The sequence below is a fragment of the Eleutherodactylus coqui genome, chromosome 5 (assembly GCF_035609145.1).
Source record: "Eleutherodactylus coqui strain aEleCoq1 chromosome 5, aEleCoq1.hap1, whole genome shotgun sequence".
NCBI lineage: Eukaryota > Metazoa > Chordata > Amphibia > Anura > Eleutherodactylidae > Eleutherodactylus > Eleutherodactylus coqui.
Window position 1 is genome coordinate 145,746,680 of NC_089841.1, and position 1,153,433 is coordinate 146,900,112.

The window sequence follows — 1,153,433 nt, forward strand, 5'->3', positions numbered from 1 at the left end:
CAGTAAGCCATCAATCACGGATAGGACCGCCCACTGCACCTCTAAGGTCAGAATAAGCAAATATGTAAATTAACACAATAGAAGTTATACTTAATGTTTTTACAAAACTGTCAATTTGCTCAGCTCCTCCTCTTCTGTTACATGCTGCCTTCAAACTGGACTACATTTTCAAGCTAACCTGTTCCTTTTAAGAGATGAAGAATTTCTGGACACAGTGTATATTAACCAGACTAGCACTAAGGGCTGTTTCAGACGACTGTATATCGGCCGGGTATTCACACCGGCCGATATACGGCGTCTCTGTCTGCAGGGGGAGGAGGCTGGAAGAGCCGGGAGCAGTGCTCTGAGCTCCCGCCCCCCTCTCTGCTTCCTCTCCACCCCCTCTCCGCCCCTCTGCACTATTTTCAATGAGGGGAGGCTGGAGGGGCAGAGCTAATTCCCAGGAACTTAGCCCCGCCCCTGTCCTACCTCCTCTCATTGCAAATAGTGCAGAGGGGCGGAGAGAGGGTGGAGAGGGGGCGGGAGCTCAGCGCACTGCTCCTGGCTCTTCCAGCCTCCTTCCCCTGCAGACAGGCGCAGTATATCGGCCGGCGTGAATACCCGGACGATATACGGTCGTTTGAAACAGCCCTTAAAAGTGGTTGCACTCTTTAAGCTAAGTAGAGTAATCGGCTACATGCGATCTGGCTGATGCTGTCATTGGAATAGATACAGGTAGCTCATACATGTAGATATTGGTGCACAATGAGTTTTTGTTATCTGTTCTCCCTTCCCTCTTTCCCCTAGCCCAGGGAAAACCTCAGATTCATTTTCAAATGAATCCTCCATGGGTTCTATTGACTTACCTGGTGTCTATTGGGTTTTCTTCCTTCTTTTTTTTTTGCCCCTTTATTATGGCAGGAATAGTGCTTCTGTCTTCGCCACCAAAAAACAATGGAAACCCGATGGAACAAAACCAGGTACAGAGTTTGTCTCTTTGGATGGGAACAATTGTCGGAAAAGAGATTGGACCTCTGTAATGCAATTCTGCACTGAGCCAAACACATTTGATTGTTTTCTTGAGTGGATAATTTTTAGTTTTTCTTCCTGGTTAAGAAGAAAGTAGATACAAACATAGGAATTGGAAGAAAGTGTTTTATGTGCATCCTTAAAAGCAGCTCACTGCCTAAAGTCTTGCATATACTAAGATTATCAATCTGTATAAAATCTACTTGATTTAAATTGTTTTTTTTTTCTTGTTTGTTTTTTTTTAGATCAAGAATATTTTTTAAATAGGAAGTAATTACTGTTGTGTCTTTTATACTTTTTCTTTTCCTGCTTGTGCTGAGTGCACAGTTCTGTGGATTATTTAGGTAGGCTATAAATATATATACAGTTCTATGTGCTGTAACAGCTGTGGTTTATGTTGTAATACACTTTATAGAATAGCAGGTTTTATTAGACGAGTTTATACTGTATTGTTTTTATTGTGTTGTTGGGGGATGATTGAAATTTAGTTTGCAAATTTTACTTGGTTGGAAAGTTAGCAGCTGAATTTCCCAGCACCTGTTGCTGCTTAGAGCTTTCTCAGGGTTTACAAGCAGCAATAAACTAGTTGTCTTCAATGTGTTGTGCGCATAATGTGATCACGAGCCTTCCCCCTCCCTTTTTTTTAATTTGTGAAGACCAATCATATTTCAGGTTCCAACTACAAGTAATATTCCTGTTAAGTTCTGAATTATTATTTTCTCCATCTAGGGAACATTGTTATTGGAGTGTATGCTGGTAAACGAGGACCTGAAATGAGGGCATTAAAATGGAATTAGTTTTGTTCAAGCATTGGTATGTTATTGGTATAACCCATATTTGTGTTACTTTTATAGCGATCCATTCTACATTAGGTGTTTTGTCTGGGTGCGGTCTCATTGGTTTTTGGCCACTTTCAGATAAGCATATTTTAACTCTGTATCTGGTTCATGTTTTGCAGATCACAATACAGAACATATGCACTTCTATGTAAGGTTGGGACATCGACACAAAAATGTTGATAGTCGATAGTATCGGCTATCAGTGAACAAACTATCGATTATTGTAAAATATCAGTGGAAAACTATTGATATTTCGACTTTTAAAAATGCTGTATTAAAATAAAACCAGTCTAGGGTTAATAAAGCAACACAGTCAACAAAAAAAAATATAGTTTTCTTTTAAAACTTTAAACTGTTGAATTTATTAACTTATAACTATTATTTACATCATGAAAATATATTAAAGTTACAAATGACGGGATGTGAGCGTGATCTCTGTGTGTTTGTGGGGCTGCGTGCCCTGCATTTTTTCAAGTTGCCGCTGAGAGACCAACGGTCTCCTTGGCAACTTGTAAACAATGCAGGGCCTGGTAATGCGAACGCAGTGCCCCGAACACAATTGTAATTGCGTTAGATGGGTCCTTATGTTTTCTATGGGCACTGTGTTCGCGTTATACGCTGAACGCACAACATGTCGCGTCTCCTTTTCTGGACGCGACCTTCATGCGTTCAGCGCAGCCCTCCATTTGCATGCGGAAATGCTTTCATTTAGAAAGCATTGCCCACATCCATCGTGTTAGACGCAAGCGTTCAGAGCCTCATCTAACGCGATGAACAAACGCATGTGGAAAAGGGGCCTAAGACCCCGCTTTTTCTAAGAGTCGTTTTGCCTGAAGCTAACTTATTAGTGACAAAGAGTCACCTCACACTTTCCAAAAGTTTCTAGAACTTGTTTATAAGTTCATTAGTGCCTCGAGCAAAACTACATCCTGTACCAACACAAAGGAAGGGGCAGAATGTAAAGAAAGAAAACCTGGTCATTAGACCACAAGGTATGTTTCTTCTTTACAAAAATCCATATTATATCGCCCTAAACTATCGATGTTACCGATATATTGGACATAATATCGATGAAAAGTATTGCCAAAGCATTAGCGATATATCTGTTTTCGATGTCCCAACCTTATTTCTATGTATCTATTCACATGGCTGTAATTCCCATAGACATGACCTATTTTAGTTTCTTTAATATTGCTATTTTCTATTGGGCAAATACAGATCAGTATTTGTCCAGTAGAAAATCACACCATTATGGAGTCATCTGCAGCACCTCTGTATTAAGTATGTGTTACTATACGCTCGTCTGACACTGGCCTTAGACATTGATAGTGATGAGTATTTTTCCAGACCATTATCCTAGGCCAAAGTTGACCTATATAAATAAGATGTGATTGTTTTCAGTAAGAGAAACCAAGTAATCTTGCAGATATACCTGTTTAACGGCTAACAGAGAGGTGATGTTACAGCAAGATTTTGAACTTACTGAAGGTTCTTCCTCAGGCATAATAGGATAGATCTGAAGAATCGTCTATAATGTACACATACATATAGAAGGGCACAGACTTAAGGCCCATTTACACGAAACTATTATCGCTCAAACTTTGTTCGGAAAAAGGGCCTTAAATGCTTAAATAGCGCACTGATGCGGATGTGAGAGGTTTATGGTCTCTACATTGGTGTTGGGGGTAACTCGGTCTGTGTGTTATCTCTGCTCCCGATCTCTCATACTCCACTCTACCACGAACCCTTTTGAAATATTTAGGCCTGTGTTGAGTGTCAAAGATGGTTATAAACTTGTACTCCCAAATTCTTAACATCATAGGAGAAATTGGGAATACAAATTTATAACAATTTAGCCATTAAAAAGTATCATATCTACAAGGTTACTTTGTTTCTCTTGCTGGGAACAACCACATTTTGCTCTACTGGCTAACGCTGTACCGAACGTTTTCATTGGACTATATAAATAAGAAACCTTAATCGTAGGCATTTAATTGCGTTCCGTTTTCCAGTTGTATTGTCTAAAGTTGATGGCTTAAAGAGGTTTCTCCACCAAAACCAGTGACTGTTTATGGCTAGTAGATTAGACTTTGCATGAAAGATGTCAGTGTATGATTGAGAGATGCCAAAGGACCCCATTTAGAAATGTTGGTGATCATTCTTGGTTCATGCATATGACTTCATCAAGCTGGTTGTCTAATCCTTCTCAAATGTTATAAGTTATTCAAAGTACATTTTTCTTTATACCAGTTTTTGTTAGTTGCCTCTAGAGGTAGTGATTTGCTAGAATACCCTAAGAAAAGAAGAAATCTTCCCATTTGGGTTGCGTGGTGTGCTTCTAATTCTATATATTAATACACATGTAACATGAGTGCCTGAATGGTATTGTATTGGCCCAAGAGAGCTATGATTTTCCATGTGACTGATTCACTTTTTCAAAGGGGTTGTCACACCAGAGACAACGCCTCTCAAATTGGCTACCAAGGTGATCAGTTAATCACTTATGGTCCTGCTTCAGGCAAACGGCTGATCCTACTGGCGAAAGCTGTCGCCAGTCAGATGAATAGGCGTCTATGTAATACAAGCCTGACAAAACAGGAGCTGCTCTTTTATGGGGGCTTCTGAGCAGGGGACCCAGTCCATGACCTCATATGGACAAGAGTTGTCTTGAGAATAGCCCTTTTATGCTGGAAGTCTAATGCAAAATAACTTGGAAAAAAATGCTTACACTAAAAGCGTTTAAGGGTTTAGTAGGTTTTTCCCAGTACATATTATTTAGGCACAGACTACTGAATTGACAATCTAGAATTTAAATTTTTTTTGGGGTCAACCATTGTCTATGCACTGGCTTACCAATCCTTTAATAATGCTGTAGTGTTAAGGGTGTTGCTTAAGGAAAAATACCGTTTATGGTTAAATTCAGCCCATAATCATAAAGATGTTTTTTGTTTTGTTTATGTTTTGGATTTATACTTATAAAGAAAAAAAAAAGTGTTTATCACCAGATATTCCAGAAATGTGAGAATAGTGCCATCTGCTGTTTCTATTGAAGAGCCTTTGTGTCCAGTCCACCTCTGTAAGTGCTTATCTGCTGTAACCCTGTCTCATTCTTATCACTTGCTTCGCATCTTTTCTGACCTTATGAGAAGATGCAGCCGCTAAGGATCGTTCTACACTCCTTCCACGAGAAGCAAGACTGAGCATGTGTGACCACCTTGAAGCAACTACTGAGGTGGTCAAAGAATAGAACCAGCAGGTGACGCTGTTCTAACATTAGTTCTCTAAGAGGTGTAAATGCGAAAAAATATTTATTATTGGGCTGGATTTACCTCTAAACAATATTTCCATAGGATAGCAGCTTTAACAAATACTGTATTGCAAAGCATTGTCTGTATTTCTGCAATATATTCATTTGTATTCGACTTCTTATAAATGCAAATAAAGAGCGTTCTATTTTGCAAGTACCACCGATTTGGAGGGGTGGGTAGTAAAACTTGATGGACAGCTTAAAGATATTCCTGTTTCCGCCTGGGCTACACAGACTTCTTGTAATGCTCCTCATTGATTTTAATTGAATGACAACTGGAGGCCACAGGATTGCATATAACCCAATGTAATGCTTTGATTTTTAACTTTGCACTGCAGCTGTAGCTTGAATCAGTAGCGTAACAAAGTCCCTGTGGAGCCCTGGCCGTAAATGCACTGTTCTTGACATCCCTTTTTATATTCAAGTAGGAAATGCACTGTATGTTTAAGGTGTATCCTTCTTCTAAACATAGAGGAGGTAGCCATTTTGAAGACAGTCACTCCAGCTGATTTGCTTTCTGTAAGTCCTGAGAATGATTTGCTTCCTCATAAAAATTGATTCTTAAAAGGAATCCGTCAGCCACTTTTAGCCCTATAAGCTAAACATCTGCACTCAAAGTAGCTGACCCGCTGAGTCTGGGGATGTAAGTGTTTGTCTGCCTACCTCATCATTCCTTCACTCCCTTCCCCTGCTGTCGGTGCTCAAAGCCACCACTGAATGCATTGAGAGGTGTGATAAGTAGTCCGCTCATTCTAATTACTACTTATCACGCCACTGAATGCATTGAGCACTGACACCAAAGGAACGACGGGGAAGGCAAGTCTAAGACCCCATTTACACTGACAGATGATCGTTCAAAAGTCGCTCAAACGATAGTTTGACAGTTTTAAGCGAACATCTTTGCATACTCTGTAGTAGCTACTTAAGAGCTATGCAGGCGGAGCGGGACACCGCCACTATCACTCGGTTAACAATACAGCTGTTCTGCAGAAGCAAACAGCTGTATTGTTCTCTGCGATTACAGCTCACGTCCTGCTGTGAAATACCACTGGGACACAAGCTGAAATCTTATCAGCGCTGCCGACTGCGATATCAGCCTGCACCGCTGATAAGAGTTCATCGCTCAATTCAAGAAAACTAGAATTGAGCGAGGAACGAATCGTGCACGAAAACTGCATGATGTCCGTGTATTTAGATGCTACGGTTATCGCTCAAAAGACGGCTTTGAGTGAGAATTGTATCTAAATGGGCCTTAAAAGTTAAATCCCACGGGGCAGCTACTTTCAGCCCATAAGCTTAGTTTATAGGGCTAAAGATAGCTGACACATTCCCTTTAAACGTGCCATAACATGTCCGCCACCACTATCTGTTGGTGACGGGTACACATTCTGTAACTCAGGGAAATTAGATTAGCGCTTTTTCTTTTTTCATAATATCAACATACCTTATATAAGAAAACATAGATGTGAGGTGTGTGATATATAATATTTTAGTGTCTGGTTATTATAACTAATTGGGAACCACATAATGGATGACATACATACTCATCCTGATAAATTTTATTGGGGATAGACCATTGAGCTGGTAGTGTTCCCTGTCCACGCAAACTGTCTAAAACAGAAACTTTGTTTGCATGAAAATCTCGAAAAAAGTTACATGAACCACCACCATAAAATGCTGCTGTCTCACTCCAAAAAGTCTGTAAGTAGCCTAGTCTTAAAGGAACATTCTAGATCTCTTATAGTGCCCTCTAGTGCTGTCTAGTGTAGTGACAGGCACTTATTTTAGTCTTCTGTCATTTAGGAGTTAATATGAAGTGATTCTAGCAAATTTACATGTAAAACTGTGCGGCATGCTCCCTCCAGCAAGCAGGCCAGTGATATGTGGGCTGCCTCTGATTGACAGATTTCTCCTTATGCGCAGTCATGCAGAGAAGCTTGGATTCCTCGCTGACAGCACTGCACGGTTTTGCATGCAAGTTCTCTAAAATTACTTCATGTTAACTGCTAAGTAACAGAATGCTGAAATCTGTGTCTGACCCTACAGAACTCTGCACTCAGAGGGTGACATAAAGGATCTGACAGGTACCTTTTACGGTATGTTCACACAGCACATTTTGGTGCAAAATCAAATTATGCGCCAAAGACTACTTAAAATGTTTCTCATTGCAAAGAACGAGCAGAGATGAGGACAGGTGAGCCTGCAATGGGGGAGGGAAAAGGGGCGACGGCATGGTAGTCTCTGCGTATATGCGCTGGGACCCATGCCGTCTGAATGGGCGCACAAACGCTTGAATTGTGCGCCCATTCACCTGTTTTAGCTCTCCCAACGTAGCCTATATCGGCCGGCCGTGAAAATGGCGGGCGATATACCCTCGTGGGAAAGACTCCTGAGGCTGTATTTACACGGGCAACTGCAATATCATTCTGAGAAACCCAGACCAATATCGCACCCTTAAATCTGCGATTTCACAAGCAATTGTGATGCGTTTTGTGAGAAAATCACATCGCTGCACACATGATTTTTCTTTTTTTTTTTCATGCACATGAAAAGCCCATATTATTGCAAAGGTAAAAATAGTAACTTGCATTTACATGTGAGTGCATTGTAATTTTTTTTTATTTTTTTTTTTTTTTACATCCATAGAGTTTAATAGACAATTCTGTTCCAAAATCGCCCATGCTATAATTTTTCGTTTTCACTTTCTTGGTTTGAGCGAGAAATTGCTCACGTAAATTAACACATTGAAAACAATCGGTGCTTTTCAGGTGTGATTTTTGTGCGGCCTGCAATGCACAGAAATTGCACATGAAACTTGTCCGTGTCAATACAACCGTAGGGCTTATTCACATGAGCATATATCGGATGGCGTTTTCATGGCCAGGCCAATATACCCTACTATGTGATGCACGAGCTTGGCGTATATGCAGTTGGGCAGAGGGAGGCAGCATAGATCTGCTACACTGTCTCTCCCTTCCCTACCCCTCGCTGTCTCACCTCTCCCCCCTCTGGCTGCTCGCAATGGGAGGGGACGGAGCTAAGCTCCCAACCCTTGTCTGCAGCCAGTAATGGGAGGGGATGGGGCGGAGCTTGGCTCAACCCCATTCCACCCCCTCCCATTGCAAACAGACGAAGGGGGAGGGAGTTTAGTAGTCGCGCTGCTAAACTCCCTCCCTTCTCCGGCCGCTGTCATTGGTTCCCATAGGAGTCTACAGCAGCGCCCGAAGTCCGGCCAGGAAGATAGTTCCAGTACTATCTTTCCTGCCTGGCGTAAAAGCACCCGGCTGGGCGCTTTTACACTGCGGGATATGCCTGTGTCATCTGAGGCATTGGAATCCAATGCCTCAGATCATAGTGTATGCCGGCCGTAAAAACAGCGGCCGAGATACGCTCATGTGAATAAGCCCTTAAGCTGACTTTACACACTTAGATAGAAAATGGAAGCACTTGGTCAACATTTGGCCGAACAGTCACTGCTTAAAACGTGCCAGACTGAATTGTTCACATCGGTCATACAAGTATACAGACTATATGTTTTGACAGTGTCCGTGAAAATAAACCCCACGCGTAGTAACAATCACATGCTAAGCTGACAATGCGATACATGTACCTTTTGTATTAGAGGAGCATCAGGAAAACGCCTACCTTTTCAGTGGGTGTACACTGTGTTAGGTTTTATATCTGTGCAGCCATCAGCTGGCCCAATCATACTGCCATTTCATGTGTATGGAGATCTTTTTTGTATACAGTCTTACTCTTGGCGCAGTGTTCGTAAATTCTAGGTCAGAACCATTAGTTTTAAGGAAAATGAATGGTTTAGGTTCACATGGTTACAGTCCCTTCCAGTACAAATACTAGATGTAGCCCATATAGACGTGCTAGTATAGACTATACTCTCAAGCTATGGCGTTGTATTTTATAGCCTTAGACGGTTAACGTTTTACTGAATATTCATTAAAGGAAATGTATTGCCTATATTTATTTACTAATGGAATCCCGATCCTAAAATGTACACCATTTTTTTCCCCTGCTATTCTTGTATTCTAAATGTAGCATTTCTCTTGTTGGATTTTCTGTAATTGATTAGAGGGGCAGCCGTCTAGCAGTCACATGGACCATAGATACCTGTAATTGGCAAATTATTCATTAACGTCTATATGAGTGTTCTAGGCATGTATTATTACTTCTACCAGGTGAACTGTCACCTATTGTAATCCTGCCTGTGATGATCATGAGATGACCACCGGTGAGGAAGAAGCCCGCATATTCCTAAGCGATTGGTTCCCCTCACCGTCCAGCTGCTAATTATCAGCATTCTCCCTATTACAGGGAAAAGCTATCATTCAGCAGTGGATGGACGGGGATGGCACACAGATTGAATACAGAATTCCCAATGCTTGTACATGTCGTCATTTAGAGGACTACTTCCTCAAGAGCGCTGCAGTTAATAAAGTGTACGTTTCTCCAAAACTATACCGCAGACGCCTGCAACAGACTGAATACTGAAATAGCCGTCTGCCGCTACTTTCTGCCACTCAGACATGGTGGCAGATTCCAGTAAATAGGTCATTTTGTGATGATACATTCCCTTTAAGGAGTATTTTGTGACTTTAAGAATCCACACCTTTTCATTAATGCTTTTGCTTCACTGTAGTAGAAATGTACCCATACATACCCAAGCTCCAGCTCTCCTACCTGCCTACAATGTATTCACTTGCTATATGTGATGGTGTATAAAGTTAGGTCCATTGAAACAGTTGTTTAAAATCTCTATCTTCTTTTCTCCTAGTGCTTTGGTCATTTTTGACATTTTGCTGCTGACATGTGAGGCATCATGTGAACTGTGCATAACGTTTGCTAAGTATGAGTTGTATAGTGTAGCTTCAGTAGGAAATCCAGGCTCTGCTTTATAGCACATTGTTTGTCCCCATTGCTGTAGCACATATTAGGGCAAGGATTAGGATTGTTTGTTTTAAAAACTTATTGTGCTTTTGTTTAGAGCTTTGCACTAAACCACATTGTGTCTTTGTGCATAGTTGTGAGACTGAACGTATCTCTGGTCAGTATTTGTATACAGCTGGCAGCTTTCACCTGTAATGTTTTATTCTGCATAGTTACCCTGTTCCTGAGAGTCTGTACGAATAAGGAACCACTGCCTTATTTCCATGTTAAAGGGTGTCTCAAAATCTGCAGGTGGACCCCTTTTTAATTTTGTCTGGAGCAGCCATACAATGTAAGTATTCAGAATATTAGGCAGGCTTTGGGATGAGGCCTGTATATGACTTGTTAAAGGGAGTCTGTCAGCAGTTTTGACCCCTCCAAACTTCTGACCGCCCTAGATAGGTGATGTATGAACCAGTAAAACATGCAGTAATAGCCTTTCTACTCCTGAGCGACAGCTCTTGTGGTCTTCTGGAGGAACGCTAGAGCCATCACTTGCCTGTCTAGTGCGGTCAGCCCTTTGGAGTGGTCACAACTGTTGGCAGACTCCTTCTTTAAGATACTTTATTTGCTAGCCTTGATCACTAGAAACATGCCAAGCATCTGATCTCATTGCTAGCAGGATGTTCAGAGTGGTTAGTGCTTTCTTCAGTCAGCCTTGGGAATGGCGTGATTCCATTGTGGATTTATTCTTTCTTGGCGTTAAACAGCAGTTGTTTTACTTTATTGCCTTGGTCATGGGGTAGAAGCATACATGTCCATCTTGCCAAAAGTGTATTTGCAAATTACTAGTAGTAAAGAAAAGCTTAGTGTTACTGTGTAAAGACCTTATGCTGACGGTATTGGAGGGGTATATTTTAGTAGGTTACTTGTCATGAAACTCAGACTAACCCACTGGTGGCAGCTCATACCCTCTCCAATGAAGACCATATTTGAAACCAAATATATAAACTGATCTTGACTGAAGCACCTGTAAAAGATGGAAGTCTGTTTACCAGCAACATTTTAATTGTATGTCTAGTTTAAGTTGTTCCAAAGTACTACTGAAGAATAGATTTCAGACTCCATTTGCCATAGTGGTGTAATGGGTTGGATGGATTTCTGAGCATATCTATACGGGTCCAATCAATGCATGGATACAATGCAATTCTACCAGCAAATCGAGCAGTGGCATAACATTTTCTGATGCTGTACAAATGTCCATAAGCTTATGATGCTGTTAGTAGTTTATGCTTAAAGGGGTTGTCGAAGATACAGCTGCTTGATTAAAAACTAGATCATGTGCAGAAACATAATAAAGAGCTGATACTCGCTGCTCCCCGCTTGTCCCCCACCAGTGGCTCCAGGTCTACCTGCCGACCTAATGTTTACAGGCTGCAGACGGCCTGTGTCGTCCCGTAAACCTGCTGCTGCAGCCAATAACAGGGCTTGGCGATGAGCCTGAGCTCTTGATTGTGTTTTGCACACGGACCTGTTTTCTATCTTGGACACCCTCTTTAATCTACATGAGCAATTTTCACAAGCGAAATTGTGCACAAACAGATAACACCATATCACGGACCCTCAGTTGAGCATGTGATTGCAGAAGATTGCATAATGTGCAGAATAGAAATGCGATCATGGGTCCTACTAATTAAAAGGGTTGTTTAAAACTTGCAGTTTTTTCCTTCCTAAGGAAACTTCCCCACTTTGGTCCAGTGGCATTCACTTGAATGGAATTGGATTGCAGTACCAACCACAGCCCTTGGACAAGAGTGGCACTGTTCTAGGGAAGCAAAAAGCAGACCCTTTTACTTTTTATTCCTTCAGCGCTGAACTCTGTCATTTTTATTTAACCAATAAAAAAAAGGCTTGTCTTTATGTTCAGCTGTACAGTAAAACTGCTTCTTACAGACTACCTATGGTGGTTTAGTACTTGTATTACTAGTTTATGGTTAATCTGACTGTATTGTACTAAATGGATACTGTAAGTTACAGCCGTGACTGCAAAATATATTTGTGTGTGTAGTTCCACTTATGGCTTCTAAGAGTATTTGACAAAGTATTGGCAGTTACCCGCATGCACATTATCTAAAACCGTGTTCTTTTTCTACATTTACATATATGTATAATGTATGATGACCATATGTGTTTCCTTGTAGTGCTTGGGTGAAATACTAGATCTATTGCTGTACTATGGAAATCTATTTTTAAATGGAATACTCCCCGTTCGTTATCTTCTGTCGCTGAACCAACCTCCTGTAGTGGGATACTTTACAATAAAAAGATGGTATTAATAAATAACTTATGTGACATGTAAGACTTGTTATTTGGTGATGGTGACATACACTTAAAAGATTTGTCTAAGGCTGGCATCTCACGGGCATAAAGGCAATTGCTCGTCAGCGCTATGAATGTGGGTTTTTTGTGCACATGCATTTGCTCATCCCATCCTCCATTGACTTCTATGGGGGACCTTTTTTGGTGCACAAATACACAGAATGATAAAACATGTCCCCTACCCCCCCCCCCCCCCCTTTTTTTTTTTCTCCTTTGTGTGTCTGAAATGCACATGGAAGTGAATGGGTTCTATTCACTGTGTATTGCATCCATTTGAAGCCGACCTAGGGGTGCTTTCACACAGGTGGAAATTTTCTGCCAGGGTGCAGCGGCATCTACTGTCCTGCAGAAAATTCTGCACTGCTAGCGTGGAATTGAAAATGGTCTTAAATTTGCCTGCAATTCTACATCAAAATTAGCTGTGCCCGGGCTGAATTATGCTGTAAATCACTCCTCACCGTGTCAATTCCCCGAGGATGCAAGGCGTTCTCATGCCAAAATGGCCTTGCCTCATTTCGGGGATGTTGTGATCCTCCACCATTGCTGTCAGCCCTCCACAGAGACTACAGTGCAGATTTGAAGTAGAATTGATTGACTGCTGTTATCGAACCACATCGGTACCGATCTGATGACCTCGTTGCCAGGTGCCAAATTGGTAGATATGGAAGCAATGAAAAGATTTGCTAGCACTTATCTATCAATAGCATGAAATCACTCCATGTTATGTCAAGACACTTCTCCATGAGAACTCAATGAATTCTACTTTATTATCAACATTACCAACTCTTATACAGAAAGGAGAAGGCGGATTTAAGAGTTACTTGGTACAAAGATTAGTGTTACATAGGTGACAAAGCTGATTGATCATAAGGCTTATTGACATCTACCAAATAGTCTCAAAGCTCTTAAAGGGGTTGTCCCGCGGCAGCAAGTGGGGTTATACACTTCTGTATGGCCATATTAATGCACTTTGTAATGTACATTGTGCATTAATTATGAGCCATACAGAAGTTATAAAAAGTTTTTCACTTACCTGTTCCGTTGCTGGCGTCCTCGTCTCCATGGTTGCCGTCTAATTTTCGCCGTCTAATGGCCAAATTAGACGCGCTTGCGCAGTCCGGGTCTTCTTATCTTCTCAGTGGGGCTCCGTGTAGCTCCGCCCCGTCACGTGCCGATTCCAGCCAATCAGGAAGCTGGAATCGGCAATGGACCGCACAGAAGCCCTGCGGTCCACGGAGGGAGAAGATGCCGGCGGCCATCTTCACCGGGTAAGTAAGAAGTCACCGGAGCGCGGGGATTAAGGTAAGCGCTGACCGGTGATCTTTTTTAACCCCTGCATCGGGGTTGTCTCGCGCCGAACGGGGGGGGTTTGAAAAAAAAAAAAAACCCCGTTTCGGCGCGGGACAACCCCTTTAAGGCCCGTCTCAGACATGGAAATCACTGCAATCAGGATATTCTTCTTGCTTTAGGCCGCCTGCACACGGGCGGAAATCCCGCGGCGGGATTTCCCGCGGGATTTCTGCCACTGAAAGTTTGCATAGGAGTGCATTACAATACGCACTCCTATGCAGACGGCCGCGGTTTGGCCGCGTGAAATCTCGCGCGGCAAACAAGCAGTGGCATGTCCTATTTTTGTGCGGGGCACGCACTCACCCGGCCGCCGGCTCCGGTCTGCGCATGCGCCGGCTGCGCCGCAGCCGGCACATGAAAGAGCCGGGTCCGCCAGGCGCGGGTGAGTACGCGCTCGTCCCTGCAGGCGCTCGGGTCGGGTCCCGTGGCGAGAATTCTCGCTGCCGAATCCGACCCGCTCGTCTGCAGGCGGCCTTAGACAATATTTCTGCAGTAGTTGTGTGTCTTCTCTGTTAACATAGCTTAGCCTTATTTAATTTGTCTGTTGACTTCTTATCTTAAAATCCCAGTTACTGACACTACAAAGCCTAGGTTTTAGCCTTCTATTTAAGGGCCAATAGTCCAATACAAGGTAAGAAACATATACTTATTGCATTCTGAAACTTAACACTTTATACTCCATGACACTACTTTTTCGCTTCTCTGAAATTCCGATCCTCTGGCGCTTGTTTCATGTATGTTAGAGGATCAGCAAGTGTTTCCCATTGATTTCAAAGGGGAAAAACCTCACATTGCACTTGCATGTACGTCACACGGCATGCAATGTGTGTGACTAACCCATTGAAAACAATGGGCAATGCATTCCGTGGGACGGGAAAGAATAGAACATGCAGTGATTTTATTTATTTTAAGCTTTGCAGCATCGCTGTGAGGGAAAACATCGCTCATGTGTATAATTCCATTCAAAAGAATGGAGTTCATATTCACCTGAGTCTTGTGCATTTCGCAATGCACAAACCCTGCGCCAGATTCATGCTTGTGTGAACATAAACTTAGACTGCATTCACATGTTGCTGGTTTGCTGCAGGTTCTGTCGTGGATTTGAGTGCAGATCTGCAGCAGATTTCACACATTCAATTAAGGCCTCATGTCCACGGGGAAAATCAGGCCCACCGCGGATTCTTCATGCAGAATCCCGCAGTGGGTCCCTCCTTTCCCGCAGACATGAGGCCTAAAAAGATGATTTACTTACCTGTCCAGACGCTGCGGATTTTCCCTCCGTCGCTGCCGGATCTTCTTTCTTCGGCCTGGTGGATGGGCTCGGCAATCTGGCAGCGTGCCGCGCGCATGTGTCGGGCATTCCTCTTTTTTTTTTAACTCCTGCTCTCCCGCGCCAGAGAGCAGAAGTTCAGGTGCGGGTGTGCCGCGGATCCGGACGGCTTCCATAGGCGTCAATAGAAGCCTGCGGGAGACCCGCACTAAAATGGGGCATGCTCCGGGTGGTTTCCCGCACACGAATCCGCGCCTCAAGGGAAAATGACATCCGCAGGTATTTATATACCTGCGGGTGGGTGCCCAATGCATCCCTATGGGGCGCGGATCACGCTGCGGATTTTATTTTAGCAGCGGACATGAGGCCTAAAAGGGTCAAACCAAAATCTGCAATGTGTAAACATACACTTATGGCCCATTTACACGCAACGATTATTGCTCAAACGACCATAAATGTGCGATAAATGTTGTTGTTAAACGTGGCCATCGTGCACTTTTTGTCCGAATAATAATTTTAAGGTGAGCTGCGGATAACGTATCTCAATAAGACTGCATGCTGTCTTCTCCATGGGAGCAGGGAGATTATATTGTATTCTGCGTGCAGCCCTGCAGAGAACAATGCAGCTGTGTGCAGAGCCCAGCCCACATGCTGTGCTCTGCGAATAGCACCTGGAGGCCCTTTTACATGCAAATGAAGATAAAATGTTAATGGACATTAGTGTTCATTAACACTTTATGCAAAATGATTGCTAAACCTTTCAATATTTCAATAGTTTAAAAGAATATCTTTGCATGTAAAGGGGCTTTTAGGTACCAAAGAAGGAAAAAGACCAGTGTTTCATATGCCATTATAATCCACTTTGAAATTTGAGAAAGTTTGTGCATCACAAACTCAGGTCTTACAGCAGTGATTCAGATAAGGGACAGAAAATTGCTTTGGCTGCAGTTTAGGAGGAAGTGGCTGCAGTTTAGGAGGAAGTGGCTGCAGTTCTGGAGGAAGCCGCGCCCCTTATGGAATGTGCCCTCAAGACTTTGGAAGACCTGCACTCTTCATGGCTGATACAACACAAAGCACATCATGGTGTTCGCTGAGGCATTGCAAAATGGAAGTCTAAAAGAGGTTTAAATTGTCTAATCTGCACCCAGAAGACATAATAAAAGAGGTTGGCTGAGGCTTTTTCTATTACTGACATGACCTGTCATTAATAGACAATAGTTGATCAGTGGGAGTCTGCTGCTTGGGATTCCCGCCAATCAGTAGGTTCTCAAAGCCCACTTTTAGTGCAGACAGCGCTGTTTGTATTGCAGCAGCCCCTTTTGGTACTACAGGTACTGATCAAATTAAATTCAAAGGGAGTTGTGCCTGCAGTACCAAACTGTGCTGCTGCAATACAAATAGCGCTGTCTGCATAGACAGGGGGGCTAAGAATCAGCTGATCCGCGGTCATCCTGACCAGCAGCAAAAGCCCCCTGCCGATCAACTGTAAATGAATAGAGTCTCAAAAGTCCTGGACAACTAATTTAAGTGCTCATCTCCATGGGTGTTTATTTACCACTTATTACGTGTGCGATGCATGGAGTCAATAAAAGTCAATGGATTTTCACTGATCCATGCACATGAGCAAGTAGACACTGCTTGTAGATACACATGAGGAATAGATGGCAGCATGCTCTAGTTCTCTGCATACCATGCAGCATGAGCCCTATACATCTGTATAGACAGAGTATGCAACATTGTCCATACACAATATATTGCATATGGGTGGGGTTGTCCTACGCAACCCTGCTGTGAAACCAAGGGTAACAGTTAAAAAAAAAAAGGTCACACTACCCATGCCCACGTGTGTGTGATATGTGTGCATGTGCGGTCTCTACCAGCAGACCCAGTATTTATAAACACTGGTAAAACGCTGCAGGGAGACCCCCAGCGATTTACCAATACGACCGTGGACATGAGACCTAAGGCCTCATGCCCACGACCGGGTCGGATTCTGACTGCAAGATTCATGTAGCGGTATGTGACCTGTGCCCCTGCATTGATCTCCTGCTTACCTGTCTGGTGTCTTCTCTCTCTCTGCTCTGCGATGTGCGCAGCGATGACGGTTCTGTGCGAGCCGCTGTGAGGCTCACATGGAAATGGGACATGCTGCGATTTTTATACGTCAAGAGTTTTCACACAGTCAAATGGCGGCTGTCAGCATAGGATTGCATAAACTAATGCATTCCTATGGCAGTATGGAATTTCCGTCCGTGGGTCTTCCTCCGGCACCTTAATACTGTGTGAACATCAAGGAGTTCTTGATAGCCACGGTACATGAACATGGACCATGTCAAGTTCATCAGGCCTAGCTACCACTGCTAAAAAGTAGGCAGGAAAGTTTAAGGCTTTATTCACACAAATATTTTAGCCCAGCTATTTTGCTGCAATAAAACGTTAGCAGAAAATCCCGACCATCTGAAGTATTGGATTCCAATGTATTCGTTCAGATGGGCGATTTTCCAGCGTGTGAAATTGGACGGTCAAAAAAGATAGCAGACACGCTGCAAATTCTTGCCCTATCTTTTGGCTGCGATCAGCCGGCAGCTCCCATAGAAGCCCAATGTGTGAGCCCGGCCTACTGCCTGACATCGTTAGAGGAAAATTTGATTAAGAGCCAAGTTGTAAAATATCTAGTTGCAAAAAGATTGTTTGCATCTACTCTCCTTTAATGATCCCAAATAAACTTTGTGAGATTTGGAATCAAAAAGTTCAAAGCAGAAATGAGCGACCTGATAGCGTTAAATGCTAAGCTTCCCATGAATTTCTTAGGAATTCCAGGGCAGCCTCTAAATCAGACCGGCCATTCAAGAGAGAATCAAGAGCACCAGTTATGAAATACTCCATAATGTCTTTGTACCTTCTGGCTCTAAAGGTCTATTTAGACGGGACGAATGTTGAGCAAACGTTGCCCGACACTCATGCCCTCATACACTGGCTCCTGTGCTGTTGCACAAGAGCTAGTTTTGCTGGCTCATAGCTGGGCAGCTGCAGGAGATTTCACTCCTCATTCTCCCCCGCCCCTCTCCATTGACTTACCATTCCAGACGTTTATGCTGCATAAACTTTGGACAATGAGTTGATCGCTCAGTGTAAATAGCAGCTGTTCAGTATTGAATGGCCGCTATGTTAAGTCAATGGCGAGGGGCGGGGGAGCTCGGGGAAAGAAACTCCTCCAGCTGCCCCGCTATGAGCCAGCGATACTAGCTCCCGGGAGTGAGTATGTACGGGGAAAAGTGTTGGACATCATTTGCCCTACATTCGTCGAGTCTAAATGGGCCTTTAGTCTGAGCGAGCACTTAATCAGGTCTTGGAATCCCTGGCGTCGTTCTGACACAACATTGCATGAATACATACAGTTCCATCATCTAAATAAAGACACAATACTCCCAATTTGATTGTTTAAAAGCCAAGGTATTTATTTAAGTTACACATGCTACTATCTAGTAAAACAACTAAAATTTGCAACCAACATAATCAAAGGGGCTCAGTGCTAAAGACACAAAGTCCGATTATATAGCTACTTGGTATTAAGGGGAGCTCTAGAAAGCACGGTATGCAGCAGCATTGAATGATATATTTAATAAAGGTGACCCCAGGTTTGCTAGGTAGGTGTTTGTATTGTGAGGGAAGATCAATCGTTCCGTCAATATGCTGAGAGGCTCCAAATTAGAGGTGGTTATGGCGGCCGCTGTGAGAAAGCAATGGACACAGGAGAGTGGTCTATTGTCAATATGTGTACATTTTAGTCAGTCATATGGTTTTACGTAGATAGCAGTTAATCATTAAGGCCTCATGTCCATGGGGAAAATTAGGCCCGCTGCGGATTCTTCATGCAGAATCCCGCAGCGGGTCCCTCCTTTCCCGCGGACATGAGGCCAAAAAGAATTACTTACCTGTCCGGACGCTGCGGATCTGCCCTCCGTCGCGGACGGTTCTTCTTTCTTCAGCCCGGCGGATGTGCTCGGCACGCCAGCAGTGTGCCACGCGCATGCGCCGTGCACTCTATTTTTTTTTTAACTCCTGCTCTCGCAGAGCAGAAATTCAGCGGCGGGTGTGGCTTACATAGGCTTCAATAGAAGCCTGCGGGAGACCCGCACTAAAATGGAGCATGCCGCGGGTGTTTTCCCGCACACAAAATCCGCGCCTCAAGGGAAAATGACATCCGCAGGTATTTAATTACCTGCGGGTGTCCAATGCATCCCTATAGGGCGCGGATCACGTGTGCGGGTGATCTGCTCCGGATTTTAATTGTGTTTTCGCCGTGGACATGAGGCCTGAAGCATTGTCTTTACTGGACACTGTTGAATGTACAAGCATATCAAAGATGCTCATAGCAGACAGGATGAAATTCAAATGTCTCTTAGGCCTCTTTCACAGGGGCGCTGCTATTTTCGGCTGCCCATATCGCGGCTGAAAATTGCATGAACAAGAGAAAGACGCAGCTAAATCTTGTGTCTTCTCGTCCATTCACATGGTTCCAGGTGCGGCATATAGACAAAATTCTGTTGGTCGATGCTAAACCTTTTCCCCCCCTCCCTTTGGCGGCTGATCGTGGCAATACCAGCTCCCATAGAAGCCTATGGAAGCCGCCGCAAAGGGAGGGAATTTAGGGGAGAGAGAGAGAGAGAGAGAGAGAGAAAGAGGCTTCCATTGCGATCAATGGCTGCCGTCATATACGCAGCACAGCCACAGCTATTATTGAGACTATGCTGCAGATCCGCGTGAAAGCAGGGGATTTTTTTTTAAAAAAGCACCGCGCATGTACCTGCAGCGTCTGGACTGGTAAGAATGTATTTTTGGCCTAATGGCTGCGGGAAAGCTTGGAAACCACGCGTGCCTGTGGACATGAGGCCAAAGAGAAAACCCAGGAGGGCATGAACATCATCATACCGCTGTTCAGATGTTTTGAACGAAAAAACAACATTTAAAAAAGACCAAATCAATTAGTGGATGATTTCAGAAAAACATATCGCTGTCTCAGGAAAAACGCACTTAAGACCTCCTGTCCACGGGCGATATGTCACTGCGTTATCTGCGGCGATAATCCTGGTGCGGGTAACGCAGTGAACGCTTCCCATAGACTTAACTATAGAAAGCGCAGCCCAACGTCCATGAGCGGAGAATCGTAGTGATTCTCCAGTCGCAGAATTCAAATCGCGGCATGCTGTGATTGCCAGATTCTCCGCGGTGAGCCTATCTATCAGATAGGCTCATCGCAAAGACATGTCATATCTCCCCCCTGTTCTACTGCGGCAGAATATTGCTAGCGATATTTCGCCTCGTCCGTGGACAGGAAGCCTAAGGATGGATTCACACGGGCGTCGGTGACTTAAAGACGTGTGAAAGGGGCACACAAATCTAACATTGTTTACCTGTTCAGACAGCCCTGGTCCAGCGCATATACGCTGAGGCTCCAATGCCGTTGGGCCGGGGGAGACAGTTTAGCTCTGCTAAGCTGTCTCCTCCTTCCCTCCCCCTTGCCGTCTCTCGGCAAGGGGAGGAAGTGGGATGGGGCTGGAGCTAGTGTGCTATCTTGGCTGGCTGGGCGCTTTCGCGCCACGGAAATACGCCCATGTGCACTGATGCATTGTAAATCAATGCATCAGAGTGGCAGCATATATCGGCCGGGCGTGAAAACCCGGCTGATATATGCCCGTGTGAATCTAGCCTAATGCCAGCGATGTTGCTCTTCATTTCCCACAATGAACAAATTTCCTCTGAGACCCTCCCCCATTTGAAACCTCGTAACGCCATTCTAGAAAAACTTGAATTTCTTGACATCCAAGGCCAGATTCAGCAAATAGCGTTGGTCTGCTGCTCTCTTCTGTGCCTAAAAGATTGGCTGACTATCCACAGACAAAGCTCTTCAGGAACTGAGAAGATACAATTAAACATTATTCAAATTAGGCCGCACATAAAGTTTACAGCCTGGTGTAGACACAATGATAACCGCTCAAATAATCTTTTAAGTGACTTTTGAGGGATAATCGTTGTGCGTTTTTACAGCGCAAGGTGCTCGCTCAAACGTTGAGCGTTTACCTTAAGCTCCGAGCGGGGGATGCAGAAAACAAGGGGGGCCGCTTGTGTTCTGCATCCAGCTGTTGTCTGCTCGGAGCACCCAGCTGTTATACAGCTGAGCGCTCCGTGCGGGGTATGGAGAACAGGGCTGGACCGCTCTGTTCTTCATACCCAGCTGTCATCAGGGTGTGGGATACAGCTGCAACATTTTTGCCAATATTTTTATTCGTCTCTTCATTGAGACCCAAACTAAAGACCTCCCTGGCAGTCCTTTTTCTAAATAAATGGTTGGAGAAATGAATGTGACGTAAACCCAGCAAAGACTGCAAAACACTGTTTTACGTGTTCACACGGGCGTATGTGTACAACGGCGGGGTCTCTGGCAGCACTGTAGACATTACTGCCCATACACTGTGCCGGCAGACACCGCATAGGCAAACCCTCATGCAGCTATGGTGACAGAAAAATTAAAACGTTATGGCTCCTGGGAGGCTACCATGGCAAAAAGTCAAAAATTGGTTGGTTGTTAGGGCATAAAATGGGCACATCACTAAGGGGTTAAGGTGGCACATGGACCAGGGGCACTGCTGCAGATAGTATAGGGGGCGCACCTGTGGCTGGGACACTTTTGGGGCAGAATATTTGCCGCGTTTGTTACCCCACGGGGGGGGGGGGATTATTATGGGATGTACACGTCAGTTATCTTGGGGTGTAAGCTGTAGCACCCCATACATAACAGTACAGCTGCACTGTCTCTCCTCACAAGTGCAGCTTTATGACTTCTTCACTTATTTCCACTTTTCCAACTAGTTTAAGCATAGTGTCATGCAGCCCGGGCACTACAGGGTTACCACAGGCGGGGCAGCATTACACGCTACACGGTGCTCACACGCTTCCGGTTACAACACAAATACGACGCTTCACTCTGACAGGTCGCACCCCACTAAGCGGGGACTGTGATTGGCTGAGACGCAGGCTCAGCTCGTACGCCATTGGCTCTTTTGACTGACAGCTTCACGTGCACGCAGCAAGCACTCGGCTGATGTGGAGCCAGTGTCGGGTCAGCCAATCAGTGCGTGTGCGGTGCTGTGTGAGGTTACATATCCCTCCGCCACACTGAGAACGTCACAGTCTGGGGGCCGCCTCCTGGCTGTGCTGTGCGGACGGCTTTCAGTGCAGGGTGATACTGAGCACGTTATCAGTGTTGTCACAGAGATGGCATAACCTGGGAGGTGCCAGCACAAGCCCGGCGGGCGGCAGCCCGTGGGGGAGTTAACCCCTTAGTGCCTGAAGGACCCAGTGATTTTCAGTGTTGCATTGCATGAGACATAACTGGTTGACATAAACCCAATGCCCATGGATGGATTATCGCTGTGGAATCCGCGGTCACCCATGATCTTCAAGGAAGGGCTTGAAATAGAAGCCCTTTCCTGAAAATTATATCCAGGTGTATAAAAAAAAATAATACTCACCTGGAAGAGGCGTCCGGCCCTTCTGTCCAGCCTCGGCAGTCTTCTGCTCAGGAGGACGTGGATTGAAAAATCCTCGGCCCCAGAAAGCGCTGGTCTCATCAAATGGGATTTTTTAATTCCCAGACTCCAGAAGACGGAAAACGACTGCTGGGGCCGGACAGAGGAGCCGGATGGCTCTTCCAGGTGAGTATAATATTTTTTTTTACTGTTTTTCTGCTCACGTCTAAAAATCGTGATTTTCCGTGATGAATCTATCATAATGATAGGTTCATCATGGTGACTTTAAATGATCTCCCACGGCGGAAATCCACCCGTCAGAATCCTCCCCGCCCGTGGACAGACGGCCTTAGTGAGCTTTCTTTGACGTTATAGTTTTATAATGAACCTGAATATGTGATCGGTCACTGGCTAGGATAATACACCCATTAGGCGGCTGTCATGTCTGCTCTGGAACCTCCATTTGGACGTTCCGTCGCAAATATGGCACAAAATACCGGAAGAAATGGCGTGGAGCTCTTTTTCTTCTGGTAAAATGCCGGGCAGCTGGGTGGAAACTGAACGGACCCCATTATAGTCAGTGGGGTCTGTTTGGCACTATTAGTTCCTTTCGGGCAGGGGATTCCCCTTTCCTGCTCCTCAAACAGAACAGGAAAATGGAATCCCCACCACAGATGTGAAGGCAGCCTTACTTATGTAGTGCATCCTACTGAGCCTATTAGAGTCTCCTGGAGGCGGGGCCTAATAGGCAACCTACATGGCAAACACGGAGGCCTTTATCAGGCTTCCAGTTGCCATTGGTACCTTCAATTGCACTGTGGAGTGCCAACGGGTGACAGGAGGAGCCCCCACTGTCATCTGCTTACCCGCTTTTGATTGTGGCATGTAGGGGTTAACCCTTTCCAATCCAATTTGTATCCTGGTTTTCCTAGGGGGCTTACTCTTTTTCTGCCATTATACAACGGCGCTATGCAGTGCTGGCTTTAGCCAGCATATGAGGTGACACATTGGATAGGCTCCGACAGCAGAGAGGCTGGCAATATACAGTAAGAGAACCCCGATGGACGTCTTCCAACATCAGAGCTGTACAGCCTTAAATCATAATGTCTTCAGAGGTCAGACAGTGGATTGGAAAGGGTTTAACTGCCCTGATCTGAGGTTTCTCCACTACTGGTTGTTGGAGCAGGAACTTGGCTGTCCGTACTCGGCCAAGCGATCACTTTAGGCCGAATACCACCATATGCTGTCTAACTGCTGGGGGATGGCTCAGGGGGAGAGGGCTGTTACTCACAGCAGCCGGCAGCCAATTACCGGTAACCTGCGTTCGAAAACACCGATCAAAATCGTGGTAAACCGCCGCATTCAATCGGCACTGTGTGTAAGTGGCCTAAGCACTGGCGTAACTATAGGGGGTGCAGAGGATGCGGTTGCACCCGGGCCCAGGAGCCTTGGGGGGCCCATAAGGCATCTCTTCTCCATATAGGGAACCCAGTACTATGAGTAAAGCATTATAGTTGGCAGCCCTAAAAATGCAGCGTTTTTAGCGCTCTACAGCGGTTTTAACACACCCCATCACTGCAATGGGTGATGCGGTGCGTCATTAAGCATTGCAACGCACTAAAAGAGAACGGACGATGCGATGAGCGCAGCGTTAGGAACACCGCGCTAAAACACTCGTCTGAGAAGCCACATTGAAATCAATGGAGTCTCAATACAGCGTTTTTAGCTGCAAAACCCCCCGCCTGTGTGAGAGGGCCTAGGGGTACTACAAAACGTACATGTTTTCAGTGTTTTTCTTCCACTTGTGCGTTCTTTGTGTCAGCAGCTGTTTTTGGATTTACAGCAGGTTGTTTGACCTCATGCCCACAGCCGTGTCAGACTCTGCAGAATATCGCAGCGGAGTCCGACACGGCGCCACCCAAAGACCTTATACTCACCTCCCTGGATCCACCGCACGAGTCCCATCCAGCGAGCATGCACAGTGCAACGCATGGCGCCCCGGTGGTAGGCAGCGACGTGTAATCACCCGATACTTCCGCATTGCTCACAGCGGAAGTATCGCCTGACAGACGCCTTCTATTGACTACAATGGAAGGCGGACGCACGTTTTTCTGTGGCAATTAGAATATGCCGCGCTTTCTGATGTAATATTATAATCCGTGTCAGATGTGTGTTAGTGTCCGTGTTAGTGTGTAGAGGACTAGCAGCAGGTAATCCCCGCCAGTCTCGGTTTGCACAGTACAACTAGCACGCAGACACATACCTTAAATATATTTTTCCCTTTCAGATTGGACCCTCTGTGGCCCCCCGAAACTTGGCTCCCAGTCTTCTCAGCAAACAGCTGCTTTGCTGGATTAAGCCATTGCAAGGGAAGTGAGAATCAGGGGCGTAACTATAGGGGATGCGGTTGCACCCGGGCCCAGGAGCCTTAGGGTGCCCACAAGGCCTCTCTTCTCCATATAGGGAGCCCAGTACTATGAATAAAGCATTATAGTTGGGGGCCCCGTTATAGGTTTTGCATTGGGGCCCGGGAGCTTCATGAATGGTTAGTCTGTATATATACGGCAAATGCATTTTAAGTTTTTTTTATCCTATTCACATCCTATATGAGAGAATTTTCCTCTCTTGAAGATAACAGATACAGAATGTCATGCAGCGAAATAAAGTGACATGAATGTAATAAATCTTATTGGACAATGACTCTAATCTGTGAGCCCATTCACACGGCATATGTATTGTATGTGTGTCTATTTCACAGACTGCACATGGAGCCATTACAGCAAGTTAGGCTGGCTGTCCACGGGCGAGGCGTCATAGCGAGATCTGCGGCAAAACAAATCGCACACAGAGCTCGCGTTACATGCTTTCCATAGGATAACTATGGAAAGCGCAGCCTACTGCACACGAGCGGAAAATCATAGCTCGCGTAATTAAAATCCCAGCATGCCGCAATTTGCCACAATTCTCTGCTGTCATTAATATAGGCTCATCGTGGAGACCTTTCAGTCCTCCCCCCTCTTCCCCTGCGGCGGAACATCACTAGCGATATTCCGTTGCGGCCGTAGACAGGCGGCCTTAGGCTATACACATGGTAAAAAAAGAATTGCACCATGACCTATGCTGGTCCATATCACGGACCACAAACGGACATGTTTGTGAATCAGTGTAACCAATCAGATGATAGGATCCATGATGTCAGGAGAATAACACGTAAGGCCGGCTGCACACGGGTTGGATTCTGCATATGGAATCCCCCAGCTGGCGTACCTGCCCTTTCTGTATTCTCTCTGCACTGTGGATGGTCCGCACGGCTCGCCGTTGGCCATGCGCGGTACAGATTTTTGTTTAAACCCCTGCTTTTCCCGCGTCATCGCCTAGCGATTACACGAAATGCGCGACCTTACAGCACGTGTATGAAATATACAGCCTTGCGGATAAGTTAACAGCTGTACCCGGACTTCTTTCATAGTATTGTGCTAATACAATGATGTATTTTTGGACTTTTTCTTTTAAATTGTACTTGATGTTTTTTTTGCGTGATGCAGTTGACTTTCCCAATGAATTAACTGCGCAATTATTTTTATATCACCCTTGTCCATTTCTAGGGTGATCTCATCCTATTTTGTGCAATTCTGTTACTTAAGGTCACTTTTTACATAATACAAACTATTACCCAAGTGAAAACCTTCATCAGTTAAAAATCATTAACTTTTCGAAATGTAGCTGAATTAAACCACCGACACAGAAGAGAGAACACCCAGAAACGGGCAGGTTTAGGGACAAGGGACTATTTAATAATCAGTGCGCGGAAGGATACTTTCACTTTGCAACTAGTAAATAAGAGCGTGTGAGAGTAGCAGCAGGCAGGAGACACACAGACACTTCCAGCATGTCTAAGAAGGAGGAGCCCTCGGAGGAGATCATGGAGTCCAGAGTGATGTGGTACCCGGACTCCAAGAAGAGCAGCCAGATGGAGCAGCTCCGAGCCCGGGTGAACAGGCATCATGGGCTCAGCCTGGGTGAGTGGCGGCTGGGCAGCACGTGACAGAGTAAGGCAGCTCTGGGCATAAACCTGTAGAGTGGTCCTATGGCACAGCAGCATCTTTGGTGCATTATGTACCCAGGAGCAGTTGTTAAGTGTGAGTGCCAGGCACATCTCATGGGCATCCTGTCTACACTAGGAGATCTCTAATAACCTTAATGTCTGACCCTGCGCCCATTCCTGGACCACCTTGTTTATCTGCTGCATGCACTGATGTGGTGGCCATCAGTGCCAGGTGAGTTGGGGTCCCATTCTGGGCATGCCCACCCATCAGCCGCGGTGCTTGTAACCTTCTTGTAAATCAGGCTCTGTTCACATCAGTACCAAATGCTGCGTTCCCAGCCCCCGGCGCAAATGTGAACATCGCCTGAGGTTTGAGGGCTAATGCCCACGGCCGGATTTCTGCCGTGTGAAACGCGTCGGAAATCCGCGTCGTTGTCCTGCAGCTTTTAGGCTCTATTGAACCTAATCACTCATTGTTCATGCTGCGGAATTCTACAGCATGAAGGAAACCGCGACATGCTCCAATTGCCCTGGAAAAACGCGCGTCCGGCTTCCATTGTAGTCGATGGAAGCCGGCTGTCACGCGATACTTGCACTGTGAGCACAGCGGAAGTATCGCGTGATTACGCGTCACCGCCAGCTGCGTCATCACCCACTGCCTGTGCGTCATGCACTGTACTGTACTGCACATGCGCACTGGCTCGCCGGGCGGGATTCGAGCGGCGGATCCAGAGAGGCGAGTATGGGGTCTTTGGGGGATGCCATGTCAGACTCCGCAGTGATATTCCGCTGGCAGAGTCCATCATACCCGTGGGCATAAGGCCTTCTTCAGATGGGCAGGTTGTGCCTGAGAATCTTTTTATTGTATATAATACGCACGTAAAAAAGAATGCAGCGTGTTTTATTTCAGCGCATATTACACGCGATAATCCTAGTCTCTATGGGCGCGTAATAAATGCTGTTCATATGCAATTACATTGCGTATGTGCAGCGTTAATATGCAGCGTTGCTAAGCAACAGAGTGGCAGATTTAAAAATAAATAAAAAATTTAGTCTGTGCATGACCGTGTGCGTGAGATACCCTACAGCGATAAAACCCTGCGTTATACGCATACATCCGTGTGAGCTGGCTCTAACCCATTAATCATAAACCTTTTTTTCCCCAGAGCTCTGATTCCTTTACCCGTTCCCGCCACAGGGCGTAACTGTACACCCTGGCTGCGGGGTACTTAACAGAACAGGATATACACTTACGTCATGTGGATAGCGCGAGACCAGGAGAGATCCCATACTATCCGGCAGCGGGAACAGGCCTCCCACTGAAAAAGCGGGGGTGCATCGGGACAGTGACCCCCGCTGTTAACCCCTTTCCTGACGCAATCTATGTAGATCATGGCATGTAAAGGGTTCATCACCGGACTCTCTCAATATAATCGTGGAGAGCCCGACGGGTTGCCATGGCAACAAGACGCCAGATACAGGTGTCCTACATTGCCAATGCCTATGATCGCTAATACAAGCGATAAGGCATTGCTGGACAGAAGTCCTGCAATGCTTTATCAAAAAAATTAAAATCCCACATATTTGGTATCGTCGTATCCATAACGACGCGTACCATACGTTGAGCACTCTTTTTATCCTGCATGGCAAAAAAAGAAAAAACCCTAAAAAACTGTGGCAAAATGTTTTTATTTTTTTTTTCATTTTGCCTCCCAAAAAACACAATAAAAGTGATCAAAAAAGCTCTATGTACCCCACAACGGTATCAATAAAAACTACAACTCGTCTCGCAAAAAATAAGCCCTCACAGAGCTCTGTCTATGGAAAAATAAAAAAGTTCTAGGACTTTAAATGCAATGATTTAGAAAAAATAATAATTTGGTATTGTTGTAACCGTACTGACCCGCAGAAAAAATGTAGTGTCATTTATGCTGCATGATTGACGCTGTAAAAAAAAACACAAAAACCCTAAAATCTATGGCCGAATTGGTGAGTTTTCTCTCCCTGCTAGAATTTAAAAAAATTAATAAAAGTTTTACAATATAGTCTATGTACCTAAAAATGGCACTGATAAAAACTACAGTTCGCCACGCAAAACACAAGCCCTTATACGGCCGAGCCGACGGAAAATAAAATCATGGCTTTTGAAAAATGGAGATGAAAATCCACCAAAAATCATTGCTTCCTTAAGCCCAAAATAAGCCATGTCCTTAAAGGGGTTGTCCCGCGCTGAAACGGGTTTTTTTTTTTTCAATAGCCCCCCCCCGTTCGGTGCGAGACAAACCCGATGCAGGGGTTAAAAAAAACAAAAACGGATAGTACTTACCCGAATCCCCGCGCTCCGGTGACTTCTTACTTACCTTGCGAAGATGGCCGCCGGGATCTTCACCCACGGTGGACCGCAGGTCTTCTCCCATGGTGCACCGTGGGCTCTGTGCGTTCCATTGCTGATTCCAGCCTCCTGATTGGCTGGAATCGGCACACGTGACGGGGCGGAGCTACGAGGAGCAGCTCTCCGGCACGAGCGGCCCCATTCAGAAAGGAGAAGACCGGACTGCGCAAGCGCGTCTAATCGGGAGATTAGACGCTGAAAATTAGACGGCACCATGGAGACGAGGACGCTAGCAACGGAACAGGTAAGTGAATAACTTCTGTATGGCTCATAATTAATGCACGATGTACATTACAAAGTGCATTAATATGGCCATACAGAAGTGTATACCCCCACTTGCTGCCGCGGGACAACCCCTTTAAGTGGTTAAGTAAAAGAAATCTATTTAAAGGGGTTGTCTCGCGGCAAACATCAAAATTTTACATTAGCCCATTCCCCCTGTCACCCTCCCCCCCCCCCCCCCGGCATAAAATAGCAATTTAAAGCGGTTTTTAAACCGCTTGCTACTCACCGATGTGATAAAAGATGAACTTATAAAAATCTTCTCCCTAAAATGGCCGCCGGTCCTTTCCCAGGGATGCACCGCGGGTCTTCTCCCATGGTGCACCGCGGGTCTTCTCCCATGGTGCACCGCGGGTCTTCTCCCATGGTGCACCGCGGGTCTTCTCCCATGGTGCACCATGGGCTCTGTGCGGTCCATTGCCGATTCCAGCCTACTGATTGGCTGGAATCGGCACACGTGACGGGGCGGAGCTACGCGATGACGCGTAGAAGGGGGCGGAGCCAGAACGCCGCTCGTGCCCGGACCGTCCAGAAGGTAGAAGACCCTTCTGCGCAAGCGCGTTTAAAGAAGCAAGAAGACACCGAAATTAGACGGAGCCATGGAGAACGGGGACGCCAGCGCAGGGAAGGTAAGTGAATAACTTCTGTATGGCTCATATTTAATGCACGATGTATATTACAAAGTGCATTAATATGGCCATACAGAAGTGCTTAACCCCACTTGATTTTGTGAGACAACCCCTTTAAGCCCCCCCCCCCCCCCCCCATGTGAAGAACTTTTCTGTGCCAGCTTTGTTGTGTAGATTAAGGGCACCCTTATTCGGGACGACTGTTGGCCACATAAGCACCCGACAGCCGTTACGCGGACCACTGCCCGACTATTACTACTGCTTAACATATATACACATACACTCTCCAAGTGAATGGAGGTGGAGCGCGCCTTCACTGTAGATAGTAGTCGCTCTTGGCCCAACAGTCGCTGGACTTTTAGTTCTACTAAAAACCAAGCAACTCCAACAGGTGAGTGATCCTTTTTTTTTTTTTTCTGCACGCGAGCAGAAACTAATTGCAACTTTCCGCTCACGGAGGAGAAATCGCAGCATACTCAAGCTTTTACCAAATTCCACACGGACGGCTTCCATTGACTCCGACCAGGTCGTGGGCACCATTAAGCCTGGAAACCTTTCCTAGAAACCCTGCACGCAAAAATCACACAGAAGCAGCATAATCAAATCGTTGTGATAAACTTGTGCGTTTGTTTCTTTTTCTCCTCCGTGTTTCCAAGAAGCCTTTGCTGAGGCTCTTGCTCATTTTGCGACCTCCTCCTTAATCAAAGCTAGCTTATCCACCTGTAATCAGATAATGTTGCCACTAATAGCATTGTAGGCCATGCTCTTTCATTAAAAATCGCTTCAGGCTCAGCTTGTGTCCACATGTCTGCTTTCTCTGCTTTTGAGGCATAATTGGGATGTAACTAGTTATTGTAGTTGTACATTATGCTTTTAAAGCAGGTGACCCGCTGAGTCCGGGATGTAAGCGCTATACAGTACTTAAAGGGGTTGTCCCGCGGCAGCAAGTGGGTCTATACACTTCTGTATGGCCATATTAATGCACTTTGTAATGTACATTGTGCATTAATTATGAGCCATACAGAAGTTATAAAAAGTTTTTTACTTACCTGCTCCGTTGCTGGCGTCCTCGTCTCCATGGTGCCGACTAATTTTCGCCCTCCGATGGCCAAATTAGCCGCGCTTGCGCAGTCCGGGTCTTCTGCTTTCTTCTATGGAGCCTTTCGTGCAGGATGCCGGCTCCGTGTAGCTCCGCCCCGTCACGTGCCGATTCCAGCCAATCAGGAGGCTGGAATCGGCAATGGACCGCACAGAAGAGCTGCGGTCCATGGAAGAAGAGGATTCCGGCGGCCATCTTCACAGGTAAGTATAGAAGTCACCGGAGCGCGGGGATTACGGTAAGCGCTCCGGTAAGCTTTCTGTACGGCCCTGCATCGGGGTTGTCTCGCGCCGAACGGGGGGGGGGGTTGAAAAAAAAAAAAAACCCGTTTCGGCGCGGGACAACCCCTTTAAGGCCCACTTAGACACAACGAGAATCGCTCAAAGCTGTCTTGAGTGCTTCTCGCTCTGTCTAAATGCACTGCAGTTTTCGTGCATGAGTGGCTGATCGCTGAAATCCAACTTGCTAGAATTCAGTGATCAGCTGTTATCAGCCGAGCAGGCTGTTATCAGCTGGCTGTGCTGATGGGATTCTCTGTGCCTGTGTCCTGCTGTGAATTCACAGCAGGGACACTAGCAGTCAGAGCAGAGAACAATACAGCTGTTTGAGTGAATTTTGAGCAATTACCTTTAAGTGTAAATGGGGTCTTGCCTCCTCACCCACCCCTTTTGAAAAATCGTAACTCCTTGATCTATTGACGTCACTGTATGAGGGCTTGTTTTTTGCGGGACAAGTTGTATTTTTCAATGGTGCTATTTAATGTACATTAAAGAGAAATGGGAAAACAATGAATCTCACATCTACGGGTGCGTCTTGGTTCTACGGCGCACAAAGTGCAACAAAATGACATAACTTTATTCTATGGATCAGTACGATTACTACAATACCAACCTTTTTTTTTTTTTTTTTTGCTGTACCACTTGTTTATTTGTTTCAAAGTTACTTAAATTGTAAAAATATATTTTCTGCCGCCATCTTCTGCGTGTGATAGCTTTTTTTTATTTTTCCATCAATAGGGCTCATTTCGTCCAGTAGTTTCCGATGGCACCATTTTGGAATACGTACGACTTTTTGATTGCTTTTTATTGCGTTTTTTTTTTTCTTCTTGTAAACAGCGTGACCCAAAAGAGTGCATTTCTGGCTGCCTTTATTTTTTTTTTTCGGCAACGTGCAGGGTAATTAATGGGTTACTTTGCTGGACCAGACTTGTATGGATGCAGCAATACCAAACATGTATTTTTGTCTGATTATTTTATTATAAATATGGCAGAAGGGTTTTTTAAAAAACTTTTATTATTATTTGTTTTTAATAGTAAAACTTTAGTGTGCTTCTTTTTACTTTTTCTTAGCATCCCGCATCGTATTGCGGTGCCATGCAGGAAAACATCGCTCATGTGCATACCCTACTCAGAAGAATGAGGTTCAGATTTGTACATCTCGTAACGCACAAATATCGCGCAATATTCTCGCCTGTGTGAAGCCAGCCTTAGAGGTGACTGGCTGTAGCTTATTCCCCTCCCCCAATTTAAGTAAATGTGTGTGAGCCTTAACCCCTTAACACTCCATGACGTACAGTAACCTCATGGAGAGTCCGGGGTTCTGTGGGGGAAGATCAGGAGCCAATCCTGCTCCATACAATGTGGGTTCTGGCTGTTTCTTATAGCTAACACCCACAGGTAACAGCTGTGGTTCGCACTGCCACTCTTAATACACTTTCATTTTATTACATAACCATAATTACTGTGTTTCCCCTAAAATAAGACCCTGTCTTATATTAATTTTTGCTTTAAAAGAGGCACAGGGTCTTATTTTGGGGGGGATTTCTTATTATACTTACCTAGCAGGCTCGGTCCAGGTCCCTCCCGCTGCTCTCCACATCTCCGCTGCGCTTCCCGCAGTCCTTAGACACTCATACAACATCACTTCCTGGTTACGGGATTCCTAAATCCTGCTTCTAGGAAGTAACTGCTATGATTGGCTGAGCAGCGGTCGAAGAACCAATCAATGCAGCGCTGAATGAACTAATGCGATGGCTGTGACTGGTTTATTACAGCAGGCAATCACAGCCATTGCATTGGCTCATCGAGTGCTGCATTGATTGGTTCTTCGACCGCTGCTCAGCCAATCACAGCCATCGCTTCCTGGAGGTGGGATTTATGAATCTCATAACCAGGAAGTGATGTTGTATGAGCGTCTGAGGACTGTGTGAACTGCACCGAGCCTCTAGAGAGCAGCGGGAGGGACCTGGACCAAACCTGCTAGGTAATGTGTTCCTTTTTTTTATGTAGTGTAACTAGGGTCTATATTTCAAGCCTCTCTGAAAATTAGGCTAGGGCTTATTTTCAAGGTAGGTCATATTTTTAGGGAAACTGTACCTTTAGCGCTCTGTCTAGGACAGAAGATAACTTTTTAGCTCCTGCGTGGCTGAGAGAAGCGAAGTGGAGTCTAAATTATCATACAATCAGTACGTTCCTAAGAACAACCACTCAAAGACCTGTTATTGGGAGACTAAAATGTCTATAAGCAACTTTAGAGCAATATAACAAATTGCGACATCTGTGACAACATAACTTTAGAGAACTCCTCTAGTATGAGAAATGTTGGACCACAAACGGTAGCGATGAATTAATAAGTTTTTGAACAATCGTTCCATCTAAAAGCGCTCCAACTAGGAGGTCGTTATGAGTAAAGGCATCCCCGTGTGCCCTGCTGCTCTGACAGCGCTGCCAGTATATACAAATAGACTGGATTGAGAATTAGATTTCCACTATAATTATTTAGAAATACACTAACATGCCAAAAGTCATGGGATAGTACAATGTAAACTGATTATGAAGTGGTGTTACCTCAGGTGACGGTTAGGGAATGCTCACCACTGTATAGGGGTCCGTTTAGGTAAGCCAATTTGTAGTTTGAATGAGCGAACAATGTAAAGAGTTAGCTTGTTTGCTTCGGCAGCCTGCTTATACCAGCAGATACATCGTTGGCTCGTTCAATCGTTCTCATTCATTGTATAAGTGGGTAAGAATGACTAAACCAGCGCCATTTACACTGAATGATAAGTGAACGAGCTAATGATGATCTTTATGTCGGCATAAAATGAACGATAAACCAAAAAATGAAAGATTCGCGTGCGTTTAGACTGAACGATATCGTTCACTTTCGCTTGTTGCCTTTTTTTTTTTTAAACCTAATCGTTCCCTGTAAAAGGACCTAAAGTTGTGAGGTTGAACACTGGCCAGCATGCTCATGGCAAGGTAACGTGAATTATTGGAGATTGACTGAAGCACTATAGTGGGTGACAGATGGGTGGGACATTCAATTTCCGAAGTTGTGTGGGCATCTAACATTCCTAGATCCAGAGTGTCCCTTGTGTACCGGTAATACACCATTGAAGGCATTACCATAGTGGACGGCACAGTGGATACCCAAGGGTGCTTAATGATCCTAACTGGCTACATATGGCTAGAATTGACAATGTTCTATACTTGTGGGCTGTGTTCTCATGGCATTGGGTTTGCCTAAACGCATCATTGATTGCTGCTTGGTAATCATTTGCAGCCCTTCATAGACTTCATGTACCGCCCACAATGATGGTATAATCCAGCAGGATAATTCACCGTGCCATAGAATCCTAGAATGGTAGAGTTGGAAGGGACCTCCAGGGTCATCAGGTCCAACCCCCTGCTCAGTGCAGCATCACTAAATCATCCCAGACAGATGTCTGTCCAGCCTTTGTTTGAACACTTCCATTGAAGGAGAACTCACCACCTACTGTGGTCACCTGTTTCACTCATTGATCACCCTCACTGTCAACATTTTTTTTTCCAATATCTAATCTGTATCTCCTCCCTTTCAGTTTCATCCCATTGCTTCTTGTCTTTCCTTGTGCAAATGAGAATAGGGCTGATCCCTCTGCACTGACAGCCCTTCAGATATTTGTAGACAGCTATTAAGTCTCCTCTCAGCCTTCTTTTTTGCAATGTAAACATTCCCAGATCCTTTAACCGTTCCTCATAGGACATGATTTGCATATCGCTCACCATTTTGGTAACTCTTCTCTGAACTTGCTTCAGTTTGTCTGTTATTTTTAAAGTGGGGTACTCAGAACTGGCACAGTATTCCAGATGGGGTCTGACTAAGGAGGAGTAAAGGGGGACAATTACCTCACGTGATCTAGACTCTATGCTTCTCTTAATACATCCCAGAATTGTGTTTTGCCTTTTTGACTGCTGCATCACATTGTTGACTCATGTTCAGTCTATGATCTATTAGTATAACCCAAGTCTTTTTCACATGTGCTGCTGCTTAGCCCAATTCCTCCCATTCTGTATGTGGTTTATTTTTTTTGTTTTTTTGTTTTTTTTCATTTTTCTTGCCCAGATTTAGGATTTTCCATTTCTCCTTGTTAAATACCATTCTGTTAGTTGCCGCCCACTGTTCAAGCTTTTCTAGATCTTTTTGAATCCTCTCTCTCTTCCCTAGTGTTAGCTACCCCTCCTAGCTTTGTGTCGTCGGCAAATTTGAACAGTTTCCCATCAATTTCCTCCTCCAGATCATTTAAAAAAATGTTGAACACTCGGCCTAGGCCAGAGCCTTGTGGTACCCCACTTGATACATAATTCCACTTGGATGTGCAGCCATTTATGACCACTCTTTGAGTACGATCACTTAGCCAGTTGTGAATCCACCTAACAGTTGCCTTATCAATCCCATATTTGGTCATTTTTTCAATTAGCATGTAATGAGATACTCTGTCAAATGCTTTACTAAAGTCAAGATATACTATATCCACCGCATTTCCCTGATCAATCCAGTCGGTGATTCTGTGATAGAACGAAATTAGATTTGTCTGACATGATTTCTTAGTTACAAACCCATGCTGGCTCTGGTTAATTACTCCATGTTTATCCAAGTACTTGCATACATGCTGTTTAATAATTTGTTCAAAGATCTTTCCTGGTGTAGAAGTCAGGCTCACAGGCCTGTAGCTTCCTGGATCCACCTTCTTCTCTTTTTTGAAATTGTCCAAAATTGGTTTAAGAAGCATTCTGGGAAGTTCCTATAGAGTGTGGCCTGCAAATTCACCCCACATTAGCCCAAAAGAGCATGTGTGGGATATAGTAAAGAGGTCCGTTCGTATCTGAGATCCTGCACCTACAAATACCACAGCTCTGTGGGTGGCTGTCTAGACGGCAGGGCTCAACATCCCTCCAGATGTCTTGCGTCCACTTGTGGAATCAATGCCGCGTTGAGTTGCTGCACTTTGCTTGGCTGTAGGGGGTCCTAGATGATATTAGTTCCTGTTGCATGACTTTTGGCACTTTGTGAATAGGTCTACACTGTGTGTGCATTTGATGTACTTGGAGTAGAAAGTTACAGATGAATACTACAACTGACTGATTGGTTTAGAAATTTTAGTTTAATTCACATGCAGAATATTCACGTACAATATATGTATGTAATAATAAATTAACTTTTACTTGCTCCCCTTATTCTAGCTAACTACAATGAACTGTACCAGTGGTCGGTGGAATTCTATCCCGAATTTTGGGGAGAATTTTGGGACTTCAGTGGCATTGTGTATTCCCGTATGTATGATGAGGTATGTTTTCTCTTTGAGATGTTCGCATTTAAAACATTGTGATATTTCACTATATAAGGAGTATGAAGGAGATTGTAGAAGTGTATTAGAGTAATTTGTTACCTTCTATTCACTTCTGGAATTTGAATTGGCACTTAAAAAGCAACACTAAGAGCAGTACCAAAAACCTATGGGCTTGAATTTATACAACATTGATTACATGGGAAGTGGAATCAGGTGACAAAAAAAGTGTGTGCACTAAACAAGTTAGGCAAAGAATGGATACAGGAGGGATTTGCTAAATGCTAACAAATTGTTTCTACAATGAGCTTGCAAGTAAGAAGGTTACCAGACCAAAAGACTGTAGAAAGCCTAGAATCTGAGGGATGGCTGGGATCTGTAGTCTAGATGTACTTTAAGAGCAGCACCAAAGACCTGACCGAATGCCTTTATCTGAAATCTATGTTTTTGTGCTGAAAAATTCCTCTAAAGTGACCACTAGAGGTCTTTCTGTCTTCTAATTTGCTGTCCACTGCCTGTTAAGTAAAGTCTATCTCTAGTAACAGAGATAACAAGAGGTATTACAGGATGTGGAGGTAGAGTATTTGTGAGGTAGGGGAAGGAGGGAGAGAAACAGACTCTCAAAGATGTGCTGTTGCTAGTGGTGAGTGATTTACGGTATTACAGTTGGTGAAATCACATCTACACTGCTCAGTACTGCTATACTCTGTCCTCCATGGTGTTGTTATTTCTGTGTGTATGCAACAGAGTTGGGGTGGGCCCTTTCAGATGATACGATTGTGGTCCCAATGATTATTTCTGTGCTTTCGCACAGGAGCAATAATAATCATTTAGTGAATGATTGCTTCTGGCTTCCCGCCTCAAAATAGAGTAAACGGGTTCATAAATGAACAATTGCCTTTTTCCACAGGATGATTATAATTTGATTTTTATGCCTGCCTAAGCTGAATGACTAATGTTAAGAGAACAAATTATTGTTTGAGTTGCTGGCAGCATTTACACATCAATTATCATTTAGTTTCTCACATTTCAATAAGAAATGGAACAATAACTGTTCCGTGTAAAAGGGCACTTGGGTAGCAGAATTTGCTGTTTTCCCCATGCACAATGTGTTGGAAACATTGCAGCAGCTAGTCTCCACCCACAAGTACAGAGAAGGCTTGAGAATTAGATATGTAGCCTGCAGAGGGGAAAACTGTTGATGAATGCAGAATAGAAGTCACATGGTAGCCAAAAAAATAGTGTTGTTCCTCAAGTATGCACACATGGCAGCTTATTCTCAAATGTTAGGTACGCTTTAACTGTTAAATACATCATGAAAGATGTTTCAGGTCACCTATGGTTCCCATACACCATGTGTTTCACTTGTACAAACTGCACTGCTAAAAACCACATTTTGCATGCAATTTAGCTGTGCTGCTCTTCCTCGCGCGGCACACTACTGACCCACAACCCCATTGTTGTAGACATGTTAAAGGGGATTTCTGAGGTATTTGGGATTCTTACTGTTGATTAACCCCTTACTGACGACCCAATAGTGTCTTTACGTTCTGCGGTTGCTGGACGTGTATGGAGGAAGATAGCGCCACTATCTCCCTACATATAGTGCGGGCGTCAGCTGTTTATTACAGCTGACACCCGCGATCGTCCATTTGGCCAATCGCGGCTATTAACCCTTTAAATACTGCTGTCAGTTCTGACAGCGGCATTTAAATCCCCCAAACGATGTTCGGGGGTCCCGTACGGTTCCCCCGTGGTGAGATCAGGGAAGCCGTGCAGGTGTCATGGCAGCTGGGGGCCTTCTAAAAAGCCCCAGGGCTGCCTTAGCAGACTGCCTATCAAGCCATCCCCGTGGGGTGGCTTGATAGACTGCCTGTCAAAAAGCAGTATGACTTAATGCTATAGCATTACATCATACTGCAGGAGCGATCAAAGCATTGCTGGTTGTGGTCCTCTAGGAGGACTAAAAGAAAGAGTAAAACTTTTTGGCTCTTATTTTTACAAAGTATTAAAGTAATAAATGTTTAAGAACCCCCCCCCCCCTTGCTATATTTGCAATAAAGAAATCAAAATATTTAAGCAAAAATACGTGTTTGGTATCGCTGCGTCCGTAAAAGACTGATCTATCAAATTAATGCATTATTTTACCTGCACGAGGAACGTGGTCCAAAACAAAAAAAAATAAAGAACGCCAGAAATGCACTTTTTTGGTCCTGCTATCTCCGAGAAAAAATGTAATAAAAAGCGATCAAAAAGTTAATTGTACACAACAATGGCACCAACGGAAACAACAGTACATACCGCACAAAATAAGCCTCATTCAACTATGTCAACAGAAAAATAAAAGTTATTGTGCGTAGAAAATGTACACAAAAAATAATTTAAAAAAATATAAGTACTACAGCAAAAAAAAACTATACAAATTTGGTATCCTAGTAATCATACTGTCCCATAGAATAAAGTTATCAGGTCATGATTGTAGCAGTTTGTGCGCCGTAGACACAGGTCGGAACAAAAGATGGTGGAATGTCATTTTTTTTGTCCCCCCCCCCCCCCATTTCTCTCCACTTAGAAAGTTTAAGTACATTATATAGTATAATAAGTAGTACCATTGAAAACTACAACTCGTCCCGAAAAAACAAGCCCTCATACAGCGACATTGGTGGATAAATAAAGGAGTTACGATTTTTTAAAAGGGAGGAGGAAAAGCGAAAATGGAAAAAGGCAAAAAAGCTCTGTCCCTAAGGGGTCAATGATTAATCGATGGGGGCTGCCCCTCAGGATCCTTGCTGATCACCGGGTCCGCTATCAATATGGACAGCACTGGAAGCAGATAGCACGGTCAGTTTGGCTTTACAGGAACAGCTCCCATTGAATTCATTTAAGGCTGTTCCTACAGTACCAAACCATGCTTCAATACAAACAGCACGATTTGCTTTTTGCACTGTTCACATTGACAGCTGGTCTGGGAATCAGCTGATCTACGGCTAACCCTAGCGATTGACCCCGACCGATCAACTGTCAATGCCGTATCCTGAAGATAGAGCATCAGATATTAGCATCTGGAAATCCCCTTTGCCAGTAGGGGGAGCTCACTGCGAATGGATTTATAATGCCTTTATTGAAGTCTGTGGAAGCTGTAAAAAGGGGGTTCCGGGACCAAAGGTGCTTTTGGGACCCTTTGCCGATCAACTGTCAAATCGCCATTCGTAGCTCAGTAGCACTGCTGCTCTCTCCCATTGAAGTCAATGGTATTTTCAGTGGGAGAGAGCTGCAATACTACTGAGCTATGGATGGGGCTTTGACCGTTCCGGCTGTCCATAGCAGCATTTTATCTGCTGATTGACTGGCGTCCCAAGCGGCGGACCTCTGCTCATCTGTTGTTGGTGTCACCAATAGTTTTGGTAAGGGAAACCCCTTTTAAATACATATGCGAATAGCACCCTCTAGTGGTGATTTTCAGCTGACACATGGTAGAAGGCCCTACCCTTCGAATTCGCCTGGCATGCAAACCAACCTTTAGTAGTGTGGTCTTTGCATATTCTAAATATTGGAGTCTGCTGCAATATTTCTGTTAACTTGACATTTATTTGCAGGTAGTTGACCGATCCAAAGGGATTTCTGACATTCCAGAGTGGTTTCATGGGAGTCGCCTGAATTTTGCTGAAAACCTTCTAAAACATAAGGACAATGAAAAGATTGCCCTGTATGCCATACGTAAGTGCAGCTGATACTTCTTGATTCAGAGTTCTGATTTGCTATAATCTAATAGTTGTTGCTGATATTGGGCAAATATATCATCTCTCATAGTATGGAGAAATAGGAACACATTCAAGAAGGAGGAATGATAAATTCTTCCATTGGGAATATTTGATTAGATTTTGCCTTTTTACATTTGTTTTTATTTATCATTATGTTCGGATTTGGACATATCACCTACTGTTTCCTTGAAAATAAGACCCTGTCTAATATTAATCTCTGCCACCAAAGAGGCACTAGGCCTTTTTTGGGGGGGGGAGATCTTATATTTACCTACCAGGCTTGGTCCATATCCCCCTGCTGCTCTCCACAGCTGTCACACTTCCCTCAGGCCTTTGCCGCTCATACAGCATCATTTCCTGTTTTTCTTATTTTCAGGGTAGGTCTTAGTTTTGGGGAAACAGTGTATTAGAAAAAAAACCCTTAAAAGGCCACTGCAGGAGAAAACATTGAATTACATGTCAGCCATTCATATGCATGGCCATCCATGTAATACAAGGACAGCTGGGTCCCATGAGACCAACTACTTGTTCTGGCTCTGTGCAGGGGCTTTTATATTTTACAGTATTCTCTTTATTGTTCCACTATGGTGGCCCCAGTTAGCAGGGAACATGTTATCCATGTGTTCCCTACTGTTCCTACATACAGATCACTGATAAACAGTGATCTAATGGTAACAGTCCATTAAGGAACCTTTACATGGGACAACTATCTTCCAAATAATTGCTCTAAAAACAAATGTAAACGATAGTCATTCCGTATAACCCCTCCCCCCATCCCCTTAACAAATCACATGTTGGCAAACAAGTAATGAGCAATAACTCTTGTGTAAACGCCAAGGTACCTTGAGATCACTGTTCTCAGTGCTCTGCATTCACAGTAATGCAGAGAGGACGCACATTGCATCCTCTCTGCATGCCGCCAGGCACCCATCTGCAGAGGAAATCCCTGCAAAGTCCTTACTGCCGTCACAGGATTCCTTAGCCAGCACCTGAACTTTGAAGTAGTGCATTTGTGAACACCGTACAAATCATCAGCGCTGTGTCCGTGGCTCTGTGTTTCAGTTCCTATCACACTGCAGGATGACAGCCCAATTCTGCCGATGGCGGTGTGTAGGTGTGCCCAATGCCATCAAATACAAAATGTAAATGAACAGACTGCTGGCCAACTTGTTTACGTGGCATGATTGGGAAGAGGTAATCTAATCTCTACTGCTGTATGGATAAGAATATAATTTTCAGTACCCCTAATTCGGAGCCCCTTTTAAAGGGGCATCAGTTGACCTAAACCTAGTTTTGAAATGACAAAGGTAAATGGGGTGTATGGGAGTACATAAAGAGATTAAACATAAGCGGCTATATTATGCCAAGACCCTAGTAATCCTGGAAGTTTGCTGTTTAACATCCTTCCTTTTTGTTAGCCATTAAAAGGTATCATACCTACAAGTTTCTCTTGCTAAGATCAATAGGATTTTCTTCAACAGGCTAATACGGTACCAAACTTTTTTTCTTTTTACTGTATTCTTTTGGCCTTTTTTTTTTCTTCTCTCCAAGAATGCATCCTGGTGCCCTTTTCTTCCCCAGATAAGCAATGCAGCCGACTGCCCAAATGGTGTAAACCAAAACCGGATTCATCAGACAAGCCACTTTCTTCCAATGCTACGTGGGCTATTTCTGAGCTTATCTGCCTACTGTAGGCACTTTCTGTGGTGGGCTGGGTTTAACCCTTTCCAATCCACTGTCTGACGTCTGAAGACATTATGATTTAGGGCTGTACAGCTCCGATGTTGGAAGACATCCGTCAGGGTTCTCTTACTGTATATTGCCAGCCTCTCTGCTGTCAGAGCCTATCCAACGTGTCACATCATGCAGTACTGACTTTAGCCAGCATATAGCGCCGTTGTATAACGGCAGAAAAAGAGTAAGCCCCCTAGGAAAACCAGGATACAAATTGGATTGGAAAGGGTTAACATGGGCACTCTCCCTGATGCGCAGCAAGCTGTGATGACTTGAGTGTTCTGACACCTTTTCTATCATGGCTAGCAGTAACCTTTCAGTAACTTGTGCTACAGAAGCTCTTCTGTGGGATAGTTCCACATGGGATAGTCTTGGGCATCAAGCCTTGGGAGTCCGTGATGTGACTGCAGCCCGTTCACCAGTTTTCCTTCCTTGGACCATTTCTGCATACCAGGAACACACCAGAATACCTGTAGTTTTGGAAATACTCAAATCCAGTCATCTAGCCATCACAGTTTGGCCCTTGTCAAAGCCACTCAGATTTTTACGCTTGTCCATTGCCTTCTTCTTGTTGGTTTTTTTTTTTTCCGCTCCCATTATGTTAGTGTCAAGAACTGACTGTACATCTGCTGTCTAATATATCCATCTCTTGGCAGATGACACTGTCACAAGATGACGATGATTATAATAATTACTATGCACTATACCTGTCGGTAGCTTTGAAATTAAATAAATAACTAACCTATGGCAATGTTAACCCCTTAAGGACCAGACACTTTTTTTTCTTTTTCTTTTTTTTCCTGTGACATATACTACTTTTTTTTCAAAATCTTTTTCACAGAATATATAATTTTATTATATATTAGATTGTTTTATTAGGAGAAATATCCTCCTGTAGTGACAATAGTTACTGGCAGAGCTGATCATGGTCTGGTAGAACCTTGCAGCTCTGCTGTAACAAGGAAATCCAGCGGTTATGTGATCACCGGGTCGCTAAGTGGAAGAAATACTTTCACTTTTTACTACATAGTGCTCATTTAGAACTATGTATCCAGGAAAGAGGGGAGATAAAGGTTTACAAACAGCTTCTGCCTTCTCCTCGGGTCCTCGGCTGTGACTAACATCTGACAACCTGACCTGCTGCTGCTTAATCGCAGGAGCAGAGGCTTTAATCCCGCACCGTATTTCTGCTATCGGGCAGGATTAAAGCCCAGGACCAAGCACCATATATTTTTATACATTAAAATGGTAAACTACAAAGCAGTTGTGAGATTGTGCTGAGTTTTTGCATATCTTGCCCTCTATCTCCTGCTGCTAGAAGTAGAATATGTTTGTGTTGGCGACTGCATTCCCGTGGTGATTATACTGAGCTGTACATCGTTCTCTTCCTCAGGGGAAGGCAGGGAGCATGTGGAAAAAGTGACTTTTGGAGAGTTGAGAAGAGATGTTGCTTTGTATGCAGCTGCCATGAGGAAGATGGGAGTCGAAACTGGAGATCGTGTTGTTGGTAATTCTCAATATTTTATTTTATCGTGGCAGCCAACATTCTTTACTCCAAAATATAAAAGAAAGAGGGGAAACTATTAATCCTTAGCAGTTTGTACTGTGTTCACTAAAATCTCTTTTCTGCTAATGTTTTTTTTTTTTTGGCCAAGAATTTTTGTGCTTTCATCACCCATACAATAATCAGAAACATCATGTGAGAAGTGTATCGCCCAAAAGAGGCTTAATTTTTCTCATTTCTACTGTACATGTCTGCTATACACATTAATAGAATGGGTCTACAGTATAACGCAGTGATGCCAAACCTCTAGCACGGGGCCCTCATGCGCCTGCTGCATGGCTGCCAGAGGAGGGCAGACTTACCTTCCCTAGGATAATGTACTTGGGTTATGATGTGTGTTATGGCCGGTTCCACAACAAGAAGAAATGGCTTCGCACATGCTAAATATCAATGGATATACTTGCAAGATATTAAGATAAATGATCAAAAGAGACATGTAGGATTAAAAGATACACCATGTATATATCCTGTTTGTATCAGCAAGCTATGGAAAAGAACAAAAAAAATTATACATATAGCATCATCCATTGTACGTGACAAATCAATCTGGTGGGGGAGGGCATCAATCTAAATCAGCCTAGAGGTGGAGTAGACTTCACTAATGGCATTCCATGGTGACTACCTTACCTTTGTCTGTATTGAACTTCTAAACCATGGATGATGCTACATGATGATTCTACTAAATTATCCAATGAGACATTTTAAAGCCATTTTGTCAAGCATTGTAAGGCAAACTTTCCCTCTTAAGGCCCGGTGGGGGCACACTAGTATATTTGGGTCTATGTGCTGTCCATGTTAATTCATGGATGACACCAGACCCATTATAGCCTATAGGCTGTTGCTTTTTTTACGCAGCCTAGCACAGGCTCACGGTAACTGCAGCTGACCTTCTGTAAGAGAGAATATCATGATTAACCCCTTAATGACACGGCCTATTTTGGCGTTGAGGACCAAGCGATTTTTTTTTTTTTTTTGTTTTTGTTTTTGTTTTTTTTTTGGGGGGGGGGGGGGTATTTTTCCATCTCCATTTTTCAAAAGCCATAACTTTTTTATTTTTCCGTGGACGCGGCCGTATAAGGGCTTGTTTTTTGCGTGGCGATCTGTAGTTTTTATCGGTGCCACTTTTGGGTATATAGACAATATCGTAAATTTTTTTTTTTTTTTTTTTTTTTTTTTTTTTTTAACGGGGAGAGAAAACGCATCAATTCTGCCATAGATTTTATTTTTTTTTTTTTTACAGCGTTAATCATGCAGCATAAATGACACACTAAATTTTTTCTGCGGGTCGGTATGGTAACAACGATACCAAAATTGTTATATTTTTTTTTAGGTTTTTACACTTTTTTGCAATAAAACCCCCTTTTTTTTGGAAATCTTTTTTTTTTTTCTCTATAGCTGCATTCAAAGTCATGTAACTTTTTTATTTTTCTATGTACGGAGCTCTTTAAGGGCTTATTTTTTGCGAGACGAGCTGTAGTTTTTATTGGTACCATTTTGGGAAATGTACGGCTTTTTTGATCCCTTTTATTGCATTTTTTGTGAGGCAAAATGCAAAAAATTAGCATTTTGCCTCTGTTTTTTAGCGTTTTTTTTACGCTTTTTGTCGTACAAAATAAAAAGCATGTTCAAATTTTTGTACACGTCGTTACGGACGCGTCAATATCCAATATGTGGGGTTTTAGGTTTTTTTCCCTTTTTTTATGCTAATATTAGAAAAAGCATAAAAAGGATTTTCTAACTTTTTTTTTTTTTTTTACATTTTTTTTTTTTTTTTTTTATACTATTTGAGTCCCTCTGAGGGACTTACATCACTGTGCCTATGATCGCTGTCATAAGGCATGGCAGAGCTACTGCTCTGCCATGCCTTATCGCTTGTACAGCGATTATAGGCACAGGCAATACAGGACGCCAGTGTCTGGCGTCCTCGCGAGAGCCGGCCGGAGACACACAGGGATCGCGATCCCTCTGTGAACTCTTTCCCTGCCGCGATCTGCTTAGATCGCGGCAGGGAAGGGGTTAACAGCGGCGGGCGCATCTCCGATGTCCCGCCGCTGTTGAAGCGGGACGCCGGCTGTGACTGACAGCCGGCTCCCGCTGCGGGATAGCGCGGGATCTTATGTGATCCCGTGCTATCTCCAGGACGTACTGGTACGTCCTTTTGCGGGAAGTACCAGGCTCCCGGGACGTAACGGTACGTCCTGGAGCGGGAAGGGGTTAAGGAATGGTTTTAATGTCCGCCTGTGTTATGTGTAAGATAGGGTCTTTCTACTCTCGAGTATATGCTATATACCTCTTAATATCTGTTCAGGGATTAAAGGTATAGATTCAGACATACTCCTTCCATACACCTTATGCGCACTATAAAGCTTCTTTCACATGAGCGAATATCGGCCAGCCATTTCACGGCCGGACGATGTGTGCTGTGATCTGATGCATTGGATTCCAATGCATCAGATCACATGGGCGTATTTGCGACGCGTAAAAAAACGGCCGGCCAATATAGCGCCAGGCATTTTTACGTCGAGCCCAAAACATAGTTCTGGAACTAAGCACCGATCCGCTCCGCCTCCTCCCGTTGATGGCTATGGACAAGGGGTGGGGTGTGGGCGGAGCTGCCCACCCTCTCCCCACCCCTTCTCCATAGCCATCAATAGGCGGAGGCGGGGCAGACCACTGCTTAGCTCCACCCCTGCCCCACCCCTCCCATTGCAGACTGTGCTAAGAGGAAGACAGGTAAGCCTGCGATGGGGAGGGAGGGGAAATGGGAGATGGCCTGGTGAGGTTGGCACATTTGCGCTGGCCTCACCGGGCCATATGAACGGGCGCACAAACGTTTGATTTGTGCACCCGTTCACCAGGTTTTTCACCCCCAACGTAGCGTATATCGTCCGGCCGTAAAAACGGCTGGCTGATATGCTCTTGTGTGAAAGAAGCCTGAAGGGCAGAAGAGATATGTAGCATCTCCTGTGCTGTAAGGAGTTGCTATTCCCCCCCCCCCCCCCTTTTTTTTTTTATTTTTTAAATGGGCTTTTCTTTCTTTTACCCTAAAAACTGCATGTATAAAGGCCAATGTTCTTCTTTTTTTTTTTTTTTTTTTTTTTTTTTTTTTAACTGGTATGATTTTTTTTATTGCATCCACATATTTTTAACGTGGTAAATTTCAGACGTTTTTCAGACGTTTTTCATGTCTACATAAAAGCCTATGCAAAAATACAGAAAAAAGGCAAACCTACAGCTTGTTGTAGAAAAATATGCACCATTATAGGAGAGATCAAGTACAGATTGTAAGTGCATTTGTTTTCTCCCGGGACTTCATTAGAGCTTTAATACTAGCATCAAAGACTATTCCTCTTGAAAAATTGGTTTAGTGAATTAGGCAGATGAGTATAATAAATGAAGCCGTTGGTAGATGACTGTGCAGCCTGTCTATACTTATATGGATGCATCTAAGGGCGGCTTTACACCAGTGTATTACGAGCGTCTCTGCGCCCATAGTAGGGGTGAGTGTCCCAGCATGACCGTGATCTACTGGCCCAAACTGAAAGCATCTATTATGCTCTGAGGTCAGGTCAGTAGACCCGCGATCAGGACACTCATCCGTATTGCAGGCGTATAAATGCACTTGTAATACACTAGAGTGAAACTGACGTAAGTGAGGGCATGTGGTCCTCCTTGTCTCCACTCAAATATGCAAATTACACTACAAAGTTTCCTCCCCTCTAGCTTAAATACAAGGTGCAGTCTTGATGTTTAAAATTCTGTATTTTACCCCTTACTATTTCGAAAGTTGAAGTTATCTGCTCCAAATTTCAGTGACGCAGAATTTATAATTAGTTTTTTGTTTTTTTTTCCCTGTATAATCACCAAACTTAAAATACGTACTTTTTTTTTTCTTTAATTTCGGTAAGTGATTTTTTTAGGATTGAAATCTTGTGTAAATTGAGTTAAAGCAAAACCCATGTTTTTTTCTTTAGGTTACCTTCCAAACTGCATACAGACAGTGGAAGCTATGTTGGCTGCCGCAAGCATTGGGGCGGTTTGGAGTGCCACATCCCCAGATTTTGGAGTGAATGTAAGTTATGAGGTGTTCACACTTTCTATAGGCTTTGATGCTAATGAACCGTTCACATGGGTAGATAATCAGGGGAATGAGCACTTTTATAAATGTGTCCCTGATTGTTGGCCTGTTTAAACAGGGAAGCGATGAGCTGACAAACCACCAACAAGTTTGCCTGCTGCTCACAGCTCTTATGTGGCTGAACAAATAACCAGCAGCACCACTCCTGGTGTAGACCGGATGGGCGGCTAACGGGAATGAAAGGGTATGGGGCTCAATACAATTTATATCACCACCTCATAGGGCGTTGCCAACAAACGCAGATCAGTTTGTTATCGATTGCTGCTCCTCATGGGCATCCAGTGTACGGTTATAGAATGGTTTGTAATAAATCAGAGGCTCTGCCAGTTCTCCGGGCAGCAGTTATGGAGCATTTTCATTAGAACTCTTGGGTTAAGCCATTCTTCTGTATGAATACACTGATATTTGGTTGGTGCCCTTTTCCTTGTTAATGGAGCTTGTTTCTATACAGACACTGTCCAGGTACTGCTGACTGTCATACTATGCAGAAAAGCACCTTGTTAGAAAGAGAAATGGTGATGCCCAGTTGGAAATCTATATTGGGCTGTTACTACACAAGTGCCGTGAATGCTTGTGTATTAGCACTAAATTCAGGGCTGTACCTGCACTTGCATTTTCCGGATAGTTGCTGCACTAAATCTGAAAGTACCTGCAGCCCTTACACGTTTTCAGGAGGAACAATGTAACACAAAGTTGTAAGAACAGATGCTTCAGAATGGTTATTTCATAGGCAATACAGGTATTACTAAAGCAGACCTGGCCGGAGAGCTGACAGATCCTCTTTAAAACTTCTAGAAGGTTGTGTAATTCTTACTGATTCTCTGACTTACCTTTTTTTTTAACCCCTTAGGGCTTATTCAGACGACCATATATCAGCCGCATATTCACGCCGGCCGATATACGGCGTCCCTCTCTGCAGGGGGAGGAGGCTGGAAGAGCCGGGAGCAGTGCACTGAGCTCCTGCCCCCTCTCTGTCTCCTCTCCACCCACTCCCCGCCCCTCTGCACTATTTGCAATGGGGGAGGCGGAGCTAATTTACAAAACTTAGCCCCGCCCCCACCTCCTCTCATTGCAAATAGTGGAGAGGGGGTGGAGAGGAGGCAGAAAGCGGGCGAGAGCTCAGAGCACTGCTCCTGGCTCTTCCAGCCTCCTCCCCCTGCAGAGAGACACGCAGTGTATCGGCCCGTGTGAATACCCGGCCGATATACAGTCGTCTGAATTGGCCCTTAAGGACACGGCCTATTTTTGCGTGGAGGACCAAATGATTTTTGGTATTTTTTCATCTCCATTTTTTAAAAGCCATAATTTTTTTTTTTTTCTGTCGACGTGGCCGTATAAGGCCTTTTTTTTTTTTTTTTTTTTGCATGGCGAACTGTAGTTTTTATTGGTACCATTTTTGGTTACATACCGTAGACTACATTGTAAAACTTAAATTTTTTTTTTTAATGATTGTAGGGAGAGAAAACGCATCAATTCTGCCATAGATTTTTGTTTAAATTTATTTATTTTTTTAGAGAGTTAATTATGCTACATAGATGACACAACTTTTTTTTTTTTCTGTGGGTCGGTACAGTTACAACTATACCAAAATTCTTATGTGTTTTTTAAAAAAAAATTTTTATTTTAAAGGTTTTTCCACAATAAAAACCCTTTTTTTGGAAATTATAATTTTTTTTTTTTCTAAATCACTGCATTCAAAGTCCTATAACTTTTTTTTTATTTTTCCATAGATGGAGCTCCATGAGGGTTTATTTTTTGCGAGACGAGCTGTAGTTTTTATTGGTACCATTTTGGCGTACATAGGTTTTTTGAAATCACTTTTATTGCGTGTTTTTTGGAGGCAAAATGCTAAAAACTAGCATTTTGCCTTGTGTTTTTTAGCGTTTTTGTTAACTTTTTGCCGTGCAGGATAAAAAGCATGTTCAATTTATTGTACGTGTCGTTACGGATGCGTCAAAACCAAATATATGGTTTGTTTTTTTTATGCTAATATGAGAAAAAGCATAAAAAGGGTTTAAATCTTTTTTTTTTTTTTTTCCCTTTATTTTGCTCTTCTTTTTACACCATCTGTGTCCCTCTGAGGGGCTTACACTGCAGGACTGAAGATCGCTACGATAAGGCATGGCAGGACTTCTCTCCTGCCATGTCTTATCGCTTATTGTAGCGATCTTAGGCAATGGCAATACAGGATGCCGGTATCTGGCTCTCACGATGTTACTGTTAGCGCTCCCTCTGTGAACCCTTTCCCTGCCACGATCTTAGATCGCGGCAGGGAAGGGGTTAACAACGGGTAGACGCATCTCCGATGCCCCCCGCTGTCGCAGCGGGAGGCCAGCCACTAGTAACAGCTGGCTCCCGCTGCTGGATAGCGCAAGATCTGCTATGATCTCGCGCTATCCCTATGACGTAAGGGTACATCTTTTTGAGGGAAGTAGCCCGCTGCCATGACGTACCCTTACCATGGGGGGGAGGGGTTAATGTATTGCGGATTATATTTATACGTTAGTCAAAAGGAAAATCTGGAACAGTAGACCATATAAGGAGCAGAGCATGGTTATGTATTAGGCCTCATGTCCACGGGGAAAATAAGATCTGCTGCAGATTCTCCATGGAGAATCTGCAGCGGGTCCCTCCTGCCCAGCGGACATGAGCGCTGAAAATAGGAATAAATGAGAATAAACTCGCCTTCCATCCGCTCCGTTTCTTCTCTGCGTCGCGGCCGGATCTTCTTTCTTCGGCCGGCGGATGAATTCGTCACGTCGCCGGCACATCGTCGACGTGCCGCGCGCATGCGCCGGGCACATCCGCCGAGCCGAAGCAAGGGAGATGCGGCCGTAAGGAAGAGAAGACCTTCCCGGCCCGCTGCGGGTGAGTAAATGCTTTTAAATTCCTATTTTAGTTCTCCCGCGGATCCGGACGGCTTCCATAGGCTTCAATAGAAGCCCGCGGGAGCCGTCCCCGCGGGAGCCCCGCATGAAAATGGAGCATGGTCCAGATTTTTTCATGCTCCATTTTTTTTAAAATCACTTTTATTGACGATCCGCGGGTATTTATCTACCCGCGGGTGGTCAATGCATCCCTATGGGGTGCTGATCCGCGGGCAGGAGAAGAGTTAAAATCCGCTGCGGATTTTAATTCTTATTTTGCCCGTGGACATGAGGCCTTAGTGTTTCATAGGTGATCGTTGTTGACTGTTGCACAATAGGGGGTTATTCACACGATGTGGTCAGATTACGGTTATGCTGCTATTTTGCAAAAAATCATAGCAAAAATGTGGCTTGGCTGCACCGTGTGAATAGGCCCCAAGTATATAAAAGTGTTTTATAGGAAACCTGTCTTCACCTTTGTATACATAAAACCAGCTATATCGGTAAAACAACAAAGTATTGCACTTTAAATGTATTTAGGTACCGTATATACCGGCGTATAAGACGACTTTTGAACCCCGAAAAATCTGCTCTGCAGTCGGGGGTCGTCTTATGCGCCGGTAATACAAAAAAAAAAAAGTGTAAAAAAAAATAATTTTATTACTCACCTCCCACGGCGTTCTGTCGCGCTCCGGCAGGATGTCGCTCGCTCCGGCAGGCTGTCGCTCGCTCCTCGTCCCCGCCGCAGCATAGCTTTCTGAATGCGGGGCTTGAAATCCCCGCTTCCAGAAAGCTAATACACACGCCGGCAGCCATGACAGCATTGAATGGCTGTGATTGGCTAAAGCACACGTGGCTTCAGCCAATCACACTATTCAATGACATCATTGAATGGCTGTGATTGGCTGAAGGCGCACGTGTTAGCAATCACACCCATTCAATGATGTCATTGAATAGTGTGATTGGCTGAAGCCACGTGTGCTTTAGCCAATCACAGCCATTCAATGATGTCATGGCTGCCGGCGTGTGTATTAGCTTTCTGGAAGCGGGGATTTCAAGCCCCACATTCAGAAAGCTATGCTGCGCCGGGGACGAGGAGCGAGCGACAGCCTGCCGGAGCGAGCGACATCCTGCCGGAGCGCGACAGAACGCCGTGGGAGGTGAGTAATAAAATTTTTTTTTTTTTTTCTCCACTGAATACCGGCGTATAAGGTGACAGTTGGGGGGTCGTCTTATACGCCCCGTCGCCTTATACGCCGGTATATACGGTAAGTGTTTTGATCAACTCATAACTTGAAAAAGATGGTATACACTTCTTCTCCCGTGCCACATGAAAACTCAATGGGTTGGCTGGACTTTTTCTCCTGGCCAGATTAGGTCCCCTAACACTGCCCTCTTCAGGCACTGTGCCATGTATGACGTAGGAGACTGCGCATGCATCAAGATATCCCAGCGCATGCGCGGTTAATCTAATCCAATTAGCGGATAGATTTACTAGATTGAACTGTGCAAGCACTGCTAATCTGCCGCTTCCTGATCTATGACTGGCAGCACTGACCTTTCCTACATCACCTCCTCACAATGCCAGAGACAGGCATTCTTGCTAGACCACTTGGCATGAATTTACATGTGGTGCGGCGAAAGTTCTTTTTCAAGCTATGAGTTGATCAAATGTTTCCCAAATTCTGCAATGTAAAGTACAATACTGCTTTAGCCAGTCTTATGCACAAAAGTGATGACAGACTCTTTAACATTCAGACGAGACCTTTTTTTACATGTAGCAATGTTTGTGGACCCAGTGTGCATACATGGAGGGAAATTTACTAAGCCTGGCATTTGCGATGCCACGCTTCGTATGATTTCCCACAGTGTGCTTAATACACAAAGAGGGCAAGCCTCCATCTATTCAGCGTCTTCTGGCAGCGATGTCTGCCACCTTAGAAATGTGCAAAGAGATAGAAAAGGGGTGGAGCAAACCCCGGGGTACATGAGAGTCTGAGGCCCCGTGGAATGCCCGGGTCCCAAGGCCTCAAGGAGCTGCAGAGAAAAAGCAGATGCAAATGTATGTGAAACGAAGATACAAAAATTGGTAGATTGGTGCTGCTCTTCAAAAAATTCCAACAGGCGGTGGGATAAGTTTAATCAACTTCTCCTTTTTTTAATTAATTAATGAAAACTAGCAGATACACGTTCCAGAATAAGCCCCTTCAACAGGCATTCTGGGTAAGGCATAACTCTTGGGGCTGTGGGAATACCCAAAAGCTCTGGTGGTACCCGATGACGTGAGTCTATCTAGTGGACACCAGGAGAAGTTGTCTTGAGGACAACTCTTGCTCAAGACAACTTCTGGTGTTCCTTGGATAGTCTCACAATGCCATCAGGTACCACCAGCGCTTTTGGGTATTCCCGCAGCCCCAAGAGTTAGGTCTTACCCAGATGTGTTTCAGGGTAAGCCCCTTCATCAGTCAGTATCTGCTGGTTTTAATTTAATTCATAAAGAGAAGTTGGATAAACCTATCCCACTATCGGGATTCATTGGAGAAAAGCGCTGATCTACCAATTTTCGTATCTTCGTTTGTTCTTAAAGTACGCCAGGTCTGACTTGGCATATATTTTTAGTATAATTTAGGCCACTTTCAGGCGTTAATTAGACATAAATCTTTGTCCGGGATGCATATTGGCCTTTTATTCCCCACTTCTACATGAGCCAACCCAAATAACCAATCGCCGTGAATCAGCCAACCCAATCCAAACAACCAATCAGGTTGTGAATGGTGTGCATTTGGGGAGTAATATAGATATGTGCGTCTGGGATGGCTACGCCCCCACAAGCCCCACCCACTTAAAAAAAAAAATTGCGGGTGCGAGCATCTAAATGTCACCAATGCTTATGCAAATACCCGTTTGCATGAAACTGCAACTTTTTTTTTTTTTTTACACCAGAAGCTGGCGAAAAAGCTTTCATAAATCTGCTCCATAGTCCTCAGCCTAGAGATGTGGCAAAAGGTCAACTTGACATTTAACACTTGATAACTCAGCTGTAATACACTGTAGTAGTGTAAATCAAATTATCACGATGTGCCAGCCATGTTAACGTGTGTGTGTGTGTGTGTGTGTGTAGAACGTCAGTCACTGAGATCTCCTGTCGGATGTCTCCTAGGAACATAATGCAATATAAAGTTCTTTTATTACTAAACTCTGTTCTGTAACCTACAGGACCCCATATGGCCACACATGGCAATCACTGCAGTAACAAGCCCACTCACATGTAGAAGAATAGATTTTTTTTTTTTTTTTTTTTTTTTTTTTTAAGATTTGCAAGAAATCTGCCACGTGTGAGCCTCTCCTTGTGTACCCGGATCTGTTTTTGAATGCTCAGGCTTGCATTTGTAGGAGGTACTTTTGACGCACCTTAATTTTCTTGGTGAACATCTGTATAGTTTCAGCAATGTTTGCTCTATAAACAGGTGTGACTAATGGTCAGGATGTAGGAATGCAGCCAAAGTCAATGTTACAGGTTAGTGTGTATTCTAGGTCTTAAATATCTGAGCTCCAGCTCATTCAGAGAGAAGAATACATATAAAGTATGGTAAATATGGTTACATATATTATTAAACTAGTAATTATTAGGAAATTCTAGTACCAGTGTTTCTGGTGGCGTAATGTGCCACACAGGTCTGCTACATGCACGTCACACATAGCACTGCTACATGTACATCACATACAGCTCTGCTACGTACATTCTTCATACAACAGGAATGAAAAGCAGCACAACAGAGTCCTGCACACACTGATCACCCCCTGGTCATGTGACCCCAGACTCCTCCCACACAGGTGACTGATCACATGACGGTGATTCGATCATGTAACTCACTCGCTTGGGATGAGTGACCTTTGACGTCACTGTCATGTGATCGGGGCGGAGCACATAACTTGCTTACTCTTGCTCTGCCCCTGATCATCTAGAGTGAGTTACATGCTCCACCCCTAATCACATGACGGTGACGTCATCACAGCTCCTTCATCCGAAGGTCATCACGAGTGAGTGAGTTATGCATTCCCTATAAACCCCCGTGGCCTCAGCTGCTATGAAATAGGACCTGTGATTACGTCAGTCATGTGATTAGGGGCGGAGCATGTAACTCACTCACGCATGGACGGACAAGTGGTTGTTAGTAGTTTGATATGAGGGTATTGTAAAAAAATATATATTTTGATAGATGACTCTTTTTTTTGAATAAAGATGACACAATTTAGATTTAGACTTCTATTTTGGAGAACTGCACATGTAGCAATTACTTGATATTCTTATGTTATAAGGCTTGTCCCCCTAATATACAGGGGTAAACTGATAAGAGCATAAAATCCAAGAGGTGATTCCAAAAAGGCTGACGGGAGGAAGTATTTTGTTTATTTTATTACTGTCTTTTGAAGTTCTGATATATTCCTATGGTAATGCTTTCACTTTGATATGTAGTAGTTTGACCATTCACACCCCTACTGACGGGTGTGCCTAACCTTTCTGCTGCCAGAAGTGAACAGCGAAATGGTGTTTCCCCACCACCCAAAAATCTCTTCTATAATTGTATGTACCCATACAGAGACTTTCTGAGGAGTTGCCTCTTGTGCTTCTGCTGCTGGAGCAATATCCTTTACCTCCCGCCAGCTCCTTGCTTGAAGGTTTTGTGCACAATGAAGTAAGGGCTGAGGGTGGCGGTGTACTTCCAGAACAGAGCGCGGGGAGCGCTCTGTAGCCTCAGTCTAACTATACAGTGTGGCTCGGCCTCTGGGGCACAGACTTTGAAGCTCTGTTGCTGCCTGGTGAAGTTGTCCATTTGTTAAAAAAAAAAAAAATCCCCTGCTTTTTAGTGATACCAATAAGGACGGCAGGAAAACGCTGAGGACAGTGATCAACCGGAGTGGTCATGTGCTGTTACTATTGGGCAGCCACAACAACATCTATAAAGTGAGACTGAGGAGGTGAGTACTGTTTTATTTAGTTGCGTGTGGTTTTTTTTTTTTTTTTTAAACTACTGGACTACCTCTGTAAAGGTATGTTCACACAGCGGACATCAACGTGGAATTATCTGCATGAATTCCACCTCTAAAAAAAAAATAGCATCAAAATCTGCAACTTTCTGCTGTGGTTTTTGGTGCAGATCCGTATGTAGAATTTCCCGTTAATGGAAACTCATGGTTCAGGAGGGGTGTTATGTCTCCTTAAGGAGAGAACCCAAAAGGGGTGTGGGGACACCTAGAAAATGAGTAAGGAGACTTATAAGGCATTGCAAGCTCCTCTGGGTAATTTATGTAAATAAGGAAGATGGAACAATACCTCTGCAGCGCCACCTATTGGATGACAGCATTCCTTCAAATCAATGTGACTTTTTAACAAGTCTTAACAATGATTAGGAATAGGAAACCAAGCAAGCTCATGGAAATACATTTTGACATGTCACGTCTCCACAATGGGCAAAATCTGTGTGTGGAATTTCAATGTGGAAAACTGCATTTCGGTGAGTTTCCGCATCAACAAATGACATCTCTCTTCTTGACAAAAAACGCAAATTTCTGTATCAGTATTTCGCAGGCAGATTTTGCCCATTGACAGATGAAATTCCACATGCAGAGCCGCAGCAAAAACATGACAGCCACAGACGAGGGTTGTTGAGGCAGAAATTCACGTGTAAACATCTGTGGTGATTGTGTGAACCCTAAGGCCTCAATCACTGGTAGCAGATTTTGATTTTGATCTTTATCAAAATCCACACCAAAATCCGTGCTTGTCATTTACAAAGGTGAAATCTACAGCAAAAATTGATTTGATGTGGATTTAAAATCTGCAATGCAGGTCAATTTGCGCTGCAGATTTTTTTCAGCCACAAGTGAATGGGATTTCTCAGACTTCCATGCAGTTTGTTGCCCTAATGCACTGGATTTTCTGCAGGATATTTGCCATACGTAACCATACCCTAAGGGAGATGTACCATGGGGCTCAGAAATGATGAAAGGGTTAGTGGCTACATCCCTGGTGGCTTTGATCAATGATGGGCACATTCCTGTTTGCCTAAGGAGGGGAAGGGGTTAATAGGTAGAACTCTGGTGGTTTAGAGCACAAAAGGGATTAATGGGCACACCTATGGTGGTGATGCAGAACAGTGTGCGGTTAATGGGTACATATTTGGAGGTCTAGAGCAGGGAAAAATCTTACCTCAAGAACATGGTTAGAATGCGCCCTTTTCTCACCGCAGACACGCTAAAACCACTCACGGTTACCCTCATCCACTCCAGGCTTGATTATTGCATCTCGCTGCTGATCGTTCTCCCTCGTCCAATCCATCCTGAATGTGGCAGCCAGGCTCATCTTCCTGTCCAGCCGCTACTCGACGCCTCTCCTGTGCCGGTCTCTGCACTGGCTGCCCGTCAAATACAGAATTCAATTCAAACTCGCTACCTTCATCCATAAAGCTCTCCATAGCACCGCACCGCCCTACATTGCCTCCCTCATCTCAATCCACCACCGAGCTTGTGCCCTCCACTCCGTTAACAAAATCAGATTTAGGCCGCCTGCAGACGGGCGGAAATTCCGCGGCGGGATTCCCCGCAGAATTTCCGCCCGTACACGCCTGCATAGGATTGCATTACAACACGCAATCCTATGCAGGCGGCCGCGGTTTGTCTGCGCAAAATTCTGCGCAGCAAGCAAACCGCAGCATGCTCTAATTCTGTGTGGGGCTCGCAGGCGCTCGGGTCGGGTCCCGCTTCGAGAATTCTCGCAGCCGGATCCGACCCGGCCGCCTGCAGGCGGCCTAAGTTCCCTTTTAATAAGAACCTCTCCTTCTCGCCTCCAAGACTTCTCCAGAGCAGCACCTGTCCTCTGGAACACTCTACCCAAAACTCTCTTGGCAATCTGACACACAGCACTTCAGGCGTGCTCTATAAACACACCTCTATAAACTAAACCCCTCTGTACTCCGCCTGATAAGATGCTCCCTGTCCTACTGATTGCAGCTAACAGGGATTGCAATTAACCGCCCCCTGCAGTCATACCTATTCAGCCACTATACGGCCCAATTTGACCATTGTCTGTGTGTAGCATCCCTCACTCTCCAGCCCCTTTACCTTCTGCATCACCCCATTATCTGTAGTATGTAAGCTCGTTGGAGCAGGAACCTCTCCCCTACTGTTTCCATCAACTGATTACTTCATGTACCGTGGTCTTGTTTCTACTCCCCCTGTCTTGTAAACACTGCAGAATATGTTGGCGCTATATAAATAGATTATTATTATGCCTTGGCCCGGCTCATATGTCCCAGTTTCACACCCAGATCGTATAGGTTATTGGAGGAAACTTCAGGGAATAATTATGAGGGGGGACTAAAAGTACAAGCACCTCCATATAGCTAGATGATTTTAGAAGATATTACAGGGAGAGCGTATGAGAACCACAACCTCCAGCACATCCAGGCTGCTGTCATAAGATGGCAGAAGGTATAACGGGTGAGAACTACAACTCCCAGATAGAGATGAGCAAGTATACTTGCTAAGGCACATTACTCGATCGAGTAGTGCCTTAGCCGAGTATCTCCCCGCTCGTCTCTAAAGACTCGGGGGCCGGTGACAGGTGAGTTGCAGGTGGGAGAGAGAGATCTCCCTGCCGGCCCCCGAATCTTTAGAGACGAGCGGGGAGATACTCGGCCTAGGCACTACTCGCTCGAGTAATGTGCCTTAGCGAGTATACTCGCTCATCTCTACTCCCAGTGCTTTCCTGGCTATAAGATCTCACCCAAAAGTTCATCACAGGTCCTACGATAGTTACTGCTAAGCTCCGTCACTTGTCACATCATTACAGGTCCTTCTGCCCCAGCGTGCACCCCAGTCTTCACTGCAGAGCTCTGCCCCTCATGACATCATGGCAGGTTCTTCCTCGTCACGTTGTCACAGGTCCTTATAAATCTCTATCTGCTGCGCCACCCCCTTCTTTCCACTAGATGGCACCTCCTGAAGCAAGAGACTCAACTTGTCTCATAGATGGAATGCCCCTGCTCACCAATTCTAAGATTGAAGGAGCCGCAACAGTGAATGATGGCAGCTGCAGTTCCAGTGTCCGAGGTGCCGCTGTGCAGGGAAATCTTAAAACGGTGCTGTAATGCTTTAATTCTCAGGATAGGTGATGGTCCCAGACATAAGATGGGAACAACTCATTAAATAAAATAGGTTGACAGAGTATAAGAATCCACCCATTATTTAGGTATAATATGAGCAGTTGGCATTGCTGTTGGCAGCGGCTAGCGAAGAGTAATGTTCACACTACAAAGGGCAATATCTTAAGGATCTCCTCCGCAGATCCCGCTGCCAATCCATGCTGCTTTGTTGCAAGATCCATATGTGCTACATATATTGTGTTGCACTTTCACGGAGGGTTTTTGCGCCTGCTACATGTTGGGATTTTGATGTTGTGAAGTCTGAACTGTAAATTTGCCACAACTGAATGTAACTAAGTGTTTTATCTCTGAAAGTTAGAGTGAATATTCTAAACAGCCTCTTAGAAATGACCTCTGATGCTACGTGTTTTCTCATAAATCATGCATGACTAAATAAGGTGCTTTGCAGTTCATCCTGGAGCAGTTCTTTCATTCTCATGACTGCTTTTCAGTATACTGTAGAATCTTTCAAGGATATCCGAGTATACTTTATACGCTGCACCTGGAAATAGATAAATACTATAGAAATACTAAATACTTATACAATTTTACTTGGATCCCATTCTGTAACAGCCATGGCTAGAGCCTGCTCTTTATAGGTGTAATGTGGCAAAAATTAAAGGGACCCTAGGACAGATCTACACTGTGTGTCCTCATGTAAGGGCTATTCTGAAATGCTCCGGCGTTTGAGAACAAACACACTTTGAAGTTTGCCTGTTAATCTCGGGATCAGAGCTTTTAAGTCAGAGGCTGGCTGACCCGCTCTCTGCAGCATGTAGTCTTCATATACTCTAGCAGGGAGAGGAGCTGTCAGTCAGCATACTGCGGGTGGGAAGAGCCCGATGCAGCCCACTTCTTTGGCTGGAGAGCTCCTTTCTCCAGCCAGGCAAACTTCAAAGTGTGTTTGTTGTAAAGCCATTACACGACACTATGTAGGTCTATTCCTGGTGACAGGTTCCCTTTAAATGTCTTGCATTTTTGGAGCTAAGATAAGCTGTGCTTGTTGATGGTTTCCCATAGCAATTCTTAGAATTAATACATCACTGGACTAGTTCAACTCAGGAGCAGTCAAAGATAAATAACAAACCACTGTTATGAAGTTACTACACTACAATGGTGTTAAAATGTCACTATACAGTATAAGAACATGCCTATCAGGATAGTGTTCCCAGACTGATTAGCTTACAGTGAATTTAGGTTAAAGGGGTTTTCTCACTATCTAAAATTGCTTCACAGAGGCATTGTATCTCCTGGTTGTGGCTGACCAGCACATGTGACTGCCACAGCCAATCCCTGACCACAGCAGTGGCCACCTATAAGCATTGAATGGTTACAACAGTCACATCTGCTGGTTAGCCATAACCAGGAAGTACAGGATGGCTGTGAAGCATTTAGGTAGTGGGGAAAACCCCTTTAAAGGGGTTGTCCCGCGAAACAAAGTGGGGGTATACACTTCTGTATGGCCATATTAATGCACTTTGTAATGAACATTGTGCATTAATTATGAGCCATACAGAAGTTATTCACTTACCTGTTCCGTTGCTGGCGTCCCCATCTCCATGGTGCCGTCTAATTTTCAGCATCTAATCTCCCGATTAGACGCGCTTGCGCAGTCCGGTCTTCTCCCTTCTGAATGGGGCCGCTCGTGCCAGAGAGCTGCTCCTCGTAGCTCCGCCCCGTCACGTGTGCCGATTCCAGCCAATCAGGAGGCTGGAATCGGCAATGGACCGCACAGAAGACCTGCGGTCCACCGAGGGTGAAGATCCCGGCGGCCATCTTCGCAAGGTAAGTAAGAAGTCACCGGAGCGCGGGGATTCGCGTAAGTACTATCCGTTTTTTTTTTTCAACACATGCATCGGGTTTGTCTCGTGCCGAACAGGGGGGCTATTGAAAAAAAAAAAAACGTTTTGGCGCGGGACAACCCCTTTAAGTTTTAACTTGTGGATTTGTTTTTCATGATCCAGAATTGTGTAGCCCTCAAGATGTACGACTGTTCTAGTAACTAATGCCCCATAAGTGTACTGTACTGAAATAACTTCTGTAGATTGATTAAATACCCCTCTGCAAAGGTAAACTAACAATTATCATACCATATTTTATTTTCCGGTATCCATTTTCTTGGATGGTTTTGAACGAATGTAAGCCTATATGAATAGAAAGCTGGCTTCCCTGGACTCTTCATTAGTTTTGCTTACTGTGTCATCCTGCTCCATTGTAGAGTTGGGAAAAGAAAAATACATTTCTTGATATTCTGGATTTCTTAGTATAAACCAATGTACTCAATGCCAACACGGGTACAGTATTTAGTTTATATCTTACTGCGATCACCAATAAGAAGAATGTTCTTTGCACACGCCTGTGCAATGTTGTTTTTTCCCCCTGCATTCTTCCATTTGACCACCAGAGAGCAGTAGCACCTTACTGTGTTTTGCTCTGTTCTTGTCACTGACATGAAGAGTTCTATCTTCACAAAATCTCAGAGAATTCTTTTACTTGCAGAGCTGTATATGAAAGTGTTAACCTTTTTTCCAGATTTTCATATGTTGAAAATGTTCGCTTGTTCTGCATTTCTCACTTCATTAAAAGTCAATCTCTTCCCATAATTCTTCATTGCCGGCCGGTCACTTGTTCTCGACTTGGGGTTATTGCAGTAAATCATCTGTTAGACCACAATTACACAGTAATGCACCATCACAGTAACGGTTCTGACTCATTTTTGACTGTATAATTTTGTGTTCTCTTGGCGTCATCGCACTTAATTCGACTATTGTCATTTTCAGAGTATTATGCTTCAGCTACTTGATTGACGTGAAAAGGGTTCTTGAAGAACATCGCAATTTTGGCCAAGAATTAGATTGCATAGATGTTACCAGCAAATTAGTGGTGTAGAAGTCCGCTTTTCATAGAGGTTACATAAAGATTTGCTTTGCTGAGCATTTTCTGTATCTGAAAACACTTCAAAGTTAAACTCCACCAGCTTGCTGTCTTTTATCAAGTCGGAACTTCTTGCCTCTGCATTCTTTAAGATATTGATTTAGTTACAGTCTATGTAATCATCGTGAATGGATGTTACCCTAACAATCAGACCTTGTTTGTCATTAGGAAATCATGCGTGCTTTCTTCCAGAGACGGCCGCCCTCGTCAGTGTCGGGTATTGCTGATCAGCTCCATTCAATTGAATCGCTACATTGTGATGATCCTGAGAAGACAATGTATGGCTGCTAGACAAACTCTAGGAGCCAGATAGCTATTGTACTCAGGAATCCTTCTACTGAAGAGGAAAAATAAACTGCGCACTCCGGTTTCTGAGGGTTTTAATATAAAAGTCTGTAGAGCCGTTTATTTGCCTCTAACTCTACATGTGTTGCCAGGCTCTCGCCTGTGGTCAGGTGTCAGATTCTATTTCACTCTTGGATGAGCAACGTCAGAAACGTGTGACTTCGGCTCATCTACTCTGAATTAGACAGTATTCACACAAGCAACATTTTTTCCCCCCTTCCCCACGTGAGTTCTGTCCAATATTTATTTATTTTTTGCACCTTGCAAACCAATAGTTAGAGAAATTGCTACATGTCCTATTTTTGAACTATTCTTGTTCATCGCCTATTTTCTATGCTTGTTATTGAGTTTGCATGCTGCTTTCATTTGACTTATTTTCAAGATTTAAAAATTGGTCAGGGGGGCAGATAAGTGGCTAGAATAAAGGGGACAAATACCATAAGTTCCTGGAGCAGTCACATGGCATTCATCTTCTTAGAGACCACTGCTGCCAGTTGATGTCCTCAGTGGTCCTATCTGTGTGACTGGTACATGACCAGTGAGGGGAGTGGTTGGCTGCAGCAGTCACATAAACAATGAATGGCACTGGACTGCCGCAGGAGCCTCCGACACCGGGCGGTGCTGCAGGATCTGGAGACTGACCATTTTTTTAAATTCTGCAAAACTTAAGGTGCGTTTTAGACAGAGCGATTACCGTTCCAAAAATTGTTCAAGTGAACAATAATCGTTCAGTTTAAGCACAAGCCAACGCGGATCATTCGCTTTTCGTTCGTTGTTTACTTTCAGCTAGCATAAAACTCAGCTTTGGCTCGGTCACGTCTCGTGTTTAAACACTTCCCGTTCAGTGTTTCACATAGGAATGAGAAGGGAACGATTCTCAGTGATCATCTGCCTTTCTAAACAGGCTGCACGAGCGCGAACGAGCTAGCGGCGAGGATGTCAGCAGCTCATTTGCTCAGGCAAACAAGAATCATGCACTTCTCGTTGTGTCTAAAAAGACCGTTAGACTTCTTGATTGCAGTCTGTCAAGTTGTCCCAGAAGTGGAGTTTCTGTTGTAGGCAGGAACTCTATCTTTTCTCCTTAGTGGGAGCACCTAGAAGGTGAGGGAGTGAGACTTATAAGGCCATTCATGCTCCTCTGGGTATGATGCAAATAAAGGAAATGGAACAATACCTCTGCAGCGCCACCTATTGGAAGGCAGCATTCCTGCAAGTCAATGTTAGACTCTTTATACAAGCCTTGTAACAATGACTGGGAATTGAAAGCCAAGCCAGAATCCATACAGACAGCTGCTTCAGGGTGTTTGGCCTTCATCATTGTGCAGTAGGTTTTTGGGTTTGCTAGTGAGAGGCCTGTGATGTGGTTCAGGAACGCTATCTTTTCTCCTTGGAGAGAGCACCTAGAAGATGAGTGACTGTGGAGACTTATAAGGCCATTCATGCTCCTCTGGGTAATATGCAAATAAGGGAGATGGAACAATACCTCTGCAGTGCCAGCTATTGGAAGCCTGGACGGTCCATGACACCAGCCAGGAGACACCCCCTCACCCTTCTTGTGTAGGTGACCTGATGAGGGGGCTGGCTGGGTTCATTAGCTAAGCCATCCCCCTTCTCCATTGCAGCCTTCATTTATTTCCAGACTTCTGGTGTTGTCGGACAACCCCTTTAACATGCAGCACAACCATTTATTTGGAATATGGAGACAAAACATCAGCCACCATTCATTCTATGTATCTCGCTGAGTTTTGTAACTTGTGCATGCACATCTCTTCTAGTCAAGTATGACATAAGCAGCCACTGTGTTTTATAAGGGAAGTATTCTTGTAGGTGATGCCTAGCGGTGACTGATGTGTGAATGATGGCTCATCTCCAGTGCGTGCTGCTGCAGCGGGATGATAAGATGCTATTTGTGGCTGCAGACTAGTGGTGACATAGGTATGAATGATACAGGCACAGAATGTATTACAGTTACTGTCTCCGGTGATGCTTTATTGATGGGGCTAATGCATCTCTGTGTATTGGAGCTATGCCATCATATCTTAGTCTGTCCGTCCATGTCAGATGTCTACTTTTGAGTTTCAAAGCTTTTTTTTTTTCCCCACCATTCTAGGTGAACTAAGAATAGTGCTTTACTGATATCTGTGCTGTCCCTGTGCCCATTGACTTAGAGGGCACTGTAACCAACACAGGCAGGGTCCTAAGGTAGGGCTTAATAGGTGAAATCCATGGTAGACCTTGGAGACTTCACTAAGCCCTAGGCTCCCAAAACAACCAAATGGCACCCCACAGTCTTGGAAGGCATTCCCTTTGCCCTCCCCCCTCTGTCAAGCCACTTACTGTAAATGCTGTGATCAGTATGTCCGATCTGGCTGCTGCGGTTGGGAGCCGCTGTATTGTACAGCTTACGGTCTATGGAGCAGGCTCCGCTTCCAAGCCAACCCCACACACCTCTGCTATACATGCCGATGCACTGAAGATGTTAATCGTGGTCAGGACAGGTTTTCCGCCTCTAAATGTAAACCATGAACGTTCCATTCATAAACTGCAAGTACAGATCTTGGCAAAAGGCAAGCAATTGGTACACAAGGCAGAGGAAAAAGTTGCCGGCTTCTTTTGTACGGTGTTAACTGAGACTGTAATACAATTGAATCTGTTCAGTAATACGGAGTTGGCTGCACATACATTGTGTTGTATTACCTTGTGGGAGTGGATATGATTAAAGCCTCCCCGGAGCCGGCAGCACATTCTGGTACATTGTGAGCACATTGTCTTAAACTGCTCTTAACTCCCAGCTTTGTGTTTCTCTTTAGGGAGTCCTGGACAGATTTTCTCAGATTCAGCCTAAGTTAATCTTCTCGGTGGAGGCCGTAGTTTATAACGGCAAGGAACACTCTCATTTGGAGAAGCTGCAGAGTGTAGTAAAAGGTACAGGACTGGCGCACTTCGCTTTTACAGAGATCGCAGAATAATTATCAAATTGCAACATAATGGCAAAGAACTTATCTATAGTGACGTCGTCCATCTTTATTTAACATCAGTGTAGATAAACTATCATCTCCATTCCAACACGATGTACAGCAATTACAGGTATACATTGTCCTAGTTAGATATTAACATGGGCCGTTATAAACTGTATAGTGGTGGCATTGTCCATTTATTAGTAACTAAAGGAAATAATATTGTAATTATATGGCTCTATTAGCCATTGCTCCTCTTGGCTAAAGATTAGGGTTGGACTGGCCAACAATGGTATCAATGGATCCTCCAGTGGATTCATCCTCTAAGACAACAATGGCGGGCGGCTAATCAATAAGATCAGGTGCTCATGGGACCCCTGGCCTGCCAATGTGTTTTTTTTTTTTTAAATTTTTTGAAGGGGGTGCGGGTTAAGAGAGATACATCATTGCTCCAGTTGAAATCTGCAGTGCTTCATACTAGTGCTTATGAGTGATGAGTTGGTTACTTAATTAGGCAGCAGCTGAACTTCTCCAAAGGGACAGGAGAGTTCCTTTTGGTGGGCTGGGGGCCGGAGCAATCACAGAAGCCCGCAGACTTCATAACACTGGTCAGTATAGTAGGTTTACCTTGGCATGAGAGTTTTTTTTTTTGGAAGAACACTAAGAGCGGTACCCATCCCCCAACCCGCCCGTGGACATTGGGCCTAATACAATCTGAAGAAAAAGTTGTTAACTTACAACCACGGTTGTAAGTTAACAAGTGCCATGGTTATTTTCTATCCCACTTTATTGGTCATGGTATCTTACTTTATGCTTGTATGTATTGCAAGTGGTAATGCGGCCTGTGGTCCTATGGATCCAGCAGAAGACCAATCGAACTAAAGCTGACCCTGTTGAGGGTAATGTGAAGTTTAGCATTAACCCTTTAGTGACCAAGCCTGTTCGCGCCTTAATGATCAAGTCAAATTTTGGAAATCTGATGTGTTACTTTAACATAGAATAACTCTGTAAAGGTTTTGCATATCCAAGTGATTGTGACATTGTTTATTCGCCACATGTTCATTTAGGTTGTAAAAATAGTGTGTTTATTAAAAGCGCCAAAATTGGGAAAATGTAAAAAAAATAATGTTTTTTTAATTTTCAATTGCAGTATATCTAATATGTGCAAACATACTGTACAATTTTTTGATAAGATCTGTATTTCCATCTGTTTATTTTATTTTGGAAGCACATTTGAAAAGCTTAATTTTTTTTTTTTTAACCATTTATCAACATTTTGAACACTTTTTTTTCCCCCTACAAATGACCCATTTTGAAAACTAGACCCCTTAACGAATTTATCTAGGGTTGTACTGTGTATTTTTGACCCCCACAGTTTTTGAATGAATCTAAGCAAAGCAGCAGGAAAAAATTACTATTTTCATTTTTTTTTGGTAATTGTTTTATTTTTTAAATAGGTTTTTATGTACAGCGTACATATGAAGACTTGCACCCCAAAATGGATACCCCTGTTTGTCCCATATTCAGAAATATACCCATTGTGGCCCTCATCTTATGTCTCTATGCATAACAGGGCCCAAAATGAAAGGAGTAGCCAGTGGATTTCGGAACAGAAATTTTGCTTGAAGGTGTTTTAGGCCCCATTGCCCACTTGTAGAGCCCGTAAGCTGCCAACACTATGGAGAACACCCACAAATGACCCCATTTTGGAAACTAGACCCCTTAACTAGAGTTGAGCGAACATACTCTGCCGAGCTTGATGCTCGTTCGAGTATTAGCGTCCTCTATGGTGCTCGTTACGTGACCAGGAACCGCCGGCCCCCGTGACATCTCCTGGCTCAAAAGCAGGGAGATTTTAAATTTCCCAGGCAATCCTTGACTCTTGTCATTATGCTGACGGGAGCATGCGCCGCAGCTGGAGTTAGGTCCGTGGATAAAGATCCCATCGGGGAAAAAGTCCAGGGACCTTAGTTATGTAATTTCATCTCCCCTCACGGATACGATCCGTAGGGGTAGATAAAGCTTTAACTTTTTAAACTTTTTTTTTTTTTACTTTCTAACTTTACATGATCACTGTAACAGTCATCATGTGACTGGGAACCACATACAGCGGTCCCTGGTCATATCTCCCTGCACTTGGATATCTTTGACAGCCGGATGCAGGGGAATTTAAAATTCCCTGAGCTCTCCGGGCTTCTGCGCATGCACAGAACCCCGCAGCACATCCCAGTCATCGGGGGACATCACAGAAGGCGGGAGTGAGTATTTTTACCTGCCCTCATGAATCCAATCCATGAGGGGAGGAGAAACTTTAACTTTTTTCACTTTTCCATGATCGCCGTTATCCATTGGATAATCTGCCTTCAGGAGCTGGTAGCCAGGAGATTTTAAATTTGCCAGGGCTCCCGGCCATCTGCGCATACGTCTGACGAAATGACCCCTGGTGCGCATGCGTAGAAGGCTAGCGTCCGGTCCTGGAGGACCAGATAGATCGCTGTGGGACAGCACGGAGGACGGGGGTGAGTACCCTCAGCTGCCCCTATGGGTCCGATCTATCAACTTTTTAAAAACATTTTTGCACTATAATGCGAACGGCATTAAAATCTGATGGTCAAAATCACACAGTGCACTTTTTGAGTTTTTTTTTTTAAAGCCTAAAGCAGGATTGGATCATGAAGATTTATGAAAATTATAAATAGCTTGTTAGCTTTTTTTTTTTTTTTTTTAATCCACTCCCAATTTTGTCAAAATGTGTCAGAAGCTGCATCAAATTATGACCAAGTTATATTGTGTAGCACTGTCCTTATAGAGTAGTCGGAGTATGTTCACTGCTGAGTGATTTACATGGAACAAATGTGTATTTAGAATATAATCATCTTTGTTCATTAATTTGGGATACAATATACCTGCTTTGTGGTTTTTCTCTGCATGCTTGTCACTCTCTTAAAACTGAAGTCCGTTTTGTTTCTGCTTTCCTCAGGATTGCCAGATTTGAAGAAAGTTGTTGTGATCCCTTATGTTCTCCCAAAAGATAAAATAGACGTCTCCAAGATTCCCAACAGGTATGTGTGGGTGAGGGCTGCAATAGATGAGATTGTTTCTTTCATAGATGTGGTAGTCCTATACCGACTCAATGTTATCATTTATCAGTACCATTTTATAATGCATGCTGCACACTAAAACTACTGGAGTGGATTTGCACACAGTGTTTTCCATAAAGGGATTCTCTCATCTGGTACAAGCTGCCCGATGCCTGTTGCTCCCGTGGGTGTATTATTCCAAAACCCTGTGGTGAGGAGGGTCCAGCACGACTGGCCCGTGACTCAGAGCTCAACTCCAAGTCAACTACAAAGTGTCGTCACAGCATCCACGGGGAAAACAGTCATCCCAGTCCCAGGTTCAAGCTGCCCCTGGTTTGGGCAGCATGAACCTGGTAACTAAATCCCTTTACATGTTTCAGACTATTGTTTAAAAGCACCGGTCAGATAATACTATCAAGTCTACTGAACAGATTGCAAAGTTTACATCAACAGCATTTTAGATTTCCAAACTTTTGGAGTTTGTGGTGTATTTTGTTTTACCCCCCCCCCCCCCCCTTCAAAACATAGTATGCTCTTTATATGGAATGTTGGGTGTGTGTTTGTTTTTTTTGTTTTGTTACAAAACAAAAAAAAAACTCCATCAAAAACCCTTGTTGAAATGACATAAAAAAACTTGCAAGCTTTGGTCGCAGATCACCAGTGACTTTTCCAGCATACGATTCAGTTTAATTTATCTGCAGTGTGTGGCCCCAGTCTTAGAACAATTGTGACACTTCAGTACAACAACAAGGTGCAGACAAATTGTACACGCAACTTGATATCGTGTAAGCGGGCCAAATGATCAGTGAATTAGCTGGCTGTGTATGAAAGTCTCACTAGACTCGAATGTCTATGGGCTGCTTTAACCCCTTCAGTGGCAGGTTTATTATTACCAAGTCATGCCTCACAGGGTTTTTTTTTAAATGAGTCAACAATGCAATAAAACCCCAGAAGATTTCAGATGACAGCTTAGCGCTCTGTACTTTTCAGCACTAGAGCTGCCCATGGAAATTTTCCCAGGGTTTAGGTGCATGGTGAGTGCAGAAGCCCCGGAGATTTTCCGGGCATGCCACTAAAGGGGTGAAAGTGCATTTAGACCGATCAATTATTGTTCCAAAAATCGTTCAAACGACCAAAAGTGACCAATAATCATTGAACGAGAATCATTCGCTTTCTGTTTGTCGTTCAGTTTCAGCTGGCAGAAAAATGTGTTCACTGCTCGTTGCGTTGAAACCCTGAACGAGAACTGAACGATTCTCAACGATCTGCCTGTCTAAACAGGCTGCACTCGCACAAACAAGCAGGTGATGATTTTCAACAGCTTGTTAGCTTGGGCAAACGAGAATCATGCACTTCTCTGAGTACGAAGGCCAGAACTCCCAGCTTCTAGGGAACAAGGGAGCATCAATTGCAGATACTGTGACAACTGTTGCAGAACTCTATAAACCAGATAACCCCTTCCTTTGCCATTGTAGTGAAAGTCCCCTGGGTTTGACTGAGGTTATAAATGTTAGTTCCTAGTTTATGTCCCCATCTTTATTGTAACCTACTATTGGAATGACAGGTATTAAAATATGGTCCTGATAGAAGGCTGTGGATGTTCATTTTCTTCTCTGCTCCCTGGGCCAGTATGACTGAGCTAGGAGGGAAATAGAGCAGAAGAATAGTATCCGATGCTTGCAGACGCATTAATATAAAACGACATTCTGGTTCTATGGTCTAGGAGGAGACCGGACACTTCTTGGCAACATGTTAAGTATTCATTAACACATCTGCAGCATATTCCATGTGCTGGCTCTGTCCTCTAAATACATTCTTGTGCTACTGTTTGGCGGGCGGCTGCCGCATGTTGTGTACATCAGTGCAGACATGACTGTCAGCTGGTCTCATGTTCTAGGAAAACAAACAGTAACAGATGGAAGAGACTGTAAGCAGGAACCAGATTAATTAGAAAAACATTGCAAAGTTGTGTCTGCCACCTATTTGCTCCATTCTCATGCCCTAATCACTTCCAATTACTAATCTGAAGCCATAGCTAACATTTATGGAGCTTCCTCTGTTAACTCCTTTTATGCCTAACGAGAACCTCACGATTCTCGTTCGCCCGAGTGAATGAGCTGGTGACGTCATCATCGGCTCATACCCGTTCAGGCAACCTGCTTAGACGGGCAAATCATTGTTGGTAGTTGTGAACTTCTCGCTTGCTTATCGTTCAGTGTTCCACAATCCTATGTGAAACAATGAATGATCAGTGTTCCGATGTAACGAGAAGCCAACGAGCCAACAATGATTTTTATGCTGGCTAAAACTAAAGGACGAACGAAGTGAAAATCTGACCTACATCGCATTCAGTTACCAGCGATTTTTCTACTATTTTCAGGCATGTACAATGCTTTTTAGCATTAAACACACGCAATTCGCATCAGTGTATACTCCTTGTCAAAAAAAAAATCAAGCAACTAGAAGTAGCTGTCATTTTGCTACAAATGTTGCATCTCAGACAGATTTGCAAATGATTAGAGTTGTGGTGTAATCAGATGGACAGTCTTGTCACCTGAGGCCCTAAAAGTGGTTCCACCCTTGGCCTATAAAAACGCTCTCAGAGGCTACTTGTGTGTAGTGACCTCTTCTTCCGCTTGTGGAGCTTGTTGACCCCTAGACACCTCTATGATGCAATCAAAGAGCTTTTGCCCACTTAACAGAGCTTGAGAGGGGCGCATTATTGAAATGAGAGAAGCTGGATGGTCGTATCAAATCAACAAATTGGCTGCCACCTGGGCCATTTTGACCAGAATGTTAGAAGGTGTTGGGACCAGTGGACGCGTGAGGGCACGCAAGGCGACCACGCTCAGGACGTCCTTGAGGATCATCTGATTGTCCGACAAGCACGAACAGCTGCAACTGTTACGTTGTCCGCCATCCAGAGACAGGTGACCCCATCATTACAGGTGTCTGTCTAAACTACTTCCAGGTTTGGCTGAAGGACAATTGGTCTCATGGGGGCCATTACATGTGTTGCCTTTGACATCCACCCACCATCTCCTCCGTTTGCAGTAGTGTCGTGAAGGACTAAACTGGACTGCTTCAGAGTGGAAGTGGGTTGTTTTCAGTGAAAAACCCAAGTTTAGTTTGGGCGCTGACGATGCGTTGTATCTGGAGACCTAGGGGTGTTATCTTTGCTATGGAGTGGCACACTGCCCCCCCCCCCTCCCACTTGTGTGATGGTCTTGTGGCCATCGCATACGACAGCCGGTCACCCCTCGTAGTGGTATGAGGAATAATGACAGGGGTCCCTGGAGAATCTGTGTAAAGAGCTAGAAGCTGACTGCTTCCTACACATGGCAGATGCTCAGTTTTGTAACAGGTGGTCACCAGGGGTCCAGAGTGGCAAGCCCCTCTGATCAACTATCAATGACCTATCCTGAGGATCGGTCATCAATAGTTCAGAGCTGGACAATCCCGTTAATATTGATGAAGTGTTTACCAGCTTAGTAGTTCTTGCTCTGAGCTTCATCACATATCTTAGATATGTCTTGTCTTCCTGCAGCGCTGTGAATCCTCTTGTTCTTCATTTATCTTCATATTAAGAACAAGAAAATGAAAGTGGTTGTGTCATCATGATGGCCTCTCTTTATACTAGATGTTGACATCAGAAATACCTAGTGAACAGCTGTTGGTGGAAGGTCATATTTTCCCTACAGCTGCCATCCATGTAATATGTATGGATAGGCCAAGTCTGCTACCATGAATGCCGTTGGTTGCAGTGGCTTTCTACTGTAGCTTTTATAGGGAGAGTCCTGACCGGGGTACCCAAGCTGTCACCCATGTTCTCTAATAGGGCTTACAATCAAGGGTTATCGTGTAACATCACCTATACATTCTGACAGCTATTAGACTGAATGTTGTTTGCTGATCTATATTCTGACAGGTCTTCATGAATGATATTTCCCTGATAGTCGGAGTGCTAATGTGGACATTAATAATGTTACTTTAGACTTTTCCTATAATCACAGTAAATCTGTGATTGTTCCCACCAAGAGAAACCAAGTAATCTTGTAGATATGATACCTTTTAATGGCTAGCAAAAATACATGATGTTACAGATAGCTTTCCAACCTCTCAGGGTTCTTCCTCGGGCATAATGAAATAGATCTGAAGAGGCATGCATATATGTGCGCACATACTTATGACAAGGCACAGACATGGATGTGATTAATTTGCACTAAAAGAATAGCACAGCAGGATGAGTAGAGAAATAAAGACTTATTAAGATGTGAAGATTTTATGGTCCCTGAACATAGCGGTCAACCTATAACCACCTGTCCATATGGAAGCCAATTCATTCCAGGAAGTTGTAGTCCAGAAGATATATTGTGCACTTCAGCCCTGGTCACCAAGCAGTTAACAGATTTTTCTGATGCCGCTAAATTATGGTAATGCATTGACATTTTTCATGTAAATTTCTGGGACAAGCATTCACTTGAACGTCTGGAAAAGATTTATCTTCTCATAATGAGTGAAAATTGAAATTCACTTTCCAGCGCACACCTCCCTCCTTTTTTTTTTCTTCTGTAATATTTTGTTGTTCATTTGGTTATTTTTCCATTAAAAGTCATTCTTTGTGCGCTGCGGCACTTAACACATTTACAATTCTAACTCTTTAGGGCTAGATAGAAAATGGTTGCACTCCTCAGTGCCGTCATGGTGGGCACTTCCAGTATCACCCAGTGGGCACGCTGGATATTGTCTGTAGTAGTATAGCCTCTTCTGATGGGCATCTCCCACCTGATTAAGACTTCATGCACTTTCTAGTCTGCCCTCTTCTTATCTAGCATTAAACCTCAAAACCTGTTTGATGCGGTCTTTCTTTGTATTCACAATCTGTCTACATTTTCCTTGCTATTGTGCTCTGCCATCTGCCAAATGAAATGGAATTCATAAATCTGCCAACCTATTCCATAGTCTGAACTTGTGCCTGACCTTTCTTTCTTGCACTTTTATCTCTGAAATTGTCTTTCCTAATGCACTTTGTTGAAATAATTAAATGTTTAATTTATATATGAATCACATTTGTGGTTGAAACAATGCCTATCAAAGCACTCCGCCGTACAATATCATGAATTTATTAACTGTAGTGTTGGCGCTACATAAAATCTCCTGCATCTCCCGCTTTACATGCTTTGTGTTGGCAGCTGCCAAGTGGAAAAGTTTCTCACAAAAAAGAATGTCTGTGCTGAGTGTCAGGCATTTGTATTGACAGTAATAATGAAGCCGCGGAGTTATCATATTGCCACAGAGGGAGAACACATTCATGCATCATTTTCATAATTCATGTTGCTTGTAGGTGATGAATTTGTGATGCTTTGCTTTGTACATTGCACTTGAGCCATGTTTTTTGTTGAGCGATGCGGAGTGTCTATTCTCTTGTAATAGAACTTGTAGTGACAACTCATTTTCCTGGCAGACCTAAAATGTTTGCTTTGTGCTTAAAGAGGTATTCCAGCCTAAAGCATTTGTCAACTATTTACCGGGTAGATCTATGGGGGGTCCCAACTAATCGCCAGAATGTGGGACTTCGGGATTCCTCCCAGCTACAAGACCATAGCTTGGAGAAGTTTGAATGGAGTGGTGGTCAAGCATGTGCCCTGACACTCCACTGAAAGTCTATGACGCTGGCATGATGTGAACCCGGACCGGTGTAAGACTTACAGCTATGTATTTATGATCTAAGGCTCTTTTTACACTGCACTCGTTGGTTCTTTCTTCTATTCAAGATAACTGTATGGGACGGAAACCAGGACTAGAGAGGACTCCTCTCACCTATTGACAGAATCGGCACTGGATAAAAGGGCGCAGTGTGAAAAGAGCCTTATGCCCCTCTTACATGGGATGATTCGCATTTAAATGAGCGCATGAGTAATGACGTCATCGCTAGTTGTTCGCACTCGTTCATTATGTTTAGACAAGCAGATCATTGCTGAGAATCACTAATTTCTCGCTCAGCGCTTCACTTTCCTATGTGAAACACTAAGCAGAGTGTTAAGACGAAACGAGAAGTGAGCGAACCAGCAAAGATTTGTGTGTTGGCTGAAACTAAGTGACAAACAAAGTGCGCAATGGCTCGCATTTAGGCGCAATGTTTAGCGCACACTTTTGTTCGTTTGGACAAATTGTTAGTGACAATCGTTACGTGTGAATAGGCCATTGGGTCCTTTTTACATGGGACAGTTGTCGGGTGCTTTGGCAGCTGTCCCAACCATTATGGCTACTGTGCTTTCACATAGAGAAATATACCATTGTAACACAGTATAATCGGTCCTATGTTAAAATCAGTAGTGTTACCTATATTTAGGGCGTTGAATCCAAAATTGTCAGGCAAGATAATGAAGTTATAGACCTCATTCAATATTGTACCATTTTGTTACAGTATATTGACCATTAACCCTTTCCAATCCACTGTCTGAAGACATTCTGATTAAAGGCTGTAAGAGCTCCGATGTCAGAAGACATCCGGCAGGGTATTCTTACTGTATATTACTGGTTGCTATGTTGTCGGGGTACCTCTCCAGCATGTCACATACCGCAGTACTGGCTCTAGCCAGCAGACGGCGCCATTGTATATTGGCGGAAAGAGAAAGCCCCCTAGGAAACCCTGAATCCAAAATTGGATTGCAAAGGGTTAAAACCATGGGCCTCAGTAAAACTGTCTCCTGCCCATAGCAACCAATCACAGCTCTGCGATATGTGATGAGTTAACATTTGAGACACCTAAGAATATAATACGGAACATAAAATGCCACAAAATAGAACATGCTGTGTTCTCTTTGCGCTCACGGATTACACATTTTCTATACGCAAATGTGAGTGGAACTGCGTAAGGCAATATATTTGATTGCCTGTGAATTACTGTATATCACACATGCGTACAGCCCACACATGATACTTGGTAATCTTAGGCCGCCTGCAGACGGCCGGGTCCCGCTACGAGAATTCGGAGCCGGCCCATTACCACTGCCATTTCTGTGCAGGCCTCTGCGAGACCTGAGTATACCGCAATTTGTTTTCCGCATGTATTTTCACGCGGACAAATCTTAGCTGTTTGCATAGGATTACAAAACGCAATCCTATGCAGGCGGGCACGGGCGAAAATTCTGCAGAAAAATCCCACCATGGAATTTCCACCCGTGCAGGGGGCCTTATTCTGGTGTGAGCCCAGCCTAAGATTGGCTGTAAACCTTTCCCTTACAGTTAGTCTGAGCACAAATTTGGAATCGGCACTCAAACCTCTAAGAAACATACAAATGTTGTCTAGAAAATGTATGGTTAACCTCCTGAGCAGGCTTTAAAATGTTAGGAAGAAGTAAGAAAATTATGCCCAAAATTAAGAACTACATTTTGATTCCTTAAAGTGGTTAAGTCGAAGCTGAGGCCTGTCCTAAAGTGGGTGAAGGAGGGAGACAGGGAAGCAAGTCATAAGACTAGTCAGGCCCCCAGGAGATTGGTAGCATCTTGATCTAAGTGTCCCATATTTTCCTTTTTGGTTATTTTTCATGTAAATGGTTTAAAGAGACAGCATCTTTCATCTGTACCACTGTGGGCATATATTTGGATTTACATTTCCTGACAAATACTATTTGGGAAGTATGGAAAATATGACCTCTAATTACTCTGTGACTACGCGGGATATTTTCTATACCTACGAGAAGAAGGGCTAGCTCTGGTTCTATTTTTATGATTAGATTGGAGAGTGGCTATGAACTGTGTGATCTGATCCCAGTAATGAGACTGTAGAACCCATGTCCAAGATATGTGCAGCAGAACAGAGCTTAGCCCTCCACATTCTCTCCAACACGCTGGAGAGCTATCACATTTATGACCGTCTCAGGGGTGCGTAATGCCATGTAGTCAGGTTTCTGATCCTGCTCCCTGTGGTAGGCACAGGAGGTACATTTATGGGCCCATTTTAGAGGTTCACACCAGAAGGCCGGCTTACGTTTTTAGTAAGATCCTTTTCCCAGATCAGGAAGTTAATTGTGATTTTGAAGGAATGAGTGTTAGGTGATTGTAAACAGATCTTGTAAGTTTCTTCTGTGCTGTCATATTTGCATTTAGTATGTCGCTTAGTCTCTTCCTCGTCCCTACCAAACCGTCTGTGTGAGTGTAACCATTTTGGCTGACGGGGTAAAACAGATGATTGAGGCTTCCTAAATTTGATTGCATGCAGATCTTTATCTTTTGTTTTTGTTTTTTCTCCACACATACAAGATTTTAACCAGAAGAAAATGAGAAACTTGGTCTCTGAACTGATAGGCTTCTGTTTCTTTTTGTTCAAAAGATTGATGTAATTCTATGAATATTGTTATGTCTTATCAGTGTATTTCTGGAGGACTTCCTGGCAACTGGAAAAACTGGGGACCAATCTCCTCAGCTGGAATTTGAGCAGCTTCCATTCAACCACCCTCTTTATATCATGTATTCATCTGGCACAACAGGTGCCCCCAAATGTATGGTGCATTCGGCAGGGGTAAGTATACTTCCTATATTAAAGATATAATGGAAGTCAGTCTTAGCATCCATAATAACCAAACCCGTTACTAGATTGTAGACGTTTACTCTATTAAAGTTAATTACACTTGCTAAGTATTGTTACTACATGATGATCTGTATAGTAAGGGACAAAGCAGCTCTAGATGCCACCAAAGGTTTTTACCTTAACACGTAACTGCACTTTTTTTTTTTTTTTACCGTTTTTGACACGAGAGAAACATGTCAAAATTTTTGAACAGAGGATGTCCTACTGTTGAGACCCCCACTGATTCCTGAACCTAGAGGGCTGTCCCTTCAGCTGTGTTCCTCGCTTGCTGGCTCGTCTTGACAGCTGAGGACGGATGCATAGACCTCTTCAAATATGTGTCCATCTTCAACTCCCAAGAGGAACTGACAGGCAGCGAAGACAGCCAAAGGGGCACTCGGGTGAGTGCTGCACCCCTCTTGTTTCAGTAATCAGGGTCTCGGCAGTGGGGTCACCTCTGATTGAAACTTTTGACATGTTCTGACATGTCAAAAGTCTGTAAAAAGTACAATTGCCCTTCAAAGCTTCCATAGTGATGATCGGACATCCTGTGCTGCACCATCTCTCCTGAGCGCTGTTGTGATAATTTGCCCCTGAGGTCTTTATAAAGTAAGTATGCCCTCTGCTGGTTAACGTTACACCCAGGTTTTTAGATCAGACCTACACAACTTGGCAGTAGGTATTAAACTCGGATAAATTTCTTCAGGCCGCGGATAGGTTTTTAGAGGCTCACTTTGTAGGAAAATGTTATCCTTAAACTATATAGCAAACTGCTTTCTAAGCGGTACTATTTTTTTTAACACCTTTTGCAGGTTTTTCTTACTGATTTACATGTAGTTTTAACTTGATCTTTTGTTTTTGTTTTCAACCATTTTACAAAAGCCTCCCCAAAAATTTTTATTCTCCAAAAAAATCTTCACAGCAACGGCTCACTAATAAGAAGTACGGAACTGAGTGGCTCATCTTGGAGAGAGCGCCAGACACTCATATAACTTGGAGGGTGGCTGCGCAGCAAGGAAGGGGACAGTAGGCATCAGCTGCGTGCGCAGCCACAGGTTGCATGTTCAGGCCTGACCTAGAGCAACACCACATGTTCAGTTGACTGTAGTTTACCGTTTGGCCTGTTCTTTGCTCTTTTCCCTTGATTTACTGTTAAAGAAAAAAATATCTAAAAATCTACACTGATGTCTTTAACAGATTTTGCAGGTGGTGTTTGAAATAAAGGTGTAACCACTTTGAATAGCTTTGCTGCTCTTTCCACTGAAAACACTTTTATGGTGGCAAAAACTACGAAGCAACCTATTCTGTTTTCATTAGCTTTGGAGACCTGAATGTGTCATAGATCTGACCCCTGAAGAACACCTGAAACCACCTAATCACAACTCTTGCTAAGACTGTAGGACAAGAACAAAGTGCAAGGGTTTATTTTACCCTGCTGGAGAATGACAGCTACTACCGGTATATGTATTCTGTTATGTTGTGTGATTTGTATCTGTTACCCATTGAAGCTTATTGTCATTGCACTGCAGATCTCCGAATGCAGAAACAAACAGTTCACACCACCATTTACTCGTCTTACTAGAACGTCAGCAGAGCAGGCGATGTGTGAAGAGCGCACGAGTCTGTCTGCTGACTGCAATGTGCGGTCTCACCTACAGACCTGCTGTCTCTTCAGCATTTGTTGTGTGTGTGTGTGTGTGGGAGACTGCCGGGGTGACTTTAACCATGTCATTACTTGGATTTCAAAGGCCATTTTCTGACAAAATTATTAATTAAATTGGGGAGGGACTAATCACAAAAAAAGTTTCAAGATTAAGGACTTGTTCACACTACTGTTATTGATTTCCATTCCAGAAGCTGCAATCAGTTTCCTTCTTTCCCCCATTAATTTCAATAGTTTTTCAAAAACAATTAAAGTGTTTTACGTTTGATTCCTCTTGTGTTTCATTTCCAATTTCAAATAGTACAGCAATCTAACAACCCCTAACCCTTTTGGGTAAAGCCCTTAGATATAGTATTTAGCTATTGTAGTTGTTAGCAGTTTAGTCATTTGCGGCCCTAAAGGCTCCCTCCCTCCATGGTTTTTCGGTTTTGAACTGCTTCTTTCAGTTGTGTGATATCCATGCCAGTATCAGCTCTGACAGTATCTACCATCGTGTCCTTTGGCGGTCAGGTTTTCTTTTGCCACTGATCTGTCCAAGCATTATAGATTTTTTTTCTAGCGACTCTGCTCACATTACATGGCCAAAATCCGTGAGTCTGATTCTGCTCATCTTGCCCTCCAGTGATATATTGCGTCTTATACGATTCAGGACTTCTCTGTTTGTTACTCTTGCCGTCCAGGGTATACGCAGCAGCTTTCACCGGCACCACAGCTCAAACGCATTAACCCTTCTCCTTCTATCGGCTTTCTTCGTAGTCCAGCTTTCACATCCATACATGGCTATGGGGAAAACGATAGTTTGTATTATCCTGCGTTTAGTTGCTATGCTGATATCCCTACTTTTTCAGATTTTGTTCATGTTTAGCATTGCTCTTCACCCCAATGCTATCCTACATTTTATCCCTCCCATAGATTCTGCAGCCTGGTCAATTTTTGAGCCAAGGAAGATAAAGTCCTGCACGTATTCTATGACCTCATTGTCTATTTTTGATTTGCATTTCGTCATTTTTTTGCAGTTGTCATAGTTTTAGTTTTCTTTAAGTTCAGGTAAAGGGCCATTTTTACACTTTCAATTTTAATCTTCCTTATCACTGCTTCAGACTGGCTTCTGTTTCTGCAAGCAGAGCTGTGTCCTCCTCATAACGTAGATTGTTGATGTTTCTTCCACCTATTCTCACCCCATTTTCAATTCGTCTAGGTCCACTTTCCACATGATCAATTTTGCATATAGGTTAAACAAAGAGGGTAAAAGGATGCAGCCCTGTTGGACGCCTTTGCCGATCCCAAAGCAATCTGTGTCCCCATACTGTGTTCTCACAGTGGCTTCTTGATGTGTATAAAGTGCTTTTATCAGCTTGACTAGATGTGCTGATTTACCTTTAACCGTTACATCTATTCATGCTAGCGATAGAAATTGCCACAGTTTTGTCACAATCCTTGGCCCTCCTACTGCTCCGCATGCTGGTTGAGGAAACAAGGGGTAGATTTACAGGACAGTGAATGTAGTATTCTACTTTTACATGGTTACATTCTTTGTATTAAGTCTTTGTTCAATCTTTTTTTCCTCTTCTGCTCACAGGGAACATTGATAAAACATTTATCAGAACATATGTTGCATGGCAATACTACCAGCAGTGATGTCCTCATGTATTATACAACGGTATGGCATTATCAGATTACAGCAATGAGTCCATACACATGTCTCCAATTATATTCAGCAGTGCTTTTTAGGCCGTATTTGCACCATCAAGGTTCACATGCAAGTACTGTCCAATGGCCAACTCGCACAAGAAGATGCTATATTAATTTCGATGTCTTTAATTACATGAGGAATTTTTCTGTCGGACCAATAGGCCAAGATAGAAAAGTCGCAGTGTGCCCTGTTTCTGTGCGATTCTGATCAGGAATCTCCCATTACTTTCCTATAGGAGGGGGGGGGGAAATTATCACATGCCTGTAAATGCAAGTGTAATGCGATTATTTCCCCCCCACACTTCTAATATTGAAACAACGATGAATTTTTCACATAGCAATCGCAGGTAAAATGGTTTAAAAGGTGCGATATCATTCTGAGTTCCTAGGACTGTTATTGCAGCCGCCCGTGTAAATACAGCATCAAGACTATTTCCATTTACATGGTTTAATTTTTCTGGCCTTAATATGTCTGTTTTACATAATAGTATGATCGCAAAATTCCTGGATCCACAGCCAGTCTCCAGTAATCTGGTACATACAACTTGTACACTTAACCCTTTCCAATCCAATTTGTATCCTAGTTTTCCTAGGGGGCTTACTCTTTTTCAGCCAGTATACAACCACGCTATCTGCTGGCTAAAGCCAGTACTGCATGAGGTGACACGTTGGACAGGCTTCCACAGCAGAGAGGCTGGCAATATACAGTAAGAGAACCCAACGGACGTCTTCCAACATTGGAGCTGTACAGCCTTAAATCATAATGTCTTTAGACGTCAGTCAGTGGATTGGAAAGGGTTAAGAAAGAGTTCCATAGTGTCACTGATCTTGGGGTTTGTTCGCATGGTGGAATCAGATGAGGATTTCTCAGCACAGATTCCACCTGTAACAATCACAGCATAAATCCACAGCTCAACCAACTATCTAACACATATTTTGCTGCAAATTCACACGTGGATTGAGGGCTCAGTCACACGGGCGCATCGGCGCCCGTACACCGGCGCCGATGTGCCAGTGTGACTGACAGAAGACGGCCGTACCTGAAGACTGACGTCTCTCTCCAGCGCTGATGAAACAACACTTGACCAGCAATGAAGCCGGTCACCTGTTCTTCCTCCCGGCGCTGCAGAGACATCCGTCTTCAGGTACGGCCGTCTGCTGGCTGCAGTAACACGGGCGCCGATGTGCCCGTGTGACTGAGCCCTTAGCCTGTAAATGGGCACAATCTGCGTGTCAAAATTCAGGCGTGATTTCAAGAGGATCTATATCAAGAAATCATGTTACTACTTAACACATCTGCTTTGAATTACGGACATGTCATTTAACACAGAACTGAGGAGATTCGGGTGGAAATTCCGCATTTCACTTTTGCTCATTGACGGGGATAAATGCATGTGTGAATCCGCAGCATAATATGCAGCAGAAATTCTCAGCTTAGCTGCGGATATCAGCTGCCATTTTTAGGTTAGATCCATGTAGAAAAATCAGTGTGTGAACGTAACCTTACAGTAAAGAAGACCACTTTATGTTGAGGTTTAAACTTTCTTTTCTACTGTTGTAGTGCATGCCCCCTGTTCTAGTTGTGTTTTTGGGTAGTAGATCGTTAGACATGTAATAGACTTGTATTCATGTCAGTAATTTAGCTGAATGAGCAATAAACATATATAAACTTTGTGACTTTTCCATAAGGTTATGCATACAACTTGTTTCTTTCCATGCAGGCAGGCTGGATGATGTGGAACTGGATGGTTACAGCAATCGCCACTGGAGCCTCTGTGGTGCTGTATGATGGCTCCCCTCTTGTACCCAGTGCAAATGTGCTGTGGGATCTTGTCGACCGATTGGGGTAAAGTAGATAAGACTGCTAGTTCTACAGAAGAGTCCATAGAAATGGCTCTCCGGAAGCATAAACAGAACATTTCACTGTACAGTTGCTCTTAAAGTTTTTCCTTCTAACTCTTCTTGCCCTTCCTCTATTTCAAGCACTTACTCTCATAATTTCTTCTAAAGCCTTCTGGCTGTGGTGTTGGCGCCCCGCTCCCCTGTTCTCTCGGGCCCGTACTTAATTATCTGTAGCTGTGACAGGAGTGTTAGAAGACTGGAGTTTATGGACATTGAGACAGGAAGTGATGTCATTTAACAGAATTAAACGGGACAACATAATTTGGCGCAGTGCGGCATCACCCAGGAAAATGACTGCAATTCAGTTATATCTGTTTGCATATACATGGATTGATAAAAATCTTTACAGGCTGTATCAGAGACTCAGCAGAGTTTGCTATAGTCGTTACGTTTTGTCACATGGTCGACAAATGAAGCAAACGATCCACTGCAGATATCTTCATTTAGACAGTGTATAGTGGTTTCTTAATTAGGGTGTATTGATACGGGCGACAGCAAGCCCAGTCCGAGGCTCATCGCGCAGCACACTAGACACCATATCCTCCTACTGTACGATTTGCGGGAGACCACACATCAGCACATTCTATTCTTGTATTAAACCTGCACGAAAATAGAGCATACTGAGGTTTTTCCATCTCGCAGTATCGCTCCAAGGGAAAAATCGCCCATGTAATTACACCCATTGCAAATAATGGGCTGCATTGTCATGTGAGTTTTGTCGTCTTGCCCGTGTGAATGAAAATGAGTGGAACACCAGCGATCCATTCAATCTCCCAATCACTGCGGCAGCGAAGAGGACGGGCAATTGGATCCCCAATCTTGGAATTGTTCTCCCAGCCAAGACCCTCGCTGATCAGCAAGTTATCGGGATAGGGGCTAACTTCTAGAAGCTACGAGCAGTGTGCTGTGCAGGAAGTTGCTGTCATGTAATCAGCCAGTACATTGTGATCTTCTAGTAAATGAGTCATTGTGCTTATTTAATTTTGCCTTGATGTATCTGCAGTATTTTCCCGGTGACATTTAGCTGAGAGCTTGGATGAAAGGTTATGTCCCACAGAGATGACTCTTTCTAGTGAAAGGTTAATTAAATCTTAGGAATACTGTTGGGTTAACCATAGTTATCTAAATTATACTTTCTTGAATCGTATGCTTTGTATGAAAGTGTAAAATACACAAGTTAGTGGAGGTTTTAGAATGACCTAGGTGTAAAGCACACGAAGTAAAAGGCCCAATTAAAACCAATGTATTCACTAATACAACTCACATACAGGCTATCGCCCAGCTTTCCAGACCACCGGAATGGCAAATCAGCTTGGTTGTGCGGTGAAATGGGGGTCTGATGGTATAACTAGATAGATTGGACATTGACAGATCTGGGTAACAACGCCTATGTGTGATAGAATAGCTTCTACTCGCTAGTGAGGGATAATGACATAAATAACAAAGCAGGATCTCTAAGCACATAATAAAAGTGGAAGAGCCAAGGCCGGCTAACTGCTATTTATAAAGCACGGCCCTTGGTCTGTTACTGCCGGAGTGCAAGGAGAGGTCTCAAGAACGCACCGGGATACTAGTCACCTTCTGATGGTTGGCAGAGAATTTGTGATGTGCAAGCTTCATGTTTAGAGCTCTATAAACTTCTCGTAAAACCTCAACCTGTTACATTTAACCCCTCAAGGACCAGACTGTTTTGGTCCTAAAGGATCAGGCAATTTTTAGGGATTTTACCCATGTGGTTTTACTGCTTTTTTTTTTTCCCCCGACATATAGGGCTATTTTTTTAAACTTTTTTTTTCACTGACCATTTTTTTTCTTTGCAGTTAATGTTACAAAAAAAAAGTTAACCTTTTTACAGCTTTTTCTTTTTCTTTTCTTTTTATATTTCTGCTAAAATAAAGTATGGGAATGGGTTCCTCATTTTGTTCACATTTTTATATATAATTTGTATAGTTTTGGACTACAGGGCACATATGGCAGCAGTTTTGGTTGGCGTCCGGTCGGTCATTTTTCTCTTTTACATATAGATTTTTATTTTATTCTGTAAATTTTTATTTTTTTTTTACTCATTTCTGTAAGTATTTTTTTCTTTCTATGAGCCCCATGACGTAATATAAGACCTCTGGGGGACACTCGCGTGTTTTTTTTTCTCTTTAATTTATTTCATACTTTTGCTCTGTAGCTGGGGCATCCATAGGAGCCCCAGTTACAGGGAAAAACATCCCTCTATGTATAGTCACTACAGGCCCATTTAGATGGGACGAATGTCGGTCAAATGATGCCCGACACTCGTCTCTGCACATACTCACTCCCCGTGCTGTTGCACCGGAGCTAGTAGTGCTGGCTCACTCAGAGTGGCCAGCAAGGTGGCGAGGAGGCTGCAGGAGATTTCGCTCCTCGCACTCCCCCGCCCCTCTCCGTTGACTTAACACAGTGGCCGTTAGTACTGAACGGCTGCTATTTACACTGAACGATCAGTGATCTGCTCATCATCCATCGTTTATGCTGCATAAACGATAGACAATGAGCTGAACAATCATTGTTCAGTGTAAATAGCAGCTGTTCAGTACTGAGCACTGCTATGTTAAGTCAATGGAGAGGGACGGGGGAGCGCGAGTAGTAAAATCTGCTCCAGCCACCCCACTGTGAGACAGCAATACTAGCTCCCATGCAGCAGCACGAAAGCGAGTATGTGTGGGAATGAGTGTCGGGCATCGTTTGCCTGACATTCGTCCAGTCTAAATGGGCCTTTACAGAGTTGATCAAGATGTGCTAGGACCCTGCAGCTCTGCTGTGCCAGGGGGCTCCCAGCAGTCATGTGATCGTGGGATCGCATAGTTGAAGGAATACTTCCAATTTCACTTTTTAGTACATAGCACTCATTGAGTACTATGTAGTGGGGAAAGGAGAAGGCAGAAGTAGTTCGTAACTTCAGAGGACCCAAAGCAAAAAGCAGTTTTTAACAGTTGAGAACCTCACCTGCAGGAGCAGAGTCTTTAATCCTGGGCGTACATCAGCTATCGACGGGAAATAAAGCCCAGGACAAAGTGCTGTATATTTACCACGCTTGGTCCTTAAGGGGTTAAGCACAAATAAAAAATGGCCCACGGTAATAATAATCTGATAACTACTATTCTAATGTTTTCCTCTAATTTGATGCAATTGTTTAATTGAATCTGTATAGTAACTGCTGAGGCTTTTGGTTGTCAGGATGCTGGGATCGTTTCATCTTACAATTACACATCAAGGAAACGAGTCCTTGGAGACCTGAAGGCCTCCTGTCTGCGGGCAATATTTCACTGCGTTACCCGGGGCAATAATCCGCACGTGGGTAACGCAAAGAACGCTTTCCGTAGGATAACTAAGGAAAGCGCAGCCCGATGTGCGCAAAATCGTGGCAATTTTCTGTGGAAAATCACGGTGAGACAATGCTCCCCTGCAGCCGCTCCCGCGGCGGTACATTGCAACGCCCGTGGACAGCCGGCCTTAGACTTATTATGCTGGTACCATTGAGGATAAATTGATAGCTTGATCTAATTGATTGCTACAGGAAGGGCTCAAGTAGCATTTATTGATCACAAGTAAATCATCCAGGTGTAAACCAATAATTTTACATTCTAAGTTCATGCTTACTCAGGTTTGTTCCGCCAGTCGCTTCTCTGTTGCTCCTTTGAAACATTAGAAACTGCCAGCACTTTTCATGGTTTGTATTGCAGTGTTGCAGTGTATCGGGTATTGCAGTGTAGAAGACTGAAATACAATAGCAGACACAGTCCAGGGACAAGAGGAAAAAAAGGAATCTTAGAACCAGGCTAAATTAAAAATTCCTCCTACTATAGTGGACTGACTTTTTTTTATAGTGGCATGCGCCATGTAACATGGTTAGAGTGAAATAATCTGCCTCAGATAATACCTGTGTGATGCCTTCTTGAGGTGTCTTTCACACTGGCGACAGCAATATTGCTGCTTTGTTCTTGCGATTTTGTAGCAACAGTGATGCGTATACTTGTGAAAAATCGCACAACGCTGCTGTCTGCAATTTTATTGCGAGGTGGTTAAACCCTACACCAACAATAAGCCCTAGCTACATTCACTTAAAAAAAAAGGGGGGGGGGGGGGGGCTAGCTACCAACCAGGCGTGGTCAATGTCCTCCTGCTGCTGTCTGGAGCTCCGCCGTGGGTCCTGCAGTCCTCGTTCGCCCACAGAAGATCACTTTCTCCTGTGACCCACGGCGGAGGCCCATACAGCAGCAGGAGGACCGAGCCTGCTAGGTAAGTATTTCTGTTTTTTTTTTGTTTTTTTTTTTTCAGGGGATACAGCTAGGGCTTATTTTCAGGGTAGGGAATATCAAAAATGTATCTCATAAAAATCGCTAGTTCCTGCAATGCAATAAACAAGGAGGCTCCATAGGGAAACATGGACTGCATTTTCCTCGCAGTATCACATCAGTGAAAACATCGCGAATGTAAAGGAACCCATTGGAAAGCGTCTGGGTTTCACAAGCATGCGATCTTCTTGCGCTGTTGCATCGTGGGAAACTAACATAATTTTGTCACTTGTGTAAAAGCGACCTGAGGATGAGGATCCTCTGAAATTGGCGCTTTACTTATAACGTCTATTATGGTTTAGTATATACCAGGCACTAGGATAGTTCTATTCTGATGACCCTCTATAGTTCTCTCAGGTTAACCAACGTTTCTCTAGATCTTACCAGCCTGGGTTTTGTTTTTTGCAGTATAACCATCCTGGGGACCGGTGCCAAGTGGTTGTCCGTTCTGGAGGAGAAAGATCTTAAACCTCGTAAGTTTCTTTCCTTCATATATTCAATGTGACTCCAACCATGTGATGCAGTGAAAGTACTACAGTAGATCTGCCGTTCTTCTCAGCTATCTGGTCTAACTGATAAACGCTAGTCCTGAGGACATTGAGACCCACACCCTTTCCGACATCGGTATGACCTAATGTTTTGAGGACAGCCTTAAAGAAGTTATTGTGGTTTTTTTTGTTTTTTCTTTCTGGCATTTTTTTTTTCTTACAGACGTCAAAAGATGCTTCAATATACCTTTTAAGTCTGGACATGGCTATAAAAAAATCTATAACTGGGGATCAAAAAACATTACATAAAAGCGCTTCAAACTTTAGAAGAATGTGTATTAGTAAACTGAAAACTTGTCTGAATTGGCCTTTTTTTTTATTCCAATGAAGCCCACTTCGACTGCATTTCCGTTTCATCAAACAGTTTTATTATAATCTCTGCCCTTTAACCTCTCACTGTCAATAGCTCATTTTTGATGAGAGATGTGGGAACTGAGAAGTGTGACTTTTCTAAGAAAAAACGAAATCTGGAATTATGGAAGATGTTGTACAAAACCATCTGCCAGTTGCTATACTGTACAGCAAATACACAGAGCACTTGTAGTGTCATCGAGTATGAAGTTCTAGAACGTTACATTGCTTTCTTGTTTAGCATTAGGCTTTATTGAAGGATTTTATATTTTACAGTAAAGTATGCTACATTATAAGATACACAAGAGAAAAAGGACCAGCTGACTGTAAATGACCATTTACAATGTATAGCTTGATAACCTATTATATAATGGGAGGGAAGTAGGTAGTGTTAGGGACAAGGGGGAAAGGGAAGGGACGAGCAAGATGGGAACAATGGAAATGGAGAACAATAGTAACCATCGACTGAAGGACATCTCTGGCATCGCTGAGCGCTTCACCTTCTATGTGATGCACTGAGTGGGGAGCGTTTACTTGCAGCCGTAAGGCAGCAATAGTTTTTTCACTGAAAACAACTACAAATGAATAGGAAGTGATTTTACTTTTGTTCACATTTACACAGAACTATTATCGCTCAGATTCGTTTCTTTAAACAAATTTTGAGTAATAACACTGCAAAAAAAAAAATTTCATAGCAGCGTAATTAGTATGTTTCTGTAAAATTAAAACCTGCTGATTCCACTGGTAGAACTGAATAATAGCAGCACGTCTCATTTTCAAGTTATTTAACCCCTTGGTGACCAATCCCTTTTTTTTAATTGCAACTCCTTTTATTGTTCCGTAGCCGTATGAGGGCTTGTTTTTTGCGGGACGAGTTGTATTTTTCAATGGTGCTTTTTAGTGTACTGAAAAACGTTTAAAAAGTTTTAAGTGGAGTAAAATAAAGTAAATGAAATTCTGCCATCTTTCGGTGCATTTCTACGGCCCACAAACCAACAAAAAGGACATGATAACTTTATTCTAGGGATCAGAACGATTCCTTCCATACCAAACTGATTTTTTTTTTTTTTTTGCTGTACTACATTTATTTATTTACCGTATATACCGGCGTATAAGGCGACGGGGCGTATAAGACGACCCCCCAACTGTCACCTTATACGCCGGTATACAGTGGAGAAAAAAAAATAAATTCATTACTCACCTCCCACGGCGTTCTGTCGCGCTCCGGCAGGATGTCGCTCGCTCCGGCAGGCTGTCGCTCGCTCCTCGTCCCCAGCGCAGCATAGCTTTCTGAATGCGGGGCTTGAAATCCCCGCTTCCAGAAAGCTAATACACACGCCGGCAGCCATGACATCATTGAATGGCTGTGATTGGCTAAAGCACACGTGGCTTCAGCCAATCACACTATTCAATGACATCATTGAATGGGTGTGATTGCTAACACGTGCGCCTTCAGCCAATCACAGCCATTCAATGATGTCATTGAATAGTGTGATTGGCTGAAGCCATGTGTGCTTTAGCCAATCACAGCCATTCAATGCTGTCATGGCTGCTGGCGTGTGTATTAGCTTTCTGGAAGCGGGGATTTCAAGCCCCGCATTCAGAAAGCTATGCTGCGCCGGAGACGAGGAGCGAGCGACAGCCTGCCGGAGCGAGCGACATCCTGCCGGAGCGCGACAGAACGCCGTGGGAGGTGAGTAATAAATTTTTTTTTTTTACACTTTTTTTTTTTGTATTACCGGCGCATAAGACGACCCCCGACTGCAGAGCAGATTTTTCGGGGTTCAAAAGTCGTCTTATACGCCGGTATATACGGTATTTATTTTTCCAAAGACCTCTAATTTAAAAAAAAAAAATTCTGCCGCCATCTTCTGCGCGGAATAACATTTTTATTTTTCCCTCCATATAGTTGTGCGTGGGCTCATTTCTTGCGGAACGTCCTGTAATTTACGTTGGTACCATTTTAGAATACATAGGACTTTTGATCACATTTTATTGCATTTTTTCTTGGACACAGAATGACAAAAAAAAAAGCGCATTTCTGGTTAAACCCTATCCATGAATGGGACTGCGGAAATAGCCGTGCGGCAACTGCTTGTCTTTTTCTGTTAGCCCTATTGGAATGAATGGAGCACCAACTGCGCATGTTCAGCCAGCGCTACAGTCACAGGGATGTCACTGTTGGAGAAGAAGCAACCCAGCATTGACAGGCAGGGCGGGACATGTGAGTCCCATTCTCAAGTTCAACAAACCTGTGGTTATCGAGTAACTTCTAATTCTAGTACTACCCATTTACAGTACATTAATAAATCTGCTGTCCAACCAGATCTTCCAATTATATCTGACCCTTGATTTGTTATTGCAGGCTCTCACACTCATGAATTCAAACTGTAACAATTGTTAACCCCTTTAGTTATATGGGTTACAAAGGGCATTGTGTTTCTCTCTAATGTTGCACAATATTCTAGCAGCTACAAAAATATGGAGCAAATCAAGTGTTAGAGAATTGGTCCATCGCAGTGCCCAAAACTGCAAAACCGTTTGAGGAGCAATTTGGAATCCATGTAAATTGGACATAAATTGGAAGATCTGTTTCTGAAAAAACCTGAAATGTGAAAGTGTTCCCACTATAAATTATAAAGGATAGAATTTGGAAAATTATACCTTCAACCTATGTTGGAAAAGCACAGATACATTTTATTAAGTCTGTCTGGAGAGCAGTACCATCTATGGAGTACTTTATGAGAAGATGATTAGTACATTTACATTCTGAAGAAGTGATAAATAAGGCCTCATGTCCAAGGGCGGGTTGGATTCCGCATGTGCGAGTCCACAGCGGAATCTGACTCTGCCCGCATCTAGCGACTAGAGATGAGCGAACGTACTCATCCGAGCTTGATACTCGTTCGAGTATTAGCGTGTTCGAGATGCTCGTTACTAGAGGCGAGCACCACGCGATGTTCGGGTTACTTTCACTTTCAACTCTGAGACGTTAGCGCGCTTTTCTGGCCAATAGAAAGACAGGGAAGGCATTACAACTTCCCCCTGCGACGTTCAAGCCCTATACCACCCCCCTGCAGTGAGTGGCTGGCGAGATCAGGTGTCACCCGAGTATATAAATCGGCCCCTCCCGCGGCTCGCCACAGATGCATTCTGGCAGAGATCAGGGAAAGTGCTGCTGATGCCGGAGCTGCTATAGGGAGAGTGTTAGGAGTGATTTTAGGCTTCAAGAACCCCAACGGTCCTTCTTAGGGCCACATCTGACCGTGTGCACTACTGTTGAGGCTGCTTTTTGCAGTGTTGCACTTTTTTTTTTTTTTTTTGTATATCGGCCGTGCAGAGCATTGCGTCCTCAGTCTGCAGTCATTGTACAGAGTATAGGGCCAGTACTGGTGAGGCAGGGAAAGAGATATTCAGGCTATATAGGCAGTGGGCTTTTTCCAAAAAATTGGGGAAAAATACTATATTTGGGCTGCCTGTGACCGTCTTCAGTTTACTGCGTGTCTGCTGGGGGTAGTAGTCCTAATTAATACGCAGCTAAGCGTTACAGCAGGCTGGCGCAAAATTGTTTCCTGGATCTGCTGTCTGTTACATCAGCGCCGTCATCCCGCCAGAGGGAAACAGTATACATAATGTTATACGCTGCCTACAGTATCTATCTGCTGGGGGTAGTAGTCCTAATTAATACGCAGCTAAGCGTTACAGCAGGCTGGCGCAAAATTGTTTCCTGGATCTGCTGTGCGTTCCGTAAGGGAAGTCAGCCTCCAACCACAGGCCAAAAAGCGGCACATTTAATTACAGCGTTCTGTTTCTGCACTACTGGTAATACAGCATGCTGAGGGGTAGGGGTAGGCCTGGAGGACGTGGACGCGGGCGAGGACGCGGAGGCCCAAGTCAGGGTGTGGGTACAGGCCGAGCTCCTGATCCAGGTGTATCGCAGCCGACTGCTGCGGGATTAGGAGAGAGGCACGTTTCAGGCGTCCCCACATTCATCTCACAATTAATGGGCCCACGTTGTAGACCTTTATTAGAAAATGAGCAGTGTGAGCAGGTCCTGTCATGGATGGCAGAAAGTGCATCCAGCAATCTATCGACCACCCAGAATTCTGCGCCGTCCACTGCTGCAACTCTGAATCCTCTGGCTGCTGCTCCTCCTTCCTCCCAGCCTCCTCAATCCATTACAATGACACATTCTGAGGAGCAGGCAGACTCCCAGGAACTGTTCTCGGGCCCCTGCCCAGAATGGGCAGCAATGATTCCGAATCCTCTCCCACTGGAGGAGTTTGTCGCGACCGATGCCCAACCTTTGGAAAGTTCCCGGGGTCCGGGGGATGCGGCTGGGGACTTCCGGCAACTGTCTCAAGAGCTTTCAGTGGGTGAGGAGGACGATGACGATGAGACAGTTGTCTATCACTCAGGTAGTAGTAATTGGAGTAAGTCCGAGGGAGGAGCGCACAGAGGATTCGGAAGAAGAGCAGCAGGACGATGAGGTGACTGACCCCACCTGGTTTGCTACGCCTACTGAGGACAGGTCTTCAGAGGGGGAGGCAAGTGCAGCAGCAGGGCAGGTTGGAAGAGGCAGTGCGGTGGCCAGGGGTAGAGACAGGGCCAGACTGAATAATCCACCAACTGTTTCCCAAAGCGCCCCCTCGCGCCATGCCACCCTGCAGAGGCCGAGGTGCTCAAAGGTCTGGCAGTTTTTCACTGAGAGTGCAGACGACCGACGAACAGTGGTGTGCAACCTTTGTCGCTCCAAGATCAGCCGGGGAGCCACCACCACCAGCCTCACCACCACCAGCATGCGCAGACATATGATGGCCAAGCACCCCACAAGGTGGGACGAAGGCCGTTCACCGCCTCCGGTTTGCACCGCTGCCTCTCCCCCTGTGCCCCAACCTGCCACTGAGATCCAACCCCCCTCTCAGGACACAGGCACTACCGTCTCCTGGCCTGCACCCACACCCTCACCTCTGCTGTGCTCGGCCCCATCCACCAATGTCTCTCAGCGCACTGTCCAGCCGTCGCTAGCGCAAGTGTTGGAGCACAAGTATGCCGCTACGCACCCGCACGCTCAAGCTTTAAACATGCACATAGCCAAATTTATCAGCCTGGAGATGCTGCCGTATAGGGTTGATAGGGTTGTGGAAACGGAGGCTTTCAAAGGTATGATGGCGGCGGCGGCCCCGCGCTACTCAGTTCCCAGTCGCCACTACTTTTCCCGATGTGCCGTCCCAGCCCTGCACGACCACGTCTCCCGCAACATTGTACGCGCCCTCACCAACGCGGTTACTGGCAAGGTCCACTTAACAACGGACACGTGGACAAGCACAGGCGGGCAGGGCCACTATATCTCCCTGACGGCACATTGGGTGAATTTAGTGGAGGCTGGGACAGAGTCACAGCCTGGGACCGCTCACGTCCTACCCACCCCAGAATTGCGGGCCCCAGCTCGGTGGTGGTATCTGCGGCGGTGTATGCTTCCTCCACTAAACCACCCTCCTCCTCCTCCTCCTCCTCCTCCTACGCAACCTCTGTCTCGCAATCAAGATGTGTCAGCAGCAGCACGTCGCCAGCAGTCGGTGTCGCGCGTCGTGGCAGCACAGCGGTGGGCAAGCGTCAGCAGGCCGTGCTGAAACTACTCAGCTTAGGAGAGAAGAGGCACACTGCCCACGAACTGCTACAGGGTCTGACAGAGCAGACCGACCGCTGGCTTGCGCCGCTGAGCCTCCAACCGGGCATGGTCGTGTGTGACAACGGCCGTAACCTGGTGGCGGCTCTGCAGCTCGGCAGCCTCACGCACGTGCCATGCCTGGCCCACGTCTTTAATTTGGTGGTTCAGCGCTTTCTGAAAAGCTACCCATGCTTGTCAGACCTGCTCGGAAAGGTGCGCCGGCTCTGCGCACATTTCCGTAAGTCCCACACGGACGCTGCCACCCTGCGCACCCTGCAACATCGGTTTCATCTGCCAGTGCACCAACTGCTGTGCGATGTGCCCACACGGTGGAACTCTACGCTCCATATGTTGGCCAGGCTCTATGAGCAGCGTAGAGCTACAGTGGAATACCAACTCCAACATGGGCGGCGCAGTGGGAGTCAGCCTCCTCAATTCTTTACAGAAGAGTGGGCCTGGTTGGCAGACATCTGCCAGGTCCTTGGAAACTTTGAGGAGTCTACCCAGATGGTGAGCTGCGATGCTGCAATCATTAGCGTCACCATTCCTCTGCTATGCCTCTTGAGAAGTTCCCTGCAAAGCATAAAGGCAGACGCTTTGCGCTCGGAAACAGAGGCGGGGGAAGACAGTATGTCGCTGGATAGTCAGAGCACCCTCCTGTCTATATCTCAGCGCGAGGAGGAGGAGGAGGATGAGGAGGAGGAGGAGGAGGGGGAAGAGACAGCTTGGCCCACTGCTGAGGGTACCCATGCTGCTTGCCTGTCATCCTTTCAGCGTGTATGGCCTGAGGAGGAGGAGGAGGATCCTGAAAGTGATCTTCCTAGTGCGGACAGCCATGTGTTGCGTACAGGTACCCTGGCACACATGGCTGACTTCATGTTAGGATGCCTTTCTCGTGACCCTCGCGTTACACGCATTCTGGCCACTACGGATTACTGGGTGTACACACTGCTCGACCCACGGTATAAGGAGAACCTTTCCACTCTCATACCCGAAGAGGAAAGGGGTTCGAGAGTGATGCTATACCACAGGACCCTGGCGGACAAACTGATGGTAAAATTCCCATCCGACAGCGCTAGTGGCCGAAGGCGCAGTTCCGAGGGCCAGGTAGCAGGGGAGGCGCAGAGATCAGGCAGCATGTACAGCACAGGCAGGGGAACACTCTCTAAGGCCTTTGACAGCTTTCTGGCTCCCCAGCAAGACTGTGTCACCGCTCCCCAGTCAAGGCTGAGTCGGCGGGAGCACTGTAAAAGGATGGTGAGGGAGTACGTAGCGGATCGCACGACCGTCCTCCGTGACGCCTTTGCCCCCTACAACTACTGGGTGTCGAAGCTGGACATGTGGCCTGAACTTGCGCTGTATGCCCTGGAGGTGCTTGCTTGTCCTGCGGCTAGCGTCTTGTCAGAGAGGGTGTTTAGTGCGGCTGGGGGAATCATCACAGATAAGCGTACCCGCCTGTCAACCGACAGTGCCGACAGGCTTACACTCATCAAGATGAACAAAGCCTGGATTTCCCCAGACTTCTCTTCTCCACCAGCGGACAGCAGCGATACCTAAACAATACGTAGGCTGCACCCGCGGATGGAAGCATCATTCTCTATCACCATCAAAAACGGGGACCTTTTAGCTTCATCTATCTGTGTATAATATTCCTCCTCCTCCTCCTGCTCCTCCTCCTGAAACCTGACGTAATCACGCCGAACGGGCAATTTTTCTTAGGCCCACAAGGCTCAGTCATATAATTTTTGTAAACAATTTTTATACGTTAAAATGCTCATTAAAGCGTTCAAACTTGCACCTGAACCAATTTTTATTTTAACTGGGCTGCCTCCAGGCCTAGTTACAAATTAAGCCACATTAACCAAAGCGATTAATGGGTTTCACCTGCCCTCTTGGTTGGGCATGGGCAATTTTTCTGAGGTACATTAGTACTGTTGGTACACCAATTTTTTGGGGCCCTCGCCTACAGTGTAATCCAATTAATTTTTTGCCCACATGCATTAAAGCTGATGTTACATCAGCTGTGATGGGCACTGCAATGGGATACATTTATGTACAGCCGGTGGGTTCCAGGGAGCCACCCATGCTGTGGGTGCACACGGAATTCCCATTGCGGAGTTGTACCTGCCTGACTATTTATAAAAAACCGCGGTCTGACTGGGGCATGCAGACACCTTGACAGAATGAATAGTGTGTGGCACATAGGTTCCCCATTGCTATGCCCACGTGTGCAGCTCTTGATGGCGGTGGCACAGGATTATATTTCTCATTGGTTCTGTACAGCATTGTGGGCTATCGCCCCGCCCCTTTTAAAGAGGGTCACTGCCTAGCCGTGCCAACCCTCTGCAGTGTGTGCCTGCGGTTCCTCCTCATGGCAGACGCACTTATAAATAGACATGAGGGTGGTGTGGCTAGGAGGCCAGCGTGTGGCATGAGTGCAGCTGAAGGCTGCGCAGGGACAGTTTGGTGTGCACTGTGGACACTAGGTTGTGCCGGTGGGGGGGGGTTGGGCAGCATGTAACCCAGGAGAAGTGGCAGCGGAGTGTTATGCAGGCAGTGATTGTGCTTTGTTGGAGGTAGTATGGTGCTTAGCTAAGGTATGCATTGCTAATGAGGGCTTTTCAGAAGTAAAATTTGTTGGGAGGGGGGGGGGCCACTCTTGCCGCTATTGTGGCTTAATATTGGGACCTGGGAACTTGAGATGCAGCCCAACATTTAGCCCCTCGGCCCCACAGCTATCCGTTGCTGTGTCGTTCCCATCACTTTCTTGAATTTCCCAGATTTTCACAAATGGAAACCTTAGCGAGCATCGGCAATATACAAAAATGCTCGGGTCGCCGATTGACTTCAATGGGGTTCGTTACTCGAAACGAACCCTCGAGCATCGTGAAAATTTCGTCCCGAGTAACGAGCACCCGAGCATTTTGGTGCTCGCTTATCTCTACTAGCGACCGTACGTTCCTGTCCGGGTCTTCGGCGTGCCTGTCCAGTTCTTCCATTTTCTTTACTACGGATGTGTACAGATCCGCCGGCCGGTGCACTGCCGCACATGCGCAGTGGAGTTTTTTTTTTTTTTTAAACTCCTGCTTTCCTGCAGAATCCATGGCCCGTTCGCAATTCAGTTGCGGACAGGCTGCAAGTCAGGTGGCTTCCATTGGTTTCAGTGGAAGTTGTCCGTGCGGGAACTGCACTGAAATGGAGCATGCTGTGATTTGTTTTCCGGACCAAAAGGTCTGCAAAACAAATCCGCATGTTTTAATTTATGTGTGGACACCCATGCTTTCCTTTTGAGCGGCTTGATTTGTTGATCTTCCGCTCGGATTCCGTAAATCAGATTTCCCTGCTGGCATTGGGCCTAAGCTTTATTTAGTCCATTGTTCATGTGAAATAGATGAATTTGGAATTCTTTTTCTCCCAACGCTTTTTTAAGACTTCGTGGGTCTGCAGAAGGGGTATTTAGTATTTGATTTGTTGTATTCTTGACAAGAAAACAACCAGGCTACTAGTTTGGAGGGATTAGTAGTTCTGGAAAGGAAGGGGTATATTGTAACATGTTTAAAAAAAAAAAATCCATCTAGGGATTTTGTGTCGGGCGGTTAAGTCTTTGAAAATGATGCAAGTATGTGATTGGACCATAACTAGTTACATGGCTTTCTAACAGGTGAAACGCACAGTCTGCAAACTCTTCATACGATATTGTCAACAGGATCTCCTCTAAAGCCACAGAGTTATGATTATGTCTATCAGCATATAAAGAGTAACGTCCTCCTCGGCTCCATCTCTGGTGAGTATGAGAGAAGCTGATAAAGCGCTGCAGAATACGTTGGCGTTATACAAATAAAGATGATGATTATTGCTAAAGAAATATGTATGTTTCACATTTATGTATATAGCAATGTGTATATACTGGAGTGCTGCACAGAGATGATCATCGGTGCCTGATCTCATTCACATACAGGAGTTTGATTTACTGGCTTCCTACAGAATTATCATGTGCGTGGGCAGTAACCCGTATACGCCATGTCAGAGCGCCCAAACTATGCAGATGTTGCATTTGATTGGATTTCAAACCAGAACTCTGGATCTGCTAACCACGTAGGCTCTGTGCTGCTCACATTAGTTGTATTGCCATAAATCTAATACTGAGGGGACACATAATGTTTAATTAGCTGTACATTGTCACAGTTTGATATTTCTACTAATCTTAATTGAAAGTTTTTGTTGCTCGAGTTTTCATGTATTCAACCTTTATGCAAAAACCAATAAAATCTCCTGATTAAATATGATATATGTAATAGTTTCCAACTGGGAAATGAGTTCTTCACTTGCATGTTTTTTTGTAGTTGGAAAAAGTACATTAATTAAAAGCTGTTTCAAATTTTAGCAACTCATTATAGAAGGATAAAAAAAAGATTTTAATAAAAACAATTTCTAAGCTTACATTTTTATTTTATCCATGTAAATGGTGCAAGATCTAAAGTAGCTCATAAAAGTACAGTTCCTAACAAGAGCTGCTAATGTCACTTTACATACAGCATGTGTATGTAGACCCAGGGAGGCCAATTATCTCAGGTGTGGGAACCCTCACTGAAAAAAATCTCAGGATGGGTGGAAAACATCCTCAAACCACAGGTGAGGAATACAACCAGCTACTTGCAGGACACCACGGACTTGCTGAACAAACTGTCAACCATAGGTACCCTCCCTGATGGTGCAATCCTGGCCACAATGGATGGGGAGTCCTTATACTCCAACATCCCACACGAAGACGGACTGACCGCCTGCCAGGCGCACCTTCAGGCCAACGGGGTTGCCTCTGAATCAGTGTTAAAAGTCCTAAGATTCATCCTTGCACACAATTATTTCTCCTTTGACAAAGATATTCCCCCAACTTACTGGGACCGCCATGGGCAGTAAAATGGCACCACAATATGCCAACCTTTTCATGGCCAAACTGGAGTGTGACTTTTTGGCCTCCTGTCCCAACAAACTGCTGGCCTGCTTCTGCTACATTGATGACATCATAATCATCTGGACAACACAGAACAAGAACTAATAAAATTCCATGAGAGATTCAGTGCATTTCACCCCACCAATAACCTGACATTAAGCTACTCGTATACAGAAATCAACTTTTTGGACACCACCGTAAAAATTTTGAACACCTCAATACAGACATCCCTATACCGAAAACCGATTGATTGGCCTACATACCTCAGATGGGACAATTCCCATCCTAAACACATCAAAGTCCATTGACTACAGCAAGGGCATCAGATAGAACCAGATCTGTTCCAACCCAGCAGACAGAGAGGAACATTTACACAATCTCAAAAAAACATTTTTAAATCAGGGCTACCATCCCACCTCAATTGACGACCAAGTCACCAGAGCCACCAGGATACCCAGAAATCAACTACTCCAATACAAGGAGAAAAAAAATGGACGTGTACCTCTAGTACTGACCTACAATTCACAGCTAGAGGTACTATGGAAGACTGCAAAGAAACTCCATCACACCCTACACAAGGACGACCGTCTGAAAACCATACACCCCCGCCCCCCCCACCCCCCCTCTTATGGTACATGCAACCTCCTAATTTGAGGAACTGTATAATCAGGAGTGCATTTCCCTCTGACATACAAAAAAGAACTTATCTCTGTAAGGTAAGGAGCTACAAGACCTGCTTGCATATACTGACTGCGAACAGGATACGGAGCCCCAACACAGCAGGACTATAAGATCCCTGGGACATCCACATGTTCCACGTCCAATGTTGTGTACCTGATCTGGTGCAGTAAATGTCCTGTTGGGGGGGGGGGGGGGGGGCTTTATATTGGAGAAACAGGAAAAAAACAGAGCCAGGATGAGATCTTATCGCCCCTCAATTACAGAGGGAAAGGCTAAACTACCTGTGGCAAATCATTTTTGTGGTCAGGGACACAGCATAGAGCAGATGAGTTATCATACTGGATGGCAATTCAAGTCGCAGCATCACAGAAGAATTTGGGAGTACAAATTTATGGCCATTTTTGATACCCTCAATAATGGAATGAACTTCAGCCTGGGATTCTTGCATAAGTGGAAAATATGAAGGGTCTGAAGGTCAAGAGGGATGTCCTCTTCCCAATCATTTTCCTGGCCTATAGCTATAAGGAATGATTCGGCCAGTTACATAATTTTTATTTACATATAAATATACCAGATAAATGACTTTTTTTAATCTTTTCTAGGTGGCACAGATATTATATCTTGTTTCATGGGACAAAATGTTAGCATTCCAGTCTACAGAGGGGAAATCCAAGCCCGGAATCTTGCAATGGGGGTAGAAGCGTGGAATGAAGAAGGTGATTCTTTTTTTTCATTGCGGTTTTCATTATGATCCATGTTGGTGACACGGGTGTATGTTGCAAGTGCCTGTGGCGACTTTACTCAGTACTTTGCCACTTTTTTGTTGGTGGCATGTTAATGGAGATGGTCCACTGGAATAGATCTTTAAAGTTGTGAGCTGCCCTTTGAGCAGACTGATCTCATCAGACGATATTATGGGGCAGATGTCCGGTCGTAAATTTATATTCGCTATAGAGTTGAGTATACTCGTTGTGGGTATGACTTCAAACATTTATTTTCTGAAACCCCCTAGACTGAGGGCAGGCACAGATTTTTTGTTTTTCTATCTTAGTGCAATCTCCTAATTCTGTTCTCCTTCTGCAATCTACTGCTACCATAAGAACATTGTGACCGGCCTTTACCATTGATTTATTGTCATAAGGACTGATTGTGAACTTTTAGTCTGGACATTTTTCTCTTGAGCAATAAGAAGAATAACCTTGAGCTTTAAAGAGTTGACTTCATTCATTAAGTGTCTGGGACCTATCATAAGGTGCTCATATTATGTTATGTGCTTTGTTGGCAATCTATGAGACATAAATCCCGTGAAACAGCTCCTCCTCTCTTTACTTGTGAAAATGCCTTTATAAGGACTTCTATAAAACATGTGTCCCTTCTATTAGGACACACCTTTTACACCATTAGACAAGCCAATACCCCTAGTGCATTCTACTGTTTCCCAACTGTCAATTGAAACATGAATTGATACTATTGGGTACAGAGAGAGGTTTCTGTATGGGGCTACAGAGGGTACTATTACTATTTATGGCTGTAGAGATGGTTTTGTTACTAAGTGGGGGCACCAAGGGGGTCTTAGTAATAAATGGGGGCCACATGCAGGGTCCTATTACTAAGTGGGACCACAGCAGGGACATTATTACTATAGGAGGCACTGAAAAGTTGATATGGGGTTGTAGCTGCAGAATGCGGAGAGTGTGCAGATTTGAGTCATGGCGGTTTGGGCCCAAAGAAGAAAAATGAATACAGACTCCAAAAAAAGACAACATCAGCTGTGATCTAATATCCAGAATCGCACTGTAATCACTATCATTGTGTAGAGCAAGTAGCTGAGAACATTATACGTTAACTGTATTATTTTGGAGTATGTTAGAGTTGATCCACTGTATCTAAGCCCACTACGTTATAAAGGTTGTCTTATTTTGTTTTTGAGGGTTCTGCTGTATTTGTTATGAAGTTGGTACTGGCGCTGCATCTATGTACTGGGCTTGCTTCTGCCATTGTATTTATGGTATGAGCTTGCTTCTGGTGCTGTATTTATGTACTGAGGTTAGTTCTCATGCCATCTTTATAAAGAGGTTAAGATTGGAAGGACATGGTAGGGCTGGCTGCTCACGGCCAAACGCCGCTCACCCATGGTAGCAAATGGCCACTCGGATTTGTCCGTAATTTTGTGTGACCATGCTAGCTGCACTGTGTGTTTCCACCTTAAGGCTGTGTTCACATGTAGAAGATCTACTGAAGATTTTCCAAACTGGATAGCAGCAAATCCACTTAAAAATCCACATTTTTTTGGTGCAGATTTTTAACATGGATTTTTGGTGGACATCTTCAGTGGATCTCAATCCTTGAGTTGAAGATCTTCCACAGTAGATAGTGGCAAATTCACATCAAAATCCATATCCTCCCCCACCCCCGGTTAATATTTGCCAGCCCCTGTATGTACCTTATAATACCAGTAAAAACTATGACTCTCCCTGCAAGAAATAATTCAGTCCACCCCACAAATGTGTTTTAGTAGTTCCTACATACATTATATACCGTATATACCGGCGTATAAGACGACTTTTGAACCCCGAAAAATCGGGTCTGAAGTCGGGGGTCGTCTTATACGCCGGTAATACAAAAAAAAAAAGTGTAAAAAAAAATAAATTTCATTACTCACCTCCCCCGGCGTTCTGTCGCGCTCCGGCAGGATGTCGCTCGCTCCTCGTCCCCGGCGCAGCATTGCTTTCTGAATGCGGGGCTTGAAATCCCCGCTTCCAGAAAGCTAGTACACACGCCGGCAGCCATGACAGCATTGAATGGCTGTGATTGGCTGAAGGCGCACGTGTTAGCAATCACACCCATTCAATGATGTCATTGAATAGTGTGATTGGCTGAAGCCACGTGTGTTTTAGCCAATCACAGCCATTCAATGATGTCATTGAATAGTGTGATTGGCTGAAGCCACGTGTGTTTTAGCCAATCACAGCCATTCAATGATGTCATGGCTGCCGGCGTGTGTATTAGCTTTCTGGAAGCGGGGATTTCAAGCCCCGCATTCAGAAAGCAATGCTGCGCCGGGGACGAGGAGCGAGCGACATCCTGCCGGAGCGCGACAGTACGCCGGGGGAGGTGAGTAATGAATTTTTTTTTTTCTCCACTGTATACCGGCGTATAAGGTGACAGTTGGGGGGTCGTCTTATACGCCCCGTCGCCTTATACGCCGGTATATACGGTAGTGCATTAAATGGTGTCATGTAAAAAGTACAGGTCATTTCTTAAAAAACAAGTCCTCGTATAGCAATGGGAAAAGAATGAGCATGCAAAAACTGTGTGCAGCGCCAAGGGGTTCACATAGTTTGTTTTATTTCCGTTAGCTGAATTATGATACTTTTAAGACAATTCCCATAGGGCAATAAAACTTCGGTTTTTAACTGGCTATCATGATACCAAACTTCTTTCTTTTATCCTGGTACTATGACATTACTGTTAGGGATGAGCGAGTATACTCGCTAAAGCACTACTCGCTCGAGTAATGTGCTTTAGCCGAGTATCTCCCTGCTCGTCCCTGAAGATTTGGGAGCCGCTGCAGCTGACAGGTGAGTTGCAGCGGGGAGCAGAGGAGAGCCGGCGGGAGAGAGGGAGATCTCCCCTCCGTTCCTCCCCGCCCCGCGCCGGCCCCCGAACCTTTAGGGACGAGCAGGGAGATACTCGGCTAAAGCACATTACTCGAGCGAGTAGTGTCTTAGCGAGTATACTCGCTCATCCCTAATTACTGTAGTTGGTATAGCAGTAACCTATTATGTTTATTGTCCCTGTTCTGTATGTGTGTATGTATAGATAATATATATAATATCACACACACTCATATCTGGTATACTTCACTTGGAAACACAAAATAAGAAGATCATTAAGAGAAGGTAAACTAACTTTGATCAGCACACAGTTAATAATGTGACGGAGCAGCACTGAGTGTAATAGTTTTGCGTTTGTGTCAATCCATTCCACTCCCCTGTGAAGGTGTTAATGCCAGGTTTGCAATGAATATGCTTAATTAAGTGGGTCACACTAAACATTCTTCTTCAGAACCTTCAATCTGTGAATCAGATCTGCATATGCCACTAAATTTCCATAGCACACAGACACATCTGAATAAATAAAGCCAGTCTGTGTAGCTCTAATTTAGTAGTTACTAGGGGAAAAAAGTTAAGACCTTCAGTCCAGAACTCAGCAGTGTGCCTTTCGTCCTCAGTGGCAAGTCTCAATGTACCATGTAAGTGGATAATCTATATTGTTCTTATTCTGTTCAGCGTAATGCTAATATTATCATCTAATTATGCGGATAAATGTTCATATCTTCCCTTATAGTTCTCTCCATTTTCTTCAGGAAAGGCGGTGTGGGGAGAAAGTGGGGAGCTGGTTTGTATCATTCCATTACCGTCTCAGCCCACGCACTTCTGGAATGACGAAGATGGCAGCAAATACCAGAAAGCTTATTTCTCCAAATTCCCAGGTATCACATTAAGATAGGAAGGTAATGGATAAATACATGCTAGAAACAGAAGCTATCATCTGTAATTACACTCCCAATAGCTTCAGTGAGTGGTCGTATATGACTAGTCGGTGGAAAACAGTCTTAATGAGGTGTGAAAGGGATATACTTATTGTAGTAGCAGAAATGGATAACTGATGTTAAAACAAGAGGGCAGGGATTAGAATAACTTTATAATAAAGTATTTACTTTTCACATAAATCAGAACTTGGTCATTCTCATTTGTGTCCCTCGTAATAAGGGTTCTCATGTTCCTTATGTTCTCGTATACTACATAAGGGGACACTATTATCTATATCCTTTATTTAATATGTTATGCTTTTAAAATCCTCTCTCTAAAATATTTTGGTTTCAGGTCAATTCTATTCGGGATGTGAAATGTGTCAGATTTCTTCTTTCTTCAGGACTCCTGCTGTGGTGGAGCTAGTGACTCTGTAGTTCAGTGTAAAATCTGACCAGGTCGTCCTGTGTTCTCCACCGCATATTCCTCTTCCAGTTATTCTAGCTGGTTCTGTATTAGAAATGGTCCTATTACGGTTAACTATGTGATGCTGCTATTTCTACAGTCACAAAGATCAGCAGAGTCTAGTATATGTAGAGTATACAAGGCACAAATAGGCCCTTGGGGTATTAAGAACTATAGTAATTAGTTTTACTTGGATTTCCAAACCAGGTAGAACCAAGTGGGAGACAAATGTCACTAAAGGGAACCTTTAAGCATGAAAATGCTGTCCAAACTGCAGGTATCATGTAATGGAGGCGCTGAGCAGATTGATATGTAGGTTTGTGGGAAAAGATTAATTTAAAGGGATTTTCCAACTTCTGCTTTTTATACAGGGTGGAGTCAAAAAGGCTGATCTAGAGCTATAGCTCAATGCTGGTGAACTGTATTGAAATAGCAATAGCACACTTGAGTAGGAAGGAATGGATGCGTTACACCATGGTGTGACGCACTGGCCCCTGGGGACCCCAGAACATGGATTTCAATTTTCAGTTGTGGCCCCAGTAAGAGAAAGAGTAGAACACAATTACAAAGTTGAAGAGTAGCATGTAAGAGGCATTATTGTCTTGGTCTCGTACTCCAAGTGGCACTTAGTTGCCACAGTATCTGACAAGTGATGTCACCTGGCTTGAATGCCTGATGATGTCACGTAAACCTGTCATACGCTGCAGCTTTGGTAAACTGATGACCGGGACCCCTTAAAAAAGAAAAAAGGCCATAGATGGGTCATGCTGTTCTAAAGATGGTCTCTGTATGGCATTGTGTGAATGAGTAATTTTTCTCAAAAACCTGCATATATACTGGTTCGCCAGTCAAGTTATTACTTCTATAATACTTTAGTTTTTTTTATACAAGAGTATTTCGTATTACAAGGATTTCTCTGGCTAACACAGTACCACACTTATTTTTTTCTATACACCTTAAAGCTTGATTGAGCAGTTTTCTTACAACTTTGTCTTGTTTTTTAGGTATTTGGGCCCATGGAGACTACTGCAAAATAAATCCAAAAACGGGAGGGATTGTTATGCTGGGACGCAGGTGTATATTTTTGTTGTAATCTCAAAATCATTGTTTGACATGTACTTTGTATTTGAAGTATACCTGAAAATAAAATTTACATTCAGTACTTAGGTATATCTACATGTATATTAACCCTTTCCAATCCATTTATTTTTTCTCACCCATTCTCCCCAGCTCCAAATAAATTGGAGCTGGGGAGAATGGGTGAGAAAAAATACATTTTCCCTGCACCCTCCTGAACTGACAGAGTTCAGGAGGGTGCAGGGAGGGACCTGCTTACCTGTCCGGCGTCTTCTGCCTCCCGGCTCGGCGATCATGTGACCGCTGGGGCCAGGTGTCACCTGGCGGTCACATGATCGCCGGGCCGGGAGACAGAAGGAGAATGCGCAAGACACCGATCAGGTAAGCAGGTCCTTCCACAGTGCAGGCTCCCGGCTCGGCGTTCATGTGACCGCCGGGGGTCAGGTAACACCAGCGGTCACATGATCGCCGGCCGGAATCTATGCATTGCATGGCGCTAATTAAGCGCTATGTAATGTGTAAAGAAGATGGCAGAAAGTGTTAAAAACCCTTTCTGCCTTCTCCTCGGTGGTCCTCGATGAGAACCAGTGCAGGAGTGTATCTGCACCCGATGTGTCTGACGATCGGGTGCAGATCCACTCCTGCACTGCAGTGTCGGGCCTGCCCCGACATCGGAGCTGTGGAGGGAAATTATGATGTCGGGGCAGGCCCGACATTGGATTGGAAAGGGTTAAAGAGGTTATCCAGACTTTAAAAACTGCTTTCCTAGTCTCTGGATAGGCAATCTATATCTGATTGCCGGGGGCTACCCCTCGGAAGCCCCGCTGGTCAACTGATTGAAGCGGCTAGTGCCGCACAAACCTGTTCAGACTGAGAAGCTAGTTCTCTAGCGGCCGTTCTGAGTATGAACAGGTTTGTGCTTAAATTTAAGCATTGGAGAGGCTGCAGTTCGGTGGCCCCTTTAATCAGATTATCGTCGTGAGTTTGAAGCGGTGGACCCTGACCAATCAGAAATCGATGGCCTATCCTGAGGATAGCCCATCAATTTCTAAAGGTTAGGTAAGCTCTTTAACTACAGCTAGAAACTGTGTATACTGTATTCAGAAGTCATGTAGCTACCCCAAAAACAAAGACCCTTGTATATGGGCCAGTAATTGTCTGAACAAGCGTTCATATGAATGTTAGTTCCCTGTGTAAACAGGGTAACAATTGGGCAACAAACAAGCGTTATAGTGTTTCTCAGCTGATTACATCTTTAATGCCACAAAAATCATTCTTGCCAGCTACACATCTTCCTGTGTACACAGACGATGTGCTGCCAGCAATAATGAAAGTGTATGTATATTCTTTCATCCCCCATTGCATTTTAGCCTATGCGAAGTCCCTTTAAATGAGCGTCAATCAACTTATTGTATCATTGACTGATGCTCGTCATGGGCCTGAAATAGGCCCGTGTAAAAGAGTCCTTACTAAAACTTTCTTCCCTTTGTGCTGGTTGAGTAAACGGCTCTTTCTTGGGTGATGTTTGTTTTGGGTTCAGCACTCTAAGGCAATTACTACTTCTCCCCATTACTTGCTTTGCCTACCAGAGGTCCCCAACCTTTCTTGAGCCCCTTTATAACGAATACAACTGGTTTCCAGAGGGGGCAACTGGTGTCTTACAGCACTTTTTAGTTAAACAGCCCAAACAGTCTTCAATTTTTAGATGTGTTCAAAAGTAGAACCGAAAATATCTTAGTAAGTATCTTCTTAAAGTATTAAGGTATTAATGCCTCATTCTTCTTACCCTTCAGTGATGGAACATTGAATCCAAATGGGGTACGATTTGGAAGCTCAGAAATCTACAACATAGGTAAACTTATCCAGTGTCTCCAATATGAATATTTCCAGAGGCTCTCCAGCCAGTGAATAGGTTAATTTTCTAGATAACGGTAAAGAAGAGGTTGTAAAAATAAGAAACTGTCAGAATTTTAAGTGGGTAGAAATGACTAATGTGTAGCCAAGATTTGTAATGCAGAAGTTCACTACTGGGACTTGCTAATTAAACACATTTTCAACATTCGGCTGCTGACTGGCTATACTAACAAAGCCATTATTACGTCTCCTGAATGGATACAGATTAGACTCCCACTGCTCCCTTCCAATTCCCTTTTACGCATCTCTGTTAGACATTAACTGCTGCTTATTACTGGGGCTTAAAGGATAGATCGGGTCATACAGTCATTATTGAGAAAACCTCATTGAGCTGCAACCGCATTCTAAGTAGTGGGAAAGCCAAGCGTAGAAAAGTTCAAGGATCCTTGGAAGAACGGTATCGGAGAATACACTAATGCGATAAGAAAAGGATTTGCAGTAATGTAAAATTTGAGTAGTATGCACCTATGGTGAAATAGACAAAGTATCTTCATACTGTCCAGTGTAGTGGTGAGCAGGAATCCTCTGGATCTGTAATAAAAGTTGACTTCATTATGTTTCAGTTGAATCATTTGTGGACGTCGCGGACAGCCTATGTGTCCCCCAGTACAATAAAGATGGGGAAGAAAGGGTCATTCTCTTCCTTAAAATGAACAATAACTACACCTTTAACAGCGATCTGGTGAAAAAGATAAAGGATTGTATCCGTGTAGCGTTATCTGCCAGACACGTGCCGTCCCTGATCCTTGAAACCAAAGACATCCCGGTAAGTAGATCACTGCTAACTGTATTGTAATACACTCCATGATGGATTTAGAGGTTTATGCTAAAATCTGCAAACTACAATTATTTGAATATGTAAACTAAACCTTTTTGCCAGCTTTGTTTTAATGCCTAGAGCAAAGCTGCCAAAATGTCCTCCTGCTTTCTATAGTATTCTACTGAGCCAATGGCCACACTAGGTAAATGAGCATAGTCTTTGGGGATGCTATATAAATCACTAGGTACCATTTTCGGTTCAGGGTCAATATAGGGGAAGTAAATGGAGCAATCAGTCCTAGCATGCAGCAAGGCCTCCTGTTCGTTCTTGGTTGGACAGTCATTAGGACGACCTCATGGCAAGTATAGTGTAGCTGCTGATGAACTAGGCCAGTGTGCCCCCCCCAGTCATTAGTGTGGTGCGGCTGTGGACACAGCACTGATAGCAGTTATTATATTCTTATGCTGCTCAGGACATTCTCTTGCTACAACCATATCTGATGTAACAACATGATTGAGTACTTTTATGCTCGTTTTAATGTTCTACTCAGTTTAGAAGAAACATTTTATCTAAATTGAGTGACATTTGTAATTTTGATCTTTTTCGTGGTCTGAGACCACAGCTGAGGCATCACCATATTTGTGCTGATGAGGTGCCAGTAGAATAATATTGAGATGCCCTAATCTAAGCATTGCATAGCGCATTAATTATGTGGCATAGTATGGACCGTCTAGACACTGTACAGTGCTGTTATGTATGCACTGTATTTTTCATGACCTTGTTATCTGTATACTATGAAGCTTTTAAAGGGACCCTCTGGTTTTGGGACGAAATTCTGTCCCGGGGCCGGAGGGTGGATGGGTATCATTCCTGTACTTGAACACCCCTCATGGCCCCTTCATTCCGCTGGTTACGTGCTTCTTTTTCAAGTGTCTAGGATCACCGCTATCCTCTTTTAACTATTTAATATATCTAATTATCATATGAGCAGTGCTGGCCAATCACAGGCTAGCTCCAGTGCATTGGCTGTCCTAGCGCTACAGATGCACTATGGATCCTCTGCTGGTTTAAAGATGGCGGTGGACATTTTGATTTGCCTGAAAACTAAACTGGAACTGGCAGAATGAAGGGCTAGGAAGAGAAGATAAAGTACAGGTAAAATACCCCTCCAGTCCGGGACAGAATTTTGTCCCAAAACCGGAGGTTTGCTTTAACTTTATCAATAGACCACTCTGTTGTTTGTCCGTAGTATGACCCCTTTTATTGGGACTCTGTATGGCACTTGAACTAGGCGGAATGAAGGGGCCATGAAGAGATGCTCAAGTACAGCTTGATACTGTCAAAGCTGATACTGGCATGGATATCAACCACTATGGGAGCACCGACTGCAGCGGAAGAGCAAGTGGCCGGGCCGCTTCAAAGCCGCCGCAGGTTTTGCAGCAGCGGTTCTCCCGACGGAAACCTCGCGGTTTTTCACTGCGGCCAAACTGCGAGATTTCTGCTGAGAATCCGCCCTGTGAGAACCCAGCCTTAGGGTCGCCGAGGGTCGTGAATGACTAAACGGCTAACAACAACATGGCACTTGTATACATGTGAACACTGAATGTCAAATATTTATTGTGTACAACTTTTTTTTTCTATGTTTATGTGGTGCACTGAGTATATACTTGGACAATGAGACCTTCAGTGCTCCATTACAACTCGTTTTGTCTGTTCTAAGCAACCAGTTGTATTTGCCAATTCAGATTACTAGAAAATACACCTAGAAGGGGTATCGACATTGCACACAACTCAAAATCTAAGGTTTCTTGAGTAACCTAGTTAATAAGGTTGAAAATAAGACACAGTAACATCAAACCCAACCTATAAATTAGCGTTTTTAAATATGTTCTAGTACCTAATTAATAAAATCTAATATTCTTAGTCCTAAATGGTTTCTTGTTGCTCACGGGCTTCCAGCTCTAGTAGTGTTAATATGTCCAAGCGAGAATAAGAAAAAAAAAAAACTACCCAAGCAATATGTTCTGAAAGTTTTGGAAAAGACTTGTGACCTTGAATGATTATAGAACTGCCAAGTTTCATCATGATCTGAGTCTTTTTCCCATAAGTCATAAGCATCTGAAAAACAGGATTTAACATAATGCTGCCTCACTAGATTTAATGTAAGGAACTATGAGTTTGGCAGAGAACAGTGGAGTCTGCTATGCATTCTTAAGCTTCCTCTAATGTATCTGTGGGATGGAGAATGTCTTTATTTCTGCCTGTTTCATAACTTTCTATTTTACGTTATTCACTTTGGGAGGTCCCAGGTGAATACCCTGCTTTTCACATGTTGATTTCCTTTCAGTCTTTTACCATTTTTTTTCTCTTGAAAACTAATTGTGTGTCTTAAATTTGTTACTTTACTTCTAGATGGTATTTTAAGAGGGTTTTTTCAGTGTAATTTTCAATATTGTTTTAAACGGTGAGGAGAACAGTAGATTTTATACGTTTGCTGGAAAGGATAATTGGTAGAAAATGATGCTTAATTTCATAGGAAAGCTCCCTGTTAGGAGTATGGGGACTGGCAATAAATGTGCTGCCTGATTTTTGTTGATTTGTTCATCTCTCTTATGTAGATCAACCTCTTTGTATAAGGCAGATATTCCAGGGCTAGAATCGAGTACAGTGAGGGGGTGATGTCATTGTGCTGCCCTTGTCTATACACACTGCCATACCGCACTTCTGTGCTATGAAATCCATTTATTTGGAGTGGGGCACAATGCACACTGTGTGATTGATAAGATACTTGGTGATGGCATATGGCTTCATTCACGCGGGTGGTGTGCACATCTGTTCTCCTGACATCATTCTTAACTAAAAACTAGAAGGAATCCCAGCAGAGGTTTTGGGAACGGGCTCATTGTCCACATTGCTGGTATCTATTTATAATAACAAATGACTAAAAGGAAGTCACATTTGCCGAAGACTGGTATCGATGAAATAGCCTTGTCCATTGCTGATCTGTAAGGCTAACTCAAAAAATAAGTCAGTCACAGGGGCGGAGGAAGTCCCCCCCACAAAAAATAAGTCCCTTTTAAAAACAGACCACTTGATATTAGTTTGTTTCTGTCCCTCAACTGGTATATCTACTATACCACTACCTTCCACTATAGGTGATTCCATCGCAGTATCTTTGTCAGTTGTCTATTGTGGAGAGTGCCCCTTAACCCCTTGAGTGGCAGGTTTCCTACCACCCTGTCGTGCCCACCAGGGCAGGTTTTTTAAAATGGTCTAATCATTGAATTTCAACTAGTTTTGCAGTTGCGTCTCAAGAGCCATAACTTTTTCATTTTTCCATTGACATGGCCATATAAGGGCTTGTTTTTTGCAGGACAAGTTGTGATTTTTTAAACAGGGGGGAGGAAAAAAACAAATGGGGAAAAAAGAAAAAAAGGGGCCATGTCATTAAGGGGTTAAATAATGTATTAACTTCCTTCTCTGGGTCATTACGACACACACGGATACCACATGTGTGATTGTATTTTTGATTTTTTACAAAGTAAAGGGAGACAAGTGTTTTTTTATTTTTTTAATAATTTTTTTACTTTTTTTTTTTTTATTTTTTTATTTTTTTTGTCCCTTTAGGGGACTTTCACAGGGACCCATCAGGACCCCTGATCACATTCCAGGGGTCCGATGGTGACAGCCCTTTACATGCTGCAGTGACAGCCCTTTACATGCTGCAGTCACATAGACTGCAGCATGTAAAGGGTTAACACAGCAGAGATCGGAGGTTTTCTCTGATCTCTGCTGTAAGAGCTAGTACCTAGCTGTCCTCTGACAGCTAACAACCAGCTCTCCCTGCCACAGAGACCATCGGCTTGCTTCTGACAAGCCGATGGTCTCTATGGCAACCTGTAAACAAAGCAGGAGGTTGCCGACATGTCGGCAATATCTTCTGCTGGTTTTTCAAAGCCCTTGCTTTGTTCTCTGTGGGTCTGTGCAGGCAGAGCACACTGTCACAGTTTGTGGCATTGTGCTCTGCAGCTCCCATAGTGATACATAGCCCGGAAATCTTCCGGGCTATGTTGCTATGAGCAGTGGAGCTCGTCACGGAACTTTTCCGGGCGTGCCACTCAAGGGGTTAAACCTAAAGAGTTAAATAGACTGTCATGGAAGTATATGAACCTGATGATAGAAACTTACTGGAGTTTTCTGGGGATTGGGGAAAAAAAAACTTTTAACCCAGAATGCTAAAATGATAAACTTTTTAGGCTACTTACACTTGGCACCCCTCACTTGCTGCTGTTCAGTTCCCCCACCCTGAAGGGGTTTCCCCACGACTTAATGTTGCTTCACAATCACTCTTTCCTTCCTGGTTGCTGCTGCAGCCAATCACTGACCACAGCTGTCACCTTATATAACCAGAGATTGGCTGCAGTAGTCACATAGTATGCAAGGCTGAAAAAAGACAAATGTCCATCCAGTTCAGCCTGTTTCCAACACTCCACCCCCATGTTGATCCAGAGGAAGGCAAAAAAACCCCAAAACAATGAGGCAGAAGCAGCAACCAGGAAGAATAGAGGGGGCCGTGGAGCAATTTTAAGTTGTGGAAAAACCCCTTTAAGCAGTTTTGAGTAAGACCCAGTAGCATAACTACAACAGTGCTTAAAGGGGATGCAAAGGTATAAATAACTCTTTTAGTATTTACCGTTGTATTTCTATAACTCTGCATTACACGTCACAGTATACAAAGTAACCTCTGGTTTGTTTATCTTCCAGTATACGATTAGTGGGAAGAAGGTAGAAGTCGCTGTTAAACAAATCATCGCAGGCAAAGAAGTATCTCATCGCGGGGCGTTCTCTAACCCACAATCCCTGGATTTGTATCGCAGTATTCCAGAGCTACAGAATTTTTGAGCAGTGTACATAAGAGACTATATGTGGTGTGTACATATTCATGCCCACAATGTGCATATTCGGTGTAGAGGGATCAGGCTTGGTTTTCAACATGGGAAAACTAGTAAAATGGAAAAAATCTATTCTGTTTGTCACATAGGTCATATTAATAGCATTTCAGAAGCGAGTGTCATTTCCCTGTTGCTATTGGGAACATTAGATCAGCTTTCTTTATTGCATACAGATTGGATGTGGTTGAAGAACACTTGAAGAACCATATTTTGCTGCATTTGACACCTAGTTCTTTATGGCAGTGATAAAAAAGGAATTGGCTCTTTCTTAGACGTAAAGGCTAAACTGTCTTTTGCATCATTTGTCCTGGAAGCCTTTACTGTATGGTACTCCATGTCAGCTGCATTAACCGATTACCTAATGTGGTTTTACCTTTCCTGCGGCGTCTTGCTAAACGCTGCTTATTAGTGGTAGAAAAGTCTCTACGGAGATCAGTTAGGGTGCTATTACACGAGCGCTGGCGTTTGGCAGTTAAATGCCCGGCTGTATCTGGACTCCCAGGTTCAGCCCAGCAATTACCGGTACAATACAAGCGCTAGCAGGGGCCACTAGCTCTTGTATAACAACGCCCTTAAGGTGCATGCATATGGACGTTTTTTCGGTCTGATTTTCAGAAAATCTGAACAGAAATCCCACCCATTCAATTGAATAGGCATATTCACATGAACTTTTTTTAACTCAAACAAATGGTAAAAAAAAAAAAAATTGCAGCATGTCCTACTCTTGTCCGATTCTTGGATGAAAAGAGTACATGTCAGTGTGGCGTCCCACACATCGGAAAGCTCACAGACGGGATGCCCGTGTGCGGTCCAATCCAAGTTGTGCCTGAGAATGTTGGGCACAACTCTTTAGACGTCCGTGTACCCTAAAGTAGATCTTCTTTTCATATTTCCCCCTGTATAATTGTACATATTAGATATTCTGATATGTGAAATCTAAAGCTTGCCTATTTGAATACCATTTTTTGCTGTCTTCAAGCAACGGGTACAGCTGTACAGTGCACAACATTGAGCAGTGCAGTTCTCTTACCATGGTGCTTTTCAGCTGTTACAGAGCCGCATGTAGAATAATTATAAGGGATTATTTTCTAACTAATTTCTTTAAAACATTTATTGATATGACAGAAGAAATGACTCTTCTAGTCACCGATCTCTCCAATAAACAAATGCCCAATATCCTGAAGATTGCATCACTAGTTTAGATCAAGGCATAAGATAGTGTTCTCACTTTTCATTGTACATTGATGTAGATTTCCGTTGCAGATTACACTTGACCATAAACAACCAACCTATCTTTTACTGCGCAGCACCATCACATGTGCTATATAGTTCAAGTACTCTATTATATCACAAGAACCTCTAAGAGTACGTTCCCTTTTGTAGAATATGTGAGCCGCCGGATTGCCAGCAGATCATGGCAACGACTGCCCCTTCGTAAATGGATATGAGGGACTTGCACTCCTTTGAAGTGCTGCACTATATTGGTATCTTCTGTAGAGTTTATAGCTTTAGTTCTCTGAGGAAGTGCAATAATTGGTTTATTTTTTCATTTGTATTTCTTTTTTACGGTTTCCTCTGGTTACTGATGTTTGCTTTATTGTGAGATTTGTTTGTTTACAGGTTTTACATTCTTGTACCTCTAGAATGTAGACAGATGTGGGTAATGCAGGATGATTCTTATTATGCCAAAGTCAGGTGCACTACCCATGCATCCTGGTCAGTCCTGGTGTTGTTTTTGTGTACCCTTGCCTATTGGCTAGCTGCTTCCTCACTGTTACAACGAGCGGTTCCAGGTATTTGTTACTGGTGCGGTTGTGGCTGCACTCCTTACTGCCTATGTAACTTGGCAAGTTTCTGAATAGCTTCTAATGCAACAAATCGAAAGGCTGGAAAACCAATTTTTATATGTATGCATTCTAGGATCATCCAAAAATCATAAAATGAAGCCAAACAATGCAATGTTATATTGTTCGCAAGTGATCAGGTCAAATCTATGAAACGCTCAAGATAAGAAAAAAAACAAGCACCTTGAAGAAGTTGTTAGAAAGTTTTATTTTATCCCATGTGTGATTGTAAAGTTAATATAAGTAAGTGATTACAATATCAGAGCAAAAGGATAATTTATTGTGGAAAACTGACCCCTTGAAGGGAGGCTCTAGCATCCTGTTGGTCCGCCTCTAGCTTGGAAGGCGGGCATTGAGGCCTACAGGTTCCGTATGGTATCCTGCGGCATAGCCGTCTATAATTGCTGTAACTGAGCCTCTAGATTGAGAGCCTACAAGTTTGCACAAAGTTGGCGTCCTAGATGGCCCCATGCGTGTTCTAATGGTGAAAAACCTGGCAACTGGACAGGTCACAGAAGTGTGACAATGTCATGGAGGCGTTCCTGTGACACTCTTGTGTGTGCAGCTGAGCATTATCCTGCTGGGAAATGCATCTTGGAAGCTGCTATGAGAGGAACACATGTGGCTGCAGGATGTCCTGAACATATCACTGAGCTGCTATTGTCACTCGTACCACTACTAGGGGGTAACCAACAGTCTGGGTGGCCATTGCAAACAACAATCAGGCAAGCAATGGGGGTAGTGTATCTCTCTACAGCAAAGGCAGAATTGAGGCATCCATCCCTAGGTCCCTAGACACGAACCTGGCCCTCGCCAGTGCCCAAACTAAACCTGGATTTGTTACTGAAGACCACTCTGTTCCACTTCATAGCAGTCCATCGTAGACTATGGTGGATGGATGTCAAAGGCAGTACACATAATGGGCCCTGTGAAACCAAATGTCCTTGAGCCAAGCACTTGCAAATGGTTCCGACAGACACAGGGGTCTGTAATGATGGTGCCACCTGTCTCTAGATGGCAGACATCAAAACAGATGGGGCTGCCCCTGCTTGATCTTCCCTACTGATGGTCTATCAAGCACATCCTAGGCCCGGTCATCTTGTGTCTATACCCTCATGCATTCCCAACACCTCCTAACAGTCTGGTTAGAACAGCCCAGGTAATGAGCAATTCATCGATATGACTACCCAGCTTCTCACATCCCAATAATGCGCTTGTCTCCAACTCTGTGTAAACTGGGCGAAATCTTGGATTGCGTCAAGAGGCGTCTAGTAGTCAGCAAGGTCTACTGAGAGCCTTTTATTGGCCAAGGGTTGAACCACTTTTAGGGCTTCAGGGGACCAGACCGTACATCTAATCACACCACAGCTCTAATCATCTGCACATCTGCCTGAGATGTAACTGCATGCTGCGTTTTGCAGCAAAACGACAACTCCTTCTAGGGGCTTGATTATTTTTTTTTTTTGTGACAGTATATTTATTGATTTTTATGTTAGGGCTACACCTTGACTTCTTGTAGTAGTTTTTTTCTATAGATTAATATAAGCTTATAAATACCCTGGCGAGTGCGATATTTGTCTGAGAAACTGACCAATGTCACACTCCCTTAAACCTGCGATTTTCACTATTGTGTTTCATGCATGTGAAAATTGCATGTTTCAATAGGAAAAAATATAAAAATCGCACTTACCTTTTACGTACCAGTGTGATGTGATTTATTTTAATTTTTTTTAAACAGTTTTCTGAAAAACCACAGAAAATCAGGTTAGCAAGAGAAAAATCGTGCATGTGACTAGACCCATTTAATATAACTGGTTCTATTTTAGTGCAAGTTTTGTGTGTCACACAATGGACAACTCACACGAGAAAATTGACTGCGCAAATATGGCCTTACTGAGCAATTTTAATTGTACTCGGTGGAGGGGAAAAAGCAACAAATACTGTTTAAAATCGTTCAGAGATTCCAGCACGTGGCAATTTATAGAAAGATGAAAAAAATCGCTAGCAACTTGCTTGACTGCAACAACTTTGCAGAGATTTTCGGGCTACTCAATGCATTCCTGAGGACAGCGACTCACAGTGATTTTGCAGTGTGAGATTAGGCCTAGGTGTAGTCCTGGCCTTGAATTCGTGTTGCACAGCACAATTTTCTTGTTAAAAAGAGCACAGCAATTATTGTTTTTAAGTGTTACAAAAATTGGATTTTACCTGCCAGATATTAACATTGATTTTACACCTTTTGATTACAGTTTGAAAATTCATTGTATAGATATTAAACTGTTCTGCATTAAAGCTCCTACTTTTCTGTAGATGGGGATCATTTTTAATTGCTTTCAAAATGTTTGGTTCCTGTAATCAATAAATTCAGTATAATTTAATAACGTGATACAAAAGGCAGCTCTGTGTGTGATGTTTTAATGAAAAGGACATATTGTGCAACATTGTGATGTGATGTAAATGCCTCAGCATGCAATGATTTGAAGCTGCCTGTCCCCAATTTGTAGCATGTAGGTTTGTAGTGTATGCATGGAGATCCCATTCTATACATAAAGCAGTATATATCACATAAAGGCATACGTCTACAGAGATACTGTTTACAGAATAAATCCAAATATACTTTTTTAGAATGTTAAATATTTCTATTTGACCACTCTTTTTGAATTCATTTAGTTCTAACTTTTTATATAAAACTTTACAAGTTCCTTTTAAGGCCATATTCAGAGGCCCATATGCGTGTAACAAAAGAAAATCTGACATCATATGGATGGTGTGTGTGTGTGTGTGTGTGTGTGTGTGTGTCTGTCTGATTTTTCAAGGAACCCACTCTGTGCTTGCCCTACTCTCATCTGCAGAAACAGGCAAAAATAAGACATGCAAGTTTGTTTTTTTTCTCACCTAGGCCATTTGGACCACATGGACCCATCCATGTAAATAGCCTGTTATGGGTCCATCTGCTTTTTGTGTAATACATAGAGATGAGCGAACACCAAAATGTTCGGGTGTTCGTTATTCGGAACGAACTTCCCGCGATGCTCGAGGGTTCGTTTCGAACAACGAACCCCATTGAAGTCAATGGGCGACCAGAGCATTTTTGTATTTCGCCGATGCTCGCTAAGGTTTTCATGTGTGAAAATCTGGGCAATTCAAGAAAGTGATGGGAATGACACAGTGACGGATAGGGCAGGCGAGGGGCTACATGGTGGGCTGCATCTCAAGTTCACAGGTCCCACTATTAAGCCACAATAGCGGCAAGAGTGCCCCCCCCCCCCCCACTGTCAGCATAAAGATCGTTCTCCTCTGCCACAGCTGTAACAGCTGTAGCAGAGAAGAACGATGTTTGCCCATTGAATTCAATGGAGCGGCAATACAGCATGTTCCACTGAATGCAATGGGCTGCCGGCGATCGCAGGATGAATGGTCGGAAAGGGGTTAAATATATAACCCCTTTCCTGCAATTCATCCAGAAATGTGTTACACTAAAAATATATACCGGCGTATAAGGCGACCGGGCGTATAAGACGACCCCCCAACTGTCACCTTATACGCCGGCAATACAGTGGAGCAAAGAATAAAAAGCATTACTTACGTTTTTAGATGATCTGCGGCGCTCCTGCAGGCTGTCACTCCCTCCTAATCCACGGCAGACAAGCTTTCTCTATGAAAGGCTTTAAATCCCTGCCTCCAGAAAGACACGTGCCTTCAGCCAATCACAGCCAATGACAATGATGTCATTGAATGGCTGTGATTGGCTGTGTTTCTGGAGGCGGGGATTTCAAGCCTTGAAATCCCCGCCTCCAGAAACACAGCCAATCACAGCCATTCAATGACATCATTGTCATTGGCTGTGATTGGCTGAAGGCACGTGTGCTTCTGGAGGCAGGGATTTAAAGTCTTTCGTGGAGAAAGCAATACTCTGCCGTGGACCAGGAGGGAGTGACAGCCTGCAGGAGCGCCGCAGATCATCTAAAAACGTAAGTAATGATTTTTATTCTTTGCTCCACTGTATTACCGGCGTATAAGGTAACAGTTGGGGGGTCGTCTTATACGCCCCGTCGCCTTATACGCCGGTATATATTTTTAGTGTAACACATTTCTGGATGAATTGCAGGAAAGGGGTTATATATTTAACCCCTTTCCGACCATTCATCCTGCGATCGCCGGCAGCCCATTGCATTCAGTGGAACATGCTGTATTGCCGCTCCATTGAATTCAATGGGCAAACATCGTTCTTCTCTGCTACAGCTGTTACAGCTGTGCCAGAGAAGAAGAATTTGTCTTCTATATGTTCTCAATGGGGTCAGCGCTGCTGCCGCTGGCCCCATTGAGCGCATATAGAATGCATCCATAGCGAACCGCGGGAGGGGCAGACTTTCATATCAGGCGGACACCTTATCTCCCCAGCCACTCACAGCAGGGGGGTGGTATAGGGCTTAAACGTTGCAGGGGGAAGTTGTAATGCCTTCCCTGTCTTTATATTGGCCAAAAAAAAGCGCTAACGTCTCAGGGAAGAAAGTTAAAGTAACCCGGACACCGCATGGTGTTCGTTACGGATAACGAACATACCGAACACCCTAATATTCGCACGAATATCAAGCTCGGAAGAACACGTTCGCTCATCTCTAGTAATACACTGACCGCACATAGGTGATGAGTTTTGACTATCTGCTCCCCTTCCCTCCAAAATGACCTCTGAACAGGTATAGAGTATGTCTAGAACAGTCTCCCATACAAGTCAATAGGTCAGCTCCTGTCCATTGTGTGAATGGCCCATGAAGCTGCTGTAAAGCATATCTTTAAATGCTGTTTAATGCAGCTCAGGCAAGATGGCAGCCCCCATAAACATTTATAGGCAACAGAATAAAAAATTCTACAATCAGAAAATGAAAACAGATTAGAAAAATGGAATATGTTTCTCTATCTGGTTTTAATTTTAAAAAGTGATCTAGTTCCTTCTAAGGTTGATGGTTAAATGAGCAATTGTCTAGTGAACAGGCGCAGCTACACACATTATAGGCCAAATTGGCCACCACAGTGATTCAAATTGCCTATATATATTCCGTGTCACCAGGTGATGGATGAAAGATCTTTCTGGGAACATTCTTTCAAATATATATTTCATTGAAATATCTTTAAAAGTTCTTTGGTCCGACTATTATATGAAAAATTCAAATGTGAATGACTTCTTTCTTGACAATGACTGACCGTCATCGGTTGGCTGAAACGATCATTCATTGTTAAATTCTAAATCACTGATGGGAACCACTAATAATAAAACTTAACTTTTAATAATAAAATATTTAAAATGCGTAGCCGGATACGTGTTTTATTTTCTATGCGCTCACAGGGCTGGGGTTATGTCACTTGCGAATGTACGATCGGTCGCAGAATTATATTCTGCGACCGATCGTACATTCGCAAGTGACATAACCCCAGCCCTTTGAGCGCATAGAAAATAAAACCCGTATCCGGCTACGCATTTTAAATATTTTATTAAAAGTTAAAGGGGTTGTCCCGCGGCAGCAAGTGGGTCTATACACTTCTGTATGGCCATATTAATGCACTTTGTAATGTACATTGTGCATTAATTATGAGCCATACAGAAGTTATCAAAAGTTTTATACTTACCTGCTCCGTTGCTGGCGTCCTCGTCTCCATGGTGCCGACTAATTTTCGGCCTCCGACGGCCAAATTAGCCGCGCTTGCGCAGTCCGGGTCTTCTGCTGTCTTCAATGGGGCCGCTCGTGCAGAATGCCGGCTCCGTGTAGCTCCGCCCCGTCACGTGCCGATTCCAGCCAATCAGGAGGCTGGAATTGGCAATGGACCGCACAGAAGAGCTGCGGTCCACGGAGGGAGCAGACCCCGGCGACCATCTTCAGCAGGTGAGTATGAAGACGCCGGACCGCCGGGATTCAGGTAAGCACTCTCCGGTTTGTTTTTTTAACCCCTGCATTGGGGTTGTCTCGCGCCGAACGGGGGGGGAGTTAAAAAAAAAAAAAACAAACCCGTTTCGGCGCGGGACAACCCCTTTAAGTTTTATTATTAGTGGTTCCCATCAGTGATTTAGAATTTTGTTCCAGTGGGAACTTTTCTGCCTCGGTGATAAATTCATTGTTAAATTCCACCCAATGAATGACCATTTTAATTGATACTGTCAATTTTCCTAAACTTTTAGTATAATGTGTATTGACACCTAGAGGTCATATGAACCGGTAACAGTATGATGTCTACACAGACCATATATGATGTGCATATGAATGTGCCCCCCCCCCCCCCCCAGGAAAATAAACCTATATATTCTCTAAGATAGATAGATATATATATATATATATATATATATATATATATATAATTAGTGTGTGTGTGTGTGTGTGTGTGTGTGTGTGTGTGTGTGTGTGTGTGTGTGAGAGCCCTCACTCACTGACTGACTTTCCACTAATTCTCTAACTTCCCGATGTCGTACAAACATGAAATTTGGCAGGAGCATTCTTTAGGCCCTAAATAGAAAAAGTAAAGGGGTCACAAGTTATTCAATGCTAAGTGCAAAAGTATTGGCACCCCCTATGTAATGTAACTTCCCGGTGTTGTACAAGCATGCCATTTGACACGACCATTGTTTAGGTCCTAAATAGGAAAAGTAAAGGGGTCACAACTTGATTATTCAATGGTAAGTGCAAAAGTATTGGCACCCTTATGTAATGTAACTTCTCAGTGTCATACAAGCGTGAAATGTCACCTTAAATTTTTGTTTTAATTGACTTTGGCTCCTGATCACCACCAACTAACGTTGAATGTGTTTTCACAAAATACAAAAGGTTGGACCTCTTTCCAATAGAAACATCAGAAAACTATCATAACCTAAACCTTGCATCACTGCAGTCTGCAAACAAGTGAGATGTAACCCAAGTGATATCATCAGAAGTGGGACAAGTGGGATATCATCAGAAGTAGGATGACAGACATTTTTGGGCACATATGCTAATACACCCCATGGTATGCTAGAGTGAAGTAGCATGTACTGTATTCTTATAACAGTGCATGACTGTTGAGGAATGGGGTGCACGCCTCTGAACAACTTAGAAAAATCACATCCCTGTTTCTAAGGCCTCTTTCACACGAGCGTATATTGGCCGCTGGATTCATGGCCGATATATGCTACAATCTGGATTCCAATGTATCAGATCAAATGGCCGTATACCTGCAGCATTAAAGCGCCTTACCTGGGCCAATATTGGGGCGAGCGCTTTTATGCTGGCCCACAAAGATAGTCCTGGAACTATTTTTCAGACCGTAATACGTCAGTCACTGCATGGGCTCCTCTGGGAGCCAATGACAGCGGCCAGAGAAGGGAGGTGGGAGGGAGTTTAGCAGCGTGACTGCTAAACTCCCTCTCTCTTCTCTCCTCCCCTCCGGCTATTTGCAATGGGAGAGGGCAGAGCTAAGCCCCATTCTGCCCCCTCCCGTTGCTGGCTGCGGACAAGGGGAGCGGGCGGGAGCTTAGCTCAGCCCCCTCCCATTGCAAACAGCCGGACGGGAGGAGAGAGGAGGCCCAATGGCATTGCGGGCTTGGCATGTATATGTCGGGCCCGTGCCATCTGAATGGGCACACAAATGTTAGACTTGTGTACCCAATTCACGCTTTTTTACAGGGGCGGTGGGCACATGTATAAATGCCTATGGCCATGGGATAGAGCCCTATCACTGACAAAGGTTTTATAGGTACTTGAAAAAGAGGATAAGGGGTGCTTCTTAAATATGATGATCATGCCGTTTTTTAACATTATGCCAGAAAATCTAGTTGATCAGTCTTAACAGTGATCAATCTCATAGAGCCGCAGTAAAGGCTGTGGGTGGCCCCTGGGCTGAAAATGGTGCATGTGTCCTTAATAAACTACTTGGATCCATGACTAAATGGAATCAATAACAGATCAATAATTGTGCTTCAAAGAAAGAAGTTATTAAAAGGAAAGAAAATTACAACGCAATATTTTCCCTCACAAATTGCAAATTGCGCCCATGCTTGTATCCGCAAAACCCAAAACATTATTCTTCGCCAGTGCCTCTAATGGCTTTTTTTAGTTAGTGAAACTGTTATTTTGTCATTATGTTAGCCCTTTTAAGATGCCAAATGTTACATTTTTCACTTAGCTGCCTCAATTACCTAAATCATGCTCTAATTTCTATATTACTGTAATGTCAAAACAGAAGCTGCGTACATATTATCAGTGCATCATGAATAGACTTTAGAAAGAGATGGTGCCAGAGTCCATATAGAACTACAAATGGGTAGATCTAATTTACATAGCTGTATTCAGGGTTTTTTCTTTTAATAAAAGACTATTTTACTCCAAACAGAAATCTAATTTATTCAAACCATTATATGCAGATATATTTGTATTACTCAAGGGATATCAGCCGATACAGCAATTATAGGGTCTATATTAAGAGAATTCAAAATGTGCAAGATTGGACATAAAGCTTAGAAATGACCGCAGAAAATTGGGTCTTTCTGCTCCCCTGCAATTAGAGCAATTGAAAGTTTCACCAATTTCTCCTGATTTGTCATTTCACTGGACTTTAAGTATACATTAGGAAAATCTATTCCCCAATGCATCCTAAAAGTGCAGCACAAAAAGGCCACAGCAAATACAAGCCAAAATCTGGTTGAAATCCACACCAAATAATTAGTAAGGGGTCTTCGTTTGGTAGTAAGACAAGTAGGTCATTTTGCAGTGGACACCAGTCAGGAATTGGTTTACAATATTGTCTCACATTTACCTGGCAAGTCTGTCTTATGATAAGTCAAGCATCTGCATATACATCACAGAGCAAATTTTAATCCCCTGGAAGTAGGCAATGATGTTTTCCATCCAATGAGTATAATTAGAGATGAGCGAGCGTACTCGGAAAAGCACTACTCGCTCAAGTAATTTGCTTTATCCGAGTATCGCTGTGCTTGTCCCTGAAGATTCGGGTGCCGGCACGGAGCGGGGAGCTGCAGGGGAGAGCGGGAAGGAACGGAGGTAAGATCTTTCTCTCCCTCTCTCCCGTCCGCTCTCCCCTGCTCCCCGCTGCGACTCACCTGTCAGCCGCAGCGGCACCCGAATCTTCAGACCCGAGCACAGCGATACTCGGATAAAGCAAATTACTCAAGCGAGTAGTGCTTTTCCGAGTACGCTCGCTCATCTCTAAGTATAATCCCATAAAGTCATAAGGCATTGATACACAAAGTATGCGAGCACTCAGCATATACAGTAATATCTGATCCTATCACTTGTATGTGAAGGTCTTGTTAAAGCCGGAGCTGTTAGACTGTAATAGTGAGATGTATTGCCTCTAAATTACTTTTTTAACTTTTCAATATGGGATGTAGAAAGCAGAGTTCTCTTCTTTGTCTGTAATCTCTAACAATGCTTTAAAAGAAATGAAGTTGAATGATTAAGACGTTTCAGCTCCACATCAGGTGAGACCTTCAGACGCGGATAAGAAGATCTCCTGTGTGATCTCTGGTTTGAGAAATGCAGAGACAATATTCTCCCAAGTGTCACTTTTCTCAGGTAAACCAGGAGTGACGAGGAAGCAGAGGGACAAGTGAAAATGAAATGGTTTGCACAGCAGCTCATTATTGTATAGTGTGTGTCTTGTAGACATCTCTTGGGTCTCTTACTGATTTGCTTTGAGCTGCTTATTAAATGAGATCTGTGAAGCGAAAAGTTTTATGTGATGTCCTCAATGGCCTCTTTCTGGTTCAGGCTCCATCTATTGTATTCTTCAGGAATAAATAACTAAATTGATACAACTTTGCTTAGGAAAATGAATTAGTGTTCCCAATTGAATACTGTATACAACAGTACAGGGAGTTACATTAATTGAAAGAAGTGATACTTTAATGCAGAGGTGAATTGATGTGTAGCTGTTATGTGCATTATCTATAGACGTGCATCAACGTCTGTAATACAGCAATGATAATATTACCAAATAAAGTGATATTGTAGAAAGAAAATATGTATAATGCATCATTTATTAGGGTGAGATGAATATTTTGTGCCTCAGATTAGGCTTAAAACTTGAAAATGTAGTCTTGCACTTAGAACCATTATTCCATTCCTGCCTCCTTTCCCATTACATTTTAATAAACTGCTACTGTGACTGCTGGCTCGGGCATCTTCCAATAGTTGTCACAGTCATTACAAAAGTGGAGTCACATTTACCACTTGCTCTTCTGATTTAAATTGTCTGTGTAGCCATTTTCCCTTTTGGCTGGCCTATTTTTCCCAGTATGTTTTTACTCAAAGCCGTACCTGAAATATCTTCTGTTGCTACTTGGATACATACTGTATTTTTCGCTGTATGTGACGCACACAGGTTTTAGAGGAGGGAAGTAGGAAAAAAGGGACTTTAGGGGACAGTGCAGGGGATAGTACAGGCCAACGGAGAGACACTTTTACGCCTTTTTCTGTTCCGCAGAAGGAGCAGCGGCCCTCATGTGAAGAAGCTGATTGGTGGTGAGCACTGGCAGGAACTGTTGCTGCTCCCCAGCTTCTACCAATCAGATGTACGTACCAGCAGCAGTGCAGAGGAGAGAGCACTACTAAATGATTGTGTGTTTGTTTGTGCGACCGCAACAGCAGGCTTGAATTTTGGCATGTTTGCTTTATGAGACACACTACCCCCCCCCCCCCCCCCCCACACACACACACTTTGGGAGGGAAAAAAGTGTGTCTTATAAAGCGAAGAATACAGCACATGCATTTTCTCATTGTTCTGATGCAATCTGTGGGGATATTCTTAAAAGACATATCCCAGTTCCAACCACAGCTTCCACAGATTATTCATTGTATAAGTGCTATGGTTTTCTAACATACTCTTTGTATTGATTTGTCATGGTTTGCAAGATCTTTGCTTGTAGTTATTGAATTAGTTTTATGATGATCTCATTGCACCTTAGCGGCCGTGTCCTCACTGAGCTGGCACCCATTACCACTTAAAAAGCATACCAATAAATCAGTAGTTAACCCCATAAAGTTTCGGAGGAGCTGAGCTGCAGGAAAAGGACATTACAGTTTTGGATGAACTAAGCTTGTTCTACTTCAAATGGCTGTAGCTCTGGTCCTATCACAGCTGCCAACATGCTTTTGGTGTCATTTCATAGCCAGGATTCTTACAGAATCGGAGCTACAGCTTTTGAAGTGGGGTTGGGAAAATAGAACTTACATTTTTCAGTGGGTGTGCAGAGCAGAGGTAAGGAGGAGGGGAGACCAATGGAAGCAGAGGAGATCTGTGATTCTGCTGTATGTCTCTCAGTCCCAGGGAAGGGGGTAGCATGAATTTTTGTTCATGTTGTCACCCCTCCCTAATCAATCAAAGAGTATACTTGCTCTCTGATTTTTACATATGAACTTTTTCACAGGAAAATAAGGACCTTCTTATCTAATCACTCCTCTACACCATTTAACCTTGTAGATAACATGTGTCAAACACAAGGCCCGCGGGCCGAATTCGTGTTATGTGGCCCGCGGCGTGCCGACGGCCGCTCACCACTGTAGTGATTACCAGCTGGGGTGCCGCAGCTCCCCGCTGGTAATCACACTGACAGCGCTGATCCCTTCTCCCCTGAGTCCCCTGCTCTTCAGTTCCGCAGGAGAGGACTCAGGGAGGAAGCGTGCCGTGCTGCTCACTGATGTCAGTGCACACCCGGACGCATATGAACTTTTTCCACAAGACTTCTGCACTTGTCAGCAATTCCAGCAATCTGATTGGGGAATCAGCCAACCCAGAGAACCAAACAACCAATCAGGTTGCTGGAATTGCTCAATAGTGCAGAAGTCTTGTGGGAAAAGTTCATATGCCACCCGGGCTCAGCACGATCCGAGGAGGAACGGTGCTGACAGCAAGGAGGAGGTAAGCATATTGCTGGGGAAGGGGGAAGTTAATATTGCTGCTGGGGGGTGAGGGTTAATATTGTTGTTGCTGGGAGAAGGTTAATAATGCTGATTGCTGCCGGGGCTGAGGGAGTTAATATTGCTGGTGTGTTGGGGGGTGGGGGTTAAATTGTTGCTGGCAGGGGGTTAATATTGCTGCGGGGGTCGGGTGGGGTGGTAATATTGCTGGTGGGGGTTAATATTGCTGCTGGGAGGGGGTTAATATTGTTGCTGGCAGGGGGTTAATATTGCTGCCGGGTTGGGAAGGGGGGGAGGAGGGGGGGGGGTGTTAATATTGCTGCTGGGTGGGTGGGGGTTAATACTGTTGCTGGGAGGGGGTTAATATTGGTGCAGGGGGGAGGGGTTAATATTGCTGGTGGGGGTTAATGTTGCTGTGTGGGGGGGTTAATATTGTTGCTGGGAGTGGGTAATATTGCTGCTGGGAGGGAGTAATATTACTGTAGGGGTCGCTATTACTACTGGGGCCACTGTGGGGATCGCTATTACTAACTGGTCTACTGTGGCGGTCAATATTTTTACTGGGGCCACTATCAGAGTCACTATTACTACTGCGACCACTATGGGGGTCACTATTAGGGCTCGTTCACACGGGCGTAATTGCATTTCGGTCGCACAAATACGCTACGTATTTGCGCAATCGAAAATCGCTTATGCCTGCGTATTTGGGCACGCAGAAAAGAACGCAGATGGCCCCTGAGATGGTGCGCAAATATGCATTGAATACATAGGCTTCCTGCGCATTCACCACGTATTTGCGCGGCCCATTCACTTCAATGGCCTATCGGGGTGCGTAGTTTGAAACAATATAGGTCATGCTGTGTGAGAATATACATCATGTGAATGAAATCATTGACATCAATGGCTTCTGTTCTTTGCATATTATGTACGCAAATACGCTGGTGTGAATGAGCCCTTACTGTACTGTCTTACAATCGGCCCTTTGAAGTTCACCAAAAACCTGTTGTGGCCCCCGGTGAAAATGAGTTTGACACCCCTGCTGTAGATGCTGCAGTGTTTGCTTACTATGGCATCTAAATATTTTTATAGAAAAAAATGCTAATTTTTCCCCCTTTATACAAAGCTTTAAATATTGAAAAAATCAAAACAAAAAACCCTACTCATAATTGGTATCGCCACATCCATTACAACCCGTACCATAAAATAATACATTATCTAGCACTGTAAATTCCATTTAAAAATGCCAAAATAGCAGTTTTCTTTTTATCTCACTTCAGAAAAATAGGAATAAAAATTAATCAAAAAGTAGTATATACCTCAAAATAGTACCAATGAAAGCTAATTTGCCTCAGCAAAAAAACAAGCCCACATGCAGCTCTGTGGATGGAAAATTAAAAGTACTCTGGCTCTGGAATGTGGCGCCACACAAAAAATATTTTCATAAAAGTGTTTATATTGTGCAAAAGTAGTAAAATAAAATAAAACCCCTATAAATTAGGTGTTGTCATAATATTGATGAACCATAGAATAAAGGTAACATAATATTTAAACCAAATTGTGAATGCTGTAAAAATAAATTCCCAAAAATGATGAAATTGCTTTTAATTGCATTAGTATGCATCGGTGCTGTCCACATGGACTATGTTGGCAAGTCAGAGCAACACATAATTTCTTAGACTACCAATGCACAGTAGGTAGTCAGAGAAGCGGTTCGGACATCTTTGTTTCTCCAGCTCCAGAGGGATGCTTTAAGAGTAGTCATCACAAAATATTGGGGACTGACAGAAAGGAGAGATCCCATTATTAAAGATATGCTAGTTCACAGTCAATTGTGTCTAAAGATTCATCACCGGACTGACTAAAATCTAATACTAAGGGATCCTACCCACGTGGTAACTGCACCGTTTGTTATTTTATACTCACAAATAAAGTCTTTACCAATCCAACCAATGGAAAAACTTTTCTGATTAGAGAACTCATTAACTCACATTTAGGCCCTCTGCACAATGACGAGAGCGATGTTGGGCTGTGATTAACGGCCCGATATCGCTGTCGCAATTCTTCTGAAAAGTCCTGGATGTGAGGTGTTTTCACAGGAAAACAGCCTCGCATCACAGCAGGGCTGTAGGAATCTCCTGCTGTGGCTGTCCCAGTGTTCAGTGAGGAGGGGACTCCCTGCAGGGATGAAGGAATCCCCTGCCACAGCTGTCATAGCAGTGGCAGGAGATCGCAGTGTTTTCCAATTGCTTTCAATGGGGCCCGCGCTGCTGCCGTCTCATTGAAAGCAATGGGATGAAGGGAACAGCTGCAATGATGCAAGGCTGTTTTCACATGAAAACGCCTCGCATCCAGGGGTTTCCCATGGATTGCGAGAGCGATATCAAGCCGTGAATCACGGCCTGATAACGCTTTCGTCCATGTGCAGGAGGCCTAAGGGAGTTTTCTACTTGGCATGCAAACAGATGGTCAAACATGCAAACAGATGGGCATGCAAACAGATGGCATGGAAACACTGGTCATTATCAAGACCAGTGTTTCCAAAACTCCAGTCCTCATGACCACCCAACAGATCATGTTTTCAGGACCTCTTCAGTATTGCACAGGTGATATTATTATCTCTACCTCAGATATTGCCACAAATGTTTTTCCTATAGGATATCCTCAAATAATGATGTGTTGAGGGAACGTGAGGACTGGAGTTTGGGAAACACTGTGTCAGGGAAAGTTTCTAAGTACAGCACCAATCAGGCCCACCCCAATGCCCCGCTGCCGGCGGTAAAGAAGAGACACCACACGGAGGTCTGGTATAGTTCCTCACACGGGGACATGACTGCGCTGCCCCCTTTATTACAGATTACATGAGATCTTATACCCTTTGGTCTCATCACTAGAAATGGGTGATGGGCTCATTGGCTCAAATTCACCGCATAACCATATATGGAAAGTCCGGATTTCCGGCCTGAGACAGTGAAAGTTCAGATGCATAGTTGAACGGTCTTCATCTTGATAAGGCATACTTGGTCTCTGGCTTATGTACAGAAAATCACGTATTTAATTAACTCCAGTGCAAAGAATCACCCACTCAATTCTAAGAAAGCGGCTAAGCATGCATTCTCCATATCTCTTTTCTCCTCCACTTTAACCTTCATCCTTCATCTAGTTTCTTTGGACATTCTTTCTCTGTTTGCCTTGCAAAGCATCTTGGCATATCTGATATAAGGCGAAGTATTAAGTTTTTCATAGAGTTAGTACATATGAGAATAAAGTTAGTATACATATAAAAAGAAAGGCACATAACTATATCTATATAAATGCATATATTCCAGTGTTTTCTTTTCTACCTACAAGGATATATATATTTCCTTCTCAAACCCCCCTAAAAACTTAATACGGAGATCAAGCACCAGGCCTCGCACTCTCCCTCGGTCGCCTCTCCCTTGCGTCAGGGTTTTCCCACTGCCCGTAAGTCCCTACTCCTAGGACGGGGGATCCCTACCTCACCTCAGAAGGAGGCCATTGATTCCCTGGGCTTATTTCCGGGCATCCATACCCTCTATCTGTACAAGTTAACACCCCACAGGGTGTGCCCTCGCTCGAACCTAAGGTCTTCTGCACTATCCCTAGGCAAATGGGAAGTCCACTGACAGTTCATCTTATGAGACCGGGGTAGGCATAGTACTAGTACATTTCTCCATTCTTCTGGTAACGTATCTGGTTGGCATTATCGGAACTGGCTCTTCATCTTTTTCAAACAAGGGAAACGTTGGTGTCACACTATCCAGTCCCTTACGCATACTCTTTTTGATCAAAGCGATAATACACATACAGGAAGTTACATACCCCACCTCTTTCTGCTAAAATCATATCCAGGGCCACTCTATTTTAGAACGCCATGGATGCAGTGGGCCCTAACTGGTCAGCTAACCCTTGCAAAGCATCCCTGGTGTAGTTTACAAACCTCTGCTGATTGGAATAGATATAATTCATCCAATCTACATTATTATTAACAGTGACAAAAGCAAATAAGGACTCAAAATCTGCTTTAACCTGATCTCTAGAATTAAATTCATCTGGCACCCCCCTTGGCACTCCTCTTGCATCTATGTGTACATGTAGATCAAAGTTACCACCTGGAGCGTCAAATTCTCTCTTAGCACGATGCGGTGTTAGATTCTCACCCTCAGTGTAGTCTTCATATTGCACATTTGATTGTATTAATTTGTTCTGATCCCTGATACAGGTGGCTAGTGTACAGTAGTCAAAGGTGTGTGTTAGAGGAATTGTACCACAATGTCACTGTGACATCCACTTCCGCCCAGGTCCCCAACCCTGCCCATAGCCTGTAAAGGATATGCAGGATCATGAGTTTTTTCAGTGTGAAGTGTGGATCCAAGTGGGCTTTCCTTCGAGTTTGACTGTAGTTGGGGCGGTGAGCAACATCTGGTAGGGACATTCAAACAGGGTTTCTCTCTCAAACTTTTTCACATAGACCCTGTCACCTGGTTTCAGATTGTGACACTCATCTGTAGGACCTGGGAGAAAAGCAGAGACTGCAGAATGGATTACTAACAATTCCTTGGAGAGGCCTATGACAAAATTAACAAGAAAATCATTCCCCAAACTCTGATACTGTGGCATGTACCCTCCGGAGAAAAAGAAAAACTAATGGAAGACACTCAATTCAAAATTTGCTTGTTTTCTTCATTGCCTTTTGTATCTACTTTCCCACAACTCCGTGGATGGTAGGGTGTGTAAAAAGCCTGGAATATACCCAAAGCAGACATGATGTGTTGTATTATTTTACCTGTGAAGTGTGTACCTTTGTTTGACTCAATCACTTCCAGTACCCCATATCTGCGGATTACCTCATTCATGAGCTTCTGTGCGATTACCTGCTTATTTACTTTGGTAACAGAGTAGGTCTCCAACCTGAAAAACATCAACAACAACAAGCACATATTCATACTTCCCAACAAGTGGGAGCTGAGTGTAGCCAATTTGCAATCCCTGAAATGGGTAGAGTGGTCTAGGCAAGTGTTATGTGGCAAATTTTACTTCTGCCCTGTTGCTTACGGCAAAGATCATGCAAAATTGGACAAATGATGCAGCAGCTACAGAAAACCCAGGAGCCACCCGTCCTCGTTCAAGCATCGACATCATTGCTGCTTTGAGAGGTGCGTCTTTCCGTGCGTCAGCTGGGCCATCATGGGGCACAGGGACCGGTGTAGGCAAGTGCTGTTGACTGTTCACCATATGCCGTCCCTTTTTAGTCCATTTTTCCTTTTCTTCCTTGCTGGCTTGTAACTGTAAAGTCCTTAGTATATCAAAGTTCAAAGTTTTTATCAAAGTCCAAAGTTTTGTCAAAGTCCAAATTTTTATCAAAGTCCAAAGTTTTTTATCAAATTCTTTTTTTCTTCTTTCTTCCACGGCTTCAGGGCCGCTGCCTTTGCTGTGTGGTCTGTGATGGCGTTGCCTCTTGTTTCTCTGGTGTAGGAATCGGTGTGAGCTCTCTACTTTGTCAGGTAGAAGTAGGGTCTCCATGAGACTGCACCGCTGCACCATTCTTAATTGGCTGTCCTTGCTGAGGTAAAAAACTGTCTGGCCTTCCATGTTGGGCCGTAATCATGAGCTATGCCAAATGCATACCGGGAGTCAGTGTAAATGTTTGCCGTCTTACCTGTGGCCACTCTACACGCCTCCGTGAGTGCTTTCAGTTCCGCTTCTTGTACTGAGACATGCGGAGGCATTCTGCTTTTAGGACATCTTGTTGTGTGACCACTGCATATCCAGTGTGGAGTCGTCCATCACCACTGGTACCATCTATAAAAAACAACTCAAAATATGCATTGTTAACAAGGGCTTTCAGTAACTTTTTACAACTTAAATTTTCTTGTTGCATCACTGCTAGACAATCATGCTGATATTCTATTTGAAAAAGATCAGAATCTTGTTGCAAAAAAATTAAAAATGGCTGATTTGCAATACCTAGATCACCTATGCCTTCTCCTCCCCCCCTTTGAACCAGGGTACTCAATTGGAAGAATAGTAGCCGGGTTTAAGTAGTACAATATTGTAAAAAGATTTGATGGATGCAGATAAGGCCTGTAAAATGTTAGCACCAATAACAGAGACATGAGTTACATCGGGGCAGAATAATCTACAAACATCTATTAATATTGGAAATGTGATATCCTTTAAGCAAATTCATTATTAATCTGCTCCTGCCTGCAATGTCTTATCAAATTTGAGAGAGGAAAAAAAAACCAAAAAACTTTTACTAGCTGCTCAAGATCCTCACCCCCTCCCTTGTGGACAAGAGGGATGAAACATTATGTCCTTTACATCATCTAGCTCCACCCCCTCGATACTGGTCGCTTGCGTCTTTTTTCAAACCTTCATTTAAGCTTAACAGTCTAAGCATCCACATCTCAACCAAGTAAAGTCTTATGCATGGAGGGGCTTTTATCCCCAGTCAATATCCACATCACACATGTTACGTACATCACAGCCTGAACACTGGGCACTAACTCTCATCCATCCATTCGCTCAAGTCTGCCCCGTCACCCCCCTTTGAAGGTGTACCAGTACATACAGATACACAGACAAAAAGTGTGACAAACAAACATATATCAGTTGAAAAACATTGAGGTGAGTGCTATAATGTTATAAAGTACATGATTCTATTGAGATGAGATTGTGAATGAGCGCTATTTATGACAAATTATGTGAAAAAAATTTGCTGAGTGACTGAGACATTCTATCTTTCTTATCTACTAAAGCTATTATATGCTGTATTAAACGCTGAAGTATTTTAGAATGCGTGGGTATCTTTCTGCCCCCCTTGTCTTTCTTTCTCTGTATTTGACCCTGAACAAAAAGTGAAGTCTGAAAGTCCCCACCTTTGCAAAATATCTGTTATCTCTCTACGAATATGCATTCACCGACTGAATAAGTTGTTTTAGTTTAACTATTCCCTGCATTTGAACTCATAATTAACACATATGCTGGGACCTTCTAACATGTTCTGCATTTTCAACCCCTGTATTCTTAAAAGCCCCCACAGGATGTGAGTGGGATATAACTTTCTTACACCTGTATGAAAGAGACCAAGACGTCTCCATTTGTGACCTCAGAACCCAGTAAGAATATACCTTAGAAATTGCTATATTTCCTGCCTACTAAGACAGTATAATTAATTAAATTCATTTCAATTCATTTTAAGCAAGCAAAGATATTTTCCAGGGTCAGTATTGCATTCTCTCTGCTTTGTTATCGCTTGACCTTGAAAACTAGACAGACTGCAGCTACATGTAAACAAAGCTTCTCTTCTAAAAGCAAGCTCAGTTAACTATTTGCACATACAGTATATACATATATACACACATATATATCCACCTAGTATGGATTATACATATTATACACCTTTTCCTCTCTCTCTCTGCCAACAAACCACATGCATTGTAACTTTCCTCTCGATTTTGCTTGTTACTTGAGCACTTTCTCCCTACCTAACTGCCAATGTAACCTTCAATAGACACTCTCCCGACACCCTCTTGATCACTTACTGTACTTTCCAACATTTCACTTACAGATACTTTCTTAAACAAATAATGTGTACATACTTAACTTACTCTGACTGTCTCTCTCCTCCTCACTCCAGCACTTTCTAGCAAACCTTGGTCTTTCAAGGCGCCTCTTGGTCCTATAGACCTCCTCCCAGACACCATACTGTAATCTACCGTGCGGGTCCTTGTTACACATTTTCATAAGTATTCTTACATTTTACAGATTGGAACTCTTGTCTCTCCTACTGTCTCTCCTCCATCAATTGATCCGCACGGCGGCGGCCCATAAAGGGCTCCGTCTTCTTTAATAAGGTCTTACGCATATTAGAACAACAACAATAATAATAATAATAACACGCTCCATAGAGTGCATCCTTTTGACCCGAATTGTCAGCCCCTTATATATGGCAAAACAACTGAAGGCATCTCCTTCCATGGAACCAGTCCCAAAGAGTGCATCCCTCTCCTCAGCTAAACCATCAACAACTTAACTAAACTAAAACCGAGGGTCTCTTCTTCTGTGGAACCTATCTTACAGAGTGTATCCCTCTCTGCTAAACCATCAATAACTAAACTAAAACCGAGGGTCTCTTCTTCTGTGGGACCTATCTCACAGAGTGTATCCCTCTCTGCTAAACCATTAACAACTAAAACAACGGAGGGTTCCTTCTTCTATGGGACCTGTCTCACAGAGTGCATCCCTCTTCTCAGCTAAACCATTAACAACTAAAACAACCGAGGGTTCCTTCTTCTGTGAGATCAAATGAAAAGAGAAAAAAAATTCTGCAAATACAACAAACAACCTTCACTATTGCTAAAACGCTATGGACTTCAACAACAAATAGACTACAGACTAGTTTCTGGGTGAGCGATTGGTGCGCATATCACGGTCAGTGGTCCGTGACGGCAAACCCGAAGCCCACGAGTTACCGTGTAGAACTCTTAACCCAACCCGTCCGGTCACAAACCACAGATAGTCCCTCCCGCTGCAAGACTCGCAGTGTAAAATACAACATAAATATATGCTGGTCTTACCTGGAGTTCTGTGAGTTGATCAGGCTCGGTTTGCAGCAGGACGGCTTCCCCGTGGCGTGGATCCGGATGGACAGGGCTGCATGGCTCCGGTTTTGTCGCCCCACGTTGGGCGCCAATTGTCAGGGAAAATTTCTAAGTACAGCACCAATCAGGCCCACCCCAATGCCCCGCTGCCGGCGGTAAAGAAGAGACACCACACGGAGGTCTGGTATAGTTCCTCACACGGGGACATGACTGCGCTGCCCCCTTTATTACAGATTACATGAGATCTTATACCCTTTGGTCTCATCACTAGAAATGGGTGATGGGCTCATTGGCTCAAATTCACCGCATAACCATATATGGAAAGTCCGGATTTCCGGCCTGAGACAGTGAAAGTTCAGATGCATAGTTGAACGGTCTTCATCTTGATAAGGCATACTTGGTCTCTGGCTTATGTACAGAAAATCACGTATTTAATTAACTCCAGTGCAAAGAATCACCCACTCAATTCTAAGAAAGCGGCTAAGCATGCATTCTCCATATCTCTTTTCTCCTCCACTTTAACCTTCATCCTTCATCTAGTTTCTTTGGACATTCTTTCTCTGTTTGCCTTGCAAAGCATCTTGGCATATCTGATATAAGGCAAAGTATTAAGTTTTTCATAGAGTTAGTACATATGAGAATAAAGTTAGTATACATATAAAAAGAAAGGCACATAACTATATCTATATAAATGTATATATTCCAGTGTTTTCTTTTCTACCTACAAGGATATATATATTTCCTTCTCAACTGGTCTAGACACAAATGATATGAAAATATAGATTGTGACTCTCTGAAATTCTATGGTATCTTGGGTCCAAGACAGGGCAACCTGGATTGTAAACTTCTCAAAGAAGAGGCCAAATGGCTATAGTGATCTTAAGCCCATAGGGTAGTAATGAAGGATTTTCCTTTTCTGCCTTTATTTAGAGCTACGTCTACCATTAATTACTTGAGCTGCTAGGATTAACCCCTTCATGACCAAGGACATACCGGTATGAACCTCTCTTCATACAGTGCGGGTGTCTACTGTTTATAACAGCTGACACCCGTGGGCAATAGCCGCGAGCGGCCGATCGCGGCTATTAACCATTTAAATGCCGCTGTCAATTCTGACAGCGGCATTTAAATCCCCCGAACGATGTTCAGGGGTCCCGCACTGCCCCCCCGCAGTGAGATCGGGGGAGCTGTGCAGGTGTCATGGCAGACGGGGGCCTAATGAAAGGCCCCAGGGCTGCCTTAACAGACTGCCTATCAAGCCATCCACACAGGGTGGCTTGATAGACTGCCTGTCAAAAAGCAGTATGACGTAATGCTATAGCATTACGTCATACTGCAGGAGCGATCAAAGCATCACATCTTAAAGTCCCCCAGGGGGACTTCAAAGTAATGTAAAAAAAAAATCAATAAAGTTTTTTTTAATTGAAAAAAAAAAAAGTTATTAAATTTTTAATCACCCCCCTTTTGCCATATCTATTATTAAAAAATCGAAATAATCAAAGTAGTGCATTATTTTTCCCACACGGTGAACGTCGTCCGAAAAAAAAAATAACGCCAGAAATGCAGTTTTTTAGTTACCCTGTCTCCCAGAAAAACGCAATAAAAAGTGATCAAAAAGTCGTATGTATTCCAATATGGTACTATCAGAAACTACAGGACATCCCGCAAAAAATGAGACCTTGCTCAACTACGTCGACGGAAAAATAAAAAAGTTATCGCGCGCACAAAATGACGGCAGAAAATAATTGAAAAAAATTTAATGTCTTTGAAAAAAAAGAGGAGTATAGTAAAAAAAAAAAAATACAAGTTTGGTATCGTAGTAATCGTACCGACCCATAGAATAAAGTTATCATGTCGTTTTTGTTGACGTTTGTGCGCCGTAGAAGCAAGACGCACTAAAAGATGGCGAAATGTCGTTTTTTTTTTTCATTTTACTCCATTTAGAATTTTTTAAAAGTTTTTCAGTACATTATATGGTACTTTAAATAGCACCATTGAAAAATACAACTCGTCCCGCAAAAAACAAGCCCCCATACAGCGACGTCGATGGATAAATAAAGGAGTTACGATTTTTTTAAAGGGGGGAGGAAAAAACGAAAATGGAAAAAGAAAAATGGCCGCGTCACTAAGGGGTTAACTATATCCAATGCTTAGATTTCCTTTTTACATTTACAGACTCCTATTCAAAAGAAGTGAATCGATGTGTGGTTGTATGGCCAGAGTGGTATCTAAATGCCCAGTTATAATTTTCAGGAACTTTAAATTTCTATCTACTTTCAAAAATAATGGCTATGGTTGATCCATCCCAGTGGTTCCAAAACTTTTTCTGCCATGGAGCTATTTTTGAAGGAAAAGTTTGTCGTGGAGCCCCACGGAGGGTGTAGTCAGGGGAGGGGTTAGGGGCATGGCTTATCACAACATATGATTTTTACCTCCATTGTTATAAAAGGGACAGGGTCATTAAAAAAAAAACAGGGAGTAACGCTGGAGTGCTGGATGGGCTATGGATATACATTTTATTTAAAATGAACATGCTGTGGGATTAAATCCCGCACCTCATATCAATATCCGCACAAGTTTTGTGCAGATTTTTTCCACAGTGTGTGGATAAGATTTTCAAAATCTCATCCACTTTGCTGCTACGGCTACTGTAAATTCTGCAGCAAATGTGCCCTGTGTATGAATAGTGACCCCTATATTGGTGGCCCGAGTAGTAATAACATCCCTTATATAAGCCCCAGTAGTAATAGCATCCCCTATTTTGGCTCTAGTAGTAATAGTGTCACCTATATTAGTGGCCCCGGTAGTGATAGTGAACCCCTATATTGGTGGCCCCAGTAGTCATAGTGTCCCCTATATTGGCCCCAGTAGTAATCGTGTCCCCTATATTGGTCCCAGTAGTAATAGCATTCCCTATTGCGGTCCCAGTAGTAATCGGCTCCCCCATTGTGGCCTGAGTAGTAATAGTGTCCTCTATATTGGCTTTAGTAGTAACAGCATCCCCTATATTGGTTTCAGTAGTGATAGTAACCTCTATATTGGCCCCAGACGTAATAGTGACCCCCTATCTTGGCTGCAGTAGTATTAGGGTCCCCTATTGCGGCCCCGGTAGTAATAGGCTCCCCCATTGCGGCCCCAGTAGTGATAGTGCCTCCCATTGCACCCCCAATATTAATAGGGTCCCTCATTGCCGCTTTGCTCTTCAGATGCAGGGAGAAGTTGAGTAATGCAGATTACAATAGGGCAATTGGGATGGCCGTTGGCTCCCCTGGAGTCTTAAACCTGTGGCGGTCACTCCAATCACCCCTATTATAATCCACCATTCATCCCCTCTCTACTCACCCCTGTCGTGGTGTGTGGAAAGCCTGTACTGAGGAAATAAGCGTGCAGGACCTGTGGTCGGCATAGTAACGCAGATCACATGACCGAAGCCGGCTCATGTGATCCACGTTGCTATGCCAATCACAGGTGGTGCATGCTTATTTCTTCATTAGAGGCTGTCCGGACACCGCTACAGAGGTGAGTAGAGCGGGGACCTAGACCCTTTGTCGGAGCCCCTGTCAATCACTCGCGGGGCCCACTTTGGAAAACCCTAAACAATACTAATACTAAGCTACATATATTGAACATAATGGATATACTAAATCACTTGAGAGACTCTTTTCTCTTCCTGTCCTTTTAGGTACCAATAAATATGCCACTATAGGTAGCTGATTGTTATGAATATGTACAGTAAGTGTATTATATAATGCCATGAAATATGTCCAAATTCTGCCCTGTTTAAGGCCCATTTATACACAACGATTATCGCTCAAAAACGATCTTTTGAGCAATAATAATTGCGTGTAAATGTGCCCATCTTTCAGTTTTCTGCCAATTGATGAATTGCAGTTTGGCATGAAATCCATCATTTAGCAGAACAGTTGATAAGACGGACCGCACACTGTACTCTGCCCGGGGAGCGCTTATAACAGCTGATTATATTGTCTCAGCTGCAATCAGCTTGACAGAACAAAGGGGATGGTCTGTCAGCGGGTAGTCTATTTCCTGATTACAACTCCCGGCGGCTCACTCGCTACTAATTGGTACTAATAGGCATTAGTACAAAGTAGTAGTTTTATGGAAAATGATCACTCAAAAGCCATCTTTTAAGCGATCATTTTTGTGTCTAAATGGGCCTTTAGATTGCAAGATGTGAAAATCCTCTGTGAGATGTTGGACCTAAGATAATGTGACCTTTTTCAAAACCAGTTTTGCTGTTATGTGTAAGCTGTAGGGCAGCTCAGTATGTAATTGCCTACTGTAAAGCTGAAAAGAATCAGTCATTAAGATGCACCTGGGCAGCACCTAATGCAGTCACAAGGTCTCCAGTCACAGCAGGCCTGCACAGAGGTATGTGTAGTGCAACAGAAATATCACAATTTAAGATTTCCCCAGCATAATTAGTTTTCTAGGTAAAGCCACTAATATGGTTGTGCTTGGGGAATCCAGATGTATCTAATGCCAGAATTGGGGGACACTAAGAACTCTCAAAACTCAATGTCAGCTTGACTGAGTAAGATATGACCCCCATGTTCAGTGTCAAAGAATGTAATCCTGCGTGTACTTAGCCTTCCCCTATTACATTGTCAGGAGGAGTGTTATGGAGGTAGGGTGGCAACATGTGTGGCACCAACCTAGGAACCCTGTCAGACTCCAGAGGATTATGTACACTTATGGCCCATCTAGACGGGACGAGTGTCAGGCAAACAATGCCTGACACTCGTCCCCGCATGCACTTTCTCTTGTTCTGCTGCATGGGAGTTAGTATTGCTGGCTCACAGTGGGGCGGCTGCAGGAGATTTCTCTCCTCGCGCTCCCCCGCCCCTCTCCATTGACTTAACATAGCGGTCGTTCAGTACTGAACGGCTGCTATCTACACTGAGCGATCAGCGATCTGCTCATGGTCCATTATTTATATAAACGATGGACGATGAGCTAAATGCTGATCATTCAGTGTAAATAGCACTTGTTCAGTACTGAACGGCCACTATGTTGTGTCAATGGAGAGGGGCAGGGGAGCGCGAGGAGAGAAATCTCCTGCAGCCTCCTCGCCCCTTACTGGCTGTTCTATGAGCGAGCCAGCGATACTAGCTCCCGTCCAAGAGCACAGGAGCGAGGACACACAGGGACGACTGTCGGGCATCGCTTGCCTGGCATTCTTCCCGTGTAAATGGTCCTTTACAGGACTGCCCAAGAGGTCTTCAGCATGTCTCCTAATCAGTGACAGTCTGGAATTCTCCTTTTATTTCCTGTTTTTTTTGCTTGTATGTATGTCCTTCTTATATTGCCTTTTTGTAACTTTTTATAAGCATTGCACCTCTTTATATTAAAGCTTTAAGGGCCATTTACACAGGATGATTATCGCATGAAATTCATTGAAACGAATGAAAGTGCGTGGCAATTGTTACGTCTAAATCCAAAACACCCTTTACTATTCGTTTACTTTTTGTTATCGCTCACTTTCAACCAGCATAAAAATCATCGCTGGATCGCTGACTTCTCGCTGCATCTAAATGCTCAGCGCTTTTAATGGAATGGAAAGAGCTGAGCGATCAGCCAGCAAGCAGTGAGCGATAGTCAGCAGTGATCTGTTATCTAAATGCTCTGCACGAGCGCTAAGAACCTTAGCGGTGATGTCAGCACGCATGCAGTCGTGTAGCCGACAGTCGTCCCGTGTTAACCCAGTATTAGGCCAGCTGCACACGACCAGATTTGGATTGTGGAATCCAGGATCATCACCCGCGCGGTATTTCGCATCCTTTAACAAAAATAGAACAATCGCATGTCCGCTCACACAAACTGACAGCGGTTTTCACTAGTGGAAAAAAAACCCAGCATGTTCTATTTTTCAATCTATAGCAATTCTATAACTGTCTAGTGGCTGCACCATACAGAGGTCAGTGATGTCAGTAGGAAGCTATACATACACTATCGGTCTCTCCACAAGCGGATAGCCCCGGATACCCCTGAGGACGCTTGTACCAGGCAAAACATGTGGAGTAGGGGGGTTGTAATTCAATTTTATATTTGCAGTTTACTTATTCTGTCCCTTTATTTATTCAGTGATGTAACTGCAGACACACTGAGTAGAGAAGTAATCAACTACTATTGAACAATAGCTATATGAAATTACGCCTTCACCATCAATGGCTACTAATACGTTCAGAAACATTTCCATAGTATAGTGTCTGTATATTTGAATACATTTTTTATTTTGTTTTAGTGGATATTAATCTTGAACATGTTATATTAGAAATTTATATTTTAGCATAGGCTGAATACATGGGACTATTGCTGCTAAGAGGCAGATGCCTGTAACATGAAAATATTCTATCTGCCTATGAAGTGGCCTTCCTGTAATATATGAGCTGTAGGCTATACGATGTATTCACAGATGTGTAACTCCAGGAGCATAGCTATACAAGATACAGAGTTAGTAGTTGCCCAAAGGGCATTCTGCCACATAAGAGGATACCCTATTACTGATTTTGCATTGGGCCTCAGGAACTTCAACATATGCCTCTGCAGAACTCATTATAGTACAGGTAATAGATCTTTTCTTCATACATTAGACAAGCTTTATTTACTAAAACTAAGAAAACACTTTAAAAAGGAATTTTCCTTGGACTGCTTCAATGAAAAACCAAATTAAAGAGGACCTGTCTATTTTGGTGCATACATTGCCATGAAATATCAGTCCTGGATCATCTTTTCTTAGAACTATGTCCTGCTATTTCTTTATTATTTCTCCTAGAAATGTATGAATAAATTGACAACTGGGCTTTACCAGTTGTGTGTGTGGTGGTGGTGGGGGTCACTGTACAATCGTCCAATTACAGCAAACAATGCCAAGCTGTGTAGGACACACCTCTTTGACAACTTAAATGGTAACACTCAGTTCTCAATTTATTCATAATTCTTCAGCAAGAATAACAAAGGGAAAAACACAATTTGAATTATGAGAAAAGATGTTACAGAATTGTTATTTTATGAGTAATGCAAGTGTTTACTAAAACAGACATGTTATTAGAGGTGACAGGTTCTCTTTAAGTGATGTTTTTATATCATTTTTTTAAGCTACAAAGTCAAGTATGCAAAAACACCACAACATTGTTAGCAGATAGATGTAGCTCATGGAACTGAGCATGCTCACTGGATATTGATTAGTTGGTTAATGCACTCATATAAAAGAGAGAATTCTTGCTGTGCAGCTGAGCAGATTGGCTCAGGACAGAAGACTGCAAAGCTGACTGTGGTGTATGGGACCCGGAGATAGGAGGATCACAGTGGTCCAGAACGGGAGAGGGTCGATCAGCACCAGTAAGGAGACTGATAGGGATGGAGAGCAGCACTCCTGCGGACAACGCTGCAAAAGGAAACAGGTTGGTAGAAGCATCAAACCGCAAGTGAGGCCGCCCTCAATAAGAACGCTAAGTGTGCCCACTGATAGGGGAAGCTACTAGATACCCAGCAGGCCTGCTTCTGCATATGTGTATTTCACTGCCAGTAGCCATATTTGCCTATTTGCAAAGCTATACAAGGGCAGGTACAAACAACACTCCCCAGCTGAATGCAGACAGGCTGATTGCTATATGAGGGAGTATTACACAAGTACAAGATACAGGTGAACAACCACTTACACACCTATCATATATTGGGAAATGGCTGCTTAGTATTATACTTGCACATAGATAAAGTATACAAAGTATATAGATATATATGACTGCTGGCAGTGATATTTGAGTTGATTTTTCCTTTTGCAGTGACATGGTTGCAAATGCATATGCAGACATTACTAAAGAGACTGGACTGTGAGAGACGTTTGGCCTTGTGCGAATTTCTTATTCACAGACTGAGATATTTTGGAAGGGGGAAATAAAAACTGATCTTAGAGATGAAGGGGTGTTAACCCCTAACGGAAAACTGTGTATTATATTAAGTAATTTGTATTTATCTGTCTGGGATAATTTAGTGAATCCTGCACTGAGCAGGGGGTTGGACCCGATGACCCTGGAGGTCCCTTCCAACTCTACCATTCTAGGATTCTATGATTCTATTTCTTTGAGACTGTACCGATATTAAGAGTATTATTGACATTGAAATGATGACATTCTAGTTAACCGTAGATCATGTCCAGACAATCAAATGTAATAATTCAGCTGCTTACTCATTACTATCTGAATTGTACGCTTTATTTCTGTGTTCTCAAATAAATATTGTAAACATAGGATGCAAACGATGGAGTAACCAATCTTGAATCTTGCATCGCCATTCCTCGACCTGCCTTAAAACGTGTCAGACAACGGCTGGGATCTGTCCAATATACTGTCTCCCAAGAGTCACTCCCAGAGCTGTAGTTATTTTGTATTTTGGGTGGATTTGAGACCCCATTGCTTATACAAAATTCAGAAATTAGCTTTTTTAAACTAAACTTGAAGAGCAAGAATGAGATAAAGGGTGAATGCACACTGGCAAAAATTCGGCGGCGAGATTTCCGCTTGTGCACGCTGCCATAGGATTGCATTGGTTTATGCAATCCTATGCAGACAGCCGTGATTTGACCACGTGAAAACTCGTGCAGTAAACTAATCGCGGCATGTCCTATTTCTGTGCGAGCCTCACAGAAGCCTGCACAGAGACGTCACTACTGACTCGCCCACTCTGCTCTGCATATGTGCGCCAGCCATCACATCGCCGAGCAGAGAGAAGATGCCAGGGGAGATGAGTCGCAGGTCACTGCAGGGGCACGGGTTGCATTCCGCTGCGAGTATTCTTGCAGCGGGATCCGACCCGTCCGTCTGCATTCACCCAAAGTGTGACTCAGATCAGTTGCTTGAACCTGAAGCTTCAGCATTGTGTATGTCATTTGCAGTGTTACATTGCAACATTAAACTATTACAATTATTTAGTATCTTAAGTGCCCTAAACACTAGTTGTAAGTAACTATGTGCTCACCAGTAGTTCTTGTAAAATATATATTCTTAATAATACAGTATAAAAGTAGAATAGAAATTCATATTTGAACTTTTAGCTCACTTTGGGGTTGAGCAGGCTATTACAAAGCAGAAAATTGTTGGTAGATAGCAGTGGGAGAGATCAATGTGTCAGGTTGCTATCCTCAGTCTCCAACAAATGTGTTAGTTGAGGGCATAATTCAACTGTGCTGGTGTGAATTGGATTACAAGTGTTGGTGAGGCAGAATAAAATAGAGTTTGATAGCAACATGTGTATCTCTCTGGAGCCGGTATGAAGGGGGCTGCTTTAATTTCACACAGGAACAGACATAAGATAGCTGGCCCCGTCACTGTGTAATGAGAACACGCTGCACTCTTAGGATAGAATGGGACAAGAAGAATGTGAAGCTGGCAGCGATGCAGTCCACTTTATGAGCCATATGCCCACTTTAACTCAGAGGACAGACTGGTTTAAAATCTCTTTTTGCGAATAACTCATATTTAAAAATGCACAGTCTTTGTTGTATTCATGCAGACTAACGAACATAGTCAGGAATATCATTTACAAGCTTGTGTAGGGGCTTCTACAACCTTTAGGTCGTCTTCACACATGGTGGAAATTCTGCAGCATTTACAGTACAAGGCAAGGGGAGAAGGTTTCTACAATCTCCTTTACATGCTGCAGAAAATTTCCGCAATAAATCTGCAGCGTTTTTGAAAAACACTGCGGATTCTAAATCTGTAGCATGCCTCATATTTATGCTGTCACTTCCTGCTGGGGATTTCAATCCTTAAAATAGAAATTTAAATATACCATTTAGGTGCAAATTTAGCCACTGCGGATTTACAGCATAATTGCCATTTCACATTGTTTAAAAGTGGCCTTACAAAACACAATAATCTATAGTACTATAGGCCAGAGGTAGCCTGAGATTACCCTATGCTATTACCAGAGATGTCGCTATGCCCAGATTGCTGGCATGGGAGATGCTGTATCATTCAGCTGGGCATCAAAAGTTTTATTGATATAGAACAAAATACCTCTGTAAGGGTGGTTTCACATTGGTACTCGAGGTTTTGCTTTTCTGCTCTGTTCAGGGAACAGAAAAGGGGAATCCCCGAGGCCAAACAGCTCTGTCTATGGATGGAACTGAACAGCGCTGGATGGATCCCATTGACTATAATGGGGTCTGTTCGGTTTCCGCCCAGCTGCCTTGCTTTTGGACAAAAAAAATGTTGATCCAGATCTATGATATAGAGGCTGTTAGGCTGTCATCTATTTTGTTCTGTGTGTCAGGCCTTAGACCTATATTCAGTATTCAATTTTTTTATCCACTGTATAATCCCAGGCAGTCTTTAAGGGCTCATGTCCACGGGGAAAATATGATTTAGGATCCACAGCGGATTACATGCACGCGGATCCGCACCCCATAGGGATGCATTGACCACCCGCGGGTACATAAATACCCGCGGATCGTCAATAAAAGTGATTTAAAAAAAAATGGAGCATGAAAAAATCTGGACCATGCTCCATTTTCATGCGGGTCTCCCGCGGGGACGGCTCCCGCGGGCTTCCATTGAAGCCTATGGAAGCCGTCCGGATCCGCGGGAGACCTAAAATAGGAATTTAAAGCATTTACTCACCCGCAGCGGGCCGCGAAGCTCTTCTCTTCCTCACGGCCGCATCTCCCTTGCTTCGGCTCGGCGGATGTGCCCGGCGCATGCGCGCGGCACGTCGACGACGTGCCGGCGACGTGCCGCCGGCGTCAGGAATTCATCCGCCGGCCGAAAATGAAGATCCGGCCGTGAGGAAGAGCAGAGCGTCCCCGCCTGCTACGGATAGGTAAATGCTTTTAAATTGCTATTTTCGGCGCTCATGTCCGCGGGGCAGGAGGGACCCGCTGCAGATTCTCCATTGAGAATCTGCAGCGGATCTGATTTTCCCCGTGGACATGAGGCCTAAATAGTTGGAATGCAGTTATAGAAGCTTCTTAGTTTCCCCCGCCTGTTGATATTCATGTCTCACCTTCTTTGGACAACAGCTGTGTTGTGATGTAAAAATTCCCCTTGCTTTCTTCTCCCACCTGTATTTGTTTGGTTAGTATTAGCATGAAGATACTGAGTTGCATGACTATGCACTTGTTAATGATGTTTAAGGAAAATCATTCACCCAGGAGTGGAATTCACACAGAGTTTGTGGAGCCAGGATGCAAATTAAGGAAAAATCTTTTAATAAATTATTAGTTGTGTGAGTGTCCCACCCCAACAGAAATATATTATCAAAATGGGGTGGCCCAGCTGAATAAAATGCACCCACACACGTTTCAGTACAGGTCCCGGAAAACTCTCAAACTGCGTATCCCTATACCTGGTTATAATTTACGTGTCATGCTTGATATTAATGAATAGAATCATAACCAGAAATATGGCAGGCATATCTTCCCAACTGACGGACTTCATGCGGAGATATTACCGAAATGGGGAATTATGATTTTTTTAGAGCTCAAACAAATCCAATCCTCCCTTTTCGGTATGACCTCAGAGGGAGTGGGGGGAGGTGTGTTCTGGGGAAGCTTTTAAAGCTGGGGGCTTACAGAGGCTGGGTTTCAGATCTTCGGAGATACGCCCAGTGTAAGGACTTTCCCATGGTTTCCAGGCACTCCGCCAATCAGAACCTTTGGCTGGAAATCCCAAAACTGGTATCTTTCTTTTCTTTTCTTCCTATTTATTTTAAAATACTGTCTTGTTGTGTGTACCTGTATACCCTTATACTCCCGTATAACAACCTTTTTGTATATTCTCTGTAAATATATATGTATATATTTGCACTGCTAGTCTTTTTCTAGAATAAATCTGCCATTTATTAGTTAAGCCTTGTCCATTTTAAAATGAACCATAACTCTGAAGATTGTGTTCATAATTTATAGTCCGGGTTCCAGCTTACCAGGGACTTACAAGTTGGTGGTGGCAGTGTGTATGTGCGTGGCATTGTAGAGCACTGGAGTGCATTAGACCAGATCAGATGGTGATTTGAGCTTTCAATTCGCATGTGTGCAGAAGCTTGGGAAAGCTGGGTACAAATTAGCCTGAATTCTAACGCTCCAAGCTTGCAATCCCGCTAGAGTTATCGACCGAGGCTTGGCCATGACACATGGTGATAGCGGCAAGGAACTCGAAGTAGTCGATCTGTGATAAATCGGTGATAGAGGCGGGATCTGTCGGGTCCCCTCTCTCCCATCCATGACCGGATCTGCGGTGGAACCTCTGACTGTAGGTTACAACGGCCTTAAAGCTTCACAAACTAGCCAACAAAATACTGTACCAAAAACCATATTTCCAAATATACATCAGGTTGCTATATATGTACTGATTAAACTGCTGTAACTTTAGCAATGTTAGAGTGGTCTGAACTGTTGTTTTATACCCTAGGTTATATGAAAGCCATTCTCAATGTCTTTTTTTCCTATCCACAGTATTTGTCCAGGAAAGTAAGATGTTTGTGGTTTTCCATAAACCGTGTTTCTTTAAAATGCTTTTCCCTAAAACAAATGTTTTTGGAAATGTGAATAATTACCATTCTGCACCATTTTATGACTAGCACTGAGAAGTGCTGTATTCCTTATCAGGCTCTTGTACAGTTATTACCCCTAGCAGCAACCAACAACACCTGTTATATATATAAAACACCATTCACTGTATTATCCATAGTCATCATAACTATGATTTATATACCCAAGATTGATTTGCTTTTATTTCAGGCTGCTTCAATCACTACTGCTTTGTAGAATGAATGTGACGTGAAGGCACTATGAAACTGGTGCATCTCGTAAACCACATACTACAGGACGGTTCTATAAATGCACATCCCCTCGCTTTCTTGTTGAAACATGGCACCTTCTTTATTAATGCTCCCCCACTTAGATTCTTCTTCTGATTGGATATAGCAGCAACGGAGAGCAGTGATGGCTCTGGACCTCCATGGCAGTGTCTCTAATAGTGTAATTTACATCCTTGCACCCTATAAATGACAGAAATAGGGCCACCATCAGAAATTTTTGACCCTGTATAGTCAAAATGCCCCCTTCCTACACTCCTCACATGTGTGAACATATGTTACCAAACCCAGCGAGGATGCATAATGTACGCTACAATGTAAAAATAGTGAATGTGCTATTAAGGAAGCAGATAATATTTAAGATAGATAATTAAATAGAACAGCCTGTATTAGAGAAGATTATAAATGTACAGTTTCATGTCGCATACAGTGAACAGGAATCATTTTTATGCAATTACAAATATTAACAAACAAGTTAAGAAAAACTTCACCCAACAGTGGAGTGAGTGGATGTCTAGGGCAGCACTGAGGAACAGGTACAATTTATGGATTAAAAGTCTATCATTGAATGGCTGTGATTGGTTAACACAGCGCCGGCTTTCATTGGCTGACGCCGCGCTAAATTAGCCAATCAGAGCATTAGCTTTCTGGAGGCAGGGCATTCGGCGTGGAGGAGGGAGCGACAGCCTGCAGCAGCGTCGTAGGTGATCGCAGAATGCCGCGATTTTTTTTTCTATATTTTAACTGGAAAAGTTGGGGGTCGTCTTATACGCCAGAAAATATGATACCAAAGTTATGTTTTAATTTATTTTGTTCTTCCTTCTCCCTTTAATTTCTTTTTTTTTTCATTCTTACCCTTCTCTCTGTTATGATAGGCAAGCTTTTTTTAAAGCAAGATATAAGCAGGATCATTGCTATGCAGTTTGCTGTCCCATTATGTATCTTCTGTTTAAAAAACACACACACACACACACATATATATATGGGATACTCTTATCAGATGTATTGAAAGTTATTGTACAATTTTATCTGATATGTTGGATTATTGTTGTAATGCATGAAGAATAATGTATTATGTATTTTCCTCATTTGCTATCCCAAATAAAAATCTAATGTTTAAAAAAAAATAAAAAATGCGGTTTGTGAGTCAAAATCAAAAAATGCTGAAGAACTGTGGAATGTAGAACAATCTTCCTGGACTGAAATACCTGTTGGAGGTGCCAGAAGTTGATAGACTACATGCAGCACAGATGTCAAGTAGCTCTAAGAAACAAGGGTTATGCCACTAAATATTAGTTCAGTAATTCAAACTAAAGTGAAATCTTAAACATTTTTCAGCTTATACATTACATCTTTGAGTTTTTATAGAAAAATGCTCCACTGCTATTCTTGGAACAGCCAAAAAATTCCTTTTTCCTTACTTTCTGTAAAGAATTCACACAAACTGGATGAATGTAGTTATTGTTATGATTTGGAATAGAATGTGCAGTATTTCCACTGTATTTGCATATATGGAAATAAAAGCTATTATAATGATTTTGAGCTTTATTTGCTTTTCCAAACTCTCTGCTATTTTTTGAACACTACTGTAGAGTCATTTGATAGGCTAGAGGAAGAAAAAGGATGGTGGTTGAGTGCATCCAGAATCCCCTGTCTTGGGCACCAAAATATCTTGTCCCGCCCCTGCCTTACACATTACAGAATTGACCTGTTTTGCGGATACAATTAACCAATGTTGTCATGGAGCGGATGAATTCTGTGTACCTTTTGGAGCTTACAATATCCTTCATATATACACATTAAACATTTCACTATGTCTTGATTGAAATAAAAAACATACTTCACTAATACTGTGGTATTATTATATCATACTAATAATGGCTATGTACCGATAGAGGATGCCACCACCAATAAAGGACTACCAAACCTATAATAGCCAAGCTCCATCCGCAATACTCTCCGTAAACAACTGTCGTTATCCAGTAAAGATATGCATCATATGAATAAAATACAAAAATGTAACTTACAGGTACAATCACTCTTATGAATATGTTCTCAGTCTTTCATTCAATAATCTACAATGAAGCAAAGGTGAGCCTCGAAATAGCTATAGAATTAGCCTAACAGAAGGCCTTGCTGAATTAAATCAGCAAGTTACAACACCCCTCCCTACTGCTGCTGTCTTGCAATCAAGAAAGCTCTGGACCCTTGCATAGTGTTGATTTGTTTTCTACACAAGGGCAAGTGTCTTCTGAAACAATCAGGTTTAGTTAAATGATTGAATACTGGCCGGGTGTACACATCGGAAAAAAGCAGATCGGTTTCTCACGGTTAAATTATGCAGTAGAGAGAAAATAACTGCACCTATCACAATGGGAATTCTGTCACTATCAGCCGCAATGAATTATATTGTAGGAGATGAGTTTGTGAAGTTAGTGACCCACTAGTAATTCTAAATATACATGGCGCATTTTACAGTTTATTATATAACTATTGGGAACTCTTAAAAGTTCTATTCCAGTTCAGATGCTGTAATGAAACTTTTGGATCTGTAGCCCAGCCATCAGCTGGTCTACAGCGAGTCTCTTTGGCTGGGTTTACACCGGAGTTCTTTTTTTTTTCCTCTGCAACTCATCCCTACTAATTGAGAAATTGATAAAAAATGGATATTAGTTTTCATTATTCTTTTCAATCTACCAACCTTCACCTCAGTGAAAAAAAAATGATTATGATGGATTCTGGAGAAAACTAATCAGGATGGACCAGATTTATTCTGCTCTACTATGATCAATATTGTTACAGGATTGAGAGAACAGAGCATATGTATTTGTCCACAATGATGATTTGATATAAGTTTTTGAGTTGACTTCATTTTCAGTTTAATGGGGTTTTCCCGGCCTTAAAATAATTTCCCAAGCTCAGCATTGTGTGAAAAATAGAAGCCAGACATACTCACCTGCTCCAGCGGCTCCTGTCTAGCGCTGGAGACCCGGTTTCCCCTGCTTGGAACCCAAAAGAAGTGGGCTAGTGGTCATGTGGTTTTTTTTGTGCATGTGACCATCCAGCCAATCACAGGCTGAGTCCTGGAAACCACTTTAAGATCTTATGCACATGAGTGTATTACAGACCTATATAACCAGATAAGGGTATTACAAGCAAGCTAAATGGATGCAATTTCAAGAAATCTCACATATATACTATGGCAAAAGTCAGCAGCATAATTCGACCTTTGGTGCTGATTATAAACCTGCAGCATGTCGATGTATGCTGCGAATTGGTTGTGGATTTGTGGTGGGTTTTTGCCATTGAGTTCACCGAGGAAGTCAAAATCTGCAACAAAAACAAATTATTGCTGATTTTGCTTCAGATTACCCACAGATCCACATCAAAATCCACAGGTAGGAAAACATTACAGTAAATCACCAGTTAAGTAACTTAAAAAAGCCATTTTACTCAGCTTCTGTTCAAAAGCTCACTTGTTCCGTCACTGGTCTCTGTACCTTGGCTCCCATGAATAGCATGTCGTATAGAGACATCACTGCTGCAGCAGTCACATTGGTGAAGATGTCATCTTTGGTGGCCAGGAGAAACTGGCAGATGAGCAAATAACTCCCTTCATGGGAGCGGGAAGAAGGTGAGTATCCTTTTTTCTTTTTTAGCACACCGATCTAGAACAGCAAATATCCACTAAACTGGTGTGCATTTACCAATGCAGAATTCTTTAAGAATTTCTTTTGCAGAAAGACCGCCTCATGTGAACATACCCTTAATGGACTTGACTAGTTGGATGCTACCTGAAAATCCTGACTGTCACAGCTTGCCGTCATGTCAGATCAGGACCAGTGTGACACCATGGGTATCTGGTCTAGTTGGTAGCTCCTGTCCTGTTCAGTCGTCAGATACGTCTGTTTTGTTCTAAGGATATTTGGGGCTGTTATTACATCTATCTCCTAATTTATTTCCATGGCTGCATTGGTACTACATCTGTTTAATTCTGTGCTAGTTAAATCATCATCATTTAGCGAGAGTCAGGGTCGCCTTAGGTTCCTGGTTGAGGTCGCCCTAATCAGGACAAGTGCTCTGCTTTAGGTAGGGTCTCATTGCATTATTAAGTAAGAGACAGACTTTTCTGTTCCCCACTTCTAAGTGTGTTATAAATATTTGAGTTATTTCCCGCATTATTATATTGTGTGTATAGCCATCCTATATGGACATTATATCACAACCAAATCCCGACTAGGTATTTCAGCTCGAACATAACAATCAGGCTCTTAAACTAATTGCAGAAATGTTTAAAAAAGTAGCTAAATTTAGCTAAAAAGTACTCTTTAAAATGTGGCTTTGTGTGGGAGAGATCACTTTTGTCAAGTAATTAAGTTAATAAATAAAAATAGTAATGTGAGAGAAAAGAGGAAAGGCAAAAAATGTCAGGTAGAAAGGTAACATAACAAAAGTGTGATCAAACTAGTTGAGAACTAAGTGGGAAGACGCCTAGGGGAAGTAAACTGTGGATTTGTTTAATGTATATAAGCATCAGTATGCGGAAGAAAGAGTGGGAAATAGAGTAGATTCATCATAGCGAGTAGTAAACTGTAGTAGCAGAGTAGGTTTATTGTTGACATGCTGAAGATAGATGAGGCCTAAAGATAAGAATGATAAGAACAAACCAAGGCTCACAGACTGGGGAAGCTCCTGCAGGGGCATTCAGGCATCCATTCAGAAACACCTAAATGTTTGTGAATTGCTTACTTTGATTTTCCTCATCACTCAGAACAATCTGCCTCGCATGTCAGGTATATAGTTTTGCTTTGTTTTCAACCTTTGCACATTCAGTACCCTTAAAGGCTGCAGTTCTCCCAAAGATTTAGATAACATAATTACTTTCTTGTACAATTTGGAGAAGCACTTGAGCAAGTCTTGATGTGACAATGCTATTAGGTTTCAGTGGGTGGTAGATTGACCCTGTAAATTGAAACTCTGAGAGGTCACCGCATCTGTCTTATCAATGTATTTAATAATTCCACTCAAGCTTTAGAGACCTTAGATTCATTTAAATCCACACCTGCCATCCGCTCAAGATGTGATCTCTGTGTCTTGGAGACAAAGATGTTACCCTCCTGTTTGCTTCTAGTGTTTTTGAATAACACTAGAATTTTATTAGCTGAAAACTAAAGAAAAAATTGTAACCAAACCAAAGTTAACACTAGGCATATTACGCAGTAACCCTGCATCAAAGGGAATATAGCATGCTCCTACTGCAGTAGCCAGACGTAATTGTGACACTGTATATGGTATCATAACAGATATTAGGTACTTTCATAGCATATTTTGCAAACAGTGTGTCTTGGTTACAAATTGGAGTCAAGATACAAAATCCAAAGCCAGAAGACAGACGATCATTGGTACCAGAGGAAACTCTGCAATTAGACTCAGGACCGGGAATGAAATGAATGTCGCAAAAGTCAATAGAAAAACAGTATAGCAGTCAAGGCTATAGTTAGTCTGTAACAATGAAGCTAAGATAATGAATGTTGGATTGGGCTAGATTTTTTTTGCTCACCACCCAGTGACATCATTGGGTTACCTTTGTAGTAATGGCAAAACAACTTGTAGACACAAAGTTTGTAAAGTATGCAATTTTGTTTGCTAAAACATACTGTTTTGGCAATGGCAGCATGTACAAAATTAAATCTGGTCAAATGCTTAGAGTGTGGTATATAGTACCTAAAGGCCACTACTAGTCCTTTAAAAGGCTGCATGTTAAAACATCTTTCTGATATCTCAAGTATAAATGCTTTACATGTGTCTTCTGTTTCAGCTTGCCGGCTGTCGACATAGAAAAAATTAGGAGGGTTGTGCAACCTAATCTTTTAATATAGTTTTGGATCCTCCACAGTATCTAACAGGTGATGTCACCGGGTCTTCTGGCATGGTGACGTCCATAAACATATCACGTGGATTCCTAATGTAGAAGCCCTGGCAGGTTTACAGGACTTCCCTGATGATGTCATCTGTCCAGGGCCTGCAGCAGTCATGTGGGTAAACAACCATGTGACTTCTGTAGTCAATATAGATAGAAGACCAGAGGACCGAAGCGGCAGTGGGGGGAGCAGTGTTGCAGCAGAGAGCTACACGTTATTGCTATTTTTTTATTTATCTATATAACTCATTCATCCACTGCCACAAATGTATATTTTAATTGGAAAACCCCTTTAATCCATTTGTAAGAGGTGGTGGTAGAAAGAGGCAGCTATTAAGCCACGAAGCTTATTATATATTTACTTTGGAGACTAGGCACCCGGCAGTTTAAATCATATTTATGATCTGACACATCTTTATTAATAGGTTTCCCTTTGTTATATATAATGATTTCATTCATTTTGTTAATGCAAGCACTGGGTTTACCCATGTGTTACATTCATAATGCAAATTAGTAGCATTTAACCTAGAGCGAAATCAAAAGCAAAGATCCAACTTTTGAATGAACTATGGTTAAGACTAAAAGTTGAAAAGGGTAAGCAATTTTCATGTGAAGATGGTTTTATCATGTCGTGATAAATAAAGAAATTGATTTTATTTGCTATCCTGTGGAGAGCTGGAGTTTTCCCTATTCTGCTGCTGGCAAATAGGTATTTTAGATACTTTTTTTTATACCACCTCTTGGTTGGCATGCATTAATTTTTGTGCCAAACTTATGGTGGGCGTCATTAATTAGACAAAAAGAAAAAAAAGTCTGCCTGCATGTGGAGGAATATGTGGTGTTTCTACCTGCCCTCTTGTATCAGTACATTGGTAAGTATATGGACACTTTCTGTGATTTTTTTTTTGTCTGTTTATATTTTCTTTTTCTGTGATTTTAATTGATGTTAGTGTAGGGACTCACAAAGAAACAGGGACCCTTGATGTGGGCTTATCAGCTTGTGTATTTTGGCCAAAATATTAACCAATACCTCGTATTTATCAGTACAATGCAGTACGTCTTTGAATGCTAGGGGAGCCCAGGGGGCTGGTGCCGGTGCCAGTGTGGTTTACCTATGAGGTGCAGGACAGCCCGCTGCATTGAAGTATGGCATCATTAATAGGTTGTAAGCCTACATGGTGCACTACATGTACCACGTGGTCTGACACCCTGTATATGCTCTCTTGTTGTGCAAGACTAATTTTAAGCAGCCGCCCCCTCAGTTCATCAGTGCCTTGCATATGTGCAATTGCTCATCCATTTGACCGTTTGGCTGTCTGCATGTTGAGGGATATGTAGTGTCTTTACCTGCCCTCTTGTATCAGTATATCAGTAAGTATATGCCCGCTTTCTGTGATTCCATTAATAAAACTGGTGCATGTTAAGACGTCTCTGTTTTAGTAAGAGCTTTATTCTTCATGGGATAACAATTCTGGAGCATCTATGCTTAAAACTCTGCGATCTGCCTTTCCTCTGTTGTTTCTCCTAGAAATTTAAGAATTAATTAATAGCTGGGTGTTACCAGGTGGAGGAGTGTGTTACCACACAGTCTGACACTGTCTAATCACTGCTGTCAGTGACACGTCCTTGCCCTCATTTCCCTACATGCATTGCACCTCTTATTTTCAAAATGAATGCCAGCCCCATTAAGTAACCGCTCCTCTTTGTTATTGCTGCAAGCCTTTTCACAGAATGTAAACCTGATGAAGCTGGTGTCCCACACTAATAAGGTTATGCTCAGTGCGTCTTACTGTCAGCCACTGAAAAGAGCACTGCTGTCTCACAGGACATGATAACATTGCATTTTTACTACAATTTAAAAAAAATGGCAAAGCTGCACCATTTTTGCCACAATTTTGGAAAATTGCAACCAAAACGCTCTAGTATTGACACAATTTTCAAAACCATGGCAAGAATGATGCAGTTTTGCTGAAATTTTAAATAGCACAACATCTGTATATACAAAGGCGAAAGCCCTCAGTGACTGACTGACTGCCTCACCTCTAATTCTCTAACTTCTTGGTGTCGTACAAATGTGAAATTTGGCAAGACCATTCTTTAGCTCCTACATAGCAAAACTAAAGGGGCCACAACTTGATTAATCAATTCTAAGTGCAAAAGTAAATGACCCCCTATGTTATGTAACTTCCTGGTGTTGTACAAGCATGAAATTTGGCACGAGAATGCTTTAAGTCCTAAATAGCAAAAGTAAAGGGGGGTCACAACTTGATTATTCAATTCTAAGTGGAAAAGCAAGTGACCCCCTATGTAATGTAACTTCCCGGTGTCGTACCAACTTAAAATTTGGCACGACCATTCTTTAGGTCGTAAATATGAAAAGTAAAGCAGTCACTTACTTTCGCACTTTAAATTGAATAGTCAGGTTGTGACCCCAACTTGATTATTCAATTTATAGTGTGAAAGTAACTGACCCCCTATGTAATGTAACTGATAACACACATTTGAACCGCACAAACGTGAAATTTGCCACGGCCGTTCTTTACGTCCTAATTAGGAAAAGTAAAGGGGTCCCAACCTCAATATTTAATTCTATTCTCTTTTCAGAAACCATAAAGTCTAGGGAAATTATTTGTATACTAATGAGAATCTACCTCACCTCTGTGTGTATATACTGAGGAGAATATAACATTCCTCTATGTGTATATACTGAGGACAATCTACCTTACCTCTATATGTATATAGTGAGGATAATATTACTGACCTCTGTGTGTATATACTGAGGAGAATCTAACTGACCTTTATGTGTATATACTGAGGAGAAACTAGCTGACCTCTGTGTGCATATACTGAAAGGCCATAAAGTACGTAAGGATGTGGCCATGGGCTGCAAGGATGGAGCATGCCTTTAAGGCTAAGAAGGGGCTGCAACTTCCAGTCTGGTGTTAAATTTGAGCAAAAAGGGACAATACCCTTAAGGTTAAAAAGTGAGGAGAGTTGGAGGGGTGACTCATTCTGCAGAGGGACATTAGTACATGCAGTCTGAGGAGAATCTACCTCACCTCTATATGTATAGACTGAGGAGACTCTACCTCACCTCTATGTGTATATACTGAGGAGAATATAACTGACCTCTATGTGTATATACTGAGGAGAATCTAACACTCCTCTATGTGTATATACTGAGAACAATTTAACTGACCTCTATGTGTATATACTGAAAGGCTGTAAAGTACATAAGGAAGTTGCCATGGACTGCAGAAATGGAGCATGCCTTTAAGGCTAAGATGGGTCTGCAACCTCCAGTCTGGGGTTAAATTTAAGTAAAATGGGGCATTAACTTTAAGGGTAAAGAGTAAGGAGACTGGAAGGGGTTGCACATTCTACAGAGGGACATTGGTACATGCAGTCTGAGGAAAATCTAACTCTCCTCTATGTGTATACATATCTAATTCCTCGGTACCTCTGAGGTAACCACGACTTCATAAAATTTTCAGTGCGAACAACAGGTAAACACCTGCACCAAATTAACTCGGGCGAAGCAGAGTATATCAGCTAGCAACTAATAAAACAAGTGGTTTCCCCAGAAACTCCCTACTTCTTTTAATCTATCTGTTACTTGAGACAGTCATCATTCAACAATAGGCAAGAGTGACCAGGACTTTGGAGTGTTTTTCAGTACAAAAACATTTTTTTATGTAAAAAAAAAAAAGATTTGTACTTTGACAATACTCTAATATAAACCCAAGTTAATTGAAACAACTGCGACAATTTAAAGGGAGCATGACATCTGCCAAAAGCACCACAAACTAAGCTATGGTGCTATTACAGCACGTGACAGGGAACCGAGTGATGTATTTTTTATATTTACCCACTCCGTGGATCCCATGGTGCCTGCTTCTGAAGTCTACGGCGCACATGAAAGTCTGACTCTTTTCAGGTTGCCATGTGCTTGCTCTACCATGCAAGTTTATGGGACTCGGAAAGAATCTGATTTTCATGCGCTGCGTGGACTTCAGCAGTGGGCATCGTGGAATCCAGTCTGCAGAAGATCTGCAAGAAAATCTGCAACAACCTCAACACCACTTAGGTGCAAATTTCTATGACCCATGTGAAAGCGGCCTTGCAGATACTTAGACTGTGTTTGTCTTCAGTAAGTCTAGGACTACAAGGTAACTTTGACCAGGTTTTTTGCAACCACGACTTCATGGTCACAGCAACCTGCGACTTGCGCTGTGACTCCATTAAAGGGGTTGTCCCGCACCGAAACGGGTTTTTTTTTTTCCAACCCCCCCCCCCCCCCCGTTCGGCGCGAGACAACCCCGATGCAGGGGTTAAAAAAGAACACCGGAGAGTGCTTACCTGAATCCCCGCGCTCCGGTGACTTCTTACTTACCTGATGAAGATGGCCGCGGGGATCTTCTCACTCGGTGGACCGCAGGGCTTCTGTGCGGTCCATTGCCGATTCCAGCCTCCTGATTGGCTGGAATCGGCACGTGACGGGGCGGAGCTACACGGAGCTACACGGAGCCCCATTCAGAAAAGAAGAAGACCCGGACTGCGCAAGCGCGGATAATTTGGCCATTAGACGGCGAAAATTAGTCGGCTCCATGGAAACGAGGACGCTAGCAACGGAGCAGGTAAGTGAAAAACTTCTTATAACTTCTGTATGGCTCATAATTAATGCACAATGTACATTACAAAGTGCATTAATATGGCCATACACAAGTGTATAGACCCACTTGCTGCCGCGGGACAACCCCTTTAAGCTCAATGACAGTGGAAGGTCGCAGGGCTACACAGCAGTCTTTGGTCACGTGACCCCTGTCACATCAAAGTTGCTATGTGGCACTCAGCCTTGTAGACTTTTGAATAAAAATACTCCTAACTTTAGGCCTAGATTTCCACTGGTCTAACAATGTTGTATTTTTAACAATTAAAAAGTAGAAATAATTCAAAACATGCAGGAAAAGAAACTAGAAGCAGGACATTTTTATAATTACGGACTCTTTGTTTTGGCATCAAAGCTGATTTAATACTTTTTAGGTTCAATATTCCCTATCTGTGTTCTAGCAGCTAATTATAAACTTCATTTTTCGTTGTTCATTAGTTTTGTTTGCCTCAATTAGTTGAAAAGACCAGTTATTAGCTTCATATAATTGCTTTACTCACTAAATGTGGATACAGAAATCTGACATGAATTATAGTTGGCCAGGACTATGAAATGTGAGCGTGACCCTGCTGACATCTCCAACTATTCCTTTCCAGTGCTTCATATAGGGAAGCTTCTCTGCTCTAAATTGCCATTATTCTCTATAATATATCAATGAAAGTCATAAAGCGCTTGGGAGTAAGTCTTTACTGAGGAAAGAGTCAGACTCCTTCTAATCCTTCCTTTCCTCTAGTTATGGCTTGTAGCAATGTTTCATGGAGAGATATATTTTTGTTTTATGAGTACATAAATTTTCATGATGCCAGAATAGTTATTTTAACACTTTAACCAAAACTGATACATTATTAGCAATTTACTATGCAAATACATCAAAGTTCTGGTAGAAATTGCACCAAAAATTGGTGTACTTGCCGTGTTCCAGATTTTTGTTATTTTTTTCACATGGCATGAATTGTGCTCAACTGGCAAAAAAAGGCAAGATGCTGAATGAATTGTGATCTCCAACTCCACACTCAAGAGAAGAAGCCAGACTCCATGTCAGATCTTCAAATAGACCACATGTGCTTTTTCTTTTATTCACTAGATATTCAAATAAACAAAATATAATTCAATAATGGTTAAAGCAAACAAAAGTTCAGTTATTATTCACACAAAGGTATAAAAAGAAACAGCATATAAAACATAACAGAAGCTCAGAAGTGCATTTGTTCCGGCTCATTTCGAGTTTCACAAGCTTTGCTTCTTCTGATGCCCCATCAAGATGTGCCAAATCTGTGGATTTTGGTGGATTTTCTGGCTATGCTGTTTCTTTAGACAATATTAATATATCTGTCCAATTGTATTTTATCTATTCCAAGACCTTAGGGGTGGTGCATGGCACATGAACTTTCTCTTTACTGTTCTTTGAATCTTTTTGTCAAGCATTACCCCCTCAGTCACTGTACTAGGCACAATACAGTGTATAAGTCTGACTTGAAGTATTGCTTTACTGAACATTTTGTAAACTGACTTGCCAAGGTGCCAGTGCTAAAAGTCCCAAGGCAAAAGTGCTGGTCTGGCATGACATCAGGATGTCAGCACCAGACAACATAATGTGCCTACCAGTGTTTTCATTTGGCACTGGATGGCGAAGGAAAAACATCTCCCTTCTGCGTTAACTCTGATAGGCCGGCTGAGGTAAATGACAGCCCAGCCAGCCTAACAGTGTCTTGCTGTGGTTCTTATTCTATTTCCTGCTGTCAGACGATGCCAGCTATACATTTGAATCCCTGGTCCCTTTCAGTGCCGTATGGTGTTTTCCTTTCAACTCTGGGTATTGTTTTGATGGTGGACTGTTTTGTCTATGGTTAATATTGGTTTGCCCCATCTCCTAGTAGTGTCTTGTATTTTGCCTGTTGTCTGGGTATTTTACAATCTGGTTGGTCTGTCCTGTTCTGTCCATTCCTGATGTAGTCCCTTTCTCCCTTATTCCGTCTAGGGATGTGCAAGTAAGCCCACCAGGTTCTTCTTATAGGGTTGCCCTTGTCAGGGCTGGTGCTCTGCCTATAGGCAGGTTTCAGCTCAGCAATATCAGGGACAGATATTGTGTTTCCCCACACCTTTTGTCTCATACATCCAGCCTCTCTATAACCTTTAGTATATTTCATGTCTCCCAGCCTTTCCCCACCCTATGTCTATGTTTCAGTTTATTACCAAGAAAAGTGCCAGAGGCAAGAGAACAGCCTAATGGTTATACTCTCCCAAACACAAAATAATAAATTGTATACTTTATTAACATATATGCGCTCAAAAAAGGACAAATACACTTAAAAATAAAGGAGTAGGTGGCTGAACTAAATCTGGAGTATGTCCATAGAGGCACTAAGTGTATGTTAGCTAGGTGAGCTGAAAGGGTATGATGCACAAGTGTGAGTTCATAGAGGTTCTATGTAAGCAGCCTGATTATAAGTTTCCTAGGTAAGCTGAAAAGGCAATCATTTATAGCCATTATCATATTCACATAGCATGCTGTTTTCAGGAAGCGACATAACTGCAACCACCTACTCCTTTATTTTAAAGTGTCTTTGTCCTTTTTTGAGCACATACAGGGTGGAGCGCGGTATTTTGCTAATTTGGGAGTGAAATAAAAAAATAATGAACTTGTAAAAACTTTATTTTATATTTTATTTACATTGAACAGTAGTGGAATTTACAAATTATTTGGTTTTAAATATTGTATCTGGCAAATGTTGACCTTCGCTATCCACACACTGCTGCATACGTTTTCTGAAGTTTTCATGCACTCTTTCAAGCATGTCGACTGGTATTCTGGCAATCTCAGCGTCAATATTGTTCCTTAGGTCTTCCAGGGTGTTGGGACGGTTGCAATACACCTTAGACTTCAGGTAACCCCAAAGAAAAAAATCGCATGGGGCTAAGTCTGGTGAGCGTGCCGGCCAGTTAAGATCACCCCTCAGAGAGATAAGCCGTTCAGGAAACGTTTGCCTCAAAAAATTCATGGTAACTCTCGCTGTGTGTGCAGTGGCACCATCTTGTTGAAACCATGTATCCTCTAATTGCATTGCCTCGAGTGCTGGCTGGAAAAAATCCTACAGCATAGTTAAGTAACGTTCGGAATTCACAGTTGTCGGAAAAAAGTAAGGGCCAATGATGCCTACTCGTGATAAGGCGCACCACACAGTGACGCGGTCCGAATGCAGAGGTCTCTGGTGAACTTCTCTGGGGTCGCTCCAGTACCGCATGTTTTGTTTGTTTACACACCCACTGAGGTGAAAATGTGCCTCAGCAGAAAAGAACACAATTGCGTCACGAGGTATGGTTGCAAGCATGTCTTCACAAGATGTTCGTCGTGTAACATAATCCCGTGCTGACAATTGTTGGACCACGCACATTGTATACGGGTGAAAATTCAGTTCACTATGAAGAATCCGGTGGAGAGAACGTCTTGAAATGCCAAGAGCAAGTGCTTGCTTCCGAGCAGAGCGTTTCGGAGATTGCAATACTGCTGCTCTAACTCGTTCGATGTTTTGTGGTGTTGTAACACTTCTCGCAGGTCCTCTTCGTACAGATGACACATTCCCTGCTGTTCTGAATGCATTTACCCAATTTACAACTGATTTCCGTCCAGGAACACGTCCGCGTGGGGGAACAGCGAATCGCAAACGAAAAGCACGTTGCATTGCAATGATCGAGTGGTTATTTGAAAAATACGCTTCAACACAAAATGAACGCTCCTCACGTGTCCACTGCATGATGGCAACTGAAAAGCAGCTGCAGACAAACTTCCCGTCAGCCACTATAAGCAACACCCACTCTCCCCTCTCTTCGACCAACAGCGCTGCCACAACCTGAAACTCAAAAAAGCAACACCCTGGAAGACCTAAGGAACAATATTGACGCTGAGATTGCCAGAATACCAGTCGACATGCTTGAAAGAGTGCATGAGAACTTCAGAAAACGTATGCAGCAGTGTGTGGATAGCGAAGGTCAACATTTGCCAGATACAATATTTAAAACCAAATAATTTGTAAATTCCACTACTGTTCAATGTAAATAAAATATAAAATAAAGTTTTTACAAGTTCCTTATTTTTTTATTTCACTCCCAAATTAGCAAATTACCGCGCTCCACCCTGTATATGATAAAGTATGCAATTTATTATTTTGTGCTTTGGAAGGGTATAACCATTAGGCTATTCTCTTGCCTCTGGCAATTTTCTTGGTAATTGTTTGTTTAGCTAGGTATAGCCTTAGGCTGTCTCTTTTCCTTACAAAATGTTTCAGTTTAGGCCTGGTCAGATGTGACATGATTGACGCTATAAGCAAAACAGAATATACTGTTAGTTTAGTGGACTTCCATTTATAAAAAAAACTATGTACACCTTCTTTGAATTATTTGGTTTTACGTATCAGAACATAATTCAGCAAATCTGGTCCTTAGAAGGCCTTAAAATTGGGTATTTACAACTTCAGATGAACAACAACACATGGCAAACTACTATATTATTCTTTTAACAAAAACTAAGCCATAATGCAGATCCAGTGTGTGAAAAAATAAGTTCACCCTTACTGCTTTCATAGGAATCAAGAGGAAAAGTAGCAACCATGTGCTGCTAATTAAATACCCTTGATTAACTGATCATCAGCAAGGATGACCATCGCTATAAAATCAGACATTTTGGCAATTTGCTGTTCTGGAACATTCAAGTGTGTCTTCACACAATGCCAAGGAGAAAAGACTTCATCAGTAATCTTAGAGAAGCAATAATTGCCGCCCATCAATCTGGGAAGAGTTATTAAGTCATTTCCAAATAATTTGGAGTCCATGATTTTATAGTGAGAAAGATTATTCACAAGTGGAAAACATTCAAGACAGTTGACAATCTTTGCTGTGTTTGGTGAAAACCAAACACAGCAAATCAGCACAAACACTTCATATGAGCTGTCAAGATTTTGTTTGCTTTGCAGCCACAGAAGCTGGGCACCTTGCAGTCATTGAGTTGACAATGAACTCATCTGTATACCAAAGTATTCTAGAGTGAAATGTGAGGCCATCTCTCCAAAAGCTAAAGTTTGGCCAAAACTGGGTCATGCAACAGGACAATGTTCCCAAGTACACCAGTAAATCTACAGAATGGCGGAAAAAGAAAAGAATCAAGGTGTTGCAGTGGCCCAATTAAAGTCCAGAACTCCCATTGAAATGCTTTGGCAGGATCGTAAGAGCACTGTGCATAAACAATTGCCCACAAACCTCAATGAACTGAAGCAAGGTTTTAAAAGTGATGTCAGAATTTCTCCAAAACAATGCGAGAGTCTAATAAAGTTTTACATGAATCAATTACTTTAAGTTATTGCTGGTAAAGATGGATCTACAAGCGATTGATTCATAGGGTATTCTTAATTTTTCACACACTGTTTTTGCATTTTGGCCTATTTTCTATTAAATAAATAATGATGTGATGTAATTTGCTACGTGCTGGTACTCATCTGAGTTTGTACCTATCTAATTTGAAGACCCTTTAAAGACCAACTTTTTAGATTATGTCCTGATGGGTAAAAGCATAGAATTCAAAGAAGGTGCACTCAGCTTTTCTCATGACTGTAGTCATATGGAGTCAAGAGGAAATTTTTTTTTATTTTCTAACATCAACTGAGCTTTTTCAGAAGTGTCAAACAATACCAATGTTACTTCCAGATGTTACAATCATTCACATTTACCATAATCATGGGTTATTTGGTTTATTAATACACAGAAATAAGATTGAAAACTAAATCTTTAAGTTGCCATAATATGGAAACTTCTGAATTCTGTAGAGCCAAACTATACCACCGTGTTTTTTTCTGTCAGATTCATGCTTCTAGGAGATAATTTATTACTTCTAGTTGAGAATGTCTCCAAAGTGCGCTGCTGTAGAAACTCTATATGCCACAGTGCAGCCTCCGTGTACACAGATCCGCATCTTTTCATACACGCATCGTTAGTTTTTAGACTCCCAGCATCTGTTTCATTCTCATTGCTGTTCAGCGTTTGCTATGTAGATAAATAGTCAGAACTAGTCCTGTTTAATACTGATGCACAGTTATGAAGACAGCCCTTATGGGTAACACCTTGACAGTACTCTGACTTTCATGTCTTCTATGTATGCTACCTGTGATGTAGGCACTGGTGTCACAGACCTGTCTGCTAACTACAAACAGGACTGTATGAATATTAATAGTATTTCCTCCTGTTTTTATTTTTTATTTACCAGAGCAAAGAATAATATAAAAATTCAGTTTTTCAGACACCTCAAATATTTGTACTATGCAACTCGATTAATAATGTTGAGAATTGGGTTTTTGCAACCCATAGTGAGACCTGCAATTTCCATCTGCTTGATTCAATTACAGCATACAACTAATAACTCAGCATTTCCTGAAATATCCATTATTATATGTCACTTTGTATTACTGCACATGTGTTAACAATAGCCGTGTATAACCTGTGGATCTGAAGTGACAAGCAGTGTGTGTAAATGCCTTATCTCTTACAGGAAGGGATGACCTGATACCTTCCTATGTTGTCTTTGCCTCTCACTGCATTTACTTTTCTCTTTATTAAGATCGGTAAAGTCATGTACAATATATACGGTAACTTCTTTATTAATTATATCTTCATAAATAGGTTGTGTAGTTGAGAAACCCATTTTCAAATTCCCTACTACAAGGGAGTCCTGCTGAGGACCATTATTTATTAGTCAGAACAGAAATTGGCTACAATGAGCATTTTTCACTCTGTTGGATCTGGCATGTCCAGGCACTACATGGACAACCCAATAATTTCAATGAGAACTGCATAACATTTAATTTATTGTTCAGTGGTACTGTAGGCGATCCCTGGGAGACGCTTCTTACATAAAAAAGAATGGCCAGCTCTTTCAAGCCATCATTGTTACGATGCAGAGGCATTTTACAGGAACAATCAACTTAGAAATGAACAATAACAGTGAGAACTGTACATGAAGCATTGTTTTTGCCTTTAACCAGAGAAAGGAATGATCTGAGGTCTGAAAAAATAAGTTAACAAAACAAAAGTTTACTGGAACAAATATAGAAGAATTCTTTATGCACTGTTCCGAAAATTAAGGGAACAGGTAAGTATCACAGTATAACCCCAAGACATGTAAAGAGACCCTGTTACCATCTTTTTGCACTTCTCTCTGACAGCAGCATAATGTAGTGACAGTCACACTGATTACAGTGATATGCTTGTTGTGTGGATCTGTGCAGTAGTGTTGGAGAAACTTGCCTTTTATCAGTAGCGGCAAATGTGTAGAGTATTACTTAAAGGGGTTGTCCCGCGCCGAAAGGTTTTTTTTTTTTTTTTCAACCCCCCCCCCGTTCGGCGCGAGACAACCCCGATGCAGGGGTTAAAAAAGAACACCGGACAGCGCTTACCTGAATCCCCGCGCTCCGGTGACTTCTTACTTACCCGGTGAAGATGGCCGCCGGCATCTTCTCCCTCCGTGGACCGCAGGGCTTCTGTGCGGTCCATTGCCGATTCCAGCCTCCTGATTGGCTGGAATCGGCACGTGACGGGGCGGAGCTACACGGAGCTACACGGAGCCCCATTGAGAAGATAAGAAGACCCGGACTGCGCAAGCGCGTCTAATTTGGCCATTAGACGGCGAAAATTAGACGGCAACCATGGAGACGAGGACGCCAGCAACGGAACAGGTAAGTGAAAAACTTTTGATAACTTCTGTATGGCTCATAATTAATGCACAATTTACATTACAAAGTGCATTAATATGGCCATACAGAAGTGTATAGACCCACTTGCTGCCGTGGGACAACCCCTTTAATGTAGTCCTGGATATTCATGAGCTTAGAAATCATAAGCAATTGTGAATTAGTTTCAACTGTTTGGGTACAAATAAAACTGACTATAGATGCACTGGAAAGGCAACAGCTAGGCAACCCCCCAAAAGGAATGGGTTGGTAGGTGGTGGCCACTGACAATTACTTTATGCTTATCCTTCTGAACTGATTCTTCTCTAGTTTTGCATTTTGCTAGTATGCTTGTCACTGCTGGTAGCATAACAACCCAATCAGGTAGCATGACAACCCAACCCAACCTGCAACTCAATCAGGTTTCATAGGATACTGCTCCTCCAAGATGGCACATCTATACGTGTTGTCTGAAGAAGGTTTGCTCTCAGTACAGTCTCAAGAGCATGGAGCAGATACCAGGACATGGGCTGTTGCATGCAAATGTTAGCGCAATTTTCGCTTTTCGATATACTGTGGATGCCATATTTGATAAGAATAATGTACAGGCCTGGAGAGCCTTTCAAAGACCACACGTCTACATCATGTGTCCCAAAAGAGTCCGTCTTTATTTAGGCGGGTAAAAGTTTAAATAAGGTTTCAACACAGGAAGTTAAGTAATTTAGGATACAGTTACATTATTTTGTGTGTTGATAGGTCATTCTCAGAGGGAGGTATTTGTGAGGTAGCTGTGAGATCATTCACCTGGGAGGAGCTTCCCTTGAGCATGCTCTATTCATTCTTGACTTGTGGTACGAAGGGAATACCTCCTGTCTCTCTCTTAGGCCTCCTTCCCACGAACAGATTTCCGCCGCGTAATTCGCGGTGAAAATCCGCTACGTTGCCCGCAGCTATTAGGTTCTATTGAACCTAATAGTTCAGGGCACACGGTGCGGAATTCCACCGCGGAATTCCGCACCGTGAAATCTCCCGTTTTCACCCGCGGCATGCTCTATTTGCCACGGGTGTACACGCTAACGGCTTCCATTGCAGTCAATGGAAGCCGTCCGTTCACGCTATCTCCCACTGTAACACAGCGGAAGATAGCGTGAAAATGCTTTCCGGCCTACCGCCGCCGCGTCAAAGGACGCGGCCAGCGCATCACGTGACACAGCCGGCCGCATCATGTGATGCGGTGGGCGTGTCATGTGACGCGGCGGAGGTGGGCGGGGAAGCGTCAGGCGGGAGCGAAGAGACCGGATCCGCTGGTAAGTATGGGGTCTCTGGGGGTGGCCGTGACGGGCTTCGCCGCGGAATCCGCGGCGGAGCCCGTCATGCTCGTGTGCAGCCGGCCTTACAGTCAGCCATTTTCTGTCCCTTTACACAAAGACATTCCTAGATAACTTTATGGACACAAAGCACTGCTCCTTCAATTCTTGTGGAGGTGGTGGTGGGGGGGGGGGGGGGGGCGATGTTCCCTTCCCCCAGAGGATTAGATTAGAGACACAATACAGCATCTTCACAGTTGATAAAAGTACAGAACATACAGACAAAATGGCAAACCTTTTAGCCATGTCCCACACAGAGAACTGGACAGCACCATAAAAGACATCAACCTGGCATCAGGACCAGTATGTGCTCCTTTGTGCAAGAAGGAGTACTGCCAGAGCCGCACAAAATGACCTCCAGCAGGCTACTTCTCTGACCGAACTGTCAGCAAAAGACTTCATGAGGGCCTGACTTGCTGTAATGGAACTTGTGCTCACAAACCCAGTAGCTCGATTAGCATTTGTGAGGGAACACCAGAATTTTTTTTTGCATCACTACTGCCCCATTCTCTTCACAGATAAAAGCGGGTTCACGCTGAGCACGTGATAGATGAAAGAGTCTGTAGTCACCATTCACATATAGAAATACGATATATAATTTAAGTATTCCCCTAATTATTTTAAACATGGTATACTTCAAGGTACTGATTGTAATATAAGATATGATAGAATCAAAAGAGAGGAGGATATTTAGGGAGAAGTTGCTAAGTTTAAAAAAAATGTTTTGTGTGCCCCCTGTATGTCATCTGCTCTTAGCTTGTTGGCATTGTTGAGAATACTCCTGCGAAGGTGAATGTCAATGCCATTGGCCATCGACTGAGATCAGCTGAGTATCAGACACCAGATCCTAAATGTCCTTTTCAGCTGGGTAGTATACAGGCCTGCATACTTTAACATCCTACTTCTAAGAACTGTACAGTTGGAGCAGTTAGCAACTACTAGTTTAAATAAAGACATCTGTCTACAAAATGCCCATAAAGGGTTACAGAGCCAGTATTTCACAACTGTGCAGCTTTGCAATTGGTTTGCTACCTGATCTAAGCAATAATGGAGTAATAATCAATAACAGGAAATAATGATTCTTTTTCACAATAACAGTAACATCTGGTTAGAAACAGGATTGGAAGTAACAATAGTAATAGTCATATTCACTTTAGTTTTAGCAAGCAAGTAGAACATATCTAGGGTCGTTTAACTATAATTTTTTCATACTTTTAAAACAATTAAAAATCTGTTTTTGTGTTGCAGCACTTCAAGACCGACAACCTTTTCCTTTTTCCCCTGATCAAGCTTTAGAAGGGCTTCTGTTTTACGGGATAAGCTGAAATTTTCATTGATCATATTTTTGGGTGCTTTTTACATTGTGATCACATTTTATTACATACATATTTTGAGGGTGAGATGAACAAAAACTGCGATTGCCGTACTGTTTTTTAGCTTCTCATTTATTTTTACTGTGTTCATGAGGTATAAGTGATATGCTAGTTTAATTCTGTGGGTCAATACAATCACAGCGATAACAAAGTTATAGATTTTTTCATGTTTTACTACTTTTGCATTCAAAGACCACCAACATTTTTTTATTCCACTGATGGAGCTGTGTGAGCTTGTGGAAAGAGCTGTAGATTTTATTGCAACATTTAGTAGTTCATGTGACTTTTTGATCACTTTTTTAGAGATAAGGAAAAAGAGCAATTTTTGCCCTTTTTTTTTCATGCCATTTTATGTGCAAGTTAAACAACATAATAACCTTTTGTTTCGGTCATTATGAACATGGTGATAATCTTGTGGGGGTTTTTGTTTAAATTATAAAGGGAGAAAGGAGATTTTTACATTTTTCATTTATTTTTTTTAGAATTTTTATTTTAAAACTTGTTTCCTTTACATTGTAGTTCCACTAGGGGACTTTACCTTCATTTGCACTGATCATATACATATGTCTCAACAGTCCCGTCCCGGGAGGACAGTCCCAGTTTTCAACTGCTGTCCCGCTATCCTTGGCCGACCTGTGAATGTCCCAGCGCTGGCTCCTGATCCCCTGGTCTTTGGTCACACCCTCAGCTCGCTGGCTGCATCTAGCATCATAATCTAACCACAATTCGTGCTTATCTTCCGGCAGGGTGTAGTTGTTCCTCCTCTCATGCAGCGTCACAGACTAGTATATCCTGCCATATTCCTCCTGCATGGTCCACCCTTCAGCCTGCAGTCTCTTCTCTGCGGGTGCAGCGTGAGCCACCACATGCCATCACCATCTCTCCTGGTATCTGAACTTTCACTGCCTGCCTATATATCTTATCTACATCGCTGCAGGTGTGTTAAAATTAAAACTTAATGATGGCAATGGGAGAAAGAGTAAAAATAAAACTAGTTTATTGGAGCCAATTTTTTGTGTTTATGTGACTGATTTATCAGAAATAACATTTATTGCTATGCAACTAGTGAGAGACTGGTGACAATCCTGGCAGTAAAGGTAGCAGAGGTATTTGCACTTGTACTGATTTATGTCTTCATTTGCCTTTTCTAAACAGTCAGGCTGAAGCCATTACCACAATTTCCAATATGCCATTGGTCAGGGCATGTTGGGACTTGTAGTTCTTTTAAATTGTTTGTCTTCCATCTGTTGAAATTTTAATAGAACTGCAACTTCCAATATGCCCTGACAATTGCAGACCTTCAGGGCATGCTGGGAGCTGTAGGTTTACTAAAATCTGGCAAGACCATTTGGCTAAGGCCACATGTCTGGACAGTTAATTTTAATAATAAAATTTGAATAAAGGCATTTATGAAGCAAAATTTGAAGTTTAATGACTTGAATTAAACTTCATGTATGAATGTTTAGATGTTGGATGGTGCAGGTGAACAACAAATGCATCCTTTACTGATGCTTTATTGGAACCATCCAATGGTGCAACAAGCACAACAATGTGGAAATATTGTGAATACACTACAAGTAGAGAGTCGAGTCCATATATCAGTTTCTTTCCATCTCTTCTAATTAACTTATTGGCAGGGCTTGTCAAGTTCATGCTATCTTAATGCAGTACCTGATCCTCCTATGATACATTGTTATCAGTTGGGACTGTCTCTTCAACCCGCAGCTGTCTGCACTTCAATACGCCTATACTGTACTGTTCTGTAGCCAGATGCTCTTGTTCTGGCACATGCAGCAGGTATCGGCTCTACAATTTCTGTCTCTGCACACAAGTGTTTTGGAAGCGACTTCTACCTCTGCTTGCACACTCTATTGATTCTCCACACTGGAAGGACTTCCTCTTCCTATCCCAGCAAGCACCTCTCTTTCCAGAAAAGCAACTTTCTCTTTCAACTGCTTAGAGACAGCCCATTGTGGTTACATGTATATGAAAAATTCTAGTATTAGCATTTTGTAAGAATTGCATATGATGTCTATTTCTATTAACACAACTTAAGGCTCATTTACACTGAAAGATGATCGCTCAAAAATCGCTCAACCGATAGTTTAAGTGACAATTTTGAGCGATTATCTTTGCATAACTCTTAAGTAAAGTAGCTACTTAAAGAGCTAAATGCAGGCGGAGCGGGACACCACTGACAACTCTGAGAACAGCAGCTGTTTTGCATCTGCAAACAGCTGCTTTGTTCTCAGAGCTCTCAGCTAGTATCCTGCTGGGAAGTCCCAGCGGGATACCAGCTGAAAGAATACTATCAGTGCTGCCCGTTGAGAACTCAGCAGTAGAGATGAGCGAACACCAAAATGTTCGGGTGTTCGTTATTCGGAACGAACTTCCCGTGATGCTCGAGGGTTCGTTTCGAACAACGAACCCCATTGAAGTCAATGGGCGACCAGAACATTTTTGTATTTCGCCGATGCTCGCTAAGGTTTTCATGTGTGAAAATCTGGGCAATTCAACAAAGTGATGGGAATCACACAGAAACGGATAGGGCAGGCGAGGGGCTACATGTTGGGCTGCATCTCAAGTTCACAGGTCCCACTATTAAGCCACAATACCGGCAAGAGTGGGCCCCCCCCCCCTCCCAACAACTTTTACTTCTGAAAAGCCCTCATTAGCATGGCATACCTTTGCTAAGCACCACACTACCTCCAACAAAGCACAATCACTGCCTGCATGACACTCCACTGACACTTCTCCTGGGTTACATGCTGCCCAACCGCCCCCCCCTCCCCCCCCACAGCGCACACCAAAGTGTCCCTGGGCAGCCTTCAGCTGCCCTCATGCCACACCACGCTCATGTCTATTTAGAATTGCGTCTGCCATGACGAGGGACCGCAGGCACACACTGCAGAGGTTGGCACGGCTAGGCAGCGACCCTCTTTAAAAGTGGCGGAGCGATAGCCCACAATGCTGTACAGAAGCAATGAGAAATAGAATCCTGTGCCACCGCCATCAGGAGCTGCACACGTGGGCATAGCAATGGGGAACCTATGTGCCACACACTATTCATTCTGTCAAGGTGTCTGCATGCCCCAGTCAGACCGGGCTTTTTAATTCATAGACACAGGCAGGTACAACTCCCTATTGTGAAGTCCCTGTCGACCCACAGCATGGGTGGCTCCCTGGAAGCCACCGGCGGTACACAGAAATATCCCATTGCATTGCCCAACACAGCTGAGGTAGTAATGTTGTGCTTAACCCTTTCCAATCCAATTTGTATATGGTTTTCCTAGGGGGCTTACTCTTTTTCTGCCGTTATACAACGGCGTTATATGCTGGGTAAAGCCAGTACTGCATGAGCTGACACGTAGGATAGGCTCCGACAGCAGAGAGGCTGGCAATATACAGTAAGAGAACCCCGACGGACGTCTACCAACAACGGAGCTGTACAGCCTTAAACCCTAATGTCTTCACAGGTCACACAGTGGACTGGAAAGGGTTAATGCAGGTGAGTTTCGGCCCACACTGCATGCCCCAGTCAGACTGGGGTTCTTTACAAGTGGACACATGTAGGTTAAACTCCCTGTGGACCCACTGCCTAGGTGGGTGCCAGGAAGCCACCGGCGGTACATAGAAATATCCCATTGCATTGCCCAACACAGCTGAGGTAGTAATGTCGTGCGTAATACAGGTGGGCTTCGGCCCACACTGCATGGCCCAGTCAGACGGGTTCTTTAGAAGTGTACAGATGTATTAAAAACTCAGTGTGCACCTACAGCATGGGTGGCTCCCTGGAACCCACCGGCGGTACATAAAAATATCCCATTGCATTGCCCAACACAGCTGAGGTAACGTCAGCTGTAATGCAGGTGGGCTAAAAATTAATTTGATTACACTGTAGGCGAGGGCCCACAAAAATTGCTGTATCAACAGTACTAATGTACATCCCAAAAATTGGCCATGGCCAGCCAAGAGGGCAGGTGAAACCCATTAATCGCTTTGGTTAATGTGGCTTAAGTGGTAACTAGGCCTGGAGGCAGCCCAGTGTAACGAAAAATTGGTTCAAGTTAAAGTTCCAATGCTTTTAAGCGCATTGAAACTTATAAAAATTGTTCTGAAAAATTATTTGAGTGAGCCTTGTGGCCCTAAGAAAAATTGCCCGTTCAGCGTGATTACGTGATGTTTCAGGAGGAGGAGCAGGAGGAGGAGGAGGAGGAATATTAGACACAGATTGATGAAGCAGAAATGTCCCCGTTTTAGATGGTGAGAGAGAACGTAGCTTCCATCCGTGGGTGCAGCCTACGTATTGCTTACGTATCGCTGCTGTCCGCTGGTGGAGAACAGAAGTCTGGGGAAATCCAGCCTTTGTTCATCTTGATGAGTGTTAGCCTGTCGGCACTGTCGGTTGACAAGCGGCTACGCTTATCTGTGATGATTCCCCCAGCCGCACTAAACACCCTTTCCGACAAGACGCTAGCCGCAGGACAAGCAAGCACCTCAAGGGCATACAGGGCTAGTTCAGGCCACGTGTCCAGCTTCGACACCCAGTAGTTGTAGGGGGCAGAGGCGTCACCAAGGATGGTCGTGCGATCCGCTACGTACTCCCTCACCATCCTTTTACAGTGCTCCCGCCGACTCAGCCGTGACTGGGGAGCGGTGACACAGTCTTGGTGGGGAGCCATAAAGCTGGCCAGGCCCTTAAAGACTGTTGCACTGCCTGGGATGTACATGCTGCTCGATCTACGCACATCCCCTGCTACCTTGCCCTCGGTACTGCGCCTTCTGCCACTAGCGCTGTCGGCTGGGAATTTTACCATCAGCTTGTCCGCAAGGGTCCTGTGGTATAGCAACACTCTCGAACCCCTTTCCTCTTCGGGAATCAGAGTGGCCAGGTTCTCCTTATACCGTGGATCGAGCAGTGTGTACACCCAGTAATCCGTCGTGGCCAGAATGCGTGCAACGCGAGGGTCACGAGAAAGGCATCCTAACATGAAGTCAGCCATGTGTGCCAGGGTACCAGTACGCAACACATGGCTGTCCTCACTAGGAAGATCACTTTCAGGATCCTCCTCCTCCTCCTCCTCCTCCTCAGGCCATACACGCTGAAAGGATGACAGGCAATCAGCCGGTGTACCGTCAGCAGCGGCCCAAGCTGTCTCTTCCCCCTCCTCCTCATCCTCCTCATGCTCCTCCTCCTCCTCCTGTACGCGCTGAGAAATAGACAGGAGGGTGCCCTGACTATCCAGCGGCATACTGTCTTCCCCCGCCCCCGTTTCCGAGCGCAAAGCAGCTGCCTTTATGGTTTGCAGGGAATTTCTCAAGATGCATAGCAGAGGAATGGTGACGCTAATGATTGTAGCATCGCCGCTCACCACCTGGGTAGACTCCTCAAAATTACCAAGGACATGGCAGATGTCTGCCAACCAGGCCCACTCTTCTGAAAGGAATTGAGGAGGCTGACTCCCACTGCGCCGCCCATGTTGGAGTTGGTATTCGACTATAGCTCTCCGTTGTTCATAGAGCCTGGCCAACATGTGGAGCGTAGAGTTCCACCGTGTGGGCACGTCGCACAGCAGTCGGTGCACTGGCAGCTTAAAGTGATGTTGCAGGGTGCGCAGGGTGGCAGCGTCCGTGTGGGACTTGCGGAAATGTGCACAGAGCCGGCGCGCCTTTACGAGCAGGTCTGACAAGCGTGGGTAGCTTTTCAGAAAGCGCTGAACCACCAAATTAAAGACGTGGGCCAGGCATGGCACGTGCGTGAGGCTGCCGAGCTGCAGAGCCGCCACCAGGTTACGGCCGTTGTCACACACGACCATGCCCGGTTGGAGGCTCAGCGGCGCAAGCCAGCGGTCGGTCTGCTGTGTCAGACCCTGCAGCAGTTCGTGGGCCGTGTGCCTCTTATCGCCTAAGCTGAGTAGTTTCAGCACGGCCTGCTGACGCTTGCCCACCGCTGTGCTGCCACACCGCGCGACACCGACTGCTGGCGACATGCTGCTGCTAACACATCTTGATTGTGAGACAGAGGAGGAGGAGGAGGAGGAGGGTGCTTTAGTGGAGGAAGCATACACCTCCGCAGATAGCAGCACCGAGCTGGGGCCCGCAATTCTGGGGGTGGGTAGGACGTGAGCGGTCCCAGGCTCTGACTCTGTCCCAGCCTCCACTAAATTCACCCAATGTGCCGTCAGGGAGATGTAGTGGCCCTGCCCGCCTGTGCTTGTCCACGTGTCCGTAGTTAAGTGGACCGTGGCAGTAACCGCGTTGGTGAGGGCGCGCACAATGTTGCGGGAGACGTGGTCGTGCAGGGCTGGGACGGCACATCGGGAAAAGTAGTGGCGACTGGGAACTGAGTAGCGCGGGGCCGCCGCCTCCATGATACTTTTGAAGGACTCAGTTTCCACAACCCTATACGGCAGCATCTCAAGGCTGATGAATTTTGCTATGCGGACGGTTAACGTTTGAGCGTGCGGGTGCGTGGCGGCGTACTTGCGCTTGCGCTCGAACACTTGCGCAAGCGACGGCTGAACGGTGCGCTGAACTACACTGCTGGATGGGGCCGAGGACAGCGGAGATGAGGGTGTGGGTGCAGGCCATGAGGCGGTAGTGCCTGTGTCCTGAGAGGGGGGTTGCATCTCAGTGGCAGGTTGGGGCACAGGGGGAGAGGCAGGGGTGCAAACCGGAGGCGGTGAACGGCCTTTGTCCCACCTTGCGGGGTGCTTGGCCATCATATGTCTGCGCATGGTGGTGGTGGTGAGGCTGTTGGTGTTGGCTCCCCGGCTGAGCTTTGCGCGACAAAGGTTGCACACCACTGTTCGTCGGTCGTCAGGCGTCTCTGTGAAAAACTGCCAGACCTTAGAGCACCTCGGCCTCCGCAGGGTGGCATGGCGCGAGGGGGCGCTTTGGGAAACACTTGGTGGATTATTCGGTCTGGCCCTGCCTCTACCCCTGGCCACTGCACTGCCTCTTGCAACCTGCCCTGCTGATGCCCTTGACTCCCCCTCTGAAGACCTGTCCTCCTGAGTAAGCGTTGCACACCAGGTGGGGTCAGTCACCTCATCGTCCTGCTGCTTTTCCTCCGAATCCTCTGTGCGCTGCTCCCTGGGACTTACTGCCCTTACTACTACCTCACTGCAAGACAACTGTGTCTGATCGTCATCGTCCTCCTCACCCACAGAAAGTTGTTGAGACAGTTGGCGGAAGTCCCCAGCCTCTTCCCCCGGACCCCGGGAACTTTCGAATGGTTGGGCATCAGTGACGATAAACTCCTCTGGTGGGAGAGGAACCGCTGCTGCCCAATCTAAGCAGGGGCCCGAGAACAGTTCCTGGGAGTGCTCCCGCTCCTGAGCAGGTGTTATTGTAGTGGACTGAGGAGGCTGGGAGGAAGGAGGAGCAGCAGACAGAGGATTCGGATTGGCAGCAGTGGACGGCGCAGAACTGCGGGTAGACGATAGGTTGCTCGAAGCACTTTCTGCCATCCAGGACAGGACCTGCTCACACTGCTCATTTTCTAATAACCGTCTCCCGCGTGGACCCATTAATTGGGCGATGAATGTGGGGACGCCAGAAACGTGCCTCTCTCCTAATCGCGCAGCAGTCGGCTGCGACACACCTGGATCAGGAGCTTGGCCTGTGCCCACACCCTGACTTGGCCCTCCGCGTCCTCGGCCGCGTCCACGTCCTCTAGGCCTACCCCTACCCCTCAGCATGCTGTATTACCAGTGATTTGATTTCACAGGCAGGAAATAAATTGGCGCAAGACTGCAGGCCAAATATAATTTTTGCCCTTTTTGGAAAACGAAAGGCCCCACTGCCTCTAGTGAATGAATTATCTAAGTTTAATAACTGTGCTGTGTCCCTGCTTATGTGTCACAGAACGTGAGGGTAGCAGAGTTATTATAACTCTGGCAGAGCAGGTATTTTTTTTCCCAATTAAGGAAAGCAAATGGCGAAGCCAGCAGTAAAGCGTAGCTGGGTGCGTATGATTTAGCACTGTTCTTCACGCAGCTCACACCTCTCCACCGCCCGTAAGGACGGACAGAGGCTGGACAAATAGATTTGTTTTCACTTGTTTTTCCACCAAAAGGCAGCACTGTGTATATTCTATGAACATGAGAAGTTTAATAACTGTGCTGTGTCCCTGCTTATGTGTCACAGAACGTGAGGGTAGCAGAGTTATTATAACTCTGGCAGAGCAGGTATTTTTTTTCCCAATTAAGGAAAGCAAATGGCGAAGCCAGCAGTAAAGCGTAGCTGGGTGCGTATGATTTAGCACTGTTCTTCACGCAGCTCACACGTCTCCACCGCCCGTAAGGACGGACAGAGGCTGGACAAATAGATTTGTTTTCACTTGTTTTTCCACCAAAAGGCAGCACTGCGTATATTCTATGAACATGAGAAGTTTAATAACTGTGCTGTGTCCCTGCTTATGTGTCACAGAACGTGAGGGTAGCAGAGTTATTATAACTCTGGCAGAGCAGGTATTTTTTTTCCCAATTAAGGAAAGCAAATGGCGAAGCCAGCAGTAAAGCGTAGCTGGGTGCGTATGATTTAGCACTGTTCTTCACGCAGCTCACACGTCTCCACCGCCCGTAAGGACGGACAGAGGCTGGACAAATAGATTTGTTTTCACTTGTTTTTCCACCAAAAGGCAGCACTGCGTATATTCTATGAATAATAACTGTGTTGTGGCCCTGCCTATACAATTCTTTCCCTGCAGTATCAATGGAGGGTGGAATGCTCTGCAGAGGCGATTTTGAGAAGCCCAAAAAAAATGCAGCACAGCTAACAGCAGCCTGGACAGTACTGCACACGGATAAATATGGCCCTAGAAAGGACCGTTGAGGTTCTTGAAGGCTACACTCACTCCTAACACTCTTCCTGCCTATGCAGCACTTCTGTCCCTAATGCCAGGTGCAACGGTCTGCAGAGGCGATTTTGAGAAAAAAAAAAATGCCACTGCTAACAGCAGCCAACACACAGCTATCAGTGGCCCTAATAAGGACCTTTGGGGGGTCTTGAAGCCTACACTAACTACCAATTCTTTCCCTACAGCAGCTCTGGTATAAACAGCACTGTCCCTCATCTAACTCACACCGCATCTGAGGCGAGCCGCGGGAGGGGCCGACTTTTATATTAGGCGAACACCTGATCTCGCCAGCCACTCACAGCAGGGGGGTGGTATAGGGCTTAAACGTTGCAGGGGGAAGTTGTAATGCCTTCCCTGTCTTTCAATTGGCCAGAAAAGCGCGCTAACGTTTCAGGGAAGGAAGTGAAAGTAACCAGAACACCGCATGGTGTTCGTTACGAATAACGAACATCCCGAACACCCTAATATTCGCACGAATATCAAGCTCGGACGAACGCGTTCGCTCATCTCTACTCAGCAGTCATCGGTGATTTCTAGCTTGCTAGAAATCAGCGATGAATGAATAGTGCACGATGGCCCCATGTTTAGACCCAACGATTACCACTCAAAAAATGGCTTTTAAGCAAATTTTAACCAATAATCGTTGTGTCGAAATGGGCCTTTACACTTATACAGGGTGTTGCCAAAAATGTAAATACACTTCAATAGTAGTTATCTATGCTCTTTTTTAAAATCCAAATTGAATTATGGTGGCAATAAGTAGTATTATGTTGAATCTAAAGATGTCAGCAGTCGTAGATGTCGTTTGATACCTATATAAATCTAGTAGTAAAGCGTAAATGCAGATATTTTTATACATTTTTAGGGCACCCTGTATAAGAAAAAAACATGACTTATTCATCTGTGGAGATCCATACTAGAATGTGATAGTGGAAATGACCAGATTACTAGAATCATAAGCAATCTTGTACTTTCATGCTACATACCTTTTCTAGGAAATGATAAGAAGCCTCACAGAGAAGCAATTTTAGATTTAATACCCATGATTTCTGAGGAACATCACCAATAAGGGTTCTTTAATACTTAGGAAAGCAACCCTTTTAAATATTTATCTGCCTCTTGACTGAGAGCAGTGTGAGGGAGCCAGAACTATGAGATAATTCTGATGTCTGCCCGTGGGGCTCAGTTACTCCTGAAAAGATCTTAAAGTCACCTGAGATTAAAATGTCCCTGGAAAAATCATCCTAGCAGTTCAAGCCGTGCCTTATTTTTATTAATGCCAGCAGCTTACTGATCTAAATCTTTCAAGAATGAGGATATAAAATTACTATTTGCCATTCTAAAAAGTATTAAATTCCTTACATATTTTGCTTGCTAGGAATCATATTTAACAACTATAGGACAACACCCCAAATTTGTTACAACTATTTGAAAAACTAGTTCAACAATCAAAGACTTAAAATGTAGTAGCTTTCATTCTCCATTTATTCTCTTATTCCAGTGATGCCCAACTGGTGGTCCTCCTTTTTGTGACGTGAAAGGCAAATTCATCCCTCCAGCTGCCTTTTGAAGGAAGTCTGTCACCTCATTATGGCAGCGTAAACTAATTATATTGTAAGTTGTGGGACTTGGTGGTGATGATAATGGTACCTTCAGGCCTTAAACAGACGGGTGCATGCACTAATATGCTCTACGAAGCCGATTAGCTCATGAACCAGTGTTTTTTTTTTGACTATTCAAACTTTGTGCTAATGAAACCATTAAATCAATAGTTTCATTTCGCCCTGTTTTGTAGCCGTGATTTTCATGGCCACAAAATGTGACAAAATCACTGTCATCTGAAGAAGCCCTTATTATCTCCAAATAGGTGCTCCAATCCAGAAATATTAACACCAGTGTGGTATGCGAGTGAGAGGTGAATGAACCGATGGGCAGTTCACCTCCTGCTCTGGTCTTGCCTCTCTCTCTCCTTCCTCTTAGCATGTCCAGTAGAGCCTTGATTGCTTTCTCCAGCTAAGGCTGCTGGAGACGTCTTCCGTTTTCAAGTATTCTGCATTGTATATAATGTATAGGATCCATTTTGCATTTTGATTAATTTCTGACCCGGCTTTTGCATGTGGATAGCTCATTCGCTCACCTGGTTTTCAATTGTCTAAGCTACAACTAAGAATACACTGTTTGAAATGAGTAGGGGTTTTTCACTCTGGATTTCTTGGAGTTTGCCCATTTAATGACTATTTAAATAAAGAAGTGCTTCAACTTTATTTTCAAGAAGGTTCTGGATTTACTTCTGTTCCCGCTTTCATCTGTATGACTGCCTGCTAGCTGACATAACTTTTTTTCTGCCTGCAAGAGGACTGATCTATATGCAACCAACAACTGCCTGTGTACAGGTGAACAAATGTATCTACTATTTTTCTGTGATAATACAATTTTACCCAGATTCCATATGAATCAGTACAAAAATCTCTGTATGCCCCTGTATAAAATCAGAGTCATATGGAGGTACAGTATGAACCCATAGACTTCTATGGATGCCATATTAGAGATTCAAACAAATCGAAGCTTGGACGGTGAGTATTATGGATTTGTGCAAGTGGCCTTAGGATTTGCTTAGACTTCTTTGCTTTCAACAGAACCTTTGGCTGCTATATATATATATATGGGTTGTAACAAGTTGCGATTTTATACTGCAGCAATGTGCGTTCCTTTGTTTAAGAAGTCATGCTTACAGTTCATTAACTCCTCCTCATTACTTAGCGAAGATCCTCTTGAGTACCTGCTTACCATTTAAGAACCTAAAATGAATGTAAATCAGTCCACCAAAGTTGAAACAAGATGCTTCAAAGGAACATCAGCTCCCTCCAAGAGAAGTAAACATCCACAGTACTTAAAGTAATTGACAAGCCTTTCTTTTCTTCATAGCTTGTATAATGCTGAATCATTTCCGTGCACCATCCTTAATTAGTCTCAGTTTGTAGAGCAGAGCTGGACAGGTGTCAGCATCTTGTTCCCTTTATGTATTAAGATGAAAGGCTGCTATGAACATTCATTTTCACACTCTTTTTCTTGACGTTGAAATCAACAACTACATTCTCTAATGCAGAACAGCAAAGAGGAAGGATCCATTTAATTCATTGTTTTATGTTGAGTTCTCTTTTACAGATCTAGTCACAAAATAAACAATCTGCTTAGAAATAAAAGTGCAGAGTTTGTTTGGGAACAAAGGAAAAATCAAAGAAGAGTTGCAGTTATTGTTATCCCCTGCATGTGGCATAATATGTTACCACAGGGAGGCAACAGTGACTGTCAGGTGCACGTGTTTTGCAGTTTGGTTTTGAACATTTCGAACTTACCATGTTAGCCTAGAATTTAGTTTGAATAGAGTTCAAATACTTTAGATAAGTTATACTGCTAGGAAAAAAGTATTTGCCCCTTTTAAGTGTCTACTATAGTTGCATATTAGACATTCTTTAATCAAAATATAATATAATATTGGAGCCACATACCACTCATAACTGCACTCAGGAAAGAATGCCTACATTAGGCAGTGACCTAAGTACTAACTTGATAAGGTAATTCTCTTCCAAGTGGAGCCACATGGGTTGCTTTTCTCAGGACAACAGTTAGTTCTATGCAAGAACTATATGTGTGCAGCTTGATCACCAACTGCTTTCATTAGATAGTTCTTCATGTTCTTCTAGCAAATCCCTTACATACTCGTATAAGTGAATTGTCCTGTTGGTTTGTAATCCACCAATAATTATGAGTTATGAAATTCATTATCTTAACTCCCTAAGTGCAACCTGATAGATAGTAGAAACTATTTTCCCCCTTTTAAAGTGGCAGTGGATTCCTTTAGCTACAGGGCCCCTTTGGAACCAAATTACTGTAAAAGCGGGAAAAGCTTAGGGTAAAAATAGGGACAGCTTTAGTATTGATAGAGTTATCTTCCATGATGGTTCTGTTCTTTCCAGGGGTATTGCACGGCTTTGTTAGTTAATATTCCAGGGTTTAGTTGTGAGCAATTCTAATGGGATTAAGGGTGTTTTCCAGAGAATACTATTGATGACTAGAGATGAGCGAGCATACTCGCTAAGGCAAACTACTCGAGCGAGTAGTGCCTTATTCGAGTATCTGCCCGCTTGTCTCTAAAGATTCGGCTGCCGGAGAGCAGCGGAGAGCAGGGAGATCTCTCTCTCACTCTCTCCCCTCCGCTCCCCCCTGCTCACCGCCGCAACTCACCTCTCACCCGCACCAGCAGCTGAATCTTTAGAGACGAGCGGGCAGGTACTCGAAAAAGGCACTACTCGCTCGAGTAGTTTGCCTTAGCGAGTATGCTCACTCCTCTCTATTGATGACCTATCTTCAGGACAGGTTATCCATAATTGAACCCTGGGCAATCAGCTGTTATCAAACTTAGTTTATTGAGTATATCTCAAAATGGCAATACAGATTACAAAACGTCAGGTTGAAAGACCTGGAAGAGGCAACGTAAAATGGGACACTTAGGTCCCTATCAGAAGTTATAAATTTAATTATTTGTTAACACAAAATTGCAAATATATTTGTATTATTTTACAAGAGGTCCATACTTCTCTGCAATATTAATATTTTTGATAAAGGATAAACAGAAATCAAAACATAAACAAATAAAGTAATAACTAGAGATGAGCGAACACCAAAATGTTCGGGTGTTCGTTATTCGGAACGAACTTCCCGCGATGCTCGACGGTTCGTTTCGAACAACGAACCCCATTGAAGTCAATGGGCGACCAGAGCATTTTTGTATTTCGCCGATGCTCGCTAAGGTTTTCATGTGTGAAAATCTGGGCAATTCAAGAAAGTGATGGGAATGACACAGTGACGGATAGGGCAGGCGAGGGGCTACATGGTGGGCTGCATCTCAAGTTCACAGGTCCCACTATTAAGCCACAATAGCGGCAAGAGTGCCCCCCCCCCCACTGTCAGCATAAAGATCGTCCTCCTCTGGCACAGCTGTAACAGCTGTAGCAGAGAAGAACGATGTTTGCCCATTGAATTCAATGGAGCGGCAATACAGCATGTTCCACTGAATGCAATGGGCTGCCCGCGATCGCAGGATGAATGGTCGGAAAGGGGTTAAATATATAACCCCTTTCCTGCAATTCATCCAGAAATGTGTTACACTAAAAATATATACCGGCGTATAAGGCGACCGGGCGTATAAGACGACCCCCCAACTGTCACCTTATACGCCGGCAATACAGTGGAGCAAAGAATAAAAAGCATTACTTACGTTTTTAGATGATCTGCGGCGCTCCTGCAGGCTGTCACTCCCTCCTAATCCACGGCAGACAAGCTTTCTCTATGAAAGGCTTTAAATCCCTGCCTCCAGAAAGACACGTGCCTTCAGCCAATCACAGCCAATGACAATGATGTCATTGAATGGCTGTGATTGGCTGTGTTTCTGGAGGCGGGGATTTCAAGCCTTGAAATCCCCGCCTCCAGAAACACAGCCAATCACAGCCATTCAATGACATCATTGTCATTGGCTGTGATTGGCTGAAGGCACGTGTGCTTCTGGAGGCAGGGATTTAAAGTCTTTCGTGGGGAAAGCAATACTCTGCCGTGGACCAGGAGGGAGTGACAGCCTGCAGGAGCGCCGCAGATCATCTAAAAACGTAAGTAATGATTTTTATTCTTTGCTCCACTGTATTACCGGCGTATAAGGTAACAGTTGGGGGGTCGTCTTATACGCCCCGTCGCCTTATACGCCGGTATATATTTTTAGTGTAACACATTTCTGGATGAATTGCAGGAAAGGGGTTATATATTTAACCCCTTTCCGACCATTCATCCTGCGATCGCCGGCAGCCCATTGCATTCAGTGGAACATGCTGTATTGCCGCTCCATTGAATTCAATGGGCAAACATCGTTCTTCTCTGCTACAGCTGTTACAGCTGTGCCAGAGAAGAAGGATTTGTCTTCTATATGTTCTCAATGGGGTCAGCGCTGCTGCCGCTGGCCCCATTGAGCGCATATAGAATGCATCCATAGCGAACCGCGGGAGGGGCAGACTTTCATATCAGGCGGACACCTTATCTCCCCAGCCACTCACAGCAGGGGGGTGGTATAGGGCTTAAACGTTGCAGGGGGAAGTTGTAATGCCTTCCCTGTCTTTATATTGGCCAAAAAAAAGCGCTAACGTCTCAGGGAAGAAAGTTTAAGTAACCCGGACATCGCATGGTGTTCGTTACGGATAACGAACATACCGAACACCCTAATATTCGCACGAATATCAAGCTCGGAAGAACACGTTCGCTCATCTCTAGTAATAACGTAACCGATTAAGGCTGTCCCATCTAAATGAATCTGCCGATGTTATGTGGTCAATGAGATAATGATCTGAATTTGCTAAACACGTTGAGTGATCTCCTGAGGAGGACGAGAGGATGTGGGAATATATGACTTAGTAAATCGTATGAGGCGAGGTTTATAATCAAAAGCTGATAATGTTTGAAGTGATGTATTTTTACCAGGGTTTTCAAATAATAATAAAAAAATTTGTATCAGCTTATTGGGTGCCTGCTGTCAGTGCTGCTACACACAAGGGTATGGAGTGGAAGCTGGTACACCAACTCCTGTATAGTGGCTGGCGCTTGTAACTGTAGGTACTGCTGCCTGGTTTTAATGGGAGCTGTGCCTGCAATTACAAGTGCTGGCCACTACACAGGGGTTGGAGCATGAGCTTTCGCTCCATATCCCTTCGTGTAGTGGCTCTGACTGTGCGCACCTGATCAGCTGATTGGCTGGGGTCCAGAGCAGCAGACCCCAGCCGATCAACTATTGGATAGGTCATCAATAGTATTTTTCCTGGGTAACCCCTTCAAGAACACAAGAGATCTGAGGAGCTTGCTTTCTCCTTAACTCGAAGAATGAGTAGCTTTTTTTTTACAGAACTGCTCTGACATCCAATGGGTGTTCCAGGCACTGAAGGAGAAGCCCAAAATCTTCAGTGACATAAACGGTGACATGACTGGCGTGTCACCCAAGCAGAACAGTGGCAATAGGGGATACTACCAGTCCCCCCTGATGATGCAACTAGTGTGTCACCAGTGACTTTATCAAGCAAAAGGGGCTCAATAAATAGCACCACTGGGCACCATCTTAGAAAAGTGAAGTGATGTTTATGCTGTATGTGTGGCCACAGCCCCTAGTTGGGGATGCGGTTAAGGACCTTTATGGTAGAGCCAGCGAAGACTAGTATGGAGATACCCAGAGAGCAAGTAAGGGCCTTGAGTGCAAAGGCCTGTTGCAGTGGATAAAGATAAAAACAGCCTAGTAAGACTATCAGTGCTAGAAGTAACCAAGAGAGTAAGAAAGGCCCAGTGACTTAAAGGGGCCAAGTGTAAAGGTCTGTGCAGGGCTGCTACACAGGTGAAGATGAAAAGTGGGCCCAGCCACCATAGCTGTGGTGAGTGACCAATGCAGCCAGGCCCAGCATGAGAGCATCAGCGTGTGGGAAGAGAGGGAGTCTCCCTCCTCACTAGGGTGATGACCATACAGATGATAGTGTTCAGGGATGGTGAGTAGCAATATGGCGCCTTAGACCAGTGTGGTATGAGAAGGGTGAAAACTGCAGAGAGTTTGGAGGGCATTGTGTTGTTGACCCTGAGGTATAGATATACCTAAGGGATAAAGTAGCCACTTGCACCCAAGTGAATTTTTTGGATGAGATCACTGCACAGCTCTATTGGAATACCACTTCGGTAGTAGGGGGTGCAACATGGGACTAGCTCTTGTGGCTGTAAGGCCTGTGTAAGTACTGCTAGAGACCTGTAACCACTTTATGCTGCAGGACCTAGTTGAGGAATTGTTTACCAAAGCAGGAAGTAGGCCTGTTAATTGTGTTATGGACTGTAAGAGATTGCAGCGTTTAAAGTATTTATTCCCTCTTGTAGATTGACAACGTGTGTATAATAATGTAGAGTTCAGGTTTTGTTGTGGTGCACAAATTGTTCTGCTTCTGCCTGTTTTACTGCCACATCATATAACAGCACACCTGCAATATACAAGGTGACTCATTCCTTCTATGTTTCTATGTACCTCTACCATTTTATTATAGTTTTTGCAAAAAATAGAGAATGGCTAATAGGATAAAAAATTTCTACTTCATGGACCATCAATTTGGATGTCTTTCTAAGGTTCAAGTGGGACACTGCAGAATCTATTGCTGGAATAGGCAGACAGTAAGATCCAGTAAGCTCAATAATAGGTTCTGATAATCCTGTTGTGTTGAATACTTATCCTATTGGCATGCATTTATGTTATAGAATACCAATATACTACCCATCTCCAGCTCTCATTATAGATCTACTGTAACTTTTTTTAATAAAGACACAATGAAGGTTAAGATTTATAATCTTAAATGTAGTGCATTTGGTTTTATAGCTGTATGTGTATCAGTCTGGGAAGGGTTAAATGCATTTTAAGGCTCTTTAACTCCATCCACAGTGAGAGGTATTATTTGTAATAACTTGGAAGACTTGGAACAATTAAGATTTTTCCCAGGAGTGGCTGACCTGCCAAAATGAATGCAAGGGCATGGCAAAAACACAAGTAAGGAGAACTATAGAAGCTTCAGCTCCAGCAAGAAAGAGAGGGTAGTAAAATGAGAAATACTGCTATCCAAGAGTAACTCAATGCTGAGCTTTAAAAAACAAAAACATTTTCTGTGGACAGATGAATCAAAGTCAAGGTCTGAAAGCAATTTTACATCTGGGTGGCAGAGGAGAAATACAAATTTTAGAATGCTTAGACAAACGTCTGCATTAGACCAAGTAGAGATTCTATAGCTGTACCTGAAATTAGCAAATTAAGAAATGTTGGTTTTTTTAAATAAAAATTTGCTTTCAAATATGTAAAGGTCTTATAATTGATTTTAAGCTCTTCAAGCACTTGTGATAATTATGATATGGTGGACAAGTGGAGGTTTGGTCTCTCAAAGATAAGCAGATCTATTGATTCTGCTGAGGCAAAAATAATGCCCTTACTTTTCCCTTAGTTTTTATTTTTTCAGTATTAAGGTGTCTACGCCTAAAAGAGGTGCACTGTACCCCACTGGACTACCAGAGGCACTTGTTGGTACAAACAGGAACAATTTATTTATTTAGGCACAATATCTTTGGAGATTACTGTCATTTTAAGTGATCCATAAGCATAATGGTTACAGTCTCTAGAGGAAGTACAAAGCTTAGTGGTTACTGTCACACTGGTTGGGCACGATCTCTTGTTCATTAGAATTGTAGAATAGTTGAAGAACACGTAAACAGTCCCTTATGAGGCCTAATGATCAGGTTTCACCAAGATGGCTTGTGGCTATTGCCCATGCTGTCTGTGCCATGTGTGCCTAATGGAGGCTACTCCCTATCACAGAATGACTCACCTGCTGTTACTTCCAGGATTGCTTCAGCTACTTGTATACAATGCCCAGTGCTTCCACAGATGTCTGTGACCACCATGTTACTACCCATTTCCAGACTCACACTGACAGCGTCTACTGGGCACCTGTAGTCTGCAGGTCAGCAACACTTCCCTAGAACAAAGTCATTTTTTAAACACCGTTGAAACTCACAGTCTTTAATTGAGGCAGCATCTCTTTAAATTAAATAATGGCACAGTTCAACTTGACAGTTACCAAATATTGACACTCTCTTTCTCTTGTATCACTTGCTTTGTTTCTTACTTGCACCAGGATGATAACTCATATCCTGTATCAGTGATCTGCCGGTATGGTCACTTGTAGATACGATCCCTTCTTCCTCCACTCATAACATGTGTGCTCCCAGACTGGGTCTCTTTTGTATTTGACAAGCGAGTAAGTTTTTCGTGGATCAGTTTCAGTTTGAGTCCACATTAGAATAGGAAAAATCGAGCGATCTCCGCAGCTTTGAACAAGCCATGGTAATTGGTGCTAGACTAGCTGGGATTTGCATTTCAAAAACTGCCAACCATGTGGGGTTTTCTCATGTAATGGTGTCAGGAGGATACCAAGAATGGTGTGAGTGAGGAAAGACATCTAGCAAAAGGGATCCTGTGGACATAAGCAACTCATCAACAAAATGGGTTAGAGCAGCAAGTCAAGCATTGTTCTGACCATCAAGTTGTGCTTATTAAAGCAAATTGCAGCCAAATACTATGCTGGTGCTCCAACTAACGTGTTAGAATGTGCAATTCACCTTTCCTTAGCACATATTGGCTATAACAACAGACTACAATTTCAGTGTCATTGCTGCCTAAGAGTAATAGAGAGGCAAGACTCCAATGGGCAAAAGAACCCCAAAATTGGGTTATTGGAAAAAGCATTGCCTGTCAGATGAATCTATATTTCTGTTGCACTATGCTGATGCGAGGGTCAGAATTTGGTGCAAAGACCATGAATCAATGAACTCTTCCTGTAAAGTGGCAACAGTTAGGATAATGTGTTCTAGACACTCCTTGGGTGGATGTTAGAACACTTTCTGATGGAACAGTAGGGTTTACCTAAACATTGAGGCTGACCAAATTGTGAGTTTTCCTTTCTAAACTGAGGGATTATTCCTGCTTTCCTCTTTTTTCTGGTGGCAGGGGCAGCACGGTGGTTCAGTGGTTACCAATATTGCCTTGCAGAGCTGGGGTCTTAGATTCAAATCTGACTCAGGACAACATCTGCATAGAGTTTGCATGCTCTCCCTGAGTTTGCGTGGGTTTCAACCAGGAAATCTTGTTTCCTCCTAGACTCCAAAAACATACAAATAGGTTAATATACATTGTGAGCCCCAATAGGGACAGAACCAAATATCAGTTGATGTAAAGTGCTGCATAATATGCATACACTAGTTAAATAAAAGGGGATTAACTAACGCTTTCGTATCTGCTCACATGATGTCCTTTTCATTCTATAGCATCACCAGACACTCCTCTCTAGGCTGACACACTCCCAAAGGCAATCTCTGAGGTAATTATATTTGAGGTAGTCCTGCGTGGCACTCTATCTGAAGTGATCTTGTCTGTTTTAGGTCTGTCTGAGCTAGCTGTAAGCTTTGTTGTTTTTTCCTCCCCTTACCTATCTTGTATGCCTAGCTTTAAATAGTTAACTGTGAGGAATGGCTAATTACCATGGGAGGCCACATGGGGGATGCCTAATTACCATGGCAGCCACATAGATGACACCTAATTACTTTGAGGGTTTCATGGGGAATGCCTGATTACTGTGGGGCCATAATTTTTTGGGGCACAACATGTAGTATAATTTAATACAGGTGCACAGGTGTGTAATGTAGTTAATTTCTGGGGGTACAGTATGTAGTTGATGTAATTTCTGGAGGCACGCCACATAGCATAATTTATTCCTAGGGGCATGGAGGGTATTATAATTAATTTCTGGGGGTATGGCGCAGAATCTAGTATAATTTATTACAGGGCACACAGTGTGTGCTATGATTTATCATGGGGGACACAGTGTGTGGTATAATTTATTATGGGGTACACAGTGTATGGAATAATTTATTATGGGGGGCACAGTGTGTGGTATAATTTATTACAGGGGACATAATGTCTAGTATAATTTATCATGGGGCCACACAGTATATTGGTATCTATTTCTGGGGTCACTATATGTGTTACAATTTATGTCTTGGGAACAGTGAGTGGCACTATTTTCAGGTGACGCAGTGTGTGGTGCTATTATTTTCAGAGGAGCCAAAGATCTCTTGTTCTCTCCCTCACCCTCTCTCATTCTCTCCCCTTTGCCTCTCTCTTTGGTTCTCTCCCTTCTGTCCCCTCATCCCCCCCTCTCTCCCTCCTCTCTCTATTGCTCTCTCATTCCCTTTCCTACTCTACTTTAAGCTCACCCTTAGTCACACCCACTGTGATAGCCATGCTTTCAAAAGGCCCTCACCCTATAAAAGACCCTCCCAAGTTGATATCTCTGCATTACTGCAAACATTAAAACACATTATAACAGATTACATTAAAAGGGAAAACACTTTTAGGGTGCCAAACAGCTATTTCTGGGTACCACAGATGGATGAAACAGTCAACTGGGTGTATTATATGGTCTATCGCCCTTTGGATGAATCTTGACCTTCCTTGCTTTAAATGGGGACTCTGTTTCTGAAATCCCTTTACAAAAACTGAACTGGAATATAAGCTAAAGAAGAAAATGACATACATTTTTTACATATGAGTATAAGCTACCAATCATAGATCTAAGGGTTTGGTAATTTTTGGGGCTGTATAAGTGAAAGCTCCTTGCTGAGAACCCCTGCCCTTTTTTCTTCTTAGAGTAATGATACATTAATACATACAATTAGGTATTGGCAATTTCCTTACTTAAAAGCAATATAGTTGTCCCTTCAAACAGAACAATGTGAAATAGGATATATTGTATTATAGTCATGTTTAGTATATATTTGAGTTATGTATCTGATCGTTTGTAAGTTCCCTAACTACATTGGTTAAAATGCATCATGAAACTTATTTTGCCTACTTTATGCGAGGAGTCTCTGTAAACAGTTGTACGCTTACTACTAATTTAATCATTGCCTTGCTTATTTCAAGTAAATTCAAAACTTAATTTGACTGTCCCGTTCCTTTTATGTATTAAGCATTTTGCAAGGCAAGGGTGATCCAATTTAACACATTTTCCTCAGATAGAACTTCAATGTCCTGCTGTCATTGTCAAATCTCTTTAATGTCACTTTGTCACAAGTTTTAAAATAAAAGGACCTTTTTCCTACCCTTTTCAAAAAAAAATTTTTTTTAGAACCAAACAGTGTGTGTGTGCTATAGGAATTTATTCTCCTTCATTATTCCGAACTCCATCTTTAATGGGAAGGGCAGCTTCTCAAAGATTCTGGTAGACTCTATTATCTTGTGCTCACCTCTCTGACTTCACTGTTAAAGCTGGTGTGACTGTGATGTTTTTAACCAAGGCGTCCTTTCACCACCCGCTGGTTTTTCCTCTTTTTGCAAACCTGTTAACACAATTTTTCTTTTATGCCTTTTTCTAACATTCCTACTAAGACCTGATTGCCTTCCTTGCAGGATACATCATGTGTTTGTAGACCAACCCTTTGTCAGCTAGGAGGGAACCGTACCTTACGTTTTTTTGTATGTTCTATTATATCCTTATGGTTTGCTCATTATAACATAATGTATGGATATTATATATATTTCTATTTGCTTGTTTTATTAGTTATTTGTAAGGGCCTGTTTACACTGTTGTTAGGCTCAGTTATCTACTTCTGTGTCTCTTTTCCATTTGAGAATCAGGGAAACGAAAATAAAAATTGAATTAAATGTTTGTTTTTTTAAACGGAAATATTTCCAGTTGTTGCTGTTCCGTTTCATTTTTGCTTTTCAAATGGAACAAATAGCACAATTAAAAAAAACAACAACAACCTTTGAAATAGATAAAGTACCGTATATATTTGAGTATTAGCCGACCCGAGTATTAGTCGAGTCAATAAGTTTTACCACAAAAAACTGGTAAAACTTATTGACTCGAGTATAAGCCAAGCTATACTCAAGTATATACTGGGTAAAGAAAAAATGCAATACTTACCTCCCAGCCAGCGTCTGTGTCCCCGGCACGATGGTCTTCCTGGTGGTGCGGCAAGCTACTTGAGAATTCTCCCCGCTGTCATCTCCCTGCTCGGCTTTGAATTCTCCCGCCGTCAACGCTGTGTAAGTAAGCGCTGTGATTGGATCGAGCGCCAGCCAATCACAGCCGGCATTTGATAAACCAATCACAGCCATTCAGTGATGTCATCCACTGAATGACTGTGAATGATCGAGCGCCGGCTGGGATTGGCTGGTGCTCGATCCAATCACAGCGCTTACCTACATAGCGCTGACTGCGGCACAATAAAAGGTTACTGTGAGTCATTAAGAAGTTGCACATAGTGGATTTAGCTAGTTAGATAAGAATGTCGGATGGAATGGGTCATGTGATTGATAATACCATAAATGGACAACTTCCTGAGTATTATGATGTAGGCTGGTGTCTATAATGATCAGGGACAATGCGCTGTCCACTCAGTGATGATTTTAAGTCATCCTATTGTAAAAAAGCTCTTAATAAACTGACTGCCCCAAAGTACGTCATAGCAGTTCAATGACACTGATAGAGTGTGTCCTGCTCTCCGCCACACTGTGCTTAATTGTTTAATTCAGATCACAGAGTAAGGCGTGCGCATAATATACTCGCGCAAGTATTTTTCATTTGAATTTTGGTCACGCAAAAAAAAAAAGGCAGCATGCTTTATTTACTTGTGCATTCGCTCACCAAAGGTCTCCATAAAAGTCAATGTGGGCAGGGGTGCTCACGCAACATGCTAGGAGATGCAAGATACTCTGCATAATTCTGCTAATTAACCATTTCAATTAATGCCGGGCACATAAAGTACAGTAAAATACATTGATAGCCACGCAAAAAAACATTGTTAGTTTTGCAAAAACGCTATGCTCATGCATCTGCAAATATGCATACATTTCTGTAAAGGGGGCCTAAATGTTGTATGAGAGCAACCCTTATGTGATCTCCCCAAATTACTTCAACAAAGTCAATAGGGAATAAACTGGAAACGTTTATTTCCCTTCTCATTTCCGGTACTATTGTAACTTGTCACCACCCGGAAGCTAGGGGGTTGACAGGGCTTGAATGGAAGAACGCCTCTGTCACACCCCTGGCTCCCGATTGGATGAATTCCTGAAGGTCCTTGAAGGTCCTAGCAGCGTCTGTAGTGATTTTTGGCTGGCCTGGAGAGTTTGGGTTAGTTTTCCTGTGAGGCTTACATTATGAGCTCTAAATGCTTCCATGTTACAGGTGTAACATGAAAGCATTTAGAGTTAATAATCTAAGCCTAACAGGTAAACTAACCCTAACCCTCCAGGCCAGCCAAAAATCCAAACAGACGCTGCTGCTATCACTGTCCCCAGAGCAGGCGTCCCCTTCCATCTCCCCTGGGCAACCGCTACCCGGCACCCGTACATAGTGGCAGGGCAGCTGACCACCAGGGGTGCAGAGTATGCTCAGCGGAGGAGCAGTGCATTTTGCCAAGCGAGGAGCGGAGAAGTTCGGCGATCGTCCGCGAGACGGACAGCCGCAGCACATGGCACTTTGGCAAGCGAGGAGGGGACCACAGGACTACAGCTGATTACAAACCGAGCAGAAGCAGCGCAGCACTTCGCCCATCGGCTGTGAGATTGATGCCACTTGCAGCTCCTGGGGCCATGTAGTCAGCACAGTTGAGCGGCCTGGTGTCTTCACTCTCTTCAGCAGAGGACCGTAAGGACTTTCAAACCCCTAGCTTCCGGTGGTGACAAGATACAATAATACCCTAATTTCTATTTCTCTCCTCCTCCAAAAGGAACAGAGAAACGGATCTAGTAAACTGTGCCTAACAGCAGTGTAAGCAAGCCCTGAGTTAGGTTCTCTAGCCTATATTAGAGTCGCCTAGGAGTCATAAGTACAATCTGCAGCACTATGGAGATATAATGGAACGGAAGCACGCTGACAAAAATCTATTTTTTTAAAATCCTATTGAAAGCAATGGGGAAAAACTGAAACATTTAGTTCTGTTTTTCTACTCTAGATGGGACAGAGAGACGGAATTATGATGAAATGCCTAAACACAGGTGCGAATGCTCAACTATACATCATTAAATATGTGATTATTTCCTAAATTAAGAAACAAGATATGCTATTGTGGTAGATATAAATCTTGTGTTTCCTGTGAAGTTTTACAGCACTTATCCCGCCCTGCAGAGTTATTATAGAGGGTCTACTTTTGCAAACAGCAGGGAACTCACACATGACAGTCATCTCACAGAGATAAAAAGAAAGAAATCTGTTTCTAAAAGAAGCTAGGAGAGTGGGATTACTCATTTATTTGAGTCTCATGTTTGTAGTGTATCAGCATCTTTTAATATCATGTTTAGGGTCCAATATTATCTGATTAATTTTATAATACCCACAGTCCCCTGCAGCCACCACTAGTGGGAGCTAAGAGACTCACTGCATACTCTGTTATCATTAAGTTCAATACATTAACAATATGGAAGAAGTGTCTGAGCTCACTTGAGTGGAGGCTGCGTACAGCCAGATTTTTTTATTTATTTAAAGGGATTCTGACATCAAAAAAAACAACTTGTACTCACCTTGCCTGGCCTGGCCCGATCGCCAGGCATGTCCCCTCCAGCCGGCATCTTCTTCTGTGCCTTTAAAGCAGAGCAGGAGCGGTCAAAAAGACCGCTTCCTGCTCTGGTCCGTCCGTCAGGCACTTCTGAGGTGAACGGACGGACCGCCCACAGCAAGTACGTCACAAGCAGTGCTTGCTGTGGGCGGCCCGTCCGTCCTGCTGAACTCCGGAGTGCTGCGCATGCGCAGTGGAGACGCAGCCCGTCCTGACTCCTGTCAGAGGGCACCTCTCCACTGCGCATGCGCGCGATCCCAGAGCGGCGCGGCTCGTGCAGACAGAAGAGGAGGAACAGTGCCTGCCGGGAGATGACCCCCCGATGTCAACAACAACAGAAGAACAGGTAAGTATTATGTTTTTATGCTTTAGCAGCCATTAATCGTGGGTTCCCTGTGTCCATTAGGCACACCAGGGAACAATGGCTGCTAAAGCATAAAAACATTATTTGTGTCAGAACCCCTTTAATAGGAATGTAACTTCAGAAAATGAAATGGTATTTATATCAAGTTTTATTACATACAGGGTTTTTAATGGTAATTTTTCGGTAAAGGGAGTATCTACATTGAAAAATTCTGAAATATTTCAGTTTTTCCACTGGCCACTAGAGCAGATAAACTGATATTTTCTGTAACTCCCTTTGTATTTCTTTGCAGGTGTCAAGAAGAAAAGAGTCACCTCATTATCATTAGAGGGCAGGGTATGTAATTATAGCTCCACCTTACTACTGGAGGCCAAGATAAGGAACATAGCAACAGAACAGGCTGACTCCTCTGTCACTCCTTGATCTCTAGGGGGAGGGCTGCACTCCATCACTTCCTGGAGACTGTAGTTATCTATGACATTTCTCTGTCAATTGTATCTCATACCTTAAAAAAACACATACACTGCTGTACTGTCTATACAAGAAATACAAGAAGGAACTGTGTGCATCCAATATGGCTGCCCAAAGGACACTTCTAGAAATAAAGGGTAAGTAGGCTAGGTATAACATTTAAGAAAATAATGAACACGTTTAACTTCTACATACTTAAAATTAAATTAATAAAATGTAAATTAAATACCCAAGACATTTCCTATAAGGCTGGTTTCACACGAGTGTATTACAGCTGCATTTATGCAACCGTGATACAGACAAGTATCCCTGCCTCAGCAAGGACTTCAAACTCAGCATTTCCATGAATCACAAAACAGAAAGGCTTAAGCTATATATTTGTATAAAAGTGAAAATTTGTATATTTGTTTGTTCTTCTTCGGTTCCTACCTTGATGGATCTCAACTAGAGATGAGCGAGCACGCTCGGATACAGCAGTTACTCGAGCGAGCATCGCTCTTCTCGAGTAACTGCTTACTGGTCCGAGTGTGCTCGGTGGGCTGCAGGGGGAGAGTGAGAGAGATCTCTTTCTCCCTCCCCCCCCGCTACCCCCCGCCGCCTGTCGCTCACCCCCACCGCCCCCCGAGCACGCTCATCTCTAATCTCAACCAAACCTGGTACAAATACTCTTCATGATTTACCTGAAAATACTGGTGGGGAGAGGGGGGGGGGTGTCATTCAAATATTTGATACTCATAGCAACCAATCACAGCATGCTTTAATTTTACTAGAGCAGCTTAAAGAATAGTGATTGGTTGCAATGTGCAATAAACAGTTTTTTTTACACAACTCACATGCAGCTTATATGCGAAAGCAACAAGTCAACATGTCTCCTCAGCGAGCAGCTGAAGTACTTAATTCACATGCAGCACATGTAAATATTTTTACCCACTCCAATTCCTTTCACTATATTATATTAGTAAGTGGTGCCACCAGAAACACTGGTACTAATCTTCAATATGACATAAAGGGATAAGTCAGGAATTTGAGGTAGACACTTACCCAGCAAATGTCATTCCTTTCTTAGTTTATCCACAATATGTCCATTATAAATGTTTATTATGTACATGCTATATAAATAAAGGTGATCATTTTGAAACTTTGAAGAACATACAAACTTTATGCAGATGTTGTCGTTAGATTTGAACCTAGGACCCCTCCACTGCACGACAACAGTGCTACCAGCTGAGCCGCATCACCATTATTCAACTGAAATGAACTGCCCGAGGTTTGGGTTTGCTCTAAATCGAACTTTTAGCAAAGTTCGACCTGAAGCAGAGTTTGACTGCTTTGGCTCGCTCAACACTAATCTTCACAACTGTTTTTTGTGAACAGTCCATAGAGGTTGATTTGATTGAATTGTTGGGACAATGTGGGTGAGATAACCTCACAACAAGCAGCTCCTCTCACCCACGGACTCCATAGCAGACAAATGGACTGCCTGCATTAGAGGTATGCCACTACTTCTCATATGGTAGATGTGCTGACACAATTGTGTAACTTCTAAAACGTGTAGAAACATTATTAGTCAGGAAAAATCATTTATTGGTAACCAGGACTGTGGCCTATTGTCAGGATTCTGTTGCAGTTTCAGGAATTAGTTACTACTGTTTGCTGTTTCATACTTTAAAGTAGTGTGTTGCATTTTTTCCTCTTACCACTGTAGGCTGCTATTCTCTCTTAAACTTAACCTTAACAAGATGACCAATATTGCCTTCTGCAGAAATCATCTTGCTTCCTGTTTGGGCCTACCTAAAGGGGCTGTCCCACTTCTAGCTGTTGTTCTGCAGACAGCCCCATACCTAGCGCAGTGGCCCAGGTTACTACTGCTGGCTGGGTCTCATTAACTTCAATAAGACTCAGCCTGCAATATCAGCCCTGGACATCATGCAATGTACGGAGTTATTTGCTTTCTGCAGCAAAACAGCTTTAACTGGGGCAACTCCTTTAACCCCTTAATGGCGCGGTCCCTTTTTGTTTTCCATTTTCGCCCCCCCCCCACACTTTAGAAAAATCGTAACTCCTTTATTTATCCATTGACGTCGCTGTATGAGGGCTTATTTTTTGCGGGACGAGTTGTAGTTTGTAATGGTGCTATTTAAAGTACCATATAATGTACTGAAAAACTTATTAAAAATTCTAAGTGGAGTAAAATGCAAAAAAAAAAGACATTCCGCCATCTTTCAGTGTGCTTTGTTTCTACGGCGCACAAACGGCAACAAAAATGACATTATAACTTTATTCTATGGGTCAGTGCGATTGCTACGAAACCAAACATGTATAGTTTTTTTTTTTACTATACTACTCTTTTTTTTCTTTAAAGACTTTTAATTTTCTAAAATTAATTTCTGCCGTCATCTTGTGCGTGCAATAGCTTTTTTATTTTTCCGCCAACGTCAATGTGCAATGGGTCATTTTTTTGCGGGATGTCCTGTAGTTTCTGTTAGTACCAATTCGGAATACATATAACTTTTTTTGGTGCTTTTTATTGCGTTTTTTCTGGAAGACAAGGTGATTGAAAAAGTGCATTTCTGGCGTTCTTTATATATATATTTTTTTCAGACGATGTTCACCTTGTGGGGTAAATAATGGGCTACTTTGATAGATTGGACTTTTATGGATGCGGCAATACCAAATATGTATTTTTATTTTATGATTTAGATTTTAAAATATGACAAAGGAGGGGTGATTTAAACTTTTAGTACTTTTCTTTTTTTACAATTAAAAAAATGTTATTGATATATTTTTTACTTTACTTTTAAGTCCCCCTGGGGAACTACAATAATGCTTTGATCACTCCTGCAGTATGACGTAATGCTACAGCAATTTGACAGGCAGCCTATCAAGCCACCCCACGGGGATCGCTTAATAGGCAGTCTCCCAAGGCAGCCCTGGGGCCTTTTAGAAGGCCCCATCCTGCCATGACACCTGCACGGCTCCCCTGCTCTCACCGTGGGGGGGGAGGGGGGGGGGCGGCGCACGGGACTCCCGAACATCATTCGGGGGATTTAAATGCCACTGTCAGAATTGACAGCGGCATTTAAAGGGTTTATAGCTGTGATCGGCCGCACGATAAACAGCTGACGCCTGCACTGTATGAAGATAGGTCACCTCGGGATCTCTCTTCATACATACCCCGACGCTCCAGGACATAAATGTACGTCCTGGAGCGGGAAGGGGTTAAGCTCACATGGAAAGTCACCCCGGGATCTCTCTTCATACATACCCCGACGCTCCAGGACATAAATGTACGTCCTGGAGCGGGAAGGGGTTAAGCTCCCATGGGAAGTCTACACCTTTGCTTCAGTATTGTGGTGGGGAAGTTGACACTTAACGCTGAATTTCTATGACGACTGCTACTTTAATGAGAATAAAAAAGTTAAGTGAAGCTTTGCACTGTTACAAAGATATGTATAAATCTAAATCTTCAGCAATGACAGACAAATTCTGCCCATGCTATAAGATCCTTCCAAGAATGTACATCCTACTTTTAGGCTCATGTAAATAAGACTTTGGGAAAAGCCTTCCTGATCTCACAGGACAGGATCTGATCGTGTCCTTGGCTCTGAATAAATGGCTTATGAGCAGAGCTGTAATAAGCTAGTGTGCTGTCCATAAACCCCCTACACATTTACATTTCATAGCATTGTTAAGCTACTAATGACATGAACACAGTGTCTCATCCTAACCAGGTATTAGCACTATGAACTAAGTTGTAGCAACCAATGGGAGTGCACATACACAGCGTGCAGCCAGCTGAATGCGCTGACTTTCGGGGGTGACAGCGCTGGATTGGGGAGCCTGGTAAGTGTAAAAAATACCTCCCTGGACTCCAGGGAACCTGCCTTATACCGTAAGCACCATAAATTAGTCTATGATGGTCATACCTGGTGACAGGTTCCCTTTAAACAGGCTGCTTAAGTGCCGAGCAGGTGGTATATCTTCATATATGCATCCCTTTTTCAATTTGTTTTTGTTTATAGGAAACACATAGACATAACCATTCTTGCTTCATTTTCTTCTCTCTATATGCAGGATTACAACTTGCTTTTACAGCCTACATTTACTTACTATGTATTATCTGTGCCAATTATTGCAATTCACCAGCAACAAATTTGTAATTAGGGCGAGTTCCAGTGTGGCACTAATGGTTGTTTGCACGGCAGCACAGGTGTGTTTTTGTATTCTGAAAGCTCCCAGCAGCATGGGGACTGTTCTCTGTTATTTACTCCTCTTGCTCTGCAGACTGCAGTTTATGCTAGCTGAGCCCTACCCAGTAGAAAGATCCTTTCTTACATGTTTTACACTCTAATATTAAATTCCAATTCATCAACATTGGTACTTATCTATAATGGCTTCATTTGAGTTAATAGACTTCGTAGTTAGTATTCTATTACTAACCCACAAATCTTCACATAACACTCTTTCAAAGCTTACTAAACAATTTAGATTTTATGTTAGATTTTTATGTTTTTATCGTTTATTGTGCATGTTAAAATTAGAGACATACATAGAGAAGAGGTAGCCTGATTGTCAAATATTAGTCAGCCCCCATATAGTGCGCTGGTTCAGCCTACCACAATACTCAATTGAACATATGTACTACATGGAAAGGCGGATGTCCTGAGAAGTCTCACAGCGGGGACTAGTGTCATGTCATATAAATAAGCCTACATGCTTTTTCTTGCTCCACACTTTGACCCCTTTGCTGTAACTTTGGTGCATGATGTTGGTGTCATTAGATGACACACATGCTCACCGGTGCCGTAAAATCGTCAAATGTGAGTGTAATACATTCAGGGACTGTCAGGCGGGTTGAAAGTTACAGTGTTAAGTCTATGGGCGGCGCTGCTGTGCTTCAGGCATGTGCTGGAAAGAGTGAAGCGTTGCTAAGCAACACAAGATACACTACTGAGCTGCACCATAAACTGCCCAACCAAGAGCGACAGAGAGACAGAGAGTGAGAGAGCAATAAAGACAGAGTGAGCGATAGAGAGACAGCAATAGAAAGACAGAGAGAGAGAGCAACAGAGAGACAGAGTGAGAGAGCAATAAAGAGACAGAATGAGAGAGCGATTGAGAGAAAATGAGAGAAAGAGCGATAGAGAGACAGCAATAGAGTGAGACAACCATAGAGAAACACAGAGAGAGCTAAAGACAGAAAGAGAGAGAGAGAAAGACAGAAAGAGAGAGAGCGATAGACATAAAGAGAAAGATAGTGAGACAGAGAGAGAGCAGTAGAGAGACAGAAAGAGCGAAAGAGAGAGAGAGCGATAGACAAAAAGAGAGATAGTGAGACAGAGAGAGAGACAGGCAGAAAAAGAGCAATCAAGAGACAGAAAGACAGAAAGATAGAGACAGAGATAGTGATACAGAGACAGAGTAACAGACACAGAGAGAGCGATAGAAGAAATAGAGAGAGAGCAATAGACAAACAGAGAGAGAGAGTGATAGAGAGACAAATAGAGAGAGCAATAGAGAGACATAGAAACAGACAGAGAGCGATAGACAGAATGAGAGTGATAGACAGAAGGAGAGTGATAGACAAAGAGAGCAATAGACAGACAGAGAGAACAATAGAAAGACAGAGACAGAGCAATAGAGAGAGCGATAGAGAGAGAGCATTAGAGACAGAAAAAGAGAGCAATAGAGAGAGTGAGAGACAGAGATGGAAAGAGAACGAAAGAGACAGAGCAATACTGAGACAGACAGAGCGATAGACAGACAGAAACAGACAGAGAGAGACAGACAAACAGAGAGAGACAAACAGAAAGACAGAGACAGAGAAAGATAGACAGAGAGAAAGAGAGACAAAGAGAGAGACCTGTAGGCTTTTTTATATTAGACATCTGCTCCAAATACAAAGTGACACTCTAAATAATCACCTAACCAAGCAGATTTAGAAGTTCACAACCACCACTTTTGAAACACTTTATGTTCATGTAGCGAACATCTGGTCTATCTAGTATTGATAAATCAATTGTGATATTTTTGAAGTTGTACTGTCCAAAGCAAGGCTTTGTAGTGTTAGCCGTGACAAAATTGTATTTTACCAAAATGGAGCATATGCACTGCAGACCAGATGTGTAGAGCTTGTACCTATTTAACAACAATCCTCAGTAAAAGGCCACTTTCAGACAGCTGCAATACAGGTGGTCTTAAGGGAGGTAAGCCTTATGGTCTCCAACCAAAGTAACTGTTAGCCTTTGTGGTTTGTAATTGTCTGTATGTTATTCAATGTATGAGAATTAAGACTGCAAATAAGGAAGATAGAACAATATCTCTGCATGCCACCTATTGAATTGCAGCATTCCTGCAAATCAGTGCTAGACCCTTTATACAAGGTCTGTAGAGCAATGATTGGGAATTGAAACACAAGCCAAAATCCATACACAGACAGCTGTTTCTGGGGTTTTGCTCCTCATCAGTATAAAGTAGGATCCTGGCATGGACTTGAAAAAGACACAAATTGTGTCGAAACGCATTGTTTTAACAAGAATAAAAAAGATTGGTTTTCTGCCAAGGCGCGGGATAGTTTTTATTTTTATTTCTATACTCCGTTATCCAGCCAGACCGTGCTTACAAACACGGTGAAAGGATATCCCCGGACGCCGCTCCAAAAGGAAACATGGAGAAACAAGAAACCTGCTGAAGGCAAACGTGGACAACAGGTGCAGAGGGGTTGATTCCTTTACCATCGGATTAACCCTTCTGTCACCGGGTAAGTCCACCTCTTATTTAGCTACAAAAGCATTTTTAAACTGCTAGTGAGGCGCATTTTAAAGTACATTTTCTAGGATCCTGGCATGGCTAGTGAGAGGCCTATGATGTGAGTCAAGAGGGGTATTATGTCTTCTTAGGGAGAGCACCAAGAAGGTGAGTGAGGAGACTATTAAAGTCATGGATGCTCCTCTGGGTAATATGCATATAAGGAAGATGGAACAATACCAATGCAGCACCAACTATTGGTGGCAGCATTTCTGCAAATCAATGCTTGATCCTTTATACAGGTCTGTAGAGCAGAATGGGAGTTGAAAACCAAGCCAGAATCCATACACAGACAGCTGTTTCAGGGTTTTTGCCCCTCATCATTGTGCAGTAGGATCCTGTAATACTCATTGTTGTCACTGGATGTCTCTGTTGTAGCAGATACCAGAAGATCATTGTATAGAGTAAGGGAGTTGCTATCAGGAACTGAGTTAGTGTGTGGCTGAATCCAAATGAGAGGTAGTGGTCCTGTGTTACTAAGAGCAAAAAAGAACTAGGCCAGAGGCATGGAGCAATTTCGAAAGGAGTTTCGAAAGAAAAGGGCAATCATCAGCATAATTTACATAAATTATGCATTGAATGCAAATTTCACAATCAACTGGATAGCAATCCACAGTCCATACAAATCCGTAGAGTATCAAAAAATATATTTTATTAAAATGGTAACAATGTTTCAACCCTATCGGGTTCTTTGCCAAGCTGTGAGCAAATACGGGGTATATGTATGTATATCACATGATAATTACCCAATTGCCACAAAAACATGCTCACTGGCCTGTACAGGTTAAATTACAGTTATAATAATGTAACCACATACCTATACATAGGGGATTCCATCGTATGTCAATAATATATTTGAAAAAGATACCTGCAACTAAAAGAGGAGATTTAACAATCACAAACCCCTCAATAAGACCAACCCCGGAAGAGGAATAGGACTCGAATGTGCCAGTGTTACCTGGTGCATTCAGTACATGCGTTTAAAACAACTAATTATCAAACACAACATGCCTATTGCAAGGCAGCCACTAGCACCTCACTGCAGTTTTAGCGACCCATCAGACATTTTAAGATGATCAAAGGATGAAGAGAAAGTTTACTGTCACTACAGCAGAAAGGAAAGAAGAAAAACCACCAGCAGCAAACACCCACCGGTGTAAATACATAAAAAGTCATAAACATATATAATATTATTGTAGAACATCACAATGAATAGTTGCTGTCAATTATTATGACAGATCAGCTCCATGGGGTCAGTCCCACCGCTAACCATTGTATCCATGACAGTTCGGGAATCCCAATTCCTGATGCGTCAATGAGCGTTGATTACCAAATGGAGACCATTCCTCATGCAGATAGTTAAACTGACATAATTATCACTGCTAATGTTAAAGGGGTTGTCCCGCGGCAGCAAGTGGGTCTATACACTTCTGTATGGCCATATTAATGCACTTTGTAATGTACATTGTGCATTAATTATGAGCCATACAGAAGTTATCAAAAGTTTTATACTTACCTGCTCCGTTGCTGGCGTCCTCGTCTCCATGGTGCCGACTAATTTTCGGCCTCCGATGGCCAAATTAGCCGCGCTTGCGCAGTCCAGGTCTTCTGCCGTCTTCAATGGGGCCGCTCGTGCAGAATGCCGGCTCCGTGTAGCTCCGCCCCGTCACGTGCCGATTCCAGCCAATCAGGAGGCTGGAATCGGCAATGGACCGCACAGAAGAGCTGCGGTCTACGGAGGGAGCAGACCCCGGCGGCCATCTTCAGCAGGTGAGTATGAAGACGCCGGACCGCCGGGATTCAGGTAAGCACTCTGCGGTTTGTTTTTTTAACTCCTGCATCGGGGTTGTCTCGCGCCGAACGGGGGGGGGGGGGGGGGGGTTAAAAAAAAAAAAAAAACTGTTTCGGCGCGGGACAACCCCTTTAACTATTCTCCAAAACAATAAACTATATAGCACTCATATTATTATGGCATCCAGTGATGAAAAGTAAAGTATGAATTTTATTATGATAATAGCCGTTCTATATTCAATATGTGTAAAAGATAGATCAATATAATAGACTGACACCAATTCTAATTCAAACAGAATAAAAACCAATAACATTCTCCAGGTCCTTGAACATCTATATATTTGTTGTACTCCTTCAGCTTTATTGCATCCACATCTCTTCATGGACCACACATACATGGACAAGAAATTTTTCAACAGAGGATTATTGGAGATAGCCGGGTTCAAGTGGTTGGCTATCTCTCACAGTCCCATTGAAATGAATGGAGTGGTGGTACGCATGACGGACCATTACTTCATTCTTTCTCCAAAATTGGTAGTTGTCCCAGAGGTTGAATCCCCAATTCTTAGCTAGTTATCGCCTATCCTATGAACCTAATTTCCCCTTTTAGTACTAGAACAGTTAGGTGTTCCATACCACCCAGTGTCATCAGTAATCATCATGATTACACTGTGCAAGAAAGAACAACTTTTTGTTTAAGTGAATTTTTTGTTTTCATCAAGTTAATCTGGTCTCAACTAAGATTTATTGAGGATTCACTCCTGCGTTTTTCTCGCTGCGAGGTTCGATTTACATATTTTTTGGTATATGAAAACAGTGCAGCAGCTTTTGTATACATAGATAAGTTCCTTTTTTCTTTGTTTTAGGGAAAGTTTGTAAAGTTAAAATTTGTAGCAGTCAATTAAAAGTTCATTAATTCAGTGATGGCAACTTTTCGAACCTGCAAACATGATCCAGACTCCTTTTGCTGCATCTGTGGTGCCTTTCGGGGTGCCAAAGCAGTCAAGCATAGAATCAAAGGTGCCAACAACTTCTGTACAGCCTACAAGGCCTATTTTGGCATGCCAGTGGGGGATCAAGACAAAAAATGAGCTAGTTTGTGGTTGTTGCAAGTCTAATCTTGATGCATGGTATAGAGGAGAGAGTCGACAGATGAAGTTCGGGGTGCCTCATATCTGGCGCGAACCAACAGATCATCTCAAAAACTGCTATTACTGTGTTATTGATGTGTCTCATCACTGTAAGGGGAGGAAAACAGGTGTGTTCGACTATCCAGACATTCCATCATCCTTAAGGCCTGTTGCACACAGCAATGAGATTCCTGTTCCTTCTACCCCAAGAGAGAATGACAGTGATAGTGACTCATCAGATTGTGAAAATGTGCAAGATGAGGAATTCTCTGAAGATGCAGATTCCAAACCTTATTTCCCAAATCAACAAGACTTAAACGATTTAATCCGAGAACTTGGACTAACAAAATCAAATGCAGAGATATCAACATTAAGGTTAAATGAATGGAATCTGTTGGATAAAAGCTGCAAGGTATCTAAGCAGCGAAAACGTCATCAAACATTCTCTCAGTGGTTTATTCTTAAAGATCAACTGTGCTACTGCCATAATGGGAGGAGCTTATTTGGAGAAACTGTATTTCCTTATGATCCGAAGTACTTCCGACTCTTTATCGACAGTTCTAGCAAAAGTTTAAAAGCAGTTCTCCTTCATAATGGCAATAAATATCCCTCTGTCCCAGTTCCTCACTCAGCGCCTCTCAAAGACGACTATAGAAATGTCCAATCCATCCTTCAGGTGTTACAGTAAGAGGAACATCAATAGGATGTTATAGGTGACTTCAAAATTATCACATTCTTGGTGGATATGCAAAGTATCCATGTTTCTTGTGTTTATGGGATAGTAGGGATACTGCCAGGCACTATGAAACTGTTGAGTGGCCAACGAGGAATGATTTTGTGGTTGGTGAGAACAACATAAAGTGAGAACCACTTGTGAAGCAAGAGAAGATAATAATGCCTCCTCTTCACATAAAACTGAGGCTGATTAAACAATTTGTCAAAGCATTAGACCCTAATTCTGAAGCTTTCCAATACCTAAAGACTGTTTTTCCACAACTTTCAGAAGCGAAGATCAGAGGTGGAATTTTTGTGGGCCCGCAGGTGAGGAAATTAATGCATGATGATGAATTCATGAAGAGGCTGCTACCAATTGGAAGGAAACCATGGAAGAGCTTCATTAATGTTGTAGATGGTTTTTTGGGCAATCATAAGGTGAAGAATTACAAAAATGTGTTTCATAATCTTCTTAACTACCACAAGATGGGATGCAGAATGTCACTCAAGTTGCATGTTCTCCACTTACATCTAGAAGTGTTCAAGTCAAACATGGGCGCATATTGAGAGGAACAGGGAAAAAGAGTCCACCAAGACATTAAAGAGTTTGAAAGGAGGTACCAAAGACAGTATAATGAGCGAATGCTTGGTGACTATATCTGGGGAATAATTAGAGAAAGTGACCAAACCCACAACAGGAAGAGTAGGAAAACTGTGCCGTTTTTAGCGGTTATTATGATGTGTTTAATGACATTTAAGTATCCCCAAGTGATTTTTCATGCACTGCTGCATATTTTACGTGTTCAGGAAAGTTTCAGCAATTTTACTGTCAGTAAATATTTTTATACAACACTACAATCCAAGTTGAACTGAGAAAATAAAGGAATTTTTGCAAATATTGAAAAGCCGATCTCCTGACTCTAAAAATAATCTCACAGATAAAATTGTGGATGTTTTCATGGTTTGGTGACCTAATGAATCAGAAACAAACAAAAAAATCCACTTAAACTAAATCTTGTTACACAGTGTTACTTGTGCCTCCTACAGTGTAGTACAACCAGTAATCATATTGTGCCATCAAATGTAAAATGTATCCACCAAGTATATGTGAACTGTAACCATCAAGCATACAGTATTGTAACACTGTCTTGTGAATACAGTAATTTTTTCTACCATAATGGTCTGCAGTAATTTTTGAAAGAGGGAACCATTTCTCACCCTTAACCACATCTTACATTCTTTTGTGCTACTATTACAGACATAATAGCCGGACCTCATGTGGTTCATAAGAGCTAGAGCATCATAAAAGTCTATGATCTACTAACTAAATTGCAGGGGGTTGGGTGTGGGGCATGGAATATGGAAGCAAAAAAAAAGCACCTTTACTATGGTCATCTGGAAGTGGCCTAGAGACATTTTTCATGAGTGGTTTAGCATTAAGAAAAATACTTCTCAGGCAGCATTCATTTCAATGTTTCCATATATCCCTATGACAATATTGATAAGTGTGCCCCAAAATGTTCAAACATTTTTACCTGTGCAGATATGAACATACAAGGTTTTCTAATGCTGAACTTTAGCATGAGAGTTGCTTGTTCAGTAAATAAGCAGATGAATGGAATACTTACCATGAAGACCGATATGCTAATTATCAAACTACAAACAGCTTCTCAAAAATGAATCTCTTGTGTACAGGCTTATCTCCTCTTTAATTTGTGATCAATCAGTAATTATATCATATTACCACATGGGGGCACTGTTGCTTCAGGCAGTAGATGTATTGATCAAGAAATCAGTGGGTTCTAAATGCATCCAAGAAGCAGCAATGTGTTTAACCACTGTGTGAGTTTGCTCACAAATTTCTGCACGCTTACTTGGCCAATAGGGAGGTCTTGACAGGTTAAATGAGATTATAAGAACAAAGCAAAGTCATATTGCCCATGGTTTTGTAATTATAGTCACTTGCACAACAAAGTAAAATAAAATGCACAGCGCTGAATATTGGATAGAGGCTGACTTATTTATTAAAGAAGTAATTTGTAATCGTGGAGAAGTAATTGATGATTCCTGAAAATAAGCAGACAGAACGGTTTAATGATGTTGCTGAGTATTTCTATTCATCTCTGCTCTCCTGCAGTGTTTTCTCTGATGAAATAAAATTTAGAGTAATCCCTCTCCAGGTCTCTGATGAAGCTATGGTGTTTCCTTGCCCTTTGGAGAAACATGCCTCTAGCATTTCTGATACATATTTAGCTTTTTATGCAATCATCAAGAATTTCCTGCCTACTATTGTAGTATATATCTGTGTGTGTATATATATATATATATATATATACACACATAACACAAACACAGACATGCACTACAATATATATATATATATATATATATATATATATATATATATATATATACACACACATAAATATCAGTCATAACATTAAGCCCTTAGTGACCTATGATGGATATATGTGTCAGGCAGTGGCATAACTATAGAGGATGCTGGCCCCACAAGCCTTAGAGGGCCCATAAGGCGTCTCTTCTCCATCTAGGGAGCCCAGTACTATGAATAAAGCATTATAGTTGGGGGCCCTGTTACAGGTTTTGCATTGGGGCCCAGGAGCTTCTTAAAGCTGACCCAGTGTCTATAACCTGTGTATTACATCTGACAGCCGCTGGCAACCACAATTGTTGGAATTAGCTTCAGTTGTGGCTGTTTAACTACTTAAATGTTGACCATGATGTCTAAGCAGCTGGCTGGATGGGGAAGCTCCCTTTGGCATCCCATTGGCTCCCCCACGATGAAATTTCATGGTGCCAGTGGGTTACCATGGCAGCCTGGAATCCTGTGAAGGCTCCGAGGCCTGCCATGAATTTCAGTCTATTAAGCTCTGCCCATTGTAGAGCTTAATAAATTTCTGGTAAAAGCACTATATACTGCAATACAGAAGTATTGAAGTACGTTGTACAAGTGAATAGATGATAACAAGCCCAAGTTCTCTATGAGAACCAGAAGAAAAGTAAAAAGAAAATATTAATAGCTTAAAAAAGCCCCTTTGCCAGTTTTCAAGTAAAAATAAATCAATAAAAAAGCAATAAAAAAAAATTGGTATTACGATGTCCATAAAAGTATGGAACTATAAAATATCCCATTGTTTACCATGCATGGTGTATGCTGTAAAAAAAAACACAACAGAAATGTGTTTTGTCACCCTGCCACTCAATAAAATTGAATAAAAAAATGAGCAAAAAGTCATATGTACCCCATATTGGTAACTATAAAAACTACAGCTTGCACTACAAACAACAAACAAGCCCTCATGTGGCTCCACTGACAAAAAAAACAATAATGGGGGTCAGAATGCTATGACAAATAGCAAATAAGTTTAAGATTTTTTAAAAGTAGTAAAGCACAATAAAAACATAATAAATTTTGTATCACTGCTATCAAACCTACCGACAAAATAAAGTTAACATGTCATCTTAACTGCACAATGAACACCATAAGATCAAGATGCCCAAATTGTGGCGCAATACCAAATACAACTTGTACTGTAAAAAATGGAAAAATGAGAAAACAAAAATAAAGAAAAATGGTTGGTCGCTAGAGAACTAAAACCACATGTCTAAGATTGTGTAGGTTCCTCTCTTGCCATCTGTAAAGTAGGTGTCCTGTGGTATCTGAGAGGGTTAACAATGTCAGCCCATGTTCAGTTAGATCTGGTAATAGGTTCTTTGAACGTGAAAGGCCTGCATAGTTCCACTAAACAGTCTAGAATGACAAACCTCTTGTGTAAAACAAATCTTCATGTAGCATTTATCTAAAATACTAATTTGACCCTGAAAAAAACAATACATTATGCGTGTATATCATAGCTACACCCCCGATCCAAAGTCCTGAGGGACTATCATTTTGGTTTCGTACTCTCTTCCTTGAGAGTTTCTGGGGTCTTGCAATGATGGAGATGGACAGATGTTGCTTTTGAAGGGCAGCATTGCCTCTCAGTTGTACATCTATACTTCACTTTACCTACCTAACAGATGCCAAGGGGCCTTGTGTAGATTTCCGGATTTAGTTGCAGAGTTTGCCAAAGGTCCTTTGCTAGTGATAGGAACTTGGGAGAGACCTCAACATTATGCTGATCCATCTTTAGACACTTCATATGTGACGTTTTATGTTCAGCTCTCTACTATCCACTCAACCCACCACAATCTTCATGAGCATCAGCTTGTAAAAGTTTGGCATTTATTGTATCCATCAACAAAGGACTCTGTTGCTCATGATATGTACTCGACTTGATTTAAAAGAGTATTTAAGAGAGATCTCTCTCACTCTTCCTCCCACTCTGCTCCCCCCCAACCCCTGCAGCCCACCTGAGCCTGCTCGGATCACTAAGCAGTTACTCGAGATGAGCGATGCTCGCTCGAGTAACTGCCTTACCGAGTAGGCTCGCTCATCTCTAGTAGTAACGCATTGAGCTGCTCTGCAATGGTTGGCATTAATAAGATCTGGAAGAGTAAAGATATCACTGTAGCCACCAAAAGCAGACTAGTTGGAGCCATCATCTTTCCTATTATGATGTATGTGTCTGAGAGTTGGACACTCAGAAAAGGCGACAGAAGGAGAATCAATGCATTCAAGATGTGCTGCTGGAGGAAATTATTAAATGTACCGTTGACAGCCAGGGTAGCAAACAGAGAAGTTTTGGATCACATAAAACCAGAGACATCGCTAGAAGCTAAAGTCACTAGACTGCAACTGACTTACTTCGGACACATTATGCGTGTCCACTCGCTAGAGAAGTCAATAATGTTGGGAATGACCAGTGGAACCAGAAGAAAAGGCCAACAAAGAACACACCAGCTCGACACCATCAGAATGGATACCAATATGTGCATCAAGTAGTTAAAAGAAGCCGTGCTTGACAGGGAAGCATGGAGAATGTTCGCCTATAAAGTCATCAAGAGTCGGTCATGACTAAATGCGTCAGGGTTGCCCTCTTTCCCCATTGATGTTTGTCGTAACTATGTAACCATTTCTTAGATTTGTTACAACAAACCCAGATATATCTAGTATGCAGGTCCAATCCGACCTGCACAAGATAGCAGATAAGCTGATGATCTGTTACTTTTTGCTTCCACCTCAGTTATTTCTCCCCTAAATTTAGTGAAGGAGTTTGTGGGGTTCTCTCCTTTTATCTAATTCTAAAATGAACATGCCTGAACTCAAGGTCCTGAGTGCTACCCTTCCACCTACAACCATACATTTATTGGAATCCTCATTTAATTTTCTCTGGATTGCTCAGTCTCTAAAATATTTGGAAATTAAACTTCCAGCTAATACTCATTGCCTGTATCAGCTCAGTATTGCACAGTTTCTGCAGAAGCTTTAGGAGGATTGATGGGGTACATTTACCTAGTTTGGGTGATGTAAGATCTTTAAAATGAATATTCTTCTATGTAGTTTTCAGGTTTTGCCTATTAAAATCTCTACATTTTTCAAAACTCTCACACAAAATCACATTTATATGGGGCGGCAAACCTGCACATATACAACGATCTCTGTAGATCTAAGTCCAAGAGTGGGGTGGGCCTTCCGGACTTTAAGGCACATTACATTGCGTCTCACTTAGTTCAAGTTCTTGATTGATGTCCACATGGGACAATAAAACAGTGGGTGCAAACGAACAAAGCTTTATGAATATTCCCCTTAAGGTCTTGCCTTGGATGGATTGGCACAAAATAGGCTCAGTGAAATCTCACCCATCTACTGACCCCACAGTGCTAAGTTGTGCATCCCCCTTGGTGCTCTTTCTGATGAGTTTTTCAGAGACATTCTCTCTCCTCGTACTCACTTAAAACACTTTATATTCGGGAGACCTTGGATTTCGAAAAGCTCTGTCTAAAATCAGATATGGACTGTCAAACTTTATCTATCTCTTACCATTCACTCCAGGAATCAAACAAGGAGATGCTAGGCATCTTACTCATTAGAAAGCTGATCTTGGTCTTTCCTTACTGCTAATCAAAGATCTAAAATTTTTACCCTGATGCACAAGGCTTCCATCTGCTCAAGATATCAGGAGGCTAGTCTTAAATTATTGTCGAGTTGGTACAGAGTCTCTTTTCATTTGCGTGCTCTCATTCCTGTCGTGAACCCAGTGTTCTGGCCATGTGGAGAGAAGGAAGGTACACTGCACACTTTTTGGTCTTGTAAAGCATTGGAACCCTTCTGGAGAGAAGTGCAACAGGTGACATGGTCTGTCATGGGGATGAATGTGAAGCTGAACTTGGGGCTAGGCCCTAAGGGCTCTATTACATAATTGCTTTTAATGCTTAATAGCACTATTAGCGCTTAATAGCGCTAGCAATTGTTTGGTAATTACAAGCACTAGCAGCAGTCGGTAGCGCTCGTGTATGAGCAGCCTTAGGATGCGTTCCCACGTAACAGGTACAGCTTACGGCTGAGACTCTGCCCAGCCATGGATGCCTTTAGCTACATTATCTTGCCAACCTTATCAGCAAGATCACAGTTCCATTGGAAGCCATGGCTGGGTGGAGTCCCAGACGCAAACTGTACCTGCTAAGTGGGAGCATGTCCTACTAGTCCTCTGGTAGTCTTGTCAGTGGACTGATGGGCTGATTGCTGGGCTGCTAGCAACTAATCATTAACTCCAACCGACATCGAGTATTCTGTTGCTCATGAGGCAGAATATTTACTAAAAGCGACTTCTGCAAAAATGATTGTATTACCGGATGGGTATAGTGGTCAGGCGGACCAATCATTCATCAGACTACACGGCCCACCAGTAATCTCCCCGGTCTAACAAATTGCCAGTCTGGGCCTTCTGTTTGGTGTATAAAGCCATTAAAACCCAGAGTTGTTGTTGGACTTTTCTTTACCCAGGACAATGATTCAGTATATTTCCATAGACCTATATCTAAATACTCTGGCTGAGGAAGAGTGGCTTGTACTGGAGGACAGCCCCTGTGCCGCTATGTCCCTGGGTAACCACATTTAACTGTATTCAGCATTCTACCTTGTCACCTGTCTTCTTTTTTATCATCCCATACCTGATAGATGTTCTTCAGACAGCTGTTTCATATTATTGGGCTTTACCAACACGTCACTAGATCACAATGGAAGAATCCCTTTTATTAAAGAAATGTTCATAACATGGAACATGATTATTGGAAACCAGAAAAGTTTTCCAACTCATTAAAATAGAGGACAGATACTTAATTACATAATACTTAATTACAAATACATAATTGTTGAACGTATTGGTGATGTAACTATGGCCAATCACCTGTCTATGGGCAAAAAGTCTTTGTGCCATGGGGAAAGTGAGATTTGTCTTCCAGTCTCTGAGAAGAGAATATTGCTACATGGCATTTAAGAAGCAGCAACGTGCTGACGATCCCACCACCCGACATTGACGGCAAAATATGATGCAACAGTCCAGCGTCTCATCGTGATACATGTAAGTTACTCTACATATATGTATGTTAGACAAACTTGCTTTTAAGTTTGAGAAAAGTACAAGTAAGTGCTGAAATGTGTTCCTAATGATCTGAATTTTATGGAATAAATATACTCTGCTATTCAGCACTTTGGGGCACTTCTTCTCCCTCACCAAACGAGCGCGGAGAACCTTTTTCGTTTTTTTCTTGGGTAATTGTCTCTTTATATTCTCACTAAGAAATAGTGGGCATGCATTCCCCAGCAGCTCTCCTGGAACCTGGACAAGGACGGGACTCGAGGACCCCTACCAACAATACAAGGCAAACCTGGACTCAGAGGTGCTAGTGGAAAGTTCCTGGAACAGGAACCCCACTAGACAACGGGTACGTCCAACTCCTTATCCTACACTACTTTATTTTGTCAAGAACAAAATTGTTCATTACGAGGCTGTCCAAAAAACTTCTTTTATTTCTTTTGCCACTGATCTGTCCAAGCATTAGATGGCCAAAATCCGTGAGTCTGAGCCGGGCCATCTGGCCCTCTATTGATCTATCGGGTCTTATACGATTCAGAACTTCTCTGTTTGTTACTCTCGCCATCCAGGACATACGCAGCAGCTTTCACCAGCACCACAGCTCAAACGCATCAATCCTCTTTCTATCAGCTTTATTCGCAGTCCAGTTTTCACATCTATACATGGCTATGGGAAAAATGATGCTTTGCACTATCCTTTGTTTATTTGCTATGCTGATATCCCTACTTTTCCAGATTTTGTCCATGTTTAGCATCTCGCTTCACCCCAATGCTATCCTACGTTTTATCTCTGGCATAGATTCTCCATCCTGATCATATTTCGAACTAAGTAAGATGAAGTCTCGCACGCATTCTATGGCCTCGTTGATTTTGATCTGAATTTGGCCATTTTTTGCAGTTGTCATAATTTTTGTCTTCTTTAAATTCAGGTAGAGGCCCATTTTTTCAAATATATACATACTGTACAAACTGCTATTTCTATATACTATTACCTATGAGAGTATTTTACACATTCTTAATACAAAGGGGCCTGTTTATAACGTGAGCCAGACTTTGCAAATAAACAAGACTCAAACAATTTTTATAATGATCTGGAAATGTTTATGAAACTGAACAAATAGTGATTTTATTCTTTGCAGTGTAAGTGTGACATAGCATTTCTCTTTGAGGAATCAACAATTGAAATGAAAGAAGGATTCGGTAAGAAAACTACATTAATGCAGAAAAATTTTTAAGATCTGAGCCTGAAAGCTTATGTTGAAGGTTCACACTAGAGAATTGGGTCATAGCAGAAAGCAATGGGTCAGCGGTGAGGAGCAGATGTAATGTGTTTGCAGGCAATGACGATAATCTCCAATGACTTGGATACATATTAATTTACATAAAACATCCAGGATTTAACGATAATCTGTGCCTTTTGTCCCTACATTGCTAGATTATTATTATTATTAATATAATTATCTGCTATACGGTGAATGTTTTCTCTACACATTTAACTAACCCTTTGCTACATGCTGAAGAGAACATGAAAAGAAATCAAGGGAATAGTATTATCCATTTGTATAACACCTCTTCTAGTTCTCCAATGTTAGCATTTCTAGATTTCTCTTGACCAGTCCTCACCGACTCCCTGTGTGATCAGGGCATATGATAATGTTACTGCAGCCGGCAAGGACTTTATACATAATCAACGCACGTTTCATAACCTCATTTGTGCTTGAACAAGAAAACATGATAACCTTTAAGAAGGTAAATAAAGCACATAATGCATAGTCAAGCATCTTCTTCCTCATTTGAATCCTAAACAAAGCGGTACGCGCTGGAGGGTCTGCTGTAGGATGCACAAGTGTTTCAGGTACAGAATAGTGATTTAGTCCTTTACTAAACCAAAACCAGATCTAAAAACAAAACAAATAACAGCTGCACCTCCCTTAGGGGTTGGCGGTGCATTCTGGGTTTATTTTTTTTCATAAGTTTTATGTTACTGTCATATTCCTGAGCCTGAAATAAAAAGAAACCATGCTAATCTCCAGAGCTAATGCACATTCACTATGTGTCATTGTAGCTGAGGGTTTTTGTATTAATGTAGTTTATTTTTTTCTATTATCATGGAATTAAAAATGATTGTATTAAGGCCATGGCCCATGTAACATGATTTGGGATACACAATTTTTCTTACTCCCTATAAGGCTAGGGCTGCACAGCAATTTTCATCGCATGACATATAGATTACTGTACTGAACTGAGATGTTGCATCTAATGATTGTCAATGGGGATGTGTTGCAACATCTGACCTCCCATTAATGTGATACGACTCTCCTGTTAGATTTTCGGTCACAAGTTGGACGTGATGCTTCTATCATCAATAACAATGTGAATAGTGTGTGACTGCTACTCACTTGCAACATGGCTGTGATTTTGTGGATTTTTTTCCACAGGAAGGTGCAGACAAAGCACATACATTTTTTGGTAGTGCGATTTGAGTAAGACATCATGTTGCATGACACATGTTGCCATGTAGCCCTAGTGTCATGTTGTACTCCTGAGACCAGAAGTTCTATGGTTTTCTAGGAGCACACTTCAACAGGTGTGGGATAATTGAGCTTACTGTGTATATATTGTTCCAGTCAGCCAATTACCATAGGTCTGCTGCACATAAATACCAGCCCCTCTTGCTAGAGGGTGCTGGTCATTTATTTTTCTCCTCATTCCTCTCAGGATCCTGATGTTTGGAGTCATGCATGTTTTGCTTGGTGTTGTTGCATGCATAAGGTTCTGGATGGAATTCCCTTATATGTTGGTGTGAACTGTGTCTTGTTTTGTGTGTATGCCATTTACCATCCATGGCGAGCCTGGCCCCTAGGTTCCAGCATGGGGCCGTCCCTATTGGGATGATCACTCTGCTTGTAGGCACGACTCCCTGGGGTTTGAGTTGTTTTGTTAGAGTAGGGACTTATGAGTCAAATTGGACCCTTGTTGTGGGCTTGTGAGCTTAAGTATCTTGGTCAAAATTTGAACCAATATGTCATACATACTTTAGCTATTTCATCTGCTTATGCATGTTGGTATTTTTGGTAAGTGTTTTGGCGTTTGTCACTCGTTGTAGGATGTTTGCTCGCAAGGACCATTTACTGTTCAGTCTGTTTTGGTGTCGGTTTGTGTGCATTTCCCTTCTGTTTGTGTTTATCCTGGGCGTGGTGTGAATTCTGCTCAGGTCAGATGTCACACCTAGCTTTAAAGTCCAGGACAATGTTTGCATTGAAGCTATTTCCCTTTTCATTGCCTTCTCTACAGTCTGTATGACTATTAGTTAGGTTCTCACATGCCGGATTCCCAGCGGAAATCTCGTGGTTTGGCCGCAGCGAAAAACCGCGAGATTTCCGCCAGGAGAAGCGCTGCTTCAAAACCCACGGCACTTAGTAAAAAAATGGCACAGCAGATTCGCCGCCCCATGTGGACGAGATTTCTGAGAAATCTCGTCCACATGGCTGGCTAATCCCGGGATTAGCGTCTGCAGGCGGATCTGCCGCAGCAAAATTTCGGACGGAATTTCCGTGGCAAATCCGCCCCGTGTGAACCCAGCCCTATGCAACAAAGTTGCATCTTCTACAAATTTAATGTCTGGCTGCTACTGAGTTGCTGCATATGGAATAGAAACACAACATGGTACAAATGTAGCAAAGTTTAATTTTACTCTTAGGGCTTTTTTACATGGGCATGCTGTAGGCCCGTTATGTGGCCGTGATAAACACAGATGCACAACGGGATGAAACAAAACCATTTATTTCAATGGTTTCATTTTCATTAGCGGTATTCTCACCTGTTAATTGTACAGGCGAGAAAAGATAGGACTTGCTCTAATATTTACTATATGTCAGGAAGCTATGGCGTTGAGTTTGAATAGCCCAATAAGAAAAAAAATCCGTTATGCGCAGTACATATAAGTTTATTGTTTTGTTAGTATTTCCTGCGCCCATAGAGAACAATGGGCTCTATCTCACATATAAACGCAACAAAATAGAACATGCTGCATTCTTTATTATTATTATTACGCAATTCCAACATGCTAATGTGATTGGAACTGCGTAAAGGCTGATTAAGACACAACGATAATCGCTCAAAAGATGTCACTCAAGAAACTTTTGAGGGACTATTGTCCCCGCTTGTCTTCTGCATCCAGATGTTTTCTGCACGGAGCGCCCGGCTGTTATACAGCCGATTGCTCCGTGCTGGGTATGGAGAACAGAGCTGGACCAGAGTCTTCACCAGAGTCTTCATACCAAGCCTGTTATCAGGGACGGGGTACAGCTGAAACAATAGTATCAACTGTATCCCGCTGTGAATCCCTGATAAGGCTGATTGTCTTCTTTTAGCACGCTTAACGATATCTGCATGATGTAAGTGCAGTTACACAGAACCTCCAACTCTAGCTTCCAACACAGATGTAAAACCGGCCTAAGGGGCAGAATTTATCCTTTTAGTACCCAGCTATCTGGTTTTCCAGATATTTGTACTTGCTATTATTGAGCCATATAAGATTGAATACTTCTGCATATTTTCACCGACGTTAACAGCCAGAAACCACATAACAATCTATGTGCTTTAAAGCAGCATAAAATGCTGTCTGGTAAACCACAGGGGCGTCCCTGTACAGGAACAAGATCTATTAGACAAAGTACAATGCAGCGGTCAATCCACTGATTTCAATAGCAACTGTGAAATACTTCACCGTGGTGCCCGCTGTGGTGGCACTGCAGGGAAATGTAACACTTGGTGCCAGGTTCCCCTACAAATTACAGCAGACTGCTGGGTTTCCAAGAAGGATAACTTGTCTTACATTGTGTGCCTAATGGGGACAGAACTCAATATTAAGTGATGTACAATGCTGATGTACAAAGGAGTTAAAAAACAGGATTGTACAAAGTGACAAGTCTTTTAAGTATGATTAGCAGTTTACTTTACAGGTAAGTTTTGTAGACCGATTTCATGGAACCGCTTTTTATCAATAAGATAATATTTAGAGCTTTCGCACGATTTGCAGGTGCGTTTGCGATCTGCATCTATATAGACCCAATGCTTTACAATAGGAGTGGTCACATGTCCATTTTTTAATTGGATGCAGCGAAAATTATAGGACACAATGATTCGCAGAACGCATGTAACTGTGTTCTGCGCAAATCGGTGTTCCTCTGTATGTGCGCTCAATGGGGCCGGCGGCAGCAGTGCCGACCCTATTGAGAACATTTACTAAAGATCATTCTCCTCTGCCACAGCTGCCAATCACCGCCTGCTGATTACTACTGAAAGCAGTTAAGGAGAAGAGCCAGCTGGACGCGGCTGAGCCCCGGCAGCTGCAGAGGGGTGAGTATTGATTTTTTTTTTTTTTTTTTTTACAATTTTTTAGGATGGTTTTCGGGGAAGGGCTTATATTTGAAGCCCTTGCCCGAAAATTACTACATCGCTTTCTGGCAGCCCATTGCTTTCACTGGAGCCAGCTGTATTGCCGGTTCTATTGAATTCAATGGGAGAACATCGTTCTCCTCTGCCACAGCTGTGACACAGCTGTGGCAGAGGATAGCAGGCAGCGCTCTTTTTGAGTGTACAAACGCCCATGTGACCGAGCCCTTTGGGCGGATAAACGCTGTTAGCAGCGTTTTTTTTCCGCCGTGACGCTGGCTTCGGTCACGCGATTTTTTGAGCGCATCAGCTATGCGCACAAAAAATCGTGCGAAAAAACGCCCATGTAATAAAACTAAGCCCTCAAAAAGTAAACTTGCCTATCAATTAGAGGCCTTGGTCACACGGGCGTTTTTTCACGAGATTTGCGGATCGCATGACGGATGCGCATCCGCAAATCGCGTGACCGGGCCGACGATTCGCCGAAAAATCTGCAGCTAGCAGCGTTTTCAGCGAAACGGCCCAGCGCTGCCCGCTATCCTCTGCCACAGCTGTGCCTATCTGCGTTCTGCGATTCGTTGTGTTCTATATATTACAGCTGTGGCAGAGGAGAAGGATTTAGTATATGTTCTCAATGGGGTCGGCGCTGCTGCCACCGGCCCCATTGAGCGCATATATAGAACACAACGAATCGCAGAATGTAGATAGGCACGTTCTGCGAATCGTTGTGTCCTATAATTTATTGCGCATCTGCATAAAAAGCGGACATGTGACCGATCCCATTGCAAAGCATTGGGTGTATATATGCGCGGATCGCATGCGCAAATTGCGCGAAAAAACGCCTGTCTAGCCGAGGCCAGAGACACATGAATGTGTATTTCCTCTATTTGCATGTATTCTAAGCACTATAATAAATTTTTGTCTCTCCTAGAAACTGCATAAAACTGCTCATCAGATACGATTTAAATGAAGACCAGTGAGCTGTGTGGTACCCCATGGTAATGAAAATGAACTAATCTGCTTAAAGTTAACTGAAGGGTGAAAAACATTTTAAATATACATCAACTATGGGGCTGGCACACTTGATGGTGAAGCAGGTCACCAGAGTCTGACAATAGGGCAGGAAGTAACATCTTTTATTGCTCTGTGTCAATATTACATTTTGTTTTTGCTGGTTTCTTCCTATATACAGTAGCTCACAACCCTCGCAGAGAAGAAGAAACCCCTGGCTTCTATATTTATGACTTACTCCCTGAAAGGGATTCATTAAGATGCTGCTTTACAATAAAGTTAGTTTTTATTCATTCTACAGGGATTTCCATGACATATTTTATACAGTACTTGTTTCCCAGACAGAAACCAGAATTGATATATGAACATTTTAGATCAGTCAGAGCATAGCACCACTGACAACTGCAAATGGGCAGGATTTGTTCTCGCCGCTATATGTGCAAGATTGGATGACATAAAGCACTGTCGTTTCTAAAGACCTCAGAATTCAGTCACGTACAAACAATTTTTGAGGTTCCCTGTGACCCGATTAAATAATCTATTATTATGACTTTTATTATATGCTATATTATATGTGAGATTTACTCTTTTTTTCTGAATATGTTGTAAAATATCTGTTATAATTTCTCTGGAAGCTTTTATTCTTGAAGGGCACCATACAACTTTCAATACTGTGACAAGTTGTAACATTTAGAAAACACTAAATATAGTTGTTGGCTTGTGTATCTTCGCCTTAGGCTATGTCTATATCATGGTCCATTTGTGAATTTTTCATTTTGGCCAGAATACAATTGTCTGCCACAGGGGAATAGCTATAGGGGCTGTGGAGGTAGCTGTCACACCCAGGCCTTAATGCCTGAGGGATCCTAAATAATCTGTGCTAGATAAGAAAACACCTAGTGTTATAAATGGAGCAAGATAGTTGTTGGGGCTATGAGCCTGTAAGAAAAAAAAAGAAATAAACTGCATAGCTCGGCCGCAAAGTTAGAGGTATAGCCAGTAGTAAGAGGGAGCTTGTGATCCCATGTATAAAGCTCTGATGGGAACTCATCTAGAATGCTGTGTTCAGTTATAGAGATCTCATCTACAGAAAGACTGACAAAGAGCAAAAATAATCAGGAAAGAGTTACTCTGGCTGAGACCTACCCAATATACTTGGGAAACAAGATCTTTTCTAAGGCCTCATGTCCACGGGCCCGCACGGTTTCCCAGTGCAGAATCCTGCAGCAAATTCCACCTGGCCTGCAGACATGAGGCCAGAAAATACATCACACTCACCTGCCCGGACGATGCGGAGCTCTCCTCTGTGCAGGCTGGATCTTCTTTCCTCTGCACGGCGGAAGCGCTCGGGACGATGGTGGCATGTTGCACGCATGCACTGTGCTGTCTTTTTTTTTATAAACTCCTACTTTCCCGCAGTCCACGGCATGGACGCAGTGACAGCTGGGTCCATGCCATGGATCCGGACGGCTTCCATTGGCTTCAATGGAAGCCGCGAGAGCCGTCCGTGCGGGAGAACCGCACAAAAATGATGCATACTGCGGTTGTTTTCCCGCACGTGCGATCCACATGCCGGGGGGAAATGACATCTGCAGGTATTTAATTACCTGCGGGTGCACAATGATTCCCTTTGGGCGTGGATCGCATTCACGGGAGAACCACGCGGATTTAATAAATCTATTTTCCCCATGGACATTGGGCCTTAGCGTGCTTTCTTCTGTATTCATCTACATAAAGAACTTCATTTGTAAAGCTTGGAGGAGAGAAGGGACAGGGGGAACATGATGGAGACCTTTATATATATGTTGAAGGTATGTTAGGAAGCTAAACCCTAGAACAAGGGACACAATCTGAGATTAGTTGGAGAAAATCAGAAGCATCGTCAAGAAATGTTATTTTACTGAAAGAGTAGTAGATGCTTGGAACAAACTTCCAGCAGATATGGTTGGAAAATCAACAATAAGTGATTTCAAGCTGCCTGGGATAATATGGGATAAAGAAAAATAATATGAGGCCAGAGTAGATAGCCCGTGTGTTTTTTTTCTGCCATCCATTTTCTCCCGAACATCATATCTATCACTATTATAATAACAGTGGTTCCAGAATGCTGACATATGAGTGTAAGAGAAAACAGGACAGTGGAACAGGTGAAATGAATCAGATTTTGTGTTATGTAAAAATATTAACAGACTTGCATGGCTTTTTGGACAGCAATCCCCAAAAGAAAGTATTTAACTGGCACATGTTGTGACGAACTACTTCACACTTTGTTAGTAACTTTATAACTTAGCTCATAGAGAGTTCTGAGCGAGGGGTCTCCTCGACGATGCCTATATGCCCTAATAGACGTTTGGAAAAATGCTGTCCTTTAAAAGTAAAAATATATATACATTTTATTACATATTAAAATATAAACACAGATGAAGGAGATGTTCAGAGGAAGTCTCTAAATTACTACATAGTTAAAGTAAACTCAACTATACAATGTGACTATGCCAATAGCTATACCCAATGAAGCACCATTTCCAAGCGAACAGGTGCCATACTACCAATATGAATAAACCGATAGTAGTGGCAGTGTCACTCTAAGGGCTTCTTCAGACAAGTACATGTGCAAATATGGTCGCAATTACGGAGCGTATTTGCGCATGAACCAATCAAAAGTCTTTTTTTAACCGTCCAAACGTCATACTATTGCACGTGGAAAGAAAAAAAGATGAAAGATAGGGCAGAGTATGAAGACTATATACCGAAAAGATAAGGCAAAGCCTATCTTTTCTTGCACATAGGGATATTGTGTGAGAAACACGCTCGTGAAAACGAAACCATTGAAAACAATGGCTTGCTTCATCACATTTTTTTATTTTCATGCAAGCAAAATGTTCCAAAAACACAGTTGTCTGTCGAAGCCTACAGCCCCCTGCTATGTAAGCATAGCCTCAGAGTTACAGTCTCACTGCACCTTAGTTCCATATTTCGTAAATAGCCTCCTCAGGAGAAACGTCAGTGCTACTATTTGTCAAGTTGTGCTCCTGGGATCTGTAGTTCTGTTGGGTTTCCAGGAATGGTTGATTCGGCTGGCTGATGGTTAGATTTCTCAAACCAGTCAATCGCCACCGGTCTACACATAAATACCAGCCCCTCGCATTTCCTTTCAAAACCCACATGTTCGGAGCCGTGCATGTTCTGCTTTAGTGAGAGAAGCATGCATGAGGTTCTGAGTGGGATTTCCCGTTTCTTGGTGTGAACAGCGACTTCTTCAGTGTCTGTGTAGGTGACCAGACATGAGGTTTGAACAGTCCCGGTCAGTGTGTATGTTTTTTCCTTGTCTGGAGTTGGTGTGAACAGTTACCTGTTCAGGGTGTATGTCCCTTGTCTGTTTGTGTGTGTGTGAATGATGTCCTGTTCAGCGTATATGGACTACTCTATTTATGCAGAGCCAGCCCCCTAGGTTTCAGCGAGGGGCTGTCTCTATTGGGACAATCGCCCTGCTGGTAGGCAGGACTCTTAGGGTTAAGTTGTCTTGTTAGAGTAGGGACTCACAAGAAAACGAGGTCCCTTGTTGTGGTCTCCTGAGCTTATGCACTTTGGCCAAAGTACTAAAGCCCAATGTCCATGGGCAGGTTTGATTTGTAGAATCCACGCAGGGCACCCGCGCAGAAGATCCACAAATCAAGCCGCCCATAAGGAAACATGGTCATCGCAAATGAAATAAAGCATGCAGATTTGGTTTGTGGACCTTCTGGTCTGGAGAAAAGATTGCAGAATGCTCCATTTCAGTGCAGGTTATGCACGGATGGCCCGCAGATTCTGCGGGAAAGCAACATTTTAAAAAGAAGAAACTCCCCTGTGCGTGTGTGGCGGTGCGCCGTCCGGTGCTTCTACACGCATCCGCAGTAAAGAAAACGATGACCCGTACGGGTAAGTAGAAGACACGCGGTGTCCTCGACTGCAGGCAGGGTTGGATTTTGCTGCGGGTTCCCGCATGTGGAATCCGATCCGTCCGTGGACATGAGGTCGAACTGATACCTCATATTTATTAGGTGTTTCATCGGCTTATGTGTGTTGGTATTATTGGGAAGTGTTTTGACGTTTGTCTGTTGTTCGCACACACTTCCGGTTTATTTGCCGTAGCTTCACAGTACAGACTGTAGTTGTTATCAGGTATTTATGTTATTGGGTATGCATGGTTCCTCTCTCTGTGTGAACACATCTTTACAGTTGTCCTGAGCATGGTGCGTCTTACGCTCAGGTGAACATGTCAAAATGTCTTAGCCAAAACTGGGTTGTGGCCGTGTAGGTCGTTTTCCCCATGGCCTGCATGGACATAACACTATACAGTTTAAATAGCTGAAGGACATAATCATATGAACAAAGATTACCAATAGAGCACTGGTCCTTGGTGCATGTGCCAAATCAAGCAGGAAGAACGAAATGCCCCACTTGAGATACTCCAACACATCTGCACATGCTCAGACATCTGATGCGTTATAGACAGGGGCGTAACTATAGAGGATGCAGGGGATGCGGTTGCACCCGGGCCCAGGAGCTATAGGGGTCCCTTAAGGCCTGCCTTCTCCATATAGGGAACCCAGTACTATGAATAAAGCAGTATAGTTAGGGGCCCGGTTACAAGTTTTGCATCAGGGCCCGGGAGCTTCAAGTTACGCCTCTGGTTATAGACCATTCCAGACATTAATAGACAGTGTATTCAAGACATAGTACTAAGCTGTATATGAATCGATCTTTTTAATTTATAAAGGAAAACATGACAAAGAATGACCTTGGACTTTTCTCGACAGATATCAGGAAAGAGAAGATGAGAAACATTAATGTTTTTTAAACTCTCTTCAGGATCTAGAGTTCCAACTTGTGCAAATTTCTATTAAATGATCTACGGTACTATGAATTTTTTGTTTCCCCCAGTGAAAAAAGAAGCGTTAAATAGACTAAGAGATAATTACCAACACGTGATAATTTCCCATCATCACATAAATCTCTGAGTTGCACTTTAAGACAGATGAGATATTTTACATTCAGAACACTCCCAGAATATTTACGGCAATTGTCAATGTAACAGCAGCTCGATAAAGGTAGAAAGACATAAGTTATTCTTTATCTTGACAATTGGCTTCTAAAGGCAATATTAGCATCACTTCTACGGGAACATCTGACAAGGACGATAAAAGTACAATAGAATTTAGAATAGATAATAAATCTGGGAGAATCACGTTTCAAACCGTTGCAAAAACCACCGCACTGGTCGAGTTGGAAGAGTAAGATGTAGTGCATAAATTCAGCATGGTCATGGGAATGGTATGTCCTCAGTGTTTCCATGTTTTTGGTACTTTGATGTCCTCACACACTCTAAAAAGATATTAATAGCTTAATTAGCTTCCTATGAAATTCTCCCTCAAATGTACAGTACTGTGTAAAAGTTTTAGGCAGGTGTGGAAAAAGTGCTGCAAAGGAAGACTGCTTTCAAAAATGCAATGTTATTATTTTTTGGGCTAATTAACAAAATGCTAAGTAAATGAACAAAAGAGAAATCTAAATCAATATTTGGTGTTACCGCCTTTTACCTTCAAATTGGCATCAGTTCTTCTATGTACACTTGCACACAATTTCCGAAGGAACTCAGCAGGCAGGCTGTCCCAATCATCTTGGAGAACTTACCACAGTGGATGTCGGCTTGCTCAGATCCTTCTGTCCCTTCATGTAACCCCTTACACAAACTAAATGATGATGAGATCAGGGCTCTGTGAGGCCATATCATCACTTCCAGGACTCCTTGTTCTTCTTTACGCTGAAGATGGTTCTTCATGACATTGGCTCTATGTTTTGGGTCGTTGTCCTGCTGCAGAATAAATTTGGAGTCAATCAGACACATATTTTTGAAAAAAAATCTTACTTTATAGCTTTTTTCCACATTTGCCTAAAACTTTTACACAGTATTACATGAGTGTCTATTCATGGACCGAGGTCAAAATAAGGAACAGGCAGTGTATAATACGAGGGAGAGAATGCACAGCTCACAAGACAATAAGTATTCTCCATGTAAGGAAAATAATGAAAAAGTAAGCAGCTAATCAGATAGCAAAAGGTAAAATTTGATTCTCTTTTTATACTTGGCGCAAAAAAGTGTCACATTTTTGAACATGGCTATTTTGTGACTTTTTAATTTTTTATTTGCTGAAGAGAAATAACCAGTTAAAAGGTTCTTTATTGCTTTCCTTTAAAACATACATGCTTGGGACATGAGGAAAGATGTTCACAGCAAGGTAACAGCCGTTGCGCATCTACACATGCTTCATCCTGGCCAGTTATTTCATGCAGAGCACCACCATATGGGTTCCAGGTGTTCTAGGAGATTTTTTTCTATCCAGGATTGTGAGTCAACAGCGTTGATCTCCTTTCTTCTACTACAATAGGACTTTTTGCTTTTTTATGTCAGCCTCAGCTATTTTTTAAAAGTGGGTGGGGCTTAGTGATAGTGGGTGTGACCACTCACTGCCTGTCACATTTGTTATTTATATCGGTAGACTGGCATATATTATAGCTGACATCTATGCCAGCTCGTAGCTGGCATATATTTCTTTTTTTGGTGCAGGAACAATCCCAAGAAGCACTTAATGTATTAAGAGGTATGCGCTGGATGAAGGGGTTAAACTTAATTTGCCATTTCTTTGCACAGTCCTCCAGCTTCCTAAAATCCCTCTGTAATATTGTATTATCCTTATTATCATCTTCTGTACTGATTACTTTACAGAGCTTATTATCAACTAGAAGCATTTAAATAGAAGACGGTCTCTTTAATGCTAAAAGTTTAGCAACTTTCCAATATACTTCATATACTTCTAATACTACTGTACTTCTCCCAGTGAAGAGGTTACTATTATTGTGTTCCGTCTACACAATTCACTGTGTGCTGAACATCCTGAACTCATACCTTGTTGTGAAGCTTATTGTTGCTGCTGACAGCTACTTGCCACGTTCTTTGTACCCCTTTTTGGAGCGCACAAGGTGCCTGACAGACACAGGTGTCATAAAAAGATACAAAACCAACTGTCAGGTTGTAGCTCAGTGTATCTTGTTGGATTACATCTTTCATGCTGCTAATTTTACAGTCCCATTATTTTTCCTCTTACGGATATTTCCTCTTTATTTCCATAAAAGCACAACCAAATTCGATTTCCACATTTTTCATTTATTTCCATGCAACCGAGATGCATGCCAGCAATGTAAAAATAAATACAAAGTACCCAAAATACAGCAGATAGACATTCTCACATTTGGTCTAGTTTTCTAGACATGTTACAATGCTCCAGCAGCCCCTGAACACCTCTTACCTGCCTCTTCCAGATGATTACTGGCAGCATGTGGAGCCGACACACAGTGACAGGACTCCCTCGTGTTTCAGACCACTAATTTGGACAGCCTTCTCCTCATACATTTTTCATGTACTCCTCACCATGTTATTTTCTCCCTCACTGAAGCATAGTGTGGCGCATTTGTTTGCTGAACGGTTTCTGCAGAAATTGCTGCTGAGTATGATTTTATATGACTCTGCCCGATATCTGTCTGAGGGTGGATGTGACTTTCAAGGTATGTAGAAAGTTGCTGCTGCAGCAATATACGTGTTGTCAACATCCACGATTGCTTGTATGGCTCCTGGAAAAGAAAATGCATTTTCAAGGCCATGGAAATGTCATTAGAGCAAATCAAGTTCTACAATACACATCCCGCCATATGCTCTGCTGGCACAAGCACGCAGCTCAATATTCCTGTTAACCTGTTTTTGCCAGTTCTGTTCTCTTCATCTCCTTATGTAACCAAGCAGAATTAGTTCAGTTTAAGGTCAATGATATTTCATGGTTTTCACATTCTATAATTCAGGATTAAAGCTGCTGAGACCAGAGAAGAAAAGTCTATGGCTTGATACATACCGACACGCGCTCTTGCATTTCCCTTCTAACTGAGCTGCATTCTATTCAAAGCAAAGAGCAAAGAAACAGCTTGTCTTGTTCCTTTCATGCGATGCAGCATTCTTTGACTTGCAGTTTTCCTTTGCGGCTTGAATTTGAAATATTTAAAGTTGGGTTGTTGCGTTATTTATAGGGATCAATTATTCAAGATATTTTCTGATCAATTAACAATACAAAAGTGAAGTACATGACAAACTTGTGTGTGGGGGGGGGTGTACTAGTGTTTAAAGAAACTCTGTCCCCTACTTGTAGGCAGGACTCCTGGGGTTGAGTTGTCTTGTTAGAGTAGGGACTCCTGAGACAATGAGGACCCTTGTCATGGACTTGTGAGTTTATGGCCAAATTAATAACTAACGACTCATATTTATCAGCTGTTCTATCTGCTTATGCGGGTTGGTATTATTTGTATTTTGGCATATGTCTGCTGTTGGCTGTTTGCACATGCATACGATTTATCTGTAGTAGCATTACAGTTTGTTGTTATCTGGTGTTTGTGTTGTTGTGTATGCATGTTCTCTCTCCCTGTATGAATACAAATTTGCATTCATCCTGGGCATGGTGCATCTTGCACTCAGGTGAACGTGGCAGAATGTCTCATCTCTGGTGGAGATAGGTCATGTTCTTTGGAGCTCTTCTGCTAAGCTAAGTAGTATTCTTGTTCATTTCTATGTTAATGCAAATTGGTGCTTTTGTTGTCCGTTTGTGTTTTCTTTCTGTTAGGTGTAAGAGTCAGTGGCCGAGGCACAGGACGTGGAGATGCCTTTTTCGAGGTGATAACCTCACTTTTAGGCAGGGTTGTTCCTTTCTAGAAGTTAAGGTGAGCTTATCCCTTCCTTCTTTTGTTTTGATTCCATTGTTTTTTTTTGTTTTTTTCACCTCGGGCTATGGTCTGCTCCCTGTGTGAACACAGCCTTGCTTTCATCCTGGATGTGGTGCATTTTGCATTCAGGGTGAACATGACAGTGACGTTTCCTGAACTGAACACAGTGTTCCAGATGTTGTTTCACTAAAGGTCTACAAAGCAGGATCACAATCTCTCTCTTTCTACTAGTTATACCTCTACCTATGTAACCAAGCATCCTACTTGTTGTCCCTGTTGCCTGATGACACTGGACTTATTTTGAAGCTGTCAGAAACCAGAACCCCCTAAATCCTTCTCTTCTGAAGCCCTGGATAACACAGGACATCCAATATAATACTCACTCCAAGGATTCCTCCCACCCAAGTGCATTATTTTACATTTGGAAATATTGAACTGCAGTTTCCTTTGTTTGGACCATTTATTCAATTAAGCTGAATCATTTCCCATGTTTAAGACATCAGCAGACCAAATATCAACCCTATTGTATACTTTTGTGTTATCAACAAACAGACAACCCTATTAAATTAAATCTTGTCCTATGACATCTACAGACTTATTAAAAAGAATAGGACCCAGAACACACCCTTGTGGTCACCACTTGTAGCTCATCCATCTTCACAATACACTCAGTTAACAACATTCTGATATATTTCAAGCAAGTCTTAAATAGTCCTCCAGCCATCTCATCCAGATGAAGAAAGAATGGAGAGGTAGCCACTATACAAGCAACTACAAGCAAATTCGGATAGCCCCATTACACTTCAGTAGGATCTGTAGAGGTTCCATTGGTTTCCACTATTTTTTGATGGCAAGAATAGTGCTGCAGACAATGTAAGGGGAGTGGGGGACAGTGTGCTCTGTTGTTCCTGACAGTTTTGCTTGCATAATGTTTTTTTGGGGGGCTCTGAGGGCGACCTGCCTCTTGTGAGAGGAGGGTAGTCCGGTAGATATATACAGAGACAACTTTGGTGGGTTAGGAAGAAGGAGTTGTTAGGGAATGCTGATGGAAGAATGTTATGAGCAAAATGCTAACAAGCTACGCAGAGACTTATTGAGCAAGCTATGCCTAAAACTGATCAGCAGTGGTATATGGTCTAGACAGTGGGACATTGCAGTTACGCACGCCGTCACCTGGTTATCCTGAGTAAAAAGGTACTGCTCAATCTAAAGAGAGTCACCTCTCCAGCTATCTTATAAGTTACCAGGTAGGATTGCCACTTTTTGTTGGAAATAAAGTTTGTTTGTGAAAACATCAAAGAGGCAGTATGTGGTCCCACCTGATTCGCCCAATCAGGACACCTATCCACATAGGTTACAGATCCCTGGCAAGGAACATCAAACCCGAAAGCTGTGGGACTATACCCTTGTCTTGCTAGTTCAGTGTTTCCCAACTCTGGTCCTCAAGGCACCCCAACAGGTCATGTTGTCAGGATATCTTATAGTTAGAACACCTGTGGCAATGTCTGAGGCACTGACCATAATTACATCACCTGTGCAACACTGAGGAAATCCTGAAAACATGGCCTGTTGGGGTGCCTTGAGGACCGGAGTTGGGAAACACTGTGCTAGTTGCTGCCCCCATTATAATCCTTATCCACCTGGCCCACTCCCCTCTACAACTCTACTATTCTTGCTCAAGAAAAACCTGACCGAGGCTCTGAACACAAGTGTGAAAAGAGTCTTAACTGGATAATCTAAGACTTTTAGTGAAGTGTTAAAAATAAATTTTTCCTCTAATCCAAGTGCTCTAAAAACGTAAGGAGAGCTGTATTAGCTTTCATCATTCAATACTGTATTTACATGAATTGCCATATTCTATAACTTAATGTTTGGAAAAAAGATGACCGCCGTCTTCTTAAATAAGATGCAGACAGAATCCTCTTGTCCGCACCTTTTGGTATGATGTAGCTTGCCCGCTCTCCTATCTGATGCTATTAGGATTATCATTTATGTTACCATTGGGACAATGAAATGATTAACAATAATAGATTTCATTTTAAAGTTCTGTCAACCATTCTTTACATTTCTCTGACTGATTTCTGTTGCTCAAAAAAACCAACTATTTGCATAAACACATTACCACACTTGCATAGAAAACAACCAGACAGTTATTTCACTAACGCAAAACTAAATGCTAAATGAGGCATCGTACGTTTGTAGTAGTCCTGGGCAGGAAAGCATCAGGAAATCATTTTGATGGCACTCATTATAACTGTGACGGAATAAGTTGACACAGACAGGAATAATGGTCCATGCAAATTCAACTGTCCGCTCCCCTTGGTGTAACCATTTTCTTGCAATATCAGGAAAGCCATGCCATACAAAGCCTGAGCTAATAGAATTCAGCAAAATGACAGAGCAGATGCAGTGATGAAAAGCACAAAAATATTGTGAAACTTAATAGTAACACACCGAAGATTAGTATCATTCTAGATATAAACGAATACATATAAAGTCCTACATATTCTCATACGATATAGAGGAATAATGGATTTTTTTTTCTACTGACTTATCAGCATGAAGTCAGTATCTCACCCTCAATGGGAATCACAATGTAGTTTTACTATTTTACTATTTATTTGCTTAGCTCTTACGTACACATTAAGGGCTCAGTCATACGAGCGCTTTTTTTGCGCACCTATGTGTGCAAAAAACTGCGCTCCATGCATTAGCAAAATGCGCGTGACCATGGCTCTGTGACCATTGGTTCCAATGGGGCTGGTGCTAGAGCCGCTGGCCCCAATGGAAGCAATGGGATGCAGGCAACCCCCGCAGTGATTTTCAGGGAAGGGCTTAAAATATAAGCCCTTCCCTGAAAATCATCCCTAGCTGTAAAAAATAAAAAATATATATACATCAACTGTCTGCCACTGTCAGACTCCGGCGCTACTTGTCTCTGCAATCCCGGCACTGTTCTGAAGCTCTTTCAGTAAAATCCCTGCTTCCTGAAAGGGCTGTGTCTGATTGGATGAGCACTCAGCCAACCACAGGCAGTGCTCAGCCATTCATTGAATGACAGCTGAGCACTGCCTGTGATTGGTCACAGCGCTCAGCAAATCACAGGCAGCGCTCAGCCATTCATTGAATTCAATGGGAGAAAATCGCGATCCTCTGCCACAGATACAGTATGTCCTGTACAAGTTGAGGTAGGATGGAAGTACCCAGACATACTTGTAGATTCCCTTTAGCCAATTTCAGCATCTATGTTTGCTGTCAGTTAATAGGAACATCCTCGTCTATATCCAGGGGCTGGAACTCTATACATACTTGATAATGCTCAAAACTGAGTGTGCTGCAGTTGTATTCACTTCACGCAATCCTCTGTAAGATACAGACTGGAATCCATGCTGATACATTTTAAGCAAACTATTAGGGCAGGAGAAATATTTCTGTTGCTAATGTGTTGCAAACCATCAGGTATAAACTGAATAAGGCTAGTAAGGATTTTAGACCTTTGGATATAAAGAGAAGAGTTCCCATAGCAGAATTTAAAAACAAGAGCAGGCACGTTTGTTATAGTGCCCGCGCTACTTTATTGTCATATTTTGCGTGATTTATAAAGTATTTTTACAGCCACGTTCATCAATTTTTTTGCACCACTTCTTTACATTAGTTCTGCTTTGCTCAGCATTTCTCCATTGTGTTGGATTCTGTAGTGTCGCTATACTGGTGAGTAGCAGAGCACAATGGATGATGATGGATGTGTTGGGCATGAAAACATTCAGTGTTCCAGTTCATTCCAAAGGTGATATCTGGACTTTGGGCTGGCCAATGAAGTTTGCAGACGTTATGCTTCTCAAAACAAGCCTCAATACTATGTGCTGCATGACATGGTGCTCGGTACCAAAGAGACAAGGAGCTGTACCAAAGTATTGCCACAGAGTAACTAATGCCACATCATCCAGACTGTCTCTGTACTCATTGGCGTTAAGGGTAGACTTCACTATGTTGGTGTAAGTGCACTCCTTCCAGTCCATGCTGATATTTGACCTGTTACCAGTTCTTAGCTGTTTTTAGGAAGTGCCTGTAAATTTAAGGTATTAATGCATCCTAGTATAGTGGACACTCTTTTCAGATAGGGAATACCACTGAAGTTGCTCAGTTCGATTTGGGTGATGAGGTGGTTAAATGCATTGACTGGTGGGAGTTGGCTAGCTTTAGATTGTATGTTTAAATTGACTCTCCAGGAGAAACAAAAATGGCTGCACCAACTTCTGCCTGATATACACTGCAATAGTATTCATCATTAGTCTAAAACACTGCACCTGTTTTGATTGAGCAGTGCTGTGCACACGAGCAATGCTGGCCGGTAAGATCAATATCTAGTGTCTTAGACTACCAATGCTTACTAATACACAATGTACATAGGTAGTCAGCCATCTTTGTTTCTGAAGGCTTGGTGAGGTTACTTTAACTTGGATGCCTGTAGTGTTCTTTTGTGGGGTTTTATGGTATGGCATGTTCAAGAAGAAGCTGTGGGGTTTTCAATGCAGGGATTGGGGCCTTATTGTTTTATTTGCTCTTGTTATATGCTTTCCAGGTTGCCTGCCATGGCTTGTCTGGATCGTGGGACATGTATTTGTCTTTTAGAGATTTTTGAGGGCAGCAGTCAGGCCTGATGGGCATTACCTAGGTTTGCAGAGGAGTAGTGCAAAATTGGAAACTATTGTGTTGCCCCGAAAATTAGACACTGTCTTATATTAATTTATACCCCCAAAAAGTCACTAGGTCTTTTTTTCGGGGACGTCTTATTTTACTTACCTAGTAGGTGCAGTCCAGATCCCTTCCGCTGCTCTCCAAAGCTCTGGCATGGTTCCCATAATCCTCGGCCACCCATACAAGATCACTTTGTGGTTACAGGATTAATGAATTCTGCCTCCATGAAGTGATAGCTGTGATTGGTTCTTCATTCGCTGCTTAGCCAATCAATGCAGTGCTCGGTGAACCAATCACAGCCACCGTGTTGCGAAGGCAGGATTTATGAATTGACTGCGCCGCAGCTCAGCAAATTCATAAATCCTGCCTCCACAACACGATGGCTGTGATTGGTTCATTAAGTGCTACTCAGCCAATCAATGCAGTGCTCGATGAACCAATCACAGTCATTGCATTGATTAATCGAGCGCTGCATTGATTGGCTGAGCAGCGCCCGAAGAACCAATCCAAACCATTGCTTCATAGAAGGGGGATTTATGAATCCCGTAACTAGAAAGTAGAATCATAAAATGGTAGAGTTGGAAGGGATCTCCAGGATCATCTGGTCCAAACCCCCTGCTCAATGTAAGAGACTGCAGGAACCACGCCGGAGCTCTGGAGAGCAGCGGGTGGGACCAAGCCTGCTATTTAATGTATTTTTTTTTCTTAATCCAATGCAGCTAGGGCTTATTTTTGGGTAGGGCTCATATTTTAAGCCTCTCCGAAAACCCTGAAAAATCTGGTGAGGGCTTATTTTTTTGTAGGTCTTATTTTCAGGGAAATACGGTATAAACCTTTCTCCCCAACAATTGACAATGCATCCTCTGCTGTGAGAATGTGGGAAGAGCAGCATGCAAAACACTGCAAGTCCAGGCAAAAAGTTCATAATGAATTTTGTTTAATCCCCATTTAAGAAAATCTTACATACACCTCTGCTGAGGGTTTTACTATATTTATAGGCTGCAACACATTGATATATATGCCAAAATTTAACTTAAAAGGTTTCTGAATCTCATTTTATACAACCTTTTTTCAAAGTGTAGAAATTAAGAAAATAATAAATAAACAGTTACTGGTACAGGCTGAACATTATTCATTTGTTTAAGCTGCAATGACTTTACAGTCTATCCATTTATGCCTTTTGGCTGGGAAAAATAGTCTGATATTCAGATTTCTCACAGGACCCTGTCACAACATGCTAAAGAAAGGTTGCTGACAATCTTGCTTAATCTCCTCTGTTGTTGGTCCATTAGATTGTTCACAAGTACGTTTTTCTGTCCTTTCCTGCTGCTGTCTAAGGATGCGTTCCCACATACAGGTACCAGCTTGCAGCTGAGACTCTACTCAACTGTGGCTGCCAATAGCCGAACAATCTTACCGACCTTATTGGCAACATCGTGCTTCCATTGGTGGCCGCAGCTGGCCAGAGTCTCTTCTGCAAGCTGGTACCTGTATGTGGGAAAACAGTCCAAGTCTTCAGTTTCCGTGGCTCATTAGAGTAGCTCTATAGCAAATATACAGACAACATAGTATACTTTTCACATATTTTGGCAAAATGGAATATAAACTATACAGATGCAGTTTTTGATACAATTTTTGGTGCATTATTCATACAAAACGTGGAGTAGATCCAAAATGAATTTAAAGTATAAATGAAGGACTGATGTGTCTTAATTAATATACAGGAATTTGTAAGGTTGAAAAAATACATACTTACATTCATCTGAGTTTATTGTCTTGCAGTGTAGATCTAGACAAAGGCAAAAATACCCATCGGGTAGAAGCTAATTTACCTCATATTAAGGGAAAAATTACTTTGCGACTCAAAATATGGCAACTGGAATAAATCCCCGCATCAAAAATACATCTTCATAAATTTAGTGACCATAAGTTGTAATATTGTAAGGTAGAGGAAGAGCTTTTAATGATGCAATTCACATCATCATTAAGCCTTGCCCCCTTTGGTAACAGATGTCATTGGTGACATCATTGAGTGGAGATGGCCATTTGCTAAAAAGGCATCTGAAGGTCATCGTGGAAAGTGTGTTAAGCAGTTTGAGTATAATGATCTAGTTCTGGGAAGGATCCTCTTGTTGTGACCAGTATGATAGTGTAGTCAGGGTAGCCAGTGGTCGGTATATGGGTAGTATCAGTGCCCTTCACAGATATAGACTAAAACATAATAATTCTTTATTAAGATCCTATTTAAAAAAATATATGGGCTATTTTAAACGCACATAACATAAAGACAAAAGGATATCACAATATCCCTTCCGTACAACAAATCTCTGATTTTTGTAACTAGATTCTTAGGAATCTGATAACCATATAACCCGTGGGGAACACTACCATCTATTACATGATCCTCAGAGCGGGGTAACTTTCTGACTCATTTATTAGATACCACACACTGTCAAAATAATAGACAGTGTATTGATCTACTGATAGTTGTAACAACTAAAAAAGTTGCCCCGGAAACAACCAACCTGGTCTGATGAAAGAAGAGATTTTTATTCTTTCACGCTCTATCTCAAATGAAAAAACAAAATGAAGCGCATAATGGTGAACATATTACGCCTCATATGAGAGATCTATTTATTCTCAGTGGTTGATAAAACTTACCTGATCATCACCAAGTGATCTCTGTCTATCACGCAGTATAAAATTGTGTATACTAACACAAGTAGTCAGTTTAGTATATGTTTTTCTCCTGATGAACCACGTATTTGTGGGGAAACGCGTCGAGCCTGAGCCTATGAGCTTATCTGTATTTCTCTGATCATACCAACTGATCTATTTGTGACTATATGCACTACTTGCAAACATAATACGAACTTGAGCCTATGAGCTTACCTGTATCTCTTTGATCATACCAACTGATCTATTCGTGACTATATACACTACTTATAAAACATCATACGGTGATCCAGTCATACATCACTATCTGGATTCAGGGGCGTACCTAAGGGCTCAGGGGCCCGGGTGCAAAAGTTCAGCTCGGGGCCCCCCCACCCCGGGCCTCCACCCCACACTTCCCCGTACCCATACCTAGATTGTGCTGCATACATGATCTGTCCCTTGGCGTAATCTTTCCAAACATGATGCATTTCCTGCACTACATAAAGATTTGTTTGTAGCTCCGCAGGCCACTCTCACACACACCTCTTTTTACCGCTATGAGCACAGCGCCCCGAGTGCCGTACTAACCGCGGTACAACACTCCCATAGATTTTAATGAGGTTACTCAAATCTGCGCTCGAACATGGTGTTTCTAACACTGTGATTTTCGAGAGCTGTCTGTTCTGTTCCTGCATTTTTGTGGTTTTTAACGCACCTCCTCACCCATCACAATGATGGGGTGCATTGAAGAGTGCTGTCAGACGCTGTAACCTGTGTTCAAAAACGCTACTCGAAATTCCGGTAAAAATGCCACGATTTTGAGCTGCATTTTCTGAACACGTGTGAGAACGGCCTCAGGGGGGTCATGTTTTTGTTGTACTTTAGAACCACAATTAAGACACATAAAAAACCTCCATGCAGTATTTAAAGACCGCGTACAGTATTAGGGTGACTGCCCACTACAGTTTTTTTTCACGGCGAAATTCGCAGCGTTTTTTCTTTCTGCAGGGGTCTATGGGACTTGTAATGTTAAAATCACGATCGCGCAAAACCACGATTTTGCGGTAAATTGCGATTTTGCGCGATCGCTATTTTAACATTACAAGTTTCATAGACCCCTGCAGAGAAAAAAAACGCTGCGAATTTCGCCGTGAAAAAAGAATGTAGTGGGCAGTCACCCTAAAGGAGCTGCATACACTATTAATAACAGCATGCGGTTTTGATGCGTTTTTTAATTGCGTGTAAAGGGTGCAAATAAATACAGTAAATCCAGGGAGGTGTGTAACTTATACCAAAGAGAGCTAGAGAGAGAGAGAGAGAGAGAGAGAGAGAGAGAGAGATATGAGATAGATAGATAGATAGATAGATAGATAGATAGATAGATAGATAGATAGATAGATAGATAGATAGATATGAGAGGTAGATAGATAGATAGATAGATATGAGATTGATAGATAGATAGATAGATAGATATGAAATAGATAGATAGATATGAGAGAGATACATAGATAGATAGATATGAGATAGATAGATAGATAGCTATGAGATAGATAGATATGAGATAGATAGATAGATAAATAGATCGATCGATAGATAGCTATGAGATAGATGGATATGAGATAGATAGATAGATAGATAGCTATGAGATAGATAAATATGAGATAGATAGATAGGTAGGTAGATAGATAGATAGATATGAGATAGATAGATAGATAGATAGATAGATAGATAGATAGATATGAGATAGATAGATAGATATTAGATAGATAGATATGAGATAGATAGATAGATAGATCGATAGATATGAGAGAGATAGATAGATATGAGATAGATAGATATGCGATAGATAGATAGATAGATAGATAGATATAAGATAGATAGATAGATATGAGATAGATAGATAGATATAAGATAGATATGAGATAGATAGATAGATATGAGATAGATAGGAGATAGATAGATATGAGATAGATAGATAGAAGATAGATAGGAGATAGATAGATAGATATGAGATAGATAGAGGAGGGAGACAGACAGATACACACACATATATACACTTACCCCAGGGCTCGGTCCACTTCTCCTCCATGTGACAGCAGCAGCAGGGGAGGTAAACTCAGAAGCTTCCCCGTTCAGCAGGAAGCAGGGGGGGCAGCACATGATCACTGTGCCCTGCCGTCCTATGTGACCTCCTCCCCTGCCGTCCCATGTGACCTCCTCCCTCCTCCCCTGCCGGCCCATGTGAGTACGTCCCTGCTTTTCCTCTCAGGCTGGCTGTTCTGACTGTCGCATCATGCGGGGGAAAGAACGGTCAGCCATTAATGCACTGAATGTGCATGGGGGTATGGGGAGGGCAGCCCCGGGGCCCCCTGAGCTCACGGGCCGGGTCGCCATGGCGACCCCAGCATCCCCTGACGCTACGCCTATGTCTGGATTCCTAAGAATCTCGTGACAAAAATCAGAGATTTGTTGTACGGAAGGGATATTGTGATATCCTTTTGTCTTTATGTTATGTGTGTTTAAAATAGCCCATATATTTTTTTAAAAAGGATATTAATAAAGAATTATTATGTTTTAGTCTATATCTGTGAAGGGCATAATTGATGATATTATAGACTTTCCTGCTTCTGTGAACTATGGGTAGTATCAGTGCTGTACAATAAAAGCAGACAGGTAGCATAGTCAGGAAGAAGCCAGTGGTCGGTATATGGGTAGTATTGGTGTGCAATACAATAGGAGCAGGCAGGTAGCGGCGTCGGGAGAAGCCAAAGGTCGATACACAGAGCAGCTGTTTGAAGACGGAGGAACAGGAATAAGAGGAGCTTGATAACAGGCTGAGAGCTTAATAGTTACGCAAGGGAGGTAGATACAGAGTCAGGCTTAAATAAGACGTCAAATTAGAAACAGGATGGAGCTAATCAGGAGCTGGGTTGCGGGAACAAGGAACTGGGACACGATTCAGCAGGGGAGCTGTCCAACAGGCTGCATAGCTCAACATGTAGTGCTGCCACCTGGAGCTCCTGGATTTGAGTCCCAACATTGAGAGAGGACCAAAAGGACTGAGAGTGGCGTCAGCCACCAGAGTGGGTACATTTTCCTGCTGGGTTTGCGGATAGAGCCCCCTGTTATATACTAAGCCATAGGCCATTGTAGAGGCCCACTGTAACCACCAGAGTCAGGATGCTGGAGAGGCTTAGTGACCAGATTGGCAACCCTTGTCCTGAAAGGGGTCACATGTAAGGGCCTGTGCAGGTGAAGATGAGGTGCATCCATTATAATAATCTTACGCTCAAGAATGGCATCCAGTCCCTTACTGAACTCTTTTTTGTAAATTCATTATGCCAACAGGGCATAACAAAACATGGTCACCGTGGTTGCGACCAGGCCCAGAAGGGTTGAGAAATGGCACCACTTTATGTGTTACTTTCAATCAAGCCAGCTGCAGCACCCTCCCTCTCATGTATGAGATTGGCTGTTCAGTTCATAGTGATGGTGGCTCACAAGTGGCTGTAATAAAGTATGGTGGTCTGACTGTGTGCTGTGGGCCCTAAAGGATTAGCTGCAGGTAAACCTGACTGCAGGGTGGTATATTAAAGCAGCATATATTACTTGCTGAATAGACATTAATATAGCTGAGCAGGGGCTGGCTGAAAAATCCTAGCCTAGGGGGCAAGCACATAGCACTGTCCCATGAGTCGTGTTCTATCCTTAACCTGTTAACCTCCTCCTGCTGCATAATGGTGGCAGAGGAAGCTAGGCTTTAAATCCATTCACTGAAAAAAGACCACGCAGTACACACAATATATACAGGTGAGCAGTCTAGCAGGTTATTTAAAAATCAAGATCAAAGGTGTTCTCACTCACTTGCATGGCTTAATCAAAAGTCATCCATGGCAGGCTTGGGGGGCTTCACAAGGCCCCAGACTGGCATAATAACCAAACGGCATTCAGTCCACAATCCTGTTGCAGGCGGGCTATTTAGGGAGACAGAGGGAGCTTTCTATGTCTGTCAAGCCATTGGAAGAAGTGACAGCAGCATAGAAAGCGTTAACTGCTGGGATTGGAGTTATCCCGGCAGTTGCTGCTGGTGTCAGCTGTCAAAGTCAAACCATCCATAGTAAGCCTGGGGGTCTTCACAAGGCTCCAGGCTGCTATGGTAACTGAACAACAGCCCATGATCTTGTTGTGGGTAGGCGGTTCAGGTGACAAAGGGAGCCCCCTCCCTCTGTGGGGCCATTTAAATGCCGCTGTCAGAAGCAACAGCAACGTCTAAAGGGTTTATTGCCGAGATTGGAGTTATCTCTGATCCCAGGAGTTGAGGTCAGGTGTTAGATGTCAAAAACAGCTGCTACCCACGGCATATAAAGGGGCCTTGGCTCCTAAGCCTGCTTTATATATTGATACCCCGCTGTACTGTGAATGCCGGGAAAGAGCCAAATAAAATGTAACTCGCAGTTTTTCATTTTGTGAACACATAACATGCAGAGAGCTCATCAAGTTATTGATTTCCATATTTACCTGTGAGACCTAAACCATAGACAGCAATGAAACAATGTAGAATCTGCACAGAATTTGGATTTCCTAAGGTTTTCATATTGCTTTTTCAGATCGCTGCCTTTTCCCGTTGCAAGGAATCAGTAACTTACAAGATGTTTAAGAATAGTACTGCATTTATCCAGGAGCGGAGATTCCTTTGTCTAGAGTTGTTCCTTTTAAGACAAGCAATTTACAGACTAAACTGTGCAGTTTAAAGGGAAACTCAGCATATTTGAGCCCCATAAAGTATGTTATAGGGTTCAAAGATGAGGGAACAGGGAGTCAGTCCAGGGAGGTGTGTTTCATACTCACCGGGTGCGCTGTTCCTGCGCTGTGTCCCCTGCAGTTGGCGCACATACACAGCGTGACTTTTTCCAGATGGCTCTGCATGCACCAACTTAACCCTTTCCAATCCACTGTCTGACGTCTAAAGACATTATGATTTAAGGCTGTACAGCTGCGATGTTGGAAGACGTCCATTGGAAGACTGTATATTGCCAGCCTCTCTGCTGTCAGAGCCTATCCAACGTGTCACATCATGCAGTACTGGCTTTAGCCAGAATATAGCACCATTGTATAACAGCAGAAAAAGAGCAAGCCCCCTAGGAAAACCAGGATACAAATTGGATTGGAAAGGGTTAATGGGACCACTGCGCAGGAACAAGGGCACTGGGTGAGTATGAAGCACAGCTCCCTGGACTCCCCGTTCCCTCACCTTTGATCCTCATTACATAATTTATGGGGCTCAGGTTGATGACAGGCTCCATTTAAAGGTGCAAACTGTAGGCTAATCAGCTAAGAGAAATAATTTCTCCTATTAGAACCTCAAAGAGATCCTTCTTTTTTGGTCAAATTTCTTTTTTTTAGAATTTTGTAACACGCATAAAACAAAAGTGACATGAGCAGTAGATACCACACAGGCTATCACTTATACAAAAGGTGTATACACCACTACAAACAGAGAATGACAAATAAAATAGAGGTTATATAAGCGACATCGGTTTGTTAAAAGTATAAGCAAGGGATGCTAAGAAAAGGGCATTGTAAAAGTGCATATAGACAGGGCTGCAGGGTGAGATGCCAATCATAGTGCCAAGGTGTTAGTCTGTTGAGAGCAAGTTGGACAGAGAGTTGGTGATTGAGTCAACTCCAACCATTGGTGGAATATGGGGTAATTGAACCAATGATCCACTAGAAGCGGTTGTAGTCAATTTAGTATTTCCATGTGTTTGCCAGGTATCAGACTTATGGATATAAAGTTCTTCAAAGTGAAATAATTGATGTTCTTTCTCCCGCAATGGATAGATTGAGGGAAGTTCAATGTCCTTCCATTCATGTGGGATGAGTTGAGCAATCAGCTGTGAGGGGCTCAAGGGCTATTCAGTGGGTTGCAGTAGCACCTTTGAGTGCCATTTAAGTACTACATACAGTGGATAAAGTACTGTAGTTTAAAGAGAACTGTCCAGTGACAAATATTCTTTATTTTACTGCCAAGAATGTCGTAATAAATTGTTCTCTGTTGAATTTCTCTTTTAACCATTTACTGTACATCTGAAATATGGAACTTCAAATAAAGCACTAAAATATAAACATATATTGTGTTTAAAAGGCTTTTCCAGTTGTAAACTACTGATGGCTTATGTGCAGGATAGGTCTTCAAAAGCTATTTTAACTGGTCCTGTTACTGCGCTACTCTCCCTTCAATGGCAATGTCCATTGCTTATATGCAGCCTCACCTACTACCCCTGTCACTAGTGATGCTTTACAAGGGGCAGTACTATTTTCCGATGCAGCTAGGTCATCTGAGCGAGTCAACACCCGCATAACACAGGGAGTGGAACCCATCCAGCCTTCAGCACAGCCGTGCTGATGATAGGCAAGATGAAGCTACAGTTCACTGCTCGTTGGAGCAGGCATGTAGTTAACGTTGCTGGTGGTGGTGCGACGCAGGTTCAGGATAACCCAGCAGTTGACAGATGGAGACAGAGGCCATATTTTTTATAAGATCAAACTTTACTGAACTACGTGGTATTTGGTCATTCCACATTTTCTGATAACTGTAGCAACATCCCTTTCAACACATGGGAGTAGATACACTGGGTTAGAACTTTGGCTGCAGCCGGCCAACTATTCGCCAATCACGGCCGTTGGCCACTATCAAATTCTGCTTCACATAAAACAGACCTCATCCTGCCCCATGGGAGCTGCGTCTTTGAACTGAAATGCCAGATGTTGTAAACGTCACAATTTCAGAATTTTCCTAAGGATCTGTTGAGTCAAAACTACCTTTTCTCGTACTATTTATCTAGCGCCAGTTGGCCTGCTGCACCACTACACCAATGTTGGCATATCCGAACATAGTGGGCCTGCATGGACTCTTGCACTATACGCTCCTGCGTTGCTTTATCCACTCCTGCGAGTTGGACCCTTAACTAATAGCACAGTTCTCTTGCTCTCCGCTCAATTCCAGGCTCAATTCCTAATTAAGAACATAGGGCCAACTCTCCGCTCATACCTGAGCCCAAAGTCTCACTCATGCATGTATACTGGTATCTTCCGGAGTCTGCCCGTTTTTACATGTGTTGGTGTCCCCGTATCCTGCTCCCGGATGCATCCCAGACTGGGAGGTGACAATGCATAACATTGCAGTCATCAGCCACACCAGATGGCGGCTTTCCGAGCTGCTAGTAAGGAGGCGCGAGGCACCACTATCTACTTATAGATACATGTTCAGTCCCTATCCCCAAAGTTAAAGGGGTTGTCTCGCAAAAGCAAGTGGGGTTATACACTTCTGTATGGCCATATTAATGCACTTTGTAATGTACATCGTGCATTAAATATGAGCCATACAGAAGTTATTCACTTACCTGCTCCGTTGCTGGCGTCCCCGTCTAATTTCGCTGGCTTCTTGCCTTTTTAGACGCGCTTGCGCTGTGCGGTCTTCTGCCTGGTGAATGGGGCTGCTCGTGCCGGAGAGCTGGTCACCGCGTCGTCATCGTAGCTCCGCCCCGTCACGTGTGCCGATTCCAGCCAATCAGGAGGCTGGAATCGGCAATGGATCGCACAGAGCCCATGGTGCACCATGGGAGAAGACCCGCGGTGCACCATGGGAGAAAACCGCAGTGCATCCCTGGGAAAGGACCGGCGGCCATCTTAGGGAGAAGATTTTTTAAAGTCCTTATTTCGTCGGATCGGTGAGTAGCAAGCGGTTTAAAAACCGCTTTAATTTGCTATTTTATGCCAGGGGGGTGACAGGGGAAATGGGGTAATTTAAAATTTTGATGCTTGCCGCGAGACAACCCCTTTAAGTCTCTGCATAGTGGTTCTCTGTTCCTTGCAGAGCAGCCAGCAGCTTGTCAGAAAAGCAGAAAAGTCTCTGCAATAACTTGGCAGTATAGCTGAGGAGAATCCTTTGCAGGATAAGTAAGAAGAAATTATATTGTCAGCTGCCAGAGGTGGAAGGAGACTGATTCTTTCCAGAACCTGCCCCCAGCAACCCAGTATAGCAGTAGCAATAAGAGGGACACATGGAAGAAAAAGATGATTGAAACCGCATTGTTATACTAGAAAAATGGCAAATCACTATAAAACAGCTAGTTGGTGCATTTCAGGAATGATGGTGGAATTCGTCGGATTACCCTTTTAATGCTATTTAAATGACAGATAATGACTCTTTGCACACTTAGCTGCTGTTTTTTCTGTCCAGATCCTCTGAGGCACTGTATTTTGTCTGTGGACCTTTTGTCTTTGTAGTTCATATGTTAAATCAGTAGTTCAGTTAACCCTTCTAAATATCAGTAGTCTTACCCATCTTCATGCCTCTTTGATGCGTAGTCAAAATGCATTGTGAAAATTAGTTTTCATGTGAACCTGAATGAATGCAGAATTCAGCTTCAGCACCATTCACTTCAAAAGTTGAAATTACATGAAGTATCATTATTGGAGACCTTGGTCCAACGAATGCCAGTTCTTTTATCACCCTGGCCATGTCCCTGTGGGCACCATTGATAACGCAGCCCCTCGGTGTAACAGAACGTTTCATGTTGTCCAGAGAAACTGCCAGAAACACTTCCATTTGTCACGGAAAGAGTAACAAGCTGAATGTATTATAAGAGTAGCTGTTCTGCATCCACAACGCCTTTCATTGTTAACCTGTTCCTGGCCATGCTCCACAGAAACTGGTTCACAGAAGCCCAAACTGTATACATGTAGTCGTGTGGAAAGCCAGCTGTCCCTCATGTGAGCAGCATCACCCACCCCACTGCCACTCCATGCCCACTCCCCCCAGCCCCCACTGTTCTTGCTAGTGGTACACACAAGCTGCCAATCCCCAGCTCCCGCCTCCTTTCACATTGAAGGAGTTGCAGGGGAGTTCTCCTGGCCAGAGCTCTGTCACTGGTGGGGCTGGGAAGATGCTGCTGTCACACTACAGCCCAGGTTGGGATGCTACACAGGGCTAGCTTGGGAAAGCTCTACATAAGCCTTAAACTAGTCTGAGCAATGGATATTCTTACTATTCTGCTGTGCTAAGAGCAAGTAAAGTTCTTGTCAGTACCCACTCTTTTCTCTCCCTGACATGTGGGCAGCCAGCATCTCTACAAGTGGCACTGCCAAGGGTGACTTCTAGAGCAATCACCATCAGGATATGTCCTTGGTTTATAATAACTGCTAAGCTCTGCTTGGGACCCCAAAGATGACAGCCGGGGTAGTAGCCGTGCTCTCTGCCCTGCACCTGCTCTCGCTTGTGCTGCTTGGGAAAGGTCAGTGAAAGTTTCCTTTCTCTTCTTCTTCTCCTCCTCCTCTCCTCTCCAGGCTGCTCCTTAGCCATGTCAGATATGGGGAAGTGACAGGCGTGCAGCAGCCCCAGGGTTTAATGGAAAAGTGCTGAAGAGAAGCGTAGAAGTGAAAACAGGAAAAGCTGAGGATAGCGAACCCTCCTTGTGTTCAATGTTTCTAGATGTAGCAGAGCTGAGCCTGTTACTTAACTCTATAGTGCCTCCCGACAGTGCAATGAGGTTTACCTGTGGTTACATCATTATATAGATTGAAAAAAGACACAGCTCCATCAAATTAGTTATAACTTTATATGATAGATACAATGCCATTAGTTATCAGATAAGCATCTAATCCTTTTTTTTCAAATGCTGTCATTGTTCCTGCTCTTGTTGTAGGGCACTCTACTAGTTTGACTACTCTAAACGGTAAAGCAACCCTCATAAATGTTTAAATCGCCTTTCCTCCACCTGTAATGAATGTTGTCTGGTCCTTTGTTAGTAACGCTGTCAGCGATGTTGCAAAGACTTCAGCCAAATAACAAACTCAGCTCTGCTCTGTAAAGGCACACTTCTTACACAGAACATGTGCTCTGAGGAAATAGGCTGCACACTGGGCTGATAGGAAGAGGCAGCAAGCAGACATTGTATTTGTGCAAAATAATTTCCTTAATCACCTCGCAGAGCAGAGTCACTGAAGTTCAGCTCTAGAAGACAGAAAACATTAAGTCATTCTTAATAAAGCTGGGCTCCCTCCTGGGCACAAACATATGATAAATCTGTAAGTGCAAGAAGATTTACCGACGAAATGATTTTCACACTATACAGCCCAAAATGACATTTGTTAATGATAATTGGTACATATCAGATACTACAACCTCCTGAGATCATGATCAAACCCATACAAACTGGTTACATGGCTACAACCATTCTCTCCCCATACAGGATGCCTGGTGTGTATAGACTTTAGCATCAAAGTAACTAATTTCCAATTACTTATCTGCAAACACCACAGAGGAGAGGGAAGTTCTGTGACTTGGCAGCACATGTGCCTTTCCCCTTATCAGCTATTACCTTTTACTATGATCACAGGGGAGCAGTCCTGTGCCATCCAAATCACTTTAACCAGGGAGAATATTCCCATTGAGATTTAGTGAATGAACATACTGTATTCGGTATAATTGGAGCACAATAGCTGCAAAGTAACCTGATTCAGAAACCCTCATCTGTCACCTTAGTAATAGGTCACATAATATCTCAGTAATGTTGCATTTATTCTCTCTGCTGCTGTATCTAAAGTATCCAAGCAACAGATATGAATGCCCCAGTATAAATTAATGAAGGTCTTTTGATTTGATGCCATGTATGAATTGAGGTGATATAATCCCGTATTTTTCTACCTGCATCCCCTCCGCTTTTGCATCACTTTCCAGGATCATCAATCTCTAGTGACATATATTCTCAAAACACCTGAAAGGTAGTGGTTTGTGTTGGCATCATATCATTTGTTACACAGTCTGTTGGACCTAAGACTGATGATAACACAGTGGGCATTATATAGACTCTATTATATGCTTTGAAGACTACTGATCATGGGGATAATGATTGTGGCTACTGAAGTAGTTACTGACTCAGAAGCCCTTTTGTTTTATGTGTCAATGGCTCATGTGGTCTTTTGAACACAATGTTAAATGTTACAACACATTGGTATAATCTTCAGAGTTTAGGTGCGTAACCGAAACTTAAAAACATGTTGCACTTTAAAATCCCATACAGTAAATAGCCATATATGTTATAATCCTCTGGCATCTTGTATTGTCCAACATTGTCTTGCACCTCGTTTGATCTATTTCCAAGCTTTGCTATTGGGCATGCAGCTAAGAGTTCAGAAATACATTCCCTTCATTTACTTACCATTACTTTGAAGTTCCCCACCTGGGACTCAATGAAATTGTTGCTGTTCTTGGCTGTTTGTCAATGAAATATGGCAACCTCTGCACACACCAAACTATAATTGCATTTGATGCAAAGGACATTATCAGCTCAGTGTATGATTGAGCGCATGGTATGTGTACAAATCATTGGCTTGTATGTAATTTGTATGTGTTATGCCCTTCTGTGTGCCTGGCAGCTGGGCACAGTTGGTAACAGTTACTGTTGTGCAGTGAATGGGCCCTTATTGCTCTGCCAACAGATTCACCATCTTGAGGCTACATTATGACAGCACAATACGGGCATTTGGCTTTGGAAATGACAAGCTCAATATAAACATGCTGTGATTCATTAGTTTGTTGGGGACTGTGATATTATAGTGGAGAAACAGATTGAGAGCATTTCAATGGCCCTGGATATCTAATAACTCTTTCCCAGATCCGTATTGCCTGGCATTTCTATATTTGTCCCCTATATACAGTATATAAAGTGAATGCCATGTATTAAGTAGGCTGAATTCCAAAGTGACTGTCGGACGTGCCCTGTTTAAATGGAGAGGCTATGGACACACACTGGCTGAACAGATCCCCACAGAAATGCTGTGTGAAGGAGCATTATTCTTAACCTTTTAGACCCATTTCCCATGGCTGGTCAATCATATTCAGCATTTCAAATAAAATATACATTGCGTTTATATCCTTATCCACCAACCTATTCAGCAGGGTTTTGTATAGAATGCACTCACACCTTTTCCTGTCCCCTACGGGGGTCTCAATCTAGTTTTTCTGTCTTCAGCTAGTTTATTGAATGAACCGAATGAACCGAAACACCCAGAACAAACCTATACAGATATATGAAGAACACATGATATTTTGTTGCCCTTCTTGAGTTCAAACTCAACACCCCAGGCTCTAGGTGGTCTGTAAAAAATATAGAAATTTGGGGGAGTTTTGGATTCACAGTATAGCTTTGACTCTTAATAGATTATTCCCGGATACTGAAGACCTCATAACTCTACTGGATACATTTATTATAAAATTTATGTGTTGCTTAGTTTAAAGGTGATGATTTAAGTAATTTCTGCAGAAGACCAGCAGATCTCATAAATCTTCAGACATTTGTCTTGTAGTAACAAGTATTAGTCTTGCTTTTCACCTTGACTTGCTGAGAAATTAGATCTGTGGGTGTTAGAAGTGACATCTAGATGTACAGTACCTAACACTTCTCACTCTCCTTGCCTCCTCTCAACTCTGCTTTCTAATCCTCTCTGTTCTTCTCCACATTTGCCATCTCTCATGAGTTCCTCCCCTTTTCTCTTGTGAATCTCTGTCCTCCTGTGATAGTCTTGGTTCTCTTTTTTATTGTTTCACATGTGAGGGATGTCGTGCGTCTTACTTTATTGAGGTGTCTATTCATAGGTAATGCCAGTTATAACTCTCCAGGGATCCAACAGGAAGCTTTATTTCCTCTTGTATTTCTATTCTAGAAATGAGCCCGGTTATCAGCCAGGGCTATTGTTATCAGTCTATAAAGAGGCAGCTATATCTGTCTCCAGTGTTTTATATGAAGCTCAACCCCAGCTAGATCAATCGCTTTATTTTACGCCTCCCTGTCTTATGAGAAATTGACATGTTCTATTTTTAATAGCATAAGTTGATACATTAACCAGTTAATGAACCTTAGAAAGCAATCCCACTATTTCTGTAATATCAGAATGTCTTGCACTATTTGCATTGGTTAGTATTTATTGTTCTCTGTATATTATAATAAATGAAATATATAGAATGCATTACATACACACTGTGGTTCACCTAATTTTCCATACCATAAGCAATGCTAGGATTTGTAGGTGCACAAAAGCTGGTGAGACATGGCTGTCAGTTTGGACTGTCTGACTGTCCATTTGTTTCGTCTGTTTTGTCCTAGTCCAGCCAGCTAATCACCTTTCCATCTAATAACAGTGGTTTTCGAGGATGAAGTGTTGCAGCATGTCATCACTGCAGAGGTTCCTTGTGCCGGTTGTTGGGAATACCTTAGGGTTCCCCTCTTCTCTTACTTCTGGCGGCATCCCCTGTAGTGCATGGTTTAATTGATTGTCTGGGAGGTGGTTCCCCTGGTCATCCAATCAGCAATAACTTGATGGTATATAATCCGACCACGCCCCGTCATAGCCACTTGTCATTTTGCCTATGTCTACTGTGGTGTGCATCCTGCCTGTTCTGTTTGTCTGTTCTGAGCTTTGGTTGTCTGGATCCAGTTTGTCATGTTGATGTGTGAAAGCTATGCTGTGCTTGGTCAGTTTGACTGTCTGTCCATCAGTCTGTCTTTTGTCTGTTTGCTGGCATGTCAGTCCGTGTTTTCGTATGTCTGATCCATCCATCCAATTGGTAGTTGGTCATTTGGTTCATATTTGTTGTCCTACTCATCTGTTTGTGGGTGAACGTGAGCCTCATCCTGTTTATTCCCATTCGTCCATTGCTAGGTGGATGCTAGGGTCTTATCTGTTCATTCCATCCATAGGTATGTGAATGCCTGAATCCCCTCCGTCTATAGCTTTATGGATGCTTGAATTCCCTCTGTCTGTGAGTGTCTCATTTTGTATGCTTGATGTGGCAGTGTTCCCTATCTGACTTGTCCTTGTGTCCACTTATCCCTTTTTTTATCCATGGATAGACTAGGTACGAGACATGGGGCTGTCCTTATCAGGACGAATGCCCTGTTTTCAGGCAGGGGCCCACCAATGTCCTGGTTCCTTTAGGGAAAGTATTCACAGGTTTGTACTTGTCCTGACTGTGTCTCTTCGGTTTAGTCTGTCTTTCTCCTTTTTAGTTTAATTTCATTCCTGTCTAATGTAGGGCTTCATGATTTTCCCCTACACGGATGTGGCAGTTGCTTGATGCCTTATGTATTATTCTCCTAGTAACATTTACTTTTATGTAAAATATTGTGAGTACATGTATGGAGAACAATGTGATGCCTGTAGTCTTCAAGTAAGTTTAATTAGAGAGGAGCTCACTATTGCTGACCATCTACAAGATATCTATACATACAGTTATATATTTACCTGATAAATTAATAGATATATGACCCATGTCATGTTTTCTAATCTGCAAAGCAACCCAAAAAGAAAGAAGCATGCCCTTATATCCATCACTCATGATTACATTAGAGATCTTTGCCTGTCCGATGATAGATGATGGTTTTGTAATGGGTAACTGGACCTCAATTATAAAGAGATTTCCTATTAAAATTACAATACTCCTTATTTAAATTCTAGAAAGTATTGGCTTTGCATGATTGTTTTTGGTTAAAAGAAAAAAGATGTCCTGCCTGACATGGTGATTGTTATTTGAGAACATTTTTCTTTGTGTCTGTCATTTGATTCTATAATACAGAGACTGATATTGAATTCAAATAAAATGAAATAAATGACATTGATGGAGCACATCCCAATTCTGGGTCTTTTTAGTCAAAAGGACAAGATCAATTTATATAAGGAGCTGGTTTCTGTGTGCTCAGCAGCATGTTGAACATAGGGTGTGCTGTAGACCTCCGTTGTGTCTGAATAGAGATGGAACACAGAAGATTTTAGAAGCTGGATATTAAACCAAATATTGATTTGGTTTCTAAACTGAAGTAACAGTGAATAAATGATATTTGCAGTGGGTTTTCTCTGGGTTCTTTGGTTTCTTCCCATACTCCAAAAACATATTAATAGATTAATTTGCTTCTTATGAAACTAGTTCTATGGGGTGCGTGATAGAGAAATTAGGCTTGTCATATATGTTAGAATAACATTGGAGGCATCCTAATATGTATGGGGGCAACACAACTGTCTACTGGTGTCTGATATTGAGGAAACAGAGATTAAGCAGTTTATAATTCAGCAAGTTAACTCTTTGTGGGCTGGGAGATAAACAATGTCAATTATATGACAGCAGATTATCCCCTTGTCCGTATAACAGAAAGCATGCACTGATATATTCCAGGCATATGCATTTTTGGAGGGGGAGTCAGCGTAGATAGATGACACTTGGCATACACTATATTCATGGGGGCAGAGACTGAGTGACATTCTCTATCAGTACTATGGAATAGGTTGGTGCTATACAAGCAACTGTTATTGGATAAATAAGTAAAAAAATAAATACAATGGGGCAAATTTGCTAATATTGTCTAATAGCTAGACAGTGCAAACTTAGGCCCCCCCGTCCACGGCCGAGGCGGAACATCACTAGCCATATTCTGCTGAGGGGGAGGAGGGAGTGCTGACAGGTCTCCGAGATGAGGCTATCTAATAGATAAGCTCACCGCGGAGAATTGCAGCAATTGCAGCATGCTGCGATTTAAATCCCACTAGCGGTGAGTCGCTATGACGCAGGTGCTGCACTTGCCATAGCAACTCTATGGAAAGCTTTGCAGAGCATGATCCGCGGGTGATTTATTGCCAGCAGATCATCACCCGTGGACAGGCAGCCTTACACTAGACATTCTTAAAATGTGTCAGATGTATCACAGTAGCTCATTTTGGATGATATATCTGGCATATCTTTAGACTGTCTAGTCTAACGTTATGCCCATTATTAGGTTTAGTTTGTGCCTGAAATTGCACAATTTTTGTGCATTTAGGCCACACTCATTTTAATGAAGCCACGTCCCTTTGTCAGATGAGTCTTATAGCGTGTCCAAAAGTGTTTAAAAACACATACTTAATGTGGTGCAAACCATATAAATCAGTAGTAAATCCTTCCTCAATATTTCTAGCATGTCCTTGAGTCTTACTTTAAACAGCAAGAAAAGTAGATAAGTATAATCACACTGAATCTTTAAGATTTGACTGGGACTCTGATGACTGTGCTGGGGTTCTGGCTGACTCTTGTTCTTTCCCTCATAGATGCCCAGGACTGCTTAATTCAAGTTACACTTGTATACAAAATCTACTCTACCCCCCTCTAGTCTTTACACAGTTGGTGCCTTTGCTTCAGCAGACTACCCATGATGTTTAAGACTGAGACGTTTCTGCACATTCTAGGGATGTGGAGTCCTTTAAGATTACTGGCAAGATGAACCAGAATTTAAGGAATCCCACTTAAGTGCCCTGAGAATTATGCATCCCAATTACTGTTTCTTTGGTCTAGTAGATGATGTTTATGCAAACGTTGCAATCCACACTATGTATGAACTCCTATTATTCTATGCTAAAAAGTTATCCTGCTCAGTTGGAAGTGCCCAAAGCTAACATATATGGTCCAGGGATGTACTGATCACTTAATGTCTGAAGCCTTTGGGTTAATTGCCTAGCTACAGCAGTCAGGGCTGCAGACCCTTGAGTGGGTATCTGATAAGGCAATACTTACCTAATCATCATTTAACAACCACGCTTTGTTTCTTTAAGTTATAGTTCTCCCTGTATGACTCCTGGGTTGGAAATTGTCCTTCCCCCAAATGATCCCCCTTAAAAACAATCTACGCAGCATTCAAGATATTTCCTTTGTCACCATCTCTTCTATATTCGATGCTCACATGTTTCTTCTACGTATCTATTGTAGTGATTTGACGACTTTGTGATGCTGTTGTCTTCCTTGATCATTTCTTCTCTCTTCCTTGCCTACATGATGTCATTATTTCTGATATGTTATATTTCCTTCAGTCTGTTGATAAACGTTTCTTTAAAAATGTAACAAAATTAAAACAAATATCTAACTATAACTTGGGTTCCGCACATTCCTTCATGTATTACATTTGATTCTAACTCGTTACAAAGACATGTAAAGGAGACCCGAGGTGAAGGGGCAAGTGCTATTGTCTGTCTTATAGGCACAAACACTGAATTGCCTTCATTTCCATCCCCTTGTGCCGATTCCTCTCCCTGAGAACACTGCAATCATTTGTTTTTATCCCCTAGTCTTTTCGCTGTTTAATCCTTTCAATGCCAGAAGTGATGAGAGTTCATGGAATAGCGTCATTAACAGTCTCAGGCTGGAAGATATAGCGGGAACATGTCACATTGTCGGTGGACTGAGGAACAAGCAGATATTGTATACACTCCACTGCTTCTGGGACATATTACATTCATTTCCAAAGGAGTTGAACATGGCAGCTACTGGATATGCTGGGTAAGCAATCTAGGAATGCTAACTCCAGCAAAGTGAATCACCTTGGATAGGATGTCAATATAATAGTGACGTAAGCTCTATGGTAGAATTTTGGGGGTATTTGCTTTGTATCTGGCATTTTGCCCAGCTCTGGTGTGTGTATGAGTTTGGCAGTGACACCAGGCCATTGCTTTGTTGGCATCTTCACATGTTCCTTGGCTTCCGTCCTCGCTGGCAGCTGTGCAGCTGTCTCTGTTATGTGAAGGCAAGGAAGGGTCAACGTGCTCCTGTCCCTGATGAGCCATGTTTTCTTCTCTCTTACTGTCTTTTCTGTCTGTCACTTAAAAGGAAGGATTTGAAGTATCATAGAATCCTTCACATGGGTCATATTTTTACACGTTCCTTTGAATGTGGTGTCTTTTTTTCTTTTCTTGAGTTTTTTTTTTAAATGTGTCTTTTCATGCTGACAGGAGGAAAGTGTTTTTGTCAGTTAATGGTATAAGATTTCAGCAGACACTACATTAACCCTTTGAAGTCACAATCCTGTCTTTAATCTCAATTCTGAGACATCTATGAAAAAAGGGATAGATATCTTAACGCCCAGGTATGTCTGACCTAGCAAATTACCATTGACAAGCTGTTATTCAGTAGAGGACATAGTGAATGGATTTTCTTTTGAGTTATTACACCTTGCTACCGTTAACTATCTGTAATTGTTGTAGATGAAAGATAATGTACACGTTTAAGGGTGGCTTCACACAGGCATATGCATTACTCAGCGCAACATATTTGCATTGTGAACGAGTCTTTTTTGCGCTCATATCGGCATATTTACTGGGCTTTTTGCATTTGTAGGGCATGTTCTTTTACATTTACATACGGAAAAACGAACACGGCCCAATTTTAATGGCTATTTAGCCTGATGAGTTTCAGATACATTCTTTTTCCCATGGAATTGCGTAGCGTATTGTGCATCTCCTTGCGTATTATGTGCAGATTTGCGCACAACCCATTGACTTCTATAGGGACCTTTGGTGTACAAATGTGCACAAAAGTAGAGCATACTGTATTTTATTTTGTATGTGTGAAATGCACACACAAAAATAAGTAATGTAAATAAAGCCATTGAAATCAAAGGCTTCTATTCTCTGCATATTGTGCCCTCTAATAGCTCTAATTGCTGGGCTGCACCTGCACTTTGAGGTTTAGCCTGTCAATTATTAGGAAAATGCCAGCTATAGTGGCTGCCGTCAGAAAACGCGTCTTTGTTCCCTGCAATTTTTGAGCATCAGTGATGCTTTTTTTTAAGAATAATCCCGTATCGCATCGCAGCCACCCGTGATAAAATTGCATCACATCACGTGTTTGTTGCGTTGTGATGTGATAGATAGCAGGCTCCATAGGAAAACATGGGAGATAAAAAATTTGCACATTGCAGAAAAATAGAGCATGCTGCGATTTTTTTTTTGTTCTCTCAACAGCGCAAGAGTGAAAACACCATTAATGCGAAGGAAAACGTTGTAAATCCTTAGTTTCATAATCTACCTTATTACTGACTCTTGCATCAGGCGAAAATCTTGTGAAAATTGCACTATTTTCTAGCCTGTGTGAAACCCCCCTAAGTGCTCTATTACACAAGCGTGTGCGGATTTTAGTTGCGTAAATACGCAGCATATTTAAACAACCAAAATCCGTATATTCCCTGCATGCTGTGTTTTTTGTGTGCGTATTTATGTGCAGCCCCCCCCCCCAAAAAAAAGAACTCCACCATTTATTTAAATGGGCAATTGACTTTTATATAAGCTTTTTTGGTTCATAATATACACCCCAAATAGGACAGGCTGTGTTTTTTTTTCATGCGTCAGAAATACATGTGAAAAATACGCACATGTGTATTATACACGGTGCATTTACACCTGTGTGAATGAGCCCTTTGTGATATTTTAATTTAAAGTGAAGTGAGAACACATTGTAACTTGTCTGCTTTCGGAACTGATATGTGTTGTTCACCATTGTTTTTTAGACAGCGTGTTTCCACCTGTGTTTCATTAAAAATGAAGGCCAGTGCAAGTCATAATAAGAAATGGAGGAAGAAAACTAGAGAGAATTCTTTCTTCTCTCCTGCCATCCTCATTGTCTCCTGCCATCCTCTTGGCATGCTAAGTCATTAACATGGGTGTGAAGCCTCCATTCTAAGATTCCAGCACAGTGAAAGGCTGTCTCTGAAAAGTGTCCAATCTCTCACTGGATAGTGTATCCCTTAATTCTATTTCATCATCTGCCAATGTATTCTCTTATGGCAAACTTAAGCTTCTGGGTTTCAGAATGTAAATTCAAAGTAATTTTGTGGGGAAGGACACGATTATTTTACCAGGATTTTCAATCCAAGGGCATAGAGCTTAGTGATTACATCACCTTCTATAGCACAGTGATACATTTTCCCCTAAATCTCCTCATGTGATTGTAACAGGTACAGAGTATAACACCGTATATGAAAAAGCTTTACTGACATGATAAAGAATAATATGGCAGTAACACATAGCAGTATTATTTGGATATAATGCAAACGGTTTATAAAGTTCGATTAACGCTATGACTCGACTTGTAGCCTTTGGTGTTCTTTATATTGTGCATGCAATATGTAAATTGTTTACCTGAGCCAGGTGGAAATAGCTTCAAAGATGCTGTCTGAAAATAGCAATCTCCTCAGAAGTAACTATGTCTTCCAGGAACTTTAGTTAACCAAATCTGCTATCTGAAATATGTAGTCCCTGTCCTATGAAGAAATTATTAGCACCGTACCTTTGGGGAGGCTGTAAAATAATGAAATCAAGACAATCAGTTTTAACGGTAAATGATTACAAGCCAGCAAAACTTGAATACTTGCTGTCGGTCTACCCACCCATGCTGGTGGTCTGTCTCCCAATGACAGCTCAGTACCTGCGGTTGGTAAATGCAGATGATGTTTCTTTGAATAATGGACAGACCTTCCTCTGGTTCTCACCTTGCAACAGCTGGCTAGCATCACTCCTGGAATTCGAATTGCGCTCTCTTTCTAGTACAGGAAAACCCAGCTCTTCAGTAACACTGGGGCAACTCACTCCTCACAAGGCTCTCTGCTTTCTGCAAAAAACACAGAGCTCAAGAACATTGCCTGCCTTTATACCAAGCCCTTCAGCCAATCAATGGAAAACTCAGGTCCTATTAAGGGACTTCTGTCAGCTCTAATTTTCTGTCCATACTACGGGCATCTTGTCATAGAGCAGGAGGAGCTGAGCAGATTGATATATAGTTTTATGGGGAAAGATTCAGTATAACCTGTATTTTATTCATTTAAACCTCTGCATATATTGTGCTGTGTATAACTGTGCATTCATGGACAGCTGTCAATCACTGATAGGACCGCCCATTGAACTATTCAGCTCAGAATATGGTAAGGTTTAAATGAATCAAATAAGTTATACCAAATCTTTCCCCATGAAACTATATATCAATCTGCTCAGCTCCTCCTGCACTATCACATGATGCCTGCACTTTGGACAGTATGTTCAAGCCGACAGATTCCCTTTAATCCATAGTAGCAAAGTTAGAGTAAAAAAACAGTCATGTGACCTCTCTGAAAGGAACTTATATTAAGTTCAGAAATAACATACATAGATTTATATACATGGGTATTTAACACCTTATATGATGTCCATCCTACCATAGATTACACATGTGAAACACAAGGCCTGCAGGCTGAATCAGTGCGACCGCCTCATTTTATGTGGCCCACCGACCTTGCATTAGGCCTTCAAGGTGTAGTCCAGGCAGCACCTGCGGGTGATAGGTCAGTGGTTACAGACTCTGCACTGTACTACCGGGTTGGAGCTGCAGGCAGGGTGATTATAAAACCTGCAGAGATGTTGCCTGGCCAAAGGCTAGTAGGGGGTTGCTATTAGCGTCTGGTTGGACAGCATCCCTGAGTCTACTATTACTACTGTAGGCACTATGGGGGTCATTATGATTACTGGGACCACTATGAGGGTGTTTATTACTACTGGGACCACTATGGGGGTCACTATCACTACTGGGGCTACTATGGGGGGTCACAATCTTGTTCACATGGGACATAACTGCATTGCATTCACAAAAAAGCTGTGTATTTGCGTGACCAAAGATTGTTTATGCCCATGTTTTTCAGCCGCTTTGGTATGTTTTTATGTGCGCAAATACACTGCGTATTAGCGCACAGAAAAAAGAACCCAGACAGGCTTATTGAAGTGGTGCCCAAATGCGCCAATCTCCTGTGTATTCACTGCGTATTTGCGCTCGATTCACATCAATGGCCTATTGCATTGCATAATACACACCAAAATAGGTCATGCCACTTATTTTTGATGCGATTTCACATCACATGAAAAAGCATGCTCATTTGAATGAACCCATTGAATTCAATGGGTAATATACACTGTATTATGCGCTCAAAAAGTGTTGCGCAAATACGCTCATGTGAATGACCCCTTACTATAGAATTAAAATTGTCCCTTAATAGGCAACCATAAGGCTGATGTTGCCGTTGGCAAAAATAAGTTTAACACCCCTGCCATAGATCCACCGGAGACTGTCACATAGTATATATGTAGCATTTGAAAAAAACACCAGTGGTACATTGCAATTTTCCATAAACCAGATAATGAATGAACATTTAGTGAAGGGTCACAGTCTTCTTTAGGCTTATGCTTCTCCTGCTGATGTGAACATTGTCCTCCTTATACTGGCTGCAGGACACTATTACTGAAAAGCAGGGTACACATGAGTGAGCAGAACGGGAATTAAAAAAGCTTATACCATAGTCAAATGCACTTTATAAGAAGTGCTACTATTCATTTCTTGATCACATTTCCAGCGTCATCATCCACTACCCACACAATATTTCCCTCCTGAAGAACCTGATCTCTTCTAAATTTGCCTTCATTCTTGGTAAGCCTATGTTCCTAGCTTATAAACAGCAGTGCGGTAACATACTTCAGACTTGCATCTTTCACTTCAGAGCATTCTGATAATATACCAGAGATGCAAGCACGCAATCAGATTTTGTGCCCCTGCCCTACAAACGTATCATTAGACTGCTTTAGACTGCATGTGGACCAACAGACAAAGGCTGTAGTAAAACAGATTGTGTCTGCTGATTGACTAACATGGATTCTGCAGGGAACGTATACTCCCATCCGTTTCCCAGTTGTATTAGCAGGACATTCCTGCTTGTAAAGGTAGTAGAGATGAGCGAAACCCTGAAATTGGATTGGATCCATATTTCAGCCTTCATTGTCTTATAAGCTGCAGATTCAGTTCTGTAATAGAAATTCGTTCCTGTAATGTAATGAAATTCATACTTTTGGTGGAAAACTGTCAAAACCACTTTTCTAAATTCTTATAGCATGCTCTAAAAAGTACTCACTCTGGCCATTATATTGTATATTGTGGAGTTTCAGTTTCTGTAATTTCTTTGTATATAAGTTTATGTTATGGGGTGCATGTTATTATTATAAACTTTCCCTTTTTTTAGTCCCCATAGGGCAGTTGAACTTGCGATCGTAAGATCATTTATACCATATACCGCAATACTTTAGTATTGCAGTGTATGATATTTCTGCTGGCATTGTATTAAGACAGGCCACAAGCCTATCTTCAGAAGGCCCTGGGCGGTCATAACAAGTCAACAGCGCTTTGTTCTCTCATTGTGCAGGGGAGAGGGCAATGTTTGAAACCCCTGAACTCTGATTGGGGCATGTAAAGGGTTATTGGCCGCCATAGGTGTGAAATCACGGCTGTTGCGGGCGGGTGTCAGCTGGCAAAGACAGCCCAAACCTGCTGTGTATGGAGCGGACTCAGCTTCTAATCTCACTCCATATAAACCCCACATACAAACCCCGCTGCAGGTTGTACATGTACGCCCTTTAGCATCATGGAATTAAACTTTACAATGAATCCAGACAGACTGGAACACTGATGATAGAAATGTATGAGCTTTTAAATGACCATGCACAGATAGAGATTTGCTGCCTATTCTTTGTTGTTGCCGTCCATGCATAGCTAGGAAGTAGAGAACGCTTAATGTAATGAGAATGGACACTAGTGTCTAGGTATAATACTATTAAATAATACTATTAATGGGCTGATGGCTGTGAGCCGCTCCTGTCAAAAACCGCTATGACAAGACGTCTCTAAGTAATCAAAAAGAAACATCCCCACTCCTAGAATACTGACAGACACTAAGGTACATGTAGAAACTGTAATTACAATGAGTCAGTAGTGTATATGTACAATGGGCCAATAGTCAATGATTCACCTGTATGCATATAGGAGTTAGTGAAGTGGGAAAAAGTACCTTGACTGGGTTAGCATAATAGCTCCCTGTAGTCCATCCCAGCTTGACAATAACCCCATTTGAATTGGTATGTGGTACAAAGTGTCCCAAGATGTCATGTCAGATGAGTAAATCCTCTAAGTCCCAACGTTCAGAATGTTTGGAGCTAGCAGACCACTAACCGGATGAGTGTGACGTCACATAGTCACTGATTTCAAAGCAATGACTGGGGTGTCCTGGTGCTTCCAAGCTAGCTGCTGCCTACACATGTTTTGAAACTTTGTGGATATACTCATTTGATGTGACAACTTGGGAAAGCTGGAATGGACTGTTGGCAGCTATTATGCTAATCCAGTCAAGGTACTTTTTCCCACCTCTCTAACTCCTACAGGCATGAAACATGTCGCGGGTTAGGCGCCTGAGTTGTAGATACGTGATGACGTAGCAGCTGATAGATGGAGAGGGAGGCAGTATTTTTTTTGCAAACAAATAAACTTTACTAATGTGGCTTTGCTTCACTCCATAGGAGGGTATGAATTACTTATAGATTTAACAGGAGTTTCATACTTACAATATATATCCGTGTCAGAACAGCAAGACACCTTGTGTATTGGACTTCAGTTGTAGTTATCCCATGTCCTTTTCCATAACTTGGCTTACTGCAATTTCGGAGATCCACTGCATAATACAGGCAATGTGAAGCTCATGTATATCTCAGTGACTGTACAGAGCACAGGCCCTCACTCTAGTCTCACATACATACTTATTGGCACATGATGCCTTGTACCATGTTACAAAGTATTTTACATACTAATACTTAACTCCCTTATACCCAGTTAACTATGAACAATGCATCAACATCCCATTCCCCTACAATCCCTTTTGGGGAGACACTTCCCCAGTCCACATTCATCTCTACAGTAATCCGTCATTGTCCCTACAGTGTACACACTAAATGGTTGGAGACTTATCTCATGTGTTCTGAAGTACTTTGCTTGTCATTATTCATGGCACCAGCATCTACTTCTGGGACAGAGTCCCATGTGGGAGGGGAGCCTCCCTCTCCTTCCACGGAGTGCAGTGCCTACAATGTTCGGACTCAGGGGGCAAGGCTTAACCCCTTTCACTATCCCCTACTGTGGGCTCAGTCTTCAATGTGGTATCACGCTAGTCATGTCACTGCTCATGTCATCAAGGGTCAGAGCCTCCTCTTTAGCTCTTTATAGAGCCTCTCTCTCCCCTGCGAAGCTGCTCTTTTGGGAAGGCGTGGGACTTAACACCAGTGGTAACTCAGAGGGTTCTCCCTATTGCAGTATCCCTGGTAAGGGGTATAGCTTAACGCATCTAACTGGCCCGTTGTCAGAGCGGCTTAGCCGCTATCAGTAGTAAGAGGGGAGCAGAGCACTGCTCACCCCTCTTACAGCATACAGGTAGATTTTTGCCTATTGGACCATGGTACATGTATACTACCTGACATCAGTGTTCTCATTGTGGTTTCTAAATGTGTCTTATTGTCTCTCAGTAATCCAGGAGTAAAGAATATTATCCTCCTGAAAGTCAAAGACCACTATGCAGAGAGTATTTTCAAGTGGTTGCCTTATGCCACCTCAAGGATGTAGTGCAATAACTGATATTACCGGGCTGCTCAGAAAGTGGGCACTTAAGTTGTTCTGGATTAGATGCTACCGCTACTACTATACACTATTTGAAATATTCACTTATTCTTTTTTTTAATTCTAATTGACTTTATACGCCCCAAATTAAACTGGTGAAAGTAGTTAGAAATGTTTTCATTTTTGCTTTTAAATGGTGTTCACTTCTTCCAAGATGTGGGTTGTTTCTGAATGCTTAGTAGGTTTAATATGCATATAATGTATGTACATACGTGATTTTTGTTATCTTGGACCTGTCACATATCATTATACGGACAGTGAAGGCTCCGTGCAGTTAGATTATATCAGAGAGTGATTGCTGCAAGGCTTATACATAGACTAATTCCCACACTAAAGAGTTCATTCATGATCCATTCATGTCAGTCAGATCTACATACAAATAAGGTTGCTGCAAGAATCTGGCAGCCAGAGTCTAACATAAAACAATACCATGGAGAGCTCATACTGGAGAAGGATTGCCTGAAATAACCCCATGTAGTTAAACATATATGAACAATTTGTAAAATGCATGGCCTTAAGTGTGAAAAAAGACACAAAGCCCAAGACAGATCATGGAAGTTCCCACATGGATAGCCTCACAGTAAACTGCGGCTTTCAACAAAATGATGACATCATACACTGAATGGGGACTTTATTAAACCTGCCGTTCTATGATTAGAGCTTCCCTGTATGGAAATTAGATAGCTGACCCCAGAGTGCATTATAAAAACAAATGAGTACATTTTCTGTGGATCAGTTTAGTGTGAATCCAGGTTAAAATGGGAAAATCGAGCGATCTGATTGACTTTAAACGAGGCATAATCATTGTTACTAGACTAGCTAGGGCCTATATTTGAAAAACTGACAACCTTGTGTGGGGTTTTCTCATGCAACGGTGCTCAGAGAATACTGAGAATAGTGGGATCACAGAAATACATCCTGCAAAAGGGGATCCTGTAGAAATTAACAACTCATCAAAGAAACCGGTTAGAGGAGGATGTCAAGAATCATTCAGCAATGCATGGTCAAGCAAATGCAGCCACGTACAACACTTGTCCAAACTAATCTGTCCAAACATACAACGTGTCATTCCTTAAAGGGATTGTCCAGGATTAATAAAAAACATGGCTATTTCCTTGTAAACACAGCACCATGCTTGTTCGTATGTTGTGTCCTATTCACTTAAATGAAGCTGAGCTGTAATACCACACACAGCCCTATGGACAAGGGTGACACTGTGTTTGGAAGACAGCAGCCATGTTTTTCTAACCCTGGACAACCCCTTTAATAAGGATACCAGTTGACAAGTTTGAGTACCACTTCTGTCTAAAAAAGAACAGAAAGACAAGGCTTCTGTGGGCAAAAGAGGACAAAAAGTGGATCACCTGAGCAGTATAAAAACATTTCCTGGTCAGCTAAATCCAATTTCTGTTTCACCATGGTGATGGAAAGGTAAGAATGTGGCACAGGCAGCATGAATCAATGAACCCTACCTGGCTGGTGGAGGTGCAGTAATGGTCTATGGAATATTTCCTTGGCACACCTGTGGTCCTCTGATACCTGTAGGTGGACATGATGAATTACTGCATTTGTGAAGGCTGAAGAAGGTCCAATGCACCACTAGATGGGTGTCTCCAATAAAGTGGCCATTCACTGTATATTTCATAGACTAAACTGGGAAATCAGGAGTCCATAACTTACAGGTATTTAACAAAAAGTTAATTACTTACCACCCAATAGATAGGTACCTTTAACCACTTTCCATCTGCATCACATAAATATACATTACACAGTCATGAAGGGTGTATGGAGTGGGTTTGGAAGCTGAGTCCGCTTCATATCCGGTGGGTATCAGCTGTTTTTGACAACTGACAGTCACTGGCAACTGCTGCAGTCAGAGTTAACTATTTACATAGAATCCTAGAATGTTTGAGTTGGAAGGGACCTCCAGAATCATCGGGTCCAACCCCCTGCTCAGTGCAGGATTCACTAAATCATCCCAGGCAGATGGTATTGCATAAATGTTTAAGATACTCTTTTTTTCAGCTTCCAAAATACTGCTGTTTACATTTTCTTGGTAATTTCTATGGCAGATGTTTGGTGACCAGTCCTGATTGAATTTAATTAACAACAGAGATTCAACCTTCTGCCAGAAGTGACCCTAATCTCTGGATGGAAAATAAAGCCGTTCATTTATGATAAAATGAAAAGCTATTAGAATACTTTGCATGTACCTTTCACATTTACCTTGCCCATCATATGCCCATATGGATTTACTCATCTGTGTAAAATATTTGCTTGTCTGTTTAAAAAAGTTAAAAATGTTATTTATTTTAATAATTAAATATTCTAAATGGGTTGGGATCCTCTAATAGATGTTATACTAGGGGCTCATCCATCCAGCCAGGGTCCCCTAACACCATCTAGACTTATTATCTAACTAGAGCCAATGGTAAAACCTACCATTTATAAAGACCTTATTGCAGGCAATAGAAAAGAATTGGGCAGTTCTACAGAGGATTTTGGTAGCCAGCTGGAGTCGGTTTTAATAAGGTATCTTGTTGATACAAGTAGGAGCATCTGGTGGTACACTCCATTTACACGGATAATGATGGAAACACTGATGAGTTAATAACACTGGGAAGTTCTGCATTTGATGCAGAGCAGTATACTGGGGGGTTAGCTGCCCAAAAGATAGGAGCTAAAACGAAGAGATAGCAGTCTGTGTATATGACTTGGCAAGATACAGTATTTGCACATCAAACTCAAAGTTAAAGGGAACTGTTACGACACTCGCTGGGTGCTAAACAGCAGAACTCAGCTTCACCTCAAGCAGTTGCCTTTCCTGGGTACTAACAGTGTCTCCCAGTACTCTTACAGCTTCAGGGCTTACAGTAGAGCCAATAGTGTAACAACTGGATTTTGCAAGAAATATAGATATGAAGCATGTATAACACAGTGACAGCATGAGTGCAACTAGGGACTCACCATGGGAAGAGACTTCAGGCCATAGACTGTGGATGATACAAACAAGGTATACACTTTTATTTGTAGGAAGACAGAGAGTACTTGGTCGTTCAGTAGTTACATCACTGGCATTATATTCACTTGAGGTAGATCATAGACTTTTATTACACTTGCAGGCACAAAATGTTGCTGACACTTTTTTCAGGGGACTATAGTTAGCTTCCAGTTTTTCCTCCCTGGCTTTGACTAGTTTTTGACATCTGGATTACAGACTTGATTTCTCTTCTCTCTCTGTCTCTCTCTTCTCTCTCCCTCTCTTTCCTATGCTAACTCTCCATCAGAACTTGGTATTGTACTCACACTTTAGATGTTACTTCCCACCGCACAGGATAGATAAGTAGATGGTCGCCTTTTTCCTCCCTGGTCTCTATCTCAGGCTCCTTTGGACTAGACTACTGCTCTATCTTTTATACCTCTACTGTCTACCAATCCTGAGCTTAAGGGAGTCTAACTAGCCAATCCCAATACTAGCTAGGGGTGACTGACAGGTATTAGAGCAAGTTAGGGTATATTCTGCATAGTTATACAATGCTAGGGAGTGAGAACACCAAACATTAACACATTGTTGACCATTTAAAGTCATAAACCTATAATTATACACATTTATACATATATACACATACATTTAAATTACATAATACTAGTAATGCTGTGGGACTCCAATTCTGGGGAACTACAAATGTGTGGTTCCCATTTGAAATATCGTCGGAGATATCTCAGCCAATCCCCTCCTCTATTGGGTTTCGCCACTCTTTATTATGGCTATTAATAAAATATTTGGCAGCACTTGATATGCCTCTATTTGATGCAGCTTGAATGTCTCCTATGTGCTCTGCGATTCTACATTTCAATTTACGTATGGTGGAAACCACATATTTTAAACTGCAGGAGGTGCACTCAATTACGGGTACAGCATCATCAACCTCGCAATTAATATTACAATCTTGCATATTCGTGAGTTGCTGCTTCCACTGAATGTTAACATTTTTTTGGGAATATCTACACACTCCACATGGATTTAACCCTTTGCAATCCAATTTTGGATTCAGGGTTTCCTAGGGGGCTTTCTCTTTCTGCCATTATACAATGGCACCATCTGCTGGCTAGAGCTAGTACTGCGGTATGGGACATGCTGGAGAGGCCCCTGACAACAGAGTGGCCAGCAATATACAGTAAGAATACCCTGCCGGACGTATTCCGACATCGGAGCTGTACAGCCTTTAATCAGAATGTCTTCAGATGTCAGACGGTGGATTGGAAAGGGTTAATCCACATTGGAAATTTCCTGCATAGTTTAATCTTGTTGTTGGAATCATATCCCTTTTAAACATACTCAGAGCCAAAACATCAGCTATAGATTTACCTTTCCGAAGTATAAAATTTTGTGTTTGGTGTGCCAAGTCTACCATGGATAAATCACATCCAACATGTACATTCTGTGACAAAAGAAGTGCCAATCAGAGTCTATTTATCTTCCAGTTAAATTGTACAATAGATATTGCTAAGCATCAGTTTTGCAGTAATAGCAGATTATAGAAATACTACAAATACAACCATGAATAAAGCGTTAATAATGGGTTAATAACATTTCTAAAGCCAACATAATTGTTGGTGGGTTGGGCGGTTTTAACCTTCAATCAAGATTTGGATATGTTAAATATAATTTATTAGCAAAGTGGACGATTGCCCTGCAGAACAGCACAAAGGGGGTTATTCATCAGAAATGATGGAGTAAAACTGATGTGGAAAATGGCACAACGTTACATGCCTAATTCCTATGCAGTGTCACGCATAGACGTCACTTCTTTCCTCTTACTCTTTGCCAACAGGTTCTTTTTATAATGGTTCAGACATCTATTTCATGTATATGGATATGCAATATTTTCTAGACAAAAAAAATTGCAAAAAAGTTCAGATTGTTACGGTGCCTTCACACTGGCGAGAAAATCATGGAAGATTTGCGCGTTGCGAGATGCACAAATCTGTAACCTATTCTTGATTCACTCACATTAACAATATTTTCCTGTATGGAAACATGGTGCAACATGTCCTATCTTCCTGTGATATTGCCCATTTTTTTCAATGGGACCAGTGGTAGCAGCGCCGGCCCCATTGAAAGCAATGGGAGAACTCAGCGATCCTCTGCCGCAGCTGTAACAAATGCGGCCGGGATTCTCTTCAGCCTCGCAGTGATGCGAGACTGTTTTCACATGAAAATGCCTCACATCCACGGGGTTTTCACATGGTGGCAAGTGCGATATTGCGCTGTGAATCACAGGCCGATTTGGCCCTCGCCGGTCTGAAAGAGCCCTTAGGCTAGTTTCACACAGGCCAAGGCTATTTCGGGCCATGAATCACGGCCCAATATCACACTTGCCATCCATGTAAAAGCCCCAGTGATGCGCAGAATTTTCATGTCAACGCATCACCATGAGGCTGAAGGGAATCCCAGTTGCAGCTGTCACAGCTGCGGCAAAGGATTGCACAGTTCTCCCAGTTTTTCCATGGGGCCGGCGCTGCTGCTGGACCCATTGAAGACAATGGGCAATATCGCAGAAAGATAGAACACGCTGCGATGTGTTTCCTTATAGCATCGCGTGAAGGAAAATATTACTCATTTGTATGACCCCATTCATAAGAAGGAGGTTCATATTTGTGCGAGATTTGTGCGTCACGCAACGCACAAACCTCGCAAGATTTTCTTGGCCATGTGAAACCGGCCTTTTACTTATTTATTTGATACATTTGCATGTTACCGCTGTCCATTATTGTTACAATCTAGGTCTTGTATTACAGGTATGGATCTTTTGATGGTGTATTGTACGGATCTTTGCGGGGACGCTTCATACATTTTTATTAGTAGAAAAACATATAAAAATGATCCATCATAAATTCGGGCACAGAAAGTACAGCACTCTTATGCATTTGAATTACAATTGATGTCCTTAATCGTAGCATATGTGCTAATCAATCATGTTTTATTTTAAATGCAAGATTAGCCATTCGTGTGGCAAGCTGTCCGTTCAAGTGTAACAGTGACAAGGAATATGTGGAAGAAGGAACAAACTGCCTAACAATCAAATAAATGCGCAAGACACGAATAGGAGGTATTACAACATAAAAAATAAAACAAAACCCAGCATGCAGTTACATCTCAAGCAGATATGCAAATGATGAGGGTTGTGGTGATTAGATGAACTGTCTTGTCACCTGAGGCCCTAAAAGTGGTTCCCCCCTTCACTGTGGAGTGGCTTGTGTGGAGTTTGTTGACCACTAGACATGCCTCTATGATGCAGTCAAAGATATTTCACCCAGTGGGGATGAATTATTGAAATGCAAGAAGCTGAAGCTGAATGATTGTATCGACGAATTGCCCACCACCTGGGCCGTTCTGACCAGACTGTTAGGAGGAGTTGGGACCAGTGGATGCATGAGGGCACACAAGGCGACCAGGCTCAGGACACCCTTGACAGACCACCAGTAGAGAGGATCGTCTGATCCACTGACAAGCACAAGCAGCTCCAACTGTTTCAATGACTGCCATCCTGAGACAGGTGGCACCATCGTTATAGGACCCTTTGTCTGTCAGACCCATGTCCAGGTGCTTGGTTCGAGGACATTTGGTCTCATGGGGGCCATTAGATGTGTTGCCTTTGACACCCACCTACCTTTGCCTCCAATTGCATGAATGACGAAACTGGACTGCTATAGAATGGAACCAGGATGCCTTCAGCAATGAATCCAGTTTGGGCACTGATGATGACTGTGTTTGTATCTGAAAGACTAGGGGTGAGCACCTCTATCTTGCCTTCATTGTGGAGCAGCACACTGCCCCCACTGCTGGTGTGATGGTCTGAGGGGCCCATCCCATATGGCAGTTGGTCACTACTACCGTTAGTAGTGGTACGAGGGACAATGACCGCTCAGTGATATGCCCAGGACATCCCGCAGCCACACGTGTTCCTCTCATGGTAGGACTTCCAAAAGGCATTTCCCAGCAGAATAATGGGCAGTACACAACAAGGGTGTCAGAGGAATGTCCCCACAACATTGTCACACTTCCATGGCCTGCCCAGTCACTAGATTTATCATCAATAGAACATGTATGGGAACATCTGGGACGCCAACTTCAACAGTCTACGAGTTTGCACAATCTAGAGGCTCAGTTACAGCAAATGTGGAGTTATATGCTGCAGAATACCATACAGAACCTGTAGGCCTCCATGCCTGATCATATCACATCTTGTATCCAAGCTAGAGGCAGTACAACATGGTACTAGAGTCTCCCTTCAAGGGTTCACTTTTCGGCAATAAATTATCCTTTTGCTCTGATATTGTAATCAGTTATATCAACATTACAATCTCACATATAAAGTTTCATTTGATTCCGACAACTCCTTCTAGGTGCTTGAAATAAGTGTACATACTCTAATCGTCGAACATAATCTCCTTCCTGAGGTTTAAAAAAAGGTATTTTCCAAGGAAATACTATGATGACTTATGCTCCGGATAGGTCATCAATAGCTGATCAGCTGGGGTCCGCTACTTGGATCAGCTCATTGGGTGCCTGCTGTAACTCCTGCTACATACTGGGGTACAGAGCAGAAACTGCTGCTCCCACCCCTGTGTAGTGGATGGCAGTTGTAACTGCAGGTGCAACTCTCATTTAACTCAACCACGGACAAATATAGCATAAGCAGCGTGTTTTTTTAAACACAGCTATGTATAAAAACTTCAACAGTAGAGATGAGGGAGCACGCTCGTTTAAGGCTGCTGCTCGAGCGAGTAGCAGTCTTTTCGAGTAACTGTGTACTCACCGGAGCAGCATGCGGGGGGGGGGGGGGGGCAGCGGGGGGAAGCTGGAGGGAGCAGGGGGAGAGAGAGATCTCTCTCTCTTTCCCCCCACTGCCCCACCCTTCCCCTGCTGGCCCCCGCCCCCCTCCCCCCCTGCATGCTGCTCTGGCGAGTACACAGTTACTCGTAAAGACTGCTACTCGCTCGAGCAGCAGCCTTGAACGAGCACGCTCGCTCATATCTATTCAATAGCCTTATAGATTTATCATTAGTTCTGTATTACGATTCAAAAAACATGGATTAAATGCAGATTTAAAATACAGTCATCTGAAAGTATCCTTAAGATGGCCATGTGAAAATTGTACTCGAGATTCTCAATTGCAACTTGCATTGGACAACACATGCATACCCGTCCGGGTGCTGTCCGAGGTACAGAACAGTGCACATCTGCATATCTTACTCTCTTCCCTGAAACTGACCTTTATAGGACATATTATAATGAGTCCGTGTACTGTTTGAAATACATCTACAGCACAAGGATGAGAAAAACGGCTGTCTGAATGGGCCCTTAAGCAAAGTCAATGAAAAACTGTGCACAAATTATCCTCTTAATTGGTGAAGAGCGTAACTCATTGAGTTACCCCTTTAGCAAGTGATGCATTTTAAAAACTTTGATTTTCGAAGGCAGAAAAGAATGCTTCTAGACACTGGAGCAGTTTACAGTTATGACTCCAACAGTAGTTGACTTGGGAAGGGGCATATACTTGAAGCTCTTCATTTATACTGATGAGAATGTTAAGTGAACTTCACTTCTGAACTTTTCCCCTTGTGCTGTATTTACATTTATCTTTGCCGAATCGCCTCATTTTAAAGTACTGACAATGTTCCTAATGAACCAGTTCACTGCCAGAAACTGAAATCTTTCTTTATAAATCTAAACACACCCCAGAGAGTTGAATGTGCCGGTTCCATCTCAGTGCTGCGATTTCACATATAAAATGAACTATCAGCATTTAGAAGATTCAGAATAGTAATTCTATCTGAATTAGCCCCACAGCACTTATGCTATAGCGGTAACAGATGCTTTGAGCATTCACAACAATTAGTAATTAAAACAAAACTGGCAATGTTGATTTGATTAAAAAGTTATGTTTATTAACAGTATTGCTCCATCTGTTTTGTGTAAGCAGCATTTTTTTGCTGTTTTTTGTGTAGCAGGGTGGTGAAAAAACAATGGGGGACATTTAAGAAGATTGCTAAATTTGGCACAAGGGCTGCTTGGGAAGGGCGTGGTCACCCCGGACCATCAGATTTATGTATAACTAGCTGATATACCCAGCTTCGCTCGAGTTGATTTGGTACTGGTGTTTATCTGATGTTCACACGGAAAATCTTATGAAGTCATGGTTACTTTAGAGATACCGAGGAAAAAAATATGTTCACCATTTTGCATGGTTCTTTGCCTTACCCAGGAAACACAACGTGGAGGTAACCATGCGACCTTTCCTTTATATAAAATGACATCAGGAAGTGAGAGAATTAGATTACGTACGTAAAATTTGGATGCTAATTCTTTTGCGCTTAGAATTGAATAATTGAGTTGGGACCCATTAGCTTTTTCTATTTATGACATAATCAATGCCCGTGCCAAATTTCAAATTTCTATGACATTGGGAAGTGAGAGAATTAGATTACGTACATAAAATTTGGACACTAATTCTTTTGCGATTAGAATTAAATAATCGAGTTGGGACCCATTAGCTTTTCCTATTTATGACATAATCAATGTTCATGCCAAATTTCAAGTTTCTATGACATCGGGAAGTGAGAGAATTAGATTACGTACGTAAAATTTGGACGCTAGTTCTTTTGCGCTAGAATTCAATAATCGAGTTGGGACCCCATTACTTTCCCTATTTTGGACATAATCTATGCTTGTGCCAAATTTCATGTTTCTAAGACATCGGGAAGTTGGAGAATTAGTGGGGAGTCAGTGAGTGAGGGAGTCAGTCAGTTAGTCAGTGAGTCACTGAAGGCTTTCGTCTTTATATATATAGATTTACACTAGAAACTGTCATATATTATACCAAAAATGTACACCTGGTCGGGACCAAGCGTACGTTTTTGTCTAGGCGCACGGATCTGACCGAGATGTGCCGGATTATGTCCCTGTTCATGTATTTAGCACATCGTTTGCCTGACTTAATAAATTTCCCCTGATGTTGCTTGTCTGAAGTCTGGCCTTTCACCAGTGGCACTGTCTCTATGATGGGAGTTATAACTTTGCAACAGCTGGAAACCACAAATTTGAGACATCCGACTTAGAGCCTAATACTGTACTGTTCTGCATTGCAAAACTTCTCCTGTAATAAGCATTTCCCAGTTCAATATGAATTATTCCACTTAAATAACTTATTAAAATTTTGTCTGATTCTGCATCTAAAGATAAAGGTCAGTGTGCTTAATTAGTTTTAAAAAAGTGTAATCCAAACTCTGACTTTTTTAACCACACTGTATATTGTTTTTTTTCATTTCCTGCATCTACAACTGTCCTTTCTTCAGGTCCTAACTTCTAATGCTTCCTCCCAGTTGAGACGCCCCGGGGATCAGTACTGGGTGCCTTTCTGTTCAGTCTTTAGAATTCTCTCTTTGAAACTTCATCAGGTTTGGTTTCCAGTGTCACATTTTACTAATGATATACGTTTTTACACTTCCTCTTATGAATTACTTCTCCCTCTTACAACCGACATGCAGCGTGTCTCTCTGAAGTCTACTTTTTGATGTTTCTTCAGTAGAAATAGCAAACTCCTTCTATTAATGCCGCTTCCTGAAATGCTAAATTTTATATAAAACAATATTGTCTCATAGGTGGGATATTACCCATTCTGAAGACATGATGCAGTCTTACAACATTGGGGTCTTGGGCTCACATCTGACCAAAGGCAGCATCTTCATTGGGCTTGTATGCTTTCCCAGTGCCTAAATGGGTGTCCTGTGGGTACTACAGTTTTCTCCCACCTTCCAAAAACATGCAGTATAATGCAGATAGATTATTTGCCACTAGTGTGTATATATGTAAGAGACGAGGTATTAGTTGGGGTGGGACTGATATACATGATGAAAATCTCTGTAGCCTTTCAGAATGTGGTGATGTTTTATACTGTAAGTAATGGTACATAAATATTAATACAAGAATTCGCTTCTTTCTATTTATATACGGTAATTTCATTGTGGCAGCACGTTTTCCTTGTGAACAGTTGGATTGTAGGGCATTATTATACTAGTATGTCATTGTTGCATTCAATCATGAGTTTGTATTTACTGCAGATGCATCATTAATCATAAGGTCCCAGATCATGAAAATGGACCTATCCACTAATCATAAATCATTATCAATTAGTTTCAAATCAGGTTGACATCTCTTACTATATGCCAATCTGTTAGGCTTCCGGAATCCCAACACTATGTTTCTGTTGCATAACTTCCTTTCCTGCATTAGGATTTTGTTAATATGAAAATTGCAACTTGCAAAACATTTGCTCCTTTGTGAGATCTTATTGAATCAACAGTGGTCTTGTATTTAGAGCCCACCCTCTAAGAAAGCATATGGCAAGCACCAGCTTCACAGTATGTCATTTTCCCTGCCTATAGCGCATTACTGTGTACAAAGCAGGCTAGGCTCCTGTCCGATGCGCATTGGAAACCATATTAAATGGGTGTTGTTACCTTTCCCTCTTTCCTGTATGATTGACGTTGCATGATAGTGTGTGCAAATATTTTCTGCAGACATTTCCTTTTGTATAATATCTTGAAAAACTTCTATTTTTTATTCATTATTTCACAATGAATTTGATAGATAAGCCATTTAAAACTCTTACAGGCAAAGAGAAGAAGCACAATTTCAGATTTATTGTTTTCATTTGTTATTCTCTAGTGTATTCCATTTCACACTATTGTAACTGCCAAATACTCCGGGGATTTATGTAGCATACTTATTTTAATTCTCCCGTGTCTGAAACTGATAAACATTCAGGTCCTGAAAGGAAAAAAACATATGTCACTGTCGTAAATGGACTTGATTTAATAGCTAGGTAGATTTTGTGGCAAATTGAGACCAATCTGTAGTTATTTATTGTCTCTGATGACCAAAGGTCTCTTTTAGGGCTTGTTCACATGCAGTACATGCTTGGAGATCTTTTGTCTCTTTCTGCTTTTTTTTAAGTTGGAAGGAAATGGATGACACTACTAATCCAATTGTTTTCAATAGGAATCCATTGTGCCCCTTTTTACACCAAAAAGTATCTGGCATTAACACCAGGCAAGTAAAAACGTATTCGGTCTGCATTATAGGACCATTGACAAGGAAAAAATTAGGCTATTGGTTTAAATATCTTGCTAGATAGGAATGATGATATCATATTTAGATTAGTTTTACCTCTCTACCAGGCTTTTTTTTAAGTAGAGGGAAATGAGACTGCACCCGATATATGTGGATGTAGTACATTGATTCATTTATTGTGTAAACTCTTAAAGAAGTTTTTAGCTTTTTTTCAACTGATGACTTATTCTCTGGATAGGCAATCAGTAGATGATGACAGGAGTCCGCCACTTGGGATTCCCATGCATTTGCTGATTGTCTAGTACAGCAGACACTCCTATTGAAATCAGTGTGAGCACCATGCTGCCATTCCCCTTCCTGTTACTGACATCTTGTCCTGGGCAAGAAGTGGAATAGCAGCTGGGCCAGACAATAAGCTGATGGACAGGGATCCTGAGTGACGGACCCCATCCATCAACTACTGACGGCCTATCCAGAGGATAGGTCATCAGCTGGAAAAGGGCAGAAAACCTGTCTAAGGAACTTATATACTCTCTGCAATTGATCACTGGGAGTGCGATGAAAAAAAGAGTACTTTAGAGTACTTTTTCGGCACCAAAGTGTCATTTTAGGTAAATAAGGTGCATTGCAGTTTTGCTAGTTATCACCCTGGCTATCATATAAGTATACGTTGTTTGAAAAGTTAGTGTCCGTTTTTGCCATTATTCAGTATGCAGTCTCCATTGCTGAGATAATTGTGAACCTTTCTGCTCATTGCCCCCAAACCATCATCTTCCACTCTTTCTGCTTGCAAGACACAGTAATTAGTGTGTACAGTGTACGCCTTAGACCCATTTATGTAGCCTAGAAAGGTCAGCTCGAGTGCCAACATTTTTAAAGTTCAGTGTAGCTGTAATTACCAACTTCATCCCAAATGTATATTCCTACCAGCGAGTTTGATGGAGAAAAAAAATAAGCAAAATGGAATGCTATCTATTATCCAATTAGATAAATGTGTTCTAAAAGCAATGCAAATTTGGCATTGGCTATACTAATGATTACAGAAAAAAAAGTTTCATTAGCAATAATGACCTCATTAAAAAGACATCATTAATGCATCTTTTACTGATTTATAACACTTAAACTATAAGCAGCATTATGGTTTGATTGTAATCTGTATGTTTCTTACTTAATACTAATTGACTTTGCCTGCGCATCCCATCAACAGAAAATTAATTTACTCCACATTTACACTCCTCTGTGCAGCTTAGCTGCCGAAAACTAAGGCAAAATGTACTTGGTGATTTAGTTATTTCTTGAACTAGTGCAAATGTAATCATCAACATGCATTGAGAATGAAATTGTTCTGGGCACATAGCCAGCCTTGACAGGAATGGGACAGAAGTACAATGTCTCACACATTTTGTAACAAGACAGACATCGATTTATAGACAGGCTTGGCTGTATATCTATTTGAAAGGGCTATGATGTTTTATACCCGAGGGGTCAGAGCGATCACAGGGTGGTTGGAAACTGAAGAACTATGTAAATATGTAACTTGTAAAATATTATTCCTTTTATTAGCTTAGCACTAGGCACTTAGGGATTGATTTTTTATTTTACTCTAAGACACTGAAAGATTGATTTTTAAACTCGAGTTAGCTTTTTCCTTTCATACTGAGGAGCACATCATAGGCATCTCACCTGGGATCCCGAAGAATTTAATCTACTAGAGAATCAAATTATTGTGGAAAATTTGTAGATTTACAGTATAGATCACTTTACATCACATCAAATGGTCTACAATTCAAAAGGTTTTTTAGCTTTTGTTTAAAACTTTTCTACATTTTGAACTTGGATGATCTTTTTTCACATAAATTTGTATGTAAGAAATATAAATATTAATAAAAACATACCATATATACTCTAGTATAAGCCTAGTTTTTCAGCACATTTTTTAATGCTGAAAAAGCCCCCCTCGGCTTATACTCGAGTAAGGTACAAAAACCCCTGCAATACTCACCTCCCAGCCGGCGTCTGTGTCACCGGCGCGATGGTCTCCCAGGCAGTGCAGCAAGCTGCTTGATAATTCCCCCCGCTGTCATCTCCCTTCCCGGCTTTGAATTCCCCCGCCGTCAGCGCTGTGTAGGTAAGCGCTGTGATTGGATTGAGGGCCAGCCAATCACAACCGGCACTCGATCAGTCACAGCCATTCAGTGGATGACATCACTGAATGGCTGTGATAGGTTTATCGAGCGCCAGCTGTGATTGGCTGGCACATGATCCAATCACAGCGCTTACTTGCACAGCGCTAACGGCAGGGGAATGCAAAGCCGAGCAGGGAGATGACAGCGGGGAGAATTCTCAAGCAGCTTGCCGCACCGCTGGGGAGACCATTGCGCCGGGGAGACAGACACTGGCTGGGAGGTGAGCATTGCATTTTTTCTTTACCTAGTATATACTCGAGTATAGCTAGGCTTATACTCGAGTCAATACGTTTTACCAGTTTTTTGTGGTAAAACTTATTGACTCGGCTAATACTCGGGTTGACTAATACTCGAGTATATACGGTAAATGTTACAAACTTTTTGATTTTAAAAGAGGATGCCTGGTTCCTTCAAATGATGTCATATTGTGGGTATTCCTGCCAGTAGTTAATTGTCTCACTATTGGGAAGTCCCTGATTAGTGAAGAAACCTGAACATTAATGTTACTGATGTCAACAGAGGGTGCTTTTAGACAGTGGGACCCACAGTACTCTATGAACGATATATGCCCTAACAGTGCAATGACAAAGGTTTGCCTGTTAAAAGTTCCCATTTAGTCTGAAACTTCTCTCATCATTACTCAGTTCTGAAGGAGTAAATTGCTCTTTGCAGTGATATGGCATGACCTTCAAATTCTTTCCATTTTCCTATTAATTTTACAAAACTCCCTACAACCCTACCATCAGCAATGTAGTCATACAAATTGTCATGTCATTGCTCCGCACAAAGTTGTAAGAACTTATAACCTGCTACTGGCAATATACTATTAATCAGATTGACTACCAGTTGTCCTGATTGTTCTATCTTATCTTTCACCAATCTAAAGCTAAATTAAATGAGCCTTACTGAACACTCGTTGGAAAAGTGGAGCTTGATAGATGGGTATCTTTTTTACTCCAAATTACTGCGTAACTACATATATTTTTTTCAATCTCACAAAGAAAAGTAAAATTTTGTATAAAACCTCCTTTTTTGCTTCTTGAGATATTTTGTATAAGTTTTTGTGGACACACAATAGAATAGCAAGATTGACTCCTTCAATTTGGGTTGGGCAGACATGGAACACTGCATCTTACACAGAAAGGCTGCATGGACATGACCATATGTAAGGGGTGTACAAGTTGTTATTGTTCCATGTTAAACAGTGTTTAATGACAGTATGTTGTTGTTTTCTTTGTAATGGTACTGTCTCTTTAAGAGGGCATGGCAACAGAAGAACAGAGTTTAGCATGCTGAAGAGACAGGAAGTAGTTGAGAGAAGAGCTTGGTGCAGGCCTGAGGTTGAAGCAGGAGTCTCTCCTGCTGTACTGCAGTGTCGCAGATACAGTTCTAGGGACGATTCTCAGAGAGAGAGAGAGATCCAGCCCTAGAAGTGTACAAAGAGTGTAGAGCGCAGGTAAGCTGTAGACAGAGGAAAAAAAGATTCTCGCCTGGTTTGTCCTACAGGGCTGTGATGACTTTCCTACGGACAATTTTCATCTTCTGAACAGGAAAAAGAGTGCTGAGTAGTGAAGTCAGTGCCAAGTGGTTCCTCTATCCCCTCCTCTTAAACAACTCTGAATCCGTGCCGGTGGCCCTTGGTCTTCCTGGAATACAGATATTACAGTTATTCTGCACTATCGAACCTAAAAACTGTTTAATTAGACAATTATTGTTTATTGCTGATCCCAGCCAACTAGGCTAGGATCTGCAACCCTTCATACGGACTCTTGAACTATGTCAACAGACCTAGATACTCTGGATTGCCTGGTCACAAGTTACAATTTTATGTATTACACTTAATAAAGCGCTATTTGCTCCTCAGTGGACACTCCTGCACTCTATATATGTCAGGCTGACATTGACCCCAAAAAGCCCCCGCCCCTCTGCCTGTGGTCAATTATACATATTATACAGTAGATCTGTATAACCTTCAAGTTGCACTAAGCTATAATACCAAAGTCTGTTTGGGGATCCACTGTTCTAAAGCATACCTGTCATATGTGATTGTAGAATATTATTCTTCCCTAGAAACACTTCCAATGGAGATTAGCTTTGTAGTATGGTGAGGATGGCACTATACTGTGACACATGATGTCTGCTGCAGAGATTTGGTGTGCCTCTGTACAGCCTATGTACATGAGGCCATATGCGAGATTACATTCCAAGCCTAGAAAGTGCCCATCTTTTGAAATGTCATCAAAAACTTTCAGAGCTGTTTTTATAAAGTAAAAATTGCCTCTTTTTATACCCCTTGGATGGCAGCAAGAGCTCTTGGCACTCTTTCTTTCTTTTCGCAGTTTATTGGAAACACTTGCACCACTGCACTGCAAACCATATAGAAATGTAACGCCATAAAACTTTAAAACTTGGTGTCCATGCCGGTCTATAAATTATATTAAGGACATAAAGGACTATCAGAGGTGTATTCTAGGGACATAACGTTGTAAAATGGGAAAGCTGTTATTACAGTCGGGTGGCACATGTATGGATTTAGACATAAAAATCATCTTGTACCATCTTATCTTTTTATGTTCATAAATGATCCACAGTTGGTGTCTAATAGAGAATTGGAATGAGGTTCATGGGACGGCTTTGTGCTGTGTAGAGTTAATTGTGCTTGTTTGTTACTAGAGTATACATTGTATAGCAATGGAAAGTAGGTTAGTATATGAATGGGGTGGGCATTAGAACATTTAATTAGTATATCAGTCTTACTGGCTTCTATGACAGTGAGCAGCTACAGGGGACAGTTCATTAGAAAGGACGAATCCTTTAAGGTATTTGCTTTTCCTATGCATAATTTCTCTGAAGATCCAGCCAAAAAAAGAAGAAGCAGAACTAGAAGATGAACTCATTCAGGCCATTCATCCTCTTTACACTTGGCATATTGTGCAGCCTTTGTAAGAGGATGAGATAGGCGTCGATATGCAGTGTGACACAGCTGAGTTTGCATGCATGTCAACAGGAGTTATATAACGAAAAGGAGTGCGGTGCTCTCATTCACATCAGGGTATAGCTTGAATTTAGGTTTTATTGCAGAGAAGAATTAGCTTCTGAACAGATTTGTCACTTCATTTCTCCGATTCCGCTTTAAAATACAATTATTTTTTTACAACCTATATAGCAGAGCTGCCTGGGAAGAGATCGCTCTTCATTTCATATATATATAGTCTTATGACAGTGTTTTCACTTCTGTAGCACCTCTCGTCCTCGTTTTAGTACATTAATTCGAAGCATACGATGAAGGGCTGGCATTATACTTAACTTGGGTGGTTTATCTTAATTTTACTTTCCTATATCATGCAATGTTACGGTAGCTTTTTTTTTCTTCCAAACTTGTTACTTTGTATAAAAATATATGCAAAAGAAATATTCTCAAAGTGTATTTTGGCAATCTCAAAAATCCCTAAACATCCAGTTTTCTTTGGAAAGTCATCCTCCTAAATCTGTAAGGCACTTTTACATGGGTCACAGGGGCATAACTATAGGGATGCAGAGGATGCGTTTGCACCGGGCCCAGGGCCCTTAGGGGGCCCATAAGGCCTCTCTTCTCCATATAGGAAGTCCAGTACTATGAAAAAAAACATTATATTTAGGGCTTCTGTTACAGATTTTTCATAGGAGCCCAGAAGCTTCAAGTTATGCCTCTGCATGGGTGATTAGTTCTATAACTTCGGCAAATTCTGCACCAAAACACACAAGCCTGCTGAGCAAATTTTGATGTGGTATTCAAAATCGCAGAATTCTGCTCACAATTCCACATCAAAATCTGCATTTAGCCTGCAGATTTTGGCACAGAATCTTCCACATGGTAAATTTTGCTGGATGCTGCGGAAGCAATCTACCCATGTGAAAAATCTCCAAGGGGCTTTTCATATGGGGTGGAATATTTTGTAGATTTTCATACAGAATTGCCCGCAGGATTCTGCTATTATCAATTCCGCACCAAACTCAGCACGTTAGCAGTACAGATTTTGGGGCTGAGTATTACGCAGGGAGGCATATTCTGCAACACTGTTGCGGAATATTCCGTCCTGTGTGAAAGGTCTCTTATAACATAGTATGTTAGGCTGACAGAAAACAATGTCCATCCAGTTCAGCTGGTTTCCACCCCCCCCCCCCCCCCTTGTTGATGCAGAGGAAGGCAAAAAAAAAAACCCTATGAGGCAGAAGTCAATTTAGCCCTTTTTAGGAGAAAAAAATTCCGGGATCAACTTTTGAAAGCTCCTACGTGACTCTAAAACCCGGATCAACAACCCTGCTGGTCACCTAATGTCTATATCCTGTAATATCATAGCGCTCTAATAAGGCATCTAGTCCCTTCTTAAACTCCTCTAATGATTTTCTAATTGCCACGTCCTCAGGCAGAGTTCCACAGTCTCACTGCTCTTGCACTAAAGAACCCCCTTCTGTGTTGGTGATGAAACCTTCTTTCCTCTAACCGCAGAAGATGCCCTCTTTTTACTGTTGCAGTCCTGGGTATAAACAGATCATGGGAGAGATCCTTGTATTGACCCCTGATGTATTTATACATAGTTATTTGATCACTTAGCCGTCTTTTTTCCAGGGTAAATAATCCCAATTTTGATAGCCTCTCTGGGTATTCTAGTCCTCTCATTCCGGTTATTAACTTAGTTGCCCTACTTTGAACCCCCCACAAGCACTGCAACATCTTTCCTGAGCATCGGTGACCAGAACTGTGCGCAGTATTCCATGTGGGGCCTGACAAGTGCCTTATATAGTGGAAGAATAATGTTCTCGTCCCTCACCCCTATGCCTCTTTTAATGCACCCCAAGACTTTATTTGCCTTTGCAGCAGCTGACTGGCATTGATTGCTCCAGTTAGGTCTACAGTCAACTAGTATCCCCAGGTCTTTTCCTATATCACTTTTCCCTAGCAGTACCCCATTTAGTGTATATTGGTGACATCCGTTTCTCCTGCCCATGTGCATAACCTTACATATATCGATGTGGAACTTCATTTGCCATTTTTCAAACCAAGCCCCAGTTTATCTAGGTCCTTTTGTAGTCGTACATTGTCCTCCTTTGTATAAATGTTCCTTATCTGTGGTCTGCCTTACAAGATCTCAGCAGACCATTCTGTGAGTGGACTGTTGGTTGTCAGAGATGTGTACACCTCCTTCAGTTCTGTACTAAGTATGTTAAAGAGAATCTCTAACTAAGGGCAGAGACACACAAGCGTATTGCAAAATATGCTCATTCCTGCGCAAGTTTTTGCCAGAGAATGAATGTACTTTGCGCACATGCCTGCGCGAATGCGCACAGTATTCCTCTGCTAGTTCACATGGGGAATAACTCCGCCATGATTTAATTGGTTATTAAATCAAACGAGATGTCGCAGTTCGTGAGTATGTGTAGCATTTTGTGCATGCCTGTGCCTACATATGTGCGCATTTCTGCACCTCCCATAGACCTCTATGGGCCTTTTTGGTGCACAAATGTGCACAAAATAGTGCAGGTCCTAAGAAATGAGAATCATAGAATGGTAGAGTTGGAAGGGACCTCCAGGGTCATCAGGGTCCAACCCGCTGCTCAATGGGCTCTATTCTCCGCATTTTGTGCACGGGGTTCTTCATTCACTCACCTATCATTAGTTGTTCAATTTATGCATGCATAAAAACTGAACGATGATTGGCCAGTGTAAACAGGCAGTCATTCATCTGTGAACAACTGCCTGTTTACTCTGAACGTAGGTGGTTGGCACAGGAGTGATTATTACTAAGACAACTTTCATGTGCTTTAGTGCCCTACTATAGTACCACATAAAAGGGCCCTAACTTACTATAGTGGAATACGTCAGTGAGACTTTTTTATTGGTAGAGAAGTGTAAGCTGCTACAGAATTAGCACATTGGCTCCTAGGAGCATGATAAGAAGCAGGTTAATAGTGGCTTGTGTCAACCAGATTTTCACATTATGATTCACTTCTGTGTAGGAGTTTGGTCCTCGTTATGATGAGAAGATGCTATGGATAACCCTCAGCTTATAAGACACTTATTGCCTCTTATGACACATGTTCCAGCGTCAAATCAATACATAGTCATTTCTGTAACATTTTGCCACTTGCTGAAAAACAACTCAAAAAAACTTAGAAATGAACCTGCAATACAATTTACAGATTTTTAATAGCTTTTTTTGGATTTGATTCAGAGTCAGACCCAAGGAATCGAACAACATGACAGGAATGTTAAACATGGGCAGATGTGTTTTATAGACAGCGCGCAATACAGAAAATGTGCAAACAATACAAAGTGATGTAAGGACTGTAAGATTGGGGCTAGGTGAAGACACTTTTGCAAATTCTGCTTGAGGAAGTGCTTTATAATTGTTCGGTTCATATTTAAGCATTGAGTTATTTGGGGTTAACCCCTTAACGACCAGCCCATAGTGTTTTTACGTCCTCCCAAAGTGGGCTTTATTCTCTGAGGACGTAAAAACATGTCTCCTGCAGAGAATAAAGCCCCTCGGGCTGTGGACGTGACAGCTCCATGCTGTCGGTGTCCGCAGGTAGCTGACAGCATGGAGCTGTCATCCCGGGCTGTTCGGACCCCCCCCCCCAGGCATTGCGATCGGTGCTATCCAATGCATAGCGCCGATCGCAAAAAAGTAAATAAAACTGCAAAAAAAGTTAAAGATTCAGCTGCCCTGATGGATCGGATCCACCGGAGCAGGTGAAATTACTCACCGAGGTCCGCCGCACGACTCCCCGCTGTCCCGATGCTCCGGGCGCCGTAGCCGTTCCTTCTGCGCATGCGCAGAAGGCCCGGGGGCGCGGAAGACTTAAAATCTCCTGGCTCCCGGCTCCTGTAGGTAGCCGGGAGGCAGGAGATGCCAGCGGGGACCGCGGTGAGCGGTCCCCGGTGCCGCGATCGTCGTTATCCAATAGATAACAACGATCGCGGAAAAGTGAAAAAAAGTGTAAAAAAAGGAAAGTTTCACCTCCCCTCATGGATCGGATCCATGAGGGGAGGTGAAAATACTCACCTCCGGTCCGCCGATGTCCTCCGGCCGGTGTCGGGACCCCCCGCTGGCTTCTGCGCATGTGCCAATGTGGCGTGCATGCGCAGAAGCCCGGCGAGCCTGGCAAATTCAAAATCTCCCTGCACCCGGCTGTCACAGATAGCCGAGTGCAGGGAGATATGACTGGGGACCGCTGTATGCGGTTTCCAGTCATATGATCACCGTTATCCATCGGATAACGGTGATCATATAAAGTTAAAAAGTAAAAAAAAAAAAAAAAGTTAAAAGTTAAAAAAAAGTTTAAAAAGTTAAAGTTTCATCTCCTCTTACGGATCGTATCTGTAAGGGGGGATGAAATTACGTACCCAAGGTCCCGGATTTGTTCCCTGATGGGATGTTGATCCACGGACCTTACCCCAGCTTCGGCGCATGCGCCCGTCAGCATGATGGCGGACGCATCGCAAAAGTGAAATATTGCCCAAGAAATGTAAAATCTCCCTGCTGCTGGCTACCAAAGGTAGCCAAGAGCCTGGAGATGTCACGGGGAGCCGCGGTATGCGGTTACTGGTCACGTGATCGCCGTTATACAATGCATAATGGCGATCACGTACAAGTTCTTTAAAAAGTGGCAGTTTCATCTCCCCTCACCGATGCGATCGGTGGGGGGAGATGAAACATCTTCTCGGAGGCTTTCGCATTTGAATTCAGATGCGATTATCCTCCATGGACCCTTCTGGCTGCTGCACATGCGCCCGCTGGCAAAATGCCGGACACATTCGCAGGAGCCGGGGAGCCCAGGAAATTTTAAATCACCTTGCTCCCAGCGACCAACGGTCGCTGAGTGCTTGGAGCAGTGACCGGCGGCCTCGTTGAGCTGTACCCGGTCACGTGATAAAGTAGCGATCTAACATTAGGCCGGTCACACATGACCGGAGAGGAATTACGGGTTCTGCATGCGCTTGATCAGCGGTAATCCACGGATCAATTGCATGCATTGGATTACAAAATTCCCCCCAATTAGCGGGTCAGAATGACGGAATCCACTCGCGGAAACAGAACACCGCGAATATATCTGCGACCTAGAGCCCATTGTGCTCTAGAGCCTGGCGTTATTCAGACCGCTACCTGTAATCCGTAATTTACAAGAAGCCCCGGGAACGCTTGCTTTCATGCAGTTCCAGGAGCAGCTTGTTCAGCGTCTTCTATGTGAGACCGCTGCACCGCAGCAAAATTACAAAGCCTCACAGCGCCACTTTTTACACCCCATCCCCGCTGCTGAGGTCACGAAATACCTCCCAAAAAGCATGAGAGGAGGGGGGATACACGGTTTTCTTGCCCCATGTGCCCATCCCAACCAGCCTCCGTAATTACCCCTGTCTTCGGACATAAAACGCAGTTTATATTATTACCTTTATCTAATATTTAGGGAATGCCAAAAAATGGGGATGGCGGGGGGGGGGGATTATTTTTAGGAAGTCAAATTTTTTTCCGTATAAGTGGGCAATGGGGCCTGGAATTTATTCAGTTCTGCCCTGAAATCCAGCGGGCATTCCCTCTATTATGGGCCAAGCCATGTGTCCTGTAAGTAGATCAGCGCCACAATGGGTTTGTTTCTGAACACGGGACAAACGGGGGGATCCAGTTTTTAAATTGCCAAAATTGCCAAAAAAATGAAAATCGTAATTTTTTCCTTTTGCTTTGCTTAGATTCATTCAAATACTGTGGGGTCAAAATACGCAGTACACCCCTAGATGAATTTTTTAAGGGGTCTAGTTTTCAAAATGGGGTCATTTGTAGGGGTTCTCTATCGTTTTGGCCGCTAAATGGCTCTACAAGTGGGCAATGGGGCCTGGAATTTATTCCGTTGTACCCTGAAATCCAACGGGTGCTCCTGCCATTATAGGCCTAGCTATGTTTCCTTTAAGTAGATTAGGGCCACAGTGGGTATGTTTCTGAACACGGGACAAACAGGGGTATCCATTTTGGGGTGAACGTCTTCATTCCTATGTACACTGTACAAAAAAAACCAGTTTTTAAATTGACACAATTGCCCAAAAAATTAAAATCATAATTTTTTTCCTTCTGCTTAGCTTAGATTCATTCAAAAACTGTGAAGTCAAAAAAGTCATCGTACCCCTAGATAAATTCGTTAAGGGGTCTACTTTTCAAAATGGGGTCACTTGTGGGGGTTCTCCATCGTTTTGGTCACTCAATGGCTCTACAAGTGGGCAATGGGGACTAAATCTCCTTCAAGCAAAATTTCTGTTCCGAAAGCCACCGGTTGCTCCTTTCATTTTGGGCCACATTGTTCATACAGACGTAATACTAGGGCCACAATGGGTATGTTTCTGAGCACGGGACAAACAGGGGTATCCATTTTGGGGTGCAAGTCTTCAATCATATATGTGCGGTACAAAAAAAACTGCTTTTGAAATGACAGAATTACCAAAAAAATGAAAATCGTAATTTTTTCCTTCGGCTTGGCTTAGATTCATTCAAAAACTGTGAAGTCAAAAAAGTCATTGTACCCCTAGATAAATTCGTTAAGGGGTCTACTTTTCAAAATGGGGTCACTTGTGGGCGTTCTCCATCGTTTTGGTCACTCAATGGCTCTACAAGTGTGCAATAGGGCCTAAATCTCCTTCAAGCTAAATTTCTGTTCCGAAAGCCACCGGTTGCTCCTTTCATTTTGGGCCCCATTGTGCATCCAGACGTAAGATTAGGGCCACAATGGGTATGTTTCTGAGCACGGGACAAACAGGAGTATCCATTCTGGGGTGCAAATTCTCATTTTCATGTGTACTATAGAAAAAAGTCCTGTCTTTAAAATGACATATTTGCAAAAATATGAAATTTTAGTTTTTCTCTTCTAAATTGCATTGACTCCTAAAAAAACTGTGGGGTTAAAATACTCATAACACCCCTCAGTGAATACCTTAAGGGGTGTAGTTTTTAAAATGGGGTCACTTGTGGGGGTATCTATCATTTTGACTCCTATGAGCCTTTCCAATCTTGGTTTGGTGTAGGAAAACAAAGTGTTCCTCAAAATGCTGAAAAGTAATGTTAAATTTGTACGTCTCCTAAATGGTTAAAAAAAACGAAAGTTTTTCCAATGTGCACCAAAAATAAAGTAAACGGATGGAAATATATATCTTAGCAAAAATTTCTATATTATGTTTGCACATATTTGAGATATTGCAGTTGGAAATGTGAACAAATGACGATTTTTTTCAAAATTTTCCAAATTTTGGCGCTTTTAATAAATAAACACAAATTCTATCGGTCTTTTTTTTCCGCCTAGATGAAGTACAACATGTGGCGAAAAAACAATGTCAGAATCGCTTGGATATGCAAAACCTTTCTGGTGTTTTTCCATGCTAAAGTGACACGTGTCAGATTTGCAAAATTTGGCCTGGTCATTAAGGCGCAAACAGGCTTGGTCACTAAGGGGTTAAGGACACAGCAATTTTTTTTTCATTTTTGTTGCATTCCAGAAGCCATAATGTTTTTACTTTACTGGCTATGCAGCCTTGTGATGGCTTGTATTTCTGTGGATAAGTTATATCTTCAAAACCACCATTATGGGGTGCCTAGAATATATGCACCCCAACTTTTATGAATTCTTTTTGGGGAATAGAAAAACACAACTGCCATTCCACCACAATTTTTTTTTACATTTCAAATGTTTAACATGCAGCATAGGTCATGTGACACCTTTATTCTGCAGGCCGGTATGTCTACAGCGATACCAAATTTATGTATTTTTTATTATGTTTTACTAGTTTTGCACATTAAAAACAATTTAAAAATTCTTTAGTTTTTATGCTGCCAAACTATAAGTACCATTACTTTTTAATTTTTTTCTTGACTGAGCTGTAGCTTTTATTGGTACCCTTTTGGGGTACATGCAATATACATTTTTGGTAGTTTTTAGAGATGAGCGAGCATACTCGGTGAGACGATATACTCGAGAGAGCATCGCCTTTTTCTAGTACCTGCTGGCTCATCCCTGAAGATCCGGGGTGTGGGCGCGGGGGTGAACAGGGGGTTGCAGAGGGGATCGGGAGGGAGAGAGAGAGGGATCTCTCTCACTCTCCTCCCCACTTCCCCTTTGCTGCCCTGTGCCGCCCCCCAAATCTTCAGGGACGAACCAGCAGGTACTCGAAAAAGGCTATGCTCTCTCGAGTATATCGCCTTACAAGTATGCTCGCTCATCTCTACTAGTTTTCCTTCCATTTTTTGGAGACGAGGTACTAAAAACTGTAATTATGCCATTTTTTAAAATGGTGTTCACTCTGCAGGATAAATAATGCAATTGTTTGACAGCATGGGTTGTTACATATTTAATTTTCCTTTTCTTTTACATTTTTTTAGTCTTATGAATGAACTTGACCATGTGATGTTCTGATTGCTGATATAATACACTGTAATACATCTGTATCTGTCAGGGTCAATGGATATACAAAGATGGCAGACCTGGGGATCTTAATTAGGTCCCTGGCTGCCATAATAACTCATCAGCTCTCAATGATTATGTTGCGGGTGACAAATAGGGGTGACATCCTTCTGCCAGACCACTTAAAGTGGTCATATGAAGATAGACTTTTATCCCCTATACATAATCTGATCAGTGAGGGTCTGAGACCCTTATTGATCCCAAGAATGGGGGTCCTGTGTCCCACCTCCTCATGCAAAGAGGAGGAGATTAATTAGAGCAATGGCCACACATGCACAGTGCTGCTCTGTTCTCTGTACAGATAGTCCCCGACTTGCGAACATTCGAGTTACGAATTTCGCAAGATACGAACTATCTGTCCTGCACAGTATGATGTAATGCTATGGCATTACATCATACTGTGCAGAGACCGGGCAGGCTTCTATCAAGCCTGATAGAAGCCTGTCCGGTCAGATCGCGGGACACTGCGGTTGCTAGGCAGCCGGGGGCCTTCTGAAAGGCCCTAGGGCTGTCTATGCAGAGCGCCTATTAAGCCGTGCGCTTGATGGGCACTCTGCATAGGCAGCCCTGGGGCCTTTTTAGGAGGTCCCCGGCTGCCTAGACACCACACAGCGTCCCGTGATCTCATCGTGGGACACTGTACGGGCCTCCTGAACGTCGGGTGCAGGCTGTTTCTTACAGCGGGCACCCGGCGGCAGCAGTTCCGACGAGCCGCGCCGCTCGTCAGAACTGTTAACACTTTAAATACCGCTGTCAGAGCAGTATTTAAAGTGTTAACAGTTCAGACGAGCGGCGCGGCTCGTCGGAACTGCTGCCGCCGGGTGCCCGCTGTAAGAACAGCGGGCACCCGACGTTGTATGGAGCGGGATCCACCTGGAACGGAACCTGTTCGCAAGTCGGGGACCATCTGTACAAATCCTTGGCTCTTTCTGTCTGCCCCATTGAAATGAACAGAGTGGTGGATGTGTATGGGTGGTCATCACTGCATTCAATCTGGCATCACTGTGGGTGGGAGAAGCATCTCTGCAATGACAGAAGGGGGGAACATGGGACCCTCGTTCTGAGGATGGGTAGGGTCTCAGCAGAGAGACCCTCACTGATTAGACTTTTATCACCTATCTTGGTGGATAGGTGATGAAAGTTTATCTTGGTACAACCTGTTTAAATTCCATAGTTGCTATTCACTATGGCATATAAGGAACTACATCTCCAGGATTGTAGTTCTCTCCCAATCCCAACCATTGCAGCAGGTTGTCGGCTTTATGTTACAGCTGCCACCAGTTGCTGATCGTGTTGGCTTAGGTCCTGAGCCTGTGCCATCACTAATCTTCCAAATGTGACCAGAGCCTACTCAATTTATTGCAAGCACCAATGAGATCTTGCAAACTGGGGCATATCTGGCTTGTTCAACTACTCAATTGCAGGCATTTAATGATATCTTCCTTTTTCACTTCCTTAAGGGCTCAGTCAGACAAGCATTTTTTTGCGCTCGTCTATGCGCAAAAAAATACTCGTCTATTAGAACCATTGGTTTCCCATGTAGTGTTAACATGTCCACTTTTTACCAGCGTAAAATCTTTGCACCTGCAAAGATAGGACATGTGTGTGGCAGGAAGGTCCATGCTGCGCATAAAGATTCCCCTCACCATGTTCAGTGATGATGGGCTCCCTGCGAGGATGAAAGAATCCCCTGCTACAGCTGTGACAGCTGTGGCAGAGGATCGCAATATTCTCCCATTGCTTTCAATGGAGCCGGCACTACAGCCGCCCCATTGAAAGCAATGAGCTGCCGGCAACCCTGCAGTGATTTTCAGGTAAGGCCTTGAAATATAAGCCCTTCCCTGAAAATCATCCCTAGCTGCTGTCAAAAAAAATATATACATCACCTCTCTGCTGCTTTCGGGGCTCCGGCGCGTCTTCTCACTCGCTTCCCGGTTCTGCTCTGAAGCACTTGCTGGCGCCTCCTGAAAGTGCTGGGTCAGATTGGCAGCGCTCAGCCATTCATTGAATGACAGCTGAGCGCTGCCTGTGATTGGTCACAGTGCTCAGCCAATCAGAGGCAGCGCTTATCCATTCATTGAATTGGTCATCATGGGCAACAAACACACTTTTTCTTTTAGCAAAAGACTATAGTCTTCATAAATCTGGCTCATTGAGTGGATCCATTTATCTGTAAATCCGCTTTTATACCTGAGATCCAATGTGTAGAATTAAGGCTGGCTGCACATAGCTAGAGTTGCATTGCTTGAATCCAGGTTATGGACTATGATAATCAAAGAGGCAATGAACTTGAATACAGGAACCGGGTATTCTCATATACTGAGCAGGGAATTAACCACAGAAAGTGAAATGTTAAGCTTTTCTTGGATGAACTATGCATTATGTTGTAGATTTATAGTTTTGTTCTGCAGGACTGATCGAGTTATAGCATTAATGGTCTTGCTGGCGCTGTTATTATTTTATGCTAAATAAAACGTTTTATTGTTTCTCAGTGTACATAAAGTATTAATTCTAGGATTAAGTTAGCCATAGCTATTGACAAGTGAATTTATAGTAAAAGTTAGGGTGGTTTCACATCTGATCTAGAACCTCTGCATGCAGGGCTTTTCCTTACAGTAAAATACTGGGCAACTGAGCGGAAACTGAACGGACCCCTTAATAGTCAATGGCATCCGTTCTGTGCTGTTCGTTCAGTTATAACATGGACCTGTTCAGCTAGGGGATTCCCCTTTCCTGCTCCCCGAATGGGGCAGGAAAACGGAACCCCCAAGTGCAGATGTGAAAGCAGCCTTAATTTGCTTTCTTGCTATTATAACATTGCTGGTTTTCATTTTCTTGTTAGTAAATAAATATTGCTTTGTTTTGTAACTCCTTCTGCTACAGAATATCCTTAATCTGTATTACAACACCACGTACCCAAGACACATACATGAAATAACTTGTGGAGCTTGTCTTCTACTTTTTAAGACTGTGGGTCTACTAAATGTGCCTGTAATGTGATGATGTGAAACTGGCGTTGTTCATAATCTCAAGCGATAAAACCATCTTACTGTTGGCTTTAGTTATGAAAAAGATAAACACACAATTCACAAAACTAAATGCTGATTCCGGTCAAATCACAGACAGCTACCAATACGTGATCTTCATCGTGCTTGTTTGTAAGTCTGCACAACACGCCCATCTATCAAGTGCTTAGAGGCAGCTCACTGGAACGTTGCTAACTCCAGATGTGTTTCATTTCTTTTTATCCAATATGTTTCATTCTCTATCACACACATAAGTATCTGCTAGTAAAGAAGATTCACCACAGCCGAGAAAAAACAAGAATTAAGTTCTTTTTGGAAAGTAGCTGGGTCTCTGTTGCAGATTCTACCTTACTAGACAGGAAAAATAGTGCTGCATGTGGGGCTGTTTTTCCCAATAAAGCTATGGACCCTGTAATGCAATGGGGTCGTTGAGAACCAATGGTGTCCATTGTGTAATGATTCCTGCTCTGCATCATGTATGATAATAGTGGATCCAGTCACTGGGAATCCCAGTGATTATGACATTATCGTGGGATAATTGTTTTACCGTTAGCGGTCCAACTACTGGGACCCCCAAAACCCCCCAAACCAGCACATCTGAATGCCTCATGTGAATGAGTTCAGGGTTCACATGGACAGGCGGCAATCGATGCACTCAGCGATCTCCCTTCATTCCATATAAGTGAATGAGCAGCAGTCAAGCCTGCACACCACCACTTCATTCACATGGGTCATTCAGGTACGCCAGTTCCTGGATTTCTGTGGTCATCAGATGTCCTTTGGATAGCGAGACAACAGAAGGGGGTTTGCGCTAATTATGGCTGGTATCATAGGATCACATAAACCTTTTTATAACATGATCAAAATAGTTCATAGCCCGTTGTACAAAGACCTCAAAAGTTGGAGAGTGTTTCAGGCAGTAAAAAGTACATAGCTAGATTTCCCTCCAATCGCAATAGAGCAAGAGTAATGATAGCTTTACCTGCATTATAGTTGTCAAAGGAAATAAAAGCAAAGCTCTGCAAACTATTTTCTTTTCAGGTGGAGTATATCACTTACATTGGACAATTTTATCATTACTGTTTCTTTCCTAACCCAGAGAGCACATACACATATACAAATGTATGGCTGCATATAATAGTTGTGATCGCGTAATCTAAAATCTCAACTTAACAGCCTTAGTCACTTTTTCTGTGTTCCCGTGTTGTGGCATTTGTAATGATGTTACTGCAATCATATTTCTAGGGGAAAGTGAATGTAAAAAGTCCATTAGGTTAATTGGTGCATGACTAGCTTTGAGCTAAGGGACATTATCTGAAGATGACAAAACGTAGGTGTTCAGCCAAGAACATTGGCTGGATGCCTCTCTGATTGGTCCCATTGTACTCTGATTTATCGTGGCAAAGAGCAGTGTTTTGAGGAGAATAAATGAGCATCACTTAGAATATTGATCATTGGCTATGAGGAGGGTTCAGAACTGATCTTTGATGAGCCTAAACAGACAGGTAGTGTCCTTGGGAAGCTATCAAGCCATGTGCATGTGACTGTAATTTAGAGCCTAGGTGATCAGCGGCCGCACAACTAGGACAAACTCTGTTTGCCAAAAAACACATCATGTCTTTGGTCACTGCCGTAGATCTGTTATCTCTAAGGTACTTTAGGGTAATGAATTGCATATTGGCAAGCAAAGAAATAGAAGCAAATGGAATTTATTCTGGCCTTGTTTTCTTCGTATCCTACAATGATATTTATACATACAGCTATTTGCAAAGGAAATTCTTAACCTTTGTACAATGTGCCCTTTATAGCGTTTATGCAACTATTACTTATTATACTTTGGTAACACATTATAGCACAAAGCCCATTATATTTTCTGCGTTTATGCCTCTGTAATGCTATTCTTTTCTAAGGGGAAAATAGAGATCAGTACTTGCTTAGTAGAAAATAAAATCTACAAAACAGGCAAAAACAGATCAAATAGTGATGAAATACTGATGACATATTACGGACGTGTTGCAATACGTTCATTCAAAACCAGCCAAATAAGAATGACTTATTGTACAATGAAAGCTACTTTTTATGATGTTTTGTATCAACTTCTCTAACCGGCTTCACATGACCGGGTCGGATTCCACATGCAGGAGCCCGCAGCAGAATCCGACCCTGTACCTGGCCCCGCATACCTGTCATTCTTCTTTTTTCATACTGTGGATGGTCTGCACAGCGAGCCGTCGGACATGCGCAGTACAGATTTCCCCACGCCATTGCTAGGCGATGATGCAGAATCCGCGACCTTTCCACAATGCTGCGGACGGGCCACGGGTCGGACGGCTTCTATTGACTTCAATGGAAGCCGTCTGTGCAGAATCCGCACTGAAATAGAGCATGCTGCGATTTTTTCTCTGTGAGCGGAAAATTGCAATTTATTTCCGCTCGCATACAGGAAAAAACGATTTTCCATAGCATGTTATGGCCAGTATTTGCTGTGGAATCCGGAGGCGGATACTCCCCATGTCTGCTCCCCATAAATATTGGGCTTGTTACAATTTGTCAGTCTAGTGTTAATCTCCTGTAAGGTTATGTTCACATCAGCATTGTGGTTTCCATTTTCCTGCTCCATTAGGAGAGCAGGAAACAGACTTGTGTTACGACAGAAATGAGCAGAGAGTAATGTGTATGTTCTTTATTTTGCATTTTCCCATGGAAAAGCTGCAAATTAGCCCAATTAAATAACAATGGTTCTAAGCCTTGTGTGGATCCACAGCATATCTGTGGCATAAATCCGACTGACCATCTCAGATATCTACCAAGGATCCTTTACTGAAAATATATGTCGAATTTACTTTTAGGCAAATTCTCAGTGTGTGTACCTGGCCTTAGAATTTAAAGTCTCCAGAAGTAGTTCAGAAATGCGAGGACACAATGAATAATGGTGGTGCAGCAACTTTCATGCTATGCAACAGTATCCAAATACTTAGCCTGAAGGGAAACAGTAAATTGGCGTTTTCTCCTGAGTGAATTTAGCAATGAAAGGAATAAAAGCACACTATTCAAAGGGGGAGCCTCCTGCTGGACTGCTGAGCAGTCACTAGATGGCGTATTGTAGACTTTGCCTTGATGTTTAATCCAAACAAGGAATTCCTTACTATGCAAAACTGCTCTTTTCTATTATTTTTAATGTTCCTCCTTGATGTTACGCTAAGCGACCTGGTAAGTGCTTCATTGCGGTTTATGTAAGAAAAAGAAGGTTGTCTCCTTTCCAGCCTCATGCAATTCAGCATTCCTGTCTACATTTAAGCCTGTAGCTTAGCTCTTACATGGTGTAGGCCTTTGCCCTCTTTTAAATGAAATCTTATTCCGGTCTTTGATAAATGCCTAGCGTATCTGCTGGTTAGATGGGATGCAGCCTGGAGCTTTCTTTCGCAAATGGTTTCAGTAATTAATCCCACGAGCCCTGTCAGTATTCTTGGCTTCTCCATTACTTACAGGCAGCAATGTAGATAAATGGGCCTGGCTATTATCCCATTTGTATAAATCATGCTTGTTTTTGGAGTTAACGCAGTGGGATGTTACAGCGTCCTGATAGTTCTGTGTTTTCTTAAACTGTTGATTGACATAGACTTTCTATTTTTTATGATTCAGGTTTTCATTTGCTGTTTATAAAGAAAGCACTGATAATAAAGCATTGTTTATCTCAGGTTTGACCTTTTTGTAAATATTTGTTTAAATCATTCTTATGTTTAATATTATGTATATTTTTAGTAATGATGAGTATTTTTTTTTAAAGGCACTTTATGGGACTATGATATTGATGGCCTATCCTTAGGTCAGTGATGCTTCGATCAGTGATTTCCAGTACCACTTCGATCATAGAGTTGGACGGGACCTCCAGGGTCACCTGGTCCAACCCCCTGCTCAATGCAGGATTTATCAAGTCATCCCAGACTGATATTTGTCCAGTCTTTGTTTGAAAACATGTTGGAGTTCTTTGTTGGAGAACTCACCACCTCCTGTGGCAACCTGATCAGCTGCTTGAAGGCTCCCCTTTAAAGGTAGAGTGTAGTAAGTTTTGTAATGGTTGTGCCTTCTATTGAAGCTCCATCCCAAGCACTTGTATAAGAATGACCTGAGGATCGCAGGTCATTGGGTATCAGGAGTCAAACCTTTATCTAGCTGATGTTGATGGTCTATCCTATCCTATGGATAGGCCATCAATAGTAAAATCTCAGGAAAGCATTATTTGACATAATACATAACTAACAAATTAAAGAGGTCTCATGAAGTGAACCGTTGTCTATATGTCCTATTAGGAGAGAAGTCATAGTGCTTAACTTGAACAAAAGTCATTGGAGCAGTCACAATGCTCACATAGCTTGTGCTGTCAATGCCAGGAAAACCATGGCCTTGAATAAACACCTTACTGCTCTTTTCCTTTGTGGCAAATTAAATTCTGGTGTATGTATATATATATATGCTACCGTATGAAATCTAGAATCTATAAAAATGAATATGGAGTGATACATTGTGATATTATGACATTTATTGTAAGGTGAATTGAAATATTTGTACTTTACATGAATTTTTCCATGCAGTAAAGGTTTTACATGACAGAATATTCGAAAAGGAACACTGCATAAAATCCATGTTACTTTGTGTAAAAGAGGGCAAAGAAATCCTTAAAGCTTTAGCATGAACTAGAATGGCAGGTGAGGATCCCTGCACCTTTGATTGAATGACACAGTGACAAGTATTTGCCCATCAAGAGGGAAAATCATTTCTCATAGGTGTCCTCAAGATTATGTTAGAATTCCATTTTGTTGCTGATTTTGAAATGAAAGTTGTTGAGGTTAACCCCTTAGTCACAAGCCTATTTTGTGCATCAAGGACCAAGTGATTTTCATTGTTGCATTACAAGAGCCATCATTCATTAACATAGCAGTATGAGGGCTTGTTTTTTTTGGGGAAAAAGTCGTATTTTTTAATGGCACAACTCTGGGGTACATATAATGTGTTGTAAAGCTTCTGCTACATTTTTTGGGGAGATGGAAATCTCCTTCATAAATTCTGCATTGTTTTGGGGTTTTGTTTTTACAGCGTTCATTATTTTTTTTATTTGTGGCTACTTTTGCACAAAAAACATATTTTTAAAGAAAAGCATTTGAATCCGTATGAGTGCATTTTAAGATTCAGCATGGAGCTATTTGAGGTCATGTTTTTTGAAGGAAGTGTTGTAGGTTTTATTGGTACCATATTGAGGTATATGTGACTCTTGGATTGCTTTTTATTGTGTTTTTTGAGAAGCAAGCACCAGAAAAATAGCAGTTTTTGCATTACTTTTTTAAAATTACTTTTACAGCGCTCACCATGCAAGATAAAAAACTAAACATTTTCTTTGTCTGGGTCATTATGAATGCAGTCATACCTTTTATGTGTTACTTTTTTGAACATTTTGGGACTATTTTATCCATTTAAAAAAAAGCTTTTGTGGGGAAAATGTATATTTTTTCTTAAACTTCATTTTTTTTCTTTCAATCAAGCTTTATTGAACTCTTTTTAGCCCCTGAAGAGGACTTGAAGGTATGATCAATTGATCGCTAGGATAGTACACTGCATTACTTATGTAGTGCATTCTACTAAGCCTATGACAGCAGCCTATTAGACTCTGCTGGAGACAGGGCCTAATATGCTGAGGTACAGGGCAGACATGCAGACCTTTGTTAGGCTTTTGGCTGCCATGGGAAGCCATTGGTACCTTGCAATCACACTGTGAGACGCCAATGGGCGACTGAAGGAGCCTCTGTCATCTGCCTACATGCTGCAGTTGCTATTGATTGTGGCATATACTGGGTTAAACTGTTAAGATTTGAGATTTCTCCACTACTGTCTGTTAGAGCAGGAGCCTGGCTGTCAGTAATCAGACAATCCATCACCTTAAAAAGATGAATGTGTAGATTTAAAGTCCATTAGTTAGGTCAGTAAAAAAGACATATTGCCATCACTAAAGGGTTAAATCAGAAAATACTATGTGTCTACATGCAATTGTTTTAGACATCACCTTGTAAGTTGTCGCGTGACTGAAAAAGATGTCAATTATTCAAATAGGAGATCCCAGTAATAGACTGCAGGATAAATGTATCATTTTTCTCCTGCTCATCTCTTTGCTCTCTCTCTCAGCCTTTAAACCAGCAAGATACGTTTGTATAAACATACATAACGTTAAAGGGGTTGCCCAGTTGTAAACTATTCTATGTCCTATTCTCAGGATAGGTCATCAACAGTAGATTTATGTAGGTCTGTCATCTAGACCTGCTGCTAATCAGCTGTTCTCTGGGATGCACTCATGCACTGAGCTGATTTCTGCAGACAGCTTCGTTCTCACTGCAGTGGCAAGTTTTGGTATTACACACAGAGTTCCTAATTTAGGCCGGCTGCAAATGGGTGGATTTGCATTGCAGAGTCCGTAGCGGACGTCAGCCTCAAGATTCTGCAGCAAATACCGCCCATAACATACTATTGAAAAACAATTCTTCCTCCGCACGCGTGGAAATTAATTGCATTTTTGGTTCGTGGAGGAAAAATCGCAGCATGTTCTATTTTTGTGCGGATTCCACGCAGACGGCTTTCATTGAAGTCAATGAAAGCTGTCCTATCTGCAGCCCTTCCACAATAAGGGCTCAGTCACACGGGCGCATCAGCGCCGTGTTACTGCAGGTAGCAGACGGCTGTACCTGAAGACGGACGTCTCTCTGCAACACCGGAGGAAAGAACATGTGACCGGCTTCATTGTCGGTCATGTGTTCTTTCATCAGCGCTGCAGAGAGACGTCCGTCTTCAGGTAGGCCGTCTTCTAACTGTCAGTCACACGGGCGCATCGGCGCTGGTGTATGGGTGCCGATACGCCCGTGTGACTGAGCCCTGACATTGCAGAAAGGTCACAGATTCCACGTCATCGGTAGGCAATGATGCGGGAAAAGCAGAGGTTTAAAGAAATAAATCTGTACTGCGCATCAGGGTCGGATTCCACTATGGGGTCCTGCATTCGGAATACAACCCAGTCATGTGCAGCCTGCCTAAGTGAATGGGAACTTTGTGTGTAATACCCAAGCTCGCCACTGCAGTCAGAACAAAGCTATTTGATCCCTGCAAAAATCAGCTCCGGGTACGAATACATTAGTTCAGAGAACAACTGATCGGCACATTTCCCAGACGATGGACCCTTGCTGATCGTCTGATGATGACCTATCCCGATGATATATTATCACGTTTACAGCAAGATAAACCCTTTAACATATAATTTTGGGGAGTTTCTAGTTTTTGTTTTTGAAATCCGTTATAAATATTTCTGTCTCAAAAACTTACAATTCCTAATACCTCTATGAAGAACATCCAAGAAGAAGTGGGGGATGGGGACTCAATGGCTACTTGAGCATGGTATGAAAGAAACAGTAAAGTGTGTGACAAAATGTGACATCATCCTAGAAAACTGATAGATTTGATGCAGCTTAAGTACTAAGACAGCACATTCAATCACAAAAACTGCAACACATCAAGCATGAATAGTACACTTGTACATGTAATAGGCGAGGAGCATTGTAAGGTTATTTGCACTTATACTTTAAGTTTTCATTAAAAAGAAATGTTACCATTCAGGTAACATGTGTTCTATCTGAGCGCTTCTCCTTCCACAGCTAGGACTTATTGTTGATCAAAATCAAGCATTGACCGCTAGAGAATGAAAGAGGGAGAAAACCAAAAACAACTAATCCATATTCCTTGTAGCAACATGACTGATTGACAACATATGTGAGATGCTGCAAAACAAGAGGGTGATTGAGCAGGGTCAAGTGCAAGTGACTTATATGACAAATATGCATTCTCCTGATACTGTGTTTCATGGAGAAAATATTGAATTCGTTACCATAGGTTATAACGCGAACTGTAAGATGCATTGCGGCAAGAACACTCAGTCCCCCCTTTTTAATACCTAAGCGGAACATTTGCATTCAGATGTAAAAGTACAGAGCATGCTTTATGCACTTTTGCCTTATATCCTTCCACCCAGGCATTCGATCATTCAAATACATGGTAATTGTGCAAGCATTGAAAATTCAAGGCTAAATGTTATCATTATTCAGTTACAATTGGCCATCACTGGAGGCATTTCTGGCAGTGTTCAGTGAGAATAAACATTGCTATATCTGTGCTGAAATATATCACAAAAGTGTTTTATTTTATGTATTTCTCCCCTAACGTTCCTGCCACTCCTTATTACAGATAGCATTTATTTGGAAGTATCAACACAGGTAACAGCGACTTGTTCAGCAATGCACCTTATTTAATCTCCCATCTGCTCCCTTAATAACCTGAACACCTCTGCCAATTTACCAACTGTGAGAATATTGGACTTGTGATAAGTAAAATAAAATGCTTAACAAAGGAAGAACTAAGTAAAATGCAGCTAAAATGGAAAACACATAGTTTATCCGAGGTCATTTGGGCTGTGTAATTGCTGCTTTGATGGCCATTATTTTACATTTTGTTGACATAATGAGTTTTTGCTTTACATTTGCTGGTTTGCTTTCAACCACAGTGGGACTGTTTAAACAATGTTACGTTTCCTTGCTCCAGATAAAAGCTCAGCGTCTGCTTATTTGGGTATCATCAAGTTGGAAAAGGATTCCCAGCGAATGTGTTTATCCATACTTTTATTACCATAGATTGTTCACAATTGTGTTTAGTTTTTTACTTACTTTGCTTTCTGTCTTTAACTTTACGGAGCCTTATCAAGCTTATCTAAACATTTTTTGGTCAATTCTAAAGAATTGGACAAGCTAAACGATAGTAAGCATATGCGGATTTTGGGGGTGAATATTCTGAAGCAGTTGTGAAATATACTGGCCTGTGTGAAAGGTACCTCTGGCTGTTTCCTTGCAACGCAAGTGGACAGGAGTACTGCTGTGCAAGATGATCTGAGGATGGGTGTAGGTACCAGCAGTGGAACCCCCAGTGATCAGGAAGTGGTTCCATATCTTAAGGACAAACCAGTTCTTCTAATGGTTGGTAAACCACTTTAATTTGAAGAGCAAGCAGAAAAAAACATTTTTAGGTTGAAGGAAAACACCCAGGAAAGAAGGGGAAAAAAATCTAGTGTAGTATTCCAAAAGACATGGATTGTCAGGACTCAAATTGGGAACCTCCGGCACTCCAAGCAGTTGGCTGGACAGTTCCCTTGCATGATTCTCAGCCTTGTTCCCTGATCCCAGAAATCTAGTCTCTGCCTTCTGGTCCTGACGCTGCCTCTTTTTCCTGATTAGGCTCATTATAAAAGCCTGACCCTGCTACTGCACCAGCGTGTGATTATTGTGAAGTCTATCACTTCATAGTAGGATGCTATACTTAAATATTGTGTAACTCGGTCTGAAACATTCAAAGCTAATGAACACATGGGCCTGGTGCCCACTCTGGCACAGTCTTGTATACCTGGGTTGTTTTTCCTAAAAGGATATATCTTTTGTCACACAGCCGGACTAACGCAGCTCCTGGGTCACACACTGTGGTCATCAGAAATACACTTAGGCCTCATGTCCACGGGGAAAAGAAGAATTAAAATCCGCAGCGGATTTTAACTCTTCTCCCGCACGCGGATCCGCACCCCATAGGGATGCATTGGCCACCCGCGGGTAGATAAATACCCGCAGATGGTCAATAAAAGTGAATAATAAAAAAAAAAGAGCATGAAAAAATCCAGACATGCTCCATTTTTGCGCGGGTCTTCCGCGGGGACGGCTCCCACAGGCTTCTATTGAAGCCTATGGAAGCCGTACAGATCCGCAAGAGACCTAAAATAAGAATAAACTTACCCGCAGCGGACCGTGCAGATCTTTCCTTTTTCGCGGCCGGATCTTCTTTCTTCGCCCCGGCGGATGTGCCCAGCGCATCCGCCGGCCGAAGAAAGAAGATCCGGCCGCGGAGAAGAGAAGATCTGCACGGACCCCTGCGGGTAAGTTTATTCTTATTTTCAGCGCTCATGTCCGCGGCGCAGGAGGGACCCGCTACGGATTCTCCATGGAGAATCCGTAGCGGGCCTGATTTTCCCCATGGACATGAGGCCTTGCAGTTTCCCGCATGGTAAAAGCTTTGCTCCGAGTAGTTCAGGATTAGCCAACTCTCTGCTCAGTCGCCTCCCTCTATCTCTGACTCAGTTCAGCTGATTTTCCCTTAGCACTCATCTGTTTACAGCCACAACCATTGACTTGCTTTCTGCTTCCAGTCCTAGGCACGGGACTACTAGTTGCTTTTTTCTGGCTCTCCGCATCTGTCTTCAGCTTTTACTTCATTTACAGGACCTTGTTCCTCGTATACTCCAGTCTTTTCAACAGATGACCTCTCTCTTTTAAGGCTTAAACAGAGCGGCATGATTTTGTCCCGTTATGCGGCCGTAAAAAGCATGACCACATAACGGGCCGAAACAAAGTCATTTATTTCAATTGTTTTGTTTTCACTAGCAGTATTGTTGCGCGTTAATAGTAAGTGTAAGAAAAAATAGGACTTGCCCTGTCTTTCCTATATGTAGATTTAACTATGTACCTATCTTCCTGCTTTTTTTTCAAACACGCGTAATTTAAATGGTCTGAAAATGGTTTATGTACAACTATGCTCCGTGACAGCAAACATAGTTGTGCATACACCCATTTGAAGAAGCACGTACTTGTGGGAGCAACTCTCTTCTGCCTTGGCCATCTTCCTCCTTCTGCAGCTGGCTACTCACAGAGCCTATGCAATGACCTTACACATGCGCGAATGTACGTATCTCTCCTTGCATGTCTTTGATCGCGGGAGCACTTTTCCTCTCTGCACTGTTCTCTCAGCATTTCTCTTGCATGTAGTTCTTTTTAGTTCTCTGCTCTGTAACAGACTTCTTGATATCTCAGTAATGCATGGAAGCATCCTCTCTCAATTGTTTCCGTGCCTCACAACTACAACTGCAGCGCTCCATTCTTCATCTGCTCGGAGATTTACAAGGCCCTTCAGTTCTGTGAGCCTTTGGTTACTCGGCCCCTGATACTGACTGGGCCCCTGGCACTCTTCAGAAGGGGTATGCGGCCGCACATATGGCTGACACTGCTCTCACTAATGGCATTGCTTTGTCGCCTGCGCCATGTTCTTTATTTTGTGACGGTCTCCACCATTTTAGCAGATTTCTGTGCTGTGTCACACACTGTTCTAAAAATGGTGTCACAAACCGAGGGATGATGGCCCGAGTACCAGGATACAATGCAGCAGATCAAGTAAACAGAACGTGGACTGTTTATGAAAAACACTAAAATAAAAGTAAACAATTGAATCATAGGCCGAATGCCCACAGATGGATTATCGCTGCCGAATTCGTGGTCAGACACTTACCACGAATTCCGCGGCAATGTCTGTCCATAGACATGCCGTGTTAAACAATTCTCCTGTGCCCACGAGTGGAAATCAACTGCGATTTTCTGCTCGAAGGGGAGAATCGCAGCATGTTCTATAATGTGCGGAAAATCGTGCGGACGGCTTCCATTGCATTCAATGGAAGCCGTCCGTCCCATGATATTCCGTTCAGTGGGCACTGCGTTAGTATCGCGGGAATTCTCGTCACAGCCCAGCGCCGGTGAATCATCCGCTGCACTGCACATGCGCGTGGGCTCGCTGGCCCAGACACTCGCGGTGGATCTGGAGAGGTGAGTATAGGGTCTCTGGGGGGCGCAGGGTCTGATTCCGCTGCGATATTTCGCTAGTGTGAGGCTGGCCTTAGGGTTGTCTTTATATTTTCTTTCTGCAACATGTCTCAGGCCTGAAATTATCAGCTTCCCATATTCATCAGTACACACACTGAGAAATGTCTCTTGCAGTTCAATCTCCCTAGTGAACGGTGCATAATACAGCAACGCCTGCTTGCAGTTTACTATCTCTCCCTGTTGGTGTGCACACCTATATTCCTCTCAGAGACCGGCCTTACTTACAGTTTCTTGCGCTGGATGTCTCAGCTTCTCCTAACCAAAGTGAGTCCCCCCCTTGATCTGGGGTCGGTCCTCGCTCACTCCCTCTGTTTCCTCCGCCCCCACAAGTTCAAAGGCTGTTGTGTTCCTGCTCCTTTCCAGTCTCGGGCAGCGATAACAACAGCTTCTTGTTCCTTGGCCCTGCTTCAGCTCAGTTCACTACGCAGCAGAAAATTGTTCTCTTTTTATTAGAGCATCAACTAATCGGCAAGTGTCCAGTGAGCATGCTAAGTTCTGTTGTGCCAAATTTTTGCACACAGTACAATTATGGCACAATTTCCCATTATAGCTTAATGGCAATAGTACATATTAGTGTGGATCCTTACAATGGCACCGCCTGGTGCTCATATCATGAACCTGTCTACATTAACATCACCTCACCAGGGGGAAGCACAGGTCTCTCTACTGTCCCCTTATTTTCTGGGCCAGTGATGCACTAGACACATCACCGCCTGTGTCACTGAGGTGGCCTGAACACTTCCCAGTCTTTCTTTGGACACCCCATGGAGAAGCAGTGCTTGCAGCGAGCTTGTCAAAGCAACAAAGCCATTCAGGCTGCAGTGGAGAAGAGGATGTGAAGAATGTTTGTTCACAAAATCAATTATCCCCCATACACTTTCATCACTGTGGGCAGCATATTCCTTGTTTGCACAGGGAGATGTGCAGCCATCAATGATGATTTTTGGTACCACATAAAAGATCAGCAGCATCTTCACATGGGTAGATGATCAGGTGAATGAAGTTTCACCCGACAAGCTGCTGCAAGAAACTCCTAGATTGACTAAGAGTATGCCCTAGAAAGAAAACAGGATTGGGTATTTGGGAGTCCAACATCCCTGATCCTTGTTTTCTCCAGACATCTCCCATAGGAGGACAGTCAGGATGGCTAAATGCAGATTAGATTATCAGCAGATCAGTTAGTATTGAGATTAATGAGATTAACATGTGAGGAGAGGACAGAGATTGTGCTGATCTTCGAGGAGTGCAGTACCAGAGTCATTGTAGTAGATTTCAACAGTCAGCACCCCAAGGCCTCCTTCACACGAGCGTTGTTTTGATGCTCCGATAGTCATGCTAAAAATTGGGACTATTGGAGCATAAAGATCACATGAACAGAATAGGCTATTCTTCGCAATTTTTAATGACTGGCTGCTGGCTTGCAGTGAACTGATGCCGCAGCCCCGAAATCCCTCAGTCGGCAGAACTACTTAAATCACTTTAAATACCTCACAAGAGGTACTTGTCATTGTTTAACAGTGCTAGCCGCTGTTAAACTCCCTTCCCCTCCCTTTTTAGCTGACTCCCATAGGAGTCCATGGAGCCTCCTGCATTGTGCCGTCAAAAGATATGACAAGACCTATCTTTTGGTGCGAAAGAATGTCGGGTGTTGAAATAATGCGCCTATATTCTATCTTTTGTGGTGCGATTTTTCTTTTTTTTTGTTTTCTTTTTTAGGCATGTCAAAAAATTGTTCTAGTAGACACGATTTTTTTATGTTCCTACTTTGCATCAAAATGACACTTGTGTGAAAGAGGCCAAACAAACTACTCATGCATCATGGCACAGTTGGCAAATTGCTTGCCAAATTTTGCCAAACAGGTTTTGTGTTGGACCTGCCAAAAAGTGAACATAACAAAACTGCCACAGACAAAGCAACAACAATGGCAATCCTGGCATCCTTCTGCAAGAGTCCATATTGTAATGCAAGTGCGCTAAAGTGAGGGAGACCACGAGGGTTGCAGAGGGATTGTCAGAGGTGGCTCTATGGCTCCTCCAGACAGTGGCGCCAAAGGTGCTGTTCTCGGGGGTTGTACAAGGAAGGACCCAAGGAACATGCCGTGAAATGCTTACAGGAAGGCCTGTTTTGTCACGCATGACACCAGTACTCTAACTGGACCCTCGGGATGGAATGCTGAAGAAATAACTGAGACGAGTCCAGTAGCTTGTAGTAGTAATCTGGGAGTATGCAGATTTACTAAGCTGAATTTTTGTAACAGCAGAAAATACAATCTCCACTATGGTAGTTTGGAATGATGCAAGCAGATGTAGCAGTAAGCAATGATTTGAACACAATGAAGCATACAGTAATATTGACTGAATTAAGAACTGAGTTCAATGTTCTCTCCTTTCGTTTTCTCTGAACTGATTTGAAAGACCGGGTAGTTCTGACTCACTGTTAGTAGAAGACCGACCTCAGAAAGGCTCTCCTTCTCTCTGCTGTAGGATACCAAGGGAGTGGAATCATACCTCACTCAACCACGGGAAGAACGTACTGCTACTGCTGACTTTCTCCTGCATGAGTACCTCCTCCTCTCTCACAGGACTGGACTACGACCATGCCTTTCTCACTCCTGGCTGCATCTGCCTAACTGCTCACTGACTCCTCCTTTTATCTCCTCTGTTTCTTTCCTGCACTTTCTGGACTCCTCCGACTCTTCCATAGGGACTTGTGTTGTGGCTTTCCCACCCTTGGACTCTGCACCAATGAGATTGAAGCTGACTATCAGCCAATGGGACACCTGCTGGCATCAGAACTAAGCTCTAGGCTTAGTGGAGAGAAGGGGAGAAACAGGGACTCTCCTACAGATGGCACCTTCTATGTCCAGGGACAGCACATAAACAGGTGAGACAGGACAAGTGTTGGTGTGAGTGTTCTGTAGGACCCGCTGGGGCACTACTGTAGCACCTGGCGTCTGCCACAGGAGAGTGAGGTGAGTCCAAACACCATTTGCCGAAAACTGGCTACGCACAAATAGCACCCATACAAGATCCAGTTGTTGCATCAACTCAATAAGAACGATTCTGATCATCATATTGCATTTGCAGAATTGGTGTCATTGCAATGGGACACATTTCACAGAGACGGTACTGTTCAGTGATGAAGCAAATTCTACATGAAGTGAACAAGCTAAACCTTCACTACTGGTCCGACACAAACCCACACTGGACAGATCCCTCCAAGGTGGTTGGCGTACAGAAAGTTGTTTTGTGGTGTCGTAGGTTGAATATGAAGATACTGGGCCCATTCTTTATCGACGGTAGCCTTACTGTTCCCAACTATCTCCAATTGTAACAGGATGAGGTGTTCCATCACTGTGCAATGAATATAGCACATTCACAGTGGTTCTTCCAGCAGATTGGTGCACCTACTCCGCATTACTGACGTGATGTTTGCGAGTATTCGGATGAGCAGTTTCCGGGAAAGTGCATTGGGCCTTGTGGTCCATTGAAGTGGCCCCACACTTGCCGGATCTCACCCCCTTGAACCAATGGGATGATGACATATGTATAAGGGTTTATACAGTGAAAATTCAAAGCATGGTGCACATGCAACAACAGATCCTGGATGCCTGTGCAAGCATTTTTGCTAAGGTGCAGTTCTTAGTGCCTTGTGAATAAAGATACAGATTTGGATTCCTCATTGAATTGTCTATCAGATATGTATGTCACATGCACCTCTTCCCATTTGAAAATATCAACCTGGTTCCAAGATGGCAGCTTTCAAAATGGCTGCCATGTTGGACACTGCCCCTTTAAAATTTGCAGCCTTCCTTTAGCAACATGCCACACACAAGATGACATTCCTAACCACTGTTTTCTATTTATCTACTTACTTTTGAAGCACCCTGTATTTGTCATGTGAAAGAGTTAAAGAACATATTGTACCCTTGTATAGACTTATACAAGTTTCTGTAATAAAAGAATACAGCAAAATGCCAGTCAAGTGGCTTTCATATGTGCCTTCTACTAATGAAAATGCCTGGCAAAGATAAGTAGAGGTTTACTTCCCTATACTGAAGCTTGTGCTGTGCTCAGAATGGTATTGTGACAGTTTTGCCATTATACCATCAATTCACTGTTTGAGAAAAAGAATTTCTGAATTCTTATGCACACGAGGCAGTACGGGGTTTTCACTGGTTTCAGCGCATACGGTTATACATTTTTTATTTCAATTGGAAAAGACTTTAGCTGTGATGGTCTTGAGGTACTTTGTCCGTGTTGACTTTAAAAGGGTTGTCCCATGAAATGAAGTTATACCCTATGTACAGCAGAGATACGACCTCTAGGATCATGAAAATGGGAATCCCAAAGGTTGCCAAACAAATGAGAAAGGGGTCGTGCATGTACACTGTCTATCACTCTATTCATTTTAATGGGATTGCCAGAGGCAGCCGACAGCTTGCACAGTACTTGTTTATCTCCAACAGTCTCATTGCACTGCATGTGTAGTGGCCCCTTTAAACAGGACGAGCTGTCAGGCAAGCAATGCCCATCAGAGTGATGCTCGCTTCTATGCTGTTACACTGGAGTGAGTATCGCTGGCATTGCTCACAGCGCTGCTGGAATAGAGGTGGAGCGAGCTGGGAAGCGTTCTCCCTCAATCCCACCCTGCTCGCCTCTATTCACTGTAATCATACCGTCGTTCAAATGTGAACGATTGCTGTTTACACTGAACAGTTCAATATTCACATTTCTGCATGCAGAAACTGAATGAACAACTCTCATTCAATCGCTGCATGCATTTACACGGGATGATTATCATTCAGACTCCTGCAGCAGCGTGGGAATCTAAACGATTCTGAACATTAATAGTCCTGTGTAAAAGGGCCATAAGAGATGCAGGGGATGTTGTATCTGTAATTCTGCAGGTCAGTGCGATTACACCGACACTAGAGATGAGCGAGCACCAAAATGCTCGGGTGCGCGTTACTCGAGACGAACTTTTCGCGATGCTCGAGGGTTCGTTTCGAATAACGAACCCCATTGAAGTCAATGGGCGACCCAAGCATTTTTGTATATCGCCGATGCTCGCTAAGGTTTTCATTTGTGAAAATCTGGGCAATTTAAGAAAGTGATGGGAACGACACAGCAATGGATAGGGCAGGCGAGGGGCTACATGTTGGGCTGCATCTCAAGTTCACAGGTCCCACTATTAAGCCACAATAGCGGCAAGAGTGGGCCCCCCCCAACAACTTTTACATCTGAAGAGCCCTCATTAGCAATGCATACCTTAGCTAAGCACCACACTACCTCCTACAAAGCACAATCACTGCCTGCATGACACTCCGCTGCCACTTCTCCTGTGTTACATGCTGCCCAAACCCCCCCCACGACCCAGTGTCCACAGCGCACACCAAACTGTCCCTGTGCAGCCTTCAGCTGCCCTCATGCCACGCCACCCTCATGTCTATTTATAAGTGCGTCTGCCAGAGGAAAAGCAGGCACACACTGCAGAGGGTTGGCACGGCTAGGCAGCGACCCTCTTTAAAAGGGGCGGGGCGATAGTCCACAATGCTGTACAGAAGCAATGAGAAATGCAATCCTGTGCCACCTCCATCTGGAGCTGCACACGTGGGCATAGCAATGGGGAACCTATGTGCCACACACTATTCATTCTGTCAAGGTGTCTGCATGCACCAGTCAGACTGTGGTTTTTTATAAATAGTCACAGGCAGGTACAACTCCGCAATGGGAATTCCGTGTGTACCCACAGCATGGGTGGCTCCCTGGAACCCACCGGCTGTAGATTAATATATCCCATTGCATTGCCCATCACAGCTGAGGTAAGAATGTCATGTTTAATGCAGGTGGGCTTCGGCCCACACTGCATGCCCCAGTCAGACCGGGGTTCTTTAGAAGTGGACAGATGGATTTACAACTCCCTGTGGACCCACAGCATGGGTGGCTCCCTGGAACCCACTGGCTGTAGATTAATATATCCCATTGCATTGCCCATCACAGCTGAGGTAAGAATGTCATGTTTAATGCAGGTGGTCTTCGGCCCACACTGCATGCCCCAGTCAGACCGGGGTTCTTTAGAAGTGGACAGATGCATTTACAACTGCCTGTGGACCCACAGCATGGGTGGGTGCCAGGAAGCCACCGGCGGTACATAAATATATCCCATTGCAGTGACCAACACAGCTGATGTAACATCAGCTTTAATGCAGCTGGGCAAAAAATTAATTGGATTACACTGTAGGCGATGGCCCACAAAAATTGGTGTACCAACAGTACTAATGTACCTGAGAAAAATTGCCCATGCCCAACCGAGAGGGCAGGTGAAACCCATTTATCACTTTGGTTAATGTGGCTTAATTGGTAACTAGGCCTGGAGGCAGCCCAGTAAAAATAAAAATTGGTTGAGGTGAAAGTTTCAACGCTTTAATGAGCATTGAAACATATACAAATTGTTTATAAAAATTATATGACTGAGCCTTGTGGGCCTAAGAAAAATTGCCCGTTCGGCGTGATTATGTGAGGTTTCAGGAGGAGGAGCAGGCGGAGGAGGAGGAATATTATACACAGATAGATGAAGCAAAAAGGTCCCCGTTTTGGATGGGGATAGAGAACGATGCTTCCATCCACGGGTGCAGCCTACGTTTTGCTAAGGTTTCGCTGCTGTCCGCTGGTGGAGAAGAGAAGTCTGGGGAAATCCAGGCTTTGTTCATCTTGATGAGTGTTAGCCTGTCGGCACTGTCGGTTGACAGCCGGGTACGCTTATCTGTAATGATTCCCCCAGCCGCACTAAACACCCTCTCTGACAAGACGCTAGCCGCAGGACAAGCAAGCACCTCCAGGGCATACAGCGCGAGTTCAGGCCACGTGTCCAGCTTCGACACCCAGTAGTTGTAGGGGGCAGAGGCGTCACGGAGGACGGTCGTGCGATCGGCTACGTATTCCCTGACCATCCTTTTACAGTGCTCCCGCCGACTCAGCCGTGACTGGGGAGCGGTGACACAGTCTTGCTGGGGAGCCATAAAGCTGTCAAGGGCCTTAAAGAGTGTTGCCCTGCCTGTGCTGTACATGCTGCCTGATCTCCGCGCCTCCCCTGCTACCTGGCCCTCGGAACTGTGCCTTCAGCCACTAGCGCTGTCGTATGGGAATTTCACCATCAGTTTGTCCGCCAGGGTCCTGTGGTATAGCAACACTCTCGAACCCCTTTCCTCTTCGGGTATGAGAGTGGAAAGGTTCTCCTTATACCGTGGGTCAAGCAGTGTGTACACCCAGTAATCCATAATGGCCAGAATGAGTGTAACTCGAGGGTCACGAGAAAGGCATCCTAACATGAAGTCAGCCATGTGTGCCAGGGTACCTGTACGCAACACATGGCTGTCCTCACTAGGAAGATCACTTTTTTAGGATCCTCCTCCTCCTCCTCAGGCCATACACGCTGAAAGGATGACAGGCCAGCAGCATGTGTACCCTCACCAGTGGGCCAAGCTGTCTCTTCCCCCTCCTCCTCATCTTCCTCCTCCTCCTCCTCCTCCTCACCGCGCTGAGATATAGACAGGAGGGTGCTCTGACTATCCAGCGACATACTGTCTTCCCCCGGCTCTGTTTCCGAGCGCAAAGCATCTGCCTTTATGCTTTGCAGGGAACTTCTCAAGAGGCATAGCAGAGGAATGGTGACACTAATGATTGCAGCATCGCCGCTCACCACCTGGGTAGACTCCTCAAAGTTTCGAAGGACCTGGCAGATGTCTGCCAACCAGGCCCACTCTTCTGTAAAGAATTGAGGAGGCTGACTCCCACTGCGCCGCCCATGTTGGAGTTGGTATTCCACTATAGCTCTACGCTGCTCATAGAGCCTGGCCAACATGTGGAGCGTAGAGTTCCACCGTGTGGGCACGTCGCACAGCAGTCGGTGCACTGGCAGATTAAACCGATGTTGCAGGGTGCGCAGGGTGGCAGCGTCCGTGTGGGACTTGCGGAAATGTGCGCAGAGCCAGCGCACCTTTCCGAGCAGGTCTGACAAGCGTGGGTAGCTTTTCAGAAAGCGCTGAACCACCAAATTAAAGACGTGGGCCAGGCATGGCACGTGCGTGAGGCTGCCGAGCTGCAGAGCCGCCACCAGGTTACGGCCGTTGTCACACACGACCATGCCCGGTTGGAGGCTCAGCGGCGCAAGCCAGCGGTCGGTCTGCTCTGTCAGACCCTGCAGCAGTTCGTGGGCCGTGTGCCTCTTATCTCCTAAGCTGAGTAGTTTCAGCACGGCTTGCTGATGCTTGCCCACTGCTGTGCTGCCACGCCACGCGACACCGACTGCTGCCGACGTGCTGCTGCTGCTGACACATCTTGATTGCGAGACAGAGGTTGCGTTGGAGGAGGAGGAGGAGGAGGAGGGTGGTTTAGTGGAGGAAGCATACACCGCCGCAGATACCAGCACCGAGCTGGGGCCCGCAATTCTGGGGGTGGGTAGGACGTGAGCGGTCCCAGGCTCTGACTCTGTCCCAGCCTCCACTAAATTCACCCAATGTGCCGTCAGGGAGATATAGTGGCCCTGCCCGCCTGTGCTTGTCCACGTGTCCGTTGTTAAGTGGACCTTGGCAGTAACCGCGTTGGTGAGGGCGCGTACAATGTTGCGGGAGACGTGGTCGTGCAGGGCTGGGACGGCACATCGGGAAAAGTAGTGGCGACTGGGAACTGAGTAGCGCGGGGCCGCCGCCGCCATCATACTTTTGAAGGACTCAGTTTCCACAACCCTATACGGCAGCATCTCCAGGCTGATAAATTTGGCTACGTGCACGTTTAACGCTTGAGCGTGCGGGTGCGTGGTGGCGTACTTGCGCTTGCGCTCCAACACTTGCGCTAGCGACGGCTGGACGCTGCGCTGACAGACATTGCTGGATGGGGCCGAGGACAGCGGAGGTGAGGGTGTGGGTGCAGGCCAGGAGACAGTAGTGCCTGTGTCCTCAGAGCGGGGTTGGATCTCAGTGGCAGGTTGGGGCACAGGGGGAGAGGCAGCGGTGCAAACCGGAGGCGGTAACTGGCCTTCGTCCCACCTTGTGGGGTGCTTGGCCATCATATGCCTGCGCATGCTGGTGGTGGTGAGGCTGGTGGTGGTGGCTCCCCGGCTGATCTTGGCGCGACAAAGGTTGCACACCACTGTTCATCGTCTCAGTGAAAAACTGCCAGACCTTTGAGCACCTCGGTCTCTGCAGGGTGGCATGGCGCGAGGGGGCGCTTTGGGAAACAGTTGGTGGATTATTCGGTCTGGCCCTGCCTCTACCCCTGGACACCGCACTGCCTCTTGCAACCTGCCCTGCTGCTGCCCTTGCCTCCCCCTCTGAAGACCTGTCCTCAGTAGGCGTAGCAAACCAGGTGGGGTCAGTCACCTCATTGTCCTGCTGCTCTTCCTCCGAATCCTCTGTGCGCTCCTCCCTCGGACTTACTGCCCTTACTACTACCTCACTGATAGACAACTGTGTCTCATCGTCATCGTCCTCCTCACCCACTGAAAAGTCTTGAGACAGTTGCCGGAAGTCCCCAGCCTCATCCCCCGGACCCCGGGAACTTTCCAATGGTTGGGCATCAGTCACGATAAACTCCTCTGGTGGGAGTGGAACCACTGCTGCCCAATCTGAGCAGGGGCCCGAGAACAGTTCCTGGGAGTCTGCCCGCTCCTCAGAATGTCTCATTTTCATGGAGTGAGGAGGCTGGGAGGAAGGAGGAGCAGCAGCCAGAGGATTCTGAGTTGCAGCAGTGGACGGCGCAGAACTGTGGGTGGACGATAGATTACTGGAAGCACTTTCTGCCATCCCCGACAGGACCTGCTCACACTGCTCATTTTCTAATAAAGGTCTACCGCGTGGACCCATTAATTGTGCGATGAATGTGGGGACGCCAGAAACGTGCCTCTCTCCTAATGCCGCAGCAGTCGGTTGCGATACACCTGGATCAGGAGCTCGGCCTGTGCCCACACCCTGACTTGGGCCTCCGTGTCCTCGGCCGCGTCCACGTCCTCTAGGCCTACCCCTACCCCTCAGCATGCTGTATTACCAGTAATGCAGAAACAGTGCGCTGTAATTAAATGTGCCGCTTATTGGCCTGTGGTTGGAGGCTGACTTCGCTTACGGAACGCCAGGAAATTATTTGGCGCAAGCCTGCTGTAACACTTAGCTGGCTGCGTATGATTTTGTTGTAGAACTACTACACCCAGCAGAGACCCAGAACACTGAGCACAGTGACAGGCAGGCCAAATAGATTTTTTGCCCAATATTTTTTAGAAAAGGCCCACTGCCTATATTCAATCAATAATTAATATGTCTTCTGTCCCTGCCTAACCACCACTTCTGTCCCTGGAGTATTACTGCAGGGCGCAATGCTCTGCACGGCCGATATACCAAAAAAAAAAAATGTGCAACACTGCAAAAAGCAGCCTCCACAGTACTGCACACGGTTAGATGTGGCCCTAAGAAGGACCGTTGGGGTTCTTGAAGCCTAAAATACTCCTAACGCTCTCCCTGCCTAAGCACTTCTGTCCCTGTAGTATTACTGCAGGGCGCAATGCTCTGCACGGCCGATATACCAAAAATAAAAAAAAGGTGCAACACTGCAAAAAGCAGCCTCCACACTACTGCACACGGTTAGATGTGGCCCTAAGAAGGACCGTTGGGGTTCTTGAAGCCTATAATAACTCCTAACACTCTCCCTATAGCAGCAGCACCAGCAGCAGCACTTTCCCTCAGCTAAGTGAGAACGCATCTGTGGCGAGCCGCGGGAGGGGCCGATTTTTATACTCGGGTGACAACTGATCTCGCCAGCCACTCACTGCAGGGGGGTGGTATAGGGCTTGAACGTCGCAGGGGGAAGTTGTAATGCCTTCCCTGTCTTTCAATTGGCCAGAAAAGCGCGCTAACGTCTCAGAGATGAAAGTGAAAGTAACCCGAACATCGCGTGGTACTCGTTACGAGTAACGAGCATCTCGAACACGCTAATACTCGAACGAGTATCAAGCTCGGACGAGTACGTTCGCTCATCTCTAACCGACACCAAATTTATATAGTATTTTTATGTGGTACTTTATAAAAAATTACCTTTGTTTCTTAAAAAACAAAACAAAAACAAAATTGCTTTCTGTCACCATCTTTTAACTCTTTATAACGGTTTCATTTTTCTGTTTATATGGCTTTGTCAAGGATGGTTGTTTGCAGGGTGACCTGTAGTTTTACTGGTTCCATTTGGGGTATTTTTTGAATGCTTTTTGTTTGACTTTTTTTTCTTGCTGATAGAAAAAGCATAATTCTGCCATTGCATATTTTTTTTCTGATAACATCCACCATTTGGGATTAATAATGCAATATTTTAACAAATTGGACTTTTATGGACACAGCAATATCAATTTTTACATTTTTTTTCAATTTTTTGATGCCACAACTGGGTAATTTCTTTTCTTTTCTTTTTTGTAATATTTCATTGGAGGAGGGCATGGGGAGCAGTGAATAAATGGATATGAATGAGCTACAAAAGACATCACTCTACAGAGTACTGTGAACTTATATTTAGCATTATAATAATGTTTTCCAAATGGCTGAACAGATTGGTATAAGTGAGAGACCCCCGAAATCAGCATATTTTTGTGACTTAGATACAACATACCACATTTTATTAGTTATCAATGCAGAAATCCATGTAATTCCAAAGAGTTCACTTTTTTTTCTTGCAACTGTAGTGATTTTATCAGTTTTTAATTTTGCCCCAAATAAACCTTCAAAGTTGACAGTGCTGGGTAAAAGATCTAAAACACAATGCCAATGGATCTTGATTAGAGATGAGCAAGCGTACTCGCTAAGGCAAATTACTGGAGCGAGTATTGCCTTTTGCGAGTACATGCCTGCTCGTCTCAAAAGATTCGGGTGCGGGGAGCGGCAGGGGAGAGCAGGGGGGAGATCTCTCTCTCACTCCCCCCCCCCCCGCTCACCCCTGCTCACTCCCGCAATACTCGCTCGAGTAATTTGCCTTAGCAAGTACGCTTGCTCATCTCTAATATTGGTATGTGTCCAAAGTAAATTATGTTTTAAATGTCTCCGCTAGATTAGATTGTAATGTGTGTATATCGCTAAATGGCTTAATTGCCAAGATAAAATAAAGTATGATTAGAAAGTGGAGGGTGTTCATCAGAGACTATTTACAGACCAGTGCTATGTGTGCTTCCTTTGACACAAGTGCAATTTAAGATTGGTTACATGTTATGTGTGACTCTTCTAGTCATGGCAAATTACATAGTGAGATCTTGGAATATAGATCTTTTTTCCTTAGCCGAATTCTTGGCCTGATGTAACAAGCCCCGATTGACATGCGTATCAATTGGCGCTTCTTTAATTTTCTTTCACGCAGGCTTAGTACCAGCTTATAGGAACAAACCATTGTAATCATGATCGTTGTCCCTATAGGCTGTCTGTACATCTTTTAGCTTAAATGGGGTGATCTACAAATGATCAATGAGCATTTTTATGCTTGCTGAAAGTTAGTGATCAATGAGAGTTTACTCAGTCATCAGCTGATCGTTGGCAGTTTTACATGCCCAAATTGTCAGGAAAACGAACGTTCGAAGAAACTTTTGTGCTCAATAACCCAATATTTTAATTTTCTTTTGTCTGGCTGCTGTAATGAATGCACTTGCTTTAACAAAATGTTCGGTAAAAGTCTCTATAAGCGATTGTGCCTCTGCATCATTCATTCTCCTCTTTGTTTGAGTGCTATTTCTATTCGTCCTCATCTTACACTTGTGTACATCTGTAGATAGAGCTGCGGGCCAGGCCTCCTGTTCCTCACATTCCCCAATGAGGGGTGCTGCGCTAATTATATTTACAGTTAATTCACAGCTCAGCGATCGGCCTTCAGCCATGTACACAAGTGGTTTCTTTATTATTACTAACCCATTAATAAGTTTTGAGTAGTGGTACAATGCTGTTTGGTAGACAGAAATAAGAATGTTTTCCAGTTGTATTTAGAGTTCTGCTTCACAATTCATGAGAATGTATGCTAAATCAAGAAATGCGATGCTTCTTATGCTTACTATTAGCCACCAAATTCTAATTTTCACATGTGTTATATAATAGTCTAATTTTGAAGAGAATTGAAAAAGGTCAGTTTTTGGCCATTTCCCGTCATGTTCCAGACGTGTCCTTAAGTGTTAATAATATTGATAATAATAGTAAAAGTAGAAAAGAAAATGGTTGTTGGAAGAATTATTATAATTATTATCATTATTTCATTTTTTATTGGCTGTCCGGTTTATAATGAAGGGTTTCAACTTTTCTGTGACCATTATCCAGTCTTTGTGGGATTAATCAGTGCTGTTGCTTTAAATCTGATGACCCATGATGATAGTGTAAAAACTCTGTGTTATAGCCGCCATTCAATTAGGAAAATCTCCATATCCATTATAATCACATGAAGAGTTCAGGAAATAAAGTAACTATTATTGGAAGATATGCATAGCCAGCTTTATGGAAATGAGAAAAAGTGTTATCTTGCATGCTGCCCTAGAATATGCCTTAGCTTAAATTAAAGGGATATTCCAAATCGTTTTTTAACATTCTAAGGGTGCGGGCAGACGAGCGCATAAACGCTGAATGTGAGGGAACCCATTGAAATCAAAGGATTCTATTCTGTACAGTTTGCGCTAGTAATTTTGCACATGCATTTATGCTTGCAAAATCGCCCATCTGGAAAATGTTGTATATACACCAAAATTAAACCAAGAAAAAAACTACAGCTTTAGGGTGCAGGCAGACGAGTGCATAAACGGCGTGTTTTTGCGACCAAACGTATATACGTGACCATCTGAGGTAATGGTTTCGAATGTATTCGTTCACATGGGCGATTTTACGGCGCGTAAAAACGGCAACCCGAAAAAAAACGGAACATATGCGACCGAAATACGCGCCAACGCATATTCGATGGCCGAAAAGACCGTTTGAAAAGTAGGAACAAACGAAAATACGCTTTCTAGCGCTGGTCGTGATCGGTGAAAAACGTTCTCTCGGGCGATTACACGTTGCGCTCGTGCGAACGTAAATACGCCTACGCTCGTCTGCCCGCACCCTTAGGCTGTTTTTACATGGTTGAGAAAATTGGGCAAGATCTGTCCGTGTGAGATACACAAATCTTGAATGAATATGAACCCCATTTATACACATGAGCGATTTTTATTTATTTATTTTTTTGCCTACGTTGCATCACACCACGATGCAATGCGGGAAACATATCGCGGCACATCTTCTCTTTGGGCGTGCTTTCTCATTGCGTCATCCATTATTTTCAATGGGGCTGGCGGCTGACGGTTTTGATAAATTTGGTTCTGCATCTTGCATGCTGTTTGAGAATATCACAACCACTGTCATGAGAGAGTGGCAGTGTAAGTATGTACACTTATACAGTTGAGCTATGCTGAAATTTGCTTCTAAAGTCTTTATGGAAAAAGGAAAGTCCTTTCAGCCAGCACTGTCCACCAATTAGTGTTGCCATGAAAGCATTCTGCCATCTGTTCAAATTCTCTATGCAGGGTCATAATTCTAGGGGGTGCAAAGTTAGGAATCGCACCCTGTCCCTGGTGACTGAACACGCTACATAACAAGGTACCAATTTTAGAAATGGTAGATTGTAGGTGGTGGTGGTGGGGGGCTGTTCTACCTTTTTGCATTGGGGCCCAGGAGCTTCAATTTTTACCTCTGCCTATTTAGCAATATCATAGATGTCCTTAAAGGGGTTGGCTGAGTAGTAAGAAAAAAATGTGTGGCATGTAGAGATGAGCGAGCACCAAAATGCTCGGGTGCTCGTTACTCGGGATGAAAATTTTGCGATGCTCGAGGGTTCGTTTCGAGTAACGAACCCCATTGAAGTCAATGGGCGACTCGAGCATTTTTGTATTTCGCCGATGCTCGCTAAGGTTTCCATTTGTGAAAATCTGGGCAATTCAAGAAAGTGATGGGAACGACACAGCAACGGATAGGGCAGGCGAGGGGCTACATGTTGGGCTGCATCTCAAGTTCCCAGGTCCCACTATTAAGCCACAATAGCGGCTTCTAAAAAGCCCTCATTAGCAATGCATACCTTAGCTAAGCACCACACTACCTCCAACAAAGCACAATCACTGCCTGCATGACACTCCACTGCCACTTCTCCTGGGTTACATGCTGCCCAACCCCCCCCCCTGCACGACCCAGTGTCCACAGCGCACACCAAATTGTCCCTGCGCAGCCTTCAGCTGCCCTCATGCCACACCACCCTCATGTCTATTTATAAGTGCGTCTGCCATGAGGAGGAACCGCAGGCACACACTGCAGAGGGTTGGCACGGCTAGGCAGCGACCCTCTTTAAAAGGAGCGGGGTGATAGCCCACAATGCTGTACAGAAGCAATGAGAAATTCAATCCTGTGCCACCGCCATCAGGAGCTGCACATGTGGGCATAGCAATGGGGAACCTATGTGCCACACACTATTCATTCTGTCAAGGTGTCTGCATGCCCCAGTCAGATCGCGGTTTTTTATAAACAGTCACAGGCAGGTACAACTCCGCAATGGGAATTCCGTGTGCACCCACAGCATGGGTGGCTCCCTGGAACCCACCGGCTGTACATAAATGTATCCCATTGCAGTGCCCTGGACAGCAGAGCTAACGTCAGATTAAATGCAGGTGGGCTTCAGCCCACACTGCATGCCCCAACCTGACCGGGGTTTTTAATTCATAGACACAGGCAGGTACAACTCCCTATTGTGAAGTCCCTGTGGACCGACAGCATGGGTGGGTGCCAGGAAGCCATCGGCGGTACATAAATATATCCCATTGCAGTGCCCAGCACAGTTGTGGTAATGTCATGTTTAATGCAGGTGGGCTTCGGCACACACTGCATGCCCCAGTCAGACTGGGGTTCTTTAGAAGTGGACACATGCAGTTACAACTCCGTGTGGACCGACAGCATAGGTGGCTCCCTGGAACCCACCGGCGGTACATAAATATATCCCATTGCAGTGCCCAGCACAGCTGAGGTAATGTCATGTTTAATGCAGGTGGGCTTCGGCCCATACTGCATGCCCCAGTCAGACTGGGGTTCTTTAGAAGTGGACACATGCAGTTACAACTCCGTGTGGACCGACAGCATGGGTGGGTGCCAGGAAGCCACGTACTCCCTCACCATCCTTTTACAGTGCTCCCGCCGACTCAGCCTTGACTGGGGAGCGGTGACACAGTCTTGCTGGGGAGCCAGAAAGCTGTCAAAGGCCTTAGCGAGTGTTCCCCTGCCTGTGCTGTACATGCTGCTTTATCTCCGCGCCTCCCCTGCTACCTGGCCCTCGGAACTGCGCCTTCTGCCACTAGCGCTGTCGGATGGGAATTTTACCATCAGCTTGTCCGCCAGGGTCCTGTGGTATAGCATCACTCTCGAACCCCTTTCCTCTTCGGGTATGAGAGTGGAAAGGTTCTCCTTATACCGTGGGTCGAGCAGTGTGTACACCCAGTAATCCGTAGTGGCCAGAATGCGTGTAACGCGAGGGTCATGAGAAAGGCATCCTAACATGAAGTCAGCCATGTGTGCCAGGGTACCAGTACGCAACACATGGCTTTCCTCACTAGGAAGATCACTTTCAGGATCCTCCTCCTCAGGCCATACACGTTGAAAGGATGACAGGCAAGCAGCATGGGTACCCTCAGCAGTGGGCCAAGCTGTCTCTTCCCCCTCCTCCTCATGCTCCTCCACCTCCTCCTCCTCCTCCTCAACGCGCTGAGATATAGACAGGAGGGTGCTCTGACTATCCAGCGACATACTGTCTTCCCCCGCCTCCGTTTCTGAGCGCAAAGCGTCTGCCTTTATGCTTTGCAGGGAACTTCTCAAGAGGCATAGCAGAGGAATGGTGACGCTAATGATTGCAGCATCGCCGCTCACCATCTGGGTAGACTCCTCAAAGTTTCCAAGGACCTGGCAGATGTCTGCCAACCAGGCCCACTCTTCTGTAAAGAATTGAGGAGGCTGACTCCCACTGCGCCGCCCATGTTGGAGTTGGTATTCCACTATAGCTCTACGCTGCTCATAGAGCCTGGCCAACATGTGGAGCGTAGAGTTCCACCGTGTGGGCACGTCGCACAGTAGTCGGTGCACTGGCAGATTAAACCGATGTTGCAGGGTGCGCAGGGTGGCAGCGTCCGTGTGGGACTTGCGGAAATGTGCGCAGAGCCGGCGCACCTTTCTGAGCAGGTCTGACAAGCGTGGGTAGCTTTTCAGAAAGTGCTGAACCACCAAATTAAAGACGTGGGCCAGGCATGGCACGTGCGTGAGGCTGCCGAGCTGCAGAGCCGCCACCAGGTTACGGCCGTTGTCACACACGACCATGCCCGGTTGGAGGCTCAGCGGCGCAAGCCAGCGGTCGGTCTGCTCTGTCAGACCCTGCAGCAGTTCGTGGGCCGTGTGCCTCTTCTCTCCTAAGCTGAGCAGTTTCAGCACGGCCTGCTGACGCTTGGCCACCGCTGTGCTGCCACGCCGCGCGACACCGACTGCTGGCGACGTGGTGCTGCTGACACATCTTGATTGCGAGACAGAGGTTGCGTAGGAGGAGGAGGAGGAGGGTGGTTTAGTGGAGGAAGCATACACCGCCGCAGATACCAGCACCGAGCTGGGGCCCGCAATTCTGGGGGTGGGTAGGATGTGAGCGGTCCCAGGCTCTGACTCTGTCCCAGCCTCCACTAAATTCACCCAATGTGCCGTCAGGGAGATATAGTGGCCCTGCCTGCCTGTGCTTGTCCACGTGTCCGTTGTTAAGTGGACCTTGGCAGTAACCGCGTTGGTGAGGGCGCGTACAATGTTGCGGGAGACGTGGTCGTGCAGGGCTGGGACGGCACATCGGGAAAAGTAGTGGCGACTGGGAACCGAGTAGCGCGGGGCCGCCGCCGCCATCATGCTTTTGAAAGCCTCCGTTTCCACAAGCCTATACGGCAGCATCTCCAGGCTGATCAATTTGGTTATGTGCACGTTTAACGCTTGAGCGTGCGGGTGCGTGGCGGCGTACTTGCGCTTGCGCTCCAACACTTGCGCTAGCGACGGCTGGACGGTGCGCTGAGAGACATTGGTGGATGGGGCCGAGGACAGCGGAGGTGAGGGTGTGGGTGCAGGCCAGGAGACGGTAGTGCCTGTGTCCGTGGTGCAAACCGGAGGCGGTGAACGGCCTTCGTCCCACCTTGTGGGGTGCTTGGCCATCATATGTCTGCGCATGCTGGTGGTGGTGAGGCTGGTGGTGGTGGCTCCCCGGCTGATCTTGGCGCGACAAAGGTTGCACACCACTGTTCGTCGGTCGTCTGCACTCTCAGTGAAAAACTGCCAGACCTTTGAGCACCTCGGCCTCTGCAGGGTGGCATGGCGCGAGGGGACGCTTTGGGAAACAGTTGGTGGATTATTCGGTCTGGCCCTGCCTCTACCCCTGGCCACCGCACTGGCTCTTCCAACCTGCCCTGCTGCTGCACTTGCCTCCCCCTCTGAAGACCTGTCCTCAGTAGGCTTAGCAAACCAGGTGGGGTCAGTCACCTCATCGTCCTGCTGCTCTTCCTCCGAATCCTCTGTGCGCTCCTCCCTCGGACTTACTCCAATTACTACTACCTGAGTGATAGACAACTGTGTCTCATCGTCATCGTCCTCCTCACCCACTGAAAGCTCTTGAGACAGTTGCCGGAAGTCCCCAGCCTCATCCCCCGGACCCCGGGAACTTTCCAAAGGTTGGGCATCTGTCACGACAAACTCCTCCGGTGGGAGAGGAACCATTGCTGCCCATTCTGGGCAGGGCCCCGAGAACAGTTCCTGGGAGTCTGCCTGCTCCTCAGAATGTGCCATTGTAATGGAGTGAGGAGGCTGAGAGGAAGGAGGAGCAGCAGCCAGAGGATTCTGAGTTGCAGCAGTGGACGGCGTAGAAGTCTGGGTGGTCGATAGATTGCTGGATGCACTTTCTGCCATCCACGACAGGACCTGCTCACACTGCTCATTTTCTAATAAAGGTCTACCGCGTGGACCCATTAATTATGAGATGAATGTGGTTGACGCCAGAAACGTGCCTCTCTCCTAATCCCGCAGCAGTCGGCTGCGATACACCTGGATCAGGAGCTGGGCCTGTGCCCACACCCTGACTTGGGCCTCCGCGTCCTCGCCCGCGTCCACGTCCTCTAGGCCTACCCCTACCCCTCAGCATGGTGTATTACCAGTAGTGCAGAAACAGAACGCTGTAATTAAATGTGCCGCTTATTGGCCTGTGGTTGGAGGCTGACTTCACTTACGGAACGCACAGTAGAGCCAGGAAAGAATTTTGCGCAAGCCTGCTGTAACACTTAGCTGGCTGTGTAATAATTAGGACTACTACCCCAGCAGAGACGCAGTACACTGAGGACGGTCACAGGCAGCCCAAATAGATTTTTTTTTCCCAAATTTTTTGGAAAAAGCCCACTGCCTATATATACAGTATATCTCTTTCACCTTTTTCACTGTCCCTGCCTCACCACTACTGGCCCTTTAGTATGTAAAATTACTGCAGACTGTTTCCCTCTGGACAGGATGACAGCGGTGATGTAACGGGCAACGCAGAGCCAGGAAAGAATTTTGCGCAAGCCTGCTGTAACACTTAGCTGGCTGCGTATTAATTAGGACTACTAACCCCAGCAGAGACGCAGTACACTGAGGACGGTCACAGGCAGCCCAAATAGATTTTTTTTCCCCAAATTTTTTGGAAAAAGCCCACTGCCTATATAGACAGTATATCTCTTTCACCTTTTTCACTGTCCCTGCCTCACCACTACTGGCCCTATACTATGTAAAATTACTGCAGACTGAGGACGCAATGCTCTGCATGGCCAATATACAAAAAAAAAAAAAAAAAAGTGCAACACTGCTAAAAGCAGCCTCAACAGTACTGCACACGGTCAGATGTGGCCCTAAGAAGGACCGTTGGGGTTCTTGAAGCCTAAAATCACTCCTAACACTCTCCCTATAGCAGCTCCAGCATCAGCAGCACTTTCCCTGACCTATGTCAGAATGCATCTGTGGCGAGCCGCGGGAGGGGCCGATTTATATACTCGGGTGACACCTGCTCTCGCCAGCCACTCACTGCAGGGGGGTGGTATAGGGCTTGAACGTCGCAGGGGGAAGTTGTAATGCCTTCCCTGTCTTTCTATTTGCCAGAAAAGCGCGCTAACGTCTCAGAGATGAAAGTGAAAGTAACTTGAACATCGCGTGTTGCTCGTCTCTAGTAACGAGCATCTCGAACGCGCTAATACTCGAACGAGTATCAAGCTCGGACGAGTACGTTCGCTCATCTCTAGTGGCATGCTCTAAAATGAGCTAGTTACACATTACTTACCTCCTAATCTCCTGCTGATCCAGTGCTGCTGCTCTTTTTATTTTCTCCAGTCTTTGCTAACATTGGCTGAAGCTGTGACATGCGGTTTACCCATATGACCAATGCAGCCAATAGAGAACAAGATTTATGTTTCAAGTCTTCTTTCGTATTCATGGACATTTTCAGGAGTTGGATTCGGCCTCCTGTATTCTCTGGCTATTGCATCTATTAGCCCGTCCCAGAATGGGGTTCATATTGGTGCTGCTGATGCAATTTTTCCCGCTTTACTCAAAATGGAACTTTAACATTGACTTTCCGTAAACAAAGAATTGGCCATCAGCTCCTGGTCCATGAGATTTGTATACAGGATGTCACTGGGCCAGGAGGAAGCAGTTGTTTCACATTTCATGTAATGCGCCGCTTGTTAGAAGAATGGGCGCATAATGAGGCACATAACTAAAGTAAAGATTTGCTGTATACAAAATGGGAAGGGGTTAGAGTAATTTCACACAGACTAGTGTGATATTGGACCGTGAATCATGACCCAATATTACGTCCGCCTTATGTGATTTCCCTGCAGAAGCAAGGCATTTTTATATCAAAACCGCTTCGTATCACTTCGAGGATCACTGAGTTTCTTGCATTGCACCACTGACCAGCGGCGGCTCCATTGTCTTCTTAGCTAGTTCTGACTTAATCTAAAGGTATACTTTGGGTTATTGTCTTGTTGTAATATGAACCTCTGACCAACTAGGTGTACACTAGAGAGTATTGCATTGTTTATCAAAATGCTGAGGAAGCCAGTTACCCTGTGCATGTTGCCAACTCTGGATGCGGCAAAAAAGCCTCAGACCATCACGCTTCTTTCTCCATGTTTGACAGTTGTAGTCACATATTCAGGAACCTTCCTTTCAACTATTTGATAGTGTATAGAGATGAGCGAACGTGTCCGTAACGGACACATCCGCACCCGGACACCGGCTTTAGCGAACACTGGAGTGTTCGCGCGTAAGTGTCCGGGTGCCGCCGGGGGGCGGGGAGATGCGCGGCGGCGCGGGCGGCAGTAGCGGGGAACAGGGGGGAGCCCTCTCTCTCTCCCTCTCCCCCCCGCTCCCCGCCGCACCCCCCCGCGCTGCCACGGCGGCCCCCCGAACTTTTTCGCCCGAACACCGAGGTGTTCGCAAAGTTCGGTGTTCGGGCGAAAAAGGGGCGGGGCCGAACGTGTTCGCTCATCTCTAATAGTGTACAAAAACCCTGCATGATGTAACAAAGATGTCAAATTTTGACTCATTAATCCATAAGACTTTCTTTCACTCTTCAGTAGTCCACTGTAGATGCAACTTGGCCCAGGGAAGTATTTTTTTATTTTGAAATCGTAGCATTGGCTTTCTTACTGATACGAATCTGTCAAACCTGAATATGGAAGTCTTCCCTTCCAAAGTTGAAATGGAAACTTGCTTATTTTTGCTGCGTTAACCTGTGCTTACAGATTTTGTGCTGGCGATCATGCAAGCTGTTGACTCTGAAAAACTTGGTATCTGATTTTGTAGTTGGCTTTGGTCTGCCAGACCTCTTCCTGTAAGTTTCCTCCAGTTACCAAGTGCCTTTTGATGCTTTAGGAAACTGTACTGACGGCCACCCTGGAATATCTCTGTAGGACAGAGCTACACTTTTAGGGGTTATAATTGTCTATCTGTTTTCTTTGGTTAATTGCCTTTTTCTTGCCGTTATGATAGCAATGTGCTCTGTCTTGAAGAGCAAAACTGTCCAAACCCTGCCTTGGAGGGTGTTGTAAAGCAGTCTGATCCAACACTGGTTATATAGAATCAGAAGGTTTGAAAGTAATCTGCAAATGTTGAGACACCTGTAGAACAGTTTGCATCCAATTTTAAACTATAATTTGCTTTGTCTGTTGTAGGGCAGCTGTCCTTGTTGTGTTCCCTGAATAAAGCACTTTGATTAGAATCAGCCTATTGTTGTGTTTCAGGTTAAAATTTCATAATATTTTTATGTTTTTAACTTACTTTTGAGCCATTTCACATTATTTTCTGGTCTTGAATTGTGTTAATCTCAAAAATAACTGGACAAATTGAGGTGTTCTAAAACCTTAGACTGGTAGTATGTGTTTATTTATATATTATTGCAACATTAGAACAAGTGCACGAGCCGGCACTGATTTTCATGCTATTTGAAACTGAACGATCAATCAAAAGCGCACAATTCTTGTTCTTCATTCATTCATTGCCTTGCATTCAGTTTCGCTCATTGGAATGATTTTCTGAACGATAATTGTTCCATGTAAATATCCTTTTCGTTTTGTTCTCCAGTCTAGACCGACATGACAACTTCTCCTAGACAACATTTGTCTTTTCAGAGGTTTCCACTAGAGATGAGCGAACGTACTCGTCCGAGCTTGATACTCGTTCGAGTATTAGCGTGTTCGAGATGCTCGTTACTCGTAACGAGTACCATGCGATGTTCGGGTTACTTTCACTTTCATCTCTGAGACAGCGCGCTTTTCTGGCCAATAGAAAGACAGGGAAGGCATTACAACTTCCCCCTGCGATGTTCAAGCCCTATACCACCCCCCTGCAGTGAGTGGCTGGCGAGATCAGGTGTCACCCGAGTATAAAATCGGCTCCTCCCGCGGCTCGCCACAGATGCGTTCTGACATAGAGGAGGGAAAGTGGTATCTTGGTGGAGCTGCTATAGGGAGAGTGTTAGGAGTATTTTAGGCTTCAAGAACCCCAACGGTCCTTCTTAGGGCCACATCTAACCGTGTGCAGTAGTGTGGAGGCTGCTTTTTGCAGTGTTGCACATTTTTTTTTTTGGTATATCGGCCGTGCAGAGCATTGCGCCCTGCAGTAATACTCCAGGGCCAGAAGCGCTTAGGCAGGGACAGAAGACATATTGATTGAATATAGGCAGTGGGCCTTTGCAAAAACATTTGGGGAAAAAAATCTATTTGGGCTGCCTGTGAGTGTCCTCAGTGTTCTGGGTCTGTGCTGGGTGTAGTAGTTCTCCAAATTCATACGCAGCCAGCTAAGTGTTACAGCAGGCTTGCGCAAAATTATTTCCTGGCTCTGTCTGGGCTGTGAAATCACCGCTGTATTGCAGTTCACAGTGCAACACTCTGCAGTTCTTTGACATACTCCAGGGCCAGAAGCGCTTAGGCAGGGACAGAAGACATATTGATTGAATATAGGCAGTGGGCCTTTGCAAAAAAATTTGGGGAAATAAATCTATTTGGGCTGCCTGTGACTGTCCTCAGTGTTCTGGGTCTGTGCTGGGTGTAGTAGTTCTCCAAAATAATACGCAGCCAGCTAAGTGTTACAGCAGGCTTGCGCAAAATTATTTCCTGGCTCTGTCTGGGCTGTGAAATCACCGCTGTATTGCAGTTCACAGTGCAACACTCTGCAGTTCTTTGACATACTCCAGGGCCAGAAGCGCTTAGGCAGGGACAGAAGACATATTGATTGAATATAGGCAGTGGGCCTTTGCAAAAAAATTTGGGGAAAAAAATCTATTTGGGCTGCCTGTGACTGTCCTCAGTGTTCTGGGTCTGTGCTGGGTGTAGTAGTTCTCCAAATTCATACGCAGCCAGCTAAGTGTTACAGCAGGCTTGCGCAAAATTATTTCCTGGCGTTCCGTAAGCGAAGTCAGCCTCCAACCACAGGCCAATAAGCGGCACATTTAATTACAGCGTTCTGTTTCTGCATTACTGGTAATACAGCATGCTGAGGGGTAGGGGTAGGCCTAGAGGACGTGGACGCGGCCGAGGACGCGGAGGCCCAAGTCAGGGTGTGGGCACAGGCCGAGCTCCTGATCCAGGTGTATCGCAGCCGACTGCTGCGGGATTAGGAGAGAGGCACGTTACTGGCGTCCCCACATTCATCGCACAATTAATGGGTCCACGCGGTAGACCTTTATTAGAAAATGAGCAGTGTGAGCAGGTGCTGTCGTGGATGGCAGAAAGTGCATCCAGCAATCTATCGTCCACCCACAGTTCTGCGCCGTCCACTGCTGCAACTCAGAATCCTCTGGCTGCTGCTCCTCCTTCCTCCCAGCCTCCTCACTCCATTACAATGAGACATTCTGAGGAGCGGGCAGACTCCCAGGAACTGTTCTCGGGCCCCTGCTCAGATTGGGCAGCAGTGGTTCCTCTCCCACCAGAGGAGTTTATCGTGACTGATGCCCAACCATTGGAAAGTTCCCGGGGTCCGGGGGATGAGGCTGGGTACTTCCGGCAACTGTCTCAAGACCTTTCAGCGGGTGAGGAGGACGATGACGTTGAGACACAGTTGTCTATCAGTGAGGTAGTAGTAAGGGCAGTAAGTCCGAGGGAGGAGCGCACAGAGGATACGGAGGAAGAGCAGCAGGACAATGAGGTGACTGACCCCACCTGGTTTGCTACGCCTACTGAGGACAGGTCTTCAGAGGGGGAGGCAAGGGCAGCAGCAGGGCAGGTTGCAAGAGGCAGTGCGGTGGCCAGGGGTAGAGGCAGGGCCAGACCGAATAATCCACCAACTGTTTCCCAAAGCGCCCCCTCGCGCCATGCCACCCTGCAGAGGCCGAGGTGCTCAAAGGTCTGGCAGTTTTTCACTGAGAGTGCAGACGACCGACGAACAGTGGTGTGCAACCTTTGTCGCACCAAGATCAGCCGGGGAGCCACCACCACCAGCCTCACCCCCACCAGCATGCGCAGACATATGATGGCCAAGCACCCCACAAGGTGGGACGAAGGCCGTTCACCGCCTCCGGTTTGCACCGCTGCCTCTCCCCCTGTGCCCCAACCTGCCACTGAGATCCAACCCCCCTCTCAGGGCACAGGCACTACCGTCTCCTGGCCTGCACCCACACCCTCACCTCCGCTGTCCTCAGCCCCATCCAGCAATGTCTGTCAGCGCACCGTCCAGCCGTCGCTAGCGCAAGTGTTTGAGCGCAATCGCAAGTACGCCGCCACGCACCCGCATGCTCAAGCGTTAAACGTGCACATAGCCAAATTTATCAGCCTGGAGATGCTGCTGTATAAGGTTGTGGAAACAGAGGCTTTCAAAAGTATGATGGCGGCAGCGGCCCCGCGCTACTCAGTTCCCAGTCGCCACTACTTTTCCCGATGTGCTGTCCCAGCCCTGCACGACCACGTCTCCCGCAACATTGTACGCGCCCTCACCAACGCGGTTACTGGCAAGGTCCATTTAACAACGGACACGTGGACAAGCACAGGCGGGCAGGGCCACTATATCTCCCTGACGGCACATTGGGTGAATTTAGTGGAGGCTGGGACCGAGTCAGAGCCTGGGACCGCTCACGTCCTACCCACCCCCAGAATTGCGGGCCCCAGCTCGGTGGTGATATCTGCGGCGGTGTATGCTTCCTCCACTAAAGCACCCTCCTCCTCCTCCAACGCAACCTCTGTCTCGCAATCAAGATGTGTCAGCAGCAGCAGCACGTCGCCAGCAGTCGGTGTCGCGCGGCGTGGCAGCACAGCGGTGGGCCGTGCTGAAACTACTCAGCTTAGGAGAGAAGAGGCAGACGGCCCACGAACTGCTGCAGGGTCTGACAGAGCAGACCGACCGCTGGCTTGCGCCGCTGAGCCTCCAACCGGGCATGGTCGTGTGTGACAACGGCCGTAACCTGGTGGCGGCTCTGCAGCTCGGCAGCCTCACGCACGTGCCATGCCTGGCCCACGTCTTTAATTTGGTGGTTCAGCGCTTTCTGAAAAGCTACCCACGCTTGTCAGACCTGCTCGGAAAGGTGCGCCGGCTCTGTGCACATTTCCGCAAGTCCCACACGGACGCTGCCACCCTGCGCACCCTGCAACATCGGTTAAATTTGCCAGTGCACCGACTGCTGTGCGACGTGCCCACACAGTGGAACTCTACGCTCCACATGTTGGCCAGGCTCTATGAGCAGCGTAGAGCTATAGTGGAATACCAACTCCAACATGGGCGGCGCAGTGGGAGTCAGCCTCCTCAATTCTTTACAGAAGAGTGGGCCTGGTTGGCAGACATCTGCCAGGTCCTTGGAAAGTTTGAGGAGTCTACCCAGGTGGTGAGCGGCGATGCTGCAATCATTAGCGTCAGCATTCCTCTGCTATGCCTCTTGAGAAGTTCCCTGCAAAGCATAAAGGCAGACGCTTTGCGCTCGGAAACAGAGCTGGGGGAAGACAGTATGTCGCTGGATAGTCAGAGCACCCTCCTGTCTATATCTCAGCGCGGTGAGGAGGAGGAGGAGGATAAGGAGGAGGGGGAAGAGACAGCTTGGCCCACTGCTGAGTTTACACATGCTGCTTGCCTGTCATCCTTTCAGCGTGTATGGCCTGAGGAGGAGGAGGAGGAGGAGGAAGATCCTGAAAGTGATCTTCCTAGTGAGGACAGCCATGTGTTGCGTACAGGTACCCTGGCACACATGGCTGACTTCATGTTAGGATGCCTTTCTCGTGACCCTCGCGTTACACGCATTCTGGCCACTACGGATTACTGGGTGTACACACTGCTTGACCCACGGTATAAGGAGAACCTTTCCACTCGAAGGGGAAAGGGGTTCGAGAGTGATGCTATACCACAGGACCCTGGCGGACAAACCGATGGTAAAATTCCCATCTGACAGCGCTAGTGGCCGAAGGCGCAGTTCCGAGGGCCAGGTAGCACGGGAGGCGCGGAGATCAGGCAGCATGTACAGCACAGGCAGGGGAACACTCTCTAAGGCCCTTGATAGCTTTCTGGCTCCCCAGCAAGACTGTGTCAGCGCTCCCCAGTCAAGGCTTAGTCGGCGGGAGCACTGTAAAAGGATGGTGAGGGAGTATGTAGCCGATCGCACGACCGTCCTCCGTGACGCCTCTGCCCCCTACAACTACTGGGTGCCGAAGCTGGACACGTGGCCTGAACTCGCGCTGTATGCCCTGGAGGTGCTTGCTTGTCCTGCGGCTAGGGTCTTGTCAGAGAGGGTGTTTAGTGCAGCTGTGGGAATCATCACGGATAAGCGTACCCGCCTGTCAACGGACAGTGCCGACAGGCTTACACTCATCAAGATGAACAAAGCCTGGATTTCCCCAGACTTCTCTTCTCCACCAGCGGACAGCAGCGATACCTAAGAAATACGTAGGCTGCACCCGCGGATGAAAGCATCGTTCTCTCTCACCATCCAAAACGGGGACATTTCTGCTTCATCAATCTGTGTATAATATTCCTCCTCCTCCTCCTGCTCCTCCTCCTGAAACCTCACGTAATCACGCCGAACGGGCAATTTTTCTTAGGCCCACAAGGCTCAGTCATATAATTTTTGTAAACAATTTTTATACGTTTCAATGCTCATTAAAGCGTTGAAACTTTCACCTCAACCAATTTTTATTTTAACTGAGCTGCCTCCAGGCCTAGTTACCAATTAAGCCACAATAACCAAAGCGATTAATGGGTTTCACCTGCCCTCTTGGTTGGGCATGGGCAATTTTTCTGAGGTACATTAGTACTGTTGGTACACCAATTTTTGGGGGCCCTCGCCTACAGTGTAATCAAATTAATTTTTAGCCCACCTGCATTACAGCTGACGTTACATCAGCTGTGTTGGGCACTGCAATGGGATATATTTATGTACCGCCGGTGGGTTCCAGGGAGCCACCCATGCTGTGGGTCCACACGGAGTTGTAACTGCATGTGTCCACTTCTAAAGAACCCCAGTCTGACTGGGGCATGCAGTGTGGGCCTAAGCCCACCTGCATTAAACATGACATTACCTCAGCTGTGATGGGCAATGCAATGGGATATATTTATGTACCGCCGGTGGGTTCCAGGGAGCCACCCATGCTGTGGGTCCACAGGGAGTTGTAACTGCATGTGTCCACTTCTAAAGAACCCCAGTCTGACTGGGGCATGCAGTGTGGGCCGAAGCCCACCTGCATTAAACATGACATTACCTCAGCTGTGCTGGGCACTGCAATGGGATATATTTATGTACCGCCGATGGCCTCCTGGCACCCACCCATGCTGTCGGTCCACAGGGACTTCACAATAGGGAGTTGTACCAGCCTGTGTCTATGAATTAAAAACCCCGGTCAGGTTGGGGCATGCAGTGTGGGCTGAAGCCCACCTGCATTTAATCTGATGTTAGCTCTGCTGTCCAGGGCACTGCAATGGGATACATTTATGTACAGCCGGTGGGTTCCAGGGAGCCACCCATGCTGTGGGTGCACACGGAATTCCCATTGCGGAGTTGTACCTGCCTGTGACTATTTATAAAAAAACGCAGTCTGACTGGGGCATGCAGACACCTTGACAGAATGAATAGTGTGTGGCACATAGGTTCCCCATTGCCATGCCCACGTGTGCAGCTCCAGATCGAGGTGGCACAGGATTGGATTTCTCATTGCTTCTGTACAGCATTGTGGACTATCGCCCCGCCCCTTTTAAAGAGGGTCGCTGCCTAGCCGTGCCAACCCTCTGCAGTGTGTGCCTGCTTTTCCTCTGGCAGACGCACTTATAAATAGACATGAGGGTGGCGTGGCATGAGGGCAGCTGAAGGCTGGGCAGGGACAGTTTGGTGTGCGCTGTGGACACTGGGTCGTGGGGGGGGGGGGTTGGGCAGCATGTAACCCAGGAGAAGTGGCAGCGGAGTGTCATGCAGGCAGTGATTGTGCTTTGTTGGAGGTAGTGTGGTGCTTAGCTAAGGTATGCATTGCTAATGAGGGCTTTTCAGAAGTAAAAGTTGTTGGGGGGGGGGGGGGCACTCTTGCCGCTATTGTGGCTTAATAGTGGGACCTGGGAACTTGAGATGCAGCCCAACATGTAGCCCCTCGCCTGCCCTATCTGTTGCTGTGTCGTTCCCATCACTTTCTTGAATTGCCCAGATTTTCACAAACGAAAACCTTAGCGAGCATTGGCGATATACAAAAATGCTCGGGTCACCCATTGACTTCAATGGGGTTCGTTACTCGAAACGAACCCTCGAGCATCGCGAAAAGTTCGTCTCGAGTAACGAGCACCCGAGCATTTTGGTGCTCGCTCATCTCTAGTTTCCACACAAATGTCTTTGGCTCATTGCTTTTTAAAATCTGTAATCAAAATACTAAGATAAACTTTTACTAGTTTGACACATGATGTCCCCTAAATACTGTATAACACTGCACCTCACAGTGCCCCTGAGTAATACATAACAAGCTGCACTGTACCCCTGTGAGGAACCATGATCTGCACTGTTTCCCTGTAGCAATAAACAGCCAAACCTTTCCTCTGTAGTAATAAATAGCTGTAATGTCCCCTGCATTAATAGCCATACAGTCCCTTGAAGCAATAAATAGCCATACAGTCCCCCTGTAACAATAAATAGCCATACTGCCCCCCCTGTTGTAATTTATAGCTATAATGTTTCGCTGCAGTAATAAATAGTCTTAATGACCCCCTGCAATAGTAATAGCCATAATGTCCCTGTAGTAGCCATAATGTTTCCTTTAGTATTAGCCATACTGTCCCCTGTAAAAAATATACTGTCACCTTTAGTAGTAGCCAAACTGTCCCCTATTGTAGCCATACTGTCCCCCATGCTAAAATAATAAAGTCACTCACCACCTCCACGGTCCCATGGCACCTTCCTTCCACTGCAAGGCCTCCACTTGCAGAACAACGCCATCTGCATCACATAGAAGGTGCTAGGTGTTAGTATACGGAGCCCAGAGTGGCTTCTGGCACGGCCACTGTTAATTGTGCCAATTTCTTGCCTTAAAGACACGGATATAATTAGCTTTAAATTTGGGCATAGCGCATCAGCAGGCAGTGTGGATGGCCGGCTAAGCACTGGCAGGCAGCGACTTTGAAAACTGCCACCCCCTTGCAGTAGGAAAGGGGTGCTACCAAAGGTAGAGTATTGAACTCACCTCATAGATGGGGTTCCCCTAGGTTGTAAAACACCCCATGTATTTGTCACTGCTTTGCTGCCATTGTGGTTGTTTTTTTTCATAGACTGGAATGACACGTGCAGTTTACAAAGCAGTATTTTTTTAACCTAAGATAGGGGTGGATCCAAGAGAAAGGATAAGTATAAAGAAACATCTATACTTCTAAGGCCTCATGTTAACGGGAAAAATATGGCCCGTGCAGATTTCTGCTGAGGATGCACTATTAATCATCTTTTCTTTGCATGCAGGAGATCAATTGAGATAGAGGACAATTGAGCTCATCTGCGCATGACCCGTGTTAAAATGGAGCATGCTGTGTTTTTTTCCTGCACGTGAAATCCGCAAATCGAAATAAATCACATCCGCGACTGTTAACTCTTTCCAATCCACTGTCTGATATCTTCCTACATTCTGATTGAAGATTGTGCAGCTCCAATGTCAGAAGACATCCGACAGGGTGTTCTTACCATCTATTGCCAGCCACTCTGCTGTCGGAGCCTCTCTGGCACACACACACTGGCTTTAGCCAGCAGATGGCATCGTTGCATAACAGCAGAAAGAGAAAGCCTTTTAGTTAACCCCAAATCCAAAATTGGATTGGAAAGGGTTTAATTAACTGTGGATGGTCAAGGATTTCCTATGGAAAAATTGATCTGCGGATTTCATGCACGGGAGACACGCGCGGTTTTGCTAAATGAATTTTGCTCATGCCTTAGGCCTCATGTGCACGGGCGGATTGGATTCTGCATGCGGATTTCCGCAACGGGAGACCTGCGGAAACCATTTGCAGGAGATTGCGGATGTAATGGTTTTTCTGCACAGATGTATGCGGATGCACTGTGGATTATCCACGCGGAAGAAAATCCGCAACCCCACCTCCCAGCCTTTTCCCTACCTTCTTAATTGATTTTAACCATCAAATCCGCAGTGCATCTTCAATTGTATTTGCGGATGCCCTGTGGATCGTCCACACACATTGACTTCTATTGAGCCCTTCTGCACTGAATCCACACTGAATTTACATCTATTTACATTTTACACAGCGTCCCAACTTTTTTGGAATTACGATATACATTCTAATTGTTGATGTACCAGGCAGCTAGATGTGTACATATACCTAAAACAGAGTATTCTAGAATAATGCTGCAGAACTGTTGCACTGAAAACCATATTACATTTGGTTTTCATGACAATCAATAGGGCATGCTGCAGTTAAAAAAAAAGAAAAAAGCTCAGCAAGCCTTAAAAGCCACACTGTATGAATGAGATTTACTAAAGTCCATTCCCCACATTGGCCCACATTGATTAATAATGGTGCAAAATTGGGGAGAGTTATTGCTGCTAAGGTTGGTTTCTGAGGGCCAGAATGTAACTGCATTTTAACATCAGTAATATAGAAGAAAAGCTCCGATCCCCTGCAATTCTACTAAACTGGATTTAGATAGTAGAAACCTCTGATTTGATTCACTAGATCAGAGTGGGTCCTGAGTCTTGTGGCCATAATATGAACTGTAAAACAGAGCTGTATCATGGCTGTCTGAAAATGGCCTAAGCTACAGTCACTGATCATAGTTGTGCCTCAATGAAGCAAAGGAAAATGTTGCTATTGTATGTAGCCCAAACTGCAGAGAAAAGCTTTCCCCAGCCCTCTACTGGGAATTGCCTTAAAATGTACCTAGAGAACTGTGAACGTTTTCTTTTGTAATATAGAATATGTGGTATTTCTGTACTTCCTAACTTCTGTTCTTTGTTACTGCTGACATATAACTGAAAAACTACTTGAAAGGTTCTAAGAGCCTAGCGCAGTGCTAGGTAGCATACGTACTGCAGTGATAGAAGTGGGCATACGTCTGTGTTTACTCTTCATATTGGGGCATATCACTCTGATTACTGTCTTGATATTTTTTAAATGATAAATGCTCATCGGCACTATAATTTCCTTCCTAAAAATAGCAAAAGAAAGCTAGCAGAGAAGATGACTGAGTGGTTGGGGAGTGAGGCGTTTAGAATCAATCAGTTTTTATTGTTGGATACACAGAAGCAAATAGCTGGCACTCTCCCTTATCTCTCAGCTTGCCTCTCTGATTTGCAGAGATGTCATAGGCTGTCTTCCAATGCTTCCTCACTGACTCAACATGATTATCAAGGGAATAATGAGGATTTGGGATGAAACTGATTACAATTTATTGCATGTAATCCTATTTGAGAAAATGGGAAATTTACACTTCCAAAGTTACACTTGCATATTTACACAGATGGGTTTAACATTTCGCCTAAGATAGTGAAATAAGAACTCTAAACGTCTGTTCCAAGTGCTGCGAAGCCTGAAGTACTGAGCTCAGTGCAAATGTGTCAGCGGATGTTTAATTCTATATTTACACATTTAATGTCTTTTCAAAATACTGTCATTTGAATTCATTATGAAAGTCCAGTAGGGAGGAAACATTGAAACGTGTTCAGTCATTTTTTTTGTCCAGTACCTGCCCACTCGTCTCAAAAGATTTGGGTGCCGGCGGGGGTGAGCTGTGAGTTGCGGGAGGAGATATCTCCCCCCCGTTCCTCCCCGCTCTCCCCTGCCATTCCCCGCCCCCTGCTGGCACCCGAATCTTTTGAGACGAGCGGGCAGGTACTCGCAAAAGGCACTACTCGCTTGAGTATTTGCCCTTAGCGAGTACGCTCGCTCATCTCTTATTGTGATCCTTTTAAATAAACATATAGTGACTTCTATTTCAGGAAAATTGTTAAATGCATGCATAGTTGCTATTTTACAATACACCTGCAATAAGTGATACGAGATGACCAGCTTAAAAAAATAAATTAAAATATTGCTTTATTCTGTCGGAGTGGTAATGCAAGATTTTAATTTTTCAAAGCTCCTCATCTCGCGCCACTTATATAAGAATATATCAAAACAGGTGAAAAGATTAAAGTCAATAATTATCTCAGGGTCTGTTCAGAAAACAGAAGGATCAGAACAGCTACACAAGGTTAAGATGGTATATAAAACAGTACTTATAAAAACTGCTATAAGATTGTGCCACAGAAAATCATAAAGTTATCGACTCTTGTAGTTGCTCTAGAGTTAATAACACTATACTTGATTCTTTGTGGTCCTACCTTATAAGCCTGATGCAAACTGCTTTATATGCCATCTTTATCATTCTACATATTGGAGCTTTCACTGAGTGTGTAGCTGCACAGATCCTTCTGCTTTCTAATATGTAATCAGAGGACGAGCTTCTTCTTTATAGAGCTTTGTGGTGCTACACCCATGTTTCATCTGTGGCACCTATACTTTTGGTTTTCATGTCAGGGTCTTTTTACCTCTTGTTCTTTTCTTTCAGGATTTTGTTGCTCTTTGACGACCAGTATAGAATAGTATGCTGCAGTATCAAGTAAATAAGTGGAATCCTGAAAGATCTATTATCAATGGAATATGTCTGGATTCTTTACAAACTTGATTCTAACAGATTTGTGATTTCCAACCTAATTACTGTAAAAGTGGAAGTAGCATTTGCCACTTACCAGGAGGAGAGAGGAGAAGGGACGATACCTTTCAATCCTGCCTCTGTCTCCGATTACTCACGAGTCGACTATTCCGAGCGCACTCACCATTACCAACTGTCATGGCCAAGCCTCGATCAATCACTCTAGTAGTATTGCAAGCTTGGAGTTGGTAGAATACAGGCTGATTTGTACACACTTTTCCTGGACTTCTGCCTGCATGCAAAGTAAAAGCTCAACTCATCACCTATCCCTTCTAGTGCACTCCAGAGCTCTACAATGACCACACAAATACACGCTACCACCACCAGTTTGTTACCACCATCAGTTTGAACACAATTTTCGGAGTTTGAGTCGTTATAAAACAGACAAGGCTTAACTGATAAATTGTAGATTTATTCTAGAAAAGGTCTAGCAGTGCAAATATAGATGTACAAAGGATATACAAAAAAAAAGGTTCTTATACGAGAGTATAAAGGAATACAGCTATACACACAAGGCAGTATTTTAAAATAAACAGGAGAAATTAAACAAAAGTTGCCAGACTTGGATATCGATCCAATGTTCTGATTGGCAGAGTTCCAGAAACAAAGGGACAGTTCATATGCCTCAGCATATCTCTGGGGATTGACAAACGGGGCTTGTGTAGCCCCGAATTATAAAGGGTCCTCCTACAACACACCTTCTCCCTGCCCCCTCTGAGGTCATACAGAGAAGGGAGAGTCGGATTCATAGGGGCCCTGAAAAATCATAATTCCCCATTTTAGCCATATCTCAGCAGGAGACCCTCCGATCATGAATATATTTTTAGTCATGATTTTATCTATTCATTGATATCAAGCATGACATGTAGATTATGCCCTGGTACTCAGATATGCCATTTCTGGTTGTTAACGAGTTTGCAGCACAACATGTGTAGATGCGTTTTATTAAGCTGGCCCGCTCAATTCTGCAAATATAATTCATATTGGGCTAGGGCCCAATCTTGGCACTGCATTGGCTGTGTGAACTGACCAAGATGTCAATCCACACCAGCAGGGGGTCATTTAGCACTTCTGTATTAATGGCTAGTTCTTTTGCCAGTGTACAAGGATTTCTTGGCCAATGTACATCAAAGATCTGGCAAATGCAAGGGAGGGGGGAGTAAGATTAAAACATTGAACTCATCTTTCCCAGTATTGTGAGTGGCAAATTGCTATGGATATTTGGGGGACTTTATCAATATCTCTATATCACACCTCCCCTTTTTAGATGGGCGATGGTGGTTGATCTTTATAGACTACTTCCAAAGCCCATCCCTGTGGAATTCAAGGGGGAAGCATGTCAGCTCAACTTTCCTAGTGTCCTGAATGGCAGCTGATTGATACTGGACAGCTAGGGGAACACTTTATCAATCTTTTTATATCACAGCATTGATCTCCAAATATGTTTTGTATATTTTTACTTACAGAAAAAAACTCAAATCTACAATGTATTATTTTTATGTCAGTTCATATTTGCAGTATAAAGTAGCAAATATGACAACAGCATCAACAACACCAAAAAACTGCAATATTAGATCTGGAATTAGTTTTTTTTGCAAATGGGGTGATAAGAGAACCAGAGATTATATCATCCGATAAATACTGGTACAGCCTAGCAGGGTCCAGAGATTAGGCTTCATTCACATTGTGTAGTTTTGACACTGTTTGAGAGTGGATTCCACGCCAAAATCCACTGCAAAATCAGCACTATTTAAGTATTCTATTGACTTCTATGAAAACCCATCCCTTAGTTCCAATGGCACAGAGTTTTGCGTATGTGGATTTTGAAATCCGTGTTGTAGAAAAAAATAGAATTCTTAGTGCAGTTTCTCCTGGTAAAATCAAATATGGATCTGACAATTTGGTGACCCAGCGATGACTAGCTGGAACTTGGCATTGTGGCCTTTAGTGAAAATGGTCTTGCTGCCTCACAGTCTCTCTGATGGCAAGACAGACATAGTGTAGCTCTGAATCACGTGCACAGTAGATAGAATAACACAGTTTCTCTCTGTAGTAAGGCCTTTACTCTCTTCAGGAAGCAAGGATCAATGATCGATGCTTACTCATCTCTTCGGTCCCATGACTTTCATGGTGTTGACCCACTCTCTGTTTCTGGTTCAACTGAGCCAAACTTCTTCTCAGCTGCTTTTTCTATCAGTGCCTGTCAGCTCTCCTCTGCTTCCAGACATGGACTTTTACTTGCTTTCAGTCTTGTGCACAGGAGCACTTATCATTCTGGTACTGGCTTTCCACATCTGTTTTTGGCTTCCTCTTTGATTCACAGCAGCTTGTCTCTCATTACTTAGCACCCACACAAGCCTCTATCTTTCTTGATTTCGGCTCACTGGTTCTCTTGTTATGTCTGTCTCTCTCTCTCCACTTGCCAATTCTCTCTTTCTCTAGCTGTGAATGTGATTTTGCACAGTCTTTCCCAAGTGTCCACATTGGCATACACACACCAATCACCAGTTGTAAAAAACTCTCTTGTCCCCGAGTATTTGCCAACTTGCGCATTCTGGCTCCTGGAATAGCTCTTAAATTGCAAAAAATTGTTTATTCTTCCCCACTCTGCACTGGCCTTTCACACTGTAATCCACGGGAACGTCCAACTTCACTGTGCTCCTATGACTCATATGCATAATCTCTCAGCTCAGCACTTGCAGTTGGAAACTGAAGCTGACATTTCCTTGGACGATTGGCATGCCTCAACTCTGGCACTCGTGTTACAACAGCTGGGTAGCGCCATTCCAGAAATCTGAGTTGCATTCTTTCTAGTACAGTAAAACCCAGCTCTCCACTATCCCTGGGGCAGCTTACTCCTCACAAGGCTCTCTGCATAAACTGCTGAGTCACACAGCCCAGCCCTTGAACAGGACTTATCTTACATACCCAGCTCATCAGCAAATCAATGGGCAGCTCACTCCCTATTAATCCACTGCAGCAAAGGTACAAAAAACACAGTTGTATGACCTCTCTGTAGAAAAAAAGAGGGATCCATCATAAATAAATAGATACAATTTGATGGTTCATTACATATTAAAACGTGAAATCATGAAGTAAACATATGGATAAAAAATAGCAGACTGGCAGAAAAAGGAGCCTTAGGGGGCCCATAAGGCCTCTCTTCTCCATATAGGGAACCAAGTTCTATGGGTAAAGCATTATAGTTGAGGGCCCTGTTACAAGTTTTGTATCGGGGCCCAGGAGCTTCATGTTACGCCTCTGATGGGTATTTATTTAACCTCTTCTATAGGTCCAACCATAGTGAGCATGAATGACTACATATAAAATAATCTTGACACTGACTACATGCATACAGTATTTCTCTATTACATCTAGTAATAGAAGTGTATTTTTCTAAACCTCATTGTTTATCTCAGGCAACAGCAAACATAAATGTATTATAGTTGAGAGCAAGGATCATATTGCGGGTGGGGAAGGGGGGACCATGACAACAGTATCATACTGTGATTTCTGATAACGGTGAGAATATAGTAACACTTGTTATGGAGGAAATTGTTTCAAACTGTGCCTGTGGAAATGATTTACTAGAAGGGACAGTAAATTAATTGCATGATATAATCAAACCTTCAATGCTAATTGCAATCAATTTCTGGATAATATGGGTATTGTATTGCTCAAATAGGGTATGAAATAACGTGTGTCCTGATACAAAGAAAACATCACCTTATAATAGATCCCCTGTGTTCTTCTTCCTTCACACATCTGCCTCAGCCCCAGCACCTGTCTTCTGCTTTCACACTAATGATATGTTCGAAAACCCTTTTTTTTGTTACTCCTTGACTAGAACTCACTCACATCTCACTGGCTGTAAGGATCACTTTGCTGTTTTTCTTAAATCTAAACTTATGTATTGATACCAGAAAATGTAATTCGTAAAGGATTTATACAATGTTTTGCTAGAACAAAGGTTTCCATATCAGCAGTTGTGGCATATATGACAAGTACCTGTCACATCCCAGTTATGTCAAGCATGAACAGTATTATGTAGTCCTGAAATGTATACTTTGTACAATCCACCACAAATGGAATATACAAAAAAACCCTATGAGCTCACATCTATTTAGAGGGATTCCTATTACCCATAGTTTCTATATTACTGCTAAGGTGATTGTGGTTATGAGATATATAAAGTGGCGGTACTGGTGTATCTTGTCTTCACCACAAGTATGGATAAAGACCCAGTGATGGGCTGAATCCGCCCAGTGTACGCCCACAAACTACTGATTGCCTGGCTGTAGCAAGGTCCTAGCAGCGTGGGGAGTGAAATTTGCCTGGGATGGAGGGTTAGGGTTTGTTTCAGTGTTAGGCTTACATTATTACCTGTACATGCTCCAATGTTACTGTGGCCCTGCTCTCACATGAAAGCATTTACAGCTAATAATGTAAGGCTAACACTGAAACAAACCCTAACCCTAACCCTCCATCCAAGGCAAAGCTCAGTTCTTGCTGCAGCCAGTGAAGCTGGGTCACTGTGCGGTAGAGCAGGAAGAAATCTCACAGCGCTGACATGGGATTCACGGGCAGAATGGTACTTATGATGGGATCGCCCAGGCAATAGTCACTGCGGTCACCGGTAGTATTGTTTGCCGGCAGCCAAGAACAGAACATCACCCCTCTATGCCAGCCTCGCTGCAAGCTCCCCGCTGTACACTCCCACCGTGCCTTGCTACCTGATCAGCAAGGTGGGCAGCTGCAGCAGTTCCCTGTGTGTTCCTGGACATAGGGGCCGAGCGGCACTCTGAACACCGCTGGCGCCGTTAGCCTGATGAGTAGGCACTTAAAAAAAGATGGTGAAGGCAGCAGTTGTCAAGTACTTGACAAAGACTCCTTGAGTCGAAACGTCGTGTTTGTATGGTTTGGGAGGAATAAAGATCATCTATTTTTTGCACCGCAACTGTTGCCTTCACCATCTTTTTTCAAGTGTCTAGAATTGGTGGTTTTTCCTGGATCCTAACCACGGTGGGCGTTGCAGGAGACCTGTTCAGATTGGTTGGATGTACGTTGTGCTGCTGTCACATCTACTATTTCCGTTAGCCTGATGAGTGGCAGACGCTCACTATCTCTGTCCGCCTCGCAGCGCAGTCACTGTGTCGGGATACACAGTGTGCTTGCTGCTCGCTCCCCTTGTCGTTCCTGCTGCCTGGGCGTTACTGCTGTATCTTGTCTCCCAATCAGAGGCTAGGGGCATGACATGGTCGTTCACTCTTGGTGACAGTTGTCACACCCCTAGCTTCCGGTGTTGACATGATACACCAGTAACCAAAGTGGCTTGTGAATGGGAATTAAAACTAAACGGCCTTGGAATTGAAAACTACGCCCGTTGTCATTCATGTGTCTGTATAACGTAGAAATAGGCTTTGTCATCCTGTGCTATTTTGTCCTGGTACATCTTTATTTAATTTTGAAGCTTTTTTTAATATCTATGTCCATAATGACATAAATGACATCCATAATGTCATTTAGGAGCCCCAGTTACAGGGGAAAACATGACCCAATAGGGACAGTAGTCACAGGTAGAGTTCGGTCCAATGGAGGAAATAATAGCACTAGCACTTCATCTATTCTTCACTTAGACTTAATGCTCATTGAGTGCTATGTAGGCTGCAAAAGAAAAGACAGAAGTAGTTGTAAACTGCTTCTTCTCCTCTGGGTCTTCGGCTGTCAGAGTACCTACCCGGCTCCTGCTGGATTACGGGAGTAAGAGCTTTAAACCTGAACTGCATATTTTCAATGGTGCAAGATTAAAAAGCCCCAGACCAACGCCGTATATTTACAGTGCTTGGTCCTTATTGGGTTAAGTCACTCTATGTACAAAAATAGTATATTAAAAATGCATTAAACACTCAAAAACTCTTGGAGGTGCTCAAAAAATGCATACAATTCTTTAGTTATAAATAATTTATTAGTGCAAGCCCCACATGACCATTTTACTGACACACCAACCATGTAAAAATAGCGAAATGACTACAATAAAGAGGATCTAGCTGGTAAATGTCATATTTAGGCACTGGCAATAGGAATGTTAAGAAAAATGCTCCCTTGGTAAACATCATATGCAATATCTGATGTGCGATTCCCTTCACAATGCTTTTTTTTACAGGCAAATCTAGGCAGGGGCTAATTTGAAGTTGAGAAAAAAAAGCTAAGCGCATCAGCCATCTGGCAAATGATAGAATTGCTAGGAACAATGAGTACATAAATGCTTTGTGGTAAGCAGCACCACATTCGAGCTTCTTGATGCCAAGGTGGGTGTTCTGCCAGTAGTGGTAATGCTCTGCTTCTCTCCCTACCACGTTGGGTAATGTAAGAACTCTTCTGTACTCACAATAGTGGCTGGCACTGGTTTATGTGGCTTCTATAGGGTTGTGCATGATTTCTTAATATGAAGTGAGGATAAAACATATTATTTTACACATAAAACATTATTTTACAACATGAACTCTTGCAGTCAAAACACAGATGGCAACTAATACTTACCATAGTAGTCATGCTGAACAAGAGTTTGCTACACTACAATAACATATAGTTAGCGGCTTCTGCATAGTTAGTTATGTGACATTGTAGACAGTTCTCTAGAACTTTTAGTATCCCTGGATATGTGTATTAAATAGTCAGCTATACCATTAATATTTACTGGAACCCACAGCTTTCTTTTTAATATTTTAGACCATAACTACATGTAAATCACATGCCTTGCTATTAGAAAGAAACCTGCTAGAGGAGGAGTGAAAATGTTAAACTTATAATGCACGCTTGGCTAGTTCCTTAAAGGTCAGCTGGTTTTCATGTAGATCAGAATTGGACATCACAAATTAATGAGTCTGACTAATTGGTTTGTTACAGCAGATTTTATTCTCTTAATGTATTCGATTTGGGAGAAGAAAGGGGCATAAGGACGTTTCACAGCTTTTTGCCTTTTATTGATAGAATGCATGTTGTGATTGCTGAGTGGACCACAATGAGGTATTTGGAGTTTATTTTCATACAGTGTAGACTTGATTATACACGTTTTCTACAATATTATGCTTCATTTTTTCTTTGAATGGCAAATTTATATTACTAAGTATCTGAAAACTTATGCTGGGTAATTTCCTCCAAATATTTCCTGCATCGCTGCTATTGCAGAACTTTGTAATTGTAATTATCTTAACAGTTTGCCAGTACATTCTTACATGCAAACATGCATTCGTGAGCAGGCATAATGAATTCATTTTGTAACATAGCAATATATATTTACTTTGCGTGTTCTCATAATTAATGTGACATAACTTTACTTGAATTAAAAAGATCACCTGTTATGCATACTGTATTCTCCAGGGACAGTCTTGGGTTGTCTCTTATGATTTCTCTTTTTTTCCCCAAGGATTGACCAACTTCTTAAAAATATGTCTTCCAGCTCGGGTTCCAAGCTGCAGTATTGCAATTTCTGTAATATAGGTTAGTAAGGGGTTACCCTTTCAGGGCCAAAATGCTGCCATGATGCTGGGATGCCCCAAAAATGGAATCAAAATACCACGTACACCAGAAATTGTGTCAAAATCTGGCAGTATAGAATTGAGCATGCCTCCAATAGGCTGAGACCCTGGTGTAAAAAATAAATTCTTGCTGTGTCGCAAGCAGGAGAGTGCAAGGACTATTGTAAAAAGAGGAGCTGCTGCTGAAGAGCTGAAGTGCTGCTGAGAGGGCACATTGTAGAGAATAGGCGTTAGAAGTGCTAACCGAGTGCAAGACGCTGCAGAAGGGCTGCTGTTCTGCTGACTAGGGAGATACTTGGACCCAGAGGAGCAGTGTGGAGACCAGAGGGAGGGATTGTGCTGCGAGTTTTTGTATTAAAAACAAACTGTAAGTGAGATCGACCTTAGTAAAACAACTAGGTTTGCACACCGCTAGGGACTAAATAGTTAGCCAATAGACCTGCTGCAACCAGTGACAGGGAACTTTATTGAGCGATAGAAGGCTTGTTATTTAAATAGCTGTTACAAATTCTGGGCTTGAGTACTTCGGAGTGGACTAAGGTAGAGATATTAATCAGAGTCAAGCCTGATATCTCAGAGACATTATTATTACAGCTTGTTGCATTTCAGAATTACCGAACTGCAAGAAGTGAAGTGTTATTCCTTTATATACGAACTGTGCATTACGTTCCATAGGTTGTATTTCTGTTCTACAGGATTGCTCCTTGAGCTGCATTATTGATATAGTTTGCTGCTATTGCTTCTTGTTGCGCACAAAATATTAATCCTAAGATTGACGCCTCCCTTCCTGCCACATTTTACTTTTATTCAGCACTCTTCATCAATGATGAGGAGTGCTAAACGCTCAAAAATAGAACATCGAAAATTGAATGGCTGTCTGAGAGGCTCCATTGAAAGCAATGGGAGCCTTTGACAGCATTTATGAAAGCGCAGCACTAAATGCTGAAAAAGTCTGTGTGGCGGAGGCCCAAGTTAATGGTAGTTAGCGGTAGATACATTTACAGAACAAGTTGAACTGCCACTTGTTGTTATAACATTATTCACTCTTATTCCTTTATTTATAAATAGATATTCTATAGTTTTGTAACTCCTTCTGCTGCATTATATCCTGAATCTTCTTCGTGACACCATTATCTGCGACATCTTCATGACGTAACATAAGATTGTCAAAGTCTAAAGGGGTCACTTTAAATCAACCTGCAGCCCGCTGTACCATTCTGTGCAAGCTCTTACAGAAATGCTTGTCTGTCTGTGAGTCACATCTAATTTCCATGCTAGAAGAGTGGCACACAACTCAAAAGCAGGTCAGCTAATACTATTAGTGCACTGTGTGGCCATCTCTACATCAACCATATATCAGAATGAATCCCTTGTGTTTGGCACTCTAAAAAGCGGTATATGAGTTAAAGAAGTAGCCATTTTTGCATGTGCTTCTCTCCATTGTAGTTCATAGGAGTTGTAAAATGCTAGGCTGCTAGCATCTACAATGGAGAGAGCTGTATTGCACCGAGTGCTGACTGGAGGAGAGGGAAATTCTCACACCACTTGGGAGTCCTGTAAGAGGACCCTGCACCTATCATACACTAATAGCGTATTATTTTAGTATGCCATTAAAGGCCTTAGATGGAAATACCTTTTTAAGTTTTATTGCGGCTCTTTGGAGTGAATCTAAATGTGGCTCTCAGATCCAAACAGGTTGTGTAACCCTGCTTTATATTTTCTCCCTTTCTCTGTAAAGATCTGTCTCTTATATACTATTATATATTTATTAAATATTATATTTTACAATCCACAACTTTGTCTCAAACTTTGCTGTACAAATAGGAGTATAGTATAAACATCACAAAATGCTGCCGTCCAATAGGTGGCGCTGCAGAGGTATTATTCCATCTTTCTTATTTGCATATATTACCCAGAGGAGCATGCATGGCCTTATAAGTCTCCTCACCCACCTTCTTAGTGCTCTCCTCAAGGAGAGACAATACCCCTCCCGACCCACATCACAGGCCTCTCACTAGCCAAGCCAGAAACCCTGAAACAACTGTCTGTATATGGTTTTCTGGCTTGGTTTTGAATTTTCAATCATTGTTTCAAAGACTTGTTTAAAGGGTTTGACATTGATTTACAGAAATACTGCTATCCAGTAGATGGCGTTGCAGAGGTATTGTTCCATCCTCCTTATTTGCATATATTTCCCAGAGGAGCATACATGCCCTTTTAAGTCTCCTCACTCACCCCATAGGTGGCTCCACACACCTTCCAGGTGTTCTGCTTGAGGCAAGATGATACCGCTTACGACCCAAGTCATAGGCTTCTCGCTAGCCAAGCCAGAAACCTACTGCACACTGATGAGGGGCAAAAACAGCTGTCTGTGTATGGTTTTCTGGCTTAGTATTAAATTCCAAATCTTTGTTTTAAAAACCTGTATAAAGGGTCTGACATTAATTTGCAGGAATGCTGCCATCCATTAGGTGGCGCTGTAGAGGTATTGTTCTATCTTCCTTATTTGCAGCAAATTCTCCAAAATGTACCTTATCTATGATAGCTGGCACTTATGCTTTTCCAATATGTCTAAGTTCCATGCATGTACTTAAGGGGTATTGAGATCTTTTCCTCTGTGCTTACTTGGTGGCTGCATGCTTGACATAGCAAATTGTCTACACACAAATTCTATATGGCAATGTCAGACAGTAAACTGCTTTTACAAAGTTGTCCCCTTGCAATGGTGATATGCAGAGTTACTCATTCCCACACCACCAACATTTCTTCTGGCATGAGTGACTGTTTGTTCTCTTATCAAGTGACCCATATAAACATAAATTGCTTGAATAGACCAACATTAAAAATAAAACTATCTGTGTTCTGCATCCTTCCATTTACTTTTGAAATTACCATAGCAGCAAACAAATAAAGGTAGATGGAGGGGATGCAAGCTAACACCAAACCCTCTATCAGGGTCTGCTATTGTGGTAGAAAGCACATAATCATACCATCAGCCGCAAACAACCCTGCCAGATTATCAGTGATTTGCCAAGAGAAAACTCAATTTACCTGCGTATTTTAAAACATATTTGCTTTTCTGCTGGAAATTCAAGGCTGAAATAAGTCACTGACACACAGAATGAATGAAATCTATTTCGTCCCATTTAATAACATACAGAGGATTTAGGAAAGGTAGCACCAATTTAACTATCAAAGTAATTCTTCTAAGATTCTATTTTAGCTTGCCGGAAGGTGTATGTTTAAACATATATTCTAGCTAGAGATGAGCGAACGTACTCGTCCGAGCTTGATATTCGTGCGAATATCAGGGTGTTCGGGATGCTCGTTACTCGTAACGAGTACCACGCGGTGTTCCGGTTACTTTCAGTTTCCTCTCTGAGACGTTAGCGCGCTTTTCTGGCCAATTGAAAGACAGGGAAGGCATTACAACTTCCCCCTGTGACGTTCCAGCCCTATACCACCCCCCTGCTGTGAGTGGCTGGGGCGATCAGATGTCACCCGAGTATAAAAATCGGCCCCTCCCGCGGCTCGGCTCAGATGCCTTGTGAGTTAGCTGAGGGACAGTGGTATCGTGCTGGAGCTGCTGTAGGGAGAGCGTTAGGAGTTACTGTAGGCTTCAAGAACCCCAACGGTCCTTCTCAGGGCCACATCTAATAGTGTGCAGTACTGTGTTAGCACTGTAATTTTTTTTTTTTTTTCAAAATTGGATCTGCAGAGCATTGCGCCCTGCAATAGGGACAGAAGTGATGGTTAGGCAGGGAGAGTGTTAGCAGTGAGTGTAGGCTTCAAGAACCCCAACGGTCCTTTCTAGGGCCACATCTATCCGTGTGCAGTACTGTCCAGGCTGCTGTTAGCAGTGTTGCATTTTTTTTTTTTTTCTCAAAACCGGCTGTGCAGACCATTGCACCCGGCATTAATACTACAGGGATAGAATTGTGTAGGCAGGGCCAGAAGACATACATTATTCATTGAATAGACGCAGTGTGGCTTGTCCTTTGAAAAACAAAAAAATTCTATTTCGCCTGCCTCTGACAGTCCTCAGGGCTCTGGGTACATGTGTGCTGCGTGCAGAACGTTAAAAATAATCAGACGCAGCCAGCTACGTTTTACTACAGGCTTGTGCCAATTTTTTTCCTGCATGGGAAATCCCTGATCTACTGTAGCGAATAACTTTGCATCACTGCAGTTCTCTGACACATTTGCAGGGCCACAACACAGTTATTAAACTTAGTAGTATTCATTGAATACACGCAGTGTGGCTTGTCCTTTTGAAAAACAAGGGAAAAAATTCTATTTCGCCTGCCTCTGACAGTCCTCAGGGCTCTGGGTACGTGTGTGCTGCGTGCAGAACGTTAAAAAAAATCAGACGCAGCCAGCTACGTTTTACTGCAGGCTTGCGCCACTTTCTTTCCTGCCTGGGAAATCAAATCACTGGTAATACACCATGCTGAGGGGTAGGGGTAGGCCTATAGGACGTGGACGCGGGCGAGGACGCAGAGGCCCAAGTCAGGCTGTGGGCACAGGCCGAGCCAGTGCGGTGTCCAGGGGTAGAGGCAGGGCCAGACCGAATAATCCACCAACTGTTTCCCAAAGCGCCCCCTCGCGCCATGCCACCCTGCACAGGTCAAAGTGCTCTACGGTGTGGCAGTTTTTCACAGAGACGCCTGACGACCGACGAACAGTGGTGTGCAACCTTTGTCGCGCCAAGATCAGCTGGGGAGACACCACCAACAGCATGCGCAGGCATATGATGGCCAAGCACCCCACAAGGTGGGACGATGCCCGTTCACCGCCTCCGGTTTGCACCATTGCCTCTCCCCCTGTGCCCCAACCTGCCACTGAGATCCAACCCCCCTCTCAGGACACAGGCACTACCGTCTCCTGGCCTGCACCCACACCCTCACCTCCGCTGTCCTCGGCCCCATCCAGCAATGTCTCTCAGCGTAGCGTCCAGACGTCGCTAGAGCCACAGTTTGAGCGCAAGCGCAAGTACGACGCCACGCACCCGCACGCTCAAGCGTTAAACGTGCACATTGCAAAGTTGATCAGCCTAGAGATGCTGCCGTATAGGCTTGTGGAAATGGAGGCTTTCAAAAGCATGATGGCGGCGGCTGCCCCGCGCTACTCGGTTCCCAGTCGCCACTACTTTTCCCGATGTGCCGTCCCAGGCCTGCACGACCACGTCTCCCGCAACATTGTACGCGCCCTCACCAACGCGGTTACTGGCAAGGTCCACTTAACAACAGACACGTGGACAAGCACAGGCGGGCAGGGCCACTATATCTCCCTGACGGCACATTGAGTGAATTTAGTGGAGGCTGGGACAGAGTCAGAGCCTGGGACCGCTCACGTCCTACCCACCCCCAGAATTGCAGGCCACAGCTCGGTGGTGGTATCTGCGGCGGTGTATGCTTCCTCCACTAAAGCACCTTCCTCCTCCTCCTCCTCCAACGCAACCTCTGTCTCGCAATCAAGATGTGTCAGCAGCACGTCGCCAGCAGTCGGTGTCACGCGGCGTGGCAGCACAGCGGTGGGCAAGCGTCAGCAGGCCGTGCTGAAACTACTCAGCTTAGGAGAGAAGAGGCACACGGCCCACGAACTGCTGCAGGGTCTGACAGAGCAGACCGACCACTGGCTTGCGCCGCTGAGCCTCCAACCGGGCATGGTCGTGTGTGACAACGGCCGTAACCTGGTGGCGGCTCTGCAGCTCGGCAGCCTCACGCACGTGCCATGCCTGGCCCATGTCTTTAATTTGGTGGTTCAGCGCTTTCTGAAAAGCTACCCCCACTTGTCATACCTGCTCGGAAAGGTGCGCCAGCTCTGCGCACATTTCCGCAAATCCCACACGCACGCTGCCACCCTGCGGACACTGCAACATAGGTTTAATCTGCCAGTGCACCGACTGCTGTGCGACGTGCCCACACAGTGGAACTCTACGCTCCACATGTTGGCCAGACTCTATGAGCAGCGTAGAGCTATAGTGGAATACCAACTCCAACTTGCGCGGCGCAGTGGGAGTCAGCCTCCTCAATTATTTACAGAAGAGTGGCCCTGGTTGGCAGCCATCTTCCAGGTCCTTGGAAAATTTGAGGAGTCTACCCAGGTGGTGAGCGGCGATGCTGCAATCATTAGCGTCACCATTCCTCTGCTATGCATCTTGAGAAGTTCCCTGCAAAGCATAAAGGCAGACGCTTTGCGCTCGGAAACAGAGCCGGGGGAAGACAGTATGTCGCTGGATAGTCAGAGCACCCTCCTGTCTATATCTCAGCGCGGTGAGGAGGAGGAGGAGGAGGAGGAAGAAGATGAGGAGGAGGGGGAAGAGACATCTTGGCCCACTGCTGACGGTACCCATGCTGCTTGCCTGTCATCCTTTCAGCGTGTATGGCCTGAGGAGGAGGAAGAGGAGGAGGAGGAGGATCCTGAAAGTGATCTTCCTAGTGAAGACAGCCATGTGTTGCGTACAGGTACCCTGGCACACATGGCTGACTTCATGTTAGGATGCCTTTCTCGTGACCCTCGCGTTACATGCATTCTGGCCACTACGGATTACTGGGTGTACACACTGCTTGACCCACGGTATAAGGAGAGCCTTTGCACTCTCATTCCCGAAGAGGAAAGGGGTTCGAGAATGATGCTATACCACAGGGCGCTGGTGGACAAACTGATGGTAAACTTCCCATCCGACAGCGCTAGTGGCAGAAGGCGCAGTTCCGAGGGCCAGGTAGCAGGGGAGGCGCAGAGATCAGGCAGCATGTACAGCGCAGGCAGGGGAACATTCCCCAAGGCCTTTGCCAGCTTTATGGCTCCCCAGCAAGACTGTGTCACCGCTCCCCAGTCAAGGCTGAGTCGGCGGGAGCACTGTAAAAGGATGGTGAGGGAGTACGTAGCCGATCGCATGACCGTCCTCCGTGACGCCTCTGCCACCTACAACTACTGGGTGTCGAAGCTGGACACGTGGCCTGAACTCGTGCTGTATGCCCTGGAGGTGCTTGCTTGTCCTGCGGCTAGCGTCTTGTCAGAGAGTGTGTTTAGTGTGGCTGGGGGAATCATCACGGATAAGCGTACCCACCTGCCAACCGACAGTGCCGACAGGCTTACACTCATCAAGATGAACAAAGCCTGGATTTCCCCAGACTTCTCTTCTCCATCAGCGGACAGCAGCGATACCTAAGCAATACGTAGGCTGCACCCGCGGATGGAAGCATCGTTCTCTCTCACCATCCAAAACGGGGACATTTCTGCTTCATCAATCTGTGTATAATATTCCTCCTCCTCCTCCTCCTGCTCCTCCTCCTGAAACCTCACGTAATCACGCCGAACGGGCAATTTTTCTTAGGGCCACAAGGCTCACTCATATAATTTTTCTAAACAATTTTTATACGTTTCAATGCTCTTAAAAGCGTTGAAACTTTAACTTGAACCAATTTTTCGTTCAACTGGGCTGCCTCCAGGCCTAGTTACCACTTAAGCCACATTAACCAAAGCGATTAATGGGTTTCACCTGCCCTCTTGGTTGGCCATGGCCAATTTTTCTGATGTACATTAGTGCTGTTGATACAGCAATTTTTGTGGGCCCTCGCCTACAGTGTAATCAAATGAATTTTTAGCCCACCTGCATTACAGCTGACGTTACATCCGCTGTGTTGGGCAATGCAATGGGATATATTTATGTACCCCCGGTGGCTTCCTGGCACCCACCCATGCTGTGGGTCCACAGGGAATTATAAATGCATCTGTTTCCACTTCTAAAGAACCCCAGTCTGACTGGGGCATGCAGTGTGGGCCGAAGCCCACCTGCATTAAGCACGACATTACTACCTCAGCTGTGTTGGGCAATGCAATGGGATATTTCTATGTACCGCCGGTGGCTTCCTGGCACCCACCCATGCTGTCGGTCCACAGGGAATTATAAATGCATCTGTTTCCACTTGTAAAGAACCACAGTCAGACTGGGGCATGCAGTGTGGGCCGAAGCCCACCTGCATTAAGCACGACATTACTACCTCAGCTGTGTTGGGCAATGCAATGGGATATTTTTGTGTATCGCCGGTGGGTTCCAGGGAGCCACCCATGCTGTCGGTCGACAGGGACTTCACAATAGGGAGTTGTACCTGCCTGTGTCTATGAATTAAAAAGCCCGGTCTGACTGGGGCATGCAGAGACACCTTGACAGAATGAATAGTGTGTGGCACATAGGTTCCCCATTGCTATGCCCACATGTGCAGCTCCTGATGGCGGTGGCACAGGATTCTATTTCTCATTGCTTCTGTACAGCATTGTGGGCTATCGCCCCGCCCCTTTTAAAGAGGGTCGCTGCCTAGCCGTGCCAACCCTCTGCAGTGTGTGCCTGCGGTTCCTCGTCATGGCAGACGCACTTCTAAATAGACATGAGGGTGGTGTGGCATGAGGGCAGCTGAAGGCTGCGCAGGGACACTTTGGTGTGCGCTGTGGGGGGGAGGGGGGGGGCGGTTGGGCAGCATGTAACCCAGGAGAAGTGGCAGTGGAGTGTCATGCAGGCAGTGATTGTGCTTTGTTGGAGGTAGTGTGGTGCTTAGCAAAGGTATGCCATGCTAATGAGGCCTTTTCAGAAGTAAAAGTTTTTGGGAGGGGGGGGGCCCACTCTTGCCGCTATTGTGGCTTAATAGTGGGACCTGTGAACTTGAGATGCAGCCCAACATGTAGCCCCTCGCCTGCCCTATCCGTTGCTGTGTCGTTCCCATCACTTTCTTGAATTGCCCAGATTTTCACACAAGGAAACCTTAGCGAGCATCGGCGAAATACAAAAATGCTCGGGTCGCCCATTGACTTCAATGGGGTTCGTTACTCGAAACGAACCCTCGAGCATCGCGAAAATTTTGTCCCGAGTAACGAGCACCCGAGCATTTTGGTGCTCGCTCATCTCTAATTCTAGCTAACTAATAGCTGAGCGAACAACTTTATTTTATGTATTTTCCTACAAAGTTGGACTGTGAATATTGCCATCAGTATTTTGTAACATGTGTCATTTTGGACACTTGAGGTTCACATTATATTTGTTTGATAAATGTCAGCGGAAGGCAAACATCCAGGAAGGGTTCCATTGTTGTTTCTGTAAATATTCATCAATCTTTTTGGATCTGGAGTGTAGGGTCAGTACATGATACGCTTTACTGTCAATGTCTGCTTCTAGTTTCGCTGCAGCCCGCGTGATTGACAGTTTTGTCTGCTTGAGCCGATTTAACCATTGTGTGATATGTCCTCAGATACTGTGTATGTGACTGAATGTAGAGAGAATGATAGCAATGCCTACCCCAGGCAACTGAAAGATAGAAAATCCCAGGAGAATTTGTTCAGTTCCATTGGGTCTTCCAGAGAAGCAAGTTTCTTCGCACGTTTGAAAAGTGCATTCATTTGTTACAAACACGACTTTTCAAACAAATGGTATTTTTTCCCATATAGTACTTGGAATATCAGTCCTATTTATACAGAGTCACAAAACCGTGAGTAAGAAGAAACTCCTGGTGTTCTTTTAACTGTCTAAGTTTTCAGTCAATGTAAATGGAAACTTCACATAAGGAGACATAAGTTGGCAAATGACTAGATAGAAGTAGAGATGAGTGAACGTACTCGTCCGAGCTTGATGCTCGGGCGAATATTAGCGTGTTCGGGATGCTCGTTACTCGTAACGAGTACCACGCGATGTTCGGGTTACTTTCAGTTTCCTGTCTGAGACGTTAGCGCGCTTTTCTGGCCAATTGAAAGACAGGGAAGGCATTACAACTTCCCCCTGTGATGTTCCAGCCCTATACCACCCCCCTGCTGTGAGTGGCTGGGGAGATCAGATGTCACCCGAGTATAAAAGTCGGCCCCTCCCGCGGCTCGCCTCAGATGCCTTGTGAGATAGCTGAGGGACAGTGTTGCTGGTGCCGGAGCTGCTGTAGGGAGAGCGTTAGGAGTTAGTGTAGGCTTCAAGAACCCCAACGGTCCTTCTTAGGGCCACATCTAACAGTGTGCAGTACTGTGGAGGCTGCCTTTTGCAGTGGTGCACATTTTTTTTTTCCCCAAATCGGCCGTGCAGAGCATTGCGCCCTGCAGTAATACTACAGGGACAGAAGTGGTGGTTAGGCAGGGAGAGTGTTAGGAGTTAGTGTAGGCTTCAAGAACCCCAACGGTCCTTCTTAGGGCCAAATCTAACAGTGTGCAGTAGTGTGGAGGCTGCAGTTAGCAGTGTTGCACATTTTTTTTTTCCAAATCGGCCGTGCAGAGCATTGCGCCCTGCAGTAATACTACAGGGACAGAATTGTGTAGGCAGGGCCAGAAGACATATTTTATTGATTGAATATACGCAGTGGGCCTTTCCTTGAAAAAAAAGGGAAAACATTCTATTTGGCCTGCCTCTGACAGTCCTCAGCGTTCTGGGTACGTGTGTGGTGGGTGGAGAACGTAAACAAAAATCATACGCAGCCAGCTAAGTTTAACAGCAGGCTTGCGCCAATTTATTTCCTGCCTGGGAAATCACCGCTCTGCTGTAGTTAATAACTCTGCAACACTGCAGTTCTGTGACACATTTTCAGGGCCAGAAGACATATTTATTATTGATTGAATATACGCAGTGGGCCTTTCCTTGAAAAAAAAGGGAAAACATTCTATTTGGCCTGCAGGCTTGCGCCAATTTATTTCCTGCCTGGGAAATCACCGCTCTGCTGTAGTTAATAACTCTGCAACACTGCAGTTCTGTGACACATTTGCAGGGCCAGAAGACATATTTATTATTGATTGAATATACGCAGTGGGCCTTTCCTTGAAAAAAAAGGGAAAACATTCTATTGGCCTGCAGGCTTGCGCCAATTTATTTCCTGCCTGGGAAATCACCGCTCTGCTGTAGTTAATAACTCTGCAACACTGCAGTTCTGTGACACATTTGCAGGGCCAGAAGACATATTTATTATTCATTGAATATACGCAGTGGGCCTTTCCTTGAAAAAAAAGGGAAAACATTCTATTTGGCCTGCTTCTGACAGTCCTCAGCGTTCTGGGTACGTGTGTGGTGGGTGGAGAACGTAAACATAAATCATATGCAGCCAGCTAAGTTTAACAGCAGGCTTGCGCCAATTTATTTCCTGCCTGGGAAATCACCGCTCTGCTGTAGTTAATAACTCTGCAACACTGCAGTTCTGTGACACATTTGCAGGGCCAGAAGACATATTTATTATTGATTGAATATACGCAGTGGGCCTTTCCTTGAAAAAAAAGGGAAAACATTCTATTTGGCCTGCAGGCTTGCGCCAATTTATTTCCTGCCTGGGAAATCACCGCTCTGCTGTAGTTAATAACTCTGCAACACTGCAGTTCTGTGACACATTTGCAGGGCCAGAAGACATATTTATTATTGATTGAATATACGCAGTGGGCCTTTCCTTGAAAAAAAAAAGGGCAACAACTACTATTCTATTTGGCCTGCCTCTGACAGTCCTCAGCGTTCTGGGTACGTGTGTGCTGGGTGGAGAACGTAAAAAAAATCATACGCAGCCAGCTAAGTTTAACAGCAGGCTTGCGCCAATTTATTTCCTGCCTGGGAAATCAAATCACTGGTAATACAGCATGCTGAGGGGTAGGGGTAGGCCTAGAGGACGTGGACGCGGCCGAGGACGCGGAGGGCCAAGTGAGGGTGTGGGCACAGGCCGAACTCCTGATCCAGGTGTATCGCAGCCGACTGCTGCGCGATTACGAGAGAGGCACGTTTCTGGCGTCCCCACATTCATCGCACAATTAATGGGTCCACGCGGGAGACCTTTATTAGAAAATGAGCAGTGTGAGCAGGTCCTGTCGTGGATGGCAGAAAGTGCTTCGAGCAACCTATCGTCCACCCACAGTTCTGCGCCGTCCACTGCTGCAAATCCGAATCATCTGTCTGCTGCTCCTCCTTCCTCCCAGCCTCCTCACTCCACTACAATGACACATGCTCAGGAGCGGGAAGACTCCCAGGAACTGTTCTCGGGCCCCTGCTCAGATTGGGCAGCAGTGGTTCCTCTCCCACCAGAGGAGTTTATCGTCACTGATGCCCAACCATTGGAAAGTTCCCGGGGTCCGGGGGATGAGGCTGGGGACTTCCGGCAACTGTCTCAAGACCTTTCAGTGGGTGAGGAGGACGATGACGATGAGACACAGTTGTCTATCACTGAGGTAGTAGTAAGGGCAGTAAGTCCGAGGGAGGAGCGCACAGAGGATTCTGAGGAAGAGCAGCAGGACGATGAGGTGACTGACCCCACCTGGTTTGCAATGCCTACTCAGGACAGGTCTTCAGAGGGGGAGGCAAGGGCAGCAGCAGGGCAGGTTGCAAGAGGCAGTGCGGTGGCCAGGGGTAGAGGCAGGGCCAGACCGAATAATCCACCAAGTGTTTCCCAAAGCACACCCTCGCGCCATGCCACCCTGCAGAGGCCAAGGTGCTCTAAGGTCTGGCAGTTTTTCACAGAGACGCCTGACGACCGACGAACAGTGGTGTGCAACCTTTGTCGCGCCAAGATCAGCCGGGGAGCCACCACCAACAGCCTCACCACCACCAGCATGCGCAGACATATGATGGCCAAGCACCCCACAAGGTGGGACGAAGGCCGTTCACCGCCTCCGGTTTGCACCGCTGCCTCTCCCCCTGTGCCCCAACCTGCCACTGAGATCCAACCCCGCTCTGAGGACACAGGCACTACCGTCTCCTGGCCTGCACCCACACCCTCACCTCCGCTGTCCTCGGCCCAATCCACCAATGTCTCGCACCGCACCGTCCAGCCGTCGCTAGCGCAAGTGTTTGAGCGCAAGCGCAAGTACGCCGCCACACACCCGCACGCTCAAGCGTTAACCGTCCAGATAGCCAAATTTATCAGCCTTGAGATGCTGCCATATAGGGTTGTGGAAACGGAGTCCTTCAAAAGTATGATGGCGGCGCCGGCCCCGCGCTACTCAGTTCCCAGTCGCCACTACTTTTCCCGATGTGCCGTCCCAGCCCTGCACGACCACGTCTCCCGCAACATTGTACGCGCCCTCACCAACGCGGTTACTGCCAAGGTCCACTTAACAACGGACACGTGGACAAGCACAGGCGGACAGGGCCACTACATCTCCCTGACGGCACATTGGGTGAATTTAGTGGAGGCTGGGACAGAGTCAGAGCCTGGGACCGCTCACGTCCTACCCACCCCCAGAATTGCGGGCCCCAGCTCGGTGGTGGTATCTGCGGCGGTGTATGCTTCCTCCACTAAAGCACCCTCCTCCTCCTCCTCCTCCAACGCAACCTCTGTCTCGCAATCAAGATGTGTCAGCAGCAGCAGCACGCCGCCAGCAGTCGGTGTCTCGCGGCGTGGCAGCACAGCGGTGGGCAAGCGTCAGCAGGCCGTGCTGAAACTACTCAGCTTAGGAGATAAGAGGCACACGGCCCACGAACTGCTGCAGGGTCTGACAGAGCAGACCGACCGCTGGCTTGCGCCGCTGAGCCTCCAACCGGGCATGGTCGTGTGTGACAACGGCCGTAACCTGGTGGCGGCTCTGCAGCTCGGCAGCCTCACGCACGTGCCATGCCTGGCCCACGTCTTTAATTTGGTGGTTCAGCAGTTTCTGAAAAGCTACCCACGCTTGTCAGACCTGCTCGTAAAGGTGCGCCGGCTCTGCGCACATTTCCGCAATTCCCACACGGACGCTGCCACCCTGCTGACCCTGCAACATCGGTTTAATCTGCCAGTGCACCGACTGCTGTGCGACGTGCCCACACGGTGGAACTCTACGCTCCACATGTTGGCCAGGCTCTATGAGCAGCGTAGAGCTATAGTGGAATACCAACTCCAACATGGGCGGCGCAGTGGGAGTCAGCCTCCTCAATTCTTTACAGAAGAGTGGGCCTGGTTGGCAGACATCTGCCAGGTCCTTCGAAACTTTGAGCAGTCTACCCAGGTGGTGAGCGGCGATGCTGCAATCATCACCATTCCTCTGCTATGCATCTTGAGAAGTTCCCTGCAAAGCATAAAGGCAGACGCTTTGCGCTCGGAAACAGAGCCGGGGGAAGACAGTATGTCGCTGGATAGTCAGAGCACCCTCCTGTCTATATCTCAGCGCGTTCTGGAGGAGGAGGAGGAGCATGAGGAGGATGAGGAGGAGGGGGAAGAGACAGCTTGGCCCACTGCTGACGGTACCCATGCTGCTTGCCTGTCATCCTTTCAGAGTGTATGGCCTGAGGAGGAGGAGGAGGAGGATCCTGAAAGTGATCTTCCTAGTGAAGACAGCCATGTGTTGCGTACAGGTACCCTGGCACACATGGCTGACTTCATGTTAGGATGCCTTTCTCGTGACCCTCGCGTTACACGCATTCTGGCCACTACGGATTACTGGGTGTACACACTGCTCGACCCACGGTATAAGGAGAACCTTTCCACTCTCATTCCCGAAGAGGAAAGGGGTTCGAGAGTGTTGCTATACCACAGGACCCTGGCGGACAAGCTGATGGTAAAATTCCCATCCGACAGCGCTAGTGGCAGAAGGCGCACTTCCGAGGGCCAGGTAGCAGGGGAGGTGCGGAGATCGAGCAGCATGTACAGCACAGGCAGTGCAACAGTCTTTAAGGCCCTGGACAGCTTTATGGCTCCCCAGCAAGACTGTGTCACCGCTCCCCAGTCAAGGCTGAGTCGGCAGGAGCACTGTAAAAGGATGGTGAGGGAGTACGTAGCCGATCGCACGACCGTCCTCCGTGACGCCTCTGCCACCTACAGCTACTGGGTGTCGAAGCTGGACACGTGGCCTGAACTCGCGCTGTATGCCCTGGAGGTGCTTGCTTGTCCTGCGGCTAGCGTCTTGTCAGAGAGGGTGTTTAGTGCGGCTGGGGGAATCATCACAGATAAGCGTACCCGCCTGTCAACCGACAGTGCCGACAGGCTTACACTCATCAAGATGAACAAAGCCTGGATTTCCCCAGACTTCTCTTCTCCACCAGCGGACAGCAGTGATACCTAAGCAATACGTAGGCTGCACCCGCGGATGGAAGCATCGTTCTCTCTCACCATCCAAAACGGGGACATTTCTGCTTCATCAATCTGTGTATAATATTCCTCCTCCTCCTCCTGCTCCTCCTCCTGAAACCTCACGTAATGACGCCGAACGGGCAATTTTTCTTAGGGCCACAAGGCTCACTCATATAATTTTTCTAAACAATTTTTATACGTTTCAATGCTCTTAAAAGCGTTGAAACTTTAACTTGAACCAATTCTTCGTTCAACTGGGCTGCCTCCAGGCCTAGTTACCACTTAAGCCACATTAACCAAAGCGATTAATGGGTTTCACCTGCCATCTTGGTTGGGCATGGCCAATATTTTCTGAGGTACATTACTACTGTTGGTACACCAATTTTTTTGGGCCCTCACCTACAGTGTAATCATAGTAATTTCTATGTTCTTCGCCTGCACTCATGGTACAGAAAGGTGTGTGGGGTTGGCCTACACTTTAGCTACATAAATGTAACTGGGGCCTTGTCTATACTGCAGCTACTGAAATGTGAAAGAGACTGTTATCTCCCTAAACTGCTGCAATGGGAATGTTACTGGGGCCTGTCTTGAGTGCTACTATTACTGAAATGGAACTAAGACTGCGCTCCCCCTATACTGCTGCTAGTGATATGTTAGTGGGGCCTGTCCCTAATGCTACCGCTGAAATGTTAATAATTCTCGGCTCTGCCTATACCGCTGCTAATGGTATGTCACTGGGGTGTGGAAACAGAGGCTTCACAAAGACATGATGGCGGCGAGGCCATTTCCCACCAACGCTGTTACTGTTAAGGTGCATATAACCACGAACACGTGTAGAGGACACATAGTGCCTCCAAAACATCCCCCTCCTCCTCCAACAATGAAAACATTCTTGGCAAATACCTTTGCATTGGTCCGTCTGGTGGCAGTCCAAGAATTTCACCTTTAACGACACAACAAGACAGCACCACCACCATCCCCCCGCCATGGCCCACTTAATCCTGGCCACATTCCGAAAACCAACTACATAAAACTGCGCTACCAGGTCCGCAGTCACCACCACATTACCACCAACGAGGTTACTGTTAAGGTACATATTACCAGTCAGACTGGGGCATGCAGTGTAGGCCGAAGCCCACCTGTATTAAGCACGACATTACTACCTCAGCTGTGTTGGGCAATGCAATGGGATATTTTTATGTACCGCCGGTGGCTTCCTGGCACCCACCCATGCTGTGGGTCCACAGGGAATTATAAATGCATCTGTTTCCACTTCTAAAGAACCCCAGTCAGACTGGGGCATGCAGTGTGGGCTGAAGCCCACCTGCATTAAACATGACATTACTACCTCAACTGTGATGGGCAATGCAATGGGATATTTTTATGTACCGCCGGTGGGTTCCAGGGAGCCACCCATGCTGTGGGTCCACAGGGAGTTGTAAATGCATCTGTTTCCACTTCTAAAGAACCCCAGTCTGACTGGGGCATGCAGTGTGGGCCGAAGCCCACCTGTATTAAGCACGACATTACTACCTCAGCTGTGTTGGGCAATGCAATGGGATATTTTTATGTACCGCTGGTGGGTTCAAGGGAGCCACCCATGCTGTCGGTCCACAGGGACTTCACAATAGGGAGTTGTACCTGCCTGTGTCTATGAATTAAAAACCGCGGTCTGACTGGGGCATGCAGACACCTTGACAGAATGAATAGTGTGTGGCACATAGGTTCCCCATTGCTATGCCCACGTGTGCAGCTCCTGATGGCGGTGGCACAGGATTATATTTCTCATTGCTTCTGTACAGCATTGTGGGCTATCGCCCCGCCCCTTTTAAAGAGGGTCGCTGCCTAGCCGTGTCAACCCTCTGCAGTGTGTGCCTGCGGTTCCTCCTCATGGCAGACGCACTTATAAATAGACATGAGGGTGGTGTGGCATGAGGGCAGCTGAAGGCTGCGCAGGGACACTTTGGTGTGCGCTGTGGGGGGGGGGGGGGGGGGGGTTGGGCAGCATGTAACCCAGGAGAAGTGGCAGCGGAGTGTCATGCAGGCAGTGACTGTGCTTTATTGGAGGTAGTGTGGTGCTTAGCTAAGGTATGCATTGCTAATGAGGGCTTTTCAGAAGTAAAAGTTGTTGGGATGTTGGGAGGGGGGGGGGCACTCTTGCCGCTATTGTGGCTTAATAGTGGGACCTGTGAACTTGAGATGCAGCCCAACATGTAGCCCCTCGCCTGCCCTATCCGTTGCTGTGTCGTTCCCATCACTTTCTTGAATTGCCCAGATTTTCACACATGAAAACCTTAGCGAGCATCGGCGAAATACAAAAATGCTCGGGTCGCCCATTGACTTCAATGGGGTTCGTTACTCGAAACGAACCCCCGAGCATCGCGATAATTTCGTCCCGAGTAACGAGCACCCGAGCATTTTGGTGCTCGCTCATCTCTAGATAGAAGTAAAGAACAAATCTTAGTAACATATAATCCTAATGTAATGGACTAGCAGTCTAGATAAAGAAACACAGGTTTGGGTGACTTTACGCAGGACAGATATTGTGCAAATATTTGGGGTTGTGGCGTAGAGTGTGATGTAATCAGTGGAGACAAACCAAGATAGCTCCCACATGTTATGCTAGCTTCCTAGCTAGGTCTTATATTTGAGGTGATGTTTTTAACTCTATAAGGGCTAATGCCCACGGACGGAGTATCGCTGCGGAATTCGCGGTCAGACCCCCACCACGAATTCTGCAGCAATGTCCATCCATAGACATGCTGTGGTTAACGACTCTCCCATGCCCATGTGCGGAAATCAACTGCGATTTTCTGCTCCCGGAGAACAATTGCAGCATTTTCTATTCTATGCGGAAAATAGCACGCACGGCTTCCATTGAAGTCAATGGAAGCCGTCCGTCCCGCAATACTTCCACTGTGAGCACAGAATTCACATCACCGCCCAGCACTGGCGCGTCATGCACCACACTGCACATGCATGCCGGCTCGCCAAGCGAGACACTCGCAGCAGATCTGGAGAGGTGAGTATAGGGTCTCTGGGGGGCACAGGGTCTGATTCCGCTGTGATATTTTGCAGGCAGAATCCGACTCGGCCGTGGGCATGAGCACTAAAGCAGACTTTTATAACTTTTATAAGTTGCTGAAACGCTGGAATGGTAAGTACGAACCAGCTAGAAATGTCATTTACAGGGGTAATTAGTAATGTATGTTTAATGGGGGGGACTGGGCAAAAAAAAAAATTAACTGCTTCCTCGAGACATCTCCTTTAATAGGTTGCTGGTCTGCATGGTATCAGAGTAGTCTGGCATCTTGTATCTACTCTGTGTGGGAGTATACACCAAGCAGCCACCCCCTCTATATTAGGAGGCTGTGTGAGTGGCTGTTTCATCAGGTGTCCCTCAGAGGTGTAATTAGCTCCCTCATTTGGCCGTTTGCTACCTGCATGCCGAGGTTGGTGCACGTGTTTGCCCTCCTTAGTCAGTAAGTATATGGCCATTTTCAGTGATTGTTCCTCTGTAAAGCAACCATTAGGTTTCAGGTGTAGAGAAGACATCACAGTGGTGATTCTTGATGTAATGAAAGGCTATGGTATCAGCTAATACCATATAATACAGAATTAACTTTGGGGCCCAAATTTAAAAAAATGATTGTATATTAGAAAAAGGAATTTTTTTCCCCCAAAACAGCACCTTGCTTGTCCATGGATTAATTTGTGTTACTGCAGCTGATGTAAAAGTAAAGCCAAAGAACACTTCTAATTCACAATGGAGTAGTATACTCTGAGTTTCAACTATATACAGACGTATTGCTCTGAGTACTGTTTTAAATAGTGATAAAAGAAATATCTTGACAGCATGTAAACCATGGAGGGGAAATAAAACATACAATTTGTTGAGGAGTTCAAATGCACTATAAACACAAGTAATATGGGTTCTTCAAACACTTTTCACAGCGATTGTTTTTCATCAGATCTGTAAGGCACTATTCATATTGATATACAAGGAGCTATTCATATTGATGTATAGCGCTCTATTCATATTGATGTATAGCGCTCTATTCATATTGATGTATAACGCTCTATTCATATTGATGTATAACGCTCTATTCATATTGATGTATAGGCTTAACAGTAAAGACATCATTAAAACAAATAGTAAGAGCTCTGTCAATGGAAAACACAGCATGGGAATCAGATTGAAAGTGGTTCATTAGAGAGTTACCAGAAGGCATAACAGAATTTTGAAGCAGAGAGAAGGATAGAGAAATGGTACTTACTAGCCCAACAAAGATCAAGGATCAAAAAGGACCTTTGAGAATACCAATAGTTACTACATTCTTGAGAGAGCTGATGACAATTCTGCATTAAAGATATATCGAGAATGTCGAAGCTGTACCACAGAAAGAGTTATTACGTGTTAAAGAGGTCAATTGCATTTGGAGTTTCTTAACACAAAGACATAAGGGAACTCAGGTGAAGTCTGATCTATCATACAAAAATACATAATTTGAAAACTGGTAATTTGGTTTGAGAATAATTTTTAATGAAATTTGAAGGGGAAAAGGTTTTCCTCCATTTTGGAGTTCTCAAGTTGAGTATAATTTTTCAGTATATTATTTTTAAATATATTCTTCAGTAGTTTTCAATCTTGTATCCCAGCAAAACAAAGTCTTTATGGTTAAGCCATATGTACTCTGTGTCCTACTGTATAGAGCCTTTGGCACTGTATTATTCCTCTGAAGCACGGTTTCTAGGAGCATGTTGCTCCGCAATATGCTTTATGGGGAAACATGGGTGGTATGACTAAAAGGCATATGGCAGAATAACACTGGCCCATTTCTACAGACCTGTAGTACAACCATGTGCATGAGCCCTTAAGATGAAAGAGACAAAAGAAGGGTGCAGATGTAATAGAATTTGTGGAAGGGACCAGTGGAGATAAGGAATTCAGGACAAAAGATAGTACCCTTTAATATGAAAAAGATTATAAAGCTAAAAGCAGAGATGGAAGATAAGTGGATGTCAGTTAAATTGTTACATCTGTAAGAAAGGGTTATGGAGACAAACCGTAAGGTAAATAGTAGCAGTGATCAGGTAGTTACCAATCATGTTGAGCTCTATAGATGGCATCAGTGCTAAGGTAGATTACAGCAATGATACGGTAGATACCTGCAGTGCTAAGAGACAGTAGATGGTAGCAGTGGTGAGGTAGATGGTAGCAATGATGGTGTTGGTACAAGCAGTGCTGAAGGACAGTAGATGATAGCAATGGTGAGGTAGATGATAGCAATGATGAGGTAGATGATAGCAATGATGAGGTAAGTACCAACAGTGCTAAGGGACAGTAGATGGTAGCAGTGGTGAGGTAGATGGTAGCAATGATGAGGTAGATGATAGCCATGATGAAGTAGGTACCAACAGTGCTAAGGGATAGTAGATGGTAGCAGTGGTGAGGTAGATGATAGCAATGATGAGGTAGATAATAGCAATGATGAGGTAGGTACCAGCAGTGCTGAAGGACAGTAGATGATAGCAATGATGAGGTAGATGATAGCAATGATGAGGTTGGTACAAGCAGTGCTGAAGGACAGTAGATGGTAGCAATGGTAAGGTAGATGATAGCAATGATGAGGTAGATGATAGCAATGATGAGGTAAGTACCAACAGTGCTAAGGGACAGTAGATGGTAGCAGTGGTGAGGTAGATGATAGCAATGATGAGGTAGATAATAGCAATGATGAGGTAGGTACCAGCAGTGCTGAAGGACAGTAGATGATAGCAATGGTGAGGTAGATGATAGCAATGATCAAGTAGGTACCAGAAGTGCTGAGGGACAGTAGATGGTAGCAGTGGTGAGGTAGATGGTAGCAGTGGTAGGGTAGATTGTAGCAATGATGAGGCAGATGATAGCAATGATTAGGTAGGTACCAGCAGTGTTAAGTGATAGTAGATGGTAGCAGTGGTGAGGTAGATGATAGCAATGATGAGGTAGATAATAGCAATGATGAGGTAGGTACCAGCAGTGCTGAAGGACAGTAGATAGTAGCAGTGATGAGGTAGATACCAGCAGTGCTGTGGTACAGTAGATCGTAGCAATTGTGAGATATAGTAAGGTATATTATAACAGTGAAGATGTCGATAATAGCAGTGGGTTATTTGTATGGGGTACTGATGTGGGGGTAATCTGCACTTCACAGAAGCATACAAGCCAAGCATAAGCAAAAATAAACTCACAGGAATGAAGGAAGGGTAAAATTTTCCTCCGTGAACACGAAGAATAGAAATGTAGGAAGAGAGACAGTGGCTATAACCGTATGATCAGTGCTACGCCAGATTTCATAAGATATTTAGCTACAGATATTTAGAAAGCTACAGAGTAACAAAACTTAATTGGGTCAGAGAGGAAACAATGAAAGTAAACCTATGTTTATTCTCCACATATGGCAACAGCAGGGTTACTTTTCCTCATTTCCAGAAACAGATGTGTGGCAGCAGATAAACATCAACTGGTCCATCAAGCCTGCTCAATTGCTTATCTGTTTTTAGAGCTCCACTCCAGTCCCACACCTGACATATCAGCTAGAGATCCCATTACTGTCTCCTCAGCAGCGAACCGGATCCCTAGGTTTCATCACTAACAGTGTACTCCACAATTATGGGAAGTATAGTCGAGGACTCGTGTTATTCCATAAGACCAAGACAACCTGCGAGGAATAATGAGCTTATTTGGTATTTCAATTTCAGCACGATGTTCTGCATTATGTATGCAAATTGACCTACAGTGGTGTATTACTGTTCTCAGAAGAATTACGGAAGTCCTTTGTTACCCATTACTCTGCATTCCTATACCTATTTAGAAAAATAACCTAAGCAAAAGGTGTGATCAAGCTGAATGCACCATTGTGGGCAACAGACATTTCTATTCCTCTTTTCAGATTAGCCAAATGAAGATCAATGTTTCTATAAATCTCAATGACATGTTAATGCAAACCTTAAAAAAGATAAAATGCCTTTTATCGCAGTCTTAGGAAAACCTAATAAAGATTTAACAGTCCATGAAGTCATGGAATATTCAAGGCTGTACTGTATGTTTGAGCTTCCTCCTCCATTAATTTGTTATACAGACTGGTTTCCTCATCGCAGGACACACAGATTGTGCCATCAGCAAGTCAGTAGGATCATTAAGTTTAGCAGATATTTTCACATATAAAGGCATCACAATGTTTAGCATTTTATAATAAAATTGTTCCTGTACTGTAAATGACCAGTGGTGTATGTGCAAGAGAAACTTCTACAAGAAGTATTAGTAAAGTATAAGAGTGTATATACCTATTGGCAGGGGCATAACTATAGAGGATGCAGGGAATTCAGTTGCACCCCCTTAGGGTGCCCATAAGGCCCATCACCTCCATAAAGGGAGCCTAGTAGTATGAATAAAGCTTTATAGTTGGGGGGCCCTGTTACAGATTTTGCACTGGGGCCCCGAATCTTCAAGTTACGCCTCTGCCTATTGGTGTTATACTAAAGGAGAATTTCAACTTCAGTTACCTTTCATCATAGTTGCATGTTAGCAGACATGATTTAGAATGAGGACAGATAGCTCCGTTCCTACTGCAGTGACTAGACAAGGTATTACAGGCAGTATTCCCTTTGAAGTAAATGAGAACTTAGTCTGTAATACCAAGCCTGGCCATTGCAGTGGGAATAGAGTTGTCTGCTTCCTGCGGAATTCAGCTCAGTGTGTGAGCGCACTGCCCAATTTCATAGAATCGTAGAATGGTAGAGTTAGAAGGGACCTCCAAAGTCATCAAGTCCAACTCCCAGCTCAGTCCAGGATTCACTAAATCATCCCAGACAGATGTTTGTCCAGCCTTTGCTTGAATACTTCCATTGAAGGAGAACTCACCACCTCCCGTGGTAACCAGTTTCAGCTGATTGGCAGTGGTCCCAGGCAGCGGACCCCCGACAATCTGCTATTGATGGCATATGCTGGGAATAGGCCATTAATAGTTTACAAATGGACTGTATTTGAGTACACATTTATAAAAATAAACCATGACCAAACCCTCTATTGATCTGAGTCACAGTCTGAGATAGTCTACGAAAAAGGTGTGTGGATGATCTAGTTCTACCAAATGATAATATGAGCTTTGCTACATCCACTAGATTCATATATTTATTGCCGCTGGGAGCAACTTGCTTACATAGAATATAGGTATTCCAGTGCTCTCTTCTTTATCAGTGTTAATTATGGTACCACTTTTCGACGAATACTGTCTGACTTTAACCTAGTGCCTCCATTGTATTGAAGTTCAGGCTTAAGTTACAGGAAGCTCTGTCTAGTATATAGCAAACACTAATATTATATTCATATAATTGTCAAACCCATTAGGTTTTTTTAAAGTTCTTTGGTCTAATGTTTGGCATTCAACAGACTCAATGGTAAGGAAATATTGGAATCATATTTTGTATATAAGTTACAGGTCTAACTATTGGCGTTGAGTTATATTTATTAACAGAAAAAAAATTGCTTTTGGCCTAAAGGGTCAGTGCCTAAGTAACAATGACATGTCTGCTGCATAACAAGACAACTAAAAATCACAAAAAAATTATGTTGTCTGCTAAGCCTTATTTAGTGTACATGAGCAGGTTGTTTTATATATGTTGACTTTGTGGACTTTTGCTATAGCTAAGTAACAGGGTGCATTGACCATCTTCGGAAGTGCTTCATATCCTCGTCTATGAGAAACACTTCATTTCATTTGCACGCCTGCAGCAAAGTCAAGCCACATTGCAAAGCATTAAATACATTCCCATGCATATTCATATTGCACATCAGGTGGATGCAGCAGGCTTTCTTCAAGCAGACGGAAAAGTACAGATAGGGTTTATTCTAATAATGAGTTTTTGCTGTACAGAAGATAATTGAATGTACTGCATTTCTAGAGGGTTCTTTTTCTGAACTAATATATTCTCTATATCCTCGGCTCCTTCAAGAGAATAAGCAGAAGAGCAGGGAGGACATTGATCATGATGGTTTTCAGTAACAGACACTAGAGTGAAAACATTTGAAATATAAGCCCTACCCCGAAGATATGCCGTAGCTGCAGAAAAAAAAAGTATACATCACCTAGAAGCGCTGTCTGCCTCAGCTTCTTCTCGGTCCCTGGCGGTCTTCTTCTTCATCTCTTCTGGCCAGGGATTTAAAAAATCCCTGCCTCCTGGAAGTGGTGGCTGTGATTGGCTGACACTTAGTCAATCACAGCCAGCACTTGATGATGAATGGCTGTGATTGGTTCATCGAGCGCTGGTTGTGATTGGCGAAGCGTCAGCCAATCACAGCCAGCGCTTCCAGGAGGTGGGGATTTTTCAATCCCCGGCCAGAAGAGATGAAGAAAAACCATGACGGGGACCGAGAGGAAGCTGCAGTAGCACTGAACATCGCTTCTAAGGTGATGTATGTGTTTTTTTTTTCCTGCAGCTAGGGCTTAGTTTAGGCTTTGACGGTAGGATTTCCTACTGTCAAAGTTGCATCGCACCACACGAAAATCGCGTTTTCATGCGATGCATCAGAGAGGAAGGCACCATAGGGAAACATGGGCAACAAAACCTCACAACTCGCAGGCATATTGCCAAACCCGCAGGTTTTTGTGTTGGGTTGTTGGATGCTACAAAACATCACATGTGTGAAGGAACCCATAGGAAAACATGGGCTTCACATACATGGGATTTCTAGCATTGTCGCAATGCGACAGAATCACGCGACCTTGTCACCAACCAATAATAGACACAGGCATGCGGGGTATCTAATTAAAGAATCAACATATTGCTGTGATCACAAACGGACTCATGCCCCCAGAGTATGCGACCACCATACACTTCTGGGAGCATGTCATGTGACCATCACATGACAGCCATCGGGTCATAAGATAGATAGATGTATGTACACTTATGACCCAATGCCTGTCATGTGATGGTCATGTGACATGCTCCAACCTTTTTGGAATAGGGGTTGTGTATGTATAAACATACATACATAGGCCCAATACCCAAAAAGTTGGGATGCTGTGTAAAATACATCTAAAGAAAAAAGAATGTAATGATTTAGAAATCTCATATAACCATATTTTATTCACAATAGAGCCCATATTAGAAGGCCATAGCCAGGTCTACTATTGTGTAGTATCCGTGCTTCTTTTTACAACAGTCTGTAAATGTCTGGAAAGTGAGGAAACTAATTCTAGGAGCTTTGGGAGAGGAATGTTGTCCCATTTTTGTCTGATTTAGCTGTTCCATAGTCTTGGTTCTTCTTAGATAGATTTTTCATTTCATAATGCACCAAATGTTTTCTATTGCTGAGAGGTCTGGACTTCAGTTGGCCTGTTCCGCACCCAGACTCTTCTTCTGTGAAGCCATGCTGTTGTGATGGATGCAGTATGTGGTTTACCATTGTCTTGCTGAAACATGCAAGGCCTTCCCTGAAAGAGACATTGTCTATATGGGGGCATATGTTGTTGTAAACCTCTATATACTGCTCAGTATTGAAGCTGCCCACGCCATAGGCACTAATGCAAACCTATACTATCAGAGATGCAGGGTTTTGTACTGTGCGCTGATAACAAGCTGAATATGTATACAAACATAGGCACACAGGGTAGTCCAAAAATGTATATGAAAGATTATAAAGTCAGTGTCTATTAACATACAGTTCATTCATTCATATAGAAATTCTAATTCACTTTCAGAAAGCTAAGAAACCGCTGTGTAGAATTTGTATCAATGGACAGAGCCAAACTCCGAGACTTAGGCCTCATGTCCACGGGGAAAATAAGAATTAAAATCCGTAGCGTTTTTCCTGCACGCGGCTCCGCGCCCTATAGGAATGCATTCACCACCCGTGGGTAGATAAATACCCGCAGATGGTATTTAAAAGTGAATTAAAAAATTTCTGGAGCATGAAAAAAAATGGACATGCTCCATTTTAGTGCGGATCACGCGTGCGGGAGCTCATAGAGCACATAGCTCAATTGATCTCCCGCATGAAAAATAAAAGACAATTACAGTGCATCCGCAGCTCAAATCCGCGTTACAAATCCGCAGCGGATCTGATTTTCCCCATGGACATGAGGCCTTCCGAGTAGTTTTACAAGCTGTAGTAGTGAATACTAAATGTGCTGTTCTTAGAAGAAATCTACACATCGATACATTCATTATACGTGAATGTCGCTCACGTACGTAAATGCTGTTTTTAAAAATATGCTAAAGCCAGAAAGTTGTAGCCTGCGTGTAATGAGATGTCATAAATCAGCAAAGTGTATATGAATTAACAGGTGTATTCCATCACCATCGAAATAACGGGACATCATTTCACTGGGTAGATAAATCTACCTGTCAGTGTTGGCATGAATGTCATGCATATGTAACATTTCCCAGTCAGTGCTATTTCTTATTGGCTGCACGTATAGAGGCAGAATTCATTATGAATTACTTTATGTACGTATCGTCTGCGAGATTCACAGGGGCTCACACCTTTGTTGTATTAGATAGTGCAGCACTGTGTCGCTTCCCAGGATAATTCGCAGGACTTGTGGGTATTAGATTACTTTTACGCATAGCTTGTCAGGCTTTCAAATTAATTACTGTAACAATGGCAGGACTTACACATGATGTTAATCCAGTCATATCTTCACATTGAGTCTCGGCAAAAGGTATTACTAGTCAAATTACTGTTGAATGTTAAATGTAGATTTATTCAGCCAGAGTTAATTATAATCTCTATTTAGTCTTCAGTGATACATTCTTGCTATACTTATTCTAGCAGAGGACATTAATTTTTATTCTTGTATAAAGGTGAATGCAATAATCTTGGATTAGATGATGGATTATTGTAATGCGATTTTCCGTCAGAATTGCAATTTGCTGGGATCTGTTACTTTCAATAAGTGGATTTTGGGACATATGATTACTGAATAATAAGGCAAAATACTAGGAGTCATTTAAAGAACTGCAAAACTGGAACCCATCTGATATTTTGTTAAATAAAACTGTTTTCAATAGATGACAGCCATTTGTGGTCATATACTGAACCTTCGCTTTATAACCGCCATTGTAAAATTAAAAGACAGTCCATGAAGATAACCCCACATATCACAGGCTTTTTGGAAAACTGTAATGGGTTTTAAGAAGAGGCCCAAAAGTGTTGGACCAACATAATAAGAAAATAAAGATAAACATGTCAATAATACCAGTAGGGCTCTGTTTAACATAGCAACATAGTATGTTAGGCCGAAAAAAGACATATGTCAATGTAGTTCAGCCTATTTTCCTTATAGGTTTTTAGTGCTTCTTTGCTACCTTCTTGTTTTAGTAGTTTAAATGCGTTCTTTTTCCTCTTTAGGCCGCCTGTCCATGGCTGCGATGGAATACAGCGAGCGGTTTTCTGCCGCAGCGGAGTACTAAAAGTCACCGCGATGAGCGTATCTTAATGATAGGTTAATCTCAGAGAATTGCGACAAATCACGGCATGCCACAATTTTTAGACGCGAGTGGAAAATCACTATGGATTTCCCGCTTGCCTGGCTGCGCTTTCCATAGTTATCCTATGGAAAGCCTTTCAAGAGTGACCCGCGTGCGATTTATCGCCGCAGATCATGCTATGAAATATCGCCTGTGACAGCCAAGCCTATTGCCCCCTTTACATCTTTATTGAGCCGCATTGGTATTCTCCTATTCTCAGTATATATCAGTCCGCTCGATTCCTCTTGCTCTATAACATACTGCCAGCAGTTTTGGCAGTATGACAGGTTCCGTTTAAAGGGGTTATTCAACTTCTAGCTGTTTTGCTGCAGGAAGCAGACAGCTCCATAAATTGTGTTGTGGCCCAGGCTGGTATTGCAGGATGAGACGTATTTTTTTCAATAGGGTCCAGCTTGCAGTACCAACCCGGGGCACTGCACAATGTTCAAAGCTGTCTACTTTCTAAGGCCTTAGTCAGACGGGCGTTTTTTTGCGCGATTTGCGCATGCGCATGCATCCGGCGATTTTTTAAAACCATTGCTTTGCAATGGTATCGGACACATGAGCGCTTTTTATGCGCTCGTCCGATAAATTATGGAACAGAAATCGCAGATCGCACCTATCTGCGATCTGCGATTCCTGTTCTCTTCTCTATATGCGCTCAATGGGGCCGGCGGCAGCAGCGCCGACCCCATTGAGAACATATAGAAGACAAATCATTCTTCTCTGCCACAGCTGTAACAGCTGTGACAGAGAAGAACGATGTTTGCCCATTGAATTTAACGGAGCCGGCAATACAGCGCTGAGCCAATCAGGGGGCAGGTCTGACTCACACCCCTTCACACCCACTGCAGGCCGGCTGCGCGGAACTCAGGCTGCCGGGAGCAGGTCAGTATGTATATATTTTTTATTTTAACACTTTTCTGGATGAATTGCAGGGAAGGGCTTATACATTTAAGCCCTTCTCGACAATTCATCCCACACTCGCCCGCAGCGCATTGCTTTCAATGGAGTCGGCTGTATTGCCGGCTCCATTGAATGCAATGCGCTGGACAGCTCCAGCTCGTTTCTAATGAAACGCAGCTAGGAGCAGATTTTCGGGCGATTTTCGGGCACCGGTCACGCGATTTGCGGATGCGCATCCGTCATGCGATCCGCAAATCGCGCGAAAAAACGCCCGTCTGACTAAGGCCTAAAGCTAAACAGCTAAAAGTGGGACAACTATTCCCATCTTTAGCTGTTTTAAGCATCTGAATAACCAAAAATAGCTTTTTCCTTTGGGGTACTTAGCATGGGCTGCTTTGCTTTTACACACACCTGGTCAGTTTTTATATTCCATGGAGTATCTTTGAGAGAAAGCAGAAGGGCTTTTATGAATTTCATAGACAAATATAATAAAAATATGAACTTGACTTTTGTGGTTTTCAATGGGTTATATTTAGGTAACTGTGTACAATAAACTAAAGGCCCATTTAGACACAACAATTATTGCTCAAAAGTTGCTCAAAAGTCATCTTTTGAGCGATAATTGTTGTGTGCATTTACAGGGCAAGATGATCGCTCAAAATTTGCTCAAATAGCAGTTTGAGTGACAGTTTTGAGCGTTCACTTTGCATAAGTGTATAAATGAAGGTTCAGGCTGTATGCAGAAGACAAGCGGTACCGCTATCTTCTGCATACGGATGTTGTCTTCTCGGAGCGCTCAGCTGATACCCAGCTGAGTGCTCCGAGCGGGGTTTGCAGAATACAGCTGGAGCACTGTCTTCTACATACTCCTGCTGTGTTCTCTGAGCAGGATACCAGCTGAAAAAATAGTATCAGCAGTATCCCGCTGAGAAGTCAACGTGTGGCACTGATAAGGCTCATCGTTCTCTTTCAGCTAGCTGAAAAACAACGATGAACGACTCGTTAACAAAAACTGCACGATGTCCGTGCAGTTAGACTCAACGATTCTCGCCCAAAAGACGGCTTTGAGCGATTTTCGAGTGAGAATCATTGGGTCTAAATGAGTCTTAACACAGAGTAGCAGACTTTGTAACAAAGCCCCAGTCATAATTGCTATGCACTTTCTTGAACCACAAATAGTCAAAATAAATGTTTAGGACAGTGTTTCCCATGCACAGTTTTGCCAATTTCCTGTTCCGAGAAGTCTGCTAATAACATGTAGTGGCTACTTAAAGGGGTTGTCCCGCGAAACAAAGTGGGGGTATACACTTCTGTATGGCCATATTAATGCACTTTGTAATGTACATTGTGCATTAATTATGAGCCATACAGAAGTTATTCACTTACCTGTTCCGTTGCTAGCGTCCCCGTCTCCATGGTGCCGTCTAATCTTCAGCGTCTAATCGCCCGATTAGACGCGCTTGCGCAGTCCGGTCTTCTTCTTTTCTGAATGGGGCCGCTCGTGCCGGAGAGCGGCTCCTCGTAGCTCCGCCCCGTCACGTGTGCCGATTCCAGCCAATCAGGAGGCTGGAATCAGCAATGGACCGCACAGAAGACCTGCGGTCCACCGAGGGTGAAGATCCCAGCGGCCATCTTCACAAGGTAAGTCAGAAGTCGCCGGAGCGCGGGGATTCGGGTAAGTACTGGACGGTTTGTTTTTTTTAAGTCCCTGCATCGGGTTTGTCTCGCGCCGAACGGGGGGGCTATTGAAAAAAAAAACAACCCGTTTCGGCGCGGGACAACCCCTTTAATGTTATAGGCACGTGATTGTCATTGAGAGGGAAGCTCTCACTGCTCCTTTCACCATTTTTCTAGCTATTAGTGAGACTTTTATTACAATTACAACAAAAGGTAAGTGAACCCTTAGGAACCACCTGGATTTCTGCATTGATTACTAATAATATGTGGTCTTAGTATTGTTATCTAAGTCATAATTATAGACAAACATCAGCTGAGTAAACTAATAAGAGATGAACAGTTGCACTGTTTATGTTTTTTATTGAGCTCATTGAGTAAACATTCACAGTGCTGGGAGAAAAGGCAGCATGTTTACCAAATGTTTCCTGTAGCTGCAAATAAGGTTTACACAATGCTGACGAGGAATTTGAAACATTCAAAATTCTTGCAGATATGTTTGAGCTCATCAATATTTCTAGGATGCCTTTCATGCACAGTCCTCTTCAGGTCATGCCACACAGCTCACTAGGGTTAAAGGGCTTATCCAGGCAGCGCCCACTGGGATACATTGGGGTCAGAGCAGAAGCATTGCTCTGACCCCTATGTAGTGGATGGCACTCGTAATTGCAGGCGCATCTCTCATTGAAATCACTTAGACTCCAGCTTCTAGTAGCAAGTGCAGCTCCCACTGCCTGGATAACTCTTTAAGGCCAGGACTCTTGCTTGTGCAATCAATGAAGACAAAAAATGTTTCTTGGCACAACCCAGCAGGAAGGAATGTCCACCAGTTTAACTGGACATAAAACTTTATTGTGTTTGATACACATTACAACCTTGAAATGAGACCTCAGCTGTTCCACTGCCATAACCAGTTGAGGAGTTTGAAAAAACTGCCCTGAGTACCAACCATTTACCAGTTTGAGGTCATAGACTACTGCCCATATGTTCTCTAAATGTTTTAATACACCTTAGAATTCATCGTAATCTCAATGATTGCAAGGTGTCAGGCGACGAGGCAGCAAAGAAGCCCCAAACCATGAAGTTGGGATGAGGTTTTGGGGATGATGTTCAGTGTACTTTTTCACCCATACACAACATTGTACAGTTCTATTAAAAAGTTCTACCTTGTCTCATCTTTCCATAGAACATTTTCTCAGAAGCATTGTGGAACATCCAGGTGATCGCGGCCAAACTAGAGATGCGCTGCAATAATTTTTTGGGGATAGTAGCAGGTTATTTTGTGGTGTCCTTCCACTGTTAGACCATAACAATGACTACCATAAGGCTTTGAACAACTGGTAATAGCTTGTATAAGGGCCAAAAGTGTGAAACCAAAATAATGAGTAAAATAAATGTAATCAGGAATTCTATTATTGTTCAGTGTTTAATAGTGGACATTTAAACAGAGGCTTCTGCAGTTTATAGAGTTTTCTGTAGGTCTTTTGCGATCACCTGTGGATTCTTTCTCACTTCTTCAGGATTGCTCATTCTGCCCTTGAGATGATCTCTTGATTTGCAGATAATTTGTGTAGCTGTGGATGGGTATATGCCCAGTAGCCTTTTTTTCAGCATCATGCATCTTTATGGGCTCCTTCACACAGGCATATTTGCGCACGCAAAAATTGCATGCTCAATACGCAGAGAATAGAACCCACTGATTTCAATGGGTTTGTTCGCATTTCTGTATTTTGCACATGCATTTCGGGACGCGCAAGAAAACCTTGCAGAATGCTCTACATTTATGCAGGTTTGCACACCAAAGGTCCCCATAGAAGTCAATGGAAAGTGCACAATACATAAGGAGATGCGTTATATGCTGCGTAATACTGCTGGAACACATCCATAACTAATTAGCTATATTAAGTGATGCGTCTTCTTTGCCGTGCACAAATAAACATGCCCTGTAGGTAGAAAAAGTACAGTGAAATACGCTGATACATATGTGAAAAGCATCACTCGTTTCACAAAAACACAGCACTGAGGTGCGAGCAAATGCGCATGAGCCCGTGTTAAGGAGCCCTTTAGCGCATTTTCTAAAGTTGTTTCTATCAAGGTATGATTTACACTAACAAATCTTTTTTGAGAAAAAACAGATATGTCAGTAATCAGGCTCTGTGTGCCTTTATTTAATGGGCAAAGCACCTGTGAAACCCACACTTGCCGTGTCATCTGCTAAAGGCCTCGTTCACAAGAGCCTGGTTTTAGCGCAGAACAGGCACGTGAAAAAATGGCATCTAACAGAACCAATGGTTTTCTACAGAAACGTTCAGATGAAATTATTTTAGATGTGCAGAAAACTGGCACCTAACAAAGATAGAACATGTGACTGCAATGCACGCATCAAGGGTTCATGCTGCATGAAAAGATAGGACCTGACCTATCTTTGGTGTGTGATGCGCTGGAGTTTCCATAGACTCCTATGGGAGCAGGACAAAAGGGGAGGGGGGAGGGAGTTTAGCTGTTAACCACACTCGGAAAAGACAGGTGTCTGTAGTTTAGACATTAGAAGTCATTAGGAGGATTTCTACCAACCGAGGGAATTCCGAACAACCTCGCATTTTTCCTGCAACACGTAGCTCCCAATCGTGTGAATGGGCAATTTCACCACTAATTAAACTCGGGACTTGATAGCTGGAATATGCCCATTGACACTATTTTTCGTGCAGTTAGTTACAATTTTTTTCACAGGCCTATTCTTTGCTAAAACCACGCTCATGTGAACGAGGCCTAACAAACATCTTTTGCCAATTAGCAAAAAGGGAAGAAGTTATTTACTTACATTTTCTCCCTGTACTGTAGAAATGTACTCAGTGTACTCAATAAAATATATATATCGTACAACACTGTGTGTTATTAGTATACTTAGATTCGGTTTGTCTGTACTTGTGACTTAGATAACAATCAGCCTTGATTTTATTAGTAATCAACGCAAAAAGTCAAGTAAATCCAAAGGGTTCACTTACTTTTTCTTGCAACTATAGTTTCTATTATCCAAACGACAGCTTTTGAGTGATAGCCATTGCATGTAACTGCTCGCCCATCCTGCACTTACTGTGCACTCTTCGTTCATCACTAACTTCAGGTCAGCATGAAATCTGTTGTCCCTGATAAGAGGGATGGCATGCTGTGTTCTTCACAGGCAGCGCTGATAGAATTATATGCAGCCGGCAGCCCACGTCAAAACAAAAATGATGTATTTAGAGAACAGACCACCCGCATGCAAATAAAGCTAGTTAGCTACTAATGGGCTGCTTAGCCCATTAGTAGCTAATGCAAAATGGTCGCTCAAAACTGTCAGTTTCTGCCGAATTTTGAGCGATCATCTTTGCGTGTAAATGGGGCTTCAGGCTTTAGTCACACCACATTTTTGGGATTCAGCCTAGATGATATGTTTGGTTAGCTATTTGCGTGAATCACATTGACTTCTAAGGCTCTTTGGCTATTTCCGTCTTCTGACTACCACAGACCACCGCATTCAAAGTGGTGCAGGCCCTAACTCAGGATAGGTGTATGACCCAGAACACAACTATCAGGCCATTTTAACGCGGCTGAAAAAAAATCGCTCGAAATCTGTGTGTTGCAAGACGCACAAATCTCACATGAATATGAACGCTGGAGGATCACTACTTCCCCAAAGTTATGCAAAGTAGTTTTGATATAAAGACACCTCGCATCTGCTGGGATATCACAAATTTGGCGACCACAATATCAGGCCGTGATTCATGGCACGATATCGCACTCGCCCGTCTGAAGTTAGCCTCAGACCTTCATGACATATTCTGTGGATGTGCTACCGAAGTTTGAAGTGGGAATATACCTCTACATTGCTAATAATGAAACAGTCAACAAAATGCCTGGGAGAACAAGGATAATTGTCCATTTCACCTACACAAAGTATGTTCTAAAGTTTTCCCTATACTGTAAATTACGTGTTATTAGTTCTAAGGCATTGCTCACATGCGGTGCTCTCAGGGTATTTCTACTATGGATTTTTGCCATGTTTTATGTAGTGTTTTGTGTAAATACGGCAGGAGAAATCAGTGTCCGAAATGATTACTGTGAAAGTATGATAATCGCCATAATCATAAAGCATCGCCATAATCATTCCCGTATTGTTCTCTGCATTGATAATGAATTAGCAGAGTTATTCCCTAGTAAAGCTGCACAGACAATAGATGAATGCCGGCAGATCCTGCTCATTTGGGTGAAATTTGCTGACAACCTAAGGCCTGCTTCACATGGATGATTTCATACAGCAAATTGACATGTGTCAAAAACTCGCATCTAATAGTTACAATGGTTTCCTATGCAAACCTTCAGATGAGCGATTTGTAGCCGTGTCAAAAAATTGCACCAAAATAAGGAAATCAGCAGTGGAATTCAGCGACTGAGATTTCCTGCTGCGTGAAAAAATATTTCTTGACCTCAGAGACGTAACTTGAAGCTCCTAGGCCCCAATGCAAAACCTGTAGCAGGGCCCCCAACTATAATGCTTTATTCATAGTACTGGGCTCCCTATATGGAGAAGAGAGGCCTTATGGGCCCTGTTAGGCTCCTGGGCCCGGGTGCAACCGCCTCCCCTGCATCTCCAATAGTTACACTCCTGTTAACCTATTTTGTTGCAGAAAATTGCAAAAGCCTCCATAGACTCCCATGGGAGTCTAATGTGAGGCGGCCGGCAAAGACTTATTAATTCCCCAGCAGCGGTGAGACTGGAGCTTCCCTGCAGGGGAGATGAAGAAAATTCTACAGGGAAACCCTGGTCTCACTGCTGCTGGGGGATTCCTCCAGCCCCACTGAGATGAAGGGATGCCCCGAGGAGAAGGGGGTTTCCCCAGGGCTTTCCTTTATCCATCTCTCTCCTTCTCGCAGAGCGGCAGCACCTTTTTGCTCTAACACGCAGCTCCCAATCGTGTGAATGGCCAATATCACAGCTAATTAGCTTGGCACTTAGCGGGATAGCGAGACATTGTCCGTTCATACGATTTTCTGCTGCACTAGCTGCAAATGTTTTCACGATAACTCCTGCATTATTTTATCTGTGTGAAAGAGGGATAAGCAGTATTTCCCAACTCCCAGTCCCCAGGACCTCCAACAGGTCATGTTTTTAGGATATCCTATAGTACGAACAACTGTGACAATGTCTGAGGCACCGACAATAATTACATCACCTGTGCAACACTGAGGAAATCCTGAAAACATGACCTGTTGGCGGTCCCTGAGGACTGGAGTTGGGAAACAGTGATCTAAAGTAGGTGATAGCGGCATTCATGTTCATGGACAGAGCTATGCTATGAATGTAGCTAGCTTTGCAGGTACATGTATTCAGAGTCAGTAGGTCTACAGAAATTGTATTAATGTGATATACATTTTCTTATTTTCTGGTTTTCCCTTATTTTGGACAACTGTTTCCTGTATACAAGATCCCTTGCCTGCACATTTTTTCCATTTCTGACTACAGCATTGTTAGCTTCACCGTCAGCCTCAGTGACAGAATGGCTTGCAGTAGTGCAGAAGACTGTTCCAAAAGAGGAACCAAATGTCTAACCACAGGGAGGGTATAATCCATTTAATAACTCTCTGCGTGCACATGGTGCCCAGCTGAACTCATCCTTATGGAGGCTTCTCCCTTATTTTCTTTCTCCTGATCTGCTTAATATTATTGTGCTTACAGTGAATCTAACTAAAGAACTTCTTGTAGCTAATCTGAGCCAACGTATATTATCTTGAAAATGCAAAATTATTTGCCAGTGACGACAAATTGCTCTGTTTCATTATATGTTGCAAATGAGATTAGGCTGAAGCTGTATATTGTATTCTTCCACCCGGAGGCGTAACTTGAAGCTCCCGGGCCCCAATGCAAAACCTGTAACAGGGCCCCCAACTATAATGCTTGATTCATAGTACTGGGCTCCCTATATGGAGAAGAGAGGCCTTATGGGCCCCCTAAGGCTCCTGGACCCGGGTGCAACCGCATCCCCTGCACCCTCTATAGTTACGCCCCTGCTTCCGCCAGTGAACACCTTCCACCTATTGCAGAGTTTATAACACACGTTATCCATTGATGGCTTGCTCCTTCTCCTACTAGGACAATTGTATCTGTAATTATATTTCTGGAGTAGCTTTTATAACACCACCTTCATGAAATAAACTTTTTCTTAAGGCTGCCTGTCCACGGGCGGGTTTTCATTGCGTTCCCCGCGGCGATAATCTGGCCGCGGGGAACGCAGTGAAAGCTCTCCATAGCAACGCTATGGAGAGCGCTTCCCCCCTGTCCACGAGCGGAGAATCATTGCGATTCTCCACTCGTGGCCGGCAATTCGCAGCATGCTGCAATTTGCAGCGGTTCTCCGCGGTCAGCCTATCTGTCAGATAGGCTGACAGCGGAGATCCATCTGTCGGCTCCTATTCCCGGGCGGCAGCCTAACTTTCACTAGTGTTCTTTCTGTTTTATTCTTACATAGTGTTTATATTTCTAGTGTAACAGTTCTAACATATCTTTTCTTATAACTCTGTGATGAGTTATTTTCCTGTTACTCCTCCTGGAAATGTATAATTATATTAACAACTGAGGGCTACGATTATTATTGTCAATGGGAAGTGTTCCTACAGACTCCAAAGGTGCCTTTACAGGGAACAACTGCCGGAATCATGAGCGTCCGACAGCTGTCCTGCCGACTATCACTCCTGGGCTTTCACACAAGAGTGGTAGTCGTTCAGGGAATTGAGGCAAAGCGCCTGGAGATCTTTCAGCCACCTGCCTTTATTCATTGCAAACAGGGGCGTAACTATGGGGGATGCAGTTGCACCCGGGCCCAGGAGCCTTAGGGGGCGCATAAGGCTCATATCCTCCATACAGTAAGTCTAATACTATGAATAAATCATTATAGTTGGGGGCCCTGCTACAGACGTTGCACTGGGGCCCAGGAGCTTCAAGTTACGTCTCTGATTGCAAACATAGATGAACGACTGCCTGTTTAAACAGGTAAAGAGTTGCTTGTTTTTTGAGTGAGCTAAGTTAGCGTTTTCTCGCTTAGTGTCCGGTTGGTGGGAGCGAGTACATGGGACAACTATCCCCTGAATTCATTGTTTGCAGTGCTAATTCGGGCAATTATTGCCTCCTGTAAAGGTACCTTAAGGGCACTTTCACATAAGTGTATTACAAGTGCATTTTTGTGTGCTTATTGTCCCGGCCAGACTGTGGCTTTACATCGCAGTCTATGATACTGTGAATTATGGTCAAGACTGGGACTATCTTCAATAATACAGGCACAAAAATGTAATATGCTCATGTGAAAACAATCTAACACTGTGTTTGGTGATGCACAATATTGATAAGTAGAATAGCAATGCCCATTCGTTATTTTATTAATGTATTTCCAGGAGGAATAAGAGAGGAACAGCACAATGCAAAGTTCTAAGAAAAGATGTGCAAACATTATTATTTCATGAAGAATACAAGTATTTTCCAAAACATATATTTTAGGAGAGCTGGATGTCCTATCCTGATGGGAGCTCTTTAATTATGGAAGGGTTGGCTACTAAAAAAATACCCTGCAGAAATGTGCAAAGAGTAAAATACTAAATTGAGAAGTAAAAAAGGAAAAATGTCAATTTTTTTCCCATGAACGTTTGTAGAGCTACAGACATTAATCTTTTCAGTAACCTCAGCAGTCATAAGACTTTTATTAAGAACACATATGGACATATAACATATCTACTGGAAGCAGAAGCCGGCTCTAGTGTGCAGAGCCCAACAATGTGCGCTCAGCCTAGAGATGTACAGTAATACCAGACGCCATCATTTGTTTAGTATTGTGCCTTTAGCTTCCAACTATGGCTCCTTGACTCACTAGAGGGTGTCAGAGCTACTATAATGGAGCTCAGCAGCCAGTTTTTGAAGTCCAGGCTTTAATATATGCAGAAATCAAAGGGTGTAAGACTGTCCATAGAGTTTTGTTACTGGAAATCTGAAACAACATTGTATGCAAATTGACATTTGGTTTGAATTGCTCATTGCTTAGAATATTGTGTTGGACCTTAATGAAATTTAACGCTAAAAACGCTCACTGTTGTCCTCATCCACTCTCAGCTTGATTACTGCAACTCTTTGCTGATCGGCTTCTCCCACGCCAGACTCTACCCTCTCCAATCCATCCTGAATGCGGCAGCCAGGCTCATCTTCCTGTCCAGCCGCTATTCGGACGCCTCTGCCCTGTGCCGGTCACTGCACTGGCTGCCCGTCAAATAAAGAATTCAATTTAAACTCACCATCCTCATTTACAAAGCCCTCCACAGCACCGCGCCGCCCTACATTTCTTCCCTCATTTCAATCCACCACCCAGTCCGCACCCTCAGCTCCGCTAACAAAATCAAATTAAGCACCCCTTTAATACGAACCTCTCATTCCCGCCTCCAAGACTTGTCCAGAGCAGCACCTGTCTTCTGGACCGCGCTACCCAAAACTATCCGGGCAATCACTGACACACAAAATTTTAGGCGTGCTCTAAAAACGCATCTCTTCAGGGAGGCATACCACATCTCCTTAGCCAAACCCCTCTGTACTCCCACCTGATAATATGCTCCCTGTCCTACTGACTGCAATCCCTGCTAGCTGCAATCAACCGCCCCCTGCAGTCATAACTATTCAGCCACTATACGGTTTATGTCTCACCGTTGTCTGTATGTATAGCATCCCTCACTCTCCACCTCACCATGCACATCTCCAGCCCCTTTACCTTCTGTATCACCCCACTGTTTATAGTATGTAAGCTCGTTGGAGCAGGACCCTCACCCCTACTGTTTCCATCAACTGATTATTACATGTAACTGTGGTCTTGTTTCTGTTCCCCCTGTTTTGTAAGCGCTGTGGAATATGTTGGCGCTATATAAAAAGAGGTTATTATTGATGTTTATGTAGACCAGGGGCGCACAACTCTTTTGGTGTCAGGACCGCATTTGTCATATTGTTTTATTTTGAGGGGCTGCAAAATTTTTAAGCTGCTCACAACACAATCTCTTGCCCCAATACATAATATCCATCTCCAGAGATCCATGTCTCACCTCACAGTCCGCCCTACAGACCCATGTTTTCCCTCCCCTATATAGAACCGCTTCTTCCTTACAGCACTTTCTCTTCCAAACAGAAAAATCATCCCCTCAAAACAGAACGTCTTCACTCACATCAAAATCCCCCCAAGCACAGAAGTATGTCTTTCCTCCCAGCACAATCTCCTTCCCACCCCTCGTCGCTCTTACAGCCCCTCACACACTGACAGGTGCTGCTCCGTGAGCTCTGTCCTCAGCTGTGAAGCAAAGCACTCATTGGGTAATATAGGCTCCTGGCACACAAGTGTTGCTTACAAGCGTGTGACAGGAGCCTGTATTAATCAATGAACGTTGCTTCACAGCTGAGGAAAGTACTGATTACAGCCTCGGGCTCAGAGATCTGCACACAGGAGCACAGCTGATCACACAGGCGGGCCATGAGCTGTATTTCTATCAAGCAGGGCAGGGGACACAGACCATGGCTTGTACACCCTGATGTAGAGCCTTTCACTCTAGGAATCAGTTCTGGTTCACAGAACACACTTTACCAATGTGATCTCACCAGTATGTATGATGTATCAGAATATTATGCAGGGACGGACTGGGCTAGGAGGGACAAGTACTACTGGGTCAGCCCCCAGAGACATTTTACGGCCATGCAACCCCTTTTCAACATTCACAGCAAGGCAGGACCACACACAGACTTCCATAGAGCACCTCTTCTTATGGCGAACACACACACTTCGACAGAGCGCCTCCGTGGTGAACATTAAGAGATAGTGACTACTGTCTCTATATATATGTAAAATAGAAAATGACCCACTGCCAACACCAATCTAAATCGTCGCCATATGCGCCATGTAATTGGAGACTATCCAGATTATTTATCAAAATGTCCAAAACAAAATGAGGAACGCATTCCTGCACTTTATTTTAGCGTAAATGTACTAATTTTAAAAATAAACAACTATAAATTAAAAATAAAAAAACTTTTTTAGCTTTTTACCCCTAATAAAACTAAAAAAAAAAAGAATAAAATAGTGCCATAAAACCACCACATGGGTTTGGACTGAAACACTCTGGTCCTTACGGAGTTAAGCAATAGTGGAGCTCCTTTGTGACCATCATTATCACTTTAAGGAGTTTTCCAGGCATTTTTTTTACTAATGACCAATCCTCAGGATACATCATCAATAGCTGATTAGTTGCCGTCTACTACTAGGGACCCCTCCTGTCCACCACTAAGGCTCAGTACTCTGGCAAAAGACAGAGTACAGCGCAGAAGCAGATTACTTTGACCCTTGTGTGGTGGATGGGGCTGGTAATTGTAGGTGCAGCTGTCATTGATTTTAATGGGTGCTGTGCCTGCAATTACCAGCACCACCCACTACACAGGGGTTGAAGCTATCTACTTCCACTCCGCACCTTATGTGTTTTGCCATGTAATAGCGGGTACCTGAAAAGTTGATCAGTCGGGGTCCCAAGTGGCAGATCTCCTCTCAACAACTATTGATGACGTAACCTCAGGATAGATAAAGAAAGTATCCCAGCAGCACTTAGACTACACCACTCCTGTGGACGGATCGCTTTCAAAGGAATGCACCAGCCATCCAGAGCCAGACCACCTCCGTAATGTATCATCAATCCATAAAGAATATGGCAGCATCCATAGGTGCATTAACGCATAATACATTTTATTTTCCCATAGTAAAATGAAGCAACGTTTCTGTCAGCAATTTGACCTTTGTCGCTTCATTTTACTATGGGAGAATAAAACGTATTATGCTTTAATGCACCTATGGATGCTTCCATATTCTTTATGGATTGGTAACCTCAGGATAGGTCATCAATAAAACAATGCTTGGAAAACTCTTATAATTGGTAATGATGACCACAGGGATTTTGGTTCTGGGGCTGTATTTATGGCATCTACATGTTTCTGGTACTGTATTTATGTTATAAGCTTGGTTCTAGTACTTTATATAATGAGCTTGAATTTACTATGCGTCTTCATTCATACAGCAGATGTTTGACCTGGATTTAGATGCAGATTCTGCACAGATATCAATGGCAGAATTTACACCATTTTAGTAATCTATGGATTACTATGAAAATTTGAGCTGCAGTCCACAGAATTCAGATTTTTTTACACTCACATTTTGAAGGCCATATTGCACAAAAAAAGAAGTGACATGCCAATTCTTGGTGCTGAAACTGCATTGGGAGGCAGCACGCACATTTGCCCTATTGACTGGGGCTAAATCTGGATGTGCATGAAAATCCGTGATAGAACTTCTATGCTCAGTCTTGGAGTTTTACCATGGACAATTCCAGTGTGGACATGACAGTTGGAAAACTGTGTGAAAACACCCTAAGAATGGGCTTCTAGTCATGGGCTAGTGCTATGTGCTTTCCCCCCAGGCTAAAGTTTTCCAGCCAGCCCCTGATTCTTGGAGTTGTCCTATTAGGAACGATGCATTGCACATGTACATGGATATCATAGAGGACATACCCTGCCCTTTACCCCACCACCACCACTTTGCACTACACGGAGTAGAGAGCTGATACAATGAAGACTGTAGAGAACTTAGTGCCACAAAAGATGACATGCTTGCCTATTCATGTGAATCATCTCCATGTTACACCACATTTTCCCTACATAATAGCTGATTGCCAGGGGTTTCAGCTAACTGACGAAAAACACTTACCGATCTCTAATGGGTTCTCATTTAGAAAAGAGATTATCCAGACAGGTCATCCTCTTTAAGTTATTAGACTCCCATAAATCCCAACTTGTAAAATATTTTGTCTTTTATTGCAAAGTTTTAGGCATTCGGTTCCATGCAGATAACTGCCCTGCCTAAAGTATCCTGACTACAGTATAAGTTAAACGGAATGTGTTTGCCTGACAAGGATGTTGTAAACTTTTCCTCTGAATGGGACTGGTAGATGTTTGTGCCTGTGAAATGAAAACCTTATCGCTGGAATCTTTGCAAGACAGCAAATAATAATGATTAACCCTCCACTCTGCTACTGTCGCCTCTGGTGTGGCAGTTAACAATGCCCAATAAAAGTGATTTAATCATGCTGTACTGGCTGGTAGTGTAATATCCAATGCAATTGCTTTTATATATCACGGATCATATAAATTATGTTCATTGGAGAGGGAGAAATAAAGAGCTGTATATACACATTATAGATCACAATGAATTTTGTCAATAAAACAGCATTTACCTTCATGTACAAGATATATGGGTAATAGTATTGGGTAAATAGACTTTGCTAAGGTGCGCAGAATTTGGAATGCTGTGTGACAGCTCTGTTCCTGAAGTACTTGCGAATTCTTTTAAGCTATCAGGAACATAGAGACGGGAAACGATCGAATACATATTTTGACACAGTTTTAAAAACGTCATATCTTTATAGTATTACATCTCTTTTCATTACGGTGTACTTAGTGATAGTATGTAAAAAGAGACTCTTTATGAGGAATAGTGCTGGAAATACACTTAGGAAGGTTAAGTGCATAGTAATCAAAATTTTTTGATACCACATCATTTTTAAGCCCTGGTGCTACTCTCAGCTCTGGAAACGTGGGTGCAAGTGAGGGAAGGTTGCGGGTTGCCCTTTCCTGTCTTGTTTTAGTTCAGCATGCCAAACACCTTATTAACCCTTTTCAATCCAATTTGTATCCTGGTTTTCCTAGGGGGCTTACTCTTTTTCTGCCGTTATACAATTGCGCTATATGCTGGCTAAAGCCAGTACTGCATGAGGTGACTCACTGGATAGGCTCCGACAGCAGAGAGGCTGGCAATATACAGTAAGGGACCCCCAACGGACGTCTTCCAACATCGGAGCTGTACAGCCTTAAATCATAATGTCTTTAGACGTCAGACAGTGGATTGGAAAGGGTTAAAAAGGCTGAGATTGAGAAAAAAGGTTGACATCATTATTGTTGTCCATTGGATTTGTCTAGCATTGCAGCTCAGCCCCCCACATTAGAAAGGGACGGAGTTGGAATTTTAGGTATAGCTCATGGACAATAGTGGTGCTGTTTCTGATAAAAGGGAGACCCTTTTTACCTATTTATATTTTAATCTCATACAACCCCTTTAAAGTTGTCTTAGCAGCTTCATAAAACATTGTAGTAACAATAAGCTTTTGAAAGATGAAAATATCAATTTTGATTTGTTAGAGTTTGTTAACCTTAATTTCCTCTTTTTTCCTTTCCACAGTGACAGAAAGTCGGGTGACTATGGACAGTATACAACGGTTCTCATCCGTCCCGGTGTATCTACCAGTGAGCTATCATATTTGTAATTCTGAAGTTTCTTTCTTCCTTAAAGAAGCCAATCAAGATCTCATGAAAAACTCAAGCTTACAGTCCCGAACTGAACCACTTTTCATATACAAAGCCAAGGTGCCACCGGCAATAAATGCCACCTATGGACCCTATTCAGCAGAAAAAAATGTGCCAAAAAATGTGATAATTACCTCAAGTACTTTCAGTTCTACCAACAGATTCACATTTAACTGGCACTTAAAATCCCATATAATAGAAAGCTCTATATATTCTGACAAACCCAAAGTGCAGGCTTTATTTTATATTACAGGAAAGGACTGGGAGGACTATCATTCATCAGAGATTTTACCATGTGTCAGAATGGTCGCTGTCTTAGAAAACCGAGAACTTTCAGCTAGCTGTCGACTGAAAGGCAAGCTAGGGTTATGTGTGGCAGAGCTAGAGTTCCAACCTACTTGGTTAAGCACATCTCCTCCCACGGATGCTCATGTATTCTCAGTTCCTCCACAAGGAATACCAGTTGAACTGCACTATGTTATCTATACCACCAGAGAAGATGAAGAATGTTCTTCAGAGGAAACAAAATGGTCAAATAGGATTCAACCCAACAAAGACACTGACCAAAAAGTCTCAAATTCAATGGAAAGATTTGGCAGTGTAATTGTTTATCCCACTCAAGACACCATGAGAATGTCTGTGCTCCTAGTGGATAACAATATTCAGATTCGATATCCATCGGGTCCGGTGAAAGTTGGAGACGTCGTAACATTCTTTGTATCAGTGGCAGGAAGCTCAATGATCCATCAGTTCATGTTGAGGTATGTTGTATGAAGTAAGCTGAGGTTTTGTCATGGTGGTATTCATGTGTACATCATTTATTGTATGATTCAGGGTTTGTTATCAGGTTCACAAAAACCCATATTTTATAGCTTGTCACTGGATACCAGACAAATGTCAAAATTCTGGTGTTCTGATTTTCCTTTGTTCATTGAATACTACCTTTAGATCACATCATTGAACAACAATGCATAGTTACATGGGCAGAAAAATGAACAGATCCATCAAGTTCAACCCTTCTAGATCAACAATACGACTTTTTAAACAAAGGATGACTATGTTTATTTTTTTATGTCAATAATTTTTTAAAGGTTGCATTAAGAAGATAATACCATAACAATCAACCTTTCATTTTAGTACAAATGTTGAAATCTGATTTATCAGTAGAGATGACTATGTTTATTTACTATGCCACATAACCACTCCCTGTTCATGGAAATAGCTGAAAGGTGATTACAACCTTCCTCTGATTTGTAATTACTGGATAGTAGTATGATTATGGTCCTTCCTGTGAGTAGAAACCACATCATCCCTTCTCTGTTACTTTTCTTCAGTTTTCCCATAATCAAACTATTACTTACAAGTTTCAATCAGCTCCTCCCTTCTCCTAAATGAGTTGTTCATAATTTGTTTTTAAGGCCTCATGTCCACAGGGAAAATCAGGCCCGCCGCGAATGCTTCATGAAGAATCCCGCAGCGGGTCCCTCCTTTCCAGCGGACATGAGGCCTAAAAAGAAGATTTTACTTATCTGTCCAGACGCTGCGGATCTTCTTTCTTCGGCCCGGCGGATGTGCTCGGCACTCCATTCTTTTTTCTGAACTCCTGCTCTCCCACGCCGGAGAGCAGAAATTCAGCTGCGGGTGTGCTGCGGATCCGGACGGCTTCCATAGGCTTCAATAGAAGCCTGCGGGAGCCGTCCCCGCGGGAGACCCGAACTTAAAATGCAGCATGCTCCGCGTGTTTTCCCGCACACGCAATCCGCGCCTCAGGGGAAAATTACATCTGCAGGTATTTTAGTACCTGTGGGTGTCCAATGCATCCCTATGGGGTGAGGATCACGCGTGCGGGACACCCGCTGCGGATCTGTCCCCGAGGACATGAGGCCTTAATGTGTAAGAGCAGGAAATGTGCTAAGATAAAAAAATAACCATTAATCACCTATTCCCCTGCTGCTCCAACTATGATGCTCCTGTGATTCCCGCCAGTGTTTGTTTACCTTACTGGAGCGATGATGTGCTGTACATCTATGTGATTGCTGCAGCCAATCACTGGCCCTAGCTGATTTGTGCCGTACATGTAAAGCATCACCGCTGAGGCCAATAAACGGCTGCAGTGGTCACGTGGATGTACGCCATTTTTTGCTGTAATATTAATTTAAGAAAATCAGGATTGCTTAAGTAAACATCTTATGTAACCCCTCAGTGAATTGCCCCTTTTATGCCCTAAAAACCATCCAATTATTCAGGTTTTTGTCATCATCGCATTCCTGAAGCCATACGTTTTTAATTTTTCCATTGATATAGCCTTATGGGGGCTTGCTTTTTGCGAGACAAATGTATTTTTTAATGACATCATTTTTGGGAACATATAATGTATTGTATAACTTTCATTATTTTTTTTGTAGTTGGGGCGTGAATTAAAAAACATTCCATCATTGTTTTTTATTTCATTTTGATGGCATTCAGCATGCAGAATAAATAATGCGATAACATTGTTCTCCTGGTCAGCACGATTCCAGCAATTACAAGTTTTTTTTTAAGCAGATCATTTCTATTGAAGTTCTGTTTTTGAATACAATTCCCCCTTAATTTCTACAAATTTATACATGCATAAGCATAATATACATAAAACATTATTACCTTACCCAAACAATGCAATCAATTCTAAAAATATTTAAACAAATCATAATCTCACCCTTCTCCAACAAAAAAAACAACAATTATTTAGACACAAAAAAAAAGAAAAGAAAACGTAACTCTTCTCCAACTTCTCACTTCTCTCCCTCACCCTCTCTAAGTCCCATCAACTTTTCTACAATACCTCAATTCAACCAGCACTCAATAAGAATGATCTATTATATATCTAATAGCATCTTCCCCAAATTTCCTTAAACTTGGGGTTCCTTTAGACCTGCCGATTTCTTGTTTGAATGAGCTAACAGTTCCAGAGTTTGCTCCTTCACTCGGGCAGCCTGTTTATACCGGCAGATACATCGTTGGCTTGTTCCAACGAGAAATGTTTCAGTGGTTCACATTGACTGCATAAGTGAATGAGAACGACTGAAGGATCAGTATTTAAACTGAACGTTTAGTGAATGAGACATTGGTGATTTTTATGCCTGCATAAAATGAACTAAAAGTGAATGGTTTGTTGTTCGATCGAATGATTATTGTTCATTTTTGCTCGTTTAAACAATTTTTTTGAACAAGTATATAACCTCTCCTATCTTTAGGACCAAATCTTCTACCATTGGAGGGCAGGCTGCATCCAACGGGCAGTAATCAGCTTCTGTGCCTGATACTATGCTCTCCGAAATCACCAAAAAAGATCCTCATCAGGCCCATCAACAATATCCAGTGCATAAATTCTGAGATTAAGACCAATATTGACAAGATATATTTTTTAATGATCTCTAGTACCCATTCCAAAATTAATGCAATTTTACACAATCCTAGACCATATGCATTTGATCTGCACCATCAATATAACATTTCAGACAGCCTAAGTTTAGTCTAATAGCCATGTTAAACAACTTTTATGGAGTACAATAAACTCTATGCAGTAAATACAATTGCGATACTCATTGACTTCCAGATAGAGATATGATTGAAATTTTATCCAACACTCCAGCCGATTTATCGTCACTAATATGGCCTAAATCTTTTTACCATTTTACTTTTATTGGGAATTGCTGTAAATAGTAAGAAACAGTATGTGACGATACCAAATTTGTGGTGATTTTCTTTTGTACATAATAAAGGGGAAAAGGTGAGGTTTTGCCTTTTTTTAGCTTCATTTTTAAAATATATATTACTATTTTTTTTCACACTTTTTATATATGTCCCATTATGCCATTAATTTTTATCACTGGTATAACATACTGCTGTACTGCAGTACAGCAATGTATTATATTGGTCTATGAGCTACCTTAGGCCACCACAGATGGCAGACCAGAGGCAATCTTCAAGTCCCTGGGTGCCATAGAAACCCATCAGGGTTCTGTGATATCATTATGGGGGTCCAATGGGTGACAGCGAGAGCCCCAACCCTCCATCAGCCTTCTTCGGCCACGCTTGCATTAACTGCAGCATGTAAAGGGTTACACAGTGGAGATCGGCAGTTTCTGTGATCCCCACCATTAGACCAGGTCCTTAGCTGTCGCCAGACAGACGGGTCACTGTTACTAGTGGCACTGGAGGCTGGTATTCTGATGCAGGGCTGTAGAAAAGGTGCTGTATCAGAATAAAGCCCATTAATGACCACCTTAATGGCTAGTCAACTAAGAGGTTAAGCAATCCTGTTTATCTGATTCAAGGTCTTGAATTGACCGAAATGCCAAATGAACTTAAAGTCTAAATAATATTTTTACAATATTGATGAATGCCATATTTTTCTTCATTATACTAATATATTAGATTTTTTGACTGTTAAGTACAGAACAATATCGATTTTAGATAATTAATTCCTTTGTACAAGAAAGGATGCTTACTGGGCCAAAGCGAGTATGGGGTATTGCTAGTATGTTCATATGATCATCAACAGGAAAGTGGCTGTGATCAACAGAATCATTCCCATTGTAACTGATAGGATTAGGGAAACCTTCGATTCTGCCAGGTTACTCTATTAGTTCCATTACAGCATCGTGATCACCAGCCTTAAAGTCCTTTTTCATGGAGTAATTTGCTTCAGTAGATGAGTGCCAATAAATGACATTGGCGCTCATCTACCCAGCTTTTACTTGGGTCGATTCAGACTTTGTTGGACGTCCTCCATGAAGAAGATATAGTAACAGGCATCACAAATAATAAATTAGTAATCGATGGTATAGGGCGCTGAAGAAATGTGTCAAGCTGGCAACTGAACCAAGTAGAAATGCGACACTCCAAGACATTTCATACACCCACTAATAAATTTTGGCAAGAATATAAGAGTTATTACATCAATAGGATAAAAATCACAAATAAAAAGAAGCATAGACAAATTAAAAAAAACTTTAAAACAGATTGGTATAATTTAGGCTTTGTTCACATCCGTGTTTGGGGCTCCATTTGGGGCCTCTGTCACTCATTTCCATTGAAGTCCTGGAAAAAACAGAAACAGGAACCAAATAGACCGCATTGTAGTCAGTGGGCTATGTTCAGCACCATTCGGTTCCATCATAACATTGATTACTTCAGCCAGTAGATTCCATTTTCCTAATCCCATAATGGAGCATGAAGACAGAACCCACAATGCTAATGTGAATTGAAGTCCCAAGTGTTTTTAATTTGTGCCTCCATAGCAAATCATCGCTATTGACAGCACACCCCCCATTCACATGGGAGATGTACAGCTGACAATAATGATTTTTTTCAAGTACATGAAAAATGGGATCAGCAGTCAAACAATAGCTTAACCCCTTGAGTGGCACGCCCGGAAATTTTCCGGGACGAGCTCCACTGCTCATGGCGACATAGCCCGGAAGATTTCCGGGCTATGTATCACTATGGGAGCTGCAGAGCACAATGCCACAAGCTGTGACAGTGTGCTCTGCCTGCACAGACCCACAGAGAACAAAGCAGGACATTGAGAAGCAAGAAGATATTGTCGATATGCCGGCAATCTCCTGCTTTGTTTACAGGTTGCCATAGAGACCATCGGCTTGTCAGAAGCAAGCCGATGGTCTCTGTGGCAGGGAGAGCTTGGTGCTTGGCTGTGAGAGGACAGCTAGGTACCTGCTCTTACAGCAGAGATCAGAGAAAACCTCCGATCTCTGCTGTGTTAACCCTTTACATGCGGCAGTCTATGTGACTGCAGCATGTAAAGGGCTGTCACTGCAGCATGTAAGGGGCTGTCACCATCGGACCCCCGGAATGTGATCAGGGGGTCCTGATGGGTCCCTGTGGAAGTCCCCTAAAGGGACAAAAAAAAAAATTAAAAAAAAAAAAAGTAAAAACATAAAAATAATAATAAAAACACTTGTCTCCCTTTACTTTGTAAAAAATCAAAAATACAATCACACATGTGGTATCCATGCGTCGTAATGACCCAGAGAAGGAAGTTAATACATTATTTAACCCCTTAATGACATGGCCCCTTTTTTTCTTTTTTCCCCATTTCTTTTTTTCCTCCCCCCTGTTTAAAAAATCACAACTTGTCCTGCAAAAAACAAGCCCTTATATGGCCATGTCAATGGAAAAATGAAAAAGTTATGGCTCTTGAGACGCAACTGCAAAATTAGTTGAAATTCAATGATTAGGCCATTTTAAAAAACCTGCCCTGGTGGGCACGACAGGGTGGTAGGAAACCCGCCACTCAAGGGGTTAAGGCCCATTTACACTGGACAAATGTAGGGCAAATGATGCCCTACACTCATCCCTGTGTGTACTCGCTCCCATGGTGCTACACAGGAGTGAGTATCGCTGGCTTGCTCAGCAGGAATGCGGGACGGCTGGAGAAGATTTCACTCCTCGCTCTCCCCCGCCTCTGTCCATTCACTCTAGGCAGTGGTCGTTCAGTAGTGAACGGATGCTGTTTACACCAAATGATCATTGTTCAGGAATTTAAGCTGCATAAACTCCTAGACGATGATCTTTTGGTGTAAACAGTAGCCGTACAGTACTGAACGGCTGCTGCTAAAGTGAATCGACAGGGGCGAGGGAGAGTGAGGAGAGAAATCTCCTCCAGCCATCCCGGCCCCCTACTAGCCTCTCTGTGATCGAGCCAGTGATACTAACTCCCGTGCAGGAGCACGGGAGCGAGTATGTGTAGGGACGAGTGTTGGGCATCGTTTGTCTGACATTCGTCCAGTGTAAATGGGCCTTTATTCCTTGTCTGATTAGATGCAGCTTCACATGGGCTGATAATCAGGCAAATGCGTATTCCTACGAATGATCATGCCTAATTGTTAGCCCGTGTAAAAGACAATTAGCAATGTAGTGATATAGCTAACTGTGGAGACAGCTCAGGCTTCCAGAGTGATTTCATGTTTATTAGGGTATACCGATGGGTGTATCAAATGAAGAAAGGTGTAATCAGAACTTCAGATTGATAAGGGTTATGGTCTGGGTATTAAGAAATGTTTTTTTCTTTTGTTTTGTTACGAATGTTTCTAAGAATGATGGTTATATTATTTGTACCAAATTTTAGGAACATAATATATCAGAATCATAATAACTCCCAATGAATTGTGCTTTTTTCACGGAACTTCACCAAAGGACAATTACAGCAATTACAAGACGTCTCTGTAAGGGCTCGTTCAGACGAGCGTGGTTTTAGCACAGTATAGGTGTGTGAAAGATCGTGCTTATACTGCACTAAAGATCGCGTGAACGGGTGATTTTCCAGCCATTAAGTCTGGAGCTTAATAAGCTGTAAAATTGCCAGTTTACATGATTGGAAGTGCATGGTGCGTGTTATTCAGCTCCCATAGGAGTCTATGGGAGCTCTCAAGCATCACGCACTAAAAATAGGTCAGGTCCTATGTTTTCTCTCAGCACGGACCTTAGATTCAAGCTTTGCAGTCGCATGTTCTATCTTTAACCTTGTAGCATGCAGTAAGCCAGATTGCAATATAGAGCAGCAAAAATGTTCATGTGCAGACTGATTGAGCAGCCACTCGATTCATCCCAGGGTAGGGAAGGGGTGACTGCTAACAAACCCAGTCTACATAATATGAACCGATACCAAGATGACCGCCATAGATACAACCCACACTGACTAAGCAGTGGATTGCCCTGCATAAATAAGTGTGCCACACTGGCATGTCAGCCTGGGCTCCTCCAGCATCTATAGCAAACCGCACGCATAGAAAACACACACTGATAAATGCGGGTGTTAGTATTTTAGGCCCAAAACATATAAGCTGGTGGGTCGTGGCAAGACCACTGTGCGTACGCCAGAACCTACGCTATCTCACAAATCACTACATAAAATCACAGAGGTGAGAAAAAATGCTCAAAGACATAACTCACAGAAAAAGAAGCCACATCCAGGATATATACTACAGGAAAGGTTTGCTGCATGCCACAAGGTTAAATGGCGACCGAGCCTTTCCTGTAGTATGTATTATGTATCTGGCTTCTTTTTCTATCTTTGATTGGTGCAAGCTTTTTCACAACTAAAATTCCTTTATCTGAACGGTTCTATAGGAAACCATTGGTTCTATTAGAGGCGATCTTTTCATGCGCCTATAATGCGCCAAATACACGCTCATGTGAGCGAAGCCTTAAAGAACTTTAGTATGGGGTAGAATTACTCTCTATACTATACATGCTAATTCACACAGAGATGAAGACCAGAAAAAGCTACAGTTCCATTGTGTTATAGCTTGAAATGTGCTTCTAAAATATTGAACCAAACAGATAAAATGTTTTCGGTATAAACAGTGCGGCATTACTGTAAGCCAGCTGAGTATTTCCCACATTATTCTGTTCCATTCACTTTAATTGAAACAGTTGTTTCTTAGAAGCCTGAAGTTTTGTGACAGCTCTCCAGGTTATTTAACCACTTCAAAGTCATCCATAATGTGAGGAAACTGTTAAAGCACCGTCCAGTTAAGCCCAAATCCGTCAGTGTATTATTTTTCTGACTCGGTCACAGTCTTGCAGACAGTAATAGGATCGGATTAGCCAATTTTAATTAGTTTCCTTTTCAAAAGATTCACTCATATTTTCCCTTCTTAATTTTTTTTCCATTTGGCAGATCTAGCCAATTATCTTCAAACAAGTTTTCCTTCCATTAATGTTTTTTTTTGTTTCATTTCTAATGTCACAAGGACAGCAGCAAGGAGACATAGAACGTGTTATACAGATGCTGCACCCTGTTGGCTTGCTTCCTTAGTAGCAAATCTAAGATTATAACATGTGGCATTGCCTTATTTCTGTTTCTAGTAGGTCTTTCTACATGAACCATCTCACCTGGTGCATCGCAATCTTCTGCTGTATGTAATACTGCTCTTTATCTGTAGTAATCTGGCCTAAATTCTATTCAATTCTGTCTTTTATTCAATGCATTCATTGCCTCTCTATGCAGAAATATAATAAATAGAAACAAAAGATTAAAGAAAAAGATGGGACCATGGCTAATACTCTATATATTGTATAAAATCGATGATGCTTGCCTTTTTTACTGATGTTTTCTGATGGCGTTTTTTTTATTCACACGTATTTATAGTTTACCTATTGTAACATACCAGAAAAGAGCCAGACCCAGAGCATACTGTGATTTGCAAAAAACACCATGTTCCCAAAAATTTCAGCAAAATTAGAAAAAAAAGCACTACAAAAAAACTCAGTGTTTGTAGGGCTTTTCGTATTTTACCATTGACATCCGCACGTAGTGTTTTTGCCAGAAAAAAATTCTGCTGCATTAAAATACCATAAAATGTGCTATGTTTGCAAAAATGGCTTTGTGAAACCAACAGGATTATAGACTTTAGGCAATAAAAAGTGCTTCTACAACTTTAAGGCTCATGCCCATGGCCGTGATGGACTCCGCGAGTGGAATACTGCAGCGGAGTCCATCACGGCGCTCCCCCAAAGACCTTATACTCACCTCCAGATCCGCTGCGTAGCTCCCACATGACACTGCCGGCACGCATGTGCAGTACAGCGCGTGACGCGCCGGCGGTGTCACATGAGGTGCTGGCTGCGTCACATGATGCGGCTGGTGGTGGTGGTGGGGGGCGCGTATTTGCGCTATACTACTGCTGTGCTACAGCGGATGTATAGTGTGACGGGCGGCTTCCATTGACTACAATGAAAGCCGTCAGCGCGTATTCCCGGGGCAAATAGGACATGCCGCAGGTAATTTCCGCAGCGTGTACATTGAGCTATTAGGTTCAATAGAACCTAATAGCTGTGGAAATCCAGCCGTGGGCATTAGCCCTTAGAGTTTGTGAATTTCATACACGTTGTGATAGTGTTAGTAAATATAATGATATACCATTATCCAGGACTTTAGGACTTATGGCATATCCTCAGGATAGGTCATCAGTAGATTTTAATTTGTGCCTCCATAGCAAATCATCGTTATCAACAGCACATCCCCAATTCACATGGGTAGATGTACAGCTGACAATAATGATTTTTCTGCTGCTTGGGATCCCCACTGATCGTCTGATTCCCAGCACTACTGTCAGTACAGACTTCGCAAGAAGCAAAATGTGCTATCCAAATTGCAACAGCTGATGGTAATGCAGACACAGCTCCCGCTAAGCTCAATAGGAGCTGTGCCTGCACTAGCAAAAAGGTACAGAGGGCGCAATCTGATTCTTACCCTGTCCTTGCTGACAGCAGTACTAATCAGCTGATCGGTAGAGATCCTGAGAAGGGAACCCCCCCTTCATTCATTTATTGATGACCTATCCTGAGGATAAGTCATCAATAGAAGAAAAGGCCTCCCTTTCTAAACCCCATAGCTATACTGTTTATGTCAGGGGTGTCGAACCTTTTGTGCATCTCTGAGCTACATTAGAAGAAGAGTTATCTCCGGTCACATATTACATACACAAACACAAAAGCTAATAAACAAAAAAAGAATCTGTGCAAATTTTTTTGTGCTATTCACCAAAATCTATAAGCAAAAAATACCTCACATAATAATCCTAATCTACAGTTTTCCAAACAACCCTGTTACTCCTCCACACAACCCATATCATCCTCCACAGTCCTCCAACCCTGATTGTCCACCACTGTGACCCCAAACAAACCTCCATCATCCTCCAAATAAGCCCCGCTGCCAGGCTATATCGACTGGTGTCAGTGCCTCCTACTGCATGCAAGCCTAGACACATAAACCTGTCCAGGCTCACATGCACAGCATGGACTAGCCATGATGAGACCACCCTTTCTCGTCCTCACCCCGATACTGGATAGGAGTGGTCACGACTTGAGAAGACAGGAAGGAGAATCACCACTGCAGCTGCAAGTGCCGCCCACAGCCTTGTATGAGCCTGTTGTTGCCAGGTACCGCCTGCAGCCTCGCCTCCTCCAGATTCAGCCTCCGCTTTATTTTGGGCCACATTCATAGCCAACCTGGGCCAAACAGATTCTATAGAGGTCTTCGGTATTTATCTTCCCAAGTGATTTGGGCTGGGTATTTGTAAATAGAAAAGAAAATGATATAAATATATGTTTGTGTAAAAGTCTGCTGTCATGTATTCTAACAAATTTGTTATTTATTCTGAAAACTTCTGCTGCCAGGCGAAATCAAAAAGGCGATAAGTGCTTTTGTGAGAGATAAAAATTCAGTTGCCTCCAACAGCGGATATGACACATATCACCGCTCACAGAAGTAGGTCTGAATATTTAAATTAGGCATTGGTTAAACTTAGAGATATAGAAATAACTTAGTATGCAAACCTTCAGTTAAAAGGTAAAACTTCCCAGTGCTCCTTAATCCTTCTTGTGTGTTGGGAGTTGGGTGGGTGTGAGTGTGGGGGGAGTAACCCTAATTTCCTCCTTATGATACTTCTATGTTCTCCCTTTTGACTGTTCCAGTGAGGTCATACATTGCCCCTTTCAGTGTTGATGTTTCCAAGGCTGTTGCATTTGGCAGTGCCACCAAACCCTGTGCTTAGATGTTGAGTACTGAACAGTGATTTTCCTGCAGAGGGTGGGACCAATAGGAGATAGTGTCCCTCTTCTAGCTGCTTTGTTGCAAGCAGACAGCTCTGTACATTGTGCTGTGGCCTGGGTTGGTACTGCCGGCTGATTCCTATTAAAGTGAAAAGGACTCAGTCTGCAATATCAACCCAGGCCACAGCACAATGTAAAGCGCTGTCTGCTTCCTGCAGCTAAATGGCTAGAAGTGGGACAACCCCTGTAAAGAAAATGTGTCACGTATATTTTTTAACTAATTAAAACCAGTTTTAGATTTTTTAATTCTATAGTCTGTAGATGACTATAAGGATGGCCATATTACCTGAGCTGCGATTTACAGCATTTAGATTTATCCTTTAAAACAATGGACAGGAATGCATTCATTGACTTCTGTGGGAGAGTGTTTTAGGCATGCTCTTTGATGTGTGCAGAGTTTATTCTGCCAGGAGGGGAGGAGGTGAGATGTGACCATCACCTATTATGATTGGTGTATCCTGTCTTATTTATATATAGGTGTTACCTTTCAATCTAATCCTTCCTGTGATGATAATGCGATGACTACTGAGCGGTGTTCTCTACAGAACAGAAAGTATCAAACTAATATTAGGCGTAGTGGTCAGTGTGAAAACTGCAGGAATTTAGGATTTTTTAAAATACAGATTGTGACAAAGGAGAGTTTATTTTTTCAAAGAAGTGCAACAAAAAAAACACTATAAAACACCCTCCAAAAATTTTCTATTTCACCCCACTTAGAAATTTTTCAAGGTTTTAAAATACATTATACAGTACTTTAAATGGTACCACTGAAAAGTTCAATTCATCCCACAAAAAACAAGCCCTCATATGGCTATTACAGCAGACAAATGAAAAAGTTACGACAGTTTTGAAATTAGGATGAAAAAAGCAAAAATCAAATAAAACTGGTTCTTAAGGCCTCATGTCCACGGGGTAAATCAGGCCCGCCACGGATTCTTCATGCAGAATCCCGCAGCGGGTCCCTTCTTTCCCGTGGACATGAGGCTAAAAAGAAGATTAAACTCACCTGTCTGGACGCTCCGGATTTTCTCTCCATCGCAGCCGGATCTTCTTTCATCGGCCTGGCGGATGTGCTCGGCACTCCGGCAGCGTGCCACGCGCATGCGGCAGGCACCCCATTATTTTTAAACTCCTGCTCTCCCGCACTACCGCGCTGGAGAGCAGAAATTCAGGTACGGGTGTTCCGCGGATCCGGACTGCTTCCATAGGCCTCAATAGAAGCCTGCAGGAGCCGTCCCCGCGGGAGACCTGCACTAAAAATGGAGCATGCCACTCGTGTTTTCCTGCAGACGCAATCCGCGCCTCATGGGAAAATGACATCCGCAGGTATTTAACTATCTGCGGGTGTCCAATGCATCCCTATGGGGCGCGGATCACGCTGCGGGACAAACGCTGCAGATTTTAAATCACATTTTCCCCGTGGACATGAGGCCTAAGGGCTCATTCACATGAGGAAATTTTTGTAGCTAACTTACATGTGCAAAAAACCTGCAACTATTAGAACTAATGGTTTCCTATGGAAACATTCACACAAAGGAATTTCAGCCATGCAAAAAAAAAATTGCACCTAAAAAGATAGGACATCAGCGACTGACCTATCTTTAGTGTGCTAAAATCACTGAGGTGAGAGAAAAAACAGACATTATTCACTGAAAAGGAAGCCAACAATACAACACCTGATAGACAAAAAATATTGATAAATGCAGAACTAACACCCGCATTTATCAGTATTTTTTGCATGCGGTTTGCTATACATTTGGGGGAGCCACTGTGGAGATACAGGGCGATCCACTGCTTTGCCAGTAAGGGTCGCACTCTTGTATAGTGTGGCGCACCTGTCCATGGCTGGCATCTTTGGTATCCGTTCACATGTGCAGACTATGTTTGTTTGCAGTCACTCCTCCCCAATCTGGGCTGGGTCGAGTGAGTGGTTGCACTGAAAAAGTAGCTCCTCCATATTATAATGTGGCTCTCTACATTCTACTAGGGTCTGCGGCGATTGAGCCTGGCCTGAAGTCTATCAGGTATCTTTAGTGCACATAGACTTCTATGGAAGACCATGCGAGCCGGAGGGCAAAGGGAGATAAAAGAATTTCCCCTCACTTGGGGAGAGAGAGCGATGAAGGGAAGCCCCAGGAGAACCCCCTTCTTCTCTGTGGGGTTTCCCTTCACTGTAGAGAGAGAAAGTGATGAAGAGATGCTCCTGGGGAACCACCTTCATCGCCAGGGATCTCCCGTCATCACAGTGGGGAGAGAGGGGTTCCCTGCAGGGAAGAAGGAGGGAAGCCCCACGGGGCTTTCCTTAATCTCTCTCCTCCCGGAGCAGCAGCACTTTTTTCTGCGATATGCAGCTCCCAATCATGTGAATGGGCAATTTCACTTCTAGTTAAGCTCGGGACTTGATAGTGTGAAATCATCCATTCACAAGATTTTTAGACAATATTCAGATAATGGGAACACGGACCTATAGTGAGTAAAATCTTCTTTTTATTGAAATAAGTGTTTACATAATCAGGAGCACGGAGTACGCGTTTCAGCTCGGCAGAACCTTGTTCACCATGAGGTGAAACGCGTACTCCGAGCTCCTGATTATGTAAAGCACTTATTTCAATAAAGAGAAGATTTTACTCACTATAGGTCTGTGTTCCCATTATCTAAATATTGTCTGTTTATACAACCACCTGATCTAGAGGCTTTCTGACGTGAGTATTTATCATTCCCTACAAACTTGTAAAGAAATGAGCGGACATGGATGAAGCAAGGTGAGACGATTTTTTCCTTTGAAAGACACAAGATTATTAGCACAGTTAGCCTCAATTTTTTTGCATGGCTAACTTCTTTGCCATTTTGACGCCCGTGTGAATCAGCTCTCAGGAAGTAAGGAAGGCAGCACTCCATTCAGAAGGAGTGGACTTAGAACTGTATCTGCAACCGTTTGGCTTAGGGGCCATTCTCATAGTGTAGTACAAAGTATTATCTAGTGTGCCCATTTTACTCTTGCAGCAATGGGTGGTTGGGATCCATGACAGTAGCAGCATAGTTGTCATGAGGACCTACATAGGTGTAGAGAGATGTCCTTACTGAGTGATCTGTGCAATCCTACATATGGCACATGGTGCAGTCTGTGGTAAAACAAAGCTTCTCAGAGGCCCATAACAGAATGATAAGAGAGCTTCTTGGAGGGTGCCTCTATTGTGCAAATGTGCTAAAGTGGTTCTGCCTGAACTCCTGGTTTTGGCTGTGCCTATCCTACTTGGCTTTCCTTCCCTCTCCTCTCCTGACTTTGGCTAGCTTGTTGACCATGGTGCCTTCGACTGCTACCTACCCTGACCTTGGTCCTGCTTCACAATAAGTTCACCACTCCTGACCTCACCTCTGTTCCTTAACTATGACTTAGTTTACATCCTCCAGTACTGCATTACAGTATTCCTGGCCAAGTTGTATCAGCCGTATCTTAACTGAGACTATTTCTGGGGTAGTGGTCTGGAGTTTTCCTCAGCAAATTTCTAGGTACAGCCTGCAGATCTAGCTCCAAGTCAAATCGGTTTAGAGGCACAGTGGAGCCACTTCTGCTGCTGAACATACAGTATATGCCTAAATAGATTACTTGACCAACTACACTCAGATGATGCTAAAAAATGGTTTGATGCATGACATGTAAATAGTACACCCTTCCCCTTAAACATCAATATTTGGACAGAATTTGTATGCATATCTGTCATAGTCTGTTCTTTGGATAGCTGCATAGACCCATTGTTTTGTCCTAGCGCTAATCCAAGAGCAAGTATCTAAAGTATTCTCATTTTAAAATAATCTTCAAGGGGGTATGAAAATAGAAGAGAAGAGAGGGCATGGGGGCAATCTTGATAACTGCCAACAAGACCAACCAACTTCGTGGGCTGGGCTTCTTTATGCTGGTACTACTATACATGCCACTTAGGGGAGGCAACCTGACCACACCAAGCCGAAAGATAACAGGATCTATCCTGTAGTGTTCCATGGCTAAATCCTCTCCTGTCTAAATTGATACTGCAGTCAGAAAGCAATGCATTTTTACAGCAATGTGCTAATCGGGACGCATATTTCTGTTTTCAGCCGCACTTAAGCAGCGCTGCTGATGAGAGCCACCTGATTGGCTTTTCGGCACCACGTGACTACACAGCGTGCACGCGGATTGCCTTCAGCAGCCGTGTGCACTACACACTACAGTTAAGCAGACGTGCACTACACACTACACTTAAGCAGCACGGGGTTAGGTTTAGGGTTAGGTTTAGGGTTAGGGTTACCTAAACCTAACCCTAACCCCACCCCTAAACCTAACCCTAAACACTAACCCCAACCCTAAAACTAACTCTAAACCCTAACCCTAAACCTAACCCATAAACACTAACCCTAACCCTAAACCTATACCTAACCCTAAACCCTAACCCCGTGCTGCTTAAGTGTAGTGTGTAGTGCACGTCTGCTTAACTGTAGTGTGTAGTGCACACGGCTGCTGAAGGCAATCCGCGTGCACGCTGTGTAGTCACGTGGTGCCGAAGAGCCAATCAGGTGGCTCTAATCAGCAGCACTGCTTAAGTGCGGCTGAAAACAGAAATATGCAATCGGGACCTTTTTGAAGTAGAGTGTTTGTTATCAAAACGCTGTTTATTGTCATTTAGCAAGGTTAATTTTGTATTGATTTTTCCAGAAAAAGCAACGTTCTGCTTTACTAACATGTCACAATAAGTATTTTATTCTTCTCTTTCAAGGGCCTTTCTGTAGAGATACTTTGTTTATTAAAAAAAAGGCAGAAGAACTTGATGTCAGGATCCAATTGTAAAACAAAATAAACCTAATTATTGGTGTTAGGCCACTCTCACACATAGCATCGGCAAAATGTCACAATTTTAGTGCCGTTTTCGGACGCAGCGATTTTTATTGCACCCCATCATTATAATGGTTGATGAGCATTAAAAAGGGTGAAAACATGACAAAATAGAGCAGCCAGCGCTTAAATTACAGCATTACATAACGCCACGTTTGAGCGTATGTCTGCAAGGCCTCGTTGAAATCAATGGGAACGCTATAGCGCGATTACTGCAGCATTCAAAATACTGTAAAAAGCGCATGTGTGAGAGCGGCCTACCCCTTCAGCTTATGCACATATTTCTGCAGCTTATATCATTGAAAGAGTAAGAACGGCGGTTGCTTGATTTTTTTCTAATCATTAGTGCAACAGTGTTTCTATTTCTTAATGATGTCCCTTAGAAAGCAATGGCTTTTGAGCTGTCTAACTTGTTTTGTAATTTTTTAGGTAAAATTTGAAGAAATGGTTCTCCAGAAATCTTATTTTTATCATCAATAGCCTGCTGTTGGTCACTTCTGTATAACCATATCTTGGTGTGCAATTACTGTACATTATAACATTGATTCAAATATAAACTTATACCATTTTTGAGAGTGAGTTGCAGAAACATGATTAACTAAACCCTTGAGAGAGAAACTATTAATTCCGTAAAGGGCTCTACAGTAATCTTAACCACTTGCCATCACACGCAGCTTTTGCCTTCCTGACAGCCCCATTTTTCAAATCTTACATGTGGCACTTTTTTTGGTAATAATTTTGAAATGTTTTTAGTTATACGAGTGATTCTGAGTTTATTTCATGACAGTGTCCTTTACACTCATGCTAAATTTTGGTCCGTATGTTTTGCAATGATGAAATATATACAACATTTTGGAAAAATGATCAGACACAATAGTTAACAAATAATATTTACTGTATGTCTATTGGCATCATTTTTTAAATGCTCCTTTTTCAGGACCTTACAAGGCTTATACATTTGGGAGCAAATTTTCAAACTTTGAAGAACATTTCTAAAATCTATTTTTTAGGGACTATTTTGGTTTTGAAGTAGCTTTGGGGGGCTATTTTTAAATTTAAAGCATTTTTTTCTGTAACAAAACAGGAGTTATCAGAGGGAAAAAATCAGCTTTGATTATTCTAATTTCTTAGTTTTTAGAAATATCCCACAGGTTGCCCTAGTGCGCAACATGACTCAAACACAACCCTCAGAAATGAAGAAGCACCTTTTGGATTTTGGGGTCTCCCTTTTATTGGGATTATTTACTGGGGGACGCACAGAATAGCTCTTTGGGCCATATGTTGCCCCTGGGCCACAGGTTGTGCACCCTTGAATTGTATATGTACAATATTTGGCAGTATTCAACCCCATTGCAGTTGGCTTTATTTGTCAAATGTACAAATTTTCAGCTGTTTGCAAAAAATAAAAAAATAATAATTTAAATGTCTCAATACAAGTGATATAACAAGTGGTTTCTTTAACTTCAACGTACATTTGATGACTTTTGCAGTCTCAGAATCATTAAACTCCCTGAATAGAATTACTCATAAGGAATCAGGTGTTATCTCAAACACACCTGATGCAACTAATCAAGGGCTTCATTAGTTACATCAGGTATGCTTGATAAAAAACACATCAAATACCTGGACTAGCTAGGGCTTTGTTGACTGACATTTGACTGCAGATTAGAAATGTAGTTAAGTTAAGAGAATGATCCAATAAAATTAAGAGAAAAAAATCACTGCTTTGCACAAACAAGTAAAAGGTTATAAAAAGACAGCAAATTCACCAAATGCTCCTAGAGATACAGTTAAAGGAACACTGGCTATATTACTTTGATGTGGCAGAAAGCTATCACCGGCTGCCACCAGATTCCTCGGTAGGCAGGTGATCAAAAACCCTTAAGTGACTGTAAAAGACCTTCAGCAAGACTTGGTGGCAGCAGGCACTGAGGTTTTTGTTTGCACAGTAAGACCTACACCTCTACTGACCCAAAAGTATATGAAAGGTTGGCTCCAAATATTTTCAAATCCATATAAATAAGCCCCAGAAGTTTTGGGATTCTATTCTATGGAGTGATGATACAAAACTGGAACCTTTCGTACTATGGATCAGTGTTATATTTTGAGGAGGAAGAATGAAGCATGCACTGAATAGAACACCCTGCCTACAGTGAAGCATAGTAGTGGCTTGGAGCTACTTTGTTTCCTCTGGCACTGGAAACCCGCACTGTGTGGATAGTAAGATGGATTCAATCAAGTATCAGGAAATCCTAGATGAAGATGTCAAGCTTTCTGCATCAGTGCTTCAATGCAAACTACTGGTATCTGTTTACATTGCTATTGTGATCACATAACGTACATCCACTGTTGTGACTGCTGCGGGCGATCACTAGTCTCAGCGGTCTTGAGCCATACGTGCTAGTATTACTGCTGAGGCCAATGATTGGCCGCAGTCAATGGCAGCAATCACATGGATGTACAGCCTATAATTGCCACAGGAAAAGTGAATAAAAACTGTCAGGGACTGCTAGGCTGGCAGTGCTGGAGCAGCAGGGGAGCAATGGTTAATTTTTATTTTATCACATTCGCTATTGTTATACTAATTTTTAAAACTCCAGGGAAGCTTCTTTACATGGTACCTCTAATGTTGCTGTTTGCTAAATCAAGCAAATCTGGCAGTATTGTTACAAACACATGATGGTCAAAGCTTTTCCAGCATATTGCAGATATGACTTAAGCCATCATATGGTTGCCTCATCAACAGCACGGCTCAATCTGCCAGACGCATTGTCCGTGGGCATTAACTTCTGCTAGGTTGGGGTAAGAAGAGCAGCAACATTGGAGGTATCCTTTAACAGAATTCCTCATGCAATAGAGTTTATATGAAAATGAGTTTTCAAATTGGAAAGCTCCTCCATGTTGCTATGACCAACAATGACATTTTATCCGGAAAAGTTTTCATACATGAAGCTCCAAAGTTTTTACTCTGGACCCCTTTATAAGGATCTAATTATTAGTTTCTAAGGTGTTTAAGCAGTATTTTAACACATTGTCCAATTTATGTTGCTCAATCTTTCCATTCAATTTCTGTAAGAGTTTATTTTCAGCACCATGGACAGAGTAAGAACATCAGATGAACTTTTAAAGGGGTAGCGCCACTACATACTGTATGTTACAAACACTAAAACCGAATGCAGCAACGTGCTCTTTCTGAAACAGCATTCTCTGGATTTTATTGTACAAAATCATTTTAAATAATATGTGCTACATCTATGGCTGCAGGAATTTGTTATTATGCACCTACGGTAGTACGATATGTACATATGGGCAGGTAAAGTTTTACAGCCCTTCCTGAAAACCTACCCAGAAAGGGGGAGGGGTATTACCATCAAGAGACTGGTAGGTATGATGGTAGATAGTCACATTGTAAGAACGGTAATCTTTATTTATAGAGCACCAACATATTCTGTAGCACTTTAAAAGCCAGAGGGAACATAGACAATACTGAATTATACAAATAAACAATGTGAACAATAGGAGTGAGGGCTCCACTTATCAAAATACTAACCACCACCTGTCTGTGAGTGATGAGTGGCTGTGTGAGTTACATGTGATGATGTCAACATTGTGTAATCAGTCACTGGGGCTCTGAGCTCCGATCCTGATCACATGACAGTGATGTCATCATAGGTCCTTCATCCCCGTGCACTGAATGAGGGATTACAGGTGGACTACATTCCCCACTATATTACTAAGTGGTGCATTGCACTACCAGAAACACTGGTACTAGTAATGAAGTAGTGGTGACACAATGTTTGTTCTGTACAATGGTCCAGCCATCTTTTAAATAAATAGGGTACATAAATCTCTATCAGCAGGTCACCAGCTGGTATCTGTGTACATACATATACAAAGTGCACTAGGGTACATGAAAGGTAGGGAACACAGTGGAAGGAAGGAGTCAGAATTACAAAGGGGGGATACAGAAGTGAGATAAAGGGAGAAGAATTCGATTAGGGAATATGGTAGACCTTCTTGTACTTATTGTTACTAAGATACAGCAAGCAAGAAGACATTTTAACAACTTAACTGAAGCAAGCATGATCAGGCAGCTCCTGCTAAAGAGAATGGGCTCATAGGGTGTATAAAAAAGGTCTAGGTACATGGAAAAAAATTGTTCTTCCTCTTTGCAAATCACTGGTCAAAGCACACAGAATATTGTGGACAGTTTTAGGCACCGGCACTGAAGAAGGACATATCAGTCCTTGAGCGGGCACAAAGGCAGGCAACTAAAGTAATAAATGGCATGGGTGGACTACAATACCCAGGGAGGTTATCAAAATTGGGGTTATTAAGTTTAGAAAAAAGATGGATAAGGGGCAACCTAATAACTATGTATAAGTATATCATGACTTAATACCAAGGACTGTGACTGTAACACAGGTTCATCCTCTACGTCTAGAGGAAAGAAGGTTTCTATACAGACTGAGAAGAGGGTTCCTTACTGTAGGAGCAGTGAGACTATGGAACTCTCTGCCTGAGGACATGGGGATGGTAATTTTAAGAGGGCCCTGGATGCATCTCTTGAGTGGACGAATATTACATATTACAGTCACTAGCTTAAGGGCCCTTTACACAGAATGATTATTACTAAAAAAAAACGTTCAAACGAGCAAAAATAATGATCGTTTAGTTTAAACACAGCCAACGATTGAATGAAAAATGATAAATCGTTCACTTTTCGTTCATCATTCATTTTATGCAGGCATAAAAATCATCGTTGGCTTATTCACTAATTGTTCTGTTTAAATACCGTCCGTTCAGTTGATCTCACTTATACAGTAAATGCAAATGACTGATTTCTCATTTGAATGAGCCAGTGATGTATCTGCCTGTATAAAGAGGCTGCACGAGCGAACAAGCGAAGTTTGATGTCGTTCCCTCATTCAAACGAGAAATCGGCAGGTCTAAACGGACCCCTTACTTTAGAAGGGTTGTTGATCCAGGAAGTTATTCAGATTGGAGTCAAATGGAATTTTTCTCCCTAAAATGAGGAAGATTCTACCTTATTGGGGTATTTTTGCCATTCAACAATGAAGGAGAATAGGCTGAACTGGATGGATGTCTTTTATCAGTCTTCCATGCTATGTTACTATGTTACATCCACAGAAGACACATAAACTAAAGGCTGCCCATTTTGAAGCTGTGCTTTGTGATGTAGTGTAATTAAGGTCATCTTGAAGTTGTGTGTTCTGAGATAGATAATCTTTACAGTTTTTGCAGTGACAAGCTAACAAACATACCAGATGCATATATATTAAATACCCACACACAAACATGCAGATACATGCCTGCACAAACACCTATACACAATGTAGGCAGGTGAAGTGGTGGATGGAATATATCCCCCTCCCAGGCTCTTAATCTGGACAGGGTGGCGATCCAGTCCAGAGTTTCAACCTGGTTCCCAGAGAACTCAGCTGTAGGCACTGACCCCGTTACTGGGGCATAAAAGACTGCAGCCCTAGGGAGTCACTGTCTGACAGCCTGAGGAGGGAATACCTCTTTACAAGCAGGACCCCCCCAAAAAAAACCTGAGCACCCTGCATGGTGCAGCACTTGCACAGGTTATGTTGTATGGGCTTTTTGTTGTTTTTGCCTGAAGCATAGTTTCGAGTAATAATCTGAAGTAAGTTTATGCACCTTCGAGTCCTGAGTGTCATTGCCGCCCCCACCCCCTGGAGAAGACTGTTACAACACATATACACTTCATATATCTTTTTCTTTAATAGTAATGGCGTGGGCGGTGGAAGGCCTTGTCTCGGAAGCCTTGAATGTGTTCTGTTGTATTATCTTTGAATTTAACTAATGTCTATACAGTAACTACCTCCAGAAAGTTAATGAGAAAACATTTTCAAGGCATTCACACACAAAACAAAAGTTGACTGAAGGGTTAGACACATTAGCAGATTAACATTTCCAGCAAAACATTCTAAGTGATTTAATTACTTTTGACAATGAAGTTCAGACTTATAGATTTTCAGCCAACTCTGCAAAACACGTCTCGTTTTGTTCTTCCTGTACAAATGAGTTTATTAAGTGCTGATGTCTATTCTCTTGTGCTTGTTAAGTAGCAATTCCCTTTTGGAATTTTATTCTAAGTGATTAATATAGTAATAGCGTTAGTATAAAATATATGGGAATTTCTGTTTGCACCATTGACAGTATATCAAATAAAAAATGCAACACATACATACATTTCTAAGAAAAAGTAAAGCCTCCTGCAACATGGCAGAGCCGGATTCTACATACGGAATCCCACAGCGAATCTGACAGCCATCGGACATGCGTAGTACGGATTTGTTTTTGAAAGTCCTGCTTTTCCTCTGTCATTGCCTAGCAACAACGCGGAATCTGCGACCTTTCCGCAATGTGATTGCGGAAGGGCCGCGGATCGGCCGACTTCCATTGACTTCAATGGAAGCTGTCAGTGTGGAATCCACATTAAAAATGGAGCATGCTGCGATTTTTCCTCTGCTTGTGGAAACAGCAATTGTTTTCCGCAAGTGTGCAGTAAGAATCGATTTCCTGTAGCATGCTATGGGCACTGTTTGCTGCAGATCCACGGTGTGGACGCCAGCTGCGAATTCCCCAGCAAATATCCGTCAGTGGGCAGGAGCCCTAAGGCTGGGTTCACACTAGGCGGATTCCAGGCGGAGATCTTGCCGTTTTGCAACAGCAAAAAAACGCGGGATTTCCGTTGGGAATCCGCTGCTTTAAAACCCGCGGCACTTAACCACGGGTTTTGAAGCGGCCTGGCCGCACGCTCTTCTGCTGCGGACGGTGCTCCCATAGAGGAGAGCATGGCCGCAGCGGAAGAAGAAAAAAAATGAACATGCTGCAGCCGGTGAATCCGCGCTGCAGCGCCGCTTTCTGCCGGCTTTGCCGCGGCGAATTCGCCATCCCGTGTGGATGAGATTTCTGAAAAATCTCGTCCGCATGGTTGGCTAATCCCGGGATTAGCGGCCACAAGCAGATTTGCCGCAGCGAAATTCCTATTGGAATTTCCGCGGCAAATCCGCCCAGTGTGCACCCAGCCTAAGTAAACCTATGGAATTACCTGGATGTCTGCATTTCTTACTTATAAACATGGTCTCATTGTTATCTGGGTCACAATTATAAACACAAAATACAATTTAAGTAAAGTAATAACACACAAACAGTCGTACTGTTCATATATGTTATTGAGCTCTTTGAGTAAACATTTAGAGTGCAGGGAGAAAAAGGAATTGAAAACGCAGCGTTACTCGCGGAAAAAGAGCCTGTGTGAGGGAGGCCCTAAATTTAATAAACTGGATATCCACCTTTTGCAGTAATCACCTCTACCAAATGTTTCCCATAGCCGCAAATAAGATTTCTACAATGCTGAGGAGGAAACTTGGACCATTCTTCCCAGGTAATGTGTCTCCGTTCATCAATATATTATTGGGATGCCTTGCGTTAACAGTAGAGATGAGCGAGCATACTCACTAAGGCCAAATACTCAAGCTAGTATTGTCCTTAGCGAGTACCTGCCTGCTCGTGAGAAAAGATTTGGGTGCCGGCAGTGGTGAGCGGTGTGTTGCGGGAGGGAGCAGGAGGGAGCGCGCGGGGAATCTCCTCCTCAAACCCCCCCCCCCGCCCCTCGCCGGCACCTGCATTTTTTCTTACGAGCGGGCAGGTACTCGCTAAGGACAATACTCGCTCGAGTATTTGCCCTTAGTGAGTATGCTCACTCATCTCTAGTTAACAGCCTTCTTCTGGTCATGTCACTGTATCTCTATAAAGGTCAAGGTCAGACCGCATCTTATTAGTGATCAGGGCAAAAATCAAAGTAATTGCAAAGGATTCGCTTTCTTACAAATGTAGGTGTGAGTGTTGTATTTTTTTAATTTGATATATTGTTAATGACATAATTGGCAATTCCCTGATATTTTATACTAATGCTATTACTATATTAATCACTTATAATGAAATTATATAAGGTAATTGCTATTCGACAAGCACGAGAGCAGGCAGGATTTAATAAACTCATTTGTACAGGAAGAGCAAATTGAGATTTTTGAAGAGCAAAGGTTTTGCAGAGTTAGCTGGAATCTGGCTCCGCTTATCTCTCAGTTAAACAAATGATTGGGCAGGTAAACATCCAACATGTTGAACCCTGTTTTTCCTGATGGCAGAAGACGGGCAACAATGAAGCAACTTTCATACACACTAGGCTGTCGTAAAAGTAAGAGTCCTTCCAGCTCAGGTTATGATATATGAGACTGCCACCAGAGAGGGGGCCAGTCACTAAATTGTTTGCTTTGGTGGCCTAGGTTGCCTCCTTGATATACATATATATGTTTGCCTTCAATACAGTCTGGTAGTTTCAAGGTTAGTCTAGACAACACAAAACACAATTTCCTCTGCTAAGCTGGCAATGATAGCGTTAATGGAAATGTTATTTCATCTGCCTGAACTAAGCTTTTTCCCTCTAAGCTCTATTTGCAGTATAATGCTACAACATAAATCATTCATTCTGCAGCTGCTATTCCTTATTCATATTATTATAATTAAAACCTCCAGTGCATGGCTGCATATCCATGACCCAGGCCTTCTCTGTTTCATTTAGGCTCCCAGTGCCTGTTTACATGACTAGTAGTTGTAGACATCCAACTACTTAGTTTTTCTTTCTACTTTACTTATAGAGGGTAGGCAGGGCTTTTCTAAATCAGCTGTCATAAATAACTAACAAAAAGCTGCATTATTTACAATATCATGGCCAAGGTCAACAAATTCTCAGGCTGATTATATTGGTGTTACAGGGGTTTGATGGATAGGATATGCAATGATGTTACGAATGAACTCAGGGATGCTCACTGATTCTGAGAATGAAGGGGTAGCAGCACTGCGCCCTCTGCTAAGTTTTTCCTGCACAGCTGTGTAGAGAGCTGTAACATAGTAACATTATATGAAAGACATATGTTCATCCAGTTCAGCCTGTTGACCTCCAATGTTGATCCAGAGGGAGGCAAAAAACCCTCAATGAGATAAAAACCAACGAATGAATGATAGGCGAGAACTGCCTGTGATTGGCTGAGCGCCTCAGCCAATCACAATCAGCTCTTTCAGTAGGCAGGGATTTTAAATCCCCGCCTGCTGATAGATCAGCACTACAGAGCTGGGGACAGCGGAGAGAAGACGCGGCTGAGCCCTGGCAGCTGAAGGGAGGTTAGTATGTTTTTTTTTTTGTTTTTTACACAACTTTTTACTGGTTTTCCAGGGACGGGCTCATATTTAAAGCCCTTCCCTGGAATCCAATGACAGGTGTCGGCAGCAGGATCCTCTACCGCAGCTGTCATGTGTAGGGAATTGAAGAATTCCTCTGCTGCATCTGTAACAGATGTGGCAGGTGCAGCAGCAGGGAATTCTTTATACTAGCGGGGATGAAGGAAACATCTGCTGTATCAGGCAGATGTGTTCTGCATCCCCACGGGGGACATGGCAGCAGTGGATAGGTAAGTTTTTTTTCATTTTTTTTTTTTTTTTACACTAACATTATTGTTTTTCAGGGAAGAGCTTATATGTAAAGCCCTTCCATGAAAAACAATTCAGGGGTGCCGGCAGACTATTGTTTTAAATGGAGCCACTGGCAGCAGCCGCGACTCCATTGAAAAATGTTCGAGGCTCCCATTGACTTCAATGGGATTCGTCACTCAAAACGAGCTCTCGAGCATTACAAAAAGGTCGGCTCGAGTAACGAGCACCTGAGCATTTTGGTGCTCGCTCATCTCTAAACCCCACCAAACATATAGTGATGGAATATTCTAGTGCCATGCTATCACTATTCAAGATGGGATTAACCTTTTGACATGTTCAACTATGGAAACATGACATGGAGCCTTCCTCTGTTACATGGCTTTCTGGCAAAGTAACTGGCTTGTAGTGTGCGACAGAGCAGCGTTAGATTGTAAGCTTCATTGTTTGTGAAACACTGAGGAATAGGTTGCTGCTTAATTACATTATACAGGCATATTGGTTTTCGTGTTGCCTTACAATTTTGTAATATAGAAAGCAGCACACATATTCACTGCATATGGTTACCGATTCAGTCCAAGCTTTATATTTCTTTGTTTGATGGGGTTTGATGCGATTTTTAATATTAATACTATCTGGAGTCTGGGAGAGACCAAAGAAGTTATTAAAATCTAAACAATACCAATAAAATAAATGAAAAAGAGACCCAAATATTGATAATCAGCAGAAAGCAGGGCAAATGATAAGAGAACATCAAATAGTTACATGCAGTCATGGGAAAAAATATTTGATCTTCATTCAAACAATAGATAAAGGTAATATAAGGGTGACTGTAGACATTGCCGTACTGTGATATGTAGCTAAGAATCATGTATCAGAACTACTATATACAGGTATTACAGCAAACTGCAATGGTTTTTGCAATACATCTTTTGTCTTTGTTTTGCCCATACCAGCCATGCAGCCAAAAAATGGCAAGCTGGGGTTAAACCGATTGAGCTCCTGACTTACTGCTCTTTGTGCCATATTGTTACATGTACTGACACAATCATAGAACAAAAGAAGAAACTACCTTAAAAATCTAATGCTGAAAATTACCACATTGTTGGAGAGGATCTTGGATGTAGCTATCACAGCAACACCTCAAACCTGGGCGGTACTATGATAGGTACATGCAGACAATGAGCATCTCCAGCCCACCATGCAATAGCATCACTGTGCTCAGAATGTTGAGCTTACTGCAAGGGGTATGGGTCACTCTGCTTGGCAAAGAATGGGTTTAGGTGATTATTAGATATTATTATTTTTGTAGACACAATATGGGCACTACTAATGTGTGTGAACACATGCAGGGGGCACAATGGGAAAACTATGTGGGGGATACTGAGACAGGCATGGGAGGTATTGGCAGGTATCAGCAGGTCTTGAAAGTCTTCATGGCAGTCTTGCATGGATAGAAAAGAAAAGGGAACACTGGTGGCTGCAATCAAAGAAGATGACACTTTAACTTAACTATATAAAGCATAGTGGCCCCCTGTCTTTGGACTTGTGTCCCTTATCAGCGAGGTACTCAGAACAAGGGCTATAGCTGTCTATAAGTTATTTAAAAGGATTGTCAAACAACTGAGCACTAATCATTCCATTTTCAAGAAGATCATCTACAAGTGAGGACCTGTTCAGGCCAGGCTGTCCAAGCCAGTTCAGCTTAAGAGTAAAACACAAAATTCACCCAATTAAAAGTGTCCCTCTGGTTCTGGGGGCAAAATTTTCCCATGACCAGACGGGGGATTTGCTCCAGATTTCCCAGTTTTCAGTCTTTCAAGATGACGATAAGGCACCTGTAACTACCTGTCACTACGCTGTGTATCAGTAGTCTGAGGCACTACACGCTGCTCTTTGATTGGCCAGCACTGCCATCAAGTTGTGTCTTAGACTAGTAATGAACCACTAATATCCAGTGTGCCTCCGCTAGTCTGAGAACTTGTGCCACCATCCTGGACTGAAGATAGGCCATGAAACTGGCAAATCTGGAGCAAAATTCTGGAAAGGGAGAGATAAGATAATATTACTACTTTCTTCCGGTTCATGCATATATTTTTTCCCAAGACCAGAAGATCGAAGTACACAATAATGTTATTTTATACATTTAGTAGTATTTTAATAGCTACACGTGTTGGATGGGACCATTTTTGCCATCAGTACATATTGAATTCATTGTGACAGGGACACAAGGTGCTAGAAACTGCCTTTAAAGATCTTGTACTTGTTGCTTTTTTCAATGTTTAGAGCCTTTTTCAGCATCTCAAAGTTGGGTAGCAAACAAAGAAGCAGACACAAGTGTTTGATAAAAGGCCTTTTAGACAAAACGAGAATCACTTGAAAAATCGCTCAAAGCCGTCTTTTGAGCGATTCTCTTTCTGTCTAAATGCAGGGACATCGTGCAGTTTTCGTGCACGAGTTGTTGATCGCTGAATTCTAGCTTGCTAGAATTCAGCAATCAGCTGTTATCAGCGGAACAGGCTGTTATCAGCCAGGTGCACTGATAAGATTCTCTCTGCCTGTGTCCTGCTGTGAATTCACAGCGGGGACACTGGCAGTCAGCACTGAGAAGAATACAGCTGTTTGTTTATGCAAAGCAGCTGCATTTTTCTATTAGTGGCCACAGCTGTGTCCCACTCCACTTGCATATTCTACAGTATCTAATTAGTGACTATAAAGTATGCAAAGATGATCGCTCAAAACTGTCACTCAAACTATCGTTTGAGCAACTTTTGAGTGATCATCTGTCAGTGTAAATGGGACTTTATACCAAGCATCATTATGTACTCACATCTGCCAAGTCAACAAAGGTTATGCAAAATGGCTCATTTGTTTCATGTATATATTTCTTAGGCCTCCAACACACTAGTGTTTCTTTTCATGCATGTGTAGCCTGTTAAGAAAACGGATTACACACTGACAGCACACAGATTCATATTATTCTATTATGCAACACACACTACAAAGTTTTTTCACACAGAAATGGATGGCATGAGTAAACTCATTGCATGCGCTATTGAGATCCATTTTACTGATGAAACTCTTATATTCAAGTCAATAGGGAGAGAAAAAAAAAAAGAACTGTACATGGATGCCGTCCACGGTTGAGATTACAAGGCGTGCAGTCTATGTGCTGTCCATTTGTTTTTTAAATATGAAGAAAGATAAAGAATTGGGTTTGTTTCAGTTTTTTGCTGTTGTGAAAAATGGATGGCATGAGGAAGAAAAAAAAAGGACACTTGCAGGGAATCCGCAGGCCACATGTAGCTGCACACAGATGAAAAATGTCAGTTTTATGTGGATGTAACACGGATGTTTTCTTTAACGCCAGTTTGTACCTAGATACCCACCTTATATAGAAGCTTCCTTCCTGTAAACCAGATGTGTATGCCAACTGTTAGCTTTACACTGGATATCAATGTAAGTGATTACTAAATATGTATAATCTTGTCAAGTGATTTGCCATATTAGTCTGAAGTACCTGGTGAGTACAACATTATCACTACTAGATTATAACAAGTGTTTGCAATTGCCAGTGTGAGAATGTACATAATTGATTTCAATCCCAGCCTCTGGAGGCTCAGAACGTTCTAGCTTATCATTATGTACGTACTTTAATTGCTAGAAGAGGACTCACTGGGAATTTGGGGTATTGTTAGAGAGAAAAAGATGCTGTGTATTTGAACAACACATTAATGCTGTTTGTTGATTCTTGAGGAAATGGGCTCCTTAAAGTTGAAAGGTATTTAAGTCTGGACAGTGTGGGAAAGATTTATAAAAGCGCCTGAAATTACATTGCATTTAACGGCGTATTATCCTGTTTCTCCTTATTGAAATGACCATTCTTCTGTAAGGAAAGGATTCAGTTATTTAATATATTTTTTTTGCTTTGCATATTTTCTAAATACTACTATGGCACGGTAACAGACAAAATCCCAAGATTTAGACTTCTCACCTACCCTGTGTCTGATCACTGGGTTTTGACCAATAGAAGGCCGCCAATCACAAGAATGAGGGTCTTATTTTTCCCTCTATCAGTTTAAATGTTGGGACAACCCCTTTAGCTCCTTCTTGCCCCAGGATTTATATGTATGCCCTGGATGGGAAGGGGTTCATGTGGAGCGTACAACCTCAGTTCAAAAAAAGTTTAGTCGCTTTGTAAAATGTATAAAAATGTAAAGAAAAAAAGAATACAATAATTTGTAAATCTCATCTTACCATATTTTATTCACAACAGAACCTAGAAGACATCAGAAGGTGAAAGGGAGACATTTTTCCATTTCATAAAAAAAAAAAAATTAACTAATTTAGAAATTGCTGGCAGCAACACATCTCAAAATGGTTGGGCCAGGGCCATGTCTACCATTGTGCAGCATCCCCTCTTCCTTTTACAACAGTCTGTAAACGTTTGGGAAGTGAGGAGACCAATTGCTGGAGTTTTGGGAGTGGAATGTTGTCTTATTCTTGTCTGATGTAGGATTCTAGCCACTCAACAGTCCTGGGACATCTTCATTGATTGTTTTTTTTCATAATGCACCAAATGTTTTCTATTGGTAATAGTTTGGCCTACAGGCAGACCAGTTCAGTACCTGGCCTCTTCTTTTCAAAAAGCCATGCTGCTGTGATGGATGCACTATGTGGTTTAGCATTGTCTTGCTGAAATATACAAGGCCTTCCCTGAAAGAGATGTTGTTTGGATGGGAGCATATGTTGTTCTAAAACCTTTGTTTGCTGCTTTGCTTTGATAGTGTCTTTAAAAATGTGACTTGGTAGAAAATTGACCCTTCAGTTATTTTTCATTAGTACCACTTACTTTCCCTGCCTTTTGTTAACCCTGTCTTAGGCCTCATGTCCACGGGCAAAAGAAGAATTAAAATCCGCAGCGGATTTTAACTCTTCTCCTGCCCACGGATCTGCATCCCATAGGGATGCATTGACCACCCGCGGGTAGATAAATACCCGCGGATGGTCAATAAAAGTGATTTTAAAAAAAATGGAGCATGAAAAAATCTGGACCATGCTCCATTTTCGTGCGGGTCTCCCATGGGGACGGCTCCCGCGGGCTTCTATTGAAGCCTATGGAAGCTGTCCGGATCCGCGGGAGACAAAAATCGGAATTTACTCACCCGCTCCGGTTCTTCCCTTCGCCGCGGCACCATCTTCTCTCCGTCGCGTCCGAATCTTTTTTCTTCGGGCCGGCGCATGCGCGGGGCACGTCACCGACGTCATCCTGCACATCCGCCGAGCCGAAGAAAGAAGATCCGGCCACGACGGAGAGAAGATGATGCCGCGGTGAAAAGGAGATCCGGAGCGGGCGGGAGGTAAGTTTATTCTTATTTATTCTCATTTTCAGCACTCATGTCCACGGGGCAGGAGGGACCCGCTACGGATTCTCCATGGAGAATCCGGAGCAGGCCTGATTTTCCCCGTGGACATGAGGCCTTAACGTTTTAGATATGTGTTGCTGCCATCAATTTCTAAATGACTAATTTTTTTTAAAGAAAATTGAAAAATGTCTAACTTTCAACTTTAGATGTGTTCTATTGTGAATAAAATATGGTTATACGAGCAGTCTAAATCATTGCATTCTTTTTTTCTTATCGTTTATTTAAATTTTACACAGCGCCCCAGGTGCAATTTTTGGAATTGGGGCAATAGATGCTGAGCCTACTCCATCTGCAGTACAAACGGACTCTGACTGACTCTTGGCCTCCAGCTGCAGTGGTGGGGATTGGCAAGAACACCAATCCATGCTATTAACTTCTTACATGCCATGATTAATGTTGATTGTGGTATATATAGAGTTAACAGAGAGAGGGAGCTCCCTCTGTGATATCATCGGCCCAGCATCATGAGATGTTGTCTATCACCATCTCATAGCAGTATTATCCTTCCTCTTTGATATGAAATTCTTCACTTCATTAGCTTTCCCAAAGTGATGACATGTCAATTATTGTATGTAACTGGTGCAACCAATCACGGGCCTCAGCAGTCACATAGGGACCATGCAACCATCTTCGCTGAAGCCAGTGACTGGCTACAGTGTTCACATACAAGTATTCGACATGTCATTACTACGGGACAGCCAACAAAGACCAACAGGAGCACTGTGGAGTGTCAAGGAATTTACTGGGTGATTAATAGTTAGTTTGATATTTTAACTAATTCTCTGCTCTTTGGCAAATATTTTACTATCTGGGACAACCCTTTAGGGCTTGAAAAATGTTAATGCCAATGATGCTTCCTCTTGGAAAGACTCTGATGATCTTAGAGCATGGATCTAATCCCATACTTGGCTCTAACTGTATATCACCGCACTTGTACATGAAGCATTAAGATTTTGCAAGTAAAACAAAGCAAGAAGGCACATAAATCAATATTTCTAGGCTATAGCTCACAGGATGTGAACAGAGTAGCCATTATCTGCCATGCAGACCCTAGGAAGTTGGTTTAAGACACTCAACACAGTATGAAATTCTGGAAAGAATTTGTTGTTACTTTTTATTTATCCTATTCTGAGCTCTACAACATATTGAGTTGTATTCATACAGCTGTAAAAAGATATCGAACAGAAGAAAAGCAAACTGGAATGCAGGACTTATAAAAAATATATATTTATTACATATAGAAAAGTCATACAAAGAAAAAACACAGAAATACACACAAGTATAAAAGCACATTAAATCTAAAAAATCTCCACATAATGATATCAATGCCTCAGAGCATAATACAAATCCAAATAGATGTATATCACTAGATATATCCAGGGCATAGTAAGTGCATGTCACAGATAATGCAGAGAGTTTTAAATACCTATTAATATAATATACCTTATAATATAATATAAGGCTCCCCAGAGAGCCACAGTAATGTGGGGACTAGATCCCTGGCATGCATTTCCGGCCAGCCTTCTTCAGAGGGGTACAGTCCTCCACTAATTCTATCCCTTAAATAGTGTCCTAATAATTGAGCACACCTGTTAGTAATGCATGCCCCTTGGAAACACCCCTACACCTTCTCACAAAAGTCTTCCTTCATTGAGAACAGTACATCATATGTAAGGGTGTACCAATATGGCACTCATTCAGGTCAATGAACATATGCAAGACTGAGTAAGGTCACAGAAAAGGAAATTTTTTTTGTATTGATGAAACTGTCTGACAGTCAGTCTCGTAATGATAGAATCCCTGTCACAGGTGACATAGTGGTGCGTATGTGGACGACACAGGGAAGCCAAGGGCCACATACAGCTCTCATGGAGCGATGCTTAATCAAAATTAAAAAGATCGCATCTATACAGAGGCTGCCTGAACGCCATCCGCAATGCCACAATGCGCACGCTCTAACACATGGACAGGAAAAATGGACTACATGCAATAAAAAACGTGCATAAAACAATTACAACATTATAGCAACCTTAAAGGGGTTGTCCCGAGGCAAAAGTGAAAATTTTTTTTTTTTGCACAGTCCCCCTTTTAAAGCAAACATTACTATGCACAAGTGTAAATGGCTTTTAAAGATGGTATCTACTCACCGTTCTAGCGTTTCATCAACTTATAAAACTTCTTCCAAAGATGGCTGCTGGGATCTTCACCCACGATGCACCGCGGGTCTTCTCCCATGGTGCACCGTGGGCTCTGTGCGGTCCTTTGCCGATTCCAGCCTCCTGATTGGCTGGAATCGGCACACGTGACGGGGCGGAGCTACGTGATGACGCGTCGAAGGGGGCGGGGCCAGAACGCCGCTCGTGCCTGGAACCGGGCGATTAGATGCTGAAATTAGACGGAGCCATGGAGACGGGGACGCCAGCAACGGAGTGGGTAAGTGAATAACTTCTGTATGGCTCATATTTAATGCACGATGTATATTACAAAGTGCATTAATATGGCCATACAGAAGTGTACAACCCCACTTGCTTTCGCGAGACAACCCCTTTAATAGCAATCTCTATAAGAGAAAAGGGAGAAAAAAAACCTTCTAAATCTGAACATGAGTGAAGACAGTTTTTGAAAACTAGATGTTGTTAATAGGGCATATATCCCGCTATATCCTTATATCTTATAGTTTCCGTATTATTCAACTGAAAAAAAGTAATTGCAAGTGTCAGTTCCTCAGAGATCACGGTGATTGATAATTAGCAGTAATTATTTTGTACTGTAAAGAGGATAAAAATAAGGCCATTTATAGTCGTAGGTGCGGGGAAAGAAACGGCAGGTGCTAGACTGCTCGTAACAAGAAATGAATTTATTGGATTTGTATTACGTACATAAAAGGCAGAACAAGCTATCCTTGAAGCAGTTAGCTCTCTACAGCTGATCAATACCTACAGGAGCATAGCTTTCAGGAATTAGTCTGATGCTAGCTAATTAGATCCTGCTATTAGATGCACTGTTTACATTAGACTTGGGAAGCTTCTTTCCCATTGAACTGTATTCCCTATATACTTTATTAAGGATTTAAATAACACATATTATTAAAAGTAACACAAAAACATGTCTTTAACTCAGCACAGATAATCCTGCAATCTTACTGAACAGGCAGCCATGAAAAATAATTGATTTTAATTCAGAATTGAAGTACACAAATGAAGTCAAATTCTTCCCACCAAGAGATTTCACTTTATAGAATGGGCACCATAAGCTATCCATTAAATTGGCAAATTCCTAAGCACTAGTAACATGAGTGTCTTAAACTGGCCAAATACATAGCATAGTTGTAGGCTGCACGCTTGTTTATGTAGTGGCCTGAGAAAAGGCACTACATAGTGCTGTTTAGCTGTGGGGACCGGTAATATAATAACCGAGCCTAGGGGTTTAATCTGAGTCAGTTTACACAAGAAATGCAGGTAACCTAGCAACCAGTTAGGATGTTTTTATCCATGCGGCACAAGATAGAAAAAAGGTATAGAGACTCAGATGATGCAGGTAGCCTAGCAACCAGAGAGATTGTGATTGGATGCAGACAAACTGGTCAGGTGACAGAGGTGATAAATAGCCAGACAACTGTCACAGGAGGGGGATGAGAGCAGATCAGGCAGATCAAGAGCGAGAGCAGCAGAAGGAAAGACAGAAGCAGGTGAGAAGGAGAGAAATAAGAGAAGAAAGAGAGAAATCAGAGAAGCAGTGAATAACAAGAGAAGGAGAGTCAGCTTTGACAGTAAGTAGAGGAAAAATAAAAGAGATGTAAATATAAAGAGAGGGAAATAAAGAAATAAAGAGATGTAAATATGAAGAGGTATGGAGAAAAGAAACTCAGAGTAAGCTCCCAGGATATGAATGTGTTAGACACAAGTATATTTAATGTTGGAAATTGTACATAATTTATTATTCACTATATGTGTTGAAGAGAATTACCTCATCTCCCTGCCTTATTGAATATTGACATCGTGTTTACAACAAGTTAGGCCCCCTGTTCACGGGCGTGATTTAGTCGGCGGTAAATTGCGGGCGAATCACGCCGTCTTAAGCTTTCCATAGCGTTGCTATGGAAAGCACCAGCTTCCTGTCCATGAGCAGAGAATCATGGCGATTCTCCGCTCGCGGCCGGCAATTCGCAGCATTGCCCCGATTCTCCACATCTGTCAGACGAAGAACAGTCTGCCAGCTCCTGCTCCAGCGCGGCAGCTCCCGTGGCAGGGGATACCGCAACGCCCGTGGATAGGGGGCCTTAAGCAAAATATCTGACTCCATGTTTTATTCAGCACCTTCACTACTACAAATTGTGCCCAAGGGCACTGGCGTCCAAACTAAAAGAGGAAACAAATCACAATTTAACCCATCCCCATAATATTAGCGCCCACCATATTTAGTCCAATGCTGTTTCTTCTGACTTGGCTGAGTATTCGTATTTATTTCATTGTGGAGAGTAAAGTAAGCTGCAGCCCACAATGTTACATCTCCTGTGAAAACTAAGAATCAGTATAATTTTGAACTCCAAACATTGGGAAGACAATCAAAAGTCCTACATACATTATGCCACCAGGCGGTCAAGCAAAATTGATGAGTATAAACCAACTTTTATCTAATTTGCATGGCTATCTTGAAAGGGTTGGCTCATGAATAAATATTACATTACTCTGTTTAGATCAAGCAAAAATTTGCAATTTTTTAATTGGAATAATTTAAACAACACTCCTGTGTGTACATATTGCTGTTCCATACTAGTTATGGCATCCTCTGGTGTTTTTTTGGTTCAATCTTAGAACATCCACCTAATGTGGTGGTCACACATGCCCATATCTCAGTATTAAGGTTCGGTATAACATTTCCATTAAAAAAGGAATTGCCTGTCCAGCAAATGTGTATCCACAACCAGGCTTTGCGCTGACTACTCTGGTTAACAGCTCCTAGGGATCACAGGTTTTCACATTTTAACCTCTTTTTGAGGGATATGGCTTTTGCTGCTACGATCTCTAGGTTGTGTCGTGAGAGCGTCTGCTGGTTGGTAAAGCAAACAAGCAACAGAATCAACCAAGCTAGGGATCAGTACCAGGAAGTCGAAAAGAACGTCGGAGCAAAATAAATATGGGAATCAGTCAGGTACAGAGCGGGGTCAAAATAATTAAAGGGGTTGTCCCGCGGCGAAATCAAAATTTTTTTTTTCTACATACCCCCACATTGTGCCCTGTTAAAAACAATCCCTTTGTTATTTAAAAAAAAAATCGCTTACCTGCATCCCCGTTCGGGCAGTTTCTTCTTTTCTTCTTTTAAAGATGGCCGCTGGTCCTTTTCCAAGGATGCACCGCGGTTTTCTCCCATGGTGCACCGTGGATTATCTTCCCCTTTCTTGCGTTCCACTGCCGATTACAGCCACCTAATTGGCTGATCGGCACCACGTGACGGAGGCGGAGCTACGATGACGATGCGCAGACCAGCTCTCCGGCGCGAGCACGCCGGAGCGGCCCCATTCAACAGAGCAGAAGACCGGACAGCGCAAGCGCGTCTAAAGAAGCCAGAAGATGCAGAATTTAGTCGGAGCCATGGAGACGGGGACGCCAGCAATGGAGTGGGTAAGTGAATAACTTCTGTATGGCTCATATTTAATGCACGATGTATATTACAAAGTGCATTAATATGGCCATACAGAAGTGTATAACCCCATTTGCTTTCACGGGACAACCACTTTAATACCACCCAGAGTCGTGGGAGATTTGATGGAGAAATAATCTAGTTTAAAATGCATTTCCATGAAGCTTAAAGCATGAAAGTTCAGTTTGGCATCGTTATTGAAATCTCCAACTAGTATGATGGGCACTTGCGTGTCGCCTATTATGTTTTCACTGATCTTCTCTGTAGTCTCAGAGTAAGCCATCATTCCCCGAACAGCAGCATTTCCAAATCAGAGACTGAGACATGGCATTCGGATGTCTTAACTTTGAGATGCTGCCAATAAGCTTTTTTACTTTTGACATTGGTGATTTTAGACTTTTTGAAATTCTCATGAGCTGCTATATCCCCTCGAATGAGTTGCTGATTATTTTGAAGCCATTTATCCATATGAAGTGACATTTTGCAAAAGAAAGAAATTTTTCACACTTCTTTGCACTCCAATTTTCTCAAATGTTCACTATTTGTTTTTTTTTGCTGTAAACTTTAGAACTCACTGAGTCAAATCAAACAACACCTTACAGAGCTACACTAATTTCTAGCCGGACGGCACAGTGATTTTCGTACCTTAACATAGCAGTGTTGTGGCTTCACCTGATAATGTCATACTGAGGTCAGATTCTTGTTACTAGGTACATTGGTCCTTACTCTTTACAATGAGATATTTAACACTGTTGTCATATATGTTGACTGCTGGAGAGACACACTGATTGGTGTGCTGGAAGAACCTGAATAACAGGTAAGAAAAGGTATTAAACACACCTCAGAATTAAAGGGATACACACAAGAATAATATGCAGAATGCAGAAATTCCCTAATGCGACCACCAGGGTTAAAGTGAAAGTGTCCAACACAAAGGAAAAATACGTTTGTTACACCTGGATATATGGGCTGTGAAGTGATTCCTGTTCCTTCTATTATATAGGCCAGCCAATAAGAATCATCCCACCAGAAGCAGCCACTTCCCATCCGCACTGGATACATTCAAGTACTAGACTAGTATGAAGTCTGTAAGCATGCTACGCGATGGAATAACTCCATTATATTAGCTTAGATTAAGAGACCTTACATGTTGTCCTTCCACCTCACTACGCCCACTATGTTGAATTCTAGGCATTGCAAGGTCATTGTTTTTCAAATCCATTGTAAAAATCCCTCTTTAGAATAAGTCATCATTAGCAAAATGACCTAGATTCATGGCTTGATATTCCCACACTAATCAGCTGATCCTCTGTCCCACTGTCAGTGCAGCAGGGCTTGACGTCCACATCAGAGGTCAGGGCAACTGTAATAGATGGCTTCACTCCCACTGATTTTGGTGGGAGTGAAGCTGCCTATTACACTTCAGGGCCAGATAACCGATGCAGGCATCCGACCCTGCCTCACTGACAGTGTGCCAGAGGATCAGCTGATCGGTGAGGATCTTGAGTGGCAGATCAATGCCGATCTGCTATTTACTTGGAAAACCATAGTATTTGCAAGAAAATGTTTGAAAATGACAATCTATGCCAAAGTTTTGTAACAGGTCTTGCCATTGCTTTTTTATAACATTTATAAGTTATATAATCACTTTTAAAATCTTTATTCTATTACCATTCAACCTAGTATTGGTGAAGATAAAGCAGAACACACTTAAGGATTCTCAGTCGTTATGTCCACGGCGGGTCGGATTCCACATGTGGGAGCCCGCGGCAAAATCCGACCCTGCCTGTGGCCGAGGACAGTGCTTACTTCAGTGGAATCCAGCCTGCCCATCCGCAAGTCAAAACAAATCTGCATGCTTTAATTCAGCTGTGGATGCCCATGTCTTCCTACGGGCAGCCTGAACCGCGAATTGTCCACGCGGGTGCCCTGTGTAGATTCCACAGTTCAAATTTGCCTGTGGACATTGAGCCTCATGCTGGAATTAAAGTGAGCAGGCCTATGTAGCAGATCAGTTGTTAGTAAACTGATGTGTTTGAAATGCTGACTGAGAATAACTGGTAAATAAAGAGATGGGAGAGTTTTTCTAACACACATATTCATCTATTCATGGATCAATGTCTTCTGTATTCTCAGATTAGTATTCTCTTACTATTCTCTTCTTACAAGCTGCTCACTGTTTGCCTGTCCCTGTTGTATCGGTGAATATATTTCCATATATTCAGTCTACCTTATGAAAACAACCTCACTCCTTCTTGTAGATTAAACTCCCTGCATGATCAGAATTTATTGTTATCAGTCAGATTTTAAGTGTTGTATACAGTGGAGCCGTATAATTAATATGGTGTTGGGGGTCACAGCCGCAAGTCTTTAGGGGTGTAGAATACAAACCGCGCGATAAGTATTGTCGAGATAAAATATCTACTCAGTATTCTATTTTTGAAATTTAATTTCTTAATTCTAAACAAATTGCACATCTACCAAACCAAGTGGATGTACAACGGGTTAGTGATACGAGACGTAACATACATATAGTAAGAGATCTACATTAATATTATAGGCGAAAGTTAAATCTATATTTGCACCCCCCCCCCCCCCCCCCGAGTTGTGGGAGAGTCAATGGAGAAATAATCTAGATTAAAATGCGTTTTCATGAAGTTTAAAGCATGCAATTTCAGTTTGGCACCATTATTGAAATTTCCAACTAGTATGACGAGCGCTTGTATATCATGTTTTCACTGATCTTCTCTGTAGTCTCAGAGTAAGCCATTGTTCCCCTGAACAGTAGCATTTCCAAATCAGAGGTGGAGATGTGATGCTTGGCCGCCTTGACTTTGAGACGCTCCCAAAAAACCTTTTGACGTTCGGCATTAGTGATTTTAGGCTTTTTGTAATTCTCACAAGCCGCTCTATCTTCTCGAATACGTTTTCGATCATTTAAAGCCATTTATTAGCCATATGTTGTGACAATGGTGAAAGATAGAAATTTTTCAAACTTCTACGCATGACAATGTTCTTAAATGTTCACTATTTGCTTTTTTTCCGTATACTTATCGAACTCACTGAGACAAATCAAACGACATCTCGCACAGCATGATAGCATGCTGGAGTTCAGAGCTGCACTAATTGTTGGTCATGCAGCATTAGTACATTAGTATTGCGATTTTAATACCTTCACATGGCGGCGCTATTGCATTACCCAATAATATCATACCGAGGTCAGACTATTGTTGATAGATACATTGGTCCTTCGTCTTTACAATTAGATATTTAAAACTGTCGTTGTATGTGTTGTCTAGAACTAATTTTGATTTTAAAATGTACATATTTTTGTAGCCCTCACCGATCTGAGTACACTCTAGAAATTATAGACGTATACTACTTTCGGTAACAGTTATGCATCTATAGTTATGTAATGTCACATAACCATGCCAGCACCTCACAGAATCAGACCAAGACAAAAAAGGTCAGGTACAGTAGATATCCAAGGATAAGCACTAGAGGTACAAGGCACAGGTGATAAGGTGTGAGGCACAGGTGTTAAGGTGTGAGGCACAGGTGATAAGGCGTGAGGCACAGGTGTTAAGGCATGAGGCACAGGTGATAAGGCGTGAGGCACAGGTGATAAGGCGTGAGGCACAGGTGTTAAGGCGTGAGGCATAGGTGATATGGAGTGAGGCACAGGTGTTAAGGCGTAAGGCACAGGTGTTAAGGCGTGAGGCACGGGTGTTAAGGCGTGAGGCACAGGTGATAAGGCGTGAGGCACAGGTGATAAGGCGTGAGGCATAGGTGATAATGCGTGAGGCACAGGTGTTAATGCGTGAGGCACAGGTGATAAGGTGTGAGGCATAGGTGTTAAGGCGTGAGGCACAGGTGTTAAGGCGTGAGGCAGAGGTGATAAGGCGTGAAGCATAGGTGATAAGGCATGAGGCACAGGTGTTAAGGCGTGAGGCACAGGTGATAAGGCGTGAGGCATAGGTGATAAGGCGTGAGGCACAGGTGTTAAGGTGTGAGGCACAGGTGATAAGGCGTGAGGCACAGGTGTTAAGGCGTGAGGCACAGGTGATAAGGCGTGAGGCATAGGTGATAAGGCGTGAGGCACAGGTGATAAGGCGTGAGGCACAGGTGTTAAGGCGTGAGGAACAGGTGTTAAGGCGTGAGGCACAGGTGTTAAGGCGTGAGGCACAGGTGTTAAGGCGTTAGGCACAGGTGATAAGGCGTGAGGCACAGGTGATAAGGAGTGAGGGACAGGTGTTAAGGCGTGAGGCACAGGTGATAAGGCATGAGGCACAGGAGTTAAGGCGTGAGGCACAGGTGATAAGGCGTGAGGCACAGGTGATAAGGCATGAGGCACAGGAGTTCTCCTTTATTAATGGAATCATGCCTTGTTTTTGACATCTTTTATGATGAATTTTACTGAAAAATTATTTTTGGAAAAATGTATTGTTTAATTCTGGAAGTAATACAAACAATGTTTTACAGTTATTACAAGCACTTCAATGATCATTTGCAGTTTTATCTTTATTGGCAATAACCAATTTTTCTCATTAACAAGTAAAAATAAACAAAATTACCAGCAATTATTTTTGTGCTTTATAACTTTTCTCTGGCATCCCATGAATACTCCAAAACCTCTCGGATTAAATGGAAACGGGTCTCTGTTTCCCTGTAATTGTAATACGCAAGAGCGAAATTGCAGATGAGATTTTGTCATTTAGACACCTGCTGCTTAATTTTAATTGCAAATTATAGTTCACATTTGTTTTGGTACAAAATGTATTGTTTCAATATTTGTTGAGAGCAAACATTTTGATTTGGATGCACCATTATTTTATTTGGACGTTTTGCTCCCTGGTATGTAGTACTTAAAACTGTGCTCATTTTGATGAGTTTTACTCATTTACCTGAGGACTTTTCACAAGTTCTAGCTGGTTTATAGCTGTTGGTTTTTATATATAAAGGTTTTTCTAAAGAAATGTTAAGATTGGCTATAGATATTGGAAGAAAGTTGGACATAAGAACCATTTTTGACTATTTTGGCTAATGAGAAATTGTTTTAATATTTATGTAAATGTTTGTTTATGATGGTTACAGGGGTTGTCCAGAGTTAGAAAAACATGGCTGCTTTCTTCCAAACACAACACCACCCTTGTCCATAGGGCTGTGTGTGGTATTGCAGCTCAGCTCCACTAAAGTAAATGGGAGCTGAGCTGCAATATCATACACAACCCATGGGGGTGGCAGTGTGTTTGGCAGAAAACAGCCAAGTTTATCTAACCCTGAGCAATGCTTTTGGGGTTTGTCAAAAAGGTAATAAGTCTGATCATGAGTTATGACCGTCAGTAGTTAGACACTATTATATGCAAGTCCAGTACAATTTGGCAGGTTGATTGTCAGATTGTTCAAATTTAATCTATGGTACAAAATTGGCTGCGATGTGGCTGATCTTAAAATAATATGCATGGCCAGTTTTAGATATTTGTCAGATGAGAATAAAACAAATATGCAAAAATATTAAGACACATCCACACTAGTGTTAATGCTTTGGCATTATGTCTTTTGATCACTGTAAGCTGATGTACTTTGTTGGAAAGTTGTCCCATATGATCCCTCATGATCAGTTGATTTCACTCAAAAACTCCAAAAAGTTTTGTTAAAAATCTCTCCCATGATCATAACTTTTTCATAATGCACCTTTAGAGTTTAAAGAGCCAGTAGTGTTTAATAAAATGTCTCATATCATAGCCATTAAACATTTAGGTGCCATTGTCAATTCTAACAGTGGTGCTTAAATGGCCTGACAGAGAGAGGGCGCTCGCTCTTTTACCAGAACGACTCACACATGATGAGATTGCAGGCAGCTCTTCATATCTATACATCTTAGAAATCTGGGCCTTGTGAAGACCCCCAGGAATGCCACGGCTGTTATATTTTGCCTGTGGCATCACTTAATATACTGCCTATCAAAATACAATATTCTGTAATACTGAAGTATTGCAGTATATTGTAGTATTTTGTATCAAATGACTGTATTTACATGAGACATTCTTTTTGAAGTTTTTCATTTTTTTTGTCTTACATTATTATACTAAGCCTATTTTCTGGTTTTGCCATTAATATGGCCTAAATATTTGACCTGTTTATGATTTTATTAAATTGCGTCTTCAGTAATTTTTCAAAGAGCTGCACCCTCATATAAAGTATATATAATGTTATGCGTTCACACAAGACATTCTGATTTCTGTTACACGGATTTATTATGAGTACAAGTTGTTCTGACCTATCGTGTATACAATGGAGATTCGGGACAAATAATTTTTTCACACTGTAATGATCCGAGTCCTGTTGTACCACAGAAACCTGTTATCCTCTGTCACTGCAGATTCGTACAGAGCACAAGCAATGTTGTGACAGATGTAATTTATTTTTTCTTAACAAGTGCTTGAGAAACACGTCTTTCTCATTTCCACTTGCTATTAGGGCTTGTAAATAATTGCAAACAAAGAAGTATTTGACGGCCAAGAACAATTTACATTTCTTTCAGATAATAGGCTGTCATTTGACAATGCTTAATACTGCATGTACGAATGGCTTTAGGGTTAACCCATTGTCTACAGCATAAGCCCTGGAGTGGATTTCGGCTTTTTTTAGTATATGAAAAAAATTGAATTGTGAGGAAGCCATTTGGCAAAGCTGGTTTCCAAAATATCTTCATTATTAATGTTTGTTAGGCCATAGTATTATGTAATGTACTATTTTGGAACAGGCTAAGTAACCATTATAGGTTCTAGTCAAGCAAGGTTATGTTATGAGGAAAACATTTCTAAGAGCAGCAGCTGGGATGGACATGCCCTATTAGGAGTGTGGAGACAATCGGCCTTTTGGTAGACATGCTCAGTACAATGTTTTGTACAACACTAGCTGGAAGGCATCATTAGAAACAAATAATAGGGAACAATAGTTGTGGGACATCATTTTCAATAGGGACTAAATATGACAGTTTCATCTGCTGAACTATTGAAAATATCGGATGCAATGTTACGGCTAGTCAACTAATAGTTGGTGAACCCAAAATAAGAAATGATGGAGATTAAAAAGAAATAAAAATAATTACTATAGATACAGCAAATCCTTACATGTCAGTCAAGTCAGAAAGAACGTCTGGAATTTGTAAATCACTTTCTGTGCAGGACAGGAGCTTCTTCAAGATCCTGGGCAGTATTTAAGTGAGCACAGGAAGTTACTTGCACCCTTGATGAAGCATGAGTGGATGCAGGTGCTCCTAAAAACCCCACTCCCTGAACAATGTGGCATGGAACAAGATATACCCCCTGTCGGTGAAACAAGCACTTCAAGTGCTGGACTTCAAACCAAACCATCTAAATGTTGTGGGCGGTAATGTGGCCAGCCGAGAAGATCAGCCTCTAGTTTAGGCGCTAAGCCACACTGCTGGTTGTGACACAGTTGTGTGCCAGAACAAGGAGGGGGGACTATAAAAGGCGTGGATGTGTGCCATTTTAAGCAGTGCGAAGAGGCCTATGTAGAATAGTGAACAGTGCCACCTCCCTCTTGGGGTGCTGAGAAAGGTCCCCTGGTATATGCCAATACAGGGCCACTTGTGGAGGTCTGGAAATGTAGAGAGCGCCAGGAAGTCAGGCCAAAAGAGAAAGGTCTGGTATAATGCAGTCTTGTGACCGAGTGGCTGAGTATAAAGGCTGGTACAGTAGCTGCTGCAATGGTGAAGTTAAAATAGACCCTAGCAGATTGGAGTTCCATGAGTAGCATTATGTTTGTGGATGACCAGGCTTAGCCGTAGTACACATACAATTTGATAAAAGGGAAAATGTGTGTGGAGGTTCGAACTGTGCATGGCGATGATATCTCCAAAAGAATGCCGGCAGATTCCAAGGAGGTCATTAGTAGTTTGTCCATAAGAAGTGTGTCTGGGGGCTGAAAAGGAGAAGAGCACAGTGCTACAGGTGACCAATGAAAAAGAACTGATGACCAGACCTCAGACAATCCATGCAAATGAAGGTGGTAAAGCATCAGCATGTGAGAGGAGAGGAGGGCACCCTCCCCGCAGTGACCTGGTCCATCGAGAATATGGATAATAAGAGACTGTCAAGGTCACATACATTTCGGACTGTATCCTGGATATAGCTGTACTCTTTGATGTCATAAGGCCTGGATAAATACTCATAGTCCATGCTGTTGGCCCAATTGTTCGAGACTATGCTTGTAACGTTACGATTAGAGTGCCCTCCTGTGAAGTGAATAGTGTGTATACTGCGAATGGTTTTTCTCTTGCTGCGCAACATCATGTCTCTGTCTGCTTACTACAGCAGTATTATCAAGCCACATCTGCACCTTGCATAAATTGGTGCAGTTAGTAGAATGGCGCCCTTAGTGGCAGATGGAGTGTAGCAGCACCCTTACATTCATTGACAGTGGACTGTACTATATATAAGACTGTTTTGTGTTGCTGAGGATGGCAACAAAAAAAATACGGCAGAAATGTAAGTGAGTGGAGGCGCTTACCTACTTCCCGGCTGAAGAAAGAGTAGCTGCTCCCATTCCTAGCTGCCAGCCTCCTCTTGAATGACTGGCCAGGGGCAATCCATTCATGCCTTCTGAATGACGTGGGTAGTAATGAGGCCAGCGCATCACTAGACCAGAACGGAAGAATGGCAGCGCTAAGCCACTCCCCAAAATTTTACATGGCCATTCATCCAAACGAAGAGGGGTTACTATAGAAGCTATGGACAGACACCGTTTTCAGCATTGTGATACAGTTTCCAGTAGAGAATAGTGCCAAGGCTATGCCACTCCCCTAGTAGTCACATGGCCATTTGTCAGAAGAAGGGAGGTTACTGTAAAATGTGTGGGAAGCCCCAATTTAGAGCAGTGTGATGCAGCTAAATGAAGTGCAAGAGGCCTGCACAAAGTAATGAGCGGTGCTAGCCATCTCAGTTATACCACTTTTTCCCACTGTTTTCATGAAATCACTGACAAATGCTGTGGCTTTGCCATAACTGGGTGAAAATTGTGACAAAAATGGCAATATAACCACAATAGATGAATAGGGATATATTGATTTTAGCAAATAAACATTGTATTTGCATAATAAAAATTGATATCATTTTTTGATATACTTTATCAATTCCTTTCAGTTTTCCATATCTGTTGTCCCAAAATAGAATCTTTCATTATTTACTTCCAGTGAATAAATTTTTTTCCCCTATACTTGAGTTGTGGCTTTTATGGGAAAATAATCATAGTTTGGGTTAATTTTACAATGAAGGTTGGTAAGTTTTGCTTCCAGAGCAGCGTGTTATTAATTCTTTATTAAGGTCTCTGTGAATAGATCTTTCTCAGAATACAAGTTACTAAAAAGTATTTGCATCTTCCGCTAACTGTACCTGCAGGAAAGCGGCAGCAAATTTAACCCTTTCCAATCCACTCTCTGGCATCTTCCTACCTTCTGATTGAAGCTTGTACAGTTCCAATATCAGAAAACGTCCGACAGGGTATTCTTACCGTCTATCGCCAGCCATTCCGCTGTCAGACCCTCTCTGGCGCACACACACTGGCTTTAGCTAGCAGATATCACCATTGTTTAATGGCAAAAAGATAAAGCCTTTTAGGAAACCCTGAATCCAAAATTGGATTGGAAAGGGTTAAAGAGGACCTGGCAGCCCCCCTCATATGCCTTTTCAGTCCATACTTATATTCCCCATAAAATAATTTTGCAGCATCTTGTACAAGGTTGTATAGTTTACCTGTTCTTTCACCTTGAAATGTATGAATATGTTAGTAACTTTGTGTTATCATTCCCCTACGCACTCCTGCCAGTGTCCAGTCATACATTTCAAGAGAGTGGGCACTTCCTTCTTAATTTCCCACTTATACAGCGAATGCTTATATGATATCATATTGGGCAAATGTCATGCTACTCCAAGGAACTGTACTGAGAGTAAGGCTATGAGTAGCAGACAAGGTTCGGCTGATGTACAGCCACGCCATGGACTGAAAGCACAACATCATGCGTCCTTGCTGCGATTTGACACATTTTCATACTATTTTGACTGCACAATTTTGCATTTAATGTTTTACCAAAATCAGGCAACTTCTAATTTATGGTAATGTTGCTTGATGTTTTAAGGCAGAGCGTGGGCGCACATCATCCCGTCCTCAGACCCTATGTTTGGCACCTAAAGGACATAAGAATTATAATTTGGACTTGCAGTGACGGTGTTATTAATCTTCAGTCTAAATTTTACAAATTAAAAGATATACATTTATATGCAATTTTTGTTCTGTAAATTTTAAACTGTTTCTGGTCTGATTTGATTTCTATGAAATCAGGAGATGAATTTGGATTTTCCATGCTAAGACCCTCAGGAATGCGTTATTTCTGACTTGACTGCATGTCTAGATAATACTAATAAGAGGTCGAGGAACATAACTACTGAAATTGAGGGAGGCTAAAGACCTAATTAAAAATAATTCTATTAATTTGGAGCCATGTAAATCAGTTTGGAGGAACTGACATACTGTAGTAATTATATACTTGTGCCTTCATGTTTTTAATTGACAGTTTGAGATACAGTTAGAAATAATAACAGCATTAACTTCTAGTCTGAAAAGTATTTGGTTGAGGGTACATTTATACGAGCGAGTTTCTCGTGGAAGTTTTTGGCACTGCGAGATGCTGGCTGAAATAGACCCCATTGTTTCCAATGAGTCTACTTACATGTGTGGTGCTGCGAGATAGAAAAATTGAAGCAAGTTCATCTATTCTGCAACTCCGCAGAAAACAAAAAATTGCATTGCACTCACGTGATCATGCAAGTTTCATGCAAGTGCAAGGTGATTTTTAATTTTTCCTATTAAAAATACATGTGATTTTCACACGCATGAAAATTGAAACTTTCTTGAAAATCACAGTGGACTCGCAGTGAACATTGCAATTTTACAACCGCAATATCCGAGTTTCTCCAACCCGCATTGCACACACCCATGTGACTGCACCTTTAAATGGTTATCTGGGAGTTGAACAAATGAACCTAATAGTGGGAAATGTTAGAAGATAAAATCAGCTATTCACCTGTTAAACCTCTTGCGGCTCCAGCGCTCATGCTCTGGAGGTCTCTGCCTTCTTTGCTGATTTTCCTGCAGCAATGACCATTGAGGCAAGTGATTGGCTACAGCTGTAACATGTATGTTCAGTACATAATTGCAGGGGATTTAGCATGTGAGCAATAGTTGTTTTTTTATTTTAGAACATTTCCTGCTACTAGATTAATCTCTTAAACTCCTGAACAATGCCTTTAATGTTTAATTTATGGCTTATGTGCATGGATCGTATTATGGACTCATATTGTAGGGATCCATAATAAGACGCTCATAAATTGTTATAGACCTATACGGTACTGTTGCATCTTGATGCCACCAGAAGCTAGGGGCTGACCTGGCATTGCTGGGGTTTATGCCCCCTGTCAAGCCCCTAGCTTCCGATTGACTGTTTGGCAGTGACTTGCGGACTTCTGACTATCAGCGGTGGCTTCCCTGCAATGTGACACTGTAAGCACCGGCGTGTGTGCGGCCTCCCTGCAATTATCACCACAGTCACTATCTTGGGGCCGGTGTGCGTGCGGCCTCCCTGGCATGCTCCCCGCTGTCAGTGTCGGCCCTGGCATGTGCGTGGCCTTGGCACTGTCACTGTCGGGCCCGACGTCTGTGCGGGCTCCCTGCCATGTTCCCCACTATCACTCTCAGCCCTGCTGTCCTCTTGTGTCCACAGTGTCAGTGTGGCCTCGGCGCTGTCATTGTCGGGCCCGCCATCTGTGCAGGCTCCTGGCAATGTTCTATGCTGTTACTCTCAGCCCCGGCGTCCCGGTCTTGGTCTCCCCCTTCATCCTCCATCCAACCATGGTGTCTTGCACACTGGGTGCAAAAAAATCAGTGGATGGAGCAGTGAGGGAGCGGAGGCACGACACCTGCCCAAGGGAGAGTGATAGCTGCAGCCTCTGTATTGATTTTTGGCTGCCCTGAAGGGTTAGTGTTCCTGTTAGGCTTAACTTATTAGCTCTAAATGCTTGCATGTTACACCTGTAACATGGAATCATTTACAGCTAATCATGTAAGCGTAACAGAAAAACTAACCCTAACCCTCCAACCTAGCCAAAAATCAAAACAGACGCTCCTAGGACTTTCAAGAATTCAGCCAATCGGGAGCTAGGGGTGTGACAGGGGTGTTCCTCCATGCAAGCTCCGTCAAACCCCTAGCTTTCGGTGGCATCAAGGTACAACAGTACCGGCCTATACACTGATGTGCTAAAAGTCATGGCATTGCAGTATGTAAATTGACTATGAAGTGGTGTTGCCTCAGATGACAGCTTGGGAACGCTCACAGCTGTATAAGTAAGGTGTTATCTTGTGAGTGAAGTTGAACACTAGCCAGTGTGCTCATGGCAAGGTGACGTGAATTATCAGAGTTCGAACGAGGCATGATTTTGGGTTCCAGACAAAAGAGACATTTCATTTTCGAAGTTGGGTGGGCATTTTACATTCCTCGATCCACAGTACCACATGTGTACTGAGAAAACCTAATTGAAGTCATTACAAGCCACAGGGGACAGCACAGTGGATGCCCATGGGTGCTTAATGATTATGACTGGCAGCATCTGACTGGAATTGTCGGCATAAGCAAATAAGCGGCAATCCACATTCAATGCAGAAAGCCCCATATTGAATATCTCACAGGTCAGTGCAGTGTTCTTTAGCTTCCATGGGTTAACACCAAAACACTTGACACAGCACCTCACCTGGGCTCAGGAGCTTACTAGCTGAACCCTAGAGGACTGGCAACATGTGGCATGGTTTGATGAGTCACAGTACCAAATGTTGGCAGGGTTTGTGTGTGGTACAAGCACAAGGATGGGAGAGACCTTTAATAAAGTCCTCTGTTGCTAGCTGACTAGAAGAAGGGATGCAGGCTAGGGGATCTTCTTCAATGGAGGCACTTCCCTGTGGGGAAGATTGATGTGTGAGCTTGGGTCTCTGCTTCTCTAGGCCTGCAGAGGGGGAGAGTGAGAAGCATGGTCGGGTGCCATCTTGGTGTGTGCTATGTGGCTGGAGAGTATCTCTCCTTCAGCTCCACTTACCCCCACTTGAATGAGGATTCCTGCAGCAGGGCTCTGATGTGGTCCACTAATCACTGCAGCTGTCTCTGTGCATCCAGCAGAGCTGTAAAGTGTCGACACTGTGTCTTCTTCAGTGGAGGAGCCTGTGGGGGAAGGGAGCCCACAGGAGCTGACAGCTTGATCCTTGCAGACAAAGAAATCAGACACCTTCTGCAGCTGTGCTCTGGAGGATTTCCCCTTGGTCATCATGAGGACTTCAGGTAGGGAATATGCTTATTTTTATGCTTTTTAGCTGGTTATTGAGTGATATGCAGGCTTAAAAGGCTGACTTACAGTAGAGCTCACTTAGATGCTTCCAGCTCGTCCTGCAGCTAGGCCACGCCCCCAATGTGAGAGACTTTGACAAGGGCCAAATTGTGATCGATAGGCAACTGGGTCAGAGCATCTCCAAGAAGAAAGGTCTTATGGGTGTTCCTTGTATGCAGTGGTTAGTGTCTACCAAAAATGGTCCAAGGTAGTACAATTGGTAAACGGCAAAAGAGTCATGAGCTCCCAAGCTTTACTGATGAGCATTCAATTCATAGGGCCCCATTTTGCAAATTACAGGAATTAAAGTATCTGCTACACACATCTTGGTGCCAGATACCACAAGAGGCCTTCAGCGGCCTATCATTGTTGCCCACTATGGCCAAAAGGGTACTATGATCCCATCACGTGCTCCATTACAAACCCAAAGAGAGGAGAATCTGGTAGCAGCTTCTCTGAGTTTGGCGGACTTAGCCAAAGCAGTGGACCGGGGAGCCCCTTTTCTTCACCAGGGTCCACCTCTTTAACAGCACAAGGTAGACCTTCACAACATTAGAAAGTTAGTTGTAATGTTCTGTAATTGTGGTGTGTATGTGTGCTAATATAATATATATGTATGTATTATCAAGTATAATGTTTATCCCATCTGAAAAGTACCATTTTACTAGTACATATTTATAAGTTTCTGTACTTATTTACTCTCCACATCTGCTGGAAAAACTCAAGCGCTCCTCTCTGGAGAACAGTCTTGATGTTGTAAATTGATCTAAATGAATAATTTATATTTGTCAGACTGACCAGACTCCTGCTGACACAGAGCACAGACTTCACGAATACCTGCATATTATTACCCACTTACACACTTAACTGGCAAACAAATACTCAAGAGAATTGCAAGTTAATGTCTTAATCTGCAACAGTGAACAGTTTGTTAGCAATGTCAAATGGACCTCAATAATTAAATAAAATGCTTAACAGCCATATCCAGTTCAAAGATGAGTGTTATTTGTCTTACTGAGCCTTCTTCTAGTAGTGGATATGTTTAACTTAACACTGTGATGGGAAAATAAAAGAGTGAATGTATATGTAGCCATTTTATATTGCATTAATTGGTCATTTTTGCCAATGTCTGGTATTACACCTCCTTCTGCACTGTAAACAAGCTTATATCAATTGTTTCTTATGAAACTCTAGGCTCAATTTCCATAGTGTTAAAGGAGTTTTAGGGACATTAAAAAGTTACAAGGGCTTAAAATTGAGAAAAAATGAATACTCAAGTATCCAGGCAGCTTCTCGTTCTGCACTGCAGCCCTGATGCCCACCACGCGAAACCCAGAAGAAGCAGTGGGTGGTCATGTGCCATTCATTGTGAATGCTCAGCCACTCAGAAGCTTCAGTGGTAATTCTCTCATGGCCAATGAAGCCTGTGGCTGAGCAGTCAGTTACACAATGAACGATACACAAATGCCCGCCACTACTTCCTTATTCCATCAGGGGGGCATCGGGACTGCAACAGTAGACAGGGAGCGCTGGGATATGTGAGCATTCAAATTTTTATAATTTCACATTCTTATAACTTTTTTCATGTTCTGGAAAATCCCGTTAAAACTGTTAATTTTCTGTCCAATCTGAATAATATAAAAAAATATATCAGAAAAGGGAAATTTGAGGAAATAATCCCAAACCTTTCCTGCAGTGTTATTTTCCTTTGTTCTCTCATGTGGGATCCATCACAGTTGTTTGTAATAGTGGAAGGTAATATACACTTGGCCTGAGAACATTAAATTAATAACACCATATGAAAGTGTATTATCTGTTGTTGTGCTTATTATTTTATTTTATTGATTAATGATATCCTGATTACATTGTACTGAAACAAGTAATGTAGAATCGATGAAAGTGAGTACACTGTGAGCTCACAGATAACCTAGACCTGGCATCAAACTCATTAACTTCTTAAAAAATTAGTAAGACTTTCCAGGTATTTGTATAGACTGTTAAACATAAATGAATTAATTTAATGTTAGTCATTTCAATATTTTAAAGACAAGAAAGAACATTTTTGCTTTGAGTTTATTGGGTCTTGCTCTGATCCAATTCCTGTCTGTACCTCAAGATTTGAAACATAATTTTAAATCCTTAATGTCATCTGTAATCTCTAACAATACTCTTGCCTGAAACCACACAATTTGACAGAAAAATACTAGTAGGTGGCAGAACATATACAATTCTTGTAAATGCATGTCCCAAGTGGTGAAAAGTGCTCCATTTCAAAGTTGCAAAGAAGAAGTGGGGCAGCACACAAATGTATCAGATGCAAATGAATTCAAACTTTAATAATGCCTCAGTGGCATCAGAATGAAAGCAATGTCTCAAGTCATTAGCTCTTTATCAAGCACTGTGAATAACATCACTGGAAAATATGGCCATCAGGATGCATCATGGCTGCTATGTTCTCCATTGCTGTCATTTAAAGTGCCTAATAAAGGGCTTATGGCCTGAAACATTGCCTTTATGTGATGCCACTAAAGTGATAATAAAGTTCAAATTAATTTGTATCTGCTATGTCTGTGTGCTGTCCTATGCCTTTTGGGTAAAAAAATAAAAGCAATGATTTGTATATCAATTATTGCAGTTGAAAATTTGCACAGAAGCAGTTCTTGAAAGCATTTAACCCTGCTTATTTAAATGGTTCTTCACAACTTGGATATTTATGGCATATCATATGAAGAGGCCATGAATGACAGTGCTTTGAATACCGCTTTAAGTAGACCTCAGATACCAATTCTAGCAAAATTAATACCACTTCTACTACATATGCCTGAGCCTTCTCTTTTAGTTAAAAAATTGCAACAGCAAACTACTTTCAAAACTGACCCAAAAATCAAGCTGCATCTGTAAGCTCAATTAACAAGTAGCCAACCAGTGTGACATCAGGGGGATTAGCCACTTCTCGGGACCACCATTTCCCATAAGATTTTTGGCACATGCACCAGAACTCACTTTCACACAAGAGATATTCTTTAATCTGGCTTCAACCAGCTTTATTGCTTCTTCACAGAATAATATTTCAAACAGTCTTAGTGCACAAAATAAATCCTGGCCATCTGGCCTGTTACTAAATGTATAATGATAACCTTCTCTAAGAATTGGGCCTAGTGCCCAAAACTTTGCACAAATAAACTAGCACAGGATGTATCTCCTACCCTATCATGCACATTGCAACATGGTCACTATCATACAGCTTCACAGGCCTTTTTCCATAGTCTGTCTCGTTCTTCAGGCTGTGAACAGCCTTTGAGAGACTCGTGTGTTTTTAACAGGCCCTCTCAGGTGGAGCATAATCAGGCAGCTACACAGAGGAGAACAGACAGCCCTTCTCTACCAACCATTTTCCAGACATATGGCCCACGAGTGGTTCAAACATGCTACAATAGTGGCTCCTTTGCCACAGCAGGTACAGTGCATGATGTGACCTTGGCAAAATCATCTTAGCTTGTATCTTCTTTAAAAAGTGGTTAACTTTAGGTTATATACTTTTTCAACCACAAGTAATATTTCCAATGCATTTAATCACATTAACATTCTTAATTTAAATAGGCACTGCACTTTCAACAAACTTTGCACAAATCAATAGTACAAACAAACATAAGTAACTTTGTGCTATATCTTATTAGAGAAAAATGCTTTTTTCTCTGCCTGTGAGCCACTTTTTCTCCTCTCCTTACTTTCTACACTGATTATCCACTCTCAATTCATTGCTAAAGTCTGTCTTGAGAGACCAGATTGATTACCAGCTCGCTGAGGGATCACATTACATGCTGTCCATAGAAGTCTATGGTGAGGAGAGGATGAAGCAACTGCAGAGAAAGATACATACACACAAATGTGGCAGCAACTTCTAGTGTTTTATTTTATCCCAGTGCTGGATTAACAGCTACGTTACTGCTGTATAATATCTGCTATGCTGTTGCTCCTGAGGGTGTACTACAGAAAGTAAGGGGAACAGGGTCTATTGTCTATGTGTGCTGTGTATGGGTGATCTTCAACCACCAGCTCAGGGAAAACTGAGAATTAGAGATGGAGTATACAAAGGGTAAAACTGGTGAAAACTTCAATACACAATTCATATAACAGTCAGAAATAGTGTTACTACTCATGTATACATGAAAAGCCTGGTAGCTGGGGCTTGTAAAAACAGGTTCGGGATCAGTGAGTTGACTGTCCTCTGAGGCCGGGCATGCACATAGCACTGGTGGCAGAGCCTCCTTCCCGGACACAGAGGGCAAAACAAATCTTAAACATTACTTTACAACTACAGCATAATAGAATACATGTGAAACAGAACCCTGTTATTTCACAAAGACCTTACTCACACCCCTTTACACACACAAGATTTATCACAAAAAGTTACATGAAAGTAGAAGTGTGCATTCCACATGTCCTTTTCTATCACAGTGAGTGCCCACTCAATGCTTAACTAAAGTCAACATATACTATATCCACTGCATTTCCCTGATCAACCCAGTCGGCGATTCTGTCATAGAATATATATATATATATATATATATATATATATATATATATATATATATATATATATATATACCCCATCCAAATCAGTTTCATTTAGCCTTACAAAGGGTCCATAGAAGATCTGAAAGCTTGCTATATAACATCACTCTTTGCCCTTCTCTTGCAATACTCCTTCTGCTTCAATGGCACACAATAGAATAATAGCCATGCTCAGTAACGAAGAAGCACAGGGTCAATGTTAAAGGGGTTGTCCCGCGCCGAAATGGGTTTTTTTTTTTTCAATCCCCCCCCCCCCCCCCCGTTCGGCGCGAGACAACCCCGATGCAGGGACTTAAAAAAAACCAGCACAGCGCTTACCTGAATCCCCGCGCTCCGGTGACTTCTTACTTACCGGTTGAAGATGGCCGCCGGGATCTTCTTCCTCCGTGGACCGCAGCTCTTCTGTGCGGTCCATTGCCGATTCCAGCCTCCTGATTGGCTGGAATCGGCACGTGACGGGGCGGAGCTACACGGAGCCCCATTGAGATGATAAGAAGACCCGGACTGCGCAAGCGCGTCTAATTTGGCCATTAGATGGCGAAAATTAGACGGCAACCATGGAGACGAGGACGCTAGCAATGGAGCAGGTAAGTGAAAAACTTTTTATAACTTCTGTATGGCTCATAATTAATGCACAATGTACATTACAAAGTGCATTATTATGGCCATACAGAAGTGTATAGACCCACTTGCTGCCGCGGGACAACCCCTTTAAGGAAGAATTTCCTAGGAGGGCAGTACTTAGTTTTTTCCAAAATCTACTGAGTAGTTAAAGAAAGGCATGCTGTTATTGCACCATGACATATCTCCATCTAAATATATGCGTTTTTACAGTTGTTTAAGCACAATAGATATTTTGACTGCTTTAGCAGATTTATAGTCATCAGCTTTTAGTTTTCTTAGTTATTCAACAGCAATGTTACAGCAGCAGACTGCCAACAAGTGGCATTTATTCACTAGTTCATACTAGACACTGCCATCATAGGGTACACTTTTCCTAAAAACAAGGTGAAATTCACATTTATTATGGATGCAATCTTTCCTCTAAGATTAAAGATTGACTGGTTGGAATTATTTTACCTTCAAAGACTGTACTAGGCTCCCTGGTCCAATAGGTTGTCTCTTGAAAATAATGTACTACAAACAACTACAAATTGCATATGTTCTTGTAGGGCTGAAAAACAATTAGCAGCACAAATCCCAAGGAAGTGATCCTGGGGGTTGATTATGGCATAAATCCAAATTCCTGCTTTGAAGATGAAAACAGTTGTCACATTTGTCATGTTAGGAATATGTGAGTATTAAAACTAGCAGCCAGAGCCCTGAGGTCTGAAGAAGCCAGCAGCAGAGAAAAGGAGTAACATCCACACCTGTATGTGCTATAAGAGGAGGGATGTAGGTGTGAGTAATTACAGGAGGATAATTCACTGCTTGAGTAACAGCATGTCTGAATAGAAATGTGTCAAACAGGAACTCTTGCTGGCTGTAAAATCAGTCTTCTCCACCTAAATATTATAAAATAGTAGAATTATTGTACTTTGAAACAGAAAACTATGTAACTATTTATTGATTTAATTTATTGGCTGTACGTAGTAGTTTATTGCTACGTAGTAACAAGATAGTATCACAAATATCCTAGTGTGGGAAAGTGATCTACAGTGTGTAGTGATATTCATTTTTATGCCCATTTAATCACAATATTTTTCCAGTTTGCTTCTAAATCATAATTTTGGGATACCTATAGGTTGAAGCTATATTCTCATGTTCATATTTTGGAAAACCTAATACCACTGCCCAGTCAGGGGACAGGCTTTGTGTTAAATGGTCACTGGACTTTCAAAAACCTGGCATGAATTAATAGTACATGCAAATATAAGAAACTTTGTAATATAGCTTATGAGAGAAAAATGCTACTTTCTCGAGTTATCACACTCCTTTCCTCCTCCTCAGTCCCAAACTGTTCACTTATTCCGAAAAACTGCTAAACTCTCAACTAAGAGCTCACTGATAGGTCAGATTACATGCTTCCTGTAGAAATCTATGGAGAGAGGAAGGGAAGAAGAGAGGGGGAGCAGTCTAGAGAGACCAGACTGATTATTGTCAGCTCACTGAGTGATCAAGTTATATGTTGTCTTTAGAATTTTATGAAGAAGAGAGAACAGCTGCTGAGTTGGAGGCAGAGAGCTACACAGAGTCACATATGCAGCTTCTAGTAAGTGTTTTATCTCGCTTCATAAGGAGAAACTATACGGTTCCTGACCAATATCTCACCCCAGTGCTGGATTCACAGCTTTACTGCTCAGTATTGCTTATGTCAAGTTCACTATGCTGCTGCTGCTTTTGATGGTGTGCTGTAGAGATAGAAGAGCAGAATCTAATCTATTTTCTGTCTGCAGTATATCAGAGACATCTTACTAAGCAGTCTCCACTAACTAGCTCAAGAAAAATTGAGAATTAGAGATAGAGCCTGCAGAGGGTAAAACTGCTCAAATTGCAGGATACAAATGATATAACAGTTAGAAATAATATAAATCCTCATGTATATACAACAGCTTATTCTGATGGAGTTAACCCCACCCCCAAGTAACTAATATCTAGCCTCAATTCCTCTATGTCTTCTCTTCTGGCCTGTTCCTTCAAAGTGGAGTGGGTGGATAGGCATTGAGCAGTCACAATATATTCTTTTCCTTAGACTTGCTGACATGTATTATAAGTGTTGGCAAGTCAAAGCCTGCCTCTAACCCATGTTGTTCGTGGTGGAAAGTGGCAGTCTGAAAGTCAAGGCAACAGCTGCTAGTTCAATCCTAGTAAAATGTGTTAGGGCGAAAACCATACAGTTGATTTAAAGAGTAACTGTACTTTTAACTAACTTTTGACATGTCACAGAGACATGTCAAAAGTATAGATCAGTGGGGATCCTGCTGCTTAGACCACAGCTGATTGCTAAAAAGAGGGTTCCGCAGTGCACACCTAAGTGCTACTCCCCTTCGGCTAGATTTGTAAATTTTGAAAAAGACAGAAAAACTCACTTGATGCGCTCCATCCAACTGTATCAACAAGTGAAAATCTTACTTGATGTGGGGTGCCTTGGACTCCTGGCACCCCAATATCCAGAGAAGCAGGGAAAATCCAACGATGCAGGGGTGTACTTCATAAAACAATTTATTATACACACACAAATATAAGTGGGTAGATATCGCAACGCGTTTCGGCTTTTTGTAAGCGATATCTACCCACTTATATTTTCCCTGCTTCTCTGGATATTGGGGTGCCAGGAGTCCAAGGCACCCCACATCAAGTAAGATTTTCACTTGTTGATACAGTTGGATGGAGCGCATCAAGTGAGTTTTTCTGTCTTTTTCAAAATTTACATTTCTCTCCTCCTTGACAATATTGTTTCGGAGTCGCTCGCTGCTGCTCTCCCCTAGGGGATGTCTCAGGACCACCAACGTATTCCACCCCAATTGATTTGAAATACCTCAGTGGACCCATGAACTGACCGGTTTCCTTTTACTAGGACCGGTTCAGTTGCGGTGAGTCCTCTTTCCATATTGTTCCTGTTTGTAACTTCGTTGTACACCATTGGAGCGCCGCTTCTGATTCACTGTTTATTCCTTCGGCTAGATTTGTTATTTGCTGGTGAAGATGGGTGCATAGAGGTCTGTATTTATCTTCTATAGACCTCTATGAGGTCATCTTCAGCTGCCAGGAGGAGACAGTAAATAACAAAGAGGGTCAAAAAGGAGTAGCACTCAGCTGAGTGTTGATCACCTCTTTCTAGTGATCAGCGAGGGTCTCAGCAGGGAGATCCTCACTGATCAAAACCTTTGACATGTCTCTATGTCAAAAGTTAGTTAAAAGTACAGTTACACTTTAATTTTGAAGATAACTCTATAATGATGAGTATCTTTTTTATTTCTACAATAAAAATGAAAAAAATATTATACAAGCAGTGTTTGTATCTGTTATGCGTATTTATCAGTGCATTGCAAAAGCTTCCCTATATTTACTCTACAGTATGATCCCTACAGTACTCTGGGTGGTTGTACAGGTTCAGGGCTTAGTCAGACGGGCGTTTTTTCGCACGATTTGCGCATGCGCATGCGTCCGGCGATTTTTTAAAACCATTGCTTTGCAATGGTATCGGACACATGAGCGCTTTTTATGCGCTCGTCCGATAAATTATAGAACAAAAAATCGCAGATCGCACCTATCTGCGATCTGCGATTCCTGTTCTCTTCTCTATATGCGCTCAATGGGGCCGGCGGCAGCAGCGCCGACCCCATTGAGAACATATAGAAGACAAATCATTCTTCTCTGCCACAGCTGTAACAGCTGTGGCAGAGAAGAACGATGTTTGCCCATTGAATTCAATGGAGCGGCAATACAGCCGCTCCATTGAAAGCAATGGGCTGCCGGCGTGCGCGGGGTGAATTGTCGGGAAGGGGTTAAATATATAAACCCTTCCCTGCAATTCATCCTAAAATGTGTTAAAATAAAAAAAAATTGTATACTCACCTTTCCGCTGCAGCCGGAGTCCAGCCGCGGCCGCTGTCAGTTCTCCTGAACTGCTTCTCGGCACTATTCAGCCGGCGGGGCTTTAAAATCCCCGCCTGCTGAATGATCTGCCTCTGATTGGTCACAGCCTGACCAATCAGAGGCCGGTTTCACTCACACACCCATTCATGAATTCATGAATGGGTGAGTGACTGCTGCCTCTCAGCGCTGAGCCAATCAGGGGCAGGTCTGACTCACATCCATTCATGAATTCATGAATGGGTGTGAGTGAGGCATGCCTCTGATTGGCTCAGCGCTGAGCCAATCAGGGGGCAGGTCTGACTCACACCCCCTTCACACCCACTGCAGGACGGCCGCTCGGAGCTGCCGGCAGAAGGTGAGTATGCAATTTTTTTTTATTTTAACACATTTTAGGATGAATTGCAGGTAAGGGCTTATATATTTAAGCCCTTACCGACAATTCATCCTGGGCTCGCCCGCAGCGCATTGCTTTCAATGGAGACGGCTGTATTGCCGTCTCCATTGAATGCAATGCGCTGGACAGCTCCGGCCCGTTTCTAATGAAACGCGGCTAGGAGCAGATTTTCGGGCGATTTGCGGGCGACTTGCGCGCACCGGTCACGCGATTTGCGGATGCGCATCCGTCATGCGATCCGCAAATCGCGGCAAAAAAAGCCCGTCTGACTAAGCCCTCATGCAGAATCTGATGGGATAAATAATCATGGCATACATCATATAGCTTCTGGCGAAGAATATATTCATATGGAGGTATCATACAGCAGCACACGAAGTGCCTATGGCTCTGTACTATGGAGCAATAAGGACTATTGTGCTGCCGTGCAGACTTTGCACACTCTGCTCTGCTCTGTGCCTCAGGCCTAAATGTGATTATTGTTAATACAGTCAGTTTTGAGAAGTTGCTGTTACAATTGAACTTATTATTTGCTTAGTAGTAATAAAAAAAGTCACTATTTAAAAATGTCAGTAGACATTCGGTGCATATGTGTTAAGTACAGTTTGCTTTCCTTTCATCAGACTCTAGACTGTCTGCAGCCCTGCCTGCCTCCCAGCCTGCAGAATAAAGACTTCTCATAAATAAATGAGGGTTCAGTGATTGTCTCTGGAATATTACTATATGTCTCTGGAGAGAACTGAACGAAGTAGTATCATTCAAGATAAAAGTCTTCCAGCACGCACTATAGATCTGATGGTAAAGAACAGCGCCTCTCAAGTCACCTTGACGAAAGAACTTTTTCAATAAAACAGGGAAGTGTTCTTAGTACATTTTGTTTTTGATTAAGACAGATGATCTAGCTGACTCTGGTGTTAATCTGTGTGATTCATGTAAGAAACAAGCCTTTTGGGTGAAAACAGTTCAAAACAATTTTAAAGCAAGTTTGCCATTCTGAGAATGCATGATGTGTCTAGGTTTACGTCAGTTAGAGCTGTACAAATATAGAAAAATAGTCGTGGATGGTGAGTATATATTTCAAGGTTACCTAAGGCTACCTAAAGCAATCTTGCATATCTCGGCAGAACTAGAAATGTGTTGGATTTGATTTTTCCCTTTTAGACCTAGATTTTATCAGTGTAAAGATACATTGTAGGGAGTTGTACAAATATTGGAAACTTTACTGGATTGCAAGTCAGTGTAATAACTTCTTGACTTTTATGACTCAGACAATGGACTGCTCCTTTTAAGAGTTGAGGGAGAGCTTTGTCTATGATAGCAACATTATAGACCTCCTATAGTGCATTGGTAAGCAACCTTCGGTGGAAATCTACTGGACTAATATTGAGGATTCTCAAGATCTATGCAATAGTTGTAATCACGAAGATGTGCAAGAGACTGACCCTATAGGCCACAAACTGTACAGTTTACCTCTTCTGGTGTTGAAGTAGTGTTGCGGTGTTGCTGAGCAAAGCAGGTTCAAGGATACGATGCAGTAGACAGAGTTACAAAAATGCACAATTTGTATTTTAGAACAAATAACTGTAAAGGAACAATAGCATAATGACAAGAAAGCAAATACATTTTTATGGTACCCTTCCTTAATATTATTACTAATGGGCTAATGTCCATTTAACAATACGCTCCTAATTAATCGAGCCACAAATGAGATCACCCCTATCCAAATCAATTGTATCTGAATCCTCACTATTCTGACAGCAGGCCTACTAACTAACAAGCTCTTAAGGGTGTACACACTGATCAGTTTGTTGCGTGGAAGTACTGGCTACAGCTAATCCGGAGTTGGGAACATTCCTCGGCCATGATTTGCAGAACTCTGGGTGGTTGTCTGGAGGTCCTTCTGTCTGTGGAGATTCAGAATTGACCTTCTCTCTCCAATAGACCATTACATCTTGTATGGCAGCTTCACTAAAGGCCATGGCACCTCTGTTACAATTTCTTTTCAGTTCCCAGAAGTTTTTAGTCCTCAGCTCAGAGGGTCTCTGCATCCTCAAAACAACTGCTGCTGCTCCTCTATGACCAGCAACACAGTCGCACCTCAGCTCCACTCACAAGTCATGCCTGCACTCCTGTAGTCTATCGTGCCCTACAGCACTTATGCTTGCACACATCAGTCCCTGTGCGTGTTCTCTTGATGGCATAGGGAAAAGTCCTTTTATATTGTGCTTGAAGTGGCAAGGAGATTCTGGGCTCATCATCTGAGGGAAAGTAGGACCAACCAGTAGTACTGATGTGTACTATGACTTTTTAATGAAAACAAAGGTTTCATACCATGTTAGCCAGTAGAGCAAAATGTGATTGTTCCCAGTAAGAGAAATAAAAGTAATCTTGTAGATATGATACCCTTTAATGGTTAACATCATGTATTTTTGTTAGTTATTAAAAGGTATCATATCTATAAGATTACGTGGTTTCTCTTGCTGGGAACAATCACCCTATGGCTTTTTGGTGCTACCCTGTTTCCCCGAAAATAAGACGTGTCTTATAATAATTTTTCCTCCCAAATATGCGCTATGTCTTATTTTCAGGGGGTGTCTTATTTCGCCGCGGCAAATCCGTCTGTGGCCGCTAATCCCTCATTTGGCCAGCTTTGTGGACAAAATTTCTCAGAAATCTCGTCCCCATGGGACAGCAAATCTGTCACGGCAAAGCTGGGAGAAGCCGGTGTTGTGGTGCGGATTCACCGGCCACAGAAACGGAAAAGCGTGTAGCCAGGTCGCTTCAAAACAAGCGGCTAAGTGCCGTGGGTTTTGAATAGAGATGAGCGAGCGTACTCGGAAAAGCACTACTCGCTCGAGTAATTTGCTTTATCCGAGTATCGCTGTGCTCGTCCCTGAAGATTCGGGTGCCGCTGCGGCTGACAGGTGAGTCGCAGCGGGGAGCAGGGGAGAGCGGGCGGGAGAGAGGGAGAGAAAGATCTTACCTCCGTTCCTCCCCGCTCTCCCCTGCAGCTCCCCGCTCCGTGCTGGCACCCGAATCTTCAGGGACGAGCACAGCGATACTCGGATAAAGCAAATTACTCGAGCGAGTAGTGCTTTTCCGAGTACGCTCGCTCATCCCTAGTTTTGAAGCAGTGCTTTCCCGGCGGAAATCTCGCTGTTTATCACTGTGGCCAAACCGCGAGATTTCCGCTGGAAATACGCTCTGTGAGAACCCAGCCTTAAGAATCACACACAGGTTGCCTGACTCACACACAGAACCATAAAAAAAATAAGGGCTGTAAAGTAACGTACCTGTCTGCAGACAGACGTTCCTGTACCACTTGTAAGCAGGGATGGTATGGCAGCTTCCGGCCACCAGGGGTAGCTCATCACAGCAGACATGTACAGCAGGAACAGAACGTACAGTATGGACTTTTCCAGCCAGCAAGGGGGGCTCACAACAGCACACTCGTACAGCACAGCAGGGACAGGATAACAGCAGACTGTCTGCAGATCTACCTATACATCTTGAGGTAGGAGACAACGGGGATGGCAGCAGGGGACAGGCCTCTTTACTTGCCTGCACACTTTACTATGCCTTGCTATCGGGGGGGGGGGTGCCTTATATTTGGGACTTCTGTAAATGTCTTACTATGTCTTACTTTCAGGGGGTGCCCTATTTTGAGGAAAACACGGTACTTGCACCTAATTCTCCTTCCATGTACCTATTCCTGGCACACAGCTAGTGTTCTCTCTCCCTCCGCTCTCTCCTTGCCTGGCCTGATGGAATAGCGGAGCTTAGTAGAGCCTAAAGCCATTGTATTCTATTTGGGGAAGAGCAAGGCAAATCTTCCCTCCACTGTGTGGTGTGGTAGATGCTAAATGCCCATTTTGAATTACAGCCATCAACAGCAATACAGCTTTTTTGAAACTGTGATTACACCTGCCCAGCCAACTGGCCAACTAGGAAGGCAACTGTTCATTAAGAATGTGTGTTGTTTAGGCTATCAGCACCAGTGGAAATGATTTTTACCTGTGTATATTGACAAGCATTTTCTATTTGGAAGACAGTGAGCCTTAAGGCCCATTTACATGCAACGATTATCGCTCACAATTCATTCAAACAAAACCATCATGCACTATTCATTCCCTTGCCATTTATCGCTGAGTTTTAGCCTGCATAAGAATAGTTTGTTCGCTTGTTGTTTGGTTTAAGCGGCAGTCATTCAGTCTTTTAAATGACTTGAGAGGAAGGGTGATTGTTTGCCATGCTAAACACAATTTTCTTCGTACTAATTAAAAAACCTCCTGGTCAGAGATTCTTCTCATAAACACAAGCCCATCTGAGCAAACCATATATACAGTGTCTACATAGCTAATGGGAGAAATGGCGAGAATTTCAAACTATTATCTTTACGTGTAAACACTCAGAATTTGAAAGCAAAAAAGTCGTTAAGTTGTTCATTCGTTTATATGTTTAAACAACAACCATTGTGTGTAAATAGGTCTTTAAAGGGCTAAAAGTAAGCAAGACTGAGAGTGTGTTGGTCACTACATGGCCTGGGACTATAATCAAGTGTGTTTTACATTTTGCAAGACACATTCCGTGACAATCAATTGTCCTGCATCACTCAGTGAGACTTGCAACCATCAAGTGTTTTTGCCTTTTCATAACTCCTAATCAATCAGCATCAGAATTTGCTACTGTTCAGTAAACCATTTTCTGTTCATCTACTACACAAGTACAGCCGTCCATACAAGTGGATATTTTTAAAGCTTTTTATTTATTTTGACCTTTCTCAATTGTTCAGCTAATATAGTACTTCTATCTCTATTGATTGACATTAGGAGCCCTGGCATACCCGGTGGCCATTGACTTACGTCTAGTTGCTGTGGCAATCTATCAACCCTCCATGATTGGATGGCAGAATTCAGATGATGTCACAGAGGGAGTTCCCTATTTCTATTAACTCTATACATGCTGCTATCAACATTGATCTCAAAATATATAGGGTTAATGGCAGAGATCCCTACTCTCTCTGATCCCTGGCATTGCAGAGGGACCTTGGCTGTCAGTCACAGCTGACACCCAATGTGGATGGTGTGCACTCAACTCCTGAACCTGTGCCATTCATATGCCGTCCATGTACAGCATTTCGCAAGAACCACTTCCCTCCCATGATGTACATTTACATCATGGGGCAGAAAGGGGTTAATGTTAACAAAATAAATCATGTTTGGTAACAAGTCTAGTTTAGATATTGTCTTGCTGAAATCTAATTTCTATAGATTTATCTGTCATTCATGTAAAGGACTTGCCTGATTTCAGATGCCTTGTTAGGGATTGTTTTTTCCTTTTGTAAGTAAAACTGAGCTGTAGTAATGCCTATTACAAACAATAGATGGCATGGATGGGCAAAAATACTGCTGTAAATCCTTCACAGAACTATTTATGGCCCTTTTACTTACAAGGAGAAATGCACGATTCTCGTTTGCCCGATTGAACGAGCTTGTGATGTCATCACCAGCTCATTCGCACTCATGCAGCCTGTTTAGACAGGCAGATCATCATTGAGAATCATTCAGTTCTCATTCTGTGTTCATTCCTACGTCAAACACTGATTGGGGGGGTTTAAATGCAACAAGGAATGAACAAACCAACAATGAATTTTATGTCGGCTAAAACTGAATGATGAACGAAAAGCGAATGATTCTTGTTTTCACCGTTTGCGCGCGTTTAAACTGAATGATTATCGTTCCCTTTTTTTTATTTGAACGATTTTTGGAACAATAATCGTTCCATCTAAACAAACCGTAAGGCCAGTAATCCGATCCTGGAACTCATTAAAGGTTTTACACATATAAGTAATCCTGACATTTTTTGTACTTCATTTAGGTGATAGAAGTAGACTAATACAATTTGCGTATATTTATTAAAAATACCAAAATTAAGGATAATTTTTAAAATGTGTTGTTTTTTCCACCCGGTATGTTAAATATGTACAATATATAGTGTTTTTTTTAATCACATATATATTTCCACTTTATTTTGGAAGCACATTTGAAACATTTTGCACGTTTCTGAGCAATTTAGTAAATTTAACTTATTTCTGTACAAACTAGGAATATATATATATATATATATATATATATATATATATATATATATATATATATATATATAAATATATACTGTGAGAAGGTGACCGGCAAAGTGCTGGAGGGCATATATATTTCACCTAGGATGCTCTCCTATGAGGCTTTGGGGAGCACTTGGCCAGGTACGTGCCACCGAGCAGCCTGGGCTCGGTGGAGGAAGCCGGCAGTATAGTGTTAGTAGCATTAACCCCTTGAGTGGCGGGTTTCCTACCACCCTGTCGTGCCCACCAGGGCAGGTTTTTTAAAATGGTCTAATCATTGAATTTCAACTAATTTTGCAGTTGCGTCTCAAGAGGCATAACTTTTTCATTTTTCCATTGACATGGCCATATGAGGGCTTGTTTTTTGCGGGACAAGTTGTGATTTTTTAAACAGGGGGAGGAAAAAAAGAAATGGGGAAAATAGAACAAAAAGGACCGTGTCATTAAGGGGTTAAATAATGTATTAACTTCCTTCTCTGGGTCATTACGACACATAGATACCACATGTGTGATTTTATTTTTGATTTTTTACAAAGTAAAGGGAGACAAGTGTTTTTATTATTTTTTTAATAATTTTTTAACTTTTTTTTTTTTTTAATGTTTTTATTTTTGTCCCTTTAGGGGACTTCCACAGGGACCCATCAGGACCCCTGATCACATTCCGGGGGTCCGATGGTGACAGCCCTTTACATGCTGCAGTCACATAGACTGCAGCATGTAAAGGGTTAACACAGCAGAGATCGGAGGTTTTCTCTGATCTCTGCTGTAAGAGCTAGTACCTAGCTGTCCTCTGACAGCTAACAACCAGCTCTCCCTGCCACAGAGACCATCGGCTTGCTTCTGACAAGCCGATGGTCTCTATGGCAACCTGTAAACAAACCAGGAGGTTGCCAGCATATCGGCAATATCTTCTGCTGGTTTTTCAAAGCCCTTGCACTGCTCTGTGTGGGTCTGTGCAGGCAGAGCACACTGCCACAGCTTGTGGCATTGTGCTCTGCAGCTCCCATAGTGATACATAGCCCGGAAATCTTCCGGGCTATGTCGCTATGAGCAGTGGAGCTCGTCCCGGAAATTTTCCGGGCGTGCCACTCAAGGGGTTAAGCCACTAACACGTTGTAGTGTGTAAGTGGCTCCAAGCCACATAATCCGGGCCGGCTTTTCCTGGAGTGACCAAAGCGAAGGGTGGGATGGTCACTCCCACGTACCAGGTGGGGCTGGTACCAGGCCTTATAAAGCCTGGGCCTACAGGGCCAGGGGGAGAGCTGAGACCTCTGCAAGTCTGAGAGAGTCCTGACTGGCTGTGTGCAGGAGCCATTTTGGGTTACCAGTGTGTAGACAGGAACGCTACCTGTATAGTAAGTGCTCAGACGAGCAGGATTTGCTTTATGTTTGCCTGATGTTAAGGCCTGTATTTTGCTTTGTTTGCTTGGAAATAAACCCAGGCAAAGCCTGGACTAAAGACTTTATCGCAAGTGTCACTGTCTCTGACTGCTTATGCCCAGGTTGCTACCGATCCTAAACACTAATCCCTCACAATACGCAGAGTCTTTTTGTGACTTTGTTTTTGACCATTTAACCCTAATGATCCTTCTTACAGTGAAAGGCTTTTTAACAAGAAATATCACTGTGCAACACAATTTTTGTAACAGATAGGTGGCTTATAGTAACTTTAGCGCTGAATTCAAATATGATATCCATTTTTTTCTGCCACGTAAGGTTTACCAGTTATGGGGAATAATGTAATCCAATTGCCGTTAAATTGTATTTTTTGGAAATATGCCTATACAATTAATCCAGTCGGCTCGCCATTAACCTTGCTTAATAAAAAGAATAACAAAAGTGATTGCGCAACTATTTTGCAATTACTGTTACACACCGCACACGCTATAAAGGTAGGTTTATGTAACATATAGGATATGTTTCCACGTGGCGTAAACACTGCGGATCATCCACCAGTAAGTTGTAATTATTGAACTTGAAATTAATGTTTTTACATGTCATTGGTTAGACTGGGACTATTTTTCAAAATTTAATAACAATGCGGCTGAGCGGTGTGGATGTCTGAAAACCCCCGACAATTTCTGATATGTCTGCGGACAGTTCACAACAAAGACACAGTGGAGGAAAATAACATCCTTGGTAAAGTGCGCCTATCACAATTATTTTGGAATAAAACTTGGTGGCCAAAATAAGAAGTGGCACTGCACAACATCCGTGGGTCATGTAACACTCATCTCACACAGTGGCTGAAAAGAAATTGTGGCTTGTCTTATCTTTCTGCGTTTTGCTTTTTTTATCTCCCATGTCTCCCTATGGAGCCTCTTTTTCATCGCATCGCAAAGCACAAACTCGCTAAAAAATCAGGGCAAAATCGTGCGAGAGAATCACAAGCAGCAGCGATGTTTTTGTGAGAAAAAGCAGTTCTGACACTCCAGAATTGCGGTAAAAAAGACGCTGACTGAGATGGCTAATAGTCACCCAGCTGGCATGCGATAGGGGTTTTAAATTTGCTTTTGCGAGAAAGAGACTGGACTGTAAGGAACACTGTGGGGGTGTCAACCACTACTAATTTCACAAAGCATAATCTGCAAGGGAGAGTAAAGGAAACCACTTTAGAGGTGAGAAACTGCTAACCCCCAAAAGAGAAGTAGGGTATTATGCTCCATAACCTGCATCTTCATGACTCTATTGGTGAAATGTTAAGTGTTATTGTTTCAAAGGTATTACTGCATTATATTTAATATTACATTGCGTCTTGACAGTTGGCAGGATAAGTTTGATTGCTTACTTGCTATTATTGCATTGTTCATTTTGTTATTTTTGTGCTCTTGAATAAATATTGCACACTTTGGTTACTCCATCTGCTGCATTGTAGATGTTGTAGCTGTCACTATATCTCGACTTGTAACGATAGCTCCAACCCTCGAACCTCTCCTTGTTTCAGTTGCAACAAACATAAACCACTATAATGTTCTGTGAAGATAACAACATTGACAGCATGAAAATCATTTACATGCTCCATATTGGTCTCCTCTTTCACATTTACATGCCGTGGGGCATTATTATCAACTCAGTCTCATCCTGAGTACATGCTATAAACTGCAGGCTATTGTGCTGATCAGAACAACAGGGCACTTACCGAATATCATTAGATGGAAAGTAAATGCCATCTTGTACAGCCTTCTCCTCAATTTGAGATTTTTGACCTTTCTCTACAGAAGATCTGTAATCCATTTGTTATACCGTATTAGCATCCAATTCATCACACTGAATTTGTCTTATTTCAGTTACTGCAAACAAAAGTTCAGAAGCCAACCCTTTGTGCACAGACGATGGTGAGCACAGGCAGTCACTTGACTCACCATAATCTGCATGATTGACATTGAGTCCTGAAGGCTTTGCTTCATTATATAAAGTAGAACCTCAATGGTTTTATACACTTTATAACAGCTACAAATCTACTTTCAGCAGCTGTATTCCTGTTCATCCTAATTTGGGAGTCTGTCAGCAGTTTTGCCAATGCAAACTGCTGACAGTGCTAGTTAAGGACAGGGGAGAGAGGTGTAAATGTACCTCTACGCTTTGCTGCTGCTGCTCTGGAGGTGGGTGTTCTAGTTTACTTGCTCTCTGGACTAGATTACGGACCAACAGCAGGGCAGCGCTTAGCAGGGAAGCGCACAGGAAGATCGTACAGAGCGTGGAATTGTGATAGAGTTTCAAGCTGCATATCAGCACTTGACTGACTTTGTAGACTATGATGGACATATGTGACAAGTTGTAATGGGTTTAGTTGTACAGTACACTGGTAATGCGAGGGTTAAGTATATGTGTGCTGGTTTTGTGGGGTTATGATGGCTATGTACCCAAAGGGCAGGGCACTTCACAGTGGCACTATGCATGTAGGGAATTTATGTGATGGAAGTGATTTTGTGCTTTTAATGGAGCTGTATTTGATGTACCTTATGCACCTATGGTGCAGGAAGTCCACGAGTAGGCGAAGCTTGAAGTTATTTGAGAGTAATGGTCTGTATGATGTGCAGATGTCACCTATGGAACATTGAGGCTGTGATGTTAATGTGTGTCGTGGACCTCCAGAAATGAAGTATGCAGAGTTAAGATGAAGATGGACAGTTTTATGAGCGATTGTAGTGTCTTGCTGAACCGAGATCGATGCATAATGTTAATGTGGAAAGCTGGTTAAAGTCTATTTAATGTTAAGGGGTTTCGTCATTAAAAAAAAAATCTATACTCGTCTATTCCTCCACAGGCAGACTATTTAAGGCATCTTCTCCTCCCTGAGCTTCTCCAGTGCTCCGGGTCATGTCACCACCAGCTTGTTATGAAGCGTGCATTCCTCACATTCTTCATCCGGCAGGTCAGTGAAGGTCATATCCCTCTGACGTAGCGTTCACTGGCTAGGAAGGAATGCTGATCTATTGCAGAAACAGCGGGTATGCACAGTCTCTGCAGTAGCTTGGCTGTGAACTGTGATGTAGCGTACATTGCCAGGCAGGAGGGAGACTGCTTGTGAATGTATGTAATGTCACAGAAAGCAGAAGAATCAGCCAGCTGGAGGTGAGGTGACCCGGGGGGACTGCAGGAGACAGGAGATCATCAGCAAGGAGAAGATGCAGTAAGTAGACTGACGGGGGAGGAATAGGTAACACAACTCGATTATTCAATGCTAAGTGCAAAAGTAAGTGCACCCCTATGCAATGTACCTAATCTAATTCTCTAACTTCCCGGTATCATACAAACTTGAAATTTGGCACGACCCTTCTTTAGGTCTTAGATAGGAAAAGTAAAGGGATCGCAATTAGAGATGAGCGAACGTACTCGGATAAGCACTACTCGTCCGAGTAATGTGCTTTATCCGAGTACCTCCCCGCTCGTGCTGAAAGATTCGGGACGCGCTGCGGAGCGGGGAGCTGCAGGGGAGAGCGGGGAGGAGCGGAGGGGAGATCTTTCTCTCCTTCTCTCCCGCCCGCTCTGCCCCGCTCCCCGCTGCGACTCACCTGTCAGCAGCGGAGCGCCCCGAATCTTTCAAGACGAGTACAGCGGTACTCGGATAAGGCACATTACTCGGACGAGTAGTGCTTATCCGAGTACGTTCGCTCATCTCTAATCGCAATTCTAAGTGCAAAAGTAAGTGACCCCTTATGTAATATAAATAATAACACATCTGCACCGAACAAATGTGAAATTTGGCACAAGAATTCTTTAGGTCCTACATAGGAAAAGTAAAGGGGTTGCAACTTGATTATTCAATTCTAAATGGAAAAGTAAGTGACCTCTTATGTTATGTAACTTCCCGGTGTCATAAAAACGTGAAATTTGGCATGACCATTCATTAGATTATTCAATGCTAAGCGCAAAAGTAATTGAACCCCTATGTAATGTACCAAATCTAATTCTCTAATTTCCCGGTTTCGGACAAGCTTGAAATTTGGCATGACCTTTGTATATGTCCTACATAGGAAATGTAAATGGGTCACAACTTGATTATTCAATTCTAAGTGCAAAATTAAGTGCACCCCTATGTTATGTAACTTCCCGGTGTCGTACAAACTTGAAATTTGGCACAGCCATTCTTTAAATCCTAAATAGGAAAAGTAAATGGGTTGCAACTTGATTATTCAATTCTAAGTGCAAAAGTAAGTGACCCCCCCATGATGTGTACCTAATATATTTCTCTAACTTCTCGGTGTTGTACAAACTTGAAATTTAGCATGACCATTCCTTAGGTCCTAAATAGGAAAAGTAAAGGGGTCACAACTTGATTATTCAATTCTAAGTGCGAACGTATTGGCACCTCTATGTAATGTAACTAATAACACACATCTGAATCTTACAAACATGAAATTTGCTACGACCATTCTTTACATCCTAAATAGGAAAAGCAAAGGGGTCACAACTTCAATATTCAATTCTAAGCGTGAAAAAATTGTGAAAATCCCAGATACATGCGATAGTTCTTTTCACAGAAATGATAAAGCCTAGGAAAATTATTTGTATACTGAGGAGAATCTACCTCACCTCTATGTGTATATACTGAGGAGACTCTAACGCTCCTGTATGTATATATACTGAGGAGAATATTACTGACTTCTGTGTGTATATACTGAGGAGACTCTACCTCACCTCTATGTGTATATACTAAAGAGAATCTAACTGACCTCTATGTGCATATACTGAACATATTAGAACTGACCTCTGTGTGTATATACTGAACATATTAGAACTGACCTCTGTGTGCATATACTGAACATATTAGAACTGACCTCTGTATGTATATACTGAGAACAATATAACTGACCTCTATGTGTATATACTGAGCACAATCTAACTGACCTCTGTGTGCATATACTGAGGAGAATCTACCTCACCTCTATGTGTATATACTGAGGAGAATCTAACTGACCTCCATGTGTATATACTCAAAGGCTGTAAAATACATAAGGATGTGGCCATGGACTGCAGGGATGGAGCATGCCTTTAAGGCTAAGAAGGGGCTGCAACCTCAAGTCTGGGGGTAAATTTGAATAAAAAGGGGCATTACCTTTAAGGGTAAAAAGTGAGAAGGGTGGGGGGTTTGGCAGATTCTGCAGAGGGACATCGGTACATGCAGTCTGAGGAGAATCTAAAGTCTATGTGTATACATATTTTATTCCTCGGTACCTCTGAAGTATCTACGTCTTCATAAACTTTTTTGGGTGAGCAACACATGTACCAACTTAACATGGGCGAAGCCGAGTATATCAGCTAGTGATGAGTATGCCTATAGAGTGAATCATGTGACCTGCTGGAGTATAGTGTGCTCATGCTCCAGCAGATGCAATGATGAACAAATTGAGCACCAACAGCCAGATCAGACATCATGTGAGCAGAAGTGCGACGTAAATGGAACCTAGTTATTGTGAATTATTTGTCCATTAACATTAATATTTACTTGTTAAGTTAAAAAATCAACAGTGAACAAACAAAATACTTCTACATGCTTCCACCAAATCATCAGACAGAGAAATGGCTTCTGACTGCTACATCTGTGCTGCTTCTGTATCTATTTCTATTCTGCCCAACTGTCTGAGCAGGACAAATTGGATCAGAGTTATTGCACTGGGTGCTGCCATTATGATCCCCTGCTTTTGGATGGAGCACAGCTAGCACACTCCGAAAATTCACTGTGCTCTGGCAATTATGAACAGGCAGAGCTTTATATGTGCATTTCGAGCATTGCTAGAGTGCTGCTCATGTGACCTGGAGGCTGGAAGAAATGTGCAGAGTACACAGCCTGGAGGGGACGACCTACAGAACTGGATTCTTCACAGTGACATTGTGAGGAAGCCAGAGGCTTCTTTAAGGTCATTACTGTAATGGAATGTGAAACCAGGAAATGTTAATATAATGTTGAAAGACCTTCCTTACCTGGCCATAGCAAAGTCAAGAAATGCCCGCTACTGAACTGTAGTAGTTATGCCAACTGTGGCATTACTCCATCTAATTGAGTAACAAGCAAAATGGGAGAAAAGTATACAGACCCGCCAACCTGTGTTTTTTTCCCCCAATAAATCGAGTGAGGAAGCTTAGGTGATAGGAATAACAGATATTGGTTATTGGCCTGTGTGGTAGATTGTTTAATTAAAATTATTTAAATTTAACTTTTCTAATTAGGAATATTAGAGGCTCACAGGTGACCTATTAGTTATACGATTTTTCCTCTTTCACTTTAAGCTGCCTAGAATTTTTAATATCAGCCTGGGAGTTGGTGGATTACTGTCTAATCATTAGTTGAGTCATCTTACTACCGTATGATACATGCACTTTGCTTAACAAATGCTTGCTTTCTGATTTCTGTTTACTACGGGAGGTGCCTGGTGCTAAATTAAAATGGACCCACTGTCGTTTTATTCCGCTTGCAAATGGATCAGCTTCATTTCCCAATTTTTTCAGGACCAGCATTGTGTTCTGTCTGTCGTTCCCTGTTCTGGATCTGTAATTAAAAGCGACTTCAATAACACTTTGTAAAATGTGTAATCTTTGTTTGACATAGAAAGGACAGTGTAAATGTGTAATTAGTAGCCACCAAAAGCTTAGTGGCAGTTATCAAGGCATTGCACTGGCAAATAATTAGCATTTAGAAAGCACAGAGGTGGTTGACTGTAGTATTAACTGGCAACATTAATTTACTCTATTTAGTTGTTGGCAGTGGCTGCAGTTGATTAGTTTTAACTTCTTCATGACTCAATAGGTGCACATAATATGGTGATGTAACATGAAGTTCAGGTTTGCATAGAATTCCAAGAGTTAACAGGTCATTTCCTTTTTCTAGGAGTAGCTAATTTCTTAAAGACACTTTAAGAACAGAGGGCATTATGAATAGCACCATAGGTGTTTTTTTCCATCTTGGCATCAAAATGTGTTTCTGTTGTTTGCAACCATTGTTTGCCCTAGGCAATGTTACAGCTTTGTGTCACAAACTGGGAGAAGATAAAAAATAACATTACACTACAAATATCAACCCCATCATTAATTAGAATGTTTAAAGTATAAAAGCAGGAGCCTGGGGTGCAGGTTTTGTTAACAGGGATTACAGCTCTGAGCTAAAGTGTATAAATCATTCATACAACAAGGTACTTAATGCCCTAGCAAGAAAATGCCCAAATTGTTTCTCATGATATGTTCATAAGTTATGTTCAACTACGGGAACATGTATAAAGTTAATAGAATAACAAATAAACAGTTTCATTGTATATTTTCAATTGATACCTGTAAAAGTTTAAAATTAGGGTGTTTCCACACTTGCACTGGAGATTCCGCTTTCCTGCTTCGTTCGGGAAGCAGGAGAGGGGAATCCCCGTGGCTGAACTGTTCCATATCTCTGGACGGAACCGAACAGTGCCGGGCGGACCCCATTGACTATAATGGGATCTGCCCAGCTTTCAGGTTTGGGACGGAAGAAAAAGCGCTGGATACAGCGCTTTTTCCTCCAGTATTTGCAGGTGGATCTGCGATAGAACCTCAGGCCAGAGGTTCCCACACAGATGTAAAAACTATCCTTACAAATGGGGAGGAGTATAATAAAAGCTGTTGTACATAAAAGTGCCAGTATTGCCCCGGAACATCAATCAAATTCCAATTTTTTAGCTAAAAATAAAAGAAGTAATCGGAATGGTTTTTATGAGGATCTTTAAAATAGATCTTTTTGTATTTTCCAACGACCGTGACATGCTTCCATTTAATGTTCTATATAAATGCCCTACGCCTGGTGCTTGAAATACAATTTTACCCATACATTTCAAAAACATGAAAACCATATGTAAAATCCACAATCCGTGTTTCCCATAGACTACTTCTAAATGAGCATTTCCTGATGTTCAACTTGTTGCAAAGACTCAGGCAGCTTAAACCCCCGATTGATAACTCTTGTGCATTATAAGAAAGCTTCAGGACTCATGATCATGGCAAAGCTTCAGGCATTGAGTCCAGTGGGCACTCCATGTGCTGCCATTATATGAAGCACCATGTTTTCCACTATAAGCAATGAATTGGAAGGAGATAGAGACATAGGATGTGTAACATGGGAGACACTTGGGAATACAGTAGGAGCCCATAGTAGGCTATGTGTATTGTATAGATCTGTAGAACCTAGATGAATAATATGGCTGGATGCTTTTTTCCCTCAAACTGCACTGAACAGTCTGCAGTATACTGTATCTGATAATACTTGACCCCTTCTGTTGTGTTATGTCATAACCTAAAAAACAATGGGTACCCCTGCTTTAGAGAGATGGTCATTTTGGAAAGCACTAAATCATTCAACTCTGTATCAAATGTATAATAAATGTTTTTATTGAATTTCCATTCAAAAGACAATATGAAAAATACTTTTACTTTAATACATACATTCTTTTCATCTGTTCCCTTACCTTTCCCTTTTGTCATTCTCTGGCAGATGACAGAGAACCATCAAATTCAGCAGCATGATATTAGTATCAAAAGCAAAATCTCTAGAGGTATTCCGGGCTAGATATGTCTTTTAACAAAAAGCAGATATAGTACATGCTCTTTATGTTTTAAAGGCACCAATACATTTTTATATTATAGGTGGCAGGGCTGAGAAGTCTCAGAAACCTCATAGACATGATGGCTATGACAGTACTGCTGGCAGATAATGCTTCATATTTCCTCATTAGGTGATGGGCGCACTTTCTGCTGTTATGAATGCATAGTGATGACAGAACGTACTCGCTCTAAAGTGTTACGGTGCTTTTACACGGATAGATTATTCAAAAAAATGCTGGATCATTAGGATTTGAACGATCTTGTTCTGTGTCAACATGGCCAACGATCAAACGATAAACAGTAATGTGTTGACTTATTGTTCATTTCATGCAAGCATGAAAATCACTGTTGGCTCACGGTCGGCTGATATATGCTACGATCTGATACATTGGATTCCAATGCATCAGATCACAAGGCTGTATACCCACGAAGTAAAAGTGCCCAGCCAATATAGTGCCGGGCATTTTCCATCTGGCCCAAAAGATAGTCCTGGAACTATCTTTTGAGCCAGAATACATCGGCTGCTGCATGGGCTCCTATGGGAGCCAATGACAGTAGGAGGGAGTTTAGCAGCATGACTGCTAAACTCCCTCTCCTCTCCTCTGGCTGATTGCAATGGCAGGGGATGGGAGGGGGCAGAGCTATGTGCCGCCCTGTCCCACTCCCTTCCATTGCTGGCTGCAGACAAGGGGCGGACGGGGCCGGAGCGAAGCATCTGCCCCCTTCCTGCTCCTTGTCCACAGCCAGCAGTGGGAGAAGGCGGGACAAAGCAGCGCTTAGCTCTGCCCCCATCCCACCCCCTCCCATTGCAATCAGCCGGAGGGGAGGAGAGAGGAAGTGAGCCAGCGAGGGGGAGGGAAGGGAAAGGGCAACAGCATGGTGGCCTTGGCGTAAATGTGTCGGGGCTCATGCCGTCTGAACGGGTTTTTTACACCCCACATTGAAGTGTATATCGGTCAGCCGTGAAAACGGCGGCCAATATACGTTCGTGTGAAAGAGCCTTGAGTCATCCAATACGCAAATTCCTATTAATGAAAAAGCAATAGTTTCACTATGATATCCCCTCTGTACCCTCCTTCTTAGCCACAGCTGCTAGATGCAAGTTATCAGTATTCATATATAGCTGTCATGTTGAAGAAATAAAATCAGCCAAGGTTTCAGAAGATGAACATTTGGTGATCAGCTGACTTATGGGCCAGCTGAAATTTCAGATAAGGGTTGTTATCATGGGACAACTTATTTAAAACAGGATAACACTTCCTCAAATACTCCAGAATTGCAATGTGTTACTTAATAATTAGAAAGATTATTTAGTTTAATTTCAAGTTCATTAAAGGGGCCATTCTGTTTTGCTGCAGAAAGCAGACATATCATTGAGCAGTGGCCTGAGTTGGTATTGCAGGCTGCTCTACATTTACTTCAATAGGACTCAGCTTGCTGGACCAACCCGGGTCACTGCACAATATACGAAGCTATCTGCTACCTGCAGCAAAATAGCTAGAAGTGGGACAACCCCTTTAAATTAAAAGTCATTCTTATAGCACTGTACAAACACATCACAGAAAACAGGATCAAATCTAAAATCACAGAAAAAGGCCACACATACTAATACAAAAGTATAAAGGCAGTTACAAACATTAATTCCCAGAAGCATGCAAAGCCAAAATGTTACATTGGGGAGGGGCATGAATGAAAAATATTGTGCCCCATTTACACACAAAGATGATCGCTCAAAATTTGGCCTAAAAACAGCTTGAGTGACAGTATTAAGTGATCATTTTGCATAGCTACTAATGGGCAATAATGCCTATTAGTAGCTATTTAGCTTCATTTGCATTTAAATGAAGCTCCCTTTGCTGTATGTAGATAACAGCGGGTGGTATGTTATCTGCATAAAGCTCCCTTGTTTTCCCATAAGACAACAGCTGAAAACAATGTTATCAGCATTGCTGCAGAGAATCACAATGTGTGGTCCCTGCTATCAGCTGGCCGGCCGAACAATATTTTTTATGCTGAACTAAAAATCATGGTTCAGCCCATCGTTCAGCCAAAAAGCTAACGATGTTAGCATTTACACAGAATGATTATCGCTCAAAGAACATCGTTTGAACAACATAAGTGCCCCGGTCCGTTCCACAGACTATCACTCCTCTGCTTTTACACAGGAATGATGGTTTTTCAGAGAATGGAGTCGGAGTGGGCTAGAGATGTCTTCTGGCTGCCCACTTCTATTCACTGCTAAACAGGTAATTGTTTGTAGGTGAATGACTGCCTGTTAACATGGGCTGATATTTGCTTTGTTTTTAAGTGACCTATGGATATGACAAGCTATTTCTATTGGGTTGACAGTTTGTTTTGTGATTTGATATGGCATAAGGGCAGTGCAAGGATTAAAGGGGTTGTCCCGCGCCGAAACGTTTTTTTTTTTTTTTCAACCCCCCCCCCCGTTCGGCGCGAGACAACCCCGATGCAGGGGTTAAAAAAGAACACCGGAGAGTGCTTACCTGAATCCCCGCGCTCCGGTGACTTCTTACTTACCTGCTGAAGATGGCCGCCGGGATCCTCTCCCTCCGTGGACCGCAGGGCTTCTGTGCGGTCCATTGCCGATTCCAGCCTCCTGATTGGCTGGAATCGGCACGTGACGGGGCGGAGCTACACGGAGCTACACGGAGCCCCATTGAGAACAGAAGAAGACCCGGACTGCGCAAGCGCGGCTAATTTGGCCATTAGACGGCGAAAATTAGTCGGCTCCATGGGAACGAGGACGCTAGCAACGGAACAGGTAAGTGAAAAACTTCTTATAACTTCTGTATGGCTCATAATTAATGCACAATGTACATTACAAAGTGCATTAATATGGCCATACAGAAGTGTATAGACCCACTTGCTGCCGCGGGACAACCCCTTTAAATTAGAGGTTCTGCAATATAACAAACTGGAAGGGAGGTTGGCAGTACCACATCCAAAAATGTATTATATAGCGGACGAAATACAATATTTGAAAGGATGGGAATTATCTCACTCAGATTCCTCTAAGGCTATACTGGAACACTTTCTGTCAACAGATCAGTTACTTGAAGCCTTAGAGGCCCCGGCAGGGGAACTGGATGGCCTGATATGTCGCTTGGCCATAGACTCTGAGATATAGGACTTAAGGGCTTTGTGCTCACGCCCAGACAAATTGATAATGGCTCACTTAGGGATGGGACTGTCGGGGATCAAATCAATACCACAGTCCCACTCCCTATGGGGAGGCAAAGTCTCAGATCAATCAAATCGGGGGCTGTGCCGTGCCAACCAGGGCATACCAAGCACTACATCAACAGACATCCTTTCCATTGCCGAGAATGACAGATTCTCAGAACGCAGAACACCCACAGTGAACTGTAACATGGGCGTCCTCCATTGTACAACCCCTGCAGAGGGGTAGAATGAATACTAGTGAAGCGTATGGGAATTTTTAACGCCGAGAATTCAGTCATCAGAGCTCTAACAAAACCTAAACTAATCCAATTGGCGGCATCACCCGAATCAATAAAAGCTTGACCGGACCGAGTGAAATTCCGGAAGCCAATCTGACAAGGCACCATCAACTTAGGGAGTACCTGTGATCCTAGGCGATCCTCCCAAAGATTGCCTAGGATCGGAAGTTTTCCGCCGGTTCAGACTGATGTTGTAGACGCTTCTGAGGATAGGTCACTACAGGATGTCCGGCTTTCCCACAATAGAGGCAGAGGTGATGAGTCATCCGGAACCGTCGCCGTTCCTCGGGACTTAGCTGATCCACTTCCATAGGCTCGGCACCAGAAGTTTGCATGGGAGAAGGGGGAGCGGGTCTGCCGGATTCCCTAGCCTTACGGGCCTGACGTTCCTCTTTTCTAGATCTCAGCCTCCTTTCAGCTTTGACCGCCAATTCCATCGCACCACTGAGTGTCACGGGAGCGGCATGAGAAATGAGTAGATCCTTGACAGCGTCAGACAGACCCAACAAGAACACATCTTTAAGGGCGCTATCGTTCCAAGAGGTTTCACCTGCATGCAGTCTAAATTTAGAGCAATAGTCCTCTACACACTGCTGCCCCTGACTTAGAGACATGAGATGAGATACTGCCAACCCTGCACGCTCAGCAAAAATACCTCCAAGTTCCTGAAAAAACAAATCAACTGACTGCAGGCAAGCCGAACTCTCGGGCAAGGAGTAGGCCCATGTCTGGGGGGGGGGGACCCCGAAGTAAGGACATAATCAATCCAACTTTCTGGGATTCTGAGCCAGAGGAGCGGGGCTGCATCCGAAAATGCAATCTACATGCCTGCTGAAAAACAAAAAACTTGCTCCTCTCCCCTGAAAATACCCCAGAAAAAGGACACTTGGCTCGGGAATAGAAGGGGCAGTAGAAACATGCACTAACTCCCGCTGCTCCTGGGCCACCATACGACTGGACAGGTCTTGGATCACAATCACTAAATCCTCCAACTGACTTGCTAGGGTACTCATGGCCTCCATTGGAGAGCAATTTTAAGGGCCAGTTATTATGTTACCATATACTACCCTTGATACGCCAGCCCGGGTGCCCTCGATCTCACCCGCAACCCCTGTCCCTGCCTGCTTGCCTCCACTCCTAGCTAACCCCAGGTGGGCAACTGGGCGGCAGTCCCTACTCCCACTAGGGACCAAAAAGGGATGCCAGCATACCTGGATGGAAAGCGTAGAATGCTGACAGAAAGGCAGATGTAAATAACCAACACGAACAATACTAAGCGGAACTGAGGCAGATGGAAAAACCTGGCGGACAGTAGCAAAGTATAGCAGACAAGACCAACAGAGGCAGACTAGTTAGCACACTGAGGGAAACCAATAGCTGGCAATGATTGCAAGTCTCTGCCCGACCTTTAAACAAAAGCCTCCGCCCAGGGGCGGAGAGAGGGAGACAGCCAACTCCTAACAGAACATAATAAAAGGGAGCTAGTGCAGGGCAGCTGCACTCACAGGTGCGCGCGCCACCAGCACCACGACGCCCACCAGCAGCCGACAACCGCCGAGTGTGCTTACCCCAGCATAAACTGCTGATCGCAAGGGTATACCAGCAGTAGTAAGCCCTATTATAATTTCATCAACGAGGGAATGTCAACCCCATGAATTCCACAAATTGAGTTTAGCCAATCCAGTGTTACTTTTGGTCTAACTGCTAATAAGTATAACTAACAAGAACATCAGATCCAATATACAAATCTATATTTATCTGTGCACACCGTTTTATCTCCTTTTCCTGGCTCTCGATGTATCAGCAGACTCCTTCATTTGCACACGAAGCATTTTAAAGCTTATGTTTTTGGACAAGAAGCTGTAACAGTGTGGCGCAACATTCAGAGTCAAAAGCACAGCATGTCTGCGCTTGTCAGATTGTCTCTAATTTGTCCTGTTAGAGATACTGTTAAAGAACACAATGCTCGCCTTTCTACAATTTATCCCTATGCACATGATAAAAATAGGACTGAGTATGGAATATTGGAAAAATAACCAGAGCGTCTCCTTAAAATTCACGCGTTACATGTTAATAAATTGTAGTCTGCTGAGAAAGGTGTACGAGAATTGAATTAACTTTGCTTAAAGGGTTAACTATCAGCAATGAAAAATCTGCACGGTTCTGATTGATCATTTGAAGTGCATAGCACTCCCATTTGATGTAATTTTCTTTTCAGCCACTCTCTTCAGGTTTTACAGTTAATGTGTACAATTTATAATTATTTCTGACATTTTGCCACATTTGAGGGGGTTAGGGGTAAATTAGGTAAACAGTGATGAGTTAAAACATGACAAGACAGGACTGCTATTACATACTGAATTTGTCCCGTTCTGTTTTTAATCTTTCAATCAATATAATAAAGGCAGCAATTTAATAGCAGGAACATGTATTAACCATAATGCACAACTGCACACTTGATCAAGCAGAAAACAAACAGGCCAGTAAATAAGGCAGGCACTCTAATGTATTTGGTAAAAAGCAAGTTTTAATTCCATGTATATTTAAATGTTATTCGGTATATACTCTTATTGTTTTTTTTCTAGAGCAATAGGAAAGAATTGCTAAGATAAATGTGCCAGAATTCTGGTTCAATATATGTAAAAACGCTGACATACTATACAGGCATTGCAATAAGCTTTAGAAACTTTTTGCTCACTCAACAGGGGCGCTTGGCTTAGCAGAAAATGATTGTGGCTTATTATAAGGCCCCCCTCACACAGGCGTTTGCAGGAGCCCAGCGTTTTTCAATACTGCATTTACTGCAGATTCAGCCCGGTTTCAGCAGCGCTGGCATGCGTTATGCCAGCGTTTTGGCTGCGTTTTCAGCACCTCTCATTTGCTGCAGCTGTGCAATACACATAACAGAATAACAAGACAGTTTTGCATTGAGCATCTACATAGGGTGACTACCCACTACAGTTCTTTTTCACTGCGAAATTCGCAGCATTTTTGTTTCTCCAGGGGACTATGGGACTTGCTAATGTTAAAATCGCATCGCGCAAAATTGCGATTTTGTGGTAAATTGCGATTTTACCACGATGCGTTTTTAACATTAGAAAGCCCCATAGACACCTGGAAAAAAAAAACGCAGCAAATTCGCAAACGCTAGTGGGTAGTCACCCTAAGACATACATGTATGACATTATGGAGGGGGCCAGAAAAAGCATGTACTGGGCCACTACACGCCTATACTGCGCTAAAACAGCGCTCGTCTGAACGAGGTGCATGTTATCCAGCTCCCATAGAGGTCCATGGAAAGCACGCACCACAGATAGGTCAGGTCCTATCTTTTCTCGCACCACAGACCTTAGATGTCCTATCTTTGGTGCAAGTATTTAGCACGTTTAAAATTCCTTCATGTGACCGCTTCTATAGGAAACCATTGGTTCTAATAGAAGCAATCTTTTCACGTGCCTCTAAGCGCTCGTGTGAATGAGGCCTTACTTCAAGCAATTCTATGAATGACATACAAGATGCTTTTGTTTTGTGCCTTTAAAAGGGGTTGTGAGAGACCTTGTCTAACGGTCAAGCTTATCAGAGAACTCTTGTACCTTTATCACAAGTTGTTATAATAGTCATATATCATTATATATATATACATATATATATATATTTATATATAAATAATTGCAAATGTGTATCATTTTAAACGCACCCTCATTTCATTTAATTTTATTAATTCAATTTCTGTATAGAGTAATTAAAAAAAATGTTGCATCTATTTTTTTATTTCATTTGACTGAGGCACACCCTTCTTTCTTGTTATGTCTGTGTAGACTCTATAGCAAGATGTGTGTACTTAATGGCAAAGAAATACCATTGATTACTACAGTCTCAATTAAGTGATAACATACAGCCCTCTCTTCTAAAAACCAGAAAGTGTCAGGCCAGATGTATAGTATACAAGGCTTGGTCTGTAGCTATTACACCTCATCTAGGGTTCCTGTAGTACAAAACAGCCTAATTCAAATTGTCTGCCCTCTACATGACTCTGCTTATTCTGTCCTAGTCTACACAAAAAAACTGACAAAAGTAAAAAAGAGAAAATGGCAACGAATTGTGTGTAATCTGGTAGCCACTGTGAGAACTGGAATCTTTCAAGGTGTTTTGTTAATACTGTATGGATAGTCAAATAAATAAAGGGAAACATCACCAATACTTGTAAAATTGTGTGTATATACAATAAAAGCTGATTTAAATAATATGTCATTTTCTCATGCTACATTCCCTTTAAGGCATTTGTCACAGACATCACTCTAATACGACTTTACATAGCATCAAACTTTCACAGTGACAGAATTGATAAATCTGTCCCACTGTGTTGGCGATATAACATTAACGAGTGAAAGTATTATACATGAATAGATGGCACTGGGTACCTGATATGGATTTTTATAAAACACAATCTGCTGAATGTGATGTCATGCAAGTAAAATCTATTTCTGAACCAGAAATACTTATTTAGTTGGTTTGTCTAGAAATCTGTTTTCATAGATTTGTGGCAGTATCTAGAAACACTGCCTCTTTAGATTTCTGTCAGCGACAGACAGTGCATTTCATTTCATGGCAGCTTAATTTTTGCATTGGGAGCAGACGAGCCATATCTGACTGTGGAGCTGAATTTTAAATATATCAAGCAAGGTGAATCTTTACTTGATCTGCTTTTCCTTCTCAGGGAGACAAAGAAACGGGTTTTAGACAAAAATCATCAGCATTACACAGATAAAACAATACTTAAATGTTCCTTGTCTCAAGTTGTCCAGCATGGAGCCCAGTGTTCAGATCACCCCGAGTTAACGAGCTTCAAAAAAGTTAAAAAGTAAAAAAAAAAAAACAATAAACAAAATCAAATTGTTTAACCAAAGCCCAGGAAACTTCATGAGTGAAGTGCTGCAGGGGTCAAATGCCCGGAATAACAAAGTAAGTCATCTAAAGGCAATTTGGATGCTGCAGCTAGTAGTCTTTCTCTAGAGAATTCCCGAGGCATGGATTTTCTCTACCTTTACAAAGGGCAGCCCCGTTAGCAAAGGTTACTATACTGAACTCTGCAGCTTAACTTACTTGAGGAGAAAGTGGCACTGCTATTTTAAGACAGATCATGGGTGACTGGAGAAAGATAAGAAACGCCAAACAGTCTCCTCATTTAAATGCATTATGGAAATGTGAGCTGTCAACACAAGCATTCCTATAAATATGCTAAATACACTCAGCGGTCTCCTGCCAAGGCATGAGGGTGGCAAAGAGGAGATGGGGAAGGGGGAAAGGTGGAGGCACGGGAAACTGTACAGAGAGAGTGGGGGATGTGGAGACGATCGTGCAGTGATACAGACAGATGAAGGACCAGGCATTCTGTGTTGGTTACACTTCTTCTTCACTTGTTACTCTATTAGGCTGCATGTGATACATTATACGATATTCGGCAATACAGCCTTATTATGTTATTGCTGCATGTAAACACGGCTGATATCATTCTGAGAACACATAACTTCCTGCTATTTATGACAGTTAGGCAATTAGATCTAGATGTCTTAAAGTAAAATGTCCATTGGAATATACAGGTTATGGTCCTTTTATATGGGACGAGCTGTCGGGCAAACTATGTGCTATTATACAAGAGCGAGTATTGCTAGCATCTCTCACAGTGCTGCCGAAATGGAGGTGAAGCGGGCTGGGGAGCGTCCCCCCCCCCTCCCCATGCCCACCTCCATTCATGGTAAGCAGACAGATTTTTGAAAGTAAATGATTGCTGTTTACACTGAATACCACGTCATTCAGTGTTCTGCATGCAGAAACTGAACAATTCTCCCTCAGTCGCTGTGTGCGTTTACAAAGGATGACTATTGTTGAGATTCCTGCTGGCTTGTTCACACTAGCACTTTTTTAAATTCCGATTTCTTGCTCCCTTATTGGAGCAAGAAAGTGGAATCTACTGGCCAAATGGAACCGCCATATGCTGGCAGTGAACGGTGTTGAATAGATGCCAGTGAATATAATGGGGTTCGTTTGGTTTCAGTCCGGCATGTTGCAGGACGAAGGGAAATCAGCATCAGAGGCTCCTAAAAGAACCTCCGAAATGGATGTGAGCAGACCTGTTTGACTACATATATGCTTTCGGTGTCCACTAGCCCAGAGGATTCATTTATATAGTTCAAAGAAACAAATACTTTTAAGAGAATCTGTCATTATGACCGCTCCATGCTTTGGACTATAGCAATGTGCAGATAAGCTGAAGAGACAAAGATTCTAAAGATGTCATTCTAATTTATGGACTCAGCACCCCCTCAGTATGCTGCATTGTAATGCACCCCAGGACCCTTTCAAGTCAGAAAATTAGTAGTGTGGACTGATGCTTCCTACATGCTTCATTTGCATACAGAGAGAGTCAATATTAAGTTCTTTTTTAACTGTGTTAAGGTCCATTTACACAGGGCGACTGTCGGGCAAACGATGTTGCATAAAAAATGAGCGATGAAGCTCATCGCTCATCGTGCAGTTTAAACAGCCGCTGTTCAGTAGCGAACGGCCGCTGTGTTATCTCAATGGAGAGGGGCGGGTGAGCAAGAGGAGAGAAATCTCCTGCACTGCCCCGCCCCCTGCTGGTCGCTCTGTGACCCAGCTAGCTCTGCTAGGTCCCATGCAGGAGCACGGGAGCGTGGAGACGCAGGGACATCTACGAGTGGAGGAAAAATCACAGCATGCTCTGTATTTGTGCGGTGTTCGCACGGGCGGTTTCTATTAAAGTCAATGGAAGCTGTCCGACCAGTAGCCTGTCCGCAGTTGACATTGCGGACAGGTTGCAGATTCATCGCTTGGTGTCAAGGCCGGAAAAAAAAAGATTTGAAATAAAAAATCTGTACTGCGCATGTCCAACGGCGAGCCACTGGGTCCATCTGCAGTAGAGATGAAGATGAAAGAAGGCAGGTACGCAGGGTCGCTGGCTGGGCACTGGGACGGAATCTGCTGTGGGCTCCAGCATGCAGAATCCGACTCATTCGTGTGCAGCCAGCCTCATAGAAAGTTGTATCTAATATGTTTTTGGGTTACTGGACCTTCTGGACTATTACTTATTGTAATATTGTGTACTTTAGTCATCTGCCTTTTTCTCCAATACATATCGACCTCAGACATGTTCCTGATGCTCCATGACACTGAAAAAAAATGCTCACTTCACAGTTCTTATTCATGACCTGACTCCTTTACTACTACCATAAATGGCCAAACGATGTGCTTCCGATTTTCCAATGCACACCGTATTGGGAAGTCACATTATGGTGGAATGAGGAGAACACTACAGGGTTTTTTGTGACACACATTTCAATTTTTATAAAATCAGTACTTATGTAAGTCAACATTATGGGAACTACAGTTTACCTAGAATGTTTTTGATGATGATTGACGGGAATATTTGGTTTCTGGGTCGTCTTTCTTCATGGTCCAGCAAACGTCAGCCAGCATACTGGGGTTCCCCTTGCCTCGGTACCTCAGTTCCTACGTAGAAACCTGCTGATGAAACGCTCAACATGCCAGTCGCTGACAGCCCCAAGATCTTCTGGGTAGAAGTTGAGGTGGGAGTCGAAGAAGTGAAGTGTTAAGGACTTATTGCATCCTATAGCTTGGTATGATTTCACAAGATCACTCACTAGATCACTATAGTTTTCTGATTTACAAGAAAGGAAGACAAGATATTTTTTATGACAACCAGGCTGCTTTCTGCAATGGATTTAACAGTTCCTGAAATTTTTCATCATCCATCACTGATCTTATTTGTGGCCCTATAAAAATTCCTTCTTTCAGTTTTGCATCACTAACTTTGGGAAATTTATATTTCAAATGCATAAATACTACAGAACAGGGCACTAAATATAAAGGTAATTCATCCAATGGCTAACCATAAAGAACATCTGAAATAAAAAGAAAAAATAAGTGTCACAAAAAAACTGCCTGATGGAAAACTTCTAACAACTGATTTGAATTCTGGAGGTGAAATACTACTAGAATCACCATTAAATATTCTCGGAAAAAAATCATGTTGACCAGTGTTATCAGTGCCTATGCAAGCTGCGAGAGATATGTCTGACTACAAAGCTTGTAGCCTGTTTCCATATCAACCAGCAACATTGTAGATGCATGATCTGTGGTATAATGCAAACTGTAACCTGAACCAATGCAAAATGAAAATATTGTGCTGTTTGGCTAATAGAGCCTAGCAAAAAATCTAGCAGACTAGTTATGGGACTGCTGTATTCATGGGGAAAATGCTCCCTCCCACTTCTCAAACCAGTGACTGTTGGACTCTATGTGCATGTATATAGGCCAGCTGTTAATTACTGGTAGCGGGCTGGTAGAGAAGGTGGGTTGAGTGCTTCCCTTATGTATATCATAGCTCATAACTATGTGTCTTGTGTATTCTCTGTTAGGCTATTTTATCCTAATCGCACAATATATTTTTGTCCTGCTTGTACTAATGGATCAAAGGACCTGTCTCTTTAAATTGCTGCCCTTAAATACGGCAGTATATTCAGGTGATTGATTCTCCTGAGGCTTTAGAAGATTGGCTGCAGCAGTCACATGTCCTGATCAGCAGCAACCAAAAGGGTCAGAGTGGTTTTGAAGCAATTATAAGTAATGAGAAAACCCTTTAAGCAATTGCTGGGACCGCAGGTTAACTGTATAGTACGAATCACCCCTTCCCTCTTACAAATGGAGGACACTGACAACCTGTATGAAAGATTTTGAAAAACAAATGATTTCTTCATTCTTAGGCCTCCTGCAGACGGCCAGGTCGGATCCCCTGCGAGAATTCCCGCAGCGGGATCTGACCCGCGCCCCTGCAGTGACCAGTGCGGCTCTCACCTGCTCCCGCGGCTCCGGCTCTGTGATGTGCTGGCTGCCGCCCAGCCGACGCATGCGCAGAGTGGAGTCGGGGCGCCAGGAGTGACATTTCTGTGCGGGCCTTTACGAGATCTGCACAGAAATAGAACATGCCGCGATTTGTTTTCCGCGTGTATTGTCACGCAGACATATCGTGGCTGTCTGCATAGGATTGCATTATGTAATGTAATCCTATGCAGGTGGGCACGGGCAGAAATTCTGCGGGAAATCCCGCCGCGGTATTCCCGCCCGTGTGCAAGGGGCCATAGCCTTAAAGTTTTTGGCTGATTGACTTTCAGAAACATTACGTTGCATCATGTGGAATGCTGTAAACACAAGATCATGATCAGATGTAAATAATTGTGAGACCTTTAGGTATATATTGCAACATATATAACTGCGTTTATTTATTTCATGGGATCTATAGGTCAGAGTATGGCCGAATTCACATGATTGTATTAGTATGTGCAAACTTTGCTCATGCAATACGCAGTGAATAGAATACATTGATTTAAATGGGTTTGTTCACATGTGCGTATTTTCCTGCATATTTCAGTCGTACAAAATAAAAGTAGCATGCTTCATTTTCCTGTGTATTTGCACACCAATTGTCCCCAGAGAAGTCAATGGGGATGCGCAAATGTACACACAATACATTAGAAGATGCGTGAGACACTGCATAATTGTGCAGGAAAAGAAAACACCTTAAACTGATTACTTATGGCTGGGAGCATCAGTGCTTTTTTTTGTAGCGTGCAGATGACCGCACAGTAAGCACAGTAAAATATGCCGAAGTACCCGCAAAATAAGCAACGTTTGTTCCGCAAAAATGCTGCGCTCGTGCGCGCAAGTACACATGTGCTCGTATGAATGCAGCCCAAGACCTGATAATTGATTGGTTCCTCTAGCAGTAGACCTAATGAATGAAAATGTTTTGACCAAAAATAATAACCTTTGTGCAAAAATGATTACGATAAGAACTCTTTAAACCCGCAGTGTGAAAAACACCTTTCCACTTGTATTTAAGGTCTATTCACATGGAGTGATGATCGCTCAAACGACAGTTTGAGTGACAGCTTTGAGCGATCATTTTGCATAAACTATTAAGTAGCTACTCAGCTACTTAGTGTGCAAATGAGGCCTTTAGCTGAAAGCAGTTAATAGCCTGAGGGCTCTTATCTGCTTTCAGTTCCTTTGTTCTCTGACGGGAAACAATGCTATCAGCCCTCCCCGTGGAGAACTGCTGATAAGACCGCAACACGATTTTTCGATTGACCTGAATTTAACGATCAGCTAGCAGTGCATGAAAAGTGCACAATGGGCGCGCGTTTAGACACAACAATTATCGCTCAAACGATCGCTTTTCCGCAATTTTTGAGCAATGATCACTCTGTGTAAATGGGCCTTTAATCAGAGCGCCAATAATATAGTGTAAATACTGCAGACTATGGTAACTGGGCATCATAGTAATGCCACCTATGGAGGAGCTCAGTGTTCCCACCTATTTCTCTATTTGTCTTTCATTATATGTAAATGATGCATTTTCCTGCATTGCCTGCTCTGGATGGGAGTCATAACTCATTCAGTTAAGGTGATATAGACAATTTTATACACTCCAAGTCTAACAATTATGTAAGTGTGATGTTTCATAAAACAGCTGCAAGAAAACATTTTTCATTTACTTAATAGTAAAGTTTTACCGGCAAATGTTCATAGTTGAATACAAATCACTATAGATTCCTGCCTATGAAGTAAGTTGACTATTATTATTACTGCTGTGCATGTGCTCTGCTTAACCATAAAATACTCTACTTACCTTTTAGCTTGTATTATTCTAAATACTCTCTACTAACTGGAATTAGATATATGCTTGGTAGGGATGAGCGAGTATACTCTCTAAGGCACTACTCGCTTGAGTAATGTGCCTTAGCCGAGTATCTCCCCGCTCGTCCCGAAAGATTCGGGTGCCAGCGCGGGGCGGGGAGCTGCGGGTGAGAGCAGGGAGGAACGGAGGGGAGATCTCTCTCTCCCTCTCTCCCGCCCGCTCTGCCCCGCTCCCCGCTGCAACTCACCTGTCAGCCGCGGCGGCCCCCAAATCTTTAGGGATGAGCGGGGAGATACTCAGCTAAGGCACATTACTCGAGCGAGTAGTGCCTTAGCGAGTATACTCGCTCATCCCTAATGCTTGGTAAATGTCACGATTAGGAATCTTTTAAAGTTTTCTTTTATATTCGTGTGATATAGACAGTGTGGATGTGTACATTACTTTTTCATTCTGAGACTTTTTTTAAACTGTAAAAAAGTCTAGAAATATACGTTTTAAATATAGGATTAGGTAACAAGGAGATTACCTCCTAGGAAAAAATGACATAGTAGCAGGTACATATCTGTGGCTGGCATGCTGTACTCTTATGGGGCCACCTTTGACTGGCCTACTATTATGGAAGGATCTTGTGACTGATGTACTGTTAGGGTGGCATCGTTTTGATTGTGCATGCTATTCTGGGGATATATGTGACAGGTATATTATCTACATACTGTAACATAACAGTGTGCATATTTATTTAGCTTTAAGACTATGTTTATTACCCCTGTGCTGTCATATCACTGCATTAAATATCCGACCACTGTACACAGCCTCAGTACTGTGGCATCACCCTTCTATTGTGATGCCTTGTTTATTACCCCTGTTCTGTGACATCGCTATGTGCTTTAAGGTCCTTTTACATGCAAAAATAATCTTTCAAACGACTGAAAGATTGAAAGATTAGCGATCTACTTGCATAAAGTGTTAATGGCCATTAGCACTTTATCATCTTAATTTGCATGTAAAAGGACCTGCACAAGTTGTTTGCAGAGCCTAGCATGTGTTTAAACACACACTCAGCTGTGCAAACAGCTGCGGACACATTCCATTGTTCTCCTTGAGGCTAGTGTAAACATGCCCCAGGAAGAACATCCTGCAGTCTATTGAAAGATGAGTAAAATGCATTCAAATGGAATATATTTTCTCAGTCTTTCAGCAGTTGAACCATGGATTTTAAGTGAACTTAAATCCATTGCCTGCATCAATCTATGCCTGTATCCTGGTCCCAAAACACCCCTGTGACCAAAACTATTATACCAAGTATGCGGTGGTGCCGACGAGCTTAGCAAAGTTGGGCTTACAGCAAGTACAGAGGCCTATTTGGGTATCACCAAGTCTTCTAAAGCATCCAGCCAGGGGTGTGCATGCCACAATCTGTTGAGCCCAGAGTTACCAGCTAACTCCGTGAGCATCAGCCCCTTCCTGATCCTCCATTGGCGCCAAGTCAGTAGAAAGGCCTGTGCAGTATCGGACTGATCTAGAGTACTACCTGAGTCTCTAAGTACAGGAAAACTCATTTTTGACCCTGTGCTTCACCCATGCACTGTATATTAAAGGGAACCTGCCGGGTCCACAAAGGTGGCTGGGCTGCGGGCAGGACACTATAGTGACAGACACACTGATGTCACCTAAACCGATTAGATTAGTGGTTTTGCAAATCTGAAACTTTGCAGGACTGGACCTAAGATAAGTTCAATGAAGCTCATGCATATTCATATATTCACAATCCCCCAACCCTCCTCCTCCCTCTATCTCCAGTCCAACCCTGCAAAGTTTCAGATTTGCAAAACCACCAAACGGATTGGTATAAGTGACAATATGCCCTGCAGCCTGCAGCCTGTAGAGCTTTTTGTACCAAACAGGTTCTCTGTCAGGGAACTGGGGTCCGAGTATTGGTAGTCCCTGAAAGCTGCCCGCAACCCACTGTCCCTACCTACTTGCCCCCCTGGGCTAGGCCCCAGGGCGACAACTGGGCGAAAGTCCCTATACTTTCTAGGGAAGCGGGGCAAGGGGTCAGACTTACAAACAAACACAGAGGCAAGTCAGGAAGTCCAGGTTGGCAACAGCAGAATACACGGTACCAGGGATCAGGTGAAGGTGAAGTCAGGGTCAAAAGCAATACGTCAAAAACAGGGAATCAGGCAAGAGCAAGGTCACGAGTATAGCAGGAGACCAAACTAACACTGGCAACTGATGGAAGCAACAGAGGCATTTAAATGCTGTCAGGACTCCCGCCCCAACAGCTCATTGGGGCGGGGAGCTAAATAGCAGCAAGTCAATTACCGAGGCACAGGAGAACCCGTCCCCAGCTTAGCTGGAGAGACTGAGACCAAGGACGCACGCCTGGTCATCATGGTGATGGGGACGCCGTGCGGGGGGTACCCGCAGTGTCCATAGCAACCCGGCGGCGAACAGGATTACGGTGGCCAGGGGAGGTCACCAGAACCGGGGCTTTCCTGCACCGCACCGCTGCAGTCCGGGTAATAGAGCCGGTGGTGTGGGCATGGTTGCCCTGCGAGCTGCCGGTCCTGACATTCTCTTTACAGCCTTCTTCCTAGATGTATATGTAATAATATTTTTTCTTGAAAATGTAGTGTGCGTTCCCACGTAACAAAAACCGCTTGTGGCTGAGATTCCACCTAGCCGCAACAACCAATAGAAGTATGATCTTGCTGATAAGGTTTTATTATGTGGGAACATACCATCATAAGTAGTTGTTGAAACCACTTAAATGATTCAATGTATAACTTTCCAAGGTTTGTTTGATATGCAAGTAAATAGAATCCTATTCCTAAAGTGATAAGACTGTTGATTGCCTCTTTGTTCATTCATTCGGTTCTGCTGTGCATATTAATTCAGACAGCTATATACGTCTGTTCTACTCTTTTAGCAGCCTTCTTTGCATGGTTAGCAATCACATCTTGAGTTGTGAATCAGTCATTAACAATGATCCAGAGAAGGTGTCATCCTGCTGAGGTCTTTGTGCATTGTTAGGTCTTTGATGCATTGCTAGCTGTCATTGGAGATGCGTAGCTGAATCATTTTCCCTATATTCTCTCTTCTGCAGGGTCAAAGCTGCTCTTGGCGCCAAAGTGATTGCTGTAAGAGTGGATGACTCTGAACAGTGGAAAGTTCAAAGACTGATGGAGAATGGAGAGAAACACACAACTGTCACTTTAGACTGCTTACGGCAAATGCCCTATATGCAGAGCAGGTATGTTATTTCGAAGGAAGGTTTAATTCTTAGATTGTTATTTAACATACAATTCCGTTTTTCATCAGGAAACATTCTTGACAATCAGCACAGCATAAAAAACAATTTTTGATGCATTGCTAGTTATTGTGTATCACCTCAATCCAGTAGTAATGTTCTTACTACTGGGTGAATATCAGGCACTTAAATGCCCGACAGCAGAGACGTAACTTGAAGCTCCCGGGCCCCGATGCAAAACCTGTAACAGGGCCCCCCAACTATAATGCTTTATTCATACTACTGGGCTCCCTATATGGAGAAGAGAGGCCTTATGGGCCCCCTAAGACTCCTGGGCCCGGGTGCAACCGCATTCCTTGCATCCTCTATAGTTACGCCCCTGCCCGACAGTCATCCCAACGATTATCGCTTCTGTGCATTCACAAAGAAGCGATGATTGCTCAGTGAATGGAGGCGGAGTGGGACAGAGATTGCTTCCGGGGAGCATATTATCAATTTCTGCTACAGTTCTGCCCTAACAACCAATCAAGCTGAATCAGCCAACCCAAACAACCAATCAGGTTCAATCAGCCAACCCAAACAACCAATCAGGTTGCTGGAATTACTTAATAGGACAGAGCTGTTGCAGAAATTGATAATATGCTTCCGGAGACCCACCTCCACTCACAGGGAACAGGCAGTTGTTCATAGATAAATGACTGCCGGTCTGTATTGGCCGATTGTTGTTTGATTTTTAAGCCTACTCAAACCGAATGATAAGCAAACAAATTAATGTTCGTTGTTCAATGGCTGGCAGCGTTTACACTGAACAACCACTATTCAGATTTGCAGGATCCAGGGAGAATTGGAATGATATTGTTCCGTGTAAAAGGACACTAATCAATAGTAGGATATCTTTAAACAATGCTTATGCAGTCGTTGATATTGTCTGCTTCACTATTAATAGCTTTATTGTTCTGTGTCTCTAGATGTATCTAGAAGTTGCTTTTCTTTCCTACTCTTTTCCTATAACTGCTCTCATGTCTGAAAGTGGTTTTCCAATTGTAAACTCTTGATGGCCTATACACAGGGGAGGCCATCAATAGTAAATCAGTGAAAGTCCGCCATTCGGGACCCCATTGATGAACTGTTTGCGCTTGTGCACCTAACTGATTTCTGCAGGAAACCGACAGCTTCGTTGCCACTGCAGTTCCCCTTGAAGTGATTGGGAACTTTACCTGTAATACCAAGCCTGGCCACTGCAGTGGGAACAGAGCTGTCTGCTACCTGCAGAAATCAGCTCAGTGCATTGGCCCAGAAAACAGCTGACTTATGGGGGTCCCAGCCGGCAGAACCTCACTGATCTACTATTGATGGCCTTTCCTGAGGAGAGGCCATCAGTAGTTTACAACTGGACAACCCCTTTAATACCAAAAATGAAGTAGGTTAGATGATGGAAACACATGAAGTTTAGTTTTTGAAATATTTAGTTTCAGATAGAAAGTTGACATGATATTAAAGAGAGCAGACAGACAATCGGGGTGTTTTTACTAGTGATGGGCTTATGTCTTGGGAAGAAGTGTATAACTAGGTATTATCAGCCTTCCATGGCTGATGTGACTAGGTGTCTTGCCTTCGATGCTCTAGAGTTCTGTGCCACTGTCACCCTAATTCCCCCATTCCATGTGCATAGAATAGCAGTGCACATGGGTGGCCAGCACTCCATTCTATGGGACTGATGGAGATCACCACTTGGCTGTCTTCATTGCGAGTGAGTACAGCAGTGTATAGACATGCGCACCACTATTCCATTCATTAGGGGGCCTGGAATGCACCATTCTCATGATCACTGCTGGTCCCTGGGTCAGACTTCCACTGATCATTGATTTATCACCTATCCTGTGGATAAGGGTAAAGATTTTTTTGGAGGATAACCCCTTACGATCCAAAACCTATACAAAACACATTATTCCATGAAGTTTTACCATTTCTTGGCTATAGTACCATTGCTATTTCCGCAGTTCTTACAATGCCATTTAAAAGGCAATATTTGCTGCATTTACCACCCATAGTCTAAAAACAGTGCTATATTAATTTGTATAGATGCCATAGGCGAGGTCATTAAAGGGTATTCCCATCTCAGCTTTCCATTACTGAGATGGGAAACTGCTAATAGCGTTCCCCCCGCCCCCATGGGTGGAGCATACAGAAACAGCCAAGCGCTTCAGCCCAGCACTGTTTTCCTAGTGCTCATTGAAGTGAATATAAGTTAGGGAATAACATAGAACAGCTTGCATGGAAAAACCAAGATGGGAATACCCCTTTAAGCTTCACTGAGCAAATAATCAATGAAGGAATGAAGTTACTCTGAAATCGGATCTAGTCGGCCGCATAGGGTGGATGCATGCGTACTGTAGGGGGGCATTTCATTTTGTGGCAGCTGGTCAGGCAGCTATGAGCTGCTGACTAGCTCCTGTACAGCTTTTGTGATAGTCACCCTACCAGTGGTGTATAGTTGTGTAACCCAGGTTACTGGTTAATCAGCAGTTCCCTCCATCATCCTCTGCATCCTTGAGGACATATTTAAGTGGGCATATTGTTTTTCACACTTCTCTTTCACATTGTGTCCTGGAAGCTGTTTCACCCGCCTTCCTTTTTGGTGACTGCCATTTATTATGTTTATGCACTTGATTTTATGGCAATTTTGCATATTGCGTAAAAAATAAATAAATAAATAAATAAAAAAATATATATAAATATCTCTCTCTCTTTCTCTCTCTCTCTATATATAATATAATAAATGTAAAGGAGACAAATTTGGAGACAAGTCTTGTGGCTTCCATTTAAGTCACAGCTTTTGGTAAGAAAGAGCAGGGTAACGTGAAGAGTAACTGGGAAGGTGGATCTGCCATAGCGATCTTCAGCCAGTTTAGAAATGTAATGTCCTACAACAATGTCTATGTTATGTAACTATTTTATTAAAGCGGTGGCCGACCAACACGCACTAAAATCTACAATCATGTCTGGTGCGCTTACTTCCATCTGCATTGCATTATGATATATTTTGTTCCCCGCGAAAGGATGTCCAGGGTGAGTGGATGTATGTGTGCCTGCAGTCTATGCTATCGCTATATAAATGCTGTAGGTGATAATGGATTCATGTATATTTGTCATTTTGACTGTCCCTCTGTCCTACAGATTATGGCACCCTACTTCTTGATGAGCGATCTAAACCTTTTTGTTCCCAATCTTTCCTTAATGAACAAGGTCCAGAAGTAAGAGGATGTAGAATCTTGATGTTGAACCTTATATAACACATTTTCTGCCATTAAGTGATTGCTTTGAAATCACATAAGCACTCAGATGTAGAACTTGGCAGTGTTGCAGTAATGGTTAACCTCCACATTAAAATTACTGCTTCTGTCAGAGAAAGAATGCTGTTAACCTATGGTCTGCATTTGCCCCGGGGATTTCATACCTAATGTCTAATATCTGTAACATAGAAAAGTCCCCTAATGTTCATTTTATAGAACATTAGTAGTCTGCGTCATAACTTGGCTCATTTGTAGTTTCTAAGATACCCCAGACAGGCATGTCAGCGGAATATCTGCCTACCATTGAAGCTTTTGTTGGCACCTGTATCGTAACGAGAGGAAACTCTTCCCTTTTTTATGTTATATAATCTTTTCAGCAAAAAATAGATACAGTATTTATCGCTCTATAAGACGCACTTTTAGTGTGTCTTATAAAGTGAATGGGGTTAGTGTGTCTTATAAAGGGAAGGTGCCAAAAATCAAGCTGGTCGGCACTATTGCAGGATTGCACATCCGCACATTTGACTGGAACTATTGCAGGATTGCATGTCCTTACGTCTGGCCGGCACTATTGCAAGATCACATGTCCGCACGTTCACACGTCCATAGCAGGGGAGGAGAGCAGTTCCTCTGCACTGCCATCTGTACGTTCCGCTGATTGGTAGTGAGTAGAGATGAGCGAGCGTACTCGCTAAGGGCAAATACTCAAGCGAGTATTGCCTTTTGCGAGTACCTGCCGGCTCATCTCAAAAGATTCAGGGGCGAGGAGTGGCGAGGGAGAGCGGGGAGGAATGGGGGGGGGAGATCTCTCTCTCTCTCCCCCCCACTCCACCCTGCTCCCCTCTGCTCACTCCACCGTTCACCCCCGCCGGCACCCGAGCGGGAGATGCTGAAGACAAGCAGGGCGGCTTGTCTTCTGCATCCAGTTGTTCTCTGCTCGAAGTGCCCGGCTTTTATACATCTGAGCGCTCCGAGCAGGGGATGCAAAAGAGAAGCGGGGCCGCTTGTCTTCTGCATCCAGCTGTTCTCTGCTCGGAGCGCCCAGCTGTTATACAGCCGAGCGCTCTGACGGGGTATGAAGAACACAGCTGGACCGCTCTGTTCTTCATACCCGGACTGTGTTCAGGGAGCGGGATACAGCTGAAACAATAGTATCAGCTGTATCCCCCTGTGAATTCCTGATGAGGCTAAAAGTTGTCTTTCAGCACGCTGAAAGATCAGCAATCAGCAATTCCTTAACGAAAACAATGTCACTGCAGTTACACACAACAATTATCGCTCAAAAGACGGCTTTTGAGCGAATTTTGAGTGATAATCATTGTGTCTAAATGGGCCTTTACTTCACTGTTGGGAAGATCTAAAGCATTGCATATACTAGATTGACCAGATTGTGTAAGATAACTATTTGTGTTGAACATACTTCCCATGGGGACATAACCTCTTCGTCAGGGTACATTCCTCTTTATTAACTTTTCTAGGTATACAATAACCCCTTTACAAATGGCTACTTACAAAAAAGTAGAAAGTTAGCAACTGACAGTATTGCTGAGCACTTTGCCACCTGCAGATGGTACTACCAGTTCTGTCATCAATGCACTATTTCAGCCGTTCTTAGGTGTCTCCAAATATTATGAATATTTAAATATCAGATTCTAATTCACAAGGAATGTTATCTATTCTGTACAGTATTTCTAGTGTGGGTTAGAGGGCAGTGACCTGATTACTAGGGGTGACACCACCGTTTTAATTTTGCACTAGGTTGCATAAATCAGCTTCACAATGCTTTTGGCAAGTTTAAACTTGTGAAATATATGCAAAAGTGCATCACCCCTTCCCAAACACTGACCTGAAGATCATGCGCTTTAATTACATTCTGCAGACTGTCTTATTTAGGGCTCGTTCACATCAGCATTAGGGGATTCTGTTTTCCTGCTCCATTCGCGGAGCACGAAAACGGCACCCCTGGCTGAACGGTTCTGTCTTATGATGGCGCCAAACGGCCTCCCCGTTGACTATAAAGGGAGTGCATTCGATTTCCGGCCAGCAATCTGGCACTTTGCCAGAAATAAGTAACATAGGGATTTCCAATGCTGATGTGAACAAACCCGAAGAGCATTTTTAAAGCGGGACTGTCAGCACCCGTCTCTTCTGTTCAATCTGTTCACCAAGTACTTATGATGTTAACTATCAAAATGTTTTGTTTTTTTCCTTTGGCAATACATTTGCTGCTGAATATAGTTAAATCCACGATGTAACTCATAACAATCTGTTTCCTATAGATTTCATGTACTAAGGGTTTCTACCATGTAGGGAATCTTTTACTGTCTGTCAGCATTCTGTGACTTCCCTCTTTCTACTGTTGGTTTTACAGTTGGCTACAATGCAACCCCCAGGAAACAAAGTAAAAACTAATAGTGTTATGCTGAGCAGATGTTAGCACGGTAACACATATGCAAAGAGACTTAAACATACATTATTGACGAGAAGAATATGCCAAGGTACACATTATTTTTAGAAGATTTTATTTTACACGGCATGTGATTAGCTAGAGCTGTTTCCCTTTAGGAATCAAAGATACACAGGGATGGTAATTCACTGCACTAAACATACACACCAATGCATATGTTTGAATGAATCATTAGAAATCTTAGATGTAGCAATAAACAACAATCCAAACCAGAGTTATACAACTAAAACCACCATATGATTCATAAATATGATGCAAAGTGCTCAAATTGTTAGGTGCAGGTGGACAACCAGCACTAACAGCAAGGCAATGGTTGCATTCAATCTTTTCTTTAGGCTTCCTGTACATGGCAGGTCCAGATTCTGGCTGCGGAATCCTTCATGGAAGCTGTCCCTGACCGTGGCAGGTGACCCTGCGTACAGCCTCATGTCCATGGGCGGATCAATTTCTGCATGCTGGAGCCCACAGCAGAATTTGACTTTGCCCGCGGCTAAGGACCCTGACTTACCTGTTCGGGTCTTCTGCATCCTGTCTGGAATCTTCCTTTTCTGGTTTGCGCATGCGCAGTACAATTTTTTTTTAAACTCCTGCTTTTCCTGCGGAATCCGCAGCCTGTCGGCAATGTCATTTCTCCTATCACACTGTCCTCCTTTGATATGTGTGATGTGTTGATGGATTGGACTCTTTGTCGCCATGACTTCGTATATCATTTATTATTTTCTTTTCTTTATGGACTGTGCATCATGTCCGGATATGAGTATTGATTACCTCTTTACTTTACAATAGAAACACTAATGGTATTCCCTAAAAAATGCACCAACCATTAAAAAACTAAAATAGAGTATTACATATATATTCATGAGCATGTCTCTTGCTTCTCCGAGTATATACTACTATGGATTCCTGTCGGGCCAATTTCTTGGTATCAGGACCATGGACAGCAATCCTCAACAGCATGCTGTCGGCAGCTTCATATGCTCTGAGATAAAATATCCCCGCTTCTACGCCTGTCCGTAGGACCTGATCACTGATTCCTGGTGACACAGATCTGGTGCTTCTGTCTGAATGCTGCAGGGGACACATGGAGGCTTGATCAAACCGTCATACTCTACAGACCCTGGATCTTTGCCTTTATTTGTTTGCACATCGGTCTTCTCAAGAATACATTGCTCAAAAACTTCCGGTCCAAGCTGGGACTGCTCTCCAGGAACAGACTCTGAAATTACAGTGATATCTAGTGGCTAAAAGTAGCATAGCAGGCATAGAGAATTACAATACAGTAGCGAACAGTGCACCAAGTAATCTTGTAGATATGATACCTTTTAATGGCTAACAAAAATACATGATGTTATAGGGAGCTTTCGAATCTTCAGGCATAACGAAATGGGGTTCTTCTTCAGGCATAATGAAATAGATCCGAAGAGGCATGCATATATGTACACACATACTTATGACAAGGCACAGACATGATGTGATTAATTTGCATTTAAAAGAATACCACAACAGGATGAGTAGAGAAATGAATAAATACTTAAATAGTCCACTGATTAAGATGTGAAGATGTTATGGTCCCTGAATTAATGTTAGGGGGTCACTAGGCCAGCAGTGTCATTTGTGCTATAGATTCCTCATACTTCAAATTCATACATGAAACCTCTTGAATAATTTAGCCCTCTATTGAAAGTGTCAAAAGTTGTTATACATTTGTACTCCCAAATTCTTCTATGGCTTTGTGATTTGAAATTGCCTTTAAGTATAATAACACACAGTGCACTATCACACTTTACAGTGTACTGAGGAAAGACACACTATGGAAATGATAGACACGAGTAGCACTGTGAATGTCTTAAAGGTGCAAAATTAGCCTCCTACAAAATAATGATGTACTATTGCATATTGCCATGCAGTTCCTAAAATATACCTCTATGGAGTTCTCAAGTTGTCTTCATAAAGAAACAACTTTAAGGGGCAATCCCTCTCAATAATTGCAGATCAATGTGTTCAAAATTGCAAAACAAGGCATTCACCCAAAAATGTTTATTTCCAAAATGCTGTGTTCCGTGGTTGTTGCAGCTGTTGAATCCTCTGACTTCTGGTTGTTTTCTGCTCATCGCCAGGAAAACAGTCCACTTCTTTTTTGAAAGAAATAACAGAGCACAGCGGTATCAGGTGTCTGGGCCGAAAGCTAGTGCACATATACTTCTGAGATCCTGGCCATCAAATCAAAGACGTGCGCAGGTGCCGGCCTCCTCTGCTCCTCTGCTATTTCTTTCCATAGAAAAAGTGGTCTGTTTTCCTGGCAGCAAACAGTAAACAACCAGAGGGCAGAGGAATCAATATCTGCAATATCTGGAGAATGGAGCATTTTTAAAATAAACATCTTATGGGTGAGTACATTGTTTTGCAATTTCGAACACATTGAAATGGGATTCTCAAGATAGGAACACAGCTTTAAAAAGTCAAAATCTTTAGCAAATTGGAAAACCAAAGGTCAAATATATAGATTCTAAGTAAAATATGTCTGTAGCTCATTTGCTGTAAAATGTTGATAATTACAATCATATTAACTTGCACAAGCTCCTCACAGGTACTTCATTTATTTAGTGTCATGAGCACGGCTTTAACATTCTCCATTTTTGTGGATTGTCCATGAATTTATATTGTGTTCTTGCATATTTTCAATTTTTATTGTATGCTGCTATTACACATATTAGAGAATTGAATAGCTTATTGATATAATGGGAAGATATACTACTGCAGATCTAATCACTCTGGGGCTTATAATAGGGGCTATATTATTGAAAATACAACAATTTTCTGGCACAAATTATGTAAAAAAACCTGTCTTAGGGCTCGTTCACATCAATATTAGGGAGTTCCATTTTCCTGCTACGTTCAGGGAGAAGGAAAAAGGCCCCTCCTGGCTGAATGGACCCCTACTGAATATAATGAGTCCATTTGATTTCCAGTTATCAGTCCAGCATTTTACTAAAATTTACAGGACAAGTGGAAAACCTCAGATGCTGATGTAAACAAAGCCTAACTTTATGTTTTTAGACACTTTCAGACAGTTTTCCTGACTTCTTCTAGGAACAGGAAAGGCCTGAACTGCACCAAAAATTGCACCAAATTGGAAATTAAGAGTTCCAAAATTTTTGCACAATTTTTGATGTAATCTAAACTAACTAATAGGTGTTCTAAACTTTGACTAGACATTTGATAGTGCCAACATTTTGCATTCCAGAGCTTGAAACTTTGGTAGTTTTAGGTGGGAGTTCATCAGTATGTGACCAACTAAAGAAGATAATAATTGAAATACGGAGTCCCAATACTGCTGTAGAAAAGGCCAGTTCCACAATATATGTAGTACGCCCTCTCTGTAGTAAATAATGCAATGCTATCCACCCCACAATTCACTAGCACAGGCCCCTTGCCATCCCAATTTCTTCAACAGCCAGCTGAGCAATCAGGGTATATTTTGAATAGATGGATTGGCGTATAATGTTGTCTTAGTGTGATTTCCATTAATGTTTCTACATGAGTTCTACACTTGAGTGCTTTATGAGTCAGATAGCAGGCTTGCTTCCATTCTCTGGCACTGAATTTTTGGACTGATTCCCTTTCCTATTCTTTCGGAGGAAATGTTTTTTTTCTTTCCATAGCATGATCATGTAATAATGCATATATGAGCTTTAGGCCCAATGTCCATGGCCGGAAATTCTGCAGCGGGATTCCGTGCGGAATTTCCACCGTTTCATGCTGCAATAGAATTGCATGCATGCACGCAATCCTATGCAAACAGACACGATTTTGATCGCGGAAAATCAGCGCGGTAACAACATTGCGGCATCTCCTATTTGTGTGCGACCTTCGCAGAGGCTCACACAGAAACGTCACTGCTGACGTGCCAGCTCTGCTTTGCGCATGTGCTGCTGTGTGCTAGCCTGCACATCGCAGAGCAGAGAGAGAAGACGCCGGACAAGTAAGCGAGAAGGTCACATGTCGCATCTCGCTGTGAGAATCTCGCAGTTGAAATCCGACCCGGCCGTGTGCATGAGGCCGTAATCCTTAAGACCTCATGTCCACGGGGAAAATCAGGCCCGCCGCAGATTCTTCATGCAAAATCCTGCAGCGGGTCCCTACTTTCCCGCAGTCATGAGGCTAAAAAGTAAGCATTACTTACCTGTCCGGACGCTGCGGATCTGCCCTCCGTCGCAGCCAGGTCTTCTTTCTTCGGCCCGGTGGATGTGCTCGGCACACAGGCAGCGTGCCGCGCGCATGCGCCGTGCACTCAATTTTCTTTTTAACTCCTGCACTCCCGCGCTGGAGAGCAGGAATTCAGCTGCGGGTGTGCCGCGGATCCGGACGGCTTCCATAGGCTTCAATAGAAGCCTGCGCGAGCCGTCTCCGTGGGAGACACGCACTAAAATGGAGCATGCTGCGGGTGTTTTCCCGCACATGCAATCCGCGCCTCAAGGAAAAATGACATGCGGGTGTCCAATGCATCCCTATGGGGCGCGGATTACGAGTGCGGGTGACCCGCTGTGGATCTGTCCCCGTGGACATGAGGCCTTAGATCCTTTAGAAAATAAAAAAAATCTATTTGAATTGCCTCAGAGAAGTATAGGCTTATGTGTATGTAGGATATGCTGTATTTACAAATATTTGTATTGGTCTCCTGGGGTCAGATGATATTGAGTTTTGAGTTACTTAAGCGGAACAAGAAATTCCTCCATTAATAGATGTGTGAGTGTAAAGATACCTAATGATCTCCAATTTGAAATATTCTGACATGGGATGGCATATTGAAGTAAGTCTAGAGTGAAGTATTCTTTCGGGAGGGAGCTTTGTGGTTTGACAGGTCATGGGATTTTTTCCAAACTTTTAAACATTTTTGAGTTAGTGGGGAGACATGGAGCGGTAAAGGCAAATGCCACAAGGAAACTATAAGATTTGGCCGAGATAGCTAAATGATCTTTGATGTGGACCCAATGTTTCTGGTTTTCAGACCTCCACAATGCGGCTAGTTGGCAAGCAAGTGTTGCTATAGTAGTCTTGAATATCTGGAAAGCCCTGGCCTCCTATCCTTCTATCCTTAGTAAGTATGTTGCTGGTCATCCGAGGTTTATATTGCATCCAAAAATTGAGACAGGATTCTGTTCATGTCTGTGAAAATCCTTGTGGTAGTTCAATGGGGAGGGTATGAAATAGGTATAGCAATTTTGACAGTAGAAGAAATTCAAAAGTAGTGATTCTTCCTATTCAAGAGATCTGTAATTTAGGCCTCCTGCACACGGGCGGAAATTCCGTGGTGGGATTTCCCACAGAATTTCTGCCTGCTGCCACTATGCAGACAGACGCGATTTGACCTCATGAAAACTTGCGCGGTAACTGTTCACTGGTAAACGTCACTGGTGATGCGCTGACTCTGCACTGCACAAGAGCCAGCTGGGCGGCAGTCGGCACATAGCAGAGTGGGGAGACGCAGGGGCAGGTGAGCCACAGTGGTCACTGCATGGCCACAGCTCGCATCCCGCTGTTTTATCCCTTAATTTTGCCAATCAAAAGGATGGTTATGTTGTAAACAGGTGTCTGTTATTTGGGGGGTTTCGAGAATCTTTATTTTATCAAGTAAGTAATTTAGTCCTTTTTTTCTTCATGTGGTGACCTATCTAATAAAGGAAACTCTTATGTATTCTTTGTGGGCGTTCCATAAAATACGTGGGTTCACATTAGGGGATGTTTTATAAGTGAAGTAGTCTTTTAATCCCTTCCTGCTCCAGGACATACATTTCCGTCCTGCAGTGTCGGGGTATGTATGAAGAGAGATCGCAGGGCGACCTCTCTTCATACAGTGCAGGAGTCAGCTGTTTATTACAGCTGACACTCGCGGGCAATAGCTGCAACCGGCTGCCCGGCCGATCGCTGCTATTAACCCTTTAAATGCCGCTGGCAGTTCTGACAGCGGCATTTAAATCTCCCGAACAATATAAACTTGCAATGATTTGATCGCTTCTGCAGTATATTGTAATTCCATAGCATTACATGATGCCGCGATCCAACAGGCAATTTATCATGCCATGTCACAGGCATGGCTTGGTAGGCAATCTGCAATGGCAGCCCTGGGGCCTTTTAGAAGGCCTTTGGCTGCCATGGCAACTGAATGGCAATTCACGTTCTCATCACTGGTGGCAGTGTGGTACTCCCAAACATCGATTGGGGGATTTAAATGGCACTATTAGAATTGATGGCAGCATTTAAATGGGTAACAGCTCCGATCAGCGCTGTCTATTGGAGTTGTTGTGGGCAGGTGTCGGCTGTAAGAAACAGCTGGAACCCACATTGTATGAAGTGGGATCGACCCTTGATTCTCCTCCATACAAACTTCTAACCTTCAGGATGTAAATGTATGTCCTGTAGCATTAAAGGGTTTCTGTCACGAAAAAAGAAAAATCATACTCACCTGTGCCATAAGGGGTCGGTCACCGGGAACCTGCAGTCTTCTCCTCTCCCTCTGGCAGCTGTCCAATCGCAGGACAGAAGCTGGCAAAGTTCCAGCTTCTGCCGCTGCTCTGACCACTGCTGGATGGCAAGTACTGCCACTTGGGTCAGTGGTCGACGCGTCACAAGTGACGCGTCGCCCACTGATTGGCCTGGCCGCGTCTAACCTCTGCCGTCCTCGGAGAGTCAACGGCGAGTGCGCAGGCGTCCCCCTTTCTGGCGCACATGTGCACTCGCCATCAACGTGGCCAGGACGGCGGGAGCGTGCACACTTGTGCAATAACTGCTGAAGGTGACCCCTCAAGCGGCACCTAAACAACGGTGGGACCAAGTACAAGGGGATTAGGTGAGTGTGCTTTGTTTTTTTAACTTTTCTATTTCCACAGGTTAGACTGTAAAGGGATGCAGGGCAGGATGCAGGTGAGTATATTTTTTTTATTTTACTGTCAGAACCCCTTTAAGGGGTTAGGTTAGGTTTTCCAGGCAGCACCAGCTGTTAGTGCCTATTGATTTCAGTGAGAGCTACGCTTGCATTTACAAGCTTCAGCCACTAACCAGGGGTCAGAGACGCGGCTGCAGCTACGACCCCAGTGTATCCTGGTACTGATAGCCAGCGCTGCCTGGAAAGTGCCTTTCAAGAGACTCTGTGTGTGCATATGTGTATATATACTACTTAGTGCGCTGCTCAATACATTGAACGGTGGCTGTCAGTGCTCACACTGAGGAAACAACGAGGGAGGTAAGTATAACACTTACATCCCTGGACTCAGTGGGTCACCTACTTTCAGTCCATAAGATTAGCCTGCAGGGCTAAAAATAGGTGAAAGAGTCTCTTTAATGTATTTGCCCATCTTGACAAGATTTTCTAGTTTTTCCCATTTACATAATTTAATTAATCTGGAATTATTAAAAATGTATCACACAAAAAGATGAGTCGAAGTGCTAATTATCTATAGTTGTGCTTTCTCAATATAATTTAATAGATCTGTACAAAACTGTGAAACGTTTGCTAATGGCAGCTCTGTTACTGTTAACGTGTTTAAATTAGTAATTTAGTAGAACATACACAGGGGGCACGAACTTGATAATACTTTATATTTTATATAATATATACTGGATAATATCCAGACAGATATTTGACAATATTTATATTCGTTATAAAATGTAATTGGGGCAATAGTCGCTGACTCAAATACTGAAGGCCTGGCTTTATCTGGCAACAAAAACAGTTTCCTAGTATGAGGTTAACAATAAAACTATGGAATGAGAGAGGATTGGGTAATCTTTGAAATTCAAGTGTAATGGATGGACTAAGGATATTAAGAACCCAGGTTTCACTATTATAGACATACACTATGTTGACAAAAGGACTGGGAAACACGTAGAAGGTGATGAAATTAGATTTTATTTACATTTTGCAATATGGTGTTGGGCTGCCTTTGGTCTCAGTGACTGCAGTAATCATCCTAGGCTTGCTTTCCACCAAATTCCAATAGATGGGTAAAGGGATTTGCTCCGAAGACAGCTTCAGATAGTGATGTGGGGGATCATGGGCATTGGGTATGTACGGATATGGCATTTTAGTTCGTCCCAAAGATGCTCGATGTGATTGAGATCTGGACTTTGGGTTGGCCAATGAAATTTGCAGATGTTCTATTCTTCAAACCATGCCTTAACACTGCACAACATATGACAAAGTGCTCGGTCGTGGTGGTAGAGTCAGGGAGCTGTACCAAAGTATTGCCACAGGGTAGGTAATGCCATATTGTCCAGGATGTCTTTGTACTCATTGGTGTTGAGGATGAACTTCACTATAACCAATGGTTTTGGACCTTCCCAGCAAAAACACTTCCACATCATAACACAACCTCCTTCAAACTTCACTGTTGGGTGGTGCAGTCACATATAAACCACCATCCACCACAACCGCCACACTCAAGTGAGGCCATCTAAACAGAAAATGGTGTACAGTACGGATGGTTTTAATGCTAACGAATGTTTCAATGGCCTGTGAGACCTCCTCAGTGAGTGTTTCAGCAGATAATGCGAATGTGTCCTTCACAGCTTGTACAAGACTTCATTGTCTACGTTCTATCAGTTTCCGACGTTTTTCCAAATGTGGCTGCACTGCACACACCAGGTGTTTTCTATTTCTGAATAACTTTGGCAACAGTAACGTTTGGAAGGTTCAAAAGTTTTACAATGTCCTGTACTGATTTGTTGCTCAAGTGACATCCCACCACCATACCCTGTTGGAAGTCTGTCAACTTTACATCTTGTGGTATTCTGATGGTTTCCGTACTGGGATATGCCTGTGCGATATTCTCTTGTAATCTTAATACACATCCAATTTGCATACCCCCTTTCACCTGATAGGACAGATTTGTGGGTGCCCCAATGCTTTTGGTAACATAGCATAATTAGCCTGCTTAGTTGTGTAAAATTCTTCCTTTAGTTGTAATAATTTACCAGCAATTATCTGCAGGGAATATCAAATTTCCATTCATTTTTTCTGCAGTCTTGTCAGTAGGCACAGGCTGTTTTAAGACAGTTCACAAGTCCTTACTCCTTTGCTTGACCACTGGCTGCCCTCAACAGTGACTTACAGTAGTCAGTAAAAGAATATATAAGGCAATCATTAGTTAATCAATCAATGAAACAATCAATTGTTTAATTGAGATATGTTTTCCATCATTATATGGATCATTATCCTCCATATAGATCTATTTATTTCTGCTTTCTTGAATTAACTCAGGCTCATGTTGGTGTCAGATTTCACAGCATCAAGCCAACAAGCTCTTGGGTGGCCTTTCCTCCTACTTACACTGAGCATTCCTAGCTTGAGTGCCTTCTTAAGTGAATTGCTGTGCATGGCATGGCTCGAAGTATGATAGTTTCTGCTTGGTGATCTTGGCTTCTAGTGAGATCTTTGGCTTGATGCAATCCAGGACTTCTTTGTTGGTGATTCTTGCTGTCGATGGGATGTTCAACAAATTTTCTTTAACACTAAAAGTCGAATATATTAATCTTTCTTCTTTCTGTCTTCTTGATTATCCAAGTCTTGCAGCCATAGGTAGACAGGGAGACAATTGCACTAGCCTAGCTTTAGTTGCAGTACTGATATTCTTGCTTTTCCAGATGGCATTCATGATCACCATTGCTTTTCATCCAAGGGCTTATTGTCTCCTGATTTCTAATGTTGTGTCCCCATTTCTGTCAATCTTGGAATCAAGCCAAATTCTGAACTGTGTCATTGTCTTCATTGTGGATCTTTGTGCTGCATATTCAGTTTTCAGAGGTCTTCATCACCTTTCTTGATGTTTAGTTGCAACCCCATCTTCTCACTTAGAATCATAGAATGGTAGAGTTGGAAGAGACCTCCATGGTCATCTGGTACAACCCCCTGCTCAATGCAGGATTTACTAAATCATCCCAGACAGATATCTGTCCATCCTGTTTTGAAGACTTTCATTGAAGGAGAACTCACCATATCCCGTGGCAACATGTTCAACACATGTACAACCCTCACTGTCAGAAAGTTATTTCTAATATCTAATTTGTGTCTCCTCCCTTTCAGTTTCATCCCATTGCTTCTAATCTTTCTTGTGCAAATGAGAATAGGGTTGATCCCTCTGCACTGTGACAGCCCTTCAGATATTTGTAGACACATATTAAGACAGCTTTTTTGCAAGCTAAATATTTCCAACTGTTCCTCATAGGACATGATTTGCAGACTACTCACCATCCTGGTGGCTCTTCACTGAACTTGCTCCAGTTTGTCTATGTCTTTTTTAAAGTGCGGTGCCCAGAACTGGAGACAGTATTCCAGATGAGATCTGACTAAGGAAGAGTAGAGGGGAATAATTACTTCACGTCATCTAGGCTCTATTTTTCTCTTAATACATACCAGAATTGTGTTTGCCTTTTTTTGCTGCTGCATCACATTGTTGACTTATGTTCAGTCTATGATCTTTTAGTGTACCCAAGTCATATTCCCATTCTGTGTGAGTTTTTTTCATTTTTCTTGCTCAGATTTAGGACTTTGCATTTCTCTTTATTAAATACCATTCTGTTAGTCGCCACTCACTGTTCAAGCTTTTGTAGAACTTTTTGAATACCCCCTCTCTTCTCTAGTGTTAGCTATTCCTCCTAGCTTTTTGTCTTTGGCAAATTTGATCAGCTTCCAATCAATTCCCTCTTCCAGATCATTTATAAAAATATTGAACAACACTGGGCCTATGACAGAGCTTGGTAGTACCCCATTTGACACATTCTTCCAATAGGATGTGCAACCATTTATGACCACTCTTTGAGTACGATCACTCAGCCAGTTCTGAATCCACCTAACAGTTTCCTTTACAATCACATATTTGGTCATTTTTTCAATAAGTATGGTATGAAATACTTTGTCAGATGCTTTACTAAAGTCAAGATATGCTATATCTACCACATTTTCCTGATTAACCAAGTCCATGATTCTGTTATAGAAGGAAATTAGATTAGTCTGGCATGACTTGTTTGTAACAAACCCATGCTGGCTATGGTTAATTACTCCATTCTCATCCAAGTACTTGCATGCATGCTGTTTAATAATTTGTTCAAAGATTTTCCCTTTATAGAAGTCAGGCTCACAGGCCTGTAGTTTCCTTGATCCACCCTCTTCCCTTTTTTGAAGATAGGGACAACATTTGCCCTTTTGTAATCTTCTGGGACTTCTCCTGTTCTCCAGGAATTTTCAAAGATTATGGCAAGTGGTTCAGCAAATACCTCTGCAGCTTCCTTTAGTATCCTAGTATGTAATTCATCTGGACCTGGAGACTTCAATTAATTTATGTTAGCTAAGTGTTTCCTCACTATCTCTCTGCTTATAGATAGCCTGCATTCTTTTATTCCCCCAATACCACAGGGAAGATCAGTTGATGTTACATCTACTTTCTTTCCATGTATCATAGCCTTACTATCCATGAAGGGCTTTTTGCCCTCTTCACATGGGTGAACAGAGCTTTTATGTATCCTTTCCTGTTTTGCTTCTCCAGATTGCCGCACTGTTCATCCCAATATCGCTCCTTGTCTTTCCTTGCTATTATGTAAAACAATGTGTTCAGCCTCCTTACTTTATCCCTACCCCCAACTGCCTTTGCTATTCTTCTAATGTCTGCTAAGTCAATGTTTTTGTTGGATATACTTTTCACAGGTTTGCCAGGTCTCTTGTATGGCATGTGCTGTTGAGCCATTTCAGTGATGTCCGTCTTGATTTCTTCCCACAGTTCATCTGGCTAGCCTTCTCTAATGTTGAACAAATTGAAACTGTTCTTCACCTTGATTGCATATGTGGGTAAGATCTTATTGATGTCATACTGTTTTGCTTCTGGTGGTTTTGCAGCAACCAAGATGGACACTTGGGACACAAGGCCAACACTGAGGACCTGGGAGGGTAGCGCTGTCACTTGCCACTGTGGTGCTTACCAGACTCCTTCCCAGAGGGACACACGCGGCATCAGCCTGAGTATCACTGGGCCTCTTCCGGACAGCCCTAGGATAGGGATGGCCTATATACTTGTGGTGGAGTTTCGAGTTGTCATGTGAAGCCACCGTTCCTGACACACTGGAATGAACTTTGGCGGAGAATAAAGAGAGTCCACACATAATATAGTATTCAAGTACCTCAGTCCCTGGGAATGGTCAGGGCCTGGCAAAACTTTACTTGTAACTTGACATGTTACAGCTTAATTACGCACTGATTTAGGCAAGACAGTAGGCTTGAGGTCAGGGAGGAAAAACTCAGGATGATATCGGTCTGGCATTTCAGGTTATCTGTCAGGTACCTCTACTGGAAAGAGGAACTCTCCAGAGGAGGACGAGGTAGGATCTCTCCACAGTACTCACTTGATTCAGGAGTTGACGCACTGCACATCGGACTCCACTCTTTGCACTTCACTCTTCGCTCTCTCTCTTTCTTAAAAGGTTCCTGGAATAGGGACATCAGGGTACATTTCCTTTTCTTCCATTACTCTTCCCCAATGAGGGTTGAAGGTACCCCCATGTGGCTGGCACTCTCAGTAACCCAGAAGAAGAAGAACTCTAAAAGAACCCCCATCCCGCTCTCAGACACTCATATTTATAGTCTCTAGCACACCATGTGACAGGACATAAATTGATACTTTTGCAGACATATCAAAGCCACATGCAAACATTAATCCTTCATTTGCTGTAGCTGTGCAATACACATAACAAGAGACTAGACAGTTTGCACAGTGCATCTACACAAAATACATGACATGTATGACAATTATGGAGGGGCCAGAAATAGGTGTTTTGGGCCACTACAGTTTCATAATTTACCTTGAACAACCTCTTTCAGGTTTTTCAAATTTTGTATTATGGATATACATGTATGAAACAGCTTGAGAGGCTACTAAATTTATGTGAAAAAAAGTCATTCATACAACTAAAAGGAATAACGTTAGGATTATTCATCAACTAATAAGAATTTGTGCACCGTATTGTAAATCAATGAAAATTCATGCCACAAACCATCTTATGAGCTGTAGTATATGGTACTTGAAGCATACCTCTGAAAATAAAAGTAAAAGCTTCAGTTATTTTAGGTGCTTACGTGCAGTAACTGTAAAACCTTTCCCTTCAAAGCTGAGTGATTTGTACTACAGACATTTCCTTTCACACAAGTGACTAACAGGAAAGTGTTGTCATGATCTGCAACGTTTCAGATACAAGTGCGGTGGAGTTGCAGCCCAGTCATGGTAACTCTTTCAACAAGCCTTTTAGCTCACATTAGACTTCCCTCTCTTCACTGACAAAGTAGAGAGAGAAAGAGAACTGTCTTGATTCCTTTCCCTTTGTTTGACATGGGGATGGACATATTCACACATGTGAGAATATAGGAGGCTACTACCTCCTTTAACCCCTTCAGTGGCAGGTTCATTATTACCATGTCATGCCTCATAGGGCATGTTTTTTAAATGAGTTAACAATGCAAGTAAAAACCTCGGAAGATTTCTGATGACAGCTCAGTGCTCTCAACATTTCAGCACTAGAGCTGTCCACAGAAATCTTCCGGGATTTAACTGCATGGTCAGTGCAGCAAGCCCTGGAGATTTTCCGGGCATGCCACTAAAGGGGTTAATGCATCTACTGGTCATAATACCTCTAAGCATAAAAGCTCCTCTAAAGCAAGATTTCTGACAATACCATCCCTTGAACCCAGCACTTAGATGAGCTGTGCAAACCAGGTATGAACCTATTTATGGAACCATTTATGTTGTAAAAAATGAAGGTGGCATAATAAGAGAAATGGGGAGAGTGTACAAAATTTACAAGAAAGTAAGAATAGACCAGCTCCCCTGAGGAGATGGATGCACGGATAATGTAAGCTGAAACCAAGAACAAATGAAGAAAATTCGGCATCCATTAAAAACATTATTATTTATTTATTGTAAATGATAAATTCCCAACAGGAAAAACAAAGCACCTTCTGACGTGTTTTAGGCCATCACGCAGTCCTTAGTCGTAGCACAATGGTATTGAAGCGCGTCAGAAGGTGCGTTGTTTTTTTCTCTTGGGATTTCATCATGTAAAATAAAAGCCGTATTTTTAATGGCTGCTAAACTATAAAATGTGTTACCTAGAAGCATTTGTTCTTTTGCTTTATAAGTGATTATTAAATACAGGAGTTCCATAAATATCTTATGTGAATTTTTTTGAAACCTTTATGATTGAAATGCTTGCCTCACTTATTAGCATGCCTATGCAAACCCTGCCAATCACAGCTCTCCATTCTCCTCACATATGCTGTGCCAATAAGCACAGATTTATAATTATCTATAGGCACTGTAATAAGAAATGTGGGTCTATTTATAGAGGTTCCCAATCACAGTGCATTGAGTGATTGCATTTCTAGTGTGATCCTGTTCAGCATCTGGTAGGAATTTATCTTCAGCTGCTTCATAAGTAAAACATAAAGATGTAGTTATTCAGAATAATTGCACAGCCACCATTATTGATTTACGGCTTGTAGAACAGTTAGTTGGAATTTGGTAGTGTGCCCAATATCATAGGCATAGCAATGTGCTTGCTTAAAAATCAGTCAAATCCTGACACAAAGGGTAATAATATTCCTAAGATTTCTTTGCATAAGAATAAGTGATGTTTTTAGGTCTTCCAAAAGTTTCTGTTGATATTGTCTTTATATATTTGATATGTTGAGGACATGTCAAGTTCACGCTTATATGCAATGACGGTATGGCTGGCACAATTATTGCATTAGGTGCACCAATATTTGCACCAAGATTCATATATATGCATTGATTTTTAAGAATCACTTCTTGAATTGTTTTTTCTAGAAATGTTTCTACTGAAAGTGTTCCAGTGGTGATACCCCATCTAACAACTGTGTTGTGTTTTTTATCAGTGTGGGGTAGGAGACGTTACAAGCAAAAATATCAGATTATATGTCAGGCTGAGGATTGCAATACATAGAGACATATTAAACTATGTTAATAACGTATTTGACATATGATTGGTGGAATTATGGTTTGTTTTTAATAGAAACAATGGTTTTAGAATATATTAACAATTCTTCGAGTTTTTTAGTTGCACATACTGTATCTTATATTTGCCATAGTTGACTTTTCACTGCTTGTCTCAATCCCACATTATAAATTGTATATCTTAAAGAAACTCCATAGATGATATTTCCTGAAATGTGATAGGAGCACAGAGGTAGTTTGACCAGTCTGTAGCACCTTGTGTCATATTCACCAACGAGCTGCCTATGTTCTTGGGAATATAGAACATATTAATTGGGATTGTTTAACAGTGAATATTAGCATAGTGAGAAAAAGGGCCTCCATTAATGTGCCCTATAATGTCTCTAATCAAACATCAATATAGGGAAGGATAGGGTGATCTGATTTGATATTGAAATTGTAACTTTTATTAGATATATTTTAAAATAAACAGGTATATGGCACTCCAAAATATAATCAGAAAGTCCATAAACTACTTGTAGCATATAATAAACTGATAGTCTGTTAGATTAAATCTACAATAAAACCAGCCTCAACACGTTAGTAAATACATTTTAGTAAATCAGGAGACCACATTATTTTTCTCCATAGTGTTGGGGGAAGACAGTTCTTTATAAATGTTCAAACACTAATTTTTGTTCTGGCATTTTGCTAGGCAAGTGGTGCAATTGTATAGATAAATTCCTCCTAGTTTGTTAGTATGCTCAGTGCCTACAGTATACAAACTTTTCCAGAGTGGGGGCACAAGCTCTGTACAATTAGAGGTCAGCACTACTCTCTATAAATTGCATGGCAGTGAAGCCACAGGGTTGAACTTTCACCTTAGAGATCAGGCAGAGTGTTTCATAAACACTCTGCCAAACCTTTAAGAAAAGAGTTCTTAACCTCTTTATTATCTTCCTTCACTAATCTCAATGATTAGTGCATAGAAAGAACATGACTTTATAATTTACCCCTTCTTTGCATTAGACCACCAGGAATACTAACATTAATGTGATTGGTAGAGATGAGCGAACGTACTCGTCCGAGCTTGATACTCGTTCGAGTATTAGCGTGTTCGAGATGCTCGTTACTCGAGACGAGTACCACGCGATGTTCACTTTCATCTCTGAGACGTTAGTGCACTTTTCTGGCCAATAGAAAGACAGGGTAGGCATTACAACTTCCCCCTGCGACGTTCAAGCCCTATACCAACCCCCCTGCAGTGAGTGGCTGGCGAGATCAGGTGTCACCCGACTATATAAATCGGCCCCTCCCGCAGCTCGCCACAGATGCATTCTGACAGAGATCAGGGACAGTGCTGCTGGTGCCGGAGCTGCTATAGGGAGAGCGTTAGGAGTTATTTTAGGCTTCAAGAACCCCAACGGTCCTTCTTAGGGCCACATCTAACCGTGTGCAGTAGTGTGGAGGCTGCTTTTTGCAGTGTTGCACATTTTTTTTTTTTTGTATATCGGCCGTGCAGAGCATTGCGTCCTGCAGTAATTTTACATTGTCCAGGGCCAGTAGTGGTGGTGAGGCAGGGACAGAAGACATATTTAGTGTATATGGGCAGTGGGCCTTTCCAAAAACATTTGGGAAAAAAAATCTATTTGGGCTGCCTGTGACCGTCCTCAGTGTACTGGGTCATTGCTGGGGGTAGTTGTCCTAATTCATACGCAGCCAGCTAAGTGTTACAGCAGGCTTGCGCAAAATTCTTTCCTGCTTCTGTGTTGCCTCTTACATCACTGCTGTATTCCTGTCCACAAGTGTACTGGGTCTCTGCTGGGGGTAGTTGTCCTAATTCATACGCAGCCAGCTAAGTGTTAAAGCAGGCTTGCGCCAAATTCTTTCCTGCCTCTGTGTTGCCTCTTACATCACCACTGTATTCCTGTCCACAAGTGTACTGGGTCTCTGCTGGGGGTAGTTGTCCTAATTCATACGCAGCCAGCTATGTGTTACAGAAGGCTTGCGCAAAATTCTTTCCTGCCTCTGCTGTGCATTCCATAAGCGAAGTCAGCCTCCAACCACAGGCCAATAAGCGGCACATTTAATTACAGCGTTCTGTTTCTGCACTACTGGTAATACACCATGCTGAGGAGTAGGGGTAGGCCTAGAGGACGTGGACGCGGCCGAGGACGCGGAGGCCCAAGCCAGGGTGTGGGCACAGGCCGAGCTCCTGATCCAGGTGTATCGCAGCCGACTGCTGCGGGATTAGGAGAGAGGCACGTTTCTGGCGTCCCCACATTCATCTCACAATTAATGGGTCCACGCGGTAGACCTTTATTAGAAAATGAGCAGTGTGAGCAGGTCCTGTCGTGGATGGCAGAAAGTGCATCCAGCAATCTATCGGCCACCCAGATTTCTGCGCCGTCCACTGCTGCAACTCTGAATCCTCTGGCTGCTGCTCCTCCTTCCTCCCAGCATCCTCACTCCATTACAATGACACATTCTGAGGAGCAGGCAGACTCCCAGTAACTGTTCCCGGGCCCCTGCCCAGAATGGCCAGCAATGGTTCCTCTCCCACCGGAGGAGTTTGTCATGATCGATGCCGAACCTTTGGAAAGTTCCTGGGGTCCGGGGGATGAGGCTGGGGACTTCCGGCAACTGTCTCAAGAGCTTTCAGTGGGTGAGGAGGACGATGATGATGAGACACAGTTGTCTATCACTCAGGTAGTAGTAATTGGAGTAAGTCCGAGGGAGGAGCGCACAGAGGGTTCGGAGGAAGAGTAGCAGGACGATGAGGTGACTGACCCCACCTGGTTTGCTACGCCTACTGAGGACAGGTCTTCAGAGGGGGAGGCAAGTGCAGCAGCAGGGCAGGTTGGAAGAGGCAGTGCGGTGGCCAGGGGTAGAGGCAGGGCCAGACCGAATAATCCACCAACTGTTTCCCAAAGCACCCCCTCGCGCCATGCCACCCTGCAGAGGCCGAAGTGCTCAAAGGTCTGGCAGTTTTCACTGAGAGTGCAGACGACCGACGAACAGTGGTGTGCAACCTTTGTCGCGCCAAGATCAGCCGGGGAGCCACCACCAACAGCCTCACCACCACCAGCATGCGCAGACATATGATGGCCAAGCACCCCACAAGGTGGGACGAAGGCCGTTCACCGCCTCCGGTTTGCACCACTGCCTCTCCCCCTGTGCCCCAACCTGCCACTGAGATCCAACCCCCCTCTCAGGACACAGGCACTACCGTCTCCTGGCCTGCACCCACACCCTCACCTCTGCTGTGCTCGGCCCCATTCACCAATGTCTCTCAGCGCACCGTCCAGCCGTCGCTAGCGCAAGTGTTGGAGCGCAAGCGCAAGTACGCCACCACGCACCCGCACGCTCAAGCGTTAAACGTGCACATAGCCAAATTTATCAGCCTGGAGATGCTGCCGTATAGGGTTGTGGAAACGGAGGCTTTCAAATGTATGATGGCGGCGGCGGCCCCGCGCTACTCAGTTCCCAGTCACCACTACTTTTCCCGATGTGCCGTCCCAGCCCTGCACGACCACGTCTCTCGCAACATTGTACGCACCCTCACCAACGCGGTTACTGCCAAGGTCCACTTAACAACGGACACGTGGACAAGCACAGGCGGGCAGGGCCACTATATCTCCCTGATGGCACATTGGGTGAATTTAGTGGAGGCTGGGACAGAGTCAGAGCCTGGGACCGCTCACGTCCTACCCACCCCCAGAATTGCGGGCCACAGCTCGGTGGTGGTATCTGCGGCGGTGTATGCTTCCTCCACTAAACCACCCTCCTCCTCCTACGCAACCTCTGTCTCGCAATCAAGATGTGTCAGCAGCAGCACGTCGCCAGCAGTCGGTGTCGCGCAGCGTAGCAGCACAGCGGTGGGCAAGCGTCAGCAGGCCGTGCTGAAACTACTCAGCTTAGGAGAGAAGAGGCACACGGCCCACGAACTGCTGCAGGGTCTGACAGAGCAGACCGACCGCTGGCTTGCGCCGCTGAGCCTCCAACCGGGCATGGTCGTGTGTGACAACGGCCGTAACCTGGTGGCGGCTCTGCAGCTCGGCAGCCTCACGCACGTGCCATGCCTGGCCCACATCTTTAATTTGGTGGTTCAGCGCTTTCTGAAAAGCTACCCACGCTTGTCAGACCTACTCGGAAAGGTGCGCCGGCTCTGCGCACATTTCCGCAAGTCCCACACGGACGCTGCCACCCTGCGCACCCTGCAACATCGGTTTAATCTGCCAGTGCACCGACTGCTGTGCGACGTGCCCACACGGTGGAACTCTACGCTCCACATGTTGGCCAGGCTCTATGAGCAGCGTAGAGCTATAGTGGAATACCAACTCCAACATGGGCGGCGCAGTGGGAGTCAGCCTCCTCAATTCTTTACAGAAGAGTGGGCCTGGTTGGCAGACATCTGCCAGGTCCTTGGAAACTTTGAGGAGTCTACGCAGATGGTGAGCGGCGATGCTGCAATCATTAGCGTCACCATTCCTCTGCTATGCCTCTTGAGAAGTTCCCTGCAAAGCATAAAGGCAGACGCTTTGCGCTCGGAAACGGAGGCGGGGGAAGACAGTATGTCGCTGGATATTCAGAGCACCCTCCTGTCTATATCTCAGCGCGTTGAGGAGGAGGAGGGGGAGGAGGATGAGGAGGAGGGGGAAGAGACAGCTTGGCCCACTGCTGAGGGTACCCATGCTGCTTGCCTGCAATCCTTTCAGCGTGTTTGGCCTGAAGAGGAGGAGGAGGATCCTGAAAGTGATCTTCCTAGTGAGGACAGCCATGTGTTGCGTACAGGTACCCTGGCACACATGGCTGACTTCATGTTAGGATGCCTGTCTCGTGACCCTCGCGTTACACGTATTCTGGCCACTACGGATTACTGGGTGTACACACTGCTCGACCCACGGTATAAGGAGAACCTTTCCACTCTCATACCCGAAGAGGAAAGGGGTTCGAGAGTGATGCTATACCACAGGACCCTGGCGGACAAACTGATGGTAAAATTCCCATCCGATAGCGCTAGTGGCCGAAGGCGCAGTTCCGAGGGCCAGGTAGCAGGGGAGGCACAGAGATCAGGCAGCATGTACAGCACAGGCAGTGGAACACTCTCTAAGGCCTTTGATAGCTTTCTGGCTCCCCAGCTAGACTGTGTCACCGCTCCCCAGTCAAGGCTGAGTCGGCAGGAGCACTGTAAAAGGATGGTAAGGGAGTACGTAGCCGATCGCACGACCATCCTCCGTGACGCCTCTGCCCCCTACAACTACTGGGTGTCGAAGCTGGACACGTGGCCTGAACTCGCGCTGTATGCCCTGGAGGTGCTTTCTTGTCCTGCGGCTAGCGTCTTGTCAGAGAGGGTGTTTAGTGCGGCTGGGGGAATCATCACGGATAAGCGTACCCGCCTGTCAACCGACAGTGCTGACAGGCTTACACTCATCAAGATAAACAAAGCCTGGATTTCCCCAGACTTCTCTTCTCCACCAGCGGACAGCAGCGATACCTAAACAATACGTAGGCTGCACCCGCGGATGGAAGCATTGTTCTCTATCACCATCAAAAACGTGGACCTTTTAGCTTCAACAATCTGTTTATAATATTCCTCCTCCTCCTCCTGCTCCTCCTCCTGAAACCTCATGTAATCACGCCGAACGGGCAATTTTTCTTAGGCCCACAAGGGTCAGCCATATAATTTTTGTAAACAATTTTTATACGTTTCAATGCTCATTAAAGCGTTGAAACTTTCACCTGAACCAATTTTTATTTTAACTGGGCTGCCTCCAGGCCTAGTTACAAATTAAGCCACATTAACCAAAGCGATTAATGGGTTTCACCTGCCCTCTTGGTTGGGCATGGGCAATTTTTCTGAGGTACATTAGTACTGTTGGTACACCAATGTTTTGGGGCCCTCGCCTACAGTGTAATCCAATTAATTTTTTGCCCACCTGCATTAAAGCTGACGTTACATCAGCTGTGTTGGGCACTGCAATAGGATATATTTATGCACCGCCGGTGGGTTCCAGGGAGCCACCCATGCTGTGGGTCCACAGGGAGTTGTAACTGCATGTGTCTACTTCTAAAGAACCCCAGTCTGACTGGGGCATGCAGTGTGGGCTGAAGCCCACCTGCATTAAACATGACATTACCTCAGCTGTGCTGGGCAATGCAATGGGATATATTTATGTACCGCCGGTGGCTTCCTGGCACCCACCCATGCTGTCGGTCCACACGGAGTTGTAACTGCATGTGTCTACTTCTAAAGAACCCCAGTCTGACTGGGGCATGCAGTGTGGGCCGAAGCCCACCTGCATTTAATCGGACGTTACCTCAGCTGTGATGGGCACTGCAATGGGATACATTTATGTACAGCCGGTGGGTTCCAGGGAGCCACCCATGCTGTGGGTGCACACGGAATTCCCATTGCGGAGTTGTACCTGCCTGTGACTATTTATAAAAAACCGCGGTCTGACTGGGGCATGCAGACACCTTGACAGAATGAATAGTGTGTGGCACATAGGTTCTCCATTGCTATGCCCACGTGTGCAGCTCCTGATGGAGGTAGCACAGGATTGGATTTCTCATTGCTTCTGTACAGCATTGTGGGCTATCGCCCCGCCCCTTTTAAAGAGGGTCGCTGCCTAGCCGTGCCAACCCTCTGCAGTGTGTGCCTGCGGTTCCTCCTCATGGCAGACGCACTTATAAATAGACATGAGGGTGGTGTGGCATGAGGGCAGCTGAAGGCTGCGCAGGGACAATTTGGTGTGCGCTGTGGAGACTGGGTCGTGCAGGGGGGGTTGGGCAGCATGTAACCCAGGAGAAGTGGCAGCGGAGTGTCATGCAGGCTGTGATTGTGCTTTGTTGGAGGTAGTGTGGTGCTTAGCTAAGGTATCCATTGCTAATGAGGGCTTTTCAGAAGTAAAAATTGTTGGGAGGGGGGGGCACTCTTGCCGCTATTGTGGCTTAATAGTGGGACCTGGGAACTTGAGATGCAGCCCAACATGTAGCCCCTCGCCTGCCCTATCCGTTGCTGTGTCATTCCCATCACTTTCTTGAATTGCCCAGATGTTCACAAATGAAAACCTTAGCGAGCATCGGCGATATACAAAAATGCTCGGGTCGCCCATTGACTTCAATGGGGTTCGTTACTCAAAACGAACCCTCGAGCATCGCGATAATTTCGTCCCGAGTAACGAGCACCCGAGCATTTTGGTGCTCGCTCATCTCTAGTGATTGGTGGTCAATAGTTGATTGGCTATGGTCCGCCGCTAGGGTCCCCAGCCTATCAGCGGATTGGGTGCCCACTGTAAGCGTTGCAAATACACAAGCAGCTGCTCCGACCCCTGTGTAATAGCTGGTGCTTGTAGCTGCAGACACAGTTCTCATTAAAATCAATCGGAGCGATGCTTGCAGTTACAAGCATTGGCCACTACACAGGGGTCGGAGCAGCTTCTTCCATTCTGACCCGTGTATTTGTGTCACTGGCGGTGCGCGCCCAAGCAACTGATCGGACTCGGCCCCAAGCAGTGGACCAATATTGATAACTTATGCTGAGAATAGGTCATCAACAGTCTTTTGCCTGGAAAACGTCTTTAACGTTATCTGTGATTTGGAAGTTAACTCTTTCTCTGCCCTCGAGCACCAATTATACTGGACTAATTAACTTTCTCAGCTATAGACTAATGAAGATACTAACATTAACCCTAACTTAGAGGGAAAATTAATTGCAATGACAATTAGCAACATCCACTTGATAGGGGCCTAAATCTAAAACCCCATTTACATGCAACGATTATCACTCAAAATACATCCCATTGTGCATTTTTCGTCCACTGTCCGTTCATTGCTGACTTCAAGTCAGCATAAAATCCATCATCTCCAATAGCAAAGACTGCATGCTGAGTTCTCCGTGGGGAGCGCTGATAACATTGAATTCAGCATGCAGCCCATGGCAGAACAAAGGATATGTATATAGAGAACAGACCACCTGCTGTTCTCTAAATACATACAAATGAAGGTAATAAGCTACTAATGGCAATTAATGCCCATTAGTAGCTTATGCAAAATGATCACTCAAAACTGTTACTCAAACTATCCTTTGAACGAATTTTGAGCGATCATCTTTGCGTGTAAACGGCTAATTCACTGAAGAGAACCTACTTGAATCCAAACTAATTTTTTTTAGAAATATTAATAAAGGTTAAATTTTAAATGAGATTCAAGTAGGTTCTCTTCAGTGAATTAGACTTTAAATTTGAGAACTCATCTGTCTCTGATTTATTTGCGTGTAAATGGGGCTTAACACCACATAGGCAAATGACTCACAGATATATAAGTCTGTTTGTCAATTCAAAAGTGACAACCACTTACTTAAAGTATATAAAAAAAAGAGTTTGAAAGTTCAAAAGTTAATATATGGCAAAACTGCATTACCTGTACTTCTGTAATGCACTAGCTTATTTTGCAATCAGTAGCAATCAGAATCTACAGGAGTAAAGCCGTGGGAAAATGAAATCCCTTATGACTTCCCTGAAGCCCACCAACAGTCTTCAGACACTTTTGTGTCAATTTGTACCGTAACTTCATACATTCTGGATTTAGTGTGGTATTCTTTTTTTTTTTTTTTTTAAATCCAAATTTTATTGAATTTTTAATATAGGGTACATAACAAGGTGTACAATGGTAGGTCAGTGACCGAAGTATCCTACGAACAAGCAACAAAATTTGCAACATATAACCACAGGGCTTGAACCAACCCTTATACATACATGAAATCAAAACTCGACGGACTTATAGACAAACAAAGACATACCACAGAGGGGGGGGAGGGGATGCGGAAGGGTGGACAGGGGGGGGGGGGGGTATGTAATATAGGTGTGGTCTGTGCTGGGGGTTGCACTCCTTGCTGCTTGCTACGCGCCTTGCGTCGAATATCTAAGCCGAGACCCCTCATTCCTACCTCTCCGTGCGTGGGGGATTAGCAGGAGAGCTCCTGGCGTATCCTGCGCCATAAGCCCCAGATTTCGAGAACTTTCACATGGGAGCCGTTTGACCAGCTGGAGAGTTCCTCCAAGTTGCAAGTCCGGTCCATTCTATCCCTCCACTGAGAGAAGAGGGGAGGAGACCTCTGTAGCCACAAAGAGGGAATAAGAGCCTTGGCTCCATCTATTGCATGAGCTAATAGTCTGTGCCTCAGAGGGTTAAAATCCCCAGAGGGCCTCCACAAAAACATCACCTCTGGAGTCAAAATAAAGTTGGGCAAGATTCTTTTTAGCGCAGCCGCTATTTCCTGCCAGAAGGTCGACAGGAGAGGACAGGACCACCAGATATGAAGATATGAGCCCACATCCCTTTCGCATCTCCAACATTTGCTGTCAGGAGTAAGTTTGTGGTCGGCCAGCCACTGCGGGGTCCTATACCAGCGGACTAGTAGCTTGTAGTGGGCTTCTTGATTAATGATGCACGATGAGAGCCCATAAGCGAGCTTTAGGATTAGTTGCGTGTCCGACGAGGATAAGGTTATATTAAGTTCTTTCTCCCAGGAGGAGATGAACGCGGGCTTATAGGGGGGGGCAGGTGGGAAGCAAAGCTTGCGTAGAATAGCGATTCTTCCAGCGGACGCGGGGTTGGACCCTATTGCCTTCTCAAAGGCTGTGAGGGGTCTTGTGGATGTAAAGGTTTTTTTAAAGTCTTTAATTGTTCCTGCAATTTGGGCTCGCTGTAGAAAAGGCAGGGTTCGGTCGGGTAATAAAGACTCCACTGTCTCCCCAGGGTTTAGGTGGGACAAGGACTGGAGCTCTCCAATGGTCTTGTTACTTAATTTTTGCCATAGCCTAATCGAGCAAGGATCCTGTGGGATGCCCAACAAGGCGGGAAGAGAACATAGTGGGGAAATTGGAGAGGGGCTAGGCGCAAGTACCTCGACTCGAGAGTCCCAGGCCTCGCAGGGGCCCCTCAGGAGTATATTGAAATTCCTATTTCTGTAGGTAGCTTTTTTAGGGTACCACAAGGTCTCCAACAGTGTTGGGCCGTACATGGCCGAGATCATCCGGAACAGGAAGGGGTCTCCCGTTGGTCCGGACAGCCTCAACCAGCAACTAATGTGTGATGCGACGTAGAAGTCGGAGATGCACGGCAGGCCCATCCCCCCCTCTTCTCTTCTCTTTATCAGCAGGCTGTACGGAAGCCTGGAACCCCTTTGTCTCCAAATATACTGGATGAACATCTTACGGAGGGTATTGAAAAAATTTGCGGGTAGGTGGATCGGGAGCGACCGGATCTGATAGAGGATGATTGGGAGTATATAAGATTTGATTATGTTTCTCCTGCCGAACCAGGAAATGTAGGGGAGATCATAATTGTGTAGCAGAGCTTTGATTTTGGAAATTAAGGGTGGGAAGTTGGCTGTGAAGAGATCCTCTGCCTTCTTTGTCAACTTAACACCCAGAAAGTCTATTGCTGTGTTGGACCAGGAGAACGGGGAGTCCGACCTCAGACTCGCACAGCGCGCCTTTGAGATCGAGACGTTGAGGACCGTCGATTTATTAAAATTTATTTTGAAGTTTGATAGCTTCCCAAACCGTTCCAGGCATGTGGTGAGTCTGGTAAGACCCGTCTCTGGGTTGGTGATGAGAAAGATGATATCATCCGCAAAAGCGGCTGCAGACAGAGACCGGTCTCCTATTGTAAGTCCCCGTATCTCCTGATCCAACCTAATGGACTGGAGTAAGGGCTCCAAGGCCAGGATGAACAGGGAAGGGGATAGAGGGCAGCCTTGGCGTGTGCCATTTTTTATTTCAAAAGGGGGGGAAAGGATGTTATTTATTTTTAATCTAGCAAAAGGTTCGGCATATAGGGAGAAAATGGCCTCTACAAAGGAGGGTGGGAAGTTAAAGTTGAGAAGGACCGATTTCATATATTGCCAGTCAACTCTATCAAATGCCTTTTCGGCATCGGTGCTTACTAAGGCGAGTGGGATTCTGTTAGTGTGGGCATAGTGCATAGCGTGGAGAATACGAATACAATTGTCCCTCCCCTCCCTACCCTTCACAAACCCGGCCTGCTCCCTCTTCACCAGATGAGGGATGTGGGCCTCCATACGCCTAGCGAGGAGTTTGGCCCATAGTTTGGCATCAAGATTAATTAGGGAAATGGGACGGTAGCTGCCGCACACCTCCGCGTCTTTGTTTTCTTTCAGGATTAGCGTGATGTGGGCCTCCTGACTTTGTCTCGGGAGGGCGCCACCTACTAGCAGGGCATTGAACAACTCTGTGAGGCGCGGCACCAGCGTGGGGCGAAACGATTTATAATAAATGAGGGGCAAGCCGTCTGGGCCAGGGTTTTTGCCCGGGGGGGAAGAGTTCAGGATCTCCTCCACCTCCGTTTCCGTGACTGGGGTCAAGAGTTGGTTGGCTATTTCTGGGTCTATTTTGGGAAGAGAGAGCTTTTTTAGGAATTCTTTTATTTGTTTGTCGGATTTATCCACTTCATTTTGGTCACGATGTGGGCGTAAATTGTAGAGTTGGGAGTAGAAGTGTTGAAATTCGGCCGCGATGTCTTGGGAGGAGGTGACATGGGTGCCTAGATGGGTTTTTATTGAGTCGATTTGGTTCCTGGTGCGGGCTTTTTTTATCATGGCGGTCATATACTTGCTACCCCTATTCCCTTGGGCAAATGCAATATGTTTAAGATATAAACACTTTTTATTAAATCTTTTTTCTAGGCAAATATTTAATTCCTTTCTGGTGTCCGCAAGTTTGGATAGGTTTTCTTTAGTGACGGAAAGTTTAGTGGTGTATTCCAATTTAGCTACACGCTTTAGGAGGGCATCAATTTCTTTTTGTTGACTTTTCTTTTTCCTCGCACCAAGGGCTATCAGGATGCCCCTGATAAACGCTTTGTGCGTTTCCCATACCACCGGGACCGATTGATCACCGCCCCCGTTAAGCTCAAAAAATTCTTTTAGCTGTTTGGAGATCTCAGATTTGTCATCCTCGGAGTCAAGGAGAGAGGTGTTCAACCTCCAACTCCACTCCCGTGGGGAATTACTTAAGGGACTGAGGTCAACGTGAAGCGGTGCGTGGTCGGACACAGTGGTGGTGGCGATAGAGGAGTCCACCAGCCCCGGGAGAAAGGAGGAGGCTATGAGGAAGTAATCTAACCTCTGGAAAGAGGCGTGGACATGTGAGAAGTAAGTGAAATCCTTAGTAGTGGGTGAGCATTGACGCCAGGCGTCGATCAAGCCCAACTCCGAGATGCATCTCTGTAGGCGTCTCAGTTTTGGGTGAGATATTTGGGAGCGCCCGACTGACGAGTCCAGCAGGGGGTTTAGTGTCAAGTTCAGGTCCCCTCCCAGAATGATAGGGCCCACCGCGAATTCCCTGAGGATTTCTAACTGGCCCAGCAACCAAGTTACTTGGTTGGAGTTAGGGGTGTACAGGTTGGCGAGGGTAATCTGAAAATTATTTAGGCGTCCTCTCAGAAAGATGGCCCTGCCCTCCCCGTCTGTGTGCTGAGCCTCACATTTGAATGTGGTGGATCTGTGAAACAATATGGAGACTCCTTTTGAGGCAGATGTCGGGTGGGGGTTGTGGAAGCCCTGGGGGAACTGTCTACCCGGTAAAGAAAGGCACTTACCCTCCTTGAAGTGGGTCCCTTGAAGGAAGGCGATCTTGGTGCCGTACCTTCTCAAGAGTTGCGCTACGTTGTGTCGTTTGAAAGGCGAATTCAACCCTCTAACGTTAAACGAAGATAGGCGGAGACGGTCATCCGACGCTGGCAGCGGAGGAGGCATCGTTCAACCAAAGAGCGCACTACTGTAGCTAAAGAAATCAAAATGCACAGTAAGACACCAGGTAAAATCACGATACGAGGTGTGGGGGGTGTGGACGACGGAGGGTGGGAGTTAGGGGATAAACACTAAGGGAAGGTGAGAGACACAGAAGGGAGTTAACACTAAGATGAATAACACAAAAATTAAAGATATAAAGACCAATTTGTCCTAGGACGGTCAGTGGGGGCGATGTGCAAAACGGTGCCCACCCCGAGCCCGAGTACTGGGGCTCGCGGATAATAGGCGGAGACCGCGGTGCACAGAGCCTGCCCTGGACGACTCCTGAGGACCATTTGAAGAGAAAAAGAGAAGAGCTCTTAAAGCCAGCAATGCGCAGCGAACTTGCATTGATACAGGAAAAGAGAGAAGAGGGGGGGGGGGGGTAGGTCAGGAGAGGGAATGGGAGCAAATCAAGGAAAACATTGATGCAACCGTCAGCTGGCATTCCTTGGAGACAGCAACGGGTTCCTCCGCGATGTGCCAGCCGTCCCCAGGCAGGAGAGATCAGCAGAACCAGACCCAAAGTTCCAACACGGACCCTTGATGGGTCCAAACACGAACAGTCCAACAACGTGGCAGCGGTCTTGGTTTCGCGGAACCGAGGGCATGGCTGGAGAAAAAACTAAGCCCGGTCCATGTCCGGGTAGAAACGTTTCCTCAGTCTCCTGCTGGGGTGGGGTCGCGACTCTTTTTCTTCTTATTTTTTGGTGATTTTGCCGTGGGGGCTGAACTCCAAGCAGAAGCAGAAGGCAGCTTTGGGAGTCTTGGCAAGTCCGGCAAAGGGAGCCAACATGGCAGGTCCATCGGCTCCACCTCCAGAAACTGCCAACATGCTTGGAGGTCCTCTGGGTCGCGAATATTCAGTCGCCGCCCCTTATGGGAGATGCCAAGGCCGAAAGGAAATAGCCAGGCATATTTAATCCCCCTCTCTCTCAGGACATCAAGTAATGGACGGAGAAGGCGACGCTTGGCGAGGGTAGACGGGGCCAGGTCCTGGAAGATCTGTATAGAGGCATCTACGTATTTCAGATCCCTGTGATTTCTAGCCGCTCTCAAGATAGCAAAAGCGTCCTGGAACGAGAGGACTTTGCAGATGACGTCTCTTGGGGGGTCAGAACTCGCAGGGGGGGGGTCTGAGGGCTCTATGGACCCTTTCGATCGTGATAGGGGCTGCCCTCTCCGGACCAAGAAGTAGTGCAAAAATTTCTTTCGCTACCTTGTGGAGGCACTCCGCAGCCCATGACTCCGGGAGCCCCTTGATGCAAACGTTGGAGCGCCTGTTTCTATTTTCTAAGTCCTCCTGCATCAAGAGGGCTCTGTTGATGTGATCGTGATGTGCGCGCAGGGTTCGCTCTACCTCCGTGGCGTGGGCAACAATAGCGGAGGAGGAAGACTCCAGGTCCTCCACTCTTCTCCCCAGGAGCTTAATATCCTCTTTAATCTCACCCAGTTCTATCATGATGGGGCTCAGGGCTTTCATTATGAGGTCTTTCATGAAGCCTCTGGATACTGCCTCTCCATCCTCACTGTCCGATGCAGCCCCCTCCCCCTCCTCCTTACTGAGAGTTGCAGCCGAAAGCTGTGCCGGCGCCATCTTTGCCGGGAACAGCGGAGCGCGGGGACTCTTCTCCTTCAGATAGCGCTGCATATCTGATTGTCCTCTGCTCACCCGCGGCGTCCCTGCAGGCTCCGGTCCTCTCTCCCTCCCGACCCTTCTCATTTTTGCGCTGCTGGCAGCTGCTAGCGGTCCTATAGCGGAGTTCTGCCGCAGGAGCTAACCTCTCACACGGCCATTCTCCTCAGCGGCCAGGCTCCGCCCCCTAGTGTGGTATTCTTGACTTGGATGTTGCACCATAAACCTGCTCTGAATATTCCTCAGTGCATAGGAGTGGTATTCTTTAAATCCCATTTACATGCGATGAGAAAAAATCTGTGCAGATTTTAGTATTTTAAGATTTCTATTGAGGATTCTGTGCAGATATTTTGATGTTTCACCCATTTTACTTACGTGGGACAATCAGCATGTGGTTTATAGTGTTTTACATGTGTGACTCTGGTGGAATATCCCCGTGGACATATATACATAACAAAAGTGTATTAAATTTCTTAATATAAAAGCTTTTATACCTCTTTATACTGGAGATGAACTTTAAGGGAAATCCAGTCAGCATGATCTTCTGGCATGTCATAGATAAATGTAAGAACATTTTGAATTCTATCTTAGAAGACCACTACTGATTTATAGGAAAAAGGGTCTCTAAAAAGCACTCAAACCATTTTGGCACAGCTTAGAAATTTCTGTTAATGAAGATCTGATCAAAGCCCTAAGCAAAGGTTCACTGAATTTAATGTCAGTTTTCTTGAAATATTGACTTTGATTTCCAGTAACAGAAATCCCTGACCAGTGCCAAAAAAGTTTGAACTCTCTGCTGTGTCCTTGCTCTACAAATCACTGGTCGTCCAATATCACAGACCAATATGATCATGTCACATGTGCCTTTGACATAGCGGAGGATACGTTAGAATGGATTTCCCTTTTACAGTAAGCTACAGTATTTGCAAACAGTAGTAGTTACCGTATTGCACATTGCGCAGAGTATAAAATAGTCCCTGCTGAAGACTCCATCGGTGCCACCCGTCATGCTTTGTTACTTTTATTTAATCCCTTACTGTACATTCGGCTGCTTACAAGTCTCTCTGCACAAATGTTTTCCATTTAAATCTTGTTGCCTCACTGATTGTTATGTCTTTGCATTTCATCCTTTTGCTTCTGCTGTTCTGAATCCAAATAAATTAAAACCTGTGTTAGTATCTTACATTTGTTGTTACTCATCTTCCCTGCAAATAAAACAGCCTGCAGACAATGGTTACTGACCTTGAAGGTGACATCTAGCATAGCTTTTATCCTACAGTAAAATATGTCATAGGCAACTCCTTGGTGACTTATAATAAAGGTTTGATCTTACTACAAATGTGTACATTTAGAGTCACTGAATGGGACTAAAAGTGTTGCTGAAATGCCTGCCTGACAGCCTCTGTGCCACCTCCATAAAAGACTGTGGACAGTAATAAACAGCACTGATGTTCTACAGAGAGCTCAAGGGAGTCAACAATGAGGAATTTGGTTGGCTGGCTATTCAGATAGATAGATAGATAGATAGATAGATAGATAGATAGATAGATAGATAGATAGATAGATAGATAGATAGATAGATAGATAGAGAGGCAAGAGTCTGGACACGCCTGTTTGACTGGTGCGATAGTGAGAAAATTGACTTCCAATAAATAAAAGTATTTATTAGGAGGGAGGCTGCATTTTGGTGAAGGATGCGGTTTTGGCAGCCATTTTGAACTCCACCATATTGAATTCAGGTCAGGTTTGAGAGGGGGATTATGTGAGAAATCAATGTTGGCTAGAAGTTGCTAAGAAACACACTGGAAGTATCAGTTTTGCCCTATCATTTCTTGTTTTAGAGTTAAGTGACGACAAAGTTGGTAAATTGTATCTGACATCCAAAACCTTTTTTCATTGATGGATCCCTTAACAGTGAGAAGTCCAAACAGATGTTACAGGATACCATATTCCTATCTGTGCTCAATGAGAACAGTGAGTTTCTGCATTACTTTTAAGAGAATAGCACACCTTTGCATTTTGCTGTGGCTGTATGCAAATGGATGGATGTGCAATTTCCAGGGCACTGGATTGGGCATAGAAGTCCAGTAGAATTGTAGCCAAAGTCACCGGATTTATTGCTTTTGGACTTTTACCTCCCTCTGGGGCCATTTAAAGTCACTTGTGTATTTGGAAAAAATACACAATATGGTTCACTTGCAACAATGAATCCTATAGTGCTGTTAAAAATATAATCTGCAGTTATTCAGTGTGTTTGTTAAATGTTTAACAATCTGCATCCAGCAAGATGGTGGACGCATCAAACATGTCATGTAAAGCACTTTCTGAAACTTTGCCCTCACTTAACTCATAAACAAGTAAAGATAGGGCAAAAATGATACTTCCAGTGTGTTTCTGAGTAAATTCTAGCCAAGAGTCCTATATCGTATTTGAAAGACCTGAGCTGAATTCAATATGGTGCAGCCTCCCTCCCAGTTAATACTTTCACACACTAGAAGTCAATTTTCTCTTTATTGCACCAGTTAAATGTGTATGTCCAAACTTTTGCCTCACTTTGTATATAATATCAACTGAACTGTCAGACTCACCTGTTCAGCTCAAACTGGGCTGGCACTATGGGTACTGCTGGCAACAAAGAAAAAGAGTTTCCTTGGAACCAGTTGATTTGCATCATTCTACCTGCCAGGCTGTTGCATTTATCAGGCTTTTCTTAAAATAAATTTAGGTGGAGAGCCTCTTTAATTGTTTATGACTGAGTGATTTATGAAATAGCTGATCACCATGTTCTTAGTGTCCTTGGATATATTAGTTAGGCATTCTCACAGCAGGATATTAAAGTGCAAACAATTGTTATGGGAATGTTGTTAATAATGTGGTTGGCAAAAAAATGCTTAATGCAAGTCTTTGTGAAAGTTCATTTTCAATGATAGATTTTCTTTTAGCCTAAAGAGAGTCGTTGACACCAAGGAAGCCTGTTGCTATGAAAAAAATTGAGATTAGGTTATCACACGCCTGAGTTCTGGAGTAAAAATTAAATTCATTGGTACATTAAACCAAACATTAATGCCAAGGTTATATGCAGCCAGCACAGAAATACAGGGGAGAATTAAGCTAACACAGGTATTAAACCTTAAATAGTCCTATGTGCAGCATAATACATAAACCATAATAAGACTGTTGGGTAATGATAATGAACTATTACCAAACACCTTGCTATAATGCATAATACGTCTATTGTACAGTATATTTACAGTACGGTATAGTCAACAATTAGAGTGAAGAGCTATAGTCCATCTTGGCACCCAGTTCTGTATAGTAATCTGATACAAGGCCAACTAATGCTCTCACTTCAGCTAAGATGTTTAGGATGTGTTTCTTGAGACGTTTGTTGAGTGTTTCCATTAATGACCAGGAGAATAGTGAATGTAGATAGATGTGGCTATAGTCTAGAACCAATGAAGTACAAGTAATCTAATGTATTATGTGTATTATATATAAGTGATACAAGGTTGTTCAAATGTGAACATAGCCTATTGGATTCACAAAAGTGATTGAGATTCTAAAAGGGTTTCTCCAGGCAGTGCCGCTGTCAGTGCTGGGATACACCGGGGTCGGAGAGGAAGCCACTGCTCAAATCCCTATGTAGAGGCTGGCACTCATAATTGCAAATGCATCTCTCATTGAAATCAATGGGACCCTAGTCTTTACTTTGTTTTATCATGTAGTTTAGTAGATTTTATTTTGTGATAGTGTAATGCATTAATGATATAATTAATTGTGTATATAAAAATGTGTTTTGTTACATGCGGCGCAGTGTGCTATATATTTCCTATAAATATTAGACTTTTGAAAGCGTATGCATGCATAATGGATTAAAAGAATATTTCAGTGCAGAGTAATGAAGATACTCACCATTAACATAGTATAGAAGTGCATTTCAATGTTAGCCTTACCAATTCTGTGTTTGACTGAATGAAAAATTATCAAAAATAATTGAAGTATTGGATGATTATAGAATGCCCCGAAGAAAGGATTGTTGCTTTTTGCAACCTTATAAGGACTCCTCCTAAATATGTGGATTATATTACAAGAATTTAGCTTTCTTTACTCAGAATATCCGTCTTTGCTTATGTGATATATGTATCTTATTTACCCATATGTTTTTTATGCTATGTTAGTGTCCATACAATTAACAATTATTACCATGATTTGAGAACACTACTGAAAGTCAGATTCTAGTTAAACCACATAACCTCAATTTGAGATTGCAAGTAAATGTGAGATGATGAAAAGCTGTGTCTGTACTCTCTTGAATTATCCTGGAAAACTTTTAAAGAGCAAACAAGCAGGAGAGCCAAGATATTTTGCTTACATAGCAGTCTGTTCCTGGGACATATAACCTTTTAAGTAATTTAAGTGCTGACACCTAAATACTGTCTTATTATCAGCAGTCCTAATAGAATTATATCCTGCTCTTCACAAAGCAGGATACATATTACTATTTATCTCCATCAGTAGCCTTGATTTATAATGGAAAAATTGTAAATATGAAAGTATTAGCTCCCAAAGTTCAGTTCATTTGAGTGAATTACAGCTCCAGGTGACCATTGTTATGTTACATGAGAAGAAAGGAAATGACTGTAGCAGTAATGTTGATAATCCCACGTATTTGTTTTAAAACAATGTTTCTAAATCTTTAATGATGAACATATTTCACTTAATGTGTAAATGTATTAAAGATACGTTTATGATACTTATGATATCCTTAGCTCAAACTGAAATCAGATGTCAGTGCATAAATTGAGAGGCTTATCGCAAGAACAGCATATCCCAACCTGCAGCCAGAAGTGAAATTCCATTGACTGCCATCTCTGAATGTATTCTGAAGCAAGATTTTTACATGTGAAGAATAAATTTTTTTTTACAAATATATGTACTACATGGATACTTAATGTAAAAAAAACTACTTTAAATTTCTCAAACACAATCTGATTTGGGGTTTGCTATTATAGCTCTGAGCCCCACAACTGTATTAGCATAAACCTTATATTAAGGATAGTGCACCCCAGCTTCAAAATGTAAATAACCTTGCAATGAAATTATATCACATCGACACTCATTCGCAAATCCATACAGTAGTATAAAAATAAAATAATATCCATGGGTCAGGAGGGGTGTCGTGTCTCCTTAAGGAGAGCACCCAAAAGGTGTGTGGAGACACCTGTGGGGGGAGTGGGTGGGGGATGATATTGTCTCACCCAAGGAAAGCACCTAAAAGGGGTGTGCAGACAGAGGTAATAGGTAGCGCTGCTGAGGTATTTTTCCATGTTCCTTATTTGCATAAATTACCCAGAGGAGCATGCATGGCCTTATAATCTCCTTACTCAACGTCTAGGTGTTCCCACACCCCTTTGGGTTCTCTCCTTGGGGAGAGACTATACCAACACCGACCCACTCACCCCCTAGGCATCTCTCACACTTTTTGGGTGCTCGTCTTAAGAAGACACCATACCCCTCTTAAGCTAAGCCAGAAACCTACTGCACACTAATGAGGGGCAACCTCCCCCCCCCCCCCCCCTTCCCTGAAAGAACTGTATCTCTGGCTTGCTTTCATATTCCCAATCATTCTTAAGACTTGTTAGAAAGTCACATTGATTTGTAAGGAATGCTGCCATCCAATAGGTGGCGCTGCAGAGGTATTTTTTCATCTTCCTTATTTGCGAAGTAAACTCACCTGTGTGAATACAGCATAACTGAGATCTAAACCTAACATAAATGAGTTACACATTACAGTAATATGTGATCACATCATCATAAGCAGCTGTATAAACACAATTTTATATCGAGTTTTCCATCAAGGTCACAAGGAGTAAAATCAAATCATATTTGTCCAAGGATGAAAAGAGGATGAACCTAGAGGGGTTTCCATCTCTTAAAAATTGAAGACCTATCCACAATTTTTAAGAGCTGGAAAATCCCTTTAAAGCCAATTTAACATTAGCATAATAGGGATTTACTCTAGTTTCTGTATACTGAACCCAAGTTTCAGTCAAACCTTTGGTCTAATGTCCCAAACTAACAGCATCATATGGGTTATATTATGCTAGTGTAATGCAGACCTAATGCTAAACCCTATAAGATTTTTGTGCTATAATTTGTGACTTTTCTCTCCTCTTACTATTTTTAAATAGTGCCAAGAAAAGTGGGCTGGCTGGTTTATCCAAGTAAGGGCATGGTTAGAAATATCTGACACAGTTATCTTTTCTACAGACAGAAAATAGTGCAAATTTTATTACAAATGTATGTCTGCTCATAAGCGTAGGTCTTAGTTTCCGTTTTTGAGACAAACCAAGGTGTGCTAAATTTATTCAGAGGCATGGGTTTTAAAATATGAGGCTCAATGTACTTCAGTGTACCTTGGTTTAGGACTAATGTATAAAACACGCATCTTAATAAATCTATAAAGTATATTAAGAACTTTGATACATTTCTATTTAGATGAAACAGAAAATCCCTGTAAATATGCAATTACATGAGTGCTCATGCAGTAGTGCTAATTGCTGGGCTTCACCTTACAGGTTCAACCCGGCAATTATCGGGAAAACACAAGAGTTAGCAGCAGCCGCTGGCGTTCATCTAATAGCAGACTAATACCCCATTTACATTGACAGATAATCACTCAAAAGTCGCTCAAGCGACAAACTAAGAGAATCTCATAGTAAAAACAACATACTTTTTAGACACGTTAACTATTTATATGATAGATAGATATAGATAGATAGATAGATAGATAGATAGATAGATAGTATCATAGTTAAACTAATTGTGTACTGAGCTCTTAACAAGAAATAAAGCTTTTCTACAGTAATGCACAGCAGCATATGGTAGGGCCTTGGTAAAACCCCCCATTAAGCCACCTCAAACATACAATACATTACAGGACCTTTCATCGATAGCTACAAGCCAAACCTTTGCATAGATTTCCTTGGGTAAAGAATACGAATTGGAAACATTTAACCTGAAACCTTAATTGGCATCCCCGCAGTTTGGCTCAAAGACATAGCCCCAGCATCAACTTTGATTGAGTGGTTGCCCTCCTGGGACGGTTTATTTGTGGTAGCTTTCCCTTTTATTTTATATATATATATTTTAGCTCTATTTACTGGATGCAGGAAAGGCTTCTGGACTTGCCCTTTTCTTCCTCTGAATTCCAGCAGAGAACCACTGATGTGAACTGTAATTCGCCTGTAGTTGTGAGTGATTATGTGTCTGCAGCACTCTGCAAGCAACACTTTTTGGGAGGGCTCCCACTGCGCCAGGCTGATTAAATTCTGCTTGCTCTCGGTGTCTTCGTGTGAGGTTTTATTTGACATGTTGTAAGGTTAGGACTGGTCACTGCTTTGTTTTTTGTTTTTTTATTTTATTTATCTACTTGATACTGTGATAGCCTTTTTCGGAAACAAGTGGCCTTTGGTGTGATAAGTGTGTTTGCTTGCTTGTTGTTCCAGAGGGTGGTTCACAATTTTTCACTGCAAAGTAGATATAGCCTTGGGTATAATACTGTAGCTTATACAGTAATAAATAACATTGCTTTTTTTAATGTAGCATTTTTAAAAAATGTTTTCCTAGTTTTGCTGTGTGCAACTCGATCCAAGCAACTCACTTATTCTGGTGTGAGAATTGACATGACAGTTTTGTCATTCTTCTGCTCTGACAATTCAGCAGTTTCATAGGATCATAATGGGGATGCAAATAATAAGCAGCCATATCATAAGCGAATACCAGAAGCTCCATTGTGCGTATTGATATGGAGTGTGATTTGGCTAGTTCTCAGATAACAGTTGCAGACAGTTACAAGAACACAGGGCCTAAAGCATTTTATCAAAAGATGAGATTTCATGGATCATAGTAGTGCACTTTTTAATCACATTTCTGGGTGTTCCTATCCAACAACAGATATAAGATATGTCATGGGGTAAACTTTTTAAATGATTGTTTAAGAGAAAACTTCTATATACTAATTATTAATACTGTTAAAGGAAAAAAGTATTCAGGAAGATGCTTCCTAATTTATCAAAAGTTAAAGTGGTTGGCTCATCAAGGTAACCTATATCCATCTGACCTAGTAGGGCATATGGATGGCACAGATGGGTCCACAGTTGAGTCGCTGAGAGCTACAACACAGGAAAACTCAAGATAGCCATGAAAGCTGCGGTGAATAGTTGTGAAATGGATTATACTGAATCCTGAGAAATTCCATTGATTTATAATGGAGTAGCTATACTATTGCTGTCAGATAGCAAAGGAAACCTGATGGAACAGAGACCAGTGATAATAATGAGAACAGAACCTAAAGAAGAGGAGCTCTGGCACTTCTGAAGAATCAAGGAGCCAGTTTTGAACACTGTTGAGAACATATGGGCACACAGCTATGCCATGCATGCCTATGTATGGTGGGGTGGAGGAGAATACCAGTCTGCTGAATGAGCTTTTGGCCGACCCCAATCTAAGGTGTATGACCACCTTAAACAGTCAATCCATAGCTGTGGCTGCTGTAACTCAGCTACTTACCTTACTTCAAGAGGAATAAGAGCAATGTAGGAAGGGAAACACAACACATAATAATAGAAGGAAAGATATTTCATACGGAAGTTTTAGTTTCTGAGCAGAGATGTGCTTAACTTAAAGTTTCTAAGTGGCAACTTTTTAAGGACACACGGAAGTCCTTTGGATATGGCAATGCATTTCATAAAAAAGGAATATCCAAGAGATGCACTTTAAACGCTATCCACTTTAATGTTTTCATAAGGCTTGGAGTCCTTTGCTTACAAGAAAATCTTTAATGTTTAACCCTCATGTTGCTGATTTTTTTTTTATGTTGCTACCTAGCGTAGTAGTAATAGTGTGAAGCGATAAACTTCATGAGATACCCTGCGTCACCAAACCATCTGTTTTAACACTTTTTCCTTTGTGTATCTCGGCACTGTTAATTAGATTATTTTGGTAGCTTTACCCTAATCACCTAAACTGGGAATTGGGCCAGATTTTACTAGACGACAGATTGTGTTACAGTGATGTCTATAGAGTTGTATAGTCTGGCGCAGAATTACTAAAACTAAAAATACCAAGGAAATGACAATGAGTTGATAATATATACAGTAGTAAAATTATATTTGGAGAATCATGGTATACACAGATACAATACCGTAAGCAATAGTAAAAAAAACATCTTGTTTTGTATGTTTATGTGTATTATTTCAATATAACGATTATGTATTTAAGGTTAAGTCCCATTGTTTTGGTCCTAAGTATTGTGACAACTCGGGGATACAACAGCCCATAGGATCGCCATCTCTGCGATAAGATGATTGTCACACAAAGGAAATTCAGTTCTACACAGTGGATTCAGATTTAAAACTGACCTTTGACTAGTCTTCATAGCAAAGTCATTATAGTCTAAACAAAATGATAGACCGTCTGGCCACTAGCTAAACGTGTAGCACCCTATCAATTTGCCCCAGAAAACTGTCATATTTTGAATAGCAAATCTGCCCCTTTGTTGCTTTGGAGGTGTTGGCAGAAGACCTAACAAGGTGTAGACCTACTGCCAACACTTCCAAACCAACAAAGGGGCAGATGTACTATTCAAAATACAACAGTGTGCTGGAGCAAATTGCACCAGCAGATTGTCTGACATGCTTTGTATCACATTTACTATATGTTTTTAGTTAATGTCTGAAAAATTGGCATGGCTTAAATTGCTGCACAAATTTTGCAAAATTGCCACAAATTGAGCCAAATTTGGCATAAACTAAACCAATTTATAGGTAGTCTAAATTTACACTAGACAGTCTTAAAATTCAACATATTTATCATTCAGCAGCTACTGTGATAAATCAGGTGCATTTTAAGACTGTCTAGTCTAAGTTTATACTGTCTCCAAAGAGTTTCAGAACATTATGATGCATGACTCCCAGAGGCTAACATCCCCTCTTCTTCTCCAGGCTGGGAACAATGACTGAGAGACTCACAGCTGTCTTGTTTGCTCTGTCAGCTGAAACAATTACAAGTTTCATTACAACCACCTAAAATTATGAGTGGATGGGTGGAATAAGAGGTTCTGTTTTTCCCCCAACTCCAAAACCCCAGGTCCTTTATATGGGTTTTATACCTTACCCTATGAGTCTTACAAGAGAAATCTTAGGTAAATACCTCTTCCTTCCATGACTACTATGTCACTAACTCACAATATGTAGGTTCTAAGTCGATGTATTCCTGAAACTGTTTCTACAGAAAATCTTGATCTTTGTTACTACATCTAAAATGTTCATTGGGATAGCTTTACACACTTTTTTCAGATTTTTAAAATGCATATAAAACATGCCATTGTTTTCAGTTTTATTTGTGTTTTAATTTTTAGGTGGTTCTTCTAGCTTTCATTATTTTCTTGATATTTTGTACATGCATTTTCCAGGCATGTTTAAAGTCTAATTTAAAAAAAAGGTCCAGAAAAAAAGTGTCATACCTAGAGCATTCAGCCAGCAACCCTAAAAACACTACAGAAATGCAAAAAATGCTATGAAAAACACCAAGAAAAATACCATTGGAAGCATATCAAAATCCTGTCCATGCTATCCATGCACAAGATAAATTACGTTTTCCCCGAAATGCTACTATTAAAATACAATTATTACCTCTTGTATTAGAGCGTTCCAAAATGTAATAACTGCCACTTTAATCATCCCAGTTCTCCAATGCTAACAGTAATGCATCATCTCGACATGACTCTGAGGCCTTAGTCAGACGGGCGTTTTTTCGCGCGATTTGCGCATGCGCATGCGTCCGGCGATTTTTAAAACCATTGCTTTGCAATGGTATCGGACACATAAGCGCTTTTTATGCGCTCGTCCGATAAATTATAGAACAGAAATCGCAGATCGCACCTATCTGCGATCTGCGATTCCTGTTATCTTCTCTATATGCGCTCAATGGGGCCGGCGGCAGCAGCACCGACCCCATTGAGAACATATAGAAGATAAATCCTTCTTCTCTGCCACAGCTGTAACAGCTGTGGCAGAGAAGAACGATGTTTGCCCATTGAATTCAATGGAGCCGGCAATACAGCCGACTCCATTGAAAGCAATGGGCTGCCGGCGTACGCGGGATGAATTGTCAGGAAGGGCTTAAATATATAAGCCCTTCCCTGCAATTCATCCAGAAAAGTGTTAAAATAAAAAATATATATATACTCACCTGCTCCCGGCAGCCGGAGTTCCGTGCGGCCGGCCTGCAGTGGGTGTGAAGGGGGTGTGAGTCAGACCTGCCCCCTGATTGGCTCAGCGCTGAGCCAATCAGGGGGCAGGTCTGACTCACACCCCCTTCACACCCACTGCAGGCCGGCCGCGCGGAACTCCGGCTGCCGGGAGCAGGTGAGTATATATATATTTTTTATTTTAACACTTTTCTGGATGAATTGCAGGGAAGGGCTTATATATTTAAGCCCTTCCCGACAATTCATCCCACACTCGCCCGCAGTGCATTGCTTTCAATGGAGCGGGCTGTATTGCCGGCTCCATTGAATTCAATGCGCTGGACAGCTCCGGCCCGTTTCTAATGAAACGCGGCTAGGAGCAGATTTTCGGGCGATTTTCGGGCACCGGTCACGCGATTTGCGGATGCGCATCCGTCATGCGATCCGCAAATCGCGCGAAAAAACGCCCGTCTGACTAAGGCCTGAAGCTTATTTTCTAATCCAATGTTCAGTTTTTGGGAAGGTTGTATTATAATTAGAGATGAGCGAGCATACTCGCTTAGGGCAATTAGTCGATCGAGCATTGCCCTTAGCGATTACCTGCCCGCTTGGAAGAAAAGATTCGGCTGCCAGCAGTGGGCGGGGAGTGGCGGGGGGGGAACGGAGGGGAGATCTCTCTCTCCCTCTCCCCCCCCCCCCGCTCTCCCCTTCTCCCTGCCGCAACTCACCTGTCACCCGCGCCGCCAGCCGAACCTTTTCTTCCGAGCGGGCAGGTACTCGCTAAGGACAATGCTCGATCGAGTAATTGCCCTTAACGAGTATGCTCGTTCATCTCTAATTATAATTGAATAATAAGTTTTTATTTCTGTTTTTTTGCACTCAAATATGTTTTTTGCATTTCCAGCAGCTACTTTGCATCAAGGGCTGCTGATTTATTTACTATAGACTAATATGTCGTACCATCCCTTTGAACAGCCTCACATGAGCACATTTGCATGCACATTTGGGGCTGTAAAATCTTCGCCCGCAATGCACAGCAAAAAGAACCCATTAACTTCAATGGGTTCCTTCACACATGTTTTTTCCTGTGCACTTCAAGCGTGGGGGAAAAAGATGCAGCATGCTGTATTTTCAGGTGCAATTGCAAATGGAACGCCCCCGTCTGAATTGAGCAGTGAATTGCGCAATTTCGTGGGTTTAAAGAGAACACCTGGGCCTACCATGTTAGCTGACCCATCTACCGCATCAGCTGATCTGCCTGCTAAGTCAGCTTGCCCTCCTACTATAACATGGCGCTGCCTGGACTAGTGGTCCCTGCAGCGCAATAAAGTGCAGTAAAATGCGTCGATACGGGTGCAATAGCCCGTGGTCGTGCGCTCTGCTCAGTGCTTATACGTCTTATAAGCGTGTATGTGCTTACTCCCATGTGAGGCCGCCCTTGCTCTCCTATTCTCAATAGGTTTTCCATGTGTAGACAATAATATTACTTTGTCTCAGGCCGGCTTCATGTGGACGTATTTGCATGTGCAACACGCAAAGAATAAAACACATTGAGTTCAATGGGTTCATTCACATCTCCGTATTTTGGTTGTGCAAAGAAAGATACATAATATACTATTTTCCTGCATATTTGTGCACCAAAGACCCACATAGAAGTCAAGGGGGATGTGCAAATGCATGTGCATAATGCATGGAGATGTGTGAACCGCTGCAGAAATCCGCTAAAAAAAGAACACAATTGTGCATACGTCTGTGTGAAGCTGGCCTTAGCTGTAACTTTGCCTTTATCAAAATTAAATTTCATTTGCCCAAAGTGCCAGCTTGCTGCAATATTCCATGCTGCATTTATGTGGCATCAGCAAAAACCCTCCTGCATATTACTTTCTTCTCCGTCTTTAGAGCCATTATTAAAAAAAGATTACGGTATATTGCAGCATTTCTTCATTGAAATCAATGATTACAAAATCGCACAGCTATATTCTCAACTACAAAGGCCTACAATGTACAGTACGTAACAATGTTATTGTGTCCAGTGCCTGGATTAATGATAGGAGTCAATGGAAAGTCCTGCGCAGCACGCAGCAAAGATAGGACAGGTCCTACCTTTTGTGCGCACCACGGAGCTACAGGTGACCTACGCCCTCATGTCCTATCTTTGTTAAAGGGGTTGTCCCGCGCCGAAACGGGTTTTTTTTTTTTCAATAGGCCCCCCGTTCGGCGCGAGACAAACCCAATGCATGGGTTTAAAAAAAAAAACGTTTAGTACTTACCCTAATCCCCGCGCTGCGGCGACTTCTTACTTACCTTACCAAGATGGCCGCCGGGATCTTCACCCACGATGCACCGCGGGTCTTCTCCCATGGTGCACCGTGGGCTCTGTGCGGTCCATTGCCGATTCCAGCCTCCTGATTGGCTGGAATCGGCACACGTGACGGGGCGGAGCTACGAGGACCAGCTCTCCAGCACGAGCGGCCCCATTCACCAGGGAGAAGACCAGACTGCGCAAGCGCGTCTAATCGGGCGATTAGACGCTGAAATTAGACGGCACCATGGAGACGTGGACGCTAGCAACGGAACAGGTAAGTTCCGTATGTACTTCTGTATGGCTCATAATTAATGCACGATGTACATTACAAAGTGCATTAATATGGCCATACAGAAGTATATAACCCCACTTGCTTTCGCGGGACAACCCCTTTAAATGTGTGCCATTTTGCACGCCTAACAGTCTCTCATGTGAACGCTTCTATGGGAACCTATTGCTTCCTAATAGCAGCGCGAAAATTACGTCCGTCTGAACGAGCCCTCATAGAGCAACTACTTGGCGGCATGCCTCTGTAAGGGAAATGACTGCCTGCCTAGGAGAAAGCAATGTGTCCTGAGTTATATAGGTACTCTCTCTGCGTATCACTGGATGGATCCTCCACACCAGAGGCATAACTTGAAGCTCCCAGGTCCCAATGCAAAACTTGTAACAGGGCCCCCAACTATAATGCTTTACTCATAGTACTGGGTTCCCTATATGGAGAAGAGAGGCCTTATGGGCACCCTAAGGCTCCTGGGCCCGGGTGCAACCGCATTCCCTGCATCCTCTATAGTTACGCCCATGCTCCACACCATATTCTAACTCAAAGCTCCTGGGAGATGTGCAGTTGTCAAAAATCAACCCCAGTCTACATATCTCGGAAGTTGTACAGAGTCATATGTACTTATGCATCGGCCCTTATGACAGCCTCTCATGTCAGCAAAATGTGAAAACCAAATAATCTAGCCTTTCACAATATTTCATTGCTAAATCTTTCAGTGAAAAATCAGTTGAAGTTTTTTTTCTCCAATAAATGAATGTAATTTGTATCATTTTGCTTGAAACTTGTCACTTTTAATTTTTTAGACTTGTTTTGTGCTCCATGCAAGGCTGCGCCTTAAATCTAACCCTCTGCCAATAAAAAAGTAGTTAAAAAAAAACAGAGTATAAGAAATAATGAGACTAAACCGAGAGAGCATGTACTATGAATTCCTTCAAGACGTATGATGTTCATTAGTGAAAAGATTTGGAGACATCATTTAAGTAGAACTTGAAGGGACTGTCTCTTGTCTACAAGAATCACTAATGAAGTCCCAGAAATCAAATGGAATATTCTGCCTCTGGAGACACACTAGAAATAAGTGTACTTTTCATTATCTATAATCCAGCAAGGCTTGTAATATCTACTTATGTTAAAATTACAGCTGCATTTTAGAGTGACATTAGAGGGTTGGCGTTGCTGATCACGTTACCGTAGTGTGCATTTTATATTACAAAATAAAGATGTAGATTCATACAGTATGCAAGAACTTTCAGCTTCAAGAATGCAGAGCGGTGGAATAATGTATGGACAGCGAGACGCCGCCAGACAGCGCTCCCTCTGAGAGACAATAAAGGCATAACAGATTACGGTTAAAATGAAGTTAACTCATTTATTTTTGACTTATTTGAAAACTGATTTGATCAAATAAGTGCAAAAAATATCTACAACCGAATGACAATAGACTAGATTAGCGCTAAACTACTGCGGCAAGTTGGGGTCTGCTTGCCACAGGGTCGCCCAATTTGGGATAACAGAATGGCCACCTTACATGAAATATGCTCCAGAGATGTGGATTCTCTTTGGTTCTGGCTCCTGACAGCCTTTATTTCACAGCACACAACAACAAAATTATATACAGTCCACGAAAGCTTGGGGTTCACAACCCACAGGGTTCTTCCATTAACCCCTCCTCGGGCGTCTGGAGGGCATCTCTTCCTCTGTCAGAGCAGGTGACAGACCCAACTGGTCCACACTGGACCTCAGCTTGCAGCCTGTCCTGCACTGCCAAGCTGTAACTTTCCCCTTGCTTCTGGCAGGAACTGGCTTAAATGCAACCATTTCCTGCTACACCTATCAGGTGTTAACCCTATCTCTTACTTTCCCGGTATCAGACTGCCTGACTAGCACACTCTGCAGGTCATTCTGATACTGCACCACCACACTACATTATGTCATGTAAAATCTCTTTAATCTGGCATCAGATAATCTAAAAAAATCTCATAATCCTGCACTGGTTTCCAGTACAAAACTGCAATATAATGCAGAATTTCAAAAACTCAGAAACTAAAAATTGAAAATGTATAGATGCCGAATAGAGGAAATTTTACTGCATATAAACTGTATTGTTATTACAGAATAGGGAATTACTTGATGATTAGTGGGGGTCCAACTGCTGGGACCCCCACCAATCCTGAGAAGAGGGGTCTAGTGTGTCCAGAAATAAATGGAGCAGAGGTTCCACGTGTACCCTGCTGCTGCATTCATTTCAGTGAGGTTGCTGGGAATAGCTAGGTTAAAGTTTTTGGTTTGTTGTTTTTCTCCTATAAAGAAGCCTATGGGAAAATGCCTTAAAAATTTTACACACCTAGAACATGCTGTGGGATTTCAGTTGTTTCGTTTTCACCACCTCTGTGATTTGTACAGCCCTATCTTTCCCACACATAGTGAATACCATGTGCTGGAGAGATCGGGCAGTCACTATCTTTCCGCCTCTTTTTTCAAACTCCTGCGCTCTGGCGTAGATGTTGAGCTGCCGGCGAGAGAGAAGAAATCTCCCTCTTTCAGGCGCAGTTGCGCCTATGACACTGTTAATAAGCCCTTATTCTGTTTCTGGGAAAACTGAATACCTATATACAGTGCATATACAACTACCTTTTTACAATTGGAGTTTTCCTATACAGAAAACAGACACGTGACCATGTGGAGCGCAGCACAATACCAAGTAAACACATTTTCTGTGGATCAGGTTTAGCGTGAATTGACATTAGAATGGGAAAATTCTGAGCCACTGAATGAAGCATGGTCACTGGCGCTAAACTACATGAGGTCAGTATTTTATAAACTGCCAAATGTCTTGGATTTTCTCTGCAACAGTGTTGAGAGTATACTGAGAATGGTTTGATCAAGCAAGGACATTCAGCAAAAGGAGATCCTGTGGATGTAAACAATTAATTGCTGAAAAGGGGTCAGAGTAGAATGCCAAGAATCGTACTGATGAACAGGCACGGTACATTCATCAAACTGCAGCCAGATACAATACTGGTACTCCAACTAAAATGTCTAAGCACATGACTCCTCATTCTTTGTGATTGTTCTCAGCAAGAGAAACCAAGTAATCTTGTAGATATGATACTTTTTAATGGCTAACAAAAGTACATGATGTTATAGCGAGCTTTCGAACCTCTCAGGATTCTTCCTCAGGCATAATGAAATAGATCTGAAGAGGCATGCATATATGTACACACATACTTATGACAAGGCACAGACATGGATGTGATTAATTTGCACTTAAGAGGATACTACAACAGAATGGATAAAGAAACTAACTGGCTAACACAGTACCAAACTTTTTTCATTATCCTAATTCTTTAGCACAGGTGAGCTATAATCACAGAAAACCAGTTCAAATGCCATTGATAAATAGAAAGGCAAGAGTCCAGCCATGAATCCTAATGAAGATACCTAAATAGTCTCTAAAGCTTGCAGCATTAACATCATTTCTTTTTTTTTAACCATCAAAAGGTATGATATCTACAGGATTACTTGGTTTCTCTTACTGAGAGCAATAGCATTTTGTTCTACTGGCTAACACGGTACCAAACAGATTTCTTTTTACCTTAGGTTGGAATATTTCTTATATTCCTTTCATGTTCTCATTCTCAGCATGTTTTTTTTTTTCCCTTAAAACAAGATAAAAGCATAATTAGTCTCGTAGATTATTTATGGAGCCAATGTATTCCACAAAGAAATGCATTATCAGGAGGGAGAACATTGGAAAATAACACATAACATGCCATAAGGTATTGCCAACCAGTGTCATTGACAAGTCAGGCATTATGGAGCACTTACAAGTCATTATCCAGTATTTAGCATTAGCGTGTATGTACTCAAATAAAGCTTTTAAAAGAGAATGCATAAGTAAGTGAACAACCTGCATGGTAACTAGCACAGAACTGCTGGAATAATACTTGCAATATGCAGAGAGTGTACCACTACTCATATATTTACATTTTAATGCATATTTATGGAGATATTTTTATGAGAAAGATAATTGAGGCATTCAGAATGGCGCATTATGATTTTGGTGACAGGGATACAAAGTCAGCAGTGCTTTTCCAGGGCAAGTATTTGTTTTTCCCTTACATTTACATGACGCTGTTTCCATTTATAAGACCAGCTATTTCCATATCTATACACACTGATGAAGATGAGCCAGCTGATTCTGTTGGGAGGCTTGGTTATTTTTATTGCAGTACACCGAGCAGTTAGGCTTCTTTCATCCACTCACCCGGCACTATACCGTACTTTATCTTCAGTCCTGTTCAAATGCAAAGCTACATTTTTGCTGTGGATGTGACATATTTATCATAAAAGACAAATAGAGAAGGTATGTTCGAAAGCTCCGAGCTGGAGAACAGCAATCTAACCCGCTACTGGAATAATTCTCTAGTGGCTACCTGTTCTCGGGCCGTTTTTTTTTCTCTATGTTCTTGGATATTCTGTCATCAAAAGAATAAAAGTTGTAGCATTGATTTTTTTTTCAGTTTGTTATGTTTCCTCTTTGTCTAGATCATAGTTTTAATACAATCGTACAGAGAACGGCTCTGTAGGATTTAGCGACTGGATTATTAAGTGTTAGCAGCGTTTACAGTAAGTCCCTAATATCTATTTATCCAAATCTCTCAATCTAGTGGTACAGCAAGAAAGTCATGATCAAATTAAAGTACTGCAAGGCCTTTAATATACAGTTGCAGTTTATAGCAGTCTGCATTCTGCCTAATAAGCAGTAGATACTAGCTGTCATGAAATAGCTGGTGTCATCTAAGCTGAAAGGGAACCAGAATCCCAAATATCGGGTTGTCCTTTTTCATAAAGGGGAGATTTTCAGACATTGCTGGATCCATTTTAAATGGCAGAGACTCTCATCAATCTTGATAACAGGGGTCCCATGGCCCCCTCTGCCTGGCACTGAAGGGTCACTTCTCTCTCAGTAGTGACATCAGAATGAATCGAGCGCTGACCAAGCATGTACAGTCACTGCTCTATTTAAAGGGGGCTGACGGAAATACCTGAGCGCTTGCCATCTCCAGCAGTTCCATTGAAAGTGAACGGAGTGGCAGCATGCTTGCACAACTAGCACTCCATTCAGTCTCCTCCTAACTGCAGGGGGTGCAGTAAGCTCACAGTGAGGAGGATGGAGGACATGGGGCCTCTGCTCTTGGGATTGGTGGGGGTCTCAGCGTGAGACCGCCAGTGATCAACAAGTTATACTCCATCCTGTGGATAGAGGATAATTTGTGATACTGATGCAATCCCTTTAACTCTTAATGCTACTGGACATTGTTTGTATGTAGTAGGATTGGGGATTGATCCCGCTCCATACAATGTGAGTGTCAGCTGTTTCTTACATGACCTGACTCGGCACCTCACGATCTCATTGCAGGGGGCCATTTAGGAGACTGAGAGAGCCACCCCCTCAGTCTGCATCTAAATGGTTTAATGGCAACGATCATAGTTATCCCACGATGTGTGGAGCTCATCTGCCTTACATGGACAGTGGATATAACCAAAGGGTTAAGATAAGGAAAAATGGCTTCTACCTTATGGGTTTCTTTTCCTTTCATTTGGATCAAACTTACAGAATAACAGGGTGAACTGGATGGACACGTGTCTCTTTCGGCATTACAAACTATGTTACTATGTAATTTTTGAGCCTCACATCTCAAACATACTTCTAAACTGTTTACTTCTGCACTTGTTGGTAGGCAATAGCCTGAATTATTCAGCTTGCTCGAAAAGTGTGAGGAAATCCCTGCAGGTTCTCAACAAATCATCATCAATCTGAGCTATTTTAGCAATGCATGGCCAAGGAACTACAGATAGGCAGCAAACTCCTCACACCATGCCAGAGACAACAAATCATACTTACTGAATAAGGATACTTCTATATGTAGCAATAAGCATTAGCCCGAGCGAACGAGCAAGCCATGTCACAGTTTGCTCTTCATTCGGATAGTCTGTTCAAACACAAAGATAAAAAGTTGTTTTTTTTTTATTGACAGGATGTTCAGTCGTTTAGTACCACTGAATGACAAGGACTGAATGATTGGTGTTTAAACTGAATTATTAGCAAATGAGCCAATGATGATGGTGCAGATTTTGCCATGGATTTTTGGAAAACTTCTGCAGATCTGCACTGAAATCCATTATAAAATCTGCAGCAAATCAGCTACGTGTGAATGCACCCTAAGGCCTTAGTCAGACGGGCGTTTTTTCGCGCGATTTGCGGATCGCATGACGGATGCGCATCCGCAAATCGCGTGACCGCTGCGCGCAAGTCGCCCGCAAATCGCCCGAAAATCTGCTCCTAGCCTCGTTTCATTAGAAACGGGCCGGAGCTGTCCAGCGCATTGCATTCAATGGAGACGGCAATACAGCCATCTCCATTGAAAGCAATGCGCTGCGGGCGAGCCCGGGATGAATTGTCGGGAAGGGCTTAAATATATAAGCCCTTCCCTGCAATTCATCCTAAAATGTGTAAAAATAAAAAATATATATGTACTCACCTTCTCCCGGCAGCCGGAGCTCCGCACGGCCGTCCTGCAGTGGGTGTGAAGGGGGTGTGAGTCAGACCTGCCCCCTGATTGGCTCAGCGCTGAGACAATCAGAGGCATGTCTCACTCACACCCATTCATGAATTCATGAATGGATGTGAGTCAGACCTGCCCCTGATTGGCTCAGCGCTGAGAGGCAGCAGTCACTCACCCATTCATGAATTCATGAATGGGTGTGTGAGTGAAACCTGCCTCTGATTGGTCAGGGCTGTGACCAATCAGAGGCAGATCATTCAGCAGGCGGGGATTTTAAAGCCCCGCCGGCTGAATAGTGCCGAGAAGCAGTTCAGGAGAACTGACAGCGGCCGCGGCTGGACTCCGGCTGCAGCGGAAAGGTGAGTATACAATTTTTTTTAATTTTAACACATTTTAGGATGAATTGCAGGGAAGGGCTTATATATTTAAGCCCTTCCCGACAATTCACCCCGCGCACGCCGGCAGCCCATTGCTTTCAATGGAGCAGCTGTATTGCCGGCTCCATTGAATTCAATGGGCAAACATCGTTCTTCTCTGCCACAGCTGTTACAGCTGTGGCAGAGAAGAATGATTTGTCTTCTATATGTTCTCAACGGGGTCGGCGCTGCTGCCGCCGGCCCCATTGAGCGCATATAGAGAAGAGAACAGGAATCGCAGATAGGTGCGATCTGCGATTTTTTGTTCTATAATTTATCGGACGAGCGCATAAAAATCGCTCATGTGTCCGATACCATTGCAAAGCAAAATCGCCGGACGCATGCACATGCGCAAATCGCGGCTAAAAACGCCCGTCTGACTAAGGCCTAACAGTGCATATCAAAGGTGATCTCTCCATCCTATTGACAGGTGCAGTTTAAAACCTATAAATGTGAAATAACAGTTTTCCAATTTTACTAGTTCATGGGGCTTTCAGCTCTAAAAAAACAGATGACCTATCCTCAGCATAAGCCATGAATAGCTGATTAGCAGGAGTCCGCTACTCGTGAGTATGAGCTGTGATTAATACCATGCTGGGCTACTGCATGATGTAGATAGCTGTTTGTTTCTTGTTCTCTACACCATGATAGTGGCCTTGTGAACAGATGATCTGTGAGGATCCTGAGTTGCAGACCCCTGCCAATCAGCTACTGTTGACCTATCTTACAAATAGGTCATCAATGTTTTAGAAATAGAAAACCCCCTTCATTCAAGAATCCTGATTTAAATAGTATACGTTTCACAAAGAGTTAAATATCAACAGTGTATCATAGTTATATAAGCACAAAACCCTTTTTGGAGTGTTCTGTACAAGCCATAAAGTCCATTGAGTTCAAGGAGACTCTGAAACAGACATTCTCTCTCCCTGTAGTTGCCAAACTATTGGACACGCTTAGTGATTCTCTGCATCTAGTAATATTTTGGATTTCCTAAACACTGTAATTTCTGAAAATGGCTTGAACATTGTGTTCCTACTTTTACAGTACTAGATAGTGTGATAAGTAATATGTTGCTTGGGGACTCATTTTATACTTAAAGTAACATTTAAGTACAGAAAGAAATAAAATATCTCTCCAGGCTTCAAATTGATGGTTATTAAGTTATCTTAGTGTAAAAAAGCATTTTTACTCAGAGTACATCTTCAGTCTCCTAGTTGAAATTTGCTGTAGAGTTACTCCCACCAGATAATATTGAGAGGTGGGAATAAACTACGGGAGGAAATGAAATTTCAGTAACACAAGACCTTATTGTTCTTGCTTATTCTTTGAGAATTTTCCCTTCTTAGATATTTACTGAGCTCATGTATGAATGCTGCCAGTGTACCATTACTGCCCCGATGTCTTGACTTGACTCTCTGTCGCTTTCCATTGAAACCATTTAACTTTTCTAAGTACTGGTCTCTCCAGACTCATGTCTGGAATATTTCAAGTTCATACAAAAGTTAGTTTATCAAGGGTTTGTCTAAGCTGAATAAACCCTATTCGGATTGAAGCTGTACACCATGGGTCTGACCTGGGAAACCTGATGTGACACAGTTGATTGCTGCCACTAACTGTGGCGGTTAATGAATGGCATACTACGATTTACTTGGATGAACTGGGTGACCAAAAATGAGAGTCATTCTTTGTTAGCTGTTCTCCGCACTGAATCATAGATCTAGGGTCACAAGCATGGGAATTTTTCTCCATATATTCCATATGCCCTAATAGGGGTCATCAAGATCAGACAACACACTTAAAAGTTTCAAATCAGTTCCTTAACAAAAGCAAAATATTGAAAATTTAATAGTAAAAAGTTAGCCTTGCTTAAGAAAAGTCCAGGCAAAATTCAAGTTATTTTGCCACATTCCATGCTGCTTCTCATAGCTTTACAGAGACCTGGTTTTAGGAAGTAGAGCCCCTTTCCATACTATGGCATGACTTAGTGTTTCCCTCCATGGTTCTTGGCTTAGACTTAGGTTTTTAGTCAGAAGTTGTCCTCTTTTCTTGTGTTACAGATAATATGTAGATAGTTTGACATTAATTCTGTGCCAATGAACTGGTAGAATCCCTTTTGCACCAATATAAGGTCAGTAATAAAATATACTAATCAAACAAAGCCATAGCCTTTACTGCATCTGGTCCCAAGATCTTACCTGTGGATCTAGTGCCTACAGAAGGAGAGAGCTCACAAGTTTACATTGTTTTTTTATATCTTGTGAATGAATATGGGATATGCCCATAAATATATATATGTGAGTATGTGTTTAATACACATGAACAAACACCCAAGATCTGCATTGAGTGTTAGGGCTGTTTATGGTTCCATTTTGTACAAAATTAATAAAAAATAATGGTTTGCTCCATCCGACTCTGTAAGAGCAGTGAAGTGCATCCAAGCTGAACAGTTCCATACTAAAGGAGACATACAAACTCTGTGCATTGCTATACAGGCTCTCTGCCAGAGTGCATGCGCTTGTAGACAAATATTTAAAAAACACATAAGCCCTTCCCTACCGAGTCCCACCGTTGAGACCTCCACTCATCAGACTGAGGCTCCATTCACATCTCATTTTTTGTTCTGTCCATGCGTCCCATCAGGGTGTCCCTTTAAAATCGTGAAAACGAATCCCTGGACTGAACCTATCTCGGCCATTATAGATGAACTGCTTGACAGCATAGGGGACTTCACTTCTCTTTCTGGCACAGAATACTGGAAATGAACGGAAATATAACAAAATGGAAACCTATTGGTCTCCGTTTTAGCAGTTTTCTATAATGGCCAAAATAGGTTTAGTCCAGGGTTTCCATTTTTAGGAAACTCTGAAGATACCTTTGGATGGAGCTAAAAACGAGGCGTCAACAGAGCCTTAGGTAATAAAAGTCAATTCTGTGATAACCCCTTTAGGTTTTTAACTTCATACTGCTATAAGCTGCATTTTGTGATTTAGGTGGACTGCAAAACTATTCTGTCCCATGAATATTTATGGAAGATTTCTACTCCTTGGACAAATATGCCCTTTTCATCTAACAGACATCCTGATAATATAGTAGTGGTTAAATATTCCTCTGTGGTAAATTATTTTTCAAAATCAATCTTAAGTTTAAGGTCTGTAAATATGATTTTCTTTCATTTCGGATAGAAATATGTCCTTTAACTTAGGGCTTAGTCACACGGGCGCATCCAGGCCCGATGCGCCTGTCTTCCTGCATGAAGAAGACGGCCGCACTGCAGGTGTGGACAACTCCGCAGCACCGGAAGAAAGTACACATGACCGGCAATGGAGCCAGTCATGTGTTCTTTCTCCGCACCTGCAGTGCGGCTGTCTTTTCCTGTAGAAAGACAGGCACATCGGTGCCCGGATGCACCTGTGTGACTAAGTCCTTAGGCCTCAGTCACACAGGCGCATCGGCATCCGTACACCGGCGCCGATGCGCCCGTGTGACTGACAGTTAGAAGACGGCCGTACCTGAATACGGCCATCTCTCTCCAGCGCTTCTGAAAGAACACATGACAGGCAATGAAGCCGGTCACATGTTCTTTCCTCCGGTGCTGCAGAGAAACGTCCGTCTTCAGGTACGTCCATCTCCTTCCTGCAGTAACACGGGCGCCGATGCGCCCGTGTGACTAAGCCCTTAAAGCGATTTTCTGCTCCTATGTAAATAAAACTTAATTATGAAATCGTTATGCAATATACTTTGTGTCTCAATTCTTCAATTTTTTTTATTATATCTCTGTTTGCTGTCAGTTCATCCAAACATTCTGATTTACATTTAGGGTCTGTCAACCCACTAGTCTTGCTTACAGGTAAGAACTGAATCTAATCCAGTCTTCTGTGAATCAAATACATCAGCAGCACATATTTCGCTCTAGTCTTGAATCCATTGGAATTCCACTCTTAACTCAGAGCATTTTCTAGACGTAATACTAGTATTAACCTCTCAAATGTGAGGATTATTAGATTTCTCATGGTTTTCAGTCTCTGGATGAAGAAACACAAATGTTCAAATTCACTGACAGCAAGTTGAGAGCTATAAAATGGCAAGTGGAAACATAAAGTATATTAGAAAGCTGCTTAACTTTTCATTATTTAACGATTCTGCTTCTTTATATATTAATATCACTTCCAAATTGTAGTCTCCAGTGTTTAGCTATGTAGGTTAGCATTTTGCTTTCTTTGCTTTTTTCTGGACATAAGGTGCTAAAACAAGTAATGCTGAGGATTATTATTGCAGTTTCCTTGACAGGTTTGAGAGGTGCCACACAAATAAAGCGAGGCTCAGCAGCTGTGGCAAAAATAAAGATCTTAGCTTGGTTTTTCAGCTGCAGAACAAAATGGTAAGAGGAGGTGTGGAGACACTGGAGCTCAATAGCTTTGAATAGAAAATCTATTAAAAATACTTTAACCCTATAGGGTGGTTAGGTATAGAACAATACTATTGAAATAACTACTTGCTTTTTATTGCTATATGGCAGAGATGCCTTGGAGGAACCAGCCCAACGGTCCTCAAAAAGTAGTGAAGAGGAACACAAACACCTGGCCATTCTGAACTAGGGCCAATACCTAGCACCATATTAGTTTAATCTTTGCTATTCCACTGTTTTCCATATATGAGACTACTTTGCATAGATCAAGGTCTTCCGTGTCCCAACATCTGCATCTGTTGATGCTCAGTCTTCTACAATCTACATAAAAATCAGCCATAGTTTGTGTTTTCCTATGGATAGTATAATATGAGATGCCTAGTGGGAGTTTTAATGAAAGTTATATTTTTTTACCTCTTACATAGAGGTAAATCATTATTGCGTGTTATCTTCTAGCAGCTAGGTGCAGGGCTCATTCTTGGATTCCTCTTTCTTCTCTTGTTATTAATTTTACTATATCTTTATTGAATCACTCCAGAGAGTTAATAGGCTTACACATCCTTCAATCAGACCCTAGGTGCTCTCATATATTTCATTTATTAGGCAAAAACGAGTCATTCCCAAGGGGTGCATTATTCTTTGTAATGAAACCATCAATAATCTCCAGTACTTCAATACTGAGTATACTACTTTGTACTACGTACATTGCAATGTTAATATCCAGCCTTACAAATATTAGCGTAACCTGAAGGAGAAGATAATTTTTCTGACAGCTTGTCTATCCTTGGTATAATTAGCAAAAAAAAGTCTATAATGGGAGTTTATCAAGTCACTTGTACCAGTTTACACCATATTTGTGCAACCCCCCCCCCCCCCCACCACCACCACACACATTTTTTAGATTTTCTACTTATTGTGCCACTTTTTTGAAAGTGGGTGAGGGTTGTGGAAGAGCATGGTCTCCCTAAGACCAAACGATAGACTATATTTTACGCCAGAAACTGGCAAAAATTATAGCACCTCTTAATAAATTTGGTGCATCTAATTCTAGTGCACTTCAGAGTAAAACATTAGTTTAAAGGAATTTTCCAAGGTATTTTTTATACAGTTATGGGACCCAATGCCAAACTGCTCCTTCAGGTGCCAAGGCATCTGAAAAGTGACACCTCTGAGTAAGCCCGGTTTCACACGGCCGAGAAAATCGTGGAAGATTCGTGCACAAATCTCGCACAAATATGTCGGTCATACACATGAGCGATGTTTTCCCACATGGCACCGCGATGCAATATGATGCTATGCGGGAAACACATTACAGCATATTCTATCTTACTACGATAGAATACTACTGTCGGAAGCAGCGCCAGTCCCATTGAAAGCAATGGGAGAACTCCGCGATCCTCTGCTGCGGCTGTGATAGTTGTGGCAGGGGGAATACCATAAGCTCCAGCAGGGGGAATACCTTCAGCCACCGCAGGGGGAATCCCTTTCATGCCTGGCGGGTAATTTCCCTTCAGGTCTGGCAGGTAAAATCCCTTCAGCTGCGACAGGGGGAATCCCATGATGCCCAGTGGGGAAATCCCTTCATCCTAGCCAGGATGAAGGGATTCCCCGTAGTCATGTGAGGCTGTTTTCATAAGAAAACGCTTTCCATCCACGGGGGTTTCACATGGTATAAAGTGCAATATCAGGCTGTGATTCTCAGCCCGCTATCACCCTTGCCCGTGTGAAACTAGCCTAAGAAGACTCTGTGACATCCTGTAAACCTGTCGTACAAGCTTCTAATTTAGAAGCCCTGAAGCTGGTTTACGGGTTGTCACTAGTGACGTCCCTCCCGGGTTCCTATTGGCTTCAGCGGTTATGTGGGTAAACAACCCATGTTACCACTACAGCACTAGTAAACAAGGTACCAGAGGACTGGAAGCAGCATCAGGGAAGCAGCGTTGCAGCAGAGAGGTAAGTATTTATTTATTTTCTTTTATATTTGTCTCAACCCCCCGCCGCAAGATGCTTAAAGAGATTAGTAAGCCCCTTTAATAAATTGCTCCCAAAGTGTAGGAAGTACAGTACAGGATTTGCAGCTCACAATTAATGTGATTAATGACTTGTTTATAATGACTTCATCTTTTACAGTTTTAATATAAAAAATACTAGATCTGTTTCTCCCAGTTGATGGATCCAATAATTTGGGGGGGGTTTCTTTAAGTGCTATTTATGTTTTTTGTTTGTTATTATTTGCATCAGTTTTTTTCTGCTATTTTTCTTTATCAGCTCCTACATAAGGCTCCATTCACACAACAGTGTTTCGATGTACAGCAAAAATACCATAGTACTGTGTTAGTCAAAAAAGTCTATGTGATGTTTAACCCTTTCCAATCCACTGTCTGACGACTTAAGACATTATGATTTAAGGCTGTACAGCTCCGATGTTGGAAGACGTCCTTCAGGGTTCTGTTACTGTATATTGCCAGCCTCTCTGCTGTTGGAGCCTATGCAACGTGTCACCTAATGTAGTACTGGCTTTAGCCAGCAGATAGCGCTGTTGCATACTGGCAGAAAAAGAGTAAGGCCCCTAGGAAAACCAGAATACAAATTGGATTGGAAAGGGTTAATACTCTTGTATATAAAAGACAAAAGTATTATAAAAGGTATGCCTGATGAGGTGAGTACATACAATAAAAGTAGCACATCTATAACGTTTTTTTTTTAAAAGAAACAGGAGTATTTAATATTACATTAGTATTTGTATGCCAAAACCAGGAGAGGATCTGAAAAAAGGAAGAGGTGCAAATTTTAACTTTCTCTCTCTAAGTGGTTTTTGCTTACAAATACTGATGCAAAATACTACCATGTGAATGAGGCCTAATACTTTATGAGCGCTATGAAAAATGTTTGGGATGCATGGCATTTTTTACATGCATTTACATTTTTTTTTAAAGTGAGTGCGAGGGGGCACTTAAATGGTCAGCCTTTCCCAGGTGACTCTGGATTGTATATCTGTTGTATCACTACAGTAAAGTCAGTGTTTTAACCTGAAGTATTCAAGTGTTAGAACTTTTCTCAAAAAAGTTGAAACCTATGTGTTGAAAATAAAAATAATTTTAACAAACACAGCAAAGAAAAGACTGAGCAGTCTGTTATTAGCTAAATAAAAATTCAGTACAAAGTAATTATAGTTTTCACCTCTTTAATGTCACTTCATTTGCTTCAGAAACTTTTGCAGGTGAGACACTTTCATGAGTTCCTTTTTCCTGTCAAAGCTGGTGTAACTACCTGGTACAGCTCTAGCTTGTTGTCATCAGTCCCTATAAAGTAGCCCTAGCAGAATAATGATACTAATATTAAAAAAACTAGAAACAGCAGGATTTTAGAACTTGTATTATAGGAATTTAAATAAATATTAAACTATTGGCTCAACATTTTCAGTGTGCCATGGGAATAAATGACTTCCAAGACATTTGATATAGATAGTTTGTAACTGAGTTTGAAAGAAAAATAGTTGAAGGGAATTTTTTTTTTATCTCGTTTTATTGAATTTTTGATTTTAATTTTTAGTGTAAACATCTTGAAATAGTCAAGTATACAGATTTTCAGAATAAAAGATATTCAACTTGCATATTCTTTAACATGGGTAAAGACTTATAAATTCTAAATTCTAAACATTCTGGGTCCTTCCCTCCGCCCCCGAGTCTAATCTCTGGGGAGCCCCTGACCCCTTTTGGTGGTGGCCGTAGGGGGGGGGGGGACTTGTGGTCTGTCGATTTGAGGGGGCAGTGGCCAACTGCTGTAGGGATCAGGTTTCTGTTTCTTGTCTGTCAGAGCCCGGGTTATTTCTACCGGATCAAGAGAGTAGTCATCGGGTCTCGAACGTTCAGTACGTGGGCTCTGACAGCTCCGGTGGAGTGTCAAATAGCGACACCTGACCACTCCCAGAGGCAAGAGAAATAATGATCGGGGAGGCCCGAGGGGTGGAGGGAGAAGACCCAGCTCTATAACATACTAAATTAAGGTAAATTTAACAGAATGAGGTGAAAGGAAGTGTAAGTGTTCAGGAGAGGGGGGCGGAGGGTGGGAGGGAGACAGTGGGGCTACGGGGATTGGGTAGTATGTCTTAGATTGCAGACTCTATGCTGTCACACTCCCCCCTACCACATGTCTGGTCATTTCTTTGCTCCAATGCGAGTTTCACATTTGGATCCAACGTCCGGGGTCTGTTTTGCTCTCAGTGTTATGAAGCTTAAATAGTGGCGGCACTTTCGTTCCCATCTCCCAGGGCAGGCCCCCTTCTCATGATCGACCGGAATTGTCGGGGTTAGGCATGCTATTTGCCCTTCCTCATCTCTTTCCAGGGGTGCCATGTGAGAATGAAGTCCTCCTGTGTGCTCCTCGACCAACTTGTTAGTTTCTCTGGGTTGCAGATTGTGTCTACTTTCTCCCTCCACTGGTTCAGGGAGGGTGGGGATTGTTGGAGCCAGTGTAGTGGGACTAGGGCTTTAGCAGCGTCTATCAGGTGAGCTATCAGTTTGTGTTTATGGGGGTGGAAGTTCTCATAGGGTCTCCACAGGAAAATCATGTCTGGTGAGATTGTTAGATGTGGGGATAGGGCTCTCAGATGCCTCTCCACTTCTTTCCAGAAGGACGTTATTTTTGGGCATTCCCACCAAATGTGGAGATAGGATCCAATCTCAGTGTTGCATCTCCAGCACTTGTTATGGGGCGCTAGTTTATAGTTATATAGCCACTGGGGGGGTTTGTACCACCATGCTAAGAGTTTGTAATGGCTCTCCTGCATGAGGACACATGGAGATAGACCGTAAGCTGTTTTCAGGATGAGCTTAACTTCCGCCATGGACAGGGTGATCTTCAGCTCTTTTTCCCAGGAGCTTAGGAAGCTGGGTTTGGTGAATAGGGGTGGGGCTATGTAATTCTTGCGAATGTTGGAGATTTTTCTTAACTTTGAGCTGCCCCCTTCCACTGTTTTTTCGAAGGATGTCTTTGGTCTAGTGGACTTAAATTTGGCTATGAACTCCCTTATGGCTTTTTTTGTGTGTGCTAACTGTAAGAAGGAAAGTGTGTTGTTAGGGGCCAGCGTTGTCAGGATGTCCTCTATAGGTTTGTGGGCCTGGGACTGAATATCGCTTACCTTGATCCCTCTGAATTGCTTTCAAACGCTTGAGGAGCCAGGGTCTGCCCTCAGTTGAAGGGAATTTTCCAGTTATCCTTAACCAGTTGAAGATCTGCTATTTGTTTTTAATTTAAGCATTTCAAAATGCATAACTTTTTTATCCGGTCATAGCCAAATGAGGGATTGTTTTCTGTTAGATAAATAATAGTACTAATTAATTTGTAGCATATTATGTATTGAAATAGTAGGGACAAGCATGCTATGGTGATTGCAGTGATAGGTTTGTTCTATATATATCTAAAGCAGTTTGTTAAAAACTTCCATTTCATCAGTAGCAGGAAACACATAATGGACTACAGGAAGTAGTCCATGATATTCATAAGCTGCTGCCTAGTCCCAGACAAACTGCTTCAGAGATACATAAGACAGATATATTGTTGCAATCAGCATACCTGCCATGACCTTATACTGCCCTCACAGAGGTCAGTATAAAGGTGGTGATAGATTCCCTTTAAAAAATTTTAAGTTAGGTAAAATATTTTTTAAAAATGGATTGTGCCATTGTTTTTTTAGTTTTTTTTTTCTGGCATTCATGATGAAGTAGAAATAATATGTTCTCTTTATTTTGCAGGTCAGTATGAATACAGTGATAGCAAATTTACAAAGTCTTTTATGTTTTACTACTTAAAAAGAATTAAAAGAAAGCTTTATGTCCCCATATTCTGAGACACAAGAATGAGGGCTTGTTTTTTTGTGGGGAGTTTAGTTTTTATTGGTGCCTTTGGGGCACATGCAAAGTTTTGATCACTTTTTCTCAATTTAGTTTGGAATTTTAGGAATGTGACTGTACCAATTTTTATGTAAAAAAGTTTTTTTTTTAACTTATACATTTTCTGTTTTTTTTTTTACACATTTTATTAAGCTTTATTTGACTTGTTGTCTTGAATATACAATCATTTGTACAATACACTGCAGCACTTCTGTAGTGCAGGATATTGTACTTTCCTATGCTAGCCTATTAAGCCTTGCCACTGGTAGAGCTTAATAGGCTTTAATACACGGCAAGCCTCGGAGCTTTCATGAGGCTCTGGGTCCACATGGCAATCCACTGGCACTCAGCAATGATAGTACAGGAGTCAGATGTGCAATGGACAGGGCCCCTTGTGCTAAAGGTTTAGATACTGCAGACAGCATTGATTGTGGAATCTACATGGTTTAATGTCCTGCTCCACGTTTCCCTGCAACCTATGATGTATAGTTACATTATAGGCCATCAAGGGGTTAAAGTACATGTCCAACCCTGAACAAGATTTTTAAATAGGATCATAGTTGTGTGCTGATTGATTTTTATATGGAGCTTCTACATGGAAATCATACTAAAGGATTCAATTCTGGCTATGTACAGGTACCACTAGAGGGAGCTTTGGAGCTTACTGCATACTATTTATACATTAAACTGAATAATAATAAAATATGTTGTAAACTAGCAAACCACCTCCCTGGTGGCAGCAGCAAGAATGTCACTCTGATGACTACCTCATCCCCTTCATTGTTTACCAAGCACAAGGCCATACATTTTATAGATTTTGTAGGAACTGTGCCTAGTAGTGCAGCTTTCTGCAGGTCCCTCTCATTTAAGTTAATGAGATTGAGATGCAATACCAGGCACAGCCACTACAGATTATATGGAGCTTTACCTGGCCAACAATGAAGGGGACCTTGTGCTCACTGGTAGTTTGTGGCCCCATCAATATGGTGGGAATCAAGCCCCAACAATCTGATATTGATTGCCTATCCTTAGCATAGACAATCAATATAGTTCTGAAAAAAGTTAAAACAAATGAAGGGATTGGGGGATTATAATTCAGAACATGTCCCTGTGGCAGACGATAGAAAGGAATGAAGTAAGTAAAATGTCTTAGACGAAAGTATAATGATGGTGACATTTGTGGTTGGCTTTTTTTTTTATTTCTGTGTTGAAAGCCACAAACATCAACTTTGAATCGAACCAAATCTATTGTCTTCTTGATATGCTTCTTCATCACACTTGACAATTAAAAGCCCCCGGCTAAGTCTGTGCATGAACTCTCGTCGGCTGCAGAAGGCAGCAATGATCATTTCAGGTTAAAATTTCAAGCAATCAAGTTTGATACATGACTACAAGAGTATACAATAAAAAAGATTCATTTCCCTTTTCATGAACCCTTAATCTAAAATGAAAAGAGAAAAAAGCTAACATTCAGTGTTCTGCTTCATTTATTTATAACCTGCTTCTTCATATATCGCAATGTTATTCCGAATGCTGAAAAGTTTAACTTCTTGAAATGGTTCATGTGTGAGCGCAGTGCAGCAGTTCTCCAGCAGAGAAGGCTGGAGCTGATATAGTGCAAGCTTTCCGAGCGGCTTGATTTACTATATATAAATGCTCACAAAGGATAAATGGCATCAGATTTTTTTCAGCATATAGGAACACAGGCATCGTAGGTGTTCCAAATGGTCCTTAGCTGCTGTCAAATTCTCTGTTTCATAATGCACAGCTAAAAATTGCCTAGGCATTAGGGGTTTCTAAAACTGGTTACTCTAGCTCAGTAACAAAGAACTGCTTTCAAACTTGGCTGAATGTAGCTCAGCTTCTGAAGAATTATGTATCACTGAGGCACAAGTACCTATCAAAGTCGAATGGTTTTATATTCCCTGATGTGTTTGAAGTTTTGCTCATCGCAGGTCTGGAAAGGGAGAAGTTGTCACCCAATTTAAAGCAGACAGGCATATTGTTAATGTGCTAAAACGACTATGTATGCCTCACAGTAAAATTGCTGCTGAAACGCTAGTTCTGCATTCTGACATTCTCAAATGTATAGTTAAAAGATTTACCTTCACTCAGATATTCAAGGAAGAAACGCTGAAAAGTTATCAAAAAGGGTTCTTTAGTATTCGTAAAATTACCTGATTGGTCATCAGGCGTGAAAGAGGAGTTATTAAGTGCATTCAGGGACCAAGTGTGTTACGTTAGTTCTTGATTTTAGCCTTTATGTAGATTATGAAGATATTTCATGTTTATTCCTTGACTAACAATACTTGTATGGACTACAGTATTTTTGCTGCTGGTGAAATTTTAGGACAAAATTTTATGCTGTGGAACTAAAAGTATTACTAGATTCGATTTTTTTCACATTTAGTAATGGGCTGGAAATACAATACATTACAAGGGTATTCCCTTGAGATGACTGATGTGGGAATACCAGTCCATATACCACCAATGGCCAGGATTAGCGAAACAGCCATACTGGCAGCTCTGTGCTATTTCTGTAACACTCATAGACGTGAACAGCCAATTCAGATGTTCGCGTAATCCTGGCCACTAGTGGCTGCGGAAGTAAACTAGCATGGGGTTGGGTAACCCCTTTCTAGAGATATGTGTGGGTCCTAGAGGTGGCATATCAAACATAGAGGATAATCCATATATACATGCCCTGGGCATACTCCTTCAATGACATTTAGGTTGCTGAACTGCCGTTCATAAGGCATCTCTACCGTTGACCATCATTGGCTCTGTAAGAATCACAGAAAATGGGATCAAATCATCTAAAAAAAATCACCATAAGGGTGACTACCCACTACAGTTTTTTTTCACTGCGAAATTCGCAGCGTTTTTTTTCTGCAGGGGTCTATGGGACTTGTAATGTTAAAAGCAGTATCGCGCAAAATCATGATTTTAACATTACAAGTCCCGTAGACCCCTGTAGAAAAAAAAAACGCTGCGAATTTCGCAGTGAAAAAAACTGTAGTGCGTAGTCACCCTAAGGGCTCCTACCCACTGGCAATATTTTCTCCACTGCGATGCAAGACTAAAGTTAAAGTCTCGCATCGCAGTGCGAGAAAAAAAATCGGCACGATGCCAGGATATCAGCATCACGCCAACATATCGCCAGTCTCTTCAATGGGGCCAGCGGCAGCAGCGCTAGCCCCATTGAAAAGAGATGGAAAATGCGGGGGACTTCTGCCACAGCTGTGACAGCGGGGAACGCGGGGATGAAGGAATCCTCTGCCACAGCTGTGACAGCTGTGGCAGAAGTCTGTTGCCGATCCCATTGAAAGCACTGCTTTCTGCCAAGCCCCGCGGAATGATTATCGGGGAAAAGCTTGAAATATAAGCCCTTCCCCGATAATCTGCCAAAAGTGTGTAAATATTTTTAAAAATTATTACTCACCTCTCCTGCGCTCAGCCGCATCCTCCTGCTCAGCCAATCACACATAGCCCTTAGCTATTCATTCATGAATAGCTATATCTTAGCTATTCATGAATAAATAGCTAGAGGCTATGGGTGATTGGCTGAGCGCTCAGCCAATAGCTAAGCAGTAGCTGCTATTGGTTGAGCCCTCAGCCAATCTGCACACCCCTTTCAGGAGGCGGGGATTTTTAAATCCCGGACTGCTGAAAGAGCTTAATAGCAGTGCCGGGGAGCCAGCAGGAGGACGCGGCTGAGCGCAGAAGAGGTGAGTAATATTTTTTTTTATTTTTTACACACTTTTGGCAGATTATCGGGGAAGGGCTTATATTTCAAGCCCTTCCCCGATAATCATTCTGCGGGACTTGGCAGAAAGCAGTGCTTTCAATGGGATCGGCAGCAGTGCCGATCCCATTGAAAGCAATGGGCTAGAATGCCACGGACTTCTGCCACAGCTGTGACAGCTGTGATAGCTGTGGCAGAGGATTCCTTCATCCCCGCGGAAACTCCTGCCACAGCTGTCACAGCTGTGGCAGAAGTCCGCGGCATTCTCCCTATGCTTTCAATGGGGCTAGCGCTGCTGTCGCTGGCCCCATTGAAACCACTTGTGATATGCCGGTTCTATACCGGCCTCTTTCTTGCGCTGCGATGCGAGAGTTTTCTCGTGCTCTCGCAGCGCAATAAAGAAAATATCGCCAGTGGGTGGGAGCCCTAAAGCTGATACTTACTGGTACAAATGTATATAGGCAGGTACAATTACCATTTCCTAGCAGCATGCAGAAAAGGCAAAATGCTATATAGGGGAGGGGCACAGGTACAAAATACTGATGAACAGCCACTTACACACCTACCATATTCATGGAGAGGGGGGGGCCCTTGGTATTATACCTGCACATAGATAAGGCTTCTATAGCATACCATTCATACAGATATGTGTAGTGCACCATGGAGACTTACAGCCTATTATATGGATCCACCTTGCAACACACCGGTTTGGCTTTGGACAATCTGAGAAAGCAGCACATGCAGCGGCTCAGTTTTCACACTTGACCCTCCTGGTGTAATACTGTCTTTGCTGCAGGGTTTCCAAGCCTTTACACACAGATAGTCCCAGTAATGTGGCTGTTGATGCTGCACTGGTCCAAGGCGCAGCACCTTAAGGTCTGAACAGGAACATACTGGAGAAATAAGCAGTAGTCAGGGCTGGCAGCACATGTGCAATAATGAGGTCCAGGCTGAAGGTCAGGGCAGGCAGCAAGCAATAAGTAAGTCCAGAATACAGAGCTAGTCAGGGAGCACAGAAATCAGGTAGGTGTCACCGGCTGGGGACAAGGTCGGATTCCGCTTTGGGATCCCGAATGCAGATTCCAACTCGGCCGCGTGCATTCGGCCTTACTGTGACAAATTACAGGTGTATTATGATATTAAACAGTCAATAAGGCAGCAGCATATTCACAACAATAAAATGATGCAATGAAAATACAAGAACAAACGACAAATTAATAATGAAAGTTTCGCCAATAGTCACTTGTTGACATTTTTAGACTATAATAGAGTAAACCAGGACTGAAAAATAAACGAAACCAGCAAATAGGTTAATGAAAATATGTTTCAAAGTTGTTATATTTTAGGCAATGCTGGTCACTCTGAATTAAATAAATAAATCTTGGTATTTGTATAGTGCCAACTTATTACGCAGCGTTTTTCAGGTAATTTTTATTTATTACCCCCCACCAAGCTGGGTGCTCATTTTACCGACCTCAGAAGGATGAGTCGACCTTGAGCCGGCTACCTGAACCATTCGGGGTTTAAACTTGCAACCATCAGGTTGTGAGCGAGAGCTTACACGCTGCACCACACAAGGAATTAAATCACTAATCTGAATTAGTCTACACTTTTGGAATGCAAGTAAACTAGAATATTATATGATGCTTTTTAAGACTCGGTATCTGTCATCTGCAACATTAGTTTTCTAGTAGTGAAAGACTGGAATTGACAGAAAAATAAAATTATCACTTGGTGTCTACTACAGTCAAAATGTGTGATTTGTGAAGACTAGAGATGAGCGAACGGGCTCGTTTAGAGCAATTACTCGATCGAGCATCGCTTTTTTCGAGTAACTGCCTACTCGAGCGAAAAGATTCGGGGGACGCCGGGGGTGAGCGGGGGGTTGTCGTGGGGAGGGGCGGGGAGAGAGCTCCCCCCTGTTTCCCCTGCTACCAACCGCTCCACCCCACCACCCTCCGACGCCCCCCAAATCTTTTCGCCTGAGTAGGCAATTACTCGAAAAAAGCGATGCTCGATCGAGTAATTGTCCTAAACGAGCACGTTCGCTCACCTCTAGTGAAGACTCATAAGGGCACATTTATCCAAGATTGACATTTAATACATATAGATATTGGCGTCATATATACATAAGTGCCAATGGACTAAGGGCAAAAACATATAGGCGTATGTACAACCATGCTCATGGGCGTATGTGCAACAGGAACCAGTTTGTTTGTTTTTTTCAGGCATTTAAACTTCGCGCCATAGTGCACAAGTTTGAAAAAACAGCGGGAAGATAGGTCTTGCCCTATCTTTCCCTTAGCTAGTAATAACTACGTGTGAGAAAGATGGGGCAAGTCCCATCTTTTCTTGCCTGTACTATTAACGGGCGAGAATACTGCTAATGAAAAAAAAACCATTGAAATCAGTTATTTTGTTTCGTTTCTTTATGATAATCATGGCCACATAATGGAACTTAATCACGCCCATGTAAAGAAGCCCTAAGATGCGCCAAGTAAATTAAGAGGTGCAAGCTGGTTAACACATTTGTTGCATCTTGGGCCAGCTGTGCACTTCCTACTGATTCTTATGCCAGTTTTTATTTGGCATAAATCATAAAGAATTCGACGGGTCAAAGGAGGCCCCACCCTCTCCAACTAAGCCCCACCCACTTTTTTTTTTTTTTTTTTTTTTTTTTTTTTTTTAAAAAGAGAAAATTCCCAACAATCACAAATTTAGAACCTTTTAAGTCAAGAGTTCTGCAATACCTGATTTTCTGAATCGTCCCCAAAGAGAGATGAAATGTCTTTGAAGTCATATTATAAATCCCACAAATCCCTGTGATACAGTGAGGACGCACAGCATGTATGGGCACACAGCCCAGGACCCTTGAAGAATTCAGTATTGTTTGACCATATTCCCTGTTGTGCCTAATAACTGCTTGCGAACTATTAGTTCACAGGCTAAATGTACTGGCATATGGTGTCACAGCCCTCCTGCACACCAGTGCGAGTCCTTAATTCATTGGTGAAGAATGATAAGCTGAATAATTCATACACAGAACATTATGAAACTACATAACCAGAAAACCCTGCCATGATTACTGTGAATCCTTTTATGTGAGAGAAGATATATAAGCCGAAAACTCCACTATGATAGGTATGAAATATTATAAAGTTATAGAAAGGAGAACTATAAGATGTGTAATCATTACGAGTTTATCATTACACCAGGCGAAACATGCGTTTGCGATGCCGTCCTCCAATTTTGTACACTTCCCTCTGCTTGGTTTTATCTGACTTCCATATTCTCACTCCCTCTTATGAGTTATGAGAATGTGACAAGAAATTGAACAAAGTATAAACAGGTTTCCTCCAGCGCCTTTCCCAAGTGGCATTTTTTTGTATTTGTGTCCATAAACACAGACTCCTTTTCAATTTATTGGGGCTCTCAATCACTATGTTGAAAACACATATCCAGGTCAGGAATCCTATCTTCTTGTTAATGTGCACGGACAGGAGTTCGATTTGAAAGAATGCATTAGAGATTATATAAACTTGAGCCGGGGCCCATTTCTTCCTTATGTCACGGATAACTATTTGCAGACATAAGATATTGCACAGATCTTCTTTATGAGATTCTCTATATCTTGCCAGCATCTTTACATCTATTGCAGATTAGGGAGTTGGGGATATCATACATCAGAAATAGGTTTGTCGCTTTGTAAATGAATACCTTGGAGTACAGTGCTTATATTGCCTATCAGAAGCAGACGCTGCCGCTCAGAGAGTTTGTTCAAGAACAACTTTTTTTTTTTGCAAAGCTTAATATCATATCCCTTATGCTGATGAATAATGCAAAGGGCAACCATTATCAGGAGTGCCTGGCGACGGATTGCAAGGACAATATTAAATAGGGCAGGAATTATAAATATAAGTGAACCCGTTCACATGGGCAGTTCGGTTAATAGGCTCATTGTGCCAGCGTTCCTCATTAGCTTAGTTATTACTTTCCTTACGGAGTCCTTTGATAATAAATCTAGCAGGGTAGGAACTAGTAAGAATGTATAGTATAATATTTATTAAGTCTGACCATGTGGGAATTACTATTGAAATAGATGTAGAAAATATGGTAAGTTCTTAAATCAAATGTAAATAAATTGCATGAAGAATTGAGTTTCTGGAAGCAAAACAGTAGCAGTCTACTGAAGTATTCACATAGCAAAGAGCCGACAGCTGCATCAAAATAACCATAACACAACCATGGTGCCGTCTTCGGAATGTATGGGCAAGTAGGGCTGGTGGGCGGCTCTGTGAAGCAGCTTTCCTTCTCGAGAAATATAGAAGGTCTCAAGTGAGGACACGACTTTAGTATACTTATGAGCCAGGAAAGAGGCCAACTGATGGTGTTAGGCAGTCACTTGTCATGGTGCTGGCCGATGTTCCCCTCCCCAGTGGTCGAATTCCATGTATCACTTCCCAAACCAGTCAGTCCCACAATATAAAGTTGGGGTGATGGTGTTGTGCACTGGGCTGGTCTCTGCTTCTTGGTGTAGATCATGTTGGTACAGTGTGTTATCCCAAATAAAGTCCAGAAAATAAGGGGAGGAAGATTAAACTTATGTTTACTTGAAATTGATACATAATGGTACGACATCTGATGATGAAGGTACATTCTTTGACAAACAGCAAATTCACGATTCCAGTACTGATGGTGGCGGTAATCCCTCTCTAGCTATCCTTGAACTCTGTACTGCAATACTGTGATGTTCTCACGGCCCAGGAGTCTCCCAATCTCCATACTGCACTATTGTGAGGCATTCATGGTCCTGGAGTCTGTAGCTTCTTCTAGAGAACCTTTCCATCAGTGTAGCCAATCCTGTAGTAGCCTATATCCTACGGGTAGTGATATCAAATGTCAGGACAGCAAGCCTGTTTGTCTACTCAAAAGTAGGGTTCCACATTTCTTCTAGACTGGGAGCCAACTGAACCTCTAACCAGAAGAGATCTCTATGCTAGGTGTGTGCCTAGCTTATATAGATTTACCTCCATCCACTAGCCTAGACCAGATTGGCAATATGTTTTTGGACTACAAACTGACCTGAACAAATTAACCTTAACCATACTGTGTGTCAGCTCTGTGCCACCACCTGTAAAACACATTACTGGGGTAAAATACATTTTAATGTCAGTAAGCGCTTCAATGGTATAAGTAAACATTAAAAGCCAGTAGAAAATAAAGGGAGCTCATTTGTCACTCCGGGATATCACAGCTGTTTAAAACAGACAACTTCTTTAAGTAGTTAATAGATTTAAACGTTTTCTTTTAAAGTGAGCGGCCAGCAGCGGACATGATGATATGTCAGTCTGTCACTCTGCTTGGGTAATGCTTTTCTGCTATGCATTTTCTTTTGTGCGGCTGCTTGACTGTTTTTCTTTTTAGCTCTGCTCCATTAGAGCATAACTATGTCCAGTGACTGCATATTATCTGCATAGTCTATGGGGAGTCAGAAATGTATCTCCTGCACTCTGCTTGTTTCGATTGTCTACTGTGTTTACGCCAATTCTGTTACAAACTAAACCACTAATAAAAAAGATTATAAAATAATTGCGGCGTATTTAGGCTGGCTGCACATGAACAGGTCGGATTCCGCATGCGGGAGCCCACAGCGGAGTCCAGCCCTGATCGCAGTCGGCGTCCGCACGTATCCGTCTCTTTTTCTTCTTATTTGTACTGCAGATGGACTTGGTGAGCCGCCATCAAGCATGCGCAGTAGATGTGATTTTAAAAAAAAATGTTTCTTTCCCGCGGCATCACAAGTTGAAGACGCAGGTACCCCCAACCTATCTGTAATGTCAATTGGGGATGAGCTGCAAGTCGGACAGCTTCCATTGACTTTAATAGAAGCTGTCCATGTGGAATCTGCACTAAAATAGAACCTGCTGCGATTTTTCCTCCGCTTGCGGAAATCTCAATTTGTTTCCGTGAGTGTGCAGTAAAAAGTACTTTTGCATTGCATGTTCCGACTGGTATTTGCTGTGGATCTGCGGTGCGGATTCCGACCGCAGATACCGCAATGCAAATCAATTTGTGTGCAGCCGGCCTTACTGAAGCAGATGGAAGAGCAGGCTAGTGGTCCACATTAAGGGCTTGAACACACACCCACATGCGCAGATGCACTTGCTGCAACGGAGCATATTTTCCCATGAATCAGTGAAAAGTCTTTTTTTTTTTAACTGCTCAAACTCTATGCAATTGCATGTGAGAAGAAAAAAAAAAAACGAAGGATCAGGCAGGACCTAACTTTTCCCGCATGATTCTCACGGCCGCAGTCGTGTGTTTAAGCCCTAACTATGATTTAAAGCTATGAACATCTTTAAAGGCATTTTTTGCGCTGCATTTTTCTAAACAGATTTGGGCTTAGATTGGCATTCAGGGCAGAAGAGAGAATGAGAATTGGAGATGCTTGCGATGTAACACTTTGCCCTGTCATGTGGTATGAGTGAGAATATAAATATGAGTATTTTGAGTGTGGTAGTAGAGATTTCTTCTGTGTTTCTGAGAGTGCCAGCCACATGATGGTACCTTCAACTCCCATGTGATGAAAAATGGAGGAGGAAGAGCGATTCCTGATCTTCTGTGTGCCAGTGACTGTGGAGGAGTGAGAGCCCCCACAAGAGAGAGAGAGCATGAGTGTGTTGGTGGTGATTCAAGGCCAAAGTCCCTGTGCAGTCTCTTAGCCATCTATTCTAACTGTTGTGACTATTAGTGATAGTCTGGCCTTACTACTAAAAATATTAAAGTGTAGCATAAGAATTTCTTATTTCTTTTTTTACTTGTTGCTAGCAGTTATAATAAAATCTATGCTTTTGTAAGTCCAGTGTCTGCCTTGTATCCTGAGCCCTGTGTTGCCTACTTCCTACCACAACATCTTCATGAAAACAAGAAACATAAAAGATAGAAAGAGTCGCAATCATTAGATAAAGACTTTACGTTAAGAATTTATCATATGAATAATTACAGCTGCTCCTTTATGAGTTTTGACCCAGAACTAGTAACATATTATGTAAGGCTGAAAAAAAACATATGTCCATCTAGTTCAGCCTATTACCCTATCACCCTCCCCCCACTGTTGATCCAGAGGAAGGCAAAAAAAAAACTATGAAGTAGAAGACAATTTTCTTCTGAGGGTATTAATGAATATAACATATAATATTGTATCACTCAAGAAAGGTGTCCAAGGGCCCACCACATCCTCAGGCAAAGAGTACCATAGTCTCACTGCTCTTACAGTAAAGAACCCCATTCTATATCGGTGTAGAAACCTTCTTTCCCCTAGACGTAGAGGACACCCCCTTGTTGCAGTCACAGTCCTGAGTATATTATAAATTAGATGATAGGAAAAATCTCTGTACTGTCCCCTGATATATTTATACATAGTTATTAGGTCGCTCCCCAGCTAAATTGTTTTCCGAACTAAATAAACCTAATTTTGATAATGTCTATTGTAGTCCACGCATTATGTTTATTACTTTAGTTGCCCACCTTTGTACCCGCTCAAGCTCTGATGTCTTCCTTGAGTCCCGGTGCCCAAAAGGGTGCACAATACTCCATGTGTAGTCTGACAAGTGACTTGTAAAGATGAAGAACAATGTTTTCATCATGTGCCTCTAGATCTCTTTTGATCCACCATGTGATACTATTTGCCTTGGCAGCAGCTGCCTGACACTGATTGCTCCAGTTAAGTTTACATTTAACTAAAATCCCCAAGTCCTTTTCCATGTCAGTGTTACCCAGTGTTTCCCATGTAGTGTGTAATGGTAACATGTATTTCCTCTGCCCATGGGCATAACCTTACATTTATCAGTGTTAAACCTCATTTGCCACTTTTCTGCCCCAACATATCCAGATCCTCTTGCAACCTCCTTGCGTCCTCTATTGTGTTCACTATTTGATTCCGTGCTGACGTCAATGGATCTAAGTTTATCTCATTTCTACAGAGCTGTGACACATTACGAATGTTTCATATGATTTCTTGCATAGATTTTCTGCTTCTTCTTCACACCGGGAAACGCACTCTAGTTTGTAAAACAGATCCGTCTGTAAAAATATGTGTAATCTGCGATTACAAGAGGTATAAGCCTGCTCTATGGGAGGAGAATAACAGGATAAATTGTGTGAACTTCCTGCCATGCAGCGCAGTTATAGATTAGTGTTGTCTACTGAAATAAAGTAAGGCGCACTATGGAGAGATTACATGCAATAAATGATGGCTCATTCCTCTGTACATAAGCCTTTGCCTTTCTGTCTGTACAATCATAATCTGTTTTTGCTTCAATATCATTAACATAACAGTCCCTGAGCCTTTACATGACTCCATTCCACTACATTCTAAGTACAGATTACTGTCAGTGACTGGGATTACATTAGCATAAAGCACTTGCCAAATTTTGTTTCAAGTCCCATTTCATCACTCCGGAGCAGACACGGTTCTTAATATTTCATAATTCTGCCATTCTTTGTATTACCTTTCTGTTCTTGTACCGCAGTCATCAGGGAAAGTTCTTGGAAATAAAGCAGGACACTTAAGGCTTATAGAAAAAGTACATGATGTTCCATGTCATTTCCTAGGCGTCATAGCTGAAGGGTATCGCTGCAGATTCCAAGCCATTATCTTATTTGCTAATTGTCATGATTATTAGCAGTCATGAAAATTGTTATTATTGAGAATATTTCTAGAAAGTTTGCACTTCGGAGTAACTTCTAAGTCATAGCTGCAGGCCAGGTGATTTTAAACACTTTATATCTAAAAGGAACCACAGGCAGGATTAAACCATTAGTGCATTCTGCCATTGCTCTATTCAGTGTTAACAAACTCATTTAAACAAAAATGAACTGTACTTCCCCTAAAGGATTGTCCAAGTGCCTATTTTTTGTCTTTTAAAAACTGATTCAAGTTCCATAAAAAAAGAAAAGAAGCAACGATTTACCCAACCCCCACTGCCTTGGTAATGCTGCGTTTAGACGGAATGATTAGCGTTTGGTTAATCGTTCAAATGAGCAAGACTGAACAATAATCGTTCAGTTTAAATGCCAGTCAATGACTGAACAACGAATGAGAATCGCGTGGTTCTTGTTTGTTGTTCAGTTTCAGCCGGCATAAAAATTATCACCAGCTTGTGCACTTTTTGTGCTATTTAAACTCAGGAACGTGAAACTCTCAAGAAGTGAACGAGAACTGCACGATTCTCAATGATAATCATGCAGTCTAAACAGGCTACACCAATGAGCTGGTGATTACATTACTAGCGCATTCATTATAGGTAAATGAGGATCGTGCAGTTCTCATTGTTTCTAAAAGGAGCATAAAGGTGCTTTTACATGCAACAATTATCACTCAAAATTCGTTCAAATGGCCGGAAGAGAGCAATAATTGTTACATGTAAATGCAGGCAGTCGTGCACTATTCATTCACTTGTGGTTAGCAGCTGGTTTTTTGCTGGGATAAAAACCATCCCTTGGCAGTTCAAAAGAAATTCTTATCAATGTACTCATTGTGTTTTCCTTGCATATGCAATGAGTGCAGTGTTTACTCATGCCAGTAGAGGGGACAATGTACTCATTGTATATACAAGGGAGAAAGACAATGGAATCTGCTGGCCAGATAATCTCTCCTGCAAACACACACCCAGCTGCTACTGAGTTTACTTTAGCTGATGAAGGAAAATACAGATTATTAGGTGTGAGTCATTTTATTCAAAAATGTCTGTAGTTCATTCAGTCATGTGGTTGTTTAAGTGATAATTGTTTCTCCGGTCCCCCATGAGACTCTGTTCTTTCTGCTCCAACAATGATGTGTCAACACATTATGTGCCCCTTCAGTCAACATAAGACCCCAGATATGTTGACACCACTAGGATTACGTCTCTGATGCTTTCTATCTGAAAAACTTTCATATGCCTATGTATAAAGTCAAAAGCATGAAATGCTATTAAATCCAAAGGCCTAGGTGCCACCACTAGAGCTAATCTGTGTAATAAAGGGTGTCTTAGAAATCACCAATAAAGAGAACAACTCTTTTTAAGCAAACAGCATATATTCTTCAAGGTAATGCAAGGTGCTACAAGACAGGGTACAGGTTCTTTAGGTCCTTACAAGACAGCAAGAAGTTACGTGAAAGGGAGAATACATATATATTATGGAAACCAGTCTACGTGGAGACACCGGCTTTTGTAGAAGCCGCAAATTAAACAATTTGACTCCTCAATATCAGTTCTTCTTCTGCTAGCCTGATGGGAAGCTAGAAATCTGTCACAGTAGGTTAAAGCGACACTCTGGACCTGGAAAAGACGGCCAAACTGCTTTTTTGACTGCTCGACACACACTGAGTATTAGTAAGCATTTGTAGTCTACACATGGGCGTCATTGGCCAATCAAAGCAGTGTGTAGTGTCTTAAACTAATAATGCAAACTCATGCACGGTGTGCATCAGGTAGCGAAATAAGCAGTTTGGCCATCATTGTTTGTCCAGGGCTGGAGGGTCACTTTGAATATGAAATATATATGACTATGAGTAGTGATGAGCGAACGTACTCGTTTAGGGCTATTTCGCAATCGAGCATCGCTTTTTTCGAGTAACTGCCTACTCGAGTGAAAAGATTCGGGGGGCTCCGGGTGGCGGGGGGCGGCATGGTGGAGTGGGGGGTAGCAGTGGGGAACAGGGGGGCGCTCTCTCTCTCTCCCCCCCACTCCCCTCTGCAACCCCCGCTTACCCCCGGCACCCCCCGAATCCTTTCGCTCGAGTAGGCAGTTACTCGAAAAAAGCGATGCTCGATTGCGAAATAGCCCTAAACGAGTACGTTCGCTCATCACTAACTATGAGGCTTATAAAATGGATAATTCCACAGCTGGTCAAGGCTAATATAATTATTACTAGGAAAAGGATATATTTTAAAGTCAGGCTACAGAGGGGGGTACATAAAGGTGTCCAGTGCCTGGGTGAGAGTATATGTGCGGACCTCTGGAGCCTAGAATTAGTATAATGATGAGTAGAATCTTAAGATGAGGAGTCATACACAGATAGATTATCTTGTAAATTAGACTGTTAGTCACAATATACTAGTAAAGATGGCTGTCTAAGATTTAGACCAAACCTACAGGGTCTTTCTGCCTTTACCATTCTAGTCATATAACATATTATATACGAAAATAGACCTGTATGTCTAGTGGTAACACTAATCAATGCAATGCTAAACCGATGGATCCACAATATTCTCGCAGAGTAACTACAGGAGGACAGATTGTCATGTACACGCGTGACATTTCAAGGGACAATCCTCTCTCTCAAGTATGAGTGCTACCATTGGACCTTTCATCATATGGGTTAATAAAGATCTTCTTTGGTAGTGCACATTATATGTGATAAAACATTTTGCATATGAAAACATTGTTTGGATTGTATACATACTGTTTTTTAGATACCAGTTTGGATTGTGCTCATTATATGACACAGCACCTCTCTGTCTGTCTACCTCTATCTAGAAATAACATATTATAAAGCTCTCAGTATTTACCTATCTTGAAGAATGATTTGGGTCCCCTTCTATATGATAAGCTGCATTTGCATTTTCTGCAGAGGAAACCGCAATAATAAACTCAAGGAAGAAATAGATTTCTGAACAACAATTAACTCTGCTCTTCTGCCCTGTGGCTCTCGTGTACATAAACTCATTCCATAGAACAAACGCTACTTTTCATTAGAAATTACAAATTCAAGGTCAGATATGACTTAACAGAAAAGAAAGAAACATTCTGCTGCTCTTCAGAATTTTGTTTCTTGGTATTTCTCTTATGGACTTTTGCTGAAGAGCTATAAATCTTAACAATGAAACTATGTGTGGGAGGTAAATTCTACAGAATTGCCCTCCGCAGTCATTTTTTGGCAAAGGCAGATAGGAGACAAAGAGCACTTGTAGGAGTTATGGATCTGTGTATAATTACTTTGCAGTTTACCCTATCTAGTCAATTTCAGGCTGCTGAAAACAATGGAAAGTCTTAAAGAGCTGCAATAAATATTCAGTATTCAGTAGACAAAGCAATTGCAAAGTCCCTATAGATTATTAAACTATCAACTGTTTTCTACTGTGCAATTGTTATCAATCTTGAGCCTGAAAGCCCCTCTATGCAAAGATATAAACTGTGGTGTCCAGATATACAGCAGAAACACTGATGGCTTTTAATCAAATAATCTTAGCCACTAATACAAACGGCCAAAAGTAAGAAAATCCAGTTTTATTCCAAATAAAAGTGAGCAGCTTGGGGCTGTTTATAGAAAAGTGGAGTATGGGTGGCATTGGAATGCCTATACTGTGATAGTGATACTGGACCTCCAAAGGTCTGCTTTCTAAAATGTTCATTGAACCATCTGGGTCCAGGTTCTGTGGCCATCCCAGGGATATTAAAATGCATTTGAATGGCTTTCTGGAGGTCATTTGGTGTATAGTCATCATAAAGCCTTACAAATAACATACAGTGTTACAGAATCTCTACTTTTTCAACCAACTTCCACACATTTCTTAGGCCTCAGTCACATGGGCGTTTTGCCGCACAAATTTTTGAATGCAGAACTGATGTGTTCAAAAATTTGTGTGACCTAAGCAGTCGTCAAGGCGAAAAATTGCTGCTAGCAGCCTTTATCCGCTCAGAAGGGCTCAGTCACATGGGTCTTTACCGCTATCCCCTACTGCAGCTGTGACAGTTGTGGCAGAGGATTTCTTCATCTCCGTGGGGAGTCCCATTGTCACTGGACACTGTGACAGCATTATAACAGTGTCCAGTGACAATGGGAGTCCCTGCGGAGATGAAGAAATCCTCTGCCACAGCTGTCATAACTGGCAGAGGAGCGCCATGTTCTCCCATTGAATTCAATGGAGCCGGCAATAAAGCCAGCTCCATTAAAAGCAATGGGCTGCCGGCAAGCGCTGTAGCGATTTTTCAGTGAAGGGCTTCAAATATAAGCCCTTCCCTGAAAATCAATCCAAAAATATGTAAAAAAAAAATAAAGTATACTCACTTCTCTGCAGCTGCTGGGGCTTAGCCGCGTCCAGCCAGCTCTTCTCCTAAACTGCTCTGAGTAGTATTCAGCAGTCAGGGATTTAAAATCCCAGCCTGCTGAATGGGCTGCCTCTGACTGGCTGAGCACTGTGACCAATCAGAGGCAGCTCTCAGCTATTGAATGACAGCTGAGAGCTGCCTGTGATTGGTCCCTACACTCAGCCAATCAGAGGCAGTACTCACCCATTCATGAATTCACATACATAGAACACCGGTTTGCCACAGTTACATGCATTCTGCGAACCGGTGTCCAATAATTTTCACCTCAGGTGTTTTCCGCATGTAAAATTCACACATGTAACTGCTGCTATTGAAAAGCATTGGTTCTATCTAGTGCAAATTTTGTGATGTGCAGAAAAACACACGTTAAAAACGCCCGTGTGACTGAGCCCTTACAGTACTTTGCTAGAAAAGATTACTTTTTTGAATAATAAAAAAAAATCTTAAATTGTTATTAACTAGAGATGAGCGAGCGTACTCGGAAAAGCACTACTCGCTCGAGTAATTTGCTTTATCCGAGTATCGCTGTGCTCGGGTCTGAAGAGTCGGGTGCTGGCACGGAGCGGGGAGCTGCAGGGGAGAGCGGGGAGGAACGGAGGGGAGATCTTTCTCTCCCTCTCTCCCGCCCGCTCTCCCCTGCAGCTCCCCGCTGCGACTCACCTGTCAGCCGCAGCGGCACCCGAATCTTCAGGGACGAGCACAGCGATACTCGGATAAAGCAAATTACTCGAGCGAGTAGTGCTTTTCCGAGCACGCTCGCTCATCTCTATTATTAACGTTTCAAACAACTTGTTCTTATGTGATAACTGCAAAATTGTATTTATTTTATTTACCTAAAATGACATTTTTTTATAATGACAAATCACTCTTAAGTTCTGGCCACTAAAAGTCTCCATTCTTCCTAAATTGTTATCCACTGCCTGCTGTCAAGTCATGTTATTTCTGTTACTGGTGATGGCATGATAGCAGAATACGCAGTGGGGAATAAATATTGTGCCCATTAAAGTCTATAAGAGCAGCAGGAAGGGGGGAGAAGGAAAACAGAAGTAGAGACTCACACAGATGTGATGTCAGAGCTAATGGAGAGTTATTTACTGCTGTTTGTTCATACAGTTGTGGTCAATGTTGTTGTTGCCCTTGATTATTTAGTATAAAAGGCCAATATCTTTAAAAATAAGTGAACTTTGTGTCATTAGAATATTTTAATAGCATATCCAAAACCTGCAACAAACAAGTTTACCTGTCACCATACAACTAAAAAGAAATAAAGGATAAACATACAGTAGTATATGACATCAAAAGGGTTAAAAGATACTTGGTTGCATAACCTATGGAAACAATGACAGTCCCCACATGTTCTTTGCAGCCATCTGTGAGCTTTTTGCACCTGCCTGCAGGTAGTTTCTTCTAGTTTTCCTTGCATTCCTTTCAGGCTCTTGAATGTTTGCAGGGTTCCTTTTCCCAATAGCAGGTTTCAGCTTCATTGCTGACCAATTTAAAACAATCCATTTTTTCCTTCTTAACCTTTCCTGTGTACTTTTGGATGTGTGCTTTGGGTCATTAACCTGCTGTAGGAACGATTGTATTCTACTCAAACCCAGTTTTCTTACAGTTGGGAACACATTTTGCTCTAAAATGCTCTGATAATCCTATTATGTCAGTTTTCTTTTAACTCTTTCAAAGATTCCAGTCCCAGATGCAGCAAAGCAGACTCTATAACATTATGGATCCTGTTTCACTGTACACTGTAGGTTGGGTGCACTTTCTTTATAGACTTCATTTCATCTTCTATAAACATAACACTGGGCTACATTGCCACTGAGCTATAATTTGGTTTTATTTGTCCATACCGCTTTTCCTCGATAATCAGATCCGGTTTTTGGGGGAGGCTTGATGTATAGCCCCCCTGAAAATAAGCCCTAGCTAACCTTTATGAAACAAAACCATCAATACTCGCCTGGTCCGCGACGTCCCAGTGCCTCGCGATGGTCTCCGGTGGCACTGCAGCAAGCTGCAGTATCCTCTGCACTGACATATCAGTTTCTTTCTGGTGACGGGGCTTTGAATACTCCGCCACCAGCAAAGCGAGCACAATGATTGGATCGAGCACCAGCCAAACACAGCAGAGTTATGATAAGAGTTAGGATTTTTTAAAATGGGGAGGAAAAGCCGGAGATAAAAAAAAGGGTCACAACTTTAAGGGGTTAAGCAGTGGGGTTCTCCTTGTCCTTCACTTACTGAGCCATGTTTTGTTCAGTATGCTGCATATGGTATGGTTTGAAACCATTATTCCAGATGTCTCCAACTTAGACTGAAGTTCTTCAGTTGTTGTACATGGTTTCTTTGACACATTTTGAATAAACAAATCAATTTTCAGGGGTTCTCTCATTAACTTTCCTCTTTCTAACATGTCCTTGAAGGTTCTTGATCGCTCCATGAGTAGCAGACTTACTGATAACATTTCCAACTTTTGAAATTGTGATGCCAAGGTCCTGGGAGATAGTCTTGTACACTTCTTGTTTTTGGTGATAATAGCTTTTCTGATCTACTTAGCTCTTATTAGCCACTATTCATAGGTTTATGAAAGTCATGTAAGCACTGACAATATGGAGACTGGCAGGGGTGTAGCTGAAAGCTGATGGGCCCGAGTTCAAAAGTGGAGCTCGGAGGCCTCTCTGCTCTTTATGGCTGCTGGCTGTGGTCGGCCCAGAACTTTCCACAGCATCACTGAGTTTTTTAAGAGGCCAATTGACCTGGATGTCACTGTTGTACCTCAGAGTTAGGGTCCCACTGCACTGCTACAGCCACTGTCATGTAAATTGTGTGTATATATCTTTAAATATGTAAAATGTGTGTATATGACTTTAAATGTGTTAATTAGATGTGTCTATGCTTCCTAACCCTGCATGACTATGCAGAATACACCCTAACCTGCTCTAATACCTGTCAGTAACCCCTAGCTAGAACTGGGATTGTATAGAGAGATTTCCCCTAGCTTTGGATTGGTGCAGAGGAAAGGTATAAAAGGTAGAGAGTGGGCGGGGATAATCAGTCTAGCCAGCTCAGCAGAGTCTTGAGGAGACCAGGAAGAAACCAGGCGAACATCTACAACTGTCAGTGAGGTGGGAAGCTAGAACATCAAAGTATGTGTACTACCAAGTTATGCTGGAGAGTTAACAGAGGAGAGAGATAGAGAGAGAAAGAGGAGAGACAGAAAGGTAAAAACAAGGAAAACATGTCGGAAATTACTGTGTCAAGCAATAGTCAAGGCTGGAAATTCAAGTCAACTGTACTAATGCAAAGTCTAGTAACAGTCCCCTGAGAAAAATCCAGGAGTAATCAATGTCTACAACTGTAAACTGAAGTTGTCACCTACCTCAAGTAAATACAATGTAAGCTGTGCCACTACTGCAAAGTCAAGTACTCTCTGTCTGCCTGCAATAAATAGTTAAATTGGTTTCATCGTTTAAAGTCTGCTTCCTAGGGTCTCTTCCCATCATCAAAATGCACTGAGGTATCACACTTAACGCTCCCGGAGCAAAGACTACTTACCCCCATTATTGTTATTTTATCCATATTTTTTAGATTTATCATTTTTGTCTGGAATGGGTCCCTACCCATATATGGCCTGGTGTCATGACAAACTAACATCTCCCCCTACCCGACTCAGCACGTAGCAGGCAAACAAGCCTAAAAATCCCCCATACCCTACCAAAACATTTATATATAAATATATATATATAGAGAGTGGACATATCATGCTGCTACCCTCAATGCCCCTTTTTACCCCCTACACACACAGACAAACACACACTCAGTGGCCCTTGGTGTACCCTGAGACAAACACTAATACAGACACAGTAGTGCCTAGTGTGCTCTGACGCATACACAAATATACTCAGTGGCCCCTTATGAACCCTAAACACGCACATAATGGCCCCTTATACACCCCCACATGCATGTATATAAAGGCCCCTTATGTGCCCTGACATGCACACACACAGTGGCCTCTAAGGTATTGTGTGGCCCCCTTCCCACAGGCCGACCCCGCACGGCAGTTATCTAGACTGTCATCAAATCTTCAAGGTCTCATGCTGCTGAGCACTCAGCTTCTCCCCACAGTCTCCTGTTCTCAAGGCAGTATGAGCCGGGAGAGGAATTGGACAATGAGCAGCTTGAGTCACAGAATATGTAATATCAGTCCAGAAGGGACTGGAGTTTTGTGTGTGTGTGTGTGTGTGTGTGTGGGGGGGGGGGGGGGGGGGGGTGTTCTCAGAGATGACGGCCCAGGGTGCCATGCTACAAAGGCAAGAGGGGCCTCTGGACCCCACTGGCCTACAGGTGTGGTTACAGCTGCGGCCTCGTAATCCCTATAGTTATGTCACTAGTGACATATGAGTCTAATTTCTAATTAATCACAGGCTAATCACTGAGGGTGCCATTAGCCATCTCTGGCACTCTTCAAACATTTTAGAACATCTCCATTTTTCCAGTTTTTATCGATATTTCCACAGTTTAATGTCTCAAATGTTCTTTGAATTGAAAGGGAAGAACAAATAATTTAATATGAATAAAAATAATGGCTTAACTTTGAAGAGTCAAAAATCTAGATTTAATTTGGCAAAACAAAGTAGCCCCCTCTAGCTGATATAACAGCTTTACACTATCGAGACATTCTTCCTACAACTGTGAGAGCTGCTATACATGGTGTGAGTACAGGACTTTAAGTGGGCTTGAGTTTCTTTTGTGATGTTTTTTTTTAAGTGGCTGAAGCCTGTAAAGCCGCACCAAGTTGAAAAAAAATAAGCATGACTTGCGGTGTGTGTCATATATATATATATATATATATATATATATATATATATATATATATATATATATATATATACACACAGTTTTAACCAAACATTTTATTTCAGGAGACAATTTACATGGTTACTTAATATTCAGGGGTGCCAATAATGTTGGCCAGAACTGTACCTTTTCGTACCTCTATAGACAGAGAGTAGAATCTGCAGTTCTCTGTCTGCGGGGTATGGAAGATTTTATATCAACAAACTTCTCCCATCAGTTCTGAGAGAAATGAGAATCAGATATATACCCTGCAGAGGGGAAAGTTGGAAACATTGCAGGATACAATTCCTATAATGGCAAGATATAGTGTTATAGCTCATGTACACACGGCAGCTTATTCTGAAATGTTTTCTGAAAGTCATGTACCCTTTAACTGTTTCACCCATGGATTAGGACTGTGATGTGACATTCTGGGGTCTACATTTTAAGGGGTTATCTAGTATATAAGAAATAAAATATTCAATCATGAATGATTACTAACGCTCTTCTTTCGATGGTGCAATTTGTATGGCGGATGCAAAGAACTTCATGTAAAACTTCTAGATCTTCAGTGAATTCTTATCTTTCTGCGAACACCAAACAGTATTTGGCTAAAAAGTGCCAATAAACTGCAGTCAATTTATTAGTGTTATTTTATCCAGTAGGATGCATATGGAGTTTGCCTAATTGCTTGCTGATAATAAAAAAGACTTACTCTGTAAAAATGATATTGTAATGAGCTTCAAGTAGTTGGGAATAAAAAGCACTTCCTTCTGAAATTAAAAAAGGTCCGCCAGTAGTGCTGTGTAAAGACTTTAAAAATTCAACCCACGTATCTCGGTTTAAGATGCACTGGCTGTGGTGGGGTATGCTCTCTTGGTGCCTAACGCCGGGCTCACACGAATGGGACGGATTCCACATCCGCAGCAGACTCCAGCTGTGAGCCCGGCCATTGACCCTGCATACCTGCTTGAACTGCATTGCAGATCATGCGTAGTACAGTTTATTTATTTCTTTTTTGTTTGTATTTCCCATTAATTGCGTATGGGCTGCAGGTTGGACACCACCTTTGACTTCAATGGAGGCCGTCCGCATGGAGTCCGTGGCAAAATAGAGCATGCTGAGATTTTTCTTTCACTTGCTGGCTTGATAGACTGCCTGTAAGATAGCAGTATGATGTAGTGCTATGGCAGTGCATCATACTGCAAGTGCGATGAAAGTGGTACCCTAGAGGGACTAAACAAAAGTAAGAATAAAATCAATAAAGCTTTACTAATTATTTTAAAAAAAGGAATAAAAGTTAAAGGGGTGGTCTCGCGAAACAAAGTGGGGTTATACACTTCCGTATGGCCATATTAATGCACTTTGTAATATACATCGTGCATTAAATATGAGCCATACAGAAGTTATTCCACTTACCTGCTCCGTTGCTAGCGTCCTCGTCTCCATGGTTCCGTCTAAATTCGCCGGCAGCTTGCTTTTTTAGACGCGCTTGCGCAGTCCGGTCTTCTCCATTCAGCACGAGCCGCTTCAGTGTGCTCCCCGCTACAGCTCTTCTGCGCATGCGCAGACGAGCTGTCACTGCTCGGGAGCGCGCTGGAGCGGCCATTCTGTACCTTCCTCTGTTAGAGGAAGGTGCAGAAACTGGAGCTGCCCAGCGGAGAAGCCCAGCCCAGCAGCCCCGAGAAGCGTCCCAGGTAAGTGATGGGTCGGGGGGGGCTGCCGCTGCGCCGGGCTGCGCCGGGGGAACTAGCGCTGGGCCGGGGGGGGCTGTCGCTGCGCCGGGGGGGGCTGCCGCTGTGATGGGGGGGCTGCCGCTGTGATGGGGGAACTAGCGCTAGGCCGGGGGGGGCTGTCGCTGCGATGGGGGGGCTGCCGATGTGATGGGGGAACTAGCGCTAGGCCGGGGGGGCTGTGATGGGGGGGGAGGCTGCGGGGCGTCCGGTCGGCGGCTGCTTGGCGTCCGGTCGGCGGCTGCTTGGCGTCCGGTTGCCATGGAGACACAGCTGGCAGCGTCTCGGGAGCGCGCACGTCGGGCTGCAGCGAGCGACGGGGAAAGAGCCGGCGGCCATCTTGGGGAAACTTTTATAAGTTGCTGAAACGCTGGAACGGTAAGTAGAAACCAGCTAGGAAAGTAATTTACAGGGGTAATTAGTAATGTATGTTTAATTAGGGGGACTGGGCAAAAAAAAAAAATCACTGCTTCCTCGAGACATCTCCTTTAAAAAACAAATATTGTCATATTTATAATAAAATAATCTAAATAATAAAACAAAAATACATATTTGGTATTGCTGCATCCGTTAAAGTCCGATATACCAAAGTAATGCATTATTTACCCTGCATGGGGAATGTCATCTGAAGAAAAAACTATGAATGCTAGAAATGTGCTTTTTTGCTCACCTCGTCTCAAAAAAAAATTGCAATGAAAAACGATCAAAACGTCATATGTATTCCAAAATGGTACCAATGCAAACTACAGGACATCCCACAATAGATGAGCCCCTGCACAACTGCATTGATGGAAAAATAAAAAAGTTATTGCACACAGAAGATGTCAGGAGAAAATAACTGAAAAAATTAAATATCTTTTAAAAAAATACAAGTAGTACAGCAATAAAACTATATAAGTTTGGTATCGTAGTAATCGTACTAGAATAAAGTTATCTTATCATTTATGTTGCAGTTTGTGCGCCGTAGAAACAAGACACACCGAAAGATGTGTCACCGAATTTCATTTTTTTTCATTTTTCTCCACTTAGAATTTGTTTAACATTTTTCAGTATATTATATGCACATTAAATAGTACCATTAAAAAATACAACTTGTCTTACACAAAACAAGCCCTCATACAGCTACGTCGGAGAATAACTAAAGGAGTTACGTTTTTTTAAAGGGGGGAGAAAAAACAAAAAAGCTTGGTCACTAAGGGGGTAAGTCATCAATAATGTCAATTGATAATACATGTGGTCATAACTCAGGACTCCCATGACAAGCCACAAAGATAGGGATCGTGAATAATATGTGGCTCTCGAGCTGGAGGTTGGGGATTGCTGCATTAAATGTTTTGCCAGTGCAATAAATGACATCAAGCGCTATGACATCTCTATATTGAAAGTTCCAAATTCTGTGCTTGCTGGATCAGAGATACATTGTACAGTGGTATAATGGCATCTGTGCGCTGATAAGACTATATTTAAATGGTTAAATTGCTGTTTCTCACAAGCTTTCATTTCACACAAACAGATTTTATGGAGCAAAACTGATAGGACCCGAAGCAGATAATTGCTTGACTATCATTCCCATCATTCTTAAAGAATAATTCCTCAAAGCTGACACTTTATCCTCAATTACTTCACATACTATATAGTTATGTACACGCACAGTAGGTGCTATGGGTGTGAAATAAAACGATCCCATATTATTAATACTGAGAGATGACAGTCAAGGGAGGAGATGAGAGAAGTAGAGGAGGGAGATGAGAGGGAGTGAATGAAAGGGCAGTATCTCAATATGGTAGCAGAGAATCTACATGAATATACAATTACACATTCGCCACTATTAGTTCTGTGTCTCACATCTTCTTCTATTGTAGTTGGCAAGCGAGAAATAATTATGCTACATAGAAGTATATGTCTTTCCTCTTTGTAGGCCATGAATGAATCTATAGCACTAACTATCACTTTCCCGCTGTGTCATCATATTTTTTCACCTATATAGACCTGTCTAGATGCCTATTCAAGGCTGATCACATATGTATTTTAACTTGCACACGTCCTGCATAAATCTGTTGACATCCTGAACTGAAATGAAAGGGGTTTTGTGATTACCGGACAACAAGCTAGCAATAGAATTCCCCATATATAGTAAAATAATAACCTCAGCACTAAATAGCCCTCCTCCATTGCCGGGATCCAGCACCGGAACCCCGTCGTGGTTTCAGGTTTGTTGTGATAGCTGATGTCACGAGAACTCAGTGGATAACAAAGTCTATGTCAGCAGCACCTCTCCTGCACCAAGTCAGGATCAATTATGCAAAGTCACTAAATGGTCCAGGATCTAAAGGACCAAAATAGCACTTAAAAAAAGAACACGTGACGGTGTAAAAGTTGCAAAAGTTGGATTTATTCTTCCATCACGAGCAACGATCCGCTTAGAGGAGAAAATGTGGCTCCTGTGTAGAGATAAGTGTAGAGATAAATGGGCATGGAGATCAGCATCTCACATAATGAACTGAGCATGCTCATGCCCTATCCAATCACTATTCAAGCATAGCAGGTTACCGAGCAACAGCGGTTAGCTAATTGCTCAAGCCACACGGTACGCTCGCATTATTATCTCAGCCCAGTTGCTAATAAACCGCAGCGCACACAGTGCAGCGATAACATCGGCAAACATAATAAGGTTGGACAAAAGCAAAAACCAACCATATTATGTTTGCTGATGTTATCGCTGCATGTTTGGGTAATGGGAAGATCACAGTGTACATACAGATATTGTTTTTTTTTAAAAATCATCAATATAATCCGATTGCACTTTAATTGCAAAAAATCCTTTATAGGGTAATTGGGATAAAATCATCTAAGAGGTTCAAAGCAATCCCATAGACCTGAATCACCGCTTAACTGGGGGCCATCCAGTCCAAAAAAGATCCAGCATAGTTAAAGGAGGAGTAAGTATCACCAACACATCCTGTAACATGCAGAACCTTCAATCACAGCATCTAGTAATATTAAACACATACTTCATATTCAACTTTTATTAACACACCCATCAAGGTATAGAGTAGTAAACTGCCTTCCCACCATATCATAAATAATCATGCAGAATGTCCATCCAAAGCTGGTCAGAGGATCCTCGCTTCTCCAGTATCAGGTGGAACATGTCAAATCTCTATAAAATCTATTGAAAAACATAAAAGCAATAATTACTTAAAGAAAGAGAATAGAGGAAACGGAAAAAGAAAGAAAACATACATATAGCAAAATACAGAATTTAAAATCAATATCTTACATACACATGAAGAGATCAGAAAGACTCCATGCCCCCTGGTAAAGTAATGCATGTATATGTAAGATAGTGATTTTCAATTGTGTATTTTTTATATGTATGTTTTCTTTTCTTTCAGTTTCTTATTTGTTTTCTTTTTTTAAAGTCTCCAGAAGTCAGGTGAGTGCTGCAGCGTCACCGCTCGCTCTCCTGGCATTAGCACTCACTTCCTGGGTGTCATGATGCCAAGAGAGCCGAATGGTGACACTGCAGCCTAATTGGCTGCAGCGTTCACCTAACCTCTGCTATCACAATAGTCACCAGAACCACAACGGGGTTGCAGCACTGGATCCCAGTGGTGGAGGAGGGGTAAGTACTGCTCAATTTGTTATTTTACTACAATGAGTGCTATTGAAGGGATGTCCAATATTGGACAACCCCTTTATGATGAAAAAATCTATATGCTTAAACAGTCCTAATTCTGTCAAGAAATCCTCTACAGCAAAAAATACTTCATTTTCATAAAGTAATACTTTCAGCTGTTTGAGATTTAGAACCTACCATTAATGTCTAGGCTTGAACAGTGATAGCTTCTTGGAGATGATGAAGGCAATGTTAAACAGCCATATCATATCCTGCAGTCTGTATGCCATTTAAGATCTCATTGAAAGTATTTTGCAACCACAAAGTATTTACAACTTCCACCTTTGCAATGGAAACACTATCAATTATGTAATTAATACTATAGGTCATAAATAGGATATATCAGGGTATCTCATAAGTCTTATTCAATCCATATCCTATTTTCTTATGTCCCTCCAATTCTGGGACACTTTATTTTTTCTGCTTTTTTCTATTCCCGTTATGACCACTGTAAATTTTCATAATTCTTTCTCGAATTATGGACGAGCGTACCTGAGCAATGTCTGGACTTACACCGGGAGAGTGGGACTGACAGAGTGAGATTTGGACATTCTAAGTCTTGTCATCACCTGATAATTATCAATTTTTTTTACTTTATTTTTTTGTGGCCTGGATTTTTGGCTGGCCCAAAGGCATGTGCCTTATTTGCCTAATGGTTAATCCGGCCCTGCACATGATGCGTCTGTTCATGCATGTGCAGCATCATTTTGTGCTGGATGCCAAGAGAGAAACATCTCTTATGGTACGAATAGGATGGCATTCATTTAAGTTAGCCTTTTATATCTCTTTGAGGGCTCCTTCAGACAGACATGATTGCGCAGGTTTTTGCGCACACAAGATTTGTTTGTGCAAAACACAGACAATAGAACCCATTGATTTCAATGGGTTCATTCTCAGAAGCACGTTTTGCACCCGCAGCTATTGCGGGTGCAAAAAAATAGGACTTGCTCTATTTTGCTGTGTCTATGCCAGCGGCGAAATTTTGCAAGAGGAAGGGTGTACCAAGGCTCATTGTCCATGCTCAAATATGCTGCGTCGAGCATATTTGCGCTACCGCTCGTGTGAAGTTGTCCTTAAAGTGTTTATTCTGTTGCCTCTGTGCAGTGGATGCCATAAATACTTTTGCATACAGGTCCTTAGTAGGTGTTTGAGGGTTACTGAGCTAGTACTGCAGTATTGGAATTTCTGTGTATGACTTTTTGATTTCTGACTGTGACTTTTTACTCCTCCCTCTGATAGTGACTATACTCTCTTTTGGACTCTGACCTGGAACTTGATTTTCACCTACTCTTTTGTCTTACCTCTTTGATACTGTGTTTTGGTCTTTTTCCACCCAGCCCAGCATTCCTTCTCTCCTGTTTGGAGTTTTAGGGAATACAGTTTGGTTCCTGTTGTGGGGTCACCCTTTTTGGGGTGGGTGCTCCACTTTCCTGTCAAGTACAGTTAGGGCGGATCTATGGATTAGGATCCAGACTCTCCTCTGGAATCTTACTTAGGCCTCTGTCACACGACCGTTTTTTGGTCTGATCTGCAGACGCGCTTGCGATCTGCAGATCTATAGACCAAATGCATCCCAATGGGATCAGTCACATGTCCGCTTTTTATGCTGATGTGCGATAAATTTTAAGACACAACGATTCGCAGAACGCGCCTATGTGCGTTCTGCGCATCGCTGTGTTCTATATATGCGCTCAATGGGCCAGCAGCAGCAGCGCCGACCCCATTGAGAACATATACCAAAGATCGCCCATTGAAACCGCCCCGCATGGCCGCCGCTATCCTCTGCCACAGCTGCAGAGGAGAACGATGTTCGCCCATTGAATTCAATGGAGCCGGTAATACAGCCGACTCCATTGAAAGCAATGCGCTGACGGTGAGCGCAGGTTGAATTTTCGGGTAGGGCTTAAAAATATAAGCCCTTCCCTGAAAATCATCCTAAAATGTGTAAAAAAAAAATGTATACTTACCTTTTCCCTGCAGCCGGAGTTCAGCCGCGTCCGGCCGGCAGTTCTCCTGAACTGCTCTGTGTAGTATTTAGCAGACAGGGATTTAAAATCCCCACCTACTGAATGGGCTGCCTCTGATTGGTCACAGCCCTCACCAATCAGAGGCAGCTCTCACTTACCCATTCACGAATTCATGAATGGGTGAGTGAGTGCTGCCTCTGATTGGCTGAGCGCAGGGACCAATCAGAGGCAGCTCTCAGCTATTGAATTTTAGGATGATTTTCAGGGAAGGACTTATATTTTTAAGCCCTTCCCGAAAATTTATCCTGCGCTCGCCGGCAGCCCATTTCTTTCAATGGAGCCGGCTGTATTACCGGCTCCATTGACTTCAATGGGCGAACATCGTTCTCCTCTGCAGCTGTGGCAGAGGATAGCGGCGGCCATGCGGGGCGGTTTCACTGAAAACGCTGCTAGGTGCAGCTTTTTCAGCGAATCGTCGGCCCCGGTCACGCAATTTGCGGATGCGCATCCATTATGCGATCCGCAAATCGTGGGAAAAAACGCCCGTGTGACCGAGGCCTTAATCTCTGATACTGTCCTGTACATCTCATACCCTGTCATCTCCTGTCTTCTTCCACAGCATTCAGCCTGTATTTTGTTTGGCTACTCTGACAGGATTGAACAGACATGACGCTAGTTTATTATATATTTTTATGCCTACTGTATTAACATTCCAAGCCTCTGGACAGTTGGGCTGCTGGCAATATTTCTATACATCTGAGATTTCTTCCGTTCACGCTTACACTAAAATACAAATTGGTGTTATAATCTTCTCCTTCTCCTAATAAATGTGAATTCCTTAGGTTCCTAAGTTTGTTGAGGAGGTACACCACATATAATCTGCATAACATAAGCATAGCTGCCCAGCAGCAAGTGTCCTTGGCAACGCTACTGTAATGTGAGCATTGACTTGAGGAATAGAATATATAACGTTCTCATCTGATATCAAATATTCGAGATTGTTCTTTGCTACCTTAAGTACATAATATACACAGATGCAGACTTAGGGCTCATGCATGCAGCCGTTTTATGGCTCTATTTTATATGAAGAAGAAATAAAGTTGGATCACATGAAGCATCTGATCTTATAAATTTTCATATCTAATTTCATATGCTTTTTTTTCTGCTAGAGTTCCTGGAAAGATTTGTAACATGCCGTAAAACTCCATATGTATAGAGATAGTCTGCCCTAGAAGCACATCCAAAGTCCAACAGAGCCAGTGTGGCAGTAGACAGAGGCTGCACTGCTCACTACTAAGGGGTCATACAGTTTATATGCACAGCCGTACAGACTCCCTGCACTGGGCTCTGCTTTGTGCCAAAACTACTATTGTCTCATCTCACCATCTACCATAATCTCTGATTTAAAAAAAATGAAATAAAAAATGTAAGGTCCTGTTAGTATCCCTCCCGGTGCTGTGTTTTGTATTGTCTGCAAGGGAATTAAATAGTTCAAATACTTCATTGTGGCAACTGTGTTTTATGCAAGTGCAAAAGTTTTATGAATGCAGAAGGGATGCTACATTGACTACAGTGGAAGCCGTCTGTGCGTATACCCGCAGCAAATAGGACATTCTGCGGCTAATTTCATGCTGCGGAATTCCACCGCGGAATCCCGCAGCATGTACATAGAGCTATTAGGTTCACTAGAACCTAATAGCTGCAGTGAAATGCCCTGGATTTCCGCTGTGTTTTACGCGGCGGAAATTCGGCCGTGTGCATTAGGCCTAAAAGGTGAAAAAGCAGACCTTTCACAAAGGATGGATTATTTCGCAACAGTGTTGCGGGATTTACCCTCGTGTGGAATATACAGCCCCATAATCTGCACTGCTAGGGTGCGGATTTTGGTGCAGAATTGAAAATAACAGAATCCTGCCGGCCATTCCGCATCAAAATCTGCAGTTAGAAGTGTGTCCTGTGTGACAGGTCCTAAATACTTTCTCACAGTACTATATATTGCAAGTGTTATTGCACTTTTTGTACTCCACTGAACTTCACTGCTGCCTTGTTTACTCATACATGGAGTATATGGTATTACATTTATCCGATTCTAATAAATGTCGCTCTGAATGCTCTGTATTGTTGTCATTTTATTTAGCAGTTCTGTCTTGTTTTGCTGCTTTGGGCATTTCGACTTTTTACTCATCCAGCACCTTTAGACTCAGCCTCATTCATCCTCAAAGTTGCAAATATTTCTTCTCTCCAAAGGTCAGCTCATTTCAAAATGTCACACTCAGAGGTGAAGGAATTTTGACATTTGGAGCTTAGATTTTCTCCTCTCCCTGGTTGTTAATAGTAAATCAGAAGGGATGTAGAAAGGAAAACATGCTGTGATGTATGTTCTCAATAAATAGATTTTATGTCTTTCTTGCAACTTACCAAAACAGTCGATGTTACATGGGCACCTTTTATCTACCGTATATACCGGCGTATAAGACGACTTTTGAACCCCGAAAAATCTGCTCTGCAGTCGGGGGTCGTCTTATGCGCCGGTAATACAAAAAAAAAAAAGTGTAAAAAAAAAAAATTTTATTACTCACCTCCCCCGGCGTCCTGTCGCGCTCCGGCAGGATGTCGCTCGCTCCGGCAGGCTGTCGCTGGCTCCTCGTCCCCGCCGCAGCATAGCTTTCTGAATGCGGGGCTTGAAATCCCCGCTTCCAGAAAGCTAATACACACGCCGGCAGCCATGACAGCATTGAATGGCTGTGATTGGCTAAAGCACACGGGGCTTCAGCCAATCACACTATTCAATGACATCATTGAATGGCTGTGATTGGCTGAAGGCGCACGTGTTAGCAATCACACCCATTCAATGATGTCATTGAATAGTGTGATTGGCTGAAGCCACGTGTGCTTTAGCCAATCACAGCCATTCAATGATGTCATGGCTGCCGGCGTGTGTATTAGCTTTCTGGAAGCGGGGATTTCAAGCCCCGCATTCAGAAAGCTATGCTGCGGCGGGGACGAGGAGCCAGCGACAGCCTGCCGGAGCGAGCGACAGCCTGCCGGAGCGCGACAGAACGCCGTGGGAGGTGAGTAATAAATTTTTTTTTTTTTCTCCACTGAATACCGGCGTATAAGGTGACAGTTGGGGGGTCGTCTTATACGCCCCGTCGCCTTATACGCCGGTATATACGGTACCAAAGGTATTTTCACTTTTTAATTCCCAATAAGCTACTGGCAGCTGAAAGGTTAAGTTACGGAGATTGCTTCTCCAGTCCAAAATATTAAATGAGAAAGTAAAGAAAATAATGTATAAGGAAAGGACACAAGGTTTTATTGTACCGACTAATAGAAGTGTAGACACAGGTGCCTCAAAATCATTATTACATTTTCCACCATAGCAACTGATGCAGCTTGTCTCATGATTTGCAGCCAACGTGATTGTGGCTTGATGTCAGTGACATTTATTAAATTCCCTCTGCCCCTTAGTCTTCACAGAAGGAGCTGTAGTAATGTGACAACATTCCTAAATTAACATTTGGGATAAAAAATGGCATGTCCTAAAACCTGGCAAAACATCCCATCCTTTTAGATAGTTTAGAATTACCGTGTTTCCCCGAAAATAAGACAGTGTCTTATATTAATTTTTGTTCAAGAAGGTTTAACTTTTTTACATGTATAGCTGCCTGGACAGTATTTACATTGACTTTTTTAATTAACTGTTAGCAGGGCTTAATTTTGGAGTAGGGCTTATATTTCAAGCATCCTCAAAAAGCCTGAAAAATCATTTTACATCCTCAAAAATTCTGGAAAATCATGCTATGTATTATTTTCAGGGTATGTCTTATTTTCAGGGAAACAGGGTAGTAGACAGAGCTCCCTCAAGTTAGAATATTAATTGGTTTGAGGACAACCAATGTAAGGTGAAAATATTGTAACTTAGAGCATAACTTTATGGAAAAATCACAATTGTTTCCAAAGCTTCCAAAATGTCACCTCAATAAGAAAAAAAGAGATTAAAGAGAAATAAGTACAAAACCGATACAAATAAAACTTACACTTACATATACCGTAATAGTCAGAAGATTTGCTGAAAGCTATAAATCGCTTTCTACGTAGACAAAACGGGGCTTCTTCATGGCCATACAGAGTACCTGAAAAATAACATAGACCTGCCCTCTTCACATGTCCAAAGAAACCGCTCATCCCATCGCAGGTAATCTTTCCCGATTCTAAACCATCCCATGTTGCTGTTGGAAGTTGCATGCGATATTAAGGCTATTGTGTGGTAGTTTTACCATTCGCTTGGTTCGCTGTTTTTGGAAAGTGGCACGAAAACAAATCTATCCAAATCTTTTGGCTACGATTTGGTTTCCCAAATCTTGCAATAGAGTGCTGTTATCATCTGGACTGGCAGGAGCTGGATTAGCTCAGCAGATATGCAAGCAATTCAAGGGGCTTTCCGATTTGGTAGCGGATTCAGTGCCCCCTCAAATTCATTCTCCAGGATATAAGGTTCTAATTCTGTTAGTTCTTCTGTTTGCGGTTGATGGTTTCCATGGTCCTTTGCATATGGTTCTCCTGTATATTTCCACCATCAATGGTTGACTTGTTCAGGAACATTTAATTCCTTGCCATTCTGACCAAAAATTGAGGTTGCATGAGCCTATTTGACATGAGTGAAGTGCTCCGTGGTGTGTCCTTTTTTGCTTGCTTCTCCTAATTCCTAATTCCATTCAGTGTGCATTCCAAAACTGTTCTTTATCTTCCTCGCTTCATGCTGAAACTGGGCATTTAGCCTGTTTCCAGTAACTATTGCTTCTCATCGTATGTCGGCGATTTGGATGGCGGCTGCTAATTGCAAGGGTGTTTTTCTTGTTGCTTTTTTGCATGGTATATTTTTTTTTTGAAAGGTATTAAGCAATTCATAACAATTCTTTACTGCATAAGCAGAGGAATAAATAGAAAAGGTGTCCTGCGCTTCTTATGGAGCAGTAAACTTCTCTTTAAATAAAGTTAGGTCACTTACTTTTGTGGGAGGTCCCCTCCATGGAGACCTGCCTGACCAGGAAGATAAGCCTTTTGTCTCCCGCCAACGGTCACAGGAACTTCAAGCTGTTTTTTGGGGCATTTTACTAAGGAATTATTTATTTGGTACACAGACTTACAACAAATAAATAAACACACACTTGGGGGACACGTGCGATGTGTTTTGGAGTATTTACGCCCTTTTCTCAAGCTGCCCTATACTCCAACAGATGTCCTTTTATAACAAAAACCCCTCAATATGCACAAAGGGATAGTAAGTGCTTGTTATGCTGAGTGGGCGTTCTCTATGGGATGGGCCCCCCGTTCATCACAGGCTTGGAGCTCCTGTGACCGCCGGCGTGAGACAAAAGGCTTATCATCCTGGTCAGGCCGGTCTCCATGGAGGGGACCTCACACAAAAGTAAGTGACCTGACTTTATTTAAAGAGAAGTTTATTGCTCCATAAGAAGCGCATGACACCTTTTTCACTTATTCCTCTGTTTATTGACGGGGAACTACTGGCTTCCGGTGAAAGTCTCCAGCAGCTCAACATTCTTGGTTAATGGAAGCAAGTTTCATCTGACATCTGTTTGATACGCAAGGGACGTTCCTTAAGGAGCAGTGGTCGCCCCCACAAGCAGGGTCAGACCGTATGCATCAGGTGAGTCCCTTATTTTATGCAGTTATTTATTACGCATATTTATTTTCACCTGAGCGCTGTTCCTAATTTAATATCAATGCATAGGCGAGAGGCACTGAGTCAGTATTGAACTTCAATGCTGCTGCTGTTTTTCTGTGATTGCGGAAAGGTAGTTTGTTTTTGTCAACAAGCAGTTGGTGGTCAGAAGACAATCTGTACCTGGGAATGTTTATGCTGCTAAAAATGAACTTTTCCACTTTTTGGGACACAAGATGTAATCAATTTGATTACGATTTACTTGCATTGAAATCGCTGATGATGTAAACATGATGATGTCATTTTTTGAGGATTTGCTACAAGGTTTCTTAGACGTCAGCATGAAGTTTTTCGGTTTGCTGATCCGTTGCATCAGTGTTAGGGGCATACGTTTGTATCACGATATGGCACAAGGTTTTCCATTGATGGGATGATCATGGTCTTGATTTTATCGCTTATAGCACGGAAGTCATGGGCAGCTTTACTAATATTTTCATTCATGATGAAGGCAACACTATTCCTTTGGATGTTTACATTTCCTACATAGCAAACTGTGAAACCGCTGTTGGTAAAGTATCTGTTCCCCATCCAGTGAAGCTCATTGATTTCCAGAAGCTCGATGTTTAATTGTTGCATTTCGCTTTTTATAATGTCAATTTGCCATTGTTATTCCAAGTACGTTCCATGTTCCAATTTTCTTTCGCCACAGACAAAGCCAGCAGGTCAGCACCCAGATGGGTCTCCTCTGTCAGTGTCACAAATTCCTTAGTTACTTGAAACCCACTCTTCCCCATTTTTCCAGTCTTGTGACTGGCACATAGCTGTGTTACGAACGCTGTGTTTAGTTGATAATGCAGGGATTTAATGCAGTAATACAGGGGGTTTACCAATGAAATGCCAATGCTGATTAGTTAGGTCTTCTAGCCAATCACATGTGCCACAGATCCCGACTGTCTGTGACATTGTATGTTGAACGTGGTTTCTAGTTATGATGGATCAGTAAAGACCATTATATGCTGAAAATTTTATAACTTGAGACCATTGTAACTTCAGGGACCATTGTATATAAATTATGGATATATAAATCATAGGAGACAGGTATATTAGTGTCCTAACATTTGGACAATTATTGTGATACTTAAAACAAGTTATAATGAAAGATTTTTTTATTTTCACTTTTATGATCTGTAACATAGACAGGTCATAAAACAAAGATCAGCGGAGATTCAACAGCCGGGTCTCCATCAATCCTTTTAATGAGGGTCTCAAAGTCCGCAGCCTCTCTGCAAAGAAATGAATGGGACCATCAGCCAAATGTGAGTGCTTAGATTTTACTGATGCCCCTTTCATTCTATGAGGAGTGACTGCACATACACAGCCAAATCTATTGCCGGTAATGGGTATTTAATGCTCCTCCTTTTGGATAATTGTAGGGTCACAAAAGTGATGGTATTTTCCCCCAAATCTCATGTGTTAGATATGTTTATTAGAGATGAGCGAGCACCAAAATGCTCGGGTGCTCGTTACTCGGGACGAAAATTTCGCGATGTTCGAGGGTTCGTTTCGAATAACGAACCCCATTGAAGTCAATGGGCGACCCGAGCATTTTTGTATATCGCCCCGCCCCTTTAAAAGGGGCGGGGCGATAGCCCACAATGCTGTACAGAAGCAATGAGAAATCCAAACCAGTGCCACCTCCATCTGGAGCTGCACACGTGGGCATAGCAACGGGGAACCTATGTGCCACACACTATTCATTCTGTCAAGGTGTCTGCATGCCCCAGTCAGACCGCGTTTTTTTATAAATAGTCACAGGCAGGTACAACTCTGCAATGGGAATTCCGTGTGCACCCACAGCATGGGTGGCTCCCTGGAACCCACCGGCTGTACATAAATGTATCCCATTGCAGTGCCCTGGACAGCAGAGCTAACGTCAGATTAAATGCAGGTGGGCTTCGGCCCACACTGCATGCCCCAACCTGACCGGGGTTTTTAATTCATAGACACAGGCAGGTACAACTCCCTATTGTGAAGTCCCTGTGGACCCACGGCATGGGTGGGTGCCAGGAAGCCACCGGCGGTACATAAATATATCCCATTGCAGTGCCCAGCACAGCTGAGGTAATGTCATGTTTAATGCAGGTGGGCTTCGGCCCACACTGCATGCCCCAGTCAGACTGGGGTTCTTTAGAAGTGGACACATGCAGTTACAACTCCGTGTGGACCGACAGCATGGGTGGCTCCCTGGAACCCACCGGCGGTACATAAATATATCCCATTGCAATGCCCAGCACAGCTGATGTAACGTCAGCTTTAATGCAGGTGGGCTAAAAATTAATTGGATTACACTGTAGGCGAGGGCCCAAAAAAATTGGTGTATCAACAGTACTAATGTACCTCAGAAAAATTGCCCATGCCCAACCAAGAGGGCAGGTGAAACCCATTAATCGCTTTGGTTAATGTGGCTTAATTTGTAACTAGGCCTGGAGGCAGCCCAGTTAAAATAAAAATTGGTTCAGGTGCAAGTTTCAATGCTTTAATGAGCATTGAAACGTATAAAAATTGTTTACAAAAATTATATGACTGAGCCTTGTGGGCCTAAGAAAAATTGCCCATTCGGCGTGATTACGTCAGGTTTCAGGAGGAGGAGCAGGAGGAGGAGGATGAATAGAATACACAGATTGATGAAGCTAAAAGGTCCCCGTTTTTGATGGTGATAGAGAATGATGCTTCTATCCGCGGGTGCAGCCTACGTATTGCTTAGGTATCGCTGATGTCCGCTGGTGGAGAAGAGAAGTCTGGGGAAATCCAGGCTTTGTTCATCTTGATGAGTGTAAGCCTGTTGGCACTGTCGGTTGACAGGCGGGTACGCTTATCCGTGATGATTCCCCCAGCCGCACTAAACACCCTCTCTGACAAGACGCTAGCCGCAGGACAAGCAAGCACCTCCAGGGCATACAGCGCGAGTTCAGGCCACGTGTCCAGCTTCGACACCCAGTAGCTGTAGGGGGCAGAGGCGTCACGGAGGACGGTCGTGCGATTGGCTACGTACTCCCTCACCATCCTTTTACAGTGCTCCCGCCGACTCAGCCTTGACTGGGGAGCGGTGACACAGTCTTGCTGGGGAGCCAGAAAGCTGTCAAAGGCCTTAGAGAGTGTTCCCCTGCCTGTGCTGCCTGATCTCCGCACCTCCGCTGCTACCTGGCCCTCGGAACTGCGCCTTCTGCCACTAGCGCTGTCGGATGGGAATTTTACCATCAGCTTGTCCGCCAGGGTCCTGTGGTATAGCATCACTCTTGAACCCCTTTCCTCTTCGGGTATGAGAGTGGAAAGGTTTTCCTTATACCGTGGGTCGAGCAGTGTGTACACCCAGTAATCCGTAGTGGCCAGAATGCGTGTAACGCGAGGGTCACGAGAAAGGCATCCTAACATGAAGTCAGCCATGTGTGCCAGGGTACCTGTACGCAACACATGGCTGTCCTCACTAGGAAGATCACTTTCAGGATCCTCCTCCTCCTCCTCCTCAGGCCATACACGCTGAAAGGATGACAGGCAAGCAGCATGGGTACCCACAGCAGTGGGCCAAGCTGTCTCTTCCCCCTCCTCCTCATGCTCCTCCACCTCCTCCTCCTCCTCCTCAACGCGCTGAGATATAAACAGGAGGGTGCTCTGACTATCCAGCGACATACTGTCTTCCCCTGCCTCCGTTTCCGAGCGCAAAGCATCTGCCTTTATGCTTTGCAGGGAACTTCTCAAGAGGCATAGCAGAGGAATGGTGACGCTAATGATTGCAGCATCCCCGCTCACCATCTGGGTAGACTCCTCAAAGTTTCCAAGGACCTGGCAGATGTCTGCCAACCAGGCCCACTCTTCTGTAAAGAATTGAGGAGGCTGACTCCCACTGCGCCGCCCATGTTGGAGTTGGTATTCCACTATAGCTCTACGCTGCTCATAGAGCCTGGCCAACATGTGGAGCATAGAGTTCCACCGTGTGGGCACGTCACACAGCAGTCGGTGCACTGGCAGATGAAACCGATGTTGCAGGGTGCGCAGAGTGGCAGCGTCCGTGTGGGACTTGCGGAAATGTGCGCAGAGCCGGCGCACCTTTCCGTGCAGGTCTGACAAGCGTGGGTAGCTTTTCAGAAAGCGCTGAACCACCAAATTATAGACGTGGGCCAGGCATGGCACGTGCGTGAGGCTGCCGAGCTGCAGAGCCGCCACCAGGTTACGGCCGTTGTCACACACGACCATGCCTGGTTGGAGGCTCAGCGACGCAAGCCAGCGGTCGGTCTGCTCTGTCAGACCCTACAGCAGTTTGTGGGCCGTGTGCCTCTTATCTCCTAAGCTGAATAGTTTCAGCACGGCCTGCTGACGCTTGCCCACCGCTGTGCTGCGACGCCGCGCGACACCGACTGCTGCCGACGTGCTGCTGACACATCTTGATTGCAAGACAGAGGTTGCGTAGGAGGAGGAGGGTGGTTTAGTGGAGGAAGCATACACCGCCGCAGATACCAGCACCGAGCTGGGGCCCGCAATTCTGGGGGTGAGTAGGACGTGAGCGGTCCCAGGCTCTGACTCGGTCCCAGCCTCCACTAAATTCAGCCAATGTGCCGTCAGGGAGATATAGTGGCCCTGCCCGCCTGTGCTTTTCCACGTGTCCGTTGTTAAGTGGACCTTGGCAGTAACCGCATTGGTGAGGGCGCGTACAATGTTGCGGGAGACATGGTCGTGCAGGGCTGGGACGGCACATCGGGAAAAGTAGTGGCGACTGGGAACCGAGAACCGCGGGGCCACCGCCGCCATCATACCTTTGAAAGCCTCCGTTTCCACAAGCCTATACGGCAGCATCTCCAGGCGTATCAATATGGCTATGTGCACGTTTAACGCTTGAGCGTGCGGGTGTGCGTGGCGGCGTACTTGCGCTTGCCCTCCAACACTTGCGCTAGCGACGGCTGGACGCTGCGCTGAGAGACATTGGTGGATGGGGCCGAGGACAGCGGAGGTGAGGGTGTGGGTGCAGGCCGGGAGACGGTAGTGCCTGTGTCCTGAGAGGGGTGTTGGATCTCAGTGGCAGGTTGGGGCACAGGGGGAGAGGCAGCGGTGCAAACCGGAGGCGGTGAACGGCCTTCGTCCCACCTTGTGGGGTGCTTGGCCATCATATGTCTGCGCATGCTGGTGGTGGTGGCTCCCCGGCTGATCTTGACGCGACAAAGGTTGCACATCACTGTTCGTCGGTCGTCTGCACTCTCAGTGAAAAACTGCCAGACCTTTGAGCACCTCGGCCTCTGCAGGGTGGCATGGCGCGAGGGGGCGCTTTGGGAAACAGTTGGTGGATTATTCGGTCTGGCCCTGCCTCTACCCCTGGCCACCGCACTGCCTCTTCCAACCTGCCCTGCTGCTGCCCTTGCCTCCCCCTCTGAAGACCTGTCCTCAGTAGGCGTAGCAAACCAGGTGGGGTCAGTCACCTCATCATCCTGCTGCTCTTCCTCCGAATCCTCTGTGCGCTCCTCCCTTGGACTTACTCCAATTACTACTACCTGAGTGATAGACAACTGTGTCTCATCGTCATCGTCCTCCTCACCTACTGAAAGCTCTTGAGACAGTTGCCGGAAGTCCCCAGCCTCATCCCCCGGACCCCGGGAACTTTCCAAAGGTTGGGCATCGGTCACGACAAACTCCTCCAGTGGGAGAGGATTCGGAACCATTGCTGCCCATTCTGGGCAGGGGCCCGGGAACAGTTCCTGGGAGTCTGCCTGCTCCTCAGAATGTGTCATTGTAATGGAGTGAGGAGGCTGGGAGGAAGGAGGAGCAGCAGCCAGAGGATTCAGAGTTGCAGCAGTGGACGGCACAGAACTCTGGGTGGTCGATAGATTGCTGGATGCACTTTCTGCCATCCACGACAGGACCTGCTCACACTGCTCATTTTCTAATAAAGGTCTACCGCGTGGACCCATTAATTGTGAGATGAATGTGGGGACGCCAGAAACGTGCCTCTCTCCTAATCCCGCAGCAGTCGGCTGCGATACACCTGGATCAGGAGCTCGGCCTGTGCCCACACTCTGACTTGGGCCTCCGCGTCCTCGCCCGTGTCCACGTCCTCTAGGCCTACCCCTACCCCTCAGCATGGTGTATTACCAGTAGTGCAGTAACAGAACGCTGTAATTAAATGTGCCGCTTATTGGCCTGTGGTTGGAGGCTGACTTCGCTTACGGAACGCACAGCAGAGCCAGGAAAGAATTTTGCGCAAGCCTGCTGTAACACTTAGCTGGCTGCGTATTAATTAGGACTACTACCCCTAGCAGAGACGCAGTACACTCAGGACGGTCACAGGCAGCCCAAATAGAATGTTTTTTCCCAAATTTTTTTGGAAAAGCCCACTGCCTATATAGACAGTATATCTCTTTCACTGTCCCTGCCTCAGCACTACTGGCCCTGGACTATGTAAAATTACTGCAGACTGTTTCCCTCTGGACAGGATGACAGCGGTGATGTGACGGGCAACGCAGAGCCAGGAAAGAATTTTGCGCAAGCCTGCTGTAACACTTAGCTGGCTGCGTATTAATTAGGACTACTACCCCCAGCAGAGACGCAGTACACTCAGGACAGTCGCAGGCAGCCCAAATAGAATGTTTTTTCCCAAATTTTTGGGGAAAAGCCCACTGCCTATATAGACAGTATATCTCTTTCACTGTCCCTGCCTCACCACTACTGGCCCTGGACTATGTAAAATTACTGCAGACTGAGGATGCAATGCTCTGCACGGCCGATATACAAAAAAAAAAAAAATGTGCAACACTGCAAAAAGCAGCCTCAACAGTACTGCACACGGTCAGATGTGGCCCTAAGAAGGACCGTTGGGGTTCTTGAAGCCTAAAATAACTCCTAACACTCTCCCTATAGCAGCTCCACCATCAGCAGCACTTTCCCTGATCTCTGTCAGAATGCATCTGTGGAGAGCCGCGGGAGGGGCCGATTTAAATACTCGGGTGACACCTGATCTTGCCAGCCACTCACTGCAGGGGGGTGGTATAGGGCTTGAACGTCGCAGGGGGAAGTTGTAATGCCTTGCCTGTCTTTCTATTGGCCAGAAAAGCGCGCTAACGTCTCAGAGATGAAAGTGAAAGTAACTCGAACATCGCGTGGGGCTCGCCTCTAGTAACGAGCATCTCGAACACGCTAATACTCGAACGAGTATCAAGCTCGGACGAGTACGTTCGCTCATCTCTAATGTTTATATGTTTGCATTCTTCTGAAAGAAAATAAATTAATGTGTTTTTTTTTAGAATTACTGTGGGCATTCATGCCATGTTGTTTTAAATATGTGTTCTATATTTATAGTTAATTTGTATATACTGACATTTTATATGCTGGCTCTTCAATTTAAATAAAACATAGTTCTTAATATTATATTAATTGCAGGAAGTTCATTTTTTTGTCAAATTATTGTATAAACATCGTAAATTACGCCATAATTATTGACTCCCAACTGCTCTATAGTCATTTTTTAAAATTAACATCACTTTTAGTATACTTTTATATGGACTGGGATATTAGTTTGTATTGACTCTCCTTTAGGGACTAGCTCCATCAAAGTAGCTGCATGCACATAATTAAATTATTATTGCATAGATGTGCAAAATCTTCTTTTGGTACCTTAGACTCAGGGTTGCAAACCATTCAGAAGTTCTTGGACCGTCTGTAAAAATCTGAGACTTTTTTTCAATGTTCATGAAAAACATTGGATGTGTCTGTGACTTTTTTGAGGCTGGTGGTACTTGAGCAGGTTACTGTGATTGTAATTATCATCCTTTTACAGCTCACAGTAAATGTTTGCAATGAGTTCATATCAGTATCTGACCTATAGACATGTAATACATGTAGTCTTTTTGATTCATTAAGGTTTTCCTATGTATCTGTAAAAGATGCTGTCCGTCCTTGATTTCTGGAGAAGTTACATAGTAACATGGTATGCTAGGCTGAAAAAAGACAAATGTCCATCCAGTTCAGCCTGTTTTCATCCCCCATGTTGATCCAGAGGAAGGCCAAAAAAACCCAATGAGGCAGAAGCCAATTTACCCAATTTGGGGGGAAAAAAATTCATCCTTGTCCAGGAAAAAAATTCAAGTTAGCAAACCTGCCCAGACTGCTTTGTAACTTTTTGACTATCTGGATAGCTGCATGTGCAAGAGTTATCATAAAAAGTTTGAGCTGCTATATAATAGACTGCATCTGCATGCTTAAATAGACTGGTCAAAGGTTTCTCCCAGTCATGCAACAAACAGCATGAATACATTGCCTAAGAAATGATGCCAAAGCTTCAAACATGGGGAAATGGATAGAATTAAGAAAAATTGGAAGATAAGTGTTATCTATACAGAAAGAGAGGTAACAAAGATACAGTAGGTTTTAAAGGGTTGTCCTGTTACTGGACAACATTGCCCCTAGAGCTCAAACTGCGTGAAAGTAACAAAAACAACAGCACTTACACCTCCTCTACTGTGGGGATCCAGTACTGCAGCCCCACCGTGGTCCTGGTGTTTGTTGATGATGTCACCGGATGTCACCGGAGATCACCTGACTGCTGCAGCCAATCATGGTGCCTAGGATGTGAGTGCTGATGCCAAGAGAATGGGCGGTGATGCTGCAGCCTCTGATTGGCTGCAGCAGTCAGCTAACTTCCAGTGACATTATTTTCCATAACAAACAGCACGAACACAACGAGGCTGCAGCATTCATCCCACTGCAGAAGAGGGGTAGGTAATGCTCTTTTTGTTATTTTAACACAGATTGAGCTATATGGGGCAATGTTGTCTAGTAACCAGAAAACCCCTTTAGCTGTAAGTGTCCATCACATCAGGACAAATGTAATTGCGTTTGATACGTTACTTATGTAATATTTATGGACATTGTTACTTCTGTAAAATACCTTACCATCTGAGTTCCCTACCATGGCCAAATGTAAGGCAATGCACAGAACATCAACTACATGAATATACAATAGTGAGAAATGGTTTCTAATCATGTGGCGCCATGGTTATTTGTACAGCAAAGTAAGTTCAAAGACAAATTAAAGTTGACCTATAAAAAACATTAGGACACATTTTAATGCACATTCATATCTAATTCATTTACACAACTACTGTGCAAAAACAGTGTCTTGTGAAAGTATTCACGCTCCTTGGTGTTTTTCAGGCTTTATTGCATTACAACCTGGAATTAAAATGGATTTTAATTTAGATCATATGCAATGGACCTTACAAAATAGTTCAAATTGTTACAGTGGAATGATAAAAACCTTGTTTACTAAATAAATACTGAAAAGTTGTGTATTCACCCCTTATATATGTATTCACCCCCTTTGCTACATAGCCCTTAATAAGGTCTGGTCTAACACATTAACTTCAGTCACATATTTAGTTGACTACTGTCCCCCTTTGTACATTTTCAGTGTCACATGATCTCAGTAGAAATGCACCTGTTCTAAAAGGCCTCTGAGTTTGTGACACCACTAAGCAATCGACATAAAGACCAGGAGCTCTCCAAATAGGTCAAAAACAAAGTTGTGGAAAAATATAGATCACTCTTGAGTTATGTTAAAATATTCCAAATTTTGAACATCCCCCAGAGCACCATCAAATTCATTACAACACAATGGGAGAAATATGGAAAACTACAAACCAGACAAGAGAAGACTGCCAACCAACACTTACATACTGGGCAAGCAAAGCATTAATCAGAACAAAAACACCAACGACAAATGTGCACGAGTTCCAAAGATCCACAATGGAGATGAAAGTATTTGTCAATAGAACCACCACAAGATGTACAATCCACAGAGGGAGGCTTTTTCGATGAGCGGCCATGAAAAAAGCCTTTGTTTAAAAAAAAGCATAAGAAAATAAGTTTGGAGTTCACCAAACAGCATGTAGCAGGCTCCTCAAACACATGGGACAAGGTTCTTTGCTCAGATAAGACTAAAACTGAACTTTTGGTCCATCATGGGAAGCGCTATGTGTGGTACAAACCTAACACTTCCCATCACCCCAAGGACACTACTTCCCCAGTGAAGCATGGTAGTGGCATGCTTTTCATCTGCAGGAATTGGAAAAGTGGTCAGGATTTTAGGAAAGAAGGATAGAAGGGCAACTTTGGAGGAAAACTTGTTTCAATTTGTCAGAGATTTCAGACCGAGACAGAAGTTCACCTTCCAGTAGGACAATGGCCTTAAACATACCACCAAAAACTACACTAGAGGGGTTTAATGAGAAACATGGAAATGCCTTGGATTAGTCTAATTACTCAGTGTTGGATGAATAGGCAAAACTCTCAGTATCTAGATGTGCTAAGCTAAGTACAGACATACCCCAAGAGACTTGTACCTGTAATTGCAACAAAACCAGACTCCACAAAACAGTGACTTTCAGGGCTGAACACTTACACATATTAATGTCCTCTTTTTGTCTTAGTTATTGTTTGTGTCCCTGTAAAAAAATAATTTGCACTTTCAAAGTGGTCGTCGTATTGTGTAACTTAAATAGAACAAACCCAGCAATTCCAGGTGATAGTGTAACAAAACAGGAAAAACACCAAAGGGTGGATGAATACTTTCACAAAGCCCTGTACATACAAGTCAATAAACGTAGAATTTCTGTAACAGACAGATGGTCATAAATCACGTCAAACATGACTTCTCATAACCAAAATGCTTTTAACAAATCCTCCCAAAATATACCATTTAGCTGGAACTATAGGCCAAAATTCAAGGATGTGCAGGCTTGTCTACAGTAGAATGTGTTTGTTCTTTTTATGAATAGCTCAAAAGATGTTTGGATAAGAACCCATATAAATTCTACCGCATGCTCAAAAAGCATTGCAAGAATGCAACATATGAATTGTGATTCAGAAATTCCTTTTTACTAGCAGTAACAGCTGCCAAAAACCACCATGAAAACAAGTGAATATGAGTTAAAAACCCAAGGAGTCTATTGCACTTGCATCACTCTAAGATGATACATGCTAATAACTGTCTTAATTATTTCTTTTCTACTCATGTTCATTGCACTTGCTTCAATTTCGTTTCCATTATTTGGCTGTGCAGGTCCCACCTGTATTCTAATCTGTACCGTGGTGATATAACGTAAGAAGCCCTATTATATCCAGTCCTCAACACTTCTATTGAAGGCTCATATTCTTTCTACACATGATTGCAATTATCTAGTTTATGTTGCAGTTCATGAAGATGAAAGGAATTATCTTCATTTATCTGCGCTCATGTGAGCACCTCTCAGTGCTCCTAGCTTCTGTCTATTCACCTGTGAATACTTAATGCTTTCTCAGTATTAAAGTCAAACTTTGAAGCCCTTTGATGATTTTACAATCTTAATTGATTTTCATATTTGTGTTTTGAGCTTAACACTGAAACTTACTTGAGAAGTACCAAGTAAAATGTGTTGCCACTTACCTAAGTATGTACTTCTTCTACAAAACTTACAGTCTGGATGTCAATCCCACAGCTGTTTAATTGTGGCTGAGCATCTTCTTCAGAAGTTAAATGAAGAACTCAAAACTTTGGCTGTGAGAATAAAGTCTACTGCTGCTGCTGCAGCAACACACGGTTTATGGGAACAAATGGTAATTAATATCAACATATTCTGTGTGTCCTCAACATTTATTCATGAATCCACTTACAGATATTGCTATACAGGTAATATTACATTCCAAAATGATAGATTTTCTTCCTTCAAGAGAAAGAAGGCTAAGGACTAAGGATAATAGATTCCAGATTATTTTTGGAGCTGAAGACAATGATCCTTATACAAGAAAAAACTGTAGCAAAAATTGCTAGTGCTGCACGGGTCAGATCACTTTTTTTCAGTTTCAAAAGAGGGATGCTGAAGTGTGATGAAAACTGACACTTTTTGTTGCAATAGTTTTAACCCTTTCCAATCCACTGTCTGATGTATTCCTACATTCTAATTGAAGCTTGTACATCTGCAATGTCAGAAGACATCCAACAGGGTATTCTTACCGTCTATTGCCAGCCACTCAGCTGTCAAAGCCTCTCTGGCGCACACTCACTGGCTTTAGCCAGCAGATGGCACCATTGGATAACAGCAAAAAGAGAAAGCCTTTTAGGAAACCCTGAATCCAAAATTGGATTGGAAAGGGTTAATGCACCCCTACACATTTAATATATATATATATATATATATATATATATATATCTTAGCCGGATGTGGTGCGGTTTGTGATCAAAACAACTCTACCGTCTCATGTGTATGCATTATATAATTACACGCTATGCCTCACATTCACTCATAGAATCTACAGACTGGGCCATGGAAAAGTGGTACAGTACCACACTCTTAGGAAAGCTGTCTAAAAGGGTTTACAAAAGTAGGCCAGTAGGGTAAACCGCAAAGGGACCCCCACGTTGGTTTGTATATTTGAAATATCTTATACCTCTGCATTGTAATTATTATTCCTAATTCAATTAAATAATTTTCCTGAGCATGGATATTTGTATTTTTATAGATTGCATTTGCCATCCTGGTGTGGGTAAAATGCGCACACACAAATAACAGGTATCAAATGGTTGGGTATTACAAAAAAATTACAGACTCTGAACAAGCAAACTTCATATATAAGACCCCAGTCACATGTAAGCAAGTTAGCAATTGTTGTTGTTGTTAGCCGTTTAGACGTTTGCGATCCAAAAGGAGCTCCCTTCATGTTTTTCGGTTTTGCACGGCTTCTTTCAGCATCTGTTCTGACAGTATCAGCCATCATGTTCTTTTGTGGCCGGATCTTCTTTTGCCACTGATCTGTCCAAGCAGTATAGATTTTTCTAGTGACTCTGCTCATATTATGTGGCTGAGTTGGCAGTACATACGTATATAATAGTAACCTGCCACACAGAGGAGAAGAATAGCATAAATTAAATGTGTAGTACACATATTAGTGTGAATACCAAGCTCAATATAGTCCATAACCACAATTATAGGATAACGCTTTAATGCAGCAAGGTCAATGACCTTTGTAGTGCTAACTGTAAAAAGGTTAAATGACCTTGTATAAATAGAGCTTTGTAGACCACAGTTTACTGAATTTCATATTTTTCAGCACATGGGCTGCATTTACAAGCATCATTCAGAGTCCATTCATAGCTGTATATGTGTGCCGTGTACTGTCTGTGCATTCCACCCAGTCCCATAATAGGCTACGAGGCTATGCAACAACCCATTTTTCACTGACAGTCTGTGTGCAAAATATGGCTGCTTATCCTATTCTCGGCCGTTTTCAAGAATAGCACATGCAATTTTTTTACATATGTGCACAGTATATCGTACAGCACACGGATGTGTGTACTTGCTCTGACCCATGCAACTTGTGCCCAAGTTTCTCAAGTGCAACTTGCATATGCCCATCTGAATACAGGAATTCAATAAAGACTTTTATCCTAATCTTGGAGGCTGAACTTTTTTATATTGGGCCATTTATACGTAACGATTAGCGCTCGAAATTCATTCAAACAAACGAATTTGAGCAATAACTGTGCAGTGTAAATGCAAAAATATAGCTCACTATTCAATCACTTGTTATCGCTGATTGAAAGTCAGCAAAAAAAACTATCTCTGGATTGCTGGCTTCTCGTTATGTGTAATTGGTCCCTGCTCAGCGCTTCACATATATGGTGAAGCGCTGAACAAGAAGCCCGCTATCCAAGGATAAGTCTTTCAGTGTAAACGCTTTACACGAGCGCTGACGACTGGGGCTCCTATGGATGCTCCAGCTACAGTGGAAAAGTGTGAAATAAAAATAAAAAAAATCATGTGAATGACCCCCAGAGGTCGTATATGACATCACAGGGGACATGGATGTTAAAAAGAATAGTTACAAAGATAAGTAAAAAAAAAATTACAGAATAAAATAAAAATATATACCTAAAAAAGAAAATAAGCCAACGCCAGCCCAAACCTTCGCTGTATACGTCCTGTAATCCGAAACCATTTACATTACATATCAAAATGTCCGAAACAAAATGAGGAATCCGTTCCCATACTTTATTTTAGCGTAAAAATGTACTAATGAAAAACAAAACAACTATAAGTGTTAAAAAAAATCTTTTTTTTAGCTTTTTGCCCAAAGTAAAATTAAAAAATGGGGAAAAAAAGTCAGTGAAAAAAATAGCCCTATATGTCACGGAAAAGAAAACACAGCCAAAAGAATTTTGGTAGCTGAAGGAAGGAAAATAGGGCAGTAAAACCACCACATGGGTAAAATCTCTAGAAAGAGTTTGGTCCTTTAGGATCAAAACAGCCTGGTATTTAAGCAGTTAGTGTGCCCCAAATGCTGCAATATGGCACCAAGCAGCCACCCCCCTCATTATCAGGAGGCAGTGTGAGTGGGTGTTGTATCGGTGTCCTGCACAGGTGTTATTGGCTCCTCCATTTGGTAGTCAGCTACCTGCATGGTGAGAGGAGGATGCATCTATATGCACTCCTCAGTCAGTAAGTAACGGCCATTTTCTGTGATTGTTTTAATCAGGAATAAAGGTGAAGACAGGCCCAGATAACTGGGAGCAGGGAACAAAGCTGAGAGTCATGCAAGGGAACTGTCCACAGGCTGGATAGCTCAGTAGTGAGAGCTACTGATTGGAGCGCAGGAGATTTCCGATTCGATTCCTGACAATATGGCTCAAGCCAAAAGTCTAGTGCCTCAGATCTTCAGGGAAAGGTTTTTTTTCTGGGGATGGGTGCCCTAGGCAATTGCCCATTCTGTCCAGCCCTAACACTGGGTTTTATTACAATATTATATTAGAAAAGTTTTGCATGTCAATTCAATAATATCTTTTGTTAAATGTGGATCTATATTGCTGCTAGATATTCTAGATTTAAAGCACGGTTGTAGTAGTTTATTTAGTTTCTGTGCTTCTTTCTCCTTTTTAGATTATGAAAGACTTTAGCTGGGAGTGAGCCATCTGTGAATGTTCATGGAACAGGTGGGAATGCAGCACAACAACTGTTCTACCTTTCAAAGATCAAACAGCTTAGCTCCTATTAGATAATACAATTTCTTTGTATGAATGGAAATGGCCAAAAAGTGTCACTTTTATTTCCCTAACTATTCATTAAAATGTCGAAATATTATAATGTGTTCAGTCGTCTAGTGCTTTTTGCTCATTTTAAGCATTCCTATGGAATGAAAGATGTTTTATGGTAGAGTAGCAGTTACACCTGGATTCTGGTGCCTATAGGGGTCTTGTTACAGATTCTGCGGTTGCACTTGTTTTCAGACATTTTCTTTTAGCCCAAACCAGAAATTGCATCAAAACGGAGGAGAAATAATACATAAAATTTTATACCATACTTTTAGATCCATTCCAACTTTTGGCGAAAGTAAGTCCTCGATTAGTTATCCATGGTGGAGTAACACTGGAGCCCATCAGTGTTGATCGCATGCGTCTGGTGAGCCCATCTAGCATAGAGCAAATGTGCTGGCATATCCCTTCTAACCTTAACAGTAGTTTCAAATGGCATATTTAATATAATTTTCTCTCTTGACACATTAATGCATCTTTAAATATAGCAATGTCAATTATTGGGATTAACAGGCCAGTAGAAGCTAATTAAGGCTACATCGTTACAGCTGCTTGATCGCATTTTAGCATCATATTAATAAGGAAACAGGTTGCGCACTTCGGCAGCTATATTAATGACTTGTTGACAAACACTATAGCAGATAATATGGCAGGAATGCAGGCAGCTCTCGTTTGAGCTGTCATTGTTGTGAGAAAAAGCTCTTCTGACGATATGACAGTTTTACTTGAATATAAAGAAAGTCTACCGGTACAGCTATGAAGCAGTTCTGAGGCATATAACATCCTGTTCCATTACAAAAAGTTAGATGTTGCTTTCATTTGAATATAGTGATGTACATATAAAAGATGCATGTGCCAATGGAATAAAGAGTACAAAGTTCTGCATAAATATGCAAAAGGCAATAAAATAAGAGTCATTATTATTTCGATTGCCAGATTGAAGTCGGGAAGGGATTTTTTCCCCCTTCAATAAGGAAAATTGGCTTCTACCTCGTTGTTTTTTTCTGCTTCCCTCTGGATCAACATTGGGGGTAATGGGTTGAACTGGATGGACACATGTCTTTTTTTGAGCTTACATACTATGTTATTAGTAATAAAAGCTGTAAATCATGGCTGCAAAACAAAAATTTAAATACTTTTGGTAAATTTACTTATTCTATAAACAGCAATGCCTTGTATAAATAGAATCAATCATTGAACACGTAAGGCTGGGTTCACACAGGGCGGATTTGCCGCGGTTTTGCTGCAGCAGATCCGCCCGCGGCAAATCCGCCCACAGCCGCTAATCTCGGGATTAGCCAGCCATGTGGATGAGATTTCTCAGAAATCTCGTCCACACGGGACAGCTAATCCGCTGCGGTAAATCCGGTTAAAACCGCGGCTGCAGCGGCCGCAGCCGTGGTTTCAGAAGATTGAGCATGTCTGTTTACCTTTCCTTTTTTGTTTATTTACGTCGCGGCCGCGCTCTCCTCTATGGGAGCGCCGGCCACAACGGAAAAGCATGCGGGCGAGCCGCTTCAAAGCCGCCGCGGCTTAAACCGCGGCGGTTCTCCCGGCGGAAATCTCGTGGTTTTTGCTGCGGCCAAACCGCGAGATTTCCGTTGGGAATCCGCCCTGTGTGAACCCAGCTTAAGAGTGTTCTGAGAATAAGGAACTATGGAAATTGATATATATATATATATATATATATATATATATATATATATATTTATATTTATTTCAAATACCATCCAAGGCTGTCCACAGAATGTGTCTGATAATAGGTTGACACGCATTCTGTAAGAAATTTGGAATTCAGCCTATGCTGCTTGTTTCGTTATGCTAAAAACTTGTTTGGGTTGCACCAGTAAACAATGGATGTTTTTTCATCTGAGTGCAGTCCGTAAATTCATCCGTATGTGATCTGTTTTTTTTATTCCTGTATGTTATCCATTTTATATATCCATAATTAAACAGGCCCCCAAGTTATATTTTCTGCATCTCTTAGCAGCAGGTCCATGTGTAATGATCGGGTGCGGGTTTTAAGTCTCTTGTTGTAACCTGAGCTGACAGATAGCGTGGTCAGTAAAGCTAGAAGTCGGTAATCAATAGGTATTAGTTACAATACAAAAGAGCAAGCAGCTAGCATAGTCAGAGGAAGGCCAGAGGTTGGTAACGGGTAGGTATCAGTTCAAAGTATGGAGAAGCAGGCAGGTGGTGGAGCTTGACAACTGGCTGGGTGCTCAATAATCTTGTTATGAGGAAATGGAAGGGTCAGGCTTTTATAGCGCATTGGATCAGGAACAGGGTGGAGCCAAAACAGGGAACTGGACCAAGAGCAAGGAAACATGGACAAGGTCATGCAGGGGAGCTATCCAGCTCTCTGAATAGCTCAGTAGGGAGAGCTCCTGGGTTCGAGTCCTGATACCATGAAATACAGACAGCACTTGGATGGCATCTGTCTGCTGTTCTGTTTTTTTTCTGTTCCCATTGACTTGAATGGTTGAGTTATGTCCACAAATCAGATCCAAATAATAGTGCATGCTGTATTTTTCTCATGCAATTCGTGTGTCTGTGGGAAAATTGATGTGTGAATTCACATTGACTATTATGGATTTGTGAACTGTCAATCTAGTCAGTGACTTGAAAAACAAATGGGCCTAAAATATACTGGGGTAAATTACGGCCCTTTTACATAGGATGACAGTCGGCTAAATGACTACATGAGCGCCGATGTCACCGCTAAGGTCGTTACCGCTTGTGCAAAGCATTTAGACAGGCAGGGTTCTGCCCCATTTAGACAGGACAAGCTGTCGGGTAAAGAATGCCCGACAGCATGTTCCATTGTTACTCGCTCCTGTGCTGTTACACAGGAGCGAGTATTGCCGGCATAAAGATATAGTGGTTTGGGGAGGATTCTCAGCCCGCTGCATCCATTCACTTTAATCATCACGTCGTTCAGTCGCTGCATGCATTTACACGGGAATGTGGGAATTTGAACAACTCTGAATGATAATTGTCCTGTGTAAATGGCCCTTTCACCACTAGATCACAGGCTTCTCACTCAGCGCTTCCCCTTCTATGTTAAACACTGAGCAGGGAGCGTTTACGCAGAACAAGAAGCCAGTGATCCAGCAATAGATTTTATGCTGACAGAAAGTCAGTGATAAAGACTTGTGAACGAAAAGGGAGCGATTTTTTTTTTTGCATTTACATTGCACGATTATCGCTCAAATTCCTCATTTGAACAAATTTTGAGCGATAATTGTCCCGTGTGAATGGCCCATTAGGCTTTATAAGGACACTAATGATTAGGTGACATGATAATCAAATACTTTGAGGAAGTCATTGGAGCTTATCAACACTTCATAGCTGTGTACATATGGTAAGGAATTCAGATCAACTATTTGATGTGAATTAGATTCTAATTCTAAAAAATTTCCAACAAATGCAAGTCTTGAGTACTGGGATTCTGTCACTTAGAAATTCAGGTTTCCATCACACATAGTTTTCTTGGTGCTTTAAATTAAAAAAGGAACTCAATTACCATAAAGAATACTGCAGAATGTTGCACCATATGTCACACGGGGAATTGTAGATTTTGGTACAGTTTTTTTGTTAAAACTGAGATCTATGGTAAGAGAAACATCCCTGAGAGCCAGAACGCAACAAACAAAAATGCATTGTATGCCGGTAACTTCATATTCTCCTATTGTCTATCAGCCAACATATTACAGAGATGGTTTTAGTAGTCAAAAATATAGAAAACCTGACTTAAATGCTTTGAGTGAAGCCAACTAATTATCTGCAATATGACAATACTATTTCTAGACTTTTGGAATATCACTGTGCAATTATTTTTTTTACACTTGTTGTGTATAGCATTTATCCCTGGCTCTAAGTAAAAGATGACGTTCGGATATTGGTCAGTCTAGAACATGTGATGCCATGGCTTACAGCAATCTCATTTGTAGAAAACAGGAAATTGAAACATTTATGCTTGTAGATCTTCATTTTTCCCTTGTGTGCTGCTAGTACAGTAAACAGATGTACTCCGTATATAGAATGCTTGATACTAATCTAATGCTTCTGCCTGCGTATGCTGGATGTATATAACATCTGCTGATCAGACAGTTTAGTTACTGTGTCCTTAAGTCACATTTGTCCCTGGAAGAGCCCCGGGAAAGGAAGCTGTCCTGTACATGAACCAATGTCATACACAGCTATCCTGAAACCATGACGTGGCTCGGCTGTGCACCTGCTGCCTTCCGGTAACATGTGGATGGACTGATATGTGGTGAGAGCCATAATCTCAAGCTTCCTCAATATCTCTGTAACCATCAATGCCAATCGAATATTAGGCCGGTTACATAATGAACCCATTATTGGCCATAAACTGAAATGACTGTAATTCAATCATGCTTTAAATGGCAATTAAAATTTTTCCAGACGGAAAGCTGTAGTTTTGATTGGACAAAAACAGGAGAAATCGTTTTTGCATGAGAACTGAACCTGAGATTTAATATACTATATTATTTTAAAACATCATCATTTCTAAATTTAGTCTTCATTTACCTTCATTTTTTGTAAAACTGTTATAATTAGAGCTCCTGAAATGTCATGTGCTCTTTGCAAAAACATTATTTAATCTAAGACAATTTAATTTGTAATAGAACGTGTGCCGATTATTATTAGTGTTACATAATGAACATAACATTTACTGTTATTATGAAGCAATTAATTAGCCTAGAGTTGTCTTTATCTGCTCTCTTATTACTGGAACCTCAGATGGGCCAGATGCACGTAATATTAAGTAGTTCTTTATTGCTCTCCTTTTCTCCCTTCTATATAACGCTTAGGTCTGTGATACCTTCCATTACTTCCTGGAGAGGACTTGGGGAGCCACGTTGAAAAGGGCTTTGGGGGTGTGACTGATACAAAGTGGCAGGGGTTCTGTTGTGTGAAACAGGTGGGTGTTGACAAGTTGACAAGAGTTATGTGTGAGGAGAGGATCCATATTATGTGTGATGATGGGTGATGGAAGCAAGAGGTGATGGGTTGGCCCTATTTTAATATTTGTAGCCAAGCTATTCACGGAAATATTGACTGCTACCTTCATGTTGTTCTTGACTACCTCTACTCCATTTCCAGTCCCTCAATTTTAAGTTGTCTCTTACTTCACTTTGAAAAATGTCTGGATCAAAACTGTGGAGCTAGAAAGATGATATAATCGACACAACAAACCTGCTACTCGCTGACAATGCACCATCTATTGCTTTGATATGACAGCAATGAGACTACTACTTGCAAAAAGTTTAGCCGTGTCTCTTAAGTTGAGGTTGATTTTGACCATATGTGCTCATACACATCAGGTTTCTAGTTTCTACTATTAAAGTTTCACTTTGGTGAATAAATGATTAAATACCAATTTCCTAATATTACCTCCAACCTGCGCGGGCTAGTGGCTCAAATGCTGGTGTCTTGAATCTGCAAACTACATCATTCTGATTTAATATTGTAAACCGCAATCTGCAGCCTTGTACTAGTGATAATCTAGCCCTATACGTGAATATATTTTATCTAATTCCTGAAACTACCTCTAACTTCAGTATTATGTACAGTGAACTGAAGGGAAGGCATACGTATGTGCACCATATGATGGTATCTGGTGCTGTTGGGAACTTACCAGTAGAAATAGTAGCTTATTTAAGTTTATATTGAAATGTACCGTAAAAAGGCATTGTAATTAGAGATGAGCGAACGTATTTGGTAAGGGCGATTTCGCAATCGAGCACCGCGATTTTCGAGTACTTCACTACTCAGGTGAAAAGTACTCGGGAGCGCTGTGGGGCGGGGCGTGGCGTGGTGGAGCGGGGGATAGCAGCGGGGAACAGGGGGGAGCTCTCTCTCTCTCTCCCTCTCCCCCCCACTCCCTGCTGCAACCCCCCACTCACCCACAGCGCCCCCGAGTACTTTTCACCCGAGTAGTGAAGTACTCAAAAATCGCGGTGCTCGATTGCGAAATCGCCCTTACCGAGTACGTTCGCTCATCTCTAATTGTAATCTCATAGAGGGCCAGGTTAAACAATGGTATAATTCCAGCATAACGTATAAGATACTTGTTTAATTCCCCAAATTAGCGTGCAATCTTACAATAGAAGTATTGCAGTTCCATACAGAAAAAAAACTATATTTAGGTTGGTGGAGGCTTCTGGAACCCAGACCCCACCTTATCATCTATGGAGAAGTGATCATAAATCAACCTGAATCTCTATATTGAAACCTATGGGAGTTTTGAAGATAACTGACAGCAATTCCTTTACACTATGAGGGAGCCACAAGCATCTATGACCACATCTTCATCTCTTTTCGGCTGGATATAATCACTAAATGGTCATCAATGAAAATGGGCATTGAAGGCCCTCTTAATCTCCAAAGTTTGGAGGTTGCCTTATGTTCCTCTTTTGCTTCCATTATAATCCTACCCTCTATATATGGCCCCTTAATACCTACTCTATGTTGTAACCTCATGCCACCATTTGCCACCTGTCATTGTTATGCAACATCTAAAGTAAAGGCTCAGCTCTCTTGTCTTTACTTGGAAAAGTAAGGAATAGCATTAACCTTGAATTACAGCAATTATGACGGAAGCAAAATGGCACAGTACTAGAGCCCCTTCATTTTATTTGTAGGGATATTACCATTTCAGAGTCTTACTCTGTCTTGACGCATTTGTCCTGTTGCCCACCATACCCAGACTCCCAGAGGTTTGAGTTTTGGAGTCTCAGCACAATGACCCTTACTGATGGCAAGTCTTAACAGATCTCTGTGTTATATCAGAAGTCTGTTGTAATAAATGCAATTATTATACTTTAATATGAAATGCACTGGGATGTTTCTTTTCCTTGTTTTCATTTGGAAATAATGGAATGATGCCTAGAGGATAAAGGAAAGCGTATACCCTGATATTACTTTTGTCAGCCATCAGTCCTCCATGATTAAAAGATCAGCCTGACAGTTCAAAGGTTTAAGCAAAATTGTCTAAAATGACAGCTTTAGGTAGTGTGTCCCTTAATGTTTCTTACAAATAGCTTATATAACTGAGTATAGTTGATACCTCAAAGACCTATTGCCATTTGGTCTTTTATGGCATAAACACAGGATGGGAATATCCCATAGAAGTGAATAGCAGTTATGGAAACAGCATAGCAAGTGCACGGTTGGCTGTTTCCATCCTCCCGATCATTACGGCCATATTTGACCCCTGTGAACTGCAATACCAGGGACATCCTATGGTCAAGGTAAAGAAAGCAGTCATGTATTTATAAGGTCATAAATCCCTTTACTGTTATTTTATACAGTTATAAACTATATGGAACCATGCAAGCCCTATCATAATAGCATTCTGCACACTTCATGCTTTCCTCCCTAGCCTTGCTAAAAACAAGTATTAAAATGGCACAGATTCTCATTGTTCACTTTCTTATTCATTGAGATCGAGATATTATATGTGCTATCATCAATTCTAGGAAAACAAAGATGTTTTATTAAGTCATTTGCATAAGGAGCAGTAAACAACTGCATTTATTAAAGGTCAATCTGAATGAGGTGATTGAGGCTACGTACGCTTTAGAGAAGTTGGTATGGTTGTCATGTTTTGCCTTCTTAAGATATTTAAGTATTAAAGGTAATAAATAAATGATAAAAGACAGGAACAAATGTGACAGATCATGAAGACTCTTTTAAATGCGAATGGAGGGTTTTTCACATCTTCAACAGTGTTGCGCCAGAGAGATAAGGAACTGGCCTTAGCGACTAGCTGTCATCTTTTGGAATTTTGGCAATATTGTGTTCCCCACACACTTGAAAGGCTATGTATGTTCCCTTTTACAACCAATTCTTCTTTCATTGTTCGAATGCATCTAACATAGGTTTGATTAATGTGTTCTTATTGTTTTATGTATACAACGTCTAGGGAGACTTAGTTGTCTTGATGTTAACAGGACTGCAAACAAACCCTGTGTAGTCTGATGCTGTTGACTTGCTCTCTTCGACCTGTCCTCTTCTTCTTGTTACCATACTAAATGTTAGCAACAGGATTAAGGTTTGTAGAGTGTGACAGAAACACTATACTTCCCTGAGGCGTAAAATGTAGCTCCTGGGATCTATGACAAAATTTGTAAACTGTTATGTCCTAGCCGGACGCAGCAAATAAGTGGCTTCATCCAAACCGTAATGTGTCCTAAGAGGACAGATATATACTTTAAGTACAAATGCAGATAACACAAAAAATATTTATAAGGAAACATAGCAATGGAGAAATAGGGAATTCTAACCCTAACCGATCCCTATAATGCAAGAGGACCCAACCTAAAAGCATGGCAATCGCCCTTATGAGGGCAGCTCCACGTCTAGAACCAGGGGTTAACCCGACTTTCGCTAGAAAGTGACAGGAACAGCGGCTAAAAGCTATATGTAACACAATAAACTGAACCACAGAAATACAGAAGAAATATGTTATGACACATCACATAAAATGAAGCACCAGACAGACTTATCCAAACTCAGACACAGGGCTAGAACCAGAACCACTGACTTCACCAGAAGCAACATCAGACTGAGAGTATAACCAGCGTCCGATATACACATATCACTGCTGATTGGCTAGTTGGGGTTGCCCACTCCCCACTGACCAATTAGTCCACTAACAGGCAGAGAATTGTTTTTGTCATTGCCCACACTGAGCATGTGCTAGCATGAGGATCACATGGGCTGAGGCTGACATCACCTCGGACCTGATCCTCTGACATAGCTGGCGCTCCATGACTGGAACATCTGCCATGTGCCTTTTTATGTAGTACAGCTCCCCTTTGGCACAAGAGCTGGATAGGACTTTCACCTCTTCACCCCCCATAGCTATGCCTCCAGTGCCTTTCATACGGATCTGTGGAATATGTGGAAGTGAGGTGCTGCTCTTCTACTATGTATTTAATGTATAGCACATTGTTCAATTTCTTCTACACTTTTGCCCGGATCAATCAAGAATTTTCTTATGACAACTAAAAGGAAGAATGATTTCTTGATATGTTTCTGAATCCTTAGGTAAGGAATCTCATGTTCTTCTGTTGTACTTGTTCCTTGAAAACCTAATTGATACTATTGCAGTAAAAACAGATAGGTCATCTTCCTGTCAAGGTTTTCATGTAAAAAGCCATTGATAAGAGAGATTTTAATGAGCGGGCACTGGTGGATTACTAGATTTCGGGGGGAAGTTGATGGTCTGGATGTTGTCACTGAGTTATGTGTGTAGAACAGTGAAATAAGCTCTGCCAAAATCAATAAGTGGCTTACAGCCTGAAAGATTGATTTTATAAATGATGGCATTTTTACTCCTCACAGTAGCCACCTATTAAAATGTGGGTGAATAGAAAACTCATCTTCTTATTGTTCCTATCATTTCCAAAACCAGCACTGTGGCTGTTCATATGAGGCACCTACAATATTTTATTGTTGATTTAATAGGGGAGACATTTAGGTTTCTGTTCATCTGCAGACTTATCTTGCTTCAAATTGGATTCTAAATGGGATCAGTCATCATCACTTGGACAGTCACATAATGCTGACATCCGTGCTTTACATTCAGTAGGGTAAGGACTCAAAGAAGAATTTCTTCTATGCCGCTTTTCTATGTATTTTTGATTTTATATTCAGATTATAGTGTATAGCCATTCATGTCAAAGTATTATAATGGATGTTTTCTGTTTCCACGTTTCCACTTCTTATTTTAACGCAGTTAACTTTAATTAAAACTGGTCCATATATAATATATAAATGAGATTTTAGACCAATTAGTGTAATATAGCATTAGTCATTTGTCTTGGCTGCATCGTTTTTTTTAATCTTAAACAACTGAATTAAAAGTAATTTGTCCGCACTTATAGGCCGACTGCACACGGACCGGTCAGATTCTGCATGCGGTGGCCCGCAGCGGAATCCGATCCTGTGCCTGGCCGGCATCCGCGCGTACCTGTCATTTGTCTTCATAATCTGTACTGTGGATGGTTCCACAGGGCTCGCCGTCGCACATGCGCAGTACAGATTTTTTTTTTTCAAGCTCCTGCTTTTCCGTGACCTTCCCGCAATATCAATTGCTGAAGGGCTGCAGGTCGGACGGCTTCCATTGACCTCTATGGAAGCTGGCAGTGCGGAATTCTCGCAAAAATAGAACATGCTGCAATTTTTTTTCCACGAGCGGAAAATCACAGTTGTCCGGTTGTGTGAGCGGACATGTGAATGCTCTCTTGGTTTGAATTGGTGCGGAATGCTGCGGATCATCTGCGCGGGAGAAGATTTTGGATTCCGCAATTCAAACCCGGTCATGTTCAGGCGGCCATATGCTGCTCCCATGTGTTTGTCGTGTCTCTAAAGCAGTCTCTTTGAAACTTATTTTATCAGTAGTAATGCAGACATCATGCTGAGAGGAAGTGGTCCCGATATTCACGAGCTGTGAAGTTAGCCCCATATAACCCGTGCTCGCACAATGATAGCTGCTTCACTCTGCACAGTAATAATAGGGAGATGCTACTTTTCATGAATGTGGGCTTTCATGTTTCATTTTTTTACCATTCTCAAGATATGTGCTAAATGTTACTGTGCCAAAGGGCACAGCTGCCCGGCTCTTTAGGTGTAATAGAGCTGTCTCTGGTAATGTGCTGTGCAACTGTCTCAGCTAAACATGATCAGCACATGTTGACAGTAAGTGGTTTCCAATCACAGACAGTAAAAGAAATTCTTAATATAGTTAAGAATTGAAGGAAGGACTGGCATTTCTTATGCTCATCTTAAACCCAAGTATTTCGGAATAAGATGTGACAAATTTATCATGAGATGCTCTTTATAAATTTGGCGCATCTTTGCAGAAATTCAGATCTGCACCTGCTATAGTTTTGTGCTATCATTTAACTCACCTTCATTTATATTCGTATAGTGCATGCAGCACTCAATATTGGGTTCTGTCCCCATTTAGGCTCACCACTTATGGAGTTTTAGTGTTGGGAGGAAACCGACACAAGCATGGGGAGAGCATACTGTTATATATTACAGTTGGAGGGATTTGAACTCAGAACCCCAGTGCTGCAAGGTAGTAGTGTCACCATGCTGTGGGAAACTTTACCTCTTCCCAACTCACCTTGCCCACTTTTCTCACCATTTTGTAAATGTGGTAAAGAAGCTAACAGTCTCAAATTGTTCTGCAAATATAATTAGTGCCGGAATTTGCTGATTTTATTTACCAGAAACTGGAATAAATGGCCTAATAAATTCCCGCCTAAGTATAAGCATAAGATATTATACCTCGATCGTATCCCGCTCCGTCCATGGGCAGGAGGCCTAAAGCAGGGGCGTAGCTAAGGGCTCATGGGCCAGGGTGCAAATGTTTATCTTGGGGCCCCCCAACTTCTCTTAACTCCTTAACACAGGCATAACTTGAAGCTTCTTGGCCCCAATGCAAAACCTGTACCAGGGCCCCCAACTATAATGCTTTATTTATAGTACTGGGCTTGCTATATGGAGAAGAGAAGCCTTATGGGCCCCCTAAGGCTCCTTGACCCGGGTGCAACTGCATCCCTATAGTTAAGGCTAAAGGCTATAATCAGAGAAAACTTTAATCTTGGTCTTTTAACCCCTTTGATGCCATGTTCAATACAGATTGCATTATTAAAGTGGTTAATACTCTGTTACCATATCAGCACCCTGTGATCCTAAGGCTCCCTGTCCATAGCGGTAAATTGCCGGCTGAAGCTTTCCATAGCATCGATATGGAAAGCACCGGCCCCGTGTCCACGAGCAGAGAATCATTGCGATGCTCCGCTCATGGACGGCAATTCGCAGCATGCTGCGAATTGCCCCAATTGCCCGCAGTCAGCCAATCTGTCAGATAGGCTGACCTGCGGAGAACCGTCTGCCAGCTCCTGCTCCCAGGTGAAATACCGCAACACCCGTGGACATTGAGGGATTTTTAAGGCAGCTTGAGGCCTAAGAATGACCCACAGGTCTACCATGGCTTCCAGTGTAAAATGTACTGATAAGAAAATCACATGTTCAAGTCCCCTACTGGGCCATAGAGAAAATCAGTTAAAAAATTATAAACTCCCCTTTATGTGCAGTTAGTCCTTTATTGTTGTAAACACAATAGTAACATGGTGTGTAAAACTGAAAAACCACCATCTAGTTCAGCCTATTAATCACTAATGTTGATTCACAGGAGAACAAAAAACCTCATGAGGTAGAAGCTCATTTACCTCATCTTAGTGGGAAAAAAATATTTCTTGACTCCAATCTGGCAATCAGAATAATCCCTGGATCAACAACCTATCTGAAGTAATCAGTGACAATAAATATTCATGTAGAAAAACTACCTGCGAGAAAGATAGAGCAAGTCCTATCTTTTCTTGCACATAGTATTAATGCGCGAGAATTCCGATAGTGAAAACAAAACCATTGAAATCAATGGTTTCTTTTTGTCCCGTCGTGATTTTCATGGCCACATAATGGGATGAAAACAGGCCTCCCATTATACAAGGTTTTTCTAGTATTGCATTTTTTTTATAGACATTTTTTACATGTGATTTCATTTTTTGTTTTACTATAGAGAACTCTATGGGAAAACGTCCAAATGCTGCATTTTGATTCTAAAAAAGCAACAAATATAAATGACCGTAGCAGGAGAATCACAATTAAATAGATGGCCTTCACAGGTATGATTCTAAAATATAACTTTTAGTTGATAGGTTAAAAGTAGAGATGAGCGAACGTGTTCTTCCGAGCTTGATATTCGTGCGAATATTAGGGTGTTCGGGATGTTCGTTATTCGTAACGAACACCATGCGGTGTTCTGGTTATTTTCACTTCCTTCCCTGAGACGTTAGCGCGCTTTTCTGGCCAATTGAAAGACAGGGAAGGCATTACAACTTCCCCCTGTGACGTTCAAGCCCTATACCACCCCCCTGCTGTGAGTGGCTGGGAAGATCAGGTGTCACCCGAACATAAAAGTCGGCCCCTCCCGCGGTTCGCCTCAGATGCGGTGTGAGTTAGATGAGGGACAGTGCTGTTTGTACCGGAGCTGCTGTAGGGAAAGAATTGGTAGTTAGTGTAGGCTTCAAGACCCCCCAAAGGTCCTTATTAGGGCCACTGATAGCTGTGTGTTGGCTGCTGTTAGCAGTGGCAAATTTTTTTTTCTCAAAATCGCCTCTGCAGACCGTTGCACCTGGCATTAGGGACAGAAGTGCTGCATAGGCAGGGAGAGTGTTAGGAGTGAGTGTAGCCTTCAAGAACCTCAACGGTCCTTTCTAGGGCCATATTTATCCGTGTGCAGTACTGTCCAGGCTGCTGTTAGCTGTGCTGCATTTTTTTTTGCTTCTCAAAATCGCTTCTGCAGACCATTGCACCCTCCATTGATACTGCAGGGAAAGAATTGTATAGGCAGGGCGACAACACAGTTGTTATTCATTGAATATACGCAGTGCTGCCTTTTGGTGCCAAAAAACTGAAAACAAATCTATTTGTCCAGCCTCTGTCCGTCCTAAGGGCGGTGGACACGTGTGAGCTGCTTGAACAACATTGCTAAATCAGACGCACCCAGCTACGCTTTACTGCTGGCTTCGCCATTTGCTTTCCTTAATTGGGAAAAAAATACTTGCTCTCCAAGAGTTATAATAACTCTGCTACCCTCACGTTCTGTGACACATAAGCAGGGACACAGCACAGTTATTAAACTTCTCATGTTCATTGAATATACGCAGTGCTGCCTTTTGGTGGAAAAAAACTGAAAACAAATCTATTTGTCCAGCCTCTGTCCGTCCTAAGGGCGGTGGACACGTGTGAGCTGCGTGAACAACATTGCTAAATCGGACGCACCCAGCTACGCTTTACTGCTGGCTTCGCCATTTGCTTTCCTTAATTGGGAAAAAAATACCTGCTCTCCAAGAGTTATAATAACTCTGCTACCCTCACGTTCTGTGACACATAAGCAGGGACACAGCACAGTTATTAAACTTCTCATGTTCATTGAATATACGCAGTGCTGCCTTTTGGTGGAAAAAAACTGAAAACAAATCTATTTGTCCAGCCTCAGTCCGTCCTAAGGGCGGTGGACACGTGTGAGCTGCGTGAACAACATTGCTAAATCAGACGCACCCAGCTACGCTTTACTGCTGGCTTCGCCATTTGCTTTCCTTAATTGGGAAAAAAATACCTGCTCTCCAAGAGTTATAATAACTCTGCTACCTTCACGTTCTGTGACACATTAGCAGGGACACAGCACAGTTATTAAACTTAGATAATTCATTCACTAGAGGCAGTGGGGCCTTTCGTTTTCCAAAAAGGGCAAAAATTATATTTGGCCTGCAGTCTTGCGCCAATTTATTTCCTGCCTGTGAAATCAAATCACTGGTAATACAGCATGCTGAGGGGTAGGGGTAGGCCTAGAGGACGTGGACGCGGCCGAGGACGCGGAGGGCCAAGTCAGGGTGTGGGCACAGCCCGAGCTCCTGATCCCGGTGTGTCGCAGCCGACTGCTGCGCGATTAGGAGAGAGGCACGTTTCTGGCGTCCCCACATTCATCGCCCAATTAATGGGTCCACGCGGGAGACGGTTATTAGAAAATGAGCAGTGTGAGCAGGTCCTGTCCTGGATGGCAGAAAGTGCTTCGAGCAACCTATCGTCTACCCGCAGTTCTGCGCCGTCCACTGCTGCCAATCCGAATCCTCTGTCTGCTGCTCCTCCTTCCTCCTAGCCTCCTCACTCCACTACAATAACACCTGCTCAGGAGCGGGAACACTCCCAGGAACTGTTCTCGGGCCCCTGCTTAGATTGGGCAGCAGCGGTTCCTCTCCCACTAGAGGAGTTTATCGTCACTGATGCCCAACCATTCGAAAGTTCCCGGGGTCCGGGGGAAGAGGCTGGGGACTTCCGCCAACTGTCTCAACAACTTTCGGTGGGTGAGGAGGACGATGACGATCAGACACAGTTGTCTTGCAGTGAGGTAGTAGTAAGGGCAGTAAGTCCAAGGGAGCAGCGCACAGAGGATTCGGAGGAAGAGCAGCAGGACGATGAGGTGACTGACCCCACCTGGTGTGCAACGCTTACTCAGGAGGACAGGTCTTCAGAGGGGGAGTCAAGGGCATCAGCAGGGCAGGTTGCAAGAGGCAGTACGGTGGCCAGGGGTAGAGGCAGGGCCAGACCGAATAATCCACCAAGTGTTTCCCAAAGCGCCCCCTCGCGCCATGCCACCCTGCAGAGGCCGAGGTGCTCTAAGGTCTGGCAGTTTTTCACAGAGACGCCTGACGACCGACGAACAGTGGTGTGCAACCTTTGTTGCGCAAAGCTCAGCCGGGGAGCCAACACCAACAGCCTCACCACCACCACCATGCGCAGACATATGATGGCCAAGCACCCCACAAGGTGGGACGAAGGCCGTTCACCGCCTCCGGTTTGCACCCCTGCCTCTCCCCCTGTGCCCCAACCTGCCACTGAGATGCAACCCCCCTCTCAGGACACAGGCACTACCGCCTCATGGCCTGCACCCACACCCTCATCTCCGCTGTCCTCGGCCCCATCCAGCAGTGCAGTTCAGCGCACCGTTCAGCCGTCGCTTGCGCAAGTGTTCGAGCGCAAGCGCAAGTACGCCGCCACGCACCCGCACGCTCAAACGTTAACCGTCCGCATAGCAAAATTCATCAGCCTTGAGATGCTGCCGTATAGGGTTGTGGAAACTGAGTCCTTCAAAAGTATCATGGAGGCAGCGGCCCCGCGCTACTCAGTTCCCAGTCGCCACTACTTTTCCCGATGTGCCGTCCCAGCCCTGCACGACCACGTCTCCCGCAACATTGTGCGCGCCCTCACCAACGCGGTTACTGCCACGGTCCACTTAACTACGGACACGTGGACAAGCACAGGCGGGCAGGGCCACTACATCTCCCTGACGGCACATTGGGTGAATTTAGTGGAGGCTGGGACAGAGTCAGAGCCTGGGACCGCTCACGTCCTACCCACCCCCAGAATTGCGGGCCCCAGCTCAGTGCTGGTATCTGCGGAGGTGTATGCTTCCCCCACTAAAGCACCCTCCTCCTCCTCCTCCTCCTCTGTCTCGCAATCAAGATGTGTTAGCAGCACCATGTCGCCAGCAGTCGGTGTCGCGCGGTGTGGCAGCACAGCGGTGGGCAAGCGTCAGCAGGCCGTGCTGAAACTACTCAGCTTAGGCGATAAGAGGCACACGGCCCACGAACTGCTGCAGGGTCTGACACAGCAGACCGACCGCTGGCTTGCGCCGCTGAGCCTCCAACCGGGCATGGTCGTGTGTGACAACGGGCGTAACCTGGTGGCGGCTCTGCAGCTCGGCAGCCTCACGCACGTGCCATGCCTGGCCCACGTCTTTAATTTGGTGGTTCAGCGGTTTCTGAAAAGCTACCCACGCTTGTCAGACCTGCTCGTAAAGGCGCGCCGGCTCTGCGCACATTTCCGCAAGTCCCACACGGACGCTGCCACCCTGCGCACCCTGCAACATCACTTTAAGCTGCCAGTGCACCGACTGCTGTGCGACGTGCCCACACGGTGGAACTCTACGCTCCACATGTTGGCCAGGCTCTATGAACAACGTAGAGCTATAGTCGAATACCAACTCCAACATGGGCGGCGCAGTGGGAGTCAGCCTCCTCAATTCCTTTCAGAAGAGTGGGCCTGGTTGGCAGACATCTGCCATGTCCTTGGTAATTTTGAGGAGTCTACCCAGGTGGTGAGCGGCGATGCTACAATCATTAGCGTCACCATTCCTCTGCTATGCATCTTGAGAAATTCCCTGCAAACCATAAAGGCAGCTGCTTTGCGCTCGGAAACGGGGGCGGGGGAAGACAGTATGCCGCTGGATAGTCAGGGCACCCTCCTGTCTATTTCTCAGCGCGTACAGGAGGAGGAGGAGGAGCATGAGGAGGATGAGGAGGAGGGGGAAGAGACAGCTTGGGCCGCTGCTGACGGTACACCGGCTGATTGCCTGTCATCCTTTCAGCGTGTATGGCCTGAGGAGGAGGAGGAGGAGGAGGAGGAGGAGGAGGAGGAGGAGGATCCTGAAAGTGATCTTCCTAGTGACGACAGCCATGTGTTGCGTACAGGTACCCTGGCACACATGGCTGACTTCATGTTAGGATGCCTTTCTCGTGACCCTCGCGTTGCACGCATTCTGGCCACGACGGATTACTGGGTGTACACACTGCTCGATCCACGGTATAAGGAGAACCTGCCCACTCTGATTCCCGAAGAGGAAAGGGGTTTGAGAGTGTTGCTATACCACAGGACCCTTGCGGACAAGCTGATGGTAAAATTCCCAGCCGACAGCGCTAGTGGCAGAAGGCGCAGTACCGAGGGCAAGGTAGCAGGGGATGTGCGTAGATCGAGCAGCATGTACATCCCAGGCACTGCAACAGTCTTTAAGGGCCTGGCCAGCTTTATGGCTCCCCACCAAGACTGTGTCACCGCTCCCCAGTCACGGCTGAGTCGGCGGGAGCACTGTAAAAGGATGGTGAGGAAGTACGTAGCGGATCGCACGACCATCCTTGGTGACGCCTCTGCCCCCTACAACTACTGGGTGTCGAAGCTGGACACGTGGCCTGAACTAGCGCTGTATGCCCTGGAGGTGCTTGCTTGTCCTGCGGCTAGCGTCTTGTCGGAGAGGGTGTTTAGTGCGGCTGGGGGAATCATCACCGATAAGCGTAGCCGCTTGTCAACCGACAGTGCCGACAGGCTAACACTCATCAAGATGAACAAAGGCTGGATTTCGCCAGACTTCTGTTCTCCACCAGCGGACAGCAGCGATACGTAAGCAATACGTAGGCTGCACCCGCGGATGGAAGCTACGTTCTCTCTCACCATCCAAAACGGGGACATTTCTGCTTCATCAATCTGTGTCTAATATTCCTCCTCCTCCTCCTGCTCCTCCTCCTGAAACCTCACGTAATCACGCTGAACGGGCAATTTTTCTTAGGGCCACAAGGCTCACTCAAATAATTTTTCTGAACAATTTTTATAAGTTTCAATGCGCTTAAAAGCGTTGGAACTTTAACTTGAACCAATTTTTCGTTACACTGGGCTGCCTCCAGGCCTAGTTACCACTTAAGCCACATTAACCAAAGCGATTCACCTGCCATCTTGGTTGGGCATGGCCAATTTTTACTGAGGTACATTAGTACTGTTGGTACACCAATTTTTTGGGGCCCTCACCTACAGTGTAATCATAGTAATTTCTATGTTCTTCGCCTGCACTCATGGTACAGAAAGGTGTGTGGGGTTGGCCTACAGTTTAGCTACATAAATGTAACTTGTGCCTTGGCTATACTAAGGCTACTGAAATGGAACGAAGACTGCGCTCCCGCTATACTGCTGCTTCAGAATTGTTAATGGGGCCTGTCCTGAGTGCTACTATTGCTTACATGGAACGAAGACTGCGCTCCCGCTATACTGCTGCTTCAGAATTGTTAATGGGGCCTGTCCTGAGTGCTACTATTGCTTACATGGAACGAAGACTGCGCTCCCGCTATACTGCTGCTTCAGAATTGTTAATGGGGCCTGTCCTGAGTGCTACTATTGCTTACATTGAACGAAGACTGCGCTCCCGCTATACTGCTGCTTCAGAATTGTTAATGGGGCCTGTCCTGAGTGCTACTATTGCTTACATGGAACGAAGACTGCGCTCCCGCTATACTGCTGCTTCAGAATTGTTAATGGGGCCTGTCCTGAGTGCTACTATTGCTTACATGGAACGAAGACTGCGCTCCCGCTATACTGCTGCTTCAGAATTGTTAATGGGGCCTGTCCTGAGTACTACTATTGCTTACATGGAACGAAGACTGCGCTCCCGCTATACTGCTGCTTCAGAATTGTTAATGGGGCCTGTCCTGAGTGCTACTATTGCTTACATGGAACGAAGACTGCGCTCCCGCTATACTGCTGCTTCAGAATTGTTAATGGGGCCTGTCTTTAGTGCTACTATTGCTGACATGGAACGGACACGTGGAGAGGACACGTAGTGCCTCAAAAACATCCCCCTCCTCCTCCAACAGGGAAAACATTGTTGGCAAATGCCTTTGCATTGGTTCGTCTGGTGGCAGTCCAAGAATTTCACCTTTACCGACACAACAAGAGAGCCCCCACACCATCCCCCCGCCACGGCCCACTTAATCCTGGCCACATTCCGAAAACCAACAAAATACAACCGTGCTACTAGGTCCGCAGTCACCACCACATTACCACCAACGCGGTTACTGTTAAGGTGCATATAACCACGGACACGTGGAGAGGACACGTAGTGCCTCAAAAACATCCCCCTCCTCCTCCAACAGGGAAAACATTGTTGGCAAATGCCTTTGCATTGGTTCGTCTGGTGGCAGTCCAAGAATTTCACCTTTACCGACACAACAAGAGAGCCCCCACACCATCCCCCCGCCACGGCCCACTTAATCCTGGCCACATTCCGAAAACCAACAAAATACAACCGTGCTACTAGGTCCGCAGTCACCACCACATTACCACCAACGCGGTTACTGTTAAGGTGCATATTACCAGTCTGACTGGGGCATGCAGACACCTTGACAGAATGAATAGTGTGTGGCACATAGCTTCCCCATTGCTATGCCCACGTGTGCAGCTCCTGATGGCGGTGGCACAGGATTCTATTTCTCATTGCTTCTGTACAGCATTGTGGGCTATCGCCCCGCCCCTATTAAAAAGGGTCGCTGCCTAGCCGTGCCAACCCTCTGCAGTGTGTGCCTGCGGTTCCTCCTCATGGCAGACGCACTTCTAAATAGACATGAGTGTGGCGTGGCATGAGGGCAGCTGAAGGCTGCGCAGGGACACTTTGGTGTGCGCTGTGGGGGGGAGGGGGGGCGGTTGGGCAGCATGTAACCCAGGAGAAGTGGCAGTGGAGTGTCATCCAGGCAGTGATTGTGCTTTGTTGTAGCTAGTGTGGTGCTTAGCAAAGGTATGCCATGCTAATGAGGGCTTTTCAGAAGTAAAAGTTGTTGGGAGGGGGGGGGGGCCCACTCTTGCCGGTATTGTGGCTTAATAGTGGGACCTGTGAACTTGAGATGCAGCCCAACATGTAGCCCCTCGCCTGCCCTATCCGTTTCTGTGTCATTCCCATCACTTTGTTGAATTGCCCAGATTTTCACACATGAAAGCCTTAGCGAGCATCGGCGAAATACAAAAATGCTCTGGTCGCCCATTGACTTCAATGGGGTTCGTTGTTCGAAACGAACCCTCGAGCATCCCGGGAAGTTCGTTCCGAATAACGAACACCCGAACATTTTGGTGTTCGCTCATCTCTAGTTAAAAGTATATAAATGGCCACAAAGACAAACACAAAGTGCGTGATGTAGTATAGACAGTAGTCACCCCTAAGTATAAGTGACCTGGCTACCACTAAGGCTGGAGGTTATGCTGCCTGTCCTCTTTGTTATTTTGGTCTCATTGTAGTATTATTATTACACCTATTAGGGAGTAATCTATATACTTAGATAGCGTAGTTGCTCGCTTATACTATATTAGGCAGGTGTTCTGGCTTTATAAATACTAACCAAGGACGAATTGTCGTCTCACTAGGGATTGATCCTAGCTTTATCCTAATCAGGGTTAGTTTTTTGATTACACCTAGCCTCTTTTCTTTGAGGTCAGGTCCTGTATACCTCCTTTATTTCATCTTACAGGAGGCTTATTGGTCAGTTACGGGTATGGTGTATGCCATGTTCTAACATCTACACGGCTACTCTACAGTTCTTTATATTTGAGTATAATAGTTGGTTCATGATAGGTTCCTGATGAGCCGTTTACACGGCTGAAACGCGTTGTACCAAGAACCTTAAAACATTCCAAGTTATCGATTACCCGTTTGTTTTTTATTGATATAGACACAACATCACCCCTTTCTTTAAACAAAGTCTGCATTATACAGGCTGGTTTATTCGTATCTACTACAAGCAGCCTAAGTATTCCCTGTTCTGGGGTTGCCCCAGGCTATCATAAGCCGGGTCACTTATACTTAGGGGTGACTACTGTCTGTACTACATCATGCAGTTTGTGTTTGTCTGTCTTTGTGGCCATTTATTTATTTTTAACCTATCAATTAAAGTTATATTTTAGAATCATACCTGTGAAGGTAAAAAAAGCAACAAACTCCAAAGATGCACCAAAAGTGGGGAAACACCCTCCCCCCCCAAAAAAAATGCACTGCTTGTAACGCTTTTCATAACTCTCTACTTACCCACAGCTAGTATATAACTAGCCATTTTATTTTTAAAAAATGGTAAAGAGCAATGTGAAAAATACTACTAAAAATGCTATATGTGGATCCATCCTAAAAATAAATTATTGAAAAAAATTCTGGGTGGCCACTATGATCTTCGTAGACGTTGCACATGTTGCAAGGCAATGGCCCAAACCAATCGGAGCATGTTCTAGCAAATATTTTTGAATGAGTTCTAAGGAATCTCTAAAGAACAATTACAGCAGGGAATTTCAGTTTTCCTGTAAAGAAACGGTTTGCCATGGTTCTTAGATTTAATAGACTCTCTATTCCACCTGTAAATGAAGCCAAAGCATACTTTCAGTTATTAATCTACTATTGATAACATGGTTTGATGTAAAGGCTCATTTAGACACAACGATTATTGCTCAAAATTTGCAGAAAAGCCATCTTTTGAGCGATAATCGGTGTGTAAATGTGCCCATCTTTCGGTTTTCTGCTGAATGACGTTTTTCAGTTCTGCTTGATAACCACTTTACAGCAGAACAGCTGATAAGCAGGACCGCACGCTGTGCTCTGCCGAGAGAGAGCTGAATAACATTGTATCAGCTGTTCTCAGCTGTCAGCACAGCCAGCAGAACAGCTGATAAGCAGGACCGCATGCTGTGTCTGCTGTCCATGGTGCTGAATTCTCTCCTGGGAGCTAGAGATTACATTGTTTTATCTTAGCAGCCCTTGGCTGAACAATGGAGCTAGTTACAGAGCTCAGACCTCCTGCCAAGTTCTGCAACAGCTTCCAGAAGCTCATTTGCATGCAAATGAAGCTGATAAAGAACTAATAGCAATTAGTGCCTATTAGTACTTTATGCAAAATGATCGCTGAACTTTCAATCTATTGAAAGATCATCTGTGTGTGTAAATGGGCCTTAACAGTAACAGCAGGGTTAGATCTGGACATCTTTTGTTCATAGAAAATCCACAATTGCTAATCAAAATATTCATTTCTCAGATATTTAATTGTGTTCTAAACTTTTGGTTCCAGAATTAGTTTAAAAAACCATGAATCTACAATGCTGTATGATTGAATACTTTCATATTAGTAGAGCGCCAGTATAACTTGTTGTCTCTATATAATTGAGACTATAGATTTTCTCATGCAGTTAATATGTCAGGGTAATCACAAGTTTTGCTTTGAGGCTAAACAGTAGGGTGTCACTCGGATAACAACTTGTGTAGGAATGCCTGCTGCTTCCTGCTAGTCTGCCTGTTCATCTTGTGTATCCATGAGAACTCTACTGGATTTCTCCTTAATGCACAACCATTAACCTTTTAAACAAGAATTGGCGCACTCCACTGTATGCCTGCACTAAGCATCAAGCCTTGACTTGTGATACGTGATTCACAGTACTTCAGCCAAGTCAATGCTGGTTTTACAGAACAGCAAGGGTTTCCTATTGCTCAGCGAACAGTCTTTGCATAGTGATAGCTGCACAGAGGAGCCGATCATGCAAACTTCATATGTTTATGTTCAAATTGCATAAAGGGAAGTGTTGATGCCCGTGAGTATTGGGAGGTTAATTTACATTAATAATGAAGATATAAAGATTATAGCCTTAGGGCGGCTTCACACGACCGTTTGCTCAAATACACTCGCCACAGAGAAGCGTATTTGTTAATGAATGAGGTCTGGAGAGGACTATAATTGGGGTTTTGCACACGTGTCTATTCATAGTACTGTAATATTTGCGTGCACAGGGCCAATTCGCACGTGGCACACCCTTTTCGTGGAGTTAAAAGGCTAGTAAAGCCTAATAAGGGACAGCTGTCTTCTTTTTCCTGCATTTAGTGTAGTGGCCCACCCTTCTCCTTGCGTATTTGCATACCTCCCATAGGCTTCTATAGTACTCTTGTTCTGCAAAACGCAAAAAATAGAGCAAGTCCTACTTTTTTGCATGCGTGCAAAATGCGCTTATAAGGACGAACCCATTCAAATCAATGGATTGTATTCTCTGAGTTTAGCGCATGCAGATTTTGTGGGCACTGCAAGCTCGTGTGAAGGAAGCCTTACTCGTATTTGTTTGCATAGAGTGGAACTAAAGGTCATGCACAGGGGACGCTCATATGTTCTATAGAAATAGTCGAAATCAGGAGTCTCCTGTTAATGAAGAATATAAAGAACTTCACTACCTATGCACTTTAATGATCAGAATTATTCTTTCTCATCTGGTTAATGAGAAGAGGAATGTATCAAAGCCATGAAAAGGATATATGAGGCAAGAAATATATGAATACAGGCCCTTGCTTTAGTGTTATGGTATGGCGGTAACAGACAGAAGCGGAGGCAGCACTAATTTGTTTCAAACCGGACTTTATTTAAACAGACATAACTTGTTGCATTGTTTCAATCTATAAGAGGGCACTTATTCTTAAACATTATGTAAATTCTTAAGTGGACTTCACAACTACGACATATGTATCATATCAGGGTATCACCATGGTGGAACAAGGTACTACAAAGCTCAATCATGACTAACCACTGTCCTCGTAGCACTCCATACTCAACATTGTACTTCACACTATATTTTTGAAGGTCCGCTGTATTACATTGTGGCCTTATGCATTGTAGGTGCCAGAGTACATCATCAATTTAGGAGTTTCACAACACTAATGACTCAACAGACTATCAGCGCAAAAGAAAATCTCTAAACTTCCGTCTGACATAATATTTTGTTGTGCATAACACCATTACTCACAATGCATTGTCCTCCATCACATCATGATTTATATACTAACCACTGTTACACCATGTTTTACACATCACATCGCCAATTACCAAAAAAAGTCAAACTCTCTCTCATAACAAAGTATTACAATCCCCAGGTAACTACAGTCCACTTGGGGAGGTTGACTCTTTTTTGATTCTAGGCTGCGTAATGTCATTTACAGCCCCAATGTCGTCAAGCCCTTTTGATGGCAGCTTGCATCTACAGCCCCTAGTCATCAGGCCCTTTCACCACTGCCTGCATTTTTCCTCTTGAGCTACTATCCAGCCTGGGGACAGCACTACACATGCCGCTCCTCAAGATTAGTGGCCGGCCCTACTACACAATTGTTTTTTTCTGCTGGGCCTCACTGATGCAGTGTCCCTGTCTGCTGAAACTGTGTAGAAAAAAAGAGGTTCCCAGCAGCACAGCATATATCCTCACATAGAGCCAGGCAAAACAGTGTGCAAAAGCCAGTCAGGAAGCCTAAACCAGAGAGGCTCCAAGGGTGCAGTCAGGAATAAGGAAATAGTGACTGGCAGCATTCAGCAATGTAGAAAAATACAAGATTTATTTCCCCATTACAAAAATTACGGCAACGTTTCGGTCGTAATAGACCTTCCTCAAGCCAATACATATCATACAAAGTGCACCATATATATAGGAAATGTGAACACCATTAACCAATGACATACAAACATGCACAGGAGTGTCTCATCACTGATTACCTCTCTCCACACGTCTCAGCTGTTATCCGGCGCATCGTTGATGATGTCATATGAGCCTCGTGTGGTGCAGAGTGTAAGTTCTCGCCTACGACCTGGAGGTTGCAAGTTCGATTCCCACATGAATCAGGTAGCCGGCTCAAGGTCGACCCAGCCCTCCATCCCTCCGAGGCAGGCAAAATGAGAACCCAGCCTGGTGGGGGGTAACAAGCAATAACTACCCGAAAGCGCCGCGGAACAAGTTGGCGCCATACAAATACCATGATTTGATTTTTTTGATGTCATCTTTAGTTGACCTCCTCACACATTGGTGCGTCCATCTAAGTTGAACCGCACCCTCTGCGTATGTGCCGAGCTACAACTATCGCGAGAACACGCTCTAAGCCACAGTAGGGCACAGCGGCCATATCAGAAATGGGCAAACCGCACTAAAGGTGCGTCTGCGCATGCGCCGGTCGTCGGGCCCAGCGGCCACGTCAGAAATGGGCAAACCGCACTGATAGTGCGTCTGCGCATGCGCCGGTCATCTGTCATCACAGAGGCCGATACTCGGTCCCATCACCGCGCCACAACCTTACTTCCGCATTCCACCTATATATTATATTATCTACTCGGATACCTCCTCAGTGCATTGGTCACCCGTAGTGATGCAATGCAAAGTGTCAGGATCGCCGATCATGCGTTACCACAACTGACACTGACCGCATACCGCATAACCTGCAGCATCTACTGAGAGGACCCCGATGTATATATCTATTAATGTCACATATCAGATAGATAAATATGAGGATAAAGAGTAAGTAAATTCTTTCTCCATCATACCTATCACAGGGAGAATATATCTATCCAATATAATATAGATGACCTTTTATCATTACTGTGATGTTCTATATCTAATAAAAAAGGGGTATATCAACAACCTACTGGTATTATCAAGTGATGTCCCCATATTCATCTAGAAAGTCATCCCTTCCAGGTCTATTCACGTTGACGAAGGCTATCTTGTCTAATAATATACATTCTCACCCATAGAGTATGAATAGTCCAATGTTAACCCATTGTATAAACCAATAAAAAAGAACAGAACACCGACTGTTAACTGCCTAGTCAAATTGTGATTTTATTGATACTATACATCACTATGCATGAATCTATATTTTTTTTCCTTCAAGATGAAATAATGGACCGTCATATCTCAGACGTGTGGCGAGGGAACCAGCGAGAGACCAACAACCTGTGTAAACAAAACAAAAAGAATACAATTACACATATACCCATAAAAAATTCATTAATAAAACATATGTACAATTCATATACTGATGTGTGTAACAAGATTTACAAGAACGGCTGAAAAATGTACTCCTGATTAAGCCCTTTTGGGTGCATGGTGTCCAACTCGTATATCCATTTTAACTCACGCTTTTTTAATAAAAATTCTCTATCACCCCCCCGTGGAAGTACGGGGACATGATCAATGACCCTAAATTTGAACTGGCTGATGTTGTGTTTAGCCTCCAAAAAATGTCGCGATACAGGTAATTGTAGATTTTCCGTCCGAATTGTACTCTTGTGCTTCACCATACGTGATCTCACCTCCATAGTGGTTTCACCCACATACCCAAGGCCACATGGGCAGGTGATGAGGTAGATCACGTATGGTGAAGCACAAGTATATCTCCCCTGTATCCTGTACCTATTGCCCCTGAGAGGATGCCGAAATTCGTCACCCCTCACCAAATTGTTACAACAACTACAGGCAAGGCATGGGAAGTTCCCCTTTCTAGGGGGTTTAAAGAAACTCTGGACGGCTGATTTGTGTGAAGCAAAGTGTGAGTGGACCAGTTGGTCACCTATGTTTCTACCTCTTCTATATGCATTTATAGGCTTATTTTTAAATTCAGGTATTACAGCCCCATCTAATGTCAGCAGTGGCCAATGTTTTTTGATAATGTTACCAACGGTTCCACTAAGACTATTAAAGGTACTGACAAACGGAATCCTGTCCATTGTCTGTTTCTTTAATTTAGGTGTCAAAAGATCTTGTTGTGGTATTGCCCTAGCTCGTATGGCAGCTTTTGTGATGATTGGTGCAGGGTATCCCCTATCTAGGAACCTCCTACACATCTCATCCAATCTTAAATCAATGGTTTGATCGTGTGCTATTCTTCGCACTCGTAAAAGTTGACTCCATGGTAGTGAGTCCTTCATGGCGACCGGATGGTTGCTACTATAGAGCAATAAACTGTTCCGATCTGTCTTTTTTGTGTAAAGATCCGTTACCAATCCCATTCCTTGTCTTTTAATCAAAACGTCAAGGAATTGGATTTCCACAATAGAGTAAGACATAGTGAACTGAAGTTCTGGGTAAATAGCGTTTAAAAAGGTATGGAATTCCTGTAATGTTTGGAGCGAACCCTTCCATAGAGCAAACACGTCGTCGATGTACCGACCCCAGTACACCAACGACGCCGCATATATGGAGGTATAGATATACTTCTCCTCAAATTGGCGCACAAAAATGTTGGCGTATGTTGGCGCCACATTAGAGCCCATAGCAGTGCCCTGTCGCTGTCTGTAGTACACCCCCCCAAACAAAAAATAATTGTTGCGGAGGATGTACTCCAGCAGCGACAGGGCAAACTGCATGCACTCAGAGGACATATCCGATGCCATCAGAAATTGTCTGACGGCATCTATCCCTTTATCGTGACTAATAGAGGTGTATAGCGCAGTCACATCAAAGGTGACCAGAATAACATCTTCGGTCATATCAAACGATGCAATTTTTTTCAAAAAGTCAGATGTATCCCTGATGTGTGAATCCGCCTCATCTGCAAAACGCCTCAGGACCTTGTCCAAAAATCGTGCGATATTGCAGAAGAGTGAGTTTCTGCCTGAAACAATCGGTCTCCCAGGGGGATTCTGGGGATCCTTGTGGACCTTTGGGAGGGTGTATAAAGTGGGAACAATGGGGTGCTGGATATCAAGGAATTTCAACAGCTTTTTATCGATCAAACCTGCCCATAGTGCCTCATTCAACATTCCCCTTAATTGTAATTGAAACCGTATGGTAGGGTCCGATCGCAATTTTTCATAAACATTTTCATCATTTAATTGTCTGAACACTTCTGTTGTGTACATACTGGTATCCATCACGACTATTGCTCCACCCTTATCGGCTGGTTTAACCACAATCGCATCATCCTGCGCAAGAGAATTGAGGGCTTTCCTTTCCCTCATATTAAGGTTATTCTTAAGCCTCCTCTTGTTACCCAATGTTTTGGATCTCAGTTTTTCAATATCTTTTAATACTAATTTAGCAAATACTTCAATTTGAGGATTTGATGTAGGTGGTTGATACGTACTTTTGTTGCGAAGACCAGTTCCAACCAGGGAAAAAGACCCCGGTGTAGTGGTCTGTGCAACCGTACGTGATGGTTGTGAGGAAAATTGATTTTTAAGCCTTAAATTTCTGAATAAACGCTGTACATCAAGATTAAGATCAAACCAATTCATAGAAGTTACACAGCAAAATGATAGACCCTTGCCCAATACAGTCGTCTCATCTGATGTCAATACCCTGGAAGAAATGTTGATTACAATACCGTCACTGGTAGGTTCACAAGCTCCAACATCCACTATTTCCTGAAGTCCATCAGCGGTGGTCGTTTCGTGGATCGGGTCATCACCCCGTCGGGATCTCTTGTATGCCCTGTGATGTTTTCGTCCGCCTCGGCGGCACCGGAAGGTCCCTCTTTTCTCTTCATCCTGTTTGGATTGCCACGGCCTAAAAAAGAAGAAGAGGATGTGGAGGCACCCACATGATCATTCTTGGCCGAATCATCCGTTGAAATCGAACCACGAGATGAGAACCCAAATTGGTTTCTATTCCTGGGTTGACGGCGTCGTTGTCGTCTTTGTTTGGTATTCGATTCAAAGGGATCTGTGACTTTATTCTTTGATGTCTGCCAACAAAATACACGACCATAAGCATAATCGTCGACATCCCTAAACCACTTGGTTTTTTTTATACTCTCCAATTCCTCCTGATGTCGTTTGAGATATGTTGTTTTTTTCTCCTTATGTTTATTCCAGTCCTCTGGTGTCAAGATCTCTAGAATATTCTTTTCCAAGGAGGATATGCGAGCTGTGCTCTCAGCAATCTCCAACTGTAAGAACTCAACATTCAAGACAATCATGTCAAACGAAAATTTATTCACTATGCCTTCAAATTTTGAACAAAATGTCTTGTTATCTGCCATTAAGGTCGGGCGCACATGTGGGCGTAGCCCTCTCGGAATGCGTTTTACCTTAAAATATTCACATAGTGTGGACATGTGCAAAGATAGGGAGATGTTCTTTTTATTTTCCATCTCCCACTTCCGTAGTAACATATCCACTGTTGGCATTTCTAGATAGCTATTCTTGCGTGTAGCTCCTGCAATAATCTTGTTAACATCCACATCCGAATACGAAAAAATAACAGGGTTACCTGGTCTGTCAGAGTCCGGGTATTTTTCCATTTTGTGCCTGTATCAGGTGCAAGCTGGATCTGGTTTGTGGATATCACTGAGTAGAAAAAAGAGGTTCCCAGCAGCACAGCATATATCCTCACATAGAGCCAGGCAAAACAGTGTGCAAAAGCCAGTCAGGAAGCCTAAACCAGAGAGGCTCCAAGGGTGCAGTCAGGAATAAGGAAATAGTGACTGGCAGCATTCAGCAATGTAGAAAAATACAAGATTTATTTCCCCATTACAAAAATTACGGCAACGTTTCGGTCGTAATAGACCTTCCTCAAGCCAATACATATCATACAAAGTGCACCATATATATAGGAAATGTGAACACCATTAACCAATGACATACAAACATGCACAGGAGTGTCTCATCACTGATTACCTCTCTCCACACGTCTCAGCTGTTATCCGGCGCATCGTTGATGATGTCATATGAGCCTCGTGTGGTGCAGAGTGTAAGTTCTCGCCTACGACCTGGAGGTTGCAAGTTCGATTCCCACATGAATCAGGTAGCCGGCTCAAGGTCGACCCAGCCCTCCATCCCTCCGAGGCAGGCAAAATGAGAACCCAGCCTGGTGGGGGGTAACAAGCAATAACTACCCGAAAGCGCCGCGGAACAAGTTGGCGCCATACAAATACCATGATTTGATTTTTTTGATGTCATCTTTAGTTGACCTCCTCACACATTGGTGCGTCCATCTAAGTTGAACCGCACCCTCTGCGTATGTGCCGAGCTACAACTATCGCGAGAACACGCTCTAAGCCACAGTAGGGCACAGCGGCCATATCAGAAATGGGCAAACCGCACTAAAGGTGCGTCTGCGCATGCGCCGGTCGTCGGGCCCAGCGGCCACGTCAGAAATGGGCAAACCGCACTGATAGTGCGTCTGCGCATGCGCCGGTCATCTGTCATCACAGAGGCCGATACTCGGTCCCATCACCGCGCCACAACCTTACTTCCGCATTCCACCTATATATTATATTATCTACTCGGATACCTCCTCAGTGCATTGGTCACCCGTAGTGATGCAATGCAAAGTGTCAGGATCGCCGATCATGCGTTACCACAACTGACACTGACCGCATACCGCATAACCTGCAGCATCTACTGAGAGGATCCCGATGTATATATCTATTAATGTCACATATCAGATAGATAAATATGAGGATAAAGAGTAAGTAAATTCTTTCTCCATCATACCTATCACAGGGAGAATATATCTATCCAATATAATATAGATGACCTTTTATCATTCCTGTGATGTTCTATATCTAATAAAAAAGGGGTATATCAACAACCTACTGGTATTATCAAGTGATGTCCCCATATTCATCTAGAAAGTCATCCCTTCCAGGTCTATTCACGTTGACGAAGGCTATCTTGTCTAATAATATACATTCTCACCCATAGAGTATGAATAGTCCAATGTTAACCCATTGTATAAACCAATAAAAAAGAACAGAACACCGACTGTTAACTGCCTAGTCAAATTGTGATTTTATTGATACTATACATCACTATGCATGAATCTATATTTTTTTTCTTCAAGATGAAATAATGGACCGTCATATCTCAGACGTGTGGCGAGGGAACCAGCGAGAGACCAACAACCTGTGTAAACAAAACAAAACAAAAAATTTTGTTTTTTGAAAAAAATTGCATCGTTTGATATGACCGAAGATGTTATTCTGGTCACCTTTGATGTGACTGCGCTATACACCTCTATTAGTCACGATAAAGGGATAGATGCCGTCAGACAATTTCTGATGGCATCGGATATGTCCTCTGAGTGCATGCAGTTTGCCCTGTCGCTGCTGGAGTACATCCTCCGCAACAATTATTTTTTGTTTGGGGGGGTGTACTACAGACAGCGACAGGGCACTGCTATGGGCTCTAATGTGGCGCCAACATACGCCAACATTTTTGTGCGCCAATTTGAGGAGAAGTATATCTATACCTCCATATATGCGGCGTCGTTGGTGTACTGGGGTCGGTACATCGACGACGTGTTTGCTCTATGGAAGGGTTCGCTCCAAACATTACAGGAATTCCATACCTTTTTAAACGCTATTTACCCAGAACTTCAGTTTACTATGTCTTACTCTATTGTGGAAATCCAATTCCTTGACGTTTTGATTAAAAGACAAGGAATGGGATTGGTAACGGATCTTTACACAAAAAAGACAGATCGGAACAGTTTATTGCTCTATAGTAGCAACCATCCGGTCGCCATGAAGGACTCACTACCATGGAGTCAACTTTTACGAGTGCGAAGAATAGCACACGATCAAACCATTGATTTAAGATTGGATGAGATGTGTAGGAGGTTCCTAGATAGGGGATACCCTGCACCAATCATCACAAAAGCTGCCATACGAGCTAGGGCAATACCACAACAAGATCTTTTGACACCTAAATTAAAGAAACAGACAATGGACAGGATTCCGTTTGTCAGTACCTTTAATAGTCTTAGTGGAACCGTTGGTAACATTATCAAAAAACATTGGCCACTGCTGACATTAGATGGGGCTGTAATACCTGAATTTAAAAATAAGCCTATAAATGCATATAGAAGAGGTAGAAACATAGGTGACCAACTGGTCCACTCACACTTTGCTTCACACAAATCAGCCGTCCAGAGTTTCTTTAAACCCCCTAGAAAGGGGAACTTCCCATGCCTTGCCTGTAGTTGTTGTAACAATTTGGTGAGGGGTGACGAATTTCGGCATCCTCTCAGGGGCAATAGGTACAGGATACAGGGGAGATATACTTGTGCTTCACCATACGTGATCTACCTCATCACCTGCCCATGTGGCCTTGGGTATGTGGGTGAAACCACTATGGAGGTGAGATCACGTATGGTGAAGCACAAGAGTACAATTCGGACGGAAAATCTACAATTACCTGTATCGCGACATTTTTTGGAGGCTAAACACAACATCAGCCAGTTCAAATTTAGGGTCATTGATCATGTCCCCGTACTTCCACGGGGGGGTGATAGAGAATTTTTATTAAAAAAGCGTGAGTTAAAATGGATATACGAGTTGGACACCATGCACCCAAAAGGGCTTAATCAGGAGTACATTTTTCAGCCGTTCTTGTAAATCTTGTTACACACATCAGTATATGAATTGTACATATGTTTTATTAATGAATTTTTTATGGGTATATGTGTAATTGTATTCTTTTTGTTTTGTTTACACAGGTTGTTGGTCTCTCGCTGGTTCCCTCGCCACACGTCTGAGATATGACGGTCCATTATTTCATCTTGAAGGAAAAAAAATATAGATTCATGCATAGTGATGTATAGTATCAATAAAATCACAATTTGACTAGGCAGTTAACAGTCGGTGTTCTGTTCTTTTTTATTGGTTTATACAATGGGTTAACATTGGACTATTCATACTCTATGGGTGAGAATGTATATTATTAGACAAGATAGCCTTCGTCAACGTGAATAGACCTGGAAGGGATGACTTTCTAGATGAATATGGGGACATCACTTGATAATACCAGTAGGTTGTTGATATACCCCTTTTTTATTAGATATAGAACATCACAGTAATGATAAAAGGTCATCTATATTATATTGGATAGATATATTCTCCCTGTGATAGGTATGATGGAGAAAGAATTTACTTACTCTTTATCCTCATATTTATCTATCTGATATGTGACATTAATAGATATATACATCGGGGTCCTCTCAGTAGATGCTGCAGGTTATGCGGTATGCGGTCAGTGTCAGTTGTGGTAACGCATGATCGGCGATCCTGACACTTTGCATTGCATCACTACGGGTGACCAATGCACTGAGGAGGTATCCGAGTAGATAATATAATATATAGGTGGAATGCGGAAGTAAGGTTGTGGCGCGGTGATGGGACCGAGTATCGGCCTCTGTGATGACAGATGACCGGCGCATGCGCAGACGCACTATCAGTGCGGTTTGCCCATTTCTGACGTGGCCGCTGGGCCCGACGACCGGCGCATGCGCAGACGCACCTTTAGTGCGGTTTGCCCATTTCTGATATGGCCGCTGTGCCCTACTGTGGCTTAGAGCGTGTTCTCGCGATAGTTGTAGCTCGGCACATACGCAGAGGGTGCGGTTCAACTTAGATGGACGCACCAATGTGTGAGGAGGTCAACTAAAGATGACATCAAAAAAATCAAATCATGGTATTTGTATGGCGCCAACTTGTTCCGCGGCGCTTTCGGGTAGTTATTGCTTGTTACCCCCCCACCAGGCTGGGTTCTCATTTTGCCTGCCTCGGAGGGATGGAGGGCTGGGTCGACCTTGAGCCGGCTACCTGATTCATGTGGGAATCGAACTTGCAACCTCCAGGTCGTAGGCGAGAACTTACACTCTGCACCACACGAGGCTCATATGACATCATCAACGATGCGCCGGATAACAGCTGAGACGTGTGGAGAGAGGTAATCAGTGATGAGACACTCCTGTGCATGTTTGTATGTCATTGGTTAATGGTGTTCACATTTCCTATATATATGGTGCACTTTGTATGATATGTATTGGCTTGAGGAAGGTCTATTACGACCGAAACGTTGCCGTAATTTTTGTAATGGGGAAATAAATCTTGTATTTTTCTACATTGCTGAATGCTGCCAGTCACTATTTCCTTATTCCTGTCTGCTGAAACTGTGTCACTGCTGAACTCCCTCAGTAACATTTAATATGCCCCTGAAGGACACATAGGATGGTCTTGAACATTTAGGATGATGGACAGGTTTAGGTCAAATTATCCCCTAACTGGGGCTGAATCTTCTGCGTGTTAACATGTTAGCTGTTTCACTGCTCACATCATTGAGGGGGCAGAACCTTTCTCCTCCAACTTCATTGCTTGCTGTACCTCCCTGCTCCTTCTGCTGGACTGGCAGGGAAATGGGGACTTGAATTGACACTGCGTGTGCCTCTCTTGCCTCTCCTTCCTGGTCTTTTCACATGGCCATACTTTGCCTTCTAGATTCCATTATGTGGTTTTATCGCACCTTTTGCCACAAATTGCAGCAAAAATTATGCTAGCACTGCTTTGTCAAATGATCCCTGGCTGAAAGATTTAAAGCACATAGCAATATTTTCATATTTCTTTTACTATGATTTGCATAAAAAAAAAAAATACAATACAGCCTCATTGTATAATGGACCCTTAGCCTGTAGAAGGACCTTTATAAAGGTCCTCAAGCAAAAGGCTAGTATGGAGGTGGAGGACGAGAGTGTAAGCCAAGTGCAAGTACAAGTTCTGAATATGGGAACTGGGGTCTATATTTATTTAGGAGGTCTGGATTTGTACTTAGTGTGTCTGGAATCTGAATTTATTTAGGGGTTGTAGTCTGTGTTTGAATTTAGTGGGTCTTGGGTGTGAATTTATTTAGGGAGTTCTATCTGGGTCTGTATTTAGAAGGTATGGGGTCTAAAACTGACAACTTTGAGCCATCATTTTGCAATAGGTACTAATGATGTTAATTAGCTGCTAATATCCATTAGCAGCTAATTAACAACATTTGCATGTTAATCAGCTGCCAGGAGATGTATTTACAGAACAGCAGGTGGTCTGTTCTTTAAATACATGTCCATTGTTCTGCTTGGGGCTGCTGGCTAATAACTGTGTTATCAGCGCTCCCTACAGAGAAAACACATTGTGGTCCCCCTCATCAGGGACAATGGCATTTATGCTGAGCTGAACTCAGTGATAGACGAAGAATGCACGGTAAGTACGTAATGGGCACACATTTACACACAAGGATGATCGCTCAAAAGCCATCGTTTATATGAATTTTGAGCAATAATCGTTGCGTGTAAATCAGCCTTAACTTATGCAGCTTTCTATCACCTCAGTCAGTAAGTATTCACTTATGTTAATTAAGAGGATGTTACTGTAAAAATTGGTCATACATGATGACAGTTGGCACCTTGAAAGAGAATTAGGCTGCAAGTCAATAGATATTACTATTTTATAGAAAGTATCCAGATCTCGTGGACACTTTAAATGCTAGAAACCAAAGCTATTAGTAGAAAGAAGCATAATAATAGATTTGGGGTTGGGTTACTTTTTTTTATAAGTTTAACAGCAGAAATTGCCTGTTAGTATCAAAATAAGTAAAATAATGAAATATGGGAAAAAAAGAAACAAAGATAACAGTGCTATGATTTATCAGTGAAAAGGATCCCGAGGGTTAACATTTCACACACCTAAGGACATTAAAGTGAGCAAGCAATGTAGCAAAAGCCAGCATGATCTTCTGTTGTAAAGGTATTTGAAGTCAAAAGCAGGGAGTAATGCTCTTGATAGACGACAGGAGATCAAATGTATCCAGAATATTAATGCACTGTGGACTGATAAAAAAAAAATCACTTTTAAATGGCCAAAGAAATGTCCATTTTATAGGACAGTATAGTAAAAGCTAGAATCGTAAGAGTGACCATCGGCTCCGACATTGTTTGTTAAGCTGATTATATTTTAGTTTTCAGTAACAGAAACAATTGAGGGGCTCAGTGCAAGAACGGCTATCCCAACCTCTGTGAGATTTCATTGGCCACCATCTATGATTGCATTCTGAATCAAGATTTGCATATGTATTGTGTCAACAATAAAAACAAAATCACTGAGATACATGTAGTGACATGAATGTTTATTAAAAAAAACCTTTAATAACTGTAAATTTCTCAAATCTAGCTTTAGTTGGGGTCTTTCATTATTGCATTGAGCCCCTCAATGTATAATAAGTCAGTTAGTTGCTACCGATATCAATCAGTTTGCATCATGCTGTGGTAAGTTTAGTACAACATTTGATGCTAGAAGTGTAATAAGTAAGTGTATGCAGTCTGCAATTTTAGAATCACTTACATTAGGCGAGATAATCACAGTTTGTATGGTAAACATGCCTAAACAATATATATTTTGTCGTAAAGTCACGTCATGTAGCAAGGAACCATCCTGAACCAAAATCTTATTGTTCGAAATTTCTCCAACCTTTTTTTTCTACATTTATTAAGATGCAACATGTACAGTAGTGTCTTCTTGATATAAATATTAATGAAGCTACTCTTTCTACCTCAATGTTCAGGTGTTCCTGTATTCTCCACAGATTGTCTCTTTGCAACAGACAGAATCTGAAACTGGGAACACAAAATGTTGAACCCAGGAGCATATTAATTCATACCCTGAAGGAATAACGAATTTTCCAACACGTACCATGAAAATTATGTAACAGTATTTAATTATGTTTGGAATCTAAATACGTAGAAATATAGATATTAATGCAGCCTTGTTTGTCTATTACTTCTGATATTAGCAAAAGGACACAAGGGCAAGTGGTAAAGCAATCCAATGACAGGGCAGGTATGCCATAGAAACTGCATTGTGCTGACAGGTGTGTTGGATAATTGTTTGGACTGTACATTCATGCTTTTCATTGGAAAACACAATCCCTGCCATTTTCCTGTGTTTTGTGAATGTCTTGATGGCAAATTCTCTGTAATTCACTTAACTGACAGATACGGGATTTGTGAAAAAATTGTGCATTATCCGGATTTAACAAATTAGGTAATCTAAAGAGACTTTCATGGGGACATTAACATGAAAGTAGGGTGCACCATCACTACATTGATAAAATCCTAGTAAAAGGTGTAGTAGGGGTGTCAACCTGAGTCTTTCTGTCTTTTGGACAACGTATGTGAAAATCATGGTAAAAAAAAACACTGAAAATTGACCACGAGATGCACAAATCTTGCACAAATATTTTGAATAGGGTCATACACATGAGCTATTTTTTTCCTGTGATGTGATGTGGGAAAAAAAATTGCAGCATGCCCTATCTTTGTGCCCTTGCATTGTTTATTGTATTCAATGGGACCAGAGGCAACATTACACCACATGCTAGGTGCACACGAGTGCGATGCGAGATCTCCCCATTAAAAACAATCAGACACTCTACAATCCTCCGCTGCAGCTGTCAGTATCACTATTTCCCCAAAGTGATGCAAGGCGGTTTTGATATAAAAATGTTTAGAATTTGCAGTAAAATCGGATGTTGGTGAGCGCAATATCAGGCCATGAATCACGGCCTCACCCATGTGAAGTTAGCCTTATTGATGTAAAGGTACAAGGACAGGTACATAGACCAGTTCCCAGCAGCATGCAGGAGGAAAATGCTCCATGGGGGAGGTAGCAGGTGCAAAATCCTGATGATCAACCACTCACACCGGTGACATATAAAATCACGGACAGCAAGATTTTTTACAGACACATTGGAAAACCATAATGAACGATAAATATTCTAAGAGATACGTCTTTATAGGTTAGAAACTGAAATGAACTCATTACCAGCATTTATTGTGAGCTGTAAAATCATAATTACAGTCATAATAATCTGCTCAAGTATCAGCAGCCTCAAAAAATCATGGATGCTTCTATTTTTTAAGGAAGATTGGAAAAAAATCCTCTTTTTACAGACTGTCCAGGAATTTCTGGCAACCCTGATGTGTAGTAACACATATACAAACACCCACAAGTCTACTACCATTGCAGACTGGTCTTGTTTTTCACAAAAATAAATATTTCAGCAACACAAGCAAATAGTGCCAGACCAATATCAGGCATAAAAAATAATACGATTAACTCATCAAGATGTTAAAAACAAGTTAAAAAAACAGCACAAGGGCCAAATGGAGTAAATAGGTGGTTAAGCAACTAATAAATGATTGAAATGCAGCCAGACATCACATCTCAGATGCTATATGTGCTAAGAAAGTGCAAATGCAGTCAGTTGATCTAGATAATGAGGAAGAATCATACAAAAATGTAAGAAATAGAGATGAGCGAACGTGTTCGTCCGAGCTTGATACTCGTTCGAGTATTAGCGTGTTCGAGATGCTCGTTACTCGTGACGAGTACCACGCGATGTTCGAGTTACTTTCACTTTCATCTCTGAGACGTTAGCGCGCTTTTCTGGCCAATAGAAAGACAGGGAAGGCATTACAACTTCCCCCTGCGACGTTCAAGCCCTATACCACCCCCCTGCAGTGAGTGGCTGGCGAGATCAGGTGTCACCCGAGTATAAAAATCGGCCCCTCCGGCGGCTCGCCTCAGATGCATTGTGAGATAGCTGAGGACAGTGCTGTTGGTGCCGGAGCTGCTATAGGGAGAGTGTTAGGAGTTAGTGTAGGCTTCAAGAACCCCAACGGTCCTTCTTAGGGCCACATCTAACCGTGTGCAGTAGTGTGGAGGGTGCTGTTAGCAGTGTTGCACTTTTTTTTTTTTTTTGGTATATCGGCCATGCAGAGCATTGCGCCCTGCAGTAATAGTCCAGGGACAAAAGTGTGGAGGCAGGGAGAGCGTTAGGAGTTATTGTAGGCTTCAAGAACCCCAACGGTCCTTCTTAGGGCCACATCTAACCGTGTGCAGTAGTGTGGAGGCTGCTTTTAGCAGTGTTGCACTTTTTTTTTTTTTTGGTATATCGGCCGTGCAGAGCATTGCGTCCTGCAGTAATACTACAGGGACAGAAGTGTGTAGGCAGGGCCAGAAGACATATATTATAGATTGAATATACGCAGTGGTCCTTTTGAAAAAAATATTGGAAAAAAATCTATTTGGCCTGCCTGTCACTGTGCTCAGTGTCCTGGGTCCGTGTCTGCTGGGGGTAGTAGTTCTCCAAATAAATACGCAGCCAGCTAAGTGTTACAGCAGGCTTGCGCCAAATTATTTCCTGGCTCTGAAATCACCGGTCTGTTGCAGTTAATAACAGTGCAACACTGCAGTTCCGTGACACACAGATCAGGGACAGAATTGTGTAGGCAGGGCCAGAAGACATATATTATAGATTGAATATACGCAGTGGTCCTTTTCCAAAAAATATTGGAAAAAAATCTATTTGGCCTGCCTGTCACTGTGCTCAGTGTTCTGGGTCCGTGTCTGCTGGGGGTAGTAGTTCTCCAAATAAATACGCAGCCAGCTAAGTGTTACAGCAGGCGTGCGCCAAATTATTTCCTGGGGTTTTGTAAGCGAAGTCAGCCTCCAACCACAGGCCAATAAGCGGCACATTTAATTACAGCGTTGTGTTTCTGCATTCCTGGTAATACAGCATGCTGAGGGGTAGGGGTAGGCCTAGAGGACGTGGGCGCGGCCGAGGACGCGGAGACCCTAGTCCGGGTGTGGGCACAGGCCGAGCCCCTGATCCAGGTGTATCGCAGCCGACTGCTGCGGGATTGGGAGAGAGGCACGTTTCTGGCGTCCCCACATTCATAGCACATTTAATGGGTCCACGCGGTAGACCTTTATTAGAAAATGAGCAGTGTGAGCAGGTCCTGTCGTGGATGGCAGAAAGTGCTTCCAGCAACCTATCGTCCACCCAGAGTTCTGCGCCGTCCACTGCTGCAACTCAGAATCCTCTGGCTGCTGCTCCTCCTTCCTCCCAGCCTCCTCACTCCATGAAAATGAGACATTCTGAGGAGCGGGCAGACTCCCAGGAACTGTTATCGGGCCCCTGCTCAGATTGGGCAGCAGTGGTTCCTCTCCCACCAGAGGAGTTTATCGTGACTGATGCCCAACCATTGCAAAGTTCCCGGGGTCCGGGGGATGAGGCTGGGGACTTCCGGCAACTGTCTCAAGACCTTTCAGTGGGTGAGGAGGCCGATGACGATGAGACACAGTTGTCTATCAGTGAGGTAGTAGTAAGGGCATTAAGTCCGAGGGAGGAGCGCACCGAGGATTCTGAGGAAGAGCAGCAGGACAATGAGGTGACTGACCCCACCTGGTTTGCTACGCCTACTGAGGACAGGTCTTCAGAGAGGGAGGCAAGGGCAGCAGCAGGGCAGGTTGCAAGAGGCAGTGCAGTGGCCAGGGGTAGAGGCAGGGCCAGACCGAATAATCCACCAACTGTTTCCCAAAGCGCCCCCTCGCGCCATGCCACCCTGCAGAGGCCGAGGTGCTCAAAGGTCTGGCAGTTTTTCACTGAGAGTGCAGACGACCGATGAACAGTGGTGTGCAACCTTTGTCGCGCCAAGATCAGCCGGGGAGCCACCACCACCAGCCTCACCACCACCAGCATGCGCAGACATATGATGGCCAAGCACCCCACAAGGTGGGACGAAGGCCGTTCACCGCCTCCGGTTTGCACCGCTGCCTCTCCCCCTGTGCCCCAACCTGCGACTGAGATCCAAGCCCGCTCTGAGGACACAGGCACTACCGTCTCCTGGCCTGCACCCACACCCTCACCTCCGCTGTCCTTGGCCCCATCCAGCAATGTATGTCAGCGCAGCGTCCAGCCGTCGCTAGCGCAAGTGTTGGAGCGCAAGCGCAAGTACGCTGCCACGCACCCGCACGCTCAAGCGTTAAACGTGCACGTAGCCAAATTTATCAGCCTGGAGATGCTGCCGTATAGGGTTGTGGAAACGGAGTCCTTCAAAAGTATGATGGAGGCGGCGGCCCCGCGCTACTCAGTTCCCAGTCGCCACTACTTTTCCCGATGTGCCGTCCCAGCCCTGCACGACCACGTCTCCCGCAACATTGTACGCGCCCTCACCAACGCGGTTACTGCCAAGGTCCACTTAACAACGGACACGTGGACAAGCACAGGCGGGCAGGGCTACTATATCTCCCTGACGGCACATTGGGTGAATTTAGTGGAGGCTGGGACAGAGCCAGAGCCTGGGACCGCTCACGTCCTACCCACCCCCAGAATTGCGGGCCACAACTCGGTGGTGGTATCTGCGGCAGTGTATGCTTCCTCCACTAAACCACCCTCCTCCTCCTCCTCCAACGCAACCTCTGTCTCGCAATCAAGATGTGTTAGCAGCAGCACGTCGCCAGCAGTCGGTGTCGCGCGGCGTGGCAGCACAGCGGTGGGCAAGCGTCAGCAGGCTGTGCTGAAACTACTCAGCTTAGGAGATAAGAGGCACACGGCCCACGAACTGCTGCAGGGTCTGACAGAGCAGACCGACCGCTGGCTTGCGCCGCTGAGCCTCCAACCGGGCATGGTCGTGTGTGACAACGGCCGTAACCTGGTGGTGGCTCTGCAGCTCGGCAGCCTCACGCACGTGCCATGCCTGGCCCACGTCTTTAATTTGGTGGTTCAGCGCTTTCTGAAAAGCTACCCACGCTTGTCAGACCTGCTCGGAAAGGTGCGCCGGCTCTGCGCACATTTCCGCAAGTCCCACACGGACGCTGCCACCCTGCGCACCCTGCAACATAGGTTTAATCTGCCAGTGCACCGACTGCTGTGCGACGTGCCCACACGGTGGAACTCTACGCTCCACATGTTGGCCAGGCTCTATGAGCAGCGTAGAGCTATAGTGGAATACCAACTCCAACATGGGCGGCGCAGTGGGAGTCAGCCTCCTCAATTATTTTCAGAAGAGTGGGCCTGGTTGGCAGACATCTGCCAGGTCCTTGGAAAGTTTGAGGAGTCTACCCAGGTGGTGAGCAGCGATGCTGCAATCATTAGCGTCACCATTCCTCTGCTATGCCTCTTGAGAAGTTCCCTGCAAAGCATAAAGGCAGACACTTTGCACTCGGAAACAGAGCCGGGGGAAGACAGTAGGTCGCTGGATAGTCAGAGCACCCTCCTGTCTATATCTCAGCGCGGTGAGGAGGAGGAGGAGGAAGATGAGGAGGAGGGGGAAGAGACAGCTTGGCCCACTGGTGAGGGTACACATGCTGCTGGCCTGTCATCCTTTCAGCGTGTATGGCCTGAGGAGGAGGAGGAGGAGGATCCTGAAAGTGATCTTCCTAGTGAGGACAGCCATGTGTTGCGTACAGGTACCCTGGCACACATGGCTGACTTCATGTTGGGATGCCTTTCTCGTGACCCTCGTGTTACACGCATTCTGGCCACTACGGATTACTGGGTGTACACACTGCTCGACCCACGGTATAAGGAGAACCTTTCCACTCTCATACCCGAAGAGGAAAGGGGTTTGAGAGTGTTGCTATACCACAGGACCCTGGCGGACAAACTGATGGTAAAATTCCCATACGACAGTGCTAGTGGCTGAAGGCGCAGTTCGAAGGGCCAGGTAGCAGGGGAGGCGCGGAGATCAGGCAGCATGGACAGCACAGGCAGGGCAACACTCTTTAAGGCCCTTGAATGCTTTATGGCTCCCCAGCAAGACTGTGTCACCGCTCCCCAGTCACGGCTGAGTCGGCGGGAGCACTGTAAAAGGATGGTGAGGGAGTACGTAGCCGATCGCACGACCGTCCTCCGTGACGCCTCTGCCCCCTACAACTACTGGGTGTCGAAGCTGGACACGTGGCCTGAACTCACGCTGTATGCCCTGGAGGTGCTTGCTTGTCCTGCGGCTAGCGTCTTGTCAGAGAGGGTGTTTAGTGCGGCTGGGGGAATCATCACAGATAAGCGTACCCGCCTGTCAACCGACAGTGCCGACAGGCTAGCACTCATCAAGATGAACAAAGCCTGGATTTCCCCAGACTTCTCTTCTCCACCAGCGGACAGCAGCGATACCTAAGCAATATGTAGGCTGCACCCGCGGATGGAAGCATCGTTCTATATCCCCATCAAAAACGGGGACCTTTTCGCTTCATCAATCTGTGTATAATATTCCTCCTCCTCCTCCTCCTCCTCCTGAAACCTCACATAGTCACGCCGACCGGGCAATTTTTCTTAGGCCCACAAGGCTCAGTCATAATTTTTCTAAACAATTTTTATACGTTTCAATGCTCATTAAAGCGTTGAAACTTTCACCTCAACCAATTTTTATTTTAACTGGGCTGCCTCCAGGCCTAGTTACCAATTAAGCCACATTAACCAAAGTGATTAATGGGTTTCACCTGCCCTCTTGGTTGGTCATGGGCAATTTTTCTGATGTACATTAGTACTGTTGATACAGCAATTTTTGTGGGCCCTCGCCTATAGTGTAATCAAATAAATTTTTAGCCCACCTGCATTACAGCTGACATAACATCAGCTGTGATGGGCAATGCAATGGGATATTTTTATGTACCGCCGGTGGGTTCCAGGGAGCCACCCATGCTGTGGGTCCACAGGGAGTTGTAAATGCATCTGTTTCCACTTCTAAAGAACCCCAGTCTGACTGGGGCATGCAGTGTGGGCCGAAGCCCACCTGCATTAAACATGACATTATTACCTCAGCTGTGATGGGCAATGCAATGGGATATTTTTATGTACCGCCGGTGGGTTCCTGGCACCCACCCATGCTGTGGGTCCACAGGGAGTTGTAAATGCATCTGTTTCCACTTCTAAAGAACCCCAGTCTGACTGGGGCATGCAGTGTGGGCCGAAGCCCACCTGCATTAAACATGACATTATTACCTCAGCTGTGATGGGCAATGCAATGGGATATTTTTATGTACCGCCGGTGGGTTCCAGGGAGCCACCCATGCTGTGGGTCCACAGGGAGTTGTAACTGCATGTGTCCACTTCTAAAGAACCCCAGTCTGACTGGGGCATGCAGTGTGGGCCGAAGCCCACCTGCATTTCATCTGACGTTAGCTCTGCTGTCCAGGGCACTGCAATGGGATACATTTATGTACAGCGGGTGGGTTCCAGGGAGCCACCCATGCTGTGGGTGCACACGGAATTCCCATTGCGGAGTTGTACCTGGCTGTGACTATTTATAAAAAACCGCGGTCTGACTGGGGCATGCAGACACCTTGACAGAATGAATAGTGTGTGGCACATAGGTTCCCCATTGCTATGCCCACGTGTGCAGCTCCAGATGGAGGTGGCACAGGATTGGATTTCTCATTGCTTCTGTACAGCATTGTGGACTATCGCCCCGCCCCTTTTAAAGAGGGTCGCTGCCTTGCCGTGCCAACCCTCTGCAGTGTGTGCCTGCGGTTCCTCTGGCAGACGCACTTATAAATAGACATGAGGGTGGTGTGGCATGAGGGCAGCTGAAGGCTGGGCAGGGACACTTTGGTGTGTGCGCTGTGGACACTGGGTCGTGCGGGGTGGTTGGGCAGCATGTTACCCAGGAGAAGTGGCAGCGGAGTGTCATGCAGGCAGTGATTGTGCTTTGTTGGAGGTAGTGTGGTGCTTAGCTAAGGTATCCATTGCTAATGAGGGCTTTTCAGAAGTAAAAATTGTTGGGAGGGGGGGGGGGGCCACTCTTGCCGCTATTGTAGCTTAATAGTGGGACCTGTGAATTTGAGATGCAGCCCAACATGTAGCCCCTCGCCTGCCCTATCCGTTGCTGTGTCGTTTCCATCACTTTCTTGGGTTTTGCAGATTTTCACAAATGAAAACCTTAGCGAGCATCGGCGATATACAAAAATGCTCGGGTCGCCCATTGACTTCAATACTGTTCGTTATTCAAAACGAACCCTCAAGCATCGCGAAAAGTTCGTCTCGAGTAACGAGCACCCGAGCATTTTGGTGCTCGCTCATCTCTAGTTAGAAACCAAGCCAAAAAATTAGTATACAAAAGCAATAAAGAGAAAGTGTAAAATACACTATAGATGTTGCCACTAAACTTCACTATTGGTCTTGCACTATTTGTGTATGTTATGCTGTGCATTTGGACAGCAAGTATTTTTGTGTGATTCTTCTTTTGAGGGGCTAGTTAAGAAATGTTTTGGAAAATGTAGCAGAATGGTTTGGGACTTACATCGTAACATAGGCCGAACATAGTACGGCCGAAAAAAGACATATGTCCATCCAGTTCAGTCTATTACCCCCAATGTTGATCCAGAGGATGGCAAAAACACCATTGTGGTAGAAGCCAAATTCCCCTATTGAAGCTAGTTTCACACAAGTGTCTTATTGCGGCGATTTTGTTGCAATAACACAGCGGCCGAAAATCGCGACCATCTGAAGCATTGGATGCCAATGCATTTGTTTAGATGGGCAATTTTCTGGTGTGTAAAATAATCTGGCTGGAAAAGATAGCGCATACGGAGCGCATTCCGTTCGGCCACTTTAACGCTGGCCGGAAAAGATAGGTCTTATCCTATCTTTTGCTGGAATATGCCGGCCGTTCCTTTCAGACTCCTATAGGAGCCCATGAGAACCATTAGAAAAGGGAAGGGGGAGGGAGTTTAGCAGTAGCTCGTGTTGCTAAAGTTCCCCCCCCCCCCTTGCTGACAGCTCCCATAGGCTGGGGATGGAGGGGAGGGAGTTTAGCACACTAGCTCTGCTAAGCTTCTGCCTACTCCCTTTGCCAGCAGCTGGCAAGGAACAGAGAGAGGGTGGGAGTTTATCAGAGCTAAACTCTTTCTCCCCGGCTGACAGTATTCCGGATTTGGTCGCGGCTGCCTCTCTTTCATGCGTTTTTAAAACGCGATTTAGGCAGCCCATGTGAAAGAGCCCTTAGGTAAAAAAATTCCTTCCTGGCTCCAATCTGGCAATTGGAATAATCCCTGGATCAACAACCCTTTTGACGTTTCTATGGAAAACCACATTGAAGTGCAACGTATTTAAAACAAACTAGCTGTTTTGGATGACATCATTGAAGAAAGGCGAACATATGAAAAAGAGTATCGCCATGATATATATATTTGCTTGGCTATATCGACTGTGCTTTTCATTTACTGTGCAGTTGTATACAAAAGACAATCTTTTTTTCCTTAGTGCATTCATTAACAGACGTACGTATGAGACTCTATACGTCATTTGGTAAATATGGTGTCTTCCAGTAGAACCTTGTAAATACAAGTCTTCCACATACTGACTCTTCTGATATCCCGTATAACATCTCAGCATTATTGTACCAAAGTATATGTGACATAAGAAACTATTAGGGTTGACAGGTTTCTTTGTCCCAGGGATCACTGATATGAACATCTCAATTCCCGTTATTTGTAAGAACATATTCCTGAATTCTAACTTAAAATGTTGTCAAGCATTAAGCTGGTTGGAGCGTTCTAAGACAAGACATAATAGCTACAGTAAACGTATACTGATTGCAGTAATCGTAGTAATTGCATTCAGTTCTGCGTATGAAAGTCGTGTATTGTATTCTTAATATGCACTGATAAGAGCATTCATAACATAATTAACTGCCTCAAGAAAAGAATGGCTATTATGTTTAACATTCTGATTAGTAAGTGGCAGAACTGCACCGACTGCATTTCTTCTATATACTGACTGCTTTTGCATTACAACAGTTTTAATTTTATTTCACAGCACAATCGTTTGTTACGCTCTTGTAATTTCAAGCTGATGAAAGACAATATTAGAATTTCAAGCTCTTCACTTCACACCAGAAAAAAATTGCAAACAGATTTTTCTTTTAATTATTCTACAACATGCGACAAGGCTGCTATAACAAAGCCAAGAATATAAAATATTGTGTCAGTAAACAGCATTGCAAATAATACAGACCCCTAAAGTAGGGATCAACTATTACCTTCATTACCTCTAGTGTGTTCTGAAAGTTTCACATAGCCTATCAATTCCTACATGCTCAAACTCAAGAGCATTTTGAGTTTGAGTATGTAAGGATTCAAAAGCTAGGCGACAGGTTTCAGATTCAGTACTGGGGTCACTCTTTTCAGGGCAGTTAACCCACTTTGTTGACGTTAGGTATAAATTAAGCTACATGACTAGCCATAGGACTATTAGAAGCTGAGCATGCAAACTCCTATGGAGCAGATGAAGCAAGAAACACAAGTCCAAAGTTTCATGGCATAGTATACTTCACAGCTCTATGTAAGGACCAAGTGATTATATAACCCTTCGGGACTACCTTCTCTCTTCCACACATAGAAAAAAACTATTATTGGGTGATGGTTAACCTGTATGACTTGCCACTTTACCCAATACAGGTTGGTAAAAACGTTCCTCTAAATTCTGTAGTGCATTATACCTGATTCTCCTTTTAATACGTTTCTGTACCTGCTATTTTTAATTATCAATTAAAAGTTTAGCCTTTTCCAATCCACTGTCTGACGTCTTAAGACATTATGATTTAAGGTTGTGCAGCTCCAATGTTGCAAGACGTCCGTCGGGGTTCTCTTACTGTATATTGCCAGCCTCTCTGCTGTTGAAGCCTATCCAATGTGTCAGCTCATGCAGTACTGGCTCTAGCCAGCAGATAGCGCCATTGTATAATGGCAGAAAAAGAGTAAGCCCCCCAAGGGAAACCAGGATACAAATTGGATTGGAAAGGGTTAATTGTAATATAAGTGGTCTTTTCCAATAGCTATCACTCCTGAGATATCATCATCTCAATTTTCCTCACCATAAGGGCTCTTTCACGAAGGCGTCAGCGTTTTTACATTCACTTGCTGGTGCCGTAAAAATGTGTTAACGTATGCACAAAGCTAATGTTTGCGCGTCCGTTCAGATGGCCCGGCACATATATTTTGAGCCCGCAGTGCCGTTGGGTGGGGGGAGACAGTTTAGCTCTGCTAAGCTGTCTCCCCCTTACCTCCCCCTCACCAGCTCTCGGCAAGGGTAGGGGGCTGGATAGTCCAGGAGCTAGTGTACTAAGCTCCTGCTCCCTCTCTGCCCCTTTTCGGCAGTCAGCAATGGAGGGGGTGGGAGCTTAGCAACTGGCTCCACCCTCATCCCTGCCCTCCCATTGCACACAGCCATCAGGGGGCAGAAAGGAGGAGAGAGGGAGAGGGAGTTTAGCAGTCACGCTGCTAAACTCCCTCCAACCTTCCTTCTCCAGCCACTGTCTTAGGCTTTATTCACATGAGCGTATATCAGCTGCCATTTTCACGGCCGGCCGATATGCACTACCATCTGATCCATCCAATGCATCAGTTCAGATGGGCATATTCTCACGGCGTAAAAGCGCCCAGCCGGCCAATATAGTGCCGGGCGCTTTTACGCTGTGCAGGAAAAATAGTTCTGGAGCTATTTTTCTGGCCAGAATACATTGGCGGCTGCATAGACTCCTATAGGAGCCTATGACAGCTGCCGAAGAAGGGAGGTGGGAGGGAGTTAAGCAGTGTGACTGCTAAACTCCCTCCACCTTCTCTCCTCCTCTCCGCCCCTTGCTGGCTGTTTGTAATTGGAGGGGGAGGAGGCGGAGCTAGTTTCTAAGCTCTCACCCTGTTCCGCCCCCTCTCATTGCTGGTTGCCGGCAAGAGGAGGAGAGGGGGCAGGAGCTTAGCACACAAACGATAGATTTGTGCACCCATTTACGTGTTTTTTTTCATCGCAGATGGGTGAATGTAAAAATGCTGATTCCTGTGTGAAAGAGCCCATAGGGGCCCATAGGAGTCTATGCAGCCGCCATCGTATTCCAACCAGAAAGATAGTTCCAGCGCTTTTATGCTGTGAGAATACGCACTGTCTGATCTGATGCATTGGAATCCAATGCATCAGATGGTAGCGTATATCGGACGGCTGTGAAAACGCGGCCGATATACGCTCGTGTGAATAAAGCCTAAAGGAGGTTTTATAGGCAGCATGCCCTATGACTTATTCCTGTCTGTGTGTACAAGGAGCTCCTTGCATACTCAGACCTGAGCTAGGTTCTCCCTCTCCATTTATCTGTCCCTGACTTAGATGCCACTACACCTCACAATAGAAAACAGTGTTAATTTTAACCTGGTAAAAAACATTCTTTAATACCTGTAACAGGAAACAATAACACAAGTCTAGCACTGGCACATAAAGCATTTTTTTTCCAGAGCTGGTCATTTCAGGCCATTCATCTTGGATATCTTGAGCCAAAAAAATATTAGGGAGGGACACATCAGAAGAACTGTGTGCACACATCACATTATACATCCATATTGGCAGGTCCAATATATATTTTTATTAGAGTTTTTTCATTAAATACATTTCCTGGATGTTTTTAGTGGTCCACTTTCATTTGAAGAGAAACATTCTCCTGTGTGCTCAACTGTGTATAATATTCTTTTGTTTATTGTATTGAGCTTTTCATGATATCAGCCTTTGATTGATATCAACAAGTACTTGGCATTTTATTGGTCAAATGAGAAGTAGGCCTAATTCCCACGGGCGGAAATCTGCAGCGTTGCCCTGCAGCTATTGGTTCTATTGAACCTAATAGCGCAATTCTCACGGTGCGGAATTCCACCCCGTGAAATCACCCGTAATTACCTGCGGCATGTTCTATTTGCCGCGGGTGGACAGCTTCCATTGAAGTGTAAACGCTTCCCCGCCCACCGACGCCTGCGTCATATGACGTGGCTGGCGCGTCATGTGGCGCTGTGGGCGTGTCATATGATGCTTCCGGTGGTGAGTATAGGGTCTCTGGAGGGGCGCCATGACGGACTCCGCTGCGGAATTCTGCTTGCGGTGCCCGTCGCGGCTGTGGGCACTAGGAGTAAATGGTGCAGATTTATCAAAACAATTGCACCAGTTGCCTACACAACTGCACTGAAACCTGTGTAGTGTCACACCAGCCATTATTGATCAGATCATAAGTGCTACATGGGATCATATCACCCAATTTTGTCTAATGCTCCTTCCTCGTGCATTAGTATTTACCTTTTTTAAGATAATTTGAAGGTCAGCTGTGTTACCCATGATTTGTATGGTGCGGGATCATGAGCTGAGCATGCTATATGTATACATTTAATGGATGTCATTATGGGTGACGGATACCACTTTTAGGCATCAGCCACAACCACTTTTTAACATATATGTAAGGAGCTTCTTCCAGGATATACTGTATGTCAAATAGAGGTCAAAAACCCAATATGAACATAGCTTTAATTACTAGGAACTACGTGTGTAGTGACAGGCTCAGACTGGCCCAGCGGAGAGCCAATGAAGTCCCTGGTGACCTGCTCTAACAACTGCTTCCTGGTAGCTGCAGGTTGGGCCAGTGGGGCCTGTCTCTAACCCCCATTTCTGAGCATCCACAGCAGCGCTTGGCATCCCACTTCTTCCATTCTCACCTGTTGCAGAAACAACAGACAAGCAGCTCTAAAAAGTTGTCAGGGGCCAGAAGAGCCATTAAGGAATTAGTATCTTGAAGGGAATATGAATGTACAGTAAGTACACATATTCATATTTGTGTGTATGTGTAAAAATGTGATATCTGTGTGCATGTATGTAGAAGTCCACCTGTGTGTATTTGTATGTGTAAAAGCATGCTGCTGCTGTATGTTCAAAGCATGGTGTGAGTATAAGTGTTGTTACCTTTACATGGGCGCATGAGTGTCTGAAAGCCGTCTCACCGATCCCTCCTGCACTTTCACACAGGTGCGATAATCATTTAGAGTATGGAGGCAGAGCGGCTGGCGAACTCTTCCAGCTGGCCCCCTCTATTCAGACAGTCATTTAAAGATTAATGGCTGCCTGTTTACACAGGCCAAGAGTCGCTTGGTTTTAAGGTGAGCTAAAAACCAAGCAACTCCGAGAATTGAGTGATTTCTTGCTCAGTGCCCTGATGGTGGCCGCCTGAACACAGGATGATTATCGCCAAAATTAGCTGTTTCTAGTGATTAATCCGGTGGTAATTGCCAGGTGTAAAGGTACTTTTACTTTGTGTCCATGTAAGAGCGCTTAGTTGGGTATGTAAGGGAGCGTCCCACATCGTTATTTACTACGCTGTTGGATTACATTAGGGTATTTCTTCACAACTGTTTAATAAAGCATTGTGATGGAACCCCCGAACGGAACCATTCACTGTCAGTAGTGAAATGGACATCGCTTTGGTGTCTGTCTTACAAGGGTTTCTTTGTTTCTGTTGTATTTGGAGTATACAGTACGGTAGTCATCTGTGTTACTCTATACTCCAAATATAACGGAAACAAATGGAATCCTTCTAAAACAGTAAAGGCTTCCATTCATTTCCGTTCTGGATTTCTTTCACAATCCAACAGCGCAATAAATAATACTGTTTGAATAGTCCCTAACATTCACAGTTTTTTTTACACACGCTGTTTCCATCTCAGGGCTACATTTCAGATGCTAGAAATTACTTTGAGATGGAACCTAAGGATGGTTTAATGTGTGAAACGGAGACTGCTCTGGTGCCATATCTATGTAGTAAGCTTAGTTAAGGTAACATCTATGTAGTAAGATTGATTCAGGTGCTGTATCTATGCAGTAAGCTCAGTTATTTTACTATATCTGTGTACTAAACTCAATTGTGGTACTATAGCTATATAGTAAGTTTGGTTCTTATTTATGTAGTAAATGTGGTTCTGGTACCATATCTATTTAGTTAGCTCAGTTCTGGTACTGTATTTATGTAGTAAGCTTGGTTGTTCTCATAGTGTCAGATTATTTTAAACCTTAAGGGCTCACACCCACTGGCGATCTAACTTCCCTGCAATGTGAGAGTGAGTGAAACCAATGATTTTCAATGGTTTCAATCTCATTAGCGATGTCTGCACTCTAACCTCGCATCGCAAAGAGGAATGTGTGATATCGCCCATTGTTTTCAATGGGGCCGGCAGCAAAAGCGCTAGCCCCATTGAAATCAATAAAAGATCGCGAAGCAGGCTAGGAAATCTCCCCGATAGAGAAGAGGGGGTGCGGAGCTACAGAGGATCTATAACATATTCTTTCCATATTTGCAGATATAGAAGGTGGGGCTAGTAGGGTTCTCCAAAACCCGCTAGCCCCGCCCCATTATTTGACTAGAGAGATATTACTATAATAACCCCATCTAGCCCCGCCCCTCTTAAGCCCCGCACCCACTCTTGGGGAACCCCACTAACCCCGCCCCCTATCTCTCTAAATATGGGGAGATATGTCACAGATCCCCTGTAGCTCAGCCCCCTTCTCTCTTCTCTCTCAGGGGGAATTCCTATCCTGTTTTGCGATCTTCTATTGATTTCAATGGGGCCAGCGCTGCTGCCGGCCCCATTGAAAACAATAGGCGATATTGCATATTCTTCTTTGCGATGCGAGGTTAGAGTGAAAACATTGCTAACTAGAATGAAACCATTGAAAATCATTGGTTTCATAGTCCTGCCAGAACCCATGGTAGCTTTAAAATAGATTGACATCTCTAGTACTGCTTCTCATCAATGAATGTAAATGATATGTATATGGCACCAATACACCTTTTATTTCTCCTGTTTTGCTGTTCAGTATGTTTTTGCAATTATGTTGCCCCAATTACATGTCCCTACCATCCATAAAATTCAGGCCGTGGATGACCTTGGAGGAGGCATGGTGAAGTTTTCTTCACATACCTGTCCAAAGGCTGCTCTCTTAGAGCTCATTGGGAAAGGAGTGTGGCTGCAACAAAACACAGAATGGTGCAAAAGAAACAAAGATATATTAGTAAGTGCCATATAAACATCATTTATATTCATTGCTGAGCAGTAGTAAAAAAGTGGTCACTTTAATCTGCCCCTGCCATTCCCCCTCATCTAGACCCGAGATGCACAGTGCTACTGGCAGATTGGCTGCAGCATTAGTGGAGTCACAGTGCTCTTCTTGTTCACAGACATGGCTCTTTGAGGAGAAAAGAAGTGTTAGTCATTCTATGAATGAAAGCAAAGCGGCCAGGTATCATTCCGGCCTGCCTGCCTCCATTCATAGTAAACAGCCAGTCGCTCAAAAAGTGAATGACTCCTGTTTACACGACCCAACAGTTGCTCGGTTTTTAGGTGAACAAAAACCAAGGGACTCGAACAAGTGACCAATTTGTCACTCAGTGCAATTAGCACCCAAATTTGCTGTTTCCAGTGATAATTTAGGTGATAATCACCTCCTGTAAAGGTACCTTATAGTGGCAACAGCTGTAATATACAGTTAACCCTTTCCAATCCAATTTGTATCCTGGTTTTCCTAGGGGGTTTATTCTTTTCCTGCCATTATACAATGGCGCTATCTGCTGGCTAAAGCCAGTACTGCATGAGGTGACACGTTGGATAGGCTCTGACAGCAGAGAAACTGGCAATCTACAGTAAGAGAACCCCGACGGACATCTTCCAACATCGGAGCTGTACAGCCTTAAATCATAATGTCTTCAGATGTCAGACAGTGGATTGGAAAGGGTTAACATTCCACTGAGATTGGAGACAACTAGATCCCGGATGTTTAACACCTCAGATGCACAGGATAACAGAGATAATGTATTATTATACCACCTGGCACATGAGGTTAAAAAATACTTTTTAAAAATATTAATCTTTATTTATATAGCACCAAACACAGAAGAATACAGAAAGACAAAAGTAGAAAAATACAAAAAACACGGTTACATAGTAATCAGTTGATGGAAACAGTAGGGGTGAGGGTCCTGTTCCAATAAGCTTACATACTATAGATAATGGGGTGATACAGAAGGTAAAGGGGCTGGAGATGTGCACGGTATGGTGAGATGGAGAGTGAGGAATGCTATACACATAGACAATAGTCAGACATAAGCCATGTGGTGGCTGAATCGCTGTGACTGCGGGGGGCGGTTGATGGTGGCTAGCAGGGTTGCAGTCAGAGGCAGGGAGCATGTTATCAGGCTGTGTATAGTGGGGTGTGGTTTAGGGGATACAGTATGGCTCCCTGAAGAGGTGCATTTTTAGAGCACGCCTGAAGTTTTGTGTATCAGGGATTGCCCAGATAGTTTTAGGTAGCGTGTTCCAGAGGACTGGTGTTGCTCTGGAGAAGTCTTGGAGGTGGGAATGAGAGGTTTGAATTAAAGTGGCACTCAATCTGATTTCGCAGAGCGGACGGCCTTTGCTGGGTGGTGGATTGAGATGAGGGAGGCAATGTAGGGCGACACAGTGCTATGGAGAGCTTTGTGGATGAGGGTGGTGAATTTAAATTGAATTCTGTATTTGACGGGCAGCCAGTGCAGTGACTGGCACAGGGCAGAGGCATCTGAGTAGCGGCTGGACAGGAAGATGATCCTGGCTGCCACATTCAGGATGGATTGGAGAGGGGAGAGTCTGGCACGGGGGAGGACGATCAGCAGCGAGATGCAATAATCGAGGCGAGAATGGATGAGGGCAACAGTGAGCGTTTTTTATTTACTACTTTTTTCTCCATTGCCCTCCAAACTGTACTAAACGTCAATCGATAAATTATATGTAGCTCAAAATGTTGCTAATAAAAGCTATGCTCACCACCATGATAGGGCTGCCTTCACTGTTTCCCAAGCCACAGCCATGTACATTTATTTGTACTAACGCTCAGTCCCATTTATCTCTAACCATGAAGGATATCTAGTGAAATCTCAGCTGTTAAAGTTCCAAAACACCCTAATAGAAAGCATTCCCCGTGATCTATTGCATCCCTAGTGCAGCGCCCAATGATGTTTGGCACTATGTGCGTGTGTATGAGGCCTAAAAAATAAATCAGTAACATTTGCATGTGACTGTAGGATGAGCCCCCAGAACCACTTCTACTGGTGGGCCCTTGGCACCCCAGTCCGAAACTGTGTAATGAGTTGACAGCATGATTTGTCTTCTTAATCTGCCCCGTTGTGTAGAAGGAATCTCTTCATTTACAATGTGGTTGAGAGCAGCTTTCATTACTACCAAATGGCATCACACACAATTCATTGTAAGCTTATAACTTCAAATATTCACTTCTCGCATGTCACAGAATATCCATTAATGAGAACAGGAGGGAATGTTTATGTCTGAAGAGCCTGACACCACAATGCACAGAAAACAAACACGTTCCTGAAATGACTAAAAGATATTAAAGTCCTAAGACCTGGGGGTACTACATTTATTAAAACTACATTTCATACTAAGTTCCTAAAACACAAGAGGTTCCAAGTCATTTTTATACCTCCAATGTGAAATATTTTTTTTACCACTATATTTCAAGGTGATATGCTCATTTCTATATATTACTCATGACATTCTGAAATAGGAGGTTACAAGATGTAATTACACAAACACAGGAAATGTGAGATTCTTCTGCTCTCTTGGGCCTAATAGCGAAGTAAATAATGATATTGCAGCTACTGAAAACCGACAGTTAAACCAACTCATAACCAATTTGTCTGTGTACTACGTGCAATATCCTTGTTATGTTTTCTTCTAATATCCTATAATATTATCTTTAAGGGTAAAGCATAGGATTCCATTTTGATTATTTAAGCTATAACTTTTTTGTTAAGCTGCTTAAAGGCACAAATATTTACAGATGGTTGCTCTATGAGATGCTGCTGCCCAACGAGATATGGTGGCATGTAGGGTTGCCACCTGGCCATTAAACCACCAGCCCAGCTGGTTTGCTACCAGTATAACTTTACTTGAAATAACTTTGGCAAAACAATTATTTGCAGTAGTGCAGGTACAATTCTTCAAAGTGCAAGTAAAACAGAGCTCAGAGATCAGGGAGGATATACTGGATGGAACCGGTCCTACAGTCTGCATTATCTGACAGGTACCTCTCATGGACTGTTAGCAGTCCGGAGGAGGAAAGGGGTAGAAGTCACTCCAACAGAAACTCTGGCAGAAATTATTTACTTAAAGGATTAACACCTTGCAAAGCAGGTGCATAGGTGTGACTCAGTAGCGTACCTCTATGCGGTGCTCCTGATTTTGGACGGCCATGTAGGAAAAACTTGTGGCTTGAATTGGTACCTGTATGGTGGGTCTCTATATACAGAATTTCTGGAGGATGCTCTCTTTTATGGTATTAGGACTCACTCTACTCACATTCAGATTCCAATCGCTACGGGATATCTCTCCTTCTCCTCCATCTTCACCTACATGGAAGCTGAATGTGTTTCCATGTGGCTCTGTGTTAGGTTAGCAACTAGCACTCTGAAGACACAACTCTCCTGAAGATGGACTCTCTTCCCACTCTCAAGCGCTCCTATTTATACCTTCACTCACACCATATGACATGACAGACTGATACATTTACATGTAGGCAATGATTTTATTCAAGTTAACCTCTCAAGCGCCGCAGCTGTGCAACACACACAGATATGACAAGGCAAGCTTTGCACAGTGCATCTTCATAGGACAAACACTTATGACATTTATGGAGGGGACCAGGCTGGTGTTCTGGGCCACGACACCACCAGCAATTCTGTATCAAAATCTGCAGTTAGCAGTGCGTATTTTGGTGCGGAATTCCTGGGACGGCATATTCTACAACACTATTATGGAATATTTTGTCCTGTATGAAAGTTCCCTTAGACTCTTAACAAAGTTAAAGGTAAAAAAGTATGAAATTCGTAGCAATTATAAAAATAAATTCAGGCAGTTCTAAGGAGACATGCATCTTTTAATAAACTTTCCAACTGCCCTCTACAATTTTATTGGTGCAGAATAGACCACTATCACTAAATGTGGCAAATGCTTTGGAATTTGTAATAGAACTGTGTGTTCTATTCTACGCAGGCAAGGCTTTACTTCCTAGTCTTTTAGTGGTGGGCTTTTTGGTTCCTCTCATCCCATCAATCACTAACAATAAAGTTTACACTGACTGCATTGCATGGAAAAAAAGGATTTCAGTTGTTTCAGATGAGTTCAATAACTTCATGGTTATAGAAAGTTTCTGTATTATATGTCAATGGATCTAAACAACATGTGAATTTCAGTTCATGGTAGGTTAAGTATAAATATAAAAGCTGTTCTTAACCCTATCAATGAGTCATTTGCCTTTCAAACAGTTACTTTCCTGCTTTTCTTATAATTGTAGATAGAATCTATTTGTATTATACCCTGGTAGATTTCCATACGGTAATACACAATAATTCCATTTTATATAGGAAATATAAGGCTTTAATACTGCTATTGTTTGTTAGTACAGCCTTGAGAGTTCTACTTATCTATAATGTGAACTTTCTAGTATTTATGTGAACATCATGTCCTTGCCGGTGAAGGACATCCTGTGAAGCACAGCAAGGAAACAGATTTTCAGATATCAGAAATGACAGAGTACCACGCTGCTTCCAAACATTTCCCTTTTCAAAAACAAAATGATAATGGCATCTAATTGCAACATTTGATCACACCTGTGCTCCAAACAAACCCGCTCTTGGTGTTTACAAGAGACAATCGCAAGTAGGGAGTTGACTAACCTGGATAGAAGATCTCATTTATTTAAAAAGATTAGATTGCTGACCTGGCTCTGTTGGGGATGGATTTCTTCTAAAACTCCATTTTGGAGAGATTTCACACACTAAACTATTATTTTGTCTGGCTGCAAACTGTTATTTATTACCACTGAGTGATAATGATTGGCATGCATCTCTGCATTAAAACACCCTTTATTTTGAGAAATAGGATTTCTGCTAGTGACTGAGTTGTAGCTGGTGCAGTCACTTGTATGGAAAGACATAAGGGAAGTCTCCATTTTAAATACATTTTCAGGCATTTTACATGCCTAAAATGACACATTTCCATTAAATTATGAGACTTGCTATAGTTGGAACAAGTTACTTAGAGGCATTGTCCACTTTTTCACTTTCAGGCAATTTTCTGTTATATGTTTGTTGAAAGTGTATTGACATGTTCACTTCAATCAGGAACATCAAAATTAGTTAACCAAGTGTGTGCTAAGCCTTATATACATGTTGTACAAAACCATAATAGAGCGCCTATAAAATTTCAAGGGGCCTTGCTATACCACCATATGTCTCCAATATCACATTAGGCCCATGTTTCCATATGGAATCTGATAATATTAAATCCTACGGTTGGCCTAAAGATAATGTCGAACCACACTCCATGTCATATTTCGGCACCTAAAGGAGAATTGTATGGCGCACATGGAGTCCTTATAGTTTTCTAATTTGAAATTTTGGAGACATTTTTTCTCTATTTTGAAAGCCTGTATGCTTCCAAATTAAGTGTGGATTGTGCAGATCTTTATGAATATTTGGCTTGGGTGCAATTGAAAATGTGGTCTAATGATCAGAGAGTGATATTAGAGGCTCCTTTGACGCTGAATGAGTTAAGGGACGCGGTAGCAGCACTTCCTAATGAAAATTCACCTGGGTTGGATGGTCTTCCAAATGAATTTTTTAACCATCACCAAGATATGCTTTTGCCACACTTATTGATGATGATTAATGAATCATTGCATAAAGGCATACTTCCACCATCAATGAGAGATGCTATGATTGTTTTAATTCCTAAACTGGGAAAGGATTTGTCTTTTCCTGATTCCTATAGTCCAATGTAGCTCTGTTTACCGATGATGTTAAAATCTTGGCCAAGGTACTTGCGAATAGACTACTTTTAGTAATGACCTAATAAATGAGGATCAGTCCAGCTTCATTCCAAATAAATCAACTGCTATTAATTTAAGTAGGTTATACCTGAATCTTCAGGCAGATCATCGAGTTTGTAGGAGAAGGGCTGTTTTTTCACCCGGCACTGCTTTTGACAGTGTTAAGTGAAATTATTTTTGGGCTGTTCCCAATAGGATGGGTGTCTGTGAAAAATTTGTGGCATGGGTTAAACTGCTCTATTCGATGGTAGAGGCAAGAGTGATGGTAAATGGTAGTATTTCTGGACAGATGGTATTAGAGAGTGGAACAAGGCAGGGTTGTCCCCTGTCCTCTCCTCACTTTGCCTTGACAAACAAAACCCTGGTTGGTTTGATAACTGATATAGTTGGATTGCAATTTGGGGAAATTGAGGAACGTATTTCATTATGTGTATATGGAGGAATGTAAGTAGATCATTGAGTCCTATTATGTCTATTTTTGATATACTTGAAGATGTTGGGTCTCACTATTAATTGGGGGGACTATGCATTGGAACATATGCAGTTACAAATAGTGAAATAATTAAAATATTTGGGAGTTTTGGTATTTTCTAAGCCACAAGAGTATATTTCTGCCAGTTTGCTTCCATTGGTACGAAAATTTGAGGGTAAGGTCAAGGTCTGGAATTGTCTCCCATTGTTGATAATTGGCAGGGAAAATCTTATGAAAATGGTTTTAATGCCACAACTTCTTTTATATACTTCAAAATTCTCCAGTTTACATTCCATCACAATATTATTTTAGACACCATATGATAATAAGTAGTTAATTATGGAGCAAGAAATCTTCTAGAATTAAATTGGAGACACTTCAAAGTGATAAACAGTCTGCAGGGTGGCAATTCCGAATCTTTGGATATATTTTTTGGGTCTCAATTGCAACAGTTGAAGGGATGTGGGGACGAAATGGGAAGGCTTTGAATGTTAGATTAGTTTAAAAAATGACAGCTGATTACTGCCCATTGAATACAGTTTGCCCCCCTCCATCCCAACAGTAGGATATTTTGTTGTGAAGATAAGAGAGGTTAAATCTTTGGAATTTGGCAACGATGGTCTGATATATAAATAATGAATAGTTCGTATCGAGTGCTGGTTGCATTGAGATATCATAGAAAAACTTATGTTATTTAGAGGAGAAGAATTAGTTTTTTTTGGATGTCAAAATTTTTCATGTATTTGTTGGGGATGAGGAAGACCATGATATGCTTAAATATAGTTACGATTAATTGTATTGTTTGGGTGGAGTTTATATAATATATATATATATATATATATATATATATATATATATATATTATACTTGCGTACTTACAAATGTGTATCAATTAAAGCATAATTGTATTCAAAAATACAATTTCAATACAAATTATCTGAATTGAAAAATAAATTCATAAACAATAGGTTTGCTCTGTGTGACACCGAATAGCCTCATGCCTACAGCCATGTCATATTCCTATGAGGTTTTTAAATTTGCATGTTATTATACATGTTCACTTTATTTCTACCACATGCTCACAAAGAGTTACTAATGTAAGTACCTTCTGTGCAGCTCCCACAAATATAGCAACTTATCAACCAAATTGGACAGAAGAGTGAGAGAAGGCTTGTTGGACAGAAATTTTTGAAAAATCATCATTGCGAAGGTGTGATGTTGAAAGCCAGTGACTAATGAATCTTCTCTCAGATTGCACAGCTCAGCCACCTACTTTGGCAGAAGATGGAGTGTACAGACCACTAAAAATCAGGGAGCACTTCAAATGCCAACTAGTTTAACCTCTTCTGAATATTGTAAATGCGTTGGTTTAAACTGTAGTCTGGTTGTTTTATTATAATACATTTTAACTAATAATTCTTTTTAATGACCCATTGGGCTGTTACTAAGAAATTTCCAGCAGGGCTCATTCAAACAGGTGTATGTCATTTTCGGTCCATGATTACGCAGTGTTTTCATTGATTCAAACATTGCGTATTCCCTGTGTATCTAACCCTGTTTGCTGGGTTTTTTTTGGTTGTATTAACAGTGTTTTTCATGCACGCAAAAATTAAAATGCAACCGGGTCCATTGGTTTCCTGCATATTTACTCTGGTCCATTGATTTTAATGACCTATTTCGGTCTGTAATATGGTTTTTTTCCACACATATGAATAACAACATTTAAAACAATGGGTTTTATCTTGTCCGCATAATACACATAAAAAATATGAGCATAATACGGCCCGAAAATACGTGCGCATGAAAGAGCCCTTAGGTTCAAACAGATCGAAGAGAGTTGATTATTTATGAACAAGTCTATTGGGTATAACACAGTATAGTACAGTAGTATAGTATTGTTAGTCCCCCATACGATCATAAAGGCCAGGTAAACAAGTGCCAATCTCGTTACTTATTACCAGCCTGGATTGCGCTGTGTAAAAGGAGCTTTAGATGGCAAATGAAAATTTTAATAAATATTACTGAGGCACTTAGTCTCCTACTCGACTAAATAATGATACTTGTAGTGGGAAACATGCCTCGTATCAGAATGGACTATCTACTTACACTGAGCTAATATCAGCAGGAATCTCCCCTAATCTCCCCTTTATTTCCAAACTCCTGGAATGTCTGGTCTGCTCTCGCCTAATAAGCTCTCTCCGATAACTCTCTACTTGATTCCTTACATTCTGGTTTTCGCTCTCTATATTTTATAGAAATCACTCTCACAAGTGTCAAATGATCTTCTGATGGCTAAATCAAATGACGACCACTCTCTCCTGATTCTCCTGGATCTCTTAACGGCATTCAATACATTAGATCAGAAAATTCTCCTCAAAAGGCTCTCTGCCTTAAGAATAATGCACTTTTATAGTTTTCCTCCTATCTTTTTGACCACGTGTTCAGTGTATCATTTGTCCACTTTATCCTCTTCCCCTTGCTGTTGGAGTTTCTTAGAGTTTGGTTTTACATCGTTTCCACTATTCCATCTATATGGCCCTTATTGGGAAAATTATTAGTAGATTTGGGTTTCAATACCATCTTTACAGTGACAATAGCCGACTATATACTTCTTTCTGTGACATCACACTTTCACTTCTACAAAATGCCAGTGACTGTCTGTGTGCTGTTTCTAACACTATGACGTCTATCTAAAACTGAATCTCTCAAAAAATGAACTCCTTGTGTTATTGCCATCCACCAGCTGACTTAAACCAGATATCTCCATCTCAGTCTGTGGCACCAGCATAACTCCTCAGCAGCATGCCTGCTGTCTTTGGGTCATATTTGATTCTGACCATCCCTTCACTCCTCATTATTATTGCCCTGATGCACTCTCGACTTGATCACTTCAACTCGCTAATGGTCAAAACTCACTAAACTCTCACCTCTCCAATCCATCCTGAATGCAACAGCCAGGCTCATCTTTTTATCAAGCTGTTGCACTGACACCTCCACCCTGTGCCAGTCACAGCAGTGGTTGCACATCAAATATAGAATACAATTTAAGGTCATCACTCTCATCCATGAGGCCCTCCACAATGCTGCTCCACCCTATATCTCCTCTTTCATCTCTGTCTACCACCTGACCTATGCTGTCCACTCTCCTTATGACCTTAGACTAAATTCCTCTTTAATGTGAACCTCCCACACCTGTCTCCAAAATTTCTCCTGAGCTGCACCAGTTCTCTGGAATGTGATACCCCAAACAATCCGACTAATTCTAAACGCCGACAGCTTTAAGCGAGCTCTCTTATGCAGCTCTCTCTCTGTATATATATATTGGTTTATTACTGTATGTTATTACCTATTTTGTGTATGTTTGCCCCAATTTATAAAGCACTGCAGAATATGTTGGCGCTATATAAATAAAGATTATTATTATAATTGTGAAAATTCTTGTAACTTGCAATGACCAAGTACCGTATTTTCCGGTATATAAGACGACCCCCGACTTTTCGTCTTATATGCAGGGAATACAGTATGAAAAAGAAAAAAAAATACTCACTTCTGGCGGTTCTGCTGCAGGCTGTCACTCCTTCATCTGGCGTTAGCCAATCACAGCCATTCAATGAAATTATGAATGACTGTGATTGGCTAACGCCAAACTAAGTTAGCCAATCAGAGCATTAGCTTTCTGGAGGCAGGGCATTCAAGCCCTGCTTGTAGAAAGCAATGCTCTGTCGGCGTGCACGAGGGAGCGACAGCCTGCAGCAGCGCCGCGGGAGGTGAGTATTGATTTTTTTTTTGGACCCTCTATACCTGGCATATAAGACGACCCCGACTGCAGAGCAGATTTTTCGGGGTTAAAAGGTCATCTTATACGTCAGAAAATGCGGTACATGTTGCTGGCTGCCTGTAGTTGGCCTGTACTTAACTATAGACTGTCATAAAATGTTCTGGCAATTACCATAATTTGGCTATGATTTTAATCACTATGCCCCATCCTTGCTATATATATTGTGATAAGAATATTCTGTATGTTAAAAATGATAAACCATTATACCTTTCCTGAAAACCCTTACTTTTCATACATTATGTGGTAGACCGGGATGCAGATGTTATTTTGGAGGGTGATCCTCTATCTCATGGTGACTGGTACCAAGTATATATATCACTCCCCAACCAACTACTCAGAAAGTGAAATATCTGGTCATGGTGACGGACTGATCTCTGCTCCCTGATATGGTGGTATGGTCTGGTGACAACCACAAGAAAAGAAAAAGTCCAGAGAGTCAGGATAGGAAAATAATTCAACTCCCTTTTACTTGTTCCAAAAGCATAATGGTTCAACATTCAGCTGATAAAGGCAGAATTCTTTATAATCCAATTAAAGTCCAGACCTGATGCTGCTTTATACTGCCCACAATTCTAGAGTTTGTAGCCTTTCTGTAGCTTTGTAACGTCAATTGTGGGGTTTACACCATGGCCCTTTTATATAAACCATCTGTCTATCAACAGCCCAAATCATGAACTTGGCTGTGAGTGACTGATCTCTAAACCAGCTTAAAGGGGTTGTCCCGCGGCAGCAAGTGGGTCTATACACTTCTGTATGGCCATATTAATGCACTTTGTAATGTACATTGTGCATTAATTATGAGCCATACAGAAGTTATAAAAAGTTTTTTACTTACCTGCTCCGTTGCTAGCGTCCTCGTTCCCATGGAGCCGACTAATTTTCGCCCTCCGATGGCCAAATTAGCCGCGCTTGCGCAGTCCGGGTCTTCTGCAGTCTTCTATGGGGCCGCTGGTGTAGAATGCCGGCTCCGTGTAGCTCCGCCCCATCACGTGCCGATTCCAGCCAATCAGGAGGCTGGAATCGGCAATGGACCGCACAGAAGCCCTGCGGTCCACGGAGACAGAGGATCCCGGCGGCCATCTTCAGCAGGTAAGTATGAAGACGCCGGACCGCCGGGATTCAGGTATGCGCTGTGCGGGTTGTTTTTTTAACCCCTGCATCGGGGTTGTCTCGCGCCGAACGGGGGGGGGGGGTTAAAAAAAAAAAAAAACCCGTTTCGGCGCGGGACAACCCCTTTAACTGCTTCACATTACACTGATCTCCTCTAGACTCTAGACTTAATTTTCTAAGTAACTACAGAATCTTTTACAAACTTTGCTCCCTCAATGCTGATTGGCTGTTGTGTAGAAAGCTAGAATACTGTGCTGTTTTAACCCTTTCTGAGCTGCCTCCCATCTTGCCCCTACCTGTAAGGCACAGTAATAAAGTACATAGTACATTCGCAGATACATGCACATAGTCCTTGAAAAATGTATATACTCCCATGTAGTGACAGTTCTGGGTCACTACAATTGTATCTTACCTTATCTTACACAATTAAACCCTTACGGGAATTTCTTGAGATTTCTTTGAAATGATTCAAATAATATCCTCTTAACATCTTGACAATTCCATGGCTTGCTTATTTAATCTATCAATTAAATAATTTTGTCTGGATTGCAGATTTTTAAGCAATTTCTAATGTAATCTAGAAAAAAATACCATGTAGTAAAGGAACCTGTAGTACAGTATTTGATTAGCATTTCAAAAGCTAAAGCATATCTCTAGTCTTGAAATATAGTGTCAAAATCTTCAAAGCAGTAAATCGTAATATATATATATTTTATTACACACTTATAAAAATTGCACTCGCAACACAAACACAACCATAAACCACAAACCCTCACAACTGCTATATGCTACCTTTCAGAAACTTTTACAAAGTGTCAGGCTGAGATCCATGTCATGTATGAGAGATGTTGACACAAGAATTCCTAAACAAGGCAGACGTTACTTTCTAGTGACAATCTCACAGGAAAAGGAACTGATGTCTCAAGGCCATCGAAGAAGGTGTACTTCGACTCCTAAGAGGAAAGTATGGCATGCACACTAATTAGAAAGATTGCTTCTTTTAGACAGGTATAGAAAAAAGGCTTGTGAGTCACCTGTGATAAATTAGAGCTATTGCAGAATTGATTAGATGATTTATGCTTTCATCACTGCGGTAAAGATAGAATATCCATGCTAATTCATTACCACGAGGTTAGGCTGCTGTTTATGTTTGTAAGAGCTTTGTTCAAAGCAGTGACATTTTCTCAATTTCTTTCAGAGTCAACAGTTCGCTTTATGAAATTCTGCAGATGGACTTTGAAATGGACATTGGCAGTGGTTTGGCTGGTGCCCAGCAGATCACGTGGCAGGTGGAATACCCAGAAGAGGACTCTGCCAGTGAACTTGTAATTTCGGAAATCTTTGTCAGCCAAGCAGCATTTACAGGGATTGTCCCTATCGCCATGGTATAGTAGAACGCTCTTTGTTAAATGTCTTAGACTAACTTGTGCTCAGATGTTGGCACACAAATGCCTCGCCTACATTACTCAAGAATACCATTGTCCTTAATCATTTTAAGGACATTAAATATTTGATTGGGTCAGTGATTATTTAAGAATGGGAAATATTGTGGTTTTACAGAATCCATTGAAAGAGACCATAATGCTGCTCCGTTTTAACCTTGGTTTTAAACTGTGTAATGTCTAGTTTCAGAATAATTTATTTGTTCTAGAGCGTCCACGGCAAGTCCAATTAGGACAAGTTGCCAATTCTTTAAGAAGGGGTCACGTGTTTTTTTCAGTGTTTTTCAAACTTTTTTTTTTCTTTTCAGTAAATCCTAGTGTAACTAAAAACAAAATGGATAATTTGTGCAACATCAGCAAAACAAACAGTCCATATGAACCCATCCCTAGGACTCCTTCACATGAGCATATGCATTTTTACATTCGCTCGGATGCACCGTAAATTTGCATGAATGGATGATTTTCTGCGATCAAGTCCCGAGCTTAATTAGCATTTTTTCGTCCATTCACATGGCTGGGTGCAATGTTTTAGCGAAAAAATACGTTGAAGCGCGGAAATCCCTCGCTGGCCAGAAATCCTCAGAATGCCTTCAAATGCCTAAATAAAGGCACCTGTAAGCTTTTCTCAGCATTGGATGCTGATAAACTGCCTCCCCCTCCCATTTTTTCCAGCTGCCATAGTAGTATTGTCCTGAATGAGTTATTTGTATGAAACCAGGTTAATCTATGAATGCTTGAAATGTCACTACAGCACTGAGTTGTCTTATACAAAGATGGCTCAGTGGTTAGCACTGTTGCCTTGCAGCACCTGGGTCCTGAGTATAAATTGACCCAAGGACAATATCTGCATGGAGCTTGTATGTTCTCCCCATGTTTATGGGGGTTTTCCTCACACACTCCAAAAACATGCTAATAAATGAATAAAAAAAATTGTGAGCCCCAATGGGAACAGAACCCATACATTCAAGTGATGTAAAGTGCTGCAGAATATATGTATTATGTAAATAAAGGTGATTTATTATTTACACCTCCAAATAAATAAAAATATAGCAGAAAAACTGCCATTAGCTATTATTAAGAACAGTAATAGTGTAATATGTCTCCACCAGAAGTGTGGGCAGGATCGGCATGAGCTAGAGGTAACGCCCAGGTCACACTCACAGCTCCCGATTGGCTGTGGGATGCATATGCCTTTACCAGGCTGGCAAGAGAGAGATAGCTCAGTGGAGGTGATGGCAAAGCAAGACGCCTGTATCTGGCGTCCTGTTGCCACAACGACTCATTGGCCCTCTGTGATTTTTCTTGTGGGGGTTTGATGACCTCAAGGAGGGAGCACGCTCCCTCTGTGAAACCTTTTACACACCACGATCTACATAGTTTGCAGCATGTAAGGGGTAAACAGTGGGGTCACTGCTCCGATGCACTCCCAAGCTGATGCAGCGGGAGACTGACTCTCCTGTTGTCGGAGCTCGTCAATGTCGGGGCTGATGGCAAAGCAGGACACCTATATCTGTCATCCTGTTGCCATGACAACCCGTTGGGCCTCCGCGATTTTTTATCACGGGGGTCCGATGATGAAAAGCAAAGGAAGCTCCTTCTCTCTGTGAAAACCCTTTACACTACACAATCAACATCGATCGTGGCATGTAAGCGGTTACTGGCGTCCCTATGATGCACGAACCCTCGGCAGCTTGGTCAAGCTAGGTATGCTACAGCCAATCAGAAGCTGTTGGTGTCACATGGGCATTACCTCTAGCTCAGCCCGGGCGCGCCCATACTTCCGGCGTCGACGTATTACACTAATACCCCTGAGAACAAATCAGTATTACACTATGAGTTATAGAAAATCCAAATGTCTACATTTTTCCCATTTTGAGGCATGTTTTTGGCTCAATCAATACTATTTTCATTGTTTTTATATTTTCCAGTTTAAATATTATTCTTTAAGTCTCTGGAACGCTCAGTCTATGGCACATGAGTGAAACTGCAATTGCTCAATTTTAAAGATTTCTTCTTGCTGGATATTACTCTTTAGTCAGCTAGGTAATTCTCATTTCTCCTGTCTACTAATGTTAGGAGAACCGCATTTATATTTAAAATGACTTCTCTAATGAATCTCTTCAACATCTACGAGCAAAATATTCGTAATACAAAACAGGTGATCTGAAAGCAAATTGCTGAAATCTCAAGGTAGAAAAGACCCGAAACCTCTGTTCTGGGGAGAAGCATCTTCCGTCGTCAGCTCTGGCTTTGAACGTCTCATAGTCTCTATTCGGGTGATATTAGAGGAGACTCATTAGGTTACAGAAGCTCACATACAGGGTGAATGCAGATAGACTCCCACTGATCTCCGGCAATACTCAGAACCTGCGAAGTTCTTTGTTGGCAGGGGACAAGTTGTTTTATTATCCTCAGTCCTTTGACTGGAATGCACTTGTAGGAAATAATTAACATGTACTGTAAGCTCTGCACTTTCTGGTCAAAGTGACTTAGGAACTGCAGGTCCTCATTGGCAACCTGGTATTATAAGCTCTGAAAGATTCACACTTTTCTTTTGACTTTTCATTCTGGGAGTAAATAATAATAATAATCTGCTTCAGACAATTTTCTACTAATGTCTTTTAATGATGTAGCAGGCACTGTCTGTGCTTTTAAGACTTCAGACTTGGTGTATCCTGCTCCCACCTAAGACCATTTTATTTCTTTTTATCTCTTTATACTAATAATTACTGGGGTCCAGTGAACACTTTACAGATGAAGAGACATCGAACAGAACGGAGTCATTATTAGCTTAAACAGGGATAAGATGTTTTATAGTTTTCTTTTTGGATGCAGTTGGTAAAATTAAGAATATAACTTCACAGGAGCTTGCCTGATGTTTGACAGTATATCAGTGTATTAACAGGGCTGGATTTACCGATAGGCACATGACATTTGCCTATGGGCACAGAAGATACGGGCAACTCTATCTAGAGTCAAACAATTCCATATGCATACACATCTGAAGATTATGCATTCATAAAGTATGTGCATTTTATTAATTCATGTGTTAATTAGATATCTACAATGTAAGGTGAAGGCTGCTTGCGTGACGTACATCACAATGTAGGCTGCACAGGCACCACAAATGAGAAGGTCATAGTCCTGGATCTCAATATACTGTGTATGAAGTTTAGGAAGGGAGAATAATTATAAGAAGAAAAACAGCCAAAGAAGCCTATAGCAGACAGGAGAAAAGACAGTGTGGCTTTCAAATGGCAATGCACATGCAACATCTTGGGGATTTTTGCAGTAGCCTAATCTAATGGATAGGGGTATATCACAATGTACGAGTATGTGTATAATCCTGCGCCAGAAGTATATAGCAGGTAGTTGCAACTGTAAGTAGGCCTCTACCCCGGCCTACCAGAATAAATGAAATGCAAAAGCAATAATGTACAAACGGTGCGCTGAACTTGATGAATGTGCCTATATCAGTACAACCAAGAAAAGAAGCATAAAAAATGCAGCAGGATAGAGTACAAAAAGGCAAAAGAGCAATGTTAAAAAATACAAGAAAGAAGCGACAGTGAAAGAAAAAAACAGCAATATGTTGATATAAAGAACACTCACCTAGCAGTAGCGAGTGGAGAACAGGAGCAGAAGGCAATAACCAGCAGTTGAGCAGATGCATAGAGCACACATGTGAGTCGCAGCCACTCCGGCTGGTGGCAGCTGTATACACAGATACTGTGGGCTGGGGGTGGCATCACTTAGCCTCACTATGGAAGCTACCCAAACACTGGTCTCTTGCTTAGGGAGAAATACCAATGTTTAGGTCTCGATGCACATTGGAGATTTTTTGGCTTTTCAGCTTCCGTAGTGAGGCTAAGTGATGTCACCCCCAACCTGCAGTATTTGTGTATGCAGCCGCTACCGGCCAGAGTGGCTGCAGCTCACACATGTGCTCTGTGCTTCTGCTTAACTGCTGGTTATTACATTCTTCTCCCATTCTCCACCTGTTGCTGCTCGGTGAGTGTTCTTTACATTGACATATTGTTGTTTTTTACTTTTGCTGTCGCATTTTTCTTGTATTTTTTTAACATTGCTATATTGCCTTTTGGTACTTCATTCAGCTGCATTTTCTATGCTTCTTTCCTTGATTTTACTAATATAGGCACATTCATCAAGTTTAGCACACTATTTGTACATTATTGCTTTTGCATTTCGTCTATGGCAATATGTGTTCAAGCTGCAAATGAACAATGTAGTTGAATGTGGAAACAATGTGAGACCTTTAAAATAAGCCTATAGTTGGGACCAGTGCATCACAGCTATAGTGTATGGAGAAGCACAGCTGAGATAAGTATATTGCTTACCTATTGTGCAAATCAGACAAACATTTGAAAGCAATGTATGAGTCAGGGGCCATTCAGATGGGCGTATATCCCATCCAAGTGCTGTTTGGCAACGCGTTTTTCACGTTGACCACCAGCCGCTTTTTCATGTGACCTGATGGTCAACATGGAAAAAATAATTACTGCATGTCCTATTCTGGCCATAGCATGGCCTTAACATTGGGTGTACTTAATGGATGGAGTCTAATACATAATATGTTTAGTGCCTACAGGCTCCTCAGGAGGAGAAGGAGGAGAAAGGAGAAGCTAGATTAGTACTGTTGCTTTGCAGTACTGTGGTCCTAGGTTCAAATATGACCAGGGACAACATCAACATGGAGTTTGTATGTACTTCCTGTATTTGTGTGAATTTCCTCCCACAATCCAAAAACATACTAATAGGTGAATTGCAAAGCCCAATGGGGACAGAAGATATCAAGGGATGTAAAGCCCTGTGTAATATGTACATGCTACATAAATAAAGGCAATTACTATGGAACTTAGGGAGAGCATACAAACTCCATGAAGATGATGTCCTTGGTCAGATTTCAACCCAGGACTCTAGGACTACAAGGCAACTGTGCTAAATGCTAAGCCACAAGAGGACCACTACCTTCCTCTAGTAGGTTTGGCTGGGATGCATGTCTGAGGTTTGCTTTGAACATTTGGTAGAGTTTGACTGGTTCGGGTCACTCAACACTACCTGTTATTTGGTGTTCAAAATCTACCAATATCTTTAAAAAAAATTAACTGTGCTCAGTATATAGACTAAGCAAATATTGTAATGGAATACGTCTTAAGTAACTTTTAGGAAAGACAAAAATTAATTAAAGACCTTAAGATATTTTTGCTTACCTGAAGCTTCTTTTCCAGGAGATGACATAGGCTTCCTTTTGCAATGTCCCATTTGCCCCCAATGAATCTCTTGCATATCTGCATACTGTGTATTTTACCTCTTATACCTTTGAAACTCATCCAGCTGCTTAATTCAAAGTGAGGTAGTGATACACAGAAATATCTTTACTTGTCGCACATGGATCAATTGTGACCCTAAAGCTGCTCTTTCCGAAACATTCTGCATTACTTATAGCAATGTTCCCACAACTGAAAATCACAATGAATCTTATTTATGGATTCTACAGCTTGTATGTTTGAAAATAAATCCTTTACTCTTACACTATTTAGTTGGAGGTTAGTTGGAATTAAATGTACATTTCCTTGCCATACAACTAAATACTAATTTATGATTGTGTTGCATTGAAGTATTGCAATTTCTTACTTTTTCCTCTCCATGATATTATGTCACATATTGGTGGCAGAATGTGGTATTTTGTATTCTGCAACTTACATTGTTAGTTTATATTGAGAGCTGAATATGCAGGAATTCCATAATATATTATTTTCCTCTTTAGGGGTTGTCTGGCTTATTTGATAAATGGGTACAACCTGTTGACAATGAAAAAAAGTCATTTTCCAATAAATTAAGCTCAGTTCTCCACCAATGGTCTTGGTTGCTATCAGTACTCTCTCAGCTCTGTAATGACACCAGTGTAATCTTGCAGGGGTTTTCTGAGATCTGTAAAGACTTTGGAAAAAAAAACCTTACTTTACAGGATGTAAGTAACCACAGTCATGAAAAAGTTTATTTCCAGCACCACAATCTGCTACGTTCCCTACTGCCAGACATCACATCATCCTGTCCTACTGTATTTTTCCCTTACATTCCCTGCACTGTTTTCATTACACATCACTGTGGGTCCCTCTTTTGCTCCCCATCTCTCTTATTGGCTTCCATTTATAATAGCCCACCCCAACACCCTAAGTTCTGTGCCACTTTCCAGTGATTACTAAGTTCCGTTCCACTTACAGACTGCAGATGCATATTATGTATTATATTTGTGAGCAGATGGAGAAGGGTGTACACTGGTGACTACATGCTAAAAAGGCATAGAAACATCTCTAATTTTTATTTAGCTTTCGGAAGGTCCAGTAACTAGGGCTGCTATTACAGATGGTGGTGCTTTAGGCGCTCTAAATAAAAATATCCCAAAATAGCAATTGTGGACCCTGGTGTAAATGCTAATTCTTTACTATCCAATACCCAGACAAAGAGTAAATAGGAAATGCTGGCAGAAGGGAATAGAAAGATATATTCCATAGACACATGCCTTTTCACAGAAGGGGACAAGACTAGCATATGTGCAGTAGTACTTCAGCACTTCCAGCACTTCTATCTGAGTCTGAGATTCCTTTGGAGGTATAAAGAGATATCTTAGCTGCAATTGCAATGTGACACTTCACAGGGGCTTTCATGAGTCTGATACTGTATCCATACAGCAGCATCATAGTTAACAATGTAGCCCTAATGAAAAATTGCATCATCAGAATAGCCTATAAACAGCACCATATGTATGATAGCTCTGGTACATAATAGCTCCAGAAGATATTCCAATAGTTCTACCAGAGTGCCCCCCATAAATATTGCCTGTGGTATTATCTGGTGGTCTCGGTTAGGAGATTTGTTGCATCCCTTGTGGACTAGGATACCAGACTTACTAGGATAGTAATGCCTTAGCGGTAAAGCATCACCATTATTTTGTTTCATTTACTCACAACAAACTTTATCAGGGATTCTTTTTTCCTGATATTGAGGGATACAATATTATGTTATAATATTCGCGATGCTCGAGGGTTCGTTTCGAGTAACGAACCCCATTGAAGTCAATGGGCGACCCAAGCATTTTTGTATATCGCCGATGCTCGCTAAGGTTTTCATTTGTGAAAATCGGGGCAATTCAAGAAAGTGATGGGAATGACACAGCAACGGATAGGGCAGGCGAGGGGCTACATGTTGGGCTGCATCTCAAGTTCACAGGTCCCACTATTAAGCCACAATAGCGGCAAGAGTGGGCCCCCCCCCGCACTGTCAGCATAAAGATCGTTCTTCTCTGCCGCAGCAGTAACAGCTGTGGCAGAGAAGAACGATGTTAGCCCATTGAATTCAATGGAGCCAGCAATACAGCCGACTCCATTGAATTCAATGGGCTAACATCGTTCTTCTCTGCCACAGCTGTGACAGCTGTGGCAGAGAAGAATGATTTCTCTTCTATATGTTCTCAATGGGGTCGGCGCTGCTGCCGCCGGCCCCATTGAGCGCATATAGAGAAGAGAACAGGAATCGCAGATCGCAGATAGGTGCGATCTGCGATTTCTGTTCTATAATTTATCGGACGAGCGCATAAAAAGCGCTCATGTGTCCGATAAAAATTCGCCGGACACATGCGCAAATCGCGCGAAAAACGCCCGTCTGACTAAGGCCTTAGTCAGACGGGGGGGTTTTCGCGCGATTTGCGGATCGCATGACGGATGCGCATCCGCAAATCGCGTGACCAGTGCCCGAAAATCGCCCGAAAATCGGGCGGAGCTGTCCAGCGCATTGCATTCAATGGAGCCGGCAATACAGCCCCCCTTCACACCCCCTTCACACCCACTGCAGGACGGCTGCGCGGAAGTCCGGCTGCCGGTAGCAGGTCAGTATATATATATTTTTTAGTTTAACACTTTTCTGGATGAATTGCAGGGAAGGGCTTATATATTTAAGCCCTTCCCGACAATTCATCCCGCGATCGTCGGCAGCCCATTGATTTCAATGGAGTCGGCTGTATTGCCGGCTCCATTGAATTCAATGGGCAAACATCGTTCTTCTCTGCCACAGCTGTTACAGCTGTGGCAGAGAAGAATGATTTGTCTTCTATATGTTCTCAATGGGGTCGGCGCTGCTGCTGCCGGCCCCATTGAGCGCATATAGAGAAGAAGGACCGTTGGGGTCCTTGAAGCCTAAAATCACTCCTAACACTCTCCCTATAGCAGCCCCGGCATCAACAGCACTTTCCCTCAGCTAAGTGAGAACGCATCTGTGGCGAGCCGCGGGCCGGCAGATTTTAATACTCGGGTGACACCTAATCTCGCCAGCCACTCACTGCAGGGGGGTGGTATAGGGCTTGAACGTTGCAGGGGGAAGTTGTAGTGCCTTCCCTGTCTTTCTATTGGCCAGAAAAGCGCGCAAATTTCTCAGGGAAGAAAATGAAAGTGACTCGAACATCGCGTGGTACTCGCTACGAGTAACGAGCATCTCGAACACCCTAATAATCGAACGAGTATCAAGCTCGGACGAGTATGCTCGCTCATCTCTAGTTATAATCACTAATAACTTCAGAAAAGTTGTTGATCCAGGGATTATTCCGATTGCCAGATTGGAGCCAGGAAGGAATTTTTTTCCCTTAAATGGGAAAACTTGGCTTCTACTTTATTGGTTTCTTTTTGCCTTCTTCTGGATCAACATTTGGGGATGTCTTTTTTCAGCCTTACATACTATGTTGCTATATATGCTGTAAATCTTCTTGTTTCTTTCACGTGGTCAGATTTACTGTACATAATTCTGGCTGCCTACCTTTGCTACTAAATGGAAATCACTGCATAGAGATTTATGCTGCTCCCATTGAAGTGGGAGCTTTGTAAATGCATAAGTGGTAAGCTCTCAAATATATATTCAATCAACACAATACAAAATATTTCATATCCAGACTAGAGATGAGCGAACGCGTTCGTCCGAGCTTGATATTCGTGCGAATATTAGGGTGTTCGGGATGTTCGTTATTCGTAACGAACACCATGCGGTGTTCTGGTTACTTTCACTTCCTTCCCTGAGACGTTAGCGCGCTTTTCTGGCCAATTGAAAGACAGGGAAGGCATTACAACTTCCCCCTGTGACGTTCAAGCCCTATACCACCCCCCTGCAGTGAGTGGCTGGGGAGATCAGGTGTCACCCGAACATAAAAGTCGGCCCCTCCCGCGGTTCGCCTCAGATGCGGTGTGAGTTAGATGAGGGACAGTGCTGTTTGTACCGGAGCTGCTGTAGGGAAAGAATTGGTAGTTAGTGTAGGCTTCAAGACCCCCCAAAGGTCCTTATTAGGGCCACTGATAGCTGTGTGTTGGCTGCTGTTAGCAGTGGCAAATTTTTTTTTCTCAAAATCGCCTCTGCAGACCGTTGCACCTGGCATTAGGGACAGAAGTGCTGCATAGGCAGGGAGAGTGTTAGGAGTGAGTGTAGCCTTCAAGAACCTCAACGGTCCTTTCTAGGGCCATATTTATCCGTGTGCAGTACTGTCCAGGCTGCTGTTAGCTGTGCTGCATTTTTTTTTGCTTCTCAAAATCGCCTCTGCAGACCATTGCACCCTGCATTGATACTGCAGGGAAAGAATTGTATAGGCAGGGCCACAACACAGTTATTATTCATGGAATATACGCAGTGCTGCCTTTTGGTGGAAAAAAACTGAAAACAAATCTATTTGTCCAGCCTCTGTCCGTCCTAAGGGCTGTGGACACGTGTGAGCTGCTTGAACAACATTGCTAAATCAGACGCACCCAGCTACGCTTTACTGCTGGCTTCGCCATTTGCTTTCCTTAATTGGGAAAAAAATACCTGCTCTCCAAGAGTTATAATAACTCTGCTACCCTCACGTTCTGTGACACATAAGCAGGGACACAGCACAGTTATTAAACTTCTCATGTTCATTGAATATACGCAGTGCTGCCTTTTGGTGGAAAAAAACTGAAAACAAATCTATTTGTCCAGCCTCTGTCCGTCCTAAGGGCTGTGGACACGTGTGAGCTGCTTGAACAACATTGCTAAATCAGACGCACCCAGCTACGCTTTACTGCTGGCTTCGCCATTTGCTTTCCTTAATTGGGAAAAAAATACCTGCTCTCCAAGAGTTATAATAACTCTGCTACCCTCACGTTCTGTGACACATTAGCAGGGACACAGCACAGTTATTAAACTTAGATTATTCATTCACTAGAGGCAGTGGGGCCTTTCGTTTTCAAAAAAGGGAAAAAATTATATTTGGCCTGCAGTCTTGCGCCAATTTATTTCCTGCCTGTGAAATCAAATCACTGGTAATACAGCATGCTGAGGGGTAGGGGTAGGCCTAGAGGACGTGGACGCGGCCGAGGACGCGGAGGGCCAAGTCAGGGTGTGGGCACAGGCCGAGCTCCTGATCCCGGTGTGTCGCAGCCGACTGCTGCGCGGTTAGGAGAGAGGCACGTTTCTGGCGTCCCCACATTCATCGCCCAATTAATGGGTCCACGCGGGAGACGGTTATTAGAAAATGAGCAGTGTGAGCAGGTCCTGTCCTGGATGGCAGAAAGTGCTTCGAGCAACCTATCGTCAACACGCAGTTCTGCGCCGTCCACTGCTGCAAATCCGAATCCTCTGTCTGCTGCTCCTCCTTCCTCCCAGCCTCCTCACTCCACTACAATGACACCTGCTCAGGAGCGGGAACACTCCCAGGAACTGTTCTCGGGCCCCTGCTTAGATTGGGCAGCAGCGGTTCCTCTCCCACCAGAGGAGTTTATCGTCACTGATGCCCAACCATTCGAAAGTTCCCGGGGTCCGAGGGATGAGGCTGGGGACTTCCGCCAACTGTCTCAACAACTTTCTGTGGGTGAGGAGGATGATGACGATCAGACACAGTTGTCTTGCAGTGAGGTAGTAGTAAGGGCAGTAAGTCCAAGGGAGCAGCGCACAGAGGATTCGGAGGAAGAGCAGCAGGACGATGAGGTGACTGACCCCACCTGGTGTGCAACGCTTACTCAGGAGGACAGGTCTTCAGAGGGGGAGTCAAGGGCATCAGCAGGGCAGGTTGCAAGAGGCAGTGCGGTGGCCAGGGCCAGGGGTAGAGGCAGGGCCAGACCGAATAATCCACCAAGTGTTTCCCAAAGCGCCCCCTCGCGCCATGCCACCCTGCAGAGGCCGAGGTGCTCTAAGGTCTGGCAGTTTTTCACAGAGACGCCTGACGACCGACGAACAGTGGTGTGCAACCTTTGTTGCGCAAAGCTCAGCCGGGGAGCCAACACCAACAGCCTCACCACCACCACCATGCGCAGACATATGATGGCCAAGCACCCCACAAGGTGGGACGAAGGCCGTTCACCGCCTCCGGTTTGCACCCCTGCCTCTCTCCCTGTGCCCCAACCTGCCACTGAGATGCAACCCCCCTCTCAGGACACAGGCACTACCGCCTCATGGCCTGCACCCACACCCTCATCTCCGCTGTCCTCGGCCCCATCCAGCAGTGTAGTTCAGCGCACCATTCAGCCGTCGCTTGCGCAAGTGTTCGAGCGCAAGCGCAAGTACGCCGCCACGCACCCGCACGCTCAAACGTTAACCGTCCGCATAGCAAAATTCATCAGCCTTGAGATGCTGCCGTATAGGGTTGTGGAAACTGAGTCCTTCAAAAGTATCATGGAGGCGGCGGCCCCGCGCTACTCAGTTCCCAGTCGCCACTACTTTTCCCGATGTGCCGTCCCAGCCCTGCACGACCACGTCTCCCGCAACATTGTGCGCGCCCTCACCAACGCGGTTACTGCCACGGTCCACTTAACTACGGACACGTGGACAAGCACAGGCGGGCAGGGCCACTACATCTCCCTGACGGCACATTGGGTGAATTTAGTGGAGGCTGGGACAGAGTCAGAGCCTGGGACCGCTCACGTCCTACCCACCCCCAGAATTTCGGGCCCCAGCTCGGTGGTGGTATCTGCGGAGGTGTATGCTTCCTCCACTAAAGCACCCTCCTCCTCCTCCTCCTCCTCTGTCTCGCAATCAAGATGTGTTAGCAGCAGCATGTCGCCAGCAGTCGGTGTCGCGCGGTGTGGCAGCACAGCGGTGGGCAAGCGTCAGCAGGCCGTGCTGAAACTACTCAGCTTAGGCGATAAGAGGCACACGGCCCACGAACTGCTGCAGGGTCTGACACAGCAGACCGACCGCTGGCTTGCGCCGCTGAGCCTCCAACCGGGCATGGTCGTGTGTGACAACGGGCGTAACCTGGTGGCGGCTCTGCAGCTTGGCAGCCTCACGCACGTGCCATGCCTGGCCCACGTCTTTAATTTGGTGGTTCAGCGCTTTCTGAAAAGCTACCCACGCTTGTCAGACCTGCTCGTAAAGGCGCGCCGGCTCTGCGCACATTTCCGCAAGTCCCACACGGACGCTGCCACCCTGCGCACCCTGCAACATCACTTTAAGCTGCCAGTGCACCGACTGCTGTGCGACGTGCCCACACGGTGGAACTCTACGCTCCACATGTTGGCCAGGCTCTATGAACAACGTAGAGCTATAGTCGAATACCAACTCCAACATGGGCGGCGCAGTGGGAGTCAGCCTCCTCAATTCCTTTCAGAAGAGTGGGCCTGGTTGGCAGACATCTGCCATGTCCTTGGTAATTTTGAGGAGTCTACCCAGGTGGTGAGCGGCGATGCTACAATCATTAGCGTCACCATTCCTCTGCTATGCATCTTGAGAAATTCCCTGCAAACCATAAAGGCAGCTGCTTTGCGCTCGGAAACGGGGGCGGGGGAAGACAGTATGCCGCTGGATAGTCAGGGCACCCTCCTGTCTATTTCTCAGTGCATACAGGAGGAGGAGGAGGAGCATGAGGAGGATGAGGAGGAGGGGGAAGAGACAGCTTGGGCCGCTGCTGACGGTACACCGGCTGATTGCCTGTCATCCTTTCAGCGTGTATGGCCTGAGGAGGAGGAGGAGGAGGAGGATCCTGAAAGTGATCTTCCTAGTGAGGACAGCCATGTGTTGCGTACTGGTACCCTGGCACACATGGCTGACTTCATGTTAGGATGCCTTTCTCGTGACCCTCGCGTTGCACGCGTTCTGGCCACGACGGATTACTGGGTGTACACACTGCTCGATCCACGGTATAAGGAGAACCTGCCCACTCTGATTCCCGAAGAGGAAAGGGGTTCGAGAGTGTTGCTATACCACAGGACCCTTGCGGACAAGCTGATGGTAAAATTCCCAGCCGACAGCGCTAGTGGCAGAAGGCGCAGTACCGAGGGCAAGGTAGCAGGGGATGTGCGTAGATCGAGCAGCATGTACATCCCAGGTAGTGCAACAGTCTTTAAGGGCCTGGCCAGCTTTATGGCTCCCCACCAAGACTGTGTCACCGCTCCCCAGTCACGGCTGAGTCGGCGGGAGCACTGTAAAAGGATGGTGAGGGAGTACGTAGCGGATCGCACGACCATCCTTGGTGACGCCTCTGCCCCCTACAACTACTGGGTGTCGAAGCTGGACATGTGGCCTGAACTAGCGCTGTATGCCCTGGAGGTGCTTGCTTGTCCTGCGGCTAGCGTCTTGTCGGAGAGGGTGTTTAGTGCGGCTGGGGGAATCATCACAGATAAGCGTAGCTGCTTGTCAACCGACAGTGCCGACAGGCTAACACTCATCAAGATGAACAAAGGCTGGATTTCCCCAGACTTCTGTTCTCCACCAGCGGACAGCAGCGATACGTAAGCAATACGTAGGCTGCACCCGCGGATGGAAGCTACGTTCTCTCTCACCATCCAAAACGGGGACATTTCTGCTTCATCAATCTGTGTCTAATATTCCTCCTCCTCCTCCTCCTGCTCCTCCTCCTGAAACCTCACGTAATCACGCTGAACGGGCAATTTTTCTTAGGGCCACAAGGCTCACTCAAATAATTTTTCAGAACAATTTTTATAAGTTTCAATGCGCTTAAAAGCATTGGAACTTTAACTTGAACCAATTTTTCGTTACACTGGGCTGCCTCCAGGCCTAGTTACCAAAGCGATTAATGGGTTTCACCTGCCCTCTTGGCTGGCCATGGCCAATTTTTGGGATGTACATTAGTACTGTTGATACAGCAATTTTTGTGGGCCCTCGCCTACAGTGTAATCAAATTAATTTTTAGCCCACCTGCATTCCAGCTGACGTTACCTCAGCTGTGTTGGGCAATGCAATGGGATATTTTTGTGTACCGCCGGTGGGTTCCAGGGAGCCACCCATGCTGTAGGTGCACACGGAGTTTTTAATACATGTGTCCACTTCTAAAGAACCCCAGTCTGACTGGGGCATGCAGTGTGGGCCGAAGCCCACCTGTATTACGCACGACATTACTACCTCAGCTGTGTTGGGCAATGCAATGGGATATTTCTATGTACCGCCGGTGGCTTCCTGGCACCCACCCAGGCAGTGGGTCCACAGGGAGTTTAACCTACATGTGTCCACTTGTAAAGAACCCCAGTCTGACTGGGGCATGCAGTGTGGGCCGAAACCCACCTGCATTAACCCTTTCCAGTCCACTGTGTGACCTGTGAAGACATTAGGGTTTAAGGCTGTACAGCTCCGTTGTTGGTAGACGTCCGTCGGGGTTCTCTTACTGTATATTGCCAGCCTCTCTGCTGTCGGAGCCTATCCTACGTGTCAGCTCATGCAGTACTGGCTTTAGCCAGCATATAGCGCCGTTGTATAACAGCAGAAAAAGAGTAAGCCCCCTAGGAAAACCATATACAAATTGGATTGGAAAGGGTTAAGCACAACATTACTACCTCAGCTGTGTTGGGCAATGCAATGGGATATTTCTATGTACCGCCGGTGGCTTCCTGGCACCCACCCATGCTGTAGGTGCACACGGAGTTTTTACTACATCTGTACACTTATAAAGAACCCCAGTCAGACTGGGGCATGCAGTGTGGGCCGAAGCCCACCTGCATTAAGCACGACATTACTACCTCAGCTGTGTTGGGCAATGCAATGGGATATTTCTGTGTACCGCCGGTGGGTTCCAGGGAGCCACCCATGCTGTGGGTCGACAGGGACTTCACAATAGGGAGTTGTACCTGCCTGTGTCTATGAATTAAAAAGCCCGGTCTGACTGGGGCATGCAGACACCTTGACAGAATGAATAGTGTGTGGCACATAGGTTCCCCATTGCTATGCCCACGTGTGCAGCTCCTGATGGCGGTGGCACAGGATTCTATTTCTCATTGCTTCTGTACAGCATTGTGGGCTATCGCTCCGCCACTTTTAAAGAGGGTCGCTGCCTAGCCGTGCCAACCTCTGCAGTGTGTGCCTGCGGTCCCTCGTCATGGCAGACGCAATTCTAAATAGACATGAGCGTGGTGTGGCATGAGGGCAGCTGAAGGCTGCCCAGGGACACTTTGGTGTGCGCTGTGGGGGGGGGAGGGGGGGCGGTTGGGCAGCATGTAACCCAGGAGAAGTGTCAGTGGAGTGTCATGCAGGCAGTGATTGTGCTTTGTTGGAGGTAGTGTGGTGCTTAGCAAAGGTATGCCATGCTAATGAGGGCTTTTCAGAAGTAAAAGTTGTTGGGAGGGGGGGGGGCCCACTCTTGCCGGTATTGTGGCTTAATAGTGGGACCTGTGAACTTGAGATGCAGCCCAACACGTAGCCCCTCGCCTGCCCTATCCGTTTCTGTGTCATTCCCATCACTTTCTTGAATTGTCCAGATTTTCACACATGAAAACCTTAGCGAGCATCGGCGAAATACAAAAATGTTCTGGTCGCCCATTGACTTCAATGGGGTTCGTTGTTCGAAACGAACCCTCGAGCATCACGGGAAGTTCGTTCCGAATAACGAACACCCGAACATTTTGGTGTTCGCTCATCTCTAATCCAGACTCATTTATTTCCCTATACGTATGCTATGAAAAAGCTATATTTTCACAATCTAAGGCAATGGCGACAAAGCTGGAAGCTCATCTTTAAAGGCTCACTCCAGTGTAATTCTTTTTCATTCATGATAAACCTATCCTCATAGTATATATAAGTGAGCTAGTGTTACCTTGGTTAGTTATTTCTTTATGTCTGAAATTCCTTGCCTTCTCCTCATCAGATGGTCATGTGATCTCATTCTAACCCGCTCAGATCTACTTGGGTTTATGTGTTCACTTTCTGGTCAATTTTCCAGTCTGTGTAATTCTGTTCAATGGACCATACTGCAGAAACTGCTCAGAGGGGAACACAGACATTCCTGTCACAGTCTGTTGATGATCACACAGCTTCAGTTACACAATTATAATAGAGGAGATCACAGCTCATCCTTCTGACTGTATACTTATTGTCTGTAGCTTATTTAGGCGACTATAGAAGGTAATCATAATTAAACTCACCACTCAGCAGGCAGAAATGGTCTAGTCTTTAGCTAGTGCTGTGCTGATGCATCTTGGGACTGATGTGAAGGTGAAAGCAACATTTGCACCATCAACATGGTGCCTTATAAGTATCAGACAGGTGGTGGCAGCACATAGGAGTGGCAGCAATACACAGAAGAGACCTGCAGAATGTGCCAGACAATCGAGGGAGTGGGGAAGCGGTGGAAAAATGTGTTTTTACTAGAGTAGCTCTGTAACTTTTCATTGTCTTAATGGGCTAGTATAGCTCTAAAATACAAAATTTGACAGTTGATTGTTCACTTAATATTTTTTTGGTACATTTTTAAATAATTACCTTGGATAGTAGCTGTAAGAAAATAACAAGGCTAAACTAATTGTGGGAAACAACATGCAGGTAGATGTCCATTGAGTCTGTGAAGTAAGAGATTCCATGTGTTTGTAAGCATGAGTATAAATGCTGGATTCTCATGCAGGGTGTGATTCGAGTGTTATATGACTCAGTGCACAGGGGCAGTTTGATCGTGGCAGGAGCTATGCCGAGAGTCTGTTGTGTTGAGCGATCAGAAAAGGGTGATCCTGAGTTGAGCATTGTGGAGTTGTCCCTAGCAAGTTCCAACCTGGTCTTGTCTGCCACCTGTGTTTGCTGGAAGTGTTTTGTCTAGGGAATGCCGAGCACAGGGAGTCTATGGTGAAGTTGATTTAGAAGCCAGCAGTTGCAGTTTTTGACTGAAAGGCTCTAAAGTCCCATTTACACGGAGAGATGATCGCTCAAAAATCGCTCAAAAGCGATCGTTTGAGCGATAATCGTTGCGTCTAAATGTGCAGCAGCCATTGTGCACTTTTCGTGTACTGCTAGTTGATCGTTAAATTCAAGCTAGCATAAAAATCATTGTGCAGTCTTATCAGGACTGCATGCTGAGTTCTCTGTGGGTAGTGCTGATAGCATTGTTTCAGCTATTTAACCCATTGGAGAACAAAAAAGCTGGATGCAGATAAAAGCCTCGGGCTATTAACTGCATTCAGCTAAAGGCTTCATTTGCATGCTAATAAGCTATTAAGTAGCTACTTAATAGTTTATGCAAAATGATCGCTCAAAGCTGTCACTCGAACTGTCATTTGAGCGATCTTTGAGCGATCACCGCTCCATGGAAATGGGCCTTAAGTGGTTTGTTGCTTCCACCAATTCAAGGAACTTTAGGGGGTATTTCATAAAGGTTTTATGCCAGAATTCTGGTGTTAAAAAGTTGCACATTTTGGAGCAAGCCCCACTTGCAACAAAATGTGTGGCTTTTCTGAGTTTTTTGGTGTCTTTTGCCACTTTTTTGGAAGCAAGCATGGCTTGTCAGGAGGGTTGTGACCACATTTATGTATAATCTATGCCAAAAACTGATGGAAATTGTGCGGAAATATATTCCAGGTTATACCTGGTGTACATTTCTGCCTAGGTACATGGAGGTGTCGAGATGTGTCTGAATATATAAAGAGGCATGTGCCTCTTCATATCTTAGGCACATCATGCACTGGCATTTCTCCCACCAATATCGCACTTCTGTAAGGAGGGCACTGCTGCTGTGCCAGAGTGGCCGATGGCCTCAAGATCCAGCTGGGAAGGGGGTGGGGAGCAGGGCAGCAGAGGGCGCTAGCGAAGCGTGATTGGCGAAGCAGCGCTATGTACCAAGTTCCCCTCTGCTTGCCAGAGCAGCAACTCTGTTGTCGTAGCCTCCCAGTGATATAGCAGTGTTGCAGCTAGTGCATCACCTCTATTAAAATCAGCCCCACCATAGGGTTAATGGAAAGTTTGGTGTTCGCTGTAAATAAAAAGTAACTGCGTCATTGCAGTCAGTGGCGCAGCACAGAGGAGAAGCAGACTGCAGCTTTAGAGGGCAGAGTAGCAGCCCCAACCCCTTCAAACAGCCATCAGTACCAGGGGCTCATGTATCATGGTGGTAATCAGTGAGAGGGGCAGTGTAGCAGGCTGGTTCCCCATGCTGGGGAGCTAGCAGAGGACTAGAGAGATGCAGCTGAATGAGGCCCTAAATGAGTCCCCTAAGATAGGAGCGGCAGCTGATGAAGGTGTCAATCTGGCACTGTAATTCATACTACCAATAAACATACTAATTAAGATGACCAGATTTACCCTTGGTCAAAGCGGGACAGAGAGGTATGGTCAGAGGCGGGGCTTATCGCAACGTATGATTTTACCTCCGTCATTATAAAAAGTACAGGGCTGTTTTAAAAAAAAAAAAGACAGGGAACAAATTCTACAGCATTTCCTAATCCAGTTCCTTAAACAGTGAAAATCTGTACCATTGGTGCGGATTTTGTCTGGCAATCAGCTGCATACCTGCAGCTGATTTCATACTATGCAGGGCTCCCCCTAACCTCCTCCAAAGGCTTCCTGCTGTCAGCGCTCCCCAGCTTCCAGTTCTTAGTGGCCTGTAGGGGCCTTACCTGGCCAGCATCACTTGACAGGCGGTGCCGCACCTGACCAGGCCGCTGGGAACTGGGAAGCCAGTGAGCACTGACTGCAGATATCGTTTGGAGGAGGTGAGGGGAGCGCCACATAGTATGAAATCAGCTGTGGATTCGCAACTGATTGAGAGTCAAAAATTGCACCATTGCGGTTGTTTTGTTGTTGTTTTGCTTGCAATTGCTTTTTGGATGCAGAATTTGCAGCGGAAATTTCTACTGTAGACATATTGCAGCATTTCCACCATGTGTAAACATACATTAACTCAGCTTGAGGTATGCTGTCACATGCCGATTGGCCTCAATAGTAATAGTGTCCCCTGTATTTGCCGAAATAGTAATAGTGACCCCCACAGTGGCCCCAGTAAGGATAGTGACCCCCACAGTGGCCTCAGCAGCAATTGTAACCGCCTCAGTTGCCTCAGTAGTAATAGTGACCCCCACAGTGGCACCAGTAGTAATAGTGAGCTCCAGGGAAGGAGGATCCCTTGTGTTCACACCAGAGGCATAATTTGAAGCTCCTGAGCCCCAATGCAAAACCTGTAACAGGGCCCCCAACTGTAATGCTTTATTCATAGTACTGGGCTCCCTATATGAAGAGGAGAGGCCTTATGGGCCTCCTGAGGTTCCTAGGCCCGGGTACAACCGCATCCCCTGCAACCTCTATAGTTACGCCCCTGGCTCACACTGCCGTCAGTTTGTGTATCCCGCAGCAATGCCACAGAGTGATTACCAGTCAGGGAGCCGTGGCACCCCAGCTGGTAATCCCTTTCATTGTGACCAGACTTCTCAAAAGCGGGACAAAACAGGACAGACATCCCTAAAGTAGGATGAAAGGCTATTTCACTTAGGGACCCTGAAGAAAGCGCAACACAGGGTCCCAAAGCAGGACCGTCCCACCTAAATTGGGACGTCTGATCACCTTATACTAATTGTGCCAGTCCTGCACCTGTGAACTACTTCCATGAGCGCCTGAAGCGCCTCCTATTTTATTATCCTCTGTACATAACTAGAATATCGCATTCTCAATCCCATAAAACACAACTCCCCAGAAAAAGGGTTTTCCCTCACTCCTTTACACATATACTAACAAACGCTATCCAAGTTAGTAGGTATGTAATATAACTGTAATGTTTTAAAAGATCGAATAGGGGTGAGTGTAATTAAATTTGTTATGAGAAGAGGAGTTGACAAAACAGGACCTAAAAGTACAATTAATGAACTGACTTATATAACTTGCACTTTTCTTTCAGTAAATTACCTGTCCAGTTTAAATAAGGAGCAAAATAAATATAACGTTTTCTAACTATAATCCATTAAGAGCACTTTTCCATTATACATATGTAATTGTTTTCCCAGTATTCTCAGTCCTGCTCTGAAGAGTTTAATTGTAGCTGCTTATTTATGATCAGGTAGCAATAAATGCCCAGGGCAGCTAATTATTGTTTGGCTGGCAGAGCAGCGCTTGTAGTGTTACATGTAGGTCTGCTGTGCCTCGCTTGTACTAGAATTGCATGAGTAATGCTTTAGTGGAAGCCCATGGCTCATTCAATTGATTTTACTTATAATGTGCAACATTCATTAAGGTTTGTTAGGTTAATTGTTGACACAATTGGGCACTGGGGTGTATGCAAACAGATACTAAGAGAGCTGTATCATATTCTACCATGCAATAACCAGAGCCAGTATATTCCTGCTCCGTCTGCTCAGTGCATATACAATACATATCATTTGTTGCCTATTGTTCCCTAGAGACCCTGCCTGTACATTTCTTTTACCTCTTAGTCATTGTTCTTTCGCTGATAGAAGACAAAGTTATATATACTGTACTATGCCGTATATGTAAAGTGTTGGTCTACTATGCTTAATTCATCAAAATGTTCCATATTCACCTGTGAATATTCTTCTAGGACTCATTAAGTGCGGCCATCCCATTGTTACAGTCACATTCTTATTCCAGTTATCTTCCCTTGTTGACAAGCCTGTTATCACTTGTATGTTTTCATCTCTGCTCTTCCTGAACTATATCGCATCTATTATTTAGCAAGCTACATTAAGGAAATGATTGTTCAGTCCAACACACATCCCAAATGTGCTTCACTAATGAGTATAGAACCTTGATGCCTAGGATGGCAGCAGGACTCGGTAACATTGTGTGTACTGTCAGCACCGGCTCAGCCGTACAAGCCCCAAGTAAGTGATATTATTGTAGATTCAACATAGTGTAGGGTAGATGTAATTTAATTAAGGCACATCAAATGTAATTTGTACTTTGCATTGATATTCACTCGTCGTTGGATGCTCATTATGCATTTTAAAGTCTTATTTGGATTTTTTTGTGCTCATCATTCATTTTTGTGATAAAACAAGGATAGAAGTGTCTACTATGCTGGATATATTGAACTTAAGTGGGAAAGGTTAATGTTTATGGATATGGAAAAATATGATCCCTAATCTAGGGCAAAATTTAATCCAAGTTTAAGTACTAATTGAAATTGAAGATATGAAAACCAGCAGCTCTCTTTTTCATGGCGTTTACTGGTCTCATTTCCTCTGTCCCACGTTGGAGCCCACTAGTGGGGTGCTGGTTTGGTACAGGTTCTTTGTGGCACCATTGATGGGATGTCAAATATCAGTTATTTTAAATGGAAAATGATGGCTAAAAGCACATCATGTTTAGCTTAGGCACGATTATTTGTAATGGCAACTTCACGTATATGGCCAGATCTATGCAATATATGCCTTTAGGAGTGCAGTGGTTAAAGTGGTCACTAGTGGGAAAAATTCTAGAATGTTGCAGGTGGTTAGGTATGAAACATAGAGAAGGAAAGTGTTGGGCACCTAAGAGGGTTCAATAAAAAGGTGTGCCTTTTAGGAAGGGCTCTCAATGTGGGCAGAGACAGGCTTATGCCAAGGGCCTGTGTAATAAACCATCTATGTGCTTGGTTGTGGTGTGAGGCAAAAGGCCTTCATCTTGTCAGTAAGGAACATTTGTATTCATCAGCTAGAGAAATGATGGTCAGGTTTTGATTTAATGTTAAAACTGTGTCTATTTGCTGTGAAGAGATGCAATAAAATTTAATCACAGAGGACGTACAGTTACATGCTGTGCGATCAAGGTTTTTACGGAAGTGGATCAGGAGCCGATCCCGTTTCATACAATTTGGATGCCGGCTGTTTCTTACAGCTGACACCCATTGGCAACAGCCACTATCAGTGTGAATGCTGATCACAGCTATTAACACTTTAAATGCCACTGTCAGTTCTGACAGCAGCATATGAATGAATCCCTTGATCGAAGTTTGGTCTAAAAATCCCTTTCCCATATTCATAATAAAAAAATAAAAACGATAAAAAACTGAACAAATCAATGGGTGCGCAATAAAAGCACACATAGATGACATATGTACGTGTTCTGTTTTCACGGATTACTTCTAAGAGATGCTAGAGAAAAGAATTAGACCGTCTTCAATATTCTTTTTTGCATGAGAGAAAAAATTGGAAGACACATGAAAGTAAAAAAAAAAAAAAACACGCAACACATATGGATGCAAAATGGACATAGACCCTGATTAAAACTGGTTAGTTTTTCACAGACCAAAATTGGACACGCTCATCTGATTAAGTGCAAAGGCTGTGCCTATTGAGCCATTGATCATGGATTCATGGTGTCTTAAAAAAACTTCTTGGCCCAACTGAAAGAACATTCTTGACCCTACATTGTTAGAGCGCTGTTGTAGGCCAATAGTGTGTGAAGACTACAAGCTTGAACTTCATGCACCACAGCGCCTCCTCTAACTTCATTATAAAATGAGTTTTACGATTCTGTTCCGAAACAATATCGCTTGGCCCTCAAATGGCGAATTAATTTGATCAATCATGCAGCCCTAATATCAACTATATATTCACTGAGCAGGTCAATTCAAATTAAAATCATAATCGGAAAGAAGGTGCAGTTATTGCTTGAGTTATGGATTAGATATGTGGCTCATCAGGTTGTTGAGTACCTGGATACATTAACATGTATGCAACTATATTGGGTGCACATAACTTTTGAAGCTGTAATTATGTCATCTATCTATCTATCTATCTATCTATCTATCTATCTATCTATCTATCTATCTATCTATCTATCTATCTATCTATCTATCAACCTATCTACCTACCTACCAATCTACCTACCTACCTATCATTTCATATAGGCTAATGGCGAGTGCAGCAGTGAAGGAGTCAGGCATACACCGCTACATAGAGATGCTCAGATTACCATCCTGAAAAAGGGCACATGATATGAATAATACATACAACAAGAGATCCTGGCTCAGAGGAGAAAGATTGTGGCATCTAGAGAGTTTTCATAGAAGCATATGTGACACGGCAATTTTTAAATGGTCTATCGATACTATTAATATTTATAATACACCACAAAAAACATCTATTGTCTGACACATCCATCAAAGAATATTTTGTCAGGTCTGCCTGCAATTCCTGTAGTTTGTTGGAATATGAGATGCTAGATGACAGTTGGAGGAGTTTATAAAAAAGACTTTTATGTTCAGCTTCTTTCTGAGAAATATCTTCAGAAGTCACAGTGTTCCATTGTGGAAAAGGAGCCTTTGCAAGACCAAAACAAATGGGCTTTGTCACTTGGCAGGAAGCACATTTGATTGCTTGAATAGCAGGCCTTGATTAAAGTCCATTGCAGGGAGCAAAATGTCATTACTTCCACATTATGTGTGATTGTTTACAATGGAGAAATGTTATTGCTGAGAAAGCAACTGCAAAGGCATGGCAATGCAGGGAAGACTGGTTAAAAGGCTGTGTATATCTAACTGCGGAAGATTCTTCATGGTTAGAAAGTAGATGTCTCAATTAGGAAACCAGGGTATCTTGGAGTTCTACACTCTGCTACCATATAGCACTATGGTAATTTGAAGTAGTATTAACCCTTTCCAATCTAATTTCCCTGCCACCCGCACACTCCCCACCTCTTATTTATTTTGGATGGAAAAGCACATTGTAGAGTCCTTTGTCACTCTACCACAACACATAAAAATGACCTGTCAAAATGATGTTATTAGCAATTTTTTTAACTAACTCTTTCCAATCCAATGTTGGCCCTTGTCCGACATTAAGATGTCCCTGCATAGCTCCGATGACAGACAAGAGATGACATATTTCTAATAGTATGCAGGAGAGAGCTCCAATGTCAGAGGCTGTTCTGCATGTGTATGTTACAATATAGAGGACAACACTCCATTGGAGCACTGTCCTATATACTGTAATATACATATGCAGAACAAACTCCAACATGGGAGCACTGTCCTGCATACTGTAACATACATATGCACAACAGCCTCCGATATTGGAGTGCTGTCTTGCATAGTGTTAGAAACATGTGTCAGACCTCGTCCGACATTGAAGCTATGCAGGAAAATCTGAATGTTTGACAAGCACCAGCATTAGATTGGAAAGGGTTAATAGTAACATAGTTTGTAGAGTGAAAAAAAAGATATACATTCAGCTCAGCCTGTTATCCTGCAGTGTTGACCTGTAATTTCTGGATTCGTTTTTGACCCCTTTTTGAATGCTGGCAACACATTTGATATGTGCCAGTCCTACGGAACAGACCCCATCACTATAGAGGCTTTAAATATATAAAACAATGTTGCACTTGCCACAATTTCATGGTAACAGTACCAGCCACTTTTTTCAGACCGTTAAAAAGTTCTTAATCATAGCATAGTCACCATATTGACAAATTCATGTCATGCTTAATTATACTAATGGTGGCGTCACACTTGTGTTTGGAGTCCTTTTAAAACTGATCAGTTTTTAACTGAATGTGGACTGAATACAAACTGATGGAGAACTACCTTTTTTGGGGTAGAGTAGCTGATTATTGGATATGCAGGTAATTGCACGCTCCACAGGTTTCACTTCCGGAGGTCTGCCAGAGCTCTTTCTCCAACCCAGCACAATGCACACAATACACAATGTACACAATTCACACAATACACACTCCTGGCTGGTGGGTGGTGGCTAGGCTTCTTTCTCCCCCTCCTCCTCCCTGGGCTTCTCTTCTCTCCCCTCCACCTCCCTCTCCCTCTGAGGTCACCTATTGTTTTGCTTTGCAGTGTACTGATAAAAAGAATCCTTTTTAACCCTGAAGGCAGATGGAAACCCTACAGTTTGCTTCCCTCTGTCATTGACTTTAATGCAAAAAAAACCCCCAGAAAGGTATTTTCCATTGTTTTGGACAGTAACAATAACCCTGCAAGCTGCACTTTTTTCCATTTAGAAAAACAGTAAGCGACGGAATGGAGTGAAACTGAACCCAACCTGAGAGCAAAATAATGCATTGCCCTCTATGAGTCCAGTTTGCTTCAGTTTGTTTATTTTAAGAAATAACTGAAAACAAAGACTGAGACGCAGATGTGAAACCACCCTTAGGTTTATCACAAACTTACTGTTGATCCTATTAATGTTTTCTCTACAACTCCAAGAACTGCTCCAAGAGGGTTTTTCATTGGAAGTGTTATCTGAAACACAGATTGAATATTTTATTATCACCCACCCAGTTTGTCCTACATTTCATGCCCTCTCCATGATACATAAATTAATTTTTCTAGTCCTACTTAGACCAACAATTTCTGGTATAGCGTCTCTGACAGAAAGACTCTGTAAGTGGCTTGACAGACTTTAGTATGAGGATCTCCAAGTCTCATCAAAGTTATAAAGGAAATGGTGAACATTATGTTTAATTGACATTGAAAGGAAACATTCATGGGTTGCATGTGATATTGCGGCTCTCTATACCATAATACTGGATGAGAATGCTATAGTTGCTGCAGGAGTATTGGCAAAATGTACACAATACTCAGATAATCTGAAGGAATATATGTTGACAGCATTGAATTTTCTTCTCCAACATATTTACTTTAAGCGCTGTTGCCACTTTTTGGTTTCTGCTTCTATTGTATGTTGCAGCCATGGTTTAACGTGCACCTATGGATTTCTTTTGGGAAGAGCTGAAATATTTTTTTTGGGCCGTAGTGCAATACCAGTACAGAGAGTGGACTCACAAAGGCTCCAGTACTCACAGTCCTGGCACAGGTCCACGTAGAAGGACAATGCCATGTGAAGACTGACAAATTTTGCTGATGGCAGTTGCTGATGTATGATCAACTACAGCACAATCTGAGCAGTGGTTGGAGCCAGAGCCATCCCATGAACAATTGTAATTGGATTGTTTGAAGCTGAATTGCATTCTCAGAACCTTCAGAAGTGTATTCTCTTAACCCAATTTCACTGCCAGCAATGACTAACCTGGTGTACTGCTAGATGGAGCTGGACACATGAATGGAGAGCAGTTGTGTTTTTGTTACAAGTCCCAATTCTGTCTGGGCCAAAGTGATAATAATCAATGCATATGTTGGCATTTTGGAGAAAAGGCTCACTCTGCTGTGATTTCAGAGCACCATATAGGTCGACCCCCTGGAATCATGGTTTGGGGGCAATCAATTATGACAGCAGGACTGAGCTGGTGTTTTTTGAAGGCACAATGATTGCCTACCAATATATAGACAGAATGGTGCACCCTGTTATTGTACCCTTCATGACCCCCATCCAAAATTGTATTTTCCTCCCCAGAAATGGCTCTCCTTACACTGCTTCCAGGCTCTCTGACAAGGACCAAAGCAAGTCCACTCAGATTCCTTCTCCTAACCATGTGTCAACTTATTCCTAAGTTATGGAAATCAATATCATCCACCACACGACTGCTATAGCTAGGAGCGTTAGATAATATAATGTAGTATAATGAATCACGGTTGCATCCCACAACCAGCAGCACACGCTCTGCAGCACAATCAATCCAAAATAATAGGTCAGCACGCAAAGCTTCCATAAAACAACTTTTCTATATTTTATTTATTACAATTAAAAAGATGTTACAATATAACAGAGATGAGTCTCCAATGTGCAGCAGACAGACGGAAGGAAGGCATACAGCATATCAAGTTCATAGAATAATATATAAGTTCAAAAATGCATGTATGTAAAACCAAATATCAACAATAATTTAATCGTATAGAATGACACATCAAGCATACAAAAGATTGAACCTACATACATACGTAACAGTACATAATGCATAAAGCCCACCTTAGCACCTGCACACAAGGTATATGACTATTAGCAAGGGCCATTTTTTTGTGGCCTGTTTATACTAAATGCTATCAGCCATTTTTTTGTAGCCCAACAATTGGAGTTTGCTGATGACTACATAGGTCATGCAGGCATAGAGAGACATACCTCAACAAGATATCCAAACACTTCCAATGCCTGCAAAGATGCAAGGTGTATAAGTATTCATGGTGGGCACATTTCTTACTGAAACCTGTACCAAACAGTAATAAACTTTGATTCATTCCTGTTCGCTATAATTTATTCTAGGTACGACTCTACAATTCTACCATTTTTCATGAAATTCCACCAATTCCTTCTGGGTGTAACATTTTCAATGTTCACCTGTGTAGATTTACTACATTTTTATGATCAGAAGAAACAAGTCAAAGCTCAATGTTAAAATCAAAGTTTTAAAACAAAACCATTAATTAGATTTTATAGATTCCCTTTGAAAACCTTTTGACCATTATGAGGAATGTAATATAGTAGAAAGCACAAAGGATTCAATTTGAAAGTCCTCATTGGCTAGTTAACAAGTAAGGATAATGCCATGGAAATAATTGCAACTAGTACATTGAAGAATAGAGTAGATCCATAATTCAAAGAGAATGTGATAGATCAGAAGATGAATAGGACACCCCTTATAAATCTGTGACAGAAGTCTTTTGTGGCATGATTTTCACAAGATTCATTAGTCAATGAATAGCTTTTAACAAAGTAAAGGTCATCCGTCAGACCAAAAGTGAATGAAATCCATCATAAACCATGAAATATGCTTCTATAGGTTTTTATTGATAAGCTTGACATTCAGTACTAGTTACCCAAACAGATCAAATCTGCCAAGCAATTCTCAGTAATTGTCACCTCTTGTCTCTGACATGAAGAGCTTCTCTTATAATAACAATGGAGTGTAATATTTCAACTATGAAACCTGTCTACTAAGTGAGGGATGTGAATATATCTGGTGATAGTCACAATTATCGAAATCTCAACAGCCTTCTCATTAAATGTCTTCCTTGTCAGCCAGCATGCACCTACCTCAATGGTTCCTGTACTGCATTCTGAGTCTCAGACACTTAATGCAACCTTCCAGTCAGGAGCTCAAAATTGACATGTAAGTCATTATTTACAGGGGATAATTAACTTATAATTATTTTTTTTATCTGTGACTTTAGATTAGCTACAGTGCCTAACTTGAAGTAGTGTGGGGTATACTCCTTGTCTCATCCTTGGTTCAGGAAGCCTCTTCGGATTTAACTCTGCCATCTTAACCCTTTGCAATCCAATTTTGAATTAAGGGTTTCCTAGGGGGCTTTCTCTTTCTGCCATTATACAATGGCGCCATCTGCTGGCTAGAGCCAGTACTGCGGTATGGGACATGCTGAAGAGGCCCCTGACAACAGAATGGCCAGTAATCTACAGTAAGAATACCCTGCCAGACGTCTTCCGACATCGGAGCTGTACAGCCTTCAATCAGAATGTCTTTAGACGTCAGACAGGGGATTGGGAAGGGTTAAAACATAAAGAAGGTGAACAATTGCAATAGTATACACTGAATGGTCACTTTGTTAGAGACATCCATCTAGTAGCATGTTGGCTTTCCTTTGGCCTTCAAAACCTTTGGCATAGATTCCATTCAGTATTGAAATCTTTCTGCAGAAATATTGGCCCATGGGGACAGGGCAGCTTTTTGCAGTTGCTGCAGATTGAATGGAGGTACTGACATGCCATAAACAGCTGATAAGAAGATTCATTAAGTCATTCTGCTAGCATCAAATTCTGCACCTCCGATCAGCCCGGTGCAACAGAAATCTGGATTTATCTGACCAGGAAATAATTTTCCACTGCTCGGGGATCCAATTTTTGTGCTCTTTTGACCACTGGAGTCTTACCTTTCTGTGCCTCTTAGAGGTTTTTTACATTTGCACTATGGATTCGGTTTTCCTGCTCTGTAATGGGAGCAAGAAAATGAAATCCTCTGACCAAACGGATCCATCATAAACTGAATGGTGTTGGATGGACCCCATTGAGTATACTAAGGTCTGTACAGTTTCCGTACAACCGTCTGGCATTTTGCAGAACAAAATAGTGCTACATGAAGTTATATTTCATCCTGTATTTTAACAGAATTCAGTGCCAGAGGCTCTGAATCCCAAATGCTGATGTGAACATGCTCTTAGATAGCAATGGAACTAAAAATGTTCCACTTTTTCTTTAGCCTATCTGCGCTAAGGAAAAACAAATTGCATTTTTGGACACCTTAGTAAGAGCATCCGCATTGCATTCAGCTACAATTTGCTTGACTGTGCACTACGTGTTCATCTCAACAATTCTTGACATCTGCCTCTGGACACTTTCATTGACGGGTTGTTTAGGTCCACAGGGTCAATGTCACCGTTCTCAGTATACTCTTGACATTATTGCATGAAAAAATCCCACAAGGTTACCAGTTTTGGAAACACAAAAATCAATGCAGCTAAACGGGCTGTAAGTTGTGTTATTCTATAGGGAGCACTGCTGATTAAAGGGTCCCGTCTGTGCTGTGCTTACTGCGCTTATGTTATATTACAGTTACTACTGTTTCCCTGTTTTCTCTAGACAAGTAAGCACTGAGTACTATTTTTTGCTCTGTTCACATCATGTTTTGAGCCTATGGTAGTATAGGCATACAGTGGGACTTTTGTAATGCTTGAGCCTATAAAAAATACAGTTGTCGACAGCTGGAGAACATGTAGGGTGCCCATGACCACATCTGACTGGTATATATGTAGAACAGTAGTAGTCCCAATAGTAGACATCTAAATGTACTCATTTAAAAAAATTGTAGCAGGATCGCAAGTTATTTCCTAGTCATAAGATAAGGGATAACTTGCTGATCGGTGGGGTTCTCACCGCTGAGATCCCCACTGATCCTGATAATAGGGTTCCCATGTCCCCCTCCTTCTCACTGTAGGGTTACTGCAGCCATTGTAGTGAAGAGGAGACTGAATGAAGCACTGGTTGCACACGCGCGTTGATGCCCATTTACTCCCAATGGGACTGCCGAGATAGCCGAGTGGCAAGCACTTAGAGATTTCCATCAGCCCCATAGAAATGAATGGAGCTCAGTCTATGCTCCATTCTTTATGATGTCACTGCGGGGAGAGAAATGACCTCGCAATTACAAGGCAGAAGGGCACACAGGCCCCCCATTCTCAAGATCGGCAGAGTCTCAGCAGTGAGACCCCCAATGATCAGTAAGTTATCCCCTATCCTGTGGATAGGAGATAACTGGTAATTCTGGTCACTATGGAGGTTAGCCTTCAGCTGGAATTTACCTGGTGATGAAAGTGCCACAGATTTCTCAAAAAGTGAATACAAAAGTGTTTAGATGGGACAGAGAGGGTGTATGGTGCATAGAAAAAGTAGAAAAGGCAGGAAATGGAATGATCAGGAAAGTTGAGAAAATAAACATCTGTGAGACTATACAAATGCAATATTTATATATATGTATTTGATCACTTTCTAAGAAGACTCAGACTGGACATGGGGAGAAGTCATGATGGGTAATATACCTTTTACTGTAACTAATGTTGCATTCATTGTTATGGACAGTGTGAATATCAGAGAAGTCATATTATGCAAGCAATGCACATTTATTCTAAATCAAGTACTAAACATTCAGTCATTAAGCAGGTTCTTGTGTTGAGAGAATACCAACATATTCATTACCATGATTACACTGCAGTTGGAGAATAAGCCTTTCTGAAACATCTAAATATATCCATTGCATGCACTCAACCTGAAATATTAGATAAAGTGAAAACACTTCTTTATGTTGAGGACTGTAGTAAATACGTGGGAAGCATTTTGTCAGGATCTCACTTTTCAGGCTATACTTTCCATGAAGACATTAGAACAGTTTCCAAAGAAAACTTAAACATTTTGTATCTCTGCTTGCTTAGACTTTACATGGAGGAACAATAGAGGTTTTATCTCACGGTTGCTTGTAAATCTGCAGAAGTAAAATTCGTATCATGTAGAAATATAATTGGTGTCACCTACAGTGCCAACAAGTCCAAAGTACTTGCTTATCAGGAGTTCATAGCTAAAATTATTGGATGCCTTCTTACACCTAGTATATCTTTGTTCTTCACACCTGCAGTATGATTGTGGGAAACAAGGGTTTTGTTCTTTAAAGGTCATCTATCCTTAGAAAATGGCTTATTGTTGAAATCAAGATTTAATGTTAAATATTTTTTGAAGAAATCTTGATGCAGTTTTATTTTCCATGTCAGTATCTATATTAAAATGTAATCCTGAAATCTTGTAGTTTTTACACTGACCACAGAGCCTCATAATAATCTGACACTTCAAGTTCTGTTGACATCACTTTTCAGTAGCCATCTTATCAGGATTACAATGAAAGGTAAAGATAACACCAGATCTACCCTTCACAATAGGTGATGATCACAGCTAACCTCCTCCCTCTCCCTGCACAATGACCTATGCACAGCTCATAATGTCTAATACATTGTCCAATAGATGATAATGAATCATCTTCAGACTGCAGGTTCCCATGTCCATGTGAAGTATAGCTCTTAAAGCTGTTAACACAAAAGATACGTAGTTCTGGTGAGATGGTTTTCTCCAAAATTACATGCAGAAAATAAAATATAAAAATACCTACAGATTAGAAAAAAAAGAGTATTTCTGTATTTGGTTTTAATTGGCAAATACAAATTGGTGATGAAATTCTCTTTAAGCAAACTACCCTTTTTTTTATAAATGCACATGCCACACCAGGTTTCTCTTGTCTGCAATTTGACATTGCAAATGGGTTTAGCTATGACTCAGCCATATAAAATTTAAAGGCTCCGTATAACATCATTTAGCCATCATCAGCACTGAGTAACTCCAGTAAATAGCTCCAGTAAATAAAGGCCTCTGTTTCAGGCCTTATTCACACAACTGTAATTATGCGGCTAAAAAATCGTGACCATCTGACGCATTGGATTCCAATGTATTCAATCAGATGAGCGATTTTTAGGCGCATGAAAAAAATCCCGCCAAGTAAAATAGGACATCACCAACTGAAAATGGCTACCGATTTTACACGGCGCGTGAAAAGGTAGGTTTTGCCCTATCTTTTGACGAGATACACTGGAAGCTCCCATAGACTTCCATGGGAACTGAAAAAAAAGGGGAGGTGGAAGGAGTTTAGCTGCGTCCGGTGCTGGGAAAAGAGGACATCTGGCTCTATTAATGCATTACAAGTCATTCCGAGGATTTCTGCCTACCGAGGGATTTCCACGCTGCAGTGTATTTCTTCCCTGATACGTCTCAGCTGCCCATGTGAGTGGACAAAAAACGCTAATTAATATTTGGATTTGATCACGCCTATTCTTCTTTAACGCAATTCTTAACGGCGATTGGCCGAATGTAAAAATGCATACGTTCATGTGAAAGAGGCCTTAGGTGGCACTGGAAGGTTATTTTAAATGTATATGGGCCTCTTGGCTTTCCTCCTACAGATATCAGGAAAAGTATGGGCAGTCTTGCAGACTTTTAAAGTCCAACCCTTTGGTTTTCTGGGGATTAGAGATGAGCAAGCAAATGCTCGGGTCCGCGTTATTCGAGTTGAGCTTTTCATAAAATTTGAAAGCTCTACTCGAGTAATGAACCCCATTGACTACAATGGGAGACTCGAGCATTTTTTTATGTGGGACTCTCTGTTTCTCTCTCCCTCTCTCTCCCCTGCCTACCAGACAAAACATTTGCCAATGACGCGCGCTGCGTCGCGGCGCGGAGGGGCCAACACAGACACGTCACAGCGGGGAGGAGCCAAAAACTGGGGCGCGGTCAAACACGGCTTGATGCTCGTTCGAGTAACAAGCAACATCGAGTACCCTAATACTCGAACGAGCATCAAGTTTGGCAGAGTATGATCGCTCAACTCTACTGGGGATGTAAGCCGTCCCCAGAGGTGTCTGGCCGTGGTTTAGCCTGCTCTCGGTTGGGGCACATGAACATTCTACCAACAGCTATTGAAGGTGTATGGGCAGCTTAAAATTTAGTGAAAGTAATTGCTAAAACATCAGAAATAAAATTACTTTTTTAGACTTAAATTAGGCTAGAGGAAAAATAAAAAGGCATTTTCCAATTTAAAATTTAGTTTACTATTCTAATAAATTTTGACTGGTCAACTAAATACATTGCAAAATATCTCTCATCACTGGTCATTTGCTGCTGCCATCACTTATTGAAGTTCTGATTCTCCAAGCCTAATTGATAACAACTGCAATTCAGTAAAATACTGGTATCAGACTTGTTTACCTCAGTGTCTGATTCTGATTATACCCTTATGGTATCCTGATTACACCCACACTATAAATTGCAAGTTTGGCTAATCTCATTCCCTATGACATCTGAAATCAGTACTGTATACATTACCTCATCCCCCAGTCTTACATTCCTGCCTTGTATAAAAACCTTGGAATGCTTTCCTTGTCTTTGAGTTATACATGTAAATCTTTCTACAACAAATCACTATTCTTGGTAATCTCTAACACAGTGCTTAAAGTCTAATATGTCAAAATATAGATAAGTCTAAGAAAGGGCTGAGGACACACTTGTGTATATACTTTTAGCAAAATAATTAATAGACATATTTGAATTAAAAAAGTTATTTCCTCATTATTCGTGAATGCTGACTATGACTTAGTGTATTGACTTACTCGTAGTTATAATTTTCTTCCAAATTGTCCACATTTCGTAAAGGTTTTGTGGAATATGGCAATCAGTATTTTTGGAGTCTTTATCGCCATAATACATTTTGTTTTCCACTAATAAGATATGCAAAGTATAATTGGAGCATTAATAGAGACAATGACAAGGACATTACAAAGACCATGAGGACCAGGAAGGGACAAGGAGATAGGGAACACACCAGAACAACTGGTATGTAAGGGTAAGGATCTATCCTTGATCTAAAAGTGGTCATACCTCTCTAATAAGTGGAGTGTCTGCCCTGAAAGGAGCGACCCTGAAAGACAAGCTTTGGGCTTCTGTGAAATGACCCTATATGATATAAAGGAGTAAGGAAAGCCCCAGGAATTGACCAAGTGAGATAGATACAGGAGAACAAGAAACACTTGACAGACCACACATAGATGGAGCAGAAGAGAACAAATGGACAAGGAAACCAAATCTGACACTGAGCAAATGACTGCACAAACACTAGAAGAACTCCTCCAAGCCACACCACTAACTAACAAGACCAAGATACAAAGAAGTATAACTGCTACCTTCTGCTCTGAGAGGCCAGTTTAAACAGCCAAAGTTACTGACTAAGGGCTCTTTCACATGAGCATATATCGGCTGCCATTTTCACGGCCAGTGGATATACGCTACAATCTGATTCATTGGATTCCAATGCATCAGATTACATGGTCGTATTCCCGCGCCGTAAAAGTGTCCGGCCGGGCTAATATAGCGCTGGGCGCTTTTACGACGGTCCGATAAGATAGTCCTGGAACTATCTTTCTGGACAGAATACGTTGGCCGCTGCATAGACTCCTATGGGAGCCAATGACATTGGCCAGAGAATGAAGGTGGGAGGAAGTTTAGCAGTGTGACTGCTAAAGTCTTTCCTCCTTCTCTCCTCCCCTCTCCTCCCCTCCAGCTGTTTGCAATGGGAGGGGCGGGGCTAAGCTCAATTTTGCCCCTCCCATTGCTGGCTGTGAACAAGGGGCAGATGCTTAGCTATGCCCCCATCCCATCCACTCCCTTTGTAAACAGCCGGAGAGATGGGGTGAGCCGGTGAGCGGGAGGGAAGAGGTGGCAATGGCATTGTGACCTCATCTAAATGGGTGCACAAAGGTTAGATTTGTGCACCCGTTCACACGTTTTTACAGCGCTGTCAGGCGCACGTAAAAACTCCTACAGCCATGTGAAAGAGGCCTAACTGACTGGGCTGCCAATTACACCAAACAGCCAAATAATCAATTATCAGCAAGAAACTGTTTACACGGTTCAGTAGCGAATAACAATGAACATGCACTGGCTTGGTGAATCACATGGACTGGGGCTGACTGTGACATCACTGTGCTCGTCCGCCCGGCTTGCCATGACAATTTTGTAATTGACTATATCTAGTCATTTACCTGCTCTACAGCATTTCTGCGTTCAGAGAGATAGCCCTTGAACATCTTTGTCTTTAAAGTATAACTGTACTTTGCAAAAAATTTTTTGTATGTCAGAAGGACATGTCAGACATTTTGATCAGTAAGGATCCAGGTACTGAGACCAACGCTGATCACTATAACAAAGCAGCACAAGTGCTCATTTTAGCGCTGTCTCTATTCACTAGCTGAAGATGGGCTCTATAGAAATTCTTGTTTTCAGCTAGTGAGTGATTCTGCTGCTTCAGTCTAGTGATTAATAAAGTTCTCAGTACCCGGACCCCACATTAAAATTTTTGACATGTCCCTATGATGTGAAAAGTTATTTGAAATTACAATTACTGTTTAAATTTGTGCTTAATATACCAAATTGCATTTCTCATTATATGATTTGCCTTATAAACACAACCATTTGTGCATAGGTCCTTTTAGGGACATCATGAAGGCCAGTTCACTGCTCAGGACTTCACTCTTTAGGCCAGAGTGGAGAGCCACACTGAATGGCCAACATGTAATACTAGATTTTCAGTTAAGCAGCCATTGTAAAGGTAATATATGGCCAGAGAGCTGTTTATCAGGGTTCCAGGTGCTGAACTTGTGGTGATCAGCAGATCACAGGATGGGTATCGGGGAGAATTGGTCTTCTTTATGAGGCAACTGCTTTTATCTGTTTATTTATGGCCAAAACCATCTACTCTTTAGAACTCACACCCTGGAGCCTAATAAATGCTAACTGCTCTCCCTTATGAAGCTTCTAGTACACTATAATATGTCATATGGATCACATTTTGTTTTCCTTCTTTAATAGCACAATGAAGAATAATTACTATTTTTATTTAGACTGTGAAAACAAACTGCAAATTATATAAGTAATTGCTGTCAAAGGACATTGTTGATTTAAAAATGGTAGGTTGTTGAAAACACGATAGTACACATTATGTTAGATTATGCAGTAAGCATTTGTGGTGCTTAGCATACTTGGAGCATGCTTTCAAGAATAAGATCATTATAAGGGTTGTACATTTTAGAAAGAAATGTTTAAGAAATGTTAATAGAGGTGAGAGTTCCCACTTCCAGATCCTCATCTATTAGTGTGTATTGCTTTGTGGCTGTAGCATGTCCAGGCATTTCACAGCCAAGATACTGAGGAAATGATTTACAACTAAGTTATGCTTCATTTCCTCTCTGGTGGTGCTGTGTGAAGATTGCACACTTGTTGATGTGCCGTTGGTTGGATGTTGGCAAGTTGAGATAATTAGAAAGTACCTGACTTTTCAGATGACATGACAGAGTAAGGGTTCATTCCCACGAGTGTATATCAGCCCCCGCTTTCATGGCCGGCTGATATACACTACCATCTAGGGCATAAAAACCTTGTGAACGGGCGCACAAATCTAACGTTTGTGCGCCCGTTCACACGGCATGGGCATATACACCGAGGCTGCCATGCCGTTTAGCCTTCCCCTTCCCTTCCCCTCACTAGTTCACCTTCTCTCTCCTCCCCTTCGGCTGATTTCAATGGGAGGGGGCAGAATGGGGGTGGAGCTAAGTGCCACCACGGACTGCCTCCTCCCAATGCTGGCTGCGGACAAGGGGAGGGGGCAGTAACTTAGCCCCGCCTCTGCCCCTTGTACGTAGCCAGCATTGGGAGGAGGTGGGATGGGGTGGCGTTTAGCCCGCCCCCTCCCATTGGAATTAGCTGGAGGGGAGGAGAGAAGAGGGAGGAAGTTTAGCAGTCACGCTGCTAAACTCCCTTCCACCTCCGTTCTCGGGCCACTGTCATTGGCTCTCATAGGAGCCCATGCAGCGGCTGACGTATTCCAGCCCAAAAGATAGTTCCAGGTCTATCTTTTGGGCCTGACGTAAAAACGCTCAGCACTATATTGGCCATATATTTTGGTTTTACATGAGTGCTGCGCTTTCACACTGGCCGCATCGTGTGAACGGGCCAAAGCCCCGATCAAGTCGTGGCCAAAATTCATGTTTTCTCATCCATAGAAATGGCTGTGGCGTACATACGCTGCAGCATGAAAAACCCTTGGTTGGCATGAATCCTCGACATGGCTTCTAAGGGTTAACTAGAGCCAGCCATAATGCTTTCTCAGCATTGGACACTGCAAAACTACCTCCCCCTCCCCTTTTTTTTGCAGCTCCCATAGGAGTCTATGGGAGCCGCCAATATATATCAGCCGAAAGATAGGGCAAGACCTATCTTTTCCGGCTGTATATAAAATCAGTCGTCATTTTTGGTCCCCGATGTCCTATTATTCCTTGGCCAAAGTTTTTACACAAGTAAAAATTGCTCATCTGAATGAATACACTGAAAACCAATGCTTCAGATGGTCAGATTTTTTTTTTGCAGCTAAATTAGCTGTGTAAAAATGCTTGTGTGAATAAGACCTAAATCTGCATTGTTTACCAGTTTTCCACATCTGCAGGCTGTATTTCTAATCTGAAATTCTCTCTGAACTGTGGGAAGAGTTCAGCAGCAATGCCATGTTCCATATACTCTCCATAGAGAATGCAGCATATTCTACTCTCTGTAGCCCAATCAGAGAATTAACATCAGCATAGAGAACAGTATGCAGCAATACTGAGCTGTGTAAATGTGATCTCAGTAGCTGTGGAATATTAAATAACATTAGTTCCAGCAGTTACATCCCCTCTCCTCTGCTCTCCATAGAGGTCTATAGGCAGCATGAGCCAACACAGTTCTCTACTTCCTGTGTTCCTTCTTGTTATCTATGTTACTAGATTTGGATTTTACATAGCAACAGCTGGCGAACAGCAGGCTAGAAGGAAGGGAGACCCCTAGTATCCGGCACTTTGGAGTGATTTGTCAGCATAAAAATGCTTTTTTTAGATAAATAAACTATTTTGTACTTTTGCTAATTATCACATTGGCTATTAGAGTAACATATCTTATTTCAAAGCGCAGTGACTATTTAATCATTGATCACAGGAGCAGCATATATATTTTGTCTCTTAATAACAATGTCCATAGATAGATCCTGTTAATAAAGAGCATTAATAACAGTGCTTGTTAAACTGCGAGGCACAGTTGGAGAGACACTCATGAGTAGTCATATACTTCACAGGCCTTTCTCTGGCTGCACCACTCTCTGGTTTAGCAACATGATTAAATACTTTGTCATTTTAATCTTATACTGGGTTCAGGAAACAAATGAAAGATAAAATTAGATTAATTTCATTTTGGTCTGACTATTGAAGCTCTATCAGAAAAATATTGTGAAGCCCTGCTTGATAAAATACTCTCTATAAAGTAATAAACCTGGTGCAATGGTAGATAGGGCAAGGGGGGGGGGGCAGACTGGAGTGTTCATCTTATCTCCAGAGGGACGGATGAGCCGAGGAAGCATAATCTTGAAATTACAACAACATAATTGTGCCTCGATCTGGATATGTAGGTGGGAATGTCATCTGGGATTCATGGCTGGGTGCGGGCCACACCGGTTCGCTGCTGGGCTGAGACCTAAAGAAACCCATAGAGTCATAGCATAAGGCAAACTACCATAAGACTTGGAACTGAAGAACAATAGGCCATATCTAGGACAGAGGCTTAAACAATGTTTCTGGGAACCAGGTATATAAAGTCCAACAGTCTTATTAGAACTTTTTTTTTCCTTTTTCCCAGTCCTTGGTTGCTATAACAGGTATTTAATCTTGTAAGCTGGGTTCTGGGCTTCTCCAACTCTGCAAACAGGCTATCAGCAATGGGAACAAAGTGGGACTCATGGTGGTAGCTGAGTCTGGGCCTCCATGCAGCAGCGTCTCCCTTCTGTTACACTGTATTTTTATCATATGCCCATAGTGCCAAAGGCTTTCATAAACTTGCTCGAACAGTGGGGGTTTCTCCGCACACTTCTTACTTGGTCTCTATCCCTCAAATGCTCTGCCCACTTCCTGGCTTCAGTCCCTGGTTGTGCGCCAGAATTAGCCACGCCTCTTTCCACTCTTAAAGGGACAAGCATAATCATGTAAAAACAATACAAACAAGAGCATAGCTCCAACAAGCTTCCCCCTTACATTATTTCACCCACTTAATAGCCCCTTGAACAGAAGTTTGGAAGCATTTATTCCAATTGCAGCACTTTCTGCACTGATTAGCTGAGAGACACCATGTGGACAGGGCTGAGATTTCTTTGGGCACCCAAGTACCCATGGCAAGTATTTCCTTTCAGGTAATCAGGCCAGGTGAAGCCTAAATTAGAATGCATCATGGGTTTTTGAAAGGCACTCAAATATGCAAGCTGGAAAACCTCTTTAGGGGAAGCTACATGTGGCTACTGATGTTGCAAATGTACTATTACAGTTTGCACATTAAAAATGAACAGGTGACCATAAAAATATACAACAACACTGATTCTACCAGAGCAGAAGCTGCTCCTGAAAAATGGTCTGGCTCATAGAGGGGGCTCTTAATAGCCTTCTAACTGGTGTACAATGTCCATATTCTCTAGAAGGGCATAAGGGAAGGGGTTGTGCTAATCAACTTTTCAGTGAAAATTCTTATTTAAGGCTACTTCACATCGGCAGCAGAGGTTCTGTTTGGAACTCTATGTAATTGAATTCTATTTAAAAACAAGACAAAATAGCATAGCATGCTGCTGTATTTTGTTCTATACAAAGCTCTAAGCCCAGCGGGAAACTTGTAGGACCCTATTGAAGTTAATAGGGTCCATTCAGTGGCATTTGTTTCCATTATAAGATGGATCCACTCACCAGGGGGTTTGTTTTCCGGCTCCCCAAACGGAGCCCTAACTACATTAAATTTCTTATGACTACATACATGAGTGCTCAAGTGTACAGCAAAACTCTAAGGCCTCATGTCCACAGGCAAAAGAAGAATTAAAATCCGCAGCGGATTTTAACTCTTCTCCTGCACGCGGATCCGCATCCCATAGGGATGCATTGACCACCCGCGGGTATATAAATACCTGCGGATGGTCAATAAAAGTGATTTTAAAAAAAATGGAGCATGAAAAAATCTGGACCATGCTTCATTTTCGTGCGGGTCTCCCGCAGGGACGGCTCCCGCAGGCTTCTATTGAAGCCTATGGAAGTTGTCCAGATCCGCGGGAGACAAAAATCGGAATTTACTCACCCGCTCCGGATCTTCCCTTTGCCGCGGCTCCATCTTCTCTCCGTCGTGGCCGGATCTTTTTTCTTCGGGCCGGCGCATGCGCGGGGCACATCACCGACGTGCCCTGTGCATCCGCCGGCCCGAAGAAAGAAGATCCGGCGCGACGCAGAGAAGATGACGCCTGGCAAAGGGAAGATCCGGAGCGTGCAAGAGGTGAGTTAATTCTTATTTTTATGCCTCATGTCCGCGGGGCAGGAGGGACCCGCTACGGATTCTCCATGGAGAATCCGTAGCGGGCCTGATTTTCCCTGTGGACATGAGGCCTTAGGCCTCATGTCCATGGGCAAATTAACAATTTAAATCCGCAGCATTTTTCCTGCACCCGGATCCGCGCCCTATAGGGATGCATTAGACACCCGCAGGTAGTTAAATACCTGCGGATGTCATTTTTCCCTGCAGGCGCGGATCCGCTTGCAGGAAAAAATCCGGACATGCTCCATTTAGGTGCGGGTCTCCCGCGAGGACAGTTCCCGCAGGCTTCTATTGAAGCCTATGGAAGCCATCCGGATCTGCAGGAGACCCACGCCTGAATTAAACTCACCAGCTCTGGGCGATGCAGGTCTTCCTTCCTTCGCGGCCGAAAACAACTTTCTTCGGCCCGGCGGATGTGCCCAGCGCATGCATGCGGCACGCAGTCGACGTGCTGAGCACATCCGCCGGGCCAAAGAAAGAAGATCTGGCCGCAAAGGAAGGAAGACACGCACGGCCCACAGCAGGTGAGTTTATTCCTATTTTCAGCCCTCATGTCCGCGGGGCAGGAGGGACCCGCTATGGATTCTCCATGGAGAATCCGTAGCGGGCCTGATTTTCCCTGTGGACATGAGGCCTCACTGTACTCATGTAAGGTTGGTAGATTAAATTAATGATGCAAAGCATTCTAGGAAGAATGTTAGCACAACAGTAAGCCAAGGTGCGCATGTAACATATGGCACACATGATGGGTAATCCTTTTGTGTAAACAATTCTATCTTTATTTATTGGCACTTAAAAAAACTAGACAAGATGCTTTCTTCACTGTCACTTAATATTCCTATGAACTCAGCAGGAATAAGTAATCTTTATGATGTTTTGTTCTGCATATATTCTCCTATTACTCAACAATACACTAGACTCGGAAAATAGTTCCCTTTAGATTGATTAATACAAATAAATCTAATAGTGCAATCTTTTATGCTAATATTGTATTATTGTAAAAACATAAGCACTTAGCCTGCTGTATAATTTAATAGCATATTGTGCTGCAGCAAACTGAAAGGGCACAGGATAGTGGCCAATTGAATGTGAGTCCAATTTACTTCTATCTTTCTGACAGCTCCTTTCCATGAAGGAAAACACAAGGGTATATGGGACACTGCTATTTTTCTATAGTTAAGCACTTTATTTGGAAACACAGCTCCTGGTCTCTGCAGAGAAGTCACGTGAGAAGGTGTGCAGAATAGCCAGTGACAAGCAATGTCATAGATCACACTTACCAGCCTGTTATTACTGTGCTTTGGAAAACTGGAGACACATGTCATTGTGGCTACTCCTATAGAATAAGTGGCTCAACAGCTTGTGAGAACCACAAGTAAAATAACTTCTATATGATATGGAGCACAGTTTATCTGCAAGTATCCTTTTTCGTTACCATCTGTGAACACAGGTCTCTCGCTAGCCAAGCCAGAAACCTACTGCACACTGATGAGGGGTGAACACAAGAAACATTTGTCTGTGTATGGATTCTGGCTTGGCATTCAATTCCCAGTCATTGTTACAAGGCTTGTATAAAGAGTCTAACATTGATTTTCAGGAATGCTGCCTTCCAATAGGTGGCGCTGCAGAGGTATTGTTCCATTTCCTTTATTTGCATCATACCCAGAGGAGCATGAATGGCCTTATAAGTCTCCTCACTCACCTTCTAGGTGCTCTCCCTAAGGAGAAAAGATAGCGTTCCTGACCAACATGTGAAAAAGCATGTTCAGGACCATGGACAGAGCTACGCTGCATTGGCTTTACTGCGTTCCTAAACAATTATATTCATTTGAATGGTCTTCCGCCTTTGCTTTCCACAATTGCAGTAGTTTCAGGCTTCAGATGTGTGTGTCTGCTTTTCCTTTGATTGAGATTTAATTAAATATTCTTACAATGAATTGAATTTGTAATTACAATACTGTGTGATAATTTCTTCAGAACATGCACAATAATTTAACAGAAGTCTTTTATTTGCCTTAACATTCTACTGCTATAAAATCTGTATTTTAATTTATGCTAACTGAATTGCTTTATGGAGATCACTCACTGACAATTGGTAATGCTGTCCCCAACTGTATATTGTAGTAGTTGTCCGAAACATGGCACATAGCTGCAAGACCAGTTTGATAGAACAAGGCCAACAGCTTGGCATTTTTAGACTTCTCAGCTCATATAATACAACCGTGCCATCATGTAGCGCCAAAATTATACTACTATGTACAGCCCACATATTGCCACCATATAGTGTTCAAATCATATGCTCTTTCAAAAAAATACAGATGTAGCATTCATTAACATTACAGATGGCGCACTACGCTATAGTGAATGCAGCATGCAGTTCTTATACACTTACTATTAGAATGACACACTAGAGTAACACAGTAGCACACCGTCTGCCATGTTAACAAACCTTATATATGTGGTCCCTTAAAAAGTCCACATAATACTTCCAAATAATTGCCACATAACACAGCAATTCCGTGCAAAAATATGGCCTTTTTATGTTGGCTTCTGCTATTTTCGAAAAGTGAGAGGAGCGATATAAAATGGGCAGGGCTTAACGGGCCTGTAAGATTAACTGTAATTTAACTGGAATAAATTAGAGCTGATAGCTGTGGCAGCTTGTAGCTGGTACAGATTTCAGTCTGGCACACGTGTTACAAGATGCAGCAAATGTATTAGGAGGCTTGTGTCTTTTAATACATGGATCACGCTCATGCCGTATGAAACTCCAGTCTTAGTAAATATGCTCCATTGTCTGTCCAGTGGTTCCCAAACCTTTTCAGCCATGGAGTCCTTTTTGGAGCAAACGTTTCTTGTGGAGCCCCACGGAGGGTTTGGTCAGGGGAGGGGTTAGAGGCGTGGCTTATCACGGCAAATTATTTTTACCTCCGTTGTTATAAAAAGGACAGGGCGATTTAAAGAAGAAAAAAAAACAGGGAGTAATGCTGGAGCACTGAATGGGCTATTGATATACATTAAATGTAAAATTAACATGCTGTAGAATTAAATCCCGCACCACATGTCAATATCCACATGGGCTTTGTGCAGATTTTTTCCACAGCGTGTGGATAAGATTTTCAAAATATCATCCACTTTGCTGCTACTGTAGATTCCACAGCAAATCATAGTAATAGTGTCCCCCACAGTGGCCTCAGTATTAATAGTGTCCCGCATACCGGCCCCAGTAGTAATAGTGAACCCCATAGTGGCCTCAGTAGTGTTAATGACCCCCACAGTGGCCCCAGTAGCAATAGTGCCCCCCTATATTGGCTACAGTAGTAATAGTGATCTCTATATTGGCCCCACTAGTAATAGTGACCTAATTGCAGCCCCAGTAGTGATAGTGCCTTCCATTGCTGCTCCAGTAGTAACAGGGTCCCCATTGCCACCCCAATAGTAATAGGGTCCCCCATTGTGCCTCCAGTAGTAATAGGGTTCCTCATTGCTGATCCAGTAGTATTAGGGCTCACCATTGATTCCCTAGTAGTAATAGGATAGCATTATTACTATCATAGAGCATAGTAATTCCTCATTGCCGCTATGCTCTTCAGATGCAGGGAGAGGTTTAGCAGTGCAGATTATAATCGGCGTGATTGGGATGACTGTGGGCCCCCTTGGAGTCTCAAGCTCGGGGCAGTCACCTCAATCACGTCTATTATAACCCGCCATTGGTCCCAGCTCTACTAACTCCTGTAGTGGTGTCCCAACAGCTTGTACTAAGGAAATCAGCATGCAGGACCTGTGGTCGGCATATCATCACTGATCACATGGTGATCCGTGTTGCTATGCTGACCACAGGTCTTGCATGCTGATTTTCCCGATACAGACTATCCAGACATTGCTACAATGGTGAGTAGTACGGGGACCAAGACCTTCCATCGGAGCCCCTGAAAAGCTCTTGTGGAGCCCTTGGGGCTCCGAGGAGCACACTTTGAGAAACCCTGGTCTAATCCCTTTGTTTTATATAGAACTGCAGGAAAACCATTATCTGAACTCAGAGAGCTATGAAAAGCAGACAGGGAAGCTGTATTACATATGTCACATCTGTATGTATTACAGATACTGTAATGTCAAGCAACACTCAGGCCAGGAAGAATCTTACGAAATAAATCAATTGTGAAATCTTGATTTCTTAATTTTTCAAATTTTGTAGTGAATTTACTGCATTGCAAAGGGTAAAATCTGTGACCAAACCACAACATGTAAGACATGCTACAGACTTTACAATTATTAAACAGTACTTTGTTGCAGATTTAGTGTGCAGAATCTGAGTGTGGTCTCTGGTCAAATACATCAGAAATCAAAACCTCAGTGTTTGTCTATGTCCGTATGCGTTCAGAGTCTTTATAAGTGTTTACCTTATATATTAAACTGCAAATGAGATAAAAACGAAGGAATAAAATCTATAGGTCAGTATATAGGGCAGCCATACATATAACGTGTGGAATTGTAGCAGACTAATAGGACACATTCCGCATCTAACAATGGAAAGAAAAGCTGTTCTAAGCAGTTTTGCTCAGTCATTTTTTTTCTCACCTTAGCTTAGAGATGTGAAACTTTAAAAAGCGCGGATATACATTAAGCTGCAGTTAAGCCAATGTCCTGCTGAAATGTCTATATTTTTCTATAGTTCAAACTGTACTTAGCATAATTGGAGCTGTTCTCTGTACAGTAAGTACCTCTGCTCAGGCAGAAATGTTGACCATGTTGGAGATGCCTGGTAGCTATTACATAATGGCTCATATTGAAGCTAGCAAGAGAGGAAACCATCATCACATAGTTTGCCACCATTATAATCTTTTCTTTGTTAACAGAAGAAAAATAGGAACAAGCACACAGCTGAGTAAAAAGATACCTATTGATGTTTTCATGAGAGATGGGATTTTTATAGCACAGGCAAGTAACACAGCCACTCCATTGAACAGATCAACCACAGCAAGGGGATTGTGCTTTGTCCTTTAGCAAGATTAGCCTGTGAGAACCATTCTGCTCAAGCCTAATGATGACTCGCAGGAGAAAGCAGTCTGCCTTATTCAATTGATTATCTTGTCTTTTTTCGAAGTGATATAAAGAACTTTTAAACCTATCACAATGGAGTGCTCAGGATTCCATGCCATTCTTCTGCGACGGAGATGCGTGAAGTACTATATTCTGCAAGCGACTTGAATGAACATTTTTCCTTTGAAATTATCCTCTTGTGAGATGCCAAAAATGCACTTAACAAATTGTGCATTCCGCATACATACTTTGCTTTGTGAAGCATCATTCCAGCAATAATAATTAATGGATATCCCTCTTAAGGTTAAATTCACACCTCAATATTATGAGTCGGTGTGAAAAACACACATCCTACAGCAGACCAGATCCTTTCGAAGGAAAGTATGAAAACCTTTTACTTTAATATACAGGTGTGCTTGTAGATAGGGTCGTATTTACAGCTCACGCTATGCTAGGCACTAAGCCAGAATATGCCTCCATTAAACGCCCACTTACAACTTATCATCATTATCCACTCATTTTTCAGTAATTGTAATGATAATTGATCTGTGTAACAAAAGAAATGATCATCAATTGCGGTGCTGTAAAAACAATTGTTTTCGGTAGCACATTGTTGGATAAACGTAAACCATTGTCAGTGACAGCTATATGCACAGAGGAGCTGCTGCCCTTTGACTAGACTCCTTGTGCTGTGACTAACAACCTCTAGCAGGAAACTGAATGAGTTGCAGGCTCATTTTACCACTTCTTTTTTACTTCTGCTCATTCTCATGCTCTGAAGGTTCAGGACTTACTGACAACAGCGTAAATGACTGAGGATCCCTTTAAAGTGTGCCCGACTTTTCAATAAGTTTTTCAAAAACATAACAGGTCTTCCTTACTAATGTTGCTCGTCTTGATTGGCCAGGCAATAAAATTGACCCATTTTTTTCCAAATTGTATCGCGTACGTCCAACCCAATTTTTGGCAAGAATCACTCGTATTTCCAAACATGCCTGGTACAGACTGCAGCCAATCAGCAGCCAGGGTGCATTGATGATGTCGCCAAATGTGTCCTTCATCCTGCATTTGGGCAGCATTTTCATTGGACACATGACCTATTCATATACATATATCATAGGTAGAGTGTAACTAGTGACCATTTTACAGCTCAGCACAAGACAGAGAAGATGCATCACATTTATATGCCTAAATGAAACTTGGTCTGTTCTAAAGGACAGATATTCTACAGAGCATAGGATTCTGTTGGTGTGCAAGCTTGTATACCAGGTTTTTATGGGAGATACCAAAGAAAGAAGCTGCATCACGTTTATATGCCTATACAAAACGTGGTCTGTACGTTGGGAGAGGGTATATTTCTGCTGCTGTCACCATATATAGCAGTAAAGCAGACGGAAATTGTTCTTTGGGCTGGGGAATGTTGAAGTCCTCTCTTTATGACCTCAGATGTTGTTCAAAGTCGCTACAAAGATCTCCATCCCCCAGCTATGGTAATGTAAAACCCCAACCAGTCAGGAGCATAGAGCCTGTACGCAAGCATTGCACAGCTGATTGCAATGGAAATGCTGCCCTTCAAGCTAGTGGGCACAGACACCTTCTGCAAGGTGATGTTCCACGATAACTTACTGTAGCTGTTTCGGGCAGAAGGATGAAGCCTCAGGTGTAATTGCCACATGTCTGGAGAGTAGTCAAGGATGAGTCAGATGTCAGCAACGCGTAGTCTAAGTTTGCAGTACAAATGGAAGAGGTGGGAAGCGTAGTCAGAGAGGAAGTCAGAAGTCCGCAACAAGAGGTCTCGTTTTGCAGCACAAGTGGATGAGGCAGGTAGCATAGTCAGAGAGGAAGCCAGAAGTCAGCAACGGGAGGTTTCGGTTTGCAGTACAATTGGATGAGGCGGGTAGTGTAGTCAGAGAGGAAGCCAGAAGTCAGTATCAGGAGGTTTTGCAGAAATAGCAGAGGAGCAGGCAATGTGGAGCTTGATCAAACAGTGCTGTGAAGCAGATTAATCATGAGCTGGTGCAGGGTCAGGCTTTTATAATGAGCCTAATTAGGGACAGAGGAGGGGTCAGGACCTGGAGGCAGGAACTAAATAATTGGGATCATGAAACAATTCTGATAGTAACGCACAGACTGGATGGCTCAGTAGTGAGAGCCACTGACTGGAGAGCAGGAGATGCTTGACATCCACAGTACCAGTTGCCCAGTTGCCATTTCTTTGCCAAAAAAGCTGTCCAAACCCTACACTGCCATTTGAGTGATAACGTGTCCCTGGCATTGCAGAACACTGTCAGTGGCAGGGTGCATCTGACCACAGACACATGGTTCAGCAAGCATACACAGGGGAGTTACATAACCTTAACAGCACAATGAATCAATGTCCTACAAGAAGCCGAAAGTGGTGGTTCACATTTCTTGGTATCACCAAGACTTGTTTGTCCTGTCCACATCTCCCTCCTCCTTCTTCTCTTCTTCCTCCACCTCTTTGTACTATCTTTCAACACCCTCCACATTTTCACAGAGACAAAATCTAGCCTCCATGTAGTGCGGCACATGGTAAATTTCAACATGCTATCCTAAAACTGCAGGGAGTCATATGTCTAGGGGAAAACAACCACACAGCCAAAAAGCTATTGACGGCTTTGCAGGCCCAGGCTGACAAGTGGCTGACCACACAATCTCAAGCCAGGTAAGGGCATGTGTAACCATAGGGCCAACCTGCTGACAGCCCTTTGCTTTGGAAATCTCACACCTTGCCTGGCCCATATGATAAACCTGGTAGTGCATCTTCAATTACCCAGGTTTTTGGGGGGCTTTGGCTGCATTGAGAACCTTCTGGAGGGCAAGTTAGTGAACCAGATTTTTACACCCATTGACTTTAATGGAATTCAGAATTGACCATCCTGAGGCCTTAGTCAGACGGGCGTTTTTTCGCGCGATTTGCGCATGCACATGCGATTCACGCATATATAGAACCGATGGTTTGCTATGGTATCGGTCACATGTCCGCTTTTTATGCGGATATGCGATAAATTATAGGACACGACGATTCACAGATTGCGCCTATCTGCGTTCGGCGTTTTATGTGCACACCAAAATCATTTACTGCAGCTAGCTGCGTTTTTTCGCTGGCGAGCACACCGCACTGTACTACCGTCATCTGGCGAGTGCATAGTCTTGTAGGATGTGAGAACTTGAATGAAATGGCAAAGGCTGACAAGGTGGTCGTAATATGGAGGCTAAGTTTCATGCGCATTTTGATGTGCACGGCGAAAAAGGTGTGAAAAAGTCCCGCAAAACAAAGTTCCGGCCAGTCTAAGTTTCATGCGCATTTTGATTCGCACGGCGATTTTACTCTGGTCAGACGGGCATTTTGCTGCGACGATAAACGCGGCTAGGTGCTGATTTTTCCCGTGATTTTTCGCCCCCGGTCATGTGATTTGCGCATGCGCATCCGTCATGCGATCCGCAAATCGCGGGGAAAAAATGCCCGTCTGACTAAGGCCTGAATCATGATGATGTTAGTGAAATAGTGCTGATACTGACACAAACCTATTATTCCGCTAATCACTCATCAGTACTCTTTGCTCACTCCTTTGCTGTCTGTACCATTTTTCATGTCTGTAAGTTCTGATTTCAGCTGGTCTTTGCCATTTTTCTGTTGCCCTACTATTTGCAATCCACTTTCAGGGAGGTGGGGTGTAGCAAGCCTAGCATTCCGCCTGTAGTTCGTTGTCCGGCACTTCCTTGCCCTGACTACTCATGCTGTATTGTGATTTACAGTGGTGAAGCAACAACATTTTTAATGCAAGTATATTATAGAAATGATGAGACTAAAACAAGCTAGTATATGAATATACGTTTTCTGAAAAGTTAGTGCCCCTAAAGAGAACTTAATTTCAATAGACTGGAGAAAAGAAGAGGAAAAAGGGTAGAGATGAGCGAACACGTTCGGCCCCGCCCCTTTTTCGCCCGAACACCGAACTTTGCGAACACCTCGGTGTTCGGGCGAAAAAGTTCGGGGGCCGCCGTGGCAGCGCGGGGGGGTGCGGCGGGGAGTGGGGGGGAGAGGGAGAGAGAGAGGGCTCCCCCCTGTTCCCCGCTACTGCCGCCCGCGCCGCCGCGCATCTCCCCGCCCCCCGGCGGCACCCGGACACTTACGCGCGAACACTGCAGTGTTCGCTAAAGCCGGTGTCCGGGTGCGGATGTGTCCGTAACGGACACGTTCACTCATCTCTAAAAAAGGGGCATTTAAATATGTTCCAGTTTTTAATAAGGTTTTTAATAAGAAACCAAACACAAGAATGAAGTGCTCTACTGGGAAATACAGGGGACACTATGCTGTACCTGAATTTGGAATCTGTATACATAGATTAGCCTACCTACAAGTAATATTAAATGCAGCACCAAAATATTACCACCATACTGTGACTAAATAACACCATGACTGAAGACACCAACATAATCACAACTCTATAATATCTCTACAGAATGACTAAATAATATAGCCCTACAGCAACTAAGTATTGGTATCATACTGTTATTAACTAATACCACCATATCATGACTAACTAACACCACTATACAGTAACTGAATAATACCTATATATTAATGCTGAATAGAAACACGATAGGAAAACAAAAATTACTTCCATACCACCATACTAAGACTGAATCATTTAGTGGTCAGATACCACACATATGGTCTGCAGACTGCAAACTGGACAAATTGATGACCTACTGATCAGATGCCGACAAAAACAGAATAAACAAATAAATCCAGTGACTCATTGGTGATATCTTCTCTAATTGTAGCTTTTCACTTTTTGTTTCCTCTATCCAGTGCAGAATGCCATGACGACTGCTTCCCACCAACACTCATCTCTGCAGAGTTTACTGCATCCTTCTGCTGCACCCCACTGTAATAGTTTCCCACACAACAATAGTGCACCGTACAGTAAAGGTGGCTTCTTAATGCCTCCCTAGAGTACTAGTGCTACCTTTTGTGCCCCATACACTAATAGAGCTCACACACAGCAACAATGCCTCCTGTGTGTCCCCAAAAATCAAGCCCTTGGATAGCTACATCGATGGATAAATAAAAGTGTTATGATTTTTTGAAAGTGTGGAGGAAAAAACTAAAAATGAAAATGAAAAAAGAGCAGAGTCCTTAGGGGGCTTAAATATAGAATACTTATTTTGTACACTCTGCCCTGAAAGCGTGTTTTTGGGGTAAAATTCTATACTTTACACCACACATATCTACACTAAACACTGAAAACTTTCATTTCACCACTGTCTTATAATTGTCATGTTATACACTAGGAAATAGGCCGGCTATGAAGGACAATGTGGATCTATATTTACAATGTACTTAAGGCTAACATGGTTAGCTTCGGAAATAATCATTTATATGCTGAACTGGTAGAGCATCTGATATGAACTGCATACAATTGGAATAAAGCTGATTTCTGGTCTAAAGCTTCTATATACTGTACATTAGATTAATGCCAGCTGAACACACCGATTCCAGTGAGACTGGCCAGCTATCTAATGCATCCCAACTTCACCCTCAAAAGCAGACATAAGGGGAAAGAAGGGCAGGGCTGTTCGATTTCAACATCCCTAATCTTTTTGTTTTCAGGTGCAATAAACCACCGTCAACTCCACGACTTAAGCCCCATTTTCACGCAACGATTATTGCTCAAAATTCACTCAAGCAATGTCTTTTGAGCGATAATCGTTGCGTGTAAATGCTACCATCATTTACTTTTTGGGCGAACAATGATTTTTAGTTGAGCTTAAAATCCATCGTTCGGCCTGAGAGCTGATAGCAGTGACCGCACACTGTGGTTCTCTATGGGAGTGCTAATAGCATTGTTTTCAGCTGCTGTCCCGCAGCAGAGCAAAAGAGCTGAATGCAGATAACAGACCACCTGCACACCTGCTCTTCTCTGCATACAGCACACAGAGGCTCATTTGCATGCAAATTAAGCTCATAAGCTACTAATGGGCATTAGTGCCCATTAGCAGCTTCTGCAAAAAGATTGCTCAAACTGTCAATCATCCTATCTTTTGAACGAAGTTTGAGCGTTCATCTTTGCGTGTAAATGGGCTTTACTGTGTGTTGGGGGTCAGGAGGAATAGTTAGCTATTTGATGTGTATGGCCATATTAGATATATCTCCTTTATATATGTATGTGTTGCTTCTAAGATATTTTATCAACATTTAGGCCTCATGCACACAGCTGGGTCGGATTCCGGCTGCGAGATCCTCGCAGTGGGATGTGACCCGTGCCCCTGCAGTGACCTCATGCTTACCTGTCCGACGTCTTCTCCCTCTGCTCTGCGACGTCCCTGGATGGCGCACATCCGCACATGCGCATAGCAGAGCTGGCACGTCAGCGGTGATGTTTCTGTGCAAGCCTCGCACAGAGATAGGACATGCTGCGATTTTGTTACCGCGTAGATTTTCTGCGATCAAAATCGCGTCTGTCTGCATAGGATTGCGTACACGCATGCAATCCTATGGCAGCATGCAATGTCGGAAATTCCACGTGGAATCTCGCTGCGGAATTTCCGTTCATGGGCATTGGGCCTTAAGTGGATGTAAGAAAGTCTATTTTATCTTCTAAGCTTTATTTTCATAAGAAAATAGCCGCACTGTTCATAAATGACACTGTTCCCTTTTTATCTCTGCTTTTGAATGATCGACATTACATTCACATATCTTGTAAATTTCATCGCTATTTTCTAAATGTTTCTATTTGTTTTTCCATTCAGAGAACCTTCTGTTGAAGAATTAATGTGATAATGTCTGACCTTTTACAGTCAGCAAGATTTAGACAGCATTGTTTGAGGTTCAATTTGTCATCATTTTTCCTTCATAAGGATATTTAGATCAAATATATGCAATACGAAAGGTCAGTCAGAATGCTGATGTTAATGGGGGTCACTATTTTAACTACTGAAGACTAAAAACTCTTTGACCTTCTAGATGGATAATAGGTTTAATGGAAATCTGCTTGATATAGTGATATGTTGATATGTGCCATTACTTTAGTAAAGGTCTTCTCGATGGATTGCACTAATGGTCATTTGGGTTCATTGAGCTACAGTGCAAGTATAAATCATAGCTGCAAATAGTGCTTTCTAAAGGAATGGCTCTCTGTTCTATCTATATTTCTAATATAGCAGACTGGTTAGTGATCCCTCTTCTGCTCTTAGGTATATATGAAAACCATAGACCTTTATTCATATAATTTTGAAAAGTCATTCTATGAAAAACACTTCGGGCATAATTAAAATCTAATTTCAGTGGCAAACAGAATTTGCCTTGCAGTATTTAACAGATATCACATGTCATGTAGCATGAGTAGAAATGGGGTCCTGTGGTCTTGTGTATAGCTTGCAGAGCTGGGTAGCCCGGAACCATACTGAATGTCATGTGGGCAATAATATATAGAGAGAGCTAGTTTAGAGACCTAGGGCAAGAGGGCACCTTAGGTCTAGGAGATTCCGGAACAAATCTCATTCAAGAACGGTATCCCCTGATACAGGAAAAGAGGTATTGGTACAGAGGAGGACCTCTATTCCCACCTACTTCTATGTGATTATACAGAGACATTTGGACCGTGTCAATGCCATCATTCCGCTACTCACACCTATGTCTACTTCTACTCCTGTATGGGTCTTTGTCTTTTCCACCATCCCTATTACAACTTGACAAAAGTCAGTGGGATTGAGGCTCTGTCTGGGAAAGATGAACCCAAGAGTGGGTGAGATGGAGCCACATTTAGGTCAGGAGATAGTGGAAGTACGACTATCAGTCATAGCAGAAGTGGAGCTGAAGTAGACTCTGTGGTGGCCGCCTGATGGCTGAGGCGTTTCAAGCTACAGAAAAGACCATAGGCTCTATGATTAAGAGCAATAATTATAGAAATTGCAGAAATGACTAGTCTGCTAAGGATACAATGAAAATTCATTTAGAACAATCCTTTGCATGGTAAGCATTCATAATAAGGGGCCCATATTCTACTTTCATGTATTTTCAGCTTGTTACAGAAGTTGATAATTTTTTAATATCATGAATCCAAACAGGCAGTATTTTTATGTACAGATATATCGAAAAGTATAGTGAACCGTTCTTTTTAGCTCTACTAGGGCTGCAGGCTCACAAGGTTTACTGGCCAAAAGAAAAAAGTTTTGGCATAAGTTTAGCCATCAAAGTCTATGGAGACATCAGTATACACTTTAGGAAATTTTCCTGGCAGATACACGGCTCTAGGCAAGTTGAAAGTTTGGTTTATCCTCATCAGAGAGATAAATAGCAATAGGAAGTAAGCAAAGTTCTTTGATAATAAGAGTTTATTAATATATGCATAGGCTGAAAAATATTACTCTTAAGTGGCTGCTAGCACTTTGGAAGTGCCATCAATTAAAGTAATTAAGCCAAATAATGTATTTATATATCACATAAAAATTTTGCCTGCAGGATACTCTATAAATGAGTAGAAACAGAAGACAGAAATGATATTACAGTGTTAAAGACCGCTGCAATGATTATGTCTGATTTATGGTAATCACTATGCTAACACAAAATATAATTTAGTTCTCTAGATGGATGTTGTTAGATAGTAGCTGCAGTTGATCATAGCACTTCTCAATGTGTATTCCTTCATAGAGGATAACAGCAAGAACAAGGGCAATATGTATGCTGGAGATATGTTGCTACCAGTTCTAACTCCAGTAAGACCTTGCCCCTAGAAAATACCCAGTTACAGCAGATGAGTATTATCATTATTATATACCTATAGGAAGAATCTATTGTATATATTAGAGTATTGGTCTGGGGAAATAAAGGCTGCCATTCAATATTGCTTCTTTGCTAATCCTGTCAGAGCAATGTCTCCTTTGTGATGAGTATCAGTTATGCCTAGAGCTGTATTTTACAGCTAAATGCTCCAATTTTATGGCCACCTTATGTGATATTGTGAAACTGATCTAGTGGGTTTTGTGTGTGAAAGAGAAATCAATTTCGCTGTGTAATGCCAAAGCTTAGTAATAACCACAAATTCCATCCTCTTATATAAAATATTAATTTGCTTGAATAGCAGCAGGGGTCTAATTTGCTTCACTGGCCTGTTAATTTTGATTTTCCATAATAAAGGAATTTCCTGGGCATTAGATTTGTTTGAGGTAGAGTTAAATAGTAATGCAGTGAAATACATTCTGGCTGCATGATGTGTGTATAATATATATATAATTTTATAACTTAGACCTTTAGTTTATGATTTTTGTTGTGGATCGGTTTGGGGAATAATTTTGGAATCTGCGGTAATATTAACAGGCCTCCATCCATTGTATGTCTTGCTTCAAGGATTGGTTTTTAATATCTATTAAAATATCCCTACTATATGTACAGACAGATAATGAATCCCGTTTCTGCAGGTTTGATGAAAGAGAGAGATGTCTATGATATCTATCAAGTGAACCGTTGATCCTGTGTCGGTGAAGCATAAAGTATAGACCTTGTCTCTTTATGGTTACAACTCACGAGTGGATAAGAAATCCTGAGATAAAAGTGAATGTAACTGGAAGTGAATAGGTTTGGCACCATTTGACGGAAAATTGGAGTCTTTGATTGACTCTTGTAGGTCACATGATCAGTGGAAATTTTATGAATGGATGTGCAACTTTAAATCTTGCTGCAGGAGTGCATGTACAGGTACCACTTTCAAAACATCCATTTTTTATTTCTTCAAATTAGATTAATTGGTAGGGTTATTTATAAACTATATTGTGAGGACACTGAATGGTGTAAAGAACATGTGTAGTCTGTATTTTCATACTTATTGGGGCCCTAGTTAAGAGACATATGATCGTTAGGAACTTTATGAATTAGAGTGCACACCCACTATAGACTTATATGGGGCCCTTTGGTGTGCAAATGCACACTAAATAGAGCATGTTCTATTTTTTGCAGGCACATAAAAAGAGAAAATGTGAGGGAATCCATTGAAATCAATGGGTCCTATTCTCTGCATGTTGTGCATGCAATTTTGTTGGGCGGAACTATGCACGCAAGTACCCCTGTATGAAGGTGCCCTTAGGATGTTCTTGTGTTTATGCACCCAGTAACACAACCTGCATGGGGGATTTCTATACTTTTTCGTTGCTGAAAGGGTTTGTCTGATTTTGGCAGTTGAATATGGATACAATAATGGGGTCACTATTTTAACTACTGTCAGGACTCAGGGTCCGGGAAACTGGAAGTCCCTGAAAATACCCGCAACCCCTGTCCCTACCTATTTGCCCCCCTGGGCTAAGCCCCAGAGCAACAACTGGGCGACGGTCCCTACACTCACTATGGAAGGGGAACACTTGGACTAACAAACGGACAGACACTGGAACAAACAACAGTAAGGAGAGTCAGACTATCCGGTTCGGCAACGAGAGGTTACGTGGTACAAGAGGGTCAGGCAAAGGCAATGTCAGGTCCAAAAGCAGAGAGTCAATATCAGGAGTCAAAACACGAAGTACGCTGGTGTAGCAGGAAGACCAAACTAACACTGGCACTGGTCTGCAGACACAAGCAGGTCTAAATGCTGTCAGAGCTCCCGCCCCAGCGGCTGATTGGGGCGGGTAGTCTGACAGCAGTTGAGTGCACCCAGCAGCACTGGGGAACCCGCCCCCAGCTCTGCAGGAGGCAGGAAAGGAGACACATACCTGGTTGCTATGATACTGAGGACGCAACGCGGGACAACACCCACCGCGTCCCTAGCAACACGGCGGCGAGGAGGAGCTCGGCGGCCAGGGGAGGTGACGAGGACCGGGGCTCCCCTGCGCCCAACAGCAGCAGCCCGCGTGACAGGACCGGTGGTGAGGGCACAAGGGCCCTGCGAACCACCGATCCTTAAAGTACCCCCCCTTCTACAGGGGGACACTGGACCCCTACGGCCCGGAGTGGGCTTGAGGAGAAAGGCCCTGTGGAACCATCGAACCAATAGTGGTGCATGTACGTCCCGGGCGAGAATCCATGTATGGTCCTCAGGGCCAAAACCCTTCCAATGTACCAGATATTGTAAAATACCTCTCACACGCCGAGCATCAATCAAACGCTCTGCAGAAGGCAGGGAAGGAGACACATGCCTGGTTGCTATGATACTGAGGACGCGACGTGGCACAACACCCACTGCGTCCTTAGCAACACGGAGGCGAGGAGGAGCTCGCCGGCCAGGGGAGGTGACAAGGACCGGGGCTCCCCTGCGCCGCACAGAAGCAGCTTGTGTGACAGTACCACCGGTGAGGACACGAGTGACCCACGAACCGCCGATCCTTACACAAAAATAGCATGGTACCATGTGATGTTGAATACTGTTGTATAAAAAAGACAAAGGGGGAAATTTACTAAGCCTATCCTGGCATTTCCAATGCTGGACTTAGTACAGTTTTATCTGGAGCACCATGTGCTTAATACACAAGGAGGTGCACACTGAATTCATACATAAATTTGTTGGTCCAGGGAGGCCATGCTCCCGCCTTGTAAGCCAAACCCACTTTTCAACATGTGGTGAGAATCATAGAATGGTAGAGTTGGAAGGGACCTCCAGGGTCATCGGGTCCATCCCCCTGCTCAGTGCAGGATTCACTAAATCATTCCAGACAAATGTCTGTCCAGCCTCTCTTTGAAGACTTCCATTGAAGGAGAACTCACCACCTCCTGTGGTAACCTGCTCCACTCATTTATGCCCCTCACTGTCAAAAAGTTTTTTCTAATATCTAATTTGTGTCTCCTCCCTTTCAGTTTCATTCCATTGCTTCTAGTCTTTCCTTGTGCAAATGAGAATAGGGCTGATCTCTCTGGGCTGTGACAGCCCTTCAGATATTTGTAGACCTCTATTAAGTCTCCTCTCAGCCTTCTTTTCTGCAAGCTAAACATTCACAGATCCTTTAACTGTTCCTCATAGGACATGATTTGCAGACCGCTCACCATCCTAGTAGCTCTTCTCTGAACTTGCTCCAGTTTGTTGATGTACTTTCAAATACATCCCCGGTGCTGCGCAGGCTGCTGTGTCCTTAGCGTTGACATAGCATTCTCTTCCTGGTGATGGGGCTTTGAATACCCTGCCTCCAGCAAGCGAGTGCTGTGATTGGATCGATGAACCAATCACAGACATTCAGTGATGTCGGAGTGGATGAATCTACGGACATATGATAAGGAACATGATACACTTGTGGGAAATCATTTCTCCAGACTATAACACAGTGTAACAGATTTAAAGGCCTTAATATTTTAGAAAAAAATATATGCTAGGTCAAGAGTTTATAGTGAGGTTGGAAGAAATAGCTGTCAGCTTAAGGAGCCAAGCGTATGGCCAGCCTAAAGGGGGTATTCCAGAGACTGGGCAACATTTTAAAAATGCCCCTAACATATTCACTTATTGCCATTATTCCAAACATCCATCTAAATAATAAAACTGAACTCCATTAGTTTTTTGCTGACCTGCGGCACCCCTACTTTCTAGCCAGCTTCAGATTTCCACATTGTTATGTAAAATATCTGCCAGAGGCCTTATTCATATGACCGTATTTATGCCGTTTTTTAGCCGCATACAAAAAAATCACACAACAATTGTGACCATCCGAACCATTGGATTTCAATATATTTATTCAGAGAACTGATTTTTGGGCATGTGGAAAAAATTGTGCACGGAAAAAAAATAGCACACCGGCGTCTGTTTTCGGTCGCTGATTTATATGCCATGTCAAAGGATAGGTCTTGCCTAGAGATGAGCGAGCGAACTCGCTAAGGCAAATTACTCGAGCGAGTATTGCCTTTTGCGAGTACCTGCCCGCTCGTCTCGAAAGATTCGGGTGTCGGCGGGGGTGAGTGGTGAGTTGCAGGAGTAAGCAGGAGGGAGCAGGGGGGAAGAGAGAGAGAGAGAGATCTCGCCGCTCCCCGCCCCCTGCCGGCATCCAAATCTTTTGAGATGAGCGGGCAAGTACTCGCAAAAGGCAATACTCACTGGAGTAATGTGCCTTAGCGAGTATGCTCGCTCATCTCTAGTCTTGCCCTATCTTTTGCTGAAATATGCAGGAAGCTCCCATAGATGTCTATGGAAGCGAAATGGCATGAAATATGCTAATTAAGATCGGGACTCAATCACAACAATTCTTCATTCGTGCGATTATAGCGCATGTACGGGCAAATGTATAAATTCATACGATCGTGTGAATAAGCCCAGAGAGTGCAAAAACTACATCTCTCACAATGCCCCATTGCAAGTTACAAGTGTGCATGCACAACTGTACAAACTGTGTCATCCTTACAGAATATGAAGGCACCTGCGCATGCCTGACTAGTAAAACAGTGGAGCGTACAGGTCATAGCCATTGGATACCAATAGAGAACTAAGCGGAAGGAGGTGGAGGGACAACAGGTAAAGCCAAAGGTCTGCAGCCTTAGAAAACAAGTTATAACATTGTAGTGCAAGATTATATGTTTTTGCCTTATGAATCATATAACCTTCACTTTGAATCGCTGGAGTATTGCTTTTAAGTCTGTGGACTTCTCTCTATTATCCAGAACAGAGAGGCGTTACATAAAGTGCTTCTCCATTTTAATAAGCACCTTTTAATAGCTAATCATGGAAAGGAGAATGAGCACTCACCCAGGATCTTGATGACTTGATCACAGGGCTAACAAATGATCAAGGCATGCAGTATCCTTGCAGCAGGACTTCTCATATTAGCACTTTATCAAGCAATTAAGGCATGTTTTACATAAGGAGTTGGCGCTAGAGATGAGCGAGCACCAAAATGCTCGGGTGCTCGTTACTCGGGACGAAATTATCGCGATGCTCGAGAGTTCGTTTCGAGTAACGAACCCCATTGAAGTCAATGGGCAACCCGAGCATTTTTGTATATCGCCAATGCTCGCTAAGGTTTTCATTTGTGAAAATCTGGGCAATTCAAGAAAGTGATGGGAACGACACAGCAACGGATAGGGCAGGCAAGGGGCTACATGTTGGGCTGCATCTCAAGTTCCCAGGTCCCACTATTAAGCCACAATACCGGCAAGAGTGGGCCCCCCCTCCCAACAATTTTTACTTCTGAAAAGCCCTCATTAGCAATGCATACCTTAGCTAAGCACCACACTACCTCCAACAAAGCACAATCACTGCCTGCATGACACTCCGCTGCCACTTCTCCTGGGTTACATGCTGCCCAACCCCCCCCCCCCCCCGCACGACCCAGTGTCCACAGCGCACACCAAAGTGTCCCTGCCCAGCCTTCAGTTGCCCTCATGCCACGCCACCCTCATGTCTATTTATAAGTGCGTCTGCCATGAGGAGGAACCGCAGGCACACACTGCAGAGGGTTGGCATGGCTAGGCAGCGACCCTCTTTAAAAGGGGCGGGGCGATAGCCCACAATGCTGTACAGAAGCAATGAGAAATATAATCCCGTGCCACCGCCATCAGGAGCTGCACACGTGGGCATAGCAATGGGGAACCCATGTGCCACACACTATTCATTCTGTCAAGGTGTCTGCATGCCCCAGTCAGACCGCGGTTTTTTATAAATAGTCACAGGCAGGTACAACTCCGCAATGGGAATTCCGTGTGCACCCACAGCATGGGTGGCTCCCTGGAACCCACCGGCTGTACATAAATGTATCCCATTGCAGTGCCCTGGACAGCAGAGCTAACATCAGATTAAATGCAGGTGGGCTTCGGCCCACACTGCATGCCCCAACCTGACCGAGGTTTTTAATTCATAGACACAGGCAGGTACAACTCCCTATTGTGAAGTCCCTGTGGACCGACAGCATGGGTGGGTGCCAAGAAGCTACCGGCGGTACATAAATATATCCCATTGCATTGCCCATCACAGCTGAGGTAATGTCATGTTTAATGCAGGTGGGCTTCGGCCCACACTGCATGCCCCAGTCAGACTGGGGTTCTTTAGAAGTGGACACATGCAGTTACAACTCCGTGTGGACCGACAGCATGGGTGGCTCCCTGGAACCCACTGACGGTACATAAATATATCCCATTGCAGTGCCCAGCACAGCTGAGGTAATGTCATGTTTAATGCAGGTGGGCTTTGGCCCACACTGCATGCCCTAGTCAGACTGGGGTTCTTTAGAAGTGGACACATGCAGTTACAACTCCGTGTGGACCGACAGCATGGGTGGCTCCCTGGAACCCACTGACGGTACATAAATATATCCCATTGCATTGCCCATCACAGCTGAGGTAACGTCCGATTAAATGCAGGTGGTCTTCAGCCCACACTGCATGCCCCAGTCTGACTGGGGTTTTTAATACATAGACACTGGCAGGTACAAATCCCTAATGTGAAGTCCCTGTGGACCCACAGCATGGGTGGCTCCCTGGAACCCACCGGCGGCACATAAATAAATCCCATTGCATTGCCCATCACAGCTGAGGTAACGTCAGATTTAATGCAGGTGGGCTTCGGCCCACACTGCATGCCCCAGTCAGACTGGGGTTCTTTAGAAGTGGACACATGCAGTTACAACTTCGTGTGGACCGACAGCATGGGTGGGTCCCAGGAAGCCACCGGCGGTACATAAATATATCCCATTGCAGTGCCCAGCACAGCTGAGGTAACGTCAGCTTTAATGCAGGTGGGCTAAAAATTACTAGGATTACAATGTAGGCGAGGGCCAAAAAAAAAGGTGTACCAACAGTACAAATGTACGTCAGAAAAATTGCCCATACCGAACCAAGAGGGCAGGTGAAACCCATTAATCGCTTTGGTTAATGTGGCTTAATTTGTAACTAGGCCTGGAGGCAGCCCAGTTAAAATAAAAATTGGTTCAGGTGCAAGTTTCAACGCTTTAATGAGCATTGAAACGTATAAAAATTGTTTACAAAAATTATATGACTGAGCCTTGTGGGCCTAAGAAAAATTGCCCATTCGGCGTGATTACGTCAGGTTTCAAGAGGTGGAGCAGGAGGAGGAGGATGAATATTATACACAGATTGATGAAGCTAAAAGGTCCACGTTTTTGATGGTGATAGAGAACAATGCTTCCATCCGTGGGTGCAGCCTACGTATTGTTTAGGTATCGCTGCTGTCCGCTGGTGGAGAAGAGAAGTCTGGGGAAATCCAGGCTTTGTTCATCTTGATGAGTGTAAGCCTGTCGGCACTGTCGGTTGACAGGCGGGTACGCTTATCTGTGATGATTCCCCCAGCCGCACTAAACACCCTCTCTGACAAGACGCTAGCCGCAGGACAAGCACGCACCTCCAGGGCATACAGCGCGAGTTCAGGCCACGTGTCCAGCTTCGACACCCAGTAGTTGTAGGGGGCAGAGGCGTCACGGAGGACGGTCGTGCGATCGGCTACGTACTCCCTCACCATCCTTTTACAGTGCTCCCGCCAACTCAGCCTTGACTGGGGAGCGGTGACACAGTCTTGCTGGGGAGCCAGAAAGCTGTCAAAGGCCTTAGAGAGTGTTCCCCTGCCTGTGCTGTACATGCTGTCTGATCTCTGCGCCTCCCCTGCTACCTGGCCCTCGGAACTGCGCCTTCGGCCACTAGCGCTGTCGGATGGGAATTTTACCATCAGTTTGTCCGCCAGGGTCCTGTGGTATAGCATCACTCTCGAACCCCTTTCCTCTTCGGGTATGAGAGTGGAAAGGTTCTCCTTATACCGTGGGTCGAGCAGTGTGTACACCCAGTAATCCGTCGTGGCCAGAATGCGTGTAACGCGAGGGTCACGAGAAAGGCATCCTCACATGAAGTCAGCCATGTGTGCCAGGGTACCTGTACGCAACACATGGCTGTCCGCACTAGGAAGATCACTTTCAGGATCCTCCTCCTCCTCCTCAGGCCATACACGCTGAAAGGATGACAGGCAAGCAGCATGGGTACCCTCAGCAGTGGGCCAAGCTGTCTCTTCCCCCTCCTCCTCCTCCTCAACACGCTGAGATATAGACAGGAGGGTGCTCTGATTATCCAGCGACATACTGTCTTCCCCCGCCCCTGTTTCCGAGCGCAAAGCATCTGCCTTTATGCTTTGCAGGGAACTTCTCCTCAAAGTTTCCAAGGACCTGGCAGATGTCTACCAACCAGGCCCACTCTTCTGTAAAGAATTGAGGAGGCTGACTCTCACTGCGCCGCCCATGTTGGAGTTGGTATTCCACTATAGCTCTACGCTGCTCATAGAGCCTGGCCAACATGTGGAGCGTAGAGTTGCACCGTGTGGGCACGTCGCACAGCAGTCGGTGCACTGGCAGATTAATCCGATGTTGCAGGGTGGCAGCGTCCGTGTGGGACTTGCGGAAATGGGCGCAGAGCTGGCGCACCTTTCCGAGCAGGTCTGACAAGCGTGGGTAGCTTTTCAGAAAGCGCTGAACCACCAAATTAAAGACGTGGGCCAGGCATGGCACGTGCGTGAGGCTGCCGAGCTGCAGAGCCGCCACCAGGTTACGGCCGTTGTCACACACGACCATGCCCGGTTGGAGGCTCAGCGGCGCAAGCCAGCGGTCGGTCTGCTCTGTCAGACCCTGCAGCAGTTCGTGGGCCGTGTGCCTCTTCTCTCCTAAGCTGAGTAGTTTCAGCACGGCCTGCTGACGCTTGCCCACCGCTGTGCTGCCGCGCCGCGCGACACCGACTGCTGGCGACGTCTTGATTGCGAGACAGAGGTTGCGTAGGAGGAGGAGGGTGGTTTAGTGGAGGAAGTATACACCGCCGCAGATACCACCACCGAGCTGGGGCCCGCAATTCTGGGGGTGGGTAGGACGTGAGCGGTCCCAGGCTCTGACTCGGTCCCAGCCTCCACTAAATTCACCCAATGTGCCGTCAGGGAGATATAGTGGCCCTGCCCGCCTGTGCTTGTCCACGTGTCCGTTGTTAAGTGGACCTTGGCAGTAACCGCGTTGGTGAGGGTGTGTACAATGTTGCGGGAGACGTGGTCGTGCAGGGCTGGGACGGCACATCGGGAAAAGTAGTGGCGACTGGGAACTGAGTAGCGCGGGGCCGCCGCCGCCATCATACCTTCGAAAGCCTCCGTTTCCACAACCCTATACGGCAGCATCTCCAGGCTGATAAATTTGGCTATGTGCACGTTTAACGCTCGAGCGTGCGGGTGCGTGGCGGCGTACTTGCGCTTGCGCTCCAACACTTGCGCTAGCGACGGCTGGACGGTGCACTGAGAGACATTGGTGGATGGGGCCGAGCGGAGTTGAGGGTGTGGGTGCAGGCCAGGAGATGGTAGTGCCTGTGTCCTGAGAGGGGGGTTGGATCTCAGTGGCAGGTTGGGGCACAGGGGGAGAGACAGCGGTGCAAACCGGAGGCGGTGAACGGCCTTCGTCCCACCTTGTGGGGTGCTTGGCCATCATATGTCTGCGCATGCTGGTGGTGGTGGCTCCCCGGCTGATCTTGGCGCGACAAAGGTTGCACACTACTGTTCGTCGGTCGTCTGCACTCTCAGTGAAAAACTGCCAGACCTTTGAGCACCTCAGCCTCTGCAGAGTGGCATGGCGCGAGGGGGCACTTTGGGAAACAGTTGGTGGATTATTCGGTCTGGCCCTGCCTCTACCCCTGGCCACCGCACTGCCTCTTCCAACCTGCCCTGCTGCTGCACTTGCCTCCCCCTCTGAAGACCTGTCCTCAGTAGGCGTAGCAAACCAGGTGGGGTCAGTCACCTCATCGTCCTGCTGCTCTTCCTCCGAATCCTCTGTGCGCTCCTCCCTCGGACTTACTCCAATTACTACTACCTGAGTGATAGGCAACTGTGTCTCATCGTCATCGTCCTCCTCACCCACTGAAAGCTCTTGAGACACTTGCCGGAAGTCCCCAGCCTCATCCCCCGGACCCCGGGAACTTTCCAAAGGTTGGGCATCGGTCACGACAAACTCCTCCAGTGGGAGAGGATTCGGAACCATTGCTGCCCATTCTGGGCAGGGGCCCGAGAACAGTTCCTGGGAGTCTGCCTGCTCCTCAGAATGTGTCATTGTAATGGAGTGAGGAGGCTGGGAGGAAGGAGGACCAGCAGCCAGAGGATTCAGAGTTGCAGCAGTGGACGGCGCAGAATTCTGGGTGGTCGATAGATTGCTGGATGCACTTTCTGCCATCCACGACAGGACCTGCTCACACTGCTCATTTTCTAATAAAGGTCTACCACGTGGACCCATTAATTGTGAGATGAATGTGGGGATGCCAGAAACGTGCCTCTCTCCTAATCCCGCAGCAGTCGGCTGCGATACACCTGGATCAGGAGCTCGGCCTGTGCCCACACCCTGACTTGGGCCTCCGCGTCCTCTCCCGCGTCCACGTCCTCTAGGCCTACCCCTACCCCTCAGCATGCTGTATTACCAGTAGTGCAGAAACAGAACGCTGTAATTAAATATGCCGCTTATTGGCCTGTGGTTGGAGGCTGACTTCGCTTACGGAACGCACAGCAGAGGCAGGAAAGAATTTTGCGCAAGCCTGCTGTAACACTTAGCTGGCTGCGTATGAATTAGGACAACTACCCCCAGCAGAGACGCAGTACAGTCAGGATGGTCACAGGCAGTCCAAATAGATTTTTTTCCCCAAATGTTTTTGGAAAAGCCCACTGCCTATATAGACTGCATATGTCTTTCACTGTCCCTGCCTCACCACCACTACTGGCCGTGGACTATGTAAAATTACTGCAGACTGTTTCACTCTGGACAGGATGACAGCGGTGATGTAAGAGGCAACGCAGAGCCAGGGAAGAATTTTGCGCAAGCCTGCTGTAACACTTAGCTGGCTGCGTATGAATTAGGACAACTGCCCGCAGCAGAGACGCAGTACAGTCAGGACGGTCACAGGCAGCCCAAATAGATTTTTTTTCCCAAATTTTTTTGGAAAAGCCCACTGCCTATATAGACTGGATATGTCTTTCACTGTCCCTGCCTCACCACCACTACTGGCCGTGGACTATGTAAAATTACTGCAGGACGCAATGCTCTGCACGGCTGATATACAAAAAAAAAAAAAAATGTGCAACCCTGCTAACAGCAGCCTCAACAGTACTGCACACGGTCAGATGTGGCCCTAAGAAGGACCGTTGGGGTTCTTGATGCCTAAAATCAATCCTAACACTCTCCCTATAGCAGCTCCGGCATCAGCAGCACTTTCCCTGATCTCTGTCAGAATGCATCTGTGGCGAGCCACGGGAGGGGCCGATTTTTATACTCGGGTGACACCTGATCTCGCCAGCCACTCACTGCAGGGGGGTGGTATAGGGCTTGAACGTCGCAGGGGGAAGTTGTAATGCCTTCCATGTCTTTCTATTGGCCAGAAAAGCGCGCTAATGTCTCAGAGATGAAAGTGAAATTAACTCGAACATCGCGTGGTGCTCGCCTCTAGTAACGAGCATCTCGAACACGCTAATACTCGAACGAGTATCAAGCTCGGACGAGTACGTTCGCTCATCTCTAGTTGGCGCCCAAGCTAAACAGCACCTTTAGCATTTTAGTCATCCATTTTTTTAATTATATACCCAAACAGCAACCATTATAGTGAAAAATGGGTGTTGGGTGGAGATATTAAGAGGTGATATTATGTGGGAGCCATATATGTCAGTATTACATGTGCACTGTATAATGATAATTGAGGACTATATGGCAGCAGTTTCTAAGCATCCTGTGGGAGGATAATTTAGACAATTTCTGAAAAAATATGCTGCTGTCTGGAAATACCTTGGTTGTCAGAAATCCTCTGAATTACCTTTAATGATTAAATAGAGCCAACTGTGTTTTTTTTCCCAGCATTGGACGCTGCTAAACTCCCTCCTCTCCTTTTTTTCCAGCTCCCATAGAAGTCAATGGGAGTCTCCAGCATATATCAGCAAAAGATAGGGCATGATTTAGCTTTTCACACACCATATAAAATCAGTGACCAAAAACGGTCCCCGATGTTCTATTTTTGACAGCACAATTTATTTATATGCCCGGAAATTGCTCATGTAAATGGATACACAGCAGCATGGATATTCTTCGGTCAACAGAAATCCTCAGTATGACTATTAGCTTCAATAGCTTAAATAGTGGCAGCTGTCTTTTTTTCCGAGCACCGGATGCAGGTAAATTCCCTCCTCCTCCCTTTTTTAAAAATTTCCATAGGAGTCTATGGGAGCTTCTTGTGTTTTTTGGCAAAAGATAGGTCATGACCTAACTTTTCATGCAGAAAGAAAAATCGATGACTGAAAATGGCCGCCAATTTCACATTTTGATTATGTGATTATTTCACACGCCCGAAAATTGCCCATGTGAATGGATTCATTGGAATCAAATGCTTCACATGATCACGTTTTTTGCACACACCTCAAGTAGCTGCGTAAAAACAATTGTGTGAAAGAGGCCTTACCGTGTAAGGGCTTCTTCACATCGCTGTATTTGAGTGGGTATTTACGGACGCAAATTCTGCAAGTGCCAAGCATAGAGAGCAGTACTCTTTGAGTCCAATGGGTTCATTCTCATGAATGTGTTTTGCACGCAAATTTCTCTTGTGCGGTAAAAAGTAGGACCGCCTCTATTTTCATGCACCCTATAGAGGCACCAAATGAAAACACAACTAGTGTTTTTTTTTGGCCTCACAAGAATTGATAAGTATCCTAAAGAGAGAAACAATTTGTATGCACCGTTAAATAAATCCGCTGTACATTTATGCATACATTTGCTTACACTATTACCCTTTTTTCCCAACTCTGCCAACTCCATTGACATAGAATGAAACCATTTCCAGCATCCAATAAAACACATTAGTTCCTATAAAAGTGGAGAATGTATCAGTTGTTAATGAAATGATTATAGTCAGTATACTACACAGATGTGTTGGGAAATTGAATAAAAGCAATAGACTGGCCATTTTTTGTCTATTCCTTTTGTATTCTACCAATCTAAGGATAAAATAAAACTTCTTACGTTCAATTGACCTTCTTTTCCAAAGCCAGGTCCATTAACAAGCGATACATTTTATCCAAATAATGACTCCTGTTTATAAAGGCACAGATGAAGTTTAAGCGGACAGCAGGTATTCAATTCCTTATCTGCTTTCCTGCCAAGTTGCTCATTCGTATTTTTGAGTTTGTCCAAACCAATGAGGTGGCAAACATTTACACCGGCCTTGCAAAGAGCTTATTCATATTTAAATAAAGCTATTATCTCTGCCTTGAGTTTCAATAGTTTTATACTCATCCTCTGGAGAATTCCTCTCGGCACTGCCATCTAATCAGCTTTAGCTTTTAATTAAACAGCTGTCATTTGCTTCCTAATTCTACTTCGACCTGATGTTCTATTAAATTTTAATTTACGCTAGACTGGATAAGGAATATATTCCTTCAGACAACAAAGGAATACTATTAACTAGGTTACAGTTGTAATTAAAAAAATGGAAAAACATTGGCTACTTCTATTGCCAGTTTCAGAAAGTTGTCACAATTTCGTTTTCAATTTTGATCATTCGTTAGAACCATTTGTCACACTTGCTTCAGCAGTTTGCATGAATCAAAGGGACCAGGTGCTGCAGAAAACATAAATTTATTAAGCTACAACTATGATTCAGGGCTGGACAGATTTCAGTATTTCAGTAGTCACTGGACTATAATGCTGTCAGATTTAAGGAATCATTTAGAATTATTATATGTATATTGATGGATGAGCATCTCTCCTGGCTCGTCGGGTCTATATTAAAAGGCTTCTGTTGTCTAAGATTTCTTGATGAAATGTCTCAACATGGATAAATTATTTTAAACAGCAGTAATGTTGTTAAGGCTTGGGCATGACGTAACCTTGGTCTTTTGCCTAGTGCCCCAGGTGTCCATGGCCAGAATTCGCCATTTTCCACATGCTCAGTACATGGGTACAATTATATGTAAGGTAGTAGGAAAGCAGAAATAGTCATTGGGTCACGGCTGCTTTCCTGTCTCTATAAATCAAATGTTGGAGCGAACATCACTTATTGCATCTGACAAGTAGGCATGAGCGCCACACACTAGACAGGTTAAAAGGAGACTCTGTGGCTACATTTTTGGGGGGACACAGTGATTAAGTCTGTGGGGGAATCTGTGACTGTCATATGGGGTCATGTGGTTGACCTTTGGTGCATATGTGCCTGGAACTCCTGGGTGTTGTAGCATGCAACCTAAGAACATGCACGAATATTAGTTGATGTGTATATAAACATATCATTTGAAAAGGCGGGAGGGGTATTGTCTATCCTTGAGGAGAGCACCTAGAAGGGGAGTGAGGAGACTTGTAAGGCCATGCATGCTCCTCTGAGTAAATGAGGGGCAAACACTCCGAAACAGCTGTCTGTGTATGGGTTCGGGCTTGATTTTCAATTCCCAATTTTTCTTAAGACCTCTATAAAGGGTTGTACATTGATTTGAAGGAATACTGCCATCCAACAGGTAGCGCTGCAGAGCCAATGTTCAATCTTCCTTATTTGCATTGGAAAAGGCTATACTTATTGATACGAGGACAGGTTACATCACAGGTTCACAGCAACATGCAGGAGCCACAGTGCTATATGAGGCAGATCATGCAGGTGCAAAATACCGGTGAACAACCACAGGTATACCTTCCAGCTGCTTAGTTGATAAACAAGGCTTATATAAGCTGTCATTCACATGCTTAGGTATAGTGCACTATGAGAAACATCAGCAACAAATTTGCTGTGTGTGAATGCACCCTCATATAGGTATGTGTTCAAGATGTCATACCATCTTTTTAGTTATTCACTTTACAGGAAATCAAGCTAGAGTCAGAATGGCCATGGCATGCTGGTAATGCCAGTTCCTTTCAAAGCTAAATTAATGAACCTTGGAGCAGTAGCAGTTTACTCCTCCAATAGTATTATATGTGCAGTAGTTAATAAGTGTGCGGTGCTCTGGACAGACTTCCACTAGTTTGCAAATTTGTCTGACAGGCACAATGCAAATTACAGAGAATGGTGTGTCTATGAATAGCCACACAGTCCTTTCAATGATCAGGTAGAGTGCTGCTGTCTCAAACTCATAGGCGTAGCGTCAGGGGGTGCTGGGGTCACCATGGCGACCCGGCCCCTGCGCTCAGGGGGCCTCGTGGCCGCCCTCCGCAATACCAACATGCACATTTAGTGCATTAATCGCTGTCCGTTCTGACTGCAGCAAAATTCTCATCATGCAGCAGCCAGAACGGCCAGCCCAAGAGGAAGGCCCGGCAGAGCAGGGAGGAGGAGGGGGGAACTCACATGGGCCGGCAGGAGAGGAGGGAGGAAGTCACATGGGACGGCAGGGGAGGAGGGAAGAAGTCACATGGGGCGGCAGGGGAGGAGGGAAGAAGTGACATGGGGCGGCAGAGCACAGTGATCATGTGCTGCCACCTGCTTCCTGCTGAATGGGAAGCTTCTGAGTTTGCCTCTCCTGCTGCTGTCACATGGAGGAGAAGTGGACCGGGCCCTGGGGTAAGTGCATATGTGTGTGTCTGTCTCTCTCCTTTATCTATCTATCTATCTATATACTATCTATCCCATATCTATATACTATCTATCTATATACTATCTATCTATCTGCTATCTATATACTATCTATGTATATACTATCTATCTATCTATCATCTATATACTATCTATCTATATACTATATCTATCTGCTATCTATCTATCTATCTATATATCTATCTATCTACTATCTATCTATTTGCTATCTATATACTATCTATCCCAAATCTATCTATATATTATCTATCTATCCCATATCTATCTATATACTATCTATCTATCCCATATCTATCTATATACTATCTATCTATCTGCTATCTATATACTATCTATCTATTCATCCATCTATCTATATACTATCTATCTGCTATCTATACACTATCTATCTCATATGAGATAGATAGTATATAGATAGATAGATGAATAGATAGTATGTAGATAGATATTATATAGATAGATGGATGAATAGATAGATGGCATATAGATAGCAGATAGATAGATAGATAGATAGTATAGAGATAGATATGAGATAGATAGATAGTGTATAGATAGATAGTGTATAGCTAGATATGAGATAGATAGATAGTGTATAGATAGATATGAGATAGATAGATAGTATATAGATAGATAGTGTATAGATAGATAGATAGATAGTATATAAATAGATGGATGAATAGATAGATAGATAAATAGTATATAGATAGAGGATGGATAGTATATAGATAGATATGGGATAGATAGATAGATAGTATATAGATAGATATGGGAAAGATAGATAGTATATAGATAGATAAATGATAGATAGTATCTAGATAGCAGATAGATAGTATATAGATAGATATGGGATAGATAGATAGATAGTATATAGATAGATAGATAGACACATGTTCAGAAAACGCAGCTTGTAATCATGGCATTTTTACCAGAATTTCAAGCAGTGTTTTCGAACACAGGTTACAGCGTCTGACTGCGCTTTTTAATGCACCCCATCATTGTGATAGGTTATGAGGTGTGTTAAAAACCACGACAACGCAAAAATAGAACAGACAGCTCTCGAAAATCACAGCGTTAGGGATACCGCGTTCGAGCCCAGGTTTAAGTAAGTTCATTAAAATCTCTGGGAGTGTTGTACTGCGGTTAGAACAGTGCTCAGGACACCGCGCTAATAGCGGTAAAAAGCGGTGTGTGTGAGTGGCCTGCAGGGCTACAAACAAATTTTCATGTGCAGGAAATGCATCATGTTTGGAAAGATTACGCTAAGGGACAGATCATGTATGCAGCACGATCTAGGTATGGGTACGGGGGAATGTGGGGTGGAGGCCCAGGGGGGGGGGGGGGCCCGAGCTGAACTTTTGCACCCGGGCCCCTGAGCCCTTAGGTACGCCCCTGCTCAAACTGGTTTGGCCATACCATTATTTCTTACATGCTGTCATAAATTTACACTTCATATAAAAAGTGACATCTCAAGTAGTCAAAAGAACACTTAGATGGGTTAAGCTTTATATAGCCACCGAAGGGGAAGTTGTGTATAGGTTTCGCCTTGCACACTTCATGATTGAGTAGATGTTCTAAAAGTGTTAATAGATAGATCACTGCAGAGGAAGGAAAAGTGGCGTCACCCGTGACAACACAAAGCAAGAATCAAGTTGAAGCAATTTCCGGTTACCCACTACTTTAATAGCCTGCCCTTGGCCCTGGTGGATGTTTCCCTGGCTACCCTCCAGGTGGGAGACAGTAGTGCCACCGTGACAAGGCCTACAACTCATCCCCGCTATCTCTTAGCCTAGGGCTCGCTCCTTAGACGCCGCACTTATACTATCAAATCAGATAGGCTGCCCAGCACCTTCTAAGGGACCTTTCACATGGGATGGAATATTCTGCAATAGAGTTATGCTATATGCTGTCACTGAATTTGGCACCAAAATCCGCACGGCTAACTGCGGAATTTGATGTGAAATCCTAGGCAGAATTCCATTTTCAATTCTGCATAAAAATCTGTATGTTTACAGTGTGGATTTTGGTGCTGAATATTTTGCAGGAGGACAGATTAGTGAAACGTCCCTAAGTACACCCTCACAAATTACTGACAGTAATGTGCATGTAGAATTTAATCTACTATTTAATATTGGACACTAAGCCCTGCAGCAGCTAAACTCCACAAACAACTTTCATGACTTTGTGTCTTGCTGAGTAGTATGATTGTCCCTTTCACTTACATATTTGGGACGGGATCCATATTACAGCCCCCATGGTTGCTGCTACTCTAACACCTCTTATTGTTTTTACTTTGTCTTCTATCGCTTCCAGGCATAATCACTAATGTGGGTTTTTCTGACAGCTATTTTCTTACTTAAAGTGTTCTGAATGACCTTCAGTGGCCACTACACATTATGAACTCACACTCTCTCTGACACATTGAGATGCTGCCGGTCTACAATTTTTAACCTGGTTTTAAAACTCTTGCATTAGCCGTCCCAATATGAGAAGCGAATGTGCCTATAATTCATCCTTTATTACTTGTAATTGTGCTGCTTCATATCACTACCGCTTTCCAAATGGCACACAAAGTGATGAAGGTTATACCAACTGGCCTGGCAATTGCTGAATTGAGACTCACACATATGTCATTTATTTCTTCCAAATAGTGAGCACAGCAGTACTAATACACTCTTAGCCTCCGTCTCTGCAAGAATAACAATAAGGCAGCAGTTAAGCGTTCATAGAAAACTGTCCTATAGTAACATTTGCTCAGATGTTCAGCAATTGTGGCTGACTTATCATGGTGGTTATCATATGAGAATGTACAGTAGAATCGGTCTACTGGTTTTAAGACTATGAGCAAATAAAACTGATTCACCTTCTAGAGAATCAAGGGAGAAAACAATTTTTAAGGATTTTCTCATCCTTAGATAGTGCCTATAACAAAAAGTAGGACTGTTTTAGCCAGTGGTAAGGTAGAGTCCCTTACTGCAAGCACCGAGTCATGACTGACCCCTAGGGTGACGTCACATTGTGACGTTTTCTTGGCAGACTGTGTTTGTGGGGTGGTTTGCCATAGCCTTACCCAGTCATCTTTTACCTCCCAGCAAGCTGGGTACTCATTTTACCGCCCTTTGAAGGATGAAAGGCTGAGTCAACCTTGAGCTGGCTGCCTGAACCACACTGGGACCGAACCTGCAATTTTCAGGTCATCAGCGAGAGCTTAGGACTGCATTTCTACTGCCTTAACGCTTTGCACCACACCACAATTGTAAAAGCCTAAAACACATTATTTAGCAATAAGTCTAATTATCGCCCAGTTAGACATTACAATTGCAGGTGGGATAGTTTCAGTTATCTATTCAGCACAACCATTGTCTATAGGGTTAGTAGGGCCTATGAATATCACGGTGAAGGCTGCTATCCTACTTGCCATGCTCTATCCATTCTGCATCCCTGATTTATGCCCTTAGGGCTCATGTGTGCTCCTGTTCTCACTCTTAAAGGGACAGCATGCATTCTTTAAAACTGTCCCCTTCCAATCACATTCCTGTATCTGCTATATTAGGCCTCTTCCCCTCCCCCCCTACAGTAGATGCCTAAGCAATTGGTTTACTAATGCCATTTGTGACAAAGCCATTGTTTGTGTATATTCGAGTTCTGACCCTCTCCTGACTGACTATTCTGACCTTTGTGCTCCCTGACCTCAGCTCTATATTCTGGACTTCATTATTGCTAACTGCCCGTCCTGACCTTCAGCCTGGACCTCGTAATGCACCTGTTCAGACCATCAGGTACTGCACTTAGACCCAATGCAGCATCAATAGCCATACTTCCAAGCCTATCTAAACAAGTAATGACTTGGGGATACTGCAGCATAGACTGTATCCCATTTGGTGGGGTTAAGGATGAAAACTGGGGTTCTCCAGGTGCTGCCTTCTCAGATAGCTCAAAATAAAACTGGTGTGTGGCAAAGTGGATCCACATCCACCTGCCTGACACATAGATTCTTACAGTATTAATGTATTTTGCACAGTCAAAAGTGATTTTAATTGTTCATTTTAAGCGGCTATTTCCTGCTGAGGAGAGGTTACTGTAGTTTTTCTTCTGAGGAATCCAGAAAAAATGGACCCTCAATCACTACTTTATCTCACATATGTACAAATATACATGTAGATAATATAAGCAGTTCCTTCACTAAGTTATGTATTTATGCATTTACTATATAATGAGTTTAGTGGCCCTTTAATTAGCTACTTATTTTTTTCTATGAAGACCTTTATAAATTGTTCATTTTTTACGTCTTTTCCTTACATAGATTGCTAAATAGATTGCTAACCATTTAGATGCTGATGTAGTATCGATGTAATTCATGTGTGCACCGTGTTATATGCAGTAGTTTTGTAAATATGAATGCTTATTATGAACATTTGGTAGATATATTCACATTTGCTTGTAGCATTGTTACAAAAATGTTTATAGAAAGTTGAACAGAAACATCTCATGGTATATGTCCAATGGTGGACAGTGAATTACTAGCTTGATAAAAATCCCATCTCTTACCTTTCTTGTTGTGAAGATTAACTACAGATAGATTTCTTTCTTTTTTTTAAACTCATTTTATTGAACAATAAATATACCGTACAATATATCAACTTTGCATACATCGTAAGTTTTTCAGATTAAGGGAGAACTCCACAGGTACATTGATACAACTGACATATAAATACAGTGCATTAGGTTACAGTGTCAGTAGAGTGTAACAGTTGGCACCCACATTATCGACCAGCTCTGGATACAGTTCTGTTCAATAAACCTTGGAGCAAATCTTGTGTGAAAGACGTGTCCGTTGAGCCACACCATCTCCCCCATACCTTGTGAAATTTCTCTGAGTATTTTCTATTTTTATAGACTATGTTCTCATACGATAAGGTGGAATTAAAGGGGTTGTCCGGCCACACAGGGTAAAAATTTTTATAATGCTGCTGCTTTCCTTTCAGTAAGGATAGTAACAGACAGCATACAGGGGCTCAAACCGGCCAGCAGATCAGCTGCAATGTCAGTTTCTTACCTTAGATTCTGATCTTCACTGCAGCTTTCAAAGATGGCGCCTCTCTGCGCTCTCCCTCTTCTGTGTGCGTGCTCCCGATGGTAGTAAGAGACATGAAAAGGCAGGATTTCATGGCCTCCCAAAGCTCACGTCCTAGCCCCGCCCACGACACGCCCACCTCTATTGAACTGCTCTACAGTCTCTCCCCGCCCAGGCCCCGCCCCCTGCTGCATACTATAATCAGAGGGGGTGTGGCCAGGGGAGACTGCGTTATACACTCATGTCAGGATAAAATCCTGGCATGACTGTAAACACTAGCACTGTGTATAGTGAATGGAGAGGGGCTGGGGAGAGCCCAGAGAGAACTCTCCTGCAGCCCCCCACTGCAAGGCTACCTACTGCCCCCCCACCCTGCTAAAGTGAAACAAAACATTTCCCCACACACACATGCCCTCATAGTTCCCCTCCCACAGTGCCACCCCCCCTCACAATGACCCCCCCCACAGTGCACTCTCCCACAGTGCCCCCCTAATGATCCCCCACAGTGCCACAAACAGTGCCCTCTACAGTACCCCCTACACATGCCCCCCAGTGTCACCCCTACAGTGCCCTCCAAAGTAGCCCCCCTCATTCCCCCCAACCACAGCATTCTCCACAGTCCCCCCTCAACAGTGCCCCCCCAGTATCCCCCCCCCACAGTGCCCTCCGCAGTCCCCCCCCTACACATGCCACCCCCCCAGAGTCCCCCCCACTGCACTCCAAAGTAGCCCCCCTCCACATGCCCCCCATCCACAGCGTCCCTATACAGTGCCCCCCCTGTGACCTCCCCCACAGAGTCCCCCTTTACAGTGCCCACACACAAGTACACTAACAGCACCCCCCCCTCCCCCCTCCCCCCGGGACTTCTGACAGCCGGGTCTCCTGGACATTGCACACACACACATCACTGCCGCTCGCTCGCTCCCGCCCCCCCCCCCCTCCCGGGACTTCTGACAGCCACTTGCACACACATATCCATCCATCCTCCCCCCTCCCTCCCTCCTCCCCCCCCCCCCATGAGAGCCCGCCCCTCCTCTCATTCTTACCTTGGAGTTGAAGAGCCAGCAGACACGCCTCCCCTGCAGGCAGCTTCCCAGGCTGAAGTTCTTCTGCACATGCGCAGAGCTGTGCTGGAGAGGCGCGTCCCCGGTCGTCCCGACAAGAAGAGGAGAAGAGACTTGTCGGAACCAGGAACCATGGCAACCGAGGAGCAACACAGGGGGGGGGGCAGCCAAGAGGTAAGTGAATAACTTCTGTTTTCCTAATTTACAATGCACAATGTATATTACAAAGTGCATTGTATTGGGCAAACAGAAGTAATGAGACCTAATGTTTATGGCCGGACAACCCCTTTAACAATACTCAGCCACATCGAGAGTGTTGGGGAACGTCTATCCATCCAGCGTAAAGCTGTTGTTTTGCGGGCCAGGAACAAGACCCTAGTAAGAAATATCCAATCATGAAATTGCCAGTGCTCCTCATCCAAAACACCCAAAAAGCATATGATCGGGTCAAGTGGAGCTGGCATCCCCATTAGCTGGCTTAGAAATTCTGTAACCTCCTCCCAATATGCATAGATATCTTGGCAGCTCCATATTAAATGATTAAAATTTGCCCCTCCTACTCGGCATCGATGACATTGGTTGGTAGATATCCTGTTCATTTTATAAAGCCTAGTCGGTGTTAAATAGCACTGGTGAAGTATATATAATTGAGTTAATTTATTGTTTGCGGCTGGTGATACCATGGTATATGATGCCTTCGCGACATCCCATTGCTTGCCAGTAAGGGAGGGGATAAGTCCCTTCCATCTATCCATCACTGACATTGGCGTATAGGAAATTTTAGAATGCAGCAGATGGATGTACAATGATGATATCAGACCCCTGGGGCCTTGAGTGCGCATTATGCCTATCAGTGGGTACAGAGACAGAGGTTGCCTTGGTTCTGGGAATTGTGCCATAAGAGCATGCCGGAGTTGCAAATATCCATAGAATCCAGTCCTAGGCACTTGGTACAGCTGCTGGAGCTGTTTAAAGGAGGCTAGTACCCAGTCAATATACAGATGTTCCAATGTTGTAGTTCCTAGGTTAACCCAGAACTGCTTATCTGGTAGAGTCACAAGATGTGGGAGTGTTCTATTATCCCACAGAGGAGTTTCTAAAGGGGTACCTACATAGTTAGTCAGTGATTTACATGTCTGCCACACTCTAACTGCCAGTTTATAGATAGGTAGCATCTGCTTGGCCAACAGGTCTGGTTTCTCCAAAACAATCCAGAGGGAGATTTCGGACAGAAGAACCATTAGTTGGTGTTCAGAGTTTTGGAGGGGAGCATTTGATAACCAGTGCCGCATATACCTAAGTTGTCCGGCTAAATAATACAGCTTAAAGTCTGGAAGCGCCGTTCTTGCCATGTCTTTAGGGCACTCTAGGGTCTCCATACGAAGCTTAGTTTTAGATTTTCCCCAAATGAAGGATACTACTGATGAGTTGGTCTTATTGAAAAATGTCTGGGGTATGATTGTGTCTGCGTGTTCTAGGCAATATGATATTTGGGGAGAACAATCATTTTAATAAGATTTATTCTACCAGCCACAGATAATGGTACGGTGCTCCATGTTTTGAGTTTATGTTGCAGAGACGTTAATAGAGGGGCAATATTCAAAGCAAAACTCAGCGTGTGAGCTCTAGAGATATAAATTCTGAGATATTTAAATTGGGAAGTGATCTGTAGGTTGTAGAATACCTCTCCTATCTGCCAACCCCCAAGTCTCAGGGGCATAAACGCAGACTTCTGCCAGTTAATGCGTAGGCCTGAGAAACTCCCAAACCCATCTATTAGAGAGATAGCCAGTGGCAAAGTGCGTCTAGGTTCAGACATATATAATATTAAATCATCAGCGTACAAACCTATCCTATCCTCTCTACCTCCGATCTCAACGTCCTTGTATGACCCATGTTGTCGAATTATTAGAGCCAATGGCTCTATTGCAATAGCAAACAGAAGGGGGGACAGTGGTCAGCCCTGTTGAGTACCCCTGTGTAGTGCAAAGAAGGTGGAGGTCAGGCCATTCACCACAACACAGATAGATTTCTCATTGCCCATAACTTTTAATAAGATTGTCACTAGAGATGAGCGAGCACCAAAATGCTCGGGTGCTCGTTACTCGGGACGAAATTTTCGCGATGCTCGAGGGTTCGTTTCGAGTAACGAACCCCATTGAAGTCATTAGGCGACCCGAGCATTTTTGTATATCGCCGATGCTCGCTAAGGTTTTCGTTTGTGAAAATCTGGGCAATTCAAGAAAGTGATGGGAACGACACAGCAACGGATAGGGCAGGTGAGGGGCTACATGTTGGGCTGCATCTCAAGTTCACAGGTCCCACTATTAAGCCACAATAGCGGCAAGAGTGGGCCCCCCCCCGCACTGTCAGCATAAAGATCGTTCTCCTCTGCCATAGCTGTAACAGCTGTGGCAGAGAAGAACGATGTTAGCCCATTGAATTCAATGGAGCTGGCAATACAGCAGGTTCCACTGAAAGCAATGGGCTGCCGGCGTGCGCAGGATGAATTGTCGGGAAGGGCTTAAATATATAAGCCCTTCCCTGCAATTCATCCAGAAATGTGTAAAAATAAAAATATATACCGTATATACCGGCATATAAGGCGACGGGGCGTATAAGACGACCCCCCAACTGTCACCTTATACGCCGGGAATACAGCGGAGCAAAGAATAAAAATCATTACTCACTTCCCCCGGCATTCTGCGGCGCTGCTGCAGGCTGTCGCTCCCTCCTGGTCCCCGGCAGGGGCAGATTTTAATACTCAGGTGAAACCTAATCTCGCCAGCCACTCACTGCAGGGGGGTGGTATAGGGCTTGAACGTCGCTGATTCCCACACACACAGCTCTACTACATCCATCCTGATTCCCACACATCCCACACACAGCTCTGCTATATCCACCTCCATCCTGATTCCCAGACATCACACACAGCTCTGCTACATACTGATTCCTTCAGCTCATCCAGCAGGGATGACAACCAGCACAGCAGACTCCTGGATGTTGTTTAATATCAGTAAAATTTACCCCTCCATCACTTTTCGGCAACATTAATTTTGTTAACGCAATCCTATCATGCTTATTAGCACAAATCAGTGCAGAGAAGGCAGAAGGCAGTCTTTTAATGTCTAAATAGGGGAATAGTTTGTAAAGGGTACAAGAGCTGAGCAAAGCTAACCATTTTAATTAAATGGCAGCGGCCCAGTGGTGAGAAAGGACGGGTAGCCCATCTTTTTAAATCTGAGAGGACTTTTTTCTGTCACAGAAGAATAATTCAGATTATATAAAGGGGATATCTTGGGCCGATCTTGTAAGGGGTGGGATAGAAAGAATAGCATTTCATCAGCAACTAGATGCTCTTTGTACAGTATATACAACTACAAATTTGGAGGAAGAGTGACTAAAATTGTTTTCATGTTGGTTTAATTACAAAAGAACAAAATACAGCAGAAATGATATACTTACTGTATATAATTTGCAGCTATGACGTATGTCATTTGACTGCATTGTTCTGCATGTTGTCCATTTTTTAAAGACTACAGCTAAATGTTAGCTTAGAGGTAATACTGAAATGCAGTATGACACATGCTGCAATCAGCACATTTTTTTGTTCAGCTTTTCTTCACTTTTGATGTGTTTTTGGGTCAGTGGAGTTTTGGGTCATCCTGCTCTAAGTGTGATGCTTTTTTTCCTGCGTTTTCCCATTGACTTCTCCATAAAACTATAAAATAAAAATTAAAAAAGCTTGCAAAAAATGCATGGAAATCATATTTTTTTACAAGCCAAAAAAATAACACCTGTGTGAAGGAAGCCTAAGACTGCACTGTGTAAATTGTATGGTAATAAATACCTGTAAAGAAAACATTGCTAATATAGATACTCCTTATGTTAGCTTCAACCTCAATGGTAAAGATGCTGGCACTGTATAGACTGCACCAATTGCTTATTTGCAGCTATACAACAGTGTGTCTCTATCAATGCTCCAGAACTACTCCCATTGCTTGCTCAAACTGTGAAAGCGGGGGGGTCTAAACTGAGCACGGCGTGAGACCAATGCTTGACATGGCCTCGTATCTGCATGAACATTGGATTAACATGCATTATTCAGCAGAGTATTACTAGCTGCCTAGAACATTTCTTGTTCTTCAATTTGTGTGTCAGGCTTGGAAGTCCCAGCTTCTTTTTATCAGGAAGAAGTGAATTCAGCTGGAAGAGGTTTTTACGTTGAAATCCATGTGGACTGTTTTCATTTTCTGTGTATTGTTTAGTTATTAGAAACTGCTGCAGAGAGAAAAATGAAATATCAATAATTTTATAAATATAGAGGATCAAACATATGAACATATTTATTCTATAATATAGGTTTCTGTTTAAACATAAAACTTTTATGTAGACACTCTGGCTCTCTAACTGTTGTAGAAGTAAGCGCAAACTAAGGCTAAAGTGTTGTTCCAACTGGAATAACCTTGTCCATATATCCTATAAGGACATATAGATGTCAAGGTTGGGTTCTCTGCTCAAAGTGCCGTCTAAGCAATGTGAAGAGCCTCTTCAAAGGCTGTTTTGGTGCACATGAAATATTCATGTCAAGGCTACTGTAATGGATTAAGACAATTCAATTATTATATTATGAAACTATGTAACTCATTATTCATAATCTTTCCTCATCTCACTCAACCTCACACTGCCCCCACCAGACCTATCAATCACAGTCAATGGATCCATGCCCTCCTTAGTATCATAAGTTCACTGCCTCCAGGTAATCTTTGATTCCACTGTGTACTTCAAACTGCATATCCAAGCCTTTATCACCTCAGCTCAAAACCTGCAGCTCAAAAACATCAAATCCGCACCTCCCTCAACTTCAAATCAACAAAAATGCTAGCTGTTGTCCTCATCATCTAATGTGTAGACTACTCTGTGGCCTCCCATCCAACATTCTTGCACATCTCCAATCCTCTGTACCTTTGCTGCCCAGCTAGTCTACCTTTCCTTCCATTGCTCCTTTATCTCTCCCCTTTGCCAATCCCTTCACTGACTGTCAATTGCCCAGGAAATTCAGTTCAAAATATTATCAATGCCCTTTGACCTAATGTCGTGATACCTCCCTACATATAATTGCTGGACCTAACAAGACCTCTTTCTTTGATCTCTTGTAATCTGCTCCTCACACAATTGTCTTCAATATTTCTTCTATGCAACCCCCATACTCTAAAAGTCCCTATCAAAAAATGGTCTACCAAAAAATTGTAACACATGTTCAAAACCTTCAAAAGGAACCTTAAAACCCACCTCTTCAGAAAAGTTAACATCCGATACCACACTACCATATGAGCAGCTTCAACCTTTACCTACGTATATAGCATTAAAAGGACCCCATATTAGAACTCAAAAGAAGACAAAATCTCTCACCCAGATCACAACAATTGCCTACGGCACAGGAGAGCATCATGACTCTTTTTACATGCAGTACATTGCCATTACCATTGGGCATAAGGACGAGAGTAACCTGAGCTCTATTCATTGATCCATAGCAGCAGCATAGTCTACATCTATAGTATGTATACATTTTACTGTCCTAATGCCTCAGTCATGTCCATGCCCCTTTGGAGAATACTAAAACATAGTGTCAAGAAAAAAATGAAAATATGGCAAAACAAACCTATAACTGGCACCATTTTAAATAACATATTTATACTAAAAAAATATTTCTTCAACACTTTTTATGCATGTGCCCCAAAATATTTAGATAACTTTCCTGTTGGTCTACTGTGGTGATAGAATTAGATGTGCTGACTCAACAATGGTGTCCGTAGAGACAGTCGTACAATGCTGCCAACTATGTAAGTGATGTTTACTTTTTTCTTCATACGTTCTGCCTTCAAACCGCGTTAGAAATCATTTTTCAGCAGAGGATACAGATAACAGTGAAGTAAGCAATGTGGAAAACTCTCCAGACATTTATCAATGATATTATCTCAAAGGAGCTGGAAGCACAGCAGCCATCCATAACAAGAGCTGCTTCCTGAACTTGTGTACAGTGTCATTAAGAGGCCAGAATCCACAGCTACCTACACTGAATGGGGCAGAGAGAGCAGCTCATTTAAAGCAATTAATCAAACGGCCGTGGTGCAGAGGTCTAAATGGAGGCTGTGCTAATGGAATCATTAGCGTACAAGTACTGTAAATTCATCAGCGGAGCAGATATGTATAATCTGATGGTCAGTACAATATCTGCAGCGTAGAAGGCTGTTGAAGCATTTTAAAATCTTGCTCTGGCAATCAGTCTCTGTCTGTTTGAACGTTTAGCCCTTGGAGGCAGCGGCTTTGTATAATGTTAGTAAATATCTGTGCAATCTGCCAAGGCCTTTCTACTCGGTTTAAGAAGTAATTTGGTTTACTGGATTTAGCACTTAGATCCTTGCCAGCAACCTGTGTATTATGTTTTATATAACTGAAGATTCTTGAGTATTCCTTACAAACTATATTATTCTACGGGATTGCTTGAAATCAGTTTTTTTCTTGCTACCCAATAGTGGCTCCTGTATAAGGCTATATTTACATGACAGATTTTCATGCAGATTTTGGCACAAGTATGCTTCTTTGGGGAAATTCGGTCACAAACTGCTTCCCGTTGATTTAAATGGGGAATCCGCATTGCCATTTAACTGGCACAGAATTTTCTATACATAGATTTAAATGCAGACTTTTGGATTACAGAAAAAAATTGACAAGTCATTTATTTTATGTAGATTCCATGCAGATTTTAGTTAATTGTGCTCTCATTAGTCAATAGTGCTCCCTCTGTGCCTCTATTAGTTAATAGCACCCCCTTTATGTTCCCATTAGTTAATACTGCCTACTTTAGTTAATAGTTCACTCGTTGTATATCCATAAGTTAATTGTGACGCCTTTGTGCTTCATAACACACTCTTTAATATGACTCTAACTTTCATTGCTTCATTTCCTCTGTGCAGCCTCGGGAATCCTCCTGTACATCAAGAATGCTGCTCCTCAGCACTGTCTTGTTCACTCCAACCTGCGACAATACCATGATAATGCAGAATTCTCCTTTATGACTCTGTCTCCTGCACTCTTGCCCATGGCATCTTCTTATGCATTATGAATAGAGATGAGCGAGCACCCAAATGCTCGGGTCCGCGTTATTTGAGTCGGGCTTTTCGTAAAATTCGAGAGCTCTACTCGAGTAACAAACCCCATTGACTACAATGGGAGACTCGAGCATTTTGGTATGTGGGAAGCTGGGTCCTGAGCTTTTTTTTTGTCTTGGTTCGTGTGTTCTCTCTCTCTCTCCCCTGCGTGCCGGACAAAAAATTTGCCATTGACGCACGCTGCGTCAAGGTAGGGAGAGGCCAAAACAGGCACGTCACAGCGGGGAGGGGCCAAAAACTGGGGGGGGGGGGGGGGGGTTGAACACGGCTTGATGCTCGTTCGAGTAACCAGCAGCATTGAGTATGCTAATGCTCGAACAAGCATCAAGCTCGGCAGAGTATGTTCGCTCAACTCTAATTATGAATCCTCCTACTACGTAGCTCCATCTCCTCCTCTTTCTGTTCTGAGATGCTGGAGCAGAGTAGATGGAAGTGGGGAGGTGCAAATTCATGATGCACATGAAGATGCCATGGGTCACACGGAGAAAGGAAGCAGCACAAGTAACAGTGTGATCAGTGGCTAGGTAGACCTAAATCCATGGTGGGTAACTGGTGGGTGGTTTGGGTGGCCATGGACCTTCCGGGAGCCTTGGGCAGTGAGCAGCTACCTTAACTGCCAATTTATAGATCAGCCATTATACACACTTACAACTGACCAGACAGCAGCCCATGGCATCTAACTAGAATGTGCACTTTTGGCTTACCTTTAAAGAGCTGTCAGCACACTAATGTCTTTACTTTTTTAGAATTGTATGTTTAGTCTCCTGGATGACATTATTGTTACCTTTAGGCTTCCTTGACATATACCTTTTTGTATTATGCTTTTTTTATTACACAAAAACATATGTTAAAAAAAGCCAGTGCTTCTTTTAACAGCCAGTTTTAATGTGGTGTTTTTTATTCACATACTTCTAACATGTTTTTTTTCTGGTACTTTTATCAAGCAGTCTATAAAAAAAAACTACAGAAAAAAATGCCAAACTACAATATTCTGTGATAGCAAAAAAAGCCATTGACCCAAAAAATGCATGACAGATAAAAAAGTTACCAAAAAAAACTATACTGTGTATGACAGATTTGGAGATTCCTCTTCCACTGGTTGCAGCCATCAGCATTTTCCTCATGTCACTTATGGCAGATGCTGCACCATTCATCCATTTATTAGGGCTCCTGTCACCTGTAGGCTGTATGCACTCGACCTGCTTCCTAAACTGCCAGCTTACCCATCTTCAACCAATCTGGATTGTTCTGTGATTATTTGAGACACTGGGTGCCCACTGGAGAGTGCCTGAGCAATAGGTTCCATTAGGTTTTCTTAAGGTGCTGTATTATTCTGATTGACTCCTTGTTTGAAGTGTGCCTGATTCACTCAGCTTTGGCTCAGACCTTGACCATGGTTTATCTGTCTGCCACCTGCCATGACTCTCTGCCTGTTTCTCTATTACGCTAGAACTCCATCTGTCTCGACTCAGGTCTATATTATTGACTAACTCTCTGTCTGACCCTTCATAGAGGGACACATAGAGACATAGACCAGATCCCGGTTGGAGTGGTTAATGGGACAAAAGCAGAGTACACCTTTGTGTCGCCCTAACGAGTAGCAAAAAGTCATATCAGTCATTGATACAGTGGGCTCACACCCCTTGCATGGCGGTACCCATACACATAGTGGTAAAGTTGGTAATGCCCGAAAAAAATGTACAAGGCCAAATGTCTATCTTTGTGTGTAGAGGTGTGCCAACTCTTGCCTGATACATAATGTCAGGGAAAAGAAGGACATCTTGATTTGCAACATATCCACTATTCTCACAGAAGATAAGCTGCCATCTGGGCTGTTTAGCTGTGGCTTATTTATCTCTCCATATTGACAACATATGCTTGTTAGCTGAACCAAGTGAAACAAACAAGTGTTTGGCCAACAGCTATTGAAGGTTTGTGGGCACATTTAGAAAATAACTGATGAAAGTGTTTTAAAGGGTTAGCCCCCCATATAAAAGCCGTTGACATTGTGAAATAAAGATACAATACTGAAATCAAACCACGTTCCCTGCATAATATTATCATGGTTAAAATCAAACTACAGTATACTCTATTCATTTTATGAAAACGTTAAGAAATATGTTTTATAAGATTGCTAAGAACCACACTGGAGACTAATCTTTTTTTCAACTTTCTGTAATATTGCTTCTTACTTCTTAGTGCAAGCTGAGTACTGTTCCATTCTCCCACAGCTAAGATTCCACTTGTTTATTTTATGTTATTAGCATGTATCCTGTTTGTCAATTCTGTTTAATATTAACTATGCTTATCATATTATTCTATTTATATTATATTGACTCAGTCTAAAGCAAATGTATTAAAATATCTATTTGTAGAAAGAAATTGTGAGTGAGATCTTTTACTGCCTCTAGGAACTGTTCAAAAGTTCAGTTTTGATGGTTTGTTGAATTTCATCAAAAGGTTCGGTTCGGTCCAAATTAGTTTGAACCAAACCTGAAGTTCCAAAAAATGTTGGTGGTTCAATGGATGTAGCACAGTGGTTAGCACTGCTGCTTTGCAGTGTTGGGGTCCTAGATTTTTAGTAACTTTTGGTTTGGTGAAAACAAACTGCCTGAGGTTCATGTTGATGCCGAACCTAATTTTTAGCAAAGTTTAACCAGAATTAGAGTTTTCCAGGTTCAGTTTGCTCATTTCTACTCTTGAGCTTATTAGATCATGAAGATGTTGTTGTGCTTTTGTTAAAGAAGGAAACTTTCCTCTGGTTTTAAAAACGAAGGAGGGATTTATCACGCCACTTGCACCAGTATTCTACCATAAAAAAGTCACATTTTGGTGCATGCTTTCATTGCACAAAAAGTAACGACATAACCTTGCAAGTATTTGTGAAAATCTCCATATGTAAAAATCCTGTAAAAATGACCTTCTGATATATCACAGATGCGCATGAAAACATCGCATTTGTGAAGTTTGTGGTCATAGATTTCCACTAATTTCCATAGAAGGGTTTTATAGAAAGCTCAATTCTCTTTGTAAGCAAAAAGCAAAGTACCATTTCAGTTGCAGAAATCTCTGTGCAATTAGTGGCAAGGAGTTTAAGAACTCTAAAGAACCCTATTATTGTGGAAATTTAGTAGTACCAGATCACAAAGCATCTTCACAAAATATACTCTATATCACAAAATAATTTCAAATGCATTTCTTCTTTAGGCAGGTTTCACATGGGGGAGTGAAAATCGCGCGATTCTCGCGTGGTGTGAGAGTGAGTGAAAATGCAGAATTATGAAACCAATGATTTTCAATGGTTTAATTTGCATTTGCGCTGTTTTCGCTCATGCAATGTTGCATGGAAAAAAAATTGCAGCATGTTTTATCTTTTTGCGATATCACCCATAGTATTTAATGGGGCCAGCAGTAGCAGCACCGGTTCCATTGAAATCAATGGGAGAACCTCGCAATCCCTTGAGCCATGGCTGGGGGAATCTCTTCATCCCTGTGGCGATGAAGGGATTCCCCACAGGGATGAAAGGATTCCCTGTAGTGATGCGAGACTGTTTTCACATGAAAACGCCTTGCATCCACGGGCTCTCATATGGTGGAAAGTACAATATTGGGTCGTACATCACGGCCTAATATTGCCCTGGCTAGTGTGAAACTAGCCTTAGTTAAAGTGCTGTTTTATTTTTTTCTGGTATATTTAAATGAGTTGCTGATATCACTTTAGCTAACATGCACATGGAGAGATCATACTACTACCTGCTACATATAAATCATGTTACTCTAACGTTTGTCTTGTATAAAATGAATACCAAAGAATAAAGTGAGAGTTATAGTCCACTGATGCAAAATTTCTACCATGTAGAGTACAAATAGAAGTGTGAGACGACATAATTTGTTTGATTCTCATGTTATTTTATCTTTATTTTCTTCATACACAGGACACTGAACTTTTAAACACTGCTATCCTGACAGGAAGGACCATGTCTATTCCTATAAAGGTGGTGGCTGTTCAAGAGGATGGTTCTGTGATAGATGTGTCTGACTTCACTGAGTGCAAGTCAGCGGATGAAGATGTCATAAAGGTAAGATTTATGTATCGTGTTAGGAATGTCTAGTCTAGTTTAGCATCTTTGTCACCAACCTTACTTAATATAATATGCATTCTAAAATATACTGATGGTTATTGAATTTTTATAATTATATGTTCTCAAAAATGTTGGGAATGGAGAATATTTTCGCCATCTATGTTTTTTTTAAAGACTTCTGTTATTCTAGTGAGTTATTTTAAAGGGAGCCTGTATCAGATTTGGGTTGCACTGACCACAGGCTGCATGAAATAACCGCAGCTTCTCTGAACCATGTTTTACACTGAAGTGTTTTAAAAAGTGCTGGGCTCAGAGAGAAGTGTCCACTGGGTGGCTTCCCTCCGGCTTCTCTTGGCTTGGCTAAACTAGACTGACAAGTCTCCTTCTATGAACAAATAGGGAGAGATCTGTCAGTCAAGCTGAGCTGGATGGGGAGTAGCCAGAGGGGGAGCCGCCCAACACATGCTTCTCCCCAAGCCTGGCACTTCTTAAACTATGTTTTCTCTGAAATGTTGCAGCGTTTTAGAGTAAAACATAGTTCATTGCTATTAAGGGACCTATTTCTATTCTATCTATCTGTTTTTATGCTTAGGGCAAAATAAACCTGCTGACAGATTCTCTTTAAACTCAATGAGGAAGATATATTAATACTGGCGCACCATGTAAGCAGTGTGCAGTATGTCTCTTCCATCTAGTACAACCCAGCTGCTGGCATATGCTAAAAACAACATCATCTTGGACTTAGCATTATTTCTGCTGCTTTTGTAACTTAAGAACGGATGGAAAATGGTCATAAATCAATTTTTGCTAGGTGTAACTTTGAAAATATGCCCACTTTGTAACACATTTGTAGGTTAAGAAGGTCCAACAGAGGTTTCAGAGATACATAGCTATAGGAGGTGCCGAGCTAGAAAAGGTATCTGGACACTGGTGCCTGAGGGAGCCCAAAAAGTCTGTTCTGGTACATAAGGTAGACGCCATAATTATGAATGGCATATGATGGGACTGGTTACAGATTTTGCGTTGGCACCTAGGAGCTTCAAGGTGTGCCACTAAATACAATGTAAACACATTGATGAATCTCCTCATTGATTTTATCCTGGTGTGTAGAAAAAATCAAAACCAGATTTAATAGATTTACCTCTGCTGTATCTGTCAAATTCCCTACTTAATATATCAGAGACTTAGCAGAATCTCCCTGTATACAAGGAAAAGAATCGATTGGGGTTAACATTTCTTTTAGTCAGGACACAAGGGGAGAGAGAGCTTCTATGACTATGAAGTGAACAGTTATATGAAAAATAAATCCCATAAAAGTAAAGTTTATATGAAACATTAAAACTTGCATGTAACGTGTTTTTATCAGTCATTACAATTATGACAACTCCAAACTTACAGGTTTTACTGTTTTACCACTTTTGCACAATATAAGTGCTTTTTTTTTTTTTACAAATAAAAATACTTTTTGTTTGGCACCACATTACAGGACCAGGACACTTTTACTTTTCAGACCTGTTTTTTTGTGAGACATCTTGTTCTTTTTATTGCCACTATTTTGAGGTATAAATGGTTTTTTAATTATTTTTTTATTCTTTTATTCTTGTTTCGGTGAAGTGAGATGATTAGAAAACTGCTATTCTGGCATTTTTTTACAGAATTTACTATACTGGATAAATAATGTAATATTTTATAGAAGGGTTGTTATGGATGTAGCTAGAGATGAGAGAGCATACTCGCTAAGGCAAACTACTCGAGCGAGTAGTGGTTTATTCGAGTACCTGCCCGCTCGTCTCTAAAGATTCGGGTGCCGGCAGGGGTCGGGGAGAGGTGGGGGAGAGTGGGGAGGAATGGAGGGGAGATCTCTCTCTCCCTCTCTCCCCCTCTTCCCCCCTGCTCACCGCCGCAACTCACCTCTCACCCGCGCCGGCAGACGAATCTTTAGAGATGAGCGAGCAGGTACTCGATTAAGGCACTACTGGCTCGAGTAGTTTGCCTTATCGAGCATGCTTGCTCATCTCTAGATGTAGCGATACCAATTATGTGTAGTTCTTTTTCCCTTTTTTCAATATTTAAAGCCTTATGTAATGGGAAAACGTTTTTCACATTTTATTCTGTAAAAAATGTTTAAATACCATGGTCGGCAATGACTACAGCATTTACAAGGTTAAACAGTGTAGAGGGGTGATTAAATGAGCAAGTCATCAGCATTTCACTACTTTTCTGGGAAAAACCCATATGTGACAATCAGAGAGCAAATATGCTTTCTGATTGATAGGGGGGGGGATATCCTAAAAAAAAAGTCCATGGCACCCCTCCCTTGGGACAGGGAATGTATGGGAGAATCACAGGTCTTCTATGTTGCAAGCTATCCCCCGACCCTTTTCTCTCCTCTTTACACACATGAAATGACAGCTGTAAATTCGGTATTCTTGTCCTCGCGTCGAATGGCCGTAGCTCTGGTTCTGTAAGGGCCACCAACATGCTTTTAGTGTCATTTTAAAGTCATGAATTTTAATTTTAAAATGAAATCATGTATTTGACTACTATAAAAACCCTGGGCTACTGCTGGTAAAAGTATTAAAGTAGAATGAGCTGTGTTTCTGCAAAGCTATAATGTCATTTTCCTGCGGAATGAACAGAGCTCACCCTAAACTGCTGGCCTGGTTAAGCACTACAACCCATCCCCCTTAAATAAAAAAGTAGATGTAAAAATGTTGGCATAAAAAATTGTGAGAATGCAAAACAGAAAAGCAAGTCTTTTTATTTTTTAAAGCCCAAATTTGCTGTCTACTTAAGGGGTTAAATGGTTTAATAATATAACCTCATTTTGACATGTCCAATGGGGCCTGTAGTTTGTTCTACACTGTAATTATTGGAAAGTTGGAGGCAGCAAAAGAAATATCTGGTAGATGATACCGCTGAGTATCTTAACAATATAGATCATATTTTAGTGTGTATTCACATAAAAATGCCTCCTGAACCCAAATCTGTACTGTGTATTCTGATGCTTAAGTGTGAATCTGGAGGCAGTCCATCCCATGGCGTTTATTGATTCCTCTTGCAATCTCCCAACATCCACTCATCATCTTTTTCTGCTCCTTTTCTTGATTTATTCTGGAAAGAAAGCCTGTAAATCAGATTGGTCTAAAAGGCACATCAAGGTTCTGCTCATCTTTATTTGCTATGTATTGTTGCTGAATGTTAGATAAGAGCCTCTATATATTTCTGAAGTAATCTGTCTTTATACATCTATATAAATATATGGCTGGCTTGTATGAACATATTTTTATTGTATATGAGTTACAACACTTCTTCAAATTTTATTTTACACCATGTTATAACTCAGTTGTAAGGCTAAAATCAGGATTTCATATACAAGATATGTAATACAGTATTGCTTTCTCAAAACAGAAGGTATTTTCTTGTCATCACTTCAATCATAAATCTTTGAACAAGGGATTTATTTCTCATTTTAGAGTACTTTAAGAAGTTATCCATTTTTTTTTCTTGGGTGGCTAACTCTGAACTATTGGTATATAACAAAGATTGCCACTTGCCTAGTATTACAGCTTCCATTTGCTAGTAATTATTACTGAAAGGCCTCTTCCAGTACTACGTTTAAACCAGCAATGTAATTGCTAGTAAATCTTCAAGGAGATCAACTGTATTTGCGCAGTTCTCCTTATATGGTCACTGGTCACTAACTTTTCAAACGACTTATGCCTTATAAGTCTCCTCACTCACCTCCTTGGTGCTCTCCCTAAGGAAATATGATACGCCTCCCGACCCACATTATAGGCCTCTCAATAGCCAAGCCAAGATCCTACTGTACACTAATTAGGAGCAAAATAACCCAAAACAGCTCTTTGTGTATGGATTCTATCTTGGTTCTCAATTCCCAATCATTGCTCTACAGACGTATATAAAGTGACAAGCATTGATTTGAAGGAATGCTACAGAAGAATTGTTCTATCTCCCTTATTACCATATTACCCAGAGAAGCATGGGTGGCCCTATAGATCTCCTCACTCACCTTCTTGGTGCTCTACCTAAGGAAATATGATACCCCTTCCAACCCACGTCATATGCCTCTCACCAGCCAAGCCAGGATCCTACTGTACACTGATGAGGAGTAAAAACCCCAAAACAGCTGTCTGTGTATGGATTCTGTCTTGGTTCTAAATTCCCAATCGTTGCTTTACAGACCTGTATAAAGGGTCAAGCATTGATGTGAAGGAATGCTGCCAACCAATAGGTGGCGCTGCATTGGTATTGTTCCATCTCCCTTATTTGCATATGACAATCAGTGTGATAACTAGCAAAACTGCCATTTACCTTATTTACCTAAAATGTGATTTTTCTGCTGAAACATCACACTAAGGTGCTGGTCAATAGGGGTTTCTCTTCATCATAACCTGCTGTCCACTGCCTGCTATCAAGTGTATTACTGTAGATGGCAGAATGGCACAAGAAGAACTGATGGAGAAGGGTGAGTCACCGTTCTTATTGAAATCTTTGAAAGAGTGGAGGGGGGAGGAGGAGAGAGAGACACCCACACACATAACTCACCATTAGCTCCAGCAGAATATATATATGCTGCTATTTATTCATATCTATGCTGCTCAGCATTGCTGTACACTGTCCTCCATGGTTATGCTATGTCTGTGTGTGTTACAGACAGAAAATCTGCATGTCGTCTCTGTACACAGTGTATAGAATACAGCATAACATCTAAAACTTCTCCCACCAGTTTTGAGAAGACTGAAAATCAGATATACAGCCTCACTGGAGAAAAATGGTGAACAAAATACATGGTGCAAGTAATATAATGGACAGAAATAGTGTTATTCCTCATGTACTTACATGAGAAGCTTATACTGAAAGTTTAACTGAAAAGTTAGGTAGCTGTATATATCTGTGTGACATAACCTCCCATAGTGGCAGATATTGGTGGTCACAATTTTGTCATGCAACTCTTTGGTTGTGGGAGTGGAAACAGAGGATGCATCAGAGGAACATAAATCCCATTACTGATCTAAACCACCAAGGATGTACCCATTAACCAGATTATCACTCTAGACCAGGACCTTTAATACCACTATGTCCTGTTGGCACTATTGTTTTTGAGGGAGGACGTCTTCTGGTATTATTATGTACAGGGGAAACTGCTTTTCCTCTAGAAACAATGCCATTGTTGTCAAAAAGCTGTGCCTGGTGTTGCTGTTCAGCCCTATTCACTTATGTCTTGCTGATTCTAAAAAAGAGCCCCTGCAAACATCTGTTTTTAGACAACACTGTTAACAATTTCTGTTGTACTGCTCCATTATAGAAGCAGAACAATGAAGGTAATGGTGGTGCAGATTCCATTATATGTTCAGATTCCAACAGTGCCCAATCGATCCCTTTGACTCTGTCATGTTGTCTGACATTTTACCTGAACAAAAAAGAAATAACACTGCATGCTGCACTATTTTTGGTCATTTTAATCATATGAATTTGGAAATGTAAAAAAATAATGTTTCAAAAAAAATTTAGGAAATTATATTTTGGCAGTATTAACTAGAGATGAGCGAACACCAAAATGTTCGGGTGCTCGTTATTCGGAAGGAACTTCCCGCGATGCTCGAGGGTTCGTTTCGAACAACGAACCCCATTGAAGTCAATGGGCGACCAGAGCATTTTTGTATTTCGCCGATGCTCGCTAAGGTTTTCATGTGTGAAAATCTGGGCAATTCAAGAAAGTGATGGGAATGACACAGAAACTGATAGGGCAGGCGAGGGGCTACATGTTGGGCTGCATCTCAAGTTCCCAGGTCCCACTATTAAGCCACAATAGCGGCAAGAGTGGGCCCCCCCCCTCCCAACAACTTTTACTTCTGAAAAGCCCTCATTAGCATGGCATACCTTTGCTAAGCACCACACTAGCTACAACAAAGCACAATCACTGCCTGGATGACACTCCGCTGCCACTTCTCCTGGGTTACATGCTGACCAACCACCCCCCCTCCCCCCCACAGCGCACACCAAAGTGTCCCTGCGCAGCCTTCAGCTGCCCTCATGCCACACCACCCTCATGTCTATTTAGAAGTGCGTCTGCCATGAGGAGGAACCGCAGGCACACACTGCAGAGGGTTGGCACGGCTAGGCAGCGACCCTCTTTAAAAGTGGCGGGTCGATAGCCCACAATGCTGTACAGAAGCAATGAGAAATAGAATCCTGTGCCACCGCCATCAGGAGCTGCACACGTAGGCATAGCAATGGGGAACCTATGTGCCACACACTATTCATTCTGTCAAGGTGTCTGCATGCCCCAGTTAGACCGGGCTTTTTAATTCATAGACACAGGCAGGTACAACTCCCTATTGTGAAGTCCCTGTGGACCGACAGCATGGGTGGGTGCCAGGAAGCCACCGGCGGTACATAGAAATATCCCATTGCATTGCCCAACACAGCTGAGGTAGTAATGTCGTGCGTAATACAGGTGGGCTTCGGCCCACACTGCATGCCCCAGTCAGACTGGTGTTCTTTAGAAGTGGACACATGTAGGTTAAACTCCCTGTGGACCCACTGCCTGGGTGGGTGCCAGGAAGCCACCGGCGGTACATAGAAATATCCCATTGCATTGCCCAACACAGCTGAGGTAGTAATGTTGTGTGTAATACAGGTGGGCTTCGGCCCACACTGCATGCCCCAGTCAGACTGGGGTTCTTTAGAAGTGGACACATGTAGGTTAAACTCCCTGTGGACCCACTGCCTGGGTGGGTGCCAGGAAGCCACCGGCGGTACATAGAAATATCCCATTGCATTGCCCAACACAGCTGAGGTAGTAATGTCGTGCGTAATACAGGTGGGCTTCGGCCCACACTGCATGCCCCAGTCAGACTGGGGTTCTTTACAAGTGTACAGATGTGTTAAAAACTCCGTGTGCACCTACAGCATGGGTGGCTCCCTGGAACCCACCGGCGGTACACAAAAATATCCCATTGCATTGCCCAACACAGCTGAGGTAATGTCAGCTGGAATGCAGGTGGGCTAAAAATTAATTTGATTACACTGTAGGCGAGGGCCCACAAAAATTGCTGTATCAACAGTACTAATGTACATCCCAAAAATTGGCCATGGCCAGCCAAGAGGGCAGGTGAAACCCATTAATCGCTTTGGTTAATGTGGCTTAAGTGGTAACTAGGCCTGGAGGCAGCCCAGTGTAACGAAAAATTGGTTCAAGTTACAGTTCCAACGCTTTTAAGCGCATTGAAACTTATAAAAATTGTTCAGAAAAATTATTTGAGTGAGCCTTGTGGCCCTAAGAAAAATTGCCCGTTCAGCGTGATTACGTGAGGTTTCAGGAGGAGGAGCAGGAGGAGGAGGAGGAATATTAGACACAGATTGATGAAGCAGAAATGTCCCCGTTTTGGATGGTGAGAGAGAACGTAGCTTCCATCCGCGGGTGCAGCCTACGTATTGCTTACGTATCGCTGCTGTCCGCTGGTGGAGAACAGAAGTCTGGGGAAATCCAGCCTTTGTTCATCTTGATGATTGTTAGCCTGTCGGCACTGTCGGTTGACAAGCGGCTACGCTTATCTGTGATGATTCCCCCAGCCGCACTAAACACCCTCTCCGACAAGACGCTAGCCGCAGGACAAGCAAGCACCTCCATGGCATACAGCGCTAGTTCAGGCCACGTGTCCAGCTTCGACACCCAGTAGTTGTAGGGGGCAGAGGCGTCACCAAGGATGGTCGTGCGATCCGCTACGTACTCCCTCACCATCCTTTTACAGTGCTCCCGCCGACTCAGCCGTGACTGGGGAGCGGTGACACAGTCTTGGTGGGGAGCCATAAAGCTGGCCAGGCCCTTAAAGACTGTTGCACTGCCTGGGATGTACATGCTGCTCGATCTACGCACATCCCCTGCTACCTTGCCCTCGGTACTGCGCCTTCTGCCACTAGCGCTGTCGGCTGGGAATTTTACCATCAGCTTGTCCGCCAGGGTCCTGTGGTATAGCAACACTCTCGAACCCCTTTCCTCTTCGGGAATCAGAGTGGGCAGGTTCTCCTTATACCGTGGATCGAGCAGTGTGTACACCCAGTAATCCGTCGTGGCCAGAATGCGTGCAACGCGAGGATCACGAGAAAGGCATCCTAACATGAAGTCAGCCATGTGTGCCAGGGTACCTGTACGCAACACATGGCTGTCTTCACTAGGAAGATCACTTTCAGGATCCTCCTCCTCCTCCTCCTCCTCAGGCCATACACGCTGAAAGGATGACAGGCAATCAGCCGGTGTACCGTCAGCAGCGGCCCAAGCTGTCTCTTCCCCCTCCTCCTCATCCTCCTCATGCTCCTCCTCCTCCTCCTGTACGCGCTGAGAAATAGACAGGAGGGTGCCCTGACTATCCAGCGGCATACTGTCTTCCCCCGCCCCCGTTTCCGAGCGCAAAGCAGCTGCCTTTATGGTTTGCAGGGAATTTCTCAAGATGCATAGCAGAGGAATGGTGACGCTAATGATTGTAGCATCGCCGCTCACCACCTGGGTAGACTCCTCAAAATTACCAAGGACATGGCAGATGTCTGCCAACCAGGCCCACTCTTCTGAAAGGAATTGAGGAGGCTGACTCCCACTGCGCCGCCCATGTTGGAGTTGGTATTCGACTATAGCTCTACGTTGTTCATAGAGCCTGGCCAACATGTGGAGCGTAGAGTTCCACCGTGTGGGCACGTCGCACAGCAGTCGGTGCACTGGCAGCTTAAAGTGATGTTGCAGGGTGCGCAGGGTGGCAGCGTCCGTGTGGGACTTGCGAAAATGTGCGCAGAGCCGGCGCGCCTTTACGAGCAGGTCTGACAAGCGTGGGTAGCTTTTCAGAAACCGCTGAACCACCAAATTAAAGACGTGGGCCAGGCATGGCACGTGCATGAGGCTGCCGAGCTGCAGAGCCGCCACCAGGTTACGGCCGTTGTCACACACGACCATGCCCGGTTGGAGGCTCAGCGGCGCAAGCCAGCGGTCGGTCTGCTGTGTCAGACCCTGCAGCAGTTCGTGGGCCGTGTGCCTCTTATCGCCTAAGCTGAGTAGTTTCAGCACGGCCTGCTGACGCTTGCCCACCGCTGTGCTGCCACACCGCGCGACACCGACTGCTGGCGACATGCTGCTGCTAACACATCTTGATTGCGAGACAGAGGAGGAGGAGGAGGAGGAGGAGGGTGCGTTAGTGGAGGAAGCATACACCTCCGCAGATACCACCACCGAGCTGGGGCCCGCAATTCTGGGGGTGGGTAGGACGTGAGCGGTCCCAGGCTCTGACTCTGTTCCAGCCTCCACTAAATTCACCCAATGTGCCGTCAGGGAGATGTAGTGGCCCTGCCCGCCTGTGCTTGTCCACGTGTCCGTAGTTAAGTGGACCGTGGCAGTAACCGCGTTGGTGAGGGCGCGTACAATGTTGCGGGAGACGTGGTCGTGCAGGGCTGGGACGGCACATCGGGAAAAGTAGTGGCGACTGGGAACTGAGTAGCGCGGGGCCGCCGCCTCCATGATACTTTTGAAGGACTCCGTTTCCACAACCCTATACGGCAGCATCTCAAGGCTGATGAATTTTGCTATGCGGACGGTTAACGTTTGAGCGTGCGGGTGCGTGGCGGCGTACTTGCGCTTGCGCTCCAACAGTTGCGCAAGCGACGGCTGGACGGTGCGCTGAACTACACTGCTGGATGGGGCCGAGGACAGCGGAGGTGAGGGTGTGGGTGCAGGCCAGGAGACGGTAGTGCCTGTGTCCTGAGAGGGGGGTTGCATCTCAGTGGCAGGTTGGGGCACAGGGGGAGAGGCAGGGGTGCAAACCGGAGGCGCTGAACGGCCTTCGTCCCACCTTGCGGGGTGCTTGGCCATCATATGTCTGCGCATGGTGGTGGTGGTGAGGCTGTTGGTGTTGGCTCCCCGGCTGAGCTTTGCGCGACAAAGGTTGCACACCACTGTTCGTCGGTCGTCAGGCGTCTCTGTGAAAAACTGCCAGACCTTAGAGCACCTCGGCCTCTGCAGGGTGGCATGGCGCGAGGGGGCGCTTTGGGAAACACTTGGTGGATTATTCGGTCTGGCCCTGCCTCTACCCCTGGCCACCGCACTGCCTCTTGCAACCTGCCCTGCTGATGCCCTTGACTCCCCCTCTGAAGACCTGTCCTCCTGAGTAAGCGTTGCACACCAGGTGGGGTCAGTCACCTCATCGTCCTGCTGCTCTTCCTCCGAATCCTCTGTGCGCTGCTCCCTCGGACTTACTGCCCTTACTACTACCTCACTGCAAGACAACTGTGTCTGATCGTCATCGTCCTCCTCACCCACAGAAAGTTGTTGAGACAGTTGGCGGAAGTCCCCAGCCTCTTACCCCGGACCCCGGGAACTTTCGAATGGTTGGGCATCAGTGACGATAAACTCCTCTGGTGGGAGAGGAACCGCTGCTGCCCAATCTAAGCAGGGGCCCGAGAACAGTTCCTGGGAGTGTTCCCGCTCCTGAGCAGGTGTTATTGTAGTGGAGTGAGGAGGCTGGGAGGAAGGAGGAGCAGCAGACAGAGGATTCGGATTGGCAGCAGTGGACGGCGCAGAACTGCGGGTAGACGATAGGTTGCTCGAAGCACTTTCTGCCATCCAGGACAGGACCTGCTCACACTGCTCATTTTCTAATAACCGTCTCCCGCGTGGACCCATTAATTGGGCGATGAATGTGGGGACACCAGAAACGTGCCTCTCTCCTAATCGCGCAGCAGTCGGCTGCGACACACCTGGATCAGGAGCTTGGCCTGTGCCCACACCCTGACTTGGCCCTCCGCGTCCTCGGCCGCGTCCACGTCCTCTAGGCCTACCCCTACCCCTCAGCATGCTGTATTACCAGTGATTTGATTTCACAGGCAGCTAATAAATTGGCGCAAGACTGCAGGCCAAATATAATTTTTTCCCTTTTTTGAAAACGAAAGGCCCCACTGCCTCTAGTGAATGAATAATCTAAGTTTAATAACTGTGCTGTTTTCCTGCTAATGTGTCACAGAACGTGAGGGTAGCAGAGTTATTAACTGTGGCAGAGCAGGTATTTTTTTTCCCAATTAAGGAAAGCAAATGGCGAAGCCAGGAGTAAAACGTAGCTGGGTGCGTATGATTTTTACAGGTTGCACACGCAGCCGACACGTGTCCACCGGCGTTAGGACGGACAGAGGCAGGACAAATAGAATTATTTTCCGTTTTTTTGCACCAAAAGGCAGCACTGCGTATATTCTATGAACATGAGAAGTTTAATAACTGTGCTGTTTTCCTGCTAATGTGTCACAGAACGTGAGGGTAGCAGAGTTATTAACTGTGGCAGAGCAGGTATTTTTTTTCCCGATTAAGGAAAGCAAATGGCGAAGCCAGGAGTAAAACGTAGCTGGGTGCGTATGATTTTTACAGGTTGCACACGCAGCCGACACGTGTCCACCGGCGTTAGGACGGACTGAGGCAGGACAAATAGAATTATTTTCCGTTTTTTTGCACCAAAAGGCAGCACTGCGTATATTCTATGAACATGAGAAGTTTAATAACTGTGCTGTTTTCCTGCTAATGTGTCACAGAACGTGAGGGTAGCAGAGTTATTAACTGTGGCAGAGCAGGTATTTTTTTTCCCAATTAAGGAAAGCAAATGGCGAAGCCAGAAGTAAAACGTAGCTGGGTGCATATGATTTTTACAGGTTGCACACGCAGCCGACACGTGTCCACCGGCGTTAGGACGGACAGAGGCAGGACAAATAGAATTATTTTCCGTTTTTTTGCACCAAAAGGCAGCACTGCGTATATTCTATGAACATGAGAAGTTTAATAACTGTGCTGTTTTCCTGCTAATGTGTCACAGAACGTGAGGGTAGCAGAGTTATTAACTGTGGCAGAGCAGGTATTTTTTTTCCCAATTAAGTAAAGCAAATGGCGAAGCCAGGAGTAAAACGTAGCTGGGTGCGTATGATTTTTACAGGTTGCACACGCAGCCGACACGTGTCCACCGGCGTTAGGACGGACAGAGGCAGGACAAATAGAATTATTTTCCGTTTTTTTGCACCAAAAGGCAGCACTGCGTATATTCTATGAACATGAGAAGTTTAATAACTGTGCTGTTTTCCTGCTAATGTGTCACAGAACGTGAGGGTAGCAGAGTTATTAACTGTGGCAGAGCAGGTATTTTTTTTCCCAATTAAGGAAAGCAAATGGCGAAGCCAGGAGTAAAATGTAGCTGGGTGCATATGATTTTTACAGGTTGCACACGCAGCCGACACGTGTCCACCGGCGTTAGGACGGACAGAGGCAGGACAAATAGAATTATTTTCCGTTTTTTTGCACCAAAAGGCAGCACTGCGTATATTCTATGAACATGAGAAGTTTAATAACTGTGCTGTTTTCCTGCTAATGTGTCACAGAACGTGAGGGTAGCAGAGTTATTAACTGTGGCAGAGCAGGTATTTTTTTTCCCAATTAAGTAAAGCAAATGGCGAAGCCAGGAGTAAAACGTAGCTGGGTGCGTATGATTTTTACAGGTTGCACACGCAGCCGACACGTGTCCACCGGCGTTAGGACGGACAGAGGCAGGACAAATAGAATTATTTTCCGTTTTTTTGCACCAAAAGGCAGCACTGCGTATATTCTATGAACATGAGAAGTTTAATAACTGTGCTGTTTTCCTGCTAATGTGTCACAGAACGTGAGGGTAGCAGAGTTATTAACTGTGGCAGAGCAGGTATTTTTTTTCCCAATTAAGGAAAGCAAATGGCGAAGCCAGGAGTAAAACGTAGCTGGGTGCGTATGATTTTTACAGGTTGCACACGCAGCCGACACGTGTCCACCGGCGTTAGGACGGACAGAGGCAGGACAAATAGAATTATTTTCCGTTTTTTTGCACCAAAAGGCAGCACTGCGTATATTCTATGAACATGAGAAGTTTAATAACTGTGCTGTTTTCCTGCTAATGTGTCACAGAACGTGAGGGTAGCAGAGTTATTAACTGTGGCAGAGCAGGTATTTTTTTTCCCGATTAAGGAAAGCAAATGGCGAAGCCAGGAGTAAAACGTAGCTGGGTGCGTATGATTTTTACAGGTTGCACACGCAGCCGACACGTGTCCACCGGCGTTAGGACGGACAGAGGCAGGACAAATAGAATTATTTTCCGTTTTTTTGCACCAAAAGGCAGCACTGCGTATATTCTATGAACATGAGAAGTTTAATAACTGTGCTGTTTTCCTGCTAATGTGTCACAGAACGTGAGGGTAGCAGAGTTATTAACTGTGGCAGAGCAGGTATTTTTTTTCCCAATTAAGTAAAGCAAATGGCGAAGCCAGGAGTAAAACGTAGCTGGGTGCGTATGATTTTTACAGGTTGCACACGCAGCCGACACGTGTCCACCGGCGTTAGGACGGACAGAGGCAGGACAAATAGAATTATTTTCCGTTTTTTTGCACCAAAAGGCAGCACTGCGTATATTCTATGAACATGAGAAGTTTAATAACTGTGCTGTTTTCCTGCTAATGTGTCACAGAACGTGAGGGTAGCAGAGTTATTAACTGTGGCAGAGCAGGTATTTTTTTTCCCAATTAAGGAAAGCAAATGGCGAAGCCAGGAGTAAAACGTAGCTGGGTGCGTATGATTTTTACAGGTTGCACACGCAGCCGACACGTGTCCACTGGCGTTAGGACTGACAGAGGCAGGACAAATAGAATTATTTTCACTTGTTTTACAAGCAAAAGGCAGCACTGCGTATATTCAATGAATAATAACTGTGTTGTGGCCCTGCCTATACAATTCTTTCCCTGCAGTATCAATGGAGGGTGGAATGCTCTGCAGAGGCGATTTTGAGAAGCAAAAAAAAATGCAGCACAGCTAACAGCAGCCTGGACAGTACTGCACACGGATAAATATGGCCCTAGAAAGGACCGTTGAGGTTCTTGAAGGCTACACTCACTCCTAACACTCTCCCTGCCTATGCAGCACTTCTGTCCCTAATGCCGGGTGCAACGCTCTGCAGAGCCGATTTTGAGAAAAAAAAAAATGGCACTGCTAACAGCAGCCAACACACAGCTATCAGTGGCCCTAATAAGGACCTTTGGGGGGTCTTGAAGCCTACACTAACTACCAATTCTTTCCCTACAGCAGCTCCGGTACAAACAGCACTGTCCCTCATCTAACTCACACGGCATCTGAGCCGAACCGCGGGAGGGGCCGACTTTTATGTTCGGGTGACACCTGATCTTCCCAGCCACTCACAGCAGGGGGGTGGTATAGGGCTTGAACGTCACAGGGGGAAGTTGTAATGCCTTCCCTGTCTTTCAATTGGCCAAAAAAAGCGCGCTAACGTCTCAGGGAAGGAAGTGAAAGTAACCAGAACACCGCATGGTGTTCGTTACGAATAACGAACATCCCGAACACCCTAATATTCGCACGAATATGAAGCTCGGAAGAACACGTTCGCTCATCTCTAGTATTAACCCTTTCCAATCCACTGTCTGACATCTAAAGACATTCTAATTGAAGGCTGTACAGCTCCGATGTCGGAAGACGTCTGGCAGGGTATTCTTACTGTATATTACTGGCTGCTCTGTTGTTGGGGGCCTCTCCAGCATGTCCCATACCGCAGTACTGGCTCTAGTCAGCAGATGTCGCCATTGTATCATGGCAGAAAGAGAACGCCCACTAGGAAACCCTAAATCCAAAATTGGATTGCAAAGGGTTAAATATAACAATTTACATACAGCTGTTTTAGGCTTCAGAAATCAAATATCCTACGGACGACTACCTCTGCATCATCAACACATTATTACAAGCTTCTTCTTTTTCCGTTGAGAGAATACAAGCATTGTATGAGAGTGCAAGTGTTGGACTTCACCTGCTCTTCCCATAGTGCCTCTGTGTTTATAAAGAGTGTTTAAATCCCCGATTGTATAAGAGAAATATCATGAACTTAGCACCAGCTCTGTCTGTGGCTGCCTCTAATGACTTTATGCATGCATAGGCAAAGATGCCATGGGGTGCATGCACCGAGTCAAGCAAAATATAACCTATTCAGTATATTCCCTCTTTTGGCACAAATATAGTGCATGGTATAGTTGTTAGCCATTTAGTCATTCATGGCCCTCGGTGACTCTAAAGGCGAGCTCCCTCCATGTTTTTCGGTTTTGCACTGCTTCTTTCAGTTGGTTGATATCCATCCCAGTATCAGCTTTGACAGTATCAAGTCAAAGCTGATACTGGCATGGACATCAACCAACTCATGTTACAGTAATTTGTCGCTATTCCTTACTTCCGTACTATGCCTTCTTGTAGTCAAACTTTAATTTTGACTAGAGATGAGCGAGTGTACTCGCTAAGGCAAACTCCTCGAGCGAGTAGTGCCTTATGCGAGTACCTGCCCGCTCGTCTCTAAAAATTCGGGTGCCAGTGGAGGAGAGCGGTGAGTTGTGGGAGTGAGCAGGGAGGAGCGGGGGGGGGGGGGGGGAGGGGGGAGAGTGTGAGATCCCCCCCCTTTCATCCCCGCTCTCCTCCGCCGCTCCCCGCCCCCCACTCGAGTAGTTTGACTTAGCGAGTACGCTCGCTCATCTCTAATTTTGACCCATCTTACGTTACTAATGCTATATCTGCACCTCGCAATTTGATGTCTTGCTCTCCAACATATTATTGCTGCTTTCAACCCTGAATTTGCTTGGTTACTCGATACTCTGACCATCTTCGGAATACCTTTTCCATTTTTATGGGTATCCACTTGCTCCAATATATGAACTTTCACTCAGGTTCTTGGAATAAGTCCAGAAAAAACACTGTGCATCTAAGTTTTGGAGCCAACAGAGTGCTTTTGGCTAAAAAGAAGTCTAAGGAAAAAAAGCATTATATTACTGCAATGCATTTCCCACAACTTTTTAGCTTGAATATCTATAAAGTCCATTAAAAATTCTTCAGTAACTGGCTTTAGAACAAAAAAAGCTGTATCCCAAAAATTGCAATTTTCTATAGACGTGCATTACAAGATGGAACAAGGTTGTTTAGTTTTTATACGAGGGGACATAATAGCATTAATTTGTACATTGATAGGGCTTTTCTTTTAGACAAGACGTAACCATTGTGTAAAATAGCTGCAGGCTTTTATATTCTGCGTCCTTAGAAATTCTTGGTGGCTTTTTAAAAGTTCCGCTACAATGAACCTGTTTGAGTGATCTGCTTTTATATATTGTTAGACTCATACTCTGTCTTCCCACACGCCGTCCTGGATAATCCTCTTCAAACCCAAAAGAATATATCAACAATTGAGGGCAATTAAAGGAGATTTTCAGCGCGCATTAAAATATTTCTGTCCAGAAACCTTGAGAGCCTGTTCACAAATTGGCTTTCACTTCATTTTGGTGTTCAGTTTCAATTCTCTCCTGTTTGTCAATCTGCATCGCATACAGAATATTTCAAACCACGTCTTCCTCAGATTGTAGATGTCATCTCTTAAAAGACACAGGTGGCAGATTGTTCTGCGATAAAAATACTTATTATAAAATGCGCGCTTCCGAAGTGACAAGTGTCCTGGCGTGCTGTAATTTGTTTACCATTTGGCAAAGATAACCTTTTTATTCTTGTAATCTCATTAGCTTTTAGACATATCATGACTATAAATGTATTTAGCATCTATAAACTAGCAGGGGTGAATTTCTATCTACAGTAAAAGTTTTCGGAAATTACATATTTCCTAGCTATATATATTTTTTTTTAAATCATATCTTTATTTGAAGGAAGGAATGTGGGACGATATAAGATTATTGCGTAGCATACAGTTCTTTATCAACTGTACTAAGTGTAAACAAAGGGCTTCTTCAGACAATCACATTTGTGTGTGTTTTTGCAAATTTTTGTAAAATATATGCGTGCGATGCGCAGGGAATATAACCCATTGATGTCAATGGGTTCCTTTGCATGAGCATGTTTTGCTCGTACATTTTGTGTGTGCTCTATTATTGTGCGCACCAAGGGCCCCAATATGCATACAAATGTGCAATACGCTGTGCAATTCTGTGGTAAAAAGAACAGATCAGGACCTCATCAGGCTAAATAGTCTTCCAAATCATGGAGGGGATGTGTCGTGCACACATGTGAACTGGCCCTTCGTGCGCAAAAAGTACAGTACTATGCACCGATGCAAATCTAACTCATCAAACCTTGCAAGGCTTTTCCAAAATGCTTTATTTTTCTATGTTACCCCTGCTCTAAAATAACAAACTGTGATGTACTCACCTTTACCTGCTCACTGCTGTATCTAATGCCACAGCTCTGGGTCCTACATTCTGCAGCAGTTTGTATATTAAACATCACAGGCTGCTGCAGCCAATCACAGAGCTCAGAACTCAATCACTGAGATTTGTCATTGGCTGCAGCAGCCCGTAATATTCCATAAACAGGCTGCAGCCTATAAGCAAACATTGGGAAAGGAGTATCAAGCAGTAGTGTGGGAGATTCGGGAAGACAGGAGATGTCTTTGTTATTTTACGGCATGGGGAACATGGTTTTAAAAAAAAACAAAAAACATCTTATTGAGTTCCTTTAAGTAACGTCTACTATATGTGATAAACTGTGTCCGGTGCTTGACAACATCTCCAACATAAATTGGGAGTCTCAGGATGCATTTGCTTTATGCCACTCGGGTCCTAAACTGTCTAATGAACAATTTGAAGGTGTTCTCTTGTGTTGTGATATATCTGGAATATCTGTGTGACAAGTAAGTATTTGTTTGATATCTAAGTTATTGAAGGACCTGCCTAAATCTCTTTCCCAGTCAGCTAAAAAATAGGGTGTTGGTGAGACATTTTTCAATAGCAATTCGTTATATATCAAGGAAATCAGACAATTGGGCATGGTAGGTAGGGAAAGGGTATTTGAATACTATGAAAGAGCTCTCATCAAGTTAGACTAATAGCATGGAAGTGAGTATAATGCATGCTGGACCAATTTGTTTATATTGACGTTTGTTTGGAGGGATTCTAGCAACTGTATGCCCTCTAAGAAGGTCACCAATCTGCACCTTGCTAAATTTTCCTTTAGTTTTGATTATTAAAATACTCATTATGTTGGGGAAGATGCAGATGGCAAAGCCATGTGCAATAACTCTAAACTACAGCCTATCCCTGTGACTCCATATTTCAGGCTGTAGGAACATCATATTCCTCCAAATATGGCAATTTGTTTTCTTTTTTTAAATCAAGGATTCTGTATACAAAAAGTTCCATACGAACACTCTATAAAGTCAGAGATAAGAGCAGATGGCTCTGTAGTGGTCTAGTGTATTAAGCATACATACAGTAGAGATCTGTGATATGATGGTATGCATGAGCCCTAATTCTTCAATAATGTTCTATTGTTTTTGTTTATCATTGTAGGGTAAGTCCAAGGGGTGTTGGAGAGGGATGTGGAATACACAATACATTGCATGTATATGTCCAGTAGTTTAGCTCCAATGTGTACATTAGAGAACACACAACCACTATTGTTGGTAATGGTTGAGGTCTGCAGTGGATATACTCCCACCACTCAGATATCTCCTGCAAATGCCATACATATTCATGGTCAGAATACTGCTTTGAGAAAAAAAATAGAGTCTTCCAGTATATTTATTTCTAGTAAGGAACCAGTAAGTCACTGGGATGGCTGATTTTCACTTAAGAATAGCGTAAAGACTGTAGATGTTTTTTTTTCTGTAAAAGGGTTGTGTGGTTTCAAGATAATATTTTTAAGTGCTGGGCATGAGTTAAAATAAAAAATAAAGCATACTCACATGTCTTCTCCCCCCACCGAGGCACAGCTAAATGGCTCCCGCTCCCCCATGCCCATTCTCTGTTTCTGGAAGTCAGGTGACCACTGCTGCCAATCAAAGACAGCAGGATTACCTTCTGAACCTGGCTTACATCCTAGGTGGCATGATGCCAGGAGTTCGGGACAGTGACACTGCAGCCTCTGATTGGCCGCAGCACGGAAGCAAAGACGAGTGAGCATGCTTTATTTTTTATTTTAATTCATGTCCATCCCTTGAAAATATTTATCTTGAAACCACACAACCCCTTTGAGGCCACGCTAACATGGGTGGATTTGAATTGCGGATTCCGCAATCAGCATCTGCGCAGACGATACGCGGGCATTGAAAGGTATGAACTTTCACCGTTTCGCTCAGACGTGCGGGTAGGAATTGTGGATTCCACAAGTGGTAGAAAGATCGCAGCATGCTCTATTTTAGCATGGCTTCCACGCGGATAATCTCAGTCAAGGGACGCGAGTCTTCCTTCCCCCTTTCACAATTAACATTGCGTATGAGTAGCGGAAATGTTCGCTACTTCATAGCAAAATAGATAGAAAAGCCAGAATGCCGGCTGGAGAGGAAAGAGATCTTTCTTCTGCCCGGACAATACGCTGTGCATATGCGTCGAAAAATGCTTGCATCTGCGATCTTCCGTGACTATTCACAATTACTTTCCGCGAATGACCGCAGGCTTTTAGAAATACACATGCAGAATCCGACTCGTTTGTGTGAGCCTGGCCTAATGCTGTATTGTTGGAGATTGCAGCATTGCTTCTCCTGTAACAGTTCCTCAAAAGGGTTCTAAAATGATGTAAATTGAAGTTTGAGATTTGTAATTGTAAGCAGTTGGGCTCCAGATTTTGGTACACGTTCCCATACATTCCAATTACAGCTTCTGAAACCACATTTTACACTATTCGAAACCTACTTTGAGACAGAAATCACTAAGGATCAGCATTTCACAACCATACTGAATTTTGCCACATATAGAACAACATTTTGCAAAGTCACAGTAACAAATCTCTTAATATACATAAGAGTTAATTAGCTGGATGGCGGCTTTTCATGATATGAAATCAGCTTTGCAGTCTCAGTTTCTTTTGACTTGGAGAAGAGAGGTCAGTGTGACCATTTCATCTATGAGATATTAGTAGGCAAATTAACATTGTCTTTATCTCCCATGCTAATGACTGCCAAATTAGCTAAGGCTATCTACTTATTTCTGTAGTTAGTGGCCTCATGTAAGCCAGGCATATTTTCTTATGAAAGTCTTTTGTACAGTTTTGAAAATTGCATTTCTACCCTTCAAGGAAAAAAATATATAATAACTGTATACCAAGAAAACAAAAAATTTAGGCTTATACAAACAGTAGACGGACCTCCATATGGCAATTCTGTGTTTTTTGCTTAACTGGAAAATAAAAGTTTTTTTTTGTAATTATATAATATACATGTGGCTACTACTATGGCTATTAAAGTAAGTATTAGGCCTCCTTCCCACGAACGGATTTCCGCCGCGTAATTCGCGGCGAAAATCCGCTGCGTTGCCCGCAGCTATTAGGTTCTATTGAACCTAATAGCACAATGCTCACGATGCGTAATTCCACCGCGGAATTACGCACCGCGATTTCTCCCGTCCTCACCCGCAGCATGCTCTATTTTCTGCGGGTGAGGACGGGCTGTACGCACTGACGGCTTCCATTGCAGTCAATGGAAGCCGTCCGTTCACGCTATCTCCCGCTGTAACCAGCGGGAGATAGCGTGAAAAAACGCTTTCCCGCCCACCGCCGCGCGTCATATGACGCCATATGACGCGGCCGGCCGCGTCACGTGACACGCTCGGTGACGCGGCGGCGGTGGGCGGTGACGGGCGGTGACGCGGCGGCGGTGGGCGGGGAAGCGATTTCACGCTATCTCCCGCAGGTAAGTATAGGGGCTCTGGGGGGCGCCGTGACGGGCTTCACAGCGTAATATTACGCGGCGGAGCCCGTCACGCTCGTGGGAAGGAGGCCTTAAAGTAGAGAAGGGTAAGGTAGAGTTGTGATGCTAAGTTTCAAATGCTTCTATTAAGTATCACTTGCATTTCTCGAAAAAAAAACAAAGTATGAGTTACTAGTGCTATTGCTGAAAAAGTCCCTTCCTAGGGTTCAGTCAAACTATGAGCCCCATATGTCCCTTGGTCAACTTTCTATTTTTTGAGTAGAACCAAGAAGCTCCAATAGGCCTCACTGTATATTGCCCAGCTTGTAAGAATTAAAAAATTCTAGATTTTGTACATTACAAAATAATTAATCAGATTTAGGTTTTCCATTGAAGTCTTTCATTCTTAGGGCCTTTTACGTGGGACATCGCACACAATTTGTTTAAACTAAGTCAAATGCACGATAATTGTTACGTTTAAATAAATATTGTTTACTATTCGCTCACTTTCAGTCATCATGAAAATCATCACTGGATCCTTGACTTCTCGATGTGAAGCACTGAGCGAGAAGTCAGCGTTAGTCATTTGCCTGTCGAAATGCTCTGCGCGAGCACTAACAAGTAGCAGTGACAGTTACCCGTTCCTGCAGATCATTTAGCAGACAGTCGTCCCATGTAAATGTAGTATTAGACTCAAGTAACCTTCATAAGCAGTTGTTCACTGGTGAGATATCAGTGTTCTCTGACTGCCTTCACCCTTAAAATAAGACCTACCCTGAAAATAAGCCCTAGCATGATTTTTTTGGGGGGGATTTTTGTGGAGACTTGAAATATAAGCCCTACCTGGAAAATATTCCCTAGTTACATTTAGTAAAAAATAGGAATGCATTGGTTGCGTCACTTGCCCAGCAGGTTTGGTCTAAGTCTTTCCCGCTGCTCTCTAGAGCCTTGGCATGTCTTCCACAGTCCCCAGTCAACCACTCAGGATCACTTCCTGGTTACGAGATTCATAAATCCCACCTCCACAAAGCAGTGGATCTCAGCCAATTAATGCAGTGCTTGAAGAATCAACCACAGCCACGACTTGGCCAATTCATAAATCCTGCCTCCATGAATCAATGACTGTGATTGGTTCTTAGTGCACCACAACTCAGCCAATCAATGCAGTACTTGAAGAACCAATCACAGCTATCGCTTTGTAAAGGCAGGATTTCTGAATTAGCTGAGCCAAGGCTCAGCCAATTCAGAAACCCTCCTCTACAAAGCGATGGCTGTAATTAGTTCTTCGAGTGCTGTAGCTCAGCCAATAAAGGCAGTGCTCTAAAAAGCAATCACAACCATTGTTTTAAGGAGGCGGGATTTATCAATCCCGTAACCAAGAAGTGATTTTGTATGGGCGGCCTAGGACTGCTGGAACCATTGGGGCTCTAGAGAGCAGCAGGAAGGACCTGGACCGAGCCTGCTGGGTAAGTAAAATAAGACCTCCTCTGAAAATAAGCACTAGCACATCTTTTTGTGGGAAAAATTAATATAAGACCCTGTCTTATTTATGGGGAAACACTGTATATAAGACTTTGCATCACATCACTATATACAGGTTATAAGGGTAATTTTTATGAGACATTTCTCAGCAATTTATTTGATGTGTTTGTATTATTAAGGAAAATATGGAATGCGTTAAAACTTTTCATGTACGAAAGGCACCACGTTTTTTCTTCTGATCGCTCTCTTTCCTATACAATGAGCTGTCATATTTAAGTGTCTATTATGTGCATACTACACCTGATTTTTTTTCATGACCTGCTTTAGCACACAACATTTCTTTTGCAAAGTCTGAAGAAATAAGCCCAGTTGCATGGGTTAGTGAACAGCCTTGTAATGTTGTTAGTTCAGTCTTTTCCATGCTATGGCTTTTAAAGTGCATCTGTCACAATAAATTAAGTTCTACTGATTCTACTAGTACAGTTCTCCTCATGGTCTTCACTATAGACTGTTGTGCTGTTTTATGCAGCAGGACAATCCCTTACCTTGCAAATTCAGCTAATAGGCTGTCATTTGGCCCCTTTATTCATACCTATAAGAGTAGCACTTACTGTAAGTATCAGGTTTGTAATACATTAAAAAGATCTGTGAAATCCTTCCTGCATGTGCCCATAGTTTTACATTGATTTGCTTAAACTGTTAGGAATATATTCTATATATTTTCTTTATCTGTAATATATTCGTACTGGATGTCTGGAAAGTTAAGTGTTTATGTAAAGACAGAAAAGATGGCATACAATATATTATCATGAATACATATTTTAGCAATTCAGGTTCAGTCAGGGGCGTAACTAAAGGCTCAGGGGCCCTGATGCAAAACGTGAGCTGGGCCCCCCCCCACTCTATCTGTATCTGTACCCGTACCTATACCTAAACCATGCTGCACAGAGACATAACTTGAAGCTTCTGGGCCCCAATGCAAAACCTGTAACAAGACCCCCAACTATAATGCTTTATTCATAGTACTGGGCTCCCTATATGGAGAAGAGAGGCCTTATGGGCCCCCTAAGGTTCCTGGGCCCGGGTGCAACCGCATCCCCTGCACCCTCTATAGTTACACCACTGGGTTCAGTTATCTTTCTCTATTCACATCTATGTTGGAGGCTCCGTTCAGAGCTTCCAGCGCAGATCCAGAAGGACATACTGGATGAAAAAGTCGCGCATGCAGGACTTTTTTGTCCAGTAAAAATGTTGGACAGGTGCAGTAACTGAACAGACCCCATTATAGTCAATGGGCTCCGCTCGGCACAGTTTGGTTCCATTATGACATGGCTCCATTCCTCCAGGGGGTTCCATTTTCATGCTCCCACAACGGGCCAAGAAAATTGAATTCCTAGTGCAGATGTGAATTTAGCCTAATGCAGTCTACTGCGCTATTTGTTCCAGTAAAAAAACTGAAGCAAAATGGAACTGAAGTGAACTGAAATCATTCCGTTTTTTTTGAAAACCATTGAAATCAATAGGGTAAAAACGGATACATTTATTTAATTTTTACTTCCGTCTATTTGTTTCAAAAACAGAACAGAGGTACGGAAATATAAGACTGAGATGAAAGCAAATGGGAACAAGCCATTCTCTCCTCAAAATACTGAGCAGAGAGACAGAACCCTGGAACTGAGCCCTAACACAAGTAGGAATTCGCCCTTTCATACTTGCACATGTCCACAGAGAATTGTTCACTTTAATTTGGTTATAGTTCCTCTTAAATAAGGTTACAGTTCACCCCCTAAGTGTTTTTGAATGGAGGAAGATCGCAGGGTGATCTCCCTGCATAGATCACTGGTGTCAGCTGTTTATTACATGCAGGTGCGTGTGACATTCCCCAGAGTGACCTAAGTGTTAATAGTGACATCCCACAGAGCGGCACCAGTGGTAATAGGGACATACCACAGAGCGGCCCCAGAGGTAATAGTGACATCTCACAGAGCGGCCCCGGTAGTAATAGTGACACCTCACAGAGCGGGCCCAGCATTAACAGTGACACTCCACAGAGTGGCCCCAGCGTTATAATGACAACCCACAGTGGCCCCTGTAGTAATGGTGACATCTCACAGAGCAGCCCCTGTTGTAATAGTGACACCCCATAGAGTGGCCCCAGTGTTAATAGTGACATCCCACAGCAGCCCCTGTAGTAATGGTGACATCCCACAGCAGCCCCCTGTAGCAATAGTGACATCCCACAGCGGCCCCAGAGTTAATAGTGACATCCCACAGCGGCCCCCTGTAATAATGGTGACATCCAACAGTGACCCCTGTAGTAATGGTCACATCCCAAGTGACCCCTGCAGTAATGGTGTCCCCTGCAGGGATGAAGAACATGCGGCAGATGTTTTCTTCATCCCCAAGGGGAATAAAGAATTCCCTACCGCAGCTGTCACAGCTGTGGCAGATGTGTTCTTCATCCTCGCAGGGAACACGGCAGCCCGACCAAAATAACGGCCTGTAATAGGGCCGGTAAAAAAAAAAATACCGGCCTGGAGGGAAAAATACCGGCCGGGTGGCAACCCTAGACCTATCTCACCCTAGAAGGTAAACAGTCCAAGCACCACAGGACACAGTTCACAGCACACCAACACACCAGGGGTTGCATACCACACAGAGCACCATTTACACTGAACAGGACTATTCATCTCCAATGTCCAGCCACCTGCACAGACACTCAGAACATGTCGCTGTACACACCTATACAACAACATCCTTTAATACAAACACCAGGCTAGTGGGTAACCGGCATCCTCTAGACAGAGAGGCTGGTATATATGTGCAGCAGATCAGTGGTGATTGGCTGGCTGTAGAAATCCACACCCAGCCAGCTCAATTATCCCTCACCTGTGAAGGTGAGCTCCTGGAAGCTCATAGAACTACAGGTCCCAGCAGCACAACCTGACAAATTATTGAGGGGGGGCCCTTGCTGCCATGGCAACTGAACGGTATCCCGCAATTGCATCACAGGGGGACAATTTGGGTCTCCCAAACAATGTTTGGGGCATTTAGATGGTTAATAGCTGCAATCAGAGTTAGCGCTGATCGTAGCTATTGCAAGTGGGTATCTTCTATTGCAGACAGCTGGTACCCACCGTGCTCTATATAAACACCGAACACACAGGACATTAAGGGGTTAATTGCTTAGCTAATTGCCTAACTTTCCATTATAATATTTCTAAGGGAACATGAACAATATTGTTGGCTATTAAGAAAACCAGCATGTTATGATGTGATGCTGTGTTAGGTTGACTAAGTGGACTTTTACAGACCCGAGTATTGGCCCCAAAAAATTGCTCAAACAAGCGATCTTCAGCGACACTCGTTCCGTATAAATGTGGGACCTGACATCGATGAATTCGTCGCTATTTGCTTACTTTACTTTCAGCTAACTGAAACAGAGTGACTAATAAGCAACTTCTCTCTCAGTGTAAAGAGGCAGTCATTTCTCTTTGAATGACAGCCTGTTTACAATAAATAGAGGCGGGTGGCCTGAAAAGATCCTGATGCACTCTGCCCCCATTCACTGAAACGCTCCTGTGAATCTAAGTGATACATTCCCTTTAAGTACTTATTGAAACTGGCTGCAATTACATTACAACAGGTTACTTACTAGATCTATAAACCAGTTTCAGAATCAAGAATGGATGGAGGAGATGATGTGTTCCTTCAGAACTTTATGGGAGTACATTTTTTCCAAACTCTGTATTGTTGGTTATGAAAAAAAATTGGTGTTTGAAGTCTATGTTAAAAAAAATCAATGTGAGGTTGGCATACTTAAAGGGGCACTAATTTTTTAGACAACGTATGCCCACCTAATATCCTGCTTATGTCTCATCAATCGTGTTACATACTTTCATTTAAAATGCTTTCATATTACCACTAAATCCAGGCTGAATTTGCTGCAGGTAATGTTACCTTCCAGTTACTATGCAATCCACCACCTGTTATTGGGTATTGAGCTTCTGTAGTAACTGGGATGCAGGGGTGTTATTTTTGTTAGCTGTACGAAAGGGGCTATATTCACAGGCTCACCCCCCTGCACTTAGATCTGCAGTCAGTGTGTAAATAACCTCCACAATCTCTTCCTCTCTTGCTATTACAGCACTTTTGTGTGCACATTACTTTGGGATTACTAATCATTTGGACAGATCTGTCTTTGAATGCCCAACTGCTACAATTGTCCTGGAACAGCAAAGGAATGGGCATTTAGCTACAGCCTTCCTGCTGATTGGACCAGAGACAGTGCAATGCAGCATGGGAAGTGAGGGAAAAGAAGTATTGGACAGATAACTACTGGCAGAATTGTAGGCTTGCTAAATGCTCCAAGCCTGAAAGTGGATTAAAAACAGCAGGGCAGCAGAAAATGGGGATGACCACCTGAAAATTAGAACTTAAAAACATGAAACAGGATGCAAACAGTGGCAAATGAGAACCTTTTATATTTTAGAAAGATTTTTGAAAACTCATGTACACTTTAAATTAAAAGACAGAAACAAAGAAGAATTGCCCTTCCGTTCCCTTGCATGTTTTTTGCGAATATGCAATTTACAGATCTGAATGGCTGTAATAGGCACTTTATCCCGCTATAAAGCACAATACGCCCTGGGTAGGCAAATGTGGAGTTGTTTAATCAAGCTGTCATTTGTATATTGCAGGTTAAAACAAGAAGCTGACCTGTCTGATTAGAGCTGACACCTCCACAATATATCTGCATTAGTTGTTTTGTATAATTAGCAGACAAAATCTCGCAGTCTAGTATTTAATGAAAACAAATCCAATAACATTTAACAGAAAGCTGTATCATGTGATTATGATTTACTCCAATACACAGGCTTATACAAACCCTTGCTTGTAACAGTTTATAGACTATGGGGAAGTAGAAGTACAAGTACCTGTCCTGTGCAATAGTCAAGCCATAAATAAATTGGCTACTACAGTATACATAAAGGTGTATGAACCCGTCACCAGCTGGTATCCATGTATATATAGATATGAAGCACATTAGATGTATGAGATGTGGGGGATACAGTGGGATGAAAAGGGTTAGCTTTCCAAGGGGTATAAAGAAGCATGGTTAATGGAGAAGAGTTAGATTAGGAAATATGGTAGGCCTCCCCAAAAAAGATGTGCCTTTCGGGCACAGTTTAAACTGTGGTGGCTGGAAATTCAATTAACCTGATTGTCTGGGGTGGTGCGTTTCAGAGAAAAATTCAGGAAAAATATTGGGAGGTTTGGATTAAAGAGAAATTTAGTCTAAGGTCATTAGCAGAGTGAAGAGGATGGACAGGGTGGTGGACAGATGAAGGAGGAGACATAGGGCGGTGCAGCACTGTGGAGAGCTTTATGTATGTGTGTAATGACTTTAACATGTATTCTGTAGTGCAGTGACTGGAACAGGAGGGAGGGATGTGATAAAATTGCGCTGTCAAAACGTGAAAATGGCATCCGTTTACGGTCGCCAACTTTTCTTGCTGCGTGAAAAGATAGGTCTTGGTCTAACTTTTGCCGAAAAACACAGGAAGCTCCTATAGACTCCTATGGGAGCTGAAAAAAAGTGAATGGGAGAGAGTTTACCTGTGTCCAGCATTTAGAAAAGAAGACAGCTGCCGCTATTTAAGCTATTGAAGCTATTAGAAGTCATTCCGAGGATTTCTGCTGACTGAAGAATTTCCGTGCTGCAGCATATTTTTTCTGCAATACGCCCGCATGAATGGAGGAGAAAACACTAATTAAGCTTTAGCAATAGCTGCTTTTCTTGATTAATGCGATTTTACAGTGCGAGAGGGCGGCCATAAAAACACATAAGCTCATGCGAATTAGGCCTTAGGTAGTAGAATTGTAATACATTAACTCATATACTGTAATACATGAACAAATGTAATGCATTGCTGAAACTTCCAGAACATTGCATATTACCACGTTGCGAACCTTGATTTCTCCAAACAATTCTTTGTGTGGTCTTTGCTACCTTTCAATGATGTTCTGAAGACATTCTCAAAAGATAACTGTTCTGTTTCTGCTAAAACTCAGTGAGATGTGATCTCATTTTCATACTGATACAGTGATGTAGGACGCTTTATTTAGTCACCAGCATGTGTTTTCCTGCATTCTAGTTTTACAGACTTGGAGTAAGGCTTTCCCTGGAGTCATAAAATGAACATAATCTCCAGGGGCCACTTATTTCTTGGGATATGTTGATTGCTGTCCAACTTTATTTTTCAATGACATAAACATGCACTCTTATAACACCATGAAATGTAGATATTTTAGAAACGTGCTAGTCCCCAGATACACAATGATATTTCAGAACCTGACAGAAGAGATTATGGTTTACCCAAATTTTTCTTGTGCACATTTTCTAAGAGATTACAATCTCCTAACAAGGGTCATCTAAGACATTGAAATACATATTTAATATTAAAGGGGTTTTTCGTGGAAAATACTATTGATGACCTTTCCTCAGGATAGGTCATCAATAATTGATCGGCTGGGGTCCGTCACTCGGGACCCCAACCAATCAGCTGAGTAGGTGCATGCTTTCAGCAGCACAAATACAGAGGTCGGAGCTGAAGCAGCAGAAGTCTCCGCACTGGCGCTTGTATTTGCAGGATAGGTCATCAGTAGTATTTTCCACAGAAAACCCCTTTAAAGCTCTATTAATTCCTAGCTTGTTAAGGAAATGTGATTAACCAAGCCAAATCTGACTAAATGTATTTAGTACTCTACAATTGGTAAAAGAGGAAAGTCTGGAAGCTTAGTAGTAATGAGTAGAGATGAGCGAGCATACTCGCTAAGGCACATTACTCGAGCAAGTAGTGCCTTAGCCGAGTATCTCTCCGCTCGTCTCTAAAGATTCGGGGGCCAGCGGGGAGCGGCAGGGAGGAACAGAGAGGAGCGGGGGGGAGAGAGAGCTCTCCCCTCCGTTCCTCCCCGCTCTCCCTCGCCGCTCCCCGAATCTTTAGAGACGAGCGGGGAGATACTCGGCTAAGGCACTACTCGCTCGAGTAATGTGCCTTAGCGAGTATACTCGCTCATCTCCAGTAATGAGAGTTATCCTGTCCGCTTGGACTGAGCACCAATTTTCAAAGTACCTTCTTACTGCAAAACTATGTTCTTGAAGAGGGGTAATGTAAAGCAAAAGACACTAGGCATTAATACTAATAGAGCAACGAGGTTGATGATAGAAGATAGCTGCACATGAAAGTAAGGAGGCACTTGGTTCATGTTCATTTTGATCTATACTTACTTGTCTATGGGAAACCAACAAGCAGTAACCTATATTACATTGCTATAGTCACTGTGATCTAATGCCAGAGCAGTTTTTTATTGCAACCTCTAAGTTTTTAGTAAATGTCATAATAAATGTACAAAATAGTTTGCATTTATTTTGGCATGCACTACATCATCAGGAGGCCACATTCACATTGGCCATTGTTCTCTCTAATGGCCCTTTTACACGCAACGAGAAAAGCACGAATCGTGTTTGTCTGAGCGACGTCATCACCAGCTCATTCGCACTTGTGCAGCCTGTTTAGACAGGCAGATCGCCGCTGAGAATCATTCAGTTCTCATTTACTTCTCATTCCTATGTGAAACACTAAACGAGGAGTTTTAAATGCAATAAGAAGTGAATGAGCCAATGATGATTTTTATGCCGGCTGAAATTGAATGACGAATGAGAGGCGCACGATTCTTATTCGTCATTCAGTCGTTGGCTCACATTTAAACGAAATAATTATCATTCACTTCCATTCGTTTCAACAGTTTTTGTAACGATAATCTTTTCATCTAAACGCATCTTAACCCTTACACTCTGCAAATGAAAGAGTTAAAAGGACATACTAAGAGGGATCCAAAAGGCCAATAACACGTCTATGTGAGTTTGGAAATTTTAACTCTAAGTTCCACAGCTTAGGGGAAACACTGCACATGAGTGTGTTGTATCACTTCATAATACAGCACATATAGAATATACAGGGCCATACTGTACCCCTGTGTATTTTCAATGTCATACGGAAGCACACAGAGGTTTTTCTAAAATTGCCATGATTTGGATAGAAGGCATGTTTGCATAGAAGAATTGCTCCTAGGAGAGAATGTGATGTCATGATGCCACCCCATATGACTACATGCTACGTATACATCCAGTTCCATAGGACTTACTAAAATTACTCTGACCAACTAGATGGTGCATGATGTCTTTACAAACTGAGTAGATTTAGGTGGCTTGTTTGGCTTGCATTAAACATGAAATTCTTCTTAATTACTGTAGATGTGTGTAGATTGATTTCACTCCTGTGATGCTGCATGATAAAAAGATTGCAGCATTTCCTTTCTTTTAGTGATATCGCCCAATGTTTTCAATGGGGCCGGCAGCAGCGCCGGCCCCATTGAAACAGTTGGTGAATATCGTGATCCCCTGCTGCAGCTGAGGATTCCTTTAGCCCCGCAGGGATACAAAGCTGTCACATCCAGGGGATTCCACATGTTTTTAATACGGCCGGTGGCAGCAGTGTCGGCCCCATTGAAAACAGTGGGAGAACACTGCGATCTTCTGTCACGGCTGTGACAGCCGCGGCGGGGATGAAGAGAACCCCCACAGTGAAAACGCCTCACATCCAGGGGATTTCAGAAGGATTGCGAGGGCAATATCGAGATTGTCACCACCTTTTTGCACCCCTCTCTGAGAGCAGCACAAGGTAGTGGCAGACACACAAATTACAGTGATATGTCTGCTGTATGTATCTGTGCAGTAGTTTTGGAGAAACTACACTTTATCAGTAGCAGCACATGCATAGAGGACTACCTAAAGTAGTCCTGGACATTAATGAGCTTCAGGCTAGTCCCGGCCACCCCACCCTCCAGCCAAGGATTTATCGCTGTCTGTCTATTCCTGACCATAAGGGGAGCTGCCAATCATTGGCTGGAGGGCAGGGTGGATGTGGTTAGCCTGCAGCTCATGAATATGCATGACTACTTCTGTGTCTGGCTGCTACTACGGTAATAAAATGAACACTTCTCCAAAATGACTGCAGCAGTGTGACAGGCACTACCCTATGGAGCTCTGAGTGAGGGCTGCAAAAAGATGATGACAGATTCCCTTTAAGTAATCAATTTGCTATCTGCAAAATTTTGTCCTAACATATTTATAATACCAGGACACAGTCCTCGTGAATTTGGGCACCGCTACATACTGGGGTACAGTCATCAAAACGTATTCATTGATGCACCAGACATAGACCATTATATAAAGGACAGCATAACCATACAAAATGATCAGATAAATGTTCCAACTGTTAACTGTTCCTTCATACATAGCTCAAAGCAGAAAACACCTAGCATGTGTCACATACAATATTGTAAAGTAACCGTGATTTCACAGTGCCGGCATGCATCGTTTAACCCTCTATAAAAACCCTGCTCCAGCGTATGCCATGGCTGACCTGTTGTTAGCTGCTGAAAGTATTTTCATGTAGAAAACATCACATGCACTTTAAAATTTAGTTGCCTGCTTGTGCCATTTTTTCACCCTATACAAACATGAAACCTTCAACCAAGTGTGAAAGATGGAAAAAAGGCATTCCTAATGTTATGCTTTTGACACACTTGCATGCATTTATAACATGAGTGTTGATTTAAGGTTACATACAGTACCTAGACATTTCACTCTTCCTACTATAATATATATATATATATATATATATATATATATATATATATATATATTTGCTTCAAATAACAGCTTCACTTTCTTAGTGCAATTAATCTGCTAATATTCCTCAACAAAGGTGTGTGTACCGCAGAGGTAAACTATGTGACTGCCATGTGGCCCCTGTAGAAGGGGAAGCCCAGACCTAGTTGACTTCATAGTTTTTGCTATTGAGGGATGAGAACCTGGACAGGCCACTCGTCTCTAGAGGAACGGCCTTGTTAACACACAAATGAGAGCTGGTTTGGCCTGAAGGTCACAGAAAGAGAATAAAGAGAGAAACAAACACAAAAATCTATGTATGCCATCACTCTTCATAGCCATCATTTTATAGCACTCATATAACCACTGACATGTCTATTGTACATTAGAGCAGTAGTAGTTAACCTGTAACATTATGAAGGACATCATGCAAACAGTGCCCTGTGAAAAATTACAGAACACCCACTAATAACAGGCACAGTGCTCCCATACATGACAGCTAGTGATGAGCGAGCATACTTCCTAAGGGCAATTGCTCGAGCGAGCATTGCCCTTAGCGAGTACCTGCCCACTCGAGAGAAAAGGTTTGGGTGCCGGCGGTGGGCAGGGAGCTGCGGGGGAGAGTGGGGAGGAACGGAGGGGAGATCTCTCTCTCCCCCCCGCTCTCCCCTGCTGACTGCCGCAACTCACTGCTACCCCGCGCCGGCACCCGAACCTTTTCTTTCGAGTGGGCAGGTACTCGCTAAGGGCAATGCTCGCTCGAGCAATTGCCCTTAGAGAGTATGCTCGCTCATCTCTAATGACAGCTTATTGCCCAATAGGACACAATGAATTGCTAATTTCTCCTCCCTTCCTTGTATGATACTAGAGGCAACAAAGAGGTGAGAGATGGTAACAACTCTGATATGTATGATCTGGCAGAGTGATTATTGTACAGGTATCTGATTCACCATCTGCAGCTGCCTTTCCCTGGGGCTTGGCTTTGAAGAAATCACTTGTTGACTATCACTGTATAATAATAGAGTTATCTAAAAATTAAGCCATATTACGCTTTTGTACAAATATGCACACACTTGCTGTGCCCATGGCTCCACCGGTATTAAAATTGAATTTAATGGAAAGTAGTTGTGCTCACAATTTTGCTTGTGTTATATAGTTTCTTTATATACCATATCTCTATATACGATTCTTGTGAGCGATGAGAGGTGTGCGTTTCTCTATTAGCGGTGAGATGTACGTCCCTCCATTCAGAAGACTCTTCAGCATGTTGAGAGGTGTGTCTTTCTCTACCAACACTGAGGTGTAGGTGCTTCCCCTCAGAAGACTCTTCAGCATGTTGAGAGGTGTGCCTTTCTCTACCAGCACTGAGGTGTAGGTGCTTCCCCTCAAAAGACTCTTCAGCATGTTGAGAAGTGTGCCTTTCTCTACCAGCACTGAGGTGTAGTTGCTTCCCCTCAGAAGATTCTTCAGCATGTTGAGAGGTGTGCCTTTCTCTACCAGCACTGAGGTGTAGTTGCTTCCCCTCAGAAGATTCTTCAGCATGTTGAGAGGTGTGCCTTTCTCTACCAGCACTGAGGTGTAGGTCCCTCTCCTCAGAAAACTCTTCAACATGCTGGGAGGCATGTCTTACTCTATCAGCAATTAAACAAACCTCTGTCTGTTGTGTCAATCCAAGGCTTCTAAGTGTCGCATGTCTGACTTTATCTAAATATTGCCGATCCTCCTTATGTGAAGAAGATTGAGTTGCTCTCTGGGATGCATGGCGAATTGCATCTTGCAAAAGATAGGCTTCCCTTTGGGAGCTACTTTCATTTTGTCTATGTAAGCGCATCCTTTTGGCAGCCAGTGCATTTTGACTCAATAAAGATTTTTTTGCATCAACGTATTATCAATCAAAAGCCAAATAGATAAAAAGGGCAAGTAATGAGCAAATTTAGCCCAACAGCCTAAAAAGTAAACTTTGCCATTGAATAAACATAACGTGTCAGATTTATGAAACTGTCTCAGAGACAAACCAGGGTGGGAGAACCACAGGTCAACTCCAATAATACCACACAGTCTTAGGGCTAAAGCCCACGTTATTCCACAGCTATTAGGTCCTATTGAACCTAATAGTTTTCTGCCCCTTAATGCTCACGCTGCGGAATTCTAACGCAGATTTCCGCAGCGTGAAAGAAATCGTGGCATGTTCTATCTTCCGCGGAAATACGTGTGGCCAGCTTCCATTGTAGTCAATGGAAGCTGTCTGTCCCGCGATACTTTTGCACAGCGGAAGTAATGCGGGAATACACCTCACCGCCCACCGCCGGCGTTTCATGCGCTACACTGCACATGCATGCCGGCTTGCCAGACAGGACTCTCACGGCGGATCCGGAGATGTGAGTATAGGGTCTTTGGGGGTGCCGTGTCAGACTCCGCTGCGATATTCCGCTGGCGGAGTCCGACACAGCTGTGAGAATGAGGCCTTAGAAAGAAGACAATCTCACAGACAAATGTCTGTCTATTAGACCATTAAAACATAACCGTTACTTAATGTTTTAAAACCAGGAACACTATGAAACCCTAATAGACCCTATATCCTAACCTCAGATAGTTAACAGAGCACCCACCTCGAAAAATTGTGACCCTGTCTGGAAGCTAACCCTATCTTACCCTATTACACCCTATGTAGAGGGGGAGTGAGGCTAAATACAGAATTTGCTTAGCAACAATTAAATAAAGAACCCATAGAGGAGTAGCATGCCTAATATCACAGTCAAAAGAATAACACCAATGACACTACTATGTATATATATATATATATATATATATATATATATATATATATATATATATATATATATATATATATATATATAATGTGTGTATATATATATATGTTATCTCAATTGATGTAGCAATCCAGAAAACAATTTCACAGACAAATGTCCTGTAATGTTTGGAACCTAACCCTAACTTCCCCTATTACAGTCTATACGAAGGAAGCACTGAGATTGGGTGCTATTGGCAACAAAGACAGTTTCTCTTTTAGACAGTGTCATAAATGTGCCACACTATATTTCAAGAAAATATGTAAATATCAAATTAAAAAATACGATTTCATATTAGGACTGTGTATACATAACTATTTAAATAAAACTAAGCTTAAAATGTAGGGTTTAAATCAATGAAGGATTTAGATATCGAGAGAACAACCTGTTGTCATTGAAAACAACCTTGTACATAGATATTGTTATTTCTTTGGAGGTACCAAACAGATTACGATGAAACAAAGCCTCTAATAGGACCCGATAATGTAGCTAGCTACATAATAAAGAAACCCCCTGAAAATGAAGCTATAAGCGAACAGACAGTCAGACACTGCGTTGTATAATAGCATAAACATGTTTGCACAGTTGACTCAAACAAGACTTCAGTTCACTAGTTCACTGCTCATTTATATGCCACACACAGTGTATGAACAATTGTTAGAAAAGAAACAGATGGAGAGAGAGGAGATGGAAATAAACAGAGTGAGCTGAGATGAATGATCCTTATAACAGTTGGGAAGTGGGATATGGCTGCTATGTGGGAGGAAAATGATCAAGAAAGAAGAAATGAAAAAAGCGCTAAAGATAAGCAATAAAATTATGGACGTAACACCCTAAAGCTGTGCTATTTGCAATCAGCATATCATTATACATTTCAGGCAAACAGCTTCAATATCTTCATTAACTTTAATAATTTTCAATTATGCTACAGTGAAACCACACAAGATTGCAGTGCAAAATTCCTTTCTAGAGGAGGTGGTGGTGGTGGTGGTGGTGGTGGTGGTGGGGGGGGGGTATATGTTACAGTTGACACAACCTAGATTTCTTAATGGGCAGCTTGAAATTTTGGAGCACTTATTTTATACTGTTTTAGCATCTTGAATGCAGTACACATACTCTCATAGGCACGGTCTCAGGGTAACAATACATGTATTCATGAAAAGATACTTGTTAGTGTTAAGTGAACAGAGTAGAGATGAGCGAGCACCCAAATGCTCGGGTCCGTGTTATTCGAGTCGAGCTTTTCGTAAAATTTGAGAGCTCTACTCGAGTAACGAGCCCCATTGACTACAATGAGAGACTGTAGGACGTCAGGTCCAGAGCTTTTTTTTTCTCTCTTTTTCCTCTCTCTCTCTCTCTCTCCTTCCTGCCCAACAAAAAATTTTGCCAATGACGTGTGCTGCGTCACAGCAGGGAGGGGCCAAAACAGGCACGTCACAGCAGGGAGGAGCCAAAAACTGGGGCAGGGTCGAACACGATTTGGTGCTCGTTCGAGTAACGAGCACCATTGAGTACGCTAATAAACAAGCATCAAGCTCGGCAAAGTATGTTCGCTCAACTCTAGAACAGAGCCAATAGAAACCTGTTTCAGGTTGAACCTTGCTTGATCTGGCATGAACCCAAACTGAGCTTTTAGCAAAGTTCTACCCAAAATAGGGTTCTTCTGGTTTAGTTTGCTCAACTCTACTCCTGAACATTAGAGCTACAATAATGTTAGGGGTTTTGGTGAACTTGCATTTTGGTTTGCACTCATTTACACCAAACTAAACGTTTTACAAAAGTTTGACAAACTGGCCTAACCTAACTTTTCGAAAGTTCGCTCATGACTTATGCTTGCTACCCAGCAACACAATGCATAAAATCTGAAAGATGTGCAAAATTTGAATTGAGAGTTCATATTATTCAAACTGACATTATACATGCTTATATAATAACAAAACCTGTTACAATTTTGTATCTGTAATATTGATGTATATAAGATGTGGAAACCTACTATTAACTATGTATGTTTTGTATAATTTACTTTTAAAACATTAAAAAGTTTTAAAATATAGTAATTTTTTGTAAGCAAAAGAGAAGAATCTGTGGCAGCAAGCAGCGATGCAGTAAAAACTTCTTCCTTTATTTCTCCATACAAAAACGACGTTTCGATCAACACAGTGATCTTTGTCAAGTAATTAGTAATTTTTTGTAGTAATAATAGACACTTGTAGCATTTTCAGAGAGGCTTCATACTGGCAATCATGATTAAAAGCATCAAAGCTATTTTCTTCATATGTAATCTTGCTATTTAGTAGAGATGAGCGAGCATACTCGTCCGAGCTTGATACTCTTTCGAGTATTAGGGTGTTCGAGATGCTCGTTACTTGTAACGAGTACCACGCGATGTTCGAGTTACTTTCACTTTCTTCCCTGAGAAATTTGCGCGCTTTTCTGGCCAATAGAAAGACAGGGAAGGCATTACAACTTCCCCCTGCAACGTTCAAGCCCTATACCACCCCCCTGCAGTGAGTGGCTGGCGAGATTAGGTGTCACCCGAGTATTGAAATCTGCCCCTCCCGCGGCTCGCCACAGATGCATTCTGAGATTAGTTCAGGGGAAGTGGTATCGTGTTGGAGCTGCTATAGGGAGAGTGTTAGGAGTTATTTTAGGTTTCAAGAACCCCAACGGTCCTTCTTAAGGCCATAAATCTTCTCTATATGCGCTCAATGGGGCCGGCGGCAGCAGCGCCGACCCCATTGAGAACATATAGAAGACAAATCATTCTTCTCTTCCACAGCTGTAACAGCTGTGGCAGAGAAGAACGATGTTTGCCCATTGAATTCAATGGAGCCAACAATACAGCAGGTTCCACTGAAAGCAATGGTCTGCCGGCGTGCGCGGGGATGAATTGTCGGGGATTTCAAGCCCTGCATCCAGAAAGCAATGCTCTGCCGGGGACCAGGAGGGAGCGACAGCCTGCAGCAGCGCCGCAGAACGTCAGAAGAAGTAAGTAATGATTTTTATTCTTTGCTCCACTGTATTGCCGGCGTATAAGGTGACAGTTGGGGGGTCGTCTTATACGCCCCGTCGCCTTATACTCCGGTATATATTTTTATTGTAACACATTTCTGGATGAATTGCAGGGAACGGCTTATATATTTAACCCCTTCCCGACAATTCATCCCGCGATCGCCGGCATACTTGAAATGTTACTAGGTTTAATTAAAGCCTATCCTATGATTCTAAAGCCCATTCCCAAAATATATTTTAAACTTTGTAGTAGACTATCTGCTTAAGATCCTTCCAAACCTACATATATTTCATATAAGGATCTGGGAATTGAATGTTCTGTAAAAGACACAAGTTTATTTTGTTCTGATTCCCATGGTTTCTCACAATGTATTCACATACAAGAAAACTCTCTTTGGCTATTATCTACATGGTATAGAACAGCTGAATACTTATTTCACTTGAATTTACCTGATAATAAGCTCTGCCAGAGACACCACTTCGAAACCAGCAATATCTTTCATATTTGTTGGAACTGTGAGGTCATCAAGAAGTTTTAGAAAGAAGTGGAACAATCATTGACAGATGTAAGCCTGTTGCATTCTTCCTTATCAGCCAAGATAGTTTTAGTTTCGATTCCCTTTTCCTCATACGCTCCCTGTGATTCTAATCATCTGATCCTTTCACCAGGCAGTGGCTAAACTGTTGACTCCCTTCACTGGCTCAAAACAAATCCTCCATCTATTTAGGAATGGATTAATACAGCCCAACAGATATGAAGGTTAGAAGAAATTTCTAATTGAGAAACTCCTTCCCACGCTGCTTTTCTTAAGACCCAGATACCCAGACTACAATAGTATAACACTCGACTTGAAGTAACGGCTTCTTTCTTCCAAGGCAATTTCTCCAAATTCCTGAAACTAATATTTAGTTTGTGCTTATCCCTTCCCCCTCCTCTCCTGGTTTCTTTCACCCACATTTTTATTTTCATGGTAGCAGGTTGGATCCATCATTTTTATAAGGGGTATCTAAGGGATATTACTTATTGTCTTTCGAACCTATCCCAAAATGTATTTTATGTGCTCAACTTTAATAATCACTCCCTTATTTTCAGTCTATGGACAGTAAAAGTAACAGTATAAATATTTTCATTTTACGTAAGTAGTGAGTGAAGTAACATGACATCATTTATCAATGAATTCTTTGCTCATAGAGTTCTGAAAAAGAGTTAAAATATTTCTATTTTTTTGAACATTGAATTTTTATGGAAAAGGTTTTTCATTGAAGTTACAAGAATAATATACAAATATCAGAACCTCGTTGAATTAGTCATTTCAGAATTTCTTATTTAAAGGTTATATTGTGCAACTTACACACAATAGAACAACAGAGCTATAACAAAAAATTTGGATCAAGTCATCGGTCAGCACATTGAAAAAGAAAACAGGAGAAGAGAGCAATCAGAGCAAAATATTGCTATTGGTAAAATGATGTTCCTGTTCCTTGAAAATCAAACATATTTTAGAGCTATGCAACGCTTCATGCTTTATATTTCGATTCCTAGCCCTTGTTATGATCCCTATTTGTAATCAGTGAATGGAAACATTTATGTTTACATCTAAAGGCTGGAAATCTGTACAAACCAAATACACCGCTGGGTTCTTTTTGCTACAGTTGTATCAGTTTTAGAAATTCTGTGTTCTAAGAGCAAAAACAACATCTATCCTGTGCTAATTAATCACTAGGAATGTATCAGTGTATTGCAGGCAACATGTATCAGCCTTAAGTCCACATGGGTAGCTCACAGACAGGGGCGTACATAGAACCCACCAAAAAGGTTCCCCTCTTTTCCTACACTTAATATCCGGGCCACCTAGACCCTTGGAACTCTCATTTACCTGAAAAAGCACAAGTAATTACAAGAGAAATAAAGAAACCTAGTGAGTGACTATACAGTCATCCATGTAATGTCCACTGTTCTCCTCAACCAGCCATCGCCCCTGTGTACTTACCTCTAGGGCAGCCTGCCCCTGACAGTTCTAGTTGGAAGCTACAGGCTGGATCAACTTGTGGGTGGATGGCAGTACTAGCACAGACAGGACCATTCAACCCAGTGTCCTCCTGACTCCGTAGCAGCTGTATGCCACTGCTTACAGTGGATAAAATTGTAAGAATTTGTCAGATGTGAGAAAAATGTTTGCCCATTCTGAGATTTTGGTTGTGAATCAAGCATGGACATTAAAAATTATCATAAAAAATAAGCAATTACTATAATTTGTTTTAATTTTAACCTAGAAAATATTCTATTGGAATAGATGTTAGGTGCAATGATGTCTCGATTTTGAGCGGTTTTTTTTCTTTGTGGTTTACTGTTAGGTATCATGCACTTGCTATATTAACCCCTTAGTGACCAAGCCTGTTTATGCCTTAATGACCAGGCCAAATTTTGCAAATCTGACACGTGTCACTTTAGCATGGAAAAAGACCAGAAAGGTTTTGCATATCCAAGCGATTCTGACATTGTTTTTTCGCCACATGTTGTACTTCATTTAGGTGGAAAAAAAAGACCGATATAATTTGTGTTTATTTATTAAAAGCGCCAAAATTGGGAAAATTTTGAAAAAATCGTCATTTTTTCACATTTCCAACTGCAATATCTCAAATATGGGCAAACATAATATAGAAATTTTTGCTAAGATTAATATTTCCATCCGTTTACTTTATTTTGGGCGCACATTGGAAAAACTTTCGTTTTTTTTTTCACCATTTAGGAGACGTACAAATGTAACATTACTTTTCAGCATTTTGAGGAACACTTTGTTTTCCTACACCAATCCAAGATTGGAAAGGCTCATAGGAGTCAAAATGATAGATACCCCCACAAGTGACCCCATTTTAAAAACTACACCCTTTAACGTATTCACTGAGGGGTGTCATGAGTATTTTAACCCCACAGGTTTTTTTCAGGAGTCAATGCAATTTAGAAGAGAAAAACAAAAATTTCATATTTTTGCAAATATGTCATTTTAAAGACAGGACTTTTTTCTATAGTACACATGAAAATTAGGATTTGCACCCCAGAATGGATACCCCTGTTTGTCCCGTGCTCAGAAACATACCCATTGTGGCCCTAATCTTACGTTTGGATGCACAATGGGGCCCAAAATGAAAGGAGCAATCGGTGGCTTTCGGAACAGAAATTTTGCTTGAAGGAGATTTAGTCCCCATTGCCCACTTGTAGAGCCCTTGAGTGACCAAAACGATGGAGAACGCCCACAAGTGACCCCATTTTGAAAAGTAGACCCCTTAACGAATTTATCTAGGGGTACGATGACTTTTTTGACTTCACAGTTTTTGAATGAATCTAAGCCAAGCCGAAGGAAAAAATTACAATTTTCATTTTTTTGGTAATTCTGTCATTTTAAAAGCAGTTTTTTTGTACAGCACATATATGAATGAAGACTTGCACCCCAAAATGGATACCCCTGTTTGTCCCGTGCTCAGAAACATACCCATTGTGGCCCTAATCATATGTCTGGATGCACAATGGGGCCCAAAATGAAAGGAGCAATCGGTGGCTTTCGGAACAGAAATTTTGCTTGAAGGAGATTTAGTCCCCATTGCCCACTTGTAGAGCCCTTGAGTGACCAAAACGATGGAGAACGCCCACAAGTGACCCCATTTTGAAAAGTAGACCCCTTAACGAATTTATCTAGGGGTACGATGACTTTTTTGACTTCACAGTTTTTGAATGAATCTAAGCCAAGCCGAAGGAAAAAATTACAATTTTCATTTTTTTGGTAATTCTGTCATTTCAAAAGCAGTTTTTTTTGTACAGCACATATATGAATGAAGACTTGCACCCCAAAATGGATACCCCTGTTTGTCCTGTGGTCAGAAACATACCCATTGTGGCCCTAGTATTACGTCTATATGCAAAATGGGGCCCAAAATGAAAGGAGCAACCGGTAGCTTTCGGAACAGAAATTGTGCTTGAAGGAGATTTAGTCCCCATTGCCCACTTGTAGAGCCATTGAGTGACCAAAACGATGGAGAACCCCCACAAGTGACCCTATTTTGAAAAGTAGACCCCCTAACGAATTTATCTAGGGGTATGATGACTTTTTTGACTTCACAGTTTTTGAATGAATCTAAGCCAAGCAGAAGGAAAAAATTACGATTTTCATTTTTTTGGCAATTGTGTCAATTTAAAAACTGTTTTTTTTGGAAAGTGTACATAGGAATGAAGACTTTCGCCCCAAAATGGATACCCCCATTTGTCCCGTGTTCAGAGACATACCCATTGTGGCCCTAATCTACTTAAAGGAAACATAGCTAGGCCTATAATGGAAGGAGCACCCGTTGGATTTCAGGGTACAACGGAATAAATTCCAGTCCCCATTGCCCACATGTAGAGCCATTGAGCGTCCAAAACGATAGAGAACCCCCACAAATGACCCCATTTTAAAAACTAGACCCCTTAACAAATTCATCTAGGGGTGTACTGCATATTTTGACCCCAAAGTATTTGAATGAATCTAAGCAAAAGGAAAAAAGTACGATTTTCATTTGTTTGGCAATTTTGTCAATTTAAAAACTGTTTTTTTTGTACAGTGTACATAGGAATGACGACTTTCACCCCAAAATGGATACCCCTGTTTGTCCCGTGTTCAGAAACATACCCATTGTGGCCCTAATCTACTTACAGGACACATGGTTAGGCCCATAATGGAGGGAATGCCCGCTGGATTTCAGGGCAGAACTGAATAAATTCCAGGCCCCATTGCCCACTTATACGGAAAAAAATTTGACTTCCTAAAAATAATCCCCCCCCCCCCCCCCGCCATCCCCATTTTTTGGCATTCCCTAAATATTAGATAAAGGTAATAATATAAACTGCGTTTTATGTCCGAAGACAGGGGTAATTACGGAGGCTGGTTGGGATGGGCACATGGGGCAAGAAAACCGTGTATCCCCCCTCCTCTCATGTATTTTGGGGGGTATTTCGTAACCTCAGCGGCGGGGATGGGGTGTAGAAAGTGGCGCTGTGAGGCTTTGTAATCTTGCTGCGGTGCAGCAGTCTCACAGAGAAGGCGCTCAACAAGCTGCTCCTGGAACTGCAGGAAGACGAACGTTCCCGGGGCTTCTTGTAAATTACGGATTACTGGTAGCGGTCTGAATAACGCCTTGCTCACGTAACCGTAGGCGGAATCCGCTTGCCGAGGCCCGCAGCGGATCCCAGCTGTGAGCCCGGCTGTGACCCTGCGTACGGTTGCGTAATGTACTGCGCATAACTGCCTACTCACACAGGCGGTTTTTTGTTTGCATTTCCCGCGCCGTCGCTTAGAGATGACTCAGGTACCCGCAGCCCGTACACAATGTGTTTGCATATGGGGTGCGAGTATATCCGCGGTCATAGAGCACAATGGGCTCTAGGTCGCAGATATCCGTGGTAAAATATAGCATGCTGTGTTCTGTTTCTGCGAGTGGATTACGTAATTCCGACCCGCTAATTGGGGGGAATTGTGTAATCCAATGCATGCGATTGATCCGTGGATTACCGCTGATCAAGCGCATGCAGAACCTGTAATTCCTCTCCGGTCATGTGTGACCGACCTAATGTTAGATCGCTACTTTATCACGTGACCGGGGACCGCTCAACGAGGCCACCGGTCACTGCTCCAAGCACTCAGCGACCGTTGGTCGCTGGGAGCAAGGAGATTTAAAATTTCCTGGGCTTCCCGGCTCCTGCGAATGTGTCCGGCATTTTGCCGGCGGGCGTATGCGCAGCAGCCGGAAGGGTCCATGGAGGATAATCGCATCTGGATTCAAATGCGGAAGCCTCCGAGAAGATGTTTCATCTCCCCCCACCGATCGCATCGGTGAGGGGAAATGAAACTGCCACTTTTTAAAGAACTTTTACGTGATCGCCATTATGCATTGGATAACGGCGATCACGTGACCAGTAACCGCATACTGCGGCTCCCCGTGACATCTTCAGGCTCTTGGCTACCTTTTGTAGCCAGCAGCAGGGAGATTTTATATTTCTTGGGCAATATTTCACTTTTGCGCATGCGTCCGCCATCATGCTGACGGGCGCATGCGCTGAAGCTGGGGTAAGATCCGCGGATCAACATCCCACCAGGGAACAAATCCGGGACTTTGGGTACGTAATTTCATCCCCCCTTACGGATACGATCCATAAGGGGAGATGAAACTTTAACTTTTTAAACTTTTTTTTACTTTTAACTTTTTTTTTTTTTACTTTTTAACTTTATATGATCACCGTTATCTGATGGATAACTGTGATCATATGACTGGAAACCACATACAGCGGTCCCCAGTCATATCTCCCTGCACTCGGCTATCTGTGACAGCCGGGTGCAGGGAGATTTTGAATTTGCCGGGCTCGCCGGCTTCTGCGCATGCGCGCCGCATCGGCACATCGCAGAAGCCAGCGGGGGGTCCCGACACCGGCCGGAGGACATCGGCGGACCTGAGGTGAGTATTTTCACCTCCCCTCATGGATCCGATCCATGAGAGGAGGTGAAACTTTTCTTTTTTTACACTTTTTTTTCACTTTTCCACGATCGTCCTTATCCATTGGATAAAGACGATCGCGGTACCGGGGACCGCTCACCGCAGTCCCCGCTGACATCTCCTGCCTCCCGGCTACCTACAGGAGCCGGGAGCCAGGAGATTTTAAGTCTCCCGCGCCGCCGGGCCTTCTGCGCATGCGGCTGACGTAATGCCGCCTGGCGCGCATGCGCAGAAGGACGGCTACGGCGCCCGGAGCATCGGGACAGCTGGGAGTCGTGCGGCGGACATCGGTGAGTAATTTCAGCTGCTCCGATGGATCCGATTCATCAGAGCAGCTGAATCTTTAACTTTTTGGGCACTTTTATTTACTTTTTTGCGATCGGCGCTATCCATTGCATAGCGCCGATCGCAATGCCGGGGGGGGGGGGGCTCCGAACAGCCCGGGATGACAGCTCCATGCTGTCAGCTACCTGCGGACACCAACAGCATGGAGCTGTCACGTCCACAGCCCGAGGGGCATTATTCTCTGCAGGAAGCATGTTTTTACGTCCTCAGAGAATAAAGCCCACTTCGGGAGGACGTAAATAGGACACTCATACAGGTGCATTGGGACTTACTGTTCATCTGTTTGCCTCCAATTTCATATTTGGATTTGCACAGAAATTATTTTGGGTGTACTCCATTGCATGCCTGTCTTATCTGCTCAAGATCAGACTGCCGCTTGCCCTCATTAACATACTAGTTAAGCATACTGTGTCAGTTTTGGGGTAAGATAAGTGTAACAATTTATTTATGATATATAGCCTGGAATACACTCTAAGCATGCACAATCATAGGTAATCAAGAAGTAAGCATCAATACATCACCGGATATTGTAGCATCACTCCTCAATCGGGGGATCTCGGTATGGATTGTCAGGAGGAACCGGGAAATCACCGTTATACATTACCGGATATTGTAGCATCACTCCTTAATCGGCAGATCTCGGTATCGATTGTCAGCAGGAACCGGGAAATCACCATCAGCACGTCTGCTTGACCTCTGCAAGAGTCCGAATCCCCTCTGAAAATCTGTCTTTTATACCATTCTATTCACACAACTGTTTCCAGTCCTGCGCAGCTTAATTTTGCAAATCCTTGTCATATAACTATCACTCTCGCGCAATTGCAGTACAACCTTCTACAATATTTCAGCACGTGATAACCTGATGTGATCATGCGCAATGGCTTACTTTTCTCAAGGTCTCAGCATATGACCATGAGTTATAATTCTTGCTTAGACTGGTTTCTCGTTATGCAACAGCAGCCAAGAATGAACTTCACTAACCTTAATTTCAGATAGAAGTCCAAGCAAAGAATACTATTGATTACTACCTATAAGCTGGATACCTTCTACCCATTCAATCATCAATCTCGTCACACTCGTATCACAATGCCATGTACTGGAGGCCGTGCTTCCAAGAGGGAATATATCTGACTCCTGACAGAGCCCCACAGGTAGGAGAAAGCAGTGGGGAATTCCATGTATACAACCTCCAATTTTGCTGTATACATGAGACCTAAAACCAGTGGGACTCCTCCCTCCATTGTTAGGGCTTATTCGGATGAACATATGCCTTAATGCTTTCGCAAGTATGGAATGTATATTCGCATGAATGAAGTTAGGAGATGGCAAAAACTGGCTGATATGTCCATGTTAGCCGATCATTGGGTTTGTCTGCGATCAAAATACCTATGCACACACTTACATGTTACACCCTTCCCATGGATTAGAAGGGCAATTAAATGCATAACTAGGGCCAGTTGTCTTCTTTTACCTCTGTTGTACACAGGGTAACTCCCTCCCCCTCACTTTTTTCAAACGTCTATGGCAGCTTACTGCATAACACGGACAAAGATAGGGCAAGACTAGAGATGAGCGAACATGCTCGTTTAGAGCAATTACTCGATCGAGCATCGCTTTTTTCGAGTAACTGCCTAATCGAGCGAAAAGATTCGGGGGGCGCCGGGGGTGAGCGGGGGGTTCGGTGGGGAGGGAGAAAGAGAGAGAGCTCCCCCCTGCTACCCCCCGCTCCACCCCGCCGCCCCCCGAATCTTTTCGCCCGAGTAGGCAGTTACTCGAAAAAAGCGATGCTCGATTGAGTAATTGTCCTAAATGAGCACGTTCGCTCATCTCTAGGCAAGACCTATCTTTTCGTGGACAAAGGTTTTGTGCGAAAAAACACATTCAACTGAACGAATCTACTGAAATTGAAGGCATCACTTAGTCACGTTATATTAGTGACCTTTTCACGTGTGGAAATGCTTTTGCAAATACATTCATCTGAATCCTTAGCCTTGAATGCTAAGATTAAAAGACCAATACATACTATTTGTGTCTAAAGCAAATGACTTAATTACAACATTTAAATGAAGGAGCTGTCATCCTTGTGTTCTGTTTTTTTCTTCCAAAAATGTTCACGGCTTTATTGATACATCATTATTGTCTCTAATTGTGCTTAATTGTACAATTGCCTAAATGTACTGTCATTAACTTTGAGAAATCTCTACAAGGGTGCTCGTACACAGTGCATCCCAGCCATAGGTAGCGCACACATTTTACCGCTAATTGACAATCTTCCTGTTGCAAGTACAGATGTGACCTGGCAATTAGCGATAAAATGCTTGCCCACCCGCAGCTGGGATACACCATGACTTGTTATCTGTCACCCAACTGTGACTTGTCAAAGTGATGTCTCAAGATAATAACTATTATACAAGAGAGGAAAAGTGAAATACTTATTTACTAGTAAACAAGGACATTACTTGGATTAAAAAATTGATTAGTGACTCATGAATGTCAGCTGAATTTCTGACTTACTGCAACAACATACAGTATAAACACAATAAGCCAAAGGACTTTATATGTAAAAAATTACCATTGTAACAGTATTGGGCTTAAATTGCACTTAATAGTAACTGTATATCCCATTAATCAGTGCTGGGCTTGGGTGTCTGTAGACCCATCCTTTATCTGTACACTTAAGCTTCGGGTTACATGGTGACTTTGGCCATGATATAGGATGTGCAACGAATTACTGCTGTGTAGCCCTACAATCTTCTAAACTCAATGCAGATCGAATTGCAACTTCTGCTACTTGTAAGTTACAAGTAGCTGAAACGTACAAGTTGCAAAAAGTTCAGATGAGTTGTATTTTGCAACCTCCATGTCGCAGTTGGGAGTATCTTTGTAAGCTGCAATGTGACCCACATTGACTGCAATAATATTAGAAGATTGCAGAGATGCAAAACTGTGATCACATGGTCCATGGCATGGCCAAAGTTGCTGTGTAGCCCTAGGCTTTTTATTGAAATCTTTGCTATTATCATTACAGGCACAGTATATATCATTGATTAGATCTAATAGGTTATTTGTAAATCACCTTATAACAAAAAAACTCTATTTGTAAGTGAATGACTCCAAAGTCAACACTAAATGGTGTTGTCTTCTGCTGGTCTTCGGACACGGATGAACTGAGATTAAACAGGAGCCCTGGCACACAAACCACAACAACCCACATACAATATTGCTCCTCCCGTCTACATATCATAAAAATAGGAATGCATAACTTGTGTCTTTGTAAATTTTGCATTACGTGGTTATGACCCTTGTATTACTGATGAAATTACAATTCTGGAATATCTTTTGGCAGTAGAATACTTTAGTGCCTATAGTATTATACTGCCAATTTTCCTCCCCTTCACCTATATGCTGTGCCAACAGCTCTTCTGTTGCTCTTGTGTGCTTCTTTCTGTCAGTCCTCCTTTCCTTTGCTCCTTTTGCTACTCATCTGCTTGCTTTCTCTGCTGGCTCCGCCCCTTCCTTCAGGTCCTATAACCTTCAGCTCTCCTTCTGCTCCTAGAAGACCGAGAATGGGTTCTCCTTAGTGAGCGGCTTCCTTTCGTAGTGGATTTTGGTGCAAATCTAAACCAAATTTCACAGCATATCTTGCACTATGGATTTGGGTGCAGATCCCCACCAAATATAAATGGTGCAGATTTTGATGCAGATTGTGACATACGTCCGCAGCAGATTTCACCCTTTCAATTAAAGGGGTGAAGTCTGCTGTGGATCCATGTCAAAATCAATGCAGTTTTTAATGTAAAATTTGACATGGATTTTAGTGGAGATTTTCCACTGTAGAAAATTGGCACCAATTCCACTATGTGTGAATGTACCCTTAAAGGCCTATTTACACGGAGCGATGATCACTCAAAAATTGCTCAAATGACAGTTTGAGTGACAGCTTTGAGCGATCAATTTGCATAAACTATTAAGTAGCTACTCAGCTACTTGATAGCCTATTAGCGTGCAAATGAAGCCTTTAGCTGAATGCAATTAATAGCCGGAGGGCTCTTATCTGCTTTCAGTTCCTTTGTTCTCTGACGGGTTAAATACTGAAACAATGCTATCTGGCGTGTCGTTCTGATTAGACTGCACAGCAATTTTTAGGCTGGCTTGAATTTAACAATCAGTCAGCAGTGCACGAAAAGTGCATGATGGCCATGCGTTTATATGCAATGATTATCGCTCAAACGATCGCTTTTTAGCGTTTTTTGAGCGATCATCCCTCCGTGTAAATGGGCCTTTACTGCTTGTTAACACTTTGCATATGTGTCAAGATCTGCAGGTGTTACATGTGGATTTTGAAGTGAATTTCACTCTCCCATTTGTAAAGGGGAAATCCAAGATTTAAAGCCTGCACCACGGGTCGGTTTACTCTGCAGATTGTTTCTGCAGAATGTGAATGGATTTCTTGATACCGCATCAACAATGTCTGGTACTGTCAAATGCTATAGATAATTTTCCACAGCCAGATCCGCTGCTGAAATTCTGCAGCATTTCTGCAGTGTGTGAACATATCCTTCGAGGTATTTTTCATTTTGTTTACTGAAGCTTAACTTGTACGAACATTAAAATAAATGTTTTTTATACATAGTAAAACATGGTGACAGCAGATTTTGTTACATTATAGCATTGTAAAGAATAAATCCCAACTATGATGTTTTTAATTAAATGAAACTAGTCTTATTAAAAGAAAAATCCGATAATTCTACTGTAACAAGAACTGCAGACCTTATTGGTACATTCCATCCATGGTCACTAAAATGAGCCATAGCTCCTTTAGATGTTAATGGGAAACAGCCAAGTCGAGTGCATCATTCCTTAGGATGAATGATAAGTAGAGATGAATGAGCGTACTCGGAAAAGCACTACTCGCTCGAGTAATTTGCTTTATCCGAGTATCGCTGTGCTCGTCCCTGAAGATTCGGGTGCCGGCACGGAGCGGGGAGCTGCAGGGGAGAGCGGGGAGGAACGGAGGTAAGATCTTTCTCTCCCTCTCTCCCGCCCGCTCTCGCCTGCGACTCACCTGTCAGCCGCAGCGGCACCCGAATCTTCAGACCCGAGCACAGCGATACTCGGATAAAGCACATTACTCGAGCGAGTAGTGCTTTTCCGAGTACGCTCGCTCATCTCTAATGATAAGCGAACTTTGGAAAAGTTCTGTTCGGCCGGTTCACCAAATTTTTCAAAAACTGTGGTTTGGTACGAATTAGAGTACATTCACATTGGTGCTTTTCACTCACAGTATTTAACCAACTGCAATATGATCAAATGTTGTGCATGGCCCGAGATTAAAAAATCTCCACATATCCTATTTGTGGGTGATTTTGTTTCAGAATCACCCATTACTTCTTATGGCAGCAACCCAAAAAAAAAAAATCGCATTCCATTTGCATGTAGATGCAATTTTCGTGCAAGTGCGATGCAATTTTATTATTTTTTTCATGAAACAACGTGATTTTCATGGCTGTTGAAAACATACGTAAAAATGTCATGTTGCAGCGCTGCATGCTTCTCACAGCGGAATCCACGGCCACATTTTTCACGCACATGTGCAGTGAAGCAAGCTGTAGACACATGACGCGTTTGCGAGATTTCAGTGCTACCAGCGCTGACGTCAATACACAAAGGGAGCTGGCGAGTGGTAGGAGAGGGCCGGGTTTCTGCTATCACACACTGATTCGGGAGGATGATGGCACTACTTCTTTGACTTGAGACGGCACATTTGCATACTGGGTTTTGCAAACAACAAAGTAGCAATTTCTTGTAATGGTAAATTACCTTTTTTTCTGTCCAACCATGTGTGGCCTGCTCGTGTCATGCTCCATTATACTATGGCAGCTGGTTCAAATAATTTGTGATGACAGGTTTCCTTTTAGGTCACAGTGACTTTAGTATATAGTGCTTATAGTATATAGTAATATAGTGTTCTCCCCTTTGGAATAGACATTAGTAATAGCCTTATAACCCATTTTACAGCATGATCTTTGATTACCGACTCAGTGTTCTAAATGCAACACAAGAACAGAACAATTTAGCCCTTGCAATGATCCAATTACCCGTAGCACCGCGAGCAGAGCTATTTTCGTTTCCTAACTGTACAATGAATACAGTAGGTGGTTTACAGAGAAGAAAATGGTTGATTTCTAAAGAGGCTGCGCCCGTACAAGGTATTGTGAATGTTCTTAAAGCTGTTGATTTAATAGCCTGTTCATTGGGAATTGGCAGAACTATACCTATTATATACATCTATATATATACAAGGGAAAGGGAGGGGATATTCCATTTAACCAGTAGACTCCTGCATCGGGTACACACTGAAACCTCCATGCTCGAGATTTTCAATTCAACAAGAAAGTGCCTGAAAAAGATAAGCAGCCATAATATTTAAATTGTAATCACTTTCATGTTCTCCGCCGGAGAGAGAAATATAATCATTTTTCTATTTTCACAATACGCAGCAACAAAAGTGTTATCTTAGGGGAAGTGATTGAAAATTGTTTTAATCAGTTCTTGGGGACAAGCTTCTCTAGCTTTTTCCTGATTATTTTGGAGGACAAGTCTTGATTCAAGTGGATCCTTTGAATTCTAAATAAGATTTTACATCAATGGAAAGCTTGGTGACATTAAGAATTAATGAAGCACATTATGTTCCCTTAAACATGTAATTGAAAACCGCTGACCAGAACTTACAGACGGTGTATATGCCTGGGATGAGGCAACAATAATAAAGAAACAGGTTAGTTACTGGGAAGGTAAACATTTATGACCTGTAAAAGAAAATGATGACGGTGCCGAGAAGGTTTTATTACAAATAAGACGTTTATTGCGTTTATGTGCTTGCATTATAAACAATAAAGTGGCTATTTATTAGTATAGTTTACGCTCTTAATCTCTGGCAAAACAAATGGACTGAGCTGGATATGGTGCAAGACATTTCGAGGGAGGTCTGTTAGACAGGGTGTAATCTGCCTAACGCCTCATGCCCATGGCTGGGTCAGATTCCGACTGCGAAATCTCGCAGTGGAACCAGACCCGGTGCCGGCCAGAGACCCTATACTCACCTGTCCGGATCCGAGGCGAGTGTCTTGGCCATCGCAGTGCAAGGCATTTACCAGGATGGTAAAGCAGCACAAAGGAATCCTTGCTCTTCAAGAAGTTTCCATATTAAAATTCCAAGCTTTATTAACTCAACTAAATAAGCAATGCTTCGACGATGTTTCCCTGTTTCCCTGGTCTTTCTCAAGCTTATGATACATAAAATATGATGTGGTGTCATATATGATCCTACAATACAATCGTTTAAATTGTTAAGGGGTTTGCCTGGACAAAAACTATCCTTTGCATTTAACCCCCAGGCCAGGACCCTCTCTGATCTATACAATGAAAGAACTTTGAAGCTCCCTCTGTGCATGTACTGTGGCTCTGTCCTATTCAGTTTAGTCATGGCAAACTCCTTTTAGTAGTAGTGAGTGGGTGACTGACTTTCTGATTTATGGTATTAGATAACATGTTTGGTTATGGAAATCATGTTATGCGAATAATACTCATCATTTATCCTGCTATAACTTATACTTGAGTTTTGCTAAGGTTAATTCTATCTATCTATCTATCTATCTATCTATTTATCTACCCTGATATTGGGTTGCGCTTTAGAATTATGTAGATACTGTAGATAACGTAAGGCCCATTTACACGCAACGATTATCACTTAAAATTAATTCAAATGGCTGAAAATGAGCGATAATCAGTACATGTAAATGTTGGCATCGTGCATGTTTCATTTGAACGTTAATTTTAAGGCTAACTTAAAATCATCATTCAGAAGTGCTGGTCCCATTGAAAGCAATGGGAGAGCATTGTGACAGCTGTGGCAGGGGATTCTTTACTTTCCGTGGGGAGTCCCCTTGTCACTGAACACTGTGACAGTGCTCAGTGTTCAGTGACAAGGGGGCTCCTTGCTGGGGAATATTGGCTGTCACCACGGACCTATGCGTGCACACATGTCCTATGTTTTGCAGGTACGTACGTTTGCACGCCTGTAAAACACAGACATGTGAAAACACCATAGGGAGCCAATGTTTCTAATAAGTGCGTGTTTTTGTGCGCACAACTGTACGCACATAAACACGCTTGTGTGAATCCACCCTAAGAGAGAGTAATACTCCAATGCCAAAGAGGAGATTACTGACTAGCATCACCACACATTGTTTAACACCATCTGCTGCTTGAATATGCTGGTGATCTGAAAAGAGACTTATTAAATTCATTAAATCAAGTTTGAGCAACATGTGACCATGCTCCATTACTTCACTGCTCATATGCCATACTTGGTGAGCAAATCCCATGAATGGGCCAACCTCTCATCTCAAACACCCCTGTACACACTTGGACCCTTCTGCATGCACAAACCCAAATGCCACCTTTGCTTCCCTCCACCTCCCACTTGGCTAAAACCTGTCTCGGCACAGTAGGATCTTCTGTAGGGTTATAGATGCCCATTAAATCATTTTTGCCTATTTGGCTACAGAAAGGATATAAAACAGTTTTAAATATTTTTATTAACAATAGCTCCACTTTTACGTCCCTCTAATGGTCCATCTAACATTTTTGGCTTGAATAGGTATTGTATAAACTTTAGTGATAAGTAGAGATGAGCGAGCACCCAAATGCTCGGGTCCGCGTTATTCGAGTCGAGCTTTTCGTAAAATTCGAGAGCTCTACTCGAGTAACGAACCCCATTGACTACAATGGGAGACTCGAGCATTTTTGTATGTGGGACGCCGGGTGCCGAACTTTTTTTTCTCCTAGGCACGTCACAGCGGGGAGTACCCAAAAACTGGGACGGGATCGAACACGGCTTGATGCTCATTCGAGTATGCTAATACTCGAACGAGCATAAGTTCGGCAGAGTATGTTCGCTCAACTCTAGTGATAAGCAGTATAGTCTATTACAACATTTTTAAGGTACCTTTACATGGAGCAACTATCATTCAGATAGCCACTCAAAAAAATCGTTGAAGCGTATAAACGACAGTCGTCGTTTGCTTTTACACAGAGCGATGAGTTGTCTTTAGTTGTTTGCCAAGATAGCTTTCTTAGAGGGGATCCTCATGCATATTAATTTGAAAGCCGTTTAAATATGAATGACTGTGACTTTACACCAGACAATTTTTGCTCAACTAGCGACTAATGTTTTGGTAAGCTGAAACAAACTTATCGCTCGTCACCCTGTTGGTGGCCATGTTTAAACTGAACAACTATGGTTTGAATCAACTCTTTCTAGCAATTATTCAGCCACGTCTAGAATGAACTTCATTCTGAACTTCAATTTATTAGACTTTTGTTAGTTAAGTGAGTGAAAATTGCAGTTCATTAAAAAGTTTTATTATTTTGTATCTTCCTCCACATTGGCTTTATTCACAATTAAAAAGAAAGTACTATGTATAAAAATATGTATGTGATAAAAGAAAAATCTTTAGATGTTAAAAAAATTAGTAGTGTAACTAAATAAAACTAAAAATTCTTTACATTGCCTTGTAATTAAGATCTGAGTACCCAAACAGTACAGGTTTAGTGATATATAGTGATGAGTGAGCATACTCGCTAAGGGCAATTGCTCGAGCGAGCATTGCCCTTAGCGAGTACCTGCCTGCTCGAGAGAAAAGGTTGGGGTGTCGGCGGCGGGCAGGGAGCTGCGGGGGAGAGCGGGGAGGAACGGAGGTGATATCTCTCTCTCCCTCCCGCTCCCCCCTGCTGACTCCCGCAACTCACCGCTCCCCCGCGCCAGCACCCGAACCTTTTGTCTCGAGCGGGCAGGTACTCGCTAAGGGCGATGCTCGATCGAGCAATTGCCCTTAGCGAGTATACTCTCTCATCTCTAGTGATAAAGTATTACAGTACACAAACATGTATCGCTGTCTTTTTTATTATATCCTTACTTTTTCTACTTGAATCTCGTTTTCTTTATGCTTTTGTGTTTTTTTATCTCTGATCTTGAGCCATTTGGTCTACAGTCACAGAGAATGCCATTTTGTTGTATAATACATGGTGATTCACCCAAGTCATTTGCCAACAAAATGAATGCTTCTTATCAAACGGAAATAATAATAGCAGAGTCCCTAGAAGCTTGCGGCAGTGGTTTATCACTATAGTATATCTATAATGTGCTTTCTGATTTTTCCTCTTAAATTCGTTTACTGGTTGTATTCACTCTGTTTCATTAAGTACCATAGTCAATAGATAGGTTTTTTTTTTCGTATCAGCGTAAGACTTTTCTAGTGGGAAAAGAAAATATTTTCCACATCCTCAAAGGTGCAATATGTTTAGCTGATTTTCTAAGAAGCTGTAGCTGTGTGGGCTGCTGGTTAATATAGGACAATCTATTGGCAACAGGTGTTATGGAAATATTGCTTGGCTTTGTGAGATGTATGCACAGCACATTATTCTGACAGTCATTATTTTATATTTCCGTTAAATTATTTTAATGCAGTACAGATAAGGGTGAGGCTGGATTTATAAAAAGTCATACTTACTGTATTTTTGGTGTGCTATTATATAATAGCACAAAACTAATGAATGGAGAAGCAAAAGTGCGAACATTTGTCAGGTAAGCAGTGAACACGCATGTGAAATATTTTTTAATAGCCTGAATAGGTTTCCTAAACCATAATGTCATTTTAGAGAATTCCCATAATGCAGGTTGAGATGGGGAATGGCTTGGCTCATTGTTTCTAAGCCGATTTCCCCATCTCTGCCGGCAGCACAGGGAACATCCAGCTTTCAGTAAAACATATGAGATGCTGTGCTAGCAATGGATATACTTCATAACCACAATTTGGGGTTATCAGCCGGTGCATCGCTGGAAACAGTCCGTTTCAGATTATTTAGGTCTTCAGCTCAAGGGTTAATTTGTATTGAGCGAGGCCAGGGAGAGGGCAAGGAGGTTTCACAGTACAGAAGGAACATATTTCTATAACTTTTACTGCATTTCCTGTCATATGAATAGGGTCGGCTATTGCTTTGAAAGTACAGGATGTCGTTCTCATTAAAGGGTTATGTGAGGTTATAAAAGAACATATCTTTCTATTAAAAACAGACCCTCTCATTCTGGGTTCTCACTACATTTTTGGCCTCTGTGTACAATATACTCTGGAAAAAGTTCTCAACACATATGTTAAATGGAGGATGTGACAGATGCCTAACCGCAGCATCCATCACCCAAAGACTAATATGGAGTCCATTTAAGTGATACCTTATGAACTTTTTCATGGCAGTTCCATCAAATAGATGCCATTATAGCCTGTGAATGACAGATGTTAAAGAGAAGCTGTCATGTCCTTATATCAAGGGGCCAAATGTATAGGTTTGTAGCTGCGGCCCTGCAGACTCCATTGATGGCTTGTTACCCTCTACTCTCTCCCACTCTTCCATAAAGGCTTTTCTTAGGTTCAGTTCCCAAAGCTGTGAATGTGTCAAATGGGTGGTCCCCACTGCTCACTGTTAGAGAGTGATGCCAAACTTGATTGACAATGAGCAGTAGGAACCGCCTACCTGAAATATTCACACTGAAACTAGGAAGAGCCTGCATAGAGGAACTGGGGGGAGGAGAGGGAAAAGAGAAACATTTTTTGAGTTAGCAGGGTTGTGGCTACAAAGCTATGCAGCTGGCCCCACTGACATGACAGGTCCTCAACAGGACATAAGTTTACGGCTGAGGGGCACTTAACACAACAGAATGTAAACTTACATCCTATAGATGGAGCGGGCTGAGACGTGAGCCCGTGTCATCCAACAGCAGCAGCCGGCTGTGTCTGATAGCCAGCTAGTGCAACAGTGTAGATCGATGAAAACAACGATCCCCGCTGTTAATCGCCTATATGCCGTGACCAATGTACATTGCGGCATGTAAAGAGTTTACAGAGAAAGCCCACTCCCTCTGTGATGTCATCAACCCTCCGCAATATAATCTTGAAGGGCCCATGGTTTACTATGGCAACCGTACACCCTACACTTGTGTCTGGGCCTGCCATCGCCTATGATCACTACTGTGAGCAATAAGGCATTGCAGTGCAGAAGTATTGCAATGCATTATCATAGCGATCATAGCTTTTATGGTTCAAGTCCACTACAGGGACAAAAAAAAATAAAAATAGTGTAAAAGAAAGCAAGTAAAAATAAGATAACAAAAAACCCCTTTTTGTACACTTTTTCCTGTTTGTATAAAAAGAATAAAACATTTTAAAAACCCACAGATTTGGTATCATTGTATCTGTAACAACCTGTACAATAAGTTAAACACATTATTTATGCTGCACGGCAAAAAAACATAACCCCCCTTCCCCCTAAAGACAGAGGCAAAATGTTTCTTTTGTTCATTTACTCTCCCAAAAATCAAAATAAAAGTGATAAAAAGCCATATGTACACCCAAAATATTACCAATACAAACTACAGCTCATCAAGCAAAAAAAAGACCTCAAAGAGCTCCGTCCATGCAAAGACAAAAGTATAATGGGACTTTAAATGCAACTATGTGAAAAAAGGGGGTTTTATTGTGCATAAGTGGAAAAACCTAAAAAAAGAAATCTTTGACTTCATTGTAATTATGAAAAAAGTTATTATGTCATTTATGTTGCACGGTTAACACTTAAAAAAAAAATGAATGGCTGAATTGATGTGTTTTCTTTCCCTGCCCTACTAAAAAAATAATAAAAGTTTTACAATACATTATATGTATCTAAAAATTGTACCAATAAAAAACTACAGTTTGCTAACAAAAATAAGTTTTTGAAAAGTGGAGATGAAAATCCCCCCAAAAATCCTTGCGTACTTTGGGTCTAAATAGCCCACATCCTTAGGGAGTTAAAGCAACTGTGTCACCACAGAGCAGCACTATAAGATAAGTTATAGTGCCATTTGGTGGGGTGACAGAAGCTGGGGAATGTATATTGTGTAGTCGCCCGCTGGCCCGATACTCACCTGCTTCCCCGTTCCCACGGTGTGCACTGGTGAATTCTGTGCAGGTTCTAAAATTCAGGCTCTTCAGACTGCTGTGCATAGAGGTCCATAGTGGTCTGAAAAGAGTCAGATATTTGGACCGTGCATGGATTTACTAGCAGATACCATTGGAACGGCAGAGTGGGTGAGAATAAATAAGACATCCCCTGGTTGCCCATCACATCAGCAAACAGCACCATAACTTAGTTTATGGTGCTATTTCATGGTGACAGAGCCCCTTCAAACAACCATGTAACAGATCTGTCACCCACATAATGGTATCTGTTTGACAGATCAGATTTTCTACAGGACTTTATAGGATGGATTATTCAATTCTCCTTTTAGCAGTATACTGACATATACTGGTCAGACGGGGCACAAAAGGATACTAGTTTGAGTTCCATCCTATAGTGTACCCCTATACATGTTCATTAATCATTATCTATACTACTGGTATGTTACAGAGAAAAAAACTGAAAATTTAGTGCAGAAAGAGACCACATGGTCCATCTATTGTGCCCTTATAGTATTTCCTATTTATTTTTCTCTAGGGATATATGAAGGGCTTGGGGAAAGAATGATGAAAGTCCACTTTTACTAAAAACTTATTTAAATCTGAAACCTAAAGTATACAATGAAATGGAATTTTGAACACTGTAACACATGCAAGGGACATTTCTAAAGTTGAAAATAATGGCTGAAAGCTGTATAATAAAAAGAAAATGTTTTTATCATTACCTGAAAGCGCTGCGGAATAAGTTGGTGCTATACAAATACCAAGGTTATCTTTCCATTAATCATCATCTGAAACATTGCTCGATTATGACAAATTGTCATAGTAATCATGGTATTCCTCTAGCACCACTATCTTAGAGCCTGCAAGTCATTATTCTTGCAGCAACCATGTTGTCTTTGCACGACTCTGGAATTTATCTGCCTTCACCAACACATTCTACAACGTTAATCTACAAAATAGCAGGTTCTGTTTAAGCGTGAAGTCAGACGAGCGTTTTTTGCGCATACCTATGTGCGCAAAAAAAACCCGCTTGTCTCACTGAGCCCTAAAGATGCAAACAATGGACTTTGATCGTTCTTTGCCCATATCTGTTAAATATATGCTTAACCTAGGCATACTTAAATTCATTTATAGTTGATTTTCAAACCACTTCTGCTGGATGTTTGTTCCAAGCATCTACTAATATTTCCTTATGTTACTTCTGATTTCCCCCCAGCTAATCTCAGATTGTGTCCCCACACTTCCCTCCTGAACCTTAGTTATACAACAATGTTGTATACACTTAGAAAAACATGGCTGCAATTTTTCATGAAACGGTGCCTCCCTTGTCCATGGGCTGTATCTGTTATTGTAACTCAGACCTTTTCAAGTAATTAGAAATGAATGAACCGCAATACCAGACATTATGGCACTGTATCATAATAAAACAGCCATGGTTCTCTAATCTCTTACAACTCCTTTACTATCCAAATGAAATATATTGTGCAATGTACACTGGAATAACTATAGTGGATGCAGGGGATGCAGTTACACCCGGGCCCCAGAGCCTTAGGGGGCCCATAAGGCCTCTCGTCTCCATATAGGGAGCCCAATACTATGAGTAAAGCATTATAGTTGGGGGCCCTGTTACAGGTTTTGCATTGGGTCCCAGGAGCTTCAAGTTACGCCTCTGGCAATGTAATAAAATGGTGCGGGTCAATCCCACATCTAAAAGTGAAGCATCTACAGTGTGTATATGAAAGGTAATTTAGCATGTTTTTTTGTAAAGAAAGTAAAAATACATTGAAGATACTAAAGTAAAAAATATTGCTTTCTAATCATTATATAGTGTGACGTGAAGAAATCCTTTCACAAATCATCTACTCTAACAAATACTAATGAGGAGAAGTTTGGACGTCTGATTTATTTTTATTTCCCCTCTCTCCTCTATCAGTGTCACTCTGTTCTCTCTCTTCTAAACATTTATTACAGAGGAAGTTCTAAAATCTAGCCATGCTTTATCCATTTCTGTCATGTCGACCAATGATTTATCATCACATTCCTTATTTAATTATACATGTCTGATATTAATTTTGACAAAGATCCCTAGACAGCACCTACTTGATTTAAAATTTCAGCCACTGTGTCTCTCAATGGCCGTGATTAATGTGCTTAAAAATATCATGAGACATTTATGACATATTACACGATGAAATGACAAGGATGGTAATGGTCTTTAAGAATGTGTTTGTTTTATTCCTCCCTTACTTTCTAGGGATTAAGCAGAGCGCTCTGTTCCTACATAGACTCCTATTGTGAAATTAACTGCAGCATTAACTGCAGCAGTCAATTAGATGTATTAATAGAAAGGCTAACAGTATCACAACTAAAAAGTAACCTTATTAACATTCAACATATCTTACCAGGAAACAGCTTTCTTAACACTTTGTTGCAGGCAGTTTTTCAACACAGATTAAGGGCTCAGTCAGACGAGTGTCCCTGAAAATCATCTCTATCTGGTGTAAAAAAAAAATAAATATATATATGTATATATACATCGCCTGTCTGACTGCCTCAATGAATGGCTGAGCGCTGTCTGTGGTTGACTGAGTGCTGTGACCAATCACAGGCAGCGCTCAGCTATCATTTAATGAATGGCTGAGCACTCAGCCAATCAGATACAGCCTTTTCAGGAGGCAGGGATTTTCATATCCCCGCCTGCTGAAAGAGCTTCAGAGCCAGCATGGAAGGAAGAACACGCGCTGGAGACCCGACAGTGGCAGAGAGGTGAGTGTATATTTATATATTTTTGATTTTTTACACAAGCTAGGGATGATTTTCAGGGAAGGGCTTGTATTGTAAAATCACTGCGGGGGTTGCCTGCAGCTTATTGCTTTTAATGGGGCCAGCTGTTGCTCTGGCCCCATTGAAAGCAATAGGAGAATATCGCGATCCTCTTCTATAGCTTTGACAGCTTTGGCAGGGGATTCCTTCATCCCTGCATGGAGTCCCCCTGTCACTGAACACTGTGACAGTGCTGTCATAGTGTTCAGTGATGAGGGGACTCCCCGCGGGGATATTTTATGCGCAGCATGGACCTTGCCACTGCACGGATGTCCTATCTTTTGCAGGTGCAAAGACTTTGCACCTGTAAAAGACAGACATGTGAACACACCATTGGAAACCAATGGTTCTATCAGACATGCTTTTTTTTGTGCACATAGGTGCGCACAAAAAAATGCTCATCTGACTGAGCCCTTAATATATAATCTGAAGTTTCAGTTCATTCTCTTACAAGGCTATTTTTTGCACCTTTTTTTAAAATCATGTTTTTTTCATCTTTTAGCTTTAATAGGGTTAAAAAGCTAAAAAGGAAAAAAAAAACCAATTTTTTGTTTTACGTTATAGTTATTTACTTTTACAATTAGTACATTATGCTAAAATAAAGTAACAAAATGGATTCCTTATTTTCTTTTACACATTATGATATATAATTTGTATAGCCCTGGATTACAGGGTGAATATAGTGACGGTTTGGGTTGGCATCCGATTCTTTTTTTTTTAAACTTATTTTTGGAACTATTTTTTTCACATCTATGACCCCCATGAAGTCATATATGACCTCTGGGGGTTATTCACATTGTCTTTTTTTATTTCATACTTTACTACTGTAGCTGGGGCATCCATAGGAGCCATTAAAAGAGCTGATCTGGGTCTGCAGGGACCCTGCTGCTCTGCTGTGGCAGGGGACACCCAGTGGTAACGTGATCACCAGGTCAAATAGCAGAAGTAACACTTCTGCTTTCTCCCTTTACTACATAGCACTAATTGACTGCTATGCAGCCTACAAAAGAGAAGACAGAAGTAGTTAAAAACTGCTCCTGCCTTCTCCACAGGGTTCTTGTCTGCGACTAACAGCTGAGGAACTGACCTGCTCCTGTTTGATTGCAGGAGCTCTAATCCTGGGCCGTATTTTTGCTATCGACCAAGATTAAAACCCAGGACTAAGTGCTATAAATTTACAGTGCTTGTCCTTAATTGGTTAAGTTACAATAGGGGGTTCCTGTTAGTAAAGAAAAGTGAAGTGTAGGGGGATTTTCAATATAGCCAGCCGACCCTACAGAAGACCCATTGCTGAGTGACAGGACCCTCCTTGATTAGAACAGACAGAAGAGGTAGTCGTGCAGGAGACTGAGGGAGGAGTCTGATGGTGCCCTGAGATAGTGGGAGTACTGTATGTAATTACATTTTTAGTGTCGGCCATTGGCTCAGGAAATAAAAGGTTCAGTGGGTAGTGGTAGGGCGACAGCCTCTAAGTGGGAGTTTTGCTGTGGTGCCCCTTGAGTTCTGTGTACATCCCTGGTTGTACTCCTACATGGTTTGACAGTGTCCAATCATCATTGACTGTGTAGGATGCATCTTATTGGCAAGGTGATTAGTAACACGTAGTTATGATAAAGACTTTCTGTAGCACGACTGACTGATTTTACCAGATAACAGAAGCATTCCACAAGAGTTCATGCAACTGAATTTTTGCTTTACACTACAGCTCTAGCTCCAGAGTTAAATGTAATTACCTGTACTGCAAAGTGTTCATGTAGGCCTGGCTTTTTTCATACATTTACAAGAGGAATAACAAAGGGACATCGTAATACAGAGTTCTAAGAAAAGATTCTCCAAAAATGTTGTCTGAAGGGTGAACTATAACAGACATCAGGGAGAGGAGACAGGTTATGTTTAAATTCAGTGACATCTTCTCTCACTGCAGACATTTTCTTGCCTCGCCTTCTCCATCCAGCCCAGAACACCCTGATCATTACTCCTGATGGCTGAAGAGTTTTCTACCTTTCTACCAACACATCTTTGATTTCTTTCATCTGAAGCAATATTTAGTGTCTATAACACCAAAATTAAATTCAGACTTAAGACCAGGCCCCCAACATTTATTCAGATCACAGACCCTTAAGATTTTTCAGATTCCAGATAAGACCCCAATGTAATTACAGCCCACAAACCAGATGCCAAAAAATACAGACCTCAGAGCAGAACTTATATAAACTCTCAAGATTAGAGCCTTAAAGGGGTTTTCCTAATTCTAGTTTTTTCTGCAGCAAGCAGAAAGCACCATACATTGCACAGTACCCCAAGCTGGTACTGCAGGCTGAGTCCCCTTCATTTAGCTTGTAGTACCAACCCGGGCCACTGCACATGTATAAAGCTGTCTGCTTCCTGCAGCAAAACAAATAGAAGTGGAACAACACCATTAAATAAATTCAGATTCCAGACATAATTTCAAAATTAATACAGACCCTGGACCAAACCCCTAAATAAAGCCAGACCCAAGGCAAGACCATTAAATAAATTTAGACCCCAAAATGAATACAAACCCCAGATCAGACATCTCTATACTTCCTCTATTGCATCCTGAGAACCTCTGCAGCTATGCCTGCTGCACACACTGCATGGCGGCAGCAGTCATTCTGTCTGCTTCCAGAGCTGAGAAGGTGAAGTATGGCAGAACATATTGGTTTTTTTTTTGCCAGTTTAGGTTAATGCTGGCAGCATCAAAGTGTGGAGTTTCTATGGGACCCCTAGTAGTCACCAGGGATTGCCACAAGGCAGACTTAGCTACTAGGGAATTGCAGGTTGAGTCCTTACAACTGTCCCTTAAGAAGACTAGTTGAAGATTGACAAAAGAGGCTAAATCCAGATCCAAGAGAGTAGACAAACAAGGCCTAGGTGAGGGTAACAAGCTCAAGTTCAAAGATCGTTAGCAGGCACTGCTTGGGAACACAGATAATGGTTCAGAAAAGTCAGGGCGAAGGTCGTGTACATGGATAGACAATCATTGAAAAAAAACTACAAGAGTGTTAGAATCAGGATGGAATCTAACATTTTGGTGATTGTTGGTGCTTGCAACAAAGTTTATATAGGAAATCTAATTGGATTCAGGTAATATCAGAGGGAGGTTCTCAAAACTGAAGGTATGAGTGTATGTTGGCCACTAAAGAGAGCTTTGACTCCTAGTACAGTACAGTGGCCACCAGAACAAACGCCTGCATTGCAAGACTCTTAGTGCCAATTTGCATACCAGTCTGAGAGTGAGGTAAGTATTATCTACTGTTATCTACTAGATAAATCCAATAGATAATAGCCAATTAACAATATTGGTGTAGTGATCCAGAAGGGCAATTGTCCCCTTTGCTCCCCTACAACTGACTTACAAGGATTATGATGTATGGAGGGTAATATTATATGGCTTTCCACACCACAGTATTTTTTAATTCAGCCAGTGCCTTGTCTTTTTAAGCTGGCAATAGCTGATTATTAAACTAATAACATAATACTTTCTGCCCTTTTGATCCCTGCTTGGCTGGGAGCTTTTCTGCCAAATTTGTGTTTACTTCACTTCTTGCCCTGCTCTAGGTGGTTTTGGAAGCCAGTTGGTAACAGAAGCTGAGTGGCGCAAACCCATGGCCAATGGAACCTTGTTGCTTGGCCAGATGTTCACTTCTACTCGGCAGCATATGTATCATATTACCTCCACTTAAGTTACATGGGATTATAAATCATATTTCAATAGGACATGTAGAGACCGATTTTAAGACATGCATTTCATACGGTGTTTCCATATTTTTGTCCTGCCCCTTTATATACAAACACCACACATGTGCCATTGAGTATATAGTGCTGCAGATTTTATATAACTTCTATATATATTCTCTCTGCTTTTAGTAGCGAATAGAGATGAGCGAGCATACTCGGAAAAGCACTACTCGCTCGAGTAATGTGCTTTATCCGAGTATCGCTGTGCTCGGGTCTGAAGATTCGGGTGCCACTGCGGCTGACAGGTGAGTCGCAGCGGGGAGTAGGGGAGAGCGGGCGGGAGAGAGGGAGAGAGAGATCTTACCTCCGTTCCTCCCCGCTCTCACCTGCAGCTCCCCGCTCTGTGCCGGCACCCGAATCTTCAGGGACGAGCACAGCGATACTCGGATAAAGCAAATTACTCGAGCGAGTAGTGCTTTTCCGAGTACGCTCGCTCATCTCTAGTAGCGAACCATAAAGAACAGCTTTATGTTTAGAAAATAATGAAATTTAGTGAATTCCTATTGTGCAATATCCAACTTGTATGAAAATAATTGAATCATTATTTAAAGAATTATATATTATACTAGCCGATATGCCTGACTTCACCCGAGTTGATTTGGTACAGGTGATTACCTGTTGTTCACACAGAAAATTTTAAGAAGTCATGGTTATTTCAGAGGAACTGAGGAATTAAATATGTATACACATAGAAGAGCCTTAGATTCTCCTCAGACTGCATGTACCAACGTCCCTCTGCAGAATGTGCCACCCCTCCTATTCTCCTCACTTTTTACCATTAAAGGTAATGCCCCTTTTTATTCAAATTTAACCCCAGACTGGAGGTTGTAGCCCCTTCTCAGGCTTAAAGGCTCCAGCCCTGCAGTCATGGCCGCTTCCTTATGTACTTTACAGCCTTTCAGTATATGCACAGAGGTCAGTTAGATTCTCCTCATTATATACACAGAGGTGAGGTAGATTTTCCTCAGTATGTACACATAGAGGTGAGGTACATTCTCCTCAGTATACACACATAGAGGTGAGGTAGATTCTCCTCAGTATACACACATAGAGGTGAGGTAGATTCTCCTCAGTATACACACATAGAGGTGAGGTAGATTCTCCTCAGTATAAACACATAGAAGTGAGGTAAATTCTCCTCAGTATACACACATAGAGGTGAGGTAGATTCTCCTCAGTATACACACATAGACGTGAGGTAAATTCTCCTCAGTATACACACATAGAGGTGAGGTAAATTCTCCTCAGTATACACACATAGAGGTGAGGTAGATTCTCCTCAGTATACACACATAGAGGTGAGGTAGATTCTCCTCAGTATAAACACATAGAAGTGAGGTAAATTCTCCTCAGTATACACACATAGAGGTGAGGTAGATTCTCCTCAGTATAAACACATAGAGGTGAGGTAGATTCTCCTCAGTATAAACACATAGAGGTGAGGTAGATTCTCCTCAGTATATACACATAGAGGTGAGGTAGATTCTCCTCAGTATATTCACAAAGAGATGAGGTAGATTCTCCTCAGTATATACACAGAGGTGAGGTAGATTCTCCTCAGTATACACACATAGAGGTGAGGTAGATTCTCCTCAGTATATACACATAGAGGGGAGGTAGATTCTCCTCAGCATATGCACACAGAGGTCAGTTAGATTCTCCTCAGTATATACACAGAGGTGAGGTAGATTCTCCTCAGTATACAAATCATTTCCCTAGGCTTTATGGTTTCTGAGAAAAGAACTAGTCATGTATCGTGGATTTTCGTTTTTTTCACGCTTAGAATTGAATATTGAAGTTGTAACCCCTTTACTTTTCCTATTTACGAAGTCAATGGAAGCCGTCAGACCCGCAGCCCATCTGCAGTTGACATCAGGAATAGGTTGCATGTACCCACGTCATCACCTAGAGACGGCGCCGGAAAAGAAACATTTTTAAAACAAATCTGTACTGTCGGGGAGTGTCCTCACTCATCCGCAATACAGAAAAGAGAAGGTGCACGGGATCGCTAGCAAGGGTCAGAGTTGGATTCCATTACGGCTTTCCGCATTTGGAATCCTGCTGGCTCATGTGCACAGCAGGCCTTACTGTAACTCCGAATGACTCCTATTTTATATTGCGGCTGCAGTAATATGGTTACAGTCAGATTTTGATTAAATTCAACAGAATAGGAATCTAGACAAACTCCACTGGACACAATGACAGCAGTATCCACATGATACAATGCCATATGGAGGTATAGATTGTTATAAAGGCTCCATGTTTGCAGCTTCGCCCTGTGTATTAAACCTAATTCATACTAAATGTTTAAAAACTTTGTGAAAGTGTAATAGAGAGAAGAAAACTATATATTTTTTCAGCGATTTTTACAATGTGTTATCTTGTTGCTATGGAAATTTAAGGTGCTATATCTCAAAATAATTCATTCTTCCAAATGTAGCACGTGTGCTGGAATTCAACCTAAGATCTGAAACTTTCTACATAGTTAGAATATTACTGGTTTTGTAGTAAAGTTTGTCAGAGTTTCAGATGCGCACAAACATTTAATTAGTAGGAGTTTTTATCATTAAAAAGGTAATCATAACCAGATTTCATCTTTTTTCTTTGACTTAGCCATTCTTTATTTTCTATGTTGGGCAGTGTTGAAAAATATTTTAGCGCTGTACTGTAGATCAACCTGGGTTAAATGAGTTTTCCAGGTAATTTTTAGTGATCTGTCCTCAGAAAGGTCAGCGGTAGTTGATCAGCTGAGATCCGCTGCTCGGGACTCTGACCAATCAGCTGTTTGTGCACCTGTTGTCAGCACCACAAGGCGCAGAGTGAAAGCAGACAGCTCCAACCCCTGTGTAGTGGCTGGCACTGGTAACTGCAAGCTCCTATTAAAGGAGATGTCCCGCGCCGAAACGGGTTTTTTTTTTTTTAAACCCCCCCCCCGTTCGGCGCGAGACAACCCCGATGCAGGGGTTAAAAAAACCACCCGCACAGCGCTTACCTGAATCCCGGCGGTCCGGCGTCTTCATACTCACCTGCTGAAGATGGCCGCCGGGATCCTCTGTCTTCATGGACCGCAGGGCTTCTGTGCGGTCCATTGCCGATTCCAGCCTCCTGATTGGCTGGAATCGGCACGTGACGGGGCGGAGCTACACGGAGCTACACGGAGCCCCATAGAGAAGAGGAGAAGACCCGGACTGCGCAAGCGCGGCTAATTTGGCCATCGGAGGGCGAAAATTAGTCGGCACCATGGAGACGAGGACGCCAGCAACGGAGCAGGTAAGTATAAAACTTTTTATAACTTCTGTATGGCTCATAATTAATGCACAATGTACATTACAAAGTGCATTATTATGGCCATACAGAAGTGTATAGACCCACTTGCTGCCTCGGGACATCTCCTTTAATATCAATGAGATCTGTACCTGCAATTACCAGCCACTACAGAGGGGTCAGAGGTTTCAGCTGCTGCTGTTTCATATCCTGTGTTTTGCTAGTGACAGTATGCACCCAAACAGCTGATTAGTCATGGTCAGAAATGGCATAGATCATCAAATAAAAATTGCCCAGAAAACCCCTTTAAGTATAATTCTTTGTTATTTCTCCAACTTGTCCTCTAATTGACCTTTATGGTCAATTTTCTTTTTTCAATTATACCATCTATAGTAAGTTAAATCAGAAGTTTTTGCAAATCACAATACTCACAGCGTAATGAGCATTTCTATGAATTTCTATATAAATTTCCAATTTTTTCAAGATCTTTGCTTGCTGTCAATAAATGGTAACTTTAATTATTTAATTCCAGGGGATCAAAATCAATCCTGGCCATGTTACATGCACACAGGTGATCGCTTGTAACAAGACACAAATCTGATCCAAATACTGTAACTGTAATGCTCCTATTGAATGGAAAATTGTATAATATCTCAACAATGAATGATTTTAGACTAGGCTACCCTGAGACGTTGACTACCACACAGGTCACATAGGCATAGATAGCAGTGTAGCCTTGTGACCTCAAATCTAATAAGTCAATTCAGTCACACTGCAGCTCGTATGTAGCCATGACCCAGATCTGCAGATCATGACCTACAATCTGCAAGTTGTGGTCGTAGCTACCTGAGAGCTACAATGCGACTGCATTGACGTCTATTAGATTGCAAGACTATACTGCGATCCTTGGCTTTGCGAGCAGTGTCTCAGTTAAAGTCTCCATGGAGCCCTAGCCTGAATTGCCGAAACCTTAATACTCCTTTAATTTTTGTACCCTTCGCCAGATATGTGTATGAGCTAAATACTGGATATTTGTTTTCTGAAATTCAGGTTTCAGACAGATGTGACTCCGTCTTTGTGAACGGCAAGGAAATGAAAAGTAAAGTGGACACCATTGTAAATTTCACATACCAGCACATAACCACCCAGTTGGAAGTGACAGTCTGGGCTCCGCGGCTTCCTCTTCAAATTGAAATCTCTGACACTGAATTGAGCCAGATTAAGGGCTGGAGAGTCCCTGTGTCTGTTAATAAAAGGTGAGTGGGTAACTGTGGCCATTCATTAGGGCCCTTTCACATGGAACGATTATTGTTCAAAAAAATCATTGGACTGTTTGAATAAATTTTGAGCAATAATCGTTACATGTAAATGGGCTGTAAAATGTGCCTGTCATTAAGGAGTTAATTACTTTTACAGCGGGAAAGTATCTGAGGCAACTTTGGATCATGGGTGCACCCATTCGTTTCCATTATTGATGGCAGCACATCCTCTTTACATGAGGGGATTTGCTGCCGACAGTCATTTTCATGTCTACCTAATAGACCAGTGATTCCCAACTCCAGTCCTCAGGGACCACTAACAGGTCATTTTTTCAGGATTTCCTCAGTATTGCACAGGTGATGTAATTATCCTCGGTGCCTGAGACATTGCCACAGGGGTTCGTACTGTAGGAGATCCTGAAAACATGACCTGTTGGTGGTCCCTGAGGACTGGAGTTGGGAAACACTGTAATAGATGCTATTGTCAGATTATCATTTGTCGTTTCGTCGCTTGGCATTCTCACACTAGGCAATTATTGGAAATTAACGCTTATACAAACAATCTATGGCTATAATCCATATGGCTATAATCTCTATGGCTATAATCTCTATGGCTATAATCTTTCACTGTAAAAGGCGGGAAAGTAGTGTATACAGGAAGAGCTCCTGAGAAGTAGTCACATTTACAGGATATCATAATATGTTAGGTACCTGGTAGTCTTCAGCGGTATATAGTATGATACCATATGACAGAAGCAATAAACTCTAAAGTGGGATCTTAAAATATAACTTATTATTATATACTATAAAAGATCAAACTATATACATTTTAAAATTCTACATCAACCACTGTTGACAGTATGGACGGGGTGCGACAAACATTTGCCTGCATGTGTTCACAGATCAATAAGGACAGGTATAAGGAGCCCAAACTGCTCTCCCTATAAATTACCAGGCTGAATATAATTAGTCAAGAACATTTATGAAAGCTCTACGGTCAGTTGCGAACCTAATGGGATGCCGGCACTCCCTACTTATTCAGCTTGTACTGACTCAGGTCACCAATAAGTCCCTATTGTGGATCCATGAAAGAAGCCAAGTGTCTACAATTTCAGTCACTCAGAGAGTGGGAGATATGGATCCCCCTTACATAGTAATTGAGCGGCTGAATGAGGCGCTGTGCAGAGCTGAACTGTAGTTATGGCAATGAGTGTAAAAGATAAAGAACCCTCCGATGTGTTTCACCAGACAGACTGGCATCCTCAGGGGTAACAACGGGGTAATAGATGAAACCGCCACAAACTGACAACTCTTATAACACAAAAGGGTGGTACCTGCATGATCCTTGTGACCAATCCTGAGAGATCTAAATATGATTGAAAGGAATACATACCAATCCTCTCAGTGAAGACAACCTTGTCATCACACATCTCATCACCCAGTAATGTTAAAATGTATATATGTATTTTACATTATATACAATACATAATAAGTTATATTTTAAGGCCCCACTCTTGGGTTTATTGCCTCTGACATATGGTGGTATAATGGTTAACGTTTAACCCAAGTGGGTCTTGAGACCACTATTTTTCAGTTTTATATAAACTTATCAGCTGTGAATGATAGTGCCCCTGATACCCATAGATATTGTGGAATGAGCTCTGTATTAGAGTGCATTGGCCAAGAGAACAACCTTCACTGCTTTAAAGGCGTTTCTCCAGAATCACAAGTTATCCTCTATCCACAACATGTAATACTTAAACCATGCAGATTTTGACGCAGATCCGCAACGTATTTCACCCCTTCAAATCCGTCACATATGAATGCGCCCTTGAAGGGCTTATGCCAAGTGTAAAACTTATCCCCCATCCACTCAGACCCCCGCGAATCACGAGAATGGAACTGAGAAGTTCTGTGTCTCCACATCTGATTGTAGTGGCAGTTGAACATGAGCATTGCCTCTCCATTCATCTCTATGGATCTGCCAGAGATAGTCAGGGAAAGGCACTCGTCTATCTCCAGCAGTCCCAATAGAGATGAATTGAGTGGCGATGGACAACATCTACTTCATTCATACAGGGGGGAAGAGGACCCCCGATTCTTGTGATTGGTGGGAGTCTCTTGATTGGTAGGAGTCAATCACATATCTCCTCTCCTGTAGACAACCCCTTTAAACCTCTTTAGGTTTCTTAGTGAGTGTTTAAACAGGTGTGAATTACGACAACTAATCCCTTCATTATTGGAATTCATGGGTTTTACAGTATATGTTACAGATTTAGAATTTCGAAGATAAGCCACTAATGTAATCTTACATTTTCATACAGTTTTTCTGTCTTTTGAAGACTTACATCAATTGAAAGCTGCCTAATAATAGGAAAAATGCAAATTCTCAAACTATTTGACAGCAACTCTTTAGCATACTTGTAGTAGAAAAGAGAATGCTTATGCTGTTCCTTTTCTAAAACCTGCGCATTAATCCTTGGTTATCAAATGGTTTGATGAAAAATAATCAAATCATCAGAATGTACTTTGATCTTATTGATGGAGGTATAATTATATAGAAGATAGAAATAGAGGACAACTGATTTAAATTGGAGAGATCAATCAAATGCACAGATATGTTATTTAATTATTAAATAGACCATTTTGCTACTTTCATAATGTACTTTCTGAATACTTTACTAGGGATTACTTTTTGCATTTAGAGGCTCACAGGGGCTTGCAATTTTTTTTCTGGCATATAGCTAAATATATGGCTCAGGCAAAGTATACAGGTGAGATATGGACCAGTCTGTGCTTGCATGGATTGGATCATGCCCACCCTTCTTAAGTTATTACAGGTTTTCCCACTAACAGGTGTTTATTATATTTAATGTTGCAAGTTTTAGTAACAAAGTTCTGCTATGTATGTACTACTAGCAATGGTGCTAGGCTGCAGCACAAGAGATAGTAAGGCAGCTTTCACATCTGCATTACGGCTCAGTTCAGGGTTTTCCGTTTCTCTGCTCTATTTTTGGAGCAGATAAACTGAAAATAAAAAACTTTAAAAACCGGATCTTTTTTTTCTTCCCATTGATTTCAATGGGGTTTCAAAAAAAAAAAAAACCCGAAAAGCTTCCGTTTGCTTCCATTCTGTCAGGTTTCCATTTTTTTAAAGGAAAAAAACAGTCTACAATGTGGAAACCAGACACAAGGGAAGCAAACAGAAGCCTTTCCATTTTTTTGAAACCCAATTGAAATCAATGGGGGGAAAAATAAACCTATTTTTTACCGTTTTATATCAGGTTTTCTCCTCTAAAAATGGAGTGGAGAGACCGAAACCCTGAACTGAGCCCTAATGCAGGTATGAAAGCTGCCTAAAAGAGACACAGGGACATTAATGCTCCAAGGTGACATTTATTACTCACCCTGTTCTTTGGATTGAGATAGCCCTGATGTTATTTATTACGGCTGTAGTTCAGCAGCTAATAGTAGGCATTTGGACCCTGCAGCCCAGTCGGAGATCGGTGTCCACCTCTGACTGTGGAGCAAGGGGACAGTTAGTGACAGTTGGGTGGCTATGATGACTAAGAGGGAGTTATTAGACCAGCGTTGAGCAGATGATACTCAGTGTGACTAGAAATACGGCCTGAGAAACATAATAAGAGAAAAGCCACTAGTGGAGAAAAGAGGACATCACACAGGGGTGCAGCTGCTCTAAGAGACTAGGTAACCCTGTGTCTGAGAAGAGGATTGTTTTACTGTATACCTCCATGGCATTAATATGATTGGCTGGTGTGATCATGTGGGGTAGAGGGCCTTATACTTGGTGCCAATAGCCACATGTAGTCAACTGCATGCAATTTTTGACCACATCAGGACCACCTCCAAACTTCATCCTGATCAAACCATGTGTCCTTACCCTGACCTTTTATTTGACTTTTCCTATTTTCTGCCACTTGTATCGAACATAGTTATTTAACAAAAATATACTTCACAATTCCAGTATTCCAATATAGAAGTAAAATCTGAAACGCACAACCCACATTAGTGAATTGGGAATAATGGGCAAACAGGGAAGGTTTACTTACATGGAATAGTTACTACACTACAAAAGTATCACTGAAGAAATTACAACACACAAATATAAGCAAACACTCCTTTGTTTGATCAGAAGAACTAGCAAGCTACATGAATCCACTAAGGAATAGCAGCTTCAACTGTATAAGAATAACTTCACACACAGAGGTTTTTTCTGGGGTTTTTTAAGTCCAATTTTTTATGACACTTTTCTCACCTAAAATCTTATGGCCAGATTAAAATCTATAGTGAATAGAGATGAGCAAGCATACTCGCTAAGGCTAACTACTCAAGCGAATAGTGCCTTAGTCGAGTATCTGCCCACTCGTGTGTAAAGATTCGGGTGCCGGCGGCGGGCGGGGAGCGGCGGGGGAGAGTGGTGAGGAACGGAGGGGAGATCCCTCTCTCACTCTCTCCCCTCCGCTCCCCCCTGCTCACCGCCGCAACTCACCTGTCACCCGCGCCGGCAGCCGAATCTTTAGACACCAGCAGGCAGATACTCGACTAAGGCACTACTCGCTCGAGTAGTTAGCCTTAGCGAGTATACTCGCTCATCTCTAATAGTGAAATATGAAACGCTCTGCAAAGAATGTCTTCTTGTTTGTGGCGTTTTCTTTGCATTTTTTTGAGGTCCACAGTGTTGTTTTGAATAACATGCTGTAGGTATGGCGTATGTCACCTAGACTTATCTGTAGGAGTTGTATAACCTCAGAAGAATGCAAGTTATCAATATTATAAATAGAAAAAAACACCACAAACAACGCTTGTAAAAAAAGACTATAAAAAAAACCACGAAATTCATGTTTTTACAAACCAAAATAGCGCACAAAAAGTATGTGTAAGGGCTTTTTGACAAAACTGTGTTTGTGGAGGTATTTGCACACACACACGTAAAAAAAGGAGGACCTGCTCTATTTTCCTGCGTTTTGTGCACCCAAAGTCCTATAGAAGTCTATGGAAGGTGCGCAAATACACAAGGGGAAGGGTGTGACATGACGCAAAATATGGGGAAAAGAACATATCTGGATCTCATTAGGCTTAAATAGCCATTAAATCCACGTGCAAAAAAGACAGTACTATGCACTGCAGGCAGCGCTTTTACTTCCGGTATTTTTAATCGCACCTGCGATGGAACCTCTGGCTGGAGGTTCCAACACAGATGTGAAAACACGCTTAGCAATTGCTGTACAAGGGATATTAGAAAGTTACAGAAGATAATTTAAGCTAATTTATTGATAAAGCAAACATTTTATATTAACTTTATTTAGGATTTTCTCCCCAAATTAATTTCTCCCTAGACCAACAAGAGATAGCGAAGATGAAGAGGATGATGAGAAGAAAGGACGTGGGTGTTCCCTCCAGTACCAGCATGCAATGGTTCGTGTCTTCACACAGTTTGTTGCAGAGTCTTCAGACATTGGTGGACAGCTGACATACATGTTAGGACCAGATTGGCAGTTTGATATCACTGACCTTGTCAGTGACTTCATGAAGGTTGAAGAATCGAAGATAGCAACACTGGAATCGGGGAAAGTTCTAGTTGGACGAGAGCCGGGAATAACCACTGTCCAGGTAAAAGCATGCATGTGTGAATTTTTTACTTGGCTCATTTCAACAGTATTTCTTCATAGAATGAAAGCAATAGCAATAAAATAAAAGTACTTGAATTTTCTTCTGTTATCATATTGTTAAAAATTTCATCATTTTTTATTTTTATTTGTTTCTGGGAATGTAGTGAATAACATTTTGTCATTACATTGATGACTGATTTTTCAATCTCTAAGAATGCAAAAAAAATATATTGCCTTCATCCCTATCACCGGCAAGGACTTATATGATATGCTTGCAATGACTAGAGTATAAGTGCCAGAGTTTAGCCCATATTTATTTGTAGAGATGATTTGAAGTAAGGGAACAGGATGAAAAGTTGGACCTCCATTGGATGGTGAGATGGGGTAAGTGTTATGGTGCGCCACTACTGTCACCCCTACTCAATTGCTGCTGAAGTTGCAGTCAATCGCTGTCATCAGTCTCATCCTGCACACTGCATACTCTTCTCTACATGGCTTTTGTATGTAGGTCTCATGCATAATGTTTTCCCCAGACTTAAAGAGCCAGCGCACAATCCAATACTTGTCCCCTTCCAGTCCTCTCCCAGCATCTGCTATATTAGGCATCAACACCCAAGGAAGGATGCCTAAGCAATTGGTTCCTATCCATTGTGACAAATCCCAAGTTTGTGTTCTCCTGGTTTAGATCTCTGCTTGACTCTGACTTTTCTAACCTTTCTATTCCTGACCTTCACTCCATTTCTGAAGCTTGCTATTTGTCTGATGTTTGCCCTACCCCACTGCCTGATACCTGCCCCAACCTCAGCTTGTTCCTAGTTTATGTCTGAGTTCACACCTTCAGGTACCATGCCTCAGCCTTCTGTAGCATCAACAACCCCACTATTGAGACTATTTCTGCAAGTAACTGCTTGGGGATCCCGCAGCAAAGACCAAATTTCACTTGAAAGGCTCAGGGGTGAAAACCAGGGTTTCCCAAGTCCTGCCTTCAGATATAGCTCTAAGCCATGTCCTATCTCAAGATATAGCTCTAAACCAAATAATTGCCGAACCACTCGCTGCAATCTTTGAAAATTCCTGGAGAGCAGGAGAAGTCCCAGAAGATTGGAGAAGGAAAATCTTGTCCCTATCTTCAAAAAAGAGAAGAGGGTGAATTCAGGAAACTGCAGACCTGTGAGCCTGACTTCTATATCGGGAAAGATCTTTGAACAAATTAAACAGCATGTATGCAAATACTTGGATGAGAATGGAGTAATTAACCAGAGTTATCATGAGTTTGTTATAAGCAAGTCCTGCCAGACAAATCTAATTTCCTTCTATGACAGAATCATTGTCTGTTGATCAGAGAAATGCAGTAGATATAGTATATCTTGACTTTATTAAAGCATTTGGCAAAGTATCTTATACCATCCTTATTGAAAAAATGATCAAATATAGGATTCACAAGGCAACTATTAGGTGGATTCACAACTGGCTGATTGATTGTACCCAAAGAGTGGTCATAAATGGCTGCACGTCCAACTGGAAGAATGTGTCAAGTGAGATACCACAAGACTTTGTCCTAGCCATAGTATTCAGCATTTTTATAAATGATCTGGAGGAGGGAATTGAGGTAAAACAGATCAAGTTTGCAGACGGCACAAAGGTAGGAGGGATAGCTAACTAGAGATGAGCGAACGTACTCGGTAAGGGCGATTTCGCAATCGAGCACCGCGATTTTCGAGTACTTCACTACTCGGGTGAAAAGTACTCGGGTGCGCTGTGGGTGAGCGGAGGGTTGCAGCGGGGAGTGGGGGGGAGAGGGAGAGAGAGAGGGCCCCCCCCCCCCTGTTCCCCGCTGCTACCCCCCCCCCTCCACCACGCCACGCCCCGCCCCACAGCGCACCCGAGTACTTTTCACCTGAGTAGTGAAGTACGTGAAAATCGCGGTGCTCGATTGCGAAATCGCCCTTACCGAGTACGTTTGCTCATCTCTATAGCTAACACTACAGAGGAGAGGCTGAAAGAAGACTTAATATCTGTCTACAAATATCTGAAGGGCTGTCACAGTGCAGAGGGATTAGCCCTATTCTCATTTGCACAAGGATAGCAAAAGGGATAAAACTGAAAGGGAGGAGGTACAGTTTAGATATTAGATAGTGAGGGTGATCAATGAGTGGAACAGGTTACCATGGGAGGTGGTGATTTCTCCTTCAATGGAAGTCTTCAAACAAAGGCTGGACAAATATCTGTCTGGGATGATTTAGTGAATCCTACATTGAGCAGGGGGTTGGACCCGATGACCCTGGAGGTCCCTCCCAACTCTATCATTTTTGATTCAATAATTTGCATGAAGGTGCCCATGAATATAAAGTGATGTGGGGCACTTTTTCAATGTATCAGGGGTATGGGGTTATAATATGTTTCTTTTATTTTATAATTCAGGCTTTATTTCCTAATGTCAAAAGTACGAAATTATTCAGGCAGCAAAATGGTTAATGACAAGTCAGTTTAGTTATGCAATGATACATTCCCACTATTTATAATACTGCATATGTAGATGAATTTTTGGTTCAGAAATCTACAACAGCTCAAATGACAACAATATTGGCAGAAAACTCTGCTTTATGCAGATTACTGAGTGAAGTGTTTTGGGGCAACATATTTATAGAGTAGGAAAACATCTATTACATCATGAAATTAGATTTATGCATTAACTGCCTATGGAAGAAATGTGGTGTTTATATGAATTGCATTTAGAAAAAAAGTATATTGGATTTTCTAACTATCTTAATTTCATGCAGATTGCAGTATAAGAAAATGAAAATTACACTGAAGCACTTTAGGCAGTACTCTAAAGTAAATATGATTATTCCAAATTTTTGTAGCAAATTCCCTTAATTAAGGCAATTTACAGTTTTTCCAGGTTTGATTACCCACGCATATACACATGCTGTCAGTGTTGTATAATAAAACTGGCTCCCCCAATTACTCTATTATTACATATTTGCCACATTTGATACTTTCAGACCTTCACCTATAATCTAAGAGAAGGGAACATGAGTTCATAAATTAGATGTTATACTTAACTACTAACTACACACCACCTCCCATTCATACAGGTTTTTGCATAAAACAGTTATATGTGGTGCGGGGGTAGCAGTTGCATGAAAGGACTCAGTAAGAAAGCAACACAATTACAAATGGTACATGGTCGCTGGGTTGCACAGGGGCCCAAAAGCCTTAATTTACTGTACACCTCTGAACGCACAACATTTTTTTCTGGTCTGAAAATATAATTTTGGTCACCTGAATACTAGTCAGCGAGATGAAATATTGTGCAGTCATCCAGCAACGCACTGATACAAAATGCAAAAGTGTATCTACATCCGAATGACAGGAGAAAAAAGCCTGATATCGCTTAGTCAAAGTCCAAACAATTAGCAATGAGCAACTCATGCCTCATAACTAATCCCTTATTCCGAATTCAGGAGGTTTTACAAGGAAGAAAGGACAAAATTATATCAATGAGATGTAAAAAAATCATTTTAACAAATTTTTAAACTTGTTTTAAAGCACTATTTTACTCAGTCCTGATAATTGGCCCATGTAAAAGAACTACTAGGCTGCTCTTCTCTCTCCCTCTCAAACCCTATACTAGTTCATCAGGAAAATGTATCAATCCAAGGAAGAATAGGCAATCAAACAACAGATAAGAAACATAATCAGGTAACTACGACAGATAAGCTTAGAAAGAAGACAACCTGCAGTTCTACTCTAAGAGCGGCTTCACACAAGCGTATTTGTGCACAATACGCAGAGAATAGAACCCATTTCAATGGGTTCATTTCCATTATTCTTTTTTTTGCTTTGGCATTTTGAGTGTGCGAAAAATGAAGCATGCTCTATTTTTGTGTGCATTTGTGCACCAAAGATCCCCATGGAAATCTATGGCAAATGTGTATTTGCCTAATATGCTGCGCAATTATGTATTAGGGCTTATTTACACAAGCCTATATCGGCCAGCGTTTTCACGGCCGGCCGATATACCCTTCCATCTAAGCAGTTCCCCACTTTCCTCCCCACTCACCTGCTCTCTGTCTCCCTCCTCCCCTCCGAGCGGTTTGCAATGGGAGTGGGTGGGATGGAGGCGAAGCTAAGCTCCCGCCCCCTCTTCGCCCCTTGACCATAGCCAGCAATGGGAGTCGGCGAGACAGAGCAGAGCTTAGCTCTGCCCCATCCCCGCCCCTTCCCATTGGAAACGCCGAACTGGAGGAGAGAGTCGGTGAGGGGGAGGGAAGGGGGGAATTGCTTAGATGGAAGCCTATATCAGCCAGGTGTGAAAACCTAACCGATATACGCTCATGTAAATAAGCCCTTACACGCATAAAAAATATGCACATAATATAGGGCTTATATACTACTGTGTGAATGAGCCCTAAGAAAAAGGCCTGCAGCTCTACTGACCCATTTGAAGGCTTTTTTTTCTAAAACTGTTACCATTACCCTTTCCAATTCGGTGTATTGCTACACCCACTGATATTGAACAATTAAAGGGGTTTTCCAGGCAGCACCAGCTGTCAGCTGCTCCGACCCCTGTGTAGTGGCAGGTGCTCTTAATTGCAGGCACAACTCTCATTGCTTGTAATTGCAGGCTGGGGTCCCGTTGATTTCAATGAGAGCTGTGCCTGCAATTACGAGCGTTAGCCACTACACAGGGGTCGGAACCGTGGCTTCTGATTCGACCCACTGTAGCCCAGCACTGCCAGGAAACCTCTTTAATGTTAAAGCATGACAATGTCTATGGAGACACCCTATTGATAAGGGGAATGGTATGTATTCATACATTTTCAGGCGGAGTATCAGAGGGATGCAGAGTTTTAAGAAAATACCTCCAGCATAGTTATTTGTATGACAAATGCAAGTGTTTATTTAAAAAAAAAATGTCCGGAGATTTTCTAGGTCCTCTTCACTCTTACACACTTGCGATACCAGTAGAAATTAAGAGCAAGAGCTCTATATTAGAGATGAGCGAACACCAAAATGTTCGGGTGTTCGTTATTCGGAACGAACTTCCCGTGATGCTCGAGGGTTCGTTTCGAACAACGAACCCCATTGAAGTCAATGGGCGACCAGAACATTTTTGTATTTCGCCGATGCTCGCTAAGGTTTTCATGTGTGAAAATCTGGGCAATTCAGGAAAGTGATGGGAATGACACAGTGACGGATAGGGCAGGCGAGGGGCTACATGGTGGGCTGCATCTCAAGTTCACAGGTCCCACTATTAAGCCACAATAGCGGCAAGAGTGCCCCCCCCCCCCCCCACTGTCAGCATAAAGATCGTCCTCCTCTGGCACAGCTGTAACAGCTGTAGCAGAGAAGAACGATGTTTGCCCATTGAATTTAATGGAACCGGCAATACAGCCGACTCCACTGAATGCAATGGGCTGCCGGCGATCGCAGGATGAATGGTCGGAAAGGGGTTAAATATATAACCCCTTTCCTGCAATTCATCCAGAAATGTGTTACACTAAAAATATATACCGGCGTATAAGGCGACGGGGCGTATAAGACGACCCCCCAACTGTCACCTTATACGCCGGTAATACAGTGGAGCAAAGAATAAAAAGCATTACTTACGTTTTTAGATGATCTGCGGCGCTCCTGCAGGCTGTCACTCCCTCCTAATCCACGGCAGACAAGCTTTCTCTATGAAAGGCTTTAAATCCCTGCCTCCAGAAAGACACGTGCCTTCAGCCAATCACAGCCAATGACAATGATGTCATTGAATGGCTGTGATTGGCTGTGTTTCTGGAGGCGGGGATTTCAAGCCTTGAAATCCCCGCCTCCAGAAACACAGCCAATCACAGCCATTCAATGACATCATTGTCACTGGCTGTGATTGGCTGAAGGCACATGTGCTTCTGGAGGCAGGGATTTAAAGTCTTTCGTGGAGAAAGCAATACTCTGCCGTGGACCAGGAGGGAGTGACAGCCTGCAGGAGCGCCGCAGATCATCTAAAAACGTAAGTAATGATTTTTATTCTTTGCTCCACTGTATTACCGGCGTATAAGGTGACAGTTGGGGGGTCGTCTTATACGCCCCGTCGCCTTATACGCCGGTATATATTTTTAGTGTAACACATTTCTGGATGAATTGCAGGAAAGGGGTTATATATTTAACCCCTTTCCGACCATTCATCCTGCGATCGCCGGCAGCCCATTGCATTCAGTGGAGTCGGCTGTATTGCCGGTTCCATTGAATTCAATGGGCAAACATCGTTCTTCTCTGCTACAGCTGTTACAGCTGTGCCAGAGAAGAAGGATTTGTCTTCTATATGTTCTCAATGGGGTCAGCGCTGCTGCCGCTGGCCCCATTGAGCGCATATAGAATGCATCCATAGCGAGCAGCGGGAGGGGCAGATTTCAATACTCGGGTGACACCTTATCTCCCCAGCCACTCACAGCAGGGGGGTGGTATAGGGCTTAAACGTTGCAGGGGGAAGTTGTAATGCCTTCCCTGTCTTTATATTGGCCAAAAAAAAGCGCTAACGTCTCAGGGAAGAAAGTTTAATTTACCAGAACACCGCATGGTGTTCGTTACGAATAACGAACATCCCGAACACCCTAATATTCGCACGAATATCAAGCTCGGACGAACGCGTTCGCTCATCTCTACTCTATATATCATCGATCTGTCTGTCTATCTGTCTAAAAATATACCCCTAAATTGTTTCTCAGATGTATCTGTGTATTGTCACTGTTTCCGGAATACATTGGACGGAGGAGATCCCAGCTGTCAGCAATGCTGTCCAGTGTTACTCCGTGCCATTAGCTGTTTAGCCCAGATAATCAGTCAAACTTTAGTTCATCATCTGTCTTTAGAGAAGAGAAACATGAATGTTCTGGATTGAAAAAAAGCAATCTTTCCAGTTAGTAAGCGACACTAACGGAGAATAATTGGCGCAGAATATTTCTGGAGTCATATGATTCAGCCAGATAATCATGTGCAATACAGAAGATTTCCCTCAATCAGTGCAAAATGAGGGAGATGAAATGCCACCCATACTTCAAAGGCACGCCATAAAATCACATTAGCTCTTTCTATATCTGTTAACTCTGGTAATATTTGAAGTGAATTAAAAAAAATTGCTATTTAGCAGACCATAGTATTCATGTTAAATTAGCAATAACAAAAGATTAACAGACTAAAAGCTTGTTTAAAGTTCAGGCTCATAGAAAGGGGGATGTAGTAGAACTAATCTGCGACATTGTATACATCACTAGGTGTTTTAATAGAATCATGAATATCAAGCAAAGTATCTGCAAGTTCAAAGACTCAAGGATATGACCCTATCACAGCTGTGCGCATATACAAATCTGATTTCATAAGGCATGTTCCACTGTGCCATATGAGATACTTAGACTAATCAGCCATATCATTAAAGCCCCCTGCCTAATATTATGTAGATCTTTCCTATGATGCCATAACAGCTCTGACCTGACTCTACACGGCATTTAAAGATGTCCCATGCCATGCGGCACAGAGATGTTAGCAGAAGATCCTTTGAGTTCTGTAATTTGCAAGATAGCAGACACACATAGCGGTCCACATAATGGAAAAGAAAATGTAATCTATCAGAGCAGGGAATCTACGTACTTTTTCCTGGTCTAGTTCTGATGCTCAAATACACACTGTCTGTTTTTTTGGTAGTGGACAGAGATCAACATGGAAATGCTGACTGGTCTGCGGCTACATAGCTCCACTGTGTTTCAGTACTATATTTGGTGTATAATATCCAATATGCCCAGACACCTTTATTAGACTTATGGAAAAAAATTGCTTTTGTCAAACTGATATGACTGATATAATCAACATATCTGTGTTTCAGCTGTACTGATTAGCGAGTCAACTATGCTTTTTAATACCTGCCATAATGTAGAATAAACACTTTAAATGGTTTACAGAAGCTTGTAGCACTTTCTTAGTACACTATCTTCTGTTGTAGGTACCCTGTACACTTGCTGTTGTTTCACCCAAGTTTTTCTCTTGTCTTAATTATTCCGCTCAGGTCCTTTCTCCATTATCTGATTCCATCTTGGCAGAAAAAACAGTAACAGTGCTGGATGATCGTGTGGGAATTGTTGAACTAGGAATCCAACTCATAACTGGTCTCTCCTTGTCTGTACAAGCCAGCAAGGGTAATAAAAGAGCCATCATTACAACCACTATAGCCAGTGATATCCTACATGAGATAAAACAGGTAAAGTACTAAAAAAAAAATCATGCAGCCAATTGTATTTGATCAAATTATACTGTGAACTAGTAATGTGTCTTTTTATGTGTTATTTGTGATTTCTTTTTATTTACATGGTGCCAGCATTTTACATATTACTATCTGTATGTATCTTCACTCACATCAGTCTCTACAGGGGTTCAGAATCTAATTTCTCTATGTCAAGAGCACACATACATGCTATATCCAATTTTAAAGTGTGTCAGTTACCCTATCAGCATTACTGAAAGAAGGAAGGGAGTGTATGTGAGGTAACCCATGCAAGCAGGGAGGGCATATATAAACTCTATAGAGGGGTTGCCTTTGTCAGTGAGGCAAAGCACTATTTCTGACTACACCGGAAATGTCATATTTTTCCTTTTCTATATTTCAAAACATTAATTTACTTGGTATTTAAAGTGGATCTGCCATCACTTTCTGTCTATTTTAGTAAATACTTGCATTCCCCATTAACCCCTTGAGTGGCGGGTTTCCTACCACCCTGTCGTGCCCACCAGGGCAGGTTTTTAAAAATGGTCTAATCATTGAATTTCAACTAATTTTGCTGTTGCGTCTCAAAAGCCATAACTTTTTTCATTTTTCCACTGACATGGCCATATAAGGGCTTGTTTTTTGCGGGACAAGTTGTGTTTTTTTTAAACAGGGGGGAGGAAAAAAAGAAATGGGGAAAAAAGAAAAAAAGGGGCCATGTCATTAAGGGGTTAAATAATGTATTAACTTCCTTCTCTGGGTCATTACAACGCATGGATACCACATGTGTGATTTTATTTTTTATTTTTTACAAAGTAAAGGGAGACAAGTGTTTTTATAATTTTTGAAATAATTTTGAAACTTTTTTTTTTATTTTTATTTTTTTGTCCCTTTAGGGGACTTCCACAGGGACCCATCAGGACCCCCTGATCACATTCCGGGGGTCCGATGGTGACAGCCCTTTACATGCTGCAGTGACAGCCCTTTACATGCTGCAGTCACATAGACTGCCGCATGTAAAGGGTTAACACAGCAGAGATCGGAGGTTTTCTCTGATCTCTGCTGTAAGAGCAGGTACCTAGCTGTCCTCTCACAGCCAAGCATCAGTTCTCCCTGCCACAGAGACCATCAGCTTGCTTCTGACCAGCCGATGGTCTCTATGGCAACCTGTAAACAAAGCAGGAGATTGCCGGCATATCGGCAATATCTTCTGCTGGTTTTTCAAAGCCCTTGCTTTGTTCTCTGTAGGACTGTGCAGGCAGAGCACAATGTCACAGCTTGTGGCATTGTGCTCTGCAGCTCCCATAGTGATACATAGCCCGGAAATCTTCCGGGCTATATCGCTATGAGCAGTGGAGCTCGTCCCGGAAAATTTCCAGGCGTGCCACTCAAGGGGTTAATTCTTTTCTTGGCCTGGGTTTTGGAACATTTTGCATCTCCAGTAGCCAGGACAATTTTCACATTTTTGACACGTGCAACTAAAACCTAAATTACATATGAAAAAATCATACTAACTGCGTTGTGCCCATATATTTTGTGAAAGCAGACATCAAACAAATTGTCAAAATGTCACTCAGAACTTAAAGAGCATACAGGAACCTTCATGTAATTTTATCTCAAAGTGTAATTTTCCATAAAAAAGCCTACAAAATTGATATTAGTGGCTAAAATTATGATCTAGGTAGCAGATTAGATGCATGATACCATCTAAAAATAAAAGTTCAACATGTGAATAGTTCACATATGCCACTTAGGCCTACATGAACATATCTTCTTAAATTCGCTAGAATTGGAAGCATTGGGTTTTAGGGTAGACATTTTTAAAAAGTAACAACCTATAAAGTACAAGCATTACACACCCTGAAAAGTAAGTGCACCCTTAAAACATTTCATGAAAGCTAACAACTTTGACCTCCTTCATGTAACTTTGTGGCAAACTATTTTTCCTCCCAAATGAATTAAAATATACATTAGCTTCTATAGCACACATGCAAACATAAAAAACACAAAAAAGCCAGCCAAGGTAAAATATAGGCATGGTTGGGACGTGGCTTATCATGATGTATGATTTTACCTCTGTCGTTCCAGCTGGAAATGTATGAATAAACTAACAACTGGTTGTTACCCTTCTTATATTATGGAACTGTGCTCTAAGATCCTTTGTACTAGGGTGTCAGCCCCCAATGCCACCTGTATTGTACACCAGCAGGCAATGGCCCTATAATGAAGTGCCAGCCAAAGACACACCCGACAGACACTGGCCACTGATGTCTTCATAAAAATACACAGGTGGTTCAGGGCCTGCTATAGTCAGGGGCATACATAGAATTATTGGGCCCCACAGCAAAACTCAGAATTTCCCTCAATAAGAAAATAATGAAAAATGGCAACACAGCTCTAGTATACTTATAAATAATGCAGTCATACTATAATAGCAAAATACCAGCTTTACACAGTGATAATGATTGCTGTGCAGTTACCTCCAGTGATCACAGGTTATGTCTCCTCTGATTGGCGACAACTGCTTTTGATTTTGTGGGCCCAGACTGACATGAAGACTTCTTGCAGCCATGAATTGTACCTCTAAATCCTCCTGCTACTCCAATAAACCTCTTAGTAATCATTCCATAGTACTAGTGCCCCCTCTTAGTAGCCCCAATTAGTAAAAGTGGCACCCTCTCAATAGCCCCAACTGATAATAGTGGCCCACTTTCAGTGGTCCTAATTTGTAACCTCTATCCAGGCAGCAACCATACCAGCCAGCACTTTCACTTAATTCGAGTTCCATTCCGGACAACACCATTGAACTCAGAGAAGACCATAGATTGTTCCCCTTGGTGTCTGCGTTCCTACATATACTGTACACAGCATAGACACCAGGGGGAGAAGAGTCCAGGGTCTTCTCTGAATACAGCAGCAGTGTCTGGAATTGAACTTGAGTTAAGTAAAAGCACTGGCTGATATGGTTGCTGCCCAACCTCAGGTGCTCAAGGGAAGCAATTATTTTTTAGGAGGCTGTTAATGCCGGTGGTTTACCGGCCAGGTGGCAACCCTAGTAGCAGGTAAAACTCGAAAGAAGGGGAACTGGCATTCCATGTAACAGTTAATCATATGAATATCAACACAATTCAATTCAGTTAATAATATAATCACTGGTCTGGAGGGGAACTAGGTGGAAACCTGGCTCATGCCCCATGAAGTCCAGAAAGGCAGTATAATCTACTGATATTTAGGCCTCCCTCACACAGGGCGTTTTATACAGCGTTTAGCGCTGCCTTTTCAGCCCAGCGCTAAACGCTGTACAACACTCCCATTCATTTCAATGGGGCTGCTCACACAGGGCTGAAAACGCAGCGCCTTCCAACGCTGCGCTTTGACAGCGATGCAGGTTCTATTTTTGGGCGTTTTCAGCCCTGCGTCACCCATGAATGGGCAGCGGTTTTAGCACTGCTGAAAACGCGGCAACACTTGGTGCCGCGTTTTTGGCAGCGTTAACCACTCGCCGATTTTCGGGGTGAGGGCTTGCAATAGAAGCCCTACCCCGAAAATCAGTCCCAGCTAGGCTAGGTAGAAAAAAAGAAAGTAAATACTCACCTAGCCGCTGCAGTCCGGGTCGCGGCCGCTGGTCTCTGCCGCTCATCCGGGCTTCTCCAACACTCCCAAGTCTATTGCCGGAGGCCAGGTTTGAGAACCCCGGCTCCGGCAATAGAGTGCTGTGATTGGTTGTCGGCGCCCAATCACAGCCCTTCATTGACTGTCTCAGCCAATCAGCGCCGGCAAGCTCTGATTGGCTGAGACAGTCAATGAAGGGCTGTGATTGGGCATCGAGCAAGCGCCGACAACCAATCACAGCACTCTATTGCCGGAGCCGGGGTTCTCAAACCTGGCCTCTGGCAATAGACTTCTGAGTGCAGGGGAAGCCCGGATCAGCGGCAGAGAGCAGCGGCCGCGACCCGGACTGCAGCGGCTAGGTGAGTATTTACTTTTTTTTTTCTTTTCAGCATTCTTGGCTGCGTTTTCAGCCGAGCTGAAAACGCAGCCAAAACGCTGGCATACAGTATGCCAGCGCTGCTGAAACGGGGCGGAATCTGCAGTAAACGCAGCGTTGCAAAACGCTGTGTTTCTGCAAACGCCCTGTGTGAGGGAGGCCTTAGGTATAAATGCTGTAACATAAAGATTAAAAAATGTTTTTATTCAAATAAAGGTAAAACAATTTATAAGATCTCTTAATGTGTTTCAGGGGCTGACAAAAAATTGAATTTTACATATAAGATCTTGCTCCTTTCCGTTCAAAACGCAGCGGTAATTGCGGTAAAAAACGCTTGTGTTAGAGTGGCCTTCAATAAACTATTTTTCATTCATGAGCTAATTTTCAAAATTTGCATTATTGTGTAGGTAGGTCTCTTGCTTTCATGTAACCTTTTTATGACCATTGATTCATGTTAAATCACAGGGCATTCCTGAATCACAAGGTATACCAATACAGACCAAATTCATGTGGAAACTTTATTAAAATAATATTAAAATATACTGTATACATGTAATAATCTGTTAAATGTTATACGTCTCAAGTGCCCATATTGCTGTAGTTGAAACTGTATAGAAATAAATTCACTGCGCAAGTGTGGGCAAATGTAGCAATTATACCTCGAATAGTAATTAGGGCCTTTAACCCTCTGATCCTGGATCTCAGCAGGAGGTAAGTGCTATAAACACATATGCGATCAGTGCACAGATTATATGGGCATTTGACAGCTTCCCCTACAAGTTTACATCTGCCATGGATGAGGAATAATGTAACTGAACATCAGAAGGTATTACATTCAATAGTTTTTCCTTTACTGAAGACCTTAAATCTTCACTTTGTAGAAAGAACATAATCAGAGATCATGTCACCTGATATTGCTTTTCAATGACTATATGATATGTTAAGTACTACATATCGTAAAAGTTATATATCTATATATATTTTTTTTACAGGAAGCAGTCATCAGTGTGTGGACCTTGTTTAGTGATGGCTCCGTAACACCACTGGATATCTATGAAAGTAAAGACTTCTCAATTATAGTGTCTTCTCTAGATGAAATGGTGGTTTCCACTTATCAAAACCCTTTATCTAACTGGCCTGTTGTGGTTGCAGAAGGAGAAGGCCAAGGACCTTTAATAAAGTTAGAACTAGGAATCAGTGAGATCTGCCAGAAATCCAAGAGGAAAAGTAGCCTTGCAGTTGGAAGTGGAACCATCAAAGTTAAATATGGGCAGAAAGATTCTGATCAAAAGGGAAATATAAATGAAATTCAAAGCATAGATGACGAGTTTAAGAAAATCACAAGTAAAACAACAGAGAAGGCTGCAGAGCAAGAAAGGACAGCAAATGAGTGGCCAAAACATGGATCTTCTGCAGTCAATTCTGAAGATACAAACAAAAACGCAACATCTGATTCCCCGGTAGACTATCACAAGAACTATAATGATGCCCATGTCGTTCCTGTACCATATACCAGCTTTCCTACAAGAATAGCATCAGAACACAATCAGGAAAGTGAACTTACACAGACTTCAAGGGGCCTCACAGACTTGGAAATTGGCATGTATGCCCTTCTCTGTGTATTCTGTCTTGCAATTCTAGTCTTTTTAATTAACTGTGTGGCATTTGCTTGGAAATATAGACATAAAAGGTTTCCAGTAGCTGACCAGGCAAACATTCCACATTCACATGACTGGGTATGGCTTGGGAATGAGGTGGAACTATTGGAAAATCCGGTGGACATTCCCGTGGCAGAAGAATGCACCACAATGATTGACAGAAGGTCACAATTTGAAGAAAGCAATTTTTTGCTCAATGGTGGTTCTCAAAAGAATCCATACAGTCAAATTATGAGGTCATCAGATTTTAATTATGAAAAAGAGGCCCAGAATGAGCCACTAAATCCAGGAAGTTCAAAGAGAAAACGGGTAAAGTTCACATCCTTTACTACTGTTTTACCTGAAGAAGGTGGTCCATATACCAATGCAGTCATCTTCGGAAATGAAGAAAATATTAAATGGGTCTGTCAGGATATGAACATTGGAGATTCACGTGAGCTTAGAGACTATATGGATAGTCTTCAGGACAACCTGTAAAATAATATGTTTATATTCACCTTTATGCCTTCGTTTTGATTTTTTTTTTGTTTTTTTAAGGTGGGGCTATCAAAAAACAGCAATAGAAAAGCAAAAGAATCCCAACAAGGTTAAAACCATAATGCCACATATTAGGCGTTAAATTAGAAAGTTCTCATGAAGCCAAATCTGACTACCAGTAATTTCTATATAGGATGGTATGTGATGCTTTCATACATTAAACCGTTTCCTGGTGCTCTTCAAGGGGTTACTGTATAATACATGATATGATATAAGGCTGGTTATACCACCCTTAAATTCTACGTGTAAGTGAACACTGCTGTGCCAGGTTTCCAATTAAAAGCACACTGGACTTTTCTTGTTATATTTCCAGTTCATTGTAAGCAGAAATCTGAATGTATTACATATGTATTTACATGCATCTCAACATAAAATATCATTACTTCTTAGTTACACACAATGTTAAGATGGTTGGCAAAGTAAGATACAAGAAATAAACAAAACCTATATTTTATTCTGCATTTTGCTTTGTTGTCAACTTATCCCTAGTATTAATCACTGATACAAAACTTAGGGACAAATATTTTAAAGCCTAAGTTATCAACCTGCGATATGTGTATCCTAGGAGATACCCAACATGTCTCTAGGAGGTACTTGCACTGTCTTTATGCTATTTAAAGGGGCATTTCCATAAGATATACCATAAATATCTGAAAGATGTAGGTCCAACCTCTGGAATCTGCATCTATTTAGAGAACTGGAGTCCCTCAGCCACAAGATGGGTTGGGGACCAGTGGGCCCCCATTTTTTGAATAGGTGCAGGTCCAGAGGTTGGATCTACAAAGCTAATTTCAAAAACATTGCGACATTGTGTAAAATGTAAATAAATATAAAGAGAAAAAGAATGCAATGATTTGGAAATTCATAACCATATTTTATGAAATATAAAAGTGAAAGTGAGACATTTTTCCACTTCCATTAACCAAAAATTAACACTTTTAGAAATTCCCACAAAGGTCGTGGCCATGTCTACCATTGTGTAGCATCTCTCCTTTTTACAGCAGTCTGTAAATGTCTGGAAAGTGAGGAGACCAATTGCTGGCAGAGGAATATTTTCCCATTGCTGTCTGATGTAAGATTGTAGTTGCTATACAATCCTGGGTTGTCTTTGTTGGATTTTTCATAATGCACTAAGTGTTTTCTATTGGTGAAAGGTCCGGACTGCAAGTAGTCCAGTTCAGCACTCGGACTCTTCTTCTGTGAAGCCATGCTGTTGTGATAGATGCACTATGTGGTTTATTGTTGTCTTGCTGAAATATGCAAGGCCTTCCCTGAAAGAGATGTTAGATGGGAACATATGTCGTTCTAAAGCCTATATACACTACTTAGCATTGATAGTGCCTTTTAAGATGTGTGAACTGCCCATTCCATAGGTACAAATGCAGCCCCATACCATCAGAGGTGCAGGCGTTTGAACTGTGCGCTGACAAGTTGGATGGTCCCTCTCCTTTTCAGTCTGCAGGACACTGTGTCCATTGTTTCAAAAAAGAATTTCAAATTTTGATTCGTCTGACCTCAGAACAGTGTTCCATTTTGCCTCAGTCAATCCTAAATAAGCATTCGCTCAGACAAGATGCCAACGTTTCTGGATTTTGTTGATATATGGTTTCTTCTTTGCATGATACAACTTAGACTTGCACACTGTGTTCACAGACAGTGATTTCTAGAAGTAATCCTGAGTCCATGCAGTGATTTGCATTACAGAATCATGCCTGTTTTTAATGCAATGATGCCTGGGGACCCATAGAGCTCAAGTATCCAATATTGACCATTGATCTTGTCCCTTGTACACATGAATTTCTCCAGATTCTGTGAATCTTTTGATTATATTTTGTACTATAAATGGTGGGATATTCAGTCTTTGCAATTTTGCGTTAAGGAAATTGTTCCACAATTTTAAATGCGGTTTCTCACAGATTGGTGAATCTCTGACCATCTTAGCTTCTGAGAGACTCTGCCTCTTTATCGTGCTCCTTTTATACACATTTACATGTAGAAAATTGGCCTCCACCTGTTTTTTATTAGTACCAGTTATTTTTTAGCCTTTTTACCCCTGTTCCAACATTTTTAGATCTGTTGCTACCATCAATTTCCTAATTAGGTAGTTTTTTTTTATTAAATGGAAAAATGTCTCACTTTGACCTTCTGTGTTCTATGTTCTATTGTGAATAAAATATGGTTATATGAGATTTCCAAATCATTGCAGTCTTTTTTTTCTTTACATTTATTTATATTTTACACGGTGTCCCAACTTTTCTGAAATTACGGTTGTACACCTATATGGGTATTCCCTAAATATTCCAAAAATGCTCAAGGTGGTAATACCCATTAATTTCCTCGCACAATGAACGATCATAGCCTCGGGATACTTGTATGGAATACTTGGCTTTGTAATATTGAGAAACACTGTTGTAAAGTATATTTACTCAGGGCACATTCACACCTGCAACCGACCTCCGGCCTACGTCTGTTCAGATCTGTCCTCAGAGCCAAACAACAAAAATACATGAACCGCTGGATCTGGCACATACTTGGCCCACACTGACCACAGAGACTATAATGAAGTCCTTCCAACTTCCAGCATTCTGACTAGCATTTCCCTAGACAAAATAGCACAGTATGCCGCATTATTTCATCCAGCATTTTAGGTTGGATTTACGGCAGAGGCTTTGAATGGAGCCACAGATGTGAACTTGCCCTTAGTTCTGACAGCTAGATACGGTAATTATTTTTGACAGTGATTATGAATCAGTACACACTGACAGTTTCCTTTATACCAGACAGATTGCAAATTATTTTGTCGATTTTGGGGACCACATTGTGATTTCTCTACTGATCAATCACAATATTTTATTACATTTTTTGCTTTTTTGGCCAATACTACGCTCTTCTGATAATGATATATTTTGCAAACATTTACATATGGTTGCAAAATATATCATTATTAGAATGATAATGATATGATACATACTTTAATCCCATAACCATATCACAATTACAAAATTATTGTTTTCATTTTTTCTAACATTGTTGCAAATTATTGCTGACGGGTGGGACCTCCACCAATCCTGAGGTTGCGCATCCCAAAATGTGGCCATGAAAATGTTTTTGCATTCACTTTTATCTAATAAAACATTATCCCTGCAATAATTAGAATGAGCTTTAATAATAAAAGTTTACACATATCTGCACAACAGTCAACTATGGTTAGAATATGTATATACAGAAGGTATGTTTGTTTTGGATTTTTTGATGTGTATTAATTAGTTTGGTTTTGAAGCTTTCCAATGAATATTTTGTTGTTTGTTTATCAATTGTTCATAACTTTATTAGCCTCTGTTCACATATGTGGTACAGATCTGTCACAATATGGCAGCAAAATTTTGTCTAAGAAGATGCTGGAGGGTATGACCAGGGGCGTAACTATAGGGAATGCAGAGGATCCAGTTGTACCCAGGCCCAGGAGCCTTAGGGGGCCCATCAGGTCTCTCTTTTCCATATAGGGAGCCCAGTATGAATAAAGCATTATACTTCAAGGCCCGGTTACAGGTTTTGTACTGGGGCCCGGAAGCTTCAAGTTACGCCTCTGGGTATGATGATAACCCAATAAAGCCCGTTATAGTCAGTTGGGTATCATTTGTGTCCATCAAGTGCCGAATCCAAAACTTCATTGTTCGGTTCCTGTGACAGAGTGAGGCAACCTAAAAGAAAAGTGCTGGTGTGAAGCTAGCCTTAAATGTTACTATAACTGCCTATTAAGACATTTTGCAAACCTGCTCCCTAAGCTGTGAGGTTCCATGCATACAGAATTGTGAAATGTATTATTGAATTATTTCTGTTAACTGATTACCTGAATATCAGAGGCACCATCCTAGTCAAGAATATCACAGGCAAAAAGAATCACTTTTGTGGGTCCTTAAAATGATTCGCAAATATTATATAAATAGGGGCAAAATAGGCAACTGTCCCTAAGAGGGACTCTAGGTTAGCTTTTGCTTATCTCTACCCCTTGCAGGATTAACTAGCTATGTCTTCCTATGATAGATAGGGCATGTAGATGGTAACTATGTTGTCGACCTGTATGTAATCTACGCATAGACCGTAGATATGGCCAGTGGATCCTGTAGGAAGTACAGGTAAACAAGTTCCATTCTACAATGTTTTCGTAATCAAGTGTTTTATTTTTGGAGAAAAAGCTACCTCTCAATCTCAGTGGCTTGTAGGTGTGGCTATAAGGCTTCAGGGGTAACAGTTACACTTGGGCCCTTCATGTATAACATAAAAGTACACCAGTACCGCAATTTATATGGCGCATGATAGATGGGGGCCCTTATAGAGATGTTACATTGGGTCCTAACAAGCTTCAGTTTACACCTCTGCATAGGTCTATAGTCACTTGAGCCATATATTTATTGCACACCTCTAAATCCACTAAAGTTTAATGAGCTTCAAACCTAGCAAAACTGTTTCTCATAACACTTGGGGGGTACTTAGTTCATGAATAATGGTGCCAATTTTTCCCTGGCAGTCTGGCCGTTTTCCGAGCTAATGCAATAAAATATAAATGTAATCACGTCTACATAATAAATATTCACATTTAATTTGGTTCCTAATATCACCGTATATCAGGGGAGTCTACACTGTAAATAAAGCCTGAATCAAATTTTCTCTAAATGAAAATGTAATTACATTGCCCCAAAGAGAGCTGCTTCAGCTTATTTTTCCTAAATGCATAAAATCTGTTGAAGCTATTAATGTTCTTCACTTCAAAACTAGAATGAATCCTCCTAACTACTGAAAGAAAAGAGACTGTTTCACAATCTTGTGTGACCATTGGATTTCCATTCTTGGACCTGGAGGAGGTTCTTTGGTCTTAAGAGTCCCTTCATACAGTTCTCTGGTGTATAATCTGTATAGCAATAAAACATTTACATCAGAAAACACTTCTATTTATTAAGCACATCACTAATATATGAACAGGAGAGTCAATGTTAACATGGGATTAAGTGGTCTGCCACTTTTGTTTCCCCTGGAGAGGTTCCAATGTTCCAAAGATAAGAGTACCCCTTTAATATCCAGCTTATTGAATGCCCATAGTCTTGGGATACCTGAATGAGATACTTGGCATAGAGACAATGATTATAAGGGGCATCTACTTAGTTCTGACAGTCAAGTGATTGTGAATCAGTACACACTGACAGTTTCCTTTATACCAGACTGACTGTGAATTCTTATTGTTAATTTCGGGGACCATATTGTAATTTCTCTACTGATTAATCATTTTAATATAGCACATTTTTTCTTAATTTGCCTGTACTTATTATTTTACAATGGAATTATTTGGACATCATCCCTATGTTGTATGTCTACAGTAAACCAGTTTTCAAAACTACTCTACATAATAATTTCGTGCAAAGTCCTGAGTAAGTCAACCAATTTACATACTGCCATGCAGTCTACCAAATGTAGAGTAAAAAGTAGTTAATATGGAAGTAAGAATGAATTCACACCATACGTGGTGTATACTGTCAGCGTATAAGCCATTTTGCCTATAGACTTTAACAGGAAAATGTATGGAGAATATGTATCTTTTTGGCATTTGTTTGGTTGAGATGTGTTGGGTTTCCTATTGAAAGGTGTATAGAAAAAAGTATACCCTGTTGAATACATTTGTAATGCCAGTGTATTGCACACATATAGTTATATAGGCAAACAGTTGTATATCTCCGTCCACACATTCGTGCCAAATATGGTTTGAAGTCAGTCTAAGAACTGAACACAACATTGTGCAGATCTAAAAAAATAATCACATTTGTTTCTGGTATTGCTATTTAGTTTCTGCTGTTTCTAATTGATTTTGGAATTGGATGTACTGTATGTGAATAATGAGAGAGCGAAAGATGGTTGCATTAGGTAGGAAGTTTAAAGGCAGCTAAATCAAAGTATCTAATTGTAAAAGAAAATGATTGGCCACTTTTTTTCATGGTGGTACACGGCTATATTGACTGGAACATAGATCATCCAATGGTGATTTATGTCCAGATCAGTAGAAGCACAAAAGGTGCACAAATTGCATCCATAATACAGACATTCAAATGTACTGCTATTGCAGTCATGTGAAAGTGGTCTGAATTTAATAGTAAATACTAAAATATTCTATAGGTACCATATTTATTATCATCTACCCAACACATGAACGTATAGATAACTGCACTGTACAGAGGTGTCCAAATCATTCTTCTTTATCTATCAGATGGAATGAGATCATTGCATGTTTCCTAATAGCTTCCCATATAACCATGATCACCAGGGGCATTCAGTAACTTTTATGTAGCCTGATATGCCATCTTAATAAATTCACGTACATTAATACTGAAGCTTTATGGTTCCAATCTGTATAAGGATGTTTATAATAGTTATTGAAAAACTGGTCATGCACTCCAACATACCGGTGCACTTTTTTGATCGGTTGACCGTAGGGATGCACTGCTTTAAGAACCTTCTGGTTCATTTCTTGGAAGAAGAAATAATCAGGCATGATGAAACACACAATTTTCCATCACTTGAAAACATTGGGGGACCCTTGGGCAGCCCCCATACATGTTGGATTGTTGGTCAAACCAGTAGATGTTTATCTACTGCATACAAGCATTTTAACTAGAGATGAGCGAGCATACTCGTCCGAGCTTGATACTCGTTCGAGTATTAGGGTGTTCGAGATGCTTGTTACTCGTAACGAGTACCACGCGATGTTCGAATTACTTTCATTTTCTTCCCTGAGAAATTTGCGCGCTTTTCTGGCCAATAGAAAGACAGGGAAGGCACTACAACTTCCCCCTGCGACGTTCAAGCCCTATACCACCCCCCTGCAGTGAGTGGCTAGTGAGATTAGGTGTCACCCGAGTATTAAAATCTGCCGGCCCGCGGCTTGCCACAGATGCGTTCTCACTTAGCTGAGGGAAAGTGCTGTTGATGCCGGGGCTGCTATAGGGAGAGTGTTAGGAGTTATTGTAGGCTTCAAGAACCCCAACGGTCCTTCTTCTCTATATGCGCTCAATGGGGCCGGCGGCAGCAGCGCCGACCCCATTGAGAACATATAGAAGACAAATCATTCTTCTCTGCCACAGCTGTAACAGCTGTGGCAGAGAAGAACGATGTTAGCCCATTGAATTCAATGGAGTCGGCTGTATTGCTGGCTCCATTGAATTCAATGGGCTAACATCGTTCTTCTCTGCCACAGCTATTACTGCTGCGGCAGAGAAGAACGATCTTTATGCTGACAGTGCGGGGGGGGGGGGCACTCTTGCCGCTATTGTGGCTTAATAGTGGGACCTGTGAACTTGAGATGCAGCCCAACATGTAGCCCCTCGCCTGCCCTATCCGTTGCTGTGTCGTTCCCATCACTTTCTTGAATTGCCCCGATTTTCACAAATGAAAACCTTAGCGAGCATCGGCGATATACAAAAATGCTCGGGTCGCCCATTGACTTCAATGGGGTTCGTTACTCGAAACGAACCCTTGAGCATCGCGAAAATTTCGTCCCGAGTAACGAGCACCCGAGCATTTTGGTGCTCACTCATCTCTAATTTTAACAAATAACCGGGCACAAGTAGTTGCAGCCAATGGCAAAGGAACATAATCCTTGTGCTGGAAGCACTTATATCATGGTAGGGTCAACATCATTATAACGTAAGTTTAAATCTACATAATAATAAACTTTCCCTTTTTGCTTGATGCTGTTTACCTGCCACCATAAAACTGCCCTATAAGGAGAAAAAGGATAAAAAGATTGTCACCTGTGCAATCATGACTGATAAGACATAGGCAGAGGATTTGCATACATACCTTAGATTGGTGCCCTGTACAAAAAAAGGCTTAGATATATGACATTTTCTCAACAGATATTTACTACAGGTATTTTCATCATAGTATACATGAAGAGCTTAATTACTCTGCTTCCTGTCTAAAAACACTCAAAAGTCTAGAAATAGAGACAATGATCCTCAGGGCTAGTGATTCATGGCAGCGTCATACTGCATGACAAAATCATGACAAAAAATAAAACATCCCACAATTATAGACAGAAATAGAAGTGCATGCTACTATCACAGATCTGGCATATTTGTCATAATCCTGTTCTATTTCAAGACATTTTTAGGGTTTTTTGTTGTGCTTTCAGTCAACTTCTGGTTTTTGTTTGGTGTGATTTGGTCATAAATCAGCTTAAAAGATTTTTCAGGAGAGGAGAGAGAAGGGTTGAAAACCAAACCGTCAGACAGCAGGTCTGATGGGTTTGCTAGTAAACAGCATTTTTCAGCCTGCAATGTATTGAAATAAATCCAGGCTGCAGAAGTCAAGTGGTCCAAATTGTTTTCCAATAAAAGAGTATTGCAAGAGAGATTTTTAGCCCCAAATGCATACAATCACATGTAAAAAATATTTAAAGATGTCCATAACTAATCAATGGTGTGAAAAGCAAAAAGTGGGTGGAACAACCCTGCCATAGTGTCTGAGGGATTTTAAGATTACTGTAGGGTCCTTGAAAAAGTGGTGTAACAGTGAAAAAGTGCTTCCTAACCAGATAGACATTCTAGTAGAAAAGAGTGGGCAATCAACTAATAAAACAGTCATCAGAAGATGAGAAGAAAGAACCAACTTTTTTCATTATGTAAACCAGCACTTAAACGTGTTTTGAGGCAGAAGGCCTCTTAATCGGTAGTGCTAGAACTTTCCAGCACTACTGATAAAGAGGCCTGTTTCTTTGAAACACATTAGCAGGTCTGCATATTAAAAGAAAATTTGAATCTTTCATTTCACCTTCTGATGACTACTTTATTGGACGGTTGCACTATACACCAGTTTTTCTCAAATTACATTGAATAGCTAGACCATAGCTCATAGCTGTTCACACATGCTCTGGTACTAATAACATACAGTGTTCATCACTGTTACTCAAGTGATTGTTCTCAGCAAGAGAAACCAAGTAATCTTGTGGATATGCTACCTTTTAATGGCTAACAAAAATACATGATGCTACAGCAAGCTTTAGAACCTACTCAGGGTTCTTCTTCAGGCTTATGCAGTAGATCTAAAGAAACATGCATTTATACATACATATGAACAGGAACATACCTGTTGCCTGTTCATATGTATGTATAAATGCATTTTTCTTCAGATCTATTTCATAAGCCTGAAGAAGAACCCTTAGTAGGTTTGAAACCTTGCTATAACATCATGTATTTTTGTTAGCTATTAAAAGGTATCATATCTACAAGATTACTTGGTTTCTCTTGCTCAGGACAAACACATTTGGCTCTGCTGGCTAACACGGTACCAAACTTTTTCCATGTTACTCAAGTAGAATGCTAATTCTAAAATTTATACATTTTGATTTACTTGAAGCATTCTTTCTCTTTTTTTTTTATTACTGCTTATAAAATCATAAAATGACTGCTATAGAATTGAAATGGCTGTTTGATGTTTGTCTGTTTGTTTTCAAGGAAAGGTCACAAAAAATGTACTTTTGCAAATTAAGGAAAATCTCTATAGTAGATAAAGTACTATACAGAATAATACAGACTGTACATATCACATAATAGCTCATATACATATAGTGCCATAACTTCAAGAAACCACCCCAACAGCAATGCAGAAGAAAAGATTGATAGTTTTATCTAGACACATACATTCAAGAAGGTTAATGCTCAGGTGAGGCGTCAGGAAAGGTGTCAAGACTTGAGATATAAATGCAATCAGTACAAAATGAGAAATCCCAAATGGAACTGCAATCCCTGCATTCACCAAGAAGAATAGAAATCCTTGTTTCAACATGCCCAACATACAGATTATGCAAGATAAAAAATAAGTGAATCCTTCTTTTTCTACGACTTTTCGCCATGGTTTTTGCTGTAGATCCACAAATGCCTTGTCAATAGGCAACATCTGTATGCAGATTTCCAACATGCTTCTGCTCATTTCCATGTCAAGATATGTCATGTTACTTCTTGACATGGAAATGTGATTTTTCACATTGAAATTCTGAATGCGAATTTTCCCATTGCTAGGGCTAAATCCACTCGTGGATCCGTTTGAAATCCGCAACAGGCACAGATTTTGCAACGGTTTTTAGAGGCGGAATTCACATGGAAAATTCTGCGTATGAACTTTGCCATATGAACATACCCTAAGGCTTCATGCAAATGGCAGAGCTGTGTTCACAGAGGCTGCATGGTGGCGATCCTTACAGCTGCTTACTATGGCACCATAGCCACTGCCATATAGTGCCTCATTATGACTCCGGCTTTCGATGCAATATTAGGATGCTACTGAACTGAAAGCATTACACAATCAGAGGCCTGTCTGTGTATTCTATGGACAGCACATACTAGCCTATCAGGCTATTCACATGGGTATTTTTGCGTAGGCACCGCTCATTCACATGGGCTGGGCTATCACCTCGCCCTGATTCAAATGGCTAATCAGCCTAACATGGTGTTGGTGATGGCAGGTATACACTGTGTTTAGTACATACCCATGTGGGCAGATGAGCGTGTTTGCACACATCCCATAGACCTCTATGGGGCTCTTTGGTGCGCAAACATGCATAAGATAGAGCAGCTCCTATTTTGTTGCACCCGCAAAAACAATGGACACAAAAAAAAGAAGTGATAATGAACCCATTGAAATCAATGGGCTCTATTCTCCACATTATGCACGCAGGATCTTCCCATGCGCAAAATTGCGGCATAACACATTTGTCTGTCAAAGCCCTAAGGTTCATGACCCTCCATCTTTGAAATGATCAATTTCGTAACATTTTTATAATATTCCTTTAAAATATACTATTTTTTGCTTGCACACATACTGTAAAGATTGAATATAACTCACAAAGACCATGAAGATCTTTATCTATCCATCAGTGTTAACTTAAAAAGTGAGTCACATAACCCTTCAACCAGTCAAAGACAATGTACTGATGGTTAAACCTTCTCCATATTATTATGGGATAATGATTTTGGGTATCAGCATTGCCATTGAATTCTATTGCATGCGTCACTCCGTTTCAGTCCCAAGTTCTAATTTAGTTCAATTAGACTGATCAGATTCCATATGAAATGACGCATATACCCGGAGAAGGCAATGCAGCGGATCTCACGTACTGTATTATAATAGGAAGTATCATACTTGAGCCCTTCTTTTACTAATAAGTAGATACATTCAGCAATCTGCAGAGCTTATGGTTACAGACATTTCTTCCGAACATGTAAAATATTTATGTGTAAAATATTTCCTTCCCTTTTAATATGAGAAGCCGGTCCCTGCATTAAATGGTTGTATAATAGATATCCTCGATGAAAGTGAAGCACTCAACATCATTCAGAGTTCACGATACAGACAGATTCATAATAATTTAATGCAAAATGCTGAACCCAGTGCAATTACTTTGACAGAGATGGAAACGTCTAACAAAGCTGCTTGTGTATTGTATAATACAGTACAATTCTGATTATCCAGAATCTATGAAGCAGAAGATAATCATTATTTTTTTCTGTTGTCAAGCAATTCTTACTTCTTCTACCATCTCAGCCGTTTCCCAACCCTTCAATTGATCTACTATAAGTTTCTGTTCACATCTGTGTTTTCTGTCTATAATAGGGACTATGACGCAGTAGATAATCCATCACACCACAAACACCTTCACTTCCCACTAGTTTACAATGGGGTCCACTGGATTCTGCTAAGATGTCCATGTTACGATGGGCAAAATAGTATTGCATGCAGCAGACTTCCCATTGATGAACTAACTTTTTTATTGTATATCACTTGATTTAAACTCTAGAAATTACAGATTGCTAGAAAATTTTCTTCTAACTTGGCATTGCGACTCAATTTCTTGGCTGCTGGTTTAGCAGGAATTTTAGACTTTTGAGTCAAAGTAAAGGACTTCATAAATACAAGCTATTATGTACGGAACAGTTGGAAGCTTGTCGTTTAAAAGGCGAAACCAGTTGTTAATTAAATTAAGGTTGATTTATGAAACACATAGTAGTGGTAATGTGAGCTTTTTGATAATTTTGAGCCAGGTGAATACATATTGTAGGACTATAATTTTCTGTGTGAAACTCATGGGTAGATTTGGAGATCCTATCATAGTATAATTAATCTGTTCTTTCAAATTTCACTTTAGGTCCTGTTATCCAGTTAGAACAGTTTACTGCCAGAGAGTATATATAGTACTGAAAGTGGAGCACTGAGATTTCGCTTACCAAGACTCATTTGACTCAGTTTCTGTATGCTAGTGAGCCAATACTCTTTTTTTTTTCTTCTTGATGATGAATTTGGCAAAAAACTAAAAACTACAAAATGGTGTGATTCTGACCGGGCACCTTTAGGCCCAAGCTACACTGTCCTTTCAGCCTCTACAAATTCAGAAGACTTTTAACCTATTTAGGACCAAGCCCTGTAAATTTATGACACTTGGTCTTGGGCTTTAAACCCAGCCGATTGTAAAAATATGTTGTGGGTTTAAAGCCCCTGCAGAAGCAATCAAGCAGGAGCATGTCGGGTTGTCAGTTGCTAATTACAGCTAATAACCTGGAGGAGAAGGCAGGAGGGGTTTTTTAACCCTTTCTACCTTCTCCTTTCCCGAGCACACAGTGCTCAATGAGCGGTATGTACTAAGAAGTGAAAGTGGATGTATAACTTCCAATACACAAACCGGCAGTCATGTGACCACCAGGATCTCCTGCTATAGCAGAACTGCAGGGTTGTACTAGACCCTGATCAGCTCTGCCGGTGAATATTGTCACTACTGGGTTTTTTTTCCCCTGTAACTGGGGCTCCTATGGATGCCCCAGCTACAGTGGAAAAATGTCAAACAGAATAAACCAAAAACATGTGACTGTCCCCGAGGTCTTATATGACGTCTTGGGGACATAGATAGTAAAAAAATAATTACATACATAAGTTAAAAAAAAGTTGCAGAATAAAATAAAAATATATACATAAGAAAGAAAATAACCCAAAGCCGATGCCAACCAAAACCGTTGCCGTATGCACCCTGTAATCCAAAACCATACATATTATATATCAAAATGTCCAAAACAAAATGAGGAACCAGTTGCCGTCCTTTATTTTATAGTAAATATACTAATTTAAAAAAAATAGCTATAAGTGTTACAAAAATTTTTTTTTAGCTTTTTACCCTCATTAAAGCTAAAAGAAATGAGGGAAAAAAGTCAGTGAAAAAGATATTAAAGAATAGCTCTATAGATCATGGGGAAAAAAACACAGCAAAAATAATTTTGGAAGCTGAAGGAAATAAAATAGGGCAGTGAAACCACCACATGGGTAAAATCCCTAAAAAGTGTCTGGTCCTTAAGGTACAAAACAGCCTGGTCCTTAAGGGGTTAAAAGACTTGATTCTTTTTGAAACTGTAATGTGTATCATGTTAATGTAAGTAGCAGACATCCAAACAAACGGAAAGTACAGCATCTTAAAGAGAATCTGTCATCATGAATAACAGAACATAAGTATTATAATGTGTGGATAGCTTGTAAGAGCACAAATTCCAGCTATGTCATTTTCCTCTTTAAACTTCCATTCACTCCACCACAGTGATCGGTAAGCCAGTAATCGGCACTTACTCTGAATTGAAATGCATCCCCTGGACTCCTAAGCAGTATTGCAGGACTCCCAGATCCCTCATTAGCATACAGTGCATGGGCCATTTCCTAGATTACTTTAGGGGAGTGAAAGCAAATTTACAGATAGTACATGTAATTATAATGCTGGCATCTGTACCTCTTTTGCTATTCCCACATTATGGTAGATCAGGGCCATTTTTCACAGTGACAATTTTTCTTTAAAGGAATTGTCTGGCTTAACCCTTTCCAATCCACTGTCTGACCTGTAAAGACATTATGATTTAAGGTTGTACAGCTCCGATGTCGGGGGTTCTCTTACTGTATATTGCCAGCCTCTTTGCTGTCGGAGCCTATCCATCGTGTCACCTCATGCAGTACTGGCTTTAGCCAGTATATAGCGCTGTTGTACAATGGCAGAAAAAGAGTAAGCCCCCTAGGAAAACCAAGATACAAATTGGACTGGAAAGGGTTAATGTAAACTTTATGCATTGACTGTTGCAGATGGGCAAAGTTTTGTTTGCATACAGAAGCACACTTTTAGTCTTGTTACTTACAAGTAGCCATTTGGCTAGTCTTTAACTTCTGGGGCCCATTAGTTGATTGTTTTGATTGTTCACTGATTTCTATTCCATCATTACAGCCTAGATGAAATGTAATCTGTAATTCCTCTTGTTTCTACACTGAACTGGAAATGCAATCTATTCTAAAAAGTGAGAACCATAAGGTTCTGCAATTACAAAAAGCCCATACTATGACTCAGGTGAATTTTCTGCATTAAGTGGTGGACAAAGGAAATATTTATTTGTAAATATTATAAATAGGTGTCAATCTCTTATATTTACCTCTTGGTTATCACATTTCTGGGAACTCATCAACTGTGGTCCATGAAAGTGCATTCATTTTTTGAAGTTTTATTTACCATTTTAGTGGAAGTCACAAAGAGCCTGATGTATGAAAAGTGCCCTTGTTGTCCAAAGCAACCAATCAAAAGAAAATTGTGCATGCTCTACCTGTAGAGCATTGCTTTGTACATCTGATGGAGTCTCTATGGCAGTGCATAAGGGCCATGTGGCAATGTATGACCCCATCCGCTGATGTTCAAGCTTTCTGTCCATGTGTTCTAAATGTGCTGGAAAAATAAAACTTGGACTCTGATTCATTGCCATGGGCAACAAGGTTACTTTTTCTGTGACAGCGTTTCTACATGTGGCTCAAACTGCTTTGGAAGGAAATTGCCTCCCTGTGTAGCAAATGTGCTTGTACTCTGTTCCTATTAAAAGACTGTTTGTAAAGCTTTCATTTCTATAATCCTGTTTCTTAGTTTGAACTAAAGAAACTAAATAAACAGAGTGCATTTATAAACTGTAATATTGTAATATGTGAGATACCAGCTGGGATTCTGGTATGGACATTAAAAGAATAATATATTTTTTTGCTTAGAGGATGTTGAAAAAAAAATATTTGTTTCCTTTTAAATGATTTCCAGTGGATTCAACGTAATAGCTGAGTGAAAGAGAGGTGAAGAGGTGGCCCGTAAATTTGTAATGACCTAAAGCCACAACCAGCCAGTTGCTGTTTATTTCTTATATGTGAACTCAGACATAAACCAAGCTCATCAGCCTGTTTCATCAGCACTCTACAAAGGAGCATTATTGACAATGGATATGAAAGGACTACTATTAAATGAACTGCAGCCTTGTAGAGACTTGGCCTACTAATAGACCCTTCTCATCACTGATCCATCTCCTGTTATATAATAAAATAGACACTTCCCGATATCTGGAAGTCATTGTCTATGTACAGTATCTTAATGTGTATATTATGTATTTTATTGAACAATAAAGTGATAACGTATTGCTTATGGCTCTACGATCATGGTGCTTTGTTAACCTAAACACTAATGGATTTTTAATTGAAGTTATGAATGCCTGACAAACAGAAAAGAGTTGAACTATGTTTTAATTAAAGTACTTCTCCAGTGATCTTTAGTAAAAACTTTCTGGGTCATAGGGTTTACATTACAATTTCTATAGTTGTTTCTAAGTTGTAACATGCAAGTCTGTACATAATCTGCAGACTAGGGATCTAAATGCCCAACGAGCAGTTACTTCCGCCTACATTGATATCATCACTAGACTGCATTGTTTGACATACCCAGTTGCTGGGTGGTTTACTAGCATTCATTGACTATGCGTTTATATAGGCTTTATGTGTTCTTGATATATTTATATAATCACACTCATTGTCAAATGAAAATCAAGCACCTAGAGGCTCTAATACCCTGTTGGGCCACTCCAACTTGGATGTAAGATGTGATACACGAGGGCATAGAGGCACACAGGTTCCATATGGTATTGTGCGTTATATTGGTCCATGTTTGTAGTAACTGAACCTCCAGATTGTGCAAACTCATAAGCTGTTGAAGTTAGAGTCCCAGATGGTCCCATACATCTTCTATGGATGATCAATCTGGCGACTGGACAGGCCATGGAAGTGTTACAATGTTGTGGGGACATTCCTGTGACACCCTTGCTGTGTGCGGCCGAGTATTATCCTGCTGGGAAATGCCTCTTGGAAGTCCTACCATGAGAAGCAACACATGTGGCTGTAGGATGTCCTGAACATATCGCTGAGCTGTCATTGTCCCTCGTACCACTACTAGTGATAACTGACTGTCGTATGTGACAAACATTTTTAACTAGAGGTCTCATCGCCACATGATTAAACACAGAAAGAGAGAATTACCTGTGGCTGAGCACTTTTCTAACCATGGACATAACATAGGAGATATGAGAGTTTTGATATTGAAGGGTGGTTTCAAGTCACAAAACCACAGAAGAATTTGGGAATATAAATTGATAACAACCTTTGACACACTGAATACTGGGTTAAATTATTCCCCAGGATTTATGCGTTAATGGGAAGTATGAGACATTTATTGCACAAATAAGACTGCTGGCCTGGTGAAAACCCCCATCCACAGTAATTCAGAGACCATACATTTATAATCCCTTATCAGTGTCTAGTTAAAAATGTTTGTGTACCTCTTGTAGCATTCCTGGCCTGACAACGCCCCCCCCCCTCCCAACAGTAATTCAGGGACCATAAAACTTTCACTCCGCTATCAGTGCTGTGAGGGATTAGCGTTTAGGATCGGTAGCAACCTAGGCATAAGCAGTCAGAGACAGTGACACATGGGATAAAGTCTTTAGTCCAGGCTTTGCCTGGGTTTATTTCCAAGCAAACAAAAGCAAAATACAGGCCTTAACATCAGGCAAACATAACGTAAATCCTGCTCGTCCGAGCACTTACTAAACATGTAGCGTCCCTGTCTACGTACTGGTAAACAAATGGCTCCTGCACACAGCCAGCCAGGACTCTCAGACCTGCAAAGGTCTCAGCTCTCTCTCTAGGCCCTGTAGGCCCAGGCTTTATAAGGCCTGATACCAGCCCCACCTGGTACGTGGGAGTGACCATCCCACCCTTCACTTTGGTCACTCCAGGAAAAGCCGGCCCGGATTATGCGGCTTGGAGCCACCTACTTGCTACAATGTGTTAGTAGCTTAATGCTACTAACACTATACTGCCGGCTTCCTCCACCGAGCCCAAGCTGCTCGGTGGCACGTATCTGCCCAAGCGCTCCCCAAAGCAGCATAGGAGAGCATCCTAGGCGAGATATACCTGCCCTCCAGCACCTTGCCGGTCACCGTCTCACATACCCTCCCCCTCTGTTCGAGCCTGTGGGGTCGGATACCTTTAGCCGCCATGCAATGCGTCCTTGACAAGGCATCGGCATTGCCCTGTAGCTTTCCTGCCCTGTGTTCAACAGAGAAACTGAAATTTTGAAGTGTCAGGAACCACCTAGTGACTCTGGCATTTCTTTCTTTTGCCTGTGACATCCAGGTTAAGGGGGAGTGGTCTGTGATCAGCCTGAAGTGCCGACCTAGCAGGTAGTATTTTAGGGATTCCAGAGCCCACTTGATGGCTAGGCACTCCCGTTCAACAATACTGTAATTTTTTTCCGGTGGCGTGAGCTTCCTGCTCAGATAAATTACGGGATGCTCCTCTCCTTCTACTTCCTGGGACAGAACTGCTCCCAGTCCCACATCGGACGCGTCTGTTTGGACAATAAATTCTCTTTTAAAATTGGGTGTGACTAACACTGGACGTTTACAGAGGGCCCGTTTTAACTCTTGGAACGCCTTTTCTGCGTCAGGGTTCCACTTGACCATGACTGACTTACTGTTCTTGGTCAAGTCTGTTAGCGGCGCTGCTATGCTCGCAAAGTTTTGCACGAACCGCCTATAGTACCCTACAATGCCTAAAAAGGCTCTCACCTGCTTTTTAGTTGTGGGTTGTGGCCAGTTCTGAACGGCTTCAACTTTATTGACCTGGGGTTTTATAATACCCCTACCTATTATATACCCCAGGTATCGGGCTTCTTCAAGACCCAGGGCGCACTTCTTTGGGTTTGCTGTGAGCCCTGCTTTTCTAAGGGAGTTCATTACTGCCTGTACCTTGGGTAGATGGCTGTCCCAGTCTTCGCTAAAGATGATGATATCATCTAAATATGCTGACGCATATTGACGATGGGGTTTGAGTATGATATCCATCAATCTTTGGAAGGTTGCTGGGGCTCCATGCAAACCGAAGGGTAGGCAGATGTACTGAAACAACCCTTCTGGTGTGGCAAACGCAGTCTTTTCTTTCGCGCTCTCTGTAAGGGGAACCTGCCAGTAGCCTTTAGTAAGGTCGAGAGTGGAAAAGTACCTGGCATGACCCAGTCTCTCAATTAACTCGTCCACTCTCGGCATTGGGTATGCGTCAAATTTTGACACGTCATTTAGCTTCCGGAAGTCGTTACAGAAGCGCAGAGAGCCATCTGGTTTTGGTATCAGCACCATAGGGCTGGACCATTCGCTTTTCGACTCCTCAATTACTCCGAGGTCTAGCATTTTCTTGACCTCCTCTGAGATGGCTCGTCTGCGGGCTTCTGGAACCCTGTACGGTTTCAACTGAACCTTTACCCCTGGTTCAGTTATAATGTCGTGTTTTATGACACCAGTACGCTCTGGTATATCAGAGAACACATCTGAGTTACGTTGTATAAATTCCCTCGACTCTTGTTGTTGGGATTTGGACAGGGACCCTGATACACACACCTCTGGGACCCCACCATGGGGGGTGCTCACTGCAGTCAGGGCTTCTCTGTCCTTCCATGGCTTAATTAGGTTTACATGGTACAACTGTTCTGGTTTCCGCCTACCTGGCTGGTATACCTTATAATTTACCTCTCCGACTTTCTCAATTATTTCATAGGGCCCTTGCCATTTTGCTAGGAATTTACTTTCTAGGGTGGGCACCAACACTAGTACCCGATCCCCAGGGTTGAAGGTTCTCACCTTGGCGGACCGGTTATATACCCGGCTTTGGGCTTTTTGAGCCTGCTGTAAATGTTCTCTAACAATGGGCATGACCACCGCAATTCGATCTTGCATGAGGGAGATGTGTTCAATAACACTCCTGTAGGGGGTGGACTCGTGCTCCCAGGTCTCCTTAGCTACATCAAGGAGCCCTCGGGGATGTCTACCATAAACTAATTCAAAGGGAGAGAACCCAGTGGAGGATTGTGGGACTTGATGGCTAGGCACTTCACGGATTGAGAACATTAAATATGGCAGCAGACAGTCCCAGTCCTTCCCATCCTTATTGACTACCTTTTTTAGCATGCTTTTTAGGGTCTTATTAAATCTCTCAACCAGGCCATCCGTCTGTGGGTGGTACACAGACGTCCGTAAGTGCTTAATATTCAGCAGCTTACACAATTCCTTCATGACCTTTGACATAAAGGGGGTTCCTTGGTCCGTCAGGATCTCTTTTGGTATGCCCGTGCGGGAGAACATGTGAAGTAGTTCCTTTGCAATACCCTTGGATGACGTATTGCGTAAAGGAACGGCTTCGGGGTAACGGGTGGCGTAGTCTACAACCACCAATATATGTTGGTAACCCCGGGCAGACTTTACCAAGGGCCCAACTAGGTCCATAGTGATCCGCTCGAACGGCACCTCTATGATGGGCAAGGGCACTAAGGGGTTCCGGTAATGGGGCATAGGAGCTGTTATTTGACACTCTGGGCACGACTCACAATACCGTTTTACATCACCATGTACCCCAGGCCAGAAAAAACGCTGAAGGATGCGTTCCTTAGTCTTTTCGCTCCCGAGATGACCTCCCAGCACATGCTTGTGCGCCAGGTCTAAGACCATCCTACGATAGGACTGAGGTACCACCAGCTGTTCCACAACCTCCCCACGGACCTTGTCAACCTGATACAACAATTCTTGGTTGACTGCAAGGTGTGGAAACACAGTATCAGCCCCTGGGAATTGAGGCTCCCCATTTATTACTTTAACATTTTCCCTAGCTTTTACTAAGGTGGGGTCTCGGAGCTGCTCAGTTCCGAAATTGGCACGTGAGACCTCTAAGTCAGGCATAGCAACCACTTCGTCCTGTACCTCCATCTCACCCGCTAGTACTGTTAAGGGAAAGTTATCCCCATTCTCTTGGGTCACCCCTACTGCTGGAACCGTACCCTCAGGGTCAAACGGTTCTGGATACACATCATACACATTTGCATTATCATGAACCCTATTTGCAGACGACCCTCGGTGTCGCCACAAGTCCCAAAATAGGGGAAAGTCTCTCCCGAGATTCACGGTGTGCATTAAGGATTTTACGACGCCCACCTCATGGGTGGCAAGTCCACACGGAGTATCAAGTCGTACAAGGGCAATAGGATACTCCTTGGTGTCCCCATGCACACAAACAACCCCCATGCGACGGCTGGTGAAGGTTGTGGGATCGACCAGGCTGGAGTGCACCAGCGTAACCAAGCTCCCTGAGTCCAGTAGAGCTGTCACCGCAAAGTCATTCACCTTTAGGTGACATAATGGTCGACCAGTCTCTGACGCAGTCTCTGCCGAACACACTGGCCGTGCGAACATCGACCTCCGCCGGGCAGAGTCACAGTCCATTGGTTCCACGGTAAGTGGACAGTTGGCAGCAAGATGCCCGGGCTCATGACAGCGCCAACATCGTATGGAGGCCCGGTCTTCTTGGGGTTCTACCTGGGACCTGAATGTCCATTTGGGGCTCCTCCTCTGCCCCAAACGATCCCCCTCTGAGCCGCCTCCCCTTGGGACACTTTTGACACCCCTTACATATGGAACAGTCTTACCAGGGGCTCCAGCCGACTTGCTGTTCCCGGGGTTGGAACGTCCAAGGAGGCACGGCTTGCAGTAAGTCCTCCGTGGCTTTATACCTCTCGACGAGGCTCACGAGTTGGTCCACGTCCTGGGGACCTCCTTGTCCCACCCAGCGCTGGATTGCGGGGGGCAACGATCGTATAAACTTATCCAGAACCACTTTCTGTATGATCTCTGCCGGGGACGACTCCTCCGGCTGCAGCAACTTTCTCACCAGGTGGAACAGGTCGTACATCTGGGAGCGAGCTGGTAGGTCGTCCGTGAAAGTTCAGGTGTGTACGCGTCGGGCCCGCACATGGGTGTCCACGCCCAAGCGTGCCAGGATCTCACCTTTGAGCTTATTATAGTCCTTGGCATCCTGCTCACCGAGGTCAAAGTAGGCCTTTTGGGGTTCTCCCGTCAGGAAAGGCGCTACTACCTCAGCCCACTGAGGCGCCGGTAACTTCTCCCTCTCGGCCACTCTCTCAAAGACCGCGAGATAGGCCTCGATGTCATCGGTGGCCGTCATCTTTTGTAAGGCCGTCTGTACCGCAGTACGGGTGGTGGGGAGTGAACCAGATGACCTCTGCACACTTTGCGCCAGGAGAGCATTAGTCTCGGCCTGAGCTCTCATGGCCTCCTCATGGATCTTTTGCTGGGTCGCCGTCACTTGTTGCTGCTGGGCCAACGCTTGCTGGTGCTGCACGTTCATTTGTACCAGCTGCTTTATCAGTTCCTCCATCTTGGCAGTATCTGATGGCTGTGCCGTTGCAGCTTTCACCCAGGACATGGGGGTTACAGCACTCTCCAGTCAATCTCTCTTGGGCAGTTGCCCTTAGCAACGGTTCTCCAGCTGCTGCAGCAAAATGTCCATTAATTGGTGTATGTCTCTTTAAGACCGCTGCCCGCATCCAAACACCATATGTGAGGGATTAGCGTTTAGGATCGGTAGCAACCTGGGCATAAGCAGTCAGAGACAGTGACACATGGGATAAAGTCTTTAGTCCAGGCTTTGCCTGGGTTTATTTCCAAGCAAACAAAAGCAAAATACAGGCCTTAACATTAGGCAAACATAACGTAAATCCCGCTTGTCCGAGCACTTACTAAACATGTAGCGTCCCTGTCTACGTACTGGTAAACAAATGGCTCCTGCACACAGCCAGCCAGGACTCTCAGACCTGCAAAGGTCTCAGCTCTCTCTCTAGGCCCTGTAGGCCCAGGTTTTATAAGACCTGGTACCAGCCCCACCTGGTACGTGGGAGTGACCATCCCACCCTTCACTTTGGTCACTCCAGGAAAAGCCGGCCCGGATTATGCGGCTTGGAGCCACCTACTTGCTACAACGTGTTAGTAGCTTAATGCTACTAACACTATACTGCCGGCTTCCTCCACCGAGCCCAGGCTGCTCGGTGGCACGTATCTGCCCAAGCGCTCCCCAAAGCAGCATAGGAGAGCATCCTAGGCAAGATATACCTGCCCTCCAGCACCTTGCCGGTCACCGTCTCACAGTGCCAAGACAAAAAAGTTTGTTTTCCATTGCAGAATTCCTTTTAAATGCAAACCAATCACATCCATATCTGTGCCTTGTCATAAGTAAGTATGTTATAAGTGTGTATAAATATTCATGCCTCTTCAGATCTATTCCATTTTTAGCCTGACGAAGAACCCGAGAGGTTCACAAGCTCGCTATTACATCATGTATTTTTGTTAGCCATTAAAAGGTATCATATCTACAAGATTACATGGTTTCTCTTGCTGGGAACAATCACATTTTGCTCTACTGGCTAACATGGTACCAAACCTTTGTTTTCATTATACTTCTCCCAGTTATAACTTGTCTCTGCAGAATTTGTCACACAGACATCTTTAGACATCTTCTCAACTTTCCAGTGATCTAGCTTCGTTTTACAAATTTCCACATAATCCCCCCATCCATAGCCTGCAGAAATTAATAATTCTACCTGAGTTCACCCACACAGAAATAGTATCCCCTTTTTGTACCCCCTGTAGTCCCCACGTTGTGTCACTTTTTATTTCACACACATAGTAAAAGTTCCCCAACTCAATAATAATGCTCCCCTTATGCCCTCATTCAGTAATAATGCCCCATATAGGCCCCCACTAAGTAGTATTAAAAGAGGTATAGAGGCACATGAGAAGAATATTGTTCTTCCTCTTTACAAATCACTGACCAGACCACACATGGAATATTGTGTACAGTTTTGCGCGCTGGTACTCAAGCAGGACAGATCAGATCTTGAGCGGGTTCAAGGGTGGGCAACCAAATTAATAAGTGGAATAGGAGAGCTACAATACACAGAGAGGTTATCAAAATTGGGGTGAGTATAACTTTTTTTTTACATTTCACCAAAAATGTCCTCTCCTCCACAGGTCCCAGGATGGTGGATTATCAATAGGGTACTTTGGGCCAATAGCGGCCTTCCCTATTGCCTTCAATGCAATCCACCATTGGGTATATTCATACGGTACATGGTACTAGAAAACCCTTTGTTTCACTTATTTAGTATAGACTACACTTGCATTCATAATTCTGCACCTATTTATAGCTGAAATTGATAAGCAGTTCAATGTCTACACATAGTTTGCTTAAAGTGACATGCATTCTTGAAAGTGTAGTCTTTATAGAAGGCACTAGTGTTACGTGTGCTGCTGGGATTTGTTGTACTATGTACTCCTAGTAGCGCAGTCAGGTGGTTGAGGGTTAATTGAGCTGGCTGGGTGTGGTACTTCCTGCTAGCCAATCTCCTGGATCTGTGCTCACATATAAACCCAGCTCCTGGTCAGTCTGGCTGGACCCTAGGGTGAGCACTCATGTTAGTTCTGTGTCCTGTAACTTGTTATCGGTCATGTTCAGCTTGTTCCCACTCTGATCTGTGTTTGCAAGTAAGTCTATTGTGTGGCTCTGCTTCCCCAAGATTATTTGGACACCTGTAGTCCTAGTCTGCAGTACATGCAGCCCCCTTTTCCTTCCCCCTGTACAGGTGCAGCCTCCAAAGGTCTTCTGTCTTACTCTGGGTGTCAGTTGGTGTAACTGGACACTCCCCTATGTCAGCTTGTGTAGCTGACTGTCTATTTCCCCCCGGTATGAGGACACATAGACTTGCTGTGAGTTCATCTGTGTGCATGTGATCTCTGAGTGGAGTCTGTCTGGCTGTGTGCCCTGTACTCTGTCCTGTTCCTGATGCAGCTGGCTGTGTGTCCAGTGCTCTGTTCTGTCCTGTTGCAAGCTTTGCTGAGTAATCTGTCTTGCTCGTTCATGTCCGTTTGTACGTTTAAATTCTGTCAGCTTTGTGTCAGTTTGCTGCGTGACCTGCTATCTGTGTCCTGTCCTGTTGCAGCTTTCTGTGTGAACTCTGTCTGGTTTTGTTGGACTCCTGGTTATTATATTGACTAGCGGTATAACCAAGAGCCGTGAAGTGGCCCGCTAGCTTTCAACATCTTGTACAACATGTCAACTAATACCTGGTATTTATATTCAGCTTATCATCTGTTTCTAGTGGTTGCATTGTGGCTGCTGTATGCTGTGTGTATCCTGTGGTTCTGTCTCTGTCATGTAGCATGTGTATGTCTCTTGTTCTGTGGCGTGGCTCCTAGGATCAGCTAGGGCCCAAATCCGAAGACCGCTGGGCTGCCCTTATTGGGGCAATGTTCCCCGCTTAGGTAGGGCCATCCCATCCTCCCGCGTAGAACAGGGTCAGTTGCCTGAAACCTGTGTGAATCCCGTGTGACCCTGGTGCTACCTGTGTGCGTCCATCCCACCCATTCCCTATCCCATTTTGGGTGCGATCGTGTGGGCTGCCGTGCTTAGGTTGCCCACAGGATCGTAACAACTAGATACTGTACAATAGCTGCTGCAGAGCATTTACACTGACAGACTTAACCTGAAAAGTCAGCTTAACAACCTGTGAAGCAAAAGTGAGCGATTTTTGTGCATTTACATTGCACGATTATCCCTCAAATTCGTTTCTTTGAATGAATTTTGACCAATAATCTACCCATGTAAATGGCCCATTAGTCAGAACTGTTACCAGTATATCAGGAGGATACAGAACTAGATCAATAGAAGATCCCATTGAGATGCACTGATATTATCAAATACTTAGGCATACATGTGTCTACATCCCTGTTGAATTTAAGAAAAAAAAAGTTGCCTGAAGTAAACTTGCAATCTCAGTGGTGGTGCGTATTAATCTTATCAAAATGGTCTGGATGCATTCAATTATATGTATTACACAACTCCCCTGTATGGATAGGACAAGCAATTTTTCATCGGCTTGACAGTTTATTTCGTGATTTGATATGGCGTAAGGGCAGTGCGAGGATTAATTTGGAGACTGCAACAGAATACACTACAATGGGGGTTCGCAGTACCACATCCAAAAATGTATTATATGGCAGCTAAACTACGACATTTGGAAATATAGGAATTAACTCATTCAGATTCCTATAAGGCTATACTGGAACACTTTCTGTTAACAGATTAGTCACTTGAAGCTTAAGAGGCAAATAAATTCAAGATACACTCTAAAAGACTACCTATGATATACATGATACATACAATATGGCAGAGAGTAAAGGCCCATTTACACACAACGATTATCGCTCAAAATTCGTCCAAACAATGTCTTTTGAGTGATAATCGTTGCGTGTAAATGCTGCCATCATTTGCTTTTCTGTCGAACGATGATTTTTAGATCAGCATAAAAACCATGGTTTGGCCGGCCAGCTGATAGCAGGGTAGGCACGCTGTGATTATCTGCGGTTAGCGCTGATAACATTGTTTCAGCTGCTGTCCCGCTGGAGTACAATGGAGCTGTATGCAGATAACAGACCACCCACTGTTATCTACATATGGTAAAAGGAGCCTCATTTTCATGCAAATGAAGCTACTTAGCAACTAATAGGTATTAGTGCCCATTAGTAGTTTATGCAAAATGATCGCTTAAAAATGCTATTCAAGCTATCATTTGAATGAATTTTGAGCGATCATCTTTGCGTGTAAATAGGGCTTAAGAGATATATTTGTTATGCAAAGCTATACACAGGTTACATCAACTTTGGGACAACTGAGTTATCAAGATTTTTGCAGATGCAAATTTAAGGGCTTGAATATAACAAATATTAGTAGAAGTACGCCTTAAACTATTCTCTGTTTTACAGGAAGAATTTGATTTTCCACAAATCTAATTTTATAAGTATCTGTAATTGATCTAATAAATTCTGTATATACATTAATATAACTAGACCTTTAGTATCTTATGTATGTATATTCCGTTATGTGGAAGATTTGCTCTCTTCACAATGTACAAAATTGGTAGTGGCTAGACTATTATGCTTGGCATAATTTGGTGGCTCAGAACTGGAAACAACTCTGGATTAGCATATTTTAATGAATACACCAAATCATGTAATCTAAAATGAAACATAACCTCTTGCCTCCCTCTACCCTTTACAAAGAGGAAAGAAATAAAGTACATCACAATATATGTCATAACATTTTACACAATATATGGTTAAAGGGGTTTTCTCATAAAAAAAAAAAAAAATCTAAACTTACCTATTCCTTCCCTGTCTGTCTCCTTATCACATCTTCTCCTGGTTGAGCTTCTCCAGTGCCCCAGGTCAGCTCACTGCAGGCTGGGCCCAGCTTGTTATGAGGGCTGCATAGCTCAAATTCCTTCCAGCTGGGTCAGTGAAGGTCACATCCCTGTGCTGTAGCTTCACTGCCTAGGAAGGAATTGTAATCTATTTCAGAGATAGCTCTCTTGAACAATCTCTGAAGAAGATAGGCAGTCCCCCTGCTGGCCTGTAAGCTGTGACGTAACGTTCATTGGTTGGCAGGCAGAAGACTGCCAACCAAATGTACGTAACCTCACAGGAAGGAGAAGAATCAGGCAGCTGGAGGTGAAGTGACTCCCCCGGACTGCAGGAGACAGGAGAAGATAGGGGAGGTGAAGATCTGGTAAGTAGAGTGATGGGGGAGGAATAGATAAGTGTAGAATTTTTCTTTTTTAATTGACAGAACCCCTTTAGGTATATATGTTCTCTATTTAACAGTAGTATAAAAATAAAACATTAAATACATACATAGACATATATTAATTATTTTTACCTCTAATTTTACCAGAGGAATGACAATATTCTGTTTCGAACCAACACAGTAGCCAGAGTGTTCTCCTTGTGAAACATGAGAGCTATAGCTCTGTATTTACCATATTTCTCCATGTATAAGACGCCCCCATGTATAAGATGCACCCCCTACTTTCCCACTTAAAATTAAGAAAAAAAGATTTTAAACATAAAGCAATACATAGTACTGTTCTATGTTTAAATCCCACTATAGGTGCCTGTTATACTCACCAGTGCTCTCCATGCTGCCCGACAGGTCTCTGTAGCTCTTCACAGCACCCCTGCTGTCTCACAATAGGTTGCTGTTTACAGGATGCTATGGGGACCAAGTGCAGGAGACAGAAGACCGGCCGGGCAGCACTGAGAGAAGACGGCAGGTGAGTAGACTGTGTTGTATGTATGTACTGTATATGTGCTGTGTGTGTGTGTAATGTATATGTGTGTAATGTGTATGTGTGAGGGTGCAGGCATACTCACTTAGCAGCACCGTTGCCCTGCTTCTCCACATCACTGCCCTGTTTCTCTGTGCTGCTGCTCTGTGCGCTGCTGCTTTGCTTCCCAACTCCGGTAGTGTGACAAAGCCCTAAGGGCTCCTGCACACCTGTGAGAGGTACCTTAAAGCCGACATTCATGTAAGTTTTCATTGGATCGCTTGCAACGAAAACTTACATCCTGTGTATAAGACGTGGTGCGATTTTTGAGCAAAATATTTGTCAAAAACGGTACATATTGACATATTTTTCACTTGGGGGGACATAGGAGGAGGAAACATAGTGGAAGCAGGAGAAGGAGACCAGTATCACCATCACCACCACCAGCAGCAACACCTTGAGGGCACAGTGATATAAATCTATGCTCAATCATATGTGTGTATAAACTACCAGTGTGCTATCTAATCAGTGGAATCTGCAATGGTGGTGCAGTCCCTTGGAGGTACAATTTGTGGGAACAGAAGGCCACAGAGTTTAAAGATTTATATATTTGTGAGCTGTGCCTCTTTGGGGCAATGTAATTGAATTCCCCTCACTCCACTGGCAACTTTGAATGACATCTGAGATCTCTAACATGCACTGTGTGTTTTGTTGTTTCCCTGTTTTGGTTTCTTTTAATTTTACATTAACAAAAAAAAAAAAATACTTCCAAGTGAATAGGCTTCAGTCCCGGGGAGGCACAATATGTGAGAACAGAAGGTCACAAAGTATGGCTTGTACCTTTTGTGAACCATTCCTGTTTAGCACAGGATAATTGAATTCACCTTAACCCACTGAGTAATGGCCCCTTTACACGGGCCGACAGGTTAAAAAATCAGGGAGAAGGGTGTGACCCTGCGGACAATGCAGGAAAAAGAAGACAGGTGGCCCTTATTTGGCTTTAAATAGCCTTTCTATTCCCCGGAAAGGGAGTATCACGCCCGCTGTGAACTGGCATTTCAAGCACAGAATTTACATTACTATGCCAGGCGCGTGTGTATCAGCCTGGCAGTTGCCATCTTAAAACCTTGTTCATGCACAAATATGTTCTGTTGTGGCCAGCGTATTTGCGCATACTGTCGTCTGTGGAGCCCACACAGTGAATATCTCCCATGAAGAAATGTTGCAAAAAAGCGCACAACCAAAATGAAAAAGGCAAACAAAAATGGAACTACCATACTTAGTGGGCTTTTTTTCCTTTGTAAATGCAGTTAACATGGAAAAATACAACTTGCCTCTAGGTTAACTTGTTTACAACAGGTCACATCATCATTACCCATTCAGTGCGCAGGGATCTGACATTGATGAATTGGCACATTCAGAACACAAATCACAGTGCCCTAGGTAATTTTAGCGCAATCAAATTCCGTCCTCGTCACAGCCCAAGTTCTGTAGGTGGACAATAGCAGAAGAACATTTGTCAAAATAGTTTTTTTTCCCCTTATTTTCAAGGTGGTCCCTGAGGTGATCACTATTTTAATCTATTTTTATGTACTGACATTAAAGCTACTACAAAAAAAAAAGAGAGAAAAAAATAAGAAAATGTTTTTTATTGTCTGGCAAGAAGAAATGTCACCCATAATATAACAGGATCTATTTTTTTTATTAAGGTAAACATATTTAATTGCTCCTAGTTTTTAACTTACTCATAGAAATTATTTAACAAGTTACTGAAAACTGATGATTCACTGATAGATTTCATGTAGTCACAAATTCAGCTGCCTCTAAATCACTGTTCCCCAACTCCAGTCCTCAGGGACCGCCAACAGGTCATGTTTTCAGGATTTCCTCAGTATTGCACAGGTGATGGAATTATTGTCGGTGCCTCAGACATTGCCACAGGTGTTCTTACTATAGGATATCCTGAAAACATGACCTGTTGGTGGTCCCTGAGGACTGGAGTTGGGGACCCCTGCTCTAAACCATAGGGCTGGCAGCTGATTATGGTAGACACTTATCTTCGCTACCCAATGAAATAACGTCTACATTTTATGGACTGTATGAGCTGATAACTGTGAGCCAAAAGGTAAAGTGGTATAATCCTTCTGATAATATGATAGGGAAGATATGATAAGGAAGATAAGCGATGTCAAAGACTCAAGTATCTCGCATTAAATTGATCACTAGCTTACTTCAATTTGATAACAGGCTATTAAGTTGTCTGATAGGTCAAGATAACATTAAGGGTGTCTACAAACAATGCAACCAAGGCATAACTAGTACATGTGCTTTACCACTAATTGCCAGACTGTACCTGTACTTTGATATCTCCTGTCATCCTACTGATGCAAGTGTGCAGCTAAATAGCATACTGGGCTGTACACAACCTGTCCCCTTCTATACATATCTGACCTGATCTTCCGATACCTCTGTAGTGGCCGAGTACAATGGGCCCCTCCTTAATGGTGTGTAAGCTCAGTCTTGTGTTGTCAGTGTCTTTCATGTTGCAAGAATGGTGTGCATTGCATAGCTGCAGCACTGAAAGAGTTAAGTGGCTGGAATGTGGATGACTGTCTGGTTTTGTATTGTTTTGTCTGTCATGTGATGATGCTTGATATATGTGTTCTGGGTCCTGTCTGAGAGAGGAGTGCAAAGCAGCTGTTTGTGGGTACTTTCAACTCACAGACACAGAATGGAGGATTCCGAGAGAATGGCCTAGCGAATGCGGGGACTACTACTCCCCAGAGGTTCTACAGTGTGTTCTAACCCATGAATGTGAACCAGTAGAGTCAGAGAGAGAGAGAAGAAAGTGTCGTACCAGGCCAGGACCTACAGATAACTGCGGCTGTGGTTTCTCCTGATGTCCTATGAGTTCTCCCTGTCACATCACCTGTCAAGTCGTTGCTGAACTGTTTTGTTTTTAGAAGTTAAGTAAAACGACCTGTCGCCCGTTCGTCTCTGGAGGCTGTGTCTTAAACTGTACCTGTGTGTGTGTGGATTTACTCCGTCACCCAGGAATACCCCCACATAAGCTACACGCGAGTGGATCTACTTCATCATCCAGGAATCCCCTGCTGTGGAAGAATGGGTGGTGTCACGAGACAAAACAGGACTCGAGGTAATCCATGACTTGGGTTCCCCCTTATTAACCTGCCCTCGGTCCTTGGATGTGTCACCAGTTACCCTCTGGGTGGGAGACGGTAGAGTCACTGTGACAAGGCCCGACGGTCTCCTAGGCCGTGGCCCGCTCCTCAGTCACTGTACCTCCACACATTACGTCTCTGATCCTCGCAAGACCTTGTTTTGGCTCTCCTCATATCTGATCCTCACATAACCATCTCCAAGCTTTGTTTGGTGAGTCCCCCATAGTCTGGAACTCACTACCCCAGCACATCAGATTTTCTCCCATCTTCAAAAGCAACCTGAATATTCACCTCTTCAAAAAAAGGTTTACAAACTACAGTAAACCTGCTACCACTAACCAGCTATACAAGCAGTTTCATCCACTGACTTCCTCCCCTTCCTATTTACTGTTTTATACTACATGGAGTTTTGGTGATTCAAGAGGTTTCAGGGAGCCTGTAGGCAGGAGGACTACCATCTGCTGGAAGGAGAGTAATAAGTTCTATTGCAAAGTTTGACACATTCACATGTTCAACTGATGATTTAAAAAAAGTTATGATAATGTATACATTAGCTCTTGCTGCCCTCTCTGTCCAGCACCTTGGCCAACTATACATCACTGGACTAATTAATGATTATTAAAGAACTGCAAAAGTGCAAAACAGAAGTGCAGGTTACCCACTGATCCTTGCTTATTTTATGTATAAGGCTCCATTTGCAGAGCACAGCAGTTTTTGATCAGTATTGCAAAATATGGGAGAGGTGCAAATTTTTCCATTACATGATTTCTTTATAGGTTCCATTAATGAACGGCAATACAAGATACATGGACTTGAGTGGCACTATTCCTGGGGAGTAAAAAACCCTCTTCGTTCTCTTGAAGAATTTGATAATGTCCCATCTCCTGTCTTGTGTGGTTATTTACTTGCCTCCATGCTCTAATGGTTCATAAGGTTGCTATGAGACTACTGTTCAAAACAGCTCTATGTCCTATTTCATATCCTACTTGCTTACCAGGTGTTGATCACATTTACCCTACTACGATTTGTGTTGTCAAGGATCAGTGGAGGAATGACAAACTGTCACTTCATTCTCTGCATTTTCTGAGAAGCCCCTATCAATTATAGTAAGAAAGTATTAAATTGTGTCATCTCAGCCATGGTCAAGAACATCATCCTGAAGACATGCATTCATATGATTGACATTAGTATACAACATTTATTAATTTGTGTGTGTTTTAATGGAAACTAAGTGTATGGAACAAGATGTTATAATTAGAGATTCTATGACTTTTTATAGATAACCTGAGTCAGCAAAGTACTGTAAATGTTAAACACTGTCTTTGCTGTAGTAAGTACATTGCAATTCAGAAGCAAAAATAGCAGCCCTTAAGTGATTCATAACTTTTCAAACTACTCATAATCATTCAGTTAGTGCAGGGTAAAAAGTTTTATGTGATTCTACGTGGCCTTTTCTTTAGATTCCTATATTATAAATGTAAATTTTTGTTTTTCATATGTAAGACCTTAGGAACATGGAGTTAAGATAGCGAAAAAAGACCAAGAGGTCCATCCAATCTGACCTTTTATGTGTAATTACTTATTGACCCCTTAATGACAAAGTAATTTGGCTTTAAATTGTGCCTACAGTGATATAGAGAAACAATCAGAGTATGGCAGTGTGCACAATAATAACTTGCATTACACATTCTGTGTTTAACTAGCAGGATGTTGCCCGTTATGCCCCCATTCAGTAATGATGCCCCTTATAACACCATTCAATAATAATGCCCTTTATCATGACTCTATTTAATAATAATGCCCCTTATCATGGTCTCTTTCAGTAGTAATGCCCTTAATATGCTCTAAAATAAATAAAACATAAACTCACTTTTTGAAGAAGTCACAGTGGTATAGAAATCTATATATGTATTTTGAAACCCTTCACAGATATAGATAAAAATTAATGAAGTTTATTAAGTTATTTAAAAGGACATGGGTTTACACTGACAAGAACACACACACAAATGAAAAACAAGAACAAAGAGAAACCAAAGAATAGGACCCTGGTTTATGGTAAACTGGGAGATTCAGCTCTTTGGTGATAGAGGGGTAAGTATATTTATCCCTTTTGGTGTATGATTGAATGACCTTGCGGGATTAATGTGGACATAGCTTATTGATGAGTGGATGATATCCAGTACGTCAATTCTAGATACACCATTCGTGTTGGAATATCCTCAAATCAGGTATGTATATGTCCTTAGATGGTTGAGAAAGAAATATATCTATCTAGACCTCTATTTGTATACTGGATCTCCAGTGGTGCCACATTCAGTTTGAAAGTTGTTTTATCCGGGGTCTGGTCATGGTGCACTTAGATAGTATTGTTGACCAGATCCCACAAAAACACACTCTTCAAATGCCAGAATTGGCTCTGGCGTACGGTAGGTCGAGATTTACCAATTAATCGTTCGCCAGAAGGTAGTGTAGTGGTCTCTAAAAAATTAAATTTATGCTCGGAGATGGACTCGGGTGATATAGTAGCGTCTAAAAATTTAGACTTATGCTCGGAGATAGGCTCGACGCGTTTCCCTATCCAGTTTATTGGATAGTTCCTCAGGAGCAAAAGGTACGTATACCATCAATGCATATTTAGTCCTTTTGGACCATTTAAGACCAGGGTTGGTAAAAGAGAGAATTTCTCAATTTTTCGATGAATTATGTCACCGCTTTCTTGTTAAAAGGATGCCAAAAAATGTATAGTATGCATTCCAACTCTTTCTCTATTGGCTAGGTGTCCACGTTGGTTGTTGGGTCGATCGGTTTTTGGATATAACCGTCGGTCCAATCAGTCATTAAGTGGAAGTAGACTAGAGCCAGGTGAACTTTGGTATATATCAGTGGTTCAGCAGGAAATTGTCCTCGTCTGAATTAGCACCGATATACCCTTGGTTATTTATATAACTGAATGCTCCGTCTTTTAATTAAACTATTGAGAGGTTATATAAGCAGGGCCCCCACAGGTTAGTGAATGGCACCTGTTTTATCGGTGATATGGCTATCTGTCAGTGTCTACATAGCCAAAATATCACTCGATAATGATGCTGCAATGCTCAGAGGGCAGATAGCAGAAAAAAACCCCAATTGGTAGTTACAGGGTTAACGCTCGGCAGAGCAGTTGCGGTTGTAATTCCAAGCTCAGCAGAGCAATTGCAGAAAAAGCCTAGACAGAAGGACAGCACCACCCCTAAAGATTAGCCCCATCCACAGTCAGATGGGACCTGGGTTAGTGGTCCAAATAGGGAGAGAAAGAGATAATGCCTGCGGCTCTGGTGGTGAGCGGCCGGCTATAAGGTGGTGAAGCTAATGTCAGGGGTTTTAAAGGGATCACTCCTCCTATAGAAGGGAGGAGAAAGACTGGGTGGCCTATCAGAGCCTTGGGTGGGCGGTCCTATCCGCACTTGTATACTTCTTAATATATGTAGCCATAAGATGTTCGCTATTTGTTGGTTCCCCAACACTGTAGTTTAGGGCAGGGTTACCGGCGACCGAAACCGCAGGATCACTGCAGTCGATCGCCGTTACTGGCACCCGATCGCTATCCACGCTAGTAGTGTTTACACTTCCGCGTTCCACCTTGGAACGCTCAGCCCGATGCGTGATGTACGTCACCACGCTAACGGACCGCCCATTGGTGTAACGTGGTGACGTTAGTAACGTGCCGCGTCACCGTGGGCGTGGTCTAGGCGGGACGTGTAAGGCAGCGGCGCTCCAGGCTGGAACGCATTGCACGTAGTAGGGTAACGTCACCGCGTTGATGGCTATCAGATAAGTTGCGTGGCAGCTACGTAACCAGTGCGTTCCAGGCTGGAACGCATCACGTGTTGCGCCGGCTACGTCAACATCGCTGCCCTCAAGTGCTTGGAGAGCGTTGTTGGTGACGAACAGTCACATACAGTGGGCGTGGCGAAACTGGTCCAAATGATGTATAGAAGCGGACCCATCGGTGGAATAACGCCAGTGTACGTTATAGCTCATAGTTACATAGAGTATATATATATAGAGGCGGAGTTACTGATGTTGATCATAATCAGGCAATTTAGGCTATGAGTAAGGGATTCCTATAATATTGTTATTAAGTCTCAAGATATAAACCCCTTTTATTTTGCATCATAATATAATATAGTAGTTTCAGCACTAACTTAGTCAGATATAAATCCAGTCAGATTACATTGATGCCTATTTGATAAGTCAGAAGTCATAGATATAGGTGCCTTAATATTTGAGTATACATGGACAATGCCAAGGGGTAATACCTTACTGTGTCAAATTAAAGGTCCAGGTAAGTAATCATATTTTGGGGAATTCGGTAATCAGAATTTATAAAAAACAGTTGAAGTTCAAAATTGCGTTGAGGCCGTCCGGTTTAACTGTGTTTAATCTAAAGATCCAACTGGCTTCCTTTTGCAGGAGTTTTTTATCAATATTCCCGCGTCTTGCATTGGTTCGTAAAAGTTCAATGCCTTGAAATTTTAAATCTTTTATTTCTCCATTATGAACATCGCGAAAATGATCCGCCAGTGGGGTCGATTCGCCACGGCAAATGTTGCCCACATGCCCCAGGATACGCCGCCGGAATTCTTGGATGGTCTTTCCGACGTAGTTCCTGGGGCATGGGCAGGATGCCATATAGATGATGTTACGTGTTTTACAATTTATAAAGTCACGGTTTTGATAAATCTTGCCTGTGCTTGCACTCATGAATGTATTACTCTTGAGAATAAATTTGCAAGCTACACAGTTGTGACAGGGAAAGGTCCCAGATGGTTTCTGACTGGTAAGCCAGTTCTCCTTAGGCTCTGTTGTCAGATGACTCTTCACTAAGTGGTCCCTAATATTGTGTCCTCTCCGGAATGTGATCATCGGATCAGATGGCAGAGTTTCTGTAAGATCCGGATCGTTTTTAATTATACTCCAGTAATGTTGGAGTATTTGTCGCACTTTATATGTGTCAGTATCAAAGGTTCCAATTATCCTTGATACCGGAGTCTCATCTCTTGTTTTATGAACAAGCAGATCCCGTCTTGATTGTTGTTTTGCATGTTCATATGCACTCTCAATGATATTAGATGGGTAGTCCCTGTCCAGAAATCTTTGTCTTAAGCCCATGCTTTTCTGTTCAAACTCATGGTCATCCGAACAGTTACGTCTAACCCTCAAGAACTGTCCTTTTGGGATACCGCGTTTAAGGGCAAATGGGTGGTGACTATCCCATTTTAAAAGGCTATTCGTCGCTGTTGTCTTACGATGAAGTGTGGAGGAGATGGTACCATCCTCTTTTTTAGATAACCATAGGTCTAAGAAGGCTACCGATTTCAAATTAATCTCTGCTGTCAGTTTCAGATTTAAGTCATTGATGTTAAGTGTATTTATGAAACTTTGAAGAGATGTTTCGGTGCCCGCCCATAGAATCAAGATATCATCTATAAAGCGTAGCCACAATATGATTTTGTCCGACCACACATTGTTGGTATAAACGAACTTTTCCTCCCACCAGCCCAGGTAGAGATTGGCGTACGATGGGGCACATGAAGTCCCCATCGCCGTCCCCCTGGACTGGTGGAAGTACTTCGTATCGAAAAGAAAATAATTGTGGGTTAACACAAAGGACAAAAATTCCAGGACATGATGACTATGTTGTGAGAATTGGAGACCCCTTTGTTCAAGAAAAAATAAAAGGAACGTAAACACATCCAATTTAACAGGGATCTCCAAGACTTTAAGACCAACAAAGTCTATTTGGAGAGAGATACACGTTCCGAGACAGACGCTAGCTCCTCTGAAGTTGATCACTCTGACAGTGAGAGAACTAGACCGCGAAGAGCCCCTAAACCTCCCAGACGGCCACGTAATCCTCCGCAACAAAGGGGTCGTGGTAGAAGAAACCAAGCTGAAGGTTTTTTAGAACAGCCCATCACACAATACTTCCTACGAGGAAGAAGAGAATTTTGAATACAAATATGTGTGCATATGTGAGGGGCTACTCGGTTGCAAACCCAGATAGGGCCTCCACATGGTCAAATCCTACTCCCACAGACAAATTACAAATAATAAATTTGTCTGATTACACTCTATCGGGTGAGGAGAAAAAAGTGTTGGAGAGGGGGCTGTCCTTCGTCCCCACGACCAAATTCGATGCGTTCGTGTGGGCGAAGGACATCTCCCTCTTCACATGTAAATTAAGATGGCGCAAATTCTGTATGACAAAAAACCGTGAACGCGCAAAAGAACTGGGACTGGAATTAACTGACCTTCCAGGACTAGACCTCCTGCAGCAACTTGAGGATGAAAATATGAGACCTATGGGAGTTGGACCATTCACTGATCTGAAGCCATCCAGTGTAAAAAATCCTCCATCTTTCTCCTGTCCAGAATTGGACATTTTTGAGAGACTAGTAACAGAAGATCTCAAGTCAATTAAACCACGTAAAATACAATCTAATCTAACTCAAAAGGAAAGTGAGGCTTTACAAACATTAAAAACCAATACCAATCTGGTTATAAAATCAGCCGATAAGGGGGGCAATGTAGTAATTATGAACAAGGAAAATTACGTATCGATGTGCCATCAAATACTAAAAGACACATCCACATATAAGATACTACCTTCTGACCCTACTTTACGCTACCAGGTGGAACTCAGAAATCTTTTACAAAAGGCTCTTGAAACTAAATGCATTACTCAAAAAGAATGTGATTTCATCTATCCAGAACATCCGACCATTGCGACTTTCTATGCCCTTCCTAAAATACATAAGGGACTCAATCCGCTCCGTGGTAGGCCTATAGTCTCCGGAGTGAATAATCTTACACAAAACTTAAGTATCTATATAGATAAGATCTTGAGGCCGTTCGTCACTTCACTAAGGTCCCACGTGCAAGATACTACAGATGTTCTCAAAATGCTGGAGGGAATCACTGTTGATCCAGATACTCTTCTCGTGACTCTCGACGTGGAATCCCTTTATAGTTCCATCCCTCATACAGGAGGTATCCAAGCGACTCAATTTTTTCTTGAACAAAGGGGTCTCCAATTCTCACAACATAGTCATCATGTCCTGGAATTTTTGTCCTTTGTGTTAACCCACAATTATTTTCTTTTCGATACGAAGTACTTCCACCAGTCCAGGGGGACGGCGATGGGGACTTCATGTGCCCCATCGTACGCCAATCTCTACCTGGGCTGGTGGGAGGAAAAGTTCGTTTATACCAACAATGTGTGGTCGGACAAAATCATATTGTGGCTACGCTTTATAGATGATATCTTGATTCTATGGGCGGGCACCGAAACATCTCTTCAAAGTTTCATAAATACACTTAACATCAATGACTTAAATCTGAAACTGACAGCAGAGATTAATTTGAAATCGGTAGCCTTCTTAGACCTATGGTTATCTAAAAAAGAGGATGGTACCATCTCCTCCACACTTCATCGTAAGACAACAGCGACGAATAGCCTTTTAAAATGGGATAGTCACCACCCATTTGCCCTTAAACGCGGTATCCCAAAAGGACAGTTCTTGAGGGTTAGACGTAACTGTTCGGATGACCATGAGTTTGAACAGAAAAGCATGGGCTTAAGACAAAGATTTCTGGACAGGGACTACCCATCTAATATCATTGAGAGTGCATATGAACATGCAAAACAACAATCAAGACGGGATCTGCTTGTTCATAAAACAAGAGATGAGACTCCGGTATCAAGGATAATTGGAACCTTTGATACTGACACATATAAAGTGCGACAAATACTCCAACATTACTGGAGTATAATTAAAAACGATCCGGATCTTACAGAAACTCTGCCATCTGATCCGATGATCACATTCCGGAGAGGACACAATATTAGGGACCACTTAGTGAAGAGTCATCTGACAACAGAGCCTAAGGAGAACTGGCTTACCAGTCAGAAACCATCTGGGACCTTTCCCTGTCACAACTGTGTAGCTTGCAAATTTATTCTCAAGAGTAATACATTCATGAGTGCAAGCACAGGCAAGATTTATCAAAACCGTGACTTTATAAATTGTAAAACACGTAACATCATCTATATGGCATCCTGCCCGTGCCCCAGGAACTACGTCGGAAAGACCATCCAAGAATTCCGGCGGCGTATCCTGGGGCATGTGGGCAACATTTGCCGTGGCGAATCGACCCCACTGGCGGATCATTTTCGCGATGTTCATAATGGAGAAATAAAAGATTTAAAATTTCAAGGCATTGAACTTTTACGAACCAATGCAAGACGCGGGAATATTGATAAAAAACTCCTGCAAAAGGAAGCCAGTTGGATCTTTAGATTAAACACAGTTAAACCGGACGGCCTCAACGCAATTTTGAACTTCAACTGTTTTTTATAAATTCTGATTACCGAATTCCCCAAAATATGATTACTTACCTGGACCTTTAATTTGACACAGTAAGGTATTACCCCTTGGCATTGTCCATGTATACTCAAATATTAAGGCACCTATATCTATGACTTCTGACTTATCAAATAGGCATCAATGTAATCTGACTGGATTTATATCTGACTAAGTTAGTGCTGAAACTACTATATTATATTATGATGCAAAATAAAAGGGGTTTATATCTTGAGACTTAATAACAATATTATAGGAATCCCTTACTCATAGCCTAAATTGCCTGATTATGATCAACATCAGTAACTCCGCCTCTATATATATATACTCTATGTAACTATGAGCTATAACGTACACTGGCGTTATTCCACCGATGGGTCCGCTTCTATACATCATTTGGACCAGTTTCGCCACGCCCACTGTATGTGACTGTTCGTCACCAACAACGCTCTCCAAGCACTTGAGGGCAGCGATGTTGACGTAGCCGGCGCAACACGTGATGCGTTCCAGCCTGGAACGCACTGGTTACGTAGCTGCCACGCAACTTATCTGATAGCCATCAACGCGGTGACGTTACCCTACTACGTGCAATGCGTTCCAGCCTGGAGCGCCGCTGCCTTACACGTCCCGCCTAGACCACGCCCACGGTGACGCGGCACGTTACTAACGTCACCACGTTACACCAATGGGCGGTCCGTTAGCGTGGTGACGTACATCACGCATCGGGCTGAGCGTTCCAAGGTGGAACGCGGAAGTGTAAACACTACTAGCGTGGATAGCGATCGGGTGCCAGTAACGGCGATCGACTGCAGTGATCCTGCGGTTTCGGTCGCCGGTAACCCTGCCCTAAACTACAGTGTTGGGGAACCAACAAATAGCGAACATCTTATGGCTACATATATTAAGAAGTATACAAGTGCGGATAGGACCGCCCACCCAAGGCTCTGATAGGCCACCCAGTCTTTCTCCTCCCTTCTATAGGAGGAGTGATCCCTTTAAAACCCCTGACATTAGCTTCACCACCTTATAGCCGGCCGCTCACCACCAGAGCCGCAGGCATTATCTCTTTCTCTCCCTATTTGGACCACTAACCCAGGTCCCATCTGACTGTGGATGGGGCTAATCTTTAGGGGTGGTGCTGTCCTTCTGTCTAGGCTTTTTCTGCAATTGCTCTGCTGAGCTTGGAATTACAACCGCAACTGCTCTGCCGAGCGTTAACCCTGTAACTACCAATTGGGGTTTTTTTCTGCTATCTGCCCTCTGAGCATTGCAGCATCATTATCGAGTGATATTTTGGCTATGTAGACACTGACAGATAGCCATATCACCGATAAAACAGGTGCCATTCACTAACCTGTGGGGGCCCTGCTTATATAACCTCTCAATAGTTTAATTAAAAGACGGAGCATTCAGTTATATAAATAACCAAGGGTATATCGGTGCTAATTCAGACGAGGACAATTTCCTGCTGAACCACTGATATATACCAAAGTTCACCTGGCTCTAGTCTACTTCCACTTAATGACTGATTGGACCGACGGTTATATCCAAAAACCGATCGACCCAACAACCAACGTGGACACCTAGCCAATAGAGAAAGAGTTGGAATGCATACTATACATTTTTTGGCATCCTTTTAACAAGAAAGCGGTGACATAATTCATCGAAAAATTGAGAAATTCTCTCTTTTACCAACCCTGGTCTTAAATGGTCCAAAAGGACTAAATATGCATTGATGGTATACGTACCTTTTGCTCCTGAGGAACTATCCAATAAACTGGATAGGGAAACGCGTCGAGCCTATCTCCGAGCATAAGTCTAAATTTTTAGACGCTACTATATCACCCGAGTCCATCTCCGAGCATAAATTTAATTTTTTAGAGACCACTACACTACCTTCTGGCGAACGATTAATTGGTAAATCTCGACCTACCGTACGCCAGAGCCAATTCTGGCATTTGAAGAGTGTGTTTTTGTGGGATCTGGTCAACAATACTATCTAAGTGCACCATGACCAGACCCCGGATAAAACAACTTTCAAACTGAATGTGGCACCACTGGAGATCCAGTATACAAATAGAGGTCTAGATAGATATATTTCTTTCTCAACCATCTAAGGACATATACATACCTGATTTGAGGATATTCCAACACGAATGGTGTATCTAGAATTGACGTACTGGATATCATCCACTCATCAATAAGCTATGTCCACATTAATCCCGCAAGGTCATTCAATCATACACCAAAAGGGATAAATATACTTACCCCTCTATCACCAAAGAGCTGAATCTCCCAGTTTACCATAAACCAGGGTCCTATTCTTTGGTTTCTCTTTGTTCTTGTTTTTCATTTGTGTGTGTGTTCTTGTCAGTGTAAACCCATGTCCTTTTAAATAACTTAATAAACTTCATTAATTTTTATCTATATCTGTGAAGGATAAACTCACTTTTTGCGTTCACTTTTGGCCTCCACAGTAAATGCCTTTTTTAGTGCCCCCCCCCCCCCCTGCTAAATTAAAGTGCCCTCACTCAGTAATAATGAAATCTCACGGGGCCCATTCAGTGCTAATGCTCCTTATCATGGGCCTAATCACTGATAATGTAATGCCCCCCATCATGCCATGAATTCATGTGTAAAAGAATGCAAAAAAACATATTTTATAAACATTGAGCTATGGTACATTCCCCAATGTGAGGAACTTAACGGTTATTTAAAAATCAGCTATTTTACTCTGTTTGTGAATTTTTCAGTATGTTATCAATGCTTAAAAAATATTTTTGTGCGTTACATACATTTTTATATGTGCATTAGTATATAAATCTTACATTGGAACATACTTTGCATTTCTTCATAGTGAGAAAATAAAAATATTTTCTTAGTAATGATTAGAGATGAGCGAGCACCAAAATGCTCGGGTGCTCGTTATTCGGGACGAACTTTTCGCGATGCTCGAGGGTTCGTTTCGAGTAACGAACCCCATTGAAGTCAATGGGCGACTCGAGCATTTTTGTATATCGCCGATGCTCGCTAAGGTTTTCATTTGTGAAAATCTGGGCAATTCAAGAAAGTGATGGGAACGACACAGCAACGGATAGGGCAGGCGAGGGGCTACATGTTGGGCTGCATCTCAAGTTCACAGGTCCCACTATTAAGCCACAATAGTGGCAAGAGTGGGGCCCCCCCCTCCCAAAAACTTTTACTTCTGAAAAGCCCTCATTAGCATGGCATACCTTAGCTAAGCACCACACTACCTCCAACAAAGCACAATCACTGCCTGCATGACACTCCACTGCCACTTCTCCTGGGTTACATGCTGCCCAACCGCCCCCCCTCCCCCCCACAGCGCACACCAAAGTGTCCCTGCGCAGCCTTCAGCTGCCCTAATGCCTCACCACCCTCATGTCTATTTAGAAGTGCGTCTGCCATGAGGAGGAACCGCAGGCACACACTGCAGAGGTTGGCACGGCTAGGCAGCGACCCTCTTTAAAAGTGGCGGGGCGATAGCCCACAATGCTGTACAGAAGCAATGAGAAATAGAATCCTGTGCCACCGCCATCAGGAGCTGCACACGTGGGCATAGCAATGGGGAACCTATGTGCCACACACTATTCATTCTATCAAGGTGTCTGCATGCCCCAGTCAGACCGCGGTTTTTAATTCAAAGACACAGGCAGGTACAACTCCCTATTGTGAAGTCCCTGTGGACCCACAGCATGGGTGGCTCCCTGGAACCCACCGGCGGTACATAAAAATATCCCATTGCATTGCCCAACACAGCTGAGGTAGTAATGTCGTGCTTAATGCAGGTGGGCTTCGGCCCACACTGCATGCCCCAGTCAGACTGGGGTTTTTAATTCATAGACACAGGCAGGTACAACTCCCTATTGTGAAGTCCCTGTGGACCCACAGCATGGGTGGCTCCCTGGAACCCACCGGCGGTACATAAAAATATCCCATTGCATTGCCCAACACAGCTGAGGTAGTAATGTCGTGCTTAATGCAGGTGGGCTTCGGCCCACACTGCATGCCCCAGTCAGACTGGGGTTCTTTACAAGTGGAAACAGATGCATTTATAATTCCCTGTGGACCCACAGCAGGGGTGGGTGCCAGGAAGCCACCGGCGGTACATAGAAAAATCCCATTGCATTGCCCAACACAGCTGAGGTAGTAATGTCGTGCTTAATACAGGTGGGCTTCGGCCCACACTGCATGCCCCAGTCAGACTGGGGTTCTTTACAAGTGGACAGATGTAGGTTAAACTCCGTGTGCACCTACAGCATGGGTGGCTCCTTGGAACCCACCGGCGATACACAAAAATATCCCATTGCATTGCCCAACACAGCGGATGTAACGTCAGCTGTAATGCAGGTGGGCTAAAAATTCATTTGATTACACTGTAGGCGAGGGCCCACAAAAATTGCTGTATCAACAGTACTAATGTACATCCAAAAAATTGGCCATGCCCAACCAAGATGGCAGGTGAAACCCATTAATCGCTTTGGTTAATGTGGCTTAAGTGGTAACTAGGCCTGGAGGCAGCCCAGTTTAACGAAAAATTGGTTCAAGTTAAAGTTTCAACGCTTTTAAGAGCATTGAAACATATAAAAATTGTTTAGAAAAATTATGAGTGAGCCTTGTGGCCCTAAGAAAAATTGCCCGTTCAGCGTGGTTACGTGAGGTTTCAGGAGGAGGAGCAGGAGGAGGAGGAGGAATATTAGACACAGATTGATGAAGCAGAAATGTCCCCGTTTTGGATGGTGAGAGAGAACGTAGCTTCCATCCGCGGGTGCAGCCTACGTATTGCTTACGTATCGCTGCTGTCCGCTGGTGGAGAAGAGAAGTCTGGGGAAATCCAGGCTTTGTTCATCTTGATGAGTGTAAGCCTGTCGGCACTGTCGTTTGACAGGTGGGTATGCTTATCCGTGATGATTCCCCCAGCCACACTAAACACACTCTCTGACAAGACGCTAGCCGCAGGACAAGCAAGCACCTCCAGGACATAAAGCGCGAGTTCAGGCCACGTGTCCAGCTTCGACACCCAGTAGTTGTAGGGGGCAGAGGCGTCACGGAGGACGGTCGTGCGATCGGCTACGTACTCCCTCACCATCCTTTTACAGTGCTCCCGCCGACTCAGCCTTGACTGGGGAGCGGTGACACAGTCTTGCTGGGGAGCCATAAAGCTGGCAAAGGCCTTGGAGAATGTTCCCCTGCCTGCGCTGTACATGCTGCCTGATCTCTGCGCCTCCCCTGCTACCTGTCCCTCGGAACTGCGCCTTCTGCCACTAGCGCTGTCGGATGGGAAGTTTACCATCAGTTTGTCCACCAGCAACACTCTCGAACCCCTTTCCTCTTCGGGAATGAAAGTGGGAAGGTTCTCCTTATAGCGTGGGTCGAGCAGTGTGTACACCCAGTAATCCGTAGTGGCCAGAATGCGTGTAACGCGAGGGTCACGAGAAAGGCATCCTAACATGAAGTCAGCCATGTGTGCCAGGGTACCTGTACGCAACACATGGCTGTCCTCACTAGGAAGATCACTTTCAGGATCCTCCTCCTCCTCCTTTTCCTCCTCCTCAGGCCATACACGCTGAAAGGATGACAGCCCAGCAGCATGTGTACCCTCACCAGTGGGCCAAGCTGTCTCTTCCCCCTCCTCTTCATCCTCCTCATGCTCCTCCTCCTCAACGCGCTGAGATATAGACAGGCGGGTGCTCTGACTATCCAGTGACATACTGTCTTCCCCCGGCTCTGTTTCCGAGCGCAAAGCGTCTGCCTTTATGCTTTGCAGGGAACTTCTCAAGATGCATAGCAGAGGAATGGTGACGCTAATGATTGCAGCATCGCCGCTCACCACCTGGGTAAACTCCTCAAATTTTCCAAGGACCTGGCAGATGGCTGCCAACCAGGGCCACTCTTCTGTAAATAATTGAGGAGGCTGACTCCCACTGCGCCGCGCAAGTTGGAGTTGGTATTCCACTATAGCTCTACGCTGCTCATAGAGTCTGGCCAACATGTGGAGCGTAGAGTTCCACTGTGTGGGCACGTCGCACAGCAGTCGGTGCACTGGCAGATTAAACCTATGTTGCAGTGTCCGCAGGGTGGCAGCGTGCGTGTGGGATTTGCGGAAATGTGCGCAGAGCTGGCGCACCTTTCCGAGCAGGTATGACAAGTGGGGGTAGCTTTTCAGAAAGCGCTGAACCACCAAATTAAAGACATGGGCCAGGCATGGCACGTGCGTGAGGCTGCCGAGCTGCAGAGCCGCCACCAGCTTACGGCCGTTGTCACACACGACCATGCCCGGTTGGAGGCTCAGCGGCGCAAGCCAGCGGTCGGTCTGCTCTGTCAGACCCTGCAGCAGTTCGTGGGCCGTGTGCCTCTTCTCTCCTAAGCTGAGTAGTTTCAGCACGGCTTGCTGACGCTTGCCCACCGCTGTGCTGCCACGCCGCGTGACACCGACTGCTGGCGACGTGCTGCTGACACATCTTGATTGCGAGACAGAGGTTGCGTTGGAGGAGGAGGAGGAGGAGGAGGAAGGTGCTTTAGTGGAGGAAGCATACACCGCCGCAGATACCACCACCGAGCTGTGGCCCGCAATTCTGGGGGTGGGTAGGACGTGAGCGGTCCCAGGCTCTGACTCTGTCCCAGCCTCCACTAAATTCACCCAATGTGCCGTCAGGGAGATATAGTGGCCCTGCCCGCCTGTGCTTGTCCACGTGTCCGTTGTTAAGTGGACCTTGGGAGTAACCGCGTTGGTGAAGGCGCGTACAATGTTGCGGGAGACGTGGTCGTGCAGGGCTGGGACGGCACATCGGGAAAAGTAGTGGCGACTGGGAACCGAGTAGCGCGGGGCAGCCGCCGCCATCATGCTTTTGAAAGCCTCCGTTTCCACAAGCCTATACGGCAGCATCTCTAGGCTGATCAATTTTGCAATGTGCACGTTTAACGCTTGAGCGTGCGGGTGCGTGGCGTCGTAGTTGCGCTTGCGCTCAAACTGTGGCACTAGCGACGTCTGGACGCTGCGCTGAGAGACATTGCTGGATGCGGTCGAGGACAGCGGAGGTGAGGGTGTGGGTACAGGCCAGGAGACGGTAGTGCCTGTGTCCTCAGAGCGGGGTTGGATCTCAGTGGCAGGTTGGGGCACAGGGGGAGAGGCAGTGGTGCAAACCGGAGGCGGTGAACGGGCATCGTCCCACCTTGTGGGGTGCTTGGCCATCATATGCCTGCGCATGCTGTTGGTGGTGCCTCCCCAGCTGATCTTGGCGCGACAAAGGTTGCACACCACTGTTCGTCGGTCGTCAGGCGTCTCTGTGAAAAACTGCCACACCGTAGAGCACCTTGACCTCTGCAGGGTGGCATGGCGCGAGGGGGCGCTTTGGGAAACAGTTGGTGGATTATTCGGTCTGGCCCTGCCTCTACCCCTGGCCACCGCACTGGCTCGGCCTGTGCCCACACCCTCACTTGGCCCTCCGCGTCCTCGGCCGCGTCCTCTAGGCCTACCTCTACCCCTCAGCATGCTGTATTACCAGTGATTTGATTTCCCAGGCAGGAAAGAAATTGGCGCAAGGTTGCACTCAACCGTAGCTGGTTGCGTCTGATTTTTGTACGTTGTCCACGCAGCACACACGTACACGGAGACCTTAGGACTGACACAGGCTGGCCAAATATAATTTCTTTTCCTTTTTAGCTTAGGGAAGACCCCACTGCGTATATTCAATGAACAAGAAGTTTAATATCTGTGGTGTGGCCCTCAAAAAGTGTCACACAAGTATAGTGTAGCAGAGTTATTAACTCTAGCAGAGCAGGTATTTGCCAGTCAGGAAAGACAATGGCGCAAGCCTGCAGTAAAGCGTAGCTGGTTGCGTCTGATTTTTGTACGTTGTACACGCAGCACACACGTACACGGAGACCTTAGGACTGACACAGGCTGGCCAAATATAATTTTTTTCCTTTTTAGCAAAGGGAAGACCCCACTGCGTGTATTCAATGAATAATAAATGTCTTCTGGCCCTGCCTACACAATTCTATCCCTGTAGTATTAATGCCGGGTGCAATGCTCTGCACAGCTGGTTTTGAGAAAAAAAAAAAAATGCAACACTGCTAACAGCAGCCTGGACAGTACTGCACACGGATAGAAGTGGCCCTAGAAAGGACCGTTGGGGTTCTTGAAGCCTACATTAACTCCTAACACTCTCCCTGCCTAACCCCCACTTCTGTCCCTATTGCTGGGCGCAATGCTCTGCAGATCCAATTTTGGACAAGAAAAAAAAAAATACTGTGCTAACACAGTACTGCACACTAGTAGATGTGGCCCTGAGAAGGGCCGTTGGGGTTCTTGAAGCCTAAAATACTCCTAACGCTCTCCCTACAGCAGCACCAGCACGATAGTACTTTCCCTCAGCTAAGTCACAAGGCATGTGTGGCGAGCCGCGGGAGGGGCCGATTTTTATACTCGGGTGACATCTGATCGCCCCAGCCACTCACAGCAGGGGGGTGGTATAGGGCTTGAACGTCACAGGGGGAAGTTGTAATGCCTTCCCTGTCTTTCAATTGGCCAGAAAAGCGCGCTAACGTCTCAGAGAGGAAACTGAAAGTAACCGGAACACCGCGTGGTACTCGTTACGAGTAACGAGCATCCCGAACACCCTAATATTCGCACGAATATCAAGCTCGGACGAGTACGTTCGCTCATCTCTAGTAATGATCAGCACAGGTTTTTTATTTCTCTATATCAATGCAGATCAACACTGTACAGTATATTTCATAAACAGGGGACTCCGGAGAGGTAGAATTAATCTAGAAGGTGCGGGTGCACATGGTGGGGTGAGCATTTACACTGATTTGTATTTTACAAGGACGTTACCATACTTTTATGCAGTTAAACATGGCATAAATTAATATCTGCTTCTCCTCTCCTTCCTATCAACAGGTACATGTCTCTTTCTCCAATTGAAGTGCTGAAACACTGTGCTTCTCACCTCTGCTTAATCTTCACCATTGCTACCTTCTTGCATATTTCCACTGTTATGTTTATGGTGCGTGTCACTTACCTAGATTGAATATTGGTCATGTTTTGCGCATCCTTGGTGCACCCTCCCCCATATACTATCATCCCCCACCTTTATGTGCAGTTTTAGTGTGGAGGTGTTGCTTATGTAAACGAGCCATAAAACTTCTGGGCGGGTCACTGGCTAGTTGCTTAATGAATCTAATTAAACTAGTCCTTCCCAGCTGTTGGCTGTTGCTTGGTTTTAAAAGTAGTTTTCATTCACTGACATGCGTGTGGCAGTGCACGCATGTGGCTGTTCCCTGGGTGAAGTGTGACCGCTATCTAATGTACTTTTATGCAGGTAAACATGGCAGTTCAACAGGGCAAGGAACAGGTATGCCACATAAATTGTCTTAAAACCCTGCAATTCCTGACCATCACTACTACTGTAGTCTCTATTCTTGTCTTTACTGTTTTCTTTCAAACCTATGTCCAATGCCCACCTCTGGTGCGTTCTATCTATATTATAATAATATTTATTTGTATAGCGCCAACATATTCTGCAGTGCTTACATAGACAGGGGGAATACAGAAAGACAAAAGTACAAAAATTACAGAACCACGGTTACATAGTAATCACTTGATGGGAACAGTAGGGGTGAGGGTCCTGCTCCAACGAGCTTACATACTACAAGTAATGGGGTGATACAGAAGCTAAAGGGCTGGAGATGTGTACGGTATGGCAGGATGGAGTGTGAGGGATGCTTTACACATAGACAATGGTCAGACATTTAGCCGTGTGACTACAGAAACGGAATGACTGCAGGGGCAGTTGATAGTGGCTGGTAAGGATTGCAGTCAGTAGGTCAGGGAGCATGTTATCAGGCGGAGTACAGAGGGGTTTGTTTTGGGAATGCAGTATGCCTCCCTGAAGAGGTGCGTTTTTAGAGCATGCCTGAAGTTCTGTGAGTCCTGGATTGCCCGGGTATCCTTTGGCAGTGCGTTCCAGAGGACTGGTGCTGCTCTGGGGAAGTCTTGGAGGTGGGAATGAAAAGGTCGAATCAGAGGGGCGCGCAGTCTAGTTTCGTTAGCAGAGCGGAGAGCCCGAGCTGGGTGATGGATTGAGATGAGGGAGGCAATATAGGATGGCGCTGCGCTGTGGAGGGCTTTGTGGATGAAAGTACGGTGTTTAAATTGAATTCTGTATCTAATAGGCAGCCAGTGCAGTGACTGGCACAGGGCAGATACGTCCGACTAGCGACTGGACAGGAAGATAAGCCTGGCTGCCGCATTCAGGGTGAATTGGAGAAGGTAGAGTCTGATGCAGGGGAGGCCGATCAGCAATGAGTTGCAATAATCAAGCCAAGAGTGGATGAGGGCAACAATAAGCGTTTTTAGCGTGTCTACAGTGAGAAAAGAGCAGATTCTTGAGTTATTCTTGAGGTGCAGCTGACACTATATCAGACACTCTCTCCTTTCTTCACCCTTGCACAGTTCACATGCACTCTTCACTTTCCTAAAACACCTCAATCCCACTGAAGCCACAGAGAAACATAACAATCGTCCTAATAAATCCCCTACCAACCTGCTCACCTTCGCTATCCTCCTGTTACTAGAAGCAGGGGACATTTCTCCCAAACCTGACCCACCCTCTTGTGCCGCTAACTATTACCCCCCCCCCCCCATGCCCACTGAGACACCTTTGTAGCTCAACCACTAGTCTGTGCATATTCTCCCCAGTTTCCTTTCAATGTGCGCTCTGGAATTGCCAGTCAGGGGCAACAAATTCCCTACCATCAATGACTTTTTCACTGCTAAATCCCTAAACCTGCTAGCTCTAAGGGCTCTCACCCACTGGCGATATTTTCTCCACTGTGATGCGATTCTAAAGATAAAGTCTCGCATCGCAGTGCGAGAGAAAAATCAGCATGACACTGGGATATCGGCATCACGCCAACATATCGCCAGTCTATTCAATGGGGCCAGCGGCAGCAGCGCTAGCCCCATTGAAAAGAGATGGAGAATGCCGGGCACTTCTGCCACAGCTGTCACAGCTGTGGCAGAAGTCCCCGGCATTCTATTCCATTGCTTTCAATGCTGCCGATCCCATTGAAAGCACTGCTTTCTGCCAAGCCATGTGGAATGATTATCGGGGAAGGGCTTGAAATATAAGCCCTTCCCCGATAATCTGCCAAAAGTGTGGAAAAAAAAAAATCATACTCACCTCTCCTGCGCTCAGCCGCGTCCTCCTGCTGGCTCCCTGACACTGCTGTAAAGCTCTTTCAGCAGTCGGGGATTTAAAAATCCCCGCCTCCTGAAAGGGCTGTGCAGATTGGCTGAGGGCTCAGCCAATAGCAGCTACTGCTTAGCTATTGGCTGAGTGCTCAGCCAATCACCCATAGCCCTTAGCTATTCATTCATGAATAGCTATATCTTATGAATGAATAGTTAAGGGCTATGTGTGATTGGCTGAGCGCTCAGCCAATAGCTAAGCAGTAGCTGCTATTGGCTGAGCCCTCAGCCAATCTGCACAGCCCTTTCAGGAGGCGGGGATTTTTAAATCCCCGACTGCTGAAAGAGCTTCATAGCAGTGTCGGGGAGCCAGCAGGAGGACGCGGCTGAGCGCAGGAGAGGTGAGTATGATTTTTTAAATTTTTTTCACACTTTTGGCAGCTTATCGGAGAAGGGCTTATATTTCAAGCCCTTCCCCGATAATCATTCCACATGGCTTGGCAAAAAGCAGTACTTTCAATGGGATCAGCAGCAGCTAAGATATAGCTATTCATGAATGAATAGCTAAGGGCTATGGGTGATTGGCTGAGCACTCAGCCAATAGCTAAGCAGTTGCTGCTATTGGCTGAGCCCTCAGCCAATCTGCACAGCCCTTTCAGGAGGCGGGGATTTTTAAATCCCCGCCTGCTGAAAGAGCTTCATAGCAGTGCCGGGGAGCCAGCAGGAGGACGCGGCTGAGCGCAGGAGAGGTGAGTATGATTTTTTAATTTTTTTACACACTTATTGATGATTATCGGGGAAGGGCTTATATTTCAAGCCCTTCCCCGATAATCATTCTGCGGGGCTTGGCTTAAACCATTGATTTCAATGGGATCAGCAGCAGTGCCGATCCCATTGAAAGCTATAGAATAGAATGCCGCAGACTTCTGCCACAGCTGTGACAGATGTGACAGCTGTGGCTGAGGATTCCTTCATCCCCGCTGTCCTCGCGGGGATGAAGGAAACTCCTGCCACAGCTGTGATAGCTGTGGCAGAAGTCCGCGGCATTCTCACTATGCTTTCAATGGTTCTAGCGCTGCTGTCGCTAGCCCCATTGAAACCACTTGCGATATGCCAGTTCTATACCAGCCTCTTTCTTGCGCTGCAATGCGAGATTTTTCTCGTGCTCTCGCAGCTCAAGAAAGAAAATATTGCCAGTGGGTGGGAGCCCTAACAGAGACGTGGATACAGGAGTCTGACATGGCCTCCCCTGCTTCACTCTCTTACAATGCCCTGTAGTTTTTCCATACCCCAAGACCAGAAAACAGGTGAGGTGGAGGAGTAGGTGCTCTTCTCTATTCTCACTGGACCTTCCAACTCATCCTCCCGGTACCCTCACTCACTTTCCCATCGAGGTGTATGCCCTACGACTTTTCCGTTTGCTGTCCCTGCGAGAAGCAGTTATCTACCTCCCCCCATGTCCTACTCGCCTGTTTCTGGATCACTTTGCCGCCTGGCTACCCCACTTCCTCTCCTGTGAAATCCCAACCCTCATCGTAGGAGACTTTAACATATCCACAAACGACCCATCTCCTCATCTGCCTCTCAGCTTCTATCATTCACCACCTCCCTTGGTCTCTCACAACTCACTGCCGCTTCCACTCACAAAGATGGCAATACTCTTCATCTGATCTTTTTCCGTCTCTGCTCTGCTTCCAACTTTACTAACTCTCCTCTCCTGCTCTCGGACCATAACCTACTCTCTTTCTCTGTCAAGCTTCCTAGTATCTCCCCAGACCCTCCTACCTACTGTACGTACAGGAACCTTCAGGCTGTTCACACCCAAAACTTTGCTGAGATCCTACAGTCTTTTCTGTCCCCTATCTTTCTCCTCTCCTGCCCCAACCTGGCTGCCACACATTACAACACCACTCTTAAACATGCCCTGGATGAAGCAGGACCTCCCGTGACCCAAATCATCCGATGCAGACCTCAGCAATCATGGCTCACGCCTCAACCGCGCTTCATCCAGTGGTGCTCTAGGTGCGCTGAAGGGCTGTGGAGAAAGTTTTCAAAGTCTGCAGACCTTCTCCATTTCAAATTCATGCTCAGAACCTACAACCTAGGTCTCCACCAGGCTAAACCAGTCTACATCACCTCTCCGGTCTCCTCACTAGCTCACAACCCTAAACAACTCTTTGACACTTTTCACTCCCTTCTCAGCCCAAAATTGCAGCCCCTAGTGACAGATCTCAGTGCTGAAGAGCTGGCTGCTTACTTCAAAAGGAAAATCAATGATTTTGGCAGGAAATAACCTCCCAATCAAAGATTAGCCCTACCCCTAGTCTTGTCAGTACTGCATTTAGCTCCTGCTCACACTCTGTACTCAGACCAGCAACAGAGGAAGAAGTCTCCAGATTGCTTTCCTCTGCTAGCTCCACCACCTGCGCTAGCGACCCTCTTCCCTCACACCTCTAGCGCTCCCTCTCCTTGGTGGTCATCTCCCACCTCATTCCATATTCAATCTTCTATGACCTATGGCATCTTTCCCTCCTCATTCAAATACGCTATCATATCCCCACTGCTAAAGAAACTGACTCTTGACTCGACCGACACTGCCAACTACCGACCCATTTTTAACCTTCCCTTTATCTCCAAACTATTAGAACACTTGGTATTCTCCTGCCTTATAAGCTATCTCTCAGAAATCTCTATTCTGGACCCCCTACAGTCCAGTTTCCACCTTCTACACTCGACAGAAATGGCACTGACTAAAGTATCAAATGACCTCCTGACTGCCAAATCGAGAGGCAACTTCTCCCTACTAATCCTCCTCGATCTGTCTGCAGCATTAGACACTGTTGACCATAATGTGCTCCTCAGTATGATTCACTCCATTAGACTAAAGGACACTGCTCTCCTGATTTTCCTCCTACCTATCCAACCACTCTTTCAGTGTCTCCTTTGCTGGCTGTACGTCCCTCCCTCTTTCCCTTGCTGTTGGGATCCTCCAGGGTTCGGTCCTTGGTTATATTCAACTCCAATCTCTCCTTTATGCCCTATATCCAATCTCTCACCCGAACATGTTAGCTGTACTTCAAGAACATCGCAAAAATCCACCCTTTTCTCACTGTGGATACGCTAAAAACGCTCACTGTTGGCCTCAACCACTCTTGGCTCGATTATTGCAATTCGCTGCTAATCGGCCTCCCCCGCACTAGACTCTCCCCTCTCCAATCCATCCTGAATGCGGCAGCTAGGCTTATCTTCCTGTCCAGACACTACCCGGATGCCTCTGCCCTGTGCCAGTTACTGCACTGGCAGCCTGTCAAAAACAAAATACAATTTAAACTCATCACCCTCATCCACAAAGCCCTCCACAGCACCACGCTGCCCTACATTGCCTCCCTCATCTCAATTCACCACCCAGCCCAAACCCTCCACTCTGCTAATGAAATCAGACTAAGCCCCCTTTAATTCGAACCTCTCATTCCTGCCTCCAAGACTTCTCCAGAGCAGCGCCAGTCCTCTGGAATGCGCTACCAAAAGCTATCTGGGCAATCACTGACATACAAAACTTTAGTCGTGCTCTAAAAATGCATCTCTTCAGGGAGGCATAACACATCCTCTAAACCAAACCCCTCTGTACTCCACCTGATAATATGCTCCCTGTCCTATTGACTGCAATTCCTACTAGCCATAATCAACTAGCACATGCAGTCATACCGATTCAGCCACTATATGGCCCGATTTGACTATTGTTTATATGTATAGAATTCCTCACTTTCCACCTCGCCATACCGTGCACATCTCCAGCCACTTTACCTTCTGCATCACCCCATTATCTGTAGTATGTAAGCTCGTTGGAGCAGAACCCTCACCCCTACTGTTTCCATCAATTGATTACTTCATGTAACCGTGTTTTTATTTCCCCTGTCTTCTAAAAGCTGCAGAATATGTTGGCACTATATAAATAAAGATGATTATTATTAATATTATATACATGATCTACTTTTTGTAGTATTAAAGTTGTGCTGGAATTGACTTAGTTTGCCAGTCTGAGATGTGAGAGGGGCATTGTCCATATTTACTTATATTCCTTATCTTTCCTCCTAATTTATTTTTTCTCTACAAGCAGCCTTAGCTCAATACAAGGTTTTAGCTAGTGGCAGAAAAGCAAGGAACTGACACTAAACAGATCAAGTGTAAACTAAAAGGCAGAAAGGACCTTGAAACAAAAATGAATGGCTGCTTGGTCAGTATTTCAATGTACCAAACCCATGGTAACCAGCTGTTAATCTTCCAGATAACATGGTATTGATTAGTAAACCTATCACAAAGACCATCAGAGCAGGACACAAAAGTGTTATCTACCTAATAACCTGCCTCGCGTGACAAAGTACGCAATGAAAATTGAAAAACTATCATTTTTAGTTGTTCTGCAGCACAACCCTGTGTCCCTACTGTATGCCCTGTATATTACAGAAGGATACATGGCATATAACAAAGGAAGGACAAATGTCTGTTAAGCTCCAATGTATAGGATTCACACTAAGACCCCTTCACATGAGCGTATGCGTATTTGCACACACATGAGCGTAGTGTTTTAACGGAATGAACAATGCTTTTTTGCGTGCACATTGGAATATTTTACTGCACTTTTTGCACTCGCGCGGCATATTTATTTGTATGGGGTAAACAAAGACGCACTGATTGTAATCGCTACTTAGGGCTCCTGCACACTTGGGTTTTTCTTGTGTGTTTTTTTCACGCAATATCGCTGCATTTTTTTCACGCAATTGTCAATGGGACTTTCTAATGTTAAAAACGCATCGCACAAAAATTGCAAAGCACCAACTTGTGATGCGGTTTTAACATTAGAAAGTGCAATTGACAATCGTGTTAAAAAAGCAGCAATATTGCGTGAAAAAAACGCGCAAGAAAAAGGCCAAGTGCGCAGGAGCCCATAGTCTAATGAGTTCCAGATGTGTTCTTTTTCCAGCAGAATTACATAGCTTATTTTGCATCTGCTAGCATATTGCAAGCACATTTGCTCACCCCCATTTATAGGAACTTTGGGTGCGCAAATGTGTAGGAAAGCAGAACATGCTGCTTCTTTTTGCATGACCCAGGCGCACAGAAAAAATCTGCGCATGTGAACAAAGACACTGAAATCAGTGGGTTTTATTCTTTGTGTATTGTGCGCATGAATTTTGCTTGCACAAATACGTCCGTGTAAATCTAGCCGTTTTTACGCACCATGCTCTATTTTAGTGTTCATTTTCGCACCAAAGGCCCCATAGAAATCTATGAGAGGTGCGCAATATCTGCTCAATTGTGCTATATGCTGCACAACTTTGCAGGGAAAAGAACACATCTGGAACTAATTAAGCTAAATACAACTGACTTCAGCCACCTGTATTGCTTCCTCTTGGTACTGTACAACAGCAATGCAATCACAGTACAAACATTTAAAATAATAATACCTGGCTGTCTACCCTCTAAATAACTATAAAGCCCGGATCCTTCCCCATGACATAGTGCCCCAGAACATCAGCACATAGCAGTTTTGGTTTCATACCACAATCATGGCTCCCTCAGACCTTTGGCAATATCTTGTCACTTCCTAGGCTGAGAACACTCTGAAACACATGGCAGGTTTTTATTGCGCTTCCTTGGCTGGCTCCTAACCTAGAGAGACCTCTTCACTATCAGTCAGGCTGCCTTAACTATTTGTAATTAGGCCCCTCCCCGAATGCTTTGCTCTCGGCCTTCAAAAGTACTTTCATTTGAACTTGCACCTTTAGAAGTTTATCCTGGAGTTCTCTTCTTTCTTGTACTGCCTCATAGTGTAGAATAATAGAAGAAAAAACATGAAGTGACCCCGGAGGGAAAGAAACGGGCAGCACCTTCCATCAACAGGAGAGGAGAGTGGAATTAGGGGCCTTAGTTGCTGCGGTGAAGTGGAAGAATCCTCTTGTTGATGGAAGGTGCTGCCCACTCTAAATGATGTTATAGTCCATGGGTAAATATATAGAACAACATCTAAGGCAAAAAAACCAAACTATCTTATGGAGGGGTAAATGTGGCACAACCTTCAGACATGGTATGAATTATTGAGATTAGGTATTTTACCAAAAGGTTTATTATTAAAACCAGCTTGTATACGCGTTTTGAGGTATGAGAACCTCTTCCTCAGTACTTGCTGGCAATTCAAATACCGCTAGAAATTATTTAAACAATCATTGCTGAAAGAATTTCGGTTCTCTTTCAGATGTGTGACGTCAGCGAGTACTCAGGGTTACACATCCGAAGGTCACGCAACATTCACCTCTCCATAAGATAGTTTTTCTTTTTCCTTATCTGTTGTACCGCCTCACTGACTTCATTTTTAAGGTGGGAGAAATCCTCCTCCAGAACTGTGCATCGCTGTTCACACTCTTTGCTACAGCAGACATCGTAGTCTTCAAGGATTTCTTTTTCTGCTTCCTTGTTTTTTAATTACTTACAGCAGACATTTGGCAACCACATGAGTTTCACAAAAAACTGTATTGGCAAGATAGATCTCTTGATTGCCTTCAACTGTAATAGACATACTGCATTTGATTTTCACATTAACACATAATCCTTTGTTACTCTTTACTTGTCTGTCCTGTGGAATGGCTACTTCAACAATTGTAGACAGAAGTTCTGGAGTTAGCTCTGGTGATGTTGAGCAGACAAAGTTACCTGACTCAACACCATCTTCGAAATTCATCTTAGGCTTTAAATCTTTTGCATTATCACACATAATCTTATTGGTTATACTATACACCATTTTAGCATCTGCGACGCCACTTTTAACAGTTATCCTCTCTTCTACCTGGTAGTTTAGAGTAACTGCAGGTATCTTATTATTTAGATCCTTTACCTGATTACCTAGCAATAGAGATGAGCGAACGTGTTCGTCCGAGCTTGATATTCGTGCGAATATTAGGGTGTTCGGGATGTTCGTTATTCGTAACGAACACCATGCGGTGTTCTGGTTACTTTCACTTCCTTCCCTGAGACGTTAGCGCGCTTTTCTGGCCAATTGAAAGACAGGGAAGGCATTACAACTTCCCCCTGCAACGTTTAAGCCCTATACCACCCCCCTGCTGTGAGTGGCTGGCGAGATCAGGTGTTCGCCTAATATAAAAGTCGGCCCCTCCCGCGGCTCGCCTCAGATGCCTGGTGAGTTAGATGAGGGACAGTGCTGTTTATACCGGAGCTGCTGTAGGGAAAGAATTGGTAGTTAGTGTAGGCTTCAAGACCCCCCAAAGGTCCTTATTAGGGCCACTGATAGCTGTGTGTTGGCTGCTGTTAGCAGTGGCATTTTTTTTTTCTCAAAATCGGCTCTGCAGACCGTTGCACCTGGCATTAGGGACAGAAGTGCTGCATAGGCAGGGAGAGTGTTAGGAGTGAGTGTAGCCTTCAAGAACCTCAACGGTCCTTTCTAGGGCCATATTTATCCGTGTGCAGTACTGTCCAGGCTGCTGTTAGCTGTGCTGCATTTTTTTTGGGCTTCTCAAAATCGCCTCTGCAGAGCATTCCACCCTCCATTGATACTGCAGGGAAAGAATTGTATAGGCAGGGCCACAACACAGTTATTATTCATAGAATATACGCAGTGCTGCCTTTTGGTGGAAAAACAAGTGAAAACAAATCTATTTGTCCAGCCTCTGTCCGTCCTTACGGGCGGTGGACACGTGTGAGCTGCGTGAAGAACAGTGCTAAATCATACGCACCCAGCTACGCTTTACTGCTGGCTTCGCCATTTGCTTTCCTTAATTGGGAAAAAAAATACCTGCTCTGCCAGAGTTATAATAACTCTGCTACCCTCACGTTCTGTGACACATTAGCAGGGACACAGCACAGTTATTAAACTTCTCATGTTCATTGAATATACGCAGTGCTGCCTTTTGGTGGAAAAACAAGTGAAAACAAATCTATTTGTCCAGCCTCTGTCCGTCCTTACGGGCGGTGGACACGTGTGAGCTGCGTGAAAAACATTGCTAAATCATACGCACCCAGCTACGCTTTACTGCTGGCTTCGCCATTTGCTTTCCTTAATTGGGAAAAAAAATACCTGCTCTGCCAGAGTTATAATAACTCTGCTACCCTCACGTTCTGTGACACATTAGCAGGGACACAGCACAGTTATTAAACTTCTCATGTTCATTGAATATACGCAGTGCTGCCTTTTGGTGGAAAAACAAGTGAAAACAAATCTATTTGTCCAGCCTCTGTCCGTCCTTACGGGCGGTGGACACGTGTGAGCTGCGTGAAAAACATTGCTAAATCATACGCACCCAGCTACGCTTTACTGCTGGCTTCGCCATTTGCTTTCCTTAATTGGGAAAAAAAATACCTGCTCTGCCAGAGTTATAATAACTCTGCTACCCTCACGTTCTGTGACACATTAGCAGGGACACAGCACAGTTATTAAACTTAGATTATTCATTCACTAGAGGCAGTGGGGCCTTTCGTTTTCCAAAAAGGGAAAAAATTATATTTGGCCTGCAGTCTTGCGCCAATTTATTTCCTGCCTGTGAAATCAAATCACTGGTAATACAGCATGCTGAGGGGTAGGGGTAGGCCTAGAGGACGTGGACGCGGCCGAGGACGCGGAGGGCCAAGTCAGGGTGTGGGCACAGGCCGAGCTCCTGATCCCGGTGTGTCGCAGCCGACTGCTGCGCGATTAGGAGAGAGGCATGTTTCTGGCGTCCCCACATTCATCGCCCAATTAATGGGTCCACGCGGGAGACAGTTATTAGAAAATGAGCAGTGTGAACAGGTCCTGTCCTGGATGGCAGAAAGTGCTTCGAGCAACCTATCGTCAACACGCAGTTCTGCGCCGTCCACTGCTGCAAATCCGAATCCTCTGTCTGCTGCTCCTCCTTCCTCCCAGCCTCCTCACTCCACTACAATGACACCTGCTCAGGAGCGGGAACACTCCCAGGAACTGTTCTCGGGCCCCTGCTTAGATTGGGCAGCAGCGGTTCCTCTCCCACCAGAGGAGTTTATCGTCACTGATGCCCAACCATTCGAAAGTTCCCGGGGTCCGAGGGAAGAGGCTGGGGACTTCCGCCAACTGTCTCAACAACTTTCTGTGGGTGAGGAGGATGATGACGATCAGACACAGTTGTCTTGCAGTGAGGTAGTAGTAAGGGCAGTAAGTCCAAGGGAGCAGCGCACAGAGGATTCGGAGGAAGAGCAGCAGGACGATGAGGTGACTGACCCCACCTGGTGTGCAACGCTTACTCAGGAGGACAGGTCTTCAGAGGGGGAGTCAAGGGCATCAGCAGGGCAGGTTGCAAGAGGCAGTGCGGTGGCCAGGGCCAGGGGTAGAGGCAGGGCCAGACCGAATAATCCACCAAGTGTTTCCCAAAGCGCCCCCTCGCGCCATGCCACCCTGCAGAGGCCGAGGTGCTCTAAGGTCTGGCAGTTTTTCACAGAGACGCCTCACGACCGACGAACAGTGGTGTGCAACCTTTGTTGCGCAAAGCTCAGCCGGGGAGCCAACACCAACAGCCTCACCACCACCACCATGCGCAGACATATGATGGCCAAGCACCCCACAAGGTGGGACGAAGGCCGTTCACCGCCTCCGGTTTGCACCCCTGCCTCTCCCCCTGTGCCCCAACCTGCCACTGAGATGCAACCCCCCTCTCAGGACACAGGCACTACCGCCTCATGGCCTGCACCCACACCCTCATCTCCGCTGTCCTCGGCCCCATCCAGCAGTGTAGTTCAGCGCACCATTCAGCCGTCGCTTGCGCAAGTGTTCGAGCGCAAGCGCAAGTACGCCGCCACGCACCCGCACGCTCAAACGTTAACCGTCCGCATAGCAAAATTCATCAGCCTTGAGATGCTGCCGTATAGGGTTGTGGAAACTGAGTCCTTCAAAAGTATCATGGAGGCGGCGGCCCCGCGCTACTCAGTTCCCAGTCGCCACTACTTTTCCCGATGTGCCGTCCCAGCCCTGCACGACCACGTCTCCCGCAACATTGTGCGCGCCCTCACCAACGCGGTTACTGCCACGGTCCACTTAACTACGGACACGTGGACAAGCACAGGCGGGCAGGGCCACTACATCTCCCTGACGGCACATTGGGTGAATTTAGTGGAGGCTGGGACAGAGTCAGAGCCTGGGACCGCTCACGTCCTACCCACCCCCAGAATTGCGGGCCCCAGCTCGGTGCTGGTATCTGCGGAGGTGTATGCTTCCTCCACTAAAGCACCCTCCTCCTCCTCCTCCTCCTCTGTCTCGCAATCAAGATGTGTTAGCAGCAGCATGTCGCCAGCAGTCGGTGTCGCGCGGTGTGGCAGCACAGCGGTGGGCAAGCGTCAGCAGGCCGTGCTGAAACTACTCAGCTTAGGCGATAAGAGGCACACGGCCCACGAACTGCTGCAGGGTCTGACAGAGCAGACCGACCGCTGGCTTGCGCCGCTGAGCCTCCAACCGGGCATGGTCGTGTGTGACAACGGCCGTAACCTGGTGGCGGCTCTGCAGCTTGGCAGCCTCACGCACGTGCCATGCCTGGCCCACGTCTTTAATTTGGTGGTTCAGCGGTTTCTGAAAAGCTACCCACGCTTGTCAGACCTGCTCGTAAAGGCGCGCCGGCTCTGCGCACATTTCCGCAAGTCCCACACGGACGCTGCCACCCTGCGCACCCTGCAACATCACTTTAAGCTGCCAGTGCACCGACTGCTGTGCGACGTGCCCACACGGTGGAACTCTACGCTCCACATGTTGGCCAGGCTCTATGAACAACGTAGAGCTATAGTCGAATACCAACTCCAACATGGGCGGCGCAGTGGGAGTCAGCCTCCTCAATTCCTTTCAGAAGAGTGGGCCTGGTTGGCAGACATCTGCCATGTCCTTGGTAATTTTGAGGAGTCTACCCAGGTGGTGAGCGGCGATGCTACAATCATTAGCGTCACCATTCCTCTGCTATGCATCTTGAGAAATTCCCTGCAAACCATAAAGGCAGATGCTTTGCGCTCGGAAACGGGGGCGGGGGAAGACAGTATGCCGCTGGATAGTCAGGGCACCCTCCTGTCTATTTCTCAGCGCGTACAGGAGGAGGAGGAGGAGCATGAGGAGGATGAGGAGGAGGGGGAAGAGACAGCTTGGGCCGCTGCTGACGGTACACCGGCTGATTGCCTGTCATCCTTTCAGCGTGTATGGCCTGAGGAGGAGGAGGAGGAGGAGGAGGATCCTGAAAGTGATCTTCCTAGTGAGGACAGCCATGTGTTGCGTACTGGTACCCTGGCACACATGGCTGACTTCATGTTAGGATGCCTTTCTCGTGACCCTCGCGTTGCACGCATTCTGGCCACGACGGATTACTGGGTGTACACACTGCTCGATCCACGGTATAAGGAGAACCTGCCCACTCTGATTCCCGAAGAGGAAAGGGGTTCGAGAGTGTTGCTATACCACAGGACCCTTGCGGACAAGCTGATGGTAAAATTCCCAGCCGACAGCGCTAGTGGCAGAAGGCGCAGTACCGAGGGCAAGGTAGCAGGCGATGTGCGTAGATCGAGCAGCATGTACATCCCAGGCAGTGCAACAGTCTTTAAGGGCCTGGCCAGCTTTATGGCTCCCCACCAAGACTGTGTCACCGCTCCCCAGTCACGGCTGAGTCGGCGGGAGCACTGTAAAAGGATGGTGAGGGAGTACGTAGCGGATCGCACGACCATCCTTGGTGACGCCTCTGCCCCCTACAACTACTGGGTGTCGAAGCTGGACACGTGGCCTGAACTAGCCCTGTATGCCCTTGAGGTGCTTGCTTGTCCTGCGGCTAGCGTCTTGTCGGAAAGGGTGTTTAGTGCGGCTGGGGGAATCATCACAGATAAGCGTAGCCGCTTGTCAACCGACAGTGCCGACAGGCTAACACTCATCAAGATGAACAAAGGCTGGATTTCCCCAGACTTCTGTTCTCCACCAGCGGACAGCAGCAATACGTAAGCAATACGTAGGCTGCACCCACGGATGGAAGCTACGTTCTCTCTCACCATCCAAAACGGGGACATTTCTGCTTCATCAATCTGTGTCTAATATTCCTCCTCCTCCTCCTCCTGCTCCTCCTCCTGAAACCTCACGTAATCACGCTGAACGGGCAATTTTTCTTAGGGCCACAAGGCTCACTCAAATAATTTTTCAGAACAATTTTTATAAGTTTCAATTAGCTTAAAAGCGTTGGAACTTTAACTTGAACCAATTTTTCGTTACACTGGGCTGCCTCCAGGCCTAGTTACCACTTAAGCCACATTAACCAAAGCGATTCACCTGCCATCTTGGTTGGGCATGGCCAATTTTTACTGAGGTACATTAGTACTGTTGGTACACCAATTTTTTGGGGCCCTCACCTACAGTGTAATCATAGTAATTTCTATGTTCTTCGCCTGCACTCATGGTACAGAAAGGTGTGTGGGGTTGGCCTACACTTTAGCTACATAAATGTCACTTGTGCCTTGGCTATACTAAGGCTACTGAAATGGAACTAAGACTGAGCTCCCGCTATACTGCTGCTTCGGAATTGTTACTGGGGCCTGTCTTGAGTGCTACTATTGCTTACATGGAACGAAGACTGCGCTCCCGCTATACTGCTGCTTCAGAATTGTTACTGGGGCGTGTCTTGAGTGCTACTATTGCTTACATGGAACGAAGACTGCGCTCCCGCTATACTGCTGCTTCAGAATTGTTACTGGGGCCTGTCTTGAGTGCTACTATTGCTTACATGGAACGAAGACTGCGCTCCCGCTATACTGCTGCTTCAGAATTGTTACTGGGGCCTGTCTTGAGTGCTACTATTGCTTACATGGAACGAAGACTGCGCTCCCGCTATACTGCTGCTTCAGAATTGTTACTGGGGCCTGTCTTGAGTGCTACTATTGCTGACATGGAACGGACACGTGGAGAGGACACGTAGTGCCTCAAAAACATCCCCCTCCTCCTCCAACAGGGAAAACATTGTTGGCAAATGCCTTTGCATTGGTTCGTCTGGTGGCAGTCCAAGAATTTCACCTTTACCGACACTACAAGAGAGCCCCCCCACCATCCCCCCGCCACGGCCCACTTAATCCTGGCCACATTCCGAAAACCAACAAAATACAACCGTGCTACTAGGTCCGCAGTCACCACCACATTACCACCAACGCGGTTACTGTTAAGGTGCATATAACCACGGACACGTGGAGAGGACACGTAGTGCCTCAAAAACATCCCCCTCCTCCTCCAACAGGGAAAACATTGTTGGCAAATGCCTTTGCATTGGTTCGTCTGGTGGCAGTCCAAGAATTTCACCTTTACCGACACTACAAGAGAGCCCCCCCACCATCCCCCCGCCACGGCCCACTTAATCCTGGCCACATTCCGAAAACCAACAAAATACAACCGTGCTACTAGGTCCGCAGTCACCACCACATTACCACCAACGCGGTTACTGTTAAGGTGCATATAACCACGGACACGTGGAGAGGACACGTAGTGCCTCAAAAACATCCCCCTCCTCCTCCAACAGGGAAAACATTGTTGGCAAATGCCTTTGCATTGGTTCGTCTGGTGGCAGTCCAAGAATTTCACCTTTACCGACACTACAAGAGAGCCCCCCCACCAATCCCCCGCCACGGCCCACTTAATCCTGGCCACATTCCGAAAACCAACAAAATACAACCGTGCTACTAGGTCCGCAGTCACCACCACATTATCACCAACGCGGTTACTGTTAAGGTGCATATAACCACGGACACGTGGAGAGGACACGTAGTGCCTCAAAAACATCCCCCTCCTCCTCCAACAGGGAAAACATTGTTGGCAAATGCCTTTGCATTGGTTCGTCTGGTGGCAGTCCAAGAATTTCACCTTTACCGACACTACAAGAGAGCCCCCCCACCATCCCCCCGCCACGGCCCACTTAATCCTGGCCACATTCCGAAAACCAACAAAATACAACCGTGCTACTAGGTCCGCAGTCACCACCACATTACCACCAACGCGGTTACTGTTAAGGTGCATATTACCAGTCTGACTGGGGCATGCAGACACCTTGACAGAATGAATAGTGTGTGGCACATAGGTTCCCCATTGCTATGCCCAGGTGTGCAGCTCCTGATGGCGGTGGCACAGGATTATATTTCTCATTGCTTCTGTACAGCATTGTGGGCTATCGCCCCGCCCCTATTAAAGAGGGTCGCTACCTAGCCGTGCCAACCCTGCAGTGTGTGCCTGCGGTCCCTCGTCGTGGCAGACGCACTTCTAAATAGACATGAGGGTGGTGAGGCATGAGGGCAGCTGAAGGCTGCGCAGGGACAGTTTGGTGTGCGCTGTGGGGGGGAGGGGGTGCGGTTGGGCAGCATGTAACCCAGGAGAAGTGTCAGTGGTGTGTCATGCAGGCAGTGATTGTGCTTTGTTGGAGGTAGTGTGGTGCTTAGCAAAGGTATGCCATGCTAATGAGGGCTTTTCAGAAGTAAAAGTTGTTGGGGGGGGGGGGGGCCCACTCTTGCCGGTATTGTGGCTTAATAGTGGGACCTGTGAACTTGAGATGCAGCCCAACATGTTGCCCCTCGCCTGCCCTATCCGTCACTGTGTCATTCCCATCACTTTCCTGAATTGCCCAGATTTTCACACATGAAAACCTTAGCGAGCATCGGCGAAATACAAAAATGTTCTGGTCGCCCATTGACTTCAATGGGGTTCGTTGTTCGAAACGAACCCTCGAGCATCACGGGAAGTTCGTTCCGAATAACGAACACCCGAACATTTTGGTGTTCGCTCATCTCTACCTAGCAACAATTTCCTATGACACCCCTCAGGCATTTCTGGGTAACTATTGGAAACAGCATGTTCATCACATGACATACTTTTGACCCATCTTAGTCACCACTCAATCAACCATCAATTCAGGGAGTTCCCTCTGCAATTTCTCTTTAGTCAGTTAACAGCAGGCTCTAAAAGGAGCTTTACACAAGCTTCAACAACTAACAGAAATATGGAAAGTTTCAGCCGAGAACAAACTCTGCACTTTATTCTTCACACTTGACAAGTTCATGCTGTACAGTCAGTTATAAAAGCAATCAACACAGTTTCACCAGTCTCAGGACTCATCTTGATGTATAGAAATGTCACTGAAAGTATACCCAACACCTCCTGACTTGATCCATTATCATTTGGTATAGTTTTTTTGTTAATATTGTATTTGAAGATAAATAATACCTGGCTATATATTATAAATTATATCTGTTCATGACATTAGTTAGTGACTGATGAGCCCTGGTGAGCCCTTCGAGTTCAGCGGTAAAAAACAAAAGAATAGAAAAGTAATCAGTATCATTTGATGAGTATTTGATGTTAAATATGTATATTTTTTGTATCTTTTTGTAGGTATTTTTTTCATTTTGGTGGTCATATTTTTGGTATTATTTTGGGGATTCATTTTTATTTTTTGGACCAGGTTTCCCTTGTTCCTGATCTGAGTATCTAGTACCTTCCCCATCTCTTATCTTGTCCCTATTTTTTAGTTAGGGAAATATAGGGAGAGGCAAGTCAGGTTCAAATATATCAAAAATAGACACAATAGGACTCATGTGTCTATCTCTCTGGTATCTATCTACCTGTCTAATATCTGTCTATCCATCCATCATCTCAGCTAGTAAGGGCAAATTCAAAGGGGAAGGATGTCAACTCAGCTTTTGTAATGTCGTGAATGGCAGCTGATTGATACTGGACAGTTGGGGGGACACTTTATTCATCTCTTTATATCACATAACCCATGTCAAAAATTTCTCACCAAAGCCCATCCTATAAAGAATATCCCATAAATAATTTCATTCGATGCTTTCAAAGACTTTGTCAGCGTTGAGTGAAAAAAATAGTCCCCAATGACTCGGTGGTCTGCCTGGAGATTCAAATATAACCTCCTTAAGTTTACAGTGGTTGATTTATTTGGCATAAAGCCAGACAGATCCTCATGTATTAAAAGAGGTCTAAGCAAAAATAATCTGTTTGTATGTACCTTCACTAATATTTTCACATCAGTGGTCAATAAAGATATTTTTGAATCAGGAAGAGACAAATCCTTTCCCGGTTTAATAATTAAGACAATTCTAGATTCTCCCATTGATAGTGGAAGTATACCTTTGTCTAGTGACTCATTAAAAAACATTAATAAATGTGGTAGAAGCATATTTTGATAGAGTTTAAATTCATTAGGAAGGCCATCCAACCCAGGTGTTCTTTTATTAGGGAGTATTGACACTGCATCCTTTAATTCATTCTGTGTCAAAGGAGCTTCTAACATTACTCAAACAAAATTGGTAGTTTGCATGTCTTCAATATGAATCTACAATGTAGAAAAGAAAAAAAAGGTAAAACCATGAAATGAAAAAATGTTTCCAGACTTTTGACTGGCACTGTATGTGTGTTTTAAATCAGTGCTTGTTGAATTTTTAACGTGGGAGTGTCATCCATTTTTCACATGCATAAAAAAAACAGGAGGTGGCCTGTTGATGTAATTAAAACTCCCATTGAAGTCAGTGGCTGCATGAAAAAACGTACTGCAAATGTATGTCATGAGAGTGAAACCTGTTGACTTTAATGGGCAATTTTGGTGTATAAAAATGCACCAAAATAGGACATGCTGTAATTTTTTAACACGGACCAAGAACGGCATTTAATTTAATAGGTCTGAGTTCAGTCAGTAGCAAATTCAGAAGGAACTTGAATGTTAAATTTGCCTGTGTGACTCTAACATAATTATATTATAAGGATTATTTTAATACTTGTATGTAAATCCTTAGTCTTAGTCCAATGGAAAATGAACACTTACCCTAGGCCTGTGTAAAAAGCACCACCTTTCAGTAACAAACTAGGATAGCTGTTTCAGAGGTGGCTTTCCCCTTCTATAGACTGAGCACTGTTGAGACTTCATGGAGTTGTACTCAGCATTTGGTGCAGCAGTGAAATAAGGAGGTTGGAATAAGCCATTTCAAAAGGGGCTTGTGGAGCAGTTCTTGTCCACTGAGTGCAACCTTATTAAAGTCTATATCCTCTAAGTGTCCCTCTTTTGGAGGGATAGTTCTTACTTTTGCTCCAAGTCCTTTTTTGCCCCTTAAATGTCCTTTTTGACCCGAAGGATAGATTTGCATTAATAAACTTACTATATTGCTCCATATATTATCTATACGGTCATTAACTGTGTTTTAGACCTCAATTAGTATATTATTCCATCATATGGTGCAATTTGGATGTTAAAAACTTCTAAATTTTGATGCTTTTTGTACTCATACTTAATTGAAGATTTTTCAAGTGTATAGATGTGCATGAAAAAAATGCAACTTTTATGCAAAAAACAAAAGAATCCCTCTTTGACCTTCCAAAAAGTTAGGAGTTAAGTTAAAGGCTGCTCCTAGCCTGAATGACTGTTCCAGAGAAGGTACTAGTTTCAGGGCCGAGAACTTGTCATTTGTACCATTCTACTGTGTCTGTGGCATCCTGTTCAGTTATTTGTCCACTACACCCTTCATCACAGTTTGTCACATGGCTACACTAGTCAATTGTGGCCTACAGAGATGATGGTGTCATGGACAACAGTACCTTTGCAGTATGGTGATGTGCTTTTTGTCTGCAGAAAGGGTTAGGATTCTGCAGTAGGTGATTTGTAGCTACTTGTGGTGCAGAAGGTTGGGACCAACTGGTCTAAAAGCAGTGTTGAATCCACATTCCGCCTAATCAGTGGCTCAAGGTGCTCCTCTGTCTAATCTCCATAATTAATATGCAGATTTGGTTGTTTAGATTTTATTATAGACAAGCCCTCCACTAGTTATGAATGAACTTTTGAGAAGTTCAGTTGACTCAGTTTGGGGAATTTTTGCAAAAAGCTTGGATTGGTCTGAATTAGTTCAAACCCAACTGAAAGTTCACTAAAAGCCTTAAAACTAGTGTTTAACACTGTCTAGGAGCCCTACAAGCCCTGTTTAACACTCTGAGTATTATACAGGGCTTTTAGGGCTATTAGGTAGTGTGATACACCAGTGTTCAGGACGAGTGATGAGCAAACTAAACCAGTAGAACCTTGCTTTGGGTAGAGCTTTCCTCAGTTCGGGTTCATGCTGAAGCAAACTTTTACCAAAGTTCAACCAAAGACAGAGTTCTAGTGGTTCAGATTGCTCAACACCACCCACCACATGCCTACCCGGAGGTCTGTGCAATGAGATCTGGTTTGCATTACAGCAACTAGAGACATAAAATTATCAGGTACGGTAACTGCCACACATCCATTAAAGCAAATAATCCTGGAGACCTGCTTTGCTCTAACCTAAATTGTTTCCAATGACCTAAAATCAACTGCACATTTTTAACTCACTGTATTTATGACATATCAATTTTAAAGGTGCTTGTTATAAAAAGCTTGTTTTATAACATTTCACAGTAATTTTCAGTATGTATTTTGTTAAACAATTTAATAATATATTCGCCACCTCCTTAAGTATTGCAATTAACAATTTCTGATTACGTAAATGTGAAAACTGTCACATTTATGACAATGAATTGCTTTTCAATTCCCCTACTAATGTCAAGCATCCATATTATACTAAAACCTTATGCATAAAACGTCATACAAAACACAATTACTCATAGATGAATAATGGAGAGATGTAAAGCACAGCAATTCCCTTTCATTGTAATAGCAGCACTACATACACAGAGGCATTTTTAAATTATCCTTGACCTCTTGCAAGCCTATTATACAGCACATCACAGATAACACATTACTGCAGCTGAAGTCTTCTCCATATATCTCCAATAAACTCTGCAGAATACTGTACTTGGGTTTACTTTTCAAGTTAAATTCAAGGACCATCTCAGACAAGTGCATTGTCAGGAGCAACAGAAGGAAGCGATAAGGAGAAATAGCCTATAAAATTACACAAAGAGATTTGAAAATACCGAGGTTTCCATAAAACTTCCAGAAAAGGGCAGAAAGGATTGCCATAACTAACTTCAAACCACATATATCCAAATCTTAAGTGTCAGAACCGGCAACTCTCGGGGCCGCCGTGCCCGCACCACCGGTCCGGCCACCCGGGGTACAGGAGCGCGGCGCAGAGGTACCCCGGTTCTTGTGATCTCCCCGGGCCGCTGTAATACTGGTCGCCGCCGGGTTGCTAGGGAGGCAGCTGGTGCTTCTAGTCGCTTGACTACCAGGCTGGCTTCCCTAGTAACTGTCTGTGCAGTGAGACTGGGGGCGTGCCCCCAGCACCGCCCTGATTAGCCCTGCTGCTGTCAGGCTCCCCGCCCCAATCAGCTTCTGGGGCGGGAGCGCTGACAGCATTTAAATAGGTGTGTTTTCCTCTCAGGCCTTGCCAGTGTTAGTTTGGTTCTCCAGCTGCACCCGCGTTTATCCTGACTGCTCTTGTGACCTCGGCTTTTCTGACACCTGCTTTTGGACTTGACTACGTTTTTGCCTGACCCCTCCGTACTGCGTACCCTCTTGTTGCCTACCCGGATTGTCTGACCATTCTACCGTTGCTTGTCTCAGTGTCTGTTTGTCTCCCGTGTCCCGCTTCCCTAGTGAGGGTAGGGACCGTCGCCCAGTTGTCGCCCTGGGGGTTAGCCCAGGGGGGCAAGTAGGCAGGGACAGGGGTTGCGGGATATCTCAGGGACCCCCATATCCCGGACACTGTCCTGACAGTAACACTGGCCGAACTAAGGTCAGACCCTTGCATCCGCCCGGCAACTTTGAGCCCCTCGATGGAGGCCGTGGCGGCTGTAGCGAACCAGGTCCAGGTCCTTACGACCCTTGCCCAGGACCTAACAGCCCGCTTGCAGCCACGGGAGCAAGTGGCAGCTGCAGGTCCCATGCAGCCCTCGTCCGCTCCAGGAACGATGTCAGAACCTCGAGCCACGCTTCCGGATTGCTTCTCCGGAGAGAGAGATCAGTTTTTTGCATTTAGAGAGAGCTGCAAGCTCTACTTTGATCTCCGCCCCCACTCCTCTGGTACTGAATACCAGAAAGTGGGAATCGTAATTACCCGCCTGAGGGGAGAGCCCCAAAATTGGGCTTTCTCGCTACCAGCTGGCTCTCCAGCCCGACTATCCCTTGACGCCTTTTTTTCCGCCCTGGGTCAAATTTATGACGAACCCGACCGGGCGGGCTACGCAGTCTCCAAACTTCTGGCCCTGCGCCAGGGTTGTAAGATGGCGGAGGACTACTGTTCCCAATTCCGTCAACATTGTACGGAATCCCGGTGGAACGATGCCGCCCTAAAAGACTTATTTTTGACCGGTCTGTCTGAGGGTCTCAAGGACCTACTTGTGGCCCACCCAGAGCCTAGAACCCTGGAGCAAGCCATGTCACTGGCTATTCGAGCCGACCGACGTTTGAGGGCCAGACACGCCGCTCGGACCACCCCACTCCCCACGTCTACTTCTTCGACTGACCCGACCTTTTACCCTCCCACCACCGAGGCCATAGAGCTGGGAGCCGTGAACCCCGAGCAACGACGGGAACACCGCCTGAAGAAGAACCTCTGCTTCTACTGTGGGGAGCCGGGTCACCGCATTGCTACCTGCGCTAAGAAGCCACGGCAGGAAGAACTCCCGCTCCTAGGCAGTTGTCGGGGGGACTGTCTAGGAGCCAAGGTACTCCCTGTGTTGTCCAAAATGTTAGTGCCTTGCACCCTAGAATTTCATGCTTTCCACCGTACTGGGCAAGCCTTTGTTGATTCGGGGGCTGCGGCTAATTTCGTTAACTTTAATTTCGTTGCTCAACTGTCCGGGGTTTTTTTACGTTTAGAAACTCCGATTCTGGTTTCAGGAGTGGACTCCACTCCTTTGCAAGCAGGGGTGGTTAATCTGGTGACCCCTGAAGTAAGGTTTACTATAGGAGCCTTACACGTGGAAACCTGCACCTTTCTAGTGATGAGAGATTTGTCTGTGGACGTCGTCCTAGGCCTCCCCTGGCTCCGGGAGCACAACCCGGTAGTAAATTGGGACACGTTGGAACTGGTAAAGTGGGGTCCCCGCTGTGCCAATCACCTTTGTGCGGTGAAGGTGGGAATCGCCACCTGCGAGGGGAGCCCCCTACCAGAATACCTCTCCGAGTTTTCTGACGTGTTCTCCAAACAATTATCTGAAGCTCTGCCCCCTCATAGGGAATGGGACTGTAAAATAGACTTGATTCCTGGGGCCAAACTTCCTAAGGGCCGCATTTATAACGTTACGGTTCCAGAGAGAGAATCCATGAGGGACTACATCCAGGACAGCCTGGCCAAGGGGCACATCCGGCCCTCAGAATCCCCGGTGGGTGCCGGGTTTTTCTTCGTTGAGAAGAAGGATGGGGGTCTCCGGCCCTGTATTGACTATAGAGAGCTAAATAAAATCACAGTCCGAAACCAGTATGCTCTTCCACTCATTCCTGACCTCCTCAACCAGGTCGCTGGTGCCCGATGGTTTTCTAAACTTGATCTCAGGGGAGCATACAACCTCATCCGCATTCGGGAGGGGGATGAGTGGAAAACCGCCTTCAATACGCCCCTCGGGCATTTTGAATACCTAGTTATGCCTTTTGGATTGTGTAACGCCCCCGCCATTTTTCAGGGGTACATGAACTCAGTGTTTCAGGATATCATGGGGGTGTTCGTGGTTGTATATCTAGACGACATTTTGATTTTTTCCTCCGACTTGCCGAGTCACCATACTCACGTTCAGACTGTGCTAGCTCGACTCAGACATAACAAGCTGTTTGCTAAACTCGAGAAATGTGTTTTCGGGGTACAAAAGATATCATTTTTGGGGTATATCATCACGCCATGCGACTTCCAGATGGATCCTGAAAAGGTGAAGGCCATCACGGAGTGGGCCCAGCCAGGGTCGTTGAAAGCCCTTCAACGCTTCCTCGGCTTCGCCAACTACTATCGCAAATTCATTAAAGACTTCTCCGTGGTGGCTAAACCTCTAACGGACCTCACCAGAAAGGGGGCAGATGTGAGGACCTGGTCTTCTGAGGCTCTGAGGGCCTTCAATACCCTAAAGGCGGCGTTCTCGTCTGCACCTGTCCTAGTACAACCGGATCTGTCCAGTCCTTTTGTGGTGGAGGTAGATGCCTCTGAGTTTGGTGTGGGAGCGGTACTGTCCCAAGGTCCCTCCACTCTCACCAACCTTAGACCGTGTGCCTATTTTTCTAGGAAATTTTCATCCACCGAACGGAACTATGATATAGGCAACCGGGAATTGCTGGCGATTAAGTGGGCTTTCGAAGAGTGGAGGCATTTTTTGGAAGGAGCCCATCACCAGATTACTGTACTCACTGACCATAAAAACCTCACTTATCTAGATTCCGCTAAGAGGTTAAATGCTCGGCAAGCCCGCTGGGCCTTGTTTTTCTCTCGGTTCAATTTTGTTGTTACCTATAGACCCGGTTCTAAGAATGTCAAGGCTGATGCCCTGTCTAGGAGTTTTGGTTCTCCGGAACCTTCCGAGCCGGAGCCTGAGAGCATTCTCTCCCCTGGGGTGGTCCTCGCTGCTGTCTCCTCCGACCTTTCACCTCTCATTCACGCCGCTCAACAATCTGCTCCTGAAGCCCTTCCGGAAGGCAAATTATTTGTCCCGTTGTCACTGAGATTGAAAGTGTTAGAGGAGACACATGCTTCAGTCCTAGCTGGACACCCCGGTATCAGGGGTACTCTGGAGTTAGCGGCCAGACTCTATTGGTGGCCGCACATGGCCAAGGATGTACGGGTATTTGTGTCCGCGTGCCCGGTTTGCGCAAGGGGGAAGAACCTCAGGAGACGTCCTGAGGGGCCTCTTCTGCCCTTGCCCATTCCGTCCAGGCCATGGTCCCATTTGTCCATGGATTTTATTACTGATCTGCCATCCTCGCTGGGGAATACGGTCATTTGGGTAATAGTTGACCGTTTCTCCAAAATGTCTCATTTTGTTCCACTTGGCAAGTTGCCTAACGCCAAACTTTTGTCTGAGATGTTCATCAAGGAGATTGTTCGGTTACATGGGATCCCCGAGGATATTGTGTCTGATAGAGGGGTTCAGTTCGTCGCTCGCTTCTGGCGAGCCTTCTGTAAAAATCTAAACGTTAATTTGTCCTTTTCCTCCGCTTTCCATCCCGAGAGTAACGGACAAACGGAACGGATGAACCAAGAACTTATCCAGTATCTGCGACTGTTTGTCTCTGATAACCAGCATCAGTGGGCCAACTACTTACCTCTCGCCGAATTTGCTATTAACAACCATGGTAACTCGTCGACCCAACTGTCACCTTTTTTTTGTAACTATGGGTTCCATCCCCGGTTCTCGCTTTCTACTCCTTTGGTCTCGAACAATCCGGCCGCCGACATATCCGCCGAAGAACTGTGCACAGTTTGGGCCCAGGTTCGTAAGAACCTTCAGGGTTCCCAAGAGAAACTGCGTAAATACGCAAATAAAAGACGTACTATCTCTGCACCTTTTGTGGTCGGGGAGCAGGTTTTATTATCATCTAAGAATCTGAGACTTAAGGTTCCCTCCCTGAAACTTGCTCCTCGGTTCATTGGCCCATTTACGGTTTCTCAGGTTATCAACCCGGTGTCATATAAGTTGGCACTTCCTGACCCCTGGAAGGTCCACAAGGTTTTTCACAAGAACTTGCTTAAGAAGTATGTGACTCCAGTTCTCCCCACCCAGAACCCGCCTCCTCCCTCTCTGGTACAGGGGGAACTGGAGTATGAAGTAGAAAGGCTTGTGGATGCCCGACGGGTTAGAGGTGGGCTGCAGTACCTGGTCCACTGGAGAGGATTTGGCCCTGAGGATAGGACGTGGGTCCCTGCCAGGGACGTTCATGCGCCACGCCTAGTCCAGGCATTCCACAGGGCTTTCCCGCTTAAGCCCGCACCTGGCCATGGGGGTCCGGTGTACCCCCGTAGAAGGGGGGGTACTGTCAGAACCGGCAACTCTCGGGGCCGCCGTGCCCGCACCACCGGTCCGGCCACCCGGGGTACAGGAGCGCGGCGCAGAGGTACCCCGGTTCTTGTGATCTCCCCGGGCCGCTGTAATACTGGTCGCCGCCGGGTTGCTAGGGAGGCAGCTGGTGCTTCTAGTCGCTTGACTACCAGGCTGGCTTCCCTAGTAACTGTCTGTGCAGTGAGACTGGGGGCGTGCCCCCAGCACCGCCCTGATTAGCCCTGCTGCTGTCAGGCTCCCCGCCCCAATCAGCTTCTGGGGCGGGAGCGCTGACAGCATTTAAATAGGTGTGTTTTCCTCTCAGGCCTTGCCAGTGTTAGTTTGGTTCTCCAGCTGCACCCGCGTTTATCCTGACTGCTCTTGTGACCTCGGCTTTTCTGACACCTGCTTTTGGACTTGACTACGTTTTTGCCTGACCCCTCCGTACTGCGTACCCTCTTGTTGCCTACCCGGATTGTCTGACCATTCTACCGTTGCTTGTCTCAGTGTCTGTTTGTCTCCCGTGTCCCGCTTCCCTAGTGAGGGTAGGGACCGTCGCCCAGTTGTCGCCCTGGGGGTTAGCCCAGGGGGGCAAGTAGGCAGGGACAGGGGTTGCGGGATATCTCAGGGACCCCCATATCCCGGACACTGTCCTGACATTAAGCAGTCTAGATATTCAACTTTGGCACTTTAAAAGTGCTGATTTGTTTTCATAGCCAATGTGGATGATTCACCAATTAATATGGCCAGCATGCCCATAGAAAAGGCTGCGACAAGGGTTAGGAGAGTAAATGTAATGAACTTACCATATCTAGCCAATCAGATGGGCTCGACTCTTTATTTAAATCTGCTGCATACTAACCCCAGTGCTAGTTATTAATGTGTTTTACAGCAAACTGCTTGCTGTATTCTTGCTTTTACTGCCTTACAAGTTATGACTCTGTTATTTCACTGACTATGCTTTTTTGGTTTAGAGTGCACAACTTTTTCTGGTCTGTAGGCCACAATAAAACCATCTGTAACATGTTTAGCATATCAAAAGTATGTGCTAAAATTGTCTAATGGGTGCCCATTACACTGCCAGGACTCCCATTAATTGGGAGAATAAGAGTCCCCTTCTCCTTTGTTCACATTTCAGATCAGAAGAAACCATGCAGCACTCTCCATTGTAGATTATGTAAGGTATTAAAAAACAGAGTGTTTCACTACTACAATGAAGATAGCTGCACTCATGCTTGGCCATCTCTTCTTTCTAGAGTGCAAGACAGTGGTCAGCAGACTCCCATTCTGCCAATATATGAGAATGGCCAGACAGTGCACCATTAGTACAGACTCATCCCTGCTCATGAGCTCTGTCTCTTTTCTCTTCTCTATGACAAATAAAATAGCATTATGGGTGACATCTGGCTGGTTGTGACTTGCCCTTGCCTTGGATTTGTTACCAGGAACCTGTATTGCTTCAACTAGTTATTGTACCTTGTCCACCTACTACACTACTCTTTATCACCTACTACCCTTACGCTAGTTGATGACTATTCTGGGGACCAGACCTGGCAATCTGAAGCAGCAAAGTCTAAATCACTCTATAAGGGTTAAAGGGTGAAGACCTTCCTTAAACACTGCACACCAGTCTAACCAGTGCTAAGCTGAATGTGGTCTCTGCCATCACAATGGGTAAACCATATCATAACAGTAAGCAGCTGCCTAGGATGCCATTGTTGGGAGGCACAACTTATTGAACTTCTCCTGCCCTGGCTGACACTCACTACACGGTGTCCCAGGGAATCCATGGCCTCCTTCTGAGGTGAGGTAGGGATCCCCCTCCTAGGAGTAGGGCCTTACGGGCAGTGGGGAAACCCTGACGCGAGGGAGAGTGCGAGGCCTGGTGCTTGATCTCCGTATTAAGTTTTTAGGGGGGTTTGAGAAGGATACATATATATCCTTGTAGGTAGAAAAGAAAACACTGGAATATATACATTTATATAGATATAGTTATGTGCCTTTCTTTTTATATGCATACTAACTTTATTCTTATATGTACTAACTCTATGAAAAACTTAATACTTCGCCTTATACCAGATATTCCAAAGGCCTTGCCAGGCAAAGACAAAATGTATTTTAAACACAGCAAAGAAGAACCAGACACAAGGCCGTGTACTTGGCCGTTTTCCCAGAAGCGCCATATCTAGATGAAGACCGTTCAACTATGCATCTGAACTTTCACTGTCTCAGGCCGGAAATCCGGACTTCCCATATATGGTTATGCGGTGGATTTGAGCCAATGAGACTATTACTCATTTCTAGTGATGAAACCAAAGGGTATAAGATCCCATGTAATCTGTAATAAACTGCGCAGTCATGTCCCCGTGTGAGGAACTATACCAGACCTCCGTGTGGTGTTTTCTTCTTTACCGCCGGCAGCGGGGCAAGTGGGGTGGGCCTGATTGGTGCTGTACTTAGAATTTTCCCTGACAACAGGCAAACAGGATCTCATTATTAACCCTTTTTGGGACCCACCATTGCTTGTATATTTTAAACACCAGCCAAACTGATGAAGGGGTTATCCCGGAAATGCGTTTTCATAAGCTGATCACGTACTTTATTAAATAAAAGGAGAAGTTTTCCACACCTCTGGTCACTTCCTACTTGTTTTACCTGGAGTGTTGCGCCTTCTCCACTGCCAGTTTTTAGTCCTATTCTCTTGCTCTGTCACGCCCACCCAGGTGGTGCGTCATTTGGTCAGGCAGCACCTCCACTATTGAAGTTAGCACTCCACTTTCTTCACATATGTAGTATCATTTCACAACAAACATGACTGTATTGGTTTTGCTCCACCCCTTTCTTTTCTCCTCGTCCACATGACATGTAATGGAGCATGCTGTATTTTTTTCCACAAGCTCATACAAAACCGAAGAGAAAAAACTCAGTGTGCCTTTGTATGAAGCTAACATAACTTTTACAACTACATGTATAAGGCTACAAAAGACCATAATTCAGATTGATCAAAGCTGGTTAAATAGAGATGTGGAGCAGTTGGCCGTAGCAATCACTCTGATTTAAGATCATATTTTCCAAAGACCTATTTCAAAATGGAAAGCACCAACTTGGTTGTTATCGACAACTCTTTCTCATTTCATGTGAACCATTTTTGATAAATCTCCCCAATAAGTTTAACTATGAAAAGCAAATATTCAAAAATAAAATATGGATCAAAACAAGCTTTGGTCCTATTTTTGGTCTATTTTGGTTCATATGAATGTGGTGATAATTCTGAAGAGCTAGAAATTAGAATACTCAAACAGACGATGATCATGAAAGGAACAAAGACTAGATATTTCCCAATGAGCATTTCACAAACAGGTGTATACCCTATTACAGAGCCTTGTGTACCACGTAAAACACAACAGGCAAATGCCAAAATATGGATCCATTTCTCACCGCTAATTGTCTTATAAGTGGAAAATACAGCTGTAGGCTACTTGCACACAGGCATTTTAAAAGTTGCGTCCAAGATTCTCAGGTGCAATTCGTGTCAAACAGCACTCGGACATCCTGTCCATGTGTTGTCTGATGTGCCGAATGCTGCACATTCACATGTACTATTCTCATTCGAAAATCTGACAAGAATAGCACATGCTACAATTTTTTTCTACTTGGATTATTCATCCAATTAAAAAAAGCCAATGTGCATATACCCATTCAAATGAATGGCTGCTATTTCTGTCCGATTTGTGGACTATTTGTGTGCATGTATCCTAGGGCCGGTTTCAGACAAGAGTATTACAGGTGGATTTCTGCATTCCTAGTACAGACATGAGTCTCTGCCCTATGTGTCTCGCTGATGCTCCGAGTTCTTGTCAGTAAACCCCGTGGTTGGGCCAGGATATACATCCTTTTTATGGACACAGAAATTAATTTGTAATATGCTCTTCTCAAACTAGTCTTTCAATGGAAATCTAGCCTATTCGCGAAACAAATTTTCAACACTACACTCCTACCAGTACATTTCCAAATGTAAATATGCTTCTAACTTTTACCTGCCCAATATCAGAATAAAAAACTATTGCTCCTTACCGATGTTCAAAGGCAGGCGCATTCAGAAATATTACCTAATTATGTTGCTTAATCCCCCTGCCACATAATTAGCTAGAATAAAGCCTCAGCTCCCGGGCAATATTATACAAGATGATGATTATACCTTGATCCCATTAGATGAATGTCACGCATTATTGCCGCTGGTATTAGTCTATGGAGATTGCATCACATATAATGTGTACACGTTCTTTCATATGTTTGTGATTGTAGCTTGCAACAAATCCAACCTAGCACTCCTACATGCTATGTCTTGCAACCTCCATAGGCTAAAATTAGTGCTGATAAGGTGCGGTATTACACTATGATTTATTGTGATTGGACAATACGTTAATAATGCCAGGGAGCCATGAACCTAGGAATATAAATATGGAGCAAGACAGCTGGTTCCCCATTTACTCTTGAACAAAACTTCGATCCTCTCTCTTTGATCAGTACGCACTGCATTATGCAAATGACTTAAGTCATCTGTTCACTGATTGTGCATTTGTTTTTAATTGTTAGTCCACATGTGATCTAATATGACAGCAGTTAAAAAACAAAACACTGCGGTAAGTAAATTGTTTTTCATTTTTTTCCTAACATATCTGCATTTCTACTAAATTAGCCTTCACCGCCATGGTGATTGGGATAAAAAACCTAATTGTATTGTATTAAAAGTAAGAATTATGCAGTGTTTGAACATTGAATACAAACACTCCATGCATCTTACCTTACAGTTAGGATAAAATAGCCTGTTTTGTTCCAGCTGTTGTAGAACTATATCCCTCCTGTGCCATGTCAAAATATAGTATCATGCAATACTAGTTCAGTATACAGTGGAAGCAATCAAATGGTTGCAAATTCAAGTCCTCCATGAAGACTAAAAATGAAAAGTAAAATAAAGTTATTTTCATTATTACAAAAAATAAAACATATTAAAAGTTTTGAGGAAAAAAAATCGTTTACACACCGCATTAAATAAAAATAAACATTTAAAAGTAAGGATTGCCGCGTCCTTAAAAGTCAAGTTTTGTTAAATTATCTGATTATTACTTCCACATGGTAAACGCCATCAGAAAAGAAAATATGCAATGCCAAAATTGTGCTTTTTTTGGGTCACTTTATCTTCAAGAAAAAATTGAATAGAAATGTAGAACATTTTTTTCCGTACATTATATGGTACCATTGAAAACTACTACTTGTTCTGCAAGAAATAAGCCCTCGTGTAGGTATATTATCAGAGAAATAAAGGTTCTGATTTTTTTTGAAAGTGGGGATGGAAAATTGAAAATGAGAAAAACAAAAAGAGATGCAGTGGGAAGGGGTTAAAGGTAGTCTGTCAGGTAATTTTTGTCATATAAATTCAATAAACTGGCCGATGTAGGACTGGATGAGGAATAAAACTACCTTTATTTTATAAAAGGCAGGCTCCAATCAACAGATATAGTTCTAGAAAGGCTTCCAGTGCTATACGCTAATTAGCAGCAGACCATTCAATGGGTACTACACCTTTTTAATTGGTTTGGGCTTTTTACCTCCCTCTTCACCTTTTTCCCTTCCTCTTCCGCAAAGTAATTCTCCCTGTTTTGTTGATTGATGGCCTCTAGAGATGTCATGCGTTCCACATATGGCGCGCCTAGACAACACTGAGGACAGCGCAGGTGCGTGACATAATTTCTGATCATGTGGAAGTCACAGAGCATGCTCCCGATCCTTCAGTATGGTGCAGGTGTGCCGTATATGGAATGCATGATGTTCTCTGGGGTCATCAATCAGCAAACAAGGGAGGATTTCTTTGTGGAAAGGGGATGGAGAGAGCTGAAGAAGGCGGTAAAGAGTCTGCACCGCTTGAGGAGGTGTACCACCGTCGAATGGTCCGCCGCTAACTAGCATATTGTGAGGGAAGCTTTTGATGGGAGCTTATGTTGAATAAAATAAAGGTACTGTTTTATTTCTCAACCAGTCCCACATCTGACAGTATATTGTATTCATATGACAGACTTCATCTAAGAACATCACTAGGCAGGTAGAAGAAAGTGTACAAATAAGGCAATAGCTGTATTAAGGGCTAACACACTTCCCCTAGTTTAACGCAACCACTTCTTCGTTAGCTTACATATTTAGTGAGTGCCATCAATTAATTTCTATTGAATGTTATCTTCGATTTGACTCTTAGGGCTCCTTCACATACGATTATCATTCCAAAAATTGTTGGATCGTGTGAAACTGAATGAATTGTTCGATGTAAACACGGCCATTGACGGAACAATGAACAATAATTTGTTTGGTTATCATTTGTTATTCATTTAAAGCAGACGTAAAAATCATCGTTCAGTTGTTTGGAAGTTCTTACATGTTAAAAGCAATTGTTCAATTGTTCCCATTCCCTGAAAGACCAAGTGATCGAGTGAATGAGCGAATGATGAAAAATAGAGATGAGCGAACGTACTCGGATAAGCACTACTCGTCCGAGTAATGTGCTTTATCTGAGTATCTCTCCGCTCGTCCTGAAAGATTCGGGGCGCTCTGCTGCTGACAGGTAAGTCGCAGCGGGGAGCGGCGCAGAGCGGGCGGAAGAGAAGGAGAGAAAGATCTCCCCTCTGTTCCTCCCCGCTCTCCCCTGCAGCTCCCCGCTCCGCAGCGCGTCCCGAATCTTTCAGGACGAGCGGAGAGATACTCGGATAAAGCACATTACTCGGACGAGTAGTGCTTATCCGAGTACGTTCGCTCATCTCTAATGAAAAACAACTATCTGCACGTGTTAACGGCATTTTAAAGCAAACGTTTCGCTTGAACCAACGATTTCTCCCTCCGTGTAAAAGAACCCTTACAGTTTTGGAGCACTACAAGTTTATGCATGTGTCCCATCTTGAATGGATTTTTGCTGCCACTGTAGTGCCAATCATTCTACTTATTATTTCTGTACGTTAAAACAAGCCAAAAAAGTGCTTTAGATTGATGGCATTTTTTACACATTGAAACAAGGCGTGCGTGAATGAGACATCAAGAGTTTTTCCTTTGGATTGGGAAGAGCAGCAGTTTTGGAGGCTAATTCACATACTACTTTCCGCATCGCATGGGTAAATTTAATCTTTAATTATAGAATATTTGCATCCTTTTTTTTCTTTACCTGTCTGATAATTGAAAGATGACCCTTAAAATATGGTTCAAGTGACATTGGTTACTGTAGGTGTTCTCTTTCTTATGCAGTAAACTTCATCCTATCATTTGATTCTACAAAAACATTTTGTGCGTGGGTGTAAAACTCCGGAAATGTAAGCGCTCTTCATTCATGGACTATTCTTCTCGTCTGGCACTGTGAAATCGGGTTGACGCCAGCTCCATCCTTCGGCAACTATTATCTCATATATGTAATTGACCTCATCAATACCGTAATATTGTTTAAATAGCATAGCAACGCATTACCATGAAATTTAACTTACACAAGAAGCAGACATGAAACCATAACGCTGTTAAAAAAGGAACAATGAAGCTAAAGAAGTTATTAAATACTACATTTTGCTAAGAGGTTTCTGTTGAGCATAAGCTGTGGCAGCTGAACATTTATTTGTCTAGCCGTTTAGCAGAGAGATGCTTAGCACGGAGATCTTGCTTAGGCTGAATCACTTGTGTTCCATATTTCATATATTCAGCTATAATCAGCACGGCTTTGCGCAATGCAAATGAAACATCTTTCAATAATAATTATTAGCCAGGGTGTTATTATAGTTTCAGTTTTCAAAGCTCTATTGTTCCATGTTTGACAATAATATCTTCTAACTGGTGAAATTTCAGTCTAGTTGCAATTTTTGGAATAGGCCAGTTATTATTTTTTTTTCGACACCACATAATTGGGGCACATTATTATTGTGAAAATAGCTGAATGTGATATTGAAAATTGCTAAATCTAACTGAGTGTCACAATGGTCATAAAAGTAGTAAAAAAATGCACTCAGGCCAACTAGTCCAATGAAATACAAATGATAGAAGGAAGTCATGTTAAAAATATTTTACTGAATTTTTATATCAAATATTCAGGTAATAGAGAAGCCAAGCTATCATAAACCAAACATAGGCAGCTATTAATGGTGTCTGTATTCTATTAATGAATCGCATGTCAATGGTGAGAAATTTGCATTCCAGTCCATATTGTTTCATTTTTCACAGTTGAATTAGAACTGATAATATGATATAGAGAGTTAATTAGGGCTCTTTCACATGGGCACATATACACCATGTTTTTACGCCCGGCTGTGTATACGATACTGCTGTGAAGCATTGGTTTCCGCGGCATCCGTTCACATGGGGTGAATAAGGCGCGTAAAAATGGGGAACCGTGAAAAATGGGACATATGCGACCAAAATACGCGCTGACGCATGTACGTTGGGCAAAATGACAGTTCTGGAAGTATCTTTTGGCCAATATATGTTGGCAGGTCCCATAGACTCCTATAGGAGCAGGGGAAAAAAGGGAGGGGGAGGTATTTTTGCAGTGGCCAACACTGCGAAAAGCTTACAGGTGCCTCTATGTAAGCAATTCAGAGGATTTAAGCCGAGCAAGGGTGTTCTGGGGTGCAACGTATTTTTTTTCACTAAAACCCACACTCACAGTTATGTGAATGACTAAGTAAATGCTAATTACCCTGGTGGAAAAAGTCCTTTCACATTATTTTATGGCACTGGGGAGAAAACGTAAAAACGCCTAAGCCCGTGTGAAAGAGCCTTTAGAGAGAAGGGTTGTTGAAACCCCTCCAATGGGGTCCCTATAACTTAAAATAATAATCAGCAGTCACTCACCTCTCCCTGTGACGCCATGTTGGATGCTGCAGTCAGCCTGAGTTTGTCTACAAACAAGCTGCAACAGCTAATGACGATGCTCAGTGATCATGGCTGAGCGCTGTCATTGGCTGCTACAGCAGTTTTACGGAATAACCAAATAGTAAATACGAGCAGAAAACTGGTGCAAAAAATTCTTTCACATCCTCATATGGCAGAGGATGTTCCTTTATTCAGTTCCACATACATACTACGCTTCTGCTGAACACCCAGCCTTTTTCAAGTCCCAAAACACTTTGCAGACAAACATATGAATAACCAGCCCCCACCTAGGTTCGTCTAGTGCCTGCATAGCTCTGTAGTAGCTAATTAGCTACTATAGACTATGCAGAGATAATTGCTCAAAACTGTCACTCTAACTGTCATTTGAGCGATTTATGAGCGATCATCTTTCAGTGTAAATGGGTTTAAGTACTAACAGGCATTCCTTGTCTTCTGTTTATTTTTAGCATTCATTTTTAAATTAAGTGTTCTTTTAAGTAAACATTTAGGAGAAGATAAGAGGGGATATCTTTCTCTTCGTGTTCACTGAAACAGTATATGGCCGCCTGCAGACAGGCGGAAATTCTGCGTTGGGATTTCCCGCGGGATTTCCACTGCTGGAAGCCTGCATAGGATTGCGTTAACAAATCTCACGCAGCAAACAAACCTCGGCATGTTCTATTTCTGTGCGGGTCTCGCAGAGCCCTGCACAGAAACGTCACTCACCCGCCGCCGGCTCCGGTCTGCGCATGCACCGGCTGCCCGGCAGCCGGCACATGAAAGATCCGGAGCTGCAGGGCGCGGGTGAGTACGTGCTGCTCTCTGCAGGTGCTCAGGTCGGGTCCCGCGGCGAGAATTCTCGCTGCCGGATCCGAGCCGGCCTAAATGATCGTGTGGTGCAGAATAGAGCCTCGCCTACGACCTGAATGTTGCAAGTTCAATCCCCGCGTGGTTCAGGTAGCCGGCTCAAGGTTGACTCAGCCTTCCATCCTTCCGAGGTCGGTAAAATGAAAACCCATATATATATATATATATATATATATATATATATATATATATATATATATATATTAGTGGCAAGGTAGGGTCACTCGCTTGCAGGATTGCTATTTTTGCCTTTCGGCAGGAAGTGGATACTACATCTGTAGAAACGCTCCAGGGACTTGTGTTCCTTTTAAATCTGGAGTCTGCCAGTTTTGTTCCACAACATAGCAAATGTGTACAGCATATCACAGCCCAGGGTTCACAACCCACGGGGTCTCTCTACATCCCTAACCCTGCCCGGGATGTCTAGAGGGCGTCCTCCTCTATCAGACAGGTGATGGGCTCAAACTAGTTAGCGCCGGACTGCCAGTCCTGATGGTTGCTCCTACAGACTCTCTGGCTAGCAGCCAGCTTTCTTTCCCCTGAGTGTGGCAAGAATTGACCCATTAACTCACCTCCTGCCATACTCACAGGTGTTGTCTCTCGCTGCAGGTATCAGAATGCTTGTCTATCGCCCCCTGCAGGACATTCTGTGCACTGCACTCCTACTATATATATATATATATATATATATATATATATATATATATATGTGTGTGTGTGTGTGTGTGTGTGTGTGTGTGTGTGTCAGATATCATACAATTAGTACAATTAGTATATGATCAGAATAATAACCTTCCATGAACACATCAGAAATCTAAGAAGGTCCTGAGACTTTCCATACCTCAGACTACCAAGGATGTGCTAATATCTGACACTCATTCTAACTGATGCATGGGTACGGCTACAATTTGTGATGTACCAATAAATAGTATAAGCTACAGCTACTGTTAAATGAGCTTTTAGATACCATCCTGCTACACATTGCACTATAAACCTTTATTAGATATGGGCAGCCCAAAACACTTTTTGGCACTTATCTTGCCTAAATAATTGAGTGTTTTCATTATTTGTATTTATATCTCTGGCCTTTTATTGATATTTGTATTTATATCTCTGGCCTTTTATTGATTCTTACGGCAATTGCTTTTGTTTCAGAAAAAATGTTAATGTATTCAAGAGCATAATTTACAAAGCATCGATTGTTTGTCTGAGGATGCAGGATTAACATGATGAAGCACTGCCTGGGGAACTAATGATGATTTTATGTATCACAACAGAGTCTAGACATGGGGGGCTTAGGGAATGTTTTGGTTTTATTATATATAGTTGATGGGACAATCACCTTTTTATTTATAAGCATAGCACTGTAAATTCCTTTCTGCACATGGCAGTGTATAAATGATAACATCTCATATAACTTATGTGACATCTTCACTTTATTGGTATTGATGCACTCTATTCTAGAGGGATCTATTCACTGTTTGACCACTGCCTCGACACTGTTGACTCTTTTTGCTCGTTCAGATGGAATATTTCATATGCTAATAAAGTAATAGACATGACAGGTTTTGAGACTTAAAATCTATATTGTAGCTTAAGAAGTTTATGTCACATTTTGGGTATAAAAGCCACAAATAAGATACATTCTCTGTGCTAGTAAAATGTAATGCTACCACTCTAAAGTGATCTTGGGCTGCATATAAATCTCAATAGCTTACAGTCACAACAAACTCAAATTCTGTGTTCGCTCCCTGTGAGCCCATCAATCAACAATGGGACAGATTTACTAATACTGTCTAACAGTTAGATATTGTAAACGTAAGGCCCATTTAGACTTAATGATTATTGCTCCAAAAATTCACTCAAATGAACAAAATTACAAGATAATCGGTATGACTAAAAGCAAAGCCATTATCACTTGCCTTTCATTTGTCGCTGAGTTTCAGCCAGCATAAAGATCATTGCCAGTTCGCTCACTTCTCGTTACGTCTAAAAACTCCCCGCTCGGTGTTTCACATAGAATGTGAAGCACTGAGCAAGAAGTGAACGAGAAGTGAACAATTCTCAACAATGAGCCGGCCTGTCAAAACATTTTGTAAGAGCGTGAACAACTAGCGGTGACGTCACTCGCTTGTGTAGAGCCGCGTAAAAGGGCATTAGAGTTACTCCGCTGGATGACAAACTTGGTTCATCTTTAGACTGTCTAGTCTAATTTTATACCACCTAGTAGATTGCTTATTTTTCAGGCAGATTTACAGCACAATTCAGGTGCTTTTGGTGGAAAATGTTGCATTTACGTTGTACCCCTTTCCTGTGAAGTCACACCTCTTTTCTTGACTTAGGTGAAAGAAGTGTTTAAAACACATTATAGATATGGTGCAAAACATGTAAGCCAATTTTGGGACACAATTTGCACCAAGAAACTAGTGCATTTTCAATAGTACATCTGCCCACAATCTATTTAAAAAATCCATGCCGTTCAATGATAATGCTCAATATGTAACAGAACTAAAAAAAAAATTCTGTTCATAGTTTGAAAGTGTTATTTCCTGTTTAATAATGTGGTAGTTACTTTGAAAGTAGTTATTATACTCCGGAAACTTCATTTTTGTGGCTGCCGCAATAATGTTCTGATATTTATGTATTCTAATATTTACCCACTATATTTGATTTTCTTTGTTCATGTGCATTAAATGCACAATAGTATATTAAAAAGACGAATTTCTGTATTTTTCATTAGTTCGATGAATAATAACAAATATTTTTTTTACTATTTTCAGTGTACCAGAAGTCAGTAAAGTGTTGAGTACCTTCAGATTCCGATGGAAAATCCTTAAATTCACTGTTAGATGTTCAAATCTATATAAACACATAAATACATAATCTTTCAGTTTTGTTTTCTTACAACTTTCACACTATTTCAATGCAGATATGGCTGCAAGATATTGCAAGAATTCAGCAGATGCATTTTGTTATATTTGTGTTACATATATATATCCAGGATTCTTTAATGTCATCACATCAACGTTAAGCAAAAGATCTAATAAGCACAACAAAAGCACATTTCCAAATAGTATGTGCACACTAGTGATCCCACCATTGTGCATCCTTATTAAGAAAGAACTGATTGCTGAAAAAGATCCAGGGAAGCCTAAAAAGTAGAAAGCAATAAAGCAGAGCAATGTTATGTCTCTGAGGAGATCATGCCACATTTTCTGTTATAGGCAAAATGTGAATGTTTCCAGCAAGAGAAACCAAGTAATCTTGTAGATATGATACATTTTAATGGCTAACAAAAAGACATGATCTTATAGCGAGCTTTCAAACTTACTTAGGGTTCTTCTTCAGGCTGAATGGAATAGATCTGAAGACATATATATGAAAAGGACTTAAAACAATACCAGAACAGAATAAGTAGAAGAGTAAATACTTAATTAGTCCACTGATAAGGCATATGAAAGTTTTATGGTCTCTGAATTGGTGTTAGGGGGTCACCAGGCCAGTGTATTTTCTCTGCTATAGACTTTGCATAATCTCGAATGGTGCATGAAACTACCTCTGGTGTTAATTCTGTTCTTGAGAGTGTAAAAGATGGCTATAACTTGTATTCCCAAATTCTTGTATGACGTTGGGATTTGAAATTGCTTTTTTATATAGTAACTTTCATATGTTCTGTGTTATGTCTGTGACTAAAAAAATGCTCAGCCACAAGTAATGCTGTCTTTTTCTCTTTAATTGTGTAGAGATAAGACCTCATCCTCACTTTCAGTTTTTGTCCTGTTTCTCCAACACAAAGGCCCCAACAGGACATTTATTGCACAGGATCAGGTACACAACATTGGACGTGGAACAAGTGAATATTCCAGGGATCCTATAGTCCTGCTGTGTGTTGGGGATATGTATTCTGTCCGCGGTTCGTGCATGTGAACAGGTTTTGCAGCTCCTTACATTACAGGGATAAGTTCCTTTTTGTACGTCAGAGGGCATTGCACTCCTGATTATAAATTTCCTCAAATTTGGAGGTTGCCTGTCACATAGGAGGGGAGGGTCTGGGAGTTTGATTTTCAAACGGTCATCCTTGTGTAGGGTATGATGGCATTTCTTTGTGGTTTTCCTTAGTTTTCCTTAGTGCCTCTAGCTGTAAATTGTAGGTCACAACTAGAGGTTCACAATCATTTCCTTCCTTATTTGTGTTTTGGAGTAGTTGATTTCTGAGTATCCTGGTGGCTTTGGTGATTTTGTTATCAATTGAGGTGGGATAGTAGCCCTGATTTGAAAATATCAGATGCTGTAAATGTATATCTTTATCTGTTAGGTTAGAGCAGATCTGGTTGTATCTGATGGCCTGGATGTAGTTTTTGAAGTGTTTGAGATGGAAACTGTCCAGAAAAAGTATTATATCTACAAGATTACTAGGTTTCTCTTGCTGACAACATTCACATTTTGCTGTACTGGCTAATATGGTATTAACCTTTTTTTTTGTTAGTGCAATTATTGAAATGATTCTATTGATACAGACATATGAGTCCAAGGCATTAATACAGTTAACAGATGTGTAAAAAAGCCAGATGGATGTTTCGGTTAACAGAGCTTTTTCAATAAGGCTGTAATATATATAGCAAGTAGTGATGAGCGAGCATATTCGCTAAGGGCAATTGCTCGATCGAGCATTGCCTTTAGCGAGTACCTGCCTGCTCGGGAGCAAAGATTCGGCTGCCGGCGGCAGGCGGGGAATGGCGGGGAAGAGCGGGGAGGAACGGAGGGGAGATCTCTCTCTCCCCCCCGCTCTCCCCTGCTCATGGCCGCAACTCACCTGTCAGCTGCGCCAGCACGCGAACCTTTGCTTATCACAGAGACGGGAAGTCTATATGTAAATGTTTCTTAAAAGCCCTTCACAGGTATAGACTAAAAGAATATAGTTTATTAGAAACTCTTAAAAACATATACGGGCTGACTAACAGTACTAACATACATTAACACAAAAAAGAGGAGAAGATGTATTTAGGTGCAAGTTTGAATTATGCATCCAATGTCTCCAATGTAGATAATGGTCACAATAGCATGGTCAGTATAAGTGGATAACTTTAGTGCATATACAGAGTTCCTGCACTGAATGACTGGTGACAGTCGTATGTAGAGGTCGCAGAGAACTACGGCTCTGAATGACTGGTGAAGTCATAGAGAATTACGGCTCAACGCGTTTCTCCGCTCGCTTTAGAGCGGTTCATCAGGAGCCACAGATGTATATTTGACCAAAAAATCTTTAGTGGGATTAATAGCATCAATCATTTAATTGACTAAGCTATCTTCCTCTTTTAGGATATATAATCAGTAGGATTAAATTGGCAAGAAAGTGGGTTGTCTGCGAAGATGTCGCCAAGAGGTGTATATATATATACCAGACACCGTTAGACAAAAAGTCAACAGGGTACGGTGGTATAGTGGCTACGTTGGTAAAGAAGGAAGGAGGACTCAGATAAAGAACTTATGCACTGACAGTAGTCACAAGTCAGATGCGTATTTAGATATGTCAGCTATAAGGATCCTGTATTTAGCGCTGTATACCTATCCTCCTACAAGTGTTGCAATGTTAGCAGCACTAATGTAGAACTTCTAGTCATATGCACTGACATTAATGAAAAGTCAGGTGCATGTTCAGATAGGTCAGCTAAAGAGGAAGATAGCTTAGTCAATTAAATGATTGACGCTATTAATCCCACTAAAGATTTTTTGGTCAAATATACATCTGTGGCTCCTGATGAACCGCTCTAAAGCGAGCGGAGAAACGCGTTGAGCCGTAATTCTCTGTGACTTCACCAGTCATTCAGAGCCGTAGTTCTCTGCGACCTCTACATACGACTGTCACCAGTCATTCAGTGCAGGAACTCTGTATATGCACTAAAGTTATCCACTTATACTGACCATGCTATTGTGACCATTATCTACATTGGAGACATTGGATGCATAATTCAAACTTGCACCTAAATATATCTTCTCCTCTTTTTTGTGTTAATGTATGTTAGTACTGTTAGTCAGCCCGTATATGTTTTTAAGAGTTTCTAATAAACTATATTCTTTTAGTCTATACCTGTGAAGGGCACGCAAACCTTTGCTCCCGAGCGGGGAGATACTCGCTAAGGACAATGCTCGATCGAGCAATTGTCCTTAGCGAGTATGCTCGCTCATCTCTAATAGCAAGGACATGGATAGTACTTAAACTGCCAAAGACCTTTCCACAGGAACCTGAGTTTCAATCTTCTCCATTAACTAGTCTTAAAGATGTCACAATACCCATGATAGGTTGGTTAGGGTAGATATTGGGAGTCTCAGATAGGTGCCTACTCAACAATTCCTTCAGACACCTCATGGAGGTACTTATCCTTGCCTGAATTGTGATCATTAGTTCATGGTTCTGATATTGTGCCTCCCTAGACTGGTAGACATTTTTTTTACCTATTTATCTAGTTTTGTTGTTTATCTCCTGGTGTATGTTGACAAGATTGTATTGCAAAGCACAACACAAGTCCACTGTAAGAAATGGTATGATGCTGCTGTTGGACCACCATCATTTTATCAGTCACAGTCATAATATCTCTCCATTGAGATTTCAAGTTCTAGAACAGGTTTCACCGGTATGTAGAGGTTGGGATAGAGTAACACTACTTAATCGTTCTGAGCCTTTTTGAATTCACTGTTTACAACCCTTATCCTCTAAAGCGCTCAACAGGGAATGCAATTTTCGTGTATGTTTCTAGAGTATTTAAAACTTCTTTACAACTATGGTTTTGATTTTTTTGTTGTTGTTACTTTAGACACGTTAATAAGAACATGTGTTCAAGGTTTATTTATTTTTTGCTTTTATGTTGCTAACAGCTATTGTAAACCAAAGGTATTTGCTCCTGCCAGGTTGCAGTTGCTAAGCAACTTGAAGCTTGGCGAGGACCAGTATAGGAGACTGACTGGGAATGCCAGGTTTTCATTGACGATTATTTTGGAGACTTTGATTGCTTAACCTTTTAATTTAATTTTATTAATTTTAGTTTGAGTTTCATAGTATTTAGGATGCTGTTATGGCTAATAAAAGGTAGTCCAAATATTATCTATGTTTTTGCTATGTATATTCCAGCCTACTAAGATGATCCTTTGCATGTCTTTAATAGTTAACCTGTTTAAATACAGTATAATGCAATATCACAGTATTGCATTGTATTGTATAAGCGATCAAACAATCATAAGTTTAAGTTCCCTGTGGGATATTAAAAATAAATAAATTAAAATATGTAAAATAAAGACTTATTACAAAAAAAAAAGTTAAAAGTTAAAAAACCCTTTTTCCAGTTGTTGCATCAAAAAAATGTCAATAATAATGACATGTCAAATTTACAATCACTGCAACCATAAAGGTATAATTTATTAAAACATCACTAATCCTGCACAATGAATGCTGTCTGAAAAAAAAAATAGGAAATGCCAGAATTGTACTTTTTGGTCACCCCGTCTAGAAGAGAAAAGTGGGGAAAAAAAGCGATTAAAAATTTGTAATTACTCTAAAATGGTATTAATAAAAACTACAGGTCACCCCGTAAAAAAGGAGCCCTCAGACAGCCCTATTGACAGACAATTAAATTAGTTACAGAATAAGGGCTTCCACCACTGGCGATATTTTCTTTCTTGCGCTGCGAGAGCACGAGAAAAATCTCGCAGCGCAAGAAAGAGGCCGGTATAGAACCGGCATATCACAAATGGTTTCAATGGGGCTAGCGACAGCAGCGCTAGCCCCATTGAAAGCATAGGGAGAATGCCGCGGACTTCTGCCACAGTTATGACAGCTGTGACAGCTGTGGCAGGAGTTTCCTTCATCCCCGTGGGGACCGCGGGGATGAAGGAATCCTCTGCCACAGCTGTCACAGCTGTGGCAGAAGTCCGCGGCATTCTATTCTATTCCTTTCAATGGGATCGACACTGCTGTCGATCCCATTGAAATCAATGGTTTCAGCAAGCCCCGCGGAATGATTATCGGGGAAGGGCTTGAAATATAAGCCCTTCCCTGATAATCATCAATAACTGTGAAAAAATTAAAAAAAAAATTATACTTACCTCTCCTGCTCTCAGCCGCGTCCTCCTGTTGGCTCCCCGGGACTGCGACTGAGCTCTTTCAGCAGTCGGGGATTTAAAAATCCCTGCCTCCTGAAAGGGCTGTGCAGATTGGCTGAGGGCTCAGCCAATAGCTGCTACTGCTTAGCTATTGGCTGAGCGCTCAGCCAATCACACATAGCTCTTAGCTATTCATTCATGCAGCCTGCTCTATTTTGCTGCAGAAGGCCTCCATTGAAGTCAATAGAACCTGTATAATCTGCAGCCTATAAACAATTGACATTGCGTATTGGCTGCAGGTGCCGTGTCATCGTCCAGCGACAGCGCTAGAAAACCAAATATATATATATATATTTTTTTTTTTAAACATTAGATTTTTTTATTAATTTTAACAAACATACAAGTCATTGGTACATAGTAGCATAAGAGATTTGCACATAATCAACGAATATTTAGTATCAGATTCAGACTGTGCTATTTGTGTTAGTATTTTGATTAAGTTACTTTACTACAACAATTGGTAACATTCCACAACTTTACAATCAAAATATGTAACTGGTATGGTAACCACTCTGTGCTATATAGGGTAGTACTCTATTGAGATTTTATTGCACATTCTTATATTGTGGTTATGGTATAGTCATGTACTATTTTCTATAACTTACACTTAGCGTAATCGTTGTGTTCCTCTGACAACCTGTATTCCACACATATTTTGCAACGAACATATAACATATGAACAAACTCAGTAACAAGGCTTCACGCATCTGTGTGATTCAACTGTTACTTTTTTAAGGATATTCTCCAAGTCTCCCAGGTCTCATTAAATTTTTTGGTGTTCTTATTCCGGAACGCCAACCATTTTTCAAAAATATATTGTTCGTCCATACGTCTTTTAAATTCTTCTATGTCTGGGGGTAATGGATTTTTCCAGTGTCTTGCTATTATGGATTTGGCGGTCATTAGGGAGTGAGCAAGTACATATCTTATCTGTTTAGGAAACGTTTCCAAGCCCATCAGCAATATATACATTTTGGCGTCTTTAGGTATGTAGCACTTCAATGTGCTTTGTAAGAACATGGTTATGTTTTCCCAATATACTTTTAGTGTTGGGCAGGACCAAAAAATGTGTGATAATGTGCCTTTTTGGCCGCAGCCTCTCCAGCACAAACCATCTCCCAGGTTCGATCTATTGTATAAAAGTGATGGGTTGTAGTACCATCTTAGGTTAATTTTGGTTTGTACTTCTAGTATGTTAAGTCCCATAGTGGATTTTGTCATTAACGTATTCGAGCTGGACCATTGATCCAGAGGTATCTTTTCTTTGAGTTCTAGTTCCCAGTTCGACATCTATGTTTTTTTTGTCATTGCCTTGTTGTTGGTTAGTATGTCATAATAGTCTCTTGTCTCCGATTTACCTTCGAGAGGGTTTGTGAGAATTTTCTTAATGATTGTGGTCGGGAGTTTTACTTTGTGTAAGGGTTTCTCTCTTAAGAGAGAGCAGATTCTAAAGTATGTAAATTTTTCGCTCTGCGGGAGGCCATAGACAGTACTTATTTCTGTAAAGCTTTTAATTTCTCTCTTGGATGTTAAGTCCTCTATGTATCTGACTCCTCTAATGCTCCACGGTTTCATATCACAGTTAGGTAAAAATAGATTGAGTGTCTCGATAGGTATGCGAGGAAATTCCGTTTCATCGGATATGCTTATTTTTTTAGTAAGTTCTTTCCATGTTTGGATCGCGGCTTGTAATGTAGGGGGAATGTTTTTAAGTTGGGTGTCTATGCTTTTTGGGAATATTAAACCGTCTATTGAAGTAGCAAGCATTAGTGCCTGTCCAGGTAGATCATTTATATAGCTTTTTTCTACATTGGGCCAGCCTACTGTGTTGTTGGTCCTGATTAATTGTCTAGTTTGGTTTAGTATATTAGCTTCGTAGTATGCCCTTAGATTTGGTACTCCCGCTCCTCCCTTTTTCCGGTGGAGTGCTAATATTGACAGGGCTAAACGTGGTTTCTTTCCACTCCATAAAAAGTTGTTTAGTTGTTTTTGGAGTTTAGAAATTGTAAGCTTGGAGATAATAAGTGGTAAGGTTCTAAAATGGTACAGGACTAGTGGGAGGACTTTCATTTTGTAGGATGTGATCTTGCCCATCCACGACAGTTTTAAACCTGATAAATGGTCAATTACTTTCTGGGTGGAGTTAAGCAGTTTGGGGTAATTTTCTAGTTCTATGTCTCTGGTGGATGGTGTCAACGTTATTCCCAAGTAGGGTATGCCTTTTTTTTTCCACTCAAAGGGAAATTCCGCCCGTATTGCATTTTCTAGGTTTGTAGATACCCCCAGACCTAGAATAAGGGACTTGTCTATATTCAACTTGTATAGAGATACATTACTAAATTGGTTGATTATTTTACATGCCATTCTTAAAGATTCTAGGGGGCGGGTCAGTGTCAAAATGACATCGTCAGCGAATAATCCTATTTTGTATTGTCTGTGATTTATTGGAATTCCCTTTATTTCAGAGGAGGTGCGAATTAGTTCTGCTAGTGGCTCTATAGCCAGCACGTACAAAATAGGAGACAATGGGCAACCCTGCCTTGTGCCATTCGAGATTGATAGGGGGACCGACAGGGTACCATCCACCAAAACAGTGGCTGTGGGGGCTGAATACAGGGCCCGGACGGCACTTATCGTGTTTTCTCCAAAACCAAATTTTTTCATTGTCTCAAAGATGTACTCCCAATGGACTCGGTCAAATGCCTTTTCGGCGTCCAGGGCCAGCATTATTGACGGCACCTTAGATGTTTCTATTGAATGTATTAGATTTAGAATTTTCCGTGTGCCGTCCGAGGCCTGTCTCCCCTTTACAAACCCCATTTGGTCAGAGTGTATTATGTCTGGGAGTATGTCCACCATTCTACGGGCCAACGTTTTAGCGTAGATCTTAGTATCGGTATTAAGTAATGATATAGGACGGAAGTTAGTTGGTGTATTTGGTTCCTTTCCAGGTTTTGGTAGGACTACAATTGTGGCCTGCAGCATCTCTTGTGGGAAGAAGCCTCTTTCTTTGATCTTGTTAAATGTGTTAGTGATATGGGTTGAAAGTTGAGGTAAGAAGTTTTTATAGTACTCTGCTGAATACTAGAGATGAGCGAACGCGTTCGTCCGAGCTTGATATTCGTGCGAATATTAGGGTGTTCGGGATGTTCGTTATTCGTGACGAACACCATGCGGTGTTCTGGTTACTTTCACTTCCTTCCCTGAGACGTTAGCGCGCTTTTCTGGCCAATTGAAAGACAGGGAAGGCATTACAACTTCCCCCTGCAACGTTTAAGCCCTATACCACCCCCCTGCTGTGAGTGGCTGGCGAGATCAGGTGTTCGCCTAATATAAAAGTCGGCCCCTCCCGCGGCTCGCCTCAGATGCGGTGTGAGTTAGATGAGGGACAGTGCTGTTTATACCGGAGCTGCTGTAGGGAAAGAATTGGTAGTTAGTGTAGGCTTCAAGACCCCCCAAAGGTCCTTATTAGGGCCACTGATAGCTGTGTGTTGGCTGCTGTTAGCAGTGGGATTTTTTTTTTCTCAAAATCGCCTCTGCAGACCGTTGCACCTGGCATTAGGGACAGAAGTGCTGCATAGGCAGGGAGAGTGTTAGGAGTGAGTGTAGCCTTCAAGAACCTCAACGGTCCTTTCTAGGGCCATATTTATCCGTGTGCAGTACTGTCCAGGCTGCTGTTGGCTGTGCTGCATTTTTTTTGGGCTTCTCAAAATCGCCTCTGCAGAGCATTCCACCCTCCATTGATACTGCAGGGAAAGAATTGTATAGGCAGGGCCACAACACAGTTATTATTCATAGAATATACGCAGTGCTGCCTGTTGGTGGGAAAAAACTGAAAACAAATCTATTTGTCCAGCCTCTGTCCGTCCTTACGGGCGGTGGACACGTGTGAGCTGCGTGAAAAACATTGCTAAATCATACGCAGCCAGCTACGCTTTACTGCTGGGTTCGCCATTTGCTTTCCTTAATTGGGAAAAAAAATACCTGCTCTCCAAGAGTTATAATAACTCTGCTACCCTCACGTTCTGTGACACATAAGCAGGGACACAGCACAGTTATTAAACTTCTCAGGTTCATTGAATATACGCAGTGCTGCCTTTTGGTGGAAAAACAAGTGAAAACAAATCTATTTGTCCAGCCTCTGTCCGTCCTTACGCCTGTGGAGACGTGTGAGCTGCGTGAAAAACATTGCTAAATCATACGCAGCCAGCTACGCTTTACTGCTGGGTTCGCCATTTGCTTTCCTTAATTGGGAAAAAAAATACCTGCTCTGCCACAGTTAATAACTCTGCTACCCTCACGTTCTGTGACACATAAGCAGGGACACAGCACAGTTATTAAACTTCTCAGGTTCATTGAATATACGCAGTGCTGCCTGTTGGTGGGAAAAAACTGAAAAGAAATCTATTTGTCCAGCCTGTGTCCGTCCTTACGCCTGTGGAGACGTGTGAGCTGCGTGAAAAACATTGCTAAATCATACGCAGCCAGCTACGCTTTACTGCTGGGTTCGCCATTTGCTTTCCTTAATTGGGAAAAAAAATACCTGCTCTCCAAGAGTTATAATAACTCTGCTACCCTCACGTTCTGTGACACATAAGCAGGGACACAGCACAGTTATTAAACTTCTCAGGTTCATTGAATATACGCAGTGCTGCCTGTTGGTGGGAAAAAACTGAAAAGAAATCTATTTGTCCAGCCTGTGTCCGTCCTTACGCCTGTGGAGACGTGTGAGCTGCGTGAAAAACATTGCTAAATCATACGCAGCCAGCTACGCTTTACTGCTGGGTTCGCCATTTGCTTTCCTTAATTGGGAAAAAAAATACCTGCTCTCCAAGAGTTATAATAACTCTGCTACCCTCACGTTCTGTGACACATAAGCAGGGACACAGCACAGTTATTAAACTTCTCAGGTTCATTGAATATACGCAGTGCTGCCTGTTGGTGGGAAAAAACTGAAAAGAAATCTATTTGTCCAGCCTGTGTCCGTCCTTACGCCTGTGGAGACGTGTGAGCTGCGTGAAAAACATTGCTAAATCATACGCAGCCAGCTACGCTTTACTGCTGGGTTCGCCATTTGCTTTCCTTAATTGGGAAAAAAAATACCTGCTCTCCAAGAGTTATAATAACTCTGCTACCCTCACGTTCTGTGACACATAAGCAGGGACACAGCACAGTTATTAAACTTCTCAGGTTCATTGAATATACGCAGTGCTGCCTGTTGGTGGGAAAAAACTGAAAAGAAATCTATTTGTCCAGCCTGTGTCCGTCCTTACGCCTGTGGAGACGTGTGAGCTGCGTGAAAAACATTGCTAAATCATACGCACCCAGCTACGCTTTACTGCTGGGTTCGCCATTTGCTTTCCTTAATTGGGAAAAAAAATACCTGCTCTCCAAGAGTTATAATAACTCTGCTACCCTCACGTTCTGTGACACATAAGCAGGGACACAGCACAGTTATTAAACTTCTCAGGTTCATTGAATATACGCAGTGCTGCCTGTTGGTGGGAAAAAACTGAAAAGAAATCTATTTGTCCAGCCTGTGTCCGTCCTTACGCCTGTGGAGACGTGTGAGCTGCGTGAAAAACATTGCTAAATCATACGCACCCAGCTACGCTTTACTGCTGGCTTCGCCATTTGCTTTCCTTAATTGGGAAAAAAAATACCTGCTCTCCAAGAGTTATAATAACTCTGCTACCCTCACGTTCTGTGACACATAAGCAGGGACACAGCACAGTTATTAAACTTCTCAGGTTCATTGAATATACGCAGTGCTGCCTGTTGGTGGGAAAAAACTGAAAAGAAATCTATTTGTCCAGCCTGTGTCCGTCCTTACGCCTGTGGAGACGTGTGAGCTGCGTGAAAAACATTGCTAAATCATACGCAGCCAGCTACGCTTTACTGCTGGGTTCGCCATTTGCTTTCCTTAATTGGGAAAAAAAATACCTGCTCTCCAAGAGTTATAATAACTCTGCTACCCTCACGTTCTGTGACACATAAGCAGGGACACAGCACAGTTATTAAACTTCTCAGGTTCATTGAATATACGCAGTGCTGCCTGTTGGTGGGAAAAAACTGAAAAGAAATCTATTTGTCCAGCCTGTGTCCGTCCTTACGCCTGTGGAGACGTGTGAGCTGCGTGAAAAACATTGCTAAATCATACGCAGCCAGCTACGCTTTACTGCTGGGTTCGCCATTTGCTTTCCTTAATTGGGAAAAAAAATACCTGCTCTGCCACAGTTAATAACTCTGCTACCCTCACGTTCTGTGACACATAAGCAGGGACACAGCACAGTTATTAAACTTCTCAGGTTCATTGAATATACGCAGTGCTGCCTGTTGGTGGGAAAAAACTGAAAAGAAATCTATTTGTCCAGCCTGTGTCCGTCCTTACGCCTGTGGAGACGTGTGAGCTGCGTGAAAAACATTGCTAAATCATACGCACCCAGCTACGCTTTACTGCTGGGTTCGCCATTTGCTTTCCTTAATTGGGAAAAAAAATACCTGCTCTCCAAGAGTTATAATAACTCTGCTACCCTCACGTTCTGTGACACATAAGCAGGGACACAGCACAGTTATTAAACTTCTCAGGTTCATTGAATATACGCAGTGCTGCCTGTTGGTGGGAAAAAACTGGAAAGAAATCTATTTGTCCAGCCTGTGTCCGTCCTTACGCCTGTGGAGACGTGTGAGCTGCGTGAAAAACATTGCTAAATCATACGCACCCAGCTACGCTTTACTGCTGGCTTCGCCATTTGCTTTCCTTAATTGGGAAAAAAAATACCTGCTCTGCCACAGTTAATAACTCTGCTACCCTCACGTTCTGTGACACATAAGCAGGGACACAGCACAGTTATTAAACTTCTCAGGTTCATTGAATATACGCAGTGCTGCCTGTTGGTGGGAAAAAACTGAAAAGAAATCTATTTGTCCAGCCTGTGTCCGTCCTTACGCCTGTGGAGACGTGTGAGCTGCGTGAAAAACATTGCTAAATCATACGCAGCCAGCTACGCTTTACTGCTGGGTTCGCCATTTGCTTTCCTTAATTGGGAAAAAAAATACCTGCTCTCCAAGAGTTATAATAACTCTGCTACCCTCACGTTCTGTGACACATAAGCAGGGACACAGCACAGTTATTAAACTTCTCAGGTTCATTGAATATACGCAGTGCTGCCTGTTGGTGGGAAAAAACTGAAAAGAAATCTATTTGTCCAGCCTGTGTCCGTCCTTACGCCTGTGGAGACGTGTGAGCTGCGTGAAAAACATTGCTAAATCATACGCACCCAGCTACGCTTTACTGCTGGCTTCGCCATTTGCTTTCCTTAATTGGGAAAAAAAAATACCTGCTCTGCCACAGTTAATAACTCTGCTACCCTCACGTTCTGTGACACATAAGCAGGGACACAGCACAGTTATTAAACTTAGATAATTCATTCACTAGAGGCAGTGGGGCCTTTCGTTTTCCAAAAAGGGCAAAAATTATATTTGGCCTGCAGTCTTGCGCCAATTTATTTCCTGCCTGGGAAATCTAATCACTGGTAATACAGCATGCTGAGGGGTAGGGGTAAGCCTAGAGGACGTGGACGTGGACGTGGCCGAGGACGCGGAGGGCCAAGTGAGGGTGTGGGCACAGGCCAAGCTCCTGATCCAGGTGTGTCGCAGCTGTCTGCTGCGCGATTAGGAGAGAGGCACGTTTCTGGCGTCCCCACATTCATCGCCCAATTAATGGGTCCACGCGGGAGACGGTTATTAGAAAATGAGCAGTGTGAGCAGGTCCTGTCCTGGATGGCAGAAAGTGCTTCGAGCAACCTATCGTCTACCCGCAGTTCTGCGCCGTCCACTGCTGCCAATCCGAATCCTCTGTCTGCTGCTCCTCCTTCCTCCCAGCCTCCTCACTCCACTACAATGACACCTGCTCAGGAGCGGGAACACTCCCAGGAACTGTTCTCGGGCCCCTGCTTAGATTGGGCAGCAGCGGTTCCTCTCCCACCAGAGGAGTTTATCGTCACTGATGCCCAACCATTCGAAAGTTCCCGGGGTCCGGGGGAAGAGGCTGGGGACTTCCGCCAACTGTCTCAACAACTTTCTGTGGGTGAGGAGGACGATGACGATCAGACACAGTTGTCTTGCAGTGAGGTAGTAGTAAGGGCAGTAAGTCCCAGGGAGCAGCGCACAGAGGATTCGGAGGAAGAGCAGCAGGACGATGAGGTGACTGACCCCACCTGGTGTGCAACGCTTACTCAGGAGGACAGGTCTTCAGAGGGGGAGTCAAGGGCATCAGCAGGGCAGGTTGCAAGAGGCAGTGCAGTGGCCAGGGGTAGAGGCAGGGCCAGACCGAATAATCCACCAAGTGTTTCCCAAAGCGCCCCCTCGCGCCATGCCACCCTGCGGAGGCCGAGGTGCTCTAAGGTCTGGCAGTTTTTCACAGAGACGCCTGACGACCGACGAACAGTGGTGTGCAACCTTTGTCGCGCAAAGCTCAGCCGGGGAGCCAACACCAACAGCCTCACCACCACCACCATGCGCAGACATATGATGACCAAGCACCCCGCAAGGTGGGACAAAGGCCGTTCACCGCCTCCGGTTTGCACCCCTGCCTCTCCCCCTGTGCCCCAACCTGCCACTGAGATGCAACCCCCCTCTCAGGACACAGGCACTACCGCCTCATGGCCTGCACCCACACCCTCATCTCCGCTGTCCTCGGCCCCATCCAGCAGTGTAGTTCAGCGCACCGTTCAGCCGTCGCTTGCGCAAGTGTTCGAGCGCAAGCGCAAGTACGCCGCCACGCACCCACACGCTCAAACGTTAACCGTCCGCATCGCAAAATTCATCAGCCTTGAGATGCTGCCGTATAGGGTTGTGGAAACGGAGTCCTTCAAAAGTATCATGGAGGCGGCGGCCCCGCGCTACTCAGTTCCCAGTCGCCACTACTTTTCCCGATGTGCCGTCCCAGCCCTGCACGACCACGTCTCCCGCAACATTGTGCGCGCCCTCACCAACGCGGTTACTGCCACGGTCCACTTAACTACGGACACGTGGACAAGCACAGGCGGGCAGGGCCACTACATCTCCCTGACGGCACATTGGGTGAATTTAGTGGAGGCTGGGACAGAGTCAGAGCCTGGGACCGCTCACGTCCTACCCACCCCCAGAATTGCGGGCCCCAGCTCGGTGGTGGTATCTGCGGAGGTGTATGCTTCCTCCACTAAAGCACCCTCCTCCTCCTCCTCCTCCTCTGTCTCACAATCAAGATGTGTTAGCAGCAGCATGTCGCCAGCAGTCGGTGTCGCGCGGTGTGGCAGCACAGCGGTGGGCAAGCGTCAGCAGGCCGTGCTGAAACTACTCAGCTTAGGCGATAAGAGGCACACGGCCCACGAACTGCTGCAGGGTCTGACACAGCAGACCGACCGCTGGCTTGCGCCACTGAGCCTCCAACCGGGCATGGTCGTGTGTGACAACGGCCGTAACCTGGTGGCGGCTCTGCAGCTCGGCAGCCTCACGCACGTGCCATGCCTGGCCCACGTCTTTAATTTGGTGGTTCAGCGCTTTCTGAAAAGCTACCCACGCTTGTCAGACCTGCTCGTAAAGGCGCGCCGGCTCTGCGCACATTTCCGCAAGTCCCACACGGACGCTGCCACCCTGCGCACCCTGCAACATCACTTTAAGCTGCCAGTGCACCGACTGCTGTGCGACGTGCCCACACGGTGGAACTCTACGCTCCACATGTTGGCCAGGCTCTATGAACAGCGTAGAGCTATAGTCGAATACCAACTCCAACATGGGCGGCGCAGTGGGAGTCAGCCTCCTCAATTCCTTTCAGAAGAGTGGGCCTGGTTGGCAGACATCTGCCATGTCCTTGGTAATTTTGAGGAGTCTACCCAGGTGGTGAGCGGCGATGCTACAATCATTAGCGTCACCATTCCTCTGCTATGCATCTTGAGAAATTCCCTGCAAACCATAAAGGCAGCTGCTTTGCGCTCGGAAACGGGGGCGGGGGAAGACAGTATGCCGCTGGATAGTCAGGGCACCCTCCTGTCTATTTCTCAGCGCGTACAGGAGGAGGAGGAGGAGCATGAGGAGGAGGGGGAAGAGACAGCTTGGCCCGCTGCTGACGGTACACCGGCTGATTGCCTGTCATCCTTTCAGCGTGTATGGCCTGAGGAGGAGGAGGAGGAGGAGGATCCTGAAAGTGATCTTCCTAGTGAAGACAGCCATGTGTTGCGTACAGGTACCCTGGCACACATGGCTGACTTCATGTTAGGATGCCTTTCTCGTGACCCTCGCGTTGCACGCATTCTGGCCACTACGGATTACTGGGTGTACACACTGCTCGATCCACGGTATAAGGAGAACCTGCCCACTCTGATTCCCGAAGAGGAAAGGGGTTCGAGAGTGTTGCTATACCACAGGACCCTTGCGGACAAGCTGATGGTAAAATTCCCAGCCGACAGCGCTAGTGGCAGAAGGCGCAGTTCCGAGGGCCATGTTGCAGGGGATGTGCGTAGATCGAGCAGCATGTACATCCCAGGCAGTGCAACAGTCTTTAAGGGCCTGGCCAGCTTTATGGCTCCCCACCAAGACTGTGTCACCGCTCCCCAGTCACGGCTGAGTCGGCGGGAGCACTGCAAAAGGATGGTGAGGGAGTACGTAGCGGATCGCACGACCATCCTTGGTGACGCCTCTGCCCCCTACAACTACTGGGTGTCGAAGCTGGACACGTGGCCTGAACTAGCCCTGTATGCCCTTGAGGTGCTTGCTTGTCCTGCGGCTAGCGTGTTGTCGGAGAGGGTGTTTAGTGCGGCTGGGGGAATCATCACCGATAAGCGTAGCCGCTTGTCAACCGACAGTGCCGACAGGCTAACACTCATCAAGATGAACAAAGGCTGGATTTCGCCAGACTTCTGTTCTCCACCAGCGGACAGCAGCGATACGTAAGCAATACGTAGGCTGCACCCGTGGATGGAAGCTACGTTCTCTCTCACCATCCAAAACGGGGACATTTGTGCTTCATCAATCTGTGTCTAATATTCCTCCTCCTCCTCCTCCTGCTCCTCCTCCTGAAACCTCACGTAATCACGCTGAACGGGCAATTTTTCTTAGGGCCACAAGGCTCACTCAAATAATTTTTCAGAACAATTTTTATAAGTTTCAATTAGCTTAAAAGCGTTGGAACTTTAACTTGAACCAATTTTTCGTTACACTGGGCTGCCTCCAGGCCTAGTTACCACTTAAGCCACATTAACCAAAGCGATTAATGGGTTTCACCTGCCCTCTTGGCTGGCCATGGCCAATTTTTGGGATGTACATTAGTACAGTTGATACAGCAATTTTTGTGGGCCCTCGCCTACAGTGTAATCAAATTAATTTTTAGCCCACCTGCATTACAGCTGACGTTACCTCAGCTGTGTTGGGCAATGCAATGGGATATTTTTATGTACCGCCGGTGGGTTCCAGGGAGCCACCCATGCTGTAGGTGCACACTGAGTTTTTAATACATCTGTACACTTCTAAAGAACCCGTCTGACTGGGGCATGCAGTGTGGGCCGAAGCCCACCTGTATTACGCACGACATTACTACCTCAGCTGTGTTGGGCAATGCAATGGGATATTTCTATGTACCGCCGGTGGCTTCCTGGCACCCACCCAGGCAGTGGGTCCACAGGGAGTTAAACCTACATGTGTCCACTTGTAAAGAACCCCAGTCTGACTGGGGCATGCAGTGTGGGCCGAAGCCCACCTGCATTACGCACGACATTACTACCTCAGCTGTGTTGGGCAATGCAATGGGATATTTTTGTGTACCGCCGGTGGGTTCCAGGGAGCCACCCATGCTGTAGGTGCACACTGAGTTTTTAATACATCTGTACACTTCTAAAGAACCCGTCTGACTGGGGCATGCAGTGTGGGCCGAAGCCCACCTGTATTACGCACGACATTACTACCTCAGCTGTGTTGGGCAATGCAATGGGATATTTCTATGTACCGCCGGTGGCTTCCTGGCACCCACCCAGGCAGTGGGTCCACAGGGAGTTAAACCTACATGTGTCCACTTGTAAAGAACCCCAGTCTGACTGGGGCATGCAGTGTGGGCCGAAACCCACCTGCATTAACCCTTTCCAGTCCACTGTGTGACCTGTGAAGACATTAGGGTTTAAGGCTGTACAGCTCCGTTGTTGGTAGACGTCCGTCGGGGTTCTCTTACTGTATATTGCCAGCCTCTCTGCTGTCGGAGCCTATCCTACGTGTCAGCTCATGCAGTACTGGCTTTAGCCAGCATATAGCGCCGTTGTATAACAGCAGAAAAAGAGTAAGCCCCCTAGGAAAACCATATACAAATTGGATTGGAAAGGGTTAAGCACAACATTACTACCTCAGCTGTGTTGGGCAATGCAATGGGATATTTCTATGTACCGCCGGTGGCTTCCTGGCACCCACCCATGCTGTAGGTGCACACGGAGTTTTTACTACATCTGTACACTTATAAAGAACCCCAGTCAGACTGGGGCATGCAGTGTGGGCCGAAGCCCACCTGCATTAAGCACGACATTACTACCTCAGCTGTGTTGGGCAATGCAATGGGATATTTCTGTGTACCGCCGGTGGGTTCCAGGGAGCCACCCATGCTGTGGGTCGACAGGGACTTCACAATAGGGAGTTGTACCTGCCTGTGTCTATGAATTAAAAAGCCCGGTCTGACTGGGGCATGCAGACACCTTGACAGAATGAATAGTGTGTGGCACATAGGTTCCCCATTGCTATGCCCACGTGTGCAGCTCCTGATGGCGGTGGCACAGGATTCTATTTCTCATTGCTTCTGTACAGCATTGTGGGCTATCGCTCCGCCACTTTTAAAGAGGGTCGCTGCCTAGCCGTGCCAACCCTCTGCAGTGTGTGCCTGCGGTCCCTCGTCATGGCAGACGCACTTCTAAATAGACATGAGGGTGGTGTGGCATGAGGGCAGCTGAAGGCTGCGCAGGGACAGTTTGGTGTGCGCTGTGGGGGGGAGGGGGGGCGGTTGGGCAGCATGTAACCCAGGAGAAGTGGCAGTGGAGTGTCATGCAGGCAGTGATTGTGCTTTGTTGTAGCTAGTGTGGTGCTTAGCAAAGGTATGCCATGCTAATGAGGGCTTTTCAGAAGTAAAAGTTGTTGGGAGGGGGGGGGCCCACTCTTGCCGGTATTGTGGCTTAATAGTGGGACCTGGGAACTTGAGATGCAGCCCAACATGTAGCCCCTCGCCTGCCCTATCCGTCACTGTGTCATTCCCATCACTTTCCTGAATTGCCCAGATTTTCACACATGAAAACCTTAGCGAGCATCGGCGAAATACAAAAATGTTCTGGTCGCCCATTGACTTCAATGGGGTTCGTTGTTCGAAACGAACCCTCGAGCATCACGGGAAGTTCGTTACGAATAACGAACACCCGAACATTTTGGTGTTCGCTCATCTCTACTGAATACCCGTCCGGCCCAGGGGCTTTCTGGTTCTTTAGGGATGCTATGGTGTCTATTATTTCCGAGACGGAGAACGGGGCGTCCAAGAGGTCCGTTTGTAAGGATGATAGCTTCGGTAGGTTAACCTTTTGCAAGAAAGCATTGATTGATTCCTTGTCTGGTTGTTTTGTTTGGGATCATTTTTTAAGTTATAAAGTTTGCTGTAGAAAGAGCAAAAATTGTCTGCAATATGTTTGGGGTTCGATAGTTTTTGTTTTTTGTCCTGGAAATTCCAAATGTAGGGAATATTTGCTTTTATTGTTTTTCTTTTAATCAGATTTGCCATCCATTTGGATGGCCTATTAATTGCTGAATAGCTGTCCGCTCGTTGAGCAGTAATTTCTCTGTCAAAATCCCCTAGTAATGTTTTCCGTAGGGCCAGTCTCAATTTATGTAATTCGGTATGTGTGTTTTGGTCTGGGGAAACTTTTAAAAGGGATTCCTTCAGTTGTATTTGGGTTAGAATTTCATCTGTTTTTTTTGTTTTATCTCTTTTGTATTTGGAGCCTAGTTTTATTAAAATTCCTCTTATGTATGCCTTATGGGCGGTCCACACCATTGCTGGGTCTGTTTGTGGGATGGCATTGAATTTAAAGTATTCAGTTAATGCTTCTTGTATTTTTTCCCTGTATTTGGGAATGCTCATTAAATAAGTGTTGTTCTTCCATGATTTAGTCGGTGCTCCAAGGCCCCTTACATTCAGTGTTGTTATGATTGGTGCGTGGTCGGACCAAGTAGCCGTCCCAACCTCCGCTTTTTGTATTGATGCTAAGAGTTTCCTCTCAACTAGACATAAGTCTATGCGCGAGAAGGATCTGTGTCTATTTGAATAGTGTGAGTATTCTTTTGCAGAGGCGTTGGAGCACCGGAACGTATCATAAAGCGCATTTTTGTGTAGCCATTCTCCCAGGGTGGCATTTCTTTTAAGTTTTGGGTTTGTACTGTCGAGTTCTCTATCAGGTACTAGGTTGAAGTCACCATTTATCATTATTGGACCTTCCGCTACTTGGTTAATTTTTTTTTTGAGTTTGTTAAGAAAATTAATTTGCTTTGAATTTGTTACATATGTGTTTACTAAGGTTATTTTTGTATTCCTAAGGGAACCTACTAAGATTAAATAGCGACCCTTCGGGTCACCAATCTGTTTATCGATGGTGAACGGAGCTCTGTCTCGGAATGCCACCATCACACCCGCCTGTTTTTTTGGGGCACAAGCAAATAAGACCTGCGGAAACATTCTATGGGACATTCTGCTTTTATCTACTTCTAACAAGTGGGTCTCCTGGATACACATAATGTCAACATTTTGCATAATTGCCTCTTTCCACGCAGATCTTCTCTTGAATGGCGAGTTCAAGCCGTTGGCGTTAAGCGATAGGACTTTCACCGCCATGTGGATGGTGGGTGGCGGCAAAGTTGGAGACTTGGGAATTCCTGTGATGCGCGAATGCCTGAGGAAACAAAATAACAAAAAAAAAGAGAACCAAACAATATCCTCATTTTGTATAAGGCCAGAACACACGGATGCGTTTGGCGTGAGAGTCAGAATGTTGAGGATTAAACTGACAAATACAGGGCAAGTTAGAACTTGCATTTTTCGGTGGGGGGAGAAAAAGTTCAGCTGTCTTGAGCAGGCACTTCATGAGACGTTGTTTTGTATCTATTGGAGGTGAGGTCTTCTGAATCATTCCGGGGGTGAGGAGCTCCGGCTGGTGTGATGCTGGCGTCTGTTTTTTTCTGTGTTGGCGTTTGTATAGGATAAATTTTGCAGTGTAATTCCCCAAGAGTTTAGGGTGTCTGTCGCAGATTTAGGGTCTTGGAGGATATGGGTCCTTCCTTCTTTTGTAACTATAATTTTTGTGGGAAATCCCCATTTGTACTGGATATTGGCTTTTCTTAAGGAGGCAGTGATCGCTGCGAAGCTTCTCCTCGCTTCCAAGGTGGATTGCGATAGGTCAGCGAATATTCGCAATTCAGAGTATGGGTTTGGCAGGGGTTGGAGCTTTCTTGTTGCGTTCATTAGGGCTTCTTTTGCGCCAAAATAATGAATTCGAGCTATAACGTCTCTGGGGTATTCCTCTTTAAGGAATTTTGGGCGCGGTAATCTGTGGGCCCTATCTATCTTGAATTCTTGCATTGGCGTGTTGGGAAGCATGGTCTGCATAAATCGTGTAATGTAGTTTACGATTTCCGCATTGGAGACATTTTCGGGTATCCCTCTTATTTTGACGTTGTTGCGTCGATTTCTATCCTCTAAATCGGATAGTTTGAGTTGCAGTTTGTTAACTTTTTCTTCTAGATCGTAGTGGGAGTCGATTAATGAGTTATGCGAGCCCACCACTTCCTCCAGTTTTTTATCATGTTTTTCTATTTTGTTGTTAATGTCCCGAATGGAGGAGTTTACTGTCGGGGTTAACATTGAAATGTCTGCTTGTATGGTGTTTCTCAGCGCCAACACTATTTCCTTTATATACAGCTCAGTCACCGGTTTGTTTGATGCAGTGAGGTTATCTAATTCTTTGTCGGCTCCTTTTTCATGGAGATAATCAGCTCCTGAAACACTTTCAGCATTTTGAGACATCTTCTGCCTCTGTTTTTCTGGGCTGCTTGTGGGGGTTCTTAGTGTGTGTGTAAGGGCCCCCTTGGCATTGTTTTTCCCCCCATTCACTGCTCTGTCTTTTGAGCCTCCCATTGTGGCTGTGTTATACTGTGAGCCTCCGGCTGCCTCAGCAGGGTTATCTGTTTCTCTCTCCTCCGCTATCACATATAAGTGTTCAGCCTCCGGGTCACCCTCAGCAGTCTGAGACATACTCAGCTTCTGCTTTTCTGGGCTGCTTGTTGGGGTTCTCATTATGTGTGGCAACGTGGTCAGCGCCATTTTGGGTGCAGGGGGTCCCTTGGCAATGTTTTTCCCCCCATTCACTGACCTTTCTCTTGTGCCTTTCGGTATAGCTGATGTGTGCTGAGAGCCTCCGGTCGCTCTGGCAGAGCTGTCAGATGCAGTCTCCTCTGCTGTGGTTTCTAGTGCAGAGCAGCTGTCAGTCACTTGCTCCCGGCAGGGCACGATCTCCTGTGCGGCTATTACAGAGGGAGACCCACGTGCCACAAAGAAGGACTCCAGCTTTGTCGGCACTGGTTTCGAGCCTCTCCTTCTTGCTGACATGCTGTCCTGGTAGGTTCGTTTATCTGCTTTTGCGGTTTTCCACCTCCAACAGTGCTTTTTATGGCTAGAAGTGCCTGTTTCCAAACGGAGCCTAAAGATTTGCTGCCGTTCCGGTGCCTCTCCAAGCCACGCCCCACCAAATATATATTTTTAAAAATCTGACCGACGGTGGGTGTCCACGGTCACCTGCAGTACAGCAAAAGCAGGTATATAAGATTGATGGCCAGGGTCAGAGCTGGATTCCGCTGCGGAAACCTTCATGCAGAATCCAGATTGATCGTGTGAGCCCAGCCTCAGGATGGCTTCACACGAGCGTGTTTTTGTGCGTACATAGGTGCTCACCTGCGTACGAGCAAAAACACGCGTGTATGCAGCTGCGTGCATTGTTTTCAATGGAGCCGCGGCTGCTGCCGGCGACTCCATTCAAAGAAATGCTCTACCGGCACCCCTGAATTGTTTTTCATGGAAGGGCTTTACATATAAGCCCTTCCCTAAAAAACTATCATTTTAGTGTAAAAAAAAACAAAGGTTACTCTCCGCAGCTGCCGTTTCCCCCAGGGTGATGAAGAACATATCCGCCGCATGCGGCAGATGTTTCCTTCACCCCCGCTAGTTAAAAGAATTCCCTGCCGCTACATCTGCTACATACAGATGCAGCAGAGGAATTCTTCAATTCTCTACCGCAGCTTTCACACTGCTGTCGGCATCTCCATCATTGGATTTTAGGGAAGGGCTTTTAACATAAGCCCTTCCCTGAAAATCCAATAAAAGTTGTGTAAAAAAAAAATAAAAAAAAATAAAATATATATATATATATATATATATATATATATATATATATATACATATATATATATATATATATATATATATATATATATATATATATATATATATATATATATACTCACCTTCCTTCAGCTGCCAGGGCTCAGCTGCGACTTCTGGTGCTGTCCCCAGCTCTGTAGTTCTGAGCTATCAGCAGCCGGGGATTTAAAATCCCCACCTGCTGGTAGCTCTGATTGTGATTCAGCCAATCCTAATCATAGCGACCTGCAGGCGGGGATTTTAAATCCCCAGCTGCTGATAGCTCAGAACTACAGAGCTGGGAACAGCGCGAGAAGTCGCCGCTGAGCCCCGGCAACCATCAATGGATTTCAGGGAAGGGCTTCATAAGCCCTATTTTAGGAAAGTATTCCTCAGAGATGATAGCTGTTTGTTTCCTCTCTTCACTGTGTGTTCTCTGGCTCATTGACTTGGACTCTGAGCTTTTGCTACCCCTGACGTAATAACCCAAGATATTTTTGACCTCCTCAATTTTACCCTTGATTGAAGTAGAGGCTTATATAGTTGCCAGTGGGTAAATTGAAGCAGTTTGGAATGAGTTCAGGTTGAGTATCGGCTGCATTATTTAGTGCTGTGTCACGTGAAGTGCAGGTAAAAGAGAAGAGCATGCTGAAAGTACCAGAAGAAGACAAGTGCTAGCTGTAGTTTCGGAGAGGAACTGGTGCCTTGCAGCCAGCTTCATCTGTGTATTTCAGGATGTGATTGCATCACTTTTCAAGAAAAAATAAACTCCATCTGTACATTTAGTAGATTCAGATTAAGGATGGAGCAGGAGCTAAAAGCAAACATTGATGCACTGTTAAAACTTGCAAAGCAAGCTTGTTAAACAACTGATAAAACTAAAGCAGATAATTGCTTTGAAATTAAAAACATCTCTGATTAAACTTACAAAACAGCAGATGTAAAATGAATCATGGCTTCCACCAAGCTTGAATTGGTCGCATAATGTGAAGATTTGACATGAAGTGCAATTTAGTTGATTGTGAGCGCTTACATACCGCTGCAAAACATTTTAAATGAAGTTAGAAACTCTTTCTAAGGCCTCCGTCAAACACATTTTTTGCCATTTTTTTTAAACGCTTGTAAAAAATATCAACCGTTTCGTGCATCTTTCTTTTCTTTTTACCGTTTCGTTTTTCATGGTGTGCTTTATTTTGTTATATTAGTAGCTTTCATTTTTTTCTGCCATCTTCTAAGACTTATACCCAGTGCATGCTGCATTTTGAAAAAAAAAAACAAAGATCCCAAACATCTTGAAAAGAACACCATTACAGCACATTTTTATAGTGTGTTTTCTACTTCATTACATTAGTTAATGTAACATCGCCTACCCCCTCTAAAAAAAATGCAAATTCGGGAAAGCTGGTGTTGTGGAGCGCTGGCTGCAATCAAAAAGTGGAACCAGGATGACTTCCCAACATCAGGCCTGGTCCATTTGACTTCTGGCCAATGATGAGTGCTTTCTTCCTGTGACTGCAGAAGGTCCCTGAGGTGTCATCTGTGGGGAATCTTTTAGTGGGATCAGCGTATAATATGCCCTTTTCAATCCTGCTACAATATCGCCTGTGGTGTATGGACTGATTGGCTGACAGGGAGGTGTTTCCCCTAGCCAGCCAATCAGCCATATTGGCAGTGTATTTATTCTGGGACGGCCTCTATATGGGTGCTGGTTATTTTCCTGCCTGAGGTGTTTGATGTGGCAATGGTCCTCTACAGCAAAGTACCAGTGGTGATACTTTTACTATGAGCTTTATTCACCTTTGCCTAACTCTGAGATAGATAGATTGCTTTTCCATCGGCTCTATATTCTTTCTTACCCTCCACCTATAGACAGACTAGGTTCCCTATGTTTGAGACATAGGGACATCCCTATCGGGATGATTGCCCCACTTTTAGTCAGTGTCCTCCACGCCAAAATTGGTTATGGATAGTGTTCCCACTACTGCATTTTTGTTTGTTTTTTGTACCCCTTTTGTGTTCCCCATGTTTTGCTGTTTAAACATCTGTCTATATTTGTTCATGGTCATCAAGGGTAACATCTAGGTGAGATAAACCCATAAGATAGGATGCCGTTTTCTATGCCCCACATGAACGTAGCAGTCAGGACAACATTGCATTTATCAGAAAAATTCTGTGTGCGAAATCATCCTTAAGGAGTACAGTTATTAGTTCAGGGGTATTTGGTATATTCCTAAAAGATCCAGGCCTCAATCAATCTTTAACTTATACCAGTTAACTAAAGCTGGAAATACACATGCAGTTTTTGATGCAGTTTGAGCTGCAGTTTTTTGAACCTTAGTCCATCCTTCATATTTTCCATTCCTTTTGAGTGCGCTCCAAGTTTTGCCTAAAAAAAAACCTACATGATTCCAGTCAAAGTTAAATATTTCTAATTCAGTACTCTTAAATTATAATTGGCGTTGCTAGCACCAGATACATGATGATGCTCCAGGTTTTTGTCCAAGTTTCCCGGATCATCAGGTGAGCATCACTGCCAACTGTATCTGTGTCCTCATTATATGTAAACAGTGCAAAACTACCATAGTGCAGGAATCCATTGGCTGATTTAGACCTTTGCCCATGAGACGAAAAAAGAGTATGCAAGGGTATAAGCAACCGGGTGCAGACAGCACCATTATGTTACTGCATTCCCCCACCTGGGCTGGGCCACTGACAACACATTTCTTTACATTTCACCCTACTAAGAAATTTTTTTAGAGTTTTTCAGTACTTTAAATGGAGCCAGTAAAAAATACAACTCATCCCATGAAAAACAAGGCCTCATATGGCTTAGTCGATGGAACACTAAAAAAGTTATGATTTCCTTGAAAGTGGAAGGGAAGAACAAAAATGAAAAACACGGAAAATCTCTCGTCTTGAATGGGTTAATCTCTTACTGTCTGTATGCGAAGCTGATTTATGGAATTATCCTATAATTGCTATATTACAGAGCTACTGTATTCTTCACAGATGGAAGCACAGAATGGTGTAGTACAGTGGATTATATCAAAGTTGTGACTCTTTCCATTTAGATTGTATAGTTGATTATATTAAGGTCATGACTGTTTGCGTTTTGTACAGTCAGACTCCATTAGATGATCGACTATTTGAGATATATATATATATTTCTGTAACTACAAGGCTGTATGTCACGAGCTTCTCCCTGCTTTGTGTAGATTTTGCTAGCTAGGTCTAATATGTAAACAATCCTTAGAAAAATAGTTGTATAGTTGTATAGTTAACTGAGGAACTCATCTTTTCTGTAAGAGAATTATAAGCTATTGGGGGGAGGTGGTCCACTGTGATGTAGTTTTTACCATCTTATTTAAGCTAAAGATTCTTAGACACAGACAAATCAATTGGGAAGAGGAGAGGAAGCTGGCTGCACAACTCTAAGGAGTGGAATTTGAGGCAAGGGTGGTACAGAAATGTGTCTTAAACCAGCACGAGTGAGGTACTGTCGGCCAAGTGAGCTGGTTGACTCACTCACCTTCTAGGTGTTCTCCTCAAGGAGAGACAATACCCCTCCCAACGTACATCGCAGGCTTCCCACTAGCCAAGCCAGAATCCTACTGCACACTGATGAGGAGCAAAAACCCTGAAACAGCTGTCTGTGTATGGATTCTGGCTTGGCTTTCAATTCCCAATCCTTGTTTTACAGACTTATATAAAGGGTCAAGCATTAATTTGAAGGAATGTTGCAATCCAACAGATGGCTGTCAGGACAGTGTCCGGGATATGGGGGTCCCTGATATATCCCGCAACCCCTGTCCCTGCCTACTTGCCCCCCTGGGCTAACCCCCAGGGCGACAACTGGGCGGCGGTCCCTACCCTCACTAGGGAAGCGGGACACGGGGAGACAAACAGACACTGAAGACAAACAACGGTAGAGCGGTCAGACAATCCGGGTCGGCAACAGGAGGGTACGCAGTACAGGGGGGTCAGGCAAAAACGTAGTCAAGGTCCAAAAGCAGAGGTCAAGAAAGCCGGGGTCACAAACAGGAGTCAAAAGAATACGCGGGTGCAGCTGGAAGACCAAACTAACACTGGCAAGGCCTGAGAGGAAAACACACCTATTTAAATGCTGTCAGCGCTCCCGCCCCAGAAGCTGATTGGGGCGGGGAGCCTGACAGCAGCAGGGCTAATCAGGGCGGTGCTGGGGGGACGCCCCCAGTCTCACTGCACAGACAGTTACCAGGGAAGCCAGCCTGGTAGTCAAGCGACTAGAAGCACCAGCTGCCTCCCTAGCAACCCGGCGGCGACCAGTCTTACAGCGGCCCGGGGAGATCACAAGAACCGGGGTACCTCTGCGCCGTGCTCCTGTACCCCGGGTGGCCGGACCGGTGGTGCGGGCACGGCGGCCCCGAGAGTTGCCGGTTCTGACAGTACCCCCCCTTCTACGGGGGGACACCGGACCCCCATGGCCAGGTGCGGGTTTAAGCGGGAAAGCCCTGTGGAATGCCTGGACTAGGCGTGGCGCATGAACGTCCCTGGCAGGGACCCACGTCCTATCCTCAGGGCCAAATCCTCTCCAGTGGACCAGGTACTGCAGCACACCTCTAACCCGTCGGGCATCCACCAGCCTTTCTACTTCATACTCCAGTTCCCCCTGTACCAGAGAAGGAGGAGGCGGGTTCTGGGTGGGTAGAACTGGAGTCACATACTTCTTAAGTAAGCTTTTGTGAAAAACCTTGTGGACCTTCCAGGGGTCAGGAAGTGCCAACTTATATGACACCGGGTTGATGACCTGAGAAACAGTAAATGGGCCAATGAACCGAGGAGCAAGTTTCAGGGAGGGAACCTTGAGTCTCAGATTCTTGGAAGACAACAAAACTTGCTCCCCGACTACAAAAGGTGCAGAGATGGTACATCTTTTATTTGCGTATTTACGCAGTTTCTCTTGGGAACCCTGAAGGTTCTTACGAACCTGGGCCCAAACTGTGCACAGTTCCTCAGAGGATATGTCGGCGGCCGGATTGTTCGAGACCACAGGAGTGGAAAGCGAGAACCGGGGATGAAACCCATAGTTACAAAAAAAAGGTGACAATTGGGTCGACGAGTTAACATGGTTGTTGATAGCAAATTCGGCGAGAGGTAAGTAGTTGGCCCACTGATACTGGTTATCAGAGACAAACAGTCGCAGATACTGGATAAGTTCTTGGTTCATTCGTTCCGTTTGTCCGTTACTCTCGGGATGGAAAGCGGAGGAGAAGGACAAATTTACGTTTAGATTTTTACAGAAGGCTCGCCAGAAGCGAGCGACGAACTGAACCCCTCTATCTGACACAATGTCCTCGGGGATCCCATGTAACCGAACAATCTCCTTGATGAACATTTCAGACAGAAGTTTGGCGTTAGGCAACTTGCAAAGCGGAACAAAATGTGACATTTTAGAGAAACGGTCTACTATTACCCAGATGACCGTATTCCCCAGCGAGGATGGCAGATCAGTAATAAAATCCATGGACAAATGGGACCATGGCCTGGACGGAATGGGCAAGGGAAGAAGAGGACCCTCAGGACGTCTCCTGAGATTCTTCCCCCTTGCGCAAACCGGGCACGCGGACACAAATACCCGTACCTCCTTGGCCATGTGCGGCCACCAATAGAGTCTGGATACTAACTCCAGCGTACCCCTGATGCCGGGGTGTCCAGCTAGGACAGAAGCGTGTGTCTCCTCTAACACTTTCAATCTCAGTGACAATGGGACAAATAATTTGCCTTCCGGAAGGGCTTCAGGAGCAGATTGTTGAGCGGCGTGAATGAGAGGTGAAAGGTCGGAGGAGACAGCAGCGAGGACCACCCCAGGGGAGAGGATGCTCTCAGGCTCCGGCTCGGCAGGTTCCGGAGAACCAAAGCTCCTAGACAGGGCATCAGCCTTGACATTCTTAGAACCCGGTCTATAGGTAACAACAAAATTGAACCGAGAGAAGAACAAGGCCCAGCGGGCTTGCCGAGCATTTAACCTCTTAGCGGAATCTAGATAGGTGAGGTTTTTATGGTCTGTGAGTACCGTGATCTGGTGATGGGCTCCTTCCAAAAAATGCCTCCACTCTTCGAAAGCCCACTTAATCGCCAGCAATTCCCGGTTGCCTATATCATAGTTCCGTTCGGTGGAAGAAAACTTCCTAGAAAAATAGGCACACGGTCTAAGGTTGGTGAGAGTGGAGGGACCTTGGGACAGTACCGCTCCCACACCAAACTCAGAGGCATCTACTTCCACCAAAAAAGGGCTGGACAGATCTGGTTGTACTAGGACAGGTGCAGAAGAGAACGCCGCCTTTAGGGTATCGAAGGCCCTCAGAGCCTCAGAAGACCAGGTCCTCACATCTGCCCCCTTTCTGGTGAGGTCCGTTAGAGGTTTAGCCACCACGGAGAAGTCTTTGATGAATTTGCGATAGTAGTTGGCGAAGCCGAGGAAGCGTTGAAGGGCTTTCAACGACCCTGGCTGGGCCCACTCCGTGATGGCTTTCACCTTTTCAGGATCCATCTGGAAGTCGCATGGCGTGATGATATACCCCAAAAATGATATCTTTTGTACCCCGAACACACATTTCTCGAGTTTAGCAAACAGCTTGTTATGTCTGAGTCGAGCTAGTACAGTCTGAACGTGAGTATGGTGACTTGGCAAGTCGGAGGAAAAAATCAAAATGTCGTCTAGATATACAACCACGAACACCCCCATGATATCCTGAAACACTGAGTTCATGTACCCCTGAAAAATGGCGGGGGCGTTACACAATCCAAAAGGCATAACTAGGTATTCAAAATGCCCGAGGGGCGTATTGAAGGCGGTTTTCCACTCATCCCCCTCCCGAATGCGGATGAGGTTGTATGCTCCCCTGAGATCAAGTTTAGAAAACCATCGGGCACCAGCGACCTGGTTGAGGAGGTCAGGAATGAGTGGAAGGGCATACTGGTTTCGGACTGTGATTTTGTTTAGCTCTCTATAGTCAATACAGGGCCGGAGACCCCCATCCTTCTTCTCAACGAAGAAAAACCCGGCACCCACCGGGGATTCTGAGGGCCGGATGTGCCCCTTGGCCAGGCTGTCCTGGATATAGTCCCTCATGGATTCTCTCTCAGGAACCGTAACGTTATAAATGCGGCCCTTAGGAAGTTTGGCCCCAGGAATCAAGTCTATTTTACAGTCCCATTCCCTATGAGGGGGCAGAGCTTCAGATAATTGTTTGGAGAACACGTCAGAAAACTCGGAGAGGTAATCTGGTAGGGGGGTCCCCTCGCAGGTGGAGATTCCCACCTTCACCGCACAAAGGTGGTTGGCACAGCGGGGACCCCACTTTACCAGTTCCAACGTGTCCCAATCTACTACCGGGTTGTGCTCCCGGAGCCAGGGGAGGCCTAGGACGACGTCCACAGACAAATCTCTCATCACTAGAAAGGTGCAGGTTTCCACGTGTAAGGCTCCTATCGTAAACCTTACTTCAGGGGTAACCAGATGAACCACCCCTGCTTGCAATGGGGTGGAGTCCACTCCTGAAACCAGAATCGGGGTCTCTAAACGTAAAAAAACCCCGGACAGTTGAGCAACGAAATTAAAGTTAACGAAATTCGCCGCAGCCCCAGAATCAACAAAGGCTTGCCCAGTACGGTGGAAAGCATGAAATTCTAGGGTGCAAGGCAATAACATTTTGGATAACACAGGGAGTACCTTAGCTCCTAGACAGTCCTCCCGACAACTGCCTAGGAGCGGGAGTTTTCCTGCCGTGGCTTCTTAGTGCAGGTGGCAATGCGGTGACCCGGCTCCCCACAGTAGAAGCAAAGATTCTTCTTCAGGCGATATTCCCGTCGCTGCTTGGGGTTCATGGCTCCCAGTTCCATGGGCTCGGTGGTGGGAAGTGAGAGAGTCAGGTCAGTAGAAGAAGTGGGCGTGGGGAGTGGAGTGGCCCGAGCGGCGTGTCGGCCCCTCAAACGTCGGTCGGCCCGAATAGCAAGCGTCATGGCTTGCTCCAGGGTTCTAGGCTCTGGGTGGGCCACAAGTAGGTCCTTGAGACCCTCAGACAGACCGGTCAAAAATAAGTCTTTTAGGGCGGCATCGTTCCACCCGGATTCCGTACAATGTTGACGGAATTGGGAACAGTAGTCCTCCGCCATTTTACAACCCTGGCGCAGGGCCAGAAGTTTGGAGACTGCGTAGCCCGCCCGGTCGGGTTCGTCATAAATTTGACCCAGGGCGGAAAAAAAGGCGTCAAGGGATAGTCGGGCTGGAGAGCCTGCTGGTAGCGAGAAAGCCCAATTTTGGGGGTCCCCCCTCAGGCGGGTAATTACAATTCCCACTTTCTGATATTCAGTACCAGAGGAGTGGGGTCGGAGATCAAAGTAGAGCTTGCAGCTCTCTCTAAATGCAAAGAACTGACCTCTCTCTCCAGAGAAGCAGTCCGGCAGCGTGGCTCGGGGTTCTGACATAGTCCCGGGAGCGGAAGGGGGCTGCATGGGACCTGCAGCCGCCACTTGTTCCTGTAGCTGCATGCGGGCGGTTAGGTCCTGGACAAGGTTAGTAAGGACCTGGACCTGGTTCGCTAACGCAGCCACGGCCTCCATCGAGGGATTCAAAGTAGCCGGGCGGATGCACGAGTCTGACCTACCTTCGGCCAGTGTTACTGTCAGGACAGTGTCCGGGATATGGGGGTCCCTGATATATCCCGCAACCCCTGTCCCTGCCTACTTGCCCCCCTGGGCTAACCCCCAGGGCGACAACTGGGCGGCGGTCCCTACCCTCACTAGGGAAGCGGGACACGGGGAGACAAACAGACACTGAAGACAAACAACGGTAGAGCGGTCAGACAATCCGGGTCGGCAACAGGAGGGTACGCAGTACAGGGGGGTCAGGCAAAAACGTAGTCAAGGTCCAAAAGCAGAGGTCAAGAAAGCCGGGGTCACAAACAGGAGTCAAAAGAATACGCGGGTGCAGCTGGAAGACCAAACTAACACTGGCAAGGCCTGAGAGGAAAACACACCTATTTAAATGCTGTCAGCGCTCCCGCCCCAGAAGCTGATTGGGGCGGGGAGCCTGACAGCAGCAGGGCTAATCAGGGCGGTGCTGGGGGGACGCCCCCAGTCTCACTGCACAGACAGTTACCAGGGAAGCCAGCCTGGTAGTCAAGCGACTAGAAGCACCAGCTGCCTCCCTAGCAACCCGGCGGCGACCAGTCTTACAGCGGCCCGGGGAGATCACAAGAACCGGGGTACCTCTGCGCCGTGCTCCTGTACCCCGGGTGGCCGGACCGGTGGTGCGGGCACGGCGGCCCCGAGAGTTGCCGGTTCTGACAATGGCGCTACAGAGGTATTGTTCCATCTTCCTTATTTGGAATCTATAGTCTGACACTTCCTTTTCTGGGGAGGAAAACTTTCAGCAATCATGTCAATATTATTATACGCAGGGTTACAATAAGAGATAATACTTATATATAGATAACACAGATCCACCATTGAAATAGGCGTGGGTCATAGTTCATTTTCTCCCCCTCCCTGCACACTGACTTCTGTACAAATCACAGGGCATATCTACAATACTTTCTAGTTGTACACTAGTTGCTTAAATACCCACCAGAGTACATATAGAAAGATAGTTGTCAAAGAAGTAGTCAGGGGCGTAACTATCTCACCTAAGAAGAAAACAGCGTGCAGTGATATTACTGAATAAAGTTTGCAGGACAGTTAAATTTTCATTTCTTGAACTCTAGCTGAAAAAAGAACATATTTGGTTGAATTAAACTTTAGTAAATGTTCAATTTAAAAGGAATATTAAAGCGATGTTGCCAGTGAACCCTTTTGTTTGAATCTCATTTGGATTATATTCTATGGCCATACAAATTTAGGTAAATTATGGTAATGCTATTTACTTTGAGTTAGGATTGCAAATATTCAGAACATAATCTCCATGATAAACTATAACATTACTGAATAGCAGTACTCGGATGTATTATCAACCTGTTATTTAGATTCATTAATGAGATTTAAGTGAAACTATGAACACATATTTACAATTGTGATGATATTTAATTGAAACTTATATGTTCAAACACTTGTATAGGAATAATACTGTTCAAATGATTTCATGGTCACAGTCGGTACAAAGTAAGCAAGTTACTCATTTTAACTGTGCAAACTGGAGATGGTACAACGCCTCTGCAGCGCCACCTATTGGAAGGCAGTTTCCCTATAAGTAAATGTCTGACCTCTTAACAGGCATTGTAACGTGACTGGCAATATACAGTGAGCCAAAATCATTCTTCTCCAGAAAGAAAGGCTAAGCATGTGCAGTCAGGCTATTTCAGGCTTTTTGTACCTTGTCAGTGTACAGCAGGTTTCTAGCAGGCTGGTAGAGGCGCACAGACACTAATATTATTCATAAGCTTAAATATAAGAGTCTTAGGTCTGATTGCATTAGTTGTTGCCACATCTGCTCAGTTGGCTTTTCAGAGCAAATGTGAACAATGACCTGACTATACTGCTCTTCAGGAACTTATAGACCTTTATGTAGAGAAGGCGTGCTACTGAACTGCCCTGAAAGTAAATATATGTGATGCCCTTGTATTGAGCTTGATTTGCTTTGGGCATTTATATACCACATACATGTAAACAGGCAGTATGTATATTCTGATTCGTGTGCTGGTTGCCCCTTCTCTAAAAAGAGAGCAGGGAAGACACCGCCATGATTTCTGCACAAAGTAGGTAAAAGTCCCTACCTTTAATGCAGAAACTATGGAAGAGGTTGTTGAGATACTTATTTAAGTTAATCTGTCAACTGGAACAAGCTGTCCTAACTGCAGGCATCCTGTTATACAGCAGGAGGAGCTGAGCAGATTGTATATAGTTTTATGGGGAAAGATTCAGTATGCAGTTAGAGATGGGCGAGTATACTCGCTAAAGGCAATTGCTCGAGTGAGCATTGCCTTTAGCGAGTACCTGCCCGCTCGAGACTGCAGGTTCGGGTGCCGGCGGCGGGCAGGGAGCTGCGGGGGAGAGCGGGGAGGAACAGAGGGGAGATCTCTCTCTCCCTCTCTCCCCTCCGCTCCCTCCTGCTGTCAGCCGCTACTCACCGCTCCCCCGCGCCGGCACTCGAACCTTCAGTCTCAAGCGGGCAGGTACTCACTAAAGGCAATGCTCGCTTGAGCAATTGCCTTTAGCGAGTATACTCGCTCATCTCTATATACAGTCAAACCTCCAATTTCATTGTCTTCTAGTTTAGCCGGCTTTCAGTTTAACTGATTTTTCAAGCCAGAATTTCACCTCTAGTTTCATTGGCGGCTGCCGGCTCACGTGACCTTTCAGCTGTTGCTTCCCACGTGTTCTCCTGCTCACCGTCTCCTCCTCCTGATGCTGAAAAGCTACCCACCTTTCCCCAGCGTCGCTGTGGGCACTAGTAAAACAGTACTGTAGTGTAATGTAAGTGGCCATGTTTACCCAGATAACACAGTGATAACACTGAGGACAAATAACACAGTGATGCCACCTGCAGTTCTATGTAACTCCACAGCACAGTGATAATGCTAAGCAGGGGCGTAACTAAAGGCTCAGGGGCCCTGATGCAAAACATGAGCTGGGCCCCCCCCCCTCTATCTGTTTCTGTACCCGTACCCATACCTAAACCATGCTGCACAGAGACATAACTTGAAGCTTCTGGGCCCCAATGCAAAACCTGTAACAGGGCCCCCAACTATAATGCTTTATTCATAGCACTGGGCTCCCTATATGGAGAAGAGAGGCCTTATGGGCCCCCTATGACTCCTGGGCCCAGGTGCAACCGCATTCGCTGCACCCACACCCTCTATAATTATGCCCCTGACGCTAAGGACAGATAATGATGTCACCTGCAGTCCTATGTAACATCACAGAGAACACAGTGATAACGCTGAGGACAGATGATGACGTAGTTGTGACCTGCAGTCCTACGTAACAGCACAGAGAACACAGTGATAACGCTAAGGACAGATAACAATGCCACCTGCAGTCCTACGTAACAGCAGAGAGAACACTGATAACGCTAAGGACAGATAACGATGCCAGCTGCAGTCCTATGTAATAGCACAGAGAACACACTGATAACGCTGAAGACAAATGATATAGTAGATGTGACCTGCAGTCCTATGTAGCACCACAGATAACACACAATAGCATGTTCAATAACATGCTAAATGTTCATTTATTCTTTACAGTAGTATTTTATATTCATTTATTATTGTTATTATCTTTGGTATTAAAAAACATATTTATTCTCTATTAAATGGGGTTTGGTGGTTTTTGGAATGTCTAGAACAAATTAATCGGATTTACATTGATTCCTATGGAAATAATTGCCTCGAGTTTCATTGGTTTCAAGTTTGGCCAATTGCATTCAGACAAATTATCAACAAAACTAGAGGTTTGACTGTAATTCAAATCAAATCAATTTGTTGGGTTCAACCTTTACCTTCAAAGCAGCATAAATTCTTCTAGGTACACTTGCACACAGTTTTGGAGAAACTCGGCAGGGAGGTTGTTACAAACATTTGGAAGAACTAATCACAGATCTTCGATGGATGTAGGCTTGCTCAAATATTTCTAACACTTCACGTAATCCCAGACTGACCGATGATGTCATGAAGAATATCTTCAGCGTAAAGAAGAACAAGGAGTCCTGTAAGTGATGATACGGCCCCACGGAGCCCTGATCTCATCATCATCAAGTCTGTCTAGGATTACATGAAGAGAGAGACAGATTTGAGTAAGCCTGCATTCACTTTGGTTAGTTCTACAAGATGTTTGGAACAACCTCCCTGCTGAGTTCCTTCAAAACTGTGCACAAGTGTACCTAGAAGAACTAATGCAGTTTTGAAGGTAAAGGGCGGTCACTCCAAATATTGATTAGATTTAGATTTCTCCTTTGTTCAAATAAACTATTAACACTTCTATTTTTTAAAGCATTCCTCGGCTGGATTTACATGGGCAAGTTTCCATGAGAGTTTTGTGCATTGCGAGATGCAGAAAAATCACCTGTAAATAGTACCCATTGTTTTCAAAGGGTCTATTTATAGGTGCGTCTTTCCTCTCGGTGAGAAAGTAGAGCATGTCCCATTTTTCTGAGATTGCAGAAAACTCACCCATTATTTGCTGTGAGTGAGTTAAAAGAAACTGCATCGCACTCACATGTACCTGAGAGTTTCATGCGAGTGCAATGCGATTTTTCGATTTTCCCATTAGAAAAACCAGGCGATTTTCAGACGCATGGTAAACACATGGGTAATCTGCATGTTCAGCGATGCAATATGATTTTCTTACAAATCACATCACTTTTGTATTTTTCCAACTGTTATATCAATCTGAGTTTCTTGGAACAATATAGTTAGTTTGCTGCATTTTTGCCACACATGCCTAAAACATTTTCACAAATATATATATATATATATATATATATATATATATATATATATTCACACATTGAATTGAAGAATGTGAATGAGCAGGTCATGTGCATAAATTAAAGTTCCTAGTCCGCAATGCCAGATCTGTGATGTCACTTCCTGTACCAACCTGGAATTCATATATTACAGTTATGTCCCAGAACTTGGGTGCGCATGATCATATCCCAGCTGAGGGATAATGAATACAGTTGTATGACAATACAGGGATAATAAACACTACTAGTCTTAGAAATGGTTTTTATAAACTCTGATGTCACAATAACACACAGTGATGTCATAGCACAGGAATGATGAACATAAAGGTGGCACAGCTAATGGCTGAGGACCACAATAATGCGACAGTACATGGATATTAATTAAAGGGACAATGCACTCAGTTATATAACAGTAGACAGGTAAAGGACACAGTAATTTCACAGTAAAGTCAATAATGCAGCAATATCACTTGACGGATATTAAACAGTCTTGCCACAGTATAGGGATAGCGGAAAAAAAGGTTTGATACCGTGTTAGCCAGTAGAACAAAATGTGATTGTTCTTAGTGAGAGAAACCAAGTAATCTTGTAGATATGATACCTTTTAATGGCTAACAAAAATACATGATGCTGCAGCAAGCTTTTGGACCTCTCAGGATCCTTCCTCAGGCATAATGAAATTTTCATCATGCCTGAAAAGGACTCTGAGAAGTCTGAAAGCTCGCTATAACATGTTTTTTGTTGGCCATTAAAAGGTATCATATCTACAAGATTACTTGGTTTCTCTTACTGAGAACAATCACATAGTACAGGGATAATAAACAGTAATGCCACAGTAAGCCTGGGTGTGACTGCAACCTTTGTGCTGCCTATATCTAATCCTGGAGCAGATACAGTACTAAATTGGACAAATATTATTTCCAAGAAAGTTTTAGTATTTCACTATGGAAGCTTTAATTCATTAACAACTAGATTGTACAGTACCATGCCAAATTTCTGCTGGCAAAATGTATGTGACTCTTCCTCCTGGGTCATTTGCCTCATTAGTGCTAGATTCATCACTAATTGTATGCAAATAGCCTTTTATGGATTTTTCTAAGTGATGTTTGCTCATACACAATAACACTGACTATGGGGAATGCTAATTCTGCTTTACACTGTAGTAGGTCTTATTGATGAAGGGATACTCTACCAATGTTACTCTGCTCGTTTAAATAAAACTCATTAACTCACATTTATCAATGTTTTTGTGGCATTTTTTACTGATGTATTGTACTCCAAATGATATTATCTATAGATAGATTTTTAGATATAAATATTATTGAATTGGCTGGTATCACCATATATAATATCACAAAATGGCCAAACATTCAACTAGGATATATAATTTAGAAAAAAAGGTGATCAAGTCACCTACACCTCCAAAACCTCCCCTTTCCTGACTATAGACACATCAAAAGTTCTTATTGTTGCCCTGATCTATTCTCAGCTTGAACTATAGCACTATGCACTATGGTGTAGCCTGTCGGCCATCTTGTGATTCAGCCTAAAAAACTTCAATAGAAATGGGGGTCATGGGATGCATGATTTAAAGGTAGAATTTCATCAGAGCTTGATAGGTGCAGTCAATATTTCAATATCTGCCAATGTTTTCAAGTTATGGATGATATCATGTTGGATATTAACAAAGTGATGTTGAATTATGTGGTATGAAAGATACTAATCACATGTCTTTTCAGGTACCAGAAGATCCCATTAACAACCCGGGACAGAACCGAGAGCATCCTGATGGTCTGTATCAGGAGCTCATGTGTGGTGGTTGAGGATTTCAATTAATAACACCCAGGTAGGCAGCCAGTGAGAGCACGAACTGTCAGTAAACTGATTCAAAAGATCAAGGAAACTGGTAGTGTCCAGGACAACCCGAAAACTGCTTGTCCAAGCTGTTTTTCTGATCCACAGTTGTCGACAGCTGTGCTAACTGTTTTCACAAGTCCAGAGAAAAGCACCAGACTTCTGGCTTTGGAGAATGGTGTGAATCCGCCAACTGCAGTAAGAATCCTCAGGGCATACAAGTAGTGTCCATAATAACTACAGCTGCAATAAAGGTTGTGTCAAGATGACCCTGATAGATGCTCAGGATGATTTCAATTGTGTTCTGGATTGTTAGAGGCATCCTCTACTACCCTATAAATCAGCATAACTTTATTAATACTCAACATGACATCATCCATAACTCGAATATTGTTGCAGTTATTGAAAACATGACCAACTATATCAATTTCTGATGAAATTCTACCCTTAAGGCCTCCTTCCCACGAGCGTGACGGGCTCCGCAGCGTAATATTCCGCTGTGAAGCCCGTCACGGCGCCCCCCAGAGCCCCTATACTTACCTGCGGGAGATAGCGTGAAATCGCTTCCCCGCCCACCGCCCTCGCGTCACCAGCCGTGTCACGTGCACGGCCGGCCGTGTCACGTGACGCGGCCGGACCGCGTCATTTGGCGTCATATGATGCTCGGCGGTGGGCGGGAAAGCGTTTTTTCACGCTATCTCCCGCTGGTTACAGCGGGAGATAGCGTGAATGGACGGCTTCCATTGACTGCAATGGAAGCCGTCAGTGCGTACAGCCCGTCCTCACCCGCAGAAAATAGAGCATGCTGCGGGTGAGGACGGGAGAAATCGCGGTGCGTAATTCCGCGGTGGAATTACGCATCGTGAGCATTGTGCTATTAGGTTCAATAGAACCTAATAGCTGCGGGCAACGCAGCGGATTTTCGCCGCGAATTACGCGGCGGAAATCCGTTCGTGGGAAGGAGGCCTAAGTCATATATGGCATGACCCATTTTCCATTGTAGTTTCTTGGGCTGAATCCAAAATGGCTGCTATCAAGATAGCCAACAGACATCACCATAGTGGCAAAGGTTTTTCTCCATGTATCTAAGTGTTCTACTTGTATCTTTTTGTATCTCTTTCCATTCAGAAGATATTCTGGGTAGCCCTGACTTTTGTATCAGCTTGTAATAGGAAATTTGACACATCACTCACACCCATAAGGCTCCTCACAGTACTGTGCTGCCCTATATCGCCTATATTATTTCTGTGTACTACTCTATCTGTGCTCTCTGCTCTGCTAATGTCATAAACTAAGCTCCTCTTTAATGCAAACCCAATGTTAGCAACTATGGAACCTTAGTAAAAGGAACACCAAAGTGGTGTATGTTTTACTAATGTAAGTGAATGGTTGTGTTTGCTTCTATTTGGGATGTTGGAGTAATCAATTTAGGTGATACTCAACAGGTGTCATAGCCTTATCAATCAGGTATACCTAATTATTATTTCGATGCATTGGAGAAGAAAGCATGAAACAGTCAGGTGATGTTTCAAAGCTCTTCTGAAGCATTTACTTATTGCATAGTTCTATAGCAAGACTTCTAGCACTTGTCAGGAGGTCATCACAAAGTGCTTCATCCCCTTTACAACCAATCAAAATATAATAAGCATTTCATAGCAAATCATAATAAGTTTACATCTTGTGCGCATTCATGTATCCATATTGCGTATTCATGTATCTTATAGCTTGATTTCCTTCACAAAACGTTCTAAAACAATCCTTGAGAAGAGACTTTCAGTACATAAGCAATAGAAAGAATGGCAAAATATCTAGAAGCACATACACAATGACAGCTGCTTAGAAGAAGAATTAATTATTCTTAGAAATTGCATTTCTCTACTGCTGACCGTTGCAAGAATTATGTACCTTTTAAACATTATTATACTTAAATTACTCTCACAGGGGGTTCTGTCACAGTGCTGTTTTTGACAGATATGACAAAACTCCCTGACGGAATCCCTCAGTGTATTCAATAGTCTTAATAGGATATCTGTCAGTGAAGCTGGGCTGACAGCTTACTTTTACATGAGCTGATAGTCACCCAGGTGATCACACAAGAGAGCGATTAAGGGGCGACTGTCGTTCTTTGTAAAAATGAGATCGACAGGTCAAGTGAACGAGAATCGCTCACTTGTTAGAATTGCTTGGTATTTAGCTCACCTGAAAACCAAGCAACTGTTGGCCAGTTTAACCCTTTCAGGACCGTGAATGATTCAATTTTTGGTCAGTTATGTCCCTCACTTCTCAAAGGGTTAAACAGGCAGCTATTTCCCCTCTGTACCCATACCGAAATCGTGCTGCATACATGATCTAGCCCCTTGGTGTAATCTTTCCAAACATGATGCATTTTCTGCACTACATGAAAATTTGTTTGTGTCCCCGCTGGCCACTGTCACACACACATCACTTTTTACTGCTATTAGTATGGCGTCCCGAGCACTGTACTAACCACAGTACAGCACTCCCATTGATTTTAAATGGGTTACTCAAACTCGGTGTTCCTAACACCACGATTTTCAAGAGCTACCTGTTCTATTCTTGCATTTTAGTGTTTTTTTAACACACCTCCTTACCCATCACAATGATGGGGTGCAGTAAAAAAGTATTGTCAAACACTGTACCATATGTTCAAAAACTCCACTCGAAATTCCGGTAAAAATGCCACGATTATTGAACACAGGTGTGAGAGCGGCCTTAGGGTGTGTTCATGTTTTTGTTGTACTTTGGAACCACAATTAAGAAAAACATAAAACACCTACATGTGGTCTTTAAAGACCACATCCGTTATTAAGAAACTGCATGCACTATTAAAAACCACATGTTTTTTAATGTGTTTTTTAATTGCATGTAAAGTGTGAAATTATATACAGTAAATACAGGGAGATGTATAATTTAAATCAGTGATCGAGAGATAGAGACATAGATAAGAGATAGAAAGATAAATCGGAGATAGAGAGATATGCAATAGATAGATACACAAACATACCCCAGGCCCAGACCACTGTGTGATAGCAGCAGGAGGCAGGGGCAGCACGATGATGACATCATCACTGTGCTCAACTCCCTGCTGTTCTGTGTGGCTGCTTCCCTCCTCCTCCCCCTACTCTTCTCTGCTTTCTCTCAGACTGGCCCCACTGCCTGCCGTGGGATCAGTGCGGTGCTACAGACAGAGCAAGTAGCTGGTAATGCACTAAATGTGCATATGTATATGGCAGAGGGTGGCCTCTGCGACCCCTGATGGTATGCCTATGGTGACATCACATTGTGATGTTTTCTTGGCAGACCCTTTTTGTGGGGTGGTTTGCCATTGCCTTCTCCAGTCATCTTTTAGTCTCTAGCAAGCTGGGTTCTGATTTTACTGACATCGGAAGGATGGAAGGCTGAGTCAACCTTGAGCCGGCTACCTGAACCATGCGAGAATTGAACCTTCAGGTTGTGAGCGCTACACAGGGTTCATTAGCAGAAAAGAGATCAGGGCTAACTGAAGAATCTCCTAATAAGACTAGGTATCTTTACATGCACCAAAAAAATCGGCCAAAAAATCATTCAAACAAGCTATTTCAAGCGATAGTTGTCCCATGTAAACGCAGGACCCGACCAGCCAGATCTGATGCTGTATTTTTTTTAACTAGGTTGTCCTGCTTCCTAGAACTTTCCCCTAACAATATCATACCTGTACTCTACACAAACGTAGATATCAAGTCCAGTATTGTGTTATGACAAAGATCTGATATGTATCGACATTTCTCTGATGGCATGTTTGTATTTGCTGTATATTTATATTCTTCTCACCTGTCAAACATTGATTTTCAATCAACTGATAAAACATTATTTGAGAAATTGCTAGTTATGTAATTCCCTTTTAGAAATGAAAATATGGCTGCACACGGAAGCTTGCAGCTTTACCTGTTTCAGTATGCGCTGCAGACACATGAAGATCTGCACATATTTCAGCTTGTAATTGCTTATTTCTCTTAAATGTGTTGTGGAACACAATAAAATTAATGGAGCATTTTGCACCACCGTAGATTGGTATGAAGCATGTAAGGCTATGGATAATGAACCGTCAGTCGGTTTTGATTACACAAGCCATAGACTGTGCTACATGTGAAGAACAGTAAGTTCTATCATATTTTTATGGCAAGGCAAGTCTTTCAGCTGGAATAAAAGTTATTTTGTTAGTGCAAGATGATGCATGCTGACTCCTTTGTACTCTCGCCTTATGTGGAAGTGTTTTTGTGTTTGGTAATAGCATAGTTGGGCTCCCTGTTATTGTAAGGTAATTCAATGATGTCATTAACGATCTGCTACTGCAGGAGAATGGTACAATAACCCTCCTGGAATTAGAAACATTTTACACACAAATTGCTATGTTCGCACTGCAGTTGCTCTGATGGCATCCCATAAACCATATGGCTTAGTTTGGTGTTTGCAAACTTGTTTCTCTGAGCTTCCTTAACAATCCTTACCGTAACCTTCACCTTGTTTTTGCAGGTATTGGGGAAAATTCACACATGGAAGATTTCCATTGAAGAAAATTTCTGCAGCAGAAATCTGTCCCATATTTCTTAATGGGGTTTTCAAAAAATCTAATGTACATGCTACAGATACAATCCCATTTAGATATACAGTACTGTGCAAACGTTTCAGGCAGGTGTTGAAAAAATGCTGCAAAGTAAGAATTAAAAAAAAAAAAATAGAGGGCTTCAAATTTATTCTGCGTCAGTTCAACAACCCCAAACATCCAGCCAATGTCATGAAGAACTATCTTCAGCATAACGAAGAGAAAAGAGTCCTGGAATGATATGGCCCCCATAGCCCCCTGATCTCATCATCATCCAGAGATTACAGGAAGACTACATGCACAGATCATCCATGGTTAGTTCTCCAATAACTCGTTGAAGAGTTCCTTTAAAAACAGTGTGCAAGTATACCTATAAGAATTGATGCTGTTGTAAAGGTAAAGGTTGGTGTCACAAAAATTGATTTGATTAAGATTTCTCTTTCATTTATTCATTTTGCATTTTGTTATTTGACAAGAATAAACTATTAATACCTCGATTGCAGCATTTTTCTACACCTGCCTTACATTTCTACATAGTAGTATATTAAACGGATTGACCTCAGATTTCCATGTTAACCAAGTATTAGTGTACAGGAGTGGATTGGCCCTGGAAAAAAAATTACAACATGGCCCGACATTGTATAGGGGCCAAAACTGGCAGCACATGGGGTAAGAACAAGTAGAAAAGGGTAAGTAAACTGTCAGCCATATGCAGGTTGGTGATAGGAGGGAAGAAGCCTATGCAGCGTGCATAGCTTGTCGAAGCACAGAACATGTTAGAACTGGAGGTATAGATTGTGCTACCTATGTTTTAACCTGTTAAGCCTCCATGACATAAATGATCCTTGACTGGCTTGTCTTAAGTCTCTATTGTGGATATTTATCTCATGGGTCCTGCGCCCCTATGACCACGGTGAGAGCCCTGTGTTGACTTACAGCTGACCTCTCACTGTAATCGTCAGGACCACAGAAAACTCTGATCCCTGTCAGTTAACTCCCTATATGCTGCAAGTAATAGCAACCATGGCAACTAGATGGTTATACAGAGGGAAGAAGATACATCTGACCTCCCTTGTCTTCCCCCAAAAATGCACTTGCAGGATGCCAATGGGTTACCATGACAGCCAGAAGCCTAAAAAAATCCTTCAGACATGTAATTGCTGTATGACTGTAAAACTGGGTTCACACGGGGCGGAATTGCTGCAGAAATTACATGCGGAAAGTACACACCACAATTCCGCCTGAGGCTACTAATCCTGGGTTAGCCGGCAAAGTGGACGAGATTCAGCAAAAATCTCGTCCACATGCTGCAGTCAATCCGTTGTGGCCAAGCCGCATGAAAACTGACATGCGTCGCGGGATTCAATTCCGCAGCATCTCAATTCTTTTGTCATTTCTGCAGTGGCCTCTCTTCTCTCTATGGGGAGAGGAAGCTTCAGCATAATGCTGATGGCGAAAGTGCTCCAAAACCCGTGGCTAAAGACCGTGAGCTTTGAAGCTGCGCTTTTTCAGGGGAAATCTCATGGTTTTTCGGTGCAGCCATTCCGTCCCGTGTGACCCCAGCCTTAGGCTGCCTGCACACAAGTGGATTTGCATTACAGAATCTGGAGCGGGCATCTACCTCTGGATTCTGCAGCAAATACTACCCATAGCATGCTATAGCAAAATGCGATTTAAAAAAAAAAAAAATGTACTGCTCATGTATGACGGCTTGCCGAGCGGACCATCCGCAGTACAGGTAAAGAGACTTCTGCACAGACGCGAGCTGGGCACAGGGTTGGACTCTGCTGTGGGACTCCGCATGTGGAATCCAATCTGTCCAATCTGTCCATCTGTCCATGTGTAGGCAGCCTAAGGCTAAACCTTCAGCACCACCTAATAGATTGCTTTGCAGTTTTAGATGCACATGGAATAAATCTTTGCTATATTGAGTATACCAATGCACTATAAAATGATCAAATTACAAAATAAATGTTAATAAAGTTTATTAGAAATGTACACTTTTTACAAAATAAAACCAAAAATGTTTTTTTTTTAATTCTGTAAACGTGGACCCCGACACCCAATATCACTTCAATTATCATGAGCCCTATAATCACCTTAGTACTGTCACTGAACAAAACCCATTATACCAACACCAGCATTAACAATAATAACACTATATAAGGACCAAATAATACCCCCATACCATGACCACATATCATCAATGCCGAAACTTCTCTAAAGACTCTCATCAGCATCCAGAAGTGTGTCCCCAGCAACCACTGAAGAAGAGGTCCGATGACGCTGAAACATTTATATATCCTGCTTTTATAAATAGAGAAGTTTAGGAAAATATACCTCATGTAATTATCTATGTCTGAAGGTCGCAGCTTATACCCTATTTTTTAAAACTTTCTGGTATTTGTGGTCTAACCATCTGTCCAGTCAGGTGTTATGTTACTTGGGGTTGGCTGCACCTGCCTTATATAGTTAATTTCTTCCCTTCATTCAAAGACTTCAATCCATTAATCTCCCCCAAAAATAAGAGGACACAGTCCCCAATTTCTTTTTCTAGCTTTTTCGCTTGGGTTACTCCACCATTCTTTTTCTATTCTGTTTACTACTCATGCCATAGACTGAAATGGCAGTTACACTCACCCAAGCATTATCACTTCAATCAAGTTATATGATTGGTGTGGATCCTGAGTGACAAACATTCGCAAATCAACTATTGATGACCTATACTGAGGATATGTCAGCAATAGTACAGTCCAAGAAAAACCCTTTTAGTAAAAATGCCCCTCATGGCCTAAATTTAGTAATAATGCCCCTCAGTCTATATTAATTAATAATGCCCCAAATTCCTATATTAATTAATAATGCTCCTCATGCCTAATACCCCTCATGCTTATATTAACTAAAAATGCCCATGAGCCCCTCATACCTATTGTACAGATATACTCACTTCACCTGTGTCACTCCTGCTCTAAGCCTCTGTAGTCCAAGGTCTTCCTGGTAGAGTGATCACGTGATTGCCCGTCCTGATCACACGATCACTCTGCCAGGAAGTCCTCGGGTGAGCAGTGCCTGCTGCACACAGGTGAGTATATCTGTTATTTGTTTTATTTACTTCCAAAATTAACTAAAAAAAAGTAGGCTCCTGCCTCAGCCCCAGGACCCAACCGGCCCACTTGGATTTCTCCTGGTGGGTTCAAGGGGTTTTGATTCCATTGAACTTTGACGCCAAAATCAAAACTCCCAGAGTGTGTTTTGTTTTATTTTATACTCCTTATGTTTAATGCTTGAAAACCAGATTTGTACATTCCAAACACCTGTACACAGGATGCATACATATTCCCTAATTTACAGTCTAAGAATATAATTAGATAGCTGTGAAATAGTTGAATAGTTTGATGGATAAGCTACCAGTAATTAATAAGACTTTTCTGACATGAATACATCTGCTTTTTCTTATGTATATTAATATCTTCTGCAAGAGAACACTCAAATTATACCTATAATTATAATCTTTTTTTTAAGAGATGAGGGGAATATAGCTGTAGTTTCTTTGTATGCCTGATATAGGCACCACAGCCAAGGGATATTATAGCCAAAATATGCAAATTGAAAACATCTAATATGCATCTGTAAGGGACTGAGACTGCTCCCCATTATTTACAGTAGTATCCAGTAGTCAGTATTGTTTATGACATACAGTATATTTCTATTATGGTATGCTGTTACAATACAGCTAGGGCAATTGTACAAATTATACACTATCGGGGTAGTGAGTCTAACTCCCCAAATAATACTTTGTTTGTCTACATTTCACCTGTGTGCTCCTTTATTCCATGGTGGTCTGCCCCATATAATGATGAGGACGACTATTGTGTAACTAAGTTGGGAAACGCTACCGGCCCTTTAAGAAGAGGGTATTATTGCAAGTTAAATGAACACAATTTAGGGGTGTTCCTAGATGACAAGTTGTCCTTGTGTTGCCTGGTGGGTCTCTTTGGTTATGCCTTCTTATGTAGTATATAGGTTGCTAAGAAGTTACTACAAGTAGATTTTATTATTTAGTAAGGCCTCCCTCACACAACGTTTTTTAATGCTGTGTTTACTGCGGTTTCAGCAGTGTTGGCATATATTCTGCCAGCCTTTTGGCTGTGTTTTCATTAAATGGCTGTGATTGGTTCATTGAGTGCTGGCTCTGATTGGCTGAGCGTGGGGCTCGAGAGCCAAACTGAGCAATCTCTTGCTAGAGGCGGGGTTTTCAACCCTGTTACCACCAAGAGATAGTCTGCCGGAAGCTGAGAACTACACCGAAGCCTGCAGGAGCGCCGGAGACCAGTGGCAGGGACCCAGATGGCGCCTGCTACGGGAGTATTTCTTTCTTTCTTTTCACGTAGTGTAGCTAGGGCATTTAACGCTGTCAAAAACACATCACCAAGTTGTGTCGCGTTTTCAACAGTGCCGAAAACTCTGCCCATTCATTTTAATGGGTGACGCATGGCGTTTAAAAATGCTGAAATGCCCAAAAATAGAACATGCAACCGCTCAAAAATCGCGGCGCTGAAAGCGCCACAATCAAGCGTATGTCTGTGCCTGTGTGAGCGGTCCCATTAAAAACCATAGGAGTGTTGTACCACGATTAGCACGTGCTTAAAGCGCCGCACTAATGGTGGTAAAAAGCACCTATGTGACGGGGGCCTAATATGTATTGTTTAAATATGCATGTCCAGTACATGTTTATATACTCATTGTCAAAAAATCAAATACCTAGAAGGCGTAGTCAGAATCAAATGAAGTAAGTGATTATAATATCAGAGCATAAGAATAATTTATTGTGGAAAACTGAATACTTGGAGGGAGGCTCTAGTACTCTTTTGGGCTGCCTCTAGCTTGGATACTAGATATGATATGGGTGGGAATGAAGGTATCTAGATTCTGTATGGTATCCTGTGGCATATCAGTCCGCATTAGTCTCTAGATCATGGAAACTCATAGGTTAGAATCATAGAATGGTAGAGTTGGAAGGGACCTCCAGGGTCATCGGGTCCAACCCCCTGCTTTTGAACACTTCCATTGAAGGAGAACTCACCACCTCCCGTGGTAACCTGTTCCACTCATTGATCACCCTCACTATCAGAAAGTGTTTTTAAATATCTAAGTTGTGTCTCCTCCCTTTCACTTTCATCCCATTGCTTCTAGTCTTTCCTTGTACAAATAAGAATAGGACTCATCCCTCTGCACTGTGACGGCCCTTCAGATATTTGTAGACCGCTATTAAGTCTCCTCTCAGCCTTCTTTTTTGCAAGCTAAGCATTCCCAGATCCTTTAACCGTTTCTCATAGGACATGATTTTAACTCTTCTCTGAACTTGCTCCAGTTTGTCTGTGTCTTTTTTAAAGTGGAGTGCCCAGAACTGGACGAAGTATTCCAGATAAAGTCTGAGTAAGGAAGAGTAGAGGGGGATAATGTTGTCAAAGTTGGTATCCCAGATGTTCCCATACATGTTCTATTACAAATATATCTGGCGACCAGGCAGCCACAGAAGTGTGGCAATCATACATCAAGTGTTGTTGTTGACAGTGGTACATGTGGTTAGGAATGATTGGCAGCCACAGCATGGAGTACAGGTTGTAGGCACACTGGAAGTGCTTGGGTCAGAGTTGCCTGTTGGTTGAGTTAGCTGTTGCCTAGTTGAGGTGACAACAATCAGGTCAGTGTAACTTCCCTCAGCTGAGATCCTAAGATGAATTATGTCAAAGAAAAGGCCTGTCAAGGTATGGCAGAAGGGCTAACGGATTGTTGTAACTGGACTGGCCAGGTGGTAAACCAGTAGTGGGTGGTTGCTAGAACAGTGAAGATAAAGGTCCTTTTACACGGGACGAATGTCAGGCAAACGATGCCCGACACTCGTCCCTGTGTTTCCTCGCTCCCACGCTCCTGCACGGAAGCTAGCAGAGCTGTCTCGCTCAAGGAGCGGCCAGCAGGGTGGACAGTGCAGGAGATTTCTCTCCTCTCGCTCCCCCGCCCCTCTCCATTGAGATAACATAGCGGCCATTCACTAATGAACAGCCACTGTTTAAACTGAACGATGAGCTCATCGCTGATCTTTTATGCTGCATAAACGATTTTTGAGGATGCTTGAAATATAAGCCTTACTCCAAAATTAAGCCCTGCTTACAGTTAATTAAGAAAGTCAATTTAAATTATGTCCAGGCAGCTATACATGTAAAAAAGGTAAAGGGGTTGTCTCGCGCCAAAACGTTTTTTTTTTTTTCCATAGGCCCCCCGTTCGGCGCAGGACAACCCCAAAGGATGTGTTAAAAAAAAAAAAAAATTATTACTTACCCGAATCCCCGCTCTGCGACGTCTTCCTTCTTCCTTCTTATTCCTTCACCAAGATGGCCGCCGGGATCTTCACCCATGATGCACCGCGGGTCTTCTCCCATGGTGCACCGTGGGCTCTGTGCGGTCCATTGCCGATTCCAGCCTCCTGATTGGCTGGAATCGGCACACGTGACGGGGCGGAGCTACGAGGACCAGCTCTCCGGCACGAGCGGCCCCATTCACCAGGAAGAAGACCGCTCAGCGCAAGCGCGTCTAAAAAAGCAAGAAGACATCAGAATTAGACGGATCCATGGCGACGGGGACGCTAGCAACGGAGCAGGTAAGTGAATAACTTCTGTATGGCTCATATTTAATGCACGATGTACATTACAAAGTGCATTAATATGGCCATACAGAAGTGTATAACCCCACTTGCTATCGCGAGACAACCCCTTTAAATCTTTTTGAGCAAAAATTAATACAAGACAGTGTCTTATTTTCAGGGAAATAGAGTAGGACAGCTTCCACCCCAAACACATTAAAGTTCATGATCTACAGCCAGGCCATATATCACTGAATCTGTTCCAGACCAGCAGATTGGGATGAACATTTCAACCAACTTAAAAAGGGCATTTTTAAATCTACCATCCCACTACAATTTATTATCACAACACCAGAGTCACCAGGATACCCAGACGTCAACTGCTCCAATACAATAAAAAAGAACAGAACCCCCTCTGGTGATTGAAAAATGCAAGGAAACTACATTATACCCTACACAAGGATGACTGCCTGAAAATGGCATCTCTAAACCCTTCCCTGCTATGTTACAGAGAAGCTAAAATTTGAGATATTTTATAATCATGAGTTCACTGCCCTCAGACCCACAAAATGTAATGAGCTGCAATGCCTGCTCACATATGGTGACCACAGAAAGCATACGGCTTCCCAACACCCAGCAGGATTATAACATTTCACATGCCCTACATCTAGTATTGTGTACCTCTAGTGTGCATTAAATTTCCTACTGGCATGGGAAGGGCAGGGGGGTGTTATGTTGGACAAACAGGACAAAATCTTAAAGTAAGAATGAGGTTTAATTGTCACACAGCTAAAGGCAAAGAAACTCATTTACCAGTGGCTGGATATTTTTGTAGCCAAGGACACAATGTGCAACATATGAGAGTTGTTATATTAAAAGGTAGTTTCAAATCCCAAAGAGACAGGAGGGTGTGGGAATGCAAATTTATAAAAGATCTTAGATACTTTGAACACATGTACGTGAATGATTTCTGGCAAGTTACAACATCTGAGAAATCCGGTTCAGAGATACTGGGGCACCAGGTCTGTGAACCTATATCAACTTAGAGATAATAAAACTCTCACACTCTTATTTGTAAACTAATTAGGAATATATATTTTCAAGCTCATTTAGTTGTTCTTTTTTATTTTACTTTATTATTGTTTCTGCTCTTTTGTGTATATATGTGTGCTTTTTCAGATTTCTTGTTGAATCATGCCTGATGAAGACACCGAAGTAGTCTTGAAAGCTTGCTGTAACTTTATTTCTTTTTATTAAAAGCTATTAAAAGGTATCATATCTAGAGGATTATTTCATTTCTCTTACTGAGAGCAATAACATTGTGTTCGACTAGCTACCGTTGTCCCAAATGTTTTATTTTTTGACAAAGAATGCTGTGTTCAGATTTTAGCTGTAGGTCAATAGGTCCTTAATGAAACACACTGCATAGGCTTCTCCACAGGGAATAAAAAAACATTTTTTACAAGGTCAGAAAAACGGCTCCAAAAAGTATCTGTAAAGGAAGCCTAAGAAACCATGTACATAAAAATGTTATTTTTCTAAATTCAGCAGATTCTACTGATTCCTTTAATCTGCATACATTGCTTTTTTCTAGAGTCTACATCAATGTAAGAACTTTATAAGTTTCCTTTCTCTTTCTATAATGTTCTAATTAATTATTAACACATTTTAAATATACATGTCACACTATTTTAAATGAGACTCATTGAAACTTCTCCAGGCTACAACCATTTCAAGAGTGGTTTGTAGATTTTATTTTATAGCTTAGTCTTTTCAAGTAACACCTTGCTACTACTAGCGGTATCTTAAGGCTGGGGCTACACAGTGAAATTTGGCTGTGCATGAATCACAATAGAATTGCATCACAACTGCAAATCCAGGGTGAGACCATACAGTGCGGCTGGTAGCAGATTGGCAAACCACTCCAATATGCCATGGTGAATAACTACACAATTTACCAGCAAAATTGGGTAACCATTGGCCAACACAGATGGGTGAGAGTGTGTGGTCTCATCTTCAGTGTTTACTTTCTCTGCTGCTCTGTGCTTTTTACATGATAGATGCGGCTGAGCACCACATGCCCATTAGCACTACCCAATTTAATGAATATGGCAAACACCATTAAAATTTGTCATAGGCCTCACTTCATTGTCCGTGATTGCATTCGGTTGCTAAATCTAGCTGTTTCTCGCCTCTCAGAGAGCTTGATATTTGAACATTTTATTCCTGCTGTTTCTGTCTGGAGATTGCCTTATTGTTAGCAATCATCAGATCTGGTATAACGTGATTTCATGATTTCACACATAGTGTTTTTAGGAGAAAAGTTACCTTTTAGTAGCTTTTTTTTATTTTTTGCTGATTTTTAGGCAATGTAAAACATTAAATCATTAAAGATTGAGCACTTTAAATATACGATGTGTGGTCCTGGGCTTTAATCCGGTGCCATAGTAAAAATAGCAGGTTGGGTTCTCGGCTGTCAGAGACAGCTGAGGACCTGAAGGAGAAGACAAACACAGTTTATAACCATTTCTGCCTTTGGTTTTACAGGCAACATAGCACTCAGTGAGTGCAGTGCAGAAAATGCAGATGGAAGCAATGAAATTTCCTGTATAGAACCCTGTGATCATGTGATCGCCGGTGACACCTGGCTTGTCAGAGCTGCAGCGTCTTAGCAGCCCCCAGACCAGCTGCCACAGTGTCTAATGAATATTTTCCCCTGTAACTGGGACGCCTATGGATGCCTCAGTTACAGTGGAAAACTGTGAAATTTGAAAAAAAAAAAGTGTAAAGCTCACTTTACATTACATCATGGGGAACATGGATGTAAAAAAAGCAATAAAATAAATAAAAAATATAACAGAATAAAATAAAAATGTATATTAAAAAAAGAAAGCAACTCATCACCCATATCAACCTAAACCATATAAGACCTGTATTCCGACAATACACAAATTATAAATCAAAACATCTGGGGTCGGGGAATTTATTGTGTGCAGTAATTTTAAAGTCAATTTAGCTAGTGGCAAATTGTTGTTGTTTGCAACAAATGTACCACAGGTGGTATTTCGGTGCAAATTGAGCCAGCATTTTGGCAAATTTAACTTAGTAAGCAGCACCATGTGTGTGTTGTTTTTTTTTTTTCCTTTTCACTTGTTGTTCCTTTTTTAGATCAGTGGTGTTTTTTGGCAATCATGGTAAACAAAATACCACAAAAAAGTGTGTGAAAAGGAAGCCAATCCCATGTCTACACATGGCAAATATGCAATTAATTCTCTGCAATTGAAGCATATTACAGCATGAGATTTTGCAAAATTGAATTTACAGTCTGCTCGAAAAAAAAATCTGCAGTATAAATTGACCTGCAGTGCGGATTTTTAATCCACAGCATATCCATTTTTGCTGTGAATTTTCAATGTAGACAGCACCTCTAAATAGAGATTTTGGTGTGGATTTTGATGTGGATCCACATGAAAATCCGTCACGCAAGCTTACAGAAGTTTTTCAGTAGTTTAAAAACAAATAAAAAAAGAATGTTCTAGAATTTTAAAAAAAATTGAATACATGAACTTTTTTGCAATTTGTTTTAACACCCTATTCTTTACATTTTTCTTTTAAAAACCACTCTTCTGCTATGCAGCTGGATGAAGACGGGGCTGCGAAATCCCATGACATCAGATACAGACAGCAACGTTTCGACCGGATGGTCTTTGTCCGATTGAAAAGTTGCTGTCTGTATCTGATGTCATGGGAGAATAAAGGTTGAGTTTTACTTTTGTAAACCTGGATGCTGCCGCTTTATTTTATTTTTGGATTCTACCTGTGGAACATGTTCAGCTTCCTGGCGGCTGGTGCATATTGAAGGTCCGGTCACTTATGCGGTGAGGAGCAGTGCTGCTGGTGATCTATTATATTCTGTCTGGGGCTGAGAAATCCGTTTTCACCTAGCTACATAACAAGCATAATAGTAGGGGGCTGTATCCAGCTGTGTCTGCACCTGTTCTCTACAGTGTTCTCTTGCTTATAAACAGTGTATGAAGAAGACTATCTATACACTTTATTTTCTCTAACGCTGTGCCCCCTGTGTCCCACCATTCCCGTGCGCTTTACTGTCCTCCCCGCTCATATGCCACCAATAGAGAAAAAAGTGAGATCTGTAACTTGTTTGTTCCAGTCAAGGTTCCCACTTATTTAGCTGTATTCTATTATATTGGTCGTTTACTTTCCATCCTTGTAACAAGAAATAAAATGAAGATGGGTCTAAATTAACACAGCCTAGTCCTAGTGCGCACCATCTGTTTGACTGTTCTATTTTTAAGTGTACCCTGAAATTAGAAAAGCTAAAAGAATTAAGTAATTTACAGGCAATAGCTCAAACACTTCCTTAGCAAAATGCAAATACTAATGACTTTAGCTCTTGTGTTAATGCTGTTACGATATACAGTGCTATTGCTATGTGCACACACTGCTTTGAATCTTCAGGTATACTGTAATTAGATTTCATTTTGAAAGAGGATAATAACGTAGATAATCTATAATAGATTACAACTGAGAAAACCAGGTTTTGAGGATTGTTTTACTGTATCTCTGTTTATTCCTATATGGGTAGGTAGTAGTTCATCATTGCAGAAATGCACTACATATCTCAGCAAGCACTGCACTGTTTGGCATTGGGAGCTTGTACAGGAAATTTAATTTAAGTGTCAAACTAATCTCATTCATTTATTTGACTATGTCACAAACGTGGAGAATGAAGGTGGTGAAGTGGACATCGCCTATCTGGATTTCAGCAAAGGTTGATACAGTCCCACATACAAGCTCATAGATAAGTTATTGAACATTGAACTTAATCTTCTGATAGTCCAGTGGATTTTCAGTTGATTAAAAGATAGATATTAGATTGTTGTCAATGGTGTATATTCTGTACCCTTTTCAAGTGGTAACAACAAGGGTCTGTCCTGGGTCCTGTTCTTTTTAATAAGTCTGTAGGCAACAGAGGAGAAGGCTCAGTAGTTAAAGTTTGTCTGGCGAAGATACAAAAGTGTGTAAAAGGTTTGATATTCCTTTTGGTGTCTGTAAGATGGAAAAGTATTTATCTTAACTGCATAAATGGTAAAAACATCGGAAAATTGCAGTTTAATTTTTCCAAATGTAAAATAATGCACTTGGGGAGAAGAAATCTTTGGATTGAGTAGCATATTAGTTGTTCTGTGTTATCAAGGACTTCAGAAAATAAGGATCTTTATGAATTCTGATTTCTGATTCTAGTTCAAAATGAGTTGACAATGCAATCAGGCAGCAAAGAAAGCAAGTAGGATACTTAGCTGCATAGTTAGAGGTATAACCAGTAGAAAGAGGGAGATTGTGATTCCACTGTAAAGAACTCTGGTAAGATCACATCTGAAATATTGTGTTCCGTTTTGGAGACCTCATCTACAAAAAAGCACTGATAAAATAAAAAATGGTGGAAGTCTGTAAACACAAAACATATTAAGAGTGACTTACAGAACTTAATTTTTATAGCCTAGAGGAAAGAAGGGAGAGGAGCATGTGATCGAAATCTATACAATGTTATTAATAAAATAATCCAAGCATTACAGGCTAATCACTGTGACAGTAGGGTTCTTTTTGAACTTAATTACTTACACTGGGAAGAGCCCACTAACTAATTTTAAAGGGGTTGTCCCGAGGCAGCAAGTGGGTCTATACACTTCTGTATGGCCATAATAATGCACTTTGTAATATACATTGTGCATTAATTATGAGCCATACAGAAGTTATCAAAAGTTTTTTACTTACCTGCTCCGTTGCTAGCGTCCTCGTCTCCATGGTGCCGACTAATTTTTGGCCTCCGATGGCCAAATTAGCCGCGCTTGCGCAGTCCGGGTCTTCAGCAGTCTTCTATGGAGCCGCTCGTGCCAGAGAGCGGCTCCGTGTAGCTCCGCCCCGTCACGTGCCGATTCCAGCCAATCAGGAGGCTGGAATCGGCAGTGGACCGCACAGAAGAGCTGCGGTCCACGAAGGCAGAGGATCCCGGCGGCCATCTTCAGCAGGTGAGTATGAAGACGCCGGACCGCCGGGATTCAGGTAAGCGCTGTGCGGGTGGTTTTTTTAACCCCTGCATCGGGGTTGTCTCGCGCCGAACGGGGGGGGGGGTTTAAAAAAAAAAAAAACCGTTTCGGCGCGGGACATCTCCTTTAAACATAAAATATAACTTTTATTCACTCTGTTAAAAATTGAGCTCATTGACAAACATACATGGATGTATGTTTGTCAGTGAGCTCAATTTTTAACAGAGTGAATAAAAGTTATATTTTATGTTTAAAATTAGTTAGTGGGCTTTTCCCAATGAAAGCATTACAGGCTACAGTTAAACTTATGTAAAAAATCTGCATGCTCGGACCATATGCTGTACAATAATGTATAATCTATCCTTCGTAATTAATACTGATGTCCATAGCCATAATTACACCTGTATGTTATGTTATTGAAAATACCAGTAAAAATTATTGGAAAGAAATCTTTAAATACGATGAAGAAGTATCAAGTTTTTTTTGTGTTTTTTTTTTTTTTTGGGAGGGGGGGGGGTGAAATCCTTCACAGTGTCAATCTAACCAGTTCCAGTTCTGTAGCTCATTCCCTCCAGACTGTGTTCTTAACACATTTTTTTTCCGGCCATTAGGTCACATGACCAGCACTTTGACAACTCTCTGTGACCTGCAGTTAAGGGGGTAGATTTATGTCTTAAAGAAAAACTGCCTATCTTGCCCATAGTAACCAATAATAGTACAGTGTTAATTTTATATTCTGCTCTGCTCTTTACTGCTGAACAGCCACTCACACTTCTACCCTATCCATGACGAAGCTGGGTGCTTTGTATTATACTTGCACATAGATAAGGCTTCTATAGAGTGCCAGTCACACAGACACGTGTAGTGCACCATACTGTGTTAAAGCCTTTTGATCATACCCATACTATTAGATCAGGGGTCTGTCCCGCAACTTCCAAATGTACATAAAGTACTGACCCCCAGGCTAACCAAATCTCAAGACCAGTTTGCATCCTGAAAAAATAATAAATATGAGGTATTCGTTCATATTTTGGCCAAAATACCCAATAATATTAAAATGTTATTCCATGACCAAAAAGATAAAGAAGCACCTTTTTTTTTTACTTTGAGGAATTGATCATAGTATCATTGATATCTGCTGTGAAGAATCCAGTTCTGTAGTTTGTCTCCTCCTCGCTGTGTATTCTGCACTTTACTTCTGTTCCCCAAGATCACAAGATCAGCACTCTGACAACACTCTGTGTCCTGCAGTTAATGGGGCAGCTTTATGTCAACTGCCGTAAAGAAAAACTGTCTTTCTTGCTCATAGTAACCATTCACAGAGCAGCTTTCTTTTTCAAGAGCAGAATACAAAATTAACACTTTTCTGTGATTGATTGCAATGAGCAAGAAAGACCTTTTTCTTTATGGCAATTGACATAAAACTTACCCATTACCTGCAGGACAAAGAGCATTGTCAGAGTGCTAGTCATGTGACTTGGAGGCCAGAAGAAGTGCAGAATACACAGCAAAGAAGGGATGAGCTACAGAATGTGATTCTTCACATCAGAGGTCAATGATTTTGTGATAGATAAAAACTATAGCAAAAACTCATTTTTCCATCCCTCTCACCAGATTGCCTGTTACACTCTGGAGGTCTTCTTTGTATATTGCAGTCACTTCTATGTAGTGCTAGCTTCAATCTGATGTTCATTAGGCGCAATTTTTAAGTTGAGATTTTTGCTTCCACTTTCACATAAATCCCATTATGCATCATCAGAGCATTAGCTAGAAGCTATACCATTTCTGCCTGCTGGCTGGAGAGTGCAATTGTAATTGCCTTCCATTTTATTCTAAATAAGCTACAGACCACCATAAGTATACTGTCAGGAGGATGATCCGGGATCTCCTTCATTATAACTGTGTGACTGGAGCCTCTAATCATCATTAATAACTGTGCCAAAAGAGTCTGTGTCCTTCTCTAAGCAGTATTTGTGGTAGGGTCCATGTAATAGCATCACACAAACTGAAAAACTGTCTAGAAACTAAACACACAAACAAAGTAAATCTGAGCTGGTTACAATTGAGATCACATGACCATCAAAGGAGAAAGAAGCCAGGAGATTCAGATAGAAAGGAGTAAGTACCAAAAGTTGCACTAGCCAACTTATATTGAAGGGATAGCTACATAATGAATGACATTAAGTGGCCCTTTAAGTACCTTCAGAAAACAAGAGCTCAACGATACTTGCAGAGTTTGCTGTTGTAACCATGAGTGAACAATACCTACCTCTGTATAAAACTGTAGATTAGGCATCCTAGACCTATGCTGTATTCTATGTTATACTATGAATATCTAACTAATCTGAACCATATTAGTACATCTTAAATGTATTTCCTTTCTGCATACTGAATGTTTAATTATGTATGTATCTATTTTACACATTTATATAGTGCATACGTATTCCGCAGCGCTGTACATCATTTGATGTCCCCATTGGGGCTCACAGTCTGTTTTAACATTCATGTGTTTTACTGTATATCCATTGGGCACTCGATAAGTAATATATTTTCTCACCAAAGACTTCAGATATTTTAGATCATGAATTATTCTATGTGTATTCAAAACTGAGCATAAAACTATCAAAGTGCCTTATGTATAAATATGCAAACATATCTGGAATAAACACTGTGTGCCTCCCAGAAGGAATTAATTTTAAAGGCAATGTAAGAGGTATTATAACTACATTTAATTTCTCTGCATTGTACTCTTTCCACAACTGACCTATTTTTGACATGGATGGATCACTCAGTTTTCTCTCTTAAAAGGGTTCTGTCATTAAAAAATAAATAAATTAATACTTACCTATTCCTCCCCAGACAGTCTTCTTACCTCATCTTCTCTCTGCCGATCTTCTCCTGGCTCCTCCTGTTCCCTGGGTCACCTCGCTGCAATCCGGCCGGATCTTCTTCTTCCAGTGACGAAGCGTACATTCACAAGCAGTTTCCTTTCTACAGGGCAATCTATTCTATGTCACTAGTGACGTAACGTTCACTGCCTAGCAGGTAATGCCAAACTATTGTCAAGACTGCGCATGCACGCTGTCTCACGACAGTAGCATATGAACACCCGCAGCAAGACAATGTGCATGAGCAGTCTCAGCAATAGCTCGGCATTCCCTGCTAGGCAGGGAATATTATGTCACTAGTGATGTAACCTACACTGACCTGCAGAAAGGAGAATGCCGAGAATGGACGCTCCATAACAGGAATAAGAGGATCCGGCTGGCTGGAGGTGACATGGAAGGACTGGGGGACTGGAAGAGCCAGGAGAAGATTGGGAGGAGAAGATGCGGTCAGAATACTGGTGGGAGAGGAATTGGTAAGTATTGTTTTTTTTTTTTTATGACAGAACCCCTTTAATGCAACCTAACATTGAAGCAGGACATATTGAAGGAAGAATAACCAGTGCTAAGGAAACAATTCAGAATAGGATTCAATGCTTTATCTTATCTTAACCCTTTCCAATCCAATTTGTATCCTGGTTTTCCTAGGGGGCTTACTCTTTTTCTGATGTTATACAATGGCGCTATATGCTGGCTAAAGCCAGTACTGCATGAGGTGACACGTTGGCTAGGATCCAACAGCAGAGAGGCTGGCAATATACAGTAAGAAAACCCCGGCAGACGTCTTCCAACATCAAAGCTGTATAGCCTTAAATCATAATGTCTTCAGAGGTCAGACAGTGGATTGGAAAGGGTTAAATCATAATGCTATTAAAAAATGCTATAACATGCATATTGGAACACACTTTTTCTACATGTGCACACGTTGTAATAATTGCAATTCACAGTTGGAAATATACAATTGCAAGACAAAGTAAATGAACTATTAGGGCCCATGCACACATGCGCTTTTCTTTCGCGTTTTTTCTCGCGATATCGCTGCGTTTTTTCACGCAATTGTCAATGGGACTTTCTAATGTTAAGAATGCATTGCAAGTTTGTGCTTTGCAATTTTTGTGCAATGCGTTTTTAACATTAGTAAGTCCCATTGACAATCGTGTGAAAAAAACTCAGCGATATCGTGTGAAAAAAAAGTGCAAGAAAAACGCAAGTGTGCAGGAGCCCTAAGGAAATAACCTGCATTTCTGCATTGATTACTACTAAAATGTGATGCGATTGTTAACTAAGTCCCAATTATATACTAACACAACCTAACTAAACAAAAAAAATGTACTGTTCATGTATTTTATTGAGCACATTAACCCTTTCCAATCCAATTTGTATCCTGGTTTTTCTAAGGGGTTTACTCTTTTTCTGCCGTTATACAACGGCGCTATATGCTGGCTAAAGCCAGTACTGCATGAGGTAACATGTTTGATAGTCTCCAACAGCAGAGAGGCTGGCAATATACAGTAAGAGAACCCCGACGGATGTCTTTCAACATCAGAGGTGTACAGCCTTAAATCATAATGTCTTTACAGGTCAGACAGTGGATTAGAAAGGGTTAATAAGCATACAGAGAGCAATGAGAAAACGTAAGTGAACATCTGTGTTAATATGTTCCCAGGGGCTAGTTGACCAAAGCTGTTTCAATTAAGGAAATTTGATTGGAAGTGTGGGTTTCACACGTGTTTTACTCATTGAATAAAGTCACAAAGACTGATTACTGACAAGAAAGATTAGTTTGTGTGAACCATGCCTCTATTCAAACAATGACAAGTCTGTACTTAAAATAGATTTGCTTGTGTAAACCATGCCTTGATGCAATCAGGGAGGGTTTTTATTTCCATCTCAGCCATGTTTCTGTGCTAGTCAATTGTTATTGCAGTTTCAGAGAGTGTAGGAGACAATAGCTGTGTCAAGTGGCTCATCCAGAGTTTGGACTCAGTGTCTCTATCAGCAACCTTAAAATATAAGTTCTGTGTTTAATTTATAGCAGAGTGTGTACACTGGTTTTGGAGTATATTTATCTCTAGGTCAGGGATAGTGAGAGCCCTAGGTTCCAGCGTGAGTGCGTCCTTATCAGGGTGATCCATTAATTATTTAGGTAGGGTATATAACTTGCTAGAGTTCCCGAACAGTTCCCGAGCATTTATTTCAGAAATACAGTTACCACACGTTCGTAGCGGATGTGACAGACATATGAAGCTTCATCATGATCTGGACTGATGCTACTCTTCCTAGGAGTAGGCATCCTGTTAAGATCACATCACAAGTGTAATAGGTAGTCCTGAAAGAGGTAAAAAAAACCTATGGGTAACAGAAAAAGACCTACTGAAGACTCTACAAACTGCAAAAACATTGAACAAGAATGATGTTTGTGGAAGGACAGCATGAAGGAAGCTGCTGCTGTACCACAAAATGGAAACATTTTCTATGGACAGATGAGATGAGGGTTAGACTTTTTACTACAAATGTACAACACTATGTTTTATAGGAAAAAGGCACTGCACACCAACACCAAAACCCTATCTAAAGGTGAGAAACAAAGTTGGCCACACTACCTTCTCTGAATGCCTAATGACACTGTGTATTATGGTAGTATGCATCATTAGTCTAAGACACTACACCTACTTCAATAAACTTGGGTTTTCCATGTCATCACTACTGACCAGTCAAAGCAGCATGTAGTGTCTTAGAGGCTGTGGAGTATGAGGCCCACTTCCTGCTGTGATGCCCCAGATACTCAGCGGTGAGGATTGCTCAGTTCAGGAGACTCTCAGATTTTCACCTAGACTTCAGCTCCATTATGGAGGAAAGGAAACTCCACATTCTACTGTGGAAAGACATAGAAAGACAAAGTGACCATAGGAGCACAATATGTAGTTGCCTGCTATAGAGGAGCATGAAATAATATGCATATCTATACCCCCTACATGATATGCCATGGACCTATATACCCCGCATCCCAGAAGTGCCCCAACCCCATAAATAACCAATTCCCATCTGCCACTTCGATCCCCCAATATAATTTTCTAATTGCTTTGGCAATACTGATGTCATATTAGTCCTGCCAACAAAGCTTCTTTAAATCTTGAATCTTGCTACTTTTCTACCTAGGGCCTGGACACATTGTAATAGTTGAAGAAACAATTAACTCTAAGGTGTATCAAAGTATTTTGCAGGAGAATGTAGGGACAGCAGTCCATGACCTCAAGCTGAAGAGATGTTGGGTGATACAACAAGACAATCACCTGAGGCACAGTGAGGGATCAGGAGAGGTGGCTGTCTAATGTGTATTATTAGCTTAAGTACTTCATATATAGAAAAATGAATTCATAATTACAATGGCATCTCGCAATAGAAATTCTACAACAATATAAAATATTGAGGTCTTTACCTGCAAGGAGACAGAAAATAAGAATGTCAAAACATTATAGATTGTGGTATTATCTGTTGGGGATATTACTTCACAAAATGCATGTTCTTTCCTTTTATTACTGAGAAGTCACAGCTAGTGTTTCTCATTTTGATCGGCCAGTTGATAAAATCTGCAGGATTTTTGTAAAATCGAATTGGGTAGGTCTGAACTGATTTTTGGCAAAAATTGTGGTAAAATCAAATTTCCCATAATGCCTGCCACAGAGGTCAGTGTGTAGCCAATCAGCAGCCAGGACACCTTGCTGATGTCACCAAATATGTCCTCTATTTTGCATATGGGCAGCAGTTTCATTGGAAGCCTGCATTATATGACTTAGCCATATATAACATAGGCACAGTGTAACCAGCAGACATTTTACAGTTGAGCACAGGACAGAGAAGCTGCATCATGTTTATATGCTGATATAACACATGGTCTGCTGTTAGGGCCAGATGTTCTCCAGAGGAATATTGCTGCTGGTGTAAAAGCCTGTATATTGGGTTTATATTGCAAGAAACATAAAAAGAAGCTGCATCAGTTTAAATGCCGATATAACATGTGATCTGATGTTAATAGGGACAGGTATTCTACATAGGACATATTGCTGCTGGGTGTGAAAGCTTGTATATCAGGGTTATATTGGAGGGAACAGAGAAAGAAGCAACATCTAGTACTGGAAAAGGCCAGGAAACTCATACTTTAGACATTCACACCCAGCCGCCTCTCATCTGACCGAGGTGCAGCAACAGTTCGGGGTACCACCCAACCATTTCATCTGTGATGTGCCTACATGGCGGAATTTCACATTGCATATCTGGCAGAGGCTTAGCCAGGAGCAGAGAGCGGTCACAGTGAACCAGATGGTGTATGTCGTTAGCAGATGCTGTAAGAAGGGCAGTCACTTGATGCCTGTAGAGCGGCTGAAGATCAAAGACGTATGTGTCATGTTAAGGCCTTTTTACACAAGACGATTATCATTCTACCACAGGGTTTTGAATGATAATCATCCCGTGTAACAGCATGCTGAAACTGAATGACTGAACAAGAATCATCCAGTCATTCACTTTTAAGTAGCTTTAAATCCAAATGACACATCCTTCGGTGTAAACACCAGCCGTTCAGTACTGAATGGCCGCTGCTTACAGTGAATGGAGAGGGGTGGGGGGAAAGCAAGAAGAGAACTCTTTTCCAGCTACTCCACTTCCCTGCTGGTCACACTTTCAGCGATCCAGCGATGCTTGCTCCTGTGCAGAGCGAACATCACAGGGACGAGTTTTGGGCATCGTTTGCCCGACACTCTTTATATGTAAAAGGACTCTTAGCCTGCTTTGAGGAAGAGACCAAAATGATCAGTCGTGATGACGCACTCAACAGTATGACCATCCCTGTTGTCTACCTGCTGAAACAGACACAACTAGACCTTAGGGACATTGACGTGTCAGGGAAATTTCTACATACAGCACCAATCAGGCCCACCCAATGCCCCGCTGCCGGCGGTAAAGAAGAGACACCACACACGGAGGTCTAGTATAGTTCCTCACACGGGGACATAACTGCAAGCTTTATTACAGATTACATGGGGTGTTATACCCTTTGGTCGCATCACTAGGAATGGGTAATGGTCTCATTGGCTCAAATTCACCGCATAACCATATATGTGAAGTCTGCATTTCCGCCTGAGGCACTGATGGTTATATACGTAGTTAAACAGTCATTATCTAGAAACGGCGCTTCTGGGAAAACAGCCAAGCACACGGCCTTCGTATCCGGTTCTTCCTTGCGGTGTTCAAGATACATTTTGTCTTCGTCTTGCAAGGCCTTTGGAATATCTGATGTAAGGCGACAGATTAAGTTTTTCTCATTTTAGCATTGAATAGAACTTGCATACAGGTATAAAAGTATAAAAAACATATGGCAATACATACATATACCCTCACAAACCCCCTTAAAAACTTAATATGGAGATCAAGCACCAGACCTTGCACTCTTCCTCGGTCGCCCCTCCCTTGCGTCAGGGTTTTCCCACTGCCCGTAAGGCCCTACTCCTAGGAGGGGGGATCCCTACCTCACCTCAGAACGAGGCTATGGATTCCCTGGGCTCATTTCCGGGCATCCATACCCTCTATCTGTACAAGTTAACACCCCGCAGAGTGTGCACTCGCTGGAACCTAAGGTCTTCTACACTATCCCTAGGCAAATGGGAAGTCCACTGACAATCCATTTTAGACGATCGGGGTGGCGCAGTACTAGTCCATTTCTCCATGTCTTTGGTAACGTACGGTGGTTAGCATTATCGGGACTGGCTCTTCATCTTTTTCAAACAAGGAAAATGTTGGTGTCACATTATCCAGTCCCTTACTCATACTCTTTTTGATCAAAGGGATAATACACATACAGGAAGTTACATACCCCACCTCTTTCTGCTAAAATCATATCCAGGGCCACTCTATTTTGGAACGCCATGGATGCAGTGGGCTCTAACTGGTCAGTTAACCCTTGCAAAGCATCCCTGGTGTAGTTTACAAACCTCTGCTGATTGTAATAGATATAATTCATCCAATCTACATTATTATTAACAGTGACAATAGCAAATAAGGACTCAAAACCTGCTTTAACCTGATCTCTAGAATTAAATTCATCTGGCACCCCCCTTGGCACTCCTATTGCATCTATGTATACATGTGGATCAAAGTTACCACCTGGAGCGTCAACTTCTCTCTTAGCACAATGCGGTGTTAGATTCTCACCTTCAGTGTAGTCTTCATATTGCACATTTGATTGTATTAATTTGTTCTGATCCCTGAAACAGGGGGCTAGTGTACGGTAGTTAAAGGTGTGTGTGGCTATGTGTGTGTTAGAGAAATTGTACCACAATGTCACTTCCCCTTCATATTCTCCGGACCAGGGGTTCCACTTTCCATCCTTTCCTGCCCCTGAACGAGTGATGGCCACTTCCGCCCAGGTCCCCACCCCTGCCCATAGCATGTAAAGGATATGCAGGATCATGAGTTCTGTGCTTCGGGATCCAGGGCCTTTTTGCTGTGCGAGGTGTGTATCCAAGTGGGCTTTCCTTCGAGCTTGACTGCAGTTGGGGTGGTGAGCAACATCTGGTAAGGCCCTTCAAACCGGGTTTCTCTCTCAAACTTTTTTACATAGACCCTGTCACCTGGTTTCAGATTGTGACACTCGTCTGTAGGACCTGCGAGAAAAGCAGAGACTGCAGAATGCATTATTGACAATTCCTTGGAGAGACCTGTGACAAAATTAACAAGAGAATCATTCCCCAAATTCAGCTACTGTGGCATGTACCCTCCTGGAAAAGACTAATGGAAGGCACTCAATTCAAGATTTGCCCGTTTTCTTCATTGCCTTTGTATCTACTTTCCCACTACTCCGCGGATGGTAGGGTGTGTGAAAAGCCTGGAATATACCCAAAGCAGACATGATGTATTGCATTATTTCACCTGTGAAGTGTGCACCTTTGTTTGACTCAATCACTTCCGGTACCCCGTATCTGCAGATTGCCTCATTCATGAGCTTCTGTGCGGTTACCTGCTTATTTACTTTGGTAACAGAGTAGGTCTCTCCAACCTGAAAAGAAATCAACAACAAGCACATATTCATACTTCCCAACAAGTGGGAGCTGAGTGTAGCCAATTTGCAATCCCTGAAATGGGTAGAGTGGCCCCGGCAAGTGTTATGTGGCAAATTTTACTTCTGCCCTGTTGCTTTACGGCAAAGATCATACAAAATTGGACAAATCATGCAGCAGCTACAGAAAACCTAGGAGCCACCCGTCCTTGTTCAAGCGTCAACATCATTGCTGCTTTGAGAGGTGCGTCTTTCCGTGCATCAGCTGGGCCATCATGGGGCACAGGGACCGTAGTAGGCAAGTTCTGTTGACTGTTCGCCATATGCCATCCTGTTTCTGCTGCTCCCATATTTAGTCCATTTGTCTTTTTCTTCCTTGCTGGCTTGTAACTGTAAAGTCTTTAGCATATCAAAGTCCAATTTTTTATCAAAGTCCAAAGTTGTTAGTCAATGTCCAAAGTTTAGTCAAAGTCCAAAGTTATTGTTAAATTCTTCTTTTCTTCCACGGCTTGAGGGCCGCTGCCTTTGCTGGGTGGTCTGTGATGGCGTTGCCTCTTGTTTCTCTGGTGTAGGAATTGGTGTGAGCTTTCCAGTTTGTCAGGTAGAAGTAGGGCCTCTGTGAGACTCTGCACCGCTGCACCATTCTTAATTGGCTGTCCTGTTGAGGTAAAAAACTGTCTGGCCTTCCATGTTGGGCCGTAATCATGAGCTATGCCAAATGCATACCGGGAATCAGTGTAAATGTTTGCCGTCTTACCTTCTGCCACTCTACACGCCTCAATGAGGGCCTTCAGTTCCGCTTCTTGTACTGAGACATGCGGAGGCAGAGCTTCTGCTTTTAGGACATCTTGTTGTGTGACCACTGCATATCCAGTGTGGAGTTGTCAATTACCCCTGGTACCATCTATAAAAAACAACTCAAAATATGCATTGTTAATAAGGGCTTTCAGTAACTTTTAAAACTTAAATTTTCTTGTTGCATCAATGCTAGACAATCATGCTGATATTCTATTTCAAAAAGATCAGAATCTTGTTGCAAAAAATTTAAAAATGGCTGATTTGCAATACCTAGATCACCTATGCCTTCTCCTCCCCCCCTTTGAACCAGGGTACTCAATTGGAAGAAGAGTAGCCGGGTTCAAAGTAGTACAACAGTGGAAAAAAAATGATGGATGCAGATAAGGCCTGTAAGATGTTAGCACCAATAACAGAGACATGAGTTACATCAGGGCAGAATATTCATCAAACATCTATCCATATTTGAAATGTGATATCCTTTAAGCAAATTCATTATTAATCTGATCCTGCCTGCAATGTCTTACCAAATTTGAGAAGCAAAAAAAACTTTTACTAGCTGCTCAAGATTCTCACCCCCTCCTTTGTGGACATCATCTAGCTCCACCCCCTCGATACTGGCCGCTTGCTTCTTTCTTCACACCTTCATTTAAACTCCACAGTCTAAGCATCCACATCTCAAACAAGTAAAGTCTTATGCATGGGGGGGGGGGGGACTTTTATCCCCAGTCAATATCTGCATCACACATTTTACATTCATCATAGTCTGAACACTGGGCATTAACTCTCATCGATCCATGCGCTCAAGTCTGCCCCGTCACCCCCCATTGAAGGTGTACCAGTACATACAGATGCACAGACAAAAGGTTTGACAAACAAACATACATCAGTTGAAAAACATTGAGGTGAGTGCTGTAATGTTATAAAGTACATGATTCTATTGAGATGAGATTGTGAATGAGTGCTATTTTTGACAATTTGTGTGAAAAAGTTTGCTGAGTGACTGAGACATTCTATCTTTCTTATCTACTGAAGCTATTATATGCTATATTAAACGCTGAAGTATTTTAGAATCTGTGGGTATCTTTCAGCCCCCCTGCATTTCCTTCTCTGTCTGTGACCCTGAGCTTAGAGTGAAATCTGAAAGCCCCCACCATTGCAAAATAACTGTTATCTCTCTGTGAATATGCATTCACCGACTGAACAAAGTTGTTTTAGTTTAACTATTCCCTGCATTTGAACTCATAAATAATACATATGCTGGGACCTTCTGACAGCGCAACATGTTCTGCATTTTCAACCCATGTATTCTTAAAAGCCCCCACAGGATGTGAGTGGGGTATAACTTTCTTACACCTGTATGAAAGAGACTAAGACGTGTCCATTTGTGACCTCAGAACCCAGTAAGAAGGTACCTTAAAATTGCTATATTTCCTGCCTTCTAAGACAGTATAATTCATTAGATTCATTATAAGCCTCTATTCTATTTAAGCAAACAAAGATACTTTTCAGGTTGGTATCGCATTTTCTCTCGCTCTGTTATCGCTTGGCCTTGGAAAGCTACACACAGACTGCAGCTTCAAGTAAACAATCCTTCTCCCACTAAAAGCGAGCTCAGTTAACCATTTGCGCATATATATATATATATATATATATATATATACACACACACATACATCTATATCTATCCACCTAGTATTATACACCTTTTCCTCTCTCTCTCTCTGCCAACAAATCACATGCTTTGTAACTTTCCTCTCGACTTTGCTTGTTCCCCATACTTCTCTCCCTACCTAACTGCCAATGTAACCTTCAATAGACACTCTCCCGACACCCTCTTGATCACTTACTGTACTTTCCAACATTTCACTTACGGATACTTTCTTAAACAAATAATGTGTACATACTTAACTTTCTCTGACTGTCTCTCTGCTTCTCACTTTAGCACTTTCTAGCAACCCTTGGTCTTTCAAGGTGCCCTTCTTGGTCCTAAGAACCTCCTCCCAGTCACCATACTGTAAACTACCGTGCGGGTCCTTGTTACACATTTTCATAAGAGTTTTCTTACATTTTACAAATTGGGACCCTTGTCTCTCCGCCATCAATTGATCCGCACGGCGGCGGCCCATAAGGGGATCCGTCTTCTTTAATAAGGTCTTACGCATATTAGAACAACAACAACAACAATAACAATAATAATAATAATAACACGCTCCATAGAGTGCATCCTTCTGACCCGAATTGTCAGCCCCTTATATACGACAAAGCAACCGAAGGTATCTCCTTCTATGGAACCAGTCCCATAGAGTGCATCCCTCTCCTCAGCTAAACCATCAACAACTAACTAAACTAAAACCAAGGGTCCCTTCTTCTATGAGACAAAATGAAAAGAGAAAGAGAAAAAAATTCTGCAGATACAACAAACAACCTTCACTATTGCTAAAACACTACGGACTTCAAAGTACAAATAGACTACAGACTAGTTTCTGGATGGGTGATTGGTGCGCTTATCACGGTCAGTGGTCCGTGACGGCAAACCCGAAGCCCACGAGTTACCGTGTAGAACTCTTAACCCAACCCGTCCGGTCACAAAACACAGATAGTCCCTCCTGCTGCAAGTCTCTCAGCGTAAAACACAGCATAAATATATGCCGGTCTTACCTAGAGTTCTGTGAGCTGATCAGGCTCGGTTTGCAGCAGGACGGCTTCCCCGTGGCGTGGATCCGGGTGGACAGGGCTGCACGGCTCTGGTTTTGTCGCCCCACTTTGTTGGGCGCCATCTGTCAGGGAAATTTCTGCGTACAGCACCAATCAGGCCCACCCCAATGCCCCGCTGCCGGCGGTAAAGAAGAGATACCACACACGGAGGTCTGGTATAGTTCCTCACACGGGGACATAACTGCGCGCTTTATTACAGATTACATGGGGTCTTATACCCTTTGGTCACATCACTAGGAATGGGTAATGGTCTTATTGGCTCAAATTCACCGCATAACCATATATGTGAAGTCCGCATTTCCACCTGAGGCACTGATGGTTATATACGTAGTTAAACAGTCGGTATCTAGATACGGCGCTTCTGGGAAAACAGCCAAGCACGCGGCCTTCGTATCCGGTTCTTTCTTGCGGTGTTCAAGATACATTTTGTCTTCGCCTTGCAAGGCCTTTGGAATATCTGATGTAAGGCGACAGATTAAGTTTTTCTCATTTTAGCATTGAATAGAACTTGCATACAGGTATAAAAGCATAAAAAACATATGACAATATATACATATACCCTCACAGATGTGTTGTTGTCACAGGAGGAGAAGGAGACCAAGGGATTCCAATTTCCATGCTATCTTGTACCTAATTCTTAATATCAGGGAGGAAATGGTTGAGGAAGTAAGTGTGTCTGGGAACTTAGGAGGTAGCGATTATGCAATTTTTTTTATTTTGGATAACAAGGGGAGGAATACCTGAGAAGGTTCAGACTTCAAAGTTGGATTTGAAAGAGGCAGATTTTAAACCCTTAAGAACGAAGGTGTTTTGGTCCTATAGTACAATTTGTATTGAAATGCTGAAACAGATAAATGGACGTGAGAGTCGACATCCAACAATGACTGACAAACTCTAAAACACTGACCAAGAACACCACCACACATCAGCAGATGGAATAGTTAATAAATATGATGTATTAGTCAGTGCTTTGGCCACAGTACAGAAGCTCACAAGCCCTCATCAAGGGTCCACATTGTCTTGTGAGTCCCTACTCTACAAAAACAACTAAAACCCAAAGGCAGTCCAACCTGCAAACAAGGCAATCGTCCCAATAGGAACAGCTCTATGCTCCAATCCAGGAGCCTAGTTTGCTCTAGATGGTCCCAGGTAGGAACAGCAGACAAGGAAAATACAACACCCACACTGAACAGGACAGTTCACACCTTATCTCTGAATGCCTTCAAGAGACACTGAGCACAATGCTTTTTACACCAACAAATAGACAAGGGAGTTACAACATACAAACTGAATAGGACAGTATACACCTCATGTCTGGTCACCTTAATAAGCACTAAACATGTCCCTGCTCACACCAACAAACTGATGATGGAATCCCACTCAGAACCTCATGCATGACTCCAAGCACCAGAGTTCTGAGAGGGAATAAGATAAATGATAAATGACCAGTACATTCCAGCAAGAGGGGTTGGCATATATATGCAGCAGACAGCTGATGATTGGTTGACTGGAGAATTTCACACAATTAGTGTTAGGTTGTGCTCCTGGGACCTGTAGTTCTATGGATTTCCAGGAGCACACTGCCACAGGTTTGAGATGTTTGAGCTGGTTGTGTGTGGAGTTCTTCAGACAGCCAATCACCACCAGCCTGCTGCACATAAATACCAGCTGCTCTGGCTTTAGGATGCTAGTTTCTTCATTTCTCTCTCAACACCCTTGTGTTTGCATCCATGAATGTTGTTTTGTAGGTGTTAACAGTGGCGTGTTCTGTGTGGCTGTGCAGGTGGCCAGACATGAGGTGAACAGTCTTGTTCAGGGTGTATTGGTGTGAACAGAGACATGTTTTGTGTGTCTGTGCAGGTGCCCGGACATGTGGTGTAAACAGTTCTGTTCCGTGTGGTATGCATTCTCTTGTGTGTTGGTGTGAACTGTGTCCTGTTCTGTTTGGATCGTTTTCCATCTAGGACTAGCCAGGACCTTCGGTTCCAGCGTGGGGCCGTCCCTATTGGCACGATCGCCCCATGTGCAGGCGGGACTCATGGGGTAGTTGTCTTGTTAGAGTAAGGATCCACAAAACAACGAGGACCCTTATCATGGGCTGATGGGCTTAAGTATAATGGCCAAAATACGAACCAATGCCTTGTACCATAGCAATTCCATCTGTTTATGTGTGCAGGTATGTTAGGTAACTGTGTTGGGTGTTATTCAGTCATTGTATCATGACTGCACACGAGTCCCATGCGCAGTTCACTTTCTTTTGGTGTTTATCGTGTGTGCAGTTGCGTGAGTATCTCAGGGTTACAGATCCAGCGCGTCCTGTTTGGACATGACAATCAGCCAGTCAAATCAACCACACCTGCAGCAGTGTGCTCCTGAAACCCCTCAAAACCATAGGTCCCATGAGCATAATGTGATACCTACTGTGTACACTGCTTGTGACTTTCACCTAGATTTTTGCTAAGAATAGTCTTTATAATTTACAGTTTATAATAAGGCGAAGGGTTTCCTTATGGTTTGTCCAGTGGCCTATATCAACAATGATATTACTTTGAATCCCTGTGTCAAGCTCCACATCCTCAGGGTCTGTACTAGATACAAAACAGTGTATATGTTTTTCCTAGAAAGTTTCTTTAAGGCCACGTTCACACTACATTTGTAAACTATATTATGTATTTTCACCAGTAAAGCTTCTGGCAAATATACCAAACATATCTGCAGTCTCCCAGAGGTGTTTGTTCATCATATGAATTGGCATACTATAGTTTTTTCCTTTATAGAATAGTGTAGCTCACTGTTTTTCTATACAAAGATTATGTTAGTAGATATCCAGTAAAAAAACACATGCCATGTAACCCCCGAAGTTTTATAATGGGAGTCTATTGGTGACACATGGTACTGCATATATTTAGGCCATTTTCACACACAGCATAAATGCTGCAGAAATTTTGCAACAGCTTTGGCTTCCGAAATTCTGCAGCATTTACAGTGCAAGTTATGTGAAGCAGATTTCAAAAATATCCTTTACATGATGCAGAAATGTTCTGCAAAGAATACTCAGTGTTTTTGAAAAACTCTGCAGATTCTATATCCACAGCATTTCTATTTATTTTAACAATGGTTAATGGCAACAAAAAATGGATTTCTTGCATATTTGCAGGTTTTCCACTGTGGAATGCCCCCAGTGAATATGCTGTGTGAGAAGACGACCTTACACAGGTATATGTTTCAACCCATGTTTTGACATATACAGTACCCATGATAGAAGGTTCTAACACAGTGTGAAGAGGAACTAAAGGCCCTTTTAAACACAAATATAATCTTTTGAACGACTGAAAGATTGAAAGATTTAGTGATCTAGTTGCATAAAGTGTTAATAGCCACTAATGGCCATTAACACATTATCATCTTCATTTGCATGTAAAAGGATCTGCACAAGTTGTTTGCAGAGCCCAGTGTGTGTTTAAACAGCTGCCAACACATTCCATTATTCTCTCCAGGCTATGTGTAACCATGCTGTGGGGAGAACAGCCTAATGTGTTTGCTTTATCTTTAAGTGGCTGAACGATGGATTTTAAGTTACCTTAACAGTTATTGCTCATTTTCAGTCATTTGGATTAATTTTGAGTGATAATCATTGCGCGTAAAAGGGCCTTTATACACGTATATAGTTATTTAAAGAACATAGATAGATAGATAATTTTGATGAATAGACACTTTGCTAGTGAGACTAGATAAATGGATACATAGTTTGCTAGAGAAACGGATACACAGAGATGGATAATAGATAGACAGTTTGCTAGAGAGACAGAGATAGATAGACAGATAGATAATATCTTGAATCTATCTATCTGTCTATCCATCTATCTATCTCTATCTCTCTAGCAAACTGTCTATCTATTATCCATCTCTGTGTATCCGTTTCTCTAGCAAACTATGTATCCATTTATCTAGCCTCACTAGCAAAGTGTCTATTCATCAAAATGATCTATCTATCTATCTATCTATCTATCTATCTATCTATCTATCTATCTATCTATCTATCTATCTATATCTAAATATTATGTTTGCTTCTATTTTATATGCATGACGCCTACTAGAAATACAGAGTACTGTCATCTAAGATAGATTCCTTTCCTGTTCTCCAGATAATGTAATGTGCTTTTATAGGACCTCTATATTATTTTACTATATCTCAGCACACTGTGTGCAGTAAAAACATTTATATATGAAAAAGAAAGAAGGATGTTCTGAGTTATGTGCTAAAAGCAGGGTAAGATTATTGCTCGAACACACGCCTCAGCATCCTTTTGTTCTTGTGAATGCATAGTTTAAGCAGACATGAAGCCAAAGTCTCTCCTTTTCTACAGAAATCCCTGCTGGGCAATTAATTATTTCTGAAGTGGACAATAACCCTTGACAGCATCTAATACTTAAAAGCCTTCCTCTTGATCAAACTTGCAGACAATATAAAACTGGCTGCAGTAAAACAGGAAAACCCACACAAGCAGAAATCATGCTGCCATTTAACGGACAGCTGTGTAATTGTACACAAAGACTTCTAAATTTCTCCCACTTCCTCATCTATTTTAATGTCCATTGAAGAGTATTTGCTTTCAGTTTAGGTGGATGGATAGCACAGTGGCCTATAAACCAATCCAATAAATATCCACATCGGTGATTTCTAATACAATCGCAGTGACCCAAGCAAAACAATGTCTATCTTTGGAAGTTCAAACAGTCGCTCAGGAGACCTGCCTAAGCATTTTGTTGGAATTTATGTGCACTGACTCTTTTATAAAGTCACATAAAGTATAAAATGTGAAGCATTACGGAACTGGAGTTTTAAAGCCTTCACCACTGGACTAATCGCTGTCTGTGTGAAGGGAGCTGATCAGAGAAGTAAGATACATAGGCCATAAAGCTTCATCAAGCTGTATAATGATGAGATATAAGGGATACGCCATGTAGACTGCAATAACAGTACAAGCACTTCAGGATAGGGCAGGTTATGTTAGGGTCATGGAAAACATACTAATTCTCTAAAGATGGAGATCATGTAGAACACTTTAGTGCTTATATTTAGCGGTACTGATAAATCTGTAACAAACTCTACATACTGATATGTCTTTACTTAACCTTTCCCTTAGCTTGACATACTATATCTTGTGATGTGTTGTGCGAGATGAGAAAAAAATATATATATACATCTGACAGATGCTATCCATATCATAAGCTTCTATGTTTAATGCATATTAGTGGATGGCTGTGATGGATGCCATCAGCTGCTATCAGGAAGCACATCTTCCCTTCAAGCTACTAATGCACTCACTGCTCTACACAGCCTGCCACGGTCACTGAAGTGAAGGACCTTCAGTGATAGGGTCATATGACCATGAATGCACCGGCCCTACACATAACATGACTGGAGACAAGGAAGGCACTTGTAAGAGAAGTAAGAGAGAAGGCTTAAAAGCTCTTCCAACAATCAACCTCCATCTCTAGCATTAACTTTTTTTTCTATTGCAGCCTCAGTTCCAGGAAAGTGATGCTGCTGTCAGTAAGGTAGAGGTATGTGTGGGGAAACTGCTGTTGACATTGGGGGAGGTAGAAAGTGCTGGTACCAGTAGGATAAAGGGCATCAAGGGTTTGAGAGTTGTTGTTGGTAGAGAATGCTGCTGCTTGTGGGGGACAGGTGGCAAAGGGGGAAATATTGCTGCATGTGGAGGAGTAATAGAAAAAGGGAGAACTCTGCTGCCAGTGTGGGAGAGGCAGTAAGAGAGGGAATGCTGCTGCGAGTGTGGGAGGGGTAGGAATGGTTGGGTTATGCTGCTGCTGGCAGTGGGGGGGGGGGGGATTAAAAGCAGTTGTCAGCATGGCACTGGTAAGATATGGAGAATGCTGCTGCCAATGGGGGAGATATGGGAAAGTGGAGAACACTGCTAGTGGGGAAGGGGAAAATGATGTTGCCAGGGTAGAGGGGAAGGGATGAGAAGTGTTACAGTTGAAGATAGTTGTGCTGCAACACTGGGTTATTCAAAGTTGTCCATGTAGTAAACTGGATTGCTGAATGGTAATTCGAAGAATCTTCTGTCTAGAAAATAAGAATGTAAAGGACCACAGAGAATACATAAACTGAGCAATTGCGGTAATTTTTCAGCAAATGATGAATGTGTGGAAAATTTCAGATGTTGCATAACATGTGCTCATTAAAGGTACATTTAGTTTTTCTTTTCTACTTGTTGGTGTGACTCACGCTGCATCCGCTACCCTAGTCCAACTCCAGATAGCACACATGGACATTTTGAAATGCCAAGGCTAATTTTAAACCCCTGTCTAGTCCTGCAATGACCTTACATACTAAGTTCCTTTTATTGAACAATGAAACTGAATTTTCCCTTAGCTATACTGTATACAATACTACCTTACCACTGAACTATTAATGCACATTAAAATTGTAAGCTAGCCACAGCATACACATTATAGCAATAATATGTTTTTATGCCCGGCCGACAGGCCTCTAGGTATAACAGTTTCCTTTACTTTATAAGCTTATTAGGAATGCATTACAAGTTTAACAGATATATAAACCAGGTAATTTGAGGAGATCATTTGGGGCAGTGTGTTCAGTGCATGAATTAAAAGGGAATTATCAGAATTTATACCAAGCTATTAAAATGCTAAAACATCTTACAGTACAATTGTGGTTTCACTAGATTGTATTCTATAAATATTCAGTGCCTTTTATATCATTTGTTATACTATATAAATGGCAAATTGTCTCATTGAACATACTCTTTGTGCAGCCATTGATGTTTCATTTTCCTTACTTGAACTGAATGAAGGGAAATGGTGAATGATTGGCATGAAAAGCCACGACAATAATTGGTCAATAACATTAACGGGGCAATCGTCTACTGACATCTATTGTTTGTGCTGCTTTTCAATGATTATGTTATTAGCCGGACAACTACTTTTCCATGATGGTCTTCCCCCCGTCTCTCAGTTGACAGATAGATGGATCTGTTTTAAATAAGGTCATTGCCCTGTATGTTAAGTCTCTCTGTTTTATGCCAAATCTTTCCCCCCAGTACCGGTTCTCATTCAAGGCAAAGTATAATGTTCTGAAGTTCTGTAAGGCAGGATGGTGGGACAATTATTTCACTATAAAATATGAAGTTGAACAAGTATTTGAATCCAGACATTAGTCATGAAACAATTACCACCTAATGTCATTGGCTTTTCATTTAATGCTGCAGCAGTTCCCTCAGGTTATACAGAACACCATAATAACGCAGTAGGATAGATGGATTATCTTGATACATTCACTCAATGATATGGCCGCTTGTAGTCTTGGAAAACCACTCTGTCTTGTTTTATATCAATACAAGGCCATGCTAGGAATATTATGAGGGCTTTACTAAGTTTCCTATGTGCATGGATTTTTTCAGTTATGTCTTAGTTCTAATATGTAGCAGTTTACTAGCATGCATAGAATTGTAAAACCAACCACAGCAAATAATGTTGAAAATCTATGAAAGAGAACTGGTGATGGAAATTTTTTGTTTTAGAATTTTCCATTTAGATGCAAAGATAGTGCACATGACCATAATATAAATCAGTTTTGTATAATAAAAGTCAATATAATTGAAGTCAATGGAAGCTGTCTGATCTGCGGCCCTTCCGCAATCACATTGTGGAATGGTTGCGGATTCTGCGTCATCGTAAGTGATGACACGGGAAAAGCAGGAGTTTTTAAAAAAAAAAATCTGTACTGTGGGTGTCCGACGGCTCGCCATGCGGACCTTCTGCCGTATAGAAGAAAATGAAAGCAAGCAGGTAGTGCGGACGCTGCTGCTGGCAGAGACCGATTCTGCTGCAGGATTCCGCATGCAGAATCTGGCTTTGCAGTGTGCAGGGGGTTTAAGAATTCATAATACTCCATGGATTGCTGTTGTTCTTCAGTTTGTCTCTGATTTCATGCAGAGATATACAGAGATCTTTGCTCATGGATACATAATGAATAGAGATGAGCAAACCTACTCGGCCACACCCCTTTTTCGCCCGAGCGTCACGATTTTCGAGTACTCGGGCGAAAAGATTCGGGGGGCGCCGTGGGTGAGTGGGGGGTTGCAGCGGGGAGTGGGGGGGAGAGGGGGAGAGAGAGGGCTCCCCCCTGTTCCCCGCTGCTACCCCCCGCTCCGCCACGCCTCCCCCCGCCCCACGGCGCCCCCCGAATCTTTTCAACCGAGTAGTGAAGTACTCGAAAATCGCGGTGCTCGATCGAGTAATTACTCGAAACAAGTACGTTTGCTCATCTCTAATAATGAAACATTGTGTAATGTTACATCACATGCCATGTTACAAAGGTATTCTCCCTTAGAAGCATTGCATCTAGGAGAAAATGTATCTGTGATATCAATGCAGTGTCAAACCCATAAGATATCCAAATATACAAGTTCTGTGGCCACAGTTTTATGGCTTGGTTAGCTATAACATAGAATGTAAGGCCTAAAAAAGACATATGTGCATCAAGTTCAGCCTATTACATCCCCCACCCCAATGTTGATGCAAAGGAAGGCAAACACCCCCAAAGAGGTAAAAGCCAATTTTCCTCTTTTAAGGGAAAAATTCCTTCCTGACTCCAATCTTGCAATCAGAATGATCCCTGGATCACCAACCTATTTGAAGTAATTAGTGACTATAACATGTAATAGTCACTAATCCTTGGATCCCAAATCGATTGCAACAGGCAATCTGGACCCGAGATCAAGAGATGGATTACACTTGGTAGGATTGCAATGAATACATCTATTATAATCTATCCTGATTGCCGCACATTACACAAACAGCTCTACTACATCCATCCTGATTCCCATACACTACACACACAACACATTATGCACACAGCTCTACTGCATACCACGCACAGTTCTACTACATACATCTTGATTCCCACACATTACACACAAAGCACATTACACACACAGGTCTGCTACATCGTACATCCATGATGATTCCCACACATCAAACACACAGCTCTACTACATCCATCCTGATTCCCACGCATTACACACAGTTCTATTACATACATGCTGACCCCCCACACAAAGCACATCACACACACAGCTCTACTACGGTGTTTCCCGGGAAAAAAAGTCACTGTCTTATATTATTTTTTGCCCCTTAAAGGGCACAGTGTCTTATTTTCAGGGGGGCCTTATACTCACCTGGTCCGCGGCGTCCCGATGCCTCCCGGTGGTGTCCGGCAGCAGCGCGGCGTCCTCCTCGTCTCACATCTGATCTTCTGCTGCAGACGGGGCTTTAAATACCCCGCCTCCACCAAAGCGAACGCTGTGATTGGCTCATTGAGCGCTGACAGCCAATCACAGCCAGCACTCAATGAGATAATCACAGCCATTCAGTGATGTAATTCCCGAGATAGGTCCTATTTTTGGGGGATGCCTTATATTCCACCCCCCCCTGAAAACCCGAAAGGTCTTACTATGGGAGTAGGACCTATTTTCAGGGAAACACGGTACATCCATCTTGATTCCTACACTTCACACACACACAGCTCTACTACATCCATCCTGATTTCCACACATTACACACACACAGCACAACACACACACAGCTCTACTAAATACATTTTGACCCCACCCATTACACACAGCATTGCTATGACATACACAGCACATCACACACACAGCTCAGCAATATCATGATTCAGACACAGCACTGCTACATGGTACATCCATTATGATCCCCACACATTACACACACAGCTCTACTACATCCGTCATGATTCCCACACATTGCACACATAGCTCTGCTACATCCATCTTGATTCCCACGCATTACATACACAGCATATTACACACACAGCTCTACTACATCCTGATTCACACACACACACTTCTGCTACATCCTGATGCACACACATCACACACACATCTACTACATCCATCCTGATTCACACACGACACACACAGCTCTACTACATAGATCCTGATTCACACACATGACACACACACAGCTCTGTTATATCCACATCCATCCTGATTTCCACACATCACGGGACTCCTGGATACAGTGACCAGCCCCTGGTCATGTGATTCCTGACTCCATCCACACAGAAGATTAAATGACGGTGATGTCATCACAGTTCCTGGCGGTAGCTACTGTCAGCTTATGCAGTATGCAGTACTTTCTTCCAAACTGCACAATGGCTCCTTCCACAACAGTGATGTCCCCGCAGGTCTTTCAGCCCACCAGAACTCTGAGGTGATGGTAGGTTGGTGTGCTCTGTCAACACCGCTGAGAAAATAACAGCTTAGTTGTAGTCTCATTCTGTTATTTTTGTCCTCCCCTTCAAAGAGCCCTAGCTGTGTTCTTCTTCTGTCGATCAGGCTCTGTGTTTTATATATGTTGTGGGACCTGTGATGACGTCACCAGGGGGCAGAGCATCAGAAACACTCACATACTAACTGACAAGTGGTCGTTTGTAGTTTGATAAAAAAAATAGGGCCCAGTAGTGCTCCCTGTGGTACCTGACAATGAGTATGTACCATTAATAGAGATGAGCGAACGTACTCATCCGAGCTTGATACTCGTTCGAGTATTAGCGTGTTCGAGATGCTCGTTACTCGTAACGAGTACCACGCGATGTTCGGGTTACTTTCACTTTCATCTCTGAGACGTTAGCGCGCTTTTCTGGCCAATTGAAAGACAGGGAAGGCATTACAACTTCCCCCTGCGACGTTCAAGCCCTATACCACCCCCTGCAGTGAGTGGCTGGCTAGATCAGGTGTCACCCGAGTATAAAAATCGGCCCCTCCCGCGGCTCGCCACAGATGCGTTCTGACATAGCTGAGGGAAAGTGCTATCGTGTTGGAGCTGCTATAGGGAGAGTGTTAGGAGTTATTGTAGGCTTCAAGAACCCCAACGGTCCTTCTTAGGGCCACATCTAACCGTGTGCTGTACTGTGGAGGCTGCTTTTTGCAGTGGTGCACTTTTTTTTTTTTTTGGTATATCGGCCGTGCAGAGCATTGCGCCCTGCAGTAATACTCCAGGGACAGAAGTGCTTAGGCAGGGAGAGCGTTAGGAGTATTTTAGGCTTCAAGAACCCCAACGGTCCTTCTTAGGGCCACATCTAACCGTGTGCAGTACTGTGGAGGCTGCTTTTTGCAGTGTTGCACTTTTTTTTTTTTTGGTATATCGGCCGTGCAGAGCATTGCGCCCTGCAGTAATACTCCAGGGACAGAAGTGCGTAGGCAGAGACAGAAGATATATTAATATTATTGATTAAATATAGGCAGTGGGCCTTTGCTAAAAAAATTTGGGCAAAAAATCTAGTTGGCCTGCCTGTCACTGTGCTCAGTGTTCTGGGTCTGTCTGTGCTGGGTGTAGTAGTTCTACAAAATCATACGCAGCCAGCTAAGTGTTACAGCAGACTTGCGCCAAATTATTTCCTGGCTCTGTCTGGGCTCTGAAATCACCGCTGTGTTGCAGTTGACAGTGCAACACTCTGCAGTTCTGTGACATACTCCAGGGACAGAAGTGTGGAGGCAGGGACAGAAGACATATTCATTGAATATAGGCAGTGTGCCTTTTCTAAAAAATATTGGGCAAAAAATCTATTTGGCCTGCCTGTGACTGTGCTCAGTGTTCTGGGTCTGTCTGTGCTGGGTGTAGTAGTTCTACAAAATCATACGCAGCCAGCTAAGTGTTACAGCAGGCTTGCGCCAAATTATTTCCTGGCTCTGTCTGGGCTCTGAAATCACCGCTGTGTTGCAGTTGACAGTGCAACACTCTGCAGTTCTGTGACATACTCCAGGGACAGAAGTGTGGAGGCAGGGACAGAAGACATATTCATTGAATATAGGCAGTGGGCCTTTGCTAAAAACATTTGGGCAAAAAATCTATTTGGCCTGCCTGTCACTGTGCTCAGTGTTCTGGGTCTGTCTGTGCTGGGTGTAGTAGTTCTACAAAATTATACGCAGCCAGCTAAGTGTTACAGCAGGCTTGCGCCAAATTATTTCTTGGCGTTCCGTAAACGAAGTCAGCCTCCAACCACAGGCCAATAAGCGGCACATTTAATTACAGCGTTCTGTTTCTGCACTACTGGTAATACAGCATGCTGAGGGGGGTAGGGGTAGGCCTAGAGGACGTGGACGCGGGCGAGGACGCCGAGGCCCAAGTCAGGGTGTGGGCACAGGCCGAGCCAGTGCATTGGCCAGGGGTAGAGGCAGGGCCAGATCGAATAATCCACCAACTGTTTCCCAAACCGCCCCCTCACGCCATGCCACCCTGTAGAGGTCAAGGTGCTCTACGGTGTGGCAGTTTTTCACAGAGACGCCTGACGACCGACGAACAGTGGTGTGCAACCTTTGTCACGCCAAGATCAGCCGGGGAGCCACCACCACCAGCATGCGCAGGCATATGATGGCCAAGCACCCCACAAGGTGGGACGATGCCCGTTCACCGCCTCCGGTTTGCACCACTGCCTCTCCCCCTGTGCCCCAACCTGCCACTGAGATCCAACCCCCCTCTCAGGACACAGGCACTACCGTCTCCTGGCCTGCACCCACACCCTCACCTCCGCTGTCCTCGGCCCCATCCAGCAATGTCTCTCAGCGCAGCGTCCAGACGTCGCTAGCGCCACTGTTTGAGCGCGAGCGCAAGTACGCCGCCACGCACCCGCACGCTCAAGCGTTAAACGTGCACATTGCCAAATTGATCAGCCTGGAGATGCTGCCGTATAGGCTTGTGGAAACGGAGGCTTTCAAAAGCATGATGGCGGCGGCGGCCCCGCGCTACTCGGTTCCCAGTTGCCACTACTTTTCCCGATGTGCCGTCCCAGGCCTGCACGACCACGTCTCCCGCAACATTGTACGCACCCTCACCAACGCGGTTACTGCCAAGGTCCACTTACCAACAGACACGTGGACAAGCACAGACGGGCAGGGCCACTATATCTCCCTGACGGCACATTGGGTGAATTTAGTGGAGGCTGGGACAGAGTCAGAGCCTGGGACCGCTCACGTCCTACACACCCCCCGAATTGCGTGCCCCAGGTCGGTGGTGGTATCTGCGGCGGTGTATGCTTCCTCCACTAAACCACCCTCCTCCTCCTCCTCCTACACAACCTCTGTCTCGCAATCAAGATGTGTCAGCAGCAGCACGTCGCCAGCAGTCGGTGTCACGCGGCGTGGCAGCACAGCGGTGGGCAAGCGTCAGCAGGCCGTGCTGAAACTACTCAGCTTAGGAGAGAAGAGGCACACGGCCCACAAACTGCTGCAGGGTCTGACAGAGCAGACCGACCGCTGGCTTGCGCCGCTGAGCCTCCAACCGGGCATGGTCGTGTGTGACAACGGCCGTAACCTGGTGGCGGCTCTGCAGCTCGGCAGCCTCACGCACGTGCCATGCCTGGCCCATGTCTTTAATTTGGTGTTTCAGCGCTTTCTGAAAAGCTACACACACTTGTCATACCTGCTCGGAAAGGTGCGCCAGCTCTGCGCACATTTCCGCAAGTCCCACACGCACGCTGCCACCCTGCGGACACTGCAACATCGGTTTCATTTGCCAGTGCACCGATTGCTGTGCAACGTGCCCACACAGTGGAACTCTACGCTCCACATGTTGGCCAGGCTCTATGAGCAGCGTAGAGCTATTGTGGAATACCAACTCCAACATGGGCAGCGTAGTGGGAGTCAGCCTCCTCAATTATTTACAGAAGAGTGGGCCTGGTTGGCAGCCATCTGCCAGGTCCTTGGAAACTTTGAGGAGTCTACCCAGATGCTGAGCGGGGATGCTGCAATCATTAGCGTCACCATTCCTCTGCTATGCCTCTTGAGAAGTTCCCTGCAAAGCATAAAGGCAGACGCTTTGGAATCGGAAACGGAGGCGGGGGAAGACAGTATGTCATTGGATAGTCAGAGCAACCTCATGTCTATATCTCAGCGCGTTGAGGAGGAGGGGGAGGAGCATGAGGAGGAGGGGGAAGAGACAGCTTGGCCCACTGCTGAGGGGATAGATGCTGCTTGCCTGTCATCCTTTCAGCGTGTATGGCCAGAGGAGGAGGAGGAGGAGGGGGAGGAGCATGAGGAGGAGGGGGAAGAGACAGCTTGGCCCACTGCTGAGGGTACAGATGCAGCTTGCCTGTCATCCTTTCAGCGTGTATGGCCAGAGGAGGAGGAGGAGGAGGAGGAGGATCCTGAAAGTGATCTTCCGAGTGAGGACAGCCATGTGTTGCGTACAGGTACCCTGGCACACATGGCTGACTTCATGTTAGGATGCCTATCTCGTGACCCTCGCGTTACACGCATTCTGGCCACTACGGATTACTGGGTATACACACTGCTCGATCCACGGTATAAGGAGAGCCTTTCCACTCTCATTCCCGAAGAGGAAAGGGGTTCGAGAATGATGCTATACCACAGGGCGCTGGTGGACAAACTGATGGTAAACTTCCCATCCGACAGCGCTAGTGGCCGAAGGCGCATTTCCGCGGCCCAGGTAGCAGGGGAGGCGCAGAGAGCAGGCAGCATGTACAACGCAGGCAGGGGAACATTATCCAAGGCCTTTGCCAGCTTTATGGCTCCCCAACAAGACTGTGTCACCGGTCCCCAGTCAAGGCTGACTTGGCGGGAGCACTGTAAAAAGGTTGGTGAGGGAGTACGTAGCCGATCGCACGACCGTCCTCGGTGACGCCTCTGCCCCCTACAACTACTGGGTGTCGAAGCTGGACACGTGGCCTGAACTCGCGCTGTATGCCCTGGAGGTGCTTGCTTGTCCTGCGGCTAGCGTCTTGTCAGAGAGTGTGTTTAGTGTGGCTTGGGGAATCATCACGGATAAGCATACCCACCTGTCAACCGACAGTGCCGACAGGCTTACACTCATCAAGATGAACAAAGCCTGGATTTCCCCAGACTTCTCTTCTCCACCAGCGTACAGCAGCGATACCTAAGCAATACATAGGCTGCACCCGCGGATGGAAGCATCGTTCTCTATCACCATCCAAAACGGGGACCTTTTTGCTTCATCTATCTGTGTATAATATTCCTCCTCCTCCGCCTGCTCCTCCTCCTGAAACCTCACATAATCACGCCGAACGGGCAATTTTTCTTAGGCCCACAAGGCTCAGTCATATAATTTTTCTAAACAATTTTTATACGTTTCAATGCTCATTAAAGCGTTGAAACTTTCACCTCAACCAATTTTTATTTTTACTGGGCTGCCTCCAGGCCTAGTTACCAATTAAGCCACATTAACCAAAGCGATTAATGGGTTTCACCTGCCCTCTTGGTTGGGCATGGGCAATTTTTCTCAGGTACATTAGTACTGTTGGTACACCAATTTTTGGGGGCCCTCGCCTACAGTGTAATCCAATTAATTTTTTGCCCACCTGCATTACAGCTGACGTAACATCAGCTGTGTTGGGCACTGCAATGGGATATATTTATGTACCGCCGGTGGGTTCCAGGGAGCCATCCATGCTGTGGGTCCACAGGGAGTTGTAACTGCATGTGTCCACTTCTAAAGAACCCCAGTCTGACTGGGTCATGCAGTGTGGGCCGAAGCCCACCTGCATTAAACATGACATTATTACCTCAGCTGTGATGGGCAATGCAATGGGATATATTTATGTACCGCCGGTGGCTTCCTGGCACCCACCCATTCTGTGGGTCCACAGGGAGTTGTAACTGCATGTGTCCACTTCTAAAGAACCCCAGTCTGACTGAGGCATGCAGTGTGGGCCGAAGCCCAACTGCATTAAACATGACATTATTATCTCAGCTGTGATGGGCAATGCAATGGGATATATTAATGTACCGCCGGTGGCTTCCTGGCACCCACGCATGCTGTGGGTCCACAGGGAGTTGTAAATGCATCTGTCCACTTCTAAAGAACCCCGGTCTGACTGGGGCATGCAGTGTGGGCCGAAGCCCACCTGCATTAAGCACGACATTACATCAGCTGTGTTGGGCACTGCAATGGGATATATTTATGTACCGCCGGTGAGTTCCAGGGAGCTACCCATGCTGTGGGTCCACAGGGAGTTGTAAATGCATGTGTCCACTTCTAGAGAACCCCGGTCTGACTGGGGCATGCAGTGTGGGCCGAAGCCCACCTGCATTAAACATGACATTATTACCTCAGCTGTGATGGGCAATGCAATGGGATATATTAATGTACCGCCGCTGGCTTCCTGGCACCTACCCATGCTGTGGGTCCACAGGGAGTTGTAACTGAATGTGTCCACTTCTAAAGAACCCCGGTCTGACTGGGGCATGCAGTGTGGGCCGAAGCCCACCTGCATTAAACATGACATTATTACCTCAGCTGTGATGGGCAATGCAATGGGATATATTTATGTACCGCCGGTGGCTTCCTGGCACCCACCCATGCTGTGGGTCCACAGGGAGTTGTAAATGCATGTGTCCACTTCTAAAGAACCCCAGTCTGACTGGGGCATGCAGTGTGGGCCGAAGCCCACCTGCATTAAACATGACATTATTACCTCAGCTGTGATGGGCAATGCAATGGGATATATTTATGTACCGCCGGTGGCTTCCTGGCACCCACGCATGCTGTGGGTCCACAGGGAGTTGTAAATGCATCTGTCCACTTCTAAAGAACCCCGGTCTGACTGGGGCATGCAGTGTGGGCCGAAGCCCACCTGCATTAAGCACGACATTACATCAGCTGTGTTGGGCACTGCAATGGGATATATTTATGTACCGCCGGTGAGTTCCAGGGAGCTACCCATGCTGTGGGTCCACAGGGAGTTGTAAATGCATGTGTCCACTTCTAGAGAACCCCGGTCTGACTGGGGCATGCAGTGTGGGCCGAAGCCCACCTGCATTAAACATGACATTATTACCTCAGCTGTGATGGGCAATGCAATGGGATATATTAATGTACGGCCGCTGGCTTCCTGGCACCTACCCATGCTGTGGGTCCACAGGGAGTTGTAACTGAATGTGTCCACTTCTAAAGAACCCCGGTCTGACTGGGGCATGCAGTGTGGGCCGAAGCCCACCTGCATTAAACATGACATTATTACCTCAGCTGTGATGGGCAATGCAATGGGATATATTTATGTACCGCCGGTGGCTTCCTGGCACCCACCCATGCTGTGGGTCCACAGGGAGTTGTAAATGCATGTGTCCACTTCTAAAGAACCCCAGTCTGACTGGGGCATGCAGTGTGGGCCGAAGCCCACCTGCATTAAACATGACATTATTACCTCAGCTGTGATGGGCAATGCAATGGGATATATTAATGTACCGCCGGTGGCTTCCTGGCACCCACCCATGCTGTGGGTCCACAGGGAGTTGTAAATGCATCTGCTTCCACTTCTAAAGAACCCCGGTCTGACTGGGGCATGCAGTGTGGGCCGAAGCCCACCTGCATTAAGCACGACATTACATCAGCTGTGTTGGGCACTGCAATGGGCTATATTTATGTACCACCGGTGGGTTCCAGGGAGCCACCCATGCTGTGGGTCCACAGGGAGTTGTAAATGCATCTGTCCACTTCTAAAGAACCCCGGTCTGACTGGGGCATGCAGTGTGGGCCGAAGCCCACCTGCATTAAACATGACATTATTACCTCAGCTGTGATGGGCAATGCAATGGGATATATTAATGTACCGCCGGTGGCTTCCTGGCACCCACCCATGCTGTGGGTCCACAGGGAGTTGTAACTGCATCTGTTTCCACTTCTAAAGAACCCCGGTCTGACTGGGGCATGCAGTGTGGGCCGAAGCCCACCTGCATTAAACATGACATTATTACCTCAGCTGTGATGGGCAATGCAATGGGATATATTTATGTACAGCTGGTGGGTTCCAGGGAGCCACCCATGCTGTGGGTGCACACGGAATTCCCATTGCGGAGTTGTACCTGCCTGTGACTATTTATAAAAAACCGCGGTCTGACTGGGGCATGCAGACACCTTGACAGAATGAATAGTGTGTGGCACATAGGTTCCCCATTGCTATGCCCACGTGTGCAGCTCCAGATGGAGGTGGCACAGGATTGCATTTCTCATTGCTTCTGTACAGCATTGTGGACTATTGTCCCGCCCCTTTTAAAGAGGGTCGCTGCCTAGCCGTGCCAACCCTCTGCAGTGTGTGCCTGCTTTTCCTCTGGCAGACGCACTTATAAATAGACATGAGGGTGGCGTGGCATGAGGGCAGCTGAAGGCTGGGCAGGGACAGTTTGGTGTGCGCTGTGGGCACTGGGTCGTGGGGGGGGGGGGTTTGGGCAGCATGTAACACAGGAGAAGTGGCAGCGGAGTGTCATGCAGGCAGTGATTGTGCTTTGTTGGAGGTAGTGTGGTGCTTAGTTAAGGTATGCATTGCTAATGAGGGCTTTTCAGAAGTAAAAGTTGTTGGGGGGGGGCCCACTCTTGCCGCTATTGTGGCTTAATAGTGGGACCTGGGAACTTGAGATGCAGCCCAACATGTAGCCCCTCGCCTGCTCTATCCGTTGCTGTGTCGTTCCCATCACTTTCTTGAATTGCCCAGATTTTCACAAATGAAAACCTTAGCGAGCATCAGCGATATACAAAAATGCTCGGGTCGCCCATTGACTTCAATGGGGTTCGTTATTCGAAACGAACCCTCGAGCATTGCGAAAACTTCGTCTCGAGTAACGAGCACCCGAGCATTTTGGTGCTCGCTCATCTCTAACCATTAATAATCACCCTCTGCTATATATAAATCTGTAGGCACAGACCAATATATAGTGTGTGGAGAGTGTTGTGTTGACCTAGAAAGTCTTCAGTCTCTTTCACTTTGTTTTACTATTTTGTTATGTTGTGTCCTTGTGCAAATTAAAAAGCTTTCAAATATTTCCCCATCATTCTGCACTCAGTACCTCATAATGACAAAGTGAAAATAGAATGTTAAGAATTCTTGCAAATTCTTTTGAAATGAAAAACTAACATTCTGCATTGACGCAAGTATTCAGACCCTTTGGTATCACACTTTAGATTTAGCCCTGAGGGTCTCCCATTTCTCTTGTTCCTCTTGGATTGGAGTCCACCTGTGGTAAATATAAAAAGCTTAGTACTGTCTGTTGGGTTGGCAGTGACACTTTTATTAAGTTCATTTTAGTCATTTTTTATACGCATTCCTCTCTTTTTTTCCAAGAAGAAGGTACATTATATGTGATACAATTGACATTTAAGCAGATTTGTGATTGGTTATGCAACCACACGGATCAAAGACTCTGCTGCTTTTATTCTATACACAGTATTTATTGAGCATTGTATAGGAAAAATCAAAGAAGGCAGAGATGGTAATAAATCTCTTCTCAAATGTTTTTCAGATTCTGTGTATAGGTTTTCTGCAATTTTTGCAGGTCAATAGGGAGTTATACCATTTTCCCCTCACTTTTTTTTGCATTTTTTTAGGTCCATGACTAGAGTTGAGCGAACATACTCTGCCGAGCTGGATGCTCGTTTTAGTATTAGCATACTCGATGGTGCTCGTTACTCGAACGAGCATCAAGCCGTGTTCGACGCCGCCCTAGTTTTTGGCTTCTCCCTGCTGTGACGTGCCTGTTTTGGCCCCTCCCCGCCGCAGCGCGCGTCATTGGCAAATTTTTTGTCTGGCAGGCAGGGGAGAGAGATAGACAGAGAGAGACACGAAGGGTTCGTTACTCGAGTAGAACTCTAGAATTTTACGAAAAGCTCGACTCGAATAACGCGGACTCAAGCATTTGGGTGCTCGCTCATCTCTATCTATGATGTTTTTTTTAAAAACTGCATGAAGAAAGTCGTAAGCCTTGTTTATGTGACTTTTTCTGCAGATTTGGGCATAGATTCTCTGCCCAAATTCTATTGAATGCTATGTAGAGCTGAGCAAGCACCAAAATGCTCGAATGCTCGTTACTCGAGTCGAACTTTCAGTGATGCTCGAGATTTTGTTCCGAGTAACGAACCCCATTGAAGTCAATGGGCGACTCGAGCATTTTTGTATATGACTGGTGCTCCGCTAAGGTTTTCATTTGTGAAAATCTTAGCAAATCACCAAAGTCATGTAAAAAACACAGAAATGGATAGGGCAGGCGAGGAGCAACATGCAGGGCTGCATTTCGGGCTCCGAGGTCTCACTATTAAGCCACAATAGTGGCAAGAGTGAGACCCCCCCCCCCCCCCACTGTCAGTATAACGATCGTTCTCCTCTGCCACAGCAGTGGCAGAGAAGAACGATGTTAGCCCATTGAATTCAATGGAGCCGGCAATAAAGCAATTTTCGGGAAGGGCTTAAAAATATAAGCCCTTACCTGAAAAAGAAAGATTTTAGTGTAAAAAAGAATAAAAATGCAGGCATTCTCTTCAATGGAGCCGCTGCTGCTGCCGGCGACTCCATTGAAGACAATGATCCGCTGGCACACCTGAATTCTTTTTCAGGGAAGGGCTTTACATATAAGCCATTCCCTGGAAATGAATTAAAAGTGATTTGAAAAACAAAAAAAATAGATACTTAGTAGAGATGAGCGAACGTACTCGGACAAGCACTACTCGTCCGAGTAATGTGCTTTATCCGAGTACCGCTGTACTCGTCTTGAAAGATTCAGGGCGCTCCGCTGCTGACAGGTGAGTCGCAGCGGGGAGCGGGGCAGAGCGGGCGGGAGAGAAGGAGAGAAAGATCTCCCCTCCGTTCCTCCCCGCTCTCCCCTGCAGCTCCCCGCTCCGCAGCGCGTCCCGAATCTTTCAGGACGAGCAGAGAGGTACTCGGATAAAGCACATTACTCGGACGAGTAGTGCTTATCCGAGTATGTTCGCTCATCTCTAATACTTAGTTACTTACCTCCCTTCAGCTGTCGGGGCACAGCCGCGTCTTCTCCTGCTGTCCCCTGCACTGTGGTGCTGAACTGCTGTCATTCAGCTGAGAGCTGTGCTGAGCCAATCAGAGGCAGCATTCACTGTGAGATCTGCCTCTGATTGGTCAGGCTGTGACCAATCAGAGGCAGCTCATTCAGCAGGCGGGGATTTTAAATCCCCGGCTGCTGAATACTACTCACAGCTGTTCAGAGCAGTTCAGGAGGACTGCCAGCTGGCCGCAGCTGAACTCCGTCTGCCGGGACTAGGTGAGTATATATATATTTTTTATTTTTACACATTTCTGGATGAATTGCAGGGAAGGGCTTATATATTTAAGCCCTTCCCGAAAATTCATCCCGCGCTCGCCGGCAGCCCATTGCTTTCAATTGAGCCGGCTGTATTGCCGGCTCCATTGAATTCAATGGGCTAACATCGTTCTGCCGGGACAAGGTGAGTATATTTTTTTTTAACTTTTTACACATTTTAGGATGATTTTCAGGTAAGGGCTTATATTTTTAAGCCCTTCCCGAAAATTCATCCCGCGCTAGCCGGCAGCCCATTGCTTTCAATGGAGCCGGCTGTATTGCCGGCTCCATTGAATTCAATGGTCAGTGCTTGTTTAATCGAGACGAGCACCGCGTGGTGCTCGTCTTGAGTAACGAGCATCTTGAGCACCCTAATACTCGAACGAGCATCAAGCTCGGACGAGTATGCTCGCTCATCTCTAATGCTATGCAAATCTGTGCCATAGTTTTGAAATTAAAAGGGGAAGACATGAAAGTTTTGAAATTTACATGTGAATTCTTGCTGCAGTTTCCTTGCAAAATCCCTGCATGTTGGGCAGCTGCACACGACTTTGCTACATTCACTGGGGCTAAATCCACATGTGGATCTGCACCAGGCTCGAAGTTCTGCTGCACATAGAACTGTCTAATTCAGGGTGTAAACAGACGAATATCTTTGCAGAGGTTTTTGCGTGTGTGAGAATTACGCCCAAAAAACATGATGAAGCAAAGCCCTTGATTTGCATGCAAGAAAAGTTAGGTTCTACTCTATCTTTCAGCTTTTTTTTTTTTGCATATGTAATAGCGCTGGGTTTATATAGTAAAAATACGCTCTGTTGCGGTCAGTGTATTTGCGCATACATTCATCTGTTTAAGCCCTCCTGTTGAAAAAATATGCAACAGATATGACCATCCATGTCATTGGTAAAGCTGCTTATTTCCTGTGCTAAAATTCCTCGTGGCAAATCCACGACACACCCGTAGTTTTCACATGCAACGTTTTAGGATAAACACAATAATTTTTTGCGTGTTGTTTCCTTAGGCAAAAAAAAATCTACAGCTAAATGTTAGTTGCAAGTCAATAAGAAAATAGTAACTGCACTAAGAGTAGTGCACGTATTTGTGGCTTTTTTCACTCGTCATGCATTTTTTAAGTCCGTGATATTTGTTGCACTCACAACAGGCTGTCAGTATGAGATTTTCTGGGCTTCTTGCAAAGGCTTCTTTATTGGATTTAGGCTGCCTGTCCCTGGCTGTGGGGAACGCAATGCACGCTTTCCATAGTGTTGCTATGGAAAGCGCCGCCCCCCTTGTCCACAAGCGAATTCTCAGTGGTCAGCCTATCTGTCACGGGCGGCGGACATCGGCCGCAGGTTACCTCAACGCCGGTGGACAAGCAGCCATAAAAAAATGTATGAAGCTTGTAAAAACCTTAAGAACCTGTTAAAAAATTGTGGACTTTTTTACATGCATTTTTGGGGGGGTAAAACCGTGCCACAAAGGGACTTTCACACGGGATGGAATTGTCCACCGGATGCAGCATGAATGTAGATTTTGTCATTTAGTGTGGATTTTGTTGCATTCTTAACTGCAAAATGCATTCTACGGAACGTTTTCCGGAATTTCTTGCATTTTTTTAATGCAGACTTTAATTGCGGAATTACATCTCCTGTATGTTAGAAATCCATAACAACAATTCTGAAAGACATCTTTAATTCCATAGAAGGCTGTTCCACTGCAGAATTTAATATAGCAGTTTTGAAGTTAAGACGTGCGGATTTTAACAGGTGCGGAATTCAATCCCACAGAGATACCATTGGGACGCAGAAATGTCCGTGCGAAATAATTCGGTCCCACACGAAAGGTCCCAAAAAAGTGTGTGCGAAGGAAGCCTTCTGTGTATAGGACTTCATTTTTTCCCAGAGTATTCAAACTCCGCACTACTGCTCACAAGTTTGAATAAAACAGCAGGAAGATAGTTCCTGCCCTATATTTCCCGCAGTAGTATTAACTATATGCGAGTAAGACAGGGCAAGTCCGTACTACCAACGGACAAGAATACCGTTAGTGAAAAAAAACCCATTGAATTCATCTGTTTAAGTCCTAAAATATCTAGGTGAGCGGGTAATGTTTTTTATAAGCATATTAAAATCTGTTAAAAATGTTTAGCTCTTTTGGGTTCAATTTTTCGCATCAACTGGTGAGAGGTTAGAATACTTGTAAAACAATGGACATATGCAATTAGTCAACACTACTTCTGCTATTATGAATATTTAAAGCTCCACTTCCTTTTCTCTCTATCTGTACTGTCAAATTCCTTCTTTTTTATGATTATGTTCATGATATGGCGATACATTGGTGTTTGTAGAATGTAACACTTCCATCTGTAGGATGTGATGTTATTCCCTGCTGAGAATTTCCTATTCACATAGTACATGCAGTGTATAATAGTCACCTTGTTTGCACTGCATACAGGTATTAAATAGAGCACAAATGCCACTAAACATCATCTTGAGAGCACGTCTCTAGTCATTTATATTGCGGTAATTATATTAAGTGAACTATCAATTTGAATAAAGTGTACTTCATTATTACAAACTCCAAATTCAATTCCCACTAATCCAGGCCACCTGCTGACTCAATTTTCAATCTGTCCGAGAATCAGAAGAGCCTCATGGGAGTCCAGCATATTCCATTTCTAATTAAGGGTTAATGCTGCTGCCTATTAATTACAGGCATTTCATTTAAAGCTTGCCAATTTTCTAGATATTACAGTTGCAGCCTGAAAGATAAGATGCAATCCTCAGAAAATTAAATCACAGATTGCTGTTTAACTCGTGAATTTCTATACCGTTAATATGGAACATTGTCCACGAAAGAAAATATTAAATTCCCACTCTGAGGATTTCAAGGATCCTGTGGCTCTAGAAAGAATTATCAACCAAATCCAAAGCCAAGCCACCAGGGTGGTTTCCTGGATCCACGAAGACATTAGTCAGCCAACAGCACTCCATGTGCTGCCATTTGGTGCTCCGTACTGCACTGTATTATGCAGTTATTCTCCACTAGAAGCAACGTTTCATAGGGGAAATAGCTCCATAATGCAGTGGAGCATTGCACACTTTTTTGTCTAATTCATAGGCAATCTCTGTATGTCTCGCAATGAACTATTTTGTGGTACACTAGGGCTTCATAGAAGTCTATGCTTATAATATAACAACTCTGTACAACTAATATTCTACTATCATCTAATGTATCCTTACATTGTTGCTTAAGGGCTTTTAGACCATTAGAAAAGGCATTTTATCAGGAAAGACTTAAAGAACTTGGGGTACTTTTACCCAACAGTCGTCCCAGTAACAATCACTCCTGTGCCTTCACTCCTTGAATTGAGGTGGACCATGCCAGAGATCTCTTTTGGCTGCCACCCTTCATTCACAGTAAGCAGGCAATCGTTCATAGATGAATGATTGCCTGTTTACATGGACTGAGAGTCACTTGGTTTTTTAGGTGAGCTGAAAACCAAGCAACTCCAACAAATGTGCTATCCTTGCTCACTTGCTCTGTCAAATTCTGTGTTTACCAGGGTTGACAGTCACCTATAATTGCTCTTGGACCCTAATCGCTCTAAGCTGCCTGTAGGAAGCTGCAGGTGGGAACTCCAGGGAGGCTAGCCGTTATGAAAAACGTCTTGGACAAAAACTCAGGTGACTGTCGATCCATATAAAAGTAAGAGGGTATGGTTTATCGCTGTTTAATAGTAGCATGATGTTCTTTTCTTTGTAATGGTACCGTCTCTTTAAAAGGGGCTGGGATTTGACAAACAGAGCTAAGCAGGAAGAAGAGACCAAAAGTAGTTGAGAGAGGATGGAGGTTGAAGCAGGAGTCTCTCCTGGTGTACTGCAGTGTCGTTGATACAGTTCTAAGGACAGGTGCCTCCTGGACAAAGAGATACAGCCATTCAGAATCTTGCAGAGAGTGCAGAGAGCAGCTAAACTGTGGACCAAGAAGGGAGTCACTACTAGTTTGTCTTAAGGGCTGTAGCAATTGTCCTACACACAGTTTTTCCTAATGAACAGGGAGTGCTGAATAATGAAGCCAAGTTGTTCCTCCATTCCCTCCCCTCTGATGACAATGAACCCATACCAGCAGGCCCCAGAGAACCATCCCTAGCCATCCGGGCATGGTGTTATTACAGATATCCCGTGCTAGTGGACCTAAAGACTCTAGTAAGGCAATTATCATTTATTGCTGCTGTCTTTCTTTTAATAAAGTTAGTTGATGGTCACAGTGATGTGTTCTCCCTCCTTCTCCTGCTGACATCTATGGGGACAGCTCTGGGGAGTACGTCACATCACCAGTATCACAGCCACGCTGAGTGTGCCCGGTCAAAAGCAGTAACCTTGTGCAACACCCCAGAGGGATGACCCCGGACACTTGACTACTGTGCAGAGCTGGGAGGGATAAGTGTTGACTTGTCAGGGTGGCACTTACCACGCTCTGGTACCAGAGGGATGACACATAGCCAAGGCCAGAGCAGGATTGCGGAGAAAAGAGCACAGAGACTTGTGTATAGTACCTCGGGTCCCTGAACAAGATGGCACTCACAGATTGAAGACAGAACTTCTCTTCCCGCTCTCAAGCACTCACATTTATAACCTCACTTGTACCACACGACATGACAAACTTTTACATCTACATGCAGGCAGTGATTTTTTAATGTTAAAGGGGTTGTCCCGCGCCGAAACGGGTTTTTTTTTGTTTTTCAACACCCCCCCCCCCCCCCCCCCCGTTTGGCGCGAGACAACCCCGATGCAGGGACTTAAAAAAAAAACTGCACAGCGCTTACCTGAATCCCCGCGCTCCGGTGACTTCTTACTTACCTGATGAAGATGGCCGCGGGGATCTTCTCACTCGGTGGACCGCAGGGCTTCTGTGCGGTCCATTGCCGATTCCAGCCTCCTGATTGGCTGGAATCGGCACGTGATGGGGCGGAGCTACACAGAGTCGGCATCCAGCACGAGCAGCCCCATTGAAAAAAGAAGAAGACCGGGACTGCGCAAGCGCGGCTAATTTGGCCATTAGACGGCGAAAATTAGTCGGCTCCATGGAAACGAGGACGCTAGCAACGGAGCAGGTAAGTAAAAAACTTTTTATAACTTCTGTATGGCTCATAATTAATGCACAATGTACATTACAAAGTGCATTAATATGGCCATACAGAAGTGTATAGACCCACTTGCTGCCGCGGGACAACCCCTTTAACCTCCCAGCTGTGCAACATACACACTGGATATGACAGGACAAACTTAGCACAGTGCATCTACATAGCACAAAACATGAATGACATTTATGGAGGGACCAGGATGGTGTTCTGGGCCACTACAGAAGCAATAGATTCCCACACCTTTTGGATATGTAAGGGAGGGAAAGGAAGGGGGGAAAATATAACAAACACCAAACCTGGGAACCAATCCCTGCAACATTATCAAACTATGTGTTTAATAATACAATTATAAGCAGTATCTAATGCTGTATGCCTTACAGAGGGGCAGAGAAAGCCTGTAGCAGGGGGTGCTTCCCATAACATCAAGAACAACTAACAATTTAAATAAATGAGTGGACAACTAAAGGGCCATTTGAGGAAAAAAGCCTACAAGGAAAGTACAATAGTTCTGGAACACTTACAAAGATAAGAGATGAAAATTAAACAATGTTATAACAGGCATAAAACACAACAAAAATATTGTATTTCAAAGTAGGTAATGCTGAGTGCTTCTGGTATGTCCAAACTGTGATCTGTGAAGCTAATGCTGTGGTCTTCCTCTAACAGTATGCCATGTCTCTCTAGAGGGAAAAACTGGTAAGAAGCTGGGAGTGGGTGTAGGCCAGTCTGGTAAATCTATCATAAGAAGATCAAGAGTTCCTAGAAATTGTGGGAAGTCACTAAGGGTCTTAACCAGAGCAGTTTTATCCTTTTTATAGGCCCATAGCTGGAATTAATACCCTCATTAATATTGTACCACCATTTCTTATAGTGCTGTAGGTAGAAGTTTCAAGGATCTGCATAATTGCTAAGTACGATGAGTTGGATCCAGGAATAGGGGATCCATGGAAAGACAAGCCACCAGATTCTCCGAACGTCTACATTATCTGCTCCTTTTCTTTATAGAAATGTATGCCACAAATAATGCCCCAAGGATGTGCAGAATCAGAAGATTTAGGACCTAAGAATCGATGCATCCTATCTAGTTCAATCAGTTGGTCAGGGAATCACTGGAAGATGTTGCTGAAGAATTTCTGTATGCCGAAACTTGTTTTTCGCTTTGTAGTGGGGAAATTCTGATTCCTCTGTGTTCCCAGCAGTAGGGACGGGCAGTGTATGGAGGATATAAAAAGCCTCTAGGGTCAGGGATAAGCAGGGTGGTAGGGATTTTAGCTAAGGATTAGTGGAGCTTAATGCAACACGTTCTTTTCAGTTAATAGCTAGGCACGCTCCTTATATTGCTGAAGAATTTCAAGGCCCAAGTCTCCAACTAGGGCGCCATGATATCCTCACTGAGACCTTGAATGCGAAGATTACTCAGTCAATTACGATTCTCCAGGTCTTCCAGATGCATAAGCAGATCGGAAATCTTGTTATTCCTGTATAGCTTGTCTGTATGTGTCCAGAGTCTTTTTCTGTGTTTCCTCCACTGACACTATTCTCTGCCCTACATGCTGCAAATTATGTTGTCAAGTAGATATATCCTTTTCATGAGAAGCCTTCATCCTCTAAAGAAGACCATCTATTTTTATCTTAGTTGGCAAGGACATTATATGAGCCTTCCAGTCCCACTCAGCATCCACGGCAGAGCTTAATAAGAAATTAGCAGCAGGAGCAACAGGGGGACTATGCTGGCAGATGTTGGAACAGGGTACAAAGAGCATGCAGGAGATGTGCAAGTCCCCTTTAAAATATCCTCCTTAGAACCTAGATCAGGTTTAAGGGCATTCTGTCCTGTTACAGCCCTCTCCACCTAAACCTCACCTTGAGTTTTATTGCAGGCTGATGGTGAACGGGAAGAGGTGATCTCCTGGTGCGCCCCAGCAGAAGCCATTATGGCATCAAGCGCCATAGGAACCGCAGTCCTATCAAGGACATCCATGGCTGCACTTCTTTGTGGGGAACCTCCGAGCATCTCAGCTGGTGCCATATTGTAAGGCACATTGTGGCCAGCTGACTCCCACGGCGAGCAGAGAAACCATTCCAACTGTTCCTTGTCTCCCTCAGAAGAGAGATGTGGACTACCTGTGCCCTTTCTTTGCCCCATCGGCAGGTTTACAATTCTCAGGTAGTCCACATTCTTTAGGTAAATGGTGAAATAGTATGGAGCATCGCACACTAACATGCTGCTCCGCCACTCCACTGCAGGAGGGAAGTGTTTTTATTAGTAAGGTATTATATTACATTATTTTACTGAGAGAGTAGTAGATTTTTGGAACAAACATCCAGTAGATGTGGTTAGAAAATCTTATATATAAAACGCAAAATCTATTTGTTTGTTTGTATTCCATACAAATCCACAGTTCTGCTCCAATATGAGTGAAATTTTGCATGAGCATTCTTCAGCACCAGGCGACAAATATTGTCTCAATAACTATCAAAATGGTACACACTGGTTAAAGGGGTTGTCCCGCCGGCCAAACTGATTTTTTTTCTCCCATGAATGCCCTGTAGAGTAAAATCATCACACACTACAGCTTTACCCATAAAAAACGATATTTTGCTCACCTTTTTATTCCTTTTCTTTCCCTTATAAAGCTGGCCTGAAGAATTTTTCAAAGATGGCGCCGCTGGGTAGTTCCCATGATGCACTGCTGCCTCTCTCTCCCTAGCGTGCGCGCTCCTGATGACGCCGGTCACATGACTGGGGGACTGGCATCACAATGGAGACAGACGCTTCACTGCTTTGAATCGAGCCGGCAGCCGTCCGGCTCAATTCAAAGCAATGAGAGAGCAGGGAGAGCAGTGCGATCTCCTGCTACTGCTGTGACAGCTGTAGCAGGAGATTCCTTCATCTCCCTGGCATGTCCCCTCATCACTGGACATTGGAACACTCTTGTCACAGTGTCCAGTCAGGAGGGGACATGCTGGGGAGATAAAGTAATCTCCTGCTACAGCTGTCACAGCAGTAGCAGGAGATTGTGATCTCTAGCAGCACTTTCAATAGCAGAGGATCGCGATCCTCTGCTATTGAAAGTGAAAGTAGCACCAAACATGCCCTACTCACACACACATGCCCCCCGCTCACAGTGCTCACACAGTGCCCTCTCCACACTGCCCCCCCCCACAGTCCCCCCCTCCACAGTGTCCCCCTCGAGTGCCCCCCCCCACAGTCCCCCCTTCACAGTGTCCACACATAATGCACCCCCAAAGTGCCCACACACAGTGCACACCCCCCACAATGACCTCCCCACAGTGCCGCCACACAGTGCCCCCCCCACAATGACCCCTCCCACAGTGCACCCCCTCAGTGCCCCCACCACACACATGCCCCTTCACATTGTCACCCCCTCCAGTGTCACCCCCCAAAATGCCCTCCCACAGTGCCCCCACCACAGTGCACTCTTGCACAATGTTCCCTCACAGTACCCCCCCTCAGTGCCCCCCCCCAAATGCCCCCCACAGTGCCCTCCACAGTCCCACCCTCCCCAGGACACACCATTCACAATAGACACAGATCACCTCCTCCCCTCCCTGCACAGGCAGGATTACACCCTGGGATAAACTACAGCCCCCCGCCCACCCCTCCAGCGTGACAAATTACTGTCACAGCCCCCCTCCCACCCCACAGCGACAAATCACTGTGACAACACCCCCCACTCTTTCCCCGGCGACAAGTCAATTTAACAGCACCACTACCTCCGCAAGAAGTCTATGTGACAGCACCAAACAGCGACAAGTCTATATGACAGCACCCCCACCTCCACAAGAAGTCTATGTTACAGCACCCAACAGCGACAAGTCTATGTGACAGCACCCCCACCTCCGCAAGAAGTCTATGTGACAGCACCCCCACCTCCGCAAGAAGACTATGTGACAGCACCCAACAGCGACAAGTCTATGTGACAGCACCCCCACCCCCGCAAGAAGTCTATGTGACAGCACCCAACAGCGACAAGTCTATGTGACAGCACCCCCACCCCCGCAAGAAGTCTATGTGACAGAAACCAACAGCGACAAGTCTATGTGACAGCACCCCCACCCCCCGTAAGAAGTCTATGTGACAGCACCCACCAGCTACAAGTCTATGTGACAGCACCACGACCTCTGCAAGAAGTCTATGTGACAGCACCCAACAGCGACAAGTCTATGTGACAGCACCACGACCTCCGCAAGAAGTCTATGTGACAGCACCCAACAGCGACAAGTCTATGTGACAGCACCCCCACCCCCGCAAGAAGTCTATGTGACAGCACCCACCAGCGTCAAGTCTATGTGACAGCACCACCACCTCCGCAAGAATTCTATGTGACAGCACCCAACAGCGACAAGTCTATGTGACAGCACTACAACCTCCGCAAGAAGTCTATGTGACAGCACCCACCAGCGACAAGTCTATGTGATAGCACAACCACCTCTGCAAGAAGTCTATGTGACAGCACCCAACAGCGACAAGTCTATGTGACAGCATGCTGCGCTTTGAAAAAAAAATGCCCTTGATCTCAAAAACACAATAAAGGTTCCACAAATGAAAATGTTTTGAATATAGGCTTTTCAATATTACGCTATAGTGTCAAGTAGCATTTGGTTGCAGTACATTTTTACCTCAAAAACAAAGTATGCAGTCTCAGAGTAGTTTCACATACATCATTTTTTCAAAAAAGTTGACACATTTTTTGCAGGTTTTTTTATGTTTTTTTTTCTTACCAAAAAATGAAGTGGCCAGAGAGTCTGTGGTGAAATAGAAACTGTGAACAGTTGGCCTCATTTAGCAAAACTGTCCAGAAGAGAAACTATCTATGTTGCGCATAGCAACCAATCAGAACTCAGCTTTCATTTCTTAAACTGCTCTTGAAAAATGAAAACTGTGCTGTGATTTGTTACTATGGAAACAGAGAACTTTAATTGCCTTTTAGATAGTTTCCTAAATGATTATTGGATCTGTACTAATCACTAAATGGCTTTATTCTCCCCTCTGGAAGAAAGCCCTAAGGAGAGCGCCTACCTATATTATTAGTTTACAGATTCCAGAAAACTCTAGGTGTTTCATTTATCCAAATCTAATCAGGGGTCTGATATTGACATTCAGTGTGTCTCAGCCAATGGGGCAAGTATGTGTGCAGCCGCCCAAAATGGAAACTGTTTAGAAAATCGATACGCCAATTCTTTTTTTCTGTAAAGTGGAATTCAAAATCCGTGTTGAACTACAATGCAGATGTCTCAGATTGGGATGTGGAATCTGTGCAAAAATAACGTTGTGTATAAAGCCTTGGGCTCTTTTTTCATCGCTGCTTAAAATAGGGTATAATTTAGGGATCAAGAGACAACGTTCTCAGTACAAGTTCTATAACTAGACATACATTCAGTGCAGCTGATATATATGAGACACCGTATGAGACACTGCATTTTCAGAAATACATTTTAAATACAGAAGAAACTATTAAAAGTTACGTTTTAAGTATTTGTAATATTACTCTGAGTTAATGGTATTTTCTAGTAAGCAACTGTTTATTCATTACTTAGATGTAATGTAACTTTAGATATCCTTGAGCAAATAAACCACCAATCAGTTTGGAGCCATAATGGTGTGCCTAGTCAATTTATTTATACTCTCCCAAAACTGCACATTTGCTATTTTATGGGCGTTCCTATGAATTACACGTTTTGCTAGTAATTCCAAATGACCCCAATATGCCCCTCATTGCATAACTATATATTATGGTTGTTGGCATAGATTTTAAACAAGCTGCCATTTTCCACTATGATTACCCACTCAAAATAACCAATGACCTTTTTTTGCTTCACTTAGAGATACAATTGGACCTGTCTAATGTGATTGAAATATGGTTATTGAAAATACTTTGAGCAAATGCTATTCAGTATGCTTTTGTAATTTGATTTCATTGTGCATATATTTCTTTTAGCTGAATGACACAATCTAATGACCATAAAAGTAATTCAGGAGTAACAGAACTTCTTGCACAGCAGAACACTTGCTCTGGTAGCTAAGGAAATCAGGGGAAAAAGAGCATAGGAAATGTCAGAGTGCTGCTGGTGAGGGGAGATTCAATTGTTTGGGGATAAATATAATGGACATACCATATAAGTGACTAAGTTGCAGATTTTGAGGAGTAACTTGAGAGTACTTAGTAGTTTTGGTAGCATTGCAGCAGTAATAAAGTTAAAGTTAGGTCCTCATTAGTGACTCACGGAAACAAGTTGTTTTCACTTATTTTTTCTACTTTGTTAGACTGGCAGATTGATCTTTTCTTAAATAGGTTTAGTATTAGAGATGAGCGAACGTACTCGGATAGGCACTACTCGTCCGAGTAATGTGCCTTATCCGAGTACCGCTGTACTCGTGCTCAAAGATTCAGGGCGCTCCGCTGCTGACAGGTGAGTCGGAGCGGGGAGCGGGGCAGAGCGGCCGGGAGAGAAGGAGAGAAAGATCTCCCCTTCGTTCCTCCCCGCTCTCCCCTGCAGCTCCCCGCTCCGCAGCGCGTCCCGAATCTTTGAGCACGAGCACAGCGGTACTCGGATAAGGCACATTACTCGGACGAGTAGTGCCTATCCGAGTACGTTCGCTCATCTCTATTTAGTATGCAAAATAGTTTTGATGGCTTATCTTCAGGATAGCAGATCAATAGTTGGTCGACAGGGGTCCACCGCTTAGGACCTTAGCCAATCAGCCAACCAGGCATCCACTGTCAGCATTGCGAGACACAGTGATCAGAGAGGAAGCCACTACTCTGACTCCAGTGTCGTGGCTGGTGCTTGCAGCTCCCACTGATTTTAATTAGAGCTGCGACTGCAGTTACAAGCACTGGCTACTACAGAGAGATTGAGGCAGCAGCTTCTGCTCCAATCCCTGTGTATCCTGGCTCAGACAGCAGGCATCCGATCATCTCACGGATGGACTCCTACCAATCAACTATACTGAGAATAGGTCATCAATAGCATTTTGTGTGGAAAATCCACTTAAGTGGAAAACATAGTTATGGATGCCACGTCTTCTCCGCTTACTGGGAAGAATGAGGCCTGGAGCCAACTCCATATATATATATATACACATATTCTTTTTTATATGTATATATATATATATATATATATATATATATATATATATGAGTCATGTTGACAACAGTATATGTTCTGACATCAACAGATAACTAATGCAGCTTCTTAACATATGAAAAAAAGTGAAGTAAAGTAAGTAAAGTTTGCTTACGGAAGATTAAAAATACCTCTACTAACTTCCCGGATTGCTTTTGTCTTTAACTTAACCTGTCTTCTACAAGTAGATGCAGCAACTTTCCATATAAACACAAGCCACATGAGGATTCATATCATAGCAATATGTTATATATTGTGGTAAAGTGTTGTTGGCAGTCACAGTGTTTAAGATGCAAAGTCTGCAGAGAGTTAGAACTGCAAAATCTATTTGATAAGAGACAAACATCCATACATTCCTGAATAAGTTTAGATTCCTATGGTTATATTACATAATAAAAAAATCACAAATTTTAAATATTGCTGAAATATACCTTTCCACAGAATAATACTATAAGGACTTTCTGATGAAAGTGTAAGCTTTCAGTTACATTTACTATGATTAGTTTCTTCCATCAGGTCAAATTATTCCAAGGAATATCTAATGAATTTAATTTAGTGAAAATATGTTACTGGTCTAAGAGAATAAGGAAAAGAAGCATCAAGTGGCTCATGGTGTCTTAGTATAAAAGGCATATCATCAGTAAATTAAAATAGCCATCTTTATAATTACACTGCAAGACATCAATATGTTACACGAAACTATCTGTATTTTTCCTATTTTTTATGTTTTGGAACTCACATGCAAAAGCATAAAAAGTCCTTGTAGTTCTGAAATATTGGGCATCTATGGTGCAGAAAATGTCTATAGTGAAAGGTGACAGAACACACAATGCTTTTTTTCTCAAAGGCTCAGTACTTAAACAGACGGACATGTTTGCGCATGTTTTTGAGTTCGTAAAATTCAATATAACTCATTGATTTCAATGGGTTTGTTCTCATGAGCCATATCTTTCTGCATTTTATGCAGAAAGCTTCCATGGAAAAGTCTACGACAGGTTCAAAACAGCAAGGGTATGGGTATGACCCAGCATAAAACGCAGAGAAAGAAGACAGCTGGCCCTTATTAGGTTTTAAATATCCACTCTAGTCCCCATTCTAGTCCACGGAAAGGGAGTAACGAGTGTGCGTGAACTGGTCTTGTGAGCGCAAAAATTTACAGTACTTTGCGCAGACACGCATGCAGCAGCCTGTTTATTGCCCTCTCCAAACCTTGTTCATGTGCAAATACACTGCGTTGCAGTGAGCATTTCCACATATGTTCGTCTGTCATAGTTCTCAGACAGAAAAAAAACTCTGTGTCTCCAATTGACTTCAGAGGCACATGGAAATATGAATGTACATATAGGAAAATGGCACTAAACAAACCCCTAAAATATATTTTTTATAACTGTCTAAAATATTAAATAAGGGCTGTTAAATAACAAATAAATACAAAAGTATAGAACTAAACCACTAGATGGACAGGGGTATTGGTATGGAGACAACCCCTGAGGCTCTGGTCACAACCAAACAAGACTGAGGTGCAATGGCATAGGTCAGCCAAAAATGACCATTAATGATGATGGTACAATCACCAGCCCTGATGATGGACTGGTGATCTCTATTCCTCACTAAAGATCACCAGTCCACCATCAGGGCTTGTGATTGTACCTTTTCATTTTATCTGCTCTATGGAATTTTCCCTCAATTTGGAACCATTTGCTTACGTGGTTCTGGCTCTGTAGCTAAGGTAATTAGCGTAACATCTTTATCTAGCTAGCTATCTTTGGTGTGATTCTACACTCACAGGCAACTCCCCCGAAAATAAGGCACCCCTTGAAAATAAGGCACCCCCTGAAATTTGCAGAAGTCCCAAATATAAGGCACCCCCCGATAGTAAGGCATAGTAAAGTGTGCAGGCAAGTCAAGAGGCCCGTCCCCTGCTGCCATCCCCGTTGTCTCCTACCTCCAGATGTATAGGTAGATCTGCAGACAGTCTGCTGTTATCCTGTCCCTGCTGTGCTGTATGAGTGTGCTGTTGTGAGCTCCCCTTGCTGGCTGGAAAAGTCCATACAGTACGTTCTGCTCCTGCTGTACACATCTGCTGTGATGAGCTCCCCCTGGTGGCCGGAAGCTGCAATACCATCCCTGCTTACAAGTGGTCCAGGACCTTCTGTCTGCAGACAGGTACGTTACTTTACAGCCCTTATTTTTTTATGGCTCTGTGTGTGAGTCAGGCACCCTGTGTGATTCTTCAGGCTGGGTTCTCACAGAGCGTATTTCCAGCTTGGCCACAGCGATAAACAGCGAGATTTCTGCCGGAAAGCGCTGCTTCAAAACCCACGGCACTCAGCCGCTTGTTTTGAAGCGACCTGGCTGCACGCTTTTCCGTTTCTGTGGCCGGTGAATCCGCACCACAACACCGGCTTCTCCCAGCTTTGCCGTGACAGATTTGCTGTTCCATGTGGACGAGACTTCTGAGAAATTTCGTCCACAAAGCTGGCCAATTGAGGGATTAGCGGCCACAGACGGATTTGCCGCGGCGAAATAAGACACCCCCTGAAAATAAGACATAGCGCATATTTGGGAGCAAAAATTAACATAAGACGCGTCTTATTTTCTGGGAAAAAGGATAATAGCACTTCTGTGGTTTGGTCATCACCCTCCTTAGTCTATATCCTGCATATAGTTGTGGGAGGATTGATGCATATTTTCATCATGCTCCGGATGATCCAACTAAACAAAGTTGGGGAAACGCATTGAGCCTCCTTTTTTCCATCTGTTTGTCAGGCCCCCTGCACACGGACGTTAGATACCACAATCCTAGGCAGAGGGCCGCGGAAGACAAATTGCTGCATGCCGGCCGGCCGCTCTGCTCTGCGCACGCGCCGGCCGGCATTCGGCATATCAAAGAGCCGTAGTCGCAGGAGAGGTGAGTGCTGCGCTGGTCCCTGTAGGGGCTCGGGTCTGGTCCCGCTGCGAGAATTCTCGCAGCGGGATTCGACCCGGCCGTCTGCAGGTGGCCTGAGCTTATATTAGCTCAAGTCTATATTGTATATTCTCATAGGCTTCTATTGTGGCCTATGTGATGACATCATACATTAATGTTATTCATGCATCCTGACTATCCTCTAGACCTTGTGAATTCTTGTTGGTTCTTTTGACTTTTTTCCACACCTAGGTTGGGATCTAGTAAATTTCTCTTAGGATCCGGGCTTTCTCTTGGAGTGGTTTAAGGCATAAGAGCATTTTTATCTTCTTTCCTCTGAGGAATAAGTGTTTTTTCTACAATATCTATTACAAACATTGTTAGGTTCACACAGTTTGTGTCCTTATACCATCTACTTTGGGGGCACGACTATGGTCAGCAATTTTTCCATCCCACAAACATCATCATTGATGTCCATTTTTGGCTGACCCATGTCATTGCACCTCAGTCTTGTTTGGTTGTGACTTATTTGAGGCTCAGGGATTGTCTCCATACTAATACCCTGTCCGTCCAGTGGTATATTCCTATACTTTTGTACATATTTGGTATTTATCAGCCCTTATTTGATATTTAAAAATAAAATAAATCTTTTAATTTGTATATTGCCAACTTATTCAGCAGCGCTTTCAGGTAATTTATTTATTTATTATCCCCCACCAAGCTGGGTACTCATTTTTGGACCTCAGAAGGATGGAAGGCTGAGTTGAGCTGGCTACCTGAGCCATACAGGGATTGAACTCGCAACCATTTGGTTCCCAGCGAAAGCCTAGGACTGCATTTCTGCTGCCTTAGCACTCTGCAATACATGGGTGTTTTGAATGACATTTTTTAATACTTATACAGTCCTTTGGCTACTCTGTGATTTATGTACATATAGGCAACTCCCAGTTCACTATCCTTGCTAGTATTTTGTAATGATTGGTGTTTAGCATGACCAGAACATAATAATTCGAAGAACAAGTATCCTATCATAAAAGTTTTTTGTCTATTGATGTAACAAATCCATATATAAAGGTGAAAGCCCTCACTAACTTACCTTCTCACTCACTGTCTGACTAACTTACTGACTGACTCGCCAGTAATTCTCTAACTTCCTGGTGTCATATAAACATGAAATTTGGCACAACCATTCTTTAGGTCCTAAATATGAAAAGTAAAGGGGTCACAACTCGATTATTCAATGCTAATTGTAAAAGTAAGTGCACCACTATGTAATGCAACTTTCCGGTGTTGTACAAGCGTGAAATTTGGCATGAGCATTCTTTAGGTCCTAAATAGGATAAGTAAAGGGATCACAACTCGATTATTCAATGCTAATTGCAAAAGTATTGGCACCCATATGTAATGTAACTTCCCGATGTACAAGCGTGACATTTGGCACGAGCATTCTTTAGGTTGTAAATAGGTAAAGTAAAGGGGTCACAGCTCGATTATTTAATGCTAATTGAAAAAGTATTGGCACCCCTATGTAATGCACCTAATCTAATTCTCTAACCTTCCAGTGTCGTACAAGCATGAATATATGGCACGAGCATTCTTTGGGTCCTATATAGGAAAAGTAAAGGGGTTGCAGCTTGATTATTCAATTCTAATCGCAAAAGTAAGCAACCCTCCTATGTTATATACATAATCTAATTCTCTAACTTCCTGGTGTCATACAAATGTGAAATTTGACAAAACCATTGCTTCGGTCCTAAATAGGAAAAGTAAAATGGTTAGAACTTGATTATTCAATTTTAAGTGGGAAAGTTAGTGACCCACCTATGTGATGTAACTAATAACACACATCTGAACTGCACAAACATGAATTTTGCCGCAACAATTTATTACATCATAGGAAAAGTACAGGGATTGCTACTTTAATATTCAGTTCTAAGCGAGAAAAACTGTGAAAATTTGCAATACATAACAGTTCTTTTCTCAGAAACCATAAAGCCTAGTGAAATGATTTGTATACTGTGGAGAATCTACCTTAGCTCTATGTGAATATACTGAGGAGAATCTATATAATGCATATAATACTGAGGAGAATCAACTTCACTTCTATGTGTATATACTGAGAATAATCTAACTCACCTCTATGTGTATATACTGAGGAGAATCTAACTGACCTCTGTGTGCATATACTGAGGAGAATCTAACTGACCTCTGTGTGCATATACTGAGGAAAATCTACCTCATCTCTATGTACATATACTGAGGAGAATGTACCTCACCTCTATGTGTATATACTGAGTACAATCTAACTGACCTCTATGTGCTTTTACTGAGGACAATCTAACTGACCCCTGTGTTCATATACTGAGGAGAATCTACCTCACTTCTATGTGTATATACAGAGGAGAATCTACCTAACCTCTATGTGTATATACTAAGGAGAATCTAACTGACCTCTATGTGTGTATACTGAGGAGAATCTACCTCACCTCTATGTGTGTATACTGGGGACAATCTAACTGACCTCTGTGTGCATATACTGAGGAGAATCTAACTGACGTCTGTGTGCATATACTGAGTACAATCTAACTGACCCCTGTGTGCATATACTAAGCAGAATCTACCTCACCTCTATGTGTATATACTGAGGAGAATCTACCTCACCTCTATGTGTATATACTGAGGACAATCTAACTGACCTCTATGTCCTTATACTGAGGAGAATCTAACTGAGCTTTATGTGCTTATACTGAGGACAATCTAACTGACCTCTGTGTTCATATACTGAGGACAATCTACCTCACTTCTATGTGTTTATACTGAGGAGAATCTGCCTCACCTCTATGTGTATATACTGAGGAGAATCTACCTCACCTCTACGTGTATATACTGAGTAGAATCTTCCTCACCTCTATGTGTATATACTGAGTACAATCTAACTATGTCCTTATACTGAGGAGAATCTAACTGACCTCTATGTGCATATACTGAGGACGATCTAACTGACCTCTGTGTTCATATACAGTGGACAATCTACCTCACTTCTGTGTGTTTACACTGAGGAGAATCTGCCTCACCCCTATGTGTATATACTGAGGAGAATCTTCCTCACCTCTATGTGTATATACTGAGTACAATCTAACTATGTCCTTATACTGAGGAGAATCTAACTGACCTCTATGTGCATATACTGAGGACGATCTAACTGACCTCTGTGTTCATATACAGTGGACAATCTACCTCACTTCTGTGTGTTTACACTGAGGAGAATCTGCCTCACCCCTATGTGTATATACTGAGGAGAATCTAACTGACCTCTATGTGTATATACTGAAAGGCTGTAAAGTACCTAAGGAAGCGGCAATGGACTACAGGGATAGAGCATGCCTTTAAGGCTAAGAAAGGGCTGCAACTGCCAGTCTGGGATTAAATTTGAATAAACAGGGGTATTACCTTTAAGGGTAAAAAGTGAGGAGAATGGGAGGGGTTGCACATTCTGCAAAGGAACATCGGTACATGCAGTCTGAGGAGAATCTAACACTCCTTTATGTGTATATATATTTAATTCCTCAGTTCCTCTGAAGTAACCATGACTTCCTGAAAATTTTCCGGGCGAACAACAGGTAAACACCTGTACCAAATTAATGCAGGCAAAGCCGTGTATACCAGCTAGTCCAATTATATTTATTCAATACTGCATTAAACAGTAGATATAATTGTTTCATTACAATTTTTTGACTATAGATATATGAGTTTTTTTTTACTGTGTATATTATCATAATGATAATTCATATTCAATGGAATAGATCTCAGTGCATATGTACTGGCAAGAAAATCACGTAAAGGATACCTAAATCATTCAGATGATTTTTCAGAATAATCTGTTTTGTGAAAATGAGAAATAACACAAATTCTGACCAATAATATGACTTGTACACTACATTTATGGCAGTTCTTCGCTTCTGTAGGCTCAATTTCTTGTTCTTAGTTTTGTCTAAGATCAGCCCAGGAGGGGATGGGGAATAGCTGCTATGATGGTTTCCATACCTTACACACATAAAGCAGCAGGATTACTTTTTATCTATCCTTCTTCAGCACACCCATGGAGGCAGCAGCAGCATGGAGGACATTAAATACAGCTTTGGGTGAGGTAGAACACTTATTAAAAGCTGAGTTTCTGTCACTGTCCAGAAGCTTCCTCCTCTCCTTTCCATAGATTTCTAATGGCAACAAATGTAATCTGAATGGTCTTTGTATGGACTAGCACAGAATTCAGCTGTGGATTGAAAGTGAGTGATCAGTGAAGGGAAAGAAGTGACTGACAACTGGAGCAAAAGTAACTTTTTGCAATATGATATATCACAAAGTTTCATATATATATATATATATATACATAACTATACTGTATACAGATATATATATATATATATCTAGAGCACATCGCTGCTGCTTGCGATTTTCTTGCGCAATAGGCAACATCAGGAGTATCGAATGTTAAAAACGTGTCGCGCAAACATCAAAGTTTGTGCACTGCGATAAATCGTAGGCTCCATGGGGAAACATGGGTGAGAAAAAATTGCAAAACACAGAAAGATAAGGCAGGCAGTGATTTCCAAATCTCGCAACATTGCATGAGAGAAAACAATACAGATGTGAATGAAGTCATTGAAAAGCATGGGTTTCATATTTCTGCTTTTTCTTGCAGATTTATATAGAGCAATTTAATACATTTTTGTATTTTTCTTCGTTTGATAGCACTATGATCAGATGTTACTTTACATTCTATTGTAAAATATTGAAAAGCTTTGTTTTTGGCATATTTGTAGCATTTTTTGAGTTAGTTGGATCTTTTTCAAAGTGTAGTATGTTCTAGATTTGGTGTTTTTCCTATAAATGTCTAGAGAATTTTTGAAAAAAAAAAATGAAAAACACGTACAAATTTCACAAAATGGAAAATTCCATCAAAAACACTTGGAAATGCAATTAAAACCATTTTACATGCATAGAGGTTTTCATAAAATGATAAAAGAAAAGTGTGTGTGTGAAGGGGCCCTAAACGCTCCTGACCCATATTATTGTAATATTATTACAGAGTGTGTATTCGGTTACAAACTTTCTGCACAAATTTAAATAAACCATTACCTATCTAAAATGGGCTGTGTACCTTTGTGGATTATCACCCTATGCTCTAAGTTTCTTGAATAATACTGCAGCTCTAACTTGTGAGAGAGTTAAGCGCAGATATGGTCTTCCTTTGAAAGAAAAGTAATGAGCTTCTTGGTCCGCTGTCACTTGAATGCTGCTCAGAAAGTGGCGTCAAAACTATTTTTAGACTTTCCAGAACAAATCTTCTTAAAGGTGACAAATACTGTTGACCTTGAAATTCCAAAAGGTACCATATGACAGGACAGTGAAATCTTTTAAATAGCCACACTATTTTGCCCTATTTTAAACTTTGTATGCTGCATTATGAGTCAGGGGGGAAATGACACAAGTGACGAAGACATGTTGTTAATGTAGATTAATGATACAGGGTGATTCCTGGATTTACAGCTGAATATGATTAATAGCCTATGCCTGTGAGCTCAACTGAAAAAAATTATTGCACATTGGAATACTCTTTGCTGAAATGATGGGACTAGATTTTATAGTGTGTTCCATAGACGTAAGTAATTTTAATACTGGAAACTAACCCCCAGCATCTGCGAAGGCAAATAACTTTTTAGGAGCCTTTTCAGCAATATTTCTGGCCCTACTTTTTCACGTATCAGTAGTCACAGTAATATAGAAATCATATTAGAGTACTATTTTTTCATGGGCATAGCCATATTTAAAGGGGTTGTCCAGTTGTAAACTATTTATGTCTATCCTTAGAATAGGTTATCAATAGTAGATCAGCGGGGATCTGCCTCCCAGGACCCCTGCCAATCAGCTGTTCCTGCACTGAACTGCTTTCTGCAGGAAGCAGACAGCTACATTCCCACTGCAGTGGCCAGGCTTGGTATTGCATATTGTGTCCCCATTCACTTTAATGATAACATTGCTTACAAAACAGAGCTGACTGCTTCTTGCAGAAATCAACTCAATGCACAATAGCACCAGCCCAGCAAACAGCTGATCCACTGGGGTCACTGGTGTAAGACCCTCACTGATCTACCATTGATTACCTCAAATAAACCATCAACAGTTTACCAATGAAAACTCTTTAACATTTGCACTGAAGACCTGGTATATGAGTGGGCACAGGTATATGAATAGGAATACACTAGTATTCCAAATAACTTAGGAGGTTGGATGCCCTTTTACAGATTTTGTTTTGAGACACAGCGGCTTCAAAAAGGGTATAGCTAGGGGAGCATTTGCCTTGGTAGCTGAGTGTCATACTGGGGGCGCCAACAAGCCACTCCACCTTGGCCTTAGATACAAGGCCAGGACAACAAACTGAATCTTTGCAATAAATGAAGGAAGGCTTAGCTACAACTCTGGCTTCCAGTTACACATCTGGTAGAGCTGTTTGAATAGAGTTCTCTTGTATTTCTCTCTTTCCATCATCAAGTAGCCTTTTTTATACTTCTCACAACTGAAAGTAAAATCAAGTTTGCATAAGGTCATTGTCTTTACTCTGTATTCTTCAGCATGCTTTGTGTTTCTTATAAACAGTAGCAGTCTAAATGAATCTTCCAAGTTCTCCATCTGGCTAATTGAAAGCGTATGAAATGGTTCGATCGGCAACGAAAGATAAATATGACCAGAAGAAGTGAAGCCAAAGGCATTTACTAAAATATCTGAGTATTTTTTTTTCCTTTTGAATTTCTTTGTTAAACAAATGCAAATTGTTTCCATTAAAATAAGGTTATTAGCACCTCACTTCAGAGCAATCAACTAGAAAGTCTGTTTGCTTATTGTGAATATTTTTTATTGTTATGTGCATACAGACTAACCTCGTCTTCTCACATACCCGCAGCAGAGTTTTGCAACACAGATTGGATAAATGTTTTTTATTCCCATTTTGCAAAATGTTGTCTTTCTTTTTTTTTTCTAATTTATGCTCTGCCTGCTTGCAGAACCAATTGATCTGCTAAGCCGTTCAGAGAAACATGCAATCTGCAGTAATTCTTTCATCTGTGCAAAATAGGTATTATATTATTTTTGCAGTTCTTAATGAGGTTGGCACATAAGCATAAATCCCTGAGATTGAATATGTTAAAGAGATGAACAGTTTAGGTGTCATCTACAAAGAGTAAAACTGTTGTGTGTGTTTTTTTTTTCCGACAGTTGCTCAACTGGCATAATTAAAACTTTTTGCTTTCATGGAGAAGGAAAGCATTTCTCAGGTTAACTCTATTCAGTTGTCACAGGATAGCCAGTACCTTCACAAAAAACATTATATGTAGGGTGCATTCCCACAACATTTTTCACTATGCTGTGGGATTCCATTTGGGGGGTCCATCACAGATGCCAAAAGCAGCATTGTGATAAAATCCATAAATAAAAAGAAAAGGAACTATTTACTGTCATTAGTAAAACATATATTACTTTGATTAGGGTTCAATTAGTTTCCATTATATCTGGAATATAGAATAACGTAGCCAACTATGCTATTGTATATAGTACAGTAGTACTGTGTTTCCCTGAAAAATAAGACATTGTCTTATTTAAAAAATTTTCCAATAAAAGGGCACAGTGTCTTATTCTCGGGGGCGGGGGGGCTTGTACTCACCTGGAACGCGGTGTCCTGATGCCTCCCGATGGTCTTCGGCAGTGGCGCTGCGGTAAACTGCGACCTCCTCCTCCTCTTACAGCTGAGCTTCTGCTGGTGACGGGGCTTTGAATACCCCGCCTCCAGCAAAGCGAGCGCTGTGATTGGCTGATCAAGTGCCAGCAGCCAATCACAGACGGCGCTCAATAAGCCAATCACAGCCATTCTGTGAATGACATAGTTTAGCGCAGCGCCACCAGAGACCATCCGGATGCCGCAGACCATTAATTTTTTAATTTTTTTTTTTTTAGGGGGGTGCACTTTAGCTTTGTCCTATTTTCAGGGGAGGCCTTATATTTCAACTCTCCACCGAAAACCCAATAGGTCTTATTCTTGGGATAGGACCTATTTTCGGGGAGACACGGTATATAGCAGAAACTAACAGAATCCTTCTTAAATGAATACCATTTCATTTTCATTTGGGGTTTCTGTTGCAATGATGAAAAACCAGTCCAATGGTAAAGCTAAAGTCCCTTGGTGCAAGCACCAAGTCATGACTGACTCGTGGGAGACTGTTTTTGTAGGGTGGTTTGCCATTGCCTTCCCGAGTCATCTTTTACTACCCAGCAAGCTGGGTACTCATTTTACCGACCTCAGAAGAATGGAAGGCTGCGTCAACCTTGAACTGGCTACCTGAATTAAACAGGGACTGAACCTGCAACCTTCAGTTCGTGAGTGAGAGCTTAGGACTGCATTTCTGCTGCTTTGACACTCTGTGCCACACGGGGCTCTTTAGCTGGCAATAAGATAGCCTTTATCCATTAAACAAAGTAAATGTGCCAATATGTAATTGAATTAGCTTCTAGCGTCTAAAGAAGCCATCACAGATTGAACTCTACAATGTTTCCTCTTGTTTTATACAGCATGAAGGCATTGACTTTTGCAATTATCAGATCTGGTGATAGTCCACATCTAAGAAAAAGTAAGAAAATATTCTCAGGGACTTTATAAAGTGGGTAACAGAAAAAAATCATGCGTTTAGGAAGACTTTTAATAAGAGAGGTAGGGCCAGAAGATTATTGACAAGACATAGTGAAATATATTTCAAGAACCTTTACCAAGTGGATGATACTACACCTTTAAAGGTCAGGGTGAAAAGATAAAGCCACATTTAAACATTATTCTACCTCAACCTTAATCTATCTTCTCACATGCCGCTGGTGACAGCTCTATCGTTGGGCTCTTAACTTGGACATTTCTGTATCTCATACTATGTTGATGGAACGGGCAATAATGTGCATGCATTTAAAGGGATTCTTTCAGCAATTTTCTACATGCAGAACTGCTGAAAGATCCACATTGTGGCCAAGGAACAGGGAGGCATCATACATGTATTAAAGCTAGTAACAGCAATATCAGTGTGAAATTTAAAGGGGTTGTCCCACGCTGAAACAGGGTTTTTTTTTTTCAATAGCCCCCCCGTTCGGCGCGAGACAAACCCGATGCAGGGATAAAAAAAAAAACAACCGAGTAGTACTTACCGAATCCCCGCGCTCCGGTGACTTCTTACTTACCTTGCGAAGATGGCCGCCGGGATCTTCACCCTCGGTGGACCGCAGGGCTTCTGTGTGGTCCATTGCCGATTCCAGCCTCCGGATTGGCTGGAATCGGCACACGTGACAGGGCGGAGCTACGAGGAGCAGCTCTCCAGCACGGGCGCCCCATTCAACACAGAGAAGACCGGACTGCGCAAGCGCGTCTAATCGGGAGATTAGACGCTGAAAATTAGACGGCACCATGGAGACGGGGACGCTAGCAATGGAGCAGGTAAGTGAATAACTTCTGTATGGCTCATAATTAATGCACAATGTACATTACAAAGTGCATTAATATGGCCATACAGAAGTGTATACCCCCACTTGCTTTCACGGGACAACCCCTTTAACTTTTAATTCCCCTGCGTATCCACAATTAATGCTTTGCATGTGGGACTTATTTCTTTGGTGTTTTCCTTTCTGTCCAATTAGCTGCTCCACAGCTCTGATTGACAGCTGTAGTATCTAATCAGGAGACCGCTGCAGCTGTCAATCGGAGCTGTGAAGGAACTGATTGGACAGAGAGAAAAGCATCACAGTAAGAAGTCCCACCTGCAGAGAATTTATGGAGGGCAATCAATGGATTAGAAGTTGAATTTCACACTGCTGTGGTTACTACCAGCTTTAATAATGATATGGTGCCTCTCTGCTCTCGGGCACCTATATAGATCTGTTAGTAGTTTTGCATGGGAAAAAACTCCTGATAAAATCCTTTTTAGGCCTCATTCACATGAGCGCTGTTTTAGCGCAGTATAGGAACATAAAAAAATAGCGCCTACACAGCACTAAAATTGCGTGAATGGACAGCTGCTCACTAGAGCAGCTGTGCTTAAAAAAGCGCAGTTGCTCCAGGAGGACAGAGAGAAGTAGCCCTGCCGGTCTTTGGGATTTAGCTAGAGATGAGCGAGCACCAAAATGCTCGGGTGCTCGTTACTCGGGACGAAATTTTCGCGATGCTCGAGGGTTCGTTTCGAGTAACGAACCCCATTGAAGTCAATGGGCGACCCGAGCATTTTTGTATATCGCCGATGCTCGCTAAGGTTTCCATTTGTGAAAATCTGGGCAATTCAAGAAAGTGATGGGAACGACACAGAAACAGATAGGGCAGGCGAGGGGCTACATGTTGGGCTGCATCTCAAGTTCCCAGGTTCCACTATTAAGCCACAATAGCGGCAAGAGTGGGCCCCCCCCCCAACAATTTTTACTTCTGAAAAGCCCTCATTAGTAATGCATACCTTAGCTAAGCACCACACTACCTCCAACAAAGCACAATCACTGCCTGCATGACACTCTGCTGCCACTTCTCCTGGGTTACATGCTGCCCAACCCCCCCCCCCCCTGCACGACCCAGTGTCCACAGCGCACACCAAATTGTCCCTGCGCAGCCTTCAGCTGCCCTCATGCCACACCACCCTCATGTCTATTTATAAGTGCGTCTGCCATGAGGAGGAACCGCAGGCACACACTGCAGAGGGTTGGCACGGCTAGGCAGAGACCCTCTTTAAAAGGGGCGGGGCGATAGCCCACAATGCTGTACAGAAGCAATGAGAAATCCAATCCTGTGCCACCTCCATCTGGAGCTGCACACATGGGCATAGCAATGGGGAACCTATGTGCCACACACTATTCATTCTGTCAAGGTGTCTGCATGCCCCAGTCAGACTGCGGTTTTTTATAAATAGTCACAGGCAGGTACAACTCCGCAATGGGAATTCCGTGTGCACCCACAGCATGGGTGGCTCCGTGGAACCCACCGGCTGTACATAAATATATCCCATTGCAGTGCCCTGGACAGCAGAGCTAACGTCAGATTAAATGCAGGTGGGCTTCGGCCCACACTGCATGCCCCAGTCAGACTGGGGTTCTTTAGAAGTAGACACATGCAGTTACAACTCCCTGTGGACCCACAGCATGGGTGGGTGCCAGGAAGCCACCGGTGGTACATAAATATGTCCCATTGCATTGCCCATCACAGCTGAGGTAATGTCATGTTAAATGCAGGTGGGCTTCGGCCCACACTGCATGCCCCAGTCAGACTGGGGTTCTTTAGAAGTGGACACATGCAGTTACAACTCCGTGTGGACCGACAGCATGGGTGGCTCCCTGGAACCCACCGGTGGTACATAAATATATCCCATTGCATTGCCCATCACAGCTGAGGTAATGTCATGTTAAATGCAGGTGGGCTTCGGCCCACACTGCATGCCCCAGTCAGACTGGGGTTCTTTAGAAGTGGACACATGCAGTTACAACTCCGTGTGGACCGACAGCATGGGTGGGTGCCAGGAAGCCACCGGCGGTACATAAATATATCCCATTGCAGTGCCCAGCATAGCTGATGTAACGTCAGCTTTAATGCAGGTGGGCAAAAAATTAATTGGATTACACTGTAGGCGAGGGCCCCAAAAAATTGGTGTACCAACAGTACTAATGTACCTCAGAAAAATTGCCCATGCCCAACCAAGAGGGCAGGTGAAACCCATTAATCGCTTTGGTTAATGTGGCTTAATTTGTAACTAGGCCTGGAGGCAGCCCAGTTAAAATAAAAATTGGTTCAGGTGCAAGTTTCAACGCTTTAATGAGCATTGAAACGTATAAAAATTGTTTACAAAAATTATATGACTGAGCCTTGTGGGCCTAAGAAAAATTGCCCGTTCGACGTGATTACGTGAGGTTTCAGGAGGAGGAGCAGGAGGAGGAGGAATATAATACACAGATTGATGAAGCTAAAAGGTCCCTGTTTTTTATGGTGATAGAGAACGATGCTTCCATCCGCGGGTGCAGCCTACGTATTGTTTAGGTATCGCTGCTGTCCACTGGTGGAGAAGAAAAGTCTGGGGAAATCCAGGCTTTGTTCATCTTTATGAGTGTAAGCCTGTCGGCACTGTCGGTTGACAGGCGGGTACGCTTATCCGTGAAGATTCCCCCAGCCGCACTAAACACCCTCTCTGACAAGACGCTAGCCGCAGGACAAGCAAGCACCTCCAGGGCATACAGCGCGAGTTCAGGCCACGTGTCCAGCTTCGACACCCAGTAGTTGTAGGGGGCAGAGGCGTCACGGAGGACGGTCGTGCGATCGGCTACGTACTCCCTCACCATCCTTTTACAGTGCTCCCGCCGACTCAGCCTTGATTGGGGAGCGGTGACAGTCTTGCTGGGGAGCCAGAAAGCTGTCAAAGGCCTTAGAGAGTGTTCCCCTGCCTGTGCTGTACATGCTGCCTGATCTCCGCGCCTCACCTGCTACCTGGCCCTCGGAACTGCGCCTTCTGCCACTAGCGCTGTCTGATGGGAATTTTACCATCAGCTTGTCCGCCAGGGTCCTGTGGTATAGCATCACTCTCGAATCCCTTTCCTCTTCGGGAATGAGAATGGAAAGGTTCTCCTTATACCGTGGGTCGAGCAGTGTGTACACCCAGTAATCCGTAGTGGCCAGAATGCGTGTAACGCGAGGGTCACGAGAAAGGCATCCTAACATGAAGTCAGCCATGTGTGCCAGGGTACCTGTACGCAACACATGGCTGTCCTCACTAGGAAGATCACTTTCAGGATCCTCCTTCTCCTCCTCCTCAGGCCATACACGCTGAAAGGATGACAGGCAAGCAGCATGGGTACCCTCAGCAGTGGGCCAAGCTGTCTCTTCCCCCTCCTCCTCATGCTCCTCCACCTCCTCCTCCTCAACGCGCTGAGATATAGACAGGAGGTTGCTCTGACTATCCAGCGACATACTGTCTTCCCCCACCTCCGTTTCCGAGCGCAAAGCTTCTGCCTTTATGTTTTGCAGGGAACTTCTCAAGAGGCATAGCAGAGGAATGGTGACGCTAATGATTGCAGCATCGCCGCTCACCATCTGGGTAGACTCCTCAAAGTTTCCAAGGACCTGGCAGATGTCTGCCAACCAGGCCCACTCTTCTGTAAAGAATTGAGGAGGCTGACTCCCACTGCACCGCCCATGTTGGAGTTGGTATTCCACTATAGCTCTACGCTGCTCATAGAGTCTGGCCAACATGTGGAGCGTAGAGTTCCACCGTGTGGGCACGTCGCACAGCAGTCGGTGCACTGGCAGATTAAACCGATGTTGCAGCGTGCGCAGGGTGGCAGCGTCCGTGTTGGACTTGCGGAAATGTGCGCAGAGCCGGCGCACCTTTCTGAGCCGGTCTGACAAGCGTGGGTAGCTTTTCAGAAAGCGCTGAACCACCAAATTAAAGACGTGGGCCAGGCATGGCCCGTGCGTGAGGCTGCCGAGCTGCAGAGCCGCCACCAGGTTACGGCCGTTGTCACACACGACCATGCCCGGTTGGAGGCTCAGCGGCGCAAGCCAGCGGTCGCTCTGCTCTGTCAGACCCTGCAGCAGTTCGTGGGCCGTGTGCCTCTTCTCTCCTAAGCTGAGTAGTTTCAGCACGGCCTGCTGACGCTTGCCCACCGCTGTGCTGCCACGCCGCGCGACACCGACTGCTGGCGACGTGCTGCTGCTGACACATCTTGATTGCGAGACAGAGGTTGCGTAGGAGGAGGAGGGTGGGTTAGTGGAGGAAGCATACAACGCCGCAGATACCACCACCGAGCTGGGGCCCGCAATTCTGGGGGTGTGTAGGACGTGAGCGGTCCCAGGCTCTGACTCTGTCCCAGCCTCCACTAAATTCACCCAATGTGCCGTCAGGGAGATATAGTGGCCCTGCCCGCCTGTGCTTGTCCACGTGTCCGTTGTTAAGTGGACCTTGGCAGTAACCGCGTTGGTGAGGGCGACTGGGAACCGAGTAGCGCGGCGCGGCCGCCGCCATCATGCTTTTGAAAGCCTCCGTTTCCACAAGCCTATACTGCAGCATCTCCAGGCTGATCAATTTGGCTATGTGCACGTTTAACGCTCTAGTGTGCGGGTGCGTGGCAGTGTACTTGCGCTTGCGCTCAAACACTTGCGCTAGCGAAGGCTGGACGGTGCGCTGAGAGACATTGGTGGATGGGGCCGAGGATAGCGGAGGTGAGGGTGTGGGTGCAGGCCAGGAGACGGTAGCGCCTGTGTCCTGAGAGGGGGGTTGGATCTCAGTGGCAGGTTGGGGCACAGGGGGAGAGGCAGTGGTGCAAACCGGAGGCGGTGAACGGCCTTCGTCCCACCTTGTGGGGTGCTTGGTAGAGATGAGTGAGCACCAAAATGCTCGGGTGCTCGTTATTCGGGACGAACTTTTCGCGATGCTCGAGGGTTCGTTTCGAGTAACGAACCCCATTGAAGTCAATGGGCGACCCGAGCATTTTTGTATTTCGCCGATGCTCGCTAAGGTTTCCTTGTGTGAAAATCTGGGCAATTCAAGAAAGTGATGGGAACGACACAGCAACGGATAGGGCAGGCGAGGGGCTACATGTTGGGCTGCATCTCAAGTTCACAGGTCCCACTATTAAGCCACAATAGCGGCAAGAGTGGGCCCCCCCCCCTCCCAAAAACTTTTACTTCTGAAAAGCCCTCATTAGCATGGCATACCTTAGCTAAGCACCACACTACCTCCAACAAAGCACAATCACTGCCTGCATGACACTCCACTGCCACTTCTCCTGTGTTACATGCTGCCCAACCGCCCCCCCTCCCCCCCACAGCGCACACCAAAGTGTCCCTGCGCAGCCTTCAGCTGCCCTAATGCCTCACCACCCTCATGTCTATTTAGAAGTGCGTCTGCCATGAGGAGGAACCGCAGGCACACACTGCAGAGGTTGGCACGGCTAGGCAGCGACCCTCTTTAAAAGGGGCGGGGCGATAGCCCACAATGCTGTACAGAAGCAATGAGAAATAGAATCCTGTGCCACCGCCATCAGGAGCTGCACATGTGGGCATAGCAATGGGGAACCTATGTGTCACACACTATTCATTCTGTCAAGGTGTCTGCATGCCCCAGTCAGACCGGGCTTTTTAATTCATAGACACAGGCAGGTACAACTCCCTATTGTGAAGTCCCTGTCGACCGACAGCATGGGTGGCTTCCTGGAATCCACCGGCGGTACTTAAAAATATCCCATTGCAGTGCCCAACACAGCTGAGGTAGTAATGTCGTGCTTAATGCAGGTGGGCTTCGGCCCACACTGCATGCCCCAGTCTGACTGGGGTTCTTTACAAGTGGAAACAGATGCATTTATAATTCCCTGTGGACCCACAGCATGGGTGGGTTGCAGGAAGCCACCGGCGGTACATAGGAATATCCCATTGCATTGCCCAACACAGCTGAGGTAGTAATGTCGTGCTTAATGCAGGTGGGCTTCGGCCCACACTGCATGCCCCAGTCTGACTGGGGTTCTTTACAAGTGGAAACAGATGCATCTATAATTCCCTGTGGACCCACAGCATGGGTGGGTGCCAGGAACCCACCGGCGGTACATAGAAATATCCCATTGCATTGCCCAACACAGCTGAGGTAGTAATGTCGTGCTTAATGCAGGTGGGCTTCGGCCCACACTGCATGCCCCAGTCTGACTGGGGTTCTTTACAAGTGGAAACAGATGCATCTATAATTCCCTGTGGACCCACAGCATGGGTGGGTGCCAGGAACCCACCGGCGGTACATAGAAATATCCCATTGCATTGCCCAACACAGCTGAGGTAGTAATGTCGTGCTTAATGCAGGTGGGCTTCGGCCCACACTGCATGCCCCAGTCTGACTGGGGTTCTTTACAAGTGGAAACAGATGCATTTATAATTCCCTGTGGACCCACAGCAGGGGTGAGTGCCAGGAAGCCACCGGCGGTACATAGAAATATCCAATTGCATTGCCCAACACAGCTGAGGTAGTAATGTCGTGCTTAATGCAGGTGGGCTTCGGCCCACACTGCATGCCCCAGTCAGACTGGGGTTCTTTACAAGTGGACAGATGTAGGTTAAACTCCGTGTGCACCTACAGCATGGGTGGCTCCCTGGAACCCACCGGCGATACACAAAAATATCCCATTGCATTGCCCAACACAGCGGATGTAACGTCAGCTGTAATGCAGGTGGGCTAAAAATTCATTTGATTACACTGTAGGCGAGGGCCCACAAAAATTGCTGTATCAACAGTACTAATGTACATCCAAAAAATTGGCCATGGCCAACCAAGAGGGCAGGTGAAACCCATTAATCGCTTTGGTTAATGTGGCTTAAGTGGTAACTAGGCCTGGAGGCAGCCCAGTTTAAAGAAAAATTGGTTCAAGTTAAAGTTTCAACGCTTTTAAGAGCATTGAAACATATAAAAATTGTTTAGAAAAATTATATGAGTGAGCCTTGTGGCCCTAAGAAAAATTGCCCGTTCAGCGTGATTACGTGAGGTTTCAGGAGGAGGAGCAGGAGGAGGAGGAGGAATATTAGACACAGATTGATGAAGCAGAAATGTCCCCGTTTTGGATGGTGAGAGAGTACGTAGCTTCCATCCGCGGGTGCAGCCTACGTATTGCTTACGTATCGCTGCTGTCCGCTGGTGGAGAAGAGAAGTCTGGGGAAATCCAGGCTTTGTTCATCTTGATGAGTGTAAGCCTGTCGGCACTGTCGGTTGACAGGTGGGTACGCTTATCCGTGATGATTCCCCCAGCCACACTAAACACACTCTCTGACAAGACGCTAGCCGCAGGACAAGCAAGCACCTCCAGGGCATACAGCGCGAGTTCAGGCCACGTGTCCAGCTTCAACACCCAGTAGTTGTAGGGGGCAGAGGCGTCACGGAGGACGGTCGTGCGATCGGCTACGTACTCCCTCACCATCCTTTTACAGTGCTCCCGCCGACTCAGCCTTGACTGGGGAGCGGTGACACAGTCTTGCTGGGGAGCCATAAAGCTGGCAAAGGCCTTGGAGAATGTTCCCCTGCCTGCGCTGTACATGCTGCCTGATCTCTGCGCCTCCCCTGCTACCTGGCCCTCGGAACTGCGCCTTCTGCCACTAGCGCTGTCGGATGGGAAGTTTACCATCAGTTTGTCCACCAGCGCCCTGTGGTATAGCATCATTCTCGAACCCCTTTCCTCTTCGGGAATGACAGTGCAAAGGCTCTCCTTATACCGTGGATCGAGCAGTGTGTACACCCAGTAATCCGTAGTGGCCAGAATGCGTGTAACGCGAGGGTCACGAGAAAGGCATCCTAACATGAAGTCAGCCATGTGTGCCAGGGTACCTGTACGCAACACATGGCTGTCCTCACTAGGAAGATCACTTTCAGGATCCTCCTCCTCCTCCTCTTCCTCCTCCTCAGGCCATACACGCTGAAAGGATGACAGCCCAGCAGCATGTGTACCCTCACCAGTGGGCCAAGCTGTCTCTTCCCCCTCCTCCTCATGCTCCTCCTCCTCCTCCTCAACGCGCTGAGATATAGACAGGCGGGTGCTCTGACTATCCAGCGACATACTGTCTTCCCCCGGCTCTGTTTCCGAGCGCAAAGCGTCTGCCTTTATGCTTTGCAGGGAACTTCTCAAGATGCATAGCAGAGGAATGGTGACGCTAATGATTGCAGCATCGCCGCTCACCACCTGGGTAGACTCCTCAAATTTTCCAAGGACCTGGCAGATGGCTGCCAACCAGGGCCACTCTTCTGTAAATAATTGAGGAGGCTGATTCCCACTGCGCCGCGCAAGTTGGAGTTGGTATTCCACTATAGCTCTACGCTGCTCATAGAGTCTGGCCAACATGTGGAGCGTAGAGTTCCACTGTGTGGGCACGTCGCACAGCAGTCGGTGCACTGGCAGATTAAACCTATGTTGCAGTGTCCGCAGGGTGGCAGCGTGCGTGTGGGATTTGCGGAAATGTGCGCAGAGCTGGCGCACCTTTCCGAGCAGGTATGACAAGTGGGGGTAGCTTTTCAGAAAGCGCTGAACCACCAAATTAAAGACATGGGCCAGGCATGGCACGTGCGTGAGGCTGCCGAGCTGCAGAGCCGCCACCAGCTTACGGCCGTTGTCACACATGACCATGCCCGGTTGGAGGCTCAGCGGCGCAAGCCAGTGGTCGGTCTGCTCTGTCAGACCCTGCAGCAGTTCGTGGGCCGTGTGCCTCTTCTCTCCTAAGCTGAGTAGTTTCAGCACGGCCTGCTGACGCTTGCCCACCGCTGTGCTGCCGCGTGACACCGACTGCTGGCGACGTGCTGCTGACACATCTTGATTGCGAGACAGAGGTTGCGTTGGAGGAGGAGGAGGAAGGTGGTTTAGTGGAGGAAGCATACACCGCCGCAGATACCACCACCGAGCTGTGGCCCGCAATTCTGGGGGTGGGTAGGACGTGAGCGGTCCCAGGCTCTGACTCTGTCCCAGCCTCCACTAAATTCACCCAATGTGCCGTCAGGGAGGTATAGTGGCCCTGCCCGCCTGTGCTTGTCCACGTGTCCGTTGTTAAGTGGACCTTGGGAGTAACCGCGTTGGTGAGGGCGCGTACAATGTTGCGGGAGACGTGTGGTCGTGCAGGGCTGGGACGGCACATCGGGAAAAGTAGTGGCGACTGGGAACCGAGTAGCGTGGGGCAGCCGCCGCTATCATGCTTTTGAAAGCCTCCGTTTCCACAAGCCTATACGGCAGCATCTCTAGGCTGATCAATTTTGCAATGTGCACGTTTAACGCTTGAGCATGCGGGTGCGTGGTGTCGTACTTGCGCTCAAACTGTGGCACTAGCGACGTCTGGACGCTGCGCTGAGAGACATTGCTGGATGGGGCCGAGGACAGCGGAGGTGAGGGTGTGGGTGCAGGCCAGGAGACGGTAGTACCTGTGTCCTCAGAGGGGGGTTGGATCTCAGTGGCAGGTTGGGGCACAGGGGGAGAGGCAGTGGTGCAAACCGGAGGCGGTGAACGGGCATCGTCCCACCTTGTGGGGTGCTTGGCCATCATATGCCTGCGCATGCTGTTGGTGGTGCCTCCCCAGCTGATCTTGGCGCGACAAAGGTTGCACACCACTGTTCGTCGGTCGTCAGGCGTCTCTGTGAAAAACTGCCACACCGTAGAGCACCTTGACCTGTGCAGGGTGGCATGACGCGAGGGGGCGCTTTGGGAAACAGTTGGTGGATTATTCGGTCTGGCCCTGCCTCTACCCCTGGCCACCGCACTTGTTCGGCCTGTGCCCACACCCTCACTTGGCCCTCCGCGTCCTCGGCCGCGTCCACATCCTCTAGGCCTACCCCTACCCCTCAGCATGCTGTATTACCAGTGATTTGATTTCCCAGGCAGGAAATAAATTGGCGCAAGCCTGCAGGCCAAATATAATTTTTTCGCTTTTTTGCAAAGGGAAGGCCCCACTGCGTATAGTCAATGAACAATACGTTTAATAACTGTGGTGTGGCCCTGAAAAAGTGTCACACAACTTTAGTGTAGCAGAGTTATTAACTCTAGCAGAGCAGGTATTTGCCAGTCAGGAAAGACAATGGCGCAAGCCTGCAGTAAACCGTAGCTGGTTGCGTCTGATTTTTGTACGTTGTCCACGCAGCACACACGTACACGGAGACCTTAGGACTGACACAGGCAGGCCAAATATAATTTCTTTTCCTTTTTTGCAAAGGGAAGGACCCACTGCGTATATTCAATGAACAATAACTTTTAGAACTGTAGCGTGGCCCTGAAAAAGTGACACACAACTTTAGTGTAGCAGAGTTATTAACTCTAGCAGAGCAGGTATTTGCCAGTCAGGAAAGACAATGGCGCAAGCCTGCAGTAAACCGTATCTGGTTGCGTCTGATTTTTGTACGTTGTCCATGCAGCACACACGTACACGGAGACCTTAGGACTGACACAGGCAGGCCAAATATAATTTATTTTCCTTTTTTGCAAAGGGAAGGACCCACTGCGTATATTCAATGAACAATAACTTTTAGAACTGTAGTGTGGCCCTGAAAAAGTGACACACAACTTTAGTGTAGCAGAGTTATTAACTCTAGCAGAGCAGGTATTTGCCAGTCAGGAAAGACAATGGCGCAAGCCTGCAGTAAACCGTAGCTGGTTGCGTCTGATTTTTGTACGTTGTCCACGCAGCACACACGTACACGGAGACCTTAGGACTGACACAGGCAGGCCAAATATAATTTCTTTTCCTTTTTTGCAAAGGGAAGGACCAACTGCGTATATTCAATAAACAATAACTGTGTTGTGGCCCTGCCTACACAATTCTGTCCCTGTAGTATCAATGTAGGGTGCAATGCTCTGCACAGACGATTTTTAGAAAAAAAAAAAATGCAACACTGCTAACAGCAGCCAGCACAGTACTGCACACGCTTAAATTTGGCCCTAGAAAGGACCGTTGAGGTTCTTGAAGGCTACACTCACTCCTAACACTCTCCCTGCCTATGCACCACTTCTGTCCCTAATGCCGGGTGCAATGCTCTGCACTGCCGATTTTGAGAAAAAAACAAAAAACAAAACACTGCTAGCAGCAGCCTGCACACAGGTAGATGTGGCCCTAAGAAGGACCTTTGGGGTTCTTGAAGCCTACACTGACTCCTAACGCTCTCCCTACAGCAGCACCAGCAGGATAGTACTTTCCCTCAGCTAACTCACAAGGCATGTGTGGCGAGCAGCGGGAGGGGCCGACTTTTATACTCGGGTGACATCTGATCTTCCCAGCCACTCACTGCAGGGGGGTGGTATAGGGCTTGAACGTCACAGGGGGAAGTTGTAATGCCTTCCCTGTCTTTCAATTGGCCAGAAAACCGCGCTAACGTCTCAGAGAGGAAACTGAAAGTAACCAGAACACCGCGTGGTGCTCGTTACGAGTAACGAGCATCCCGAACACCCTAATATTCGCACGAATATCAAGCTCGGACGAGTACGTTCGCTCATCTCTAGTGCTTGGCCATCATATGTCTGCGCATGCTGGTGGTGGTGAGGCTGGTGGTGGTGGCTCCCCGGCTGATCTTGGTGCGACAAAGGTTGCACACCACTGTTCGTCGGTCGTCTGCACTCTCAGTGAAAAACTGCCAGACCTTTGAGCACCTCGGCCTCTGCAGGGTGGCATGGCGCGAGGGGGCGCTTTGGGAAACAGTTGGTGGATTATTCGGTCTGGCCCTGCCCCTACCCCTGGACACCACACTGCCTCTTGCAACCTGCCCTGCTGCTGCCTTTGCCTCCTCCTCTGAAGACCTGTCCTCAGTAGGCGTAGCAAACCAGGTGGGGTCAGTCACCTCATTGTCCTGCTGCTCTTCCTCCGAATCCTCTGTGCGCTCCTCCCTCGGACTTACTGCCCTTACTACTACCTCACTGATAAACAACTGTGTCTCAACGTCATCGTCCTCCTCACCCACTGAAAGGTCTTGAGACAGTTGGCGGAAGTCCCCAGCCTCATCCCCCGGACCCCGGGAACTTTCCAATGGTTGGGCATCAGTCACGATAAACTCCTCTGGTGGGAGAGGAACCACTGCTGCCCAATCTGAGCAGGGGCCCGAGAAAAGTTCCTGGGAGTCTGCCCACTCCTCAGAATGTGTCATTGTAATGGAGTGAGGAGGCTTGGAGGAAGGAGGAGCAGCAGCCAGAGGATTCAGAGTTGCAGCAGTGGACGGCGTAGAACTCTGGGTGGTCGATAGATTGCTGGATGCACTTTCTGCCATCCACGACAGGACCTGCTCACGCTGCTCATTTTCTAATAAAGGTCTAACGCGTGGACCCATTAATTGTGAGATGAATGTGGGGACGCCAGAAACGTGCCTTTCTCCTAATCCCACAGCAGTCGGCTGCGATACACCTGGATCAGGAGCTCGGCCTGTACCCACACCCTGACTTGGGCCTCCGCATCCTCGCCCGCGTCCACGTCCTTTGGGCCTACCCCTACCCCTCAGCATGGTGTATTACCAGTAGTGCAGAAACAGAACGCTGTAATTAAATGTGCCACTTATTGGCCTGTGGTTGGAGGCTGACTTCGCTTACGGAACGCACAGCAGAGCCAGGAAAGAATTTTGCGCAAGCCCGCTGTAACACTTAGCTGGCTGCATATTAATTAGGACTACTACCCCCAGCAGAGACGCAGTACAGTCAGGATGGTCACAGGCAGTCCAAATATATTTTTTTGTCCCAAATTTTTTTGGAAAAGTCCACTGCCTATATAGACAGTATATGTCTTTCACATTTTTCACTGTCCCTGCCTCAGCACTACTGGCCCTATACTATGTAAAATTACTGCAGACTGTTTCCCTCTGGACAGGATGACAGCAATGATGTAACGGGCAACGCAGAGCCAGGAAAGAATTTTGCGCAAGCCTGCTGTAACACTTAGCTGGCTGCGTATTAATTAGGACTACTACCCCCAGCAGAGACGCAGTACAGTCAGGACGGTCACAGGCAGCCCAAATATATTTTTTTGTCCCAAATTTTTTTGGAAAAGCCCACTGCCTATATAGACAGTATATGTCTTTCACGTTTTTCACTGTCCCTGCCTCAGCACTACTGGCCCTACACTATGTAAAATTACTGCAGACTGTTTCCCTCTGGACAGGATGACAGCAATGATGTAACAGGCAACGCAGAGCCAGGAAAGAATTTTGCGCAAGCCTGCTGTAACACTTAGCTGGCTGCATATTAATTAGGACTACTACACCCAGCAGAGACGCAGTACAGTCAGGATGGTCACAGGCAGCCCAAATATATTTTTTTGTTCCAAATTTTTTTGGAAAAGCGCACTGCCTATATAGACAGTATATGTCTTTCACGTTTTTCACTGTCCCTGCCTCAGCACTACTGGCCCTATACTATGTAAAATTACTGCAGACTGTTTCCCTCTGGACAGGATGACAGCAATGATGTAACGGGCAACGCAGAGCCAGGAAAGAATTTTGCACAAGCCTGCTGTAACACTTAGCTGGCTGCGTATTAATTAGGACTACTACCCCCAGCAGAGATGCAGTACAGTCAGGATGGTCACAGGCAGCCCAAATATATTTTTTTGTCCCAATTTTTTTTGGAAAAGCCCACTGCCTATATAGACAGTATATGTCTTCCACGTTTTTCACTGTCCCTGCCTCAGCACTACAGGCCCTATGCTATGTAAAATTACTGCAGACTGAGGACGCAATGCTCTGCACGGCCGATATACAAAAAAAAAAAAAGTGCAACACTGCAAAAAGCAGCCTCAACAGTACTGCACACGGTCAGATGTGGCCCTAAGAAGGACCGTTGGGGTTCTTGAAGCCTAAAATCACTCCTAACACTCTCCCTATAGCAGCTCCAGCATCAGCAGCACTTTCCCTCAGCTATGTCAGAATGCATCTGTGGCGAGCCGCGGGAGGGGCCGATTTATATACTCGGGTGACACCTGATCTCGCCAGCCACTCACTGCAGGGGGGTGGTATAGGGCTTGAATGTCGCAGGGGGAAGTTGTAATGCCTTCCCTGTCTTTCTATTGGCCAGAAAAGCGCGCTAACGTCTCAGAGATGAAAGTGAAAGTAACTCGAACACGCTAATACTCGAACGAGTATCAAGCTCGGACGAGTACGTTCGCTCATCTCTAGATTTAACCATAGCAGGGAGAGAGAGAGTGGGGCTATGTGGGATTAACCCATAGCCGTACCGTGTCTTACCCTGCTATGAGTTAATCCCCCCATAGCTCCACTCTTTCTCCCTGCTATGGGGAGGTAACTCATAGCCAGCTCTCTCTCCCTGCTCTGGGGATCACCGGGGGAAATCACCATGGCACAGAGAGAGTGTGCGGGGCTAAGGAGAGGGGGTCAGGCTATAGGGCTTCTCACAGAGATTCCCCATTGCAAATATAGAGGGTGCGGGGCCAGAGGGTGGATCCCTCTAGCTCCACCCCTCCTTCTACGCTCTCAGGTAAGCCCTGTAACCCCACCTCCCTTTAACTCCCTGCTATAGGGAAATCCCTTGGGGAGAGAGGTAGAGGGAGTCCCTTATTGCCCCCTACTGCTGGGGAATTGCCCAGCAACGAGGCTTGAGGAATTCCTGGCTGCTTACAGCAGGACATTTAAAACGTGCTGCCCAGAAGCACATTTCAATGTCCTATTGTTAATTCCTGTTAGTTCCACGGGAGATTAAGGAAACCCTCGGGGAGTCCCCTCATCCCCACAGGGACTCACAGGAGTTTACAGGAGGACATTTAAAATGTACTTCTGGGCAGCACATTTGACATGTCCTTCTGCAAGCAGCGGGGTATTCCCTCAGCCGGCAGAAATCTTCTTTCCCTGTGCAGGAGTTTCCATAGACTCCTGCTCCCATAGGAGTCAATGGAAACTCCTGCACAGCTCGCACCAAAGATAGGTCAGGTCTTATTTTTTCTCATAGCATGGACTTTAGATGTGGATATTGTAGCCGCCCATGTCCTATCTTTGATTGGTGTGAGTACTTAGCATGTCTAAAATTCCTTCATGTGAACGCTTGCATAGGAAACCACTGGAAGCACTTTTTTCACTGCCTTCTAATGCGAGAAAAAAGCGCTCATGTGAGCAAGGCTTAAAAGAAATGTACAAAGTAAATGCCAAGCCAAAGATTACTTAAAATTGAAACATATTAAAAATAATGTTCTACCTTCTCAAATAGGATGTCTCATCTATGTAATGTTAGATTTAAGTATGTAGAATAGAAATAATGTATATGTTATTTTTCAATTGTTTCAGCTATTTATTTTCTATTTTTAAAGCCATCATTGGAGGTGACCTTTTTGGAGACACATTTCATTCGTGTTTTGTTTGTATATTCAGTGCAGCAACATTGTGTGCTTTATGGCAGATTCAATTAATGGAAGTGAATGGTCATTGAAGTGTCAACATATTAATACATTCTCTAGGAAGTGATGGAGTACAGCCCCCTGCCCTAGAGGCCAGAGACTTACATGCAGAGCCTTTCCTGTGTGCATGGGGTTGCAATATTGCCTTATCTAGGCTTCCAGCAGTAGAGTTATTATTAAACCCCTTTCCTCTGATTACCCTTGTCTCAATCTACATAGCAAAGCTGACAGGTGAATGACAGGAATCAGTAAGTGTCATCCTATTGTGTGTGCTCCAATAGCCAGAGTGAAAACTGGAATATTTTAGAACTTTGTTTTACCAAGTCACGTAAAAAACAACCAAAAATCAAATGTTGCTAATTAAAACCTGGTTCAAATACTATCTTCTTCCCTTTAAGATATAAATGTTCATTAACTAAAGCAAGCAACGAACCTCTCTGACCCTGCTGTCTGCACTTGCATCTCATTCCATCAAAATTGGCTTTAAGCACTTATATCTGCAAAATGCTCATAAATATTGTATAGAATACATTTAACACTTAGATAGTATATTGTGTTTAATGCTTAAATTGTATTTTGTGTTAAACAGTGTAACCGTACTGTTATTCAGTAGGTTAAACGATAGATAGATAGATAGATAGATAGATAGATAGATAGATAGATAGATAGATAGATAGATAGATAGATAGATAGATAGATAGATAGATAGATAGAGAAGCGGATTTGCTACATCCATAAATCACAGGAGGACCATGGATAGAGTTATTGTATAAATATCTTCTCGGAAGCTGGCAAAGAAGGAAGAACAATATGATAGCTGTTAACTAAGTACTTCTGAGACTCCCATTGTTTGATAAACTCATCAATCTTTCTCATAAAGTACCTGTTTAAAAGATATATTGTTTTATCAGGCTGTATTGAATTTCAGGTTTGGTGCACTGAAAATAGAACTGATGATTTATGGAACTAGAGTGCCAGATTAAGATCTTGAAATCTCTAGATAAATGAGGAACTAGTGTGCCAGCCTGATATGCATGTAAGCTGAAAGACTTGTCAAAAATTCCCCTCTTTGGGAATACTGCAAACAACATGGAGTCTATGACCCCCCCATGCATCCTTGATCCCTGTTCTGGGGAATTAGTTTCGAAAAGTACAGTCACTGTTACATGCATTGGAAATCTGGAACTAACAGGGTGAAGCATTCCCAGAATTAAATCACTGTCTGTCTTTGGAAAGCTAAATGATCTGATTTTCTATATCTGAATAAAGAGATTAGACAACAGTATGCATCCATATTTATAAGAACATGCACTTACCGTGATTATCCAGTAACAGCTTCCATATTCCTGACCCATGACAATTTATGCATTGAATTACTCCAGTAACAATGCTTAAATGAATGCTTAAAATATAGTATAGAATGTAGATTTTTTTGCCATTATTATATCTCAATTACTCTGCACTTTGGAAATCTACAGTCATTTTTGGAATACTCTTTAGGTTTGTTACTAAGAAAGGCAGTGAAAGCTATGGCTGCTTTCAATTGGACTGCTCCAGAATGCCATTTTTATCATTCTTCTGTTCCATGATGGAACTGGAGAAGGGAAATTTTTATCATAAAAATGAACTCAGCCTTCGTTATGTACATCACGATATCATTAAACTAACATCACTTATTATGTTTATCTACAGTGTTATAGAAAAACAAAATTAAGGCTTTTAATCATTAATAATTTGTAGCAATGGCACATTGTAGAGTTCTGATTAACCTGCATAGTAGCTGAGCGCTGGCAGTGATGGGGTCAGTAAGTTTTGTATGACATCTTAAGAATTCACTATTGTGCTCTTTATACAGTACTAGGGTCTCTTAATAGTTTAATTCTTGCATGCAGTAGCGACAGTAGTTTGTTACTACCATTCTAAAAAGAAGGATTGCTCTAGGGCACAGGTGTCAAACACAAGGCCCGCGGGCCGAATCCGGCCCGCCGCCTCATTTTCTGTGGCCCGCAGGCTATGCAGTAAGTTTCCTCACTCCTCCGTGCTGCTGTCAGTAGGCAGTCTGCTCTCGGCTTGTTCTGTCTACTGCAGACAGTAATAGAGGAGTGCCGATAGCAGACTGACAACGGCCGCGGAGGAGGGAAGGGGAGTGCAGAGAACATGATCTCTGCAGCAAGGAGAGCATCGCTGAGGAGGAGCAGCTGCAGGGTGAGAGCCTTGTGTGTGTGTATATATGTGTGTGTGTGTCATATATATATATATATATATATATATATATATATATATAATGTGTGTGTGTGTGTATATATGTGTGTGTGTGTGTGTCTATATATATATATATATGTGTGTGTGTATATGTATGTGTGTGTCATATATATATATAATATATATATATATATATATATATAATGTGTGTGTGTGTATATATATGTGTGTGTATATATGTGTGTGTGTCTATATATGTGTGTGTGTGTGTGTGTATATACGTGTGTGTGTGTGTGTGTATATATGTGTGTGTGTGTGTGTATATGTATGTATGTGTATATATGTGTGTGTGTGTGTATATATATGTATGTGTGTGTGTGTCATATATATATATATATATATATATATATATAAATGTGTGTGTCTGTATATATGTGTGTGTGTCTGTACGTATATGCGCAGAATGGTGTGTGGGTGTATGCGCAGAATGGTGTGCGTCTGTGCGGGTGTATGCGAAGAATGGTGTGCGTCTGTGCGGGTGTATGCGCAGAATGGTGTGCGTCTGTGCGGGTGTATGCGCAGAATGGTGTGCGTCTGTGCGGGTGTATGGGCAGAATGGCGTGCGTCTGTGCGGGTGTATGCGCAGAATGGTGTGCGTCTGTGCGGGTGTATGCGCAGAATGGCGTGCGTCTGTGCGGGTGTATGCGCAGAATGGTGTGCGTCTGTGCGGGTGTATGCGCAGAATGGCGTGCGTCTGTGCGGGTGTATGCGCAGAATGGCGTGCGCCTGTGTGAGCGCAGAATGGCGTGCGCCTGTGTGAGCGCAGAATGGCGTGCGCCTGTGTGAGCGCAGAATGGCGTGCGCCTGTGTGAGCGCAGAATGGCGTGCGCCTGTGTGAGCGCAGAATGGCGTGCGCCTGTGTGAGCGCAGAATGGCGTGCGCCTGTGTGAGCGCAGAATGGCGTGCGTCTGTGTGTGCGCAGAATGGCGTGCGTCTGTGTGTGCGCAGAATGGCGTGCGTCTGTGTGCGCAGAATGGCGTGCGGGTGTGTGAGCAGAATGGCGTGCGGGTGTGTGCGCAGAGTGGCGTGCGGGTGTGTGCGCAGAATGGCGTGCGGGTGTGTGCGCAGAATGGCGTGCGTCTGTAAGCGCAGAATGGCGTGCGTCTGTAAGCGCAGAATGGCGTGCGTCTGTAAGCGCAGAATGGCGTGCGTCTGTATGCGCAGAATGGCGTGCGTCTGTATGCGCAGAATGGCGTGCGCGTGTATGCGCAGAATGGCGTGCGTGTGTATGCGCAGAATGGCGTGCGTCACTGGCCACTATGGGGAACCTTATTACCAATCGGGCCACTGTGGGGTTTACTTTTACTTTACTGTCTTACAATTAGAGTCGGCCCTTTGAAGGTAGCCATAAGGCTGATGTGGCCCTCGGTGAAAATGAGTTTGACACCCCTGCTCTAGGGTTATACTATAATTAATCTAACCACTTAATCACCTGCCCATTTTAGGCCTGTGCAGGTTTGTCAACGTAATGGTGGGAAACCTAGGCAGCTAGATACTGGGATGGACTGGGCAACATGTGGACAGGAAACTTACAAGGGTAAATAACCAAATATAAAACTTTATAGTTTCCCTTAAACAACACTGACTAAGCAACCAAACCAAAAAACGCAACTCCACTGCTTCAAAGAAGCAAAGTCCAAAGTCGAAAAGAAATAAGGCAGATATGCATGGTAACAAACTAATGGAATATAAAGTTGAAAACTAAACACAAACCACACCCCAAACACCCTAGAGTCCAAGAACTAGTTACATAGAGTACACCTAACTCATGGTATAACACGCTGAGCAGTATACACAGAGTTTAACCGGAATCCTCTGCAAGGATGAGATGGTTTAAATATCCTAAAAGTGACACTGATAGACTATTAGCGCTACATTCACAGGGAGATGTTACCAAGCGCCGGTGGGTGCATCATGTGTTCAGGGCTGATGTCATGATGTCACCCTGGACCTGTACCTGAATTCTGGTAGAGGCAGGTGCCAGCAGCACCAAGAAAATGCCCGTTTATAGCTTTTTATCATTGCATCTCTGCAGCCATAAGTTTTAATTTTTCCATTGACTTGGCAATATGAAGTTTTATTTTTCGTCAGACAAGCTCTATTTTTTAATGGTATTAGTTTGAGGTTCATGTAATGCATTGCATAACTTTTGTTAATTTTAGCCACACCGGAGGATCGCTACTTCCCCAAAGTGATGCAAGGCAGTTTTGATCCGTGGAGATATCGCACTCGTCCATGTGAAGTTAGCCTTAATGTAATAAAATCTGTTATTTGATGATACTGAGACAGTTCTGTGTCTGGCAATATGTGAAAATTATGAAAGTTTGAGACTGTCTTGATACCTAATCTATCTATAAAATTGCCAAATAAAATTCTTTATTTAAAATGGGAAAAGACCTGGTAGAAAATTGGGATTTTGAAGATTGGTGGCAGCTGGTGTAGGAGACGATTGAAAGGGAAACTTAGCCCTAAGTCTATCCCACATAGCCAAGGAATGTGAAAGGGTGGGCATAAAATAGCCAGTCTATTCCTAGAGGGAAGCTGGGGAAAAATATCAATGGGATGATTTTGACAAGCCTTGGTCTCTATTTTCACCCATAATAAATACCTAAGTAAGTAAAAGAACTTGAGATATCTAAGCTAAAGTTGCAGAAAAGAAAGCTTCGGCAGCATCCAAGGTGCAAATTCAGTATTCAAATCTTTATTTCCCCATCACGTTTCGGCCATGTTGGCCTTTGTCAAGCCAACATGGCCGAAACGTTGCTTGCCTGCTTGTTTGTGATGGGGAAATAAAGATCTGAATACTGAATTTGCACCTTGGATGCTGCCGAAGCTTTCTTTTCTGCATCATACGCTCATCGCAGTGGCAAGGATCCGGCCACTTGCTGCCTCGGCTATTGCATATCTTATGCCAAGCCCCAAAGTGGGGTTCGTAATTTGTGCTGCTGTCGGAACTTTTTTCTCTCTAAGCTAAAGTTGCAGCTTCGTAATACCTGACTATTTGAGGCATACCCAAACCCCTTGAGTGCATAAAGCACACATCGTCTCAGCTCCCACCCATGGTACCCTCGAGCCCCAAACAAATAGGAAGGGTTTAGAATGTGTAAAGCATTTATTTTTATAGTAGCTATAAAAAATCAACAAATTAGTTTAAACAAAATTGTGTAAACAAAAGAAGATAATTTGTTTCATAGAGAGTTGATATAGAGGGTGTTAGTTTTACTCTCAGCAAAGGTAGACTATCCGACTACCCTTTAAAATCAAAGTACAGCTAAATAACTGAATGCTTGACTGCTCTTATGATCTAGGTTTATATTTAGAGCTTCTGATTTCATATTTAGTGATAACTAGAGATGAGCGAGCGTACTCGCTAAGGCAAATTACTCGAGCGAGTATCGCCATTTTCGAGTACATGCCTGCTTGCCCGAAAAGAATTAGGGACGTCGGGGAAGAGCGCGGGGGGGGGGGGGGGCGAGATCTCTATCTCTCTCTCCCCCCTGCTAACCCCTGCTCACTCCCGAAACTCAGCGCTCACCCCCGCTGGCCCCCGAATCTTTTTGGACGAGCAGACATGTACTCGAAAATGGCGATACTCACTCAAGTAATTTGCTTTAACGAGTACGCGCGCTCATCTCAGCAAATCCCTGCATCAAATTAGATACATTTGGCCATGTTTTTTATATTTTTTTCATGGCTCTAACTGTGCAGGTTAAATAATGTCCTAGCTTTTTTAGGTGGGTTTTTTCAAATATGACAATACCAATTTTGTGATTTTTAAAAAGTTTTTACATAGTAAGGGTGACTACCCACTACAGTTTTTTTCACTGCAAGATTCGCTGCGTTTTGTTTTCTGCAGGGGTCTATGGGACTTGTAATGTTAAAATCGTGATCGCGCAAAATCGCGATTTTAACATTACAAGTCCCATGGACCCCTGCAGAAAAAAAACGCCGCGAATTTCGCAGTGAAAAAAAACTGTAGTGGGTAGTCACTCTAAGGGGGGACTAGTGGGGTTTTATTGCACTTTCTTCACCTTTAAGTTTTGCCCCTCTAGGGCACTTGAGTGTCATTAGGAATGATTGTTCCTATACGATATCCATTGTAAAGCTATTAGCAGGGTAAAAAAACTGTAGCACAGAGAGTCATCAGAGTGTTTTACATTGTTATTATTTTTAAGCTCCGCAATACTTTTGAACTCTATCCACATTCTGAGGACTTGGATACAGTTGAAAGTGGTGACAATGCAAATGGGCTTGGTGCTGCTATAGGGCCTGGTGCAGATGTACCATTTGCTCTATAGTTAAAACAGCCCTTGGCCTAACCACTATGATTTGTTAAGCCACACCAAACATTGCAGATCAAGATTAAAAATGAGAAATATATGTCACTTGCTCCATTTTTGTTGTACTTTCCTGACACATTTAAATTCACAAATGTGCTCTGCTGTGTATTGTAAATCAAATGTAGTCTAAGTGCCATAGAAATGGAGGTAAAGTAGTTGTTGACTGAATGTACAAAAAATCTAAGAAGGAAACAAGTTTCTCTGTTTTCCTTAAATCAGAATAATGGACTTAGAAACCTCTCCAGTGCCGTGACTATTGCTGAATATCCTTTCTGTGATTTGGTTCTTTTAAGCTTTCTGACATCTAGTTGATAAGTTGCATATTTGTATCCTATTTAGGTGCTGTGCAGGATGATAGATGTACAGTATTCCCCATAGTTCGAGCCAACAAAACGGGGAAGAGGGCACCCAACACCCACACAAGCTATTGCCTTCGAATGCCGTCTGCCTTGAAGCTTGCCTGAAGGCTTGAAAATCTTTCTGTAACTTTGCTTATCTGGGATTTATTTTCAGCATTAAAGCTTTGCAATTTTTTAGAAATCTGTGTAAAGCCCTAGAGGAACTTACAAAGTACCCTCAGAATTGTAATAGTTAAAACATATTTTGCTTTCCATTGCTCTTTGTTCTGGTTATAATTTATTCATATCAACTCTTTTTTTCTTGTAGCTACCAAAAACCTGCAACTTCACAACAGCTGTTATTCTCAGCAATCAGCCAAGAGAGGCATATCCTCCGCGCAGACTTTGAAAATCAAAAATGACAATTATGCAGTCTTTGGGCTCTATTTTTGTGTCTGTTTTTGTAGCTTGTCTTACCTTAATGTCAATGTGATAAAGGTAACTTGAGCAGGAAACACTCTGAAGACTGCCGAGCAGCTGCAGGATTCCCAGAAGGTATTGTGAAACACTAGCTACAATATTTTACAGGTAGCAAAAAAAAAAGTGAAATAGTATATAATAAAAATGTAAAAGTAACACTTTCTTTTGTGATGTCCTTTGATGTAATTATTTGACACTTGCCCCACTATTTTATTGCATACAGATTGTAAGGTACTGTGGATGTACTACATTATGATTGGCTGCCCAGGTACCAGAGAGGGACAGTTATATTACCTGTCATCCATCCTCTGCTCTGTTGTCCTAAGATTTACTGGTCCTGGAGCCTGTTTTCTGTCATCCAAGATAAATGCCGCAATACTCTAACTGCCTAAAGCACACTATACATCGATAGTCCACGGCACTTTATGCTGCTCAGTTTGGCCATCGCTAGTCATGTATGTTTTGCTGGCCAATTAGGGAACAGGTGTAATGCATCGGTAGTCTAACACACTGCCAATGCACAGTTTGCATTAGGTAGTGTTATGTTTGTGCAGGTCATGTGAACAGCGACCTACAGGATTGTAATACATTTATGGCTAGAAGGAGGAATATACACTAAAGACTCAGAGATCACCAAACAGACCAAGCAAGAAACAAAGTCAAGGAAAATGGGAAGTATGACAAAACACTAAAGTAGTAGGAACCTTGCCTAAAAGCAGGGTGATAGTCCCGATAAGTACTGCCCCACACAGGAACCTTGGGTAAATGTGACTCGCCCTAGGTCGAAAAAGGGAAAGAGGCAGGGAACAGTAGACAGAGTCAGAGCAGCTATAGACACAGCAAACTACAAATAGGACATAGTTCAGGCCACGGGTGTCTGCACACCTATGGACAGTAGGAATTCAGACATGAACCAAGCAGGACTTAGTTCACCTTGATGAGGCATCTGCAGACCTACAGATGGGGTTCAGACCAGACAGACATGGGTTCAGGCATCAGAAATGCATGCATGAATACTATCACCATGGTTTTGAAAGGAGATGACAGGATATATTTAATGACCACCATCCTCTAGCAAGAGGAGCTGGTATTTATGTGCACAGACCCCAGGTGATTGGTTGGCTGAAGCAATCCACACAATCAGCCAGCCAATCCAGCCCACACCCGCTGAGATGTGCTCCTGAAAGTGCTTAAAACTACAAGACCTACGAGCACAAACTTTCACGACGTAACAGGTAGTTAGATGATTCTAGCAGCTATCTTGGAAGACCAAAACACATAGCCCAGGAACAATAGAATATCAAAGGTTGTCAGCAGCACTTAATGGTGAAACCAAAGGACCTTATTGTTGGAGCATAAAGACTATGAATCTTTTCCATTTATCTATGGAGGAATAAATAAAGATTTTTTGCTTCACTGATTTGCTGCCGGACATTCCCTATTTTTGCTCTTTTGTCACATAGCCAAGGAACAATAGCACAGAGAACTGATGGTAGGTAATATAATTTCCCACCCTGATCCCTGGATAAAAATTTGTCCCAGGAACTGATATGAAATGGAATTCTCCAGATTGAACAATCTTTTTTAAAATGTTGGTATTTGTACATGGAATAAGCACCAGCTAATTTTATGGGTAGGATTTTTAGTACTCAAAGACACTTAGAAAGTGGGTCCATATAATACCACAAAAATGTAAGCCATATTTACACCATAACAGTGTCAGTCACAGTGCCTCATACTGTAGCAGTGACAGCTGCTGTGCACCATAAATCAGTCTTCCCAGAAGACGCATACCTGTTGACCACATAAACTTCCAGCTACTGTGACCTCATGGATGGTTAGTCACAGTCTCCACATTGGCATGCCTTAGTCTTTCAATGACAATGCCATACCTTAGTGACCCTAGTAAGATTCCATGTTAAATTGTACCAATAACAATCTTATTTTTACAAGTCTTTAATGAGTGTTGTCATTTGCAGTTCCCCATAAGTGTCAGCCACATTGCCCCCCCCCCCTTGAGTGTCAGTAACAATATTTATTGTTTCCATATTTCCCAGAGAAGCATGGATGGCCTTACAAGTCTCCTCACTTACCTCCTAGGTGCTCTCCTTAAGGAGAAATTATACCCTTTCTGAGTAACAATACTTAAACACTCCATAATACATGCCTTTTTGATTATTGTCAGCTGCAGTGCCCCTATGAGTGTCATGCCACAGTACCCCAAGGGTGCCTGTCATAGTATACCCCATGAGTACTATGTCACAACGTACTACAGCCTGAGGCCATTCACATATCTCTTCCTGTTTTAAACTGTCCATACTCCTTCTCATGCAGGGGAGGCAGCTTTGGCTTTGGCTAATGTATTGTATATGTTTACAATTGACTCCAATTGCATTAACTCCACCATCGCATTCTCGGTCATCAATAAGCTCTCCTGTATTTTCAGTGTACTTAAAGAGGACTTCTGAGTTATTTTTCTATATAGTTGTGGAAGCCCATGCCTAAGATTATATAAAATCAATATATTTACCATGGCACTGGACCCACGGCATCTGACAGGTGATGTCACTGGGTGGAAAGACCTGTTGACGTGCCATAAACCTATCATAGGTAGAAGCCCCAAGACAGGTTTATGAGGCATCATTAATGATGTCCCTGTCTGGCCTTCTATTGGCTGCAACAGTCACATGGGTAAACAACCAACATGACTGCTGATGGCCACGTAATTAGCAGACTAGAGTGGTGGCAAGCAGTGACGGGGATCAGTGAAGTAACTGGAGTTGAGTATGTATATTTTTTTTTCCTCTGATAGTTTGTCCACTCGCTGCCATCACTGATTTTAAGTTGGGAAACCCCTCTAATAGACTCTTTTAATGCTACAAGCATCATGTCTGCGACAGTACCGAGTGCGAGAGAGACCACAGCACCATTTTGCAAACCTTATGGGGCTCAGCTGAGAACCACTGCATCATGAATCTTCAATTAAATTGCTGCACCAAAAAATATTGCTCCCATTAATTTGCACACGTGGTATAAAGACTGTACTTTTCGTGTTGCTAAACTTTAGTATCTACTTCCTGCTCCTAATATTGACTGTGTATAGAGACTGTTTCCTAATACTGGTTGTGCATAGAGAAAATTGTGCTAGATCTGTGCGTCGTGTCACAACTATTTTGAATAGGATCATATAAAAGAGCTATTTTTTTTTCCTTATCACAGTGCATGAAGAAATCGTGGCATATCCTATCTTTGGGCATTCCCTTGGAAGGCCTCGCCTATTGTTTTCAATTTGGCCGGAAAACACATGCAATATGCACATGAGTGCTATGTGAGGTTTCCCGTTGAAAACAGTAGGAAGCACTCGCTGATCCTCAGGTGCGGCTGAAAGCAACTGTACTGGAGTGACACAAAAACGCCTTGTATCCACGGGTACTTAGCACGTTGGTGAGCGCAACATCAGGCTAAATTTCACAGCCCAATTTCGCGCTTGTCTATGTGAAATTAGCCTAAATTGCCGCAATAAGCTCATACCTGTTCTCCACACCCAGTATTGCTTGATTTATTCTCAGTAAAGTATTGAAATTTTTTTTAACTTAGTCTGTGTCTTATTGTGACTATTACTTACGTTCCTGTATTCCTCTCCCACAACTGTACATAGCTGCAGCTCATTAGTATGTCATTAAAACAACTCTTAGTGTTGTACATGTAAGGGCTTTCTCTACAAGTCTCCCATTGTTAATTACAAGGAGAATTCAGCAGGCCTGCATAGAATGATAAATAGGAGCGTGTGTAGATAGAACAGAAGTATTGGTATTCTTGTTTTATATACAGCAACCTATGGCCTTTAACATTAATATTAATCAACTTACCATAAAACACAAACTGCTAGTTTAATGGGGAAACAAAGCCAAATTAATTAGAAGAGAACCACTTAAAGCTGACAAGCAAAAGCAAACTTTCTACGAAATGTAACCAAATTGGTTTTGTGAGTTTATGATGTGGCGCAGTGAAGCAACTTAGTGCTGCATTAGGAAAACTTTTGAAGATAATGCAGGGCATTAAATAGAAAATGAGTCAAGTGGAATTGTAACTTTTATGCTTTAATTTAAAGCATGGTTTACAGAATATAATATAACCAGAATGTAATAATGTTACTTTACTTTTCACCTAGCAAACATTCTTCGAGACAAATACTTAAATACAGTTATTGTAATGCATCAGGTCTACAGTCGACAACAAAACACCTTATTTATTTCCTTTTGCTTTCAAAGGAAGTGAAATGGCCTATAGTATGAATTTAGAGTGGTGGGGGAAAGAGGAGCATCTGGAGGACTTGCAGATAGAACAAACAAAGCTTATGCAGATGTTACCCTGACTTGATCCCTGGAAACCAGTGTTGCAAGAAAACAGTAGTAACCAGGGCTTGCATTCAGCAAATCCTGGCAGAGGCTGGGGCCCACAAAGCCAGGGGGCCCAGTCCATTTGCTCATCAGAAATGGGTCAGAATGGGGTACAGGCTGCTGGGTCGGGCATTCAGCTGTAATGGGCACTTTATTCCCGCTGATTTCCGTTTTGTGCAATCATGTGACAAGCACACACTACAGTCAACTCCCAGCCTTAGTATTAGTATTAGCTTATTACATAATCGCACAATGCGGAAGTCAGCGGGGACTGAGTGCCCATTACAGCTGCCTGAGAGTGACTGAGGAGTTGAGGGGCAGAAGGGACATTGCTTTTAAAAGGGGAAAAGAGGGCATTATTTCTGAGAGGCGTGAATAATATCTGAAAGAGCTAATTATTTCTAAAAGTGAGTATTATTAGTGAATGGGGACAAAGGGGGTATTATTACTGAGTGGGGACATAAGGAAGACATTATTGATAAGTGGGGACATTTTCACTGTGTGAGGATTACTACTATGTGGGGCCTACAGGGGCACAAAAATGAAGAAGGTACTACTATGTGGGGTACTACAGGTGGCATTATTACTATCTTGGGTACTATAGAGGGAGGATTGTGTACAGGTGCAGATAACATAGTGAGAGTGATGGAAAGTGAGGAGTCAAAGATGCAGAAACAATTTGTGGCTGAGAGAAGTTATCATTAGCAATCTGGGCTGGATACAGAAGAAAAGGGAAAGTGAATAACTCCAGTTAGAGAGAACGTCATCTGTGATCAGTGGATATAACAGTACTGTAATCACTTCTGTGGTCTACAAAGCACTTAGGATATCTGATATCTACTGTTATATGATCACTGTATGCGCTGTTGCATATTTACTGCTGCATATATCGTGCCACACTGCAAAAGGACCCACTGAGACTCTGCCACCCACAGGCCCTTATAAACCCGAAGCTGGCCCTGGTACTAGCTACTGAGCCACAGTTACTGGAAGAAAACTCCTGCTGGTGTGATATTAGTGACTGACAGAGCTGGTTAAGGGTCTGCTAAGACCCATGCAGCTCTAACATGTCAGAGGTTACCATAGATCCCATGATTGCCAGGTCTCGTGCAGGAAACGGGACTGCTGCTTCCTGCATTCTCTATATAGTGCTGACTGAGTGCTATGCAGACTAAAAAAATGAGAAGGCAGAAGTAGTTAAAGAACATTTCTGCCTTCTCCTTTGTGTCCTCTGCTGTGTCTGACTGCCGAACCCCCAATCTGCTCCTGCTAGATCACAGAAGCAAGAGCTTTAGTCCCATGCAGTGTATTTTCTATTGGCTGGGATTAAAGCCCAGGACCATTATGGTGCTTGGTCCTTAATGGGTTGACATCACTCTTTAGCATCACAGTAATGCGTCAACCCTTATCACCACCACAATCCTCTTGTTGCTGTATTTAATTCTCTTCAGATCTCTTGAAAGAGATAAGATTAACATTGCTCTCTTTTTTGCTAATATCACTGTTTCAATTAAAAAAAAAGTAACCTTTTAGTTTCTTAGCATCCTGTTAGGAATGAGGATGGGACCAGTCTGAGCTGGGACCTCTATCTCTAAAGCCTTATTGTAGTTTCATAGACTGCTTCTATAGATAAATACCAATATAGTTACCTATCTACAGTAGCCAATTAGCTAACTGGACAAACTGTAGAAGTACACTGTCTGAATGTGCAAGACTAGTTGGTCTCTTCAGAAGGTAGCTAACAGTGCCTATTATCATGCATGTACAAAGTAAATAGCATATACTAAGAGACGTGCTAAAATTAAAACTATGTTTAAAATATTAAATGAATATTCTTGCATGTATTTTTGCCTGTTTGTGATTTATCTTTGATCTTTTGAACTGTGGCCACTGTATATGATGTCATGATAAAGAGCCAGGGACAGAAGATGATAGGGAGGGTTTTTTTTTCAACCACATCATTGTGAGAAGTACTATATTACAGCTTTTCACAGTGTTTATCTAAAATCTGGAGCTCTGCCTAGTCAAAATGTAATTGTCAAAAAAATCATGCACCTAGGAGTTGTTGGAAAAAAATTAAACTTTCTATGTGTGACTGTAACGTTGATATAAGTAAGTGATTACAATGTTAGAGCAAAAGGAAAATGAATTACAGTAAACAGAACACTTGAAAGGAGACTCTAGTACCCTGTTCGGCTACCGACAGCTTGGATGCAAGATGGGATATGGGTGGGCATGGAGGCATATAGGTTCTGCATGTTATACTGCGGGAAATATCAGTCAACATTCACTGTGACTGAGCCTCTAAATTCTGAAAACTCATAGGCTGTCAAAGTTGGCATCCCAGATGGTCCCATGCATGTTCTATTGGCGATAAATCTGGCAACCGAGCAGGCTACAGAAGTGTGACAATGTTGTAGATTCATTCCTGTGACACCCTTACTGTGTGTAGCTGAGCATTATCTTACTGGAAAAATGCCTCTTGGAATCCCTGCCATGAGAAGCAACACATGTGGCTGCAGGATGTCTTGAACATATCACTGAGCTGTCACTGTCCCTCATATCACTACAAGGGGTGAACGACTGTCATATGCGATAATCTCCCAGATCATCACCCAAGCAGTGAGGACAGTGTGCCACTCCACAGCAGAGGCAAGGTTGAGGCACTCATCCCTAGGTCTTCAGACATTGTCCAACAAAACAGTTGGAGCTGCTCGTGCTTGTCAGACGATGAGACGATATTCTCTAGTAGTGGTCTCCCAAGGGCAACCTGAGCCCGGTCAGCTTGTGTGTGCGCCCTCACGCATCCACTGGTCCCAACACCTCCTAACTGTCTGGTCAGAATGGCCCAGGTGGCGGGCAATTTGTTAATACGACCATCCAGCATCTAGCATTCCAGTAATGCACCCCTCTTAAACTCTGCAGACAAAATCTCTTTAATTGCATCGTAGAGGCGTCTAGTGGTCAACAAGCTTCACACAAGTGGAGAAAGAGGTCCACTACACACAAGTAGCCTCTGAGAGCCTCTTTATAGGCCAAGGGTGGAACAACTTTTAGGGTTTTAGGTGACAAGACCGTCCATCTAATCACACCACAACTCTAATCATTTACATATATGTCTGAGATGTATCTGCATGCCAAGTTTTGTAGCAAAAACACAACTTCTTCTAGGGGCTGGATTTTTTATGAAAGAGTGCATAACGCAATCGCTCCTGTGAAGTCAAGGAGGATAGTTTTAGGTAAATAAAAAACATAATGTGATTATATAGCTCAGAGTCTTCAAAAGTCTGACGATGAATCTGAGAGAACAGTGATGGAGTCATATGGTGGGAGTGATGCTAAATGGATTTCTGTGTTTTAAGCTAACCCTGTCAAAATAAATGAGACTATGAAAAACACATTAAAACAAACTGCAAAACTGAATGAAAGAGGCAAGACTTTTTGACACAATTTTTGTCACTGCTATTTTCTAAATGGATTTCAATTTTTGATCTGTTGACAAAAATATAAATGCAATGATGTAGAACTTTTTCATGAAGTGCTGATGAGAGATGGTTGATATGAAGCATATAATCCTATATTTTGGCCCCATTTACAGAGCATGCAAAGTTTTGTAGAGAACAAAAAAAAAAAAAAATTAAGCCTCCAAAAACAGATTTTAAATGTTTCAAGAAACTACATGCTACTAAAAATATTCTAGGTTTCCTATATTACTGAGGGCAAACTAATTTATATGAATAGTTTCAAAAGCTGTATTGAAGCACTGAATATACTGTGTGTCCCATAAGTCATGGTGGGATTTCAAATGATTATGCTATTGGAATGAAACATGAGAAACAGATGTCAAATGAAAGACAAAGTCTCCAAAATTCAAAAGATTAAATTCAGTTATATAGAACATGGTACATATTATTGACCCGTGTTCCTGATCACGCCCCATTTTCCAATATCTGATATGTGTTACTTTATCCGATAATAATCTGATCCGAGTGATTCTGAGTTTGTTTGTTCGTGATATATTGTACTTTATGTTGTAGTTAATTTTGGTAAATATGTTTTGTGTTTGCTTTGAAATGTTCTGCTTGTAAGACAGATACTCATACCATGTGAAATAGTTATTATTAGAGATGAGCGAGCACCAAAATGCTCGGGTGCTCGTTACTCGGGACGAACTTTTCGCGATGCTCGAGGGTTCGTTTCGAGTAACGAACCCCATTGAACTCAATGGGCGACCCGAGCATTTTTGTATTTCGCCGACGCTCGCGAAGGTTTCCTTGTGTGAAAATCTGGGCAATTCAAGAAAGTGATGGGAATGACACAGCAACGGATAGGGCAGGCGAGGGGCTACATGTTGGGCTGCATCTCAAGTTCACAGGTCCCACTATTAAGCCACAATAGCGGCAAGAGTGCCCCCCCCCCCTCCCAACAACTTTTACTTCTGAAAAACCCTCATTAGCAATGCATACCTTTGCTAAGCACCACACTACCTCCAACAAAGCACAATCACCGCCTGCATGACACTCCACTGCCACTTCTCCTGGGTTACATGCTGCCCAACCGCCCCCCCTCCCCCCCCACAGCGCACACCAAAGTGTCCCTGCGCAGCCTTCAGCTGCCCTCATGCCACACCACCCTCATGTCTATTTAGAAGTGCGTCTGCCATGAGGAGGAACCGCAGGCACACACTGCAGAGGGTTGGCACGGCTAGGCAGCGACCCTCTTTAAAAGGGGCGGGGCGATAGCCCACAATGCTGTACAGAAGCAATGAGAAATAGAATCCTGTGCCACCGCCATCAGGAGCTGCACACATGGGCATAGAAATGGGGAACCTATGTGCCACACACTATTCATTCTGTCAAGGTGTCTGCATGCCCCAGTCAGACCGGGCTTTTTAATTCATAGACACAGGCAGGTACAACTCCCTATTGTGAAGTCCCTGTCGACCGACAGCATGGGTGGCTCCCTGGAACCCACCGGCGATACACAAAAATATCCCATTGCATTGCCCAACACACCTGAGGTAGTAATGTCGTGCTTAATGCAGGTGGGCTTCGGCCCACACTGCATGCCCCAGTCTGACTGGGGTTCTTTACAAGTGGAAACAGATGCATTTATAATTCCCTGTGGACCCACAGCATGGGTGGGTGCCAGGAACCCACCGGCGGTACATAGAAATATCCCATTGCATTGCCCAAAACAGCTGAGGTAGTAATGTCGTGCTTAATGCAGGTGGGCTTCGGCCCACACTGCATGCCCCAGTCTGACTGGGGTTCTTTACAAGTGGAAACAGATGCATTTATAATTCCCTGTGGACCCACAGCATGGGTGGGTGCCAGGAAGCCACCGGCGGTACATAGAAATATCCCATTGCATTGCCCAACACAGCTGAGGTAGTAATGTCGTGCTTAATGCAGGTGGGCTTCGGCCCACACTGCATGCCCCAGTCTGACTGGGGTTCTTTACAAGTGGAAACAGATGCATTTATAATTCCCTGTGGACCCACAGCATGGGTGGGTGCCAGGAAGCCACCGGCGGTACATAGAAATATCCCATTGCATTGCCCAACACAGCTGAGGTAGTAATGTCGTGCTTAATGCAGGTGGGCTTCGGCCCACACTGCATGCCCCAGTCTGACTGGGGTTCTTTACAAGTGGAAACAGATGCATTTATAATTCCCTGTGGACCCACAGCATGGGTGGGTGCCAGGAAGCCACCGGCGGTACATAGAAATATCCCATTGCATTGCCCAACACAGCTGAGGTAGTAATGTCGTGCTTAATGCAGGTGGGCTCCAGCCAACACTGCATGCCCCAGTCAGACTGGTAATATGTACCTTAACAGAAACCGCGTTGGTGGTAATGTGGTGGTGACTGCGGACCTAGTAGCGCGGTTTTATTTTGTTGGTTTTCGGAATGTGGCCAGGATTAAGTGGGCCGTGGCGGGGGATATTTTGGAGGCACTACGTGTCCTCTCCACGTGTCCGTGGTTATATGCACCTTAACAGTAACAGCGTTGGTGGGAAATGGCCTCGCCGCCATCATGTCTTTGGGAAGCCTGTTTCCACACCCCAGAGACATACCATTAGCAGCGGTATAGGCAGAGCCCAGAATTAGTAACATTTCAGCCGTAGCATTAGCGACAGGCCCTACTAACATATCACTAGCAGCATTATAGGGGGAGCACAGTCTTAGTTCCATTTCAGTAATAGTAGCAGCCTACACAGGCCCCAGTAACAATTCCGAAGCAGCAGTATAGTGGGAGCGCAGTCTTCGTTCCATTTCAGTAATAGTAGCAGCCTACACAGGCCCCAGGAACAATTCCGAAGCAGCAGTATAGTGGGAGCGCAGTCTTCGTTCCATTTCAGTAATAGTAGCAGCCTACACAGGCCCCAGGAACAATTCCGAAGCAGCAGTATAGTGGGAGCGCAGTCTTCGTTCCATGTCAGTAATAGTAGCAGCCTACACAGGCCCCAGGAACAATTCCGAAGCAGCAGTATAGTGGGAGCGCAGTCTTAGTTCCATTTCAGTAGCTGCAGTATAGCAAAGGCCCAAGTTACATTTATGTAGCTAAAGTGTAGGCCAACCCCACACACACTTCTGTACCATGAGTGCAGGCGAAGAACATACAAATTGCTATGATTACACTGTAGGTGAGGGCCCCAAAACATTGGTGTACCAACAGTACTAATGTACCTCAGTAAAAATTGGCCATGCCCAACCAAGATGGCAGGTGAAACCCATTAATCGCTTTGGTTAATGTGGCTTAAGTGGTAACTAGGCCTGGAGGCAGCCCAGTTTAATGAAAAATTGGTTCAAGTTAAAGTTCCAACACTTTTAAGAGCATTGAAACGTATAAACATTTTTTAGAAAAATTATATGAGTGAGCCTTGTGGCCCTAAGAAAAATTGCCCGTTCAGCGTGATTACGTGAGGTTTCAGGAGGAGGAGGAATATTAGACACAGATTGATGAAGCAGAAATGTCCCCGTTTTGGATGGTGAGAGAGAACGTAGCTTCCATCCACGGGTGCAGCCTACGTATTGCTTACGTATCGCTGCTGTCCGCTGGTGGAGAAGAGAAGTCTGGGGAAATCCAGGCTTTGTTCATCTTGATGAGTGTTAGCCTGTCGGCACTGTCGGTTGACAGGCGGGTACGCTTATCTGTGATGATTCCCCCAGCCGCACTAAACACCCTTTCCGACAAGACGCTAGCCGCAGGACAAGCAAGCACCTCCAGGGCATACAGCGCTAGTTCAGGCCACGTGTCCAGCTTCGACACCCAGTAGTTGTAGGTGGCTGAGGCGTCACGGAGGACGGTCGTGTGATCGGCTACGTACTCCCTCACCATCCTTTTACAGTGCTCCCGCCGACTCAGCCTTGACTGGGGAGCGGTGACACAGTCTTGCTGGGGAGCCATAAAGCTGTCCAGGCCCTTAAAGACTGTTGCACTGCCTGTGCTGTACATGCTGCTCGATCTCCGCACCTCCCCTGCTACCTGGCCCTCGGAACTGCGCCTTCTGCCACTAGCGCTGTCGGATGGGAATTTTACCATCAGCTTGTCCGCAAGGGTCCTGTGGTATAGCAACACTCTCGAACCCCTTTCCTCTTCGGGAATGAGAGTGGGAAGGTTCTCCTTATAGCGTGGGTCGAGCAGTGTGTACACCCAGTAATCCGTAGTGGCCAGAATGCGTGTAACGCGAGGGTCACGAGAAAGGCATCCTAACATGAAGTCAGCCATGTGTGCCAGGGTACCTGTACGCAACACATGGCTGTCCGCACTAGGAAGATCACTTTCAGGATCCTCCTCCTCCTCCTCCTCAGGCCATACACGCTGAAATGATGACAGGCAAGCAGCATGGGTACCGTCAGCAGTGGGCCAAGCTGTCTCTTCCCCCTCCTCCTCATCCTCCTCATGCTCCTCCTCCTTCTCCTGAACGCGCTGAGATATAGACAGGAGGGTGCTCTGACTATCCAGCGACATACTGTCTTCCCCCGGCTCTGTTTCCGAGCGCAAAGCGGCTGCCTTTATGGTTTGCAGGGAACTTCTCAAGATGCATAGCAGAGGAATGGTGACGCTAATGATTGCAGCATCGCCGCTCACCACCTGGGTAGACTGCTCAAAGTTTCGAAGGACCTGGCAGATGTCTGCCAACCAGGCCCACTCTTCTGAAAAGAATTGAGGAGGCTGACTCCCACTGCGCCGCCCATGTTGGAGTTGGTATTCCACTATAGCTCTACGCTGCTCATAGAGCCTAGCCAACATGTGGAGCGTAGAGTTCCACCGTGTGGGCATGTCGCACAGCAGTCGGTGCACTGGCAGATTAAACCGATGTTGCACGGTGCGCAGGGTGGCAGCGTCCGTGTGGGACTTGCGGAAATGTGCGCAGAGCCGGCGCACGTTTACGAGCAGGTCTGACAAGCGTGGGTAGCTTTTCAGAAAGCGCTGAACCACCAAATTAAAGACGTGGGCCAGGCATGGCACATGCGTGAGGCTGCCGAGCTGCAGAGCCGCCACCAGGTTATGGCCGTTGTCACACACGACCATGCCCGGTTGGAGGCTCAGCGGCGCAAGCCAACGGTCGGTCTGCTCTGTTAGACCCCGCAGCAGTTCGTGGGCCGTGTGCCTCTTATCTCCTAAGCTGAGTAGTTTCAGCACGGCCTGCTGACGCTTGCCCACCGCTGTGCTGCCACGCCGCGCGACACCGACTGCTGGCGACGTCCTGCTGCTGCTGACACATCTAGATTGCGAGACAGAGGTTGCGGAGGGGGAGGAGGAGGAGGGTGCTTTAGTGGAAGAAGCATACACCGCCGAACATACCACCACCGAGCTGGGGCCCGCAATTCTGGGGGTGGGTAGGACGTGAGCGGTCCCAGGCTCTGACTCTGTCCCAGCCTCCACTAAATTCACCCAATGTGCCGTCAGGGAGATGTAGTGGCCCTGCCCGCCTGTGCTTGTCCACGTGTCCGTAGTTAAGTGGACCTTGCCACTAACCGCATTGGTGAGGGCGCGTACAATGTTGCGGGAGACATGATCGTGCAGGGCTGGGACGGCACATCGGGAAAAGTAGTGGCGACTGGGAACTGAGTAGCGCGGGGCCGCCGCCGCCATCATAGCTTTGAAAGCCTCCGTTTCCACAACCCTATACGGCAGCATCTCAAGGCTGATAAATTTGGCAATGTGGACGGTTAACGATTGAGCGTGCGGGTGCGTGGCGGCGTACTTGCGCTTGCGCTCCAACACTTGCGCTAGCGACGGCTGGACGGTGCGGTGCGAGACATTGGTGGATGGGGCCGAGGACAGCGGAGGTGAGGGTGTGGGTGCAGGCCAGGAGACGGTAGTGCCTGTGTCCTGAGAGGGGGGTTGGATCTCAGTGGCAGGTTGGGGCACAGGGGGAGAGGCAGCGGTGCAAACCGGAGGCGGTGAACGGCCTTCGTCCCACCTTGTGGGGTGCTTGGCCATCATATGTCTGCGCATGCTGGTGGTGGTGAGGCTGTTGGTGGTGGCTCCCCGGCTGATCTTGGCGCGACAAAGGTTGCACACCACTGTTCGTCGGTCGTCAGGCGTCTCGGTGAAAAACTGCCAGACCTTAGAGCACCTCGGCCTCTGCAGGGTGACATGGCGCGAGGGTGTGCTTTGGGAAACAGTTGGTGGATTATTTGGTCTGGCCCTGCCTCTACCCCTGGACACCGCACTGCCTCTTGCAACCTGCCCTGCTGATGCCCGTGCCTCCCCCTCTGAAGACCTGTCCTGTGTAGGCGTTGCACACCAGGTGGGGTCAGTCACCTCATCGTCCTGTTGCTCTTCCTCCGAATCCTCTGTGCGCTCCTCCCTCGGACTTACTGCCCTTACTACTACCTCACTGCAAGACAACTGTGTCTCATCGTCATCGTCCTCCTCACCCACTGAAAGGTCTTGAGACAGTTGTCGGAAGTCCCCAGCCTCATCCCCCGGACCCCGGGAACTTTCCAATGGTTGTGCATCAGTGACGATAAACTCATCTGGTGGGAGAGGAACCACTGCTGCCCAATCTGAGCAGGGGCCCGAGAACAGTTCCTGGGAGTCTTCCCGCTCCTGAGCATGTGTCATTGTAGTGGAGTGAGGAGGCTGGGAGGAAGGAGGAGCAGCAGACAGAGGATTCGGATTTGCAGCACTGGACGGCGCAGAACTCTGGGTGGATGATAGCTTGCTCGAAGCACTTTCTGCCATCCACGACAGGACCTGCTCACACTGCTCATTTTCTAATAAAGGTCTCCCGCGTGGACCCATTAATTGGGCGATGAATGTGGGGACGCCAGAAACGTGCCTCTCTCCTAATCGCGCAGCAGTCGGCTGCGACACACCTGGATCAGGAGCTCGGCCTGTGCCCACACCCTCACTTGGGCCTACGCGTCCTCGGCCGCGTCCACGTCCTCTCGGCCTACCCCTACCCCTCAGCATGCTGTATTACCAGTGATTTCCAAGCCAGGAAAGAAATTGGCGCAAGCCTGCAGCCAAATTAGAGTTTTTTCTCTAGTTTTTCAAAGGACAAGCCACACTGCGTGTATTCAATGAATACTACTAAGTTTAATAACTGTGTTGTGGCCCTGCAAATGTGTCACAGAACTGCAGTGATGCAAAGTTATTGGCTCCAGCAGATCAGGGATTTCCCATGCAGGAAAAAAATTGGCGCAAGCCTGCAGCCAAAATAGAATTTTTTCCCTAGTTTTTCAAAGGACAAGCCACACTGCGTGTATTCAATGAATACTACTAACTTTAATAACTGTGTTGTGGCCCTGCAAATGTGTCAGAGAACTGCAGTGATGCAAAGTTATTGGCTCCAGCAGATCAGGGATTTCCCATGCAGGAAAAAAATTGGCGCAAGCCTGCAGTAAAACGTAGCTCGCTGCGTCTGATTTTTTTTAACGTTCTGCACGCAGCACACACGTACCCAAAGCCCTGAGGACTGTCAGAGGCAGGCGAAATACAATTTTTTCCCTTGTTTTTCAAAGGACAAGCCACACTGCGTGTATTCAATGAATACTACTAAGTTTAATAACTGTGTTGTGGCCCCGCAAATGTGTCAGAGAACTGCAGTGATGCAAAGTTATTGGCTCCAGCAGATCAGGGATTTCCCATGCAGGAAAAAAATTGGCGCAAGCCTGCAGTAAAACGTAGCTGGCTGCGTCTGATTTTTTTTTACGTTCTGCACGCAGCACACACGTACCCAGAGCCCTGAGGACTGTCAGAGGCAGGCGAAATAGAATTTTTTCCCTTGTTTTTCAAAGGAAAAGCCACACTGCGTCTATTCAATGAATAATGTATGTCTTCTGGCCCTGCATACACAATTCTATCCCTGTAGTATTAATGCCGGGTGTAATGGTCTGCACAGCCGGTTTTGAGAAAAAAAAAAAATATGCAACACTGCTAACAGCAGCCTGGACAGTACTGCACACGGATAGATGTGGCCCTAGAAAGGACCGTTGGGGTTCTTGAAGCCTACACTCACTGCTAACACTCTCCCTGCCTAACCACCACTTCTGTCCCTATTGCAGAGCGCAATGCTCTGCAGATCCAATTTTGAAAAAAAAAAAAAATATACAGTGCTAACACAGTACTGCACACTTTAAGATGTGGCCCTGAGAAGGACCGTTGGGGTTCTTGAAGCCTACACTCACTCCTAACGCTCTCCCTACAGCAGCTCCAGCACGATACCACTGTCCCTCAGCTAACTCACAAGACATCTGAGGTGAGCCGCGGGAGGGGCCGATTTTTATACTCGGGTGACATCTGATCGCCCCTGCCACTCACAGCAGGGGGGTGGTATAGGGCTTGAACGTCACAGGGGGAAGTTGTAATGCCTTCCCTGTCTTTCAATTGGCCAGAAAAGCGCGCTAACGTCTCAGAGAGGAAACTGAAAGTAACCGGAACACCGCGTGGTACTCGTTACGAGTAACGAGCATCCCGAACACCATAATATTCGCACGAATATCAAGCTCGGACGAGTACGTTCGCTCATCTCTAGTTATTATCCCTCATAGCGGACAGTTTCTAACAGATCATCATTTTGGAAATTCTAGTTATGATGGAGTTAAGATCAGGGGAGGGCTTCAGTCATTGGGATGCTATATAAATCCTGGCCACCATACAGATAAATTGGTTTGTGTTGCTGATTGTTAAACTTGGTCGGCTTGTCTGCCAGCAGACAAACCGAGGGGGTCAGAGGGAATGACTTGCCCAAGACTCTCGATAGCAGACTGTCTACTTGTCTCCATAGAGCTCTTGCTGATGGGCATGTCCAGCAGGTATGCAAAATGGTACCCCATGCCCTGCAGCTTCTAAAGCAGTTGAGGGAGTTGGTGGGAGAGAACTTAAGGAATACCTTTATCTATTACGTTTCCATGTTGTAAGGAGGTGGAAATTGAGGCGAGAGATGTTGTACTACAGAGGAGTTCATTTTTTTATCCCAAAAGATAGCCCTCAGGTCCACCAGGGACACCAGGGAGGCCTCAATCACTGCCCAAAGGGGAGTTCCCAGACCCGCAAAAATGTGGGGGATCTAGGCCATCTGTGCTGCTGAGTAGTATTTTTGCAAATTAGGTATGGATAGTCCTCCTATTCTCCTATGGTAAAACATTTTTTTTTTAATACAAGGTCTTTTGTTATTCCATATAAACTGTAAGATGGCCTGCTATATAGCTTTCATTTCTAGTGGAGGGATGCTAATTGGGAGGCACCTAAATAAGCAGAGGAGTCGTGGAAAAACGTTCATCTTAATTGAGTTTATGTGCCCTACCGAAGATACGGAGCGCAAATTCGATTTTTTCATCTCTAGTATGAAGGTGCTAAACAGAGGCATAGCACCCTCAATTCCATTTATAGAGGGAGTTCAGGGTGAGGGTGATTTTAATACCTAAATAAGTAATATAGTGCAAGTGGCAAGGAAAGCCAAAATTAAGCTTGATTAGCGTTTGCATGTTCGGGGGGATATTGATGTACATAGCTTATGTTTTGTCTATGTTTACTGATAGGCCGGAAACTGCCTCAAATTTGTCTAACTCGGACTTTAAGTTTGGGAAAGTAGTGAGGTGTCTTGTTATTGTGAAGAAAATATCATCAGCGAATAAACTTATTTTATACTCCGCTCTCCCTTGTGCAATTCCGACCATATTTGGATTATTCCTAATTAAGCATACTACCGTATATACCGGCGTATAAGACGACTTTTGAACCCCGAAAAATCTGCTCTGCAGTCGGGGGTCGTCTTATGCGCCGGTAATACAAAAAAATAAAAAAGTGTAAAAAAAAAAAATTTATTACTCACCTCCCACGGCGTTCTGTTGCGCTCCGGCAGGCTGTCGCTCGCTCCTCGTCCCCGGCGCAGCATAGCTTTCTGAATGCGGGGCTTGAAATCCCCGCTTCCAGAAAGCTAATACACACGCCGGCAGCCATGACAGCATTGAATGGCTGTGATTGGCTGAAGGCGCACGTGTTAGCAATCACACCCATTCAATGATGTCATTGAATAGTGTGATTGGCTGAAGCCACGTGTGCTTTAGCCAATCACAGCCATTCAATGATGTCATGGCTGCCGGCGTGTGTATTAGCTTTCTGGAAGCGGGGATTTCAAGCCCCGCATTCAGAAAGCTATGCTGCGCCGGGGACGAGGAGCGAGCGACAGCCTGCCGGAGCGAGCGACATCCTGCCGGAGCGCGACAGAACGCCGTGGGAGGTGAGTAATGAATTTTTTTTTTCTCTACTGTATACCGGCGTATAAGGTGACAGTTGGGGGGTCGTCTTATACGCCCCGTCGCCTTATACGCCGGTATATACGGTAGGTTGCTACTGCAGGCTGAATTCCACTAATTTCAGTAGGATTCAGCCTGCTGTACCAAACAAGGTCACTATGCAATGTATGGAGGTATCTGAAAATAGCTATAAGTGGGACGCCCCCTTTAAGGGCCCCATACACATTACAGAAATTACGTACCTAAGGCTCCTGGAATTATCCGCAGACCTCACCATGGTGAAAAAACAATGTGAGAATCACTTGGATATGTAAAAAATACGGAGTTAGGCCTTGGTGACACGGGCAATTTTCCGTGCGATCTGCGCATGCGCATGCGATGTGCGATTTTATAAAACCATTGCTTTGCAATGGTATCGGACACATGAGTGCTTTTTATGCGCTCGTCCGATAAATTATAGAACAGAAATCGCAGATCGCACCTATCTGCGTTCTGCGATTCCTGTTCTCTTCTCTATATGCGCTCAATGGGGCCGGCGGCAGCAGCGCCGACCCCATTGAGAACATATACTAGACAAATCATTCTCCTCTGCCACAGCTGTAACAGCTGTGGCAGAGAAGAATGATGTTTGCCCATTGAATTCAATGGAGCCAGCAATACAGCCGGCTCCATTGAAAGCAATGGGCTGCCGACGATCGCACGATGAATTTTCGGGAAGGGCTTAAAAATATAAGCCCTTCCCTGAAATTCATCCAGAAATGTGTAAAAAGTAAAAAAAAAAACTCACCTTGTCCCGGCAGACGGAGTTCAGCCGCGGCCGGCCGGCAGTTCTCCTGAACTGCTATGAGTAGTATTCAGCAGCCAGGGATTTAAAATCCCCGCCTGCTGAATGAGCTGCCTCTGATTGGTCACAGCCTCACCAATCAGAGGCAGCTTTCACTCACCCATTCATGAATTCATGAATGGGTGAGTGAGTGCTGCCTCTGATTGGCTCAGCGCAGGGACCAATCAGGGGCAGCTCTCAGCTGAATGACAGCTGAGAGCTGCCCCGGCCCCTGATTGGTCCCTGCGCTGAGCCAATCAGAGGCAGCACTCACTCAGCCATTCATGAATGGGTGAGTGAGACTGCCTCTGATTGGTGAGGGCTGTGACCAATCAAAGGCAGCTCATTCAGCAGGCGGGGATTTTAAATCCCTGGCTGCTGAATACTACTCACAGCAGTTCAGGAGAACTGCCGGCCGGCCGTGGCTGAACTCCGTCTGCTGGGACAAGGTGAGTATATATATTTTTTTACTTTTTACACAGTTTTTGATGATTTTCAGGGAAGGGCTTATATTTTTAAGCCCTTCCCGAAAATTCATCCTGAGATCGCCGGCAGCCCATTGCTTTCAATGGAGCCGGCTGTATTGCCGGCTCCATTGAATTCAATGCGCTGGACAGCGCTGCACTGCTCCGGCCCGTTTCTAATGAAACGCGGCTGTGAGCAGATTTTTCGGCCCCGGTTATGCAATTTGCGGATGCGCATCCATCATGCGATCCACAAATCGCGGGAAAAAACGCCCGTGTGACCGAGGCCTTAAAGTGACACGTGTCATATTTCCAAAATTTGGTCTGGTCATTAAGGAGCAAACATGCTTTGTCACTAAGGGGTTAAGGGAGGTGAAGGAAGGTAAATTATTTCCATCACAAACATAAGGATCAGCTCCTTAAAAAAGATGTATATGTTATATTTATTAGAAATCAAACCATGGTTTATAACTTCTTTTCATTGAAACATCTCAAAGTACTGTAAGCTATATCTTGTAAAATGTTATTGGGTTGTAAACCCTTCAAGAGCTCTTCAATGAAACCATGCCCCTCAGGTGTGTATAGGAGTAAACATTTAGTACCCTACAGCAGTGTTTCCCAACTCCAGTCCTCAAGGCAACCCAATAGTCATATTTTCAGGATATCCTCAGTATTACACAGGTGATGTAATTATTGTTAGTGTCTCAGACATTGCCACAGGTGTTCTTATTATAGGGTATCCTGAAAACATGACCCATTGGGGTGTCTGGAGGACTGGAGTTGAGAAACACTGCCATACAGCATTGGTGTCATGGCTTGTTGGTCGAGACAGTGTCGTGGCATGGTGGCCTTGATGCAGGGTCAGATCTGTCACCTTGTTGCTATGCAGGACAAGGGTTAATGGAAGTTGTGCTGAGATTGCTTTGCTATCTCTCTGTATGCTGCATAATTGCTTGCTGACTATTAGTCATACCTGGGAGAGGGTTGGTGGTGTGGTTCTCTAGTTGCTCTTCCTATCGGCAGGTGTGGAGAGCTTTATATTTATACCCCTCCCTTTACTTCTTGCTGGTTATTCAGTTCTCTAGAGGTGAGGTTGGAGTTGGTGAGGTCCTCTAGGCTGGGTGTTAGACCCCATTTACACTGAAAAATCGCTCAAAAACTGTTTGAGTGACAGCTTTGAGTGATCATCTTTGCATAGTCTATAGTAGCTAATTAGCTAATAAAGAGCTATGCAGGCGGAGTGGGACACTGCCGCTATCGCTCGGTGAACAATACAGCTGTTTTGCATAAGCAAACAGCTGCATTATTCTTCGTGCTTGCAGCTTGCGTCCTGCTGTGAACTACCAGCGGGACACGAGCTGAAAGAATCTTATCAGCGCTGCCGACTGTGATAACAGCCTATACCGCTAATAAGTGTTCATTGCTCAATTCTAGAAAACTAGAATTGAGTGAGGAATGAATCGTGCACAAAAACTGCACGATGTCTGTACATTTAGATGCAATGGTTATTGCTGAAAAGATGTCTTTGAGTGAATTTTGAGCGAGAATCGTTGTGTCTAAATGGGCCATTAAGCTCCCATTTCAGTTAAGTGCTGCTTTATCCTTTCTATTGCTTTTAGTTACCTTTATTGTTTGCATTGCTGTGGCACTCCATCTCTCCAGGGGTTCCCATAGGGATAGTCAGGGCCCAGAGAAAGACAGCGGGGCTGTCCTTATCAGTACAATAACTCTGCGTGCAGGCAGAAACTCCTCACTTACCTGTTTAGTAGAAACTGTTTTTTTTCCCATCTTCCTGGAGTTGTTCTCACTGTCCTGCATTGCGCGTTGTATTATACTTGTATTCAGTGTGAACGTCACCCTGCATCTATGCTGAGCGTGGGGCTCTTGTGCCACACGGATGTGACAATGGGAAGAAGTAGTTCACATTTCCTTGCTCTTGTACATTCCCTTTCACCCTTTACAAGATGCAGTTACTTTATTTTGCACATGGATCGAGGAAGATGCTGGAAAATGTGATAAAAAGAGTTTAATGTTGAATCAATAGATTTAAAACTTTAATATAGGAAGCATTCAACGCCTGAACTCCTCTGACCTGGCTGCGTTATATAACATTGCACAAAGCTGATTTGATTTAAACTCTTAATATTGCTAATAACTACAGTCATTAACCCCTTGACACAACCATGCATTTTTGTCCAGGTTTACTTTACATGGCAGTTTTCTGTCCGGAAAGTATCAGACCTTTTCTCTGTTTATCAGGTTGGCTATTAAATACAGACACTAAGATGCTGTTCACCCAGCAACTGTAAAAAGATGCCTTCAGCAGAATGTCTAAAATTACCAAGCAAATTACCTGAGTGGTCATTTATCAATCTACATACAACAGCATAATAGCACAACTGCACCAGAAAACAGTGAATATGGAATGGGAACTATATTTGTCATTTTTCAAACAATTATTGACAGAACCGACAAATAAATATCTAACATATTACTCATTCCATTATGTTAGTTAAAGAGTTTGTTTACATTTGGACATAGTTTTACAGTTAATGTATTAAATTAATCTACGTTGCGGAACTTTGTAAATAGTTTGCATTACTTATCCTGATCTTAAGTTATATGCTGTACCATAGTCAATAGCTGCATTTACATTTCTGCTGGCTTCAGAATTGAAATCTCCCAGCATTCTTTACTGGTTCAATGTACAGTGGTGCCTTGACATACAATGACAGAATTGACAACAGCATTTAAAGGGTTAATAGTGCCGATCAGCCGCACGGCTGATTGCAACTATTGACCACGGGTGTCAGATGCAATAAACAGCTCGTATGAAGAGAGGTTGCCCTGACCCCACAGGATGTAAATGTATGTCTTGGAGCGGAAAGGGGATAAGCACCTATGGGCAGCCACTGCTTTGTCCACTGTGGGTGGTAATACCTTCTATGATGTTTTCACAATACACACATGTTAGTGTGGATGGAGGAATGTTAAATGCCAGCACAACTTCGAAAATAGAAGTCCCATTCCTTCTGGCGCCTACTATCATGCCTCATTTAAACTCCAATAATTCATGTTGCCTTGCCCCATGAGCACGCTGGCCAGTATTCAGCCTTACTAACAAAATAACACCTCACAACTGATACAGGTGTTGGTCTTTCCATCACCTTAGAAAACACCACATTAATTCACATACTGCTATCCCATGATTTTTGGCATGTCAGTGTACTGTATATATGACAGATAATATCGCCATTGGCTTGCCTCCAGATTTAGTTGTGAGTACATGTATGTATGCCAATTACCCTGTTAAAACTCTTGCATATGTTGTTATTTTTGATGGCAAAGCAAACACAAACAAATGTTTCCTAGCAAGTGATGCTTATAATGCATGAGCCTCAAAGAGTGGAAACTATTTAAGAAAAAAGACATTATATCTCAAAAACTGGATTTTCCTGCCCATATAGATTACCACTGAAAATACCTCATTAAGATTTCAGCAAATCAATATACAAAGAAGACTGAACTGGAGTACAGATGTTATTCATCAAATTCAGAATGTGTTTTACACAGCACTGTCAGTTCAATTACAGAGCAACAAAAGTCTTGATTAGAAATAATGATGTTGTTCAGTTTTGCGCTGTTAAATTTCTAAAACACTTGAGCTCAATTTTTCCTTTCTCTAAAATATTGTAATACCTCTTTGCTGCAGCACTTGTGTAGCATGTGTCTTTTTTAGGGTGCCTACCCACTACAGTGCTCTTTTCACTGCGAAATTCGAAGCGTTTTTCTCCAGGTGTCTATGGGACTTGTTAAATTTCGCGGTAAGTTGCGTTTTTGCCACGTTGCGATTTTAACATTAACAAGTCCCATAGACACCTGGAGAAAAAAACTGGTAATTCTGTCTTTCTCTTCTTAAAGGGGTTGTCCCGCGCCGAAACGGGTTTTTTTTTTTTTTCAACCCCCCCCCCGGTCGGCGCGAGACAACCCCGATGCAGGGAGGTAAAGAAAGCTTACCGGAGCGCTTACCTTAATCCCCGCGCTCCGGTGACTTCAATACTTACCGCTGAAGATGGCCGCCGGGATCCTCTGTCTCCGTGGACCGCAGCTCTTCTGTGCGGTCCATTGCCGATTCCAGCCTCCTGATTGGCTGGAATCGGCACGTGACGGGGCGGAGCTACACGGAGCCTGCATTCTGCACGAGCGGCTCCATAGAAGACTGCAGAAGACCCGGACTGCGCAAGCGCGGCTAATTTGGCCATCGGAGGGCGAAAATTAGTCGGCACCATGGAGACGAGGACGCTAGCAACGGAGCAGGTAAGTATAAAACTTTTTATAATTTCTGTATGGCTCATAATTAATGCACAATGTATATTACAAAGTGCATTATTATGGCCATACAGAAGTGTATAGACCCACTTGCTGCCGCGGGACAACCCCTTTAATTGTGTGGTGGTGAGACTTCACCCTGGCTTTCAGTTTTTGTCCTGTTTCCCCAACATAAAGCCCACCTAACAGGACATTCACTGCACAGGATCAGGTACACAACATTGTACGTGGAACATATGAATATCCCAGGGATCTTATAGTCCTGCTGTGTGTTGGGGATCCGTATCCTGTCCGGAGTCAGTACATGTGAGCAGTTCTTGCAGCTCCTTATATTACAGAGATAAGTTCCTTTTTGTGTGTCAGAGGGTAATGCACTCCTTATTATAACGTTCCTCAAGTTAGGGGGTTGCCTGTAACACAGAAGGGGAGGGTCTGGGAATATGGTTTTCAGATGGTCATCTTTGTGTAGGGTATGGTGGAGTTTTTTGTGGTTTTCCTTAGTATCTCTAGCTGTGGATTGTAGGTCACTACTAGAGGTACATGACCGTTTTATTCCTTCTCTGTGTATTGGAGTAGTTGATTTCTGGGTATCCTGGTGGCTCTGGTAATTTGATCATCAATTGAGGTGGGGTGGTAGCCCTGATTTTAAAAGGTCCTTTTAAGGGGGTATAAATTTTCTCTCTGTCTGTTGGGTTGGAGCAGACACAGTTTTATCTGATGGCCTGGCTGTAGATGATAGATTTTTTGATGTGTTTAAGATAGAAATTATCCCATCTTAGGTATGTGGGCCGATCAATTCGTTTTCGGTATAGCGATGTCTGTATTGAGTTGTTCAAAATTTTTATTGTGGTGTCCAAAGAGTTGATTTCTGTATATGAGTAGCTTAATATCAGGTTTATAATGCGTTGAATCTCTCATGGAATTTTATTAGTTTTTGTTTGGTTTTGCTCCCGATAATTATGATTTCATCAATGTAGTGGAAGTAGGTCAGTGGTTTGCTTTAGCAGGAGGCCAGCAAGTCACTTTCCAGTTTTGCCATGAAAAGGTTGGTATAATGCGGTGCCATTTTACTACTCATGGCAGTTCCAGTGAGTTGCAGGAATATCTCTTTGCCAAAGGATAAATAATTGTGCGTGAGGATGAATCTTGGGAGTAGTAACACCGATTCAGAGCCACCCCATTTGGCCTCAAGGTGTGCCTGGCAGGCAGTCAGTCCATCCTTGTGCGGGATGTTGGAATATAAGGATTCCACATCCACGGTGCCCAGGATGGCAACCTCAGGGTGGGGACCTATTGGCATTTTGTTCAGTAGGTCCATAGTATCCTGCAAGTAGCTGGTTGTATTTATCACCAGTGGTTTTGAGGACACCTTCTACCCATCATGAGTTTTTTTCAGTGAGGATTCCCATGCCTGAGATAATTGGCCTTCCTGGGTTGCCAGCTTTGTATAGTTTGGGAAGCATGCAGAATACACCAACCCGGGGGTTCTCCGGTATCAAATCCAAAGGTTTTGTGGAACCCACAGACAGGCTTCTGATGACCCTTTTCAATTTGTTCACATATTTTTGAGTCGGGTCTTGATCCACTTTGGTGTAGTATCTGGTGTCCGTCAGCTGTCTGTTTGCTTCTTTTGTGTAGTCTGAGGCATTCATGAGGACTATAGCACCACTATTATCTGCAGGCCTAATGGTGATCTCCTTGTTGTTTTTGAGTGCATCTGTATTCTATAGTCACCTAAATAAGCAACAGACCATAAGTATACAGTCATAAGGATGAGCAGTGATCTTCTTTATTATAACTGTGTGATAGGAGCCTCTAATCACCATTAGAAACTGTGATAGGAGTTTTTGTGTCTCCATCTATAGAGCTTGTGTGGTAGGGTCCATCACACAGGAATTATGCTAACTAAAAAACTGACTAATTTCAGAAAGCCAAGTAAATCTGAGTTGGTCAGTATGAGATCACATGACCCACCTGAGGAGAAGAACTCCAGGTAGTTTTAGATAGAAAGCAGTAACTAAACAAGGTAATACTAGCAAACTTATATATACTTAAGAGCTAGTTACATAAGAAATGAAAATAAATGATTGAAGTGGCTCTGTTAATGGGCTGTACAGAATTACAAAAAGTATAGCTACTTTCTTCTAAAGAAAAACTGTGCCAAACCTGTCTACAAGTGGTGCGTGGTATTATACCTTAGCAACATTTACTTTAATGGAACTGAGACATAATACATGCACAGCTGTAGCACTGCTTTTAGAAGAAAGTAGTCACTTTATTTTCTAATCTTGTACCACCCCTTTTTTTTTACACTATATTTTTACTGAAATTACTTAAAGGGATGCTGCCCAAACCACAAGCAGTATGAACATAGGACAAATATCTCCAGTACACTCATGTATGTTTTATTCTGTTATGCCGCAGCATTTCATAATTAACACAGTGTTACGATTGACTCAGAGCTAAGCTTTGAGTCACGGAGGTGGGTCTTGAAGCCTCTCCCCACCCATATCATGCTGACTGGCAGCTCTCTCCCCTTTTGTGTATAGGGAGAGGACCGTCACTCTACATGATACAGTTGGAAAGAGGCCAGCACAGCCCGCCTCCATGACTCAAAGCTCAGCTCTGAGTCAAACCTCCAAGTGTGGTTATTATGAAATGCTGCAGTGTTTCAGAATAAAACATACATGGGTGCATTGTAGATGCTTGTCTGGGGTTTACGCTGCTCATGGTTCAGGCAGCATGAACATGGTGACAGAATCCCTTCAACATGCACAACATTCATGTGATTAGAAGAAGAAAATATATATCATAAAGGTACAATACGTGAGCTCAGGAAAAAAAAGCAATCAACCAGTTGTAAAAAAAAAAACATCATAAAACTCGAAATAAACATATGGGGATGACATAAGACAAGAAAGGACACAAAGGAGGAAGAGACAAGACCGCAATGAAAAACAGGGGCACATTGGTTCCTGACAAGACCCATGAAGTCCTAGCATAAAAAAAAGGCCCATCTCTATTTTGGAGCTCAGATGAAGCTGGACAATCAGCTAGCATATTATCCACATGGTATACAGTGCAGGATACTCAACGGGAGACAATGGGGCACAGTGAAGACTGTGGATTTTGAGACTGGATCGGGAAATTGCAAGAAATATTTCAGAGCATCCAGTACAAAAGAGGAAAAAAATGCAGAACAGATTAGCTCACAGTTGTCCCATACAAAGGTACCTTTAGTTTGTTGTATTTATCTTTTTAAATGAAACTTGACAAAGGTCGTATTCTGTTTTTCTTCTCTCTCAGTTACATATGAATCTCAGACAATAATCTATTTTTATCCAATTCAGTGATCAACCTCATTAGATTGGAGAAGCCGTTTGACCTATTTCTTAGCCCAAAGGAGACACAATGAAGATTTCCCTTGTAGAGTAAAGTCTAGGCGGAGTATTTGAAGCTTATTTGCAATCAATGCTTTTCATTGTGTTTTCATTTCCCGGCTCTCATGTTCCATTAACAACAACACCATGAGCCACACACCTGGTTTCTTGTTCTATAATAGTTCCAGTGGCTTTGTTCATCCACTTTGTCAACCTCAACAACAGCTCTATTTCATAAATGTACCTCTCTACAGGATTTTAGCAGGTTATACTCTCACAATAGAGCTGATGAGCAGTTAACAAAAGTGCTTCCATGTGGTAAATATATAATTTCCCTTCTGATGGCTTGCTTGGCCAATAAATACTGCAGTATGAATGGTGAACAATGAAAACCCTGCTCCCAATGTTAAACTCATTTCACTTTAAATCATCCTCTCTACAGAATTAATCACATCATCATCTGCTAGAACAGACACTTTGCCTTTTCTCCTGTCGTTGTGCCTCTCAAAGGTAATTCATTTAGTAATATAAATGGGCATGCTATTAACAGCTTCTGTCTACGGACAAGTGAGCGGTCCAAAAAAATTTCCCTGTTGATATACAGATTTAAAGTCTTATTATTTCTGGACATCTGTACATAGATTAGCAGGACAATGTTTTGTCTTTGTAATTCATTTTATATGATGTTAAGATAATTTGTTTAAACTCTCCCAGGTAATTTACTGATACAGTGAAAAGTGATTTACGGTTTGATACTCCATCCTGTACTGAAAGGGTTAACTGGAATGAGGAATAGAAATGTTGCTTTGATAATTAAACACAAGCAGTGGAATATTAAGGCGATTTGGCAAAGATCATACAAATTATTTATTTTCATATTGTTCTGGCAGGGTACAAATCCTCCTGTTAAATCCATCTACAAATAGATATTACAGTCATCCAAAGACAGAGGAAGGGTAAACGTGCACTAACTTGCAAATATTAGGAATTATGAATGTATCATAGAAAAACACAAAAAAAGTTGCTATGTAATGTAGACCAGGGGTAAGCAACCTTGGTGCTGTACAGATCTACTGTAGTGATCCAGTAGTTGCTAAAATCTACCATGATAAATGTGTCCTATTGTCACACAGGAGAGCGGCGAACATGTTTAGGTCATAGACTGCATTTATACAAGGTGCTCAATATTTAAAATATTTCGTAGTTAAGTGTTTGGCTTTGAAAAAAAGTGACGCCTTTCTGGAGCGATACAATATTATATGTTATAATCAGTAATTACTTCAGAAGGGTCGGTGATCCCGGGATTAATCCGATTGCCAGATTGGAGTCAGGAAGGAATTTTTTTCCCTTAAGTAGGGAAAACTGGCTTCTACCTTTGTTAGGGAAATTCAACGGTTTCCTGATATGCTGTCGGGCTCCAAATTATAGCAGTAACTGACCGGGCAGGGGGATGCAGACACACACAGACCATGATAATATGTGTAATACATTCTGGTTTATTATGCCATATGCTCAGTTTTTATAAGATTTTACAAAGCGAGAGGCTTTATGCCAAATACAATTAAAAATACAATTAATACGCGCACACAGCAGTTTAATAGATATTAGTTTCTTATCAATTTGTCCTTCTCTTTGCAGATGTTAGCCTTGAGATACATCCTGTAAAGCTCATTAGTAAGTTTTGGCAAGAAATATCTTAAGATAAGAACACAGGACAGGAAACTTTGGGGTGGTCCAGTTAATATCTTCAACTGGATTATTCTAGCATATTTCTAGGTGAAAGTTGAAAACCATACAAACATATATGTGTAGCTAGGTATTAACAGACAAAGCAAAAGAGACATCATGGAGTCTTTGTAGGCCATCTTTTAGGCCTACAGCCTTTACAACCTTATTGTTTTTTTGTCTTCCTCTGGATGGGGTATGCAAAGGGGGTGGGGGGGGGGGGGGTTAATAGGCTGGACTGGATGGACATATGTCATCTGTGGGCCATACATACTATGTTATGTAACTGTGTAGTTGGGGGGGGGGGGGATTTACTGAGCTAAATATGCCAGAATTCTGGCTCAATTTATGCCCAAAAATTGACGTATATGCTTTACACCATGTACATTATTTGCTTAAGAAACTTTTGCCACCTTGATTGACAAGGGGCCATATTGTGAAAGGAGTGTGACTTATGGGAAACCTGAATCCCCTAAACTGGCCAGGCTGTGGGCAAAAAGATATGACAGACACACTGATTTAAGCAATTTGTCACTTATACTGGTCAGTTTAGGGGTTTAGTAAATCTTACTTTTGAAACTTTGCAAGGCCAGACTGGAGATGAGTCCAATGAAGCTCATACATATTCATTCAAGCACACTTCTCCCCTTCCTCCACCCTATAGATGCTGATTGACAGGTCCTTCTGTGTTACTGTAGTGCACATACAGAAGGACCTGCCAACCAACATCTGGAGGGAGAAGGAGGGATGGGGAAGTGTGTATATAGGAAGATGTATGAACTTCATTGGACTCATCTCCAGAGCAGCTCTGCAAAGTTTCGAAAGTAAGATTTACAAAACCACTAAACTGATTGTGTAAGTGACAGACCTCTAAAATCAGTTTGTTGTCACTGTACCCTGCTGCTCACAGCACAGGCAGAGCTAGGGGACCTGACAGGTTTCCTTTTATGAAAGAGAGCATAGATTATCACAATTTGCACTTTTTGTGAACATTCCCTACAAATTACGGTATACATTATTCATCTGAAAAAAGTGTAAGGGTTCATTCACTTGGAGGTGATTTACTGCAGATCTTGTTGCGGATTTTGGTACAGATTTGCAGTAGATTTCACCCTTTCAATTTGAATGCAATTGAAAGGGAGAAATTGTCTGTAAATCAACAATGTGTGAATGCTCCCTAACACAACTATTACTGTATGTGAAAATAGCATAATGGAAGGCCCCAAATTTTAAACATATTTCTTGAAACTGAATTTGGGATTTATACTTTCTGAAGTGTGAGGCATTATTATAAATTTGCCTAAACTATGAAACTAAGCCAGCTAAACAACACATGAGTAGCTAAGATGTTATCAATGGCAATACTTACAATTGTATGAATATTGTTCGCGAGCCTGTTCTAGTATGATTACTTGTTATTCATCTTCTGAATAGTGTGTGTCCCATGCAAGTAAGATAAAATGTGTTTAGCAGAATAAGTGACATTGAATAGTGCAGAAAAGGAACTAACGGTCAAATTTATTCATGGAATCCTAGATTGGCAGAGTTGGAAGAGACCTCCAGGGTCATCCTGTCCAACCCCCTACTCAGTGCAGGATTTACTAAATCATCGCAGACAGATATTTGTTCAGCCTTTGTTTAAACACTTCCATTGAAGGAGAACTCATCACCTCCCGTGGTAACCTGTTCCACTCCTTGATCACCCTCACTATCAGAAGGTTTTTTTCTAATATCTAATTTGTGTCTCCTCCCTTTCAGTTTCATCCCATTGCTTCTAGTCTTTCCTTGTGCAAATGAAAATAGGGCTGATCCCTCTGCACTGTGACAGCCCTTCAGATATTTGTGGACAGCTATTAAGTCTCTCCTGAGCCTTCTTTTTTGCAAGCTAAACATTCCCAGATCCTTTAACCATTCCTCACAGGACATGATTTGCAGATTGCTCACGATCTTGGTAACTCTTCTCTGAAGTTGCTCTAGTTTGTCTATGTCTTTTTTAAAATGGGGTGCCCAGTACTGGAGACAGTATTCCAGATGAGGTCTGACTAAGGAAGAGTAGAGCAGGATAATTACCTCACGTGATCTAGACTCTATGCCTCTCTTAATACATCCCAGAATTGTGGTTGCCTTTTTGGCTGCTGCATCACATTGTTGACTCATGTTCAGTCTATGATCTATTAGTATACCCAAGTCTTTTTCACATGTGTTGCTTCACTCAATTCCTCCCATTCTGTATGTGTTTTTTTCATTTTTCTTGCCCAGATGTAGGACTTTGCATTTCTGCTTGTTAAATGACATTCTGATAGTCGCCACCCACTGTTCATGCTTTTCTAGATCCTTTTGAATGCTCTCTCTCCCCTAGTATTAGCTATCCCTCTTAGCTTTGTGTCATCGGCAAATTTGATCAGTTTTCCATCAATTCTCTCCTCCAGATCATTATTATTATTGCATCCATTAAAGCTTCGCATACATGTATATATGTCTACAGCCCAGAATACTGATATAAACACAGCAGCATTTACTGGGAATTGCAAAATTATTATTTCAATCACAATAACCTGGTACAAGCTCTTCTAGCTTTAAGGGATTATCCCCACGAGCATGGGCGCAACTATGCTTGGCAGTAGGGAGCATAGTGGCAGCTGAATGAGGGGAATCCCTTCCCCTTGACTGGCTTTTCAAAATCAGTGCCTGAGCGCAGGAGTTTGAAATAAAACGCAGGAAGATACCCTGGTAGGTGCCACCTGATGTTGAATACTATGTGCAGGAAAGATAGGGCAAGTCCTATATTTTCTCACCCATGTAGTGACCTGGATTAGGAGAGAGCAGTGGAGTCGAGTCAGTCTGAGAAAGACAGGGAAAGAAGAATGAGAAAGCTCTGCCAGAAGATCTCAGAGCAGCCAGTGTGGGGGAAGTAGGAACATCTTAATGGGAGTACTCAAAATCAAGAACTGTATAAAAAAAGGCAAAAAGAGAGAAAAAGAATAGGAAGGAGATCTAAGCCAAAGAAGAAAATAATGAACGAAAGGAAACTTAGTCAGCAAATAATAGTCAAAGCCAGGAAAAAAAGCTGGAAGAGTGCAAATGTAGTGTCTTGTACTTATCCCCTGAGAAATGTCCAGAAATGATCATTGTATGCAATTGTAACCATCTATTCTAAAGTCGCAGAATGCAAACTGTATGAAGCAAGTCAATTTGAAGTCTCCCTGTCTCTTTCTAAAAATAAGTCTATTTTTGGGTTAATTTGTAACTTGCCTTTAGGAGTCCCTTCGCACCACTGAGGTGCAGGCTGCAGGGGAAGGACTTCTACCCCCAGTTATATTTATGTCTTCCAATTTTTATAATTATTATTTTTTTGGAATGGGTTCCTACTGGAGATGAGCAAACGTACTCGATAAGGGCAATTTCGCAATCGAGCATCGCTTTTTTTTGAGTACCTGACTACTCGGGTGAAAAGATTCAGGGGGTGCCGGGGGTGAACGGGGGGGGGGGGGGGGGTTGCAGAGAGGGGTGGGGGGGAGAGAGAGAGAGCTCCCCCCTGTTCCCCACTGCTACCCCCGGTCCACCACGCCGCCCCCCGCCCCCGAATCTTTTCACCCGAGTAGCCAGGTACTCGAAAATAGCGATGCTCGATTGCGAAATCGCCCTTAACGAGTACGTTCGCTCATCTCTAGTTCCTACCCATACATGGACTGGCATCGCAACAAAACAACATCTTTCCCTATCCGACTCCTTGGGTAGCACCCTATAGGGAATCACCACCTTGGAAAAGATCTGTCTTCATCCTCTACCAAAGAAAGGTGACTCCTAGAATTGCTCCAACTACTGAACAATAGCACTCATTCCGCATGCAAGCAAGATCCTTCTCAAAATTATACAGGAAAGATTGAGATCAGTAGTTGAAGCTGTACTCCCTGATGTGCAGGGAGGATTCCGGAAAGGACACGGCACCTGCGACCATACAACGATGCATCATGGAAAAAGCTTGAAAATACCGAAAGAATATCTACATGTGCTTCATCGACTGCTTCAGGGCTTTTGACTGTGTTGACTTTGACAAGCTATGGCAGGGCCTACAAGAGCTGGGTGTATCGGCAGATTTAGGAAAGCTAATAAAATCACTTTATACCAATCAAGAAGCTACTGTGAGAACACAGTATGGGGTAACAGATTGGTTTGGGATGGCAAAGGCATCGGACAGGGCTGCATCCTCTCACCCTTCTTGTTTAACCGATATGTGGAAGTGATCATGCATAAAATGGACCTAGACTAATTGGAAAAAGGTAGCAGAAACATCAACAATCTCCGTTATGTGGATGTCACAGCACTGCCTGCAGAAACAAAAGCAGGTTTGAAGCAGCTGATATGTAAAAAAGACTGAAAGTGGAAAAATAGGCCTCTACCTGAATTTAAAGAAGACCAAAATTATGACAACTGCAAAAAATGGCCAAATTCAAATCAAAATCGACAATGAGGCTGTAAAGTACGTGCAAGACTTTGTTTCCCTTGGCTCAAAAATTGACCAGGCTGGAGAATCTGTGCCAGAGATAAAATGTAGGATAGCTTTGGGGCGAAGCGCAATGCTAAACATGGACAAAATTTGGAAAAGTAAAGATATCAGCATAGCAGCTAAATGCAGGATAATACAAACCACCGTTTTCCCCATAGCCATGTATGGATGTGAAAGCTGGACTGCGAAAAAGGTGATAGAAGGAGGATTGATGCGTTTGAGCTGTAATGCTGGCGAAAGATGCTGCGTATGTCATGGACGGCAAGAGTAGCAAACAAAAAAATTCTGCATTGTATAAGATCCGATATATCACTGGAGGTTAGATGACCAGACTCAGGATCACAGATTTTGCCCTGTAATGCAAGCAGAGTTGCTAGAAAAATCTATAATGCTTGGACAGATCAGTGGCAAAAGACCTGGCTACCAAAGGACATGATGGCTGATACTGTCAAAGCTGATACTGGCATAGATATCATACAACTGAAAGAAGCAGTGAAAACCCAAAAAACATGAAGGGAGCTCACCTTTAGGGTTGTCGAGGGTCGTGAACGACTAAACAGCTAACAACAACAACCTTACCCTACCCAACTCTGTGGGTAGCACCTCAAATAACAATTGCAATTTACTGCTGTGGCTGCATTTCGGAAATGAGCAGAGGCACCACTGTAACTACCATCATCTTTTCCACTACTCTCTCTCTTAGGTCTGGTCTGGGTCACCACACCTGTACAATTAATTGGCGATTATTCCGATAGGGAAAACAAAACCACTGAAATACATTAGTTTCACTTTGTCCCATTATACAGGAAAATAAATGAGCCACAGACAGTCTTAAGTACCTAAGGTCTCCGGGAATGGTCAGGGCCTGGAAATAACTTTACTGGAAAAACTTAAGCAATACAAGGCACACTTGAACGTCATAACAGTGCAGGCAATTCAATGGACTTGACAGTAATACCTCCACATGGTGATCCAGACTTCAGATCAACCAGTGCGTGAGAGACAAAGGGTGTACCCCTACTCGTGATCCAGACTTCAGACAGCCACGTAGGAAAAGACAAGAAAGATGGTACCTCTGCACAGAGCCTTCTTATGTACTCGCTCATGGCGGCGCTTGCTTTTCTTGGGTGGAACTCAGTCTCTCTTCACAATAGCATACGCAATGGGAAACCTCTCCTCCTCCATGCTTCAGTACATGAGGGCTGAAGGTTCCCCCATGCACCTGGACCTCCGGACTACAATTCCTGATGACATGGAACTCCTTTCCCGCTCTCAATCACCCACATTTATAACCTCTCTCACACCACGTGACAGGATAGAATTGATACATTACAGACAGTCAGCTCATACTTTGCAGACATTAACCCATCACGCACTGCAGCTGTGCAATACACCTAACAAAATGACAAGACAGCTTTGCAAAGTGTATCAAGACAATACATTACAAGTATGACATTTATGGAGGGGGCCAGGAAAGCATGTACTGGGATGGAAAGATGTGTTGCAGCTTGTTTTCTTTAGTTGGTCATACAAAGCTGTGTGTCTTAAAGGAGAAGGGACTACAGTTCAATACAACTTACGATGTATAATGCTACCCAAAATTAAGTGCCTATGGTTTAGTTCTAGCAGTGGAAGTATAAAAAAACTTGCAGATTTTATGGTTTTTGTCACTGTTTAGTTTAAGTAATGCCAACACTTAGAGTCTTTGCACCTAAGCCAAATGGTGAAATGTAAACAAGAAACATTAAGGGCAACATGCTTGCCTAAAACATGTAAGACGGCGCATGCTCTCTGTTCCTTCTCGTCCGTCAAGATTGTTTAATAAAGACTGAAAGCTTGTAACCCAACGCTGGACTCTCTCCATTTTCCTAAGCCAAATGGTTGGTACATCATTAAATACCTGGGATCTTAAAATGTGTTCTTCTTTTCATCCTCAACTCTAAATAACTTGCCTCTTGATAAAGGTTGTCTGCTTCTCTTTACCTACTAATGTCCCATTTGGATGAGAAACAGTCGTCTAAACGACTGCACGAGCGCAGACGTCACCGCCAGGTTGTTAGCGCTCGCAAAGAGTGTTTAGACACTCAGCAAGAAGTCAGGGATCCAGCGATGATTCATGCTGATGAAAGTTAGCGACCAGTGAACTGTAAACAAATAGTGCACGGTGGCTGTGCATTTAGACGCAACGATTATTGCGCAAATTTGTTAGTTTGAACGAAGTTTGTGTGATAATTGTCCAGTGTAAATGGCCCCTAAATCCCAAGTGACTTGCCTAGCTTCCCCTACAAGTGTATTCCACGTATTCGGAGGAAACATGGAGGTATAGACATATTTTTAATTTTTTTGTCCATATTATGAATATAAAGCTCTATGATGTCCCAGAATTAATCAGACTAGAGACAGAGGCGATGTGTTATTAGTTTTCTTCTGAAATGATAGGAGTTGCCTTATATTCTATTTATTTTGAATGTTTTAATCTATTATTAATAATGTGGAGGAGTGAACCCACACAAACTAGTCAGATGTCGTATATTTGAAATCTCTGCAGTGATACATACTTTACATATAAGAAAAGTTACTGAGTAGAAGTATCATAAGACATTACAATTAAGTGTGTTAAGTTGTAGGGCTTCTTTTTTCTTTAGTGCACTTCCTGAACAATAAAAAAACCCTTACAAATCACATGAAGCAGCGGTGCATAGAATGCAGGAAAGGTAGGTGATCCATGACAATGCAAAAAGCAAATTACTAATTGCCTTGACATTGTATTACTTAATAAAAGGCATTGATGATGAACAATGTAAAACGCTTGTTATGTTTCATGAAGCATTACAGCACTGTTGTGGCTAGTTTATGCACAGTGTATGTATCAGAAAAAAGCAGAAAATAGGAACGTTTTATGAAAACATTTTAGATATTTTCTTTCAAAACTTAAAGGAGTAGTATCATTATTTTGCTGTACTTTTTAGTCATGTATTAACTGATAGATAATTTATGGGTCATAACATCAATGTACATTATGGGTGATGGAAACCCAACCTTTTTATACTGGTCTATACATAACTGGTTTTAATGAATTTATTATGTCTAAATAAAAACTAACACATGAATGTATGAAATGTATTTGCAATATATCTTATTAGGGGAAAGTGACATTTTTTCACCTCCCAGCATCCTGTAGCTGCCGTTCTTAGGCTGGCTTCACACTGGCGAGTGTGATATGGGGCCGTGAATCCCGCCCCCGTATTCCGCTCACCGCCATGTGACGTCCCCGCGGATGCAAGGCCTTTACATGTCAAAACAGACTCTCATCATTTTAGGGATGAAGCAATCCTCTGTCGAAGCTGTCAGCCACGGTTGAGAATAGTGTAGTTTCTTCCATTGTTTTCAATGGGAAACCTCACATCGTGTGCAGCTAGCATGTGGTGCGATGCTGCTGCTGGTCCTACAATGGGTGCTGAGATGTGAGAGCATGCAGCAGGATAGAACATGCTGCGATCTGTTTCCTGCATACCATTGCATCATGGTGCCATGCAGGAAAACATCGCTCATGTGTATGACACTATTTAAAAGAATGGGGTTCATATTTGTGTGAGATTTGTGCATCTCGCAATGCAAAAATGTTGCACGATTTTCTCCCCCATGTGAAGTCAGCCTAAATGTTCAGCAACTTTCACACAAAATCAGTTGAATGTAAGACGATAAATGGAAGACAAGGAGGCAAAAAATAAGGGTAAGATGCTGTAGCAGTACTGTATCTCTTCCTCTGTGTTTCTGAAGAAGAGGAGCAGGACAGTGGCATCTGATTGGCTCATAGAATACAACAATGTGGTTATATCATATTAACAGCCACCAACCTACTTTACAAACAGGAAAAGAGAAAATGCACAGAAAAAGGAACCAACAGTGTCATGGAAATATGCCTAAAATAAGCCAAAAATATATCCTTATACTGAACATTTATGGCTGCACTATGTCAAATATACATCTAAGAAGTAACTGAGATTTTTTGTAACATTATTCTTTAAACGGAAGCGACAGAACTGTACCTGTGAGATTTGGCATATTCTTTCAAGTGAATGCAAGCAGAAAGGCTTACCAGGCTAGTGACACATACTGTATGGCCACTTCTGCAAACTTAGCTCCCCCTTTGCTTGGAATTAAAGCTTTTAAGTTGGCACCATCCTCGACAGAAACTTATTTATAGCTTCACTTGAAATGCCAAGCTCAACAAATGTAGCTTTCCTTACAGTTGATTTTAAAGTGGAAATTAATAATAAATTACTGTGCCCTAGTTTACTGAATCAACATTTTTTACCTGGATGACATGATGACAAATGTATTTCTGGGCAGGCATATACACAAACAATCATCAACTTTGACAAGGGAAACAATGTTGCATACCGGTACTAAATCAAACCATGGCATTCTAGATAGATCAAAGCACTCACAGAAGAATTGTGGGGTGCTTAAAAAATGAAAGACAATAGATTGTAACCTACCAAAGTTCAGAAGTGCCATTTACACTGTGGTTGTTGACATATTGTGCTTTATGCAACATAGCTAAGGAATCTTTTTAGCTATGAATTATTTAACCCTGGAACGTCTAAGGTTTTTGTCTCACGTGGGCCCCCACCATGAGTCCATTAAACTTACAGTTAATTCTGAGCCCTGTATTGCACGTTTTACAGCAAATGTGGTTTCAAACGATCCCTTTTTAAACTATTTGTTATTTCACCATTAAGGGGTTGAGAATATCACTAACACACATTATAAGCTATCCTTGAAACTTTTTATCAATCTCTTCTCTTACACAAGATATTGAAACTCGTGTTACCAAGTAATACTGCACTGTTAATATACTTTAAACATTTTTGACATTTCCTTGTAAAGTTCACTGCACCCATTATTCTTACTATTATCACATACAGTTTTTTGCATATGTCCTTTCTTGGGATCACATAAGTGGCACCTTCTTTTCTTCAGGGAATCTGAAATAACAGCAGGTGACATTCCACTGGTATGAGGAGAAACATTTTCTAGAGAGTGATGTTTTTCTGCAGCCTCTGTTTTGATCTCTTTTTAATATGCTCCTGAACCAAATCTTCAGCTAGATCAGTAAGGAAGATTTGTCTTCTGGATTTCTTTTTATTTGCATTCCAGTCAGCATTCTTCACCAAAAAGACTACGTACAATGCAACTCTGGCTATATCAATGCAGTTCATAAACACTGTGAGTGACCATCTCCTTGGTTTTTTTTTTTACAAGTGTAGGTATCATAGAATCATACAATCATAAAGTGGTAGAAATGGAAGATCATCAGATCTAACCCTGGATGTACCCCTGCTCAATGCAGAATTCACTAAATCCTCTCAGACAGATGTCTATCCATCCCCTGTTTGAAGACTTCCATTGAAGGAGAACTCACCACCTCCCTTGGCAACCTGTTCCACTCATTAATCACCCTCACTGTCAAAATCCTTTTTCTAATATCTACTCTGTGTCTCCTCCCTTTTAGTTTCATTCCATTGCTTCTAGTCTTTCTTTGTGCAAATGTGAATAGGGCTGATCCCCCGGCATTGTGACAGCCCTTCAGATATTTGTAAACAGCTATTAAAGGGGTTGTCCCGCGACAGCAAGTGGGGTTAAACACTTCTGTATGGCCATATTAATGCACTTTGTAATATACATCGTGCATTAAATATTGGCCATACAGAAGTTATACACTTACCCCCTCCGGTGTTGGCGTCGCCGTCTCCATGGCGACGATCAAACTTATCCTCTGGTCGCCACAACAGTCGCGCTTGTGCAGACAGGAATCCTCTTCTGGAGGGTCCAGGCTCACGAGCTGTGTCCTGGCTCCTCCCCCTTCTCAGCGTCATTGCATAGCTCCACCCCCGTCACATGGTGCCGATCAGCCAATGAGATGGCTGTAATCGGTAGTGGAGCTCAGGCTGGAGAAGAACATCCACGGTGCACCATGGGAGAAGACCCGCAGTGCACCATGGGAGAAAACCAGCGGTGCACCTTGGGAAATGACAGCGGCCATCTTGGAAGAAGATTTTTATAACTTCATAAAACAGCTTCATGGTGAGTAGAAACGCTCTAAAAAAACGATTTACATAGGTAGTTTGTGATGCTTGCTTAACATGGGGGACTGGGGTGTGAAAATGTTTTCGTTTTGGCTGTGGGACAACCCCTTTAAGTCTCTTGTCAGCCTTCTTTATTGCAAGCTAAACATTCCCAGATCCTTTAACCGTTCCTCATAAGACATGATTTGCAGACCGCTCACCATCTTGGTAGCTCATCTCTGAACTTGCTCCAGTTTGTTTGTCTTTTTTAAATTGGGGAGCCCAGAACTCCACACAGTTTTCTACATGAGGCCTGGCAAGGAAGAGTAGAGGGGGATAATTCCCTTATGTGTTCTAGACTCTATGCTTCTCTTAATACATCCCAGAATTGTGTTTGTCTTTTTGCTGCTGCATCACATTGTTGACTCATGTTCAGTCTGTGATCTATTAGTATACCCAAGTTTTTTTCACATGAGCTACTGTTTAGCCCAATTCCTCCCATCCTGTATGTGCTTTTTTCATTTTTCTTGCCCAGATGTACGACTTTGCATTTTTCCTTCTTAAATACCATTCTGTTAGTTGCTTCCCAATGTTCAAGCTTTTCTAGCTCTTTTTGAATCATCTGTTTGTTTTCTCTAATATAAGCTCTCCCTCCTAGCTTTGTTTAGTCTGCAAATTTGATAATTTTCCCATCCATTTCCTCCTTAGGATCATTTATAAAAATGTTGAACAACACTAGGCCTAGGACAGAGCCTTGTGGTATCCCACTTGCCACATTCTTTCAATTGGATGTGCAGTCATTTATGACCGCTCTTTGAGTACAATCACTCAGCCACTTGTGAATCCACCTAACAGTTGCCTTGTCAATCCCATGTTTGGTCATTTTTTCAATAAGCATGGTATAAGATACTTTGTCAAATGCTTTACTAAAGTCAAGATACACTAGTTCTACTACATTTTCCTGATTAACCCAGTCAGTTATTCTGTCATAGAAGGAAATTAGATTATTCTGGCATGACTTGTTTGTTACAAACCTATGCTGGCTCTGGTTAATTTCTCAATTCTCACCCAAGTACTTGCATACATGCTGTTGAGTAATTTGTTCAAAGATCTTTCCCAGTATAGAAGTCAGGCTCACAGACCTGTAGTTTTCTGGATCCACCTTCTTCCTTTTTTGAGGACAGGGACAACATTTGCCCTTTTCCAATCTTCTGGGCCTTCTCATGTTCTTCAGGAATTTTGAAAGATTATGGCAAGTGGTTCAGCAATTACCTCAGCTTCTCTCTTCAGTATCTTAGGATGTAATTCATCTGGACCTAAAAACTTGAATTCATTTAAGTTAGCTAAGTGTTCTCTCACCATCTCTCTGTTTATGGATGTACCATTTGATCAAGAGTATCTACACATCCTTTTGTATTATTGTAATGAATTATTTATGGTTTTGCAAGAGTCTTCCGTAATAACATCAGAGTTGTGGTGCATTATGGAGAGCACAACACTCTTTCTTGCTTTTGCGCACAGAGGACAATAAGGAGTGGTCTTTCATGAAAACAAAATTAAAACTTTTTACTACCCTGTGTTTTCTCGGAAGAAATTCCTTTGGTATGCATTTGTGCTAACTAGTGTTAGCCTGCTCTTCAGCAAGTGGTCAGTGAGTTCTATTGATGTAAAGAAATTGTCCATGATAATATTTCTATGGGTGCCAAAATACCATATTGCCAATGCATTTACCACCTTGAATGCAATATTTATTTCCCTCACATTCTCTTCTTTACGCATGTAGAGAAAGCCTTTCAGTGGGTAAAATTAGCTGGAGTCACATATTCAGACAATCTTTATTCCATATTTTGCTGGCTTTGAACTTATGTACTCGCAACAGCAACAACAACCTCAGAATGGGACTAACTGCTTATCACACCTGCAGATTCATACCTTAAAAGGTAGTACTTTTGAAGATTGTGATTTATCTGGTCCCATATTTCACGAAAAGGCACAAATTTGTGTGTAGCCCTTTGAATACTTATTCAGGACTTTTCATCAAATCTCAAGAAGGTCATTAGGTCTTTAAATATTTCCTTACTCATCGGGGCATGGAAAATTTGTGGACTGTATTTCTTGCTCCACAGAATATAGATGTTGAAGAAATTGCTTTTCAAGTTACCTGCATTGATGAGCGGTCCAATCAAAGCTCGCATTTGTACTGAATCCCTATTTTGCCACTTTAATTTTTTTCCCTTTATAAATTCTCTCTGCTTCCAAATTGGTGAAATTAACAATTTTTTAATAATATTCCTTGTGAAGTACAAATCAAAAGTACTCACATGACTCTTCAATATATTCAAAGGTTGCAGATTTTTGATGTTTGTTAGAGATGAGCGAGTATACTCGGTAAAGGCAAATGCTCGAGTGAGCATTGCCTTTACCGAGTACCTGCCCGCTCGAGATGAAATGTTCGGGTGCCGGCGGCGGGCAGGGAGCTGCGGGGGAGAGCGGAGCGGAACGGAGGGGAGATCTCTCCCTCCCTCTCTCCCCCCCCCGCTCCCTCCTGCTGACAGCCGCTACTCACCGCTCCCCTGCTCCGGCACCCGAATATTTCATCTTGAGCGGGCAGGTACTCGCTAAAGGCAATGCTCGCTCGAGCTTTTGCCTTTACCGAGTATACTCGCTCATCTCTAATGTTTGTCACTTGATGATATTGTTGTCTCAGTTTGCATGGTGTCGGTTGATTTCTGCTCCACAGAAATCCATCTTTCCCTACGTAGCAGAAATGTTCAGCAACCAGCGGTGCAGTGCTCTTACCTCTCAAATCGTCATCATTATTTTCAGCACTTTGCTCATCTGGGACTTCTCTCACAACACTCACGTGATCCTTTTCATTGTCATTAGGCTCCAGATCGAATTCGTCATTGCTGAACTGTTGTTGTATTCTTCTGCAAGCAAACAAGTTACTTCTGCGTCACTCAGTTTTCTTTTCAACATGCTGAAAGACTAGCAGCAGGGAAAGAATATGAACACACACACTTGATCTCTGACTACTAATATCTGGTGACTCGATATCTTTCACAATTGTGGTGGGATCTACCTCAAACCACTGCAATACTTTATCTGTTGTCCACAGCAAAAGCACAAAGGCAGGAAGGACCAGGGGCCCATCAAAATAGCTCACGAGTCGATCAGACTCACATTAGGTGTCTATGTAACAAAATTAAGTAATAGCATTTATCTGGTTCATACATAATGTAGAAAGAAAGTGCAAAATCATGTTATATGGGGAACAACAACATAGAGGAATAGAGGAGGGGATATTACACAAAACTAAAAGGATGTACCGCAAATTCTCAAAAACATTATGGCATGTGTCTGAGAGACTCACAGTTGGTATTCCAGGGTTGACATGTGCACAGCACCTTAATGTATGTATGGAAGACTAAATTTGGTCTTACTTTATCTAATGTGTAATCAGCTTACATTACCATAAGACAGTGGTTCCCAACCGGGGTGCCGTGGCACCCTGGCGTGCCACGAGAGGCTGCCAGGGGTGCCGCGGCTCTCTGGCTGGAAATCACGGAAGGTAGGGGTGTGACACGGCTTAGATAGAAAAACGGCCATGTCACACCCCTAGGTGGCGATTGGCTCCTGCTGCGGTTCCCCCCTGCTGGCATGCTAAATACTGGCCTCCGCTGCCCTTCCCCCCTACGGCCGCCAACAGCACTCGCACCCTCTATGTCGGCTCCCAAGTGCGCTGCATCTGGTGCAGCCGTCCCCGCTTACAGCGTGGTGACGTTCTATTTGGTCTCCCATATGCGCTCCTGTCCCCCCTGCCGCCGCGGTCATCACTCTTCTCCTTCGCCCTGCATTGCGGCTAGCTTCCCGGTGGCATCAAGATACCAGTACTAGGAGGGGGTAAGTACATAGGTTGGGGGGGATTAATGTTAGTACTGAAGGGGGGGGGGGGTTAATGTCGCTATTACTACTGGCGCTGCAATATCCGTCGCTATTACTACTGGCGCAGCAATATCGGTTGCTATTACTACCTGGGCCACAATATCGGTCGCTATTACTACCAGGCCTGCAATATCGGTCGCTATTACTACCGAGGCCGCAATATCGGTTGCTATTACTACCAGGGCCACAATATCGGTCGCTATTACTACCGGGGCCGCAATATCGGTCGCTATTACTTCAGGGGCCGCAATATCGGTCGCTGTTACTTCAGGGGCCACAATATCGGTTGCTATTACTTCAGGGGCCACAATATTGGTCGCTATTACTTCAGGGGTCACAATAGGGGTCGCTTTTACTACCGGGGATGCAATAGGATCACTTTTACTACCGGGGCCGCCGATACAGGGGGTCGCTATTACTACTGGGGCCACTGATAAAGGGGATCGCTATTACTAGTGGGGCCACCGATATAGGGGGTCCCTATTATCAGTGGGGCCACCAATATAGGGGGTCACTATTACTAGAGGGGCCACCGATATAGGGGGTCACTATTACTAGTGGGGCCACCGATATAGGGGGTCACTATTACTAGTGGGGCCACCGATATAGGGGATCTCTATTACTACTGGGGCGGTTTAGGGCCCAATTAGACACAACGATAATTGCTCAAAATATGTTGCTCAAGCAACTTTTGAGCGATCATTGTTGTGTCATTTACAGTTTGAGATGATTACTCAAGATGAGCGATCACCTTCCACTGTCAGCAGAGGATGCAGAAGACCAGCGGGGTGTCCCTGCTTGTCTTCTGCATCCATCTGTTCCCCGCTCCGAGTGCCCGGCTGTTATACAGTCGAGCGCTTGGAGCGGAGGATGCAGAAGACAAGCAGGGTGTCCCATGCTGGGAGCGCCCGGCTGTCATACAGCCGAGCGTTCCAAGCGGAGGATGCAGAATACAAGTGGGGTGTCCCCGCTTGTCTTCTGCATCCAGCTGTTTCCCGCTGGGAGCGCCCGGCTGTCATACAACCGAGTGCTTGGAGCAGAGGATGCAGAAGACAAGTGGGGTGTCCCTGCTTGTCTTCTGCATCCAGATGTTTTCTGCATGGAGTGCCCGGCTGTTCTACAGTCCTTTCTATAGTCCTTTGATAAAGATGTGAAGGTTTTATGGTCCCTGAATTAATGATAGGGGGTTACCAGGCCTGTGTGTTAACTCTGCTATAGATTTCTCATAATTACCATTCACACATAAATCCTCTTGAAGAATTTAACCCTCTGTTGAACATGTCAGAAATTGTTATAAATGTGTACTCCCAAATTCTTCTGTGGCTTGGTGATTTGAAATTGTCTTTAAGTATAATGACTTTCATGTGTTCTATGTTGTGCCTGTGACTAGAAAAGTGCTCGGCCACAGGGAATTCTGTCTTTCTCTCTTTAATTGTGCGGCAATGAGATCTCATCCTGGCTTTAATTTTTTTGCACTGTTTTCCTGATATAAAGCCCTCCAACAGGACATTTCCTGCACAGGATCAGGTACACAACATTAGATATGGAACATGAGAATGTCCCAAGGATCTTGTAGTCCTGCTGTGTGTTAACAATGTATCCTGTCTGCAGTCAGAACATGTGAGCAGGTCTTGCAGCTCCTTACATTACAGGGATAAGTTCCTTTTGTGTGTTGGAGGGTAATGCACTCCTGATTATAAAGTTCCTCAAATTTGGGGGTTGCCTGTAACACAGAAGGGGAGGGTCCGGGAATAAGGTTTTCAGATGGTCATCCTTTTGTATGGTATGATGGGGTTTCTTTCCTGCTTTCCTTAGTACTTCTAGCTGTGATTTGTAGGTCACTACTAGAGGTACACAACCATTTCCTTACTTCTTTGTGTATTGGAGTAGTTGATTTCTGGGTATCCTGGTGGCTTTGGTGATTTGGTCATCAATTGAGGTGGGATGGTAACCCTGATTTAAAAATGTCCTTTTAATATTGTATAAATGTTCCTCTCTATCTGTTGGGTTGGAGCAGATCTGGTTGTATCTGATGGCCTGGCTGTAAACAATGGACTTTTTGATGTGTTTCGGATGGGAATTGTCCCATCTGAGGTATGTAGGCCGATCTATCGGTTTTCGGTATAGGGATGTCTGTATTGAGTTGTTTGAAACTTTTATGGTGGAGTAAACCTAAATGTTTTCATCTGCATCTTGTATAGTTGTAAGCGCTATTGCACACGGGCGTATGTGGCCTGCATATTATATGCCTATCTTTCACGCGCGCAATACACAGTGCTAAAAGACCATTGATTTTTATTGACTACTTGCACCTGCATTTTTTTTACTAGTGTAATATGCGTGTGAAAAAAATACTTTGCATGACCTATTTTGGTGCATAATATGCACCAATATAGGCTGTGGATTCTCAAGTGGCTGTTCTCTACTGATTATCTATTTATGACCTATACTGAGGATTCGTCTTCACTAGAATTTGCCTAGAAAACCCCTTTAACCCCTGCAATGAGGTACGAATTTTGTTTCAAAGAATGCTGCCATCCAATAGGTGGTGCTGCAGAAGTATTGTTCCATCTTCCTTATTTGTTTATATAGCACCTACATATTCATACTTGCTTGCTACAATTGTCATACTGGCTATCTGAACTTTATTTCTTTGCATGCCTATATTTTTCTAGAATACTTTAATGTGAATTTTGAAGTGAAATAGCTTCAGTTACTTAACTAGTTGCCCCAGACTGTGACATGGCTGTACAACGCTCTCAGACCTGGTAAACATTCTTTACAATTAAACCTAAACATATGTAAGAGATATGTCACATAAGACCTGTTATCAAAACAAGTGACTTGACCATTCATTTTATTTCTTTAGTATAATACTTTAGGGCTAAACGGTATTTTTATAATTCACTTTGCCTACAGTGCACAGCATGACTGCCAACCAACATATACAAACCACACAGCATTCTGGCTTTCCACTGAGATAAGTTGGGAGGTGCAATAATATTCCCTGTAGATGCACTGCACTGTGAGAAAAACAGTCAAACAATTGGCAGCCCTGCTTGTTTGGATCCTTAAGAGAAAGGTCATTGTGGAGTGAATAGAGATATCGAGCTCTTCTTTCAGGCTATAGAAATGGTCCCTTTAGAAATGATCTTGTTCCCAGCATGAACAAATCTTGTTTTATCTCAAATATTTTTTCCTATTCTGCAAATAATAATAAAAAAGAAATAAAAAAAAAACATAGATTCCTCTGTGTGTTGGCATACAGTTACATAGAATCAAGAGGGAAAAAAATCCCTTATCTGAGCCCGGTGAGTGCCTACGCTGAACTATTGCAACAATCAATATGAAAACCGAAAGCAAAGTTTAAAACAGAAGGTCAAACCTTTGAAAACTTTAACAATGCTTGAAAAAAATATATAGCAAAGAGTACTTGTTCTTTATATTTGTTGTTAACAGTGTTTTTTATTATCAGCCTATGATTTTTAATATGAAGCCCAGCAAAACAGGATGTTTCTAGAGATGAGCGAGCATACTAGGAAAAGCACTACTCGCTCGAGTAATTTGCTTTATCCGAGTATCGCTGTGCTCGGGTCTGAAGATTTGGGTGCCGGCACGGAGCGGGGAGCTGCAGGGGAGAGTGGGGAGGAACGGAGGTAAGATCTCTCTCTCCCTCTCTCCCGCCCGCTCTCCCCTGCTCCCCGCTGCGACTCACCTGTCAGCCGCAGCGGCACCCGAATCTTCAGACCCGAGCACAGCGATACTCGGATAAAGCACATTACTCGAGCGAGTAGTGCTTTTCCGAGTATGCTCGCTCATCTCTAGATGTTTCCTATCTGTGGAAATGCTTAAAAAGATTCTGTCTAACCAGTAAAGTAATTAAAGAAAATCAAAACTTTGTATAAGACCGGCTTCACATGAATGTGTTATGTCTACATTTTTGTTTTTGTAGTATAGACCTGTTTCCTGGGCTGACCATAGGGTTTACTGACCCAAATTGTCACCATAATAGCAATCTATGATGGTGACAGTTTAAGCCAGTGAAGCCGGCAGTTTGCACAAGACACACATCCGTATTAGAAATGAAGAAATACGACCATAATACACTTCTATGAAATTGGCTTTAAAGGGATATTCCGTTGATTCAACGTGAAAGTTAGATGCTACATAATGCGATAGCATGTAATTTTACAATAAAATGTTGTGACTTGTTTTACAAACTTTCAGATATATTGCTTTGCCTGTGGTCTTCCCCCCTACTTAGTTATCCATTGGTGTCCAATGGTTAGTACTAGAGATGAGCGAGCACCAAAATGCTCGAGTGCTCGTTACTCGAGTCGAACTTTCAGTGATGTTTGAGAGTTCGTTTCGAGTAACAAACCCCATTAAAGTCAATGGGTGACTCGAGCATTTTTGTATATGACTGGTGCTCCGCTAAGGTTTTCATTTGTGAAAATCTTAGCAAATCACCAAAGTCATGTAAAAAACACAGAAATGGATAGGGCAGGCAAGGAGCAACATGCAGGGCTGCATTTCGGACTCTGAGGTCTCACTCTTAAGCCACAATAGTGGCAAGAGTGAGACCCCCCCCCCCCCCCCGCACTGTCAGCATAAAGATCGTTCTCCTCTGCCACAGCTGTAACAGCTGTGGCAGAGAAGAACGATTTTAGCCCATTGAATTCAATGGAGCCGGCTGTATTGCAATGGGCTGCCGGCGAGCGCGGGATGAATTTTTGGGAAGGGATTAAAAATATAAGCCCTTACCTGAAAAAGAAAGATTTTAGTGTAAAAAAGAATAAAAATGCAGGCATTCTCGTCAATGGAGCCGCTGCTGCTGCCGGCGACTCCATTGAAGACAATGGTCTGCTGGCACACCTGAATTCTTTTTCAGGGAAGGGCTTTACATATAAGTCATTCCCTGGAAATGAATTAAAAGTGATTTAAAAAACAAAAAAAATAGATACTCACCTCCCTTCAGCTGCCGGGGCACAGCCGCATCTTCTCCTGCTGTCCCCTGCACTGTGGTGCTGAACTGCTGATCTATCACCAGCCAGGGATTTAAAATCCCCGCCCGCTGAATGAGCTGCCTCTGATTGGTCACAGCCTCACCAATCAGAGGCAGCTCTCACTCACACCCATTCATGAATTCATGAATGGGTGAGTGCTGCCTCTGATTGGTCCCTGTGCTGAGTCAATCAGAGGCAGCACTCACTCACCCATTCATGAATTCATGAATGGGTGTGAGTGAGAGCTGCCTCTGATTGGTGAGGCTGTGACCAATCAGAGGCAGCTCATTCAGCAGGCGGGGATTTTAAATCTCCGGCTGCTGAATACTACTCAGTGCAGTTCAGAAGAACTGCCGGCCAGACGCGGCTGAACTCCGGCTGCAGCGGAAAGGTGAGCATACATTTTTTTTTTTCATTTTTACACATTTTAGGATGATTTTCAGGTAAGGGCTTATATTTTTAAGCCCTTCCCGAAAATTCATCCCGCGCTCGCCGGCAGCCCATTGCTTGTCTGTATTGCCGGCTTCATTGAATTCAATGGTCAGTGCTCGTTTAATCGAGACGAGTACCGCGTGGTGCTCGTCTCGAGTAACGAGCATCTCGAGCACCCTAATACTCGAACGAGCATCAAGCTCGGACGAGTATGCTCGCTCATCTCCAATTAGTACCTGTATACTCCACTGTTTTACAGGTCAGGCATACTCTGTGCCTTCAAATTGTGTAATGACAATTCAGTTTGTACAGTCATGAACGTACGCTTGTCAGTTATTGACAATGGGACCTGCTAGCTTTTGCCACTCTTAAAGCCCCTTTAGACGGGACGAATGTGAGGCAAACGATGCCCGACACTCATCCCCGCACATACTTGCTCTCATGCTGCTGCATGGGAGCTAGTATTGCTGACTCACAGCGGGGCGGCTGGAGGAGATTTCGCTCCTCGCGCTCCCCCACCCCTCTCCATTAACTTAACATAGCGGCTGTTCAATACTGAACGGCTGCTATTTACACTGAATGATCATCATTCAGCTCATCGTCCATCGTTTATGCTGTACATATGATGGACGATCAGCTGAACGATGATTGTTCAGTGTAAATAGCAGCTGTTCAGTAGTGAGCGAACGTTATTTTAATTTAATGGAGAGGGGTGGGGGAGAGTGAGGAGTGAAATCTCCTGCAGCCTCCCTGCCCCCCTGCTGGCAGCTCTATGAGCAGGTCAGCGATACTAGCTCACATGCAACAGGAGCGAGTGCATGCGGGGAGGAGTGTTGGGCATCGTTTGCTCGATATTCGTCCCATCTAAATGGGCCTTTAGGCAGCTGTAAAATAATTTAGCACTATTGTGTGCTGGTTAGTATCAACAATCAATTAAGCTTGAATTGCTATAGTTTGATTAGCCAACCCTAATACTGTGAAATTTTGATCATATAGACAGTCTGTAGTTTCCACTAATTCCTCATTTGTGGCATGAATGGACAAATAAACCATCCTGTTAGCTATGCCCATAGACGCTACATGAAGTTTACCATTTAGCCTCAGCCAATTTTCCACAGCTATCCTGAAGAGTGTGTGTTCAGGACTTACCATTTATGACACACCATTATGTAGTAACACAAAGAGGGCATGGCTACTACCATGTGACCAGACAAGTGGCCTGATTTTCTACAATGTTAAGTTGTCCCACATATTATATACGTTTATTATGTAACCCATTGCAATCCCAGAAAGTAAGTCTACAGAGACACTTTTTCTGGGCAAATGATATGGCATTATGATCCTTAGTCCATGAGCAATTAAGAACCAACTATGGGTCACATAATTATTGGGGCACTTGTTCTCTGTTGTTTTTGTGACAACACAAGGGTACCAAGAATTGTATTAAACCTGATGACCTGATCTTTTGCACAGTAAAGGGTATGGCCACAAAGGGTGTAGAGGAGAACACTGTAGGGGCTTGAGTACACATTTAACAATTATTCAGTTTCCTGCATCATCAGTGCTACAACTAGAACTTCATGATTTTTAACAAACTTACAGTGTATTGTCCCAATCACTTTTTAACATATTATTCAAACTCCAAACCAAATGATACCTTTGACTATATACAGCTACCAATATGCAGTTGCTAAAACAGATAGTATGACCTTGGCTTGCAGCAAGGAGCATCCTTGAAGTATTGGCCTGTGTTGTGATGGGTGCAGCCTTGTACAGACCTGGTTGCAGCAGTGTTGAACCCTGGGGCAAGCCAAGCTGAAGACACTATACCACACATTACCTCCTTGGATTGATGGGTTAGCCCATGGCTTAGGTCTGGTATCATGGAATACAACGTGCAGGGGAAGCACAGGAGCTGAGCCATAGCTTCTTCCCAGTGCACTTCCCCCAGACCCTGTCAGCATTCTGTTCACACCTCTCTTTTGTCACTCGTCCTTTTCTCCCTTTGAGGCCTGTACCTGCAATTTAAACAACAGAAAGCTATCCACACCTGTTTTGAGTGCAACCAGGTTAACAGCTGTTATCTTTGTCAAGGGGAGCGAGGCTGCTGCTTTGACTGCTGCGTCTACTCTCTGGTTCCCTAGAGCCTCAGGAGTTGCTTCCTTAGTGTGAGACTGGACCTTTATGACAACTACCTGTTTGGGAACAGCGAAAGCCTTGTACAACAAAGACACTGCTTCTGCCTTCTGGATTGGTTTACCTGATGATTCAACAAAATTTCCACTGCACCACAAGGGTGTTAAATCTAATGCGATTCCAAATGCGTACTCCAAGTGGTGCAGACATTAAAGGGGTTGTCCCGCGGCAGCAAGTGGGTCTATACACTTCTGTATGGCCATATTAATGCACTTTGTAATGTACATTGTGCATTAATTATGAGCCATACAGAAGTTATAAGAAGTTTTTCACTTACCTGCTCCGTTGCTAGCGTCCTCGTTTCCATGGAGCCGACTAATTTTCGGCGTCTAATGGCCAAATTAGCTGCGCTTGCGCAGTCCGGGTCTTCTTGTTTTCTGAATGGGGCCGCTCGTGCCGGAGACCGCCTCCGTGTAGCTCCGCCCCGTCACGTGCCGATTCCAGCCAATCAGGAGGCTGGAATCGGCAATGGACCGCACAGAAGCCCTGCGGTCCACCGACAGAGAAGATCCCGGCGGCCATCTTCAGCCGGTAAGTAAGAAGTCACCGGAGCGCGGGGATTCAGGTAAGCGCTGTGCGGATTTTTCTTTAGGTCCCTGCATCGGGGTTGTCTCGCGCCGAACGGGGAGGTTGAAAAAAAAAAAACCCGTTTCGGCGCGGGACAACCCCTTTAACAATCTTAACCTTCAGCCAGTCTATATACTTTAGCAAGCGCCATCAACTCTGGCCTCTTGAGAAGACATCTCAGGAAGGGAGGTTTTTTTTCCCTATAATTACCTTACCATTGATTATCACTGCATAACCTATTCTGCTACGTGATTTCTGGAACAATCTACAAAAAAATCAAAATCTGCATTAGCAATTGGTTTATCTTTCACTTGCTCAAATCCAACAGTTCCCTGCATCAGAAAGGCAATGCAATCATATTGACATAGAGCATCTTGTTGTTCTGTGGGCTCTAGTGATTTAAAATACAGAGAATATTTTCAGGCTGTTCAGTGGTTACTGTGTCCATTTCCCCTTTTTAATCCAGTGAAAGTAATGTAGTGGGATTCAACGTAGTTTCTTTTATGGCCCCGGCCTGTAGTAAGCCATGAATTGTTACTTCAATTGCTGCCTCTTTTGCAGGACTTTAGGGGTACTGAGGTGTGCAGAGAAGCACAGCCCCTTCTTTCTGCTTGTCCAAGACAGGTGGGACAAGAAGCTTCCCAATATCTGACTTTCAAGAAGCCCATAGCATCTGTGGGACCTGAGTAAGCTGGATTATACCTGCAGGGGGCTTGGACTTGTCATGTTTTTCCAAGAAGACAAAAGCTTTTAGCAACGAAATTAACTGTTCATCCACCTAAGATACAAGGGTAACAGTACCATCGAATGAAAAGTGGATAGTGGCTTTCAAGGCTTGGAGCATATCCGCCCCAATCAGATTTACAAGTTTCTGAATAGGAATTGTGCCAGAATCTTATGTGTGGGGGAGACAATTTTTGCAAACCCAGTCGATATCTGCATTAGGAATGGGAGTTTTAACAACAATTTCATTAACCCTAGTTTCACTTCCATTAATTCCAGACAGTAATGTGCTTGAAATGTTATGGTATACTCCTGCTACTCCTACCTCCTTTCAAAATTCAGCGGAAGTAATAAAGCTGTATTTAGAACTATTTTTATTGTCATATAAGGGTACTAACAGGGCGGTCTCATACTTAGTAAATCTTGGAGCTGAAAGATTTCTAATTTGTGCTGAATGCAGGATTTTTATGACTGCACGAGGGACCATTACAGTAAGGGGCCCATAACATCTCTCGTACCTGCAGAAAAATGTGTGGTAAATACAGGAAAGAATTTCCAATCTATTGCCATAAGAACTGCACTAATGGTGGTTAACTGCTGGTTTATTAAAGGCCTAATAGCCCTAAAAACATTTGGGGTATATTCAATTTCTGCTTGTATCACTGTAAGTTTGTGTTCCCTAATAGATTGACTGGGCAGGTTTCTGACACTATAAATCTACTCACAGTTGAAATGTGATACCCTTTAAGTAAATTCTTGTTTATAAAATTGATGCTGTTTGCAATGTACTCATCAGGTTTGTTAAGTAAATAATTAATACAGGAAAGAATTTGCAATCCATTGCCATAAGAACTGCACAAATGGTGGTTAACTGCTGGTTTATTAAAGGCCTAATACCCCTAAAACTATTTGGGGTTGTTAGGGGTTAATCCTATTTTTAAATAACCTAGCATAGGAAAGATAAGGAAACAGTGTAATGAATGTGACATTAGTTATTTGGTTGTATAATGTTATGTATTATGGAAATGAAAAAATATGTAAAACATTCCGGAAGTTGCTAATAGAATTTGGATATAGAATCATATGTCAAAAGGTATATTCAAGCGTTTAATTGAATGATGATTTTAAAATACTAAATGTATGATTTCATTCAGCCATCTTGACTACAAGTTTGAACTTTTGACCAGAATATACTAAATATACTAAGTAGGTGGCTAAACCAGTTTTATGTGCAAACTAGAAACAATGCCCCCTCTTTTGATGTGCAAATTCGATTGACTTGGAGACAAGGTTTAACATGATGGGAATTTAAGATTACATTCTGGTCTGGGAAGAGGTGTAATTAAGTTTGTACTCAGACAGTGTGGAGTCAATCTTTATGATCATATGCAACTGTTTGATGTCCACTTCACACAGGAGTGTGCTGATACCTTTTGTTTAGAAGGCCTTGCTTTTGTAATCTGTTGGAATGAGAGCTTGGTCAGCAATATTAGAATGTAAAGTAGTTTGAAACTTAGTATCAGGCAACATTTGGAAACACCTTCTTTTCCTCTTGTATAAAAACTGGCAATGTTCAACAATAAAGTAGAATTCATTTTGATTCACCTGCTGTGTGTATTGTGGATTCTTATGGTTCTCCGAGTACTCGTTATAACTTTCCTTTGAATTTGGACTCAGGCAACATCAGCACTGGTCTCCGTTGACAGACCTCCAACAGGGTATATTCAATTTCTGCTTGTATCACTGTAGGTTTGTGTTCCCTAATAAATTGACTCATCAGGTTTGTTAAGTAAATAATTATCTAATTTTAGCATCATACTCCAATAGTATTCAAATAAGTAGAACCCAATATTTTGAACACACAATGTTCTTGTATTGTGCATATCATATACTTTTTTTTCTTTCTTTGCTAGCCTGCTCTGTATTCAGGAGGGGCAAAACCATTGCATACTCATATTTCCTCTCTTTCCTTACATCATGTAGCTCCATCCCCTTCCAATCTGGCTCTCTGTTGAAGCATCTCTTTCATACTTTAGATTAAGTGCCCCAACATTACACATCTCATATAAAGCACATATAGCCCATCACATTCACACACACAAAATTCACAAATTCTCTCTGTCTCGGACAATTTTAAATCACTGTATATAAATAGCTTTTCAAATCAACTGCCTTGTAATCTTCTGCACACACTTGCTGTGACACTTTAATTCACTTTATTTGTTATTTTATTTTCATCATAGTTTGCTATCCAGCATCCACCTTTCTCTTTCACAATCCACCTATACAATGTGCTTATTTCTACTATGCAGCAGTAGCACAAATTCTTAACACAGCTCTCCGAAGCAGACAGCCCCTCCCTTTGGAATTCACTTTATTTTTGAAGAGAAGCAAGAATCTATTAACCCTCTCTAATCTAGACTCTATACAAGACAATTTGTCTCCTTACAAATTGCAAATCCACACTACACAAACAGCAAGAACATTTATTCATTCACAGCAGGTGGTGAACAAAGTACGGATAGGAAAGCTCTTATTCAGCGTGGTTTGACATGTTCATCCACTATCGGTCATCTGATGCTGGCAACAATCACAACCTCAGGGAGGGAATTGTTCGCAGAAAGTGGCAGCATCAACGGTGTGTTCAATATAAAAACCAGCCTTTATTGCTCCATGTTCATAAAATATACAGGCAACATTTCGATTTTAGCAGTCTTTCTCAAACCTCAGGGAGGGACAGACAATTTTATTAGACCAGCCAGGGGCTCAATTGCCAAGGCAAAGAAAAGAGGTAACAGGGGCCCTGCCTTGTTCTCCTCTCTAACACCATCTATCCAGAAACATGACCATTTATCCTCACTCTTGCCTCTGCCATTGAATAAAGAAGTTTAACCCATGCCCCAAATGTCTCACCAAAACCCTTCCTATAAAGAACAGCCCACAAATAGCTCCACTCAACACTGTCAAAAGCTTTTGCAGCATCAAGTGAAGAAATGGCCCTGGCATAAAGCTGGACTGATCCTCATGTATTAAATGAGTAATTACTAAAAGTAATCTATTTGCAAGTACCTTTACCAAGAGTTTAACATCAGTGGTCAACAGAGATATTGGATGGTCTAGGAATTAAGACAATCATAGAATCTCTCATTGATGATGGAAGTATGCATTCATGCAATTATTCCGTAAACACCATTAATAAATGTGGCAGAAAGATATCCTGGTATCACTTAAAATTTTGTTTTGGAAGACGATCCAACACAGGTGACTTTCATTAAAAAGTGATGCTACTTTATACCTTAACTCAGTCTGTATCAAAGGAGCCTCTAATATCACTCTTTGATCATCAAACAAAGTTGGCAATTGCACCTGATCCAAATATTCATAGAGATTTTCACATTTCACACTAAACTTAGAAGCATATTTGCTTTGAAAATAAAGAAAAAATGTCTCCAAAATGTCATCCCCCTTTATAACCAAATAATTATTAGGCCTTCTCAATGCTGCAACATAAGATGATGATTATGTGTTTTAATTAGAGAAGCCAAAAGAATTACACCCCTTCCTCAAAGAGCTTCATAAAAAGATGCTTATTTTTTTACTACACCTTTCAGATGATCCACAAGATGAGACTGTTGCCTCTTTCTAATTAATTTCTGCCTGATTAGTGGGAATATATATATATATATATATATATATATATATATATATATTTATTTATGCTTGCTATACATCTAAAGCTTTTTGCTGAAGGACCCTAATGACATCCCAAGATTTAGATTTATGTAAGCTAATCTTCTGTATATATATATATATATATATATATATATATATATATATATATATATATTTATATATATTTATTTAAGGTGTGCACCCTCACTGACTGACTGACTGACTCGCCACTAATTTTCTAACTTCCCAGTGTTGTAAAAGGTTGTAAATAGGAAAAGTAAAGAGGTCACAGTTCGATTATTCAATGTTAATTGCAAAAGTATTGGCAACTCTAGGTAATTTACCTAATCTAATTCTCTAATTTACTGGTGTCATGCAAACATGAAATTTGGCACACCCATTCTTTAGGCCCTAAATAGGAAAAGCAAAGGGGTCACAACTTGATTATTCAAAGCTGAGTGCAAAATTATTGGCACCCCTATGTAATGTAAATTTAGGAGAGGTTTGGTCACTCATGCCTGCATCAGGATGTACCCCTGGGGAGCTCATCTTTTGCCTTTATTTCACTGGGCTGACTGAGTGAGAATAAGCTACATCTGCTATGTGGTCGGGGAGTTGATGATGATGATCAAGTTGTTTCCAGAAATCTTGACCAGCTTTCATGGGGTTTCCTTCAGATTTGCAAGGTCTAGCTGAAAGTTCTTACTAGACAATAGCTCGGAGCTGGACGTTTGCCTCAACTCTTAAGATTTTGTATGCTCATATGAGCATTTTGTTACGGCATTCTACTCTTGATACACGAGCCTAGATCTCACCCACAACCCCTGTCCCTGCCTGCTTGCCTCCACTCCTGGCTAACCCCAGGCGGGTAACTGAGCAGCGGTCCCTACTCTGACTAGGGACCGAAAAAGGGACACTAGCATACCTAGATGGGAAGGGTAGAATAGCAACAGGAAAGGCAGATGGAATTACCAACACGAACAATGCTAAGCAGAGTAGAGGCAGATGGAAAAACCTGTCTGATAACAGCAAAGAATAGGAGACAAGCTGACAGAGGCAGGAGACCAACAGAGGGAGACTAGCTAGCACACTGAGGGAAACCAATAACTGGCAGTGATTGCAAGTCTCTGCCTGACCTTTAAACAAAAGCATCCGTCCAGGAGCGGAGAGAGTGAGACAGCCAACTCCCAACAGAACATAATGAAAAGGGAGCTCGTGCACGGCAGCTGCACTCACAGGTGTGCGCGCACGGCGCCACCCGCACCACGCCGGCCAGGCACCCGCGCCGCCGGCAGCCGGACAACAAGCCGGGGGGACACGCCCTGACTGCAGGACCCCGCACATCGCTGTCCCGGGAGGACCAGCAACCGCCGCATGTTAACAGATTTAACATTTTCAGACGCTGGGGAGCTTCCACATCTTTGTCTCATGCCTAAAACTGAAATTGATAAACTTCCCCAGTTTTATTGATGGTTGCTTACTAGAGATGAGCGAACATGTCCGTTACGGACTGCAGTGTTCGCGCGTAAAGGTCCGGGTGCCGCCGGGGGCGGGGAGATGCGCGGCGGCGCGGGCGGCAGTAGCGGGGAACAGGGGGGAGCCCTCTCTCTCTCCCTCTCCCCCCCACTCCCCGCCGCACCCCCCCGCGCTGCCACGGCGGCCCCCGAACTTTTTCGCCCGAACACTGAAGTGTTCGCAAAGTTCGGTGTTCGGGCGAAAAATGGGCGGGGCCGAACGTGTTCGCTCATCTGTATTGCTTACCCCTCTGTGGCATCCTGGATAGCTGGGCAGCAGGTGAGGTCTATTCAGCTGTGGGATTGATGCTTTGAAGTCGCTTAAGAGCCATGGTGATTCAGGAGCTCTGTAGTCAGGCAGCCATTTACTTTGGAAGCCAAGCCACACCCCCAGTTAGTACATTATTTGGTGCACGCCATGAAAAAAATACAAAAAATACATGGCATAAAGAGCTATTTTGCCTATCTCGCCTTGCGAAAAAGCAGAATAGAAAGTAATCTAAACATTGTATGAATAAAAAGAAATACCCTTCAAAGTACAACTCATCCCACAAAAAAAGAACCCTCACATAGTGTCATTGAAAAAAAAATGTCAGAGGTCTTCAATGCAGCAATAAAAGAAAATATTATACTGCATGGTGAATACCATTAAGGTTAAGAATAAAAAAAATTGCCAGATTTGCTGATTTAGCGGTCTGGTGCAAAATGTAGTAGGCTGGTTATTATGTTACATCCACTGGGCACACCTCACAGTAGCACGGACCGGAAGTGGTATCGTGTTCCCACAGGACGCACTTGCTGAAACACCAAAGGGACAGTGAACTGTATATGGGAACATAGACTCATGGACAGACATAACAGAACTGAAAAACTGCCAACACACTCACCAAACATCCCCGCATGCATAAGCAGATGGAATTGCTGTAATAAATATGAGTAATTAGTTCGTGAATTGGCTTTCACTTAAGCTGTGAGCCCAGCTTCAAGGGTCCTCGTGTCTTGCGGTCCCTACTCTAACGAGACAACATGAACCAGAACCCTGCCAGCAAGCTGAGTGATTGCCTCGATAAAGGTGGCCCCACATTGGAACCTAAGGGCCACACTAGCCTAGAGATGATACATGATCCAGCAGCACAGGACAGAGTTCACACACCAACACACTAGGGCTAGCATGCAAGACAGAACAACCACAGAACAGGACTGTCCACACCTCATGTCTGGGCACCTGCACAAACACTGGACAAGACACTGCTCACACACATAACACATATACAGTCATGCAGGACCATCAAACACTAGAGTGAAGGGATACCAGCTTCCTCTTGCAGAGGGGCTGGTGTATATATATGCAGCAGATCCGTGGGGATTGGCTGGCAGGAAGAACTCTACACCCAGCTAGCTCAATTATCTCACAACTGAGAAGGTGTGCTTCTTGATCCCTGTAGAACAACAGATCCCAGCAGCACAACCTGACATTATGTAGATGGAAAATTTAAAAAGCTATGGCTCTAGGAATGCGGCAATGAAAAAAACTGAAAAATTAGTTGGTCATGAAGAATCAAACAGGCTTCAATACTAAGGAGTTACAAATTTTAAGGTAAAAATTAAATGACACTCTGGAGATTTAGGACCTTAACCCTTTCAGGGCCTATAGTGTACAGAGTCCCTTAGAAACATGCATTTGAAGGACCAGAGTGAGAGAATTAATGACCCTGGTATGTTATACGAACCTGCTAAATTAATTTTACTAATTTTTGCAGAGTTTAAATTTAAGTGGTCACCAACTTCTCAACATTTTTAGGATAACCAATGTGATAATTTGTGAAAGTGCAAATGAACTCACTTAAAAAGACATTTTTCTGCTTAAATAGCGGTCTAAAGTGCTGGCTACTAGGGTTCTCACTTTCTTCTAACTTGCTATCTACTGCCTGTTGTCTCTAGCACTAGAGGCACCAAGGCAGATTACAGGAAGCCAGGGTGTGTGTTTGCTTACTACTGTCTAATGCTACCCATAAAAATCTGTGGAAGTGCTTTAAAGAAGGAGCTGCTAATGGGAGACAGAGGCAGAGAGACTCAGATGGAAATATGGCTGCAGCCTCTAGTGTTTTATCTCATCCCAGTGCAGGATTCATATCTACACTTCTCAGCACTGCCTTAAAATCTCCTTCATGAGGTTTTTACTTGTGAGGGTTTGTCACCAAGATACAGAGTAACAGGATCTCATCTACCCTATGTGTACAGTGTATGGTAGATATCGTAACAGCTAGTCACCACCCTTCAGCTCAGGAAAAACTGAGAATTAATGATAAAAGCTTGAAGAGGGGAAACCTGGTGAAAAATACAGGATACTGACAACTTACATAACACCCAGAAATAATATTAATCCTTATGTATACACAGGGAAGCTTAATCTGAAAAGTCACCTGAAAAGTTAGGTATGCTATAATATAAGGTTATTTCTTTAGGCCGCCTGCACACGGGTGGAAATCCCGCCGCGGGATTTCCCGCGGGATTTCCGCCACTGAAAGTTTGTATAGGAGTGCATTACAATACGCACTCCTATGCAGACGGCCGCGGTTTGGCCGCGCGAAATCTCGCGCGGCAAACAAACCGCGGCATGTCCTATTTTTGTGCGGGGCACGCACTCACCCGGCCGCCGGCTCCGTTCTGCACATGCGCCGGCTGCGCGGCAGCCGACACATGAAAGAGCCGGGGCCACCAGGCACGGGTGAGTACGCGCTCGTCCCTGCAGGCTCTCGGGTCGGGTCCCGCGGCGAGAATTTCTCGCTGCCGGATCCGATCCGCTCGTCTGCAGGCGGCCTTAATAAGAGAAAAGGCATTTAAAAATGCAGGCTTTAGTCTCTAATAAGTCACAAAAGCAGCTTAATGCTTTGAAAAAAAGGAATTGATGTAAGCATCCATATAATTTATGTCTTTTGTTTGAAAAACACTTCATTAAGCCATTGCACTTGTTAGCATTGAATTACTTGTTTGGGCATTTCAATGTTGTGGCATTTAAAGTTCTCGCCCAATATATTAAATGAACAGATGAGCTTGGACAGGGAATAATACGCAGCACATTATGCTTTTATTAAATGTGGAAAATTCTATGGTTTCAGAACATTAGTTTTTCTAATTTGGCATTTCAAACATCTGCTAAAATTCATTGAAGAATAGAGTGATCTATCTTAACACATGCTTAATAGCCCATGGTCTTGTGCCACTATTATCAAAGTTCATTAGGAGGAAAAGAATTTAGAGGAAAAGACCAGAACAAAAAAACTCTTCTAAAAACATGGTGTTTGAGAAAGGACTGAATTATGAAAGCTGTTGGGACATAGCCACATTCACCAAGTAACCCAGTTTAAAAGGAGGTTTATTGGAAATGTTTGTCATTGTTTCCACTACAATTTTGCTGCTGACAACAAGCACACTAAACTTTAGAAGGCACATAATATAAATAAACGAAAAGACCAAGAAACAATAAAAGAAGGCAGCTTCATAATAACAAGCAATTCAGAAGCCATAAATAGTGGGATACATTTTAGATGGTTATTGTAAACAATAATTAGGAAGATCTGTGTAATGCTCATACTGAGATAAAACCAAATGTTATATTAATAGACATATTTATCTTTGTATATCTGTGTAATAAAGATCCCCAGCTTCATAATCTCTCCCTTTTTACTGTGGCAGGAGACACATTATTAAATATAAAATGTATGTAGCAACATAGGGAGCTGTCCAGACAAATTCACTTTTTGTGTCTATTGAGAGTCAAGTAGCACATTCTAATGTTCGTTATTACCATAGTATACTTGAGACAGTTCTGAGACCTGACACATGTTAAATGATAAAACAGAGTTACAATGTTCTATATATTTCCTCTTCCTGTCAAATTGGAACAATAAAGCCTATCACCGTGGAGTGGAAGCATAATGATTTATTTGTTAAAGGGAAAATGTCATCACCTGCCATCAAATGACTATTATATAAATCACTTTTTTGTGTTAAACACATTTTTCTAAGAACTTTTAGTGATTTTTGTACATTTTCATTAAAGTTTTACAAAAACCCTAAATTTTGGAATTTTTTAACACAGAGCCTAATAATAGTGTGACACTTCCTGTTCTTTGCAGCAATCATCTCACTAATATCACAGGCAGGATTACACTGAAAGATAACACCTATATGTAGATAACACAGGATCAACTGTTCACAATTACTGATCAGCTGTGACTATCTCCTACCCCCACTCTGCAAAATGACCTCTGTACAGGTTACAGAGTGTACCTTGAACAGTCTCCCATATGAGTCAATGGGTCCCATCCTGTCCATTGTGTGAATAGCCCATGAAGCTGCTGTAAAGCAGATCTCTAAAGTCTCTAAATGCTGTTAATTGTAGCTCAGAAAAGATGGCAGCCGCCATAGTCATGCACAGACAATAGAATAAAAAAATCTGCAATCTGAAAATAAAAACAGAATAGAAAATGTAATATGTTTTACTATCTGGTTTTAATTAGTAAAGAAAATGTTGAAGTACTCCTTTAATTTTAGAATCGCAAATAAGGCATGCAGGATCTGAGTTCTCTCATGTGTCCAAATTAGTTAGTGATGATCATCGGAGAAAAGAACAAGAGACATCAACTGTGTGAAGTTACTACTGTCCTATTTCTGAGGAACCAGCTAAGTATTAGTTTTATTGATAGTGCAAAGTATGACAAAGAAAAGTGTAGTGTCCAAACAGGGGAGACAACACCCTAAGTTACACCTTATATCAGTAAAAAAGTAGTAAATCATTAAGAAAGTTTTGTACTGATGAGTAAACATATAATGTGTCGTGTGCACGCATAATCTACATTGATATGAGTTAGGAATGTGGATATAATGACTGAATGTGGTCTTCAGGAAATGCTCAAGCTCCCAGCATCAAGGACATGCTGTTTTCATGAGCTTCAGACTAAGGTCTTAGTCAGACGGGCATTTTTTCGCACGATTTGCGCATGCGATTCGCGCATATATAGAACCAATGGTTCGCTATGGTATCGGTCACATGTCCGCTTTTTATGCGGATATGCAATAAATTATAGGACACGACGATTCGCAGATTGCGCCTATCTGCGTTCGGCGTTTTATGTGCGCACCAAAATCATTTCTTTCGCCGGCCAGTCTAAGTTTCATGCGCATTTTGATGCACACGGCGATTTTTCTCCGGTCAGACGGGCGTTTTGCTGTGACGATTAACGCGGCTAGGTGCAGATTTTTCCCGCGATTTTTCACCCCGGTTACGCGATTTGCGCATGCGCATCCGACATGCGATCCGCAAATCGCCCGTCTGACTAAGGCCTCAGCTGTATGAAGCCCTGAAGAGCAAGTGTAACACATGTGACCATAATACTTCCATATCTTCCCTCATTTTAATTACACTTTTATTCCCATATTAGGTATATCCCATGGATTAGACTTCAGTGCTTCATCCTCCTGGAGCTAGCTTTTAGGGAGGACTTATCTTCACTCCATTTCCTAATTTGAGAACTCCTCAGAGTTGGGGGGAACCCTGAGTGCTGAATATCGCAGTTCTTAGCTGTGACAGGCAATGAGCATCTTCCCATGAGTGTTCCATATGGAGCACAACTTTTGTAACTCGTTTAGTTTGTTTCTTACACATTGTAAGCAAAAGAAGTATACAGAGCATTAAGATTTTAAATGCAGCATAAACAGTTAAGCATAGCAATAATATTTCCAATAAAACTTGAACTATACCCAACACAGTAAAAATCCAGTCATCTAGCTAATCAGTGGCTTCTACTAATTTGCCGCACATTTACAGAAGCATTGGACAGAATTCAGAAACAAATATACCAGAAAAGGAAAACTATTTTACCATGTTCTCATTTCTTATAATGCTAATAAATGCCTCAGTCCTTGTGCAACCATTCTTCTAGCTGCATCCCCTCTGACGAATAAGGGTAGACTTAATAATCCTTATCTTCTTGCAAATGAAGGTGGTTGTCCATTGGAAAAGACAGCTTTGCTCCATGATATTGCCTTATGAGACACACTATTGGACCATCTTATGCTGTGTCTTAAGACACAATGCACATTTGGCTGTGTTTCTTTGACGGAGATGAGTCATCTTACATAGTGGAAAGGTGCTTGTAAGTATTGGACTGGCATTATTGATAGATCTACTGCAATTAAAAGCAAAGCAAAGTGTAAATATTTCCAGTATACATCTGAAAAAACAATTTAGCAATAACCATGAAACAGACTCGTGCTATTATCAATGTCTAATCTAATATATATACAATTTCCAAAAAATTATTTTGCAACTGACCTAATTTTATAGGGTTTGATTATAGATCACGATCAAATGCAGGTGATTTGTACCATTCTTCTGTGCATAGCTTCTGCCTGTTGTGGAAGCACTATTCTATGTGAGGGGCCTGGCCAAACAAAGTCTCAAAAAAATTACGTAACATCAGATGTGTTCCTCATGGAGTATAAAGTAATGAGTAGATATTATCCATGGATTCTGTTTCTCCTCTTTGACCTAGCTAAACTTAAAGATTGCCATTACATTGTATGTGATATGAAGTATGAGACACTTGTACAATCATCAAGAGATTATGAATCCTCTCAAGCCATCCATTAACAAAATTTTGTCTCCTATCACCCTCTATTACTCCAGGGTACTCCATATAGACATACTACCTCAGACAATAGCTACTTAGCCTTTTTTTGCAGTTATAGTCACAACCTAAAAAAGATCAAAACAGACAAAGCTGCACTCATATTGTTATCCACATTCATATCTAGAGTGTATACTTGTCCTTTAGGGACATAAAATTTACGTTCAATTTGAACTTATCAATAGCATCCAACTTGGACATAATACTCTAGTGCATGGGCAGTATGAGAAGTTTGAACCCCTAAGACCACTTTGAATTCTGAAATGTTATGGATATTTCATTAACATGTTAAATATAATCTTAGATACATTATAACATTATTGCTTTTTTTTGGATCTGCATAATACATTTCCATTAAAATTCATTTTAAATAGTGCATAATGAAAAAATACATATTTCACCGGGCGACTTTTTGCTTTACATATTCTCTTAAAAAGGAAGAAGTGGCATACTGTGATATAACATTGATTAGTTTTTCCACTGCAAAAAACACAAATATTTTAGGTATAAATTATGTTATATTTTAGCTTTTTTTATGTGTTTAAGCCATTCGCCAAGAGCAAAAACAAATAAAGAAAAGCTGAAATGTTATGAAAGCCTGAATAGCAGATATGTGATTAGGGTATTGTTTGTTGTACACCTCAATAGTTCATACAGAGAAGAGTAGGCTGCTGAAGTAGCATAGCAAACAATTAGTAAATATTACTTGAATGCAAACAAAAGCCTTTTCTAGATGAAAGATAAAAAGTCATTAGCTGGAATATTATAGTTAGATTCTTTATGTTTCTCTCTGCAGAAATTCTTGATGTTGGAATGATCCTTTGTCTGGTATTATGCTATGATTAATGCACTTATTGTTTTCCAAGCATTACCCTGGAAATCCTAAATTTGGAATGCCTATAATGACATTCATAGTACTTCTGTCATGGACTCATGTCAAAAAATGATGATCTCCATATACAGCTCCTTCATCGTCCAGTTTTATTGGCTCCTTATGTTACCCTAGAAACAATATATGACTCACCAATGTGTGAAGCCTGTATGTATAATAGCAATCACAGAAAATGGCCGTTACTTACTGACTGAGGCGTGCATATAGATGCATCCTCCTCTCACCATGCAGGTAGCTGACTACCAAATGGAGGAGCCAATAACACCTGTGCAGGACACCGATAATAACACCCACTCACACTGCCTCTTGATAATGAGGGGGGTGGATGCTTGGTGTACACTCCCACACATAGTGGATACAGGGTGCCAGACCATTCTGATATATGTAGTTCACCATGCAGACCAGCAACCTATTAATCACTCCATGATAATTCGGCGGGTTGCCCTGCATTTACTTCAGTGAACCACATTGGTACTGCCACCCTGGGCTCCCCCTGGAGTCTTAAAGCCACACTGCATGTGAATGATAGATAATAAATGCAAGGCATTGGTTGGATGTTGGCCAAGATACATGAGCCTACTAACCACTTCACGGTTCCTTGCGTTGTAGTGGGTCCCTACACTAATATAAATGCATCACAGAAGGGGAAATAACAAATTAAAAACAATCACAGAAAATGGCCGTTACTTACTATATAATAGCAAGTGAATGCGCCATCTTTTATTTCCCTATCAGCAAGTGTGACCTTTTTCAGTCATTTTTGAATAGGTTTGTCTCCCTTTTCTGTAATTTGTTTGTACTGTTGGTGTAAAGAATTGCAAGAGGTGAGGACCCTTGAAGCAGATTGCAAACTTGCATATGTTAGCCAAAGTATCAACCAATAGCTGTGAGTTCATGTTATTTATTTTACTCATTTATACATATAGTACATGCAGTAAATATTTTGCAATGATATACACAGAATGTCACCACTTACCTTGAGCCCTGAGCTCATGAGGGGGTTGCAATCTACAATCTATTAGTATGTTTTTAGAGTGTTGAAGGAAACTCATGCAAACATGGGGAGAACATAAAAACTCTAAACAGCTGTTGTCCAAATTTGAGACCAGGACCCCAGTGGTTGGCCACTGAGCCAGCATGCTACTCTCTCCTATATAAGCAATGTATACATTGCAACAGAATCTTTTGCATACCTTTAACCCTGCCCCAATGAAGGATGTAAGCTCGGGTCCATGCTGGGAAGCTGTTTACACAAAAGCACTCAAACTTATATTCTATGGATAGCAAAGGCTCAGAAGCTGAGCCCCCACCATTCACAGTGGGAGTCGGCTGAGACTGATAGCCAGCCTCCGGCTGCAACAGTGGGGAATGGTAAGGAGATCGATCCCTGCTGTTAACCCCTTACATGCTGTGGTCAATGTTGACACTATGTAATTGCGGAAGGACATCAGGTCTGCTATAGCCTATGATTGCTAATAATATCTTATCATAGTAATCACAGCTTCACGGGTTCAAGTCCCCTATATAGACATAAAAAATGCTTGAAAAAATAGTGAAAAGAAATAGTACTAAAAAAAACATTATTGCATACTTCCCCTCTTTGTTTATAAAAAAACAAATAAACAAACCTATATTTGGTATCATCATATCCGTAATGAAATGTACAATAAGTTGAACACACTAATTATCCTACATGGCAAAAATCTTAAAAAGCCCTAAAAAAAACTGAGCTAAAATGCTTACTTTGTTCATTCCACCTTCCAAAAAACATGTAAAGTGATGAAAAGAGCCAAATGTACCCCTAAGGCCTTAGTCAGACGGGCGATTTTTCCCGCGATTTGCGGATCGCATGACGGATGCGCATCCGCAAATCGCGTGACCGGTGCGCGCAAGTCGCCCGCAAATCGCCCAAAAATCTGCTCCTAGCCGGAGCTGTCCAGCGCATTGCATTCAATGGAGACGGCAATACAGCCGTCTCCATTGAAAGCAATGCGCTGCGGGCGAGCCCGGGATGAATTGTTGGTAAGGGCTTAAATATATAAGCCCTTCCCTGCAATCCATCCTAAAATGTGTTAAAATAAAAAAAATTGTATACTCACCTTCTCCCGGCAGCCGGAGCTCCGCGTGGCCGTCCTGCAGTGGGTGTGAAGGGGGTGTGAGTCAGACCTGCCCCCTGATTGGCTCAGCGCTGAGCCAATCAGAGGCATGCCTCACTCACACCCATTCATGAATTCATGAATGGATGTGAGTCAGACCTGCCCCTGATTGGCTCAGCGCTGAGAGGCAGCAGTCACTCACCCATTTATGAATTCATGAATGGGTGTGTGAGTGTTTTCAGCCTCTGATTGGTCAGGGCTGTGACCAATCAGAGGCAGATCATTCAGCAGGCAGGGATTTTAAAGCCCCGCCGGCTGAATAGTGCCAAGAAGCAGTTCAGGAGAACTGACAGCGGCCGCGGCTGGACTCCGGCTGCAGCGGAAAGGTGAGTATACAATTTTTTTTTATTTTAACACATTTTAGAATGAATTGCAGGGAAGGGTTTATATATTTAACCCCTTCCCGACAATTCACCCCGCGCACGCCGGCAGCCCATTGCTTTCAATGGAGCGGCTGTATTGCCGTTCCATTGAATTCAATGGGCAAACATCGTTCTTCTCTGTCACAGCTGTTACAGCTGTGGCAGAGAAGAATGATTTGTCTTCTATATGTTCTCAATGGGGTCGGCGCTGCTGCCGCCGGCCCCATTGAGCGCATATAGAGAAGAGAACAGGAATCGCAGATCGCAGATAGGTGCGATCTGCGATTTTTTGTTCTATAATTTATCGGACGAGCGCATAAAAAGCGCTCATGTGTCCGATACCATTGCAAAGCAATGGTTTTATAAAATCGCCGGACGCATGCGCAAATCGCGCGAAAAATCGCCCGTCTGACTAAGGCCTTAGGGTGCTTTAAGAGGGGCGATAAAATCACCAATTTTTGTGTGATGCAACAGTGTGTATAAATGCAGAATTATCAAATCAATGATTTTCAATGGTTTCCTTCTAGAGATGAGCGAGCACCAAAATGCTCGGGTGCTCGTTACTCGGGACGAAATTTTCGCAATGCTCGAGGGTTCGTTTTGAGTAACGAACCCCATTGAAGTCAATGGACGACCCGAGCATTTTTGTATATCACCGATGCTCGCTAAGGTTTTCGTTTGTGAAAATCTGGGCAATTCAAGAAAGTGATGGGAACGACACAGCAACGGATAGGGCAGGCGAGGGGCTACATGTTGGGCTGCATCTCAAGTTCCCAGGTCCCACTATTAAGCCACAATAGCGGCAAGAGTGCCCCCCCCCCCCGCACTGTCAGCGTAAAGATCGTTCTCTCTGTAACAGCTGTGGCAGAGAAGAACGATGTTTGCCCATTGAATTCAATGGAGCCAGCAATACAGCAGGTTCCACTGAAAGCAATGGGCTGCCGGCGATCACAGGATGAATTAAGCCCTTCCCTGCAATTCATCCAGAAATGTGTTACAATAAAAATATATACCAGCGTATAAGGCGACGGGGCGTATAAGGCGACCCCCCAACTGTCACCTTATACGCCGGGAATACAGCGGAGCAAATAATAAAAATCATTACTCACTTCTTCTGACGTTCTGCGCCGCTCCTGCAGGCTGTCGCTCCCTCCTGGTCCACGGCAGAACATTGCTTTCTGGATGCAGGGCTTGAAATCCCCGCCTCCAGAAACACAGCCAATCACAGCCATTCAATGACATCATTGTCATTGGCTGTGATAGGCTGAAGGCACGTGTGTTTCTGGAGGCGGGGATTTAAAGCCCTTCGTAGAGAAATCAATGCTCTGCCGGGAACCAGGAGGGAGCGACAGCCTGCAGCAGTGCCGCAGAACGTCAGAAGAAGTAAGTAATGATTTTTATTCTTTGCTCCACTGTATTGCCGGCGTATAAGGTGACAGTTGGGGGGTCGTCTTATACGCCCCGTCGCCTTATACGCCGGTATATATTTTTATTGTAACACATTTCTGGATGAATTGCAGGGAAGGGCTTATATATTTAACCCCTTCCCGACAATTCATCCCCGCGCTCGCCGGCAGCCCATTGCTTTCAGTGGAACCTGCTGTATTGCTGGCTCCATTGAATTCAATGGGCAAACATCGTTCTTCTCTGCCACAGCTGTTACAGCTGTGGCAGAGAAGAAGGATTTGTCTTCTATATGTTCTCAATGGGGTCGGCGCTGCTGCCGCCGGCCCCATTGAGCGCATATAGAGAAGATTTATGGCCTTAAGAAGGACCGTTGGGGTTCTTGAAGCCTAAAATACTCCTAACACTCTCCCTATAGCAGCTCCACCAAGATACCACTTTCCCTGAACTAATGTCAGAATGCATCTGTGGCGAGCCGCGGGAGGGGCAGATTTTAATACTCGGGTGACACCTAATCTCGCCAGCCACTCACTGCAGGGGGGTGGTATTGGGCTTGAACGTTGCAGGGGGAAGTTGTAATGCCTTCCCTGTCTTTCTATTGGCCAGAAAAGCGCGCAAATTTCTCAGGGAAGAAAATGAAAGTAACCCGAACACCGCGTGGTACTCGTCTCGAGTAACGAGCATCTCGAACACCCTAATACTCGAACGAGTATCAAGCTCGGACGAGTATGCTCGCTCATCTCTATTTCCTTCCCATTTGTGATGTTTTCACTCATGCAATGTTGCGAGAGAAAAAAAAATCGTGACATGTCCTATCTTCCTGCGTTTTGCATTTTATTTCCCATGTTTCCCTACGGAACCTTCTTTTTATTGCATCGCAAAGCACAAACTTGCGAATTTTGTGCAATGCGTTTTTAACATGAGAAAGTGCTATTGACTTTCCCGCTACAAAATTGTGGCAAAATTGCGCAAAAAATAGCGACTGTCCACGTGAAACTAACCTAAATAGTACCAATAAAAGGAACAACTTATCATGCAAAAACCAAGCCCTCCAAGTCTTCTTCTGCCCATGGAAAAATAAAAAAGTTTTGGGACTTTGAATGTAGTGATGCAAAAAGTAATGTCCAAACAATTTGGAAAATTTATCATGTCATTTATGGAGCGTGATTAATGCTGTAAAAAAATAGTAGACTTGAAGTGTATTTTATCCATTCCTCCAAAAGATTTAAGAGAAATTATACAATACATTATGTGTACCCAAAAAATTGCACCAATAAAAACTACAGCTCGCAACACAAAAAAACAAGCGCTCATGTGGCCATGTTGACGGAAAAATAAAAAGGTTATGGCTTTTGAAATGTGGAGATGAAAATTCCCCTCAATCATCACTACTTTATGATCAAAATACGCCACGTCATTAATGGGTTAATGGCTTGAACAATGGAGTTAAATTACAAGTAGATCTTTGAGGATTAAATATGGCATTCAAAGGAAACTTTTATCACTTATAAAAGACTGTAGGATCTTGTTTTCTGGCTATGTTTTTTCAAATGCATAGCTTAAATAGACGAAACCTGGATTACACACAAACGTATAAAGCCATACTAGTGTTTTAAACACACTTACAGCCTCTTTCACTGCGATTTAACCAACTACTTCCAAATACTCTCTTTAACACTTGCCCTCCTTTGCTTCCTTGTTTTTCCCTCTTTCTACCCCCTAGGCTACATTCACACGGGGGAGCGCAATATCGAGCAGTGAAACCCAGCCTGATATAGCGCTTGTCAATGTGCCTTTTACACACAGATGTGAGGCATTTTTCATGCAAAAATGCCTCACATCACTTCTGTGAATTTGCGATCCTCCGGAACTTGTTTTGCATGTGTCAGAAGATCGGCAACTGTTTCCCATTGATTTCAATGGGAAACTTGACATCGCACGGCATGCATTGTGTTTGGCAGTACCATGCAAAACAATGGGCCATGCGAAAAAATAGGACATGCCGCGATTTTGTACCTCACAGCGTCGCTCATGTGTATGACTCCATATAGGTATTCTTCTCAGTATCAGGAGTTTGAACTTTCCACACAGGTCAAAAATCTATTGATTCAAATCCCCAATCTATTAAGTTGAAAGAGTCAATCTTCTGTTAAAAGGACACAATTATCATTCCCTAATACAGGATAAGCCTACTTATATACTCAACCGTGAATGAAAATTGTAATTGAGGTGCATTCAAAAGCATCCAATTTTTTTTTTTTGGACAACCGAATGCCTTACCACGTAATGCATGAAGAGTGTGAGGTCCTCTATGTCAAAGGTACTCTGTTATCGCCAATAGATGGGGGAGAAGGGGGTCGAGCAGGAGTCACCCCTTTGGTATACATATGCCTTAAGAACTAAATTAAGGTAATATTTGGAAATTACTATTCATGCAACATACCTGCCATACATCAGTGGAGCATACACTTTAAAATGCTCTTTGGATTTTGTTGTAATAAAGATTACATTTTACAAAATAAAACATATTTTGTCTAATCGACTTCTACTAAACAGATGCCATAGGAAATCTCTGGCCTTACACAGCTGGAGAAAATGACTAGCCTCATGCCAACCCACAAGTGTATTTTAAAATGTGACTCAAATAAAAAGGAATTCTTGTAGGAAAGGAAAAAATCAATATATGAAATGTGTGCCTAAAAACAATTGCACCTTCAAGTCCCCTATGGGGACTAAAAAAATAAACGAAATAAGGATTTTTTAATGTATTATAAGTAGAGATGAGCGAACGTACTCGGTAAGGCTAATTTCGCAATCGAGCACCGCGATTTTCGAGTACTTCACTACTCGGGTGAAAAGATTCGGGGGGCGCCGTGGGTGAGCTGGGGGTTGCAGAGTGGAGTGGGGGGGAGAGGGAGAGAGAGAGAGCTCCCACCTGTTCCGCGCTGCTACCCCCCGCTCCACCACGCCATGCCCCGCCCCCCGGCGACCCCCGAATCTTTTCACCCAAGTAGTGAAGTACTCAAAAATCGCAGTGCTCGATTGTGAAATCGGCCTTACCGAGTACGTTCGCTCATCTCTAATTATAAGTCATAAAAAATATTAAAAGTATAAAAAAGAAAAAAAATGTAGAATTCTAGTTTATTAAAATATCACAATATGAATCCCGCATGGTGAACTGTGTCAGAAAAAAAATATGCAATGACAGAACTATCCTTGTTTATTGACTACAACTGCAAGAAAACATTGAATGAAAAGTGATTAAAAAGTCATATGTACCCCAAAATGTTACAAAAGACCCTGCAGAATGTGCTACCAAAAATAATCTTCAGAGAGCCCCATCGACAAAAAAATATAAAAAGTTAGGGGGGTGAAAAAGGTATTTGTGTTTTTTAATTAGTGCTACGTTAAAAAAAAACAAAAAAACATATGCACTTGGTATCACCGTAGTTGTACTAACCAACACAATAAATATAGTATGTAATTTTTACTGCACTATGAATTCCAGAAAAACAACCCCCCTCCCCTCCTCCCCCCAAGTGGCATAATTGCATTTTCTTTTCATTTTATCCCACTAAGGGCTCAGTCAGACGGGCGTTTTTTCACGTGATTTGCGCATGCGTCCGGGGATTTTATAAAACCATTGCTTTGCAATGGTATCGGACACATGAGCGCTTTTTATGTGCTCGTCCAATAAATTATAGAACAGAAATCGCAGATAGGCAGATAGGCAGCAGCGCCGACCCCATTGAGAACATATAGTAGACAAATCATTCTCCTCTGCCACAGCTGTAACAGCTGTGGCAGAGAAGAATGATGTTTGCCCATTGAATTCAATGGAGCCGGCAATACAGCCGGCTCCATTGAAAGCAATGGGCTGCCGGCGAGCGCGGGATGAATTTTCGGGAAGGGCTTAAAAATATAAGCCCTTCCCTGCAATTCATCCAGAAATGTGTAAAAACAAAAAAAATATATATATACTCACCGGGTCCCGGCAGACGGAGATGAGCCGCGGCTGGCGGCAGTTCTCCTGAACTGCTCTCTGTAGTATTCAGCAGCCGGGGATTTAAAATCCCCGCCTGCTGAATGAGCTGCCTCTGATTGGTCACAGCCTCACCAATCAGAGGCAGCTCTCACTCACAGCCATTCATGAATTCATGAATGGGTGAGTGAGTGCTGCCTCTGATTGGTCAGGCTGTGACCAATCAGAGGCAGCTCTCACTCACACCCATCTATTGAAACGCGGCTAGGAGCAGTTTTTTTGGGCGATTTTTCGGCCCTGGTCACGCGATTTGCGGATGCGCATCCGTCATGCGATCCGCAAATCGCGGGAAAAACGCCCGTGTGACTAAGGCCTTAGAAAATGTAAAAATTTTTACTATACATTATATGGTATATTAAGTAGTACCATTGAAAAATGAAACTTGTCCCACAAAAAAAAAAAAACAAGCTGTCATGTAGCTATGTCACTGGAAGAATAAAGAAGCTATAATTTTTTGAAAGTAGAAATGGGGGTGACATACAAGAAATGCAAAATGTGACCTGGACACACCAGCATTAATAACTCTTGGTCATGAAAAAGGTTAATGTGCAACTACCTGATGTTTTCCTGATGTGTCTTTTTTCAGTGAATAATTGTATTCCCCAAGAAATAACAATACTGGAGTTTCTTCAAACTTTATGTTGTGCTGTTTCTCCAGCATACAAAGAGGTAACCAGTTCACCAGATAGCAGAGCATCCCACAGTACTTGAATTGTACTTGGACTTTGGGAGAGATGCTGTAGCAGCAAAAGAAAGATGATCTAGCTCCATGAGGAATGTGACTAAAACTTGTATCATTATTGAAGTGTTGCATATGATTCATCGCTTTATCAACTGGGTATTACCATTCCCCTTGTCAATAGTTACAGCAGTCTGATTGTCAGGACTGATTGGACAATGTCAGAGTTTGTAAGAACATGCTGCTCTGACTGAGTAATAGGGACACTAGTTGTCAATTTATTCATATGTTTCCAGAAGTAATAACATAGGAAAAAATCTGTGCAGATTTTTCACCTAGTAAGGATGATGCCTAGCCTGCTATTTAAAGGGGTTTTCTGAGGTACCTTTTATATAATTTTTGGACCCTTATGCTCAAAACTATATGAAATCAACATACTCACCGTGGTGCTGGACCACCGATTTGGTGGTCCTGTTATGCATCACCTGACAGGTAATATCACCCAGCCAGAAGGCCTGGTGATGTCCCGGCACTTTCTGCTGGCCCGGTATTTAAAATTCTCCACCTCCAGAAACTGTTGGGTCTAATTGGAATTGAATTCAATGAACGTCTGAGTGCTGCCTTTGATTGGCTGAGCACTGTGACCAATCACAAGCAGCGCTCACTGTCATTCAATGAATGGCTAAGCACTGGCTGTAATTGGCTGAGTGCTCAGTCAATCAGACCCAGCACTTTCTGGAGGTGTGGATCAGAGGCAGCACTCAGCTATTCATTGAATTCAATGAATGGCTGAGCACTGCCTCTGATTGCCTGAGCACTGTGACCAATAACAGGCAGCGCTCAACTGTCATTCAATGAATGGCTGAGTGCTGCCTGTGACTGGCTGAACGCTCAGCCAATTAGACCCAGCACTTCCTGAAGGCATGGATCAGAGGCAGAGCTCAGCAATTCATTGAATTCAAGAAAGGAATTCCCTGCTATAGTTGTCATAGCTGTGGCAGAGGATCGCGATCTTCTCCATACGTTTTCAATGGGGCTAGTGTTGCTGGAGTTGGCCCCTATTGAAAGCAATGGCACGGAGTTACGGTCAGGTGCATTTTGCACATACATGCAGCGCATTTTTTGCGCAAAAAAAAAAAACATCCTCTAACTGAGCCCTAAGGGCGCAACGGTTTTTTGCGGATTTCCATCTCCGCTTTTCAAAAGCCATAACATTTTATGGTTTTTTAAACTTTTTAACATTTTTATTTTTTCATCAACATAGCCATATGAGGGTTTGATAGATATATGTATCTATCAAACCCTTATATGGCTACGTTGATGGAGAATTATTGATGCTAAAAGGTTTTCATAATATATATACACATCAGGATTTTTCACTTTTACACAATAAATACCCATTAAGAAAAAAACTAACTTTTTTTGGCATCGCTGCCTTTAAAGTCCTATATCTTAAATTTTTTTCATGTGTCAGGGCTTGTTTAATGCATGACAAGATGTTGTTTTAACTGGTATCGTTTTGGATATAAATGACTGTTTCATTACTTTAATTGCATTTTTTGTAGGCAATATGAAGAAAAAAATCATTTTGGCTCTATTTTTTTTCCTTCTTATTTATAGAGTTTGTTGTGTGGAATAAAAGTGTCTTCAATTAACTGTATGGGTCTTTACTAGAGATGAGCGAGCACCAAAATGCTCGGGTGCTCGTTACTCGGGACGAACTTTTCGCGATGCGAGTAACGAACCCCATTGAAGTAAGTCAATGGGCGACCCGAGCATTTTTGTATATCGCCGATGCTCGCTAAGGTTTTCATTTGTGAAAATCTGGGCAATTCAAGAAAGTGATGGGAACGACACAGCAACGGATAGGGCAGGCGAGGGGCTACATGTTGGGCTGCATCTCAAGTTCCCAGGTCCCACTATTAAGCCACAATAGCGGCAAGAGTGCCCCCCCCCCCCCCCGCACTGTCAGCATAAAGATCATTCTCCTCTGCCACAGCTGTAACAGCTGTGGCAGAGAAGAACGATGTTGGCCCATTGAATTCAATGGAGCCGGCAATACAGCAGGTTCCACTGAAAGCAATGGGCTGCCGGACAGCGCTGGATGAATTGTCGGGAAGGGCTTAAATATATAAGCCCTTCCCTGCAATTCATCCAGAAATGTGTAAAAATAAAAATATATACTGTATATACCGGCGTATAAGGCGACGACAATGACCATGATGTCATTGAATGGCTGTGATTGGCTGAAGGCACGTGTGTTTTCTGGAGGTGGGGATTTCAAGCCCTGCATCCAGAAAGCAATGCTCTGCCGGGGACCAGGAGGGAGCGACAGCCTGCAGCAGCGCCGCAGAACGCTGGGGGAAGTGAGTAATGATTTTTATTCTTTGCTCCGCTGTATTCCCGGTGTATAAGGTGACAGTTGGGGGGTCGTCTTATACGCCCCGTCGCCTTATACGCCGGTATATACAGTATATATTTTTATTGTAACACATTTCTAGATGAATTGCAGGGAAGGGCTTATATATTTAACCCCTTCCCGACAATTCATCCCGCGATCGCCGGCAGCCCATTGCTTTCAGTGGAACCTGCTGTATTGCTGGCTCCATTGAATTCAATGGGCAAACATCGTTCTTCTCTGCCACAGCTGTTACAGCTGTGGCAGAGAAGAATGATTTGTCTTCTATATGTTCTCAATGGGGTCGGCGCTGCTGCTGCTGGCCCCATTGAGCGCATATAGAGAAGAGAACAGGAATTGCAGATCGCACATAGGTGCGATCTGCGATTTCTATGGCCTAAGAAGGACCATTGGGGTTCTTGAAGCCTAAAATCACTCCTAACGCTCTCCCTATAGCAGCTCCGGCATCAGCAGCACTTTCCCTGAACTATGTCAGAACAAATCTGTGGCGAGCCGCGGGAGGGGCAGATTTTAATACTTGGGTGACACCTGATCTCGCCAGCCACTCACTGCAGGGGGGTGGTATAGGGCTTGAACGTCGCAGGGGGAAGTTGTAGTGCCTTCCCTGTCTTTCTATTGTCCAGAAAAGCGCGCAAATTTCTCAGGGAAGAAAATGAAAGTGACTCGAACACCGCGTGGTACTCGTCACGAGTAACGAGCATCTCGAACACCCTAATACTCGAACGAGTATCAAGCTCGGACGAGTATGCTCGCTCATCTCTAGTTTTTACTTTTTATGGATGCAGCAATAACAAATTTGTTTTTTCAGTCATTTTTTTCTAAAGAAAAGAAAGGGTTTTCTTGCTATTACATGGGTTTTTAACTATTATTTTTTATTTTTTGCATGTACACACAGGGAACCTGAACCTGCAATCTTATGATCACTCAGATCATAAATGGACCATTAATGGACCAATGTTGTCCTGAACCCATCACATTGCAAACAATAAGGTGAATAATAGAAAAGATAAATAGGGATTGTAAAAACATAATGTTATGCAGTGTTGACACTACTATCTTGGTTTTTAAATGCTTAGTTAGTGCAAGGGACAGACCAAAATGAATACTGATATTTGTGATAGCTGAACTGATATTAGAGAGAATTAAAAAGTCAATTAAGAAAAAATGCTGGTTGTCATTTCCTTCCACTTGTGCTAGAAGGTTCTATATAAGGAATAGCTTAAAGCCTGTAACCTGTTTATGGTAATACCAACGGCTGCACTTGTGTTATGCAGTTATAGTACCAGAGGTGCTTGCTAGTAGGCACTAATAGGGAATGTGTTTGGAAGGGTTGGTGCAGCTAATTGATGTCTTCTTTTGGTATCTTCTCATATTAAGGACCATACAACGTCATATTGTTAAACCACTCAACCTTACTTAGAGTTAAAATATTTGCAATACTAAAGTATGTACTGGTACCATGTAGAGTTATTTAATAAATTATTGTTGGGGTAGGGTATATGTAAAAAAAAAGGTCAGAAATCCCTTTAACTAAATTTGAGCTAAGGTAAAGGACACATCTATAATACCAATATAGTCCGAACATAGAAAGGCTATTCAATAGAAACAGCAGGTGGCACTATTCTCACAGTACTTCTGGAATATCTGGGGATAGAAACATTCTTTAAATACGTGTAAATGCAAAACAATTTATCATTATGGGCTGGATTTGACTATAAGCAGTATTTTTCATGAAGCAATCCATTTAATGGTGTAGGTTGTCTTGTTGGCTGATATTTTTATACCCTGGGCATGAATCCTGCTTTGGCCTTATCCCCAAATATTTTTCTCCGAAATAGGTATAGTACATCTCTAAATTGTAGAGTGATACTAAAACTTTTTTTGAACTTTTTCTAAAATAAAAAGTTAAAACTTAAATACTAATATAAATGAATTGCTGCTGCCATGTCTAATAAAGCTTTCTTTTAACCCTTACCACTGTTCCTAGGGTTTGGCAGGGTTATCTTCACACAAGCTGATTGGTTTTATATGCTGACAAAAAATACCTTGATGAAGCTGTTTCTATTTCCACCTAGCCATAGCTGCAGCCAAATTTTCCCATATCATGTCACCTTTTTCTGGTCCAAATAGAACAGCCAATTCATAATTGACTCTTTCTTGCGGAAAATCTAATCCACCCCAACTCAGTTCTCAGCTGACAGCAAGGATGAAACATCCATGGTCCTCTGATTTGCTGGCTCCTTGCTATGTTCACACTTATTAATAATCTTTTTAAATTTGATGACAAATACAAGTACTTATGTAGTCCTAGGGCTAAATTCAAGAGATACTTTTAAGTGTAAAATAACAGCTGGGACGAGCCACACAGCAGCTGTTAATATAAATAATTCACAGTTAATTGGTTTTAAGAGCATTCCCAAATCTGTCATAGCGAGCAGTTGTGCAATAGGAAGATCATGTCATAAACAATAATGGGAGAGAAAAGATATGACATTTCCATTCCATTGTACATGATCAATTAGACAGTCTTGTCAATGTGCTGTTCCATCCCTGTGTGTAAATATGCTTCATAAGCAGCTATGACTGTGTAGGCAATCGCTGCAAAGCAGGCAAAGGCTGGGTGAAGAATGGAGTAATTTCTATTTGTATTGCTTTTCAATAATTAATCTTATACGAAGAACTGTACAGTGTATGAGAAAAAAGGTTACATCAACAGTACCAGTCAAAAGTCGGGACATCATCTGCATGGAGTTTGTAACTTCTCCATGTATTTCAGTGGGTTTCCTCCTAATTCTCTGGTTTCCTCCCACACTCCAAAAACGTACAGTTAGGCGAATATGGATTGTGAGCCCCAATATTAAGTAATATAAAGTGCTACATAATATGCATGCACTATGTATAAATAAAGGCGATACTTTCTTTTTACTATTATTGCTATTATTACTATTACTGCTACATAACTAGTCACAAAGAAGTTTACTTTATTTTTCATTTTTACACAATTCAGAATAATTTTAAAAAATCATTACTAAGACATAATATAAATGGAATTATATAGTGACCAAAAAAGATAATACCATTCAAAGCTGTCTACTATAACATAACCACCATCGCACACTATTAGTATATTCCCAACTAACTTCATGATGAAACTTTTCTAACAGCCTTGAAGGATTTCCCATGTATACTGAGCACTTGTTGGCTGATTTTACTTGAAACAAAGAAACAAGAAATTTATGACAGAACAAATCCACATCATCTATCTACTCTACCCTTATATTATTTCCTTTTTACTTTTCTCTTAGGATAGGCCTGCTTATCCCAGGCAGCTTGAAATCGCTTATTGTTGATTTCCCAACCAGGTCTGCTGGAAGCTTGCTCCAAGCATCCACTACTCTTTCAGTAAAAATAATATATATTTCCTGACCAGGCTTCTGATTTTCCCTCCAACTAATTATAATTATGTATTAATATACTTGAGTATAAGCCTCGTTTTTCAGTACATTTGTTTGTGCTGAAAAAGCCTCCCTCAGCTTATACTCGAGTCAGGGAAGGGTTTAAAAAAAACCCTTTATACTCACCTCCCAGCCAGCATCTGTGTTCCTGCAGGTGGTGCGGCAAACTGCTTGAATTCCTGTGTTACCGGCGGCGATGCGGAAAGCTGCTTGAATTCTCCCCGCTGTCATTCCCCAGCATCCTCTCTGCACGGCTCTGTCATCCCCTGCCGTCAACACTGTGATTGGATAGAGTGCCAGCCAATAACAGCCTGCTCTTAATCATTCACAGCCAATCAATGAATGACATTCACTGATTGGCTGTGAATAATCGAGGCCCGGCTGTGATTAGCTGGCGCTCTATCCAATTACAGTGCTTACTTACACAGCGCTGATGGCGGGGGATTTGAAAGTTGAGCAGGGAGATGACCGCGGGGAGAGTTCTAAAGTAGCTTGCTGCACACAAGCTGCTTTAAAATTCTCCCCGCGGTCATCTCCCTGCTCGGCTTTAAAATCCCCTGCCGTCAGTGCTTGGTAAGTAAGCGTTGTGATTGGATCGAGTGCCGGCTGTGATTGGCTGGCGCTCAATCCAATCACAGCGCTTACTTACACAGCGCTGACAGAGCTGAGCAGAGAGGACAGCGGTAATGACACCGGGGAGAATTCAAGCAGCTTGCCACACAGACACAGACACCACCTGAGAGGTGAGTATGGAGGTTTTTTGTTTTTTTTACCCAGTATATACTCGAGTATAGCTCCGCTTATACTCGAGTTAGTAAGTTTTCCCATTTTTTTGTGGTAAAACTTGTTGACTTGGCTTATACTCGGGTCGGCTAATACTCGAGTATATACGGTAATTATAATTTCAATTCAATTTCAAAACTGCTCTTCTGTGATATAAGTGTTATATTAGTTTCACAAATGAACATACCTGATTTTTGCAGGCAGTTTGTAATTTTGGTGTCTTGCTATTTCACAATTTCTGCCAATGATTTTTGGAGTAAACGAGCTGCATATCTTTTACTGGATACTTTTTCCATCACAAATCAGCAAAACTGTTGCAGAAATTTCAATGACTAAAAAATACCCCTGTTCATTTGAATGGGACTTTTTTTGATGGCAGGCACCCCATTCAGTAAATAACTACGACAAATCTGCAGTATGCAAATTCAACACTATATCTGCTTAAAATAACAGATGGTGTTTTCTGTTTTTATGTAAATAAAGCTAAGTTGTTGTATGATGAAATATTATGTATCTTTCAAATATACAGGGTTACTATAAAACAAATAAACCTTTTCAACATTGTATAGAACTAAAACTGTTAAAGGATGCATATTAGTAGCATAGAGTTGGGGCGAAGGTTTTTGCGACTTCAGCTTTTAGTGATGTTAGCATCATGTGAACACCCACGGAGGAAGAAATTTCATAACATTGGTTGCTTATGCAAACGTCATAGTTCTGGGAGACACCTGAAGCAGAGGAACGAGGCTCACATAGAACATTCGGAATTTAAGCCGATTTTATGCAGCACAATTATCATGCAAATCGCTAGTTAGATCGAATGGTCTGCACAATAATTGTGCTGTGTGAATGCATGCAATGATAGAACAATCAGTTATAAATCACTGATTCTATTTTTCATACAAATGCAAAAATAATTGTCCGACTGCCACTGCATTGTTCCCTGTAAACATGCCCTTGTTCATCTATGAACGACTGCCTGCTTACTGTGAATGGAGGCAAGTGGGCTGGAACGATCCCTCACCCTTCGTCTCCATTCATAGAAAAATTAGAAGCTTAAGGAAAGCCACAAGGCCGAAATGTTGCTTCTATTGGTCATGGGGCAATAAACTATTTTTTTTACTTCATCCCTATATGCTGCCGGTTCTACTTTTTCTATGGATTCTGCTTTGGAGTTTTTCTTAGTTTGAACTCCCTTCCTGGCTGATGCATTTTCCGGCATGACCCAGTGTTGGGTGGATTTTGGCGCTGCTGGTACAGCCTTTTTTATATTCTCCATTAACTAAGTGATGATTGCTCTTGTGTAAAAGCCCAGGAATGATTATTGCTGAACAGCTGTCAGGCACTGAAGTGCCCAATAGTCGTTCCAATTTTACTCATAGAGATCTAAAGACATGCACAGATTTTTTGGTTATATGAATAATACTTTGGATTCTATAATACATTGAAAGTGTCTATTTCCTTTCTAGAAACCCTGTATTTTATGTATTAGTACTTCATTGTTTTCAAGATCTCCACTTGCCTTTAGGTAACAGAAACATTGCTCGCATTGAGCGGGTGAGTCGCGTTCACACCAGTGCATGGATTATTGCTTTTAAACATGTATCTAAACCCTCTGGGGCACATTTACTACAACCGGCATGTCATATGTTTGCCACAAGCCTATTGATAAACTTGTCACAACTCTGTTTGTCCTGTGCACCAAAAATTGGTCTGGCCATGGGTAACCAACCCCACTCGCGAGGGTGGCAGAAAAGGCAAAAAAGTCACAAGTTTTTGCACAAGTACAATACCAGGTATGAACATGGTTTCAGTTACTGAATGAAAAAAAATTTATGTTACTCTTTACTGCTTGAAAGCAGAAATCTGGAAGATGGTAAAGAATCCTAACAAAGTATACTAGAAGGTTGCAAAACTTGTTATAATATAATAAATATTGTTATTAACATACAACTGTGAAACCCCTTTAAGCTTAAATAATGAAGAATAAAAAGTTTAATAAGAGAAATTAAACTTTGAAGATACCATCATCTGTGGTCACCTGATCGAATAATCATTTACTGCGTCAAACCCCTAAGAACATGATGTGTATGTCACTCATCCATTGTTTTTGCTCAGATTTTGAGAGAATTGCATTACATTTGCTCTGTGCTCCATCAAGCACTCTTGTAATTCTCATATCATATTGAATATGTTCTGTTTCTGGTGAGGTGTTTCAGCAGGAAAGAAGAACAAAATTAAATACTTCAATTGTGTAGCCTACCCGTGAAAGACCGTCTTTGAAATAAAATTTGTGGCTGTCAAACTTTCCAAGTATGACAGTTGCTGCCTAATCTGTAGCCAAAGATGAAGAACAATGACTCATTTTTGTATATCTCTTATATTTAAACATTAGACATTATTAACATTATCATTATTCAAAGATGATGTATTACAAAGTGACAAAAATTATATCAATAGTGTTTTCCTTTACTGCTCTCAGTCTGGTCTAGAAAGGCAATCTCTCGATTATGTGTGGGCAAATAGTAGACGCAATTTATTTGTACACCTTAGTGCTGAGACCAGTACATCTCAATGGTAGATGACTAGGATCTTTCCTTTTTGGGGCAGTGTCATCTGATAAGAGACACTCAAAAAAGTGTAGAAGTGCACTCTTCAGAAGATATGTTCCAGGTCTTCTTATAACATAGTAACATATAGTAACATAGTATGTAAGGCTGAATGAAGACATTGTCCATCTAGTCCAGCCTGTCTATCCTACTTTGTTGATCCAGAGGAAGGCAAAAAACCCCAAGGCCAGAAACCAATTAGCCCTTTCGGGGAAAAAATTCCTTCCCGACTCCCTAATGGCAATCAGACTGTTCCCTGGATCAACCCCTAATAGTTCCTACCTGCCTATATACCAGGATTAACAATTAACCTAAGATTTATATCCTGTAATATCCTTCTTCTCCAGAAAGACATCAAGTCCCCTTTTAAATGCCTCTGTGGATTTTGCCATCACCACTATAGATCACTTAACTCAGGCTGCACAAAAAATAGTCCTATACTGAAAGAGAATGAGCACTTAACACAGACACCATTTGTTGGAAAATACGCTTACAGTTGTTGAGCCAAAGCCAGAAGTGGAAGGAGAAGTATAAGTCCTTCTTTTACCATTCCCATTCTTTCAATACACTTCTATCTTTGACTCAAAAAATTGTGTCAAAAACGGCATTTTCCAAAGAAATGCTGTGTATAAAGCCACCCTAAGTGTTGGGTATCACTCCAATACAGAGGCATGGTGAATATGCACCTTGCAATAAAGAAACAGCAACAGGCATTAATTATATTGTATACAGATTGTAAAATCATCTGCATCTCAAGTGTAGTGACTGAGTTTAGGAGGCAATAGCTGGAACGTCCATGTTTTCAAAGGAAAACTAAATTGGATCATGGCAAATAATCTTCATTTTTAATATATACAAAGAATGCTAGTTGAAAATTATTTAATCAACTTTTCTAATTTATTTGATGTAAAACAAATACATATATAATACAAAACTAATGATAAACACAAGGGAATTGTCCTTTGCCATACCTATGACCGTGAAGAGAAGAGGAGATTGCTCTGGCACAACCCCTGTAGCAGTAAAACATGAGTTTCATGCTCTCTGAGGTCCCCCTTCAATCTGACATAATGTACACTGACATCAAGCTGAAAAAATAACCAGAGAATGACTGATCATCAGTTTTCACACATACTGTAAGCATCAGAACAACAAACAGCATAAGCAAAATAGTACAGAGAAACATTTCTATGCTTCTTGACCAAATCCTAACCTCTTTCAAGACTTAAACCCTACCTGCACTTTTAGGTGACTTTTCAGAATAAGCTGTGGTGCGTGTATATGATGAATAACACTCTTTCTGGTCATTGTATAACTTGAATTCTATGAACATATTTCACCTGTTTTTCCTCTGTAGACTGTATCTGTAAATCTCCTCTGAGCTGGTGGGTGGAGACCAATTGCTATGATGGCTCCCATGCACAGCATATGAAGAAAATGGCACATTTTGCTCCCTAATTCTCTGTGGCACACACGGAGGAATAACATTTGCATGAAGAACAGTTTACAGAAATACTGAGTAGTATATATGTTATTATAATAGCAAAATCAATAACAGTTTTGAGGGGGAATTATGATGATGTCATATGGTTGGAGGTGAGTCTGATGAGGAAGATATGGTTTTGTAAGGAGAGATGTAATGGGAGAGACATGGTTCTGTGCTTGGGGGGGGGAAGGGGGGTGATTTGTGAGAGGGAAACATGGTTCTGTGCAGATAGGAGAATTCTGATGGGGAGACATAGGTCTATGCAAGGGAGAAGTGTTACTGTGGGGGTGAAGTGATGTTGAAGGGTAGACATGATTTTGTGGGGGGAATATGATATGCTGAGCATGTGGTTCTTTGGGGAGGAGACTAATGGATAGATGAAGTTTTGTGGGAGGGCGTGTGCTTCTGTGAGGAAGAGATTGTGATGGGGAGAAGTGGTTCTGTATGGGGAGATTGTGATGTGGGGGAAGATGTAATTCTATGGGGGAATGGAGTAGAGGGAGTTGATGTCAGAAATGCTACAGTGGGTTGATGATGCTTATGAGAAGAGAGGGCAATAATATAGCGTGGGGGTAAAGTCGGAGTCCATGACATTTCCTGCCTCTGATGCCTGTCTGCATTTCTAATTTTTTTTAAATGCAAGTTACTGTACATGGCTATTGCATCTTTATGAAAAACTGCAGTGGACTGTGGATGTTGGTTTCCATATTTATGCAACATCTGTGATGACCAGGCAATACCCTTTGGAATGTTTTGCTTAATGTGGCCCTCACACTAAAAAAGGTTGTCCACCCCTTGAGGAAGCAGATGCAAAACGTGTGTTGGGGCTCAGGATACAGGTCTTGACTAGGATGTGGTAACAGCTTTGCATTTCTATTTTGTGTGATCTGACAGTCTTAATTTATTGCTTTGCTTGTCTGGCCTGTATTATATATGACTCAGTAGATCGACTATTATATTCATTGCTATCCTATTTACACAATGAATATATTTTTATTCTATTGTTTAAGTCCTGTTTCTGCAATCCAGATACTCATTTTCTCCCATTTTATATATATATATATATATATATATATATATATACATATATATATATATATATATACATATATATATATGTGTGTGTGTGTTTTTTACTACTATCTTGTTTTGTAATAAAGTTTATCTATTTTAATTTTTTGTATATGGTGTTTGCATCTTTATGAAAAACTGCACTGGACTGGGGATGTTGGGTTCCATATTTATGCAACATCTGTGATGACCAGGCAATACCCTTTGGAAGATTTTGTTTAATGTGACCCTCACACTAAAAAAGGCTGTGCACCCTTGGTCGAGATCAATATTTAGAGCCAAAATTATTATGTCCCATTCCATTAATAAATCTGGCGCATATTAAGACTCTTCTTAGCCAAACGCTGTTTTCGAGACACTTTTCAAAATTGTTTATTAAGATACAGAAAGTGTATAAAACATATAATAATGCACAAACCGCATCTGGTGCATTTTGTTTAGTAAATGTAATGTCTTTGCAACCTAAACTTTACAAATTTGTTCTTAATCCTTTGCTTTATGTACCTATATATTGCTTACATTTGGCCATGTTTTGTAGCTAGGTATTCAGCAAATCAATACAAGGTCTAGGTTAATATCATAAGCTGTTACACGGAGGGTTTAATGTTCTGTATCTGCTGCCACTGCTTGTATTCCTATGTTTCACTTTTTTCTCCAGGGCTATTAATCCTTGCCCTTTTTTCCAGGTGTTATCTCCCAATACCTGATCTCCCACAGACACCCCATGCTATATCAGTAAATCTCATTGACTTTTATTACTCACTACAGAGCAAGTTTTGACGTCAATATATTGTGGAAAAAAGTTCTGTGGTTTATGGAGCATTTTATTTACTGTATTTGCTTTTTCACAATCCAAACGGTATTCTTAGTTGTCAAAGTTTATTACAAGACATGCTGGGGGTTGGGTGTAATACCTCACTGACCATGAAACTGTTAGCCAGTCTGTATCGCAATAACAAAAATACAGAAGGCGATAAGGCGAAAGCCAGCTATGGAAATCTATTTTTGGCAAAACAAGTTATTTTAGTTGAAAAAGTCCAGGAAGTTCCTCTAAACAATGATATTGTATTAATACACAGTTGTATAAACAATATGACTACTATAGGGGCTTAGGAGACGTTAACTCAATCACATTTAACCTTCTTTGTGACATGCAGTGAGGTATGAACAGGCATTAATTCCTCCTAGTTAGGTTGGGATTAGGGTGGCATCTAATACTCTACATCTATGACTGGGTACAAACAGATGATTGCCAGTGTCTACAATTTACCTTCTATTTCTATATACAGTATTTACATCAGGATGCAACACCTATTTACTTGGAAGCTACTTTCTGCTATCAATAACATTTCTGATATCAGTTCCATCAGCACTATGCAATTGCATTATGAAGTGTATTAAATAATCTTTTCAGAACATTCACTTCCCTAAAATTGCAGATTATGCAAATATGTGTTTTTTTTATTGGATATATTGTAGAAGGGTCAGACACTGAAAGACCCACATCTACAGGCATGTTGGACCATTAGGGTTCAAGGTTCGCCTTCCCACTCCTCCTTTTATATGAGGGCACTGTAGCTTCTCCTTTTGTCAGCAGCAAGGCTTCATACAGCTCAGACCCAGCTATGGCTCAACTGGATCAGTAGTAGTATGAGTCAAGAATGTTCCTCAGCTGCATAGCGTGCATAGAAAAGACTCAAACAGAGTCTAATGGTTTATGTTGATAACAATAACAGTTTACTCAATAGTCCTACAAGAAACAGTCTCTGACAATAAGAATCTGTACTCCTAATAGGAGCACCTCTCACTTTATTCTGAGACAGGTGGAAGTGGATGAACTGCAGGAGAACCCAGAAGCAGGCTGGAGATTCTAACTCCGGGCTTGAGACACTGGTGCCACATAGACAAGCTCAAGTGCTCTGCTCTCTGTCCAATGAGCAGTTACATAGCTCTGACTGACAGCTGCTGACCTCTGCAACAATCTCTTGGTTAGAGACACAGATGTCAACCAGAGCAATAAAGTGGCCCATTAGACAGGGAGCAGAGCACTTGAGCTAAAGGTTCTGCCTCCGAAGCACTTCTTGGAGCAGTGTGCAAAGAATTAAAAGTTGATTTTCAAAGTCCTGCTGATGATACAACTAGCAAGAGAGGAAAATATATTCCCCTATCCCTTAACTCCATATAGCGCTGTCAGCAGTTTTCCTGATGCAAAACTGCTGATAGACTCCCTTTAATGAGGATCATACAGTATAAGATGTATTAGTACTGCATACATCCAGAATGAGCAGTTAGTATGTTTAATCTTTTTCTCTAGACTCCAGCAACTTTTTCTCCAGGTTTGTTGATCTGTATTTATTGAAGACTGGTAAATGTGTTCCAAACTTCACATCACATGGGCCGGCAACCTTGGTCTCTCCATCTCCTCAGTCTACACGTTTGCTGTGTGTATAATATACATCAGCATATTCTCCAGGCTCCCCTCCTCACTAACCTCATATGTTGGTCATTTATGCACCCCTGCTTCCTTTCTTGAACTTAGAGTAGTATACCACTTGTACAGATAGAGACAAGGTTTAGGCAAATCATTACCCAAGTGTTTCCTATGACAATGTTTATAGAAGCCAGTGAAGCTCACTTCCTGTAACTAAAGCACCAATTTTCTATGAAAAAAACCACCAAAAACACCATAGGAAATCATTATAAAAATGATATGTAGCGACACAATGTTCTAATCATTGGAAGTCTATTTGAAGATCAGAAAGAAGCGAGGTTTGGGCAAAGCACTTTATAAGGGTTTCCTATAACAATGTCTACAGCAGTCAGTAAAGCTCACTTCCTGTACAAAAGGCACTGATTTTTTTATGAAAAAGAACACCAAAAGCATTGCAGGAAATAATTATAGAAATGATATTCAGCGACATAGTTTTCCAATCATCGGAAGTCTATTTTAAGATCAAAAAGTACAGTTTTCAATTAAACATATCATTTAGAATAGAAAACGTCAATTCTTACCTATCAGAAATGATTCAGAATGAATTATTTACTTAATTCTTGAAGATACAAATGTAGCAAAGTTTAACATGACTGTAATAACTTTTTGTGACACCTTAACTTACCTTAACCCATTGAAGAACTATTGTTATCCTATCTTAACTCAGGAAAAGTCATTGTAAAGCTATTGAAAGGGCAAATCTCAGTTCAAAGCATCCAGTATAGATTGCCCACACTGCGTACAGGGATGGAAGAGTTGATTACTCAGGGCCCAAGGGAAGAGATCCTTGCCGAATCCCAGAACACCCAGTACCATGTGACACCTCTACTAGCAGGCCAATTAGCATAAGTGTGGTATTGGGAGGAGTGTGGGTTCCTGACTGAGGGGCTCAGTCGTGATTGCAACTACTGCAACCTCTATAGCTACTGCACAAACAGTATCTATCTAAACTATAGAAAGGAACAGCACAATGAAGACCAAGTATTTGGTGCCTGCAATCAAACCTTGATAAGGGCCACTTACAACAAATCAAAGAGAAGTCACAGCCTTCCAAAAATCCTATGAAAATTGTTATTTATCCACCCATGTACAATGCAGTTAATGAAATTTTATCCTATCTGTGTAGACAAATGATGGATACATCAATCGATCGATTAAAAATACTGATTTATTTTGGATGCAAGTAATCTATCTACTGCAGGTAATTAAACAGACTGCCCATTACTGAAGATAAGGTTCTGTAGCTAGACTATTTCAGTAAAAATGTTGAAATAAATCCATCAAAGATGACAGGTTGTACACATACCAAGATGAAAGGAGCAGCCTTGTACAAAGGTTTAGACTAGTAAAAAATCCATGCATCAATCAGTATTAATTTGGACAAGAGACACAGTATTACAAGACAAGACTGATGTGATCTGGTATGACCCACTAAAAACTTATTTAAGGAAAGTGCTATAAAGAGGGGAAAGTCTTATTCATGTTTAACCCTAAAAGAGTGTTTGTGTCACAAATCTATTTTAAAATGAGAGTGACCTTCATTTGCAGGTTATTTCTAAAGGTGATTTTCTGTCCAAAACAGTCATTTCCATCACAGGATCACAATTTGGCAGAAAATAAACTACTTTACTATATACCTGTGTAGAAAAAAACCCAGACCCGCGCTCAGGAACATACACTCCGATGTCGCTAATATAACTATTATAAGTTTATTCCGTACAACACGTTTCGTCCTAGTAATAGGACTTTGTCAAGTACATACCAAACATGTTGAAATAACTCTTTTTATAGTTTGTCAAGTACATACCAAACATGTTGAAATAACTCTTTTTATAGTTTGTCAAGTACATACCAAACATGTTGAAATAACTCTTTTTATAGTTTAACTATAAAAAGAGTTATTTTAACATGTTTGGTATGTACTTGACAAAGTCCTATTACTAGGACGAAGCGCGTTGTATGGAATAAACTTATAATAGTTATATTAGCGACATCGGAGTGTATGTTCCTGAGCGCGGGTCCGGGTTTTTTTCTACACTATATTGCAAAGCGGCTCTCTGATTGAGGGAAGGAGGACAACGCGGCTCTCTTGCTGTCTAGCCCAGCAGGATACGAGGGGACAACCGATATTCATTGAAGGACTATCCGGATATGGGGTGTCAGTGGAGATCATCCAGGAGGGATCTCCATTGAACACCGGGTGAGTGCAAATCCTTATATTGTGAAGTGTAATATACACGGTGCCATATCCGTAACTCCAGAGTGCTACCCTAATGTTTGCACACTTTGGTCTTTTTACTATATACCTGATCATTTTAGTAGGAGCTCATACATTTACAAGAAATAATATACTGGTACTTCTCTCTAGGTTATTTTCTGCTGGGTAATACATTTTCAGAGTTTTCTAGTAGCTGATCCGATAATTGTCAGGCACAATAAAAACAACCTGTGCTATGACTTGAAAAGTGGGTTCTAAAAAATGTTCAATGTAGACGATATAGAATTCTTTTTTCTTATTAAACAACTAAATGTAAAAAGAATGAACTATGAAATCCGAAAATGTGGGCAGAGTATGACGGGATGCTAATAAGTCTTTGACTTTTCATATTTCACCTACTTTTAGAATAATACTATCCATTTTCATAATAGCTCGGCTTCCTAATGTTTCAAATGCATGAATTTTGTAAAATCATTGTAAATTATTCACCATGTTCATCAGTTATTCAAACTTTGTTTTCTCAAATTACCATTATTCCTCTATAGAATGCAAGTTGCGGAATCCAAACAATATGATTTATAGTAAAGTTACACAAGTTTTGCAACATGAACCAATATTGCATAATAGTCCATCTACCCCTGGTTATTGTCATAATAGTCCAACTATTATTAGTGGTAAGGTAAAAAGGTTGTGCCACCTCTTAAAATTGCTTCCCAACCACTTTGGTCTTCCTGGTTTCTGCTGAATGCTGCAGCCAACCACTGACCACAACAGTGATCTTCTATAGCCAGTGTTTGGCTGCAGCATTCACAGCTCCTGGTCAGCAGCAACCAGGAAGGACAGAGTGGTTGTGAAGCAATTTTAAGTGGTGTATAGAATCATAGAATGGTAGAGATGGAAGGGACCTCCAGGATCATTGGGTCCAACCCCCTGCTCAATGCACAATTTACTAAATTATCCCAGACAGATATTTGTCCAGCCTGTGTTTGAGCACTTCCATTGAAGGAGAACTCAACACCTCTCATGGTAACCTGTTCCACTCATTGATCACCCTCACTTTCAGAAAGTTGTTTCTAATATCTACTTGGTGGGATAACCACTTAAAAAGGTAATTAATTTGAACAGCTTTGCACTTGGGCTTATTGTTTAAGCCAAGCAAAGTATACAGTACAACGTATTTATGTGGTAGCCTCAAAACTTTGCCATGAAATAATAAAAAATGCCATTTGGTAAACCCATACATGACCCCCTGAGGGAAACAATTATAAAATTTCATAAAAAGGAACATCTTAATATGAGATTTTCAAAACGTTGACAATTCAAGGTATTATTTCAAAATATATAAAAAGAGGCTTGCTTGCTGTTGAGAAAAAAACGGATGCCCATCAAATATTTTTGCCCAAGACAGAAGAGAATTACAAAGATTTGTCAAGAAGAATCGGTGAGCATTAGTTACTGCAGTTTCAGTGGAGTGGATTTCCATTACTGGCAAGAATTTAACATGCAGTAGAGACATACACAGGCTAGGCTTGGCTTCTAAAAGGCAAATGAAAAACCACTTGCTATGAGCCTGAAAAAAAAGAAATGTTTGGCATGAGTGTCGAAACTGGGTGCCTCATTAGTGGAATTCGATAATGTGGAATGGTGTGTCAAGGATTGATGTCTGTGTTGGTGATGAGTGCAAATGAGTGATAGGAATTTCTGAAGACGTATTTCACCCCTTCAAATTGGGACAGTGAAATGTCCAGCTTCTGTGATGGCGTGAGGATGCATGTCAGTTAAAGGTGTTGGCAGTCTCCTCTTTATAGTGAATGCTAACAATGCTACCAAAAAAGTTTGCCTGAACATCTTTTGCCCTCTATTCCAAAAGTTCAAACTAATGATGGAGAATTTATTTTCCAACAAGATAGAGCATCC

General features: G+C 43.3%; 3 protein-coding genes across 5 annotated transcripts; 2 read left to right on the plus strand and 1 right to left on the minus strand.

Annotated features, from left to right (window-relative positions):
* The first annotated feature begins 26,391 nt into the window (after window positions 1–26,391).
* AACS (acetoacetyl-CoA synthetase) lies at window positions 26,392–115,831 on the plus strand. Of its 3 annotated transcripts, none has more exons than XM_066603393.1 (18): window positions 26,392–26,582; window positions 36,512–36,615; window positions 40,212–40,332; window positions 43,504–43,617; window positions 47,649–47,746; window positions 64,973–65,087; window positions 68,100–68,181; window positions 76,573–76,723; window positions 80,014–80,094; window positions 81,848–81,972; window positions 86,762–86,826; window positions 96,585–96,707; window positions 99,158–99,271; window positions 102,925–103,050; window positions 104,560–104,629; window positions 106,426–106,484; window positions 107,110–107,312; window positions 112,071–115,831. In XM_066603393.1, the coding sequence occupies exons 1-18, from the start codon at window positions 26,453–26,455 to the stop codon at window positions 112,206–112,208; spliced, it is 2,019 nt and encodes a 672-aa protein (XP_066459490.1). In that variant the 5' UTR covers window positions 26,392–26,452; the 3' UTR covers window positions 112,209–115,831. The 3 variants fall into 3 exon arrangements, with proteins under 3 accessions (XP_066459490.1, XP_066459491.1, XP_066459493.1); XM_066603394.1 differs by having other exon boundaries at window positions 99,158–99,266; window positions 102,923–103,050; XM_066603396.1 differs by lacking the exon at window positions 80,014–80,094.
* Window positions 115,832–244,173: 128,342 nt separating this feature from the next.
* On the plus strand, window positions 244,174–837,237 carry TMEM132B (transmembrane protein 132B). Its single transcript, XM_066603397.1, has 9 exons — window positions 244,174–244,216; window positions 385,550–386,435; window positions 479,235–479,381; window positions 660,459–660,645; window positions 748,022–748,165; window positions 816,747–816,952; window positions 822,313–822,586; window positions 830,633–830,824; window positions 835,808–837,237. Exons 2-9 carry the CDS (start codon window positions 385,570–385,572, stop codon window positions 836,948–836,950), a joined length of 3,159 nt encoding a protein of 1,052 aa, XP_066459494.1. The 5' UTR covers window positions 244,174–244,216; window positions 385,550–385,569; the 3' UTR covers window positions 836,951–837,237.
* On the minus strand, window positions 622,264–624,429 carry LOC136627192 (uncharacterized). Its single transcript, XM_066602123.1, has 3 exons — window positions 624,162–624,429; window positions 622,409–624,075; window positions 622,264–622,298 (listed from the first exon to the last, which is right to left on the minus strand). The coding sequence occupies exons 2-3, from the start codon at window positions 623,802–623,804 to the stop codon at window positions 622,264–622,266; spliced, it is 1,431 nt and encodes a 476-aa protein (XP_066458220.1). The 5' UTR covers window positions 623,805–624,075; window positions 624,162–624,429.
* Window positions 837,238–1,153,433: the final 316,196 nt, after the last annotated feature.

Excerpts from the sequence above, each read along its gene's own strand:
- AACS (XM_066603393.1), top strand. The coding sequence starts at position 26,453 with ATGTCTAAGAAGGAGGAGCCCTCGGAGGAGATCATGGAGTCCAGAGTG. Across the intron at positions 26,583-36,511 it reads GCATCATGGGCTCAGCCTGG|CTAACTACAATGAACTGTAC; the intron begins GTGAGTGGCGGC and ends CCCTTATTCTAG. Across the intron at positions 104,630-106,425 it reads ATTGTTATGCTGGGACGCAG|TGATGGAACATTGAATCCAA; the intron begins GTGTATATTTTT and ends CTTACCCTTCAG.
- TMEM132B (XM_066603397.1), top strand. The coding sequence starts at position 385,570 with ATGGACAGTATACAACGGTTCTCATCCGTCCCGGTGTATCTACCAGTG. Across the intron at positions 748,166-816,746 it reads CGGATGAAGATGTCATAAAG|GTTTCAGACAGATGTGACTC; the intron begins GTAAGATTTATG and ends TCTGAAATTCAG. Across the intron at positions 816,953-822,312 it reads CCTGTGTCTGTTAATAAAAG|ACCAACAAGAGATAGCGAAG; the intron begins GTGAGTGGGTAA and ends ATTTCTCCCTAG.
- LOC136627192 (XM_066602123.1), bottom strand. The coding sequence starts at position 623,804 with ATGAATTGGTTTGATCTTAATCTTGATGTACAGCGTTTATTCAGAAAT. Across the intron at positions 622,299-622,408 it reads TTTAAGATTGGATGAGATGT|ACAATGGACAGGATTCCGTT; the intron begins GTAGGAGGTTCC and ends TTAAAGAAACAG.